A 1,153,433-nucleotide genomic window follows, 5' to 3' on the forward strand; every position below is an offset into this window, starting at 1 on the left:
TCAGCTACTGGCTGCACTCAAGGGCAGCAGGAACAGCCTGGAATTGGCCATGGCCTTGGCCTCATTGATTGCCCTTGCAAGCAGAAGTCCAAGGGAGATGGTGGAGCCTTAGGTATGATTCAAAGCCCAGAAGGTTCTTCAGTTCACTCGCTCAGTCACGTCTGACTCTTTGCAACCCCATGAACTGCAGCACACCAGGCTTCCCTGTCCATCACCAACTCCTGGAGCTTGCTCAAACTCATGTCCATCAAGTCGGTGATGCCATCCAACCATCTCATCCTCTGTCGCCCCCTTCTCCTCCTGCCTTCAGTCTTTCCCAGCAGCAGGGTCTTTTCCAGTGAGTCAGTTCTTCGCATCAGGTGGCCAAAGTATTGGAGTTTCAGCTTCGGCATCAGTCCTTCCGATGAATATTCAGGACTGATTTCCTTTAGGAGAGGCTGGTTGGATCTCCTTGCAGTCCAAGGGAACGAAGCATTCCTAGGGAACAATGTCTCTGTTGACTTTTTTTATGTGTATTTATCTTTGGCTCCATCAGGTCTTAGTTGTGGCATATGGGGTCTTTCGCTGTGGCATTCTGGCGCCTTCCTAGCTATGGTGCCCATGTTCCAGAGCACGTGGGCTCTGTATATGCAGCACACAGGCTCTGTAGTTGTGGTGTGCAGGCTCAGTTTCCCCCTGGCACGTGGGATCTTAGTTCCCCTGTCAGGGATCGAACTAGCATCCCCTGCATTGGAAGGCAGATTCTTAACCATTGGACCACTAGGGAAATCCCTGACTTTTTTAAAAGAAATTAATATGAACCAATTCTGTCTGAAGAATCCCCATGGATAGAGGAGCCTGGCAGGGTACAGTCTATGGGGTCACAGAGTCGAACATGACTGAGTGACGACTAAGCACAGTGTTGACTTTGTGCGTGTGTGTGTAGAGTTTCATGTGTTTTCACTGCATGTAGAGTTCCTTAAAACTATCATCATAGTCAGGATACAGACAGCCTCGTCCTTCTGAAATTCTCTCCCGCTGTCCCATTTTACTCCCACTCTCATCTCACCTCTGACTCCTAGCAACCACTGAGGCGTTCTCCATCACCATAGCTTTATCTCTCTGAGAGCATCATATAAATGAAATCATTATAGTACATAACCTTCTGAGTCTGGCTTTTTTCACCCAGGGTAATTTTATCTGATGATCTTTCTTTAGCCCTTCTAGAGCAAGTCTGCTGCTGGTGAATTCTCTTATTTTTCATTCACCTGAGAAGGTTCGCATTTTACCTTCCTCCCTGAAGGATATTTTCTTACAATGTAGGATTCCACGATGACTGTTTTTTTTCTTTCTGCACATAAACGCTGTTGCTCAACTACCTGCTCTCCTCCAGTTGTTTCAGATGAGAATTCCAGTTGTTCAGCTGTTTCATCATAACGTGTTGTTTCTTTCTGATTGTGATCGTGATTTTTTCCCCCATTTTCAGCAGTCTGATTATGATGCATCTGGGCATGGATTTCTTGGGTTTATCTTGTTTGGGGTTTGCTGAGATTCTGGAATCTTACCGATAGATTTTATGCCTGTTGATAAATTTGGGACATTTTTGGTCTGCATTTTTCACTTGGTTTTCTACATCATACTCTATCCTCTGAGACACAAATAACACAAATACTAGACTTTTTAGAGTTGCCAATAGAACTTAGAAGGTTTGTTCTTTTTTTTTTTTAGTCTTCATTCTCTCTCTTTTTAGTTTTTAGTTTTTTCCTGTCTTTCAAATTTTTTAATTGAAATATAGTTGATTTACAGTGTTGGGTTACTTTCAGGTGTAGAGTAAAGTGATTAAGGTATATGCATACACACACACATATTCATTGTTTCTTGTTAAGACTAGATAATTTCTACTTTGAGTTGATCAACTTTTTCATGTTATTTATATTCTGTTTTTAAACCCATTTAGTGAATTTTACATTTTTGTGACTGTATTTTCCTTTTTAAAATATCTATTTGGTTTGCCTTGTATTTTTTATTTTTTGGCTGAAGTGTTCCAGAGTGTGTGTTTTTACTTCTTGGAGCATTTTTGTAATTCTTGTTTTAAAGTCTTTGTCAGATAACTTTCACATCTTTATCATCCTCGCACTGCCATCCGTTGATTGTATTTTCCCGTGTGAGCTGAGATTTAGCCGGTTCATATGCCAGATATTTTTGGATCATATCACAGACATTTTGAGTATTATGTTAGGAGTTACTGGGTCTTGTTGAAATCCGGTAGAGAATGTTGATTTTTTTTTAGGCAGACCATTGACACAGTTGGGCTCAGGATGCAAGTTCTGAACTGACTTCTGTGGGTTGTGGCTCCAGTGTCAGTTCTACTTTCGAAGTCTTTGCAGTGCTATCCCATTTCTCCTGAATGCCCACTGTCTCATGGTCAGGCTGAGACCTAGAGGGCAAGGAGCCTGTTAGTTCGGTTCTCTGTCTTTGCAGCTCTGTTTGTGATCGAATCCAAGCATGCCTGGCTTGGCGGTGAGCCCAGAAGTTAGATGATAACATCATGAGTTTGTTTCCCAAGTCCCCTTTCTCTGTATAATCTCCCTGGTATTTTCCAGTTTCCTGGGGTTTCCCATTTTTGGCCGTCCACACAGAAACCTGGGGTTTTCTTTTCCCTATTCTTCTGTGCAGTTCTTGTGACTTTGCCCATGTCCAGGCTGGTTCATCAGAAAAGACCTTGATGCTGGGAAAGATTGAGGGCAAAAGGGGAAGAGGGAGGCAGAGGATGAGGTGGTTGGATGGCATCACCGACTCAATGGACGTGAGTCTGAGCAAACCCTGGGAGATAGTGAAGGACAGAGAAGCCTGGCGTGCTGCAGTCCATGGGGTCGCAAAGAGCTGGACACAACTGAGCAGCTGAACAACAATGACAAAGGCCAAACGGGTGGGGGACACAGAGAGAGGAAAAAGCATGTTCTTGGAGCCTGGAGAGGAAGAGGCCCCTTCCCCAGCATTTTCCATGCTTGTCAGAGGAGGTGATGGAGAACATGTGACCTCCAGGTGACCCATGAGCTGGATCTGAAGAGGCAGAGTCTCCTCACCCACCTCCCCTCCCGTGAATGTACATTCTGCCCATGATTCCCGCGGTAGGAGCTGTTCCCAGAACTCAGCCTTGGGAGGGGGTGTTGTTGAGGCCATCCAGATGGTATATGTGACTGGACCCAGTTAAGGGCTCTGCATAATCTTTCAAGATTCTGATGGGTGGATGCAGTGATCTGTTTGTCTTGCAGCTGCTCAAGATGAACACCTTATGTGAGTTCCCTTGCTCATGAAACCTGCCTCCTGCCAACCTGTAGGGTCTTACTTCTTACCTCCGTGTCTCCCTACCTGCCTTGTTTGGGGACCAGTTTCAGATTTCACGAAGGAAGCTCCGGAGGTTGTAAACCTATACCTCTGACACCAGGAGGCTGAACTCGAAGATTTCTCTTGGAGTGTTCTTGGTCCACACTGACACCCACTTCTGGGCTTCAGGCTTCCTTGTGTCTCTTCCAGGGAATACCAGGGTGTGGGAAGGGAATGGTGGATCTGAAGTCAGCTGATGCTGCTACGGATTGGTGTTTTCTGCTTGGTCCTCAGATCACTGCCCCACCAGCCTCCTCATTCTGTCCAGGAACTCACTGGGTGAGCCAGGATACAGAAATGGAGATCTCATCTTACCCAGATCTAGAAGCTGCTCATTGACTTTTGCTGAGCCATTTCTCCAAACTGAGGACCCTTTTCTAGTTAGAAAGGGAGAGTGGACGTATCATCATAGGAGTTTGTGATGACAGTTGTCGAGTATGTGAGCCTGTATATCTGTGTGTGTGTGAGTACTACTGAAGTGTGGATAAAAGACACTGCTGCCTATTATGCGCATCATGTAACTTCCAAAGAGAAGCCCAGACCTCATCCCAGACCAGAGTGGTGGTCACCCTCCTCTCATCCCCAGACACCGCTGATGGGAGCAGAGTCTGCCCGGCCTGTTTGGTGTGATGGTACTTCGGACAGCCGCTTGGGGGTGGCTCTCCTCCTAAGGGCCTGTGGGGTGCCTGTAATATTCCATGTGGGGAGATGTCAGCCCAGCATCTCATCCCAGGGTCCCTTTTCCATTTGTTTGTTTTTTGTTGGTTTTGTGTATGTGAAACTTTAATCTTTTTAAAAAAATAATATTTATTTAGTGCACTGGGCTTTAGTTGCGTCATGAAGTGTCTTTTGTTGTGGTACACGTGGGCTCCAGAGCCCACAGGTGTAGTTGCTCCATGGCATATGGGATCTTAGTTCCCAAGGATCAAACCCACGTCCCCCCTACATTGCAAGGCAAGACTCTCAACCTGGACCACCAGGGAAGCCCCCGACACTTTAATCTTTATTTTATGTCTTAGGCCAGGCCATCAGCTGTGTTTGAGATCTTAGTTCCCTGACCAGGGATTGAACCTGTACCCACTGCTTTGGGAATGTGGAATCTTAACCAATGGACCACCAGGGAAGGCCCTTCTCTTGCTAGGTCCCTTTTGAAACTGTCTTTTCTTCTCTTTTGCATTTACCCATTTCTTCTGCCAGCCCCTTTTATGGAGTGATGTGACGGTAGGAAGGAATGATTAGATCCAAGCAGCAGAAGAGAATGAGTGGAGTGTTTCTGTGACAAAATGAGCATCTTACATGTTGTAAGTGTTGTGATCTGGGCTGGGGCAGGCTTTTGTTGGGAAGGAAGCGGCAGTGCAGAAAACTCTTGATGGATAAAGATATAACTGTTCTCGCCAATGTCACCCAAGGGATAAACAGCTTGCCCGCCATAAAATCTCATTAGTCCTGCCAGGCGGATGAAGAAATGTAAAGATTTGTGGCCCCAGTCTAACTAAAGCCATTATCTCAAGACTGTTTCAGCAATGCGTCATGAGTCTATTTGAAGATTTCAATTTACCTGTAGTTGGGTTTGCTTTCTTTTCTTCCACTGGAGGAAAACATACAGCCTGTTTTATTGTTTTGGATTCATTTTTTTCAGAGAAATGAAACTATCATAGCCCTCCCTCCAAAAATAGTGAAAACACCACCAGTTACCTGTCTTGCCCCCACTCCCTGCCTGGCCCATCCACACACAATCATAGAAGAGATTTCTGTTGGGGCAGTAAGGTCAGGGGCCACCTGGTGGGTGCACAATTGAAGAATATGATTGACGAAGTCGTAAATTCCTTTGTGCTTGAAAAACATGCTGAGAATCCAAGGAAAACTCAGTTTCTCTCTGAAGAAGAGACATTACTATGAATATGGGCACTATTTTCCTTTATATATATTCATTGAGGGAATTATATACATTAATTATTGCCTGGAGAATCCCATGGACAGAGGAGCCTGGAAGGCTGCAGTCCATGGGGTCGCTAAGAGTCGGACATGACTGAGCAAGGTCACTTTCACTTTTCACTTTCCTGCATTGGAGAAGGAAATGGCAACCCACTCCAATGTTCTTGCCTGGAGAATCCCAGGGACGGGGGAGCCTGGTGGGCTGCCAGCTATGAGGTTGCACAGAGTCGGACACGACTGAAGCGACTTAGCAGCAGCAGCAGCATATTATATATTATTAATAATTATATTAATTATATTAATGTATATATTTCTCTCAATGAAAGCTAAGTGCCTCTGAATGAGGGACACACAAAGAACATGCTAAGATCCTTGTTCCCTCTAAGTTTTTTTTATCTCCTTGTGAAGATGAGACATACTGGAATGGGTTACCATTCTCTTCTCCAGGGGATCTTCCCGACCCAGGGATCAAACCCGGGTCTCCTACCTTGCAGGCAGATTCTTTACTGTATGAACCACCCGGGAAGCTTTTGTTTCTAAAAGAGCTTCTCAAATTCCTTTTGTTTTCCTTGCTCCACTGTTGCTTGGCTCCATCAGAGTGTCACTTATTACAGCTGTCTTGGACTCTAGCATTTTCCTCTGAAACAATCTCCAGTTCAATCTGATCACATTGCCGCTTTATTCAGAATCCCTTCTCGGGTCTCCATCACGACCAGAGCGAGATCTGAAGTCCTGAGCACGTTATTCTAGCCCTTGAGTCAGCACAACTTCCTCTCTAGTGCTGTCTTCTACTGGACCGGGAATACAGGTTGCTCTTGGAGGAGGCCCGCCATTGTCCCAGCTCCTGACTTTGTTCTTCCTGTTCTTCTGTTTGCAATTCTTCTCTTCTGTTTTCTTCCAGGTAAAATCAGTTTTGTCCTTCCATACTCAGGTCAAGTGTTATCTCTTCTGTGTGATCTTTCAGTGGTTAAAGCTCCCATTCCTTTGCTCCTGTAGGGCTTTGTTTAGATAGCATTCATTCATTCATTGAATCTATTCATTCAACAACACTTTGTTACTGGGCAATAAGTCCACTGCTGAGGATGCATAAAAGAGACATCCTTCCATCCTCAAAGGACTTAGTCCGATGAAGAGATGAATTTGAGTATAAAGATATGCAATGAGGGGGCTTCCTAAGTAGCACTAGAGGTAAGAACCCACCTACCAATGCTGGAGACATAAGAGATGCAGGTTCGTTGCTCACGTTGGGAAGATCCCCTGGAGGAGGGCATGGCAACCCACTCCAGTATTCTTGCCTGGAGAATCCCATGGACAGGGGAGCCTGGTGGGCTACAGTCCATAGGGTTGCACGAAGTTGGACATGACTGAAGAGACTTAGCACGCATATATGCATGACAGAGATACAATGGCTGTAGTGAACTTGTGTGTGTGCCTGCGTCGCTGTGTGAGGGGTCCAGGAGAAGAGGTCCTTAAGTCTGCTTGAGCGATTCTGGAAGAGCTTCCAGAGGACAGAGTATCTGAGCTCAGGCTTAATGGATGGGCAGGGTCTGTCTGGTAGACTAGTGGCAGGCGGGAATTTCTGGCAGAAGAAAGGCTAGAAGCAAAGGCAGGAAGCTGTGGCCCGGCAGGGCACCTTGGAGAGAGAGGGTTCGTATGAATGGGATGCAGACTGTGAGAGGCGGCTGTGGGTTTTGGTGGCACCTGGGCTGCTTGTGAGGCAGAGTGCAGGACAAGGACAGACGCCAAAGCATTGAGAGGGACGTCAGAGACTGTTCTGTGATTAGATTCCAGGGGCTGAGCCTTTCAGGAAGATGTATGCTTTTACACATTTAGATAAGAATGCCAGTTGATAGTAACATCTGTTGAAGCCACACTTAAAAAAAAATTTTTTTTAACTTATTTGGCTGCATCAGGTCTTAGTTGTAGCACTCAGGATCTTTAGTTTCGACATGTGGGATCTAGCACCCTGACCAGGGGTCAAAGCTTGGCCCCCTGCCTTGGGAGTGCTGAGTCTCAGCCTCCAGACCACCAGGGAAGTCCCAGAACCATGTTTAAGCTAAAGGGTACTTACTCTCACTCCCCCAAGCGATCACAGTGTTACTGAAAGAGTAAGAGTTTGTTTCTCAGAGCTTGGAACAGTATGCGAAATAAACTGCTGCTGCTACTGCTAAGTCGTGGACGACCCTGTGTGACCCCATAGACGGCAGCCCACCAGGCTCCCCTGTCCCTGGGATTCTCAAGGCAAGAACACTGGAGTGGGTTGCCATTTCCTTCTCCAATGCATAAGAGTGGAAAGTGAAAGTGAAGTCACTCAGTCGTGTCCAACTCTCAGCGGCCCCATGGACTGTAGCCCACCAGACTCCTCTATCCATGGTATTTTCCAGGCAAGAGTACTGGAGTGGGGTGCCATTGCCTTCTCCGGTGAAATAAACTAGGCATCCCCTTCTCTTTCCCTCTTCCCTTCCGTTCCTGGAAACTGTCAGGAGATAGCACTTAAGATATATAAGTTCTATTAAAAATTTGACTGGAAATAGTTCTAAAATTTAGAGACTTCCCTGGCAATCCAGTGGTTAAGACTTCTCTAACGTGGGGGTGGCAGGATTGATCCCTGGTCGGGAAGTTAAGATCCCACTTGCCTCCAGGCCCCAAATCCAAAACATAAAACAAAAGCAATATTGTAACAAATTTAATAAAGACTCTAAAAAAGATCCACATAGAAAAAAATTCTTTAAATTTTTAAAATAGAGGATGATTCTGAGAAACACTGGACTGGAAGAAACACAAGCTGGAATCAAGATTGCCGGGAGAAATATCAATAACCTCAGATATGCAGATGACACCACCCTTATGGCAGAAAGTGAAGAGGAACTCAAAAGCCTCTTGATGAAAGTGAAAGTGGAGAGTGAAAAAGTTGGCTTAAAGCTCAACATTCAGAAAACGAAGATCATGGCATCCGGTCCCACCACTTCATGGGAAATAGATGGGGAAACAGTGGAAACAGTGTCAGACTTTATTTTTCTGGGCTCCAAAATCACTACAAATGGTGACTGCAGCCATGAAATTAAAAGACGTTTACTCCTTGGAAGGAAAGTTATGACCAACCTAGATAGCATATTCAAAAGCAGAGACATTACTTTGCCAACAAAGGTTCATCTAATCAAGGCTATGGTTTTTCCAGTGGTCATGTATGGATGTGAGAGTTGGACTGTGAAGAAGGCTGAGCGCCAAAGAATTGATGCTTTTGAACTGTGGTGTTGGAGAAGACTCTTGAGAGTCCCTTGGACTGCAAGGAGATCCAACCAGTCCATTCTGAAGGAGATCAGCCCTGGGATTTCTTTGGAAGGAATGATGCTAAAGCTGAAACTCCAGTACTTTGGCCACCTCATGAGAAGGGTTGACTCATTGGAAAAGACTCTGATGCTGGGAGGGATTGGGGGCAGGAGGAGAAGGGGATGACAGAGGATGAGATGGCTGGATGGCATCACTGACTCGATGGACGTGGTCTGGGTGAACTCCGGGAGTTGGTGATGGACAGGGAGGCCTGGCGTGCTGCGATTCATGGGGTCACAAAGAGTCAGACATGACTGAGCGACTGAACTGAACTGAACTGATGTTTTATATAACTAAATTTATTTTATTTTTGGACACATGGCTCTTCATAATGTTTCTGCTTCCTGCCTGCTGCATGGATGGTCACACACACACACACACACAGCTTCACTGGATTTGGAGCCCCCTTCTACTGTTTGTGGGGGCTTTCCTGGTGGCTCAGCCAGTAAAGAATCCGCCTGCAATGCGGGAAACCTAGGTTTGATCCCTGGGTTGGGAATATCTGCTGAAGAAGGGAAAGGCTACCCACTCCAATATTCTTGGCTGGAGAATCCCCATGGACATAGGAGCCTGGCAGTCTGCAGTCCATGGGGTCGAAAAGAGTCAGACATGACTAAGCACAGCACAGCACAGCCACTGATTGACAAGGTGTTCGCTGGGGCTTGAGCATTTGCATTTTCTATCGTTTTCAACACAAGCCCCCAGGGATGCTGACACTGCTCATCCGGAGACCACTCTCTGAGTAGCACTGCTCTGCATGCTACTATCTCCATCATCAAATTCAGCACAGAAAACACTAATCTGAACATGACTTGCTGAGTTGAAAGGCATTTTAAGAGGCTATCTAGACTCATCATCACTTTACTATCCGAGGCATGACAGCGTGTACTCCAGTGCACTGCTCAATAAGCACAGGTGACTGAAGCCCCAGGTCCTGATACTCACGGGAATAAAAGTTGATTGTTCCATTTTGTTAATCTTGGATTAAAAAAAAAATGATCCCGTGATACAATATGAGATATATTATCATACATGAAACAAACGACGCAAACTTCTCAGCTTCGAGCTCTAATGCCTTGGGACTAAGGTTAAGCTTTTTTTTTTCCCTTAATACTCGATCTACAAGCTTTAATTTTCACCTTTCTGTATCTTCTATTATCAAACCTTTTTAAAATCAGCTTTATTGAGGAATAACGTAGGTACAATAAACTGTATCCATTTAAAGTGTTAACCTTTTAAGCTACTTAGTGTGGTGGTGGTAGTGCAGTTGCTCATTCATGTCTGACTCTCTGCGAACCCATGGACTGTAGCCCGACAGGCTCCTCCGTCCATGGGATTCTCCAGGCAAGATACTGGAGTGGGTTGCCAATTCCTTCTCTAGGGGAATTTCCCGACCCAGATTATTCACCAACACAAATAAAATTTTTTTTTAATCCAACACAATTGGGAAATACTATGTGACCTTGACAGGGAGCAAGACAAATATAATTTATGAATGTGGATTTATGAATATGAATTCTGTCTGGGATCTGTGTGACACATGAATGACGGAAGGGCAAGAGGGAATCGGGACAAGAGGGTCTACCAGGATGTTGGAGTCGCTTCCTAGGGGCATGTCAGCTCTGTTCTGAGGCACCTGAGAAGGGGGAGAGAAAGCATCAGATCCCAGACACCCCGGAAACTTTGGGAATGCACCTAGTTGGCTCAGATGACACAGTCTAGGGAACACTTGGACAGTGAGAATAGACAGAGGGGACACGTCCTTGTCATGCCTTTCATGGCTGTCACTTGCTTTCTGTTCCCAGTGTCCGCACCTTGGCCCAGGACCTCATCACCTCATCACCATGCTTCTGGACTCTCCCCACATGAACCTATCTTGCATGTAATTATGTTTATGCTGCTGCTGCTAAGTCGCTTCAGTCGTGTCCGACTCTGTGCAACCCCATAGACGGCAGCCCACCAGGCTCCCCCGTCTCTGGGATTCTCCAGGCAAGAACACTGGAGTGGGTTGCCATTTCCTTCTCCAGTGCATGAAAGTGAAAAGTGAAAGTGAAGTCACTCAGTCGTGTCTGACTTTTAGCGACCCCATGGACTGTAGCCTACCAGGCTCCTCCATCCATGGGATTTTTCCAGGCAAGAGTACTGGAGTGGGGTGCCATTGCCTTCTCCAATGTTTATGCTACATCTCTACTAACACAATTTCTAGAACTCTCAGAATACAATCATACTCTTTAGTCTGGTATTTGAAGCCCTCGACCATGCGGCCTGCACCTGGAGTGACTTTGTTAGCCCAATCTCACCAAATTCCAAACACAGGTGCCACATTCCAGGTGAGGGGACTGCCCTCACTTTCATGGTGTCTCTCCTGCTGGAACATCCTCCTTATCTGTGTTCTATGCTCTACGTGCTGTTCTCTGTCAACTTTACGCACACAATGAAGGCTCCAGTCCCTCCGGATTCTTTCCTCTTCCAAATTTTTGTAGCTGTTATGGTCTGAACTACTTACTTTATACACAATCGTGAGCTGTTTTTGATTCTTAATGAGCATTTCATGAACTTATGTTCTATCTCTTAAAAAAAACAGTATAAGCTGGTTGAGATTAGAGGCCACATTACAGAATACTTTTGGGGCTTTAGAATTATAGGTAAAAAAATACTTTAAACGTGTAATTCAATGGTGTGTTGAGACTTTGAACACAAGCAAATCCAAGAATCGGAAGAATCCTTTGTTAAACAAAGCATCTTTTTAAAAAATTTTAAACATATCTTAAATATTTTTGTAGGCACCACAGAAATACAAAATGTGGTGATAACAAAGCAAATGTTTATTGAGTGCTGACGGAGTGTCAGAATTCTTTCAAGTGCTTTTCCATGGCAGTCAGTCAGTCAGTCAGTCAGTTGCTCAGTTGTGTCCGATTCTTTGCAACCCCATGGACTGCGGCACAACTGCTTTAATTCTCCTGACAACCCACTGAGGCTGTTACTCCCATTTTACAGCCAAGGAGACCAAGGTACAAAGCAGGGAAGTCATTGCCAAGGTCTGAGAACTTGGGCCACGCAGGTGGGCCTGGTGCCTGAAAGTTTAACTGCAGTACACACTGCATCTCATTCATATAAGGAGCATATGAAATGCAGACGGGATTGAGCAGTAAGAAGCAGAATTATAATTACGGGCCAGAGGAAAAGATCTTGAAGTCCATGTCAAGATTTACGCCTTGGAGATGGTGAGATGGAACGCAGGTCCTGTATAATGAAGGTGTTGGATTCTAATGACCTCTGGGGAAAGAGTGGTTCATTATCACTCAGTCTATTTTTAGCTCCTTTTTAATGTCATCATAGAGAAAATATAAAATCTCTATAATTTGATTACGCTATATATGATAGGTATTATCTTAATTATTATTATTGTAAAGATGTCCTACAAAAGTCTGCACTTTGCTGAGTTTTTCATTAAAAATCTCCTTTTTGGACATAGCAAATGCTTTATCTTTTCCACTTCAATAGCTGGAAATTCTCCCTTGGGTGTGCTAGCTCTTTAAATATTTTTAGGTTGCCAGATTTCCTCCATTGGCTCTCCAGGAAGCCAATTTGGTTTTAAGCCCTGCTCCAGCTTTCACACCCTCACTGCATCATAATAAAACGCTGCCTAATTACCCCCTTTGTGGGGTCCCAGAGGCTCCTGTACTTGTCTCCACGCCATTGCTTTGGACCATAAACTCTTCTCAGATGAGACATAAACCTCTTCAGTATTTAAATCTCCAGGTCTTGTAACATGAGTTTACTCCCACCAAATCATTTCCAGTCTTGTAAGAGGAGCAATCAAATGAGACAGTGTAACTCATCTTAAGATCTTTTCTAATGGGACCACTTTAGGGGGAGGGATGTTCATTTCTAAAAATCAGGTACTCACATCTAAAAGGGGATCCCGAAAAACCAAATCCTTGTATTTGTTTTGTTTCTCCACTTCTGGTATGAGAAGAGAATTTAGAAGTGAATAGTTGAAGTGTTACTGTATCACAAAGGCAAAGGTCTGATTAAAGTAATACGGTGGCTTTATTTGGTGGCTATTTTCTTCCAATGATGGAAATTTCTTCAAGAAACTTGAGCCAAACAGCCAAACCTATGTTTCTACTGAAAAGGAAATGCTTTTAATAGCTATGAAAATATCCCATTTGTAAAGTATGTATGTGCTTATGTGTGCTAAGTCGCTTCAGTTATGTCTGACTCTTTGCGACCCCATGGACTGTACCCACCAGGCTCCCCTGTCCATGGGATTTTCCAGGCAAGAATACTGGAGTGAGTTGCCATGCCCTCCTCCAGGGGATCTTTCCCACCCAAGGATTGAACCCATGCTTCTTATGTCTCCTGCATTGGCAGGTGGGATCTTTATCACTAGCACCACCCAGAAAGTGCATTTGTGAAGTAATTTTATGCTTATTTGGTTAACCCTAAAACAAAACAGATAGAACATGTTAATTTGCAAGAGCATTGGAATTGAGAGGGAGAAGTTAACAGTAAGTGATTCTTTCTCATCAGTGGGGAAAATGACAGGATTGGACACTTGTAGAATATTTGCTTATCTTCTGAGATTTCTTTCTTTTTTTAATTAACAAATGTATTCAATTTTCCAGTCCCTAGACATAGGGAAGACATGGGGGCATGCTTCTGAGAAGCAGATCTTAGTCGAGAAACGGAGATGAGGATGAGGACATGGACTCTGCATTGCTCAGAGTGTGCCCAGCATCTTTCCCACCGCACACATCGCCCATACTTTCCACCCATGGTGCCGGTCCAGAAAGGAGCCAGGCTACCGATGTGATGGCAGGACTTTAGGATCTTTGTGGTCCAAGGCCCAGTTCCTGAATCACTTTCCCAGATAACTTCAGACATCCTCAGATGATGTGCTTCAACCTCTGGAACAAATAGACAGACTTGTAATCTCTACAGGCTTCCCAGGTGGCTCAGCGGTAAAGAATCTGCCTGCCAGTGCAGGAGATGCTGCTTTGATCCCTGGGTTGGGAAGATCCCCTGGAGGAGGAAATGGCAACCCACTCCAGTATTCTTGCTTGGAGAATCCCACAGGCAGAGGAGCCTGGTGGGCAATGGTCCATGGGGTCAAAGACAGTTGGACACGACGAGCAACTGAGCACGCACACACACAGTCTCTACAGCAGCGGCTACCAACTTTAGCTGCAAATCAGAACCTCTTGGGGAACTTTAAAAACGACTGATGCCCAGTTCCTCCCCACCCCCAGATAAAGATTTTAACCGGCCACAGTGTGGGTCCTAGATGCCTGTGTATTTAAAGTTCTGCAGGTGATGCTAATCACTGCTCTAAATTCATTCCAGAAGAAAGAAGCCTGCCCCTCCCTCATTGGTCAGCTGCTGGTATACCTGTAGAGATGGTAGTAACAGGGGTGTTATATAGAAATAATATGCTGCAAAATTATCAAAAGGCTGCAATGAAAGGCCCTGTCAATGTAGAAAGATGATAACAAGTATGACTCTCATTTTGTTAGAAAAGATTGCTAAGACCTGATATCTGTGTAATAACCCTCCCAGTTATAAAGCATGTTCAACATACCACCAGCTTTGTCCTCATAAGGACCCTGTGAGGCAGATGGAGAAGGTATTATTATGCTCATTTTTTCATAGGGGAGGACAGGAAGCTCAGACAGTCTGGGTGACATGTCCAGGATCACACAGCTAAGTAGCTAGGATCACTGGGGTTGGAATCCAGGTTTTTGATTGCTCTTCTGTTGTAATAAGTGGTACGATTATGAATATAGTCCTGGGCTTCCCTGGTGGCTCAGTGGTAAAGAACTTGCTTGCCAATACAGGAGACTCGGCTTTGATCCCTGGGTGGGGAAGATCCCCTGGAGAAGAAAATGGCAACCCACTCCAGTGTTCTTGCCTGGGAAATCCCATGGACAGAGGAGCCTGAAGGGCTACAGTTCATGGGGTCACAACGAGTCAGACATGACTTTGCAACTAAACAACAACAACCCATATAGTTCCAGCTATTCATTCACTGTGTGACCACATGCATGGTTGTGTGACCTCTCTGTTTGCTCATCTGTAAGATTCAGATACTACGTGGACCTACCTTACAGGGGTCACGTGGAACAAAGTTTCTCATAAACTATAAACTGCAGCACAAATATAAACTGCTGCTATTATTCTACAGGGACGAGGCAGTGGTTTGACAGATGTCAGGTGATTTACAGAACTCTTTTCCTACCCTTGGGGCTTAACATGAACTGCAAAATTTAAGTTGTTACCTGGTAGTCTGTGTATGTTTTTGGTCTGGTTTGTTCATTGATTTACCAGCCTCGGTTGCAGGATTGACCAGAACAAACCGGCCTTCCCAGGGTAAAAGGACTGTCTGAGTGAGACACTGAGTCCATTTTTGAGTCACACTTCCCTTTCTGCTGCGCTTCTGAATTTTCTGGCTTGTAATGGTTTTTGAAGCAGTTGCTGTATGTGTCCTAAGCCACCTTAAAATCTGTAACATGTCATATTACTTTACTTGGGCTCCCTGGGCCTATTTTGTTTTCTTTAGAAATCATATGGTAGTTAAATTTTCTCTGTCTGATTTCACTCAGCACAATATACTCAAGATGCACCCCAAGTTGTCATGAACAGAAAGATTTCATTCCTATTTATTGCAAAGTAATATTCCATTATATATTCCATTATATATGTGTGTGTGTGCTAAGTTGCTTCAGTTGTGTCTGACTCTGCAACCCTATGGACTGTAGCCCACCAGGCTCCTCTGTCCATGGGATTCTCCAGGCAAGAATACTGGAGTAGGTTGCCATGTCCTTCTTCAGAGGATCTAAGACATAGAGGAAGCCTCAATCTTCTTAAGTACTTCTGAACAGAATGTTGGCAGAAATCAGGATGGAAAAAGCCATTCTGACAAAGTCTTAACTGGAAACGAGGAACATTTTATTGGACAGTGGAGGAAAGGCTGTCCTCCTAAAATGTCAAAGAACTGAATTCTGTTCATGTTGTCATGTTTTGTGGAAGTTAGAACTTGCAAGGAATGAAATGAGATATTTAGCTGAAGCAGTTTCTAAGCAAAGAGTTGCAGGAGTAGCCTGGTTCTTTCTGACTCTTCAGGATAAAATGTGAAAAGAAAGAGAAATGACTCAAAGACGAAACTGTTAATACAAAAAGAAATAGAAATTAAAGATTTGGGAAAATCTCAGTGGTGCTGGAGAAGACTCTTGAGAGATCTTGGACTGCAAGGAGATCAAACCAGTCACTCTTAAAGGAAATTAACCCTGAATATTCATCGGGAGGACTGATGCTGAAGCTGAAGCTCCAATACTTTGGCTACCTGATGCAAAGTGCTGACTCATTGGAAAAGACCCTGATGCTGGGAAAGACTGAGGGCAGAAGGAGGAGAAAGTGACAGAGGATGAGATGGTTGGATGGCATTACCGACTCAGTGGAGTTTGAGCAAACTTGGGGAGATAGTGAAGGACAGGCAAGCCTGCTGTGCTGCTATCCATGGAGCTGCAGAGTCGGACACAACTGAGCGACAGAACAACAGTGTCCATGTTGGAACAAATAAGTGCCGTGTGCGAGAGGACACTAAGGATGGGGCCAGGTGAGCCTTCGATAAAGACATTTATTCTGCCATCTCCATGGAAACCAGGAGCTCTTCTCCAAGACGATGGAAGACTAACTCTCCTTTCCCTCCAAACTGATTCAGAGGTCATCAAGGGTGCTGCTTCCATCACAGGCCTGCCTTTAGGGTGGGAGAGAGCAGCAGAGGCTACTGTTGCACTTGCCGGAGCTCAGGGGGACCCACCAGCACCGGCTGGCACCATGTGTCTGTAACCTGCACTCGGGCATGGTGCTCCTCAGCTGCCCCAGGTGCGGGCAGGTACAGCTGAGGCACGGGCAGCAGAGTTTAACAGCATCCACGCTGTGCTCATGGAGTGCATCAGCCCTGGGCGCATGGCTGCCTCCACCTAGGTTTCAAAGGATGGGAGCCAACAACCTGTGGAGGCACAGTTGTGGGACTGTCACTCCTTCCTTCTTTCCCATCTCTCCTCTTTGAACTGGGAGTGTGTGTCCTGTGCCCCTCCTACCACTTTGTATTTTGAAAGCATATGGCAGGTTTGGTTTCACAGACAGCTGGGGAATGTGCCTCTGGATGAATCTTACCCTGAGTCTCACTTATATCTGATTTACACGATATTTGGAGGAGACATTGAACTTTTGAGTTGACATTTGAGTAGGACATGAATTCTGGAGGGTCCACATGGACTGCTATAGGCTTTATTATAGACAGCTGTAATAAAGATTTCTAAAATCCCTTATTCACCCTCATCTCTGTCCCTTTCCCCCTAGCTTACCAGTTACCTGTTCTCAATATCTGAAAGTGAAGTTATTATACAATGACATGAATATTTCTATCCCACCTGCCCAGGTCATGTGCTGAAATCCTAACCCCCAATGTAACAGTATGTGTTTAGAGGTGGGGCCTTTGGGAGGCGATTAGGTCATTAGGGTGGACCCTTCGTGAATGGGATTAGTGTTCTTTTTGAAAAAGACCCCAGAGGGCTCCCTCTCCCTTTCTGCCACATGAGGACACAAGAAGAAGACAGTTGTCCATGACTAGGAATCTCACACCGAATCTGCTGCTCCTTGCTTGCAGAACTGTGAGAAATACATTTCTGATGTTGATAAGCCATCCAGTCTATGGTTTTTTGTTACCAGCCTAAAAGCACTAAGACATCGATATAAACATTCATTGATAGGAAATGGAAGAACTGTATCATATTGTTATAGCAATTAAAATGAGCTCACTTTACATTTGGGCTTCCCAGGTGGCACTAGTGGTAAAGAATCTACCTGCCAATGCAGGAGACTTAAGAGATGTGGGTTCAAGCCCTGGGTTGGGAAGATCCCCTGGAGGAGGGCATGGCAACCCACTCCAGTATTCTTGCCTGGAGAATCCCATGGACAGAGGAGCCTGGCAGGCTCTAGTCCATAGGGTCAAAAGTGTTAGACACGACTGAAGCGACTTAGCATGCATGCAACATCACATTTATAAACATGTATAAACCTCAGAAATACAGTGTTGAACAGAAAAAGGCAATCTTGAGAAAGCATAGTATGTGACATTTATATAAAGCTTGAAAACATGTAAAACAATATTATAGAATGCTTATAATAGAGGTATATATAGTAGTGGGAAAAAACATGCATCTGAAAAAGTAATCAAAATCAGGATGTGGCGGGTACAGGTGTTGTTGTGCAACTTTATAATTTTCATGAATGTTTTACATGTTAAACAAAGCACAGCTGAAATGCTTATCAGCTTGGCACAGATCAAGATGGAAGACACTTTACAAAACTTAGGCAATCCAGCCATCCCCAACCCTTTTGGCACCAGAGACTGGTTCCGTGGAACACAGTATTTCCATGGACCAGGAGGGGGGGGATGGCTTTGGGATGATTCAAGTGCATCACATTTATTGTGCAATTTATTTCTATGGTTATTACATCAACTCCACCTCAGATCATCAGGCATTAGACCCCACAGGCTGGGGACCCCATTGCAATTGGCATTCTACTTCATGTCATTCTAACTTCACTTTCAGATAGTGAGAACAAGTAACCGGTGAGCTGGGGGGAAAGGGACGGAGATGAGGTTGAATAAGGGCTTCTAGAATTCTGTATTACAGCTGTCTGTGAGGGTTTTCTGGAAATTTGAGGTGAGGTTGGAGACAGGAAGGAGGCAGCCTGGTGAATAAAGCAGAGAATACCAAGGAGAGATCGGATGATGAACAGTCTGCTTGAGTAGTGAGCCATTTAGGAGTGATTCATGCAGCCAATATTTATGATGTATCACTTATGCACATAAATCACAGAGACGACCTAAAATGTAGCAGAGAAACAAAAGCCAAAAAGGAAATGGAATTTGCTCTCCCCTCCCCCAACCCCATCACTCTGCATTCTGTAGTCAAAGTAGAAAGGGACACAGAAAAATCAGCGGGAGGGTGGGGGCTGGGGTGGGGAGCGGGGTGGTGGGGGGAAGGATTCTGGGGACGGGAGGGTCCCTCTAGAGTGGCTCGTATCTTTGTACAATGGGAACGGGAAATGGGGGTCCCAGCTGTACTGCTCTGTTTTTCATTCAGACTTGAAACGTTTCCCGCTTGGGGTTGCTTGGCAGAGCACTGGCTTCTCAGAATAGAAAACCTGATCACAAGCTGCTTTTCCTCTGCGACACACCACCTACATTGTAACATGCTTCGGTGACTGAATCAGAAGGTGACGTGCTTTTCAGTTCACTAGAAGATATCCTGCTTGTCACAAACCAAGTAACTCTTGCCAGCATTTTTGAGTACAGCCTATTCTGTTATGGATCCCTCTACTAAACATAAGGTCCTCCAACAGAGAAGGGGGAAGAAGCGTTGCTGCTAACGTATTAGCATCTTGCAGCGTATTCACGACGACTTCCTGTGGAGCTCAATGAAATGCCAGGGCTCAGCTGTCACAGGGGACTGTGTTCATTCATTGAGTTCCCCACCGGCAACCCTCCAGAGTGTTACAAATCCACTTAACAACCTCGAATCCTGGGTTTTCTGTTCATATTTGTAAATTAACATAAAGAAATACAGACTCACAAGCAAGGAGAATTCCCATAGGCTGCTGCCAAGAGGTTTTGTGTTTATTTTGGCATTCAGAAGAAATCTTTTCGAATCCCTAAAGTGGGGAGCAGTTCTTTTCATTAGGAATAAGTGAGGCTGGCCTAAAATGGTTCTGGGCTTTCAAAATAGTCTCACTTCTAACGAAAGCACTGGCGCAGAAGTATATGAATAAAACAGCGCAAAGCCTCATGGTGCGTGGATAAGGCACGAGCTCAGGTATGGGTGCCTCATTTCCTTTCCTGGGTTATTATCTCTTCCCATTACCTTCAAGAAAAGGCAACATCAGAGAGGCAGAATTGCCACCCTGAAAATCTTTTTAATCCTTTCCCTCCACTTAACCAAATTCCAGTTCACTTTACGAGGACTCTGGTACCACTTCCTGGCTTTTTTGATCACTAACTTTTCGCCTCCTCCCACTTGCCAACGAGAAATAGTGAAGGTTAACAAGTGACAGGCTGGGTTTCCACATTCTAAGGGAGGTGAAATTCCAGATGAAGCTTGGGGCTCGGACCAAGTGCTGGGAGAACACTGCAGGCTCGTGGGCAGTGAGACCCAGGGCCAGGTGCGGGCAGGGGCCCCACAGAGACCACTGCTACAGGGAGCTGGGTCTTTGCTCTTTGCAGACCTGAAACGCAGAGCGCCTCTACCTGTCAGGAGTGGCCCCTTGGCACGCAAGGCAGCTGCATGTTTATTTAAGAACCCCACTCCTCTAAGGCAGTGTTCTTGACCCTTTCTCACTGACATTCACAGTAGGAAATACGTGTTAATTCACTATCCGTATTGGTCAGGGTCCACCAGTCAGGAAAAAAAGAAACTAGAGTAAGTATTTTGACAGAGAGAATTTAACATAGGGAACTGGTTGAACAGAAGTTGGAGGGCCTAAAAAACTAAAAAGGAACACTGGGATAACCCATACATTATAATTGCCGCGGGGGCTGGAGATCAGAACAGTGAAGGGCCAGCGACTTTAAGGAGAGGTGTCAAGGAGCTGGCCCCAGAGAGGAGGTTTCACTAAGGAGAAAAGCTAAGGACCACCAGTCAAAGATATTCTGTCCTTTAACGCAAAAGATATTATAAAGATGTTTTGGGGGAATATCTAGAAATGCACATCAGAGGAGCTTGGAATTTAGTAAGGAGAAAAGACAAAAGCCAATGAGTAATCAATACTTGATCAGCCACTAGGCAGCCTGGTTAGATGTCAAGTGGATGACATAGGGTAGTAATACTGGGTAGTATAGGATTGTGAGCAGGAATGATCTGGAAAGGCTTCTTGTCAAGGCCTGAGTTATTTTTGACGGAACAGGCAGAGTTTAGGGAAGGAAGGGAGCATCCCAGATGAAGAGAACACCAGGAGCAACAAGATGAGTCCTTGCATGTCTGGTGTGGTGCCGAAACCTGGGAGTCAGAAATTCCCTCGCTGGCCAGGGCCAAGATGAAGCCTTGCACGTGGAGAGGGTCTGTGAACTGAATGTTGGAAACTGTGCCCACGTTTAAGAAGCAGATAGAAGACATAGTTAGGAACTCAGTGACGATGCTTTGCAGAGAACCAAGGTCAAGGAGCATGTAGGAAGGAGGTCAGCAAAGTCAAAGGCTGCTGAGCCCAAGGAACTGAGGACTGAGGGAAAACTCTGGTTCACGTTAGAAGCATTTCGTCTCTCTTCTCTTTTTTGGGCGGGGGGGCTGCTGCACAGCTTGTGAGATCTTAGTTCCCTGACCAGGGACTGAACCCCAGGCCCCACATAGAAATTGCCAAGCCCTAACCACTGGACCACCAGGGAATTCTCATGAAGTCTCTTTGATGCGGATAATGGCTCTTGATCATATTGTCTCTCTCAGTGGATAAATCTTTTGAGTTTGCTTGGTGTGTTTAACTATCACTTGAACTGGTAGAAAGCACTGAGTGGAAACACCCAGTCCCCACGGGTTCCCAGCCATCCAGAGCAACTTAGGTTTTTTAAGGCTGTGCTTCAGTGGCTCGTGGTCTTCCTGTGCGTAACTGCCCTCCTTCAGCTCCCTGCAAAGCAGCTGTTCCCTTTCGCTGCTGTCATCCACGCTCCTCAAGGGGCCTGTCCTTCTGAGCAGAGGCTCTGGGATCCTGACTCAAGAAAACAAGGAGGGGTTACGCACGGGACCTCGTGTTTGGAGATCTGTTCATGGTTGTGAGCTGCACTGAGACCCCAGCCAGCTGCCTTGCAATTGCGAGTAACTGCAAACGAGGGAAACCAGATGAGGGATCGATGGATTAGGTGAACCTGTCACCCCAACTAAACATGTGTTCAGCTGGGAGCCGAGCAGTATCAGCTTCCCCAGGAGAAAAGGAGAGTCTATTTATAGCCTTACTGTATATGCACAGTTGTGACCAAATTGCTAGAGGTGACAGGTCTGGGTGTTGCTTCTGTGCTCGTTACACAATCAGGTTTTGTTCTAGATTTTCTCGTTTGAATGCTGTCATTTCTCCTGCACAATAGAAGCTGTGATCTTGTAGACTTTGGTTTCTTTTTTCCCTCCTAGACATCAGATTCAGCTACTGGCAACCCCGTTCTCACTTATACTAAATAGTTTTCATAACTGACCCCACTCTGTAGGTAGCCTGAACGTGTCATGCGCATAAGCTGCTTAATACTTACTGAGTAACTATACTGTGGGTTGAATCAAATAGAATACCCAGATATATTTTGGGGTGAAGACTATTATTTTAATAGCTGGCACTACAGTTTCTCTTGGCAATGTACTTTCTAGGTATAGGAACATACTTTGATAAACAGTTTAGGAATGGAAGGTGGCACTAAGTATAGACTCGGAGACAGAGATAAGTAAGAGTACTAAATAAGGAGAGTGTATCCTTCACTTAAAACACTTCAGTTGCTCCAAACCTTCAGAAGACTCTGCTATACAAACAACCAAAGCAAAGAGTCTGCTTTCCACATCGTGTGGCAGCAGGAGAGAAAGGCATTGTAGGAGGTGGGATATGAGGGAGTCTAACTGTTCAGAGAAAACTAGAGCTCAGAGCCAGAATTGACCCTGAAACTGTAAGCCCCCAGGGAACATGTGACCTTGGAGAGAACCCTGGCCTTCTGCAGGAGTTGGAAAAAGGACTTGAGTCAATTTCCACAAAACCTCTGTGGACAAGGTGACCCCAACTGAAAACTGGATGATATACATGGCAGCTTGCTATTTTCAATCATGATTTCTGAAGAGACATTTACTACTAGAAAACAACAGGGCCAGTAATCCCTACTTCCTCCTCCATTTACTTCAATCTGTAGGCCTCATTTTCCTCATCTACATTTCTGGCAACTGGAGCTAGAGTATGTATATGGTCTCTATTAGCGTCTACAGCTCACTGGAAGGACTGATGCTGAAGCTCCAATACTTTGGCCACCTGATGCGAAGGGCTGACTCATTGGAAAAGACCCTGATGCTGGGATTGAGGGCAAGAGAAGGGGGCGACAGAGGATAAGATGGTTGGATGGCATCACCGACTTGGAGGACATAAATTTGAGGAAACTCTGGGAGATGTTGGAGGACAGAGGAGGCTGGGGTGCTGTAGTCCATGGGGTCATAAAGAGTCAGATACGACTTAAAAAGACTTAACAACAACAGCCCTACTAACAATAGCTAACATTTTCAACGTTCCTTTTTGAGGTAAATTTACTTAGAGTGAAACGTACAGATCTAAAGGTAGCACTTCATGGGTTTTGACAAATGCATATACCCTCCTAAAGTGAAAGTTGCTCAGTCATGTCAGATTCTTAGGGACCCCGTGGACTGTAGCCCACCAGGCTCCTCTGTCCATGGGGATTCTCCAGGCCAGAATACTGGAGTGGTGGCCCTTCTTTTCTCCAGGGTATCTTCCCGACCCAGGAATCTAACCAGGGTCGCCTGCATTGCAGGTGGATTCTTTACCAGCTGAGCTACCAGAGAACCCTCCTAACCCAAATTCTAAGTAAGATACAGAACTTTTCCATCACAGAAAAATTCTCTCTTCAGGCAATCTATACCCTTTCCTCCAGGCTCCCACCCTTCTGGCTCTGATCACCACGGATCAAAAAACTAATATTTAAAAATTATGTTTAAATCCCAGCATTTTAGGATGCCTCATTAGTTATCAAAGCTTTTATTTCTCAAAAGTCCTGTGAGGAAGCTATTACCTCCATTTTGCAGACGAAAACGTTGAGCATCAAGACGATTCACCTGCCCCTGGTTATCAGTGAATTGGGCTTTAGAAGTTGTTGCTCTTAACCTCACTACATCTCTGAGGCGGGTCACGATCAGTCCACACTGATTGCTGCTGCTGCTGCTAAGTCGCGTCAGTCGTGTCCGACTCTGTGCGACCCCATAGATGGCAGCCCACCAGGTTCCTCTGTCCCTGGGATTCTCCAGGCAAGAATACTGGAGTGGGTTGCCATTTCCTTCTCCAAAGCATGCATGCATGCATGCTAAGTCGCTTCAGTCGTGTCCGACTCTGTGCGACCCCTGGACAGCAGCCCACCAGGCTCCCCTGTCCACGGGACTCCCCAGGCAAGAATACTGGAGTGGGTTGCCATTTCCTTCTCCCCCATACCGATTATTCAAGGGTTATTAGAGACCAGCTGTCAATTGAAATCAACGCCACTTAACAAATTCCCAAGCCTTCTGAATAATTGTAAAGGCCGTGTGCATTATATTTTACTAAATGACTCGTTTTATCTCTCAGAAAATGGCAGAAAGGAGGTGTGAAAGGGTGCAGATTTGGTTTTTACTGGTGAAGAAGCCCCAGAGGTGGCTTTTAGGTTTCAAACACACCAGACGGCCGGGCCAGAGGAGGCTGCCTGGATGGGCGGCGGGGGAGGGGCTGGACCGGCGACCTTTCCAGAGCCGGCGCCGCTCCTTCCTCTGACGCCACCCGCATCTCTCTCAGGAGAGAGCGGACTCGCGTCCTGGCACGGGGGTTGGACACTGCAGCGCAGGACTCGTCGGCGGCCCCGGAGCTCAGCTCGTCATCCGTCCTCCTCAGTGTCGCTGTCTCCCTCCACTCCCCGGCGCACCCTCGCGCCACCCTGTCTCCGCAGCTCCTGCCGCTGCCCAGGCTCCTCCCCGAGCCGACTCCGAATCCTCGCGCTCCCCCCAGCCCCACCGCGCGGCCCACGGCTGTCATGGCAACCGGCCGCCGCCGGCGCCGCCGCCGCCTCTTCACGCACGTCGCGAACTAACGGACTCAGCGGCGGCGGCGGCGGCGGCCTGTGCCCCACCCCCACCCCACCTGGACCGCGGCAAAAACGGTCGGCCGACCTGCGACACCTAGGTAATGAATCCGAGGGGGAACGGGGGCCAGCGAGAGAGCCGGTGGTGGGATGCTTGGGTGGACAGCCACACCCCAGCTCCCGCTGCCGGAGACGCTGGGGCCATGCGCGGCGGAGGAGACTGCGTGCTGCGCGAGAAAGGGTGAGAGAGAGAGCGCGAGCGGTGGGCGCGCAGGGCTTTATGGGGATTGTAGTTCAGGGGCTCCTCGGGCTTGCGGCCTTGGTGGCTCGGCCCGGACGGGCGAACTACAAAGCCCGGCGGCCCCGACAGCTGAGAAAGACCGATAAACTTTGAGCCGGCCAGGGGAAACAGGGAGACTCTGTCTGTGGTGAGGGGATTCTGGGGTGGTCGCTGAATGGGGTTCTGAGAGCTAAAGGGGAAGTGGAGGTGAGACTCGGGCGTTCCGCCCTGCCAATTTGTCCCGCCCCGGCTGCAGCGCTGTCTCCACCCCGGCCCGGCCACCGCCCCGCGTAGAGTCGGGGAGGAGTCGCCTTCGGGGCTGCGGGGCCTCGGGCCTTCGGCGCCTCTCACCCTCCCTAATTGCTGCCTCTTGGTGCAGAACCGTATGTATGGCACACTTTTGATGGGCGACCCGAAAAACTATATTTTAACCGATTTTTCTCCTTTTCCTGATTCGCTCCTTTATTGCTAGGTACTTGATCAGATTTATTCTGAAGTAGTTCAGAGGTGTTTGCATTAATGAAACCCAATGGTTAATAATTACTCAAAGGGCATTAATGTTTAAAGGTCAAGTGTGGAAGTAGATAAAAGGTACCATGCTGTTGTATAGTAGTATCTGATATTTTTTCCGTTTTGCATTTTATTTATTGAGGGTCAGGATTACAAAGTGAGCACTCCTTCACCTCAGCCTACTAGCCTGAACACTACCTACACATATTTTGATGCCATTTTAAAGATTGTTTGTACTTTAAATTACTAATTTTCGTTTAAGTACGGGGTTGTCTTTTTAAACCAAATTTTTCTCAGTGGGTAGTAGTAATTATTTTCTTCTATTATTACAATGTTTTTAAAAATTTCTTAGGACCATTTTTCAGAATGAAAAGCACGCTGTTCTTTCCTTTTTTAATGCTCTGAAATACATTTTAGTCCCTAAAGTTTGCCCAGGCCCTGGAGGTAAAGAAGCTGATACAGATTTAGAAAACCTCCCTAGTAACCCCTTTAAAATTTTTTCAATAGATAACCATCCTAGAAATCTGGTATTTTACAGTGGTGTGTTGGAAAATTATTGGTGCAGTATGGGCTTATTTTGTGTGTGTATGTTTCTAAACAAGAAGACAAGGTCACTATAAAATTAATTTTCTCTCACTATAAGATTCATTTTCTCTTTGGTCACTGTAAACTTTATTTAAAGAAGCAGTTTTGTAGGAGGAGATAAAAAAGTAAGTTTAATAAGACCACTGGGGAAAAAAATCAAGGCCTTATACACAAGGAATTTGAAATATTTATTCATTTAGGATTTATTTATTCATTCATTCAGTATTTGTTAAGGATCTATTATGCACAAGGCAATATGCCAGGTGGTGGGAATTAAGAGCTGATAGAAGATAATCTGTGTCCTACATGGGCACACAGTCATGTCATCACAATAGTGTGGAGAGATGGGTGCAAGTTGCTGCGAGCCCAGAGTGGGAATACATTATAGGGATATTATATCACAATAACATGTATTGAATACTTACTCTATGGGAGACATATTTTGCATGCAGCCCCTTATTTTATCCTCACAACAATCCTATGAAGTAGCTCCTGTTATTTAGACATGAGGAAACAGCCTCAGAGACCTTGCCCATAGCTGAATAAGGTCATAGCTGAGTAAGGTGTGAGCCTGGAATTTCAACCGAAGTGGATCTAACTCATCTAAATGGTGATCTCAACCACTGATGGCATCCTTTGTACCCTTGGGGAGGATTGTGACTCTGTCTAAGGAGATTAAGAGAAATCTCCAGAATGATGTGACATTTGACTTGTGCTAGGAAAGTTTATTCAGCTTTTTTTGGAGTGAGGCTGAGGAAAGCCGTTCTAGGCAAATGGCATAGCAAAAGCAAAGGAGAGATTTGAGTGTTTTGTGTTTGGGGAATCCTTGACTGTTCTGATGACTGAAACCCAGAATACTTGCAGTGTAGTGGAGAGACCAGATCTCAAAAGTACTTGGTACCATGATAAAGAATTTAGAATTTTTCTTCAACATGGGGTCACCATTGAAGAATTTCCAGTGGAGTAGTGGCCTTATTGGGCTTCCCAGGTGGCTCAGTGGTTAAGAACCCACCTGCAATGCAGGAGACTCAAGTTCAATCCCTGGGTCAGGAAGATCCCCTGGAGGAGGAAAATGGCAACCCACTCCTGTATTCTGGCCTGGGAAATCCCATGGACAGAGGAGCCTGGCAGGCTACAGTCCATGGGATTGCAAAAAGTCTAACATGACTTAGCTACTGAGCACATATGCAGTGGCCTTAACAGGTTTGTATTTTAGAAAGATAAAAATAGTTTAAAGCAGAACTTTTTTCTTAAACCTCACATGTAAATATTATAACTGAGTTAGGTAGATTCCCTGGTAGCTCAGCTGGTAAAGAATCGGCCCACAATGCAGGAGACCCTGGTTTAACTCCTGGGTGGGGAAGATCCACTGGAAAAGGGATAAGCTACCCACTCCAGTATTCTTGGGCTTCCCTGGTGTCTCAGCTGGTAAAGAATCCACCTACAGTGTGGGAGACCTGGGTTTGGAAGATCCCCTGGAGAAGGGAATGGCTACCCAGTCCAGTATTCCGGCCTGGAGAATTCTATGGACTGTATAGTCCATGGGGTTGCAAAGAGCTGGACACGACTGAGCAACTTTCACTCACATTAAAAATTAATTTGAAAATATTTGCTTTCCTACTTAAAAACCATTACTGTGGAGACAAAAGAATTAACTTAAAAATTAATATAAAAATTATAGTGACATCTGAAGCAATTTTGGGTTCTGAGAATAAGCTGGTTATTCAGTTCAGTTCAGTCGCTCAGTCTTGTCCAACTCTTTGTGACCCCATGGACTGCAGCACACCAGGCCTCCCTGTCCATCACCAACTCCCGGAGTTTACTCAAACTCATGTCCATTGAGTTGGTGATGCCATCCAACCATCTCATCCTCTGTCGTCCCCTTCTCCTCCAGCCTTCAATCTTTCCCAGCATCAGGATCTTTTCAGATGAGTCAGCTGTTCTCATCAGGTGGCCAAAGTATTGGAGTTTCAGCTTCAACATCAGTCCTTCCAGTGAACACCCAGGATCGATCTCCTTTAGGATGGACTGATTGGATCTCCTTGCAGTCCAAGGGACTCTCAAGAGTCTTCTCCAACACCACAGTTCAAAAGCATCAATTCTTCGGTGCTCAGCTTTCTTCACAGTCCAACTTTCACATCCATACATGACTACTGGAAAAACCATAGCCTCTGCTAGATGGACCTTTGTTGGCAAAGTAATGTCTCTGCTTTTTAATATGCTGTTTAGGTTGGTCATAACTTTTCCTTCCAAGGAGTAAGCGTCTTTTAATTTCATGGCTGCAGTCACCATCTGCAGTGATTTTGGAGCCTGAAAAAATAAAATCAGCCACAGTTTCCCCATCTATTTGCCATGAAGTGATGGGACCAGATGCCATGATCTTCATTTTCTGAATGTTGAGCTTTAAGCCAACTTTTTCACTCTCCTCTTTGACTTTCATCAAGAGGCTCTTTAGTTCTTCTTCACTTTCTGCCGTAAGGGTGGTGTCATCTGCATATCTGAGATTATGAATTTTCTCCCAGCAATCCTGATTTCAGCTTGTGCTTCATCCAGCCCAGCGTTTCTCATGATGTACTCTGCATGTAAGTTAAATAAGCAGGGTGACAATATACAGCCTTAACACATTCCTTTTCCTATTTGGAACCAGTCTTTTGTTCCATGTCCAGTTCTAACTGTTGCTTCCTGACCTGCATACAGATTTCTCAAGAGGCAGGTCAGATGGTCTGGTATTACCATCTTTTTAAGAATTTTCTACAGTTGATTCTACAGTGATCCACACAGTCAAAGGCTTTGGGGGTAGTCAATTAAGCAGAAATAGATGTTTTTGCTTTTTCCATGATCCAGTGGATGTTGGCAATTTGATCTCTGGTTCCTCTGCCTTTTCTAAATCCAGTTTGAACATCTGGAAGTTCACGGTTCACGTATTACTGAAGCTTGGCTTGGAGAATTTTGAGCATTACTTTGCTAGCGTGTGAGATGAGTGCAATTGTGTGGTAGTGCAATTGAGTGCAATTGTGTGAGCATTCTATGGCATTGCCTTTCTTTATGATTGGAATGAAAACTGACCTTTTCTAGTCCCATGGCCACTGTTGAGTTTTCCAAATTTGCTGGCATATTGAGTGCAGCACTTTCATAGCATCATCTTTTAGGATTTGAAATAGCTCAGCTGGAATTCCATCACCTCCACTAGCTTTGTTTATAGTGATGCTTCCTAAGGCCCACATGACTTCACACTTTAGTTTTCCCAAATGTGTGTCTTGCTGCTACTGCTACTGCTAAGTCGCTTCAGTCATGTCCGACTCTATTCGACCCCATAGATGGCAGCCCACCAGGCTCCCCCATCCCTGGGATTCTCCATGCAAGAACACTGGAGTTCTTGGTCTTGGTATAAGAGAGAAATCCAGTTATACTGGGAAGAAAGCTTTGTGTGTGTGCAATACAACCCACATTGTATTGTGGGTTGATGGTAGATTTAAAGAAGAGAAGGGTGTGGTTGGAGATGCTTCGGGAGAGATAGGTTGGAACCAGGAATTTGTTACTTTTAGATCTGAGTCATGAAGGAGACAAGTCATAATTATGTAGAACCAAATGAGGCAGTATTTTGTCTTCTTGGTCTAAGCAGGAACTTGAACTGATCTCTTTTTGTCCTGAGACTAGAACTCTCCTTGAAGATATTACATGGACTGTTGTGTATAGGGCAACTCTACTGGGTCAGTTCAATTGTAAATATTGTAAGAAGATGCTGATTCATTTTTGAATGAATAAGAGAAGTATTCTCAAAATAAGAGAAGTATTGTCAAGTATGTGTCATTGTTAAAATATCTATGCCTCCTTCAGATGTAACCTGAGCATTTAAAAGTTCTAGAAACTCTTCTAATTTAAATTCAAGGAGATTTTTTAAAAAATCCTCTTATATTTCAAAGAGTTTAAATGGTTAAACCTTTTAAAACCTCTATTCAAAGAGGTTATGGTTAAAAGTAATTAAAGTTGTGGTACAGCTTCTAGGAATTATAATGAAAACTGGGTTAGTTGAATGTAGCAGCTTCAAACTTATGCATTAATGTTGAGTGTGGAGTGAAAATAATAGCTTACATTGATTCAGTGTTATGTGCTTGGAATGATGCTAATGTACTTCACATTTAATTTTTGCAATAACCTTGTGATGGTAAATATTAGTTTCCCTTTTTTTATAGGTGTAGAACTGAGGCCAAGAGAAGTTACATGATTTGCTTGAGATCACAACTAAAAATTTGTGGTTCCTGGATTCATACCCAGGTTTTTCTGCCTGAAATTTTAATATTGCCTTCACACTTGAATAGTTTAGCTTGGTATACAAGTCTAGATTGGCAGTCTCCCACTAGTAGCACATGAGAGAGATTATTCTGCTGCCTCCAGGCTTCCAATATTCCTTTTGTTTTTTGTTTTTTTTTTTCCAATATTCCTTTTGAAAAGTTAGCTGTCAATATATTATTTTTCCTTTGTTGACAATATATCATTTCTCTCTATTGCTTTTAGGTTTTGCAGTTTTACTAAGTTGTCCTAGATGTGGACTTGTTTTTATTTATTTTGAAACAGAGTTACTGTCTTATATAGATTTTGAAGAAGTTTTCAGATCAGTCACTCAGTCGTGTCCGACTCTTTGCGACCCCATGAATCGCAGCACGCCAGGCCTCCCTGTCCATCACCAACTCCCGGAGTTCACCCAGACTCACGTCCATCGAGTCAGTGATGCCATCCAGCCATCTCATCCTCTGTCATCCCCTTCTCCTCCTGCCCCCAATCCCTCCCAGCATCAGAGTCTTTTCCAATGAGTCAGCTCTTCACATGAGGTGGCCAAAGTACTGGAGTTTCAGCTTTAGCATCATTCCTTCCAAAGAAATCCCAGGGCTGATCTCCTTCAGAATGGACTGGTTGGATCTCCTTGCAGTCCAAGGGACTCTCAAGAGTCTTCTCCACCACCACACTTCAAAAGCATCAATTCTTCGGCGCTCAGCCTTCCTCACAGTCCAACTCTCACATCCATACATGACCACAGGAAAAACCATAGCCTTGACTAGACGGACCTTTGTTAGCAAAGTAATGTCTCTGCTTTTGAATATGCTATCTAGATTGGTCATAACTTCCTTCCAAGGAGTAAGCGTCTTTTAATTTCATGGCTGCAGTCACCATTTGTAGTGATTTTGGAGCCCAGAAAAATAAGAAAAAAAAAAGAAGAAGCTTTAGCCATTATGTATTGAATATTGCTCTCCCCTTTTTTTCTCCTAGAATTCATAGTAGACGTATATTGGGCCAGGTCTTTGTACTCTCTGCATTTCTTATCTTTGCTTGCTTATTCTGTGTTTATGTGCTGCATTCTGGGCAAGTTCTGTAGCACTATATTCTGGTTTCTTGATCCTCCCTTCAGCTGTGCCTGATCTGCTGTTTCCTCAGTGCACCGAGTTTTTCATTTCAGTGAACATTTCATTTTAATGCTAGAAGTTGTTCTTGATTCTTTTTCAAACATGTCTATTCATTTTTAAATGGCTTGCTCCTGTGTTTCTAAGTATACTTATTTTGTAGTGACTATTAGATTATCAAATACTTTTGATAATAGCAGTAATTTTGCCATATGTTTTAGTATTTGCCTCACTCTTATAATGGGTTGTATTTTTTGTACCTTGAAATTTTAGATATAACCTCAGTGCAAATACTGTGAAGTCTTGGTCAAGGATGTATCCTGTACTTTTGGTTGTTTCTCTGAAGTGCATTATGGAGAACTGGTGAATGAGTAAATGCATTTTAGTATATTCATATAATGAGGTGCTACTCAGCAGTAAGGAAAAGGCAATGGCAACCCACTCCAGTACTCTTGCCTGGAAAATCCCATGGACGGAGGAGCCTGGTAGGCTGCAGTCCATGGCGTCACTGGGAGTCAGACACGACTGAGCAGCTTCACTTTCACTTTTCACTTTCATGCATTGGGGAAGGAAATGTCAACCCACTCCAGTGTTCTTGCCTGGAGAATCCCAGGGACGGCGGAGCTTGGTGGGCTGCTGTCTATGGGGTCGCACAGAGTCAGACACGACTGAAGCAACTTAGCAGCAGCAGTAGCAGCACTCAGCAATAAAAGCATACAACAATATGGTTGTTGTATACAATAAAATACAACAATATGGTTGAATCTCAAAAGCATTATTCTAAATGAAAGAAGTCAAACACCAGAATATATGCTATATGATTCTATTTATGTCACATTCCAGAAAAGACAAATCTGTGGTGATTAATGAGTGGAAGAATGCATGCAGTTGTACACATTTTTCAAAAGAAATAAAATTGTACTCTTAAAACGAGTGAATTTCATGGTATAAAAATTATACTTCAATAAAGCTGATTAAAAAAAAAAAAAAAGCACACAACACTCAGTGGCAACGGAAGTGAGAATAGTAGTTGCCCTGGAGGGCAAGTACTAGTTGTGAGGAGACATGGCTTCAGTGGGGTGTGAAAATGTTCCATGTCTTGATGTGGGTGTTACCTGGGTGTAATCCGTTTTAAAATTCACTGAAGATGTGTTTACTCTGTGTGTTATATACTTCAATAATAAAGAGCAAAAGGAGAAAAATACTTTATAGAGAGGAGCTAGAATAGAAAGTTGAGAAAATCTAGAAGAAAGTTGAGCAAAACAGCAAAGAGAGAAAATAAGAAAATTAGAGGGCTAACCTAGAAAGTCCAATAGCTAAATAAAAGGTGTTCAGAAGAGAGAAAAATGGAAAGAAATCATCAACGAAATAATTCAGAAGTTTTCCTAAAATTGAAAGACACTAGTTTTCAGAGGAGGCAATGGCACCCCACTCTAGTACTTTGCCTGGAAAATCCCATGGACGGAGGAGTCTGGTAGGCTGCAGTCCATGGGGTCTTTAGAGTCGGACACGACTGAGCGACTTCCCTTTCACTTTTCACTTTCATGCATTGGAGAAGGAAATGGCAACCCACTCCAGTGTTCTTGCCTGGAGAATCCCAGGGATGGGGGAGCCTGTGGGCTGCCGTCTTGTGGAGTCGCACAGAGTCGGACACGACAGAAGCAACTTAGCAGCAGCAGCAGCAGCAGTTTCTAGTTTGGAAGAATCACATATAGACCCATGTCAAAGCATATCATCAATCGTTTTTGGAAACTTGTGTCAAAGAGAAGATCCTGTAAGTTTGCAGAAAGGGAAAAAGGCATGATATATAAGCAATCAGGAATTTGAATGACTTTAGTTGCCTCAACTTAATCTTAAAACTTAGAAGGTTGATATTTGGCAAAACTAATACAATTATGTAAAGTTTAAAAATAAAAAAAAAGCTTAAAACCTAAAAAAAAAAAAAAACTTAGAAGGTAATAGAGCAATGCTTTTACATTTTTAAAGGAAATTATTTGCAAATGAAAATTCAGTAATCAGCCAGACTATCACTGAAGTATGAAGATAGTTTAATAAAGGTGTTTTAAGGCATGCATAGTCTCAAAATTTTATTTTACTCCCCATTTACAGAAAATGTATTCTATAAAGGAGACACTTGCTCTTTGGAAGGAAAGCTATGATAAACCTAGACAGCCTATGAAAAAGCAGAGACATCACTTTGCTGACAAAGGTTCATATAGTCAGAGGTATGGTTTTTCCAGTAGTCATGTACAGATGTGAGAGTTGGACCATAAAGAAGCCTGAGTGCTGAAGAATTGATGCTTTTGAATTGTGATGCTGGAGAAGACTCTTGAGAGTACCTTGGACAGTGAGGAGATCAAACCAGTCAATCCTCAAGGAAACTGACTGTGATTATTCATCGGAAGAACTAATGCTAAAGCTCCAATACTCTGGCCACCTGATGCAAAGAGCCGACTTGTTGGAAAAGACTGTGATGCTGAGGAAGATTGAAGGCAAAAGAAGAAGGAGGGAGCAGAGGATGAGTTGGTTGGGTAGCATCACTGACTCAGTGGACATGAGTTTGAGCAAACTCCTCGAGATGGTGAAGGACAGGAGGCTGGTGTGCTGCAGTCTATGGGGTTGCAAAGAGTCAGATACAACTTAACAACTGAACAACAAGAGAGTGAACCAAGAAAGGAAGAAAGACATGTGATAGACAAAAAGATTCAATGTAGAAAAGACAAAGACTACCCCGGATAATTGAAATACCAAATTGAACAGCCTTGGCAGGTAGATAGAGTGTCCAGAGGAAAGGTTAGGCTTGCTTACAGCCTTGAAAGAAAGATAGTATCTTCATCTGGAACAAAGGGTAGGCATGCATGGTGTTCAGTATGATAGATTTGGGTTCCCTGAATTTAAGATTCTTTGATAATGCAATCTGCTGCATTTGCTGTTACCACATGCCCCATTACACGTTGCTTTGTAGAAACTGGGGTTTAGGGGACAAGTACAAAATATCCCCACAATCTTAGGTTGTAAATTTTGTAGTTTTAATTCTTATATTTGAGTCATTCATTTTGAGTTAAATTTTGTATATGTTGTGAGGTAAGACTTGAGATTCAGAATTTTTTTTTCTTCCTTATATGGATATCTAGCTGTTTCAACACCTTTTTTGGGGGAAAATATATATATATATATATTTTCGTTTTAATTGGCCATATATGTATCGATCTTTCTGGACTCTGATTTGTTCCGTTGGTCTGTGTCTATCTTTATGCCAATCCCATGCTGTCTTGATTCCTGTTAATTTTATAATAAATCTTGGAATCAGTATAAGTTGTCCTACTTTACTATAATTTTTGAAACTGTTTTGGCTGTTCTATGTCCTTTGTATTTCCATCTAAGTGTTAAATCAGCTTGTCAGTTTTTATAAGAAAGGCTGCTGGGATCTTGATTGGGATTTCGTTGAGTCTGTGAATCACTTTCAAGTGAATTGACATTGGGGGTTTCAATTCATAAATGCATGTGCACATACACACATGTATGTATATCTATTAACTTAGGTCATCTTTAATTTCTCAGTGCCCAGATCTTACATATATTTTGTTCCGTTTATCCCTGGGGTATTTAGTATTTTTGAATGATTTTACTGTTTTGACTTTAGTTTTCAATTTTTTTATTGTTATTATGTAGAAATACGATTGATTTTTGAATATTAACCTTGTATCCTGCAACTTTACAAAATTCACTTATTAGTTCTAGTAATTATTATAGATTCCCTAGAATTTTCTCCATTAACAATTAACATTGTATGTGAATAAGAGAATTTTCCTTCCACTTTTCTAATATGTATCCCTTTTATTTTTTTCTTGGCTACTTGCACTGGTTAGAACCTATAGCTGTCATGTTGAATAGAAGCGTTGAGAGGAGATTCACTGGCCTTGCTTATTCTTTCTTGATTTTGGTAGAGAGTATTCAGTTTTTTCTGGAGAAGGCAATGGCAACCTACTCCAGTACTCTGGCCTGGAAAATCCCATGGGAGGAGCCTGGTAGGCTGCAGTCCATGGGGTCCCTAAGAGTCGGACAGGACTGAGCAGCTTCACTTTCACTTTTCACTTTCATGCATTGGAGAAGGAAATGGCAACCCACTCCAGTGTTCTTGCCTGGAGAATCCCAGAGACGGGGGAGCCTGGAGGGCTGCCATTTTTGGGGTTGCACAGAGTCGGACGTGGTTGAAGCGACTTAGCAGCAGCAGCATTCAGTTCTTTCACAGTTAATCTGATGATATCTGCTCTTTACTAGATTGAGGAATTTCTGTTCTTAGTTCGCTAAGAGTTCTTATCATGAATGGTATTGAGTTTTGTCCACTACTTTTTCTGCATCTGTTCAGATGATCATGTTTTATTTCTGAGTCTCTTAAGATTGATTGGTTTTTTAAGTAGATACCACCTTGAATTTTTTAATATAAACTCCACTTGGTCATAATGCATTATCCTTTTTATATACTGGATTTGATTAGCTAAAATTTAAATATTTTTGTATCTATGTTCCTGAGGGATACTGGTAGGTAAGTTTCTTTTCTTAAAATGTCTGGTTTTGATATCAGGCTAACACTGGTCTTAAAATATGAGTTGGAAGTTTTTCCACCCATTTCTTTTTCTGAGAGAGTTTGTTTGGAAATTGTTTTATTTTTTTTTCCTTACATACTTGGAAGAATTCACTCATGAAGTCTTTTGGATTTGGAGTGTTGGTTTTGTTGTTTGTTTTTCTTTAATGGGAAGATTTTAAACTACAAATTGAAGTTCATTGATTGACACAGGACTATTCAGATTAATTATTTCTTCTTCAGAAATAGCTTTAGTATGTTGTGACTATCTCTACAGTTTGTAGTGATGGCCCCTCCTTCATTCCTGATTTTGGTAATTTGTGTTTTCTCTCTCCCTTTCTTGATTAGTATAACTAGAGGTTTAATCATTTTTAATGATTTCTTCAAAGAACCAACTTTTTACTACATTGAAAAATTTTTTCTTGTTTCTATTTTATTGATTTTTGCTTTCAACTGTGTTGTGTTCTTCCTTCTACTTCTTTTGGATTTAATGTGCCTTTATTTTCCTAGATTCTTTAAGACAGAAGCTGAAAGCAGGAGTTTGCAAACTACAATCTGGGGACCAAATCTAGTCTGCAACTTGTTTTTGAACAGCTGGTGGCTCAGATGGTAAAGAATCTGCCTGCAGAGCAGGAGATCTGGGTTTGATCCCTGGGTCAGGAAGATCCACTGGAGAAGGGAATGGCAACCCACTTCAGTATTCTTGCCTGGAGAATTCCATGGACAGAGAAGCCTGGTGGGCTATGGTCCATGGGGTCACAAAGAGTCGGACCATACTGAGAGACTTAACACAGACACACATGAACTAAGAATATTTTTTTCATTTTTTTTAACAGTTAAAGAAGTCAAACGAGGAATAATGTTTCGTGACATGTGAAAATAAATGAAATTCAGTTATCAATGTCTGTAAATAAAGTTTTATTGGAACACAACCACACTCATTTGTTTTCATATTGTCTGTGGATGCTTTTGTACAAAGTTGAGTAGTGCCAGTAGTGACTTGATGGTGTCTGAGTGCCTCTTGCTGTGCACTGCCGTCACAGTGTCTCATGTGCCCTCCGTGTCCCTGTACTCTGACTTTTTACTTTATTATCAGCGGATTCCCGTCACGTTAAAAACAGAAAAGAAGAGAAAAATGGATTTGATGTATTTATACTTTTAAAGCACAATGAAGTGAGGAGTATTGAACAGGATGACAAAGCACTGTGATTATTATGCAATGACACTATAGCTGTACTGAAGAAATACAGTTTACACTGATATTACCAGGTGAATCACTCATCGTGGTATTCCCAATTCGTAGGAAAGCAGTGGCTAGAAAACTTAAAAAGGAGTATCTTTTCAAGCAGAATTTCTTCACAAAATTAAAAAACAAAAATCAGGCTGCACCTGGAGTAAGTTTCTCGAGTGTCTCATTATTTAGCCAAACAAGAAAGTTATGTGCCGATGGTGACTTAAGTGAATCTTATTTGACTGTAGCAGCCAAAGAAATGTGTCTGGAGAAAATAAACTTGTTTAAGACTATTAGCCTTTTGGTGAGAACAATTGCTAGAATAGTTGAGGACATCAGTCAATTAAAAAAACAAGGCAAACGATTTTGAGTGGTTTTCCTTGGCTCTTGATGAATTGACAGATGTTACCAAAACAGCTAAGTGTTTATTTGCAAAGTCAATGCTGACTTGGAAGTTACTGAAGAAATACGTTTAATGAATAGTGTTTGTGGAATAGCTACAGACAGGAATATTTATTAAAAAGTTGAGAGTACACTTATTCTGTACAACCTGAAGTGGAATCTGATGTGTTGGAGCTAGTGGTGGTAAAAAAAAAAAAAAATGTATAGAAGAGAAAAAGGCTTACGTGAACAAATTTACTATGCTGGGAAAACATAGGGTGGTTAAAGTTGATGGTTCTTGACTTTTTTATAATCAGCAGGTATTTTGCAGAGAATATTTGAATCTATCACGTGGTAAGAAACCGTTAGTGTCTTAAGACGCAGGAGTGTTGTTCTTGAGGACTTAACCATTGTCAGTTCCTTGAATTTTTATCAGAAGCAGAATATCCTGACGTATCCCTACCACAGCAGTTCGTGGCTTGTAGTGGCGAAGTTCTATTGCAGTCTTGAGTTACGGGCTAGTTTGAACTTTTTCTGAATGAGAGGAACTGTTCTCATCCACTGTTATTGAACACTGAATAGCTTTGGAAAGCAGTTTTGCTGCAGACTTGATAATGTTTCTTTTTTTTTTTTTGAAGGGCAAATTCTGTATATTTTATTCATAGAATGAGATGCTACTTAGCAACAAAAAGAATTACCAACACCCTCAACAACACGGATGAATGTAACAGGCAAATGCTAAGTGAAATAAACCAAAAAACAAAGAGAACATATTGTATGATTCTACCTGTATGAGGTTCAAATCAGAGAAAAGTGGTCTATGGTGATAGAAATTGGGACATTATGTCCTTGGAAGAAGGCCATGGACTTGGAGGGACATGAAGATTTCTTTCTACTTATGGAAATGCTCTATATTGTGGTCTGAGTGATTTTTTTTTTGGTGGGGGGGGTGTATATGGGTTTGTTTATTTATTGTTTTTAATTTTATTTTATTTTTAAACTTTACAATATTGTATTAGTTTTGCCAAATATCGAAATGAATCCGCCACAGGTATACCTGTGTTCCCCATCCTGAACCCTCCTCCCTCCCCATACCCTCCCTCTGGGTCGTCCCAGTGCACCAGCCCCAAGCATCCAGTATCGTGCATCGAACCTGGACTGTGAAACGAGTTGCCAGTCCAGGTTTGATAATGTTTCTTAATAAATTCAATGGAAAATTTCAGGATCAGACTGCTTACATGCAAAACTAAAGTTATTTTGATGCCAGCTAATGTTTGAATCACAAGTAGTACTGAGTTATTTTATAATATGTAGCTATCTACACTGTCAAAAGTTAAAGAAGTGAGATCTCTGTTCCCACCCAGATTTTCAGTGTATTTGAGCTCAAACTACTTTGATGCAAGTGCAAAGGAAATTTCCGTATTACAAAATCCATTTAACTGTGTAATGGAGATACTTCCACTTAACCTTCATTTGGAATTGATTAATATACAGTGTAATGACTTATCAAGAGAAGAATAAAACCTTCAAATGCTTTTCAAACAGCAAATATGCTGGATTGAAATTATATGCTTAAAAAAAAAAAAAAGAAATTATATGCTTGTGATTTGATATCAGCATGTGACAATACCTCTCTTGGTAAACAAACACTTTAAAACATGAAATGCGTAAATCTTACTAAAAAGCAGTATTGACACATGAACATTTGCAGTTGATCTGGATGATAGGAAACACTAACTATGAATCCCAACTACATGAAATCATATCCCCTGTTCTGCAAAAAGTTGTACTCAATGATTGCTACTATAATAGTTTGAATTTTGTTGATAAAAATTGTGGACATTTTTGTCTCTTTTATATAACTAACATAATACCCTCAGTTTTTCCTGTTGCCCCTCAAAGCTAAAAATATTTACTCTAGCCATTCACAGGGAAAGTTTGCTGACCCTGCTTTACATGGAAATATTTCCATTGTGCATCTTTGCATGCCTGCATATATTAGCAGAATGAATGCTTTTGTCTAAGGACTCATTTGAAGAATTGTAATTTGAAGAAGAGGCTTTCCATGGTTGTCATATATTCTGTGGGTAGATCTACTGAATGTTGAAATTTCTTACTTTGTGAGAGTAGTATACTATTTGCTGCAGTGTGATTCTCAAGTAACATAAATGCTGCCTTCAAGGAACCTATGCTGGGAGAAGGGGCAACTAAAATGGGAGAACACATAAAAAGAAACGACTTTAATCTTTTCAAGAATGTACTGGAGTCAGCTAAAATGACTAGAAGTAGTTGTAGTTAGTTTTGAGGAAGAGGTTCTGAGCCCCTTAAGAACAGATAAGAGGTAGAGAGGAAGAGCCAGGCTACTCCCATCACAATTTAATCCCCTCAGGAAAGCATGGGACAAAATGATTTTTCTCTGCTAAGTGTATTTCTTGGTTTACTGTTCCAGGAAGTAAGAGTAGGTCAATTTGGACTCCTTCCCAAGATGTCATTCTCCTGGATCTCTGGACAGTTTTCAGTGGAAAGTATCTTTGCTTAGAAGCCTTGGATGATCTTGGGGGACTGTTGAGAAGCCTGGAAAAGCCAGAATTATTGAGCTGGAGGGCTTTGGTAGAAACCAGAGGTTCAGATGGTATTTTTCCTAGTTTCTTGTAGAAGGGGAAGATTAATGATAGTGATTTGCACAGGCAAAAAGCTCAAGAGAATGGCAGGATCATAGAAGATTACCAGATGGGGAGCATCAGATAGTTAAATTCACAGGTTTTTGAGGTTTTTGCTTAGATTTAAGTTGTATGAAACACTTAAATGTATGTAAATGATGCATGGACAACTATAGGCTGTACTTTTAAAATGTGTTCCATAAGTCAAAAAGTTCCTTCCCTTTTTGTTCTTGGGGCCAGATAGTTTTAGTGAAAAATAATTTTTGCAGTTTTAATTGATGTTGATGGAAAATGTGAGCTATTTATATATTTAGCTTTACATTGTCAAGAATAAACAGACTAAAATGAAGCAAGTTGATCTTTACTGTTATTGCAGCTTGTGGTGATTATAAATGGGCAAGGAGAACTGGTGTCCAGTTTATGTAGCTGTAACATAAATCGATAGTGCAGAGCTGTGTCATTTCTCTAGTTATCTCCTTGGGTGCTCTTTTGTAATCTGTGCATTTCCAAACTTGGGAACTTTGTTCAGTATCATTATAAGATGCATTCAGATAACCTCAAAGAATGAGAGAAACATTTTGACTTTCAAAGTAGTTTTAAGCAGATCTTTTAAAGTGTAATAAATGCTTTAAAGTCAGTACTGAAAACTTAATAAAAAGCCACTGTATTTTATGTTTAGATCTCTGAAGGATGAATTTGGCTGAGATTTGTGACAATGCAAAGAAAGGAAGAGAATATGCACTTCTTGGAAATTATGACTCATCCATGGTATATTACCAGGGGGTGATCCAGCAGATTCAGAGACATTGCCAGTCAGTCAGAGACCCAGCGGTCAAAGGCAGATGGCAGCAGGTAAGAGCCCATGGAAGTGTTCAGGGGGTGAGGACAGCGGTCTGCTGCGCTGGAGAGATGTGAGCTGAAAAATCAGTTTGAGATTTTGCGAGTAGTTCTCTTTTGTCTGACTGCTGAAGTATATTTAAAATGTACTCTGGATAGTTTTTCTGTCTTTCCTAGTTAACATGTGTATGTTTTTCATAATATATTGATTTGGCCAAAAAGTTTGTTCAGTTAGTGAACACATTGTTCATTAAAAGCCTTGGTGAAAATGAATAATATGTCTTTTAGGTTTACTTAAAACAGAATGAACTTTTTGGTCAACTCAGTATTTTTGAGACATATTTCGAAGCCATTTAATTCAGATTGATTCTAATTGTTTTTTCCTCCTCAGTTGACTAATTGTGTATGGTTACAAGTTGTAGAAATGAGGTATTTCTACTTGCCCTTTCCCCTTTCATTTTTACATGTAATTTTGACCCATTTCACAAAACTTTTCCTTTAAAAAAGTTTCCTCTTCTTTTGAAAGACTCTTTACAAATACAAAGGAGTCAGTAATCTAATAAAAAACAGTAATATATTTACTGTGTCTTGACTATACAATTTTATAATATTAATAAAAACTTGAATTACAATTTCCCCATTTAGTCTTAAAACTTAAAATCCTTTTAAAATTAAAAGTACAAAGTCAAGCACTTTTTTGAAGTTTCATTTATGTGCTAATGCCTTTCAAGTATTTCTTTTAAGTTTTCCACTGGTCAGAAATTGATGTTTTACTAAGTTTTCAGGGTGAATTTGGCTTATTTTCCAACTTAAGTGTTACCGAATTATGTTGAGTGAGAACAACATATTGGTTTTAACTCAAATTGAAATTTTTGAGTTCTTCTCTCTGGTGTCCTAGCCATAGACAAGAGTTGTTTACTAATCCAGCATGGAAATATTTTTGACATGTTCTTAATTGTGTTAAATAGTGACCGTTTCTATTCTGGTACTTCTATATTTACTTCCATTAGGTTCTGAAATTTTATTTCTCTCAGTATAGCATATAATTGCATATATTAGGTGAATTTAGATTTTTCTTTGGTTCTGTGACTTGTTTATATGTTTTTATGTGTTGTTTGAGATAAAGTTAAGGGAAAGCTTCTTATGCTCTGCTTTATAGTAAAGTGTGCTTTTTGGTTAAAAAATTAGAATTATTGAAATTAGCTTATACATGTGATTTTCAATCTGTTATCTGTTTGCCTTTGAAAATTAGTTTGGGCTCAAAATTTGAAAACATAAGAGTTTCCACATAGCGCTCAGTAAAGTTTTTTAAATATGGGAAAAATCTTGCCTTTGAACTTAAACTTTAGCCAGGTTGAAAGATTTTTAAACAAGGCGAAAGAATTCAGACTTTGATGAAGCAGAACTTAAACTGGAAATGGGTAATTCTTAGTATTATGCCACTCAGGGCTTTTAGATGCCCGTGAGAGGCATTTCATATCTTGTGATAATGGGGATAGGAAATGCTAATGAAAATTTTGGCTGACAAGTTTTGAGGGTGTCATTTACAAATATATTAAAAGAATTTAGCGTAACATTATAGATTTCTGGGAATGGTTACTGGTTAATAACTTCGTTGCTTGTTTTGAATTGTCTTAATGGTCATCACATTCTTTGGTAGAAAGAATTTCTTTATGAAAGATATATAACTACTTGCCTTAAGAAAAGATATATGTCTTTTTCCAAACCAATTCCTGCCCTCCTATCTATATTACTTTAAATAGTTCTTTGGTTTTTTGACTGTGTTTTAATGACTCATTTTGCATACTTTGAATGGCATTAAGAAAACTAACATTCTATAGCAGTTTGTTGTTTGCAATTTACGTAAATAGTTTGTAGCATAAAGGCTATTTTTTTTTTAAAGGTTCGGCAGGAATTATTGGAAGAATATGAACAAGTTAAAAGTATTGTCAGTACTTTGGAAAGTTTTAAAATCGACAGGCCCCCAGATTTCCCTGTGTCCTGTCAAGATGAACCGTTTAGAGATCCTGCCGTGTGGCCGCCCCCCGTACCTGCAGAACACAAGTAAGTGGAACTTTATGTTTGTTCTCCTTAGGTACTTCTTGAGTTAATTGATGGTCAGAGTGAAGAGAGTAAACCTTTATTTGAACCAAGTATGAGAAACTCTTTGGGGTGGCATGTAAATTTAGTAGCTGTTTATAATTTTCACACATGTGTGTCTACAGGGTTTGTAGTTGATAAAGAACAGAACTATGTCATTTGTCATATATCTTGCTTTTGAAATATTTTACTACTGTAATCATAACAGTAGAAATCCACTGCTGGTCCTAAAGTTTAGTTTAACTGATAAATTTATCAATTAAGCAAGTTCTTTTTGGATTTCGTAATGTCAACATCAAAGCTTTTTTGCTTTAAAAGACTAACAACTTCAGATGAAATGGTGGACAAATTGGATCCATCTGGTTGGGCCTACAGCCGGTTTCCAGAATCTTAGTGTAGAAGGAACCTTACCTTTCCTTTAAGGTGGAAGGGTGAATCAGTAGTGTGGCAGTAAGGCTCGAAGTTTATCTCCTTGATGCTCAGCCTGTGCACCATCTATATTAAACCTCTCTCTTCTTGTTCTTTGCTACCTTCCTGTCTTTGCACAGTCTGTTCTTCCTCAAGGAACAGCCATAATCCCCATCTAAGCAATTCATATTCGTTCTTCAAGTCTCAGTTAAACTGTTTTTCCTCTTTGCAGCCTTTTCTGGTTTGCCCAGGCACGACAGTGTGTTCATCCCAGTTATGTTGTATTTCTTTGTCTCTTGACAAGGGTAGGAGTTTTGCAAGGGCAAGGACCGTGGCTTTATTTACTCAACACAAATAACAAATAGCAAACTCCACTGCTCACGCAGCATTTGGCACATATTAGGCATTCCGCCAACACCGAGTAACTTCATTAATTCTACAAGTAAGGACACTGAGGCCTGGGAGACCTTGACCTGTAAGTTAGGCTAGACCAGGAGCTGAGTTTAGTTCTTTCTGGCTTTCAGTCCCTTTTTTTGTGAAGTCATATTGTGGTCTGAGTGTTGCATCACAGAAAATAAAATTTCCTTTTGATTAGTAGCTGTGATCATGTGTTTAGCTTGTTGATCTCTTAAAATTTTCGAAAAGCATTTAAAAAACTGTGAAAAATAGTTAATTTATTCCTTCAGGATTTTTTCCACTGAGTTAGAGATAATTTTATGATTCCCATTATAAAAACACAAGATGATTCTTTTCTAAGTATTTTATTTTTGATGCCAGTGTGAATGGGATAATTTTATTTCTTTTTCAGATGTTTTGTTGTTAATATATTGAGGCACAACTGATTTTTGTATGTTGATCATATATCCTGCTGAATTCATTGATTAGTTTTCAGTAGTTTTCTGATGAGCCTTTAAGGTTTCCTGTATTTAAGATCTTACCAGTTGCAAATAATGACGATTTTTGCTTATTCTGTTCCAGTTTGGATGCCTGTTATTTCTTTGTCTTGCCTAGTTACTCTAGCTAGAACTTTCAGTGTTATGTTGAATAAGAGTGATGAGAGTGAGGGCATCCTTGTCTTGTTCCTGATCTAAGAGGAGAAACTTTCAATTTTTCACTGTTGAGTATAATTTAGCTGTTGTCGTACATGGCCTTTATCATGTTGAGGTATGTTCCTTCAGTTTGTTGAGGGTTTTTCTCATGAAAGGATGTTGTATTTTGTCGAGTGCTTTTCTTCATCTATTGAGATGATCATATGATTTTTATCTTTTATTTTGTTGATGTGAGAGATCATGCTTATTGATTTGTATGTGTTGAACCTGGCATCCCAAGGATAAATCCTACTTGGTCATGGTGTATAATCCTTCTAATGTGTTGTTGAATTTGCTTTGCTAATATTCTGTTGAGAAATTTTACCTCTGTGTTCACTGAGGATATTGACTTATAGTTTTCTTTTCTTGTCATGTCCTAATCTAGTTTTGGTTTCAGGGTAATGGTGGCTTCATAAAATGAGTCTGAAGCGTTCCCCCTTCTTCGGTTTTCTGGAAGATTTTAGATGGATTGGCATTAATTATGTTTAAATGTTTGGTAGAATTTTCCAGTGAAGCCATCTGGCTCTAGGATTAACTTTCAGTGTAGGAAGTACCTGTTCTTAATTGCTAGAGCACCATGATATACTGCAGAAAGCAGTGGCCACAGATAACAGCCCTAGTATCTGCGGCTCAAACTGAATAAAAAGTGTGACTGGCATTTTCCCATTGATAAACACTTTCCTGAAAACTTCTTATTAGAGAAACACCAACCCAGTTATTTCTGTTCTTTCACCTCCCTTAACCGCCTTGTAGCACAGATCTGATTTATTTTTATACTTATGTTTTAAGCCTTATTCTTAATGAAAGTGAATGGACCAGAATATGTTTCTCCAAACCTCCTTCCTCCATACTAAATTTTCTCTGTGGATCAGAAATCCTTAATAAAAGCAAATCTAAGACTGTATATTGCCTGGCAAAAAAGATTTCCATTTCCATATATATCATCAACAGTGATGGAAAATCACTCAACAACACAGCAAGCTTCTACTAGTGAAGGAATGCTATTTAATACCATGAATAATATCATAGAATTAGGAGTTTTAAACTTTAAAATCTTTATATCAGCAAATTCACAGATCCTTTACCAAGTAACATCAGCATAGTGATATCTATGTAAGGCAGAATGAAGTAAACTTCATTGTAGCACAGAATGTGTGCAGTGCTGATAGAATTAGGGCTAAAAGTTATGGGAGATTGAATTTGTATAAATTTTTTTCCTTTTACAATTTCATTTCTTCTACAGATCACATAAAACAAATGTAGTAAAATACCACCTAGAGCTAGTGAAAGTGAATATAGCCCTTAGATTTTCTTGGTGTGGTGGGAAGACACTTGAGTCCATGAGATCTGAGTTTAAATTCTACTTCTGATACTTCCTTGGTTTGTGACCTTGTACAAGTTATTTAACCTCTAAACATTTAGCTTCACTCTCTGTAAAATGGGGTGTTTACCTCATGAAATTAAATTTTAATGTTTAAGATAGTAACTGGCATGTAATAATTAAAATGAATCATCAGCTCTGAAATAAAGTGCTACAGTGTTCTTTCATGTAAATACTAAGAGCTAACAGAATTTTTAAAATGATACTGCCTCATTCATAAAATCCCTCAGGGAATTTTATTTCCTTCTAGTACATTTTACATAAATCCTTAGTTTTCTGAAACATTTTGAATAACTCTGGCAGAGAGGATGTGGTTTTTTTAGATGTCCAAGCCTCATGAAGTGGGTAATCATTTTCAGGAAAAGGATGAGATAACGAGTTATCGGTCACTTTGTGCTTTGCAAGCATTCTCTTATTTAAACCTCCAGTAGTCCTATGAAATAGCTACTTGTATTGTGTACCCATATTACTATTGCTGATTTATTGTTATGAACTCCATCTAGAGCTAAGTAATTGAAGCTTATAGAGTTTATTTTCCCAAAGTCGTCTGAACAAGAAAGTGGCAGAGCCAGGATTTGAACCCAGATCTCTTCAACTCTTCAACAAGTTGAAGTCTTAGCTCTTCCATGTTACTTTCCTACACATACTTGGTGATATTTGTGGGTATATTTTGACAAGTGTCTATATATCCTAATACATAATATATAATTCTGTTAAGCACTTGATTAAATTCTTACTAGAGGGGGTAGGAGAGAAGGAAAATGAAGAATACTTAATGAAGTACTTAAAGATGCTTAAAGAAACTGAAGATGCTTAGTGAAATAAATAATGTAATTTAAAAAATTTCTCTCTGGTAATACCACACTGAAATTGCAGTGTGGGCCAGTCGGAAAATATAATTTACCTTGTTCTGTACAAAGTGTTTCCAGGATGCATCTGATGTTTGCCGTTAGCCACTAATTCAGAAGCCCTGCTTGTGGGTCTGTCCTTTTCACACAGAGCTGCTTCTGTTACACTGGTGGTCTCTGGTGGTAGTTTCCTGTATCGTTCCAGGTTATACCTTATATGTTGTGTGTCCTCTGAGTTTAATCATGGTCCTAGCTGCTTGGATAAATCAAAGCAGCCTTTTAAAATGAATTAGATTTAATGCCTTTGAATATGGGGGAAACTGAGCTACAAAAGTAGAATTATAATGGGAAGTACTGGCAATATTAGAATTAAACTCCAAAGAGATGGAGCTTCCAGATTATTCTTAGTGTCCCAAGTTAAAAGATATCTTGTGTTAATTATATTATTTTATAATATTTGCCATGTAAGTTTATCAAGCATAGTTTCTTTAATGAGGCCATTTAGAAATGATCTTTCCCAGTGAGACCTAAGGCCATGAAATTAAGATTTTCTGTATAGGAGCAGTATGTGACATAGATTATATTCAACGAAGTATTTTTTATTCAGCTTCAAAAATAATTGTGTTAGGTCTTTTAAAGTGACATCTTTGGGGAGAGATGGCGGTAGCAGTAGGATACCCAGCCTGAAAAGCATCATCTGGCTTCTTCCATTCAGGTTTAAAAAGATAACTCTAACAGGCCCTCTAATGCTGTTTCACCTGGAACCAAGGGAAATGGCATAGTGTATTTCTGCATACAGATAGGTGGGAAGACTGATTTTTATCAACTTTGTGCTCTTCTGTAGAATTTCAGCCAAGAGGAAATTCTTGTTGACTCGGTATTAAAATCGTTACTCTGTGTTTTCTGTGGATACCCTAATAGATGAAGTAACTGCTCGCATATTAAAATCCCAGTTTGCACTGGAAAAAGCTCAGTCACGGCCAAGGTCGGGTACTGATACAGAGTACCCTGCCTTCTCATCTTTACGGTGTCTCACCAAGGCTCTGGGAAACTTTCCTGGGGTTGGGAGGTGGGAGAGCAAGTTTCTGTATCAGTGCCACCACTAAATGGAGTGGTCCTCCAAGTTAATTTCACTTCTACCGGCCTCAGTTTTCACCTCTTTAAAATGTATATCATGATGAGATTGTTTTGTAAAATTGCTTTGAAGTCTTAGGAAGAAAAAAACACTACTATTGATATATCCAACCCCTATGTTAGGGGCTTCTCTAGCGTCTCAGATGGCAAAGAATCTGCCTGCAGTGTAGGCCAGGTCCACATCCCTGAAGTGGAGCTAATATGAGAAATAATCCAGACGTTGTGCACAGCCTCGCCTATGGTGCTGGCCCCGTTGTATGCCAGGTGCTCTGCTGGCTCTCAGTCCTTCTGTAGGGGTGTGGCAGGGTGCAGCCTTCCTGAGCTTGCAGTCTTGTGAAGTGGTGTGAGAGCCGTTAGTGAGCTAGGATTGGCTGGATATGGTGATTAATGAGCTTTAGAGAATGAGAGAAAAATTACGTAATTAAACATCTAGACAAAGCTGTTGAATAGGAATTGAAAGTGAGAGCCAGAGTTTAAGAGTAATTGGGATTAGTAGTTAGTTACTTGGGAGTCATCAGCAAGTAAGGCATTTTAAGAAAGAAATTTTAAGGTCATTCTTCATATGGTAGAATAGGTTATTGCCTAATATGATGGGCAGGTTGAGATTATACTCACTTCTAAACATTCTGGAGTCTTAGTCTCTTCCAGAATTCTGTTTCTGGAGTATGGAGTATACACAGACTATGGTAGAATGTAGCTAGCAGTGCTGATTAACTACGATAACTGACATTTATTGAGTTTTTAACTGTGAACCAGATACTGTGCTGATAAACTCTCTACATGGTTTGTTTCTTAATCTTCAACAGCCACCCTCTAAAATAGGTACTATTAATATCATCCCTTTTTTTTTTTTTTTTTAGAAGAAATTGAAGTTTGAAGATTCTAAGCAACTTTATCAAATGCTGCATGTAGGTTAAGTAAGATAAGGATTGAGAATTGGATTGGATTTAGCAGCGTGGAGCTCATTGGTGACCCTGATGAGTGATTTTGGTGGAATGGCGGGTGGGTTCAGAGAATGGGAAGAGAGGAATTGGAATCAATGAGTACTTGCAGTTCTTTCAACAAGTGTTGTTGAGCACAGAAATTGAGTAGTAGTTGGGGAAGACGTGGAATCAGAATTTGTTGTTTGGAGATGTTTGTGTGCTGATGTGAGTGCTGCAACAGGAAGGGGTGAGTGATGGTGCAGGGGAGAAAGGGGACCATGCTGGAGCAGTGCCCCCGTGTAGGCCAGAGGAGACAGGGTCCCGTGTGCGGGTGGAGGGGGTGTGGGACAGCTGATCAGAGTGGCTGCAGGGAAGACAGTCAGTTACGAAGAGAAGCAGCAAGATTGTCCCAGAGTGAGTGCAGGGGTGCAGGTGTTTTCCAGGGTCTAAATTCTCAGCTGAAGGGTCCCAAGAGTGGGACTTCCCTCTAATTGGCTACTTTATTTCTTTTATGTAAGTTTTCTAGGGAGCATTTGTCTTATTTTGTAGGACTCAGTAGTCACTCATTTGAAACTTTTATTTTGGTATTTGAGGTGTTTATTACAATTAGTGCCTAAAAACATGGTATTTCTATCTTTTTTTTTATGTTACAGAAAAGACAACTGAAAGATAGAAATTTTAATTCATTAGAGATATACTAAGGAATGGGAACAAGATAGTGGTAAGTCAGACTGAAATAACGTGTTCATTTTGTTTCTTCTTTCTTGAAAGAAGTATTTACCCTGCTGCACTCTAATTACCTCTGTCTTCTTCCCTCTCGGTTCCTTTGGCAACTGCTGTGATGCATACACTGCCTCTGTTGCCTTTCACTGCTTCTTGTTCCTTACGAAGTAGGGATCTGGATCTCTGTTCATTGCAGTATTGGGAGTGAATTCTTAAAAGACAGCTTCCTAATTTAAAATGGAATGCCACGTTCTCAAGAGTTACGGTGTTTAACTGTTGTTAACAGCTGATTGTGTTCACCAACTCTCTTCTCTGGAATGCTCCTCTTCTGTTGGCTTCTCTAACACTGCCCTCTTCCCTTTTCCTTCTTGTCTGCCTCCCCACCCCACCCCGCTGCCCTGGGGACTGTGGCCTTTTCTCCTCTTACGTCCTCCTCTTGTCGGACCCTGGTGCTGTCCTGTGCCCTTCCTGTGTTCCCTTCAGCTCCAGCCTGTTCTCAACCCTGCTTGATGTTAGTGATGGTGGGGTTTTTGCCTTCTGGCTTGCATGAGCAGTCTAACTGTTGTTTGTATTGATAGATACCTTCTGTTTTCTCTCTCATTGTTTATATGATTTTATTTTTTTGTCTTGGTATTAAGTAGTCTCACTACAGATTATCTAAGTGTAGATTTATTTTTATTTAACACTACTTAAGACTTATGCTTCTTTTGTTTCAAATTCTTTTTTATGCTTTTAGCCATTTTATAGTTCATAACTAATAGTTCTGTTGTTAGAAGTTATTTTGCGCCTTATCTTTTTTGTTATTTCTGATGGCTCTTATTTGTGGTCAAGTTGAGAGCGTCCCTTCGAGATCTGAGCCCTTCTGAGGAGTGGCTTATTTAGGGGAATGTCGCTTCGTGGAGGGTCTGTGTTGGCCCCAGCCAGCTGTCTTAGGGATGTCACCTGCCTGGACCACTTTTAGGTAAATTTCTTGGCTTAAGTGAGTGTGAAACTAAATCCCAAATCACATGTGCGCAGACCCCTGGTTACTATTTCTAGGGGAGACTTATGCGTACTCTGCACATAGAGAGCATAAGCTGGGATAGACAGATGTACTTATTTCTTCCATGTGCATGTTTAAATGTGCTCTTTGAGAGTCCTGGCTTCACGCGCTAGTCTCTGGTCACCTTCGGCAGTGTAGGCCTCAGGCCTGTCTCAGGCCTCACTACGTGCTCGTTAAAGTCTCAAGCCCTGAGGTGGCAGAGACCTGGAACCTTCAAGAACCACAATGCCATCAGCTATATTTTATGTATCTTTTGGCCGTTTTGTATTTCTCTTTATCTTCTGGTAAGATCACCTATGTATAAAGAGGATATTTGTTACATTTTATTCAGAATTCCTATCTTTTTTTTTTTTTAATGTTATAGGAAAAAGACAACTAAAAATTCAAGTCATTAGAAATAAACTGTATCTATATACTTAGCTTAAGTTCTTGAGGGCCTTACCCTCTAGTTTACTGTTTTTGAGGACTCTTATTTATAGTTTAGTTGGGAACTCTTCTTCAGCAAGGCTTTAGTTGTAGGATTTATATGTGGATAGAAAAGGGATGTCCAGTACAATACATAAAATACATATATATTTTAGCTAAACTATAAGCTTCTTGAGTGCAGTGATTATTCATATTTTTTTATTTTCCCATATTTTGCAAATCAGTAGAATAATTTCAGAACTTGACTATAAGACAAAGAACTGTGAGACGTTTAAAATTAAACTGGTAATATTTTAATGTAATCTATAAAAGTTGTATAGATTTCTATGGTCTGTGTCTATACACTGTTTTTATATTCTGAAACAGTGCTGTTGTCATCTAGTTTTCAGGTCTTTAGAGTTAGGCAGAAGAAAGGTATTTTAAGTATTTTAAGTTCAAAGTTCTTTAGAGTTAAATAGAAAAGGCAAGGGCCAATCTTTAGACCCAAAGAAGAGCAAAGTAAAATTAATAAATTATCACCCTGCCTGGGAGTGGTGGCATCCTACCATTAGACTAAATAATCAGTGATGTTATCGTCCCCTTTCCCACACTGTCTTAGAAGTGATAGAATGACTGGCTTAGCAACTCTTTGAATGAAGCTTAGTGCGTCCCATCAGAGTCTCTGACAAGAATTTAGTCACTGTCCTTGCTGAAATTCCTAGTTGTGGGTGACATCAAACTGCTAAGAGGGCAGCCCCTATGATAGTTAAATGGGATTGTATAATATTTGGTGTGAGAAATGTGTCTGCAGCCCCAGATCTCATACATTTTAAGTTTCTGGCTAAATGTCATCTTGGTTAACTCGGACAATAATTATCTTCTATATTGGGTAAGCATCTTTTGATTCCAGTGCCATTAGAATGAAGAACAAAAATGTCTTAAGAGAATCAAAATTGTAATAGTATTTTTTTTTTGTTAAGAGATATGTACATATTTATTATTTTTATGTACTTGTAATTTAAGAAAATATGGCTATTGAGAGTGATAAGCATGCAATTCCAATCAGGTGTATTATGGAATAATTTAGATCTGTGATTTTTACATAAAAATTTGTGTTAAGTACTTTGGGGGAACGTTTAGGAGAATTTGAGGCTTACCTCGTTTGTAAGTTTAAGTTACTAAGTTTATGAAAGTATGTATATATAAGCTATGCTTTGTTAAGAAACATAAGTGAAGAACTAAGAAGATTGTGAAATATATTACATTTATAATTGTAGGTTAAAATATTTAGTGGCATTTAATTAGCCAGGTTTTAAATGGCATTATTCAGAAGCCTCTTAAAAGTGACTTCTAAAATCTGCTGCTTTTATGCATAGAAAAAGATTTGTAAACAAATCCACAAATTTTAAGGACTAACTGAATTTTTTACATTTTTAACTTTAATAAGGTGAATATTTTAAAAAAATCAAAGTAGACCTCTGAAGAGATTTTCCTCACAAAAAACAGCGCTGAGGATACAGAACTACTCATATCAGCATGGCTGGCAGCTCTCCTTGGGTCTGGATGGGATGGATTTGCTCGTTAGACCATGAGGAAAAATTTAACCCAATATTCAAAAGCCTTTTATATTATGTAGTGTAGTGTCTTGCACTCATCAAAAGTTCAGGTATTTGTTTCTATCTCCAAACAGTATCTTGCTTTTCTTGGAATCCTACTGTCTGTGTTCTTTTAGCTTACTTTTTCACCCAGCATTATGGTCCTGAGATTGATCTATTGTTATTGCACATGGCTATGATTTATGTTCACGTGTATATAGTATCCCATTCCTTATGTATATAATGATTCATGCATCTGTTCTGATTCTGGACCTTTGGGTTATCTCATGGTGTTTACCGATCAGCAGTGCCACCACTCCCAGACAGGAACATTTACATACAACATTGGTGATTAACTTTGCTTAGAAAGGAAGAATTGACTTTTGAAGGAGATCAGGGTTGTTTGCACATGATAGACTAAGGCACCCTTCTTCCCATTCCTACAAGGAGATATCCTCCCATGGGAGAGCTCAGCTCCACGTAGACAAGCTGCTTATTTCTCTGCAGATTGCCAGTGCTTCTCTGATTTGAAATGCTGTAAGCTAGGAGGGTGTCAGCCTGGGTTTGACGGTTAGGGCAGAGGTTGATGATGCTGTGGCAGGTGGGGGTTGAGTCGCTCAGTCACGTCTGTCTGACTGTGACCTCACGAACTATAGCCTACCAGGCTCCTCTGTCCTTTGGATTCTCCAGGCAAGAATACTGGAATGGGTTGCCATTTCCTCCTCCAGGGGATCTTCCCAACCCAGGGATCAAACCTCTGTCTCCTGCATCTTCTGCATTGGCAAGTGGGTTCATTACCACTGAGCCACCAGGGAAGTGCTGATGATGCAGTGCAGCCCTACTAGTAATAAAGTCTTTTTTAAAAAAGAGACCAGTAAAACCAGCCTTGAGACTTACTGTTTACAGCCTGGAAGCTGTCACTGAGTCCTTAAATTGAAGCATGACATTGTGCAGTGATGCGCTAATGGAGGAATAAGTATAGACAGAATCAAGGATGTCCTTTGGGAAGCTGACAGAGTCTGTTGCAAATGTAATATCAAACTGCAGTGAGACGGAACTGAAGACCTGCAGAGCATAGGCAGGCTTTCTGTGCCACTCTGGACTGGCCAACAGTGGTACGTCTGGCCTCTTTGAGCAGTTTCATGCAGGCTGGGGATGAGCTCGTCAGAATATTGAGCGGCAGGACAAGGTCGGCAGTAGCACTCATGGAGTGCCGCCTGTGTATGAGCTTTGAAATAATTCCTCTCGCAGCACAGCTTTACTGACCTGGATGTGTGTGCAAAATGGACTACAGCAGGACTCCTCCAAGACTGCTAAATAGCCAGCCGAGGTGGGAAGGCACAAGCTGAGGAGGCAGAAGAGCTGTTTGAGGATTCACTGCAGTTCTCCCCTCCTCACGGAGGCCTAGCAGGGCCAGCCCAGCAGCCGCGCGGCAGCCCGTTGCACAGCTGTAAAGGACGGGCTTGCTGTTTGCCAGCGAAAGCCTCAGGCCGGCTGTGCCTCGGAAGAGCAGGACCACAAACAATGACAGACTACTTAAATAGCAGGCGCAGCTGCTGACAGAAGGCAAGCACATGTCAAGTGTGTTCTGCATAAGGAGGTTGTTGGTTGCATTTGATTGCCTTTGGCCATGAATCCGATTCAGGAAAGACATTTATATATATGCAGATATGCACTTACTGTTACGTGTACATGTATATATTTACCGTTATATATATATTTATTGTTTTATATTTATATATGTAGAATAATAAGGTTCTGCTCACCTACTTGATACCTCTTCATCAAAAAGGAAGTACAGTCAAAAAACAATGGTTGCAATGAAATACTAGGAACAGAGCAGTGTAACGTTTTTCTTTTTTTTTATTCTTTGCCAGTCTCATCACATTTTTTTGTATCTTACTGGCAGTCAGAATACTAATAATGTGCTAGAACTAAAAACATAATAATGCCTTTAAATTTGAAACTATCGTATAACCATTTCAACATACATGATTTTTGAGTTCCTTTCCTGTGGATTTTTTTTCCCCACAAGATTGCTCTTTCATCGTTGTCTCCTCTGAGGGCCTAGCACAGTAGAGGCTATCTGTCTCCTAACGGGTGTCTGGGTGTTCAGTACATAATTGTTTAATTGGACTGAATTCCAAGGACTCCAATGTCAGTGTGTGGTAACCTAGTAGGTAGGTTACCACATTTTCCACCAGGCTCTCTCATCTGTAACAGTTTCATGTGGTGGTCTGACTCCAGTGGTCTGAAGATGCTACAGTATGTTACCCATTTTTCACCTTGAGTTTGCAGCCTTCCTGGCTTGTCATCCATTTTCCTGGGTTTATTGAGTTGTACGCATGTGAGCCTTTCCTGATACAGAGAGAGAAACTTCCATGATGAGTTAGATGAATTGAAAGCAAGAAGCTGGAAAAGAGATAATGATAGATTCGGTATGTGGGTGGAAAAAGGGATATACATATGGGATGTGAAGGGCTACAAATACAGGTGGAACTGTAGAGAGAGTAAAGGTAGAAAACAGGCAGAGACAGCTCAGGAAATTATACACAAGGTGACAGCATCTCAGCCAGCACCCAAAGAGGGGCAAGTAAGTACTGTGCTGAGGAGCCCTCCGACTTTACTATTTGAAGAAGACACATTTCACATTATATGAGACAAAGTGTGCTACTTGGTCAGCATAGTTATATTTATATGTTTATCAAAATTCTTTTTAAAAATTGCCGTGTAATTGACACAGTACATTAGTTTCAAGTGTACAGTGTCATGATTCAATATCTGTGTGTATTGTGAAATGGTCACCACCATAAATAGAATTAACATCTTTTGCCACATGTAGTTATCAGAATTCTTGATTCATGTTTGGGGGCCTGTATAATTTGAATGATTCTTGATTTTTGACACCTTCAAAGCATGAATTTTAGATGCACCTAAATTAAGATTTCATTGCTGCTGCTAAGTCGCTTCAGTCGTGTCCGACTCTGTGCGACCCCATAGACTGCAGCCCACCAGGCTCCCCCGTCCCTGGGATTCTCCAGGCAAGAACACTGGAGTGGATTGCCATTTCCTTCTCCAATGCATGAAAGTGAAAAGTGAAAGTGAAGTCGCTCAGTCGTGTCCGACTCCTAGCGACCCCATGGACTGCAGCCTACAAGGCTCCTCCATCCATGGGATTTTTCCAGGCAAGAGTACTGGAGTGGGGTGCCATTGCCTTCTCCGAAGATTTCATTAAGCCTTGCTATTTGTAATTTGATGAATAAAATGCTGGTTTTTCCAATACTGAAGCAGAGAGAATAATTTTGGTTGTAAAGGATAAACTGGTAAGCTATACAGATAGACATATTTTCAATTCTTGTCTTTTCAGCTTTTAATACTTTTTTTTAAAGTTACTTATTTGGTTTAGGACAGCAATGAATAAGGAACTGATACTCTATTACACTATTAAGATTATTAGATGGGAGTAGTGTGTATTGCCCTCTATTGGTGATTGTTACTTTGACAAAGTAATTGCTGTTATATGTATCATTTATATGTATTTGATATTTGTATCAACCAGGATTTTTTTACAGAAAAGTACTTTCAAAAACTGACCTAATAGTTGTGACCGTGAATTGGCAAAAGGGGAAAAACTGACTTTGTGGGCTAATTGATTTAATAGTTTTATTAACTGAGGTAGTATTGAAGTACTTTTGCCTTTGATTAATTTTAACTTTATTTTTTTTGGTTAGAGCTCCACCTCAGATAAGGCGTCCCAATCGAGAAGTAAGACCTCTGAGGAAAGAGATGCCAGGAGGCGGCGCCCGGGGACCTGTAGGCCGAGCACATCCCATATCTAAGAGCGAGAAGCCCTCCACCAGCAGGGACAAGGACTGCAGAGCCAGAGGGAGAGATGACAAGGCAAGCCTCCCTCTTCCTGACTCATTCACTTTAAGCCCATGACCTTTGGTGCATATTGTAATTTTTGTAGGCTTTTCAGAGGACTCTGGTTTTAACATGGAAGAGATATAAAAAAGAACTCTGAATCAAAAACTTATGCAGTCTTTGCATTTTGAAGGCCATTCTGCAATGCCAGTAAACTTGAGATGTATTAAATAAACACACACACAAATTTGTCTGTACAGATCTTAAGTAAAATGGAACTTTTGTAGAAATATTCAAAATAAAGTTTTAAAACTTAAAAAAATATTTTAGCTAGTATTCTGAAGTAAAATGAACAATAAATGAAACATAACTGTAGGGGAAAGATTTATAAGGAAATAGATGTGTATATAGTCTTCACAGAATAAGACAGTGGATACAGTTTATTACTGATACAGAGTTTTAAAACTTAGATTTATCTGTAAATTTTTGAGTAGATTTTTTTTTCTTTCATGAGAAAATTTCCTTCAGTATATACGTTTATCTGGGAAATTGATTGGTGAATAAACATAATACTGGGTAGAGATTCTGTGCTGTGCTTCAGTTCAGTCTCTCAGTCATGTCCATGTCTGTGTCCTCATGGACTGCAGCACACCAGGTTTCCCCTGTCCTCATGTCCATGTCCACAGTCCATGTCTGTGACCTCATGGACTGCAGCACACCAGGTTTCCCCTGTCCGTCACCAACTCCTGGAGCTTGCTCAAACTCATGGCCATCAAGCTGGTGATGCCATCCAACCATCTCATCCTCTGTCATCCCGTTCACCTCCTGCCTTCAATCTTTCTCAGCATCAGGGTCTTTTCCAGTGAGTCAGTTCTTCACATCAGGTGGCCAAATTATTGGAGCTTCAGCTTCAGCATCAGTCCTTCCAATGAATATTCAGGACTGATTTCCTTTAGGATTGACTGGTTTGATATCCTTGCAGTCTAAGGGACTTTCAAGAGTCTTCTCCAACACCACAGTTCAAAAACATCAATTCTTTGGTGCTCAGCTTTCTTTACGTTCCAACTATCACATCCATACATGACTGTTGGAAAAACCATAGCTTTGACTAGACCGACCTTTGTTGGTAAAAGTAATGTCTCTGCTTCTTAATATGCTGCCTAGGTTTGTCATAGCTTTTCTTCCAAGGAGCAAACGTCTTTTAATTTCACGGCTGCAGTCACCATCTGCAGTAATTTTGGAGCCCAAGAAAATAAAGTTCATCAGTGTTTCCATTGTTTCCCCATCTATTTGCCATGAAGTGATGGGACTGAAGGCCATGATCTTAGTTTTTTGAATGTTGAGTTTTAAGCCAGCTTTGTACTCCTCTGTTTCACTTTTATCAAGAGGCTCTTTAATTGCTGTTTGCTTTCTGCTATAAGGGTGCTGTCAACTGCATATCTGAGATTATTGATATTTCTCCTGGCAATCTTGGTTCCAGCTTGTGCATCCAGCCTGGTATTTTGCATGATGTACTCTGCATATAAGTTAAATAAGCAGGATGATAATATATAGCCTTGACATATTCCTTTCCCAATTTGGAACCAGTCCGTTGTTCCATGTCCAGTCTCATAGATGTCTCATGAGGCAGATAATATGGTCTGATATTCCTGTCTCTTTAAGAATTTTCCACAGTTTGTCATGGTCCACACAGACAAAGGCTTTAGCATAGCCAATAAAGCAGAAGTAGATGTTTTTCTGGAACTCTTTTGCTTTTTCTGTGATCCAGTGGATGTTGGCAATTTGATCTCTGGTTCCTCTGCCTTTTCTAAAACCAGCTTGAACATCTGGAAGTTCATAGTTCGTGTACTGTTGAAGCCTGGCTTGGAGAATTTTCATTACTTTGCTAGTGTGTGATGAGTACAGTTGTGTGGTAGTTTGAACATTCTTCAGCATTGCCTTTCTTTGGGATTGGAATGAAAACTGACCTTTTCCAGTCCTGTGGCCAGTGCTGCGTTTTCCAAATTTGCTGGCGTGTTGAGTGCAGCACTTTCACAGCATCATCTTTTAGGATTTGAAATAGCTGCACAGGAATTCCATCACCTCCACTAGCTTTGTTCAAAGTGATGCTTCCTAAGGCCCCCTTGACTTCACACTCCAGAATGTCTGACTCTAGGTGAGTGATCACACCATCGTGGTTGTCTGGTAATTGATTTAAGTAATTGATTGGATTACTTAATAGCAAATGGCCATTTTTTGAATATTTTCTTTCTCACGCTTAAGTCTAGGAATGTCTGATATGGAGAGAGATAAACTGGGTTGAAGTATTCTTTTGAGAAATGTGGATCAGTAGTTATACAAATGAACAATGACCTAAAAAAAAACTCTTTATTGAAGAAAAGTATGTAGATTATAAGGGTAGTATTTGATGAATGATGATCATCTAACTAGTAGTGTACTGATAAATGTCTAATAACTAGTTTTTTTGAAAAAAAAAGTTGTATGTATATAAGTATGCATGCATATTCACACAGATTTATTATAAATCTCATAATAAAGGATGTACAACATATAACTTACAAATAATAAAATATGTAAGACTCTTTATTGTAAACTTTTATAGGGCCCATGGACCCTCATGAAATGCCTTTGCTGCTTTTTGCTTAACTCTTGCACCTGTAGGTACCTGTGGTTGCAGTTGACAGATGATTAGGAATGTAGTTCTGACAAGACTTGGTTGATATTTTATTAGTCAGTTGAAAATGGAACAACAGAAACATATGTCAGAACTTCACTCCTCCATCAATCACTTGAACAACTTTGATGAATCATATCATGGTTTTCAAATAGAACTTATTTCCTTAATTTTTTGTGTTTACATGGTATGCTATGCTAAGTCACTTCAGTCGTGTCCGACTCTGTGTGACCCCATAGACGGTAGCCTACCAGGCTCCCCCATCCCTGGGATTCTCCAGGCAAGAATACTGGAGTGGGTTGCCATTTCCTTCTCCAGTGCATGAAAGTGAAAAGTGAAAGTGAAGTCGCTCAGTCGTGTCCGACTCTTAGCGACCCCATGGACTGCAGCCTACCAGGCTCCTCCGTCCATGGGATTTTCCAGGCAAGAGTACTGGAGTGGGGTGCCATTGCTTTCTCCGATTTACATGGTAAGAACTATAGAAATGACACACTCTTTAGTTTAATATTTCCCCATTAGTTTAAGTCTAGACAGTTAACAGAACAAGAAGTCAAGTCCCCATTTTGTAATGCTTGCTGGTTTCTCTGGTATAAACACTTCCACTATGACTGGATCTAGGCTACCAACACGAGATCACTGAACTCAGAGTTGACATGAGTAGCAGCCTACCATTCTGCAGTGTAGACGCAGTACAAGTACGTAGTGATAGTTTAGTAGTTGGCAGTGAGGAGTTTTGAGTAATTACTTATTCTATGTTTAGTATAATTTATTCTAAGTTTGTATGATTTTTACTAATGGCTGTTTTTCACAGTTGGCTTGAAAAATTCCTGAAAATTTAATAACTGGCTCTTACAAACCAGTAAGAGTCAGCTTGGACTGATTGCATGCAACCTCTGTAACTACCATGTAATCCGTTTAACTATTGCTCAGGGGTCAAAAATAGAGCGTTGAGCTCCTCAGAAGCCATACTCATGATCCCTTCTGATCTCTGCCACTTACTGCTTTCCCAAAGAGAACCACTCTTCTGGTTGCAGTTAATCTAGCAGGTTAACTGAAACCACAGCTATTCACTCATATTTGATATTTCCTATTTTAATTGATCTGTTTGTTAAGAAGGATAGTTGTCACCCATTTTGTTGATCTCCCAGTATCACCAAATAAATTATTAATTTTAGTTTCCTAGTTTTTCTTTTTAGTCACCTCACCATTTTGAGTTGAAAAAGATCTAGAATCTTCTTTGGAGTACTTACTTTGTATTCAGGTCTCATCTGTACTATTGAGAAACTTTGGGTGGGAAGGCAAGTGGTTTGACTGACTTTCTACCCACGTATCTTCTTCTGTGAATTGAGAGCCTTGACTTTGCTGCTATAGGCTTTTATTTCCCTGCTTTTCCTTCTTTCTCCAGCCCACCATTTTTCCCATATAGCAACTACAAGGGTCATTTTAACATGTAAATCAGATTCTGTCATTGCCCTTCTTAGCAAGTTTCAAAAATTTCCCCATTTACTTAGAATAAAACTTAAACACCTCCCCATGGCCTAGAGGGCCCAGTGTGCTGACTTCTGATCATCTTTCCAACCTATTCTTATTTTTAAAAAATACTTTATTTTTATTTTTTTGGCCACACCGCACAGCATTCAGGATCTTAGTTCCCCAACCAGGGATCAAACCTGTGCCCCCTTCAGTGTAATCTAGGAGTCTTAACTAGTGGACTGCCAGGGGAGTCCCCCTCCAGCCTATTCTTTTTGCTCAGTACCTTTTAACTATACTGACCACTTGTTTTTTTCATAGCACTTCACAGTTTATGTGTGTTTGGCGTTTACTTGTTAACTTTCTGCCAGTAATCTAGCAGATAATCTTTTTTTCATGCACTGATCTTACACTAAAGGCACAATAGAATGTCTTGGACATAGATAGTCATATTATTTTTCTTAAAATCCTATGATTCCTGTTGCTTCCAGATAAGTGTATACCTTTTACTTTCCCTTGATAGTGTTTATTAAATCCTCCCCACCACTTGGATATTCATATTAAAATGACTCTCTGCCTACTTATTTATTTATTTATTTTTTTTGGGTAAGTCTCAAATTACAATGGCATATCAAAGCTTGTTAAATCCCAGATATATCAGTTTCTGTTGCATTCTCTGGTTGATTTATTTTTAGAAGAGTTTTAAAAACGATTACAGAGTGTTCACAGTGATATGTTTGAGTGTGACTAGCCTTGGCCCATCTTTATTATAAAATATGATTCTAGGCTGAGCTAATTTTAAATTTGTTGACGTTATCTTTGTTGTGTAGGCACGCCAGAAATTTACTCCTTTTAAGTGTCAATATTGGGATCTGTCATCTGAAGTACAACAATCTTCCTAAAAATTCAGTTTCATACCATGCTAACCAGAGACAGTAAATTTTTCATTTTGGAGTAAAGTTACCAGAGTACTGTTTGGTCATTTACCCAGTGACTTAAAGAACTGGAGCATCTGCCCACAGGGAGCCATTTAGTTCTCTCTGCACTTAGGATCTAGTTTATGGTTTATCTCAGATGGAGTGTGGTAGGTGAGGTTCATCCCGTTCTCTCTCTTCAGATTGAAGCTCAGGAAATTGATTAGTGTTTGGACCATTTTTCCTTCATTTTTGCCTTAACAGTAACTGTGGGGCTGAAGCTCCGGGGAGGTGCTTGGCTCTGTCTGCTAAAGTAGTTCTAGTGGTTGAACTGTCTCTGGCAGCTGAGCACGTCTCATTTAAAGCTCTTCAGAGCTGAGTAAATGTTGGCAGAACCCCATAGAAACCATAGCATATAATTCTTTTTTTTTTTTCAAGCTAGTGTGTTATTAAATAAAGAATTTGTGGTAAAGTATATTGCTTTAATGACCCTAATGATGCTATTTTAAAAGGTTCTTTTATCTTTGTCATTATAGTGACTTTATGATGTGGTCCAAGGACCTAACTAGGAAGAAACTCTGAACCCTGAGTGGGTACTTACACTGAGGGAAAAAGCTTTGTAAGCTGCAGTTCAGTGTCCCAAGTCTTTCCTCATCTGCAGCCTCTCAGATCCTTCAGTTCAGTTCAGTTTAGTCGCTTAGTCGTGTCCGACTCTTTGCGACCCCATGAATCGCAGCACACCTGGCTTCCCTGTCCATCACCAACTCCCAGAGTTCACTCAAACTCACGTCCATCTAGTCGGTGATGCCATCCAGCCATCTCATCCTCTGTCCGTCCCCTTTTCCTCCTGCCCCCAATCCCTCCCAGTATCAGAGTCTTTTCCAGTGAGTCAACTCTTCACATGAGGTGGCCAAAGTAATGGTGTTTCAGCTTTAGCATCATTCCTTCCAAAGAACACATAGGGCTGACCTCCTTTAGAATGGACTGGTTGGATCTCCTTGCAGTCCAAGGGACTCTCAAGAGTCTTCTCCAACACCACAGTTCAAAAGCATCAATTCTTCGGCGCTCAGCTTTCTTCACAGTCCAACTCTCACATCCATACATGACCACTGGAAAAACCATAGCCTTGACTAGACGGACCTTAGTTGGCAAAGTAATGTCTCTGCTTTTGAATATGCTATCTAGGTTGGTCATAACTTTCCTTCCAAGGAGTAAGCGTCTTTTAATTTCATGGCTGCACTCACCATCTGCAGTGATTTTGGAGCCCCAAAAAATAAAGTCTGACACTGTTTCCCCATCTATTTCCCATGAAGTGATGGGACCAGATGCCATGATCTTCGTTTTCTGAATGTTGAGCTTTAAGCCAACTTTTTCACTCTCCACTTTCACTTTCATCAAGAGGCTTTGTAGTTCCTCTTCATTTTCTGCCATAAGGGTGGTGTCATCTGCATGTCTGAGGTTACTGATATTTCTCCCGGGAATCTTGATTCCAGCTTGTGCTTCTTCCAGCCCAGCGTTTCTCAGATCCTTAGGAGGATTAATAGTTCTACCATATGTAACCTACTCTTTTTTTTTTTTTTTTAATGAAATATATTTGATATATAATGTTGTGTTTCAGGTGTAAGGATATTTATATATATATATATATATATATATATTTTTTTTTTTTTCAGATTCTTTTTGGTTACTATAAAACACTGAATATCGTTCTCTGTGCTAGTAGGCCCTTGTTGATTACCTATTTTATATATAGTAGTGTGTATATGTTAACCACATCTTCCTAACTGATCCCTTCCTGCCCCTTTAACATGCTTTTAAGGTTTAAAATGACCCAGGCAGGCATGAGGTGGTCTGATGTTGTGAAAAAGCATGAGTTTGGGGCGTCAGGAAGATCTGAGTTAAAATCTATCCTCAGACGTTTAGTAATTGTGAACTTGATTAACTTTCTGAGCCCCAGTTCCTTATCTGTAAAAAAAGGGTAATAATACAACCTTACCTTTAGGGTTGTTGCATTAAATGAGATAATGTTTTTGAGATTTCTTGCTGGGCAGTAGGTTTTCAGTAAGTTGGTTTTTTCTTCCTCTGTATTAATGCTTGAAATATTTTCTAGTAGTGGCAGAAATCCCTAGCAACCCCAAATTTAGAGATATCAAGCTTGTTTAGTCTTAATGTGCACCTGTCCCCTCAAGAATGTAAATTTGAAGTGTCTCCTAAGGTTGGCCAGTTCATCTATTGCTGATGAATTAAAAAGGGGAGGATGGCCTTGGGGGTAATTAGAAAACACTATTTTTAAAAAAAAATGAAAAAATAAGCCATTTTAAATAGTTTGACTGCAGTATTTTGAAGGCTTAATGATTGTTATTGATATTTTTTTTTACATGTGTCCCCCAGGGAAGGAAAAATATGCAAGATGGTACAAGTGATGGTGAAATTCCAAAATTTGATGGTGCTGCATATGATAAGGACCTGGTGGAAGCCCTTGAGAGAGACATCGTCTCCAGGAACCCAAGTGTTCACTGGTGAGTCTGTTATGTTCTTGAATCACAGCTGCGGAGAAGGCTGTAGGTTGGCTTGGTGTGTCTTGTCTTGCTATCCATTCACCTCCTGATTATGATTTTACCCATAATATGAGTGTGCAGACTTGGCAGGACAATTGTTCTTTCAGAATACAGCCAAGACATTTTCATGTTAATTCAATGTTGACGTAACCAACAAAGGTTGTTAATTGAATAATGTCCTGATTTAAAACTGTAGTATGTTTTCACTGATGATTTTATACAGTAAAAATTAGAATACTGTTCTTCCTATAAGAACAATTTCCTAAGTGAAAAACAATTCAAAGAGCTGCTAATGACCATAAATCAAAGGTGACCCCGAATAAGCATGAAACGTGGCTGTTCTTCCAAAGGGATGACATAGCAGATCTGGAAGAAGCTAAGAAGTTGCTGAGAGAAGCTGTCGTCCTTCCCATGTGGATGCCTGACTTTTTCAAAGGGATTAGAAGGCCATGGAAGGTGAGAATTTATTAAAATAATATAGGCATAAAACTGCAGCTTGCATGATAAAGAAAGCCAGCGTTGTAGTTTCCTTATGCATTTATTAACATGGTCTGTAAAGGTTGGGGGAGGCTGGTATATACCTCAGGTACCTGGATAAGGATTTGTGGTTGAGATGCTGCCTCTGCCTGGCAGAAGAGGGGTTGGGAGTGTTGATGCTGTCATCTTTAAAGTCACTTCCCTCAGGGGCGCTGAGCTGGAGACGAGTTTTAAGAATTTTCCAGGTGTCTGTTTCTGTAATGGAAAGTTAGCAAGCAAATTAAATAGTAATAGTACATAGTCATAGAATAAGTGTTTGATCAAATAAATATCTTTTTAAAAGCTGACCTGTTTCTCAGTAATTAATTATTTTGATCACTTCATCTAGGCCAGGTATAAATTCTCAGAGGTGATGAGAATGTTTAGATCTTTCTAGCTTGCCCTGTACTTTGTAGTCTAAAGCCTGCCCAGGACTCGCGCCTCCCAAGTTCAGTGCTTTCATTCCAGTGTATTAAAAAAGCCCTTCCAACAGCTGCTGCCTGAACTGTTTTTGGTCTTAGCCATAGGCCGAGTCTTGTTTTGCTCTGACTGGCAGAATGAAATAAAAGCATGATCTTACTTTGCCTCTTCTAGATTAGCTGGAACGTCTTTTATGTTCTCAATACCTCCTCCTTATTTGTGCCCAAAAGGAGAAAGGAGGAGAAGTTGTGTTTATATCATGGCATTTTGATTGCCTCTCACAACTTAAAAGCTTCTATAGACTGTTTGTTATCAGTTCAGTTCGGTTCAGTTCAGTCGCTCAGTCGCGTCCGACTCTTTGCAACCCCGTGGATTGCAGCACGCCAGGCCTCCCTCTCCATCGCCAGCTCATGGAGTTTACTCAAACTCATGTCCATTGAGTTGGTGATGCCATCCAACCATCTCATCCTCGGTCGTCCCCTTCTCCTCCTGCCTTCAGTCTTTCCCAGCATCAGGGTCTTTTCCAGTGAGTTAGCTCTTCGCATCAGGTGGCCAAAGTACTGGAGTTTCAGGTTCAACATCAGTCCTTCCATTGAATATTCAGGACTTATCTCCTTTAGGATGGAATGGTTGGATTCCTTGCAGTCCAAGGGACTTTCAAGAATCTTCTCTAACACCACAGTTCAAGGTGCTTGGCTTTCTTTATAGTCCAACTCTCACATCCATACTACTGGAAATCCCAGAGCTTTGACTAGATGGACCTTTGTTGGCAAAGTAGTGTCTCTGTTTTTAATATGCTGTCTAGCTTAGTCATAACTTTCCTTCCAAGGAGTAAGCGTCTTTTAATTTCATGGCTACAAACACCATCTGCAGTGATTTTGGAGCTCAAAAAAAATGAAGTCAGCCACTGTTTCCCCATCTATTTGCCATGAAGTGATGGGACTGGATGCCATGATCTTAGTTTTCTGAATGTTGAGCTTTAAGCTAACTTTTTCACTCTCCTCTTTCACTTTCCTCAAGAGGCTGTTTAGTTCTTTTTCACTTTCTGCCATATGGTGGTGTCATCTGCATATCAAAGATTATTGATATTTCTCCTGGCGATCTTGATTCCAACTTGTGCTTGTAATATCTATTTGTTATAGATATCTATTTGTTTTAGATATAGATATCTATTTGTTACAGATATTACTAATTTAGGGACCTTAGTACCATAAATTTCCCCCTTTATAATAACTTTAAAAATAATGTTTAAAAGAAATAATAAGGCCTTCATAAAATAGGTATTTAAAGGGGTTTTAAAACACCTGGAATGGTAGGTGTGTCCTAGAACCAGCCTGGGGAGGAATAGTTTCAGGGAGAAGGGAATGAATGGGTATTGGCATCAAAGGTCAGAAGGAGAAGAGAAGCTGTGAGTTAAAAAGTGACCATTGGGTTAGTCAGGTATTTTTAGTGAAGCAGTGGAGGCAGAAGTCAGACTGTAGCTCATGAAGAAACAGTAAGCATATTCATTTTGATGTTTGGCAAAACTAATACAATTATGTAAAGTTTAAAAATAAAATAAAATTAAAAAAAAAAAAGCTCAACATTCAGAAAACGAAAAAAAAACAAAACAAAACAGTAAGCATAAAACATTTCTTTAAGAAGCTTGGTCAGGAAGGGAGAGGGAGAGGTAGATAGTCATTAGAGCATTTGTAGGGTCAAGTGAAGGATTTCATTTTTCAAATAAACAGGAGAGGAGATACAGGAAAGAGAGGAGACAGTTGAAGGGGTAACATAACGAGGAGGTGACGTGTTTGAATGCTGTCCTGTATCTGTGAGCTATGTTTGTGCACAGATGCTGACACTGGAAATCATCTGGTCATGGCCATGTTAATGACATTATGAGAACTGAGAGGGCATTAAGAGGACAGTGGAAAGGGAAACAGGGCCTTTTTTGTAGCTGTGCCTATACTATTAGTTGTCTTTACAGTTTTTGAAATATTAGTCTCACGTATAGTTAAAGGTTTCTTCAAAGCAAAAAAATTTTTTTATAAAACTAGTGTTTTAAATCGTGCTGATCCCTCGTTGTCCTGGGTATCAAAATTCCATAGCTAGAAGCAGGTTTGGACAGTTTCTAAATTTAGAGTTTATGAAACTTTGCTATGCACATAGTTTTCAAAGTTTAACTCCTCTAAAGCTTATTAACAAATGGCTCAGAATTCATCTTAAGATCACCAACTATTATGCCAAAAAAATGTAGTGTTAAGTGTATATCTGAACTCTCACTGAAAGTGTTAGAAGAAAATGGTAAGTATTTAAAAATCTTCTAGTCTAAAGGACTGGAAGATTAGTGTTCTTGGATAATTTGTACTCCTCAATTTATTTTTATAGAATACTTCTGTTTATTTGCTTTCAAAGGTGAGAAATAACTAAAATTTAGATTTTAGTCTATATTTGGCTTTTTCATTACTAACAGTGTTTTATGTAAACTATTTACTGTCCAGCACAGTTAAAATGATAGCTAATTTGATTGCTTGAATCACCACTAGATTTTAGTTACTTTATAAGCTGATAAATGGATCTTTATTTCTGATCTAAATTATATATTGTGTGTTGTGAAGGATAGGTTTTGTGTCTAAGGAGGGCAAAGGATATATAATTCTGCTCCATGTGGTAGAAAATGTCATCTATTTTCATTGCTTAAACAGAGCAGTCAGTTTAAGCTGTGCCCAAGACCATCCATGTTTGTCTTCTGCCAGGGCCTCTCCAGATGTCCCAGGCAATTCCTTGTTGTCTGGGCCCGTTGTTAGCCCACCTCTGAGTACCTCTGATACCTTTGAGACATTCTGTGAAGTAATTCGTCATTTTAGTTTTTCCTGTCTATAAAATGAAACGTGTCAAATGCACCATGATTTTACTGTGACAGTTGAACTTCTCTTTTGATGGGAAGAGTTTCGTGTACATTATTAGCTGATGATATTTTATAAAAAAGTATTTTAATCTGATAAATCACTTAATACATCTTTTGAAATTTCAGGGAGTGCTGATGGTTGGGCCCCCAGGCACTGGAAAGACCATGCTGGCTAAAGCCGTGGCCACCGAGTGCGGCACAACCTTCTTTAATGTCTCCTCTTCCACACTGACGTCTAAATATAGAGGCGAATCTGAGAAGTTGGTTCGTCTGTTGTTTGAAATGGTGAGTGATGATATGTTTGGGTTTCAGAGTCCCATTTGTATAGGCACATGGTATCCCTGTAACCTAGATCCATTCACCTACGTATCTTTAAAAAAGGTCAAGTGTAGTTGTTTCAGAATTCTTGACACTAGTAAGACATGAGGTGGTGAGTTTTGTAGAGTGGCTCTTGTGTCTTCAGCTTGCATTCCTCTCTGAGGTTGAAGCCCCGCGGCATCCCATCCAGGGAGGGTAGAAGAGACTTGGGAAATGTGTGTAGTTTGGAGGATATTTCTGGCTCTGTAATGAGCGGATTGAGCAGAAGTATATTTTAACATATATTTTGAAAACCAGTTAGGAATTGATCTATCATTAAAGTTTGTTCCTTTTTCATAAACATTTGCAATAGTTACTTAGGAATGTATATTTGAGGATACATTGATGATTTATCTTTAGGAGCGTTTTGTATTATGGAAGTTTTCAAACACAGAAGTAGAAAGATAGGACCATGAATCCTTGTGTATCTGTCACCTTACTTCACCAACTGTATAACTTATCTTTTATTTTTAGGATTTTCCTTTTCCTGATATGATTAACACATCAGTAACCAAAGAGTGGCATTAAAGCAATGAAAAATTTCTCCTCTTTTTTACTGTTGTTTTAGGTGGAGGAAAATGGCATTTTAGAAATTCAGTTTATTTTATGAGATCATTAAATGATTTCTTTCAAATATTTTCACAAAGGCTAGGTTTTATGCCCCCACCACGATCTTCATCGATGAGATAGATTCTATCTGCAGTCGAAGAGGAACCTCTGATGAACATGAGGCAAGTCGCAGAGTCAAGTCTGAGCTGCTCATTCAGATGGATGGTAATTGATAATTAATGCCTCAAAACTATTCTAGTTCCCTTTTTGAATTTTGTGTAGATTGATTTTTTGGAAATTCTCAGTGAATGGACCAGAAGGCCCTGAAGTTTATTTGTAGTCATTTGTTCATCCACCCAGTTGTTCATTTCTTCATGCACTCAGAAGGTGTCTGCTGCATACTTGTACCGTTTCAGGTTCTGAGGTTACAAAGAAAAGGAATGTCATGGCCTTCAAGGGGCTTACTGTTTAGAGATGTGGTCCAGGGTCCCAGAGGTCTTTAAAACTCCTAAAAGGTGTTCAAATGCTGAACTACTTTCATAATAATATCAAGATGTTGCTTACTTTTTTCACTCTCATTCTCTTGTAAGTAAAACAGTGGAGACTTTCAGAGGGTATAAGACATGTGGAATATCACAGTAGGTGAAAGGCTGAAGCAGATATGAGAATCCACCTCTCCTCTGTTGAGTCAAACATTAGAGAGATTTGCAGAAATGCAAAAAAAAAAAAAACGGCCTTCCTACTAATTCTTTTTGGTTTTAAAAAACAGTTATTTTTGATAAACTATGTTAATTAACTATGTTAATAAATAATGTATTTTTTATTGTTAAAATGAATTAATATTTTTTAAGTCTCAGTATAGTTTTTAATAATAAGTGTTGAATATTGATATACTCCACACACACTAAAACTGTATGAGGCTCAGTAATCTTTAAAGGTGTAAAAAGGATTCTGGGACCAAAAAGTTTGAGAACCACTGTTCTAGTTGAGAAGCAGGCACTTCATAGACAATTACAATATATTGCTAGTACTGTAGTAGAACTAAACTCTGAGTGTAGTGAAAACACAGTAGGAGGGGTACCACCCAGATGAAGGGAATCATAGAAGGGAATAGCCAAAGGGCTTTGAAGTATTGGTAGAAGTTACTCAGATTAAGAAGGAAAGGCTTTGGGGAGCCATTGGAGGAAGAGAGTAATGGACCCAGAGCTGCTCTTTAGAGATATGTGACTCTGATTGCCAGGCAGTGTAAGAGGTATAAAATAATTCAGTACTAGGAGCCCCTTCCCTCAGTGAGTTTACCATTTTTGTGTCTGTTGAAGTATAAAAGAAAGGAATGTCTGTGTTGTATTTTTTTTTCAAGGAAGAATGTGGAGGAAAACACAAAAACATTTAAAAACATCACCAAATACAAATTTAGTAGCTGAATTTTATTGCTGGGTATTTGTGACCATTAGTTGGACAGCTTAACTCTTTATAATAATGATTGAAATAAGAGTTTAGTAATTTATTAAGAAAATACCATTGAATTAAGTTGTTTTAAATCTACTACTTTGTTATATCAGACTCAAAATTCATATTGATAAAGTTTGTGAGTTTTTGATAATTTTTTTTGTTTATTCTTCAGTTTCCATTCTGTAAACCTGGTTTTTTGTTCTAAAATTTTAATTCTGAGAAGATAGACCCTGTGTCCATATATTTGGTTTTGTGTAAAAAGAAATGGTTATTTTCAGTAGCAATTGATTATTACATTCATTCTGAAATTTCTTGTTTATTTTTTCTCAGTCACATATATTAGAAGGACAAAATTATTGCAGTATAATTTCTCTCAAAATTATGATTGCATGCTAGTATTAAATAAATGTGAACCCTATTCTGTTCTCCTTTCTCGAGAAAAACAGAGTAATAACTAAAAAATTCATGATTAAAAAAAAATAAAGTAGTAAAACATCATAATCTCCCTTGCCTCCTCTTTGCAGAGGAAAAACACACAAAAAAAGATTACAGAAAAAAATTAGATTTTCTTATTGGATTAGACTTCTGCAATAGACTGTGGGAATTCTTCTACCTCTCTGTCTCCTCTGTGGATCTGTCTGGTTTCTGACACCACACAGGTGAGAAGGACCACATCATGTTTGTCACTGAGCCTCCCACCAAGCCTGTAGCTGATGCTTAGAAGTACTGGTTGAATGAAAGAATAAGGGACTGTAAGAAAAATGCTCTTCTTTGCCCTTGTTGCCCATAGGAGTAGGAGGAGCTTTGGAGAATGATGATCCTTCCAAAATGGTCATGGTATTGGCTGCCACTAACTTCCCATGGGACATTGATGAAGCATTGCGGAGGAGATTAGAAAAAAGGATATATATACCTCTGCCGACAGGTATGATGCCTTCCTTCTACTCTATTTTGATCTTTCTTTTACTCCTTGTTACCTTTCTCTGTTTCTCTGAGTCTTCATTCTGTTGGCATTCTGCTTATAGAAGTTTATAAATAACCAATTTGCTGTTTTTGGAGACAGGCTACAGTGAAGTTTGTACATTCAGGGCAGTGTTGTTTTTTCCCCCCATGGAACATGCTTTATTTTATTTAATACTAATACAACCCTGTTAGGTAGGGAATGTTGATCCCACTTCACAGCTGACCAGTGTTCCCGAGGTCCCAGACCCAGGTGTAATAATAGCTGATATTTGTGTGCTTCTACTGTGCTCTCTGCTGTCTTAGCTCCTCGACGTACTTACCCAGTACTCCTGTGTGAGAGAAAATATATAATTAGAAAGATAATTGATGACAGAATTTTATAAACTGCTGAGGAAAGCTTAGCTTGGGGGGAAAGATACGAGTTGATGGTACAAAGGCAGAGATTCAGCTTTCTTTGAAATATTGGAGAACATAGACGTGGCTGAGTGTTGAGATTTTTTTTCTAAACTTATTTTCCTGTATGAAAAGGTTATGTCCGTCATGGGTAATGACTTTTAGGTGCTTCTCTTTGCTTATTACTAGTCTGAACGTGTGTACCTTGTGACCATAGAACTGGAGAAATTGCTTTCTCCTAAAGGGCTCCCAAACAAATAATCGTAATCAGAACTCCACTATTTCTAACTTCTTTCATCTGTGTTAATTAATTTCACAGGTGTTTATTTAGCTCTTTGCTATTTGAAGGACATTTATTATTAGGTATTGTGTCAATATAATGTGTGACCCTTGTCTTTAGAGAGTTCCTGTATGATTGGAAGGGAGCCATACACCTACCCGGTTTAACTGCAGTGAAACCAGGGAGCACGTGATACTGGGGTTGCCCATAGTCTTTTGGGGTGGAAATGAAGAATAGTAAATTCTGACCGAGGTGCTGAGGGGAGACTTCATGGAGGAAGTTGCATTTTTCACTGAATTTCCATAGAGAAGGATGGAAACAGAGGCATGGCTGCTTGAAAATGAGTAGACAGCTGTTGTGGGATAATCTGGTGGGATAGAAGGGTGTTGAAGAATCTGATGGGTAAAGGGTGTGGAAGAGACAGAACTATAAAGAAATGTGGGAAGACAACAGGCCTGAAAGAACGGTTTAGAATCAAGAGTAAAAGGAATGGAAAGAAAAATAGATTTAGAAAGTTAAAAAAATTGAAGGACATTTTATGAACAAAATCTATGCCATGAAAAGACGTTTTTAGTTGGAAAAAGCAAGAAGTACAGGAATGAAAATAGATAAAACAAGAAAAGCCACCCAAAAAGGCATATTGTAAGATATGTAATTTACATAAAGAAATATGCAGATTTCTTTTAGATTGAGAGGCAATTAGAACTTGATGGCAAGGAAAGGCAGAGGATGGGTTACTCTTGCCATTGCAAACAGTCTTGTTTTACTCACAGAGTCTGTGGATCGGGAATTTGGATAGGGCACCGCAGGGATGCTGTGTGTGTGTCCCCTCATGTCTGGGGTCACAGCTGGAAGGTCAGCAGAGGAGGTGACTCCACGCCGAAGCCTAACTTATCTGGAGTGTCTCCACCTGGGGCGGAGGCCTGGGGCCTCAGGTGGAGCACCTCTGTGTTACTTGGGGTTATTCCACGTGGCCTGGGCTTGTGCAGGCATGGCGGCCTCAGCTGATCACATTTCATACATGGTCGCTCAGGGCCTCAGGAGTGATTGTTCCACTGGAAAAGGTAGACGGTGCGGTTTTTTTGAGCTGGCCATGGAGGTCAGGTAGTGTCATCTCTTGGTACCCTGGGTAGAAACATTTACAAGCCCACCCATTTTCAGGTGGAGGGGAGTGAGACCACCAGTGGGTGGGGATGGCACCACGTTGTAGAAGTGCATGTGGACGAGAGGCTGTCAGGCCACCTTGGTGACTCCCGTCTGCCGTGGTCAACATGAGGAGGAAGTCAGGTAACAGGCTCAGGTGGAGCTTGGCCGCTCACTGAATACCTGATGCATCTGAATGACGGCAGCAACCTCCTGTCAGCCTGACGACTGCCTTTCTCCAGCACCTTCGTTTAGTTATGCTTTGCTTTTAGACTCACCTCCCTAAACCACCAGGGCATCACAGAGTCTCTTAGACTCCAAATGATTCTTATTTCCTATCACATCAGGGTTAGAGTGCTTCTTTGAAGCTCTCTTTTCAATACCTTACCTTTCATTTTTGTGTCTGCATTTCTTAGTATTCTGTTTTACTTTTCTACTTACATTTTTTTCACGCGTGCTTCTTCCTACTCTCATGTCACGGTTTACAGTGCTCTCATTTCCCAGGGTGTTTTCTCTCTTCCTTTCTATTTAAATTTTATTGGTTTTTCTGAGTCAATGAAAACACACCAGTTCTTTGAGGTCTTCTTTGCCCTGACCTGTCTCCCTGTGTGGGCTCCACTCCCTTGGCCGTTTCCTCTGTGTTGTCCATCTCCCAGTTGGTCCTTTATAGAAGGGCTCTGGCTTTCTCTGTCTCCCTCTAGTCCTGTTTGTTGATTGACTGGGGGTGGTGGGACAATGACCACTTACTTCGTGCTGCCTATGGGCTGCGCCTTTCAGGTGTTAGCTCATGGCACGGGGCTCGTGAGGTCGAGTCTCTTCTCACCTTTCCTCGTGAGAGCCTGAAGCCCCGAGGGTTAGGTGTCCTCCCAGGGCAGCAGAGCTGGATGTATGCCCGGCCCTGGAGCACATGCTGGTTACCCGCCGTGCTGGACGGCCTCGGGTACTCAAGAAGAATTGTTACTACAAGTGTGTGATCTGACAGTGTTTATTTAAATTTCAAATGTGTACTAACTTGGTCATGTAGTGTTGACAGTTCTTTATGCTGTTGTTGCCACATTAAACCCTCATTAAATCCTTTCACAATGTTATTAAGTATCATTAATTCAGTTTTATAGAGGTGATAAATCCTACTTAGACTCTTCTAACAAATCATGGATAGAACCAGTGTCAGAAGTTACTTTCCCCACGTCATGGTCACTGGGGGAGAGGAGCGTGCTGCCTACTGAGCTTCAGTCCTACAAGGCCTTCACGTAGGAGCAGGCTTAGGCCCCAGAGTTCCTTGAAGTTGGCTGTTGAGAGTTTTATTTCTGTGGAAGAACGCGTTAGGTTAAACTCAGTGTTTTAAGTTCTTAGGACAGGCCACATAAAACATTCTGATTTACAAACATAGTGATGTTCTAGTACTGGGACTAAAAGAGCAAAGTGATGTTCATTCACTAACATCCACCTGCTGTGTGTGGAATGCTACCAATTGCATTGGAGCCTAGAGTTTCAACTTAAGAATTTAGCGGGGACACAGTTCAGCCCATAATATCCATTATGTGGTCATGCCACAATTACCCATCATGTTATTTGATGGCTGTTAATGCTTATTTCCAGGTTTAGGCTGCTCTGCTGCTCTGAGCATTCTTCTGTGTGCTGTAGTGGTGCCAGTGCCTAAGTTTCCTTAGGCCATGATGGAGCATTCCGTCCTAGGAGCGAATTGCTGGGTCATGTAACGTAGCTGAAACATCAGTAGATAAATCCAGTCTGTCTTCCAAAGTGGTTGCTCTACATCAGTGTCTCTTTTGCTGTCTCGTATACACGGTTATTGTTACCATTTTTCTAAATTCCATATATATGTGTTAGTATACTGTATTGGTGTTTTTCTTTCTGGCTTGTAGAACAGTCTTTTGGACTCTGTGGGAGAGGGAGAGGGTGGGATGATTTGGGAGAATGGCATTGAAACATGTATAATATCATATACTAAACGAGTCGCCAGTCCAGGTTCGATGCACGATACTGGATGCTTGGGGCTGGTGCACTGGGACGACCCAGAGGGATGGTATGGGGAGGGAGGAGGGAGGAGGGTTCAGGATGGGGAACACATGTATACCTGTGGCGGATTCATTTTGATATATGGCAAAACCAATACAATATTGTAAAGTTAAAAAATAAAATTAAATTAAAAAACCAAAAAACCAAAGTGGTTGCTCTAGTGTACACTCCTCCCAGCAGCATGTGAGAGTTCCCATATGTGCATTTCTCCATCGCCTAGTCTTGTCAGACTTCTAAATGTGTGCCAGTGCTTATTGTGCTTTACTTTGTCTTTCCTTTACTATTAAGGAATTTGAACATCTTTTCCTTTACTGATTGGCCATTTGAATTTTGTGATATACGTGTTCAAGTTTTTTGCCCATTTTTCTGTTAGGTGGTCTGACTTTTTCTTACTGATTTGTAGGAATTCTTTAACTATTTTAGATATAAGTTTTTTGTCTCGTCTGTTGTATTTCTCAAACTCTGTAGATTGTGTGTTTTCACTGAGTTTATAAGCCGTGTCTTTTGATGAACAGGAGTTCCTGATTTTAATATGGTCAATTTATTAGTCTTTTTGTTTGTAATCGATTTCTTTTATGTCTTATGAATACTTACTCCGAGGTCATTAGGGTAGATTCCTGCTTTATCTTCTGAAATGCTTGTGAATTTGCATCTTATATTTAGATCAGTAATACATCTGGTACTGATTTTTATGTATGGTGAGGTATGACCCAATTTCACTTTTTTCCTTCTGTGAATAGTCACTTCTGGTGTCATTTATTGAAAAGACTTTTTCTCCCACTGCCTGAATCAGGTGTCCACACTGTATGCCCTGCTCTGCTTCTGGGCTTCCCATTCTCTATCCTGGATCTGTTCGTCTGCTTCTGCAAGAGTGTTACAGAGATTTGAATCTTATTGCTCTGTAGTAGGGGAGAAGGCAATGGCACCCCACTCCAGTACTCTTGCCTGGAAAATCCCATGGACAGAGGAGCCTGGTGGGCTGCAGTCCATGGGGTCGCTAGAGGTCGGACACGACTGAGCGACTTCACTTTCACTTTTCACTTTCATGCATTGGAGAAGGAAATGGCCACCCACTCCAGTGTTCTTGCCTGGAGAATCCCAGGGACGGGGGAGCCTGTGGGCTGCCGTCTATGGGGTCACACAGAGTCGGACACGACTGACGTGACTTAGCAGCAGCTCTGTAGTAGAGCAGTTCCTCCCACCTTGCCTTTTTTCTTCCAGAGTGTCTTGGTTATTCTTGGTTCTTTCCATTAACATTTTCATATCTATCTGCCTGTCAGGTTCAAACGTACCTGATGGAGTGTTTTATTGGAATGCCTTAACTCTGTAAGATCGTATGGGGGAGAATTGTCAGTGTCGTGAAAGACGGCACAAACAGAACAACACTGGGGAACTGTTTTAGACTGAAGAAAATTAAAGAGACAATAACTTAATGCCATCTGTAATTTAGGTCTTTAAGAAAGGAATGAAAGCCTGGGACAAATGTGGACATTTCAGTCTGGATTGTATATTAGATAATCCTCACGTACCGGTGTTAAATTTCCTGCTTAGTGAGATGATTGTATGGATACCTTTGTTCCTAGGAGACACTGCTGAGTAATTTAAGGTACAGTGTTGTGATGCCTGTAGCTCCTCACAGTTGATAAGGTAGGGGAGTAGAGGAGAAGGCAAGGGGGTGATAACTGGGTGACAGCTGGGGGATCTAAAGAAAAGGTAGATGGCGTTCACTGAGTCTGTTTTTACTTGAAATTTTTAAATTTTCAAAATAAAAATTGAGATAATTAAATTTCATTTTGCCTATTAGAAAATAATAGAGAGCCACATCTGAACTAATTTTGCATCATCTTAGTGTGCTGTATGAAGCAGATTTGCCACAAAAACTGGTGGTAAAACAGCAAGATTGGTTATATTAAAAAGTCTGCAGTTTGTTTGGGCTCACTTCATACACATTTTCAGTCACATTGGAACAACGAATGTCTGTGAGCTGGCTCCACATTAAAAAAAATATATTAATAAGCGTTTTGTGCCAATTGCTAATTTCTAGGAAAAGAAAACTAGATTAAAAAAAATACCGATTAGAGTTCTAGAAAGCTTTTCCTGTGTCGTACTAGAAGATGAGCAAAGTAACTCAGGAGTTATACTCCATGTGCTCTAGTTTCATAAAACTAGGCTAAGTACATTTTTGTTTTTACAAAAGGATTTCTGGTGCTAGAATACTAATGTTTTTATTTTTCATAAAGGATCTCAAACCTTTGTTCGCATGGCAAGTGTCTTCACAATCTTTTAGGAAAACTCCGAGTTTTGTTTCAGTTATTAGTCATTGCAGCTAAGGCCCACAGGAAGTTACATGATTCCAGGTCATGGGGTAAATCAGTATTATCTGTAGACTCAGAGTTATTTACTCTTCTTTGCATTAGACTCTGTTTCTTTTCCTGAATGTTAATAGATGATTTCTTAACAAAATGGTTTGTAAAGTAAAATATCTAATAGTAGCAAAAAAATCTTTTAACAGCAAAAGGAAGAACTGAGCTTCTGAAAATCAATCTTCGTGAGGTTGAGCTGGATCCAGATATTCAACTGGAAGATATAGCAGAGAAGATTGAGGGGTACTCTGGTGCTGATATAACTAACGTTTGCAGGTATTTTTTTTTTTTTTTTAATGATCTGTGACCTTTTTGTATTAGTTGTTTTCTGTGACACTTCACTGGTCATTGTTAGATGAATAGTTATATAACAATATGTTCACCTTGTATAGCCTTTGATTTTTAAGAAATTGTTTTGCCTAACTTGTTAATAATAACTTCAACAACCTGAGATTAATTTAGCCCTAAATTGGAGCCTCGCTACATCAACATAAAATAATATCATTTAGTTTGGGTTGGCATTATTTTACTACACACAGATGAAGAAAAGTGATCAATTTTATATATATATATATATATATATATATATATATGTAAATATCCCTTTCAGTTTAGTAACATAACTTTTAGACAGTTCACATCACTCAAGAGGATTTTTTTTCAGTACTTAACTTTCCTGACAACACTTAAATTGACATCAGTAAAAACCGTGATATCTATGTTACTCATTTTTTCTACGATTACTTTTCTGTGTACATCTAAGTTTAGTGGCACTCAGGAAGCTCATAACAGCTTCTACTATTGCTATAGTAAAATGTATAAAAATGTGAAATTTTGATTGGCTTGTCTGCCAGTTAGCTATCTTGTGAGCAGTCATTGTCTACTTAACCTGCATAATTTACAAGTGATCAAGAATAGAGTTGAAAATAGGATCTGGAGAAGCCAGATTTTACTTCTTCACTTGCCCACCCATATCTACTGTGTGTACATGTATTCATGCTCCAGGGAGAAAGGTTCTTGACTTTTCTTCCCCTGCTTAGATTGTAGACAAACTGTCATAAGATTTAAGTTATCCTAACATTAGCCTTATATTTATTTCCAAGTCCGCAATTCCGTATTTCATAATTCCCCTTCAGTTTCCTAGACTTCTGGGCTGTCTGTGAAGAGCAAGTGAGGGAAAAGAAAATTCAGCACCATCTGAGCCCAACCTAGACTTTTAGGATTCACCAGCAGTCCCTTTTATGGTTAAATCCTTAGCACCCTGTCTTCACCTTTCCTGAACCCTCAGGATGTCTCTCTCTGAAGTGGAAAATTCTGAGTGGCATCATAAAAACATGTAAAAATGATCTTTTGAATGTGTTCCCTTAACTTTATCATAATAGATGTGTCTGAAACATTCACAACAGTAAATTCTCACTGATCCTGGTATGTTTTTAGGGATGCATCCTTAATGGCCATGAGACGGCGAATCAACGGTCTCAGTCCAGAAGAGATCCGTGCACTCTCTAAAGAGGAGCTTCAGATGCCCGTGACCAGAGGAGACTTTGAGTTGGCTCTTAAGAAAATCGCAAAGTCTGTCTCTGCAGCAGACTTAGAGAAATATGAAAAGTGGATGGTAGAATTTGGATCTGCTTGAATTTCTGTCAGCTCTTTCATTTCTGGTATTTTTGTCTATAAAATGTGAAGAAATTCCAGCAATTTTTTTTTTTAAAACAGGTTTGAAACTTTTCATTGGAGAGATTTTTCTCTGAAAGGAAAACAATTTAAAACCACAAAGAGTATACATGTAGTTGAGAAATAAGAAAAGCCTACACAGAGAGCCTGACATTCACGTGTCCATGCGTTATGACTGCACACCCGCACCAGAGTGCAGAGGGCTGAAGAAAGTGACCCATGTGCTGTTGTAGAAACTCGTTTACAGAACATCTAGAAGGAACTCTGTTTCTGACTTTGCATTTTTTTTCCTCTTCTTTGCTCTGAACATGAAGGACCTGTTTCTGTTGACTTTTAGCATCAGAACAGGGTTTGTGTCAGAACTGTTCCTTATTGTGAAGAGTGATAGTTTTGGAATAAATAATGAATCTGCTAGTTAAACCTTCAGCATTCAACCACTACTGTTAGAGGCTGTTATACCGTTTGAATGTTTACCTTCCCTTCCCTCACCATTTCCTCCACTAGCTATTTAATCACTTATTGAGCTTTGTGGGGGTGTATAGCTTCATGCTTTGTGGTTTTTGAATCATCTTGCCAGGTGGCTCCTCTGGTCTGGAGTATTTTTGCTGGCAGTACTTCATATTGGAAGGGCGGGAAAAGTATCATGTTTGCATAAGACCTTCCTCTTCGTTCTAGACTTCTGAGTTTGTTTTCACTCTTCTTTCAATAAGTTCAACAGATCAACCCTTGCTCTAACATTGTTTTTTGCTGAATTTGCCTTTCGTATTCTAAATAAATGCTTTGGTATTCTAAACAAGTCCACTCTCTTGTGGCTAATGCAAAACAAAGCAAACTCTTTATGGTTTCTGGACAGCTTGTTTATTAACAAAACAGCATCGTGCGTAATGAATGATGTTCAGTTGAACGTTTAGAAACCATTCCTTGTCTAGGTTGAGTGCTTGTATGCACACTAAGGTTAGGTTAGAAATCAGCCTTGCTCATTCACTTCAGCAGGAATTAGACAAGAAGGAGGCCAGAAAAAGAGAGGCCGTGTATCTAGTTATGAGTAGCCGAATGTTAGTTTTTAAAAATTGTTATTTTGACTGGGCAACCTATGCTTTGATAGTCAAGCTTTAAAAAAAATTATATTGGATGGTATCCTGAATTTTTAATTTTAGACAGTAGCTAATAATTTAAAAATAATACAGCTTTTTTCACAGTTGAAGATAACTTTTAGCAACTTGCTTAGGAGCTTTTGCCCTACTAAGACTATGTAACTTTTAGATAAGTCTGACTCTGACCTGCAGTATTCATCTGATGCTTTAAATCGCCCTCCCCCTTTCCTCTGAGGCATAGATTAAAAGAGATAAAATCATGAGATATCATGATTTTAATTGAATTAGTTCATCTTAATTCCTTTTATTCATGAACTTTTAAAAATAAATAATCCCACTAACATAATCTTGCAGACTACTGCCAGCCAGTAGCTTATTTTTTTCATGAAATCCAAGGGGTCATGGTTAAAACCTTAGTGTTTTGATTGCCAAAAATTTTGTGTATGCTAGTTGATTAGTTAGACCATATTTCTAGATTTTATGTTATTTGTCTTGGCTTCTGTTTCAATTTTTCCTGACTTCTTCATGCATAATAACATAGTGATTGTGGTTTTTTAAAAAACTGTCAGTTGGTTAGTTCCTGGAGCTTGTCTTCACTGTGTTCCGTCAGTCGTGTGTGCTTTTTCACTTCCCTGGTTTTTCTGTAGAGGATGGTGAATGCTCGGTATGTCTTAACCCCTTAAAGGATCCTGGCTCTAGCTAATGAAAATGAAAGGCACGGTAACCTGTGTGTGCTTTGGAAAGATTATATATGAAAGTTTTTCTTTCTCCAAATTTGCTTTAAAATTAGAACTGGAATCCATTTGCTTGAACAATACAACTGTTATAGACCTGGCTGTTTACAAGAACCATTTTTGCCATTTCCCAAGCTACATGTTTATTCTGAACATGTACACATGTAATTGTGGAGAACCTGTAAACCTGTTACATGTTTATTGCAAACATTTTGCTTGGATAATTCCTTTGTTTTTAGAAGGAAATTAATATTCATGAAATGTGCCAGACAAATGGCTGAAACCTTCTATAAATCCAAGTAGAAAGTAGACGTTGGCGTCCAGATTTTGTCTTCTAGTCAGCAGCGTCGTCAGCGGTCCAGAATGACCAGATACGTGCTGGGCTTGGACCTCTGCCTCCAAAATGCCAGGACAGCTTGAAAGAAGTAGCACGCTATGTTCCAGCTGCCTGTGGGGGCTTTGTTTGGGCTCTGGAGATTGCACTTTTTATGATGTGATATTTGACTGTCAAAAAGTAGGCTGAAATCGCTAATTATTCAAAAAATGAGCAAGTGTCTGGTGAATCTACTGTAAACAAACATATAGCTGCTACACCAGGAAAAATACACTGCCCAGATTTTCAATATAATTGTCACTCTTCCACTTCGCTACGTGTAGGCTGACTCTTTGAAACATGACATTATTGATGCCGTAGGTTTTGAACAGCTTGAGTTTGAATTCCTTCCTGGGAGGTTTCTGTATACGCTGCTGAATCCATGATGAGAATCATAGATCAGCTGACACTGTTCTGTTTTTACTCTCCTGACCCTGAAGGACTTAGAGGTCCAGTGAAGGACAAGGCAGGCGTTTGCTTGTCCTGTGGGCTTTGGCTCCTCTGGGTTGTTTTGATCATTGAGTCTTGGCATTATAGATTCCCACACTTCCGTTTCTCTTGCGAACAGTAAGTCACCTTAGGGTATTTCCTGTGTGTGATAGGCATAGAATGCTAAGGGTAATTGCTGGCCTTTTCCAAGAAAGGGCCGCTTTAACCCCATAAGGAAGCAATGGTAGTCATTCTTTTAACATTCGTTTTGTATCTTCTGTTCCATAACTGTTTTGATTGTATAGATTTGTTTATATACTATATATACTACTTACTTTGTGATGTACATAATATTTATGTGAATTTAAAAATCTGTCACAATAGAAAAGGGTAGGAATTACAGTTGGAAGGCATATTGGAGGAATTCAGATATTTAAACCCCAAATGTTTTAGTCTCATTGCTGCTAACTTTTTTTTTTCAGAAAAAGCTAAAACCACATTATAATTACTGTGTTTACTTATTTATACTTTTAAATTAGGCTTTTTATACTCACTTATTTAATTTTTTAGGACATTTGCTTTTAATGTTGTTTTCTCTTGTGGAAACGATATGAATATTTAAAAAATAAAGCCCTAAGTAACACTTATGTTTTTAAACATTCACAAATTGACAATAATTCTTTGCATTTTTATTAGTTTTTTTTTTGGCTCTGAATAACTCTTTAAGTTGAGGGATATTTCTAAATTTCCAGTTGACTTGTTAATAAAAACAGGAAAAATATGAAGGTAATGTCATCAGATTTAGTTTTTTTATTTTCCGTTTCTCATTTCTTGATTGATTTTATTATATATATATATATAAATAATCTAGATTCTGCTTTGTCACCAGCAGTGTGTACATTTCTGGAAATTTGGCACAACAAATAGGGAATTAATATGGAGGTTTTCCTCCAGTGAAAGGACTCTGATTTTATGTTCAAAATTATAAGACACACTTTTGTTCTCCAAGCTCTGAAATGACTAAATATTACCCTTTGGAAAACCTGAGTCTTTGCACATGTCATTTCCGGAGTCTACCTCAGTTCAGCAAGCTTAGTTTCACGTGGGAATGAACTGAACCATGTTGAAATTCAGTTCATCATCTAGGCAGATTTGTTTTTTGAATCGCTTCCTTCTCTCTCCTCTCTCACTCACTTTTTTTTTTTTTAACACTGAAAGTTTAATTGAAGATGCTGGTGGTTCTTCCTCTGGCAAAGTCACACCCTCCAGTTGAAGCCTCTGCAAATATCTACATTAGTCTTCCCACCTCTGTCACGGCGGCTTGACCACCAGTGCACACTCGTGTGGCAAGGACCTAACCCTTCCTGTACAAGGGCCTGAGTGCTTCGTGATGACACACAGAGGTGGGCATGCGACACGTCCATTCACACGGCAGCAACTGATGCCCTCGGTTAAGGCTGTGCAGACACAGCGTCCAGTAAGATCGCTCTGTGCTGTGACCATTGGTGTTCTGTTAAGATTCTCGTTTCAGTGTCTGTGTCCCAGTGTTTTGAACCTAACTTAAAAAGATGTTTCCAAATTGTATTTATTAGATGTGCTTTTCCTTACATTTTGTGTGGCCACATTGCTAGTTTCACGAGCTGAGCTGTGTCTGTGCATAGAGTGTAATTTGGTAATAAATTTCTAGAGCGTGGCTTGTCGGTGTTTTCTTTGTGGTTCATGTTTGATTTACAGTCTCTAGTCCACTTATTGCCACCAGTGGGAGTAACAAATCCCTCGCAACAAGGGATGACTTTTTCCAGAGTTTTAGTTCTTACAAAATCACATATTGTAAACCCATTATTTTGTGTTTGCCATGCATTATGCTAATAACTTCAGGCTTGATACAGGTAAGATAAGAATGGCTTTTCAGTTAATTTTCTTTTAACAAATACATTTGTCTTCCTTGTGTAGGACCGTTTTGCAAAGTGGGTGTTCCATAAGGTGAATTTTCTGGGTGTCTATGTCTTATTTTATGAATCCTCCAAAGCTACTTTTTAAAAATTCACAGGCTTTATTTTTTGAGCAGTTTTACGTTTACAGAAAAATTAAGCTTGTGTGTCCGTAGAGTTCTCATACACTTCTTCCGTCCTCACCTCACCCCGCCATTCCCCTTTTATCGGTATCTTCACTTTAGTGTGATTGACTTGTTTTAGTTGGATCAGTATTGATTATTACTAAAGTTCACAGTCTACATTTCACTTCACCAGGTTTGACAAAAGCATCGTGTCGTCGTGTCGTAAACCCACCATTACAGTGTCGCTGACCTAAAATCCTCACCTTTGCCCCTTCTCTTCACCCCTGCACCCAGTGGTCTTTCTGCTGTGTCCACAGCTTGTCTTTTTCCAGGATGCCATATAGCTGCAGTCGCACAGCGCGTGCCCATTTTAGACAGGCTTTTTTCACTTAGCCGTATGCATTTAAGATTCCTCCTTGTCTTTTTGTGGCTGATGGTTCATTTCTCTTCATCGGGGAATAATAATCCATTACATGGATGTGCCAGTTTGGTCATCCACCACCCACTGAAAGGACATCCTGGTTGCTCCCAGGCTTCAACATTCATGAACAAAACTGTCAACATTCCTGCTCAGCGTTTTGTGTGGACGTAAGTTTTCGACTCATTTGAGTACTTACTTGAGAGGACAGTTGCTGGAATGTGTGGTTAAGAGTTATGTTCAGTTTTGTAAGAAACCGCCAGGCTGCGTTTCCAAGTGACTGCACCATTTGCATCCCCAGCAGCCGTGAGTGAGGGTCCCTGTGGCTCGGCATCCTCGTGGGCATTTGGTGTTGTCGGGGTTCTCACTGAGCCATGCTAACAGGGGTCTCCTGGGTTCTCAGTGCTGTTTCAATTTTGAATTCTCTAGTGACATGAGGTCAAACATCTTTTCATATGCTTATCTTTTTAATTGGCTTTTATTAAAAGCTTTCTAAAAGATGTCACACTTGTTCTCTGACTTTGTAAAACACAGAATTTGAACATCACCTTCTCTTTGTGATTCAGAGTTTTCCTTGTGATGCGCCCCCCTCAGCAGCCAGCGGAGGGGCGAGCAAGCTTTTCTGCCTGTCACTCCGTGGTCTTTGAGTTGTGGTGTTTGCTTTCATAGCATTTTTACTCTCGTTATCAGGCTGTCAGCCTTTATTTCTCTTCCAATTTCTGACCTGCAGTCTTTCAATGAACCTAATGGAAAGAAATACGTTGTTAGACGTGTTAGAATTATGGGTGAATTAGGAGTACAGCCATTTGGGGGTGAAGAGTGATAGGGAGTGTGTTGGTTGAGCGCTCAGTGTTTGTGTCGTTTCTCTAGGCTATCTGTGGCCTTTTGGCTTTATCTTTGGTTCCCAGAGTGTTCCAGGTAGACCCAAGTGTGAAGCAGTTATTTATGCATCATTATTTTGTCATGTTGTATGATATTTATAGCTGGAAGGTACCTAGCAACAACTTGATTCCACGGCTCCCCTTTCTTCCTTGCTGTGACTGTTGAGGATTTGATCTCTTAGAGGGTATAAAGGAAAAGAATGAGGTACAAAATTAATTAAGGACAAAAAGAGGACACACGCGTGGCTAGGGCCTTCTTCCCTTTAGTCCTTTCTACATTCTCCAGCGCCCGTGGCCAGTGCTGCCTCCCACTGCCCAGTGCTGTGCTGACCGCTACACAGCAGAGGACACGCGTCCTGGGGGGTTTGCCTGGGCCGGGACTTCAGTTGCAAACAGCAAGGGAAGCCTTGCCTGGCCAGGGGCAGCTGCTGCTTGCAAACAGATGGGGAGAGAGGCAGCGTGGGCTTGAGTGTCCTCTGGCGGATCCCATCCACCCAGGTTCAGACTTGGGAGACTGGCACCCCGAGCTCTCCTCCCTGCCTGCCTGAGTGTCACTGTGGTCAGCTGCTCCCCGCCCAGCAGAGGCCAGGATTCACCAGCGACTCCTTCCCCTCCGATTCCCAGCCAATCCTGTTCCGCCAGCCAGGTGAGAGAGGGAGTTGAGAACACGTGTGTTCGGTGCCCACTTCCCATCCTCTTTGTGATTCGAAAAGTCATGGCCAGCTCTTCCCTGATTTCTCATTTTCTAAGATCTTCTTAGGACCTTTCCTGTGAGTTGTTGAGAGGCTCAGCAGCAGCCTCGGGCATTGAGACCTGAAATGGGGAGCAAATGACCTGGTCCAGGCCCTTCATGTTATAGGTGAAGGAACGGAGCCCACAGAGAGTTTAAGATATGTGTTCAGGATCACATTCTGAATTGGGAAACAGGACAGCTGTCTATTTCTCATCTTGATAAATGCTGCAGGTAAGGTGTAAAGAAAGCACACCAGATAGCAAGCGCATTTATGAAGGGGCTTCAAACCTCTGCAGCGTGGTGCTGATAGAGACGGCTCATCCAAGTAGATGGTAGTTAAGAATAAGAAATACCAGATGGATTGACATCATGCAGCACTGGTGCTGACATTTATAATGTTTGCTGCGTGCTAGAACTTTACCTTTATTGCTTTATTAAGTCCACACATTAGTTTTAAGATGTATTTACTATTATCCTTTTATTTTGCAGAGGGTTTTCCTGATAGCTCAGTTGGTAAAGAATCCACCTTCAATGCAGGAGTGCCAGGTTCGATTCCTGGGTTGGAAAGATCCGCTGGAGAAGGGATAGGCTACCCACTCCAGTATTCTTGGGCTTCCCTTGTGGCTCAGCTGGTAAAGAATCTACCTGCAATGTGGGAGACCTGGGTTCAATCCCTGGGTTGGGAATATCCCCTGGAGAAGGGAAAGGCTTCCCACTCCAGTATTCTGGCCTGGAGAATTCCATGGACTGTATAGTCCACGGGGTCGAAAAGAGTCGGACACGACTGAGTGACTTTCACATTCACGTTTTTTTGCAGAAGCAGCAGCTGAGGCTTATAGGGTGACTTGCTCTAGTCATTTGGCTCCTAAGAAGCAGAAGAAGGAATGGAACCTAAGTTAGTTTAGTTCCAAAGCCTAGGCCTTTGCCATATTCCAGTGTTAAATGCAAAAATTCTCAATTCTTGAAATAAATGTTAACCCATTTTTCTGAGGGTTATTGATCACTGTTTTACCATCCCTTTTCTGTAGTGCCTTTTTTTTTAACCAAGAGACTTTTGTGCAGACTACAGTGATATATTCTTTTATAGTATTTATGTTTCTAATGATAGGAAAAAATAGTGGCTTGTGTTGTGGGATTACTATGAATTTGGGGGACTTCCCTGGTGATCCAGTGGTTAATCTGCCTTGTAATGCAAGAGACTCAGGTTTGATATTTGGTCATGGAACTAAGATCCACAATTTATTGTTCAGTTGCTGAGTCGTGCCTGACTCTCCATGACCACATGGACCACAGCATGCCAGGCTTCTCTGTCCTCCACTCTCTCTCAGTATCCATTGAGTCAATGATGCCAATGAACCATCTCATCCTCTGTTGTCCCCTTCTCTTGCCCTTAATCTTTCCTAGCACCAGGGTCTTTTCCAGTGAGTCAGCTCTTCACCTCAGGTGGTCAGAGTATTGGAGCTTCAGCTTCTGTATCAGTCCTTCCAGTGAATATTCAGGGTTGATATCCTTTAGGATTGACTGGTTTGGTCTTCTTGCAGTCTAAGGGACTCGAGTCTTCTCCAGCACCACAATTTGAAAGCATCAACTCTTCAGCGTTCAGCCTTCGTTATGATGCAACTCTCACATCTTTACATGACTACTGGAAAAACCATAACTTTGACTATACAGACCTTTGTCAGCAAAGTAATGTCTCTGCTTTTTAATATGCTGTCTAGGTTTGTGATAGCTTTTCTTCCAAGGAGCAAGCATCTTTTAATTTCATGGCTGCAGTCATCGTCTGCAGTGAATTTTGGAGCCCAGGAAAATAAAATCCGTTACTGCTTCCACTTTTTCCCCTTTCTGTTTGTCATGAAGTAATGGGACTGGATGCCATGATCTTAGGCTTTTAATGGTGAGTTTCAAGCCATTTTTTTCACTCTCTTCTTTCACTTTCAGCAAGAGACTCTTTAGTTCCTCTTCACTTTCTGCCAGAAGTCATCTGCATATCTGTCATCTGCATATCTAAGGTTGTTGCTGTTTCTCCCAGCAATCTTGATTCCAGCTTGTGCTTCATCCAGCCCAGCATTTTGCATGATGTACTCTGCATAGAAGTTAAATAAGCAGGGTGACAATATACAGCCTTGAATTACTCCCTTCCCAGTTTTGAACCAGTTCATTGTTCTATGCCCGATTCCTAGCTGTTGCTTCTTGACCTGCATACAAGTTTCTTAGGAGGGAGGTAAGGTGGCCCGATACTCCCATCTCTTTAAGAATTTTCCACAGTTTATTGTGATCCACACAGTCAAAGGTCCCACATGCCCAGAAGCAACTAAGCCTGCACACAAACTGCTGAGCCAGCACCGCAACCAGAGAGTCCCTGTGCCTCAGCCAAGACCCCCTGCAGCCAAATAAAAGCCATGACTTTGGGAATATTGTTGCCCTTTGCTGTATCTGAGGTACACCTACTTCTCTTTCAGGGCAGGCTTTATGAAATGAATTGATCATTCTGAAAGTTTCTCCATGACTTGCCCTGGCTTCAGTGTCCGCATTTGAAAAAATACCTCAGAACTGAGTTTCTAAGTTTAGCTCTGAATGTTCAAAATGCTTTCGATTAGCACATCTTAAATAACTTCTTTCAACAAATAACTAATCATGGTCTGACTACTGTATTCCATAACATAAATCCTAAACAATAGTGTTAGTAATTGTTGTAATTAAAGATGGATGAGTCAGGCTTCATTTGGGATTTATAAAAATACCTCCAGCTATTTTTCAAGCATTTTCAAATACATTTTATAACATTTCTAAAAAATACTTAAACAAGAATATTTCCTCTAATTTTTAAACCCTTGTGTATTTTAAAGGGAATTTAATTCACATTTCTGATTCATTGGCGGATAACTCATAACTGTTATTTTTTGAGGACAATTTAGAAGACTTCCCTGGCAGTCCAGTGGTTAAGAATCTGCCTCCCAATGTAGGGCATGTGAGTTCGATCCCTGGTCAGGAAACTTAAGATTCCCACATGCTGCAATTAAGACCCAATGCAGCAAAAAATAATTTTTAAAAATTTAGTTTCCAAGTCCTTAGGAAACCCTTCTCATAAATTCTGTGAGCCTTTAAAAGCCTTTTCCGTAGTCAAACTTTTTTCTCCAAGATAAATGTGTGTGCAGTGTTTTAGTTTGGTTTATAATGCAGAGCCTATATTTCCGAATCTAAGTTCACTTTGAATTTCGTGTAATAAGTCGTTCTGCCTTTACTGTAAGAACTCGCTTCATTTGTGTCTCTTCAAAGCACGTTTCTGTGAAGAACTGGTGATCGGAGTGCTCTCTTGAAAACCCAGCGCGCTGACATTCCGAGCTGTCTCCCAGAGTCACAGCACAGGGAACAGGTGTGGGTTGATCAAACACAGCAAGCCCAGTTAGCTGTTGATCGGGGATCTGTCACGTCTGCTGAATATGTATACACATTTGTACATATTCAAATAAACGTACACATTCGTAAGAATGTTCACATCCTCATAGGTTGTCGGTTTTGTTTTGACCTCTGTAAATTCTAACAAAACGGTATTCTATTCTGGGTTAAATTGATAATTTATTGTGCGATGACTGTAATTGTTCTCATCTGTCTTCAGAAATGTTTTCCACCTGAGATTTAGTTCAACAGGTTTCTGTTGCCTAGCAGTAGGTCTCTCAGAACAACTTTTTGTACGGTTTTAATTGAACGGGTTGACTGTCTTAGAAAAAGTAAGGTTATTGCTGGGAAGGTAAAAGGAAGTACGCTGACAACTAATTGGACAAAATGTCATCCCAAACAGCAGCTCTAAGAGATTTGTAGAGACACAGCAATTTAAGAATGGAGTTTGCTCAAGGCAGCTAGAAACCGCATACATAAATATTCACAGTAAAAGAAAAGCACCATTTTCCTAGGTTCTCATTAGAGAATGGTATGAAATACATATTTGCAAATCATAAGAAGCAACCTCTTTAGTTACTATTCTTAATGAAACCTCATTTCACCCTGAAGTTTTCAGTGTGGGATTATTAAACAATGAGAACATCTTTTCAGTACTTTTCAAAGTATACCTATTTCTTACATAGTTTGTTAGTTTGTACTATAAATTAATTTTTAATATTTTAGGACAGTCTTTTATGATTAGGTAAGTTCCTTTTAAAATTTAATACCTGAATTTTTCTTTCTTCATACCAAAATGAAAAACCTCTTGAAAGGGAGACTTTTACCTTTTGCTTTTATATGATAATTATTTTACTTTTCAAAGGAATTATGCCTACAATATTGATTGTTTTTCATTAAAAAAATTTTTTTGGCCACACCATTTGGCATGTGGGATCCTAGTTCTCTGACCAGGGATGGAACCAGTGCCTCCTGCTTTGGAAGTGCTGACTCTCAACTGCGGGACTGCCAGGAAAGTCCCTAAAGTGGTTTTTAAAGAGCAGTGTTTATAGAAATCCAGTCAGTCCCTGCCCTCACTTTTGCCTCTGAAAAGCCCTCGGCGTGCACGTTAGTCGTGGCTCTTGACCTCATGGCCTTTGACTGATGGGACAGGATCGTGCTGGTCACATTGTGTGTGACCTGGGACACAAACTCCTACGTGCTCACAAACTCCTGTGACGGTGGCTCTCTGCCAGTTAGATGCTTTGAGTTTTACACTGTATTATATTTACTAAATGATAATTTACAGAATATTTGTAATTAAGTATGTAATTTATAAAAATATGCACAAAATTTAAAAGTTTAAGGACTATAAATATGAAAACATGGAAAATCATTTTACTGACACAAAATACCTTCCAAAAATTATGAACAATACTTGTATTGCGAGCCATGAGATTAAATACACTTCATTTTAAAAAACCAAACCTTGGTCTAGGCTAACTAGGTACAGTGATTCTGTTAATTTTCATGCTTTTAATGACTTTTGTAATGAAAAAGTTACCCCACAAAAGTGTGTAGATCCAGGTGAAAGAAATAAATCATTGGCTGCAGTTATAAATCATGAGCTTCATTTTTAAATTATGGGCCATTGAATATGCAGAAGTTTTCATTTAACTTTGGCTGTTAAATTTGCATCTTTCCTGGTATCAGTCAGTTCTTGTAAATTAATTGGAAGGTTGCATTTTGTATGAATAGTTTAAAAACCTACTGAACCTCTTCACTGGGCAGATTTTTAAATAGGGAAAATCATTTCAAGTTAAATTGCACATATTAGAGTTTCTAATAAGAGACTTGCTGTTTTTGGCAACAAAGTCACAGAACAATGGAAACAAATCCTGGGGTCAGGGCCTGGGAGTCTTGCCTGCATCTGGCTCCTTGACCCTCCTATGCCCATAAATTCTTGTTATTAGTCAGTCCCACTGACAGTTTTCCTGATTCTGCTTAGCCTAGAGGTGATCACTTCAAGGACTTAGGACAAGTTTAATTCCCATCCCGGGTTTTCATGTCTCCCTGGATTTGGAATAACTCCTGACTTTCGGATATAGGGATATATCCCCATCCACCTCTTTGCTTTCACTGATCAGCCATCCCTGTGCCATGTCCAGCAGAGGCCCTCTACCTCCTGCGGACAGCGAGCTCTGGGGCCAAGCCCTTGTCGGCTCCTGCCCTGGAAGTGCAGGGGGCTCTCCCAGTGTGAGACTCCCAAGGAGGACACTGCTGGATGACCCATCCTTGTTGACACAGGGGTACAGTAGGTCAGCTATACGTGAATGGGCTTGCGGGGGCACCCGCAGCAGGACAGAGGCGGCTGTTCCTGGTAGGGAAGCGTGAAGGGGTGAGAGTTAGATTGGAGGGAAGAAAATGGGAGGAGGAGGCTGAGTTTACAAAGGCAAGGAGTCCCCCTCATGTGTTCTGTGCCTGGGGGAGGGATGTCTGGCCTCACTGGGGCCCTGTGGACTCTGGATGGAAGGCCCTGCCCTTTGGCTAGAGATCCATTACTATGGAAATGAGAGTCTGTCTCGAAAGAGCACTGTGGGGCTGGAAGGACTTCAGCTGGGGAGTCAGACTGGGATTCCAGCCCCTTCTTCCCAGCCCCAGTGGGCAAGTGGCTTATCCTCTCTGTGCCCCTGTTTTCTCACCTTCAAATGGGGATGGTGACGATGAACCTTCCTTATAGGACTGCTGGGAAGATGAAATGAGACACTTGAAATATAAAGTGCTTATCAGTCTCTGGCCCTGCCATAAAGTGAAAGTCGCTCAGTCATGTCCAGCTCTTTGTAACCCTATGGACTGGGGCCTGCCAGGCTCCTCTGTTCATGGAATTCTCCAGGCCAGAATACTGGAGTGGGTAGCCATTCCCTTCCCCAGGGTATCTTCCAGACCCAGGAATCAAACCAGGGTCTCCTGCATTGCAGGCAGATTCTTTACCACCTGAGCTACCAGGGAAGCCCATGGCCCCATCATAAACCCTCAATAAATGTAAGTTGCACAGTGTGCTAGAGTTGGCTCATGGCAGGCTTTTTTGGATCCAACTGTTGACTATTAAAAACAACATTGCCAGTCTTTCAACCTGCTGATGGCTTGAAATCAGCTATGGTGAGGTTATTTACACCGTGGAAACTAGCAAACACCACAAGTGAGGCTTCCTCCTCCACAAGGCCTCCTTGCAGAGGTAGTTCCGGGCACATCACTATAGCTCCCTTTATTTTGTTTGGGTTTTTTTCCTGCAAATAAAGCGGCGCTGGTTGCCCACCCTTGCTCTCTGTCGGTGCCTCTGAGATCAGTAGATGGAGTGATGACCCTTGCAGTCAGAGTGCGTGGGGTCTGTTCGCTTATTAGTGAGCCGCTTTGACTCAGGGCGGGAAGTGACTCAAGGGCAGGAAGGGATCTGCCGTGGTTAGGGACTGCTCTCTTCTTTGAACTAGACTTAGCTCTGAGGCTTCTATTGTGACGGAGCAGAAATCTTAGGACCCCAGAAATAGCCCAAAGTGTCCCACTACCCTTTCATTTGCTGACAAATACAGTCTGAGCTGTATCAAGGCGGTCCCCACACTACTTTTACCAAAAGTGGGGTCCTAAAGTCACCCTGAAGCTTCTGGACCCCCAAATTGGCCTACCCAGTGGCCAGAGTGGACACGTGTACACTGAAGTGTTTTGCCAAATGCTTCATGAGCTCTTGGGCTATTTTCCCAGCAAAGGTAGAAGAGGCTGGAGGAGGGAGGCTTCTGTTCTTACTTCTCTTAGTCCCTTTTGTGAACCAAAGCGTGGATGTTGGTGGTTGTGCTCTTGCCCTGTTTACCACACTAAGACCCAGATTTCTCCCTCTTTACAATAGGAACAATACAAGCAAGCATAATTTCCTCAAAAAGAAGCACTTTAAACAGGGAGCTGACAAACTGCACACTGTCTCATTGTCTTTTCTTACTGCATATACAGGTGTGTGTCCTGGAGAAGGTCACATAGGGAAGAGCTTGGTGTTTCTCGCATAAGAATCACAGACCAGAGCTGCGGTTTGCTTTTCATAGGAAGAAAAAGCATTACATCATGTCAGAGGGTCTCAGGTTTCCTAAAGAGGGGGGTGGTTTCCCAAAGTTTTCTGTATAAGGAAGTCTTCTGTGTAATCCACAGGGGATTATGCATGGAGGGCATCTAGAAGGATTTAGCCTGGATTTATTTTTCCGTATTTTTCTCATTTGAATCTCATACAGATATTTATTGATTGATTTATTTAGGTGTATTAGGGGGCTTCCCTGGTGGCTCAGATGGTAAAGAATCAGCCTGCAATGCAGGAGACCTGGGTTAGGAAGATCCCTGGAGAAGGGAACGGCTACCCACTCCAGTATTCTTGCCTGCATAATTCCATGGACAGAGGAGCCCGGTGGGCTACAGTCCATGGGGTCACAAAGAGTCAGACACAACTGAATGACTAACACTTATATCCTTAGTCTATTATGTAGACCTTTATAAAGTCAGCTTAGCTTACTGGATACCCAGCAAATCTGAGGCACAGCCCCTGCCTTACAGAACTCATCCCATAGAGAAAGCCCTGAAACAAACCATTGCCAGATCCATCCATCAGCCATGAGACCAAGCAGCAGCAGGGAGGAGGAGAAGCACAGGGAAGGCTTCACAGAGGAGGTGCTATCAGCCAGGTTCTGAAGCACAAAGAGGAGTTTATCACGTGGCGAGAGAGGTGACATCCCCACTCGCTGCTGACTTGTGTCAGTCTGCCTTCTATCAGAGCAGGTTCTTTCACACACTAGCAGCAGCGAGTCACGGGAGGCAGGGGGCATTAGTCACTGCTGTCCCCCCTGCAGGATGTCGCACATGTCATGGCTCCGTGCCCGGTGGGCAGTGAGACTCCTACTAGAAGGCTCTGTCTTCACTGTGACCCTGTAAGCAAAAGCCCTCATGAAAAATAGTGACACGAGGAAACTTCTTTACCACATGGCGATGGCGAAGCTGGGATTGGACATTGGCTCCTAAGCCGAAAGCCCAGGGTAAGGCTGGGTGTTAGTCTGTGTACATGCCCTAAGTAAACACAGAACTTCAGTTCCTTTCAGTAGCTTAGAGGTCCGTCGTTGTGATAGCTGGTCGTGAGTCGCTGACAGACTGCTTTGCCCATCTTCTCAGGACGGGTGGCGGTGGCCTTGGGTGCTTTGGTTTTGACGAATGTGGATGAAGGTCTGGCTCTGCAGTCACAGTATCTTCTCAGTCTATGAAACTCCCCTCCACTTTTCCAGGTCCATGTGCAGCCTAGGGTTCATCTTGGAGCTGTCTACGGGACATAATTTTTTCCACATATGAATCAAGCCTACTTTATAAATCAAAAAGCATTTCTTAATTTGTAGTTGTATATTAAATTCACGTTTCAGATGGAAATTCACAAAATCTATTTTGCATTACTCACACTTTATAGTAATTTCTTGTGGCTATTGCCCTCAGGCTGTATAAGAGTGAAAAAATATATATTTGAATTCTTTGTTTTGACTTTGTTCACAGATTTTTAATCTAACTAGTTCTTTTTTCTTAAAGTAACATACACAATACTCTCTGATAAGCGGAGACAGGTTTGCCTTATAACCATGTTCATCTCACTTAGATTATGATGTCAATTCACTTGGAAAATTCGTCTGTTTTTCTGCCCTAATTAACTGCATAAAGTTGATATGTGCCACTAATAAATTTGACATCTGCCTATCAAATGGTGAGGAAAATAATGTCCAAATTGGATAATGCTGAAAGACTGATCCGTTTCAGAGCCAAAAGGGACCTTACAGCTCGTTGTATCTAGTGTTCCTCATACTGAGCAAGAGAACCCATTTGTTCTATGAGAAACCTTTAAATACTGTGCCTACTTTCAAATGAACAACCACCAAAAAAAAAAAAAAGAGAGACACAGTCTGGGCCTGGGGGATGACCTCTCTGAACTGAGAATCCACTGTGAGATTTCAAAGGCCGCATGACAGGACTTTGGGGACAGGTTCGAGGTTTCCTGCAGACCTGTGGGCAATCAGAGATCAGGGAGTGGCTTGGGACTCTGAGGATAAGTCCACGGTCTGCCTTTACCCCCATTGAACTCCAGTTCGAAACATAATGAATGGAGGGCATCACCGTGATGGTGGTGTTGTGCCAGCCTCAAATTCCCATGGGCGGGAGCCGGGACTATGTGTTTGGAGAGCTGTGCGTTTCTGGCATCCATGAGAATGAGGCTGCTGCCACCAGGAGCTTTCAGTCTAAGAGCACACATTAGCCATGTCATCCTTGTCCTTCTTTGAGTATTTATCATTTGTGCCCCATGGAGGGTAGTGAATCAGTCCACTTTCTCTCGGTAAGACTGAGGGATGAAATATGCCCCAGGTTTCAGTGGCTTGCAAGAACAAAGGTATGGATCTTATTCTCATGTCATCTGCAGCTCTGCTACAGCTGTGATTTTGCTCCATACAATGATCCCTTCTTGAGATCCCTAAAACCTTCATTGACTTTGTTCTCACAGCATTGGAAGGAGAGCAAGGGGGTTCGCAAGCTCTCAGAGGCTCTTAAAACTCCTCTTGAGATGTCACACACATCAAGTCTGTTACCACTGGTCAAAACAAGTCATATGGCCAAACTTTTTGTCAGTGGAATCAGGAACTGTTCTCTCCAAGAGGCATCAAGAGGTATAACCCTCCTCCCAGGGTGGTGGTGGTGGTTGTCACTAAGTCGTGTCTGACTGTTTGCAACTCCATGGACTGCAGCACACCAGGCTTCCCTGTCCTTCACTAACTCCCAGAGTTTGCTCAGACTTATGTCCATTGAATCTGTGATGCCATCCAACCATCTCATGCTCTGTCATCCCCTTCTCTTTCCTTCAATCTTTCCCAGCATCAGGGGCTTGGTTCGAATAATTGGGACAGGAATGCACTCTGCACAGGTGGTACTCACCAGGTAACTGTGCTTCACAGCTACTTATCTGCTTTGGCTGGCCCGGCTATTCAATTTGGTTTTCCTGGTTGCTTTTTTTTTTTTTTTAATTTTAAAAAATTAATTCTTTTTGGAAGATAGTTGTTTACAATGTTACATTAGTTTCTATCATATAGCAAAGTGAATCCACTATATGTATATGTATCTCCCCTTTTTTTTGGATTTCCCTCCCATTTAGGTCACCTCAGAGCATTGAGTAGAGTTCCCTGTGCTGTACAATAGGCTCTCACTAGTTATCTGCTTTTGGAGAAGGCAATGGCACCCCACTCCAGTACTCTTGCCTGGAAAATCCCATGGACGGAGGAGTCTGGTAGGCTGCAGTCCATGGCGTCGCAAAGAGTCAGACACGACTGAGCGACTTCCCTTTCACTTTTCACTTTGATGCATTGGAGAAGGAAATGGCCACCCACTCCAGTGTTCTTGCCTGGAGAATCCCAGGGACAGGGGAGCCTGGTGGGCTGCCGTCTCTGGGGTCGCACAGAGTCGGACATGACTGAAGCGACTGAGCAGCAGCAGCAGCAGCAGTTACCTGTCTTATACATAGTGTGTGTAGTGTATGTACGTCAATCCTTGTGGCTTTCTGTCTTTAACTTTCATTTTTTCTTATTTGGAATTTTTAGAATTGGAAAGCCGGAAAGCTTTAGGGCCAGATTGATATCTAGAGGTCTTATCTCCTGCTCTTATTTTTCTGGTAGAGGGACTGAGGTCCAGGGATGTGATCGGCAGCAAGATCTCCGAACAACACTCTCTTCACATCATCACCTTGTGAAAAACCTTAAGGGAAGAAGTGCTTTGCTAATTGGATGAGAAAAGACTTCTACTGTTTGTGAAATCATACCCCTCCTGGAGACAGAAATAGCCTCAAACCTGGTGGTCGGTCTGGGGATGAAAACTAGCTCAATTTTCTATCAATTTATTTTACCCAGCCGCATTCATATTAGAGGTAACTTACTTAAATTTATTACGTAGCGTCAACAGAGCGCTGGGAGCTGTTTAGTACAATAGGAAGGCACAGTTCTGCCAAGGCAAATTGCATCTCTATTTTACAAATAGACGTCACCCTGCGCCAATTTGATTTAAGCCCCGTATGGAGTAGGCAACGTGCTTCCTTTAGCCTTTGTGGGGTAACAGTAGGGGGATGACTCTCAACGCTGGAGACATTAAACTAGGTGAGAGCTGCTTGGCGGGGCTTCCATGGGCCTCTAATGTTCCCCCGTGGTTCAACTGAGGAGAAATAACAAGATGCAGCACTGCCTGTGGGAGACGCGGATAACCTTTATGTAGCCACTGACTTTCCCAGCACCCCACTCCTGCTCTCCAGAGATTTCAAGTTCTGAAGTCAATGGCCAATGAAAAAGTGATAAAATAGATGGAAGTTCCTGGAAGGGCTCCCGTGTAGAGGCCTAGGATTGTGGCACGATGGAAAGAGGCAAAACAGGAGCGGCCACTACTCCAGGGAGAGGCTGGTTACAGGGGCGACACAGTGCCTGTTGTCGTGTAGATGGTCAGTCGGGTCCCTCTCTTTCCAACCTCAAGGACTGTAGCCCGCCAGGCTCCTCTGTCCGTGGGATTCTCGGCAAGAACACCGGAGTGGGTTACAATTTCCTCCTCCAGGCTGTTGCATGAAAGTCAAAGTCGCTCAGTCGTGTCCGACTCTTTGTGACCCCATGGACTATACAGTCCATGGAATTCTTCACATTAGAATACTGGAGTGGGTAGCCTTTCCCTTATGCCAGAGGATCTTCCCAACCCAGGGATCAAACCCAGGTGCCCCACATTGCAGGTGGATTCTTTACCAGCTGAGCCACAAGGGAAGCCCTGTCTGTTGCATGAGAGGCTCACAAATAAGATCCATGAGGAAAGTGAATGGGGTGACCTCTCATACACCCAGGAAGATTTCAGGGTACAGTGTAGCCTCTTTCTTTGAGGGGCAGCTCACAGGCAAGCACCTACTGATGCACAACACTTGGTGACAACCATATTTCACATTCTAAAAGCTCTTAGGTGTGTGACCAGCATAATTTATATCCTTTTTGGCCATGCCATGTGACTTGGGGGATCTTAGTTCCCCAACCAGGGATCGAACCTGTGCCCTCTGTGTTGGCAGCATGAAGTCATCACCGCTGGACCTCCAGGGAAGTCAGTGACCAGTGTAATTTAAATATTTGTTTGCATTTGAGCATCTTAGACAAAACAGATTGCAGAAGTATGGAATTTCTGGCAGAACTGCCAGCATAGCTGAGCTTGAGTGGCTTATCTGGGCTGTGCTCTGGGGCAGACAGAGCACCCTTCCCAGGACGGAGTCTCCACCTTTAGCCCGTGGCAGTGAAAGGGGAGAGGAGGAGGAAGGGACACACCTAAGAAGAGTTCTTTGAAAATTGCTTTGGCATCTGCAGACTAGAGGCAAGATTAGCCTGACTCAATTTTGAAAAGGCCTCTTTCTGTTTTATCCCTTCCTCTCACCTCCTAAAGCATCTTCTCCCTGTGAATCAAGTGCCAGTTCCCTTATGTTGGTTTTCTGAAACCTCGTGTTTTAACATCCCACCCAGCCTGCTCTGTATTGCCCTAAAATGACCTCCCCCGCCACCCACCCTGACGTCTCAGTGGCACTAATGGCAAAGAACCCGCCTGCCAATGCAGGAGACGTCTTCCTGGGTCGGGAAGATCCACTGGAGAAGGACATGGCGATCCACTCCAGTACTCTTGCCTGGGGAATCCCACGGACAGAGGAGCCTGGCGGGCTACAGTCCACAGGGTCACAAGGAGTCGGAGAGGACTGAAGCGACTGAGCACACGCGGGCACCTGACCGTCTCAGGCAGAGTCCCTTTTCCCTGAGTGCTGGCGGGTGTTAGGAATGCAATCTGATTAGATTTTCTTACACACAGTGGTGGTGTAGCACGTGGGGTTTTCTACTTCTTCAGCTGTCTCTCCCCACTCTCTGGCTGTGCTTTCTAATCTCCCCCAGGTATAAACCTTCTGTACCTAACGCTTCTAGATAATCAACTCGGGTGACTGTCAGGACCACTTAGGCTCTGAAAAATACGCAGGTCTAAACCTGCTTCCTTGAGACCTTGATCAGTGGGCTTCAGTGTGATCGAAGTGTCTGACTTTTTAAAGAGTTCCTAGATAATCTGAATCCAACCCCCAAGTTCTTGCACATGAAGGCCCAATTTCTTCTTGTTGCCATAATAGAGGGAGGCATTGCCTTTCACCTTACTATCTTCTTTTGGTTTTTTTAAGATTTTTTTTTTTTTTTTTGATGTGAACCGGTTTTGAAGTCTTTATTGAATATGTTACAATACTGCTCCTGGTTTATGTTTTGGTGTTTTAGCCACGAGGCATGTGGGGTCTTAAGTTTTCCAACCAGGGGCTGAACTCTGACCTCCTGTGCTGGAAGGCAAAGTCTTAACCACCAGGGAAGCCCCCTACCTCAGTATCTTAACAATACTCCTAGAATTAGCTTTAGCTGATTTTAGTTGATTCTTAGCTTTCTTTTCTCTTAGAAGAACTGAATATAGACTCTATTCCTGCCCAAGTTCCTAGCTTGTAAATTTAGCCAAGGGCAAGGACTGGAAATTCTACAGTCTTTGGAACTGCTTGGCTTAAAACAGGGCAAAAACCCACCCATAACCATGATCTTTTTAGATGACCCTAATTCCCTCCCCACTAACCCATCTCATTTCCTTTTTTTCAAGGACCTTTCTTTACCCAGTTCTCACCCCCAGAATTTTGTACTATGTAAGAAATAATTTCAGTTGCTGTGAATTCTTACAATTCTATTTAATTACCATACAACACAATCGTAGACATGCATTTCATTAAAATGTATTAGATTTGCTTTATTGTAAGTTTTATTGAATGCGAACAATGAACTCTGTTTATATGTTGCTCTGATATTGCTTGTCTACACAAACATTAATGAAACAAAGTGGGGCAATTGTTTAGTAACATTTCCTTTGTGTTTGACTGACAGAGTGGCACTAGGTCATCAGAAGTCAAGTGTGAACAACAGGCCTGAGTTGACTCTCATGGCTCCAGACAAACAGTTTGGTTTTCTCATCTTACATTTTGGATTTCGAAGCAATCGCAATATCCCCACCTCAGTCTCCTCCCAATATAGAAGCGCGCTTGTCTCTGGAGCTGGGAGAAGGAATTTTGCCAAGGCTTTTGGCAGCATCCTTCATCATGTCCTCGGGCAAGGTAGAGAGGTGTAACTTCAATAATAGGTTCCTTGGTTCTTGGCGGGGCAAATGACTGCACCAAAGTGTATTACTTAGTGGATTTCTGCTGGGCTGGAAAGAAGGCTTTAGTCTCTAGGCCTGTCCTTGACACTGTTCTCCAAATGCTTGTTTTTTCTTTCTTTTTTTTTTTTTAAATTTAATTTGTTGTTTAGTTGCTAAGTCATGTCTGACTCTTTGGTGACCCCATAGACTCTTTGCCACCAGGCTCCTTTGTCCCTGGGATTTCCCAGGCAAGAATACTGGAGTGGGGATCTTCCCAACCCAGGGATTAAACCTACATATCCTGCATTGGCAGTCAGATTCTTTACCACTGAGCCACCAGGGAAGTCCAATTTACTTTTTTTTTTTTTCCAATTTACTTTTAATTGGAGGATAATTGCTTTACAATTATGTTAGTTTCTGCTGCATAAGAGTGTGAATCAACTAAGTATATAGACATATGCCCTCCCTTTTGAGCCTCCTTCCCACCCCCATTTTTTTTTAGTTCATTTATTTATTTGTTTATTTTTTGGCTGCACGGCATGTCGGATCTTAGTTCCCTGCACAGGGATGAGACGAGTGCTCCTGTAGTGGGAGTGGAGTCCTAACCACTGGACCACCAGGGAACTCCCTCCAAGTGTTTTAATACAAGGTGAAGATATCAAATTTCTGGATGACCCAAAGCTGGAAAGAACAGATTATATTTAAGGCTGTTGAAACAATGTTTAAACAGAGCTCAGGTGGAAGGAAGAGCTAGAATGATCAAAATGAAAGGTAAAGAAATGCCATGAGTTAGGAACAGATGTCAGATCCTATGCTCATCAATCATCTGATGCACAAGTGTGGGGGCCCTGGTATGACAGTCACCCCATGACAATGGTTTGCCCTAGAATGAGCCACCCAAGGAGTTCCAGCTTCTCAGGAGTTGACCAAGAGGGTCCCAAAGGATCTCCAGGGAGGTCAGAGGATCTGGGATCTTTGAGGAATCTAGTCATCTAAAGCTAGAGAAAGAAACCTTGGATTCCCCGGTGCCCCGCTAGTAGCACCATTCCCGAGCTTTGCACCTCTTTGGAATCTAGCTCTTGTCTCAGTGCATTGCAGTTAGGTTATCCTGGCTTCTTATTCATAAACTCTTTTACTGCTTCTGAGTTCTCATGGTCCAGTGTCTGACACAGACACAAACTGGAGTTTAGGAAGTCCCCCCAGGCAGGGATTTTTGTCTGATTTGTTATTAAGAGTTTTTGTCATCCACAGGTCTCAGTACATATTTGATGAAAGAATGAAGGTCACATACAGATGCTCAAAAAATCTTAGCCATCGGTTCTCAATGCGATTGTGGCTTGTCCTGTCAATAAGTCATCACTTGGCCATTGGAAACCTTTCAGGAACTTCACTTCCTTTTTCTTTTGCCTCTCAGTTCTTAGTGCCTAGGACTGAAAAGCTTGATAATCCTTGGAACAGACAGATATACTCCAGATGTAATGAATTCATCACCTTTTGGCAAGGAGTTAAGTGCACAGTTGGTTCTGGGTTCGAGTTCCAACCTGGACAGCTGTTTGTGAGATTATGGCTTGGGAAACTTTCTTGAAGTCTTGGTTTGGTTTTCTCATCTGTAAAATATAGATAAAACACTTACTCCAAGGATAGATAGAGTATATATAACACAAAGCACCATCTTAATTTGTTGCTGTTGTTTAGTTGCTCAGTCGTGTCTAACTCCAGGACCCCATGGTCTGTAGCCTGCCAGCCTCCTCTGTCCATGGGATTTCTCAGGCAAGAATACTAGAGCGGGTTGCCGTTTCCTTCTCCAGGGGATCTTCCCAACCCAGGGATAGAACCCATGTCTCCTGCTTAGCAGGCAGGTTCTTTACCACTGAACCACCTAGGAAGAACACTGTGTAATAAAGGCTACTATTATTATTATTGTTGTTGTTGTTAGTTCAGCAAAGCCTTCACTCATGAAGTACAGAGGGAGAAAACTCTTTAGAATCAAGGAAAAAAAATTAGAAATTCCTAAAGGCTTGCCTTCAAGGTTTACTTCTTTTGTATGTCAGAGCACCTATTCCTATTAGACAAGTCAGCGCTTCTGAAGGCGGAAGTAGAGGCCCTACATTGCTGAGGGAGTGCTGGTCTCCATGGTAACGGCACTTTAGATTCTGATGCAGGCACACCTGGTATTCTCAGGTTGCTCCACCATATGGCACCTCATATATTTCATCAAGGAAAAAAAACTACCTTGACCTCCGCCTACTGAGCAGGCACACACACGCACACACACACACATTCCCCTCTCTGTGTAATCCACAGCCACTGAAGCCATAGAAACTTCAGTCACAGAGACTGGAAACACAGTTTTGAAAGCACGCAGTCAAACAAAGGGCCAGAAGAGTTATTCTTGCTTCAAAGAGGTGCCCAGAAGCGAGGTACCTATCAATCCATTTGCAGTTTGCCTTTCTTTTCTATGGGACTGACTCAGAATCAGGTGGCTTCCCCTTTGCCCCTAGCTTGCCAATAAAGCAGCTCCATTCATAACCCTGCCTAAAGCAGAATCTCGTCATTGATCATGACTCATCTCATGACAGCCATTTGTAAAAAGTAGCCTCTCAAACTCTCCCGTGTATAAATGCCCATTAAATGCTCTGCTTTGAACTGGTTTAAAAGAAAAACAGATTTCATGGTAAGAGTAAAAAAAAAAAAATTACAGCCTGTAGTTTCCATGTGACACGAGCGAAGAGTTATGGCTGCTTAGAGATTTCCTGCTCTGCTCTAGAAACAGATGTTTAAAAACGTGGCATTGAAAGAGATGTCAGAAATTGGGGACAAAAGTCACTGTTTCTTGCAGCATATCAAAGCATTTCAATGAGCCTCGGTTTCTTCACACTGCATTCCCGGTAAAGCCCGTTTCAATTAACTTCTCGTGCTGTTCCTACTTGTTTGGGGGCAGCTGTGGTGCCTCGTGTGTGTTGTGCTTCATAAAGTGCCTTTGAAGACAAAGTCTGAAAAAGCCTCAGTCAAGGAACGTTAGAATTTAGGTTCTAGAACTGTTGGCTCACTCGCGGTGTTCATGGTGGTGTTTTCCGTGCCCTAGCCTGCCTGCTGCTGCTGCTAAGTCGCTTCAGTTGTGTCCGACTCTGTGCGACCCCATAGACGGCAGCCCACCAGGCTCCCCCATCCCTGGGATTCTCCAGGCAAGAACACTGGAGTGGGTTGCCATTTCCTCCTCCAATGCATGAAACTGAAAAGTGAAAGTGAAGTCGCTCAGTCGTGTCCGACTCTTAGCGACCCCATGGACTGCAGCCCACCAGGTTCCTCCGTCCATGGGATTTTCCAGGCAAGAGTACTGGAGTGGGGTGCCATTGCCTTCTCCCCCTAGCCTGCCTACCGAGTAATTAATAATAACCAAATGTATCCGACCAACATGGGAAAGTGAACTGTGCTCTATAAAGTCTGTAGTTTATGGTTTGAAGCTGGCTCAGGGTGCAGGGTTCCTGGATCATGACTGAGTTTTAATTTGTGGGAAAGGCATTATGTTTAAAGCAATAAAAACTTTTCCTCCCATGTCACGGCAACCTTTTGGCAAGCTTACTGGCTCTTTCTCTCAGCTATTTCTCCACCCACTTGGTCATGAGGGAACTCTGAGATTGCCTTAGGTCTTGGAGCACATCTGATCTCTCCCAAACATGCCAGATACAGTCAGACTTCGGTTCTAGTCAAGATGAAGTGGTTGCATTCCTCCAAGCCCCTCACTCTCACAACTAAAAGACCACAGACATAACACAACAGAAAAGCCTAAGAAGACTGCTTTGGCGGGGATTTGTGTGTTTTTCTTAGCTACACCTCATGCGGGACCTTAGTTCCCCAGCCAGGTATTGAACCTGTGCCCCTGCCGTGGAAGCATGGAATCTTATCCACCGGACCACCAGGGAAGTCCCCAGAAGACTCCAAAAGACAGAAAGAAGGCAGGCTTCTCAGGGTCCTCAGAACTTGAGGAACATCACAGTGGTGGGTCTCTGGGATTTCTTTATCACCTCCAGTAGATTTCAGATATTGCCAACATATATATATTCCAGTATATTGCTGACAAAGGTCCATATAGTCAAAGCTATGATTTTTCTAGTAGACATATACTGATGTGAGAGTTGGACCATAAAGAAGTTTGAACATTGAAGAATTGATGCTTTCGAATTGAGGTGCTGAAGAAGACTCTTGAGAGTTCCTTGGACTGCAAAGAGATCCAACTGTAAGGAGATTGATCTTAGGTCAGTCCTAAAGGAAATCACCCCTGAGTATTCACTGGAAGGACTGATGCTGAAGCTCCAATACTGTGGCCTCCTGATTTGAAGAGCCAATTCACTGGAAAAGACCCTGATGCTGGAAAAGATTGAGGGCAGGAGGAGAAGGGGGTGACTGAGGATAAGATGATTGGATAGCATCACCAAATCAATTCGTATGAATTCGAGCAAGCTTTGGGAGATGGTGGAGGACAGGGAAGCCTGGTGGGCTACAGTCCTTGGGGTTGCAAAGGGTCGGACAGGACTGAGCGACTGAATGACAACATGTGCATCTTAGTTCCTTGACCAGGGATCTATCTGAGTTGCTTCCCTGGTGGCTCAGACGGTAAAGAATCCACCTGCAGTGCAGGAGACCCGGGGTTGGGAAGATCCCTTGGAAATGGGAATGGCAACCCACTCCAGTATTCTTGCCTGGGAAATCCCATGGACAGAGGAGCCTGGTGGGTTACTCACTTCAAATACAACAACATGGGTAGATTGAAAGTAAAAGGATAGAAAAAGATATACCATGTAAATAATAGTAATAAGCAGGAGTGGCTGTATTGACTTGAGTAAAGTAGACTTTAGAGCAGAGAAAATTGCTAGAGACAGAGAGCGACATTACATATGACAGATGGCTCAGGCCCTCAGGAAGACATACAGCAGTAAGATAAACCACTGCTCCGGCTTCCGTGGCACAAGTCTCTCTTCCTCCCTGGACAGTAAGAGCCTTCCAGGGCAGGAGCCACACCTTCTGGTCTTGCTCTTTCACCCAGAACATCATTGAGAAATGATTTGTATAAAATTTAGTCCATGGCAGTGCAGTGTGGCTCATAAGGACACAGTGAGGGAAGGGGAGAGAGGGGCGAATTGAGAGAGTAACACTGAAGCATTTATATTATCATACGTAAAACAGAGAGCCAGTGGGAATTCACTGCAGGGAGCTCAAATCTGGTGTTCTCTGATAACCTAGATGGGTAGGGACGGGATGGGAGGGATGTTCAAGAGAGAGGGGATATATGTACACCTATGGCTGATTCATGTTGATGTATGGCAGAAACCAGCACAACATTGTAAAGCAATTATCCTCCAATTAAAAATTTTTAAAAAAGAATAAAATGTAAGTGAAATAGTTAAAAAAAATAGAAAGTCCATGACTGCAGTGTGGCTCGTAAGGACACCCTCTTCTCTAGGCCGGCTCATCGGAAAATACCCTGATCCTGGGAAAGATTGAGGGCCGAAGGAGAAGAAGGTGACAGAGGATGAGATGGTTGGATGGCATCACCGATTCAACGGACATGAACTTGGGCAAACTCCAGGAGATGGTGAGGGACAGGGAGGACTGGTGTGCTACAGTCCATGCAAAGGGTTGGACACAACTTGATGCCTAAACAAGAAATTCTCTAGGAAGAGCCTGGGAGGAACTAGGGAGACTGTTCATGGTGTCATGACTTGGTACCCATGTCATGGTGTCATGGGTACCAAGATACCCTTTGAAGCAGAACACTGGTTCACTTTAGACTTGAGGTGAGGTGGGATCCCCACTTGCCCTAAGTGCTCTCCTGTGTGGCTTGACTAGAGTCCTCCCTAAAAGCAGGGCCTCCACCCTTCAGCTGTGCTGCAGTCCTCTTTCTGGGTCCTCCCCAGAAACCTAGGGCTTCTTATGCAAATAACGTCCCAGCTCTCCTGAGAGGCATATGCAGATTAGGCCCCACGGTGACCCTCCACGCGAAACCATATCCATAAATAACCCCAACTTTAAGACACACTGGGGTCAACCGGCATCCCCTTTGATTAAGTAATGCGCTGAAATGCAGTGAGAGTCCCATCTCATGATTGGAACGTAAATCTGAGAGAGACTGGCCGGGAATAAATAGAAACCCGTCTTGGCTGTGTCATTATGATACTCGGTGGCTGGAAAGGAAATTATTTACTTGGAAAGTCTCCGCAGTGACATTACGTGATCACTGGTACATCGCTAATGATTTCTTTGCTCCCGTTTTTTTATGGCTTAATATTTGCTCAGTGCCCAAAATTTACAGGACAGAATTTGGCAGCACCCTTGGTGAGTGAGGCCAGGGCACATGAGCCTGTGGTCAGAGAGGGAGATTTCCCTGGGGGCCGTTCAGAAGCCTGAAATCATGGCCTCCCTGCCCAGGGGGAACTCAGAGGCCAGTCTGAGCATTTCCTGACCACATGCTTCCAAGGAGCCCGTCCTGGCTCATCTCTCTGGGCAAGGAGTCCCTAACCTCCCGGCCGTGGACCAGTACCTCCAATCAGATCAACAGCAGCATTAGATTAAAAATAAGGAAGAAGTGAAGTCAAACTGTTCTGAAGCTCAGTCGTGTCCGACTCTTTGCGACCCCATGGACTGTAGCCCACTGGGCTCCTCTGTCCATGGGATTCTCCAGGCAGGAATACTGGAGTGGGTTGCCATGCCCTTTTCTAGGGCATCTTCCCAACCCAGGGGTCAAACCCACATCTCCTGCATTGCAGGCAGATTCTTGATCGTCTGAGCCACCAGGGAAGCCCAGATTAGAAATAAAGTGCACAGTAAATGTAACTCACTTGAATCACCCCAAAACCACTGCCCCACGCCTGGTCTGTGGAAAAATTGTCTTCCACAAAATTGGTCCCTGGTCAAGCAGGTTAGGGACCACTGTTCTAGGGGGCTGTTTTCACTGCTGATGGTCAGACTTCAAATGCCTGTGGTCATCTTACCATGATACCCCCTTACCCGGGCCCCCTCCTTGTACCTGGCCTGACCTCCTGGCCTGCAACTGGCTGATTATTCACACATGGAGGCTCCTGCCAGTCTGGGGTTCTGCACCTGGGGTTCTGCTTCCTAGTCCCTCATCCGTGTGGGTTTCGGCCCTTGAGGCGTCTGCTCTTGTCCTCAACTTTATTGATTTATTGATGGGCCAGAGTAAGGAGTGGACAGCGCCCAGGCTCTCATGAGTTCAGGGCCGCCGTTTGTCCAGGGGGTCACAATTACCCACATGTTTGACCCCACAGCCATCCCAGGTGAGCTGATTTTCTGCCATCATGTTTTCAAATTCACCCCCGTTAAACTTAGTAAATCCCCAATTCTTGGAGATATGGATCTTCTGACAGCCGGGGAACTTGAACCTGGCCCTGAGGAGGGCCTCAGTTACATGCTCCTTGTTCTGCAGCTTGGTGCAGAGGGACATGATGACTTGGCCAATGTGAACCCTGGCCACTGTGCCCTGGAGCTTCCAAAGGCACCACGCATACCTGGCTGGAGCCTAGACTGGGGACACCAGGCCAGTCATGAATGTCCACTGGGAAGAGCTGTCTCCAAGGTCCCTTAGGGCAACCTGTTCAACAACAGACTGAATACACTACCAAGAAGGCTGCTGTTTGCAGCCACGGCTGTCCTCAACTTTGGGGTGCATCTTGGCTTTTCCTTGTCTTCCGGGTCTCCTAGTCCTGACGTTTGACATTCCCTGGATGCATCCACACTGGTGCCCTGGCTGCTCTCAGTCATCACCCACCCAGGCAACTGCCTTTTGGACCAGAGCCCCCAGAGATGGCCTAGCTCCTCATTCCTTTCCTTCATCCATCCTTACCCACAAAGAGTCACCCCCAAATCCAGTTTAGTCTTCCCATTACCCCACAAGGATGAGGTGACCATCTTCTGTCTTGCATCCCTCACTCTGGCCTCCATGCTGAGGGTGGGATGGCATGGGGTTAAAAGTAGGAGCTCCAGAGGCTGGACGCTACCTAGCTGCTCACCCCAGCTGTCTCTCTCTAGCTGGGAGACCCGGGACAAGTTGACACGGTTTTCAGCCCCAGGTTCCTTATCTATTAAATGGAGATCATAATAGTAATCACATATGGATGTGAGAGTTGAACCATAAAGAAGGCTGAGCACCAAAGAATTGATGCTTTCCAATTGTGGTGCTGGAGAAGACTCTTGAGAGTCCCTTGGACTGCAAGGAGATAAAACCAGTCAATCTTAAAGGAAATCAACCCTAAATATTCATTGAAAGGACTGATGTTGAAGCTCCAATACTTTGACCACCTGATGGGAAGAGCTGACACATTGGACCCCAATGCTGGGAAAGACTAAAGGCAGGAGGAGAAGGGGGCGACAGAGGATGAGATGGTTGGATGTATCACTGACTCGATGGAATGAGTTTGAGCAAGCTCTGGGGGTTGGTGATGGACAGGGAGGCCTGGCATGCTGCAGTCCATGGGGTCTCTAAGAGTCGGACACAACTTAGTGACTGAATAACAATATAACAGTAGCTACCCTAGAGGGTTGTTGGCAAGATTCAATAAATAATTCATGTGACACCTTTAGAACAGAGGCCAGTACATAAGTGGTACGCACTTACTAGTTTTCGAAGTTAATCTTTACAAGCTAAGCCAGCTGTGAAACACTGTTTCTGTAATTCTGTGAGTCCCTCTGTTGTGTCATTCCTTGTGCTCCTGGCCACCCAGCCTGGACGGGGACGCTAAGATCAAAGCCAGGTTTAGGGGAGGGGGAGGGCGTTCCGGATGCTTTTCTGTCTGTAATTTTCAAAGACGGTTCTCTCCCCTAAAAGAGCTAAGCTTAATATCAACTCCTGAATCAGCTGTTTCTTGAAGAACAACCATGGAAGAGATGCCACGCAAAGTTAGTACCATTTTCATTCTTATTCTCCTCTGTCAACTGACTTAGGAACTTGGCTCCAAAGCTCTTCTTTTTTTTTATTTTTGTAAGTGGATGGCATTTTGTTTATTTATTTTTGGCTGTGCCGGGTCTTCGTTGCTGTGAGCAGGCTTTCTGTAGTCGTGGAGAGTGGCTCCTCTGTAGTTTCAGTGCGAGGGCTTCTCATTGCGTTGGTTTCTCTTAGTGTGAAGCGTGGGCTCTAGGAGCGCGGATTTCAGGAGCTGCGGCATGAGGGCTCAGTTGTTGTAGGCTCACAAGCTTAGTTGCCCTGTGGCATGGGGAATCTTCCTGGACAAGGGATTGAACTTGCATTCCCTGCATTGGCAAGTGGATTCTTAACCGCTGGACCACGAGGGAAGTCCCAGAGCTCTTGCGATGGGGGTTTTTGTGCCGCTGCTCGCTCGTCACTCCCCTCCATCCCTCAGGATTGAGTTCCATCGTTTTCTTAACCACAGGTGGCCTCTACAGCCTACCAAGGAGGTTTACATTCCTTGCAAGGAAGACCCCATTTTACTCAGATTCTTTTCCCATAGAGATCATTACATACAGAGTATTGAGCAGAATTCCTTGTGCTATACAGTAGGTCCTTATTAGTTATCTAGTTTATATATGTGTGCATGTGTGTACGCTCAGTTGCTCAGTCGTGTGTGACTCTTTGCGACCCCATGGACTGCAGCACGCCAGGCTTCTCTGGCCATGGAATTCTCTAGGCAAGAATACTGGAGTTAGTTGCAATTTCCTCCTTCCGGGGGATCTTCTCGACCCAGGGATCGAACTCACGTCTCCTGTGTCTCCTGCATTATAGGTGGATTCTTTACCCACTGAACCATCAGGGAAGCCCCTCAGCAGGTCCTTACTAGTTATCTATTTAATATATAGTAGTCGTATATGTCAATCCGAAACTCTCAATTTACCCCTTCTCCCTCTTAGGAAGCATAAGTTTGTTTTCTACATCTGTGACTCCATTCCTGTCTTATAAATATGTTCCTTTGGCATACTGGGTGAAATAAGTCAGACAGAGAAAGACAAATATCATAGGATATTGCTTATATGTGGAATCTAAAATAGCGGTAGAGATGAATCTATTGACCTGAGTTTTGAAAGATCAATGAGTAGGTGTTTACCATCAGAGGGTGGGCTGGGCGGGAGTGGGTCGAGACTTCCAGGTCAAGGAAACACCTGGACCAGAGGCGAGGCAGCCAGGGGATGCGTGTGGGGCTGGGTGGGGTGGGGGAGGATGCACAGAGAAGTGAGATGGCAAAGGGTACCCAGGACCCCTGGGCTCACACCATCTACAGCCCTGACCGTCAAGGAAGCTGAAAATCATTTATTTACACTGAAATGCATAGTGAAAACTGTTCATTATGGCTGGCCAGATGCAGGAGTCCTATGCCTATAAAAGAGCATGAAATCTCTCTCCCACAGAACAAGGTTGTCTTTGGGGTCTAGGAGATTTGAAAATCAAAGCTTCAATCTTGGATGTACACCCTGCTGGATACTGGCTGGCATTGCTGGAGCAGCAGCCTCTGCGGTGGAAACCGGGGGACCCTTCTGGGAGAGCCTCAGTCTCAGACAGGCAGGTGCTCAGAGGAGGCCTACCAGGGCCTGTAATTAAATGATACTGACCCACCTCTAGGATAATCCAGACTAGACTAATTCTATTCTCCCTCAGGCAGGAATTCCGAAGAATCACCCTGGACAGATCTCCTAGTAGAGCATAATTTTCCGTTATGATTAATTAGCTAGCTAGACATCTGTATTTAATTAATGACTCAAGCATCTATTAAATGGTCTCTACATGACAGGCACAGTGGATTCAGAGCAGCATAAATTTGGTCCCTGCCCTCCAAGCGCTCACTGTTGGAGAGATGGGTCCATAGACCACCCCACAGCGCCATGTGTTGTATGCCTGAAATCACACTGCAGCCTCACGGAAAATAAAGCATTAAGGCTCCTGGTGAGGAGCTGGGGTCTTGAAGGATGCGTAGGAGTTTTATCGGTGGATGGACTGGGGAAGAACCTTCTAGGCAGTTGCAGCAGCATTTTCTGAGGCGTGAAGCTATGAAAAACCACATTACGTGTGGGAGCTTCCAGCTGAAGCTCATTTCTCTCAGCATGGCAAGCTTTCCCCATCTTGCCAGCCCCCAGGCAGGCATGCTCACGGACCACGGCTGTTTCTCCCACTTCTCTCCAGCAGTTCCAGGCGGCGATCACAGACCTGCAGAATCAGTGCCTGGAAGGAGCCTCTGTGCTTTGACATCTTTCATGCAGGCTTTCATGTTGCAGAACCATCAGGTGTTTGGAGGACGGTGGCAGGAGGAAAAATTGGGATGGTGGTTTGGGGCCAGAATGTAAGAGCCTCATGAGTCATTCCGAGAACCTTTGGCTGATGGCAGAAAGCCACTGAACGTGTTTGGGCTGGAGAATCACCCTGTCAGATCCATGGTTAAGAAATAAACTCTCTTCACAGAATAGTGCGCCATTCTCCACATCAGCACTGCAGCTCACTGACGTGTGGTGGGGGACTGCTTAAGGTCTGCAGAGGAGGCCCTTAGCATCCAAGGAAGGGTAGGGTTGACAGCATCCCCCAGAACCTCTCCCACTCTCTCTGGGGAGGTACAAAGTGGGGTGGAGTTCCATCTGCTGTGCCGAGAAGTTTGCTGGGCCTTGGAGTGACTGCCTGCCCCACCTTCAGGAGACCAGGCATTGCTTCCTATTTGATAACTTCTCTGCCTGGTTCACATTACATTTGTACTCCCCCACCTCTTTGAGCCTATTTATTATGTCAATTTGGGCTTCCCTGGTGGCTCATCTGGTAAAGAATCCGCCTGCAATGCAGGAGCCCTGGGTTCAATCCCTGGGTTGGGAAGATCCCCTGGAGGAGGGCATGGCAACCCACTCCAGTATTCTTGCCTGGAAAAGCCCATGGACAGAGGAGCCTGGTGGGCTACAGTCCCTGGGGTTGCAAAGAGTGGGACACGACTGAGCGACTAAGCACACACACGTGTCAACCTCCCTCTTGGTCCATTTGTCCCGCAAGTTCTGCTCCTGAGATTCGTGCTGTTGGCTTGATGTCTTTCTTCTAGTGGTTGTTCTCTGCAGAGGTGCAGTTTGGATCACGAGCTCTGTCTCCCTGACCCGTCCACTCCCCTCTCTGCTGATGTGTATTACTGAGATGGAGGCCTTTGTGTGTCTGCCCTGATGAGTGTGAGGGGAGCGGGGGGAGCTCCCCAGTAGACCACAGAAACCTGGAGCCGCTGCAGCCTCCCCCTTGCTTCTGTTCCTGCCCAGAGCTGTGCCTGTAAACCCTCAGGTTGCTGAGCTCCAGTTCCGGGGCCAGGCCCCCTGCTTCCATCGATCCCCAGCTCGGCCCGGTTCAGGGGGCTCATGCTACACAGAGCTGGGCTGTTGCTTCCTCTTTCTGTGGGACCAGATGGGCTTGGATAGTCCCAAAGCAGTGTGGTGGGGAATGGTGAGACCTGAGCTATAACTTCCAGAACCTTCCGGTGTTCCTTTTTCAGTCTGTTGATGTGATGGATTATATTGGGTGTTTTTTTTTTTGGCTGTACCACTTGTGGGATCTCAGCTCCCCAACCAGGGATTGAACCTGGACCCTTGGCAGTGAGAACTTGGAGTCCTAACTACTGGACTGCCAGGGAATTCCCAATATATTGATTGATTTTTTTTTTTAAAGATTGACTTATTTGTTTATTTTTTGATTGTGGTGGGTCTTTGTGGCTACAAGTGGGCTTTCTCTAGTTGGGGAGAGCAGGGGTTATTCCTTGTTGTGGCTCCTGAGCTCTAGAGCACAGGCTCAGTAGTTGTGGTGAACGGACTTAACTGCTCCATGGTATGTGGGATCTCCCCAGACCAGGGATCAAACATGGCATTAGATCAAACATCTCCTGCATTGGCAGGCAGAGTCTTTATCCCTGAGCCACCAGGGAAGCCCCATTTCTAGCCTTTGATTTAAAGTGAGAAATGTGCAATGCTTTCTTTCACTTGAACACTTAGAGGCCGTTGTAGGGTTATTAAGCGGCCTAATTTCAATATTGTTGTGTCTCAAGAAGTAGGGAAGGAGACAGGGTAACAGTCCTGGTGGAGCCATTGATTAAGTTTTCCATCTACTGTGGGTGTGTGGCATCTCAAAACAATTACAGTAGGAACATCAAAGATCTCTGACTATACAGCATTCTAACAAATAATAATGAAAAAAGTTTGAAATATTGTGAGAATTACCAAAACATGACACTGAAACACAAAGTGAGAGAATGCTGTTGGAGGAATGGTGCAGATAGACTGGTTCTATGCAGGAGGGTTCCTTCGATTTGTTTAAAAAAAAAATAAAAGAAGAACCACCCAGTGGTTCTTTGGGTCTGTGATAACCCAATAAAGTGAAGTGCAATAAAACGAGGTCTGCCTGTAAGCCCATCAAAGGCATTCTTCATTTCTGCTGCAATGCCTTTGATCTCCAGCACTTCTCTCTGGTTCCTTCTCAGGACTTCCATCTCTCTGCTTACACGGTCCATCTGTCCTGTGTCTGTCTTCTCTATCCATTAGCGCTCTTAGCATAGTCATCCGAGTTGTTTTAAATCCCTGGTCTGATCATTCCGACATGCCTTCCACGTCTGGTTCTGATGCTTGCGCCGTCTCTTCGGCTGTGATTTCTGCCTTTTGGTAGACCTTGTGATCTTTCTTAATAGCCAGACACGATGTGCTGGGTAAAAAGGAACAGCCATAAACAGGCCCTCAGTGATAGGTTGGTGAGGTGTGAAGGGTGGGGAAGGGTGGGGCACGGTGTTTCTCTGAGCCTGTGTCTCTGGACTGTGAGCTTCACAAGTATTTCTCAGTTTATTTTTCCTCCTCTTTTAGGAGGCACAGGATGGCTAGGGCAGGTGGAGGTGGGGATTTCCCTTCCCCAGGCAGTCTGGCCCTGATCACGCCCCAGCAGGCCAGGCTCTGGTTACCTAGTTCCCCCTGAGGGCAGGCATTGTTAAGATGCACAGAGGAAAAAAAAAAAGAAAAAAAGAAGCACAGAGGGCTATGGTGTATTTCTTTTTCTTTTAAAAGTTTTTATTGGGCTGTAGTTGATTTACGATGTTGTTATTTTCAGGTGTATAGAAAAGTGAATCAGTTATATATATTTTTATATATATATATCCACTCTTTTTTCCTTTTTAGATTCTTTTCCCATACAGATCATTGCAGAGTATTGAGTACAATTCCCTATGCTAGCCAAGATTGTCTGGCACTACTGGTAAAGAATCTGCCTGCCAATGCAGGAGACACAAAAGACCCGGCTTTGATCCCCGATCCCCTGGAGTAGGAAATGGTAACCCACTCCGGTATTCTTGGGAAATTCCACGGACAGAGGAGCCTGGTGGGCTACAGTCCATGGGGTCACAAAGAAATATGACTGAGTCCAGGGTGCACAATGTGCTACACTTATGTCCTTATCCGTCATCTATTTTATATATTGTAATGTGTATGTGTCAGTCCCAAGAGATATATGTCTGGTGTATTTTAACATGGTTCCTTTTCCCCTCCCACTGCTGGGAGCATGAGGGAGCTTTTCTCTGATATTTACTGTGGGAAATCCTGCAAGACTGTGGGGGCCTGCTCTGATGGCATCCCCCTGGAGATTTTAGCTCTCAGACTTGTCTACATGGAGTGTCTAGGGGATTTGAACATCACGGCTGCGGTTTTTGTCCCAGCACTGGCTCCCACTGAGCCCACTCCGGGCGGCTGCCGCTTCCTGTACTTGCTCGGCTGGGTCTGCAGTCTTGCAGGCAGTGGTTGCCCCGTGTCCCCCCTCCCTCTCTTATTGCAGCCTAGAGAGTTGTTGAATTTTCAGTCTGTTAAGCTTTGACTTACTAGAACACAGGGGCAACTTCCAAGCTCTTTACTTGAGGAACCAGAAATCTGATGTCCCATTCTTTCTTGTAAACATATAATCACAACACATTTTAAAAGATTTAGGGCCTTCCCTGGTGGTCTAGTGGTTATGAGTCTGCACTTCCACTGCAGGGGGCACAGGTTCGATCCCTGGTCAGGGAACTAAGATCCCACATGCCTTGAGGTATGGCCAATAAATAAATAAAATTACTTTAAAAAATAAAAGATTTAAAAATAGCTATTTATGCAGGGTTTGGGGCTTCCCAGGTGGCTCAGTGAGAACGAATCTGCCTGCTAATACAGCAAACTCAAGAGACATGGGTTTGATCCCTGGTCCAGGAAGATCCTCTGGAGAAGGGAATAGTGACCCACTCCAATATTCTTGCCTGGGAAATCCCATGGACAGAGGAACCTGGCAGGCTACAGTCCCGGGGGTCACAAAGAGTTAGACACAGCTAAGTGAGTGGGCATGCACACACACATAAGCAGGACTTATCACACACATACACAGTCTTAAAGCTCTAATAAGGACACTATAGGCAACATTTTAAAGAAAAACTACTTCAGTGCTAGGACATTTCTTTTAAAAAGACAGTTGACATTAATTTCCCTCAAATCCCTGATCTTCATCCCCTGATTAAGAATAAGAATAAAAGTCATAGCAATTTGTCCTGTGCACTGAGCACTCACTGTGTTCCACTTACTGCCCTGGATGTTTCAGCCATTATTGCTATTCCTCACCAACAACCTGCCTACAAGGAATTCTTTAATCAGTTTCATAGATTAAGAAATTGAGGCTCATAAAGGTTGGGCACTTTGTCTAAGGTCACACAATAAGTGATTTAATAGCCTGGTGATAATAAGATTTTAAATCACTGCGGGCAAACCTAAACTGTCAGAGTCCTGGCAGACCATGCGGTTAGTGAAGTCCTGCTGGCTTAGTGGGCAAGTAACTTTTGCAAACACGGATAGTTTGTGTGTGTGTGCACGCATGCACGCCCACGTATATGTTGGACCACCATGTCATTGTCTCGTGTTCACAGTCCTGCTCTGACACATGCTGTCCCAACCTATCTCATCAGAACCTCTGAGGTGCATCCTATCCCCTCACTCAGCAAGCCCCTCAGTATTGCATCCTCTACAGAAGGCTGCCTGCTTTTAGGTGGCGTTAACGAATCACCAGTAGATTTACAACCACTTGAATCTTTTATTAGGCTTATAGTTGTTTGGTTTTAATTTTTCACTAACCCTCTGTTTAACCATCCTAAAATCAAATTGTCTTTTCTCAACCCAAATAAGCTATTTCCTTAGATCCAAGAGCTTTCAAGCTTTGAAGATAAAAGGATGGGCTGTTTTGCAGCCCAAAACTTTCCATGACAAGTTGCTGGGACAGGAACTTGAATTTGCAATCCTTCACGTGTGGGATGGAGTTCAGGCTAGAGGGGATTCGAAAGTGGCACGCCTTCCTGCCGCAAACAGTGAGGGGCACACCACTGCTCTGTTGTTCCCACAGTTAGAAGTGAGCACACCCTGGGACACCAGCTCTACAGGAATTCGGATGGAGAAGGCTACTGAGAGGCTGGACTGTGGCTGGCACCTTGAAGGGCAAGAGTAGCATCAGCCGGAAACTGGGCAACTCGTGTGTTGTCAACAAGGCCAAACAATGAAAGGCCTCTTGTAGAAGAACTTGATTAAATACAAATTTAATATATTACTGTTTTATCTTCTCAATGAAACCCTAGAAGCAATCATCCCCACATTTGTCATGCTCAACAGAGCCTTAAGAGAGGTGAACAGAGAGCACTAAACATCATCTATTAGAAAACTGCATTTCGCAATAGTAAGGAAAAGGAAGCAACATTAGCCAGCAAAGGACACTGTTGTTTCCCCAGATGATTTCCATGCTCCATCAACACTAATGGTTATGAGGGGAGAAAAAAGACAAAGTTAAAAGCTTTTAAAATTTAAGATATAATGGAATTGTTGCTTCTTGTGAAATTCTGTTTCAAGTCTATTTATTCCGAAGTTGGGTCAGAATGTCACCTTCAGGTTATGGCACACGGTGAACTCTAATACTGCACCCCTTCTTAGCTAGGAGGCAGAGATATTGAGAAAGTCTTTTAACCCTGAACATATTCAAGTCTTTGAGAGTTACGGAACACAAGCAAAAATTAACCAGTTCACAGTTGAGCCGTTTTAAAAAAAAGGCCCCTTGGGCTCCATCTACCAGTTTGGCATTAACACAGGTCTGTGGGTGACAGGGGACCGAGGGTGAGGCCAACATCACACTGCCTCCAGATGGAAGCCTAGAGGTGATGCTTGGAAACTCACGCACTTGAACTTTGCTCCCGTGACTTTCCAAGGGGCCCCAGGACTTTGGGTCGGTAAGCATTTACAAACGTCCAGTGAAGCTGGAGGGCTGTGTGAAGCTGCCGGGGCCTGTGAATAGCACAGAGAGCGCTTCTATTCTGTTAGGAAGCATCGCACCCAGTGCCTGATGAACCTGATTATTATGATAATTAATATAATGATTACCCCCTGCTGAAAAGCATTTATTCAGCTAATGACTACCTCAAACAGTTCACGGGTGTTCTAAAGACACAACAGGTGGTCCCGGGCAGATCCGCCCAAAGGTGGAGAGTAGGGGTGCTCTGGCCAGACTCTTGGGGGCCATGCCCTGCCTCCCCTGCCACTTCCGGGCTGTATGACCACATCAGGCTAACCCCCTGGGACTGGGTTTTAATAGTCTGTAAGATAAGAACAATACCTTTGCAGGTGGGTGTGAGAGTTATCTGAGTTGGCAAGTGCAGAGCATTTACTCAGTGTCTGGCACACGGTAACTTCCCCTTTCACCTGTGTCTTATTTTCTCCTCCTCCTCCTTTTTTTTTTTAATTGCTATTTATTTATTTGGCCAGCACTGTGAGCACCCCACTCCAGTATTCTTGTCTGGAAAATCCCATGGACAGAGGAGCCTGGTGGGCTGTAGTCCATGGGATCTCGAAGAGTCAAGACACGACTGAGCGACTTCACTTTCACTTTTCACTTTCATGAATTGGAGAAGGCAATGGCGACCCAATCCAGTGTTCTTGCCTGGAGAATCCCAGGGACGGGGGAGCCTGGTGGGCTGCCATCTACGGGGTCGCACAGAGTTGGACATGACTGAAGTGACTTAGCAGCAGCAGCAGTGAGACATCTGTGATCTTAGTTCCCTGACCAGGGATTGAACCAGTGCCCCCTGCATTGAAAGCTTGGGGGCTTAATCACTGGACCACCAGGGAAGACCGCCCTCCTTTCTTGATTATATTTAAAATGATGTAATGTAGATAGCATATTAAAAAGCAGAGACATTACTTTGTCAACAAAGGTCCATCTAGTCAAGGCTATGGTTTTTCCAGTGGTCATGTATGGATGTGAGAGTTGGACTGTGAAGAAAGCTGAGTGCCGAAGAATTGATGCTTTTGAACTGTGGTGTTGAAGAAGACTCTTGAGAGTCCCCTTGGACTGCAAGGAGATCCAACCAGTCCATTCTGAAGGAGATCAGCCCTGGGATTTCTTTGGAAGGAATGATGCTAAAGCTGAAACTCCAGTACTTTGGCCACCTCATGCGAAGAGTTGACTCATTGGAAAAGACTCTGATGCTGGGAGGGATTGGGGGCAGGAGGAGAAGGGGACGACAGAGGATGAGATGGCTGGATGGCATCACCGACTCGAAGGACGTGAGTTTGAGTGAACTCCGGGAGTTGGTGATGGACAGGGAGGCCTGGCGTGCTGCGATTCATGGGGTTGCAAAGAGTCGGACATGACTGAGCGACTGAACTGAACTGAACTGAATGTGATATTGGAAAAGACCCTGGTACTGGGAAAGATTGAGGGCAGGAGGAGAAGGGGGCGACAGAGGATGAGATGGTTAGGTAGCATCACTGACTCAATGGATATGTGTTTGAACAAACTCCGGGAGATGGTGAAGGACAGGAAAGCCTGGTGTGCTGCAGTTCATGGGGTTGCAGAGTTTGACACGACTCAGTGACTGAACAGCAACAATTACAATGTGACATAACTCCGAAAATCAGATTCTGCCCTGTCTCCAGGGTTTGTTGTTGTTGTTGCTATTGTTGTTTTAATACCTTTTCTGAATGAATTTTGTAAAGTCTGTCATCTTGTTCATGTTTAGCCACTAAAACTCTTTAGCTCACCGGTCAGTTAATGAATGGACAGAGATTTCCTTAAATTTCTATAACCAATAAATCTCTCATTCGTTGCCAAGGGCTCCTTGTGCCTGGAGGGGCTCATCTTCAACACTCAGCCAGGAAGTTGACAGGTATGCCTTAGCTGTCAATTCCTGGTTGTGCAGCGCATCAAGGTCGGTGAGAGGTGAGAGCTTCGGGCCTTTTGAGGTCTTTTGTGAGCATTTACATAGCCCTGGCGTGCTGCAGTCCATGGGGTCACAAAGAGTCGGACACGACTGAGCGACTGAACAGCAACAACACACACAGCTCTGGGCACACTCATAGCCCTTCAGGTCCACATGGCCTTCGAGATTCCCAGGAAAATGTCGAAGTTTTTCAAAGCCCGTTTGGAAATTCATTCCTCAGCCTTTCCCTTTAAGCTTTGTGGTCAGCTAATTGTTTGTCCCAACTGTTGTTCACTGCCTCAGGTGGCCACAAAGCACCCAGCTGCAAAATTAAACTGCTGCCTTTAATTTCTTTTTTTGACAACCACTGTCTGCGACACCCACCCCCGCCACCCTGCCCCGGGGAAAAGGCTTTTTGCAAGGAATGAACGCCAAGTCAGGTAAAATAAAGATGGCTTTGCAGGTGGACACTTGCAGGGAACTACCAGAGAGGTCAGATACTGATGGTTCCCTGGAAATGAAGCTTTAAAGGAACTCCAGCGCCATCTCCACCGGTCTGGTGGCTATCAGGTTGCTGGTGTTACTATGACTGGTTTTTCAATGCAACCATGGAGCTGGAAGTGGAAAGACTGGAATATAGCAATTTAAAACCCCATAAATCTCACTGTTTTTACCAAGCTTTAGCCATTGATAAGCTTCCCAGATGACTGCAAGCCTTTGGATAATTTCATGACCTCAGGCAAAGTTGGTTTTGACAATTTATGATCAGTTTTTTTGGAAGAGAGGATTTTTGGATCTTCTTAATACCAGTTAGATTTGTGTTCTGGAAGATCACTCTGGCCCTAGTGTGTGGAAGAGTCTGGGGTGTGGGGAAATGCTGGAGTCGGGGAGATGAGTAGGGGGTTTTGCGGCCAACAGGGGACAGACGCTGGCCACCTGCACTGAGGTGTGGTCGTAGTGATAATGCAACAACACGTATGTACTGAATGAGGAGTTTGCTATGTTCTGCGCTCAGTACTTTACAGACTTTTTTGTTCATTGTCATGCCTTTTTTGTTTATTTATTTATCTGGCTATGCCGAGTCTTAGTTGCAGCATGCAGGATCTTTTGTTGCGGCAGGTGAACTCTTAGTTACGCCATGTGGGATCTAGTTCCCTGACCAGGGATCAAACCTGGGCCCCTGCTTTGGGAGCTCAGGGTCTTAGCCACTGGACCACCAGAAAGGTCCCATCATGCCTATTTAAAAGATGGTAAAACTACATTAAGAGGAGTTCAACACCTTACACAAGGTCACACAGCTAAAATGGGGTTAGAGCAACTTTTCGAATCTTCATTCATCTAATTTTAAAATCCTTGCTCAAAATCAGTATCCTCTGTGTCTAGAAGCGGGTTCAGTGACTACAAAATAAAAAAAAAAAAAACTTCACTTAACAAGTATTTATTGATGACCAACTGTTAGAAATTTATATGGGCAAGTCTCCATTTGTGGTAAAATGAATTCAGGTGGGCTGCTCTTGCCTGGGGATGTTGAGACAGGAGAGACTTCACTGTGAATGTCGGGTTGGGCAGAGTTGAGACGCCGGAGAAGGTCCTAGGGCAGAGCTTGTTCACGTCCTCCTAACCCACGGCCAAGGCCATCCATTTCTCAGAGATCTCCCCAGGCAGAAAATGGACATGGTTTGCTAGAGTGTGTTCGTATTTCCTGCTTGCATTAAATCTTCCTTTTCTGGGGAGCTTGCCCGTCTGCCAAGGAAAACACACTGCATGTCAGCATCTCCGCTGTAAATGAGAAGCTCTTTGTTCATGCTCTTCCCGGGGACTGGCTGCTGCTTCACCAGACGGGAATCGTCTTTTCACTTGGTTGCCACATACGGCTGGCTCAACCCAAGCTCTCTTCTCTCTGTCGCGTCTTGTTGCCGCAATCTGTGGTTACAGCTTTTAAAGACTTAATAAACGGGTGTGTTTTCTATCCCCGAGGAATGAAATGAAGATTGTCACTTGGCGTTGTTCTCCGCCATCATGTTTCTGTTGCCGTCTGTAGAAATGGAGCGGAAAATGACTGCAGCTCTTTCGTTGCCCAGCTGTCCACGCCACTTCCAGTCCTTGGGAAGGAAATCCATTGTGTTTGCAAATTCTCTTCAGACATTTGGTTATTTATCTGTTGAAATCGTCCCCCATCCTTTCCTCTGACCAACTCTTGGTTCTGGGCTGGAGAAAGACACCTCTTTTCCCCTTTCAATGAAAAATCAACTGCTATCGTATCCTTTCATTGTGTGCGTGCTAAGTCACTTCCATCGTGTCCGACTCTTGTGACCCTATGCACTGGAGCCCTCCAGGCTCCTCTGTCCATGGGATTCTGCAGGCAAGAACACTGGAGTGGGGTTCCATGCCCTCCTCCACGGGATCTTCCCAACCTGAGGATCGAACCCATGGCTCTTAAGTCTCCTGCATTGGTAGGCGGGTTCTTTACCATTAGCACTTTGTCACAGGACATTCATGAAACAGATACGCTTATGCCTGTATGTCGCGCAACTGTATGTTGTTTTCAAAAATTATTTCTTGACTATGCCTAAGCAATGGCACCCCACTGCAGTACTCTTGCCTGGAAAATCCCATGGACGGAGGAGCCTAGTAGGCTGCAGTCCATGGGGTCGCTAAGAGTCGGACACGACTGAGCGACTTCACTTTGACTTTTCACTTTCATGCATTGGAGGAGGAAATGGCAACCCACTCCAGTATTCTTGCCTGGAGAATCCCAGGGACAGTGGGGCCTGGTGGGCTGCCATCTATAGGGTTGCACAGAGTCGGACATGACTGAATCGACTTAGCAGCAGCAGCAGCAGCCGGAGCTTAACTGTGTACTGAACACAAGGCTTACAGTTCCAGGGCAAGGAAGCTGTTTTAATCATATTTTTGCAGTTTAGGACAAAGAACTTAAATATCTTTATCTTATTTATTTAATTTTGGCTACGCTGGGTCTTCATCGCTGTGACTTCTCCCCCAGGGCAGAAATGGTAGGTCCATAGCAACATCTCATTATAACTTTATTTATCTCACTCATTCTAAGGATTGAATTTCTCTGCAGTTCATTCACAAGAGAGATTGTCAAAAGAGCAAACAGGAATAATTTCCAAAGAGGTGGGGGACGTCGCTGAGCAGGGGATTTGCCAATTGTGTTCGATTGCTAGGGCTGCCATAACGAGGGACCACAGACTGGGTGACAAGCAGACATTCATTTTCTCATGGTTCTGGAGGCTGAAATGCAAGATCCAGGTGTCAGCAGATCTGATTTCTCCTGTGGCTTCTTCCCTTGGCTTCTCATAAGGGCACCAGTCATATTGGATTAGGACCCAAAATGGTGATCTCAGTATCTTAATTAAGCTCTTTAAAGGTCCTGCATCCAATACAGTCACATTCCGAGGTACTGGGAGTTAGGACTTCAATATAGGAATTTGGGTAAAAGTGAAAGTCGCTCAGTTGTGTCCGACTCTTTGCGACCCCATGGACTATACAGTCCACGGAATTCTCCCGGCCAGAATACTAGAGTGGGTAGCCATTCCCTTCTCCAGGGAATCTTCCCAACTCAAGGATCAAACCTAGGTCTCCCAAATTGCAGGTGGATTCTTTACTAGCTGAGTGGATCTTCCCAACCCAGGAATTGAAGCGGGGTCTCCTGCATTGCAGGCAGGTTCTTTACCAACCGAGATATCAGGGGAAGCACAGGAATTTGGGGAGGGGGGGACACGGTTTAGCCTGGTTTCAATCCCTGGGTTGGGAAGATCCCCTGGAGGAGGGCATGGCCACCCACTCCAGGATTCTTGCCTGGAGAATCCCATGGACAGAGGACCCTGGTGGGCTACAGTCCATGGGGTCTCAAAGAGTCGGATGTGATTGAGCAACGAAGCACTGCACACTTTAGCCCAGAACACTGATGCTGTATATCCTCCTCCCTGGTCTCAGAGACATAGCTCCTCTCTTGGAGCTGTTGCCATCCTCATTTGGGCTTGTTGACACCCTTGGCTTCCCAAGAGAAGGAAGGATCATGTGTCCATACCTGGGTGACTCAAGCCCTCTTGCAGGGATTCTTTGAGGGGCCTTCCACAAGAAGGCCTTCTTGATTTCTAACTTTATGGAGGCTAAGGGCCCAGTGAGGTGGCCTGACTTGTCACGGTCACACAGTGACTCTCGGGAGCTGGGGTGCAGGGTCTCCTGGGGTCTCTGAGGGAGGGCATCACTGTGCTTCCAGGGAGGTTTGCTGCCTCTGATCCCATCAGTAGAAAGATGACAGCCTTGTTCACTCCATGTCCTCTAGGGGGAGCTTGTGAGAAGGGCCCGCAGAGCTCTACAAAAACTAAGGAACAGTGGTCTTCAAGAGAAACATTTTTTGAAAGCAAAGGACCTTTTGGGAAACTGAATCTCCAGGTGACTCAGTGTGAGGTGGTGGAAAGTGCTTGAACCATGATCAAAACAGCTGGTTTGTGTCCTGGCTTTACAAGAACCGTTTGTTCGGCCTTATGAAAGTCAGTTCTGTCCAGAGAACTCAGATTATCAATAAGAAGAAGCTGTTTCAAAGTTTTTTGATGGAACAATTTCTCAGAGTCCACATGGTGGAAACCTTGGTCAGAAACCCAGTGCATAAAATAGACCAAGAGGGAGGTGAACTGGTTGAAAACAGAGACAGGGCTCCACTCCCTCTGAACACCTTCCCAAACCCGCTCTTCCTGGGACCCTCAGGGTCCCGCACAGTTTGAGAATCTCTGTAGGTCTCAACATCACCGTATTTCTTACCAGGAGATGGCCTCTTACCTTGCTTCTAAGCTGCATTATCTGGAGGAAAAGTTAGCATTAATCGAACTAGTTTGTCGACTTGTTGAAGAAAAATGCCTGAGAATTCAGCTGCTATAGAAACCTTCAATCCACATACCTTCTTTGACCTTGGTTTAGGACAAGTGCCATCTGAATCCATGCCCAGACACCTTCCTCACCCTCCCTGTCCTGAGGAGTTCGATCCTAGACCAGCATGAAAAATGTGGATTCTCACTTCCCCCAGACACTCTGGTGAGACCTTTAAATTAACAAAGCATAAAATACTTGTGGCTGATTCCCGTTGATGTACGGCAGAAAACAACACAACATTGTAAAGTAATTATCCTCCAATTAAAAATATATAAATTAAAAAAAAAAGCATTGGAAAACAGAACAATTAGGAAAAAAAAAAAAACCTAAATGAGGATTAACTCAAATAGAGATGTTCACTTCCAATATGGTGGACTAGCTTATATCATATTAGCCCCCACCTTGAGATAACTAAGGATCAAACCCACCTCTCTTGAGGCTAGAAAAACCAGGTAAAATATTTTTTACAAACTCTTTTGAAGGTATCAGAGAGCTCCCAAGGGTGCTGTGACTTGAGGGGCCAAAATCAAGAAGAGGGTATTATAGAGAGGGTAGCCTTCCCGTCCCCTACCCCACAAGGCATTTGCCAATTTCTATGTGCCAGATGAGGGGCTGAGGAATTGGTTAGAACTTTCAGTCTACTGAAAAGAGACTGGAGAAACAAACATTTGAGTTCAGGTTCTGCCAAGAAGGAGAGGGGGCTTAGGAAACACTCCAGGGCTTTGGTGGGACAACAGAGGGGTTACTGCCTGCCATAAGGGTGAACCAGGAATGGAATAGCCTTCACAGACTGAAACTGGCTTTGAATCAGCTCATCCAGGACGGATTAAGATAATCTACCCCTGGCCGAAGTGCCTACTCAAAGCAAAAGTAAATCTCTAGAGTCAGGCAGATAACGTCATTTAAAAGCTCAGATTATCTCTATAATTTTATATGCAGCCTTTCCAGTTTTCAAAACAGGCAGACAAATAGGTCTGAGATCCAGGTGAAGAAATGGCTGGGATGCCATTTCAGGATTTCTGTAGTTCTGTGTTTCTCTGTGTGTGAAGTTTTCTTAGTAGGGGAGCTGTTTGAAAACAAGTCCCCCCATCACCGCCACCCCCACCCTGTGATGCGAATAATGACGGAAGCTGAGGGCCATGTGGGCCGTGCGTACACTCTCTCGTTGGCTAGGGGATTTGACCTAAATCAACCTGACTGTGAACCACAAAGGGGCAAGAACTGGGCCCAGAGGATGGAAAGGAGCATCCCCCAGAGCAGACAGGACTAGGTGACAGTGAGACCCCTGGTGGGTATGGACTGGCTAGTTACACCTCCGAGTTGACAGGAGGCCCAGACAGAAGTCTAGACGATTCCCTTCTTGGTCCCATAGCCTGTGAGGAGGAGGTGTGCAGGCAGAGGGGCAAAGGGGGAGGATGCAGCCAGGCGCTGAGTAGAAGGGAGACCTGGGCAGTGGGTCTGCGGACTCAAAGGCCCGGAGGTCAGTGTGGGCTTGGCTGCTTCAGGAAGGCCTGGGTGAGTGGGACGTAGGAACAGGAATGCGTGGTGAAAGCCGAGATTGGTGAGGGTCCTGCAGAAGCTGGTGTAGGCTTCAGAACAATCCAGCGCAGGGCTGACTGTTTACAGACATGGAGTCAGACCGCCTGGGTCCAATTCTGGGCTCTGCCTCTCATGAATCTCCGATTTGGGGCAAGAACCCTAACATCTCTGGACCTCAGTTTCCTCGTCTATAAAATGGGACTGAATGATCATAGTGCTGGTCCATGGTGGGGACTAGGTGAGAGGCGTGTGCATAGCACTTGGAGCAGTGTCCGCCGAGAGGTCAGCCTAATGCCGCCTGGGCTTGGGAACCCGGAGGGTGAGAGACAGCATGTGTTTTGGAGAAGTTTCTGTGACTTGCCTGAGGTCACACAGGGTGGGGGACAGGGCCAGGATTCCATCCAAGGAGTCCTGACAAGTGAGGCCTGTCCTTTCCACAGCAGAAGCCAATTTCCTGGGGTCTCGGATCTTCTGGTCAGAAGGACCAAGGGGAGTGCCTTGGGGGGACCGTCTGCCTCTGGGCAGAAGGAGCTCCACCTGCGAGACCAGACAGGGGCCTGGAGGCTAAGAGGTTACCCGCACGGCCGGGGAGAGGAGACTGGGCCTGCCCTTTCTGCTCAGGACCGCAGAGAACTTGCTGCCCCCAAACAGCACGCCAGGCTTTGTAGAGCGCTCTTACAGCTCTGCTAGGATCAGCAACCTGCTTCCTCCAACAGCTCTGGGTCAGAGGCATCAAAGGGGCGCTGCTCCCCTATTGGTACCATGGTTACCCGGGTTGAAGGCACAAAGAGACCAGAAACCCCGGGGCAGGGCTGGAGGCATTGGCGGGGCAGGACCAGGTTCACGCAGGCTCTGAGGCTCCTCCAGACCTCTCCAGGGCCGGGAGCCCATGTGTGGAGAAGCCCCTAACCCAGCTTTCTGTTCATGAAGCCAGACTTCCACACTCATGTGGATTTTGCACCGCCAAGCTCCACGGCCGAAATCGCACCAGGCTCTTTCATCTGGACGCGGGGCCTCTCTGTCGCGGCCCACCTGCCACGGTGCCTGCACACAGGTTGTCATGACAATCTTCTTCACGAGGAGCCATTTCTGGAGACGGAGCAGGAAAGAAACAGGGGGAACATTGCTTATTAACGTCAGGCCTGGTGGGTCTCAGGACTTCAGAGCTGTTAATACATGTCATGATGGTCTCTCATGAGAAACCAAGGCATCTGTTCCTCTCCTAATGGGGTCCTGGGAGCTCGGCTGTTAGGCTGTAGCCAAGCAGGGCCTCTGAAGTCCACCAGACACGGCTAATCACAGGCCTGACAGTGATGGTAACTGAATGAGAGCCTCAAAGCCAGGTTTCCTCTGGCATGATCCCTTGGAGAGACGGGGTAACTGTTCAGGCCTCCTAGGACACAACACACTTCTGGCGGCTGGTCAGAGCTGCCCTAACAACAAGCCCATTTCCGCACCTCTGCCACTGGCCTTCATTTGTATCCAGGATGTCCACTGATTCTTACAAACAATCTTCAAAACAAGAAGTCAACAGTCCATTTCACAGACCTCTCACTGACGGGAAGGGACTCCCCCTTCGCAGGCAGATCTCAGCGTGTCCTGCAGAAGAGCCTGACCCCAGGCCCTATTTGGAGCTGTCATGGTGAAAATCACAAACTGAGTAAGGTTTATATTTTTCCCTGTTTTTTTGTTTTTTTTTTTCTCATCATTAAATAAATGCAAGTTCATTGTGGTAAATCTGAAGGAAAAAAAAAATGCAGAAACATCAAAAATCATCCACAATCCACCATCCACAATCCTAATGCCTGGATTTAATCCCAATACTGAGGAAGGATGGATGGGATTTTAATTGCTTTGTCCTTGTCCACCCAGGTTGGCAATGGATGTGATCAGGGCGGTGGAGGGGGGTGGCTCTGGAGTTGGCCCGAGGGCCGGTCTGGACACAGTTGTGTCTTAACGACCCTTCCTGTGGCCAGCAGAGCCACGCTGGGAAAGTGGAAATAACCAGCAGTGGAGCAATGACAGAGGTCTCAGATACTCATGATGGTTTTCGAGTCCTGGTCCTTCAAACAACAATGCTGGTTCAGCATCCCCCATGGGCCCTTACTATGATGGGTGCTTGGGACACAGCCGTGAAATAAGCAGAGATCCCAGCCCTGGAGTAGCTTTTATGGGTGTGTGTGGTGGTGGTGGGGGGTTGGCAGAGGAGGGGCAGGCAGTAAATAACACACGAAAGTAAATAGTATGTCATACACGCATGCCAAGTCGCTTCAGTCATTGTGGCCCCCTGGACTGTAGCCCGCCAGGCTCCTCTGTCCATGGGATTCTCCAAGCAAGGGTACTGGTGTGGGTTGCCATTTCCTTCTCCAGGGGATCTTCCCGACCCAGGGATCCAACCCGCCTCTCTTGAGGCTTCTGCATTGGCAGGGGCGGTTTCTCTGCCACTAGCGTCACCTGGGAAGCCCGAATAGGATGTCAGGAGGCGATAGGTGCTGTGTTACAGAGGATGTGGACGGTAGGGTAATAGGGACGGGAAGGCAGGGGCGGGGCGGCCGCACTCATGGGCTCAGGGACAGTGGGTGGGGTTCCTGCCGACGACGGGGAGGAGTCTGCAGAATGACCACCTGTTCCGGCCGCCTGTGCTTGAGGGGACGTGGGGGTCTCAGAGCTAAACCCGGGAGAGTCCCGACACGGGGAAGAGGAAGTGGGGTCTGGGAGCCGGCCAGGCAGACGCGGGGGACACTTGTTCCAGGAGACCGCTGGACTGAGATTCTCAGCCGGGAGCGATTCTGTCCCCGGGTGACACCTGGCAGTATCTGCAGACATTTTTTGGTCACCAAAGCTGGGGGTGCGGGAGGCTACCACATCCAACGGGCAGAGGCCAGGGATACTGTTAAACTTTCCACAAGACACAGGACAACACCCAGCCTACCACCCCAACACACACACACAACAAAGAATTAGGTACCTGGCCCCAGATGTCCAGAGAGCCACAGCTGAGACACCCTCGGCTGGATGCTTGGTTCTGAGTCCCTCCTGAGACTTCATTTGCCTTCTGCTTCCGTTCCTATTCCCCGGGGGGAGGAATATTCCTCTAACCACATCTCAAGATAAAGACCTCGTCCCTCTTCTTTTTCCAGAAGTACCCCCCACTCCCATCACCGCTTCAGCACAGGGATGGGACACGCCAGCCCTGAGAGGCCAGCAAGGCCTTCTCAGCTGGACGCTGGGCCCTGTTGCCCGGCCTCTGCCCCGTCACTGTCAGACCATCTTCCTGTCCTCCCTGAGAGGTCACCTCCGAGTCATCTTCCAGGAACAGGTGGCTTTGCTGCAGCCTCAGGCAGGAGCAGGAGCCAAATCTGCCTTTGCGACAGGCCTGCCTCATTCAGCAGGAAGTGGTGAGATGGCTGTCGGGCTCTGGCTTTGGTGTCCAGCTCTTTGAGAGAGAGTATATTGTTTGCCTTTTGTTACCCTGGGGCTTTGAGAAGTGAGGACATCTTCCTAACTCTGTAGAAAATCACTGTGGCCAAGTCTCCCTGGGGCTTCCCAGGTGGTGCTGGTGGTGAAGAATCCACCTGCCAATGCAGGAGACGCAAGAGATGCAGGTTGGATTCCTGGGTCGGGAAGATCCCCTGGAGAAGGAAATGGCAACCCACTCTAGTATTCTTGCCTGGAGAATCCCACGGACAGAGGAGCCTGGCGGGCTACAGTCCATGGGGTCGCAAAGAGTTGGACATGACTGAGTGCACACACACACAAGAGGATTAGAAAATATTCAGGTTGCAAATGTCACATTCCCTGGGGACTTAATATGAGTTCGGTGAGGGCTGAGACCTTTTTAATATTCACCAATGAAGCTCAGGCTCCCGTGTCTGCCCAGCCCATCAGAGAGGTTGCTACACTCTTGTCGATGAGTGTCATCAGCAAACTTGGCAACTGGGCCAGCTCCCTCCAGCCTCCCGAAGGATTCAATGAAGGATCCTTCTGGAATAGGGGGAGCCCAGACCCATGTTCCCTTTCAGGAGGCCCCCTTTCTCCGTCATTTCTGTGTCACCAGGGCTGAGCACAGAGCAGACGCTCAGTGAACGCTGGTTGGTTGATCAAAGGAATGAATGGGTGGGTGACGTGGCTTCAGTCAATCTCTGCTCTGCACCCACAGTCAAGGGCCATCCAAGACAGGCAGGCGCACAGCTCTTCACTCGGGCTTGAGGGGTGAGGGGCTCTAGCCTTCTATATATCCTGGGCCAGTCCTCCTCACATATGAAACATCTCGCCGGCTGATGACTCGCTGCCCCCTCACCTCTTTCCACCGCCAGGCTGGAAACTGCCTCTGGTGACGAACGCAGGATGGTACGATTGGCAGGCGGGTTGTGGGTGAGCGTGGCCCTGGTGCCTCTGAGTGCCAGGCTTTTGCTTCCCGTACATTTGGGGCCGAGTGTTTGGAGAGCATCCACCACTTAGCAGAGCAGAGCTGCAGGATTGACGGGCCCGTCCCCGTGCCAGCCGTGCCTTCCTGCCCAAAACGTATGGTGCGTGTCCAAGGGCTCTCAAGGCACCGGAAGCCGTGCCAAGTTGCAATAATTAAGCAGTGAGACCCAAGTGAATGGGTTTGCTGTTGTCTGCGTGTCAGCCAGATGCCTGGGGTGTGAACTGTGGCCCAGCACACCACTCTCCGCATTGCTCTGAACACCACCAGGTTGGAACTCAGAAACAGTGATGAATCGATGGCAGCCTGATGATGGTGATGTGACGCTCGCTCCAAGGGCTCTCGTGTATCACCGCCCTCATCCTGACAGCATCCCGGGGGGTGGGCACTTGGCTGGCCTCTGCCCTCCTCTGTCTGTACAGACAGCCTGGCTCCTTGCTCCAGGCCCTGTCCCTCAGTCACCCCTGTACTTTGGGAGGACCTCTAGGTGCCAGGCCTGGGTTCTTCTTAAGACATCACCTCTTTCACGTTTCCTAACAGCTCTCTGCAGGACCTGCCTTCCCTGGTGGCTCAGTGGTAAAGAGTCCACCTGCCAATGCAGGAGACCCTGATTTGATTCCTGGGTCGGAAAGATCCCCTGCGGAAGGAAATGGCAACCCACTCCAGTATTCTTGCCTGGAGAATTCCCATGGACAGAGGAGCCTGGCGAGCTACAGTCCATGAGCTCACAAAGAGTCAGACACGACTGAGCACCTAAACGACGATAACAACTCTCTGCGTTAAGGTCTTAGGGTCCTCATTTTCCACATGAGAAAAGCCACGTAGGAAGTCACAGGAAGCCAGGTGGCTTGACACGGAAGTCTGCGCCCTCAGCCATCACAACCTACTGCCTCTTTCAAACAAACAAAAGTGGGCATAATAACTTTGTTTGCATTCCTTTCCCTCAGCTCTTGTAACAAAGCACCATGAGGTGGGTGACTTATAGCAGAAACGCACACTCTTCTGGAGACCACAGGTCCGAGACCAAGGTGTGGGCAGGGCTGTGCTCACTCAGAAGCTCTGGAGGACACTCTGTCCTGGGACTTCTGCTCCGCTTCTGAGGTTGCCAGCAGTCCTGGGTGTCCCTTGGCCAACCCTCCATCCTCCTGTGGCATTTTCCATATGCATGTTGGTCTTTACAAGGTCATCTTCTCAGAAGGACACAAGTCATGTCAGATTACTCCTATGACCATGTTGTGATTTAACGAATTATTTTCCTAACAATCCTATTTCCAAATAAGGTCACATTCAGAAGTGCTAGGGATTAGGACTTGAACATATCTATTTTGGGGGGACATAATTCTCTCCATAACAGGTGCTGTAATTGCTTTTATTTGACTTTGACTATAAAACAAGGGGGAAATAACTTTGACTTATAGCTGGGTGGGTGGAACAACATCCTCCTCCTACCAAAAAAAAACCCCCAAAACAACCCTGTTCGTTTACCAGGGTGTCTTTCAAAATATGGTGACTTATCAGACATCAGTTTGAAAACAGAAAGGGATGGCGCATGGACACCCATCAAGGGAGGAGTCAGGGCAGAGACAGGAGGACAGATTGTGGGTGACTTAAATTCATCTTATTAAGGAGTAATGAACATTTTTGTTTCGTAGTACATCCCCAAAGCCTTCTCCCTGAGTTTCCCAGATGGTTCTTGTGATAAAGAACTCAATGCAGGGGACAAAAGAGACGTGAGTTTGATCCCTGGGTCAGGAATATCCCCTGGAGGAGGAAATGGCAGCCCACCGCAGTATTCTTGCCTGGAGAATCCCATGGACAGAGGAGCCTGGTGGGCTACAGTCCATAGGGTCGCAGAGTCACACACGACTGAAGGGACTTAGCACACATACACATCTCCCTGGAGCTAGAAGAAATGGGAAATGCCAAAATAAAGGCATGTTGGAGAGAGCTGTTGAGAGGAGCTGTGGTGCAGATTCCTGGTGGTATGGGTTTCAGATCGCCGAGGGACTGCTGAGAAATATGTATATCAGTGCCCAGGCCCACCCAGACCAATGAAAGGCAAGCCTCGGGGCTGAGAGCCAGGCATCCGTACTCATCTGAAGCAGTCTGGCTGATTTCCCTCCCCAGGGCGGTGGTGTCCCATCCGGGCCCCAAGGCTGTCACTCTCGTCTGAAGGCAGGGAAGAGGCAGTGGCGGGTGGGGTGGGAAGAGCCGGGCATGTCGTCGCCTGTGCTGAGCCCGCTGGGCACTTTCTGTCTATCCAGGGCCGGCCAAGGTGGTCCTTTCTAGTGTGCTCCATTTCTTAGCCCTATTTCCTCTGGTCTTTGGGGTGAAACAGAATTTTTGAGAAAGTCATTTTGATGAGTCCATTTTGGAGGGCTGTTCTATACCAGGAAGACTCATAACAAAATCTAAAAACAGGTTTTTTTACTGCCAAGAAGTTGGTCCAGCAGACCTCCCTGACCTTCAGCCCGTCTCTGAGATGCAAGCGCCCCGTTTCCCAGCAGGGAGTGGGATTGGCATGGCAGGAGATACAGGTGAGGCTGAGCCAAGGGGACAGAGTATCTGTTTCCTTTGTTACTTGGTGATAGAAACAGCTGAAAGCTTAATTTCCACCTATGGGTCAAACCAAGAGTAAGGCAAGCATGTTGGAATGTCCCCGGTGACAAAATGACTGTGTTGAATTGTCACAGACCTTCCTGGGGGAGTCTGTGTCCGCAACACCGGAAGCCACATGGTCTGTGCTGATGGGGGCAAGTTTTGAGAGCTGGGTCTGGGCTTGGGACCCACAGGCAACTGAGAGCAGAGGCTGGTTGGCAGGAGTCTTTGGAAATGAGGTGAAGATGCTCAGGAAGCAGATGTAGGTCGAGGTCAGCCTTCGTGGCTCTGAGGCTATGCATCTGCCAGTGGTCTCCCCATCACACCTGGCAGCTCCTTCGATGACAAATGCCTTGTCGCTGTTTAGTCGCTCAGTCGTGTGCGACTCTGCGGCCCCGTGCTGTATGTAGCCCTCCAGGCTCCTCTGTCCATGGGCAAGTCAGGAAACCAGACAAGAATACTGGAGTGGGTTGCCATTTCTTTCTCTACAAATGCTTTCTAATTTTCCTTTATTCTCCTAAAATTAAATTTATAGGCTTAAAAAAATCAATAAATTACTTTAAAGAGAAACTAGAGGGAAAGTAACTTATAACAAAATATTACACTTAACATATTGTAAATGCTCAGTCACGTCTCTCCCAGAAGATGAAAGAAGGGCCCCGGAAGCTGGCACACAGACATAAATCCCTCTGAATGTGGCATCAGGCAAAGGCTGAATTTTTCCAGTGGTAACAATGAAGGGAGCTGTCGTGGTTGACATATTTCTGAAATTGGGAACAAGCCTTGGTACAATTCTGAAAGAAAAAAAAAAAAAACTTGATCATTGCACACTTGAAAATTTCAATGTATATTTGAGTAGTTCAAAAAATACCAAGTGTAGTTTTTGGTAAATATGTCAAAAGGAGTTAATTTCTAAGCTTCAGTTCAGTTCAGTCACTCAGTTGTGTCCAACTCTTTGCGACCCCACAGACTGCAGCACGCCAGGTCTCCCTGTCCATCACTAAGTCCCGGAGCTTGCTCAAACTCACATCCTTCGAGTCGGTGATGCCATCCAACCATCTTATCCTCTGTCGTCCCCTTCTCCTCCTGCCTTCAATCTTTCCCAGCATCAGGGTCTTTTTCAGCTTAGATAATTATAAACCTCAATACCCCACAGGAACTTGCGGAAACTCTTTGTGGTGTGGGACTATTGGTCACATTTCAGGATGTCTAGCATCATTGGTCTGTAAATGCCAGTCACATCCTCCCCGCCCCCATCCTTGTAACCACAAAAATGCCCACCCACCCCCCTGAGAATGCCAGCCACATTCTGGTCAATGGAAAGTAAGCAGAAGGGGTGGCTGCAGCTTCCAGGAAGTGCTCTTAAAAAGAGGGACTGTCCCCTTCTGGCCTTTCTGTCTCTGTTGCTGGACTAGAGATACGATACCCAAGGAGACCTTGGCAGCCGAAGCACACAGAGCAGAGCTGCAAGATGGAAGTGGCTGGGCCCCTCAAGGTCCCTGTAACTGCCCAGAACTCACCAACTCCATCCTCCGTGGGGACGTGAGACAGACACAAACACTGCCTTGTTTGGGCCACTGAGATTTGGGGTTTTTCACTATTCACGGTGGAGGCTGTGTGTGCTCAGTCGTGTTTGACTCTTTGTGACCCCATGGACTGTAGCCTGCCAGATTCCTCCGTCCATGGGATTCACAGGCAAGAATATTGGAGTAGGTTGTCATTTCCTTCTCCAGGAGATCTTCCCAACCCAGGGATTAAACTTGGGTCTACCTGCATTGCAGGCGGATTCTTTACCATCTGAGCCACCAGGGGTTGAGACCAGTTCAGTTCAGTCAGTTAGTCGTGTCCAACTCTTTCTGACCCCATGGACTGCAGCACGCCAGGCTTCCCTGTCCATCACCAACCCCTGGAGCTTGCTCAAACTCATGTCCACCGAGTCGGTGATGCCATTCAACTATCTCATCCTCTGTCATCCCCTTCTCCTCCTGCCTTCAATCTTTCTCAGCATCAGGGTGTTTTCCAGGGGTTGAGACTAACGTTTACTAATACAGGGTCTCAGTTTAAGCAGCATTCAACCTAGGATCTAATCCTATCAGAAGAATGACCCCACAGGAGGGGCTGAGTTTCCTTCCTGGCAATAAGTTCTTTTCTGCCGTTTATTTTTGGCTGTGCTGGGCCTTTTTGCGGCACACGGGTGCTTTGTTGCTGTGCAAGGGCTTGGGCTTCTCATTGCGGTGGGCTCTCTTGCTGCTAAGCACGGGCTCTGGGCTTCAGTAGTGTGGCGCTCAGGCTTAGTTGCCCTACGACATGTGGGATTCATTCCCTGACCAAGGATCCAACCATGTTCCCTGTATTGCCAGGTGGATTCTTAACCACTGGACTGCCAGAGAAGTCCCAATAGGGCAATAGGAGCTTCCTGTGCTAATGGGGGTCAGTGCCCTTTGCAGACCTGGCGAGGGCCTGTGCCCTTGACTGTTGGTGGTAGCCTCAGGACGACTGCCCTTGTACCACCAGAGCTTCGGCAATCACAGGGGCAGAGCGGGGTGGAGAAGGGGCAGGGTGAGTGCAATCACAGGGCTTCGGAGACCCTGAAAGTATCAGTGAATCAGTTGATCGGAGCCAGGTCCTGCAAAACACTAGCCAAGGGAAACACCCGCAGCCCACTGATGCGGCCTGCGGAGGGCGGGCTACACGAGAATGCTGGCAGAGGCGGGGGCTGTGGGGACTTCCACAAGGCGACACCTCGGAGGGTGCACGGCCAGGCTTGGCCTCCCTGCGGACCATGCCTAAAAGCAGCACACTTTGTCATCACACTCGGCCTAATTGTGTCTGTTTATTAAAGGTTCTACTTAACTCAAGCATCGTTTTTCTCTCCCAGGTGTGCAGACCTCAGGGGCTGTGGGACCCCGCCATCCTGGGGATGCGGGCAGGAGGGTTTAATGACTCACGGAGACACGGGCTTGGCAACTTCCTTTGTTTCTTTCCCTGTGAAGAACAAGACACCCCACGTGGAAACGCCCAGGTGTTTTATGAATGGAGGCTCTAGAAAATCATCAGAACGTCTGATGTTCTCAGCCTGGGGGACTTATAGGAACCCTGAAACTGAATTCAAGGGTGAGGTTTCAAAAGAAGGAAATGGGCAGGGGTGATGGGGAGTAAGCTTTGCAAGCAGGCTGGCTTGGGTAGCACCTTGGTGGCTCTGCGTCAAGGGCAACGGGGCTGCACGGGGCTGTCTTGAGCAGGTTGGGGACTTTTCAGGAAACCACTGGCTCTGCCTCAGGTCTCTGACCGGGCGATTTCAAGATTAACCTGCCATCTGGGCTAATGCAGAAACCTGTGGATTCCCCTGCAGAAAAACTCAGCTGGGGTTTCAGACTTCAGAAATCTATTTTCATAGTTAGAAAAAAAAAAAAAAAAAAACCTGTTCTTATAGAGCTGATATTCCTCTCCCAGTCCTTCCTTTCCACCCCCCAGAGCCCAAGAGAGCACCCAGTCTCTCAGGGAGTAGTCCCTTGGAAGGTTATACACTAGCCTTCCTGAGCCCGTGGAGGTAAACCCTAGAGAGGAGAGCTTTCTGCCCCTTTGGAAATGTCTTTTCTTTGAGTTAAAACATCCAGGAGCTGCTTGCAGGTTGCCTGGGACACCAAATGGCTTAACAACCCTGATGAGTATAACACGGTGATAAAAGGAACACGGACCCTGGAGATGCCCTCTGAGCTGGGCAGGAGAGTCAACCCTCACGCTGTTCAGCCTCGTGCTGGGTGGGAGGGTGTGACCGAGACCAGGCCAGGCCCCTGAACGCAGTCAGGACCCTGGTGGGGGGAGTGATGGACTTCCGTATCTTTTATAATTCCAAGGATCCTCAAAACTGGCAGGTGTTCCCAGGTATATGGCACGCGTGAGCCTGCTGTCTCCTCACTCCCCTACACAAGTTCTCTTATTCACCTGACTTCACATGGACGGAAGGGAAGCGAGAAAGAATCTCAGTTCTAGCAACGACAAGCCAGCCACCTACCTCTGATTCTCAATGTCTTCAGGTGAAAATGAGGGTGTTTGACTAGGGGTTCTGCGGCTCCCCTTCCAGTTCTAAACATTTCATGACCCCAGGGTTTTCTCAGATTGAGTTTTTGAAGCAATCAGATGTTGACAAAGTCAAGTAGAGTGATGGGCACTGGAGAGAGCAAGTTAAGATTGTGTCCTTGCCTCCTGGGAGCCCAATGCGGAAACAGTTGTAGACGTGAATTCTCAGAATACAGGGCAGTACAGGGGGAGAAGGGGATGACGACAGAGGCTGAGATGGTTGGATGGCATCGCCAACTCAATGGACAAGAGTTTGAGCAACTCCGGGAGATGGTGAAGGACTGGGAAGCCAGGCGTGCTGCAGTCCATGGGGTCGCAAAGAGTCGGACACGACTGAGTGACTGAACAAGAGAAGACGGCAGACTCACATCTGAGTCGCTGGGGGAGCCCTAAAAGGGATGCTGAGGTCCGTGCTGGGTCTAGCAGGATGTCAGGCATCCTTGAAGTGGTGAGCACTGCAGACAGGGAAACCTGGGTAGAGCCTGGAGATGGGAACCAAGCAGGAGTGTCAGGGTGAGCTCCTGACACCAGGTTCAGCATGGGGGGTTTTCCCTGCACCAGGCAGTTCTCTGACACCAGCCTGGTGTCCCCCCACCTCTGCCCATTCAACCCAATTCTGAAACTCTCCCTGGGGGAGCATCACATTCTATGAGTCCAGGGCTCAGCCTCACAAGACCCCCAATTTCAGACACCAATCACTAGCCCTGTGCTTCTGACCAACTGACTCTAAATCGGTGGTTCTCACGACCCCTACCTGGGCTTCAATTAATTTTCTAGAGGGGCTCACGGAACTCAGGAAACCAGGTGACTGATGAGGTGACTGGTCTAGCACAAAGGGTAAGCGTCAATAGCCAGAAGCGATACCTGGGTGAGGTTTCCAACCAAGGAGCTTTGGCCCCGTGGGGTCTGAGCCCCAGCACGGCAGCTTGTAGATCCATTCCCCAGCTCTCCAAACAAATGCCATCCTTTTAAAAAAAAGGCTTATTTTTATTTATTGATTTGGCTGCGCTGGTCTCAGTCGAGGCACACAGGAACTTCAGTGCCGGCAAGACGATCTTTAGTTTCAGTTTGTAAATTCCACTTGAGAGCAGTGAGCTCTCAGTTGCAACATGTGGGATCCAGCCCCACTTTCCTTGGCCATGGGGAGTGGATTCCACCTCCAGCCTCTGTCCCCTCCCGGGAGGTCTGGGGGTGGGACTATAAATCCCAACCCTCTCATCCTGCAGTTAGGTCTTCTGGTGAGCGGCCCCCACCACCCTCGGAGACTTGGGGGCTTTCCAGAAGTCACCTCAGTAACATCACAAAAACCACCTTTACTTCTCTCAACACTTAGGAAATTCCAAGTGTTTGAGAACTCTGCCAGGAAGATGGGGACAGGGTAACCAGACAGGACAGACAGGGATCAGATACATATTTCTTGCTACAAATGACAACATCACCTTGGGGTTCTGAGAATAGCCCACTAAGACCACAACGAGGGAAATACCAGACCGCCAGGTTGAGTATAGCAGGGCTTCGCACTCTGTAGCAAAGTGACAGGGTCAGATTTGTACCTAAGATTGTTGTATGGGCGGTATAGGAGCCGTTTTGGAGGAAGCAAGACTGAAAAGCTGGGGAACCATGGATTCATTCAGTTAATCCAGAGGGAAACTGGTGAGACCTGCTCGAAGGCGGTGAGCACGTTAGGGAGGGCTGGATGAGATGTGGAATCTGCAGGATTTGGGTGACTGATGGGATTTAGGGGATGGATGAGCTGGAGGAGTCAGGAGGTTGCCTAGATTGCAGAAGAATAGAGAGTCACCATTAACTCAGAAAAGACAGAGAGGAGAAGAGCAGGTTAGGGGTATGAGAAGAGCAGGTTAGGGGTATAAGTGTGGGCAGCATGCCTCCCTGATTTGAGGTCTGGAGGGCGGGGAGGCATCCAGCAGAGAGTAGAGAGCTCATGACTGGATGTTGGGACACCAGTGGGGAAGAAAGTCACAGATTTAGGGACAGAATCATTGGAAAAGACTCTGATGCTGGGAAAAATTGAGGGCAGCAGAGGAGGAGATGGTTGGATGGCATCACAGACTCAATGGACATGAGTTTGAGCAAGCTCCGGGAGACAGTGAAGGCCCAGGAAGCCTGGCATGCTGCAGTTCATGGGGTCACAAAGAGTGGGACACGACTGAGCGACTAACTTTTTCACTCACTCAGAAACCTACAGAAAAGTTGAAAGAACAGTACAATGAATATATCTTACACTTGGATTCACCAGCTGACATTTTGCTATATTTTCCCAGAGAAACCCCTCCAAGAGGTACATAAGCCCATTTCTGGTAATGCTAACTTTGATGACAAATAATGATAACCAGGTCTTTCCACGAAAAGGCACTGCTTACATTCTGTAGTTAATGAGAAGCTTGTGGGGTGCTGCTTTAAGATCCTGGCACTATTCTGTTCCCCAACAATCTTCATGTTAGCATCCACTGATCCACTGATGATCCTTGCCCGAGTCCCATAGTACATCGGTGGGTTGCAAAATTCAAGCCCTTTGTTTTGCTTTTTGGTATCACTTTGGATTATAGATTTTTAATTCAATGTGTTATATGGGTTAATTGGCATCATAATTGGTTTTGGTGGATTCATTGCCCCAAATTTGATCAGTGGGAGTTCCACCAAGCTGGCTCCTGTGTACTTTCGACACATCTCTGTTAAGTGAGCCCTGATTCATGGTCCAGGCTCACCTTGCTTTTTTTTTTCTCCCAATAGCAAGAAACAGCTGGACCTGGCTATTTCTCTAAGGAGCTCTGGCACCTGTTAATAGGAATGGTATTTAGAAAACAAAACGTGTGTGCTAGTGTGTTTATTACTATTGAGATGTCATAGCTTCTAGACCTTTCATGTAATTAAAAAAAATGACTACAGTGATAAACTAGAAGCTTGTTGAGGGGTTAAGGTGTTTGTATGCATCACTTAATTTCATCCTTACAGCAACCCTGTGAGGTAGAAACTACTGCTTTTGTTTCTCTGCATTTGAGTAAACCAGCTTTAAACATATTAAATAAGTTACTTGAAGCAGAATCCAAATGCCTGATTGCAGAATTCAGTCTCTGAGGGCCTGAGACCAACTTGGTACTGCTGTAACCTTTATCATCATTGATCTGACAGTAACACTACAAAGACAGGCGTCCCACTGTGCAGAGGGGGAAACCTGAGGCTCAGAGGCGATTTGTGGCCTGAACCAGGTCATCAGCTACTGTGAGACAGAGCCAGATTTTGGTATCACCTTGGATTACAGATTTGTAATTCAATGTGTTAGAGTTATTGCCGTCATTATTGGTTTCGATGGACTCATTGTCCCAGATTTGATCAGTGGGAGCTCCTTCAAGCTGGCTCCTGTGTACTTTCTGTTAAGTGAGCTGGAGGCCCTGCTTCCCCTCCCCACACATGGTCTTCTCCTGCTTGGGCTCTGGGAGGAACATGTCAGGCAAGGTGTGGCTGGGCCTTGTTCATACTCTCCAGAGCTTCCACTTGCTGCCTTCCTGGCATCTCCACCTCCCTCCCATCTCCACCTCCTAGTGCCGTGGATGGGGCTGAATGAAGGAAACAGCCAGGACTGCCCGGGCTGGGAGTGGGGCAGCCAGTGTGGCCCACTGACTGTCTGGATTAGAACCTGCCCATGGAAAACTGATTTCTCTGTGTGCTCGTGGTAGTGGTGGGTTTGCCTCTGCTGAGAAGGACAGTCCGGGAAGAGATGATGCAGCAAAGGCCTGGTTCCTCCTAGGTTGTCTTCTCCAGCTGCTCCAGAGGCCCTGGGGCCCAGATCTGAGACGGGCAGGCTGTGGTTACAGGATTCAGAGCACAACGTGCTGGGGTCAACAGACTCGGGTTTGAATATCACCTCTGTCCTTTATTATTATTATCATCTGTGAGATGTTGGGTTAGTTACTCAGCAAAACCTCCAAGTCTCCAGTAACAGTTTAGTTCAGTTCAGTCGCTCAGTCGTGTCCGAATCTTTGCGACCCCATGAATCGCAGCACGCCAGGCCTCCCTGTCCATCACCATCTCCCGGAGTTCACCCAAACTCATGTCCATCGAGTCAGTGATGCCATCCAGCCATCTCATCCTCTATCGTCCCCTTCTCCTCCTGCCCCCAATCCCTCCCAGCATCAGGGTCTTTTCCAATGAGTCAACTCTTCACATGAGGTGGCCAAAGTATTGGAGTTTCAGCTTTAGCATCAGTCCTTCCAAAGAACAACCAGGACTGATCTCCTTTAGGATGGACCGGTTGGATCTCCTTGCAGTCCAAGGGACTCTCAAGAGTCTTCTCCAACACCACAGTTCAAAAGCATCAATTCTTCGGTGCTCAGCTTTCTTCACAGTCCAACTCTCACATCCATACATGACCACTGGAAAAACCATAGCCTTGACTAGATGGACCTTTGTTGGCAAAGTAATGTCTCTGCTTTTGAATATGCTATCTAGGTTGGTCATAACTTTCCTTCCAAGGAGTAAGCGTCTTTTAATTTCATGGCTGCACTCACCATCTGCAGTGATTTTGGAACCCCCAAAATTAAAGTCTGACACTGTTTTCACTGTTTCCCCATCTATTTCCCAGGAAGTGATGGGACCAGATGCCATGATCTTCATTTTCTGAATGTTGAGCTTTAAGCCAACTTTTTCACTCTCCTCTTTCACTTTCATCAAGAGGCTTTGTAGTTCCTCTTCACTTTCTGCCATAAGGGTGGTGTCATCTGCATATCTGAGGTTATTGATATTTCTCCCGGCAATCTTGATTCCAGCCTGTGCTTCTTCCAGCCCAGCATTTCTCATGATGTACTCTGCATAGAAGTTAAATAAGCAGGGTGACAATATATAGCCTTGACGTATTCCTTTTCCTATTTGGAACCAGTTTGTTGTTCCATGTCCAGTTCTAACTGTTGCTTCCTGACCTGCATATAGGTTTCTCAAGAGGCAGGTCAGGTGGTCTGGTATTCCCATCTCTTTCAGAATTTTCCACAGTTTATTGTGATCCACACAGTCAAAGGCTTTGGCATAGTCAATAAAGCAGAAATAGATGTCTTTCTGGAACTCTCTTGCTTTTTCCGTGATCCAGCAGATGTTGGCAATTTGATCTCTGGTTCCTCTGCCTTTTCTAAAACCAGTTTGAACATCTGGAAGTTCATGGTTCGCGTATTGCTGAAGCCTGGCTTGGAGAATTTTGAGCATTACTTTACTAGAGTGTGAAATGAGTGCAATTGTGTGGTAGTTTGAGCATTCTTTGGCATTGCCTTTCTTTGGGATTGGAATGAAAACTGACCTTTTCCAGTCTTGTGGCCACTGCTGAGTTTTCCAAATTTGCTGGCATATTGAGTGCAGCACTTTCACAGCATCATCTTCCAGGATTTGAAACAACTCAACTGGAATTCCATCACCTCCACTAGCTTTGTTCATAGCGATGCTTTCTAAGGCCCACATGACTTCACATTCCAGGATGTCTGGCTCTAGGTCAGTGATCACACCATTGTGATTATCTGGGTTGTGAAGATCTTTTTTGTACAGTTCTTCTGTGTATTCTTACCACTTCTTTTTAATATCTTCTGCTTCTGTTAGGTCCATACCATTTCTGTCCTTTATCGAGCCCATCTTTGCATGAAATATTCCCTTGGTATCTCTAATTTTCTTGAAGAGATCTCTAGTCTTTCCCATTATGTTGTTTTCCTCTATTTCTTTGCATTAATCGCCGAGGAAAGCTTTCTTATCTCTCCTTGCTATTCTTTGGAACTCTGCATTCAGATGCTTATATTTTTCCTTTTCTCCTTTGCTTTTCGCTTCTCTTCTTTTCACAGCTATTTGTAAGGCCTCCCCAGACAGCCATTTTGCTTTTTTGCATTTCTTTTCCATGGGGATGGTCTTGATCCCTATCTCCTGTACAATGTCACGAACCTCTGTCCATAGTTCATCAGGCACTCTATCTATCAGGTCTAGTCCCTTAAATCTATTTCTCACTTCCACTGTATAACCATAAGGAATTTGATTTAGGTCACACCTGAATGGTCTAGTGGTTTTCCCTATTTTCTTCAATTTAAGTCTGAATTTGGCAATAAGGAGTTCCTGGTCTGAGCCACAGTCAGCTACTGGTCTTGTTTTTGCTGACCGTATAGAGCTTCTCCATCTTTGGCTGCAAAGAATATAATCAATCTGATTTCAGTGTTGACCATCTGGTGATGTCCATGTGTAGAGTCTTCTCTTGTGTTGTTGGAAGAGGGTGTTTGCTATGACCAGTGCGTTCTCTTGGCAAAACTCTATTAGTCTTTGCCCTGCTTCATTCCGTATTCCAAGGCCAAATTTGCCTGTTACCCCAGGTGTTTCTTGACTTCCTACTTTTGCATTCCAGTCCCCTATAATGAAAAGGACATCTTTTTTGGGTGCTAGTTCTAAAAGGTCTTGTAGGTCTTCATAGAACCGTTCAAGTTCAGCTTCTTCAGCATTACTGGTTGGGGCATAGGCTTGGATTACTGTGATATTGAATGGTTTGCCTTGGAAACGAACAGGGATCATTCTGTTGTTTTTGAGATTGCATCCAAGTACTGCATTTCGGACTCTTTTGTTGACCATGATGGCTACTCCATTTCTTCTAAGGGATTCCTGCCCACAGTAGTAGATATAATGGTCATCTGAGTTAAATTCACCCATCCCAGTCCATTTCAGTTCGCTGATTCCTGTATTGTCGACGTTCACTCTTGCCATCTCCTGTTTGACCACTTTCAATTTGCCTTGATTCGTGGACCTGACATTCCAGGTTCCTATGCAATATTGCTCTTTATAGCATCGGACCTTGCTTCTATCACCAGTCACATCCACAACTGGGTATTGTTTTTGCTTTGGCTCCATCCCTTCATTCTTTCTGGAGTTATTTCTCCACTGATGTCCAGTAGCATATTGGGCACCTACCAACCTGGGGAGTTCCTCTTTCAGTATCCTATCATTTTGCCTTTTTATACTGTTCATGGGGTTCTCAAGGCAAGAATACTGAAGTGGTTTGCCATTCCCTTCTCCAGTGGACCACATTCTGTCAGACCTCTCCACCATGACCCGCCCGTCTTGGGTGGCCCCACACGGCATGGCTTAGTTTCATTGAGTTAGACCAGGCTGTGGTCCATGTGATTAGATTGACTAGTTTTCTGTGATTATGGTTTTTGTGTCTGCCCTCTGATGCCTCTCGCAACACCTACCACCTTACTTGGGTGTTTCTTACCTTGGATGTGGGGTATCTCTTCATGGCTGCTCCAGCAAAGCGCAGCCGCTGCTCCTTACCTTGGACGAGGGGTATCTCCTCACAGCTGTCCCTCCGGACCTTGATCATGGAGTAGCTCCTCTCAGCCCTCCTGTGCTGGTGCAGCCACCGCTCCTTGGATGTTGGGTTGCTCCTCTCGGCCGCTGCCCCTGACCTCGGTAACAGTAACGCCATCTAAAAAATGCAGTTCAAGCCCAGCTTCTCCTAGGGAGCTGAACAATGTTTCCAAGGGCAAAGGGTTCCCAGCGGGTCACCGGGAAGTGAGGAGGGCGGAGCTGTGTGAGGGCCACTATTCCTTCTTTCTGGTGGGCTTGTGGATCTCCATGTGGGCTGCGGGGCCAGAAGTGGTCCTCTCCGGCCTGGCCCACTGATGCCCACTGATGTCTCCTATCCTTTCCTGGATCTGCTCTGGACAGTAGCCAGAACGGCATCCTAAAAACACAAATCAGATCATTTTGCCCCCTAATTTCAAGCCTGTGTGAAGGCGAGGGGTCTTTGCTGGCCCCTTGGTTGGAAAGAACCTACTCCAGAAGGTAAATAATTGATCCTACCTGAGGGATGTTCTTCTTTTTTAAAAAATCTATTTATGTATTTATTTGGTTGCCCAGAGTCTTAGTTGTGGCACATGGGATCTGCAATGTGGGATCTAGTTCCCTAACCAGGGGTGGAACCCCTGTGTTGGGAGCTCAGAGTCTCAGCTACTAGATCACCAGGGAAGACCTCTGAGCGGTGTTCTGAACAAGGAATTTCAGATTCAACTCCAAATCACGTCCCTGGAAAGCCTGTGCTACCTGCCCCCCAACTCCCGCCCCTCCTCAACCCCCGCTGCCCCACCTGCCCTGGGTTCTCTGTCACATTATCCTGTTGTTACAGCCTTTCTCACTTCCTGGATTTACCTTGCTCATTCATTCACCAACTGATAACCTGCTACCCACCCTTTGAAACCTAAGTTCATCGGAGTCAGAGCTTGGTCTTGTGTGGCACGGAGCAGGTGCCCAGAAAGCATGTGGGTCCAAGCCCTGCTTCTTTCAGGGAACTACACAATGTCTTAAGGTCTGCTATCTTCCTTCAGGACCTGCTTTAAGACTTGGGGGGGTGGGGGGTTCAGGGAAAAGCAGAAATATAGGGGATGGGACCGGGAGGGGATGCTCTCCCCGGGCCTGGGAGGCGGGATCACCCAGGTCTTGAGCATGACTCGCCCAAGGAGCGGGTGGGTACGCGTGCCAACGCCTCCAGGGGCTTTGGGCTCCCCTGACTGGTCCATGGACTTCTGACCCCCTCCCAGAGTCTGCGCTCCCGGAGCAGGGTGGGTCTCGCCCCTCCTGGCCAGTCTTCACGCCCAGCCCCTCCTCCAAACCTTTATTCATCCAGACCTGGATGACGCACGAACATGTGTGCGAGCGTCCTGACGACCTTGCCGAGCAGCTTGTTTTTCCACCAGCCCCTTTTTGCCCTTTCGACAGAGGTAAAGGCTAAGACGAGATGTATTTACAGTTCGTGCTGAGAAGATCTCTGCTTAGGCAAGCGCCTTTAAACCTGCATTCCCAGGGAGAATAGCAGCTCCGGGTGCCGTTATTTGCCTTAAACAAGGGGAAGCCGTCCTCTGCCGGTCGCAGTCGGTAATGCTACCCACGGGCTGCGCGAACCAGGACCGCCCCCTCCGCGTCCCCCCTGCCCCCAACTCCTCCCACCAGAGGGAGAGGCTGGCCTGGGAAGCTACAGCAATTCTTGAGGTTTAAGAGGCTGAGGTTTTCCCTCTCCTCTTTTCTCTTTGACTCATTTTCTTTCCTTGTGTCGTTCCTCCTCCGCTCCTGCCAATTTCAACTGTTGACACTGAAAGCCTGTTAAAAGTGGACAGTGTGTGTTGGATATAATTTCATCCCAGAAGACAAGAAAAAGGTTGATATCTACAGGAGAGGAAATAGAAAATAATCATTAAACAAATCATTAAACAAGCCAGTCCATCCTAAAAGAAATCAGTCCTGAATATTCATTGGAAGGACTGATGCTGAAGCTGAAACTCCAATACTTTGGCCACCGGATGCAAAGAATGGACTCCTTGGAAAAGACCCTGAGGCTGGGAAAGATTGAAGGCGAGAGGAGAAGGAGACGGCTGAGGATGAGATGGTTGGATAGCATCACCGACGCGATGGACATGAGTTTGAGTAAACTCCGGGAGTTGGTGATTGACAGGGAGGCCTGGTGTGGGTCCAGTCCATGGGGTCACAAAGAGTCGGACATGACTGAGCAACTGAACTGACTGAACTGAAACTCTCAAAGTCAGCAACCAGGGCTGTGAATTTGTAGAACTAAGCATGTACTTCAGTGTAACAGAGAAATGATTACCCCTGGGAGGGGTGGGCATATTTCTTCTTGAACACGCGAGTGAAGGTGTTTATTAATCATTGGTATGTGACAGGAAGGCGGTAGCCTTCCTGGGTGTGGGTGTGTTTGTTTAAACTTTCGTCTTCTGGGAAGGGACTGCTCTGGGCTGGGGTGCAGGTGACTGGTGTAACCTGAGGGCTTCCTGGAGTCATTCTTCGTGCCCAGTTCTGGAGCTCAGATTCAGATGTCTAATGTTTGGCTTTTATCCTGATCATATTAAGTGATTGCACCACAGAGGATGCCAAGACCTGTGCTGAGCTGAGGTGAGGAACTACACAGTCATTTCTGTGAACAGAGCAACGTAGCCCTGCAGGGAGGGAGAGCCTCCCACATAGCCAGCACTGGCATCATCAGGGCCTTAGAGTGGACCTGGGGTCTGGAGTTGGACAGGCCTTGGGGATCTTGGCGTGGCTACTCACTAGCTGGAACTGCGCTGCCTCTTCAGCCCATCTGAATTCATTTCCTCTTCTGTAAAATCGAGGTGATGAGAATCCAGTGTAACTTTTGCAAAAGGCAGTGCTCACCTTGATCAGAGTGGTGAGCAATATTCTGAATAACAGCCGATCATGATCCATGCTGTGTTGGAGATGCCAGCACACAAGAGGACTGGGCTGTTGGCTGAAAAATGTAGAATAGTTTCCTAATGCCAACAAAGATCCGTATAGTCAAAGCTACAGTATTTCCAGTAGTCATGTACGGATGCAAGAGCTTTATGTGGGTCATAAAGTAGGCTGAGCACCGAAGAACTGATGCTTTTGAATTGTGGTGCTGGAGAAGACTCTTAAGAGTCCTTTGGACTGCAAGGAGATCAGTTGTAAAGGATTGTCAATTGTAAAGGAAATCAACTCTGAATATTCATTGGAAGGACTGATGCTGAAGCTGAAGCTCCAATACTTTGGCCACTTGATGAGAAGAACTGACTCATTGGAAAAGACCCTGAGGCTGGGAAAGATTTGAGGGCAGGAGGAGAAGGGGATGACAGAGGATGAGATGGTTGGATGGCATCACTGACTCAATAGACATGGAGTTTCAGCAAACTCTGGGAGATAGTGAAGGACAGGGAAGCCTGGGGTACTGCAGTCCCTGGGGTAGAAAAGAGCTGGGCACAGCTGAGTGACTGAACAACAACGACAACAATGGCTACCGTGAGAAGTTTGGGATCTGAAAGAGAAGATGTACACAAACAAGTAATAAGAGTCTAGTACATTCATTAGAATAATAGATGTTCGAATAACTTACCATGTGATACCTAAGAGGAAATCTCACTTGGGGATCAGGGAAGGTTCTGGAGAAAACGGGACCTTTGAGCTACGTCTTAGAGAACAGCAGGTGTTCGTTGCGGGTAGATGGTGCAGCTTGTGCTCAGGCTCGGATCAAGAAGACCTTGGCAGGCACAGGGAGTGAGGAGCTCACTGTGAAAGGGGAGAAGGGGGAATGTGTGAGTCAGATGGAAGTGATGCTACTAAAGGAGACTGTAGTCTCCCAGGAACCACCTGTGCTGTGTGTGCTAGGCCAGGGCGTTCAGACGCTGGCCTGCTGGCCAGGAGGAGATGCTGGAGATGGTGAGCAGGGTCACAACAGGCTTCCCCCTGCACTTCCAGCTCCTGACTGCAGAGTCTCGCCCCCAGGCTGGTGGGGCCACCGCCATGGCCCTGCATGGACAGGTGTGGCTTTGGGCCCCAGTTGCTGGTCATCCCTGTTCAGGAAGTTTGGTCGGATTTCAGCCTGGGCAGCCCCGCCATAATTGCTAGTGCTCCATCCAGCAGTTTGCCTGGAGGAAGCCTCCAGGAGCTTTTGTACTGGAGGCACTTGAAGGGCCTAGAGGCTCCAGATGTGACTGGAGCTTCTCGCTCCAGTCAGATCTCCTGCTCCACTGGAGAAAGTGGCCTTATGACCAATGACTGGCCACCTGGTCTCTGGGGAGGGTTGACAGAGGGTGTGAATCATGTCTGCCATTTGACTTGGCATTTTGTTCCATAAACTGAGTCCTACAGCCTCTTCCCAGGTGGAGCTAGTGATAAAGAATCCACCTGCCAATGCAGCAGACATAGAAGACATGAGTTCGATCCTTGGGTTGGGAAGATCCCCTGGAGAAGGACATGGCAACTCACTCCAGTATTCTTGCCTGGAGAATCCCATGGACAGAGGAGCCTGGTGGGGTACAGTCCATGGGGTCACAAAGAGTCGGACACGACTGAGCGACTTAGCACACATGCAGCATCTGACACTTAGGCCGCAGGTGGGAGACAGCTGGACTTGAAGACTTGGGCACTTTCTGGCTATGGTGGGGGGGCAGGGAGGGAGAGGCACCTTCTTCCCACTTCAGGGAGAGTCTGCCCAGAAAGGAGCCAGAGGAGGAAGGGTTCCAAGTCTCAATCTGGAGAATCTAGGTTTGAATCCTGTTTATTAAAGCAGCACCTTTACTAAGGATCCCACCTCCCTATGGCTCTGTTTCCTCCTCCTCTACAAAATAGAATGACAATCATTTCCTTATGTTTAGGGAAGTTAATTGCAGTTTAATGAGATAACATACCTCCGTGTTTCGCAAAGAGGCTGACACCAGGTAATTAGCAAATGGTACCTCTCACTGACTTCTTTAAGATGTGCTCTACTTGATGACCTTCCTCCTCCCGGTAATTCCATAATTCTGTGCCCTTGAGCCTGGCTTTGCTTCTCCACCACCTGACAGCTGGCTTGCAGCCCTGTGTAAACCCTGGCTCCTCCACTCTGCTGCCTGGAGAAGGCCAGCAAGCCTTCAGCACCTTGTGGGTATGTTCCAATCTGACATAGACGGTCAAGACCATGACAAGGCGTTCTTGCCTTGAGTGTGGCACAGATGCTCTTGGGAGGATTTGCAGCCCTTTGCTGGTTTTGTGTGTTGGGTGGATTCTTAGTTGGTGGCTAAGGAATCCCCAGGGAGCTCTCTTTCAGGAGCACCAAGAGCCTGACCATGATACCCATGAAAGTGGCATCAGAACTCAGGGCCGAGGGGGTTCCTCTTCTGCCAGGGTTTAGAAAATTTTCATCCAGAGCAGAAACCAGGAATAAGTTTCAGGTTGTGATATTGTTTTCAGGGGTCATTATCCACAAGTAAGTGTGCAGGCATTCATGGGGCTTGGAATTCAGTGGGAATGTTTCCATTGCCTCTTGTGTATCTGGGAACGGTATCAGAAATACTAGATTCTGAATTCTCGAGTTCCAGCAGCAGGTTAATACAGGTAGGAGCTACATGCAATCAGATGCTGATCAATAACAAGCATTTTTTAAACTCTCAGAATGCCTTAACAATGGGCAGGCCTCCTTGAGGGCTCCTGGATAAGACAGACTCAAGCACAGAGGGTAGTCAGGCTGTAAAAGAGGCACGATTTTTGCAAGGGGTGTGGGGGTGGGAAGGGAGAGAGCTTGATTCATTTGGTCTTTTAAATCCTAACAGGAGAGGCTGTGATTAAAGACATCTAGAAGTTAGGTTCCTCTTAACTCTTCCTGTGCCTTTGGCCAAATCGTAACATCTCCAGGCCCCAGTTTGCTCACTCTTAACAGGAAAGAATCAAAGTGAATGATTTCAACAATTCCTCCCAGCTCACAAGTCTCATGATTTAAAAAAAAAATGTGTCAGATCTTGGAAACTCCGAGGTGGTCCAATGGTTAGGACTTCCTGCTCTCACTGCTGAGTGGGTGGGTTCTCATCCCTGGTCCAGGAACTAAGATCCCACAAGCCATGCTGTGTGATCCAAAAAAAAAAAAAGTATCACATCTTTACAATTCAAGGAACACTCTGTACAACACAGTCCACAGACTCAAGAGCTAGATGCATTTCTGCTTGTTTTCCAAAGTTGTTTTGATCATTCTGTCTATAGCCTCCCTTGGCTTCTCAGCACACCCATGACCATGACTCAGGTCCAGCTGACACCTGGCCCCCCCTCATAGCCCTTTTCCAAGCTGTGTGTAGGGGGCACACTACAGCTTTATGTTGGAACCAGAGGTGGGAGAAGCCACTGGTGGCAGGGCGCTGTTAGGAGGTCAACATACCCAACACAAGCCTTGGAGCAAAATAAAGCCCTTGGCTACCAGTGTGAATTTACAGGAGGCAGCAAAGTGTTTCTCTGCAGGACTGAGTCACTGCACTGCAGAAAAGTGCACAGGCAGTAAAGAATGAATATTTATGGAGTGTGTGTTCCCCGCCACCAGGCACGGCTGGTACCATCATGTCAGTGATTAGAGAAGCAGGCGAGTTTCTGGCTCAGAAAGCTGAGTGACAGGGGTCCTGCCGTTCTGGCTGATGGATTGTGGGGCCCTGGGCAGGTCACTTACCCACACAGGGTCAGGGGAATGAGGCCTGGAGCTCAGTGCTGTTATGGAGCAGCCTCAGGGGGCTGGGGCTCCCCCCATGCCCACCCAGCAGGACCCTAGGTGGCGCTGGGACTGGGTGAAGTCACTGGGAGTGATTCATTCATTAATATTTTTTAATTTTAAAATTCATGTTGGCGTACAGTTGCTTTCGGGCTTCCCTGGTGGTTCAGACGATAAAGAATCTGCCTGCAGTGCAGGGGACCTGGGTTCAATCCCTGAGTCGGGAAGATCCTCTGGAGAAGGGAATGGCAACCCACTTCAGTATTCTTGCCTGGAACGTAGAGGAGTCTGGTGGGCTACCACCAGGTCAGACCTGACTTTACCGTGACGTGTTAGTTTCTGCTGTACAGCAAAGTGAACCAGCTAGACGTATACAAACGTCCCCTCCTTTTTGGATTTCCTTCCCATTTAGGTCACCACAGAGCAGTTAGTGGATCCCCACGCTATGCAGTGGGCTCATTACCAGTGAAGTTGCTCAGTCGTGTCTGACTCTTTGAGATCCCATGGACTGTAGCCCACCAGGCTCCTCCATCCATGGAATTTTCCAGGCAAGAACACTGGAGTGGGTTGCCATTTCCTTCTCCAATGCATGAAAGTGAAAAGTGAAAGTGAAGTCGCTTAGTCGTGTCCGACTCTTAGTGACCCCATGGACTGCAGCCTACCAGGCTCCTCCGTCCATGGGATTTTCCAGGCAAGAGTACTGGAGTGGGGTGCCATTGCAGAGGCTTTACTGTCTGAGCCACCAGGGAAGCCCTGGACTCTCATTAGTTACCTATTTATACATCGTATCAATAGTGTGTACATGTCAATCCTAATCTCCTTTCATCCTTTACAACCCTTCCCCTCTTGGCCTCCATATGTTTGTTCTCCTCATCTGTGTCTCTGTTTCTGCTTTGCAAGCAGGCTCATCTGTACCAATTTTCTCGATTCAACATATAAGTGATATTATACGGTATCTATTTTTCTCGTTTTGACTTACACTCTCTATGACAGCCTCTAGGTCCATCCATGTCTCTGCAAATGGCTCACTTTTGTTCCTTTTTATGGCTGAATAATACTCCATTGTGTATATGTACCACATCTTCTTTATCCATTCCTCTCTGGACATCTAGGTTGCTTCCATGTCCTGCCTATTGTAAACAGTGCTGCAATGAACACTGGGGTACGTGTATATTGATTTATTTTTTTGAAAGATTTCTTATGGCTGCTCACAGAATAGACTGCCGAGGATTTATTCGTTAGCTTTGCCTTTATAAGCTACGACCCCCAGATTGCCCATGCTGACTGTGACATTCCATTCCAGCTCAGGTTTCTGTAGGCTGTGGCACTGTCCCTGCCCCTTCTCGCCAGGCTGTGACCCTTTGGGGACAAAGGGACCATCCCCTGCAGCTGAGACCTGCAGCCTGGAGGTGGAGCCCAGCCCTGCTCACATCCCATACGTGGACAGGCGCACAGGCCAAAGTTGATGAGGCAGGAGGTGTGGGCACTGGGCAGGACAGCAGTACCACCCGCCCAGGGAGCAGGCGGTGCCAGGAGACCTGTGAGTAGTCACTGTGATGGTTCAAGGGCAGCAGAGGTGACCCGGGCCAGGGTGCTGGCTGTGGAGCTGCAGAAAGAAACGGAGGTGGGCTACATACGTGTGGGAGAAAGGTTTCCATGTCGGGTGTGGAGGTGGTGTTTGGGAAAGAGGAGAACGCAGGATCACTTCTGGGTTTTCAGGGTAACTCAGTGGAGGGGGTTCCAGTACTGAGCTGAGGAGGCTGTGAAAGGACAGGTCGGGGACTGAGGGTCGGGGACTCAGGCACGAGCGTGAGGCAGTAGGACCTGAGGCTGGGGTTCCAAGCATGTCGGCATTGGCGGTGCGAACTTAGCTGCCAGGCGTAGGTTCTGTGCCCATCTAGGCATGCAAACAGAGGTGGGGGATTTCTCAACATCTCACGCACAGACATCAAAGGAACGATGGTTTTACAATCAGGAAAATAGGAGGTCAAGTAAAAATCCATGGAACATTTTTTGCACCATGTATAGTTTTAAGGTTTCTTTGTTAGCTTGCTGCTGCTGCTGCTAAGTCACTTCAGTCGTGTCCGACTCTGTGCAACCCCATAGTTGGCAGCCCACCAGGCTCCCCCGTCCCTGGGATTCTCCAGGCAAGAACACTGGAGTGGGGTGCCATTGCCTTCTCCATTTGTTAGCTTAGGAGCAGACAATTAGGTAACTCCTTGGCAGGGGTGGGCTGGGGTGGGGTTGTGGGCAGAGTGCAAAGGAGGAGGTCAGAGCCCTAGGGAGGGGAGGAGAGGGGACAGGAATGGGCCACTTGCAGGGAGACTGTCAGAGAAATGAATGTCTCAAGGATGACAGGGAGCAAGTTTATCACTGTCAGGGAAAGAAGGTACAAATATGGAAAGGAAGAAAATTAGAATTCCTAGTTAGACTGGAATTGGAGGTGTTCAAACTCCTTTTTCAACAGAAAGATACAGAGATGAATATAGCTGTGTCTGTGTGTGTGTGTCCAGCTGTATTGTCATCTCCATCTCCATCTATGTCTGTATTTTACATCCCTTCCCCAGGAGCAGTGACACTCAAATTGCAATGAGCATGCAAAACACCCAGATCTGGGTTTCTAAATAACAGAAAACGTCTTGCTGGGGTTTTCGATGGCCAAACTGGCGACAATATGAGCGTCAAAATATAAAATTATAGGAAGAGATAACCTGATGAATAAAACAGGAGACAAGTACATAAGATATAAATAAATGAAAGAATAAATAGAAAAAATAGGTGAAAGAATATATGTACATAAATGACAGGCTAAATTGATGAGGAACATGGTACTCAAACAGTTTAGACATGCCTCCCCACGAAATAGTTATCAATAGCAAAGCAGAGACGAGTGCTTTTACAGAGGGGGAGACTGGCTGGCATTCCCCTAGTTGGGTGACCCAAGTGAACGTCATCAGTAATGGAACAAGTCACAGTTTTGTGCCACCTGATAGGATACAGTGGAAAAAAACGGAGCATCCCGCTGCTTCTGAAAATCCTGAGAGCCGTGGCTCCAAGGGTGCACGCTGCCCCCGCCCCCAGTATTGAACACAGACTTTTGTGTGCGTGCAGGCTAAGTCGCTTCAGTCGTGTCAACTGAGAGCAGAGGCTGGTCCGCAGGAGTCTTTGTAAATGAGGTGACGATGCTCAGGAAGCAGATGTAGGTCAAGGTCAGCCTTCGTGGCTTTGAGGCTACGCGTTTGCCATGCATCTGACTTGTCACTGTTTAGTCACTCAATTGTCTTTGACTCTTTGCGACCTCATGGGCTGTAGCCTGCCAGACTCCTCTGTCCATAGGATTCTCCAGGCAAGAATACTGGAGTGGGTTGTATTGCCCTCCTCCAGGGGATCTTCCAGACCCAGGGATCGAACCCAGCTCTCTTATGTCTCCTGCGTTGGCAGGTGAGTTCTTTACCACTAGCACCATCTGGGAAGCCCACTTTTGTATATGACTGTGTATATTTTTCTGGGAAGAGGAGCCAACACTTTGTAAGAGTCTCAAAGAGTACAGACCTGAAAACTAAAGAATCATAGCTCTAGATGGAATTAAATTGATTGTTCAATTAAATTGAACCAAGCTCGACAGGATTTAGTTACCTAACTACAAACGACATACTCGGTACTTCTCATCCTGGCCACCTTTCTTTGCTACTTTGACAGAGAGCATCCCATCGTTTTGCAGAAAATGCAGTGTCATATCTAATGGCATTCTTTGATCTGCTAGTTTGGTGTGCTTAGTCGGTCAGTCGTGTCTGACTCTTTGAGACCCCATGGACTATAGCCCGCCAGGCTCCTCTGTCCGTGGGGATTCTCCAGCCAAGAATACTGGAGTCGGTTGCCATGCCCTCCTCCAGGGGATCTTCCCAACCCAGGGATTGAACCCAAGTCTCCCACACTGCAGGCAGATTCTTAACCATCTGAGCCATGGTAGTTCTATACATTAAAAAAAAAAAAAATGTCGTGACTTCAACTTTATAGCCCATCATGGGTCCCTCGTGGTACCATTTTCTTTACTCAATCTCAGAGGCCATCTGCGTACTCTTCAGGTCTGGAATTGCACTAATAATCGGTAGAAGGCCTCGGAGCATCTGTCATTGTGCTCTCAGGAGCTGAGGCCGGGGTGAGGACAGTCCTCTGGTGATACTGTACTTTACCCCTGGTTGCTGCAGAGCCCTGTCTCCCTCCTGTATCCAGGCATGTGTGTGTGCGTTCATCTTTGGCTTCCACTCCCTACTGCCTTTTCTTTCCCCTCTAGGCACCTGATGCAAAGAGCCCACTCACTGGAAAAGACCTTGATACTGGGAAAGATTGAGGGTAGGAGGAGAAGGGGGCGGCAGACAATGCGATGGTTGGATGGCATCACCGACTCATGGACGTGAGTTTAAGCAAACTCTGGGAGAACAGTGGAGGACACAGGAGCCTGTCGGGCTACAGTCCATGGGGTCACTAAGAGCTGGACAGGATTTAGTAACTGAACAACGGCAACAGCTAGGCATCCGTCTGAATGTGCTCGTCGCACCTGTACTGTTTCACACGCACGTGCCGTGAAACCCACACAGGTGTCTGGTAGCCCTCGTTTGGTCTCTCACTTCCTGACACACAGTATGTTTACAAGGCTCCATTCCCTTACTCCGTTCCTTCTGGCTCTGGCAGGGCATTTCAAGAGCCCCTCTTCCACTGTTCCCACTCGCCCCCCACAGATGGACCTCCCACGGCCACAAACAGAACTTCAGTGAGCATCTCCCTGGCCCTTAGGACATGGAGGCGGACTTCCCCAGGATGCGTGAGTGGGTGGTGTTGGGTTACAGATCCGGATGTTGAGCTTGACTTAAGTGCTGCTCTCTAGAAAGGCTGCACTGTTCTGCAGACCTCCCGCAGGACCGAGGAGTCCCAGTGTTGCCACACCTGGGCCACTACCTGCCAACACCCAGCTTCCCAATCCTGGCCAATCAAATGGCTGTAAATGATGCCCGGTTGTTGCTTTCATCTGCATTTCTCTACTTACGAATGAGTTGGAGCATCTCTTCGCATGCCTGTTATCCAGAACAGTTGCCTCTTCTGTGCATTTGCCTCCTCTGATCCTTCGTTCCTTGAAGAGAGGGGACCTTGACTCCCACTGGTGAGTCGCAGGGCTCGTGCACATGTTGAGCTGGCCCCTTGTCAGTTTTGCTATTGCTGGTATCTTCTCCCAGTCTGTCTGACAACCTTGTCCTTCCTCTAAGATCCTTTTGCTGTGATGTATTCAAATCCATTAAGCACTTGCCGCACGCTCTGCCCTTCTGAGGTTTTAAGAACTGCTTTCCCACTTTGGGGTCACCAAGATCCTCTCCTTGGAGGCGCCGCAACCACATTCAAATTGAGCGTGACAACAGCTGAACATCGTCTTCGGTATCTTGCACCTTTTCAGGCTTTGTCGTTGCTGGCACCGCAGCTCCAAGCCCAGCCTCACTCCCCTCCTCCTGCTTTCAATGCCCACTTCCTCAAAAACCAAACCCCAAACTCCGACGAATCCAGCCTTCTCAATCCCCTTCTGTGCTCCACTGTCGCTCACATCGCAGCGACTTCATTACCGCACCCGGCGCCCTAATTATTTCCCGTGGGCTCCCCTCTCCCGGAGATAGGCGTCCATCCTTTATTTATTTTGCCCATGGCTACCGGGTCAATGCTCTTAGTAGGCACCTAATAAATACTCCCCTCTCTCCAGATTCAAGCTGCTGCCAAAGGCTGATTACTTAAGCCTCCAAAACCTTTTTAAAAATGCATTCCTTCCTTTCCATCTCCAAAGCCACATCCGTGCCTGGGTTTAATCATTGCATGCTCAGACTTTTACAACTGTTTGCACCCTCTTCCTGTCTGCCTGGGCTCCAGTGAGAGCAGAGAAGTGCTGTAAAATCACTCTGGCTTAGAATCCCTGGGTTCAAAGGGATTTTATCCAGTCTCCAACCCACCCTGCCTCTGGGGCTAGAACCGCCTTTACAGTATTCACATTCCTAACAAATGCTGCTCAGTCTCTGCTTGAATACCTTTAGTCATGGTGGCGTCCCTACCATTTAAAATTGCTGTTTCCTCTTTGGGCTTCCCTGGTGGTTCACATGGTAAAGAATCTGTCTAAAATGCAGGAGATCCAGGTTCAATCCTTGGGTCAGGAAGATTCCCTGGAGAAGGAAATGGCTATGCACTCTGGTGTTCTTGCCTGGAGAATCCCATGGACAGAGGAACCTGGAGGGCTACAGTCCACGGGGTTAGAGTCAGACATGACTGATCAACTAACACGTTTCACATTCCCTCTTTGACCAGTGGGCGGTTCCTTATTTTAAGCTGAAATTTGGCACCTGGTAGCTTACAACTGTTGGTCTTCATTTTTCCTGTCGGGATGGTTCAGAACAACCCTTAAAGCCTCTTTCAGTAGATGGATCTCCCAAGTGTGGTGCCCAGACCAAACACAGCCCTGCCAAGGGAAAGATGGAAAGATGGAAGGGAACTCTCCTCTCTCCCTGGATTGATTTCCTGTGGCCGCTGTAACAGGCGGCCACAAACATGATGGCTTGAAACAACAGGGATTTATTGTCTCACACTTCTGGAAGCCAGGATTCCAAAATTGGTGTTCCTGGGCCAGAATCAAGGTGTCGCCTGGACTGTCCCCCACCCCCTACACTGCCCTGAGACTCTGTTGTCTCTTCTGGCTCCTGGTGGCAGCCGGCTTTCCTTGATTTTGTGGCAGCGTTGCTCCAGTCTTCAAGGCCAGCACTTTCAAGTCCGTCCATCTGTCTTCACAGGACTGTCGCTTTTGTATTTAGTAACATCTCCCTTTGCTTCCCTCTTAGGAGGAATGCATCTGATTGCATTTAGGGCTCACCTGGATAATTTTGGACCATCTCCCCATCTCAAGACCCCTAACTTCATCACATCTGCAAAGCAAAGCCCTTATAAGGTAGCATTCACAGGCTCCAGAGATAAGGACGTGGGTAGCTTTGGAGGGAATTTTTCCACTCTACCATACTCCCCTTAAAAGACAAGGCTTTCTTTAAGAGAGCCTAACATCTCATTAACGTCTTCTGGTGGTCATATCATACCATTGACTTTTACACTGAGTATATTTTCTCTGTGTGTGGCTAAGTTGCTTCAGTCACGTCCGACTCTTTGTGACCATATTCTATGGACTGTAGCCCACAAGCCTCCTCTGTCCATGGAATTTTGCAGGCAAGAATATGGGAGTGGGGTGCCATGCCCTCCTCCAGGGGTTCTTCACGGCCCAGGGATCGAACCCGTGTCTCCTGCATTGGCAGGTGGATTCTTTACTGCTAAGCCACCTGGGAAGCCCCCTGACTACAATACTTTATCCCCAATAAATGACAAACTATTAGCTTTAAACCATCATCCCAGTTGTGTTTGCTGTCTTCTCAGTTCTATCAATTTGGGATTTCCACAAACTTAGTTAGATCTGCAAATGTTAACGTTGGTAAGCACTGGCTTATTATCAGTGATGGAGATGTTCAACGGGCCTGGCTGGCAGCAGTACCCATGGCTCTTCACCATATATCTCCCTCCAGCTTCCATGAAGCCTGTTGCCCTCCCCTTTCATCTCACCTGTCTCTTCTCATAGGCTGTCTGCTGATTTATGCAGTGTCTTACACTTAGTAGGAGTTGCGAATGATGATTTCATATTTATCAACCTTTTGTTTTCCATATTCCAAACCTGACTTTAAGCCCATCACTCATGGATTTACTCTTACTTTCAGATCAAAGTTAAATACTTGACACCACAAGGAAGATGCGATGCAGAGCAGAGGTTCTTCAACTTAAGAGTGTCAGAATCGCCGGGTGTGTGTTAGTCGCTTAGTCGTGTCTGAGTCTTTGCAACCCCAAGGACTGTAGCCTGCCAGGCTCCTCTGTCCATGGCATTCTCCAGGCAAGAATACTAGAGTGGGTAACCATTCCCTTCTCCAGGGGATCTTCCCTACCCAGGGATCAAACCTGGGTCCCCTGTGTTGCAGTCTGGAGGGCTTGTTAAAGCAGACTGCTGAGTCTACCTTCAGAGTTTCTTACTCAGGAGGTCTAGGAAGAGACCTGAAAATCTGCATTTCGAATATGCTCCAAGGTGACACTTTTTGAGAATCAACAATGTAAAGTATGCAGAGTTCCATTACATCTGCAGATAAGCAAAGATGTTAGGACTTTCATCACAAGCATGTTTGGCCACAACAGGCGTCACATGTCTGCTACCATAATAATGGAGTGATGCCTGCTCTCTGGTCTTAACTAGTCTTGATTAGATAAGAAAAGTTATTCTTTCACCAGTATACAGACGTCAAGTTGCCTTCATTCCTTACTGCTTTGTTTTCCAACTTTTCCTGTTCTCTGCAGTTAAAAAGTATTTGTAAACACATGATGACTTGAGTTGATCACTTAACACAAAAGCTAAAGCAGAACCTATAACATTTTTTCCAAATTATGTAAATGTAAGATCCCTCCCTTCCCCCACTTCTGAAAGTCTCTACTCCCTAGATCCATTTCCACCTCCAGTGCCCCAGGTTCTTCCATTTCTCCTGAATGGAAGAGCAGAGCTGAGTGGTGGAGACCAGGGGTGTTTATTGTTTATTTATTTTTGTTTATTTATTGTTTAACATTTTATATTATATTGGAGTATAGCGGATTAACAATGTTGTGAAAGCTTCAGGTGGATAGCAAAGGGACTCAGCTGTACATATATGTGTATGCATTCTCCCCCAAACTCCCCTCCCATCCTGGCTGCCACATAACACTGAGCAGAATTCAACAAACAGGGGTGTTTAAATAGAACACGGAGTAACCAGCTTCTCTTCCTGCGGCTCCAAGCAGGAAGTGCAGCCCTGACTTGCACAGGCCGAGTGGTGGATACAAAGCCTGGACCATCATTTTGACTTTTCTCAAGAATGACTGAAGATGGCCTCCACGTGGTCAAGCATGGGCCAAGATGTCCTCTGAGTCAGGCTGGGCCTTGGGCCGTCCAGGAGACCCTTCACCCCTCTTAGCTCCTCTGCCCCTCTGGTTTCCCCAGGGTTGAGAACCCCAGGCCCTGAGGGACACAGTGCCACCTTTTTGATTTGGTCCAAAAAGGACATGTCTTTTAATTTAGTTTGCAAAGTCAACAAGAGCATCTCTCTCTCTCTCTGCCTCGTCTCCTCTTTTTCCTCTCTCCAGCGACTGCAGCTCTGTGCAGAAGGGTCAGCCTGTTACCTCTGCTGGGGTTTATATGAGATCCCATTGCATGACTGACCACACCGCCATCCACGCAGAGAATGAGAGACAGAAAGGGGCCCCCGTCACGGGGCTGCCTGCCTGCCGCAGATGGCTGAAAATCCTAGACATTTTCCACATTTAAATGTTTTATGAAGGAAATAAAACACAAGGCTGGATTAGAGTTGCCACTGAGCGTTACAAGCTTTTTCAGATGTTCATATGAACACAGTTTACTTATCATTTCTACTTCCATCAAACCAACAAATGAAACTCCTCAAGTTTATGGTGCTTTAACTCTCTTCTTCATTGAGCCTACAGGAGACATTCCCTTTTCTGACAGCAGCCTTCCTGAGTCAGTATTATACATTCAGAAAAAAAAAAAAAAAAAAGCAAGTGTCATTTGCAAAGCATTCCTTCCTTGCCAAATGCACAGTGGTTCCAGGAGAGAAAGGCCACACGCCTCTATTTCCCGGGGCAGATAAGTCCAGACGGAACACAGAGTGTTTGTTCTATGGCTGCTGGGTACATAGCGTTCAGTTCCAGAGCCTTCCCGGCGCTTGTTTCTGGCCGAATCCATTTTTCGTTTTTATTGCTTTTCTGTTCTTTGATTCAGCCTGTGTGAATCTTGCCACTGAGATCTCGGATGCACCCAACTGAAATCTCTCATCTGGCTTTTATTTGTTCGTGCGTGCGTGTGTGTATGCCTGCGCGTGAGTGTGTGCGGAAAACCACCCCCAGACGACCGAACTTCAACATCTGAAGCGGCTGGAGGAAGCCGATGTCCGCCAGGGGGCGCCGCCCCCCACCCCATCGCGGGGACCAGGCGGGGGCCGCGGGGCTTCGGCGCCTTCAGGGCGCGGCCGCGCGCGCAGGGACTCACCGTGCGCACCGCCCGCGTGGCGAGGGGACGCGGACTGCGGGGGCCCGGCGGGCTGTCCTCACCCCCAGCGGAGCGGGCGAGCGGGCGGCCGGGCGGGGAGGGCGCGGCGCCGGGCGGAGCGCTGCGCCGTCGGGTCCCCGAGCCCCTAATGGGCCGCGCGCGGCCACAGCCCCAGAGCCGCGGGGCCGGGCGAAGGAAACGGCCCTGCCGGATGGAGATCGATCTCGCTCGGAGACGGCTGAGTCGGCGCTGCGGTTCCCCGGTGGTCTGGCTCCTCGCGCCAGATGCCCTTTCCTGGTGCAGGTGCTGCAGCCATCGGGTTTCTGTCAAGTCTGAATTTCTCGCCAAAGGCCCCTGTATCCTGATTGGAGAGGTCATGAAATCCAAGGTCACTGGAAGCAATTTTCCGAAGTTGGCTTTTATCCGGGCATCCCCTGGGGACTGCAAGGGGCGGAGAACAAGGGTGTTTAAAGGTCTACACGCGCACAACCAGCTTCTCCGTCTCTTCTTTGGAGAGGAGGGCGGTCCGGATTCCGCAACTCCCTCCCCACCTTAAGATCCTGCTGTTCACCCTTCGGCTTAGGTGTGGCTGGTGGAAGTGTCCTGAGCAGATAGGAGCCAGAGGTCCTGTGAAATGAGCACCTTTAATTTTCCTAGCAACCCGGCCGCCCTCATTTTATAGAGGACAAAACCAGGGCTGGGAGAGGCGCGGTACTTACCCAAGCTTACACACCTGGTTGTGGTCCAAGGCAGGTCTGTCACCCAACTGCCCCCTGGGGAAGGGTCTTGATTCTCCTAAACCTCCGCCCATGAACCCAGTCCCAGGATAGGTTTAACTCTTATTAGCGCCCCTACTGACGGGAGGGAAGAGTGGGCAAAGGCGGTTGGTTTCCAAAGCTATTGCCCAACGCTGCAGAGTCCGGACTCACTGTGTATGAGCTGTAGGGACACAAAACGCGCTGGTCACTTGTAACTTAATGTGACCAGTATGTCCTCTGGTGTCCCAACATTTGCCCAGCTTGTGGGCTGGGGAAAGTTGAGGGGGAGGGACTTCCCTGGTGGTCCAGTGGCTGAGACTCGGCACTCCCAGTGCGGGGGGCCCTGGGGTTCCATCCCTGGTCAGGGCACTAGATCCCGCATGCCACAAGTAAAGACCCTGAGTGCTGCAGCTAAGACCTGGTGCAGCCAAATAAATATAAACATTAAAAAAAAAAAAAAAAAAAGTTTAGGGGCTGTGTTAGTTTTGCTAGGGCCACCACAACAAAACCCTGCAGCCTGAAGGGCTTAAACAAGAAAAATGTATTGTCTCGTAGCTCCGGAGGCTGGAAGTCCGAGATCAGGTGCCACTGGAGTTGGGATCTCCTGAGGTCTCTCCCCTTGGCTGGTGGGCGGCCATCTTCTTGCTGTGGCCTCACCTGGTCCCCCCACTGTGTCTACACAGTCTGTGTTTAAATTTCCTCTTCTTATAAGGACACCAGTCTTAACTGCCTCATCTCCAGTGTGGTTCTATCCCGGGGAACTTGGGGTTAGGATTTATTTGAATTTGAGGTGGGGGCACAGTTCAGCACCAAACAAGGGCTCCAGTAAGTCTTAGCTGTATGAGAACCGACCCTGAAAACCGTGCATATTCCATGTGCAAATCAGTCATCTATTCCTATGTCCACACGGACATCTTTCCTAAAAACAAGACAGTCCTGAGAAAACTGCCCAAACCCTCTGTACTCTGCCTATTCATTGTTTTTGAGAGTCATGAGTCTTTGGTTTGGCTCAGGCAAAATCATGTGTGAAATCCAATAAATGGGAAGTCTTTATTGCTCAACCACTTTTAAAAAATGTCTGTCACAGAAGCCAATTTTTTTTCCCCCATCAAGTCTCATGACTTTCTATGAAACCAGCTCATTATGGGGGGGGTGGGGGGGGTGGGGGAAGACATCTTTAAGAAGTGGGATGAAGAGTGTAGTACTGGCTGGCGGCCGCTAGATGGAGCCCGGGGCAGAGGCAGAGAGGAGACAAAATGTCTGCAGGCCCTGCCCAGACTTCAGACTGGTTTTGAATGAGAATGCAGTCATTCTTGAAGTTGACTTTTTTCAAACGAAAAGAAACCAAGGGCTCTGACTCTGTTGGAAAAGTCAGATTTTTTATTAAGGGGGGAGGGGAGTGGTGATGAGACGTTGTAATTTAGGGATCAGAGTCGAGCAAAACTGAAATGGTTATCAGTAGCTGTTTTATCTCTATCAGAAGTTTAGGTGGGCTTCCCTGGTGGACCAGTGGTTAAGACTCTACCCTTCCAATACAAGGGGTGCAAGTTTGATCCCTGGTCAGGGGACTAAGGTCCCACATGCTGTATGGCCCAATAATGATATAAAAAAAATTTTTTTTTAATTATTTTTAAAATGTTAGGCATATTTGGGCTTCTCTGGTGGCTAAGATAAAGTATCTGCCTACAAAGTGGGAGACCTGGGTTTAATTCTTGGGTCAGGAAGATTCCCTGGAGAGGGGGTGACCACCCACTCCAGTATTCTTGCCTGGAGAATCCCGTGAACCGAGGAGCCTGGCCGGCTACAATCCAGGGGGTCGCAAAGAGTCAGATACAACTAAGTGACTAACACATACATATGTACACAGGCATCTTCGGTGGCTAGTCTCATTGGGATTGTACAAAATCTCCCAGCTTTCCTTCCTCCCCTCATTCCCACGTGGTTCTTCTCCACCCCTCCCCGGGGTCACCCTCTCTCCTTCCCCTGTAGCTGAGCACCAACTCTTACGTCTGTTGAAGATGCTGGCTTGTCTGAAAGCAGAGGACGAAACCCACTGAGTGTCACAGCATAATGCCTGTAGAAGAGGGAGCATCCTTAGAGAAGACGAGAAGGTGTTTATGACATGGAGTTCTGATTATGTCCCCCTCTCCCTCCAGGCCCTGTGCTGCTGGGCTGGACATGCTGTGCAGAAGTGATTCCCCATGTGCTCACCCACTGGCCTTCCTCCTCTACTGGGACTCAAGACTGCAGCCCTGTCTCCTTGGGTCCTGGTAGACAGTGGCAAGGGCGGGATGACAGATGGTTTATGTGTTGAAAGTGCTCTCCTGGACTGTCTACAGGGTGCTGGGGCTAAAGTCCTGCTGGGGCTAAATGTTCTATATCAGTTGCTCTGCCTTCTCCTCCACTGGCTGGTCATTCCCAATCCCGGCTCCACGCTTTACCATCTGCACTGGTCTCCAGGTGTCCCCCAAGTCCTCATTCATTCTCCACCTATCTCTACTCTGCTCAGCATCCCAGAGGCTGTTCTTTGTGGCCTGTGTCCCTTGGCTCTCCTGCCTTCTCCCTTCCAGCTGGGCTTAGCTGTTGGCTGGAGGAGAGAAGAGTCACGAGTCAGGGTGTGTCTGTTGCTCTGCTTCTTCCCTGCTGGGGTCCCTTGGGGACTCTGGCTCCTATCAGATAGAAGACCCAAACTGTCCACCTCATCACAAAGCAGGCTGCTGAAAGGTTCTAGACCTCAGGCTCAGAGGCAGGACCCAAGTCAGACAGGACAGACAGATCTCAGGACTAGACAGCCATCACTCCTGTCTGCTGCCTGGAAACACTGTTCAGTCTGAGAAAAAGAGTGGCAGGTGGCTGAGCAGAGAGAGCTGCTGGACAATCCCAGGCTCCTCCACTGGCTGCTTGAGATGGAAAAGTCCTGGGTCAGATTTTGTCCCCCTGCCAAGACGTAAAGTTGTCCTCTTCATTCTTTAAGTCCCTAACTTTGGTTGGAATTTTACATGGATTTGATCATCCATGGGGCTTCCCTGGTGGCTAGAATGGTAAAGAATCTGCCTGCAATGCAGGAGACTGGGGTTGGGTCCCTGGATTGGGAAGATCCCCTGCAGGAGAGCATGGCAACCCACTCCAGTATTCTTGCCTGGAGAATCCTGTGGACAGGGGACTATAGTGCGTGGGGTTGCACAGAGTCGGACCTGACTGAAGCAACTTAGCCTGCCTTGTTAACCCAGGCTCCTGGGACATGGCCCAGGAAGACCCACGCTGGGTGGAATTCAGTACCACTGTGCCTAGAAATTTTGAGAATACTGAGTGCTGTGAGGGTCTAGCTCCCACTTACCTGCTTCTGTGTGGAGTGAATACAGTTGAATTCTTTACCCTTTCTTCTTGGGTTCAGTTTTCCATCCCTTTTGTTATTTATTTCCTCTTCACCAAACCCCTCTAATTTTCCCTTGCTTTTGCAAAATTTCAGTTCTTAAGATTAGAAAGATCATTTCTTTTAAATTCTTAAGTTCTTTTGAAGTAAATGCCCATTGATTATGTTGGGGTTTTCTTTATTTATTATTTACTTTTATTGGAATATAGTTAATTTACAATATTGTCTTAGTTTTTGGTGTACAACAAAGTGATTCAGTTTTATATATATATATATACACACATACATTTTTCATATTCTTTTCCATTATGGTTTATTACAGGATATTGAATAGAGTTCCCTGTACCATACAGAAGGACCTGGTTGTTTATGTATTTTACATATAGTAGTTTGTACCTGCGAATCCCAAACTCCTAATTTATCTCTTCCCTATCCCCTTTTCCCTTTGGTAGCCATAAGTTTATTTTCTATGTCTGTTTCTTTTCTCATGTTTTAAAAGAGCATTTCATTACAAAAGCATGTTTGACCTGTGAGATGGTACTGATACCACAGGCCTTTTGTGTTCAACTCATTATTCATATTTTGGGTCTCTAGCTTTTTTTTTTTTCAGGTTCCCAAATGGGACTTTTTTGTCCTTGTCCTTGGGGATATCATCTTGCTTTTGACAAGTCATTTCTCTGGTCTCAGGAAGGATTTCTGACATTTCAGCCGTGGTGCCGAGAGGTTGATGCCTGCAGTCATCTGCAGCTTTAATGGGACAGTCTCCAACTCCAGAACCTGCCCAGAACAAAACCCTGTGCCCTTGACCTTTTTACTGGGGCTCCCGGCAGACCTGTTTTCCTTCCAAGCTGACCCTGGAGGCCTGGGGCTCAGCAGAGCTCCATCTCCTGTCCTGTGCCAAGGGGAGTCTCCTTCCACCCAGGGTTCATTACTGATGACACCTGAGGATGGAAGGCCAGGTATTTCCACACATCACGCGGCCCTGGGCCCAGATGACTCTGGCAGTCAGAGTCTGCAGCAGCCGCAGCGGCAGGTGGAGCGGCCCCTCCCAACCAGCCTTGTTGCTATGCGCTGCCATGCCCGTGACTTCATCGCACGCACCTTTGTAAACAATCCATTTAGCAGCCAAATTATACACTGGGTAATTATAGCTTCCAGCCCAACATCAGGACTCCCCAGCACAACTGCCCGCTGGCGGCGATCGCACGCCTGGAGCAGGGTGTCTCAACGAGACACCACGGGCCGGGTGGGTGGCCTTGACTTACGTTAATTGTCGGCGTCAGGTCTTCGGGTCCTGTTTTGACAGTCCTGAAATTGTGTTTGGACTTTTGATTAGATCAATATGGGAAGCCGGGCCAGAGCAGTTTGTCTTGGAGGGAAAAACTAGCCAGGAAGATCAGATCCCTGGTGTGAAGGAGGGAGGCTCTCTTCACAGCCCCCTTTTATCTTCCTACCTCCTTGCAGCTCTCCTCCTGGGCACACAGCTCTTCAAATGGGCCCCGGAAATACTGGCGGAGGGTAAGAACTGCTCAGTTGGGGGAAGGGGGAATACAGTAATAGTAGGAGACAAGGCCTAGGTTTACAGCAAGCCATGCATTTAAAAGATGGATTTGAAGGGTTAATCTGGATCCTCCCTTGGTGGCTCAACAGAAAACCCTTTTCACCAGGCACGATGGGGAGGAAGGGAGGTACCATGTAGGAGATGGCAGCGGAGGGGTGGTGGCTGGTGGAAGGAGCCACTGGCTAAAGGAAGCTGAGTTAGGACCCCGAGCCAGGCAAGGGCAGGAGGGGAATCCAGATCTGTTAGAACGCTGTCTGCTGGCGATGCTCGTGTTTACAACCTTGTTGTTCATTTAGATCTGATGATTCTTTACGCCTCTGGTGACAGCAAGGCTTCCTCAATGGAGCTGCTTCCAGGGAACCCCCACCAGCATCCTGTGTAGCGCATCCAAGGAAACACAGGTCTCTCCAGGCTATTCATCTGTGGTTGGATTTTTCCTCTGCAGTCAATGGTCCCCCCTGCTGCAGAGGCTCATGCTCTGACATATTCAACAGGAAATAGGGAGGGTGGGTTGAAATGAGTCAAGCATGAGGGTCCCAGGTTCCTTGCCCATCAGGAGGGCTTTGTATCTGAGGACCATCACCTTCCCCGCCCTGTCCACTGGAAAGGGTCTCCTGTTGTCAGAGGACAGCTTTGCCTGCTCAGCGGATGGCTGGGGAGGGATTTTTCAGGTAGATTTGAGGAAAGAGATGTGAGGGAACCAGATGGAAAAGCGAGAGATTTTTGTCTGTGACTCTGTTTAGGAAATGCACGGAAAGAACATCGACTATTTTGAAGCGGCTCTGGGGTTCATGGATGGTGTTTCTTGATTTTAACACTGGTCTGAAGCTGACTGTGGCTTAAAGCGAGAGATTTTTGTCTGTGACTCTGTTTAGGAAATGCACGGAAAGAACATCGACTATTTTGAAGCGGCTCTGGGGTTCATGGATGGTGTTTCTTGATTTTAACACTGGTCTGAAGCTGACTGTGTGGCTTATGGCTTCGACGGGATCATGGGAATAACCGTGTAAGGAAGCACGTGATAAACCCACACCCTTGCAAGCTTTAGCAGCCCCTCTTGGATCCTGGGCAGATCCAGGCTCTGCATCCAGAAGGTCTCAGGAGGAACTGAGGGATGGAGGAAACCTCTTCTCTCTGAACCTCTCAACGCATGTTCACGAAAGCTCCCCTAAGAGCTGTGTCTCCAGGGCCAAGCTCCCCGTGCGTGTCGTCCGCTGTTCCCGAGTCTGTTTCTGGATCTCTTTGTCGGAATGATGATCCCATTTTATCATTTGCTGGAGTGCTTCTTCAAATGCAATGGGTAATTTGCTTAGCTATACCATTAGCATATATTTGCATATTTGTTTCAGCATTAAAATATGAGTAAGAAGAAAACTACACCAAAATTGTGTGAGTGGCCGTGATTAAAACAGTGTACAGTAATTTTCCTCACTGGTTTCAAGTACGCCATACTCTTATGCGTTCATTATATCCTTAGTTCTGCAGTGGGAACACTGCCATCAGGTGCTGTGGGTGGAATTTAAAGGCATTCCCCAAGCTCAAGAAGACTAGAGTCTTCCTCAGTGGTGTGTTTTGTTAACAGACTTCATAATCATATGATATTTTTGGGTTTATAAATATATAAATATCTTAATTTTGGGAGAGGCACTGAATATTACTCCATTTTTTATTAAAGAAGGAAATGCATGCCTGCTAAGTCACTTCAGCTATGTCTGACTCTTTACGATCCCTGGATTGTAGCCCGCCAGGCTCCTCTGTCCATGGGATTCTCCAGGCAAGAATACTGGGGTGGGTTGCTATGCCCTCCTCCAGGGGATCTTCGAGACCCAGGGATTGAACCCTCGTCTCTTTTGTCTCCTGCACTGGCAGGCAGATTCTTTACCACTAGCGCCCCCTGGGAAGCCCAGAGAAGGAAATGTGAAGTGAAAGGTGCTCAGTCATGTCCAACTCTTTGGGACCCCATGGACTATACAGTCCTTGGAATTCTCCAGGCCAGAATACTGGAGTGGGTAGCCTTTCCCTTCTCCAGGGGACCTTCCCAACCCAGGGATCGAACCCAGGTCTCCCACATTGCAGGAGGATTCTTTCCCAACTGAGCTATCAAATAGCTTGGAGCAAATCTGAGTGCAGATGGACATCTTAGTCAGGGGCAGAGACTCTGGTTGCAGGCTAGTGCCATGAAACCCATTTTTCTTCTCTGTGAGTGTAAACTCAGGAGGCCTGTTGATCTTTGTAATAAGGAACTCATTTTCTTGACGATATGGAATTCCAAAGAGTCACCTTTCAGGTGTATGAAAAGCTGACAGTCAGAATTTGGACTTTTTTGTTTGTTTGTTTTTAATGAGGCTCCTGGAGGAACCATTGGCTCGGGTGACTCTGTGTAAGTAAAGTGATGAAGTCCAGTAAGTCCTCCTGGTCTTCAGGGACCCGCTGCCCATGAAGTGACACTAACCTCGTGAGGGTCTCCCCCTGGCAGCAGGCGCTGGGATTCAAGCCCTCGGTAGCCTCCTGCTCGGGTCTTCCTAACACTTGGGACTTGGCTTTTGCACCTTCTAATGAGACCAGGTTCCTGGGACAGAGACCCCCCCCAGACTGTCACGTCAGTCCCTGAGCTGTGATTGGACAGGGGATGGAGAGGGACCAGCCAACAGCACGGTTTACCCGACTCCTTTCAGAGCCTGGCTGGGAGGACCCCTGCCTCTCAGGGGTCACTGAGGACCGGGCGGTGACCGGACGGAGGAGCACAGGTGCCTCCCAGCCGGCTCCAAGCATCTTCCTTGGGTCCAGCCCTAGTCCCGTCCGCCCTTCCCTTACTGGCTCCTCTTCCTGCCGCCTCTGCCCTCATGTCAGTTCTCATCAGTTCCCGCCCTGGTTGCCACAGCGCCTCTGCCTCTGGCTTCCGTGCATCAGTCAGTGACGCCCAGCACTGGTGGCCAATTTCCTTCCTCTGCCTGAAACACTCCAGGCTCCCCCTAATTTACTGCAGATTCAAAAGCAGAGACATTATTTTGCCAACAAAGGTCTGTCTAGTCAAAGCTATGGTTTTTCCAGTGGTCGTGTATGGATGTGAGAGTTGGACTATAAAGAAAGCTGAGGACTGAAGAATTGATGCTTTTGAACTGTGGTGTTGGAGAAGACTCTTGAGAGTCCCTTGGACTGCAAGGAGATCCAACCAGTCCATCCTAAAGGAGATCAGTCCTGGATGTTCACTGGAAGGACTGATGCTAAAGCTGAAACTCCAATACTTTGGCCATCTGAGGCAAAGAGCTGACTCATTGGAAAAGACCCTGATGCTGGGAAAGATTGAAGGTGGGAGGAGAAGGGGACGACAGAGGATGATATGGTTGGATGGCATCACGGACTCAATGGACATGGGTTTGAGTAAACTATGGGGGTTGGTGATGGACAGGGAGGCCTGGCGTGCTGCAGTTTATGGGGTCACAAAGAGTCGGACACGACTGAGTGACTGAACTGAATTTACTGCAGAAAATGGTCCCAATGCAGCCTGGTATTCGAGGCCTTTCCTGATGGGCGCCCCCCTCCCCCAACTCCCTGGGCACCCTGTGGAAACACGGCTCCCCCAGAATGGGACCTCCTGGCCACGGGGTCCTGTCTCCTCCCTGATCCCCAAACACAGGCCCAGGCCTGGTGGGTCTTCATGACCCTTTTCCCTTTGACATTCTAGATGCGCCAAGAAGGCAAAGTGTGAGACTAGAGTGGGGTTGAGAAAAAAATCTGTGACAGATTCAGGGACTGGATGAGACAGAGGACCGCCTGCGGTGGGGGAGCAGGGAGCTGGATCCTCCAGCCTGCCCACCCCCTCTCCCCACCCCGCCTGCTCCCTTCTGGTTCAGATGAGCCACCGGGTCCCTGCAGTTCTCCCTTGGCCAAGTTTCTCGAATCCACCCCTTCTTTTTCATCCTCACAGTCCCAGCCATAGCCCAGATACTAAGCCCCTCTTAATCTGAATGTTTCTGAGTTTCTTCCTGACTTGGAACCTGTTCCACTTACATCATCAGGCAGGTCTTCCTGAAATACTGATTTGAGCCACGTCTTCACCTAAACTAGGGCATCGGTGACTCCATATTGTGGACAGGTTGAGACGCCCAGCTTGGCATTTGAGACCCTCCGCTTGCTTTTCCATCTGTATTTCCTCACGGGATGCTTCGCCAAATAGACTGCACTCCCTGTCCTGTATATGTCATTGCTGTGTTCTCACCTCTGTGCGTTTGTTCATGCCATCACCACCTCCCACACACATGGCCATTCAGACCAGCGCCCCTGAACAGGTGCTCCATCTCTAGCTCGGGAGGGGTGTGAGGACGTGAGGTCTGGACCACAGTAGCCCTTTTGTTTTCATGAAATGAGAACCTAGATGACCATGTGCTGCCTCGGGACAAAACCATGACTGGAGAGCAGATCAGGGGCAGAAAGGAACTGGCCCCAGTGACATCATTAGGCCCCAGCATCAAGCCTTTCCCAAAGAAAGACAACCTTGTCTCTAGACTTTTCCACTGTGAAGCTAATAAATCCTGTTTGTTATTTAAGGCAGTTTGAGATGGGTCCTCTGTCACATACAATATTAAGAGTCTAACTGATAGACTTCCATTTACTGAGACAAACTGAGTATATCTTTATCCCTCACAGCCTGAAATTGCCTAATTTATAAAGTATCTAATGATGTTTTCAAGGCAATCCTTTATCTGGAACCCTGAGCTACATCTCATTGCCTGCTACACTCCTCTCTCTAGAAATAAACCGTCAAACCGAGAAGTACGTCCTTGGAATACATCCTCCGCGTTAGCAGGTGTCTCGGTTACTCTTCACTGTGTAACTCTTAAATAAGTTTGGATTCAACAGATGAAGGGCACAACCAGGACATTTTTCTTGTGACTGAACTGATGTCTGGGTTGGTTCACTGAGTCATTCATTCAGTAAGTCTATGCTGAGGGCTCACCGTGAATTGGGTAGCTCGCTAGGCCCTGGATGGGTATAAAAGGAGGAACAAAGCAGACATGGGCTTTGCCCTCATAGAAGTTATAGGCTACTGGGAGAGGCAGACATTAAACCATAATCACTTAAACAGGGCATTTAGAGAATTGTATGAAAGTTAAGTGGGCTTCCTTTGTGGCTCAGTGGTAAAGAATCTACCTGCCAGTGCAGGAGACAAAAGAGACGCACGTTTGATCCCTGGGTCAGGAAGATCCCCTGGAGAAGGAAATGGCAACCGACCGCAGTGTTGTTGTGGGAAAACCCATGGACAGAAGGGCCTGGCAGGCTACAGCCCCAGGGTTCACAAAGAGCCACACACGACTATTGCTGTGACCGAACAACAGTGACGACATGAAAGTTAAGTACTAAGTAATAGCAGAAGTTTCTAACCTATATGGAGAGTTAGCAAAGACCCTTTAAAGGAGAGGACTTTAACCTGAGAGCTGAAAACTGAATATCTGTTCACTAGGCAGAGAGCGGAAAGGACATTCTGGGCGGGAAGGAAGCTCGTGCAGAGGCCCCAGGGCAGGAAAGAGCTTGACTCATTTGGGAGCTTGAGAGAGGCCAGTGTGGCCAGTGAAGTGAGTGAGGGTTCGGCAAGGAGAAGGGCAGGAGAGTGGCCAGAGGGGCACGTGGCAAGCCTCACAGCCTGAGTGAAATGGACGCCACTGAGGTGGCTTGAAGTGGAAGTGACATGCTCCGAGTTGTGGCTTTCTTTTTTAATTTTAATTTTATTTTCATTCATGTATTTATTTTTACCGCAGCATGGGGCCTGTGAGATCTTAGTTCTTAAACCAGGGTTTGAACCTGCACCCCCTGCTTTGGAAACACGGAGTCTTAACCACTGGACTCCGTGAGGGAAGGAAGTCCAGGGAAGTCCTATGAGTTGTGTTTTTTCTTTGTAAAAACATCTCTCTGGCTCCTGTGCAGAGAATGGAGCAGGGAAGCCAAGGGTAGAAGCTGTGAGACCAGCAGGGGGCATTGTAGGAATCCAACGAAAAGTTCCTGGGCGCTTAGATTTAGATGGTATGGTGGCCGTGGGGTGGAGAGAGTTGGAAGGCGTTGAGATGTTTTTAGGGAGACTATATAAGGTTTGGGGGTGGATTGCTTCTGCATATGTTGGGAGGCGTGAAAGGGAGGGGGCTATCAAGTCACATCAGTCAAGGGACTTGCAAGCACCCATTGGATACTGAGAGGTTATTTGGGGTTTGATTTGCATGCACATATTCTTGGGCTTCCCTGGTGACTCAGACGGTAAAGAATCTGCATGCAGTGCAGGAGACCTGGGTTTGATCCCTGGGTTGGGAAGATCCCCTGGAGGAGGGCATGGCGACCCACTCCAGTATTCTTGCCCAGAGAATCCCCATGGACAGAGGAGCCTGACGGCAGGCTACAGTCCACGGGGTCATAAAGAGTCGGACACGACTGGGCGACAAAGCATAGCGACAATGTTTTTGTCAAAACAGGCAGAAATTTTGTATTCATGTCTCAGCTGGTTGACCACACCAGAACTTTGCCCAATTAAGCTTTTCTAAATGTAGCTTGAAGTCACACAAATGTGGATAACCAGTCTTAGTCTTTCTAGAAAAGCACAGAGAAAAAGGGGAACAGAGCCAGAGCAGCATTAAAGCATTGGAGTGGAGAAGATGAGAAATTTTCTCCAGTAGGGTCCTCCTCGCTGCCCTGTCTCTTTCTTAGTTTCCTCATCGTGTCCCCGCTTCGACCTTTGCAATAGCCTCACACTTGTCTAGTGCCACAAGCCCTGGGGACATCCCAAAGTTCTTTTATTTTTAATTTCTTTAAGATTTTCATTCCCTTGACACATGAGTTCTAGAGGCAGCTAGGACTCTCTATTACCAACCTATTTTCAACAAACTCTAGTAACATTGTATCAAAGAGATTTTTGGAAAACAGGAAGAAATCATATTCATGATCCCATTGCCCATGTACAACGATTGTCTTTCTTGTTTTTTTTTTGTTTGTTTGTTTTTTAAAATTTTTTGACTCTGCATATAATGGTTCCAGTCCTCAATACACTCATCATTCATTTTGAGTTCTTATGGAGCATATATTATGTGCCAGGCATACAGAAGTGAACAAAACAGACAAAAGTCAACAATCATGCCTACTTCAAATAGTTCTAGTACTGTGTAGATGCCATTCTAAATTAATCTTTGTGAATTTCAAATGGTATTTGCATCGTTCTTAACTATCATTTAATGCTTGCATGTTGTAGCAACATGTTAAGAATACAATTCCTGAAGACATTCACCAATTGGGACCGTAGGCTCTTTGCAAATAAGAACTAGAATAATTTTTTTACCACTGCATCCCCAGCCTCTAGCGGAATGCCCTACAGATAGAAGGTGCTCAGTAAATATTAGCTGAATAAATAATGTCTCTTTGTTTCCAGTTTGGGAATAGCAATTACAGCTCTGCAATCATCTTTGTATCAAGCGGCTTCAGCTTCTGTTATGTTATTTCCTGAAGACAGATCTTTCCAGGCTTTCCCATCAAAGTTTTAGCAGCAGTAGAAAATGAACCTTTGTGAGTATAATATATACATATACTTAAATCTAATTAAAATTATTTGGATATAGAAAAAGTTTTGCAAACTATTGCTTAGAATACTTTCTATTCACCTCTCTCTGGCCCTGGAAGAGGTAACACTCAGGTTTGACCCACATAACAGGTCTTCCCAGATGGTGCTAGTGGTAAAGAACCTGCCTGCCAATGCAGGAGATGCAAGAGACACGGGTTCTATCCCTGGGTCAGGAAGATCCCTTGGATCTCCTGGAGGGGAAGAGGTCCCCTGGAGGAGGGCATGGCAATCCCACTCCAGTATTCTTGCCTGGAGAATCCCATGGACAGTGGAGCCTGGTGGGCTATACAGTCCATAGGGTTGCAAAGAGTCGGAGATGATTGAAGGGACTTAGCACATGCTGTTACTTCCCTCACATTTTATAGCCACTGTTACTGCTAGAAATATCTCTGTATAAGCAGACCAGTTTAGCCCAACCTTGCTGGATATTGTTCTGGGTTGAATTGTGTCCCCTGAAAGATACTGAAGTCCTAACACCCCAGGACCTGTGAATGTGACCTTATTCGAAAATAGGGTTGTTGTAGATGATCAAGTTAACATGAGGTCATTATGGTGGCTCCTAATCCAGTCTGACTGGTGTCCTTATAAAAAGGAGAGATGTGTAGACAGGTCCACACGCAGGGGGAATGTCACGTGAAGCTGGAGGCAGAGATCGAGATGGCGAGTCCAGGGACCAGCAAAGGCCTCAGCAGGTCACCAGAAGTTGGGAGAGTGGCCTGAACAGATTCTCCCCCTCAATCCTCGGAGGGTTCCAACCCTGCTGACACCTTGATCTTCGCCTTCTGGCCTCCAAAACTGCGGGACCATCAATTTCTATTCAGTCACTCAGTTTGTGGCACTTTGTTACAGCACTTCAAGCAAACTAATATAAGATGTTTTATATAAAAGCTTTTCTTTTTCCTTTTTGTACCCTAGTGGGTACAAAGGGCTTTCCTGGTGGCTCAGATGGTAAACAATCTGCCTGCAATGTGGGAGACTCAGGTTCAGTCCCTGGGAAGATCCCCTGGAGGAGGAAATGGGAACCCACTCCAGTATTCTTGCCTGGAGAATTCCTTGGACAGAGGAACCTGGTGGGCTGCAGTCCACAGGGTCACAAAGAGTCAGACACGACTGAGCGACTAACACACACAGACACACACACACACACTGGATACAAAATGAGTCTTCATATGCTTTAATTTTTTTACAACTTGAGATAATGAATTGTGAGTTTGCTGTGAGTTCATTTGTCATATTTCCAGCTGTTTCCTGGGGTAGGAGTTTTTCTCACTCATGAGATGGGTCTGGGTCACTATGTACTTAATAGATGAGGAATTAAAGAGTCAATAGCATAGTTGAATGTCATCCTGTGGAACGTTTGTCCAGTTAAGTCTGATCAAAGGAAGTATATGCTTTGATTCCCGTATATGCTGTCAGCACCTATGACAGAGCTGAGACATTTCCCTAGAGAGAATTATTTTGCTCATGCCATCTAGACCAATATGTTCAGGAGTGCTCAACGGCTGTGTGTCTGTCTTGTCTGAACAGTCTCCTTTAGGGAAGATATGGGGACTGATTTATTCAGCTCCCTAGCCCCAGGTCCAGAAGTACCTGGCCCACGGTAGAGGCGCCATACAAGCTTGAGAAACGAGCTTGGGATAATGAATTGCACCAATGGCCCACTTCCAAGAACATGAGATGGGCTGAAAGTGAATGATCTACTTCGAACCAAGGTGAAACCCATCTGAAAACTGATCCTACATTAGATCAGGTTACTGACATGGCCACAGTAGCTGCATCCCTCTGCTTCAGGCCTGAATCCCACTCATGGAGTCTGATGTGGGTCAGGTGACTCTTCTCCATCTTGCAGTTACACTATCTGCAGAAGATGAGGGAGATGGAGGTAAGGGGCTGGAAAAGAGGAAGTGGAGGATCACACCAGTTCTAACCATCTCAGCCTGGAATGAAAGGGGTGGCTTCTGCTCACATTTCATTGGCCAGCACTGGTCACATGACACCAACCTAACCGGGCCCAGTGGGGAGGTGGGGAGGTGGCGGGGGTTGGGGGGGGGAAGGGCTAAGCTACAAGATGCAGAGGAATGCAAAGGGGCATCATCGCTGCCATAGTTTTGGTGAAAAGCAACTGGACAGCAAGGCATCCCTGTGCTTGCAAGGATTTTCATAATGAAAATCTGTTTAGAAGTAGCCTTGGGGACTTTCCTGATGGACCAGTGTCTAAGACTCCATGCTCCCCATGTAGAGGGCCTGGGTTCCGCCCCTGGTCAGGGAACTAGGTCCCATATGTCTGCTAAGACCCAGCACAGACAATTAATAAATAAATAAAAATAGATATTAAAAGTAGCCTTGAAAAAATTCAGAGTTTTCATAGTTTGGATTTGAAATCTCCCTTTGAAACAAAGCTCTTGTTCCTCCTTTGCAGCACAGATATGGAGATAAGTGAACTGAAACCACTGGCCAACTGAAAACCAGAATTGAACCAGGATGCAAAAAACAAATAAAAAAAGACTCATGCATATTTGGAGATGGCAATGGCAACCCACTCCAGTACTCTTGCCTGGAAAATCCCATGGATGGAGGAGCCTGGTAGGCTGCAGTCCACGGGGTCTCGAAGAGTTGGACACGACTGAGCGACTTCACTTTCACTTTTCACTTTCATGCATTGGAGAAGGAAATGGCAACCCACTCCAGTGTTCTTGCCTGGAGAATCCGAGGGATGGGGGAGCCTGGTGGGCTGCTGTCTATGGGGTCACACAGAGTCAGACACGACTGAAGTGACTTAGCAGCAGCAGCAGCAGCATGCATATTTGGAGGCTCTTGGATGGTACGTAGGCCATGTTGAGTGGTCACATGTCCATGAGTTGCTGGGTTGGCCTGTATGTGAGTTTAGTATCAGGGATTCCAAAGGCTCTGATTTTTGGGCTTCTGACAACTTTGTTTTTAATCCCACGGGGGCTTAATTTAGGCTATGAGAACAGTCTGTGAACATTTGTTTGTTTTCAAAGTGGCTGTGTAGGAGGAAGGAGTGAGAAGATTAAGAAGTTCTATGTCGTGTCAGAGGCGCTTGGTTTCCAGAACAGAAAAGCAGAAGATGCTTTGCTATTGAGATGCTGGAAATCTTGACAAAGCTGGTCCCAGCACGGCTGGCTGGGCAGAGCATGGGCGTTCCTCATGAGAGGGGGAGTCACTGGGCGTGGAGGGGTTTTACTGGTGAGGTGGTGAGCTGAAGAAGGAAGGAGGATTTTTCCCAATTCTGAGATTGGGCTGCTATTCAACACCTAATCAGGCTGAGGACCCCGGACACACTTACAATCCCAGATGCCTTTTGTAATTCTCTTTTCCTCTCTTTGAAATAAATGGCAGCTCTTGATATACTTCCCCCATAGCTCAGTGGTAAAACATCTATCTGCCTGCAAAGCAGGAGATGAAGGTTTGATCCCTGGGTTGGGAAGATCCCCTGGAGAAGGAAATAGCAACCCACTCTAGTATTCTTGCCTGGAGAATTCCATGGACAGAGGAGCCTGGCGGGCTATAGTCCATGGGGTCACAAAGAGTCAGACACAACTGAGCAACTGAGCACACACACAGACACACACACACACACATTATGTTAAAGATAAAAATTGGAACTTTGGGAGGTCAAACATATAACTAGCTCAAAGCTATATAATTAACAAGTGGTGGAGTCCATTTTCAATTTCACAGGCTACAAGTGGCTGGCTCACTCAGGTTCCTATTGTACAGGCAAGGGAGGGGCTTCAGCGATGTTGTGGCACCCTCCCAAAGGGATCCAGTTGGTCAGTGAGAAAATCCAAATCAAAACCTGGAGCTCATGACTCTCAGACCAGGTCTGTCTTCTGCTCTGTAGCCTAACCCACACTTGTCCATCATCCTTTGTCTTTCCAAGAGTAGATACATGTCCACCATGCAAGGTCAGGTGCTCCCGGGCAAGTGGTTCTTTGTCAGTAGCTATGGAACACCAGGACCTCTTGTGTGGGGAGGCAAGGTCTCTCTGGAAACCCCCTCGTGGGCTGCAGCCTCAGGGCTTGGCTGTCCTGTGCAGGACACACAGCCTGCCCACCCACCCAAGCCCTGCCACCCCTGAGCTTCCCACCCATGTTAGAATCTGGCCATGCCTCAGCTCTTTGGACCACATTGTAAAATGAAAGGAAGAGTTAGGTGATTTATCTATCAAATGGGACTTGTCCTTGTCTAAGAAAAGAAAGGCATTTTAAAAAGTGAAATAACAGGGCAGCTTATCACAATCTCCTTTCCCGGGGATTCGGACTCCCTGGAACAACCTATGTAGTGGATGCTTCAGGGAGGTGTGGTAACTGGTGCTTGCTTACTGTTGGAGAGACTGTTTCATTTTCTCCCTGAAGCACATGGCAAGAAAATATTCCCAGCTTCCCTTGCGGTTAGACCATGTGCCTGAATTCCAGCCAATGGCGTGGAGCTACTTTTCCACTCACTGGAAAAGACCCTGATGCCGGGAAAGACTGAAGGCAAAAGGAGAAGAGAGGGCTGCAGAGGATGAGATGGTTAGATAGCATCACCGACTCAATGGACATGAATCTGAGCAAACTCCAGGAGATAGTGGAGGACAGGGAAGCCTGGTGTGCTGCAGTCCATGGTGCTGCAAAGAGTTGGATATGATTGAGCAACTGAACAATAGCAACTTCCAGGCCTAGCCAATGAGACCTACCCTGCACAACACCCTCCTTTATCACTTTCCCATTTTCTGGATGTTGATCCCCAGGGCACCCTTAGAAGCCTGATGTTGAAAATGTCAGAGCCTTTTTTTAAGGCCAGATCCCTATAAAAATGGCAAGATTAAAGGAACACTGCTCACACTCCCATCACCTGCTGGTCATTCTGACAGGTTCTCAACCAGGGTCTATTTCTGTTGTTTGCAACTAAGAACCCAGATGTATACACTGTCAGGAAAAGTTATCTGCCTATAAAGAATTTATTTTATGAGTAAATGGCATTGTTAGGCCAGAGTATGGTGATCACTGTAGCTGGTCATAATTCACATAGCACTTGTGGGAATTCTTAACACAGCATCACGGGCTGTTAGCTGTGACTTGTGGCCTGGAATTAATTCCGACTTTGGACAGCCTGTCTGCGAGGATAAACAAGTCATATATTAGACACTTTAGACTGGTTTCCTGGAGAGAGAAAGGTAAGCAGAGATCTGGGAAGGAGAGAGGAAGGTAAGCAGAGATCTGGGAAGGAGAAAAGTTAGATAAACAATAATGATAACATGGGACGCACGTACATAGCCCCCACTGCGCACAGCTTCAGTTCTCAGGGTATTATGTGCAGTTAGTCATTTCAGCCTCACGACAGGCTCTGCCGACGGCTGTCCTTTCTCGTCCCTAGTTACCGAGATGGAGCCCCCTGCCCCAGCCACCTGGCCCCTAAGCACTGGCCTCAGGATTTGAACCTGCCAGCTCTTCACCACACTGCTGGAGGCAGTTAACAACAGAGGAATCCAATTAACTCAAACCCCCTGTCCTTCAAATATAATCGGGACTACTGAGAAAGGGCTGAGGGAACAAAATAAAAGCCAGTAATACTTGGCAGGGCACTTGGAATAATTTGCCCGAGGCACCCAATTTTCCCTCAGATAATCTAGACTCCTTCTTTTATAGGGCATTTAAGGAGAAGAACGTGATGACGGGAGATTTCTCAAAATGGCCTGAGGCTCTCCTCGTTCCCTCTCCAGGCTGCCCCTGCCCCCCAGCGGCTCTGCTCCTCACTCCTCCCAGGGTGTCAGAGCCAGCATCTCCGAAAATCACCTGCTGACAAGCTTGACTGAACTGAGTATGTGTGCCCGGGGAAGCCTGCCCAAAGAGCCACGGCCTGGCCCATCACCTCCCAGGGACGAGGCTTCAGGGATGAGGCAGAATTCTGGGGGCCTCGGGTGGGTCGTCGGAAGAAGAGAGTTGTTGCCAAGTTGTGTTAGACCCTGAGGAGCCCATTCCTGCCAGGAGTGAAGGGGGGGCTGTGACAGAGGTGGCGGTGGGAGGGTGGGGGTGAAGGGGTGGGGTGGGAACTGAGGGGGACGCGTTCTGTGTGCATCCAGGGATGTTGCCTGGGACCCAGGCCCCAGGGCTGGTCTGTCTCACCACCCAGGCCACCCCAGGGCCACCTGGCATGGGCTCGTCGGCCGTGGAGCCCAGGGACGTCCCCTGATTTTCCCCAGTGGCCGAGGCACCTGCTGTGTGACACGGGGGTGGCCTTGCGAAGGGCCACATCCTCGTGGCTTCAAAGGTTTGAGAGCCAATGTGAAGGGCTGTGGTCTCTGCTGGGGGCCCAGGAGCCATTCACTAACTGCAGTGCGGGGCAGCGAACGAGGGGATCCCCCTGCTCTGTCCCTGGAAGACCTGTTTATCTCTCCGGACCCCATCTCCTCCTTTCCCTCTTACAGCTTCCACACTCGGCAAATGGAGACTGGGCCCTATTCAACTTCTCCAAGGCACAGCTCTCAATGGGAAGGTTCTAGAACCCTTTATCCAGTACCGTTCTGCAACTCACCCCACCTGGCCTGTGTTTGCCACCAAGGTACCTCGTACCTGGAATTCGCAGCACTGCGCATGCCAGAGCCTGGGCTCTGGAGTCAGACTCTGAGGAAGGGCAAGCCTTCTGGGCATGTCATCCCTGTTCTCAGCTCCCTGCGCCTTGCCTCAGTTTCCCTCCAGTAATACGGCGACCACTCCTTCCAAAGGTGGTTGCGAGCATTACAAAAGTCAATGGATGCAAACCCTTGGTACCTCATATATGGTAAGTGCTGGGTTAAGTGTTAGGTGTTATTATGATCACAGCGCCCTGTGTATGTAGCCTGAGTGCAAGAGTAAGTTAATAGTAATAATAAACAACAGCATGAACACTAACAGCTCACATGCATCGTGCTTCTCGTGCCCTTCCTGCTTCACTTATTAACTCCCCACTCTCCAAGTTCCCAGGTGTCTCTGGTAGCTCAGACAGTTAAAGAATCTGCCTGCAATGCAGGACACCTGGGTTTGATCCCTGGATTGGGAAGATCCCCTGGAGAAGAATGGACTTCCCTCGTGGCTCAGACAGTAAAACGTCTGTCTACAATGCGGGAGACCTGGGTTCAATCCCTGGGTTGGGAAGATCCCCTGGAGAAGGAAATGACAATCCACTCCAGTACTATTGCCTGGAAAATCCCATGGACAGAGGAGCCTGGTAGGCTACAGTCCATGGGGTCGCAAAGAGTCGGACACGACTGAACGACTTCCCTTTCACTTTCCTGGAGAAGGAAATGGCACTCCACTCCGGTATTCCTGTTTGGAGAATCCCATGGACAGAGGAGTCTGGAGGGCTACAGTGCATGAGTTTGCAAAGAGTCGGAGATGACTGAGGCACAGGTCACTCTCCAAGCCCACATCCTTGTCCCCAGGCGGGGTGGGGGCTCCTCTTCTGTCCCCACAATGCCTCTCACTTAATGTCAGTGTGACACCTGCCACCCTGCACGGTCACCCTCTCCTCCTCACTCCAAGAAAGGTCTCTTGGGGTGGACCTGGCCCTTTTCCTGTCGTGTCCCCAGAGTCCTGCCGTCCAGATGCTCAGGGTGGCTGGAAGAATACAGGCTTTCCTAGCCCCAGCTGCAGGCAGCACCTCCATCCTTACTTCTGCTTCCACAGAAGGGACTCTGTGAGCATAAATTCAGAACAGCTAGGGGTGAGGGGGGCCCCCGAATTCGCAAGCTTCCTGCTCAAGTTCATGGCCCTCTGAGCAGTGCAAGGCCTTGATGACCGGCCTCTGCAGGATGCCTGTCCCTGGATCCGGTCATTTAGAACAAAAAAGAAGAGCCAGCCCTCCACAGCTCTTACCAGGAGAGAAGTGTATTTCAGATGTAATTGGGGTTAGCATGTGGACAGCTGGGCCTGATAAATAAGAATACCCACTCGGCCTCATTCCGGGCACTGTGAGCCCCACAGAACGGAAAAGACTCTCCAGCGTGGCACTGAGTGGTTCCTGCCTCAAAAATTCATTTAGTGTGAACAGTCACATTAATGCAAAAGGCAAGCCACTGACACTATAAATAACTCAAGCTGAGTCCTGCTGACGGTAGGAAGCCCGACACCGAACCACTGCCCTGTTCCCTGTTCCCTCTCCGAATGAGGCAGTGACGTGCCCAGAACCATTACCGATTCCAAAACAGGCCCATCGGAGCCTAGCATGACCCTGGCCAGGTGGCATCCTTTACCGCCGGACACATCAGAGGAACTGCGTTGTTTTTATCTTCAGTTCAGTTCAGTTGCTCAGTCGTGTCCGACTCTTTGTGACCCCATGAATCGCAGCACGCCAGGCCTCTCTGTCCAACACCAACTCCCCGTGTTCACTCAGACTCACGTCCATCGAGTCAGTGATGCCATCCAGCCATCTCATCCTCTGTTGTCCCCTTCTCCTCCTGTCCCCAATCCCTCCCAGCATCAGAGTCTTTTCCAAAGAATCAACCCTTCGCATGAGGTGGCCAAAGTACTGGAGTTTCAGCTTTAGCATCATTCCTTCCAAAGAAATCCCAGGGCTGATCTCCTTCAGAATGGACTGGTTGGATCTCCTTGCAGTCCAAGGGACTCTCAAGAGTCTTCTCCAACACCACAGTTCAAAAGCATCAATTCTTCGGCACTCAGCCTTCTTCACAGTCCAACTCTCACATCCATACATGACCACAGGAAAAACCATAGCCTTGACTAGACAGACCTTTGTTGGCAAAGTAATGTCTCTGCTTTTGAATATGCTATCTAGGTTGGTCATAACTTTCCTTCCAAGGAGTAAGCGTCTTTTAATTTCATGGCTGCAGTCACCATTTGTAGTGATTTTGGAGCCCAGAAAAATAAAGTCTGACACTGTTTCCACTGTTTCCCCATCTATTTCCCAGGAAGTGATGGGACCAGATGCCATGATCTTCATTTTCTGAATGTTGAGCTTTAAGCCAACTTTTTCACTCTCCACTTTCACTTTCATCAAGAGGCTTTTTAGTTCCTCTTCACTTTCTGCCATAAGGGTGGTGTCATCTGCATATCTGAGGTGATTGATATTTCTCCCGGCAATCTTGATTCCAGCTTGTGCTTCTTCCAGCCCAGCGTTTCTCATGATGTACCCTGCATGTAAGTTAAATAAGCAGGGTGACAATATACAGCCCTGACGTACTCCTTTTCATATATATATGTGTGTATATATACACATATATTTGGCTGCTCTGCGTCTTTGATGCTGTGTAGGCTTTTCTCTGGTTGCAGGGAGTTGGGGCTGCTCTCTAGCTGTGGGGGTGTCTCATTGCGGTCTTCTCTTGTTGTGGAGCACAGGCTCTAGGGCACTTGGGCTTCAGTAGTTGCTGTCCCCTGGGCTCCAGAGCTTCAGCTCAGTTGTTGTGGCATGTGGGCTCAGTCACCCCAAGGCACGTGGAATCTTCCCAGACCAGGGACTGAATGCGTGTCCCCTGCATTGGCAGGCGGATTCTTTACCACTGAACCACCAGAAAAGCCCCAGAGGAACTTTAAAAAGTAGGTGGGGTGGTCAGAATAATAATTTGTTACAGCAACAACAGGAAACTAATACTATAGGCAATTGCTCTAAAGTGCTTCTAAAAGGATCCCTTTATTACACCATGCATTTCTTTCCTGCTTCCCTTGTTTCTGGGAAGGGTCAGAAGCAGAGTCAGGGGATTAGGGGGAAGGTTTAAGAGGAGGTAAATGTAACTCAGGCTTCCAAGATGGCACTGGTGATAAAGAACCCGCCTGCCAATGCAGGAGACGAGACAGGTTCGATCCCTGGGTCAGGAAGATCCCCTGGAGGAGGACATGGCCACCCGCTCCAGTATTCTTGCCTGGAGAATCCCATGGACAGACAAGCCTGGTGGGCTACAGTCTGTGGAGTTGCAAATAGTTGGACATGACTGAAGCAACTTAGCACGCAAAAAGTAACCTCAGTGTTTGCCAACCACCCACCCATATGGGATGAAGTTGTACTGCTTGGAAAAACTATCAACATTAATTTTTTTGGTGGGAATGGGAATGGGGCAGAGTCATTCTTTGTAAAGCTTTCACATTTAAAAATAGTTCTGCATGGCGACTGTCCCCCATTCTTCCAGCCCCACCCCCACTTTGGCTTTTGCGTCTGGTGAAACCCTAGCTTTTTACCTTTTATACCTGAGCCACCAGACTTTTTCAAAAGTGGGAGATTCATAAATCACGTGGGGTGGAGTCTGAGATTGCCTGGGGCGGAGGAAGCTGGTTTAGCATCTCTGGCCTCCTGCCGCCTCCAGAAGGACTTCCCAAACCTTCATGTTACAAATGAGTCTAAGGATCTTATTTAAGTGCAGGTTCGATGCGGAGAGTCCTTCGAGGTGCTGAGATCCAGCCTTTTTAACCGTCCTCAGGGGATGCCCTGAGTCCCAAGGAGACGAGGACAGACATTCGGGGTCTGAGAACCTGGGACCCGTGCACAGCTTGCCGGTAGGCACACAGCTGCAGTAGAACCTTGCTCCTGCAGGTGTGGTCCCCCAGAAGCAACACTGACAGATCCCGAGCTTGTTAGGAGGGCTTTCTCTCTGAACCCCCATCCTGCCAGGCCTACTGCATCAGAACCTGCATTTTAACTAGACCCTCAGGGGACCCGATGCACACAGAGTTTGGAGAAGCACTTGCCTGAGAGCCAGGTTGGTTCTCAGCCTATCTGAGCCTCAGGAGCACCTGGAGGTCTCAGGACAAGATAGATGCTGGGTTCTGCTCTCAGAGTTCCTGATTCACTGCATTGCAGATGGGCCCTGAGTACGCATTTCTAACCCCAGTCCCCAGGTGATGTGATGCAGCTGGTCCAGGGACCACATAGCACGACCCACTGCCCTAGGGCGAGCCCAGACCTCCGGACTGGTGGCCAACATCCCTGCGTGCTAAGTCGTTTCAGTCATGTCTGACTCTTTGTGACCCTATGGACTGTAGGCTCCTCTGTCCATGGGATTCTCCAGGCAAGAATACTGGAGTGGGTTGCCATGCCCTCCTCCAGAGGATCTTCCCTACCCAGGGATCCATCATGAGTCTCTTATGTCTCTTGCATTGGCAGGTGGGTTCTTTACCATTAGGGTCTACCTGGTAAGCCTGGTGGCCAACATACCCACCCACGAGTTCTAGAATGAGCCCCAGGGACATGTGTTTGGATTCTGAGGTCTACCTATTTTCTCCAATGATGAATTTTTGGTGTGTGTGATATGGTAAGAAATACATATATATTTGGTTTCATGAGTGTCTTTTGCACAAATGACAGGGGCCTGGGGGCTCCTGCACAGCTTCACAATGGGACTGACAGCCAGAAAGAGTAAGGCAGGATTAGAGAGCTGGGACGTTTGGCCCCACCCCAAACTCCAGGGGTGAAGAGTGGCTGGAAGGTGAGTTCAAGCACCGGTGGCTAATGATTTCACTAATGAAATCTGCAGAAACCCTGAAACCAGTGGTCCTCAAGCTTTTTGGCACCAGGGACCGGATGACAGTGTTTCCACGGACTGGAAGGGGAGATGGCTTCAGGATGATTCAAGCACGATGCATTTATTGCGCACTTTATTTCTATCACTGTTACAGTGGCTCCGCCTCAGGTCATCAAGCATTGAATCCTGGAGGTTGGGGACACCTCCTGTAAATGCTGAGGTTCCCAGAGCTTCAGGTTGGTGAAGGCCTCCATGTGTGGGGAGCATGCTCACTTCAAATTCCACGAGGACGGAAGCTCCACACTCGGGACCTTCCGGACCTCACAAACAAATCCTAACAAATTTCTGAAGCTGAGGAGGGCCTTATAGGAGCTTGAGGTATACAGTCAGTTGGCGAGAAGTATAGGTGACATCCTGGCCGTCTGAAGTGGGGGAGGTCTTGGGGGGCTGAGCCCTTCACTTGTGGGGTCTGTACCAATTCCATGGAGCTGATGTCAGAACTAAACTGTTGGACCTTCAGTTGGCGTCCAGAGGGTTGGAGAATTTTGTAGGTGTTGGGGAAGGCGCCACACAAGTGGTGTCAGAAACACTGGTTGTAAAATACCTCAAGGTGCTTTCATATAAATAGTATATGCATTTTCATTTTATAGAACTTTTGTAAAATGAAACAACAGGCGCTGCCTCAGCTTTATGGTCAACTGCACAGCCTTGACCGGGAATTCCATTTCCTCATCGAGAAAGTGAAGGGGTTGAATAGCGATCATAAAATTCTATAGTTTAGAGTCTACTTTCAGTATCAGGTGAAGAAGGCAAAAAGTTCAAAACTACTGAATCTTGGCTTTCACGTCGTTTATGGGTGAGCCCCCTGATTTATTTAAGTCAAAAATGCAACCCTCAGCTGTAAAATGGTGCCATGAGAGGGATAAACTCTTTCCCTCCCAGTTTTCTTTATTGTAAAAACAATATTGCTACTGCTGCTGCTAAGTCGCATCAGTCGTGTCCAACTCTGTGCGACTCCATAGACGGCAGCCCACCAGGCTCCCCCGTCCCTGTGATTCTCCAGGCAAGAATACTGGAGTGGGTTGCCATTTCCTTCTCCAATGCAGGAAAGTAAAAAGTGAAAGTGAAGTCTCTCAATTGTGTCCGACTCTTAGAGACCCGCATGGACTGCAGCCCACCAGGCTCCTCTGTCCATGGGAGTTTCCAGGCAAGAGAACTGGAGTGAAGTGCCATTGCCTTCTCCGAAAAACAATATTAGAAAGTAGTAAAGACAATTTAAGAGATGAAACATTTCATTCCCCTTTAACACGACAGCTGTTTTCCTTTTGCTGAGTCCCCTTCACGGATGTGGGTTCCCCTGGAGAAAACACACCCACACTTGTCATCTGTTTCTTCATTCCATATTTGGTCATAAAAGCGCCGCCAGCAACACATACACAAATCAGAAGGCACTGCCATTGGCAGTTAACTTTGGCTAACGTGATGAATGTCGTTGGTAGCTCACTGATGTTTGGAGTTGCAACTATGTGCCATCAGAGATGTTGACCATTTCCCCCCATCTTGCTTATTAAAAGCATATTCTTCGTTCCCTCCTGTGTTTAATTGAGAAAACTGCTGGATGTCTAGGATAAAGCAGGCAGGCCAGAACGACCTCAGCACATATGAGTTTACACCTTTTCTGAGCCTCATTTACTTCCCTGGGAATGGTGGTGGGCAGGGGGTTGCAGAAGACGCTTGGTGACGAGGGGCTGGCACGTGGCTTGTGTGGAATGGGTGCCTTTCCCTGTGCTCTTGGGCCACCTGTCAGGGCTTGGAGATGTTCTAAATGTAACTGATACCCACTTTAGCAGTGATGTGTCCATGCTTCACGTGGAGGGGGAGAGGGGAGCGGGGAGTGGAGTCTTTCCTCCACTAGGCAAAATGGGGAATAAAAACACACCTCCTCACTGAGTTGCGAGGAGTAAATGAGACCACACGAACCCAACACTTAGCCTTGCGCCTGGCATGCAGGAAACAGTCAATGGATGTGGGCTTCACAATGTGCTCAGTCATATATATTCAGAGAGATTATTATTTTTAATTTTAATGATCTCTGCCAAATTGCCTTCCAAAGATTTAAAGTGGATATCATTTAAATTTAGAAGAATACTCAGAACTTAGAATTGAAAGACTTATTTGCATTTTAAAATCTCAAGTAACACATTGCACGAAGCCTGTTCCCAAACCTCCCATTTCAGAAACAAGGAGAAAACATTGTTGAAATAAAGGCATTCGCGTAGTGCCAAGCAGAAATCACTACAGCCAAGGAAAAAGCATCTTTTAAAAATTCCCATTTGTTGATGGCAAACATTACTCTTTTTTTTTTTTTGCCCTTGCACTTATATCAACAGAATCTCTTGAGGAAATTTCATTCAACATTACAAAATGATTTACCAGGGAACTTGGGTTAGCCAAGAGTGACTTCAAATTGAATATAGATAGATAGATAGATAAGTATAGATATATATGTGTGCGTGTGTTCAGTTGCTCAGTCACGTCTGACTCTTTGAGGCCCCATGGACTATAGCCCACCAGGCTCCTCTGTCAGTGGGATTTTCCAGGCAAGAATACTGGAGTGGGTTGCCATTTCCTTCTCCAGGGGATCTTCTCAATCCAGGGGTCGAACCCAAGTCTCTTGTGTCTCCTGCATCGGCAGACGGATTCTTTACCTGTGCCACCTGGGAAGCCCTTGTGTAGATATACAGAAACGTATTTTTAAAAATATGTGCCTAAGAATAAGAACCCCATGGAGAAGCTTCTCATTTCTTATGATACAGCAAAGCAATAAAGTGCTTTATGACCTGTAAAGCATCTTCTCACACATTTCCTGATTTGATTTTCACAATGGTCCACGAGAGAGGAGAAGCAGATTTTACAATCCTTATATGAGAGATGAGAACACTGATACACAAAGAGGTTCTGACTTGCTTGTCTGTAGGTCCCTTGGCTTTCTGGCATCAACACATTACAATCAGATCCACCAAAACTCACTGGTCTTGGTCAAACAAACCCCAAGCCATGGAGATGCGAAAGAGCATTTCTGAACCTCTAAACATAACTCGCATTCCATTTTCAAAAGACAAACATTGCCCATAGAGACAAGAACATGCTCACTGCTGTCGAGGATGATGAGATGGGTCTTAGTTAGCTGGGTTCCACCCGGGGCTCCCACAGTGATTCATCTGGCCACGTTACAGCACAAATGTGTCAGTTTTCAGGGACTTGGAGAGCTCTTAAGCAAGCACAGGTGTGTTGTTGAGGATGCTGATATGCAAAGGAGCAACAGTAGACAGATCCATGCCCCGAGGAGGCTGCCAGCCAGTGAGGACCAGCCCAGTTTCCAACTGGACCCCCTTGATGTGGAGCTGGCAGCCGGGGCTGCCTTATTGGAAGGCAGCTCCCCGATCCTGGGGAGGGGCGCGTTGCTACTGCCCCTCCCCCAGTACGGGATGTTTATGAACATCCTCTGGGCCACATGACCCCGTGCAGCCCTGTGAAATTAGCACTGGAGGCTCCAGATGAGGCCATTGGACTATTAGCAAATGCTGACCGTTTCAAGCAAGGTTAGACAAAGAGCCTTCTTAGTCCTAAAGGTAAACATTGATACGTACTTATTCAGGAATGCTTTATGTCACAGCAGACTTCATTCCTGCCTGCGTGATTGTCCTGGCCTGGAAAGACATTTTGGTCCCTTTCTGGTGTTGCTACTGCTTTTCTCCCTGCCAGTATCCACGGGGGATCTGCTCAGACCCCTGGACTGTGGCTCAGAGACCTGGATGGGAGACGGGTCCCACCACAGACAGCTGTGTGGTTGTGGGCAAGGTGGTTTGCATCTCTGAGCTCTGCTTCCTTATCAGTAAAATGACGATAGCAGTGTTTGTTCTTCTCACGCAGTTAGGAGGTGCAAAGGTGGAACAGTGTGTGAAAGAACACAGGCTATTAGAAAGAACGATTTTTTCTGGAATTTTTTTGGATTTGAAAATATTTTCAAATTATGAGAATATAGCCCATTGGTTGCAACAGGTGAAACAGTTTTAAGATAGATGAAGGAAAGCTCACCGTTACTAACTTCCAGTCCTGCTCTCCTGAGATATCCAGAGTCCATGTACTTACAAGCTTTTATGTTGCTCATCTAGGCAACTACACACACATATATTGGGGTTTGGGCTAATTTCTTTTTAGTGAATGGAATCACCAAGCAATGGCTCTGCATCTTGCTTTTTCATTTCATGGTATCATAGACACCCCTACGAGTCTGTAGATATGAACATACTTGGTATTTGTTCCTTAATTTCTTTATGAACACACACCTACAAATACACGCGTATGTGAGTTGTATATGGAATCGGTTTTTTTTTTTAACTTTCCCCCTCTCCCACTACCCCTAATAACATTGCCTCTTTGTATAACTATCATATTTTCCTCCATGTTGATATAATCACATAAACTCTTAACACACACATGTGTTTTTGTAAAGGTTTTTTTATTATTTGTATCAAAATTGGATTGTACACACACTTCTCTTATTCCACCCAAAAAAAAAAAACCTCGTAAAATTACCTATAGTGTCAACTGATTTCGCACACCATTTTTAATGGCTATGTATCATTTTATGCTGGTAAATAACTTTATGCTGGTAAATGTTCAACAACTAGCTCTCTCAGGGAAAACCCTGGTTGCAGTGTTTGCGATATCTGTGCACTAAATACCCCCACCCTGGTTCATTTCAAACCTGGGTGATGTGCTGGTGGGACAAAACGGGGCTGGGAAGATGTGTGTGCTGTTTCGGGGCCTGATTCCAGCAAACTTCTGGAGAAGGTTCTGCAGTGAATCCAATTCCTCTCCACTGATGATGAGCACAGTTTATTTCCTGGTTCCCCCACCCCCCACTACCAACAATGACTCATTAACCCAAACTTATAACTACATTCTTCAAACTGATTCTTTTATGGACTTCTCTGCACTAGATCCCCAAGTGAGATTACTCTAAAAAATGAGTATGGATTTCTTAAAATTTTACTACATACTGCCAAACTGTTTTTCCAACTTTTTTAAAAAGGTGTTTACAATTCACTTTTCTACCAGTATCATAAGAGAGTACTCTTTTCCCCAGCATCTCAGCAATGGGTATTAATGTTATATATATATGTATATATCAGTCAGTTCAGTTCAGTCACTCCGTCGCGTCCGACTCTTTATGACGCCATGGACTGCAGCATGCCAGGCTTCCCTGTCCATCACCAACTCCCGGAGCTTGCTCAAACTTATGTCCGTTGAGTTGGTTATGCCATCCAACCATCTCATCCTCTGTCGCCCCCTTCTCTTCCTGCCTTCAGTCTTTCCCAGCATCAGGGTCTTTTCCAATGAGTTAGTTCTTCCATCAGGTAGTCAAAGTATGGAGTTTCAGCTTCAGCATCAGTCCTTCCAATGAATATTCAGGACTGATTTCCTTTAGGATGGACTGGTTGGATCTCCTTGCAGTCCAAGGGACTCTTGAGTCTTCTCCAACACCACAGTTCAGAAGTATCAATTCTTTGGCACTCAGCTTTCTTTATAGTCCAACTCTCACATCCATACATGACCACTGGAAAAACCATAGCTTTAACTAGATGGACCGTTGTTGGCAAATTAATGTTTCTGCTTTTTAATATGCTGTCTAGGTTGGTCATAGATTTTCTTCCAAAGAGTGAGCGTCTTTCAATTTCATGGCTGCAGTCACCATCTGCAGTGATTTTGGAGCCTGCCACCCTGCCCCCAAAATAAAGTCTCTCACTGTTTCCATTGTTTCCTCATCTATTTGCCACAAAGTGATGGAACTGGATACCATGATCTTAGTTTTCTGAATGTTTGGATTTAAGCCAACTTTTTCACTCTCCTCTTTTCACTTTTATCAAGAGGCTCTTTAGTTCTTCACTTCCTGCCATAAGGGTGGTGTCATCTGCATATCTGAGGTTATTGATATTTCTCCCAGCAATCTTGATTCCAGCTTGTGCTTCATCCAGCCTAGCATTTCACATGATATACTCTGCATATAAGTTAAATAAGCAGGGTGACAATACACAGCCTTGACATATACTCCTTTCCCAATTTGGATCCAGTTGATTGTTCCATGTCTGGTTCTAACTGTTGCTTCTTGACCTGCATACAGATTTCTCAAGAGGCAGGTCAGATGGTCCGGAGTTCCCATTTCTTGAAGCATTTTCCACAGTTTGTTGTGATCCATACAGTCAAAGGCTTTGGCATAGTCAATAAAGCAAAAGTAGAAGTTTTTCTGGAACTCTTTTGTTTTTTCGATGACCCAACGGATATTGGCAATTTGATCTCTGGTTCCTCTGCCGTTTCTAAATCCAGCTTGAACATCTGGAAGTTCACAGCTATGTACTGTTGAAGCCTGGCCTGGAGAATTTTGAGCATTACTTTGCCAGAGTGTGAGATGAGTGCAATTGTGTGGTAGTTTGAACATTCTTTGGCATTGCCTTTCTTTGGGATTGAGATGAAAACTGACCTGTTTCAGTCCTGTGGCCACTTCTGAGTTTTCCAAATTTGCTGGCATATTGTGTGCAGCACTTTCATAGCATCATCTTTTAGGGTTTGAAATAGCTCAACTGGAATTCCATCACCTCCACTAGCTTTGTTCAAAGTGATGCTTCCTAAGGCCCACTTGACTTCGCATTCTAGGATGTTTGGCTCCTGGTGAGTGATCACACCATCGTGGTTATATGGGTCATAAAGATATTTTTTTGTACAGTTCTTTGTGTATTCTTGCCACCTCTTCTTAACATCTTCTGCTTCTGTTAGGTCCATACCATATCTGTCCTTTATTGAGCCCATCTTTGCATGAAATATTCCCTTGGTATCTCTAATTTTCCTGAAGAGATCTCTAGTTGTTCCCATTCTATTGTTTTCCTCTATTTCTTTGCATTGATAACTGAGGAAGACTTTCTTCTTTATTGCTATTCTTTGGAACTCTACATTCAAATGGTATATCTTCCCTTTTCTCCTTTGCCTTTAGCTTTTCCTCTTTTCTCAGCTATTTGTAAGGCCTCCTCAGACAACCTTTTTGCCTTTTTGCATTTCTTTTTCTTAGGGATGGTCTTGATCACTGCCTCCTGTACAATGTCATGAACCTCTGTCCATAGTTTTTCAGGCACTTTGTCTATCAGATTTAATCCCTTGAATCTATTTATCACTTCCACTGTAATGGATTTGGTTTCAGTTCAGTTCAGTCGCTCAGTCGTGTCCGACTCTTTGCGACCCCATGAATCCCAACACGCCAGGCCTCCCTGTCCATCATCAACTCCTGGAGTTCACTCAGACTCACGTCCATCGAGTTGGTGATGCCATCCAGCCATCTTATCCTCTGTCGTCCCCTTCTCCTCCTGCCCCCAATCCCTCCCAGCACCAGACTCTTTTCCAATGAGTCAACTCTTCACATGAGGTGGCCAAAGTACTGGAGTTTCAGCTTTAGCATCATTCCCTCCAAAGAAATCCCAGGGCTGATCTCCTTCAGAATGGACTGGTTGGATCTCCTTGCAGTCCAAGGGACTCTCAAGAGTCTTCTCCAACACCACAGTTCAAAAGCATCAATTCTTCGGCGCTCAGCTTTCTTCACAGTCCAACTCTCATATCCATACATGACCACTGGAAAAACCATAGCCTGGACTAGACGGACCTTTGTTGGCAAAGTAATGTCTCTGCTTTTGAATATGCTATCTAGGTTGGCCATAACTTTCCTTCCAAGGAGTAAGCGTCTTTTAATTTCATGTGATTTGATTTAGGTCATACCTAAATGGTCTAGTGGTTTTCCCTACTTTCTTCAATTTAAGTCTGAATTTTGCAATAAGGAGTTCATGATCTGAGCCACAGTCAAATTTTTATATATATATATATATATATATATATATATATATATATATATATATATATATTTCAGTTTGGTAGATTTAAAGTAGTAACTCATTGTTTATTGTTACTTTAATTTGGACTTAACACTCAATCAGATTTGAACATTGTTTCAAGTTTTTTGGTCATCTGGATTGGCAATTTAGCACATGTTCTGGATCCAAGATGTGTTAAAATCATAGCTCTGCCCCTCAGTAGCTGTGTGACCTCTAGCAAGTTACTTAATCTCAGTAACTTGCCTCAGTCTCTCATATGTAAAATAAAGACAGAAATAAGACTCATCTTATTTCACAACAGGACTACTAGGAAAATTAAATGAATTAATGTATGTAAAGCCTGCAGGGAAGTGCCTTGTAGGCAGAAATACTAGACCAATGTTAGTTATTGTATTCTATCAACTGCAATGATATATCCTTGGATAATTTTACAACAGCTTGTTTGCCTTGTGGATTTGTAAATGTCTTTTATGTGTTAATAGATACTGGTCCTTTGTTATTTGCATTGAAAATATTTTTCTAAATCAATTGTTCCTGTACTGACCTCCTTTATAATTACTTTTGCCATTTAAGAAAATTTCTTTTTTTAAATGTAGTCAAACATGTCTATTTCTTCTGTATTTTTTCCTGGGTTTTGCAACTTAGCTGAAAGGGGCAATTCTCCTAGATTTTTACTAAGTCTCCTAGATTTCCTTTAAAGATACTTTCGTTTATTTTTCACATTCAGGACATCAGTTCAAGCGAGTTTATTTTTGTTTATGGTCTGAAATTGGAGTATTCTTGCCTGGAGAATCCCGTGGACAGAGGAGCCTGGTGGGCTGCTGTCCATAGGGTCACACAGAGTCGGACACGACTGAAGTGACTTAGCATGCATGCATGCATTGGAGAAGGAAATGGCAACCCACTCCAGTATTCTTGCCTGGAGAATCCCAGGGACAGAGGAGCCTGGTGGGCTGCCGTCTATGGGGTTGCACAGAGTCGGACACGACTGAAGTGACTTAGCAGCAGCAGCAGCAGCATCAGTTTTCTCTTCAATGACTAGTCAGTTGTGACAGCATCATGTGTTAAAATTTCCTACTGGATTAAATAGCACCTTGAAGGCAATGGCACCCCACTCCAGTACTCCTGCCTGGAAAATCCCATGAATGGAGGAGCCTGGTAGGCTGCAATCCATAGGGTCGCTGAAGTTCGGACACGACTGAGCAACTTCACTTTCACGCATTGGAGAAGGAAATGGCAAGCCACTCCAGTGTTCTTGCCTGGAGAATCGCAGCGAAGGGGGAGCCTGGTGGGCTGCCGTCTATGGGGTCACACAGAGTCGGACACGACTGAAGTGACTTAGCAGTAGCAGTTGCTTTATATTAAATTCCTTATATATTAGGATCTATTTCTGGAAACTTTAGTCTGGTCTACTAAACTGTTGTTTTTCTATATGCTGTACAATATTAACAATATTTGACTACACTGATTCTCTAGCATGTTCTAATATCTGGTTGAAAACAAAAAACTTTCCAGGGCTATTCTCTGGCATTTATTCTTCCAAATAAAGTCAAAACTACTTACTTCAAATAAAACACTCAGACATTTGTTACTTCTAATTTGAATTTCAATAGATATATGTGCTAATCCTTTTTGGAGACTTTTTATGTTTGTGTTTGGCCTGTCCATCTGAATACATAGTGCATTTTTCCTATATTCAGGTCTTGACTATTCGGGAAGACATTATACAGGTTTTGCTATTATGAATGGAGCCCCATATTTCTATTTTAAGTGCTTATTACTGTAAAGAGAAAAGCTATTATATATATAAACTCTCTTACTAATACCAAAACTCTCTTATTAATATGTTAGTGGTTGAGGGGTTGGTCTTTGTTCCACTTTCCTTTTGTGTCTAAAACTTACCAAACTCTCCTACTGATTCAGATATTTTTTAAGAAATTGTCGCTTGGTTTCTCAGCAGTGAGCTCGCCCCACCAGCCTCCCTTGAGACGTGGACAGTGGAGGGGAGTCAGGAGGCGATGCTAGCTGGTGATTAACACAATGGGGGTGTCCATGACCGAGGGTTGGGGCCTGGGTTCCTGAGGTTCCTGCTGTGTTTCCAGCCGTCCTCCTGGCTGGTAGCTTGATTCACCAGCCTGCGGGAGAGTCTCTGAGCTTCCCGTGTCATTCAGCTCATTTGAAAATTTCCAGTCCATCACAGACTGGTACTTTCGGAAAACATAATACATGTGAATTACTAGAAAAATCAGTATAAAAATGAAACAGCAAATGCCCCCCAAACATACAAAATATAAGTGCGGATTTTTCTTATTAATTCGACAACATAAAAAGATTCTGTCTAATTGCTAGGAAAGTTTCTACTGATTGCTCTCAATCTCTTGTCACGGGCTGGTAACAACTCACAGACAGCTACAGACCCGCAGACCACACTTTGAGTTGCTCTGCCTTAATCAGTTCCCTTGGGGCAACTAAGCTTCAGAATTAATAAGAGGTGAATACTCAATACTGATGCTGCAAGCCAAGGCGGGTAGTTAACAGGAGTGTGTTCAACAGTCCTTCCATTTTTAACAGGAGATGAGTGGGCATGAAGGATAGGAAAATGAGGATACTGGGGCCTTTATAGGAAGAGTGCAGGTTCACAGGCTGGGAGCTGCTGTCAGCTGTGGTTTACAGAAAACACCAGCAATCTGCATTTCTCACCCACTCCCCTCTCTCCCACAGCACAATGGTCAAATCCCCCACGGGTGGTGAGCACGCCTGGCCAGGTGCTGGAAGACATCAGAGAAAAGACCTGGATCCCTGCCCTCCGTGTTCTTGAGGGGAAGGTCACAGAGTAAGCACAGTACAAAGACATCCTGATGGTCCCATCAGGTGTGCTGAATGATGTCAAATTGTACCCTTACACCTGGCTAGAGAGTTCTATAGTTTATCACTCCAAACCCCTCAAATAAATAGCTTTTAAAAAGTAATTTATAAAGTATGTTTGAAGCTGATTGCATGCGTGTGTGCTAAGTCGCTTCAGTCATGTCCGACTCTTCGTGACCCCATGGACTGTAGTCAGCCAGGCTCCTCTGTCCATGGGATTCTCCAGGCAAGAATACTGGAGTGGGTTGCCATACCCTCCTCCAGGGCATCTTCACAACCCAGGGATCGAACCTGGGTCTCCTGCATTGTAGGCATATTCTTTACCATCTGAGCCACCAGGGAAGCCCTTGAAACTGATTAGTGCTACAGAAAGGAACAGGCACAGCAGGGTACGGGGTCTGCAGGGGGGGCACCTGAAGGTGTCAGGGAAAGCCTCCCTGCTGGAAACCCAGCAAGACCAGTGACAGAAGGAATCTGAGAGGCTTTTCTGCTATTTAGGCCTCAAAGATGCCAATGAGAATTTCCTAGACCCTTGAAAACAACTTCAGGAAATGGAAAAAAAAAAAGTTGTGGTTATTTTGTTAGTTCATCTAATATTTATTTTTTAAAGTCGTAAATTAAAAAAAAAAACACCTCTTTGCTTGGGCTTTGAAATCATGTCTTATAATTCTGTTTTTAAAATTAGTAGAATTCAGGGACTTCCCTGGCGGTCCAGTGGCTAAGACTGTTCTGTCAATGCAGGGGGCCCAGGTTCAACTCCTGGTCAGAAAACTAGATCCTACATGCCGCAACTAAGACTGGTGCTGTCAAATAAAAAAATAAAGTAAAAATTTAAAAATTAGTAAAATTTAAAACTGCTTTCAAAAGCCTTTTACCATTTAGTTAATTAAATTTCCTTAAATATGTATGTAGCTGCTCCGTCATGTCTGATTCTTTATGACCCCATGGACTATATAGCCTGTCAGGCTCCTCTGTTCTTGGAATTCTCCAGGCATGTATAAATATTAATATTTAAACATGCATAAATATTAATAATTCTGGGGTTTTTCTTGGTACCAGTCTACTTAGCAGACTACCAGAACTTTCCTTAAAGTTAGGTAATTTTTATAAATATAAGTTAAACTTACAAGTATGGTGACTCAAATCCTCTTAGGCATTTCAATATTGTTCACTAGCTTTATTCTCTTCCATTTTTCAGCTTAGAAATCTTAAAATTTAAAGCAATCACTCAATTACATATCAAACTGGAATCACAGGCTAACGTGTTAGCTGCTCCAATATAACTACTTCTCATATACATGATGTAAATAATATTAGAAATACCAAGTATATATGCTGCAGAGGAGGATCAGCTTTTCCTCTGTCCTTCTTGGTTCTTTGACTGGACTAATAATCAAATTAACATCAGACAGATTAACAAGACAAAAACAAATTTAATTATATACATACAGGAGCCCTATGGCTTCCCTGGTGGCTCAGCAGTAAAAGAATCCATCTGCAAATGCAAGAAACAGAAGTTCAATCTCTGGGTCAGGAAGAAACCCTGGAGAAGGAGATGGCAACCCACTCCAGTATTCTTGCCTGGGAAATCCCAGGGACAGAGAAGCCTGGTAGGCTACAGCCCATGGAGTTGCAAAGAGTCAGACACGACTTATCGACCAAACACCCACAGGAGCCATATAAGGAAATGAGGCCCCAGGGCAAGTCAGGCAGCAGAGACTTCTATGTTATCCTGACCTAAAGGATAGGATGGTGCCATTGTATCTGCTCTGGGCCACCAACCTCTGGACTTCTTATCTGGGAGACGAAATGTCTAAACTGTTAAACCCAGAGTTGTCCCATTCCTGTTACGCACGGTAGAATCCAATCCTAAATGATGTGACCCTATTTTATTGTCTGGCTATATTATTATTTATTTAACTAGTTTTCTTTAGATGAAAAACACTGTGATTTAAAAAAGGAAAATTGGGGGAGTTCCTTGGCAGTCCAGTGGTTAGGACTCTGAGCTCTCATTGCCAATGGTCTGTGTTCAGTTCCTGGATGAGGGGGCTAAGATCCACAAGCTGCTTGGCAGGTTCAAACAAATAAATAAAATAAGGACTTCACTGGGGACACGAGTTCAATCCCTGATCCAGGAAGATTCCACATGCTGCAGAGCAACCAAGCCCATGTCTGAGGCTCCCCATGAGCCCTAGAGCCTAAGCCCTGAAACAAGAGAAGCCACTGCAACGAGAAGCCCACACACCGCAAGGAGAGAGTGGCTCCCACTCGCCACAACTAGAAAAAAGCCCAAGCAGCAGTGAAGACCCAGGGTAGCCAAAAAGAGATTAAAAAACACAAAAACAAACTGTAGTTTTCCATGCATGAGAGTATATTTACAGAATAAATTCCTAGAACTAGAATCACTGGGTCAAAGGGTACATACCTTCTTCAGTTCAGTTCAATCGCTCAGTCGTATCCGACTCTTTGCGACCCCATGAATCTCAGCACGCCAGGCCTCCCTATCCATCACCAACTCCCGGAGTTCACTCAAACTCACGTCCATCGAGTCAGTGATGCCATCCAGCCATCTCATCCTCTGTCGTCCCCTTTTCCTCCTGCCCCCAATCCCTCCCAACATCAGAGTTTTTTCCAATGAGTCAACTCTTCACATGAGGTGGCCAAAGTACTGGAGTTTCAGCTTTAGCATCATTCCTTCCAAAGAAAACCCAGGTCACATACCTTCTTAGCTTTGATCAATATTGCCGATATATCCTGATATATCTCCATAAAGTTGTAACAATTCTTGGAGAATTCCCAATGTGCTGGGGAGAAGTCATTCATTATTATGTCTTTAGGGTATGCATGATCAAAAGCTGAACTCCATTTTAGAATTTTTATTGGTGAAATAGTTGGTTTTTTCCTCTGGAAGGAGAAAGGCTTAAATGGATCCTATAACTGGCCACAAGGTACTGTACGATTCGCTTACTAATTGAGAGAGATTCATCAAAGAAATGCTGATGATTCTGGGCTGAAGATCTTTTCCTTGAACTGACCTTAGGACTCATATCAGATGCAAATCACAGTCTATTTCAGAAAAGACCCTCGTCTCTCCTCTTCTGACATGATAGGGTAGTCACAGATGTGATCAAACACATGTAATTTGAGCATCCCTTGGGTGTCAAGCACCAAGGTTGGCGCTGAAAGAAGACCGCTGTAGTAGGTTGACTCGTCTCCCTCATAAAGTATGCTCAAGGCCTTATATAAGTACAACATGTATGCAGTTCCTCCGTGCAGTCCCTGGTACTTGTGAACGGGACCTACTTTGGAAAGGGAGCCTTTGCAGGTATAAGCGAGTTCAGCTGTTGGTCCTCGGTTAAGTATTGGCCCGAGTGTGGACCCTGGCCTGGTGTACAGGTGTCTGGTCACCCCCAGCACAAACCACGTCTGCGTGCTTTCTCTGCCAGGACATGCCCAGCTGGAGACACACCAGAGGTATGAGCAATGGGGAAAGTTGCAGACTTTATCTTGGACATTAGGGCCTTCCTGCTCTGTTCCGTCTCCCTTCAGACACTCAGCATCCAGGCCAGCTCCAGCCTTCTCCCCATCAGATGCAGTCCTGTGCAGTGGGGAGGCAGAGCCGTGCTGGGTATCAGATGAGAGTCCTGGAGACGAATCTGGATTGATCTTCGTCTCAGCTCCATCATGTCATTCACTGTGAACCCTGCATAATTTACTTAACCTCTCTTGTCTTGGATACCTCCTCCGTAGAGTGCAGAGAGTATTCATTTTCATAGTTATCTGGAACTTCTGGAATCTTCACTTCAGAGAAGGAACTGGACTTTCAGACTGTGAAACTGCAGGCTGGTGGACACATGGCTGGGAAAACCTCATTAATTCTGCTGTGTGGGAAGTCTCAGAGTTGTTTGTAAAAGATTCCCTCTTACAGCATCTTAAAGGCATCCCCTGGCACCTGGCAACAGCTGTCTGACTGGGCTTCCTCTCATCCCTTAAGTTGGACCAGCACTGGAAGCCACACTCAGGCTTATTGTTAACAGTAACAGCAAACACTGTTTCCATTTATCGAGCACCAACTTGGCAGCTAGGAGCTGTGCTAAGCACATTCATGAATGCTTTACCTTCTTTCATCCTCACAACAAATCAGTAAGTTAGCTACTATTATTACCTTCATTACAGCCGAGGAAGTGGAGGGCAAGGGAGCTGGACTAGTTCAAGGTTAATTAAGGTCACTGAGCTAGTTAGCTAACCAGTGTTTGGCTCATGGCAAGCCCAGGCTTGGGATCACTGCCATACTGCTTTTCATTCGTTCCACTGCTTGGGTTGCTGAAATTTTGGAAACATTTTTGGACCTGAGACGCCTCTCTGAGACACTCACTCTGGCTATTCCTTCATGCTCCTTCTCTGCGTGATGTACTTTGGGGACACCCTCTGCTCTGGCAGCTGCTGATCACCCAGGTCAGGTCCTGACTTGCCCTTGTCCTAGTGTTTATTCTTCCAGCTGGACCTTTCCTTCTTAGCTGCCCGAGTCCTGCTTCCAAGACTCTTGCACCTGCGCTCAACATCTGTCCATTTGCTCTCGTCCTGGCCTTCCTCTCTACGCTCCCGATCAGCCCAAGCTACTCCCTACACTCTGTATCATCGCCAAGGTCCCCGATCATGACATCACCACTCCCCTCAGACCAGAATCTCTTTCCCAGCACAGAACCTGAAGATGTGCTCTTTGGATGAAATAAGGTCTCTGCTCCCAGCAGACTGGACCAAGGAGACAGAATGGGGACACGGTACCCAGGGCCAGTGTTCATCCCTACCTTTGTCTTTTGTTGAATTCAGAGAGTACATCTTACAGTAGAGAATGGGGACCACATGCTTGATTACAATAAGAAAACGATCTCAAAGCAAATCAATCCCATATTTGTTAGCACACCCATCACTTTTATAAATTAATGTCTGCCTAATTATCACATATAATAAAATAGTGCAATAAAAATTTGTCCTTGAGTAAAACTGCATATGAATCTTGTTAGATTAATGTTAATTTTTCTCTGTGTGCAGCCTTAATCTCTACCTTAGGCCACTGCTTGTTTTCTGGATAGATATTGATTAACCATATTTATTCATGCAGAATTAAAACCAACCAGGTAATGCTGTTCTGAACTAACACATCTGTATTCTGCTGGGGAACTTTCCAGAGAGAATTCATGACCCTGAGAGTGAGTCAGAGGAAAGAGGCTTTCTCCTTCTTGACAACCAGAATGGATGTGCAGAAGTGAAAGTAGAACAGGAAGGGCTGTCCCCCCTCCCTCCTCCCCTCATCCCCCTCCCCTCCGCCCATTCCCCCACCCATGCCCCTCCCCCACCCCCACGCCCCTCCCCCCCACGCCCCTCCCCCACCCCCACCCCCACCCCACAAGCAAAACACAGAGGGGGTGTATTTTCTGGGTGATTCTGGTCCACACTTCAACTATTATGGGAAGAAATCCTTCTTGAGTCTATATTATGACTGATACTAGTCAGTTGAATTGAATTACTTAATTTCATTGGTTAGTGAAGATTTTCCCTGAAGAAACAATAAAAGCCACATGGCTCGATATTTTATTCTTGGATGAGGAACCAGCCGGCGGACACAGTCTCCAATGAGCACAGATGGAAGCCACTTCATCACAAAGTCATCCCTGAAGAGCTTGCCTTCTGATTACTTGTTCAGTCACTCAGTCGTGTCCAACTCTTTGTGACCCCAGGGACTACAGCACATCAGGCTTCCCTGTCCTTCATCACTTCCCGGATTTGCGCAAACTCAAGTCCATTGAGTCAGTGATGCCATCCAACCATCTCATCCTCTGTTATCCCCTTCTCCTCCCGCCTTCAATCTTTCACAGCATCAGGGTCTTTTCCAGTGATTCAGCTCTTCCCATTAGGTGGCCAAAGTATTGGAGCTTCAGCTTCAGCATCAGTCTTTCCAACGCATATTCAGGGAAGATTTCCTTTAGGATTGACTGGTTTGATCTCCTTGAAGTCCAAGGGACTCTCAAGAGTCTTCTCCAGCACCACAGTTTGAAAGCATCAGTTCTTTGGTGTTCAACCTTCTTTATGGTCCAACTCCCGCATCTGTACATGACTGCTGCTCTCTGATTAGAGGATGCTGAGTAGGGTACATTCCCTGGAAGGGGGGCTCCTTAGCAACGTCCTAAGGAATAGACACCCTGAAAAGTACAGGAGAGGGTAAAAAGGCAGAGAACTTAGGAAGGTTCGGTCAGCTCTCTTCTACTTCAATTTGTCTAATTGTTTTCTGAAAGGCATGCAGCCCACATTCAGGTCTGTTCATTTAGCCCACAATGCAGGTATTGATAATAAGTAATACACTGATCCCTTAATCCTCCTTTATCCTTGGTCCCGGCCCTTTGACAAAATAAGAGATTACTGAGATGTGAGAGAACTTAGCCTGACTGCACACCATCCTCAAATATCTGTTTATTATTTTCCAGCTCTGGTCACATTTCTAAACTGGATGGGAGGCAGATGGCTTCCTGAAAGTAAAAATAGATTTTATCCCCTGAAGTTTCGCAGCCTGTTTGAGGGGAAGTAGCTGAATCCAGGGTTTGAAGGAGCCTCTCTAGAGACGCACATGTGGCTTTATGTTGCATACTGCGGTGAGACAGATGATCAGAAATCTGTGACAATGACTGCTGGGAAAGCACAGTTGCCCCAGAGACTGGATTCTGGGCAGATCCGTGGTGGAAGAACCTCCAGAGGAAGAACCTGATTGTAAGAAGGCACAAGAGGGCAGGACCCAGACAATCTGTGGTCTGGTTTCCAGTGTGGCGATGGTAGTGATGGCCTTTGTCAATTTGCTTATTTCTCTGAGCCTCTGTGTCTTGAGTTGTAAAATGAGCTGTCGTTACTGTTTCATCACTGTCTTGTCCAAATCTTTGTAACCCCATGGGCTATAGTCCACCACGAAAGTAGTCCACCACCTCTGTCCATGGAATTTTGCAGGCAAGAATACTGGCGCGAGTAGCCATTTCCTTCTCCAGGGGATCTTCCCGACCCAGGGATTGAACCTGTGTTTCCTGCATTGGAAGGGCATTCTTTACTATTCATTCTTACACCAGGGAAGCCCACAGTGAGCTGTAGTAAAGAGTAAATGAAATAATGTGTATTAGTGATCAATTGCCGCTGAGTAACAAATTACCCCAAAACTTACTGCTGCTACTGCTGCTAAATCACTTCAGTCGTGTCCGACTCTGTGTGACCCCATAGACGGCAGCCCACCAGGCTCTCCTGCCCCTGGGATTCTCCAGGCAAGAACACTGGAGTGGGTTGCCATTTCCTTCTCCAATGCATGAAAGTGAAAAGTGAAAGTGAAGTCACTCAGCGACCCCATGGACTGCAGCCCACCAGGCTCCTCCATCCATGGGATTTTCCAGGCAAGAGTACTGGAGTGGGGTGCCATTGCCTTCTCCACCAAAACTTACTAACCTACAGCAATAACATGTGTTATGTCACAGTTCTGCAGATCTGCTCAGCTGGGTCCACTAACTCAGGGTCTCATAAGAGGACGATCCAGGTCAGCCGGGCTATAGTCATCTCAAGGCTTGGTAGAAGGAGTCAGAAGTGAGCAAGCTGTTGGCGGGCTTTGGTTCCCTGCAGGTTGTGGGCTGGAGGCCCCAAGTCCTCACATCCTGCTGGGTGGGGGCCTCTCTCAGTTCCTTGCCATGTGAGTCTGTCCATAGAGCAGCTCACAACTCAGGAGCTTGCTTCATCAGAGCAAGTCAGGGAGCAGAATCAGAATGAAGGAAGTCAGTTTCTTACAGCTTAATCTTGGAAGGGACATCCCATCACTTCTACTGTATTCTATTTCTTAAAATCGAGACACTAGATCTGCCACACCCCACAAAAGTAAGAGATAATAGATTATATTTTAAAAACTCCAGGACTTCCCTGGTGGTCCAGTGGTTAAGATTCCATGCTTCCAATGCAGGGGGCACAGGTACAGACTATGGGCTGGGAAGTTTCACATGCCCAGTGGTTTGGCAAAAAAAAAAAAAAACTAAACTAAACCTCCAGTCAATTTTCTAACATCTAATTCCACTCAGCCAACACCCACAGATTGCATACCCTCGAATGCTTTAAATCATCACCTCTTGGTCCCTCACCAACTAATAAGATTGCTGACAGTCACTTGCATGGCGCAATACATGTGGTTTGCCAGCCGTGTCACAAGCATGACCTTTAAGGTGAGTCATGGCAATTAAAGAAGGCAACTATCAGTTAATTAACCATTTGTAGATAAAGACACAGGTAACATTTACAGTTCATTTTTACTTTTCCAGTAAAAAACACAGAGCAGTTTCCTGAAATGAACGGTTTTTCGTCAAGTGAAGAATTTTGAGGCTGGAGGGGTGGAGAAACGTCAAGGCACAGCACTTTGCTGTTGCCTGGAAAGCCTTTCAAGACACCTACGCATGCTTCCAACACTCTACCAACTGTGTCTGGACTGCAACTCGAGATTCTACTGTGCATCATCTTATTAAAGTTGTCACGCTGAGCCAGTAGGATGGAAGTATACGTTTTTCCTATACAGGCATCAGCTGAAGAAAATACTGTTTTGAGAGATGTGCATACTCTTCCAAGTTAGGGATTAAAAACCAGAGGGACCCTATGGTTGGAATGTGAACTTAGAATGTCCTGAGCAGGAGATGGGGAGACAGGTGATGGAGAAAAATAAAGCAGTGTATGCTTCATCGTTCGGTCATGTCCAACTCTTTGAGGCCCCATGGACTATAGCCTGCCAGGCTCCTCTGTCCAGGAGGATTGTCCAGGCAAGAATACTGGAGTGGGTTGCCATGCCCTCCTCCAGGGGACTTACCAACCCAGGGATCGAACCCAGGTCTCCTGAATTGCAGGCAGATTCTTTACTGCCTGAGCCACCAGGGAAACTCCAAGATAAAGCAAAGGAGGAGTAAATTGCTGTTTGAAATAGTGGGTATCAGAATCCAAGAGGAGGAGGGACAAGCTGTATGTTTCAGGGGCAGAGCATGTGGGCAGAGGGACCCCTGTTTCGAGGCCCTGAGACAGAGGACATCACTGGCAACCTCCCAGGAAACTGAAACAATCACCTCGCATCCTTTGAGATCCCAGCATTGCCTGTGGAATCCACATGCAAACCTGCACTTGGACCTGAAGGGTGGGGGTAGTTCACAGGGCCCCTCGGAGCCCCAGGTACCACATTCCGTACTTTGTATACACAAAGAGCTCCTTCCATCAGCTCAGCAATCTCACGTGGTCATTATTATTTTTGGATTGGGGTATAGTTGCTTTACAATGATGCATGAGTTTCTGCTGTACAACGAAGTGAATCAGCTATGCTTAGACATCTATCCCCGCCCTCTTAGACCTCCCTCCCCACATCCCACTCTTTGAGGTGACCACTGAAGTCATTATTTTTATCCCCATTTTACAGATGAGGAAGCAGAAGCTCAGGGGTCGGTAACCTACCCAGGGTCACAAAGTTAATAAGTTTACTGAGTGGGATTTGAACCCTGGACTTTCTGATACCAGAGCCAACGTTCTTCACGCTGTTCTGTCTAGACTGATATTTTGCCAGCTTGCACCATGAATATCATGACTGTTTTATGGGATTAGACAAGGTCAGGGCTAGGGCTAGGGTTAGGAGTCAGGTGTTTTCTACCTGGCAGGTCCATGTCAAATCCCCTGGGGGCAGAGAAGAAGCTTGTTTGGTAGGAAGGGTCTTTGGGGTTCAAGAAAAGGGGGTGAGTAGTGGGATGGCAGCTGGACATGGAGGTGGGAATGTTTCCTGCCAGTTGGGAGCCCAGGGCCAGACCACCCTTCAGAATTCCCCTCTGGGTGGTCCACATCCCCTGTATCACAAACTCAGTGGATTTAGCTTAGCAATGATTTAAATTAATGGTGTAAAGATTTGCTAAATGAATCCAGCCACGAACACTCAGATATCTCAGTAAAGATCCAGTGCTTGGGAGATGGTGCTGAAAAAAAAAAGCCATTTTACAAGAAATGGCTCCATTAACGAGGCAAAAGAAAATGGGAAAGAAGAGGGGGCCGTATAGCCTTCCTTCCGCACCCCCCTTTCACAATGACGGTCTGAGTCCAAACCAGCATGGAGGATGAAGTCACAGCTGGTTTTGCTTTTTTTCCCCTAATGCTGAAGTATAGGGAAATCTTTAATTTTCACCAGTCCTGGGGGCTGGAGGTATGAAATTTTGCTAAATAGAATGCCCCTACTAAGCACATTTTATTAGTTCTACTCTCTGACGGTGCTTTCAATGTTTAAAACAGTGGCTTTAAAAAGCCTCTGGGGGATGCACAGCAATCTCAGTTAATCCCATAATAATAAAACCCAGCAGCTAAAATGCTGCTGTTACAATAATGACCAACGAACAGGCTTTAAGATGGATGGTGAGGAGGATTTCTTGACAAGGAGCATTACGGATTCACCTTGGACTCTCTCTCCTTCCTTAGCTAGCAGAACAGGGCTCATCTTTCTTGTCGGGCTTTGCTGAGCTTGCCTAGAGGCAGATGAGGTAACCTCTCAGCAGTCTGTCCCATCCTGTGGGTCTGAAGACATCCCTAGTGACCTAGCTCAGTGAGAACTATCTTTTCCATTCTGGGCTGAGTGTGTGAAACCTCAGCAGAGTCCACCCAATAAATATGCACTGAAGAAAGCCAAAGTGTCAGTCACCTAGTCGTCTCCAACTCTTTGCGACTCCATGTACTGTAGCCAACCAGGCTCCTCTGTCCATGGGAATTCCCAGGCAAAAATACTGGAGTGGGTAGCCATTCCCTTCTCTAAAAGATCTTCCTGACCCAGGGATCAAACCTGGGTCTCCCGCATTGCAGGTAGATTCTTTACCGTCTGAGCCACCATAGAAGCCCTAAGCATGCTGGAGTCTGAAGACATCCCTAGTGACCTAGCCCAGTGGGAACTGCCTTTCTCATTCTAGGCTGAGGGTGTGAAAATTCAACAGAGTTCATCCAAAGAATATGCACTGGGCAGCCTCTATATGCAAAGCCCTGCGAAGATTTAGAGCAGGAAAGGCTGAAAATGGGGGTAGGGACTCCAAATTCAAAGAACTGACATCTAATGGAAGACAGAGGGTGTTCATGTGAATCTAAGGCCAAGTGAAATAGGAAAGAAATTAGAAGTTGCAGCAAAGGGTGGAGGGAATTTGGAAGAAGAAATAATTTAGAATGGCTCAGCAGTGGATAAATGCTTCTGGAGAAGGCAGTAACTGGGATCACTTTTTAAAGAGGAGTGGGATTTTGATAACTGGAAAAGGGGGAAAGGATCCAAGGTGGAAGAAAGAGTATTAGCAGAGACACAATTGTGTGGCTGTATGGGTTTTTCTGGGCTTTCTGGAAGCAAAGTACAGCTCTGGGAGAGTAAAGAGTTGGAATTCACAGACTTGAAGGCCACACCCAAGAGTTTGCTCTTTACCCCACAGATGACAGTGAGGTTTTGAAAGGAGGGAATGAGCTAACCATGAGCTAACCTTTAGGAAAGTAACTCTGATGATGATGTAAAACCAAAAAGAACAACAACAAAAAAAAACTTTTAGGGGCATATAACATTTTGTCCACAAGGTCAAAGGTACCATGGCTTGTCACCCAGACCAGAAAGAGAGTTCCAACATGGAAAACTTCTCGTCTTGATCCTGAATGCTATATTGTCCGTTCAGTCCTTTGATAAGTCTGGGAACAAGGCATTTACTGGCATTTTCCAAGAAGGTTCCATTCATACGTGATCGCGTGACAGTATTGAAAACAGAGGTCTTCTAGACCCATCACTTGTGAGACGCCTCTCAGGGTTTGGCGTTGCCTCTGGTTTCCAGCTTTATATCTAGTGACTTCACATGGCCATAGGTATCCTGAGAAAAACAGGGTCAGCTGAAGCTAGCAACCGGGCAGAAAGAAGACTAAGCTTCAGGGGTGACGGGGGCAGGGCGGTGTATGCTATCCTGGATAGGAGAGATTGTTCCTCCATCATTTTCATGAGCCATGGTTTTTTTGTTTCGTTGATTCTGTAACACAGATTGAGTCCTATTTGCAAGGCCATTGGAGCCACTTTCATCCCTTTTGATTTCTTTTTTATAACTCACCTTGTACTCTACTTCCTTGATCATGACGCACAGATAGCATCCTGCATCGTCATTGAATCCATGGTGCCTGCACTCATTCTGGGCACTACGTGGGGGTGGCCGGCACTGAAGAGAGGAGATTCCTTCTCCTCCCTTCAATGGACAGGGAAACAATGTAAAACTCCTCCTCTCAGCCCACCTCCCACTCATCCACCTCTTCATGGATTTAGTCAACAAATACTTCCCAAGCATGTATTGTGCCAGCTGCAGCATCAGAGAGAGAGAGTGCAGGAGAAATCATTGGTAGTGGCAGGGTGCATGCCTGAGTGGGGGAGGGATAGGAGCCGTGGTGGAGGGGCGGGGGTGAGAGGTGGGGAGGTGGGGGGTGGGGGGTGGGGGGATGGGGGAGATGAGGGGGGTGAAGGCGTGGGAAGCGGGAGAGACACAGCCCAGGGAAGAGGCAGGGACCTGCTCTGTGAAGTGAGGGCAGGGAAGGAGGGCAGTTCCAGGCAGAATGAAGAGCAAAGACAAGTGTCTGCGGGTGATGGAAAATGGGTGAGAGTCTGAGGCCCTGGAAGAAAGCCAGGTGGGGGACGAGCAGGAACTGCAGAGGGTGACGTGGGGAGGACACTGCAGAGGAAGATGGGTTCGTGTCACTGTAGACTCCGCTGTAGACGTTGGTACCTGCATGACGTCTCAAGGTGAGTTCCTCGACCTCTCCAGCTTCCGTTTCCACTCTGTATAATGAGACTAGGGCAATACACCTGGAAAGGCAGGTTTGATGGGACAATGACAAGTGAACTGCTTTGTAAACAATCAATTATGCATAACATTAGACAATCAATAAAGCATATGGAGTTTATTAACTCCAAGTTCTATAAGACAGGTCTCTCACTACATACCATTGAAAATCTCCCCAAACCCACCAAGCACACAGCCTGATGCTCCATAAATGTTGGGTAAACTGAGTTGAAAGAACTGTCGATGTCATTTGCCACAGACTGCAGGGGACAATGGGAGTGGGGGAGGGGAGATGGTCCTTACAGAGCCCCGAGCCATGGTGTTGAGATCTTGAGGGACTTGGGGATGTGGTCTTAGAAGCCAAAATAGAGCAAACCAGTGATGTTCTGACTTCATAGTGAGTCTGAATTCAAATGAAATAAAGCTTCTAAACAGATTCATCCTAACCCAATTTATCTCACTTGGGTACATTTTAAACTCAATTTGATATATACAGCTCACTACATGGCAAGGAAACTGTTTAGAACTTTTATTGCCCATATAAGATTTCTAGTCCCACAGATAATAAAAGAAAAAAAAATACCCCAAAGCTTCAGCATAGGATCTTCATAAATAGTGGAGATGGCTTATCTTTACACTAACCGAGAGGGAGCCCTTGTGAGCAATGCATAGGTAAATCATTAACAATTTGTGTTTCTCTTCGTTTGTTTAAAAGCCATGGAAACTATATACACTCAAAAGTACTGGAGACTGGGGAGGTTTTATGTCTTCCCCGATGGCTCAGAGGGTAAAGAACCCACCTGGAATGCAGGAGGGTTGATGCAGGTTTGATCCCCGGGTTCGGGAACGTCCCCTGGAGAAGAAAATGGCAACCCACTCCAGTATTCTTGCCTGGAGAAACCCATGGACAGAGGAACCTGGTGGGCTACAGTCCGTGCGGCTGCAAAGAGTCAGATACGACTGAGCACACACACATAAAAGTTCTGTTTTCAAGAACTCAGGGAATGTTGTAGATGATTATCGTCTGTGAAACCTGAGAATGAGCACCATCTCTGATACTTACTGGCTGCGTGACCTGGGGCGAGTTACTCAGCTAATCTGAGAGTCAGACAGTTTTAGTTTGAAGATGTAGATGACCACTGTAACCAAATCATGCCTGTAAAGGATTTAATGAGTTAAAACAGTGCCTGGTGAACTGATCTAGATTGATCAGTAGGTTAAGGATGAGACAGATGCTATAACAGAGAAAGATCTTTCACATGATGTGTGTTATTCAGAGAGACAAGGAGATTATCTTCCTTAAATATATCTATAATAGGATTGGTTCGTATTATAGATGTCCAGCTCAACAGAGATGAGATTCTTCTAGAGGAGACAACTTTATTATCTTTATTTAAAGGCTTTATTAACTCTACCAAAGCCTTTGTATACAAACTGGAAAATTCTTAAAGAGATGGGAATATCAGACCACCTTATTTGCCTCCTGAGAAATCTGTATGCAAGTCAAGAAGCAACAGTTAGAACTGGACGTGGAACAACAGACTGGTTCCAAATCAGGAAAGGAGTACATCAAGGCTATATATTGTCATCCTGCTTATTTAACTTATACGCAGAATACATCATGAGAGATGCCGGGCTGGATGAAGCACAAGCTGGAATCAAGATTGTTGGGAGAAATATCAATAACTTCAGATATGCAGATGATACCACCCTTATGGCAGAAAGCGAAGAACTAAAGAGCCTCTTGGTGAAAGTGAAAGAGGAGAGTTGGCTTAAAACTCAACATTCAGAAAACTAAGATCATGGCATCTGGTCCCATCACTTCATGGCAAATAGATTGGGAAACAATGGAAATAGTGAGAGACTTTATTTTGGGGAGCTCCAAAATCACTGCAGATCATGACTGCAGCCATGAAATTAAAAGATGCTTGCTCCTTGGGAGAAAAGTTATGACCAACCTAGAAATCATATTAAAAAGCAGAGACATTACTTTGTCAACAAAGGTCCGTCTAGTCAAAGCTATGGTTTTTCCAGTAGTTATGTATGGATGTGACAGTTGGACTAGAAAGAAAGCTGAGTGCTAAAGAATTGATGCTTTTGAACTGTGGTTTCGGAGAAGATTCTTGAGAGTCCCTTGGACTGCAAGGAGATCCAACCAGTCCATCCTAAAGGAAATCAGTCCTGAATATTCATTGGAAGGACTGATGCTGAAACTCCAATCTTTTGGCCACCTGATGCGAAGAACTGACTCATTTGAAAAGACCCTGATGCTGGGAAAGATTGAAGGCAGGAGGAGAAGGGGACAACAGAGGATGAGATGGTTGGATGGCATCACTGACTCGATGGACCTGAGTTTGAGCAAGCTCCGGGAGTTGGTGATGAGCAGGGAAGCCTGGCGTGCTGCAGTTCATGGGGTCGCAAAGAGTCGGACATGGTTGAGTGACTGAACTGAATTGAGAGGAGACAACATCGTAACATCCACAGAGGCTGCAAAAGGGTTCCCTAAAGGATAAATGCATGGGTCATAAATATGGCCACATGCACCACTATTATGAGTCCATGAGCCCCTGAGACTTGAGTGGAGCTGAGGATGCCCTCTGACTAGGATAAAGCTTTTAAATCATCCAGACAAAAGAGATCCGTGACAGAGCCTCGTCCATTGTGATTGACATTCATTGTCTTTGCTATTCATGGGGCTCTCTTAACATGTGACACACACCCCCCTCTGTGATGGGGACACTGTCTGGTTGCAGCAGTGTGGCTTCACGAGCATCTGGGGCATTGGAAGGATCTGACCCAATTTACCCTGTGTGTTCACTTCCCTTGGTAGCAAGTGAGAGTCTGGTACCTTACCTCAAGATGACTGTCAGATAGCATCCCTACCTCCACCTGCCCTGAAACCTTCAATGATAGAATGTGTTTAATCACTGCCTCTTCGTGTGCAATTCTTTCCTAGGAGGCAATGCAAAAGGAATTACCCAAAGGGATCCATGCTGTAAAAGCATTTCTACTCTTCGACAGGAAGCTTGAAGCAGACTCACGAAAAGTTTCCCATCACAAATGGAGTTCATTCCTTCTCGAAATCTGCCCTCTCTTCAGTGGGCTACACAGCTCCTGGGGAGGCCAGAGGAATGTCCATCCAGCTCAGACAGCCTCTTCCCCCCTCTGCCTTCATGGTCCACTGGCTGCTGTCCCTTTTCCTCTTCCTATCCAGATCCATGTTGCGAAGAACTAACTCATTGGAAAAGACCTTGATGCTGGGAAAGATTGAAGGCAGGAGGAGAAGGGGACGACAGAGGATGAGATGGTGGGATGCCATCACCGATGCAATGGACATGAGTTTGAGCAAGCTCCAGGAGTTGGTGATGGACAGGGAAGCCTGGCTTGCTGCAGTCCGTGGGATCACAAAGAGTAGGACACGACTGAGAGACTGAACTGAACTGATCCAGATCCAGCTTTAGGAGGGAAGTGATCCCCTTGCCAGGTGCATTTTAAGGCAATGGTCAGCATTCCAGAGAAACAGCGTGTGGCCCCTACTAGACAGGAAGCCTGAGGATGCTTCTAACAGCCGTGTGGCCATTCGCGAGGCTGGGGTGGGGAACTCCAGCTGCAGGCTGACTGCAGCGTCCCATCACGTGGTTTGGCCGAGTGGCACTCCGCCGTGGACAAGTGTCCACTGCCCTTCCTCTCGATGGCCCTTCTCGTCACCTCTGGGCTTCTATTATTAATATTTCGCTCTCAGACATCACAGACTCCTTATGGTTACCAAACCTTCATACATGCGATTTACCCACTCCGCATCCATTGTTTGTTTAGCACCAGGTTACCCTTGGTGACCTACCTGCTAAACCCAGCAAGGAATCAGGTAGAGCCCTGCCCCCGGGGGGCTCACAGTTTGTGTGGCTTGATTATTAACTTGGAGGGTGGGTACGGAGAAGAGCTGTTGTCCTTCAGTCGCTCAGTTGGGGTCCGACTCTTTGCAACCCCATGGACTGCAGCATGCCAGGCTTCCCTGTTCTTCACAGTCACCTGGAGTTTGCTCAGACTCATGTCCATTGAGTCGGTGATAACATCCAACCATCCTCTATTGTCCCCTTCTCCTCCAGCCTTCAATCTTCCCTAGCATCAGGATCTCTTCCAATGAGTTGGCTCTTTGCATCAGGTGGCCAAAGGATTAGAGTTTCAGCTTCAGCATCAGTCCTTCCCATGGATATTCAGGGTTGATTGTCTTTAGGATGGACTGATTTGATATCCTTGCCGTCCAGGGGAGAAGAGAGGGTGCTTTAAAAAGATTCATCTGAGCAAAGTTTAAGGGGAGGACTCTTCACTAAGGGTGGGCGGGGTTAAGGGGACCAGACAGGGATGTTTAGACCCCCAGGGCAGTAGTAACAGGAGGAGCCATGACCACCCCAGCCCAAGGGGCAAGGGAGGACTGCAGCCCACAGGACCATTCTGCTGGGAGGGTCACCCTACAGGAGGTGGACCCTGAAAAGAGTCCAGCCTCTGCCAGGCTCTCCTCAGGTGGGGCAGAATATTAGTGGGGAGTGAGGGGGGTGCTTTTGGCAAATGCCTTGACCTCCTCTCTCCTCCCACTCTGTCTCCCAGGCCTGAACTCACTTGGCAGCCAGAGGACCACAGTGCCCACAGGGTACAGACTTTAGGGATGGCATCCAGGCACAGAGCAGTAGGGAGAGGTGAAAAATGGAGCTGGGGAAGGGAGAAGGGGCAGCACAGTGGCCCCTGCGTGTCGCCTGGGGGAACGGAGGCAGGGAGCATCCAACATGCTCAGACTGAAGTCCCAGACCCTGTCAGGAGAGGGGCTTGGTGCATTCCATCTGGGGGGCATTACTGCCAAAAATTGTCCCCCTACAGATGGCTGGCTGCTGGGGTCTGGACCCTCCGAGATGGTCCACGGACAGGCCCAGTTATCACTCCGGGAGCCACGAAGAGGTGGCGGAGCTGCAGTCACCGGGCAGTGGGGGGAGTCTGAACAAAGATCCCGAGGCTCTGCTTCAAAATCACGTACGAAATACGACATGGCCTTTGTTTTCGAGCCATGTATAAGCTCACTATGGGGAGCAAACCTAGGTAGAAAAATATGAAACAATGACAACGAAGGCAGTGGAAATAAAAAGCCGTCAAAAAACCCAGTGGCAAGCAGGTTGCTAGTGGCAAACGCAGCCGGGCCGGCAGGTGGGGCGGGCACCCGGGCGCCTGCAGCCCTTGGTGCGGGGGTGACCATGCGTGTGCACACTCAGAGGCACATGCACTGCACAGGCATGCATGCAGATACACAAGCACACAGGCATGCACAATGCAAAACCTGTTTCCACTGCTACATGGTCTCTCCTGACAGTCTTCTTTGTTTGCTTTGCTGAAATGCACACCAGGAAACAGAAGGGAGAGAGGCAGAGGTGAGGAAGACTGACAGATGGACATTGTTGCCGGGGCTCCTTTTTCAGCAGCCATGTCCCTTTTGGGTTCTGGGTTATCCCACAAGAAAATGAAGGTCTGTCTGCCTTGCTGGATTCATGATAGCTTTCCTGACGGTATGATGTGCAGCTGACACCTTAGGAATCAGGGGACTAGAGCATAGATGATTCCAGCCTAGCTCCAAAACGGATGACCTGAAGGTGGCTGATACGCTTCCCGTTTAATGATCTCCTCCTGGTTTCTGCCTTCGTGGCACCCTCAGGACCATCTTCCCACGATGGAAGAGTGCAGAGTCTCATCAACACGGGAGGGAACGGTGGGTTTGCCATCACTTTGTTTTTTCTGGGAGGTATTCGCCTCTGGCAAATCCCTTCCCATCTCCTCCTGACATTCACGTCAGCATCTTGGTACCTGGGCTTCTCCCAGATTCCAGTATTCTTGCCATGAAGCTGATGTTTACAATGACACAGGTACTGCATGTCACACGTGATAGCTAAATATCCTAAGACAAGGGGATTGCAGGTGTCATTGTGTGGGTCTTTCCATCTGTTCCAGAAATGCAGAGCCTTGGAGAATGAATGGACAGGAAGCATTCACAGGAGCAGCTTCAGTGCTCAGCCCAGAACCAAAGACAGCGGGAGGGCTCTGCCTTCTGTGGGGACACCGTGCTTCGTGCGGCTGTCTTGCAGCAGTTAGACTAGGGGAATAATCCCAGTATTTGAAAATGGCTTTATTGGTGAAGATGCTGAATCCTCCACATTTCCTGAAACAGCACCTTTCATTGTGTGAAAAGTGCAAGTGTTAGTCATTTAGTCGTGTCCATAGCCCGCCAGGCTCCTCTGTCCATGGGATTCTCCAGGAAGAATACTGGAGTGGGTAACCTTTCCCTTCTCCAGGGGATCTTCCCGACCCAGGGATTGAACTTGGGTCTCCTGTGTGCAGGCAGATTTCTTTATCATCTGAGCCACCAGGAAGCACCTTTCACTGGGTCCATGTAAAACCCAGAAGAGCAGGACTAAAGAGAAGTGCAGCTGAATTCACAAAACGTGGAATAAATTGCTGACGCTTGGTCACATGACTTCTTATGTGGTCTGTTTTCCAGCTGCCAAAACGGATGCCCAGAACCTGGTGTGTGAGTCGTGCGCAGGTCTGTATCAGCTGAGACCTCTCTTGGAGACTGGAGAAGTTAGCTCCATACTGGACCCATCCCATCCTCTGTCCTGTCTCTGCTTCCCATCAGCGGCTCACCTTACTTATTCCTGACCTTATTATTTTCACGCATGCCTTTCTCCCACTTCCCTCTGAGTCTCACAAAGTATGTAGCTTGGAGATCCACACCTGAAGAGGCCCATCATACGTGCTTGATGAAGAAGTGCCTGGACCCATGGCAAAGAGATGCAGTCACCTCTGGCCTGGCCGATCCTGTTTTGTCCTCCACTCCAGGGGCATTGTCCAGAATTACAGGTGGTCAGCACTTACTGCTGAACATATATCTTCCTGAGAACCTTCCAGGGCTCTGCCTTCTCCCATTGGTGCCTCCCTAGGTCCCCAGGCCCCTTGACTCAACACTTTAGTGTTTAAACTGGCACATGATGTAACCAAAGGCTCCCAGGGAAGGCCACCCGCCTCTAGTGCACCCACCTTAGCTACTATGTCAATAAAAGTGATTCATGTCCTAAAGCACTTTAGAATTATCTGGGTCACACCTGGTGACGCCGTCACCAGACCCCTCGATGCATTATGTATCACAGTGAGCAAACCACCCCAACCAGCCAGCCCCAAAGACCTCAGTGGCACACCAACCAGACTTTTGGGTGAGGAGGACCAACGCACCCCCCTACCTCTTACCCCCCAAGCTGGACACTTTGTACGTCCTTTCCTCTCAGCCTGACACTCAGAGGGAGACCACAGCTGCCTCTCCTTCTGCAAGACCCAGTTTTCCCAAACTCCACCCACTTGCCCAAGAAAGCGGGACTGATGGAGAGGGCAGGGGAATGTGATGCCAACATATAAACTAAACAGAATTGTGAAACACATGATTGTGGTTTGGAAGAGGTGTCAGGAAAGCCTCCTTCATTGTGGAAATTACTGTAAAATAAACAAAAGCCAGCGGGTCACCTTCTTGTGTACGTTCTTGCTGTTATTTTTCCTCCTTTTCATTTTCACCATAAGAATCCACAACCCGGCTAGGGAACAAGTCTTCCTACATAATATAAAAGCAGTAGAACTACTGGTGATATTAATAATACTTTACATTTATAGAGCATTTCTCACCTTTAAAGCCCTTTATAAAAATTAACTAATTAATTCCCTTAGCAACAAAGTACTTACTTTGTTGGCTTCTAGGCATATAATTCAGTAGTGACCTGAATTATACATCTCCCTGTCGAGTGGTTTGCCATTGTTTTCAAAGGCATCACATTGGTTGAGATGCATTTTCTGTCCAATTCTGAAGTCGAATTTTAAAAATCAGTATAAAAGAAATGGGGCGGAGAGAGGAATTCTAGCTACACCAAAGTATCCCAATTATCAGCATGTGCTAAAGGCAGAAAATGGTTTCAGCACTGAATCTCATCTAAGGCTTGCTGGGTATCAACCGGCGCCCTAGTTGCTATCATCTCTGACAGGCTCACATAGAAAATTCCAGAAACGAGCATCCTTGATTCTATTTACGCCTATTTAAAAATAAAACTGACATCAATACTGATATTGCTCTGGGCTATTATTGCCTCAGGTGTTTTTCCTCTTTCCTTTTTGAGGTTTGAATCAATAGACCAGCAAAGACAATGGGTAAAACACTCCCTCCTTTTTCTTCCCTGCCCTCCCTCTGTACCTGCCCCTCCCACTCCCACACTTGTGGGTGCATTCCGTGGTAGCCTCCCTTCGGAGTACAGTTCCTGGCACTTCGTTGCTTAACCGCTCAGTTGTGTCCAACTCTTTTAGCCCACCAGGCTCCTCTGTCCTTGGGATTTTTCAGGCAAGAATACTGCAGGGGGTTGCCATTTTCTACTCCAGGGGATCTTCCCAACCCAGGGATTGAACCCACATCTCCTTCATTGCAGGAGGATTCTTTAATACTGTGCCACAAGGGAAGTCCTTTCTGGCACAGATATGCTAGCCCAAGCCACTCCTTTGGCCTCTGGGAGGAGTGGATAAGGTCAGGTGGGTGGGAGGCGGGGCCAGCGTGTGTGGTCCCCTCCCTCTGGGGCTGGGAGGGGCAGGGGGCGTGTCCCCTCCCGACTCTCTCTCCAGGTGCCCACCCTGCTAACCTTGGCCTCCTTGGATCTCCAAGCCCTGAACTGAATGCCCCACCACCCTACACACATCTTGGCAAAAGAATCTGATTAAACTCTCTTCCATCCCACTCACGTGGGGCCACCTGGTTCCATTGTTCCCCTTTTTACACTTGGAGAAACCAAAGCCTAGAGAATTCCATTGACAGAAGAGCTTGGCAGGCAAAAACCCATGGGGTCAAAGGGTCAGACATGACTTAGTGACTAAACCACCACCAAACCCCACTGGTGGCTGTAAGCTTGGCTCAAGCCACCGCCGTGACCATCAAAGCCCATGTGCTTGCGGCTGCTCCAGGAGGTCCCCTACCCGTGAGCCTTAGTATGGTAGGAACTGAGAGGGGATTCCAAACATGCAGAGAAGCCCACTGTGGGCCCCCCACCACTCGGACTCCTCTGAGAGTCTGCACTGGGCTCTTGGTGTTGAGAAACCCCGGCAGAGGCTCTGCTGCTGAGTCTGCCCAAGGGGCCCCTTCCCTTCCTTCCTGGGGTAAACTCTGCATATGGTCACTCTGCCAGAAAACAGACAAAGTAGAATTCTGGGGGTAGGATGAAATCTCTGCCTTTTCCTGCATGGGTCCTGCAGTTTCTGGCTGGACTGCTTTTGTCCTGAGCCGGGGTGCCCAGGCCCTGGTGGAGGACAGTCTCCCACTCGACCTGGGATTTCTGCACATTTCACAGACACACTCAGGGCTGTGACGTGACTCCAGTGGCCTGCATGTTCCGCCAGGTTCACAGCGTCCACGGCCATGTCCACCTTCCTATCTTTTAAACCTCCCCTTGGCCACACCTGGGGTTAGAAGTCCCGGTTAAAAATCAAATTCGTTTTTACAAAATCCTCACTCATAGATACTCCCCACCTCCCGTTGTAAGTTTCAGCGTCAGCAAGCAACATGCTGAGCCAAGTATCTTCCCACCCCTTGAGAAGAACTGGACCTGAAGCCAGGTGCCCTTGGAGACCCCTCCTCTGTTTGGAGCCTTGGTTCCTGCAGGAGGAGGAAGCACAGAAGAGGCCCTGGAAGCATCTCAGTTTAGGACGCAGTGGGATGTCATTGGAGTTAACGGGCCTGCCTCTAATCCCCTCTGGGCTGTCCCCCCACGGGGCTGTCCCACGTCACACAGCTGCGAGGTGCAGAGCCGGCCCCCTAACCCTTGGACCCTCAGCTGGATTCTCCCTGAGCCTCAGGCTCCTCCTCTGTGAGGTGGGGTAAGCTCATCCACCACAAGGGCTGTTGGGAGGACTGCATGGTAACACAGAGGATGCACGTAAGGCCTGAACTGGGCCTTTAGCCAGTTCCTTCCCTTCTCTTCCACAGTAGCGAGTGCTCTCCCAGCATCTACTCGGGTTCTTCCTCTATGAATGCAGGTCAAGTTCCCATGCAGAGATTCAGGTCCACTGGGAGAGGGGAATCTAGCAAAGATTCCACGAGAGGCTGTACCCTCATCCCGGCCACCCCTGCCCCCGGCGCCAGGCGCCCACACCCACAGGAGTCAGACCCACTTCGTTTACCAAACGGCGCATCCTAGCACAGCTCTGTTGCCAAGGACAACAGTGACTGTCTCGCTATTATTCAGAACACTGCTATATTCTCTCTCTCACAATAGAGAGAAAGAGCATGTTCTAATGAGGAGAGGGTACGAAAAGGCTCGGCAGCATCAGAACACCCCAAGGACCAAGCCTGAATGCTAACCTGCGAGAGGAAGTGCTTTTGGAGGAGCTTGGCAAGTGGACTGCGCTGGCCAGGTGCCCACACCTGCAGCCCCTTGTCGGTGGGTCTCAGAACATCCCCATGTGTGGCTATTCAGACATTGGGAGGGGTTCATACAGCCAGGGGGGCTTCCCTGGTGGCTCAGACGGTAAAGAATCTGCCTGCAATGCAGGAGACCTAGGTTCGATCCCTGGGTCGGGAAGATCCTCCGTAGGAGGGCATGGCAACCCACCATAGAGAATCCCACAGACAGAGGAGCCTGGCAGGCTACAATCCACTGAGTTGCAAAGAGTAGAACACAACTGAAGCGACTTAGCATGCACACATGCGTACAGCCAGGAGCTCGACCTCTCAAAGGGCCAGATGACTGGGCCTTTACTGCCCTGTCCCAGGCTGCACTGATGTGTCCTTAGATGGGATGTCCTAGCTGAAGGCTAGGGGTTGCCATGGCTCCAGCCCCGTGACTCGCCATTCCACAGAGCAGACAAGGGACAAATGAGACCACCCACCCGTCAGGCTGAATCAAGGGAACCCACCCAGCTTCAGAGAAACAGCCGGTACCAGAGAGCTGGCAGGAAAGGTCACATCCCCTGAGTGGTGCTGACATATTTAACTTCTGGATAAATTCCAGAAAAATGACACGGAGTCCCCTCCAAGGGAGAGCACAGCGGCAAGAACCCCAAGGCAAGTTCAAGACCTGTGTGTTAGGATGGGGACAATTTGCAAAGGTGCCCATAGGGAAGGGGTTAGAAAAACAACCACCCCAGAGGGCACCACCTCTGGGTGGGAGTCAGGCAGAGAGTGTGGCCACCCAGGATGGAGGCAACAGTCAAGGACAGCCACCAGACCGCAAAGAGAGTGAAGGCCAAAGCAGGGAGTAGCAAGGGACACCGCTTGTCTGGAATATCACAGGGAGCCGCTCCTGGGCAATGGTGCAAAAGTGGAAGAAATAGCGACCCCTTTCCCGACCTGGCCTCAGGTGTTCATAGGTAGGTCTCGGAGACTTGGAAAGAGACTGAAGCTGAGAAGGGGAGAGACTCCCTTCCTCTACCCACTCCTGCCGTCTAATTCTGCCGGAAAAGAAGATGCTAGAGGGGCAGAGGAGAGCAGCCATCACTTGAGTGCTTGGGAAGATGGATGGAGACCCAGGCGGATAAAGATGCGGTCCGCCTACCCTCTGCAGTACTCTCGTGGCCCTTGGGGGCCTGCGGAGCCCGAGTTGGCATGGAGACCATGATGACGAAAAGTAATTTCATGTCAAGAGCCCTTCTAGGAACGTGAGGCCGAGATGTGGTGATGGGGAGGTTCGGCCAGTGGAGCGATGGGGCGATCACCCTGTTGTGTCAGGGTGCACTCCACCTGCTTGTGGGGGAGAGGGGCGCCCCCACCCACGGCTTCACCCCAGAACACCAGGAAGAGACACAGAAATCAGAATATCGCTGTGAAACTTTGCAGTTCCTGATCAGAAATCGTCAAAACAAGAAGCTCCTATTTCAACAATTAGCATCGGGAACAGATTTACAAACCAAAACCACAGTTAGTAAGTGGGGTGATGAATCTGAGTTTGACCTCAAGCTTCTGCCCTGTCTTTGGTTGTGAACAAATAGCAATAAGCAAGTCTTCAGATGTACGGGTGTGTTCCTAGGAGACTGCTTTAAATTACATTATTTTGTAGTAATATACCATCTTTCCAGGTGTCTATTATGTGTTTGGAAAGTTATCTCAACTTAAAAAAAGGACCTTGCTGCATTTAAAATAAAAACACTGAAAAATGGGTTAACCCTCTAAACACCAGACATATGAATACACAGCCAGTGCTCTGGGCAATATATTTTTTTTAAGAGAGATTGCCTTTTTATTTTTATTTATTTATTCTTTTGGCTGGGCCATGGGATATTAGTCTTCCAACCAGGGATCGAACTCACACCCCTTGTGTTGGATCCACAGTCTTGACTACTAGACTGTCAAGTGGGTCTGAAACCCAGACTTTCACAGAGAGGTGATTTTTTCTGGTAAAGTGATTGACAAAGCAGGATTTCAGCTCTAAGAGGCAGGGCATCAGTTCAGAATCTGACACTTGGGGCCGGAGTGTGGGAGATGTGTTTTCTATCTGGTACTTGATCTTTCAACTTCATTTTCTCTTTCCTAAAGTAAACACCACCTTTAAACACACCAGCCTTTTAGCAACTCTTCCCTAAATGGTGTTTATCTTCCAGGCTATCTATTAATTGTCAGTTTATTTAGCAAACCTAGTTTGCCCAGGGTTGACGGATCTGTTTAATATCCTTCTTTAAGATAGGCTGGCTTATCTTTACAAAAAAATGTTATCGGGTGCCTGCTCTAAGGATCATTACTTTGATTTATTGTTTCCTCTGCAGCAAATCTCCAATAATGGGTTTTCCTTAAGCCGTATCCGTACTTCTTTTGGTCATGAATTTTCAGTGCCTCTCTTGTTTCTCTGTGCATAAGTACTGTGTGGATTTGAGGGCCAGGATGTTTCAGGAACTCACCCAGGCCCTGTCCACATGGCCTCAAGGCCTCTGATGGGCAAGACCATGGTGACGCCTGGAGGAAAGTGGTAATGGAGAGCATGACCTTGAGCAGGTGACAGCCCCCCGTTCCTGTGACCTTTGAGAGGACCTCCCAGTGGACTCCCCAGGTGGTGCAGTGGTAAAGAACCCGCATGTCAATGCAGGAGATGTAAGAGATGCAGGTTCGATCCCTGGGTGGGTAGACTCCCCTGGAGGAGGAAATGGCAACCTGCTCTAGTATTCTTGCCTGGGAAATCCCATAGACAGAGGAGCCTGGTGGGCTAGGGTCCATGGGGTCACAAAGAGTCGACTGAGCCACTGAGTACACGTGCTCAATGTGTCAGGAACACCCACCCCACACAGAGCCAAGATGCCCTATCGGTCGTGTGCCAGGTCCCAGGCAGGCACCTTCCAAGGCATCCTAGGTCAGTAGGGCTCAGGGTGGGGTGGGAACGGGAGAGCAGTGAGGGGGTCACTGAGTAGTCCGTGCAGGTCCCACATGCAGACACCAAGTCCTTCACCCAAAGCTCAAAGGCCTGAGCGGAGAAGTCATTTTACCTCTGGTTTGTGCTTTGTCTCTGGTATTGCAATGAATCATCTACTTCCCCTTTGTCTTCCACTTCTATAAAGAGTCATATGAGTAATACTCTTCATATTTTCCATTTTAAGAGAAATTCAGAAAGTTTAGATAGACTGAGGGTTCTTGTTGCCAGATTTTTTTTCCCTTAAACGCACCCCCCATCTATATATATGTAAACAACCCTCTTATACATGTACACATCAGAGGTAAGTCCTTCATGGCCCAGCTCTGACCTGTCCTGTCACACGGGCAAACAGGGAGAACCCCAAATGGATGTTACTGAATAGGACCCCTAAGTGCTAGCTGTTTGGAGGAAGAGAAAAATGCAAACAGTGAGTGTATGTTTCAGCTTTTCCTGAACTATCAAATGACCCAGAAATACTTAATTAGCTGAAATGTTAAGGGACATTGGAAATACAAAATGTGAAAGAACAAAATTTCTTTGTGGTAGAAAAAAACCTGGCTGCCAGGCTGTGTCTGTGTGTGCAATTGTGTATAAGGGAGACAGAGAGACGGAGAGAGGAGAGACAGAGAGGGACCCCTTCCTTTCTCAGGACTATAACACTAACTATTAATGGCCAAAAGTACTACTGACGATCACACTGGCTGTGAAGTCCTCTCATTTATCATTTCCTCCTATTCCTGCTCGTGTGTTTCAGGAGGGCATCAAGAGCAAGCCCATGGCGTTCCTCTAGGTTTCCTTTCTGTGGGAATGAGGAAGGGCGGGAATGGGAGGCTGGAGCTCCCTCCCTATGCAAATCCTAGCCCTGCCTTGGCTCAGGGCTGCCAGTTTGAGGAGCGAGTGGGTTGTGATCCTTTTGTTCCTTTGGAAGAAAAAAAATGTGCTGCGGGTAAAAATAGTATTTTAAAGTCTTTTTTTTTTTTTTTTAAATAATGCACATCAGAGCTGATGACAAGGGAGCTGTTTCTCTGGGTGGGACAAAAGAGTGACTGAGCTGGGAAAGGCTGAGGTTTCCCCCAGCCCCTGCTCCAAGCATCTCCTCCACGCTGGTTTCCGTCAGCAGTGGGGTCTGGGGAGTGAGCCCAAGTCCCACTCCCTTCTCCCGTCACCTGCTTGTAGGGTTTCAAGACAGTGCAGTTGCTTAGGGCCTTTCACTGGGCTCAGGCGGACAAGGCCAGGCTGGCTGCTCTAGGCTCGGCCCACCTGGAGCTGCTCCCCGTTCTCAGAACCTCTCTCCCTGCCTCCTCCTGTTGCTTTCTGGGGTCTCGGCTCCCTCCTTCTCCCCTCTTCTTTGTCCTGTTTATTCTTTTCTACGTTTTACTTGAAAATTCCAAACCTTTTCTCTAAATTCCCGTTTCCAGACTTGTGTGTGTTTCACTGTCAACGGCATCGACTCCCCCCTTGGAGCAGGGCATTTTTAAAATAATTTCAGCTCCATCCGAGAAAGCAGACTCTCAGGGACTTGTCCAGCTGGGGCAGGAGGCACTGGGAGTCGAGAGAGACGCTGGGTCTCTCCGGTCCTTTGCCCCCGTGGCATGGTTTCCTTCTTCCGTGACACTTGACTTTGAGGCAGGAACTGGCTCCTACATGAATTAAATAAAATAAAATCAATAACGTCAACATAAAAGCTCCTGAAGGTGGGTAGGGACCTCCCCTTCTGTGCACCACCCGTGGGTCCTGGCTCATGCCCACCCACATCACTTGGCACCTGCAGAACTCAGGTGCTCGGATGGTGGGTCGCCCATCACTCTCTAACTTTGCAGGAGGGGTGATGGAGAAGATTGCAGCAGGTCCTACTTACGGATAAAACCACTAGTGACTCACCTCAGAGCTCTTGTAATCCAACTTTTAAAAAATTTGTAGGTGAGGAATATGAGAGTCAGGCATGTCAAGTCACATGCTTAATAATCCGGAATTGCTTGGTCTAAGAGATGGTGCTAGAACCCAGATATGTGCGTTTTTGCTTATGGCTCTTTCCACCAGGCCATGGGGCATCCCTGCAGTGTGCTAAGAGCCATCTGGCCACTTAAAACATTTTTGTTTTTGTACTTTTTCTACGAGTTTGAAAGGCACTAATTGGCCTACTTTACAAAGAAAAACTATATGTGTACATACGTACATACGTATGGGTGTATTTTCCAATGGTTTTAGAATCAGTGTCACAGCATGTTGGGGCTGGATTCGCTTGGCGACCACATGCTCCAGCCCTTTCAAGTTACTAAGGAGACCGAGTGTCTGGTGGGGCCAGAGTGAGAAGAGCCCTTGAAAGTCAAAGAAGCTTTCCTTTTTTGTTGTACAATCAGATAGATTTTGCTTTTCCTTTTCTTGGACGACAGCCCCACTTTTCATGCACCTGGAGCAGTCAGGTCCACATCCGCTCACCACGCACCCATGATGCTGGAAGGCCACAGCTGAGAGGCTGATCAGCGGTCTTGTCCGCTCACAGCTGGGTGCAGGGCCCTCTCCAAACTGGCAATGCTCAGACCTGCCCACAGCCTTGCCCCTCGTCCTCGTCTTCTCTTCTGAGCCACAGTCAGCCTGATTCTGTTGACCAGAATGAGGGGCAAGTGTAGTGAAAGTGTTAGTCGCTCAGTCGTGTCTGATTCTGTTCGACCCCGTGGACTCTATTTGCAAAAACGTCCCATTCTGAGATATGGAGGGGGGTTAGGATTTCAACACATGAATCTGGGGAGGCATAGTTCACCCCCTAACAGAGTGATGGAATAGCATCATGTTGTAATGCCTCACGAAATAGTGAATCTAGGCAAAGGCCATCAGTAACTGCTAAAACCACTCAGCGGAAAGCTGATGAGAAACTTTAGAGTGAGTGGAGCAGGCCGATAATAACAAACCCGCCGGCCGATCTTAACATCACCAGATACAAGACACACAGGCCTTGCCTCTCCATGTGATGGAAGAGGAAGCACACAGCAGCGCCTTCCCCGTGTCCTTGCCTCTCTCCCCTCCAAAAGCAAAAATGTAGGACCTTAATCTGATCAAGCCTTTGATGGGAATGTAAACGAACCATTCAGAGGATTTACAAGTGAGAAGAATCATGCCTTAGGTATGCGATCAGCAAGATCCAGAATGTGAGAAATTCTGTAGGACAAAATCCCTGGTTTCTTAACAGATGTTAGAGGGGAAAAAAAGAGGAAGTGGGGACCTAGAGGTCCAAAGAGACTTAAAAAAGTGTATCAGCTGGACTTGGTGCGTGCATCTTGTGTGGTCTGGATTTGAACAAGTCATCCATAAAATACCAAAAAACATATAAGAGGGAAATTTGAACACTGCATATTTGGCGATGTTAAAAAAAATCATGAACTTTTTGGAAAGATATATTTATTCATTCTTGGCTGCTCACAGGCCCTCTCTAGTTGTGGTGCGAGTGCCTCTCGCTGTGGTGGCCCCTCTCACTTTGGAGCACAGGCTCTGGGCACGTGGGCTCGGTAGTTGTGGCTCACGGGCTTAATTGCTTTGTGACACGTGGGATCCTCCCAGACCAGGGATCGAACCTGTGTCCCCCGTTTTGGCCGATAGACTCCCAACCACTAGACCACCGGGAAAGCCCCAAATCATTAATTTTTTAAAGTGTGATAATAGTACTGTTGTAATTTTTAAGTTCTTATTTTCAGGGATACCACTAAGGTCCCTACCGATGAAAAGTTAGTGTCTTGGACTTGTTTCAAAATAATTTGGGAAAGAGGTGCTAAATTGGGTGAATCCAGATGACTTGTGATTGGCTAGGTGTTGAAGTTGGGGTGATGGCTATATGGGGTTTCATTATACTCTTCTCTCTGCTTTTATACATTCGAAATTTTCTATAATAAAGTGTTAAAAATTGTTGAGGTGGCTCTCCTATAAAAGTCTTATCTATCCATCTCTGTTCTGGATACTATCCCATCTTGTCTTCTCAAGGACTTAGCTCTCCGTTTATTGCCTCTCTGAGCATAGTTAAGTCTCTCCCTCCCCCGAGCCACCCCACAGCTTACAAACACCTTCTACTACCTACCATTTTTTAAAAAAGAAAGAAAGAAAATATGGAAAATCAACTTTAATTTCTCCCTTGGCCCTTCTTATCTCTCTCCACCTACTCAATTTTTCTATCTCCCCTGTGCGGTCCAAACTGCTCTTCCTGTGTACGAACTTCTTAAACCCTCACCATCCATTCACTCCTCAACCAACTGCCCTCTGAGAAACACGGTCAGGGTCACCAGCATCCTACAGGTTACCAATTCCAGCGGACACTTTTCTGCTTGCATCTCCTTCCTGACTCTTCCCAGCTATCTCCTCCCACTCTTCCGTCTTCAGGATGGCCTTCAGGACACTCCACGGCTGGGGTCCCTCCATCAATCTCTGTCATTGTACCGGCTTCAATTCTCTTTATAGCCCTTGTTGAAAATTGCAGTCAGATTTTTATTTGTACATTTCCCACTGGACTGTCAGCTCCACAAGAAAAGAAACCAAATCTATTTTGCTCATCCCTGTAACCCCAGCAAACAGTGCAGTTCCTGGCACACCACAGAGGCACTTAAAAAATATTTGTTGAATGAAAACATTAAGCGATACATCAGCCAGACGATTACCCAAATTAGGATAATTACAAATTGTGAAAAGCTCTATGAAAAAAGCGTTAGGAGTGTTGATCTAGTCTGAAAGGGTCACAAAAGCTTCTATGTGAAAATCACATTTGAGCTGAGCTGCGAAGAGTGGGAGGGAGGTACAGAAAAGTCGGGAAACAGTGAGAGAAAAAGAGTCAGCCGACTGTGAGCAAAGGATGCAAGAAGGGCTTCTGAAGTCAAAAATCACCTGGGGACCAGAGATGTGCTGTGTCCTCTACTGGGGTGGGTCTGTGTGTGCCACTTGAGAGTGAGAAAGTGACAGAACGCAGGGGGAGCCCAAAGGGCGATATGGTTCAGGCTATTTTTAACCCTCTGTGGACCAGCAGCCAGAAGAGTTTCAGCAAGATTTCACTTTCCTTGCTCCTTCAGAGCAGGAAGTGCACCGAATGCATTAGTGAACAGCCAGGACAGAACGGGGCTGGGGCAGCTGTGCTTCACCCTAACTTCACACCTTCCCATGAGAAATGAGCCACGTTTGCGCAAACAAAACCTCAGACCCTGTCTCTTTCGATTTTGCCCAGATGGCCTCCTTTGCTCAGATCTCAAAGTTTGGTCTAGGGTCTGATCAACATTCAAACACATCTCCCCTAAAAGGCGCCTTTCGGGAGGCAGAAACGTGAGGACCACTCAGCCAGCATGGACCAAAAGAGGATGAGACTCCAGGGTCTTCAAACAGTCCCCAGACGAACAAAGGACAGGGAAAGGGCTTCTGAAAGTACTCACAAGCACGAGCACAGAAACAGTGAAACCGTTTTTCAAGTACATAACCTGTGCTTTGACCCAGTAACTCTATTTCTAGGAGGAAATAACCAGAGGCAGGCAAAGACCAGTGTACCAGGATGACTGCATTAACACTATTTACAAAGTAAAAGAATCAGAAAACCTAATGTCCAAAACAGAGAGAGGGCTCCAGAAGTTACAGCATGCCTGAACTAGGATGCAGCCATCACCATCACATTTACAAGTAAATCTTAATTGCTTGACAAATGCTCAGAATATAGCGTTAAGGGAAAGTAACTGCTTATACATTATGAACTCAAATATGTGAGTTTCTGTATACGTATTAGATGGATAGAGAGATGCAAAGCAAAGACTGGATAGAAGTCACAATGAGAGTTAAATCTAGATGGTGCAAATTGCTTTGTCTTGATTTTTATACTTCTCTTTTAACAAACGCATATTATATAATCACAAACAAATAATAAGATACTTTTTGATGTGTTCATTTATTTTCTTTCTTATTGTGGGAAAATGCACACAGCATGACATTAACCATTTTTAAGCTGGGAGTTCAGTGGTATTAAGTACATTCACAGGGTTCAACCATCACCACTCCAGAACTTTCTCATCCTCCCAAACCAGAACTCTGTGCTCTTTAAACGTGAGTCTCTGCTTCCTCCTCCCCCAGGGCTTGGTAACCACCATCCTCCTCTGTATCTCTGTGAATTCGGCTTCTCTAGGCACCTCTTGGGAGAAGGCAATGGCACCCCACTCCAGTACTCTTGCCTGGAAAATCCCATGGATGGAGGAGCCTGGTAGGCTGCAGTCCATGGGGTCGCTAAGAGTCGGATACGACTGAGCGACTTCACTTTCACTTTTCACTTTCATGTGTTGGAGAAGGAAATGGCAAGCCACTCCAGTGTTCTTGCCTGGAGAATCCCAGGGACGGGGGAGCCTGGTGGGCTGCCGTCTATGGGGTCGCTAAGACTCGGACACGACTGAAGCGACTTAGCAGCAGCAGCAGCGGGCACCTCTTATGAGTGGAATCATGCAGTATCTGCCCTGTTGTGTCTGGTTTATTTCACTTATCTTAATGTCTTCAAGGTTCATCCATGGCTGCTTTATTCTCCAGGCATCTCAGTGTTGCTCCCACACTGCTAAACCTCAGTGCTCACCTACAGCGATGTCCAATGAGGTCTTCTGCTCGGGGCCTGATGAACCCAAATATTTCACTTGAAATGTGAAGGCTCCTCTCAAAGGACCCAGTAAGTGGTGTGAAGAGACAATGTCGGGTGTTACACACTCACCTCCTCTTTCTCTCCAGCAGCCTCAAGGAGCCAAGGATGCTACCTTCTCGTATTACGTCTTAAGGAAGGGGCGAGTAGGAGGAGAAGGTAGGGTGGACACTGATTGAAGGAAGGCCTGGGAGGAGCTTTGAAAACATCTGCTGAGGCCAGCTCATTTGCAGAGGCTGAGGGAACGAGCGTTAATGGTCTCATGCGCCAGGGAGGCGAGGCAGCATCACGACCACAAATGCCAGATCGGCCTCTGGGATCAGCGTGACCATGGGCGGTCTCTCAGAGATCCAGAACTGCCTCCCCATCCCCATCCTTGTGGGCCCAAGAGTGCGCCCCCCTCCCTCATTATGTCAGGCTGGTGAAGTTCCAAGTCCAGGTAATACTGAGAGTATTAGGCACTTGATATGCAGTAACGTTACTGAAAGTGTGAGAAGGAGGAACGAGCAGCAACTGACTGGACTGTTGGGTCTCAGAGAAGGTCTTGGAGGCTGGAGTCTTGCCTGTAAGAAGTGGGGGACAAAAAGGCCTCTGTGCCTGGGAGCCCCCAGGGCCCTGCTCGGCATCAGTAAGTGCTGGTATTATTTAAATTACTATTGCTGTTTAGTGTCAGATGACAGACTCAGACTCAGATTTCTTGACTCCTGGGCTGAAGCTGTTCTTACCAACTCTCTCTTTTTCTCACCTGTGTCCTTCCTTTGAACCTTGATCCTTGACAGTCCTCCTTTTCCACCCTCCTCTTTGGAACTCTGCACCTCTCAGAGAAGAAAGGGCAAAAGAGTCTGCCAGAGTTCGCATTTGCTGGGAAGGAATGAAGAAGCAGGCACCCAAATCAGTGTTTTGCAACTTACAGGTGAAACTCAGGGCCCTTTCCCACACACCCATGGTTGTACGTGCCAAGAAATATGTCTGTCTTCTATATCTCACTATGCATTTTTGGTCAACTCTCATTTCAACAGATTGCAGATAGAAACATTTTGGTCATGATAAACAATGACTTTTTTCAAGCTATATTCAAAGTGTGTTGGGAGAGGGGGAGACCTAGATTTCTAGAACCTTCTATCCAAGATCATTTTCAAGATAGCCATAATTCCCTTCAAAATCTTGATGTGTAACCCTTGATTCATTGGAAAAGACCTGGATGCTGGGAAAGATTGAAGGCAGGAGGAGAAGGGGAAGACAGAGGATGAGATGGCTGGATGGCATCACCGACTCAATGGACATGAATCTGAGCAAATTTCAGGAGATAGTGAAGGACAGGGGAGCCTGGTGTACTGCAGTCCATGGGGTCGGAAAGGGACACAACTTAGCAACTGAGCAACAGCAACAACCTTGGTTCCCTGTGTATGCTAAGTTGCTTCCGTCGTGTCTGACTCTTTGTGACCCCATGGACTGTAGCCCACCAGGCTCCTCTGTCCATGGGATTCTCCAGGCAAGAATACTGGAGTGGGTTGCCATGCCTTCTTCCAGGGGATCTTCCTGACCCAGGGATCAAATTCCCATTTCCTGTAGCCCCTGCGTTGCAGGTGGATTCTTTACCACTGAGCCACTGGGGAAGCCCTGATCCCTTTCATATCCGACTCGAAAGTCAGTTGCCAGTGGGAGTGTGACAGTTCTTCTGTGTCTTGTTTCTCCCACTTTAGAAAGACCTCTCTCCGGCTTCCCTTGGCCGTCTGCTCTGCCTGGCTGAGGAGGAGACAGCCCAGACCTCTTCCACCCACACAGTCCTGCTGCCAAAGATCCGAAATGCAGGGAGTGGTCCAATTAAAACATTGGGCATGCAGGGAAAGACCAGCATCAAAGGACAACCCTGTTTGCTATTTACCAAAAAAAAAAAAAATAAGAGAAAGGAAAAAACAACACATGTAAATATTTTTTATCTCAAGTTCTCTTGTGCTAATTAAGGAATAAGGACAGTTGTTTTTAACAAGGCTTGAGCAGCTACTCACATTGAGTGGAATCCTCCGAATGGACTGGGATAAACAAGAGAGAAGGTCTTAAAAAGAAGGCTCATTACTCAGACACAGCCCTAAGCGGGTTCCCCTCAGGCAGCTGCTGGCTTCCAGGACATCGTGGGTGAGGTGAGGAGAGCACAGAAGAGGCTTCTTGTTCACAGGGCATCTGTGTGTGAGGAGACACCCCCTGCCCCCATCACCGAGTGTGCACTTGAAGACTGTCATTTTCATTCTGGAGGCCTCAAGCACCCCATTCATTTCTGAAAACCCGTGTGCCAGCTTGGCATCCAGCTCAGGGGACATAAAATAAATCAAGAAGGGGAGGGAAATGTCTGGAGCACACACTTTCTAATTATGTCTGTCTTCTCTCCTTCTAGCCTCTCCCCACCCCCTGTGGCAGCCCCCCCCGCCCCACCACCACTTCCTCCCACTGCCGCAAGTAACACACGCGGAAACGTTTTCAATTCTGTACCACCTTGGCAATCTCTTCAAGTTCCAAGCTTCGCCGCTGCTGCTTGCGAATTCAGGAGGCATGAGCTGTGCATGGGGGCCGCTCCTCAGCTTGGCCAGGCCCACCTGGCTTGTCCGACGACTCTGAAAGATGCAATCCAAAAGAGGAAGCCATCTCTGTTGAGAACAACTGCCCTTGGCCTGAATTTGTCAAACAGGATTTATGGGGAAAGGACGAGGGAAGGCAGCAGGAAGAAGACAAATACTCAGAGTATATTAAACAAACACATGTTAGGGTGTGGCTCAGCTGTGCAGGGGGATGATGCAAACTGCTGCTCCAAGGCAGAGTATAAGGCTCATACTCAACAAGCATGTCAGGCTTCATCTTGGCGATTTTCACTGGGATGGCCCCATTTAACCCTCCCAGAAAACCCCCACCAACCCACCCTATTATGCTACCTTGTGCCCTGAAAATTCAGATCCAGAGGAATCAAGGCAACCAAGGCCAGTGCTCCCAAGACGCCTTGTGACTGCATGACAACACTCCACAGGGAAAGAGAAAAGAATCACTTTAAAAATTACCAGAGAGGGCTTCCTGCCAATGCAGGGGACGTGCCTTCAATCCCTGATCTGGGAAGATCTCAGGTGCGGCAGAACAGTGAAGCCCGTGCGCTACAACTACTGAGCCTGTGCTCTAGAGCCCAGAGTCACAACTCCTGAAGCCCGTGCTCTGCAACAAGAAAAGCCACGAGAATGAGAAGCGTGCGTAGCAACAAAGAGTAACCCTCACTTGCCGCAACTCGAGAAAACCCCATGCAGCAGTGGAGAACCAGCACAGCCAAAAGTCAATCAATAAAAATGACTGCACATTATAATTAGCCATAACGCAGATACTGACATGAAGGGAGACCCGATGAGAATGCTGCGCCGTCTTTGCGGCTTCTCTGTAAAATACAAGGCTTATTTTAAAGAAATAAGCCACCACCTGGAAGGATGTGTGCAAGCGTGTCAAGCCCCTCAGTCGTGTCCACCTCTTTGTGACCCCATGGACTGAAGCCGCCAGGCTCCTCCGTCCATGGGATTCTCCAGGCAAGAATACTGGACTGGGTTGCCATGTCCTTCCCCAGGGCATCTTCCCAACTCAGGAATCAAACCCACGTCTGTTGTTTCCTGCATTGGCAGGTGGGCTCTTTACCACTAGCGCCACCTGGGACGCCCACCTGGAAGTACAAGTCCTTCTGAAATGAATGTGACACAGATCATTCCGTTGTCCTGCTCGACTGTCCACCCAGAAATGGGTGGCGAGAACAGGAGGAGCCCCTGGCACTCAGCCGGGCATGCAGAAGAGGAGACGCTCGGTGTCTGTGAAAGGTTAGGACACGCTCCCTCGTTAGACTGGAGAGTCACACAAGACATCTCAGAGGAATTAAGATGGATGAATTTTTAACTTACTGACTTATGGTCTGCTGGTCAATTATGAATATTAAGTTGTTACGTGTTGAAACCACTTTCTGTTGATGCTTTTCTCTTGACTTTCTCCTGTCTTTTCTCGTTTTTCTTTAAATGAAAACATCTTTCATTTAAAAAATTACAATTAGCAGCCTTCCTCCATCTCTGAAAGGAGAAAGGGCTGTCATTGTGAAGGCATATTTCGGGGGAAGGAGAAGGTGTTTTGGAGCCAGAGAGATTTGGCTGCAAGCCATAGTTAAATGGCTTTCTGGCTGTGTGATCTCAACGAATCTGATCTCTGAACGTCAGATTCTTTCTATGTAAAATGCAGCCATTATATCTACCCAGCAGGACTGTGGCATTAAACTATACAAATATGGTGTTTACTGATGCATTGTATGTGCTCAGGAAATATATTGATGGATGATTAAATATGGGTTAATACTTAAAATGGAATATATGTGCTTAATTTAACAACAACACAAAAAAATCAAGCATCCTTACAGGGAAGGGTCTAGTGGTTTAAAAAAATCACTTTAATAATTATGAGTAGATCCCTCTGGTAGTACATTGGATAAGAATCCTGCCAACGCAGGGGACACGGGTTCCATCCCTGATCCGGGAAGATTCCACATGCCACAGGCAAGTAGGCCCATGCGTTACAACTGTTAAGCCTGTGATCTAGAGCCCAGGAGCTGCAGTTACTGAGTCTATGCACCTAGAGTTGGTGCTCCGCAATAAGAGAGGCCACTGCAATGAGAAGTCTGTGCAGTGCAAATAGAGAGTAGTCCCAGCTCACTGCAACTGGAGAAAGCCTGCTTGATGAAGACCCAGAGCAACCAAAACTAAGTAAATAAATACATTTTACAGAAAAAAAAAAAAAAAAAAAACAAACAACCAAACTATGACCATATCTCCAAGATCTACTCAGGGGTGTTTTCAGTGGATCTCGGGCAGGGCTGGGGGCGCACAGGCCCCAGGTCTGGGTGTGAAGCATCGGGCAGGCCTGGGAGTAGCCTGCCTCCCTCCCATGTTGTGAGCAGAGCTGGATCTACACAGGCAGATGGAACAGGAGCCTCCTGACCAGATGAGGGGCTGGTGGAGCGGGGTGCGGGGGCTGCCGGAAGTCGCTGGGGAATAAGCAGAAGTGTTTCTACTCATTGGTGAGGACTTGGCTGGGATTTGTTTAAAGACTGTCACCGTCTGTCTTTGAAGGGATGTGAGGATTCCTGGAGAATCAGAAGAGGAGAGAATACCGTGATGGGGCCGCATCCAGCTCCCTTGGAGGGGTGGGCGGCCGGGAGGGGCGTCACTGCCCTTTCCCGTGCGTGGGCATGGTGCCCTGGACAAGCACAAAATCTCCTCTTCCAGCTGGGCCAAGCCTCCTTATTTATTAGCTATCTGTGTACCTGACCATTGTCCTACTGTCTCATAAAATTAGCCTGTCAGCCAACAAAGCCAAGGCAGACACCGCACCTGAATTTATCAGCCAGAACCCGGCTCCCCAAACGCTGTGACCTGGAAGGAGGTCTGCCTATCGCTCACTCAAGCTTTTATTTTTCTGGCTCAGTCAATTCTCACAGCAGGAAAATGTCAATTCATCAGAGAGTATCCCATGCCTAGGGTTCTTCTTCCATAAAACGTCTGTGTGAGGGGGCAGGAGGTGAGGCTAAGGGTGGACTGGGTTACCGAGTCCGCCAGAACTCAAATCGGCTATTTTAAAATATGCTGAATGACAGGCTATTGAGGTGAAGCCCTGGAATACATGAATTTTTAGAAAGCTCCTGGGCGATTCTGATGATCAGCCAGGATCGGGAATCACCGGACCCTGCGTTCCACCAGGTGCTCTTGTTCTAGAACATCCTGGGTTTTGGAAGCCCAGAAAAAAGTGAAGGCGTGTTAGCGGCTCAGCCGTCTACAGCTCTTTGGGGCCTCAAGGGCTGTAGCCCACCAGGCTCCTCTGTCCAAGGAATTCTCCAGGCAAGAATACTGGAGTGGGTTGCATTCCCTTCTCCAGGAGATCTTTCCAACCCAGAGACTGAACCCAGGTCTTCTGCACTACAGGTGGATTCTTTACAGTCTGGGCCACCAGGGAAGCGCTCCAGGATGACTCACATGCACAGAAACCTGCAAAAACACTGGTTCACGTCACTGGTCCTCTACTCAGTGGCTCTTTGGGATCATCTGAAGAGTTAAAAACAAAATAAAACCCTGAGCCCAATGTCCAGAGTACAGAGATTATTTTAAATTTCCCAGGTGATTCTAAAGCAACCCCTGGATAAACTGTTTAAAATAAAAATCCAAATCCACTCTTTTCCCCGGGGGGCAGGCTTGTACTGAGGGTTTTGCTGTGCATCATTACTGGTGTTTTTCTCCTTCATTAAACTGATGGCATCACTTGGAGGCACGGTTGAGACAGAGAAAGAACTAAAAATATTCTCCCACAAACAGGGATGGATCTAAAACCCTCTGATCAAAACAGGAGGAGAGAGGGGCAGTGGACGCTGGGCTAGTAACTGTCTCAATGTAACTCAGATTTATCTGGAGCCTGCGCAAGGGACTGACACTTTCTGGACCAGCGCGAGCTTCTCTCCGCCTTGGAGCGAGGAGCTTATCGAACTACCAGGTAGGGACGGGACCCCGTCCCCACCACACAGGGGCCTCTCTCTCCCCCCAGAACAGAATGTCGTTTCTTATGCTTTTATGTTCTATTTTAAACAGTCCTTTTCCTGTCAAAGCCGAGTATGTATGGTGTGTCTGTTGAGACACAACAGCAGTCCATGTTGGAGACACAACAAAAGGGCCCGTGGAGAAATTTAAGTCTGTGACTTTCAACTAAGCCTGGCTCCTGATACATTAAACTCTCCCAGAGCCTTTCTCGGGGCCAGAGTCAGACTAGACTGCATCCCGGGGACGGGGGTGATGAGATGGTGCTGGATCCGTCCATGTGGGACCGCACTGCTCAGAAGGCTCGGATTTGACTTTGGTTTGGACATAACCCCTCTGGGCTTCCCAGGTTGCTCGGTGGTAAAGAATCCCCCTGCCAACACAGGAGCCGCAGGGGGACGTAGGTTCGACCCCTGGGTCGGGAAGATTCCCCTGGAAGAGTAAATGGCAACCTGCTCCAGTATTCTTGCTGAGAAAATCCCGTGGACAGAGGAGCCTGGTGGGCTACAGTCCATGGAGTTGCAAAAGAGTAGAATACGACTGAGCAACTAACACTTTCACTAAGTACAGAGAACCCCTCTGGTCCCCAGTTTTCTCACCTGCATTCTATCTGATCTTGCGCTTCTGAACCCCCAGAGCAAGGACCTTGGGAGGGGAGATGCTGAAATAAAGCATAGGAGGCAGCACTTCACACCCACCGAGGGGGCTTCTCCCTGAGCAAATCCCAGCTGTCCCTGGGTCCCAGGCCCACCCCAGCTTCCCTGGCTTTTCTCCACCCCCACCTCACCCCCTGCCCTCCACCCCTACCCCCCGACCCCGCCCTTCGACCCCCAGCGCTGAGGCAGCATAGGACACACAACCGTGTTCAAAGGGATCTGACTGTGTTGGCAGGAAAGCTCCCTCAGTAAAAATAGCTGTGGGAGGCGGTGGCTGGACTCTTGGTGCTTGGGTGTGGTTGCCAACCTCACTCCACACTGCTCACTGCAGGCACGTGGATAAGACATTGGAAACCCTGTTAAAAGCCCCCGTGTGATTCACCCTTCCTCCCTGAGCCTCTCAACTGAAACCTGACCTTATCTCCTTTCCCTTCCCTGACCTCCACTTCTGAGGAAGAGCCATGCTTTACTCTGAGGCTGGGAAAGCATCAGGAGGACTGATGTCTCAGGTGGGACAGAGGTGGCAACAGGGAGGAAGGAGACCCACAGCCGTGAGGATGGGCGCCCCTCCCTCGGGCTGGGCCTCTCCCCCAACACCCTGAGCTTGGCTTTGATCGTGAGTCACCTCGGTGTGACCTGAGGATGTGGCTCTCGTCTCTGGCTCCCGAGGCATCTTGGCACACGGGACCGGCCTCCACGAGATCTAAGAATGCCCTCATTCTCATGATGCTGTGACTTTGGGAGAAATTTACAGCCCAGGGGGTCAAAATTGCTGGCGTGGCTGTTAAGAAGCTATTTTGGGATGAGAAATAGTATTTTGGGTGAATCCAAGGGAGTAATTTTGTGAAGTTTCAGACAGTAGCAACAAAGAAGTGACTATATCCAGAGGCAGTGCCCAGAAAGGGTTGGCGCGGCCACGTGGACCGGAGCTTTGCCCTGGGGCCCGGCTGTGGTCATCAGAGTGTCCTCTGTCCCCTGACGCTGCCTCCCAGACCAGAAGGACAAAGGACACCTCTTTGACTCCAGACACGAAGGATGCCAGAGGAGAGAGAGAGGCAGAGAAAGACAGAAAGGGTCAGAGACAGTGGGAGAGAGAGATTCCAAAAATAGCTCTATATTATATTCATTTTTGCTGAGTGTCCACCAGGTCCTAGACGCTCCGCTAGATCCTAGGGCAGGGGCATGCTCACTGTGACCACTAAAGATCCACTCTGACTTTATTAATAATACCCCCTATGATGGAGGTCTGGGCGTCCCAGGTGGCACTAGTGGTAAAGAACCCGCCTGCCAATGCAGGAGACATCAGAGACGCGAGTTTGATCCCTGGGTCAGGAAGATCCCCTGGAGGAGGGCATGGTAACCCATTCCAGTATTCTTGCCTGGAGAATCCCATGGACAGAGGAGCCTGGAAGGCTATAGTCCATAGGGTAGCAAAGAATTGGACACGACTGCATGATTAACACACATATTGGAATATAGCTGATTAGCAATGTTGTGATGGTTTCAGGTGGACAGTAAAGGGATTCAGCCATACATATACATGTATTCATTCTCCCCCAAACACCCCTCCCATCCAGGCTGCCACATAACACTGAACAGAGTTCCCTGTGCTCTATAGTAGGTCCTTGTTGATTATATAGAAGTGTGTTAATCGCTCAGTCGTGTCTGATTCTTTGCAACCCCACCAGCGGGGTGCATTTGTTACAAGTGATGAACTTGTACTGACACATTACAATCAACCATAGACCATAGTTTATACTTGGGATTCACCCTTGGTGTTATATACTCTGCGGTTATATATAATAATGACATGCATCTACCATTGTGGTATCATACAGAGTATTGCCACTGCCCAAAAACTTCTCTGTGCTTTGACTTTTCATCCCTTGCCACCTCCATCCCCAGGCCCTGACAGACTCCAGCAACCACTGACCTTTTTACAGTCTCTGTAGTTAGCCCTTTCCTGAATATCAAACAGTTGGAACCATACAGGATGCAGCCTTTCCAAACTGGCTTCTTCCACTTAACAACATGCGTTTAAGTTTCCTCCATGTCTTTCTGTGGTTTGATAGCTCATTTCTTTTTATTACTGAATAATATCCCATTGTCTGAATGTCCCACAGTTTATTTATCCATTCCCCTACTGAAGGATGTCTGGGTTGCTTCCAAGTTTTGGTAATTATTAATAAAGCTGCTATAAATGTACACGGGCAGGCACTTGTGTGCACATGAGTTTTTAACTCCTCTGGGTAAATACCAAAAGACTGGCGTGCCAGATTGAGTGTGCCTGTGTGCTTAGTCGCTCAGTCGTGGCAGACTCTTTTGCAACCATTTGGACTGTAGCCCACCAGGCTCCTCTGTCTATGGGATTCTCCAGGCAAGAATACTGCAGTGGGTTGCTGTTTCTTCCTCCAGGGGATCTTTCCGACCCAGGGATCAAACCAGTGTAAATACCAAGAGACTTCTGCGTTGGATCAGCTGTCCATACATTTTAAAGCTCCACAGGTGAGTCTCATGCACACCTTAGTGAAACTCCTGTAGGGAAACAGGCAAGACAGTTTGCTCCACGACTCACACCCAGTGCTTAGGTCCCCTGAGGGCCTGGGACCAGGCGGAGGAGATGCAGTGTGCTGAGGGACCCCTGGGCGGGGTGCACCCCCCGCCTCCTTCTGCATCTCCAGCTCCTCGTAGGGTGCCGGGCCCGGAAAGAAGGGCAGTGCACATCTACCACTTGATTCCAGTGAGCCCAGGAGTAAAGAACCACCAGGAAGCAGAGTGGGCAAGCCAGAAGGCCCTCACTCTTCCCGCAGCAGGGCACAGCTGGCAAAGCAAATTGTTCTCAAAAGGCTGATATTTTGAATCAAAAGGGAAGGCTTGCAACATGCATATTTACAAATGTCCTTCTTTTAGTGTGAAAGGTTGCCATGGAGACCTGTGACTGTGACACTGATTTATGGCTTAAGAGCACCTCAGTGTCCTCCATTCAGCCAGGTAGACTGCTGGGCCCCAGTTCTGAGCAGCGCCTGCTCGAGCTGGGGGGTGGGGGTGGGAGGTGGGGAGAATTCCCTCAACCTGGAAATGCTTCCAGGGCCAAAGATGCGACCTTCTCTTCCAAAATGGCTAATTAGGCAAGCAAGCAGCATCTGTCTCCCTGAGATCAGACCCTCTTTATTTCAAAGCCTTCACATATGTGAGCCACCCAACACCCATCTGGCTTTGGCGGGCAGGACTTGGCCTTCGGCGCACTGCCTCTCTGTTCCCGCTCCAGATTCCAGACCAGCGGGAGGAGCTCCCAGGCCTTCGTCCAGTGCCCGTGGCTGCTGCTGACCGCAGCCCAGTTAACAAGACCGTGGGCACCACTGCTACTTCACTGGGGGCACCCACGGTGCTCATGATTGCACGTCCAGTTGAGTGAATCTTCTTTAAACCGTGAAGACCTATATCAAGCTCCACCTGAACTCCGTCTTCTTTTTTTTTTTATCATTAAGAACTGAGACTTTTTATTGTAGTAAAATATACATAGTATAAAATTTAGCATGTTAACTATTTTTAAGTGTACAGTTCAGTGGCCCTAAGTTCACTCGTATCGCTGTGCAACCATCACCATCATCATCTCTAGAATTTATTCATCATCGTCGTGAAAGTGTCAGCCACTCAGTTATATCTGACTCTTTGCGACCCCGTGGACTGTAGCCCGCCAGGCTCCTCTGTCCATGGGATTCTCCAGGCAAGAATACTGGAGTGGGTTGCCATGCCCTCCTCCAGGGGATCTTCCTGACCCAGGGATCGAACCTAGGTCTCCTGCATTTCAGGCAGATTCTTTACCATCTGAACCACCAGGGAATCCTCAACGTAACATTAAACACTAACTCCCCATTTGCCCCCTTCCCAGCCACTGAAAACCATTATTCTACTTCCTGCCTCAATGAATTTGACTCTTCTAGGTCCCTCATATAAGTACAATCATGCAATATTTGTCCTTTTGTGTCCTCCTTGTGTCACTTAGTATGATGTTGTCAAGTGAACTGTGTCTTCTGAAACTCGGATGCCAAAGACAGAACCAGTAGGGAAAATGGAACAGAGTGGAATGGTATCAAGGAAGAAACGTTTCCTGAACTCTGAAGCTGGAGTGTCTGCTTTCAGAGAAGTGGCGGAGTCCTTGCGTGATCCTGAGTGGCGATGTGGAGCAAGCCCCAAATCAGGGTATCAGGTCACCAGCTGCAGTACAGGTTTCTGGAGCATAAGAACTGGGTCCTTTATTTTGCTCATAACGACCATTTCATACAGGAAACAGATTGGTGACCTATGGTTCCGACTCAAGGTCTGCTTCTTCCCTTCTGGGACTGCGATCCTGGTGTTCCAGTGTTCTTGAGGACTCACCATCTCCACCCACAGAGCATCCTCTGCTCTCAAGGGGTGTGGACTGCTTCCGGGACATAGCAGGAAACTGCTAAGTGGCCACCCAGGGACTGTGCCCTCCCGGTCTATTAATGCCTGATTTTTTTGAAGTGCTGTACAAGAATTCCTCCTGCTCTCCATCCAAAAACAGAAATTACAGTAGATTAAGAGGTTTGTGGGTTGAGAATTAGTGTAAGTGCTTGGAAAGACTACTTAACCCAGCACCCCCTACCCTTCCCTAATTGATGTTCTAATCTGGTCCGAGTGTTTTCTTTGATGAAGCCCCAAACTGTGGCTCAGAAAGACTGGAATGCTCACTAAAGCTTCTTCAAAGAAGACTTGCTGTTGTGGTTGAGAAACGCGGACCTTCTCGGGCAATGAAGACCAACGAGGAGAGGATGCCCTGGGGTAGGGGATGCAATGCAGAAGAAGCTGCTGCTTAACTCTTCATTTAGAATAGAATAAGGCACGTTCTAGCGGAATAAAACAGGAGCCAGTGGAAATGCCTTTGAAAGCTGGCCCACGGTGGTCAGTCCTGGCCCCACGCCTGCACACTGGGTAGAGAGGTGTTGCCATCAGCTCACCTCCTTTCCTGTTTCCTAGAAGGTTGCTCTGTCCCAGCATCAGCTTGTTCTGTAATGTCCCTGAGTTAGCTGATAATTCATTGTCATTTCCTTTCCCCTAATGGCAGCCATTCTTTGGATGCTAAGCAGCACTCTTCCAGGGAATTCCTTATCGCCCTGTGCCCACAGCCAACTCTGATCGCACTGATGGTATCTGCTCATGGTCCTGATGGAGCCCACCAGTCTGAGCTGCTGTCCTGTGGGAGGATTGGGGAGGGGGATGAGTGGTCAGGGTAGGGGAGAGCAACCACAAGGACTCAGGGGTCTGAGGGTTATGAAGTCAGATCTAGGCTCCAGTACCTGCTAGTATGTGACCCCTCTAAATCTCTGCTTCCTGTCTATAAAGTGGGAAATGCAATATTTCTTATTTCATGGTGAAGATCAAAGACACTACCAACCATGTAGATAGTGATTAACCTGGTTCTGGCTTTACTGTAATGCTAATATGAATGTGAGAGTTGGACTTATAAAGAAAGCTGAGCACCAAAGAATTGAGGCTTTTGAACTGTGGTATTGGAGAAGACTCTTGAGAGTCCTTTGGACTGCAAGAAGATCAAACCAGTCAATCCTTAAGGAAATCAACCTTGAATATTCACTGGAAGGACTGATGCTGAAGCTCCAATACTTTGGCCACCTGATAAGAAGAACCAACTCATTTGAAAAGACCCTGATGCTGGGAAAGATTGAAGGCAGGAGGAGAAGGGGACAACAGAGGATGAGATGGTTGGATGGCATCACTGACTCAATGGACATGAGTTTGAGTAAACTCAGGGAGATGGTGATGGACAGGGAAGCCTGGCGTGCTGCAGTCCATGGGGTCACAAAGAGTCAGACACGATATAGCAACTGAACAATACTATTAATGAAAATAAGAATAAAGAGGAGAGGAAGAAGGAAAAGATGAAAAAGAGAAAGAAGAAGAAAAGGAAGAAGAAGAAGAAGCGGGAGAGGAGGAGAGGAAGAAGCAGCTTGGTTTTCAGGAGCACAGAACTGGATTAGTCAAAATTTGTAATTCATGAGATCCTGTCACCGTCGGTGCTTCTCTATCCCTTGCCCCTTCCTCCCCAACTCAGAGCTCCCATGTTTATCTACCGTATCTATCCTTTCCCGTTTTTTCTATTGTTGCTATTTTATCACATATACTTTCACCCCTAAACAACAGATTGCTCAGTTTGATTTTGTTTTTGAAGTTTATGAGAAGAGCATCCTCTAGGTGGTTTCTGGGACTTGCTCTTCTCACCAGTATTACCCACCAATGTTATACCAATGTTACCAACATGCACCTAGGTTGACGCATTTAACTGTGGTTCATTCATTTTCCGTTGTTGTATGGTACTCTGTCATGTAAATATAGCAGTGTATATATATTCATGAAGAGGGCATGGCAACCCACCAGAGAATCCCATGGACAGAGGAGCCTGGTGGGCTATGGTCCATAGGATCCAAAAAGTTGAACACAGTGGAAGCCACTCAGCAGCAGCAGCACATATACTCATTTTCCTATTCTTGGGCATTCTGGGCTTAAAAAAAAAATTAAATGGCTTAATTGAAATATAATTCACATACCATACAAGTCACCTATCTAGAAGGCACAATTTAATGGCTTTTTAGTTTATTCACAGAGTTGTATAACCATCACAACGGCCAATTTTAGAACATTTGCATCACCCTAAGGAGAAGCTTTGTATATCCATTAGCAGTCACTCACCAGTTTCTCTAATTCTTCTAGTCCCTGGCAACCACTGACTTACTTTGTCTCTATAGACTGGCCTGTCTGAACATTTCAAATAAATGGAGTCATAATTTGTGACTAGCTTCCTTCATTTGGCAAAATCTTTTCAAGATTTATCCACATTTGTAGTGTGTATCAGGGTTTCATTTTATTGCCAAAAAATATTCCATATTTTATTTATCTATCCATTAGCTTGTGGCATTTGGGTTATTTGTTTATAGTTTTATTTTGCTCTTACTAACAGTGTTATTATGAACATCAAACATTATTTCTTGGGCACACATGCAAGAGTTTCTCAGGGGTATATTCTTGGGGTGGATAGCTTGAAATATAAGGAAGGCAGATGATCAACAATACAGGAGAAGGCCAGATTGCTCCCCAAATGTTTTAACAATTTACACTCCTACCAGCAAAACTGAAGATACCATGGACCCACATCTTTGCTACTATTTTGCCATGGGCAGAAATTCTAGTTTTTGAAAATTGCTATTTTATGCTCTTTTGTATTTTATTATATTTTATTTGTGTATTTTGTTCTAATTTTATATTATTTTATTTTTTAGCAGTCAGACCACAGCTCTGCTTTTGATTCACTGTCTGATAACAAGGTTCTAATGGAAGTTCAGGCAGAAAGAGCTAGGTCCTCTTATCTCCTTCCATAATTATCAGTTCTCCTCTGTAATTGTTCTAGTCTCTGCTTGCTGACCCAGGATGCTGATGCTACTGTTGCTAACCCTCAAATAGGTTCTGTGCTCTGTCTATGGGCTGGTCCCCAAGACCCACTCTGCCTCCCCCCAGACAGAAAGCAGAGAGATGTCCTGAATCCTGGTCTTATATAATACTCCCTTCCAAGCACTCCCCCCCAACCCCACACACACAGAAACACATTCATCTCCTGGTCCCCTGGCTGCATCCAGACAGGAGGATGATAGCACAGAAAGCCCATTCATTTGCAAAGGCTCCTGCCACGGAGCTGAGAGAGCCGGGAACTCTTCTCGATTCTCCATCTTGCCCATCAAATTAAGTGACAATGAACGGGGCTATCATTCCCATGCACTAAATTCTCTCCAGAATCTTTTTTTATTTATGTCCTATCTTTCCCATTAATTAAATTTTAATAGCAGTTTTTTCCTCCAGAGTTTCCACCATATGGATGAACCACAGTTTATTTATCCACTCATCTCCTGATGGACATTAAATCTGTTTTCATTGTGTTGTTCTTATTGTTGTTCAGTTGTTAAGTGTCCAACTGTGCAACCCCATAGACTGCAACACACCAGGCTTCCCTGTCCTTCACTATCCTCCAGAGTTTGCTCAAACTCAAGTCTGTGGAGTCGGTGATGCCATCCAATCATCTCCTCCTCTGTCATCCCCTTCTCCTCCCAACATCAGGGTTTTTTCCAATGAATCAGTTCTTTGCATCAGGTGGCCAAATTATTGGAGCTTCAGCTTCAGCATCAGTCCTTCCAGTGAGTATTCCGCTTTTTGGCTATTACTCATAAAGCTAATCTAAACATCCATGCTCCAGAATGTGCATGGATGTGATTTCATTTCTCTTGGGCAAATTGAGTGCCATGCCTTTGTCATATGGTTTTCATTATTTCAGGTGGTAAAATAAATCTGGTCTCCATTGTTCCATCTTGGCCAGAAGCCTGTTTGAGTGCTTTTCAGAGCACGTGTTTTTAAGTTAGGTAAATCAAAGATAGGTTAGCTTGGCTCTTATGCTGAACATTTTAAAAATCTTTACATTTGTATTTCATATTTTTCTTTTTCTCCCTTTGAATTGAACCCCTCTCCTTCCCACGCAAGGATATTCGGTTATTGTCCTTGCAGAGGATCAGGGTTGTTCTCCTGAAGCAGCAGTCTTCAGCTTAAGGGTTTTAGAGTGTGGGGTGAGAGTTGAGGTATGCCAGGCTGGAAGTTTCAGGCAGGGCTCCCTGGACCTCATTGCTCGACCATGCTGGACGCCTGCTGGATACGGAGTTGTAGTCCCCACGAAGCCAGCTCTGAGCCTGGGCTGGGGTAGCCTCACTTCTGACCTCATAAAACTTTTATTTTGTGAGACTGTTCTGAATACACAAGCACATATTTGAAGGTAGAGAAAATACCTAGGGTTTACTAATGAGCCTAGAAATTGACTCTGTGTGTGTGTTAGTCGCTCAGTCGTGTCTGACTCTTTGCAATCCCATGGACTGTAGCCCGCCAGGCTCCTCTGTCCCATGGGACAGAGGCAAGAATACTGGAGTGGGTTGCCATTTCCTACTCCAGGGAATCTTCCCAATCCAGGGATCAAACCCAAGTCTCCTGGGTCTCTAGCATTAGCAGAAGGATTCTTTTACAACTAGCACCACCTAGGAGGGCCCTAGTTCACTGACCAGGAATCAAACCTGGGCCCTTTGTATTGGGAGCACTGAGTCTAAGCCACTGGATCACCGGGGAAGTCCCAAGAGACATTTATTCTGGATGTTTATTCTTCTCAGTTTCAAGAAGAGAGTTTTGAAAGTCTCCTGCCCTGCTCTTCCTGAAAGACAGGCCCACCATGACTGTCTGAGAAGTCAATATGCTGTTTGTCTTTTGGGGACAGAACACTGGGTTCCCCAAAGGGATGGCCTTGCTATAGTCCCATCATGCTTTGTGTCCAGGCCTGTGCAAATAATGCTATTTACTCGGTGATGGAATTGACCTTGTTAAGGACGGCCAAGCAGGATCTGCATGCATATGGACATTCATTCATTCATTCCACAGTTGCATGCCAGGTACCAACTACAGCCTTGGGACTCTGCTAATAGGTACTGGGCATCCAGCAATGAACAGGACATGGCTCTTACCCTCGTGGAATCTAGTCTAGCACACAAAGCAGACCACTGAAGGCTAACATGTGAGGTGTGTTCTGGCAATGAACATCGAGATGCTTAGGGGGTGGGAGGGAAGGCAGATGTTCTGGGGGGATCTCAGTGCCAGGGCGGGCAGAGAGCCTGTCCGGGAAAGCTGTGACAGGTGGTGGTGGGGGTTCCAGACAGAAAGGTGGCACGCAGAGGGTCTGCAGGGGAGAGTAATGTGGTGCCCCAAACAGGGTGGAGGACTGCTCGGGGAGACCAGCAGCTGCACACAGGAGTGGACAGGCCGGAAAAGAGCTGGCATCCAAGGGTCTTGACAGCTGGTGACACAGCCCTGCTCCCTCCAGTGAGAGCAGGAGGGGGGACTCTTGGAGAATCAGGAAATGGGGCTGAGATAACCAGAGTAAAGCTCTGGTTACTGGGATACATGGCAGGAGGACATGGTAAGGCCAAGCCAGAGCCCAGAATCAAAGGACAATGGCCAAGCATGGCTGATAGGAGTGGGGCTGCTTTCACACTGAGCCTGGGGCTCCTGAAACCATTCCTGGCACAGACTGAATTGGCTGTAGAGCCTGGGCCTGCCTGAGACTGCGGATAGAGAGCAGAAATCACCTCTGTGCAGATGGTGGCCGAGATGGTGAGGTTCTGTTTCACAACCACCTGGGAAAGGCCCCCTCAACCCCAGGGGTCCGGTGGTTAGGGATTCGTCTTGCAACGCAGGGGACATGAGTTCGATCCCTGGTCAGGGAACTAAGATCCCACATGCCACAGAGCTACTAAGTCTGCCAAACCAGAGAATCCGTGTGCCACAACAGAGATGCCACATACATACCACAACCAAAACGCGACATGGCCAAATAAATAAATGACTATTTTTCTTAAAAAATTAAAGAATGCCAAGCCCTGGCAGATCTTGAATGAACTGGTCTGAGACAGGGCCTGGGCACTGATGTTTTTAAATTTACCATGAAATAATTCCAATCTTGGGATCAATCATTTCTCCAGGCATCTCGGGTTCTTTTCAGCAGAGAGAAGTATTAAGAAACTGACCTCTGGGTGCTCACTGTATTCACCATGACTAAAGTCTCATTCCTCCCAGGCTCTTGTAGTGTTCGAAATTAAAACACACACACACACAAGTGTTCACACATACACACACATCCACGGATGTCTATTTTAAATGCATTCATACCAACACCTTGAATTTTCATCCAACACCCCAAGGTTCTTTCTGACATTCCTTCTCTCTGTATTTGCGAGTCCCTGTCACACAGCCTAGCCAATTGACACAAAAAGCTAACTGTCACATACTTCGTCTCTTTTTTTTCCCTATTTAGCTAAGTGTGAAAGCTTTTTAAGAGGTGAAGTCGAATCCTGGGCGGTTGTTTCTCTGATTAACTGAAATGTAGCAGGCTATTGAATTGCAGGAGGTTTTGACAGTCCCATGTATCAATCCAACATTCCATAAACCATCAGGGTGATGGCCGTTTGTAAAGCCTATAATATGAGGCATAACTGAATGATAATTTGGAATCCCACTCTTGCATGTACTACATCTCAAGCATTTTAAATTATTTATTGTCTACATCCAAGCTATTTTTTAGTACAATTGCTTTTTGAAGAAAACTGCCCCCGTTCAGAATGGGGTGCCATCTGCAATCTCTTTTTGTAGAGGTAGCCTAATTTTCTCTCTAATAACTGTATTAGTTTCTGTGACAAATTGGGGACTTGTCAGTATGTGATATGCATGACATTAAGTCATGAATTAGTGGGACTTTAGGGCAAACAACTTGTCAACATTTGAAAATGCTGGTGGTTAATAGCTCTTTTTAAGGAAAAATTTTCTTCAAAGTTAAACTAGAAAGTGGGACAATTACTTGGAAAAATATTACAACTATGTGGCTTCTTGGTTTATTACTTGCAGTATGAATTATTAATACACGTGTTTTGTTCACAATATCTCTACTGTTGCTGTTCAGTCACCCAGTCACGTCCAACTCTTTGCAACCCCATGGACTGCAGCACACCAGTCCTCCCTGTCCCTCACCATCTCCTGAAGTTTGACCAAATTCATGTCCATTGCATTGGTGATGCCATCCAGCCATCTTATCCTCTGATGCCCTCTTTTCCTTCTGCCTTCAGTCCTTCCCAGCATCAGGAACTTTTCCAGGGAGTCAGCTGTTCGCATATTAATATGTGTATTTTCTTCACAATATCTCTATCAGTTCAGTTCAGCTCAGTCATGTCTGACTCTTTGCTACCTCATGAATTGCAGCACGCCAGGCCTCCCTGTCCATCACCAACTCCCGGAGTTCACTCAGACTCACTTCCATCGAGTCAGTGATGCCATCCAGCCATCTCATCCTCTGTTGTCCCCTTCTTCTCCTGCCCTCAATCCCTCCCAGCATCAGAGTCTTTTCCAATGAGTCAACTCTTCGCATGAGGTGGCCAAAGTACTGGACTTTCAGCTTTAGCATCATTCCCTCCAAAGAAATCCCAGGGCTGATCTTCTTCAGAATGGACTGGTTGGATCTCCTTGCAGTCCAAGGGACTCTCAAGAGTCTTCTCCAACACCACAGTTCAAAAACATCAATTCTTCAGTGCTCAGCCTTCTTCACAGTCCAACTCTCACATCCATACGTGACCACAGGAAAAACCATAGCCTTGACTAGACGAACCTTTGTTGGCAAAGTAATGTCTCTGCTTTTCTTTCCTATAGTGATCATCAAACCAGGAAACAGTGAAATTGCAATTAAGAAAGAAAAAAGGTAGCTCCCAGAGTGAATTGTTTCTTTAGGGGAGGGAAGACCTTCCTGCTTAAAGCAATTAGAGAATTCAAGAAAAAAAGGAGTAACTGAGCACAAAATAGATGCTATGAAAGCGAGAGGTACAGGATGCTGTGGAAGTGGCCAGAGGCCTTGCAGCTTCATAAGGACCCCCAAAGGAGGTGAAACTTCAGTGAGGATTTGAACAAAGGATGAGAAGCTTGGTGTGGGCTCAGAATGGAAGGAAGGCACCCCAGCAGGGTTAATGGCATGGACACAGGCCCAGAAAGAAGAGTGGTGGGTGGATGGTATGGGGCTGTGAAACAGCTGCTTGAGCTGGCAAATGAGATGCAGGGGCCGCGTGGGCAGGGCCAACCCACCGAGAAGGAACTTGCCCTTCTGGGGGCGCCTGGCTCTGGGGAGGCCTGTTGGTGGTGGTGTTTAGTCGCTCAGTCGTGTCTGACCCTGTGGACTGTAGCCCGCTAGGTTCCTCTGTCCATGGGACTCTCCAAGCAAGATTACTGGAGCAGGTTGCCATTTCCTCCTCCAGGGGATCTTCCTGGCCCAGGGATCCAACCTATGTCTCTTGCGTTGGCAGACAGATTCTTCACCACTGAGCCACCTGGGAAGCCCCCTGGGGAGGCCTGATTCCCACCCGAGATCAATCCCATTTCACCTGGTTTCTGTGTCACCGATAGAGACGAATTTGTCCTTTGGTAAAGATTTTCCATTCTTCCTGAGAATCCAGTAAAACTGCAAACAGTCCTTGTAGGAGGGAACTCTGCTAATACCTGACCACAACTTTTCCAGAAGAGGCCTCAGGGCGTTCTTAGGGTGGAGGTGGAGCCAGGATGAGAGAAAGCAGAAAATTTCAATGTCCCGGAGCCTGTGTTGCTTGACTGCTCTGATGATGGGTTGGCAATGAGAACCATTTGAGGCTTTAAGGTGGAAAGAGAGCAATGAAATGAACTGTGATTAAAAAGTACAGCCCAACCCACAACCAGAGGAGCCAAGACAGGAGATGAGAGCCAGCCGCTCTGTGCAGACTATTCCACTTGGAGCCATAGGACCTGAGGAATGGGAGGGCTTCCAAAAATACTCATTCACTATGAATGACCGAACGACCAGTTTAGGGCAGGTGGACCAGGAAGCAGGTAATTTGACCAAAAGGATCTTTTCAGTCTACAACAGTGGTGTGCATTTTTTTTTTTAGGTCCACCCTCTTTGGAGAATCTGATTAGGTGTATGGGTTCCCCTCCCCAGAAAAATGCAGATTTGCGAATATAAACAATTTTAGAGGATTTAGAGCCTCCCTCCCACCTCCCCCAGGGAACAATCCATGAAACCCTCCTATTAATCATCAGATAGCTAAAGGCATGTTGTAAGGAAGACAGACCTTTCTATATGATTCCCCCAAGGGAAATACTGGGACAGGAGATGGATTTTGGCCTTATATGCATGTTCCAGGTATCAGTTGGGCTTCCCAGGAGGTACAGTGGTAAAGAATCTGCCTGCAATGCAGGAGACAGGAACTCAATCCCTGGGTCAGAAAGATCCCTGGAGAAGGAAATGGAAAACCCATGCCAGTATTCTTGCCTGGAGAATCCCATTGACAGAGGAGCCTCGTGGGCTGCAGTCCATGGGGTCACAAAGAGTTGGACATGACTGAGCATGCACACACGAGTGCACCCATGAGAAGTGTTAATTGCCCTGAGACACTTACAGGAAGGAGGGTTTCCTAGGACTAGCACAGCTGGAAACCTATCATCAGTTATTCTCTGGCCTTCCCAAGGGCATATAGGATTCCCGGGGTTTCCATGGTGTTCTTAGTCCTGCCATGTCTCTTGGATGGCACCTAGGCTGCCCTGGAAGCTGGTCCTCAGGTGGGGAGGGTGGGTACTCACCTGCCCAGCATCCAGTCTGGTTAGAGAGATTCTTCAAAGGCTGTCTGCCTGCCTGGCAGCTCCACCCACACTGAAGCACACTCAGACCTAGGGGAGCCTCACCTGGATCTTTTACAGCTGACCCACCTAAGGATGTGCCCCCCTCAGAGGGGTACCTTGAGGGGTCGGGTCCCTGGAGAACCTGAAGCCCACCATCCCCTTCCCCTATCCCTGAATATCCAATTGTCTCCTTCCAGGTTGGAAATTCCCTCTTCAACTTCCTCTGTCCCATTCCCTTCCCTTCTGCAGAGAAACCGATGTATCTGATTTATTATAAGGAACTGGTTCCTGCGGCAGGAGAGGCTGAGCCCCAAGGTCTGCCAGCTGGAGGCCCAGGAGAGCCCGTGTGTAGTTGCAGTCCAAGTCCAAAGGCAGGAGAAGACCACTGTCCTAGCTGAAGGGCAGTGCAGCAGAGAGAATGAATTCTCCCTTGCCCAGCCTTTGATTTTGCTCAGGCCAGATTTGGGTGGATGACCCCGCCTTACTCTTACTATTGATTTAAATGTCCTGGGCTTCCCTGGTGGCTCAGATGGTAAAGAATCCGCCTGCAATGCTGGAGACCCGAGTTGAATCTCTGGGAAGATACTCTGGAGAAGGGAATGGAAACCCACTCCAGTATTCTTGCCTGGAGAATCTCATGGACAGACAAGCCTGGAGAGCTACACTCCATGGGGTCACAACGAGTTGGACGTGACTGAGCAACTTTCACTTACTTACTTACTTCATCCAGACACTCCCTCATAGACACACCCAAAATAATATTTAACCAAATACCTAGGTACTCCAGGACCCAGTCAAGTAGACACAGAACATCAACCACCACAGGCCTCTTCAAAGGCTGCATGTATGAATTACCAGAAAAGAGAGAGATCGCTTTAGCTGTACAAGTCTGAAGCGGTCTGCACAAAGTTCAGGGTACATTCTCAAGAGGTCACTGTGCCATATCAGACTGTTAATAAATCCCCTGCTAGTTAGGAAACAAGTCAGATCACTAGAGAAGTCTCCCAGGAGGAAATGGAGGGACGGGTGACACAAAAGAAAAAAAGGGATCGTTAGAGATTTCCAGAGCAATCCCCAGACCCAGGTGTCCTCTGAATCCCAGCTGTGCAGACCCTGATGCTAGGAAAGACTGAGGGCAGGAGGAGACGTGGGCAACAGAGACGGGGTGGTTGGATGGCTTCACTGACTCAATGGATGTGAGTTTGAGCAAGCTCCCGGAGATGGTGAAGGACAGGCAAGCCTGGCGTGCTGCAGTCCATGGGGTCACAAAGAGTCAGACACGACTTAGCGACTGAACAACAGCAATAGTTTGCTTTGTTAATAAATCTGGGAGTCTGGAGGGAGAATACAGATATGGGGCTAGGAAAAGAAAAAAAAGTAAATTATTTAGCCCTCCAACTAATGAGGAATATTTACGTTGTAGTCTTTCCCTGCTAACTAAATGCCCTTCAAAAAGTAAAAAATTAATAAATTCAATCGAGTGGAAAACCCTAATCTGGGCCATCAACCTCTCGTCTGCTTCCTGTTCCGGGAACCAGGATTCTGGGGTGAGTTGTAATAGCCTTCGGGAGTCTCACTTGGCTGCACAGGGAACTCACCTGAGAGTAAAAAGCAGACTGATTCCAAAAGTATTCTGTCAATGTTCTATTTATTGCTGTTGAAACAGTACTGTGGTTACATGGAAGAATGGCCCTATTTGTAGGAACTACGCACTGAGGTGTTTAGGGAAAAAGGGACAGGATGTAGCTCATTTTCAAATGGCTCAGAAAAAAAAAAAAAACTTAATATTATATGTGTATGTGGGTGGGGGGAGGAGAGAAATAGCGAAGCAAAAAGGTTAAAATGTTCACAAGTATAAAGGACACATTGGATTCCTTTTAGTATGTGTTAGTCTTGAAACTTTTCAGTAAGTTTGAAATTATTTCCAAATAAAAGTTTAAAAGAATCTTGATTCTAAATCCCCGGCTTCACTGCCCCCGCCCAAGATGTTCTGGTTTCATTGATCTGGAGTTTTCATAGTCCCAGTGAGTCTGCAGGACGCCAGGCTCCCAGGCGCCCGCCCCTCGCTTTCCAGGCTCTGGGGCTCAGTGCTGCTTTGAACCTTTCTTAACCGGAGCTGCCCAGCATCTCAGCTCAGGGCTGCTGGGTGCCGGTCAACAGAAGGACTTGTTTAGCAGCAAGCATCCTCTTTAGAGATGGGGGTGCATGGACAGTGGGCAGTGCAGCTGCTGAATATTTATCTCCTTCCCACTTCCTGCAGGCTTGACAAATCCTTGGTGCCTGCTGTCACTTTCAATGACTCAGCTGTTTGGGCTGCTTTCACCAGAAGTGGCCCGTTTGCTAGAGAGCCCTTATCAGAGGTCACCGGGGGGCTCGGTGATTACTTATCACTTGGAAGGCTGCTGGGGTGGGGCCTGCAGGCTGGGGGACGGGAGGGGACAGGGCTTGAAGGGACAGGCTTTTGTTCTCCTGGACTTCATATCTTGAGCTGGGGGCAGAGCTCAGGTGGCGACTTGAGAAGAAGACCCGGGGGAATCCGAGCTCCAACTGCACGCTTTAGTTGACAGTGAAGGGTCCCTCTCGCCACTTTCAATGATCAGAAATGCAGCCTCTTCCCATCTGTCCGTCACTTTCCATCACCTGTCCCTGGAGAGCAGGGTCATGCCTCTGTGAGGTGAGAAGGGCAGGGTCTGGGAATGCCTAACCAGAGTCTTCCTTGCGGCCACAGAAGCCCTTAGAGGCAGCTCACCTGGAGCTCATTAACTCCTCTTAAAATCATGGCACAGCTGAGCCGATGCCCGTGCTGTGTGTGGTCCACTCAGAACTGCCAGATCTCTGGCACTGTGTCCTTCTCACCTTCTCAATGCCGTGTTTCTGTGATTTGATTTTTGTGCCTCCGTGGGCTCAGAGGCCGTATTTTTATAGGGCTGAATAATCCTGCTCTGTAACCTGGAGCAGATAGGTTCCTAGAGGCGGAGGGGCACAGGGGGGACCCAGCAAAGCTAGAATAAAAGGGTCTGAATGGCAGGAGGTGGAGTATGGTACCCTGTCCTCGGTAACTGCTCCAAAGTTCTAGATGTGGGTTTAACCCAGCCCAGTGTGAGGGTTTAATGGTCAGTTCATCTCAGTCTTCCTCACACGTGTGCAACTTGGCTGGAGGTGAGTGCTAAGCCTTGTTTGCAGTTTCTTCTTTTTAAGACTTTTTTTTTAATGTGGACCATTTTTAAAGTCTTTATTAAATCTGTTACAGTATTGCTCCCGTTTGTTTTTTTCTGCCAGGAGGCATGTGGATCTTAGCTCCTGACCAGGGATCGAACCTGTACCCACTGCATCGAAAGCCAAAGTCTTAACCACTGGACCACCAGGAAGTACCCTGATCCCAGTTTCTTTACAGGTGACATGGACAGCTGGTAGACAGGCAGAGCATTTAAGGGCTTCTGCCTTTTTACATAAAAAAATTAAAAATGACCTGCAAAGGTAATAAACTTTTAACAGGTTTGGGGCTTTTGTGGTTACCAAGTGACCTTTTTCACTCTCCGTCAGGCTCCACTCAAAAGCAGGCTGTGTACATACTCCCTGCCTCAAGTCCTGGTGTTAAGGACGGAGGTGGGACCGTCCCTTCAACTGGGTGAGCAATGCACCCAGTGGGGTTCCTGGGACGTGATAAGAGTGGGGGAGGCACCAGGGGAGCCTTGTCAGTCTCAGGGTCATCTCTCAAGACTGAGAAACTATTTTATGAGGACTATTTTATGTCCCATGCCTTTCGGCGCTGGGTCACACCTACCTTGTGATGTGGTGTCTACTACCTCCAGGCGTGCCGGCGAGTCTGAAGCTCCATCAGGACAGGGGCAAAGAGCATTTTTCTTTTCTAACCTTACAGTGCTCAGAAAAGCATTGGGCCTATAACAGCCACTCAATAAAATAAGTAGAAAATAATAATTTGCTGGATTGCATCACCTTGAATACGATACCTCTCTTATCCTTTGTAGAGCTTTGCAGTCAAGTGTCAGAGCAAGAGGTAGGGACTCATAACCACCTTGGCTTGCCAAGAGTAGGACAGAGGAGAAAGACAAGAAAACATTTTTTTTTTCTTGCTCTGGGATTAGCCTTGAGTAGCTGCAGTCATTGGTTTGTGGTTGACTTAAGCACCATCTATTGGGAAAAAATCCCCATGTTGCATCATTGCTCCAAGTCTCTTGTGACTGTGCTTCCTTTCTTCTGGAGGGTCCTTCTTCTGCCGTGGCTAATAGTCTAGACTCAATTCTTGGAAGCAGCCCGGTACTTCTTGGACCTGTCTGGAGGGTGGAGGGTAACCCTCTCACATGCTTCTCCAAGAAGATGCATCTGTTGTTACACATCTAATATCTAACTAAATGTCTGTTTAGTGCAAGATCAATCTGCCCCGTGATGGCCTCCGCTCACCACAATGGACTGGAATGGCTGAAGCAGAGATGCTTCAAAGGAATGGGCATGGTTGGAGGAATAGTCTTAATAAAATTTCCTTCTCCAGTTATTTCCCCACGGTGCTGAAACCTGAGCCTGGTTTGATCTTGCTTTTCCTGCTATTGATTTTTTTTCTTTTTTTGCTCAGCGGTGTCTTGCTCAGAGAGAATCCCAACTCAGTGAAGACTAGGTTCTTTGTCTGTCCGGTTTGCTTCTCACTGGCTGAAACACCCCTTTTGGGCAAATCTCACTGGGACAATAGATCCACTGTTCTCAAACTTTCTCCACTCCGTCATTCTCCTGTGATATACTGGAGTGGTTAGCAATGAAGAAACTGACTTTTCCAATATGGAAACTTAAGCTGCTGGTCCCCAACCCAGAAGGAGCAGAGTGCAATTATAACCCGCAGACAGTTTGCATCTCAGTTCTCCAGCAGTAAGCACATGGCGTGTTGTGCATAATAAAATCACAGCCTTGTAACTCCCCTTGTAACTCCCCCTCAGGAGCACAGGATGGTTTGCCAACATGATCCTATCCATCTTTATAATGTTTATGGACGGCAGGCAGGGGGCTCTGGCACCTCTCCTCTCTGTGAACTCCTCCAACTCCGCTGCAGAGGGGGGGTAGGCTGCTGAAGAACCCTCCTGCCTCTGCGGCCCTTGGGCTAACCCTTGCCCAGTTGCTGCCTTTATAAAAAGTACATTGTGAGGGTGAGGATAATTAGGTAATATTAAAATGCCTTGCTTTACCCCAGAAAGAGGAAATAAAATTTCCCGGGATTGCATCTCAGAGGGATTGACTATGTCATAGATACCAAATGCATTTCAGCTGTCGGCTCCTGTATTTAGGTCTCCTTTGCACTCAGACTCCAGCATTGACGCCAGGCAGCATCCAGCTAGTGCCATTCACTCCATCACTGGCCGCCAACATCAGGGGTCCCCGCAGATCAGCAACAAGGAAATGCCTATATTCCATCAGATTTGAGCCAGAGTCTAGTGATTCTGAAAACTTCTAGTTCCTTTTTTTTTTCTTTTTTTAGTTTCTCACTTCCTCCCCTCCTTTCTTATCCATGGTGCCCTTTCTTCCAGCCTTTTCTTATTTTAATTGACCTTCAAGTTCTGCTGGATTTTCTCTTTTCTTCGCTTTCTTCTCAACTCCTTTCTGTCTCTCTAATCATCTCGTTGCCATTCTTGTCCAAGGATATGAGCGAAGAACAGAATTCTTCAAGAGGACGACCCAATTTACATTCAGATTTTTGACAGCATGGCTGCAGCAATCCTTTCAAATCTCTCCTTATTTGCTGATCTGTTCAAAACTGCTGACGAGCGAGCAGGTGGCAGGTACAGAGAGTATGAGTCCGCCTCTGGATGTCTGATAGTCAGAACCATTTCTCTTTATATAACAATGGATTCGGTGAAGTCGAGTATGAATAGTATTTGATTGTAATCATTTTTACTTTTTTGACATGAAAAAGTGGCTAAAGCTTGGATCGAATCTTCTCAGATTTACCCAGGGTGGGTAATTTTCCTTGGCAGGGTGTTTTTTATGTTTATACAGATGACTCTTGAACAACACAGGTTTGAACTGCAAGGGTCCACTTCTACATGGATTGTTTTCAATAGTAAATGCTATGGCAATCCATGGTCCATGGTTGGTTGCACAGTCCATAGTTGGTTACATGGTCCACAGCTGGTTACACGGTCCATGGTTGGTTGAATCTTCGGCTGCAGAAGGAACCGTAGATAGGGCTGACTGTAAATTATACATGGATTACCCCCATGTTGTTCAAGGGTCAACCCAAACTTGTTAACATAATTTTGAATCAAAGGAAAAACAAATCACAGGGGTTTTTGAACAAAGCTCTTTTAAAAGGGTCTTCCTGGCCTTGTCTGTACCCCAGCCCCGGCATAATGACTCACACAAAGTAAGAGTGTGATAAACATTTGATGAGTGAATTAGTGAACACGTCAACTGAGGTTGCCATGGAAGAGGCTGGAATCAAGTGCTTTAGAGCCCAATTCTCCACTTAGAGCAGAAGAAGGTTTGGTTAGGGCAACAGGAGAAGACCAGAGAAAGCAGAAATCATGGTGATCTTGTCCAGACACACAAACTTATCTACTATCCAGAAAAGAAAAAAAAAACACATTTCTGTGTAGTACATAAACATTTATAGTATCTTCTACTCTGTGCCAGATGTTGTGCTAAACTCCAAGTGCACCGAAATAAATAGGACATGGTTCCTAGCCTCAAAGTGCTCTTGGTATAACAAGACAATGAATCAGGTTTTTAAAATGTTATATTCCCACATATTAAATTTTGTACTGAAATGAATCAACGTTTTACATTTATCCAAAAAAATCTGATGAACTAGTCTGTTTGAATTACCATCCTGTGTGTGTCTGTCTTCTCAATCTTTGCACTGGATTAGTACAGGAACGACAGCTTATTTTCATAGACAGCACCCCGAGGAAACCCTCTATTTGGATGGAGTCCATATTTCCTTCTTCTCTTTGTTCTCTCTTCATCCTTTGCATAGATCAGCATCATTTCTCCTCAGCTCACCTAGAATTGTTGATGGGAGCTGTCACCGGTAACCTAGCAACGCTTCTCATTCATATTTGTCACAGAAGGAGCAGGCATCTCTTGAAGAACTTGCTAGTCTTACTCTCCTGTTGTTACTTTAGAGAAAGGTCCCTTCTCTAGAACCTTCTCTGAGAAACAGGCTGGAGATTTAATGCATCTAGAGTGATCCATGTGCTTAAAAGCACGTTGGTCCATGAGCTCATGGACTTGAACTCCCCATGCCCCTGGTTTCCAGTGGCTCTTAGCAGAACCACTTCAGGTCTGGCCCATTGTGGAAACCTAGCATCCTGGAGATGAATAAGACCTTAGACAGCTAACAGCTTACCTGATCCTGGAACTCTTCTCATCGAATCCTGACAGCCATCTAGTTTATGTTCTGGTGGACAACAAAAAGCTCTCTACCTCTGAAAAATGATGTTTCCCCACCCAAAACTTTGGTTTGGGAGAAATTTTTCTTTTTTAGAAAGTGGATTTCTTATACTGAGCTAAAATCACCTCCTGGCCACTTCCTTCCTTAATGACTTCCTCAGCCCTTCCCTTGACATTGACTCACTCTTTGCTCCAATTCTGTCTTTTACCAAAATAAAACCCATTGCTTCTTCCTCACAGCAACCCCTCCAATATTTGGAGACAGTTATAGGATGAGATGGTTGGATAGCATCACCGACTCAATGGACGTGAATTTGAGCAAGCTCCGGGAGATAGCGGAGGACAGTGGAGTCTGGCGTGCTTCAGTCCATGGGATCACAAAGAGCTGGACATAGCTCAGCGGCTGAACGAAGTTGTTTCTTGATTTTCTCCCTTCCTAACTAAACACTCAGAGCCTCCCCTGACTTTATGCCTGCCATTTCCAGAGCCCAGCATCTATACCTTTCTTCTCTAGATGCACAATTATACCCGATGATCTATGTTAATTTGCCACGCCTTGAGTGGAAAGTACCTTCCAATTGTCATTTGACCCACATATATTGTTACTATTACTTATTATCTGGACACTGTTTTTCTATTTAATGGAGCCTACAACTATTTTAGCTTTTTAAAGCCACCACATCACTCCACTGTATCCCATTAAGCTTTTAAACAAGGAAAATTCCCAGTTATTTTTTTTTAAAGAATTGCAATTAAACTGGGTCTCCTCATTATGCTAATGTGGTGTTTCTTTCTGGACCACAGCACCAGCTACATCCACGTAAAGGAGTTGTTTTCTTCAAATGTGTCCCAAGTTCCTTATGGTTTCTTCCTCTAACATCAGCCCCTCCACTCTCCCCCTACCTACTTGTCCCCTGAAATGTGAGGTCTCAAGCCTCAGTGGTCCCACCCGGGCTGAGACATCTTTGCTTTTTAAAATTCTACCAAGTACCAAACACAGACTGTGGGAGAGGTCGAGTTCCTGTCTATTGAATGGCAGAACAAATGCATTGTGTGAGTTTCTTCCCAGGACAGGTCAAGCTTGTCATCTGTTGAGTAAACTCCTCGGACGTTTTATTTCCTATTTCTTTAGGTGACCGTGAATTCGTTCCAGCCATGGAAAACTCCTACACTTTCCAGAGGACTCTGAGGACTTTTCTACTTTTAAACAATTATTATTTTTTAACACCAAAAACATTTTGCATTGGGGTATAGCTGATTAACAATGTTGTGGTCGTTTCAGATGAACAGCGAAGAGACTCAGCAATACACATACATGTATCCATTCCCCCCCACCCCCAGCCCCTTCTCTTTAAAGAAAGGGACAGGCGACCATGCTTATCATTGTAATCTGGTACATAGCACTACTCTCTAAGCCCCAGGGTGAGAATATTATCATTCCAATATGTTGACCCAAAAAACAGATGTAGAGAGAAGCCCACTGAACTTAATGGTAGCCTGTGGCACCAGCAATGGGAATGGATGATGGAGAGAGTTATTTCCAGGGATGTGTCTATCCTGCCTAAGACAAACCAGGCTTTGGGAAAAATACTTGCAAGTTATCTAAACCAGCAAATATTTGCTCTGAGAGTGGGAAGGTGAACAGATTTTATTGTCCATCGCTATATCAGTAATTGTTAAAGCACTTCTTTTTTGAAGGTCATGCAGTTTCTAACACCAACTCCCACCCCAAGGTCCATACCATTGAGTGAGCTGGTAGTACTGATATTTTAGCGAGTCCTAGAGTCTACTCCAGCCTCTGGTGACTCTGAACCCAAAAAATATTCAGGGAAGAGCTGGTCATTACTGGGTGGAGTGATGTTTGTGCTAATTTTGTCCCTTGGCTGGGGGGTCGTACTGGGCTGCCCAAGTCATTTCCCTTAGATGTCGAAAACTAACGCGATGGTCGGGACAGTGAGGCCACTTGTCTTTAGAAATCTGCAAGGGCTCTGCCTCACTTGGTGGTGAAAAGGCAATGGGGTAGTCTCCTAAATAAACAGGAGAGGAAACTTCCAGAGAGTAAGAAAATGGATATGTTTAGCTCTCAGAAGAAACCAAAATGGCAAACAGGAAATGAGTTTTCATCTTACTGTAGCTGTCCAGGCGCTTCCAAACCCTGAATGGGAATTCTCGACATCTTGACCACTTGGGATGGACGAAGTGAGCTTAATTTCCTCTTCTATGAAATTTTCCTGAACCTGAGAGTCCAGAAGACAGTTGCGAGATCAGAAAACAGTGAATCATGAACTTGGAGCAAGGCTCACTCTGGGTGTGGCTCAGTATCTCTTACTAATAAGAAAGCAATGAGTTTAGTAAAAATGTAACACAGCCTCCTCCCCTTCAGTGCCCCTGAGATGCCGTGGGAATGATTAAGGCATGCTGACCAAAGATGCCAGGAAGGCAAGCCAAGGAAGGGTGTTTGGACTCCCGTGTGTTTCAAAACAGCTCATCGCCCACTCTGTGAACCCCAGGCATCTCATGCTCTGGCAAGACAGTGTTTAGTGGTTAAAGGTACACACTTCCAGTCAATTAGACTTGAGTTCAAATCCCAGCCGAGCCACTTACTAGCTATGACGTGGTGATCACCCACTTACGCCCTCTGGGCCTTGGTTTTTCTTCCTGTAAAATGGTGATGTCTCCCAAGTCTGCTGTGAAAAATAAACCAATTCTTGCCTGTTCTGTGCTTACTACAGAGTTTGACACACAGGTGTGTTAAAAAGCACGTTTAAAGTGCTTTTTAAAAAAGAGAAGAAAAGAGCTATCATTGTCAGAGTAGGAGCTGAGATAAAATACATTTTTCAAAACGTTAATTATTATTTTATTTTCATTTTTCCATTTAATAAGAAAAACTGGGGCCAAGAATATTCTTCTCATTATAGTTCACATATTATTATATGCGAAATTCTATGCATTTTATATGCCATATCCCTTTTTTTTTTTTCTTTTTCCATTATGGTTTATTATAGGATGTTGAATGTATTTCCCTGTGCAATACAATAGGATAGTGTTGTTTATCTATTTTATATATAGTAGTTTGTATCTGCTAATCCCAGGTTCCTAATTTATCCCTCCTCCATCCCCTCTCTGGAGAAGAAAATGGCAACCCACTCCAGTATCCTTGCCTGGAGAATCCCATGGACAGAGGAGCCACAGGATTGCAATGAGTCGGGCACGACATCCACTTTCCCCTTTGATAACCGTAAGTTTGTTTTCTACGTCTGTGCGTCTGTTTCTGTTTTGTAAATACGTTCATTTGTGTCATAGTTAAGATTCCACATATAAGTGATGAGATAAAAATATACTTTTGATGAGACAGACGCTCTTCCCAAAAACACAGGAGGTGTTTAGTGAACTGCTGCTCTGTGCTCAACCCTGCACTGAGCATCATGCCATATACAAAGGGAGGAGGCATTCGCACATCAACAGAGTTCCCCTGGTTTTCTTTATTCACAAGGCTCTTTTCATTAGGAAATAGAACATATGAACAGATGCTCTTTTTCTGGACTACCATGAAACACTTTTATACGGGTTACTGAAATTAAAAAATGAGCCCACAATATCATATTTGTGTTATTACTTTCAAAATCCTCCAGCAGGGACGCGTTTTTATGAGTTGGGGTAGGAAGGCCCTGGCCTTGAGGGCTCCCTTTTCTCCTTGATCTTGTCCACTTTCTGGGCAGATAGATACTAAGCCGTCCAGCTAGATGACACACTGCAGGGCAGCAGTGTGTAACACGGGAAGGAGAGACCCAAATATTCAACACACCACGGAGTGTTCACCTCTGGGGGCGGCAGGTGGAGAGAGTGAGGCTGTGAGAACCAGCAGGGCAGCCACGTGCAGATTCCCGAAAGCTCTCGTGTCTGCTTGGGAGCTAAAGAAGTCTGAAAACTTGCAGCAAATTGTAGGTGCTTATTTTCAGTCACTGAGTACATCTTTAAGAGGAACTGAGAATAAAAATATTATGCATGAGACTGGATTATGTAGGGAGGAGTGGCGAGGTGCATCCATACAGAGTATAAGAGAGGGAGAAAGAAAGGAAGAAAGACAGAGACACAGAAAGTTTTCCCTCCGAGGAACCCAGATCTGCTCCCTTTAGGACGTAAGATCAAAGCCAATTACAGGAACAGGGGGAGAGCTGGGGTGTGGGATCCAGCATCTCCCTTTATTTAATAGTTAGAGCCTATTTCTCTATATCTAGGATCCATTGAAATAGATTCATCTTGCATTATAAACACCCCCATCTCCTTGGTCATAAACCACCAATCCTGAGGCTTGTAGGGCCAGGTGGGATGGACACGTGCCAATGGCCAGTCCTGCGTGTATCGTCACATGGAGAAATCCACAGGACTATTTGGGGTATTCAAAGTCAAGGGCTCCCGCACATGGTCAGGTGGGCAGAGACAGCATCGTGAGAGAAAGGCTGTAACTACAGAGCTCAGGGTAACAACCGAGCAGAGAACACTAGATACTTAACCCAGCAGCGGGAAATAGCAGCCGTCATTTTCTCCCAGCCTCCAGACTTTCCTTAGCTCCCAATCCAGTCCCTGGAGGCGTTGGGAATTTCTGTGCATCACCACCTCTGTGTTTCTGTCTCCTGCCTGTGTGTGTAGCACCCCTCTGAGCTGGCCTCCTGATGGAGAACTGAAAGGTAAGAACAGGAAGGTCACTTTCCCTCAGCAGCTTCCTGTGACTTGCTGGACCTTGAAGCAGGAGTGGGGTTTTACCAGGCAGAAAAGAGAGAAGAGGGACTTCCCTGGTGGTCCAGGGGTTAAGAACCTGCCTTCTAATGCAGGGGACGCAGGTTGGATCCCTGGTTGGGGAACTAAGATCCCACATGCCAGAGGGCAACTAAGCCCATGCACTGCAACTAATGGAGCCCATGAGCTGCAATGAAGACCTGGCGAAGCCAAAAGAAAGGAAAAGAAGAGAGGAGAGGAGAGAGAAACAACAAACTCTGAAGCCAAGAGAACCCTGAGGGGTTTTCAGGCAGGAAAGGGGCGGCCTTTCTCTTACTTCCCAGATGCCAAGTACACATCTTTAACCTGGGAGCTCAAACCAGAGGGGACCTCAGAACACACTGAGCTCAGCCATCCTTTCATGACAAGCCAGCTGAAGCCAGGGAAGGGCAACGGGTTTCTTGAGGACAGATGGTTTACTGTTGACGGAAAGTAGCATGGAGCTACGCTAACCCTGGTTTGAACCGGTTGGATGTGCACTAACGCAGGGCTGGCTTAACACTTGCAGTTAACCTCCCTGGGGATCGTGTTTGTTTGCAACCAAGAAAAACTGTCAGGTTGAAATGATTTAAGGAGAACATTCAGAGCTTTGGAGGTGGTCTTTTTCAGGGTAATTGACACTGAACCGATGATATAGAAAGTAGGGGGAAAACACTACTGGGTAAGGAAATCTGTCCCCTGAATTCATATACTGAGCACCTCTGATTAGAGAAGTAAGTCCATGTCAGAACAAAATTGGGGAAACATCTGTGTCCACAGCTGATTAAAAAGACGTGTGACCGACAACCTGGGAACAGCCGGTTCCCTTTGTTGAAAGGCATCTGGAAACCTCGCCCCAGGGGAGGACGCTGAGCATTGATCACCGGCACCCACGTGGCACATTATCTGTGATTGCTGGCAATTTTACTTTACTGGTTTTAGACCCAATTTCAGAGGAGGAAGCAGGGTGCTAGTTGCAATCCAATTAGCAGGACTTCAGAGCTTTTCCAACATTTCTGCCTCCTTTTCAATACATCAGTGCAATTAAATGCACCAGACTTAAAGTACTTCTGGGCTTCCCCATTAGCTCAAATGGTGAAGAATCTGCCTGCAACGTGGGAGACCTGGGTTCGATCCCTGGGTTGGGAAGATCTCCTGGAGAAGGGCATGACAACTCACTCCAGTATTCTTGCCTGGAGAATCCCATGGACAGAGGAGCCTGGTGGGCTACAGTCCATGGAGTCACAAAGAGTCAGACACGACTGGGTGACTAACACTAACATGTGTGTGTGTGTGTGAGAGCACTAAGTCACTTCAGTCATGTCCGACTCTGTGATCCCATGGACTGTAGCCCGCCAGGCTCCTGTGTCCATGGAATTTTCCGGGCAAGAATACTGGAGTGGGTTGCCATTTCCTCCTCCAGGGCATCTTCCCAACCCAGGGCTTGAACAAGAATCTCTTGCGTCTCCTAAATTGGCAGGCAGGTTCTTTACCACTAGCACCACCTGGGGCCCTCTTCACCTTTCCCATATCTGCTCTCTCAGTCCCTCATCACGTTTCTTTCCGTCATCCTCTTCATTTTTTCTGCTCATGACTATAACACGTAGTCATGATTTGGAAAATAAAACATAAAGAAGCAAACAAATATAAATTGGGAGTCTGGGATTAACATACACACTACCATATATATAAAATAGGTAAGCAACAAGGACTTACTGTATAGCACAGGGAATTCTACTCAATATCTTGTAATAAACTAATGAAAAAGAATCTGAAGACATATATATATATATATATAGAATATATATAACCCAAATCATTTTGCTGTACACTTGAAACTAACATAATATTGTAAATTAACTAGACTTCAATTTAAACAAAAAAAATTTTTTTTTAAAAGAAGCAAACAAACCCAAACCCTCAAATGGTTTCCCTGGCCCTTTGGGCTCCCCTCCCCACTTCTCCTCCCCTGACCTCTGACCTCCCAGCCCGTAATCTTCTTTTCCTGAAAGGATCTCACATTAGCATTTTCAGGTCTCTTTATCTTTGGGGACAAATATTAGCATACAGATTAGCACATTACAATCTAATTACTTCTCAATCCCAAGCAACTCCACCCAGATTGAGGTTATTCTTAATTTGCATAATTTTCATAAAGCGGTAAGAGGCACTGGGAAACCATGTGCTCTAATGTGTCTTCAAGTAAACACAGTGAAAGCTTGCTTTGGGGAGGAACATGGTTTGGAAACAAAAAGGCAAGATGTAGAAGGAGCACGTGGAGATTTAGAGAGAACCACCCAGCTGTTTGCAAAGGCTGAGTTCCATTCTGCCCAGATGGAGAAGCACGAACTGGGTAATTTCCCACACAATCCTTCCCAGCCTCACAGAATACATCATAGTTCCAGAAAATAATGGAGTTGACCCGAAAGAGTTGGCCAGTGGCAGAGGGGCCAGTTGCTGGCACTGTCTTCCCTACAGGTCTTTGTGAAGTTCAAGTGGAGGTGCTGAATAGCTCTAGGAGATGCTCCATCCTCCCCTTCCAAGGAAGCTGTATGCCCCCCAGGACAATATATCCTAAATGAAAAGTCCAGACAGGTGACCGGAGGTGGGCCAACACATGGGTGGTCAGTGTAACAGAATGCAGTTGTCCCTCTGCTTCCTCAGGGGATTGGTTCCAGGACCCCTGGGGATACCCAAATCCACAGATGCTCAAGATCTTTACGTAAAATGACATAGTATCTGTGTCCTTCCACAGACTTTAATTATCCCTAGGTGACTTGCAATACCTCATGCATTGTAGATGCTGTATAAATAGTTGCCAGCGCACAGCAAATTCAAACTTTGTTTCTTGGAGCTTTCTGGAATTTTAAAAAATATTTTCTATCTGCTGGTGCTTGAATTTATGCATGTGGAACCCAAAGATACAGAAGGTTCACTGTAACTGAGTTCTTGCATGAATACTCACTTAGTCATGTCTAACTCTTTGTGATATAGCCCACCAGGCTCCTCTGTCCATAGAATTTCCTGGGAAAAAGTACTGGAGTGGGTTGCCATTTCCTCTTCCAGGGGATCTTCCCACCCAGGGATCGAGCCCAAGTCGTCTGTCTCCTCATTGACAGGCAGATTCTTCACCACTGAGCCACTTGGGAAGCCGATTAAGTTCCTACTGCTCTAGAACAGGCATGCTGTTTAATTACCATAAGATATCAAGAATATATTGTTAACCTACTACAGCAAAAGAGCTATACTAGGTAGAATTTAATTTTCTGCTCAACACTTTTTTGTATCAGCAGGAACATGAGATTCAAAATTTCCTGTTGAGGGGTTAGAATCTAGACATAAATAGCAAGATTTCCTCAGAGAAGGCGTAATGGGTTTTCCAGTGTTACCCAGACACTGAATTTCTAGAAGTTCTGACTCTGGGTTTTCCAGTGTTACCCAGACACTGAATTTCTAGAAGTTCTGACTCTCGATCCACCCTAAAGCGGGATTAGGCCCTGAACTGTGTCCCCAAAATGAAAACCCACTTGACAAAGTAGTAGTGAGCACTGTAGATTTTACTGAAGACTGTGTTCGGGGGGATGAAGGGGAATTTCTAGAACACAACACACAGCATCTCACTTTAGAATTCCTTCTTAGGGCCTTCCCTGATTGCACAGTGGTTAGGGCGTCACCTACTAATGCAGGGGAGTATGGGTTCAATTCCTGGTTAGGGAACTAAGATCCCACATACCTTGTGGCCAAAAAAAAAAAGAAACCAAACATAAAACAATAGAGTAACGACTTTGATAGAGACTTAAAGAAATGGTCCACATTAAAAAAAAAAATTCCTTATTAGACATCTCTCTCCTAGTTTTTGTCCTTGGCATTAAGAATTCCCTCCTTCAATTCTTCATGATCTAACAACCTTTAATTGTGTTCAAACTCTGGTCCAGTGCTGTGCTGAGAGCTCCTGGGAGCCAGATAGAGGAGAGGGTACCACCTAGAAGAGATTCCCAGTTGCCGCTACTAGTGAAAACGTGTGAAAGACATCCAAAGCAGGGCCAGACGCCACGTCCGGCGTGGGTTCGCAGTGACTGGCAGCAGGGACAGCAGAAGGGACGCTGCATCACTGTGAGGGAGCTTGGCCTTGGTCTGCAGAAGACAGAAAGCCATCGGACGATTTATCTGCTGCTCTGATTTCCATCTGCATTTTTTGGTCCTGGCCTCCACATACTCAGGTAACATAGGATCAGTATCCTTCTGCCAAACATCTGTCAAGTTTGAAAACATTGGTTCCTCACGACTTCCTCTTTCCTCTTTAGGTTGATGGTCCTGATCCTTTCACCTTCCCTTCTAGGACCTCTTTTCCATCACAAGGTGTTTTCCCCTGGGTCACTCTTCCTGGGTTGTCTCAAGCTTTTCCGTATCTTTTGAAAAGATAAACGAGATGGCATGTGGCTGCCTGAGAGTCTAACAGGGAAGCATAACAAGATGACTGTTTCTCCTCTCAAATACAGCTGTTTCCTACCACATTCTAGCATCACAGCAGGGTGTTTCTCCCACGGAAACACGATGCAGTTGGCGTATTTCCCAGCTTGGGTCAGGTATGGATCCTATGCCTCTTTCACCCAGATTTTTTACCTGCTCGTCTCCAGCCAGCCTTCACATGAATTGGCCCATTTTGGTCCTAGAGCATCCTGAGGGTTACTAGACATGATCCATTTTGTTTTAATCATCTTATTTTATAGTTTACATTAAACCTCTCCTAAGTGCTGGATCCCTTCCCTTCTACCCCCTAAAAATCTGGTTCTAGAAAATAGAAAAAATATAGAAAATGATGGGTATCTCCTCCTGATCATGATTTAAACAACACATTGACCAGAAGTCTTTGAACTGGTGAGAGAGGAGCTCTGAGTATGTATGCTTTACTTATATGCGAGTTACAGCATCAAACCTCATTTCTGATAACGATGTTAATTCCCTTTTTTCACAACCCCATCCTTTTTCCTTACTTAAGGAATATCTTACCCCTGGGGTCTCTTTTCAATTGTTGCTGTCAGTATTTCTGGAGTTATTTTGAAACCCACCCAGGATGTGTGACCTCCTGACCCCTGGATTCAGGATCTTCTGTGATCCTCACTAAAACAACGGTGAATTTGCTGAGTTTGCAAGGCCTTGTCTCTCTCTCTTTTTTTTTCTCAAATGGAGGAAAATTAATTTCCTTCCTTCCTGGAGTAAGTGTAGTTGATCTCATTTACCCTTGTTGGGAAACTGTGATGGTGTTAATTAAATTAAGAGTTTCACATTGATTTGGAAGTGCTCATTGTGGGGAGGAGTTGCTGAGGGATTTGTTCAGAGATTGATGAGCAAACAAAGGAAGCAGAGAGTTAACAGTGACACAAAGACAGACACACGGAGCTTTTTTGAATGTGTGAGCAGCCATGAGGTTCAGAAAAATCGATTTGCTTATGAATTTTACCTCTGAATTGAGAACGACCTACAGGGTATAAAGTACAGTTGCTGACAAATTCAGAGGAAGATGCTGCTTAAAAAAAAAAAAAAAACCTAACTAGGAAATGGTGGAGGTGGAAATAGTACACAGTTTTGTTTTTTTTTCCCCTCACATTAAAAAAAGTAATAATAAATGCTTTAAGAAGGACAGAGTTACAGGAAAACTAAGAGACTTGTCTCTAGGAAAATTTCACTGGCTAGAGAGCACTTTTAAGGAGAACACTAAACCTGTCAAAGAGCTTCTCCTTCTGTCTCTCCCATGGGGACCCTGGCAAGTGGCCTGGTGAGGCCACCCCTGTCCTATGGTGCAGGGGACAGGACCCAGGGAGCTTGTCCTAGAGCCCAGAGTGAGGTAACAGCAGAACCAGAAATGACTCTGTGCCCATCTTCTTCTTTTTACTATTCTTGGGGGCTCACTGTCTGGCACCCTCAACTCTTATTCCTTTTATTTTATTTATTTATTTATTTTTAAATTTTTGGCCATGCTGTGCCCCCCGCCCCCCACCAAGTGGGATCTTCGTTCCCTGACCAGGGATTGAACCTGTGCCCCCTGCACTGGAAGCTTGGAATCTGAACCACTGGACTGTCAGGGAAGCCCCTGTGCCCATCTTCTTGCCAGTACCTCCTGGGCTCAATGCCGTGATCCAAACTGTCCCACCTCCCCCAGCCCCACCAAAGGTTTTTTCAGGAGGGTCCAGACGGAGCCCACAGGCCTCAAGAGGATGCAGCAGAGACACTGCAATGCTTACAGGTGAGGGTAACCACTCTTTGGAGGCCACGTCTTCTCTCCTGCCGAGGCAGCTGGCCACACACTGAATAACCCCACGGGTGATGCCTGAAGGGTGTCTCTGTTGGTGACACCATGAAGAAGGCCATGCCGGGAGACCTGAGTAATGCAATGAAGGAAGATGGAGATGTTGGCCAGACATTTAGGGGAATTAGATGGGAGAGGGGTAGGTGGCTCTTCAAGTTTCCTACACCCGACTGACTTAACCAGAGAATTCAGTCACCACCTTCATTATTTATTCATTGAGCATCACCTATGCGCTAGGTACTATAGCTAGACAGTACCAAAGGGGGTGGACATGGTCTCTGGCCTCATTTTATGCCCAGAGCATCTTGCAAGAACAGCGGAGGCGGTGGCCATGTGTGTCTGGGTGAAGTCTCACCCAGTGACCTAGCTCTCCCATCCTGATCCTCCCTCAAAGCCCCCGCCTTCATCTCTGCCTCATCCGTCACTGATTTACTGGACACTCCCTGAAAACTCCCAGAGCACGAGGCTCTGTATCAGACATCCCTCTGCAATTTCGTCTTTAATGAATTTCTCCTGCAATGCAACATCCTCTCAGCTACTGAAAAGGTAGGAAGGAGGCCCCTTTCTACTCACAATGCCTCCTCTGTTGTGGGGAGTTTGTAGATATTTTCTTTTTTTTTTTTTTGTCCACTCAACTCATAGTCACAGATCTATTTCCCTCTTAGTTACTTTCCCTGATGATCTTAATTGATCGTCAAATCCCTAAAGATAGGTCCTCTCTTTCTGGAAACTTGCACATAGTATTTCTACAACAGTTACAAAAACGCTGGATGATTTCAGCAGTTCTGGTCTTTATTTACAGCAAGATTATCAACCTATGCCTGCATCCCTGACATAAGTAGGTCACAGCAAACAAGCCTAACTAAGCTGTCACCTCCATTTCCATGTTATCTGAAGATTCACCATCTATTTACTCTCGACATGGTCACGGTGTGAACAATCCTGTAATAATAAAAAAAAAAGAAACAGAAAAAGAAAAGGGGGAGAAGGAAAACATCAACATGCCATCTCCTGAGCCAAGAACCTTATTCAATTATTTCCATGTCCTATATAATTCTACCTAGTCTCAGGTTTACTCTTAAGCAAATTTGTGTTCTTGAGTCAGACTTGAATCTCAGATTTGAATCCCCTCTCTGTCAATTATTAAGCCAATTATAAGAGGCTTCCCTGGTGGCTCAGACGGTAAAGTATCTGCCTGCAATGCGGGAGACCTAGCTTCGATCCCTGGGTTGGGAAGATCTCCTGGAGAAGGAAATGGAAACCCACTCCAGTACTTTTGCCTGGAAAATCCCAGGGATGGAGGAGCCTGGTAGGCTACAGTCCATGGAGTTGCAAAGAGTTGGACACGACTGAACGACTTCACTTCTGTCAATTATTAGCTGTATGCCTTTGGGCGAATGGCTGAACCTCTTTATGCCTCAGTTTCCTCATCTGTAAAATGGGGACAACAGTAATACCTACCTCATAGAGTTGTGAGTTAATACAGATAAAGTACCTGACACGGGGATTCCCAGGTGGCGCAGTGGTAAAGAATCTGCCTGCCAAAGCAAGAGATGCAGGAGACTCGAGTTCAATCAAAGCACTGAGCGGCTGAGCATGCACGCACACAAGCATGCAGAAAAAAAATGTCAGCTATTATGATGAGGAAAAGCAGGATACCTGGGGAGAGCTGACTGATGAATGTCAGCTTGTGTTGTCATGGAAACCACTGCATCAGCACAGCCCTGTGTTTATGACTTGGGGATCTAACACCTAGCACAGGTGAGGAGGCCCCGGGGAGGAGCTGAGACACAGGGAGGGGTGGGTGGGCTGAGGTTTGGGCCCAACTAGGGTGTCTCCATAAACCCCCACCAGCTAGAGGGAAGGGAAACTCAAGGAAGTAGGGCCACCGAAGACAGGACCCAGGGAGGACAGGCCCGGCTCAGCCCCTAGGTGCCTTTGTGTCCACTGGCCCTGGCAACTAGCTACTGACCCTAGCGTTATCCACATTTACAGGGATTCGGGACGGTGGCGAAGGTCTGGGCATAGCCAGGAGGAAGTCGGGAAACACTCCCTGGCTGCGCTGGGCTGGCTAATTAGAGGGAAAACGGATGCTGGAACCCACCCGCTGATGTGGTTTTTGTGCTGATCCGAATTCATGGAACACAGGGCATCCGGGCTGAGGACTGACAGGGTGATGTGGTTCTGATTAAGAAGGAGGAGGACCCCCTGGGCGCCACCCCGCACCCCGTCTGCTCTTGGATCTGGTGAGCTGTAGGGAAAGGTGCACATGGAACCCACAGGTAATGCCACATGCACTTGCTGTGCGCTGGTGAGGAGGGGATCAACCTTGCTCTCTGCCTACGAGCAAAAGGCCAACAAAGGCTTCTCAGACACAACACTGTCAATCAGCTATACTCCAAAAATAATAATAATAATAAAATAAATAACAGTACATTTGGGGAAAAAAAAATCCCAGGACTGAGCTTATATACAATGTTAGAAATAAAATGTAGCTAGAATCATGGGCTTCCCCGGTGGCTCAGCGGTAAAGAATCTGCCTGCAATGCAGGAGCCACAGGTTTGATCCCTGGGTTGGGAAGATTCCCTGGGGGAGGAAATGGCAACCCACTCCAGCATTCTTACCTGGAACATTCCACGGACAAAGGAGTCTGGTGGGCTACAGTCCACGGGGTCACAAAGTCAGACATGACTGAAGCGACTTAGCAGCAACACCAACAAATTCATAGATAGACAGACTGCATCTCTGTATGTGTATATACTGTATCTATGTATATACATGTGTGTATATATACGTGTGTGTATATATATGTGTGTGTATGTATGTGTGTGTATGTGTGTGTGTGTACGTATGTGTATGTGTGTGTATGTGTGTGTGTAACAGGAATAATTGTCAAGTCCCAGTGTAGTCAGACCTAGATGTTGCCAGGGTGTCCTTTATCCCCAGCTGTCTTTCCATCTGCCTCTGCCCCTCTGGCCATGAAGGAGACAGAGAACGGTGCTGGCAGAGCCTAGTAGGTCTGTCTCAGCACATGAACATCCCACAGAAAAGGGCTGGTCGGGACCTGGGCTTTTTCATTACCGCTGTCAATATTCAGAATGTCTCCTGGGCAGGTGACATGTGGTTAAATAATAAAGCGTGCTGGTAAAATGTTTCACGATACAGTTAGACAAAAAGAATGGAAGAAAAAGCAACGCCCTATGGGATGAGGGTAGGGGGTGGTGTTGGGCAGATCCAATTTTCAGCTTAAGAAGGAAAACGGGAAAGGAGAAAAAATATAGACCCTATTGCTCATCTAAAGTGAGCCAAATTGGATTCTAAATAACAGCACTTAATGCTGTAAATGCTGCATAATTCAAACAGCTCTCAACACAGAAATAGGACTGAGTGATATGTGACACGAACATAATGGAGCAAGTATGTGCCCCATTGTGACGGAGCTGACTTGTTAACAGTGGCATGAAGGTAAGGGAACCTCTCCAAATGCTCGCAGAGAGTTAGAGGCATGAGACTTCCCTGGTGGTCCAGTGGTTAAGATTCTGCACTTCCATTGCAGGGGGCAACACATTCGACCCTTGGTCCAGGAACTAAGATCCCACAAACTTCGTGGTGTGGCCAAAAAAAAAGAAATGCAGATAAAAATAAAATAAAACAGTTTCCAGGAAGAAGACATTAAAAAAATAGAAAAAGAGGATTAAATATTTCCCCAAACCAAAAGGGCAGAGGAGAGGCGAAACAAGATTGGCAAAATGTTGATGAAGGTTGAGTTAAGGATGGTGGGGGTTGGGCAGGCGGGTGTCATTACTCTAGTCTTTCTAGTTTCCTGTTTGTTTGAAAATTTCCCAGATAATAGTTTTTAAATGGTGGGGAGGGCAGGGAAAAGAGAAGAAAAGCTACACTTCTCTATTTCATTTGAGCAAAGTTTGACCTTGTTAGTGGGTTTGCCTTGAGCACGGTAGGAAAGGGCTAATCCTGTTGGCTGGAGACCAATAATTAATTAAAATCTGGACAGAAAAGGAGCAATAATGCTAAGAAGAGAGAACCACGGTGAGCAGGGGAGGAGCTGGAGTAGACTGGGAGGCCTCGAGGGCCCATGAAAGTGAAAGAAACTAAGGGAAGAATGCCTGACTTAGTCATTCTTCCAGCTAATATCGGCAGAGCTCTTCTGTGCTTGGGCTTCATCCTAGGCCCTGGATCCAGCATCTTTGCCCTCAGGGTTCTGGGGTTTCTGAGAGGGGGTTGGTGAGGAGGGAGGAGCAGGACTTCACGAGTGCTCCTTTGAGCTTCTTGGCTGGGTTTGGAGGATCCCCAGTTCCCCAACTCAGACCCTGATACTACTTCTGGTCACTCCTCGATCGTTTTATCCGGGAGGCCACGAGTGGACCAGGCAGTTAGGGGTAAGGAGTGCGGTTATCAGCCACCGATGTCATCTTATTCTACTGAGAAACTGAGCTATTCCCCTCCCTTCCTTTTCAAAGGTTCATGGAAGCCCAGCACTCAACCTGGCCATAAAAAACTGGCCAAACCTGGCAAGTTTGCTTCACAGCCCTGAACAACCCCTGACGTCACCAGCACAGTGTTAGAGAAGGCAGAGCCAGTGTGCAAGTCACCTTGAGCCTCACATCCTTCAGAGCTTCCTGCATCCTGATGAGAATGTCTCACGGGGGCCAGAAGCCAATGTAGGAAGGTCCCGAGGCCCCACCTCCAACCTTGATCTTGACGCAGCTGGTGCTTTCAGGCTGGCCCCTGCCAGCCTTCCGGTGCCCACTGCCCACCCAACGGCTCTTGGGTCTTGGAGGTGCCCCCCAACCCACTGTGCCGAGGCTTCCCTAGGCAGGGACGCTGCACCAGAGTGAAAATGTAATCAGATCCCTAAACAGGCTGCTTGGAGGAGGCACCTGCTGTGTGTCTCTGCCCCACCGGGGTCTGGCCCAAACGCTCCAATGAGAGCTCATTAGCTGATCGTTGGGAAACTGCTGCGAGACTCGTTTGTCAGCACAATAATTAGAAACCCTGGTGCTTCTTGGTTTTATTTTTAACACGTCAGAGACAACACTGCCAAACACCTAGACCATCAGCTGTGGGTCCGAAGAGGGAGCTCGGAGAGCGGCAGGGCGGGGCCGCACGCAGAGGCTCAGGGCGGGTGGTTTGGGGACCACGGGACCCCAGTGGGCATGCTCTGCTCTCAGTGCTCGATCTCCCACTCGGTGAGGAATAGCCAGGGCACAGCTGTTCAGGTAGAGCACCACCACCCGTCCTGGGGCTTTGGGAAATAAACCCCAGAGGAGACTCCTGCCTGCTGACGTTGAGTGGCACCTCCAAACTGGGGCACCCTCAGATCCTGGCTCTGCCTCCCCATGCTTTGCAGTGAGCTCAGCAGGTGCCCTGTAGTCTGCAGTATTTGATCCCTGCCCCATCCTGGCCAGGCTGGCGGCACCTGGCGGCACGTGAGCTTCGCAGCAGGGCTCCCTGGCTGTGGCTCAAGCCTCACGTCTCACCCTGTCACCTGGGGGAGCCCCACCTGGAGCCCCCCTATGCCTCTCTCGCCTCACCTGTTCTCAGGCCACCCTGCTGCACGCCGGCCGCTGCGTCCTCTCGGGCCACTGGGCACACGTTCCTCCCAGGCAAACGCTGCAGAGACATCCCGCCCTGCAGCACAATGGCATGCTCTTATTTTCAGCCGTGTTGTGTAAGACAGAACAATAACACTTTGTACTTGGGGTGCACCTTTCATCAGAGGAACCCCTGTGTACTCTGCAAACGTTCCCGACACAGCACCCTGGGGGTGGAAGGAGCCTGCCAAGTGTTACCATCTCAGGATCCAGGCTGGAGAGACTGCAGCCTCCCAGTGGGCAAGGCCAAGGGTTCCCAGGGAGTCAAGGGGCTGAAAAGGATCGTGCCACTCCCCTGAGGTTCTCATCAGACTCGCCCCTTCCTGAACCATCAGAACCTGCAGTTCCCAGACCCACCCTCTCCCCCTGGTTCAGGAACATTCCTCTGCTCACACAGTCATTCCTGTGCTGGGACACACTGGAAACTTGGCTTTAAAACTCACATTCAGCTTCAAAGAAACCCAGACATCCAATCTGCACTGTGGCCACCTTTGAGTCATTATGGTCCCTTGGTGCTGGGAGAGACACTTCCACCCAAACCCATGCCATGGCTGCCTCAGGCTGAAAGTGTGACAGAACTGCATCTCTTTTTATAACACGCAGTGGCCAATCAGATGCTCAGGTTCAGGGAGGCAGCTGGACAGAACCAGCCCTGAGGTGAGGGAGACAAGGCTGTGGAGGCAGGTGACCTCCAGGGCCAAGTAGGATCCATCTTCTTAGAAAGAACAAACCGCATCGTATGTTGGAAGCTCAAGATCAGTGGTTTTCTTTGCACTCTGTTATCACTGATAATCAACCTCCTTTGCAAAAGATGTCGAGGATGTGGCAAGAGTTCTTGCAGTTTAGTGAAGGCAGAAATGGCAGAAAGCAATGCTAACCAGAATGGGTTTGGGGTATGGAGTGTCCCGTGTGGTTGTTGCATGGTTCTGTAGCTGAAGATGGAAGCTTTGTGTTTCTGGAGATGCCAATATACACACTCCCCCCATAACTGATAACTGACTCTTCTCTCCTTGGGATGGTGCTTCCCAGTGGAGTAGTTGAGTATGTGCTTTTACACCAGGCTCTGCTTTCTAGGGAAGTCAGGCTAAGACAGAGCTAGCGTACCTACAGGTCTCTCCTCTCCATCCAGACTTTACCCTTCTCTTCCCTACTTCATCTCAGCCAGCTGGACTGAGTGCATCCATCCTAGGAATGTGAAAACTATCATTACAGAACAGAAATTAGTCCCTTGGCAGGTGCGAAGGGGTGCTTTACCTAATGCTTTCCAACCTTGTCATCCCCAACAAACTCAATATCTTCAATTTTAAAAGGTTTCTAGTTATATCAGGTTAGAAAAATAACTTTGGAAATTAAAAAATGATTATCTCAATCAGGGCTTTCCAGGTGGCTCAGTGGTAAAGAATCCGCCTGCCAATCAGGAGACCTAGGTTCAACCCCTGGGTCAGGAAGATTCCCTGAAGAAGGAAATGGCAGCCCACTCCAATATTCTTGCCTGGAGAATCCCAGGGGCAGAGGAGCCTGGCAGGCTACAGTCCATGGTGTTGCAAAGAGTCGACACGACTGAGCTACTAACATGCATCTCTAATCAAATTCTTTATGGAAAAAAAATTTATTTGCATGGCTCCTTTTTGATAGACTGGATTGAATACCTAAAAAAAATAAGGGTAAAATCTAGATGGTTTTCCTAAACATCTGATTCTTATTTCCCTGCCCACCTCATGCGTTCAGGGTCCATTGTTTGCTAGGCTCTTTATTTGAGTTCCTATGGTCAGGTCTGGGCTTCTGCACCCGTGACACAGGGTTGATGACAATGTTCACCACTTTTCACCATAAGCTGATTCTCAACACAACCCCATTTCCCAGGCAGGTAGACAATATTCTTAACTCTTTTTTTAAAAATAAACATTGTTTATTATTTTAGATGTAATCCCAGAGAATGACCTATTGGTATGAATCAGAATCTTTTTGGGTTTCTTTTGACCACCACTGAGGATTTTAGTTCCCTGACCAGGAACTGAACTTACGTCTCCTTCAATGGAAGTGTGGGGTCTTAACCACTGGACTCCCAAGGAAGTCCAATTGTTGAAGGAGAAAAATCCATAAAAGTGTAGAAATATTAGGCACTGATTCCTTCTCCACATTCTCGTTTTTCAATCTAGTTGTGATGTTGAAGCACTGGGGGGGCATCTGGCCAAAAGAAAATGAGTTTAATAACCAAATGGTGATTATTTTATAGGGATTACACTAAATGAGACCTTTTCTAAAGAGTAGCCCAACCTGAAGGAACTTGAGGTAACAAATATCTCTAATCTCTGTGAACCCACCCCCAAGGAGGAGTCCCCCCTGTTTGGAGCCTGGGGAAGGGGCAAAGCAAATTCAGACCTGTTCTGAGCTGGAAGTTCAAAATTCAACTCAACAGTGACAATTTGGTCTGATGTTGTGATCACCCCTTCTCTTTTTCCTACCAAGTCACCATGGCGTCTTACCAAAAACAGGTCAAAAGATTTAATGTTGTTTTAAGAATTTTAAAAAAGAAGTTCTTTAAACCCATTGACAACACTGAATCAAGCCTGGGGGCTTTAAAATATGGCCCAGGGGTCCTAGAAGTCTGTTTCTAAAAAGCACCACCTTTCTCTAAGTCTTTCAATACCTATTTGATTGATACAGCTCTAATTTCACAATCAGACCATGTTATTATTCTCTCAAAATTTCTTTTCTTTTCTTTAGTCAGAAATAATCAAATCTGATTCCATCTGTGGTTCTTCAGCTTGTGAATCCATTCCGTCATTCTATTTAAATTGGCCAATATCGAATTAATGTATTTCCTATGGCAGCGTCCTTGGTTACACTCTGGGGATTTAAGCTGCATTAAAATCTAAAGAAACTGTGAAAACATTGAAGAAAACCTTGACTTTGCTTCTTCCTTCTTCCAGATCTGAGGATCCCTGGTTAGCTCCTGAATTATTCCCCTCACCCACAGCTGCCACCTACCGATTACTTATCATCTGAAGCAAGCACAATTATTCCATCAAGTCACGAACCAGTCCTGAGCTGTGGCTTTTCTAAATGTTCCTGATATCACGGTGACTGTCAGATTAGAGATTTTTGCTCTCAATCCAATCCTGCTTGGTCAGTCCTAGGGTATTCGGAGCACGTGTTGAAAACAAAAAGCGACAGCACAGCTACCAGCTGAGGGTGTGTCTCCAGGGATGGAGCCACCTCTATCTTGGCCACTGGGCGTTGAGAACCATCAGGGTAAGTCAGCATCACCAGGGTTCACAGGTGAGCTTCAGCTCTGACTTTAAAAGTTATTATTGGAGAAAAAAAAAAAAAAGAAATCTTTTCTCCCTCTTCCCTTGGCTCTTCCAGGCTGGCGTGTTCCCGAACCTGAAAAATGTATTTACTCTTTATCATGCCCGCCTTCAAAACGTAAGTCTTGCAACTCAGCCAAATTTTCTGCTGAGCTAGCCAGTGGGAACAAACATCAGGCCCGTGGCAACCACAGGCGTGCGTGCATGTGTGTGCGTGTGTACACACTTTTTCCCTCTAGTCCCCTCCTCCAGATCATCCACCAACCTAACACACACTTTCTAAAACAGAACCCACGTCCCTCCTCCCCATCCTACCCCGTACACGAAGCTAGAGCATAAACAACGCCTTGTGCCAAGGCCTCTCTCTGCAGGCAGAACCCAAGGACAGGAATTAGATATCAGTGTAAACCTGCCGTGCCGGGTCTTCATTCTCCGGTCGTGATAGAAGGTTGCCTTCGTCGAGTATCACTGTGTGACTCACCTATATCACTTCAGTTCTCCTGCTTTATGGAGGGGAAAATAATAATAATTATTCAACATAATTCTCTATGTTGAATTAGTGCCAAAGATTCAAGATTTCCAGAGAAGTGGTTCTGAATTAGTCAAGCAGGGTTTCCATTGGACAGAAAGCTTGAAAGGAAGCCTGTTGACTAGTCCTGTCTAAGAACCCTGAGACAAAGCAGAGTTTAGAGGTGCTGTCTTGTCACTGGCTTCTGGAGAATCAGAAAAGGAGTTGTGAAACCCGGATGAGATCCCCAAGCAAAACCGACTGAGGTCTGAGTACTGCCAGCCTCTCACCCCAGCAGCGCTGACTTCTTTGTCTGTAAAAGGAGAACACTGGACTTGACTGCTAGATCTCCACTGGCTCACAGATGAGGGGCTGCCTTAAAGCTCATCAGTATTTGCTCAGTATAAGAAGTGCCCACTGCAAAGCTGAGCTCATAGACAACTCAGCGGTAGTTTTGAGAAAGTCACGTGGCATAGCTGAGGAAGATGACAGACAATCCAGATAGAAGAGGGGAAAATCTACACCCACCCCTCCGCCCCCGTCCATGTGGCGAATAGATTTTTTTTCAAGGCAAAAAGGGTAAGCCCTGGGCAAAATTATGAAATAGCCAGAGTTTATGTCCAGCTCTTATATACTTCTTTTTTCCTTATCAATCTGAGTTTAAAAAAAGATTTTAAATCAGTGACTTCCAATTTGGATGGGCTTGAAGTTTTTTTCATCAAAGGGGTATGGACCTTTAAGTCTTATTTTTCAAATGTGAAGTTAAAGCCTTTTTTTTTTTCTTTTTTTCTTTTTTCCCTCCTGCAGCAGGAATTCCAGCTTCCCAGGTGGCTCAGTGGTAAAGAATCTGCCTGCCAAGCAGGAGACGCAGGAGATTCGGGTTCAGTCCCTGGGTCAGGAAGATCCCCTGGAGGAGGAAATGGCAACCCACCCCGGTATTCTTGTCTGGGAAATCCCATGGGCAGAGGAGCCTGGCGGGCTACAGCCCATGGGGTCACAAAGAGTTGGACACGACTAAGGACGCACGCATGCGCAGCACAGCAGGAATTATAGGCTTAAAGGAGTGGCCTGGGGGGAGTTCAGGGGCCTCGAGGTTCTTCTTCCCTGAAGACAGGCACCATCAGGGAGCCCTGCTGGGTGGAGGGCAGCCCTCACTGGCCCTGAGTTCTCCCCTGGAACAGCCGAGAGGGAGCGTCAGGAGCAAGCCAGGCTCACCCTTCTCTGTTTGTCTGCATTCCATCTGATGAGACAGCTGGCAAACCTGCCCAAGTCTTAGCTGCATGGGGAGCATACTGGCTCAAGGCTCTAATGTGCTCAGAGGTGATGGCGTGGAGCTCACTTGCCTCCAGCCAGGAATTCATCCTTCCCAGTGACATCCAGGATGCGAGGGAAGGATGTGGGCATCCACCCCCAACTACTCCCAAATTAATTTCTTTCTCCCTTTAAGCACAAAAGACACGGCATCACCAGGCACTGGGCATTTTAAGCAGAGAGAAGCGTCTTATAAAATAGGGAACGGAAAGTCTTGGACTCACTGCTGGGAAAGGGAGTCTAGCTCCTAAACCCAGCAGCAAGATAGGTCACCAGCAGGGGGCGCTGGACCGCTCTGGGCTTTGGAGGCAAAGGGAGTGAACAGGAGGGTCGGGCTAAGCCCAGGAAGGGCTTTAGCTCTGACTCAGGTGCTGTTGTTGTTGAAAGGTGTTCACTGGAGGCGTGGCTAAGACATCCTGAATCCCGCTGGGGCGCTTGGCTGGTTCTCGGATCACGCACTCCGTGAGACTGTGCCCGTGCTCTGAGCCACTTCCTGATAGAAAACAAATATTTGAGTTTCAAGAGCTGAGCAGAGCTGCAGAACATTTTGTAGATTCTTCGCATTTTCTCTGCTGCCCCTCGAAGCCTCGGAGAGCCTTGTTGGAGGCGCTCAGCACAAGAACCTTCTTTCCATGGGTGGTTTGCCCTCGCAGCTGGTGACTTCATGCTTTAAGCATGTCCTTCCTGGCTGGTTCCCTGCGTCTCCTCCACTTGCTCTTCTGTTTTGTTTGTGCAGTTAGCGCCCAGACAGAATTTTCACAAGTGTCCTCTCAGAATACAAGATCCAGGGAGGGGGTGCCTGGCCCAGGAGCTGTTTCTTTCTCTAGCCCCCTGTGCCTATCACCCAGCTCGGCACCAGAGTGAGCAGGTTCAGGGTTGCTGGCAATTTCAGGCTGTGGTCCCGTCTCTGCCACAAGTAGATATGTGATCTGGGTAATTTACTTCACCTCTGCAGGTGTTACTTTCCCAACCTGTAAAAAATTATGTCCAAGGTCCCATCCAACTTAAAGATGTCTGGACTAAGGCCCAGGGCATTTGGGGCTTGTGGTATCAGCTCCATGTGTGATCTGGTGTGTGGGTCTTCTTGGGGGTGGAGGTGGGGTGCTGTGTCCTCTACCTAAGCCCCAGAATGGGGCCTGTCTTCAGAAGCACCTGAACAGTTCATGGGTCTTTCACGCAGGTTTTCAAGTCACATTCTGGGTCCATTGGCAAAACATCAGCAACCACCAGGCACCATCCAGAACTACCCCTAGTGGTACCAGGGGACCAGTATAAATTCCTCAGAGCAGTTGCTTTGCAGAAGTCATCTGACCCTCAGCGTCCATTTCCCCGACACTCCTATCTCCAAAACACACACGTTTCTCTCTCTCCTCGGAGATCACATTTCCTCTGTCTTTTGGCATTATCTGCCATGTCTTGAATTTAATCAACTTTTTTTTCCCCTCTTCTCAGTCTTGGCAATAGAACTCCTGGGCTGGACTCTCAGACTAAAGTTACATAAGTCCTGCAGTTCAAAGAGAGGATTGAGTCAGCAGGACCAGGCTGACTAAGCATTCCAAGGTTGGTCACGGCGGGGCCGATTCTCCAGTCCTGATTTTGGCCAAATTCCTGTTGAAATCCAATGCCCAGTGAGAACTACAAGGTTTATACATTTAATTACTGAACAAGGGGTTTTTAAAAGGCTAGAGGGCAAGAAACAGGAATCTGCATCTCTCTATCAGTAATTACTCTCTGCTTATTGCTACAATAGCCCAATTGTCCAGCAGCGTCTGCTCACGGGGCACAAGCGGGCAGACCGTGGCCTCCTATGCCCTCTCTGAGGCCCTGCCCACTCCTGGCTGCTGGGACAGAGCCCATCGCTCATAACAAGCTCAAGAGGGAAAATGGGAGCTGGAGGGTTGGAAGGTTTTCGTGTTTCCCTCCTCCTCTCTCATGTATCACTGTGTGTGTGTGTGTGTATGCGCGCACGTGCATGCTCAGTCACGTCTGACTCTTTGGGACCCCATGGACTATAGCCTGCCAGCCTCTGTCCATGGGAGAATACTGCTCTATCCAGGCCAAGAATACTGGAGTGGGTTGCCATTTCCTCCTCCAGGAGAGCTTCCTGACCCAGGGGTCAAACCCAGGTCTTCTGTATCTCCTGCATTGCAGGTGGATTCTTTGCCCACTGAGCCCCTTCAGGGAAGCCCATATGTCTTAATTACCTTGTGTTTTTATCATCTAGCATTTTATGCACTAAGTTATCCTGAGCCAGCACTTGACTCATATGGGAATGGAACAGGAGCACCAAGAAGTATTAAAATGCTGAGTCATCATGGGAGCTTTTAGAGAATGAAACAGTGGAAGATTTCTAGAATGAAGAGAAACATACATCCTTTGGTGTTAACCATGCAGTCGTCTGGAGATTGGTGCCCCCAGACTCCAGCTCTTTGCTCTAGACACAGGGCTGAAAGGACCTGTTACAGAAATGGTAAACTCTCTAATGATTTTCAGGGGTTCACTATCTTGGCCCTACTTGAGAAACACTCGGGGAATAACAAATGACTGATGTTGGACACACCCACTGAAGGAGAGTTTCTGGAAGGTAGAAGCCAGGCATTAGTACTTTCTAAAGCTCCCCAGGTGATGCTGATACACAGGCAGGGGTAACCCCAAAACCTAGTAAGCACTGTTTTCTTTATTAAATAAGGAAGATGGGAGATATCCCAGACACTGAAAAGAGACCATTTTAGTATGAAATGAATAAGGTACAATTGACATAATATTGATAGTAGTAGCAAGGAATGCATACTATGTGCCAAGCTTGGCATAAGCACTTTACTTGCATGAGTTCACATCATCCTGACACTCATCCCTGTGAAGGACACGTTACTGTTAGCCCCACTTTACAGATAAGGGCACCAAGGCTCAGAGAGACATAGTAACTTACCCACGGCAAAGGCCAACACACCGAGCTCTAATATGTGGAGGACATGGGTACCTACGTGCATATGTGCTCAGTCATGTCTGACTCTTTGCGACTCCATGGACTAGAGCCCGCCAGGCTCCTCTGTCCATGGAACTTTCCAGGCAAGAATGCTAGAGTGGGTTGCTATTTCTTTCTCCAGGGGATCTTCCTGATCCATGGATCGAACTTGCATCACTTGGATCTCCTGCATTGGCAGGTGGGTTCTTTACCACTGTGCCACCTGGGAAGCCCCTGTGGGTACTTAAGTAGCATAGAAAATGCAAAGATGGGTAAGACACAGTCCTTACCCTCAAGCTGATACCATCCAGTAGAGGATGGTATCATCCAGTAGAGGAGCAAAGACATGTACACAAATGGTGACAGCTGTCTCACAGCTACAGAGCGTGACGGAGCAAAGGGAGGATTCCTATAGGCTTCCGTGAGGAGATACACTGAGCTTTGAAGAATGAGCCCCAGATGCTGAAGGACATGCTGGCTGGGGTTTGTAGAAGCAAGGGAAGATCTCAGGGAGAAAGCACAGTGCACAGAAATCTGAGAAAGCGGTGAAGAGCTGGCACAGATCCTGGTCTGATTAAGGTTAAAAAAAGCAGCACTGGAAGACGTGTGCGTGCTAAGTCGCTTTAGCCATGTCCAACTCTGTGCAACCGTATGGACCGTAGCCTACCAGGCTTCTCTGTCCATGGGATGCTCCAGGCAAGAATGCTAGAGTGGGTTGCCATTTCCTCCTCCAGGGGATCTTCCCTTCCCAGAGTTTGAACCTGCATCTCTTATGTCACTTGCATTGGCAGGCAGGTTCTTTACCACTAGTACCACCTGGGAAGCCCCAGAAAGATAAGAAGGTGAGTTGTCCAAAACTGTGGGATCTTATGTAAGACTTAAGAGGCAACAGGGCACCCCTGCAGGTGTCTGTATAGAGTGTGTGATGGCAGAGTGTTATGGGAGCCTTGGCAAAGTTCTCCATAGGGAAGAAAGTGGGTCCGGGACACTGGGCAATCCATGGATCCAAGAAGAAAGAAAAAAATGCCAAAGACAGCTGGGAAGATGTTTAGGAGACAGCCCTAACATTTTATCTCGCTGGCATTGAGCTGCTCTCTTCTCTTCCACAAAACCTACCTACTGTCAGTAGCCACACCCCTGGCTGTGTCAGACGGCACCAAACCAGGGTACCGATGTATCAATTACTCTTTGTTAGCTGTGGTTGTTGTTCTAGATGTTTCATGTGAAAGAAAGGGAGTCTGGTATCTTACCTGCATACTTTGCATTGTGGCTCATGTACTTACTTGGAAATAGTGTTTTCTCAACATCTGTGAAGACATAGAGTATCAGACTTTCCCACTGAGAGAGAAGTAAGGAAAATGAGGACCCAGAAGGCTGGGCTGGGTGTGACCTCCTTATGTTTCCAGAGAGCAGAGCTTTCAAAACTTTCCACTGTAGAGCTTCTACTGGCACTCAGGGTTCTGAGGTGTGGCCAATGAAAAGCCTGGATTTAATTGCAATATTGTCTTTTATCTTAAAATTTTCTGCAACTTTTGCATTCCCATAATATATCCAGCCCTTCCTGCTAGGATGTCCCACGTTTGTCCCATGACTTTGTGAACCACCGGTTTACCATCATGCACCCCCTTTGACAAGATCCCATTGTGATTATTCTGTCTAGGATCTGATTATTGATTTGGACCCGAGTCACTTGAAAGGACACATTTAAGCTATCTATTTCACTATGATCAAAGAAAACAGCTTATACCTCTTTTTTTTCTTTTTTTGGTGTTTTAACAGTTAAAAACAGTTTAACAGTTGAAATTAAAATTGGCAAATTTTAATATATGACCTATAGGAAGATGCTCTTCAATTCAAGATCCTTTTGTTTACAACCAACTCCATAGAGATAGATCGCTATTATTAAATAAAGTCTAATTGCCAACTTCTCCATAGTGTGAAACCCTCCATGTGGGACCTGAGGAGGGAAGAGGAGTGTGGGGGAGGAGAGGGGACCTTGGTCAAGTGACTGGTCCAGGTGGACAGCAGGAAGTTATCCTTGATTGATTATCTTTGTGAAAAACCTCAAACAAAGTTACACTCTTGCTCCACAAGACTCCAAACTGCTTCTCTCCTTCCCAAGGTCCTGGCTTCCTCTCGAATCTTCAGATTCTGATCTCTAACATACACTTTTCAGGTGAGCATTTCTATTGTTTTCCTCCTCTTTGGGGTTCTATGGCTCATTCACTTTGCCAATAAGGGTCCATATAATCAAAGCTATGGTTTTCCTTTAGTCATGTATGGATGTGAGTTGGACCATAACGAAGGTTGAGTGCCACAGAATTGATGCTTTCGAACTGTGGTGCTGGAGAAGACTCTCGAGAGTCCCTTAGACTGCAAGGAGATCCAACCAGTCCATCCTAAAGGAAATCAGTCCTGAATATTCATTGGAAGGACTGATGCTGAAGCTGAAGCCCCAATACTTTGGCCACCTAATGCGAAGAACTGACTCATTGGAAAAGACCCTGATGCTTGGAAAGATTGAGGGCAGGAGGAGAAGGGGATGACAGAAGATGAAAGTTGGATGGCATCATCGACTCAATGGACATGAGTTTGAACAAGCTCCGTGAGGCGGTGAAGAACAGGGGAGCCTGGTATGCTGCAGTCCATGGGGTCACAAAGAATCAGACACAACTTGGCGACTGAGCAACAAGGAAGGAGTAAAGAGATTCTGTCTTCTCATGCCATCGGTCACGTCCTGGTTTTCTCCTGAGATGCTGCCTCTTTGGTGGAGTATTCATGTCAGGTGTCTCCCTAAAGTCCTGACCCTTTTGCTCACTTGGGCTGAATGAGGGCTTTGTGCTCCTCAGTCCTGGCAGCCGGCTCATCTCTCCATGGCAAGGTTGTGTTTGGCGGAGCTCTCCTTACCTGAGTGATCATGAGACCTCCCGCCTCCAGGCTCTTCCAGCCCTATAGCCTGCTGTGGGGCACTTGCTTGATCCCCACACAGCCCTCCCAGTGACCAGAGAGTGTGGGACCACCATGGTTAGTAAAAGTTTAGGATTTGGAATGATTTTAGGTAAGAGTTCCTTCTAAATACCCTTGTTCAAATGTCAGCCCATCCTCTTGCTTTCCCGGCCAAGCTGCATTACAGCAGATAAAATGCATTAGTCACTCTTTAAATACTTCTTGATTCTGATATGCTTCTATCACAGAACTGTAGTTAGAGAGCTGCAAACATGAGTCAAGCAGAATAAATTGTGTGTCAAGTGCCCAAGGCTTAATATCCTACCATCCACTTCCTGTTTACAGCTTGCCACTTGAAGAACCTGTCTGAACTTGTGCCCCGGGCACTTGAGAGTCACCAAAACCCTGCTGAAGAACTGGGTTGATGTGGTCAGGAGAGTCATTCTGCTCAGAACCTGGGAACAAATTTAGGACCATCACTTGCCAGAGTTACGTCCTTTCCCGAGGGGTTGGCAAGAGGCTGGGAGAAGGAGAAGGCACACCCAGGTTGCAAACGTAAACTTGAGTGGTCTCTCGACCCTAAAGTTGACAGCAAAGGGAGTATCACTGAAGAGGGTTGTCATCTGCTGGAATAAACTGTAACACTTTCAGGGGACCACTTCAGGAGCCGTTGAAACCATAGTTGGACCCGACGTCAGGGATGGGTGTTGAATGGTTGAGGAGAGAAGCTTAAAACAGGAGGAAAACCCTGGTTGCCAATGAGTTTCAGTTCAGTTCAGTTCAGTCACTCAGTCGTGTCCGACTCTTTGTGACCCCATGGACTGCAGCATGCCAGGCCCCCCTGTCCATCACCAACTCCTAGAGTTACTCAAACTCATGTCCATCGAGTCAGTGATGAAATCTCCAGGTCAACTCAAAGTTCCCAATCTTGGGTGAGCTGAGGTCTGATGCTGCACAGAGTCGGACACGACTGAAGCGACTTAGCAGCAGCAGCAGCAGCAGGACCCTCACCAAGCCTTTCGGTCCCAGTGGGAAAGGCGGAGGCCACCCAAGCTGCAGCATCTCTGCACCAGCCCAAGATGCCAGCTTGAACAACTACAAGGAGTTTACAGATCTCTACAAGGATGGTGGGGCTGCCGCAGTGGACAGAGCCGCAGCAGATCAGGGCCTGGCCAGCAGGGCTTTTTCTGGACCCCCTTCTCCACTGATTCCCAGTTTCTGATCACGACAGTTGAAAATAATTACCAAAAATATGATGGGGAGAAAGTTGCATTATTTCTACTGTAATAGCCCACAGTCGACTTTTCTAGAAAGCGACTACAGAGCTTTCTACCCAACAGCGAAAAGTTGTGAATGGTCATTTCTTTCCAAAAATAAACATGATTTCATGAGGGGTGTGTCCAAACCAACAGAGCTTGTTTCTGAGTCCCAGGCCTTTGCTGGAGGGACCAGGGAAATGAATCACATAGGGCCCTGTTGATAAATGCTCTTCATGAAAAGGGGCCTGGAGTGACATTGTACAGAGATTGTCCTGGGAAGCCAGGCCTCCACTGACGCTTGTCTGAATGACTCACCAGTCTCTTCATGTGAATGGGATTTCTTGTTGTCTTGGTTACAGCCAACAGGAATTCATTTCACCATCATGACATACATATACATCAACGGTGACATCAGCTTTGACCCCTTTATGTCTGAAAAGAAGTACTCATGCCTCACTTTGGAGGTCCCATGGGGGTATTATGGAGCCCTAGGCTGCCTTGGGCTTTCATACAATCACTGAATTCATAGTTATTGAAATCTTCTATGTGGCATCTACTATGCTGGCCCTTGAGGTGCTGGGATGATTAACGCTGTCCTTGCCCTTAGGGAGTTTTGAATCTGGTGGGGAAAATGAAACCAGCTAGGTAAGGGCATCGGCGAATTGGAAGGCACTACAAGGTCAACCCTCAGTAGACAGTGTTTAAATAAGCAGGTCTGCCTTGAGTGCTAGCAAAGGGAGGGCATTCATTTCCTACTGCTGTTATAACAAATTACTGCAACATCAGTGGCATAGAATAAGACACGTTTACTTTCTTACAGCTCTATAGGTTAGAATTCCAATATGGGTCTCAGTAGGCAATGACCTCAGAAGGAAATGGCAACCCACTCCAGTGTTCTTGCCTGGAGAATCCCATGGACGGAGAAGCCTGGTAGGCTGCAGTCCATGGGGTCGCACAGAGTCGGACACGACTGAAGTGATTTAGCAGCAGCAGCAGCAGCAGGCAAAAATCAGGGCGTCGACCCTGCTGTGTTTCTTTTTTTGAGGGTCTAGGAGAGACTCCATTTCCTCGCCCTTTACAGCTTCCAGAAGCTGCCTACCTTCCTCGGCTTATGCCCACCTCCTCACATGTTCAGAGATCCCACATGTCACCACTAAACGATCCCTCGTGCTGCAACTAGGACCCTGGGCAGCCAAATGAATAAATAACTTTTTTCTTTTTAAAGTCAGCAACCTTGCATCTCTGGCCATACTTCCATCGGTTGCTCTCCATAGCTGGGAAAGGGGTCTTTCTTTTTAAAAACCCACATGATTAGATGAAGTTCATCTGAATAATCCAGGCTAACCTCACCATCTCAAGGCTGTGAACTTGATCACATCTGCAATATAGAGTATATACATTCACAGGTTCTAGGGGTTGGGACCAGACCTCCTGGGGGAGGCGATCCTTCTGCCTGCCACATTGAGGAAAGGCTTGCCCCCAGAGACAAACCACAGATTTATTTTGAGATTGCGTCTGAATTCCTGGGTTTCCAATCAACATCCATTGGAGAAGATGTTTGACCTCAGAAGAGCATTCTCTGTGGTGTGGATGCAGAGATACAAATGGAGCCACGGGGAAGGTTGTATCTCCCAGTAGAACATAGAGTTTTGAAAAACTTCTAATTTTTTATTTATATTTGAAAGAAATTGTAAAAAGTCACATTCCCATGATGCAGAAAGTAGAGGTCAGCCTCATTTCTTGGCCAGGGGAGCTGTGCAGACATGCTGATACTGTTACCTACGTTTGGGAATAGGCTGGGGTGGGTGGGGGGAACACCTCCCTGGGAGGGTCTATTAGACTCTTTTGAAATAAAACTGAATGGCACTGAATCAGGCCATGGTAAAATACTTCTAATATTACTCAGCCATAAAAAAGAACAAAATAGTGCTATTTGCAGAGATGTGGATGGATCCAGAGACTGTTATACAGAATGAAATAAGTCAGAATGAGAAAAACAAATACCGTATGTTAACACATACATGTGGAATCTAGAAAAAGGGTACAGATGAACTTATCTGCAAAGCAGAAATAAAGACACAGATGTAGAGAACAAATTTATGGACATCAAGGGGAGTAAGGGCAGGATGGGATGAATTGGGAGATTGAGATTGACATATGTACACTATTGATACTACATATAAAATAGATAACTAACGAGAACCAACTGTCTAGCACAGGAAACTCGACGCAGTGCTCTGTGGTGACCTAAATGGGAAGGAAATCTAAAAAGAGAGGAGGTACGTGTATACGTACAGCTGATTCACTTTGCTCTACAGCAGAATTAAGACAATGTTGTAAAGCAACAATACTCCAATAAAAATTAATTAAAAAATCAATTACCAGGAAAAAAAAAAAAACTTCTAAGTAGTCTTCTCACCCCATGTTGTCCCCAGTCTAACCCATTTTCTACCTGGCCCCACCCAGCCATGCCAGCCTATAAAGAGCCAAAGCATCTTATCACAGCTGCAGCTTTCAGGTTGCTCTTGGCCACACCTGACATGGGGCAGGTCCTTGGTCAGTGTTTGCTGAATGATTCCACTTGATTTCCAGGCTGCTCAGAAACCTGCTCTGGCTCTTCATATCCACTGAATAAACTCCACTTGTTTCCAACACGGTCCCCCCACCCCACTCCACTCCTTTCCATCAGTTCCCTGTCTAAATCCTCTTTTTCAAGCTTGCATTCATTTGTCCCAGCTGCCATTTCAAAGCGCCAAAGGATGGGTGTCTTTAACAACAGAAATGTGCTTTCTCCCAGTTCTGAGGCTGAAAGTCAGGTGTCACGGTGTCAGCAGGGCTGGTTTCTGCCGGGTTCCCTCCTTGGCTTGTAGACAGCAGTCTTCTCTCTGTGTTTGTCTGTGTCCAAATTTGCTCACCGTATAAGTTCACCAGTTGTATTAACTTAGGACACAACCCTCCCAGCCTCATTTTAACTTAATTCCCTCCAAACACAGCCCGACCCTAAGGAACTGGGGCTTAGGGCTTGAACACACGGATTTGCGGAAATACAATTCAGCCCACATCAAAGGGCTAGCTCGTTACTCTCTTCCTAAAATTTTGTCTGAGTCTCATTCTCATCCCCTCTTCCTCCTTCCACCTTTTCTCCATCAACTTTTTCCCACCTTGCACAACACACGCACACACATCCAAGAGATCATTTCTTTCCTTCAAACAACCATAATAACACATGCTTCTTCTTGTGGACCTATCATTTTACACCTTGCGCCATATATTACCTTTTATTATATTTTACTGTGCACTATACTACCCTTTACTATAGGTATTATATGTGTTTTATCCTCACCTAGAATGTAAGCCTCTCCTGGACAGACACTATAACTCTCTCTCACATGACCTGATACATAGTAGGTGCTCAAAAAAATAGCTAATGAGTAAATGGACACCGTGAGAGATGACGATAAAGCAGTCATCGTCTGAGTGTGAGATGAGTTAAATAGATTATTGATGAATTATGTCTTACTGAAAAATAGCGCTTAGAGGGCAAGGAAGCAGAATCATGTGCCAATTTATAATCAATGTATGCTGACAAGACTAATGAGGCATGCCAGGAAGGCTGGCGGACCACCTGGCAGCGAAACTCAGGATGTCTTGGAGACAGGAGGAGGGAGTCCCATTGTTGAGAGACCCGGCTCTGGTTCTAGACTGCCTGGGTTTGATCTTGACCCTGTGACTCTGAAAAACTTGCATAACCTCTCTGGGTGTCAGCTTCCTCACCTGTGAATTGAAGATAATATATCTGTTGCCAACTCCCAGGCTCTGGTGGCACCTGGAATGTAGCACTTGGTAAATGTTAGCTATTATTATCACCGGTGATTTCAGATGTTTTTAAAGTACCACTGCTTCTGCCACTCACATCTAGCCCTTAAATGGTGATCATTAAATTTCACTGCAAAAATATGAAAAGTTCTCTGAAAACATGACAGTTTCGCCCAAGAACCTGCAATGCGAGCCAGGTTTAATTCTCCTCAGTGTGTCTCTGGACATCCGACATCGTGCTTGGACAGCAGGTAGAACTTGCTTGCGACGTGGTTGGGCCTTTGTGAAATGTGACAGCCAAGCAAGCCCTTAATTATTCTTAGAAATGCCAGAACTCACTGGAAGCCATTGGGTTTGACAGTTCAAGAGCTAATTAACTCCAAACTCTGCTTTCTTGGGTTGCCTCATTTGCAATTCTCGGCCACTTATTTTCCCAAGTCTTTTTAAAAATTCCTTTTGCGGTATGGTACAGGATGAGAAGGCTGGGGGCCACAGATCAGTGGGGAGGGGGCTCTCGACAGACACTGTGGCTGAGTGGAGGTTCCGAGGAGTTGAAGGCGTGCAAGGGTGTCCCTGACCGTGTCTGACCTTGAATTGACAAGGGAGCTATAGAACGTGCAGGACCCCGGGTGGAAAGGAGCCCCAGCCCAGTCCTGAGTCCCTCCCTTTCAGAGGAGGGAGGGACTCCCTCCCTCTCCGCTATCTCGGGAGCATTTTGTCAGGGTTCACTTTTTAACTACCACCACTTTTTAAATCCAAAGTCTTCATGAACAACAAAACAAAAATATACAGAGTGAAATAAGTGAAAACAAAAATATACAGAGTGAAATAAGCCAGACACAAAAGGGCAAATATGATATGATTCCACTGAAATGAAACATCTAGAATAGGCAGATTGCTAGAGACGCAAAGCAGATCAGAGTTTCCCGGGGCCTGAGATGGGGAGGAAGGAGAAAGGACTTGTTGTTTAATGGGAGCAGAGATGATGTTTGGGGTCGTGTGATGAAAGGTTTGGAAAACGGATGGGGCTGAGAGTAACTGCGTAGCGTTGGGGAGGTAAGTGTCAGTGAACTGTACACTCAAAAATGATGAAAGTGGCAATTCCACGGCAATACGTTTCATCACAATTTTTAAAATGTTGAAAGGCAAAAGACAAAGTCCTTGTCCCGAAGCCTCAGCATTACATTTAGAACAGCAGGCTTGGACTTCTGCCCATGCGATCAGGGACACCACGTGACCAGCAGTTCACAGGACACGGGGTGCTTGCTGTCCAGCCTCTGTACCTTCGCATATGCTGTTCCCCAACCTGGAACACCCGCTGCCCGCCCTTCCGCCCCCACCCCCGTACCTCTGGAAACCTGTGTCTTTAGAAACCTCAAGGCCTTTGCCCCATTCTCAGTCCAGGCTTCTCTGCCCACCTCCCTGCCCTCCCAGAAAGACCTGGTTTCTTCCTCCTTTGCACTTTCTGACACATCATCCTATTTACTGCAGCACTTACCACCTTCTACTTTGATTTGTTTCCTTATTAAAAATATTATTACCGTTGTTGTTTAGTTGCTAAGTCGTCTCCAACGCCTTTGTGACCCTGTGGACTGTAGCCCGCCAGGCTCCTCTGTCCATGGGATTTCCCAGGCAAGAATACTAGAGTGGGTTGTCATTTCCTTCTCCAAGGGATCTTCCCAACCCAGGGAACGAACCCGCCTCTCCTGCATTGGCAGACAGATTCTTTACCATTGAGCCACCTGAGAAGTAAAATTCATCCTTTGTAGTGAACATTTCTGCATGTTTAGTAAATACAGTGTGTATTTAAATATAACCGACACTGACAAGAGTCCCAATCCCTCCCCATGCCCCCACCCTCCACCAGCCCCTGACAGCCACATTTCTGTTTCCCATCTCTTTAGTTTGGCCTTTTCCAGAATGTCACATAAATGAGATCATCCAGTGTGCATCATGGTCTGTTGTGGTTATCCTTTCATTTATAAACCTGTGCCTTGTTGTACATTTGGGACCGGTCTTAGCCATCTTTCCCAGAGCTAAGCGTGGTGTGAGGTCCATGGTGGTGCCCCGTGCCTGTGGGTGGAATGATGGAATGAAAGCAGGATGCTGCATCCTGTTTCTATTAGAAATAATCCCAGTGTGATGTCCTTGGCTTGGGGATACATGGGAGGCTCCAAGAAGGAGCAGAAGCAGCTGTAGCAAGACAGTCATGACCAGAAACCTCAAGAGGTAAAGGTTGTCTAGCCCTTCCTTCCAGATGACTGATGGTGAGGCCTGGTCAGCACTGGTCACCCCTGAACCAGCATGGAGCTTGCGGGGAGGGGGCCACACCCATCAGCAAACGCTCTAGACGAGGTGGTCTGGTCCCTCCCTGGGACACTTCCTGGTGGGACACTTCCTGGTGCGACACGTCTGGGACTCCAGGTTGGCCAGCCAAGGAGCAGCCCGGAGGGCTCCAAACCATACTCCTCCAGGGGCAGTGAGCCTGGCTGGGGGACGGGGGTGAGCAGGATGTTGGGGGAGAGTGGAGTCCTCAAAAACCACCTAAACTTTGTCCTCTCTTACACACTCCCTGGGCTTCCCTGGTGGCTCAATAATAAAGAATCCACCTGCTAGTACAAGAGACACGGATTCAATCCCTGGATCAGGAAGATCCCCTGGAGAAAGAAATGGCAACCCAGTACAGTTTACTTACTGGGAGAACCCAGTTCACAAAGGAGCCTAGAGGCCACAGTCCATGGTCGTAAAGAGTTGGACACGACTGAGCGACCAAACAACAACATGGTCCAGATTCCCATTCCTCCCCCGAACCCACCCCAGGCACACACAATCAGGGGATCCTTCGATTGCTCTAGCACTGGGGAAACAGCCATTTGAGTGGACTCTTTTCCACTGTGGTTTTCTGTTTACATTTCCCAGAAAAGCCCGGGGAAGTCCTTGTCCCACATCCCAAGCTGCTAACTGTGAGTGGCCTCCGTAGGAGGTTCCTGCCTCTCCTTTCCAGGCTTTGTTCCATCTTTCATGAGCCCCTCCCTGGGGGGCTCCCGGAGGACCAAGGGCATCACCAGGTCCTCGGGCCATCTTGCAGCACAGCCCTGAGGAAAAGAGAAACCGAGACAGAGTCAGGACCACGTGGTAGATGCCAAATAAAAATCTGTTCAATAACTGGGATCAATAAATCACGATCAATAGTCTAGATGATCGACACTCGCCACCTCCTTCTCAGCCCTCAGTTTAGAATGCTTGCTGCCTCTGGATCTTTCTCTTGGATAGAGATGGAAAGAAAATAATCCATCACTTATGCTTCTGGTAACTGGTTAAATTAATTAATGGGCGCGAGGGTAGGACTTTATGGTTGAAGTGACATTTGGAGAATATGGCATGGGTGCTAAATCTAGGTCTTACTCTTGCAATCATTGAGAATTGGCTTTAAAAATCACTAATTTGTTTTCCTGTAGAAGTAAAAAAAAAATTTTTTTTAATCCCTATCCTGGGTCAGAAGAATAAGAATAATTTTCAGGCTTTGCAGATTTGAAGTGACATTTTTAAAACTGTGTCCCTTGCATCATCTAGCTAATAGATGTGCTTTCACTTTCTCTTCTAACTCTCAGCTTTGGTTAGGCTGCAGGAATGAGGAAGCTAATTGCCCCCTGAACTCGTGCAGACACTTGGCCCCAGCTATGCAGGTCAGAGGCGCAGCTCACACGCGCACCACGGTGGCAGGATGGAACCCAGTCTTTCCGGTGATGAGGCCACTGGACTCAGTCTTCCCAGAACCACGCCGCTTGTAGGTGCATTTCACGGCAATGCATTAATACCCATTAGAATGACACTATTGATCCTACAAGCATGAGCCAGCCTCACAAACCCTGCAATCGTGATATTTGAAGACTCTCCAGATGGAGAGGAAGCAATAACTGGAGCTGCAGGACACAGGAAGGAACGGGTCTGAAGGCTTTGCTGCCTCTCCAGGGGCCTGGAACCATCACACCAGATCAGCAGGCATCTGTGGTGTGACGCAGGGGGCTGCCAGCCATGACCCCATCAGCACAAGTGTGCAGTGGGAAAAAAGTACGGCGTTCTTTTGAACCAACTGAGCTAGAATGCTGGTTCCTATTGGACTGGCTGTGAGACTTTCAGCAAATCTCTTGACCTCTCTGAGCTTCTTCTGGAATATGGGGCTGATATCCCCATCCTCCCAGGATGGTCAAAAGTACTCAGTGAGGTGTTGCAAGGCACATAGAGGGCGTAATTCCTTTTGCTTCCCCTGCCCACATCCAGAGAAGGAGACCTTCCAAAGCTCGCCCTTGTTATGGGGTGGGGGTGGCGAAGATCAGCCCTGCCGGACAGCAGAGGCAGCGTGTTGTAATAGGGCCTGGAAATCAGGAGGAGTCTGGAAGGTGGAATACTACAGGGCTGGTGCTGCTGCATGGAGAGAACCAGGGGTACCCAAGGGCGATCACTGTACCTACTGGGGCTCACAAAGACAGAGGAGGAGGACCAAAAAAATCCAGGGCATTAAGAATAAGCATGCTCTTAGACTACCTGGTTGAGACTCCGTGCTTCCACTGCTTCAATGTGCCCCGTGGAACTCAGGGAAGGTCATGGAGGCCGAATCAAGGCTGTTTACTGTAATCAAGGAAATGGGGACAGAGAAAGACGTTGTGCCCAGGAGTCCGACTGGGCCCTGCTCCGTATGGCTTCTTGTCAAAAATCGCTGCATGGCTCCCATCTGTCCACTCACCTCTCCTCCTCTGGGTGCACATCTCAACGCCCGGCCAAGTGAACACTTTCACTCTACCCCCTGCTGCTAAGTCTGGGCTTTGTGCTTCCAGCCGATTCACTTCCACGTACCAGGCCAGCCATTTAAATGTCCGTATGTTCCCAGCATGGCTCTGTGGGGGCACTTGTGACTCTGAATGTAAAACAGGAGACTCCATCTCATGCAGAGACTCAGAAAAACCCCCTCAGGACCGGTTCACTCAATCGTCTCCATCACAAAACCCTGGTGGTCATGATGTCGCGTTCATTTACCCCAAACTCAGACTTGGTCCTCAGACACTGAATAAACACGTGATTGAGAGGCTCTCTGCATAATTCAATCACACGCATCCCAGGAGCAAGGAAGCATTTGGATAAGGTGGCAGGTTTTTTCACATTGAGCAGCTCTGACTGGCTCAGAGGTAGTACCAATAGGATATTATTTTCCTGGGGAAATTTTCTTCTGATGATGTGTATTGAGCTTGCAGCCTTTAGACATATGCAGATTTTGAGAATTTTTCTTTTTCCCCCAAAGCCATTTTTGTTTGGTTGGTTTGCTTTTACTCTGATAGTTCAATGTGTTTATTACTATTACCTTGGCTCTAGGATATTTCCCTCCACTTTTTACACTTCTGTCCTCAGCCAGTTTGTCACAATACTGGAGGTGATCTTCGCATAGCCTCTGACCACACCTCTGGAAGCAAGAGATGGAAACTTGAAGGGCTGTCCTTGCCCATTGTACCTGAACATTAACTATAAATTGGCACTTGCCGCCTACCTCTACAAGGATTAAATCATGTGTTGCTGATATTCAACACCCCGTGAAAGGAGTTCTGGGTGGCAATCAGGAATGAGGCACTCTGTGCTGGTGGCGGGCGGTATAGGGGGGAACTTGGCAGAACAGGTCTTCAGATAGTTAGATATTTTCAGAGGTCGACTTTATGAGCCCAATTCTCATATCTCCTCATATCAAGAAAGGCACTAAAATCCTTCATGGTGACACCTGCTTCTTGTGACTGGCAGGAACTTTTTGCAAAAAAATTATGTGCTTGATTGCATGTATTTCTGACCTCCCCACCCCCTCACCTCTTTGGAGCAGTTTCTCATAGCAATCTGAAGTGCTGCCTCCTTGGCCATAGTCCTCACTTTGCCCCCAAATAAAACTTAACTCGGAACGCTCATGGTATACAATTTTTAAGTTGACATGAGCATGGAAGAAGGTACCTTGGAGGGTTAGTATGGAACACAGGTGATTCAGTCTCAGCCTACAGAAAGCCTTCCTTTCTCAGGGAGCATTTTTAAAGGATAATAACTACTATTCTCCAGATAAATCTTGGTCAGAAGTTAATAACTAGCATCCAGCATCACCTCTAAGGCACACTCATGTCAGACAGACAACATATATCTCAACAGAGAGATGAGTCATTTGGGACACACTCATTCTACAAACCAAGAATAAATCAGTGAAGTATCATAACATATTCAGAAATCCAGAGGTAAGGTAGATTCATTGAATACAAGCCTCTCAAGCCCTTCGGCTATTGGTCCAAAGCAAAGGAAGAATGAATGTAGGAAAAATGAAAATCCATCCCACTTGGACCGCTGCAGAAATTTCCTCTTATATTCATCACATAATTTGATTTAGGTGGTGCCACTGCCCAAGGAAGTTGGAATGTGAGTGAAATGTGTTTGGGGGCAGCAACCAGACTTTCAGACTTCTGGCCTCCAAGACTGTGAGAGAATACATTTCTGTTAAGTACACTGCCGTCTGTTCTGGAGCCCTAGCAAGCTAACACAGCAGTCAGCTCACACCAGGCCAGCATAACTGGAACAAACTTTATTAGGTCCTTTACAGCCAAGGGAACATTTTTTTGGTCTCAGTAATGGCAACTTTATTTTGATAGGACTGCCGTCTTCAAAATTATCTTGGGGATGTATATTCATTCCATGTTCTAAAAAGATTAATCGCACACGTGCATGCATATCTATATCCATCCACTAAGTTGTATTTCATTTTTTAAAAATTGTTCGGTCTTGTTTTATTTTCAGAACTGAATTAAATAATACAAAAATTTCCACAAAAAGGTGACCCTTGTTTACATTTGTATCATTTTGACAGCTCTGGGGCAATGTTACTGTCTCCTCTTGAGTGCCACCCAATCCCCAGCAGGTACCCTGTGCTATCGTAAATGTGTGATTACCAGCCCTTGATGGAGAAGAAAATTGTCCTCTGGCAGCTTCCCTGGTGGCTCAGATGGTAAAGAATCTGCCTGCAATGTGTGAGGCCCAGGTTTGATTCCTGGGTTGGGAAGATCACCTGGAGAAGGAAATGGCTACCCACTCCAGTGTTCTTGCCTGGAAAAACCCCAGGGACAGAGGAGCCTGGTGGGCTACAGACCGTGATCACAAAGAGTCGGATACAACTGAGTGAGTTAACACTTTCACTTTCAGTGCCAATGAGGCACCATGCTACCTGAAGGCAATTTGAGGAAGAGGAATCATCCCCTACAGGTGAGAACTGAGACTTAAATTCAGACCTATTGGAGATCACACACCCTGAACCAGAGAATTCATCTCGCCATCTTGGTTTCTGCTACCCAAAAGGAAGTAGGCATTTGATGACTTTCATAAAGACTCACTGAACATGATAACTTGAGCCTCAAAGTTGATTTTATTTCAGGCTTAATGTTCAGGCTTCAGGATTAATTTTTAACCAATTAGTCTGCTTTTCATGGTCACGAGGCTGTTTTTCACCGGCTCATTGGAACAGCCTCGGCATTGTACACTGAATAGAATTCAGTCCTGCCTTTCACACTTTCTATCTCACCAATGTTTTGGTTTCGGTTTTTAGTTTAGTTTTGTGTTTTCTGGCTGTAACTGATCTGAGTAAGGAGAGTCCAAAGGAGACTTTTAAAGCAATTTTATAAGAGTTTATATGATCACTGGGAAATATATATCATATTCCTTTAAGTGGAAAAAGTAGAACACAAAATCAGCTTATAATTCTAAGCAATCACATTTTAAGAATCAGCTTTTTGAAGTGGGAAGATTGCAAATCTCATTTATAAAATCATTTTTTAAGCTAGCAAGAGAGAACTTCTGGCAGCTTTGCAGTTGAGAACTTTATGCATCCTGAATTAATGAGAGACTAACCCACCTGTTATAGGTCAGTTGACAAGGCAGAATAAAAAAACACAGTCTTTAAAAACAAAGGCCTTCCTTTTCTGTAGGAAGTGTGTTTGGCAGAAGATACAGATATAGACTCATCACATATATATTAAAAATGAATAATCCTGAGTACAGAAAGTGAACTGAAAAGAAATATACAAAATGTCAATGTCAACAGGCTTGTTTTTAATGGCGTTAGGAAGTGAAGTGATTGATCCTTTTTTTCTACTCTTCAATAGAAATACATCATTCTATTACAATGGGAAAAAGTAATAAAATTAATTGTTGAAATGATCAAAGAGGAAGCCTGGTGCCATGGAACATGTCTACAGACAGCTGGGAAACAATCACGGTTGACAGAACCTGCTGTTACCCTGTTACCAAGGGTGAAGAGTGGCCCAATTTGGGTGAAAAATGCTCACACCAAAACCAAGAGGCAGACCAGCAGCAGCAGGCTTGCCAGGTGAAGCCTCCCCCTCCCGGCCAATGGCCCGAGACCAGCCCTCGCCATGCTCAAGTGTCATGGCGCCCAAACGGGCACCATTTTTGTAGTGTCAAACTCCTTTAATCTTTCATCCCAGGCTGCTTTGATATGTTCAAATGAAGCACTGAGAATTTTTAGAGCAGAGAAAGCAGTGAAGAGCCTGGCTCCCCAATCTGTCCATCTGGATAGAAACACTTTGAATCCAGAGAACTTCTGGCACCTTCACAGTTGAGGACTCTCTGTGCCCTGGAATTAGCAAGAGAGACTAAACTACATATCACGGGATATTTGGCCTGGTAGGATGAAAAAGACTATCTTAAATAGGAGAAAAAAAGCGCCTTCCTCTACTGTGGGAAGTAAGCTTTGCAGAGGATGTTCCTATAGGAAAAAAAATATTAACTGTGAGGATATTAAAGAGGTGGCTAAGGAGGATTTTCATTCATTCATTCATCACCCATTCATTCATACAACCAGCCACTAACACCAGCTCTGTGCACACATCCTTAAAACAGTGCTTCTGAGGGTGTGGACCCAGAAATAGCAGCATTACCCGAGAATTTGTTAGAAATGCAAGTTCTCAGATCATCCACCAAAGTACCGAATCATAGTCTCCAGAGGTGGGAGCCAGAAGTCTATGGGGAATTTTTCTTTCTTTCTGTAATTTTAATCTTTTTTTTTTTTTGGCAATGCCACTCAGCATATTGGATCTTAGTTCCCTAACCAGGGATCTACCATGTGCCCCCTGCATTGAAAGTGCGAAGTCTTGATCACTGGACTGCTAGGGAAGTCCCAGTCTGTGCTTTAACAAGCCCTCTATCTGGTTCCTATGGCTCCTAGAGTTTGAGGACCACTGGACTCATGTATGACTGTGTTATAGGGGAGTGGGGAGGAATTACTGGCAGTGCTTCCCTTGCAGCTCAGCTGGTAAAGAATCTGCCCCCAATGCCTTTCACTTGAGAGTGAAAGAACCAAGAACAGTATGTGGAAGGCATTCAATGTTCTAGGGAAGTCCAGCGAGTGAGGCAGCCCCTTACTCCATGGGCAGGATTTTCCAGAAGCTTTTACTTGCACCAAATGCCCAATTCGGTGGCAGCCTCATTGTCTATTTCTGTGAGATTCAGCCATATTACTCTCTTGGATATCCAACAATATTGGACGCTCTCAGTCCAACATGGTGGTGATTTAAAGTTATTTCCATTGGCTTCTAGAATGAACTCAATAGAAAGGACTCAAATTAAACATATCTCTACCCGCTCTTGCTGATGATCTTTGATCAGAATGTCTTTGTGTTCTTAGGACACAGCTATAGTCCAGACCTCATGGCCCACCTAAGCTTGCCAAAAGGCATTCTGGAAACCCTAAATAACTGTGGAAGATGCCATCCAATAGGTATTAATAGCTAGAGCCACATGGCTCACTTAGAACCAAGGCTTCCTATGTACAAGGATATCAACTTGTTTCTTTTAGCAAGTTCCCTTCTTTATTCCTCACAGCATCATCCTTAGCTGATAAAGTAATTATACAAATAAGCCATCCTATCAGATTTAGGAGGCCTGGGCACAGTTGTGCAGGCAGAGGCTCTGCCCATGGCATGAGCCATATCCAGGATTTCCCTGGTCAAAGGGCTGCTTCTGCTGCCAAATATGCAGTGTCTCATATGTTATCTGCTTCTCTGATTCATGTCCCAGGGATGTGGCTGAGGGGTTAATGCAGCTTTGCAGCGACGGCTGTCTGCTTACTCCCTTGCCTCCTGCTGTTGTTCAGTCACTCAGTTGTGTCCGACTCTTTTCGACCCCATGGATTGCAGCACACCAGGCTTCCCTGTCCTTCTCTATTTCCCAGAGTTTGTTCATCTCATGTCCATTGAGTCAATGATGCCATCCAACCATCTCATCCTCTGTCACCCCCTTCTCCTCCTGCCCTCAACCTTTCCCACCATCAGCTCTTCCCATGAGGTGGTCAAATTATTGGAGTTTCAGCTTCAGCATCAGTCCTTCCAATGAGTATTCAGGGCTTATTTCCTTTAGAATTGACTGGTTTGATCTCCTTGCAGTCCAAGGGACTCTCAAGAGTCTTCTCCAACACCACAGTTCAAAAGCATCAATTCTTTGGTGCTCAGCCTTCTTTATGATCCGACTCTCATATCCATACATGACTACTGGAGAAACCATAGCTTTGACTATATGGATCTTTGTCCACAAAGTGATGTCTTTGTTTTTTAATACGCTGTCTTGGTGTGTCACAGTTATTCTTCCAAGTAGCAAGCATCATTTAATTTCATTAATGGCTTAATTTTGGATCCCACCCAAATAGCCATGCTTTGGAGAGAATCACCCAGCTGAGGTTGCATTCATTGTCTCTACAGTGGACATCCTCCTCCTAGGTCTGAACTGGAGGACTGGGCTTACGTTTCCAATGACTAATGCACGTCTTTATTTAAATTCCATCACAGAAGAACCTAAGACCTACAACTAGTCACAGCAGTTGAAAATAATGCAATTATCACCATGTATCGAGTACTTACAAAGTGCTAAGATTTATACTAATATTTCCTGATAGAACCTTGAAACAACTCTCTGCACAGATTTTATTACCCCATTTTGCAGCTGTAGAAACTGAAGCTCAGAGAAGTTAAGTTATTTGTTCAGGGTGATACAGCAAGAAAGCTGCAGGACTAGGATCTGAATTCAGGTCCATCTGATTTTCTTATGCTCTGGTGCCTCTCTGATATGCCAAGAGCAAAGGGATAGGGCTGTGACCACCATTTGACTAAAGAATACACGATTCTCTCTTCTATAAAAGGGCCCTGGCCAGGGCTCAGACAAAGCAGTCTAAGCTAATGAGATTTCTTATCAGTCTAAGAGTCATTGAAGGAGAATTCATCCATAAATGATAGATTCCAGAGCAGGCAAATACGTTTCGTCTCACTAATTCTGAATACTGATTAATGGGTGCCTGAACTGCTGTGTTGAGAAAGATTCTGAAGCCTCATGGAACCCCGAGCGAGGAAGGCTGTGATACGTGGAGAATACCTGGCCTCGAGAGAGAATTTGCTGCAATATCCTTCCTACAAGTGATGTATCCTGGCAGCCAGAGTCTTTTTTATTTTTTGCCGCACGGTGAGACATGTGGGACCTTTGTTCCCTGGCTAGGGATTGACCCTATGCCCCCTGCAGTGAGCACAGTGTCTTAACCACCAGACCACCGAGGAAGTCCCAGGAGTCTTTTATTTTCCCCAGGAGTCTTAAAATGTAGGCTCAGGCCTTGAATTTAGATCATATGCTAAGTCAACAATTGCCATAGAAAATTAGGTATTAATTTGATGGACTTAATAAACGCAGTGCTGTTCACCAGTTCTGTGTGATGTGGGAACTATAGTTCACACCGTAGGTCAGATTGGAATGAATGGTACAGGCATGCCTCGTTTTTAGGAAACTTGACTTTGAAAACCCAAACTCATAAAATAGCAAGATGCTTTCAAAAAGCAGCATCCCACCGCCATCCTATATGTATCCAAAACTTGCAAAGGGTTATTTATAATCTTTGTGACAAAAGAGGGAGTAGGGCAAGAAGCATAACTATTGGGAGTCATTATAGAAAAGCAGTCAGGTAGGAGGATTTATAAAACTGATGCTGGAGTATTCAACCAGAGAAGCAAGGATTCAATGTATCAAAATTTAACTGACATGACTTTTCAAGAACAGGTTTATCAAAGAAAGGCTTAGTTATTGAGAATCTTTTTTTGTTTTTTATTTATTTATTCAAGGAGATCACACCAGTCAATCCTAAAGGAAATAACCCCTGAATACTCATTGGAAGGACTGATGGTGAGGCTAAAGCTCCAATAATTTGGCCACCTGATGGGATGAGCTGACTCATTGGAAAAGTCCCTGATGCTGGGTAAGATTGAAGGCAAAGGGAGAAAGAGACAACAGAGGACAAGATGGTTTGATAGCATCACTGACTTAACAGACATGAATTTGAGCAAACTCCAGGAACCAGTGAAGGACAGGAAAGCCTAGTGTGCTGCAATCCATGGGGTCACAAAGAGGTGTACACTGAACAACAACACATTTTTTAAGTCTTTACTGAATTTGTTACAATATTGCTTCTGTTTTATGTCTTGGTATTTTGGCCCCCTAAGCACATGGATTCTTAGTTCCCCAACCAGGGATCAAACCCACACCCCCTGGATTGGAAGGCAAAGTCTTAACCACTGGACCACCAGGGAAGTTTCCTGATATTCTTAAGAAGAAAAACATCAGTGGAGGAGGAAAGATCTTTATACCCAGTTCTTATAGTCTGTTCCGTGAGGCGATTTCACATTTGCTCTGATGGCATGATGCTGTGTCTTCATTGGAATCTGGCATCTTCAGGAAGCTTTGACACACTTGGAGCAACCTGCCTCTGGAATCAAATGATCACCCCAGGGACCTTGGAGCCAAGGGAGACCCAGGGTGGAAGGCTTTTCAGAGACGACCAGCACCTCCTAGACCCACATGGAGCCATCGCCTGAGACAGGCTCTTGGAGACCAGACTAGAATTTGATGGCACCTATGCTGGGACTAACAAGAGTTTGGTGTGACTTTGCTCAGAAGTCTGAAAGAATTGCTTGATTTTCTGTTTCCGTTTCTATTAAAACTATTCAAGAGTCACTGTTTTCTGATTAAAGCACAATTTCATATTGGGAACATCTTGTACGATCACAATAACATCGGGGGACTGTTTATATTTAATGAGCTTTCAAAGTACCTCTGCAATGTACTTTACCACCAGAAGAAGAGGTGACCAAATGGCACTCGATCAGAGTTTGAAAGCCTGCAAAGCTCATCTGACATTTCATTATCACTGGCATTGACGTCACAGAAGCAGTTGTCTTCTGGGTGGTGGGATGAACCACCTGCATGGACCCAGTGGGCCACTGAAGTAACCCTGTGAGTCAGCCCCATGCAGGGCCAGTCAAGTTCCACCGAGCAAGTAGGTCCCTTTGGCTGGGAAGGATGGAAAGCTGAGATCACCTTTAGCTATACAGCAGCCCCTGTTTCTCCTACTCATTTGGAAGAAGAAACTTACAGGAAGTATATGTTGTTCAGTCACTGTCTTGTCTGACTCTTTGTGACCCCTTGAACTGCAGCACTCCAGGCTTCCCTGTCCTTCACTATCTCCTGGAGCTCACTCAAACTCATGTCCATCAAGTCGGTGATGTGATCCAACCATCTCATCCTCTGTCACCCGCTTCTCTTCCTGCCCTCAATCTTTCCCAGCATCAGGGTCTTTTCCAGTGAGTCAGCCCTTCGCATCAGGTGGCCAAATTATTGGAACTGTATCTTGAGTCCTTCCAGTGAATATTCAGGGTTAATTTCCTTCAGGACTGACTGGTTTGATCTCCAAGGGACTCTGATGATCACAAAAACTTGTACCTTGACAGAGGGTTTTCTAGGATTCACAGTTAGAAATACTACATTTGACATCATGACTGAATACACATATCCACAAAAATATGGCTGAAATAAAAGACTCATGAAACAATAGCTAGCCTTACTCTATAGAATACATTCTCATGTGTTCTACTTGATTTCATATTTTGAAAAATGCTGAAAGTCTGTTTGGAACATCAGAGAAAGTTCTCTGATGATAGAAATGGGTTCTGTCTACACTGTCTAAAAGGGACCATAAGCCATGTGGGGTCATTGAGCATTTGAAATGTGCTGGTGTGACTGAAGAACTCAATTTAAAATTTTGTTTGAAGTTAAATTTAAATAATCATGAGGACAACCTGTGTCCAATGGCTATCATACTGGATAGCTCAACTTGGAAAACTGCTCGGTAGCATTTACTAGAAATAAACATGTCCCAACCCTGGGACCCAGCAATTCTAGTCATATGTGAAGAACTGACCATTGGAAAAGACCATGATGCTGGGAAAGATTGAAGGCAGGAGGAGAAAGGGACGACAGAGGATAAGATGGTTGGATGGGATCACCGACTCGATGGACATGAGTTTGAGCAAACTCCAGAGTTGGTGATGAATAGGGAAGCCTGGCGTGCTCCAGTCCATGGGGTCGAAAAGAGTCAGACACGACTGAGCAACTGAACTGAAGGCACATACCCAAGGAAAAATGAGAGAATATGTCCATCAAAGGACTCGTAAAGTCACAGCACAAAGCTAGAAATAAACCAAATGTTTAACCATTTGAATTAATTTCTTAACGTGCGAATTATTCATACAATAAACTACCACAGAGCAATTAAAAAAAAAAAAAAAGAGCAACTCCCATATAGATACAGCATTTGGTTGAAACAAGCCAGATAAAAGAGTATCATTATATGATTTTACTTATATGATGATTACGAATGGGCAAGGTGGGACTTCCCTTGTGGTTTAGTGGTTAAGACTTCCCTTTCCTGTGCAGGGGGCATGGGTTTGATCCCTGATTGGGGAACTAGATCCCACCTGCCATACAGCATGGCCAAAAAAAAATTTTTTTTTTTCAAATAAGAATAGGCAAAATATGCAGAGTACATCATGAGAAACGCTGGACTGGAAGAAACACAAGCTGGAATCAAGATTGTCGGGAGAAGTATCAATCACCTCAGATATGCAGATGACACCACCCTTATGGCAGAAAGTGAAGAGAAACTCAAAAGCCTCTTGATGAAAGTGAAAGTGGAGAGTCAAAAAGTTGGCTTAAAGCTCAACATTCAGAAAATGAAGATCATGGCATCTGGTCCCATCACTTCATGGGAAATAGATGGGGAAACAGTGGAAACAGTGTCAGACTTGATTTTTCTGGGCTCCAAAATCACTGCAGATGGTGACTGCAGCCATGAAATTAAAAGATGCTTACTCCTTGGAAGAAAAGTTATGACCAACCTAGATAGCATATTCAAAAGCAGAGACATTACTTTGCCAACAAGGTCCGTCTAGTCAAGGCTATGGTTTTTCCTGTGGTCATGTATGGATGTGAGAGTTGGACTGTGAGGAAGGCTGAGTGCCGAAGAATTGATGCTTTTGAACTGTGATGTTGGAGAAGACTCTTGAGAGTCCCTTGGACTGCAAGGAGATCCAACCAGTCCATTCTGAAGGAGATCAGCCCTGGGATTTCTTTGGAAGGAATGATGCTAAAGCTGAAACTCCAGTACTTTGGCTATCTCATGTGAAGAGTTGACTCATTGGAAAAGGCTGTGATGCTGGGAGGGATTGGGGGCAGGAGGAGAAGGGGACGACAGAGGATGAGATGGCTGGATGGCATCACTGACCTGATGGACATGAGTCTCAGTGAACTCCGGGAGTTGGTGATGGACAGGGAGGCCTGGCATGCTGCGATTCATGGGATTGAAAAGAGTCGGACACAACTGAGCGACTGAACTGAACTGAACTGAACCACAAAACAGTGTTTGTCTGTCTCGTCCCATCACTTCATGGGAAATAGATGGGGAAACAGTGGAAACAGTGTCAGACTTTACTTTTTGGGGCTCCAAAATCATTGCAGATGGTGATTGCAGCCATGAAATTAAAAGACACTTACTCCTTGGAAGGAAAGTTATGACCAACCTAGATAACATATTCAAAAGCAGAGACATTACTTTGCCAACAAAGGTCTGTTTAGTCAAGGCTATGGTTTTTCCAGTGGTCATATATGGATGTGAGAGTTGGACTATAAAGAAAGCTGAGCACTGAAGAATCGATGCTTTTGAACTTTGTTGTTGGAGAAGACTCTTGAGAGTCCCTTGGACTGCAAGGAGATCCAATCAGTCCATCCTAAAGGAGATCAGTCCTGGGTGTTCATTGGAAGGACTGATGCTGAAGCTGAAACTCCAATACTTTGGCCACCTCATGGGAAGAGCTGACTCATTGGAAAAGACCCTGATGCTGGGAGGGATTGGGGGCAGGAGGAGAAGGGGACGACAGAGGATGAGATGGCTAGATGGCATCACTAACTCGATGGACATGAATTTGGGTGAACTCTGGGAGTTGGTGATGGACAGGGAGGCCTAGCATGCTGCGATTCATGGGGTTGCAAAGAGTCGGACACAACTGAGCGACTGAACTGAACTGAGGGAAGTAAGTGGGTATTTACTGGGATGTCACAGGCTGGCTCTTCCTGGGTTGCTGCAGATGTTCTATACGTTGATTTGGGCTTTGGTTGGTTTTATGTATAAACATGTGCTAGGTCTCTTCAGTCATGTCTGACTCTGCAACCCTATGGACCGTAGCCCACCAGGCTCCTCTGTCCACAGGATTCTCCAGGCAAGAATACTGGAGTGGGTTGCTGTGCCCTCCTCCAGGGGATCTTCCCAACCCAGGGATCAAACCCACATCTCCCGCGGCTCCTGCATTGCAGGGGGATTCTTTACTGCTGAGCCACAGGGATGCCCCGTTATGCAGATATAGATATAGATAAATAGATACTGCACACATATATATAAACATATATACATTTCTGAGCTATACAGTACATTTAAGATTTATGTACTTTGTTGTACACATTATGCTTCAATTAAAAAGTTTTAAAGGATGCTGGTTCTCAGTCCCTAGTTGATCTTAGGATTCTCTGCTGGGTTGGGACCTGCAGTCTGAAGAACAGTGCTGACATAGACGTACCTGGCTGCCTTCTCTAGCAAATGAGTCCTTCATGGAAAGGAAAGGCAGGAGTATTGAAGGGTGCTTTCTTACTCTGGCCTGGATTTCTTTCCATTTTCTCCCTGGCTCTTGTTGCTCCCACATTCTGATATCTTTCTCCCTTTGAGTAGAAGAGCTGATATAAATGTATGTGGAATCAAGTCGGTTTGTGCATCACCCCACGCTTTTTCCTCTTCACTGTAGCTGGTCCTACTGTTCTGTGTTTCCCGCCTTTATCTATCTGCCTGGTCCCCGGACAACACAGGGAGAATCAGGCAGGTGAATGCTGCAGTAAGAAAGGGGCTCTGTAGTCACGAGCCGGCACCGTGCTTCCCCTTCTTTTCTCCCTGTTGCCGGGAGAAGGCCTCTCACATGCAGACAGTGAGTGCCCTTGTCCACACACCCCAGACCCAGCCCAGTGGCTGGGAGCACTGTCCTCCCCACCTGACCAGGAGGGCAGGGGGTCTGCTCCACACTGGCCTAATAGCTGATGTTCTGCCTGGCACTGCCCACTTGCTCACTGAAGACCAACAAGAGGAGATACCCCAGAACTCCAAGAGGCACACAGCCACCTGGAGGAAGCCGGAGAAGGAGGGTCACAAAGCAGTTCGCTGAGAAAACCTGGGATGGAAAGTGCCAGGGAGGACATAGTGACTAGCAGGGGAACACCTCAAGGACCAAAGGGAAAAGAAGCCAGGATGTGGAATCTAGGTGGGAAAGGGGAGAACTTGTAAGTATGGAGCCCCCGCCCTAGGAAAACAGGGTGAGTTATGAATGGAAGAGGAGTTGGGGCACATGTCCAAGGTCTGAGACCACATGAAAATAATGAAGGAATTAGTGAGGGGGTGAGGGAGGAGAACTGAGACTTATCAAATGCCTTCTAAGTGCAGATTCTTCAACACTTCTGATCTCATTTAATCCTCACAATCACCCTGTGGATAGGTAGCAGTCTACCCATTATACGGATGAGAAAGTTGAGGCTTATTCATGCTGAAGACTTTGGCCTAGTTGCACAGCTAAGACTCGAACTGATGCTGTGCAGTTGTGAAGTCCATGCGCCTTCTGCTCTGTTTAGTGAGTGACCCTCCTGCCAAAGCACTGAAATTCTCCACCCTGGACCTTCTTCCAGTTCTGCCTCTTCAGATAATAGGGGGGCCTTTGGACTAGGCAAGTGGTGACTCACTGAAGAGTAAGAACAAGCTCCGTGATGTTTGCATAACGAGGGAGGACCTTGTGTTGCTCAGGGTGACCAAAAGCATGTTACAGTTTTAGACCAAGAAGATTTCTCGGCCCCTGGAAGCCCATTCTAGCTTTCAAACATCCCGGGGATTCTAGTTCCCTATCAAGAGGTCCGAGAGTCCTGTTCAATGCATAAGGGTCTCTGAGCAGGGGGTGGTAGTCTGAGAATTCCCGATCCATCCCGAAGGGTACCCAGGAAGGCAGAGACCATTCCTTTTCCAAAGATTCCCAGAGACTTCCAAACCAAATCGTTTCTCCCTAAAACTTGATGCCTCTAACCTTCATTGTTCACTGAAATTTCCAAAGTAAACAAGGAACCAACAGAGGCCCTACCTCTTTCAGGATGCATGCATACTCCTTTGGCCCAGTGCTGGCAACAAACACATTGGTCCAGTTTTTGGTGAATTTGAGTCCAGATTCAGGTTTGACTAATGCTTATTAAGATCTACCAGGTGCCAGATGTACTGACATATACTATCTTGTTTCATTCTTCCAGTAGTCTGGAAAGAACATGTTATTATCCCTTTTTGCAAATCAGAAAGAAAAGAGGTGGAGAGACCTGTTCAATATCAAACCACTCATAAGTGGCAGGGTTGCCATTCAAGCCCACAATCTCCAGCCATACCTCCCCAGCTCATTACAGCATGTTGTTCAGCTTCCCATGGGGCATGCAGCTGAGGGGCCTCCACTATATCATCATGGTCCTTAATTACCAGGCACTACAAAGCTCATGAGAGCCTCATAAAGGAAGGAGAAAATGCACTCGCCTCACTAAGAGTTCAAGCATGAAGACAGCTTATAATCACGCCCAGAGTATAACCAACATGTGTCCATCCTGACTATGGCCCTCAGTTCAAACAGGAAATCTCTGATGTATTTCAGGTCCTTGACAAGAGCACAAATGGTTAGATATCAAACCATTGAATCAAAGTTCACTCAGGTTACTCCTCAATCTTTTGAGATTAGCCCTGTAATATTAATCTGTAATATTAATATTACAGATAGAATCTGTAATATTAAAAGGTTATGTTTATGATCACTTCACTCCTGCTGTGTGTCTTGGGGTTCCAAGAGATGGCATCTTGAGTGGTATTCTGGTGCTTTAAATTGAAACAAGTTGGACTGTAATAAATTTTTGGAAAGAGAGTCAGAAAACACATATATGCTTGATCCCTATCTGAAAAAGCTTTGTAAAATAATGAAACTCAAATTATTCAAGTATTAACCAAACTCCAGTGTTTTCATCTCAATTTTCTTTAGCGCATTTGGCAACCAGATGACCAGATATTCCAGTTTTGTTTGAGGTATGTGGTAGATTATTAACCAGGAAACAAATTAAGTCTGCTGTGGCAACATGGTTGTCCAGGTAGCGTGGTCAAGCCTGATCATCCTGAAATGTGTGGAAAGATAGTGAATACCTCTATTGTAAAATCTCACTGACTCCAATAGGCCCTAAATCATCACATCCAACAAACTGGTGGTTATGAGACAGATGATTAACAAAGCTGGGAGTAAATGCACACATTACTCTTAGCCACTGAACAGTTGTTCCATAAGACTTGGTGATAAACATTTCATTCACCACACTAGAGGAGAAGCTTTAAATATATACTTTAAAAATAGATTTTAATATATTTAATTCAAAATCAAATTAATTCAATTTAATTTATATTTTATTTATAATATGTATGTATAAATATTTAAACATATAAATGCTTTTTTACATACATAGTATGTTATGTAGGTCTTTGTTATAATTATTATATAATTATATAAAATAACAGCTTCTTAATATGCACAGTGAGTTATCTTGGGAACTTCCAACAGTTTCATGAAGACAAAACCAGTGATCTATTTATGGTAATGGTAGTTAAACTATGCAGAACAAAGAAAACTTGAATTAATTTAGGTTAAAAAAGAAGTTTTTCCGCTTTAAAATTTGATCAGTGAAGACTTATGCAAAATATTGGCAGAATTTTGCAATGTTTGCCTTTTTTTTTTTTTAATTTTTTACTTATTTCTTTCTTTATTTTTGGCTGTGCTGGGTCTTCTTTGCAGTGTGCGGGCTTCTCATTGCAGTGGCTTCTCTTGTTGCAGAGCATGGGATCTAGGCATGTGGGCTTCAGTAGTTGGGGGGTGCGGGCTCAGTGGAAGCTCTGTGGAATTCTCCCAGACCAGGGATCAAACCCATGTTCTCTGCATTGATAGGCAGATTCCTATCCACTGGGCCACCAGGAAAGTCCTACCGTTCTTAAAATTAGACTGATATAGTTAAAACCTTTTAAAAACAGAATCCAAAAGCCTGTTACCTGTTAGTGTAAAGGTTGTGTGGGTTTTCATCATCCTTCTTTGATACACTTGGGCTTCCAGTGGTGTGGTTGATGTTGCCAGTTCCCAGGGACATCTGTGGCATGCATGGGGAGTAAGAATATAAGAAGAAGAAGGAATAATGAGTCTAAATGAACTTGGCACCAATGATAACTGTAGATTTTAGAAAAATGTTTTCTTTGCCAAGAAAAGGGAAGCTATTAAACTGTGACTAGATCTCATACAGAGTGTTGACAGTCAACGCTGAAGGAGGGCAGCGCAGCTCCAATCAGTTGGATGCTACCAAAGAGAACAGTATGGCTCCGAGTCAATATCAGCAACATGCTATCAGCTCTAACGCTGTGGTGACAGGCAGTATTCGGCCCTTTCTGCATGCAGTCAATGAACAATGATGCCCATGTGGGCTTCACATAAACCATGTCCAGCAGAGGGTCCAGGACTGATGTTGACAATTGCTTCTATATTCATAGGGCTTAGCAAGCTCAGGACCTTCCTGTTCTCATCCAAACATCCTTTTCTTTAATGCCTAACTTCCAACATTATCAAAGCAAGAGGCAGTTTAGCAATGAACATTGAATCTCTTTCTAAGTGCATCCTCAAAGGTCTGGTGAAGCCTTTGTCTTTCAAAACTGGAAAAGAGCTTCTCAAAAATTAAAGATTTTTAAAAATTCACGTGAAGGTGAAGGATGGACTGAGACAAGGAAGTACTTATCTCGGTAAATGACGCAGACTAATTCTCTACAAGACCATCTGTATGGTGGAAAAGAAGAAATTAAGTCTTCCAGATGTTTTATCAGCATAACATAAAAAACTTCTTTGATTAAATTTTTTTACTTTCATTTCTGTGTTTGATGTTGTATAGACAAAGTCACAGATAGGAGAATACGAGAAGAAAATGAAAGGTATGTGGAAAGATTTCATCAAAAATGCTTTTTGATGATAATAAAGTTCCCCTTTAATGTTTTAGAGTTTTCTTCCAAGCAAAACTAAATAGGTTTTATATTTATGTAGTATAGGACATGTATTAGCACAATTGAGGACCTTTGGAAGCTGTTGATCTCAACGTCTAAAAATGAAAGAGGAGAGTCAAGCACTAAATTTTGGAATGTCCTTGTCATAAAAAAGTTTGCTCCTAGTTATTTCAGAAAATAAGTGGTTAAACCAAAGTAGAAGCTGCAGGAAACCTATGATTAAGGGAGGACAAGCACTTCGCAAAGGCAATATAAGAAGGAGAATAGAGACATACACTGGATGGCCTTGAAAGGTCTGCTGTTTTGAGACTTAATTGTAGAGAAATGTGGATGCCAGATGGGAAAGTGGGTATTTATTTCATTAGTCCCTGAAGGGTCACGAATATTTATTTTTAATTTTGTGTTTATTGGTTACCAACAACAGAATTTACCCTGCCTACTCCAAGCTGAAAGATAATTTATCACACAATATTAAATAGCTTATAGAAACCTCAGGTGAGCGCTACAGCTTGACTCTGAAGCCAGAAAATGGGAGCTACATCATGAAAACACATCCCACCAACACTCCTGAAGACTGAATCTCCCAGCTGCATTTAACAGAAGAATGGATCCCTGAAATGATATGCCTGAGTCTTAGCTGCAAGACAATCTGTGGTATGAGGTTTCCTAATGTCAACGTTAGGAAGACATTGGCCCCAAATATGGAAGGGTATTCAATGACATTGGGCAGCTTCTACAGACGAAATCTATTACAGCAAGGAGATGGCTATAACTAGGAAAATCGCATGCATGCACAGTCAGACATGACTCTTTGTGATTCCTCTAGGCTCCTCTGTCTATGGGATTTTCCTGACAATAATAATGGAATGGGTTGCCATTTCCCACTCCAGGGGATCTTCCAAACCCAGGGGCTGAACCCACCTCTCCTTCCTCTCCTGTGTTGGCAGGTGGATTCTTTACCAATGATCCACCTGGGAAGCCCTTGTGCTGCTGCTGCTGCTGCTGCTGCTGCTAAGTCGCTTCAGTTGTGTCTGACTCTGTGTGACCCCATAGACAGCAGCCCACAAGGCTCCACCATCCCTGGGATTCTCCAGGCAAGAACACTGGAGTGGGTTGCCATTGCCTTCTCCGGGAAGCCCTTGTAGGAAAATTAAATCATCATTATGCCTGCTGCAGTTGTCAAAGGAAGTAGCAACAAGGTCTTTCACTACCGTGTTGCTTAGTGGTGGGAACACAAGGGAGTGGGAAGGTTCTGAAATCACTAGACAGAACTAACGCCACTCACAATGATAGTGTCACTGAACCAAACTTGGGTCCACGTGCCTAACTGCAATAAAGCCCATGTGCTGACACCAGGTTGTAGTGAAGGAGAGTGCAATGTTTATCGCAGGTGTCAAGAGTAGTCCAGGCAGCTAGCACTTCAAAGGCCTGAACTCTCTGACAGCTTTCAGGGACAGGTTATTAAAGGCAGGATGAGGGGGGCGGGTTGTGAGGTGTGTGATCAGCTCATGGACATTCTTCTGGTTGGTTGGTGGTCAGGTATTCGGGAGCCAACACCATCAATCTTTTGGATCCAACTGGTCTGGGGTCTACATGCTTGTGGGTAACATACATCAACTTCTTCCACGTGGTGGGGGTTTCAGTATTTACAAACAGCTCAAAGGACATGGCTCAGAATATTATCTGCAGCTCTTGAAGAGAAACTAAAGGTCCTTCACTTTGTTTAATGGTTAAAGGATTATTATTTTGTCTTGTTTGACTGATTTCCTTTCTTACTGTATTTTCTCACTTCTCTGATTAAATTCACTTTTGGAATCTGGGAAAGGCCAGGGAGACTAGAGGTTTTCTACAGACAAGAGGCAGGGAGAGGACATGGGCATGTCTCTCCCAGCAAGGCCCCATAGCGTCCTGCTTGGTTACAATAGTTGATGCCATCAGGGGAAACAAGGAAGTCAGGAGGAGATGCCCTTCCAAAGGGGAGGATGGAGTTCAGTGGCGGACACATTCAGTTCGGGGACAGCAAATTACCCATCATTGGAAAAGACCATGATGCTGGGAAAGATTGAAGGCGGGAGGAGACAGAGGATGAGATGGTTGGATGGCATCACCGACTCGACGGACATGAGTTTGAGCATGTTCCGGGAGTTGGTAACGGACAGGGAAACCTGGTGTGCTGCAGTCCATGAGGTCGTGAAGAGTCGGACATGAATGAGCGACTGAACTGAACTGAAGCTACCCATTGGTGGGCCAATCCAGCAAGTGTTGGAAAAGCAGATCTGGAGTTTAGAGAGAGGCATCCAGACACAGGTATTAGAGTCACCCACAGAGAGAGGAGAGCTGAAGGAACAGGACGGGGAGGACGTAGTTCAACATTATTGTTTTCATTGCATTTGAAAATTGGTTTCTTTTCTTTGTGTCAGTGCTCCTGGGTTTCTGCCAAAGAGATTTAAGGAGACCTTAAACCAGAACCTTTTTCCTCCAGCAAAAAAGGGACGATTTGAAATTTTGCTCTTATCCGAAGAATACATTCCTTTCTGTTTTGAGAAACTTATCACCTGTCTATAAACGACTCCCCTCTATTCTTTAGAGAACGATGTCTTGGGGGTTTGAAGACTTAATTGTTTTTGTCCAGCTGATGGGTTTGTCATAAATAAGGAAAGCCCAGCCTTGTTTTTATCACAGTCATTCTTTCACCTGGTCTGAGAAAAAAAAAACAAACGACCTGGCTGATAAATCAAGAGTCTACATCACAAAAGAGCAAGTTTCTGAATCTCCCACCTGAATAAGCCTCTCCCTGGAAGCAGAGGGAGGGGCCCACTTCCTGGGATTTCAGTGCCCTCAGAGCTTGCAGCACAGGGCCCCACCTTCCCATCTCCTAACAATGTGCCTTCTCTGAGGCTCCAGAGAAAGGGACCCTCTGGAGAGTGAATGGGAGGCTTGTTACCCACCAGGAGTAAACTAAGAAGTTAGGACTGGCATTTTCTTTTACATCAACAGACCCTTTTGTTTTGAAGGACAAAACTGTCTCAGAGCAGCCTGGTGCTCTCCGGGGAAGAGCCTCGGCACCTGTTCTGCTCTGAGCAGGACCGTGGAGCCCCCACGCTGGCCAGGGTCAGCGCCCACAGCACCCCGGAAAGATCCAGAAGCTGTGCCACCCTAGAAAGTGGGGTCCAATCAGCCACTCTGGGCCAGCGAATGGGTACCACGTTCCAGGTGCTTGCCTTCCATCTGAGCACTCACCTCCTGACACGGGATTCTCATACAAGATGCTGGGGAGAAAACCTTCACACACACACACGGATGCCCTGCTACACAACCAACCCTCCCACCATGCCATCTGTTTTCTGACAAGTAAGAGGGTCTGTGGTTGCCCAGCATTGAGACCAGCAGATGCTGCTTCTCTGATGCAAACCATCCAGTCCTTCCCATGTTAAGTAGTAAATAGTTGAGTCAGTCTTCAGAACTCTGTCTTCCCAGAGACGTCGGGAGAAGTGGGGCATTCTTATTTAATACATTGGACCATCACAAGTACGCCTTCTTCTGAACAGTAACTGACATTGTTCCTGAGACAGAAGAGTCCTTCACCCAACTAGAAAGACACAGTAGGACCACTTGGTCTGGGTAGGGCTGGGGGTTTCCTTCAGGAGATCAGAAGACTGAAGAGGGTCAGGACCAGCATTTTCATTCTGGTTAAACTCAAATTTCATGTTGTCTCGGGGTGGAGGGGGGCCTTCTGTTGTCAAAGATTTGACAGACGGTTTGAGATGGGGTAATGGATGATCGAAGGGAAAAGCAAACACATGCGCAGCAGAGCTTACATTCCTCATGGGTTCACTTGGGCTTTAGACTTTGCAACTATAAATGGAGAGACTGTCCAGGAGGAGGAAGAAGACACAGAAGGAGGTGCTGTGGACTTGGTCCTCTAGGCAGAATGCAAGTCCTGAGGCAAAGTCTCACAGGGATCAAGAGATCACTTAGGGCTTCCAAGGTGGCACAATGGGAAAGAATCTGCCTGCCAATGCAGGAGACATAAGAGGCTTGGGTTCGATTCCTGGGTTGGGAAGGTCCCCTGGAGGAGGAAATGGCAACCCGCTCCAGTACTCTTGCCTGGAAAATCCCGTGGACGGAAAATCCCTGGACAGGAGCCTGGTGGGCTACAGTCATGGGGTCACAGAATAATTGGACAGGACTGATCGGAGAAGGCAATGGCACCTCACTCCAGTACTCTTGCCTGGAAAATCCCATGGACGGAGGAGCCTGGTAGGCTGCAGTCTATGGGGTCACTAAGAGTCAGACACGACTGAGAGACTTCACTTTCACTTTTCACTTTCATGCATTGGAGAAGGAAATGGCAACCCACTCCAGTGTTCTTGTCTGGAGAATCCCAGGGACGGGGGAGCCTGGTGGGCTGTCGTCTATGGGGTCGCACAGAGTCGGACACGACTGAAGCGACTTAGCAGCAGTAGCAGAAGCAACTGAGCACACACCCACGCACAAGCAGTTAGTGCATGATGACTCGGCATAGATTATTCTTCCCACCTGGGCCATGATCTCAGACAGACCCTTTGGAAGGCCTCTAGGGGCCCCTATACTGGCCGCACCTTGGCCCTGACAGTGTTCTGAAGCCCTTGGGACTGAGCCTTAACCACAGCGCTTCCATCCAGCTGAGCCATAATGGAAAAAAAAAAAAATGTGATGCTGTTACAAGACACCTCCCACGTCTCCCAGCAGCAGCAATAAATTCAGGGTCAGCTTTATGCCCTGTAGGCACTAAGTCAGCTACAGGAAGTGAGCATAAAAGATTTTATCTGTCTCTGGGTCCTGCAAATAACAGAATGTATCCCAGATCTCCTCTGCTACCTGCTCAGAGGGACGTCAAAATTAAAAAGGGAACTGAAGGTGTCGAAGTTTGAGCTGTCAGCTTGCCCGAGGATTGTCTAGGACAAGAAAGAAAGAGAGGAGTTTGGGGGACTCTAGGACAGAGCTGGGGGTGGTCCACCCACGCTGGTCCTTGCCACGCTCCAGGCAGTGTTGCACAAAGATGTCATTTACCCACCAGCCACTGTGCAAACGTCTCTTTGTGGGTGGTCTGATCTGGTGGAGCTGGAGAGAATAAGAGGACAGGATGATTTGGGCCTGATGACCTTTTACCTCATCTTTACTTGAGGGTGGTCTGGTTCCCACCGGTTTCAGAAAAACCGAGGTGGTCCCTTACCCCTCAGGAGGTCTTGCCTTCTCACCCAGGCTGGTTGAAAGCTTTACCTTCCTACCTGCCCTCTTCCTTTGGTGGGCTGTCAATGATAGCATCTTCGCACCTGGAGAGGTTTACAGACCACAGAACATATATGTCTCTGAAAACCCTCCAGGCAGCCCAGTGACTAGTTATCATTGCCCTCAGGTTCTCGGTGTGAAAACTGAAGAAATTGGTCCCATATATTACCAACTAAGAAAAAAAGACCAGGGTCTATCTAGCATATATTGAGCACCTACAACCTTTTAGATAAGTGCTTTATGTGGATTGATGATTTCATCCTTATAACAGACAGTGTGGGGATATTACTGCCCCCAGTTTACAGATGGGGAAACTGAGGCACAGAGAGTATTCATGCATCTTGCCCATGGGCTCAGCATGCAAGGGATGTCAAGATCACGTGAACTAGATAGGGTGGCTCCCAAATCCTGGCTTTCTCTCTTAAAAAAAAAAACAAAAAACAAAAAAAACAACTTATTTTTATTTATTTTATTTGGCTGTGCTGGGTCTTAGCTATGACATGTGGGCTTTAGTTCCCTGACCAGGGATTGAACCCAGGGCCCCTGGATAGGGACTGTGAAGTCTTAAACACTGGACTACCCAGGAAGGGAAGTCCCCAAACCCTGGCTCTTCAGCCCAGGGTGTTCTGCCCCTGCCACTATGGGAAGCTGGTGGACGCAGACTTTGAATGGAGGTCCTTGACCAGTTTTTTCAGGAAACAGGGTATCTCCCTGAAATGCAGGCTCTGATCCCTCAGGTCTTGGGTATGGTCCAAGGTTCTGCATTTTTTTTAACAAGCTCTCAGATGACATTGGTGCTGATGACCTGCCAGCGTGTTCTGTACAACTACTGCTGGTCAGCCAGCCCACTGCCAAATCCATTTATTTTTCTCTAAGACCCAAATCCATGGCCTCTTCCCATACATACCACTGCGAAGTCTACTCCTAAGTGTACCTTTCTATTCTCTGGTGGGATCAATTCAGACAACGGTCCTTCGCCAAGAACGAAGATAATAATCGCTTGGGTGGCCCTTTCAACACAAAACTCTCACCTCAATGGCAGATCTTCTTATTCCGTGTTATCAAGAGAGGGGCCCAGGGTCAGCACAGAGTTGTTCTCTGCTCTTTCCAGTATAAATCAACCCATCTTTTTTTTAATCAAGGCCCAGGTAGTTTATACAACTAGACCCACGAAATGGGCTGGCAAAATCCGCTTTCTCCTCAGTGGTGTACACTTATCCAAAAAGAGTCTTCTTCCCCTCCATACCCAGATAGGTCGACTTCTCTGCCAATCACAGTGTCCATGCAGGGGATTGGCTCTCCTGCTTCTACCACCCCGTGACACAACTTCCCAGCCACAGACTTGGTTCTGCTAATTTATCAGTTTGGCCAGCAGGCATAATGCCTGATCATTTCTGATCTCACGTGTCTAAGACTGAAGAAGCATCGGTGTTATTTTCTGTCCCCCAAAGTCCTGAGCCCAGTCATTTAGCTGTTATGAACCTTGGCTGAGAATAAGAACTCTTCAAGAAGAGTCCTTTTACTTTAAGGATTTTCAAAGACCAATTCCCTGTGTGGTTACGTTTTCCCGGACTTTTTTCTACACTTCCCGAAGAAAGAAATTCTCACTTTGAGAAAAACTAGAAAGGCACAATTTAGTGATGTCAATGCTCTCAGGAGCCCTCCTTCCAAAGTCTTGTTAATTGTACCCAGTATCTATAGTGATAAATTTAAAGACACGTGAAACAGCAGATCGGAAAGACAGTGGACTATTGTATTGACCTATTAAGTTGAAACAATGGAGCCAAGTCTCCAGCCTGTTTCCAGGGCAACTGAAAATGCCAGGCACAGTCAGGTGGGCTTTCTATGAATTTTTAAAATAGGGTTTCACATACTTTCTTATTTAAAATGGGAAAGTTAACTGATCAGTATCTAAATAAAATATGAACACTTTGAATCAAAAAATATATCTTTGCTTTAATCCCAAATTTTCCTTTTTAATATTTGGTTGATTTGTGGCAAAATAAAATTTCTCATACCGAGAGAAAAAACGGACCCGTGGAAAACCCTAAAGCAACATATCACCAAAAAAAAAGGGATGAATCAGCAGATTGAGACTGACATATATACACTACTATACGTAAAATAGACAACTAATAAGAATCTGCTGTATAGCACAGAGAACTCTACTCAATATTCTGTAATGACATATATGGGGAAAGAATCTTTTTAAAAGAGTGGATAGATGTATGACTGATTCACTTTGCTGCACACCTGAAACTAACACAACATTGTAAATTAATTATATTTTATTTTTCAATAAAATTTTTATTTTTTATTTAAACTAAATTTTATTTTTAAATAAAAAATTTTTTAAACAAACAAAAATACAGCTGTAGACAAAAAAGTCCCGAGCTGTGGGCCTAGGGGAAGTTGCCCGTGTGTCTCACTGGACACTCTGCCCTCATTCCCTCCATCTGGCCTTGTCCCTCTCTGGCCCCAGTTGGTCCTCTGCACTCAGCTTTGACTCCTTGCCATTGCCTCTCGAGCCTGACCACCCATTTTGGCAGCGTTTTTCTTGGCTGACCTCAGTATTCTCCTTTGGATGAGGTTTTAAATCCCTGCTCTCTAGACACATTGATGATAACTAGGAATACAAAATTCTAGAGCTATGCTCTCCAGTATGGTAGCCACTAGCCACATGCATTTATTTAAATTATTTAAAACTAAAAAAATAAATAAAAACCATTTCCTCAGGCACACTAGTCACATTCCAAGGGTTCAATAGCCACATTCCTTTTACTGCAGAAAGTTCTCTTGAACAGTGTTGATTTACAGACACCCCTATTTCCCTGGTAGCTCAGACAGTAAAGAATCTGCCTGCAATACTGGAGACACAGGTTTGATTGCTAGGTAGGGAAGATCCCTGGGAGAAGGAAATGCAACCCACTCCAGTATTCTTGCCTGGAGAATCTCCAGAGGAGCCTGGAAGGCTATGGTCCATAGGACTGCAAAGATTCAGACACAACCAAAATAACTTAACACGCATGCATGTACAGTAATTACAATATCTGTTCATGCTCTTTCTTGACTTACCACCACTTCAAAACAACCCTGTAGAGGAGAGAGAGCAAGAATAAGGCTCCAGGGCACCTCACCATATATCACATATCACAAATGAGAAATTATTTGTAGGCACCAACTGTTATATACCCTACGTAGGTGTTCAACACATACCTGATGGGCTAATTATAGATATTTAAGTTTAAGAATGGCTTTAAGAACACTTTAGCATTTGAATCACTCTGAAGCATGTTCATCCATCATGAATTTAATTTTAAGTGCCCAAAGCAAGTTTTCTCATATATTTTTGATCAAATGAGCAAAAATCATCCCTTTCACCTTTCCCCACCCCCAACAAGACTTCTCCTTCACTCATTTGTTTATTGATTCATTCAACAGCTATTTTGTGCTCCTGCTCAAGCACTGTCCAGTCTTTGCAGAGGATAGAAAAGTTGAAGAATACTCCTTGGTCTAGAAGCTACGTGACTGTGAGTCCCAACTAGGACCCACAACAAATAGAATAGAAGATTCTTGCCTTTTCTATCTCTGACCTCTGTCCTCCATCCCATGTTTCAGAACCCCAGCCCATTCACTAGAATATGTCTTGGGTGCCTAATTGAAGAAACCTGAAATAGGAGTGCTTAGACCAGATCAAACTTACTCCTTCAGGTGAAAAACCAGAGTTTGCCTCCAGGACTAAGATGATGGCTCTTTTGGAATCCAGGCCCCTTCTGCTCTCTTGTTTCACCAACCTTAGTCCATCACTTCAAGATGTAAACTCTACCTTCCAGGTGACAGAAAGAAGGGAAATCAAAGAACAGCATCTTTCACCCTTGTAGGAGGCTTCCTCTTAACCGCATTGGGCAAAACTTAGTCCCGCAGCTGCACCTCCATACAAAAGAGGATGGGAAGTTTCATCTTTCACCCAGCAGGCTTCTAATCTGAAAGAGAAAGTCTGGAATGGATGGAAGGGTAGACACCTAACAATGTCTGTCACCTACCACACTCTATATCAGTGAGCTATTCTAATAAAATATAGAAGCAAATATAATAATCTATGCCCTCTGCTGAGGGAAACAAAGGGCACTAAGCTTGAATGAAGTTATTCACAGCACCAATGTTCTTTCAGTTGTGCATATTGCAAGGTTCTAATCTCATCTTTTGCATGCTTGCTTGTTACTGTAGAAGTAAAATAGATGTCAGCAGATGCAACAATTAAAAACTTTCATATATATTAAGACAAAACCGTTGCAGAGGCAATAACAAAGCCATAAAACACGGAAAGCTATAACATTAGACCATCTAAGTTTTTTATAAAAAACAAAAACAAAACGGGGCATATTGACCATGGTATTTTAAACTTCCAATTATCCTGCTAATTGCAAAATCTCAGACCAGGACATGGTAAATGGGGAAATAAATTAATGTTCCTATGAAAAACCTAATTTTTGAGAGCATACCTTTGAAATAACTCTGTCTTTAGTTCTTATGCATAAAAGGAAGAAACAGCACAGAGTGGAAAATGCTGGCAAGTGTAATACTCACAATGACAAAGTCCATGGAGGCTTTGATGTTAGTATCTGACAGAGTTTAAAAAAGGACCAGATCAGACCTCACCTGCTGCTGATATTCATTTGGGGATAATTAAATCACCATTAGGTTTCCCAAGCAGAAAAGAGACACATTTTCTCCTGTGAAGAAACGTGCTTCTGTAAGTTCTGCCCAAAACATAACCTAATCTCACAGATAGAAATTCTTTTTAAACTGTGATATAACTCAGCAGTGTTTCATTTCCTTTTGCCCTGATAGTTGATGTTGGATCCTGGTCCAAAGCAAGGACCTCTCTGTCTACAAATGATTCTGAGAGTTTCACATGTGTTCCATGTGCTTGTGGAAAAGCCCAGTTGAATTTCCAGGGGGCAAATGTGGTGCTATTTCTGTTTATTTTCCACCTCCCTTGGTGCCCCAGCCCTCTCCTCCCTGACAGAGTGCCACATCTGCAGGCCCAGTGACTGGCAGCCATGTACTTGGGTGTGTGGCTCTCCAGCACCCTGCCAGCACTTCTGGTCACTCACAGGCTCCTCAGTCTCCCACCTCACTGACAAACATCAGATTTCTAGTCAGCACTGCCTACAAAATCAGTATAAATGCTGATATGTGTCTAAACCCCAACAGTGGTTGGGATAGGATGGGATGGGATGGATAGATGGGAGCTGTAATCCTGTGGCAGAGACTCAGAATTTTCTCCCATTTCTCTATAGTAATAGAATCCTTCATTTTCATAGTACAAAATAAGGACCATGTTTTTTTTAACTCTTTCTGCAGCTAAATGTAAGAACTTATGTCTAAGTTCTGGCCCAAGAGATATAAGTAAAAATGGAGGAGAGGGGTCATATCCTTCTTTTTCCCTTCCACCTATTTGTTGATGAGAATACAGATTCAATAGTTGGAGCTCCAGCAGCAATCTTGAGCCATGAGATAATCTGAGAATGGAAATTATACATGCAAAAACAACCAACCAAACAAACAAAAAAAATTTGGGTTCTCCTGAAACTATGAAGTACAATCTATCTCAGAAGTAACTGTCTCTGGGATTACAGAATGTAAGAGAAAAACAATCTTGCTTAAGAATCACTGTTATATGTTACTTGCAACCATATTTAATCATAACTATATGCTACAAATACAGAGCTATCCATAGTTAAAATAGTGACTATGTGTGCTGAGTTGTTTCAGTCATATCTGACTTTTTGTGACTTCATGGACTACAGCCCACCAGGCTCCTCTGTCAAATTCTCCAGGCAAGAATACTAGAGCGGGTGGCCATGCCCTCCTCCAGGGGATTTTCCTGACCCAGGGATTGAGCCACATCTTTTAAATCTCCTGCATTGGCAGGTGGGTTCTTTAGCACCAGCACCACCTGGGAAAATAGTGACTAGGGAATTGATTTTTCCATCTTCTGGACCCTCTTTAATGAATCTTCTTCCAGAGTCCACTGTCTTCTGATACTTTCTGTATGTCTCTGCACTAATAATACTCTTCACTGAAGAGCCCATGCTCTGCAATTTTTCTAATCACTCTTCATTTATCCAGATTTGCCAACACTTCCCTGGTGGCTCAGAAGGTAAATAATCTGCCTGCAGTGCAGGAGACTGGGGTTCAATCCCTGAGTTGGGAAGATCTCCTGGAGGAGGGCATGGCAACCCACTCCAGTATTCTTGCCTGGAGAATCCCCTGGACAGAGGAACCTACAGTTCATAGGGTCACATGGAGTCAGACATGACTGAGCAAATAACACTTTCACCAGTGTTACATCCCATCCCCTTGGGATCTGGCAGGTGACTGACTAGGTAATGTGACCATTAAATTTATACTAAATTATTCATGGGACATAATGAGTATTTTTATTCTGATATAGCATCCTAATAGGGTCTTGGGTAACTGGACCTAAGGAATGACTAACATGGCTACCCTAGTAAGTAATTTTGGTAAGTCATTTCAGGCAGGCAAGCTTTTTGACATCTGATATAAGAAATATAATTCGGCAAACTGTCAGCCAGCTCCAAGTTTACATACATAGTATGTCAGATTCAATTAGAATTCCCAGATACTCATCTCTGCTTTCTCCTTGGATTGCTTACCTGTGTAAACCTATGCTGATGGTGTTTAAAATAAGGTACATGAGGTCTGGGTAAGAGGGAATGTGGAGTTTGCAGTCTGGAAACTTTGAACGCTTGCAGACATGGTATTTGATTTTCCTACCACGGAAATTGGAAAGGGTGTTTGAAGGAGGCGCCTATATCCAGCACTGCAATGTGTGTTGGAAAGTCTTAGGGTATCTCTATAATCTCCATCGTTCAGCTCTCCTCTACCCCAAAGAAGCAGACCATCTAAATAAAAACAGTGAGTGCCATATAGAAACATTGCTTCTAGAAAAGCCTCTTGGCTTCAGTCCTTCCAGCAAAACTGTGATCCCCAACGTCCTCCACTTTGGAAGTCAGGGGCTACCCCTGATAGACCCAACATTATGATTCTACTTCTTGAAACTATCACAGCCAACTTTACTGTTTAATAGCCTGGGAACTAGACAATGAGCAGACACGGGAGCTCACCTGAATCACCAAATACCACCTGCATAAACACCACTTGCCTGAGCCTCCACTGGCATCACTTCCAGTAGAAATACAGTCATTTGAGCCTCTGTCTTGGACTCTGAAGCAACAGCTTATGATGGGCGTGTAACTGTAAACCAGCTTCCTTGAAGATAGTAGTACCTTGAAATGCAAGGTTGGCCTTGGAAAACAGGGAGGAAGTGACCTCACGGTGACCTTTTTTCTTTTGGCCAGTATCTTAAGTTTCCTAACTAGAGATGGAACCTGTACAGGTAGAGTGGAAGCAGAGCTCTAAATACCAGGGAAATCACTCGGTGGTCTCTTATCTTTTCTTTTAGCATCCTTATCTTGCCAGCCTCTTCCTAATATTCCTCTCTTTCATCCCACTGTCGTTTACAACAGTAGACCCCTGGCAGGAAACAAGTTTAAAAAAAAAAGTTATGAACACATCTTAAGTTACCCACTATAAAAATAAAAAAAATTAAAAATAAAAAACCACTTTCTTACCTCCCCCATTCTCTCATTTTCTCCTGAAGAAACATCCCCTGGATTACAAAACTAGCAATTCCAAGTTGCGTAAAATAAAGCCATTATTTCATTCAAGCAACATTCCTAGATAATGGAGAATGGTAACTCAGGCAAAACTAGGGACTAAAACTAGAAAGGCTATAGGAGGAGTGGATCCTGTGAGGATGGCTGAAAGAAAGCCTGAAGAACAACGATAAAGCAAGCTGAGGAGGCAGTAACTCAGGTTGGAGCCGGACAGAGGGCCCTAAGAGGAAGGGAACCAGGAAAAAGCGAAATTCAAACACGTCAACAATCAGATGAAGCACTGGGAGAAAGAGAGCCTGATGTATTATGCAGGGAAGAGATTAAGCGCTGTTTGAAACATCAGCAACAACATAACACTGTACTATTGATTTAAAGAAACTACAGGTATGGTGTATGTCTTGGCTCTGAAGTGTATGACATTTGTAGAATTAGGACATATTTGTAGAATTGTGACCTTTTCAAGTATATTGAGAAGGTGAAATAGGAGAAGTCAGTGTAATTTTCACCTGTCAAGGAAGAAACCTTTAGGCAAGATCTAATATTGAATAGGGCTTTCCTTGTGGCTCAGCTGGTAAAGAATCTGTCTGCAATTCGGGAGACCTGGGTTTGATCCCTGGGTTGGGAAGATCCCCCGGAGAAGGGAAAGGCTACCCACTCCAGTACTCTGGCCTGGAGAATTTCATGGACTGTATAGTCCATTGGGTCACAAAGAGTCAGACACAACTGAGGGACTTTCATATAAGGCTTCCCTGGTGACTCAGATGGTAAAGAATCTGCTTGCAAGGTGGGAGACCTGGGTTCGATCCCTGGGTTGGAAAGATACCCTGGAGAAGGGAATGGTGACTCACTGCAGTATTCTGGCCTGGAGAAGTCCATGGACAGAGCAGCCTGGCAGGCTACAGTCCATGGCGTTGCAGAGTCAGACATGACTAAGCGACTTTCACTTTCAAAACATTGAATAAATGTGAATACTAAAAATAATGTCCCGTGTGCACACTGCTATATTTAAAATGGATAACCACAAGGAACTACTGTATAGCACATGGAACTCTGTTCAGTGTTATGTGGCAGCCTGGATAGGAGTGTAGTTCAAAGGGGAATGGGTACATGTATATGTGTGGCGGACCCCTTTCTCTGTTCACCTAAAACTATCACAACATTGTTAATTGGCGATACCCCAATATAAAATAAAAAGTTCAAAAAAATAATATCCCTTCCTATATATCAATAACTGTGATTGTTTCAGGCCCTTACCTCCCAAGCTCAACAGGTCGGAGATCCAAGCCTCCGACAGAGCTGAGAGCCAGAAGCACACGTGCTGTCTGACTCGGGCTCTCCCAGGCACTGCGGGGGAGTGTGAGTCACCTGCTGACACACCTGTCACGATGAGCAGGTAGGTCTTGTCGGAGGAGACAAGACAGGATGCATACAGCGATGAGAAAACAGTGTCAACCGAAGGTAACTCACAAGGCTGTCATGCTGTAAATCAGTCCTTGAAATAACATTGACACCTAAGAATAGAGCTCGGGTGAGTAAGGAAGTAGGTGGGTAGAGAGGTCTAAGAACCGGAAAGGCCCAGCAAGGGCACTGTGAGTCACGCCAACTTCAGAGAGAGTTTGCAGAACTGCCAAGGGCGATTGTTTCGGCCAGGGCTTAATCCTGTTAAGGTCTTTCGTGAAATTTCAGTTTTGAGACATTCAGCACCAGTGGGGAGGCAAAGGGCTTCCCAAGAGGCCCTAGTGGTAAAGAACCCACCTGCAATGCAGGAGAGGTAAAGAGACGCAGGTTCGATCCCTGGGTTGGAAAGATTCCCTGGAGGAGGGCATGGCAACCCACTCCAGTATTCTCGCCTGGAGAATTCCTTGGATGGAGGAGCCTGGTGGGCTACAATTGGGGTTGCAAAGTGTCAGACACGACTGAAGTGACTTAGCATACACGCAACATGAGGAGGAAAAGAACTCTGATGGGTGCCCTTTCTCTACAGTGGGAAAGCCACGTCCATCACTGGGCAAGAATGACTCTGGTGACTCTTCTGTCTCCGTCTACGAGAGAGATTGGGGTTTTCTTCTGCAGCAAAATCCTTGGGGATGCAAGAAGAAGAAGGAAAGAGAAACCCTAGGAAGCTATTTGAGGAAATAAATGCAAGTGAAATGAGGCTTTAATCTTACTTTTAAGCCATATCACACATGTATAATGCCTAACTCTAAGCTTTTTTATAAAAGGAGATATAATTTAGATGCATGGAAGTCAATGTTTAATTACCCATGAGTTCAACATTATGGGTTCCTTTGCAAGTGTAAAATCCTTGCTATTAGGAAGAAAATCCCAGCCTAAAGTAAGGGAGACTTTGCTTCTAACTTAAAGAAAGGTTGCCTTTAAACATGGTTTAAATTGTTGGGTTCATCAATTTATGACTTTGTGTTCAATGAGATAGAAAACACCCAGCACACTGGCTGGCCATAGTGTGTTGTGCTCGGTAAATGTTAACTTATTATTTTTCACAAAACTGTAATTAAGCTATGATCTGAGTGTTCCACATTCTTCATTAACTCACCTGTGCCTTTCCATTTAGATGAGCTTAAAATGCACAACAGGAACTCTTTGAAAATGTTCACAGTTTTTAAAATGATTCTGGACCTTCCCTACATTTTTCATCTCAAGGTTCTGTACTAGAACTAATTCTCCTTGTGTATTTTTGTAACTGTATTATCTCAGCCAGGATCTGAGATCAGCAGCTTATAATTATCTCACCAAGTCAAACAGATCTACATTGACAGACAAGACCAAGCTGCTTCCCCAAAGTGGGGACATTTTAGCGCAACATATGGATGTCTGTCCATCATTCATCCTTAAAGAAATTCCTGCCGACCCAGTCAGTGGTTTTAAGAGCTGTTACCTGTCAGACTTTCTCTGGTAAGTGGTTGGCATCCTTGGCCTTTGCAGGGTATCACTGGCTTTACCCAAGAGAAGAGCTCTTGGTGTGAATTCAGTTCAGTTCAGTTCAGTCGCTCAGTCATGTCCGACTCTTTGCGACCCCATGAATCGCAGCACGCCAGGCCTCCCTGTCCATCACCAACTCCCGGAGTTCTCTCAAACTCATGTCCATCGAGTCGGTGATGCCATCCAGCCATCTCATCCTCTGTCGTCCCCTTCTCCTCCTGCCCCCAATCCCTCCCAGCATCAGAGTCTTTTCCAATGAGTCAACTCTTCGCATGAGGTGGCCAAAGTACTGGAGTTTCAGCTTCAGCATCATTCCTTCCAAAGAACACCCAGGACTGATCTCCTTTAGAATGGACTGGTTGGATCTCCTTGCAGTCCAAGGAACTCTCAAGAGTCTTCTCCAACAACACAATTCAAAAGCATCAATTCTTCGGCGCTCAGCCTTCTTCACAGTCCAACTCTCACATCCATACATGTCTACTGGAAAAACCGTAGCCTTGATTAGACGGACCTTTGTTGGCAAAGTAATGTCTCTGCTTTTGAATACGCTATCTAGGTTGGTCATAACTTTCCTTCCAAGGAGTAAGCATCTTTTAATTTCATGGCTGCAATCAAGGTAGGTAAACCAAATGATTTTCAATGCAACAGAGCTTTCAAACAATCCTCTAGTGGCTCCTTTGCAAAGTCAAGAATTCTTTTACAAAGCCAATAACCACCTCCTAATGCATGGGTTTTGCAGATCTGGATGGTAATCCTTCAGACTTTCTTAAAACAGGCCGACCCTTCTTTATCTGTTTCTCTGAGCATTGGTCTCTGTTTTAATTTAAAGAATACAAGCATCGATTTCTCCAGTCACACTAGTTCTGGCAGCGTTGATGATCAGTGTGTAAGGGGTAATTTGGTGTAAATGGAATGGAAACGTAAGGTACAGAAGTGGTCTGAAGTCACTGTGCCACAGAACAGGGTGGTCAAGATCCTTGCACAGAGGGCAGCAATAGAGATGCAGCCAGAAAGAATGGACTTGTAGACACAGAGGGGAAGGTGAAGGTGGGATAAATTGGGAGAGTGGCATTGACATATAAACACTACTCTGTGTAAAATAGATAGCTTAATGGGACGCTGCTGTATAGCACAGGGCACTCAGCTCAGCGCTCTGTGATGACCTAGAGGGCTGGGATGGGAGTGGGGAGTGGGAAGGAGGTTCAAAAGGGAGGGGATACATGTATACATATAGCTGATCACTTCATTGTACAGCAGAAACTAACACAACATTGTGAAGCAATTATCCTTCAATTAAAAAAAAAAAGAAGATCCTTGCACAGCTGAGGTTTGAATATCTCTGATTTTCTTTTAAAATTTACCAGGCCGTTTGGAAGAGTACATCGTACCAAAAAAACAAAAACAGAGAAAACCCTGATATTCCACAGAGCTGAAAAAGTAGGAATGCATTTACAACTGATTCTATTCACAGAGTGTTAGTTATACAAAAGTGGATTAATCTAGCACAAAGAGACACGAGGGCAGAGCACAGAAATCTGTGAACTGATGGTGTAAAACAAAACCACAGAGATGGGAAAGGTCAAAATTAGTTGATGAAGTATGTTTTTCTAACCAGGAGAATAGAAAACTAAAAATAAGACCTCCTTCCTATCAAAAAGGACTGGACCGTGTCCTTTATAGTTCTCCTTTGTACCCCTTACTCACATGCTTGTCTTTTATTGCACCATCCAGTCCTCCAGGGAGAAAAAGAATCTTGCTTTGTCCCTGCCAGGCCTTCAGAGCAAACGTAGCCCTTTGTATCAGAGCTCTTTCACCTTCACAAAATGCTGATACAGTTTCTACACATCTGAGGAAATCTGACGGTAGGAGTGGGAGCAGGTTTGCAGAAGAAGAATTTTCCTTCCTGTCACTAAGACAGGAGAAATTTAGTCATGTTCCCTGGGATGAAGATTGCTGTGCTGGTGGCCTAGACCCTTCATGCTTTGATGATTTCTTTCTGGAACTTCATCCCAACAACACAGAGCGGGGGAAATCTAACCCACCTAAAGGTTCCATCTCTCCAGCTATCTACGTGTTCCTCAAGAGTTTTAGCTGAATGTTGTTCAAGGTAATGCATTTTCAAAAGAAAACTTCTAATTCTGGCTGCTCAGCTCCATCAACCTCTATGAACTTCCTTTTCGGGTTCTTAAAATCCTCAGCGTGTTTTACTACTTCAAATTGAATGAGAGGGCATTTTGGGAGATCAATCAGAGATAATAGGAGGGTTCTGAGCTTTTATAGTTTAGAAGAATGCCGTGTTCAGAAATGGAGAACAAGAGCTCTATTATGAGCATTTAATTATTTCTATGAATACATTACAAACTCCTCCATCACTAGAATGTAATAACTAAAAACTGCCTTAGAATGACATTTAAATGAATTTCATTCCATGAAAATGAGACTTTAAAATCAGCCAGGCAAACAATGACATTTTTTTTTCCTGTTGGCTCCTCAAAACTATTGCTCCATCAAAACACCAAAAGAATGTTGTTCCTGTCATGTAAGACGTGATAGTAACATAACTTTCATCCTAGTTCCAAGACCCTAGTTATGTAATATTCTAGGGCAACTCCAATTACTTCAAGGATATTGTGAAATCTCTTTAAAAAAATAAAAAACTAATTGTGCAGCCATGAAATTAAAAGATACTTGCTCCTTGGAAGAAAAGCTATGACCAACCTAGACAGCATATTAAAAAGCAAAGACATTACTTTGCCGACAAAGGTCCATCTAGTCAAAGCTATAGTTTATCCAATAGTCATGTATGGATCTGAGAGTTGGACTATAAAGAAAGCTGAATGCCAAAAAGTTGATGCTTTTGAACTGTGTTGTTGGAGAAGACTCTTGAGAGTCCCTTGGACAGCAAGGAGATTCAACCAGTCCATCCTAAAGGAAATCAGTCCTGAATATTCATTGGAAGGACTGATAATGATGCTGAAACTCCAGTCCTTTGGCCACCTGATACAAAGAACTGACCCATTTGAAAAGACCCTGATGCTGGGAAAGATTGAAGGCAGGAGGAGAAGGGGACGACAGGGGATGAGATGGATGACACCACTGACTCAATGGACATGAGTTTGAGTAAACTCCGAGAGTTGGTGATGGGCAGGGAAGCCTGGCATGCTGCAGTCCATGGTGTCGCAAAGAGTCGGACATGACTGAGTGACTGAACTGAACTGAAATGAAGTTTAATACAGTTCAACTTTGAAAGGATATATAGCTGGCATTAGGATTTTTGGAGGCAGAAACATGGATCACCAACTATATGAGTATATTTGTTCCACTATGTACATGATCAAAACATATATATTCTCATGCTAACTTGTGTCTGACTCTGCAACTCCATGGACTATAGCCCGCCAGGCTCCTCTGTCCATGGGATTCTCCAGGCAAGAATACTGAAGTGGGTTGCCATTTCTTCTCCAGAGGATCTTCCCAAACCAGGGGTTGAACCTGTGTCTCCTGAATTGCAGGCAGATTCTTTACCACTGAACCACCAGGGAAGGCCAATCAAAATATAAATCTTTACCAATTGCCAAGAGCCCAAACACCTGGGTCCAAAGGATGATAGATTTATTAGGCTATAAATATCAAAAAGGAAGAAAGTAAATGCACATTTAAAATGGATTGAACTCTGAGTGTGTAAGAGTTGATGATGGGGACTTCCCAGGGGTTAAGACTTTGCCTTCAATGCAGGAAGTGTAGGCTCAATCCCTGGTTGGGGAGCTAAGATATCATATGACTAGCAGCCATAAAGCCAAAAACAGAAACAATACTGTAACAAACTCAATAAAAGCTTTAAAAATGGTCCACATTAAAAAAAATCTTTTGAGAAGAAGCTAATGATACAGTTTAAGTACTTATAATTTTCATTCTTAATTATAACTAGATCTTAGACAATTGTTTCTTAGGAACTCCCCAAGATGCTGGGGTTAGCAAGGCAGATGATATAAAAGTCATAATCAAGGACCTGTTCCACCTGAGGTAAAAATAATAAATGTAAATATATATACATTGTTATATGATCTTATGATGGGGTGATCAGCAGTCATTCACTATGATATTTACAAAGAGTAGTGATGTGTTTATGGTAGTGAAAAAAAGAGCAAGATTTGAAATTTTATATTTACATTGAGTCCAAATACTTACAAGAAATGTAGAAAACAAGACAAATAGGGTGTGGTAGGAGAAGATTTGGGGTCAGGGTTATGAGAGGAGTTTATTTTTCTGGTTTTATGTCCTTTCACATTTTTCTAATGAAGATGTGTTGCGTTTCATTTGTGATTCTTGACAGTGTTTGAAAAGGCAAGTTTATTTCTAAATTTGCCTTTTCTGAACTCAGTCATTCTTAATTAATCCTTTTGTTATTTTTGCAAAGAAGCCTTTTAGGTATTGATGTTGATTAGGCATTGATTTTAGGTATTGATACAAATAGATATCCCGAAGGACCATTGTAGTAATGGCCTAGTTTCATGTGTGGAGCAGAAGGCAAACCAGGCAGGGTCCATGTAGAAGCGGCACATGGCACAGTGAATATTTGCTGGACAGTTCTCATGATTAGGGTTATCTTGTAATGTGAAAGGGACTCCTTTTATTCCTCCAGGAAATACCAGATGGCTTAGAGTCTAGTGAACAACCATTTAAAGGGGGAAAAGGCAGAAACCAGAGGATAGTTACAGAAGAGACTGGATGTTCCTTTCAATAGAAGCTGAGCATCAGAAAAGACTTCTTTTTTGAATTAGAGAAGTTTAACTGGGAGCTCTGCCAGAACTGGAACTGGAATCCAGGGCCCTGGCAGAAACATGGCTGCGGTATTCAGGAAGAACATTGTGCCCTAGTGCTGGGTGGGCAAAGCCAAGTGGAACTTTGCCGGAGTTAGACAGATATCAGGATGGCTAGATGAACACCGACCTGACTTGCGGGGCTGCACAGAGTTCTCCACACATGGGATCTGAGCCACCTGAACCAAGTGAGGCTCTGTTTTATTATCTCTACCCACCTGTTCGAAAACAGACTGCACCCTTGTCAATTACCATCTGGAGGAAGGTGGTTTCCACCACTCCACTCGCAATGACTGGCCGGCGTTTGTGTTGTGAGTATGATCATGACCTCTCTGGAGAAAAGTACAGGGAGGATGATGGACTTTGCGCCAAGGGCAAAGAGAAGAATTTCAGGCTCTTCAGGGAGTAAACACAGGGGCACAGAGATCCACAGGCAGCCACAGAAGCAGAACTGATTAACTTGGCATTCCTTAGTGCAGCTGCTATCATTCTTTAGAAACATTCATGTTTCTACATATAAATTTGTCTCTGCAGAATTATCACTATCTCTTTTGTGATAACCTTTCCCTTATGTGACTGATTGCCAATGACACTGAAGGGTTCAGTTTGGGTGTCGACTGTACTTTAAAACACACCCAGAATCAAAGCCTCATGCCTCCTCTGCTCCCTCCCATCCAGATAGTTCAAGCCATCATCTTTTCTGACCTAGATTATAGTAAAGCTCTCCAAATGGGTTGCCCTGCTTCTCTTCATGCCCCTCTGTAATCCATCCTCCATGTGTTAGCCCGAGTGATTTATATAAAGCCTGAGTCAAATGTGAACACCATCCTGAATGACATCAAGCCATGCTCTTTGCTGGGCACCCTGAACCTGTACCAACCACTTCTATCCAACTCTAACTTCATCCCCAGCCCTCACTCCCACACAGATCAAGTTCAGGCTATACCAACTTCTCCGTTTCTTGTCCACCTCTCAGTCTTGGTCCCTTTGCTTGGAAAACTCTTATTTTCTCTTTTTCTGGGGTGGGGGTGGGGAGGGGAGCTTCCCAGGTGGCGCTAATGGCAAAGAATCCACCTGCCAATGCAGGAGATGTGCGTTCAATCCCTGGATAAGGAAGATCCCCTGAAGAAGGGCATGTCAACCTGATCCAGTATTCTAGTCTGGAGAATCCTCATGGACAGAGGAACACGGTGGGCTCCAGTTTAGAAGGTTGCAAAGAGTCAGATGTGACTGAAGCGACTTGGCACTTTTTTTTAAGCTTTTTTTTTTTAATAATCACAGTTCAATTCAGTCGCTCAGCCGTATCTGACTCTTTGCAACCCATGGACTGAAGCACACCAGGCCTCCCTGTCCATCACCAACTCCCATAGTTTACTCAAACTCATGTCCATTGAGTCAGTAATGCCATCCAACTGTTTCATCCTCTGTCGTCCCCTTCTCCTCCCACCTTCAATCTTTCCCAGCATCAGGGTTTTTCAAATAAGTCAGTTCTTCGCATCAGGTGGCCAAAGGATTGGTTTCAGCATCATTATCAGTCCTTCCAATGAATATTCAGGACTGATTTCCTTTAGGATGGACTGGTTGGATCTCCTTGCAGTCCAAGGGACTCTCAAGAGTCTTCTCCAATACCACAGTTCAAAAGCATCAGTTCTTCGGTGCTCAGCTTTCTTTACAGTCCAACTCTCACATCCATACACGACTACTAGAAAAACCATAGCTTTGACTAGATGGACTTTTGTTGCCAAAGTAATGTCTCTGCTTTTTAATATGCTGTCTAGGCTGGTCATAACTTTTCTTCCAAGGAGTAAGCATCTTTTAATTTCATGGTTGCACTCACCATCTGCAGTGATTTTGGAGCCCAAAAAAATTAAGTCAGCCACTGTTTCCCCATCTATTTGCCATGAAGTGATGAGACCAGATGCCATGATCTTAGTTTTCTGAATGTTGAGTTTTAAGCCAACTTTTTCACTCTCCTCTTTCACTTTTATCAAGAGACTGTTTAGTTCTTCTTCACTTTCTGCCATAAGGATGGTGTCATCTGCATATCTGAGGTTATTGATATTTCTCCCAGAAATCTTGATTCCAGCTTGTACTTCCTCCAGCCCAGTGTTTCTCATGATGTACTCTGCATATAAGTTAAATAAGCAGGGTGACAATATACAGCCTTGATGTACTCCTTTTCCTATTTGGAACCAATCTGTTATTCCATGTCCAGTTCTAACTGTTGCTTCTTGACCTGCATACAGATTTCTCAAAAGGCAGGTCAGGTGGTCTGGTATTCCTATCTCTTTAAGAATGTTCCACAGTTTGTTGTGATCCACACAGTCAAAGGCTTTGGCATAGTCAATAAAGCAGAAATAGATGTTTTTCTGGAACTCTCTTGCTTTTTCAATGATCCAATGGATGTTGGCAATTTGATCTCTGCCTTTTCTAAATCCAGCTTGAACATCTGGAAGTTCATGGTTCATGTACTGTTGAAGCCTAGCTTGGAGAATTGTGACCATTACTTTACAAGCGTGTGAGATTAGTGCAATTGTGCAGTAGTTTGAACATTCTTTGGCATTGCCTTTCTTTGGGATTGGAATGAAAACTGACCTTTTCTAGTCCTGTGGCCACTGCTGAGTTTTCCAAATTTGCTGGCATATTGAGTGCAGCACTTTCACAGCATCATCTTTTAGGATTTGAAATAGCTCAACTGGAATTCCATCACCTCCACTAGTTTTGTTAGTAGTGATGCTTCCTAAGGCCCACTTGACTTCGCATTCCAGGACGTCTGGTTCTAGATGAGTGATCATACCATTGTGATTATCTGGGTGGTGAAGATCTTTTTCATATAGTTTTCTTCTGTGTATTCTTGCCACCTCTTCTTAATATCTTCTGCTTCTGTTAGGTCCATACCATTTCTGTCCTTTATTGTGCCCATCTTTGCATGAAATGTTCCCTTGGTATCTAATTTTCTTGAAGAAATCTGTAGTCTTTCCCATTCTATTGTTTCCCTCTATTTCTTTGCACTCATCAAGGGGAAGCTTTTCTTATCTTTCCTTGCTATTCTTTGGAACTCTATATTCATATGGGTATATCTTTCCTTTTCTCCTTTGCTTTTAGCTTTTCTTCTTTTCACAGCTATTTGTAAGGCCTCCTCAGACAGCCATTTTGCTTTTTTGCTATTTCTTTTTCTTGGGGATGGTCTTGATCCCTGTCTCCTGTACAATGTCATGAACCTTTGTCCATAGTTCTTCAGACACTCTATCTATCAGATCTAATCCCTTGAATCTATTTGTCCTTTCCACTGTATAATCGTAAGGGATTTGATTAAGGTCATACCTGAATGGTCTAGTAGTTTTCCCTAATTTCTTCAATTTAAGTCTGAATTTTGCAATAAGGAGTTCATGATCTGAGCCACAGTCAGTTTTTATCACGGATATTTTTTAAAACCATGAATTTTCAAATACAATGGCCATACACAAATACTGAGTAAAATCATTACATTTTGCCAGGCAAATGGACCACCATGCCTTGTAACCATGTCTGAGCCTGCAAGAGTACACAACAGGGTCAGGGTCATGGAGGGGGGCGCTCACCTTGGGAAGAACACAGCTGATTGGCCCCCAAGAGTGCTCTGTGGTGAGGCTTCCTGGGTAACTTTACCAAAATCCAGGTTCTGGATGTAGGTTTTCCTTCTGCTCTGACATGGATTTTCTTCTTGCCATCAGGACTCAGCATAAATATGCCCCCTTCTAAGCCACCTTCTCAATCCCCCAGTTGCTGATAACTCCTCTTGGAGTCTCCCTGTCCTGTCTCCCTGGGTCATTTTATTTATAGCACATAACCTGAACTGGCTGTATCTATTGTAGTTGTGGTGGTGGTTTTCTAGAGTTACCTTAACAAGGTACCACATCCTGAGTGGTACAAGCAGCAGAAATCGATTAAAAAAAAAAAAAGACATTAATTTTTCCTAGAGTTCTGGAGGCTGGAAGTCTGAAATCAAGGTGCTGGCAGGTTAGGTTTCTTCCAAGGCCACTCTCTCGTTGCCTGTTCACACGGTCATCCCTCTGTGCACGCACCCCTGCTATCTTCTGTGTGCCCTGGTTTCCTCTTAGAAGATCACCAGAGTGCAATAGGCTCCACTCTAATGGCTTCATTTTCAATTTGATTATCTTTTTAAAGCCAAATATAGTCATATTTAACTTATATTTAGAGTACATCATGAGAAACGCTGGGCTGGAGGAAGCACAAGCTGGAATCAAGATTGCCGGGAGAAATATCAATAACCTCAGTTATGCAGATGACACCACCCTTATGGCAGAAAGTGAAGAGGAACTCAAAAGCCTCTTGATGACAGTGAAAGAGGAGAGTGAAAAAGTTGGCCTAAAGCTCAACATTCAGAAAACTAAGATCATGGCATCCAGTCCCATCACTTCATGGCAAATAGATGGGGAAACAGTGGCTAACTTTATTTTTCTGGGCTCCAAAATCACTGCAGATGGTGATTGCAGCCATGAAATTAACAGATGCTTACTCCTTGGAAGAAAAGCTATGACCAATCTAGACAGCATATTGAAAAGCAGAGACATTACTTTGTCAACAAAGGTCCATCTAGTCAAGGCTATGGTTTTTCCAGTGGTCATGTATGGATGTGAGAGTTGGACTATAAGGAAAGCTGAGCGCTGAAGAATTGATGGTTTTGAATTGTGTTGTTGGAGAAGACTCTTGAGAGTCCCTTGGACAGCAAGGAGATTCAACCAGTCCATCCTGGTTGAAATCAGTCCTGAATATTCATTGGAAGGACTGATAATGATGCTGAAACTCCAATCCTTTGGCCACCTGATACAAAGAACTGACCCATTTGAAAAGACCCTGATGCTGGGAAAGATTGAAGGCAGGAGGAGAAGGGGACGACAGAGGATGAGATGGTTGGATGGCATTACTGACTCGATGGACATGGGTTTAGGTGGACTCTGGGAATTGGTGATGGACAGGGAGGCCTGGCATGCTGTAGCTCATGGGGTCACAAAGAGTCGGACATGACTGAGCAACTGAACTGAACTGACTGAGTCATATTCGGAGGCACTGGGGGTTAGGGTTTCAACACAGGAAGTTTGAAAGTGACACAATTCAGCCCATATCAGTTACTTGTATGCTGTCTGGATAACCTATTTATTTTCTGTCTCTCCACACTAACTTTTTATCATCACAAGAGCAGAGGTTTGTCTTTTGTTCACTCTTTAGACCTGTGTCCACTATCACATCATTTCATAGGAGATGCTAATGGTTTACAGTAAAGCAATCAACAGTCAGTGGTTTTGCATAATTTTTTGTTATCTTTCCCCAATGTGCCCTGTTTTTCTGAAAGATTTTTATCTCCTAAACTGCATTTATTAAGTTTTTATTAATAGATTTTTTTCCATGAGAGGATCATGCTATCACGTTCCAGCCAAAAATCCAAGAAATGTGACATTTGATTCTCCCGAGCAGCCTTATCAGTTTTAAATATAGAATTTCTATTAACTATTTTAAAGAGTTGAAAGTATTTCAAGGATTCCTCCCTCCTCCCTTCCCCATCACCATCTTTTCAGATCCCTGACATGAAGGAACTCAAGCTGGAAACCTCATGGATTAACCCTTACAGGTTGTGCCTCTCTACGTTTTCCTCTGATTCTACAATCAGACTAGAACTAGAATACATCGGCTGATCAACACGTACAAGTGCCAATCCTCCGCCCAGGACTATATATCCCTTACTTATCCATGTGATAAAGTGAATTCCAGACCCACAGCCAGTTAGGTTATTTGAGTGAAAAACAAAGGCTGAAAAAGACCATCCACTTGAGTTAAAGAATCCATAATGAACCATCCTATAAAAAATGATTGATTCCGAAAATGGTAGGTCCCTATTCTTGATGTGAAAGCTTTGCATATCTTGCAGTCAGCAGAAATTTTTACAAGAATGAAAATAAACACACCCAATCGCAATAAATAAATGGTGAATAGGGTGCCAACTCAAAGGCATCACAACCCAGTAAAACATGGGCACCAGCAGGCAGCTGTGCTGAGAACCAGAGCATACCACTGACAATGCAGGTACCAGTGGTTTATAACCAAGACTTCTAATTTCATACTGAGCCTCATAAGAATTATTGTCACTACAATTTATTTGAGAATTTGAGACTTCACACATTTGACTTAACATAGAAACTAAAGTCAAATAGCACGTACTCGTGTAAAGAACATGTGTGTTAGTCGCTCAGTCGTGTCTAACTCTTTGTGACCCCATGGACTGTAGCCCTCCAGGCTCCTCTGTCCATGGGATTCCCCAGGCAAGAATACTGGAGTGGGTTGCCATTTCCTCCTTCAGGGGATCTTCCACACCCAGGGACAGAACCCCAGGTCTCCTGCATTGCAGGTGGATTCTTTATCGTCTGAGCCACCTATAAAATGAAAGCAAAAGTGTTAGTCGCTCAGTTGTGTCTGACTCTTTGTGACATCATGGACTGTAGTCCACCAGGCCCCTCTGTCCATGGGATTTCCCAGGCAAGAATATTGGAGTGGGTGCCCATTTCCTTCACCAGAGGATCTTCCCAACTCAAGGATCGAACCTGGGTCTCCTACATTGCAGGCAGATTCTTTACTAAGTCACGATATAACTGGAGTTTAAATTTGGGGGCAAGGGAAAGGCACCTCCAATGCCAACAAAACTCTCCCCAAAGTATTTTGTAACTATTATTTAGCATATTTCAAAGGAATAATCTTATTCGGAGTAAGCTGGCCTTTTAATTTAATGACCAGACATTCAGCCCCAAAGAACCACTGTGTGTAGCGGAAAGCACTCTCAAGCTTCAACAGACTCATCCTTCACTTTGTTCAATGTGAATGAAGCCTGGAAGGAATTTGAATTTGAAATTTGACAAGCGCTTCTTTAGAACACTTTTAAAAATGAGCTTTGGGCCACTTGCTTTTGTCCTAAAGGGATGGTGCTTGCAAGAAAAGAGTAAAAAGGCAGAAGATCCATTCAGGCCTGCAAGTATTTTATGGTGTCAGGAGATTCACTGAAGCTTGCCATTTCTTTGTGCTAATAAATGTTAGTCATGTGATTTGTTATTAAATAACTGGCAAAGTTTCATTTCAATTTCTTTGACTATGTCATGATGCAGAGCTACCTGGAATCATATTTGTACAGAAAGAAGGAACACCCTCCCAGGAATATGAGAACCCCAAGAGTCGGTTTAATGGGTAAATTATATCCTTGTCGCTCAGTCGTGTCCAACTATTTGCCACCCCATGGACCTTATCCCGCCAGGATCCTCTGCCATTATATCCTTAGAAGAAACTAAACTCAAAGGCCAGGATTTTATGAAGCCAATAACTTATTTCTGGGTTCCTAAAGCTACTTGCCTGTTTTTGCGGTTTGTGGAAGGGAAGCATGTCTGCATCTGCAAAGGAGAGTGAGGCTTCTGCTGTTCTAATATTTTAACTCAACTCTGCCTTCAGGAGTTAATGCAAACTGCCGCAGGGTGCTTTTTCTAATTGTTCCCTGCCCTTCTGCTGAATCCTCAGAATCAAAACAGATCTGAGTCAGAATCCCTGAGAAAGTTGTCTTACTCCTGAGGCTCTCCTTCATCTGTAAAATGGGCAAAACGACTTGACCTCTCTTTTGTGTAAAGATTACACAAAATAAAGTATGTGAAAACCCAGATGGTACCCGAGCTTACCTGGGAGAGCTTGCCTTCTGCTGCCCCGCCTTTTTCTTTCTTGTCTCCTCTTGTCTTTTCCTTCTCTCTCTTTAAACCTTTTTTATTTATCTATTTTTGGCCATACCATGCAGCATTCAGGATCAGTTCCCTGACCAGGGATCAAACCAGTCCTCTTGCTGTGGAAGTGAAGAGCCCCAACTACTGGACCACCAGAGAAGTCGCTTAAATCATTTTTAAAATTGAAGTATAGTTAATTTGCAATGTTGTGTTAGCTTGCTGCTGCTGCTGCTGCTAAGTTGCTTCAGTTGTGTCTGACTCTGTGTGACCCCATGGACTGTAGCCCCTCAGGCTCCTCTGTCCGTGAGATTTCCCAGGCAAGAATACTGGAGTGGATTGCCATTTCCTTCTCCAGAGGATCTTCCTGACCCAGGAATTGAACCCATGTCTCCACGTGGCCAGGCTTTTCATCAGTGTGGTTCTACTGGTCTCTGTAACAAGAGGCAGACAGTGTGGCTGGATCCCAACTGAACAAGAACAAATAGTTGAAAACTCGGGCCCTGAAGCTGGTTTAGTCAAGTTACTATCACATATGAAAATGCTAGCACAGCAGAAAAAGAGAGTGAGACAAACACGAAGTCTCTCCCAGTGTATCTCATTTTATTATAATTGTCAGCATTGCTTATTTTTGAGAGCTTATTATGTGCTAGAAAGAGTTCTCTTTAAAATTTTTGTATTTTGTATGTATTTTTCTACTTTCACATTTTTTTTTAGATGAGAAAATTGAGTAACTCACCCACATTTACACATATAGTAAGTGGCAGAGCCAGGATTTAAATACAGGGCCCACATTCATAACCAATATGTTACTTTCCCCTCTCTCTTTCACTGGAATCTGTTGATTTAAGTTCACTTTAGGTCTTCTCTTTTATCTGGTAGATAAGACAGTAAAGAATCTGCCTGCCATGCAGGATGATCCCTGGGTTGAGAAGATCTCCTGGAGAAGAGAATTGGCTACTCACGCCAGTATTCCTGCATGGAGAATCCCAAGGACAAAGGAGACTGGTGGGCTACAGTCCATGGGGTCGCAAAGAGTCAGAGACGATGAACGACTAACATTTTGTCTGTGGCCTTACATCAAAGGTTGCCACTGTGATAAATTTATGACATCTGAATTCCCCAGAAAGATGAGAAGGTGATGTGGCATGAAGCCTCCTGACTTGCTGAAGGAGATGCCCATTTAAACAGGGTAATTCCTTTATCACTGCTGCCCTTGAGAGATGGTTAGGTCCTGGCTCCTGTGTGACATCTCTGATTGGCATGCTGGAGGAGGTGCGTGCTGATTATTCCATGTAACATGGTCATGAAATGCAGCCACATGGGTGGTTGCCCAACAAGGCCTGACTCAAGAGCTGAATCAGTGATGATGACAGAGGCCACTCTCTGGCCCCAGCCCTTCCGACTAGTGATCTCCCTGTCACTGTGATACACTGGAAGCCTTCACAAGCATACACAAGGCTTTGGAGAAATCTTTCTTGGATTCATCATTCTGCTGTCTTAGATATTAATATAATGTGCAATACATTTATTGATGGACAATGTCACTGTCTCCTTTGGTAAAGAAAAAAACACAGTTTGAACGACATGGACTTATGGGTCAATCAATCAAAAAACTGGTCTCAAAAACAGTGACTATCTGAAACTAAAATAACAGTGTAAATCAACTATCCTTCAATTAAAAAAGATGAAAACAAACAAAAGTCCAGTGACTATTGTAGAGGTTATTAGGGTATAAAAGAAATAGAATTTCCAGTTCATGCCTCAAGATCAGTATTCAAGAGAATTTTCTTGCCTACATTGATGGAAGTATAATCTTATACAGGATTTTTTTTTCTTTTTTTTTAATTGAAGAGTTTTATTACTTTTGGCATTAAAAAATGCCTTTTCATTGAATAATCCTATGATGGTGGACTGATTTGCATGGCAGTGAAAACCAAACATAATGACTGTTTTAGGAAATCAATTTGATGATGCATTTTATATTGGTTTGGTATATTTGTCATGACTTAACACAGAATCATGTAATAATTCAACAATTACACAATGCCGCTAGGAACTGTTCTGCCTTTTGGTTTCTTGGAACATCTTAAAGGAAACTCATTCTTATGTTCGTAGGAAAATTACAGAGAAGACATGGGTACCTTTTAAGAGTTTCTATTTCCTCATTTGTTGAAAGAATCCGAGATGATGCCATTGCCAAGGTTCCTTCTAGATTTGACTTTAGATATTCAACAGTGCGGGCAAAACCCGGCAATGGTGTGGGCAAAAGTGGGGTTGGGTTGGGAAGAAAGGCACCGCAGGACATCAGCAGGAGGTCATTTGGGTACTACTTTTCTGGTGGCCCACGAATATAGTCTGCCCAACTCCCATGGCTGTGTGTTTGCAAACAAAACTTGCTAAAAACATGTTACCATTAAAAAACAGAACTCGCTTTTTCAAAGTGAATTCCAGCCTGCACACAAAAATTGTCTTTCCATTGGCATATTCTCTTAGTCATGGGAAAGCAAATGAGCGAAGCCTGAATATCATTTCTGCCTTAATGAGGCACACTCCTAGGTTTGAATAGAACATCAAAAGATAATCCCTGACTTTGCAAAATCATGGAATTGGGAAGAGAATGTAGAGATTTGTCTCTTCCGTGTGATTGCTGACAAGGTATTGGGTGCTATTCCTACAATATGTTAAGCACTAGGGCTACAGAGATGAAGAAAGCCCAGCTCAGACCCTGAAGGAAGTTATGGATAGTTGGAAGGAAAGGTGGCTACAGCCCAAAAGAGGAATAACAAAGCTGCCTATCTGTAGCAAAACTGGGTATCACCTCCTTCACTCGTGATGTGGTGGCCCAGGGACTGTATTAGGTATGTAAATTATTTGTAAATAAGGAAATAATTTTTTTGAGGGGGGCTCCAAAATTACTGCAGATGGTGATTGCAGCCATGAAATTAAAAGATGCTTACTCCTTGGTAGAAAAATAATGACCAACCTAGACAGCATATTAAAAAGCAGAGACATTACTTTGGCAACAAAAGTCCATCTAGTCAAAGCTATGGTTTTTCCAGTAGTCATGTATGGATGTGAGAGTTGGACTATAAAGAAAGCTGAGAGCCAAAGAATTGATGCTTTTGAACTGTGTTGTTGGAGAAGACTCTTGAGAGTCCCTTGGACTGTAAGGAGATCCAACCAGTCCATCCTAAAGGAAATCAGTGCTGAATTTTAATTGGAAGGACTGAATTTTCATTGGCTGCTGAAGCTGAAACCCCAATCCTTTGGCCACCTGATGCGAAGAACTGACTAATTTGAAAAGATTGTGATGCTGGGAAAGATTGAAGGTGGGAGGAGAAGGGGATGACAGAGGATGAGATGGTTGGATGGCATCACTGACTCAATGGACATGAGTTTGAGTAAACTCTGGGAGTTGGTTATGGACAGGGAGGCCTGGCGTGCTGCAGACCATGAGGTCGCAAAGAGTTGGACACAACTGAGTGACTGAACTGAACTGAATTGAACTGAAAGAAATAATTTCTGACTGTTACCTGATTGATAGCTGTACTACAATGACCCTTAAAGGGACTCCCTGGGGGTCTTGTGGTTAAGACTCTGCGCTTCCAGTGCAGGGGGTGCAGGTTTGATCCCTGGTTGGGGAACTAAGATCCCACATGCCGGGCAGTGCAGCAAAATAAAAGACCCTTGGAACTCCAGGGTCGTGTGGCCCATGCCCAGCCAGGGGAAGATGCATCCTCCAGCTGTGGGGGACCCCTCCCAGCTGTGCATCAGGCAAGATTCTGGGGCTTCCTCCACCGTGGTCCTGGACCTTACTGTGCTTGCTGCCCTGTTTCTGCTTGCTCAGTGTCAAGCCTTCAAAAATGTTGACTTCTTACACACAGGGAAATGTTCGACCAGATAGAAATCATCTCAATGCAAAATGAAAAACCACAAGGAACAGGATTTTTTTTCAACCAAAGGACAGCAAGGAGATCCCACCAGTCAATCCTAAAGGAAGTCAACCCTGAATATTTATTGAAAGGATTGATGTTGAAGGGCTTCCCCAATGATTCAGTGGTGAAGAATCTACTTGCAGTGCAGGAGCTGCAGGAGACTCGGGTTCAATCCCTGAATTGGGACGATCCCCTGAAGGAGAGCATGGCAACCCCCACTCCAGTATTCTTGTCTGAAGAATCCTATGGACAGAAGAGCCTACAGGGCTACAGTCCATAGTCTCAAAGAGTTGGACATGACTGCAATGACTGAACACACGCTGAGAATGCACGCAGGGATGCTGAAGATGAAGCCTCAATCCTTGGGCCACCTGTTGCGAAGAGCCAACTCATTGGTTAAAGACCCTGATGCTGGGAAAGACTGAGGGCAGGAGGAGAAGGGGACGACAGAGGATGAGGTGGTCAGATGGTATCACCAACTCAAGGGACATGAGTCTGAGCAAACTCCAGGAGACAGTGAAGGACAGGGAGGCCTGGCGTGCTGCAGTTCATGGGGTTGCAAAGAGTTGGACATGGCTGAGCGACTGAACAGTAAATTAGCATACACAGTCTGGGACAGATCCAAAGTTTTTAAATGTGAGGGGTTTCCTATCTGGTTGGAGTGTGTGTGTGCATGTGTGTGTGTACGTATGTATGTGTGCTCTTCCTGATCACCCCACCTGCTCAACTAGCCTTCACCCAGTTCAATTCCAGACACCTCAAAGCTAAATGTGCTTCATTTCCTGTGTGCTTTCCTAGTGCCCGGTGCCAGTTCCCATGGTGGCATTTATCAACTCACCACGTGGTATTTTAAATTTCACCTTCCCCACCTCTATCTCTTACTGGACTCTGAGCAAAGAGGGAAATGTCTTGAGATAAAGAGACTCGGGCTGTATCAGAGGAGAGGTCAACATCTGGGTGGCTGAATGAGCACAGTGGGGTCGGGAGGGGAGAGCAGGGCAATGGTGATTACTCCTTTAATCTTTATGACTGTGGCCACCTTTGCAAATCACAATACCTGCAGGTTACCACTCATTATTAAGGCAAGACTGACAAAGAGAAAGGAAGCTGATCTTACCCTTGAATGAATTTTCATTGGAGTAAGGCTTCTCTGGTGGCTCAGGTAGTTAAGAATCCACATGCAATGTGGGATACCCGAGTTTGATCCCTGGGTTGGGAAGATCTCATTGGAGTATAGCTGTTTACAGTGTTGTGTTTGTTTCTGCTGTACAGCAAAGTGAATCAGCTATACATATATCTCCTCTTTTTTGAATTTCCTTCTCATTTAGGTCACCATAGAGCACTTAGTCGAGTTGCCTATGCTATGCAGTAGGTTCTCATTAGTTATCTATTTTATATATAGCAGTGTCTATATTAATATGTCAATCTCAATCTCTCAATCCATCCCACTCTTCTTTTTCCCCCTTTATGTCCATCCATTTGTTCTCTATGCCTGTATCTATATTTCTGCTTTGCAAAGAGGTTCATCTGTACCATTTTCTAGATTCCACATATGTGTGTTAACGATACTGGATGCTTGGGGCTGGTGCACTGGGACGACCCAGAGGGAGGGTATGGGGAGGGAGGAGGGAGGAGGGTTCAGGATGGGGAACACAGGTATACCTGTGGCGGATTCATTTCGATATTTGGCAAAACTAATACAATATTGTAAAGTTTAAAAATAAAATAAAATTTAAAAAAAAAGGAAACATCCCTTTAAACCTGAAAAAATATATATATACAATATTTGTTTTTCTCTTTCTGATTTACTTCACCCATGTGACAGTCTCTAGGTCCATCCATGTCTCTGCAAATGGCACAATTTCATTCCTTTTAATTGTCCCACTGTATACATGCGCCACATCTTCTTTATCCATTCCTCTGTTGACGGACACCTAGGTTGCTTTGATGTCACTGCTATTGTGAATAGTGTTGCTATGAAAATTGGGGTCCATGTATCTTTTGGAATTATGGTTTTCTCAGGGAATGTGCCCAGGAATGGTATTGCTGGACCACATAGGAAAGAGGCTGAACTTGAAGGAATTTGACTTACACAGTGTTTCTCAATTGTGGCTGCACAAGTGAATTACTTGGGTAAGCTTTGAAAGATAGTGGTGTCGTGTCTGGTTCAGGAGAGTCTGACTTACTTGTGCTGGGGTAGGGGTGGGGCATCCATCTTTTTAAATGGCTCCTAGTAATTTTTATAGGAACAGGGTTGAGAATGTCTGGTTAGGGGAGTGTAAGGTTAAAGGGCTAGACATAATTGCGACTCATGTGTAAGGGAGCTCCTCAGGAGCGAAAACAGGCCCGGCACGTGTCTGCCTGTTCCCTTGCCTTAGACAATGTAATTATTTTTTTCACATCCCCAAAAAGGCATTCACAGCACAATTCTTAAATCAACAAACACATAGTACATTCATTCTGTTCTGGAAAGAGTAAAGACTAAAGGTCGGGGGACTTCCCTCTTGGTCCAGTGGCTAAGACTCCGTGCTCCCAGTGCAGAGGACCTGGGTTTGATCCCTGGTCAGGGAACCAGATCCTCTGTGCTGCCACTAAGACCTGGCATAGCCAATTATATATATATATATATATATATATATATATATATATGACTTAAAGGGAAAGTCCTTTACTAGACCAGTAACTATCAAATTATCTCCTGTTTCAGAGAAAAAGTCCTTGATCTTTTATTACGGTAGGAAATTAACATTTATTGAGGACACTTCTATGATAGTTTTCACATTGGCATTAGGGGGCTTCATATACGTTTTCTGGTGAGAAAGAAACGTAGTATACTTCTACAAAGTAAAATCTCAAACTGACTCTTACACTGGAACTAAAGAAGACCAGGTCAGCCTTGGCTAACATTGGATGGAGGTGGCAAAGGGGCTGGTGGTTGCCAATGGCTGGAGGGAAGGGGAATGGGAGGTTGTTAACTGATTTGGAGTTTCAGTCTCATAAGATGAAAGAGTTCTGTGGATGGATGGTAATGACGGTAGTACAACAAAGTGAATGTTAATACTGAATTGTGTGCCCCAAAAAGGTTAAGATGGTAAATTTTATATTATGTATATTTAACTATAATTTTAAAAATAAAAAATAAATTCATCCACATAAAGTATGAAATCCAATGGTTTATAGTGTATTTACTCTAGAGTTATGCAGCCATTGCCATAATCTAATCTTAGAATATTTCCATCACACCTGGCTCCACCCCACCGCACCCCACCTCCAAAAAAAAAAAACCCTTATACATGTGAGCAGTCACTTGGGAGAGATATTTTTAACAGATCATGGGTGTCATGTGTTATTCTTCTGGAACTTGACTTCACAGACTCTTAGAAGCAGCTTAAAGACTTTTAGTCCAATCTCTGCAGATGAAGAAATTGAGGCTCAGAGAAGCAAAGCATCTTAGCAAAGGTCACACAGCAAATTATTGGGCAGAGGCAAGGCTTCTGATTTCCCATGGAGTTGCTTTTCTCAATACAAAAATGCTGTGTCATTCACTTCCTTTAGATTGTTGCTGACAGTGGATTGAAGGTATCAAAAAGATGCTACCCTTTTTCACTGTGGACCCAGGGACTCTTTCTCCAGCCTCTCATCTTACCCACCTGAATCGGGAAGTACAGAGTAAAGACAGGAGAGTACAAAAATCTGCAGTGGTGTCCGGTCATGCTTCCTTATGCCTTAACACTATTAGGAAAGAGCTATAATGAATTGTATGGAGAATAATGTCGCAGCCTCTTAGAAGAATGATTAGAAACACAGCCAGGTGCGGGGACTTTACTTTTGAAAGATGTTGCGTTTTGCTGTGGCAGCAAACAGAGCACCACGTGTCAGAGATGCCAAGGTTTTGGGCTGGCGGTGGAGGTCATTACTTCTCTTGTCATTGTATGATTATTGGGAAAGAGCAGAGGAAGTGGGTTATACGTCCTGCTCTCTTGTCTTTCTTGTCTTTCAATGACTTTCAGACTCAGCAGAGCCTTGGGCAGGGCAGCAGGTGGACAAAAGTTGGGATTTGGAGTGGGGTGGAGGACGAACTTGGTGAGCTCCTTGAAGCATCTTCGGCAGTCCTTATTTCCTGGAGGGCTGGTGGAGAGGGTGCTGAGGTTGCTACACATGGGGAATGAGGCCAGGGAGATTCACGCAGCTACAGACTTAGACATATCTAGATCAAGTCCTGAAACCTACTCCAGGCAAGGTTTGGGTCTCTTTTGTCTCCTGTCCTTTGGTCTTTCTGAGAATTTGACCTACCCTCCTCCTCCCTGGTTACCACCCTAACTCACCCCAGGATGATGTACACCCCCAGGAGTGTTTGGAATTTCTCCAGCCAATCTATTCGAGAGGTAGGTACTCTAAACTTCCTGAGAGTTTCCATCATGATAGACACACCTGACTGGAGAGATTGCTGGGGGAATGACACAGGCTCCTAGCCAATGGAGGACACTGCCTGAATTAGTCATCTTTTAAACTTCCGGTACCTCGCCAAGGACCTGGAGGGTTTGCTGAATGAATAAGTAGTAACATTTCACATCAAACGATGCATATTATTTACAAAGTGATTTATTTCCCATGCATGGACTCATCCTCACAACTGCCCCTACTTGACCCCTGGAAGGTAGGCAAGACTGTTTCACAGATGAGGTCACAGAACTGGAGGTTGGAGAGGTGGCTTTCAGACTCTTAAGTCTGTTGGCATTTTTATATAGGTATATTGAGATGGCCTTTCCTAAAACACTCGAAGCACTAAGAGAGATATGAGTCAGATAGACATTTGCGGTCTCTGCATTTTGTTCCTAAATCTGGGGAAGACATATTCTTCATCTAAGTTTCTCACCGATGGTATTATTTTCTGTTGTTTGCTAATCACTGCTGGTGTATAAGTTTTCAATCACATTTTGAGTTAAGTGGGATTTCAGGGCTAGCCTGGTAAACTTGTGTAACCCCATGTGGTTTGGAGTACGTAGCTGTTTCCTGACAGAGATTTTGCATCATACACTATTGTGTCTAACACAGTTTTTGGTTCATACACTATTGTCTTGAATGTAGTTTTGGGTAATTTCAATTAACTGGATTGTAGTTTTATGGCCCTGGGTCGTCAAGAAACACATGTTCAAACATTCTCCCTGCTTAATGACATCCTTACTCTTGCTGAACTTCTATGACCGTATTGGAAATCAATGATTGCTTCTGATCCTCCAAATGTATTGTTGAGGAGAGACCTAGATGAAATCACTATACGAAATGCTTTGAGATTGCAGGATGTGGAGAGCGCGCTGTCATTAAAATGAGTGATTCTGCTTGGAGGTAAACCATGTTTTAAGTCTGAGAGTATTTTGTGCATGAGGGAATTTCTCTGTGCAGAATCATTTTCCATCCCCCACCCCCAATAATTCTCAGTATCACAGCCCTCCTGGCAGCAGGTATCTCCCTAAACTCCTGGGCAGTCGTCCGGCTAAAGCGAGTTTTCCTCTCCTAGCAACTGTTGCTAAGAGGGGCGTGGCCTCGGAGTCCGACTAGAACGCGTTTGGTGTCCCGTTCCCCACCCCCACCCCCACCACATAGACTACATTTCCCGTGATGCTCCAGGGTGGTCTCCGTAGTGACGCACTCGGTGTTCGCGGAAAACTGGGGGCGGGGGGGGGGCAGGAAGGCGGAGGCGGTGGTTGCGAGGAAGGCGGGGCGGGGGGGGACCGTGCTCTCCGCGGGTCCCCGGCTCGCGCTCCGGCAGCTGCCGCCGCTGCCGCCATGTTGGCTTGAGGGGTGATGACAGGAGGCGGCTGCGGCGTCGGGGACTGAAAAGTGGAGGAGGAGGAGGCAGAGAGACGGAGCTCTGAGAGGAAACGGTTCCCGGGCTGAGGAGAGGAAGGACCCGGCCTCTTCCGGGGTCCGGCCGAAGTCGGCGTCGCGGGGAGCTCGCGAGGCCGGGGAGGGGAGCGGAAGGCGGAGACGGTGGGGGGGAGGCACAGGCGGAGGAGGCGGGAGAGGAGCGCTGGGAAGCCGGAGACGATGCGCCCCGAGCCCCGCGGCTGCCCGGAGGCGCCCGCGGCCTGAGCCCCAACGGGCCGTGGGGGTCTCGCTCCTGGCCGGCCGAGCGCCCCGCGCTCACCCCCGCCACCGCTCCCCGCCCGGGCTCTCCGGCCCGGGCTAGCACTTCGGCTGCCAACGAGTTAAATGCCCTTGAGCGCGGGTTTCCGCGGCCCCGGCCGCGCGAGTTGAGAGCCGTTTGCCCGCTCCGGCCGCCGGGGACGAGTCCATGTGTAGCCACATAAGTTCTCTGTGTGCCGCGGCGCCTGGTCATCCTCCCGCTTCATGAGGACTCGACTCGGGAGCGAGTGTGAATCACGGCGGGGCTGGGAAAGGAGGAAGGCGATTTAACCCCCTCCCACCCCGCTCCATGTCCGTGTGTCACTCGGCTCGGTCCACCTGGCGCGGCCGGTCCTGGGGCTGCTGCTGCCGCTGCTGCTGACTTCGGCGACCCGGGAGTTGCTCCGCTCCGGCTACAGCTCTGCCGGCGATTGTTCCTCTGCGCCCGGCCAGGCCGGCACTTCGGCTCGGAAAGAACTTATTTTATTTTAAAAAATTATTTTTGGAGAGCACATCTCGAACCAATCAAGATCTTGAAGATTGATTTCTGTTAGCTTGAAGACTAACAGAAGACTCTTTTTAATTTGTTGTCTTAAAAAATTTTTTTTTCTTTGCGTAAACATCTGGGTATATGTCAAACGGCAAGATGTCCAGTAATGTCCCGGCGGATATGGTAAGTGAAGGATTAAGAGTTAACGACAGCCTTTGATTTAATTGTGGTTTCCAATCTCGTTTAATCAGAAAGGATGCAGGCGTAGGGTGAAGGTTTGCGGGGTGGGGGTGGGGAAGCCACGGTCCCGGGAGATTGTGGAAGAAGTTGGAGGGTCTGGTGTCGCTCTCGTTGAAAGCGCTGCGTTGAATACGGATCTTCTCACTTGGTTGCGTTTTCTAAATGGTTAAAGACAATGGAGAAGTTGGGAACATGTAGCAAGGTGCCTTGAAGTGGAGAAAAATCTCTTCCGCTTTGCTAGAAGCCTCTGAACACTTGTGTCTGAAAGCTTCTGAAAACGGCAGAGCTGAGGCCGGGTGTCCCTGCTAGATACAGAGGTGGGCATGAAATCGGGAATCTTGCCCTGTGACACTGGTCATGAATGCAGTAGGTGCAAGCCGGATATTTCCAAGAAGTGGGGACGTCTTATCTCGGCCAGGATTTGCTGTGAGCTTTTCGAAACGTTTGGGAGAACAAGCACGGCACAGAAATAGACGTTTTGGAATGTTCACAAATCCAGGCTGACTGTATTTTGGTACTTTTAATGAATATTCCAGGACTTTTAGTACCAAATATTTAGTAGTATGACATCACTGGACTTTTAAAGGCTAATAAAACACATTATTGATTGAACCTTGATCCTGGAATGTTAAGAACTGGAAACCAAAGTACTCTTGTTTATTGACGCTTTTCTTTTTGTTCATAAAGTAGGTTAAGCTTATGAGACTGTTGACTAACAGGAACTGTGTAGGCTTACAGCGCTGGGAAGGTGGGTTTGTGTGAGGTGAAATTACTCTTTGCTGTCTGTCTTGGGGACAAACGTAATGCAATTAACAGGAAGGGGAATAATCTCCTTTATGAAAGAATTGAAGTTAACATAGTTATGCTCATATATTCGAAGTTAACATTTGAGTGTTTGTATATTTCGGTGAAAAAAACAAAATTGAACTTTGCTGAGGATTAAATTTTAAAATGTCAGACGCTTCAGTTAGAGTGAACCCCATTTACGGGCTGTAAAATTAAATTAAATGGCTCTAAATGGCATATTTTGACCTTGGTTTAAAGACATTTTGCTTGTGTTTGATTTCCCTTTCAGTGTGCTGTTTAAATGCAAAGGAACCACAGTGTTCTGTCTCTTGGGTGGCCACAGAGCAACCCAACACTCTCCTTCCTGAGTCTTAAAACTCGAGCATTGTCCTTTTAGTTTTCCTTTCCCTCCTGGGGTGCACACTGGAGCATAGTCTCCTGCCGGCTTAAGCCTAACCAGACTGGATTTCCTTCACCCTGTTGGTGAAGTTGCCTAGATAGGTCTCTGGACGGAGCAGGAAAACCCACTTTCCCCGATGGATACTCTGTGGGCTCGTACCCTCCAGCAAAGACTTGCTGTCTGGCTAAAACCTCCATTTTATATCATCATGCACAGTGTGCAGTATGATCACCTTATATACTATATATCTGTCACAGAAGTTGTTGTGCAATAGATCTGTGAGATTAAAACAGTGCAACAGCTTTCTTTATTTAGGCCCAGTGATGAGAAGGAGCTGAATGTGCGTAGCTTCACTCACAAATTGAGGTGATTTGGAGAATACCGTTTCCAAGTCAGAGAGGAGGTTTGGAAGCTAGTGTTTGGATCGGGGTGCCGGGAAGGGATGGCAAGGTTGTATTAATAGCTCTAGTTATCAAATACAACTGTTTCTGTTTTAGACTGTATTTTAAGGCCGTGATGATTCTGTGGTGCTTTGAGATCCCTTGATTAAAGGTGATAGGCAAGGGCAAAGCAGTATTATGTAATAAACATATAATTCCTTGGTGATGCTGTTTCAGAATGTGTCTAGGGTACAGCTCAGATTAGATGATTCTGAATAATTTTTATGTTTCATTTTTTAGCCATACAACTCGCTGGAGGCCTTGAGGGTTTTTTTCCAGCATTAAAACCTTTAAACCGTCATTTGGTATTACTCACATTGCATTTTTGTTTAAGAAGTGTCTTCCTTTGATATGTACCTAGAATTACAGCTTTTTGAAATATAACATGATAAATACCGGTTAGAAGTCGTGGACTCAATACTTCATGTTTGTTAAAGTTTTCATTATCAATAATTGACAGTCTGCACTTACATTCTGACTTAAAGTGAGGAAAATGTCACTACTCTTGAAAAGCATCGGCCTTCTCAGCCTCACCTCTCCACAATCTGATACTTCCCTTGCAGCATAATTCTAAATTGATTGGGATGCATATTCTTGCAAGTATGAATACATACATTTGCTAGATGCAGTAAGCATTTTAAGTTTCTCATTGGTGATAGTGTGTGCTATTTAGAAACAAATGTTACGCTTTTTCATCTGTTAATGATGCTTGTCACCTGTATAGGAAAATCCTATTTCGGAGAAGAGGTGGGGCAGTGAAATTATAATAAACCCTGTCATGGTTTCAATAGAGATAGTTCGCTCTTGAGTTCTAATAATTGCTAAAGCAGTTGTTGTTTTTGGTAAAGTCTCCTTACAGAAATTATTGTGACTCACTTTTTAAATCGATTTTTTTTTTAGCATGACTTTTTTTGTTACTGACATTGAAAATTTATTTTTAAACATTCAGTATATTTTTTTGTGTACCATAAGGAGTCTCTTTTTCTTAGAATCCAAATATAGCAAGTCAGTCTTTTAGGGCAGGGTACGAATGGTACCCCTAGTGAATGGATTTGCTATATTCTTTACAAAAAATAATTTGCAGTTGATACTTTTTCAATTAACATTCTGTAAAGATGTCCTATAAATGGTATAACAGTATTTACTTAAAACATTGGCTTTTTCTTTGCTAAAGGTGCTTGAGTTTGAATTGAGATTTACTGACATTTCAGTGTAATAACTAATTTGTGAGAAAAATCTGTAAATACCCTGTCCTGAACCCAGTGTCATTATAATACATTGTATTTAAGTGATTGATTTCCCCCCTAGGCCCAAATCAGAGCTCATGATGGGGCTGTATTCATTGTTTATACTTGTAGCATGAATTATGTTAATGATTTAGGCTTTCTGAAAGAAAATGTTTAGTCTTTGTATCAGTAATAAAGCCTAAGGCTGGTTAGATAAGCTGGTAATTTTGTTTTCTGGATTTGGAAAGTTTTCAAGATGTAAATTAATATATAAAATTTATTATATAAAAATTGGAACTACTGTTTGGAGCTTTGGACTGAAATTATACTTTATGATATCTATAAAATTGAAAACCCTTTGTAAGAGAGACATTGACAGTGTGAGAATAATGGCAAAGCAGTTTTGGTTATTTGAAGCATTTTAGGTAATAAAGAATCCTGTACCTTTTTAAGCTTTGAATGTGAAATTGTAGCATATGTAACTATGTTTAGTCTGGGATTAAGTGAGTTAATGATAATTTGATTTTTTTCAGTGCTTAATGAATATTTTTATTGTAATGTCATATCTTTTCCACTTGTGAAAGAAATATTGGAGCCCTCTAGTGGACAGGAAATTATTCAAATGAATTTCTTTTCAAAGTGAAGTTTTATCACTTTTCTAAGTTTAATAACAGATACAGAGTATACCAGGGGGAAAATGTCATGCTCGAAAAAGGTTTAGAGAATAGAAGAGTTTTAACTTCGGAGAAAGAGTTATATTAAGATCCAATGCCTTAAATTTTTCTCTTTACTTACAGCTCTTTTAAATTTTTCTTTCTCTTGCTGGAGCTCTTGTTCCTAATATGAGTTGGAGGTTTTATGAAGGTTAAGGGTGGATAAGTACCATTTATATATTAATATCTGTATACTAATATATACACACACACATGCATATGTAGGTGACTTGATGAACAACATATTAAATAACATGTCTCTTATGGTATATTTCTCTAAATTGTTTTACTTTGTGTCTTAAATTTGGTATCTTGAGTTAGACAGTTTTATTGAGAAAACAAATAACACATTATTTCCCTCCATTTTGAATGACTTTTCCTTTCCAGCTCTGAATCCTATTCCAGCTCATGTCCCTCTCTTGTGAAACTGGTTTTTAGTCCATTCTAGTCCACACTGATCTTTCCTTCCTGTGAACCATTTTCTATTTCACATTCTGCAGTTCAGTTCAGTCGCTCAGTCGTGTCCGACTCTTTGTGACCCCATGAATCGCAGCACGCCAGGCCTCCTTGTCCATCACCAACTCCCGGAGTTCACCCAACATGATGTCAAATTTACATGAATATATGTCTTGTGTTTATTATATCTACCATAATTTCTAAAACATTTAAAAACTGTTGAATGATTTTCTTGACTTAAGGCATTACTCTTTCTGTTATTTATGGGAAACATAAATATTGTCCCGTACTACTACGACTATAGTAATGGTGTTAAGCATGAAGTCAGTGATATCTGATACTACTTTGAATATGAAAAATGCATTATTAGTGTAAGTTTTGAAGTTATTTTAAATTAGTGGATAAAGTACTGATGGCTCTACTAGTTTTCATAACATGAAATAGTAAATACATTTTAGGAGACTGAACTTCAACGTGCTCTTTAAGAATTCCTCTCTTTCTGGAGGGGGAAAATTGAAAGTGACTAGAATTCATGGTAACTGGAGACCCTGGGTAATAAATTATTCTGAATCAGTAAATTTTTTGAATACATGTTGGTTATTTTGGGGAATTTCCCAAAATACTGGATTACTGTCCTGTTTGCTTACATGTAATATGAGACACATAATTTAACTTACTTTTGGTGACTTAGCCATCATTTGAATAATATTGATTCAGTTCAGTGAAGTTCATTGACTGTTTCTTTGTAACGTACTGTCATTATTCTGAAAACTACAGCTGTCTTAGCTCAGCATCTAATACAGCTTTTGAAGCTTTGTGCCCGTTGACTACTAGTAATTGACAAAGTGAGATGAGGCAAGTCAATTTGAGAATGAAAATATTAGAACTTCTAGCTTATTTTGTGCTCCAAAAAAGAAGGAGAAATTGAACTTTTTTTTTAATTAATACATGGATTGGGTCTGAAAAAACCTCCAGGCTTCTCTAGGTCCACATTCTAATGAACATTTTCCTGAGGGACAGTATGAGAATTTTGTAATGTAGGGATAGCAGGACTATCGAGTTTCTCAAGGTTCTTGCAGTTTTTTATGACACTCTTTTATATCGGTACTTTAAATATTATTTATTCATTTTTGGCTGTGCTGGGTCCTCCTTGCTGCTCAGGCTTTTCTCTAGTTGCGGCGAGCAGGGGCTGCTCTCTAGTTGTGCTGCACAGGCTGCTTGTTGGCTTCTCTTGTTGCAGAGCGTGGGCTCTAGGGTTCCCGGGCTTCAGGAATTGCAGTTTCCAGGCTCTAGAACACAGGCTGAATAGTTGTGGCGCATGGGCTTAGCTGCCCTGTGACATGTGGGTTCTTCCTGGACCAGGGATGAAACCAGCGTCTGCTGCGTTGGCAAGCAGATTCTTTACCACTGAACCACCAGGGAAGCCCTAGGTACTTTTTAAGAGAATCTTTGATACTTTGAATGGAAATGGGGAGCAGAGGTTCACTGTTAAAGTACCTCAAAGAGTTGTAGAACTCAAAACTGAACAACACATTTTTATTTTACTAAAGATGAATATCTTAGATGCTGATCAAAAATAGTCATATTCAGTAACAGTGCTCTTAGTGTTAAGAGTAATAGTATTTTTAGTGGTTGTGTGATCAAAACAATGTTTAACATAGTTAATTAAAATTAAAACAATAAATTTTAATTTTGTTTTAGTGTATTTTATAATTTGCATAAAATGTATGGTTTATAAATGAATATATTATATATATTGGCATTGTATGCTGAAGTATTTTATGGTTGGGATGTTCAGTCAAACTTTAGAAGCTGTAAGATGACTTCAGATTTCTAAGTATTTTGAGTTCTGTTTGATATAGTGTTCCCATCTCCTGCCTTGTTGAGTATTTTTCTGTGGTCAGTATGCCTAACTGTCCCTCTCTAACTTCATAGTTGCTGATTCTAATTTGCTGTGGGTGTAGAAATCAGATTTCCAAAGTTTATTAGGACAAAGTGTGTTAAAAATGAGTAAATGACGTCCAAGTGGGATTTTCAGGCATTCTTATGGGAAAGTGCCTAGTCTTTTATTTCATTTGGTCATGTCTATTTTGGTTGTTCAGAGTTCTGTTTACTTGAGGGGCTTATTTCCTGGCTTAGTTTTGGAGAGATGTAGATTTTTGCAGGGATGAACTAGATAATTTAAAAAATAAAATTACACGAGGAGCTTTATTTTGAGCTCCGAGGGGAGAGATGCTAATATTTGTTGTGTCCTAGCTGTTTCCCAGGCAGATGCTTGGCATTTGACAGGATAACATTTAGTTTCATCCTTTCAGTGACCCTGGAGAAATAGGTTGGTAAGTAGAAAAAGAAGCGGCTGTTACCCGCCTGGTGAAGAGCACCAGGAATACATCTGTAGTGGAACAAGTCAAATTTACTGACTTGTAGCCACGAAGTCACAGAAGAGGGTATCGCAGAGGTTCTCGCTGGGGTTTGCCTCATGATGCTGATGAGGGAGCCGGGGAACAGGAGACTAGCTCGGTAGAATGCTGCAGACACAGAGTGGAAGTGGGTTAGTAATTGGATCTTTCAGCGGTCTTGGTTTAGGAGGCAGGAAAAAGGAAGCGGGCTGGAGGAGCTGTCAGTCACTGTGAGCCCCAGTGTGGCCCTGGGAGAGTTTATTACCTGTTGGTCTCCTGCGGGCCTTGTCTGTCTCTGTCATAGAGTGATTGTCAGCAGAGCTGTTTTTACTTTCTCTCAGCCTAGGTTCAGAGAGGGTAAGGGTCTTCTTTGGAATCACATAGCTAGGAAAATACAGAGCGAGGGTAGGAATTTGGGTTTCATGGCAATAGTGATAAACACCCTAAGCCTTTCCCCTGTGTACCTGAGCAGACAGTGCTCACCCCTCAGGCCCTCTGTTCAGCAGAATACCTGGATCCCCTCCCAACAACTTGCTCCAGGTATTTTTGCAAAATGCTGTGTAACCTATGGGTTGGAGTGATTTTAATGCAGGTGGGTTTTTCCCTGGTGACTCAGATGGTAAAGAATCCACCTGCAATGCAGGAGACCCAGGTTCAATCCCTGGGTTGGAAAGATCATCTGGGAGAAGGAAATGGCAACCCACTCCAGTGTTTTTGCTTGGAGAATTCCATGGACAGAGGAGCCTGGTAGGCTAAAGTCTGTGGGATAAAAAAGAGTAGGACACGACTCAGCAGCAAGTAACACACTTTTCTTACTGCTTAAATTCAAGGGAATTTTCTTTAAACTTGTTGGAGCTTTGAGTCCTCTTGTATATATATTATACAATAGAATTTTTTTCCTATAAACTTACCACTTTGAATTCAAAGACTGCTGCTGCTGCTACTAAGTCGATTCAGTTGTGTCTGACTCTGTGCAACCCCATAGACGGCAGCCCACTAGGCTCGCCCGTCCCTGGGATTCTCTAGGCAAGAACACTGAAGTGGTTGCATTATATATGTGACAGACACATGGGTTGATTTAGTGCTTTCAGGGTATTTTGTGTTTGTCTTCCTACTAGTATCTGCTTATGTATGATGCAGATTCTTTGTTAATTGATTAAAGTCTAGCAGCATTTTTTTATGGTCTAAATAAAATATATATATGGGCAGTCTTCTATAACTAGGTTTTCAAAAGAAAATGTTCTTTCTGTTGAGGAAAATTATCTTAAGTTAGGCAATATATCGTGTTTATGAACATAAATTAACATGGCAATTCATTATGTCTAGGCAAAATGCTCTCTCAAGACAGATGTTTGATTTTGTTTACTCTCTTCTAAAATTAGTGTTTTTGCCATAGAAATGCTCCTGATTTTTTCATTTAGTCATATATCATTAACAACTATCCATACAAATAAGTATAGAACCATGTTATAATTTTGAACGGATTCTGAATGACGTACAAAAATTGTTTAGCTATTCCATATTCATAAAGCATTTAAAAGCTATTAAAAACAATATTGTAATGCCTGTCTTAGAGTATGTCTCTGTGCCTTGTCTGATTATTTTCTTAGGATAAAATTCTTAAGAATGTAGCAGCTGTGTGTTCAGATATGTGTTAACAACTGTGGTGAGGTAGGGATACACGTTTTACTAATTTTAAAGCATCCTTGATTTTCTGGATAAACCTAACTTTTTCATTTTGAATTATCTTCTTAATACGCTACAATATATTTCATTTACATTGTTTTCAGTTTTGTTCATGAAAAAGATTGACTAGTGATTTTTAATTTCTTGTAAAGTCTTTGACATATTTAGCTGTCAAGGTTATTCTGACTTCAAAAAATGACCTGAGAAATGTTTTTTATTCTCTGAGTTTGTGAAAATTGATCTTATTGCATCCATTAATGTTTGGAGGAGTTCACTGGTGATGGAATTTGGAGTCTTCGTGGGGGGAGGGTTGAGGATTATTGATTCTGTTTCTTCAATTCATGTGGGACTATACATGTTTTCTATTACTTTTTTGTCAGTTTTGACAAGTTTTGCTTTTCAAGGCATTTATCTATTTTATCTAAATTTTTCAATGTGGCTTCAGATTTATTTTTCTTTTTTTATAATATCTCTATTATCTTTTTGATGTTTGTACTATCTGTAATGAAATGTGCTTTTAAAATCTGATTGTTGGTAATTTGTGCTGCTGCTTACTCTCTATTGACTTTGACAGAGTCAGTTTTCAGATTTCATGTCTTGCAGGTCTTCTAGTAATAACTAGTTTTGTTTGCCTGGAAGTGTATTTATTTACCTTCATCTTTAAAGGGTCTCTTCCTTTAGCACCTTTAAATTATTTTATAATTTCTGGCTCCCACTGTTTTTATTAAGTCAACTTGTGGTCTTACTATTTTTCCTTTGAAGTTAATGTGTTTTTCTGTTTAGCTTCTGTTGAACTTAATGTGTTTGGGCTATTTTCAAGATTTTATCTTTGTCTTTGGCTTTTAGCACTTTTACTATTGTGCGCTTATGCATAGCTTTTATTGTATTCTTTATGCATGGAATTTGTAGAGCATTTTGAGTCTATGGCTTGCTATTTTTGTCATTTTGTGAATTTTCTAAGCTGGAATTCTTTTCTAATTTATTTTTTAATTGAAATATAATTGAATTAAAATGTGTTAATTACTGCTTTATAGCAGAGTGACTCAGTTATATTGATACATGTATATACATTCTTTTTCATATTTTCCATTATGCTTTTTCACAGAATATTGAATATAATTCCCTGTACTATACAGTAGGAACTTGTTGTTTGTCCTTTCTATATATACCAGTTTGCATCTGCTGATCTCTAACTCTCGATCCAAACCTCTCCCACCCCTTTCCCCTTGACAACTGCTAGTCTAGTCTCTGTGCTTGATTCTGTTTCTGTTCCAGAGATGGGTTCGTTTGTGGCATATCTTAGATTCCGTATACTAATGGTATCAATACGGTATTTGTCGTTCTCTTTCTGACTTCCTTCACTTAGTGTGAAAATCTCTAGTTGCATCCATGTTGCTGCAAATGGCATTATTTTGTTCTTTTTTATGGCCCAATTGTATTCAATTGTATATATGTACCATATCTTCTTTATCCATTCATCTGTTGATGGATATTTCGGTTGTTTCCATGTCTTGGCTATTGTGAAAAGTGCTGCTGTGAACGTTTAGTCCACTTGAGTTCCATCGCTCAGTCGTGTCCAACTCTTTGCGACCCCGTGGACTGCAGCACACCAGGCCTCCATGTCCATCACCAGCTCCTGGAGCTTGCTCAAACTCATGTCCGTTGAGTCGGTGATGCTATCCAACCTTCTCATCCTCTGTCGTCCCCGTCTCCTCCAGCCTTCAATCTTTCCCAGCATCAGGGTCGTTTCAAATGAGTCAGTTCTTCACATCAGGTGGCCAAAGTATTGGAGTCTCAGCTTCAGCATCAGTCCTTCCAATGAATATTCAGGACTAATTTCCTTTAGTATGGACTGATTGCACCTCCTTGCAACCCAAGGGACTCTCAAGAGTCTTCTCCAACACCACAGTTCAAAAGCATCAATTCTTCAGCGCTCAGCTTTCTTTATAGTCCAACTCTCACATCCATACATGACTACTGGAAAAACCATAGCTTTGACTAGACAGACTTTTGTTGTCAAAGTAATGTCTCTGCTTTTGAATAAGCTGTCTAGGTTGGTTATAACTTTTCTTCTAAGGAGCAAGTTGCACTCACCATCTGCTGTGATTTTGGAGCCCAAGTCTGTCACTGTTTCCAGTGTTTCCCCATCTATTTGCTATGAAGTGATGGGACCAGATGCCATGATCTTCGTTTTCTGAATGTTGAGCTTTAAGCCAACTTTTTGACTCTCCTCTTTCAGTTCCATCAAGAGGCTTTTTAGTTCCTCTTCACTTTCTGCCATAAGGGTGGTGTCATCTGCATATCTGAGGTTATTGACATTTCTCCTGGCAATCTTGATTCCAGCTTGTGCTTCCTTCAGCCCAGCATTTCTCATGATGTACTCTGCGTATAAGTTAAATAAACAGGGTGATAATAAACAGCCTTGATGAACCCCTTTCCAGATTTGGAACCAGTGTGTTGTTCCATATCCAGTTCTAACTGTTGCTTCTTGACCTGCATACAGATTTCTCAGGAGGCAGGTACAGTGGTCTGGTATTCCCATCTCTTGAAGAATTTTCCACAGTTTGTTGTGATCCACACAGTCAAAGGCTTTGGCATAGTCAGTAAAGCTGTGAACATAGGGGTACATAGACCTTTTTGAATCAGAGTTTTGTCCAGATATAGGCCCAGAAGTGGGATTGCTGGATTGTATGGTAATTCTGTTTTGAGAAACTTCAATAATGTTTTCCACAGTGGCTACACCAATTTACACACTCAAACCAACTTACACTCCCACCAACAGTGTAGGAGGGTTCCTTTTTCTCCGCACCTTCTCCGTAAGCTGGGGTTCTTCAAGTACTTTTTCTATTCAGTTCTTTCTTTCTGGGACTACAAATGCATGTGTGTTAGGTCATTTCAGTTTTCATTCTTCTTCCTACTCTGTGTATCTATTTGGATATTTTTGCTGAACTGTCTTCAAGTTCCCTTATCTTCTCTGTCCAGTATACAGTTATACCCAATTATTAAGTTCTTAATTTCAGTTTTTGTATTTTCAGTTCTAAAACTTATACAGATTCAAATTCTCACAATGTTTTACCTATTTTTATTGAGTATATAAGCATTGTTGCAATGTTTCTGTCTGATAACTGTGATACTAATCCCTATCACCCATGAGCCCATTTCCGTTGTCTAGCTTTTGATCATTTGATCCTTTTTCCCAATATGCCTGGTAATGTTTTAATAACATTGTAATGAAACATTATAGTGGGTCTGAATGATGTTATCTTTCTTAACATAAAAAATATTAATATTCTCTGGGAGGTAGTTAGGTAAACATTGATCACTTTGATTCATTAGTGATTAATAAGAAATAAGCCTGAATTCAGGGTAATCAGGAAATTCAAATAGGCTTCTAACACATAGCTCTTTTGAGGTCTTATTTAAAAGTTTGAAGTGTTTACCAAGATGCTTCTTCCTTGGCAGGCCCTGAATTTTAAATATGAGGACTGATAAAAGCTCTGCTTAGCTTTTTTGGCCTCTTCGCAACATCTTTTTGAGGAGCTTTTCTGCATTTCAGTCCATGTTGTTTATGATTCAGCACATTCCTGGAAGGCAAACACTGAGCAAGATGTTGGGCTCCTTCTTTGCAGTTCCTTTTTATCTGGGATCCTCAATCCTGCCTCCTCTGGTGTAGCACAGAAGTCCAGTTTCTGCCTTCCCAGCCCGGCGGGACTGCCACAAGCTCCCGGCTCCTGTTCTGCCTGGCCTGGATGCCCTGTACTGGTAACTGGCAGATGCCTCAAGGGGAAAACGGGCCGTCCGTGTAGCTCTCGGTGGTTTTCTGTGTACCTTCAGGTAGCTCAGTTTGTTTGTTTGGTATCTTAGGTCACTTTTGTAGTTGCTTTCAGTGGGGAATTTGGTCTGATATCGCTCTTCCTCATGGCTTGACCTAATTGCCCTTTCTGTGTGTGCTTTAGTTCCCCTCCCTCCCTTTTGGCTCTAGAATTACCAAGTTTTTTTTCCCTCTCTCTTTTCTATCCTGATAGTAGCTATGAGTAGCTAAAATTAATTCAGTACTTAACTGTGTTACTTACCATGGCACCATCAGCCAGGCAGTTGCTTACGTCAGACATCTAGGAGTCATCTCTGATCTCTCCCTTTCCCTCATCCCCCAAATTCAATCCATTTCAAACTGCGCCTGGAATTCATCGACTCCATCTCTTCTCCATGCCACCACCGCATTGCCAAGTACCATTGCTGTCTCCTGGACACGGCATTAGTCTTGCAACTAATTGTTCTGCTTCTGTTTACGTTCCCCTGTGATACACTTTCCAAAGATAGCTTAAGTGATTTTTGTGAGACATAAATTGGATCATCTTTCCTTCTGAAAAAATACAAACAGAAAACTTTAGCAGCTTTCCATTGAAGAATAAATTTCCATAGAATAAAATCACAGATCCTTAAAGAGGCCCTTTGGAGTCCTGCATCATCTGGCTCTTGCCTGTCTCTGTAATCTTACCTCCTTTGACTTCCTGTGCTTCAGTTATCCTGGGTCCTCTCAGACGGGTCACAGGTTCTTTCCCACACCTGGACTGGGCCTGAAATCCTCCTCAATGTCCTCTGTGCCCTACAGCTGTGGGCAGTGCCGTCTTGCTTCCTGTCCTCAGAGGCACTCTTCCTGCTCACATCTAAAATTGAATTCCCTCATCCCTCGATTTCTGACTCAGAACCCCACGGGCTCCCTCTGTAGCACTAGTCACACTTGGTAATTCATTAGTTTGTCTTTAGATTTGTTTTAATTGTCGACAATTCTGTTAGGTAGGTATATCTCTTTCATTGGCCACTGTGGCCAGTAAGTATGATGCCTTTTATATAGTAGGTTTTTCATAAGTATTTATGGGCTTAAGAAGTAATTATATTGTAGGCACTGTGCTAAGCTAATGACTTGAAACAGATTTAATCCTCAAAAAAAAAAAAAAAAGAAACTCTCAGAACAAGTTTACCTACAAGGTAGGTGCTTGTGTTAGCTGCATTTTATTGATGAGGAAGATGAAAATTAATGATATTTTGTCACTTTCCTTAAGCCAGCCAGCTAGGTGGGCCCATTTTGTGTTCTTGGATATTTTTGCATTTCTAACTTTTCACCATTTTAATATCATCTTCATTATATCTTAAAGGTAACGACTGTTATTATACTTATATTCTGGTATTTCAACTTTAGCTTCTTGCATTTGCTTAACATTTTAAAATAACCAAGATTTCAGAAAGGAAATTAGAAATTTGTAATGGAAGTTGAAGAAGTATTAATAAGATTTAAATACTTGAAGTGGTAGATTTGCAGTGTGGCTACCAAGTATTATGAGTGATTTTTCAAGCCGTAAAATCTCTCTCATTATTTTGTGACTAAATAGAAAGCCTGTGTTACTATTAAATGCATATATTTGATATATATAAAAACATATATTTGAAGAAAATGGTGTTTGAGCCTTTTGTACTTAAAGGACTATTACATAGATTTTTACCTTTAGCACTCAATATAATCGATGTAACTTCATGTTAGCTGTCAGTTTACTTCCATACTTATTTGTCTATGGATAATAGTCTTGCTCTGTTTATTTCTTTCTGTTATTCAGTTCATCAGCAAGTATTTGTTGAGCATGTGCTTATGCCAGGCACGTTTTTAGGCTCTGGTGTGCAGCAGTGAGTGAAGCTTGCACTTAAGTAGTAGGGAGATAGACATTAAACACAATGAAAAGTAAAATACATAGTGTGTGAGGTAGCAGCATTTTTTTCTCCAGGGAAGAATAAGGGAGAGGGTTTGGAGAGTGCTGAGGGACAGTTGCTGTGTTGCCCAGTTTTACAGAGGGTGATCGGGGAGACCATTGGGAAGGGATCTGAGGGAATTGCGGGCCATCCAGTGTCTTGGGGGATCACATGCCAGGCAGAAGGAATATGTCCTTGTTTGATTTCTTTGTTCCTTTTCAGTGTCTCTCACTGTCAGTCCTTCCCTTAAATTTTTGTGTTTCTCATAGTTTTTGTTCCCTGCCCTTCTGTGTCATCTGCGTGATCAGTATCTTCCTCACTAGTTTGTGCAGCAAGCATTTATCGCCTGCCGGTGTGCCAGATAGAATTTTCTCTGATGTCAGCACACACACAGTGTCTTTTGAATGAATTTCCTGTTCTTTATCTCCACTGCCTCCAGCCATGTTTTCATCCAGATATCATCCCCCTTTATCTGCTTCTATTTATCTGCCTTTCACCCTTTCCCCAGGTTTGTTTTTTGAAAACACAGATCTCATTACAGAGATCTCGTTGTTTAGCTCTTCTACTTAATTATGGTTGGCCAGTCCACTCCCCGCTCCTTAGGTGGTGGCATTAAGGCTCTTGGCAGCTGGGCTCCCATCTAGCTTCATCTGCTGCAGTTGCCCGCTGAGTGTGCCCTGTGTGGGGCTATAATGAACCCTCTGCTGGCCCACAGACCCTCAGTCACCGTTCCTGCTTCTCTCATCCTTGCTTAGCCTGCCCTTTCTGCTTTGGGGCACCTCCCCCCTTCCTTCTTGCTTTATTTGCACTGAAGACTTGTGCTTCGTGGCAGTGTTAATTCCTTGGTAATGCCTTAACTACTTGGTCAGGCGCTTCGTCATTCTAAGTATAGCACATGCTAGGAGTTCCAAACCAAAGGGACAGTGGAGGCACAGCTGTTTCCCTAGGAAGGACCAAGGGGAAAAAGAGTGGCAGCACGGCCTTTTCCTTCCAGGGTTGCCAGCAAGGTGAAGCACCAGCAAGTGTCCTCAGAGGGACAGAGCCAACACACATCCTGTTCAGGTTTCAGCGTCTCTGGTTCCAGTGAGCCCAGAATTGCTAGGTAGTGATGAGTCTCAGCATTACCTGTTGTACCATCATAACAGCCGGGAAACAAGGTCCAGTCCACAGGAAACTAAAGTGAAAGGATTGCAGTCCTAGCTGATTAGTCTGGAATTCCGAGGGCTGGGCCTCCCAATCAGTCCTTCTCTCATCCACGGTTTTACCTCTACTCTAGCACGTGTGAATATTTTTGTTTTGTCCATTAGACAGACTGTGTACTCTATGAGGGCAGAGAGAAGCCTTATCTTCCTCATCTCTCTATACCCCTGTTCCTATAATAGCACTGCGCCGGTTGTATAGAGAATACCAGGTGAATGTTGAGCTAGCACTGCCGCTTTGGCCAGTAGAACATTCTGCAGTGTTCGTAATATTCTGTATCTGTGCTGTCCAGTAGAGTAGCCACTGGCTGCACGTGGCTGTTGAGCACTTGGAAAGTGGTGTGTGACTAAAGAATGGAATTTTAAATTTTATTTAATGAATTTAAATATGAATAGTTACAGGTGGTATTGGACAGTGCGGTTATGTAAATTTTTTTTGGCTTGTATTTCAGATGGTCCCAAACTGCTCAGCTTTTGGTTTTACTTTTTGTAATTTTTGTTCTCTCACTGTCGGCACTTTTTGCTACTGTCATTGTGTACACTGTCATCAACTTTCTTTTAACTTTTTGGATTTTGGTCTACATGACATAGAAAGACATGTAATCAAGCTAATGGAATTCTTTTAGAAAGAGCAAGTGGTAGAGGGGCCTGGGAGTCATCTTTGACCTTTCCTAATGTGGAATAAGAGGTAAGAATGTGGAATAGCCCTCAGAAAAGAAGAGAGAAGACTAAAAATATAAATTAGTGTGGGCATTAAATTGAAGAAAAAAATACCTATATGACATTACATGAATTCACGAAGAGATGAGAGAGCAGCCCAAAAGTATAGTGCCTCTAGTTACAGGTAGGATAATTTTTTAAATGAGAAAAGGAACGGAGTTATGGTGAAAAAATGTTTTTTAAAGTTTGACTCTCAGGAAAGCCATCCAAGGAGAAACCCAGGCAAGAATAGCTGTGGGCAACAGCAGAGATTGCAGGGGTGATTGGATAAGGACCAATTAAAGTCCTTCTTGTGTAATTTGGTAAAGGTTGCATGGATCTTAACTCATTGTCAGATATTTTACTGTAGTCAAAACATTGTTTTCATTATAATTCATAGAGTTTTCTTCCATATTGTGCTAGACATAGAAGAATTCAGCATGTCCACTTTTTTTTGAAGTCTCTGCAGTTTTTCAGTTTCTGTGTCCATATCTACCTTTTCTCAACCTTCTGTGTCAAAATATTTTGCTTTGCTATTATATATAATCTGGACAAGCGTTAATAATACTTGCTTTCTGCTCTGAAGTTGATCCTTTTTAATCCTGCCCAGGTCAGTCTCTCTGTTACCTGGTGGGAGGGTTGTTGGTTCAGTAGCAGCCACTGAGTTGGTGCTCTGATGCAGGGTTTAACTAAGAGGTGTTTCGCGTTTAACTCTTTACACCCAGAGAAAGACAGGTTTACTAAGAGACTGAGACATCTAGCCTCTCCGTGGTTCTGTCAGACTCCCAGCTGGCCAAGGAAGCAGGCAGAGTGCTCTCAGACTTCCCCAGAGCCCTGCCTGCCTCACTCCTGTGGGATTTAGGACAGACTGCCAATGAAAACAGAAAACTGGGAAAACATTCTCCCTAAATATCTTCATTCTGAAGTGGAGATGGGCTCATCCTTAGGTTGTTTATACTGCAGAGTGCAGATGTAAGCTTATTATTATATTTTTATTTTCGCAAGTGATATCTGAAATCTCAAGTAGCACCACTAGCTGTATACTGAAGTCTTCCTGGAATAGCTCAAGTGGCCATCACAGTCTACTGTGAATTCCCTGCACACATATACATACACCACATCGTCTTTATCCATTCCTCTGGTGATAGACTTGCAGGTCATTTCCGTGTCTTGGCTATTGTGAATAGTGCTGCTGGGAACACTAGAGTGTATTTTTTGCTTTTTAAAATGCAGTCGTCATCTTTGGGGAGTCTGTGGAGTCTAATATGGAGCACCAATGACTAGAAACACTTTGCTAATTTTAGTTCAGTAATTCCCCTAAAGTGAAAGCAAAACAAAAATTCACTTAAATCAGAATATTTTATTTCAGTAGAATCAAAGGAGGAGGCATTTGAGTTTATTGAATAATATTTGAGATTTGTAGGAATGCTTAATATCTTTCTGCTCTTAAAAAAGCTCTCATCTGTTGTTGTTGTTGTTTTTTTAAGCTTTTCCCTTCTCCAACTAGTACTTTGCTTTATCCTGTTTCTAGGTTTGGAAATATATACATAAAGATAATAACACATATGTATGTATATATGTTTATGATTTTTTTAAAGAACCTTATACTTTAAATTTTATTTACTCTCCAGTCATCTGTCAAAAATAAATAAAAATGAGTCTCTAACTGTACTTTACAAATTTTCAAGTACAAATAACTGTACTTTACAAAATGTATACTTTTTTTTTTTTTTTGGTCTTCAGAATTCACATTTGTCTAAGATTATTGACTTACTGAGTTCGGGCTCTGCTAGTTTATAAGCTATTTTGTCTGCCACATGTATTCCACCAAGGTAATGTATTCCAGTGATGGTACTAATTATATCAAAATTAAGAACATCAACACTATTTCTCAGCAGTCCTAAATGAGATTAGATTTCTAGATCTTCTAATTTAAGTAATTTAATAAGACTGTAGAGGACCAGTTGCAATCACCTGGCAACTATTTATGAAACATTCTGAATTTCATTTAAATTCCTTGAGAGCCACTGTTAATGATTCTATTTTGGGGATTTATGTACAGTAAATTCATAACATGTATTTCTTTACAAAATCAGTACACAATACTAATATAAACTGAAAGTAAGTTTGAAGAAAGTCATAGTTTTTATTATGGCCTTGTAGTAGAGAAATACAGAGCAACTAAAAGTTTACCGGCATACTAAACTTTGCTATCTGTGGAATGCATATTCAATGAATAAAAGATACACAATAGAAAATGGTAGAAAATCCAACCAAAGAAATTAGCATGATCCTTTTGGAAAGGATTGAATCTCCCAGTTCAAAGTAAAATTTAATATCTGCAAAACAATAATAACACCATCTCTTACTTTAAGAGTTTTAAAGTTAGACCTTGGAGAAGGAATTGGCAACCCACTCCAGTATTCTCTCCTGGGAAATCACATGGATAGAGGGACCTGTCCATGCTATAGTCAGGCTATAGTCAATGGGGTCGCAAAGAGTCAGACATGACTGAGCAACTAAACAGCAAAATTAGCCCTACCGCTTTGGCAGAATAGCTTCCTAAGCAGTTTGTTTAGTTTACCCAAGAACCATGACTGCTGTGAAATGGCATAGTATAGTTATAAATAATAAACACAAGTTCAGTCCTAATTTGTGTTGCAGTTTTATACCTCGGAGGTATTTTATTTTTCTCTGATGAACTGAGTGTAATAAATCAGATACTACAAATAATAGGTTTTTAAAAAAATCAAAAGTAACATCAGATGTATTGGAACTTTGCTTAGATTTCAGTCTCATTAACACAGTCCTTTTGGAGCCTAGGTTGATTAGCCTTCTTGGGTCGTTTCTGTTGTTTTCTATGTAAATACTGTTTATCCTAGTATTCAGTGTCCAAGCGGGCCCTGTCCCACGTGCTCCACACACATTCATTCAGTAGAATTCCCCTACAATGCTGTGAGCTAGGAGTTATTACTATCCCCATTTTACAAATAAGGAGACTGAAACATGAGAAATAAAGCAATATCTTGGTGACTGATGGAACCAGGATTCAGATCTAGGTATTCTGTTTTCAGAGCCTATGCTATGATTGTAACATCTGGAATTCTGGAAAAAGTGAGAGTCGCTCAGTCGTGTCCAACTCTGCAACCCCATGTACTATACAGTCCATGGAATTCTCCAGGTCAGAATACTGGAGTGGGTAGCCTTTCCCTTCTCCAGAGGATCTTCCCAACTCAGGGATTAAACCCAGGTCTCCCGCATTGCAGGCAGATTCTTTACCAGCTAAACCACAAGGGAAGCCTAAGAATACCGGAGTTGGTAGCCTGTCCCTTCTCCAGCGGATCTTCCCGACCCAGAAATCGAACCAGGGTCTCCTGCATTGCAGGCAGATTCTTTACTGAGCTATCAGGGAATTCTGGGGAGGTAGACTGTATTCTTCAGTACTACTGTGTGTATTAGAAATGAGCCAGTTCATTTTGTGTACACACAAAAAAGGTAGCATTTATTTAACAAATAATAGCAAGCCAGGTAAAGGGGTAATCTTTAATGTCCTTATTATGCAGTTGAGTTTATTGTTTATATCATGGTTGTAACCTAGCATGTTGATTTGGACAGTGTCTGTATCTGATTCTTTAGATTGAAAGAATGAAGAGTGGAAGATAACTCAAGGAAAAAACAACTTGAATTTAATCTTTTTAAATTTCTAATACCATTTCAGATATAGGAACCATGAATGTAAAATAAACTCTTAAGACTGCAAGGAATCTGGGAGTAGTCTAAACCTAGAATTCATTTTCTCTTACTATAAAAAGTCTGAGGACCTCTCGGTGAGGTTCTGCCTATCTCCAGTACATCTTTTCTGCAGGGTCACTAACATACCACTCACTATCTTCATTAGAGAAGCTTCTTTCCAGAAAAGAAAATGCTGAGTGTTGGGGGTACCGTAAGTTAGGCGGCATTGTTCGACGTATGCAAACAACATAAATCATTCTGTTAAGCTTTGTAGAATCTTCCACATTTCTAAGTGGTTGACATTTTATCCTCACAGTTGTCTGTAGAAAAACGGGAGGGGAAAAGGGATTATTACCCTTGATTTATTCCCTGTGATGGAGATCTCCGTTCTTTTAGTCAACCTTTAACATTAGTGAGTGTTGTTCATTAATTGTTTGTGAGAGGGTGGTCCTTGGATTCTTTCTAGATTGTTTCTCTCCAAATTGCTAATCAGATTTTTTTCTAACTTTCCTCTCTCTCTCTTTTTTTAATGGTGTCTTTTTAGTGAAAGGGCTTCCCTGATAGCTCAGCTGGTAAAGAATCCACCTGCAAGGCAGGAGACCCCAGTTCAATTTCTGGATCGGGAAGATCCATTGCAGAAGAGATAGGCTACTCACTCCAGTGTTCTTGGGCTTGCCTGGTAGCTCAGACAGTAAAGAATCTGCCTGCAACTCGGGAGATCTGGGTTTGATCCCTGGGTTGGGAAGATCCCCTGGAGAAGGGAACAGCTACCCACTCCAGTCTTCTGACCTGGAGAATTCCGTGGACAGAGGAGCCTGGCAGGCTACAGTCCATGGGGTCCCAGAGAGTTGGACATGACTAAACGACTTTCACTTTAAAACACTACAGTTATCTTTCTGATGGAAAGAAGAGTGCATTTTGTTTTACTTTGAAAAACTGCTCAGAAGAAAGAAATTGATATAATTTGCAATGCCCTAGTAGTTTAATTAATTCATTATTATAAATAAACTGATTATCTGGGATGGATTGGAAAAAGTATATAGCTGCTTTATTAAGTATTCTAACTATCTGAATAGGTAGGTTAACTTCTTCCAGATTTGTAAAAGTACTGTTATAACATCCTTCTTAGTTCACGGATTTGGTGGAATATTTTATTCCCTGGTGGCTGCATTTCTTGTTAAGTCTATAACTGTTATTCCAAGATTTCTGATATAGATGCAACAAAACACTTTACTTGGCCTTTCTCTTCCGTCTTATGCTATGATAGTTTCTCATTTTCTGTCCCAAAGTTAAATGACCAGCTTTACAGTTTGACTCAACTTCTTTAGATTACAACATTAAGAGTCCCTTAGGTAGGATTTTGTAAATACTTATTTTAAGTTTTATGAAAAATTGCAGACAAAAGTGGAAAGATAAGTATAATAAATCCCCGTGTATCCACATTGCAGTTTCAACAATTATTAACTCATGGTCAGTCGTGTTTACTTGCTCTTCCTGAATGATTTTGAAACATCATATTACGTATGACATTTGGTATGTGTGAATGAAATATACATGAGAATGATATTTTAAACCACAATAATCATTACAGCTTCAAAATTAGTGATAATTACCTAACATTATCAGCCTTACAGATGCAGAGCATATAAAGACAAGTATTTATGCCACTTTTAGTTTTGAACTGAAGGTGCTGAAAAATTTAACGTTTCAAAGGCTGTTTAACATTAAAGTGTTTTTTTTTTTTTGTCTTATGAACGTTGAGACCTGAAGAAGTCATAGTATAGTAACCTTCTTTTCTAATCCTGCTGTGGCAATATTCTTAGCATTCTCAGCTTTTCTCTTACCTCTCAGAAGAAGTAGAAAATGTTCTGACTTTGCTGTCAGAATATACAAACTTAAACATTGACCACAGATTTTGAGCATAATTGCACTTATACAGATTATGTGACTTAAGAATGTTTTCAATAAATAACAATCTTTGAAATCTAAGAAAATTGCCTAAAGATGTAAAAATAGTTCTTGGACAGAGAAATATATTTCAGTTGATTGATTGGTGTTAATGTGGGAAATCATTAGGTTGCGATCTTCCTTTTTTATTGCAAGGAAAGGGAAGAAGATTGTGCTTGTACCTCTGGTCAGTGAACTAAGCGGTTGGTTCTCTTTTTTCCTTTGCTCTGTGATAGGTTAGTAGTTATTTAAATAATTGATGTTAAGTGTCTCTGAATTCCTGTGGTTCTCAGATACTATTAACTTTCTCTTCCTGACTGAAGAGGATGTATAGGGTAGAATCTTTTTTCCTTTGTCTAAATTTAGACTTCATTATGAATTAGGAAGTTTGTGAGGGTATCTGAGCTGGAGGTAAAGTATGGCTGTTTTCTTATTTTTTAGTTTTGTTTTGCTGCTGTTGCCGCCTTTTGTTTTTCGATCCTTTATGCAGTTAAGGGTGAATGGAGAGCTAAAAATAAACATTTGCAAACAGTTCACACTAGAAGTTATTTTTCTATAATCCTTGAACTGAATAAAAGCAGAAGTTTTAAAACTCTGAATCCAAGTTTCACTGGCATCCCTGGCTTACAGAGAAGGCATTTGGTTGCCATTCACCCAGCTACCTGCTCTTGTCTCAAAACCCTCACCTAGTTCTAGATCTGAGTAGGGATTGGCCCCGTGTGCAAGTTTATCCGTACCTGTGGATTTGCACTTGAATATCCCTTTTAACAAACCTGATGATCTTCTGTTGGTTTGGAGATGTTTTTTCTCCTATGATTACTTTCTGCTTGTAGAGTTGGATCATAGGTTTACATTAAAATATCAAAAGCCTCTGGAAACCCTGTCCTTTCTAATACATTTAAACAATTTCGTTTATGGCCCTTTCCCTGTTCCTCCCCTGAGAGACCCAGTCTCTTATTACCATTACTGAAACTGTCCTTCTCAAAACATACCCCCACCCCCAAGGGTGGGTAGGGGACTGAAACGTAAATCGCAAAAGCAAGCCTGAATTACTTAAATCAGGTTTTTAAAAATTCAGAGTTTCTGCTGCCTCTACAAATCTGTCAAACAGGAGATAGAATAAAACAGAGGAACTGAAATTTATTTATTGTAATTTATACTTTTATTCTTAACATTATAGTATACTGAGCTGTTTAGTAGTAGCCTTTCCCCACATTGACATTCAAACTCTAAACTAGAAAATGCTTTTGTTCTTTTATTCTAGAAAGAATAAAACAGACAAATTTGTATATCCACCTTCTACGTCTGATTTTAAAAATTGAAGTGGTTTAGCATTTTGCACTGTAGCTAGGAATTGAACAGCCCTCAGAACAAAATGTGGAGAAGGCAATGGCAAGCCACTCCAGTACTCTTGCCTAGAAAATCCCATGGATGGAGGAGCCTGGTGGGCTACAGTCCATGGGGTCGCCACGAGTCGGTCGCGACTGAGCGACTTCACTTTCACTTTTCACTTTCACGCAATGGAGAAGGAAATGGCAACCCACTCCAGTGTTCTTGCCTGGAGAATCCCAGGGACGGCAGAGCCTGGTGGGCTGCCGTCTATGGGGTCGCACAGAGTCGGACAAGACTGACGTGACTTAGCAGCAGCAGCAGAACAAAATGTTCAGGGATAAAGAGGACATAACATAGCAGCATTGCCATGGTATTGCCTTGCTCTTGAGGATTACATGCCCCTAATACAGTTTGTGTTCTGTATCTCGAATCAGGATATAACACAGCATGGGATAGATAACCCCTAATTTACCTGTCTGTATAGCGGTCTATACAGCAATAGACCGCTGTCTCTATCTCTGCTGTGTAGAGTTTAGCTAAGACCAAGAAAATACAATGAAGGCCTCCAAACAGCAAATTTTATAACCAAATTGAGTTTGGTTATAAGATTTCCAGAGGTCAGCTTTGATAGCATAGTTGCTCTTATTTTAGACACAGTTTAAAACTGATTATCTCAGCCTATAGCAAGAGAGAAGCTCTCTGGATAGCCACCACAAGCAACTTCCGTGATAAAATCTCTTTACTGTTGGTTGGTTCTAAAAGTAAATTCCCTAAATTCCGTGATTGTATTTCATAATTAGTTTCTTCAATACCTTCAGTGCTTTAACTGAGGGAAAGAAGGAACTCTATACATAGTAACATAATAACTAACATTGACATAAATAATACTGATAAAATTGCAGTATACTTATGGAGTGCTTTTCATAAAGTTAACAAAATGCTTTCATTCCTAGTGTTTTACTTAATCGATTTTTTTCTTTATTTTTTAAATTCTTTTGGCTGCATCACGTGGCTTGTGGGATCTCAGTTCCCCAACCAGCGATTGAACCCACAGCCATGACAGTGAAAGCCTAGAATTCTAACCACTAGGCCACCAGGGAACTCTAGATTATGTCTTCTAATTCAGAGAGTCTGCTGGCTTAAAAAAAATCCTAAAAAGTGGCAGAATTCCTAGCAAGCATCCTGAAAGTTTGGGGGGAAATGTCGCTGAGCATCTACCTAATAGATCCTAAAGGCATCGTTGTTTGATAAAGGATATTTATAATGGCGCCCTGCAGAGACTGGTTACTTGATGTATATTCAAAGACGATAAGCTTATCTCCCTTAGACATATATGGATCACGCAACTGTTCACGAGTTGGTCCCAGAAAATAAAGTTAAGAAGGACTATATGGATTTCCCCTATTGCCTTAAGCGAGTTTTTCAGACATCTTCCGCTGAGTGCTTCTCTCTGTGGATTAGAATTATTTAATCAGCTTGTGAATGATAAAGCCAGTTGTTTGCCCTGGTATGGAACTCACCTAGTAAACTTAGATCTCTGTGCAATTCAGGAAGCACAACTTCCTGAGATTTTCCACAAAATGCCAGTAATGTCGTCTGAATTTTTGTTTTGGTGTTCTGAGTTGAGAAGGTAGTACATATTTGGGGATTAAATAGTATTCAGAAAACTGAGAATAAAATGAAGATGTTTTTATTGCAGTGGGTTAAATATATTCCTTGGTTTCTGGGCCTCCCAAATTTATTCAGGAAATTTCTAACTTGGTAAAGTAATTTTAACGTTAATATCCTTGATTCCTTTGATCCATGGCAGATTGGCAATTCATGATGATTTCTCAAAGTATGTGCATTTATGGCTCTGTAGTGTCCAAATGAGAGGATCTCCGAAGTTTGAAGCAGGTGTATTTAAGACGTGCTTCCCCTATCCACTCTCCACCATATGAACTCCCCTGACCTCTCAGTGTAGGATAGAGCCTCCTTCTAGGCTGCTGTGCTCGGGCCTGTAAGTCTATGTTGGTGCTTGTTGGCTCTGTGTGACGGATGGCACAGGGTTTCTGCTGTAGTGCTGGGTTACCCTGGATTGACATTTCAGTTGCTGTTTAGTTTTGCCCTGGGTTGGGTCAGTTCATGTAGCTTGGGAACTAATAGTAGTATTTTACAAATATTTATTTGCTCAACATTAATTAATGGAAGGATAGACTAATTTTTATACCATTTCCATATTGAAACAAATACAGTTTCGTAAGGGTCAGTTTTCAAAAAGCAGGGTCAATTTTGTATAAAGAATTAGGCAAAACATTTCCCAGGTTTTGGGTGTTTTAATTCATAATTTTTCTAAAGCAAGAAAGAATTAGTCACTCAGTCATGTCTGACTCTTTGCAACTCCATGGGCTGTAGCCCACCAGGCTTCTCTGACCATGGGGTTTCCCAGGCAAGAGTACTGGAGTGGGTTGACATTTACATCTCCAGGGAATCTTCCCAACCTAGGGCTTAAACTTGAATTGGCTGCATTGGTGGGTGGATTCTTTACCATTGGGCCACCTGTGACAGTCTTCCGTGTACCTCATTGGTCGGAACTAGATACGTGGCCACTCCTAGTGCAATGAAGTTTGCTATAGTTCTGATGTCCTCTTGTGTTAAAGGTTGCTTCTTACACTCTTTGTGAGGAAGGAAAGAAATGAACATTGTATGAATCTCTTAGCATTGTGTTTAACTGTTACGTCACTGCAGAATTGTACTTAGTGGCATAAAAAAAAGTGAGGGGTTTACATGCTTCCTGCAGCAAGAAATCTGGATGGTGACCATGTAGGGTTAGTGCAGTGGCCTGAGGCTGCTCTCAAGGGACCAGGCTCCTCCTGTCTCTCTGCTCTTCTCTCTGTAGCCTGTGGATTTCTGTCTGGTGGTCTAAAGGTAACTCCGGACATCACCTTATGTTCCAGGTGGTGAAAAGATGGAAAGGCAAAAGGCTTTTCCTGAGCAGTGATTTATTTGAGAAGGGCCTTCCTTCCCAGGTACTGTAACCTCTGTCCCACTGACTGGAGTTGTCAAGGGCCCAGGCATGCATGGTGCTGGCGTTTTGAGTGGCCCGACAGGCCCTGATTGTGGAGGCTGGCAACTCATCAGTCTTAGTGGTGAGGGCACACGCAGCACCAGCGCAGGAACCAGCCTTTGAGACAGAGGGGCCCTGTGTCCCTGTGTGTCCTTTCTGCAGCTCCTTTCCTGTGTTGAGAGTTCTCCCTCCTAGTTTGTATTATAAGCAATGTTAGTTCAAATAAGGTAAATCATGTTCTTTAATTGAATTAAAAAATAATTCCTATGTAGGAAACTCTTTTATAGGAAAAAATGGCTGTATTTTCACTTAGTGGGAAATTAAGTAGTCATTAAATATTTACAAAGGTTGTGCACAGAATGGGCTGCATGCCCCGGAACTGTTCTAGGTCATTAGTGATCTCTAGGATATAAATCCAGAAAATGCTTTTCTGTCTTCATTGTACTTGGCCTCTCAGCAGAACTTAAAATAGGAGCGCACCTGGTCTTCCCTTTACACTTTGTTCTCCTGGCTTGCGTGGCCCCACATGCACAGCTTTTTCGTTTGTCTTCTTAGCTCCCCCCTCTCAGTTTCCTTTACCAGCTCTTGATTTGCTTTGAAAGTGTTAACTTTTCTTTGGTGTTCAGTCTGGGCTCTCATCTTATCTCATCAGCCGCTTTTTCCGTACAGCAGTCAAAGGGCTCTTCAGTGGAATTTGAATCGTGAGCCTCGCTGTTTAAAACTTTTAAATGTCTCACAGTTCGCGGTGAACACTCAGACGCCTCCCAGGCTGTGTGAGCGGATCCAGCCCCTGCGAGCTCCTCAGCCTCATCTGTGCCACCCTTCCTCGGTCGCTAGTGCAGTTCCCTGCACTTGTCAGGTTCTTCCTTGTTCCTTGAAGTCCTCATACGCGCTGGGCCACTGCCTGGAGTGTCATGCTGCCCACTCTTGGCATCTCCAGCTCCTGTTTTAGGTCCTCAGCTAGGCCTTCAGTGAAGCCCCCCTGAAGCTCCCTGTTCCAGAGTCTTGGTTGTTTCATGGCACTTTCTCTCAGGTGATCTTTTGTCCGTTTGCTTCTTTTCATACCCAGTTTGTGCATAGTAGGTACTATTTTTTTTTTTTTTCGGCTGAATGCGTGGTTAATATCATGGAGAGATTCTTAACATTATTTTGAGAAAAAGAAAAATTTTGTAGAGCGTCATCATACTGTGTAAAAAATGTTAATAGTCCTCTGGTGGGAATCTGTTTTTTAAAATTAGCTTCTAATGGCAAAGGAAAACTTAAAAACTCCTCTAACTTGCAGTTTTACATCTAAATGGAACTCTAGAGATCATTGAATACAATCATTTCCTCCCTAATCAGGGAACATGGATAATAATATGCTATTTTATATTTTTGCAGAAAGTTTCAGAGTTTACAGAATACTTTCACATACTGTCTCATTTGAGCTTTAAAGTAGATTCTGAGTAGTTAGGGTATTCTCTGGATGTAAGCCCTTGTCTAGCCACCAGGCACGTGACCTTGGGTAGGTGAGAAAATGAGGGTGGTGTGAGTATCCAGAGACTTTATATAATTTTGTGAACTCTGCAGTATGAAACATGTCGGTAGTAGTTGTGTTACAAGTAGCAAACCTAGCTCCCAGAACAGTGACGTGCTGGCACGGTGTCCGGGATGAGCGGTGAGCGGTCAGGCTGATAACCAGCCTCCGGCTGTGCAGTAATCTTAACTCTGGCAAGATGCTTAACCTCAGTTAAGCCTCAGTGTGCTCATCTGGAAAATAAAGATACTATCTGCTTTATACAATAGTAGTTAGCACAGTTTCTGACACATGCTAAGTAGTCAGTAAATCTTTTTGTTGTCACCACCATCAGTAACATCAAGCACGACAAAAATGACCAGAATGGTAGTTTGATGAGCAGTTTGAGTCTTACAGAGTTGTGAACTCTTTGCTAAATTCTCATCTGAGAAGTAATTCATATACACAGGTGTGTTGTACAATAGCTGTGCTGCAGCATAGCAAGACTGCTTAGAAGTTGTTGTTTTCCACATATTTTCTAATTGTATATGCTCAGGTTACCTCATTCCGATTTAAATTACCAAAATAATAGCAGTTTAAAGACTGAAAAGTGTGTAGAGCGATTGTAGACATTCAGAGGGCTTTGAAACTTTGAAATAAGGATTGTTAGTAAGCACTTGGACTGTCAGGTTACCTCTTCAGTGTTGCCATGGCTTCTTAGAGACAACGTCCTGATCATGGTCTCTTTCTCTTCCTCTCTAATGGCCCCCTGATGATTTTATTGACGCACTTTAGGGAGCATGATTATTTGGTTCAGTACTTGTAGCATGCCTTCATTAGGATGTGTAATACGTAATGCTGCCACAGATACCTAATCTGTAAAAAAAACACACAACAAAAAACAAACAAACTGGCTGATGGTGGGAGGAAGTAGAAGGAAGTAAAGACATAGAAGGAATCCAAAGAAAGAAAAGTGAAAGTCGCTCAGTTGTATCCAGCTCTTTGCAACCTCATGGACTATACGGTCCATGGAATTCTCCAGGCCAGAATATTGAAGTGGGTAGCCTTTCCCTTCTCCAGGGGTCTTCCCAACCCAGGAATCGAACCCAGGTCTCCTGCATTGCAGGCGGATTCTTTACCAGCTGAGCCACAAGGGAAGCCCAAGAACACTGGAGTGGGTAGCCTGTCCCTTCTCCAGAGGATCTTCTGACCCAGGAATTGAACCAGGGTCTCCTGCAATCCAAGGCTTTGTGATTTCTGCCGTTGAGTTTACAATCTAATTGAAGCCATCTGCTGCTATTGCATTTGCTTTCTGTATTGTAATGCTAAATGTTTTGATGATGCTGGATTTATATTCAGTAACAACTTCAGTAACACACAGGTCTTGTGTTTTTCTGAATGAGTAGCCTTGATGCATTCACGCCTAATGAGGAGCACTCCGTGATTATGTTAAAAAACGATAGACATTCTTAGCTCAGGTGGCATGTCCTGCATAGATGCAGACTTCTGTGCTGTTTTACTGGCAGTTGTACTGAACATTATGTACTGATGTAGACGCATTTATCATGTTTGCCTTTTCCATTTTCTGCTCATTTTGTGGAGTTTTGCAGCAAAGTAATTTGCCACACGAATCCTAAGTAAAACCATTTATTGTGACTTTAAAATTTAATAAATAATAAGTAATAAAGCAATTATATTCAAGTAAGAATTCACGAGTGTTCCAGAGACGTCCAGTTATAAATGAGAACCTCACTGTCAGGAGCACATGAGGTCATGGCTCTCTGGGGCACCACTGAGTGATGGGATCCCTAGTCACAGGTCGACGCGAGCCGTCTGCGAGCTGAATAAGCTTGCGGATCCAGGCGGCCGGGGACAATCGTTGTCTTCACGGCTGCCCAGAATGAGTTCTTCTTGGACAGGAGAGCTGGCTATCACTTTTGAATAATCAATTGACTGACAAACATATTGTAAAGAATAGGATGATTTTTAAAATGCCTTGTTCTTTTTTTCCCTGTTCAGGGCAACTGTTTTTCTTTTATCACTGTGGTCTGTTGCAGGGCTTGTGTTCCCTGATAATTTTACTTGGGAACTTAAGCTAGAGGACTCTTGGACCTCTCCTTTACCTATTTTTCAGAGTAGATGTTGGTGGCTCAGACAGTAAAGCGTCTGTCTACAATGTGAGAGACCTGGGTTTGATCCATGGGTTGGGAACATTCCCTGGAGAAGGAAATGGCAACCCACTCCAGTACTCTTGCCTTGAAAATCCCATGGACGGAGGAGCTTGGTGCAGGCTACTATCCATGGGGTCGCAAAGAGTTGGGCACGACTGAGCGACTTTACTTTCTTTCTTATTGAGTTTTTACTGCTACAGATTTAATAGTTCATGTACATTGGAATCTACATCATTTTCATCATTTTAAGTGTTAAAAAGAAGGTAAAGATCCCATAGGTTTAACCCATTTAGCAAATCTCAGTGTACCTTAGTTTATGAGTACATAATACAAGTAAATTCAGAGACAAAAATCCAGGTGTATTTTCTTAGAAGGTAGAATCTGTTTTCATGAATCCCTTACAACTTCTTCACAAATAGGAGCACTCCTTCATTCCAATAAAAAAGTAGGAATGCTTTCTTGGCTTCTTCAGTTATATTTTGAAATTCTTCCCTGCTCTTTGTTGAAAATGTAGTTTTATCACTTCATCCAGGGTGACTAGGTGCAGGATAATTTTTTTATGCCATCCCCCTCAAGCATGTGAGCCCAGAGTGTGTGTGGATTGGAGTGGGGCAGTGAGCATTTCAGCCAGGAGGAACAACCTGGATACAGGCCTTGAGGCAGAGAGCTTGGCAGCTTGAGGCCCTGAAAGAAGGTCCATGCGACTGGGGCATGGTGGGGCAAGAGGGGTTGGGGTGACAGAGGATAATCATGGAGACCTTGCTGAGGAGTTTGCCTGGGCCACGGGCCACTTGAGCAGGGCGGCACCCAGCGAGTATTGCTGGTGGTGCCCTAGGTTCAGCTCTCAGCCTCCCGCTTGCTAACATCTCTCCTTTCATTCCCAGGACTCTGAGAGGTGGGTGGTAGCATCAGAGTCCACTAGACTGAGTACCAACTAGGTGTGTGGGTAGTCGCGATTTTACTTCTGGCCACTGTACATTACACACCCTGCCCTGGAATCTCCAGCTCACAGGTTCTGCTTTCTTTTCTCTTTTATATTCATTTAGCAAATACTTGTTGAGCACTTTGTAGCCACCCCCTCCTCCACAATCAGTTGTTTGTATGTCTCCTAGCTTCCAGGGTATGAAATCTCCACAAGTTTCATGTTAAATATTTTGTAATCAGGCACCAAGCACTGTATCAGTTTCAGAAAATGTCTGAATAAATGAACAACTAAAAGAAAGTTTATGTAATTATCATATCTAAGCACCGCAGTTATTTGAATAATTTGTTTTTAATCAGTCCTGTGTAGAAACATGAACATATTCCTCCTTCGTTCCATTTTTCTTTAACATACAGTTAACAGAAATTCAAAACATGCCATTTAAGTCCATAGGTCTAGAAAAAAAAATACGCTTATCTCTTTTCAGCCTCATATCTTAAGTCACTGGTAGTTTGTATTTTTACTCTAGATGAAGTAGCTATTTTGATACAGAATTATTTTTTAAAAAGCACTGTTCACCTTCAGATAAAAATAAGAAAGATAAGTAAAGACAAACATATACCACCATATACATTTTTAGGAAGTCAAGCTCTTTTTAAAATAATCTTTTTGAGGTAATTATGGATTTACATGGGATAGTAAGAAATAATACAGGGAAATCCCATACAGCCTTCACCTAGTTTTCCCTAATGATAGCTAGCATCTTATAAGTAGTTCGGTAGCCTCAGGGAGTGGACACTGATGAAACCCACAGTCTTTATTCGGAGCTCTCCAGTTCACATGCCCTCATTAGTGTCTGTGCCGATGTAGTTCTGTGCAGTTACAGGCCACTTACCCAGCAGCACGCATTTCAGTTCCACCCCGAGGATCCCTATACGTCCCTTTATAGACACAGCCGTGCTCTCTCTTCCCCTCTTCCTAGAACCCGGCCACCACTTCTCTCCATCTCTTACTTAGTAATTTCAAAAATACTGTATAAATGGAATCATATATACCATGTCATCTTTTGAATTGACTTATTTTTTTTAACTCTATATAATCCCCTTGAGATGAATTGAGAACTTTAAAAAAGTGATTTGCAAAGAAAGTCTAACCTCTTTCCCACTGGCCACTTACCTGTCCTTTAGCAAAAACAGGCAGGAATGAGCCCCACCAAGGCGCAGGCAGAGGCCTCCCCTCTGTGCCCTGGAACTCACGCTGCTCCTCAGAGACTCTCGGAGAAGTCAAGAGTTCCCCTTTTGATCAGTGCATTGATATCTTTGTGAAAAACAGTCATATTTCTTTCAGAGGGCATGGCCCATCTCCATAATCTCCTGTTTTATTTCCAAAGGCTGTTCCAGTTAATCCCATCTTCCATTCCCCCTCTTTCTTTCCTCTTAATTTTTTTCCCATTCTGACCTACTCAAAATAAATTGTTGAGTGAATTAAGCTGTAGATAAGATTTCTCCAAATTGATATTATCCAACAAATAGGAATCACAATCAATTTGACCGAAAATCTTAAACAGACAAACTTGAAATTACATGCATGAAAGAGCTTCTTTTGTTTCCATTGGCTTTACAGGAAATGATCATGGTAGTTCTGCTTCACTGATAGTCTTGTTTTGATTTGTTTTGCCTCCAAAGTAATTATAAAATATATATCATTCATTTGGATGGTCTAAGTGCCATCCCTTGGGTATATTATTCTGTGATAAGAACTCCATCTCCTACCAAGTCATTCAGAGTCCTGATGAACAGTTTTCTTTTTAGATGAGTATGTATATGAGTGTATCACATTTTAAGCTGTAAATAAGAGTGTTGTTTGTAACCCACTGTTGATGTGTTGAGAATACCAGTACCTCACAAGCAGAGATTCTTTTAAGGTATTTTATAAATTGACTTACCTTGGCTTCAAAGAAGAAAAAAGGTCTTTCATTAAAAAGTATTTAAATAACTAATACTTAATCTTTCTAAAGAAACTAGCTCACATTTGTAGGGACTGCTATACGTTTATTGAGAGGAGCTGTAATTGACATTTAATCTGAATGAGCATGATAGATTCTACTTATACTTTGCTTGCTTAGTTATTCAGTGGTATTCAACTCTTTGCGACCCCATGGACTGTAGCCCACCAGGTTCCTCTGTCCATGGGAGTTTTCAGGCAAAAACACTGGAGTGGGTTGTCATTTTCTTCTGCAGAGGATCTTCCTGACCCAGGGATCAAACCTACATCTCCTTTGTCTCCTGCATTGCCCTCTTTACCCGCTGAGGAAATCCTAACTGTGCTATAAGAACAATTAACTACTGACCAACCTATATGGCTAGATGTTTGGATGATTGCTTCAAGATTTACTCTTTTGTTTCTCAATTTGTAGCTCTAAGCCACTTTCAAACTGTACCAAGAATTATAAACTTAATTTCTGTGGCCATCCAGGTATAAGTGTATAAAGCAGACCAGTGTGAGTAAATTGAGAGTATATGTGTCAAACTGAAAAGTTCATGTCCACCTGTAAACGTTTAAAACAAAAATTAACTGTGTCAGACACATCTACAGGCCAAAAGTTTTCAACATTCTGATCATCTTGACAGACATAAATTTGTCAGACTGTTGATTTTGAAATGTGAAAGAGCTTTTTAGTGACAGTGATTGTATCAGGTTTAAAATAGGAAAAGCCAAGAACTTGGCAGCATGAATGCACTTAGCATTATGTATTTATGAGGTGGAGGTGTGTGTATTAGTTTTTGTTTAATACATTGTGGATGTCTTTCCACATCAAGTCATATAGGTCTGTGTCTCACGTCATTTAACGATTGTAGGAAGCTTCCATGATGAGGATGCACTATCATTTATTTTTCCATTTTCTTGCTGAGGGATATTAGGGAAAATTTAAAGTATGTGTCAGTGTAACCTTTGCGGAAAATAATGGTTAAGTCCTCTTCTATTTTCTTCGTTATTTTAAAATACTATAACTTGAATAAAAGCTCAGTAGAAATTAATTTTTAACTTAAAAGTTGATCCCAGGAAATAGTAAGTTCCTATCATTTGCATACCTCTTAGGAAGCCTGGATTTAATTATATTTCTTTCTGAGTGAAGCAGACATGTGGCTGACCCATTTTGAAGGGCATAATTTCTTGGGCATTAATGGCTGAAGGGCCCTTCCGCAGTAGTTTGAAGCTATTAAAAGATTCCTTGTAAGTTCAGAGCAAATAGATACTTACCCATATTCACACATAAAGAGACAGTGTTGAATAGTTATGTATGTGTGAGAACTGAAACTCACACCGTATTATGTAGACGGTAGGCTCCTTGCTTTAGCAGTCACTCATTACTTATTTGTTGTGGGAAAGAAAGAAGGTGGTGCTTTCTTACAACTGAATCATTATTGTAAATTCTTCCTTGAATTTTATTCTAATGGAACTTAAGGTTCCTGGATCAAATTACTTCTTTCCAACAGTGTTGTTTCATCAGACCTCTTCCTGTATTAAGTTCTTTGGTATAATTTCATTTTATTTAGGAAAGGCAGCAAAAAATTCGCACAGGTCATATCGAAAGGGCTTTTCACCTGAAATATAGACTTATTTTTCTTTTATCTTTTGAAATACTTTACAAATTGAGATAATAGGGTACATAGCAGTTAGAATACAGTTTCTAATATGGAACCTGATTCTACTCCATCTGCTGTGAAATCCAGTTACATCCCGTTGAATGCAGAGTTAGGTGTATATAGCATTTTGCTTGAGGAGATATTTTATAATTATGAGTACATTTTCAAAGTGGCGATTTTGAGGTCCTGGGAATAGCAGTGGCCATGGTGGTGGCAGATAGTAAATGAGTGACCTGGTATCTTGGTGGTGCTGCAGTAGATTCCAGTTTATTCGTTGTAGACTTTGTCATCTTACAGACTTACTGTGTTTTTTTTTTTTTTAATAATAATAAAAAGATGTTAGTAACTGAGGAGGAGAGCTTGGGTGACCTGGTGCATTGGCAGTCTCTGTGCTCTGTGTGTAGAGAAACTGGGCTCTGGCTGTACCCTTCTTTTTTAGGAAGATATTATTTCCTCTCATGTAACAGGCCTTATAGGTATAGAAAACCTCACCTATGTATAAGGGAGATGAATGAATATTGTGGTTGAAAAAAATGGTTAATTATGGACAAAGAAAAATTTTAAAGTGAACATTTTGGAAACTGTATTAAGAATGGTATAAGCAAATCTGTATTGACTTGGAAATGTAAATCCAGTGGCTCTCAAAAATGTTAATTCTACTGTCCATCTTAGGTGTTCCACTGAGGGTGAATCTGTGTTCTTTGTCACACAGAGCTCCACGAAAGTGAATGATCATGTCATTGGGATTAAAGGAACTACTGTTACTGACTCTTCCAATTAACTCTAATGAAGTTCTTCAAAATTACAGTTTCTGGTTAATTTGTTTAGGTTTGAATGATTTTTATAGGATAAAAAGTTGTATATAGTTTACTTTTTCTCTTCCTTTTTTCTAAGAAGCATATTAGCAACTGAATTTTTTTTCCTATTTAGTGATGTGATCTGCAGGGTAACAACTTGTATTAGCTGTTCAGTGGAAAATTGCTGAACAATTACAATGAACATTATAAAAGCATAATGAATTTTGGTTTCCCTTTGTTCATTTATATGGTAACTATATCCTCACACACACACACACATACACACGCATTAAATAATGAAAATCATGTCTCAAATTCTAGACCTTTAAAAAGAATCTTTTCAGAATTTAAGTAAATAAAAAACAGAAAATGGCATTATTACTAATTGAGAATGTGATTGAAATGAAAAGTTGTTATTTTACTTTAAAAATGTTAAGACTTTAAAAGAATCATTGTCTTCTTTCAGATAAACTTGCGCCTCATCTTGGTGAGCGGGAAAACGAAAGAGTTCCTATTTTCTCCTAATGATTCTGCTTCTGACATCGCAAAGCACGTGTATGACAACTGGCCGATGGGTGAGTAGTGGTTTTCTCTTGAGAATGAATAATGTTGATTCCTTGTGCCCTGCCTTGTTTCACAGACATTTTGAAAAAGTTGTAAGTAAAATATAAGAAAACAAGCGAATGATTGAGGGTACAAGGCTTAAAGTTGAAGGGGCTGCTGCATCCCTGCTGGGTTTGGCCTTTCAACTCCCTCACTGCAGAATGGTAAAGGAGCCTGGGCATCAGGTCGCTGGGTGGCCTTAAAGCTGTTTTAATGTAAAAGAAAATTATTTTTTAAAGGAAAACACAAGGTAGCTAACACACATACACACACACACACACACACACACACACACACACACACACTTCATATCAGTAACTCTCTTTACACCAAAGCACAAAGTAAAAACAAAGAAAAACTATCTTTAACAAATTGTAACACATTTTTAAAATTTTTGGTCTATTCTGTACACAACCTGCTTAGGTGGCATTTGACAGAAAGTGAATGTTTGATTCATGTCACTTCCTTTGTTTTCTGAACTACTACATGATCAAGAAGGTATAAAATCCATTTATGCTTTGCATTTTCAAGCCAATATCCATGACAGAATTTTGGAGTGTGTGTGTGAGAGAGAGAGAGAGATCCTTTCTCTGGTTTTTTTCCATGTAATAAGACTCGTGCCATCCTCAAACGAGTCTTCAGCTTATGTTCTTCCTATGAAGCTAACCCAAGTCAGTTTGATCCTCTTAATTGCGTGTACCTAGTGATACGACTGTTTGTGCTGATTTCACTAATTTTACTGGACTTCCCTGGTGGCTCGGACGGTAAAGAATCCACCTGCAATGCGGGAGACCTGGATTCGATCCCTGGGTTGGAAAGATCCCCTGGAGAAGGGAAAGGCTACCCACTCCAGTATTCTGGCCTGGAGAATCCCATGGACAGAGGAGCTAACCAAAACAGTTTGTACTTCTTAAAGCACAAGACTTGTATTAACAGAGAACACAGTGTATACAAAATAAATCAATTAGATCATACTGCTCACCCTAAAATAATGTTATATGAAGCTCTTTTAGAAGAAACTCTTTAATCCTTATTAACTTCTATACAACCATAAAACTAAAACAGATCTATAAAGAAAATGCAAATACAGCTCTAAAACCAGTAATGTTCAAATTAACAACTTTAATGTGCCAGGTGGCATATTTTTGCTAACACTCACTCATTGCTTACCCCATGAATATGGTACTGTGGAGTATGGTGTGCCTCCTCTCCCGCTGGCTGTAGAGAACCCAGTTATGTGTGGATTTACCACAGACCCTTCATGCACACAGTGTACCAAATTGTCATTCAGCCTTCACTGACAGGAACATGTCATTTATGTATTAAGTCAACCTTTGTTCTTTTCTGTTAACCTCTTGACAATTAAAGAAGTACTGCTTGGTACCAGTACAATCATAAGCTTAAACGCATACATGAGCACTGAAGTCCCAAGGCTGTACTTGGTTGTAAGGTAATACTTTGAATTATCTAGATAATCTCATCCAGGTTATCAGGTTAAAATGAAAAGACAATCTAAAAACTCTTGATGAGGACTTTCAGACCCAAAGAACTTGTCTTAAGGATTCATATACCTGAGTTTAAGAAATACTGCTTTAGACAAATACTTTGAAATGACTGGGTCTTTCTTCTTGCTGATAAGGAACAAATCAGTACTAGCTCCTGAATCAGAAAGAGACTGGAGCTAAAGGTCATAGATAAGAAGGAATTTCAGAAGAGCTGAAGTAACTAAACTTAGAATACTAGATTGTCTTCACAGCCAGGCAGGATAGATAAGTAAGACTGTGAAAAGCATTTTCAAATGTCTGAGAGTGATGTTGTTTGTTTAGTGGCTAAGTTGTGTCCAACTCTCAGACACCATGGACTGCAGCGTGCCAAGCTTCCCTGTCCTTCACTATCTCCCAGTTTGCTCAAACTCATGTCCATTGATTCATTGATGCCATCCGACCATCTCATCCTCTGTTGCCTCCTTCTTCTCCTGCCCTCAATCTTTCCCAGCATCAGGGTCTTTTCCAGTGAATTGGCTTTTTGCATCAGGTGCCAAAGTATTGAAGCTTCAGCTTCAGCATCAGTCCTTCCAATGAATAGTCAGGACTGATTTCCTTTATGATGGACTGGTTGGATCTCCTTTCAGTCTGAGGGACTTTCAAGAGTCTTCTCCAAATCCAAAGTTCAAAAGCATCAATTCTTTGGTGCTCAGCATCTTCATGGTCCAGCTCTCACACCCGTGTATGACCACTGGGAAACCATAGCTTTAACTATGGACCTTTGTCAGCAAAGTGATGCCTCTGCTTTTTAATATGCTGTCTAGGATTGTCATAGCTTTTCTTTGGAGGAGCAAGTGTCTTTTTATTTCATGGCTGCAGTCACCATCTACAGTGATTTTGGAGCCCGAGAAAATAAAGTCTGTCATTGTTTCTATTGTTTCCCCATCTATTTGCCATGAAGTTATGGGAGTGGATGCCATGATCTTAGTTATATTTATCCTGGCATTCTTGATTCCAGCTTGTGCTTCATCAAGCCCAGCATTTTATATGATATACTCTGCATACAAGTTAAATAAGCAGGGTGGCAGTATATAGCCTTGACGTAAAATCCTTTCCCAATTTGGAACCAATCTGTTGTTCTATATCCAGGTTCTAACTGTTGCTTCTTGACCTGCATACAGGTTTCTCAGGAGGCAGGTAAGGTGGTCTGGTATTCCCATCCCTTTAAGAATTTTCCATAGTTTGTTGTGATTGACAGAGTTAAAGGCTTTAGCATAGTCAGTGAAGCAGAAATAGATGTTTTTCTGGAATCTCTTGCTTCTTCTCTGATCCAGTGGATGTTGGCAGTTTGATCTCCTGTTCCTCTGCCATTTCTAAATCCAGCTTGTACATCTGGGAGTTCTCAGTTCACCTATTGTTGAAACCTAACTTGAAGGATTTTGAGCATTACCTTGCTAGCATGTGAAATGAGTGCAGTTGTGTGATAGTTTGAACATTCTTTGGTATTGCCCTTTTTGGGGATTGGAGTGAAAATTGACCTTTTCCAATCCTGTGGCCACTGCTGAGTTTTCCAAATTTATTGACCAAATGAACAATGCTAAAAGAAATATTCTATTCACAATAATCTTGGGTGTGATGAATTCAAAGTAATCCATACCAAAGTGTTAACAACTCGATTTTCCTTCTGGAGGAGAGGGGCCTGGGACCATGGGAGTCAGAGGGCACTGAAGGGGGATGGATGGGGGAAAGGCTGGGGGCGGGGCGGGGGCTCGTGTCTCCTTTCCCACCATGCTGAGTCACCCACAGGCACTGGTGGTATCAAACTCACTTCATCATCTTGAACAGTCAAAACAAGGCAAAAGGGAGAGCCCTCCACTCACCTCCTTTATCTTCTGTCACTTGCTCTTGAGAGTCTTTTAAACTAGTTTTTGTGTTGACAGTTATCTCATGAAAGCAGGAACTTCTGTAGGAAACACACACATGATGCTAGAATTCTTAAGAAAGGTGATGATGGAATTTTCAAATCTCTATCAAAATCACAACTTTAAATTCTGTATCTACAAGGTAGTGAAAATTACTAACCCCATACTTTGTCATGATACAGTGTCCTCAAACCACTGTTTTGACAGAATCGTATTCCGTATTTTACCATAATAAGGTAAGGTATTCTCTAAACTGAAGTATTCTGTTATCCGTCCTACACACCAGTTGTATTTCCGTTGTCTTTGTACATTATCCTAGATTTCATACTTGTATATATGGTACCTTGTGATATCTGTTGCTTTTCAAGTTCATTCTGAGAATTTTTGGTAAAGTGAACTAAAATTGTATCTTCTGTAATGTTTATCAATTGGCTTTAAAAAAGCAATAAAGTTATCCACATTATGAAAAAGTAGACACTGTTTTGCTTTTTAAAATTTTTATTTTCTAGTTACTGAGGTATATTTTTTTGTTGTTGTTATGCTCTTTACCAATATACTAACGCTTTAAAAATCTTTGTTAAACCTACTGTTTCCAGCCTCAAATACATGTTTTAACAGGTACAGATACCGGAATATTGCGATGTTTTGTTATTTTGATAATTAAAATTAATTTTCAACTGACTTCTTTTTAACTAGGATTAGACTTTCCCCAACTCATTTATTTTAGTTTTTAAACTTCAGGACTGTTTTCTGGCACATTTTGGTGTTCTTTAAGAAGCAAAGACTAACCTTAAGCAGTTCCTGCTGTGTAGTGAGAAGCAGTGAGAACAGTGCTTGCGAGAGTCGTGATTATTCCAGTTAGCAGGAAGCTCCAGGTGTCCTCTCTGATACTCTTCATCTGAATGGGATCAGAATTTTAGAACAATGCGGTAATACCTTAATTTTATGTTGAAATGCACCTAACAATTCCCTGGTTCTTTTCAGACTGGGAAGAAGAGCAGGTCAGCAGTCCAAATATTCTACGCCTTATTTATCAAGGAAGATTTCTGCACGGAAATGTCACCTTAGGAGGTAATGGCCACCTTTGTAATGGGACTTAGTGCCTGTCTTGCAGCAGCATCACTCGTTTGTTTAGATGCTCATGTCTGGTTTTGCTAAAAACATACAATTTCAAACTCTATAAATTTTGCCTAGTTTTTGGTATGTCTACCTTTTTACATTTTGCATTCTAATTTCAGCTCTATGCTTAAGTGTTTACCACCTTGTAAAATAAACTCTTAAGCCATTAGAGATGGGAATCCACACTTATTATTTTATAAATGTAGTGTAATTTTACTTCTGGGTAATATAATGGCACCCTGCTCCAGTACTCTTGCCTGGAAAATCCCATGGATGGAGGAGCCTGTTAGGCTGCAGTCCATGGGGTCGCTAAGAGTCGGACACGACTGAGCGACTTCACTTTCACTTTTCACTTTCTTGCATTGGAGAAGGAAATGGCAACCCACTCCAGTGTTCTTGCCTGGAGAATCCCAGGGACGGTGGAGCCTGGTGGGCTGCCGTCTATGGGGTCCCACAGAGTCGGACACAACTGAAGTGACTTAGCATAGCATAGCAATATAATTTAGATGTCATATTTTTAAGTTAAATCCAGACACACAAACTTGGCAAAGTTTATGATGGTGGATTTTCAGATATAATATTGAAGGGATGTTTTCATTTTGACTGTAATTGATGGAATTGCTAATCATGCAGAAGTACAGGTGAGTGAGTCATGTTAGAGAAACAGTGACGTATAGCGACTGGAAGAGCAGACCTTAGAGCCACGTTGTCCATGTCGGAGCTTAGCTGCGCTGCGCACTGGCTCTGTGACTGTGCGCCGGCCACTTGCCTGCCCTCTGTCCTAGTGTGGTTTCTTCATCAGTAAGGTAGAATGGCCACAGGGCCTCAGAGCAGCGCTTGCACGCGTTACACACTGTCAGTGATTACTGCTCTTCACGTGTGAATGAAGAGACGTGGCTCAGCAGTGCCCCCTCATGGTGGTGCATTTTCAACCATGAGCAGAATTTGTTTTTAAGTACGGGTATTTCAAATATATTGTGATAATTATCAACAGAAATTTGTAGTCAGAGGAAGTGATCTACTTTAATGTATCTTGGTATACATATAGTCATGAGTTTTTTTCTCTAAACCTAACAATTGAAATGTTTAATCTGATTTTCCTTAAAGATAGGCTATTTTCATTCATTCACTCATTCATTCAGCATCTGTTTATTTCTTATGTGACAGTAGTGCTAAACAGTTAAAGGTACAGGATTGAAAAAGATAGAATCTCTTCCTTCAAGGTACTCTGGTATGAGATAGTAGAAGCAGATAAAATTCACTGTTAAAATACTGTGTGACGAGGGCTGGAGTAGATGAATGCAAATGATTATTATGACAGACAGATAGAACGTTTCGGTATGTAATTACAAGTGTTGTCCTTGGCTGTATTTCACATTCATTGAAAATGGGACCGTATTTCAGCTTTTCTTTGGTTATCTGTGCCTCAAGTAACTCTTGGAATGTCACTGGGAGACGTGGCCTGAATTAACCTATTGACTCCACGAGTGCATCTTGAGACTCCACTTCCCTTTACGTGTTGACCTGTGTGAGCATTTTCTCACCTACTTAATTTAATTACCTCTCTGTTGTGGCCCTAAAGCTCCAACTTCATGTTAAAGATCATAGAATTTGTGTTAAAATCAAATCATTGATTGTTTTTTGGAATTTGTTTTTGAATGATTAATAGATTGACTTACATTATTTCTATGTTGCTGTCAATCTTTTTAAAACCAACCATCTCTCCGGTCTTGTGATTTAGACAAATAACATGAGAATATAACCTGGATCCTCTAAGTTGATCAGTAAATCTGGGTAATGACATTCAGCCCTTGAGGGGCTTTGGTTACTGTTTTTCTTTGTCTCCTATATTCTTGAATGTGAGTACTGAGGAGACAGTGCACAGGGTCATGCCGTTGAATGGCCAGCGTGGAGCAGGCCTGGGTGTGCTCTACACGGCTTGAGGGCTGCTCTGTACTATAACCCTGCCACCCCGTGGGTGTCGGAATCTTCCTTTAAATGCAGATTTCTGCACACCCAGTCCCCCTCTCCGTCTCCCTGCCTGCTAGGGCTGTGTCGCCCCCAGTGGTTCCTGTGTGAAGTGTGGGGACCTGTGTCCTGGCTGCTGTGCACTGCCACAGCAGAAAGCAGAGCCCCCACAGTGAAGGAGAGAGGGCGTCTTAGGTCTCGTATCCCCCTTCCTTTTTCTCCTCTGGTGCCATTAGTGTCAGTGTCTGCTCTTTTGAGTTAAAATTCAGATGGAGAAGAACAGTAACTGTTCCCATTAGTCAGATGTGTAGCCTAAATGGGTAAGCCCCTCAGCAGCTTCCTAGGCCTGACCACAGTGTTTCTCCACATTTGCATCTCAGTTTGCACACCTGTTCTCTGAGACCCATTTTTCTTGCTGCTCAGAAAGATGATAATGGTGATGGCAATAAAATTTATGGGGTGCTTCTTTGGGCCGAGCCCTGTGGTAGGCACTTCCCTGGATTGTTTCTTTTAATCAGTATGGTGGTAAGGGGCGGGTGCTCGAATTTGTCTCCCAGTTTGGGTGGGGGAAACTGAGGCATCAGGAGGAGGCAGATGGCACTCAGAACCCATCTCACAGTGAGCGAGTGGCAGGATGTGCTCTTAATGCAGGGCTGGCTGCCTGTGGTCAGGAAGCGGTGTGAGAGTGGTCCACAGCTTGGTGTGTGGACGTTGCAAATTCATTCAGGCTTTCCCAATACATTTAGTGAAATGTTTGGTAATATAAAATTTTGTTTGCATTTCAGTGTTAAAGCAGGCCCAGGAGGTTATCCAGTAAGGGCACTCTTGTTTCAGCCTACTGTGTATTCGGGGCCGTTAGGCTTCACTTCAACTTTGGAAGTTAAGAGAATAGACCAAATAGTGGCTCAGTTCAGTTTAGTTCAGTTCAGTCGCTCAGTCGTGTCCGACTCTTTGCAACCCCATGAATCGCAGCACGCCAGGCCTCCCTGTCCATCACCAACTCCGGGAGTTCACTGAGACTCACGTCCATCGAGTCAGTGATGCCATCCAGCCATCTCATCCTCTGTCGTCCCCTTCTCCTCTTGCCCCCAATCCCTCCCAGCATCAGTCTTTTCCAATGAGTCAGCTCTTGGCATGAGGTAGCCAAAGTATTGGAGTTTCATCTTTAGTATCAGTCCTTCCAAAGAACACCCAAGACTGATCTCCTTTAGGATGGACTGGTTGGATCTCCTTGCAGTCCAAGGGACTCTAAAGAGTCTTCTCCAACACCACAGTTCAAAAGCATCAATTCTTCAGCGCTCAGCCTTCTTCACAGTCCAACTCTCATATCCATACATGACCACAGGAAAAACCATAGCCTTGACTAGATGGACCTGTGTTGGCAAAGTAATGTCTCTGTTTTTCAATATGCTATCTAGGTTGGTCATAACTTTCCTTCCAAGGAATAAGCATCTTTTAATTTCGTGGCTGCTGGCTAGCATTAAATAAGATGGAAAGTCACCTTGATCATATGAAATATTAGGAATATTGAAGATTATTAGGGCTCTTCTTAACCATCATCCTATAGAGAAGATTTAAACAGCGGGTGGCAGGAGGGCTGAGCTTGTTGGGTACTGATCTGAGCCTGCCTTCAATTCCAAGTGAGGGGATAGATTGAAACTCGGAACTAGAACGTTGCAGCTGCAGAAACAACTCCAGGCCGTAGCTCCACTGTCTCCTTCTCATTTTATACACAGAATGACAAAGGGATTTACTTTGTGTAACTGGTTCATAGATACATGGGTGTATTATATTACTCTTTCTGAAATATTTCATAATAAAAATTGTTACTTATAAATGAGAAAAACCTTTTAAAGGCTTGATTAGAAAACAGTGATTACTAATAATGCCAAACAGTGATTCGTTTAAAGTAACCTTTTAAAGAAAATTGTTTTCTAATTAAGAATATAAGGTTGAAAATAATAAAATTATGTATTATTATTATGTTTAAAATCATTAATATGTCATTTCTTCTATTTCTACATTGTGGTGACCTCTTTGATGCAGGAATTTTATTAGGTGACTAAATAAAATTAGCTTAAGCAATTATGTATTTTCTCTTTCCCCTTCCTTACACAGTATGTTTTTATATGTCAGACTAATAGTCATAGCTAAATAATTTCTGAATTATAAAAATTGCTTCTGATAATATTAACCTAACTTCATTATGTAAGAAATGCTGTATCCGGTAAGAAGTGCTATCTGTTGAGGAAGTCATACAGAAAGCAGTCAATTTTTAAAGTGGTCTCAATTCTGGTGAGTGATTCCAACAGGTTGATGTATATGTAACAAACTGTCTTCTTTTCACACAGCATTAAAGCTTCCTTTTGGCAAAACAACAGTGATGCATTTGGTGGCCAGAGAGACCTTGCCAGAGCCAAACTCCCAAGGTGAGCTGTGTGCTGGGAGCTTTCTGCCTTGCACCACAGAGGCAGGCATTCACAAATGGCTCCAGTTCTCTTGGATATTCTGGGGAAAGGATGTTTTCATAGTTTATGGTCAGAGCTCGCTAAGCGGATAACCAGGCATTTTGGAGACAGGCTAAAACTAAAAGGGTATTTATTATAGCCTTTTAATTTTAAAAAATGCCAACATTAAGCAAAAAAAAAAAATCTGTTTCTTATTATGCTGGAATCCCTCTGCTTCCCCCAAGCATCTTTATAAACCAGGCTTCTCTTCACTTTGCCTAGGTCAGAGGAATCGTGAAAAGACTGGAGAGAGTAACTGTTGTGTCATCCTGTAAGCGGTCTGCCGGGCGCGGTGTGGCGTGGTCTTTGTCTTTCGTGCTGCCGGGCCAGGGGCGACCCGGCATCGCTTCAGAACCTTCAGGAAGAGTCTGCCTGTAGACCCATGGACCTCAACCACCACGTGAAAACTGTCATCTTCTCTCATGAAAGTAAAAAGAACCAAGGACATTTTTCACTATGACTTTTTATTTCTAGTAGCTTTGTTTATGTTAAGCAGTTTTAAAATATAAATTGATTTTTGAATGCAAGTCAATCTCCAGGGGAAAAGTTAACAAGTGATTTTTCATAGCAGAAACCATTTTGCTGCCACAAAAGTTTTCATCACCAGAACTAACAAATCAAGTGTTCCAAATACAGTTTTGCACTAAAAACGATTGACAATTATTTTCTTCATCAGCAGAATTTATAACATGGTTTATGGTACCTAGAAATACTCATATGTGTAAATCCACACTGGAAGACACTCAGCAATTAATGAAGTTAATTGCTGGGCCAACTTGAAAGGAAAAAATGGAAAAGAACCTAAAATGTTGGGTGAATTCTACCGAAGGCAGCCGTGGCGGCTGCACTGGCACAGAATCCTGCCCTGAGCGCGCTGTTCTCACTGCGACAGATGAAAAGACACAGTGTGCCTGTTGCTGGAGGTGCTCAGCAGAGGCTCGTGATGCTAGGTGTCTTTCCTTCACACGCGCACTCCAGGCAGACTGACGGGGGCTTGTTCACACAGCACAAGAGTGCGGGCGCGCGTCTTAGCCTTAACGTGGGGGGAGTTCCAGTCACTCGTAGATTTCCATGATTGCACAGAAATATTAGAAAACCTCATGGATTCACCACTTTTATGTATTTGAATATCAGCAAATTCAATTTTCCGTAATTATTGCTCATCTCTGTGTCCCGTATCATACTTGCTTATTAATGAGAGCTCAGATGAATTCTTAAAATTAAAAATTCTCCATAGGACTAATTTCGTTTCTATATGTAGTTTGCCTTGGGTATTAGTGCTTGCAATTGTATTAAAATCGAAAGCTTGATTTTTAAGGCATACTTGATTAAGGATGCCATTCTTTTGTTTTGTACCAATAATTTAAAAATTGATATGCTAAAAACAATTTGCACAGCACTAAAGCATGAGCTAGTTTCATCTAAACCTGTAAAAAAAAATATAAAAGATTTTATATTTTTTCACTGGGAAGAAATTCTTCCTGGGTGAAATTGCGAATATGTGTAGAATATATTTAATAAAAACCTCATAAAATACCTAACTATAGAACTTAAATATAGATTGGCGTGTAGTATATAGAACAATATTCCATATAAATAACTCTAGCCTTTATAAAAATGAAGTTGCAGGCTGACATAATGTTCTGTACTGAGATGAGCGTCCACGGCCCTTCCAAGCAGTGAGTGTAAATGGCTTCAGTCAGCTTCGTTGAAAGGTAATCAGGTTATTTTATTCATTGTTAATGCTTTGATGAAAAGGCTTTATATGCAGTAGGTCTACAAAAATATTGTTCATACTGATCAGAATTAAATTTGTATAGAGCAGAGTTTTAAAATGAATGTAAATAGCACTAAACATTTTCTTTCTGCAACCTGTACTTATAGATTCTTTCTGTACACTAAATAAAAAAATATCATAGTGCATTTTGGTGGTAATTTTAAAGGTCTTTGATTAGGTTGATAGTTGTTTAAGTACTGTCTCATCCATGTTATAATTGTTCAATTTTTATTTCTGAATCTTTAAGAAAATTTGTTGAATATTCTATTGTTAGTTTTGGGAGGATTCCCAGTGTATCTCTGATATTTAACCTGGTTAATTTGTGCACAGTCATGACAATGGGTAGCAGTACGTAGTCTCTGTTATCACTAAGATGTTCTATTCAAGAGATGTTAAATATTTATATGCTTTGTTGACTGGCTCAAATGTGAATTCTGTTAGTGTTGACTAAAGAAGAATCTAGTTACTTAATTGGGCAATTAAGCCATTTATGGCTCTATTCTTTCCTAATATAAACTACTGGTAATTATTTTTAATACTATTTTAATTCTAATTATTGTTTTTCCAAAGTTAAAGACTATCAGTAAATTATGATTGAAATTTTATGATAGCTAACCACATTCCCTATTGGTTTTCTATGTATTTTTCTGTGTGTTACCACGTTATAAATTTCCCTTCACAAGACTTGGAGTTTGCAAAATGGATAAACTGGATCATTAGTAGAGAAAGAAATGTGTCACTTAATACCTAATATCATTGTTGTGCAAAATGAAAAAAAAAAAAAAAAGCAGTAAAATTATATACTGAAAACACCAAAAATTTAGATGCCTTAATAGTGTATACATGAAAATACTCAACTGTCCCTTTTTGAAATAGTTCTTTGGACTGCTTGACGGTTAAAATCGATACCACATCCCAGTGAAGATCCCTCTGCCAGAAACAGTAGCTCACGCACGGAAAGGCGAGGGCTGCAGAGGTCCAGTCCTGTGAACACAGCCTGAGTTACGGGCCTGAGGCCCTCCTAGCACTTGGTATTTAATTCCTGTCTTTTACCTAAATTGTCCTGGATTTTAAGCGTTCTGGGAAAGGCAAAGCTTTTCTTCTTTATTAAAACCTCAGCATGTCTCCTTGATCTGACTTATTTACTTTCTATTCAAGATAAATTATATCTTATCATGGAAAAGTATAGTATCTGACATCATCACTGACATTAAATGAGGTTTCCTCATAACAGGCATTTATCCTTAGTTTTATGTCATCTTGACCAATGTTACAGTAATTTCTGTTAGCTGATTGTGGTATATGATGTTTAATGTGAAAAGAAATTAAAACTTTCTTCATCTGTTGTAGAATATTTCTCTTCTTTTAAATGACTAATGTTCATAATTTTGGTGTAAAAATTTTGTCTGCACTATTTTCCTCTTTTTTTCCTTCAGTTTATTTCATTACATTCTTCAGTAAAAGCAGTATTGTGTCAGCCCTTTATTTTTCTGTGTTACCTAAACCAAAGAGAAAGTGATCAAGTAAGATGGAGTACGCCTTCACACTGTCCTTATTGGTAACTGTCACAGGCATTTCTTTAATTTTTTTTTCCCATTATTATTTTGTGATATAGTCACTGGTTAGCCAAACCAGGTGATTGGGGGTGGGAGGAGGGCTTGAAGGAGCACGCATAGCCTATACTTGTGGTTGAAACCAAACCACAGGCTGCTGGCCGTCTCCTCGGCAGTTTCCCTGTCCTGGCAGAGTGGGCCTCTTGGCCGTGGCAGTGGGTGTTGGCAGTGGCTCCCTCAGTCTATCGCAGCCGGCCTCCTGGCGCACTTTTCTTCAGAAGACTCTTGATACATGAAGCCCTTTCACGGACTGGGCGACTGGAGAGCTGACTTCTGAAAGAGCTCATGGACAAAATCAAGTCAACATCTAAGTCTTGGTAAAGTTTAATCCAGTACTAGGACATGAGAACATTTCATTTATTAAGTTACTTTGTGACTCTTGACAGTGACATCAAATGTCTTGTGATATTTTTTATAATTCTGCCTCTTTTTCAAGATGACAACTTTAAAGAAATACACAGTAGGCATTGTAAATTAATGCTGTGAAAAGGGGGGTGCCAGTCTCTCCTTTGATTCCACCAATTAAAAGCAGGAAGTGAGGGCTTCCCTGGAAGTCCAGTGGCTAGGACACTGCTTCCACTGCAGGGTCTGAGGTCCCATCCCTGGTTGGGAGATCTCTCACGCCACCTGGTGCGGCCAAAAAGAAAAATACACACATATTTCTTAATGTAGATCTAGAAGTACTGTACATTCAGACATTCAGTATCTGATTTGTATTTTCTACAGACATCTTATTTTGATGGACAGGGAGTCTACATTGCAGTAGAAGAAACCTCATTTTAAGAAACGGAGCAGGATGTAGAGGGGAACAGTGCTGACCGCATGCAGGGCTGTAACCTCCAGGTTTAATCCATGCTGCTCTTTGGTCTGGCCACATGTTCCACGTGATGATAAAAGAGAGGGATTTATTTCGTTCTCAGCTGTCTGCTCAATAAGGTGGATTTTCTGGCATTCTGGAGCCTGGCTCCTCTCATAGTCCCTGCTTCTTGATCACGCACCATGCTTTTCTCTTGCGGGTGGGAGGTGGGGTTTCTTAACAGAGCTCCACTAATCAGCGAGCTGCTTTCTACCACTGCTTCTCAGGCATTTTTAAAAATTTGATATTTGACACATCTCCGTCCTGACTACCCCTGCCCCTCAGCTCTCAGAACACAGGATACTATGCAGGAAAACCACAGGACTTCAGGGTCCAGTTCCTTAACCTTTGGGTTTTGGTTGTTTCATGTGTAGATTAAGAATAATACCTATTTTGTAGGGTTGTAAGGATTATTTTAAGATAAATAGAGCACTGATTGGACAAAGAACTTACCCGACCAACCTGCAACCCTGTCAAAGGGCCTTCTGTTGGAAGTAGAGGCCAGGCACCCGCGTGGTTCTAGATGTCCCGTAGAAGTAGATTAGAAAAAGGAGAGAAAAAATGAAAGTTCGGCATGCAGATCTCACAAGTAAATATGACCATATAGTCACAAGTTACTGTGATGAGGAAGGAAAAAAGACATTGAGAAGGTCATCGAGGCAACAAGTCAGCTCTCCAGCCTCATAACTTAGCACGAGCAGACCGGGAGCTTGGCCACATAAATCAAGGGTGCGTATAGTAAATGTCTAACACCTCGGAGAATGATGTTCGCTTGGAATGAGCTGGGTGGAGAGGAAATAAGAAGTACATGTTTACTGTGTTTAAAAAGGACAGGGCAGCAATAACGCTGCTGGGTGTCAACCCTGGTTGCATGCTGGGACCACCTGGGGAGTTTTTACATTATCATATTAATGCCCGGGCTTCTCACATCAGCTGAATGAAACCTGAACGCTTGTGGCTCGGAATGGTCACCTGCAGATGGCCATAAACTGAACCACTTAAATACCAATAACACAGGAAAACAGTGGGAAGACTACAACAAATGGAGTTGAAATGGAAATGGGGTGAGAGGCTGGGGATGGAAATGAGGAACTTGGCCGCCTTGGGTTCAAGTCACCAAAGCCGGATGGACATACTGGGTAGGACTGTAGGAGCCGTTGTGCACGCTGGCTGAGCAGTACTGCCCCCTTGCCCACCTCCCACCGTTGCCCCAGACCCCCTCCCGGGGCATTGTGTCTGGGTTCTGTGCTGGGCCCACGTTTTAAGTTTCAGTGACAAACCTGAGTGTGTCCAAAGGTGACCGGGGTACAGAAGGAGCTGGAAATGATGTCACCAGTGAGCTATTAAACCCCCCAAAGAGAAAGCAGAAGCAGATAACCTTTCACATGTTTGAAGGTCTGTAATGCAGGAAAGGCATGGTACCTCATGTGAGCCGCTGCGGTGGTCAGAACAGAACTCGGGCAGAAATTGCAAGTAGGCAGATTTGATTCCGTTTGGTTCTGAAGTGCAGAAATGAAAGCAGCTCTTTTTGAGTAGTGAGACTGCTGTTATAGGAAGTGTTCAAGCAGAGGCTGTCAGAAGGAACAAGGGCCCTTTCGTGCAGGGAGGATGCAGAGGAGAGTCATGCGTTGGGTGCAAGAATGGATTAGTTAACAGGAGCTAAATCTGACTCCCTCCTGAATTTCTCTGTTCCTTTCTGTCCTCTGCATCAGGGTTATTCTCTTACCACCCCCCACCACACCCCTCATTCATTTCTAGGCACCCACCCCTTCCTCCTCCCCTCCAGTGTAGCCTTTCTTACCACTGAGGATGGTCTTGGGACCCCTACATAATTACTAAGACTTCCTTAATCCTCAATGTCTCCAAAGAACTACCATCACATTTTAGCTGAAATGTGACCATCCCTTAGTACAGTAAGTAAGTCCCTTACCTACATACGAGTTCCATTCCAAGAAAGTGAAAGTTGCTCAGTTGTGTCCGACTCTTTTCGATCCCATGGACTATACAGTCCATGGAATTCTCCAGGCCAGAATACTGGAATGGGTAGCCTTTCCCTTCTCCAAGGGATCTTCCTAACCTAGGGATTGAACCCAGGTCCCCCACATTGCAGGTGGATTCTATACCAGCTGAACCACAAGGAAAGCCCTCCATTCCAAGAACGTGTTTGTAAATCCAATTTGTCCGTAAGTCCAAAAAGTTAGCTTGGGCACCCAACTAACACAACTGGCTGTGTAGTATTGTACTGTAATATGTTCATAGTACTTTTCACACAAATAATACATAAACATTTTAGACTGTACAGTACCTTGAGAAGTACAGCAGTGCAGGATCCCAGCTGGCACTTCTTAGCAGTGCCAGCTCCATCACTACTTCCAGACATCCTGCCAAGGCTTGAAATAAAGACACTGAACTACTGTACTCCGTACAGTGTTGTTGTTCAGTCACTAAGTTGTGTCTTTGCAACCCCCTGGACTCGGCCAACAGGTTCTTCTGTTCTGGGGATTTCCAGGCAAGAATGCTGGAGTGGGTTGCCCTTTCCTTCTCCAGGGGATCTTCCCAGATGAGGAACCAAACCTGTGTCTCCCTTCTGTTCTGGGGATTTCCAGGCAAGAATGCTGGAGTGGGTTGCCCTTTCCTTCTCCAGGGGATCTTCCCAGACCAGGAACCAAACCTGTGTCTCCCTTCTGTTCTGGGGATTTCCAGGCAAGAATGCTGGAGTGGGTTGCCCTTTCCTTCTCCAGGGGATCTTCCCAGACCAGGAACCAAACCTGTGTCTCCCTTCTGTTCTTGGGATTTCCAGGCAAGAATGCTGGAGTGGGTTGCCCTTTCCTTCTCCAGGGGATCTTCCCAGACCAGGAACCAAACCTGTGTCTCCCTTCTGTTCTTGGGATTTCCAGGCAAGAATGCTGGAGTGGGTTGCCCTTTCCTTCTCCAGGGGATCTTCCCAGACCAGGAACCAAACCTGTGTCTCCTGCATTGGCAGGTGGATTCTTCACCACTGAGCCACTAGGGAGCCTCACTCCATGCATACTGTACAGGGGAGTACAGAAAAGCACAGCCACACGCATGGTTGCAGAGGATGCACACACGTGACAATGTGCGCCAGCCTCAGGAGCTAACTTACCTGACTGGGCATGAGGCCACATGTTTGCATCTTTAAAATTTGAAAGTTAAAGGTTCATATGTAGGGGACTTAACCGTATATATGTCTGAGCTGAGGTCCCTAGAGAGTAGAGACTGAGGCAAAGCCTACATGCTTTACTGGTTGTTTTCACCCCAGGACAATAGAAATGAGAAAAAAACAAAATTAGAAATTTGGTGGGCAAAGGGGGAAGGTTACCTGAATGGTAGGGAATCAGAACTGGTTTGGGGAGTAGACAGTGTCCAAGTGGAATCATAAAAACGAGAAGGATTTGCAGGTCAGTGTTCATAGCAAGATAATTCACAGTATCCAAAAGATGGCAACCACTCAGGCAGGTGACTGCTGCTGCTGCTAAGTCGCTTCAGTCGTGTCCGACTCTGTGCGACTCCATAGACGGCAGCCCACCAGGCTCCCCCGTCCCTGGGATTCTCCAGGCAAGAACACTGGAGTGGGTTGCCATTGCCTTCTCCGAAGCAGGTGACGAGAGAAGCAAAATGTGGTATTGTCAGACAACAGAACCTTTAAAAGCATGGCAATTCTGACACGTGCTGCAACATGGAGGAGCCTTGAAGATACTATTGTAAGTGAAATAAGAAATCACAAAATGACAAATAATGATTCCACTTAGTCAAAGTACCTTGAATAGGCAAATTCACAGAGACAGAAAGTAGAATAGAGGTGACCAGGAGTCGGGGAAGGCAGGGCTGGGGAGATAGAGACTCAGTTTCAGTTTGGGAAGACAAAAGTGTTCTGGAGATGAATGGCAGTGATGTTTGCACAATACGATGAATGTATGTAATGCCCGGACTGCACACTTAAAAATAGTTAATATGGTAAATTCTGTCTTACATATATTTTACCATAATAAAAAAAAATAATTTTTTCCCCCAGAAATGTGAGTAGGCCTTACCCAGGAAAAGGAGCATGGTGGAGGGTCAGAGAGAAAGGTCGGGGTTGGGGGGGCAGTGATTCGATCAAACGGAAATGCAAAGGCCCAGACACAAGAGTGGGTGAGCTGGCCAGGAAACTGTGAGTAGCCCCGAGGTGGCTTAGTGGTAGAGTCCGCCTGCCAGTGCAAGAGACACGGGTTTGAAACCTGAGTCGGGAAGATCCCCTGGAGGAGGGCATGGCAACCCACTCCAGTATTCTTGCCTGGAAAATCCCATGGACCGAGGAGCCTAGTTGGGCTACAGTCCAGGGGTTGGCAAAGACTTGGACACGACTAAGCGACTGAGCATGCACACAGTATGTCTAGAACAGCGAGTCCCTGACTTTGAGGGGGAGGAAATGAAAAAGTAGAGCCTTGAAAAACCAGCCAGGAGCACAATGTGGGGAAACTCAGCAGCATTCCCCCCAATTCTGAAATCTGGACTATTCCTGCAGGGGGTTGGAGCAGTGAGATCACCCACATCCACACCCCCTAGAAGACACTTGGGCCCTCCAGCTTTTCTACTGTAATAAATTATGAATTACCAAACTGCTTTTGTACTTTTAAAAAATACTTTTTTTATAAAGAATTCAAAGAAACCTAAAGATGAAGAGATGAAAAGTGTTTTTTCACTTCTGTTTTACCCGAAGTCCATCACACACAAATAAGAAGGTGATCTGGATATTACAGAATGAAGTAGGTCAGAAAGAGAAAAAAAAATACTGTGTATTAGCACATACATGTGGAATCTAAAAAAATTGGTACAGGTGAACCTATCTAGAGGGCACGAATAGAGAATGGATACATGGACAAAACGAGAGAAGGAGAGGGTGGGTCTAATTGAGAGAGTAGCACTGACATGTATACGTGACTGTGTGTGAAACAGCTGGTAGGAAGCTTCTGCGCAGCACAGGGAACTCAGCAGGGTGCCCTGTGATGACCTAGGGGATGGGAGGGGGGAGAGGAGCACAGGGAGCTCAGCAAGGGGCCCTGTGATGACCTAGGGGATGGGATGTGGGAGAGGAGCACAGGGAACTCAGCAGGGTGCCCTGTGATGACCTAGGGGATGGGAGCGGGGAGAGGAGCACAGGGGAGCTCAGCACGGTGCCTTGTGACGACCTAGGGGATGGGATGCGGGAGAGGAGCACAGGGAGCTCAGCGAGGGGCCCTGTGATGACCTAGGGGATGGGAGGGGGGAGGGAGGGAGGGAGGTCCAAGGGCAAGGGGACGTGTGTATATGTATAGCTGATGCCTGTGGTCGTACAGCAGAAACTGACACAACACTGCAAAGCAATGATCCTCCAATTAAAAGAAGAGGAATATCCAGGAGAAAAAAAAAAAAGGAAGCACAGAAGTGGATTGCCTTTATGTTGGAATGACTGCAGACTTACCCAGTTTCCACCTGCTTGACCTCTTTCAGCACTGGTTCCATACACACACACACACACACACACACACACACCCCTGGGCCCAGCCTCATGTGTCCTGGAAACCCAGCACCGGTCCATTCTTTCTGACTCTGGCCTGGCAGCTCCTTGGAGTCCAGGTGTCCAGGCCCTGCTTCTAGATGCCACTCACCTCCCCACGCTGCCCACACACCTGGACACGTCCCACAACCAAACCCACACCAGCACAGCCTCAGTTTCCAAGGGGGGAGATTCAACAGTTCCTGACTGGTGGAAGACCTTAGACATCACCTGGTTGACCCCATGATGACAGAAGGTCTTTGCAGCAAATTTCTCAAAAAAGTGTCTTCTTCATGAATTGTGTTGACCTAGCTATCAGACGAGAGCCAGCAATCCGTTCCTTGGTGCTAGAAAACTCTTAGCTCTGTTTTATACCCACTGGCAGCTGTTTATACCCGTAGCCTCCTTTTCCATTTACTGTCTACACAGCTGTCCAGGCTCTACATAAGCCCTGTAGGTGACATGGAAAAACACAAGCCCTACCATCAGACGGCAGACGTGCTTTTGGCCCCAGGCCCACCATAAATCAGTCTGACGAGTGTGGGCACAGTTGCACTTCTTTACACATCATTTCTCCGTGTGAACAGGGATAGAACACCCAGTCCCAGTGGTTGGATGATTGCTGAGCTAATATCCATGCAAAAACCCACACATGTAAATGCTCAAAAGATGTGAACTCTCTTGCCGCTTCTTCTTCTTTTTTTTTTTTAATGGACCCATCCCAGCCGTTTCTTGCTTCTGAACACATTGGGAGGTAGGCCAGGTATCCGTACTGAACAAAGAAATAAACAAGAAGATAGGGGCTCTGTGGAGCCTGGCCCCCAGAGGCCAGGACACCTGAATTGCAAACAGGAGGACAGTCAGACCTGGCGTGGGACAGGAGGGGGTAAGTGCATGAGCCACGAATGCAAATTGGTTCTCTGTCTTAGTTCCCCAAAACGGCTGTGGGGATCTCCAAGACGAGTTCCCAAGGAAGAAATGCAGCCATCACTGTAAACAGTTGAGAACGGTCTCCAAGATCGTAAACAAGTGTGGGAGCCAGAAACCAACATCGCAACAGTTTGTGCCTAGCCTGGGAACAGAGGCTGGGCTGCTTAAAAATATGAGTCTGCAAATAAGTTTGTGCTGGTGAATTTGGGTTAGAAAGCTCATTCCTTCTCATCTGAGCCCTTGTTTTGGATGTACTTTCCTCTGGGCAAATGACGACTTCGGCAGCTCTCAAGAACTATTTGCTGCATCCGAGACAGATAGGGGACTGTGTGTGCAGCACGGTAAAACAGGTCTCCTTCCGGTCACTTAGGAGCCTTATGCAGTCTTGTCAGGAGGAGACACAGTGGAGAGGGGACAAGAAACTGAACAGACTCAAGTCCAACAAGTAATTTATAGGAAGGAGAACCACGTGGCCCAGTGATGCCTGTTGTCTGGATGCCATGTTTTTTTCTTTTTAATTTTATTGAAGTATTAGTTGATTTACAATCTTGTGTTAGTTTCTGCTGTACTGGGTACACTTCTTTTTGTTGTTGCTTAATTTGGCTGTGCTGAGCCTTGGCTGCAGCAGGCAGGAGCTAGTTCCCCAACCAGGCACCCTGTACTGGGAGCACAGAGGGTTTCTGTTTGTTGTTCCTTGGAGGACATTTATTTTATATTGTTATTGGAACATAGTTGCTTTACAATGCTGTGTTAGTTTTTGCTGTGTAACAAAGCGAATCAGCCACAGGTGCACATATATCTCCTCCCTCTGGAGCCTTCCACCTCCCCACCCCCATCCCACCCCTCTGGGTCATCACAGAGCACGAGCTGAACTTGCAGCAGCTTCCCGCTAGCTATCCACTCTATACATGGCAGTGTGTAGATGTCAATGCTATGCTGTGCTCAGTCACCTGAGCCACGTCCAACTCTTTGTGACCCCATGGACCGTAGCCCACCAGGCTCCTCTGTCCGTGGGATTCTCCAAGTAAGAATACGGAACTGGGCAACCATTCCCTTTCTTCTCCAGGGGATCTTCCTGACCCAGGGATTAAACCCAAACCCCCTGTGTCTCCTGCATTGCAGGCAGATTCTTAACCACTGAGCCACCTGGGAAGCCCGATGTCAATGCTACTCTTTCCATTTGTCCCCACCCCTCCTCCCCCACATCTGCATCTCTATTCCTGCCCTGCAAGGAGCACAGAGTCTTAACCCCTGGGCCACCAGGGAAGGCCCTGGCTACACTCTATTAGGGCTCCTTTTCACTCTGTTCATTGATCCTCACAGTATCAGCTTCCTAGAAGTGCCCTAACAAAGTACCACAAGCTGGGTGCCCTAAAAGCTGAGACGGTATCATGGAGGCCAAAAGTCCGAGACCAAGTTGTCATTGGGCTTGGCTGGAGGGGATAACTGTTCCACACTTCCGTCTTGGCTTCCCCAAGGTTACGAGCTATCTCTGATGTCCTGTGGCTTGTAACAGAGTCTCAGCGTCTGTCCATCTTCGTAAGGTGTCTGCATATCTGTGTAGGACACCTGTCATAGTGGATCAAGGACTTGCTCCACCCCCCATTCCAGTGGAACCTCACCTGAACCAGTTACATCCATGATGACCTGTTTCAAGCAAGGTCGCTTGCTGAGGTACCAGCAGTTTCTCTGGTTGCGGGCTCCTCTCTGGTTGCGGTGTGTGCGGGCTCCTCTCTGGTTGCGGTGTGTGGGCTTCTCCTTGCAGTGGCTTCTCTGGTTATGGGGCACAGGCTCTCGGCACACACGGGCTTCAGGAGTTGTGGCACAAGGGCTTAGTTGCTCCTCGGCACGTGGGATCTTCCCAGATCAGGGATCAAACCCGTGTCTCCTGCATCGGCAGGCTAATTTTTTTTTTTTAACCACTGAGCCACCAGGGACGCCCCTGAATCCACTTATAAAGTCATCTTTAGTGTATCCTTAGCCTTTCTATAGTGTAAAATCATATGGTTGTTAAAATGAACATATTGTGGCACATAAGCCATCTGGTCTAGAATTTAAAATAAAAATACTTCAAATTTTGAAGGATCCGTGGTCAGATCATAATTTTAGTTTAAATGGTTTAGAAAATTCACCCAATTAAGTCTGTTATCGGTGTTCAGATGTTCACGAAAACGTGTTCTCCAAACGTGGTTTATTAAAATTGTGCTGTGTTTAGTAATTCCCATAACGTAAGATAAAGCAAAATAATAAAATAAAAATACTGAATTGTGGCTGACTTGTGTCTGCCCCCAGATTCCTATGCTGAAGCCCTAATCCCCAATACCCCAGAGTGTGACTGTACAGAGAGAGTTGACCAACAAACAGGTGATTAAAGCTAGAATGAAGTCTTCAGGGTGGGACCTGAATCCAAGATGGCAGGTGTCCTTATAAGAAGTGGGGATCGGGGCAGATGGGGAGAGATGCCTGGGATCCAAACCCACACGGAGAAAAAAGCTGTTTGAAGACAAAGGAAGAAGGTGTGGTTTGCAAGCCAGGAAAGGGGAGCCTCAGGGAACCAACCCTACCAACACCTCAACTTGGACTTCCTGCCTCCAAAACTGTGGGAAAACAAAATACATCTCTGTTGTTTAAGCCCCCCAGTCTCTGGTATGCTGTTGTGATGGTTCTGGCAAACTAACACTCACTGTTGTGCTGTGCTCAGTCCCTCAGGCGTGTCCAACTCCTTGTGACCCCATGGACTGCTGCCTGCCAGGCTCCTCTGTCCATGGGATTCTCCAGGCCAGAAGACTACGGTGGGTAGCCATTTCCTCCTCCAGGGGATCTCCCCAACCCAGGGACAGGACCGGGGTTTCCTGCACTGCAGGCCGATTCTTCACCAGCTGAACCAGCAGAGAAGTCTAACACACAGTTAGTGGTTTACAATCCTCGGAGTTTGCTTGTTCGCCTGTTGGCGTTCAGTTTGGTTTTCCTTCTTAATGTTTTCAAAATAGCACACACAGGGACTTCCCTGGAGGTCCAGTGGTTAAAACCCTGAGGTTCGACTGCAGGGTCATGGGTTCGATCCCTGGTGGGGGCACTAAGATCTCATAAGCCACGTAGCATGCCCAAAATAAACAAGAAAATAATACACACACCTCCCTTTTCTATCCCATCTGCATCTCCTTGCCCCATGTAGCCTGTATTACAATTTGATGGGTGTATGTACATGTGTGTACAAGCTGAAGGAGTCTTTTTATAAATATTATGGTATTTTACATATTACTTTGCAGCTTTTTTTTTTTTACTTAATTGTATGGCTCTGAGATTTTTCTGTATTTTACCATATTCCTTACTGATATACTTTTGTTTCCAGTGTTTGCTAGTAAAGTCTTTATTTAAAAAAAATAGTACTTCCAGTCCAGTTGGTAGTTTCAATAGTCCAGTGTCTTTAAACTTGTACAGAGAATAGGAACAGTCATGAGTGAATAAACTGTAATGCCTTTGAAGGACTTCCTTGGTGATCCAGTGGTTAAAACTTTGCTTCAATACAGGGGCACAAGTTCCATCCTTGGTTGGGGAAGTTTCTCACGCTGCTCTGTGGGCCAAAAAAAAGAACAATGCAAAAATAACTAGAGCTCGACGTTTCTTAAGAATTCAGCAGAGCCATATTCCTTATTGTGATGGTTTCAATGGAAAAAAAAAAAAGAAACTCCAATAGGACAATGTACTTATTTCAGCACATAGAACTTACACCCAAACTAGAAAGGATTTCTGATTTATTAGCATTAAATTCCTTAAAACGTCAATTGAATGTTGCCTGTAAGGCCTGGTGGGATGGACTCCGCTTTAGCCTTTAGCTGCAGCCCTGGGACTGTACGAGGCTTGATGAACACTTGCATTTTATTGCAACTTATATAGATGGGGAAACAGTGTAAACTGTGTCAGACTTTATTTTTCTGGGCTCCAAAATCACTGCAGATGGTGACTGCAGCCATGAAATTAAAAGACGCTTACTCCTTGGAAGGAAAGTTATGACCAACCTAGATAGCATATTCAAAAGCAGAGACATTACTTTGCCAACAAAGGTCCATCTAGTCAGGCTATGGTTTTTCCTGTGGTCATGTATGGATGTGAGAGTTGGACTGTGAAGAAAGCTGAGCGCCGAAGAATTGATGCTTTTGAACTGTGGTGTTGGAGAAGACTCTTGAGAGTCCCTTGGACTGCAAGGAGATCCAACCAGTCCATTCTGAAGGAGATCAGCCCTGGGATTTCTTTGGAAGGAATGATGCTAAAGCTGAAACTCCAGTACTTTGGCCACCTCATGCGAAGGGTTGATTCTTTGGAAAAGACTCTGATGCTGGGAGGGATTGGGGACAGGAGGAGAAGGGGACAACAGAGGATGAGATGGCTGGATGGCATCACTGACTCGATGGACATGAGTCTGAGTGAACTCCAGGAATTGGTGATGGACAGGGAGGCCTGGCGTGCTGCAATTCATGGGGTCGCAAGGAGTCGGACACAACTGAGAGACTGAACTGAACTGATGAATCCAAAATGTTTTGAGTTAAAATCAACCCTTGGGCAAAGAAAAGCTGATGAAATTTATTTTAGACACAGAGCAACATACCAGATGTGACAGCCCCTCCAATACCTTTGAGAGATTTAACTGTTTTACAATAGTTTTGGTGCATCCAATTGTTTTATTTCGTTTCCAAAGGATTTTTACTTTGACTATAGCTATGAACGCTTTGTTAATTATTATTTGTACATTTTACCCATTAAATTTAGCAGCAAATAGCTTGTATTTGAAATCCAAAATGAAAGCAAACACAATAATCTGAACAGATGTGTGCTGGTTAAAAAACATCTCTGGGGCTACCCAGCAGCATTTGGGTCATGCACACATGTGTGTGCTCTGTCCTTTGAAAAGAAATCTATGAATTTTATTTAAAAATCAGTTTGAGGCAAACAGTGTACAGAAAGTCCTGATGTAAGTAAACGTTAAGTACCTATTGGTTTATAGTTAGAATATCCAACTTTAACTAAATAACAGTGATAATTTAAAGATAATGTGTTCAAATATTACAGTACCAATTACAAATGTGAACTTTGTAATTCTGAACATAAAAAGTAAGTGTGTGTGTGTGTGTGTGTGTGTGTGTTCAGTTGTGCTCAACTATTTGAGACCCCATGGACTGTAGCCAGCCAGGCTCCTCTGTCCATAGGATTCTCCAGGCAAGAATACTGGAGGAGATTGCATTTCCTCCTCCAGGGCATCTTTCCAACCCAGGGATTGAACTTACATCTCCTGCATTTGCAGACGGATTCTTTACCAGTGAGCCACTTGGGAAGCCATAAAAAGCAGTAAAACTTCCTTATTGTAAATTGTCATCAACACTCACAAACCTCTCTCCAAAGCTCCATCACACCCTGGGAGATGACAGGTCCACTGGGAAGCTGCAATAGAAGACAATGGAGTTAGATCTATCAGAAAACCTAACCAGTAGAATAATATTAGTGGTAGCATTAACAGCGATAGCAGGAGTATTTATCATCCAACTTAATACATGAAACATCGGCAATTAAACTCTTAACAGGATTTTGGTATTTACAGGAATTAAAACTTGAGAAAAGTCTGTGTAGGTATTTTCATAGATGCGGGTCCCCTCTCTCCTAATGGGTTAACCCTTCTTGGAGGCAAGAACTAGAAAGAGAATAAAAACCCTTCTCCAGGGTGCGTTCGGCTAGGAGCACATGCAGAAGGTGGGGTGCTACCGCAGGGCAGCCAGCTTACTTGCCGGGACCAGTTTTTGCCCTCTGCAGCCCTGGGCGTGGTTCTGAAATTCCATCCCGGTTCTAGCACTTCACAACCCCACTTGGTGCCTTCACCTCTTTCTCTTAGAAAGCCGGGAGCTGAGTTATTGCCAAAGCACAGTTTCTGGTGGTTTCTGCCATGGGGTTGGGAGGCTGAGTGGAATGGGTTTTGGTGTCAGACCCGCATAGGCTCAGCTCTTGGTTCCTACTTTACACTCTCTAGCTGTGGGATCTTAGGGGATTTCTGTAACTTCCTTAAGCCCTAGTGTCCTCAACTGAAAAATATGAATAGTACCAGAACTACTCAGCCATGCAGTTATTGTAGTGACAGAAGCAATGTATGTGTCCTGGTTCAGAATAACAACGTGGTCACGTCAGCATCTCTTTAGATTTATTGTGAAATACTGCGGTTCTCTTTCACAGATATATTTATGAGTGTGAAATTTACCAAGTTAAAAAAGAGTGAAAACAAATATTTGCTCATCAGAGAAATTATAAACTTAATGCAAATACTAAGGAAAACTTTTATAATGGTTGTATTTTATCATGCAAACATAAAACTTTTAGACAAACTTATTAAAAGTGAAGTGCTTGAAAAGTAAGCAAAAGCTATGTAGAATGAAGACTATTTCATGGTAAGTAATGAAAAATAAAGCAAGTTTATTTGACCTTTTTATCAGAGCTCAACTTCAAAAAAAAAGAGGGGGTTCAATGGTACCATGGTTTAAGGGTAAGCTTATTTTTATTGAAAATTTTGCAGCTACTGAAAAAGCTCTCCCCCATCTTTCTTTTTCTTAAAGGAATTGCGAGGAGGTAATTACAAGATAAGGGGCTTCCCTATTCAGGAGGTAAAGAATCCACCTGTCAATGCAGGAGACTTGGGTTCGATCCCTGGGTCAGGAAGATCCCCTGGAGGAGAAAATTGCAACCCACTCCAGTGTTCTCGCATGGAGAATCCCAAGGACAGAGGAGCCTGGCAGGCTACAGTCCATGGGGTCACAAAAGAGTCGGACACGACTTAGCAACTAAACAACAACAGATCTGGTTCCACGGTGGAGAGTGGAAATGCAAGGAGTCATGGACGGATCCCAGTAACCAGAGGTAATAGTGACGGGGTGGGGGTGGGGAATGGTGCCTCTTACGAGTAGTAGGAGAGGATCGGACTTGACTGAAGGAGGTGCTTCTAGGGCTTTGTTTTGCGTGTTGAGTTTGACACGCCCAGGGCACATCTAAGTGGGAATGTTCACCAGTGGAACTGCTTCACGAGAGGACACAGAGACTAGAAGAGGGCCCAGGACCCAGCCTTGAGCAGATCTGACATCTGGGGGACCAACGGGGAAGGCAGAGCCAGCAGAAGAGCATGAAGGAGAGGCCAGTGCAGGAGGAGAAAACAGGGACGGGCGAACTGGAGATGCCCAGGGACTAGCGTCTCAAGAAGGAAGACAGGCGGGGCTTCCCTGGTGGTCCAATGGCTAAGACTCGGGGGTCCCAATGCAGGGGGCCTGGGTTAGATCCGTGGTCAGGGAACTAGATCCCACATGCCGCAATTAAGACCTGATGCAGCCAAATTAAAAAGAAGAAGAAGAAAGGTCAGGTCTGTCCAGTAGAGTGCCCTGGTGTTGGCATATGGAGGTGGGGTGATCAAGCCATGCACAGCTCCAGGGTAGAGACTGGCAGCTGGAAGCTCTGCTGGTGAGAAAGTGGATGCAGGTCTTGTAGACAGCTCTGCTGCAACCTCTTCCTGTTTGCCAAGTGGGGGAGTCAGAACAGGACCCCGAAGAACCCTGGGGCAAAAAGATGATGATTTCCCCTAATTAACCACCCTCAACCCCTGAGCCCAGAAACCTTCTCCAAACAGGAGAGCATCTTCCTCCAGCTTCATCCCCACCACCCTCATAAATGCCCAGCTGAGGGTGGGTGTGCGAAGGGACTACTTGCTTTGGGTCTCAATGGGGAGACGTCTGCTCACTTTGTTGCCAGGCCCCTCTCCCCTCCCTCTGCTAACAAGCCCACCCCCTCCCTCCACACCTTTCCCATTTGGGCTAAACTCCCGATGAGTTTCTATCACTTACAGCCAAGTGACCCTGACTAATATACTTTTTCTTCTGAAACAGTCCAAGGTCAGCTCTCCTTGACTTTCTCCCTTCGCCAGCAGTGAGGTTGGAGGACATGAAAGAAACACTGGAGGGTAGGAGATTAAAGAGAACTTGGAAGAATGCAGTTGTTCTCACAACGTTTTGATTTTTCAAATTTTATTTTGTTAAACTAACCACATTATGGGAAATTGCCAATAGAGGAATATTGATTTTTCAAAGCATAGCAGTGCTTTAGGAAGCGATTACATGGCTTTTATTGAAATTGCAGAATCGCTGTATTTTGTACGTGCCGTCTGTAATGGCCTGGTGGTGGGGGGGTGGGTGGAAGAATGTGTAATATAAGAAAAGGAATAGAAGGGATTTCATTGAGGGTCAGATGCTAGAAGAGGCAGCTCTTACGTAACTGGAGAAGGGTAGAAATCGAAAACCAGGAACAAAGGGAAAGAAGAGAAATGAAATAAGATGCAGCAGATTTAACTGACTGTCCCACCTCCAGTCAAACTCTCCTCTGCAGACTAGACACGTTTTCTCTATTTGTAGCAAAGCTTCAAACTACAGGCTGGCTTCAGGCCATCAGAGTGACTCCAACCACAATGATGACACTTCCTGGAGTCCGGCTTCCAACCGGACTTCCCAGTTGGAACTTCCAACGTCCCCCTCTCCCCTCATCTTCCCACGTCCTGGCACCAAAAATTTTAGAAGATGGAAAAGGAGAATATTCTTTCCTTTCCCTTTCGATGCTTTCTGTGATTCCCAACAGTATGGTCCCCAACTGTCCCCTGATCCCCACCCCTGCCCCACTGCTTCCAGGCAGTTTCAAGCCAGGGGAGTCTGGGTGGGCCCGATGAATGCATGTCTTTTTCTCTAAAAGACCTTGTGGGAAGTCCCCACTATCCTATGTGGTAAAAACATGGTCTGTTCTGTTCATTCTCTATTTCTAGTGCCCTGCCCGGGGCCAGGCACGTGACTGACAACATTTCTCTAATGGTGAAAAATAGATAAATGTGCTTCCAGTTACCTTGAAAGGAATTTCCTCTGTTTGTTTTTGTACCCTTGTCACTTGGGGCAAAATTCAAAACAGCAATATGACTTTTCGCAGGGTCGTGAGGCTTTAAAGTCAGAGGATGGGATCTTGGCAAATCTGAGAAGCTGACTCTTAGAGTCTCCCTGGTCGTCTGTCCCCTTTCCCCACCTCTCATTTCTCTGGCTTCCCCATCCTCCTTCTCCTCTCATCTCCAGGGCTCAGCTATGAATTCTGCTGCCTGAAATATAGCCCTAGAGGACTGAACTTTCCTAGAATTATCGGAATTTTAGTAAAAGCTCTTGAGGAACAGCACAAAAGAAAAACCCTAAGCGATAAAATGTCCAGTGGGTGGGACCAAGTGATTTAGGAGGACCTGAATTTTCTATTTCAAACCCAAACAGGCAGCGAATGTTCCAACCATTCATCAGGCTGGGTCTGTTCTCTGATGAACCAAATTGGATTAGGACCCAGAGATATGAGATTGCCTTTAACCAGTAACTACCACCCCTGCATCCATCCGTTCATCCATCTATCCCATTCACTTGTTCATTCACTAAAGAAAAACTCATGATGAAAAAGACAACAACATACTAATTCTCTCACAGCTTACAGACTCAGGGAGAGACAGATGGTGGCCAAATAACCCAGCAAGTGAAAGGAATTCCTCAAAAGGAGAGAGGCTATGGGAGTTTATCACAGGGTCTTGCCTGGTGGGCAGGGGAGGGAAGGGGCTGGAGGGGTAGGGGGTTGGGGAGTGGAGGGGTGGGAGAAGGATGGCGAGAGGGGCTTTCCAGACGAAGGAGAACTCTATAGAGGAGGGAGTGTGGCTCCTTCGAGGCCTGGAAAGCGGGCTGGAGGAGCTGGAGGGGACGATTAGTTGGAGGGGAAGCCGGAAGCCAGACGGTTCAGGCTCTCTGGGGCCATGATGAAGATTTCATTCTTAAGATCAGCAGGAAGCCATTGAGTAGTCTAAGTGGAGACGGACAGTGATGTTATCAGGCTAGGATGTGTTTCACATCTGTTCATGTCTTACTGTGCCTTTCTTCTTTGAGCTCCTAAACCAGCACGGCTCTTCCTAGGGGAGGATGCAGGCTCTGCTTTCCTGAACGGCAAAGACAAAAGACGGGGTCAAGGTTTGGCTACTGGCTTCTGGTCCAGAGATAAAAGCTGTGAGAGCCGGAGCTCTGATTTGTAAGCGCAGAGCATCCAGGGAATCAAAAGGCAACGTCCCAGGGGCTGAACGTCAGGGGCTGAAGTTCATCCGCAGTGAGCAGATCTTAACCCGGACTGTATGGGGTGCGGGGGCAGGGGGGTGAGGACAGGGGGAGCCTGAGCACAAAGCCAGAGGGACTTGCTGGCCTGCGGGAACTGTACAGAGAGGAGGGCGTGGAGGGACCGTCCACCCTCTGCCCCAGAAGCGCCAGGTGGGACCCTGGCCCACGTGGCAACCTGTCTATACCCTGGGAGAGTTCACGGCTGGGGGCTGCCTGGGCTGAGGGACCATCTTTCTCTCTGCGTGCTCTCCCCACATCCTAAGCCCAGCAAAAGGGACTTCACCCTTGTTCAGCCCAAACAGACTGTCCCCCTTGGGTCAAAGGCTCCTGATATGTGTCAGTTCTGGCCCCAAGAGTTCATGGTGAAATGGTAACCTGGGTGTGCCCCAGTGGGGACAGGGGCACCGTGGATAAGGAAGCTTCCATTGTCATAGAAGAGTGAGAATCAAAGCGTCAACTGGGCCAAGAGATTGGCGAGACTCTTTAAAATGAGGCTGGTTCTTTTCAAAGGTCATATTAGCTGCAGGGTGGAGCGCTGTACACTAAGGGGCCAGAGCCAGAGAGGTGTGACCAGGCAGGAGGCTTTGCCGAGGTCCAGGCGAAAAAGGGGCCAGAGCCTGAGCTAAGATAATGGTGGTCTTGCAGACAGACAGATATGATTAGGTTCCAGAGATATTACTGAGGTAAACTGACGGCACTAAAGGGAGGAGTAGATAGGGAAGTACAAGATAATTATACTGATTAGGTTTGCACTGCAGTGAAATAACAAACAGTTATCAGTGGTTTCCACTGTAATATCGGGTAACCCAAATTCTCCGTGGTTACAGTGATCATTTCTTTTTCTTGTTATACGTCTCAGGTTGGTTGGGATCCATGCATTTCCTTTGTTTTTAAATAGAATTTTTAAATTTATTTATTTGGCTGTATTAAAAGATAGAAGGTGGGAGGAGAAGGGGATGGCAGAGGATGAGATGGTTGGATGGCATCACCGACTCAACGCACATGAGTTTGAGCAAACTCCGGGAGTTGGTGATGGACAGGGAAGCCTGGCATGCTGCAGTCCATAATGTTGCAAAGAGTTGAACACGACTGGGCAACTGAACTGAACTGATTGGGTCTTAGTGTCATATGCAGGATCTTTAGTTGCAGCATGTGAGACCTAGTTCCCTGACCAGGGATCGAACCCAGGCCTCCTCACCGAGAGTGCATAGTTTTAGCCACTGGACCGCCAGGGAAGTCCCGATGCATGTGTTTCTCATTCTAGAAGCTGCAGTTACCTGGGGCAAGCTCTTCCATGGTGGACAACAGAAGGACAAGAGGCCAAGCCAAAACACACAAGCACATTTCAAGACTCTGGTGAGAAGAGGCCTGAAAAGAGTCTGCTCATATACTATCAGCCCAGGGATGCCAAGTGGCAGAGGGCAAAGACAGTGGGACAGGGAATCAGACCCTGCCCCAGGAAAGTGAGGGTACATGATGCTCTCGATCTCGGGAGCTGCAGATGGCCCCTAGGGTTCTGGCTTGCACTAGATAGACTGTGGTTGCCCTTCACTGAGAAAGTAAACACCGGAAGTGGGGATGTTCGGTTGGGAGGTGCCTTGAATACCAGCGTGGCCGTGTCCTTGCACTTCAGCTCTCACCCCCACCAGCCTCTGCCCACCCCCAGGCCTTCTAACAACCTGCGCCTCTCGGGCGCTCCCTCGCCCATCCCCACGCGGCTTCTCATTATTTTCTTACAAAAGAGCTAATAACCTCATTTTTTTGCTCAAAATTCTTCCCAGGAATCCCCACTGACTGTGTTTTAAAGTTCAAGTTCTTTAATCAGGCACACGAATCTTCTGGGGTCACACCCTGACCTTTTTCTCTGGTCTCATATGCCCCAGGAATATCTGCCTGCCGTCACATGAAAGACCCAGCAAGTGCCACCCGTGACCAGTCCACCCAGGGAACAATGATAAATAACAAAACATGGTTGTTTTAAGACACCACGTTTTCAGGTGGTGAGGCACACAGCAATAGATAACCAAAATGGAAACTGATACCAGCAATGGGGTGTTGACATTTTAAAACGTAAATCGTAAGGCCTTGGCTTTAAGCCTATGCCACGGCTTAAAGAATTTTAGGAAGATTGTTATTAGCTCTGAAGGAGCCGTGAGGAAATTGCTATTGGAAGCCGGAGGGGAAAAAATATGGATGTAGCAGTGGAAAGTTTAGTAAAGCTGTCACCTGCTAAACTGTGACAGATGTGGAAATGAAAGGTGGAAAAGAAAGCTGTCCATGACCAATGGACAGTGGGTTTGGCTAAGGAAGTGTCAGGCAGAATGTGGAAAGTGCAAACTGCTGTCTTTCAGCAGGTAAGGGACAGACAGAAAGGAACTAAAAGAAGAAATTTTCAGTTTTCAAATATAACTCACAGAATATAATTTTCAAAACCCAGGATTTTCTGGGTTCAGAATTAAATTGTGAGTCCCCCAGCGGCGGCGGCGAGAAGGGCAGCCGCTTGGTCTCCGGCAGCCGCCGCTCGGGCAGAGCCAGAGAAAGACCGAGGCTTGGGGCGCGGGGGGGGAGGGAGAAAAAAAAAAAAAAAGAATTAAATTGTTTCACACTCCCAGTCTTTCCAGAAAGACAAATTATTCTCAAAGTAAGATGACCGTGAGGGAAAAGGTCCCCTCTTTCATGACTCCAAGAATATTTAGAGCACAACTCCGAGACCTCTTAGCCGGTCAGAAGGCTTCTAAGACTCTCACGGGTGGGGTCCCACAGCGTCCTCCACTGAATCTCAAGCCAGATGGGGCCCCGTCCCAAAATATCTGTAAATGTGACTTTTATAAATTCCTGGTGAATCTGGGGAAACCCACACCGTGTTTACAAGGCTTGTGTTGATGGGTACATCACCAGTGTGAACTTCAAGGGGCAGAGATGGTTCAAAAATTAAAAGAAGCTTCTGGACCTCCAGGCTGGTGTGGGCAGGAAGCGGACTGTGGAAGCCGCTCAGCAGCAAACCAGGAAGGACCCTTTGCTGCAGAGAAGGAAAGATGCAGAGACCCGTGGAGAATAAGCCCCAGGGCAGGGCTGTGAGCTACAATAGAACCGATCCTGCCCCCTGAGAGACCCAGGATGCTTGCGTCCTCTTTGGTGTTGGCTGGATAGGAGCAGGGTTCAGAGCCCGGGCAACAAACTCGGTAAGGACACCGTTACCTTGTCTTCGTTCAGCCTCTCGTCGTGTCCGACTCCTTGCAGCCCCATGGACCATAGCCCGCCAGGCTCCTCTGTCCAAGGGATTCTCCAGGCAAGAATACTGGAGTGGGTTGCCATGCCCTCCTCCAGGGGTTCTTCCTGACCCAGGGACTGAACCCACATCTCCTGTATTGGCAGGTGGGCTTTTCAACAGTGAGCCACCAGGGAAGCCCAGCCTCTTATCATTTCTGGGTCCGCAGAGCCCAGGCACTCTGGAAATGTTTGTTGAATGAATGAGTTTATAAAGGAGGCAGAATGGTATGGTGGGGGCAGAGGGAAAGCACAGGGTATATTTATCTAGGTGATCTGAAGGCCAGCTCTGTCATGCACATGCTATGGGACGCTGGCCAAGTCCATTTTCTCACTCTAAAGTGAGGCTACCAGTCTGTGTATCTCCCAGAGCCACTGTACTGAACACTGTAAAAAGCAGCTATCCCACCTATCCTGACTTAATGTGATTGAAATGACAAAGCAGAAAGCAGATCAGGGATTTCCCAGGGAGGTTGAAGAGTGAGTAGGGGCTGTCACAGGGCGACGCGAGGGGTCCTTCTGGCGGCAGAAACATTCGGTATCTGTCTGCATCCGGGTCGATTTTCTGGCTGTGATTTGCACTGTGGTTTTTCAGGATGAACTCACTGGAGAAAGCTGAGGAATCTCTCTGTATGATTTCTTGCAACGTCGGTGAATCTGCCGTCATCTCAAGATTAAGATTCTAAGATTCATTAAGGTTATACAGTTGGATCAGAAATCCATAGAATAACAACTTGTGTTTACGGATTGCTCCCATTGCACCAGTGTATCTGATTTATTCTCATACTATAACATTGTCATAAAGGAAAAGGAGAAGGGGGCAACAGGAGGAGGTGGTTGGATGGCATCACCGACTCAACCGACATGAGTCTGAGCAAGCTCCAGGAGATGGTCAAGGACAGAAGAGCCTGGTGTGCTGCTGTCCATGGGGTCACAAAGAATTGGACACGACTGAGCAACTGAACAACAAATACCGTCGTTGTCCTACTTTATGGATGATAAAACTGGGCACAGGAAATAGTAAGGCCACAAAAGCAGTGAATGTCATATTGCTGAGTTTGGAGTCCAGGACCACTGCACCACAGTTGCCTCAGGTAAGGACAACACGACACTCTCTGCATTTGAACCCGACACAGCTCAACCCGAAATCCACCTTCAGCTGTATTTAGTTAAGTGCAAAGATCACCAGCTATAAGGTTCATTAAGAAGTCATTTTCAGGACTTCTTTGGGGCTTGATGAAAATGTTCTGGGATTAGATGGTGGTTATAGTTGTCCCTGGAGAAGGCGATGGCACCCCACTCCAGTACTCTTGCCTGGAAAATCCCATGGACGGAGGAGCCTGGTAGGCTGCAGTCCATGAGGTCGCTAGGAGTCGGACACGACTGAGCGACTTCACTTTCACTTTTCACTTTCATGCATTGGAGAAGGAAATGGCAACCCACTCCAGTGTTCTTGCCTGGAGAATCCCAGGGACGGGGGAGCCTGGTGGGCTGCCGTCTATGGGGTAGCACAGAGTCGGACACGACTGAAGCGACTTAGCAGCATAGTTGTACCTATCTGAGGATACAGTAGAAACCACACACTGAATTGGACACTCTAAGCGAGTGAATGTCATGGTGTGTGAATTATATACCAATCAAAAAAAAAAGCCCTCCCTCCAAAAAAAGCTCTTGTGGTTTGGAAATAAGGAATTGGCCTCTAGTGGTGGCAATGGAGGTGGATTCCCCCGGCGGCTCAGCCGTAAAGAATCAGCCTGCAGTGCAGGAGCCGCAGGAGATGTGGGTTCGATCCCTGGGTTGGGAAGATCCCCTGAAGGAGGGCATGGCAACCCACTCCAGTGTTCTTGCCTGGAGAATCCCCATGGACAGAGGAGCCCTGCGAGAGCCCTAATCCAGGGGGTCACAAAGAGCTGGACACGACTTAAGCGACTTAGCATGCAGGCATGGTAATGGAAGTGCTATGGAAATTTCTAAGAAAGAATGAACTTATTAAAGAGAGGTGGGACCGTGGCAGAGGCGTTAAGATGCCTGACGTTCTGAGCCTGCGGACGAGGAAAAGGGGAGGGAGGCCCAGGAGGTGGTATAGAGGTATTGAATTTGAGATGACAGCAGCCTGTCCTGGGGACCGCTGGTGGATACATCGGGGGTCTGGTGTTTGGAAGAGAAGTCACAGAAGTATGGGATCAGAAGGAGATGAGATATCTCAGGAAGATGGAATCAAGATGGAAGATCAATTATTAGGAGGAGATGGGGCCGAAGGAATTGCTCTCCTGCAGAAAAATAGAGCTCAGCGTGTGAAATCGTCAATCTCCGGCAACACAGAGAACTCACATTTTTCTTCTCTCCCTCAAAGGGCAAAACCAGATGCAGTGAGAAAAGAATGAGGCTCAGAAGAGCTGGTAAGAAAAACCATGTTTCCCCAGGGAAGCATGTCACTTGGTTTCTCCTCTGTACCTTTGCTGCTGCACATTTTTTGTGGTCCTGAAAGGAGAATTTGAGTCCCCAAAAAGGTGACTTTGGTGTCTAAAAAATTAATACAGTGTTCAATTAATATAGTGTTCAAAAAAGTAATGCATTGTAAAACCCAGCTTTTCTTAAGCTTATGAGTCGAACTTAACAAATCTTATTCTTTTATTTAAAAATTTATTTAAATTCAAGTAATTTTTTACAAAAGGACTTTAGAACTTTTCAAGTTTCCCAAGTGGCTCAGTGGTGAGAGTCCGCCTGCCAATGCAGGAGACACAGGAGTCGCAGGTTCAATCCCTGGGTTGGGAAGATCCCCTGGAGAAGGAAGTGGCAACTCACTTGCCTGGAGAATCCCTTGGACAGAGGAGCCTCGAGGGTTACACTCCATGGGGTTGCAAAGGGACATGACTGAGCACACAGGCAGGTTAGAACTTCTGGCTAATTAAACTCCCTTGAACATTTCATAGTGCATTTACAAGGAAATATATTTACTTTTCTTTTTTAAGCACTTTGCTTGTCCAATGAACAAACCTTTCCCCAGTACTTAAATCATGCTTGCAAAATTAGTATGTCGGCCCTTATACATATGATGAGAATGAAATTCTCTTGATCAGGGGTCGCTGGCTGCCTCCAGCCGCCCCACAGAACCGAGTAGCCTGGGAGTGGCCTGTGATGGCACACTTTTAGGAGAAGGTGGGCACAAGAAGGTAACTGTCCCCCCATAAAAAGCAGGAGAACAAGCCTGGCTGACTGTGGACACTGTGCCAACCTGCTTGTGGGAAAATCCCAAATTGTCCACACAGCAGGACCTGCCGTGTGTGTGTGTGTGTGTGTGTGTGTGTTCAGCCACTGGGTCGTGTTACCTGGGAAGCCTCAAATCACCTGGGGGTCTGGTTAAAAGGCAGATTCTGACTAGGAGGGCTGGGGGTCCTGGATTCTGCATTTCTAACACATGTCCCCAGGTGATGCTGTTGCCGCCAGCCCTGAACCCCACTCTGAGGAGCGAGTGAACGGGGAGCAGCATCCTCTTCGGGGTCTCTGCAGGCCGTCCCTCCCATAGGAAGGACCCCTACCTTGTGGCCCAGAGTAAACATTCATTACATGGCACCAAGCGGGTCATGCAGTTCCCTGGTGGGTCAGCTGGTAAAGAATCCGCCTGCAGTGCGGGAGACCTGGGTTCAATCCCTGGGTTGGGAATATCCCCTGGAGAAGGGAAAGGCTACCCTCTCCAGTATTCTGGCCTGGAGAAATTCATGGACTGTATAGACCATGGTGTCGCAGAGTCAGACACAACTGAGTGACTTTCCCTTCACTTCAAGTGGGTCATAGATACAGCAAAGAACACAATCAGGGGCAGCGTCGACCGTGGGTTGATGAGGTTAAGGAGAAGCCTTGACCCTCGGGCTATCGGGGCAGTGCTGCTGGGACAGTCGAGGGTGGCATTTGACCCCGCCCTCTCTCTTCGACGTTTGGACCCATGGCTCCTGGGGTGGGGTGACTTGGGATGGCGTTTCTCCACCTTTACATTTGACAAGGGGCTCTTGGCGGTGCCTGTGGGTGGCACACAGGGTGCTCCACCTAGCCCCCAGGTGCGATGCATCCCCCCTCTGCTCTAGCCCCACGGGCTCTCACTGGACCTTCATTCTGGGTGCAGCCTTTGGACCATAATGGCACCTGAGTTCGGAGCTCAGCAGCCTGGAGGATTCAGAGAGGCCGTGGCCCAGGGGGCCAGACTCCACCTCTGGTGAGTCCTGAGTCCAGATTACCTGCAGCTTCCTGGATCTCACCTGCAACCCCTCATCGGGATCCCTGGGAGTCGGTCGCAGTCTCTCCCACGCTGGATTCTGAGGCTGGCTTTTCTCCCCGGGAAGCCAAGGGTGGCCCCCGTGTGAGACTGAGCGGCCCCTGCCTAGGGGGCCGCTCTCCCGTCAGCGAGGAAGCCCGCAGCATCGCATGCTTGTCCCGGTGACTCTCTGCTGAGCTCCAGCCAAGAACCTGGCTTCCTCCCCTGGGCGTGATGATGGGAGCTTGTTCTCCTCCGAACACCATACTCCTTTCATCAGCAAGCCCTTTCCTGGAGCTTTCCGATGAGGCAAGAAAGAATGGTCCCAGCTGAAAACAGTCGACATACGAGGAGAATATGATGAATGTGTACACACCCAAATCAGCAAGAAGGTGGAGAGCATGGTGCTAACCAGAAAACCCCAGCATCCCAGGCTGGAGGCGATGGATGAACAAATGCAGGGGGACAGCTCCGGAGCGGCTCGCCCTGCCAGGGAGTGGTGCACGACCTCATGAGAGAGGAACATCACATCAGCAAAGAACTGTACTGTTGGGTCCGGGCCAGGTCTTCTGTCTGCGAGAGACCAACAACTTCAGATGTTTTCCACGCTCATATGAAATCAGTGCCTTTTTTCCTTCCAGAGGAGTGAATCTGGGGGGACCGAGCCAGAATCAGAAAAGTTTCTGCGGATTTCTCCTAGAATTCCAAGGGCCTGTAAATCCTGCTGCTGGCTGGGAGCCTGCTTGAGATTATTTTTAATGCAGGAAAGGATGTATTTGAGCATCTGGCCTGGGAAATGGGCTAAATCTGTCCCTAGCATAATGGGTTTGGAAAGAGCTGGAAGACAAATTGAGACTGTGGGTGTAAACAGAAGAAAAGGTGGCAGAAGGCAAGCCAGATGGATGCGCTCAAACACAAAACACAGACAAACAAAAGCTGCTCGGGACACCAGAGGCACACATGTGCCTCGGGGGACCCAGAACCGGACGGGCACCAGGGGGCCTTCTTGGCTTGGAAGCGTCTAGACGAAACGTCTGGCTCCAGGGACGGAGCCTGCATCTGAATAAGCAGGAAATATAAACCGGCTCTCACCCAGGGCGATCCCCGGCCACGCTGTGACAGGTGGCCCCAAACTGGCCCCGGGAGTGAATTCAGAACATAGACACATCGCTAGGTTCCTTACAGAAGTTAGGCTCAAGGCTGGGGCAGACATGTGATCAGAGCCAGGGATTTGCAGAAGATAACTTCTTGATTACTGTATATAATTGTGAGTAGAGAGTCTCTCGTGTGGGGGCACTAACAATGAAGGCAGTGATGCTGATGGCTGATAAGAGATCTCCGTATTTGGGCACCTTACTGTAGGAAGGGCAGGGAGGCAGGGGGTGGAGTGGGGAGGGTATCGATGGTTAAAAACATCCACTGCTGAACTGTATCTCGTGCTCATGAGTCAGTCGATTCAGGGAGAAGCTGTTGTCCAAAAGGCATAATTCCATCTCCACCCAGCAGACACTTATGACTGAAAAAATAGTACATTTTTCATTTGCTGAGAACATTCCCCAGAGTACCACAAACAGTCCTGGGAGGGACAGGCACAGCCAGAGATGCCTCTGAGCCAGGTGCCTTTAACAGCCCAACAGTAAATCATTATGCTGCCCTTTTCAGAGCTGTGACACGTGACCGGCCCAATTAAGCCTCCGAGAAGCTCGTTCCGATTGCCCGCAGTTCTCGGATCCCCTCCACGTTTGTCGTCACAGCTCTGTTTTCCCTGTCTGCTTTCCTTTGCAGTGTGTACCCCATGCAGTCAAATTTCATGCTTCTGAAATGAGAAATACAACTGCTGGTTCTCATCTCTTTGGGGGAAATTAGTCTTACTTCTCCATCAGTCACGAGCATGCTTTGGCTGTTGAATAGAACGTGAATAACACCGGAAGTAAATTAACTTCAGGTGTAGGTGAGACCCCAGGGGGCTGAGGGTGACCTGGCACTTTTGGTTTGGGGAAGGGGCTTCGCAGTGGGTGCGGCCTGCGTTCAGATGAAAGCCAGACGCCCACGCCTTTGCCAGGCGGGCCAGAAGGGCCCTGTTCGTGCCTGATGTCACTGGGTAATGGTTAAGCACCCCTCTCTCAGCAAGGGTCTCATGTTTCTTGATAAACTATATTACCAGTCTAATTAAAGTGCAAATAAAATAAGGAACAAAAATTTATTTTGTGATAGAAGCCAGACAGACACAAAAGGCCACTGTTACCTGATTCCAATAGGAATTATCCAGAATAGATAAATTCACAGAGATAGAAAGTAGATGAGGACATCCTGGGGTCAGGGGGAAAGTGGGGAGTGACAGCTAGTGGAGGTGGGGGCCTCCTTTTTTGGGGGAGGAAAATGTTCTAAAGTTGATCACAGTGATAGTTGCAAGAATCTGAATACACTAAAAACCACTGAATTGTCCACTTTAACTGGGTGATTGGTATAATATATGAATTCCATCTCAATAAAGATGCTGTGTTAAAAGCTTAAAAAGAGTTAAACCAAGGAGGGGGAGGGATAAATTGGGAGATTGGGATGAACAAACACAAACTAAAATTATCTAAAATAGATAACTGACAAGGACCTGCTGTGGAGTACAGGGACCTCCACCCAGTGTTCTTTAATAAACTGTATGGGAAAAGAATCTAAGAAAGAGTGGATATGTGGATATGTATAACTGATTTTCTGTACACCAGAAATGAACACAACATCGCAAATCAACTGTACTCCAATAAAATATTTTTAGAAAGATTTAAACCACAGAAATACCACAAAAGAAGGACAGAAAAGAGCATGTCCTCTGTGTTTCTGCTACTGAGAAAGGCCTGGTCCCTGCCTGAAGGGCTGGTCCCTTGGAGGAGAGGCTGGGTCTTCACTTTGAGGGGGAGTGGTAACCCTCGCTGGCCCTGGAGGGGCCCACACCACAGGACCTGCATTTTTCTGAGTCTTGTGGGAGCGAGAAAGGGGGTGCCAGGTTCCCCGTGGTCACTGCTGAGAGTCAAGGTGTGCTGGTTGTCCTTCAGAAGATGGAAGGATTGGGGAGGGGGGGACCAGTACCTTGTGTGTGGGGGTGGGCAGGTGCAGCCCAGCAGCAGTGATCGACCGGAGGGAAGGCAGGAGATTCCAACTGGGGCTTGCGGGTCCTCACACCCATGCCCCCTGGACTCCCGCTTAGGGGGCAGAAATGAGGAGTCCTTGGGGGCAGGGGGTGGAGGTAGGTTTGGGGGGAAAGAGTTCATCTCCCAGGAGAGTTAAGCCCATTATTCCAAATGTAGCACAGAGTCAGAGTGGACACATATCTGCCCATTTTAGGTCAGAAACTCTAGGACGCAAAGGACAGCCACAAAGTGTCCACTTAACTGGAGGGTCCCTCAGCTCGAATCCTTTGACAAAGACTGTTGTTGTTGCTGTTTAGTTGCTAAGTCGTGTACGACTCTTCGAGATCCCATGAACCATAGCCCACCAGGCTCCTCTGTCCTTGGGATTCTCCAGGCAAGAATACTGGAGTGGGTGCCATTTCCTTCTCCAGGGGATCTTTCTGACTCAGGGATCGAACCCATGTCTCTAGCATCCCAGGTAGATTCTTTGTAGCTGAGCCACGGGGAAGCCCGTGAAAGAGATTCAGTTTAGTTCAGTCACTCAGCTGTGTCCGACTCTTTGTGACCCCATGGACGGCAGCACGCCAGGCCTCCCTGTCCATCGCCAACTCCCATAGTTTACTCAAACTCATGTCCATTGAGTCGGTGATGCCATCCAACCATCTCATCCCCTGTTGTCCCCTTCTCTTCCCGCCTTCAATCTTTCCCAGCATCAGGGTATTTTCCAGTGAGTCAGTTCTTCACATCAGGTGGCCAAAGTATTGGAATTTCAGCTTCAGCATCAATCCTTCCAATGAACACCCAGGACCAATCTCCTTTAGAATGGACTGGTTGGATCTCCTTGCAGTCCAAGGGACTCTAAGAGTCTTCTCCAACACCACAGTTCAAAAGCATCAATTCTTCGGTGCTCATGTTTCTTCACAGTCCACCTCTCACATCCATACATGACCACTGGAAAAACCGAAAGAGATTATGGAACTGCAAATGCACCATCCATCCACCAGCGCCAGGATCCTCATTCATGGGAAGAGAGTTGAACTTGAAACCTGTGAGAAGCCTGAAAGTTTCCCTTTACATTTTCATATCCTCTGCCCCTCGGACAGGGCCTGGCACTCAGCAGTGGCTGTTAAGGTGGACGGACTGACGGCTGGATAGGTGAACCGCACACATGGGGTTCACAGGAGCAGAAAATGCTACCAGAGCCAGCTCAAGGCCAGGGTACTGCACGTGGGTCACCAACAGAGGGCTCTCTAAGCCTTAAGAGCAAGGCCAGGGGCCAGGACCAGAAAGCCTGTTTTGCGCAGGGGTGATGGAACTTGGGCTCCCTGCAGACCAGAGGAGGAGATGGCGTGTTCAAACAGGAGCTGGGAGGCAGGCACTGAACCCCAATGTCCATGCACTGGGGGCAGGGAGGAGACAGAGGCGTCCCCTGCCTGGGCACTTCCTCAACCTTTGAAAAGGAAACCAACCCCCTGGGTCCAGGGTGGGGTCCGTGACAGGTTTGTTGGGCAGTTCTGCACAAGGCCCAGCACAGGGAAGGTACACAGTCAGCATGTCCCGAATGGAATGAATGAATGAAGGAGGCCGGGAGGACGAGATCATAACTGGACTGTGGAGAGCAAGCTCCGCCTGTGGCAAAGGTCATGAGGAAGGAGGCTCAGCATACGCAAAGGCGGGATCAAGCCTCAGGAGTCTCCCTGGAAATTCTCGAGCATCTACCCCCAAAACCAGAGTCTGCCTACTTTCTGCTTTGTGCTCTCACCTACACCTCTGACTTTACGGGGGGCTGTCCCCCACTACCTCTCTCTGAAAAAAAAGAGTTAACTTACAGCTCCAGTTAATAATTCCTGGGTGTGACAGTGTTTCAACCTACAAACTCCTTTGGAAGTCCTCTAGCCTGCCTGAATAGGTTTTTCCGGCCACATGTGATTGCTCAGAGCCTCCCAACTGTGAGAGGCATGAGATGTTCTAAACTGTCTAAATACAGAGTCCTTTGAGCAGTTAAAAGATTGATTAGAAATTGTATTGGTGAAGGGTTTTTCGCTTATTGGGCCAATGTTTGCTGCTAAGTCTCCATATCCCTTACCTGCTGTGTCCCTGGCAGTGTATTGATTAATATAATTGGTGTAAGTAGTAGCTTTAATGTTTGCAACCTGGGACCCTTGAGTTAATTCTTTTTCCTGTTATAGCTCACCACACCTTTGCTCTGTAGGAATGCAACTTTATCTAATGCTTTTGAGGGTGGCGCTTGACTAATCACCTTTAGAGAAAAATAAGTTTTCTGAAGAAAGGGTCTTAAAATGTTAACAGGCCTCAGGGCCAGAAGATGATGCAAATCACCTAAACTTTTGCATATGGTAAGTTTGCGGGAAGAAAGCCTGGCTTACTGCATGACTCTACCCCTTCCCCCATTATCCTCTATGCATAACTTAAGGTATAAAAACTACTTTTGAAAATAAAGTGCGGGCCTTGTTCACCGAAACTTGGTCTCCCCATGTCGTTCTTTCTCTCACCTTCTGGCTGAATTATTCAGCCTCTTTTCTCCACTGAATTTCCTCACTGAGCTGTCTTTATTCTATTACTCTTTATATCCTTAATTAACGTTTAATTAAGCAGTTGTTTCCTGATCCTCGCCGACGCCGTCCCCGCTTCGAATTCCCTGGATCCACCGGGGCTGGACCCCGGCACTGGACTGGACCATGTGATTCTCAGGCCGTATCCAGATATATATGTTCCCAGGGCGTCACTCTGCCCTCTGCCATCATCCGTCTTGGGAACCAGAGTTGGACGTCAATCCCCATAAGCCACAGGGGGCGGTCTGTGTCTGGGCTGGTCTTTCCACTGGACGGAGCCGAGGGCAGCCTAGCTGTGGACCTTTTCCGGGAGATCAGTCCCTACTCACCCACTCTCCGCCCCTTCCCAAACCACAAACATGAGGCAGACAGAGCGAAGAGGAACAGCTAGGAAAATAGCGCAAAGCTCTCCCACGGGGGCCGGCACGTGAGGGCACAACGTCTTCAGGTAAGTGTCCCTCTGACGTCCTGAGGGTCCGGAAGGATGGGGCTCCAAGCGGATCCAGGAGTGAACGAGACGGAGCCGGATGGCCGTGCCTCGGAGCCCTCATCACGTTGCTTCCTGCTTCTGCGTGGGCCTGTCTCTGGGACGATTTCTTTCTTCACTGCAGGTCCTTGGTTTTATTGTCCATCTTGATTGGAGAGGGAGCTTCCCAGGTGGTGACAGCAGTAAAGAATCCACCTGCCAATGCAGGAGACACATGTGGTTCTGGCACATGTGTCAGAGGGAGGGAGGAGGAGGACTGGGCTCTCTTGGCCAAACTTCAGCCTTGAAGACATTTTAAGCCTCCTTCCCTCTCCTGTCTCCTTTCCCCACTTTCCTGAGGACATGGTGTTCCCTTACTGCCTGTGGGGACCCCAAAACCCTTGCCTGTGTCCTGGCCTCACCTCTACTCCAGAATTCCTTCTCCTCCTCCCTTCCCTCCAACCCCTCCTCTGCTTTCTTCTCCCTGCCGTCTTCCTGCTGCACTCAGCAGCAGACCTCCCATCCCGGCTCACTGGTGAGCATGCACCACGGTCCAGGGCTCAGCAGCAAAGAACCCGCCTGTCAGTGCAGGAGACACAGCAGACACTGGTTCGATCCCTGGGTTGGGAAGATCTCCTGGAGGAGGGCATGGCAACCCACTCCAGTATTCTTGCCTGGAGAATCCTATGGTCAGAGGAGCCTGGTGGGCTACAGTCCAGGGGGTTGCAAAGAGTCAGATACAATTGAGTGCACACACACACACACACACACACACACACACATTGCAGTCAAGGAAATCTGCCCAGAAGAGGGCTTGGAAGTGGATGGGAGGGCCCGCAAGATGGGCTGCCTGACAACTCGCCTCCGGGCGGGCGGGTGAAGCTCACACGGGCCTCGGGGCCCCGCTGCAGGTGGGCAGGAAGCAGCCTCGCCCCTCGGAAGGTGGCTCAAGGACAGATGTTGTTAAAAACAAACCACAGGAGCGAGTCCCTCACAGCAAGCAGTGCGTTCTGCCAAAGGTGGTCGCTGCAGACACTGGGTTGATGAGGGAGGGTTCTTTCTTCTTTCTTGTGGGTTTGGAGTTCTCTGTAAGAGTGAGCTGTTGAAAGCACCCATGAACTCATTATTTCTGGTCTTAAATTCTTCTGGGACAAGCTCCACAGAATCTCAGGGTTTTAGTGCTGACGGAAAGAGTAAGAACTTCAAAGTCTCCCTTTATTCCGTGTGAGAACATCAAAATGTTAGGTGGCTAGCGACTACCTCCTATCTCAACACACACACACACACAATCACTCACACACACACACTCACAACACTCACATAGTCTCACAACACACTCTCACAGACAAACTCACACTCACAGACACTAACACACATACTCTCACACTCTCCCAATACTCATATACTCAGTCTCACACACACACTCTCACAGACATTCACACACACACTCACTCTCTGTCACACACACACTCACAGACACTAACACACACACTGTCACACTTTCATAGCACTCACATACTGTCTCACACACACACTCTCACAGACATAACACACACTGTCACACTTTCACAACACTCACATACTTAGACTCACACACACTCTCTCACACACACACATACATACTCTCACAGACACTAACACACACTCTCTCACACACACAGACACTAACACACACTCTCACACACAACACTCACATACTCAGTCTCACAACACACTCAGTCTCACAACACACTCTCACAGACACACTCACAGACACTAACACACACACTGTCGCACTTTCACAACACTTACATACTCAGTCTCACACATATTCTCACAGACACAAACACACTCACACTTTCACAACACTCACATACTCAGTCTCACACGTACACTCTCACACACATACACACTCTCACAGACACTAACACACATACTCTCACACTTTCACAACACTCATATACTCAGTTTCACACACACACTCTCAGACACATGCACACACTCTCACAGACACTAACACACACACTCATACTCTCTCTCACACACGGACACAGAGAAGAAAAAGAGCTGTCAGGATGAATCTGCCTGTGTCAAACACACACACTCATACACACAATCACTCACACACTCTCACACACAACACTCACAACACACTCTCACAGATACACACACTCACAGACACTAAGAGACACATACTCTCACACTTTTACAGCACTCATATACTCAGTCTCTCTCTCTCTCACACACACACACACACACACACACACAAAGAAAAATCGCGGTCAGGATGCACTTGCCCGTGTCAAACGCCTGCTGACGGACATCACTTTGGCATGTTGCTGTGGCACCAACTCACGTAGCACCAGCTGGGGATGTCCCCATGGAGCCCCACCCATAAGGTGCCCCCCTTGCCCCTTGTGGGTTTGGAAACCGTACTTTGGATGAAACTAGAAAAATCCAAAAGGAAAGGATAGGATTAGCTGTCTGTGGAAGTTGTTGGTAAACATGGGGCCAGAGAAGTTGGAGTCACTCAGCACTTAGGAGACTCAAGGGGGAAAGCGGCCCAGAGTGAGATGCACTGGGCGGCCCCACCAGGCCCTGTCCAGAGAGGGGCAGGGAGCACCTCCCCTGGAGGCTAAAGGCGGGGAGAAGAGATGGAATCACCAAAGACAGACTGACCTGTGCCCCCAGCAGGGAAGGAGCTGCCCAAAGTCCAACTGGGAGAGGGGGGCCCCCAGCGCTGGAAGAGGGCCCTTTCTGAAGCTGGACCATGGCTGGCATCTATGTCCTGCCCTGAGGCTCTGCCCACGAGGACCAGTGCACTGGGCAAAGATGGCCTGCCCTTATCCATTCCATTTCTCCCTGGAATCTGGGAACCCTTTGCCTAGGGGATGGGGCTTCCCAAGTGTGCTAGTGGTAAAGAACCTGCCTGCCAATGCAGGGGAAATAAGAGATGTAGGTTTGATCCCTGGGCTGGAAAGATTTCCTGGAGGAGGGCATGGCAACCCACTCCAGTATTCTTGCCTGGAGAATCCCTTGGACAGAGGAGCCTGGTGGGCTACAGTCCATGGGGTTTCGGAGTCAGACACGACCGAGGGACTCAGCACTGCATGAGTCCATGGGGTTGCGAAGTCAGACACGACCGAGGGACTCAGCACTGCATGCCACTGCCTGGGGCGCGAAGGGGGTGCAGTGTAACCAGTTTGTTAGGCCTAAGGATGAGGGTGGCAGAACCCTGTTAGCTTCCAGGGACACCTTAACTAACCACCACAGACTGGCAGCTTAAAGCGTCAGAGAATCACCCTCCATGGTTCCCGGGGCCAAAAGTCCAAACTCCTGGTGCTAGCCTGGCCACGGGCCCCCTGGAGGCCCCAGAGGAAGAGGACCCTTGTTCCCTCTCCCAGCTTCCTCATCACCCATGCTCATCACTCCAGCCTCAGCTTCACCTTGTACCTTCTCTGTTTGTCTATGTCCCAGACCTCCCTCTGCTCCTGTAAGGACATCTGTCTTAGGACTTAGGACCCAACTGAAACCTAGAGCGATTTCACCTCTTAAATACATCTGCAAAGACATTTTTTCCTGGTGAGTCTGCACTCACGGTTCTGGGAGTTGGGACTTGGGCGTATCCTTTGGGGGGCCTCAGTTCAACCCACCACACAGATGCACCCAGAGTCCTGGGTTGGATTCCTGGTCAGGGAACTATGATCCTACATTCCTTGCAGCCAGAAAACCAAAACAGACAACAGATTCAATGTTGTAACAAATTCAGTAAAGACTTACATCTCAACTATCACCGAGGAAGAAGCTTCTAGATGAGGTAGGGTGTGGAGTCAACCAGAGGCTAGGGTAGATGCGTTCATCAAAACCACAGTTTCTTCCCCTTTTCCCCTCAGGGGAACATAAGCAGCGATCATCCTGACTCTGCCAGTCCTTGGGCTCCTTTCACTTTGGCCTTCAGCCCTGGCAGTGGTGGCCAGCTCCCTAAGGGGTGGCGGCTCCTGCTTGAACAGGCCCAGCCTCGGGGCAGCTGCCAGGCCCAGGGAGCAGCTCTACCAGCGCCCAGCAGGCCTGGAGCAGACACTGGAGGTGCCCGGCCACCCAGGGGCAGGGATTAAGACCCTAGGGTTCCTAATCAGTGTTTGAATCTTACATCTTCTAGTGACATGATCGTGGGCAGATTCTTCAACTTCCCAACCTTCATCTGAAAAATGGGTGGTTATGAAGATTGTAAATTTCCAGGTAAATGGCCTGGTAACATACTGTGTGCCTGGCTCGCATGGTGTGTTCAAAACATGCTTGTTGTTATGGTTACCATCACAAAGAGGAAGGAAATTCACTGATCACACCCATTTATCTGACCTCTCAAAGCTCAGGGCTAATGGGCTGGAAATAGAATCGTAAACCAGTTCCTTCCACCCCATGAATTCTTCCACTTTCTAACCTATTTGTCATTTGTTACAGACATTTGTTTTTTCAATCACTCTGAGACACTGAGACTTTCTCTGGATGGTCTGATTGATGTAAAATGCCAGGCTGGTTTCCTAGCTCTAAGGAGCCAGGAGGAAGGAAGCTGTCTCAGAGGCCTCTGCCTTGTCTCCTAAGTGTGGTCCCGCCTGTCAGGGCAGCTCTCTGTGCTGCCTCTGCAGCCCCTCCCCGCGTCCTTGAAGCAGGAGATGCGGTCTTCCCAACAGGGCGACGTGTGGGGCATGTGACGGAGGCCTGGCCCATAGAGCTCCACTCCTGAGGCTGGGGGAGAAAACCAAATGCCCCTCATGAGACAGGGCCCGGCACTCATGGCCTTTGTGCTGTCCCGGTTCCACACACAAGAAGCAGGTAGGATGAAACCTGCATCTCCTCACACCCCCCAGTCCTGCACGAGTGGACCTGGCCCACCCGCCCCCCTCACCCTCCATTCACCTCAACCATCACCCTCACCTCAACCATCCCCCTCACCCTCCACTCACCCCAACCACCCCCCTCACCCTTCACTCACTCCTCATCACTCCACTCACCCTTCACTCACCCTCAATCACCCCACTCATCCCTCCACCCCCTACCCATCCCCACTCACCCCTCCTCACCCTCACTCACCGCTGCTCACCCCCTTTCACTCTCTACCCTTTCCTTCACCCTCCACATCCCTCAGTCACCACCCCCACCCACCCCAGTCACTCTGCTTTTCTTTCTTCCCCTCAAATGCTGCAAGTATTCCCACCCCAAGGCCTTTGAATTAGCTATGCCTCCGGACAGTTGCACTCTCCAGGGATCTTCACAAGGCCGGCTCCCTTTCATGCCTCAGGTGAGGCCACCACATAAATGCCCGGACACTTTATCTGCAAGTCAAGCAGGCTGGCTTATTTCCTTCACGATGCCCATCTGTATTTTGAGTTGTCTTACTTATTTACAAGTTTCTTGTCTGTCTTCTCCAAGGTGGCCACAGCTGTTGGGTGTACACACTGTGAAGTTCCCGGAGTACAGAGGATGAGGTGTCGGGAGGAGAGAGGATGGGAGAGGACCTCGGGGCACAGTGGTTACCAATGGCGGCTGCCGTCTGGGGAGCTGAAGGATGGGCATGGCATCATGGGTCAGGATGGAGGTGAAGGTTTGGAAGGAGCTCACACCCAGTTTTAGCAAAGACATTACTACTGTTACCCTAGTAATGTCAAGTGCAGGGATGTGCAAGATGGAAGGTTGAACTTGAGATGTCCAAGAGCAGAAGACCAGGCATGGAGACTCTGAGGTCCCAGGAAATGAGTCACCTCAGGCTTCTCAGAAGAAGAGCCCGCAGTCCAGCGACACGCCCTGACTTCCAGGGGAGGGAGGCATGATTACTGCCTGCTGAGGGGGTGGGCGAAGTCAATCGGGTGAGAAAGGCGAGCTATGGCAGAGCTCTGGTCCCGCCTCCGTGACAGGGAGTGTCCATCTGTCTGTCTGCCAGGAGTCCAGGTCTCTGGCCTGGAGCAGACCTGTGGCTTCCTCTCTTTATGGGATCAGGCAGAACTGTTCACTCCCTCATCTGTTTTTTAAGCAGACTGTGAAGATTATCTGGTTAATCTTCCTAAAGGTCTTTCTAAAAGAAATCCAGTCAGTCAAATATTTACCTTTATTTTCAAAACACATTTCCTTTTTAAATGAGCTTTTATTTTGGAATAATTCTAGGTTTAGGGAAAAGCTGCAAAACTTTTTATAGAATTATAAAATACAGAATTCCTGTATTTCCTCCATGGTGTTTCCACTAACATCAGCAGCTTGCATTATCATAGTATGTTAGTCAAAACTAAGGCGTTAACTGCAGATGGTGACTGCAGCCATGAAATTAAAAGATGTTTGTTCCCTGGGAGAAAAGCTAACTTAGCATATTAAAAAGCAGAGACATTGCTTTGCCAACAAATGTCTGTATAGTCAAAGCTATGGTTTTTCCAGTAATTGTGTATGGATGTGAGAGTTGGACCATAAAGAAGGCTGAGCATTGAAGAATTGATGCTTTTGAACAGCTGTGTTGAAGAAGACAATTGAGAGTCCTTTGGATGGCAAGGAGATCAAACCAGTCAATCCTAAAGTAAACAGTCCTGAATATTCATTGGAAGGACTGATGCTGAAGCCGAAGCTTCGAATACTTTGGCCACCTGACACAAAGAACTGACTTGTTGGAAAAGACCCCACTAGGAAAGATTGAAGGTAGGAAGTGAAGGGATGGCAGAGGATGAGGTGGTTGGATGGCATCACTGACTCGATGGACATGAGTTTGAGCAAGCTCCGGGAGTTGGTGATGGACAAGGAAGCCTGGCCTGCTGCAGTCTATGGGGTCTCAGTCAGACTCGACTGAGTGACTGAACTGAACTGAGGGCGTTAACACTGGTGCAGTACTGCCAGTGAAGCTCCAGTCATATCTGAATTTCATCAGCTTTTCCACTAATGTCCTCCTTCTGTTCCAAGAGCACAGCCAGGATCCCACATGGCACTTAGTCATCATGTCCCCATGGTCTCGCCAGTCTTTGACAGTTTTTCAGGCTTTCCTTATTTATCACGACCTTGACGGTTCTGAAGAGTGCTGTCCACGTGTGCTGTAGAACGTGCCTTAGTTTGGATTTGTCTGATGTTTCTCATGATTAGACTAAGGTTATGGGTTTTGAGGAAAAATACCAACAGGCAAAGTGCATGAGAGGGATTTTTTTTTTTTTTTAAGATTCTTAAAAAAAAAAAAAAAGATTCTTCAATGCCTTTACTGCTAATGGGATGGTATGAATTTTCAAGAGGGAAAGCTGTTTCTTACAGAAACAATTTCAAGAAAAAGATATCATAAGGTAACTTTTCTTGTGTAGTCTTTCTTTTCCTACATGTTTTCATTGTTGCTGATGTTTAGTCGCTCAGTCTTGCCTGACTCTTTTGCGACCCCATGGACTGTAGCCTGCTAGGCTCCTCTGTCCATTGTATTCTCCAGGCAAGAATACTGGAGTGGGTTGCCATTTCCTTCTCCAGGGGGATCTTCCAGACCCAGGGATTGAACCCATGTCTCCTACATTGGCAGGCATGTGCTTTCCTGCTGAGCCACCAGGGAAGCCCCACATATTTTCATCCTGACCCTACTTGCTAACCAGATGTCTGGGTCTGTCCTCAATGCTTTAAAGCTGGCTCAGCAATAAAGGGTTTTGGCTTTTTCCTGCTCCTTCAGTATAAACACCCACAGTGGTACTAGCTGCAGGGGGAGGGGCCAGAGTCAAAAAGGTGTTGAATATCGGTCTCTGAAGGTGACACAAACTGAAGCAATTTGGTGTAGCTTGTGTCTGGTCCTTTTTGCTGGATGATGGTGGCCTCGATGATTTGGGACACATGGAAGGGTACAGGTGCATTCTGCCTGCCCCCAGCCCCGCCCGCCGCCCCGTCTCTACCAGGTGTGTGTAGCAAAGAGAGCAAGTCTTAGGCCACATTCCCAAACATGAACCAACTTCTGTTAGCAAGCAGGTAGAACACCAGTCTCTCTAGCTGTCCCCAAAATTTGGGTAAGTCCCTGCTCTCTGTTCTTTCAGGCTCTCCAATAAACACTTTGCATGAAAGTTTCACTGGTAACAAATGAAACTGTATGCCAACAATAAATCAGCTTAAGCAAATCAGATGGCAGAAACCTCCAGGAAGTGGAAGGACTGAGTGAAGTGGGGTTGAGAGCTCGGGTTTCCCTCTCTTCTACTCTTGACAGAACAGTGGTGCCCATATAAGCCCACCATATTCCCTCAACACCGCCCACTCCAGAAATGAAAAGCTGCTTCCACATCCCTTAGCCAGAGAGCACAGCCTCTGGTGAAGATGGAGAGCAAGGTGTTTGAAGTTGCTGCAGTCTCCTCTGGGCTGGAAACTCCTGCCAGGGTTTTTTTGTTTATTTATTTGTTTTTTAATGTTTGATAACCAGCCTTGATGTGTGAGTTCCTGATTAAGATACTTCAAATACTAACTAAAAACTTTAGGCTGTGGATTAAGATTAATGTACACACAGATGTTATCCTGTTAGAGAAAATATAATGTAAGAATGGGAAATCATTATAATATAGTATGACAGGAGCAGATAAAGGTATGAGAACCCAAATGTGGAGGTGGATGAGGTCTCACAATGGGGGCTTAGAGAAATTGCCAGAGAAGGCGCTCTAACACAGAGCTCCAGAGGATGCGAGGCTGTCTCTCAGGGGCCACAGGGAGACGGGAATTGCAGATAGACGGGGTAGCCCGGGAAGGGCACAGAGGGAGGAAAGAAGAGCTGGGCATGGGGCCCAGAGGGCAGGGGTGGTGGCAACAGAGGCTGAAAAGGTGAGGGGCTGCAAGTCTTGTAGGCGCTGGACACGAAGCTATCTTGAATCTTTGTAGAACAAAGAGCTTTATCAGAAGGGTTTTAAGAACTGCAATTTGGGAGACGCAGATTGGGGATAAAACCGAAAGACAGGGGCAAAAGCCATGAGGCTGTTCTCTGGCATAGGAAATGAGTACTTGTTCATAAGGGACAAGCTGCTGCGGGTTGCTTTAGGGTAGGGGTCCTGTCAGTGGATGGGCTGTCGTGAGTGGGGCAAGGGTCTGACAAGAATCTTGAGTTTCTGGCAGATGTTCTGGCTATCATCCTTAGGAGTAGTGGTCAAAAGTTCAGATTCCATCCAGGCTGAGACGTGCAGAAGCCACACCTCCTCAGCGCCCACACTGTGGAGAAAAGCAGCTCCATTCTGATTTTCCTTCACTAAGGTCACCCAGTTAGAGGAAGGTGGATCGGGGAGCCATGAGAAGACGTGTAGTAGAACTGAAAACACATGCTCAGGGGACTTCCCTGACTGCCCAGTGGTTAGGATTCTGCCCTTCTATTGCAGGGGGCCCAGGGTTCAATCCCTGGTGGGGGAACTAAGATCCTGCCTGTTGTATGGCCAGGAAAAGAAAAAAAAAAAGGCATGCTCAGAGTTCTGTTTGCAAGTGACCTCCTTGGCAAGTGACCTCCTTGGCTGTCACATGGAAGGAAGGAGGGAAAAGGAACTAGAGTCAGGGTGATCAGTTAGAACTTGTGTGTCTACGGTTCAGACAAACCTGAAGATAGTGACGTGAAGGCAGAATAATAAAGTCACCTTGGTGAGCATGTGCTGTGGAGCCAGGCTCTGTTCTAAGCATGTTCCCTGTATTAAGTCATTTCTTCCCACAACTTTTATTATGTGTATCAGCTTATCATCCCCACTTTAGAAATGAAGAAAGCAAGGCCCAGAGACAGTGACCCGATGAAATACGGATGCCCCACGATATGTGAATCTCAGATAAATAAGGAATACTTTTTGAGTCTACATATACCCCGTGCAATATTTGTATTTGTTGAATCCGGCACCCGTGGACCCTGACAGATGAAAATTGCTCAAGAAGGGGCGTAGCCGCCGAGACCCAGACCCAGCACTGGACTCGGGCAGGCAAGTGCCAGCTGGTGCCAGGCTCCACCGCCCTCCACTCAGCTGCCTGCTTCTGCCACGGGCACAGCCAGGCGGGCTCCCTGCCCACGGATGGGACTGGCAGCGTGGCGGGCGAGCCGTGGGCAGGCCATTAAGAGTTACTCATCAGGCAGCCCTTCATTTGCCCTTTCGCTCTTCCTACTCTCAGAGGGCCTATTTTCTTCGAACAGGTTCTGCAAAGCTCCCGTAATCCACCTTAACGCCTAGAGCAAGATCCATGCCCTGTGACTAAGTAAGTAATTCTCCCCATCTCCACGGCTTTCTCTGCCCTAAGGGATTGGAACATCTTTCAGGGTTTCCAGCTTGCCTTTTGCGTTGAGCACGGTAATTAGGAACTTATTCAGACCTGATCTGCGCACCATATTGCATTTACTGTCCTACCTACCTGTTGCTACTGGCCTGAGATATGAAACATAATTTAAACAGATATGTTTTAACAGATTTAACAAGGTTTTACCTGAGGTGCAAAAGGCAATTATGCTTTCAATGTTGGAATGTTTCAGGTTGTCAGAGAATGAAGGCTGGGTGCTGACAGTTCAGTGAAGTCCAGGGCAGGAAAACTACCCTAGGAGATGACTAGCCTTAGGAGTTTCACGGAAAAGATGGATATTCATTTTTTTTTTTTTTTAAGAAAGAAGACCCAGAACAATGCAATGAATACTGTAAGGGAATGGAGGGGAGGCCATAGGAATCCTGATTTTGGAGGAAAAGGGTGGAGTTCTCCATGTGATCCTCATGGAGGCCCCACCCAGACCTGCAGAATCAGAACCTGAGTTCTAAGAAGACCTAAGGATGACTCCTGGGCATGTGAGTTCGAGAAGGAGCCCTTGGAGATCACAGAGATGATACACAAAATGAATGTGGAAGGATGAATGGCTTCCCAGGTGGGGTCACATGGAGGGAACAGTAAAGTCATGGCACTATGAAAAGAAATATATTCAGGAAATGACACAATGGTGTCACTGTGTATACGGTATATCAAGAGCCCAGTGGTACATGGGAGTGATGAATGGAGAGATTGGAAAGGTTGGCAGAGACAGGCTTGGGGATGGGGGGCAAGACTGTGGGGCTTTATTGTCAAGGTGAAAGGTTTGATTTTTTTCTCAATATATATATTTTATTGAAGTATAGTTGACTTACAATGTTTCTGGTGCACAGCAGGGTGATTCAGTTATACACATACACATATATTATTTTTCAGATTATTTCCCCTATAGGTTATTACAAGATACTGACTATAGGTCCCTGTGCTATACAGTAAACCTGGGTTGCTTTTTGGATATCTATTTTGTTTTAAAAAGTTAGAAATCTAGCATTCTATCCATACTAAGTCAAACAAGGGGACTAAAAATGTCGTTAACATTTTTAGTTAGGCATAGGCATAAGTTTTCTAAGATATATATATTATGCATACTATTTATACATATGCATATAAAAGCTTTTCTACTACACTTGATAAAGGCTTGAGAAAGAACATCAAAAAAAAAAAGACAGATGAAATTGGAAAATATAAACTAAATGAAATGGGAGCACTGATTATGGAATTGAAAAAGTGGGACAAACTAGACAAAAGTAGATCATATAAAAAGGTCCAACATATAAAATAAAATAATGAGCGTAGAGTATGAATCAAACATCACAGCTACAGCCTGCTGTGTCTTCCCGCTTCTCCCCAGCTGCATTCCCCTTCCTCTTTCCCAGACCTTCCGTTCTGAGTTTGGTGCTTAACATTCTAGTGTCATAAAAGTTTTTATGACTTTTATACAGATGTTTATATGGATTTTGTGTGCAAAACATTGTTTTGCATGCCATGTTACTATATGCATTTTGCTACAAACTTGATTTTCTGGATCAGTGCTATTGTTCTGAGATTTATCTATGGTAATACACAAGGCTCTAGTGAACTCATTTTCAGCTATGACATAGTACTTTTTAAAGATCATTTTTAAGATTTATTTTAAAAGATTCTTTTGATGTGGACCATCTTTAAAGTTCCCATTGAACTTGCTACAACATTGCCTTCATTTTTTTTTTTAATACCTTCGTTTCTTGGCCATAAGACATGTGGTATCCTAGTTCCTAGACTAGAGATTGAACCCTCACCCATTGCATTGGAAGGCAAAATCCCAACCACTGGACTTCCAGGGAAGTCCCTGATATAGCTCTTCTTTGGGGGGGAATATACCAGTATTTTTGTGTCTAGTCTCGCAGTGATGGGTATTTTGTTGCCAGGTTAAACAATGCCTAAATGACAGGGTACTGTGGGTCTTCTTGTGCACATGTTTGGGTTTCTCAAGGGAGCATCGCTAGGAATCTTCCTCTTCATTAGACAGCATCAGATTGTTCTCAAAAATGCTTGGACCTCTTTACACTCCTATCTGGAAAGTATGACAGTTTTTGCTCCTCCACATCCTCTCCAACATTTGACATCGTCACATAGAAAAGGTTTTGCTGTTTTATGCGAGTGAGGAGGTATCTCATTTTTGTTTTTATTTCCTCAATGACTAGTGAAGTAGGACATGTCATTGTATATTTATTGGCTGTTCAGATTTCCTCTTTTGTGAATTGCCATTGCCTGCTTACTTAGTGGGTGGGTTGATTCATATTGATATGTAATTATTAAAATATTCTGGGCACTGATGCTTTAAATGCTCCCCAGTATGGGAGTCCATATACTCCCTAATATGCTACTGGAGATCAGTGGAGAAATAACTCCAAAAGAATGAAGAGACAGAGACAAAGCTAAAACAACACTCAATTGTGGATGTGACATGATGGAAGTAAAGTCTGATGCTGTAAAGAACAATATTGCATAGGAACCTGGAATGTCAGGTCCATGAATCAAGGCAAATTGGAAGTTGTCAAACAGGAGATGGCAAGAGTGAACATTGACATTTTAGGAATCAATGAACTAAAATGGACTGGAATGGGTGAATTTAACTCAGATGGCCATTATATCTATTTCTGTGGGCAAGAATCCCTTAAAAGAAATGGAGTAGCCATCATAGTCAACAAAAAAGTCCGAAATGCAGTACTTGGATGCAACCTCAAAAACAACAGAATGATCTCTCTTCGTTTCCATTCAATATCACAATAATCCAAGTCTGTGCCCTGACCAGTATTGCTAAAGAAGCTGAAGTTGAATGGTTTTATGAAGACCTACAGGACCTTCTAGAACTAACATCCAAAAAAGATGTCCTTTTCATTATATAGGGAACTGGAATGCAAAAGTAGGAAGTCAAGAAATACCTGGAGTAACAGGCAAATTTGGCCTTGGAGTACAGAATGAAGCAGGGCAAAGGCTAATAGAGTTTTGCCAAGAGAATGCACTGGTCATAGCAAATACCCTCTTCCAACAACACAAGAGAAGACTCTACACATGGACATCACCAGATGGCCAACACCAAAATCAGATTGATTATATTCTTTGCAGCCAAAGATGAAGAAGCTTTATAGTCAGCTAAAACAAGACCGGGAGCTGACTGTGGCTCAGATCATGAATTCCTTATTGCAAAATTTAGACTTAAATTGAAGAATGTATGGACAACCACTGGACCATTCAGGTATGACCTAAATCAAATCCCTTATGCTTATACAGTGGAAGTGACAAATAGATTCAAGGGATTAGATCTGATAGAGTGCCTAAAGAACTATAGACAGAGGTTCGTGACATTGTACAGGAGGCAGGGATCAAGACCATCCCAAAGAAAAAGAAATACAAAAAGGCAAATGGTTGTCTGAGGAGGCCTTACAAATAGCTGTGAAAAGAAGAGACATGAAAGGCAAAGGAGAAAAGGAAAGATATACCCATTTGAATGCAAAGTTCCAAAGAATAGCAAGGAGAGATTTAAAAAAGCCTTCCTCAGTGATCAATGCAAAGAAATAGAGGAAAACAATAGAATGGGAAAGACTAGAGATCTCTTCAAGAAAATTAGAGAAACCAAGGGAATATTTCATGCATAGATGGGCTCAATAAAGGACAGAAATGGTATGGACCTAACAGAAGCAAAAGATATTAAGAAGAGGTGGCAAGAATACACAGAAGAACTATACAAAAGAGATCTTCATGACTCAGATAACCGCGAGGTGTGATCACTCACCTACAGCCAGACAGCCTGGAATGAGAAGTCAAGTGGGCTTTAGGAAGCATCACTACGAACAGAGCTAGTGGAGGTGATGGAATTCCAATTGAGCTATTTCAAATCCTAAAAGATGATGCTGTAAATGCATTCAATATGCCAGCAAATTTGGAAAACTCAGCAGTGCCCACAGGACTGAAATGGTCAGTTTTCATTCCAATCCCAAAGAAAGGCAATGCCAAGAATGCTCAGACCCACACAATTGCACTCATCTCACACGCTAGTAAAGTAATGCTCAAAATTCTCCAAGTCAAGCTGCAACAGTATGTGAACTGTGAACTTCCAGATATTCAAGCTGGATTTAGAAAAGGCAGAGGAACCAGGGATCAAATTGCCAACATCTGTTGGATTGTAGAAAAAGCAAGAGAGTTCCAGAAAAACATCTACTTCTGTTTTATTGACTATGCCAAAGCCTTTGACTGTGTGGATCACAACCAACTGTGGAAAATTCTTCAAGAGATGGGAATACCAGATCACTTGACCTGCCTCTTGAGAAATCTGTATGCAAGTCAGGAAGCAACAGTTAGAACTGGACATGGAACAACAGACTGGTCCCAAATCGGGAAAGGAGTATGTCAAGGCTGTATGTCACCCTGCTTATTTAACTTATATGCAGAGTACATCATGAAAAATGCTGGGCTGGATGAAGCACAAGTTGGAATCAAGGTTGCCAGGAGAAATATCAATAACCTCAGATATGCTGATTACACCATCCTTATGGCAAAAAGTGAAGAGGAACTAAAGAGCCTCTTGATGAATGTGAAAGAGGAGAGTGAAAAAGTTGGCTTCAAACTCAAGGTTCAGAAAACTAAGATCATGGCATCCAGTCCCATCACTTCATGGCAAATAGATGGGTAAACAATGGAAACAGTGACAGACTTTATTTTGGGGGGCTCCAAAGTCACTGCAGACGGTGACTATGATCATGAAATTAAAAGACCCTTGCTCCTTGGAAGAAAAGTTATGACCAGCCTAGATAGCATATTAAAAAGCAGAGACATTACTTTGCCAACAAAGGTCTGTCTAGTCAAAGCTATGGTTTTTCCTGTGGTCACGTATGGATGTGAGAGTTGGACTGTGAAGAAAGTTAAGCACCGAAGAATTGATGCTTTCGAACCATAGTGTTGGAGAAGACTCTTGAGAGTCCCTTGGACTGCAAGGAGATCCAAACAGTTGATCCTACAGGAAATCAGTCCTGAATATTCATTGGAAGGACTGATGCTGAAGCTGAAACTCCAATCCTTTGGCCACCTGATGGGAAGAACTGACTCATTTGAAAAGACCCTCATGCTGGGAATGATTGAAAGCAGGAGGAGAAGGGGACAACAGAGGATGAGATGGTTGGACGGCATTACTGACTTGATGGACATGATTTTGAGCAAGCTCCAGGAGTTGGTGATGGACAAGGAAGCCTGGCGTGCTGCAGTCCACTGGGTCTCAGTCAGACACCACTGAGGGACTGAACTGACTGACTCACTGACTGATGCTTTACTGTTGTTGCTCAGTTGCTAAGCTGTGTCCGACTCCTTGCGACCCCCTGGACTATAGCATGCCAGTCTCCCCTGTTCTTTACTGTCTCTCAGAGTTTGCTAGATTCCTGTCCATTGAGTCACTGATGCTATCCAACCATCTCATCTTCTGCTGCCCCCTTCTCCTTTCAATCTTTATGAGTTACCTGTATCTACAAATTCCTCCCCCAAGCTCTGTTTGACTTTATCATATGATTTATGGCAACTTCTATTACATTTGAGTTTTTAAATTTTTAGTTTAATTGAATGAGTCTGTTTCCCTTTCCAGTAGTCGTGGTGCTTCCTGGCCATCTGCTCTTGCACACGCACTTTACAGGTATCTTCCTAAGTTACACACACGCATGTGCACACACACACTCAGGAGGTAATGCTCCTTATTGCTTTGAACTTACAGAGAAATTTGGGAGAAAATCAGCATCTTTAAGATAGTCACCCCGGCCAGACATGGAACAGATTTCATTTATTAGATCTTGTTATGTGTCTCTATGGAGAAGAAAATGGAAACCCAGTTCAATATTCTTGCCTGGGAAATCCCATGGACAGAGGAGCCTGCTGGGCTACAGTCCATGGGGTATCAAAGAGTTGGACATGACTGAGTGCTCACACACATGTATCTCTACAGTTTTATAATTTTCTATATAAAGATCTTGTGCCTCCTTAGATTTTTTCTTAGACAATTTGCCTTACATTTTCTCTTGCTGTTGTAAATGACTTATTTTAAATCACGTGCCCTAGTTATCGTGAGATTTGATCTTCCAATGAATTGTGTTTTCAGAACAAGTAACTTATGAGTGGAGATTGATCGTTATACTTAAAAGTATGAGCTGATTGACCATTACCAGGTCCTGTGGCTGGTTTGCCCATCACGTGTTCCATGATTGATACAACCAATCCTGGACTAACTCGTGTGCTCGTCTGTCCATCTTACAAACTGTTCATCTCCTAGTTCCACAGTGTGGCTGATGACTTCTGTTCTGGAGCAGTTTCTTCTTTCATTTCTAGAGAAATCAATAGTTTGCTTCACTTTGCAAGTTCTAAATACACTCCAGACTCATCCGTGAGAGCTATGCTCAGCAGGTAAATCTCCTCGGGCAGCTGGGACTAAAGGAAGAAACTGTCTGGGTGGCCCTGTCTGTCTCCTTCAAGGTCCGCTCACAGGTTTACAGCACATTCTGTTTATCCACCCTGAATTCACAGTCACGTCTCACTAAAACAAGAGTTTTTCAACAGGCTTTCATCCCCCTGTAAGTCTCTGATACTCATTTTAACTTTCCCAGGCTTACAACACATGGGACGAAGGAAAGCTGTGACTTGTCTTGGGGCTGTGGTCCTTGGCCCTGGGAGAGGAGCTGACCCCACGTCTCTCCTCCCTGCCCACACCGACTGCCTTCACTCTGACCCTCTTCACCTCCCTCCTCAAGTTAGGGTCTTGCTGTTGCTGAAATGAATCACCACAAACCTCAACAACTTAAAGCAACACACTTTCATCACCTCACAGTTCCGGAGGTCAAAGTCCTGTGAGTCTCACTGGCGAAGATCAAGGTGTTAACAGGACTGCATTCCTTGTGAAGCCTTCAGGGAGAGTGCGTCTCCTCAACCTTATTTACCTTCTGGAGGTATGTGTTCTTTGGCTCATGGCCCCCTTCTTCCCTCCTCCAAGCCAGCGATGGCCAGCTGCCCCACTCAGACTTTGTCTCTTTCATCACATCTCTTCCTCCTCCCTTTCCCCCTTTTAAAGACCCTGGGCTTCCTACATGGCTCAGTGGTAAAGAATCTGGCTGCCAATACAGGAGATGTGGGTTCGATCCCTTGGTTGGGAAGATCCCTTGGAGGAGGAAACAGCAACCCACTCCAGTATTCTTGTCCAGAGAATCCCATGGACAGCCTGGTGGGCTACAGCCCATAGGGTTGCAAAGAGTCAGACACGACTTAGTGATGGAGCACCCACGCACTGATACCTTGGGGGCCCTGGGCAATGCAAGGTAACCTCTCATCTCAGGGTCCTCAATCAAACTTAGAGGACATGGGCATCTTTGTGGGGCACTGTTCTGTCTATAACATTCTTAGACTAATGTTTAAACTGAAAGTTGTGACTCATCAGTGACTCACAGAATCACCTAAATGATTTGGAACCAGCATTCCCACTCCCCTGCCCACCAGTTTTATTGAAAAGAGTTGACACACATCACTATGTAAGTTTAAGGTGTACTGCATGATGGTTTGATTTACACATATGGTCAAAATGATTACTATAATATGGAACCAATATTTCTAAATGAAATCAGAATACTTTGCTTGTAATAAGGTTAAGTATTGTTGCATGAACATCAAATTTTATATGTGTGTGTGTGTGTTACTTGGTTAGCAGTATAAATAAGAAATATATTTCTACAGTGAATTTTTATTTTTTTAAAAAAGGAGAGTGACTACGAAGCCATCATGGTAGCCTCCTAATTGGTCTTTCTGCCTTCAGGCTCTCTAATCCATTCTCCACAAGGCTGTCAAAAAGTTCTTCCTAAAAATAAACTGGACACGTCACTCTGCTTTAAAATCTCTAATGGCTCTGCATGGTGAGCTTGGTATTCTGTAGCTGCTCCCGCAGTCCCACTGTTTGCTCTCCTACCTGGCTGGGCCTCACCTTCATGGGCGGCCTCACCTTCATGGATGGCCTCAACCAGGCTCCTTGGCTTTGACTTCTCCTTGGGTGTGGGCAATGGAAGGCAAGGGAAAAAGAAAGAGGGCTGGAGTAGAGCAAAGTTTAGGGTGCTTTTCCTCCAGCTTCTTCTCTGCCAGGCAAGGCCAGCTTCATGGGTGTGTAACCTGGACAAAAGGCACAGGCCCCCTGTGCTCAAGGAAGGCAATACATTTGGTTTAACGCTCTGCTGTTGCCATCTTCAGAGTTTTTGAACACGGTGTCTTCATGCTCGTTTTGCACTGCAGATGCGTCAGCAGTTCTGTGTCCAGGCCACACGCTGCAGAGCCAGTGCTCCTCTGCAAAGGCACAGCTCCTACCTGATGCCCACCTCCTACAACAGGAGTTGTGAGGTTGTTGGGTTCCAGCAACGTTACCCACCTGCCTCTGCAGTCCTGGTGGGGATGTGGCGCCTGCTGCTTGTGACCCTGCATCATCCACCTTTAAATAGTCCCTCCACTGAACTCAGCTTCCCTGGTGGCTCAGAAGGTAAAGAATCTGCCTGCAATGCAGGAGACCCAGCTTCGATACCTGGGTCGGGAAGATCCCCTGGAGGAGGGCATGGCAACCCACTCCAGTATTCTTATCTGGAGAATCCCACGGACAGAGGAGCCAGGTGGTGGTGGTGGGTGTCCCACAGTGCATGGGGTTGCAAAGAGTCAGACAGGACTGAGGGAGTTTCACTCACTCACTTTTCACTTTCATTGAACTCACTTCACCCCTTTCAAACTGTCTGCTTCCTTTCGGAACCGTCACTGATAAACAGTCTCTGGGATAATATCTGAAGTCTTGGCATGACAGTCTAAGACCCTTCTCAGGCCAGCCCCTCCTGGTCTTTGTAGCTGGCCCACCACTACCTTGTTCCTACTACCATATACCCCATCAGTCCTCTTGTTTCCACAAACACTATGTCTTTTCAGATCATTGCTGCTGCTGCTGTTAAGTTGCTTCAGTCGTGTCCGACTCTGTGCGACCCCGTATACGGCAGCCCACCAGGCTCCCCTGCCCCTGGGATTCTCCAGGCAAGAACACTGGAGTGGGTTGCCATTCCTTCTCCAATGCATGATTAGTGTTCTGCAATTGCTAAAGATGCCCCAGTTCATGGTTTCCTCTTCTTCCACAGTGATGGCATTTTTAGCTGGGCACCAAGTTATCCAGATTATGACAGCACATCCCAGCTTCCCTTGTAGGCAGCATGGCCCTGAGATGAAATTCTGGCTAAGACTACAAAAGGAGAAGCGTTTGTATCTTTGGCAGGCCCCAGGAACCTTCTCTAAGAGATTCTGCTGACTCTTCTTTGACCCTTCCCCCATCCTGTGGCCTGAGATGTGGGCCATCTTAGACATGCGGATGGAAAACATGCCCTGGGGATGCAACATGATGATTTGGAAGGAATCTGTGTCCCTGAACATTTCTTAGAGCAAAAGTCTTACCAGATGCTCTGGGTTAAATGCCTAAAGGCCTAGGGATTAAATAAGAGAGGGAGAGAAACTCTTTAAGCCATTGATATTTGAGTTTTCTATTTCTTCCCGATGAACCTAACTAATTGTACACCCATCATTATTCACTAAAGAAATACTTATTGAGAACTCCTGTGCACCTTGAACTGTTAGAGCCTCCAGGGATGCAGCTGGAATAAGCAGGGAGCAATGGCGCCACGTGCGGGTGGAGGTGATGGCAACTTGAAGCGGTCATGGCTGGAGAGGGTGCACTTGGAGGAACAGGTGAGGAAGCCTGGAAAGAGCACAGACAAGACTTCAAGTGACGATGACATCAGAGCCAAAGTTCCAGGAACACAAGAAGTTATAATCTGCAAATGATAAAATTGAGCCTCCCAAATGTCAATCATCACACTAAGTGACCAGAAAAGGTGAAAAAAAAAAAATGAACAAAATATGTTTTGCAAATATAAGCACAAACAGAGCAGTTATTGGTTATTACTGACACTTGGCTATTAATACCAAATACCTAGTTATTTAATACCGAATGAAGACTTTCAAGAGGAATTCTTAACAGGACAAAGTGAACGACTTTTTCTCGATGAAGGAGAAGAAAAAAGACAAAGAAATTCCCATCATGAACAATTATTCCAGATGAATAACACCAAAATACAGAAACTCCAAACAGTTAGAGTTATGTCTAAAATTTTAGAAAAAATAATAATATTGAGAAAATTTTAATATACCCCTACTTAAGGATTCAGTTCAGTTCAGTCACTCAGTCGTGTCCAACTCTTTGCGACCCCATGAATCACAGCACGTCAGGCCTCCCTGTCCATCACCAACTCCCAGAGTTCACCCAAACTCATGTCCATTGAGTCCGTGATGCCATCCAGCCATCTTATCCTCTGTCATCCCCATCTCCTCCTGCCCCCAATCCCTCCCAGCATCAGAGTCTTTTCCAATGAGTCAACTCTTCGCATGAGGTGGCCAATGTATTGGAGTTTCAGCTTTAGCATCCGTCCTTCCAAAGAACACCTAGGACTGATGTTTAGAATGGACCGGTTGGATCTCCTTACAGTCCAAGGGACTCTCAAGAGTCTTCTCCAACACCACAGTTCAAAAGCATCAATTCCTCGGCGCTCAGCTTTCTTCACAGTCCAACTCTCACATCCATACATGACCACTGGAAAAACCATAGCCTTGACTAGATGGACCTTTGTTGGCAAAGTAATGTCTCTGCTTTTGAATATGCTATCTAGGTTGGTCATAACTTTTCCTCCAAGGAGTAAGCGTCTTTTAACTTAAGGATTAGCAGATACAAAATAATTTTTGATAGAGAAGATCTGAACGATTTATTTTTAAAATGATTTGATGCAAACTCTATACCATAAAACAGATTCTAAACTTTTTTTAAGTACCTTATGCTCTGCCTGTGTGGGGGCAGCGGGTAGATGGGAAATCTCTGCACCTCCCCATCAATTTTGCTCTGAACCTAAAACCGTTCTAAAAAAATTAAGTCTTCATATTTTACAAGGTATGTAAATGGAACATTTTCAAAATTCAACCACAAAAAGCATTAATTAATATATAAAGAACAGGTGCAAGTACACTATCTAATCACTATGCTATCAAACTTGAAATACTGCAAAAAAAAAAAAACTACCTAGTTTTCTTAAATGAAACACATACACACAGGCATCCACATACACACATTAAATATTTTAAATATTTCTGGGGGTGAAAGAAGAAACCAAAATGGCATCAAGATAATGTTAAGAAAATAACGGTGGTGGTGGTTTAGTTGCTTGGTTGTGTCTGACTCTTTTTGACTCCAGGGACTGTAGCTCACCAGGCTCCTCTGCCCATGAGATTCTCCAGGCAAGAATACTAGAGTGAGTTGCCATTTCCATTTCCAGGGGATCTTCCCAACCCAGGGATCAAACTCAAGACTCCTGCATTGGCAGGTAGATTCTTTACTGACTGAGCCACCAGGGAAGCCCAAGGAAATAACCATAAAGAGAAGTTTTCAGACCATTAGCTAAGGCACGAGGAGTCTAACTGGGCTTGGGATGTGGAGAGCCACAAAGGAACCTTGCTTCCACCCTAACGATGACAATCTTGGTGATTAGCAAAACCATAACACTGGTTCAGCCCATCTCAGAGTTAAGATTGCAGGCAATGAAGTGAACCAAATTCGGTGGTGACAAGCCCTCCAAGGAAAATGGAATGTGAGGACTATTTCACCCATGTGGGAGCTCAGAAAGAAGAGGTGGCCGTCATTAACGCCAGGGGGAAGAAAACAACTCAAACATCATGGCTTCTTTAAGGGCCAAGTGTAGACCTCCATGAGGGCTGTGAATTCCTGGGAGCCTAAACACGGGCTATTCAAACCCACTCTGCAACTCTTTTCCTCAGGCTCCCTCAGAGATTTGCAGACAGGGTGGGGCGGGGCAGGGACCCGGGGGCACTCCCTTCCATGACACATGGGCACAGGATCCAGCTCTCATGCCCCGGGGACCCAGGCAAAGATCCTGGGCTGCTGGGGGAGGCATCATGGCCAGAGATGGGCGATGCCAGGGGTGGGGTGGAAAACGCTCAGTCCCAGAGGAAAACTAACTGATCCTGGAGAGAGGAACAGAGGTGAAAACTGACTGCCGCTGGAGGAGGGTGGGGAGTTCTCTCCTACCAGGGCCACCTCCACACTCACTGCAGAGCTGTGTGTCCTTGGGGGAAGGCACAGGACCAACTGAGCAAGCCCTCCTCCAAGTTCAGACGCTCAGGGTCCGCCTAAGACTGAAGCCAAGACCTCAGGTGACCCAAGAACGTTCCCCTTCGCCCACCACCATCTCACTGAGTACACAGGCAGCAGCCACATACCACGGAGGGAGGGCAAGGGTGATGGGAGCAAGGGGTCTGTGGACCACATGTGCAGAACATACACCCACAGCAGCCCAGTCCCACAGTGAGTGCAGGTGACTTCACCTGAGCGCTCTGAAGGTGTGAAGCACTGCAGATAACTGCAGGAACAGTAAAATAACATGTTTGAAAAACTGATCCCTTCCCAGGAGCAGCTGGCGAGTGCTGCTCTAGGCTTGGCAGAGGACGCCTAGCTAAGATGAAACGAGTCTTTTCCTCGTCCTGGTTCCCGCTGCTGGCCAGACACGTCCTCTCCCAGCAACGGCAGAAGTGCAAGACAGCTGGCCGCATGGCACCAGCACTTTTTAAGGTTTCTCCTTGTACCGCTTCTGTCAACATACAATTGGCCAAGGCAAGTCACGTGGCTGAGCCCAGGCCCAGGAAAACTCACTTTGCCTGGACAACTATGTGGCTTAACGTTGGCTAATTAGAATGAGGAAGAGAGAGAGGCTAAGATCTCTCTGGGCTTTGACATTTTAGAATTGAACCATAGGGCACCTTTTCCAAGTGCGGGGCAAACAATAAATAAGGTGAAGAGTGAGAGTTTTGGGGCTGCCTCGGCCCACTGGGGTGGTCAGGATGGTCCTGACAATAACGCACAATAACACCCAAGAGGGGCTTCCCAGGCAGGAGACTTGGATTCCATCCCTTATCTGGGACGATTCCACATGTCTCAGAGCAACTAAGCCCGCGTGCTACAACTACTGAGCCTGAACTCTCGAGCCTGGGAACTGCAGCTACTGAAGCCCGCGCACCCTAGAGCCTGTTCTCCGCAAAGAGGAGCCAACAAAGAGGAGCCCGGGCACCGCGACTAGAGAGTAGTTCCTGCTTGCTGCAAATAGAGAAAAACCTGTGAGCAGTGAAGACCCAGCACAGGCAATAAATAAATTATATATATATTACAAACGAATACACCAGAAGTGCCCCCAAACGGAGCCTTCCTCTCTGCCCAAGTTACCAAAGAAAAATAGTCAGGACTTTCTTATAAATACATACCTACTTCCAGGCTTCTCCATTCAATTTGTCATTCACAATTCAGTGGAATCAGTGGCACACATTAAATCGGGTAGAGGAAGATATACAATAAATGCGTATACTTTTAGAAGGCTGCTTCAGTTTCATGGGGGAAAAAAAACAATGGAGAGCCAAGGGACGTAATTGGGAAAGAGGTAAAATTCATAGTCTAAGTCAAAAATGTTAATTCTAGTGTGAATAAGGGAACGGTGCAGGGCCTGCAGGTTTCGAGCTTGGTTTTGAGTGATTCACAGGTTGAGTCACCTTAGTGCGTTGCCAGTTACATCGGAGATGGATCGGAGGTGGCCAGGTGCCCCTGTATAACATCAGAACGAATCAAGTTCACATCACAGGTTCTGTCACAACGCGGCTGGCCTCTGCAGAGCTCTGGGTGCAGCCACGAAGGAGAGCAGCGAAGGGCGAGGCAGCGTGGAACGAAGCCTTACACATCTGAAACTGAGTATTATGGACTCTAAATATAGGTGCAAATAACCGCTCTGACAGGAAATAATATATCACTGAGTTACACTTTCTATGTTTGAAATCTGAAGAGACTTTTCTTTTTCTCTGCTGTGATCTATCTTTAGAAGAAAAAGAAAGCCCTTCACAGTTTGGAAATTCGAGGGCTCAGAATTTAGACACAAGGGATTCCGTGACTTCTCAACCTAGGTCATTAAAAAAAAAAAAAAAATGAAACTGAACTAGTGAGAGTCATTGGGTCCTTTAGCTAAGAATAGTAGTGAGTCTCTGCTATCATCTTGGACCAGGGTTCTGGGGACAGGGTTCCCAAGAAGCACGTGTCTCCAGCAAAATGCCTGCACCCTATCCTCACCTCACCTTCAGCCAGAGCTTTCATCAGAGGAGTACAGTAAGTCCTGTACGTGCGAACAAGCTCCCTTCTGAAAGTGTGCGGAAGTCCAGTTTGGAAGTCCAACAAAGTACTCAAAGTACTCAACTAACACTATCAGCTGTATAAGTACTGTCCTATAATAGGTTTATGATACTTTTCACACAAATAATGGGAACGTAAAAAAAACCAAACACCAAAATAAAGAAAACATTTTTAATCTTACAGTACCTTGGAGTACAGTAGTACAGTAGCTGGCATACAGGGGCTGGCAGGCACGTTTGCATCTTTGCAAGTTCAAACCTTGAAGATTTGTATGTGAGGTGCTTACTGGTATTGTAAACCAGTCCTTTTGAGTTACAGATGATTCAGATGCAAACTAAGGAAAATGATGAAGGGAAGGGGAGTGCTATGACTGAGTCATGTCTCCACCAAAACTCACATATTGAAGCTCTAACTCCCTAGTGTGGCTGTGTTCAGAGGGAAGGGCTTTAAGGAGAGGATTAAGGTTAAGTGAAGTCATCATGGTGGGGCCCTAATCCAATAAGACCAATGACCTGATCAGAAGAGAAAGAAATACGGGGCCACTCACGCAGAGAAGCGGCCACGTGAGGACCTGGCAAGAAGACGGCCAGCTGCAAGCCGAGGGGAGAGGCCTCAGGAGAACCAGCCCTGCTGACACCTTGACCTTGGACTTCCAGGCTGCAGAACTGTAAGAAAATAAATGTCTGATGTTTAGGCCGCCCTGCCCATAGTAATTCGCTATGGCAGTCCTAGCAACCTCATGAGGGAAGTAACATTAATTAATCATCCTCTAGGCTTCCCAGGTGGCACTAGTGGTAAAGAACCCGCCTGCCAGTGCAGGAGACGTAAGAGATGTGGATTGCATCCCTGGGTTGGGAAGATCCCTGGAGGAGGGCATGGCAACCCACTCCAGTATTCTTGCCTGGAGAATCCCATGGACGAGGAGCCTGGCAGGCTACAGTTCATGGGGTTGCAAAGAGTTGGACATGACTGAAGGGACTTAGCATGCACCCAGATGGCCAGCCCTGAGACAAACAGCCCATTAACTTAGTCCTCTCAACAGCCCAGGGAGTAGGTGAAAAGAGAGAACTAAGTTTTAGAGACAAGCTTGCTCAAGGTCACAGGATGATGGCCTCTGAATCTCAATTGTCTACTTGATTTTAAAATTCAAAAGGTTTCTCAAATATTAGTGTGCTTCAGAATATTCAAGGGAATTTGTTTAGATTTTAGATCCCATGAAGATAAGATGTAGGTTCAATCCCTGGGTCAGGAAGATCCCCTGTAGGAGGAAATGGCACCCCACTCCAGTATCCTTGCCTGCAGAATCCCATGGACAGAGGAGCCTGGTGGGCTACAGTCCATAGGGTTGCAAAGAGTCAGACATGACTGAGCACACACACACTCACACACACACACACACACATCTGCTGACTAAGCTTGATGCCTGGGACCTGAGCCTCTGTATTCCTGTTGTTGCCATTGCTGATGTTTGGGCCTCTGTATTTTTACCAAGGTCCCAGGGGATGTGGATTCACACTATTGCCTTGGTTCATGAGGCTGGTCGTTTTTTTCACCTTTCCAGGGTAGATAAGCAGCTGTCTAAGACTAGTAAGGCTAATTCAACATCTTTCTTAAGCTCTCAGCTTTATTAGAACTCTACCAGCTATCACTTTCATTACCTTTTATGGGGGAAATTTCCAACAACATCAATTTTTAAAAAATTATTTATTTGGTCTTAGTTGCAGAATGCAGGATCTTTAGTTGTGGCACGTGAACTCTTAGTTGCAATATGTGAGATCTAGTTCCCTGACCAGGGATTGAACCTGGGCCCCCTGCATTGGGAGCTCAGAGTCTTAGCCACTGGACCACCAGGGAAGGCCCCCAACAACATCAGTTTAAAAAACATTTTAAACAGGCAATCACACGACCCTGAAAGTCTTTAGTTTCTGAAGGTATGTCTTACTCTACATTCTGAGGCATTCACATATGAATCTAAGAATTTTTAGCATGGAAGTGTCTACAGTCTCTGACCTGTTTATTGTCAGCCTCATCCCATAAAACAAAATATCACCAGGATAAAAATGCCGAATGGTTTTGGAACACCAATAACTATGCTTTACTTAATGATGTTTTGTAAATTTGGAGTTCAGTTTATTGCATTCAGTTTATTGCATTCTCAGAAAATACGTGTACCCACAGTTACCTCTGGTTGTTGGGTTATCATTTTGTGCACAGAACTAAATACCAGATATTCCTTCCTTAACCAGGTTTCCAGAGCTTTCTAATTGGTCTCAAGGAGAAAGATATGTGTGCAGGCCAGCCTATTTTCCAACTGTCAAGCAATATCCTTCTCAGGGAACATCAGATCCCGCAGGCATGGACTGCCAGCCACTTCACCATCAAATAGGAATGTAATTTGTTTCTACGGGATCCTTTTGAGGCCCGGTTCTTGATTTCTTTTCCACTGTTTTAGGAATGCAGTAAAATCAGAAACTTTGTTTGGCTGCAAGGATTGTTAGCTATTTCCTAACTGTTCCTCCAGGGGAAAGGGGACAGTCAGAGGAACGAGAAGATGGCAAAAATCAATAGAGTCTACCTAAGTGACCTCTCTCTCTGCCCTGACATCCGAGCCTGTGCTCACAGCAAACGGGGAAGCCGGTGGACCTGCAAGGCCCCGGTCAAGGCAGGTCCACGGCCGGAGGGGGCAGGCACAGGGGGAGCCAGACCTGCTTTCCTCCACCTCATCCCTGCTGGAGGGCAGGGGGCACTCACAAGAAGAAGCTGCTCCCCAAAACAGCTTCTGCAGAGCCTAGCCAGAGGCACCCAGAGGAGGCACTGGAGGAGGCAGTCTGCCCCGAGGCCACCAGATTGTACACTTGAAAAGGGCAAATTTTATGGCATGTGGATTATTACACCCAGTTTAAAAAGGCTATATGAGGGACTTCCTTGCTGGTCCAGTGGGATAAGAGTTCACCTTCCAATGCAGAGGGTGTGGGTTTGATCCCTGCTTAGGTAGCTAAGATCCCAAATGCCTCCTGGACAAAAAAACAGAACATAAAACAGCAGAAGCAATATTGCAACAAATTCAATAAAGACTTAGGCTATATGAGAAAAAAAAAAATCTCCACCAAGAGCTTCCAGTTTAGATACGTTAAGAAGTGAGAGAAAGGCAACAGGCTTGCAAAGATGACCTTGGAAACACCAAGAGACAGGAGGTGGTCACCATCTGGGGAGCAGAGGTCCCTGTTAGCAAGCTGGGCGGGTTGACAGGTCGGCTGTCACAGCTTCCTGGTCTTGCTTCGAGAGAGTCCCATTCCTGAGAAGTCCGAGGAGGAGGTGTTTTGTCCCCAGGGCAGATACAGAGTGGCAGGCTCCCTGAGATCTGATACACCTCCCACTGCTGCCCATGGGGTGAAGGGGGACCCGTCTTTAGGTTGGGCTATAAGTCCACGGCTTCACCCCTTCTATGTCATCCACGCTGACCCTCATTAGTGAGTCACCCAACCCAAGGCCCCTGCAGAAACCGCCTCATCTCAGGCATGAGCTGTCTGCACAAGCAGCCTCTTGAGAGCTTCGCTCCTAAAACCAGCGTCTTTGCCCGGCTTTGTCCTCTTTGTGCCTAGGTCATTCAGACTCCGCTGTTCAGCTGCCCGCCCTTAAGCCAAGGGACATGACGGTGCTCCAGGCATCATGGACCATAAAAGGGTCCCAGGTCCCCAGCTGGGGACCGCTGCCCCTCGGTTCCCTCACTCTGACTATTCTGGGCAAGTTTGTGCACACAGCCTAAGGCAGAATTACCAGGCTATGCTCCCTTCTCTGAGATCACAGCCGTCCTCTCTTGATTCAAGTCTTCCTCTCCAGGATTCCTATCTCTTCTGACCCAGGACATCGGTTCTTTCTTCTTGTTGACTGTAAGCGATCAAAGCCAAGGAAGGATGCTTAGGTCAAAGCTGACACTACATTTGGAAGCACAACACGTGAATATGCCTACGTGTGGATATAGAGAGCATCTGAAAGGGCATGCTGAAACAGAGTGCTCATCTTTGGGAAGGGGAGTGCAATTAGTAGAGGAGGCCAGAGGACTAGTGCGTTGTCTTGGCTGTTTGCTTTATATATATCTTTATGATTTTAATGTTTGATGAGTGGAGAAAAATTTAATTGTATGAAACGATTCTCGCTGGAGCCAGAAAGAGTACACAGACCTAAATAGCTTAAGATGACTGAATCACTTTGCAAAGCCTGCAGAGTCAGGTCTGTTTTCCTTAAAAATAATATACTATCTCGATGTTTAAGATATGCTAAGAATAGGAATAAAGAGTAATAAATGCACATGCCCTCATCAGGGCTTCAGTGGTGAAGAATTCGCCTGCCAATCAGGAGACCTGGGTTCCATCCCTGGGTTGGGAAGATCCTCTGGAGAAGGGAATGGCAATCCACTGCAGTATTCTTGCCTGGAGAATCCCATGGACAGAGAAGCCTGGAGGGGTACAGTCCATGGAGTTGCAAAGAGTCAGGCATGACTGAGCCACTAACACACACACACACGTCCTCATCACCTGGCTTAAGACATCAAACACTGTCCACAGGGCAAAAGCGGGACCCACGACCCTCCCTGTTCGCCTTACTCTAACTCCACCGGGAGGTGGTCCTGCGACTGCAGCTGGGCGACACTGCTGCTTTCTGGAAGCTAGAAATCAAAGGAAAGAGAGGTGGCTGGTGAATGAGGTCTTCTGTGTTCTCTGTTATGAGCACTTGCAATTGGGCTTCCTCTAATAGGTTATGTTCTGCAGACTCAAATGTAATGCATATGTCTTGGAAATTAATGATGCAATTAAATGATCTGTCCTCTCCAGAGTGCTTGCTGGTGGTTCCAGGAGTACTTCATCTTCTTTTTCTTCCAGCAGAATTGATGAAGCCCAAGTTGATTTCATGTAGATAAACTATAAAGAATGCTCACAAAGACTGCCTATAAATAAGAATCACAGATTGAACCTTTTCCCAATGGTGTAGATTCTGTTTCTGATTGTTCCAAAATCCTTTTTTTTTTCTTTTTGATCAATGATTGGTTTATGTTTTTGTTGTTGCTGCTTGTTTTCCTGAAAGAAATGTAATTTAAGTAGTGCTCAGCATGTCCATTTGTTAATACCTGTGTGTGAGTGTTGGGTGATAAGGCCTGCAGTTCCCTTCAGTTTAAAAACTGTACTGAGACTAAGACACGTGCATTATCTGAGAAAGAACCCAGTGTTCTGCCAATTGGCAGCATCAGCTCCACTTGTCAACATGAAAAGGTTTAAGTGTGAAGGGCTGGTGTACCCAGACTGGAACGGTCCTTCTTATGTCTGTGCAATTAAAGAGAGGTGCTCCCTGGGTCTGCCTCGTCCATCCATCTCTGGGAAGGGTAAGGACTAGAAATGGCTCACTGCTCAAAATATCAAAATTAGACCCATCTGGCTCACCCCCCTCTCTTTAATGTCATTCAGGGTGTTTGTCTGACTTGGACAATTAAAAAGACCAAAAAAAATCCCTTAAGAACTAAAATGTGTTAGCTATCTTACCCATCCAAAATCATAATACACAATATATACCCATATAGATCATAATATGTTGTGAAATTTACTGAGTTAAATTTAACCAAATATACTACGGATTTCAAACAACAGCTATGTTTTCAAAATATCGCTCTCCCTGATTCCCCCCACGCGCCGTGCCACCCTCAACCTGGGTGGGAGTCAGTTATCTGTCCTGGTTCCAGCCTCTGCTTTCACCATCTCGATCAAGAGTGTCTGATCCATTTCTCAATTCCAGCTTCATCCAGATTTCATGCCGATGTGGTCATGAAATTTGTCCTAACAAATCAGATAATACAGATGAGCCATAATTATTTTAGAGACGGAAAAAAAATGAGGGCAGAGAAGCTAGGACTTGCCCAAGATCCTCTGAGTCAGAGATGAAGTCAGACCTAGAATTCCACATTCCTGGTCCCTGATGTGCCACGCTTTACTCAGAGTGCTTTGTGTCTCATAAAGAAGATTGAAAGATGCTAATTAAGAAAACGCTAATTAACCAGTGCAGTGGGTGGGTGGGGCTCTCAACAGGACATGCAGCAAAGTCCAGAGAAAATGTCTGCTTCATAGACCTCATCTTGACATCCTGTATCTTTTCCTGTATCTTCTTTAGAGTGAAACCATCTTCTTGGGACATTTTTACTGAGAATTGAGGACTGATACTTACTTGAGACAACTGTTTCAGAGAATCCCAGAGACCCCAAAGTCCTGCAGATCTGGGCTGTGTTTGGATTTGCCGTGAATTTCTCAGCTACTGTGTTAGCATTTCAAGCCAGCTGGAGATAAGCCAGGAATGAGAAAACGAGCTAGAAGAATCTAATGCCCTTGGTTTAATAGCTGCTTTAAACTCGTAATGGAGTTAACAACAGACTGTTTTTTGGCTAGTGATTAATTCTTGTAATGACTTGGTTTTTGTTTGCCATGGCTTGTCTAAAATACTTTCCTTGCATAATCTTCTGTCATAAACTTTTCTGGTTTAAAGTTAAAAGATGAAGACAGCTAACAAATAGGAAGGGGCATTTTTAGCCATTTCCGTGGAGTGAGGTTAAACCCAGAGTCAGTTTCACCTTGACCTTGAACTGGACGAGTGCTGAGGAGGCTCAGTTCTGCAAGCAAAGCACAAATGTGTTATTCTATCAGACTGAAGCTGCCTATCCTTTCTAGCTGAGAGAGGGCACTCCAGAAGCAGCTTCCACGCAATGTGCCATGTTTGCCATTGCTCCAAAGGGAAAGGGTTGATTGATCCCTGAGCCTGTAGCTCACAGCCCATGCTTTGGTAAATTCTCCCAAGGCTGTCCTCTGGAAGGTAATTCAGGAGTGGGAGGTATTACTCCTTTGTTTACCATAATAGGGCTCTTGATGAGAGAAAGTGGATGTACCCTCTTTATTCCTACTGCATCTTTGCTGTTGTTTAGTTGCTAAATTGTGTCCAACTTTTTGTGACCCCATGGACTGTAGCCCACCAGGCTCCCCTGGTGAGAATACTGGAGTGGGTTGCCATTTCCTTCTCTAGGGGATCTTTCCGGACCAGGGATCGAACCCAAGTCTCCTGTGTTGGCAGGTGGATTCTTTAAGTGGTCCAGATTGTTTCTGGACTCCAAGAGTGATACCTTCTGACCTTTGCAAGTTTACAGGGCTCTGGCTGGTTTCTGGGGTGCCACATTCCAGGCTTCGTTGTCCCTGACCTGAAATACGACATGAACGGATGGCGCTGGCCACTGCAGTGATGCACACGTCTTTAGGAAAGGACTCGGGGCTGCTGGAGAAGAGGTTCTGGAGTCCACAGTCCTCGTGGAGACCAGGGGCGTTAAATCAACTCTGTGCATGAAGCACACAGACCATGTCGTCCTGGGATATCAAGAATAAATCTAGTTGATGGAAAATGGTCTGGAGGTTCCTTAAGAAACTAAAGCTAGAGTTGCCATATGATCCAGCAAGCCCACTCCTGGGCTTGGGCGAAAACACTAATTCGAAAAGATACACGCACTCCTAAGTTCACAGCAGCACTATTTACAATAGCCAAGACATAGGAGCAACTAATGTCCACTGACAGATAAATAAAGATGTGAGATATATATGTATACACACTATATACACTATACATACACACTAAAACATTATTCAGCCACAAAAAAATGAAATGATGCCATCTGCAGCAACACGGATGGACCTGGAGATGATTATATTGAGGGAGTAAGAGAACGACGAAAACCGTATGATATCACTTCTCCGCTAAATCTAAACTACGGCACAAACGAACTTACCTGTGAAACAGAAACAGACTCACAGACACAAAGAACAGACTCGGGTTTGCCAAAGGGTGGTGATGGAGGAGAGATGGATAGGAAATTTGGGGTTAGCAGATGCACACTATCATACACAAGACGGATAAACAGCATGGTCCTACTGTATAGCACAGGGACATTCAGTATCCTGTGATAAACCATAATGGAAAAGAACATTTTATATATATATATATATATACATACATACATACACATACACACATGTATATATACACACACATGCATACACACACACACACACACACACACACACACACACACAGGCTTCCAGGATTCCAAGAATCCCCCTGCAATCCAGGAGACCTATGTTCGATTCCTGGGTGGAGAAGATCCCCTGGAGCAGGACATGGCAACCCACTCCAGTATTCTTTCCTGGGAAATCCCATGGACAGAGGAGCCTGGGAGGCTATGGGTCCACGGGGTTGCAAAACATGACTTAGCGACTAAACAACAACATTTGAGATGGTGGTTGCTCTGTCATTTGAGTCACGATGATGAGGAGAAGACTCAGCCTTTCCATTTGCAAGGGTCTTTTAAGATGAGTCAGAAATAAACCTTTTTGCATTTATTAAAAACTAAATAAATGATTTAAAAGTGACAGAAAAGGCTACATCAGCTACTGGGGATTTCAGGTGGGGACGAGAAAGAAACAATAAAAGAGATCTGGAAGGCCACGAAGGGGAGAGAAAACTGCTTTCTGCCTGCCCTCTTTGGAGCCCTGGAGGAATAGATGAGTTATGCAACTTATTGCCAGACTGCTTGCCTGTTTGCCAAAACAAGCCATAGCAATTCACACACCTACCTGCCACACAGGAAGATGCTTCTTCATCTGAAACTTTGCCAGGACTGCTTGCCTTAACTACTGCCACTCTGCTGAATAAAATTCTATAGTGTCAATTTGCAGCCCTAGGTTCACAAACAAGATCAAGTCCATCATGGAAATTCAGCATTTGGAAGCCAGACTGGATGTTAGGAATTCCTGCAGCCTTGGGAGGTGGAGTGAGGGTCAAAGTCTCAGAGTGAACTGCGATGACCCTTTGGTAGGACAGTTCTCAGATCCATGCTACCCATTAGATGCAAAATTCTTCCCAAAAATTCACCTGTAAAAGGAAAGATGGACTTCCCTGGTGGTTCTGTTGCTAAGACCCCAATGCAGGTCAGGGAACTAGATCCCACATGCCACACTAAGAGTTCCCACACTGCAACTAAAGATCCCATATGCCACAACTGAGACCCAGCACAGCCAAGTAAACAAATAAAAGGAAAGATGACCTGCTATGACCCTAAAATTTCTGGCAGTACGATCTCATCGTGATCAAGGCCATTGATTACATTCAGTGGCTACAGGGCTGCGTCTCAAATACTTGGTGTTTGCTGGGCACTAATGTCCAGGTCTATTTAATGGCATCTTGCAGGCTTCTTGTTGCAGTTTTATTTTTTAACTTTCCATATTTGAAGACCTTGGGTTAACCACTTTTTTCTGACAATCTGGTTAGGCCTGTTTCCAGTAGGACAGACGACAAGTGTTGAGTACACAATGACCCCCACCCCTGAGGCAAATGGCTTTGGAAAAAGTCCAGTGACCAGAACTCACCTACTTTCCAAAAGCTGTATGTAGGTTAGTGAGTTTCACAGCCTTGCATTGCGTGATTTCCAAAGCCCTTCACCTGTGAGGTGGGAGGGGGAGGTGTGGCCCCACGGTCATCTTCTTTCCGTGGATCAGAATATGCTGGCCAATCACACCAGAAAAACAACCATTGGAGAAGATTTCTTCACATATACTGAAGTTTTATTTAATTCATTAATGAAAAAACCACCAGGATGACAAAGTTGGCTCAAGAGGGACTATGCGGGCTTCCCTGGTGGCTCAGTGTTAGAGTCCGCCTGCCAATGCAGGAGACACTGGTTAGATACCTGATACAGGAGGATCCTGGAGCAACTTGGAGCAACCAAGTCTGTTCACCGCAACTGCTGAGCCTGTGCTCTGGAGCCTGGGAGCCACAATTACCGAGTCTGCGTGCCCACAGCTACTGAAGCCCATGCATCCTGGAGCCTGCGCTCTGCAACAAGAGAAGGCACTGCAACTCGAGAGGAGTCCCTGTTCGCCACAACTAGAGAAAAGCCCATGCAGCAACGAAGACCCAGCAGAGCCAGTAAATAAATAAATAATTTTTTAAAATACATTAAAAAAGGGGAATATGCAAGTTGAAAATTATAAAGTCAATGGATAAAAAGAAATTTTGAAATAGCATTGCCAATTTTGATAGAAAACTGGCTAATGTCCTACAGGGTGAAAATGATAACACTGAAGGGTCTCTTCTATTAAACAGAAAAATAAATCATCCCCCATTATCCATTTTAGAGAGTTGTAAAATTTCTGGGCTTTAATCAACTGCAAAGTTCTGTTTCCCAGAGAGGCAGAGTTTTTGCTAATATGAACAACATTACCATAGCCATCTTTGTGCACATGTGTGACTCTATCTAAAGGATAAATTCCTAGAAATGAAATTTCTGAGTATACTCATTTTTAATTTCCTGAGTATATTAATTTTTTATTCTGAGGAATCTTGAAGAGCAAAAATATGATAATTTTATTCTCACTCAAAGGGAATAAGAAGCAAAAACCACAAGAGCCACCATCTGTGTCTCCTTCAGCAAGAGCTTAGCTGATCCTAAGTCTCTCGTATATTATGTTTCTCTCAGAAAACACAAAATCACCCCAGTTCAGCTGGTTTAACTTCGGCCTGCTCTCTTAAGATTTCTTTATGCATAGCATCCACAAAGATGAGATTGTGCATGGGTTTTTAAGGCTATTTTACACAAATAGCATGCTTCCTGTGCATTTTCTCAGGTTAGTCTTCCTCAAAATCGTATTATCCCACTTGAATTTATCATATAAACTTTTTTTCTTTTCCCTAATACAATTCCCTCTCTCCAATGGCAAAGTTAATTCCCAAGTCCTGCTATGGAGATACAGTGTAATAGAAAGCGATCTATTTTGAAGAGGCATTCACTATGCATTGTCTAGGCAGAGGCACAGATGGCCTACGGCCATAGTTTAAAGAACATGTTTCTAACTGAAGAAAATTACTCTGGTTTTCACAGAAATACAGTCGCTGATAAAGCTGAGGAGGGCACATCTAAAAATGAGAACATGGCCATTCCCCCCGGTGTTTATTTGGTACTTGCTTTATTGCATACTCTTCCAGCTGGACCCCTACTCCTGTCTCCCTCTGCACGTTTAGCCAAAGTCAATATCTCTGTTTCTCCCCACTCCCTGCCCCGAGTCTCTCCTTCACCGTGGGGAGGTGTACACCATCATGTGGGCGCGTCCCCCTCTGCCTCCCCCAGACATCACAGCATCACTGATCCACGTACTCCCCTTTCCTGAGTCAGTCCTGTCTCCTCGCTCTTCCCCAGTCCTGGAACCACTCCTTTGCTTCCTTCTGAGCTGGAAAGCAATGGCTTTCTTTCCCCTTCCCTTTACTGGCATATGTTTTATTTATTGATGCTTTTTTTTTTTTTTTAGATTTCAAAAGCAGAATACAAACCTGTAAAAACATCAAACAGACCGGAAGCAAATAAAACGTAAAAAAGTGCCTCATCCACTCTCCCACTGCCTCCCCATCACTCACTGTTAACAGCTGAGTGTGTATTTTTATCAGGCGTTTGTAACATATAAACAAACATATATTAATAGCTATTTCTGTAAGTTCTGCAACTATAATGGGAACATAGCAAACAGTTCTATATCTTGCTTTATTATTGTTATTTTAAAAAGTTGATTGAAAAATGTAAACAATACAGAAGCTTTGAAGGCATGAGTAGCACACACACACAGTCAAAAGACGGAAACACATTTTAGCTTTAAGGCCTCCCAAGTAGCTCAGTGGTAAAGAAGCCACCTGCCAAGGCAGGAGACGCAAGAGGCTAGGGTTTGATCCCTGGGTTGGGAAGATCCCTTGGAGAAGAAAATGGCAACCCACTCCGGTTTTCCTGCCTGGAAAATCCCATGGACAGAGTAGCCCGGCTACAGCCCATGGGGTTGCAGAGTCAGACGTGACTGAGCACACATACATATTAGCCTTAAAGGCATAAAGCATAACATGGCTTTTCCAGAAACCCAACCCAATGACTTTCACTTAAATGATCTAAACTAGATTCTAAGGCCACATAACTGTAAAGTCACCTGGGAGAGTCAGGGTCTTAGCTGGACACATTCATACTCCACTGGAAACCAGTGTTTTGCATACAAGAAAGGCAGACTGAAACTGGGGAGGCAACTAACTGTATCTGCCACACCTGCTTGGTTTCTACTTCTCGGAATTATCGTGCAGATTAAGAAGTAGAGTTTTGAAAAGTCTATGTAGTTTAAATTAGTGGGGCACAAGTTTTACGAGTCAATCAAAAGAAGCTTGCTAATAGTACTTTTATTTTCTTAATCACTGCTGTCAAACGAAGTTTGATAAAGTCTCTCACCATGATTCTGTATTTTACCTGACAACACAAGGACTTGAGAATGCTTTATTGAAAATTATTAAAAATCGTAGCTCGTACTTACAAAACACTTGCTACATATCAAGCGTGGTTCTAAGTGGTTCCCCATATGTTAACTAATTTAAGCATCATCAATAACCCTATGGGAAAACACTATTACTCTCCTCATATTAAAAGATGTAGATAGACATACAGAGAGATTAATAAACTCGCCTAATTAGGCTTCCCAGGTGGCGCCGTGGTAAAGGTTCAGGATGGGGAGCACGGGTATACCTGTGGCGGATTCATTTTGATGTTTGGCAAAACTAATACAATATTGTAAAGTTTAAAAATAAAATAAAATTAAAAAAAAAAAAAAAAAAGAATCTGCCTGCCAATTCAGCATACTGCAGGAAACTCAGGTTTGATCCCTGGGTTAGGAAGATCCCCTGGAGGAGGAAATGGCAACCCACTCCAGTGTTCTTGCCTGGAGAGGAGCCTGGTGGGCTACAGTCCATGGGGTGGCAAAGAGTTGGATGCGACTGAGCGACTGAGCACATACAAAGCAGGGTAGGACATACCAGATAATTAGCACCAGGGTTGGGATTTGAGCCGAAGAAATCTGTATTTAGTATCTGTTCTCTTAACTGCGAAGCACCACTCATCCAGTTGTTCAATATTTTAGTTGTCCTCTATTACCCACACTCCTAAATTAGACACTCTTTTATACCATCTGTATTTACTTATATTTGCTGATACCTTTACTCTCAATTTCTTCTTGTCCCTTGGACATTCCACCAGAGGTTTTTCTCCATATATTTGTAATATGTCCTTTTAATGAGTGTCTCTTAGAGAAAAACACTCCTAGTTTTTAAGTCAGAAAACATTTTTATTTAACCTTTGCTTTTAAAGACAGTGTCAGTATAGAGGACTGTGGGTAACTCTTCAGTATCTCTGAGCACAGTGAAGTCACTGACTCTAATACCACAGACACTGAAAAATAAGATTTTACTCTCACTGCCATTTCTTTGTAAGTAATCTAGCCTTTTTTCTTGGATGCTTTTAAGATCTTTTGTCTTTCTTAATGAATGAATTAATTTTGGGCTGTGCTGGGTCTTCATTGCTGCAAGCAAGCTACTCTCTAGTCACAGGGAGCAGGTTTTTCAAAACGGTGGTTTCTCCAGTTCCAGGCTTTAGGCGTGTGAGCTCAGTCACTGTGGTGCACAGACTTAGGTGCTCCTTGGCGTGTGGAATCTTCTTGGACCAAAGATTGAACCAGTGTCCCTTGCTTTGGCAGGTGGACTCCTATCCACTGTACCACCAGGGAAGTTCAAGACCTTTCATTTTTCATGTCCTATAGCTTCTCTGTGTTGTTTCTAGTTGTGGACTTTTCCCTACTTAAAGTCCACTTGGATTCTGATATTTTAGCATTTAAATCTTATCTGTATTTCCTGGAAAAGTCTTAGTCTTATGTCCTTAAATCTTGTCTCTTTATATATGCTAGAACTTACTACACTTCTTTATTGTTTAATATAGTTCTTTATTTTGCATCTCTGCCCTTTTAGATGGTGCTCCAAATAACTCCTTCTGTTCACGACGTCTCTTTTAATTCAGTGGTGTCTAACCTGCTCTGTAATCTTACAAAGTGAAAAAAGAAAGTGAAGCTGCTCAGTCGTGTCCAACTCTTTGTGACTCCATGGACTGTAGCCTACCAGGCTCCTCCGTCCGTGGGATTTTCCAGGCAAGGGTACTGGAGTGGGTTGCCATTTCCTTCTCCAGGGTTAATTTTACAGACCTGTGACAGACCCCAACTGTGGTTGCTTGAAAGAATTTCCCTTTGGATTTCTGTAGTTTGACTATGGTTGTTTTTCTTTGTCCTGCTTCTGGTTTGCTGGGCTTCTTGGATTTACAAGTTGATCTTTTTTCATCAAGTTTGGAAAATCTCTGTCATTATTTCTTCAGACAGCTTTTCCAGCTAAGTGTATAATTTAGGGCAGAACTGAGTTTATCTTTTGGCCCTACAGTGTGGTGAAAGGACCTGGGTTTAGACTGAAGTCCTTTTGGAAAGTCACTTAACATTCTGAACATCCAGTTTCCTCTTCTGCGGGAAAGGAAATTAAAATCCCCACCTTGTGGGATTTCTTTGAGAGTTAAGCAAAATGGTGCTTTTAAAGGATACATAAGGTGTGCAAGTATTAATAAAAGGTGGGCCTGATGGGGTTTAAACTATTTCTTCAGGGAGCCCAAGTTCGAAAAGCACATATGCTCAATTATCCTCTATTAACATCCTAAAAGACTCTTGTTGAATTACCTGGCAGAGAACAGGGAATTTAGGTATACATATACATATACATATATATATAGGCTTCTCTGATAGCTCAGTTGGTAAAGAATCCGGCTGCAATGCAGGGACCCTGGTTTGATTCCTGGGTCGGAAAGATCCAATGGTGAAGGGATAGGCTACCACTCCAGCATTCTTGGGCTTCCCTTGTGGTTCAGCTGGTAAAGAATCTGCCTGCAATGCAGGAGACCTGGGTTCGATCCCTGGGTTAGGAAGATCCCCTGGAGTAGGGAACGACTACCCACTCCAGAACTCTAGAATTCTCCAGTACTGGAGAATTCCATGGACTCCATGGGGTCCATGGGGTCGCAAAGAGTCGGATACGACTGAGCGACTTTCACTTCATATATGTATATTCTTCTGTTGTCTTTGGAGCGGAAAGCACAGGGAAAGTTCCCAGCATGGGCACTGAAGGTCCGGGAACATTGGCACAGGTGAGTGGACACACAGATTCCAGTCATGAGTCATCAGCAGCCCGCCTTTTCCCAGACACTGACCTGTGGGCAGGAGAGCCAGTTTGTTTATCCTTATTACCAGATGTGTGCGGCACAGGAGAGAATGCAAAATGAATGATCTCCATATCGTTACAGACTGTGTGACAGCAAAACAAAATGGTTGAACCATAGTACAGTTAGAACTCACATCTTCTGGTATTCTCAGTTGCTGTTGATTTCATCTGAGAAGTGTTTGCTTTAGACCTGGGCACTCTGTGCGTAATTTTGGGCACCAGAAAAACAACCAAGTCATAACTGGTACACAAGGTCTCCCATGGACTGCTTCTTTCCTTTATGTGGGTGGAACACTAATGCCAGCCTGGAAAGGTCGGTTCACTGTGAGGAGAGGTACCCATCTTGGAGAAGAAGGCTCCTGAGGAATCACCTGTGATAGGTAGGTGGCAGTCTACCTACCCACTCCCTACTAACGCTGGAAATGAATGGGACTGGATGAGGAAAGATGTGCAGATGAGGGGGTCAGTGATGACATGAGTCAGAGGCAGAACAAGAAGATGCTCGCCAGGTGAGAGGGTGGGAACCTGGCCGCCACAGGCATTTGCGTGCTCTTTCCTTCTTTAGGGGTGAATGAGTATAAGAATGAGTGGAGGTGCTGCTCAGGTGGTGCTGCTCAGGTGCAGCACCTGATGCAAATAGATGTTGCACATGTTGCAACATGTGTCTGCTTTGCATCTATTTGCATCTAACTGTTTCTTTTGAATGGCAGTACATCCCATGAATGGGGAGATGGAAGGTCAGGCGCCACTGTAAACATACTTAAGTTGCCATAGTGTCAATCAAGGTATTTTTTCTTTGTTTTAAAAAATTCTACCCATAGTTAATTAGGAAGTCAATGGTTAAATTGACTGCTATGTCAACATTTTGCATATAGGGCTTTTAAAATAATTTTTATTTAGTTTTAATTGAAGGATAATTGCTTTATACTATTGTGTTGGTTTCTGCCATACATCAACATGAATCAGCCATAGGTATACACATGTCCCCTCCCTCTTGAACTTTCCTCCCATCTCCCACCCCATCCCACCCCTCTAGGTTGTCACAGAGCACCACTTTGAGCTCCCTCAGTCATACAGCAAATTCCCACTGGCTATTTATTTTACATATGATAATGTATATATTTCTATGCTACTCTCTCCATCTTCTCCTCACACAGGACTTAAAAAATTTGATAATAGATGGAGAAATATACCGTGTTCATGGATTGGAAGAATCAATATAGTGAAAATGAGTATACTATGCAAAGCAATCTATAGATTCAATGCAATCCCTATCAAGCTACCAATGGTATTTTTCACGGAGCTAGAACAAATAAGTTCACAGTTTGTATGGAAATACAAAAAATCTAGAATAGCCAAAGCAATCTTGAGAAAGAAGAATGGAACTGGAGGAATCAACCTGCCTGACTTCAGGCTCTACTACAAAGCCACAGTCATCAAGACAGTATGGTACTGGCACAAAGGCAGAAATATAGATCAATGGAACAAAATAGAAAGCCCAGAGATAAATCCACGCACCTATGGACACCTTAACTTTGACAAAGAAGGCAAGAATATACAATGGAGAAAAGACAATCTCTTTAACAAGTAGTGCTGGGAAAACTGGTCAGTCACATGTAAAAGAATGAAACTAGAACACTTTCTAACACCATACACAAAAATAAAACTCAAAATGGATTAAGATCTAAATGTAAGACCAGAAACTATAAAACTCCTAGAGGAGAACATAGACAAAGCACTCTCCGACATAAATCACAGCAGGATCCTTTATGACCCACCTCCCAGAATATTGGAAATAAAAGCAAAAATAAACAAATGGGACCTAATTAAAATTAAAAGCTTCTGCACAACAAAGGAAACTATTAGCAAGGTGAAAAGACAGCCTTCAGAATGGGAAAAAATAATAGCAAATGAAGCAACTGACAAAGAATTAATCTCAAAAATATACAAGCAACTCCTGCAGCTCAATTCCAGAAAAATAAATGACCCAATCAAAAAGTGGGCAAAGAACTAAATAGACATTTCTCCAAAGAAGACATATAGATGGCTAACAAACGCATGAAAAGATGCTCAACATCACTCATTATCAGAGAAATGCAAATCAAAACCACAATGAGGTACCATTTCATGCCAGTCAGAATGGCTGTGATCCAAAAGTCTACAAGCAATAAATGCTGGAGAGGATGTGGAGAAAAGGGAACCCTCTTACACTGTTGGTGGGAATGCAAACTAGTACAGCCACTATGGAGAACAGTGTGGAGATTCCTTAAAAAACTGGAAATAGAACTGCCATACGACCCAGCAATCCCACTGCTGGGCATATACACCGAGGAAACCAGAATTGAAAGAGACACGTGTACCCCAATGTTCATCGCAGCACTGTTTATGATAGCCAGGACATGGAAGCAACCTAGATGTCCATCAGCAGATGAATGCATAAGAAAGCTGTGGTACATATACACAATGGAGTATTACTCAGCCATTAAAAAGAATACATTTGGATCAGTTCCAATGAGGTGGATGAAACTGGAGCCTATTATACAGAGTGAAGTAAGCCAGAAAGAAAAACACCAATACAGTATAATAATGCATATATATGGAATTTAGAAAGATGGTAACGATAGCCCTGTATGCGAGACAGCAAAAGAGACACAGATGTATAGAAGAGTCTTTTGGACTCTGTGGGAGAGGGTGAGGGTGGGATGATTTGGGAGAATGGCATTGAAACATGTATATTATCATATGTGAAACGAATCGCCAGTCCAGGTTCAATGCATGATACAGGATGCTCAGGGCTGGTGCACTGGGATGACCCAGAGGGATGGGATGGGGAGGGAGGTGGGAGGGGGGTTCGGGATGGGGAACACATGTACACCTGTGGCAGATTCATGTCAATGTATGGCAAAACCAATACAATATTGTAAAGTAATTAGCCTCCAATTAAAATAAATAAATTTATATTAAAAAATACATAGCTAAAAAAAGAAAACTTGAGAGTTCTATATGAGAACAGAGAACCTCTGCCCTGCACCCTCCTCTCCCCAACCCCAGAGAAAGAAAAGAAGAAATTTATATTTCTTTGTTCCTTGTGACAATCACTTAGAATACCACTCAGTCAGCCTGATGAATGATCAATGGTTAAGTAATAAGCTATTCAGGGTAACTAATGACTAACTCTGGTGACACTTACATAGGAAACTTAATAAGAGACAGAATATTCTCCTCAAAACAAGCAGAGCAGAGGTCCCAGCTTGATATCACTACTGTGCTGAGTTATCAAGCTTGACCCAGTGGGAGGGTGTGGGGTTGGGCTGCCTGAAGCGACTTGGTGTGGAAACTTCTGGGAAGCAACCAACCAAAGGGGAGAGTCCACATGTCCGGGTCAAGGCCGGCCTGGAAGGGGAAGGGCTTTTCTCTTTACAGCCAGTTTTCTCATATGGCATCCTTCAGTCCATGGGAGAGGAGACTGATTAAAAGAAGGGTAAATGAGAACAGTTTCTCTGGGCAGTGGGAACACAGGCAGTGCTGTCCTGTGGCATGGTGTCCTGGGACCATGTGATAAAACCAGCACAGTTGGATGCCAGGCTTGTCTCCCTACCTGGGGCTGGATCAGAGCACAGGACAGGTGTGCCCAGAGTGGTCACTGGAGCCGGATGGTGGTAACACACGAAGAACATGTGGTCTGGATTGTTGCTTATGGCGGCTGTGTGATTCTACTTGGCAGCTGGGCTCATTTCAGGCAGTAACACAACCTGACTCATCCCTCATCTTTCCCTTAGTCCTGAATCCATAAGTACCCCAGTTACTTGACTGCTCCCCTCCCCCTCATCCCATGTTGGGGGACTTCTCTGGACATAGATCAGATACCAGGGGCAACACTTCTGGATGCCTGTCTTTTAATAACAGGTGGCCATCCCCACTGCCAGCACCCTGGGACCCAAAATCTGAAGCCGTCCTCTCAGGAAATATGGGGTGTGTACCTCACCCCGGAGCCTAAGGTACATCATCAAAAGTGGTGTATTTCTATTTACAGAGACACCTAGAGGAGAATCACCTCGTAAAAGTTGCTCTGGAAAAGTCCAAAAGTAGATGAATAGCTTGTGACCATCCTTCATGACAAGCTGTCTACAATGTCATTCTGTACTATGATTGGGGAAGATGGGGGAGAAGGTAGTGGTGGGTGAGAAGTCCATACCGGGGAATAACTGGATGCCTTTGAGGTAGAATAATTTCCACCTGACTACTTTGAGCCACCATGATGTCCCCCCCCCCCTTTTTTTTTTTGGCATGTGAGATCTTAATTCCCCGACCAGGGATCCAACCACGCCCCCTGAAGTGGCAGCGCGGTGGAGTCTTAACTTCTAGACCACCAGGCAAGTACCGCCATAATGGTCTTGGAATGAACTTTGTCTTTGCTACACGAACAACTAACATCTGCTTTCATCATTGCTTCTTTAAAGAAACTCCCGGCTAAGGCTCAACCATGCAGGAATTATAAGAAGCATATTTAACAAGCATGATGCTGTAGGTACCAGTCCATTAGAAGGGGTAAACAGTGGTCCAGTTGAACTGGTGCTGACCAGCTGAGGTTGAACCCTGCCTGTCAGGACGGCACCATCTCTATTCATCCAGCACCCAGTGCAAGACGATCAGACGTCCCTCTAGGCTAGCAGCTCTCAAAGGAGGGAGGGCAATTTCTGCCTTCTAGAGGCTTTTTCCAACATCGAGGGACATTTTTGCTTGTGTAAGGGTGCAACTGGCACCCAGTAGGTAGAGACCAAGGACTCTGTGGACATCCCTTCCATGCACAGGGTGACCCCCTGAAACACAGCTTTATTTGGCACAAAACATCAACAGTGGAGCGCATGAGAGAGCCTGCTTGCAGTAATGTCCTTCTTCTGAGTTGCCCATGCTCTGGATTCTAGCAAAGCTCTTGCAGATGGGATTGCGGGCTAGTTCCTACCCCCGTGCCAACTTAGGGAGGGTGTGGTGTTGGTGCACCATGAAAAGCTATCTGTAAATACCATTGCTCCTGTGGCTCCCCCTCCACCCTCCTTAGTGACTCCTCTTAGGAGCCAAAGAGTAAAACAAGTGCTGATAAAGTCATCCCTCTGGTATTTGCTTGTATCAGTGGAGCATGCATTAGGTGAAAATCATTGATGAGTATTAACAGTAATCAGTAGCCTTTATGGAGTCATATTATTATAAGCCAGGCACTTCACAGGGGGCTCTCATTATCTCAACTCTTTCAGCAGTTCCTTAGAGATCCCATTTTTCAAATGAGAAAACTGAGGCCCAGAGAGCCTCAGTTACCTGGTGCCAGTCCCACAGATGCTCTGTCTCTACTGTCTGTGTTCTAGGCCACTGCACTATTGCTGTGATGGCCCATGCTCTGAGCAGGGAAGTTCAGCACAAACCATGAGGCCACAGAAGTTCAAGGTAGGAAGGGATGTTGAGGGATATGGACAGAATGTTTAGAACCTGAAATGTCTTTGCATAAAGGTTGTACTTTTGCTTGACAAAGTTAGAAACATCTGGAATGTTAGTGTTAGTTGCTCAGTCGTGTTTGACTCTTTGCAACCCCATGGCCTGTAACCCACGGACAGATCATTGTCATTCATGAAACTGTTAGTCGCTCAGTTGTGTCCCACTCTTTGCAACCCCATGGACTGTAGCCCGCCAGGCTCCTCTGTCCATGGGATTCTCCAGGCAAGAATACTGGAGTATAGTATAGCCATTTCCTTCTCCAGGGTATCATCCCGACCCACAGATCGAACCCAGGTCTCCTGCATTGGCAGGTGGATTCTTCACCATCTGAGCTAACAGGAAAGCCCCTGATGAAACATCCGGGGTGTTAGGGTGAGCTGAGACCTCATTCTTTTTTTATCCTAATATAGCAGGAAAGCGTTATCTGTGATGAGAGCTTTCAGAGTGCAGTCACCACTGTGTCTAGGTTTGATTGAAAATGGTGTATCGCCACACCAAGTGGCACACCCTTTTAGAAATCCAAAGAACGGGATGGTTTTTGTCAAATCAAATTTCTGCAGGAATAAGCTAAGCCCTATGAATGATGGGTTTGATCCCTGGGTTAGAAATACACCCTGGAGAAGGGAATGGCTACCAACTCTAGTATTCTTGGCAGGAAAATCCCATGGACAGAGGAGCCTGGTGGGCTACAGTCCATGGGGTTGCAAAGAGTCGGACATGACTGAACAACTAACAGTTTCACAAATGACAATGATCTGTCCGGGGAGCAGTTTCCAGGTGCCACACAGAACCCCAGGATTCACAGGTGGGGGCCTTACCTGGTTGAGGGGAAATGGAAAAGAATCAGAAACCTGGCTCCAGGGCTGGTGACACTTTCTTCGATTTCATATCTTCCAATGAGAAGGCGGAGGAAGGGACAGTAGAAGCACAGAGGAAAAGAAGATGAGGTCGGGGGCAGCTTGAGTTGTTGACCCCCTCCTTTCACAGGTGATGCAGCCCAGGCTCATGGCCACGTCCAGCTGATGCCAGAGAGCTGTTGTGCCTACTGGCCTCTCTGCTCACAGTGGGGACACCAGCCTTCTGCAGTTGGACCTTGGTGTTCGTCCCCATCTAGGGCCAGCGCTCCTTGTGTTGGCAGCATAGCTATGACACTGCACTGTTTGAGACAAGGAGGCGTCGGAGAACCTCGACGGCTTTCCCACCTTCCACACTAGGCACACGGGACAAGAGGGAGGAGAACAACTGTGGGAAAACACTGAAATCGCTACAGATTGCTAAATAACCCCAACAGAGGCATGGGTCTTCTGTGGTGAGGAGTTCAGCGCTGTCAGCGCCAGGGCCTGGCTGCGTGTGCTTCCCTGTGGTCCTGCAGTCTCGAGACTACGTGGCCTCCAAGCATAATTAGTTTTCTGCCAGTTCACATTCGTTCTTTCCTACCAGGGAGCTGCTAGCTAGAGGGCCTTGTCACAGAGGGTCTCCTATCGCCTTTCTGAAGGCGAAGTCTGCTGGGTGGGACTGCTGAACTGGGCACATTGCCGAAAATCTCCTGGATTACGATGACCCATACATCCACCAGGGCCTGGAACACTTGATCTCAGAATTTACAAACACTAACTCTATGTTCCATGTCGGCCACACAAGCAGAGCATCTCTACAATCCATCAAATTTTGTTTTACTTAAAACAAACAAACAAAAAATCCCACAATCTTATTTCAGGCACTAAGGGATAGTCTGCTAAGAACACAGGTTTATAAGCTCCAAACAGAGGTGAGATAGCGTGCAGAAAACCCTACAGGAATGAAGTGGTAGAAAGTGAAAGTCGCTCAGTTGTGTCCGATTCTTTGCAACCCCATGGACCATGGAATTCTCCAGGCCAGAATACTGGAATGGGTAGCCATTCCCTCCTCCAGGGGATCTTCCCAACCCAGGGATCAAACCCAGGTCTCCTGCATTACAGGCAGATTCTTTACCAGCTGAGCCACAAGGGAAACAGTAGAATTCAGATTCAAATCCAGATCAAGGGCAAAGGCAAACCAGGCTTCTTTCTGTCTGTCTGTGTCAGCGTTAAGGAAACTCTGGGATTCAGGAAGGTGGGATTCAGACGGTGGGATTCTCCTCTGCACAGGAGACCTCCTTAATGCAACTTGAGAGCATCACATCACCGACAGACAGTTCCAATTGAAACGTACTGTTTTAAAACAACGCCTATGCAGTCACTCACTATGATTTGAGCACTGTTCCAAGTGGGAAAGTGAAAGTGTTAGTCCCTCAGTTCTGTCGGACTCTTTGGGACCCCATGGACTGTAGCCTGCCAGGCTCCTCTGTCCATGGAATTCTCTAGCCCTGTGCAAAGTGCCTTGCAAATACTAACCTATTTTTATGCATTCATGAAAACATTTCTGAAGCTGGCACCCTGCAGTTACACGCTTTATAAATGAGTAGTAATAGTGTATGGCACTCTGTGACAATATTGCTCTGTGACAATGAGCCCCCATTACTGACCAAGGACATTTGTTGGGGGGGGGGGCAGGCGGTTAGGAAGTGTGGAGAGTATTTAAAGGTCGTGGACACCACGCTATGGTTTTTCCTTCTTTCCTACAAAGTTAGGAGGCCGGAAGGATTAATTTATGACCTACTTACCTCTTTCATGTCAAAGGTTACTGGAGTTCTAGAGATCGTGATTCTTGCTTGGGTTTTTGGAGCAAAGAGGAAGCCTGCGAGGTGAGCACGGGGGTAATTCGGTCTCTGCTACCTCCCTCCTGGGGACAGCAGGTGCGGAAGTAACCTCGGTGACATGCCTGCAAAGGCAGGCGCTAGTCCCGCCGCCGGGACACAGGCGCACTCGGGCTTTCTGGTTCTTCCTGACAAGGGGCGAGGATGTGATATTTATTAAAAATAGGCAATAGTCATAAATATTCCGATGACAAAGAAAAGATTTACAATAATACTTAAAAAAAACCCAAAACACCTTCACGTGTCTCCCCAATATTTTCATTTAAGAGGAGGCAAACTGGCCGAGAGCGTGGTGTCTGTCCACTCGCTGGGGCCCGTGATCGGGGGTGGACAGTCCGGGGCGGGGGGTGGGTGTCACACCAGCTTGGTCCACGCTGGGGTGGGGGCGGGGCTGCGGGTAGGGGCGGGCGACGGCCGCCGCGTCTGCAAGCGCCGCCCACGGCGGGGGAATCCCAGGCCGGGGCCCCGTGCGCGAAGCAGACGAGCCCCGCCCCGCGCCCCGCCCCCACCGCGGTCGGCCCCGGGAGCAGCGGCCGCGCCGCGCTGCCATTGGTGCCCGGCGGTGACGCGGGCCCGCTGGCCCGGGCGGCGGGCGGCGGGCGCCGGGGTGGGCGGGCGCAGGGGAGGGCGGGCGCGGGGCGCGGCTGATGAAACTCGCGCGCAGGATGCCTCCCGCCCTCCACACTTCATTCACTCCGCGCGGGCAGGTGTGAGCCGCGGGTCCCCTGCTAGCGGAGCGCGGGACTACCAGCTGTCGGCTACACCAGCCTCCGATCCCGCGCGCCGTGCCTCCGCCAGATCATCCGGCAGTCCCACCGATCCTCGGCCGAACGTCCGTCCAGTCCAGCTGCGCCTCTGTCCGACCGAGCGTCCATCAGTCCAGCCCTGGCTAGGGCGTCTGTCCAGCGACGGTCCTGCCCGCATCCTGCCTCCCTGCCGGTTCGGTGAGTGCCCGGCCTGCCGAGTCTGGGTCACCTTCGTAGGGTGGGGTGGGGGGGGGGTGATCCCGGCGCTGCGTGGGGCCGCGGCAGGGCAGCGCAGGGTCCGCGCGCGCGGGGGGTCGGGGGTGGGGGTGCGCTGGCACTCTCTGGGTGGGCGCGCGGGCCGGGCTGGCAGGCGGGCGGACGGTGCGCGCGGCCGGTGCCCATGCGGCTGTCTCAGATACGGAGTCCATTTTGCTTCCCTGAAGACGCGGCGTGGTGCATGATGCAACACCCCGTGAGTAAGCGTGGGCGCCCTGGCGCCTCGGGGTGGGTGCCACGCGTGCCCTGCCTGGCACTGGGCGCCGGGACGCACCGGTGGTTACGGGGCCGGAGCGGGTGGGTGGGCGCGCACAGGACTCGGCGGGCATCCGGGAGACCTTCCCTTACATGGCGCACAACGGAGCACCCCACCCCGCCACGAGGTCCGCGACGTGTCATCGGCCGCGCGTCCGGAGCCAGCCCCGGGGGGGACGCGGGGTGGTCCCGCGGCAGGTGGCCGGTTGGTGACGGCGCTGCGTACCCCGTGCACTGGCCGCGGCGCCCACCTCTATTCCTCCCTGGAACCCCTGTAAGTTCCCCGGCCTGCCTCCACCTCGTACCCAGTCCCCCACGGGGGGTTACTTAGGGGAAGTTCCCACCCCCCCCACCCCCACCCCCGCACCGGGTGGGCTTCCTTGTGACCCGAACTGACCTCTCCGGCCGGTGATCACGGCTCCCGTATGGTTTTTTTTGGTGGGAGGAAGTTCCGGCTTCACCGAGACGACCTATTCTCCGTGTGTTCCTTTCTACGTAGTAGAAAACTTCCCAGGCCAGGCGGTCGGCGGTCATCCTGAGACCTGTGTGTACACAGCAGCCTCGCGCTGTAGTAGTACTACCGCCGCGTGCCCTGTTCGCTGGTCTTATCCCTTTTCCGTGGCTCTGAGAACCGGAGGGGAGAGGTGCTTGACCTGTGTGATTAGGACAGCCAGGCAAGTGCCCCTGGAAGAAAACCACACTGCCCAGCACCCACCCTGAGGCTCTCAGGTGTAACCTGGAGTAGATTTTATTCCAGACTCCTCGACAGAGGAGGGGGCCAGGGTTTCCATCCCAGGTGTATTTCCCTAAATGAGCTCTTAAACATATGACCGGGGAGAACTGTGTTTTGGCCTCTGGCAGAGCTTCCTCATTGTGCTTAATTTGAATTGCAATTTCTGTGGGATTTATCTTAACAGTTTCTTGCCACTTGTGTGTGGTTCTGATATTAGGAAACCATGATACATTTATCCCCACCCCACCCCAACATTTTTAGTTGATCTCAGTGGAAATTATTATTTTTACACTGAACACACCCATCTGTCATTAAAACGAAAGGCCTTTAAGTCCCACAGTCAGAATAGAAACTTAGGGGGACAAAGTAAACAATGGATTCAAAGAGTTTTGAAAGGTTTTAGCATATTAAGATCATGTTTAATTATTGGAGATAAAATTTAAAGCGTGCCAGAGGAGTTTTCACTTGAACAGGACAAGCATGAATAGAGATCAGAAATGTACTCTCGGTTGTTTAAATCTGGATTGAGCCACATGGATGCTCTTATGCATATAATTATTTGCTTTAAAGGAAAACAGGGCTTGAAACATGAGATTGCTGGCCTTGGGGAGCTTGTTTTTTAAGACACATGTTAATTATATCTGGTAGAAGCTTTCATTCTTTGATGGAATTAAACACATGTCTACTGACTGTTCTAGTCTGTAGTTTCTTGTCTACTCAGGCCAGTAAAAATATGTAATTATGTTGGAGGGCCCTGCCTTGTGTCTAATTAAATTAATCCCTTTCATTATTAACCATGTATTTGGAGGTATTGGTCCGTTAATCCCAGGGAGGAATTTGAAGCTGGAATAAGTGTGTCCTTGTTTGGGGAAGAAACATTTTCCTCTGACCCTGGAGTTGTCTGGACTTCCCCGATGGCTCAGACAGTAAAGAATCTGCTGGCCAATAAGGAGACACAGGTTTGATCCCTGGATTGGGAAGATCCCCTGGAGAAGGCAATGGCAACCTGCTCCAGGATTCTTGCCTAGGAAATACCATGGGCAGAGTGGCCTGGCAGGCTACAGTCCATGGAGTCTCAAAGAGTCAGACACGAACGAGGGAGTAACACTTTGGCTGGAGTTATCTGGGCCATAGGCATCTTCTGAGATGGCCATTCTTCCACCTGGAGTGCATCTGCAGACGGGCCCGCCCCCATCTGCTCCAGCTGAGGGCAGGCCCCTGGGACGGGAGGACTTGACTTTTTTTCTCAGGGACGGAGAGTGGTGGGCAGCTGTCCCAGAGGGCCAGGGTCCCTTCAGACCTGGTGTGGAGAAGAGATGGGGAAGGGGCGGGCACAGAGGCGGGCAGGCCAGCGCAGAGGCTGGTAGTCAGGTCTGGGAAAGAAACGCAAGTCGAGCTTCCTTCTGCGCAAGCGAGAGTGACCGTGTGTCACTTCTGTGCAGGCTGGATGGTGGCAGCTTGGACAGGGTGGAACTGGTAGAAACGTGACTGGTTGAGCTCTGCGCCATCTGTAGGCTGGTGTCCTCGCTCCCTCTGTGGATTTAAAGGAAGAATCCAGGTGAGGCCGGAGAGGTGGGTCCCAGGAGAGCGGAGCCACCGTCCTGGTGAGGTCGGGAAGAGCGTGTTGGGAAGGACTTTGTAACAGGCACAGCTGGCTTTTCTCAGACCCTTGCATGCTCACAGACAGGACTGAGCCCCACCTGCCCTGTTGCAGTCGTGTGCGATACCCCGGCCTCCTGTGCCCTCCAGAGGGCTTCCGGGCTGTGGTTAGTTGGTCGGCCCCGCAGCGGGACAGCAGCCATGGGGTGGGCCTGCTTTTTCATTCCTGGTCTTCAGGATGCCTGCCTTCCAGGGGTTTCTTGGGCTTGAGGCCGCTGGCCCTGGGCTTCAGGCTGAAGTTGTATCCACCCCCAAGGTTTTAGGTCACTTCCAGTGGGAGGAGAAGAGTAGCCTTTTTGGCGGCAGGTTATCAGCCCTGTAGTGACTTCAGCGGCTTCTCTTTCTCTGTATTCTGGTATTCCCCCCAAATTCCAAAGCAGCTTTGACACCAGCCACCCCGACACTTATGCAAAGCGAGTCACAGCCTACCATGGTGGTTCAGTGCGTTCTGTGAAGCTGCTGGAAGGACGGGCAGCACGTGGTGAAAGGACTGGGCGGGCTGCTGTCCTCATTTCCCTGCAAAGGTGTCACGATTCGCTCATCCAGGGGACACAGGCCACATGTTGGAATAGATTCTGACCTGAGGTCCCCCATCACGCCACACATGGGTCTGTCACTTGGCTTTTCCTCTGGTTGTTATCACTAGCAGGGGAGGAGGGGGCACCGCCAAGTGGTAGATTCGGGGAAGAGACCACGTCAGTGTGGAGTTCGAAGGCTTTACAGCTTCAGTGCAGCCTCAGATCATTGCCCTGAAGTGAGGATGCTGCTTCCAGGAGCTGGGGCCTGTGGTCCATTGCCAAGAACGGGGTCCCCGAGGCCCCTGCGGCCAGTTCCGTCGCATCTGTGTGCGGCCTCTGGAAGGTCCTGTGGATGGTCCAGCCCCTGCAAACGTGTGAAGCCTCCCTCTCAGCTTTGTAATGATGCAGTGACTCCTCTGGGTAAATACCAAAAGACTGGCGTGCCGGATTGAGTGTGCCTGTGTGCTTAATCGCTCGGTCGTGGCTGACTCTTTTGCAACCATTTGGACTGTAGCCCACCAGGCTCCTCTGTCCTTGGGATTATCCAGGCAAGAATATTGGAGTGGGTTACCATTCCCTCCTCCAGGGGATCTTCCCGACCCAGGGATTGAACCCGTATCTCCTTCATTGACAGGCAGATTCTTTACCATCTGAGCCACCAGGGAAGCCCAATAAAGGTACTAAGTCAACACATTTAGTGTCTTTCGTGAAATAAGTTCTTTCCTCTGCCAGCCTCCTGATAAGTGCAACCAGAAGTCAAGCTCCAGAAAGGCTTCACAGGCTCCCGAGAGGGTGGGTTTAAACAGAGGAGGGAGAAACGAGGTCTTGCGTTAGCAGGACAGTGTGGATTTCCACCCTGTCTCCCTTTTCCCGGAATCACCTTTCCCCTCTGGACGCAGTTGTGTCCTTAACACTCTGTCTTCCTGCCCTAGAGCTTCCAAATATCTGTGCAGATAAGATTCCTGTGTAGGAGAACCAAGTGCTTTCCTACTTACGTAGGAGTAGAGGCTGCTGCGCACGTGCTGGGCACACAGCGGGCTCTGCCTCGAGACCCGCTTACGGTGCCAATCCCGGGCGGCCCCCCCACCCCCGCTCTCCTCATGGCCCCCCTCCCCAGAGCGGGCTCCACTTATCTCTAAAATGCCTTTTTCTAAGATGTTTCTCAGAGCCACATTTAAATTCTTTTCTGTATTGCCTGCAGAGTAATTGACTCCTAGTACCCACTGTGTAGGGTTGAGGGGATTTAAATGAGGCCATAATCCAGGTTATGCACCTCACATAACTCTGATACACACCAAGTGCGTCATGTAAATATTCGCTATTATATTGGAGAGAAAGCTCAGTTCTTTGATTTCAGCATGGAGAAAAACAAAATCTGCAACAGCTTTGTTTTGCTCGCCCACTTTCCCGAGATGTTAACGTGTAGTCCCTTCTCCTTGGAGCTGGGTCCGCACTGCAGGGGGTGGTGAAGGGCCTGGTGTCAGGGAGGCCGGTTCTGCAGATCTCAGATCCACAACCTTGGGTTTGAATCCTCCTCATGTCTCGGGCTGGCTTCCCTGGTGGTTCAGATGGTAAAGAATCTGCCTTCAATGCAGGAGACATGGGTTCAATCCCTGGTTGGGGAAGATCCCCTGGAGAAGAAAATGGCAACCCACTCCAGTATTCTTGACTGGAGAACCCCCTGGACAGAGGAGACTGGCGAGCTACAGTCCACGGGGTCACAAAGAGTCAGACACGACTGACGAACACTTCCACTTTTTTTCCACGCCTCTGGGAGGCAGAACTCCCGGCCCCGTTCTCAGTGTTTGCCTGCCTATGTCTGTGTGCACGTGCCTATATGTGTGCTTGAGTGAGAAAGGCTGTGCATGTGTGTCTGTTTGGAAGGTGTTCACCCTCATCCATCCCAATCCCAGACATTTTGTCCAACTTACCCTGAGGGCTTTGGGGTTAAAAACTTGGGCCATGTCTGTTTCCCACCGTTTTTCCTCCTTCCTGGAGGGGTGATGTAGATCCTTGAGAGGGGTGGGGTGGGTGGGTGGGTGGTGGGCCATCACTGGGGATGCTGGCGAGGGGAAAGAAGGGACCGTGGTCTGACTGGTGTTTCATCACATCCTTGTCACCGTTGTCTTCCCACCCGTGAAGATGCTTGTGCTGACCTTTTCAGGTTGGCACGGAAACGCTCTCTTTCTCTGAATCCTTTTATCTGCCCAAATCTTTTTATTTGCCATTAACCAAAGTCTCTTAGACCAAGTAGGAAGGAAGGGAGAGGCCCTGGGGCTGAGTAAGACTCAGACTACAAGCCCTTGTGAGCGCTCACTGTGGGCTTCGCGCTTTCTGTGTTTTTTATTTAATCCTCACAGCCACCCAGTGAGGTCAGTTCTGCTCTTTGGCTGATGGGGAGGGGGCCTGGAGAAGGGATGCAAGTTGTTAATGGGCACAGGTGTGGGTTGTAAGCGGCAGAGCGTGGATTTGCCCCTGGGACCTAGCCACAGGGTCCTGACACCGAATGTGCCCAGGGCCGTGGGCATCACGGCCTTGTCTGGGGCTGCAGCTGTCTCGGGGCTGTGGTTTGGCATCCGTGTGTGCGCGGGCCTGAGGTGGGCCCTGAGATAAGCACATGGACCTGGAGAGGCGAGGCCCCCCGGGCTCTGTGGGTTCCAAGTAAGTTCTGGAGGTGCAGGAGCCAGCTGTCCCACCGCTGTGGGGCGGCCCGCGTTATTTCTGTATCTGCCCCTGCGTCTTTGGCGTGCAGCCCTCTTCTCTCTGAGCCCTGGCTCCTGGTGCAGCTGGAGCTCTGGAGTCCCGGGACAGCTGTGCTAGCCAGTGGTCAGACCTGGCGCTGGCACGTGTGTGACAAGGCTGGGCCACGTTCTTTGTGGGTCAGCAGCAGTCTGGCGTTGGCATCACCAGAGCTGGCTGGATGTGGGGCTTCTGGCCAGGCCCCGGGGAGCCCTGCTTCTCTGGTCTGCATCAGTCCTCTCTGCTCCGCCTCCAGCTCTGCTGGGGTGGGGGGCTCTCTGCAGGGGCTCTGATTTGCAGGGAAGCGTGGTTTCCCTCCCGGTTCTGCCCCCGCCTTCTCAAGGCCGGTGGCAGTGGTCCTTGGGCCCAGATCTTTACTTCAGTAGTGTGGGAGGTGGGGCGGGGTCTCCTTCCTTGTGAGATGCTTCTTTGACACCCTCAGAATGCTGGGGACGGGGGCTGTCTGAGCCAGGGTAGCCAGGGTAGCAGCAGTCCTGGAGAGACTGGGCCCCAGTGGCTGGGACCTTGGTCTTGTCGTGAGGCCTGGAGTGCTGCCTGCCTCTCTCCTCTCTTCTTTTACTTTTCAGCTTTTCATGAATAATACTTCTGACTTAAAGAAAAAGTTGCAGGAGTTAGAGGAGCTCCTCAGTTTTTTCAAATCACCCGTTGCTTATATTTTATTCCTTTTTTCTGTTTATCTGTCAATCAGTTAATCTACACACACACATATATGTATTTTTTCCTGAACCCTTTCAGAATAAGTCGAAGACATCATGTCATTTGATTTACCGCCCTGCAAGCTTCAGTGTGTTTCCTAGTAAGGTTATTCTCGTTCTCTTACATGAGCACAGTACGACATCAAAACCAGGAAATTTAACGTTATGACATTGTCATCTCGTCCACAGTCAACTTTCCGTTGTTCAAATAATGTCCCTTCCATGTGCGCATAGGTAGCTTGTTTCTGTTCCCTTTTTCGGGAGAGGCTTTTTCAATGGAACTGTGGTCTAACTTTCTCTTATAAGCCTCTTTAAGGAAAAAATGTTTTCTAAAAGTTAGACTGCATTATTGTGAAGAACTGGGAAACTACAGAAAAGTAAGAGGAGGAGGACACGAGGAGGCCGAGCGCCCGGCAGGTTAGCGGGCTCGCGGGAAGGTGGGTGGTCGGAAGTCTTCAGCTCAGGGCGACCTGATCCCTCAGACCTGCACCCCGAACACGCAGGGCGGGAGCCCCGAGCAGAGACTTGGGGCCCCCGGGCAGCAGGCGCCCTGTCTGGAGCCGAAGCTTTCACGCCCCTGCCCACCCCCTGGCCGGTTGCCCACCTGAACAGGCAGTTAACCCCCTCGGGGTGGGGAAGGGTGGAGATCATTATTAAATACCCAGAACTTGTTCACGACTTGAAAAGAAATGTTGCAGGCCCTCTCTTGTCTGCTGTGAAGCCCTGACTCCCCAGACTCAGCAGAGGGTAGGGGCATGGGCCTGCAGGAGAGGCTAGTGGAGAGAGAAAAGGGGACACCCTAAATTGTGCATCCTAGTCTTTGCTGAGGTTCCCGGGGAAGGTTCCAAACTGCTGGATGAGGCGTGGATCTTGCCTGTGCGTTTCGGTTATCGCAGACATCCCCTTGATCATCACCAGCAATGCCCCCAGGGCTCCACTCTGCCAGCTTAGAAGACCTCCTTACTGGGTGGGGCTGGTTTCTTAGGACCTGGCTCCCTGGCGTTTGTGCCTCAGTTTCCCTGGGCTGTGAAATCCACACTGTGTGAGAAAGGGCCTCTGAAGGCCACGATCAAAAGCCTCGAGTATTTTTCCAATGTTTGTTTTTTCTTCTCCCGCACCAGACCCTCTCCTTGAAGGAGCTGGCCTGGAGAGGGGCTGCGGTGGGCAGCCGCCCAGACTCTGCACGCCCCGCTGGGGCCGCGGAACTCCTAACCTGGACCGGCCAGGGCCGGAGGCTGCTCTTCAAAGGAACCCTTTGAAGTGCAAACATTTCCTTTCCTGAAAAGAAGGGAAATTGAAATGAAAACGTATTGTTCTGTGCAGACAATGTTCTCTTGGATCAAAGAGGGAGTAGGGCTTATAAAAAAGGGAGATTCACGAGTTGGGCCTTACCGTGGCCCACGGGGAAGCCGTGACCGTGTACTTGCCCTCCGTCCGTGATCGGTAAGGTTGTATCTTCCTTTTCCCCGTTAAGGTCCTAAATCTGGGTCTAACATGCTGTGTTTAGCTGCGTCTCTTGTTTGCGTTTTTATCGTGAGGTCAGTGAGCGTTTGAAAATACCTTTGGGCAAATTATGACACTGTCCATGTGGAATATTATGTAGTCAATAAAAGTGTTTTCAGGGAACATCTGATCTTATGGGAAAAACTTTACTGTTAAAAGTGAAAAATTTTCAATTTTTCATATTCAGTGTTATCTCAACGAGTTGCCTGTATTTGTACAGAAAGAAAACACTTAAAAATCAGGCTTTGTTTTGTTCACTCCTGGGCATGTAGCCCCTGAACGAGTGCTTAGCAAATGTTTGTTGAAAGAATTATTTTTATAATTAGTGAAACAGCAGTACAGTTTAAAGTGGGGTGAAGGCGGGGGAGGAGGATGTCTTTAAATGGATAACCAACAAGGACCTAGTGTATAGCACAGGAAACTCTGGTCAATTTATGTGGCAGCCTGGATGGGAGCAGAGTTTTGGGAAGGATGGGTACGTGTATGACTGTCGACCTGGAGCTATCACAGCATTGTGAATCAGCTATACCCCAATATAAGATAAAAAGTTAAAAAATAAACTATGCTAAGATAGAAAAAAAGGAGGGGTGCCTTTGAGCTATGTAGTAACACTTTGGCAAGTGGAAAGAACGAGAAATTATTCTAAATTTAATTTTAAATTATTTTTAATTAACTCTGCCCTGGCATCTTGATTTGGGGTTTATTTGGGGCTTTTTTTGGTACAGACACGTACCACCTTTTGTGCTTTGCTGCAGACCGTCCTGTGACGTTTCTGTTTTGGGAATAATCAGGTCTTGTTGCAAGGAGGGGTTTTCCTGGGTCTGGCCACTAGGCTTCTTCACAGATGGGGCAAGATGACAGCCTCTCACGTGCTGTGTCTGAGGCTCTTTGCATCGGCCTGACCTGTCCTGTTGTTGGGAACTTTGCTTGACTTGCCAGAAGCGTCTCATCTTCGAGCATCAGTGCTACCAAGCTACAATGGTAGGCTGTCTGCCGCCGTGTTTCTGACTTAGAAAGTCCTTTAATAACGCAGCATCTCATTCCAGAGGTCAGCTTGGAGGAACGACCCTGGTCTCAGGGATTGCATGTGCCTGCCCCGGTGAGGGCATTTCGTTCCTCCTTCCAAGGGATGCCGGCACTTGGGTTTCAGAGCCCGGTCCACACAGGGCTCTGGAGGCCCCTGGGGAAGGCATCCTTTGGGCTGGGGAAAGGCTGCTGGGGCCCGTGGTTGGGTGCCCCTGAGGGTGGTGGCCGTCTGTTCCTTGGCTTCAGTCTCTAAGAGGAGATAAGCTGGCATGGCTCAGGTGCACACCCGGGGACACGCGTGTTTATATAGAGATGAAGACGAAACTTCCCCCGCACAGCACGTGTTCTTGGACCTGCGTGTGCTCTGAGAATTCTTACTCTTCTCTGTGGCCTTACAGACAGCCCTGGGGGCGACTCGAAGTTTGCAGGGAGAGCTGGGCCTGGGAGGAATTCTCTGTCCACACTGGTTTGGACAAAGACAGTGTGAGGGTAAAAAGGTTTCTTTTTGTGGTGACTGAGGTTCTCTGACTGAAGTGGACATTATTCTGTGTGAGGACTCCCCAGAAAGCAGACAGGGGCACAAGGCAGGATCTGTGTGCATTCCCGGGGTGGTTTGTGCTGATGTAGACGTGGGTCGCTCTGTCCTAAGCTGACCCCACATGCTGGCGTTTTGAAGGTGGCCTGGCTGGGCTGTGTGATTTTTTTTTTTTCCAGGGATGGCACAAACATTTGTTAATTTCAACACTTTGACTTTTATTCAGTGTGATTTGAGGAAGAGCCCATCTGAAAGGTGAGCCTTCTCTTTCAGAGTTGAGGATTTGTGGGAAGAAGAGTAAGAAAAGACACTCTTCTTGGAGACGTTAAGTTTTGGACTCTGAGGTCTGATGGATTAAAATTGAGCAGGGCGTTGAAAACACAATATTAGCAATAGCAATCATACCATTAAAGTGTTCTTCTTGAAAAGGTTGAATGGATTTTGTTCTCTTGCTTGAGAAGTGTTTGAATTTTTTTGCTAAAAAAATTAGTATTCTGTAACTTACAAATCTGTATATGTAATTTATTGTTGTAATTCTTCAAACAACTGTAAATCAAGGGAATTGATGTATGGAACAAAAGCACAGGGACAAGAGAATTGGAACAGGATAAACTGCCTAGGTTATTGAAACAGTGTACAAATATCTGTCCTTGTTTCTTGTAACTCATTTTACTTACTTTGCTTCTCACCAAATTTAAGGATTGAGAGTGCTAATTTATAGTCTTATTAAAATTCATTTATAAGTTACAAATATCATCACCACTGTTGTTACTATTTGAGAAGAATCCTCAGGAGCTTGATTTTATGCTGTTATATATGTTATTATTATGTGAAATAGGAGATAATCTGTAATTGTAATCGCATAACATATCTCCCAGGGACTTCCCAGGTGTCGCTAGTGGTAAAGAACCTACCTGCCAGTGTAGGAGAGGTAAGAGATGTGGGTTCGATCCCTGGGTTGGGAAGATCCCCCTGGAGGAGGAAATGGCAACCCACTCCAGTGTTCTTGCCTGGAGAATTCCATGGACAGAGGAGCCTGGTGGGCTACAGTTCATGTGATTGCCAAAAGAGTCAGACACGACGGAAGCAACTTGGCAAGCATGCATACAATGTGTCCCTCATAAATCTATCACTTCAAATTTTTAGCAGCAAATTTGGTCTTTGTAGAAAAAACTTTGTTGGGAGACATTTCTTTCTCCCTTGAGGGCAGTCTTAGGAAATGTTAGGCAAGAACATTCCCCAATTCTGTGAGTAATCTGTATTGAAGTGGGAAGAGCATCTCGTGAGTGTCAGAGTTTGATGCACGCAGAATTTTGGAAAATTATCGGATCCAATTTGCGCTAGGATTCAGTCCTCATCCTTGAAAGACTCTTGGGTCTGTGGTCTGATGAGTTCTGGCGAGAGCTCAGCCACCATGAACTTGTCTACAGCTCCCAGAATCGCCTGGAGAGCCTCCGGGTGGCGGGAGATTTTGGAGCCTCCTGGGGGTTGCTGGCTCAGCGCCCTCGCCCCCTGGCAGGGTCTCCCTTTCCAGCAAGGTGTATGGCTGTGCACAGGCCAGAAACACTGTCTTGCCCAGGTGAGGCGCTGGCACCCAGGATGGAGGGAGAGCTCTGAGGCTCTGCAGGAGGAAGCAGCATGGTCCCCAGTTCCAGCGAGTGATGGTGCAGGGACTTCTCCTAGAACCGCCGTCTCCCCCAGACTGCCTCCAGCCAGCAGGGCTCCACGGCTCACTTTAACATGCGTGTGGTCCGTGGGCTTCATCCCGCTCCATGCAGACTCTCTTAGTGTCTGGACCTGCAGAGTGTGCACTAATAAAAATAGAAATTTAAACCGAGGGGGCAGGCCTCACCATGCCTGGGCAGATGGTGCACAGTACAGGAGACCCACGTTGCCTTGTGCCACGTGGCCTCTTCTTTGCTACAGTTCGCCTTCCACCCATAACTGAAACTCATGTGTTGGTGCAGGCGGGGCAGATGTGGCCGCAGGGGCGACGTCAGGATGGAGAAAAGGAATACAGGTGCATTAAGTGTGTAAGTTTGCATGAGATCCCAGGGCCTTTCACATCCTGAAATCAGCCCTCCGGCCCTCCAGTGTCTCAGATGCCTGCACACAGACCCAGGGATCTCCCAGGCCTGCAGGTCTGCGTCTGAAGGCCAGGGGCAGAGTTCCTAGCAACTCCCCATCCTCTCGGGTCACTGGCATCTGTCAAACTCCTGGCAGCCGGACCTCATCAAGGAGACCTCAGTGGTGCTTGGACCACAGTCCCCTGAGGCCAGGCTCTGGCACCCGGAGTGGAGCGTGGTGTGGAGCAGACACTCAGAAGATGTCCTTTCAGGAACCCAAGCACTTGCTATTCCTGGACCGTTTATTTGGGCGCCCTTGTGATGGGAGGGGCCAGGGCCCATTCATCTCTGACCGGCCTGGTTATCTGTTTGCCACCAACAGCAGAGAGGAAGTCGTGAGTCAGGCTGCAGGGGTGGAGCTCCAGCCGGGGAGAGGCCCTGGGAGGGGACAGTACGGCCCAGAAAGAGCTGCGAGAACTCCGTGTGTGGGCCCGCCAGCAGCTCCCTGCCTCAGTTTCCCCATGTGGAGAATGGGGACAGTAATAGCCCCCACGTTGCAGGCTGTGCTGAGGATTCAGGATGTAAAATGAGTTTAGAACATTGCCTGGTGTTCATGCCTGTGAGCTCTAGGTCAGGTTGGTGTGCAGAGGGTTAGTCTTCAGGAGGTTTCTGTCCAGAGAAGAGCCCATCCCAGGGGTGGCGGTGGAAGAGGTGATGGAGGAGGCATGGACTGGTATGTAGGGTATCCCTGGAGGCTGCGGTGGGGCTAAGGAGAGGCTGCCCCTTGTTCTCTCCTAGTTGGGAGGTTCTTAATGGAAGAGGAGCTATCAGGACCTTTTGTTACGGGTCCGGTGTTGCTGGACCTGGGGCGGGCCGGGAGGCACGGTGTTAGGGCCCCCTGCTCCTGAGACCTCAGCCCAGGACGCCACTTGGAGAGGTGGGGCATAGGCCCGGGTGGGCGTGCAGGTGCGAAGCCCCTGCAGTTTCCTTCCGTCGGCCTTGGAGGAAGTTTCCAGAACGGACTGGTGCTCAGGTGTGGGTCCATCCTCCCCCGGCAGCCCTGAGGCCCCAGGGGTGTGGCCTTGGTCACTGGCCTTTGAATGGTCAAGGGGAGCTTGGCTGTCTTTGACAACCGTCCAGGTGGGAGCTTCTTGCCCAGTGCATGGATTTGTGTTGGGGGATGAAAGGCAAGCTTGGCCACCAAGCAGATCAGCTTCTTCTCAGCAAGCTTTAAAGGCGGCCTGTTTCCTCACTGCACATGCTGTGGAGACGCCATACTGGAATAATTCTTCAGTCTAAATGTCCCCCCCACTCCCGGGGAGATAGCAAGGGGCACAGTGGTGGAAGTGGAGTATTGTTACATTCAGTTGTAGTCGGGTTTTATTTTTGCTTTATTATCTGGCTCATTAATCCACGTGTTCATTGGAAGGCTAAATCGTACATAGAAACATCATTGATGTTTTTTCTTTAAAATTTGGAACTTGTGATCACTTCTGTAAAGAACCATGAGCCATTACCGGATGTTCTTGGAGGGCTGTGGACGGCAGTGTCCATGGCAGGGTCTGGTGGGGGTCGAGGTGGGGGACTGACCCCTGCCCTTGATCCCATGATCGTTAGTAGCTTCTTTTATATCGTCACCACAGTGTTGTTTCTCGGGCAAAATCAGATTTCATTCCTGGCGCCTCATGCAAAGTGTCTTATAAACAGCTTTCCTCCTCTCTTCTGTGTCTGGAGACATTATTTATGTGTCTCACCAGGTGTTAGGATGAGCAGCGCGTCACATGGGTGAGACCTCGTGGCTGGGCCCTGAATAATCCCTCTGCTTTTTGACACTTGTTACCTTGGCGGAGGGGATGTCCGTCCACTGAGGGGGCCCGGTCTTGACAGCTCAGGACAGCAGCCAGCGAGGAGACACGTGTTAACGTGTGAAGACTGCTTGTGGAGGAGGACGGACCACCCCCGCCTGCTCGCGGGTCGTCTCCGGGGCCGAGGGCTGACTTGTGGCAGGAAGAGGAGTGTCGTGGATGTCTTGGGTTCCAGGTGTGGTGTCATGAGGGCCGCAGGGGCTGGGGCTGGAACCCCTGACCCTGCTGCCTCGTCCTGGGGTCCCGCCTGGGGACTCACCACACTCTTCTCTCATGCCCCGGGGAAGGCCTCCCCAGCAGTCTGAGGGGCCTGCAAGTCCAGAGACCTCCTTGCCACTGGCCAGGCCACAGATGGAGTGACCCTGAGCAAGTCTTAACCCTGACCCCTGACTCCTGACCTCAGGGCCACGCTCTCTGCTTCTGGGTTTGAAAGAGATCGAATCAGGATACTCACTTTAGGGGTTCCAGCCCTCAGCAGGAAATGGGTGATAGTGGAGACTAAAGAGCTGCATGGAGCAGTGTAGTGTCCACAGTGTAAAAGTAGGGACAGTACAAATCCGATGCAGCAGAAAACAGAAGCTCTCGAGTTAGGACGCTGGCGAAGGTTTTGATTGAGAAGTGCCACTTGGCCTGTGTGAGCCCAGAAACGTAGAGTGGGGTGATTTGTACGACTAGAAGGAGCAGAGTGGCTGTTATTATAAAAAACACAACAACAAAAACACCCCACCTGGTGACCGGCATCCACATGGACCGCCAGACTTGGATACTGAAGAATCACCGCTTTCCTAGTGTGGGTGGGCCCTCGCGGTGCCACAGGAAGTAGTAGCAGGCGAGAGGCGTGTCCCACACATGGGTTTCCCTCTGCCTCCAGGCCGCCTTCCATCCACCGCTGCTCCTCTGTCTTTGCTCCTCTGGGGTGGATCAGCCTGGAGACAGACCCCGGGATGCCTGGCTGCCTTTCCTGGGTCTCAACTTCCAGGAGCCCCTTGAAGGGCGGGCTTTCTGCCTAAGGTCCTTTAGTTTTTGCCTTGGTGGACAGGATCGGAGATGGCCGAGCACGCCTATTTAGGCACGCAGGTGCGTGCGTGTGAAAATAACACACCCTTGCGTCAGGCCGTGCACACTCAGCTGTGGGGTCAAGGTGGCGTCAGCGTCAGCAGAGACAGAGGATGGCAGATGGTCAGATCTGCAAGAAGCCTTCGATTGCACAGCCGTGGTTCAGATGTCTCGAATGTCTGCTTTCTGGGCAGAATCTGACAAGGGTTGTGTTACAGGAGAGGGGAAACTGCTAGTCTGCAAACCGCTAAGAAGGCTCGGCTTCTGTTTAGGGTGGAGGAGAGCACGTCGGTGGGCTGGGAGGGGATGATTTGGGAGCGCCCTGTCTGGCAGTGCCAGCGGAGAGAGAGGTGACCCGGTGGGCGAGGCGACCCTGGGTTCCTGGCCCTCCCCGATGGTGGGCTGGGCCCTCGTCAGGACTTGCAAGGGTCTCAGTGTAAAGGAAGAAAACACAATGCTTTCCGCGGCTGGTCACCCACAGGCCCAGAAGGAGCGGGGGCGGAAGAGGAAAAGTGGACGTGAGAAGGATGTGATTGTCCTGGCCCGTGGGGCCGGGGTTGTCGCGAATCTCTGGGAATGCTGTCATGGGACAGGCCCCTGTACAAAGCGTGCTTTGTGAGCTTCCCCAGGGATAGGACTCTGGCCAGAGCTGCCCCGTGTGACTGAGATACCCTTCTTTCTGTTCTTGGGACTCTGAGTCAGGACTGTGTGGGCTTTGGGGGAGCAGGACACACTTGGTGTCCATGGTGCCCACCCGAGTCATCTTGTTCACACCCTGGGGTCCCCCTGAAGCAAGCTGGGCACAGCCCTCTGGTCTGAATGAGGAGCCCGCTCTCGGAACCACAGTCTGGAAGGTTCCTTGGCTGTCTCCAGGGCGTCCTCCACCCCCGTCCACTCCCCTACAGTCAGTGCCCCATTCTTACTTCTCTGACCTGACCCAGACGGGCTGGACCGTCGCCAGGTCAGCACGAGAGCAGAGTCAGCCGCAGAGGGGGCAGCCCAGAGGAGAGGCGCGGGGCCCTGTCTGACTGTCAGGGTCACTGCACCTTAGCCGTGTCAGGCCTCGGGAGAGCAGACCGTGTTAAGTATGGAATTGCAGTTGAATTCTAGAGTTGACCTTGTGTTGCTCTGTTGATAATTCGTGAAGGTTCATCTTGGCATTTAAATTGGGCTTCCATGGTGGCTCAGAGGGTAAGGAATCTGACTGTAATGCAGGAGACCTGGGTTCGACCCCTGGGTCCAGACGATCCCCTGGAGGAGGGCATGGCAACCCACTCCAATGTTCTTGCCTGGAGAATCCCATGGACAGAGGAGCCTGACAGGCTACAGTCCATGGGGTCACAGAGTCAGACAGGACTGAGCGACTACCACGCACGTACACGATCGATAAAGAGATTCGGCAGTGGAGGTGACCAGCCGGGGCAAGGGTGGCTCCCACCAGAGCCACCAGGGTGGAGGCGGGAGGAGCAGGAATTGTGTTCCCGGATGGACCCGGGTTCCAGCCCGGCACCTGCGTCCTTCAGATGGACACTACCTGTCCAACTGTCTGGGGCCTGGGTCGGGGGAGCGGCCAACTGGAGGCATCGGCCGGGGGCTGCGCTCTCAGCTCCTGGTCAGTGTGTGCCGGTTCCCATTGGCTGAACTCTTCCTTCCTCTGTTCACTCCTTGATGTCGACAGACCCGGCATGTTTTCATCTGGGAAGACCATGTGCCTGCATCAACGGGTCCTTGGTGGCACGGGGGAGCTGGTGACCCCCAACAGATGGCTTCCAAGCCTGCATCCTGCAGCCCCGGGAGGTCCTGTAGGTCTGATCTGAGATCGGTGTTGTTAGCCTTTAGTGGGGATTGGGGGCCCCGGGAAGCAGTGATGTGGTGCATGACCAAGCCCTGAGATGGACTGAGGCGGTCGTGTGGGCCTTTCCCCCCATCGAAGAGTCTTGTTTTCCTTGACTCGGCCCTTCCTGTGAATGTTTGCTCTTATTCACGGCAACTCTAGGCAGCACAGAGCCTTGATGACGTTTGCTGAAAATTAATGATAAACGTGTATGTCCAGCTCAGAATGGAGGTTGCAGGCAGCAGGGGGATGACCCGAGCTGGCACCTGTGTCCCCCACGCAAGGACAGAGATCGGTTCTTTTGGGCTGAGTCTGAAAAGACACGTTACTGTACTAACAGCATAGACCCCGTTTGAATTTTAACTCTTCAGACATTGGTATGAAAAACCTTTGGCTTGATTTGTACATTAAACTCGCTTTTAGCCATTTTTTTTTTTTAACCCCATCATGAAATACTTGAATGTTTAGCAGCAGAAGTAAGAGCAGGTTTGCCGGACACCAGGTGAATTGTATCCCAGGGCTCCACCCAGCGTCCACTGTCCAGGTTCGAAAGTGTCTGTAAACCCTAAGTTATCGGTCTGTTAGCAGAATGGGAAGTTCATAGTTGCAGAGCCAAAGTTTCTTTATAAAATACTCAAAATACACCAGGGATTTATCTGGGAAACAGTGTGCAGTACCCTCTTTTAAAAATATATGTCGTCCTCTTTTTTTTGAAGTTTTTTGTTTGGCTAGGGCGTCCTTGGGACACTTTCCAAGCCAGAGCAAGGGAAATCAGAACAGGGTTGAATAATACTTTTATGTATAAATAAGAAAATTGTGGTGTTCTCAGATGTTTGTTTGATTAGGCGCTCCCGTAACTAAAGACCAGCTACAATGGTCACACAAAGGACCGTAGGAAAAAAAACGTTTTGGGACCAAGGTTCTCTCTTGTCTGGGAGGGGGTGGCCTTGCCCCTCGGCTCTGCGTGTGAATCCTAACAGGTGCTTCGTCGGGTGGACGAGCAGGTGTTTGGGTTCGTTTGTTTGGTTTAGACCCAGCACAGATGCTTGTAACTCGTAGTACAAATAATTCTCAGCTGACAAACTGGCTAAAAAGCAAAGAATATCAGCTGCCCTGGTGAGGTGTGCCAGGGAGTGGAAGATTTACCCTAGACTTGGATTTTTCAATGATTTTAAAATTTCATTGAACAAGTTCTTCAAGAAGTCCAGATTCACTCATCCACTCCCTCATTCGCTCACTCAGCAGACGTTGGTCAGCTGCCACAGGCGTTTGGCCGAGCCACCCAAGTGCTGACCCTCGTGGGCCACGTTCCGGGGGGTTGGTTCCCCGCAGATGCTGCGAAGATGCAGGCCGCCAGCCAAGGACCCATTTCTTTGTGATTAAGCCAACTGGAGAGTATGCCAGGCTCTTAGCAGCTATCTTCATCCCTCCTGAAACTGCTCCCTTTTAGCCAGTCTTTCCTAATTAGACCCAGTTGTGTGCTCTCAGGAGCCCCCCCACCCGTTTCCCCGATGTATTTCATATACTTGGCGGTTTTCCCTTTTCTTGCAGATTCTGTCCTTTTCTGGGTCTGTGATGGGGGCGTCCTCCATGCACACTATGTTGGAGGTGGGGCAAGGCCTTTGCAGAGAGGCCGTCTGTGGGTCAGAGCTGAGGGTCAGGGGCAAGGAGGGTCTGGGGTGGGAGCGAGGTGCTCAGGCCTGGGCCGCGGACACCAGGCTGGGGGTCACCAGGCTGAGCAAATAAGAAGACTGGTCGGATGCCCAGTTAAATTTGGACACGAAGAGAAACTTGAGTTGTAGACAGTCGATGGATCCATTTTAGTATTCACTTTTTTAATACTGAAAAAGAATATACGGGCGGTATTTGGAACGAAGTCATGATACACTTGGGGCACACTTACACTGAGCCATTACTTGTCCTTGCTCACGTGACAGGCTGGGGTGAGTGGTGTCCCGCCTGTGGTCTGGCCTTGTTTGGAGGGGGGAGGGTGGGGCCCCAGGGGACACACGGAGTCACACCCCTTTCTCCACGTCAGGGGAGTCCGCTGCTCAGGGCCCCTGTGTGGCTACCACATGGCTGTCACATGCCTCCGATCACTTGTATTTTATAAACCAGAGCGGAGGGGACTGGGGAGCCAGAACGGCAGGTCACAGCATCTTGTGTGGGTCTCACCCTCACCTGGAATGCAGAAACTTAGATTTTTGCACCCGAAAACGTACTGCTGACGTTGCCTCTTCATGGTCCTCGGTCTCCCGGGCTTGAGACATCAGTTTCCTTGGCTGCCTTTCCATCTCTTGCCTCCAGTATCAGCAGTTTAGCGCATCCTCCCCCACCGCCCTGTCTCAGCCGTCTTTTCTTCTGTGCAGTAACCTTACTGGCTTCTTCCAGCCTCTCCCACCTCCACCTTTTGGAAGTCCTCCCACGTGTTCCCTCTGTACATTTTTTTAACAGATCCGTTCTGTCTGTGAAACGAACCTCCAGAACAGGGAGCACAGAGCTTTCTCTGTCGCCTGCATTGCCTAACAGGGTGTGTGTGCGTGCGTGCGTGCAGTGGGTGCTCTGTGAGCAGCTCTTGGATGGAGGGTCCCGGGGGGTCTGGGCGGGTGGACCAGGCTTCTCTGGGTGTGGGTGTGGCCGGCGGTAGGTCCAGGGGTCCAGCCTCCTGCCTCTGGCGCCCGAGTCACAGGTAGGCTCAGCTCTGGAGCCGGTGCCCCTGGCCACTGGCCATCTGGCACTCTTCCTAGTGACATTTCACACTGACCTCTCCTTTGAAGAAGGGTTTTGAAGCAATGCTGTGCACGGAAAGGTCAACAAAGAAGAGTGGATGATACGCCGACAGAAACATAAGTTAAAAGGCAGGAAGTGGAGCAGCGTGATGTAACCAGGTTAGAGGGGGATGAGCGGAAAAAATGCCCTTGAAATTACTCTTTAATCACTTGTCTGCAGAGACGTAAAGCGGGACATGGAAAACAAACATTTCCATTCAATGTATGTGCAGTTTGGCAAAACAAACCACAGGGCTTTGTGAGCGTCCAGACCTCCTGGCAGGAGGAAAGCGGCCTCATGACTGGGCATCGCTTTCTGCCGGGGTTCATGGTGGGCGCGGCCGCCCTGCCGAGAGCAGGTGAAACAGAGCATCTCGTTTCCTAAAACAGCCGGATTGGGCCCAAGGGCCAGACAGGCGAAGAGGCCCCTGGGTGGAGTGGTCTCAGCCCACAGCCCCCTTCACAGGTGAGCCATCTGACCCATCACCTGCGAAGAGGGTGCCCGAGCGGGTCCCGGCTCCTAAAGGACAGCGGGGACCAGGAGGGTCACCGCCACGGCCAGCCCCAGACCCACGCGCCACAGACCCCGCGGCCGTCAGCTCCGTGGAACCCGAGATGTTTACAGATCCAGAAATAAAAGTCAGTGGTTCTAAACTCAATACTGATTATAATGTGTATGTCCATTTCTTCACACAGTTCATTTCCTTGTATATATATATTCTTAATAGTTTTAAGTCAGTTTACCTATTTTGAGGCAGTAGTCCTCAAACCTGCAACTATCTAAACAGGTGCAGAGGGAAATACGTCAAACAATAAGCTTATTTTTGTTTTTTAAACCGCATGTTTGCACAGCGCTTAGTCAGCTACGGAACCCCGTCATAGACTAGAACAGGTATTGTTTGGAGGACCTGCTTACCCTCTGGCTCGTCTTGCACGGGGGCTGCTGGTAAGATCCCACATGGATGAAGAAGGTGCTCATGACAGCACTGGTGTGCCAGCCGCGCTCCGGGCACCGCGGTGTTAACCCCTTCCTCCCCACCCTGCCGTCGCTGGGAGGTGACCGGAACCAGGACTGGTCTCAGCCTGCAGTGGGGAAAAAGGGAGCCCACAGAGATTAAGTCACTCACCTGCCATGTTCTGAACCCAGTTTTGTCTGAGACTTTAACCTCTGTCTCGCCTCTCTGGTCTCTGGTCTTCACAGCGGGAAGCAAGGCGGGGTGGGTGGGTAGGGAGCTGTATCAGAGGGGTAAGACTGGAAGACTTGAAGGCAGGAGGAGAAGGGGACGACAGAGGATGAGATGGTTGGTTGGCATCACCGACTCAATGGACATGAGATGAGTGAGCTCCAGGAGTCGATGATGGACAGGGAGGCCTGGCGTGGTACAGTCCATGGGGTCACAGAGTCAGACACGACTGAGAGACTGAACTGAAGACGCTCTACCCGGTTTTCAGGGGGTGAAACCAAGACAGAAGACTCTCCCTCGGGGAATGGGGGACTGGTGCTTGTCCGAGCTCACGGTGTCTCCCGTGCGGTCAAGACGTGGCGACCACACCTGCCCAGGGGTTCATATGCAGGCTGAAGCCGCCAGGGGGGTGGGTGTCCACCCTGTGGCCCTGTCCAGGCGGTGCGGTGTGTGAGTGAGGCTGTGGTGGCTGGGGGGCCTTCTGTGTCGCGTCAGGAACTTTCTGCCCCGACCCCCCTGCCCCATCCCCACCTCTTCTTTGTGTCAGCCTAATTCACGTCATGTAACCGGGCTGTGTCTGTGACATACCAGCTGCTCAGGTTTTATTAAATTCAATTGAGAATCTCTTTTAGACGTCTTTATCCTACAGTGTGTTGGAGGAGCCCCTGTGGGCATTTTCGAGAGTAAGGTGGGTGTCAGGTGTTGCAGAGTCGGCAGACAGGGCTGTGACCCAGTCTCGGCAGCACCCTGAACACTCAGCTCGGGAAGTGGCCCCCAGTTGGCCTCCTGTGCGTTCTTCCTTGCAGCTTCTCAAGCTGGGTGTGTCGTCCCCACCTCTCGGGTGGTTTGTTTGTCCTGGTGGTGCACCTTGGCAGTCTTAGAAAATACTCTCCTGGTGCTTAGAGACCTGGTTAGATTTTTTTGCTGCCTGATGATGGTCTCCTCTCTGCTGATTCTCTATTAAATTGGTTGCTTTCTCTGAGGTCCTGGACCATAGTCACACACAGAGCGAGAGGGGTCCCCTCTCCCCTGGACCCTGTGTGAAAGGTGTTAGTCACTCAGTCAAGTCTGACTGTTGCGACCCCACGGACTATAGCCTGCCAGGCTCTTCTGTCCGTGGGATTTTCCCAGGCAAGAATACTGGAGTGGGCTGCCATTCCCTTCTCCAGGGGTGTCTTCCCGACACAGGGATCTAACCTGCCATCTCCTGCATTGCAGGCAGATTCTTTACTGTCTGAACCACCAGGGAAGCCCAGGCCCTGTGTGAGCTGGAATCTTAAACCGTGTGCATCACTTAGACCGACCTTTTCTGCAGGTGTCCTCAGTCAAAGTATTCTGTGCCCTGTGACCATGAAATCTTAAGCTCTGGATTGAAACTGGAGCTTGTGTTCAGTGTCACAGAATGAAGGACGAGGGAGTGCAGTGTAGGGAGGGACTCATGGAACAGGAGCTAAGTCCATGTTCGTGAAACTCGCAGAGCAAAATGACTGGTACGTATAAGTGGCTTGTGCAGATAGAGTGGAGGTTGTCCTACCAACTGCAACCAGAGCTATAATTACTGATTCTGGGGGGAAGTGGCAGAGTTTTGACTTGAGCAGAATTAAAATATGGGGGACACAGTGCTGCTTTTGCAACTGAACTCGTATAGAAGGTGCAGGGTCTGCTTGGCCACCTTTGATAGAAAAGCCATACTTTTCTTGTGAATTGGGTGCCTCTTGTCTTTTAACAGCTTTACTGAATATAATTTAACAGCATAAAGTTCGTCCATTTGAAGTACAAATTCAGTGGCTTTACTATATCCACAATTGGGCAACCATTCCCACAATTTCAGAACATTTTCATCACCCACTCAGGCAAGCCCTCATCTCCTCTGTCTTTATTCCGGATTTTTTCGTGTCCCTGAACTGACACAGCGTGTGGCCTTTTGTGACTGGCTTCTTTCACTTCGCATGTTTTCAAGGTTCATCCATGTTGTCGTTCCTCATCCACGTTCATTCCTCTTTAGGTTGAATAATATTCCCTCATGTGGATAGCATCACTGATTCAGTGGACCTGAATTTGAGCAAACTCCGTGAGATAGTGAAGGACAGGGGAGCCTGGCATGTTGTAGTCCATGGGGCTGCAAAGAGTTGGACACAACTTAGTGACTGAACGACAGCAAATGGATAGACTACATTTTGTTTATCCACTTATGAGTTGATGGGCTTTGGGGTTGTTCAGCCACTTTTCAGCCATTGTGAAAAGTGCTGCTATGAACATCTGTATGCAAATGTGTGTATTAAAGTGTTTTTATAGGCTTTTGTTTATCTTGGTTAGATATCTAGGAGCGGTTGTGTCCTATGGCGATGACTCTGATTTTTTGAGGAATCTTTTCAGTTTTTGAATCATATGTATTTTCTGTTGTACATTTTGAATTACACATTTCAGTGGCATTCAGCCCATTCACCTTGTTGTGCCGTCATCACCACGTTCCCCTACTAGGCTCTGTTGACGTAATAGGCATCGTCTCTTGGGCCCCAGGAGGGGAAGTGGCTTTGGCTTTGATCTGTCAAAGCGATGGGTTAGTCGTGAGCCTACCCATTGCCCTCTGAGAGTGAGAACAGGTAAAGGGCTCTTGGCCCCAGACCATAGGGTCTCAAAGACAGGAGACGTTGGTTAAGAGGGCAGGAGAGGGTAACTTGCCGAGGCTACTCAGAAACCGGGAGTGGGGCCTGCTGTCTCCTCCTGGGGGGCCCACCCAGTGTGGTGGAGAGACGCCATCCTCCCCGCACATGGGCGTGTTTTCCTGGTCATGCCCAGATCTCCCTTGGCCCTGGCAGAGGGCCTCAGGGAATCCCGAGCATAGAGGCCATGAGGCGTTGTATTTTCTGAGTCTCAGGAGAGGGTATCTGCGTGGGGCCAAAGTGTGTGTTTACAGGGGAACCATCATCAAGTCAGAGGAGATCTTGCAGGTCAGCCTGGACTGTGGGCGCCCCGACCTTGGCTCCCTCCGCCCGCTTATCTGGGACTCCATGTTCCTCACGCCCCGTCCTGTCCCGGGATGCCTGGCCCGGCCTCCCCCTGGCCCACCCCGACAACTCCATCCTGAGGTTCCCCAGGCCTCCTCTCGGCTGCTTGTTTTGGAGAAAGCCCTGGAGTTTTCATATTGTGTTCAATTCTTCCTGAGCAGCCCTTTCACCTTTCCAGCAGTATGTCACTTCCTCACTGGCAGAGATGCTGTTTTATTAAACTCTTTGGGGTAAGTCATTGGCAGACAGAAGCCACAAATGTCCAAATTCAGAATAGGCATCATTGTCGACCTAACAGCTCATTCATGAGCGGATTCTTTGAAAATAGTGACACACTTTGTAAGGGCTGATGAAAAAGTGAAAGTTAATCGCTCAGTCGTGTCTGACTCTTTGCAATCCCACAGACTGTAGCCTGCCTGGCTTCTCTGTCCATGGGACTCTCCAGGCAAGAGTACTGGAGTGGGTTGCCATTTCCTTCTTCAGGGGATCTTCCCGACCCAGGGATCGAACCTGGGTCTCCTGCATTGCAGGCAGATTCTTTATCAAATGAGCCACTGCGGAAGCCTGACTGAATATCAGTAAGGGCTGATATTCATAGTCAAATGGCTGTTCACTTGAATGGGAGGATGCCTTTAAATAGTGGCTCCCCCGGCTGCATGTGTGTGTTGGTGTTGCTCACGTAGCTGTTTGGGCTAGAAGTTCCAGAGTGCCAGCCAGGAGTCTGTGCAGTTGGAAAAACTAGGAAGCAAAGAGGAAGTATTTCTTCTTATGTCCCTTATTCAGAGAAAGTCTCCCTAACGATTCATTGATTTTTAAGAAGTGCTTGATGTAGCTATAGGGATAATAATCTCAATTTTTAATTATTTTTAAGCAATTCTGTGAGCTCGACAGTGGTTTCCGCATTGCAGAAGTGGGGAAGTAGGGGTTCAGAGTAACCTACGAGAGGTCAATCAGGTACTTGGGAGTCAAAACCCAGTCAGGTTGTCTTCAGAAACCATTTCTCCTCTTTCCATTGCCTCTGATGGTTTGCTCAGTGGGAGGAACGTCACTGTGTCTGATTTTACTGTAATTACATTATGGCCTGTTGCCCTGGGCGACCTATGATAAGTCTCACATAGAGTTTCAGAAGCATCAGAGCAGTTTTAGTCAGCTGAGCAGAGGTTTGAGCCACAACTCCGCGTTTCCCCCTACTTTATGAAGCTGCTTTTCTGGAAGTGGAATTGTGTTCCAGTGGGACAAAGTAGGCACTTCACGAAAACGTCAGCCGTCATGATGCTGCTGTCCTCGTTGGGGAGACCCCTGACCCCCAGATGCGTGCCCATCTTTGCTGGGCCAGCGGTGGAGTTCGGAGTCTGGTTGCTGAGCGTGTTTGCAGTGTTGGAGGGAAATGACTGAATGGAAAGCCTGCATGCTTTCTATGCCCCTCTTCCTCTCTCTCCCCGCCACACATTTCCTGCCCTGCTCACTTTTTCCTTTTACAGTCCACGAGGACTTCTGCATCAGGTGGCCATTTGGTCCTGTTCAAGTCGTAGAGTCTAAGATTTCGTCACTTGGATTCTCAGGTGTTAACAAATCGAGACTGGCTGCAGGCTCGCAGGTGGAGCTTTTCTGGGGCGGAAGCTGCTGTCCCCACCTGCGGGCCTCGCCTCCTCTGTGCTCATCCAGAATCTCAGAGTCATAGCAAGAGTGGCGGTGGATCGCCTCCTCATGTTCATCCAGAATCTCAGAGTCCACGGTCCTCCTTCCCACTCAGACTCTGATGCAATGACCTTTTCATAACAAGAGTGGCAGGGGAGCCTGAGAATAGCTTGAGCTTCTTACCTGCTCTGAGCCTCACACCCCACCTGTGAAGCATCAGTGGGAGATGCTGCCTGGTTCCTTTCTCTCTTGGGGGCGGGGATGCCTCCCAGCAGCCCATCCCCGCTGACTTCTGAGCATCTCACGTGACTCTCAGTGAACACGCTCCCACGTGTCTTCAAGACCAGGTTCAGTCTTAGAACCGCTGTAAGGAGTGGAGCTTGGTCATCAGTTCATTTTTTTCATCTTTTACTTTTTTCCCTTAATCTGCCTGCCTCTTAGTAATTCTCAGTCTTGGTTTGGGGACAAGGTATTGGTTTCTTTGTGAATACGTGCTTATCCCCAGAATTGTTTGTAGGTTTTTAAATTTTGAAACATTACTTTAAAAGATTTTTAAAAACCAATTCATTAAAAATAAACGCATCTGCAGAGCACTTGCTCTCAGCTCCACACTGTGAGGCGGGTTTCCCCTCCTCGACAGCATGCAGTCAAAAAAGACTCAGTCACCTTGTTGTGAAGTATCTCTCATCTCAGAGGGAGGGTGAATCATCAGATTGTGGGCTTTCCTTGCTCCAGAAAAGGCTGCAGTGATTTTAATTATTGCAGGGTTGGGAGTTGGATGGACATCTTGCTGCTTCCTTGACCGCATTTCCTTTAGAGTTTGTAATTTTTTTTCCTCAGTAGGCATTGTAGAACCACACTCGTCTGTATATGTTGTAAGGTCCTTCAAACAGCTTTTATGCATAAGTGTTGTCGCTGCCTTAGGGGGTGGGCAGGAAGTGGTGTCGGCCCCAAGTAAAGGTGGCGTCAGGGTGGACACTGGAACTTGGGGGAGACTGGACACTGGAGTCTGCTCCATGAGTTTCTCCGGGAAACCACTAGTAACAGCAGTCAGACCCCCTGTCCTCATGAGCCCCCATCCCCCGTCCTCAGGTGGAAGCCCATCCTTTCTCACTGAGAACCTGTGAGTGAGTGTGTGTGGTCCTGCTGTGGTGGAGATCCAGGTGGCAGGCGGTGTGGGTCGGGGGAGGGCAGGGGCCACGATGTGTAGAGAGTACTTGGGTTTCTGGTCCTGGCCAGGTCTGCCCTCGCGAGCGTATTATCTCGGTTACTACAGTCTGCTCGTTTCTGGGTAAATCCCAAATGCAGAGCCTCAGGCTGGAAGGCTCAGGACAGAGGGGATGGCTCCCAGGTTCCTGTGGTTGGGAAGGCCCTGTGGAGTCACCAGCACGAGGCTCTGGCGAGCGTAGCTGCCGTGATGTCAGTTCTGGACGTATCCCCACGGTGCCCATCCCACAGGGTCCTAACGGAAGGAAGGACAAAGTGCGAGGGTCTCAGAGGACAGTTTTGGATCCTGGGTGGTGCCTGGAGGGCACCCTGCTCCGGTTCTGGAGACCCTGAGGCTTCTGTCCAGCACTCGGGCTTTGAGCCCATCATCCCCTCTCTCCTGGACCAGGAAGGATATTAACTCCTTCTCAGTGATCACCAGCCTCTTTGCCCATGCTCCCTTTAATCATGCTGGAATTTCAAAACTTTTCACCAAAGGAAAAATTTAATTAACATTTGCTTTTTCAAATGAAAGATGCTCTCCTTCCAGGATCCCATCCCCTGCGCATCCCCTCAGGAGATCCTCATCTGTTCTGTGGGCTCCTGGCTGTGGTACTTGGCTGGAGTCAGAAGACTTGTTAGAACCCCCCGTAAGGCCTTGAACCATGTTCCTGTAGCTTCATTCCTTACCATGACCCTCGGATCTGACCTGGCGGGATGGAGCGCTGGCTTGTGTATTTGGGGCTCATCTTATTTCTAATAATTTCATGGAATTGCTTTAATGAATCAGAAACATGTTCTTCCTGTTGATATTTCATTCATCCATATGTTTCAAAGATGTTCCAATCATAAGAGGTACATAAACTCTCAGAGGCAGGAATTTGGTCTCATGAGTTCACTGCTGTGTCCCTGGGTTCCACGACTGTGTCTGACACTCAAGACACTTGTGGCTTGAAGAACAAAACACAGACTCATTCAAAGGCAAAGCAGCTACTTCAGCTGGACAGGGAAGCCCGGCATGCTGCAGTCTATAGGGTCGCAAAGAGTCAGGCAAGACTTAGTAACTGAACAACACCAACCAAAAAAAATTGTGCATTATGTTTAATAAGATAAAGCAAAAAAACCTGTTTAGTAGTTCCTATCAATGTACCTAATGGGAAGGCCTGATTCCTCTTGATTTATAAGTTATTCAGTGGAAGTGTGTTCACTGATGTTTCCAGGTGACTTTGCATAAACACATTTCCCATCAGTGTGCGGGTGTCCCCTGTTGCACAGACATGTGGTGTCGTGATCACACTTGTGCCCTTGGGAGCCTGTCCAGGATAGTGTTGGAATACGGCCTGCTGTATTTATGATGAAATAAGTGAAATAAGATGCTTTCGGTTTGAGGTGGTTGTAGCATTCTTACTACCCTGCTTTTAACAAGTGAAACTTCAAATCCGAAGTAGAATGAATCGGTTGGAACATTCTTGGAGTAAAGAAAAGCAGTGCCAATGAGTTTACTTGCTTTTCATGCCAGCCCCAATAATCCTGGTGGGCTCAGCCTGGTTTAATGTATGGCAGTCTTCTCTAGCACTTAAATTGAGCATCCCTTACCTGCTTTGCTGCTCTGACAGGGAGACACGGGCAGGGAGGCCCTCAGTCAGGCTGCTTCACCCTGCCTGAGGAAGCTGGAGAGCAGCTTTCCTGGGGGGCCGGTGTCAGCCTGGCTGTGTCCACGCCTTAGGGCAGCCCTAAAGCAGTGGTTCTCAAACTGTTTGATCTCGGAACCCCCTACGGTCCTAAAGATTGTGGAGAACTCCACGGAGCTTCTACTTATGTGGGTGGTATGGATCAGTATGTGTCTGACTCTTTTGAACCCCATGGACTGTAGCCAGGATCCTCTGTCCATGGGATCCTCCAGGCCAGAATACTGGAGTGGTTGCCATTCCCTTCTCCAGGGGATCTTCCCGACCCTGGGTCTCCAGGGATGGAACCTGGGTCTCCTGCACTGCAGATGGATTCTTTACTGTCTGAGCTACCAGGGAAGCCATCACATGTATATGTTTATCTAAAAACACATTTGTTAATATCACCACCAGTGTCCTCAGAAAACTCTTAAGTCTTGGGAAACCGTCAACTGAGACCTTGGTGACAGATACAACTTTTCCACAATTCTAGGTTTTTTTTTTGATAGTTCAAATCTTATCATTGTCCCCAAACATCGTCAGTTGTTTTCCTTATCAATTCTGTTCCTTTCATTCCAGGATTTTCCTCCTAAAATATAGATCTAATGATGGCTCTTGGCGGCCAAACTCCATGACTTGTTCCCAGCCCCCAGCACTTGGATGGATTCCAGCCTTGCTTCAAGCCTCTACATTAAAAAAAAAAAGAAAAAGAAAATCTTTAAAGAACACAAATTTACTATTTTCAGTTCTGTAGGTCAGAAATCCAAAATAGGTGTCACTGGGCTCCAGGCCAGGTGTTGGGAGGGTGTGTACCTTCTTAGAGCTCTAGGGAGAATCCAGGGCCTTGCCTTTGTTGGCTTCTCGAGGCTGCCTGCCTGCCTTGGCTCCTGGCCCTGGGCAGTTTGAGGTTGGCAGTGCCCCTAGAGCCTCTCCATCCCACTCCTCTGACCGGGACTCCCCCATCCTTCAGGGACGCTGGGGATTACATCAGACCCACCCGAGAACATCTCACCAAAGGTCATCTGGCTCCTCTGTTCGTCTGCAGCCTCCTTGTCATGTAGCCTGCTGTAGTCACATGAGTAGGACCTGGACATCGGGGTTGGGCGGCATGGTTCTGGCTGCCGTAGTCTAGCATCTCCGTCTTTATGTTCCGACCCTGCTCTCTGAGTGATGTCGGGTAAACTCGTCTTCTGAACGGCATCCCCTTGTGGCAGAAGCCTTTCCTGAGGTCTCCAGGTGGAGTTGCCTCTTTCTCTTGGGCCGAGATAGAGACTGGTGGGTGCGCCCGTCCCCGGGAAGGATCATGTGTCCATCCGCCCTGTGCTGTGACCTGAGCCTCACGCACCCTCGCTCCTGCCACTGCCCTTGTACTTGGCACATGATAGACAATATCTGGCAATACTGTCAGTTTTGGACGTTTGATCACGGGCTGCGTTTTAGAGGCTGTCGAGCGAATGTTCGGTTTCTTGTCTGTAACAGCAGCGTTAAGAGTTACGTAGGTGAGTGTCATCCTTGTGGGCTATCAGAATACTTAGAGGTCAAGTGTCATGGTAGCCACTGCAGCTCACGCTCAAGGGGTTCGGGAGAAAAGTGTGCATGTATGTAACGATACAGCAAATGTGGCAAAATGTTCAGTGTTGGAAAATGTAGATGAAAAGTACGTAAATATGCCAGCTTTTCTGTAGGTCTGAACATCTGCAAAGGAGGAAGTGGCAAAGAATGGCATCTTAGTGTAGGGTGAACAGAGGAAAGGTGCTGGTTGGGATGGAATAGTTGATTCCAGCTGCTGGAAACTTGGCTTTTCTGAAGTCACAAGCTGGAGCTGTTGGTGAGCAACTTCACGTGTGTGTTTGGCTCAGAGCTGATCCTCGCTGGGGTCACGAAGCATAATAACCAAACCTCTCCTGCTCCTGAGTGAGTGAGGGCATGAGTGCGTGCAGAGTAGAAACCCTGCGGCTAGGAAGACAGAGGACTTGAGGCGTCTCATCCCGGAGGTTCTTCCTGGACGCCCCGTGAGGACTGGCCGTCTCCGCATCTGTTCCTTCTGGGACCGCAGGCACACGGTGACAGGGCCCGCCCACATCGGAGCAGTCTGGGGCCTGCCCCGAAGTCCCTGGGGCCGGCGGGTACTTAGTGCCAACTGAATGGGGTACTGGAGCCATGCCATGGTCCCAGCGAGGACAGGAGAGCGGATGGTCACAGATTGGAGTCCCGAGTTCCCTGGAGGATGCAGCTGAGGCTCTCTGGCCCTGCTGACCTGGAAGTCTCAGTGCCAGCATCCCAGAGGACTCACTGCCCGGCTGGCCCTTCTCAGGGCCTCTGAGTGTGCACAGGCCGGCTCTGTGCCCTTGGTGTGTGGGTGTGGCCTGTCTGGATGATGCTCTGCTGCTGTTCTTACTTGAGACGTGACCCCACGTTTGCAGTGGTGGCAGGGTGGGACCCCTGGTTTGGAGGCCGTCTTGTCCAGTTTCCCGGGTTCTCCCCAGCAGTGCCCCACAACGTCCCCTCTGCACCCCCCACCCATGCTGCTCCATCTACATTGGGACCTCGTCTCCCCACCATTTGTCTGCCCTCTGATGCTGAGCTGAACAGAAGCTTTCCTCCCTGTGTCGGCCGTGGGCTTGGAGGTTCTGGGCCCCCAGATGGAGTCTAACGCGGTCTCTTCCCTTGCCTCCTAGGAGCCAGCGGCCCCCTCTCGAGGCTCCTGAGACGCCATCGCTCCAGGACCAGGGACCCCCCAGTGACGAGGCGACAGTCCTTACATCGTAGTCCAGGTGCAGTCCAGCAGGAGGGTCTGCTCTTGGTGCCGGGATGTTACTCATTTAGGCCTTTCCTTGGCTATTGGCTTTTTAAGTTAACTGACAGCTAAGCCCTAAGTCTTCTTTTTAACATCTCACTGGCCTGCCTCAGTCAGCTCTTCTGTCTCACCTGGAAAGGCTTGTCTTCACTCTCATGGTCTCTTGAGTTTCTGTGTGCACTTCTGCTTGGTCCAGACTGCTTGATGTCCTGGGATGGCAGGGCCTTTGGTGCAGGGCGCGTGGTGGGGAGCAGGTGTCTCCGCGCTCAGGGCTTTGTCTGCGTGGCCTGCCGTCCTCGGAGGGACTGGGCCCCGCGGGCGGCCATAACGCCATGGCCTCAATGTATCTTTTCCTCATCTGCCTGTGATTCTTGGAGCCGTTGCGGTCTCAGGTTCAAGGGCCTGTTCCAGTCTGCATCCTGGCCCCCATGCCTCTCAGTCCTCAGCCTTTCACTCTACTCCTCAAGAGTTCTCCCACAGCTTGTTCCTGGGTGCCGTAACCAGTGTATTTCAGGTTGGTCCTTGGAGCCCCAGAGTCCGGGGGTGGGGGCAAGGTGGGACAGGAACAGGCATGGAGAGCAGGCATGTGGTACAGCCAAAAAATTAAAACCTAATAAATATAGTGAGAGTGGGTCAAGTTTCACCTGTTGCTTATATTTTCATCTGGCAGAGGATGTAGTTTGGTGAAAAAGAATCCTACTATATAAGTGCTGGACAGTTATTGTTCAGGTTATTTTTAGATAAGAAACTGGTCACTGAGTATGGAGGCTTCACTTTTGTCACTGTTTCATTCATCACAAAATTTTTCAGAGGGGTGTGTGTGTGTGTGTGTGTGTGTGTAAAAGAACTGCAGTTGCCCACTCACACCCCCGCCCACATTCCTACAGTCCTCTGGGCCCTTCATATTCTTAATTTTGAGTGTGGAGCTGCGTTGAGAAGACACAGTAGTCAGGATCAGTGGCCCTCGCTGAGTCCTTCATCAGGGGACTGGGGGGCGCATAGCTGTGACCTTTGCCACATAGAGACCTCCCTGTGGGCATGGGGATGCTCTGAGTGAGCCCCGTGTGCCTGAGCTTTCCTGTATCACTGAGCGGGAACCAGTTAACTGCAGGCCAGAAAATGAGCCCTGGCTTATGGCGAGGCCCGGGGTCAGGTTCCAGTGGCATTCCGGAGAGACAGCCTGTCTTCAAGGTCATGGCCCTGGAGCTTCCATCACAGCAGAGCCAGGGGCTCTGCCTGTGACGTCGGTGTAACCACTGTCCATCCTTCACACTCAGTACCGCAGGCCGGCCCTGGCCTCCTGTCCGCACTCTTGGCCACTTTGTCCATCTCAGGCTTCACCGTGATCCTCCGCTGCATTTTCTCCTGACTCTTGATTGTCAGTCATGCGTTATGGTGTCCACAGGCCCTTGTGCACTTGGCGGCTTGCTCCCGAATCTGTGGAGTGACTTCAGGTCCACGGTGGCATGTTCTCTGTGAGGGAGACAATTCTGTTACTGCCCGCTGGATGTTTCCCCACGTGTGTGATGTAACAAAAGTCCCCACGCTGGGGAAGTGTACAAACAAGTGCTTGGGAGTTGGCCTGCAGACAGATGGGGTGTGGAGCCAGGAAGGGGGCCACGGTGTTTCCTTCAGACTTTAAATGCTTTTCTCTTGGGGGCGAGTGTCTGAAGTCTTGGCCACCAGAGAAGCAGGCTGTATACACACCAGCACGACCTGTCACGAAACATGCTTTTCCTGCTGGGGCTTATCCCTGCACAGTAAGCCCTGCACAGGTAATCCCCATGGTAACCAGGGGCTCCAAGGGGAGAGGACAGGGATGGAGTAAATGCAGGAATATGGGAAAGGATAGAGTATCTGCTTGCACACAGGCACTTTGTCAGCTGGATCAAAATACCCTGCTCGAAGGCTAATGTGTCGATTCTCCCCAAATAAAGGCGGGTGGCGGTTTGGGACCGTCTCCCCTCGGGTCTGTCCTGCCCAGTAAGACCTGATTAATCCTCCTGGTGGTATGTGGTTGATGCCCTCAACCCTTCCTTTACATAAAAGGTTTACATCTCAAGTGCACATCCCTCAGACGCTCAGCCACAGCTCTCCTGGCTGCTCCCCGCAGCCCAGCCCAGCCTCACCTGTTCAGCCTGGTGGGCCTGAGCTGTGTCTCTTGGGCAGGTGAGCGTGTGACCTGCCAAAAAGTGGGGAGGGTGAACCTGAAATTTCACATATGTCCCGCACCATGGATGGCACAGAAACACGTGTCTGCTGGTTTCTCTCTCCCAGCTTTTGAATAACCTACAAACCACTTTGTTCTTCGCTTTCCTTTAACCTCTTCTTTGGAACTCACATTGGTTTCTGTAATTTCAGGCAAAGTCCCCAAATGGTACAATTTAGGCCCAGAGAAATGTCAGGGACATGGTCCACGACTGCCTATTACAAATCCTTTACTGTTTTTCTAGTTAAAAAAAATTGGCCGAATATTGATAGTTTCATATAGCTCAACCTAATCACGCGTAAGAGACTTTGTACACAGCCGTGTCTTAGCATCAAGGGGCTGCCCTGGGGGTGCAGGTCTCCAGAGGAGTTTCCTTGTTGTTTTCTGGGTCAGCCCAACAGGAAATCCTCTCTCTTGCTTTTGGGAATTTCTCAATGTGCACGTATGCAGAGAGAAAACGTAATGAAACTCCATGTACCCAGGTACCTCCCAGGCGGACTCTTTAAGAGATTTCCTTCCCCTCAGTTCAGAAGCAGTAAGCAGTCACTGAAAGAATGTTAAAATGCTGGTGAAAATGCCAGTAATCTGTCCAGAGACACTGCCTTGATTCTCCTTCCAGTATACACTCACACTTGTGTGTGTTACTGTTAATTTTCTACCAGTCTGAGTATATACACACACATGTGTTCCTGTTATTTTCAACCAGTCTGAGTATACACTCACACGTGTGTGTTCCTGTTATTTTCTACCAGTCTGAGTATACACTCATACTCGCATGTGTTCCTGTTATTTTCTACCAGTCTGAGTATACACTCACACTCATGTGTGTTCCTGTTATTTTCTATCAGTCTGAGCATACACGCACACTCGTGTGTGTTCCTGTTATTTTCTAGGGCTGCTGCCAGGCTCATTTGACTCTGTCCTCCCCCTTTTCTCAGAGACACGCACTCTCCCAACGCAATATTTGATCTGTCTCCTTGGCAGCTCTTGCTCCATATGATTCTCCAGGCCCCTGCCCTCTGTGTGATTTCCAGAACTCTCCCCTGAGGCCCCTGCTGGGCTTTGCTGCCCCAGTTACCTCCTTGTCCTCAGACCCAGAGAAAGCGCCTGTTGCTTCAAAGCCAGTGGCTCCTGGCCAGCGGCTGCGGGAAGTGGGTGGGTGACGCAGATCCACCCCACCGTGTGAGTAACTCATTGACTGGACTTGACAGGAGTAGTGGCATTCAGAAAGAGGTTGTCTTAACTCATGTGACTCCCTTATTTGTAGGATTTCAGATAAGTGACAAAGTTGAGTGTTGTCAGACGGGAAGAAGAGTATATTTGGTCAAAGTTGTGTCACTCTGGCACCTGCCATGGAACAGGGCTCCTGGAGTCAGAGGACGTGGGTTCAAATCCTGGCTCCCTACTTAAAGTGAGGTGACTGTGGCTGGGGGTCTACCCATCCTCCTGGGAGAGGAGGGAGGCCTGTGACTCGGCTGGTCTCTGGTGAGGACAAAGTGAACCCGTGTGTGTATGTGTGGCGAGGAGCTGGTGTGTTGGGTTGGTTTCAGGTGGACCCCAGCTCCCGAGAGAGTTTCTTCTCCAGGTCGGTTTGGGGAAGCTGTCCCTGACTTCTCACAGCTACTTTACTTTTGAGCCAGTGCATTTTCTAGAAATTCTGAGTTTTTTCAGAGTAGCCTGTGGCAGTGGGAAGACTGGGGGAAGGGAGGAAGTGACAGGTATTTGAGGATTACAGTGGCCCCAAGCTTACGGGTAAGTAGGTGAGTCTGTGAGAGTTTGCTGAGTGAGTAACTGAGTAAATGGGAAAATAATGGTCTGTGACCGAGCAGTGTGGTCAGATCTGCTGGGCAGGAGTCCCCGCCTTGCTTGGTTCCAGGGGCCGGCTGTCCTGGCGCTTTGTGAAAGAGGACATTTGGAGAAGGAGCCTCTGAAATCTCTAATATGCTTTTCAGGATTCCTTAGAGCCTGGAGAACTAAAGAAACAGTGTTCTGCCAGTAAGTCTGAATTCTGATCCTGGGGGAACTTTATTTAAGACATTTCCATTTGAGGTTGGAGAGCCAGACGAAGTGTCCACAGTTCACACACACGCAACTTTACAAAGCCCGCTCACCAGCCCCTCTGCACCCGCACCCCACTCAGGTCCGGGCCCCTGCTGGGCTCTGGCTCATGGACCCTGCCCTGAGGGGGGGCCCGTCCCCCGGCCCCGGGCCTACCTACAGAGTTTGTCTGTCACTGGCTTCAGTGAATCAGGTGGCACACGTTTGCTTCTTTCCATCCCAGAGAAGTGAGAAGCACTAAGGCACATGTTGGAGGAACTCTGAGCCCCTCACGAAACACAGGTTTCTGTTGTAACGCGTTTCCACACGCAGAACCGGGGCGTGTGTCTTGATAAAGCACAGCTTCCCTGGTGATGGAAACACTGTTGGGAGACGAAAAGACTTAGTCACATCCTGCTGGCTGCAGGAGGAAGCGTTCCTAGATTTTATCTGATTTTTGTGAGGATGCACTTACTGGGTCGTCCACTGGCTTCTTGTCTGCTGTCTCTCTTGGATGTGGGCAAACGCTGTGGACAAGCTTGAGTGTGGGTAAGCCAGCAACGTTGACAGTGTCAGGCCAGGCGTCAATTCATGACCGCCGTGTGATGGGGACCTCAAGCTGCCAGAATTTGTCTGCCTTGCTTCTGTGAGGGAGAAGTGATGGGCAGGTGCTGAGACTTAGAAGAAAGAACCAGAGCTGACTCTGCCTGGGAAGAATTTGCCTCTGAGCATGCCTGCCTGTGTATGCTGACTTGTGTCTGACTCTTTGCGACCCCATGGACTGTAGCCCGCCAGGCTCCTCTGTCCATGGGATTCTCCGGGCCAGAATACTGGAGTGGGTTGCCATGCCCTCCTCCAGGGGATCTTCCCGACCCAGGAATGGAACCCGTATCTCCTGCATTGCAGGCAGATTCTTTACCAAGCCACCAGGGAAGCTGTCTTAGTATACTCCTTGTGCCTTATCTGTCAAGGCAGGACCAGAGAGGCACCCCGTTTTTCAGATGTGGAAACTGAGGCCCCAGAGACATGCACTACTTTAACCCAAGGAACCCTGGGCAGAGATGACAGGGACACCAGCTGTCCCCACAGTGGAGCACCTCCCACGACACAAGGAACTGTTGGGAAACTTTCAAGGCCTCAGAGGCAACTCCTTGTTGCTTGGGTTGAATGTTAACCCAAATAGCATCTTCTTACATGTGTATTCATTTAGAGAAACAGAACCGGACTCTTTGGTGACTCGAACCTTTGAATATTCAGCAAATGAGATCTCCTTTGATGGACAGACCCTTTTAAGTCATTGAAGGCAATGGTGAAGATGTTGCCTAAGATGAAGGACAGACGTCCAGCCAGTGTCCTGTTAAGTTTCCTGAAATTAAATCAGTGATCGTACTGAGTGTGAGCTATGGGCCCTGTACGTGTTCTGGTCCCGTACGTTCTGCTCATGGGCCTTGTAGGTGCTGGGGGCAGAGGCGATTAGAGGCGGCCCTGCCAGTGGGACGTGTTGACACTTAGCTCCGAAAAGCCCAGCCTTTCCCCCAACCCCCTCCACGCTCCCGGGGCCCCGGGGATCCTGACTCAGAGGACAGCAGGCTCTGCAGGTGGTGAGGCGTGGGTTTGAGCCCTGACTCCCATCTTTTGTTGGCTGCATGCCCTCCACCAAGTTACTGGCCCCGACTCTGCCTCTTCGGCTGAGATTGCCTTTCTGCTTTCCCCAAGCCCAGCTGTGTCAGCCCAGGGCATCATACCGGGAGTGAGATCCCTGAGTTCAGGAGGAGTTCCATTCTGCCCTCAGCTTGTCCATCGCTGCCTGGGGTCAGATGAGTGTAGATCCTGGGAGACTTTAAGAGAGTCCGAGTCCTGAGGTCACATGTCATGGGGGTGTGGCTGGCCCCCCCAGCCACTGCAAACCTTCAGCGCCCTGTGGTCCCCTCCTCCCCTTGCCTCTCCACTGCCCTGCTGTGCCCCAGCTTCAGTTCTGTCGTTTCCTTAACCTCCTTCCACATGCCCATGTGTTGGGTCTTCATCTGCGTCAACCAGTCCCCTCCATCCTTGTTTCTTTTTCTTTAAAAACTTAAAAGTTCTTGCACCTGGGCCTCCTGACACCTGGGGGAAGTGAATCTGGCTTGGAGAACAACTTCCTTCAACGCAGATTGCATTCCTTGCGTGCATCTCTCTTCTTCCGCCGTGGCCCGTGACCTGGAATGCTCTCGCTTTGAACCACGTCTGGTTGAGATGGCTTCATTTCTGCTCCCTTCCTCATTAAAGCTGCAGGTGTTCCGGAGCTTTCAGGACTCCTGGGCAGCCCTGCCCCACGCGGCTGAAGGGGACCTGGGGACCGCCCGTCCCCGGTCAGCGTCCTGTGTAGACCTCAGTGCGTCTGTCTCCTGCTGGAATGACGGGGTTTATTCTACATGACTCCCCTGCTTGGGACCACTCCCAAATGTAATGACCACTTAAAAAAAAAAAAAAAGCAGACGTATGAAGAATCAAATGTCAAGACTTTCTCCAAAGCATTTATGAACTTGGTGTCTATCACAGCCTCCGTCTGTGACCTCTTTCCCTCCCTCCATGAAGCCATTAAGCTCTTCTTTTTCGGTAATGGGACTGTCATTAAATTTGAGTGGAAAAAAAAAAATCGTACAGTTCACACCTGCCTGCCTTTGTCAGACGCCTTCAGCACCGCATCCTAAAGTCTATCTCAGCAGTCTGGACCCGTTGGGCCATCTTGCTCCGACTGTTATATAGTGATCACTGGAATCAAACTTGGAGTTAGAAATTCTGTGGGAAAGGGACAGATTTCCTTTGCTTTTCTAAGAGGACATTCTTTCATAATGTGTGAGTCGGGAGTGAGAGAGAGCCAAAGCTCTTGCTGTTACAGGATTCCTGTCAAAAACTGGAATGAAAGTGTAGCTCTCGACTGTTGCAGAAATTTCTCCCTGGGAGACAGGATAACGTAATTTCCAGATAATGCTTTCAATGCATATTGGGGACTTTCTGCGTAAATCCTGACTGCAGGAAGTCTGTCTGAGCCTGACACTGGTGAGGCTGGTGTGCTTCGATTGGTTTTACGTGGAGAAGTTTCATTTGTTTTCAGCTGTTGGCTGAATGAGCAGCTCAGGAGCCCGGGCACGAACGTGAATTGTGGGGTAATGTGCACAATACCGACAGATGATGCTGCCTGGAGAACCCAGATTTTTTCCATTACTGCCAAGGGGAAAGAAAGGATGTTACTTTAAAATAAACCCAGGGCGGGGTTAGTGAGCATCTCAATCTCTCCCGCCCTGGGAAGTAGAATTGGACACGGCACTCGTGCTGTCCGCACTCTCAGCCCTGGGGTTCGGCGGCGACTGGTTGCGTTCCTGCCCCAGTGGTTTCCAAGGGACTGGGTTTGCCCTTTCCCCAGACAGAGAGGGCGTGCTGGAGAGGCAGCCCAGGAGGAAACAGCCAGCCCTCCTGTGCTCCTGTTCACTGCACCCGAGCACTTCCCTCCAGCCCAGGACTCTTTCTGAGAAACAGTGGCTGCTGTCTCCCCACTTACAAGAAGTCAGCTATGTCCAGGGAGTCTCAACCAAAAAGTCCCTTTCACGTGTTTGCAGTCCAGTGTCTGGGTCTGAATTTACAGAACTCAGTGCCCCGGCCCCTTTATGTTAAAGATGGTGCTGGGTCCCCAGGGTTGGTTAAGTGGGTTCATGGACAGGGGTAACCAGGGGCATGTGGCATGTTCACTGCAGCTGCAGTGTCCAGGGGGGCTCATTTCAGCCTATAATGAGGTCAGTGGGCTCTCGGAAGGTGTCCCCTGGCATGCCCTTCGCCAGGTGTCCCAGCACAGTCACTCTGGCAGCTCTGGCTTCTTCCTCAGACAGCAGCCCCTGTGAGAAAGGTGTGTGGACTGTGGACCAGCCCTTCCCAGGGCCCAGGATAGAGTGGTCTTTCAGAGGAAGGTGGTGCTCGCTCTAGCCTCCTGGGTCACTTTGGGAAGCCAAGGAGAGACCGTGCTGTCCAATTGCAGTGTCTTTGCTTTGCACTTGGCTTCTGTCGTTTTGAGGAGAGAATCCATTTGTTATGAACTAAAAACTACATCTAGGAGAAAATTCTTAAAGAGATGGGAATACCAGACCACCTGACCTGCCTCTTGAGAAATCTGTATGCAGGTCAAGAAGCAACAGTTAGAACTGGATATGGAACAACAGACTGGTTCCAAATACGGAAAGGGGTATGTCAAGGCTGTATATTGTCACCCTGCTTATTTAACTTATATGCAGAGTACATCATGAGAAATGCTGGACTGGAAGAAGCGCAAGCTGGAATCAAGATTGCCAGGAGAAATATCAATGTCAGATATGCAGATGACACCACCCTTATGGCAGAAAGTAAAAAGGAACTAAAGAGCCTCTTGATGAATGTGAAAGAGGAGAGTGAAAAAGTTGGCTTCAAACTCAACATTCAGAAAACCAAGATCATGGCATCTAGACCCATCACTTCATGGCAAATAGATGGGGAAACAGAAACAGTGAAAGATTTTATTTTGGGGGGCTCCAAAATCACTGCAGATGGTGACTGCAGCCATGAAATTAAAAGATGCTTGCTCCTTTTAAGAAAAGCTATGACCAACCTAGACAGCATATTAAAAAGCAAAGACATTACTTTGCCAACAAAGGTCCATCTAGTCAAAGCTATGGTTTTTCCAGTAGTCACGTGTAGATGTGAGAGTTGGACTATAAAGAAAGCTGAGCGCCGAAGAATTGATGCTTTTGAACTGTGGTGTTAGAGAAGACTCTTGAGAGTCCCTTGGACTGCAAAGAGGTCCAACCAGTTCATCCTAAAGGAAATCAGTCCTGAATATTCATTGGAAGGACTGATGCTGAAGCTGAAACTCTAATCCTTTGGCCACCTGATGGGAAGAACTGACTCATTTGAAAAGACCTTGATACTGGGAAAGATTGAAGGCAGGAGGAGAAGGGGATGACAGGATGAGATGGTTAGATAGCATCACTGACTCAATGGACGTGAGTTTGAGCAAGCTCTAGGAGTTGGTGATGGACAGGGAGGCCTAGCATGCTGCAGTCCATGGGGTCGCAAAGAGTTGGACATGACTGAGTGACTGAACTGAACTGAGGAGAGGGTGGGAGTGGGTGCCTGCTCTCTCTAAATGTCGGTCCCATTTACCAATCACTTTAGAAGCAGGACGGGTCGTCAGGTGCTCTCAGGCTCCACTTCCCTTCTGGGTTTTCCCCGAGATGATGCTGCCAAGTTATTCACTGCCTTTCCCACCGTCCCTGGCAGAGCCCTTCCGCTGAGAGTGGTGTTGAAATGGTGCATCTTCCCTTTTAACTTGTTATCCAAGCAGTGGTTTATTATAGGCTTTGTTGTGTTTCATAGTCTGGCTTGAATGAATTCAGGGAAATCCTGGAAGGAAGAAAGAAGAAGGCAGGACCAGGAGGACTTCACCCCGGGCTTTCCAGCCAGTTGGTCCCCGGCGGGTCCTCAGCACCTGCTGCCCCAGCCCGGCCGCCTCGCTGGGACCCCTCAGGGCTCGGGGCTCCCGACCCAGCGCCAGCAATGGGCCAGCGAGTGGCTGCAAGCATCCTGGGCACTGGCGCTCTCTGTTGTGTCTCCTGTTCTGTCCCTGCCCTCTCAGCTCTTATCAGACCTCTGACTTTCCTGCTCCGCTGCTGTTCCACTAATACGGTCATCTTCCCTCATTTCCTCCCACTTCCGCCCCCCTCACCAAGGGTGATATCATTTCCTACCTCCCCCACCCACCAATGCCAGACCCAGATATGGAGCTGGCCCCCCTGCACCTTCCGAGCTCGTGACCCCATTTGACTCTTGGCTCTCTGCGTTATTTTTCGTCATCTTTACATGAAGGGTTTCCGACCGGAGGAGTTTATTCCCCATTCTAGCTGAAAACTTTTGAGTCTCGAGAAACTGTTTTTTTCTCTTCTCTTGGCCCATCAGATAAAATGTGGAGAGGACCCCCCACCCGTCCCTCTGTGACTCGCAGGGGGCCTGGCCTGAGGCCGGGCAGAGGACCAGCCCACAGGGGTGTGGGCAAGCAGTTCAGGGTTCCAGGTGATTAGGTACGGACTCTGCCAGATCTGCTGTCTCCGCTGAGACGATTGCACTTTCCGGTCACTTAACTGCAGCAAAGTGAGGTAGATCAGGCAACACCAATTGGTCATCAAGGTGAATTTCTCGTGGCTCAGAGTCATAATGGTAGCTTGTCTCTGCACACGTTTAGGTTTGCAGGAAAGCCGTGAGGGTAGTTCCTGCACGCCCACATCGTTTCCTCTGAGATTAGCATCTTAACCCTGGTGTGATATTTCGGCTGTGGCCAACCGCCTGGTATGGATACAGCTGGAGTCCGTGCTTTGTTCAGGCTTCCTGAGCTCTCCCCGCTGTCCTCCTCCCATCCAGGGGCCTCATCCCATCCTCTAGGCTAGTGTCCTGTCTCCCGAGGCTCCTCCTGTTTGCACCAGCTCACGGACTTCTCTTGTTCTTGATGACACCCGAGGACTGGGCACAACTGAAAAGAACGTGCACACATACACCAGGAGCGAAACGCAGGTGTTTCGTAGAGTTCCTCTTCTGTGATTTGTCTGATACTTTTCTCAGGATTAGCCTGGGGTTACGGCTTTGGGGAGGAAGCTCTCTCTCCCTTCTCATCGCATCATACGCTCGAGTATAACCTGTCACTTCCTGATGTGGACCTTGGCCGCCTGGCCGGGGTGATGTTCTGCCAGGGTTCCCGCTTCCCACACTGTCCTCTTTGGAAGGATCGGGGCTCTGGTTCCCCTTCCTTGGGGCTCCAGGCAGGCCCCACTCCCTCGGGATGAATTCTCCTGTGATTGGCCGGGGTCTCCCAGAGGGTGCTGACCAGGGACGTAGTTCAGAAGGTGGGTGGCATCCCGGGCCCCATGGAGTGATAAGGTCCCTGTGAAGGTCAATGACTGGACCCATGTGCACCGTCTGGACTGTATCACATAGCACTCTGCCCACATTTTCATGCAGAGGAAAAGTGCTTCCCAGAGTAGCGACAGTTACAAGGGCCCTAACTCATAACAGTTCAACGCTTTTCTGCTCTGGGCATACTCTTTGTTAAGCTAGAGACAGCCTGGCTCCTGCTTGGTCCCGGGAAGGTCTGAAAAGTATTGTCACTGCCATTGAAGGCCTCTGGGCTCTGAGGCCAAACAATTCATGTTTAGTTTGGTTTGCCTTCCACAACAGCACACTTGGAATGTTGTTGTTGTTGTTTAGTCGCTCAGTCGTGTCCAGCTCTTTGCAACCCCATGAACTTGTAGCCTGCCAGGCTCTTCTGTCCCTGGGATTCTCCAGGCAAGAATACTGGAATGGGCTGCCATTTCCTTCTCCAGGGTTTCTTCCCGACCCAGGGATCAAACTTGCGTCTCCTGCATTGGTGGGCGAATTCTTTACCGTCTGAGCCACCAGGGAAACCCATACCCTTAGAATAACAGCTTACTTTTCCTGGTGAATTGTATGACTCTCAGCAGGAACAGTGGGCTTAATTGCGCTTCTCTTGCTATTTCTGCCTGGAGAAGGCTCTCGATTGGGAACTGAAATCAGTGTGGGGGCTCAAGAGACCAGAGTCCCATCAGCAGGTGGGTTGGCCTCTGGGTGTTTCTCCCGCTGGTCACACCTGAGGCCGGGAATCCGTGGGTGGGTGTTCTGCCCGCGGGTGGTGGGATCGTGAGAGGTGAGGGCTTAGCGGCCAGTTACAGTGGGGGACCGCGTGGCCCACCTGCTGCGGTGAAGGGGTCCCTGGGTGAGACCAGAGCGCTAACGCAGCTCCTGCCTCTGTCCTCCCCTCCGCAGACCTGCAGCCGCGGGATGGGGTGCACCATGCTGAAAGGCGTCGGGCAGCAGATGCTGCGGCGGAAGGTGGTGGACTGCAGCCGCGAGGAGAGCCGGCTGTCGCGATGCCTGAACACGTTCGACCTGGTGGCGCTGGGGGTGGGCAGCACGCTGGGGGCCGGCGTGTACGTGTTGGCCGGGGCCGTGGCGCGGGAGAATGCCGGCCCCGCCATCGTCATTTCCTTCCTCATCGCCGCGCTGGCCTCCGTGCTGGCTGGCCTCTGCTACGGCGAGTTTGGCGCGCGGGTCCCCAAGACGGGCTCGGCCTACCTCTATAGCTATGTCACCGTGGGTGAGCTCTGGGCCTTCATCACCGGCTGGAACCTCATCCTGTCCTACATCATCGGTAGGTCTCTGCGCCGGGCCCCACCTCCCTCCTGGTGTTCCCGCCCCAGCCTGGATCCCCAGACCCACGGGGTCTGGCTGCCCCCCTAGCTCGGCACCTCCCGCCTCCCCTTGCTGCTGCAAGCTTTCCCTTTTCCTTTGGTGCAAGGTGGAGGCCTGCCGCACGTGGGACCCAGTGGGAACAAGCCCAGCCCCCAAGAGGCCAGTCTTGTTAGCACAAAGAGACACAGAATCAGGCTGCTCGTAGCTAGTGAAAAAAGGACCTCGTCTCTTTCAGTCTTTTTCCTGATTACTCAAGTAAATACATCACTGATAACAGAAAAATTTAAGAAATGCAGAAAAGCACAAAGAAGAAATTAGAAATTACCCAGCCTGACAGCCCAGCCTCTTGGTGGGAATGCGACTACTTTAAAAGGGCCTTTACGTTTCCAGAGAGCTTGCCTGCGAATAAAACAGAATGGTGAGCGTGAAGCTCCTGCCGTTCCTAAACCAGCAAGTGACAGTCACCGGCAAGGCACCCTTTACAAATAAAGGAAGACGCCTTTTGTGGTGACTGGAACTTTAGCAGCATTTCCCGGGAAGCGTTGCTGGAAAAGCAGTGACGGGTGTTACTCGGATTGAGAGAACAGTCGGGTGCTCTTGGCTGTTGGGGTGGTGGTGGGGGGTGCTGGACTCCACACCTGTTGTTCCATGCAGTCAGAGCCTCTGGGCCCATGGTCCCCCCAGGCCTGGCACAGAGCGGCAGAGGTGGCTGACTCTGGCGGGGCAGGGGCGGGGGCGGGGGTTGGTGAGCCAGCCACTTGGCTGCTGGGAAGGGGCCAGTCCTGAGCCACCGCCCTTGGCCCTCCGGCCCCCTCTGGGAGGCAGGCCCTGTCAGCTCGGCTGCTGAGGGTCTTCGGGGAGGAATGTGGCCCCCACTGCCTACTGCAACACAGGGGTGGGTCGTGAGGTCCCCTGAATGGTCTGTTCCCAGGATTTCTTGTTACAGTGAAATAAAATAGGTAGAGTCAGTACTGTCAGAGCGCCTCTTGGTGGTCAGGATGGTGTTATTTTGTTAAATTTTACTATGATTCAGCTACACGTAGGTTCAAAACACATGGTGCACACACACACACACACACACACACACACACACACTCTCACACTCACACACACTCTCACACTCACACACATTTGTGTTGGTTGTGATGGAGAATGCATCTCGTCCCAGGCCCTACGTCTGGCTTCTCTGCAGACTCCAACCAGCGCTCCCTTCTTGGTCAGTACATCCTGGGGTGCGGCGGCTGCCGCGGGGTTCCCTGCTCCCCAGCACCCAAGGGCTGTGAGCCCCCGCGGGTGCTGCAGACGTTGACAACAGGCGCTGTGTTGACTGTTGCCTTCTCTTCCATCTGACAGTGTGTTTCTTGGCAGGTACCTCGAGCGTAGCGCGGGCCTGGAGCGCGACGTTTGATGAGCTGATTGGGAAGCCCATTGGGGAGTTCTCACGGACGCACATGGCCCTGCATGCACCCGGGGTGCTGGCTGAGAACCCGGACATATTTGCCGTGATCATCATTGTAATCCTCACAGGTACAACCACATGTCGGGTGTGTCAGGAGGGGGACCAGGAGTCTGGGGTGAGGCTCAGGCTCCCTCCTTTTCTCTTTCTCCCATCCCCCCGTTTTCTTGTCTTCTTTAATTGATGCAGACATCTTTTTTTTTTTTTTTTTTGGTCAAAGTGGCTTCTCAGAGATTCACATAGGGTTGGCCTATTGAATAGGTTGAGTTGTGCGCTGTTTAATTAAGAGAGACTCTCAGGTGTTTGCATGTTTGTGGAGTAGGATTTCATTAGGGCTGCAGGCTTTGTATAGAGGTGACCTAGGAATACAAGTTCTTCTGACTCAGCGGATGACCATTTAGAAATGAGAATTGGCCTTTGTCAGCCAGGACGACATGGAGGAACCAGGCCCGATGCTCACTGCACCTTGGGGTTGGAGACAGCTCAGGTGATTTGCACCCAACCAGCCGGCAAAACACCTCCTTAAATAATGAAGTTTCCCCACAAAGTTGCTGGTACAGGATTTTTAAATTGCAGACAGGGCTTGAACACAGCTGATGGCAGCTTCTTCTTAGTGACATTGACCCGAGTCTCAGCCACCAAGTTGGGAGTTCTGTTAATATACCCATTAAGCAGAAACTCAGATAAATTCTCTTTTGAGGTTAGAAGATTTGGGATGGGTTTTAAAAACATCCGTGCCTTGTTTTACACACCATGTAATTGAAATCGTTCTGCACAGGGTCAGTCTCAGTGGTACATCTGGTCCAGCTGGCAGGAACATGGATCAGAAATTAAGTCTTCACGAGTGAGGTTTTCATAAGAACAGGAGGGTGGGAGGCTGAAGAACAAGCACAGCAGAGTGTGATGTGTTCCCTGAATTGCTCCATGCCCTTCTAATGTCTGTATTTCAGAAATCAGTCTATGACGTAGGGCATCTTTTATGCTAAAATGTGTAAGAGACGTCCAGTCAGATGGGTGGTCCCGTGTCACTGGGCGCCTTCCCTGACTCTTCCCTGGCCGAGGGTTCACCACAGACGTGTGTCCTGTGTTCCCCAACCTGTGCTTTTTCACCCAGTACTTTTTTATCTCGAGTTTTCGAGGTAGAGCTGGTCTGGCTCAGACGTTCTACGTGCACTGAGTCCCAGGAGGGGGACTCTGTGGCAGGACCCCCAGGTGGCCGTCACTGCGGACACTGCTAATACCCTACAGAGCATCTGAATGATTCCATGTCTGGAGAACTTTTTTTTTCTCTCGAGACACTGAACAGAGTGTCTCCTTGGAGGAAATGAACTCCTACTCACTGAGTGGTTCTCAGTGATGGAGGTTCGGGGAGAGCCTCCCTTCATTCCAGAGAGGGCTTTGCTATTGAGGGGCGCCATTGGCTCAGACGTCCCCAGCCCTGCTGTCCCTGGGGTGCTCCTGGTTGTTGTCTCAATTCCACAAGCTGGCTGGAAGTCCAGCCCTGATGGCTTTGTTCAACACCCCGCGGACTTGGGTTGTTTTGTTCCCTGCCTCTAGGATGAGAGTCACTGCAGCCTCGTTCCTCTTCGGAGGTTTGACACTGCTCAGATTCTTCTAACGTCACCTTCTCGTCCCCACTCCCCATCCCAGAGGGACTTGTTGGCCCGAGGTCAGCACTGAGGCCGTTTCTGTTTATGCCCTTTTGCAGGACTTTTAACTCTGGGTGTGAAAGAGTCAGCCATGGTCAACAAAATATTCACGTGTATCAACGTTCTGGTGCTGGGCTTCATCATGGTGTCGGGGTTTGTGAAAGGATCAATTAAAAACTGGCAGCTCACGGAGGAGGACTTCCGGAACACGTCGGGTCACCTCTGCCTGAACAAGTGGGTGTCCCTCTGACTCTGGGCGCCTGGGCCTTGTGCGGCTAGGGCGGACCTTGGCTACCACAACACAGTCCAGTACGGTCTCTGTTAAAAAATGTAATTTGAGCTAGGATATTTTGTCATTACTGAATTGTTCTTTTTTTTTGCAGTCAGATAGCTGAGGGTGTCTCCTTTGTCTGAAATTTGTGTTTTCTTGCCTTGTATTTGACTGTCTGTTGTACGACACAGGAAGATGCTGGGGGAACAGCGGCATCTCTGGATGCTGATTCCAAAACCCTGCCTCGGTGAGGACCGTGGTCAGGCTCACTCAGTTGTCCCTGTTTCCCCGTATCCTTTTTGATGATGGAACTCTGAATTTCCTTTTCCGAAAGGAAGATTTTCCTCTGCGGTACCACGTGGATGCTGCTTTCTTTTGAAATGCCTTCCTATCTGATCACCTTGAACGAAGAAGTCGGTGGAACTTTTTATCTCAGGTGTTCTTCAGAGTAGTTTTTCAGAACAACTGAAGTTATCACAACGTGATGTTGACAACCTCTTTCACTACCACTCCACGGGGGTGTGTCAGCCCTGAGACGCCGTGGCCTCAGCGTCCTTCCACATTGGGCTCAGGACGCCCAGGGCTGGAAGCAGGTGACCGGCCGGCTCTCCACCCTGTGCCTTTGCAGGCCTCTGGGCAGGCCCTTACCAACAAGCTCACCTTGTTTCGGGAAACAAAAGCCAAACATTGGAATGGATCTCTCTGACCTTTTTTTTTTTTTGGTCAGATTTTTTGATACATGTTAGGGTCTTGGGATGGAGAACGGGGAGTTCTAATTTTGTTTACAATTCTGTTTTAATTGTGGCTAAAGGTTAAACTGGTGCTTTGAAGAGATCCTCCTAAAATGCAGTGGCTTTACAAGGATATCTCAGCTCCAGGAATGATCAGTTGGGGGTGGCTGGCCAGCGTGGACACATGCAGGCTTACAGGGGCCCGATCGTCCACCTCGCTGACCCATTATCCCCAAGGACACAGTGTGGTCAGAGCTGGGCTATGGGTGGGCACAGGCATGACCCAGCTCTCCCACCAGGGACCAGAGTGCAAGGACCATGCACTCAGATCTGGAAGATGTGTTCCTCCTGCCCACATCCCCCTGGCCAGAATCCAGTGGGGGGCCGCGTTCAGCTGCAAGAGAGGCCGGAAAGCCGAGTGGTCACATGTTGCGTTGACCTCTGATTAAGGCCCGGGTGCCCGGCGTGTCCTCCGATGGCCTACTCTGTGGGCAGGCGCTTATCAGCAGCTGGTTCATTAACTGGAGCGCAGACAGGAAACGAACCCATGAAACTAGCTCTAACACCATACGGTCAACAGTTCAAACAAAAAGAGCCTTCCTTTTGGGGACGAAACATGGCTATAGAGAATTGAGAGCTTTTAATAAGTCACTCCCCAGCATTCCTGAGTCTTGTTCGTGCCAAATTTATCAGTGCCCGTTAATTCCGGGCGGAGTAGAGCCAATTTGAAATACGTTTTGGAGTAACCCAGTCAACTTGGAAAGCTTCACGGGCCCCCTCACCAGTCACTGTGAGCCGGTAAAGAGTTGAACGGATATGGCGCCTCTTGTCTCCTGGTTGTCTGTCTAGATTTAGTCTTCTTGATGTTGTTTTTTTTTTTTTTAATTAATTAATTTATTTTATTTGGAGGCTAATTACTTTACAATACTGTAGTCTTTTTTGCCATACATTGACATGAATCAGCCACTGGTGTACATGTGTCTCCCATCCATACGGAACCCACCTCCCTCCCCATCCCATCCCTCAGGGTTGTCCCAGTTTGATGCATGACACAGGGCATTCATACTGTTCTGAAGAGACTGTTTCTGCCAGCTGATAGAATTTCCTGTCACTGGCCGTCCTTGTGCTCTGTGTCCCTGCGGTGATGACCCGTGCTGGCCTCTGGCCAGAGAGGCATTTGTTTCCCGGCCCCTCGATCGCCAGTGGGGTCCTGGAGTTACATCTGCCCACGGCCCTGGGCCTGCTGTCCTGCCGGACGGGGGATGCTGCAGGGCCGGGCCTAGCTGGGCCTCAGGGTGGCTCCTCTTCAGGACCATGAAACAGGGGGCTGTGACCCTGATGGCAGCTCTCTCTTTCAGTGACACAAAGGAAGGGAAACCCGGTGTTGGTGGGTTCATGCCCTTTGGGTTCTCCGGCGTCCTGTCAGGGGCAGCCACCTGCTTCTACGCCTTCGTGGGCTTTGACTGCATCGCTACCACAGGTAGGTCCACTGCCCTCGGGACACCTGGGCTTGCCTGGCCAGGTGTCTGATTCCCCTCCCCCAGGTATATGCATGCCTGCCGCCGCCCATTTGCTCCTGAGTGCCCGAGTGTGGATTTGCACCTTCCTGCCAATCCCCCTTTCATTGCTCCCCAAGTGGCCTGCCTGTCCCCTGCGGGCCTGGGGTGACGGCACCGTGGCTGCAGCTGATGGCAGACCTCATATGCCCTCCGGGGGAGTGTGGCTACCTAGTCCAACGTTGTCCGGGCGCTCGAGGGGGCCGGGCTCCCAGCCTCCAGTGTGTTATCTTTTCCTCGCTGACCCTCAGCGCAAAGGCTGAGAGCACCTTCCCTGGGTCCGTGGGTGTTGTGGTTTGTGGTCTGAGGGCCTCTCCCCTGGGCTCCCCGGAGCCTGGAAGGGCCCTGGCCCCTTAGGGCCATGAGCTGCAGGGTGGTCTCAAGCCCTCTGGCTGAACTCCTCATGGCTTGCAGGGGAGGAGGTGAAGAATCCACAGAAGGCTATCCCCGTGGGCATCGTTGCATCCCTGCTCATCTGCTTCATCGCCTATTTCGGAGTGTCGGCCGCCCTTACCCTCATGATGCCTTACTTCTGCCTGGACAAGGACAGCCCCCTGCCGGATGCCTTCAAGCACGTGGGCTGGGAGGGCGCCAAGTATGCGGTGGCCGTCGGCTCCCTCTGCGCCCTGTCTACCAGGTGAGGGGCAGAGACGCTCGGGAAGGCAGGTGTGCCGTGACCACTCCTCTCTCCCTTTGAAGTAGAGCCCAACCCAGCCCTGATCGTGGGACTTTTCCCCTTGGGCTGCTCTCCATCAATCCCTGAGGCTGTCTTTGCATTACAGACATTTCATCTCAATAGCCCGAGGCCCACATTTCAGCATTGTCGGCTCAGCAAGGGCTGCTTCTCTTGTCCCTGACTGTGGCCACTGGCCGGACCAGGCCACCTCTGTGATCACTGTCTCTGGCCCTTATTTTGGCCATAAAGCAAAGGCTACCGTTAAAAAGGAGCAAGTGCCGCAAATGCCTTTTAACGAGAGTCATTTTGCTCTCATGCTTCCTGCTAGCCTGTACACACAGGAGGCATTTGTGGACCTCCGGGAGATCTTCATGAAGGCAGTGACGCTTTTCTTTTTGATTCAGCCGGAGATAATCGCAGGAATAAATGCAGAATGTCTCTTCCATAGAACTGTGTCTAGATGCCACGCTGGTTTACTTAGGCGTTTCCCACTCACGCACATGTGCAGACTTGCTGCAAGTGCTCCTCCAAGCTTGGTGTGTCGATGCTTTTTATTCCCCCGAGCTTTCTTACGGTTCGCTTTTCCTCACATCTAGTCTTTTAGGTTCCATGTTTCCCATGCCTCGAGTTATCTATGCCATGGCTGAAGACGGGCTGCTGTTTAAATTTTTGGCCAAAATCAACGACAGGACCAAAACACCGATAATCGCCACCTTAACCTCGGGTGCCATTGCCGGTAAGAACTAGAATGTCCTATCCAGGATTTTAACAGTTGGGTTATTACTCCCTAAGGAAATGTCTTGACCTGTGCCGGTCTGAGAGAAGTTGCGACTGGTCTTTTTAACATTTGGTTTTTACCCTTCGAGTCTGGTTTGTCACAAGGTAACTGAGTGCCTTTTGACAAAAGGCAGATGCCAGTTTCACAGAGGATGTGATGGAATTCTCGAACAGGTTGCATTTTTCAGTGATTACCGTCTCACTGGACTGAGGTCAGCATGCACACTGTCCCTTCAGAGCTGTGTCTTTCCCCTTCCCCAGGTGTCCCTGAGTAGACCTTGGTGGGGTGAAGTCCTTCACGGTACATGCCGTGTCTTGTCGGTGCTGGAAACTCACCTTCCATGTGTCTTAGCTCATGAATTCTCTGGGAAGCGAGAATCCCTTATGATCAGCGTTTTATAAAACATGCCACCTCTTCCCCAGGGGACACTGGGGGTGTGATTGGACCCTGAGCTTATGGACAACAAACGGCAGGACGAGAGGAGGTGGATCTGACGGATCGATATCAGGTCCCTTGCCAAGAGGACAGAAGGGAGCGGAGGGCTGGAGAACCCTTGGGCCTCTGTGTGTGCCTTGAAAGCCAGGGCAGCCCTGGAAAGAGACTCTTGGTTTTCTGTTTCCTCTTTGAGTCGCGTTTCACAGCCCAGAGGCAGGTGCACAGAGGAGAGGCAGAGGCTCAGAAGGGGGTGTGAGGATGCACGCCCAGGGAGGACAGCAGTGGTTCTTGGTTCCCGGTTTGTGTTGGGGCCAGACTGGCTGGGTCCTCCCAGCCCATGTGTGGAGCAGGAGGTCTCCATGGTGAATGAGGACACATGCCAGCCACAGCTGGATCACAGGGACTTGTCAGATAGCCACAGGGGAGGCGTTTGACCCTCTTAATGAGTGAATTGTTAACAGCATCCACACCCTTAGCAAAATTTGCTTAGTTTTATGGGTCAATGTTGTTTAATGAAAGGAAGCCAGTTTTTCTTATTTCACACGCATGCTGTATGAGTCTGCATTCTCAAGCATGATCCCTGTGGGCAGGTTAAGTGACACCGTGTGTCAGTATATGATCCGTGTGTTTAAGGGATTAAGGAACTGGAAATAGCGAGTGTTTTTTCTTTTTTTTCCCAATATTTACATGTAATGTGATCATACTGAAGACTGGCTCTAATTTCCTTCCTGTGCTGATTAAGGGAGATGAAACTATAATCTTTAAAGCCACTGTAAAGTTCTTGTATTACCAGACCAAGGGTTTGCTCTTTTTATTTATTTGGTCAGAGTGATATATAAGTCTTTAGTTTTCTAAGAATCACCTCCCATGGAAGAAATTTGGCTCAGGTTTCTCTGAGTGAGGAGGACGTGAGCATTTGATACACACACAGTGGGTTTTCTAATTATCCAGTAGTCCCTCGCGGCTCTTTAATTCTGTTAGTTAACCTCAGTTTGAATTTGTTTTAGTTGCCATGGTTTGTGTGGATTTGAGAAGTATTTGTGGAAAAGTAATGGCTTTGTGTTTATATTTCAACTTGTGTTGATTGCATGTGATTTGAAAGTATCCCAAAGTAGATTCAGCCAAGTTATTTTTTAAGTGGGAAACTTGACACATATATCCACATAAATAGACGTGCATACACTTATAAAAATCTAGGAATGAAAAAAGAAATCTAGGAATGATTTTCCAAAAAGACTGCGTGTTTTGCTTTGTGTTAAGTGGGGTTGCGGTGAAGGGACTGGTATTGTTTGGGAATAACATCGCTTTCCATGCCCACATTCTGGGTTAGGAGCCCCTGTCAGCCCTCCCAGGGCACCGGACTTGCCCTCACCCAGCTCCTCATCATTGTTGCCTCCTGATGCAGGCTTCAGGTGGTATTCTTGGGAAGACCAAAGTTCAGTGGCATATACCTAGCACCCATTGACTGGTGTGCTCAAGAGTGCCATTGAATGATGGATGGGTGGACGATGGATGGATGGTGGATGGGTGGTGTATGGGTGGATGGATAGATGTGCATGTCTCTCTGTGAGTCTGCATAGTGTAGAGGAAGACATACTGCCCCAGAGCCATAAGAACCTAGCTCAGTGCCTGACTTTTCCACTTATTAGCTAGGTGCCCTTACTTAGGTAAGTCTCTCAACATGTCTGGACTTTGCTTTCTCCATCTGTAGTGTAGGGATGGCTGGCAGAATTGCCATGGGGGTCAGCAGGGTCATGTTGATGAAAGTGCTCTCTCTATATAAATGTTATTTATTGTTACTGTCTGTTGGGAGCTGTGTATGTGGTTTAATCCCAAGCTTTCCTTCCTTTTAAGCAGTGCTGCCGTGTTTCTTCATGGAAAGGGCTGGCAGGGGGAAGGGGAGGCTCTCCCTGGTGCCCTGGGTCACGGGTGGGTGGTGGCTCTGGCTGCCAGTGTGTTCAGGCCCGTCCTGATGTTCGTCTCCTCCTCCCCAGCGGTGATGGCCTTCCTCTTCGACCTGAAGGACCTGGTGGACCTCATGTCCATCGGCACTCTCCTGGCTTACTCTCTGGTGGCTGCCTGCGTGTTGGTCTTACGGTAGGTGTGGCTTTCTGGGTTCCAGGACAGAAGAGCAGACGCCCCCTGCCAGCTTCCTGCTACCAGTTCATGTTAACGGTTTATACGCTATAAACTTGAGACTGTGGATCGTTCCTTTGGGAACTGCATGGGAGAGGGTGGGACCTGGTGCTTGAAAGTCTAGTTATAGAGAATAGCCTTGAAAGGAGTCCGGGCTGGCTCCACAGCTGTCGCTCTCTCACGTGCTCTGATTTTTCTGGCTGGATGTCTGGAAGACAGAGACAGGTTATCAACTTGATGGCTGGGGGCTGGATCTTTGGATCAGAATTTTTGAAGGCTGAGGGTAACGATCTCAGTTTGGACTGGAGACTAGGGCCTGGCCCTGGTGGGCACAGGGAGAACTAGGGACACTGTGATGCTTCCGTGGAGGTGAGAGTCCCGTTACAGGGCCTGGAGAGCTGGGGGTAATGTGCAGGAAAACTCTCCAGGTTTTGCTTTGAGTCTCGTCCGGATGGGGCCGGCCCTGTGGAGGGCCATGACACAGCAGATCCGGGCCGGGGCTTGGTGTCCTGGGGTTCCTGGCCGCCACAGCACCCCTCTCTCCATGCTCACTCTGCTCCAATTTTCCTTTGCTCTGGGAGACAGGGCTCTGCTTCCTTGCTCCCAGGGGTGACCTCAGGTAGCATAGACATCCAGTGTGGTCTCCTGGCGAGAGGCCCCCTACTTTGCAGAGCTTTAATCTTGCCAAGTCATGGATTCCATCCCTAACATGCTCTGCAGCTACCGTCCCTGGGCTGAGCCTCAGTAGTGGCTCTGGAGAATCAGCTAGAGCTAGTGTTTCCGACCACGTGTTTCTTCCCAAGAGCTCAGTGCTACAATCTTCTCTGAGTCTCCCCCAACCTTCTTGTTAAGTGAGTCAGTGAAAGAAAAAAATGGTGAAGTATCTTCATACTCACTCGTAGATTATATGCAGAATAATGCAAAAGGACTGCCTGTTTTGAAGCTGGTGGAGGAGATTGGAGCTCTGTTCCTTTTGGCTGGGGAGATAAGTAGCCTCATTTAGAATGAATGCTTCACTTGCAGGTGGCTTGTGTCTTGGAAATCATGCCATAGGGTTGGTCCTTCACCCAGCTTTAAAGAGTTATTTATCCCAAGGCACTTAGAGTTTTTAAATAAATTGATCCAATTAAATCATGCAAATAGAATTTCTCAAATCCATCAGCCTGCAGACATGTTTCTCTGGCTCTCTGCACGGAATAGGATCCTAATATGATTGCTTTCTATTTCTGTCTGTATTTTAGCTTCCTACAACTGCAGTTTTGTTGTGAGTGGCCTCATATCTTAAGGGCTAGTGCTGCTTTTCAGAGTGAGAGAAACGGTCTTAGCATCTTCCTCTGGGCTGTTTCATGGTGGAGGTCAAGTTGCCTCAAAACAGAGACATAAAAGGAAGAAGGTGTTGCCCTGAGGCAGGAGTGAGGCCCAGGTCTCCTCTGTTTCTATTTGCGGAGAGTTAGTGGTAAAGAACCTGCCTGCCAATGCAGGAGACATAAGAGATACAGGTTCGATCCCTGAGTCGGGAAGATTCCCCTGGAGGAGGGCACGGCAACCCACTCCAGTATTCTTGCCTAGAGAATCCCATGGACGGAGGAGCCTTGTGGGCTGCAGTCCACAGAGTCGCAAAGAGTCGGACACAACTGAAGCATCTTAGCATACACACACGTATCATTCTGACCATCTTCTTCCCATTATATGCCTTGTGTCCTAGGCAGCTTCCCTTTGAAGGCTTACTATGAGTTAGGGTGTGTGTACTTCTGCTGAGTTAAAGCCTAATCTGATGGCTAAACAGTATGCTGCCTCACAGATACCAGCCCGAGCAGCCCAACACGGTATACCAGATGGCCAGGACTAGTGATGAGCTTGATCCAGTTGACCAGAATGAATTGGTGAGCAGCAGCGATTCTCAGACGGGCTTTTTACCAGAAGCAGAGAGGCTTTCTTTGAAAACCATACTCTCACCCAAAAATACGGAGCCTTCCAAATTCTCCGGGCTGATCGTGAACATCTCAACCAGCCTCCTAGGTAAGAGACTGCCCTTCCCTATGTGGTGTTTGGGGTCCCAGGGTGACCACGATGTCAGTTATTCTGCCCTAATTGGGATTGGTGCTCGCAGAGATGGAGCCCAACCCTCCTGGGGTTTTGGGAAGGACTGATCTGTCTGGGAACCTGGGGAATGACTGAAGTGTGGTTTTCTCTGTCTGTCCCTCTTAGCACTTCTGGTCATCACCTTCTGCCTGGCAGCTGTGCTTGGCAAGGACGCCCTGGTGAAGGGGGAGTTGTGGGCAGTCTTTCTACTCATGGGCTCTGCCTTCCTCTGCTCCGTGGTCACGGCCATCATTTGGCGGCAGCCCGAGAGCAAGACCAAGCTCTCATTCAAGGTAAACAGCTCAGCCTGACAGTTGGAGGGACCCACCCCTTGGAGACCATGATCCTGACTCTCCTGCAGGAGGCCACCCTGCTCTGCTGGGCTCCGGCAGGCCTGGGTGTGCGGAGTGAGGTGCTTGCTGGCCAAACTCAGGGGCATGTGAGCCGGGCACAGACAGTGCTGCTGAGAAAGGCTGGCCCCAGGCCCTTGGGTGAGGCAGTGCCCCGCATCCTGTAAGCTTTTCATAAGTAAACGTCTGCCTGGTGGATCGTGTGTCATTACCAGGCCTCAGAGATGACCAGGGCCTCTTCAGGCGTAGAGTCTACAAATAATAAGATCGTTCAGCAAGCTCAGAAGTGAGACGCAAGTTCACTGTGGCAATTAGTGTCGCTCGGAACAAACTCCCACCTGCGAGGGTTTGCCTGTGGGGTGTACTGGGGGTGCTGAGGGGATGGGGGTTGCCGGAGTGGGGCCTGGCACTCAGCCCCTCCCCACACAGCCCCACCCGTCCAGATCAGGCCTGGGAGGGCGCGCCCCTCGGGTGGTTCTGCTGTCTCATGCTCTCCGCCCGTCACACCTGATGCTGTGCTGCCTGTCCCCGCAGGTGCCCTTCTTGCCAGTCCTTCCCGTCCTGAGCATCTTCGTGAACGTCTATCTCATGATGCAGCTGGACAAGGGCACGTGGGTCCGGTTTGCCGTGTGGATGCTGATTGGTACGTGAGGCGTGGGTTTCGAGGTGACCAGCACGTGGTGTCCCAGCATCTCTCAGGCCCCCCACTCACCCACTCGCCTCCACCCCCTCATGCCCAGCAGCTCGTTGTCCTCTCTGCTACTGGCTGGCTGGCTTGCATCCTCCAGCTGCCCCCGTTTCCAATTTCAAAACACAGTGAAAACACGTGTAGTCAGTGGTTTTCTCTCTGACAGTGAGGAACACCTGGTAGGCTGTGGGTCCTCCCTCCCTCGTAGATAATTGTAAAGCCTTTGCCTGAACCAGCTGTCTATTTGGGAAAGAGCTCAATGTTCAAAGAACCAGCCCATGAGTCTGCTGTTGACAGAGCACCACCTTCTTCACCCCAGACAGCATCATCTAGACAGCCCCGCCCTTGGCCCCCTGGGCTACAGGGACTGGCTGGGCCCGTGGAGAACTAGAGGTCCCCCTTGGGGCCTGGCCCTGCTTTGCACCAACCATGGCCCCTCTGCAGGCCTCCAGCAGCCTGAGCTGCAGAAATGGACCCAGTAGTGCTGGTGGCTGGGAGACTGGCCTGACTGGGCTATATCCCTGATGAGAGCAGTGGCCTTCAGGCTGAGTTATGGCCAAACCCCCATTCCCCAGTGACTGAGGGGTAGGGAGGTTAGCTCCCTGCCTCCCTGCAGAGGTGGGGGATGCCTGCTTTTGAGCGCCCTCCACAAGCTCCTTGGCTCCAGGACTGCTCTCCCTTGTCACTGGCACAAAGGTGGCACCCCGCCAGTGTGGGGGGCGGTAGTTAGGGGCACAGATCTCTGGGTCCCACCACAGACCCCCATGGCCCCTGAAACTCACCGGAATGACTGAATTGGTGGGTTGCATGAATTCCCACGTGACCTGGGTGTCTAAGCCACTCATGGGAAAAACAGAAGCTATAACAGACAGCGTGAGGAGCCCAGGGAGCCCTAGTGCCCTTGGAAACCGAGCTCAACTTCTGGAGGGTCTGTCCTGGCTCCTCCAGCAGCCGCAGGGCAGCCGCCCTGCCAGGTGGGCAGTGGATGAGGCAGAGGCACCAGCGCCCCTCCAGGGGTCCCCCCCAGTGGCTTGCCAAGCATGAGGCTGCCCAGAAAGATGCGCCTGCCTTTGCCAGCTGTAGAGGTGACCCTGCCGGAAGTCATGTGGGCTTACTTGGGGGGCAGGCTGCCTGCAGAGGCCTCTCGTGAGGCCCTGACCCCAGGGCCACCTCCCGGACTCACACCCCGTCTCTGCCCTTGGCCCACAGGCTTCTTCATTTACTTTGGCTACGGTCTCTGGCACAGCGAGGAGGCGACCCTGGCCGCCGACCCCTCAAGGACTCCTGACGGTCACTTGGATCATTGCAAGTGACACATGGGCCAGCCCCCGAGAGACCCCCGCAGCACCTTGCACCACCACCCCACCCAGCCCACGCGCCCAGAGCTCAACACAGTCCACGTGTGGCCCGTGGCCCCGACCCCCCGGCAGCTCTCTGCGGGGCCACTTGGCCAGGGCCGGGACTGGCCACCGCCTGCCTCCGAGCCTCCTCCCGGACAAGGACGGCAGCCATTCTCCTCGCCCATCCGGCACTCCGGCTGCTGCGGCCTCGGGCAGAACGGAGGTCACCTTGGGACCCCGGGCCTCCATCCCGGGGGTGCCGTGCCGGGTCCCGTCCCTGCCTTGGCCCAGCCCCAGACAGCCGCCCCGGTGCCGGGTGTCTGTCCCCTGGCTGTGCCCATGCCCCGCCCCAGCGGTTTAGTTTACTGAGAGAGGAAGGCCAGATCATCTCCTCCTGCTCGGCCCTCTGAGCTGCCTCCAGAGGGTCGCTGGACTGTGACCGCCCCCTCCCTCCAGGCAGGGGGCTTGGCCCGCACTCTGCACACTCCTGCCAGGGGACCAGGCTCCCCCCTGCCAGCCCTCCAGCAGGTCCCTGCTGCTGCTTCGGCTGAGTCCTGAGTAACTGGAACGTGACACTATTTCCGTAGGACCTGCCTCAAAAGAGCGGAGCTTAGCTGAGTGCTCCCCATGGTCCCGGCTCCTCACGGGGTCCTGCCCTCCTGCTGCTCGTGGGTCTCAAGGTTACCCAGGCCAGTGTCCTCTCGTCTTGAGTGGCGCACAGCCCCCCCTTGCCCCTCAGCTGCCTCTGGCCCCTCATGCGTCTCATCGTCACATGGAGTCCTCCTGTCCCTTGGCTGTGAGTCGCCACGCAATCCAGCTAGTGCGTAATGGTGATGTGGAAAACGGCCGAGTCGTTCCCTGAATCGTTCAGGGTGTAGGGGTCTGCCTGCAGGGGACGGTGTGGGGTCCCATGCTGTCCCTCTCGCGTGCTCTGTGTGTCATTGGATGCTGCGGGTTGGTGACCCTAGGCCCGGACCCCTGCCTCCGTGATGACTGCGTGTCCCTGTGTACATGGCGCTCCCTGCCAATGCCCCAGGGACACTCCTTGGAGGTGGGCCGTGCCTTCCTTCCCAAGAGTGGAGTCAGGGGACGGAAGGGCCTGCGTTGGCAGGAGGTGAGGGGCTGGCATTTCTGACTCCACACAAAATGTAAATGCTGCTTGTGAAGCTTAGCTCCCATTATCTTCCCCCTCTGCCCTTTGACACAAAACTGGTAGAAAGAAGCCTGATAAACTGATGGCTCTTGGCTTTTCTCCCTCTGCCCCAGAAAGTTCTTGGAGGAAAAAAAAAAAAAATGCAAGAATGAGTGAAGCAGGGTTGGCCCAGGTGGGTGAGGGCCCAGCCCCGGTTGCAGGCTTCGTCGTCCCCTCTGGTCGCTCGTGGGAGCTTTATTCACAGTCTCACTTGCGAATCTTGCAAAGTGGGGACAAGAGCCCGAAGCTCGGGTTTCCAAAGAAAAGTATTTAGGTTTATGTAGCTGGTGCTGTACCCTATTTTGATGAATCTTAACTTATTTCGTTGAGGTGTTTTGGTTGTCTGCTCTCCTCCTGGGGCCCGCTAGCCTCCTGTCTGTTGTCTGCTGTTCTCCACCAAGGTGGAGAGTGTAAGGGAACGAGGGTATCCAGGAAAGGTGGCGGGTAGAGTTTCTCTCACTTTTTTATTTCTGGCTGAAATTTCTGAGCCTGACCGCCCCCAGCAGACTGTGCACAGCTGACACTTGAGTCAGCTACACGCCTCGTCCTCCAGCTGAGAAGGTGTGTCTCAGCATCTCACGGGCAGCCTGTCCTGACAGATGGTCGCCCTCCTCTCCTGGAGCCCAGGGGCTGTGCCGAAATGCCCCCCATTGGTATCAGAAGCCCCCACCCTCCACGCCGGGCCAGAGCCCCATCTGAGGAAAGGATCCCTGGGTCATTGGACGGGGTTCAGTGACCCGTGCTTTTGTGAAGAGAGGCTTTCATACCGTTGCCAGGGGTTTCTGTGCGGGGGCCATGCTGCCAAGAGACTGAGCAGTGTCTGCAGACAGTGGCTCTATCACACCCCCTCTGGGTTTGTAAAAACTTACCTGGCCCAAAATCGGGAGGAGGTGTAAGTGGGGTGGGGGGTGCCATGTAGGGGGGCCTGATTGCCCCTGAAATGTCCTATCCCCACCAGGGATGGGAGACATTGTTACCACGGCCTGCCTTCCTGTGCCTGAGATGGACACACGCGTATACACAGCGACAAGATACACAGACAACATACATACATACACAGACACACATACACACATGTATATACACAGACAACACACATATGTATATACATATACATATACACACAGATATAACATACACATATGCACACTTTTCAGATATAACACATACACATATGCACACAAAAGTGTGAGACACACACAGAGACAACACACACACATACAGACATTACACACAGAGACATAACATACCACATAAATACACACACACACACACACACACACACACACACAGGCAGAAAATAACCACTGGAAGTGCCCAACAGTCTCACATCTCAGCCCCGCCCAGACTCAGTTTCATGGCTTGGCTATTATTTTCCAGAGACACTCCCTGGGGATGTTGTGTCCTCGGTTCCCTGGGCACCAGCCCCAAATACTCACATTGGAAAGACCTGCTTGTGGGGAGGAAGTGCCCCTTCCCACCACTTGTGGGCCCCTCCCTGCACGTGCGTGACCTTGTGAAAACCCGGGGTCCCCCGGGCCCTGTGTGGGAGAGTGAGGGGCGCAGTGTCTCTGGAGAATCAGCTGGGCCCGTGGGCAGGGGAGACGTGAGCCCCTGGGTGGGGATGGGACCTTTTGGGGGCAATCAGGACCCTGCATGGCCCCCAACCCCCGCTGCCTACACCTCCTCCCTGATTTTGGGCCAGGTGAGTTTTTAGAAACCCAGAGGTGGGGTGTGATAGAGCCATGGTCGAACGACTGCTGCTTAGTTGATACAGTATCAGCATCACTTGCATCTCCCCCGCTTTGGGTTTTGTTCCATTGAGCCCCTCGGTCTCCATCAAGTGATCGACCACCTGGTCCCGTGGCGTTTGGATACCCGCAGGTTGACTACAGCCTTGTGGGGCTTCTCTGCCCACCCTGAGCCCCCCGGGGCCCTTGTCACTCCCTTCTGCCCCTTGGTCACATCTGTTCTCACCGGGAGGGCTGCAAGCAGGAGCCTTGCGCTTGTGTTTGCTGTTTTGTGCATGGGGTGAGGGGGGGTGGGGAATGGGAACCCAGGCTGGGCTAGGTCTCCTCCCCGCCACCCCCACTGCCAGGCGGGTACGGTGAGCTGACTGGGTCCTGCCTAGGATGGCGACTAGCCTGACATTGGAAGCAGATCCGTCAGCACAGGATGTGTGGACACAGCTTGTAAAAGCCCCACCCTGTTGCAGGTGAGCCCACGGGTACTCGGGGGCCTCGCTGCTGCAGAGAAGAGGCCTGGCCCCGCGCCAGGGGTGGACACTCCACTTTGACACACTAAGAGCCGCTTGTTCTGTTGACCCCTGAGAACCACCCCCATGGAGACCAGAGGGAGCGGCTTCATGCCGGTCCGTCGCCCCAGTGTGTGAGTATGGACAGAGAGGCAGGGCTGTGGCATGTCCACGCAGGTGTGTGAATTCAACTTCAGATGGAACTAAATATGTGTTGTGTATAATTTTATGTATAATTTAAAATATATTAATATCTGTCTGCCTTGGTAATGAGAGCATTATGTAAGGCTCCTTAGTGGGAGCGAGATGTACAGTTTATCAGACTCTTGTGGACTTTTTGGGGGACAAAATGCTTTATTGATCCAGTGGTGCAAGAAGCTACAAACACTCCGTATCTCATCATCGTAGTTATGATGCCTAATGGGTGGTTAAGGCGAAAAAGAAAAAAAAGTCAACTGACCTTCCTGTTCATCACTATGATCCAGTCTTTCTGTGCCCATTGCTTCACTGGGTGGCAGTGCTCTTTCAAGAGGAAGTGGACCAGCCAGGGGTCTCGGGGCGCAGTTCTCAGGAGCCCCCCCTTCTCCAGGACCACCCTGTGAACGTGCCAAACTGCTGGCTGAACACACCACCGTGAGACCTCGGCTTGAAGTCCAAATGAGATTTCTCAGGGTCGGAGCATGGCTGGGAAGAGGCATTCAGGCCTTGTTAAATTATTAACAAGGTGTGTATGATGTTGTGTTTCTTGATGACAAACTTTTTAAGTTTGGGACTTATTTTCCCATTGGAGAAGTTTATAATATCTATTTAAGATAAGTTTCCTGCTTACGTTGTGCCTTTAAGCGTGGATTAGTCTAAGGAGCACACAGGGGTGACAGTCTCCACGAGGGTTGGTTTATTGTCAAACCTGAAGGTGTGTGGGTTCTCCAGTGTACTTTTTCTTCTACTGAACATGGAGCCATTATTAAGAGGATTGTGTTTTTTATTATGTAAATTGTGTAATATTTTTTTGCTCGTTTGATGTTCTATTTTTCTAATAGTTTTCTTATAGTTTCTTATAATTGCAATACTAGATTTAGATTCTGACAGCTAACTGCAAATCAGATTGGCCTCTGCTGGTCCTCTCGCCGTCCCCTCATACCTCCCCCTACCCCCACCCCCCATTTTTATTTTAAGGACAAAAGTAGACATTGTCCATTGCCTTTTAAAAATGTGAACCTGTGCTCTGTATCCCAGTTTTGCTGGTACATTGATGCCATAATAGTTCATGTTATAAAGTCAAACTTTGTTGGTACATCCCGTCATGCTTCTGCAAATCCTAATAAACTCCCATCTACGGCCCTGGCTGTCCAGTGCGGTCTTAGGAATTCTGGTAGCTATGGAAAGGGTGGTGAGGGGTTGGGGGGTGTGGCTTGGAGAGTCCCAGAGCCTGGTCTTTGCTTCTTGAATCTCACAGCCGGATGTTGCGTTGCCTCACAGCTGGGGTCGGGGGGAGGGGGCGGAATCCGCAGCCAGGGGGCCCCTGGATCATCTCCCTAACTGCCCACTCTTCCCAGGTCGCCTCGGGTTTGGGGCCCACAGATCTCCCCGCCACCCAGATGGTGGGGAATGAGGCTGCTGTCATCAAGTGCAGCAACACCCACCCCCGCCCCGCGACCTGTGCCCAGAACCCCTTGGCCTCGCACTGCCCTCCACCTCCCCCATACACACTCGTCGTCAGGGATGGCATGCTTGCAGGACAGGGGTGGAAGGCGGGGTGTGTGGCTGTTATAAACCTTGAGCGCTCACCATCACCCCCTCCCCCGGCCCCACTTGAGAAAGGAGGCGTTTTTCTGCATTAAAGGTGCGTTCAGTCGAGTGGCCCCAATTCTCAGACCCCGAGGCGCGGTGTGATCCCAGCAGGAAGATGCGTAGTGGCATTTCCTCACTAAGAGGAGGGCAGGGAGCTGCTGCTACAGGCCCCGCCCCACCCCGCCTCCGCATGCCCACCATCAAACAAGCGAGGACCACCCGTGGGCCACGCGGCTTGCCGCTCGCCTGGGCTGGACGGCGGGAGCGCGCGCAGGCGGGGTGCCCCTACTTGCCTCCCTAAGCCAGCACCCCACCACCTCACCCCGCCCCAGGGCGATCTGTGCCCTGTGCTGTCTTGCAGGCACCGCCGAACCCCAGCCCTTGAAATCTGGGCGGGCTGACTGCTCCCAAGCGCCCGGACCTGGGGGCGACCTGGCCGGGTCCACGCGTGGAGCCCCCCTCAGCCGGGAGAGGCCGGTGCCGCGGCGCCACGCCGCCACCTAGAGACGGGCGCCTGGAGAGCCCCCCTACCCGGCTCCACCCGTCTCCCAGGAAACCCGGACAAGGGCCTCTGAAGCCACTCCCGTCTGGAGGCCGGGGGTTGGGCAGTCACCTGGAGAAGCTCGACTGGTGGGTGAGTCAGAGGCTGCCCCCGACAGCCCGGCCTCCGCAGTGGGGAGGAATCACGTGGATTCCTTCAGGACTGCTGAGTCACCAGGCGGCCAGGAGGGCGGGGACCTCTATTAGGGGGGTACCCCTGTGCGCCCCTCTCCAAAGGGGCATCGTGTCATTTTGCCATCCAAGCTTGTCCATGAAGCCATAAATGCGATGTGAGCAAGGCTTAGGGAATAAAGCAGACAGTGTGTCTGTTGATGCAGCCAGTCTCTGGCCTACTTCTCAACACCCATCTGGGACTGCGAGGGAGTAGGGGTGTCGGGGGAGGGGTGCAGTGGCGGATAGAGAGAAGGTACGGGGTCGGACTTTGACACTTTTACTCCCTGAATCCCTGCGGTTGCCTCTTGAGCGCCTGCTGATGCGCTGTGCTGCACAGATTTGAATGCAGTTAAACCGATCAGCAGCAGCTAAGCCCATGGGCTGGCTTGTCTGTGGGGAGGTGGGACCCTGTAAGGAGGGGAGGGGCCCACTTAGACAACTCTCTATCCCTCGTGATGCCTGCGCTGGGAAACCCAGACAAATTCACCTGTTCATCCCTCACGCTGAGGGGGCAAAAAACCGAGCTGGTAGGTCAAGACACCCCAAGTGTCCTGCTTTTGTTTATAGAGAAGTTCCAGAGAAGCAGACTGGTTCCAAAGGGAAACAAATGGGGAAAAAAAGATATTTAGCAAACTTAAGTGAATTAGCTCTAGCCTCTGGCGATGTTTTTTAAGCATTTGACCCAGATTCACCACCCCCTCCCCCACTGTGGGCAAGGCCCTGCCTCTTGCTTGGCAGGAGGGCTGTCCCATCCACCAACCCCCCACCCAACACCCCCCTCCCTGGCCCCACTGCTAGGTTTGCTCTCAGATGCATCCACAGCATAACAGCCTTCACCTCCAGCAGCAGGGGAGACACATTTGCCCTGGTTCTACCCGAGCCTCACCCTCCACACTCCTCCCCGCCTCCCAGGCAGTGGGGGAGCCGCTGTGGACTCCCAGAGACCACAGAGCGGAGACTGAGTGGTTGACTTCGAAGGTCTCTCTCTCGACTGCTGCCTAGCAACCGTCGGGGACACGGTTCTCTGTTGCCAGGAGGCTGTTCCACCTTTGGTTCCTCCACGGGGCCCTGGGCCAGGCGCCAGCATCCCTTTGCTAAGTGGCAGTACTGATGCATGGTGGGGGGAAGGATAATGCAGGGTGGTTCTGATTAAAGTGGTGGCAGGAGGCGCCAAAAGACATGAACAGATTGGGATGTGTTGATGAGTAAATCGTTAATTGGCAGCCATCACCAATATCTGGAGGCATGAGTGAGCCAGGGGGTCTAGGATGGTGTTGGTGGGTCCAGAGTAACTCAGGGGCCTTTATCACCTGCCAAGGGGCTCCTGGTCAGCAGCAGCTTGGGGGAACAGACTGACTGGAGTCTTCCCATGGCCCCTGGTGCCCCTGCTAACTGGCTGCAGTCCAGCCTGAAAGCCCGTATTAAGGGGGTGGGAGGGGTTGAATGCTTTCAGGTTAAAGGAGTGTCCTGGCTCAGTGCTTTTTGGGGTCCCGTGAACCCCGCAGGCATGAGAAAGCGCAGGACAAGGAAGTGCTGTGACCATGGCCCCCATGCTAGGAGCCAGTGGCCCCCTGGCCACTCTGAGAGGAGAACTCTGTGACCACCCAGACACAAAGTGACCAGGCCCATTTAGGGTAGAAAGTCAGGTCAGCATCTGAATTTGAAGTTGACGGTGAGGGGCTTGTACTTGATCTCTTGTGTCCTTTTTCTGACGGTCTCCAGTCCAACCTGGCTACCTGAAGACAAGGAGCAGAGCCACCGAGCCCCCAAAGCTTGGGGGAAGACTGCTGAAAGTCCCAGGCTACAAGCTGGGCGCAGGGACCCTGCTAAACTGGAGCAGAGGGTCTCAAGACTCAGTGATGACCAGCTGACCCTGGCGTGCACACAGAGGGAACCTGGCCTTCGGGCCTCCCAGTCCACTCCTGACCTCCTGAAGCCTGAGGGGGGCCAGGCCAATGGTCACATCAAGTGCATATCACAGAAGGTCCCTCAAGTTCATTTTAATATGCTTCAAACACAAATAATGCAACACAGAAACCGCAGGGGCCAAAAAAGGAACGAGTGACCCCCTTCAGATGGTCACCAAGTATGCTGGCTCCACGGCCTGTCCGCGCTCCGACACCCAGCTGGAACCTCACAGGGCGTGTGGTGGGCTGGGGGTGAGCAGGGCACCAACAGCATCCCACACGCCAAGGAGAGGTTGGTGAGGTTGGGTGGGTTTGCTCGAGACAGGTGGGGAGGCTGTAGCATTTCTCTGTGGAAACAGCTCCAGCCTGGGAGGTGGACACCAGAGAAACAGAGGTCCAAGTCCTAACAGTGTTGGGAGTCGGGGAGAGAGAGGTGAAGTGGGGGAGGCGCTGCTGCCCCTAGAGTTTGGGGATAGGAGCCATACATGATGGGCGTCCATGACAAGGAAAGGAAGCCAGGGCATTGTGGGAATTAGCTCAGGTACCCAAGGTCAGGGATGGTTAGAGCCACGCTCTAGTCACCTAGTGGGGGATTACTTGGTTCTAACACCACTACAACTGTGACTGCAACAGGCTAACACACCAGACCACATTCTAACGTAACACTGACATCTGTATTGCTGTGTGACTGCATTTAGCAGGTGCCGTTATGGAAGCAGTTCCTAGTTCGGAGGGCTGAGCTACTGTGTCTGCAGGTGGTGCCTGCTAAAAGAATACATATTCGTGTATTTTAGTCAACGTGGCATCATCTACTCTAACGGGATGCCCAACTCAACATCACAGCATCATGCAGACCCACTAAACGGAAAAAGAAATGTTTCTTCACTGGGTATCTCCTGTCTATGTCCCCAGGATGGGCAAAAACCTGGAGGTTTGCTAGAAATGAGATGTATGGGAGGCCAGGAAGCCCAAGCTTGACTCATGCAAGGAACACAGACCAGGTCTGTCTTCATGCTGGCCACATATGCCACGAGCAGGCAGGGGCTCTGGGCCAGGGGACCCTTTCTTGAGCCGTTTCTTTCCTGCTCTGTGACTGACCCCACAAAGCGTATCTACATAAGTCTGCCTATCTCGGGTTTGCTCAGAATCAGTCTTGTGCTCAGGACCACTTTGAGGGGCCTTGGGGAGAAAAGTACAGAGTCTTCGTCACGAACAGTAAAGACGTCATTATCACCACTGTATTAATGGCTGAAACTACTTTGTGTGTTATGCTTCTAATGGTCCACAGCACTACAGGAATCTCTTCCCCATTCTAATCCATTTAGGAGACAAATGCCAGTCCAGAAGCCTATGACCACTGGCTGGCTGTTTCCTGGGGCTCCTCTCTTTGGAAGAACCTCCTGAGCCAAAGATGAGACCTCTCTTAGCTGTGGTATAGCTTGACCATCCAGCAGAAAAAGACACCTGGGTTTCTGGGAGGTCATGCAATGATCTAGCACAACCAGGAACTGATCCCCCCAGGACAAAAGAACTGGTTTTCTGGAAGCCCCTGCTAGAACCCCTGAGCTGCTCAATGTACAAGAATGAGGTTGGGTTACAGAACCTAACTGAAGTGGGGCGGGGCAATGAAATAGGGCTGAGGGTCGTATTTTGGTAGGTTGACCATTTATAGCATCACATCAAACAGGATGCCAGAGGACGTTCTTCTCCTCTACGCTTAGTCAGAATACAGCCTCTATCAGCAATTTTCCTTCTTGAGGATGGAGCGTGAATAGTCTTGGCAAACTCCAAGGCCATTCTCACCCTCATTCTCTAAGGTCATGTGCTTCCATATTTTCCCAAGGATGCAATAGCCGAATGATGGATTCCAAGATGCCATTTAGGAAAAAAGCAAAAACTTGTGTTTACAAGACTATAGGCGATCCACTGGTCTTGAGTTAACATCTGCAAAACTGCTCATCCCCCTCAGGGTTTCTCACTGCTGCCCCTTATCCACTCAGGACAGGAATGTCGATAATTAAAATCTGTGGATGGAGTAATAGTGACCTCACGTCATGTTGACTAAGAAGCTGATTGTTTCAAAGGTAGTTACCGACGAATGGCTGGTGTTTGTGTTAAACAGAGTACCACATGGTGGTAGGTCGAAAGGCGCTTCTTCTCTGTATCTTTTTTTTTTTTTCCTTTTTCTATTTTGGGTAGAAATATTCCTGGGAAGGTAGATAGAAATGCATTTTCATTTCCCAATAATTCTTAGGCACGAGTTAGAAAACTGCTGACCGTCACCAAAATACGTCAGCACTTCATGTTATAAAAAATGCAATTCAGAACCGCTGCATGTGTATATACGTGTATCTAAATATACACACATACCGGTGCAGTACACAAGGATTATTCAATGGAGAGTCAAAACTGAGCTGTTTGTTAACTAACCTGAAATTCTGCAGTGAAAGTTCATTGCTCAAGGACAACTGGCATTTCCTTCTTTTGGCTCTGACTATGGCCAAACGTTTGCACATGAGACACTACCGTTTACACGTTCCTAAGTGCCCGTCCCGGGACAGTCCTACACACGAGGGTTAGAAGAGGGCTCGGCCTGGGATGCGGCTATGCAGCGACTGGGCATGCGCGCATGGGAGGCCGCCACGTAGCGACTGGGCATGCGCGCGGGGCCAGGCGGGCCGGCCCGTGGCGGTCACCACTCCCCATGGGTGGGAGCCCTCGTGGACCGGGCGCCGCAGCTCGGCCCGCAGCGTGGTGGCGTCATCTGGGCGTCATGCTGACTCTGGCGGGAGAGGAGGGCCCGGAGGAGGAGCTGCGATACACAGGGGATGTGGGGGACAGTTTAATGGGGCTGGTCGGGTCCCCGGTTTGGAGCTTCCATAGCAGCTCTTCATTGGTTCGGCTCAGTCTCTTTTTCTCCTGCGTTTCTTTCTCCACGTATTCCTGGAGGTTAGCGTTCTCCTCCGACAGCTGTCTGCACGGGGGTTGGGGGTGTGGTGGGAACAAGCAACAGTCAGAATAGCAATGGCAGAGCAAGACACTGAGCCTGAGGTCGGCCAGGCCCAGGGGCGCACAGGGAACGGGGTGGGTGGTGGGTTCCTGTGGACCTCAGGGACCAAGACCCCGGGGGCTGAAACATGATCGCCACCTGTCCCACCCACACAGTCCTCTCCCAGAGTCTCTCTGCCAACACCTGATTTCACCCACAGTCCCTCTGCCCTGAGTCAGGGGAGGCGCTGGTGGCCAGTGGACAGAGCAGAAGCTGCAGGCATGAAAGAAGAGGCAAGAGGGGCTTGGTGTGGGGGGTGCTGAGCGGCGCAGACATAAGAGGCGATGACGATAAGGACAGCCCCGGGGAATCGGTGGTGCCATCAGCCTCCGCAGCCTGCCCTCGCCCTGGGCCTCCCTGGCAGCAGTCAGCTCGCGCTGTGACCTTCTGGGCAGTGCATCTGGTCGCCTGCTGGAGCTGGAGCCCTGGAGGACGGGGCCAGAGCGGTCCCTCCTCCAGTGTTCGGCATCCAGCCTGGGGCCCGGCCCTAACAGATGCTCCATGGATGTTTGCAGCTGATGGATGCCAAGTAGAAAGGAACCCGATGTGTTTTGTGCCTCTGTCCTCACTGCAGCCGGGTTGCTGCTCCTCCCTTCCAGAAGTCGGAGCCTCGGAGCAGGTTAGGAGCACGGAGATGAAAGCGGCTGCACGGCCAGGTCCCTCCCTCCTGCCCTCCGGCGGGGAAGCTCCCCTCTGCCATTGGCCGAGCGCCAGGGCAGCAGTCGAGGGCCCCACTGCTGGAGCCCAGGGTCGGCTGGCTCACATGGCTGTTTTCTTTAGCCTGGAACTCCCAGCTGGCAGCCCTTCCAAAACCTCCTCCACCATCCCCACCGCTCCTGCCCCCGCCCCTGCCAGTTGTGCCACACGCTTTAGCCCACCCCACTCCTTTCCACCAAAGAGGGTGCTCCGTGGAGCCAGGGCATCGGCTGGGTGCTCAGAGCAGTGTGTTCTACGCTTTCCTCCACGTGGGGAGCGCGGAGAGCCTGCGTGGGAAAGCCTTGGGGCTCGGAGGAGCGAGGACAAAAGCAAAGCCCTCCAAGGTCAGGAACAAAGCTATTCTATCTGGGACACGCGCTTCCGAGGCTCCATCACCCAGGCCCACCTACCTTGTGACCACGGTGTTCTGGTCGATCCTGGCCTTGAGGTCTTCGTTCTGCTGCTGGAGAACTTGGATCTTCTCTTCCAGGATAATGTTCTTTTCTGCCTATAAAAGATGCAGTGTCAAGAGCTCTGCAGCCAGGCCCTGGGGGAGATGACAGACCAGTGCCCTTGGCTTCTGGGTTTTGGAGGATTATCTAAAACAGTGTTTTTCAAACTGCAGTTTGCAATGCATCAGCTATAAAACCAGGCTAGAGGGATGTGACCAGCATTGCTTTTTTAAACAAAAGAACAGAATAAAAAATACCAGAGTGCACTCTAAAAGTACTGTTTTTTATATATATATATATATATATGTATATCTTTCTTATATATATGTAGGTATATAATATGTCTGTGTGTATATATTATGAATTATGGGGCTTCCCAGGCAGTGCTAGGGGTAAAGAACCTGCCTGCAATGTAGGAGACCCAGGTTCAATCCCTGGGTCTGGAAGATCTCCTGGAGAAGGAAATGGCAAGCCATTCCAGTATTCTTGCCTGGAGAAACCCATGGACAGAGGAGCCTGGTGGGCTACACAGTCCATGGGGTCGCAAATACTTGAACACAACTGAAGCAACTTAGCATGCATGCATTTCCTGGGAACAAAGATGAGGCGGGCGTGGGAGCCTTGCTGAAGAGCTGGCTAGAGCCCAGTCCTTCCACTCTGATGCCTCGGCCCGATGCACGGAGGGGTGGTGGTTTTCCTTAACCACCCTACGCGGGAGTTCTTCACAGTCTTTTCAAAAAAGAATTTCTCAGTTCATCTTAGAATGGAGCTCGACTTCAGCTAGGTCTCAGGCCATGGGGACACACGGACAGAGAGCGGGCATTAAGTCTCAAAGGAATAACCACCATGGAGGAGGATGTTATTTTCTGTTCGTGTGCAAAGCTGGGCTTGAGCTGCACGTTCCTGGCTGCCCAGAGCCTCAGGAGGGAAAGTGTCCACATTACTGATATTTTCATCCCTCCATTAATTCAGAATGTGGTGCTGTGCATACAGGTACTGCCAGAGGTGCCAGTGCAGGGCGGAGGACCCGATAGGGAGAACCAGGGGACCCACCAGCCAAACTGGACCCTGGGGGGTGCTTATGGCTCATCTCTGACAATGGCAGGGGCACGGAGACACTCACTATGAGAAGTGTATTCTACACAGGAATCCAATATAGGCACACACATAAATTGTGCATATGTAATTCACTATGCCTGTGTGTGCTAGGTTGCTTCAGTTGTGTCCAAACTCTTTGCGAACCTATGAACCACAGCCTGCCAGGCTCCTCTATCCATGGAATTCCCCAGGGAAGAATACCGGAGTGGGTTGCCATTTAATTCTCCAGGGGATCTTTCCCGATCCAGGGGATATTATGTGGGTGTCCTGTATTGCAGGCAGACTCTTTACCATCTGAGCCACCAAGGAAGCCCTCCTAGGAAATGGGAAGTGATTCAATCAATTCTCCCTGCCCCCACCCCTGCCTGGAAAGGTTTCTGGAATGAACTCTTGCATGCCCACAGAGTGCCTAGAGCAGGGCTAAAAATAGCCTGATAAACCCAGAGGCTGCTGGTTGACCAGATAAGGATGCAGACAGTCCAGCCTGGAGGAGGAGGGCTGCAGGGCTGAGAGGGGCAGGGCTCTGTCTACTTCAGCTGGCCCCACTGGCCTTCAAGCTAAGCTGCTGGAAGGTCCCAGGACGCCAGCATCACCCAGGATGCTGTAATGGGCACTCACAGCCCCATCTGCTCCCATCCTAACGGATAAGCATCTGTGCAGCTAGAGATGCCCAGAGAAGGATGGTGCTAGATCAGGAGAGCAGACATGATGACTGAATGCAACAGGTGGTCTGGGACCAGCTCCTGGTTTGGATAAACCAGCTGCCAGGACATTTCCGAGACATGCAGAGAACTTTAAAAGCTAAGAGGAGATGATCACTTACTGAGATGGTGAGTTGAAGATGTGCTAACTGAAAAGAAGCAGGATGCAAAATCTGTGTGTGTGTGTGTGTGTGTGTGCGTGCGCATGTGCCTGTGTGCGTGCATGCGTGTGTGTGTGTGTGCACGTGCTGTTTATTGGGGTGTGTACACTTGTATGGAGGAAAGCCTTCAGAAAGTGTTAACAGTGGTAGAAATATGGCATTTTAATTTCCTTATTTTTATCTTATAATTACCTATAATGCACATATTTTCCTTCTATAGTATCAAAAATTTAAAAATAATGATAAGAAAAAAAATGACTCTATATGAGTCCCTTGGGCCAACCTTCCCATCAAGATAGTATCTCTTTGGAGGCAGGCCTCCCTGCTGCTAACTTTGGACTACTATCTCAGTTGCAACACTTGTACCCACAGGGTCTGGCAGTGAACTCTGAGCACTCTATTCCCCGAAAGGCACGCCCTTTGCTAGTTCTCTGGGAACCAGAACCCGGTGGAAGCCGAGGCCTGGAGCTCTGGCTCATGGTTCCTGCCTGGGCTGGGCCACTAACTGGCTCTGGATGAGACAAGACCTTTTCCTAAGCCTCCATCTCTGCATCTGTAAAAGGAGACTCTTGACAATGGAATCCCACTCAATGGATTGCTGTCGGAATTACTGAACAGACACAAAGTGTCTGCACAGTGCCTGGTGCCCATCAGCGATGCCCCCCGGATGCAGGCTCACTGCACGTCCTCCCCTGGGAGGGGAGAAGTTAGCAGTTCACAGTGATGGATGGCGATGCAGACAGGGACTCAGATGCGCTCTAGACTTGTACAAACGAGGCCATGTCTGAGATTCCTGAACTCCTGGCTCCCAAAACAAGGCCTGGAGCCTCATCTGTGATCTTTTCTGCTCAGGTGCAAGCAATGGACAGGTAAGGGTCGGGTGTTCCCTCAAACACTGTTAATCCTTTCACCCACAAGGGCAGCGGGAATATCATGCCAGTTATGGGGGCCTCCCAGGGTTACAGGCAACTCACCAGCTTTTCCAGCTCAAGAATCTTCTTTTCCTGCTGATGTATCTGTTGATTCTTCATCTCCAACACCTGTTTCAGACTCTTCATGTCTTCTTCCAAGTGCTGATAAGGAGCCAAGGCAATCTGCAGGGGCAGAGAGTAAGGAGCTGTTTCCCAGGCACCCCGGCAAAGCCCAGCATTCACCAGTGTTGTGAACTCAGTGAAATCTAGTCTCTGTTAACAAGCTTAATAAGAGCAAAGGGGCAGGTGGGCGAGAATGCTCACAGTCCTCCCTGATAAAGATGCCCAGGAGTTTCCACTGGGAGTGAGACTAAAAATCCAGCTTCATGGGGAGCAGAAGAGGGGAGGCCATCAGTCCCTGAAATGTCAGATACTGGGGTGGCTGGATATTACCAGCCCAGCCCCCCAAGGGAACTTAGTGGGCAAAAACACTAAATTCAACATTGGCCTTTAACATTCGCCCAGGCTACTTGGTTCAACACACAGGCAAAGATTGGTACAGGTCCCTACCTGTGCCCATGGTCAGCCCCGCCCGCTCCACACCCTGCGTAGGAAATGAGCAAAGTAGTTTAAAAAGGCATTGTGGAAAAAGAACTGTTGGAGTAAGTCTGCCAGATGTGACAAATAAAATGACAGGATGTTCAATTAAGTCTGAATGTAACATAAACAACTTTTTTGTACTGTAGGAGACGTATTTAAAAAGCTCATTTATCTCACATTTCACTGGGTGTCATGGATTTCACCTGGCAACCCTACATAGAGGGAAAGAATTTTGCCAGGGTTTCTGGAAAAAGAAACCTTCAACCTTCAGCAATGCCTCCCTGTGGAGTTGGGGTTGGGAAGGAATGAGATGTTGGGGTCGGGGTAAGGGTGAGGCAGAGGCATTTCCAGGTCCAGCTTGTCCCAGGGGCTCATGGACAGTGGCTGGGGAGCCCTGTGAAATGCAGCAAGAATAACACTCAGATGGAGAACCCACAGCTGTCCTGACTCAGGACAGGTGCCTATGGATGTATGTTTAAAATCCTGGCAGGCCCCGACCACTGTCGCTCTGGAGTCAGATCAGCACAGGGGCTCTGTCTTTGGGGTGATGCTGGGGGAGCACCAGGCTTGCAGGGTGCTAGGAGGCTGAGAGCTCATGGTACCTCCAGCTGCTCCTCCGTGTTTTTCCTCAGAGCCTCCTCGAAGCGCCGGGCTCGGTCCCGCAAAGACTGGCTCTGGAAGGTCAGCGTGTCCACTTGGTCCTGCAGGTAACGCATGAGACATCTAGCTCGATCCTCACAGACACAGCCCCTGGGAGGCACCCCCTGCCCGGGTTGCTCCTCACGGGGCAGTGAGGTCAGGGGGGCCCCACTGGGTCCCACAAAAAGGGCATCACATGCCAGGGGGAGAGGCCCCCAAGTGCCCACTGTCTCCCCACCTTGGTGCCTTGTCCAGAACGGACCACAAGACACTGACAGGTGAATGTTGCTGCCGCACAGAAAGTGTGGGGGGCGGGGGGTGCCCAAAGCAGGAGACCTGACTCTGAGACGGGAATGCCGTCTCGCTTCTGCCCCAACAAGAAGCCTGCAGCAGGGGGGGCATTTAGTAATTCAATAACCAACCTCACAGAGGCAAACCATCAGCAGAGAGGTGTCTAGTCTGGCCTCTAGCCGCAACCCCCGGCCCAGACTTCAAGAAGGACAATTAATCCATCTCAAAGAAGAACTCTCTGTATTTGTAAAGTTCAAGCCAGAAGCTGTCAAACTGACCCTGACTCCTTGCTCTGCCTGAGCCCCGAGCACACCCCGCCCCCTCCCCCGCCCCCGCCAACCCCACTAAACACGGTGACAACAGGTCCTGAAGGATTCTGCCTCCTATGTCATTACTATGGTACCATAATGATGATGATATACGTGACATTGCCTGGAACTATTATAAAGAAGTAGCTGTTGCCTAGTGCTCTATACACCTTACACGTGATGAAATGTATTTATTTTTAAGGCATGACCAGAAAAATTTTAAACATAAAATACCATCTCTGCCCATCTGGGCCACTACCCCTCTTCAGTGTGCATTGGGTACCTGCATTATGCATTAATTGGATCCCCTTGGAAGACACAGGGATGCCTGCTCACCAGACCAAAAAAAAAAAAAGTACATTTTCCAGGTGCCAGCAAGGTAACTCCTTAGGAGATAAGATTCCTTTCTCAATCCTTTAAGGTGTCATAGTGACCTGCTGCTCACCCTGTTGGACCATGTGCACTGACAATGTGTTACTTTGATGCTATGCTATGCTATGCTAAGTCACTTCAGTCGTGTCCGACTCTGTGCGACCCCAGAGACGGCCACCAGGCTCCGCCGTCCCTGGGATTCTCCAGGCAAGAACACTGGAGTGGGTTGCCATTTCCTTCTCCAATGCATGAAAGTGAAAAGTGAAAGTGAAGTCTCTCAGTCGTGTCTGACTCTTAGCGACCCCATGGACTGCAGCCTACCAGGCTCCTCCGTCCATGGGATTTTCCAGGCAAGAGTACTGGAGTGGGGTGCCATTGCCTTCTCCGACTTTGATGCTAGATCTTTTATTTCAAAAATTTATACAACTGTGCATTGACCTATAACAGGTGGGACAATCTCAGGGATTTTTGTCTTTGTTTAAATTAAAAAAAAATTTAGATACAATTTTGAAAGATTACTTTCCATTTTACAATTTTTAAAAAATATTGGCTATCCTCCCCATGTTGTACAATACATCCTTGAGACTGTCTTATACTCTGTCTCCCTGCCTCCATGTGGCCCCTCCCCACCACTGCTAACCACTAACTTGTTCTTTATACCTAAGACTCTGTTTCTTTTTTTTTGGTGATATTCACTAATTTGTTGTATTTTTTAGATTCCACATCTAAGTGATATCATACAGTATTTGTCCTCCTCTGCCTGACTTATTTCACTTTTAGCATAACACCCTTCAAGTTCATCCATGTTGCTGCAAATGGCAAAATTCATTCCTTTTCAGGGCTGAATAGTATTCCATTGTATATGACTGTATTCCACATGAAGATTGTCTCCTGGGTTCTCATCCTCAGGTTGGCTTGAATAAAATTATCCATTTCTTTCTTAGATTGACTATTGATTAGTTTTCTTCGTTGACACATATTTATTTCCCTTAAGCTGCTCATATCTTGAGGAAGGAACTGGTATTATCCCCATTTTACAGATGAGTAAACTAATGTTTACAGCTTATGTAACTGTCCATGATTTAAAATCTATTAAGAGGAGATACAGTGGGATTTAAGCCCCAAACTCAAATCTTTTAACTCAAACCTGTTTCTCTAGTAGCCATTAGCCCAAGGAAATTGGTTTAAGCAGCTGCACCCACCTGGTACCTGAAAGTCTCCAGCTCAAATGGGTTCTGCCGGTGAGTCACCACTAAAATGTGCACGGTTCATGACTGTGTGACGTGGCAAAGTGAAGACTCACTGATGAAACAAAACTCTGTCTTTTGGTTTTGGACTATTGTGGGGTTTTGATACATTACAGTACTGCTGTTACATTCCTGGTTTGTGTTCCTTAGGGTAATGTATCTGGGTGGTGTGGAATGGCTTCCCAAGTGGCGCTAGTGGTAAAGAACCCACCTGCTAATGCAGGAGATGTAAGAGACGCGGGTTAGATCCCTGGGTGGGGAAGATCCCCTGGAGGGGCACAAGGCAACCCACTCCAGTATTCTTGCCTGGAGAATCCCGTGGATAGAGGAGTCTGGCAGGCTACAGTTCATGGGGTCACAAAGAGTCAGACACAACTGAAACGACTTAGCACAGTGTGGAACGTAGGGGACACAAAGAAGGCAGTTTGGGGTAAACCTGCCAAGGATAAGCCACATGAGGGGTATGGGGGCATATGCAGGCCCACTGATGGATCGATGGATCGGGGGTGGGCATGCAGCAAGCAGCTGCATTTAAAATTTTTTGCAAAGTCCACTCAATAGTGTGACACTCCATAATCCTAGATTTTCTGCTTGGCAGGGCAGACACTGTGTAAGAAACACTGCCTGGGGAAAGTGAGCCATCCAAAAAGCAAAATTCCCGCCTTTCTGTTTGAGTTATGGTCTTCGCCTTCCAAACCTCCAAATGTGAGTGTCCCTAATATTTCAAAGGTAATCTTTCTAGGACTGGGACACCTACAGCTGCCAACGGAGGCAGGGCCACCAACCTCCCCCTGGCTTCTCCGACAGCCCTTCCCTAGGCCTGGGGACAGTCAACAGCTTTTCACAGAAGAAGTTGGCCAGGGGGTTGGGGGTGGGGGTGGGCATCTCTGGCAGGCTGGAGGGAGAGGCAGGCAAGTGATCTGAGAGGTCTGTCAGTCTCCCCTCAAGGCCAGGAGGAAGCCAGGTAGCAGCCCCGGCACCTGAGACCCATGCTTTGTGTAGGTTGGAAGTGGGATGCCCCAAAGCAAGAAGCTTTTGTCTCCAGGGTATTGAAGTTGCTTTAACAATGCCCAGAGCATCTGCTATGTCTTCTACCCTGAATGAATCTTCTTACCCCATTCCTCCTGCCTAGAATACTCTGCCCCCAATCCTCCCCCTCCCCTAAACATGGCTCTGACCATAGCACATGGGGAGCAGTCCGTGGCACCAATGGTATTATCCATTCTGTGCAAGGATGAGCTCTGAGCAGACAGAAAACTCCTTAAGGGCAGGGAGTTAGGTCTTATTTATCCCTCATATTCCACTGCTTAGTGCAGGATCCAGTACACAGCAGGTGCCACATAAATGCCTGCAGACAGGAAGAACTGTCAGGAAGAGATGTCTGCTGCCATTGCCTGAAAGTCAGAGTTAGGAAATACTAACCTGTAATGACAGCCGCAGCTTTTCAAAGTTTTCTTCCAATTCTTTCTTTTCGAGCTCGTGGGTCGATATCAGTTCTGCAGAGGAGACATCAAATTGTTAAGCTGATCTTTCTCTGGAAAAGGGGTCAAACAAGATTCTTTTGCCAGAGGAAGACTGGTGACAGAAGTGACTAGCGGACACCAGCATATAGCAGACTTAAGCCAAAAGAGATCTCTCCGTTAGTTTGAAATTGCATGTGATGTTGTTTAGGAGAGAGGGAGAGAGGATAGGAGGGAAAAAGAAGAAAGAGTGAGAGGAAGAGGAAAGAAAGGAAGGAGGGAAGCAAGCAGAGCCGCCTACACACACACTCCCTTTACATGCAGCTCGACCACCACCCTAGCCGAATCAGCTTCTCCATTCACAACACTCATTGATTTTCCAACTCTTCCCGATGGTAAAACCACTGAGTGATTAACGTTAAATCTCCACTTTCTTCCCTCCCAGGATCACTTTTCAGGTTGAAGGAGGGAGTCTTCCAAGGACAGCAGCGTGTGGCTTGCTGCAGAATGGACAGGTGAATGGGACCAGTGCGGTGCTTGCAAGGTCCCCTTGGTGGCTTCTGGACCACACTCTGGAAACCACAGATTGCTAGGGTTTGCTTGAGCAGAGAGTCAACGTTGAGACATTCAGGCAGAATGAAGGACTCACTGGATGGAATCCTCTTGGAGTGTTTGGAACAATTTTATTCTGTGAAAAGTGACATTCCAGTAGTAATTTGCAAGTTAGGCAGAAGAGATGTTATGTGAGAATTATTAAGCAAATGGATTCTATTTTTCTCCAGATGGGAATGGTCTTATTAGCTGGATGAAGCCCGTCTCATTCTAGCTACAGAAGCAATTTGTTTTCCAGTTATAACTGGAGGGAAGAAAGGTCTCATTAATCAGCCTGTATCATATGCTTTAGCACAGGAGAGTACTGGAGACTAATAATAATCTTCCTGGCTGGCATGAGCTGCAATTAGGAAAAATTCTGTGGTTCCCGTTGACCTAGGTCTTTTAACTAATGATCGTGAAGCTCTCTAAGAAATCCAGTTGTTACAGCTGAAGTTTACATTTGGAGGGAAAAAAAAAATTTATGATTAGTTCATTGCCATAAAACCATGTGGCCTTCTGGTCTATGTGCCTCTGTCTAAATGATTACTGTTAATAGCCACTGAGTGCATCAACCATAATAATGAATATTTTCGTTACCGTTACATATGCCTGCACTGTCTGCACATTATATATAATTCAGAGTCCCTGGATGTGGTGTCTAGGTGAGACTTCATTAATCAGAAAAATCTACCAGGTCTGTTTACATGAAATCCACAAACAAAAGGCAACGCTCAATGTAACATTTCCATTCCTGTCCCCTCTTCTGGGACCATTTTCCTACAGCACGGTGATGGGCTTTAGGCCATTTTCAGGAGATCCCAGTACCTCACCAGCAAATTAAAGTCAGCATCTATCCTGGAGACAGCATAACCATGGCAACTATCTATGTACCCACGATGTACTTCATTATTCCGAGGTCATGGCACTCTGTCCCATACTTAACACGATGCTCTAAGTGATTCTCAGATTTTTCTACATATTAGAATCACCTGGGCAGCTTTTAAAAAAACCCTGATGTCTGGGCCTCATCCCCAGAGCAATCGAACTGGAATGTCTGTAATGGGATCTACACAACAGTACTTAAAAAAAAAAAAACAAAAAACAAAAAACAGGTGGTTCCAGTGTTCATCCAAGGATGGGAACTGGTACTCTAAGCATGAGATGTGCTCTCAGGACACAGGTAATACATTAAATTGGTTCTCAGGAAATTCCTCTCCTGCCCTCTCCTTGCCTCCAGCTTGGACTCTTCAATGCATCAAGAGTTCCCAGAGGTGGTGGGGCTAGAGCTTGAGGAGGCAACCACATGAACACTGACTGCTAACACAGTGTGGCTCATTATTGACAAAGAACACTTTAAAAATGATTTTAAAACTCTGATACTCTGGTTCTTAAAACGTATTAAGCTTCACCATCAGTCCTTCCAATGAATATTGAGGACTGATTTCCTTTAGGATGGACTAGTTGGATCTCCTTGCAGTCCAAGGGACTCTCAAGAGTCTTCTCCAACACCACAGTTCAAAAGCATCAATTCTTCAGTGCTCAGCTTTCTTTACAGTCCAACTCTCACATCCATACATGACCACAGGAAAAACCATAGCCTTGCCTAGACGGACCTTTGTTGGCAAAGTAATGTCTCTGCTTTTTAATATGCTGTTTAGGTTGGTCATAACTTTTCTTCCAAGAAGCAAGCATCTTTAATTTTTTTTAAATTAATTAATTAATTTTAATTGGAGGCTAATTACTTTACAATATTGTAGTGTGTTTTGCCATACATTGACATGAATCAGCTAAGGGTGTACATGTGTTCCCCATCCTGACTCCTGCTCCCATTTGCCCACCTGATGTGAAGAACTGACTCATTTGAAAAGACCCTGATGCTGGGAAAGATTGAATGAGGGAGGAGAAGGGGACGACAGAGGATGAGATGGCTGGATGGCATCACTGACTCAATGGACATGAGTTTGAGTGAACTCCGGGAGCTGGTGATGGACAGGGAGGCCTGGCGTGCTACAGTCCATGCGGTCACAGAGTTGGACATGACTGAGCAACTGAACTGATATATTAAGAGAATTTGTCCTTTGCTGTATAGATGCAGAAAATATTTTCTAATTGTAGTTTGCCTTTTGAAGTTGTTTATATTTTTATAACAATTTTTATTTAGTTGAATGTATCAGCCTTTTTATTACTATATTTTGGTTTTATATTGCTAACAGAGGCCTTTGCAACTACAAAAATTACACATTAAAAAATTCTGGCATTAAAAAATGTATTAATCTATTCTTACATTAATTATTTTCCATCTAATTTAGCAACCAGCTGACTGGAGAGAGAAAAAAAGGAGAGGGAAAATTGAAAAAAAAAATTACAGATAGTAATGTATATGCTTACTATCTGTAGTAATGTAAAACACTTTCTAACACCATAGACAAAAATAAACTCAAAATGGATTAAAGATCTAAACAAAAGACCAGAAACTATAAAACTCGTAGAGGAGAACATAGACAAAACACTCTCCGACATAAATCACAGCAGGATCCTCTATGACCCACCTCCCAGAATATTGGAAATAAAAGCAAAAATAAACAAATGGGACCTAATTAAAATTAAAAGCTTCTGCACAACAAAGGAAACTATAAGCAAGGTGAAAAGACAGCCTTCAGAATGGGAGAAAATAAAAGCAAATGAAGAAACGGACAAAAAATTAATCTCAAAAATAAACAAGAAACTCCTGCAGCTCAATTCCAGAAAAATAAATGACCCAATCAAAAAATGGGCCAAAGAACTAAACAGACATTTCTCCAAAGAAGACATACAGATGGCTAACAAACGCATGAAAAGATGCTCAACATCACTCATCAGAGAAATGCAAATCAAAACCACAATGAGGTACCATTTCACGCCAGTCAGAATGGCTACGATCCAAAAGTCTACAAGCAATAAATGCTGGAGAGGGTGTGGAGAAAAGGGAACCCTCTTACACTGTTGGTGGGAATGCAAACTAGTACAGCCACTATGGAGAACAGTGTGGAGATTCCTTAAAAAACTGGAAATAGAACTGCCTTATCACCCAGCAATCCCACTGCTGGGCATACACACTGAGGAAACCAGAAGGGAAAGAGACACATGTACCCCAATGTTCATCACAGCACTGTTTATAATAGCCAGGACATGGAAGCAACCTAGATGTCCATCAGCAGATGAATAGATAAGAAAGCTGTGGTACATATACACAATGGCGTATTACTCAGCCATTAAAAAGAATACATTTGAATCAGTTCTAATGAGGTGGATGAAACTGGAGCCTATTATACAGAGTGAAGTAAGCCAGAAAGAAAAACACCAATACAGTATACTAATGCATATATATGGAATTTAGAAAGATGGTAATGATAACCCTGTATGCGAGACAGCAAAAGAGACACAGATGTACAGAAGAGTCTTTTGGACTCTGTGGGAGAGGGCAAGGGTGGGATGATTTGGGAGAATGGCATTGAAAATGTATAATATCATAAATGAGACAAATCACCAGTCCAGGTTCGATGCAGGATACAGGAAGCTCGGGGCTGGTGCACTGGAATGACCCAGAGGGATGGTATGGGGAGAGAGGTGGGAGGGGGGTTCAGGATTGGGAACACGTGTCCCCCTGTGGCAGATTCATGTTGATGTATGGCAAAACCAATACAATATTGTAAAGTAATTAGCCTCCAATTAAAATAAATAAATTTATATTAAAAAATGCATTACTACAGATAGTAATGTTTTCATTCCAATTCCAAAGGCAATGCCAAAGAATGCTCAAACTACTGCACAACTGCACTCATCTCACACGCTAGTAAAGTTATGCTCAAAATTCTCCAAGCCAGGCTTCAGCAATACGTGAACCGTGAACTTCCAAATGTTCAAGCTGGTTTTAGAAAAGCCAGAGGAACCAGAGATTAAATTGCCAACATCCACTGGATCATTGAAAAAGCAAGAGAGTTCCAGAAAAACATCTATTTCTGCTTTATTGACTATGCCAAAGCCTTTGACTGTGTGGATCACAATAAACTGTGGAAAATTCTGAAAGAGAGGGGATAACCAGACCACCTGACCTGCCTCTTGAGAAACCTATATGCAGGTCAGGAAGCAACAGTGAGAACTGGACATGGAACAACCGACTGGTTCCAAATAGGAAAAGGAGTACTTCAAGGCTGTATATTGTCACCCTGCTTATTTAACTTCTATGCAGAGTACATCATGAGAAAGGCTGGGCTGGAAGAAACACAAGCTGGAATCAAGATTGCCGGGAGAAATATCAATAACCTTAGATATGCAGATGATACCACCCTTATGGCAGAAAGTGAAGAGGAACTAAAAAGCCTCTTGATGAAAGTGAAAGAGGAGACTGAAAAAGTTGGCTTAAAGCTCAACATTCAGAAAACGAAGATCATGGCATCTGGTCCCATCACTTCATGGGAAATAGATGGGGAAACAGTGGAAACAGCGTTAAACTTTATTTTTTTGGGCTCCAAAATCACTACAGATGGTGACTGCAGCCATGAAATTAAAAGACGCTTACTCCTTGGAAGGAAAGTTATGACCAACCTAGATAGTATATTCAAAAGCAGAGACATTACTTTGCCAACAAAGGTCCGTCTAGTCAAGGCTATGGTTTTTCCAGTGGTCATGTATGGATGTGAGAGTTGGACTGTGAAGAAAGCTGAGCGCCGAGGAATTGATGATTTTGAACTGTGGTGTTGGAGAAGATTCTTGAGAGTCCCTTGGACTGCAAGGAGATCCAACCAGTCCATTCTAAAGGAGGTCAGCCCTGGGTGTTCTTTGGAAGGAATGATGCTAAAGCTGAAACTCCAGTACTTTGGCCACCTCACGCGAAGAGGTGATTCATTGGAAAAAACTCTGATGCTGGGAGGGATTGAGGGGCAGGAGGAAAAGGGGACGACAGAGGATGAGATGGCATCACCAACTCGATGGACGTGAGTTTGAGTGAACTCCGGGAGTTGGTGATGGACAGGGAGGCCTGGCGTGCTGCAATTCATGGGGTCGCAAAGAGTCGGACACGACTGAGCAACTGAACTGAAATGAACTGAACTGAATGTATACGCATGTGAATGTGTAAAAAGCTTCTTTCACAGAGTCAAAAATCTCAGCTCTACTTACTAAACACGGTTACTGTTGTTAATGACCGAATTATTGGGTTGGCCAAAAAAGCTGGTTTGGGTTTTTCTGTGACGTTGTAAGGAAATACCCAAAGGAACTTTCTGGCCAACCCAATAAAATCCTAGGTACCCAAAGACAATTCAAAGTTACAAAAAAAAACGTAAAAAAGCAAGATCCCGAGAGTCCACTTCTGCCCATGGTGAATGTGGTCTGAGTGCCCAGTGTAGTCAGCCAGGCCTCATCAGAGGCTGGAGTGGTCCTGACCATTGCAAGGCCACCACACAAGACAAAGCCCAGGATTTCTACACCTACTTGAAAATGGTGGTTCTCAAGCTTGGCCGCCCATTGGAATCACCTTCGGGTTTCCCTGTTGGCATGGGAGACCCGGGTTTGATCCCTGGGTCGGGATGATCCCCTGGAGAAGGAAATGGCAACCCACTCCAGTACTCTTGCCTGGAGAATCCCATGGAGGGAGGGGCCTGGTGGGCTACAGTCCATGGGGTCGCAGAGTTGGACACGACTGAGCAACTTCACTTACTCACTCACCTGAGCTTTAACAAGTTGAGGCTGTACCCCAGACCAGCTGCCCCACACCATGGGGTAGGACCATGGCTCCTTGGGGAGTCTAGACTTCAGGGTTGAGAGGATCAGCTTCGGAGGAAAGAAGTTACTCAGGCCCTGGATTTTGGTGTTTTCTTAACACAAGAAGCAACACAAAGGACATACTAGGACGAAGAGGAAGGGAGAAAGGATAGAGGAGGGGGAGGTGAAGGGAGGCCCCTTGTGTCTGCAGCGGGAGAAGTGGGTGCACACACCCGGCCCCGCTGGCCACACACACACACCCCCCCAAGGTCAGCTACCTCGGGCCTTGTGCTCGTGGTCATCTTGCAGGATCGCGAGGGTGAGCGTGTGGCTGTTCTCCATCTCTAGGAGCGCAGCCTCATGGCTGGCGGTGATGTCCTCCACCTGCAGGAGATCACAGCTCTGGTTACTTGGAGAGCTGGGGCCCGAGGCTGCGACGCCCCACTGCCTGGAGGACAGAGGGGGACTTGAATGAGGGGAAGGGTCCGTGGCCCGGACGTCTAGGGAGGGACACTCTGCTGAGGTGATAGCTGCCCTCTCCAGACTTCACTGAGGCAGAAGACAGGGTCTGGTGGTGACGTGGGAACCCTGGAGCCGGGGGTGGGTGGGTGGGGGAATGTTACGGGGAGGTCACTGCGGCAGGTCTGCTGTTCACGCAGGAGGAAGCAGCTCCCGGCTGGAGGTGGGGGGCCGCCTAAGCCACCTCCTCACTGCCCTGGGCCTCCTCAGGACCATTTTCTCACCCCCGCCTCCATTCCTGCCCCTTCCACCAAGCCCTCCACCAGGTAATAAGGAAGAGAAGAGGGTCCTCCCCCACCAGACGGTCCGTCCTGCCCCCCAGCGGCAGGTGGGAGCTACAGCAGGCAAGGTAGCTGGAGGGAACCAACACGTATCCAGCTGCCTGATCCTCCACTCAACCCTCACAGCAATAAAGTCAATATTTTCATCTCCATTTTCCAGATGAGGAAACTGAGGCTTCGAGAGGTCTGAAGCGTTTTGCCCAAGGGCTAGTAAGTGGCAGAGCCTGAGGCTGCCTGACTCCATGGATGAGGCTCTCAAATGCCCGGCCACCGCCTCCCCTGCAAGACCAGCAACCAGCGCCCAACAGCCTGCTCATCAGCCCCAGGCAAGCGGGTAGATGTGTGCTCACCACCCCTGCTCCTCAGCCATGAACGTGCTCCCCGCCGATGGCGGAGTGGACCTCCCCTGCCCAGGCTGTGGGAGCTGCCCCCGAGAAGCTGCTCTTTCTCTGGCTGAAGATGCATCTCCAGGAACTTAATCCTGGGAACGCAGCCAGCCCAGGATGCTTTGTTTTCCCCTCCCGACCTCCGCAGCCACCGCCGCCGCCACCGCCCGTCCACCACGCACCTACCACCTTTACTGTTTTTGTTATTTTTGTTGGTGGTGGTGCTTTAGCCCCTCGGTCGTGTCTGACTCTTGCAACCCCGTGGACTATAGCCTGCCAGGCTCCTCTGTCCATGGGATTCTCCAGGCAAGAATATTGGAGTGGGTTGCCATTTCCTTCTCCATTTGTTGTTGGGGTATTATTTTAACTTCAAGTGTATGACTTACAGGAATCATTGCATAAGGTGACCTCTCCCTATGACAGCAAACCAGAACAATGTTTTTCCAAGTTCTCCATTGGTGACCCGTTGTAAAAGCACCATTTTACATTGTTACACACACACACACACACACACGTACATGGGTGCATGTGTGAAACTAAATTTCATGGATCGGCACTTTCCTTTCTTACCTGCAATAACCTGGCTTTAAAATTTTCATCCTTTGTAACTTTATATTTTTCAAAATGCTAGTTACAAACCACTACGTTCATTTTGTGGTATACTCATGTGTCAGAACCTGGCATTGGAAGGACATGTGCCCAGACCCCGAAGCTGTTGTGGGGGGCAGTTCAGAGCACTGTCCAGCCACTTCTCAGAGGGTTTCATTTCTCAGGGGGTCATTCACAGGCTGATCTTTGATTTGTTAGGAGGAAGAGCTTTTCACAAGAAAGGAAGCCCACTTGTAAAGGGAATGCAAAGGACTATCGTATTTTAAAACAGGACTGGTTCCCATTCTGGACTTGTCATTGCTTGGGGAGGTTTGCCCGGCTTCTCTCTCCTATGGTAATTGAGACCTTCATCCACTAAAACAGACGGGCAAAACCAACAGTGAATCTGACAAGTGATAGGAAATCTGCATTATGACATGAAAATGGACTTGGTATGCGATGATTCACTTTTATTTACTGGTCACTCTTGATTAAATAATATTTTACTTGAGGCTCAGAGCTATGAATCCACTCAGCAGAAAGGCTGATCGCCACAGTATTTAATTGTCCAAATCCTGTTTATATGAAGGTTTTTAATGGATTTGTTGTCCAAAGTCTTTCAGTCTCTTGGAAAAATAAATCACTGGCTTAAAAAAAAAAGGAACTAGCTTTCCTTTATGCTCCACTGATGATGTCCCATAAGCCCAGAGCACGCTGTCCATAAAAAACAAGTGCCCACACATTGTTAGGAGGTGTCTTACTCAGCTCAGTATAAAGAAAAGTCTTTCACTGGTGCTTGGAATGATTCTGATTTATTGGGTTCTGACCCAAATTGCTGTGGGTGGCTCCAGAAAAGAGAGATGGATGCCAGGCCTATATTCCAGAAGAATACCTTGTGTCCTGGTGGTGGGTCTGCCCCGACTGGCGAGGGTGGTGGGTAAACCCTTCTGGCTTGCTGGAGGCAGGTCTCTGATTCAGTGGTGATGAAATGCCACACCCAGTATATTAAGGATGATGTAAGGGCATGATCTATCTATTACAGCCTCTCAGAGGGGCTTCTAGGAAGGCAATACTGATTCCCTAATTCCTCCATATGCAACAAGAGGAGAGCCCAGAATGTTCTGAAGGAAACCAGTGAGAGCCCGGGCTTCCCTGGTGGCTCAGATGGTAAAGAATCTGCCTGCAATGTAGGATACCCAGGTTCGATCCCTGGGTCAGGATGATCCCCTGGAGAAGGGCACGGCAAAACCCACTTCAGTATTCTTGCCTGGAGAATTTCATGGACAGAGGAGCATGGCGGGCTACAGCCCATGGGGTCGCAAATAATTGGACATGACTGAGAGACTAACAGTGAGAGCCAGTGAGCCAAAATTAGGGTACCGTGGTCCTTCCTCTTGTGTGATTTGGGTTTCTAGACCTGTGGATGGTTTTTCAAGGCCGTTTCCTCTATGAGGAAGGGGCCGTGCACTCTTGGCCTTCCTCTTTCTGGTCCCAGTTTCAATCCCCATAGCTTCTCCTCCATGGCTCCTGGCTTCTTTCCAGAACATGGAGCAGCAGCCTGTCTGAGTGCTCAGCCTGAGAAGACCTCCAGGTTGGCAGGCATTGGAAAAGGGTCAGATAAGTGGACCCAAGGAACACACAAGGTCCGTTTTTTTTTTTTTTTTTTTGCATCATGTTAGTAGCTTAGTCGTGTCCGACTCGTTTGTGAGTCCATGGACTGCAGCCCCGCCAGGCCCCTCTGTCCTTGGAATTTTCCAGGTAAGAATACTGCAGTGGATTGCCATTTCCTCCTCCAGGGCATCTTCCCAACCCAGGGCTCAAATCTGTGTCTCCTGCATTGGCACGCAGATTCTTTACTGCTGAGTCACCTGGGAACACCAAGAAAGAGACAGAGGTGCTGAACCATTATGTGCCACAGCAAACTTATGCTGGGTGAAGCTTCATTTTTTTCCTTTTAGAACCCTGAGGAATTCTCTGCCCAGCCACCCACCCCCAAAATAAATACCCACTGCTGGACCAGCCTCCTTCCTCCTCCCGGAGCACAGAGTTCTGAGCTGCCACAGAGAGATCTGTCCCCATGCCCAGCAAGTAGTCCCAGTCATACAGAGAAGCTGCTCCCTGCACCAGGCTGTCTCCGCAGCTGCTTGCTGTTTAGCTGAGTCCTATCAAAGCAAAGGCCTGGGAAGCCACCCTCTTCTCTTAGACGGTCAAAAACAGAGCTGTGGGCTTACTTCATCCAGCCACTTGCAAAATGCAATTAGGGGAGGCTTCGCCAATTCACTTAGAGAAGACTTCCATTTAGAATGAAGAAGCATGGCTTTACATATTCTCATTAAAGAAAACCAGATTAAACTCCCATTTGCCCCCCACCCATAACACGTATTCCTATCTGATGAGACAGAGGGGGCCGCCCCTGTCTTTTCTCTCCAGGGCCCTCTAAACAACGCTTTCCAGATACCAAGGCAACTCACCATCCCTCTGACTCCGCCTTCCTGCTACAGCATCTCTGGTACCAACTTGGAGCTGACGGCCAGCCCTGCCCGAGCTCCCTGGCTGACTGTATCCCCTGCCTGGTGGTGCCTTTGCCGCCCGCTGGGTGGGCAGGTGTCCACAGAGGCCCCCATCTTTCCTGTTCGGCCATGTCTAAGCATCCGGAGGCCCCGTGCTATGACGGGTGGGGCTCTCACACTGGAAGATGGAGGGTCCCTTGGGACCTCATTCTCTTTGATTAGAAAGTGTGGTTTCTGCGGATGGTGACTGCGTGCCTGCTGTGTGGGACGAATCAGAGTCAGGACGCAAGACGACCGCCAAAGCGGCCTCTGTACATGTGATGAAGCGTGAGGATGCTGTGGCCGCCAGTGAGTCTAAAAGGATCATTTCTTTAGGAAATGGCAGAAAGTGTATCCTGGATATGAGACAAAGCAAACGTAAACCCAGAGGATGAACACTTAGGCTCCTCTCAAAAGGCATCTCTGCTCAAAATGCAGAATCCAGAACATCAGGGGGCCCTGAGCGAGGGGCTTCAGGGCCAGACCAAGAGGTCTTGGAGGCAGGGGTCAAAGGTCACAAGTCAGATCACTAAATACCAGGCTTGGTGCATGAGTACGTTTGGAGCAAAAATGAAAAGCATCTGTGTTTACAGTGAAAACTCTGCCTCGTGTGCTTTGAGATGGGGAAGCTCGGGCAATCTTCGCTTCTGTTAATGCAGTGTGAGCTCCAGAATGACCACCAATTTGATGAAACACCTCTATAATCAGACTTTTAAAATAAGAGTCACGCTGTATCTTTAAAGGCATAGGCCAAGCCATGCCCCTGCTTGTGCCCTAACTAGGCTGCAGGGCAAAGAATGAGGCCCAGTTCGTCCCCTGACACCAGACACCTACAGCTCTGGGCCCCAGGGACCCCTACTTGGCGACTCCAATTCCCAGGTGCGGACAGAAGGGGTGTTTCATCAGCAGCTCCCCCATGGGATTCCCACGTGTGGCCAGAGACATGGCCTCTGCCTCTTGCGGTGAATGGACAGCTGGATTTTCCTGGGGGGGTCCTGTGTTGACATCAGAGGTCAGCCTGCCTTAGCAAGGGAGGACTGGAGTAAAGTTTCAGGAAATCCAGTGTCCGGGGCTCCCCTGGTGGTCCAGGGGTAAGAATCTGCCTGCCGATGCAGGGGACACGGGTTCCATCCCTGATCCAGGGTGATCCCACGTGCCGTGGAGCAACAAAGCCCGTGAGCCACAACTACTGAGCCCACGCCCTGGAGCCCGGGCTCTGCCGCGAGAGAAGCCGCCTCAGTGAGACGCCTGCACGCTGCAGCGGAGACTAGCCCCCATGCTTGGCAATTAGAGAAGGCCTGCACAAAGCAACGAAGACCCAACGCCGGCAAAAGCAAAATAAGTAAGTTTAAAAAAAACCTCCTAGGTCGGAACAGAAGCAGCCTCCCAGCACGGTCGGGACACTAGGGCACCAGGGAGAGGCTGGGTCAGTGAACTCGAGTTTCAAGGCTCGAGAAGGACAGAGGCGGCAGGAGGTGTGGGCATTGCCGAATTTGACCACCCCAAGGGGAAGACCTGCTTGTGGAGGGTCTGCACACATCACCGAAACCACAGACCTTCCTTCCAGATCCCACTGTGCTCAGGCACCGAGTCCCGTCCTGGACCAAGCACACGGACGTCTCCTCTACCTGGAAATGGTGCTCATTTCGCCTTCTTCCTTGTTGCCACGTGCTCCCTGCCAGAGAAGCTGAAGGCCAGGTAAACAGCCAACATCCGGCCGCAGAAGCAGACTCAAGGGTCTGAATAATTCACAGATTTAAACCATCCATCCCTGGCCTCATCCCCAAACCAATGGGTTTCTAGAGGAAGCAAGTGAAAATCACTCAGCCGTGTCTGACTCTTTGCAACCACATAAACTATAGCCCCACCAGGCTCTGTCCATGGGATTCTCCAGGCAAGAACACTGGAGTGGGTGGTCATGCCCTCCTCCAGGGGTTTCTAGAGTAAAGGTCTGCTCAAATGCAAAGCATGCAGATGAAACCTCCACCACACAGCTTTCCCGCATCTTCCCAGCTGGAAGCAAACTCTCAGTTCCTGAACAGAGCAGCTGTATCTCCCACCCAGTATTACATTTTCTGGAGCACGTGCTTCAGAGACTCCCCGGATCTATAACCAGAGGCTATGGAGCAAGCAGGTCCACATTTTATAAAGCTTGGCATCTTTTGCAGTAACATGAGGCCTTGTGTATGGAGGGCATTCACAACTATTCTTCGCATAGGTGAATGAATAAATGAATGAACCACTTTAGCTATCATAAAGGATCCAGAAGAACAGAACTCAGAGCCCTCATAAGACAGAGCTCTTTAAAAATATAACTAAGTAGCTCAGGTAACTCACTCTCAAGTGGAAAAGTCAGGGCCTCCAATCTCTCCCAGTATGAAATCTTTAGGTTCCCTGGTGGTTTAGAAGTAAAAAATCTGCCTGCCAATGCAGGAGACCTGGGTTTGATCCCTGGGCTGGGAAAATCCCTTGGAGAAGGGAGAATACCCACTCCAGTATTCTTGCCTAGGAAATCCCATGGACAGAGGAGCCTGACGGGCTACAGTCCATGGGGTTGCAAAGAATCAGACACAACTTAGCAACTAAACAATAACAAAATGAAAATCTTTTAAAGCCTATGGTCTCAGCTTAGAGGTAGGTGAGACCACACCCCCCAGCACGTGCCCAGCTTACTGAGCTTCTGCCTGGGGTCCCTCGGCTGGTGGACGGGCTCCATTCAGCAGGGGCCCCGGCTCAGTGGTTTCCCCACACATGACACCCCCAAGTGAGCCTTTGTTCAGAGGCTCCTCTTCCTGCTGGGAGACCCCTTCCCGCCCTTCCTCCCATCTCTTGACATCTTCTCAACCAACCAAAATTTTGGACCCAAAATCAGTGAATATGGGTATACATATAAAACTGGGCCTGACTACCCCAGGATATAGGACACAGGACAGCCGATATCTGCCCCAGGACTGACCCGTATCAGGGAGTCAAGAAGCAGGTAAGACTACAGACAGCAGCTGAGCGAATGTCTACTTAGGGCAGATGCTGCAGGTTCCATTTCTAATCTTAGCCTAGCAGGTAACCTTACCTGTAACCTATCTGTTTCTGGCCTCTAAGTACACCACCTTAAAAAGGCAGGTGTGTCTGGTTTCCACAAGCTTCTAAAAGGAGGAGGATGCTGAACAGAAGATGCTGAGATGCTGAATAGAGGAAAGTGTTGTCAAATCGGAGACTGCTCTTTCCAACGACAGTACTTATTATTACTCTAATATCTCTCCCCTATGATTGTCAAGCCTCTGGGGACCATCGCTGTCAGGGATACCTACTGGGGATGCAGCCCAAATGTTCATGGCTGTGAAAGGCCACTTGGCATTAGCCTGAGATGTGAAGAGCACTCTTCATGACTGCAGTTGATCTTAGGGATAGCGAAGCAGACTCCGGGCAACAATACACCAATTAGAAGGTGGGCACTAGGGCATCAGAGCCTTAGGGACTTAGGAAGAAGAGAGAAGGGAGAAGCAGATGAGTCTCATGGAGGCAGAGTGGGCTCACCTCACCCTGGTGCCAATGCAGTAATGGACCCTGCAGCCGGCTATGGGGACAGGCATGCCTGGCTCCCACCCGCTTTCACACTGACTGGCTCCCTGGGTATTCTTCCCCAGCTGTTCTAGGATGAATGACCCTCTCTGGGAAGACTGCCAGGCTAAGGTTAATGAGCAGAATCCTTGTTTCATCAGGCAAATACACACTGAAGGCCCACCCTGTGCAGGCAGGCAGTGCCAAGCCAGAGACTCGAGAGTAAATCCAGCAGAAAACCCTAGTTCAGGGCTTGAGGGCACGGACCCTGGGTTCAGACTGGGTCCAACCCTGGCTCTTCCATGAGCATGAATTCTGGCAAGGTATTTAACCTCCGGGTCTCAGTTTTCTCACCTGTAAAATGGGGTAATAATGGTCCCTCCCTGGTAGGGTGACTATAGGGGTTAAATGAGTTAGTCCAGGAAAAGAGGGGGGAGTAGAGTGCGGCCCACAGCACGTGCTAGATATACGTGTGTCTGTTATTTCCACTGCCCTCATGGGCTATGCAGAAGATCAACAGGGTACAAAGTCAAGTTTATCACACATTAGGTAGTAATAAGTGCCCAGGAAAAACTAAAGCAGGGAGGAGGACAGGAGTGTGTGTGTGGGGGGAAGGAGCTGTAACTCTGGGTGAGGAAAGGCCTCAGTGAGAAAAGGCTACCAGGGAGAGAGAGAGGGAGCCATGGCATGTCTAGAGGGAGAGCATTCCAGGCATTGGTGTGTTGGCTTAGTTGTTCAGTCATGTCCGACTTTTTGAAACCCCAAGGACTATAGCCCGCCAGGCTCCTCTGTCCGTGGAATTCTCCAGGTAAGGATACTGGAGTGGGTTGCCATTTCCTCCTCCAGGGAATCTTCCCGACCCAGGGATCCAATCCAAGTCTTCTTGCATTGCAGGCAGTCTCTTTATCGACTGAGCCACCAGGGAAGCTTACCAGGCAGTGGGCACAGCCCAGCAGAAAAGCCCAGAGGTGGGAGTGTGCCTGGGAGGACATGGGAGGAGGCCAGAGTGGCTGGTGGGGATGACGGAGAGGGGACAGGGGACAGAACCGAGGCGTGAGGGTGGGGACCGGGGAGCTCACCTGTGGCAGGACTCCGGGCTAAGGCGGCCGGCTCCCCTCCACCTCCGGCCTGTGGCTCCCCAGGGCAGGGCGGGCCAGGTGGACTCACCTGCTCCTGGTGCTGACACCCGATCCGCAGCAGCTGCGCGTGGTGCTCCTCCTGGAGTCGGGCCACCTCGGTCTCGAACTGCAGCTGCAGCCGCCGCTCCAGGTCCCGCAGCTCGGCCTCCTGCTGCCAGCCCAGGTTCCGCACCTCCGCCTCGCAGCGCCGCTCCAGCTCTGCCTTCTCCCGCTGCAGCTTCTCACACTTGGCCGCATGGAAAGCTGGGGGGGATGGACAGCGCACGGTCACAAACCTGCCAGGATGCGCCCAGAGCCTCGCGTCTGCAACCCCTGTGCTACAACATCAAGGTGTGGGCAGAAGGACCAGGGCAAGATCCCCTTCCTTCTGCAGAGCTTCATGGTTTGTAAGATGCTTCCCTGGGCTTCCCCAGAAGCTCAGTGGTAAAGACTCTACCTGCAAAGCAGGAGTGGCAGGAGACTCAGGTTCCATCCCTGGGTCAGGAAGATCCCCTGGAGGAGGGCATGGCAACCCACTCCAGTATTATTGCCTGAAGAATCACATGGACAGAGGAGCCTGGCGGGCTACAGTCCATGGGGTCTCAAAGAGTCGGACAGGATTGCAGGGACTTAGGACACACGCAAGCACACATAATGCTTTCCCACCTACAGCATCTGAGCCTCAACACAGACCCTGGATGTTGGGGTGAACCTGCTCCCAGGGAGCTCCTGTGACTGGCCCAAGGTCACACAGTGTGTAGAGTAAGAGCTGCAAAGGCAGGATATGTTTAAGGACACTATTTCCCTGGTGAAATGAGTGGTGGACAGGCTGGGTCTTGCTCTGTGTGCAGTGTATAAGAATATGGCCCAGCCCAGCAGCCTAATGCTGTCCCAAAGGCCTTCCTGGTCCAGGGCTTCAGTTGGCCTGTGTCCTGGGTCCCACTGTTTGACGGAGGATTCTGATACACAATCTGAGAAAGTTAGGATCCGCTGGTGTACTGAGAACAAGGTGGTGAGCTGCCCACGTCAGGTGTGGGCAATAAAAGGATATAATGTCTGTAGAGAATTTAAAAGCAATAACCAGACTGATCAGAAAAGCCCTCTGCTTTTTACTACCACCAGTGCCAGCAACTCTAAAGAATGCTGATGACAAAAGTACTTCTCAAAAGTCTTTGGTTGGTCTACAGTTTAAGCAATTGCTATACTCTTGAGGCTTTTAAAAACTAGTTTTGTATTTTATAAAAAATCACAAACAGAGGAAAGCTGGAAGTATTAATATGCACAAGGACATTATTGTACAGACTTTTTCTCCCCTGTGGACCGCAGTCCATGGGATCACGAAGAGTCAGACATGACTGAGCAACCAAACGATAACAACAACAATATACATGTCAGGATGAGTGTGCACTGGGCTTTCCACCACGGGTGGCAAGACTCGCTCGCTAACAAATACAGCAGGAACGGCAGAAGTAGACTGAGGTTTTCTGGTCCCTGGCAGTGAGATCATGGAAGAGGGAGGTCATGGGCCTCATAAAAACAGCCAGAACCTACCAGGAACTGAAGGTCACAGTGGCTCAGGCTTGGAGGCAGCAGTGAGGAATCACCTATGCCCCAGGGTCTGAATAGAGCTCCAGTTTTCCCCAAAGTCCCTCCAACCTTGGCAAGTTGTTAGAATTTCACCAGGGACCCTAGTTAGTGAAACAACCAACCAGGATCCACAGACTACGGAAGAGATGTACACACAAAGACAGGTTTATCCTGGAGTGACTGGGCTTTAACAGAACGACCATGGAATATCCATTAAAAACAGTGCTCGATGGATTGAGACATAGTCAAACTGAGGCCAATAGAGGAGCAACATATATACATTTAAAAAAAATTCTTTTCCATTACGGTTTATCTCAGGATAGTGAATATAGTTCCCCGTGCTATACAATAGGACCTTGTTGTTTATCCCATTTTATATGTAATAGTTTGCATCTGCTAATTCCAAACTCCCAGTCCATCTCTCCTCCCCACCTCCACACAAACAGCAATCATTTCACCTACACTGGGGGAAGGTGAAGGGTCCTCCGACAGAAAAGGATGGGGGATGGACAGGAGACACATGGTAACTACTGGTGAGCCTCGAGCAATGGGCTCCAGGGTAAGTGTCCGGGTGCACAGGGTCTCTTTGGAGAGTGCTCTTGTTTCTGTAATTCAGGTGAACTAAAGATCCAACCAGTCCATCCTAAAGGAGATCAGTCCTGGGTGTTCACTGGAAGGTCTGATGCTGAAGCTGAAACTCCAATACTCTGGCCACCTCATGCGAAGAGTTGACTCATTGGAAAAGACCCTGATGCTGGGAGGGATTGGGGGCAGGAGGAGAAGGGGACAACAGAGGATGAGATGGCTGGATGGCATCACCAACTCGATGGACGTGTGAGTGAACTCCGGGAGTTGGCGATGGACAGGGAGGCCTGGCGTGCTGTGATTCATGGGGTTGCAAAGAGCTGGACATGACTGAGCGACTGAACTGAACTTCATAGTCTTTGCCCCGTGTACCGTGCCACGGTGAATGGGATAAAAACAAAGCAGTGACAACAATGTTTGTATTTACAACAGGCCCACAAGGCAGTGCAGAGATGAAGCACAGTCTACAAACACAAGAACAGATGGTCGGCACCATTCATGATTCAATACATGCAGATCAAAGCAAGAGATCTTTTTTACCTCCAAGGTTGATCGAGATGAAATATTCTGATAATACAGGGAAGGTAGGAGAAAACTGGCCTTTGATGGAGCAACGGTGGGGGTATAAACTGAGGAGCTGCTTTGCAGGTTCAAGTTTTTTTCAAAATTGAAATCCTAGGGATGGGAGCTTGGGAAGGGTGACAGCTGAAAAGTTCGGGGTTTCTTTTTGGGGTCATGAAAATGTCCTAAAACAGATTATAGTTACAGCTGCATAACTCCGTGAATATACTAAGAATCACTGAATTGTTTTCAAACGGGCGAGCTGTATGGCATGTGAATTATATCTCAATAAAGTTTTTACCAAAAAGGGAAAGAAAATCTGCAAAATAACATGACAGGAAAAATATCTCAGAGGATAAATTTAGACGTGTTTGTAGAAGAAAAGTTCATACTTGGATTTTGAAACTCTGTATAATGATGATGAAGATGTATGTTGACAAAATAAAAACCTCACCACTACACTGTTTTATACACACACACACATGCACACACATGGAATGTGGAGCTCGTGGAATCTGAGAACCACTCTTACTGTTTCTTAACTAGAAATACAGCACACTGCACTCAAATGAAAATAATAAAAAATGCTCACCATGTACTATTCTTTAACAAGTACTGTTTTATATGGGGAAAATGTACTTTTCATATATTAATACTAATATCAGTATCTTTAACTCTAGTAAATCTAAACAATAAGTTGATGATATAGATTGCATACATGGAATAAAACAGAAAAAAAGGTCAAGAAATGAATAACAACAAATCAGTTAACACTGGAGAAAAAAAATTAAATGCACATATCTTTTAAGTCAACAATTTCACAAGAGAACCAAAAAAATCTGATGAAGGATAATTAGTTCAGCATGATTTGCCTTTGGGAAATAGTTGGTGGGGGGGCTAGTTAAATAAATGATGATAAGTCCACTATACACATAGGACAAATCCCATATTCAATGGGATACAGGTAACTAAAAAAAAAAAAAAACAAGGTCAATCTTTTCCTGGAATGACCTGTAATACATCGTTAAACAAAAAAGGCAAGAAGCAGGATGAGCAGGACAGCAGAATTCTACTTGTGATGGAAATGCATCTGTGTGTCTGACCTTCCATCTGTCCTTCCCCCCTCGGAGGTTGTATGCTTAATTGACAGGACTCACTTCCCAATGAACACCTGCAACAATATGTATATAAGAAAATCCTATGATTTGTTTGAATGTTTTATGAGTTAAAATATTTTTTAAATGACTACCATGATTAATAAGACTGGGTTTGAAAAGGTTATGGTCGCCTGCAGTCAGAAAGGATAGGACACTTCCATCAAATGTGTGATTTTGTACATGTTTGCGGCGGGATGATTCAAGGCCTGGGATTCTATTTGCGGGGGCGGGGGGTCAGCAATGATTGATTGATTTTCATCCTAGAGCTTTTCCTGAACTGTACTGTTGCTTCAATAAATCATGAGCTGTGCGGCCTCAGTTATCACTGTTCAGTTGCTAAGTCATGTCTGACTCTTTGGACCCCATGGACTGTAGCAAGGCAGGCTCCTGTGTCCTTACTATCTCCCAGAGTCTGTGCAAATTCATGTCTGTTGAGTCAGTGATGCCATCCAACCATCTCTTCCTCTGTTGCCCCCTTTTCCTTTTGCCTTCAGTCTTTCCCAGCATCAGGGTCTTCCCCAATGAGTTGGTTCTTTGCATCAGGTGGCCAAAGTAATCACCTTTCCACATCTAGCACCAAGCCCCAAATTCCCAACAGCTATTATATACAAGAAGTGATATTCTATTCTTCCAATGACCCTGTGTCATAAGCCCCAGGCCTGCAGAAGATATTGGATAAGAGCTGCAGCTGAGGCACCAGGGAGCAAGTTCCAATAACAGAGTCCCTAAAGAAATAAACAGCCTCTTGCCTCTGGTAAATTCTCAAAAATGTATCTACTGGGGCATTTTGTACACAGAGGTTAAAGTAGGCTAATTTTTATGGGTAACCTCTGGAGCCTTGCATACATTCTTCCTTTATTTCTATTCATGAGAAAACATTTAGTACTTTATAATGTGAGAGGCAAACACACCAATAATAAATCCCTGGAACCTAAAATGCTGAGAAAATAGTTCCTAAAAGAACAGGATTATGACAGGCCAGGAGCACTGATTACATTTCTAATTCATAAGCATGAGTTTGAAAAGCAAAAACAGGATTAGAGTCTGCAGTAGTTTTCAATAATTGAACATATGTATGTATGAATATATAGAGTGCATGTATGTAGTACATACATACACACACACACCACAGTTCATAAATCAAAATTGAAGGGAAAAACTCAGTAAGAGCAATTTTCTTTACACAATTGCCCAAAATGTCCCTTGAATAATTACAACTTGTTACTGGAAAGAGGTAGCAAGGATCAGTAATTACCACACTAGACTTAAACTGAAGAAAAGAATCTGGTTGCAGTTCATGATAAAGCATAAGGAATAATATCATACTACCTTTTACATCACAGATAATGCTTAAGCTTTGACAATTATAAAATAAGTCATCTAAAAGGTGAAGACTGTATACAAATATGTGGAATTATTATAATAGTCACTGTTATGGGTTCAGTTGTGTCCCCCAGAATTTATATGTTCAAGTTCTAATCCCTAGTGCTTCAGAATGTGATCATGTTTGGAGACAGGATTTTTGCAGCTAATAAAGTTAAAATGAGGTCATTTATAGGGTCAGCCCCAATCCAATATGACTGAAGTCTAAGGACAGACACCTGCGGGGGGTGGGGGGAAGGTAGCCATCTATAAACCAAGAGGAGAAGCCTCAGAAGAAACTCACCCTGCTGGCATCTTGATCTCGATTTCCAGCCTCCAGGATTGTAAGAAAATTAATTTCTGTCTTTTAAGCCCTCCAGCCTGCAGTACTTTGTACAGCAGCCTTAGTAAGTTAACAGTCAGTATTGTTACATATTGATAGGGGATCCCACAGTCAGATAAATGATTAAATTGTTTCTTTGAGATATGGGGAGTAATTGAAAAGACAAAATAACTTTCAAGGGAAAAAAATGTAATTTAAAAATTACCCATAATCTCATGACACAAAGAAAATGAAAACTTTCCACTGAAAATCCCTTCACAGCTGTTGCAGTAGTGTGACTTCAGTATCCCTGGTAGGAATTTTCCATGTCTTCCTGCTTAATATCTTTATGGTCCCCTCATATTTTCATGTGTGTGTGCTTAGTCACTCAGTTGTGTCCGACTCTTTGCAACCCCATAGGCTGTAGCCTGCCAGGCTCCTCCGTCCATGGAATTCTCCAGGCAAGAATACTGGAGTGGGTAGACTTTCCCTTCTGCAGGGGATCTTCCCAACCCAGGGATTGAACCCAGGTCACCCACATTGCAGGCGGATTCTTTACCATCTGAGCCACCATATTTTCATGTGGATGCACTGTAATTTATACATCCTTAGTATTGGACATTTGATTTGTGTCACTCACATATTTTTTTTTTTTTTGCTTTCTTCATTAGGATACATTCTTAAGAGTGGAATTATGTGGGCTTAAAGATTATAGCATCTTTGTAAACTTCAGTTGATTGTGTGTGTGTGTGTGTTTGGTCCTTTTTGATGGCAGTGATCCTGTGACAAATCTGTGTCCACCAGGGGGAACTATAATGCCTGGAAAAGCCCTCTGGTGGCAAAGGCCTCTGTCCACTCTTATCAGATCACAGCGACCCACGGCAGGCGGCAGGCTCAGTCCATGAAACATGCTGCCTGGGATCCTCGGCCACACTGCCCTCTACTGCCCTCTTTTTTTTAAGGACCTTCTTTTTGATGAAAATGTCAAGAAGAGACTTCCCTGGTGGCTCAGATGGTAAAAGCGCCTGCCTACAGTGCGGGAGACCCTGGGTTCAATCCCTGGGTTGGGAAGAGCCCCTGGAGAAGGAAATGGCAACCCACTCCAGTACTCTTGCCTGGAAAATCCCATGGACGGAGGAGCCTGGTAGGCTACAGTCCATGGGGTCACAAAGAGTTGGACATGACTGAGCAACTTCACTTGGTCAAGAAGAGAGACAAGGAGGGGCTGAGACGGAGGAAAGGTTCAGGGACTAGGAGTAGAAATGTGGGTGAAAGGCCAGGGTGGGGAGTCGGGGGTCTCTGGGCATCTCTGCAGGTCCACACAGTATCCCCAGGGCCCTGGACCAAAGAGCTGGCATTAGTGCAGTGCCTCCTGGGTACTATGCAACTGGCATGCCCTGGGCCCCAGGTGGGTGTTCAGTAGGACAGGAGGTTTGAGAAGGGATAACTCAAGGATCCAAGGCCTCCACGGGAGGGGGCGAGGCTTGCAGAGCAGGGGCTGGAGCCCGGGTCCCTCCGCACCTGGGTGGGAGTGACTGCTGCACCAGGGTTTCAATGTCTCAGAGGTGAGGCTTTGGTAAATCAGCCTTCAAGCCCTCACTGCTGAGAATTGCAGCACATCTCTTTACCCATCCGCCTCCCTCACCAGCGGGCAGGGACAGCGTCAGAGACGCTTGAGTATTTGTGGTCAGACAGGCAGGCGGACTATCAACAGACAGTAGTTGAATTTACTGAGCAGCTGCTACATCCCATGCCCAATCGTGCGGTGAGAACCAGACTCACTGCCAGGAGGGTAAATAAAGACACAGGCAGAAGTTTTAAACAGCAAGATGTCAGATCATGAAAACCTGAGATAACAGCAGTTGGAGAAAGTAAAATGAGAGCAATGTTAGGGGATGGCGGATGCAGGGGGCACCTGAGAAAACCCCATCCAGATGGATGTGAATGATGGGGAAGGGGAGGGGCCCAGAGAGCTGGAGGGAGGGGGTTCCAGGAGGAAGAACCGCAAGAGCAAAGGTCCTGAGCTGGGAACACGGGGCTCACTTAAGGGACAGGAAGATAACAAGGGGCCTGAGGGTCCGTGATGGAGACAGTGGAGGTGGAGAGAGGTGGTGTCGGATCTCACGAGGCCCCTGGTCCCCAGGGAGGAGTGAGGCTTGTACTCCAGTAACTGGAAAGGGCCCCCCTACCCCTCAACAGTCTTAAACTTGGGATAACAGGAGCTCATGAAGTGTTGATTACAAGAGTGCCCTGGAGGCTGCAATGGTGAATGGGCTGGCGGAGGCAAGGAGAACAGAGCGGATGACATGTCTGGGGTCCAGGTGGACATAACCCGGGGCTGAAGCTGCAGTCCTGGGTGGGTATGCAAAGCATTTGGGAGGCAAAGCCACCTGCACTTGCCCCTGGCTTGGACGAGGGAGGTGAGGGAAGGGCAGGGATCAGACCCGAAAATGACTCAGGCAATTGGTCTGAGTGATTTGGGTGGTGGTGCCCTTTAAGAAGAGGAGAACATCAGAGGAGGAGACCCAATGGGGAGACAAGCACACACTAGACACCAAATAAATCTCCACGGAACTAACAGCCAGATTTATGTACATATAAGGGCCCCTGGTTCACAAATGTGATGGTGGATTCGCCTCTGGTCCACGGTACTTAGGAAAGGGTTTTCTGGATGTTGTCAATTAGTATGAAAAACATGAAATCAAAACTGCTGAATTTTGACAAGTTTTGTGACATGTTAGTGATGAACGGTAATATTCCATTTCACATGGGCATGTGCTGTGGTCTATTCTATAAAAGTGTTGAAATCTTAAAAGCATGAGACCTCAGGGTAGACTCTCATTATTAAATCTTCCCCAGTGAAGTGGGGCTGGATTGACAGATGTGTTTTCTCCTCTCCACGGGTGTGTAAATGGTTAGTGGGAAGATATAAGACGTGTGGCTGCAGTAAGATGAAGCGCATTTTCCAGCTGCTAGGCATTCCCAGTGCTACAGAACAAACACAGAAGAGTTCTTATCAAGGTGACGCTTTGAAGTGCATTAACAAGGGTCTTCCCTGGCTGTCCAGTGGTTAGAACTGTATGCTTCCACTGCCAAGGGCCCAGGTTCAATCCCAGGTCAAGGACCTAAGACCCCACAAGGCTCGGGGCATAGCCACAAAATAAAAAGTGCATTAATACTTTACTTACCTGTGGGTCACACTATGGGAACATGGCCCCCAAACTGGATGACTGCATATAGGAGCCTCAAGATCCCCAAATACGTGCCCTGAAGTGCCCACTCACATCCCACCCCTACACTACTTAAACTTCCGCACAGTGACGGTGAACAACCCTTCCCATGGACGGAATCCAGACCGCCAGCATGTCCAGATTAGGAGGGGTGGGGAGGCAGGGTGGGGGAGTGACAGCCCAGGACAGGAGGTGGGCAGGTCACACCTGGAAGGGGCAGGAGACAAAGGCAGGTGGGGGAGGGCAGGAAGAGTCCAGGTCTTCCCGGGTCCTGCAGACACCAGCGGTGGGAATTTTGGCAACTAACTCAACCTCTCTGGATCTGAGATTCTCACCTGGAAAATGAGGAGGTGGGGCACTGCTACCAGCTGAAGTGTATACCCCTAGGGTCACGGGGTGAAGCCACACTCCCCAGGACCTCAGAGTGTAACCGTATTTGGAGGTGGGGGTACTTGAAGAGTTGATTAAGTTCAAATGAGGCCAGGAGGGTGGGGCCCTAGTCCAACATGATTGGTGTCCCTCTTGGAGGAGGAGGAGCCACCGGTGAGGTCTCAGAGGCCAGGTGAGAACACAGCAAAGGGGCGTCCTTCCACCGGCCAAGGACAGATGCTGTAGCAGCCAAACCAACCAAACCAACTCTGCCAGCCCCTGGCCTGCACTTCAGCCTCCAGAACCGAGAGAAAATAAATGCCTGTGTTTAAGCCCTCGGGCCTGGGTATTATTTTGTGACAGCAGTCTGAGCCGGCTAACACAGGCACCCTGAGTGTGAAGCCCCCTTCTGCCCCTGCCTTCTAGAATTCTATGGATATTGTAATGGTGACTGAGGGTCATCAAGGACAGTTTTCCACTGTGCTTTTTTAAAGAAGACCGGGAAGGCTATACTATTTTTATTATGATTTCCCTCTGAAATGGAGCCCTAAAGAGAGAAGCTTCATCTACAGAGAAAATGTGCTTTGCAGAATGACTCACTGCCCAGCGACAGGAGACATTAGCAGTAACATCAATGACAACACCTCTGTGCTTCATTAATGAAGTTCTCTAACATACAATATTGGGGATTCCCTGGTGGCTCAGGGGCAAAGAATCCATCTGCCAATGCAGTAGACATGGGTTTGATCCCTGGGTTTGGAAGATCCCCTGGAGAAGGACTGGAAACCCACTCCAGTATTCTTGCCTGGGAAATCCCATGGACAAAGGAGCCTGGCGGGCTACAGTTCATGGGGCCACAAAAAAAATTGAACATGACTTAGTTACTAAACAACAACAACAACAAAATACACAATATTAATTTGCTTAATCTTTGCAGCCAATTTTAAAGCTGGAGAAAGTGGGCAGTTTTGCTCTGATTTTACAGAAGAGCAATGGAGGCTCAGAGGGGTTAAGTCACTTGTCCAGGCTGACCCGGCAAGAACTGCAAAGGCGGGATTCCCTCCAGGTGCCTTGAATCTCAGCAGAGCTCTTTCGAACACTAACACGGCTATTCTGCCTTAAGTTCTGGAAGAAAGGAAACAAAGAAGGAGAGGGAGAAATAGATACAAAAATCCCAACAAGGTTAAGGTGCTTTTCAAAGTCATAAATACTTGGAGCAATTTTTATGTGGTCTTAAGATAAAGGATGAGCCTTTCAACAAATGGATAATGACTGACCCTGTGTGTGAATGTAATTGCAATGCTTAGAAGTAACCTTCTTGGTCGAAGAGGAGAAAAACGTAACAGTGATTTGTAGGGGCAAAAGAGGAAAGAGGAAGTGGATTTAAGACGATGGTTATGATGGGAAGTTTTGAGGAGAGAAACAAATGCCGTCTACATGAGAGCTAATATGATACTACTGCCCATAAACGGGAAGCGGCTTTCCGGGGATCCTGCATGGCGCCTGCCCCTCTCTCTCCTCTGGGCTAATTTGGGCTACAGAGCTGGCAGAGCTCATCCAACACACCATGGGGACCTCTCTGAAGTCTGGCTATGGACAGGTCAGATGGTGGGTCCGTGTGGCTGCAGTGACCATTGACTGCTTTTAACTTTTTTCTCCTGTGCAAAACGGCATTGAAAAGATGACCCTTAAATTTTACCTCCAATTAATATTTGTTACATAAACTGGACAGTGTACACAATTCCCAGGTTGGACATCCCTTTTAGAAGGAGCTTTTAATAACTTTCTGAAAGTTGAGATTTCAGGCTCCTCTTTCATTGGGTAGAATCCACCCTACAAAGCTCTAACCAGTGAACTCCTGGGACCCTGCTCCTTCCTAAGCTTCCCAGCGAGGGGAGGCCCAGCCCATGGCATGGTGCTGACTGCCACCCTCTGTCCCATAGTCTGGGTGGCCGCATTCCCCTTAATTGCCCATGAGAGGAATAGAGACCAAGGGGCTACTGGGTAATATAGTTTAATCCATTTGATGGTGATGACAAATGCATGGCCGGGGTATTCTGTTTTCTCCATGGGACTTGGGGCATTTTCTCTGAGGTTTCCCTAGACTGATGATTATGTTTTATTTGTTGTTCGGGGGTTTCCTGCACAGGAATGAAGGGTTAATGTTTGAAATCCATAGAATCTAATTTTTAAAGAGGTGTGCATTTCCCCATGTACTCCTCCCAGCCTCTTGCTGTCTAACTTCCAAATATATCAAATCAACTCCAAGGAATTGTTTCTTGAATTGTTTCTACCCACTGATTTTAGGCACAGACACAGAAGAAGTTAAGGTTTTAGGCAATTTATAATAGCCCAAGAGTATTTTGTGATAAGTAGAAATATTTGTCTATTACCCTGGCTAGATCCTGTGCAACTTTCCTCTGTGGATATCCATCTCTTACTGCGATTCCAGGCCCAGGCAGATTTCCATAATTTCCCTTTTCCTTTTAAAAGGAGAGATGAAAAGGACACAAGTAGGACCTACTTCCAAGTAGGTAAAACCTGGGGACTCCCTGGACATCAAGAATGAAGGAGACAGAGAGGCAGAGTTGGTAATCACCTCCACTGTCTAGGCTGACATCCTCTGCAAATTTTGGTGTCAACAACGGAGCTTAAAATTGTGGTTGAGCCTACTTGTCCCCCATCTCCTCCTCTTCTTTTATTCAAAATACTCTTTAAGCGTTAACAGAAATGACTGCCCAGCTGGACATATTACCTTTCTGTCTCCCTTGCAGCTCTGTGGGGTCATGTGACTATCCTTAAGTCAAGGGATGTGAAGAAGTGACGTGGCAACTTTTAGATCAGTGTCTTATGAGGGAGCTGCCTGCCCTCGACTCTGCCTCCTTCCCCCTCCCTCAGGCTGAAACCTGGGGCCTTTCCTAGGCAGACAAGGACACAAGAAAAATATCCCCTATCTTATTTATTCCATCGCATTTGGGTGTCTTTGTTACAGCAACTTAGCCTGTACTTGAAATAAATTAGGACTATAACAGAAGTGGTAATTCGGTTTTACTTTGAAGTAGATAGTGTGGGGTAGAGATTCCCAGGGGGCGCTAGTTGTAAAGAACCTGCCTGCCAATGCAGGAGATGCAAGAGATACGGGTTCAATCCTTGGGTCAGAAAAATCCCCTGGAGGTGGTCATGGCAACCCACTCCACTATTCTGGCCTGAAGAATCCCATGGACAGGGGAGCCTGGTGGGGTGCCGTCTCTAGTATAGCACAGCATCGGACAAGACTAAAAGTGACTTAGCACTCATACACACAGAGAGGATGGGGTAGGTGGAGATAACATGAATTGGCCTCAAAGAGCTGAAGTGCCTGTGGCTCACCAAGAGGTGACCTCAGGAGAGAACAGGGCCAGAGACATGGACCCGGGAGGGTGCAGCTTAGGGGGCAGTTGAAGCCACAGGGGTAGACTGAGATCACCAGGGAGACCACAGGGAGTCAGAAGGAAAAGGGGCTTGGAACAGCGTCAGGGACAAATATTTTAAAGAGAAAGTCACTAACTTAATTTCATGCTACTATCATTCGCCCCCATGCCCTCTTTTCCAACTGATTACAAACTCTTTGAATTCTTGGATTATAGCATACTGATCTCAAAATAAAATAAAATACCTAGAATACTTTTATGCAGAAAAGGCATTCAAATTTATCTTAGAAATGACACTGTTAAAATGCTTTGTATCTTAGCAATAGACTTGCTTTCAATTGTTTGATATTCGTGGCTGTATACTTAGGCTATCCTGAGTCAGTACCCAAGTCTTGGAAACGAGAAGACAGACCAGGAACACAGTGAAGGTGGGGCTATGGTGGCCTTGAGGTGAAGGGGGCGGCTGCCATTCAGTAAAAAGACAAACCACTCGATAAAAAATGGACAACAGAAAACTCACAGAAGATACCCACAGAGCCAACTAGCACACAGAAGTGCTCAACTTCCTTAGTGAGTAGGGAAACACAAATTAAAGCCACAGTGAGATGCTCTTCACACATACCAGAATGGCTAAAACAATGATAATAATAACAAAGGTAACAATGACATTACTGACAATACCGAATGCTGGCAAGGTTATGGAGGAAGTGGAATGCTCCAAAATGTTTGAGGGATGGTGTAAAAATGGAAGAGCCATTTCCAGAACTGTGTGGCAGCTTCTCCTAAAGTGAAACTCACATCTATCCTCTGACCCAGTCATGTCTCATGAAGGAATTGAATGGAGAGAAATGAAAACGTATCTGTCCACAGTAAGACCTATGCAAGGATATTCACAACAGCCTTATTTATAAAAGCAAAATGTGGACAAAACCCAAGAGTGGATAATTAATATTGGCATATGCATGCCAAAGGAACACGAGTCAATAAAAAGGAACAAACCACTGACAAGCTCGGTAACATGGATGAATCTCTCATATGGGGCAAAAACACCCAGACATAAAAGACTGTCTGCTCCCATTTGTAGGAAATCCAAGACCAGGCAAAACTAATCTACAGGGACAGAAATAGGCAAGTGGTAGGTGGAACAGACTGAAAGCAGCCTGCGGCAAATATTCAGATGATGTAAATGTCCTATGTCTTGTTTTGGGTAGTCATGATATGAATGTAGTCACAGACAAAGAACATCAAGCTCAACACTTAAAAATAGAAAACTTTTAAAACAAAATGAATAATCTTGTGTATTTATCCACACATTTACCATTTTGATAATCTCAATTTTTCCTGTAATTCTAAGTTTCTATCATTCATAAAGAATGTTTTCTTTGGACATTAAATTCTGATGTTTTTAAAAAATTATTTCAGCCCTTCAAACATGTCATTCCACTGTCTTTGTCTGTTTCTGATGAGGTTAACTGTCACCCACATCTTTGTCCCCTGTAAGTGATGCGTGTCTTTATCTGGTTATATTTCATTATTCCTCTTTATCTTCGGCCTTCAGCAGTTTGACTACGATGTCTTAGGCGTGATTTGTGGATTTGTATTTATCCTGTTTGGGGTTCATTGCTTCTTGAGTCTGCAGGTTGTTTTTTAACAATCAAATTTGAGACATCTTTGCACATCGTTAAAAAGTTATTTTTCCTCTCTCTTCCTTCTTCTGACAATCCAATTATGCATCTGTTAGATTGCCACAGGTTCCTGACACTGTTCATTTTTCTTTTTATCTTTTTTCTCTCTGTTCTTCAGATTGGATAATGTCTATTGATTGTTTTCAACCCACTGACCCTTTTCCCCTGCAGTCTCCAACCCGCTGTAAAGCCCATCCAGTGAATTTTTCATTTCAGAGATTTAACTTTTGGGCTGTAACATTTCCAATTGGTTCTTTTGTAGTTTTCATTTCTTTGTTGGGCTTCCCCATCTGGGTTACTATGTTCCTCACTTTCTAGAAGTGGCCAACATGTTTGTAACAGTTTTTAAAAATGTCTTGTCTGCCAGTTCCAACATCTGGGTTACTTCAATACCCATGTCTATTGCCTACTTTTTGCTTAATTATGGGTTCCACTTTTTGTAGGTCTAATTTTTAAATGGATGGTATCTAGAGGAGGGCTTCCCAGGTGGCGCTAGTGGTGAAGAACCTGCCTGCCAATACAGGAGACATAAGAGACGTGGGTTCGATCCCTGGGGCAGGAAGATTCCCTGGAGGAACGCATAGCAACCCACTCCAGTGCTCTTGCCTGGAGAGTCCCATGGAAGAGGAGCCTGGCGGGCTACAGTCCCTGGGGTCGCAGAGTCTGACACGGCAAGCAACTTGGCACACATGCACACTTACTGAAAGGAGCGTGTATTACTTGAACAGGCAGGTAAATTACCCTTGACTCCACCAGACTTAGATTTTACCCTTTGTTAGGGTGGGTCCGCTTCAGTTTTCCTAGAGACCCTTATTCTCAGTCCTGGTCCTCACTCCTGAAGCCTGGCCTTTCTTGGGTCTTGAGTCGAGGTGCTCAGTGAGGTCTCTCTGCCCTGGCTCAGCTGCAATTCCAACGTCTCCCTGCACCGCACAGTGTCTGGTGCCTCCACCCAGCTCATCCTGCAGCGGCTGCCCTCTGCCAGGCCTCCCCAGGCATTCAATGCTCACACTTCATCTCCGAACACACAGGAACACCCTCCCTGTGCAAGTTCCCAGGGCCTCCTCTGCCCAGCGGACTGCTCTCAGTGCTCAGTCCCATGACTTCCAGCTGCTTTAATCACTTGGAACTGGTATCTGCTTCTGCAGCACAGCGAGATAGTCAGTGGTCACTGCCAGACCACCTCTCTGGGCTGTGGTCTGGTCAGTGACCCCAGGCAGGGAGTCGGGGCCAATAGGGGGCTCAGAGTGATGTCCTCATTTTTTTTTAAGATTATGTTTTCATTATTTACCTGGCTGCACTGGGTCTAGATAGTGGCAAGTGGGGTTTTTTTAGATGTCGCATGTGAACTCTTTGTTGAGGCATGTGGGACCTAGGTCCCTGACCAGGGATTGAACCTGGGCCTGCATTTGGGAATACAGAGTCGTAGCCACAGGATCACAGGCCTGTGACATCTATTGCTTAGGAACAGCTGCCTCATGTACTTGGTGCTTACAGCTGTGTACAGTCTACCGTAACTAGCTGTGTGAGGTACACTATAACTAGTCCAATGCTACCGTAACTAGCTGTGTGAGGCACACTGTAACTAGTCCAATGCTACCGTAACTAGCTGTGTGAGGTACACTGTAACTAGTCCAATGCTACCGTAACTAGCTGTGTGAGGTACACTGTAACTAGCCCAATGCTACCGTAACTAGCTGTGTGAGGCACACTGTAACTAGTCCAATGCTACCGTAACTAGCTGTGTGAGGCACACTGTAACTAGTCCAATGCTACCGTAACTAGCTGTGTGAGGCACACTGTAACTAGTCCAATGCTACCGTAACTAGCTGTGTGAGGCACACTGTAACTAGCCCAATGCTACCGTAACTAGCTGTGTGAGGCACACTGTAACTAGCCCAATGCTACCGTAACTAGCTGTGTGAGGCACACTGTAACTAGCCCAATGCTACCGTAACTAGCTGTGTGAGGTACACTGTAACTAGTCCAATGCTACCGTAACTAGCTGTGTGAGGTACACTGTAACTAGTCCAATGCTACCGTAACTAGCTGTGTGAGGTACACTGTAACTAGCCCAATGCTACCGTAACTAGCTGTGTGAGGTACACTGTAACTAGTCCAATGCTACCGTAACTAGCTGTGTGAGGTACACTGTAACCAGCCCAATGCTACGGTAACTAGCTGTGTGAGGTACACTGTAACCAGCCCAATGCTACCGTAACTAGCTGTGTGAGGTACACTGTAACCAGCCCAATGCTACCGTAACTAGCTGTGTGAGGTACACTGTAACTAGCCCAATGCTACCGTAACTAGCTGTGTGAGGCACACTGTAACTAGTCCAATGCTACGGTAACTAGCTGTGTGAGGCACACTGTAACTAGCCCAATGCTACGGTAACTAGCTGTGTGAGGTACACTGTAACTAGTCCAATGCTACGGTAACTAGCTGTGTGAGGCACACTGTAACTAGCCCAATGCTACGGTAACTAGCTGTGTGAGGTACACTGTAACTAGTCCAATGCTACGGTAACTAGCTGTGTGAGGTACACTGTAACTAGCCCAATGCTACGGTAACTAGCTGTGTGAGGTACAGTGTAACTAGTCCAATGCTACGGTAACTAGCTGTGTGAGGTACACTGTAACTAGCCCAATGCTACGGTAACTAGCTGTGTGAGGTACACTGTAACTAGTCCAATGCTACTGCTGTTGTTCAGTTGCTAAGTCATGTCCAACTCTTTTCGACCCCATGGACTGCAGCGCAGCAGGCCTCCCAATCCCTCACTATCTCCCAGAGTTTGCCCAAGTTCATGTCCGCCGAATCAGTGATGCTATCCGACCATCTCATCCTCTGCCACCCTCTTCTTTTGCCTTCAATCTTTCCCAGCATCAGGGTCTTTTCTAATGAGTCAGTTCTTCACATCAGGTGGCCAAAGTATTGGAGCTTCAGCTTCAGCATCAGTCCTTCCAATGAATATTCAGGGTTGATTTCCTTTAGGGATGACTGGTTTGATCTCCTTGCAGTCCAAGGGGCTCTCAAGAGTCTTCTCCAGAACTGGTTACTCTACAAAGGTTGGAAGCAGGGCAATGAACGCATAGTTGAAATAAGCTCCCAGGTGGCTCTAATAGGCTTCCATCTCCCTCCATGGGGATCCCTGGCTAAGAACTGAGGTCCCAGAAAAGAAAGGCATGTAGATAGCTGCCCAAGGCTATCTCAGCGAGATGCCATTATTATTTATAGCATACTATCGAGTCCACGAAGACATCTTCTGATTATAATTTCAGCTTTCTAAGTAGATCTGCTTTTAAGAAGAAATATCATTTCTCACTGGAAATTAGTAAGTTGGGATTTCTGTTTTCTATATTGGGCTCTAGTAAACCTAGTTAAAAGGCGTTTCCTTGAAAGTCAAAGCCATTCTTGTTGCACTAACAGTGTCCACACTTGGCAGCCGCCCTGGTCTCTCCATCTGGAATCATACTCCTGATTAGCTAAATTCTGACCAAATTCTTAATTAACTTTTTCTTTTCTTTTTTTAAAGAAATTAGCTATGTCAAGGAACCCAGAGGCCATGACCAGTTTCATTATCACTGAAACCTGCTACGTCTTTACATGGTTCCTTGCAGTGCAGAATCGGTCAAGTTCCTTGTTCTTCACCAGAGTTAACCTCCTGAAGACCTGAAATTCAGATGAAAAACTACAATTCTGATTAAAAAAAAGAGTGATCTGAATATAACAGATGCATATATTGCAACTTATGTATTGTTGTGCTTGTTTAGTCACTAAGTTCTGACTCTTTTGTGACCCCGTGGACTATAGCCCATCATTCTCCTCTGTCCATGGGATTTCCCAGGCAAGAATACTGGAGTGGGTTCCATTTCCTTCTACAGGGAATCTTCCCAACCCAGGAACTGAACCTGCATCTCCTCCCTTGGCAGGTAGATTCTTTACCACTGAGCTGCCAGGGAAGCCCAACTTACATTATTACTTTGTTCAAATTAATGCCAAATACAGTAAATTGATGGACAGTATTCTTAAATCTGGCTTTGGTGGTATTTGTGGATACTTTTTGAATGAGTGAGAATAATTTCATAATGGCATTGGAAAAACTAAGAAAAACTAAATGGTAAAAAAAAAATCTCTGAAGGGAGAATCATCGAAGTCTAATAGTCCAAACACTGCCCTGCTTTGTCTGCAAATAGTTTAAAGAGTTTCATGCTATGCTATGCTAAGTCGCTTCAGTCGTGTCTGACTCTGTGTGACCCCATAGACGGCAGCCCACCAGGCTTCCCCATCCCTGGGATTCTCCAGGCAAGAGCACTAGAGTGGGTTGCCATTTCCTTCTCCAATGCATGAAAGTGAAAAGAGAAAGTGAAGTTGCTCAGTCATGTCTGACTCTTAGCGACCCCATGGACTGCAGCCCACCAGGCTCCTCCATCCATGGGATTTTCCAGGCAAGAGTACTGGAGTGCCACACAGACAAGCTCATTTGCCCTTTTCCTCTGGTTAAGGGATCACCCCAGGAAAACACTTCTTTACTATTTTTCTCATTTCCCAAACGAGATAAGTCAAGGACTTCACTAACCCTGTTGCTGTAACTGATCAAGTGTAGAAGAACCACTTCTTCACTGACTCCTTGATTTCCTTTAAGCTTAGCTGTTTTACCCCAGAAGCCTTTCCCAGACCCCTAACTGGGTTACAAACCATCCTCTGAACTTCCAGACCTCCAGCACCTTACTCAGCACACTGGGTTTTAGTTACCTGCTTATGTACCCGTCCCTCCAGTGCACAGATGTCCCCCGAGCTCAGAGACCACATCACACCCATCTTTACTCCTGGCACACTAACAGGTGCATCTCCTGGATTTCAATCACATTTATAAAATGAAACAATGACATAGTTCACACTTAATGTGCTAACAAGCTCTGGGCTGGGGCTCAAGATACCAAGAAAAATAAAAGGGATCTATGTGACTGAGAAACTCACAAAGAGGCGATGATTATATTTGCATAATTTGTATGTGATTGTCTGTCATTTAAAGCATTACGTTTTTTTGCAAAACTGCTCTTTGGCAATTTTCAGGTTAAATCTATAGAGCATGTCACATCTTTTTCTTGCTTTTTCTTATCTTCCCCAAGACACCAACTGAAATCTTACAATACGAAGGCAGCATGCTATGGTCATGGTGGAACAAGATAAAGACCCAGCTCCGTTATCCTTAATAGCTACATGATTTGGGGTTTGCTTTTATTCTCTAGAGCCATGATTTAGTCACCGTTAAACCGGTGATTGTATCATCTACATTACCTGTCTGTCCCCTAGGGCTGTTGTCAGGATCAAATGAAATAATACGTGGAAGAGCTTTGTAAATCATACACCGATCTAAACATTAGATTTATTATGAAGTCAAAATTTTGCAGAAGCAGCTGACTCCAAGTTTCAAGAAACTGCTTGTCCTCTGGGTATTTTATGGGCAGCCCTTAGTATCTTGACTTTTATTCAGTCAATTCAGGTTAAGAATTAAAACCACAGATTTAAAAATATTAACATATATCAGAAAGGATTATCTTTATTCACAAAGGAGCGAATGTTTTAGAGGGTCACAAAATAGACATCTCCATCTAAAATAATCAGATGGTGCTATACACCTAGCAACCTTAAAGAATTTTATAAATATCAAAAATGTGCTGCTGCCGATTGGAATAAATCATTGTCTTTAAGAAAGTAGTTCTTTGGAACTGTATCTGATGGTGTAATTTTCATGGCAACCAAACCCAGTCTCTGGTACATTTAAGGGAGTTTGTAGTTTTGATATCACTGTGCACGGTTAAGCACCTGTCTGAGACAGAAACTAAAGTAACTTTAGAAAATTACATTTACTGGGATAAAAATCTAATCTTGGCAGCTGACATCACTGATTTGAATTTTTCCCAGCTCAGAACATCATTTACTTACAGGAAGGCCAGGTAACTTCTGGACTTCGTCATGTTGAGAGGTTATCTTGCAAAGAGAACAGTATATCTGAAGCTCTATAATCACACTCACATTTCTGACATCGGACTAGATCAAACCTTCTTCTAAATAACACTGCCTGCTCTCCGCCTTAGAACCTAGAACAGTGACAGTTAAATAGTGAACATTAATATGTATTTGGGTACCCGGCTGACAAAGTTGCTGAGAAAATTGAGTGAGAAGATTCAACTCCCCTGATCAGAGAGAATTTTGCATTCCACAGATTTTGTGTTTGTGTTGTCACTCAATTCAACATAAGCTTCTAATTTACTGGTGGTTTCCTCTCTGACTCATGTATTAGTTGTATGTTGTTTTATTTCCAAGTATTTCCAGCTTTCCAGGTTCTTTTCGTGTTACTGATTTACAGTCTAATTCTGTTATAGTCCAAAATGATCTGTATAATTTCAGTTTTTTAATATCTGCTAAGGTCTGTTCTATGGCTCAGCGTATGGTCCACGTGGGTCAACATTCCACGTGTATTTGAGAAGGATGTACGTCCTGTTTGTTATCTGGAACCTTCTGTCAATGTCAATTAGGTCAACTAGCTCAACTGGTTGATAACTGCTGTTCAGGTCTTTTAAACTCCAGCTGATTTTCTGCCTGCTCCTTCTCTCAGGACTGGGAGAGGAGTGCTGAAGTCTCCAACAGTAACAGTGGGTCTGTTTCTTTCAGTTCCACCGTGTTTTGCTTCGTCTGATTTGAAGCTCTATTTCTAGGCACGTAGGTATTCAGCATTGCTATCTTTTTTAGGTGAACTGACTCCTTGATCCTTACGTAATGGCATCTCCATCTATAGTAACGGTATTGATCTGAAGTTTACTTTGCGTAAGATTAACACTGTTATTGTTGTTTAGTTGATAAATCACTTTTGCAACCCCATGGACAGTAGCTCCTCTGTCCATGGGATTCTCCAGGCAAGAATATGGGAGTGGGTTGCCATGCCTTTCTCCAGCAGATCTTCCCGACCCAGGGATCAAACGCACATCTCTTACATATCCTGCATTGTCCGGCAGGTTCTTTACCACTAGCGCCACCTGGGAAGCCTGGTGTTAGCATGCTGCTGCTGCTGCTGCTAAGTTGCTTCCGTCGTGTCCGACTCTGCGACCCCATAGACAGCAGCCCACCAGGCTCCCCTGTCCCTGGGATTCTCCAGGCAAGAACACTGGAGTGGGTTGCCGTTTCCTTCTCCAATGTGTGAAAGTGAAAAGTGAAAGTGAAGTCGCTCAGTCGAGTCCGACTCTTAGCGACCCCATGGACTGCAGCCCACAAGGTTCCTCAGTCTATGGGATTTTCCAGGCAAGAGTACTGGAGTGGGGTGCCATTGCCTTCTCTGTGTTAGCATAGTATATCTTTTTTCTCTCCTTTTACTTTTAAATATCCACTCCTTTACATTTGAAGTGGATTTCTCTTATGCAGCCCATAGCTGAATCTTGCTTTTTTATCCAGTCTGGCAAATTGTCTTTTCATTGGTGTGCTTAGAAGAGATATTTTTATACATAAGAAAATGTGCATTATTTTTGTGATCCCAAGATTAGTTATTTTTTCTGAGGTGCCTTCTTGGGTTTTGCATTTTAACTTAGATTTTTTTTTAAGCTGTGAAGGGAAGGAAGACAACAGAATCTAATCTGAAACCTAAGGGAATTAGCATATACTGTGCCCCAATTTCCTGCCAAACATTGCGCTCCATCCTTTCCTCTCATTCAGCTAGTGTGACAAGCACTAGGGTTCCATCTTACTGATGGAGGAAAGTGAGGCCCACAGCACATTCTCGCCTTCCTCCATAGCAGTAAAATATCCAGGCAAAGTCACCAAAGAAGAGCACAACTCCAGGTCCTTCTTATGACTAGGTTTGCCCTGTGACTTAGAGCTGGGCAATGAGATAGAAATTCCTGGAAACGTTTTTCCCAAGGAAAGAGCTGACCTACTGTCTCTGCTTTTTTGTTCATTCCCTCTTCCATCCTACTAACTGGACTAGAGATGTGATGACCGGGTGGCACTTAGTACTGACCACAGCTACCCTGGCCCACTAGATGAAGCACCACTGTCTTGGGAATGGGAGAATGCTGAGCTGTAGGAAGCCTGCCCACCCCCTCCGTGGACTAAGTGGAACAGAATCACACCTACCCCTGGGTGCTCACATGCATGCTCAGGTGCGTCCAACTCTTTGCAACCCCACAGACACAGCCTACCAGGCTCCTCTGTCCATGGGGATTCTCCAGCAAGAATACCGGAGTGGGTTGCCATGCCCAGCTGGGATCGAACCAGCATCTCCTGCATGCAGATTCAATGGATTGGCAGGTGGGTTCTTTACCACTGAGCCACCTGGAACTCCTCCAACTTTTATATAAGGGAGAAATAAACATCTACTTTGAGTAAACTCCCATTCTTTAGGGAGTTTGCTATTTGTTCTAGAACCCAATCCTAACAGCTATAGCTTACTGATGAATTAACATAATTATACTCTAACCTATGTCTGGACAGATGCATACTAGCATCTTTCATCCTTTTGCGTGGAAGTCACCTGATGGGAAAAGCCAACTCATTGGAAAAGATCTTGATGCTGGGAAAGATTGAGGGCAGGAGGAAAAGGGGGCAACAGAGGATGAGATGCTTGGATGGCATCATCAACGATGGACATGAGTTTGAGCAAGCTCTGGGAGCTGGTGAAGGACAGGGAAGCCTGACGTGCTGTAGTCCAAGGGGTCGCAAAGAATCAGACACAACTTAGCGACTGAACAACAACATATAGAACTGGAAGAAAAAGCTATTTTATTTTGTTCACCTGATTTTTTAATCTATTAAATTAAAAATTATCACCAAATGTGATGGTGATGCTGGAGATGCTGTAGTAAAATCACATACAATGAGTAGAAGAATTCTAGACTCGGGTTTAAGACTCGACTCTGTACACACTAGCTGTATGCTCTTTTGGAAGTCATTTAATCTTTCTGAGCTTCAATTTCATATAAGAGACACCAGCACCTACTTCACAGAGCAATCTGAATGAATGAATAAATAAAACATATCATATGACAGAGCTTGGTAAGTACTAAGCTCCTGGTAAATACAAGGGATTATGATCATAAATTGGAAAACACATTTTCTGTATAAACCCCAGGAGGTAAAATCATCTCACAAATATACTTACAGTGGGGTGTGTATATGTAAGCTGTTAGTTATAAACAAGAGCAAATTGACATTTTCATTCTATTTAGTAACTTAAGAACATAATAAATAACAATCCAGTGCTTACTATCACAAACTTATATTACTATCATACCTTTGTATCAAAGCTCTTGGAATTCTTTAATGTTTTTATTTCATGTTGCAGAAAACATTCAGGTATTGTTTGCTCTGTTTCAATATGCCAACTTGAATCCAAATGTAGACTTAACCACTTAGCTTCCTGTACAACACTTAAGAAGCTTTGCCAGAATGACTGCTTTATTAATCACTGCTTTCGGTTTTAAAACTACATTTCACATTAACGTTTCTAAAGTTTTCGGGTCAGATGAAAAACGCAAGTGCGAGCTAAGTCACTTCAGTCTGACTCTTGGTGACCCCATGGACTGTAGCTTGTCAGGCTCCTCTGCCCATGGCATTTCCCAAGCAAGAATACTGGAGTGGGTTGCCATTTCCCTCTCCAGGGGTACCTCCTGATCCAGGGATCAAACCTGAGTCTCCCATATTGGCAGGTGGATTCTTTACCACTGAGCCACCTGGATAGCCCGCCTGGCACATACTAAGTACCTAATAAATAACTGTTTAATGAATGGATGGACTGAGATTAAGGAGAACTAAGCTCTTCTTCTTGGTCCTTCTTACAGACACTCAGCTTTAGATAAAATCTTTGACCAAGTCTGGATTTACTGATCTCTCAAGTGTAGTGAGTAGACAGACTATAGTCACTAAGGCCTGGACCTCCATCACAATGTGCTGACTGCACCTGCTACATAAAGTGCTCAGAAAACTGCTGAATGCAGGAGGGGTTCTCTATGTCTGGGCAGTACCTTGGCCAGGTGCCTTGGCTAGGTGAGGTACTGGTCTTTGTCCCCTGGAATTCCTAAAACCCTTCTGAATTCCTGGGTGACAGGAGTGTCTCTCATATTTATAATGAGTCCTTCTGTGACTGAATTTATGCTAAGGAGGTGACTCCCTGAGGCACCTAGAAAGCCTCAGGATGGGTGGGTCACAGGACAGACCAGGCCATCAGAGGGCTGGAGCTTCTGGGCCCCCTCACCAACCTCCAGGGAGAGGGGCACTGGAGGATGGATTATAAAAACTCTGGAACAGTGGGCCGCAGAGAGCTTCCAGCTTGGTGAACATAGCCAGGTGCCCTCTTCACTTCAAAGGAACACCGCTCAGGTCAAGACACCAGAATTCATGATGTTACAGTTAACGGCTGGTCCCCCCTGCCCCCCTGTCTTTCCCCCTCACAAATGCCGCCTCCACAGTGGCTCAGGGACTCACAGCTAAAGCGCACTCTGGAGCCGAATGCTGGGCTGAATGGCCTTCCTTTCCCCACACCCCATGGCTTTTTTACTTTGCAGGTGAATTCTGGTGCTCCTCTTAGCACTAATGCAGAAATCAAAGAAGACTTCCATACAAAGCCCCAATGTGATCCCTGAGGGGTTCCTCCTGCACTCAGAAGCTTCGGGAAAGCACAGGGGGTAAGGGCACTGGGTTTGGTACATTTCACCCGCTGGGTCAGGACGGACACCTGGATCTAACGTCTGCCCAGGGGGAGCAGACATCTCTCCTGGCAGGCACTCACCCCACAGTGGAAGAGTTTGTCCTCCGTCTTCAGACTCAAGGTGCTACACACCTCAGAGCTATGAGTCACCTTGCAGACTGCCCTGTCATCACTCTCTTCTTTAATCAAATTTCTTTTTGATGAAGGAGAACCCGCGGACACGGACGTGAGCCAGCTCACTCTGCCAGGACCTCAGTCATTTCCTCCACGGCCCAGGAACCACCCAAGAGCCCGACCATTGCATGAGAGAGACACGCGTGTGTGGACTGGGGCTTCACCTGAGACCCTCACCAACACTGCCGCTTCCGGTCCTGCGCATCCATCCCACTGGCGGGCGTGTGGGCGCCGCACAGGTGAGGCTGGGGAGGGGCCATGACGTGAGGCCTTCCCCACAGGACTGCTCCCCTAGGAGGGGAGAAGAGGCCACGGCCGCCCTGTCTCGATGGCAGAGGAAGTGGAAAACTCATGGTGAAGAAACAAAACACAAACTTGAAGGTAAAAATAATGGCTCAGATGGTAAAGAATCTGCCTGCAATGTGGGAGACCTGGGATTGATCCCTGGGTGGGGAAGATCCCCTGGAGAAGGAATTGGCAACCCACTCCAGGATTCTTGCCTGGAGAATCCCATGGACAGAGGAACCTGGAGGGCTACAGTCCATGGGGTTGCGAAGAGTCGGACACAACTGAAGCAGCTAACACTTTCACTTCTAAAAAGAAAGGGTGGGGGAAACTGAAAATCATGACCCCATCCACCATGCATCCTGGGGGCCTGTGTTCTCCAGGAAGTCTGGCCTCTACACTCGATGCCTCACAGCTGACCCCAAAATGGGTGCCACCCACCTAGGATGGATGGGCCTGTTCAAGGGCCTTGCTGGCGGAGGACGCCACACCTGCACAGGTGGTCCACCCCCAGGACCACACTGGATGGAGGAGAATCGCTCCTCATAAAGAGAAGAGCATGCTGAGGGAACTAGGTCATGTTCATGTCACCTCTGCTGGAGTAAAGGATCCCAAGAACAGAATGGGATCAAGTAATCGGAATGTGGCAGATCCTTGGTCTGACCTATGGCCAAGAGTGAAAGTCTATGATGGAAGATATCCCAGGGTCTAGGGGTCATCCCGTCACTGGCAAGGTCTCCTATGGTTCAGCCAGAATGACACCATCCTATCGGCCAAAGAGGAGGAGTTTCGAGATGTACCCTAGCATTGTTACAGCCATCCAGATTCACATTCTAGATCACAATGTTTCACGGCGGGGTGAACAATGGCAGGAAGCATCTTACCGGGAGCGCTCCAGCTACCCACCAGAGCTGAGCTGCTTCTAGGAGCTGTGCCTTCCCTGGGGCAGAGGGAGGGATCACACGGGGGGTGCGTGTCACCCCACACAAGGCAGATGCAGAGATGCGCTGCCATCTGTGAGAAGTGGAGTCAAGCCTGATTAGTTCCACTGTGAACTGTTAGCAAGCTGCCTTTATGATAACAGAGATGCTGCAGAGAAATCAGTGCCCCGCCCCCAAGACTACAAGAACCCACCACTGCTCTGGGGAAGATGCTCCCATCTGTCCAGGCAGGTCTGCTCTGGTTATTAATCGAGACACAGCTGCTTTTGTTACATGTTCACATACCAGGAAAAAGACACCCTCTTCCCATTCCTCATGCTGAGGCTCCACTTACCAACTTCATCCCTGATGTTTGCAAGCTCGATTGACAGCTCTTTCTCTTTCACAAGGGCACTTTCATTCTGAAAAAACAAAACGGACACCGAGATTCCCCTCGTTTGAGGCTGGATAAGGATTTTCATATGTTTAACTAATGAATCACATTAAGCAAATATTTATAAGTCGAGTCCTTAAGGAGATAATTTTCTCATTAGATAAGCATATACAAAACTTAACAAAGCCAAGTATGACTCATTCATTTGTACCACATTCAAATCACAAAGCTTGTCATATAATATTAATAATACCCTGTAGTTGCACTTTTCTCTACATTCTACTCTGTGGATATCAACCTACAGTAATTCTCTGCATGTCTACACATTAATCTACTGTTATATATTATTTTTACATTTTTAATTATTGTCACTATTAACGAGATTTTTGACCATGAAAATGCCAATGCCATAGCTCTCTGACAGACAGATGTTTATTTTACCAAGTCTCCTTAAACTTACCCTTTCGTCCATACACGCACGGCCAGCTACCTAATGAACACTGAACAGAAAACCTAATACGAAACATTTCTCTTTGTCATAAGATCAACACCTGAATTAGAGGTCTCCAAGTATTTTGTTCCACTCTGTGCATTGGAAGAAGAAGAGGAAAACTCCCACTCGAAGTATTATTTACTGCAAAGAATGCCATTTGTCACTAAATGACTGCTTACTTGTTTTCAAATCAAATTCCTATTAGGACATAAAACAGAGAAGCAGTTGAAGATATGAGTCAGCATCAAGACTTACATTTGTTATGATTTTATTATTAATAATAACTAGGAAAGATGTGTTCTGTAAATTCTCTTCCAGTGAGAGATGCCAAAAATACAGGCCTTCAAGGAAAGTTTCTTTCACTCTGTAGAATGCACACCCAACGCAAACATTTCCCAAGAGGGAATTTTGGCTTAAATGGATACCAAATATCTAGCAGAGATATCATCAAGGCTGCGTGAACACTCTTTCATAACCTCCTCTGACTTTGATGTCAGCACCTCCGGACAATCTGGGCTGAACGAGAATAGACAGTTGTCACGATTGTGTCCCTGTGTCTTCTGCATTTAGACCCTGGTGACATGTGAGCTACTCTGGGCCCATGGCAGGGTCTCAGGTCATACAAAGGGCATGTGCTAAGCAATACCAGAATTTCATGCCAAAATAAAACTCTGAGAGCTATTTTAGTCACAAGCATTAACAGTGATTAAGTCACGGATCTCTTGAGACTAATGCAGCAACGATATACCCTTTGGGGGACAGTCGACCCCACCTCACTCATGAAGCTCCCACCTCCCACCCCAGCCTGCGGCATCCTTGCCCTCCAGGAACTTGAAGGCAGGAGACCACCTCTGAGAGCGCATACCCTTCCAGTGCCATGCCCACTGCACAGGGTTATCCTGATGGTTAAATAAATTAACATAGGTGAAGCAGTCAGAACAATGCCTGGCACTTATACCCTCTATAAAAAGCGTTGCTTGTTATTACAACTCTGCCATTTCCTTTGATTTTATTTGCAACTGGATGACATCCTACAGATAAGAGGTGCTTTTCCATATTGAATATCTGAATGTGTTGAGAATTTGCATTTATCTCTTTTCTCTCTCTCTCTTTTTTTAAAGCACCTTCCTGGCTCTGTTGTGATTCTACTCTAAGTTCAAAGACTAGAGAGTACAACACGGGGAAAATGTTTAATCAGACTGATCACAGGGACAGGTCCTTGTTCGAACATCAGCAGAATACAGCCAGCTGACTTGTTACTACAAATTAAGAGAGCCTGATATTCCAGAGAGGGTAAACTTCAGTATTTACCCTGAAATGATCTCAAACTACTGAAAAAACTAACTTGTTTCTGCTCCTTCAATATCTCCAAAGTCGCTTCAGTCATGTCCAACTCTGTGACCCCATGGACTGTAGTCTGCAGGCTCCTCTGTATTTTCTAGGCAAGAATACTGGAGTGGGTTGCCATTTCCTTCTCCAGGAGAACTTCCCAACTGAGGGATTGAACCCTAATCTTCTATGTCTCCTGCATCAGCAGGCAGGTTCTCTATCACTAGCGGCACCTGAGAAAGAGACATTTTGAATTATATCCCTGGTACCTCAGCTGGTAAAGAATCCGCCTGCAATGCGGGACACCTGGGTTCTATCCCTGGCTTGGGAAGATCCCCTGGAGAAGGGAATAGCTACCCACTCCAGTATTCTGGCCAGGAGAAGAATTCCATGGACTATATGGTCAGTGGAGTCGCAAAGAGTCAGACACAACTGAGGGACTTTCACTTTACATCCTCAATTTGAAGCACAGTCAGAGAACTGAAATACTAACCTTATCAGAACAGAAATAGCATCACTCACGATTCACTCTTGAGCTGCTGAGAGTTGCAAAGACTTAGTCGAGGTTGCAAACGGAACAACCAGAACCTAACAAAAAATCCATAAGCCAACTCTGACTGCTAATCCAAAGCCAAGGTTTCCCTCAGCTCTTGTAGCAGCCCTGGGATGAAGCCCTGGGTGGATGGTACCCGTACGTGGGTATCCCGCATCACCAGCCATCACACCCCACTTTCCAGCCACGGAAGCCTTGGGGACATGGGAAAGGAGGGGCTTGAAGGTCCAGGGAGGACAGGCTTCAGGTAGAGACGGTGCTGATGGTGTCGGTGAGGATCCTTAGATTTGAATCACTTGGATGAAAACGACACTGACATGTATGGTCAGGCCTGCCCCACCTATCTTTGCTTGAGGAGAAATGCAAATGAGGGAGCGAAAGAGAAGAAGGAAGAGAAGAAAAGGAGGAGGCGGGAAGGGAAAAGAGATGCAGGGCAAACAGGAGGGAAGCCAGTGAGATGAGAGACTTGCACCCTCTACATTCTGGGAAGCAAAGATGAGGATGATCAATGAAGATCCATCCTGCCCTCATGCCCAACCTTCTGCAAAGGCAGATGACCAAACCAATGGTCTCAAAGTCATCAAACAGCTCATCAAGAAGTGTCAGCTGCCAAACAGAAGCAACAAATCTGATGGCTAAAAAGTCAAGGGAAATAACTAAACTCGGGAAAGGTGTGCTGATTGTGTGTCTGCTCATTTGTGTATGACTCTTTGCAACCGATGGACTGTAGCCCAGCAGGCTCCTCTGTCCATGGGATCTCCTAGGCAAGAATACTCGAGTGGGTTGCCATTTCCTTCTCCAGAGGGATCTTCCCAATCCAGGGATGGAACCTCTGTCTCCTGCATTGTCTGCATTGGCAGGCGGATTCTTTACCACTGAGCCACCTGGGAAGCCCATGCTGATTACTAGATCAACATTAACACTGACCTTGATCAAACACTGGCGATCAAACCAGTCAATCCTAAAGAAAATCAGTCCTGAATATCTATTGGGAGGACTGATACTGAAGCTAAAACTCCAATACTCTGGCCACCTGATTGGAAGAACTGACTCCTTGGAAAAGACCCTGATGCTGAGAAAGATCAAAGGCAGGAGAAGGGCATGACAGAGGATGAGACAGTTAGATGGCACCACTGACTCGATGGACGTGAGTTTGAGCAAGCTCTGGGAGTTGGTGATGGACAGGAAAACGTGGTGTGCTGCAGTCCATGGGGTCACAGTCAGACATGACTATGCGACTGAACTGAACTGACCAAACACTTCCTAGACACCAGGCACAGCACAGGGTAAGCCTTTTGCTCACTTACTCCTCCAAATATGGTCAACCGGCTCCATGGTTTATTTTCCATTCTGGAGGACAAAATTGAGGCTCCATGGTTAGGAAATCAGCCAAGTAACATGCACAACTATCCAGGAAGTGGCAAAGCAGGAGGTTCAAGCCAAGGTCTACACTCTTCATCAAACACTAACACAAGGAGGTTCTCCCTCCAACCCACACTTATAAAGACCCAATGTTGACACCCAAATCACACCGATCCCCAGCTTGGATCCAAGCACAAGTTACCAGCAAGCTTTCTACATCTAACTGGAGGACAGGCACTGCCAGCCCCTGATGACTCTGTTTCACTGAAAATATTCCCTGGCTACATTCACATCCCACCCACCCCTGCCCTCCTTGGCAGGGTATTTGTCCTTGGTGTGGATTTGCGGGTTGCACTTCAGTTCATTTCCCTTCCAGCCTACATGGGGCTGTAATACTTGATAGGGTAGCTGTTTAGCTTTTCCTGGTCAGCTTTCTCTGACCCTTTCCGACCGCCTCCCCACGCGTCCCTGCTGAAGATGCTGGCGCAGCTCTGCTCCAGGGGGCTGGCCAGAGCAGTCGAGCTGCAGCCCTTCTTCCTTAAGTGCCTGTTTTTGAAATGACACAACTCTTCTAATTTATGAATTCTCTGCATCAATTAAGTTCCTCTTGGTTTTCTTCGAGCCAAACCAGAATGACGTGATGGAATGAGTCAACAGCTTGGACTCCGGGGACACTGCTCCTCAGGCAGGATGAGAACCTATAGGGAATTTCCACTCTCCACTCCCTGCCTCGTAGAGTCACCCTTCCAACCCTTTGTGGCTCAGCAGAGCCCAGCATGGCCTGAAGTTCTGCTGAGTTATCAGGAGTGAGGCTGCCCCGAAGGTTCCCTTGGAAAGGCTTTCACACACCATCCTCCTTCCCCCATCTTCCACCCTAAGCCAGATCCGGGGTGATGACACAGCGGATGGCTGAAATAGGAGCAAGGTCTCCTCGATGGGCCAGCGTTAGATTAGTGCTTCCCTACATGGGGACTGAGTGGAAAATTCCTCACTGGTGCCAAGCACACGAGCCCCTGCTTTCACTCCAACAGGCTAAAAATAGAGCTCAGTATTAGGCATCCAAGCTATCCTAATGATACAGTCCAGAAATCGCCAAGTCCAAGAAGGTTGTTCCTCTAAAACAGCCATTTACTCCACGATGGGCTTAACTGGAAAGGGGACGCTTGTAGAATGTTCGTCTTGGCCCCATGGCAGGAGTGTGTCTTTTTAGCTGCCTCTGTGATTCGGCATGTCTCCTTGGCACTCCGAGTCCTCTTGTGTCCCCAGCATGGCCCGCTGCACCCGCAGACGGAATCCCAGAGGCTCCCCTCCATGAACATCTCAGGCTCCCCACCACCTCTCACCCTATCAGTATGCTACAGGGAAGCCCAGTTTCTCCTTAGCCATGGCGCTGCAAAGTCTTGGGGAACACTGCCCTCGATCTGTCCTGGTTACAGAAGCCTGGCAAAGTATACAACCTGCTCATCACTCTGTGAACTCCAAGCAACTGAATGTGAGGCCAAGCCCCAAGCAAGCCTGCCACACTCTTTTATCCTAACATGCCTGGTCAACAGGGCTGTCTGTTTAGGCGGCTAGTGCCGCCCGTGTGAAACTGGGGATGACAGGAAGTGAAAAAGCCCATTCTTGTTAGTTAGCATCGCCCATGTGACCCTCTCTTGGGCATCAGCCACCTAAGCCCCTCCCCACATTAGGAACCAACAGAACAGCCTGGTTTTTATTAAAATTGAATATATGTGTTTTGAATGATCATCGACATATAAAAGGTTGAGTGAATCTGAGGAGTTTTCACCCCAACTGATCCAGAAACAGGAAATGTATCCAACATGGCACATATTTACTGAGCACCTATTACGTAGCATGCTTTCCTGATGGCTCAGGGGTAAAGAACCCTCCTGTCAATGCCGGAGATGCAGGAGACTTAGGTTCGATCCCTGGGTGGGGAAGATCCCCTGGAGGAGGGCATGGCAACCCACTCCAGTATTCTTGCCTGGAGAATTCCATGGACAGAGGAGCCTGGTGGGCTACAGTCCACGGGGTCGCAAATAGTTGGACACGACTGAGCACACACATACACCACTGGCAGGCAGACAAGCCAGGCAGGATATTTCTGCCTTCAAGAAGCTGAGGAGTCTCCCAAAGAGTCAGTAAACAAACAAGTAATTACAAAACAACATGATAAAACTCAACTCGGCAGGGCCAGCCTGGGGACTTCCTGAGACCAGAGGATGGGTAAGCAGGGGGCTAGGAAGGGAGCGCCCCAGGCAAAGGTCAGGAGGGCCAGCAACACCAAACAGCACTTTGGCTATTTCTGGGGACCTCTGTCACCCCATAAGATGGGCCCTTCTTGCCAAGTCTGCCTCTGGTTGGCAACTCTCCCGGAAAGAATGCTTGACCAGCTATAAGCCTGCTGATGAAAACTTCATAAAATTCACTATAGTTTTGAGTGTTTTTGTCAGCTTCCTCCTCCCCACCTAATATTTTTTTTAAAGGACATATGTATGTACATTTAAAAAATATATGTTGTTGTTGTTCAGTCGCTCAGCTGTGTCTGAGTCTTTGCGGTCCCAGGCACTGCAGTATGAGGTCCATGGACAGGCTTCCCTGTCCTTCACTCTCTCCTGGACTTTGCTCAAACTCATGTCCATTGAGTCGGTGATGTCATCATATACATGTATGTATGTATGTGTATATATATGTATACATATATATTTAAGTTTAAATATGCCCAACTAAACTTCCTTTTTAGCCTGCCCTGAAATCAGTGTAGATCAGGGAAATTTGATCACCTGAGCTGGGCCCCTTTTTCCCAGGCTAAACAAAAGAGCCTTAACAAGGAGTTAAATTTAAAAATCTATACAATTCTGGTATTTGAGGAAACATCCAGATCCTTTTTATTGTGAATTTTTGAAACCCAAAGTGATATACCTACACATGTAATTACAAAGAGCTTAAAGGAATTTTTTTTCATTCCTCCACAAAACAATATTGCTTCTCACCCATGAGGGTTAATTCCACATGGTAAAATTTTGTCTTAACAGGGAAACATTTTCTTTTATATTTCAAAACAAACCAGCCACCAGGTGACGTCAACAGAACACGTAAGTCTTCAGTGTCGCTTTCATACTGCCTTTGGTGAATACAGCATTCATTTTCAATATTAATATTGTGAAGATGGGCCAGATCCCTAATATAGCACTGTGGAAAATTCCTTTGGGAAGTGGACTGACCTTTTATTCATTTCAGTTATTATGGCTTTAAGGGAGCACTGATGCCATGCTTCGACTTAATCAATAAGTACTATTTCTTTCACATATAATTAGCACAGGCCACTGTATTTTATGTCTGCTTTTCTACTTGGAAATCAAATTTAATACAGACCGGCTGAAGGGAAAGCATCATTCATGTTTAATATTCTTAAATACATGTCAGTGTCTACTCGTGTGGAAAATGAGCAAGGCCATATCTGGTTTCCCAAGAAATCAGATGAAATTCCAAGATGCATCATTCCAGCCTTTGCCCTTGTGCATGTTGGGGTGTTGGGCTCCCAGGTGGCTCAGTGCAGGAGACACAGGAGATGCTAAATTGATCCCTGGGTCAGGAAGATCCCCTGGAGGAGGAAACGGCACTGCACTCTAGTATTCTTGCCTGGGAAATTCCATGGACAGAGGAGCCTGGCAGGCTACAATCCATGGGGTCAAAAAGAGCTAGATATGACTGAGTATGCATGCATGCTGGGGCATTGGTAGCTGGGAAACATCTAGCTTACCTAAGAGGCTGCAGTTAACAGGGGGTGTCAGCCCACATGTGGATTACCAAGGAGCAGTTAGGAAGGACAAAGACTCAGGGGCCTCAAGGAGAAGAACTGTTAACTCAGAGGAGTAAGGCTGGAAACTTCTGGATTCCAGAGCAAGCAGAGGGAAGGAAAATTAGCCAGAACCATGATTTTTTTTCACCCATTTATGACTCACAGAAGAAGTCTCTTGACCTTTCTGGATTCTATGTTCTTTTAATGACCTTCCCAAATTTATTACTGTCCCATCACCTAAGCGTAGCTGGGAGAAGCAGTGAGGTGCCTTCCCCTAATTCACACCCCTCCCAAGAATTTAGAGAAAAGGTAAGTTAGATTAGCCTCTGAGATGTCAATCAACACAGAAAACATCAGGGTAGAGATATGCAAAGTAAGCCCGAAAGGGACAGGACTGTATCTGAAGCAGGAAGAGGGGGTGTGGTGGGGCGGGGGGATATGTAGTAGAAGAAGCAAAGCTGTGGCAGCCTGGAAGAGGCGGTCACCAGGGCCAGTGACAGTCACACATCACACAGCCTCCCCGGTAATCTCAGGCAGGGCGGGTAATGAGACCTGAGGGCACTGGATGCCTAAGTACCTTGTTGACTCAGACTCCATCCTCATCAACTACCTCTTATGAAGCTAGACTTTGACGCTAAAAAGAAATCACCTGTCTAATCAGGCTCGTAAGCATTCATTTGCTTGTCAGTTATAGTTCTTATTGTTAAAAAACGGGCTGGCATTCTAGTTGTACATCTAGTTGATTTCCCTTAGTAACTCAATGTTTCTAAGAAGGACCAGCTCTGGGAGGTGTCTGTATGTGCAGAGCTGCTGGCTTCAGCCTGGACCACACTGAATACACCGGTGGACGGACTCCTGGGGGTCCATCTGGGCATCCCAGGGGGCTTCATGGGTCACAGCTTTCCCTTACAGATACCTGTGGAATGAGTCTCTCTACAGACTGGCTTCCTGCTCAAATCCCAACATGGATCCCTATCTCTTCTTAACTCAAGTTAAAAATCAGCCTGGGTTTCAGCCTGGTAAACATTCCCCACACTCCCTATGAGCTTGTATGTACCAATATTGACTCTCACCTTTCACCTACGTGGGCTAAAACATCTTTACTCCAGCTCCCTTTGCTTAGAGTTACTGTCCTTCTCAAAATTCTACCCCATTCCTCAACATGCAAGTCATGATCCACTTCTTCCAAGAAACCTTGCTTTTGATTCCAGCACTGATTTCTCCTTTCACTGGATTCCAGAAACAGGAATGGTGAGGACCACATAACTTTCACTTAACGATATTTCAGTCTCGCTCTACTGGTTTTATTTCTCTGTATGTGTTACTGCTGCCTGCCCCACTCGCATTTTCTCTGGAAAAGGTGGAAATACAACCAAATAACTGGTAAACTCCATAGGGCAGGCTGTGCCTTTTAAGAATTCTTTGCTAGTCCCCAAAATAACTGGGCACAGAGCAAACCAGCAAGAAATATTGTTGATGCTTTTACTCGTGTTTTTAAACTTAAAATACTTAGGCATGATCAACTTTTAAAAACCATTTGTTCATTTAACAAACTTTTCATGCATTTTATACTCTAGGCAAAATTCCATACTTCCTCCCAATAAATTAATGTTAAAGAATCATCTTAAGATTATTATTTCTTAGCCCACCTCTGAAACTGATTACCTAAAGGTCTCTTTAATTGTTTAAAGATGTTTCAGAACATCTTTGCCCACCCTAGGAGCAACTGTTAAAGGCATTTTTGCTTTGCAAAATAAAGTTTTCTATTTTGTATTTGTACACAGTATGGGTCAGTGGGGGAAGGGGTGTTCCTTTTATTTTTTTAAGGCTTATTATGATGGACTAAGGGCTTCGCTCGTGACTTAGTGGCAAAGAATCCGCCTGCCAGTGCAGGAAACACAGGTTCGATCCTTGGGTCAGGAAGACCCCCAGGAGAAGGAAATGGCAACTCACTCCATCATTCTTGGCTGGGAAATCCCACGGACAGAGGAGTCGGGCGGGCTACAGTCCACAGGGTCACAAGAGTCAGACATGACTTAGCGACTAAACAACAACAAGATGGGCTGAAGTAATCAGAAACAACTCAATGACCATTTCATCAGGTCTCTTTCATGTTGATCCTGGGATTGTCAGAGCTGATGAGCAGACTACAGGATTTTATGGTGGAATTTAAAGAATAAACTAATTTCCAGAGTTTGAGATTGGACTGGAATCCCGTAACAGTCCTAGAAGTAGCATGCCTGGCCCAACAGGTAACTACTGAATAAACTACCAATTCTGGCATACCATTTAGGAAGTTATGCTGAAAGGTGGGTAACTAAATAAAACAAAAATTTTAATTAAGAATGGAAAGCCCTAATCCCTGAGATAAGCACCTATGGACATAACATCTATAAAACCTGCAATGGGCATATCATTCTAAAATATAGCAAAGATACAGCAAGAAATGTCACTGTAAGCTTAAGGAGAAAGTTGAAAGTTCTGTGCAAGTTTTCATTAGGAAAGAATAACTAGCCTTAAGTGTGACATCTCAAAGCTAAAACATTCGAAAGTCACTTACATCACACTGCTAAAGAGAAGAAACAGCATTTATCTTTCTTAAAATCTCCAATTTAAAGACTGACACAGGGATAATATTTTTCAAGGACTTGATGTGAAACAAAAAAGGAGGACGGATTCACTTTAAAATATATTTTCTTGAAAAAGACTTTTCAGTTCAGTTCAGTTGCTCAGTCATGTCCGACTCCTTGCGACCCCATGAATCACAGCACACTAGGCCTCCCTGTCCATCACCAGCTCCCGGAGTTTACCAAAACTCATGTCCATCGAGTCGGTGATGCCATCCAGCCATCTCATCCTCTCTTCCCCTTCTCCTCCTGCCCCCAATCCCTCCCAGCATCAGGGTCTTTTTCCAATGAGTCAACTCTTCGCATGAGGTAACCAGCTTTTATTTCTAAAACTTTTATATCAGAGCTTAGAAATACGAACATTATAATACTGCTGTACATGTAGCATATCCTTCCCTTCTATAATTATTACTGTTACAAGGCTTTCTTCAAAACCACTTGGTGACCATTTCTCTTGAAAAAAGGGCTTAATCACTTCAATGTTGGATTCAAATGCAGAAAACTGAGTACAAATGCTGCATATTTCTATTTGTCTAAAGCACATAAATGTGTACATAAATATTTTAATTCAGTCTTGGTGGCAAAAACCAATCCCATTGAGATAGTCATTTCTACTGGAAAAGAAGGAACAGGTGACTTTTAATGTATCAGTTTAACTTTCCTAGGTGGTGTATAACTCTACTTTGGGTCAGAGTTCACCCACAGAACTAGTAACCAATTTTTCCCAAGTGACCCCCTTCTAATGAGTTTTATATTAAGCCGTTTATTTCTCTTCACCTGGTCACATACTAGACCTCAAGCTATATAACTGACGCCCACAAGTAGAAAGGAGGCAATTTCATCCTCCCGCTAAATTCCATTTCATGCATCTTTGAGAAATCCAAACATGTGTGATAATAAAACATATCACAGAGGCAAGAGTTCTTGCCAGTACATTTCTAGTTGTGAAATTAAAAGCATCTCCGAATCCCTCTGCAAGCTCGCAGTCAAATGTCAATAGCAAAGAAAGGCTTTGTGTTGGAACTGTCATCCGGCGCTTGCTCACACTCTGGTCTCCGTCCCCTGGCTGTGAATTTCCCTTCCAGTGAAATCTGGAACACACCCTCAGACTCTCTGGCTCCTTAAGTCTTCACCTCTGTGTTCTGCATCCCACGTAATGCAAACACATACAGAGAGCAGAACTGGACGAGGGATAGTTGGGGGGAGGCTTGCATCTCTGACCTTAAGCACAGAAATTACAAGGATAGATGCTGTTTGTCACAGAGAGTGGCAAACTTTCAAAGTTAGCGGTTGGCCAAGAGAAACATGTCTAGCTCATCTAAATTCCTCCCCCCCACCCCCCCACCTGGAATGTCTCAGCTCTAGCAGGTACATTAAAAGGCAGTCAGAATATTCCAAGGATTTCTTGGCAGTTTGGATTTCACGATGTTGGAGCAGAGCCCTCAACATTTCAGGAGAATGCAACAGTTACATCGGAGGCTGCAGAAACACAATTATGTAAGACACTGCAGAGTAACAGGGCTCACGACTCAGCACAGGGAAGTATACTGCCAGCCAGGGCAGTATATCCTGTTCCACTCACAAGACAAGTGCACACACATGCCATGGCGGGGGACAGAGACAGAGGCGGCTGGCCCTTTGGAAGGAGACGGGAGGGGCGGGTGTGGGAGGCAAAGTACCGTCTTGTCCAGGCACTGAAGGCAGTTATAAGGCTTGCAGCAGCAGTGGCCCATCCCGGCAGGCTGGCTGGCAGGGGGACCTCCTTCATTCAGCGTGTCAGCGGGTAATCCCTAAGGCGAGGTGATGGCTCAGGAGAGAGGGGAGCGCCGCTGGGAGCTGTCACAACTTCCATGTGGTCCCCTTATTTCTCCTAATAACTTCAGGAATCCGGGAGCCCGAGGAAGGAGAAGAGGAGGAGGAGCGCAGGGCGGCCGCGTTAGGTTCCTGCTGCGGGGAGACTGAGGGCGGGAGCCAGGGAGGGAGGGGACAGGCGGAGGGGAGGGTCACTTTGCCACTGGAGTCCTCCCCGTGAGGCGAGTCAATAGTCGCATAACAAGCAGGTACCGATGCCTCCCTCTTCCTGGAGGGGATCTCCGGCACGCCACCCCCACCCTCCCCCGCACGACGCAGACACGCCTGGAGAGGACGCAGGAAACACAAAAGAGCCGGGCGTCCAGGGATGCTCCGGGCTGAGGACCGCGCAGAGGGCTGGCAGAGATGCAGCTCTGCTCCAATACTGGCTTTCTGTGTTCCCTGAGAATTAAAAATATTTTTCAACGCGATGTAGATGGCCTTTCCTCCCTGCAACCCGCCTCTCAGGGCATCGTTGCCTGGCCGGGAACCACCCCATCGCTCCCTTTCAAATGTGTGTGCCAAGAACAGTTTCTGCTTCATTGGAGGAAATCTTTATATTTGAAATATAATTGTGAAATCACTTGTCTGGGCTGACAGTCACAAACTGTTCAAGTGGCTTAAGTAATTAAATTTGGGGTGTGGGGCAAACACATTTCCTGGGCATATCAGCATAAAAGTCTTAGAGGACTTGATCTTTCTGGGCAATCCGCAATTTTTCAAGCAGCTGAAAATCAAAAAGGGAAGGGGGTGAAGTGAAGGGTTTTCTTTCTTTCTTTTTTTTAATTTCAAAAGAGACATGGTATTTTAAAAATATGTTTGTGTAATCCTTAAAACAAGAGATTCATATATTTATAAAATTAACTTCAGACTTCCTGATACCTCAAAGGACCAATCCTGAAATTTACCATCTGCAGAAATATACAGTTACATTTTTGCCCATCAAATCTGCCTAAGACAGTAAGCAGAAAACAGTTAAAATTAGATAATTTTACTAACTTGAGATTTTCCAAGAAGATTTTAACTAAGTAGCACAGGCTATTTAGATTTGCTTGTAGAGAGGTCAAGGATATATCCAGTGATTAAATAAAAACAGACAAGAACGTTTGCCCTAAACTTGAAAGAATAAGCTCAAATCTTTAACGCTAACAAGTAAACTGACATAATTCTTTCGGCTGTTTATATTAAGATTTTAAACGTACATACACTTTGACCCAACAGATTGGCTTCTATTCAACAATGACACTCACATATATAAGTTGGAGTAGACTCTTGAGAGTCCGTTGGTCAGCAAGGAGATCAAACCAGTCAATCTTAAAGGAAATCAACCCTGAATATTCACTGGAAGGACAGATGCTGAAGCTCTAATGTTTTGACCACCTGATGAAAAGAGCTGACTCACTGGAAAAGACACTGATGCTGGGAAAGACTGCAGGCCAAAGGAGAAGGCCACAGCAGAGGATAAGATGGTTACATAGCTTCACTGACTAAATGGACATGAGTTTGAACAAACTCTGCAAGATAGTAAAAGACAGAGGAGCCTGGCATGCTGCAGTTCATGGGGTTGCAAAGAGTCAGACACAACTAAGTGACTGAACAACAACAAATACACAAGAGTAAATGCAGAGGCTATATACAAATATACAAGAGTATATACAGAGGATATCCAGCACCTATCCATCGTATGGAATTGTGATACATTGTTTCATGAGATAATACTTTTATAAACTACAAAGCAAAACTATACACACATATGCATTTGTACAATATATGTCTACAATCAAGTACAAAGCCACTGGAAAAAATGCCATTCATCCAACAGCAGTTGGTCCTTGGGGAATGGAATAGGAGTGAGGGATGGAATTTCCACTGTTCACCATCTTGCCAGCACCTATTCCTTTAATTGTTTTCAGACAAAGTGTATTAGGAGAAGGCAGTGACCACTGCCTGGCTCTGTGATGTCAGGAGGTACAGAGCTGCTGCCCTCTCACAGGCTTGGGCTTCCCACATGGCACTAGTGGTAAAGAACCCACCTGCCAATGCAGGAGACATAAGAGACCCATGTTCAATCCCTGGGTCGGGAAGATCCCCTGGAGAAGGGCATGGCAACCCACTCCAGTATTCTTGCCTGGAGAATCCCATGGACAGAGGAGCCTGGTGGGCTACAGTCCATGGGGTCACATAGAGTCAGACATGACTGAAGCAGCTTAGCACACATGCACACACACAGACGCATGCATGCACACAGGCTTGTCCTCCTTGGGAGGGAGCTTGGGCAGACCTCTCAGAGAGAGAGGAGCTAACAGGACCTGGGCTGAAAACTGTTGCTGGCACTTTCAACACTTTGAGAGAAAAACCTTATATTGCAAAAGCGATGGCTTGGTACCCGCATCTTCACAGCAGCACTGATCACAATAGCCAAGATGTGGAAGCAACTCAAGTGTCCATTGACAGAGGGAATGAACAGAATGTGTCCATCCATACAATGCAGTATTACTCTGCCTTAGAAAGGAAGAAAATTCTGTCACATGCTACAGTGGATGAACCTTAAGGACACTGAAACTAAAAAGTGAAAGTGTTAGTCACTCAGTCGTGTCCAACTCTTTGCAACCCCACGATGTGTAGCCCACCAGGCTCCTCTGTCCATGGGATTCTCCAAGCAAGAATACTGGAGTGGGTTGCCATGCACTCCTCCAGGAGATCTTCCCAACTCAGGGACTGAACCCAGGTATTCTGCATTGCAGGTGGATTCTTTACCATCTGAGCCACTGCGGAAGCCCACTTATACTATGTGAAAGAAGTCAGTCAAAAAAGGCAGACGCTGTATGGTTCTACTTATACAAGGTAGCCAGAGTTGTCAAATTCATAGAGACAAAAAGTAGAATGTGGTTGCCAGGGGCTGGGGGAGGGGGAATGGGGACAGAGTATCAGTGTTCCAAGATGGAAAGAGTTCTAGAGATTGGTTATACCACAATGTACCAAATGCCACTAAACCGTACACTTAAATGATTAAAATGGTAACTGGTTTGTCATGTGCATTTTACCACAATTAAAAATAAGAAAAGTGGTGGCCTGCATTCCCCCGGGTATAGCCAGTCCTTGCACAATCGGTATCTGATCACATGAAGACAGAGCAAAACCTCTACTGTGGGCAGAGAAGCAGGACACGGAGGTTCGGAGAAGATGACCGTCTCCCCACAGCCACATGTAGAAGGCTTTCTTTAGGCAGAATTGTCTTTCTGCACCCGAAGAAATGGTTTCCATCTAAATTAGGATTTAGATTGCACTGTCCTAGAAAATGATGGCTTATTCTTGTGTGAGGTCTGAGTGTGCTTACTCCAGCAGCGCCCATAGGAGACAAGGAAGAGAGGGGAGGCTGCCCCAAAGAAAGATGGATTCAGCTTCTCTTCTTGGCGCATAGAAGGTGCTAAGGGGCCGGGGACTGGCTTTGCTCAAATGGCACATGTGATGAGGTCTCAGAGCAAACAACCCAGATTTTGAGAAATGTACCAGTGTCCTAGAGTTACACCGTGTTTATTTTTTTAGAAGTTAAAAAAATTTGTAAACATACTCAAAAACAGAGGGATAAATACAAAGAACTTTCCTATATCCATTTCCAGGTTCAACAGTTACCAAGATTTTGGAACATTGGTTTATCAATCCCTTTTTAAAATGTTTTCATATATCCATCACTCAGATTCAGTCAAAATGTATCAAAATTTAAAACTTTATTTTCACTTGTCCCTTTCCTTTCTTTCTTTCTGGTTAAGGAACTTTAAAGCCAAGCCCTACATACTTTAGTATGCATTGGTGAAAATTCTGAGCATTTTTACAAACCACAATGCTGTTAAAATCCCGAACAAAACGGACAATATTTCTTTGTCATCCAATGCCGAGTCTCTAACAACATTTTCCTGGTTTCTGAAGGAAAGTTCTTTTACAGTTGGTTTTCTTGAATCAGGCTCAAACTAGGTCTGCATGTTGTATTAGGTGTTAAATCTCTTTGCCTCCGGTACTGACAGCAGTGCCCTCCTCTCCCCTTCCTTTCTCCCCACACCCGACCCAGCCATTGATTTGTTCAGAAACTGGGTTGCTCGGCTCATAGACTGTCCCACATTCTGGACTTGCCAGTGTGCTTCCTTGCAATGTTGTTTGCTTTGTTCCTACAATCCTGTCAATAAAATTTAGTTCGTGAGACTGAGTGAGATTCCGGGCAACAATACCTCAGATGTGACCTCGTGGGCATCATCCTGTATCCCGTCCGGAAGCACACAGGGAGTTCCATCTTCGGGGATGCTACAGTATAGACGTGATGGCTTCATCTCCTCCATCACAAAGTGTCCCGTCACTGGCTCATCTGATAGTCCCATTTGTTACTGATTATTACTGGAATCAGTGATTTCACTGGGCGTTACAACATGATGTTGTGATTCTACCACCCTTTTACATTAGCTAGAATTTTTCTATAAGAGAAGATTTTTTTTCATCAACCAGGGCAATTTCAATTCCCAGCAATACAGGCTGTCCAGGAAAGACTGGATAAATGCTCACAAAAGTGACAATTTTCTGAATGAAGACTTGGGGTCCTAGTGGTACCCAATGAGGTTATTTGCTTTCTCTCACTTTTTCAAAGCATCATGATAAACTCCTATTTTTATGTTAATATATACAATGTGTTTTAATCAAGTACCCTTTTTAGATGCTCAATTGATGCTCATCTCTGACCAATGGGAGCACCTTCTTACTGGCCCCTGTGTCCTTTGGACACAACTCATTTGTCCCCCTTCTCTGCTTTCTGACACAGTTCTGTATCCTAGGCTTATCTAAAAATCTTGGTGATTTCCTGCTACAGACCTGGGACCAGCCATCCCTCCCCTCAGGCACCCTGGTTCCTTCTAGCTGGGGATGGGAATTACATGTCACAATCTGGTGTTGCCTGTTGTCTTTTGAGGCTGAGATTTCCCTGGAAGGAAGTGGTCTTTCCCACAGACAAAACGTCCCTGGAAAAAGTCACTGAAGAAATCAGGATGGGGTCCTAGGACAGGATGACACAGTGACAACTCCTTCTCTCCGGTCCTTTATACATGAAAAAATGCTCAGTGAAACTCACTTTGGAGGAGATAAACTGGACTATATAACATGGCCAACCCAAAGGCTGACCTAAGAATTTTCTAGAGTTCCCCTAGCGCATGGATATCTGATAAAAAGGTTGAACTTCTTGAAGGCATACAGAATGAGGGGTTAGACTTCTGTAATGCAGCACAACAGGAAGCTGTGACCTCGCAGGCTGAAGAAATCTGGGACACTTTGATTGCTAATATTTAAAAAAGTCTGAGGACTTTCCTGGTGGCTCAGTGGTAAAGAATCCACCTGCCAATGCTGGAGACACGGGTTCGATCCCTGATCCGGGAAGATCCCACATGCCTCAGAGCAACTAAGCCTGTGCACCACAACTACTGAACCTGTGCTCTAGAGCCCGGGAGCCGCAGCTACTGAGCCCACACACCCTAGAGCCTGTGCTCCACAAAAGAGAAGCCACCCCAATAGGAAACCCGAGGACCACGACTAGAGCGTGGCCCCCGCTCACCGCAGAGAAAAAGCCCACACAGCAACGAAGACCCAGCACAGCCGAAAATAAATAAATAAAAATAAAATTGTAGATCCTATCATTTTTTAAAAAAATAAAAAAGCTTGAGATGGTTTTCATCCCTGCTATTTTTGCACGGGAGTAAGGAACAAACATTTAGAAAGGTTACAGAAAGGTCTACTGGGATACCTCTTTAGAGAAAACCTCACAAACACTTGATGTTTTACAGCAATAACTAATGACGAACATTAACTGATCATTAGCAGATGCCAGGCACCATGCTTGCATGCGAAGTGCTCATGTAACAGGGCCATGTGAAGGCAATGTGAAACAAGCCCTGCTATTGTCTTCATTTTGCAGATGAGAAAATGATGCTCAGAGACTGTACATCCATCCGGTCAAGTGTACCTAAGGCTGTGAAATGACGAAGCAGGGTCTTGAACTCAGATCTGACTCCAAAGCCATGTCTTTAACACTAGGCTTTTATCTGTAAGGTTTACACAATTATAAGTTTGTGTTATAATCTGGATAAGGGATGTGGGTATGTGTGTGCTCAGTTGTGTCTGACTCTTTGCAACCCCATGGACTGTAGCTTGTCAGGCTCCTCTGTCCATAGGATTTTTGCAGGCAAGAATACCGGAGTGGGTTGCCATGCCCTTCTCCAGGTGATCTTCCTAACGCAGGGATGGAACCCATGTCTCCTGTGTCTTCTGCACTGCAGGCGGATTCTTTACCCACTGAGGCATCAGGGAAACCCGAGATTTCATTTGTGCTGTAATCTAGATAAGGCGTGTGGGTATATAAAAATATAAACGGAAATTCAAACACATCTATGAAGTTGCCCCACATTTTCAGAACTTAAATCAAGAGCCTCTACTGTACTGGTTTTCTTTTTTTCTTCAAGGAACATTTACAAACCTATGTACAAATAACTTTAAATTGACATAGTAGAGATCAAAGGCTAAGTCATTGTTAAAATAGTCAACTTTATTATTCCTGTTTCTCTGTCTTCCTTGAACTTGGAACTCTTTACCCACCCCTCACCCCAATCACCTGTCAGATCCAAGGCTCCCTGTGCTCAAACCCACCTGCCCAGTCCCACCACTTCACCTCCTCTGCCTGACCCTCCCACTGGAGTGAATTTTCTCCTCTGTGATTTCATGACATTCTGTTCCATGCAATCATCATTGTTTACATTTGTCTTCCCCCAAATACCATGCCTCCTTGCTGAGCCTCACTCTCGTCCACACCCACAGCACCAGCCACCAGCCTGGGGATGAGGGCCCCGTGACCATCTCCTCAAGTGATGTGGGAAGGACCTCGCCAGAGTGGACTCAGTGGTGGTGGCTTCTTGGCAGAGGTGTTTTCTCAGCCATGGGGCCTCTGGCAGGAAGTCAACGAGATAAAAACTGTCTATCTCACTATGTATTTCAAAAGAAAACCATGAAATACGATCATGAAAGAGTCTCTTACGGATCGTCAAGGCAACCATCTGTTTATTTTGGTTCCACTGTCCCTGTTCCTCCTTTTTCCATGCATCGAAAATGTGAGCTCCTGAGCTGGATTTTGTAAACGGAGCCGCCAGGAAAACATGCGTAGTTTTTACCAAACACAATCCATCTAGAGATTTCAATGCGGTGAGAACGGGCTGGAAAGGGAAAATACAAACCAGAATTCTTTAAACTGGAAATAGTTGATGGTTAGGATCATTTGCATACAGATAACAGATGCTCTGAAACACCTCTGATGTAATAACCAGGATCTAGAATATTAAGGGTATATATAAAAAAAGAAGCAAATGACATATATACTATTCTGTTTTTAGATGCTTGTCAAAAGAGAACTATAAAAATGTCACCTTTCTGTAATAGCAGAGTAGGAAGGCTGCTACTTAGGTATGACAATCTTTTTTGTTTTTCATTTGTTAGTCTTTGACAGTATCTCTTTTTTTTTTTTTTTATCTTTTTAAGTCAGTGACTAAGATGACTACAGGAGAGAGGTCCTCATTAGGTTTCTGCATTATATTCAGAAGAGCTGACTATTCTTGTAAGAGGAGTGAAATTCAACATGATCTTTACTAGCTAGATAAACAGGAAGAAGGCAATGGCACCCCACTCCAGTACTCTTGCTTGGAAAATCCCATGGACAGAGGAGCCTGGTAGGCTGCAGTCCATGGGGTCGCTGAGAGTCAGACACGACTGAGCGACTTCACTTTCACTTTTCACTTTCATGCACTGGAGAAGGAAATGGCAACTCACGCCAGTGTTCTTGCCTGGAGAATCCCAGGGACAGAGGAACCTGGTGGGCTGCCGTCTATGGGGTCACAAAGAGTCGGACATGACTGATATGACGCAGCAGCAGCAGCAACAGCTAGATAAATAAGCTAGACAAGATTGGATAACTGATAGAATCAGATACTGAGATGGTATGCAGTTGGCAAAGCTGCCAAGTGTGTCTGTCTATCTGACAAACGTTAGGTAAGAAGGGTGGTCACTGTGGACCACAAGCAGAATATTAATCAGCAATGTGACTGACTGGCCATTATAGAAAAAGGATGAAAGGATTTGGACCAATCCAGGTGTCTGCCGCAGCGCTCTAACCCTTCTTACTATACTGCGGTGAAGCAGCAGCCTCACCAAGAGCGGACCAGGATCACTGCAGGAATGTGAGGGATGTGTTACTGATCTCAGCATATGGCTTCTTACTTTTGCTTCGACAAGCCCCCAGCATCTCAACCAGGTTAAGTTCTCCCAGAAACCTCTACTCCTCCCTTGTAGCCCTTCTCACCCTGGCAATGAAACAATTCTCTGACCTGTCTATCTTCCCAAACAAGGTTACCAGCTCCATGAGAGCCTTATCACTTAGCACAGGACCAGACACACAGTAAGTACCAGGACATGTTGCAGAAATACATGAAAGATTGAGCAGACTCAGGGACTTCCCTGGTGGTCCAGGGGCTAACACTCCATACTCCCCATGCAGGGGGCCCAGGTTCAATCCCTGGTCAGGGAACTAAATCCCATATGTTGCAACTGAAGATCCAGCATGCAGCAACTAAGAGCCGGTGCAGCCAAATAAAATGAATAAAAGTAAATATTTAAAAAAAACATTGAGCGGACTCACCCCAGTTAAAGTTGAAGAACTTCAGGGCATAGAGACTTGCTAATACGCAACAACACAGCTGTCCCTCTAACATTTGTGGGGTCGGGGGCTTAAGACCCCTGCAGGACACTAATCCTTGGGTCCATCTGCACAGATAACGTCAAGCAAAGACAGAGGAACCGCTCTGACATCCACCTGGACTCTTCTTTGGATTTGGAGCTCTGAAGAAGTACAAGATGGTAAAGGGGCTGCTATCCATTGTTATCTTCACTACATAAGCATGGGAGAAAGTGGACTCTCACAACCGCCTTACCACTTTCCTCTCTCTCTCTCTCCACAGATGATAAGACCCTGATGAAAGTACAAAGGCAACCACTAAAATAAAAATGAAATGTTCCTTAATTCTCTTCTTTAAAATGATTGAACAAGGATTTAACAGCTTTGGGAAAATAAACACAGCAAGTAGAACCTAACAGATATAACTGTAAAACATTATGATTGAATTGAGACCAAGCATATCAGCTGTCTCAATGAGGATGGCGGGCTAATTTCACCAATGATAAGAAAAAGATCCTCAATTCAGCTCACAAGGTGAGACCCAACTATATGCTATATTCATGAGATCTATAAAACAAAATGATTCAGCAAGATAAAATATAGAACGGATGGATGAAGGTATTCCAGGAAAATGAAAACACTATGAAAGCAAGAGTAGCAATCTTGATAGTCAACAAATAAGAATTCAAGCCTAAAATGAACAAAGAATGGTACTTTTTAATGCCCAAAGCCATATTTATAATACAGATAAAACACTTATGAATGTCTATACTTAGAATAACACAGTAACCAACTTTATGAAGCAGATTTATCACTCTTAATTCAAGACAGGTCAGGCGGACAAACAAGCAGAGCAGAGCAGAATTAATTAGGAGGGTCTTATGGGTATATACTGAACTTTGTATTTTGATAATGTAAGCAAATATATCTTTTCATCAAGAGCCTTTAAACTGTTCATAAAAACTCATCATAAAGAAACATCAGTAAGTTCCAAGAATTAGAAATAAGACAGACAACATTCTGATCACAATGCAATGAAAGTAGAGATTATTAACAAATAAAATGAACATGGAAATCATTAACCAACACTAAAAACAAAAAGGTCATCTATTGAAAATTTTTGAAAGCCTCCTATTAAACACCTCTTGGATGAAAGAGAAACCACAAACTGAAATTTTAAAAAGTTTTAAAAACCACTAAAACCTGCAAAATCCCTAAAATATGGGATATTTTTAAAGCAGTTATGAGAGCACAATTCATAGCAGGGAATGCTTTCATAAGTGAAAAATGAAAGCATATCAATCAATGGCTTCTATACCTAGCTGGAAAAAACTGGAAAACGGGAACAAAGCAAACCAAGAAAAGGCACTAGGAATGAAAAAGTAGAGACAAAAGCAGAAATTAATGAAGTAGAGAACAGGAAACCAGTAGATTTAGCTGCAAGAAGTTAACAAAATAGCAAACCACTAGCCAACTTGAGCAAGGAAAAAGAGAGAACACACAAATAAACTAAGAAATGACAAGAAGAAAACAGAAAAAATAATCAAAAGTCGTTAACAGGCCTCTATACAAACACATTTGAAATCCTTTATTATATGGATAATATTCTAAAGAAATATAGATTACCAAAATTGGGCCCATTGGAGAACGTTTAAACAGAGCAAATTTCCACAGAGGTTACAGCAACAATCAGTAAAGAACTGCCACACCCACAAAAACATCAGGCCCAGATATTTTCACCATTGTCTTCTCTCAAACCTTTAAAGACCTGACAGATGGAGTGTTCTGCAACGTGCTCTAGAGCACTGAAGATGATGGCAGCAGAATAATGCCTTCCTTCCCCAGAAAGATGTTTACTGTCAGAGTCCCTAGAACTTTTGACTATGTTATGCTGCACAGCAAGAAGGAATTAAGGTTGCTAATGAGCTGACCTTAAAATAGGGAGATCAGACCACCTGACCTGCCTCTTGAGAAATCTGTATGCAGGTCAGGAAGCAACAGTTAGAACTGGACATGGAACAACAGACTGGTTCCAAATAGGAAAAGGAGTACGTCAAGGCTGTATATTGTCAGCCTGCTTATTTAACTTATATGCAGAGTACATCATGAGAAACGCTAGACTGGAAGAAACACAAGCTGGAATCAAGATTGCCAGGAGAAATATCAATAACCTCAGATATGCAGATGACACCACCCTTATGGCAGAAAGTGAAGAGGAACTAAAAAGCCTCTTGATGAAAGTGAAAGTGGAGAGTGAAAAAGTTGGCTTAAAGCTCAACATTCAGAAAACGAAGATCATGGCATCCGGTCCCATCACTTCATGGGAAATAGATGGGGAAACAGTGGAAACCGTGTCAGACTTTATTTTTCTGGGCTCCAAAATCACTGCAGATGGTGACTGCAGCCAGGAAATTAAAAGACGCTTACTCCTTGGAAGACAAGTTATGACCAACCTAGATAGCATATTCAAAAGCAGAGACATTACTTTGCCAAGAAAGGTCCATCTAGTCAAGGCTATGGTTTTTCCTGTGGTCATGCATGGATGTGAGAGTTGGACTGTGAAGAAGGCTGAGTGCCGAAGAATTGATGCTTTTGAACTGTGGTGTTGGAGAAGACTCTTGAGAGTCCCTTGGACTGCAAGGAGATCCAACCAGTCCATTCTGAAGGAGATCAGCCCTGGGATTTCTTTGGAACGACTGATGCTAAAGCTGAAACTCCAGTACTTTGGCCACCTCATGCGAAGAGTTAACTCATTGGAAAAGACTCTGATGCTGGGAGGGATTGGGGGCAGGAAGAGAAGGGGACGACAGAGGATGAGATGGCTGGATGGCATCACTGACTCGATGGACATCAGTCTGAGTGAACTTCGGGAGTTGGTGATGGACAGGGAGGCCTGGTGTGCTGCGATTCATGGGGTTGCAAAGAGTCGGACACGACTGAGCGACTGAACTGAACTGAACTGATCCAGGGGGCCCAAAGTAATCACAGTCATCTCTAAATGTTGGGGAGAGAGCAGGAGAGGCAATTTCAGAGAAACGTGGTAAGAGAAACAGCACTGCTGGCTTTGAAGATGGAAGGAGACCATAAAGCGAGTACTACAGGTGGCTTCTAGAAGCTGGTTCAGGAAGGAAGAGGAGCTTCCTTTAGAACCCCCAGAAGTGAATGCAGTCTGCTAATATCTCAGTCTTAACTTAGTGGGGTCCACCCTGGACTTCTGACTTCTACAACAAATAGGTAACAAATCTGTATTGTTTTAAAGCACTAAATTTGTGGCGATTTGTTATAGCAGTAAATAGAAAACTAGTTTAAAATACTGATACAAAAATAAAGGAAAATATCCTAATTCCTTTAACAAACTGAGTATTTTGATATCTAAATCTGACGAAGACTCCAAAGAGAGTTAAAAAAAAGAAAAACTTGCTGACCATCCAGCATCATTCAAGAATATGGATACAAAAGGACTGAAAAAAAATATCATCAAATGCAATCCAATACCACACTAAGAAAACAATACACCATGAGTAGTTGAGATTTATTCTATTAACTTAAGGTCATTTCAATATTAGGAAATCAATATTGATAATTAATTATCTCCACTGATGCTGAACTAAGTCTTTGACAAAAATTCAATACCAATTATTATTAACAGCATTCAAGAAAATAAGAATTGACAAGGTAAATTTGATCTGGTCAACATGATAAAAAAATTTTGTTCTAACACTATTGTTTTACTTAATGTGGAAATACTAGATTTCCTGGCTTGAATTTCCAGTCAAACCAGGAGCAAGGCAAGAGTATCTATTACCTCTACTTTTATTCGATAGTATGTTAGCAATATTAGCTGACACAATTTGAAAAGATAAATTAATTAGAGACAAAAGATTTGGTAAAAAAGCAAAGCTAAATCTTTACTTGATATAATAGTGTAACTGGAAAGTTCTATAAAATAAATGGTTAATGATAAAACTGATTCAAATAGTACCAAAATTCATCAAAGCAGCCATATATAAAATTAACCGATAGATGTCAATATCCTTCATACACATAAACAATAACTAGAGAAATAATTGAAGTGAAACCCCAATTTACAATAGCAACTAAGAAGATTAAGTATGTAGGCATAAACCTACCAAAAATATGCAAAACATAAAAAAAAATTATTCTGGAAAGACACAAAAGTAGACTTAGACAAATGGAAAACATTTTATATTCTTATAAGGATGACTCAGCATCATAAAGATGTCAGCTCTCACTGATAAATTTAATGTAGTACCATTAAAATGAAAGCCCCAGCACAAAGGACCCAATGCAAATATAAATAAATAGTTTTTTTTTTTTTTAAAGAACAGGTTGTCAATATTAGAGCTGAAAATTTTGTACAGGTTCTGGTAAGATTACTTAAGAAGCAAATCAAAATGCTTAAGCTGTAGCTGTTTAACATGATTATAAGTGCTGATTATTCAAATGAAATTAATTAGTCACAAATTCCCCAAGAACATTAAGCTACTCCTCAGTGGCAGAAAAACCGGTGATTTTACTCTTTCATTGAAATATACGCTGGGTTTTTGAAAGTATGAACAATTCCTGGAAATATGAAAGCAACTGAAGATTTCTTGGTCAGGATTTAAAGAAAGATCAAAACCCACTTAGTTCCACAATCAATATAGACTGTGAAGGCAGGAAAAAGCTGAGGAGCCATCTTGAAGGCAGCCAGGCAGAAAGAATTCTCTGGTACTCGACCTTTTGTAGTAAAAGGCCATTTTGGATCTACTGATGGGATGTGGCCCACCCATGGTGGAAGCCTCCTGCAGCTTTAAGGACAATATTAAAATGGGACCTCTGTGGAGAGAAATGAAGCCAGGGACGCAGGCAGGGGCCAAATCATGGCCTAGACTTTCAAATCAAGGAGCCTGCTCTTTATTTAGTTGACCCCATGACCCTGAAGGGCTGCTGGAAGGTTTTCAAGAGGGAAAGAACATGGTTATTGGTGTTCCAGGTAGCTCCCTCTGTGAAGCAATCAGGACCAGAGAGGGATGAAGTAAAATCACCTGCCTCTTGGCTTTACTACGTTCTCTTTTTCAGCTTCTTGACTCCACCACCTCTGCTGATTCTATTGCTGTGTGTTGGGGTAGTCGCTCAGTTGTGTCCCACTCTTTGCAACCCCATGGACTGTAGCCTGCCAGGCTCCTCTGTCCATGGGATTCCCCGGGAAGAATACTGGAGTGGGTTGCCATGCCCTCCTCTAGGGGATCTTCCCGACCCAAAGATCGAGCCTGGGTCTTCTGCATTGCAAGCAGATTCTTTTACCATCTGAGCCGCCAGGGAAGCCTATGCTGATTCTATTACTGTATCTCAAAAACAACACCCCTAAGAGAGAGGCTCTGGCTGGTTCAAGCAGACACTCTTACAAGACAGAGTTCTTGTCTCAGTTGATGGTCAAATGTGTTGGGGCCAAGATTATGGAGTTTGGGTACCAAGCATAGTGATATAATCAAAAGGCACTCAAATATCATAGGTAATTCTTATACAGGTAGTTGCTGGCAGGAAGTTGAAAGAAGAACAAACCCATGCACAAAGTTAATAGTTAGAAATGTGCAGAACCAATACAAAAAAAGGGCTATGGTCATGGACAGAGGAGCCTGGTGGGCTTCCCTGACAGCTCAGCAGGTAAAAAATCTGCCTGTAATAAAGGACACCCCAGTTTGATTCCTGGGTCGGGAAGCTTCCCTGGAGAAGGCATAGACTATCAACTCTAGAATTCTTGGGCTTCCCTGATGGCTCAGATGAGCCATCTCTGGGTTGGGAAGATCCCCTGGAGGAGGGCATGGCAATCCACTCCAGTATTCTTGCCTGGAGAATACCCATGGCCAGAGGAGCCTGTCAGGCTACAGTCCAAGAGGTCTCAAAGAATCAGACATGACTGAGTGATTAAGCACACACATGGGGATTTGCACAGAAACACATGTGTGTGCACACACATACACACACACACAAACTCAATTCCTGAATAAATGAGGTAATACCATTTTTTGTTCTTGATTGAATGATCCTATATTGTGAGGGGCTTCCCAGGTGGTGCTAGTGGTAAAAGAACCTGCCTGCCAATGCAGGAGACTTAAGAGACACCAGTTTGATCCCTAGGTGGGGAGGATCTCCTGGAGAAGGAAATGGCAACCCACTCCAGTATTCTTGCCCGGAGAATCCCATGGACAGAAAATCCTGGCAGGCTACAGTCCACAGGGTCACAAAGCGTTGGACATGACTGAAGCAACTTAGCATAGCATGTATTGTAAGGATATCAATTCTTTTCAAATTAATCTCTAAATCTGGGACAATTAAAATTTAAATCCCATGAGCTTTCCCCCCCACCAAATTTGACAAGTTGTTGTAATAATTCAACAGAAGGAGAAAATGCCTTAGAATATCCATGAAAAAATTTTTTAAAATAATAATGAGGAGGAAATGCTTGCTATCTCTATTTCTATCAACACTATTATAAAACTACAGTAAATAAAACAGTTTGGTCTGGCCCAGGTAAGTTGATCAATGGAAAAAAGGGAGTCAGACACAGAATTCTGTACATTTTGGAAACTCAATGATCTAAGAGAGGTGGCATTTCAAGTCCATGGGAAATAATGGAGTCTCCATCAGTGGTGCGGAGACAACAGGCAACTTATGTGGAAAAGCAAAAAGGTGACCCCTCTACCTCAAATCACATATCAAAGCAAATTTCATATGGATTTAAGATCTAAACATTAAAATTAAAACTATCAAAGTATCAGAGGTAAATACATAATATTATCATTATCATCTTGAGGACGGAAGTTCTTCCCAAGTATGAAGTCAAACCCCTAAGACAAAGGGAATAGTAACAGATTTGACTATACAGCAAAGCAAAAATCCTCTGTGTGTTAAAAGACAGCATAACCAAGTACAAAGAAATCTACAGCTCGAAGAAAATATTTGCAACACGTATGACAGATAAAATGCTTACATCTCTAATATATAATTTTTCATAAATCAATATATAGAAGACAAACAATAGAAGGGAAAAAAGATAAGCAGGCAGCTGTGGACAGCTGGCATGTCCCAAATCTTTTGAGCAATAGCAACGAGTGTAAGATTTGAGATTTTAAAAACGATACCCAGTCCAGGTTCGATGCACGATACTGGATGCTTGGGGCTAGTGCACTGGGACGACCCAGAGGGATGGTATGGGGAGGGAGGAGGGAGGAGGGTTCAGGATGGGGAACACATGTATACCTGTGGCGGATTCATTTTGATATTTGGCAAAACTAATACAATTATGTAAAGTTTAAAAATAAAATAAAATTAGGAAAAAAAAACAAAAAACAAAACAAAACAAAACAAAAAACAATACCCGTGCCCACTCTGCCAAACACCAGATGCACCTCTGAACTGCTAAGCATACTATTTCCTGGAGTACAGTGTGCTTAACTCCTAGGAATGAATAACTAACGGATGATGATGTTTTAGCCTTAAACCCGGCTATTGTTGACAAAGGGTCATCCTATGACCTTCCATTCAGCCCATGGAAAAGGAAAAGGCCAGATTTCAGAGATTCCAGGAGAGATGATTATCTGCTCTGATTAGATATTAGGACTTTTCAGTTTACTGAACAGATGTCACAGTATTAATAATAATATCACAGGATCTCCTTTTTTCCAAAAAAAAAAAAAGAGTATCGTTTCAGTGCTTCTTAGAGATGTTCTTAAGGTCTCAACTAACCCATAAGCTCTTCAAAGGCAAGGTCCACGTCCTTATTTCTTTTTTACTGCCCCCCGCAACTGTTTTACTGGGGTTCTTCCCTCCTTCTTAATAAATGCTTACCACTTACACTTACATCACATCCATTTCCAGACTCAACATTCCCTCTTTCACATCAGACCTGAGATTTTTTTTTTCTCATTTTGTCATGTGGAAGTTTCTTTAATGAAAGTTTGTAAACCTTGTCTAAAAATGTCCTTATTTTCCCCATGTTTTGGAAGACAAATTCACTATCAGAAACTGACAGTTATTTCTCCCCAGAACTTTATTCTACTGTCTTCTCTCCATCTTTGTTGCTGCAAAGTTACTTCCCAGTCTGTGTTGCTCCTTTTTATTTTATTTTTTTTATCCCTATGATTGCTATAAAAATCTGCTGTTTGTTTTTTTGTGTTCTGCAATTATGCCACACAGTACATGGGTGTGATGGAGAAGGCAATGGCACCCCACTCCAGTACTCTTGCCTGGAAAATCCCATGGATGGAGGAGCCTAGAAGGCTGCAGTCCATGGGGTCGCTGAGGGTCGGACACGACTGAGCGACTTCACTTTCACTTTTCACTTTCATGCATTGGAGAAGGAAATGGCAACCCACTCCAGTGTTCTTGCCTGGAGAATCCCAGGGACGGGGGAGCCTGGCGGGCTGCCGTCTATGGGGTCTCACAGAGTCGGACACAACTGAAGCGACTTAGCAGCAGCAGCAGCAGCACATGGGTGTGAGCTGCTTTGTATTCATCCTGATTCATTATTCTTTTTAAGTCTGAGTGTTCATGTCATTTATTAATTCTGAGAAAATTCTTAGTCATTATTGCTCATCAGAATGTTTTGCCTATGTTCTCTTCCAGGAGTTTTATTGTGTCATGTCTAATATTTAAGTCTTTAAGCCATTTTGCAAGGAGATCCAACCAGTCCATCCTAAAGGAGATCAGTCCTGGGTGTTCATTGGAAAGACTGATGCTGAGGCTGAAACTCCAATACTTTGGCCACCTCATGCGAAGAGTTGACTCATTGGAAAAGACCCTGATGCTGGGAGGGGTTGCGGGCAGGAGGAGAAGGGGACGACAGAGGATGAGATGGCTGGATGGCATCACTGACTCGATGCACATGAGTTTGGGTGAACCCCGGGAGTTGGTGATGGACAGGGAGGCCTGGTGTGCTGCGATTCATGGGGTTGCAAAGAGTCAAACATGACTGAGCGACTGAATTGAACTGAAGCCATTTTGAGTCTATTTTTGTGCATGGTGTGAGGGTGTGTTCTAACTTCATTGACTGACTTGGCTGTCCAGCTTTCCCAGCACTACATGCTTAAGAGACTGTCTTTTCTCCACCCTATATTCTTTCCTCCTTTGTCTAAGATTAATTGACTGTAGGTGTGTGGGTATAGTTCCCTGGGATGTCTGTTCTATTCCCTTGACCCATATGGTCATTATCATTTTGAATGGTATCTGCCTGCAATGCAGGAAACCCCAGTTTGATTCCTGGGTTGGGAAGTACCCACTCCAGTATTCTTGGGACTTCCCTTGTGGCTCAGTTGGTAAAGAATCCACCTGCAATGTGGGAGACCTGGGTTCGATCCCTGGGTTGGGAAGATCCCCTGGAGAAGGGAAAGGCTACCCACTCCAGTATTCTGGCCTGGAGAATTCCATGGACTACAGTCCGTGGGGTCACAAAGAGTCGGACACAAGTGAGTGACTTTCACTTTCACTTTCCCTTAATCCTCTCCTTTCTTTCTGGAAGTCTCCTTACATATGTCAGCCTATTTCATTCTACCCACCATGTCTCTTAGCCTCTTTGATATTTTCTATTTCTTTGTCTTCCTGGGCTACATTCTATACAATTTCTTCAAATCTCAGTTTCATGAATTATCTCTTCTGTAGTTGACCTCTTTATTATAAATTTCAATGAGGGTATGTTCAAGTTTGAGAATTTCTTTCTGATTCTTCGTAATTTTTAATAGTCTTTGAATCATATTTTGGACTGACCCTCTTCTAAAGCACGTCATGCATATCTTTTTTGTTTTTGATCATTTTAACACTGAAAGTCCTTATGCGGTTCTGATGTTTGTTGTTTCTGCTGACTCTAACATGGGACTTTCTGTGTGCATGTTTTGTGTTTGTTTTTTTTTTTAATTGCATGCTCCTCTTTTTGGAACTCCATCTGAAAGAATTCTTTGAGGCCTGGTTTGAGAATGCATTCCTTTTGGGACATTTTTCTTTTATTTGGACCCAAGGTCATATCAAATTTAAATTCTTGGCTTACAGTTTTTCAGATTAGGCAAGTGGTATAATGAGAGAGACATGTGGGCTGGCCAGTGTACAAATGATCAGGGGAAACTCTTAAATTTTTCTTTGCACCAGCACAATCTTTAAGTTTCATTTGAAAATTATAAAACAAACCAAACTCACAGAGAAGTACAGTAATAGAACATATATGTATAAATATATAAATACCACAATCAAACAGGTGATTTTTGTTCTGTTTACTCTTTTTTTCTAATATCTATTTCAAAATTCTCTTTCTTGGAAAAACATTGTGCTGATCTGTATTAAGAAAATAAAACAATTATACTCAAAGAGATGGAAAACATGAGCAAATATTTCACTCTAATACATATTAACAAAAACTAGTTTAATTTATAAAGGGGAGTAGGGGTTTGAATCAGGACCGAAGGAAATGGTAAGTATTTGGAAAAGCTGCTGAAACTAGAGATGACAAAACAGATTAAAGGGTTGATAAGCAATAGCCCCTACTGCTCAACCATGACTGGAGGCACAGACTGGCCAAGGCTCTTAACTGGGAGTGTCCAAGTTGCAGTGTCCTCGTGTGACCGGAGTTGTGCTGGGTGGGTCTGGCAGGACAACAGCTAGGGAAGCCACAGGTAGAGTGGCTTGCAGAAACACTCTTGGGTTTAACGTGCATGTAAATCACCCAGGGATCTTGTGAAAATGCAGACTTTGACTCAGGGGGTCTGGGATGGTGCCTGATACTAAACATTTCCAAAGTTCCCAGGCGGTGCCAATGCTGGTGGTCTAGGGACTCGCCTTTTAGTAGCCAAGAGGACCTGGTCATGGAGGGAATAGAGATAAAAAGGGTCCCCACACAGAGGAAGAAGTAGGATGGCCCGAGGAACTGGAGGGAGGTCTCTGCGTACTGAAGAAGAGGATTAGCATGAGTCAGAGATGAGAGCAGGGCAAGGACAGCAGATTGGTCAGAATGACACGTGACAAGTTTAGTGTTCGGGGTGTAAAGTGGTTCTCGCTGAGGATGGACCCGGGGCCTTTCGTGGAGTGGGTAGCTGAAGTGGAGTAGTAAAAGCATCTGGAATTCAGAAGGTCTGAGAATTGTAGGTTTAGTTGTTAGTTGTGGATCAAAGTGAAGTCACTCAGTCATGTTTGACTCTTTGTGACCCCATGGACTGTAGCCTGCCAGGCTTCTCCATCTGTGCCATTTTCCAGGCAAGGATACTGGAGTGGGTTGCCATTTCCTTCTCCAGGGGATGTTCCCAACCCAGGTATCGAACCTGGGTCTCCCCCACTGCAGGCAGACTCTTTACCATCTGAGCCCCAGGGAAGCTCAGTTGTGGGTGAAACCTACAGTAATTATGGGAGGAGTTGGGGTAGCAAAGACAGGCACCTGACTGTAGATCTTTGATGCTTGGGGCTGGGTGTGGTGGTCATGAGAGCATTTCAGAGGTTGGTGGCTGAGACTGGCAGGGTGGGGTAGAAGGCAGACACAGCCTCAAACTAGGATGAAGTTTGAGATCTGAGTGAAAACATGAGAAAGAGTTGGTACGTGCACAGTTAAGAGAATTACTTGATAAGGAAATGCAGAGAACATTTTAGAAAAAGGCAGATGTGGCTGTCCTAAAGCTCTTTACCTCCAGACAGGACAATACTGGGGGTGGTTGATGTCCTAGAGTCTCCGTGTGAAGAGGCAAGATTGGATGTCACCGAAGTCCCCCCCGGGCTCAACTGCTTCCCCCAGTTTCTTGCCCTGTTTTCCTAATGGTTCCTTCCTGAAAAGCACACCCTTGATAAATCCCACACACCCCAGTCTCTGTCTCAGCTCTGCTGCCAGGGAGATGGACATAAGGTGGGTGGTCCCAGAAGTAGTCCTGGGAAGTCCAAGGACAGATTCTGGAGTGCATCACCCCCAAGCCCCAGTGATGATGGGGTGGGAGGAGCAGTGACAGTCCCCAGAATGCTACGGCTCATGTGCTGAGCCGGAAAAGGGTGCACGTGCGGAGAGACACCCAGGGTTGTGTGCTGTCTCCGAATCTGCAAGGTCTGAAGGGACACAGATTCGGGGACCATTCATCATGAGTTTCAGCCTGGTCCAGCAGTCCTGCCATTTCCCTTATTCCCTTATGGGCTTTCTTGGAGCACATTTCCCCATAATTCATGCGCTCTGAGATCCCTGTCTCAGACTATGCTTCTAGGAAACTCAACCTGAGACCCAGTCATAAAAGGGATGAAGTGGTCACGCATGAAGGAGCAGGGCTGGCTTTTACATGATGGCCGTGGAGAACAGGAATGAACACAAACCATGGTTCGATGTGACTGGCCTCAAGCATCCTAACTGGATGGAGGTCCCAGACAGAGGCTGCCCACCCGACCCCCTGCCCCAGGGCCTGAGTGAGGGCTGCTTCAGGGTGAGTGAACAAGAAGGAAAACTAGTTCACTCCCTCGACACTGACGTAGCATCTCCCTGGAAACATTTGATTTGGGGGACTGCAGACATGTGGCTCCTGTGTGCTATTTCTCCAGACATATTTGGAGAAAGTATTTTGACCAGAGACGCCACAAGCAAGCCCTCCACATCACACTCCCTACTGAGAACGTACCTAATGACCTGGATTCCTTCTTTGGGTTCCGTGCAGGCATGATGGTGGCTATACAGAAAATCCTTCCCGAATTTAATTTCATTTAAAAAGCAAATCTGTACCAGGCACAGTGTGACAGTCACAATCTTCAATCCTAATGTTACATTTTTAAAGGTGTATTCCAAAATGTATGGCACTTTGTAATAATTCTTTCCATGCCATTAATTCATTCAACAAATGAATTGATGGACCTAGAGATGATCATACTAGGTGAAGTAAGTCAGAGAAAGACAAATATCATATGATATTACTTATATGTGAAATTAAAAAAAAGGCTATAGTTTTTCCAGTGGTCATGTATGGATGTGAGAGTTGGACTATAAAGAAAGCTGAGCACCGAAGAATTGATACTTTTGAACTGTGGTGTTGGAGAAGACTCTTAAGAGTTCCTTGGACTGCAAGGAGATCAAACCAGTCCATCCTAAAGGAGACCAGTTCTGGGTGTTCATTGAAAGGACTGATGTTGAAGCTGAAACTCCAAATCTTTGGCCACCTGTTGCGAAGAGCTGACTCATTTGAAAAGACCCTGATGCTGGGAAAGATTGAGGGCAGGAGGCGAGGGGGACGACAGAGGATGGGATGGTTGGATGGCATCACCGACTTGATGGACATGGGTTTGGGTGGACTCCGGGTGATGGACAGGGAGGCCTGGCGTGCTGTGGTTCATGGGGTCGCAAAGAGTTGGACACGACCAAGTGACTGAACTGAACTGAACTGAATTGAATGACCTTATTTCCAAAAAAGAAAGACTCATAGACATAGAAAACAAATTTATAGTTAACCAAAGGGGTAAGAGGTTTAGGGTAAGGGATAAATTAGGAGGTTGGAATTAACATACATACCCTACTATACATAAAAGAGATGACCAACAAGGACCTATGGTATAAAAGCACAGAGAACTAACTCTATATTTTCTAATAACCTATAAGGGAAAAGAATCTGAAAAAGAATATACAGAAAATACAAAGTGAAAGTGAAAGTAGCTCAGTTGTGTCTGACTCTTTGCAACCCCATGGTCTATATAGTCCATGGAATTCTCCAGGCCATAATACTGGAGTGGGTGGCCTTTCCCTTCTCCAGGGGATCTTCCCAACCCAGGGATAGAACCCAGGTCTCCCACACTGGAGTCAGATTCTTTACCAGCTGAGCCACAAGGTAAGTCCAAGAATAATGGAGTAGGTAGCGACTTCACTTTCACTTTTCCCTTTCATGCATTGGAGAAGGAAATGGCAACCCACTCCAGTGTTCTGCCCTGGAGAATCCCAGGGACGGGGGAGCCTGGTGGGCTGCTGTCTATGGGGTCGCACAGAGTCGGACACAACTGAAGCGACTTAGCAGCAGCAGCCTATCCCTTCTCCTGAGGGTCTTCCCAACCCAGGAATCGAACTGGCATCTCCTGCATTGCCACCGGATTCTTTACCAACTGAGCTATGAGAGAAGCCCCACAGAATATATATAAGAATATAAAAAAGACTATATAAACATATATAAGAGTATAATAGAATATATGAGAATATAATAGAGTATACATATACTATAAAATATATACATTTTACATATTGACTAGTGGAGTGGGTAGCCATTCCTTTCTCCAGGGGATCCTCCTGACCCAGGGCTCAAACCCAGGTCTCCTGCATTGCAGGCACATTCTTTACCATCTGAGCCACCAGGGAAGCCCATATAAAAATATAATTACATATATTTACATACATTATATATATTATATGGGGCTTTCCTGGTGGCTCAGATGGAACAAAATCTGCCTGCAATGCAGGAGACCTGGGTTTGAGCCCTGGGTTGTAAAGATCCCCTGGAGAAGAGAATGGCAACCTACTCTAGTATTCTTGCCGGGGTAATATAATCCCATGGATAGAGGAGCCTGGTGGGCTACAGTCTGTAGGGTTACAAAGAGTCAGACATTGCAGGCACATTCTTTAGCATCTGAGCCACCAGGGAAGCCCATATAAAAATAGACATTATATATATTCATGTACATTATATATATTTTACACATTTTGTATAAATATAAAACCGAATCTCTGTGTTATACACCTAAAACATAAAATTGTGAGTCAACAGTATTTCAGTTAAAACATAAATTTAAATTTTTTAAGATTAAAACAAATATGATGAAGGCCTCCTATATATTAGGCATTATTCCAGACTAAGCTAATTATGACTCTGGGATTTTTTTAAACACAGCATTTACCTATATAGATTTAAATGCCAGAGAGCTGAAACATATAGACCAGGAATTATTAAACACACTGATTATATGTTCCCTGTGTTTGCGTTACCTAGTGTTTTGAGAATGGGCCTCTTTCCTTCTTTGGATTATAAGCTCCCAGGTGATGCAAATTATGTGACTGTTCTTTTAAAGAGCCTTTCATCATATCTGGCAGTGTTCTCCCCAGGGACGTGACCGAGTGACATCCTCCCCACAGCCCAGCAGGAGCCCACAGAAATACAAGGTCATTAGTCCACAAACAAGCGTCATTAGTTTCATGAAGCTTGGAAAGCAAGACTCCCCAACTGTATCATTGCTGGAGTCCTGGCTGGCTGTTAAGCATTTCACTTCCAATCTGACAGCATGAGAGATAGACCCAGACTTCTTTCTCCTTTTCTTGGACGTCTGCTATTGAATTTTGCAGGACGGCAGATGTAAAATGATCCGATAGACATCATATTTTGGAAACATGACATGACGGTATTCCCCCAACATAATGAATATATGAATGAATTCTGACAAAAAGAGTTATGTTCTGGTCTCCTTCAAACCGCCACTTAAGCAAAATGAGTAGCATCCCCATAAGGGGCTGCTAGGTGGCAGGACAGCATGGCCTAGCGGACTGATGACAGATAGGGTCTCGGGCATTCTGATTAATAATCCTGGCCCAGCCGTGCATCAATGCTAGGGATTTTTTTAATAAGGCAAAACTCAGCCTGATTCTCTGTGTGCCCTTGGAGCGAGGAGATCCCACCTTCTCATGGCACTATTTGCAGCAACTCTGTTTCCAGCCAACATCTATTGCAACTCGAAACATCTTTTCAGATTCAATGTAAAAGCATCTGACAAACGCAACACATCAATTGATCTGACTCATAAGCTATTCTTGATCTGCTTATGCATCCCTCTCCCTACAAATATTAATTTGGGGCTCATTCTTCCTTACTCTTCCCTCCTTCCAGCAGTTTCTCTTTATTAAAAAAGTAAGAGATTATTGTCAAAACAACCTTTGTTTTCTCCTTTCTGTCAGTAAAATGAAAGTATGATTAAAATGATTAAAATCCTGTGCCCAGGAGCACATAGGCATTGCGTATGTAACAGTGTCTATGAGATGTTAATCAGTTTAATTTATACATCATCACTGCTACGAGAACAAGGAGGGGTGGGCAGCCTAGATGCTGGGGGACCTTTACGATGAAAGTTCTACGAGGAAAGACGGCTGAGGGTGAGACAATGGCCTTAGGCAAGATACACACAGACCTCAGATATGAACCTGTCCTTCTCAGTTCAAATTGAGACAAAAATCAAGAATGTGCCCATCAAAAATCATATAATAATGGAGCTAAACTCAAATTCTACTCAGATGTGATAGTTCAATAGAAGTGCTTCAAGGACAATGTGTCATAAGGCATTTCCTTCATTTTTAGCCCAATTCACAGTGTCTGCAAAGGTAGCATAATTATTTTTCAGTGTGAAGACAAAATGATCTGCCAGAGGAAAGTCAGAATTGACCTTAAGATTATAAGCAATGAATCTGGCTCTTAGCTGTTTTGATAACTATGAAGCCAAAATAAAGATTTAAATCCAAACTCCACGTGTGTAGACAGAGGCCAGACTCTGGACCCTAGAGAACAAAGTTTAGTCTGAGTATACTTTCCGTTTGAGGAGATGGCAAAGGACTCCTCTGTTTAGAAAGCTTGGCGTGCCACATTTTATCAAACGGTGCTCCTTTTACCCACAAAATGAAACAGGGAAGTCACACAAGACAACGAGAAGAGGACAAGGCCAGCCTTCAGATGCACCAGTGAGGTCAGCCACTTCCCAGGAGCCTGGGAACCCTGAACACCAACCCCGGGGGGGATGCTGAGGTTGACGGCAGTCCTGAGATGAGCTGTGGCTTCTCCATCTTGTTGCCTCCCAACCACAGGGGGTTTCTCGTGGGCTGGTGGAACTGCTGGAGCTGGGGACGATCCACCTGGGGCTCTGTGGGCAGGGGCTGTGCTGGGTCCTCGAAGTGGCACAGCTGTGATGATACAGGGCAGCATGACACAGTTCTGAGCTCCAGTAAATGACACATGGGGTGAAGCAGTGCCATCATCATGCACGTGCTGTTACATCTTTTCTTTTTTAAAATCTGAAGTGCAGTTGATTTTCAGTGTTGTGTAATTTCTGCTGTACAGTGGAATGTATCAGTTATACATATACATATATGTATAACTTTTTAAGATTCTTTTCCATTATGGTTTATCGTAGGATATGGAATAGAGTTCTCTCGGCTGTACAGTAGGACCTGTTGTTTATCCATCCCACATATAATAGCTTACATCTGCTAACCGCAACCTCCCACTCCATCCCTCCCCAACCCAACTTCCACCCCCTTGGCAACTGTCAGTCTATTTTCTATGGCCCTGACTCTGCTTCATAGATAGGCTCATTTGTGGCATATTTTAGATTCCACATACAAGTGATGGGCTTCTCTGGTACCTCAGATGGTAAAGAATCTGCCTGCAATGCAGGAGACCCAGGTTCAACCCCTGGGTTGGGAAGATCCCCTGGAGAAGGGAATGGCAATCCACTCCAGGATTCTGGCCTGGAGAATCCCACGGGCAGAGGACTCTGTCGGGCTACAGTCCATGGGGTTGCACAGAGTCGGACACGACTGAGCGACTTTCATACAAGTGATACCACACAGTATTTGTCTCTTCCTTTCTGACTCATTTTACTTAATATGATAGTCTTCAGTTGCATCCATGTCACTGCAAATGGCATTCTTTCATTCTTTTTAATATGTGTACCACATCTTTATCCATTCATGATAGCTGGAAATATCACAAGGAGAATTTTTAAATGCTGACTGCCATTGACAGGACCTGCCTTCCTTAGACTGTGGAAGGTACCATTTCAGTCTCAGTAAACAGCACTGCCGTCCACCCAGGTAAGCAATCTGAAGCCAAGCTCTCCCTAAACACTCTTCCTAAGAACTCCCACACCCCGTAGCCAATCCTTCACCCAGTCCTACTGGTTTCCCATCACACAAGTATCTCTTACCTTGACCTGCTTCTCCTCCACCCCAGTGGGGTCCGGATGTCATCACCTCCTGCCTCATCACTCTATCAGGCCCTTTGCTGGTCTCCTTGAATTCACTCCAGCCTCCTGCCCATCCTTCAGTCAGTCTGTGCAAGATAACCTTCGTGGGCACACAAAACTGATGGCAACACCTTTCCCCCAAAGCTTAGCCTGCTTCCTGCTGCTCTGGGACAAGACTGTACTCATTAACCTGCTTCACCTGTTCTTGTCCCTGCCCTGCTCCTCTCTGCAGTCCCATCCATCCTTCATGCTTAAGGTCCTACCAGGCTTCTCCCCACAGAGGACTTAGGGCCACCACGCACACTGCCTATGATACTCATCTTTTCTCGTCCTCATCTACTGAATGGATCTTTCAGTTCTCAGCTCAGTCCTTTCTTCCTTACAAGCCATCTTTTCCCTCCCTTCCCACGAGAAGCCAGCTCTGAGTCTGCCCTGCACAGGGAGCCTCGCCACTGGCCACCCGTGACAGTCCCGATTATCCACACATCTGTAAACTCAATCAGTTTACATGTAAATTGTTACCTGCCTTCTCTCCAATTCCATCTCCAGGGATGGCCACCTTACCCAGCATGTCAGAAGCCCTCAATAAATATCCGTGGACTGAGAATATGAAAACGTTAAGATTCCAGGGCTTTAAACCTTTAAACCCTTGGAGTGAGAAATCTACAAAGATGCAAGTGGCAAGACATTAGCAAAAGGCATGGTCCCCGAGCCCCTCCCCTTGGAGTGGAGGGACTAGCCCATCAGAGACAGTGACTCTGCTATCCCTGTGGCTCTGAGCTTTGCTGACAGTCAGGGAGGAGCTGCAAAGCCTCAGCCACTTCTCAAATCTCTGCTATCTAGGAGACAGGCTTGTTGGAGTTACCTTCTTGCAGGGGAGAAGCCAGGCAGCTGGATCCAGTTGCTCAGGGATACGTACACTAATAAATGTAATATACATACATTAATAAATATAGGGGAAAATGAGTCCCTGTTAAAATGTGCTAACAAACACAAAATGACAAAGGCCAAACTTTAGTCAAACTTTAGGATTCCGCTGAGCCCACTTGATGACTTGGCCTCACCCTTGGGTCCTGTCCTCCCCATCCTGCCGAGCATCTTTCATCGAGTAAGAATCCTGATGTTGGGACTTCCTGGTGGTCCAGTTGCTAAGACTCTGAGTTCCCAATGCAGGGGGCCTGGGTTCGATCCCTGGTCAGGGAACTAGATCTCACACGCCGCAACTAAGTGTTCACATGCCACAACTAAAGATCTTGAATGCCACAACCGAGATTCGGTGCACCCAAATAAAAAAAAATTTATTTTTAAAAGAATCCTGATATCTTATCACCCTCCACATCTGATCAGATTCCTCATTCCCCACCCTCAACAATTGCTCACCCTGATCTGCCTTCAGCAAGAATCCCTTGTCTCTGACATCTCCTCTTAGTAACTTCCCATCCACTGACCCCTACCCCCGACCCCTGGCACCTTGGTTCACTGGTGCTAAACCCCAGCTGTCTCTGCTCTACTTGGAGTCGAGCCCTATCTCTTCTCCCTCCTGTGACAATCATGACAGCTATCACAAGTCCTGAGTAAAGCCTTCTTACTGTTTTACACGTGTCAGAGCAAGTTTTTTTCTCTAGTAAGAAGAAAGATGTTATCCACTGAGGGTCCTGCACCTTGAGGTGTTCATTCATCCATCTGTTTATCCCAAGCATTCTAAGTGGGTCGTGCTTTCAGCCTTCCCGCATTTAGTGGGGACCTCTTGTGATAAGAAGCTTCTTCATAAACGTTCTCCACACACTGGAACGGGGTCCCCTGTTTGGGGCAGAGGCAGGCAGAGTTTACCTTTCCCAGTGTGGGAGGGTACTAAGAAAGGCTGGATCAGAAAGCTGATCAAATAACCACGTCTCTCTCCCAATGGGTGAGACTCTTTCCCCTCTTTGGGCAAACCTCACATCAGGCTGGGATGGTGTTCTGGGTGCTGGTGACTCTGTCCCTGACTTGGCACCTGGCAGCTCCATCCTGCCGTCCATCTGTCTGGGTAACTGGACAAATGACCACCAGGGGAAGGAGGGCTCCAGTAACGCCAGGCACTAAAGACTTCGGTGCTGGGGAACACGGGGGCCCCTGCCCAGCACCAGGGCAGAGGCGCTGAAGGAATGCGCTAGCCCCCTTTCGGATGGGAAGAGGAGGACCAGGAAGAAAGGGGCTGTAGAAGGAAGCAACTGGGACCTTCTCGTCTGTCCCTGCCATCTCTGCTTCCCACCCCTTCTCTGCCTGGGCATTTGCACAGCGAGGGCGGGTAATTCAGTGATCCGTGGTGGGGGGGCTGCCCCAAGCCCCCTCCTCAGACAACAGGGACAGGCCAGAGGAGCTCTCTGTGGGGCCCCTGGGAAAATGAACCCAGAATCGGTGTGACCTGACCATAAAAGAATATGAGTTGGGGTAGTATTTTGGAAGAATCACCTTGTATTTCTTACAACTCATGACACCTTTTCAACCTGCCTTATGACACTCCTGAGACTTTATCTCATCCTACAGCCCAGAAGCCAGGGTCGCTCTTGTTCCCTGAGGGACACCAGTGCCCCAGCAATGTGACCAGCACCCAAAGTCACTGCAGATGGTGATGCAGCCATGAAATTAAAAGACACTTACTCCTTGGAAGAAAAGCTATGACCAGCCTAGACAGCATATTAAAAAGCAGAGACATTCCTTTGCCAACAAAGGTCCATCTAGTCAACGCTATGGTTCTTCCAGTAGTCATGCATGGATGTGAAAGTTGGACTATAATGAAGTGCCGAAGAATTGATGCTTTTGAACTGTGGTGTTGGAGAGGACTTCTCAGAGTCCCTTGGACTGCAAGGAGATCCAACTAGTCCATCCTAAAGGAGATCAGTCCTGGGTGTTCATTGGAAGGACTGATGCTGAAGCTGAAACTTCAATACTGTGGCCACCTGATGCGAAGAGCTGACTCATTTGAAAAGACCCTGATGCTTTTGGGCATCAGGGAAAGATTGAAGGCAGGAGGAGAAGGGGATGACAGAGGATGAGATGGTTGGATGGGATCACCGACTCAATGGATATGAGTTTGAGTAAACTCCAGGAGTTGGTGACGGACAGGGAGGGCTGGCGTGCTGCAGTCCATGGGGTTGCAAAGACTCGGACACGACTGAGTGACTGAACTGAACTGAACTGACACTTAGATGTTTACAGGCCGTCATTACTATCTGAACAGAAGGTGTAGTCTCTTTTCAGCTGGGAATCACAGTCTCAGGCAAAGTGGCTAAAATGCAGACAGGCTGGTCATGGGAGTGGGGGCAGGGCACCACTGGCTAGGCCCCGAGGCTGGGACCCGCCACGTCTGAACGATTTCCAGGCGCTGGCTGTCTTTGGCAGCTGTGGCTAGACAGGTCCCAAGTATGCAAGCTGCTGTCAGAACCAAAGATAAGTGAAACAAACCACACAGAGCAGGAGCCTCAGCCAACGCAAATGGCAGGCTTTGTTTCAACCCTGTTGCTCTTGGGGGCTCCAGACTGTTAGTGATAATGGTTTAGTTGCTAAGTTGTGTCCACCGCTTGCGACTCCATGGACTGCAGCCTGCCAGGCTCCTCTGTCCATGGGACTTTCCAAGAATACCGAAGTAGTTTGCTATTTCCTTCTCCAGGGGATCTACCCGACCCAGTGATCAAACCCAGGTCTCCTGCACTGCAGGCAGATTCTTTACAGACTGAGCCACCAGGGAAGCCCTAAGACTGTTAGAAGAGGTGGAAATCCAGAACACAAGTTTGGGCCGAGCACTTCTCCTGGACTATCTGGACATCCTCCCTACGTGCCAACACAGTGGCCAGCGTGGGAACAGAACGCGTGTGCTTCTGCATCAGAAGCTTCCGGAGAGAATGTAACAGATCAGACCCTGCGCTAGAGAAAGCTGGTGTTCTTCTCCTGATTACAATCTTGATTATATCAGAAATTTCAGCTAATGTCACAAGGTCAATGAGCACAGGGTTCCCCTGCACTTGGATAAGGAAATAGAATGACTCAATATGACTTGCGGGCATGCATGCATCAGTCGCTCAGTCGTGTCCAACTCTTTGCGACCCCATGGACTGTAGCCCACTAGCCTTCTCTGTCCATGGGATTTTCCCAGCAAGAATACTGGAGTGCGTGGTCATGCCCTTCTTCAGGGGATCTTGCCAACCCAGGCATCAAACCCGCGTCTCTTATGTCTCCTGCATTGGCAAGTGGGTTCTTTACCACTAGAGCCATCTGAATTTGGTTTCATTATTAAAAAAAAGTCTCTTCCTATGGAAGAGAAGAGTATCATTTTGGCTGTAATATTTCCCCTTGCTAGCCTCCTCTCACAAAATATATTCTTCCAAAGAGGATGCTTTATAAATACACACAGATAGTTTTTCTCACTTTCTTTGGGGATTCTGCTGTGGTGTACTGAAAAAGGATTCATTAGCTAAAAAGAATTTTTCAAAATGTAACCCCATGCCAGGTTTAATTATAGACAATTTAGGTCAACTTATTTTAAATAGGCCCCAAAGTGGTTCTCCCTGAACTATTTCGTATGTTTCACATGAGTCTGTTTCCCTATTCCTGAGAACAAGAGGACAGCTAGAAGCAGACAAGCGCTTCCTGTCTGTGAGGAGCCTGTGGACAGTTTCCAGGAATGATAACAAGTAGATGGAAATAGAAGATGCTGACTCCGCGGGCACTGGGTCTCCTTTTCAGCAGACCAGGAGGGTGAGCCCCTTCTTCAGTGAGGCCCACACCCATGCGGTATCTCCTATGTTCCCATGCGCATGCCTTCTGATGGGCTCTGAAATCACAGGGCTGGTTCCCACTCCCCAAGGAGGTGAGGGCAGATGGCAGGCTGGTGTGGCAGGGACGCAAAAACCCAGAGCCCAGGACGAGACACCTGCCCTGTGTGGACACACATGTTATTCAAATCAGAAGTCAGCCAGGTGAGCGGCAATTCAAGAAGGGTCATTCACTCGGTTTCTGCCTTGGCTCTCCAGGGCCATCCACTCGCTCCCACTGCAGGGCCTCCAGGCTTGATTCCAGGTCACCCCAGCTGCCCCCAAGAGCTGGGATTAGGATGGAGTGGAAACAGACATCACTTTCTTGAGGTGCTCACATCTATTTTAAAATATTGTTTTTCTAAGCTGGCTGTTAAAGATACTGTGCAAAGCCTTCCACTAGGGTGAAAAACACACACATATACACTGAATTTTCATGTCATTTGAACTTAGGTTTGCCATTTGCCATGATTGATTCTTTAACAAGACCAGCCAATGAAATTAAAAGTCACAATTCCAAGAACACAATTATCATCTTCAAACACAGCTTTGTGTTCAGAGCTGGACGCCATGCCGCGAGGCCCTCTGATAGATACACAGCAATCTTCAGTCTCCCGCCTCGCTCCCCACCCCCACTTGGCACAGAGCTGGATTTATTCTCACTTCTCCTGCTTGCATCACTGTGTTGCTGTCTTCCCTCCCACCTGTCCCTCAGCCAGCCAGGGGTCTCCTGTGTGAGCCTCACTTTTTCCAGGAAGGCTCTCCACTCACTTCCCGCACACTCCGAGATCTTATCAGCAGTCAATCACATACCAACTTGTATTTTCTCCCTGTGCCACGTGTTCATCTGATCTCACACAAATAAGGCCAACTCTGGAAGGAAGGGCACTGTTTTATATCCCAGAAGAGTCTCTTTGGAACCAGACCATGAAGGTCCCCAGCAGGGACTCTGCCACTTCCTTTCACAAGTCAATGTGCACCAGCTGCTGGTGTCAAGAGCACCAGTTCTATTTAAACTACTGGACATTTTCAGAGGATGTCTCAAAGGCATCTCAAACTCCACATGTCTGAGAACTGGGTCTATGAACCTCTGAGGAGCCCACTGGTCCTGTCTTCCATCTCAGTGTGGTGGTGGAAGTTGCTCTGTTGTGTCCGACTCTCTGCAACCCCATGGACTGTAGCCCGCCAGCCTCCTCTGTCCATGGGATTCTTCAGGCAAGAACACTGGAGTGGGTTGCCATTCCCTTCTATAGGAGATCTTCCCAACCCAGGGATCAAACCTGGGTTTCCTGCACTGCAGGCAGAGTCTTTACCATTTGAGCCACCAGGGAACCAGCCACCAGGGAACTCCATCTCAGTGAGTGGGACCCTATTTACCTCATCCCCCAGCCCAGCCCTGGCAGCCCCCTTTTTCCTCACCACCCCTTATTCCAAAACATCACCAATCCTACCCAACTTACCTCCGAAACACCTCTCCCACCACCACGGACATCTCTCCATCCCTACGTTCATCACACTGGTCCAAGTCACCACCATCCATGCCTGGATGGACCACAGCCTCATCTTCCCATGTGGTCTTCCTGCCCGTCTGCTTTTGAAACCTGAGTCTGCCCAGATCACCCTCCACACAAGGGCTTCCTTCTGCTCCTCCATGAGGAATGGGTGTCCCCTCACTTCTTAGGAGGCCCTGCAAGGTCTGGCCCATCAACCAGCTCCCCAGCCTAGGGGTCTATTGACCCCCACCCCAACTGAGTGAGCATGCATATGGATATCCCCTCCTGCCACTGTGATTTTTCAGGCAGCCCCCTTCCCCTAGCACACCTGCTGCCCCTGTGTTCCTGACCTCTCCACCTTTTTCTTCTCAGAGTCCACATCCCAGAGCACCGAGATGAGGTCACAGCTTCCAACCCTCCTTTTTCTCTTTAAAAGACTTGCTCAATCCCTGCGCCGGAGCCCCATCTCCACCAGGGCACAGACCGCGTCTGTTCCGCCCTCTTGTGTATTTCCAGCCCTGAGCGTGGCTTCTAGTCTAGAGCAGGCACTTGACTTGAGGATTATTTTCTGAATAAACAGGCAAGTGGTAGAGTCTCCAGACCACTTCCGCAGGTATCCCTTGGCTCACCCTCAGAGCAGTCTCCATCTCCAGGAGAGGAGACTGAAAGAGAGGGTCTGTGGCCCTCCCAGATCACGGAGCTGGTAAGGCAGACTGAAGCGGGCTTCTGAGCCCAGTCCTGTGCTTTGCAGACACGGTGTTTTCTCACTTTATTGTACAAAGTATCATCCCACATATAAGCTCCTAGGAGGCCACGGAACGAAGCAATGAAGTCTGAACGACCTTGCCCTTGGGTCAGACTCCAACCTGGCTCTGGGTCACTTGTGTGACTTCAGGTAAAATGGCTCTTCTCTCTAGGTTCCAGCAGTGGCCACCCACAGGGCTGTGGTGAGAATTAACCAGGACTAGCGGTGGTGAGCCCCTGCCAAGTGCTTGGCACTCGGTAAGATACACAAGCGTTAGCTAATAACAAGGAGTGTTAAGCAGTACACGAGCCCTTCTTACTTGCAGTAGCTCTAACTAACTCCCCTAGGCTGGCAGGCAATTTTGTGCACTGTACCCACGTCACGAGATGGTGACTGCAGCCACGAAATTAAAAGACGCTTGCTCCTTGGAAGAAAAGCTATGACAAACCGAGACAGCATATTAAAAAGCAGAGACATTACTTTGCCAACTGGCCCATATAGTCAAAGCTGTGGTTTTTCCAGGAGTCATCTACAGATGTGAGAGTTGGACCATAAAGAAGGCTGAAGAATTGATGCTTTTGAACTGTGGTGCTGGAGAAGACTCTTGAGAGTCCTATGGACCACAAGGCGATCACACCAGTCCATCCTAAAGGAAATCAATACTGAATATTCATTGGAAGGACTGATGCTGAAGCTGAAGCTCCAATACTTTGGCCACCTGATGCAAAGAGCCTACTCATTAGAAAAGACCCTGATGCTGGGAAAGATTGAAGGCGGGAGGAGACGGGGATGACAGAGAATGAGATGGTTGGGTGGCATCACTGACTCAATGGACATGAGTTTGAGCAAGCTCTGGGAGATGGCAAACGACAGGGGAGCCTGGTGTGCTGCAGTCCATGGGGTCGCAGAGAGTCACAGACACAATTGAGCGACTGAATAACAACAGTCTAAGCTCTACACTTGGAGAAGGCAATGGCACCCCACTCCAGTACTCTTGCCTGGAAAACCCCATGGGCGGAGGAGCCTGGTAGGCTGCAGTCCACGGGGTCGAGAAGAGTTGGACATGACTGAGCGACTTCACTTTCACTTTTCACTTTCATGCATTGGAGAAGGAAATGGCAACACACTCCAGCATTCTTGCCTGGAGAATCCCAGGGATGGGGGAGCCTGGTAGGTTGCCATCTATGGGGTCGCACAGAATCGGACACGACTGAAGTGACTTAGCAGCAGCAGCAGCAAGCTCTACACTATAAGCACAGTCAGCTTCTGATTATGTAACATCAAATCCTTTTGCTTCATTGTGTTAGGAATTTAGCCCTTCTTTGCTTGCCCCAGATGCAAACTTGCTCCTCACCCTGGCTATTCTACATTATATACCCCAGATTTTTTCCTGGCACAGAGCTTTCTCTCTTCCTCAACTCTAGGACTGCCTGTGTCTCAGGAGAAGCTGAGAAATCTGCCCCTTGAGGTCACCAGCTATAATGATTCCAGGCTCAGGAAGGATTCTAGCCAGCTATGGAGTCCAATCTGGGTTGTTTTACCTCTTTATTCCTTAGCTAATTTTAGTCCTCCTAAAATCAATGCAGATTTTCCTAGAAGGGAATAAAAAACAGGCGGTCAGGGCTGTTCCCAGGCAGGCATGGGCTCTGTGGCAGCCTAAACTAACCTGTTTCTTCTTTGCTGAGAGAAGCACTCTGTGAAGCCAGCACTCTGTGAAGCCTCCCTTCCTCTATCAGAACAACCTAACTACAGTAAGTCCCCTACATATGAACCTTCAAGTTGCAAACTTGTGAAGATGCAAACGTCTGTTTGCATGTCCAATCACGTAGGTTGGTTCACGAGTCTGGCGTGCACTGTCCTGTGTGTGCGTCTTCTGCAAGCGGTTGTGCTTTTGTGTGCTTCACTGTACAGTATAAAATACAGCTGGAGAGCATCTTTATTTCAAGCCCAGGAGGTCCAGAATCAAGGGTAGAAGCAGCGGTGATGTACAGTTCAGAACTCTAGAGCCGACTGTTAGCTGGGTACCTAGGCTAACTTTGTTGGTCTTATGAACAAACTGGACTGATGAACCTGCTCTCAGAATGGAACTCATCTGTATGTAGAGGACTTACTCTACTGTAAATAGGAATTAAAGATTGAGACCACCAACACGGGACAGCTCACTAGCAAGGCCAAAGTCCAACCCATGGAGAAGTGAGTCTGCTGGGGGTAGCCCCTTTTCTCTTGGGAACTCCCCCACTTTAAACTCTGTTATCTTTAAAGCAAGTGTTACTATATGCAGCTCGAAATCACAATACAAACTCAGAGTACAGGTGAGTTCGTGGTCTGAGACTGTTCTTCAGCATCATCTGAGATTCACAGCTACCCACGTCAGGACCCCGTGTTGGCCACTCTGATGCCAGCACGACTGTGTCCCCTCGGCCTCTCTCTCTCCCTGGCCATGGGACAGGGTTATCCTGGGATCCAAGTGACCAGCTGCCCTTGTGTTTCTTCCTGTTGTGAGAGGCGGTGTGGAACACAGGGGCAAGGAACGCTGGTTGAGAGTCAGATGCCTTCAAATCCTGGCTGCGCTGTGCAGCCTTTGCTACCAAGCCTCTGTATGCTCCTGTTTTCCATCTGTGAAAAGGAGACTGCCTCACTTACAGGGTGGTTTTTATAGCCCCGGGGCCTCATCTGGAGGCTAGAACACATTACCAGCTCAAAAAACACAAATTCCACCATTCCTTCTTATTTTCAGTCATAACAACAACAACAAAAAGACTGTTATAGATGTGAATGTCAAAAATTCAAATCATCACAAGTATACTTTTCCTATTCTCTGACCGCCCTTCATCTCTACTTGGTGCCTCTGATCTTCCTCAGTTTGGAGAAATGCAGTCTTGTGGCTTTTAGGTCAAAAACCATTGTTGCTCTTGTTCAGTTGCTCAGTCGTGTCCGACTCTTTGCGACCCCATGGACTGCGGCACGCCAGGCTTCCCTGTCCTTCACTAGCTCCCTGAGTTTGCTCAAACTCATGTCCATTGAGCTGGTGTTGCCATAATTTCTCAATTTAGGATGACAGAAATCAGCCACTTTCCAGTTGAAGCCCCCCTCTCCTGGGTTTTCTTCTCTCCCATGCCACCTGGCTTGATTCCAAGCAGGTCCTGGTGCGGCTGGGCTGGGTGGCCCCCGGCTCTCCTTCCATGTGCCCCGGGGCTGGCAGCCTCTGAACCATGGCTCATCTGGAAGGACTCTGGTGTCTCCTTTCACCTCACACCTGCTGTGTGCACAACCACGCATGCCGTAAGGGCTGTGGTGCCCAGCCCTGTCCTCACAGCGTCTGCACTGCGGCCTCTGGTCGTCATGTACACGCCGATCTCCCGCTCCATCTCCCGTGGGTGGTGTTCTCCACACCCTAAAGCTGCCAGGGCACTCATCTGGCCCTCCGCCTTCCATCCACCTCTGCTCTATCACCCTCAGTCCACTGTGGCTCGAAGGAGGTCAGGAAGGTCTGTGACCACCAGGAGTGCACGTGAGATGAGCAAGGCAGAGAGCTCTATCACCCTTTCATCATCGTTTAGTCACTCAGTCGTGTCTGACTCTTCAGGGACCCCCATGGATTGCAGCCCCGCAAGACTCCTCTGTCCATGGGATTCTCCAGGCAAGAATACTGGAGTGGGTTGCCATTCCCTTCCCCAGGGGATCTTCCTGACCCAGGGATCAAACCCATGTTTCCTGCATTGGCAGGTGGAGCCTTTACCACTGAGCCACCAGGGAAGCCCTCCCCACTGCCATCATCCTGAGACCCACTGAATTCTGGAGGCTCCACTGAGTTTTCTCTCTCCTCTTGGATTCATCCTGAAGCAGGTGCAAACTGAGTAAGCTTGATCTTGCAATTCTTCTGGTACTCTCTTCCCTTCCCAGCTTGGATAATTTCCCTTCAACTGAGGAAGACCAGGAGCCTAAGATAAGAGATTCATTTCTGCTCAGATTAACTGCCCTTTTCAAAGTTTTCTCTGCCTCTTGGGCTTTTCAGGCTGAAGGTGAGAATCTGAGTCCTTGTTAGCTCCGAGGCTGAGCTACAGTGAGGAGTGTCTTGTGCTGGGTGGACCAAATCTTACGCTGGGCCGGAGCACGTAGATAAATGCTCTGAATATGACGTACTGCAAATCGACATTCTACACACTGTCCCATTACAAATATAACCTATTCCTGTGAAGAAGTGAGAACGCATCTCATCAAACACTAGATATATCTGCCTTTCCTGTAAGTTTCTAAAGAATAAGACCCAAAGGACAATAAGAAAATGACATATGGATTGCAATTTTTAAAAATTTACTTTAAAAATTAACATATAATAACACTGTGTTGTGTGTGCAAGCGATTTTTTTGTGAAAATGTGAAAGGTCTATAAATGTGAAAACGTGCATAGGTTTCTGTAACCACCGCAACTAGAATATAGAACAGTTCCACTGTTTCAAAAATCTCCCTTTACCTACTGTATAGCACAGGGTTATGTGGCAGCCTGGATGGGAGGGGAGTTTGCGGGAGAATTGCTGTTGTTCAGTCTCTAGGTCAGGTCCGACTCTTTGTGACCGCATGGACTGCAGCATGCCAGGCTTCCCTGCCCTTCACCACCTCCCAGAGCTTGCTCAAACACATGTCCATTGAGTCGATGATGCCCTCCAACCATCTCATCCTGCCCTCAATCTTTCCCAGTGTGAAAGTCTTTTCCAATGAGTTAGCTCTCTCCACTGGGGGAGAATGGATACATATATATGTATGGCTGAGTCCACTGCTGTTCACCTGTAATTATCACAACACTGTTAATCAGCTATACTCCAACATAAAATAAAAATTTGTTTTTAAAAATCTCCCTTTGTACACCCTTCCCACATCCCTGACCCCTGGCAACTACTAATCTGTTCTCCATTGCTACGGTTTTGCCTTTTGGAAGATTTCACAGAATCAAAGAGCACGCCATCTCGAGTGTAGCTTCTTGAACTCAGCATAAAGCCTGTGCAAATCAGGCGAGCTGTTATGTGCATCAACAGATCATCCCTTTTTGATACCTGTGAGATCTGTGGTGATTTCCCCTCTTTCATTCCTGAGGCTGCTAAGTTTGTCTTTTTGTTTGCCAGACTTAAATTTATCAATTTTGTTGATAGTTTCAAAGAAACAGCTATCAGCTTCATTGATTCTATTATTTTTCTGTTTTGTTTCACTAATTTCTCCTCCTGTCTTTATTTCCTTCCGTTTTCTTGCTTTGAGGTTATTTTTGTACTATGCTGTACCTATGACACAGGCTACAAACATATTCTTCTTTTAGTGTTTTGAGGTAGAAGCTTACTGATTTAAATCTTTGGCTTTTCTGAGTTTTTAATACTATAAATATCATTTTAGGCATGAGGTTAGCAGTGCTGCACAAATTTATAAATGTTGCAATTTTTCATTTAAGTTTAAAATTTTCCCTTGAGACTTCTTTTTGACACTCGGGTTATTTGGCATGTGTCATTTAACTTCCAGACGGTTAAAGATTTTCCTGTTATCCTTCTCTTACTGACTTTTGTCTAATCTCATCAAGGTCAGACAACATATTTTGTATGATTCTAACTACTTAAAATTTGTAAATTTTATGACCCTGAATACTTTCTATCTTGGTGAATGCGCCATGTGCACTGAAAAGAATGTACATTCTGCCACTGTTGGGTGCAGTATTTTATAAACATCTATAAGTTCTCATTGGTTAATGATGTTATTCACTTCTATATCTTTGCTAGTCTTCTGTTGACTGCTTCTGTTTATTCCTGAGAGAGGAGGTGTTGAAATCTCCCAAGCATAATTTTATATCTGTCGTCTTCTCCTTTCAGTTCTGTTTTTGCCTGGTGTGTTTTAAACCTCTATTGTTAGACAGACACATTGAGGACTGTTATATGTTCTTGGTAAATTAACCCTTTTACATTGTATACCGTCCCTCTTACCCCTGGTAATTTTCTCTGCTCTGAAGTCTACCTTGTCTGCTATCAACAGAGCCACTCCATGACTTTTGATTTGTGGTTCCATGTTCCATCCTTTTATTGATACTTTTAACCTGCATCTTTTGGTATTTTAAGCAAAATTCTTGTTGACAGCAGACAGCTGAGTCATGTTTTTTAATCCATGTTTCCACACATACCCTGATGATTTTTTTAAAAGATTTTTTTGATGTGGACCATTTTCAAAGTCTTTGGTGTATTTGTTATGATATTGCTTCTGCTTTATGATTTTTTGGTTTTTTGGCCCTGAAGCATGTGGGATCTTAGACCCCTGACCAGGGATCAAACCCATGTCCTCTGCCTTGCAAGATGGATCCTTCACCACTGGACCAGCAGGGGAGTTCCTTGGTGCTTTGCAAATGTTAGGAAGGATATTTGACTGGATTTATTATTTCATTATTCTTAGATTACCAGGTGTTAAATAGTAGACTGTGGTGTTGGAGAAGACTCTTGAGAGTCCCTTGGACTGCAATGAGATCCAACCAGTCCATTCTAAACGAGGTTAGTCCTGGGTGTTCACTGGAAAGACTGATGCTAAAGCTGAAACTCCAATACTTTGGCCACCTCATGTGAAGAGTTGACTCATTGGAAAATACTCTGATGCTGGGAGGGATTGGGGGCAAAACGAGAAGGGGACGACAGAGGATGAGATGGCTGGATGGCTTCACTGACTCGATGGGCATGAGTTTGGATAAACTCTGGGAGTTGGTGATGGACAGGGAGGCCTGGTGTGCTGCGATTCATGGGGTCGCAAAGAGTCGGACACGACTGAGCGACTGAACTGAACTGAAATAGTTGATGAGTGAAGTAATAAGCAAAATAGCTGATCAAGGCAACTTGAGTTATCTATATAATGGGCATCAAAACACCTGCATCAGAAGTTTAATGTGAGGATTAAATGAGATGATGCACATAAAAATATAAAGGGCAGAACAGTGTCCAGGACACATTGGGTATTTACAACTAATTTTTCCCTAAATCCTGGAGGCTTTTCAGCAGATTTTTCAAAAGATTAAAGCGACAAGGTTCTCTGTACTGGAACAACTGAGCAATTCCTGAATGTAAAGTCACTGGACCCAAACAGAGTCAACCTAAAATACCAATAATTTGTTAAGTTGCTCAGTCATGTCCTACTCTTCATGACTCCAAGGACTGCAGCACACCAGGCTTCCCCATCCTTCACTATCTCCTGGAGTTTGTGCAAAGTTAACTCGTGTCCATTGAGTCAATGATGTCATCCAACCATCTCATCCTAACTACCTTCATGTTTTTTATGTCTCTTGGAGAACTGATCCCTTCATTCATAATATCCTCTTTATCTGTGATGATCTTAGTCTGAAGTCTGCTTTGTCTAAGATTATAAAATTATAGCTATTCCAACTTTCTTTGGATTAGTGTTAGCATGGTATGTCTTTCTCCATCCCTTTACTTTGGTAAGAGTCTTTATACTTGTTTACTTTTTAAGCTTTTTATTTTATATTGGAGTACAGTGGGTTAACGATGTTGCAGTAGTGTCAGATGTATAGCAGAACAACTCGGCCATACAAATCCATGTGTCCGTTCTCCCTCAAACTCCCCTTCCATCCAGGCTGCCACTTAACATGGAGCACAGAGTCTTTATATTTAAATAGGTTTTCTTTTTCTTTCTTTTTAATATAAATTTATGTATTTAATTGGAGGCTAATTACATTACAATATTGTATTGTTTTTGCCATACATCAACATGAATCTGCCACAGGTGTACACGTGTTCCCCATCCTGAACCCCCCTCCCACCTCCCTCCCCACACCATCCCTCTGGGTCATCCCAGTGCACCAGCCCTGAGCATCCTGTATCATGCATGAACCTGGACTGGTGATTCATTTCACATATGATAATATACATGTTTCAATGACATTCTCCCAAATCATCCCCCCTCCCTCTCCCACAGAGTCCAAAAGACTCTTCTATACATCTGTGTCTCTTTTGCTGTCTCGCATACAGGGTTATCATTACCATCTTTCTAAATTCCATATATATGCATTGTTATACTGTATTGGTGTTTTCCTTTCTAGCTTTCTTCACTCCGTATAATAGGCTCCAGTTTCATCCACCTCATTAGATTTTTGATTCAAATGTATTCTTTTTAATGGCTGAGTAATACTCCATTGTGTATATGTACCACAGCTTTCTTATCCATTCGTCTGCTGATGGACATCTAGGTTGCTTCCATGTCCTGGCTATTGTCAACAGTGCTGCGATGAACTGGGGTACACGTGTCTCTTTCCATTCTGGTTTCCTCGGGGTGTATGCTCAGCAGTGGGATAGTGGGGTCATATGGCAGTTCTATTTCCAATTTTTTAAGGAATCTCCACACTGTTCTCCGTAGTGGCTGTACTAGTTTGCATTCCCACCAACAGTGTAAGAGGGTTCCCTTTTCTCCACACCCTCTCCAGCATTTATTGCTTGTAGACTTTTGGATCGCAGCCATTCTGACTGGCATGAAATGGGACCTCATTGTGGTTTTGATTTGCGTTTCTCTGATAATGAGTGATGTTGAGCATCTTTTCATGTGTTAGCCATCTGTATGTCTTCTTTGGAGAAATGTCTGTTTAGTTCTTTGGCCCATTTTTTGATTGGGTCATTTATTTTTCTGGAATTGAGCTGCAGGAGTTGCTTGTATACTTTTGAGATTAATTTTCTGTCAGTTGCTTCATTTGCTATTATTTTCTCCCATTCTGAAGGCTGTTTTTTCACCTTGCTTATAGTTTCCTTTGTTGTGCAGAAGCTTTTAATTTTAATTAGATCCCATTTACTTTTGCTTTTATTGTCCATATTCTGGGAGGTGGGTCATAGAGGATCCTGCTGTGATTTATGTCAGAGAATGTTTTGCCTATGTTCTCCTCTAGGAGTTTTATAGTTTCTGGTCTTATGTTTAGATCTTTAATCCATTAAATAGGTTTTCTTGTGGATAACATATCAGATCAGATCAGTCGCTCAGTCGTGTCCAACTCTTTGCGACCCCATGAATCGCAGCACGCCAGGCCTCCCTGTCCATCACCAACTCCCGGAGTTCACTGAGACTCACATCCATCGAGTCAGTGATGCCATCCAGCCATCTCATCCTCTGTCATCCCCTTCTCCTCCTGCCCCCAATCCCTCCCGGCATCAGAGTCTTTTCCAATGAGTTAACTCTTTGCATGAGGTGGCCAAAGTACTGAAGTCTCAGCTTTAGTATCATTCCTTCCAAAGAAATCCCAGGGCTGATCTCCTTCAGAATGGGCTGGTTGGATCTCCTTGCAGTCCAAGGGACTCTTAAGAGTCTTCTCCAACACCACAGTTCAAAAGCATCAATTCTTCGGTGCTCAGCCTTCTTCACAGTCCAACTCTCACATCCATACATGACCACAGGAAAAACCATAGCCTTGACTAGGCGGACCTTTGTTGGCAAAGTAATGTCTCTGCTTTTGAATATGCCATCTAGGTTGGTCATAACTTGTCTTCCAAGGAGTAAGCGTCTTTTAATTTCATGGCTGCAGTCACCATCTGTAGTGATTTTGGAGCCCAGAAAAATAAAGTCACACACTGTTTCCACTGTTTCCCCATCTATTTCCCATGAAGTGGTGGGACCGGATGCCATGATCTTCGTTTTCTGAATGTTGAGCTTTAAGCCAACTTTTTCACTCTCCACTTTCACTTTCATCAAGAGGCTTTTGAGTTCCTCTTCACTTTCTGCCATAAGGGTGGTGTCATCTGCATATTTCCTCTATTTCTTTGCATTGATCGCTGAAGAAGGCTTTCTTATCTCTTCTTGCTATTCTTTGGAACTCTGCATTCAGATGTTTATATCTTTCCTTTTCTTCTTTGCTTTTCACTTCTCTTCTTTTCACAGCTATTTGTAAGGCCTCCCCAGACAGCCATTTTGCTTTTTTGCATTTCTTTTCCATGGGAATGGTCTTGATCCCTGTCTCCTGTACAATGTCACGAACCTCATTCCATAGTTCATCAGGCACTCTATCTATCAGATCTAGGCCCTTAATCTATTTCTCACTTCCACTGTATAATCATAAGGAATTTGATTTAGGTCATACCTGAATGGTCTAGTGGTTTTCCCTACTTTCTTCAATTTAAGTCTGAATTTGGCAATAAGGAGTTCATGGTCTGAGCCACAGTCAGCTCCTGGTCTTGTTTTTGCTGACTGTATAGAGCTTCTCCATCTTTGGCTGCAAAGAATATAATCAATCTGATTTCGGTGTTGACCATCTGGTGATGTCCATGTATAGAGTCTTCTCGTGTTGTTGGAAGAGGGTGTTTGTTATGACAAGTGCATTTTCCTGGCAAAACTCTATTAGTCTTTGCCCTGCTTCATTCGGTATTCCAAGGCCAAATTTGCCTGTTACTCCAGGTGTTTCTTGACTTCCTACTTTTGTATTCCAGTCCCCTATAATGAAAAGGACATCTTTTTTGGGTGTTAGTTCTAAAAGGTCTTGTAGGTCTTCATAGAACCGTTCAACTTCCGCTTCTTCAGTGTTACTGGTTGGGGCATAGACTTGGATTACTGTGATATTGAATGGTTTGCCTTGGAAACGAACAGAGATCATTCTGTGGTTTTTGAGACTGCATCCAAGTACTGCATTTCGAACTCTTTTGTTGACCATGATGGCCACTCCATTTCTTTTGAGGGATTCCTGCCCGCAGTAGTAGATATAATGGTCATCTGAGTTAAATTCACCCATTCCAGTCCATTTCAGTTCGCTGATTCCCAGAATGTCGACATTCACTCTTGCCATCTCTTGTTTGACCACTTCTAATTTGCCTTGATTCATGGACCTGACATTCCAGGTTCCTATGCAATATTGCTCTTTACAGCATCAGACCTTGCTTCTATCACCAGTCACATCCACAGCTGGGTATTGTTTTTGCTTTGGCTCCATCCCTTCATTCTGGAGTTATTTCTCCACTGATCTCCAGTAGCATATTGGACACCTACTGACCTGGGGAGTTTCTCTTTCAGTATCCTATCATTTTGCCTTTTCATACTGTTCATGGGGTTCTCAAGGCAAGAATACTGAAGTGGTTTGCCATTCCCTTCTCCAGTGGACCACATTCTGTCAAATCTCTCCACCATGACCCGCCCGTCTTGGGTTGCCCCACGGACATGGCTTAGTTTCATTGAGTTAGACAGGGCTGTGGTTAAAAAAAAAAAACAAAAACCCTTTTGACTATCTCTGCCTTTTAAGTAGTGTGTTTAGACCACTCACATTTCATGTGATTATTGTTCTGGCTTGATTAATATCTTTATAACTTTTCTATGCATTGCACAGGGGCTTCCCAGGTGGCACTAGAGGTAAAGAACTCACTTGCTGATACAGGGGACATGGGTTCAATCCCTGGGTCAGGAAGATCCCCTGGAAAAGGGGATGACAACCCACTCCAGTATTCTTGCCTGGAGAATCCCAAAGACAGAGGAGTCTGGTGGGCTGTAGTCGATGGGATCCCAAAGAGTCAAACACGACTAAGTGACTTAACATGCATGCATTGCATTTATTCTTCATTTTTTTCCCTCCTCTCCTTCTGCCTCCTTTATGCTTGTAAAATAGATATATATTTCTGGCACTGCAACTCTTTCACACTGAAAAAACAATGGGGGAATACTCCTGAAGAAAAATTTGAGAAATGAGACCCCCTCTACCTATTTTGTCAGCACAGTTTTTATGATGCCTCTGTTTTAAAGAGAACACTGCCATGTTCCAGAGTCAATGTTTTTCAGTTTTAAATATTTCTCCTTCTGTTCCTGGTAGAGCAGACATCATGGGCCTTTATAATCTCTAGGGACTGAATTACAGACATAGATTGTTGGACTCTCAATATGTAATTGCTTTTATGAATGATCTCCTAGTCAAACTGCTTGCAGTGTGTGACATCCATCTTATTCTTGCTGTCTTAGTACTTTGATTGTCAGGAATAAAATGAAAAATGAAAGCAGTTGTGTGATTTTCATTTCAAACCTAGTATCACTTACGTGTGTAGAACAGGCAGGCTTGCAATTCGCACTTTAGTGAACGAGGGGAGGAGAGCAGCACCTGCTTTTGTAAAACACTCTGGAATTTAAGGTAATACTTGGCCAGCACTCTTCTCAGAGCACAGACTTCATTTGCAGCCAGCGCCCTGTAGATGTCACCATTGCCATTTCTGATAGGGAAAAGCACCAGCTTCACAAGCTTGTTCAGTCGCTCAGTCGCGTCCAACTCTTTGCAACCAAATGGACAGCAGCATACCAGGCTTCCCTGTCCATCACCAACTCCAGGAGCTTGCTCAAACTCATGTCATCAAGTCAGTGATGCCATCCAACCATCTCATCCTCTATCGTCCCCTTCTCCTCCCACCTTCAATCTTTCCCAGCATCAGAGTCTTTTCCAATGAGCTGCCTCTTTGCATCAGGTGGCCAAAGTACTGGAGCTTCAGTTTCAGCATCAGTCCTTCCAATGAATATTCAGGGTTGATTTCCTTTAGGATTGACTGGTTTGATCTCCTTTTGGTCCAAGGGATTCTCAAGAGTCCTTAACAGCACCACAATTTGAAATTATCAGTTCTTTGGTGCTGGGTCTTCTTTATGGTTCAACTCTTACATCTATACATGACTACTGGAAAAACCACAGCTTTGACTAGATGGACCTTTGTCAGCAAAATGATGCCTGTTTTTTATTAGACTGTCTAGATTTGTCACAGTTTTTCTTCCAAGGAACAAGCGTCTTTTAATTTCATGGCTGCAGTCACCATACTCAGTGATTTTGGAGTCCAAGGTGATGGAGGCCAAACCTGTTGAACCATTTGGTTGTTAAGGAACTAGGGGAGTCTGCTTGCTCTGACCCATTTACAGATGCTCCTCTGAAAGTGCCAAACTCTGGATACTTTCTCATTCTGTATCATTCTCATTTACTGTCTGGTACCTGGTTTTACAATTCACTCCTTCCTTCAGAAACTCCTCTCTCATTTGGCTTCTTTGAGGAGGGACTCTCCTGTTCACAATGACCTTTCTCCTCATCGCCTGCATTTCCTTTCTTTCCCACTGCTTCTCCTTGGGTCCCTACAGAGGCTCTGTCCCATGTCCTCCTGTACACACGCTCCTGTCAACCTCTCTTCTAATGTCACTTCTACACAAATGACTCCCAAATCTGCTTTTCTAGAGCTTCCTTTTTCTCTCCTGACATTTAAACCCACGTTTAACTTCCTCGTGGAGCCCCCAGCATCACAGAGAACAAAGAACCTTGGAAATCGAGAAAGCAGGACTAGGCCAGGTTGGGGGAGGAGATGTTGCATATGGGAGCAGGATCCTCTGTCCATATGTGCAGAAGTGACATTAGAAGGGACCTGGACCCTGAGGGTTCATGGATGCACAAAGTGTGCAGTTCCAGAGAAAACAGTTAAACAGAGAACCCGCAACCTCTTTATAAATATTCCTGAGCCATAAACACAAGAGTCCTACATGAGTCTAACATTCCTCAGTTTGGTGATTTCTGTTTGGGACTTGTTGGGGCCAGGGTGGGAATGGTTTACCTCTTACCACCTGGAGCCTCTTGGACTTTTAAACCCCAATGGACCCCCTAACTGGCTCACAGGCTGGATCCTGGGATCCTGTATCCACCCTCTCCTTTGTGTCAGACCCTCCTCCTCACCCTCCCACCCTTTGCCCAGGTTATTACTACACTTCCTAAGTGTATTCTCTGCTTGGGGTTCTCTTTCTACCTTCCATCCCATACTCTGCTATCGTATCAATTGTCCTGAAATGCAGCTTCAAATGTACTCTGTCCAAAACTCTCAAAGCCTCCTGACTGCCTCAAATTGAGCCTCTCTTTACTTTGCTATTTGAGTCACCAAACCCTTCTGCCTCATTTCTGGCTACTGACAGTCCAGAAGCTCCACATTTTAGGCAAATCAGACTCTACTCCTGGCAGACCCAGCCTGGTTTGTTCCAGGGCTGTGCCACCCGCTATGCTGGGCCCCCCACCTCTGCTATGGAAGCCTGATTTACTCTCGAGGGCCAGTCCATCAGCATCTGTCTTCTCTGAACGGCCATGTGGCCCCAGCTGGAGTAATCGCTCCCTGTGGGACCCCTGAGAGCCACATCAATACTCTGTCCTCCAGGGATTCGAACCAGTGTCTTTCCCCTCTGGAATTAGAAGGCAGGGTCTGAGACTGAGTTTTTAAATCTTCCTTTTTAAATCTTCTAACCAACAGGTGTAGAATTAAACTGAATGGCTAGGGTGCATGGTGATGTATATCTGGGGTCAGAGATAATCCAAAGAGTGTGTGTGGAGTAAAGAGGTGAGTCTCACTGTAACTCACTCAGGCCATGAGGGTCCTGGTACAAGTGGACGATGTTCCCAATCCTCCCCTGAATGTAGGCACAGTGCAAATCCTCACAACCTTGGAGGCTGTGCAGAGACGGAGAGGAAATACCATATCATCCTGGAAAATATGGGCTGGACATGAGCTGATACAGGTTGGACATTGGCTGGACATGGGTTGATATGGGTTGGACATGGGTTGATATGACATTACTTTGCCAGCAAAGGTCCATCTAGTCAAACCTATCATTTTTTCAGTAGTCATATATGGATGTGAGAGTTGGACTATAAAGAAAGCTGAGCACTGAAGAATTGATGCTTTTGAACTGTGGTGTTGGAGAAGACTCTTGAGAGTCCCTTGGGCTGCAAAGAGATCAAACCAGTCCATCTTAAAGGAAATCGGTCCTGAATATTCACTAGAAGGACAGATGGTGCAGCTGAAACTCTAATACTTTGGCTACCTGATGCGAAGAACTGACTCATTGGAAAAGACCCTGATGTTGAGAAGGATTGAAGGTGGGAGGAGAAGGGGATGAGAGAGGATGAGATGGTTGGATGGCATCACTGACTCAATGGACAGGAGTTTGAGTGAACTCCGGGAGTTGGTGATGGACAGGGAGGTCTGGAATGCTGCAGTCCATGGGGTCAAAATGAGTTGGACACGACTGAGCAACTGACCTGAACTGAACTGAACTGATATGGGTTGGATATGGGTTGATATGGGTTGTATTGTGGCTCCATCGCTTTCTAATTCTATTGTCTTGGGAAGGCTACAGAACCTCCCTGAGCCTCAGTCTCCTCAACTGTCCAATGAAAATAATGTCAACACCAGGCAGGGTTTTGTGAGGGTTAAAATGTTATATGTAAGCTGTCCAGGACACAGGAGATGGTCAATAGACAAGAGTGATGTTGTTATTAAAATGCTTTGTCTTTTACTTTTTGAACTCTACAGACCCTTTCGTTGGTGGAGGCAGGGTTGATTAAAACCTACTAACATAAGTGAATTGAAGATGAAAAGTTAAATATATGAACTACATTAAAAAATATGTACACCCTTAACTGGGGCTTCCCTGGTGGCTCAGACGGTAAAGAATCTGCCTGCAATGCAGGAGACCCCAGGTTTAATCCTTGGGTCAGGAAGAACCACTGGAGAAGGAAATGGCAAACCCACTCCAGTATTCTTGGCTGGGAAATCCCACGGACAGAGGAGCCGCAAAGAGTCTGAGAAGAGAGCAATTGACACTTTCACGCTATATACTTTAGGGAAAAGGAGGCTGATGCTTATTAATTTTGATTAAGCTTAGAAGATACACAAATGCTTGACATTAATTTTCATTCTCTGTATCCTAATAATATTTTCAGTAATAAATAAAAATAAATAAAACCAACATTTGTCACATTCATAAAGTGAAATGATAAATTATATAAACCAATATGAAAAAACTGAATAAATATAATAAACCTGATTAAAAATTAAATGAAAACAAATACACTCTCAGATGTAACTTGTAACATTTGATGCTATGGGGCGAGGCATGCCGCTTAATACGTTAATATTAACAGGACCATCATCTGTGTTGTTTCCTGGATTAGCCACCAGGGGCTGCTAAAGAGTAGTGTTTCTGGGAACCAGGCAGAGAAAGATATAAAAAATAATCTTTCAACATGACCCTGAGAAGTGCAAGTCCCTGAGAATCACACTTATTACTACACCCCGCAGAGGTCTGAGACCACAGATTTCAGCAAAGCTGTCTGGCTGGTGGTGACGACCGTGCCCTGTTGGCAGAGCGGAGCTACATTGAATCAGCGTAAATGTGAGGCTTGTGTTGGCACTTAAAGGTGACATCTGAGCGTCCCCGGATGCTGGGCTCAGACTGAAACACAGCTGACAATGCTCACAGCCGCTGTGCCATGAGCTGTGGAGCACAGGGCAGAAATGGAAGATTCTTATCTAGGCTTCTGATTCCTTTTTCTAGTGACTTCCCATCCTTAATGGAATCAGCACATTCTGGAAAAAATACATAGCCCCAGCTGAATAGCTGGACTAGAAAACTGCTTCTATTCTTAAAGGACACCCGAGTCAAATCCTTTATATACATAAAATGAAATAAGAGGGGTCTGTGTTTTCACTTTACATTTCTCACCTGTCTTACTCATCCCACTTGAGAGTAAAATATTTGTCAGATTTCCTTGTCCTCAGAAAGGAAGCTTTACTGAATACTGTTCAAAGTACCTTTGCCCATTAATTCATGACATTCTCTCTATAACCTTGTGAAGAGTTATTAACGATCCTATTTGCAACTGAGGAAACTTTGAGACTCAAAGATGACTGCTCAGAGGGGACTTGGCTGCAAGCAGCTGAGTAGGGCAAGGATGTATTAATTTCCCGTGGGTGATGCTGACAGGGCTCCAAGGGGGACAGTAACTTGCTCAAGTCTTAAGGGGGATGAAGGTGCTGGTGGGACTGACCCCTTGCCAGCACGGTGCCCTCGCTCTACCACGCCAGCCTTTGTAGACAAAATGCTTCAGCAGAGAAAAGATGTAGGTGTGGAGCTCCAGCAGGGTCTTTAAGGAGAAGAGCAGAAAGAGCTTGTTTTTTCAGGCTGGCTGTGGTGGTCATGCTCTGCATAGCTACAGTATGCTGGGCTGTGACCATGTCTCACATATTAACACATCAGCTTCCCACAATAGGATACAGGGAACGTGTCAGGGTCACGATATCTTGTAACAGAGGGCTCCGTCACCCACACTTCCTGGCTTGCCTGGCCTCTTATTTCCCTGAGTGCTCCACCCGGGTCACAAACTCTCAAATCAATCATCTTAAACCATGTGGAGCAAATCCAGCCTATGTGGAAGCCGCTTATGTTCAATTACAGACTTTAAAAAAAATGTCCGTTGTTTCTTCTGGAGCTTATCTGGAGAGACAGTTGCGATCAGGACAGAGAAAAGGACACACTGGGTGGGAGGTGAAATGCCATGGTCATCAGGAGGCCTGTCTGGAGTCGCTGGTTGTGATTTACTGAAAAGAGAATGAAATTCAGGCCCACCATCTATCTTGCTGAAATGTCAAGCTGAGTTTGGCTCCAGCCAGTAGGGGGCTCTGATGGACATGCCTGCAAATTACCTCCCAGCCCTTTGGGATCTCCGATCAAAGAGCCATGTGGATGCTACAGTGAAGTACAACTAGTGGCCCCTGGACCAACAGGAATTCTCCTGGGGCCCAGAAATGCACCGTTAGAGGGAACCAACCCTTAATTTCATCACAGAAAACTTTTTGTCTGCCATGATGCCATGAGTAGGTCCAAAATCTCCAACTTGAAAACACACTGCATGTTAGGGAAAAAAAAAACAACAACAACTATGAAAGTGTCAGTCGCTCAGTCATATCTGACTGTGTGCAACCCCATGGACTGTAGCCTCTGTCCATGGGATTCTCCAGGCAAGAATACTGGAGTGGGTAGCCATTCCCTTCTCCAGGGGAATCTTCCCGATCCAGGGATAGCACTTGGGTCTCCTGCATTACAGGCAGATTTCTGACCATCTGAGCCACCAGGGAAGCCTCACAGTGCATGTGACCAACGTGTTAAGCTGGTGTTCGCTGGCAAATCAATCCACAGCAAATCTTTATCACGGATCCGTTACGACACTGTGTGCTGCACAGAAGTGACAGTGGACAGAGTAACACGGTACATCTTATCACTGAACTGCAATCAACAGCCCGGATTTCCTCTCTTTATTAAAGACCTGACTGTCAGTGGAAAACATACATCCAGCCGAAGAAAAGAAAATACGACTCTCTCTAATAAGAAAACTGCTCAATATTTAACACGGCAAGTCCTGCCCCTTTTGGTGCCTCAAAAACGTGTCTGTAATTTTAATTCTTACAAGATGGGAACACAGTCATTTCAGCTCAAGGTTGACCCCAGGGGTACCAGACCAGAAGGGAAGACATAATATTCAAATTGGTCATTGATTGCTGGTGTTAACATTTTGACAAGGGAGGAAAAGGAAACTATTGATAAAACTGAAATCTGTTCATCTTGTCTTTGATCACAACTATACCCTGGGAATTAGCTCCTTGGGCGAAAAGCTTTAAGCAAAAAAAGGAAACAAGCATTAAACAGGGCAGCTGAGGCTTCTACACTGGGAGGGAGGGACAAGAGAGGCTGCAGGCTGCCATAAAAGGCCAGAGTCCTCTGCACTTTAAGGTTCAGATAATAAGGAAAACCAGTGGACATGGTGTTGGTTAATATTCTTTGGATTTTTCTTCTTTAGCTAGAAATTTAGTTAGTTCATTTTCCTGGTTGGGGGACATTTCTATAGCACTTTTACTTTCATTTATAGATCCCAGGAGGTCCATACATGAAATTAATGCCTTATAGGTTATTGATATGATAACTCGTAGTGTTTAAACTTCAAAGGTAAAGGTTCAAGTTCTCCCCCAAATGCTCCTTGGTCACCCCGGGATGGGGCAAGAATGTACAAAGTCAGACCCAGGCTCCCACCACCTCCCTTCTCCATTGAGAGACAGGGAGGCCGAACTACGTTTGGTGAATGTTACCATCGTGAATGTTACCAGACTGTACCAAGGGCTCCCCAGGTGGTGACAGTGGTAAAGAATCCGCCTGCCAATGCAGGAGACGCAAGAGACGTGGGTTTGATCCGTGGGTCAGGAAGATTCCCTGGAGAAGGAAATGGCAACCCACTCTGGTATTCTTGCCTGGGGCATTTCATGGACAGAGGAGCCTGGTGGGCTACAATCCAAGAGGTCACAAAAGACAACAACAACAAACCAAATCTGATAACAGACCCAGCGTCCGGATGAGCCCAGGAGACTCTGAGTGGACTCTTAGGCTGAGGAACCCAAGGCCTCTCTGCGTTGTCAGAAGAATCAAGGGGTCAGGGGGACACCCCCTCCCCACGCTGCCCACTTCACACTGAGAGCGTGGCCCGGAGGACAGACCCCAGGCCTGGCAGCTCCCAGGTCCCCTCAAGGGCCACAGTGGCCTGCTCTGCCGCCCTGGGTTGCTCTGTGCTTAGAGGCACATACGTCTCAGAACCTGGCCGTCTCGGGTCCAAAATGCAAACCACCACATGTCCCATTCTCACCTTCCAAATCTCCCTTTATACCTTTTCATTTTTTTTTTTTTTTTTCCTCTGGAGAAGGAAATGGCAACCCACTCCAGTACTCTTGCCTGGAAAATCCCACGGACAAGAGGGGCCTGGTAGGCTACAGTTCATGGGGCTGCAAAGAGTTGGACACAACTGAGCGACTTCACTTTCACTTTTTCACTTTTCTTTTTTTTAACGTAATTTTCCCTTTTGGAATCAAGGTTATGAATCCGTCTTCCCAGACTAACGTCTTTCACATGCAAGTCTCAACTCAGCTCCTAAAACATCCCATGATGCTGGCCGAGACACTGCAGCACCTGAAAATCAAACCATCTCTAACCCCAAACCCGAATTAAAGCTCACACACTAAGAACCATTCCCGCCGCTGCCCTCCGCTTCCACAGTCAATAGGCGTGGCCTCACCTTCCCGAAGAAGAGCTGCGTGGCCACGGCGAGCGCCTGGAAGCCGCGGACGGCGGTCCTCAGCTCCGCCTGCGCGAGCCCCAGCTGTCGGGCCTGCTGCTCACAGCGCTCCTTCAGCCGCTGTACCAGCAGCCGCTCCGCCTCGCGGGCCTGAGGGTCTGGCTTCGGGGAGAACCCGTTGCGGGGGGCCGCGGTCCTCTGCTTGGGGTACCCTAGGAAGCAAGGAGGGTCACCTGTGAGAAAACAGTCAGCCCAGATGTGACAACTGCTCTTTATAACACGAGGATGCCGGCAAGGGGCTGAGAAGGAATGGCCCGCTGTGTGTCATTGTAAGCGTTAAAATGAAAAGACAAGGACTGTGAAGTGTTGTTCTGTTGAAGTGGTTCCAAGTGCAAGGTTTCACGCTTGGAAGCAGAGGAACAGACAGAATTGCCCAGTTCCTCCCAGCTGCCTACATTTCTTCCCGGTCTGCTTAGAGAGACTTGGAGCAGTTGGCTTTTTTTTTTTTTTTCCTTCAAGGGGATTCCTCTTAGAAAACATCTAAAGGGAAATCATTCAATCCAGGTTGAAGCCAGACTTAAAACCTAGCAACCCTTTCACTGATGGGCTTCCCCAATGGCTCAGCAGTAAAGAATCCAGCAGGGCAGGAGGTGTGAGTTTGATCCTTGGGTCAGCAAGATTCCCCTGAGGGAGGAAACGGCAACCCCCTTCAGTATTCTTGCCTGAAGAATCCCATGGACAGAGGAGCCTGGTGGGCTACAGTCCATAGGGTGGCAAAGAATCAGACATGACTGAAGCGACTAAGCACGCACGCATGCATGCACCAAGCACCTGTTCAGTCAATGACATGTGGGAGGCCCAGTGGACTTGCAAAGAAATGAGGCCCTGCCCTTGACCATGGGCAAGCCAGCGTCAGCATCTGGGCTTCAGGTTCTCTGATTCCTCGCCAGGCATCTCAATACCTAAGGACACTTGCTGATCCACTCTGCAGCATCTGACTGAACTCGCAGGTTTGGGGGCACACCCTGAACCTAGAACATTCTCCCATTCCCCCAGTCTTGTCCCAATCACATCCCCTGGTTGCATTACTCTGAGTAGGGGCACATAGAATCTATGGTGATCCCAGTGACCACTGGCAACTCAGAGCAAAGAAGCCAGTCACCTTCTGTTCTTACAAAGATGAATGCAAGCAGTTTGCGTGCAAAGGCTGAGCGCCAGGATGAACATGGGCCTTCAAAATGCAAAGAGAACATGAAAAATTCATCTGTAGTCATCTGGTCACTATCCAGAGGATTCTAATGGATGGAAAAGCATGGTTCAGTCCTGAAGCTGGAAGCTCAATTGACATGATAACAAGCAAACTCTGCAGCCTTGGGACCTGCATATTTCCAATCTCAGAGAAGGCCCATGACCTTAACACTTGTAAACAAGAGGGAGAAGAATGAAAGGACGCAACTTTGATAGCCCTCCAGCTTAAGGAAAAGCACTTCGTGAGTTTGGTCCACCTCCCAACAGACAGGAAGTCTGTTTCCTGCGGGCTGGCACCAGCATGACACCCCAGGGAGCACATGGGCTGAGTTCTCCATCGTTAGACAGGACTTTATTTTTCTTAAACTGATCTAAATTTATTTCAGAAAAAATGTGCCCAGTAGCACACTACTTTCTACTCCCCACTGGCACTTGTCTGTCTGGAGTTGGCTAGTGCTGGGGAGAGTGGAGAGCAGACAGTGCGAGAGCAGGAAATTCCCTTCTGGCCAGCACGGAGCACAAGTGAGGCAGGAATGACTGGGCTGGCCAAAAGTTCGATCTACGGAAAAACTCAAACGAACATTTCGGCCAACCCACCCAATCATACATAAGTATTCTAGAAAGAAGAAGGGCCTCTCAGGTGGCTCAGGGTTAAAGAACCCTCCTGCCAATGGAGGAGACACAAGAGACGATCCCTGGGTCAGAAAGATGCCCTGGAGAAGGAAATGGCAACCCATTCCAGTATTCTTGCTGGGGCAATCCCATGGATAGAGGAGCCTGGTGGGTTTAGTCCATGGGGTTGCAAAGAGTTGGACACAACTGAGAGACTAAGCACACACACTAGAAAGAAGAGGGTTACCTTTCCCATTCCAAGGAAAGAGTGGATTATTTTCTATTTTGATGTACAGAAAATAGGGGAAAAAAAAAAAAAGATGTTACAGCCAGAGTTTCCCAAGCCAACTATAAGAATTGGTTATGATAACACACGCTTTAGACAAAAATTTATGCAAAATAGTCTCAACTTTGGGACATTTATTATCATTTATTATTTACAAGAAGTATGAGTGTTATTTATCAAAGTAAATCTAAATGTCTCCTTTCTCCAAGGGTGAAAAATCTTGGCTTAATGGTGTTATAACAATTGCTTAATGTTTATATTAAAAATTATAGTTACATCTGGCTTCCCTGGTAGCTCAGTTGGTAAAGAATCTGTCTGCAATGCAGGAGACCCCAGTTCGATTCCTGGGTTGGGAAGATCCACTGGAGAAGAAATAGGCTACCCGCTCCAGTATTCTTATGCTTCCCTTGTGGCTCAGCTGGTAAAGAATCCACCAGTGTGGGAGACCTGCGTTCGATCCCTGGGTTGGAAGGATCCCCTGGAGAAGGGAAAGGCTACCTACACCAGTATTCTGACCTGGAGAATTTCATGGACTGTATAATCCATGAGGTTGCAAAGAGTCAGACATGACTGTGCGACTTTCACTGGTGAAGATGGAGTAAGAAAGTAGACTTATTTTCTCATCTGAAACTACCCAAAACACTCGACCAAAATATGTGTCAGTGGATCTCAAGACATTATATTAGGCAATGAAGCACAAGGAACCGAAGACTCAGAAACACACGGTATGACCCCTACCACCCCGACGGATGCCTGCACCTGCTCTCTGGGTGGTCTTCCAGGCTGTAGCACAGAGAGTCAGGAAACCCAGGGGGAGTCTGGTAGTCTTCCCAACTTGGGACGGTGGAGCTGGGGGCTCAGGAAGTTCAAGGCTCAGCGGTTACAGGGCAGAGTAGCGGAGAGGACAGCTCCACAGAGACACAGAAGGGCCCCTCGAGTTTCTGGACAACTTACATCAGTGCAGCCAGTGAGGACAGTGTCCACAGCCAGGGAGAGAATTCTACCCAGGACTAGCGGGAACACTACCGGGAGCTCACAGAAGGCCAGATCAATTCCTGTGCCCACCGCAATTCCCAGGGCAGCAGAACACCTGGAAGGCTCATATCATGGTGCTCTGGTGAAACCAGTGCCAGACTAACTGCTGGTCAGGATCCGTTTAACAAAGCTGATGAGAAAGATTCAAGATGATCGAGCTCTTTCCAAGTCACATAGTTTCACCCAAGAACAAAGCTTAAGAATATTTATAGAATTAAAAAAAAGATCCAACAAGGAAAAATTCACAATGTCAGTCATCTAAAAAAATTCTCAGGCATGTAAATAAGCAGGGATGTACAAGCCATGATGAAGAGGGGATGCAATCAATTGAAGTCAGCCAAAAAAAGCATCAGCAATTAACAGTTATTATAACTATATTCCATATATCAAGAGGCTGGAGGAAAGACTGAGTACATCAAATAGAAACAAAGATAAAAAGAGACTTAAATAAAAATTCTAGAGATTAACAATTCAAATGTCTGAGATAAAAATACACTGGATGGGATTAAGATTAGACATTGCATATGAAAAGATTAATGGCATGGATTTGCATAGCAGCATTACTCATAGTAGCCAAAATCTGGAAACAAATGCCCATCAACCAATGAGTGGATAAACTATGATACATTCACATGATGTAATATTATTCAGCCCAAACCAGGAACAAAACACTGATCCAGGAAGGAAATACTGATCCTTACTTTGACATGGATGAACCTCAAAAACGTGCTAAGTGAAAACAACTGATGAAAAAAGCCACACAGAATATGATTCCATTTATACGAAATGTCCAGAATAAACAAGAAACAGAAAGTAGACTAGTGGTTGTCAGCGGCTGGGGAGCATGGATAGGGAGTGACTGCTCATGGGTATGAGTTTCTTTTGAGGGTAAAAGAAACTGCTCTGGAAGTAGTGGTGATGGCTGCACAATCTTGTGAATATACTAAAACCCACTGAATTGTATACTTTAAAAGAGTAAAATTCACAGTATGTGAATTACTAAAGAAGCAGCTGAGGCTTGGAGAAATTCTGCTATTTGCCCCAGTTCATACATCACGTGAGCCACTGAGCCAGGATTTGAACTCAGTTTGGTCTATTCTCCTGGGCCAAACTGCTTGGCAACATTTAGAATTTGCAGAAGAGTTTCTAGTGAAGACAACTCCATGCAAGCATTTCCAGAAGCTGGAAGAAAACCAGCAAGAATAGGTGTCACAGAGTTAAGGGAAGGAAAATTTCAGGAAAGGAGTGATCAGTAACGCCAAAGGCCACAGAGATAAGGACCAGGACGTGTCACTTAGACTTAATAACCAGGAGGTCATGAGAGGCCTTTGCAGGATTGGGGGAGGGGAGGCAGTGGAAGAGGGAGGGGGTTGCTAGCTGGCAGGGATGGGAGAAATCATCCGTAAGCAAGGGACAGAGACGAGAATCACAAGATGCCTATTCCTCAAGCCTGGCTGCAAAGGTGGGGAGAGAAATGGGTCAAGACCATCCTCAAGGAAGTTCCAGATCAGCAGGGGAGGGAAACACACCTGGGCTTCACCTGCCACTCCTGTCAGGTGACAGTCGAGGGTCCAAGGCTTGACGTAGGCACCACCGACCAGTGCAGCTCAGCTTATTTGATGTTCAGTAATCTGAAGAAAGGAGAGTTGCCCTCAGAGAGGGATGGAGGAGGCAAGGAGAGGAGGTTGGGGACAGGAATGCTGTGCTCCCAGACCTGTCCACTCTCATTATATACGTTTCTCTTCACCAGAGCTGGCTTGACATTCTCCTGTGGTAGCCTGGACTCCAATGTTTCTGCTCCTCTGCACACATATGCAGATGCTTTGAGCTGTTCGTGTTCTCCCAAAATTCATGTGCTAATCCCTAATCTCCAATGAGATGGTATTTTGAGGAGGTGCTCTGGGGAAAGCATTTTAGGTCATGAGCGTGAGGCTTCCATGAATGGGATTAGTAGCCTCATGAGAAGAGACACCAGAGAGATGACCTTGTTTTCCCCGCATGCTGACAAAGCAAGATTTAAAAAGATAGCCCTTGTTGTGTGGAGTATCAGACAAGTCTCAACAAATTTGAAAGGACTCTAATCATCCACCTTTGGCCACCCAATGCGAAGAACTGACTCACTGGAAAAGACCCTGATGCTGGGAAAGATTGAAGGCGGAAGGAGAAGGGGACGACAGAGGATGAGAAGGTTGGATGGCATTACTGACTCGATGGACATGAGTTTGAGTAAGCTCCAGGAGTTGGTGATGGACAGGGAAGCCTGGCATGCTGCAGTCCATGGGGTCACAAAGAGTTGGAAACGACTGAGTGACTGAACAGCACTGAACCAAACAAATTATCCAAAGTATGTTCTCCAGCAACAATGGAATTAAATTAGAAATACAATCAGAGAGACCTCTGGAAAGTCCTAAATATCTGCAAACTAAAAAGAATGCTGCTAAATAATCATGGGGAAAGAAGAAATCAGAAAGGGAAACCTGAAAATATTTTGAACTCAATGAAGATGAAAACCCAATATATCAAAATATGTGAATTACAGTTAACGTAGTATATGAAAGGACATTTACTGTATTAAATGTACATTAGAAAATCAGAAAGACTTCAAATTAATGATATCAGCTAATTAAACTCAATGCAAGCAGAAGAGATAATAATGATCACAGTAGAAATCTACTGAGAATCAAGTAATATTTTACACTACATACAAAACAAATTAAGTGGATCACAGATGTAAATATAAAATCTATAAGTATTTTAGAATAAAATATAGGAGAAAATATTTATGAACTTGGGTTATGTAAAGATTTTTAAAGATAATACTAAAAATACGGTCCATAAAAGAAAAAATCATTAATTGGACTTCATGAACATTAAGAACTTCTAATCTTCAAAAGACATTGTTAGGGGAGTAAAAAACAGCACATAAATTGTGGAGAAAAGAAAATTGCAGATCACATACCTGAAAAAGTTGTGACCAGAATATATAGAAACTCTCAAAATTCAATTAAAAAACACTTCCAATTGAAATGGCAAAAGATTGGAATATTTTATGGAAGAATATACACAGATGTCAAATAAACATAAAAAAGATGTTCAACATTTTAATGTCATTAGTTGCCAGGTAAATGCAAATTAAAACCATGAGATACTGCTATGTACCCATTATAATGTTTATTATCTAAAAGACTGACCATACCAAGGGTTGGCAAGGACATGGAGGAACTGGCTCTCTTGGACATCACTGACGGGAATATAAAATGGTACAACTACCTTGGAAAACAGATTGGAAAACTTTTAAACAGATTTTAAAGCTAAACACATAGCTACCATATGACTCAGGCATTCCACTCTTAGCTATTTGCCAAGAAAAATGAAAGCAGAGGTCTGTACCAAGGTTTGTACAAATGTGCGTGGTAGCTTCATTTATAATAGCCAAATCCCTGGGGGAAATCTCCAAACTGTCTCAATAGGTGAATGGATATATTGTGGTACGTACACAGTGGAGTTCTATTCGCCGATAAAAAGGAATGGACTACTGCTTCAGTAGAGCTCAACCCCTTCCTCTCCTTTCCTGTTTTCTTTTTCTTTTCTCCCCTCTCTTGGCCTTCATTGACATGGATTTAAATTTTTTAAGCCCTCATTTCAACCTTTCCCTGCATATGTCTTGTTGGAAGTTTACAGGAATATCCTGACTACCCACATGGACAGCTGCAAGAGCAAAGGATTCCCACACCATGAAGTTTGCAACAACTAACCATGCCCCTCCCTCAACTTGCCCTTAAAAGTGCTTTGCTGAAATCCTTTGAGCAGTTCTGGGTTTTCAGAGCACAAACTACCAGTCTCCTTGCAATTAACCTTTTTCTGCTCCAAACTCCGACGTTTCCGTTTGTTTTGCCTCATCGTGCATCAGGCACACAAATCTGCCTTCGGTAACAGGCTCTGCCTCCTGACCCTCTTCATGTGTGACTTTGGATTACTTCCTATACATTTTTAGAATTTACTGGAAACATTATTAATAAGGTCATTATTCCACAAGGTTTCTGGTTCATAGTGTAGCAAGTAAGAGTGCAGTTTTGGGATTCAAAGTGCCTGTGTTAAAACAAAGGCTCTACTATTTATTTCCTGTGACTTTTGGGCAAGTTAATGAAAATCTATGAAGCTCAATTTCCTCACATACAAAGGAAGAGGCAATATCGTACCCATCCCCCAGTTACTGTGGGCGTTACGTAAATGAATACATTTAAAGACCTAAGGGCAGTACCTGGTATACAGTAAGAACTCAAACTTTAGCTGCTATTATTGCTACTATTTTTGTGCTTAAAGGTTATACTGCATTCTGTTCTACAAAGAGGCTGATGTCTTACAATATGAATTTCCATAATAGGTAGTTTTCAACTTTCACGACATTACATAGCTTGTTCATATAAGTATGTAAATAAATAACAAGTGTTTGATATCCACGGTTCATCTTTTTCTCCTCTTTTTGGAAAATTTATCTCTTGAGGTAAGATCTCCAAAATCTGTTTTTCAATTATAAATTATCTCAGGTGCTGTTGGAATAGCAGATACTCCTACACAGAGCAGATCCTACCCTCTAAATGTAGGATTAATAACATTTTTTTAAAGACGAAATGATGCCAACAGCTGGTTCATTTCAGCTGGAGTCAGAACACAGCTGCACACGCACGTCAAGCCCTGGAACAGTCACGCGTACCACGTGGGCTGGCAGTGCTCCATTAATGACATTTGAACAAAATGAATTCCAAGTTCAAGTCTCCTCAGATAACATAGTTCACATTTCTTAAATACCTGGCGAGTGAAGCTTGGTGCTTGAAGCCGCTGTCCTCTTAGGAGATGAAACTGCAGGTTTATTGGCATCTTGCTCTTTTTGTACTTCTTTCTTGGCTCCTATAAATAATTAGAAAAAGAGAGAAACAAACAAAAGAGAGCTCATTACAATCAAAACGGTTAACACAAATTGTTTGTGGAAAGGGAGGCTTAACAAAAGGCACACAGAACAAAATAATATTTGGGTGATTTGTTGCTATAGTCACCACCTCCTGTGCTTCAGGAATGACATGCTTGTTTATAGCAAAGGGAATTTTGTTATGAGCAGTCAGAGGAATAAGTACACTGCTGTCTCTGACATGATGAAAACCGCCCCTGTCTCTGGGGGTCACCGCACCCCAAGGGCCCTGACAAACTATGTGGGAGTTAAAATTTCACTGTCCTCAGCCACCAACTCAGTCGGCCTGTCTCCTTGCCAAAACAAATTTTCAGAAGATGGAGAAGGAAGCTGTAGCCGAATCTAACTGCTAATGACTCCAGCATCATGAGAGCTGAGCCTCGGGGGACTTGGTCTGCCTCTAATTAATTTCCATGCAGCTGGTCTGCAGAGGTGACCTGGAGAGCCTCCGAGTTCTATCTCTGCAGCAGCTGAGCCTTTGTGGGACCAGATGGCAGAGGCGGCTGCAGCAGCACAGGACATCTTGAACTTGGGCTCAATCTAAGAACGGGCACTCGGGACATGGCCCCATTTCTCCCTTGTGTGCTGGGCACAGACCCTCACCTCACATCCCCTTCATCAGAAAGTCAAAGAATGATGGATGGAAGATCAGAGAAGTAACACCAACCTGGGCGTACCTAGACCTGTCTCCACCTCAGGACCATTTATTATGCCATTTCTAAAGTAAACCCTGGGCTTTCCTGGTGGCTCAATGGTATAAAGAATCTGACTGCCAATGCAGGAGACAAGGGTTTGGTCTCTGATCTGGGAAGATCCCATGTGCTAAGCCCACATACCACAACGACTGAAGCCTGTGCACTTGGAGCCCATGCTCAGGAACAAGAGAAGCCATCTCAATGAGAAACTCGTGTACTGCAATGAAGAGTGACCCCTGCTCGCTGCAACTAGAGATAACCCACACACAGCAGCAAAGACCCAGCACAGCCAAAAATAATAAATAAATTTTTAAAAACCCCAAACACTGTGATTAAAAAAAAAAACCCTAGTAATGGTGATGGTCCCTTAGAAGCAGAATACAAACTTCCCTCTTCACTCTCAGCCCCACATCCTTACTCCCCCTTCAGAGGTAACTGCTGCTAGCAGTTTGCATCTATTCTTCCAGACATTATTCTAGTTATTTTTAAACATACCTACACAAACACATACATGGTTATTAATTAATTAAATGAATTGCATACGGTGATTTCTTTTTACCTACCCACACTTTTCAAGATCCTTTTCATATCAGTGCATTTATAGATCTTTTAAAAATGTCACATCATATTAAGGGGCAAAGAAGCACTATAATTTACCCATCCTCTGGTTGATGAGCATTTAGAGTGTTTGCAGGCGTCAGCTATTAAAAAAGATAAATGTGCTATGTAAACAGTTTTCTACTTCTTTGTAAGCATGTATCGGCCTCTTTACAGAATAAATGCACAGATATGCTTTTGCCAGATTAAGAGTCTGCTCATTTGCAGTATCACCAGACATAGCCCGGTTGTCCTCCACCCAAAGCTACTAATTGACATTCCCAACCAAGTGTGGGAGACCAGCTCTTTGTACATCTCCCATGCCCCACTGACACTGAAGTCTCCATCATTTTGATTTTTTGCCAAACGCTTGGAATCTTTTTAAATTGGTCATATGCATTTGAAAATTGCCTCATTAAACCCTTCACCCATTTTTCTTATTGATGTGTAAGAATTCTTCATCTATCCTAGATATTAATCCTTTGCCTTTTCTACACATTACATTTTCCACATTTCACTTTTTACAACTTATTTATAGTACCTTTTGTTGTACTGTATTTTTAAATTTTCAATATGTCCAAATATGTCGACTTTCCCTTACAGTTTTAAAAGCACTATTTGAGATTATTTATATGCATGTGTGTATGCAAGTGTATGCACGTGTGTGTGTGTGTATGTGTGCACGCGCGCCCATACACATGATTGGGGAGGAGTTATTTCCGGGCTTTGCAGAGGGAGGCAGGTATTTGCAACCAACCTCTCTCTACTTTTCTGACCTGATTGGGCTCCTGCTTCTCCTGACCCCATTGGGCCTGCTTCACCCCCTCCCTCCATGTCCACTTGCCTCCTGCTCTTCCTCCTACATCTTGCTGGTGCTCAAACTTGCTGAACTTCCTCCCATTGCAGGCACATTCTCTTGAGTGCACATTCCTTCTGCATGGAATGTACCTCCCTGAACCTTGAGCTTGGTTCACTCACCTGCTCATTCAGGTCCTGGCACAGCTAACAGTCTCCAGGGAGGCAGTGCCTGGCACAACAGGTAAAACAGCCCTCCTGCCACCTGACACTCTCCCCTTACCTGCTTCATTCTTCTTTACATCACTTACTACCATCCAAAACAGATCTGTCTGCTAACTGTCTACCTTCCTCACTAGAATATAAACTTCAGCCAGACAATGCACCCTGCCCTGGACAGCATGGCCATCCAATCAATGCCCACTGTCCCCTCCATTTCCTATTAGGCTCTTTTCAAGACAGCTCATGCCAAGGCATGTAGGGGCTACAGGAGGCTGGACCCTCGGGGGACCCGAAAGCCCAGCCCCATGCCACTCCACCGAAGCCACACCCACCCCACAGAGGATCCAATTTGTGGCTCATCTCACTCTCCTTCCCTCTGCTCAGATCTTAGGTTTCAAGTAACACAGAAAGTCACCCAGACTCCTGGGAGCTCAGAAGGACAGTGTTAAAGGCCAAAGTGTGAGCTAAACACACACTTTGAAGGGAAACAAAACATAAATATTTATTCAGAGTTTCAATACTTTCCATCCAGCCTTCATGGAATGCTCTTTGGCAGCATTTATCAAAAATTTAAACATTGATAGACTTGATTCAGCAATTCTGCTTCTAGAGATCTCTCTTTGGAATACAACTGTGAAAAGATGTATGTTCAAAGACACTTCATACATCATTCACAATGATAAAGACATGAAAATGACCAAAATGCACATGGGGAATGGTTAAATAAACTATAGTATGTTCGTATGATGTAGCACTATGCTGCCAATAAAAACAATAAGGTTGCTTTATATTATACTGGCATGGAAAGATGTTCATGAGAAATAAATTAAAAAGCTATTTGTTGAAGAGTATGCATGGTATTATCACATTTTTAATACACAAAGATATTATCTATATTACAGCTGTAAATGGGATGTTCTCATAGCTCAAACGGTAAAGAATCTGCCTGCAATGCAGGAGACCAGGGTTCAATCCCTGGGTTGGGAAAATCCTCTGGAGAAGGGTATGGCAATCCACTCCAGTATTCTTGCCTGGAGAATCCCATGGACAGAGAAGCCTGGGGGGCTACAGTCCATGGGGTCGCAGAGAGTCAGACACGACTGAGCAACTAACACACACAGCTGTAAATATATAAAAATTTCTGAAAGACTGTTTCCTAGTTTTGTTGTTGTTGTTTAGTCACTTAGTCGTGTTGAACCCTTTGACTCCATGGACTGCAGCACACCAGACTTCCCTGTCCTCCACTATCTCCAGGAGTTTGCTCAAATTCATGTCCATTGAGTTGATGATGCTATCCAACCTACTCATCCTCTGCTGTCCCCTTCTTCTTTTGCCTTCAATCTTTCCCAGCATCAGGGTCTTTTCCAATGAGTCAGCTTTTTGCATCAGGTGTCCAAAGTACTGGAGCTTCAGCAACAGTCCTTTCAATGAATATTCAGGGTTGATTTCTTTAGGATTGACTGGTTTTATCTCCTTGTAGTCCAAGGGACTCTCAGGAGTCTTCTCCAACACCACAATAGGAATGCATCACCTTCTTTGGTGCTGAGCCTTCTTTATGGTCCAACTCTCACATTCATGCATGACTACTGGAAAAACCATAGCTTTGACTAGACAGACTTTGTCAGCAAGTGATGTCTCTGCTTTTTAATGCACTGTCTAGGTTGGTCATTGTTTTCTTTCCTAAGAGCAACAGTCTTTTAATTTCATGGCTGCGTTCATTGTGCACAGTGATTGAGGAGCCCAAGAAAATAAAATCTGTCACTGCTTCCACTTTTTCCCCTTCATGAAGTGATGGGACCAGATGCCATGATCTTAGTTTTCTGAATATTGAGTTTTAAGCCAGCTTAAAATATTACTAGTTTTAAAATATTTTTGATAATGGCTACTACTTCTGAGCAGTAGGATCAAGGGAACTTTACTTTTTGTTTTCATATGCTTCTGCACTATTTCCACTTTTAATGAAGATCTCATACATTGTTTTTATAATAAAAAACAAAAGCCATGAAACCAAAAACAAAATGAAAATAATTTGTCTGCTCTATGAAGGAATAAGGAAAGCAACCAGCTGAGTACAAACAATTCCACAAGCATAACTTTGATCGAAAGTTTCACGATCCTGTCCCTGTAGGAACACGGAGCTGCCGAGAAAATTTCTCTGTGGTTCAGGGAACTCTTGATGGCACAGAAAATTAGGGCAATTAGTCAAGAATACAGTGGCTTCTGCAATTTTCTTGCAATGTGGACTCAGAGTAAATAATTTTTAAGTACACTGTAAACTTTCATTTTACTCCGTAAGATCCCAGAGTACCTACTGAAATGGAGCAGGACCCGATGGTCCTTGCCCCCACATCCCATCCCCTGCCCCAGGTCCTCTGCCTGTCTTCTGTCTGTGGAAAAATTTAGCCAAAGAATAAGTTTAATCAGAGAAGTGAGAACATGCAGAAACAGAGGAAAACAGTCACAGGAGACCAAATAATGATAGTTTAGTCTGTAAGCATAGCCAAGGACCTTTAGGTCCTTCTCAAGAGCTATAGATAATATTCTGAACCATGTGCCGTGAGCTGTCTCATAGATACTGAAACCTCCACCAGGTGGAGGCTAACTATATAATGACTAGACTGTAGCCGTGACATAAGCTGTAACAATTCTGAGAACCGGCCTCAAGGAAATTGGGAGCATGCCCTGGAACTGAAGGCTAACTGTACTTAAAACAAGATGGTGCTGGTCAGACCCCCAATGACCAATTTCAAGATGACTGTCAGAGCTGACTGTGCTGTTTCTGCCTACAGCCCCCTCCCTCCATCTATAAAAGCTCTTGCCCCCTGGTTGGACTTTGGACAGGCATCTGCCTTCCCACCCCTCAACTCTGCCCCATCCTGCCCCTTACCCCACGCGGCTGTGTGTGTGCAAAGTCCAGAACCCTGTCACTGCAGCTCTTGGAGCAGGGGCAGAAGAAGGCGGCAGTGGGGAAAGAAATGCTGGTCTCCCTCCGGTCTCAGAGGAGAAGTCATAGAGTTTCATTTGAAACTGACAGTCACTGACAGCAGTCACCTATTTCCAGACAATCTCTAAAGCGTTTCACCATAAACAGAGCAGCAAACAGCCTCTCAGAGGCTTAGGTCGAAAGGAGCTCCCTGGCAAAGCTCCTGGACACTGCTCCTCGGTGGAGGAAAGAAGAGCGTGTGAGCTCAGCTTCTCCTGGACACGGGCCTTCCACATGCAAGACTCCAACACGTGCTGCTCCAAGACCCACCTCGTGTTTTCTTACAACTGCTCATCACGGATGCTTAACGCCAAGTCCACCTGAGCAGAGCCCTGAGCCCAGGACCAGAGCCCCCCAGTCAAGAGCGGTGGATGAGCACGAGGCTGTGCTCTTAAAAATGTGATGACAAATGACAATGCTTAATTCAGAATCCTCAGGGAGCACATCAAAATGAAAAGAAAAAATTCGATTATAGATAATGGTTAGAAAAATGCTCTATTTTTTTTTCATAAAAAGAAAAATGCTATATATATATTTTTAATAAAATGAGCATATCAAGAAAAAAAAAATCAAAGGGAATTTTCATAGGCTCCTAACCTCACACACAATGGGCCACCAATCCCTGAAAATAAATCTCAGTAGAAGTAAGAAAAGATAAGAAACAAAAAGGATAAAGAAACCTGCACAGCCAGAGACTTTATGCTCCAACTGTCTAACTTTCTCATTCTATCCACTTGTGAAAGTGGAATTAATGGGGCTAATTCTAATTCCCCTAGCCCAACAGACCTGGCCCAGATGTCATGAAAGGCCCCGTTAGGAAGATGAAGAGGAACAGGAAGAAAAATGAAAGGTAAATGTGACAACAATGTAAGTTATGATTATCAGGCAATGGAGCTGCAGAAGGCGAATAGGAAAACATGAGTGATGTAACCAGGAAGCAGGGATTCTGTTGTCACTTAGGAGATGGATAGAATGAGGGGCCATTTCAAGGAAAGATTTATAGGGACTGAATGGGATGAAGAAAGGAAATATTATCTAGATAAAAACACAACAAATAAAAGAGGAACCTGGATGAGTTATAAATGAGAGGGGGGGTGAGAGAGGACTCCAGAGGGGTTGCAGAGATAAGAGAAAGAAACAGCTTTTAGCTGCCAATAGTAATATATTTTTTTACTGCAACTCTTGGCTTGCAGAATCTTAGTTCCCTGACCTGGGATCGAATCCATGCCCACTGCAGTGGGCTCTCAGAGTCTTAACCACTGGATGGCTAGGGAATCCCCATGCCAAGAGTAGTTTTAAAAAATCAACAGAAATATCTGACATTGGTGGAAAATGGAGTTAATGAGGGAAACAGTCTAAATATACCTGAAATGAGGCTAGATTGAAACTATTAAAGGTTCATTCCATTTCCTCCACCCTTTATTGCATGTGTGAGGGAAGTGGAAATTCAAAGTAGAATAAAGGAGATTTCTGTGCTCAAATAAAGACCTACAAAAATCAGACTTGTAACAGAGATCTAATTATTTCCTGGGATAAGAGCAGGGATAATTTACTTTTGAAGACTGTTGTGAAAAGGTAAGAATGAAGGAGTGAGGTTTGGGGGAAAATACCATATCTATTTAAAAGTTTTATAATCCCCAAGTATGGACTTCCCTGGTGGTTCAGACAGTAAAGAATCTGTCTGCAATGCAGGAGACCTAGGTTTGATTCCTGGGTCTGGAAGATCCCTTGGAGAAGGAAACAGCAACCCACTCCAGGATTCTTACCTGAAGAATCCCATGAACAGAGGAGCCTGGTGGGCTATAGTCCATGGGATTGAAGGAGTCAGATACGACTGAGTGACTAAACCACTACCACCCACAACTGGCCTCAATCTTTCAGAGTAACTTTCTCAAATGGTCCTCATCATCCTCACCCAACTTATCTTTCAGTCAGGAGATCTCTTTCAAACCACCCAGCACCACCTCACCGGAACTCGAAGCCCTATGCTTGTGTTAAACTCTTTTTCCTTGGAGGTACCTAACTATTGGCTGATATACTCTAACACTGTTCCTTGCTGTCACTACAGCTATAGTTACTGACTTTCACTTACTCCTAGACATGGTCTTCCTCTTACCTCAGGTCCTGCCATCAAGCTGGGAAATGTCCATGATCCCATGCACAACTCATTTGACATCCCAGCCTTTCAGTACTTAGACAACTGCCACTCTTCTAGGGTCTTCCCAGTAGTCATGTACAGATGTGAAAGTTGGACCATAAAGAAGGCTAAGCACCAAAAAATTGATACTTTCGAGTTGTGGTGCTGGAGAAGACTCTCGAGAGTTCCTTGGACAGCAAGGATATCAAACCAGTCAATCCTAAAGGAAATCAACCTTGAATAGTCATTGGAAGGACTGACACTGAAGCTCCAACACTTTGGCCACTTGATGTGAAGAGCTGACTTATTAGAAAAGACCTTGATGCTGGGAGAGAGTGAAGGCAAAACAAGAAGGGTGGCAGAGGATGAGATAGTTAGATTACATCAGGGACTCAATGGACATGAATCTGAGCAAACTCCAGGAGATAGTGGAGGTCAGGGGAATCTGGTAGGCTACAGACCACAGGGTCACAAAGAGTCAGGACATGCCTTAGCGACTGAACAACAACAACTCTTACTAGGCACCTTTAATCAGGAAACCTGGGTATCACCCTGCACCTTGGATCACCTAGAACCTTACCTCTGAAATTCACACACCCCACTTTGGCCGCAAATTTCTTCTTACAGTTGGTCACTTGGCTAAACCCAGAATTCTGATGCGGCAATCATTCCCCTGGGGATTGAGAAGGCGTCTTTCTTTCAGTGTTCAGGGGTGCTTTGGGAAAATTAGGTACTACTCTAAAGTTCAACCTTGGTGCCTCTTCTTTTCCCCAGTCTTATGAAATCTTATGATGTGCCCGTCCCGTGAGGGTCTTTTTTCATTCATTATGCTGGGCACCTGGTAGGCTGTTCCAGTCCTACAGCGGAGGGAAATTTTCTTAAAATGTTGCTTTCATCATTTCCTCCCCTCTGATTTCTCTATTTTCTTTAAATTGGGTATAGCTGCTTCACCACGTTGTGTTCGTTTCCACTGTGGCACGAAGTGACCCAGCTCCATGTACATATACAACCCCTCCCTCCTGGACCTCCCGCCCGCCCGTCAGGAGGCACCAGGGAATTTTTAATCTTTTTACTTGGGCACTTTTAATACTAAGCAGATCATATTTGTATGGGGGAAATGCTAGCCCTGAAAGGCACGATTTTATTGTGTTCTTGAATTAATGGGAAAGTAAATTACTGGATAGAATAAGACAAATAATTCAGACCATTCCTTTCATTTGAACTTACCTAACTAAAACTGCCACGGTGAATAAAACCCAGTTTCTATTTAGGAAGTTTCAAAAAATCCAAGTACTTTTCCCACCACGATTTACTTATTCACATGTTCTCAGGACCTAACAGATCATGCAGAGTCTTGATTCCCCAGGAGAACTGGATTATTTTCCTCCCACAAATCCATCACAGGAATAGCTTTACTCATTATGTTCTGTGTGAAAGTGATTTCTCATTACTCACTTAGGACGTCAGGCCTGTTTATTATGGGGAGAAACAGATACTGGAGAAGAAATGAAAAAAGGAAAATAAGAAGTGGTTTCAAAATGTCAGGAATTCACCTGACTGTAAGGATTATTGTACTATAATTCTCTAATTTTTTTACAGCCTATGTTATGATTGTCTTTTATGATAATATTCATCTTTTTCTTCAAAATGTAAACTACCAATGTGGTAAACGATAACTCACAGTTGAGACAGTGGCCACTATAAAATAGAAGCTATGGTGATAAAATAAAAGTTTTGCAGCTAGATTCCCAGGCTTGAAGTCAACCCAGAAATCTTCCGGTTTCATTACCCTTAGAAAATGACTTGATCTCTCTAATCCACAGCTTCCTAATCTATAAAATAAGGTTAAGAATAGTACCAGCACATCATAATAAGTAAGGATGCAATGAGATGGTGGGTCTGGCAAGCATACAGTAAGTACTCAAAACATGCTGGCAATTATTATTCTACTTGACGTCATGAACCATGACGTCAGGTTGGCCACTGTCCAGCTTGGATACACAGCAGGGTATTGTCACACTGCTGTTGTTCAGTTGCTCAGTCATATCTGACTCTTTGTGACCCCATGGACTGCGGCATGCCAAGACTACAGAACAAACTTCAGCTTCAGCATCAGTCCTTCCAATGAATATTCAGGACTGATCTCCTTTAGGATGGACTGGTTGGATCTCCTTGCAGTCCAAGGGACTCTCAAGAGTTTTCTCCAACACCACAGTTCAAAAGCATCGATTCTTCGGTGCTCAGTCTTCTCTGTCACATTACTTATTCTGCTGTCATTCATCCCTATCAACCTGCCATGTGGGTTGTTCAACAGTCAGAGCTACTTTTGAGACTGCTGCTGCTGCTGCTGCTGCTGCTAAGTCGCTTCAGTCATGTCTGACTCTGTGCGACCCCATAGACGGCAGCCCACCAGGCTCCCCCGTCCCTGGGATTCTCCAGGCATGAACACCGGAATGGGTTGCCATTTCCTTCTCCACTTCTAAGACTGGGGGACTCTATATTTCATACTCCTGCATCTGGTAGTCATACACTGGCTTCTCATGTCCATCATGGGCTTTAGACTCTGATCAGCTGCTGAAGAGATTACTGATAACAAAGTGTGGGGCCTGAAATAGTGCTTGACACAAATATGCTGATCGATGGATCAAAGATGAATACACGAAGACTCTGCAATGTCCAAGAAATGTGTGATGTTTTGCCAGTTATCTTAGAAAAGGAATGGCTGGCATTTGTTTTTTCTTACTATATTTTCATTTTTCCTAGCTCCCCCCAACGTCATCACCCAAAGACAGTAAACAGGGTATTTGGTATTTCATCAGCATAAGGTAGCTAGTAAAACATACAAATCTGGAGAGAACTGGAAAGTTTTAAACACTGACATGTAATTAAAAGTGCCGTGCTCATCAGGCTAAGAGACGGGGCTACAGCATGGAAGCATTTTGCATAACAATGCACTTATAGTTCAGGAGGCAGAGTTATGAGGCACGTAAATGTCAGAAATCACAACGCAAAAGCAGCTCCACAGGACCATTGGCACTAATTACTGCTGGCCCAGCTCCCATAGCTCTTGGAGGCTGACAAGCAGAGTGGGCACAATACCAGGTGTGCAACCTTTGAGATGCAATACGTGCATATACTCTTACGTGAGAGTTAGGGTTTTCTGCCCCACTTTGGAGGGGCCACCACATCATTTCAGGTTTCACACCAGCCTACAGGGGGCTTAATAGCAAGTGAGTCGTGGTATTTTACAAATTCTCGCTGGTACGATGGGCGTGTCCCATTGCACCTCCCAAATCATCAAAAATATCATCCGTGCTTCCATGAAAGAAACGGCAGATTAAGAGAAATATATCTTGTCCCTTACCTGGATCATTCTGTGACACTTCGATGATAATTTTTAAACAGCCCTCGAGGCCACTAAAGTGCCCAGAGGATGAGGTTATCAGAGCTTTAAACTCAAGTGTCCACACACAAAATCAAACTGTCCCAATGAACCACCTAAGGGGCAATGCTTGTGTGATGATGAAGAGGGGACCCACCAGTAAAAGCAGTGACTGAGGAAGCAGCTGTACATTTTCTGTACTTTTTTATTTTTGACCCTGTCTTTTTACCAGCTTTCCAGTTCTTCCACAAAAGGGTTGAAAGGGGAGAGGAGGCTGCACGTTTTCAAATTAACAAGCCATCTAGTGGTCAGCAGCCTAGGTTCAAGACTTTCAGTGGGGAGGGAGACCTGGGAACCTCTAATATTTACAAAGAGGGGATCTACATGGTCACCTGCACGGAACGCCACCCCCACTCCTGCCGCCTGGCAACTCGGACTGACCGGTTAGGTCTCTCCTGCATGCTTTTTGCACACTGTGTTAGGTCTGTTAAATACGCCTCCACCGTACACTCAGTGTGGGTGTGTGTCCACCCAGCCCTGTCCAACTCTTTGAGACCCCGTGGATTACAGCCCTTCAAGCTCCTCTGTCCAAGGGATTTCCCAGGCAAAAACACCCGAGTGGGTTGCCATTTCCCACTCCAGGGAATCAACCCAACCCAGGGATCGAACCCAAGTCTCCTGCGTACATTTTTTACTGCTGAGCCACTGGGGAAGCCTGTTACACTCAGCATAACCATAATTAAATACGTGTGTAAGTATGAGTTTTATGCTTTTTTCTCCTGTGACACCAGCAGCCCTGTAGAAACAAGGACTGTGTCTGTCCCATTCACGTGATGTCCCCCAGCATCCAACACAGAGCTTAACTCAGAGAAGGTGCTCTCGAAACCTCCATGGAATGAATGGAAGCCCATCCACACCTCCCCTGACTTTGCCCGGCCCAGAGTGACTGAGCTGGACTCTGGGGTCATAGCATGGGACTCACAGGGCCTTCTGGCCTGGTGGGGAGGAAGCTCTCCACCCACTGCTGGCCAGAAAGAACAGCAAACAGGCCTTCCAAGACACCCACAAACACCACCCTCTGAACCATGCAATGGATAGTCACTCCATCCATCATCCCGCCATATTTTCCTATCTCTGGGACCTCATGCAAAGGAACAGGCCTCAAATGTATCACCTTAATTTTTCTCCCACTAATGTTCTTTCTAACACTTCTACTCTCCTGTAAACGCCTCCACCCCCAAGCCATTGCAGGTCCCTCTGTTGGCTTCACGAGGACTGATGAGCTAAAGCTGGGGGAACCATGGGGACCCCGTCTCAGGGAGAACACAGCCAACACCAAGTGATAACACCCCCTGTACTGAAGAGCCCAGCGCAACCTAATTGCTCTGGGCTTGTCCCCTGCAGGTCCCACGCCTGGGTCAGCATGGGCTTCCACACTGTGCGGTGCCATGACTCTCTCACCGTCAGAACTGCCTCTCAGAGTCATTTCCATTAAAGGAGCATACGTCACCTGCTATGGTGAGAACAAGTCCCCAACCTCCAGATCCAAGATGCCCGTGGCAAAGTGAGCCCTTTACCTGTCCTGTCTTGTCCTAAAGTTGCATATTTTGTTTCAGCAAGTTCTTACTGAGTCTCTTTATTTAGATGTGCCCAGAGAGGGGAGATGATGCTTGGCCAGACTGGAGGGAGGGTGAGGAGACATGTTAGAGCAGGCTGTTTACAGAACCCAGAACATCCAAGTGCTCGGTAAAAACATTCTGACGGTGCAGACACGCTACTGGTATTTTTACACTATGAAGAAAGAAGAAAGTGTTAGTCTGTCAGTCGTGTCTAACTCTTTGCAACTCTATGGACTGTAGCTCACCAGGCTCCTCTGCCCATGGAATTCTCCAAGCAAGAATACTAGAGTGGGTTGCCATTCCCTTCTCCAGGGGATATTCCCGACTCAGGGATCAAATCCGGGTCTCCTGTATTACAAGCAGATTCTTTACCCTTTGAGCCACCAGGAAAGGCTATAGTATACCCAGAAATAGGAATTCTCAGGTGATGCAGTGGTGAAGAACCCGCCTGCCAATGCAGGAGATGCAAGAGATGCAGGTTCAATCCCTGGGTTGGGAAGATCCCCTGGAGGAGGAAATGGCAATCCACTCCAGTATTCTTGCCTGGAAAACTCTATGGACAGAGGAACCTGGTGGGCTATAGTCCATGGGGCTGCAAAGAGTCGGACGCAACTGAGCGAGCACACATACACGCCAAAAAACACCTACATCTGTGATTTTAATACAGAAATAATAACCTGCTTTTAAAGAAGTAAAATAATTTTTGTGATACAAGTGGAGCTTCTGTACCTATAAAGCAACAGCCTCACTATTCCCAGAGAATTTTTTCCTTAGGGGGAGAGAAACCGAAACAATAAGACATCAGCTGTTCATTCTCTGTATAGCCATACGAAATCCTTCTATATAGCTGAGTCTGAATAAAGGAATTTTATTTTCCATAATACATCGTGTCAACATGACACAATCAGAAGGCATATTGACCAAGCAGTATCCTATCATCAGATCAACACTTCAACTGAAAATATTCTCCCCTTTGCTACAACAACTGCAGACCAGTTAGAAAAGTCAATGGGTAAAGCCTGAATATTTGTGCAAAATTACGTAGATCAACATCCTGGTGAGATGTTGTATTTGACATACGAACAACAGAACAGCTTTTCATGAAAATTCAGAGACAAAGAGTCACTAAAAGACTAAGGTTAAGTTTCTAAAATTCTTCTCTTTATATAGCAATGGAGAGGGTGTTCCATACTTTTTTTTTTTTTAACCATTAGCACTAAATCCATGACAGTTTCCTTTGTCATCATACTGATGTCAAAGAAGCTAAGATCTTTATTAACTTATAGGAAGATGATATTCTGGGAGTAGATCTTGCTCAGTACAGTGTTATTAGTTCTCAGCCTGTGACTGAAAGCCCAGGGAAAGAAGGGACGTGGACAGAATCCAGAATGGATTGTAGGGGATCAGGGTGCGGTGTGTGCATAACTAGCATTGTCCCAGAAAGAAGACTCACTCGCTCAGTTCTAAGGCGGTGGATGAACCTAAAGCCTATTATACAGAGTACAGTAAGTCAGAAAGAGAAAGATGAATACTAACACATATATATGGAATCTAGGAAGATGGGACCGACGATCCTATGTGCAAGGCAGCAAAGGAGACACGGATGTAAGGAACAGACTTTTGGACTTAGTGGGAGAAGGAGAGGGTGGGATGATTTGAGAGAAGAGCATTGAAACATATACACTACGAGCCAGCGGGAGTTTGATGAATGATGCAGGGCACCCAAAGCCTGTGCTGTGGGACAACCCGGAGTGATGGGGTGGGGAGGGAGGTGGGGGGGGGTTCAGGATGTGGTGGACACATGTATATCTATGGCTGATTCATACCGATGTATGGCAAAATCCATCACAATATTGTAAAGTAATTAACTTCCAATTAAAATAAGTTAATTTAAAAAAAGGAAGACTCAATCTCAACCTTTATTTTTCAATGACAGTTATTTCAATAAAATGTAATTAACTGGCTTCCATCTGAGTAAGAATGCCTAAGCAACACAGCACAGAGGTTAGGTATATAGGTTTTAAGTGAATTTGAATATCTTTTCATATATTTATGGCCACTGACCACTTTGTTCTTCTATTGTCTAAGTCACCCATTCATATATTTTACCTATTTTTTCAAATTAAGTTGTATTTTTTTCTATTGATTTTCATATTAAAACTTTGTTGCAGCATTTTCATTCAGTCTATCAACCTTCTTAATTCTATGATGTTCATTATTGCAGACAATTTAAAATTTGTATGTAGTTAAATCTTTTTTTTTAAAGGTTTCCAGGTTTTATATCATGTTCAGGAAGGCCTTCCCTATTCCCAAATTTTAAACTATTTCAATTATTTTATTATCAGAAAAGATATGCTTAAAAATATACTATTAAAGTTGTCCATTATGTTGTTCAACGTAATTTTTTAAAAATTCACAAAATTAAAATCGTACATACACATTTGTGCTAAAAAACAAGTTCTCTCTTCTGATAAAGTGCCACACTCTATTTTTTCCCCCCCTAATTATGTTTTTTCTTTCTTTCTTTCTTCTTGCAGCCAGGAAGCTCTGAGTCCAGTTTTATCAGGCTCTTCTCTTTTTTATTACTTGGATTTTTAATCCTCTGGGCCCTTTACTGCATGCTACCTTGTATCTTTGCTGAAATCAGAAAGTGATTACAAAATAAACAAATCAGAAAATGATTAAACAAATAAAGAGAAAGTGATTAAGTGATTTTAAAAGTCTATTATATTTAATTTAAACTTTTTTGGGTCATTTGTTTCTTAACCCATCTTTTAAAAAAAATATTGCTTTATTTCAGCTGCACCGAGTCTAACTGCAGCACACAGGCTCTTTAGCTGTGGCATGTGGGACCTAGTGCCTTGACCAGGGACAGAACCTGGGCCCCCTGCACTCGGAGCACAGAATCTTAGCCACTGGACCACCAGGGAAGTCCCTCTTAATCCATCTTACAATGACTTCCTGGTCTGCTAGAATTAACTGACAGCCAGCGGATAAGATTACAGATCTCTTGTTCTCACTCTAATTGTTGTTCAGTCACTCAGTTGTGTCCAACTCTCTGACCCCATGGACATCAGCACACGAGGCTTCCCTGTGCTTCACTATTTCCCCGAGTTTGCCCAGACTCATGTCAACTGAGTCAGTGATGCCATCCGACCATCTCATCCTCTGTCATCCCCTTCTTCTCCTGCTTTCAATCTTTCCCAGCATCAGGGTCTTCTCAGATGAGTCCGTTCTTTGCACCAGGTGGCCAAACACTTCAGCTTCAGCATCAGTCCTTCCAGTGAATATTCAAGGTTGACTTCCTTTAGGATTGACTTGTTTAATCTCCTTGCTGTCCAAGGGACACTCTAATTATTAGTGTACAATTCTGTTTACCTTATTGTGACTGTTCTAATTATTCTTGAATCTAAGTCACCTATGGCTTAAAGCAAGTGTTTAAAATGTTTCCTGAATAAACAAACCAGAAAAAAGTTACTCACAGAAAAAACTCAGATCAGAAATCTAGGTTAAAAGAAACAGCCCAAGCATTCCCCGGGCATGTTCTATTGTGGGTACATGTTGCATTTGAAGACATGGATGACAGTAATTGAACAGTTGACCCAAAGACACAAGAGCTTGCCATCATTAGCCTGGAATCACCAAGGGAAAGAAGTGACACATCACAGTTTAGAAATACCAGCATGAGTTAAAACAAGGGTTGGTGTTACCCAAGTAATTAGAATAACCCAAATACCCTACAGTCCCAAGAAACCCAATTATTTGGAATTTAACTGTAATTTGCATGCCTGCCTTCTGCTTTTTAATTAGCCTGATGACAGAACAAGGCAATGGGAAAGCTGATTTGGTATTAGGAACTACATTTTATTTAAATGAAAAATTCATACCTATAGGATAAATGCAAAGTTAAAATTCAGTAATAAAATGTATCTTTTAATCATAATTTTTAAATTGTTATTAAATTAGGTGTTGGAGTGAGATGCAAGTTAGAAGAGAATGTCCTGAAATCTCTCATCTTCTGCTCTATTTTCCCAATCCACACTTTCCCCAGATGAGTCCATTTCACAGGGGCCACAGCCAAGGATTTACACAGAGGCTGGGGTGGGGTCCTCCACCTAGCAAATGGTGGTAATTAACTCTTGTTCTAAACACCTTAACACCTCCTCCTTGTCAATAATGGGAAAATGTATAAGAAGTTTTATGTCTTTGGAAAATCAAATGCAGAGCCTTATGTGTATTAAGTTATGTGCTATGTGCTCAGTTGTGCGCTCTTTGTGACCCCATGGACTGTAGCCCACCAGACTCCTCTGTCCGTGGGATTTCCCAGGCAAGGATATTGGAGTGGGTGCCATTTCCTTCTCCAGAGGATCTTCCTGACCCAGGGATTGAACATTGGCAGGCAGATTCTTTACCACTGAGCCACCTGGGAAGCCCAGGAATTTACTAGAAATGCAATTTCTGAGGCTTCACCCCAGACCCACTGAATAAGTCACTCAGGACGAGAGCCAGTAATCTTTTCTAACAAGCTCTACAGGTAGTTTTGAGGCACTAAAATTTGATAAACACAGGTCTACAGGATTTATTCAACAACTGTATTTTAACTCACTGTAGGCTTGTCTACTTTATTTTCTATTTAAACCCAAACCAAACATGTTAAGAAACTGGAACTAAAAGAGAGTCATAGGTCGTGTGACATTCATTCACTGATTTGTTGATTCATCCGACTGTTAACGAATAGATGCTAAGTAGCCACTGGGAGTTAGTCACTGAGGCGACTGCAGGATCAGGGATACTGGGCTAAATAAATGGGACAAGGTCACCGTCCCCGGGAGCTTTCCCTCCACTGAGGAAGAAAAAACCAAACAGGTCAATTTACATGTCCCCAGCTGGGAGGGACTGGGGGCAGGAGGAGAAGGAAACGACGGAGGATGAGATGTCTGGATGGCATCACTAACTCGATGGACGTGAGTCTGGGTGAACTCCGGGAGATGGTGATGGACAGGGAGGCCTGGCGTGCTGCGATTCATGGGGTCGCAAAGAGTCGGACACGACTGAGCGACTGAACTAAACTGAACTGAGAGGGGATTATGAGGTGATGCTCCACTGAAGTGATCAGGGAAATGCAAATTAAAATAACACTGAAATATAATTTCACTCCCATTAAATGGACACTTTTTTTTTTTAAATGATAAGTATCTATTCTTATCAGCGATATGGGTGGAAATGAAGCCTTTGAAAAGGAATCCAGTCATATCCATTAACACATCAAGCACAGCCATCCCACTCCTGGGGATCAATCTTGTAGAAAGAATGTCACCTGTTCAAGGACATGTACCGAAGCATCAGTTAATAGTGGCAAATGCCAGTTACAAAGTGAATGCCTGCCGGTAGGGGAATGTCTGAATAGATCATGGTATAGCCACACTAGGCAACCAGTGGAAAACAGCCACGCACTGACTTTGAGGGCAGCTCTATGACGTGCCTTCAGTAAGGAAAGTGACATGTAGAAAAATGTATAGGACTTCCCTGGTGGTCCAGTGGTTAAGACTCCGCCTTCTAAAGCAGGGGATGTGGGTTTGATCCCTGGTCAGGAAGCTAAGATCCCACATGCCTCTTGGCCAAAAAAAACCAAACAAACAAAACATAAAACATAAGTAGTATTGCAACACATTCAATAAAGACTTTAAAAATGGTCCACATCAAAAAAAAAAAAATAGGTACAATGCAATTTTACTTTTAGGAACCAGGCCCATCTATGTGTACATATCGCTGGTACATGAGCACAGGAGCATAGAAGAATAACATGGAGGAATGAACACCGTCAGAGGTGAACCATCTAACGTGGATTCAGGCTCAAGACCCAGGCTCCCTCACTCTGAGTATCTTCCTACAAGTAGTGCAGAAGATGAGGCTAAGCCACATGCTGGATGCTTGGACATCCTGAAGGCAAACACGCATGCGTGAGACACGGGAGGAGAAGGCAGGCGGGGGCCACATCCAGCAGCTTCAGCTGCTGACAAGCACCTTCACGTGTCACACCTTTACATCAGTTGAGTCCCCTGCATCTGTCACTAGCTTCCCAGGTCAGGAGGGGCACTGGCTTTGCTGGCCTGGACACGGCAAGCACAACATGACTCTGGAGCCAGCCTTCTGCCATAGCTGCTGATCCCTGCATCCCGGCCTGGATGGAACCAGCCTGGAATGTGCAGGGGGACAGAACCCCTACATCCCTGTTGAGGCAGCAGTGTTCCCCCAGGGACCACGTGATCACTCCCGGGTTGCAGAGTCTGTAGCTAGCTCCTACCATCCTTCCAGTGATAGATTTCATCAGCACCTGCTTCCCTAAGCAAAATGAGCCTAAATGAGCTTGACCCTTTTTTTTTTTTTTGGCACTGGAATCTGTGATTTGATGGGTTACCAGTCACTAGGAGGAGTAAGAAGGAGTTTTAAGAATTTAAACACAGGAATAGATGAAAGTGCCTTGCGAATCGTGGTACTATTATTACCACTAATATTAAAAGCCACCGGAAAGACATCTGTCATCCCGTCTAAACAGCTGATGTACCCAGAGGCTCTCAGAAAAAGCTCTCCACTGCAGTTTCTCTGCAGCATGAGTCTTACCAGCCGGTGTGGATGTGGATTTCGGTGCCGGAAGCAAACTCCTGCGGGGTGTTGTCGCGCTGGAGGAAATTGGAGGGGCTGCCCGGCCAGCCCCCTTGGGTGTGTCTTTGGCAGGGAGAGCTGCCTTTAGAGGTGGCTGGTCTTCAGTTCCAAAGGATGAACCTGCAGGAGGCAGACTGTGCGTTAATGACAGTGTCATGAAAAACGGGTAGACCCCCTTGCTGGGCACCACCACCTATCTATCCCTGAAGCCTCCACCTGCATCAGAACTTGACCCAACTCCTGATGAGTGGCCTTGAAAAGCATTTCTCTGGGATGAGGTGTGGAAAAAGAGGTTGCCTTCAGTCACTGCAGGGAAGTCTGTCCTCCAAACCCACATGCCACAGGCTCCACCAAAGCCAAGAACAGCTTCGCCCACTGAAGATTTTACACACACACACACGCACACGCATGCACACACAATTTGCTTTTCTGGATGTGCAGCTGCATACACAGGCTTCCCAGATGGTTCAGTGGTAAAGAACCCACCTGCCAATGCAGGAGACACAGGTTTGATCCCTGGGTCAGGAAGAGCCCCTGGAGAAGGAAATGGCAACCCACTCTAGTATTCTTGCCTGGAAAATCCCACGGACAGAGGAGCCTTGTGGGTGATAGTCCATAGGATCACAAGAGTCGGACATGACTGAACAACTAAACAACAAGCTGTACACACATATGATAAGCATTCATTTTATAACTGTCAGAGGATGAGCAACACTTTTCTGAAAACCAATGTAAGTGTCCCAGAGGAGATGAGAGTAAGGACACACACACGTACACCGCTGGTCCAGAAGAGGATTCAGGGCTCCCTGAAACCCAGCTCATTTCATCTTCAGAATAAGGGCCTTTGGATAAAGGGAGATGGGTGAGAAGCATGCAGGCAGAGAATCCCCTTGAAATTCACGAAGCTTTTGATCTGACAAGCCGAGGCTTCATCAAACTAAGGGGGCTACCCTAGTGGCTCAGTGGTAAAAAACCTGCCTGTCAATGCAGGAGATGCAAATTCCATCCCTAGGTCTGAAGATCCCCTGGAAAAGGAAATGGCAACCCACTCCAGGATTCTTGCCTGGAAAATCCCAAGGACAGAGGAGCCTGGCAGGCTATAGTCCATGGGGTTGCAAAGAGTCAGACACGACTGAGCAACTAAACAGCAGCAACAGCATCAAATTAAGAGGACCCTGCATTAGAGCCCAGTTTATTGCAAAGGCAGAAGATGTCTATTGGTCATTTCAGTTTTCTATTCAACATAGAAACAGGCTCTGTGTCAACAGAATAGCTTCTTTATGATGGGCTGCTCTGAAGACAGGGCATACTGGGATTTGTGTCAGATTTAAATGCCAGAATGGTCGTGGCCCATTTTTTCTCCTCTATAAATTTTTAAACCTACTATGCTGGCTATATGTGTAATCTCTTAAAGACAATATATGACACCACCATCTATTCCTATTAAAGGATAAATCTTCTAAATGCACCTCTGAGTAACAGCTGCAAAGACTAATCTACCAAATTAAATAGAAAGCCTGAATATACTGAGTTTACTGCCTGTTGGGATGAAAACTATCCAGTTAGGAACGTGACTGTCTACCATGGAAAATACACACTGACAGCTGGAAGATATATATGTAATTGTAGTGAAAGATTAAAGTTTTTGTTTCTATCATTTTAAAAGGATAGCCCTAACATTCTATGCAGATAGGGCCTGCATCAAAATGATAACATTATTAAAATGGCTTTAGTGTTCAAATGTTCAGGAGTTTAATTCAACCCCTCAGAGTAAGAGATGGCTGCTTTCCTCCCTCTGAAGACCTGAAAGTCTGTTTAAAATGAGTGAAATCTGTTTTGTCTCTTAACAAAACAGTATTTAGGAAGGAAGAATAAAGACTGCTATTTCCTAACACAGAACCTATGCCCTATAGTTCTCTGAAGGTCCTGTGTAAGGTTTTAAATAGTTCTAAACAGGGCTATCACTTTGCCAACAAAGGTCCATGTTGTCAAAGCTATGGTTTTTCCAGTAGTCATGTACGGATGTGAGAGTTGGATCATAAAGAAGCTGAGTGCCGAAGAATTGATGCTTCTGAACTGTGGTGCTGGAGAAGACTCTTGAGAGTCCCTTGGACTGCAAGGAGATCAGACCAGTCCATCCTAAAGGAGATCAGCCCTGAATATTCACTGGAAGGACTGATGCTGAAGCTCTAATTTTTTGGCCAAGTGATGCAAAAAGTCAACTTATTGGAAAAGACCCTGATGTTGGGAAAGATTGAGGGCAGGAGAAGGCGGTGACAAAGGATGAGATGGTTGGATGGCATCAATGACTCAATGGATATGAGTTTGATCAAACTCTTGGAGATGGTGAAGGACCAGGAAGTCTGGCATGCTGCAGTCCATGGGGTCACAAAGAGTCAGACATGACTTGGGAACTGAACAAAAACAACGAAAGACAGGGATAGGAAATACATTTGATTCACACAAACAGTACAAAGATGATGAAACTCCACTGAAAGGAGGCACACTGTACCCTGAATTTCAGATTTAAAAGTAAGCACAGGAGCAGAAAAAATGAAACCAGACCACTGCCACACAGTACACAAAAATCAGGTCAAAATGTATTAAAGACCTGAATACAAGACCTGAAACCATGAAACTCCTAGAAGAAAGCACAGGCAGTACACACTCTGTGACCCCGGTCTTAGCAGTATCGATCCACAAATGTCTCTTCAGGGAAGGGAAACAAAAGCAAAAATAAACAAACAAGATGATATCAAACTACAAAGCTTCTGCACAGCGAAGGAAACCATCAATAAAATTAGGAGACAACCTACCAAATGGGAGAAGATATTTGCAAATAATATATCCAATAATGAGTTAATATCCAAAATATTTAAAGAACTCATACAACTCAACAACCCTATTAAAAATACGCAGAGGAGCTGAATAGACATTTTTACAAAGAAAATATATAGATGGCCAACAGAGGCAAGAAAAAACTTTCAACATCACTAAATTCACATGGAATTAGCTAATGTTCAGCCTCCTGCTGACATACTGCCAGAATAATCTACCTACTGAAAACTGCACTGGAAGTTGAACATCAAATCTTTCACACGGCATCTTTTATTTAACAGTTTATTAAATATTCTTAAGAAGGGGAATATTTTGTATCAGAGTTCAAATACCCTTTTATCAAATCCTTTTGTGCTCGGTATTATTCTCTTACATGAAATTTATAATTCAGTGAACATCTCAATTTGCCTGTTATCCAGGCTGGGAAGTAATTCATCTGTTTGAAGTATGAAGTGTCAAGGAAGCTTTGTACTCCCCTTTGAGAGAAGTCTTGAATTACCAAAAAAATAAAATGAAACAAGATAATATAATAAAATAAAACTGAACTCCCTTCTTGTCCATTATTGTGGGAGACAGTTGGCAGTAGCGAATACCCCTCTTTGAAAACCAGCTGAAGTTGACCAGCACTTAAAGACACTTTATTGAGTACATGACAAGTCTTCTGAATTTGCAAAGGGCTGCTGAATTCTGTAACTGCTCTAGTATTTGACAACAATGCAGACAATATCAAACCACTGCTCGATAAAAGGAGAAAGCAACTGGAAATGAACCATGGCTGTGTGAGCCAGAGATGCTCCTGAGGACCCAGCCAGTGGGAGTGGTCCACGCGTGTAACTAGCCATCCCATTCTCAACCAGCCCGAGTCTCCTGCAGTGGATAAGCATGCACGAATGATGAGTCTGAGTAGATGTGGGCCTGCACCATGGACAGAGGAGGATGTGTGAAAATTCAGGCCAGACAAGGCGGCACTGCAAGAATAAAAGTCCCTGGAAGGATCTGAGACACCAGGAGGAGGAAGGGTAGATTTACAGGAGCCCTGAGAGCACCCCACAAAGTGATGAGTGTGTCCCCCCAACCTGCTGCAAAGGATGATTCTGACCATGACTGCAGCCAGGGTTTCCGATCCATATCCCTACATCACTTACTGGGAATGTGGATAGCTGAAGCTGAGCTTTAAAAGAAGAAAAGAATGGATTGAGAGATGAACATCAACTAGACTAGAATGAGGTTGGGAAGACTGTACAAAAATAGCAAATCTGTTATTAATACCATGAAGGCATTACAGCCAAACTTGAAGAAACATCTTTCTTTGATTCTGAGTATTTATCTGTATTATAATGATAAATCTTCACTGATTTTTTTAAACAATCCCAAGCAATCAAGTTGTATAATGTTCTGGCTGCACAATTGCTTCACTGATGCATATTTCATTGACTTAGCCGTATTTATCACTTGGCAGCAAAATTTAGTTTAATTATTAAAGTACCAACTGAATGTTTTATTTCCTGCCTCCCACATATTTTAACTCAGGTGTATGCTTTATTTCTCACTGAAGTGCTAAGGTAAACCTGCTAGCTTATCATTTCAGCAAAGATGTATCTTTGTCTGAATGAAGAAGATCAAGACTCTGTGGCAGGCTCTGCCCTGGGCAGGGGGCGCCTGACAGACATGGTCCTGTCTTCACACCACTTACATTCCAGTGGGGGGACATCCAGACCCAAACAGGTACAGATAAACAAGATCATCTCTAACTGCCACCAGTTATGAAAGAAACACAGGAGCAGGAGAAACTCAAGGGTGAAGGAGGGGACATCACTTTAAGTGGAGAGGCTGGGCAACAGGGAATGTCTAAAGTAAACATTTCCCTCTGCTGCACACTAGCCCCCACCCTCCTTTATTACTATTTTTTTTTAACCTTTGTTTTCTCAACCGAAGCCATCCCCCCAGGGAACAAGCATTTTATTTACTTATTTAAACTTTTTATTTTGTATTGGAATATAGACCAATTAGGGGCTTCCCTGACAGCTCAGTTGGTAAAGAATTGCCTGCCATGCAGGAGACCCCAACTCAATTCCCGGGTCGGGAAGATCTGCTGGAGAAAGGATAGGCTACCCAATCCAGTATTCTTGGGCCTCCCTTGTGGCTCAGCTGGTAAAGAATATGCCTGCAGTGCGGGAGACCTGAGTTCGATCCCTGAGTTGGGAAGATCCCCTGGAGAAGGGAAGGGCTAGCCACTCCAGTTTTCTGGCCTGAAGAATTCCATGAACTGTATAGTCCATGGGGTTGCAAAGAGTCGGACACGACTGAGCGACTTTCACTTTCATAAACCAATTAACAATGACAGTTTCAGGTGGATAGTGAAGGGATTCAGCCATACATATACATGTATCCAGTCTCCCCCAAACTCCTCTCCCATCCAGGTTGCCATATAACACTGAGCACAGATCCCTGTGTACAGTAGTTCCTTGTTGGTTATTCATTTTAAATATAGCAGTGTGCACATGTCCATTCCAAACTCCCTAACTATCCCTTCCCACCATCCTCCCCCCAGCAGCCGTAAGTTCACTAAGTCTGTGAGTCTCTTTCTGTTTTTTAAGGGAGTTCATTTGTAACATGTCTTTTTAGATTCCTCACATAAGGGATGTCATTTGATATTTATCCTTCTCTGACTTACTTAACTCAGTATGACCATCTTTTTGATTATTAATGATCATCATTGCTCTTGAAACTTAGAATTGAAGTGTCGGAACCCTCCTGACTCTCTCCCTTTTATCAACCAATTCAAGGCAGTGTGCTTCCATTTCCATTACAGACTCCAGATTTATACCCCTTGTCTGCCCACGTCAGTCCCTTAGCACCTGTTGGGGACACAGTGGTAGGGCCCTACCCTTCCCCTCCCACCCCCTTCAACGCTCCCTCGTTCAGTGCATCCCCTCCCTATACTTCTACCAGATTTTCCAAGTAAATTCCAAAGTTGTCTTTCTGGTACTCCAAAGAGAAAATGAAAGTCGCTCAGTCATGTCTGACTCTTTGCAATCCCATGGACTGTGTCCATGGAGTTCTCCACGCAAGCATTCTGGAGTGGGTAGCCTTTCCCTTCTCCAGGGGATCTTCCCAACCCAGGGATCGAACTCAGGTCTCCCGCATTGCGGGCAGATTCTTTACCAGCTGAGCCACAAGGGAAGCCTAAGAATACTGGAATGGGTAGCCTATCCTTTCTCCAGCGGATCTTCCCGACCCAGCAATTGAACTCAGGTCTCCTGCATTGCAGACAGATTTTTTACCAACTGAGCCATCAGGGAAGCCCTTCTGGTACTCTAATTCTTCCACTATCTGGTCCCACCATATTTTTCTGACAGTTCGACTGCAAACTCCAGGCAGGCAGGATTCCGCACTGTGACTTCCTGTTCTACTATCAACAAGGCTGTGCTGGAGAAGTACTTGCTGTATGGATGAAGGACGGACTAAGTGCAAACCTATCCCATGGGGACAGTGCTTCCCTTCGTAGCCAATTCCTTTTCTCCATTTCTGAGCCCAGAGATGCTCTAAAAGCTTCGCACTTTCCTCAACAGCTCCCATGAACACAGACATACTAAGCATGGCCAAGGTGGGGGGGAGGAATTTGTGGTTTAAAAGGTGTCAACTGGCTGTGATGTAGTAAGGTGCTTTTCAAACATTTTTAAAACAATATGCAGAAAAATAAACATCAGAATTTAACAGTTTTGGGGTCCTTTGCCCAAGCATCCCACCCCTCTCCCCGAGAGTGTACTGTTTACCTATTATTTTTACTCTGTATCATTTCAGTTCTTGCTTCGGTCTCATCTTAAGCATTCATCTCGGGGTTTGATAAAGTTTGAGAGGATAATAGTTAAATGTTAAGATGGCCTAGATTCAAAGCCTGGACAAGAGGTTCACTCTCTCTCTGTTTCATTTCTTCAGCTGTAAAAGGGAGGATAACAGTGGATATCATCACAGTTATTGCTTTAAAGGAGTTACTATTATACATATTTAGACTAAAGTGCTTAGAATAGTATTGGACACATCTAAGCCCTCAGTAAAGGCAACACTGACCCTATGCCCACTAAGCCAACACTGAGCCTCATTCAAAGCATATTAGTCTCATCAGGCTACTGCCTCTTGTTTTTCTTCCAACCACCAACATCTCATGGCTTCACGTCTCTCCAACACAATGACTGGGGTCTAGCTCTGAAGAGGTACCTCTAAAGAATCGTGCTCCTTTATCCATCTCTCCCCAGTAACCGAAGTCCTAAGGAAAGAAGGAAAAACACGCGGCACGCCTCTCACTCCTCCCACCTCACCTAGAGCAAGTGTGTCGCTGCTGTTCTTTAGTTTCTCAGTCGTGTCCGCTCTTCATGACCCCATGGCCTGCGGCCCGCTAGGCTCCTCTTGTCCATGGAATTCTCCAGGCAAGAATACTGGAGAGAGTTGTAGTTTCCTTCTCCAAGGAATCTCCCCGATCCAAAGATCAAACCCATGTCTCCTGCACTGGCAGGTGAATTCTTTACACTGAGCCACCCGGGAAGCCCAGAGCAAGTGTTGACTTCTCACTAATCCAAGGCTGGCCTGCGTATCTTCCTCAGTACAGTCTTCCAGGAGTCCAGTAAGTGGTTCCAGGAGACATCACCTACACCGCCTCACCATGAGGCGGCAGGATGCAGTTCTGTGGGTCAGTGTGGGGCGAAGAGGGTTCACCAGGTCCACAGGAATTCTCTGGATTCCTGCTGCAGAGTTCCTCTTCCTGAGCTCTTCCATCAGAGCCCTGACAGCAAGTCTTAAGAGTAGTAATAATAAGAGCACCATGTAGCACAGTCATGGACTCCACAGGTTCCGCCCAAACTCAAGACTGGATTTGAACCTTCCTAGTAACATTCTCCTTAAAATGTTAACTCATTCAGCCTCTTTAATGATGTAGTTTATTTATTTATTTACCCTATGTCATTAGCTTAGCCTGAGACTTCAATGAGATAATGCACATCACTTCGTAAAACGCCTGGTACTCAATAAACGTTAGCTGTCATCCACGGCGTGTGCACCAACATCATCAAAAGCAGCCCTGTTTCATCAGCTGTCATTTCTTCAAGAGCCCCCTCTGTCCCATGTGCCACCTGGCTTTGTGAAATCCTGTTCCATGCAAGCCCTATGAAAATACCCTCAAGACATCTCTCCCCTGACACACCAGACCAATCAAGGAAGCAGATGATATCTGCAAGCAGCAGATGCCGACAATGCCAGCCACCTCTACCTTCACAGGTTCCCAGGGCTTCAGTCGGTAGCTGGCACAGTGACCCAGGGCTAGGCATTCTTTTCCCCCAAATTTCCTTCTTTTGACAATGATCACAACTAAATTGTCACAGAAGAGAACAAGAAACACCTCTGTCCCCGCTTCTTACTCCCCACCCAGACATTCCAGGAAAACCTTCCTGGAATCCATTCTAACATATAGCAAAGAGGGTCTTCTTTCTTAAGTTTGCTCAGGAACTGGGGAAATATGGGTGCAGCTCAACTGGTTAAGTGAGGTTCATAGTGCAGGGACACGAATGGTAAAGGCAGGGTGGGTCTGTGTGAGTGGTACCATTCCCTCCCATCTGTGACACCCTGAGACATGGGCCAGCCTTCCCGTCCTCCGTAGCCTCATTAAATGCCATCTTCTCTATAACATCTTCTCTCAATTTCCTGCTAAGTAACAGACTCTAAGAGAGACCAAGCTGGTTATCAAAGTGAGCAAAGGTTGGGGTGATCAGACCATCTCTCTTAAGATCATAGATATAATCGCAGAGGGTAAAAGCCAGCATCTCCCAGCCCAGGGCATGTGAACTCCCAGCACATAAGTGACTGAAAGTTTCCTTTTGATCTAAGAAATTCTCCTTAATATTTACCAAGTCACATTCCCAAAGGAGAGAGCATGGTTAGTGACTGATGCAGGTTAGTGACTTAAAAGATCAAGGGCTAATACGGTTTTTCAAGAGACTTTTGAGTAATTAAAAGCAATCTCTTACCATTCCTCTTTTATATCAATTAGACCAGTTATCATAAATCCCTTTTCCCTACCTGAAGTTCTTAAAAGCTTGAGCCCTCACTCGTGAAGACTCTGGTTCATCACTGTGTGAATCTTTTAGGAGTTAAAACCTTGGGGAAAATATTTAAACTGGAGCATTTTAATTATATGCTTAATATAGGAGTTGTTAAAAGATAAGAGCATCTGATTTGAACTCAATTTAAATTCTGCTAAAGTTATTAATATGGTACAAGAAATTATAGAAATGATCAAGGACTTACCTACCAGTTTTTATTAACAGACCAATAAGAAAGGTTAGTTGTTCCATTTCCATAACTTGGATTTCGGGCTCTACTATAGTTTGCTTTTTGTGTCGTAGGCCTGTTTAATTAATTGTTCCAAAACATCTGAGGGTTGTGTGTTAGTCACTCAGTTGTGTCAGACTCTTTGCGACCCCATGTACTAGCGCACACCAGGCTTCCCTGTTCCTCACCGTCTCCCGGAGTTTGCTCAAACTCATGTCCATTGAGCCAGTGATGCCATTCATCTCATTCTCTGTTGTCCCCTTCTCCTCCTGCCTTCAATCTTCCCCAGCATCAGGGTCTTTCAACTAAGTCAAATACTGAAAAGTGGATCATGGCAACTGAGCCCCAACCTTCCATTCCATATATTTTTAAACAAGGCAGGGGTTGCTGCAAAGAAGTCAGAATTGTTCCCCGAGTCATGATTTCTTACACTCTTAAGAAGAACCCTTTCTTTCTTTTCCTGGTCTGTTACTGGTTCTCACAATCTTTTGTTTTTAATTGGAATGTAATTGCTTTACAGCATCGCGTTAGTTTCTGCTGTATAAGAAAGCTAGTCAGCTATATCTACACATATATCCCCACTTGTTGGACCTCCGTCACCCTCACGCCCAAATCCCACCCATCTGGGTTATCACGGAACATGGAGTGAGCTCCCTATAGAGCAGGTTCTCACTAGCTATGTATTTTACACATGGTAATGTATATATGTCAATCTCCCAAAAGAACCCTTTCTACTCAGGAGCTTCTGGAGAAAATGAAACCTTAAAGGGAAATAACTGAACAGCCTCTTCACAAGTGAACAGCCTATTGGCCTTAAGGTGGTTTGTCAACTTGTAAATCCAAATATTCATCCCTTGAACTCTTAAGAATTTTCTCTGCCCTCCTGGGAGCTAGACAACTCTCTCTTTTCCTTCAGGGTTCAAGAGGGTAGGTGCGTCCCCTTTTATTTCTCTTTCAGCACAGGATTGGTTTTGTTCTTCAGTGTCATCTTCATTATTCTCTCCCTTTAGCCCAGAGTTTCCCAGCAGGATATCATCCACGTCTTGGACCAGGTAAGTCTTTGCTGTGGAGGCTGCCCTGTGATCGTAGGATGGTCAGCAGTGTCCACGGATCCGGGAGCACTCTCTCTCCCTGCCCATCCCCAATATGACTGGGATGACGAACAATAAACGTCTCCAGACAGTGTCAAATGCCCTCGGGGGCAAAAACCATCCCCAGCGAGAACCACTGCTCTAGCTGAATGGAAGACGGAAAGATTTAGTCGGAAGACAGTACTTAACTTGTCTTAGTGGAAAATGAGACTGAAACATCTAAAATTCTGCTGAGTTAGCTTGATAGCTAATTCTTTAATAGTTCTTGATAGTTAACTTTTGGTTACTTCTTTAGATAAACTAGAGTTATATAAAAATACCTTCATGGAGACTGTCACACTGAGTGAAGAAAGACAGACAGAGAAAGACAAACATGATGTTGCTCATGTGTGGAATCTAAAAAAATGGTGCAAATGAACTTCTTTGCAAAAGAGACATAGAATCACAGATGTGGAAGACAAACTTACGGTCACCAAGAGGGAAAGGGGAAAGGAGGGATAAATTCAGTTCAGTTCAATTCAGTTCAGTCACTCAGTCATGTCCAACTCCCCACGACCCCATGAATCACAGCACACCAAGCCTCCCTGTCCATCACCAACTCCCGGAGTTCACTCAGACCCACGTCCATCGAGTCGGTGATGCCATCCAGCCATCTCATCCTCTGTCATCCCCTTCTCCTCCTGCCCCCAATTCCTCCCAGCATCAGAGTCTTTTCCAATGAGTCAACTCTTCGCATGAGGTGGCCAAAGTACTGGAGTTTCAGCTTTAGCATCATTCCTTCCAAAGAAATCCCAGGGCTGATCTCCTTCAGAATGGACTGCAAGGAGATCCAACCAGTCCATTCTGAAGGAGGGATAAATTGAGAGACTGGAATTGACCAAAAAATAAAAAAGACAGAAGGAGGAATGAATATGTGAACCTAATCTTGTTCTCCTTCAAATTAATTCTTACTTTTGTCAATATTTGATTGGAATTGTCTTTTTTTCACATGTCTGAGTTAGATATCTGTTATATATATTGTTATTTCCAAAGACAATGTGATTTACACTTATGGGAAAATCTTTAATTTACAAATACACATAAAACTATTTAAATTAAAGCAGAGGAGGTTCCATTACTCGACAGAAATTAAAGCATTGTTGAGTATTGAATATTTTTTTTCAGTATGTATAAAATTTATTATTATTTTTGCCAAGATAGGCCTACTTAACTTTAAAAATACTATATGTTTCTTAAATAGGATTATCTTGGAAAAACCAGTAATAAATTTTTAAAATACTGAACAAGTACCTTCAATATTCAACAATGCTTTAATTTCTGTAGAGTAATGGAACCTCCTCTGCTTTCTGTATGTATCACTCTGATCTCTGTCAATCAGGAACTAGGAAAATGGACAGAAATCTTCCTGATTCCCAGAGCCTTGATCCAAAACCATGAACTTCCGGGAGCTGTACTAACGTCCAAATACAAGTATCTCAATAACATAAATAGCAACTGTTTTCAATTGAAATTGTCTGGAGGAAACTCCAATAGAAAACAGATGGTAACACACTTCAAGCACTTTAAATTATCACGGTTTAATGGAGACTACATCATTCCTTGGAAGACTCCTAGGGTTCTAGAAAGCACGGAACAGTTTCTTTGAAGTACTATAATTATTGGACTTATGAATCAACATGAAATAAAGACAGTCCTCCTTTGCTTCGCTCTGGCTGTGCCGGTCCATCTCTGATGAGAGAATGTCATGGTCCCTGAAGCCTGTGGTAGGCCCTGACTGAGAACATGATCACCTGGGACAGTCATTCATTTTTCTTCCCCTGCATCCTCAATTGTGACCTCAGAAGAGCAAGTACCGCAGGGACCATGAAATCATGTGTAAAGTATCTGATATGCAGTAAACACTAAATAAATTGTCTCTCTTGTCCTGGCCTCTGAAGCCATTTGCTCCTTACTTCATGAACACCATCCTTTTCCTCAAAGTCCTTCCCGATAGAAAAGTTCAAAAATCAAAAACTCTATTTCCATTCATTTTTATGGGCAATGCTATGACTGGTAGTTGCTGTCTGACCATCATCTATATGAAATAAAATTGCAAGCACTGAAAAACCAATCATAAAATCACTTGGGCAAACGGTATGCAAACTGGTTTTTGCAAAGTATCAACAGGCTAGTAAATGAACTTTATAACCCCTGTAAAGCCGTCACATTTCATGAGATGTGAGCATAAGCTTCAGCTGACCACTTCCCTTAGGGAGATTCTCCAGAGGCAGTGCCAGCTGCCTCCACACTGAGTCTAAAGCAGTGAAGCTAGGTTTGTCTCCTGGATTATAAGAAGCTGTGATCCCAAGCTTGTGGTTTTGAGTTTCAACTCTTCTGCATCTCCTTTTTCCAGGGGCTTCCCTCACCAATCCTCCAACCAAGACGATATCTTATGCTGGGTAACCATGAGTTGCAAGCCAGCCACAGGTGAACCCTGGGGTCACCCTGCATCTCCAAGGGGCTGAACATCCCACGTCTGCACTGGACCACGTTCAGCACATGCCCCCGCCCACTCGACCCCAATCTGAGCAATAGTCAGCTCGTGAGTTCTCTTTCACTTTTTGCTTTTGTTGTCGTTGTTGCTATTTAGTCACTCAGTCGTGTCTGACTCTGCTGTGACCCCATGGACTGTAGCCCACCAGGTTCCTCTGTCCATGGGATTTCCCAGGCAAGAAAACTGAAGTAGGTAGCCATTCCCTTCCCCAGGGGATCTTCCCAACCTAGGCGTCAAACCTGTGTCTCCTGCACTGGCAGCTGGATTCTTTACCACTGAGCCACCAGGCAAGGCCCTTACAATTCCTAAATACATGCTTATAAGCAGAAGCACTTCAATCAATAGCAAAATCTGGATTCTACATTAGTCAGAATTTGTGTCTCACGGGCACAGAATTCTGAGAAAGCTTCACCTTGACTGAGTGGCAGTAGCTTTGGGCCAGGTAGGCACAGGGAATGGTGACTGGAACCGGCTTTGTTTGCCACCCTGAGCACGGCACCTAAGCCTGTGTTCACAGAAAGGAAAGAACAGGCCCGCCTGCAGCCTTAGGGCTTAAGCAGAAGTGGAATAAATCGTTTCCTAAAATATGAATGAAATGCAACGTCTGCTAAGGTCTCCTTCCCTAAGGACAGTTCTGGCAGTGTTAGGCCGCAAAAAGGCACAAACCCCTGGGCTACTCCAAGGAGGAAATTTTTTATATTAAATAATCGCAAATTCTATACATAAACGAGATCAAGGGACGTGTGTGAGCAGCATGCTGAAATGTCTCCCACGAGCCCCATCCCCTGATGTACACCCCGCTTCAATGCTGGGACAAGACTTCCCAGGGTCGGCCACCAGACTCCTGCTGCCCAAGTCACTGTCTGGCAGACACAGAGACACATGCCGGCTGGTCACTGAGCCCCCCTGGACTCCCTGCCCTGTCATTTCATAACGCAGAGTCTTGGATGCCCCGGCAAGCACCTTCTGTCTCTGACTTAACTGCCTGATATGATGCGAAGACTCAGAACCCCTCCCCTTTCACTGCCCAGACCTCGGAGAAACAGAAGTGAACATCAGCCAAGGGCTTAAATCTGACAAGTAACTTTTATTAAGTATTAGCAAAGACAAACTCATTTAATCTGTGCAATCTTCTGTTCATTTTGCAAAAACAGAAACTCAGGCTAAGTAATGTGAACCAAGACAGATTACAAAGATGATGAATGCAGAGTCAGCATTCAAAATCAAGACTGGTCTGGCTCCAAAGTCCAACTTTGTTCAACAATTCAATACAGTCTGCCCGGAAACTGTTCCTGAACCCCAGCTGTCCAGCGGCTGGGCCCGGGAGCATTGGATCCATCTTCTAGAAATCACCCTGCCCTCACCTGCAGATCCCATGACCTCCTAACCATGCCCCCACCTACAGACTCTGGCTGACAGCAGATACACAGCTCTGTCTCACACTGGAGTTAAACAGTCCACGAACCATAGAACCATGCTCTCCTGTCTTCAAGTCCACAGGGTAGATCCTGAGATTTCAGAAGTTTGGTCCTAAGAGAAGCCTTTGATCTGGTCTATTTCTGACAGTGTTAATTAGCCTTAGGTTGTATTTTCTAGACAAATATAAAACCTTTGGAGAACAATACCCCAAATGAACCAAAAGAAATTTTAGAACCAATATTGAATATAAGTGAGATCCTTTACCTTTGTGTAAAAATAGACAGTATTTCAACTCTAGGATGATGACAATTTGACAGATCGACCAGGGGGATCTGCAAGCAACCTTAATACAAACTCATCTAACATGGATCCCGCAGAATCTCCTCTGAAATGGAAAAGCCCCAGGATTAGTCTCAAAAACACAGTCCAAGGTTGATCTGCCATCGCTGACTCTCCTGGGTCCTTCCATCTCAGCTCCCTTAGCTAGTTCAGCTTACACGTGCCTCCAGCTACGTGGGCTGCGATTACAGTGGCTGCAGTCTGGAAATATCCACCTGGGAATGACTTCTGCCAAGGCAAGTGTGCACTGTGGACAAAAATCATTTTACTTGTGAGGTAGGGGATACTCGGAACTCGGCATCTTTCAGGAAAAAAAAATCACAGGGGACATTTAATTCAAGTCAGCAACTCTCTGAGAAAAAAAAAAGTAAGTGGTGGTATGAGTACTATAGCTTTAAAACTGTTTGCGGGAGAGAGAGAGGAGAAAGCTAGGGAACGAGAGGTCCCTGGTTATACAGTTTGATTACCAGCTCAGCCAGCAGTTATATACTTCCTGATCAAATACACAAAAAGTTGGAACACACAGAATGAGGTGAGGTGGAGGTAATCTGAGCTGACAGTGTTTTCATATTTCTGTGAAGTGCTACTCAATTTTCCTGTCAGAGTGAAGGAGTCACTGGTGCACAGGGAGAAAGCTAAATGGATTGGAAGGTTAGCAGAGGGAAGAGACACTTACTTTTAAACCAAGATGGGGTTGGAAGAGTCTTCCTTGAGTGACCTAAAGCTGTGTTTCTCAGAATGCAGGCCCCACTGCTGTGGCGCTCTGGACATGTCCACTTGCCCCAAAGCTGTGGCTCACAGTCAGGTGGTACCAACCATCCAAATAAGAGACCATGCTGGTAAGATTCAGGGCTGCCTGGCACCAGGGCGTGTCCAGTCAACCGGGTGGCCAAACGCCGCTACCTGCTCTTCCATTAAACATTTTTTTTTATCTTAATGAAGTTTTTAATTTTATTTTTTAATTGAAGAATAATTGCTTTAGAGAATATTCTTGTTTTCTGTTAAACCTCAACATGAATCAACCATAGGTATACAGATATCCCCTCCCTTTTGAACCTCCCTCCCATCTCCCTCCTCATCCCACCCCTCTAGGTTGATACAGAGCCCCTGTTTGAGCTTTCTGAGTCATACAGCAAATTCCCATTGGCTATCTATTTTCCATATGGTAATATAAGTTTCCATGTTACTCTTTCCATACATCTCACCCTCTCCTCCCCTCTCCCCATGTCCATAAGTCTATTTTCTATGTCTGTTTCTCCATTAAATCTACTCTTCCATTCCCGTGCCAATGCCTGGGTCCTGTCTTTTCTCTGTCTTCACTTTCTTTGTTCTTTCATTCATTTACTTACTCATTCATTCACCTCATTGAATAGACCCTTCTCTGAGCCTGAGGGAGACCATACTATGTAAGCCCTGGTGGAATGAAACATTTACTAAGGAAGACATAAAGCATATGAAGACATTAAAAAGCAGAGACATCACTTTCTGACAAAGGTTCATATAGTCAAATCTATGGTTTTTTCCAGTAGTCATGTACGGAAGTGAGAATTGGTTCATAAAAAAGGCTGAGTGTCAAAGAATTGATGCTTTCAAACTGTGGTGCTGGAGAAGATGCTTGAGAGTCCCTTGGACTGCAAGGAGGTCAACCAGTTAATCCTAAAAGAAATCAACCCTGAATATTCATTGGAAGGACTGATGCTGAAGCTGAAGCTCCAATACTTTGACCACCTGTTGCAAAGAACCAACTCTTGGGAAAAGACCCTGATGCTGGGAAAGACTGAGGGCAGGAGGAGAAGGGCGTGACAGAGGATGAGATGGCTGGATGGTGTCACCAACTCAAGGCACATAAGTCTGAGCAAACTCCAGGAAATACTGAAGGACAGGGAAGCCTGGCATGCTGCAGTCCATGGGGTCGCAAAGAGTTGGACATGACTGAGAGACTGAACAATAACAACAACAACGAGAATCTGCTGTAGAGCACAGCGAACTCTACTCAACAGTCTGTGGTGACCTAAACGGGAAGTAAACCCAAGGAAGAGCGGATACAGGTGTGGCTGCCACAGGATATACGTGTGGCTGACTCACTCTGCTGTAGAGCAGAAGAGAACACAACATTGTAAAGCAACTATATGCCAATAAAAAAGAATCATTCCTTTGCTATATTTGCTATGGTAAAAGAGACAGAGACTTGTTGCGTCACAGTGACACTCACGTCTTGAGTCTCTCTCTCCGCATGCTTCCCTGGGAAGCAGGGCTCAGAGATGATTGAGGATGGAGGAGTTAGCCATGCAGGAGAGAATGACCACGTAATTCCCAAAGATGGATTAAGATAAGGGAGTGGCTCTTGTTTTTCAAGTGCGGGAGAAGTACACCGTTCTGAGCAGCTATCATCGAAAGCACTGTTCCGAGGCCATAATAAAGGGCCGCTGTTGAAGCTCATTCATTTTCCTGTCCCCAAATCCTACAACCAAATTCTTTGGGACTCTGGCGATACAAATTATACACAAATTTGTGTGAGACTAAGAATAAAAAGAAGGGAATTCCCTTGCCAGTCCAGTGGTATTAAGACTCCGTGCTTTCATTGCAGGGGGTGAGGTTTTGTATGATCTCTGGTCAGGGAACTAAGATTCTGCTTGCCACGTGACACGGCCAAATAATAACAATTGAAATAATATAGTAGTTTAAAAAATAACAACAAAAACTAATTTAAATAAGTTTTTAAAATAACCAAAAAAGGAGTACTGATACCTATTTGGTGGGGAGGTGACCTTGAAAAAGTGATTTTGGAAGGCCACTTTGAAGAATGAATTTGCAAGAATAGCTGGGGGTGTGGGAAATAAAAGAAGAAGAGTTAAAGAGGATATACCACCACCAGAGATAAACGCTATATAGAAATGTTGTAGGATTACACAGTGTGAAACTGATAAATCCATAAATGAAGAGTCCAGAGGAGATCCCAGCAGGTAACAAAGAAGGCATTAATATCAGTTTAAAAAGAAAAAAAAAGGAGTTTTTTCCTAAGTGTTTGTACAACTGGCTAGAGAGTTGGCTACAAATGAAGCTTGATCCCATTCTGACGCCTTCCACCAAAACACATTCCAGGTGAATCAAATATTTTAAAGACTAGAGGAAAATATGGTTAGGTAAAATCCAAGGACAAAATCAAAATAAATTACTGAATATGTTAGGAATGGGAAAAATCTGTTAGCAATATTAGAAACAAGAACAACAAAAGAATTAACAGTAAATGTCTACACAATTTATTGTAAAAGTAAAAAACTCAACAAAAATCCTATTAGAAATAAAGTTTAAAATATAAACAACACACGTTTGGAAAAAACATCTACAAAACATAAGATAAACAAAAGTTTACTAAACTTTATATTAATTATTAGGAAAAAATGAACATCCACATAGAGAAATATAGTAGATGAAATATTTGTAGGTAATAGAAGATAGAATCATGGTGGAAAAAAATGAAGTTAGAACTGTAGGATCTTTAAAACTGTAGGATCTCTTTCTGCTTATCTAACTGGCAAAGATACAAAAGTCTGATAATAGTCAATGCTGGCGAGGGTCTGTGGAAACCGGCAAAGTCATCCGTGCTGCTGGGAGTATAGTGATTTCACCATAAGGAAATTTGGCCAAATATAAATCAATTAGTATATTTTCTATAACCTTTGATCCACTTTGAGAACTCAGTCTGCAGAAGGCAACCGTCATTACATGCAAGGTCGCAGCACCGCTACTAATAGCGCAAAACAAAATTAAAAACTCGTAGCACAGACACACAAAATTTTAAAAAACACAGCGAACATTATCCTCAATGGTGAAAAATTGAAAGCATTTCCTCTAAAGTCAGGAACAAGACAAGGGTGCCCACTTTCACCATTACTATTCAACATAGTATTGGAAGTTTTGGCCACAGCAATCAGAGCAGAAAAAGAAATAAAAGGAATCCAAATTGGAAAAGAAGAAGTAAAACTCTCACTATTTGCAGATGACATGATCCTCTACATAGAAAACCCTAAAGAGTCCACCAGAAAATTACTAGAAATAATCAATGACTACAGTAAAGTTGCAGGATATAAAATCAACACACAGAAATCCCTTGCATTCCTATACACTAATAATGAGAAAACAGAAAGAGAAATTAAGGAAACAATTCCATTCACCATTGCAACGGAAAGAATAAAATACTTAGGAATATATCTACCTAAAGAAACTAAAGACCTATATCTAGAAAACTATAAAACACTGGTGAAAGAAATCAAAGAGGACACTAATAGATGGAGAAATATACCATGTTCATGGATTGGAAGAATCAATATAGTGAAAATGAGTATACTACCCAAAGCAATTTATAGATTCAACGCAATCCCTATCAAGCTACCAACAGTATTCTTCACAGAGCTAGAACAAATAATTTCACAATTTATATGGAAATACAAAAAACCTCGAATAGCCAAAGCGATCTTAAGAAAGAAGAATGGAGCTGGAGGAATCAACCTACCTGACTTCAGGCTCTACTACAAAGCCACAGTTATCAAGACAGTATGGTACTGGCACAAAGACAGAAATATGGATCAATGGAATAAAATAGAAAGCCCAGAGATAAATCCACGCACATATGGACACCTTATCTTCGACAAAGGAGGCAAGAATATACAATGGATTAAAGACAATCTCTTCAACAAGTGGTGCTGGGAAATCTGGTCAACCACTTGTAAAAGAATGAAACTGGACCACTTTCTAACACCATACACAAAAATAAACTCAAAATGGATTAAAGATCTAAACGTAAGACCAGATACTATAAAACTCCTAGAGGAGAACATAGGCAAAACACTCTCCGACATATATCACAGCAGGATCCTCTATGACCCACCTCCCAGAATAATGGAAATAAAAGCAAAAATAAACAAATGGGACCTAATTAACCTTAAAAGCTTCTGCACATCAAAGGAAACTATTAGCAAGGTGAAAAGACAGCCTTCAGAATGGGAGAAAATAATAGCAAATGAAGCAACCGACAAACAACTAATCTCAAAAATATACAAGCAACTCCTACAGCTCAACTCCAGAAAAATAAACGACCCAATCAAAAAATGGGCCAAAGAACTAAATAGACATTTCTCCAAAAAAGACATACAGATGGCTAACAAACACATGAAAAGATGCTCAACATCACTCATTATCAGAGAAATGCAAATCAAAACCACTATGAGGTACCATTTCACACCAGTCAGAATGGCTGCGATCCAAAAGTCTACAAATAATAAATGCTGGAGAGGGTGTGGAGAAAAGGGAACCCTCTTACACTGTTGGTGGGAATGCAAACTAGTACAGCCACTATGGAGAACAGTGTGGAGATTCCTTAAAAAACTGGAAATAGAACTGCCTTATGATCCAGCAATCCCACTGCTGGGCATACACACTGAGAAAACCAGAAGGGAAAGAGACACGTGTACCCCAATGTTCATCGCAGCACTGTTTATAATAGCCAAGACATGGAAGCAACCTAGATGTCCATCAGCAGATGAATGGATAAGAAAGCTGTGGTACATATACACAATGGAGTATTACTCAGCCATTAAAAAGAATACATTTGAATCAGTTCTAATGAGGTGGATGAAACTGGAGCCTATTATACAGAGTGAAGTAAGCCAGAAGGAAAAACATAAATACAGTATACTAACGCATATATATGGAATTTAGAAAGATGGTAACAATAACCCGGTGTACGAGACAGCAAAAGAGACACTGATGTATAGAACAGTCTTATGGACTCTGTGGGAGAGGGAGAGGGTGGGAAGATTTGGGAGAATGGCAATGAAACATGTAAAATATCATGTAGGAAACGAGTTGCCAGTCCAGATTCGATGCATGATGCTGGATGCTTGGGGCTGGTGCACTGGGACGGCCCAGAGGGATGGTATGGGGAGGGAGGAGGGAGGAGGGTTCGGGATGGGGAACACATGTATACCTGTGGCGGATTCATTTTGATATTTGGCAAAACTAATACAATTATGTAAAGTTTAAAAATAAAATAAAATTAGAGGAAAAAATAAAAAAAAAAATAAAACTTCAAAGCCCAGGACAAGTCCCAGGTAAATTAGATCATAAAGATTCTTACAGAGTATGTTCTAAAAGCATTAGTGCTTTATCTTTCACATTTAAGTTTTTAATTCCTTTAAGAAAGTTTGGAGCTCAAATTAACTTTTGAGACAACATCAGCGTTCATTGAACTCATTTCTAGTTTTTGAGGTTCTTTTTTGACTGTTTTCAACTGTATATAAGGACTGATACTTTAGGGACTTTATTTTTTATTAAATATCTTCCAAAGAATAAAAAGTATTTTTAATAAACAAAACTCACGCTATCTATAGTCTGATACATTGAATCCCTTTATAAATTAAGGTTACATAATAGGGTCTCAATGATCTTATTTTATTATATCTTGAAACACCTGGCTATTTTCTCAGAGTGGAGATTATTTCGTTGCTCATCATTTATTACCAATGATGCTTTTAAAAAAGACTGAAATAATAAAAAAAAAAGAATAATGGTTTTTTCTACAAGGCTCATGCTGGAAACAAAACTTCACCATTTATTTGTTCTTATTTTCTTATTTCCTTGTCCAAAATATTATAACTATTTCTCAAAACGTATAAAAAATTATTTAAAACATCAAAAAAAAAAAAAAAATTAAATAGCAACTTCAGTTTCCAGTTAGAGATGTAAGAAACTTAGAAGTCCTTCACTCACACCCACATAACAAGAAAAAAGCTAAAAACCTTAAAATCAGCAAGTCTTCTTAGATCCATCCAAACTGCTGCTCCCAAGATCTAAACAGACATCTCACCAAAGAAAATATGCAGACGGCAAATAAGCATATGAAAAGATGTTCAAGATCGGATGTCATCAGGGAGTTGCAAATTAAAACAACAATGAGATACCACTAGACATGGCAAAAATTCAAAATACGGACACCACCAAATGCTAGTAAGGATGTGGAGAAAGAACCTTCACTACTGGTGAGACTGCAAAATGGTACAGCCAATTTGGAATACAGTTTGACAGTTTCTTACAAAATTAACTTTTTACAGACTACTGTACCTTTCAAGGTACTATTCTGTAAGATTAGAAATGGTTTTTGTTTTTCATGCATTATTTGTGTAAAAAGTATTATAAACTTGTTACAGTACAGTATTATATAGCCAGTTATGTTAGTTGGGTATCTAAGCCAAGTTTGTTGGACTTATGAACAAATTGGACTTAACATGCTCTTAGAATGAAATCCATTCATATGTATGGAACCTACTATAACACTGAAGCCCCGGCACTCAACCTGCACACAGGAGGTACCCAACAGATACTTCTCAAGTGAAAAATTGAAACCAATTCCTTTGTGTGGTTTTCTCTATTGTTTGAATTTTCTCTTCACGTGCAACCCTACTATCATTATAATGGGACAGAGCCCGGATGCTATTTTCTGTCTAGAAAAGTCCATCTATATATTTCAGGGCAAAAATCATGCTGGGTTCTTGACACTGTTTGAAATTCACTGAATAACTGCTCAATTCCCCATTTTATCTTGCGAAGGTAGGACCAGTCCTGCATAGCTTTTCTTTTAAGAAGAACCTGCAAAAATAATTGCCTATTACTTATTTTCGCTATGAGAGGTATGGCAATGGAAATATTCCATTTCAGTCTCTCAAATGTCTTTCAGATGAGAATAACCTTCTGAAATGGGAATAACTAAAATGGCCCATTTTTTCCCTCCTTCCAAAAGCATTCAAAAAAGCTGTTTCCCTTTTTCTCCCATCAGCCTCCAGGCAGTATCAGATTTACCTCTCCCTTTGCAAATCATGTCAGAAATGTTTCCCTGGAAATAGCAATTTCTTAAGAATTAAAATCTGAGATTGGATCACTGCAAATACAAAACGTCTGTGGACAGGTGGAAGAACAAAGTCATATCTCTCTGAACACATGCTCTGAACGACGGCTTGTTATGGCATCACCAGCTGATCACTGTTAACCACTGTTGGTCATAAAACTGTTTAGTTTTGTGCTTCAGATGATAAAACTTTTATGAAAAAAAAAAAAAACCCTAAAATGACACCCACGTTGAGTACAATTTGACCTATTATCCTTCTGGGTAAATTTATGTGGGGCACACTCACTGACTGGGTCCCAGGAAGCCAGTGAGCTCAGTGTCACTGCCCGCTACTGGTATCACCTCTATCCTCCTTTCTGGGACCTGCGCAGAGGCTACATCTTGATCACCTACTTCCCACCTGCCCCCACGATGCCAGGCTCTGAGTGCTTCCACACTGCCCAAAGCTGTCTCTTTTTTTAATGCAAAAACCTCTCAATAAATGGCCCCAGACAATGGTTGAATCACATCACAGCTGGAAGGAATGGAGTGGAAAGAAAGATGAAATCTTGTTAAACCACAGTACGTGCTGGCATAAGGAAAGATCTGTAAGAAAAGCATAATAAACTGAGAAAAAAATACCACTTTTTTTTGTTTCTAATCAAAACTATCAAATTTGTTTCTAATAGAAACAAAGTGAATGAAATAGTTGCAACTGTAAAATAATGAACTGAGACAACTGCTTAGCAGTGAACCTTTTAAGGAAGGTGAGTTTATAAGAATGGTTATTGAATACAGCTGTAAGTATATAGCCTACCAGACAGACGTAGCCTTATGAAAATGTAAGTGTGATCCGAAGCACTGTTGTTCAGGGTATTGAGGAATTAGTGGAAAACTTGCAGGAGAAGTTGCATTAAAAAGATAAACCATTTGTGACTTTTTTCTTGCAGCTGATGAGAGTACTGTGAGCTACATTTACTTGTGAGTTGAAGAGAACATTGATGTGATTGAGAAGTGTTGCATATGGTACCCATGAGATAGACAGAAGGAAATTATTTATATTGGTGGGTTGGGGAAAGAGTTTAAGTGGTTTTATTTTAAGTAATTTAAGGCAGTAAGCATGGCTAAAGATAGTCCTCCCATGGGGAGCAATTTCACACATGATATAAAACATAACATGTTCATGTTATGTTACATAACATTCAACAACATTTATAAGAATAATTTGAGTCAGTTCACTGAATCTTTCACCAGAAAAGGCTTTTGCACTGAAAAATTAAAAACAGAACATAATAAAATTATGAACTAGATATACTCCTACAGCTTGAACCATAACAATTCACAGCTTGGCTGGATGGACCAAGTGTATAATATAGTATTTACTGACACTGTAAAAAGTCAGGTGGTAATTTGTTGTTCAGTTGCTAAGTAATGCTTGACTCTTTGCGACCCCATGGACCGTAGCACACCAGGCCTCCCTGTGCTTTACTATCTCCTGGAGTTTGTTCAGACTTATGTCGATTGAGTCAGTGATGCCATCCAACCATCTCATCCTTTGTCACCCCCTTCTCCTCCCGCCTTCAATCTTTCCCAGCATCAGGGTCTTTTCCAGTGAGTCAGGTGGCCTAAGTATTGGAGCTTCAGCTTCAGCATCAGTCCTTCCAATGAATATTCATGTTGATTTCCTTTAGGATGGACTGGTTTGATATCCTTGCTGTCCAAGGGACTCCCAAGAGTCTTCTCCAGCTCCACAGTTCAAAAGCATAACTAAAGGTGGAACCACAGAAAGAACCAGGCGTCACTGCAGAAAGCTAGCAACCAAATCAGGTGATGCCTTAAGAAGTCAGCAGAACTCAAGCCTCTGAATAAAGGCACCCATGTCCAGGGCAACTTAATGGTGTCCACAGCCTGACTCAGTCAGGAAGCCCCTTCACAGACACATCATGGCAGAACCAACAGAACCTCCCCAGAAGACAGGCACTCCAGCCGGATGGAGGCACGTGGTGGCTCATCCCCCTTAGATCTCCGTACTATGCATACTGCCATGCCATGTTTCTCAGCGAGACTACCACTGCTCCCAGGGCTATGCCATGATGAGACAGGAAGAGAGCAAAGCCACTCAGCAGGAGACAGGGCAGCTTCCAAATTTACAAGGAGAGAGACAACTGGCTTATGTATAATTTGTATTACACAGATCGCACAATCGTATCTAACTTCAAATGATTAAATAATGCAATATTCCTTTTCCTCTCCCTCTTCTCTCATCCCTCCTACCACAGGCAACCCGGTGAGCAACTGAGCTCCTCATGCTAATATGATTTACAAAACATATAGAAACATATACAATCATTCTGTTCATGTTTACATAGTATGTGTATGTTAACGTAAAGAAGGCTGAGGGATGAAGAGTCGATGCTTTCAAGTGGAGCTGAAGAAGACTCTTGAGAGTCCCTTGGACTGCAAGGAGATCAAACCAGTCAATCCTAAAGGAAATTAACCCTAAATATTCATTGGAAGGACTGATGCTGAAGCTGAAGTTCCAATACTTTGGCCACCTGATGCACAGTGGGAAAAGACCCTGATGCTGGGAAAGATTGAGGACAGGAGGAGAAGGGGCTGACAGAGGATTAGATGGTTGGATGGCATCACTGACTCAATGGACATGAGTTTGAGCAAACTCCAGGAGATAGTGAAAGATAGGGAAGCCTGGCGTGCTGCAGTCCATGGAGGTTGCAAAGAGCTGGACACGACCAAGTGATTGAACAACCATGACTGTTATTGTCATTGTTTTATAAACATGGCTCTTAGATGTATTTCATGCATTTTGCTTTACTCACAGAAATCCCTTCAAGTCGCCTGACAGAATTCCAATTCATTCTCTTCAGTGGCTGCACAATTCCACATATGGTGGCTCCACAGTTTACATTCAACCACTTCCCTGTTGAGTGCCATTCATTTTACTCCAATTTTTGCTATGGCGTGTGGTCATATGTATCATTATACATGTATCTTGATGTACTGGTGCTTTTATTTCTATGAGACTGATTCCCAGGAGTAAGACTGCTGAGTGAAACAGTACATACATATTTAATGTTTACAGATATTGCCAAATTGCATTTCAAAAAGACTGTAGTAATTCACAAACGTGACACCATAATTCTATTAATATAAAACTGGATCTATTTTGGAATAAAATGCAAAATCTACATGATGTTTTGGAAAACAGGTAAGCCTTCAACAAAATGGGACTTGCAGCCAACACTTCCTAATATTATGTAGGTTGTTGGGTCTCTCTTCTCTACCAAGTTCGAGGGATCCTTGTGGAATCCTAGATCCCATGAGAGAAGCAGTATAGGAAGAGCCCATAGGAATAGTGGGCAATTCTTTTTCTCTTTTTTAATTGGAGGAAAGTTGCTTTACAATGTTGTGTTAGAATAACTTAACAGGAATAGTGAGTAATTCTTTTTTTAAAATTTTTTTATTGGAGGAAAATTGCTTTACAATGTGTTGGTTTCTGCAGTACAACAACACGAATCAGTCATAATTACACACACACACACACACATAACCCCTCCCTCGTTAGCCTTCCTCCCTTCCCCCATTCCACCCCTCTAGGTCATCACAGAGCACCAGGCTGGGCTCCCTGGGCTATCACAGCAGCTTCAGTGGGTAACCTGTTTGGCAGAATCACAGCAGCAAAGCCTGACCCCAGTTTATTCCAAAGATACAGTAACGTCTCTCCCAGAGGTTGGAGGACCAACCCTGCCTATAATTTTATCCTCCTGTGCTTTTCACAGAAGGAAAGGAATTCAGCCCAGGTGGCAAGAGGGAGCCCTCAGAGTCTCTTCAGCACACCGGGAGAAGATGCTGTCTGGGGCCAGCCTGAAGAGGACTACTTGATGGGCTTCTTGGCTCCTGCCCAGCAGGAGAAGAGACGCCAGCAGGCTCAGTCTCTCGCTGTAGCTCCTGGAAAGGGACCTCAGGTTACGTGGCCCCAGGTCACAGAGCCCTCCAAGATGGTGGACACCCCCATCTTGCTCAATTTTTGCTCAATTTTTCATGACCGACAGGGAATTTTTCTGTGTGGATGACGACAGCTCTCTCACCTCCAAATTAGGGTTCCTGTCACAGTGAGGAAAGAGAAGACCCAGGGATGCTGCTATTATTCTGAAACCTGCAACCTTCTTGAAGGGGTTCCAAAATCAAACATCATCTTCACGATGGTTTCATTTTGGCACTTGAGTGAAGATTTAAAAGTCACAAAGCTTGTCTGTGTGGCTGTTATCTCTATTTTTATAAATTTCTTTCTTTGACTAAAAAGGCAAAAGGATAATTTTATTATATTCAAAGATAAAGGTAACCTTTCCTTAGCACAGATGTTAATATTAAAAAGGCACCACATTAAAAAGAATGAAATAATGCCACTTGCAGCAAGGTAGACGGACCTAGAGATGGTCACACTGTGTGAAGTAGGTCAGACAGAGAAGGAGAAGTATTGTATGATGTCCCAAAGAAACGATACAAATGAACTCATTTGCGAAAGAGAAACAGACTCACAGGCTTAGAGAACAAACTTACAGTTGCCGGGGGGAAGGACGGGGAAGAGGTAGTTAGGGAGTGTGGGATGACATGCACACACCGCTATGTTTAAAATGGATAACCAACAAGGACCTACTGCTCAGCACAGGGAACTCTGCTGGATGTCATGTGCCAGCCTGGATGCGAGCGGAGTTTGGGAGAGAATGGTTACGTGTATATGTATGGCTGAGTCCCTTCCCTGTTCACCTGAAACTATCACAACATCATGAATCGGCTAAAACCTAATACAAAATAAAAAATTAAAAAAAAAAGACTCCAAGTGTAAATAAAAGCAACTCAAGATCTGAATAATTTATGTGGGAGGGGGGTTCAGGATGGGCGCACATGTACACCCGTGACTGATTCATGTCAACGTATGGCAAAATCCACCACAATATTGTAATTAGCCTCCAAGTAAAATAAATTAATTAATGAAAGTAAAAAAAAATTAATGGCAATAAATAAAACAGATGAATGAAAGTTTATAAGTATTTGTTAAATGAATAATTTTTTACAATGTGTCCAAAATTGTCATGTCTTGATTATAACAATAAAACTACTCAATTAAAAAAAAATCTAATGCCATCATCTTCTGCTCTCTACAGCGTGAGAACCTAATAAAGCCACTTAGCAGCTGAGCATTAAATGCGGCCATAATGTCAAATATTATTTGGCAGAAAGCACAAGGAACTAATACTCCCAAAGTACGTTATACCATTTGCATCTTTTAAACAGGCTATCTTTTAATTTAGGCCAAAAATGAGTGCAAATCTGAAAGTTCCATGAGGCATCTGTAACGTTATCTTTTCCATATGAGGACGGCTGCTTCATTAGCATCTTCTTGATTGATGGCTGATGATAATAAGATATGGGCTCACATTAACTCAGTGCAACACTGGAAAAGGACAGGGGCACTAACTTAAATTTAATATGGCATCTGGAAGACACGGCCCTAATTCTACAGGACAGTTCGATTCCAGCTTGATGTTACTATTGTGCCAGAAGCATAAGTCATGAATAGAGAGAATTTACTAAAGAGAAAGCACAATTTCTTATTTACTTAGACTGTTGACAAATTGTTGAAAAAGATTACGCAGAGTACGAGACATCCCAGAACAATATTAACATCATATTATCATTCTTGTTCTAAAAGGGATACTGGATATTTCAGTGTCAGAAACTACTCTTTAAGTCAGCATAAGGACGGTGATAATTTATGACCAGCAAAACAGTTAGACTTTCTGACACTGCTTTACCTAAACTGGTAAAATCATTTTGATGTTAATTTAGTAAGACAAGAAAACTAAAGAGAATTCATTTCAGTTATATAAATCCTGTCACCGATGTCCATGCCTTATGTCTCAGATAAACTATTCAGATGTCTCTTTCTAATCATGTTTTCTGAATTAATCTTTCAGCTGGTGGATCATGATATGATTCACTGAAAGAATGTCACCCTTAATTCTGTGATCATGAAGACAGATGGGAGCAGGGTTGAAAGGAGGCAGGACTGCACTGTTGTGATGGGCAAATGTTATAGCAACACCACATCGCTCTGAAAATTATCTTTAAAAAATATCAGGTTTGAGGACTAGTCGAGATGGCAAAATACGATCACATTTTGATGTATATCCTCTGCTTCAAATATATGCCAAAGACAGATTTCAAATATAAATAGAAGGAACCACAGTCGTCTTGCAAATGGAGATAGAAGAGCGAACAGACCATGAAGGCGTGGGAAGGGTCCGTGAGACTCCCAGTCTGGAGGCGGGTTCCTATGGGGACAGGGATACCCTGCACTGCACCGTCCAGAGTGGTCATCAGAAGGGAGAAAAGAAAAAAAGAACATCTGATCACATCAGTCATTTTCAACGGTGCTACCTTCAGACTCTATAGCAAGCACACAGGACTTCTTTGATGCAGCCCAAGAGTCCATGTTCCAGCCTTGTCTCCCTGCCCACCTCCTGAACCCCCACCATCATTTGCTGCTTCTAAAATACTCATTTCTTTCAGTTCCTTGAACACAGGGCTCGCCTTCAATGTCCTTCCTCTGCCCCCATAGGGCTTTCAACTCTCCTCTCTTTTGGAAGATGACACTCGACCATCTTTCAACACCAACCCAAGAACAGTGACCTATTAACTGTGGACACCTCTTAAGACTCTTGAGACTTCAGGAGTGCTGAACAGAATCGAAAGGTGAGTTCTACACACCTTTCCCCCCATTCTAGTTTTCCCTAACTGACTCAGTACTCCACATCACTCAGTGAGAAAACAAGAATTAGACTCAAGGCATATCATTCTCGGATAAGCTTCTGCATTGTTCAGCAATCACAAAGGCATCTCTGCTGACCTGAAACAAACTGACTGCCAGATATTTCTCCAGCAGAGATGGGTTTATGCAGATAAGAAGACAACTGCAGTTCAGGGACCTCAACCCTGGGGAGCCACATGGAAGTCCCTGCTCGGCCATGGAAGGAGAAAGCTTTTGTAGAGGGGAAAGGAGGTTGGGGGGCTCTGGTAAACAGTTCACGGCTTTCCGTTGGCTGAGTCCTTGCCCGGAAAGAAGAGTCTCACAGGTCCTGAGAGCTTCCCGTTCTGGCCTCCTGGCTCTATTTCTTTAAAAATATTCTGTATTTATTTGGCTGCACCGGGTCTTAGTTGTGGCACATAGGAATCTCTTCTGCAGCACGTGGGATATAATCCCTGACCAGAGATAGAACCCAGGCCCCCTGCATTGGGGGTGCAGCGTCTTAACCAATGGACCTCCAGGGAAGTCCCTGGTCTCCTGACTCTATTTAAATGAGGTTTCCATTTATTAATTTTTTTTAACATCTTCAAGATATATATTGGACTTCCCAGGTGGCACAGGGGTAAAGAATCCACCCTGATAATGCAGGAGACACAAGAGACTCAGGTTTGATCCCTGGGTTGGGGAGATCCCATAGAGAAGGAAGTGGCAACCCATTCCAGTATTCTTGCCTGGGAGATGCCATGAACAGAGGGGGTTGATGGGCTACAGTCCATGGGATCACAAAGAGTCAGACACGACTGAGCACAAGGACAAAGTATATACTAACAGGGCTTCTGTAGTTAGAGTGCTGGAAATAATCTTTTCAATGTTCTTCTCATTAGTCTAAACTGCAAATGTATGCTATTGATTTGGCTTTCCCAGTGAGTTAATCCCGGATAAAAATACAAAACGGTTATATCCTCTCTTCCAGCACTTCCCCATGGCATCCTCTGTCCTAGCCCTCCCTCTCACACCCAAGGCACCTGACTGTCTTACATCTTAATTTACCACTTCTGCTTCTCATCCACTCTGGGATTAATAAATTTAAAACATAAACTGTTGTTTCCAAGTGTTGTTGTAGGTAGGTTGACTATGGCCTCAGAGATAATGCAACAACTTGAGTTGAGGAACAAATGACTGACGTTTCAAGTGGAGCATGGGAGATGTGACATGGCTAGCATTTTTTAAAAGATATTTTTTGACATAGATCATTTTTTTAAAAGCCTTTATTGAACTTGTTACAACACTGTTTCTATGTTTTGGCTTTTTGGTCACAAGGCAGGTGGGATCTTAGCTCCTCCACCAGGGATCAAATCGACAACCTCTGCGTTGGAAGGCAAACTCTTAACCACTGGACGGCCCGGGAAGACCCATGGCTAGTATTTTTAACAATCAGGTTTCATGCCCTGAACAGAAACACACATCTATCATTCTGTATAGTTACTAACCCAGACATTTTCCCAAACAAGACCTCGCTATATCCCAAACAGTCTCAGAAAATTTGAACAAAATATTTAAGACCTAGAGGAAATTTATGAGCCTACCCACAAACTATAATTACTTAATTTAGTAATGATTTACTTACTTATGATTTACTACTCATTAAATTTTGCCCAAGCTCTATCGATGCTCCAATAAAATATTTTGGCACAAAGCAAATTTTGAGATTTATGACATCCTTCTGGACTTAGGGTGTTAACAGCTCTTCCCAGCTTTATTTACCCTGTGGGAAATAACTCCCTGCATTCTACTCACCACATCTCTGACATATTTCTTTGCAGATGCCATACAAAGTCCTATTCTCTGTGGTCCTGAAGACTGTGCTGTGGGAAAGGGGCCAGTAGAAGAAACTGATGATTCTGTGATTTCAGAGTCATTACTGTACACAACCACACCCATTCAAAAATGTAAGAGAGACACTCAAGGAAAATTTTACGCTGACTGATTTCTCTTTCTTTTCAGGTCTAAACATGAAGGCTCTCAAGATCAGGGAATGGTAGGTTGACAACTGAGCTCCCTGGTGGCTCAGTGGTAAAGAACCCGCCTGCCAACGCAGGAGACGCAAAATGCAGCTTCTATCCCTGGGTCCAGAAGATCCCCTGGAGGAGGAAATGGCAATCCCACGGACATAGGAGCCTGGTGGGCTGCAGTCTGTGGGGTCGCAAAGAGTCAGACACGACTCAGTGACCAAACAGCAGCAGGTTGACAACTAGCCCCCAACCCCCAGGATTTCCCAGGATGGTCATCCACTGACGATGATGGTCTGAGGATTCAGCACTGGCTCAGTCCAGCTGTGATCTCTCAGGCGCAGCAGCCCTGAACCCCCCCAGTCCACAGCCCACCATTCACACATCAATTAGCCTCCTTCACAAACACTGCGAAGCAGAGAGAAGACAGGCTCATGCCCTAGCTGCCAGGATGTCAAAATCTCAATGGTGCTGGTACCCAGGGAGATGTGTTAATTATCGCCTGGGTCCTTAACTACTGCTGCTCATCACTCTTCTTTACCTGTGGTTCTCCTCCTAAATCACATTCCCTCTCAGTCAATTACGTGAAAGAGGCAAAAACAAACAAAGAACCACTGATACCTTGGAAATCTGAATGCCAGCCGTGAAATGGTGAAACCACCGAGAGACTGAGATTTTTTTCTGACACTTTCCCATTTTCTATGGCTCCTCATTGTCTAAAGAGATGCTTTCAAGCTCGAACTGGATTTCTGAACCCCTACCAGCACTGGGACTAACAATGAATATGACCTGGACAAGCTGAGGCACCCTGAGGCTCTAGAGCAGTGGCTTTGAGGGTGACTACAACTCAGAGCTCCGGGCCCCCACACCCGGCCACATGGCAGCGGTAGATGGTGCTCCGACTTCTCTGCACAGAGCCCTTCTGTAGTGACACACCTAAGCTGGTATCGTCTCAGGACAAACCATTTGAATCCCGTTGTTTCATTAAAAGGGAAAAACATGTAGTTACCAAAGTCCACTGGGCTTTCCAGGTGGCACTAGTGGTAAAGAACCTGCCTGACAATGCAGGAGACACGAGACAGGAGACACTGGTTCGATCCCTGGGTCAGGAAGATCCCCTGGAGGAGGGCATGGCAATCCACTCCAGTATTCTTGCCTGGAGAATCCCATGGACAGAGGAGCCTGGAGGGCTACGGTCCATGGGGTTGGGTCTCAAAGAGCTGGACATGACTGAAACGACTTAGCACGCACCAAAGTCCACTATGGTGATGATGTAAATGCCTCTGGGCCAATTGTGGTCAAGGTTTCGGAGTCCAGCGATGACTGAAAAGCAGCCCCTGGCTGACAGAGTGCCACAACACTCTGACACCCCGATAGCCTCGGAAGTGCTACAATGACAAGGCACCACCTTACACACTCGAAATGCTCGAGCTTGAGAATGAGAGCTCGGTAGTTAGGAAAGCACACCAAGCAAGCACATCTCTATTCAGCAGCGCTAAACTGCGGTGTCCAATCAGTGAATCAGCCAGGTCCTGTGCTCACCTGTCCCCTCACCCTCAGGCCCCTAAGCTCTGCTTGGAGTCACTGTCAAGCCCACAATGTCGATTCCAAGACAAATGAGTGTCCCAAACACCTCCACAGCCCGTGGCTGAGCAGATATGGCTGAGCAAGCGGACCATGGATTCTGGAGCCAGTGACCCGGGTTTGAACCCCAGCTGCACCACTTGCTAGCTTTATAAATCTGGGCATTTTTCTTTGCCTTGGTTTCCCCACCTGAATAATGGGGTTAAATAATATTTAACTCCATAGATAAGCAACAAGAGCTTACTGTATAGCACAGGGAACTATATTCAGTATCTTGTAATAACATACAATGGGAAAAAATATACATATATATACACACATATATACATACATACATTCATATATATATATACACATACACACATATATATATCACTGTATCACATTGTTGTATACCTGAAACTAAGATAATATAAAACAACTATATTGCATTTACTAAGTATTTAATGCCACTCATGGGTGGCATAAAATTGAGTTAGTATGTGAAAAACAGATATTAACATGCTATAAGTGCCATATAAGTGTCGGTAACACAATGTTACTTTTCTAAATTTACTCTTGGCCGCGCTGGGTCTTGGCCGCTACACGCGTGCTTTCTCTCGTTGTGCCCAGTGGCGGCTCCTCTCGTTGTGGCTTCCTGGGCTTCTTATCGCAGTGGTGTCTCTTGTTTTGGAGCATGAACCCTAGGGCACGCAGGCTTCCGTAGTTGTGGCACATGGACTCAGCTGACCCGAGGCACATGAGAGTCTTCCCGGACCGGGGATCGAACCCATGTCCCGTGCATTGGCAGGTGGATTCTCAACCACTGGAACCACCAGGGATGTCCTTGCTTTTCTTTACCAGGGCACGTGGGAGAAGACAAAAATAAGTGAACCCTCTGAGGATTAATCACTGAAGACACTGTCTCCTCCCACCATAAGAAGGACCGGGTTGGGGGGTCCACTTCAGCTTGAGATGGAGCTGCCTAGTTTAATTCAATGGGAAATAAATTATATTTTAAGTGTAATAAAGGAAAACAAAAAGACATGTGGCTAAGCTACATAAAAGAGCAAAAGATAAATCAGGTAAATTGGCAAGTTAAATAAATAAAGGGGAAATTTTTCTTTTTTTTTTTTTTCCAGTGAATTTCTTTTTCAATTGTCTTCTTGCCTGGGCTAGAGAAAATGATTTTCATCCTAAGTGGATATTACCAGTTTTAATGACTGAACTAAAACAAAGATAGCTTTACAGCCTTAATATTGTGAGGATAACATGAAGAACTATTATGAGAATTTAACACATGGGAGGAAGTCTCTCCACTGAGCAAGATAAATACTGAAAATTGTTTCTTCCTTGGGGACAAAAAAGATCACCATAACAAATTACTCTTGGCTTTCTATCCTCTGAAGAAGTTTCCAATAAGTTCCCAGTGATGAGTTTCTTGAACCTAATGTTTGTGAAAAGTCCTGAATATTCTTTCCCATGATTCTGTGCACCACACCTTCTAGGGATGAATGAACTTATAATTTACAAGTCAACTAAGCATCCCTGGCTGGTGCAAGGGCCCCTGGGAACCCAAGAACCACTGCACTCCCCCTAATCCAGCGGGTCCTGACCTCTGAGCTGGGTGGTGCTTTCCCAGGATCAGAGCTGACCTGCATCTCATCTGTGCTTCTCATGTTTGTTGACTTTCAGAATCTACATGTTGTCTGTTTACGCCTATGTGCCTGTGTAAGGGGCTTGAGGGAGGGATTTCAGGACTTCCCAGGTGGCTCCGGTGGCAAAGAATCTGCCTGCAATGCAGGAGACCTGGGTTCAATCCCTGGTTTGGGAAGATCCCCTGAAGAAGGGTATGGCAACCCACTTCAGTATGCTTGCCTAGAGAATTCCACAGACAGAGGCGCCTGAATTCATGGGGTCACAAAGAGTTGGCCATGACTGATCCACTTTCACAGGTGAGCAAAGAAAAAAGACATGAATACAGGTGGGAGCAGCACACTCGGGTGCTGCATGAAGATGCTCTGACGGCCTGCATGCCAGAGACGGTCCCTCCCAGTCTCTGCTGAGCGGCTCTGTGTTGCTGGCACAGACCTTCAGTACTCAGCCAGGCAGTTTCCACTCCTCCTCAGCCTTCACATCCTGCATGCCCAAAGCCTCAAGTTCAGCCAGAGGTGAGAGGTTAGGGCCTCCTTGGGTCTTTTCTGAGCATACACACAGCCCTGGAAATATGCACAGATCTAACTAGAAGCACAGGTTTTCTCAGATGGTTCAGACAGTAAAGAATCCACCTGCAAAGCTGGAGTCATGGGTTGGATCCTTGGGTTGGGAAGATCCTTTGGAGAAGAGAATGGCCACCAACTCCAGTATTCCTGCCTGGAGAATCCCATGGACAGAGAAGCCTGGTGGACAGAGGACCCCATAGTCCATGGGGTCGAAGAGAGTCAGACATGACTTAGCAGCTGAGCAGGAGCACGAAGTATGAACACAGTCTTCTAGATTCCCAGTAACATATGTGAGCTTTTTACAGCTCCCCATGGATACCTTCTTCCCCAAGTCTTCCTTTTTAAACTTCCTGGTTAGCCCATTGTTTGTTCAACTGCTATCCTCTGCCTCAAGCCACCTTTGTGATTTTGGAATCAAAGTACTTGGAAGACTTTTTAAAAATTTTTTGGCAGCAGTGGGTCTTCGCTGTTGCACGTGGGCTTTCTTAAGTGGCAGTGAGCAAGGGCTACTCTTCGTTGTGGTTCGCAGGCTTCTCTTGTTGCAGAGCACAGGCTCTAGGAGTGTGGGCTTCATCAGTTGTGGCCCATGGGCTTAGTGGCCCCATAGCATGTGGAATTTCCCGGGGAATGAACCCACATCCCCTGCATTGGCAGGGGGATTCTTAACCTCTGGACCACCAGGGAAGTTCCTGGAAGACTGTAAGACCAACTAGATTTGGCCTATGAAGGTGGGAAGAGAGCTCAGTCCTAGGAGAGGTAATGATTTTTTTAAGGAGATACTAAAATGGGGAGACTTAAAATCAAGTGGATATAAATAAAGTCTCTTTTCAATTAGGTTTATAAGTTCTGTTTGCATGTGCATGCTCAGTCATGTCCAACTCTTTGCAACCCCATGGACTATAGCCCTCCAGGCTCCTCTGTCCATGGGATTCTCCAGGCAAGAATACTGGAGTGGGTTGCCATGCCCTCTTCCAGGGGATCTGCTCGATCCAGGTATGGAACCCACGTCTCCCCAGTCTCGCAATGTTAGGTGGATTCTTTACCACTGAGCCATCTGGGAAGCCCTTTTAGTTCTGTTATGAATAGCTATATATTGAGGAGAACATGATTTATGGAAAAATTATACCTTCATCAGAAGACCAGGACATGCATGTACCAATAAATTCAGAAAGCCTACACTGAGACACCTCCTCTCACAGGGCGCTGTCCCACCACCAATAGCCAAATCTAATATTATGCAAACAAACCTGTCTCCCTGTTCATAATGGACTGAACCAGAGAAGGCTACTGGAGCAAAGGAAGCTAGTACATCGGCTGACCAGTGACCCGACACCTGGAGACAAATGATGAGTTGGTATAACTGAAAGTTTAAAGAAAACAGAAAATAAATGATGAACCACTGGGTCAAATGCTGCAGTTTTGTCTGAAGATACAGATATATGGTTAAGGATACCCAGGGAAGTCCAGTCTCTAGGAAACATGTCAGGCACTTCAATTCCAAAATAAATGAACTTAAGCACTTGCAGACTGGGACCTCCCTGGCAGCCCAGGGGTCAAGACGTAGCCTTCCAATGCAGGGCATGTAAGTCTGATTCCTAGTCAGGGAGGTAAGATCCCACAGGCCTCATGGCCAAAAAAAAAAAATAGAAGCAATACTGTAACAAATTCAATAAAGGCTTTAAAAATGATCCACATCGAAAAAAATAAAAGCTTTAAAAACAAAGAAACACCTTCAGACTTAGCGCAGTAGGGCTGTGGCTTAATTTGCTTTTGTGTGCTTAGTCGCTCAGTCATGTCCGACTCTCTGCGACCCCATGGATTGCAGCCCGCCAAGCTCCTCTATCCATCGGCGTCTCCAGGCAAGAATACTGAAGTGGGTTGCCATGTCTTCCTCCAGGGGATCTTCCCAACTCAGGGGTTGAACACAGATCTCCCACATTTCAGGTGGATGCTTTACCATGTGAAAATGTGCTTTTAGTGAAACACAATTTCTATCTTTGCTCTACATTTCACTTTTCTTTCCTTATCTTAGGGTATGTGTTTCTTTCTAATACACTAGAATTAATATCGTGTATGTGCCTGTGTCCACACAAGCCGCTTCTTACGTGCCCAGTACTGGAGCTAACCGACCATGGGGCTGTGTGCTTGGTGGAGACGTAGCCTTGTGAGTGGAGAGGTCAATCAGCCATGGCAAAGTGGTTATGAAATGCCAGTCTTCGAGGAATAACTTCCCTCTCCAATATTAAAGATGCATAAATTATTCAATCCCATTAGAAGAGGGTTTTACAGAGAAGTTTTCAAAGTCACTAAAATTCATTTTTCTTTTTAAAAGAGCATCTTCATTTGGAAAACAACCAAAGACAAAAGAGCTAATCAACCAAATTTAGGGCTGAGAAAGTTTCCTCTTCATTTAACACATTTCATGTCCCTATTTGTCGATACAGTTTGTTCACCTCACACATCTACATAGTACTGATGCGTAGAAACACAGCAACTGTTACTAGTTTTTAAAGAGTTTATTTATGGTCCATCCATAAGATTTCTCCTCCGTCTGAGGAAAATCTTCCCACAGATATCTTCAAAGGAAGGGACTAGCTGTTTTTATATACCAAGTTAGATAAACCAGAAAACCTGGGAACCTCAGTGATCACAGGGTCAGAAATCATAGGTACAATTTGAAGCAACAACATACCTACTGAGATCACAGTGCAAATCAAATGTAGTTTCAGATTTTCCAAATAAATTTTTTAAAAATACTCAATTTAAATTTCAAAGTTTGCCTTTAATTGTTCAGGAAAGATATTTACTTTTTGTGCTTTTATTCCCCTGGGTTGAGGACACGGAGCATCACTGTATAATACTCAATTTGTTGAGAGTAGGTATAAAAATTTTAGACAACTGGACTGAAAGGGCCCTCCGCAGCCATCCAGATGGTTGCTCTGCATCTCTGCTCTAAGGAAGAACCTCTCCCTGCTTACGACACGTATTTCCAGTGGTACTGCCTCAAACAGCATCTTTTGACAACATTGAGGCCAGTAGTTGATCTGTTAAAATCGTAACTCCCTTTACATTTACTCATTTCTTTCCAATTCTGTATAAGTTCTTTGTATCTTACACACAAACCCATCTTAAACAATTCCTTGCTTTAACATCTCACTCAGACTTGGAGCCTATAATAATTTCCTTTAAATTAGGATCATTTCCAATTTTCTTTCCTTCTTTTAAATGAATCCACCTTCTCTGTCCACTTTTTTTCTTCACTTATTCTCTTTACAGTCTTATCCAGGTTTGTGGCTGTTAGCACAACCGAAAGGCTTTGTTGTTGTTTAGTCGCTCAGTCGTGTCGGACGCCTTGCGTCCCCATGGACTGCAGCACGCCAGGCTTCCTTGTCCTTCACTATCTCCCAAAGTGTGCTCAAATTCTCATCCACTGATGACCTCCAAAGTCTTATCTCAAGCACAGACCTCTCCCCTAAACTAGATGTGTATATTCAACTGCCGACTCTTTGTATGTCTATTAGCATGCCAAATGTAAGATGTTTAAAAGCAAACTTCTGATTTTCCCCTCAAACCTGTTCCCTGCCCCAATAGGGTGGCCGTAAGGAGAGTGAGGAAGACACCTGGGCAAATCTCAAGGTGAGACGACCCAGACCCACCATTGCTCCCTCCTTAGGTACTGGGGCACGGAAAAGATCTGAAAACCTTCCCACAATTTAAGGTAAACAAAGCAGAGTTGAGAGTAGAGAGCCACATGCCTCCTGGGGACAGCCATGATCGAGGGCACGGGGACCCTTTTAGCAGAAGCTCCAAGAGAAGATAAGAATGATTTTGGGGAAACAGCAGAGCCAATGGAAGATGCAGAGATGACCCAGTCAACACAGAGAGCTGGTCCTGCCCTGGAAGCAGTTACTAGGTACCACTTGCACCAAGAGAACAGACCATGAATGACACAGTTCAGCTACGGAAAAACAAAGAAAAATATGACTCTCTTCATGACCAAGTTGGGACTGTAAATGCAAACCCACTAAATATATAGAGGGAACATACAAACACATGAGGTTGTTGGGTGAATCTGTCTCTGTAAATGTGAATGTTTACATAAATTATATATTTAAAATATGTATGTTACTTAAAGGCTCATCAGCCACAAGAGGATGCAGGCAAGTCTCCATTGTAAGTTTCAAGGGAAAAAACCCAAGAGCGTATTTTTGAGACCCTGCATAGCTGAGCTTTGTACTTCCAGGTAGTAATTGGTGGCCACGTGCACATAAAGCCGAAGTCTATTTCTGTTAGCAAATTGTATTGCTGTGCTCCAAGGCAATCATTAGTCAGTTCCATACATCCAGCAATCTAAGCAACCACCAGAAATAACCATAGCCCTCTAAGCCACAATGCTCCCCAAAGTTATCGACAGTCCGTACATATGACAGACACCTACACAGGCTGCTTTCTTTGTTACCATCCTAAAGCGATTTTTTCCTAGCACATATATCGAGTGGAGAACACCCATAGTCTAATGGCAATTACAATGGAGCATTGTCATTTTCTCCTCTGTCACTGCCTATGGAAGTTTCAAGTGAAAATGACTGTAATTATGGAGGGAGGGACAGGAAATTCACCTCCCCCAGGGGTAAGTGGAGTCAAAACCCTTTCCTTTATAATATATCCATAAATATTTTTGCTTTACCATCCATTAGCCTTTGCATTCTGAAAATAAGAGGCACAGTCTTATAATCAGCTTTCATCATTCAAAGAATTAGATTTTATCTTTACAATGTATAAGGAATACTGGACTTCAGGGTCAATTTTTCTGTTTCGAATTCTTTTCAGCTTGGAATAAAGAATGTAAATTTTCTAAAAACAGGATTAAACAACAAAAAGTTAAGAACCGCAAAAATATGACTCGACACAAAAAGAGAGATACAGATCAATGCGACAGGACAGAGAGCCCAGAGATAAATCCAGGTACCTGGGGTCACCCCGAATACACAATGGTCAAAAGACAGCCTCTTCAATAAATGGTGCCGGGAAAACTGGACAGCTATGTGTAAAAGAATGAAATGAGAACACTTCCTAACACCACACACAAAAACTCAAAATGGATTAATACTTAAATGTAAGGCTAAAAACTACAAAATCCTTAGAGGAAAACATAGAACACTCTGACATAAACTGCAGATTCTTTTCAACTCATCTCTTAGACTAATGAAAATAAAAACAAAAATAAACAAATGGAACCTAATTAAGCTTAAAAGCTTTTGCATAGCAAAGGGAACACACACAGGATGAAAAGACAACCTTCAGAATGGGACAAAATGTTTGAAAAAAATACAATTCTCAGGGTGTGTGTGTGTGTGTGCGCGTGCACTACACATACTGTAGTCCACCAGGCTCCTCCATCCATGGGATTCTCCAGGCAAGAATACTGGAGTGGGTTGCCACTTCCTCCTCCAGAGGATCTTCCCAACCCAGGGATCAAACCCATGTCTCCTGTGTCTCCAGCACTGGCAGGTGGATGCTTTACCACTGAGCCACCTGGGAAGACTGTATATATATATATGGCTTACATATTCCACTCAGATTCAAACTATCCATTTGATTTATGAACATGTTATTGGCTGAAAATATAATTGATGCGTGAAGAGGCTGAATGACTGTCAGCAGAGGAAGAACGGGCTGCTTCAATTTAGGGGCTAGAAAGAAGGTGGCCAGATACTGTTCAGTATTTCACATTTTCTCTGCAAACAGTTAATCCTTATAAAACATAAATCACAGGGAATTTAATTTTCATGAAATACTGACCATAAATAATCCCCATCTGTCCCACTGGGACAAAGGAATCAGCTCTCCAGTTTATTCCACGCAATCCTATGCAGAAAGGAAATTCCTATGCACGCGACCCTGGGGGTGTTAGAAGAAAACTATAATTTGTGGCAAATCAAATCAGATGACAGAGTCCCTAATCAACGGAGGGCGATATATTTATTAGGCAAAGAGACTAATTTTAGAATGTAAAACAGAATGAAGCTTGACTGACCTTTCATTGTGTATTGCTCCTTTTTACAGTTCAAACTCAACGTTGTTTCCATGGAGTCAAAGGCCTTCAAATTGCATAATTCAGTACGGACAACCATGACAAACACTAATGAATCGAGCATGCCAGCTACCGTTCTGCTTGTGATGGCTCACTGGTTATTTTAAATGTTGAGGTTTAAACAGTGTGAAGGATTTCTCAAGGGTAAAACAGTAGATAGAAACATGCAAACTACCATGGGACCCTCCTCCTTCTGTTGTCAGGAAATTGGTTTCGTGATCCACTCAGAGGTAAACAGAATACATTATGTGTGCTCTGAAACATGCAACGCGTCACGTTATGCAAAATAAATGGTGTCGGCATGTCATTGGATGTCCAGGGAGCATCAGAACATCTGGGATCAGTGAAGCACACTTTCTAATAAAGTAAAGAAACGCTGGTTTAAGCGGAAAATGAGAGGGAAACAACTGGTAACTTGTAGGTGTGCTGTTTCCAATTAATATAGAAGCAAATGAAGGCAGGCTGCCCTTGCAAGTACAACATCCCCGTTCACAATCTGCCTTCCAGGGAAGGGAGTGTAGAAGGCTGTGCTCCCTCAGGGACCTGGAAAATATCATCAAAACAGGGGAGAGGTAAAAAAAAAAAACAAAAAAAAAACACCTCAATTAACATCTAATTTCAGGCCTCAGAGCCGATCAGAAGGTATACAAAAGATAGCTGCAATTTCAACATTGGGATATACACAGAGGGGAGTTTCAGAAGTTTATGTAGGTATTTGAGCCACAAAATGAAAGTGGAAAGAGCAATATCATTTCTTTGAATGCAGTACCGAGCCAATCATCTTTTCGGAAGGTTCAGATAATTCATCATCCTGATCTTCTCCGGGAGAGAATCAATATGCTATTCCCATCCTAACCATTCACATCAAACTATATCTTATTTCCTAAGGAAATGGAAGATGTTTACCACTGTACTAAAGGCCTGATATTTCTGATTACCAAGCCCTTCCACTCACATCTGAAAGTTGTAGCTAGCCAGGCAACAGATCAAAAACTGGAGCTTTATTTTATTTATTTTTAAAATTGTATTTATTTATTTGGCCACATTGGGCAGCATGCGGGATCTTAGTTCCCTGATTAGCAGTGGAACCCACGTCCTCTGCATGGGGAGCTCAGAGTCTCAACCACTGGACCATGAGGAGAGACCCAAATTGGGGCTTTAAAGGTAAATAAATGAAAATGTGAGGGTAAAACCAACATATAAAACATTTAGCATCACATAAGACTCTGGAGACTCTTGAGAGTCCATTGGACAGCAAGGAGATCAAACCAGTCAATCCTAAAGGAAATCAACCCTGAATATTCATTGGAAGGACTGATGCTGAAGCTCCAATACTTTGGCTACCTGATGCAAAGAGCTGCCACCCGATGCAAAGAGCTGCCACCTGATGCAAAGACCCTGACACTGGGAAAGACTGATGGCAAAAGAAGAAGCAGGCAGCAGAGGATGAGACGGTTGGATGGCATCACTGATTCAATGGACAAGAACTTGGTCAAACTCCAGGAGACAGTGAAGAACAGGGAGCCCTGGCATGCTGCAATCCATGGGGGTCGCAGAGTTGGACATAATTTGGTGACTGAACAACAGTAATACTTTGGAATTTTAATTTATTTCCTTAAGATCATTAATATTTAGGCCTAAAGAGAAAACAAAATAAACTTGACAACTGAAGCAAATGACTCAGCTATTTACATGTCCTGGGACTCGAACTTACCAAGGAACATCATCCTTCTCAATCTCTTCGTGAACAGACAAAATCTTACAGCAGAAGGGCTGACTCCAAGGAGTAAAAATGGAGTATACAGATATTTTAACACAGCCTCTGTTCAGTTGCTCAGTCGTGTCCGACTCTGCAGCCTCATTGGAGCCGGCCAGGCTCCACTGCCCATGGGGTTTCCCAGGCAAGAATACTGGAGCGGGTTGCCTTTTCCTTCTCCATGAACACAGTTTACCAAATATCACTAAAGAAAAGAAATATAGGTCACAGGGAAAAATCTACCATAAAAACAGAACAGGTACAATGAGTCTGTAAACAACACAGACAGATCCCAAATCAAAGAAAGAGCTGCCCAGAAGGGCGCCTGACACACAGTAGGACATGTTCAGCAGACAGTAGAGGGAAGAATGAATGAAAGGATGAGGATGAAGATGTATGGAAAATGCGATTGGACGATTTCTACGATCTTCCTGAAGACGGGGGCAGCAGGTGCAGTCCCAGGGCAGAATTCCAAACAAGGCCCCTTGTTCCAAAATTATTAAAAATTCCAAGATGGTGACAACAGGACGCGAGACTCTATGAGGCGGCTCAGCTGTTCACCCCCGCAGCTGGCCCAGGTACCCCAAGCTGCTCCCGGGCAACCAGTGCTGTCAGGCCGCTGCGGTCCTGAGTTCAAACATGCTCTTCCCTCTATCTTGCCTCAGGTTCCAAACACACACAAGGGCTTTGTTCCTAATGTGCTCCTTTGTGTTTGGCCCTTAAATCTCTCACTTTGCCTTTTGGCCCCAGAATAGAGCAGTCATGTCTCCACTTCATATCCTGTTCACAGCTCACCGACCCTAAAGCGGTGTCACCCCACCTCAAAACTTCAGCACCCTTCAGTCCCCAAACCCAACGGATGCTTTCTAGTCCTTACTTATGCATATTTATCTGCTCATCATACATTCATTCCTTTATTAAAAAGAACTTTTCCTGGAATATAGGTGCTTCACAAGGTTGTGTTAATTTCTAATGTACAGCAAAATGAATCAGCCATACAGTCATTAAGTCCTGTCTGACTCTCTGCAACCCCATGGACTGCAGCACACCAGACTCCTCTGTCCTTCACCATTTCTCAGAGTTTGCTCAAACTCATGTCCATTGAATCAGAGATGCTATCCAACCATCTCATCCTCTGTTAACCGCTTCTCTTCCTGCCCTCAATCTTTCCCAGGATCAGGGTCTTTTCCAATGAGATGGCTCTTCACAACAGGTGGCCAAAGAATTGGAGCTTCAGCATCAGTCCTTCCAATGAATATTCAGGGTTGATTTCCTTTACGATTGACTGGTTTGATCTCCTTGTAGTCCAAGGGACTCTCAAGAGTCATCTCCAGCACAATTCAAAAGCATCCATTCTTTGGTGATCAGCCTTCTTTAGGGTTCAACTCTCACATCCGTATTGGAAAAACCACAGCTTTGACTATACTGCCAGCGAAGTGATGTCTCTGCTTTTTAATACACTGTCTAGGTCTGTCATAGCTTTTCTTCCGAGGAACAAGCATCTTTCAATTTCATGGCTGCAGTTATCATCTACAGTGATTTTGGAACTCAAGAAAATAAAATCTGTCACTCCTTCCACTTTTTGCCCTTCTATTTTCCATGAAGTGACAGGACTGGATGCCATGATCTTGGTTTTTTTAATGTTGAATTTCAAGCCAGCATTTTCACTCTACATATAAAGAGATACTTAGGAGGGGCTGCAATGACCCTGATTTTATGCTAGCCACTTTCCAGTGTTTACATTGGTCGACAAAACCATCTCTTTCTCTCTCTCTCTCTCTCTCTCTCTCTCTCTCTCTCTCTCTCACACACACACACACACGAGCAACCTCACCTTGACTTCTAGGAAGCACTGATCTCCCAAGCATCTTCCTCCCTGTCAGCTCCTCCCTGACTCTCTGTGCTGATTTTCTCCACCATAAATGGTGTTGTCACCCTGAGTCTTTAGCCCAGGCCCCCCTCCTAGGCGGGCTTGGACCGTCTCAGGACTGTGTCCTCCACTCATACAAGGATGGTTTCTAAACTGACGCATTTACCTTGAACTCACACCAATGTTCTCTGCTTGTATATCTCACCTGCTGTATATGGACCACACAGAGCTCACACGCAACCCACCCAGATCTGAACTCGCGACCACTACTTCCCTCCTCTTCTGCTCTGTACACACCTCAACCTGACTGTGTGTGCTTGTCCGGGATGCTGCGCTAGCCCAGAAATGTCCCTAATACAGTGCCTGGAAGTTGGCAGATACTCAAATTTTTGTTGAAACAAACAATCCTCCTGCCCAGGATTCCTTTTGTAATTTTATCTCCTTGAATGATTTCAAGCTTGAGTGTGCAATTGAATCTTATTATAATAAATTAGAATGCTAAATTCAGTCAGAGCCCAGAACCTCACATTGAAGAAGACGCTGAACTGGACATTGCCAACATTTAATTCCCCATGAAAAATTAGGTCTGACTAATCCTTTAATTCATTACACCATTTTATTCAGTTTATTAAATGCTTCGATTTGCAAGGTGACTTTTTTCTCTTCACAGGCCAAAGAGCATTCGCATGGACAAGAGGAAATCCTTGATGTATTAAATCCTAGATAACTAGAATCATAAATCACTTTGGTCTTGCTTCAACCAAGTACTCTCAGGAGGAGAGGAGACAGAGCATGTTTGAAGGGCAACAATCTTACAGAGGGGCTTCCCAGGTGGCTCAGTGGTAAGGAACCCACCTGCCGATGCAGGAGATGCAGGTTCTGTCCCTGGGTCAGGAAGATCCCCTGGGAAAGGAAATGGCAACCCACTCCAGCATTCTTGCCTGGAAAATCCCATGGACAGAGAAGCCTGGAGGCCTACAGTCCAAGTGGTCACAAAGAGTCAGACACGACTTAGCAACTAAGGAGGCATGCAAGAATTTTACAGGGCATCAGGTTCAGCACCTACACTTTAAAAACGATAGGGCTGAAGCTCAGTTAAGTGAAGTTGCCCAGCCATGTCACATGGGAAGTCAATGACAGAGTCACGAGATTCTGGACACAGATTCCTACTAATGTGTCCTGTTTCCATGCTGCCTCAGTCATCCAAGGTCTCCAAACCTCATGGCGGAGACTGCTGGCCGTTTCCCCACGTGCATCTCTCCTTTCATTTTACTAATGGAACCCCATAATTCTGGTGGAATGTGTGGCCACCTGGAAGAAAAAAAGACACTCCCTAGCCTCACTTATAGCTAGGAAGGACCAAGTAACTAAGCTCTGATGCCTGAAATGTAAGCAGAAGTACAGACTGCATCTTGTAGAATTTGCTTTGAAAGAATGGGACTAGCTGATGTTTGGCTCCTCTTCCTTCCTCCTGACTGGAATACTGACATAATGGCTGGATTTCAAGCAGCCGTTTTGGGCCATGAAGTAAAAGCACTGAACTGAAGCTGGCAAAGCAACGTTCAGCACTTGACCCCCTAACATCTATTAATACAAGCCCTCCAGATTCCTTTAACATGACAGAAAAAATAATTTTGCCCCATGTAAGCTGTAATTATTTTGGATTTTCTATCATCTTGCAGACAAATGTAATCCTGACTGATATAACCTTTCTGCTCTTTCTTCCATTTGACTCCCTGCACTTATAGATCTCAGCTCCACTATTGTGAATATCTGGTCTACTCCATCTTCCTCATGACTCGAAGCAACTCCATATGTTCCCCATCCCACCCTGCAAGTCTCATCACTGCTCAGTTATAAGAGGAAGTTCTCAAGCAGATCACATTTCAGCCCAATTACCTGTGCTTTCTATGTCAATAAGATTCTTATTCATTCAACCACGATTTAATTGTACTTGAAGGAAATGGAAACCTGAAGAAGGAAATGACAACCTACTCTGGTATTCTTGCCTGGAGAATCCCATGGACAGAGGAGCCTGGTAGGCTGCAGTCCATGGGATGGCAGAGTTGGACATGACTGAAGCGACTGAGCACACATGCACACACAATATCTATAAGCCCACTCCCAGGTGGCACTAGGGGTAAAGAACCTGCCTGGCAATGAAGGAGACGCAAGACACATGGGTTCAGTCCCTGGGTGGGGAAGATCTCCTGGAGGAGGGCACAGCAAAGCACTCCAGTATTCTTGCCTGGAGAATCCCAGGGAGAGGAACCTGGTGGGCTATAGTCCATGGAGTTGCAGAGTCAGACACAACTGAAGTGACTTTGCACAGCACAGATGTTCTATAAGGTAAAGGAGTGTACAATGAAACACTGGAGAAAGGTTTTTGCCTAGAACCCAAATAAAGAGAGATTCTTGCTAGCTCTACGTTAACCCCAAAATTTAATTCACTAGAATCCTCCCCTGCCCACTCACCAAGTCTTCTGGCTAAACGAAGAGTCAGTGTTTACAAATCTCCTTGTAAGACTATGCGCCACCATACAGCTTACAGATAGAGAAGAGAAACTGGAGAAGGTACAGCAAGTTTCTAAAAGTCAAATGCCGGTCAGTGAACATTTTATTTCATGATGCAAAGACTAGTGTGATAGAGAGCCTTTCTCTCTTAGTGCAAGCCTGGGACTCCTGTCACATTTTAGAGAAAACGCACCCCCCCCCAAAAAAAAAAAAACCACACAAGACACACACTTAATAGGAAGGAGACCCTCACTGTCTGAGGCTGGAGGACCAATGGGGTACCACAACATTTCTCCAAGCTGCCTATCAGCCCCGATACGAGGTGTGAGCCCCACCCAGGCCACCAGGACCCAGGTAGACACCCTGCCATGTGGGAGGCCTCAGGGTGGAGCGGCAGTAAGGACACCAGATAGGTGGGCTCCCCTGGAGACGCACTCACGTTGGTAAGCGTTTGCATCCAGTTCTACAGCACACAGGCATCTTCTGCTTTTTTATATTAACATTTATTTATGCATATGATCATGTATTTATGCATTTTTAAGTTGGAGGATAATTGCTTTATACTATTGTGTTGGTTTCTGCCACCAACATGAATCAGACACAGGTATACATGTGTCCCCTCCTCCTGAAGCCTCCTCCCCACTCCCACCCACCCCATCCCACCCCTCTAGGTTGTCACAGAGCACTTGGTGGAGTTCCCTATGTCACACAGCAACTTCCCACTTGCTAGCTGTTTTACATGTACACGTTTCCATGCTATATTCTCAACTGTCCCACGCTCTCCTTCCCCTCTGTGTCCACAAGTCTGACCTCTGTCTGCGTCTCCACCGCTGCCCTCCATTCATCAGTACTATCCTTCTAGATTCCATACGCATTTGTTAATACACCATATTTGTCTTTCTCTTTAACCTGTCATTTGATTAAAATAATTCAGTCCCAGAGTTTCCTTGCCCCCCCCCACCCCCGCCGCCACCCCCGCCCCTAGGTCTCTTGGAAGCAGAAGATGGTAAGAAGCAGCAATGATTACTAGGAGCATGGAACTGATGAACCTCGAGTGGGAATTCAGCTCTAATTCATTAGTGCTCGATGTTAATTCTGGTGTCAGTGTTCACGGGAGCAGAGTTAATAGCGATGCAGCCACAATAATAATAACAGCAATAGTGTAATCATGCAAGCTGCCTTGCCCTTTAGAAGTTCTCCTTTTAAGAAAAGCTTTCTGCACTTATCCTAAGTTCTCCTCTTCTCAGAGTCATTGCATCCTTGTACATTTTTCTAATCAGTTGGTCCCTCATACCTGAGCATCTTCCTCCCCAATGCTCTCTGTCCCTGTTTCCAGCTGCCACCTCTGCAGACAATTCATATCAGGACTTTACCTGCTTTTCCAAACCCTTACTACCTGCTTCTATGCATCTTCCTCAAACGTTTCTTTTTTAGATTTATTTTTAATGTGGACCATTTTTTTTTAAGTTTGCATTGAATTTGTCACAATACTGCTTCTGTTTTATGGTTTTGGGTTTTGTTTTGTTTTGTTTTGTTTTGGTGGTGAGGCATATTGGATTTTAGCTCCCTGACCAGGGATTGAAACCACACCCCATGCATCAGAAAGTGAAGTCTTAACCACAGGACCACCAGGGAAGTCCTGAACCTTCCCTAATATATCAGCATACTCCTCACAGTGAAGGACCCAGGGGTCTCATGACAGGGCAACACCCCAAACTGACAAGTCTGGATGATTCAGCAAGAGGTGAGACAATATGAAAGGCAGGTGTAAATCATCAAATCTTTGTTCTCAGCACATCTGCAACTTTCTTGGCATCAACTTTACTTTCTAAAGATTTGGCTAATCTGTCCTTGTGATGGAAGAGAGCAGTTTTTATGTTTATCACAGGAGAACTGGCTGGCAAGGTCCTCAACTGCGGGCCCAAATTCAGAACAATAGAAAATTGGATACCTGCAGAGCAAATAGGAAGATCAAAAGAGGATACCCCTAAATTGAGAATAAAAAAAAAAAAAGGTGTATCAAATACATACACATAATCATCTCTGTGTGTCTATCTATTATGATCTATTATTTATCACCTATCATCTACCTATTACCTATTATCTATCTGTATCTATTTCCTATCATCTATCTACCTACCATCTATCTATCCATCTATCTGAAATTTCGCCCCATGCCAGCACTATATCCTGTATAATACTTCTATAATACTTCTATTAAACCCTGTATAATACTTCTATAATACCCTGTAGATACTTCACTAATGCACATATAAATTGAAAGCCTGCCTGATTCTGATATAAATTCACTGTTGCAAGTACCGCCTCTTATATTCCAATACAAAAGGATGAATCACACACTGAAAACCATTTTACTTTCCAAACAACTTTTTCTTTTACTTTTAAATGCTTAGAGGCTGTGTGACGCACGCTTTCCACTTCACTTTTTTTTTTCTGTGAAATGAAAGGTCATTCCACCAAAGGACCTAATACGCCACTTTCCTATTAAACCCCACTTTCATAAATGTGAACCATTATGCTTTGCTCTCTGAATCATCTATGCAGTTTTATGAGAATTGGGGAGCCCTATTTTAGATTTCATTTGCAGTTTGGCCTCAACAAGCCTGGGGCACAGACATCAGAAATGAGGCAGCTGTCCTACTGAAAGCCGTGGTCAGGGCACAAACCTAAAAAGAAAGTCACCTCATTGGTGAGCACTCCACAGCTGATTCCGCTGCTAACATTAAGGCAGGATTGACATGCGCGTGACCTAGAAAGGATACCGGCAGTACAACACACACTTTTCACATCTACACACGGATTCATAAAGTGAAAGGAGTCATGTGTGTGACGGGGTAGGCAAAACAGCAGCGCTCTCGTGCCGGAAGGCAAGGCTTAAATTGCAGAATCAGGATTTCCCAGCTTGACTTCTTCCTCCCGCGTTGAACTTTAATATAGTGATCCTGGAACAATGGTAATAAAGATGCATGGAGATTAAAGAAGGGCTGATTTGTTCACAAGCCTGGAAATAAATTATGTTGGCTGTCGGCGGTGTCACATCTGAATGCCTAGCCTATTTTCCAGCCTGAAAATGAAGGCTTCCTGACCTGTTCTGGAAATTAGCAGATAAATGTGGGTAAAATTAGATAAGCAAGGGCATGGACAGAGATTTCTGAACTGTGACTTGTGACCCCTGCTCTGGGCATTCCTAAGCACTAGTAGGTTATTTAATCCATTCAAGTATAAGATGATGGCAAGTGCAATTACCTTGCCTGCAAGAGTGCTGAGAGAGAGAATTCAGCAAAGAATACTGATGGCTAGACTGTCACATCCAATGCTTTTTATAAGAACAGAGCCATCATCTAAGAGAATTTATTGAATGAGATGCTTTTTTTACATCTTTTATTTTTAATTGGAGGATAATTACATGGGGCTTCCCTGGTGGCTCAGATGGTAAAGAGTCTGCCTGCAATGCAGAAGACCCAGGTTCAAATCTCTGGTTCATGAAGATCCCCTGGAGAAGGGAATGGCTACCCACTCCAGTATTCTTGCCTGGAGAATTCCATGAATAGAGGAAGCTGGCAGGTTGTTACAGTCAGCCCATGGGGTTGCAAAGAGTTGGATACAACTGAGCAACTAATGCTTTCACTTTTCACTTTACAACATTGTGATGGCTTCTGACATACATCAACATGAAGGGCTGTATATGTGGCGTTCAGCTGAAATCTGAAACATCACCGATGTCCATAAGAAGCACAAGTCACATTCAAGGGCTACTGTGAGTATGGAAAGTCAACCATTTCTTATTTAATGACCAAAGTCAAAGGCAGTCATATAAAGAAAGCTGAGCGCTGAAGAACTGATGCTTTTAAATTGTGGTGCTGGAGACGGCTCTTTGAGAGTCCCTTGGATTGCAAGGAGATCAGCCCATCCTAAAGGAAATCAACCCTGAATATTCATTGGAAGGACTGACGCTGAGGCTGAAGCTCCAATACTTTGGCCACCTGATTCAAAGAGCCAGCTCGTTGGAAAAGACCCTGATTCTGGGAAAAATTGAAGGCAGGAGGAGAAGGGGACAATGGTTGGATGGCATAATGACTCAGTGGACATGAGTTTGAGTAAATTCCAGAAGATAGTGAAGGACAGGGAAGCCTGGCATGCTGCAGTTCACGGGGTCACAAAGAGTTGGAAACGACTTAGTGACTGAACAACATTCAGACAATGTTCAGGATAAACTCTCCTTTACATTTTCTGGGATTCAGTAAGTTGTTTTGTCTTGTTTTCAAAGTTTAATCATCAATATTGTTGCTGTTGTTCGGTGGTGGCTAAGTTGCTAACCTCAAAAGAGATTCTCTGCAACATTGTCTACTTATCAAAACACAAAACCTCTACCTGAAATACAGCAGGGGCTTTAAACGAAATTTCGTGGGCTTCCCTAGTGGTCTGTTGCTGTTCAGTCTCTAATTCATGCCCAACTCTTTGCGACACCATGGACTGCAACACCCCAGGCTTCCCCGTATTCACCATCTCCCTGAATTTGCTCAAACTCACATCCATTGAGTCAGTGATGCCACTCAACCATCTCATGCTTTGTCATCCCCTTCTCCTCCTGCCCTTAGTCTTTCCCCACATCAGAGTCTTTTCCAATGAGTCCATTCTTCGTATCCCCAGTGGTCTAGTGGTTAAGAATCCTCCTGTCAATGCAAGGTACCCGGGTTTGATCTCTGGTCAGGAAAGATCCCACAATGCTGCGGGGCAACAAAGCCCCATGAGCCATGACTACTGAGCCCACGCACCATAGTGCAGGTAATCACACCTGGCTTCACTTGCTCCAAAAGAAGAGAAGCCACTGCAGTGAGAAGCCTGTGAATGCAACTTACGTACTCCCCATTTGCTGCAAGCAGAGAAAGCCCTCAAGGAGCAAAGAAGACCCTGCACAGCCAAAAATAAACAAAAGTAAAAGAGCTTATGTCAAATAAAAGAGCCATTTGTTGAAAATCTGGAACCCAAACTTGGAGTCTCAACTTTAATATATATTCTTACCTGGGTCTCTTCCTTTGCCATCTTTTCTCTTTGCTATCAAAATATGTTATCTTTTTAGGACCAATAAACAAATTCATAAGAGTTACAGTGAAACAAATTAAAGATAAAAGAGGACCATTAAAAAGGACCGATCTCACATGGAGTGTCATCTCTTCCTTCCAAAATGTTTATTAAGGCATCAGGGTAGACAGAAGGGATATCATGATAAGCAAAACCCAGCTTAAGTCCCAGCTCTGAAGCAATTCACAGGCCATACAAGGTTGAGAGAGGTTATTAAACAACCTTAAAGGAAACTGTGAAAGTGCAGCTCTGATAAGAACTATGAAAGAGAGGAACATGAAAGGGTACTGCGTGCATGGTTGGGTGGAGGGAGTGTGGGTTAATCTGGTCAAGAAGTTCAGGACAGGCTCCTCTGAAGATGAGATGCTATGACTGAGATCTCTACTTAGTGTGAAAAACAAAGGGAAGGACAGGCCTGGGGGCGGTGCAGAATGTGCAAAGGAAGCCTGCAAGCACCTGAAGGGTGGTCAGGGCTGCTCAGGGAAGGGCTGCTTGAGGTCAGCGCGCGTGTGATGAAACCAGAGGAGTGAGGGCGGAGCTCACAGCATCTTGCACCTCCTGCCCAGAAGTGTAGACTTTACCCTAAAAGCCACAGCAAACCCTAGACTCAAGCTTCTCAACATTTTCCTGATGCCAGACGAATTAATCCCTGTTCCTAAAGTTAAACCTTTAAGAATATTTTCAGTATTTCATAGTGATACATTTCTATTTTTTTTTAGTATTTTTATTTATTTATTTATTCATGAATTGGCAGCTCAGTGGTAAAGAATCCACCGGCCAGTGCAGGAGATGCAGGAGACTCAGGTTCAATCCCTGGGTCAAGAAGATTCCCCTGGAGAAAGATTCCAGTATTCTCGCCAGGAGAATCTCATGGACAGAAGAGCCTTGAGGGCTACAGTCCATGGGGTCGCAGAGTCGGAGATGACTGAGCACAGCACATTCATTAATTGGCCATGATGATGGAGCATGTGGAATTTCAGTTCCTGGACCAGTGATCAAACTTGCACCCCCTGCATTGGAAGCGTGGAGTCTTAACCACTGAACCACCAGGGAAGTCCCACATAATGATACGTTTCTGTCTTAACTGAAATTTCTTTTCCAAAATTTCAATGTTTAAGTAAAAAAATTTTATCATTAATTTTTTCATTTATGACTAATAATAGAGCAGCTGATCTTAAATTATTTTTACTTAAGGTGGACAAAAATTATTCCCTCATACCAATACATAATTACACGTGGTGTCAGGATTTTCTCAGAAAATGTTTTTCATGAGAGCACTCTTTTTGTTAAATATTCTGTAAAAGGATCTTATCTCTAGTCTTTTTTCTCTTTGTGGGTTCCTACTCCAGTGCAAAAAATGCTATGAATTAAATTCACATATCTGTTATCCAAAGACAAAGGATGGTAATACCTCAAACCATATGACATGATAGAAAGGCTTTTCTCCAAGAACCCTGTCAATAACCAATTTTAAAGAGATCATCTTTGTGCGCCCAGGTGGTTTATAATCACTGAAATTATTAAGATTTACGTAAGGCACCTGTCTTTTCACAGAGCTCAGTAGCCTAAATCGCTGTCAAAAATGTAAGCTCAATGCCCAGGGAAGCTAAATTTAGGACAGAAATAAGGATGCAAACAGAATGAGCAGACGGAAGAAATGCCACCAGATGAAACAATGCTGCATGGAGCCGGGAAGGCAAAGGAAGAGGGGCATTTCAGTCCATCACCGGCACAGGGTCACTTCCGGTCTGATCCACAGGGCAAGTGTCTGGGACTGTACTGGGGCCGTTCACAGCATCAGGAAGGGAAATGCCCAACAATTCTTTTCTCGGGATCCTCTGTTCTCTTGGGGATGGCAGAGGCTGCCCCTACAGCCTTGCTCTGGCTTTTCTGAGCTGCTTTCAGTGCAGGTAAGAAAGGATGTGAACTAGAGTTTTTAGCCACGCTGGGCAACAGGGCAGACGAGGTCCAGACAAAGGTGTCCTCCTCCATTCAGGGAGCCAGGACTCATGATTCCCTGTGTGGAGGAAAGATCATGGAGACTCTTCAAAACACTTTCCCTAGTGCATGCCCACATTCATTGTGAAGTCCAGAAGAGCTCCTTGGATGGACTGCAAGGTCGGTTCTGACTGGCAGGAAGTCTGGGCTGCACCACTGTCCATGGGCTAAGGGACACCCTGGACCACCTTAGAGTCAGCCTGGACGGGCCCACCCTCCCACTGGTAATTAAATGAAGTCAAACCCGGGGGGTCCTCTTAACTGAAATTTGACCAAGCACCACATGACCATCCAGAGCTGTCCTAGAATCAAAACCTAGAACAGGAAGTGAACACACAAACACATACATGCACAAATAAGCATGAACATGCACACAGCCTGGCATGCTGAATATATTGGAGTGTGAAACGAGAGGAAACAACTCATGCCAGTGTTTCATCTGTTCTGAACCAAGTGGGAAAGTTAGTAAGTCTACAATAAAAAATGACTGCATGTAATACCCACTTTGCCCAATCTGTGCCCACAGGATGATCAGCCCTTACGAACCCATGCAATGAGGGACAGAAGGAGACCCAGAACAGCTGGCTTGGCCCAGACACAACGATCTAGGGTCATAAAACAAATTAGCAACAACCTGTTTAATTTTTAAATTCGGCATTTTGTTTGCTGTGGACTTTGTAACATTATTTTTAAAGAATATTGCATTAAAATATTATTTACTTGACTTCTGAGCTTTCTGGTGTCCAAGGTGAAGGCTTCACTCACATTACCCTAGTTCTGGTCCTGTGACACACGCCACACACGCCCCCCGCACAAAGGCTGGGCTGGACACGATCTAACTTTTAGGAAGTTACATCCATGCGATGGAAAGCAAAAACCCGGAAGAAATTTCTGGCCAACCCAATCTTTTCTTCAAGCCTTAAGAATCCACTTGACTCTCTGCATTCTCCCATAGCCCCCAGTAGACAAGGATCAGATCCCTCAACGACAGCCAGCCTCGAGCACACTGAGTTCTAGACCCTCAGGAGTCTCATCTGACTCCAGTAACTCCAAATCCATCAGAAAGGAAAAAAGCAAGCAGCCTTCCCTCAAACACTTTGTTGACAGGTATGCTCCACCCTGAATCTTGTCACCAGTAAAGCAGTGTTGGAACCTGAACTGCCACCCATGAACTCTAGATTCATTTAGGACTTACTCTTTTCGGCCACAAACTAAAAATCAAATTTATAACTGTTTGTAGTCCAATTCTTATAAAAACTTCAACATAATTTGTTCACTGCATGAGTGTAACGTTAAAGCATAGTAGCACCCTAAATTTCTAATGGTGGGGCAAGGTCTAGGTGACCACAGTTAATCGGATCGTTAACGTTTCAGTCTTCAAACTCTGTAGTAATGGGTAAGAATAGTATTTAGCCAGTGTGCCTGGGTCTGGGTGAGGGCCTGCTTACGGCTGGTGTCCAGTCTGATCAACTACTGCCCATGACTCCTATGTCAATGCCTGTGTTAGTATCACCCTTCTTTTCTTTTTTTTAAATTTTATTTTATTTTTAAACTTTACAATATTGTATTAGTTTTCCCAAATATTGAAATGAATCCGCCACAGGTATACCTGTGTTCCCCATCCTGAACCCTCCTCCCTCCTCCCTCCCCATACCCTCCCTCTGGGTCGTCCCAGTGCACCAGCCCCAAGCATCCAGTATCGTGCATCGAACCTGGACTGGCGACTCGTTTAAACATGTATAATATCATGTATGAAATGAGTCGCCAGTATCACCCTTCTTATGATGCAACAATAAGTGGGTCACAGCAGAAATCAAATCATAGGACATTATGCTTGCAATCATAGAAATACTTATAGGAAAACACACACACATATAACTGAGTTAGGTGGCTAGAATTACTGGTGGGTTTTTCTCTATTGCACAACTTTTCCACAACTGGATACTGATTTTATTATATGAAGATCAAATATTGGAATCTTTTCTTACAGTACCTCTGTCCTGAGTGCCACTTCATGACCTAGACTTTTCACTCCATTCTGCTCTCGGCAGAGGCAGTGAATTGTGATGTGTGGCCAAAAGAAAAGACACAATAGCTTCACTCTGTTTTCAGATAAGATCAAATGCACTAGACTCATTTTATGTGTTTCTATTTTGCTAAGGGTACTACAGACTATATAGAGATATGGACAGACCAAATGCTATCAGCTCCTTTTAATGAAATTCTGATCCTCTTAAACCCCTAGTTCACTCAAGTCTTATTTTTCCTATTGGGATGTTACAGAAACCCACACAACTCTTCAAGGCTGAAAAAGCATGCTTAGTGCTATCGAAGAAAGTACACTTTTCATCAAATACAGGTAAACCTTTCAAATCTTATAAACCCTTGTGATGGTATTATATTTTATCTTTATCAACCTTCCTTACCATGAGAATTCATCCTTACCATTCAGAAGGATGTAATTGGAATTTTTTTTAAAACAGGTACAGGTTTTTTTTTTGCTACAGATCCATAATATGTTCAGGATTCTTGCTCATGGCATTTCATTCTATCAACAGGAGTTGACATCAGTTAAACTTACCTTCTTTTCCACTCACCCAGATGAAAAGGGCTATTTTAATGTGACTTAAATCTTTGTACCACTAGCTACTTTTTCTCTTTTTGAAATGATCAGTTTCTTTAAAAAGTATAGATTCAAAATATATCGGATAGCAATGAGGGTTTGAATTAAGAAGCAGAAACACCAAACAATGGATGATTTCACTGTATGTCATAGCTAACACATAAAACCCAATCCAGCTCAGTCATATTAAATGATTTCAGTGGGATAAATCTGTCAGGCAATTAAATATATTATGTAAGCAAAAGCTGTAGCATATGGCATGATGATAGGTAATTTGAATTTTTTTCACGCATAGCTTTTCCTGCAGAAGTATCTAGCAACGTCCCAACACTTGGCTTTTTATCTGGCATGAGCTGTACAGAAATCCCATTTTTCACCAGCACTGCAAAAGTATATCACTTATGAAATTGATTTCTGACACATGGTGCTGTAAGAAGGTTAATGGCTAATTGATTCAGCCAGTGGTAGGATTTGTTACGTTGAATAATGCATGAGATAATGGCCTTTTAATTTGTTTGTATTTCCAGTAAGACTATAAACTTCTGCAATATTATGAGAAAGATATGTAACATGATTATAAGGATTAGTTTATGTGGTTTTCAAGCATCTGAAAAGCCTGTACAGATTCAAGGGTAACCAAACAAATGAGAGTTCAGATATTTAACAATGATGTTGGTCACGATGGAAATCCATGTTGTAGTTCTTCATAAATCTTAAATGCTCTCAACTAAGAGTTTATTTTCTATTAAGCAGATCTATGAAACCTAGTAATATTGCTCCCTTCTAAATTCTGCAGTCAGATCCAGTGAAGATGAGAACAAAGCCAGGGTTGGAAGAACATATAATAATCATCTGACCTCCAACATCTGAGTGTGCCTCTATGTGCCATCCGTCAATGCCGTTCAAATGGGGAAGATTAGATTCATGCAGGAGCTCTTGGCTGGGTTTTCTTGTTGGATTAACTGATTCATCTCAGTTTCCAAGTCAAGATTTTTCTCCTGGAATGTTTGCCAAACCTTAACAGTAAACAAACACTGTACAATTCTAAAATTAAGATGGCAGGGGATTTCCCTAGTGATCCAGTGGCTATGACTCTGCACTCCCAGTGCAGAGACCCAGGTTTGATCCCTACTGAGGGAACTAGATCCCACATGGCACAGGTAAGAATTCGCAGGGTGCGACTAAAGATCCCCCATGCTGCAACGAAGATGGAGGATCTCACGTGCTGCAAATTAACTAATTAATTAAAATAAATAAGACACAGATGACAGCTGCTAAGGTTGGATACATGATGGTCTATAATATAAATTGTCTGGTCATTTTTGTTTTAAAATATCTGCATAAAGAGACGAAATCTTTGAATCAAGAAACGGGAGTATAAATGTATTTTATAGTAACCACTTCTCAAAGATTTAATTCTTAATTTTTTCCCTACAGTTATCTTGCTTCAATTATCTTGTTCAAATTGAATTAACAGGCCATGGATATAACCAAAGCCCCAAGAAAAGTGAGTAAACAATGTGTCTGATAACCTTCCAAGGATCAATCCTAAAGGAAACCAACCCTGAATATTCATTGGAAGGGGTAATGCTGAAGCTGAAGCCCCGATACTCTGGCCACCTGATGTGAAGAGCCGACTCACTGGAAAAGACCTTGATGCTGGGAAAGACTGGAGGCAGGAGGAGAAGGGGACGACAGAGGATGACGTGGTTGGATGGCATCACTGACTCGATGGACGTGAGTTTGAGTAAACTCCGGGAGATAGTGAAGGACAGGGGAGCCTGTGTGCTGCAGTCCATGGGGTCGCAGAGAGTCGGACACGACTGAGCAACTGGTGGTTTTGCAGCTTCATCTGTTCCCTGCTCCATCCTCCTTACTGGATGGTGAGCTGGTTTACAGAACGGGCCTAGACTGCATCTTGGTTCACTTTTTTTTCCTACTCTCCCTGGTGCTGAGCACACTTACCTGACACATAGGAAGTGTGAACTGAAGGAATAACCCAGCCAACAGACAAGCGAGTTAAAGAATATAGCATCTTGGATTCCGGTGTCTGTATCAACCACACACTGCTTTTTCCTCTAATACCTCTTGGTTAATCAACATGCTGAGGAAACAGTATTTCCTTTCCTAAGCAAGCCGTTTGTCTTCATTAAAGAGCTGCTGTCCTATTTTCTGGTCATACTGTTTGATTAGACCCTTCTGGAATATTTCATAGAATTCTCTATGGTTTGCAACCAGCCTACATAATTCTGTGCCATCAGCTACTTCAAGGAGCCAGCTTCTTTTCTCCAACTAATTATTTCAAATGCTAGGCACCAATTCCTCAGGCACCCCATTAATTTTTTTCTATGAAGGGAATTAGCACAAATTTCCTTTCTCTGAACCAATTTAAATCCACACGAGAACTCCATTTCTTATTCTGTCATTAGGAATAATAATTATATTCAGACTTTCAGACGATGAAAGCACTTTATACCAATTATTTTGTTTATCTGTGGTATACCCAGAGGTAGACTATGTACATAATCCCTATTTTCTTGAAGAAGAAAACAGAGGTTGAAAAACGTTTTCTACCTATAAGTTATTTATTTGTTCAGTCAACAATTTATTAAGCACTGAGAATATGTGGAGGACTGATTTAAAGAAAGTGGAAGGAAGGAGGAAGGGATGGAGAAAGGAAAGAAGGGAGGGAGGAAGAAAGGCAGATGTGTCTTTTTCGCTTTATTAAATTACAGGTTCTCCATAGTTTCAACTGTGTTTTTTCTATTTTTTTTTCCTACTAGTATTTTCATGCACAAAAGCTGGGCACAAGTCTTCATCATCTAACACCTAGATAAACAGCAGTCGTCGGATAGTCTTGGTGCTTCTGGGTTTTCCCAACTTCTATTTAGCCAACTCAAGACTCAGAGTTATCTTGTTAAGCTCCATCTTATTGCTTCTGAGGTTCTTACAGTGATTTCTTGTGACTCTTACTTAAGATTGGGCTTCCCTTGTGGCTCAGCTGGTAAAGAATCCACCTGCAATGCGGGAGACCTGGGTTAGATCCCTGGGTTGGGAAGATACCCTGGAGAAGGGAAAGGCTACCCGCTCTAGCATTCTGGCCTGGAGAATCCCATGGACTGTCGCAAAGACCCATGGGGTCGCAAAGAGTCGGGAGTGACTTTCACTTTAAGATTTGATCACTCTGGCTTGGTTAAAGACCCTTTTTATTTCATTCACCCTTCCTCCAATCTAACATCCTCTGTTAATGTCTTCCTTATTTCATAACCAGTTATCCTCGACATCAACCAAGGTAACTTGTTTATTGCCCCTTTAAACAAAACTTCTCCACCATTTGTTTTTGTTTTTTTTTTTTTTAGTTCTATACAGATTAAAAAAAAACAAAACATTTATTTATTTACCCGGCTGCCCCAGATCTTAGTTTTGGCATGCAAACTCTTAGTTGCAGCACGTGGGATTCAGTTCCCTGATCAGCTATTGAACCCAGGTGCCCTGCATTGGAAGCACAGAGTCTTAGCCCCTGGATCACCAAGGAAGTCCCTTCATTTGTTTTTTATATGCCATTTCTTCAAGCCATCATGCTCTCCTGGCTCACAGTGGACAACCTGTCTCCTCTCTCCTCCTTTAAAAGCAGGTGAAACATTCACCTCTGATTCACCTTATCCTCCTCTGATTAGGACTGAACTCTGTGCCTCTCAACACCTGAACTTTTTCAATGTGCTGCATTTATACCCAGTGGTTGCCGAACTAGCAGTATTAGCACTGCCTAGGAACTGACTGCGGAGAAGGCAATGGCACCCCACTCCAGTACTCTTGCCTGGCAAATCCCATGGACGGAGGAGCCTGGTGGGCTGCAGTCCATGGGGTCACTGAGGGTCGGACACGACTGAGCGACTTCACTTTCACTTTTCACTTTCATGCATTGGAGAAGGAAATGGCAACCCACTCCAGTGTTCTTGCCTGGAGAATCCCAGAGACAGGGGAGCCTGGTGGGCTTCCGTCTATGGGGTTGCACAGAGTCGGACACAATTGAAGCGACTTAGCAGCAGCAGGAACTGACTGGGCTTCCCAGGTGGCGCTAGTAGTAAAGAACCTGCCTACCCAAGTAGAGACTTCAGAGCGGAGGGTCTGGTCCTTGGGTCAGGAAGATCCCCTGGAGGGCATGGCAACCCACTCCAGGATTCTTGCCTAGAGAATCCCATGGACAGAGGAGCCTGGTGGGCTGCAGTCCATGGGGTCACAATCAGAGACAAGTGAAGCGAGTTAGCACAAGAACAAGGAACTGATTAGAAACACATTCTCAATCTCAAATATACTGATTGAATCAGAAGTATTAACAGTGCATCCCAGAAAATTATTTTCACAAGCCCTCCACATGATTGTGGTGCTCTCTAAAGTCTGAGAACCAATGATGGATATGTGTAACTATAAGTAAAATACACAGACACACACACAGGCACAGGAACACACACATTCCCAAAAGGGCATGACCCTGAAAAAAACTTATCAGACCCCCATTTAGAATACGAGCTATTTCAGATGACTGGAAGCACATGATCCAATTTAGAACGCTATTTTGCACATATTTTGCATTTACTACATGTTTAGTTAAATACCACTTTTTTTTTAATCCTGCCTTGGCTTTTTTGTTAATAATTTGACCAAAAGGGCACAAAGAAAAGAAAATGAAACCCATTAAATGAAGCACACTATTCTTATTAAGTATGTATTTGCGGCTCTGATTAAGACTGGGAAATTGGTCCTGCACACAGAGGGCTTGCCACGGGGCTCCTGTGCCCCTGCCATAGCTACACCCTGTTCCCAAGGCTCCAGTCAAATTGACTGACATGCTGAAGCTGAAGCTCCAACACTTTGGCCACCTGATGCAAAGAGCCGACTTACTGGAAAACACCCTGATGTTGGGAAAGACCGAGGCAGGAGAAGGGGGCGACAGAAGATGAGATGGTTGGATGGCATCACTGACTCAAGGGACATGAATCTGAGCAAACTCCAGGAGATGGTGAGGGACAGGGAAGCCTGGCATGCTGCAGTCCATGGGGTTGCAAAGGGTCAGACATGGCTGAGTGACTGAACAATGGCAACAAAGATTTGATAATGAGGTATAATTCAGTTTTCTATGCTTTAAGTTCCTCAACAACCAAACAGGAATATATTTTATGCCAGCAAGCAACTAAGTTGAGAATTAGAATCGAGTTCGTCTCCGCTGGTCCCTGAAAGGGTTGGGGGACCCTCGAGGCAGTTTCAATTCCACTCCTGATGTTCAGGGCACACTGACCCTGTCTTTCTTTGGCAGCTACACTAGTGATCCAGAAGCATAAACATCAGACCTGGGAGAAGAACCAACATGGACTCTGTTGTATTTCCAAGCACAACCTGCAGCTCCTCTGGGAAAGGGTGCTCCCCAGGAGGATGGCCCCCCTGGATGGACAGAGAGAATCTGACCACATGCGCTCTGCTTAAAACTATGCAGAGGACAGGTCATCATGCTCAGGAGAGAAAAACATCATTTTCTAAGGACTGGTGCCTCCTCTTCGCCTAACAGGGCACTGGGCCAGGCAGAGGAGAAAAAAAAAAAATACCTTTGGGTGATCGTCTTCCAAGCCAATGAACCCCCTTCCTATTGTTGAAGACAGAGAACAATTTGTCCAGAACACCACCAAGCACCAGCGACTTGGTTTCCTACAAAAGGAAACCATCCCATAATTAGCTGCAGCATTTAGGGCTAACTCCTGCTCTCCGTCACCATCTCTGGCATGCTGTCTGACGGGACACAGGGCTGCAGAGAGCCCAGGCTCACGGCAAAGCCCTGTTTGCATGGACCACAACAGCTGTGAGAAGAGCCAGGAACTACAGTGGTGCCAGGGACAGCCTGGAGATTCCTTGGTAACTGGCATTTCTACAAGAAGAAGACCTTCCTATCCTCTGGGCATCATCTCCTCACAGCTTGTTCCTAAAAGTCTGAAGGTTCCAAATTTAACATGCTTCCTCACTTATTTTTAAGTGAAGATATTCTCCTCATTTAAGAAACTGCTTATCTTGATGAAATCAGGAGAGATTTTATGCATATATTCATAAATAAATTTCACCTTTCTGTTTTGATGGGGAAAAGCTAAAGTGAGGATTTAAAAATGGCATCTGGTTAGCAGCCCCCAGTAGTTTCTCATCTGTGAAAACTCAGAAGAAGAAGAAAACCCTGCCACTGACACTCATGACAACCTAACATTTCAACCGGATGTTTGGGGAACAGTCGCCAATTACAGGGCACGTGATACTAGACAGAGAGAATCTGACCCATGACATGCCGGCTGATGGAAGACGGCAGAAGAAGGGGACGATGGCTACTCCTCGACCCTCACCCACCTCTGTCTCAGAGACCCTGGACCTGCACAAGCCAGAAATTCAAGACCGCAACAGTGAGAAAGTCATGACCCAAAAGGACTAGAGCCAAGTGTCAAACCAATGAGAACAGATATGACTCTAAATAATGGTTGCGTGCACTTGCAAAGTGGGCAGTGTTTCTTACATGGTGGAAGTCAATTTCATGATCACCTAGATCTGAAGTCACGAAGACCAAGAAAGGGAGTGGAGAAGAGGAAAATAATAGGATACGGAACTCCTTGTTTCAAGAGGGACAACTCAGTAGGAGAAACACAGTCAACTAACATATATCAACTGATAAAAGAATATAGTATGATAATAACATCTCAAATCAGAGGGGGAAAGGATCCTTTTATATGTTATTTACAAAGCACTGTTTGTAACTGTTTACAAACTAGTTGTTTACAAGCCGATCATTTACAAATTAAAATTAGAGTCGACTAATTGTGCCCCAAATTAATTCCAGATAGCTTAAAGATTTCAATATAAAGACTGTAAAGCACTGGAGGAAAACAGAAGTGACTGATGCAGAAAAGAGCTTTCTGAGCATTAACCCAACACAACGTGAAGGAGGAAAAAACAGTAATGTGTTGGACAGCTCCATGTAAGAGAGTGAAATGAGAACATTCTCTTAACTCCATACACAAGAATAAACTCAAAATCAGTTAAAGACCTAAATGTAAGACTGGATACTATAAAACTCCTAGAGGTAAACATAGGCAGAACACTCTGACATAAATTATAGCAATATCTTTTGGATCCAAGAGAAACAGAAATAAAAGCAAAAGTAAATAAATGCACCCTAATTAAGCTTGAAAGCTTTAGCATAGCAAAGGAAACCATAAGCAAACAAAAATACAACCTACAGAATGGGAGAAAATATTTGCAAACAATGTAACCAACAGAGATTAATCTCCAAAATATACAAATAGCTCATACAGCTCAATATCAAAAACAAATAACCCAATCAAAAAACAGCCAGAAGATATAAACAGAGATTTCTCCAAAGAAGACACAGAGATGACCAAAAGGCACATGAAAAGATGCTCAACATCGCTAATTATTAAGGAAATGCAGATTAAAACTGCAATGAGGTATCATCTCACACCAGTCAAAATGGCCATCACAAAAGTCTACAAATTATAAATGTTGCAGAATGTGTGGAGAAAAATGAACCCTCCTACACTATTGGTGGAAATATAATATATTCTCCACAGCCACTATGGAGAAGAGTATGGAGGTTCTTTAAAAAACTAAAAATAGAGCTACCATATGAGCCTGCAATCCCATTTCTGGGCACACATCCAGAGAAAACATAATTTAAAAAGATACACACACCCCAATGTTAATAGCAGCATATTTACAGTAGCAAAGACATGAAAGCAATCTACATGTCCACTGACAGAGGAATGGATAAAGATGTGGTTTATATATATATAATGGAACATTGTTGCTGTTGTTGTTTAGTCGCTAAGTCATGTCTGACTCTTTGTGACTCTATGGACTGTAGCCCACCAGGCTTCTCTGTTCATGGAATTCTCCAGGTAAGAATATGGAGTGGGTTGCCATTTCCTTGTCCAGGGCATCTTTCTGACCCAGGGATCAAACCTGCATCTCCTGCATTGGCGGCAGATTCTTTACCACTGAGCCACCTGGGAAGACCCAATACCTATAAATAAATTACAAATTAAATACAGAGAGTGAATAAGTATGCCAGTAAGTGTTGTTACAAAAAGAAGAGTTTGTGTGTCCTGAAGGCAGGGGAGGGTGGTCATTACTGTGGGGTCATCAGGGAACTTGGGGCCAAGGCTGGAGACAGGAACTGCAGGTCTGTGGGGAGAGCCTGCTGGGGGTGGAATACACAGTGATCAGGCCACAGTGGCCAGAGCACAGGGAGTGTGGGGGACAGAGAAGAGCGACCGGTGACATGGGGCTATAGTGCCCATGTCAGTGAGGACATGGACTTAACTCTGAGTGGGAATATCTGGAGACTTGGGAGTGGAGGAGACCTGGATCTGACTTCAGTGTGTTCAAATTGGTCACTCTGGCCAATGTGACCATTATTGGAGAGCTTCAGCTCAACCTCACGCCCCGCCATGGTCTACAACTCTGCCAACCACAGCCATTCTAGGATGGGAGATGGTGTAGAAACCACAGGCTCAGAGTCTATACATGTGCCTGCTCCTGTCCACAGGGGTGCTAAGGGAACAGCTAAATCCTCCTCCCTCCTTGACCCCACTCTGCCCTCCTGATGATGGGGGCAAGACCCTAAGCTGGTCCTCCAACCTGTGGCTAAGCAAAGCTCAAGGGCAGAACGCTTCCTGAAAACAGGAAGGGTGAAGCTCCCCTAAGAGTAGCGACTAACCAACCAGAAGACTGGACTGTCCCAGCATCAAGAAACATCCTGGGGATTCATGAAAGTGTAAAAATAAAGCCAACCCTCCTTGGGAACTTCCCTGGCATCCAGTGGTTAAGACTTCGCCTTCCAATGCAGGGGGTGCAGGTTTGATCCCTGGTCAGGTAGCTAAGATCCCACATGCCTTGCTGCCAAAAAACCAAAACATAAAACAGAAGCAATACTGTAACAAATTCAATAAAGACTTTAAAAAAAATGGTCCACATTAAAAAAAAAATCTTAAAAAAAAAGCCTCCTTGTTCTTACTATAATGAACCATGACTTCCCCTATCCCCAAGCCAAATTTTATTTTCTCCTTTTTAAATACATCCCCAGAGCTGATTTCTCTTATAAAATTTCTCTGGAATTTTGTGCCTTTTGATCACCTTCACCCATTTCCCCTCACTCCCCACCCACCCCCTCCTCTGACACCCACTATACCTTCTTTGGGAAAGTGTCTACTCAGTTCCTCTGTCCATTTCTCATTCAGACTATTTGGCTTATTTCCCCCTACTGAGTTGTATGAGGTCTTTATACACTTGGGATATTAACCCCCTGTTGCATATATGATTTGCAAATATTTTCTCCCATTCCATAAATTGCATAAATACTCTCTTTTTTTTTATGCTTTCCTTGGACATGCAGACACTCTTTAGTTTGATGTAGTCTGTTGTCTCACTTGCTTATGTTTGTGACCGCCTCTGCCTTTGGTGTTAAGTCCAAATAATCACTGCCAAGACTGATGTCAAGGGGATCACCCCCCTATATTTTCTCCTGGGAGCTTTATGGTTTCAGGTTTTACGTTCAAGTCCTTAATACATTTCGAGTTGATTTCTGTGTATGGTGTGGAGCAGTGATCCCGTTTCTGCATGTGGCTCTCTGGTTTTCCTAACACCACTTACTGAAGAGACAACCCACTCCCCACTGCATATTACTGGCTCCTTTGCTCTGAACTGACTGACCGTATCTGACCCCAGTATGTTCTGAAAAGAGTATTTTCTCTCTCCCAGCATCAGCACCCACACCACACGGAAGCAAAGGGGCCACAGAGCCAGCATCCTGGACACAGCACATCCTCCAGCCCAGCCACGGCTCATTCCATCCTCCTTCGACTCAGAGTCAGACTCCACCAGCTGTCAAAACAGCAAGCTTTCCCAAACAGGCAAAATCGCCTTGTTTAAAGAATGACCATATGGAGAAGAAAAGGGAAGCGTATTCTAAACAGAAAGATCACCTGCAGTCCACGGCATGGGGGATTAGTTCAAGAAAGGTTCCATGGTGAACTGGAATGTTCAGTGCTGTTAACTCCAATTGTGAAAAGAGTATTGGCATATTATTCCACAAAGTCTGGGCCCTGGCCCAAGGACAGAAAAACGGAACTACAGTTCTCCCAAATAACAGAGCCAAATGACAGTCAGTGCTTTCTGAATCTTAATGTCATTCCAGATGAAAAACCAGACTGCCAGGAAAAAATAGCTACCCGGCGATCCCTGGATTTATGAGTAATCATGGTACTAAATATTCATAAACCAGGGCAAGTGCACACAGTGTCCATCATTCTGTAAAACCGCGCTTGCCACAACATTCAGAAAAGCCGAAAGAAATGCTCAACAAGGCCCCGTGTTTAGGGCCCGTGGATGGAATCCAGTCTCTGTTTTAGCATGCACATTTTCCTTTCAAACTGGGCTCATCTTTTGATTTCAAAAATAAAGGCACCAAAGACGAAGAGTTTTCTCTTTTTCTTATTTCCCATTTAATCACTGAAAATATTCAGTACTTGTTCGTTTTTACATATGAGCAAAACACTGAGGGTCAGAATGACTCAAAGCTGTAAGATGGTCCTTTCTGATAAACACAGGTGAAGACAACTGGCATTTCTTTATCCACGGACTAACCGCAGAGGTACTACAGGCTGTCTTCAAAATTTCAAACAGTGTAGGAAAAAACAGAACAAAATTGCCTCAAACGCCACCATTCAGGGATATTTCCTGCTGATTTGGGAAGTGATGGTTTTTGTCTTTGCTCTTGCAGGCATCGACAGTTCTTTTTTTTCTTTTTATTGACATATAATTCACATATAAGATAGCTCTTCTTTAAAATCAAGAGGATGGATACTTAGATAACTAATGAGAACCAACTGTGTAGCTCAGGGAACCCTACTCAGTGCTCTGGAGTGACCTAAATGGGAAGGAAATCCCAAAAAGAGGGGATATGTGTGTGTGTGTGTGTATGTGTGTGTGTGTACACACACACATATATATAGCTGATTCACTTTGCTGTTCAGTAGAAATTAATATAACAGTATAAAATAACTATACTCCAAAAAGATCAATTTTTTAATAAAGAGTACTGAGATTTAATTTCCATGCAATGATATTAATATTTGGTTTTGACTTGAGTGACATGGTTGGGATTCACACCCACACCGTCCAGCTCTAAGTTCACATTCTTTTTTTCTTGGCCACACCACACAGCACGCAGGGGGTCTTACTTCCCCGACCAGGAATCAAACCCATTCACCCTGAACTGGAAGCATGGATTCTCAACCACTGCACTGTCAGGGAAGTACCTAAGTCCCCATTCTTTCTAAGAGGCTAAAGCCAGCCTGAGCTGTGGGCAAGATGGGAAAACTTGCTTATTATTCCAGTTCTCTTACAGAATTGTGTGGCAAACACAGTATCTATTCTTTGACAATTTGCATGGGGCAATTAGGGCACAAAGGTCATCTTCTAGCGAGGTTAACATTGTTGAACGTCTCAGTCGATGACTTAAGTTCAAACCCAGACCACTTTCCCATCCCGAGCCCTTCTTTGTCTTCAGCCCTGTAGCTACATCCCCACTTTCCGCTCTTTCCGACCTGGATCGCTCAATCATCTCTGACCCCATGGACTGTAGCCCACCAGGTTCCTCTGTCCATGGGATTCTCCAAGCAAGCATACTGGAGTGGATTGCCATTTCCTTCTCCAGGGGACCTTTCCTACCCAAGGACTGAACCTGGGTCCCTCCCACTACAGGCAGTTTCTTCACCATCTGAGCCACCAGGGAATCCCCCTGGATTGAGGCCATCTCTCCAAAGCTCTGACCTTTCCACGAGGGTCAGTTTCCTCCACTCCTTTTTGGTGCTAATTCCTTCTCTTTTAGGGCCGAGGAGGCACAAAGACTACGTGGAGGACATAGGACAAGCCTCCGCTGTCTGACTGTACTGTGGCTCCTCGGGGACTGGGGACCAGAGACACAGTTTTCCAAAAATCTGGAGACAAGAGCAAGTAGAGCTCCTTCCTCAAGGGGAAACGCCCAGGGCACTCCTCTCACCACCAAGCTATTTTTAGCTCCTTCGAGTGTCTCTGAATCCAAACAATTCAAGGAACTGCCCGAGTTCATAGTTTCCGCGTGTTCCAACTTTGAAAAAATACACTGTGTCATGTGGAGAGACAGCCAGCCAGCCCTGACTGTCTCCCAGACGCACAATGCCTGCTAAGAAATAGGATCCTTATCAGCGCTGGCAGAGACTGGAGACAATTTCTGGGGACGAGTGGTCCTCTCAGCAGGATGGAGAAAAAAGCAGGGATTGGGTTTGTGCCAGGCAGATCAAGCCAACTAGGAAAGAGTAAAAAGTACCAGTGCAATGCCATTTCCACACTAAAAATTAAAATGCTGTACAAAGCAAAAATGATAAGAGAATTCTGGACTTAAAAAGATTTGGGAGTAAATTCACTTCCCAAATCTACACCAGCATCTTCATATGGCCTCAGCCTGGGTTTCAAGACAAACCTCTTGCCAGAACTTGCAAGAATCCAACTGGTGAAAAATACTAACAAAGGATGAAATAGGAAAAAAAGTCATCCAGCTCTGAATAGCTGTTTATGAACTGTTTTCATTCAAATGCTTCACCTGTGTGTGTTAGTAGCTCAGTTGTGTCCTACTCTTTGTGACCCAGGGACTGTAGCCCACCAGGCTCCTGGAATTGGAATCTCCCAGGCAAGAATACTAGAATGGGTTGCCATTTCCTTCTCCAGGGGAGCTTCCCAACCCAGGGATTGAACCTGTGTCTCACACATTGCAGGAAGATTCTTTACCGTCTGAGCCAACAGGAAAGCTGCATGTGTAGGAAAATTAAAGCGCTAAGTCCCCAGGTGGGTGGCTCGGAAATGAAAAGAATAAATTACAGCCTCAGGTACATGAGTGATTCTATCTCTGAAACCAGCGGGTGAGGTGGAAGGTGAGGGTAAAAGCCAACGTCCTTAATGGCTGAGACAGGAGAAAAGGAGACAGAATTCTGTACGGACTCTGTTTACACGGGTGATAGGAAATCGTCTCCCAATTAGGAAAGTTAGGCTTCTTTTTTATTTTTATTCTTAATTAGAAGTTAATCATTTTACAATGTTGTGTTAGTCTCTGCCATATGACAACGTTAATCAGCCAAAGGTGTTCCTATGTCCCCCCTACTCTTGAACCTCCCTCCCAAGGAAAGTTATTTTTCTTTCCATCACTGTTTTTGCTATGCTCAAAGATACGGTAATAAAATTCTGATGGGCTTTCCCAGTATTCGTTTATTCAAAACAGACTGAGCAGACTGGCAGGTAGGGAAACATGGGTCCCGCCTGCATACAGCTGTCAGAGCAGCAAAGATGCAGAGAGTAAGTGGGTGTGATGCAAGGTGTGAGCTGGGAGAGGCTGAGCCAGGGGCTACTGCAGGGAAACCTATCAGAATCTGAACACGCACATGGACGTGAGCACAAGAGAGGGAATGGATACATTTTCACATGCATACACAAACACACATGGGGTTGAACACACACACGGACGTGAGCGCGAGAGAGGGAACAGATACATTTTCACACGCACACACAAACACACACAGGGTTGAACACACACGGGGTTGAACACACACATGTATGTGTGTGCATGAGAGGGAATAGATACATTTTCACATGCACACACAAACACACATGTGGTTGAACACACACATGGTTGTGAGCATGGGAGAGGGAATAGGTACACTTTCATACGCCCATACAAACACACATGGGGTTACTTCACAACACTGACGTACACAGTGATGGGGGCTGGCCAGTCCAGAGTTTACCCTGCAGCCTGTGAGGGGGGACCCCAGGCAGGAACTAATGCTGCTGTCTTGGGGAAGACTTTCTTCTTCTTTAGGGAAGCCTCAGTTTGTATGTGTGTGTGTGTGAATTTTTTTTTTTTTAATTTGTATTGGAGTATAGTTGCTTTATAAGGTTGCATTCCTTTCTCCAGTACAGCAAAGTGAATCAGCCACATGTATACATGGGTGTGCTCAGTCATGTCTGACTCTTTACAACCCTGTGGGCTGCAGCCTGCCAGGCTCCTCTGTCCATGGGATGGTCCATGGGGTGGGTTGCCATGCCCACGTCCAGTGATCTTCCCGACCCAGGGGTCAAACCTGTGTCTCCTGCAGATTGGAAGGCAAATTCTTTACCTGCTAAGCCACGGGGGAAGCCCTACATTTCCTCGTTTTTTGGATTTCCTTCCCTTAAAGCCTTTGAAATGACTACACAAGGCCCACCCAGGTTATAGGGGATAATCAATTTCCTTTACTTAGAGTCAGCTGATTACAGACGTTAACCACATCTACCCAATGCCCACAGAACAACACCCCCACAGAACAATGCCAGGATTGGTGTCTGAGGGACCACAGGGGCTACACCCCAGTCACACTGACACGTAAAACTGACCATCACAGGGGGCTGGGAGGGAGGTCTAGGGAGACCTGCAGTCACACTTGGGCCTGGGAGGAGGCGGATTATCAGGTAAGGTTCCTGGAGGAAACGCTGATAAAGACTGAAAGTTGAGGACCTCCCTGACAGTCCAGTGGTTAAGACCTCACCTTCCAGTGCAAGGGGTGTGGGTTCGATCACTGGTCAGAGGAACTAAGATCCCACACACCTCGCAGCCAAAAAACCAGAAAAATAATATAACAAATTCAGTAAAGACTTTAAAAATGTCCCACATCCAAAAAATCTTAAAAAAAAAAAAAAAAAGACTGAAAGCCTAGACAGCAAGTAAAGAAGGGGTGTGGGAACAGGTGGACTGCTGGATCGGGGGCGGGTGGCCAGGAAACCAGTAGGCATGGGAATGGACTCCTGGTCCCCAGGCAGAGGTCCCAGAGCCAGCATTCGTGGCAGAGAGGTGAGGATGCTGAAGTCGGGCATCTCAGTGCTGAACGCTGATGGGGCACCATCTCCCTGCCTCACTGTGCTTCCCACCCATCACCTCCCACCCTCAGAGGTACCCTGAGACCGGGGGCCCACCAACCACAGGGTGCTGGTGGGAAGCTGGTGTACTGCAGGGCCAGCTGGCTCCTGAGTCCACAGGCAGGACCCCAACCCAAGGCACCCCACCAGAGAAGGGGTCTGCAGGCTGTGCAAGGAGCTGGGGTCAAGGTCACAGATGAAGAAGCTACTTTAGCTCTGGACAGAGATGTGGAAGACAGAGTTCAATGGGAGCACGGAGAGAGGGCTGGGTAAGCAGGAGCTCCAGGGAGTGGGAGAGGTTTGGGGCAGCCACGGTGGGCAACACGGCAGGAGCGGAAAGTGGGAAGGATGACGCAGATCATCATGGAGAAGCAAAAGCTCCTGGTGGGACCATCGGGGGGCAGCTGTTGGCATGGAACTGAAGTCTGCTGGTGTCACAGAGGCAAGGAGTCAAGAAGACCAGGGACTGGATGCATCGGCCACGTGGGCTCCAGGGAAAGAGCAAGTCCCCATCACCTAGTTTTCGGCATTTGGAGAAAGCAACGGAAAGTCAGAGTAATTCACACGCTTCACTGTATTCCTCCTCGGTCTACTCCAGATCCTGTCAGTCAAACACTGTGAAGACACGCAGCTCTTGCTTTAGAAGGAAAAAGTATCCCTTCTCCTCCCTACATAACCTGTGCACAGGCTTCCCAGGTGGCGCTAGTGGTAATAGACCCGCCTGCCAATGCTGAGACAGAAGAGACACGGCTTCAGTCCCTGGGTTGGGAAGATCCCCTGAAGAGGGCATGGCAACCCACTCTCGAATTCTTCCCTGGAGAATCCTGTGGACAGAGGAGCCTCTCAGGCTATGGTCCATGGGGTCACAAAGAATTGGACACGATTGAAGTGACTTAGCACGCATGGAACCTGTGGACAGTTAGCTGAATCACTTCAGTTTTGAATGTTTCCTACTGATTCTGTTCTGTGGATTGCAAGCGTTAGAATGAGAATGCTTCGCACAAAAGGCTCTCTTGTGTAGGTCTGTTCCAATGCTCTGTGCAGAAAGTACAATGAGCCATCTAACTACTGTCCTTCTTTTCTTTTGCCTAAGCTTAACTAAAAGAAGTCCCCTGGCTTTTTTCTTTTCAAAAATCATTGTTAAAGAGAAAGTTTGCCATTGTGCAGGGTTATTCTGCTGAGTGGCTTCAGAACATCTTGGATGTACATGCACAGCCCTCAGAGCAGTGTGAATCTGGCAGCAGAGACCCACTGGTGGCCCCTCGTCTCCGAAGACACTTTGGCAAAAAAGATAAAACATGGGAGCTGCGATGCGAAACACTGTCCTGATGGAAACAGCACAGCATGTGACAATGCAGGTGTTTATACTTTTCATTACAGTGGGTAGAAACAAAAACATTTAGATAGAACATGTATCATTTTAGGCAATTACAATATTAATGTTAGATTTGCTTCTGTTGGCAGTAGTCGTATGTTGCTTGGCAACCCCAAGTGTTTCTGGGGTTTAACTGCAAACTACTGGAGGAGCCCCTCATTTTTAAACTGATGAAGCTGCTCAAGAAGCTGAAAGTGCTACCTACACACCCAGACCTCACGCTGATACAGGATATTTACACGTAAGACACCCCCACAATGAAATGTAACACCAGAAGCCCCTCTGGTCCTACAAGCTGTCCTGAAGTCATCCAAATGACATCCTGGCCCACTTGATCCAAATTTCTATTTCCTTAGCAGCTACTACATCACTGGCTCTCACCAGATTCTTTTAAATTGATTTTTAAATTGTGGTGAAATATACATAATGTAAAATTTACCATCATGCCTTTCCTCAAGTCTACAGTCCTCTGGCATCAGTACAGTCTCCTTGCTATGCAACCATCACCACTATCATCTCCAGAACTTTGTTCATCTCAAAAAACCAAAACTCTACACCTATTAAACACTAACTCCTCATCCCCCCAACCCCAGCCCCTGTTAACTACCATTCTATTCTCTGACTCTGATTTTGACTAGCCTAGGTAGTCATGTATGTGGAGTCATACAATATTTGTCCTGATTTCTCTGGAGTGTTTCATTTAGTATAATGTCCTCAAGGTTGTCCATGTTACAGTCTATGCCAGAATTCCATTCCTTTTAAAGGCTGGTTAACATTCTATTATATGCATATACCACACTTGGTTTTTCCATTCATCCATCAATGGACATTTGGGTTGCTTCCACCTTTTGACTATTGTGAATAATTAACATTGCTATGAACATGACTATACACACATCTCTTCAAGACTATGCTTTTATTTCTTCAGGGTATACACCCAGAAGTGGATTACGGGATCATGTGGTAATTCTATATTTAATTTTTTCAAAGAACCACCACACTGCTTTTCATAATGACCACATCATTTTACATTTCCAACAGCAATGTACAAGGATTCCAGTTTCTCCCCATCCTCACCACTCCCTACATAAAGTAAACACTATTCTTTTCTGATAGTAGCCATCCTAACAGGTACAAATTTGATTTTATATGTGCTTTATTTTTTCATACTTCTCCTTCTGTAGGTACTGTACTATACTGGAATGATTTACCATAAACAGACTGTCTACTCATCCACTACTACCTCCTCAATGGCAGGAACCAATTCTTTACATCAATGGAATAACACGGCTTCGAGGAATAAGTTCACAGTAGATTGAGGAATATCTTGAAAGCCAGGCTAAACTATTTACCCCAAGGGAGACCACCTATTTGTTGTTTCTGTAAGAGGATGCTACCATCATCGCCATTCTTTTTTTTTTTTTTGGTCATGCCATATGGCCTGGGGGATCTTAGTTCCCCAACCAGGGATTGAAGTCATACCCCCTACAGTAGAAGTGCAGATTCCTAACTACTGGACCGCCAGAAAGGTCCCAGTCTGATGCTGTGGGTGACAGGAGCACGAGACAATAAATCAACAGCATTCTCAGAGCAGAGCAACAATCCTCTCCCAGTCCTCTCTGCTTCCTTCTTTAGGCTTCCATCTTCATCCAGACATGCAATGCCCTCAGCCCAGGTGTGACTGCACAGCCAGGTGGTGGGACTCCTTGCTCCTCTAGTGCTCAGCCCAGGACAAAAGCAATGTGTACCTAATGAGTATTTCTGGATTGAGGGCAAGAGGAGAAGGTGGCAACAGAGGATGAGATGGTTGGATGGCATCACTGACTCAATGCACATGAGTTTGAGCAAACTCAAGGAGATAGTGAAGGACAGGGAAGCCTGGTGTGCTGCAGTTCATGGGATCGCAAAGAGTCAGACGTGACTTAGCAACTGAACAGTAATATACAAAATAGATAACAAGGACCTACTGTATAGCACAGGGAACTATACTCAGTATTTTGTAATAACCTATAATGGAAGAGAATGTACAAAGAAAACTATATGTAGATATAGAGATATAGATATGTATAGCTGAATCACTTTGCTGTATATCAGAAACCAACACAATGTAAATCAGCTATATTTCAATAAAAATTAAAAATATTTCTGGAGTCTGGTTGAATGTGAGAGTGATCAAAGGCATTTTGAGATCCACACCTGAAAACCCATCTTTCCGACTTATATGGAGACCGTTTTCTTAGGGGTGAGCGAGACTTATTTCTTTTTTTTTTTTTCTCTAATTTTATTTTATTTTTAAACTTTACATAATTGTATTAGTTTTGCCAAATATCAAAATGAATCCGCCACAGGTATACATGTGTTCCCCATCCCGAACCCTCCTCCCTCCTCCCTCCCCATACCATCCCTCTGGGCCGTCCCAGTGCACCAGCCCCAAGCATCCAGCATCATGCATCGAACCTGGACTGGCAACTCGTTTCCTACATGATATTTTACATGTTTCATTGCCATTCTCCCAAATCTTCCCACCCTCTCCCTCTCCCACAGAGTCCATAAGACTGTTCTATACATCAGTGTCTCTTTTGCTGTCTCGTACACCGGGTTATTGTTACCATCTTTCTAAATTCCATATATATGCGTTAGTATACTGTATTTATGTTTTTCCTTCTGGCTTACTTCACTCTGTATAATAGGCTCCAGTTTCATCCACCTCATTAGAACTGATTCAAATGTATTCTTTTTAATGGCTGAGTAATACTCCATTGTGTATATGTACCACAGCTTTCTTATCCATTCATCTGCTGATGGACATATAGGTTGCTTCCATGTCTTGGCTATTATAAACAGTGCTGCGATGAACATTGGGGTACACGTGTCTCTTTCCCTTCTGGTTTCCTCAGTGTGTATACCCAGCAGTGGGGTTGCTGGATCATAAGGCAGTTCTATTTCCAGTTTTTTAAGGAATCTCCACACTGTTCTCCATAGTGGCTGTACTAGTTTGCATTCCCACCAACAGTGTAAGAGGGTTCCCTTTTCTCCACACCCTCTCCAGCATTTATTATTTGTAGACTTTTGGATCGCAGCCATTCTGACTGGTGTGAAATGGTACCTCATGGTGGTTTTGATTTGCATTTCTCTGATAATGAGTGATGTTGAGCATCTTTTCATGTGTTTGTTAGCCATCTGTATGTCTTTTTTGGAGAAATGTCTATTTAGTTCTTTGGCCCATTTTTTGATTGGGTCGTTTATTTTTCTGGAGTTGAGCTGTAGGAGTTGCTTGTATATTTTTGAGATTAGTTGTTTGTCGGTTGCTTCATTTGCTATTATTTTCTCCCATTCTGAAGGCTGTCTTTTCACCTTGCTAATAGTTTCCTTTGATGTGCAGAAGCTTTTAAGTTTAATTAGGTCCCATTTGTTTATTTTTGCTTTTATTTCCAATATTCTGGGAGGTGGGTCATAGAGGATCCTGCTGTGATGTATGTCGGAGAGTGTTATGCCTATGTTCTCCTCTAGGAGTTTTATAGTTTCTGGTCTTACGTTTAGATCTTTAATCCATTTTGAGTTTATTTTTGTGTATGGTGTTAGAAAGTGGTCCAGTTTCATTCTTTTACAAGTGGTTGACCAGATTTCCCAGCACCACTTGTTAAAGAGATTGTCTTTAATCCATTGTATATTCTTGCCTCCTTTGTCGAAGATAAGGTGTCCATATGTGCGTGGATTTATCTCTGGGCTTTCTATTTTATTCCATTGATCAATATTTCTGTCTTTGTGCCAGTACCATACTGTCTTGATAACTGTGGCTTTGTAGTAGAGCCTGAAGTCAGGTAGGTTGATTCCTCCAGTTCCATTCTTCTTTCTCAAGATTGCTTTGGCTATTCGAGGTTTTTTGTATTTCCATACAAATTGTGAAATTATTTGTTCTAGCTCTGTGAAGAATACTGTTGGTAGCTTGATAGGGATTGCGTTGAATCTATAAATTGCTTTGGGTAGTATACTCATTTTCACTATATTGATTCTTCCAATCCATGAACATGGTATATTTCTCCATCTATTAGTGTCCTCTTTGATTTCTTTCACCAGTGTTTTATAGTTTTCTAGATATAGGTCTTTAGTTTCTTTAGGTAGATATATTCCTAAGTATTTTATTCTTTCCGTTGCAATGGTGAATGGAATTGTTTCCTTAATTTCTCTTTCTGTTTTCTCATTATTAGTGTATAGGAATGCAAGGGATTTCTGTGTGTTGATTTTATATCCTGCAACTTTACTGTAGTCATTGATTATTTCTAGTAATTTTCTGGTGGACTCTTTAGGGTTTTCTATGTAGAGGATCATGTCATCTGCAAATAGTGAGAGTTTTACTTCTTCTTTTCCAATTTGGATTCCTTTTATTTCTTTTTCTGCTCTGATTGCTGTGGCCAAAACTTCCAAAACTATGTTGAATAGTAATGGTGAAAGTGGGCACCCTTGTCTTGTTCCTGACTTTAGAGGAAATGCTTTCAATTTTTCACCATTGAGGATAATGTTTGCTGTGGGTTTGTCATATATAGCTTTTATTATGTTGAGGTATGTTCCTTCTATTCCTGCTTTCTGGAGAGTTTTTATCATAAATGGATGTTGAATTTTGTCAAAGGCTTTCTCTGCATCTATTGAGATAATCATATGGTTTTTATTTTTCAATTTGTTAATGTGGTGTATTACATTGATTGATTTGCGGATATTGAAGAATCCTTGCATCCCTGGGATAAAGCCCACTTGATCATGGTGTATGATCTTTTTAATGTGTTGTTGGATTCTGATTGCTAGAATTTTGTTAAGGATTTTTGCATCTATGTTCATCAGTGATATTGGCCTGTAGTTTTCTTTTTTTGTGGGATCTTTGTCAGGTTTTGGTATTAGGGTGATGGTGGCCTCATAGAATGAGTTTGGAAGTTTACCTTCCTCTGCAATTTTCTGGAAGAGTTTGAGCAGGATAGGTGTTAGCTCTTCTCTAAATTTTTGGTAGAATTCAGCTGTGAAGCCGTCTGGACCTGGGCTTTTGTTTGCTGGAAGATTTTTGATTACAGTTTCAACTTCCATACTTGTGATGGGTCTGTTAAGATTTTCTATTTCTTCCTGGTCCAGTTTTGGAAAGTTGTACTTTTCTAAGAATTTGTCCATTTCTTCCACGTTGTCCATTTTATTGGCATATAATTGTTGATAGTAGTCTCTTATGATCCTTTGTATTTCTGTGTTGTCTGTTGTGATCTCTCCATTTTCGTTTCTAATTTTGTTGATTTGATTTTTTTCCCTTTGTTTCTTGATGAGTCTGGCTAATGGTTTGTCAATTTTATGTATCCTTTCAAAGAACCAGCTTTTGGTTTTGTTGATTTTTGCTATGGTCTCTTTTGTTTCTTTTGCATTTATTTCTGCTCTAATTTTTAAGATTTCTTTCCTTCTACTAACCCTGGGGTTCTTCATTTCTTCCTTTTCTAGTTGCTTTAGGTGTAGAGTTAGGTTATTTATTTGACTTTTTTCTTGTTTCTTGAGGTGTGCCTGTATTGCTATGAACTTTCCCCTTAGGACTGCTTTTACCGTGTCCCACAGGTTTTGGGTTGTTGTGTTTTCATTTTCATTCGTTTCTATGCAAATTTTGATTTCTTTTTTGATTTCTTCTGTGATTTGTTGGTTATTCAGCAGCGTGTTGTTCAGCCTCCATATGTTGGAATTTTTAATAGTTTTTCTCCTGTAATTGAGATCTAATCTTACTGCATTGTGGTCAGAAAAAATGCTTGGAATGATTTCTATTTTTTTGAATTTACCAAGGCTAGCTTTATGGCCCAGGATGTGATCTATCCTGGAGAAGGTTCCATGTGCGCTTGAGAAAAAGGTGAAATTCATTGTTTTGGGATGAAATGACCTATAGATATCAATTAGGTCTAACTGGTCTATTGTATCATTTAAAGTTTGTGTTTCCTTGTTAATTTTCTGTTTAGTTGATCTATCCATAGGTGTAAGTGGGGTATTAAAGTCTCCCACTATTATTGTGTTATTGTTAATTTCTCCTTTCATACTTGTTAGCATTTGTTTTACGTACTGTGGTGCTCCCGTGTTGGGTGCATATATATTTATAATTGTTATATCTTCTTCTTGGATTGATCCTTTGATCATTATGTAGTGACCTTCTTTGTCTCTTTTCACAGCCTTTGTTTTAAAGTCTATTTTATCTGATATGAGTATTGCTACTCCTGCTTTCTTTTGGTCCCTATTTGCATGGAAAATCTTTTTCCAGCCCTTCACTTTCAGTCTGTATGTGTCCCCTGTTTTGAGGTGGGTCTCTTGTAGACAACATATGTAGGGGTCTTGTTTTTGTATCCATTCAGCCAGTCTTTGTCTTTTGGTTGGGGAATTCAACCCATTTACATTTAAGGTAATTACTGATAAGTATGTTCCCGTTGCCATTTACTTTATTGTTTTGGGTTCGAGTTTATACACCGTTTTTGTGTTTCCTGTCTAGAGAATATCCTTTAGTATTTGTTGGAGAGCTGGTTTGGTGGTGCAGAATTCTCTCAGCTTTTGCTTGTCTGAAAAGCTTTTGCTTTCTCCTTCATACTTGAATGAGATCCTTGCTGGGTACAATAATCTGGGCTGTAGGTTATTTTCTTTCATCACTTTAAGTATGTCTTGCCATTCCCTCCTGGCTTGAAGAGTTTCTATTGAAAGATCAGCTGTTATCCTTATGGGAATTCCCTTGTGTGTTATTTGTTGTTTTTCCCTTGCTGCTTTTAATATTTGTTCTTTGTGTTTGATCTTTGTTAATTTGATTAATATGTGTCTTGGGGTGTTTCTCCTTGGGTTTATCCTGTTTGGTACTCTCTGGGTTTCTTGGACTTGGGTGATTATTTCCTTCCCCATTTTAGGGAAGTTTTCCACTATTATCTCCTCAAGTATTTTCTCATGGTCTTTCTTTTTGTCTTCTTCTTCTGGAACCCCTATGATTCGAATGTTGTAGCGTTTAATATTGTCCTGGAGGTCTCTGAGATTGTCCTCATTTCTTTTAATTCGTTTTTCTTTTATCCTCTCTGATTCATTTATTTCTACCATTCTATCTTCTAATTCACTAATCCTGTCTTCTGCCTCTGTTATTCTACTATTTGTTGCCTCCAGAGTGTTTTTAATTTCACTTATTGCATTATTCATTATATATTGACTCTTTTTTATTTCTTCTAGGTCCTTGTTAAACCTTTCTTGCATCTTCTCAATCCTTGTCTCCAGGCTATTTATCTGTGATTCCATTTTAGTTTCAAGATTTTGGATCAATTTCACTATCATTATTCGGAATTCTTTATCAGGTAGATTCCCTATCTCTTCCTCTTTTGTTTGGTTTGGTGGGCATTTATCCTGTTCCTTTATCTGCTGAGTATTCCTCTGTCTCTTCATCTTGTTTAAATTGCTAAGTTTGGGGTGTCCTTTCTGTATTCTGGCAGTTTGTGGAGTTCTTTTTATTATGGCGTTTCCTCACTGTGTGTGGGTTTGTACAGGTGGCTTGTCAAGGTTTCCTGGTTAGGGAAGCTTGTGTCGGTGTTCTGGTGGGTGGAGCTGTATTTCTTCTCTCTGGAGTGCAATGAAATGTCCAGTAATGAGTTATGAGATGTCTATAGTTTTGGGGTGACTTTGGGCAGCCTGTATCTTGAAGCTCAGGGCTGTGTTCCTTTGTTGCTGGAGAATTTGCTTGGTATGTCTTGCCCTGGAACTTATTGGCCCTTGTGTGGTGCTTGGTTTCAGTGTCGGTATGGAGGCATTTGATGAGCTCCTGTCAATGAATGTTCCTTGGAGTCAGGAGTTCCCTGGAGTCAGGGTTTGGACTTAAGTCTCCTGCTTCCGATTATCGGTCTTATTTTTACAGTAGTTTCAAAACTTCTCCTTCTATACAGCACCATTGATAAAACATCTACATTAAAGATGATAAGTTTCTCTACAGTGAGGGTCACTCAGAGAGGTTCACAGGGTTACATGGAGAAGAGAAGAGGGAGGAGGGAGTTAGAGGTGACCCAAATGAGATGAGGTGAATCAATAGTGGAGAGAGTGGGCTAGCCAGTAGTCACTTCCTTATGTGCACTCCACAACTGGACCACTCAGAGATGTTCACGGGGTTATACAGAGAAGAGAAGAAGGAGGAAGGTAACAGAGGTGGCCAGAAGGATAAAAGGGGGGAATGAAAAGGAGGGAGACAGATCCAGCCAGTAATCAGTTCCCTAAGTGTTCTCCACCGTCTGGAACACACAGAAATTCACAGAGTTGGGTAGAGTAGAGAGGGGTTAGGGAGGAGACACAGGCGACCTGGTGGAGAAAAAGGAGGGTCCAAAGGGAGAGAGAGCAGTCAAGCCAGTAATCTCACTCCCTAGTGAAAAATGGGTCCTGAAGATTGGGTCCTTAAAGGTACAAAATTGGTAACAAATACATAAAAGCAAAAATTAAAAATCTAGAGTAGAGTTTGGAATTTCAAAAATATGATGTTGAAGAAAAGAAGAAGGAAAAGAAAGAGAGAAAAAACGAACAAACAAAAACAAACAAGGTCGCGAAAATTATAAAGAAAGTACAGGTACAAAATTGATAACTAATACCAGAAAGCAAAAATTAAAAATCTAGAGTAGAGTTTGGAATTTCAAAAATACAATGTTAAAAAAAAAAAAAAAAGAAGAAGAAGAAGAAAAATAAAGAGAGAAAACAAACAAATACGAACAATGTCACAAAAATTATAAAGAAAATACAGGTACAAAATTGATATCTAATACCAAAAAGCATAAATTAAAAATCTAGAGTAAAGTTTGGAATTTCAGATATACAATGTTATATAAAAGAAGAAGAGAAAGAAACAGAGAAGAAGAAAAAAAAAAGTCACAGAAATTATATAAAAAAAACTATAGGTACAAAATTGATAACATATACCAAAAAGCGAAAATTAAAAATCTAGAGTAGAGTTTGGAATTTCAAAAATACAATGTTAAAGAAAAGAAGAAAAAAACAAAAACAAACAAAAAAAAAACAAGGTCAAAAAATTATAAAATATATATATATGAAGTTTGCTGAAGAAGAAAAAAATAGGGTCTTTTTTTTTTTTTTGCAAAGTAATAGGTTATAAAAGTGAAAATTAAAGGAATAGAGGACTTAAAATTTTTTTTTTAATTAAAAAAAAAAAGAAAGAATGATCGTAAAAATAATAAAAATATATCTAGGACTTTTTTGTTTTTTTTTTTTGTGGGTGTTGTGGGTTCAGTTCATTTTTGGCTAGTTCCTTGGTCAGATTTATATTTCTCAAGATCTATAGGCCCCTTCCTATGTAGTCCGTAGTAACCACAGGGTTTTGATCTATTGTCTGTAGCTTCCAAGGCGTTTCCCTCTGTTATATCTTCTTCTGTTTGCTAGTCTCTTCAGTATCTGGTTTCCGCCCTGACTCAAAGGGCACGGTGGAGGACACTTTTTTTTTTTTTTTTTTAGTCTCACTTGTTCAGTCGCGCTGTGGGGAGGGAGGGAGGGATGCTGCAAACAAATAACACTGGCGTGGGCTCGCAGTGCCTCAGCCACCCTGGGTCTGCCCCCGCTCACTGCGCGTGTAGCCTCCCTGTCCACACTGCTCGGACTCTAGGTTGTTCCGCCGGGAACAATCCGAGGCTGGCCCTGGGCTGCATGCACCTCCCAGGTCCAAGCCGCTCAGGTTCAGGCACTCGGGTAGTCCTCAGAGGCGCAGACTCAGTTGGGCCTGCGTTTTGTGCTCTTCCCAGGTCCGAGCGCCAATTTGCTCTTCCCAGGCGAGCGCCAATGCTGCGACTTATCGCCTCCCCGCCACTCGGTTATCTAGATGTAAAACCGGCGCACCTTCTCAGGCAGATGTTGACCGTCCAGACCCCCAAGAAGTTTTAGTTAGCAAAGAAGCCTGCTTACAATTTTATAGATAATGTCTCTCTGGGGCTGCGATTGCCCCCTTCCGGCTCTGGCTGCCTGTCACCGGAGGGGGAAGGTCTGCAGCCGGCTATCTCCGTTCAGTCCTTTGTTCCGTGCGCGGGCCTGGCGGTCTTAGGTTAGGGCTGGCTTTTCGCGTGGTAGATATCCCACAGTCTGGTTTGCTAGCCCAAATTATTTCGCTCAGATAGCGCTCAGGGTATTCAGGCCAGATTCTTACTCTCAGCGATGCAGCCCACGCCGCGCCTCCCTGCCCAGCCCCGGTTTGCTAATGGCGGATGCAGGCGTCTGCACTGCTTCTCTGCTGGGGGAGTTACCGTAGGGCTCGCAATCTGCGAGTTTTAAATTGTTTATTTATTTTTTCTCCCTGTTATGTTGCCCTCTGTGCTTCCAAAGCTCGGCACAGATTCGGCAGTGAGAAGGTTTCCTGATGTTTGGAAACTTCTCTCTTTTTAAGATTCCCTTCCCGGGACGGAACTCCCTTCCTCCCTCTTTTGTCTCTTTTTTTTTGTTTTTAATATTTTTTCCTACCTCCTTTCGAAGAGTTGGGTTGCTTTTCTGGGTGCCTGATGTCCTCTGCTGGCATTCAGAAGTTGTTTTGTGGAATTTACTCGACGTTTAAATGCTCTTTTGATGAATTTGTGGGGGAGAAAGTGTTCTCCCCGTCCTACTCCTCCGCCATCTTGGCTCCTCCCCCCCGAGACTTATTTCTTATCACTGTCTCATAAAACATCCATATGCTTACCTCCTGAGAAGTAGTAAGGAATCATGGGAAATTTTATCATCACTGAAACAACACTCCCGTGAGAAACAGAGAAAGATGGGAAATTTCAAATGCTCTCACACTCGATTAGGGAAGTCATCTGGCGTTTTGTTCCATGTCTTGTCTGTCCCACAACACGACATAACTTATAAGACAGGCCTTTATCAGAGTCTTTTCTGGAGACAAGCACGTTCTGCTTTTTCTCGCGAGATTAATTATTTTATACAGTCTCCTTTCATCTTTTAATTTTGTCAGAATGTTGTAGAGATTATTTCTGCCCCACTTTGATCTCATTGCCAGAAGTAACTGAATTCAACCATAGAGGGGACGGTAACACACGGCCGACCCCAGGAGCGCTGGGCTATCCTTAGGTGGTGAACTTCCCTCTCACCGCCTACTGAAATTTCAACTCTTTCTCTGGTCTCTGGTAAGCATGAGACAATTAATCATTTTCCCCTTTTTATTCATCTCATCTTTTAAAAATGGGATATATTTCCATCTTCTTTTTTCTACTCTTTTTTCTTTTCCTCTCACTTCATTCCCCATGTTTAGAAAATACAAGTGAACAAACATATTTAAAAGTCTCCAATAATTTCTAATTATTATTATAGCATTAAAGTAGGGAGAAATCTAGGCATTTATCTTTGTATTTTTTGCATTGAGATGTAATTGACATATGGGCTTCCCTGGCGGCTCAGACAGTAAAGAATTTGCCTACAATGCAGGAGACCTGGGTTCGATTCCTGGGTTGGGAAGATCCCTTGGAGGAGGGCATGGCAACCCACTCCAGTATTCTTGCCTGGAGAGTCCCCACAGACAGAAGGCCTGGCGGGCTACAGTCCATGGACTGTAAAGAGCTGGACACGGCTGAGTGACTAGCACACACAACCGTATAACTGACATTATGACATATAAATGACATATAACATTGTACACGTTTTAGGAATACAACATAATGATTTGATTTATGCAGATACTGTGAAATGATCCTCACAACAAATTAAGATCCATCACTTCATATAGAAATTTTTTTAAGACTTTTTTTGTCAAAGTATAGTTCATTAAAATGTTAGTTTCTGGTGTACAGCAAAGTGATTCAGTTACATGTATGTATATGTAACTAAATACACATATAGTAACTGAATATATATATATATATATGTATAGCAACTGAATATACACATAGTTACTGAATACATATATAGACACATCATATATATATTTTTTCATATTCTTTTCCATTATAGATTATTATAAGATGTTGAGTATACTTCCTTGTTGTTTATCTTTTTTATATAGTAGTGGGTATATGTTAACCCCAAACTCCTACAGATTTCTTTTCTTGCAATGAGAACCTTTATGATCAACACTTTTAGCAACCTGCAAACACTCAATACAATACTGTGAACAATACTATATACAGACAGCATAACTTGTATGCCCTAAATTGTAACAGAAGAAAAACATAGGGGTAATGTTACGGGTCTTTCCTTATAGCTTCTGAATGAAAGTGTAAGAAGGAGCAAACGTGTGTCCTAGGGGCCCCAGAACCCCTAAGAACCTTCTGCTCCAGAGACACAGAATCCATAGAAGGCATTTCAGAAACCACGGTCGCATCCCTCACGTGGCAGGGAGGACACCAATGCCCACAGGGACCTGTGATTTGTCCCAGGTGATGGCCCCGGGCAGCAGGTAGATCTGTCCTCTGAGCCCCCAGTGGCCCTCACCGCCTCTCCTGGAGTCTGTGAGCAGGAGCTCGGGGTCCGCCAATGTCTGTGCTCAGAACACAGCCCTCACACCCCCGCCCTCTCTAGTCTCTGGGGACCACTCACAAAGACCCTCAACCAGTACAGACCTAAGGCTAACAGGCTCCCAGGTCCTGGGGCAGCTTGACTCCACTTCCTCTGGGTCCTCAGCAAAGAGATGTCACAGGAAACTGCTGGATTCTAGTCACGGCCAACTTACACTGTAGTACCTCAAAGCTGGAATTGCCTCGTCCTAAGACTCGAGCCGCACACGGAACAAGTATACTTTTCTCCAGTAAACCCTCGAGTGACATCCAGTGCCTTTCAGCCTCATCAAGAGATGAGGCATCAGACTGATCCAGCCCCGGGCTCATCACTAACTCACCCTGGAGTGGGGGCACGTCATCTCACCTCTCCTCACACCCTCTCCTTTTCTGCAGAACAGTCAGGATCACTTGGATAATATCTAAGGCACCAGTTGGACACTGCAGGCTTCTGTGATGGTTAACCAAGGCTGGCTGGAAGGAACAGACAACTAGGGACATGAGAAGAAGGAAGCGAGTGCAGTGCACAGAGACACCCAAGGCACATAAAGGTCCGGCTAGAGGAAACTGACCCTTTCTGGACAAGGAACCAGTCACCAGGCAATGAGTACACTTACTCCGCAGTTGCAATAAAAACCAGAAAGAACTGGACTGCTTCGTGTGCACTGGCAGAGTCACTGCTGCACACAAACTAACGGCACCTGCTTGAAACAACACCTGCTCCCTGACCCCCGGCTTAATTAGTGTATCTGCTCAGTGAAACCACTGTGACAGGTCCAGGCAGCCTCATTTGCCTTCATTAGCAAATCTCGCTGGTGGCCACAGAAGTCTACTGCGTGGGCACCGACTTTAGAGGCAAACCTCAGGGCTGACAGTGCCCAAGATGCTTTGGCATTTTTCATTTTCTAATCACAGGGGTCTGAGTAAATGGGTGTTGGCAGCTGACAGCTGAGGTGGTCTGCCTGTCACCTCATTGCCGTATGTGGTTTCTAAGAAAGAGTGCTGGGAAAAGATTCCAGCCTTAGATATCTGCGACAGCAGCCATGGTGGAGGAGTCTGGGGTGGCCGTTTCTTGTCACGTTTATTTGTGGCAAGAGCAAGAGATGCGGGGGAGGGGGAGGTTTCATTGTGGCTCTGGGCCAAGTTGTAGTAAGGTCATATTTGTACACACACATCCAAAATAGGCTTCCCAGGTGGCATTTGTGTAAAGAACCTGCCTGCCAATGCAGGAGATATTGTAGACACAGGTTCAATTCCTGGGTCAGGAAGATCCCCTGGAGGAGGGCATGGCAACCCACTCCAGTATTCTTGCCTGGAGAATCCCATGGACAGAGGAGCCTGGGGAGCTACAGTCCATGGGGGTCACACAAAGTTGGACATGCCTGAAGTGACTTAGCATGCACACATTCCTAAAACTGAGACAACTTTGTAAATCGACTATACTCCAATTAAAAATGTTTTACAATAAAGAATAAATCACTCAAATTAGAGAAAATATCATGGGCATGGAGAAGACATGCTCTAGTGTGGAAATGGAAGTGAGGGAATTTTCTGGAACTTCCTGGAAGAAGTAAACCATCACTTCATGGAACAGATGGGGAAAAATGCAAACAGTGGCAGATTTTATTTTCTCATCTCCAAAATCACTATGGACAGTGACTGCAGCCATGAAATTAAAAGGCACTTGCTCCTTGGAAGAAAAGCTATGACAAACCTAAACAGCATACTAAAAAGCAGAGACATGACTTTGCTGACAAAGGTCCAACTAGTTAAAGTTATGGTTTTTCCAGTAGTCGTGTACAGATGTGAGAGTTCGACCATAAAGAAGGCTGAGTGCCAAAGAATTGATGCTTTCGAACTGTACTACTGGAGAAGACTCTAGAGAGTCCCTTGGACAGCAAGGAGATCAAACCAATGAATCCTAACGAAAATCAACCTTGAATATTCACTCGAAGGACTAACACTGAAGCTGAAGCTCTAATACTTTGGCCACCTGATACAAAGAGTTGACTCATTGGAAAAGACACTGATGCTGGGAAAGACTGAGGGCGGGAGGAGAAGGGGAGGACAGAGGACGAGATGGCTGGATGGCATCACTGACTCAATGGGCATGAGCTTGAGCAAACTCCAGGAGATAATGAAAGACAGGGAAGTCTGGCATGCTGCAGTCCATGGGATTGCAGAGTTGGACAGGACTTGGCAACTGAACAACAACCCACCTTAGCAAGGCTGTGCTTTTCAGAGGCTCTACTCCCTGGATGACCATGCCTTCTCAGCTGTGCCCGCCCTGTCCTCTTCTAGCTGGCCATGCCCTCCAGAATCTGTCCCCACATCTCTTCCATCCCAGCCTACTCACAGCCCTCAGTGCTGACGGTCATGGCGCCAAACATCATCACCTATTGTCCACGACTACTCCTTCATTTCATTCCAGCATTTCTGTAATACTGCCGGATGTATTTATAGGAATGCTTTCCTGGGAACTCAACAGACCCAGAGGCCCACACACCCACTCCTCCTCCTGAACCCCTAGTTCTGCAAGAGGCCCCTCTCCCTTGTTGTCACGCCCACCCTCTCAGGCACTCCTGCCCTCTCGGTTCTGTCTCTTTCTCATTTGGCCTTTTCTCTCTGTGCCCACTGCTGATGCCTACTTCAGGCTCCCACCAGCCCTCGCTGCTCAGTTGCTGCCTGTTAGGGGAGTCCAAGAACCCTCTGACATCACCATTAATTGATTTTCTTTTCTATGGAAAGCAAAAGGAAGTATCGATCTGTGACCCCATCTGCTGCCTTAAGGAAGACACTGTTAGGATCTCTACGAACCTTTACAGATGACAGTCTGTGTCTGTTACAGGATACAAGGACACACACGCTATCAGCAGAGGTCCCGGGAGAAGTCACTATGAGTCTGGAAGTCATCACTTCCTGATGCCCAGCATGAGGCAGAGGGCAGGACCAAGAAGCTGACTTCCAAGAATCTCAGCTCTGTAATTTACAGCAAAAATTCAGGGCATTAAAACCTTTCAGCTGTTCTCTGTTACTGTCCTGAAACGTCCATCTCATATAACAAGAGAAAACTAACAAAATAAGGTAAGGCCAGGAAGGGACGGATCCTTAATTTTGACAGAACTAAGATCTCTCACCCTCTACTCTCTTCTCTAAACTAACTTACATTATCATATTTATGCTTCTCAACTAATACAGTTCTGATTATCCACCACTTAAGAGCCATAAATGATTCCATACCTTTATAGAATTCAGCTGTAAGATGCCAGCTCTTAAGAGCTTGAAGTGGTCAATTCAATTAATTCAATCCCTTCCCACCTTTGTAATAAAAATCTGAGTTCAGTGAGGTTAACTGACTTTCCCAACGATTATCTAATTACCATAAATGCTAATTTTATTACATATTATGCAGCAAGTGTGGCATATTTCTTATCTTAGTTCATAGTTCAAGGTATTCTTTCTTCATTAAATATCTTGAATGCGCTACAACAGGTAAGAATACAGCACCTATAAACCTTTTGAAAGGCAATGTGATTTCTAAAAGTTTTGCTCACGTATCTGATGCAAAACGAATAAACTAGGTGTTACTTGAGCACTAAAGAAAATATTGTCACTTATAAGCAATGCCAAGTAACGCCCAGAAGCACCTCGTTCTAATGTGTGTGTATGAAGGAAGCAAAACAGGAGAAAAAAGAAAGAAGTGCATGTGTGGGAATCACTGGGAAAATTAACAGCAGGATTCAGTGAAAATGGTTCTATTTTTTCCTTACAAAGAAGGCTTTAAATTACATAATTACAGGTTCCAGGGAAATAAGTATTGAAATCTATCAGAGGCACGTGTCTCACTTCCTCATTTCCAGAGCAAATCAGGAGCTCACTTTGGTTTTTTTCTCACTGTTCTTTCCCTCCCACCCACATCGGGTTGAGATATCCGACAAAGTAAAATCCTAGTACAATGGAAATTAGACTCCAGCAAAATGAGAAACGGTATGAGCCCTTCAAACACTGCAAGATCAAATGTTCCCATTTTTTCCCGCAGACATTACAGGCACAGGAACAAAAGTCAGATCCAACACTCAGTTTCTATTTTGAGCAGAGGTTTTAAAAGCCATCAACGTAGATTAATGTGCTATGTATTAGTCACCTTGCATATAAATACATTTCGTTTCAAGGGAACTCAACACAGGGAGCTCAGCTCAGTGCTCTATGACAATCTACAGGGGTGGGACTCAGGGAGGGGTGGGAGGGAGGCTCAAGAGGGAGGGGATATATGTATACATATTGCTAATTCATGTTGTTGTATGGCAGAAACTAATACAACGTTGTAAAGCAATTATCCTCCAATTAAAAATAAATTTTAAAAAATAAAAAAATAAAGTGAACCAAACTGAAAGTATTCACTCAAATGATAACATGCTAAGGGTTTTAGGAGAGTGAAATGAGGGAGATTTTGAACTATGATGTTAGAGAAGACTCTTGAGAGTCCCTTGGACTGCAAGGAGATCCAGCCAGTCAATCCTAAAGGAAATCAGTTCTGAATATTTACTGGAAGAACTGATGCTGAAGCTGAAGTTTCAATACTTTCGCCACCTCATGCGAAGAGTTGACTCATTGGAAAAGATGGGGGAGGGATAGGGGGCAGGACGAGAAGGGGACAACAGAGGATGAGATGGCTGGATGGTATCACGGACTCGATGGACGTGAGTTTGAGTAAACTCCGGGAGTTGGTGATGGACAGGGAAGCCTGGTGTACTGCAGTCCATGGGGTTGCAAAGAGTTGGACACGACTGAGCGACTGAACTAAAGGGTTTTAGATAAAGAGATCAAAACCTGACTCTCCCTGCCTTTGTCTTATGGGTTTCCCTGGTGGCTCAGACAGTAAAGAATCTGTCTGCAATGCGGAAGACCTGGGTTCAATCCCTGGGTTGGGAAGATCCCCTGGAGGAGGGCATGGCAACCCACTCCAGTATTCTTGCCTGGAGAATCCCATGGACAGTGGAGCCTGGCCAGTTGCAATCATGGGGTCACAGAGTTGGACACGACCGAGCGACTGAGCACACGTTGGACAATTAAACAACCCCAAGCTTATCGCCCAAAAGCAAGTGACTCCCACGAGAATCAACTGGTTAACTTCTAGAACTGCCACCTTACTGTTTTAGAAATGATATAAATTTACTTTAACACTCAGAAAGGCATTCACCATACATGACAGAGCTGATGACAACTGTGAATGGAGTGAACGTCATCTCCCTGACTTAGGTGTTATCAATACCAGTATCCCTACTCCAGGCCAAACACACTTAATCCATCATGGTGTTTTTCCATCTGAGCTAAATCTTTCTCAACACAGAACTTTCTGCACATGGCAAATGGATGGAAACAGTCATAGAGATATTATTATGATGATGGTGATGATGATGCAAGGCCCTGTTGGCAATCATTACTTTCATTTAATATTCCATCAATCCTATGGTGGCTTCTGACCATATTTATTAGTAGTAATATTATTTTAGCTTCCCCGATGGCTCAGTGGATAAAGAATCTGCCTGCAATGAAGGAGATACAGGAAACGTGGGTTTGATTCCTGGGTCGGGAGGTACCCTGCAAGAGGAAATGGCAACCCACTCCAGTATTCTTGCCTGGGAAATCCCATGGACAGAGGAGCCTGGTGGACTCCAGTCCATGGGGTCACAAGAGTCAGACACGACTTAGCGACTAAACCAATATTATTTTACAATGAGGAATAGAGGCACAGAGTAAGTGGCTTGACTAGAGTCACAGAACCAGCAAGTGGCAGAAGCAGAATGCAAACCCAAGGGGTGCCTCCAGAGACCACGTTCTTCACCACTGTGCTATACTGGCTCTTAGGAAAGCTGAAACAGAGAAGATGAGAGTTTAAACTTCTTCAATGGAAGGTTAGATTAAATGAAAAATTTTCAAACATAAAAAAAAAAAAAGTGAAGTTAATAGTGGCCTGAATCCTCAGAGCTCCATCATCCAGCTTCAAGGATTATCAGACATTTGCCTGTCTTTTCTCATCTATACTGTCCCCTACCCCAGGATTTTTTTTTTTTTTCCTTTGCTGGATTATTTCACAGCAAATTTAGAAAACTTTCATTACCTAAAAGCAGTGTGAAATAATTTGATCTGAAGATATAATGCCTTAGGGCTGAGAAGGCTGGGGGGAGACTTGAGGGCAGGGTTCTTTCCTCACCCCCTAGTGGGGAGGATTTGGGGCTCCCTCCTTCAGGCACCTCCCCCCACCACCCCGCCCAATCACAGCCACACCAACAGCTCCCTGCAGGAGGCACTTGCATCCTCTCACCTCCCCACTGGACTCCAACTTCACAGGGGGTCCAGGTCGCTGCAGCCCCAGGACTGAGCTCCACACTTCCCTATAACTGATACTGAAAGATTGCGGGTTTGGGGAAGAGAAAACTGACAACCTGATCTTCACAAAACAACACAGGGACCCAAAACAGGCAGTTCAGTAAGACATTATTTTCACTATGAATGAAAATATGAACTCCCTCCCACCAGTTTCAGTTGTTTTACTTCCAACCATAAACGGTCAGCTTCCTTCAAAACACATTTACACTCTAATCTCTTCTCCGGGTAGATGTGAATCACTGCCCGAGTGTTTTGAAAGGGAATGTACAAGGACATGAATAAGGCTCAACCTCAAAGAGGCAATAGCTTCTCTGAAATTTAAGCTCACAGGTCCCTTTCAGCGCCTTTTCCCATGAATAAAGAATGACTCCCTTTTTGCCAATGGAACATGAGTGAGGTTGATGGCTGCCTCGGCAGGAATTATTAATAATGCTTCTCATCAATTCTGATCTTATTTAGAAGGCATGTCAGATATAGAAAGTCAAACATGCCATGTATGTAAATATACTTTGCAACATTCGTAATCATAAACATTGGATTTAACATTGCAAAATGCTTTCACACCAACCCATACCTTCATTGATTAACCTTCCAAAAAGGCTACTGATTTTTCACTTCAGATCATTATTGCAAAAACCCAAATTATATTCAATAATTAAAAGAACACTTACTTATTTCGAGTATTAAAATAAGAACTAAAACTTTAGAGTTTAATGAGACTAACCAATCTCTCTAAATGTTGATAACTAATTTTGGAAACTTTGAAATTCTCTCATGAAAACCCTCAGGGACGTCCCTGCCAGTCCAGTGGTTAAGACTCTCAGTTCCCAATGCAGGGAGCACAGGTTCAGTCCCTGCTTGGGGAACTAAGATCCCACATGCTGTACATGGTACAGCCAAAAGAAAAAAGAAAACCCTCAGCAGCTGGGTTTCGGTTCAATTCATTTAACATGGCTAATTATATGCACAGAGATATATAAGGTCTTGGACATTTGTGAGACTGGTATGTCAGTTCACATGATGATATAGCTCTGAATAGACTGAAGTTGCTCAGTCATGTCTGGCTCTTTGTGACCCCATGGGCTGTAGCCTACCAGGTTCCTCTGTCCATGGGATTTTCCAGGCAAGAATACTGGAGTAGGTTGCTATTTCCTTCTCTAGGAGATCTTCTCAACCCAGGGGTTAAACCAGAGTTTTTCCCATTGTAGGCAGATGCTTTACTGTCTGAGCCACCAGGGAAGCTCTGAATATAATTATACTGCTGCTGCTTCTGCTAAGTCGCTTCAGTCGTGTCCGACTCTGTGCGACCCCATAGACGGCAGCCCACTAGGCTCTTCTATCCCTGGGATTCTCCAGGCAAGAATACTGGAGCGGGTTGCCATTTCCTTCTCCAATGCATGAAAGTGAAAAGTGAAAGTGAAGTCGCTCAGTCGTGTCCGACTCTTAGCAACCCCATGGACTGCAGCCTACCAGGCTCCCCCGTCCATGGGATTTTCCAGGCAAGAATACTGGAGTGGGTTGCTATTTCCTTCTCCAGGAGATCTTCTCGACCCAGGGATTAAACCAGGGTCTTTCCCATTGTAGGCAGATGCTTTACTGTCTGAGCCACCAGGGAAGCTCTGAATATAATTATACTACAAATGCCCAATTAACTTTTTCAGTTGTTATCTATGAGCAGATCACAGTCAGGCTTCCCTGGTGGCTCAGTGGTAAAGAACTTGCTTGCCAATGCAGGAGACACAAGTTCGGTCCCTGGGTCTGGGCAGATGCCCTGGGGAAGGAAATGACAACCCCTGCACTTCAGGAGGTTTTCTGGATGTACCAACGGTTCCTCCCAAAGTATCTCCTAAATCAAGCCCATCTCCACCTCTCCAAATACTGTCCAGTTTACAACCCCTCCAAGAAACTCCCAGATCACCTTACTCAGAAATGAACCCTCCATGGGCTAAAATGAGAGAGCAGCACTGCCATATAAACACTTGCATGTGTAAAACAGGTGGGAAGCTGCTGCATAGCACAGCGAGCCCAGCCGGGTGCTCTGTGATGACCTAGAGGGGTGGAAGGGGGTGGCTGGGAGGGAGGCTCACGATGCTGGGGACACTTGTATAGCTCATTCATGTTGCACAGTTGGAGAAGACTCTTGAGAGTCCCTTGGACTGCAAGGAGATCCAACCTGTCCATCCTAAAAGAAATCAACCCTGAATATTCACTGGAAGCTGAAGCTGACACTCCAATACTTTGGCCACCTGATGCGAAGAGCTGACTCATTTGAAAAGACCCTGTTGCTGGGAAAGGCTGAAGGCAGGAGGAGAAGGGGAAGACAGAGGATGAGATGGTTGGACAGTATCACGGACTCAACGGACATGAGTTTGAGTGAACTCTGGGAGTTGGTGATGGACAGGGAGGCCTGGTGTACTGCAGTCCGTGGGGTGGCAAAGAGACACGACTGAGCAACTGAACTGAACTGAACAGCAGAAACCAATACAATACTGTAAAGCAATTATCATCCAATTTTTAAAAAGCATGTTATATGAGAAAACCTAATGGCTAAGACAAATGTTTTCAATGGATTAAACGGGGGCAAAAAAGATTACAAAGAGTACATATGACTCCAAAGTTGTGAAAGAAGAAATGTGTATATGCATATGAGAATAAACTAGAAAGATACACATCAAAAAAGAAAAAGAGAAATGAACCCTCCACCCCAACTCAGTTTTAAGGCTGCGAGCACAAATATCCACTGGTCATGATTATTTATCTCCATTTCAGTTTCTCTGTTCACGTCCAGTTCTACCCCTACTTTCCCAAACATTCTACTACTTCCCTGAACCAGAGACAGAAACAATAGAAAACCCTTCCGATTTCTGCTTTCTCTTTTCAAATTCTTTATTTCAGGATTTCTGGCCTCAGCTCGCCACAGAGAGAAAACATGAGCTATCATAGAAGAGAACAAGACGAGGAGAAATTGAAAAAGACAGCTGAAAAGGTCACCTTCTTCATGATATTTTCTATTTCTTGAGCACCAATAGGTTAGATGCTATTCAGAATCCACAATGAGAGATGAACCTTCACATAAATTATCCTATCCTTGGGTGATATGATCTATTTTCATTAATGATTAATTCATGAAACTGTAAGTTTTCCCATCCGTCCCCCCTATACACACACATCCAAAGGTTTTAACTTTTTTAAACTGGTATTTTTATTTTTTTAATTTATTTTTAATTGGAAGATAAGTACTTTATAATGTCATGTTGGTTTCTGTTGTACAATAACATGAATTAGCTATAAATGTATGTATATCCCCTCCCTCTTGAGCCTCCTCTCACCCACTCCCATCCCACCCCTCTAGGCCATCACAGAGCGCCAAGCTGAGCTCCCTATGCTATACAACAGCTTCCCACTAGCTATCTATTTAACACATAGTAATGTGTATATATCAGTGCTATTCTCTTAAAAAACACCTCCTTATCCACTGGGAAAATCAAGTCTACAAACCTAACTGCTGATAAATTTGACAACCCTGTATACTCTGGGCTACTACTAACACTAAATTTCACAGCCATTGTTTTTCTCAAAGCTTCTACTGACTAAAGCATACTGAAGAGTCTTTTTCCTTTCTCTGATAGCTATTAAAAAAATGATGAGAAACATACTGGGTCAGACCTGCTGAAATACTATGATTTTAAGGTAAAATTTAACTTTTAAGTTAGAAGATTATTTTCTTCCTATTCACTTTCAATCTTTAAAAAAAAAAAAAAAAACAGTGGGTCACGACCTAGTGGAATTTGAAGTTTTATCTGTGGTTCAAAACTGGCCAACCTCATCACCTTCCCATGATGCACCTATAGAGGAGGGGCGAGGGGGTCTCCCGTAGCACACTGAAGATAAAGGTCGCGTGTTAATCCAGAGAGACCAGGTTACTAGCAGGGGATTTCAGGGAGCCAGGCTGAACCTACAAGGAGCACCGCCTCACCATAGCGGCCTCCACAAATCCAGTCATCACCCGGAACACACACGTGGGAAGGGGCAGGGCAGGGAGAGGTGGGCTGGGTCTAAGGGCTCTCTCATGCCAACTGGACTCTAAGATTTGCTTCCCTAATAGACAGAAAAGACTCCACATCATGGATGTGTCTTTACCATGTATGGCAGCTTTAAGAACTAACCAGAGGAAGAAGAACATGGTCCCAGGATGGGACCAGGTCATTCTCAGTCTGCTCAGCTATAAAATGAAGGGGTGGACAGGATGGTAAAATACCCTCAGATTCTAAGGACCAACAGATGATTTCTTTCCCTGTGTTGGCTCCACCTGCAAAAACTTTGTGGAGCAGGTCAGAAGACACAAACATCAGGGCACCTGCCTTGGGAAGCCTCTACCCTGGGGGGCTGAATGAATGGTGCTAAGTCTGAGCCCCGGGTAGAGGGCAGACTCCATGTGAGACCACAATCAGGGCTTCCAGGCCACCCCTTTACAGTTATCACTGCTTGCCCATCAGGACACAGAAAACCCACACAGAAGAGTTGCAAATAAGCCAAGGTAGCCCAGGAGACACTAGGAGATTCATAACAAAACACTTAAGTGTCCCCCATACAGCATTCACAGTCACATGGACAGTGTCAAGACTACTCACAGGCATGTGAGCATCTAAAATCATGAACTGCACATTTGCAAATAGCTTCCCATTATAATCATGTTTCAGATTTTGAGGGATCTCCTGCCTGTTGTGCAATCCCTTATTATAGCCATATTCCTAAAACAAACCCTAGGTGAATATAATGCCTAAAGAAAGGTACACAGGAAACAAAAAGGAGCCAACTCTGATATCATATTAGCTGTTTTCATGAGCTAAACTGGCAACATTTGCTCCTAGGAGTTTATCTAAGGACTTTCAGCTCTCCCAAGAGTTTTGTATTTTACTTAATCCTTGTCATCAAAGCATCAGAAGCAAAAGTTTTCCTGACATTAGATCTAGTAACAAGCAGAACCATAATATTAATAGCTAACAGTATTAAGACATAAATAAGTGTGAAGTTTTTCTGTGATTTACTCAAGGTCAAATTTATATACAGTTAGGCAGCAAATCGGAGAAGGCGATGGCACCCCAGTCCAGTGCTCTTGCCTGGAAAATCCCATGGACGGAGGAGCCTGGTGGGCTGCAGTTCACGGGGTCGCAAAGAGTCGGACTCACTTCACTCACTGAGCGACTTCACTTTCACTTTTCACTTTCATGCATTGGAGAAGGAAATGGCAACCCACTCCAGTGTTCTTGCCTGGAGAATCCCAGGGACAGGGGAGCCTGGTGGGCTGCCATCTATGGGGTCGCACAGAGTTGGACACAACTGAAGTGACTTAGCAGTAGCAGCAGGCAGCAAATAATTAAAAAAGCATTTCTAACACATTGTTTTTTAGAAATAGAAAACAGTCCTGAAGAGAGTAAATACTCCTTTTACAATGAAGTTTGTAAGCTAAGAGTTATTTTCTCTGGCACATAACGGCTCTCGTCTCCTTGGGTGTTCAGGGAGTCCCTGGCCAGCATCCTTTGATGCACAGGTGAGAAGAAATGCCCTAAGCACATCTGGAGTTATTCCATTCACACCTGTCACCTCTCGTTTTGAAAAAGCGCCTGCTGTGGGGACAGGGCTCAATTTACCTTTAGGTTAATTTTTTTTAAGAAGTCAAAATCTTAACTCCTTCCTTGGAAAGAGACATACCATATGAGATTTTTTTTTAATCATTCATGCTCCATCTAAGAGAAAAATATGCCCCTGGGAATCTCTATTAAAAATGATGGCAGATCATTGCTCCTCTATTTCAAAACCTTTGGACTGTTAATATGCACACGCGTGCACACACACACACCCCTAGAAATAAGACTCACACATTTACAAACAGTTCTCTAGTATATTTGTGTTAAGATTTTGAGACATGTACCATACCGTGATGCAACCCCCGATCCCAGTGGGATTCCTAAAATGATTCCCAGGTCAAAGCAGGTCACCTTCAGGGAACCAAGTGAGCAAAGAACCTCTCAGAAATGCTTACAAACACATTAAGAGGAAGGAAAATATAACCCATTACTCTTAGGAATAATCAGGCAGGCCAAAATTTAGAACAAGTATACAAATGCTCCACCCAAGAAAGAACAGGGGAAAAAAACAAGCTTAGAGAAAGGAAACTGAACAAATAATACAAAATCAATCTCATTCTTAATCTCTCTTCCTCCTCTCTCTCTCTCCCTCCCTATCTCTTATTCCAACTTGATTCAACTCATATAATCCTTCAAACAGCTCTCCGTAGGAAAGCTGCTAAGTAGTATGCAAATCATTACTACTTGACATCTGAGGTGTCACAGCTTCAGATCCAGTCGATGAGGCTAAAAAGCTGCTTGAGCCTTGATGGCTCGGGTGAACAGGGCATCCTCCAAGTCTTCTTTAGGGACAGGGGCTGCTGGGACCTGCTTGAAGGCTATGACTTCATACTTTCAAATTCAGCTTACAACACCAGTGTCAGGACCATCTCAGCTCACGGGGACCTTCCTTGGCACAGACTTAGAAGAAGCTTAGCTGGGCTTCCCTGCTTCTAGCATCCTTGAGTTGACTTTTAGAAACTGAGTGCTCCACCAACAGGAAGGCATAATGGATAATCACAAGTGACTAAGATGATTCTTTCCACTAATATTTCACATCTAATATGCTTCACGATAGCACAACAGGGTAATAATTTTTGGATTTTTCTGTGGCTTCTTACCTTGAATGCACGAGGCAAAGGGCTCCTGCAATCAGCCACTAGAAAGCAATAAGTCACTTTCTAGATTTAAGAGTAATTTAGAAGTCCTTTTCAGGCACATTTACTCCCCATATAACTTAGAAAATGGTAGTGCCAAACAGGCTTTTTTTTCCCCCACAGTAGATTATTTTTAAAGTCCCAAGCATGGTAGAGTAAGGTAGTCAACCCAAATTCTTACTTTATGCACACAGAAATTGCAATCCTGTGTACACGTGCTGATTCGCTCTCTGCTGGTCAAGCCTGTCTGGGAACGGCAGCGTTGCCCACCCACCCCTCCGCTCCACTTACGGTTGGCCAGCCGGCTGGGCTCGGGCTGGGTGCTGTCCGCCGACTGGGTGCTGGACACTGAGGACACGCTGGAGCTCCGGACAAAGCCAAAGGCCGCCAGCTTGGCTGCGGGGAGACGCGAGTAGCCAGGAGGACGAAGTCCAGATTTGGGTAGGTTGGATTTTGCAGCATTTGAACTGGAAGTTTTCTTTAAATCTGCTAAAATGAACCCAAACCAGAAAAAAAAAAAAAAACAAAAAAAAAACACCTCAGTTGACAGCAAGATAGAGAATGCACAAATTGTGAATACTAACCCAGCTCCAGCATAAACAAACCAAAAATTTACTCTTTTTAAAAAATGTATTTATTTATTTTGGGCTATGCTAGGTCTTCCATCCCTGGGTGGGGAAGAGCCCCTGGAGAAGGACATGGCAACCTACTCCAGTATTCTTGCCTGGAGAATCCCATGGACAGAAGAGCCTGGTGGGCTATATAGTCCATGGGGTCACAAAAGAGTTGGACACAACTTAGTGACTGAGAATGCATTCAAAACTTCAAAATTAGTTCCCAGTTATATGCAAAGCCGGCTAATGTTGAAATAATAAAGCATTATTATAAATCCATGATTTAAGCACCTTCTGTGTTTCAGCCAAGCTCCACACCTAGCCACTGCAAGGATCATCCCAATACTAGGAGAAGTCTCTCAACACCAGGTAGGACCAGAACATTATCAACACACAAATGCTCTTGAATGACACTTAAAGGGGGAAAGGGCCAAGCAGCCTGCTGTTTTGTATAATATTCCTAGTCAAGCCACTTAACTTTCACTGCAGCCATATTTACTGTGTTCAGACCCTTCATCAGTGTTCTTATGCTACAATTAACTCTTCATTATCGATTGAAAGCTCAATTGGGTTGCCTATTAATTTAAGAAATGGACCATTCGTTTAAAAAAAGAAAAGAAAATTCAAGGTGTAAAAATTTCAGTGAACAGTCTATATATAGAAAGCATCTTGGACATGAGTTTAAGAAAACTCCAGGAAAAGGTGAAGAACAGGAAAGCCTGGTGCGCTGCAGTCCATTGGGTCACAAAGAGTTTGACACATGACTGACAACAACAAGGTGTGGAAATACAGAGAGAACCAACAGACTCTAGGCTGGCCTATGGAGCCCCTTCCTCTGGCAACAGCTCCCCTGAGGGGGAGGCTGGGGTCACGCCTGTGCCCGGCGCAAGTGAGGTCTGTACAACTGTGATTTCCTGACTTCTGCTTTTAGGAACAGGACTATGGGATTGGACTGGGGCCCTTCTGAGAGTGACCTTGGGTCACGTATCTTTGCCAGGACCTATGTGCATGTCTTGGAAAGGAGTTGGGATTGATGCTTGGCTCAGGGGAAAGGCTACCTTGTCATATAGGGGCCCACTGGGTAGTCATTCATGAAAAAGCAGCCATTCGGGTGAAAAAGAAGAAACAAGGCCAAGCGGTCTGTACTCCTAAGAGCAGACGGCTCAGCAGTACCTGCGCCACCTATGTGTCCGTCACACAGAAATCCTGATCCCCAGGTGCTGGTGGTTGCTTAGTTGCTCAGTTGTGTTGACTCTGTAACCCATGGACTGTAGCCCGCCAGGCTCCTCTGTCCATAGGATTCTCCAGGCAAGAATACTGGAGTGGGTTGCTGTGCCCTCTTCCAGGGGATCTTCCTGACCCAGAGATTAAACCCAAGTCTCCTGCATCTCCTGCACTGCAGGTGGAATCTTTAGAGCCAAACCACCAGGGAAGCCCAATCCTCAGGGTCATCAAAAAGAACACCCATGGCATCTCTGTGGACACCAAAGAGCTTAACTCAAACCCACCCAGGGTCCTGGCATCCCATAAAGCAACCACTGCCATAGGGAGGTCCCACCCCAGAGGATGTTGGTTTGAAGCTTTCTGGAAGAAACGTATCGATACAAGCAGAGCACAAGAACCTCCAGGAAAAAACAACAAAGGGAAAAAAGACTGAGGGTAGAGGAGAGGAGGGGAGAGAGAGAGAGCATTTGCATAAATCATAAGGGACAAAAAGTGGAAGCAACACAGAGGTCATTAACTGGGGAAGGCCAACACACACAGCATTTCTCAGCCATAAAACGGACCAAGGCCCTGATATGGCTACAATATGGATGAATCGTGAAAACACTAAGGCAGGGGGCCCCAACCTCCGGAATCTAATTCTTGATGACCTGAAGTGGAGCTCACATCATAATAATATAATAATAGAAATAAAGTTGCACAAGAAATGTAACACACCTGAATTATCCCAAAACCATCCCCCCACCACCCCCCAGTTCATAGAAAAACTGTCTTCCATGAATTCCATCCCTGCTGCCAAAAAGGTTGGGGACCGCTGCATTACAACCAATGGAAGAAGCCAGACAGAAAAGGCTGCATGTTGCATGACTCAATTATATGCAATGTCCACGGGAGGCAAATCTATAGAGACAGGAAGTAGGTTAATGGCTGCCAGGGGCTGGAGTTTGGGGAAAAGGGGAGGGTTTGATAACAGGCACAGGGTTTCTATAAAAATGCTCTAAAATTGATGGTGGTTGTGGTTGCCCAATTCTGTGAATAGACTAAAAACCACTGAACTGCATCCTTTAAAAGGGTGACTCCTATCTAGCCTATGAATTATATATCAATGGAGTTGTTATATTAAAACAGAAGCTTTTTAAAGAATAAATAATTCTTGTGTTCAGTAACAGGCTTACACTGAGCTGCAGCAATGAATGTCACAAATTCTATCAGCATCTTCACTTTCAAAGGGCCATGGCAGATGGAGGACTTGGTCTGTCATTGTGAGTTCTCCACAAAAACCTCTTCTAACAGGCAGATGGAAGAGATGCTCTGTATGGCAGATCAAAGTCTCTTCCAAATGAATATGACCATAATGGGGAAATTAAATAATTCCAAAAATTAATTTAAACACTTACAAAAAGACCTCTAGAATCAAATATTCAAATCCCATGCAAAGGAGCTTATGTGTGCTTACGTATTTTATTTTCATGAAGGCTCTACATTCTGTCAAGATTTTGCCGCCCCCCCCCCCCCCGCCCCCGCCAAAGATACAAACTCCTGTGTGAACAACAAAAGAGATTTTGCTGCTGTTAAGTGCTAAAAAGACGTGTCACTGTTTCAAAGTAATCCTGGTTTTCTTTTGAAAGATGAATCCTTTGAAGAACGCAAATCTTCACATTTAGAGGAAAAATGAAAAGTTGTTATTTGTTCTTACCTTTTCCCCTTTTGTATTGATTCTCCTTCAAATACGACTTTGGAACGCTAGAAATATCTCAATCAACTAGAATGAGATTATGGTGCTTTATGGCTCAATACTATATTGAGAACGGTCCATCCATTGTTGTCCCAGGTCTCTGATATCCCAGGTAGTAAAAAAACTTTAAGAATGTAAATGGATATCCATCCAATTCAACATGCGTTGACAGGCACCACCATGGCCAAGGCACTTTAGAAGGCACCATGGGAGACTCAGAAACAAAGCAGGGGTCCCCAAGAGGGGCTTACAACCTACTGGAGTAGAGACATTTGTTGATAAACAACCATGGTCTAGAATAAGGGGTCAAACAGGCCCAAACAGAGGCCAGACCGAGTGCAACGGGAAGCAAAGAGTGGAAGAAAGGCAAAATCTTCAAGTGGAATGACCCAGGGTGTTTATCCAAGGCCCATTTTCTCCTAATTTTGCTTCTGAAGTGGGTTTTTTTTTCTGGTATATTTATACACATAGAACAACACATTATATGAACCAAACTATCATTTTTTAAAAACTTTTATTATAGTTCTTTCCAGTTGCTTTTAAAAACAGGTTTTTTTCTTTCACAGATATTTTGTAGAGAGGTGGTTCACTTTGTTTAAGTAGCTAAGAAAGAAATCCTCTCTCACTTTACTCTCAAATAAGAATAAACAGCAACTGCTTTTTCCTCCACCTTGGGAGATAATAAGCAAAAGCTTTTAATGTTAAACCTGCAACCATCCCACAGGAGATGAGAAAGACACAATTAAAGAAAGAAAGGAAGTGGCAGGTTTCAGGATTGTACTAAAGATCTGGGTTTGATGGTAACATCAAATGTATAATCTCAGGACAGACTCAAACTCTCTGAATCCGTTTCCTCATATAAAACATGAGGACAGGACTTCCCTGGTGGTGTAGTGGGTAAGAATCCACTTGCTAATTCAGCATAGGGATTGCTCCCTGGTCCAGGAAGATCCCATGTGCCACAAAACAGCTAAGTCTGAGCCACAACTACTAAGCCAGAGCTCTAGAGCCCATGAGCTACAACCACTGAAGCCCCTGAGGCTAGAGCCCATGCTCTGCAACAAGAGAAGCCACTGCAGTGAGAAGCCCGGACGCAGCAACTAGAGAGTATCCCCTGTTCACCGCAACTAGAGAAAAGTCTGCTCGCACAGCAAGGAAGAACCAGAGCAACCAAAGATAAATACATAAATTATAAAGGAAAAAAGAAAAATGAAGATAAAACCATCTACCCATTATAATGACAGAAACGAAACTGCATCTAAAAATGTATATCCTGGGGCTTCCCTGGTGCTCCAGTGGTTAAGACAGCCGCACTCCCAGGAAGGCCTTTGAGGAAGCTGTTGGTGAGGGTTCAAAGTGAGGGAACTGATGGAAAGTGAGTCCTTGTTAAGGGTGGCTGAAAGTTTAGCAACAATGTTACCTGCTGTGGCATGGAATGTAGAAATTGTATCTAAAAAATTCAGGACCCTGGCTAAGGAGATTTCCAGGCAGAGAGATGAAGACGCTACCCAGCTACTTACTATTCTGGTAAAAAAAAAAGAACAGTGGAGAGACAAGCTAAAGATGTGAACATAAAGTAATGGTTAAACATTAAGAAGTTACGACACACTGAAAATTCAAAGCATCTCTAAATGATAAACGAGATCAAAATTAAGAAACGGCTTCTGGGCCAAGATGAGACCCAGGTCACTGTCAGAAATACATGTCCAGTGATGAAGCAAAGAGATGACAATAAAACCCTTTGGTGAGACTTCAGGAAAATCTAAAGCAATGCCTGAAATTATTTTTAAGTTTAATGCTCACCTCATGACAGGTGTGTCTGTTCACAATCCAGGTCATTGGCATTATTTAATACCCAGGCTAGAAAGGGAACTAGTGAAAGTTGTTTTATTTTGGTTTGGTTTGGTTCATGTTTTTAGAGCTGCAAAGGGATGGATCTAAAGGTAAAGACAGAATACTGCTAACTGAGCAATAAGTAATCTGTAAAACCAAATAAACCTACATATGCAGTATGTCTTTAATTGAGGTCCAAATCTTGAGTTTTACTTTCTTATAGTACTCTAAAATACTGAGACCAAGCATTTTTGCACTATCAGGCCCCTCCGTCCATGGGATTTTCCAGGCAAGAGTGCTGGAGTGGATTGCCATTTCCTTCTCCAGGGGATCTTCCCGACCCAGGAATCGAACCCAGGTCTCCTGCATTGCCGGCAGACACTTTACCGTCTGAGCCACCAGGGCCATTCATTTTTGCATTATCAGAGTCTAACTAGGATCTGAGTATCTACATCCTCATTTCTGTTTAGATCTTGCTGCCTCACCTGAAGTGGCTGGATTTAATCCAGAGATTTACAAACATCCAGTGATGTGTTTTCCACCGTAGAATTAAATCACCACTAGGGCTCAAGTGTTCTTGCCTGGAGGATCCCAGGGATGGGGGAGCCTGGTGGGCTGCCGTCTATGGGGTCGCACAGAGTCGGACACGAATGAAGCGACTTAGCAGCAGCAGCTGGGAGCGCTGGCCTCTCTATACATAATTGGTGAGTGTATAAATTTCTCAAAGGCTTTGGGTAAGAAATGGGAATTGGAAAGCGGAGGGTTGGGTGCAGGCTTGAGAGAGTGCTGCAAACAGAAGGACACTGGAGGAAGGGACAAGTAATATAAATTCTACAAATGCCATACTTTTGATGGACAGATCGGCATACATTTAGAAGTTGTTTAAACAGAGATATCAAATACAGGCGACCTTGTATGGGGACACCTTACAGAAATGGCAGAGTCAGTCAATTATTTGTAAATGACTCTAAACCTACCAACACTTTTAAACTGCTGTGGGTATACGTGTGGATGGAGAAAGCCTTAGATTCTATTTATGTCCGTGATTCTCGGGGAAACCATCAGCATCTCAAAGCTCACTGAAAGGAACAATATTTTTATGAGCAAATGCCCTTGAATCATCTGCTTTCTGATAACCGGCTGTCACACTGCAAAACAGAGGGAAAAAATCAAAGCCCTTGCGTTCTTGGCTACAGAAAAGACTCAGGAGATTATGATGATATAGCATCTCTACGGAATGCGTTTAACAGCACAGTTCTCAGAATTCTTCTGCAAGCCTGAGGAAACAGCCATCTCACACTACTGAATAGCACCCTACGAGGTGCTGGTGACTAGACTTACATGGAAAAGGAGACTTGCCAGGTCGCGGTGGTGGACAGAACGCAGGCAGTTTGCCCCTTTCTTACCAAAGATGCCTTAAAGTCAGAGTCATTCAATTTGAAGAAGTACAGTTCATAATAAGAGCTAACATTTATTGACTTCTTTCTCTTAAGCAATTTACATATTTAAACCTAGGACAAGAGAGAGAAAAGAGCTACTTACTGAGGCAGCTATTTCAACAATTTCTGGAACAGAAACAGAGGTCCCTGGCTGGCGGGCAGAGGAGACGTGCAGGCTGCAGCAGACAGAAGAGCCGTCCGTGCTGCAGTAGAGGGAGTGCGCGCTGACCTCCACCCAGACAGCCAGGGCCACAAAGCCTCGGATCCCAGGAAGGAGGGGGGAGAGGCTGAGACAGGGAGGGAGACAGGGGAAGAACCCCTGGCCTTCATCTGCCCATGCAGCACCCAGAACCAGGAATTTACCTTCCACCTGCCCACCAGGGCCAAGCCCCAGGGTGAGGGGAAACAGACTCCTACAGAGTGCGAACAAATGGACTTCAAGTTCATCCAAGTCAATAGCAAGTGTGACTGATCACAAAGACTTTAAGAAGCGCTTCCTGCACAACCCAAGCAACCAAAAAGTCAAGAGAAACAAAATCTTCCCCTGAGACTACAGAGAGAATTTAGGCAACAGGAGATGTCTTGAAAGAGGCACCCTTAGAGAAATTTGGGAAGATGTTGCAACAATAAAAGAAACAGAAATCGGCTATGAAAAGACGCAATCAGACATCAGGAAGATGTGCCAAAACAAGGCTTTCAAGAGAAGCATTAGAAAATAAAGCCCAGTGAGATTGTCTAAAATGAGGAAAAGCATGAAGAAAGAGAGAACACGTAAGAAAAACTATAGACGCTTCTCTGGCAGTCCAGTGGTTGCGACTTGGCCTTCCAATGCAGGAGGTACGGGTTTGATCTCTGGTTGGGAAGTGGCTCAGATGGTAAAGCGTCTGCCTACAATGCAGGAGACCTGGGTTCAATCCCTGGGTCAGGAAGATCCTCTGGAGAAGGAAATGGCAACCCACTCCAGTCCTCCTGCCTGGAAAATCCCATGGACAGAGGAACGTGGTAGGCTACAGTCCATGGGGTTGCAAAGAGTCGGACACGACTGAACGACTTCACTCACCGGCAAGTGGAAACAGTGACAGACTTTCTTTTTCTGGGCTCCAGAATCACTGCAGATGGTGACTTTAGCCGTGAAATTAAAAGATGCTTACTCATTGGAAGAAAAGTTATGACCAACCTAGACAGCATATTTAAAAACAGAAACATTACTTTGCCAACAAAGGTCCATCTAGTCAAGGCTATGGTTTTTCTAGTAGTCATGTATGGATGTGAGAGCTGGACTATAAAGAAAGCTGAGCACCAAAGAACTGATGCTTTTGAACTGTGGTGTTGGAGAAGACTCTTGAGAGTCCCTTGCACAGCAAGGAGATCCAACCAGTCCATCCTAAAGGAAATGAGTCCTGAATATTCATTGGAAGGACTGATGCTGAAGCTGAAACTCCAATACTTTGGCCACCTGATGCAAAGAGCTGACTCATTTGAAAAGACCCTGATGCTGGGAAAGATTGAAGGCAGGAGGAGAAGGGGACGACAGAGGATGAGACGGTTGGATGGCATCATTGACTCGATGGACGTGAGTTTGAGTAAACTCCAGGAGTTGGTGATGGACAGGGAGGCCTGGCGTGCTGCAGTTCATGGGGTCGCAGAGTCGGACACAACTGAGCAACTGAACTGAACTGCCTGGGAAGTTAAGATCCCACATGTCTCTCAGCCAAAAAAAAAATCAAAACATGGTAACAAATTCAATAAAGATTTCAAAAATGGTCCACATGAAAACAAATCTTAAAATTTTTTTTTAAATGAAAGAAAAACTAGACATAAGTCACCACTTTGGGAGGTCCAAATACCAAATAACAGAAATCCCAGGAAGACAGAGAAAACAGAGAAGTTGGACTGAACAAGAACACAAGATGATGAGATGACTGTCCAATGCTGAAGGGAAATAGAGTTTAGCAAGTCCTAGCAAGATAAATCAATTTACCCTCCCTTCCTTCCTCCACCTCTCTGAGTTCCTGTCTCTGTCTGCTGTACTTCTGTCTCTCTGTCTCTCTCTCATGTTCTCTCACACTCTGTACGACACAGAGTGTGCACGCACGCACACACATACACACACACAGGGAATTTTTAAAACACCAAGGATAAGAGACGATTCTAAAGCTTTTGGAGAGAAATAAAAGCAGGTCTCCTACCCCAACCCCCCAAAAAAATTCTCAGATAGGCACCACGTTTCTTTTGAGCAACACTAGGAAGTCTGCATGTTTTGAAAAACTCATTTTCAACCCAGAAAATGCTATTTGATCTAGTGAATGCAGACTAAAGATAGTTTCAGAAAGGCAAAATCTCAGCGAGTTTGCTTTCCTTGAACTCTCTCTGGAAATTACCAAGGATGTACTCCAGCAAAACAAACAAGGAAACAACACATCCATCCCAGGAGAAAGAGGAAGGGAAGTTACACAAGAACAACATCAAATCCTTCACTCCTTCATACCACACTACACCCGAAAAACTTTCCTGCCCCCCAACTTAGGGTTAGATCCCCTCCTCTGTTCTCCTGGGCCCAGAAGACTTTGTGGTCACAGCACTAATCAACTGCATCCTAACTGCCTGTGGATCTCATCTGTCTTGTTCACGGTTGTATCCTAAGGGCCTAAAACAACTTGACAAACAGTAGGTGCTCAATATTGATTATGTATACTAACAGTGTTTGTCCAAATAAGTAGAATAGTTGTTAAGCCTGTGACCCACCCCAGAGCCACTGAAGCTATCTCTGGGTCCTGGCTGAGGAAATTTGCCTTTGTACTAATTCCTGCAGGGCATTATTAGGCATGCTCAGTCGCAACAAAAGTAAACCAAAGTTGGGATGGCCAAACGCACAGTAAAAACACAGCCACTCCCAAAGTCCATTTCAGCAGTACGTAGTACCAGTGATACTGAGAGACAAACTGTTAATAGTACAAGTGGCAAAACAAACTGAATGTTCTTCGGAAGCCTCCAAGATATGTCCCAAGGTCATCCGGTGTCATTAAGACTCCAAAGGAACCACAGTTACGCCACATGCTCCTTGACCACGTGTGCACGTGTCCGTGCTGAGTCGTATCCGACTCTTTGTGACCTCAGGGACTGTAGCCCACCAGTCTCCTCTGTTCATGGGATTCTCCAGGCAGGAATACTGGAGTGGGTTGCCATTTCCTTCTTCATCTCTTTGACCATCTCAGCAATCTCACTGTTGGTTTATCTTTACAGGGATGTTTTCCCACTGGATTTAAATTTTTCTTGGTAGATGCTATGTAGTTCTCATGAAATTAAGTAAAACCATGATAAAAATGGTGATTGCAGCCATGAAATTAAAAGACGCTTACTCCTTGGAAGGAAAGCTATGACCAACCTAGAGAGCATATTAAAGAGCAGAGACATTACTTTGCCAACAAAGGTCCGTCTAGTCAAGGCTATGGTTTTTCCTGTGGTCATGTATGGATGTGAGAGTTGGACTGTGAAGAAGGCTGAGCACTGAAGAATTGATGCTTTTGAACTGTGGTGTTGGAGAAGACTCTTGAGAGTCCCTTGGACTGCAAGGAGATCCAACCAGTCCATTCTAAAGGAAATTAGTGCTGAATATTCATTGGAAGGACTGTTGTTGAAGCTGAAACTCCAATACTTTGGCCACTTCATGTGAAGAGTTGACTCATTGGAAAAGACTCTGATGCTGGGAGGGATTGGGGGCAGGAGGAGAAGGGGACGACAGAGGATGAGACGGCTGGATGGCATCACTGACTCGATGGACATGAGTTTGGGTGAACTCCGGGAGTTGGTGATGGACAGGGAGGCCTGGCGTGCTGCAATTCATGGGGTCACAAAGAGTAGGATATGACTGAGTGACTGAACTGAACTGATGATAAAAATAATGATACGGCACTTAAATGATGCCAATAAACTATTTTCATTCTATTTTTTATTTGGCAGGGGGGAGGCTTCCCAGGTGACTTGGTGGTAAAGAATTTGCCTGCCAATTCAGGAGACATGGGTTTGACCCCTGGGTTGGGAAGATCCCCTGGGTCACAGTCTGAACAACAAAACAAAACACAACCCCCCTTCCCTGGCAGCGAGCACCGCGCTCTCTTCTTCACTGGGGCGTTTTTAGAAACAGGAGTCTATTCTCATTGCCTCCATTCCCTCACTTTTCATTCACTTCTCAACTCACTAATATGTGACTTCCGCCCCCACATTCTACTAAAATTGCTCATTCAAAACTAGGTCACCAACTGCTTCCTAATTTCCCATCCCAACCACCTCTTTGCATTTTTACTTGTCCTGTCTCCTGTGAGACAGATTTGACCATTTTTCTGCCTTGGATGCTCCCTCTTCATTAGACTAAAACACTGCATTTTCCCCCTTGTCCCCCACCAGCCACCCACCCTGAGGTGGGTGTCCTGCCTTTTGCAGGCTTCTTCCTTCAGTTACCCCTCAGATGTGGGCACACAGTCCCTTTGTGACCTTTTCCTTACTCTGTTCTCCCTCTCTTACCCATTTGCTCACATCAAGGTGGGGACAACGACTCCCATGTTGACCTTTGGTGTAGACCTCTCTCCAGTCCCCATTTCTGCCCTTTGGAGATTTCTACCCAAATGTCCCCAAGGAACTTCGAGCCCTGCCTGTGTCCAATGACTAAGTGTCCACCCCCATCCCCACCCTATAAAGCATTTTCCAGTACTTCTGACTGAGTAATCGGTCCCTGTAAGGGATCTGCATCACCAAACTCATGACCTCTCTCTCTGACAGGTATATGCATGCTACCTTTACCCCTCTGGTAAACTCCTATTCATCCTGCAAAACTCATCTCATCTCCTCATTTGGAAAAGCCTTCCAGAGTCCCCACCTGCCCAAGCTGAGTTGGGTACCCCGCTCATGTGCATTCTGAAAATCTCTATCAAATGCATCTCTCTTCCTATTGTAATTACTGATATCTCTCTATATATTTTTGCCAAGTTTGGGCTATATAATCTGTGCATCCCAAACACAGACCAGCACCTGGCCCACACCAGAAAACCTCTGCTCAACAACAGAATGAATAAAATACTGGATAAAGGAACGATGTGAACATCTCAAACACTGGTGACTCTCTGAAACCGCATTCGGTCAGCAAACTACAGCCCGCAGGTTGGCCGTTTATTTCTGTAAAAAGAGCTTTACTGGAACCTGGCCACACTCGTTCACTTGGCGTGGCCACTTCTGCTCTAATGATGGCAGAGTGGAGTAGTTGTAACAGAGGCTGTTTGGCCCACAAAGCTTAAAATATTTACTATCTGTCCTTAATTTGCCTGCTTTCTGCTCCAAATCATCTCAGCACTTTATCAACTTTCCCTAATGATGAAAACAAACAAAAAAAAACAAACACAAGAGCTCCCACTGCTATTGCTACTCTTAACATTTATTCAAAAGATACTGCAGTTCTAAATGCCTGTTCTCACGGACTGGGCTTCCCTGGTGGCTCAGATGGTAAAGAATCTGCCTGCAATGCAGGAGACCCTGGTTCAGTTCCTGGGTCGGGAAGATCTGCTGGAGAAGGGACAGGCTATCCACTCTAGCATTCTCAGGCTTCACTGTGGCTCAGCTGATAAAGAATCTGCCTGCAATGTGGGGGACCTGGGTTCGATCCCTGGGTTGGGAAGATCCTCTGGGAAAGGCTACTCACTCCAGTATTCTGGCCTGGAGAATTCCATGGATTGGATAGTCCATGGGGTCACAAAGAGTCAGACACAACTGAGTGACTTTCACTTTTTCTCATAGACTATGCACTGCAGTGGGGTGAGAGATGGCCAGTGTGCAAAGGCAAAATAAGAATCACAGGCCATGATATAAACTGGTGAAGGAGACAAACAGGAAAATGTGTTACAAAGTACCTGATTGGGAAGGGGCCCTGAATAGGGGGATCACAGTCAGGTCTCTTTCCAGGGCCATGACATTTATGTCTTTTTAAGATTTTTTTTTTTTGATGTGGGCCACTTTTAAAGTCTTCACTGAATTTGTTACAATATTGCTTCTGTTTTATGTTTCGGGCATGAGGCATGTGGGATCTTGATTCCCCAACCAGGGATCCCTGCATTGGGAAGTAAAGTACGAACCACGGGACCACCAGGGGAGTCCTTGGAGCCATGACATTTCTGTTGAAACCTGAAGGAGAAGACAGGGCTAGTCTTGGAGTGTGCTGGAGGAAGTGTGTTCTAGAAGGCGTGCTGACCACAGGAGCCTTTTGTCAGGAAGGGGTTGAAATGCATAAAGAGCTGAAAGGAGGCCAGGAGGCGGGGGTACGGAGACCAGCATGAAAAGAAAGAAAGATACAAACAGGCTCCAGCAGGGAGACCTGCCCTTGGAGACCTGGGAGGCCAGGTGAGAGATACTAGATTCACTGATTACATTCCAAACATTGGTCACTATACGAAGAGCTTCCATTCTGACATTATCATGACCGCTCAGGCTTTTCAAAAATTAATACTATGCTTCTGTTTTAAATTGTTCCAATCAAGTTTACTTCTCCTTCAATATATGTGACATTAACTTGATTGCCCTACATTTTAAAATTTGGCAGGATTCAACCTGCCTTTTGAAAAAATTTACCAAAGAGGCAAGTTTACCCAGTATATTGAGCTCCAAAATAAAATTTCCTTTTAACAAGAAGAATTCATAACAAAATAAGCTGAAAAAAACTGTCTCAACTTACCTTTTCTGACTGAACTTCTCTGGTTATTTCTAGAGTAAAGTATTCTCATCTCGTCTTTTAAAAACTGTATTCTGACATTTAACTATCCCTCTCGAAAAATATTACAGTTCTCTCAGGGTGCACCAGTTGACATGAAACTGCCAGGCTTTCAGCAACGTTGGGTATACTTATTTCCATGAATACAAATTATATCCTGACACGGCGTACACTATATAAGTTAACAATTTTTACATAACATATTAGGCCATGAGAGATGTTTTTCAGAAAAAAGGAACATAAAACATATATAAATCTACTAAAAATGCAGTACAGTAAAGAACTGCCTTTTTAACTCTTTAGTAGTGAAGTCGCTCAGTCTTGTCCGACTCTTTGCAACCCCATGGACTGTAGCCTATCAGGCTCCTCCGTCCATGGGATTTTCCAGGCAAGAGTGCTGGAGTGGGTTGCCATTTCCTTCTCCAGGAACTGAACCAGGAGGGTCTCCTGCATTTCAGGCAGATGCTTTATCATCTGAGCCAAGTAGTGAAGGATCTAATAAAAAATTGTGTTTTCTTAACAAATTGTTTTTATATTCAATCTTAGGTTTCACTAAGACAGATTTTATGTCCACCTAGAGGGAGGTAACTGGGGCTTCCCCAGTGGCTCAGTGGTAAAGAATCCACCTGCCAGTGCAGAAGACACAGGAGACTTGGGTTCAATTCCTGGGGTCAGGAGGATCCCCTGGAGAAGGGAATGGCAACCCATTCCAGTATTCCTGCCTAGGAAATCCCATGGACAGAGGGGCCTGGCAGGCTACAGTCCACAGGGTCACAAGAGTCGGAAAGGACTGAGCGACTCAACAACAAACAGAGGTAACTAGCAGTCTTGTTGTTGTCCTTTGAGAACTTAAACAGCATCTTGAGTTTGACAGTGAAACTTCATAGGTTTATGCCTGACTGTAGAGTCAGAAAACACCATACACAAAACAAGAAATTATGTACAAAGTAAGGAAGTGCTTAGGTTTATTTTTCAGCAGAATCACTTTAAGATCTGTAAAATTTTAAGGGTCTTAGGAAAGAGTACTAATTTATAACAAAGAAACTGGGAGAACATGCTTTGTGGACTAGCTTGTATTTATAGCATATCTGGTTCTTTAAGCCACACTAAAGCCATGATGCTCCCCACACAGACTGGTAGAGAACCCGCCTGCCAATTTAGGAGACATAAAAGATGTGGGTTGGATCCCTGGATCAAGAAGATCCCCTGGAGGAGGGCATGGCAACCCACTCCAGTACTCTTGCCTGGGAAATCTCATGGACAGAGGAGCCTGGTGGGCTATAGTCCACGGGGTCATAAAGGGTCAGACAAAACTGAGTGACTAACACACACACACACACACACACAGGAAATGGGTAGGGGGTCCCAGTGGGACAGTCTATCATGGAGGACTCGGAAGAAATTGTGCAACAGCCAACATAGGAATGTGACCCTTTGGAGAAGGAAAATGAAGAGAGGAGCCTGATCACTGCCACTCCCTCTGCCTGGAGGCATGGTCCATGCCAGAGCAGCTGCAGGAGGGGCTCAGAGTCTGTCCATCACAGGGAGCTGAAATACAGATCAAGGTCTGTAGAGCTGAGGGCAGTGTGTGGGGCAGGGAAGGGAGATAACATAGATAAACTGTCCCCTTAGAGCGTACGCTCAACCTGGGACTTGAGAGAGGTCCTGTTGATGCAAAACTCTGATCACACTGCCTCACTTCCCCGCTTCCAAAGCCTCCAATGGTTTCCTCACTCAGAGTCAAAGGTTGATGACCTTCTGAGGCCTCCTGCAAGTCCCCTCCATGCTAATTCACCTGTCTACTCACATTCTCAGCCCGTCCTCCCGCCCCCTCACTCAGCTCCAGCCTCCCTGGCCTTCCTGCCACCCCAGGGCCTTTGCACTGGCTCTTTCCTCCCTGCCCTCCTTTGGGGACTGGCTTAAAGGTCATCTCTCAGGAAGGCCTTTCCCAACCACTTTATTTAAAATTGGAATCCTGGGACTTCCCTGGTGGACCAGTGGTTAAGACTCCACGTTCCCAATGCAGGGGGCTCAGGTTCCACCCATGGTCAGGGAACTAAGATCCTGAGTGCCATGGAGCATGACCAAAGAAATATATACAATAAATGAAAATAAAACAACAGCCAAAAAGCCATAAAAACATAAAGGGAGCAGAAAATGCAAGTAGATGCTTAAATAAACATTTAAAACTACTTCTTCAAAAAATAAAATTGGAATCCCCCTTCTTCCTGACCCAAACTTCCTACTCATCCTTCTCTGATTCATTTTCTTCAATACTAGTAAAGCCTGGCATGCTGCAGTTCATGGGGTCGCAAAGAGTCGGACGTGACTGAGCGACTGAACAACTACTCCCGATAAACAATGTGATTTATTTATCCACTAAAAAAAAGAAGTGTGCCCACTCCCATCCTGAAATTCTAAAACAAGGACCAGGACTTTTTTCTGTTTTCACGGCTTTATCCCACACCTAGAACAAGGTTGACATGTAACTGCGCCACAGCACTAATTGTTGAATGAGTGACTGAACACATAATTAACCTGCAGCAGTCCTGTAACAGCAGGTAGATCCATCATAATACACACACATCATGGGAACCAGTAAAAAAATTATCTGATTTTTATAGCAGTGCTTGCCAAGAAAACAACTAACCACTATGACGACCAGTAATCACCTGAGTAAATAACAACTCACAAAATGACAAACAGATTAAAAAATGTGTTCTTCCACTAATAATAAAAGAATTGCAGGAACTTCCCTGGTGGGCCAGTGGCTAAGACTCCATGCTCTCAATGCAAGGGGCCTGGGTGTGATCCCTGGTCAGAAACCCCACATGCTACAACTAAGAGTTTGCATGCCACAACTAAGACCCAATGCAGCCAAGTAAAATATAACATTTTTAAAAAGAAATACAATAATAACAGCAGTAGTAGTGATAATCACTGTAATGGTAATACTCAACACTGGCAAGGCTGTGGCATTGAGAAGTGTTTCAACAACAGTATAAAAATAATTATTACACATTTTCTACGAAATAAGTCGGCCTTAAAAAATGTTTGGAATCTGCATTTATGCAACAATTACACTTCAGATAATCTAAGAGAAGAATATGAAAGAAAACAAATAAATTCAAAGATCCAAATTGCAACATTATGGAAGACAGTGGAGAACGAGCAAAGCCCAATTTGCATAAGTAAATTCTGATTCTATTCCCCACCCATTCTTCTACCTCCTCCAAGAGGCTGCCCAGGACCACGTTTGTCCCATTCATGTAACACTCTTACAGTTGCAATTTCTCAAAGCACTATGTTTCTCGCTTTCCTAACACTTATCACAATCTCTAATAATGCATTTATCTTTGTGCTTTTTTACTGTCTATTTCATCCATTAGACTAAGCTGCACAAAGGCAGGAGTTCTCTGCTCAGTGCTGCAGCCCTCGATTTACAACTATTAGCACATAATAACCACCCAGAATTTGTTAAAACAATAAGTAAGTAAATAAAACAGAATCTCATGCTGCCATTAAAATATTTCTAAAACACTGACAGCATAGGAAATGCCTACAATATAATATTAGTGGGAAAAATCAAAATTCATATTCAGTATTAATTCAGCTATTAAAGCATGCACAGAAAGAAACACGTGGGAAGAACAATTTCCATAATATTAACTCTGGTTGGATGCTAAAAATGTAAGTACAGTGACTTTCTATCTTTATATTTTCCTATATTCAAAAATTTTTACAACAGGTATGTATTATTTCTGTAATAAGATAGGACAATAAAGTAAAACTTAGAGGAAATGACATGAGCAGAAGAAGGGACAGACAGACAGAAAGAGAAGAGCAGAGAACATCAGTGGGGGCACATGGTCCAGCCAGGGCAGAACAGGACGGGGCTGGGGCAGGGCCATTCTGTGGGCAAACATGGGTTGTCCAAGACGTGTAAAAGCTGAAAAGAGTGAAACGGTCACTGCTGTACTGCAGGAAGGTCTCTCTCCACAGGCCAAATCCAGTCCCCTACAGACATCCCTCATTTTACTGCACTCCACAAATGCTGCATTTTTAAATAAATCAAAAGTTTATGGCAACCCCCCTCAAGGACTCTATCAGCGCCATTTTCCAACCAGCATTTGCTCACTTCATGTTTCTGTGTCACATTTTGGTAACTCTCACAATATTTCAAACTTTTAAATTACTATTATGCTTGTTATGCTGATCCGTGATCAATCATATTTGATGTTATTAGCATGACTTGTTGAAGGCTCAGATGATGGTTCAGATTTTTTATAAATAAACAGCTCTTAATTAAGGTAGATACACTGCTTTTTAATACATAATGTTATTGCACATTTAATAGACTCCAGTGCTTCCCAGATGACTCAGTGGGTAAAGAATCTGTCTGCAATGGAGGAGAAACAGGAGACATGAGTTCAATTCCTGGGTTGGGAAGATCCCCTGGAGGAGGGCATGGCTACCCCACCCACTCCAGTACTCTTGCCTGGAAAATCCATGGACAGAGGAGCTTGGTGGGCTACAGTCCATGGGTTCACAAAGAGCCGGACACAACTGAGAGACTGAGCACACACAGCGTGAACATAATTTTTAGGTGCACTGGGAAACCACACACACACACACACAAACCCTCAAAACTCGCTTTATTGCGTGAAGCAAATACTGAACCCACAGCATCTCCCAGGTGTGCCTGTATCTGTGCAAATTAAGCTGTGTTGAAACACAGTTGCACCCATGCATGCACATACTGTCTCTGGCTACTCTCATGCTAAGTAGTTACAACACAGATCATTATGGCCCAGAGAGCCTAAAATACTTATTAATACTATGTAGCCCTTTCCAGAAACAATTTTTTGAACCCTGGTCCATAAGATGCATCAGGGAAGGGAGAAACTAAAAGCTGTAAAGTGGTGATTATAAGGGCCATCATTTTAAGGGTGACGCAGAGGAAGACAGTGGTAGACAGAGGAGTCTTGACCAGTGTCCATATCTGCAATCAAATGGAAGAAGGGGAAAAGGCCCTTCTAAAGAAGGAGAGGCATTCCTACTTCAGACAGCTACCTTCATTTTATTCGCTCACTATTTTAAAGCACAGCAGGAAAAGCAGTCCCTGCTGCATTGGTTACCTGCAGGGTCGGAACTGTAGAGACTGGCAGCTGCAGCTATGGTTCCCGGTGGGTGGATGGCACTCGCTGAAGACCTCTGACTCGCAATCAGGATCCTGCTCTTGGCAGACGGTAAACGTGACATCGCACCCAATCCCAGCTGGGGCTTAAGGAGCATGGCCGATCGATAGAAAGTTGGGGGAACTTCGTAATGAGTATAGGGAGGAGAACAAAATTCTTCTTTTCCAGGGCGTTCTGCAACCTAGGATAAATGAACAGAAGCTCAATCAGAAAACTGCACATCATAGGATGAGCATTGAACCTCGTCCTACGACCAAGGCTCCAACAATGACCACTCTGGCATCACTGAGCTGCTCCATCACCCATCACTTACCTTCTCTGGGCCCAGGGTCTTCATCTCTAAGTTGACCACAATGGGATGATCCCTTCGGTCTATGCTGGTTCTAATACTCTATGAATCTACATTCCACTGGGAGAAACAAGAACTCCCTCCATAAGATTTTAAAATTATATCACTACGAAATCATTGGAATTTGTGCAAGTAGTCAATCTATAAATAATGTCAATGATGCAAGGCAAGAATTTAGCAAATGTTCATGGAATTATGAAAGTTTCCTTATTCCCAAGGAGAACAGGCAGTTTTTCTGGTGACCTTGTCTTACAACAGGTTGATGAACTTTATCAATTTAGGTTAAGTCTTTATTAGGCTACTTAGGAAATAAACTATGCATTGTTAATGAGGGAGGAAAGGTTATTTAATGGAAGAATAGAGAAGTTAATGGAAAGATGTGTTTTCAGGCCTCTATATTCTGTTGATATAATTAAAAATGAGAGACTCAATTACCTCTGATTGTCTTCCCTAGTATGGTGGTGCCTCCAGGAATGTTTGAGCAAGTTTCGCTAGAATGGAAGTTTTGGGGCAGAGTCTTGTTGACTGTTGAATTCATAGCACCTAGAACAATGTCTAGCACAGAGCTGAAATCAACAAACATCTATTAAATAAAGGAATCATGTTTCATTCTTTCCTGAATCCAATAACATAACATCATGTTATCATGTTACTACTTCCTGTGATTAACCATTTGGATTAGAACACAATGGATGGCTACCTTACATATATGCAATCATATGGCTACCTTTTATATATGCAATTCTGTACTCACAAAGCCTGTTCATAACATCAGTGTTTCCTCATGCTAGAAATGAAGAACATAAGTCACCGAAAAATAACCTTACTTCAAGTTAAAAAAAAACAGAGTCAGAGGCTTATGAAAAGACATACATGTTAATTAAGTCTACTCTAAATCACAATACATTTTACAAGTCAAACCTCTTTCTATTCAGGAATCACAGGCATTTAACAACATTCTTTAATAGGGGCTATAAAGCTGTGATCCAGGCTGCTGAAGAGATAAACCCTTAATTTAATACTCTTTTAATGTCGAAATAGATAAAAGTTCTCTTTAAATTGACATTATTGAAACAAAAGATGAGGCCTTTAAAGTTTTATCATAATCACATTGTAAAATATGTATGATCGCTATAGCCGATAGACGGAACTCAGGCTCCAGCAAATTATATTCCTATGAAAGAATATTCTACATCTGCTCTCTGATAAAATTTTTACTATTTCTACTTACTCTCTCACTATCAATCTTTGGCATTTCAATTATACTCATATCCCCTCGATTTTTAAATTTTAGTGTCTAAATGTTTGGTGTCATTGTTCATGTCTTTCAGCAGGTGCTCTCATGAAGAAATTACCATTTCTAACCTACATCTGTTGGGTTTTTCAGATTGCAGTGTCTTATCTCAGTAATTATTCCATTTTTTCAAACTGGATACATTTCTTGGGTCAAAATTCATCATGCCATCATTGGAAAACAACCTTAACGATTACAGGAACTTCGGTGCCGATCATTTTGTTGGGTAATTTGTCTCCGGTAAGATAACAAAAAGTATTCCTTAGATGCCTACTCTGTGCATTTTTAATAAAACAAGAGCGTCTACAAAAAAGCGTCACACTCTTTTCTTTCATCTTTATTGACAAAACACAGCAGGTGTCACTGCACAGTCATAGACATAGGGAGATTAACCTCAAATGGAGGTTTTTTCCCCCCTCCTTCTCCAATGGAGTATTTTTAGAGAAATAATTTAAAAGCAAACTAAAGAATCCTCGTGATTTCAAATTTCTAAAATCATTTCAGGCACATGAGCAAATAGGTTCTTACTGTAGCCTGAAGAAAGGGTCTGGGCCCTAGATTCTCTGATTAAGGCAGAAAACAGTCCTCAGATCAAGGGGCTGGTGCCCAGCAGCACTTCTATCCCCGTGCTAACGGGGTCTCTCTCAACCCCTCAGAGCTACTAAAGCTGCAGGAACACTCAAGCCACTTCGTGAAGACTTGGGATGGCTTCCAGACGGTTAAGACTTCAGAATATCTGTGGGGGTGGGCAGGAGGAATGTGCATCTAATATAGAAATTACTCTATATTTTATGGAAGGACCAGAAGCAACAAAGATGGAAAATATACACAAGAAACGATAAGACGGGTCAGAGAGAAAGAACAGGATTCTTGTCTACATCTCTAAATACAGTTTTTCTCACAAACGTGTTTCTCAGAGAAAAATCTGGGGTATCTTTTTTGGGGGAGAAGGTGGCACAGAATTACTTTATTTGAAGAACTGAATGAAGCGTGCTCAGTCGTACCCAACTCTTTGCCACCCCGTGGACTGTAGCCCATATGGCTCCTCTGTCCTTGGAGTTTTCCCAGCAAGAAGACTGGAGTGGGTAGCCATTTCCTTTCTAGATCTTTCCAACCCAGGGATCAAATCCTAGTCTCCTGCATCTCCTGCACTGGCAGGCAGCTTCTTTACCACAGCATCACCTACACTTCCTCAAATGAAACTCCATAATGAAGTGATATTTTGAACAGAGAACTACAGAATGTGAAGGAGAGTCTTCCAGGTATCTTCTGCTGCTGCTGCTGCTAAGTCGCTTCAGTCGTGTCTGACTCTGTGCGACCCCACAGACGGCAGCCCACCAAGCTCCCCAGTCCCTGGGATTCTCCAGGCAAGAACACTGGAGTGGGCTGCCATTTCCTTCTCCAATGCATGAAAGTGAAAAGTGAAAGGCAAGTCACTCAGTCGTGTCCGACTCTTCGCGACCCACAGACTGCAGCCCACCAGGCTCCTCCGTCCATGGGACTTTCCAGGCAAGAGTACTGGAGTGCGGTGCCACTGCCTTCTCCATTCAGGTATCTGAGAGAAGAATATCCTGAGCAGAGGTACGTGCAAAGGCCCTGAGGCAGCAAAAGGAGCGGGAATGAAGGCCAGGCAGTCAGGAAGTGAAGGAGCCAGACGGAGGGCATCCTAACAGCTGAGCCATCCTACCAGCTCCCGCCCATGTCCACAGCGGCCTGGGAAGAACTGGAGGGTGTCAGGGGGAGCACTGACCTGGCCTCACTTTCCTCTCAGTTGATCGCTGGTTGTCATGAGATTTGAGTCCAGAGAAAACCTGCTCTCTGAGCTCTGGGAGAACAACTGGCCCCAGCCCCGTGGTACTGAGAGGGGCGGCACAGTGAGGACCCGGGTGGCTATCTCAGCGCTGCCCTTGTTTTGTGGCTTTAGATGAGGGACTCAGAGCTCTCCAAATCTACTTCCTCATCCGGACAATGATGAGAGCACCACAATCCCACCCTGCAGAGAATCACAGCAAGGATTGGCGAAGATGGGCAAAAATGAAATGTGACGCTATGTGGTCCTAGGACATAGCAGGCACTCAACTAAATGCTAGCTGTAATTATTGTTTAGACTTAAAACAGAGCCCATGCCTAACACATTATTTTCTACTCACTGTACTGTGTACAAACACAAAAATCTCCCATAGGGAAATATTCTCCTTCAGAAGAGGATCAAGTCTGATCAATTTGAATAATATATTCATTTGGGGTTTTTTTCCCACTACTTTATAGAAGAATTGTGCTCACTTATCAGCAAGGAGATCAAACTAGTCAATCCTAAAGGAAATCACTGACTCAGTGGCAGTTTGAGCAAACTCCAGGACACAGTGAAGGAGAGCGAGGCCTGGCATGCTGCAGTCCTTGGGGTTGCAAAGAATCGGACAGGACTAAGCGACTGAATAACAATAAAGGAAATCAATGCTGAGTATTTACTGGAAGGACTGATACTGAAGCTAAAACTCCAATACTTTGGCCATCTGATGCTAAGACCCAGCTCATTGGAAAAGACCCTGATGATGCTGGGAAAGACTGAAAGCAGGAGGAGAAGGGGATAACAGAGGATGAGATGGTTGGATGGCATTGCTGGCTCAATGAGCCTGAGTTTGAGCAAACTCCAGGAGATGGTGATGGACAGGGAAGCCTGGCGTGCTGCAGGCCATGGGGTCGCAAAGGGTCGGACACAACTGAGCGACTGAACAACAACAAGAACAATTTAAATACAGAAGCCAATTTAAATGCTTTTCTAACTTTTATGTATTATGTCAGGCAGAATTTAAAAGAATCCCTTTAGATGTTAGATCCACCTCATTCTGATCATCAGTCTCTTCCAGTGGAAACCGTTCATTCGCCTGCAATCTGCTCTAGTTCAAAACACCCCTTTCTATACAAATACATCCATCAGCATCTAGAATTTGCTAAGAGAGGACACTCTGCTTTCACAATTCATTGAAAACACCTCACGAACTTTAGGATGTTCAACTCACAGACTGTCTCACAATGACATTCTCTTACCTCCTGCAAAAACTTCTCACTCATTGGACTGAAGGGATGTCCTGGGGGCTTGATCCCCGACACCACTAGTCCAGAGCTGAACACCCGAGGCCTCTGCAGGTCCGGCTTGAACTTCTCGTAGAGGCCGGCAGCCGGCTTCAGGTCACCACCTGCCGCCTTGTCCTCTTTGGGGAGAGCCACGCTGCATGCAGGCGGAGCATAAGGGAGCCCCACGGGAACCAGCGACGCGTCCACCTGGCCGAGGGCCTGTGGGCTCCTCCGGATGTAGGTGATGATCTTGGGCCTCACGTGCTTGGGCTTGGGCATCACAACGGGCCTGGGGTCTGCCCGCTCTTCCCTCTTCTCAACCGGGGGGCCCATCGTCCCCTCCAGTGAGGTGGGTGTGTCCTCGGGACGGGGGAGGGCCCCAGGGCAGGCGTTCTTGGCAGGCACTTTGGGGGAGGCGTGTGACAACCCGGTGCTGTCAGCGGGAGGCAGGGCGGCCGGGGGGTACCCCACATCCACACTTGACGTGCCCAAGTCCTGAAAGCGGCTGCTGGGTGGCGGGGGCTGGCGGGCCACATTCACAGTTGTCTCTGGGTGGAGGGACGCGGGGACACCGAGAAGGACATCTGCCCTCACTGGGGAGGTGCTTTCAGTCTTCACTGCAGGTTCCAGATGGTTCCTGGTCTCTGCAACAGATAGACAGACCTCTTGGCCTTCCTCGGCTTCTGAGCGGCTGCTTGAAGGGTTGGGGGGCTCAGGGACCCGAGTTTCGCTCTCTCCAACAGAGGAAGCTGAGTCAAAAACCATAGTGTTGACACTGTTCCCATCTCCCAGGACGCCTTTCTCATCGCTGGCACCAGAGGGCTTGCTGTCAGTTGAGTTTCCAGGAACAAAAGCTACGTGACCATCCCCTGGTGACACACTGTTGGGCACCATTTCACCCAGCTTCCGAGCTGAGCCTGGCAAACTTCTGGACGTGGGTTGCTGATCCGCAGCTCGTGAGGAACCGGGGCTCGGTTTGGGGGTAGTTCGGAGAGACCCGTCCTCACCTCCCTTCTCCGGCTCACCTCTGTCTCTTCCTGCACCCGGGGGGTGGGGAACGCCATGTGCCAAGCTGCTCAACCCAGCGGCTGAGGCTCCTGGCTGCACCTCCCCAGCTGGCTCCTTTCTCCCGAGAGGTGACACGCCATGCCCCTGACGACACCCCAGCTCCCCGACCTGGGTGGACTTGAACTCCTGCACAGGTTTCAGCTCTGTCTTGGGCTCCACCTTCACCGGACCCACTTGTGCTTCTGGCCTTCTCGGGACATCCTTCGAGGCTGGAGAGCAATCGAGAGTGCACTCTGGATGGGCAGAAGGTGCTGTGCTCTGGGCGCTGACCTTGGGTACCCGTCCCCTCTCTGGCTGGATCTCTAAGGGGACGGTCTCCATGGTTACTGAGGTAGATGGTTTAGGATGATGTGCGCCCTTTCCCTCTGAGGTCCCGTCCGCCAGAGGACAAGGCGGCCCTGGAGAAGGGGCTGTCCCCGTCTTCGGCGGCCCCTTCCCATCACCGGGCACCAGATGCGGGGCTTCTGGGGACCCCAGCCCTGTGGGTTGTGGAAGCGGCCAGGCCAGGCCCCCAGCCCGCTCCTTTGTGAGCACATCCACTGCTGCAGCAGAACTGCTAACTCTTTCTAAAGAATGCCTCCTCAGTTCCTCGTTGTCAAGGGTCTTGGCCAACTTATCCTTGGGGACAGGCCGGGGGACATCAGCCTCCCGCTTAGCCGGAACCTCCAGGCTAGACTCGCCCATGACAGTCCTCCGACTCGGCAGACCTGGTCCCTGGAGACCCCGAAGGGCCTGTAGGTGGTCTGCACCTCTCTCCAGCTCGGACTCTTCATTCCGTTCTCTCTGAGCCATCAGAGAGAATTTAAAATCCTTCAGGCCGGTGGGGACGGCCTGAGATGCCTTCGCAAAGCCCTGAAGTGGGTGAAACTCCTTCGGGACACAGGGACTACTCTCTGGTCCCCTCAAATTTGCATTTCCAACTTCCTCTGGCACAGCACATGTGGCAGGCTCGTCAGAAGAGGAGCCAACCTCCAACATGATGGGGTTGGCATTGGCATCTCCCAAACTCAGGACTCGGTCATTATTATTTTTTGCTCCATTTCTGCTGTCCCGCAATTCGCTGTAACATGACTTCTTAGGAGCCACTGGAACACTCATTTTCCAGCCGTCAGTGGGGGCTGCCTGCCATGCAGTCCTCCTTAATGGAAAGGGGTGTCCTTCAAGCTGCTACCTGGAGAAGAGGAAATTCTCAAGCTGCTTGTTGCCCCCTGACAGCGTCACCAGGGCGATCCTGCTTTCATCATTTTCAGAGCAGTTTTAAAACCGAGCATTTTCTTCACACACAGAGGGACGACTTATCTGTTGGGTTCCCGGTGAATGAGAGCCAATTAGTCCATGAGACCTAGAGAGAAATAAAAAGAAAAGTACACTAGATTGACAGATAGAAACTCTCGGTAAACACAGATTTATTCATCACTTTCCTACCATTACTTCATTCACTCAATCCAGATACTATTTCTCCAAAACTTTTCTGATAGGGGCACGGGAGAACATAACATCGAAATGATTAATGTTAGAAATGGATTATAAACACACATTAAATCTTAAGTTTATATTTTAAAAATCCACAAGTTCATACTGATACTGATTAAAAAGGGCAGACGAGAAAGGAAGGTTCTTCTTCACAGAAGAATACCAACTGATACAAGAAAAATTAGACAATTATAAAAATCACCACTTTGTATTCACCAGAGTAATAATTATCTTGGATGAGTGACACCAACGGTTGCTAAAATCACCAAGTGCAAAACTGCTGGGAAACAGGATATTTACACAGTCTTAGAGCTCCACCCTCCAGACTGCTTTATTTCTTACAAAGGAAAACTTCATCTGTACAACGGAGAAACCTGGTGGACATCATCAAATGTAACATATTGGTATAGAAAGCAATATCACACGCTCCCAGCATTAGGTCGTTCTCAGGCCTCACATGCCCCATGAGAGTATTCTTGGTATAAATATTCTTTTCCTTTCATTTGCTTGCATCTACACACAGCGTGTACTTTTTCCACTAATGAGATCATTTCCTATAAGCTAAGTTTTTGTCAGTCATTTTTTTAATTTGTCCCTTCTCCCTACTCCCCAGCACAGGATGCAGTAACATCCTAGCCTAAGTCTTTCCACTCTTTCCCCCCATATTCATAGAATCTTGTCCAAACCCACACATACACACACCTATGATTAACATACACACACAACCAAATCAAGATAGATAACCAACAAGGGCTGACTTTACAACACGGGGAACACGACTCAATACTCTATAACTACTGTATGAGAAAAGAATCAGGTAAGAATCAGAAAAGAACAGATATAAGCATATGTATAACTGAATTGCTGTGATGTACACTTGAAATGAACACAATACTATAAATCAACTATACTCAATAAAATTTTTAAATAAAAAACAGAATAAAACAAAAGACAAACACACAGGCCTATACACAAGTATACACCTTCCCCTCCCTGCCGTGTTGCACTTCCGTTCTGTCCACTTTGTACTCACGTCCTCATCCTCCCACTCCTTAGGTCAGGCTGGTCCCGAGAAGGCCAGTGGACCTCCAGGTCCAGCCTCAAGCCTAACCCGGGTACTGACACACTGATCCCAGCCTCAGTTCCCTGACACAGAGGGGAGTCTCAGTACATCCTTCTTTCTTTATTTATTCAGTTTTTAAGGTGTTTTCCTTGTGCCTCTGGCACAAATACAAAAAGCATGTAGGTAAATCAATAGGACAGCAGTTTAAAAGAGCTTCATGTTCTCTGGGTCGGGAAAGTCACAGACAGCAAGAATTCCACAAAGGTGAGCCAACCCACAAAGTAAGCGTCTCTAATTCTCTGAGGGCAGAATTATAAGCATGAAACCAACAGACCTCTTGAGCTTGAACTGCAGAGGCTGGCAGCAGGAAATCAGTAAATTCTCGGCAGTGACAACTCAAACCAGAGTATCAGCCACTGCAGCCCACAATGTGATTGCTAGAGAGTGACAAGTGACCAGTGCTTTCTAAAACGCAACACGGACTCAGCATCAGGCTCACTGACACGTCAGGTAAGCACCGCACCCTCTTCCTTGCCAACAAACAAAACTGTCTTTGTCCATCATTAACCATCAGGCATGTCTTCGGCTCTCCTGACTCTCCCTGGCTCTCAATCTCTGCTGATGGTTTGACCAACTTGTCCAGAACCTTTCAGTTGAGTGTATATATGTTCTTGCATCATTAAGCAGACAGATAGGATCTAGGTCCTCATAAACAATCTCTTCCTCTATCTTGCGCTTCAATTTCCTGTCACCATGTTTATTCTGTCTAGTACAGCAGGGAAGGCATGCCTGGACACAGAAGACCTCAGCAGACCCCCATCTCTGTGCTGTCCGCTAATGTGACCATACCACTATCTGAATGATGGGCGAAGGCCACATCTCCCAGCTTGACATTCAAGGTCTGATGAGCGCTGGGCCCATGTATGCTTCCAGGCTTTAATCCCCTTTACTGTTCTACTTGACATGTGCCTGCCAGTAAAACTGGCCTTCATATTCCATAGCTTCTTGCTTCCCAGGTGGCGCTGTGGTAAAGAATCCACCTGCCAATGTAGTAGACGTGGGTTCAATCCCTGGGTTGGGAAGATCCCCCTGGTGTAGAAAATGGCAACCCACTCCAGTATACTTGCCTAGAAAATTCCATGAACAGAGGAGTCTGGTGGGTTATAGTCCATGGGGTCGCAGAGTTGGACACAGCTGAGCGACTGAGCACAAGCACCCCACAGCTCCACCCTTTGAGCTCAGAATGCCAATCTTTCATTAGGCCTTTCCTGATTTCTCCTTTCTCCCCTTTCCCAAAAAAAGGTGAAGAAGTAGCTTGATATTACTTCTCCACATCCTGAATCCCTAGATCTTTCCTTCTGGCACTATCATACCATATTTTAAAAATTATATTTATGTACATCTTTTATGTACATAAATATAATTTTTTTAAAAATATGACTTCCCTGGTGGCTCAGATGGTAAAGCATCTGTCTACAATGTGAGAGACCTGGGTTCGATCCCTGGGTTGGGAAGATTCCCTGGAGAAGGAAATGGCAACCCACTCCAGTACTCTTGCCTTGAAAATCCCATGGACAGAGGAGCTGGGTGAAGGCTACTATCCATTGGGTGCCAAAGAGTTGGGCACGACTGAGCGACTTCACTTTCACTTTCACATCTTTTATTGGGCTTCCCAGGTGGCGCTAGTGGTAAAGAACCCACCTGCCAATGCAGGAGATGTAAGAGATTTGGGTTCAATCCCTAGCTCGAGAAGATCCCCTGGAGAAGGGCATGACAACCCACTCCAGTGTTCTTGCCTGGAGAATCCCATGGACAGGCTACAGTCTGTGGGGTCACAAACAGTCGGACATGACTGAGTGACTTAGCATACACATCTTCTTTTATTATACTTAGATGAGCCTTTTTCTATAGTTCCATTACAGCTGTGTGTCTTCTTTACTAAACTACAAGCTCACTAGGCTGTAGGTTAACAGCTCAGATGCCTCTCTATTCCCTACAGTGTCTGGGACAGCATTTTTGTACATAGTTGGCGCTTGGGATTATCTCCTCCCAACTTCAGCTCAAAATGGTGAATCACTTTCAATACAGCATGGGCCCTCATTTTTTTTTTCAGTCTTTTAAGATGTAGATTACAAAGTCCACCTTCCCAACTGGTTAACCAGTAAGGCACCCTCTTCCCTTCCCCCTAGGAGGGCTATGCCAGAATTCTCAGGGCCTTCCCTGGTGGTTCAGATGGTAAAGAATCCGCCTGCAATGCAGGACACCCAAATTCAATCTCTGGGTCAGGAAGATCCCCTGGAGAAGGAAATGGCAACCCACTTCAGTATTCTTGTCTGGAGAATTCCACGGACAGAGGAGCCTGGCGGGCTACAGTCCGTGGCATCGCAAAGAGTCAGACACGACTGAGCAACTAACACTATATGGAAAAACACATTCGGATCATCATGATTGATTTATATTTGTCATAATATTTATTTTAATTAGAAGATTTAAAAACTAAAGAAAGTTTGAGGGATTTTATGTTATTAAATGGAGACATGGGTTTTAAAAGATATGAAAAATACTGTATTTTCCTTCTGAGCTGCCAAATCTGCTAGGGAATGCTTTATCAGTTGTGAATTTTCACATAAATATTCAAGTGCTGTGTCTTTGAATGTAAATGCGATTCCATCTGACTCAATAAAACTTAGGCACCAAAGAAGCTCCAGCTAAAATTCCTACCATGCAACAAATTATCCTTCAGAAAAACTTATGAATACAGAAAAATGTATAAGCTGTAAACCCAAAATGTAATGGTAAATACAATAATGATGCAAAAAAGTCAAAATCCCAACTTTCAAAGTTTGACATTTTTACTGAGCATCTATTGAGGTCTATAATTTAATAGGATAGTTTTATGTGAAGTGACTTACAAGCATTCACATACAAGTTAATGTATTCAACTATTTTAGAGAGTCTTGTGGTAATCACTCATCTGTGCTTTCTGCAATGGCAATTATTTAGAAATAGCCAGGTTCTTGGTCCTATTTCATAATGCTGTATCTGTTTATTCTCAACAGGTACAGGTAGTTTAAAACTCGATGCACTGCTGACTGAATAAACTTTACAAATTCAGTTTCATTCCTGATTAAAAGTTGAATCACTGGTTGCTGCTAAGTCGCTTCAGTCGTGTCCGACTCTGTGCGACCCCAGAGACAGCAGCCCACCCGGCTCTGCCATCTCTGGGATTCTCGCAAGAACACTGGAGTGGGTTGCCATTTCCTTCTCCAATGCATGAAAATAAAGTGAAAGTGAAGTCACTCAGTCGTGTCTGACTCCTAGCGACCCCATGGACTGCAGCCTATCAGGCTCCTCCATCCATGGGATTTTCCAGGCAAGAGTACTGGAGTGGGGTGCCATTTTCTTCTCCAGGAATCACTGGTTGGGAGATGGTAACTCTTATGTTCCAGGACACTGTAGCTATCCGTGGTGCTGAATTCTGTGAAAGGTTGCTAAATTACGTAAAACTAGAACCATTCTCTGCAGCTGGCTTTACTCTCCTTATCTATGTCCATAATATGAGTACTACATCACATTTTATTCTAACATATAATCAGAACTGTGTTCAGAAAAAAATCTCCCTTTTCTTCTTAGCTAGCAGAGGCTATTTTATTTTTATTTTGAGTGAAGAATGTGTAAACAAAATGCTCTATTTTGTAAAGGGCCAGGAAAAGACATAACTTGGCTTTCCAAAGGCTAGACCAATCTTATATTTCATCAAAATATTAAATGAATTGATATTTTAGGTATCCCCAGTAAAAATGTTGCATGCTTCTCCAAAAGAAGCCTCTTTCACATTTGACAACAGAAAGCATTTGTTTTCCACATTAAAAAAACATCCTTACTTCCAGGACAGAGTATCACCTAGAATATATAGGGTATTCATTTTTGCCTATTATGTGTAATATTTATTTTTTGTCTTGAGTGATTTTTTCCTAAAATTCAAATACTTACATTGCCCATTATTTTTTTAATGGAATTTCATTGTGTAAGAAAATTAAAAAATATACCAAAGTCCCCTGCTCCCACCATAAAAAACAGAGATTAATGTGTAGAACCCCAGATTTTTTTTTAACACTCAAGGAATCAGCTTTTTAACTCCAGGTTTATACTTTGCATATCATGGACACCTCTCCACATAAATACATGTAATAAAACTTTATTACTTGTCATGGTCACTTTTACCATAATTTCCCTGTCAATCTCCCACTGTCAGACTTTAGGTTGTTTTCAGCTTTTGTCTTTTAAAATAGTTCTTCATATAAAATTGCTGAATGTATATCTTTATGCCCCCCTTACTTCCTTACAATACATTCCTAAAGGTAGCCTCATTGTGAAAACAGGAAAGCACATTTTCATCTTAATACACAACTTGAAGCCCCATTAGGGTTTTTTGTTTTGTTTACAGGCACAGTCTATGCCCAGACTATATACCAGGACCTGGCACATAATGGGTGCCCATAATTACTTGTTGAATAAATGCAAATTGCCCTCAAGAAAAAAGTGTCAATCAATCTTCCTTCTCTCTCTCAATTTCCCTACTATCTGTCCCATCTCCTCTCTTCTGAAATTCTTCATGACCACAATGACCAGATTATTTGCCATTTGAACAGCAACACCATTTTTCTGCTTAGGAATTTTTTCATTTTTAATTAAAGCATAATTTATCTATGGTAAATTGCACCCTCTTTACTGTACCGTTCTGCACGTTTCAGCAAATGTAGTCAACCTTGTGATCACCACCATCACAATCAAGATACAGAACAGTTCCACAGGCTCCAAAATCCCCCGGTTTGCAAGTCAACCCTTCCCTTACCCAGCCCCTGGCAACCGAGATCTGATTTCTGTTCCCACACTTAGCCTTTTCCAGAATGTCATTTAAATGTAACTATACAGTGTGCAGCCTCTATGCCTGGCTTCTTTCCCAAGCACAGTGCATCTGAGATTCATCACGACCTGGGGTCTATCAGAGTTCATTCATTTCTATGGCTAAATACAATTCCACACTATGTACCACAGTTTGTTCACACCTTCCCCGGTTGAGGAACGTTTGGCTTATTTCCAGATTGTGGCAATTATAAATAAAGCTACTAAAAACATTCACTACAAGATTTTGTACAGAACTGGAACACTTTTGAGAATTTTAAAATGCTAAGACAGACAGAATGCCAAGACACCAAGCACAGACTGGACATCTGGACACTCTCTTCAGAACACACTTCTCACCACCCAAGGTGACCTGGTTCTTGTGTTTATTTGCCTGTGTATTATCAGCCTCCCCTTGTCCTATATAAGCTCCAGGAGAGCAGGCAACCCCCACCAAACCATCCCATCTTCTGTTCACCACTCTCGTCTCAAGCCCACAACAGTAGCAGGCACACGGCAGGGATTCAAAAGCACTTTTTTAAGAAATGAAGTTCACTCAACACTAGGAATTTATTTTCCACACTTGAATAGCATTTACCATTTCCAGGTGCTATTTGCAGTGCTTTGCTGCACTGAATCCATATAACAACCCTATGGCTAGATTTTGCTATCTTGTTTTTACAGATGAAGAAACTAAGGCAGAGAGACATTAAATAACTTCTGAAAGTATGAGGAAGAGCAGGAATGTAAATCCACAGTCCATGGTCTTAAGCCCCCAGGCCAAGCTTCCACAGAATCATCAATTTTTAAAGTTGACAGGTTTAAAGTCTTGCTATTTTATTTCCTTATTACTTTACCTCTAGTGACATTACACATCATTTCATATGATGTTCAGCTATTTGTACTTCTTATTTCATGCTGTGTATCTCCAAAGTGAAATTCTCTCTAGCCGTTATTTTAATGGCAAACATGGGAGACAAGCTATTTCCAGATTTTATCAAGCCAACATATTGAAGACTAATATTCCATCTACAAAGTACTAGATGAGATCCAAACTCTTCCAATATTATCATATTCTTGCATTTATTAATAAGAAACTGAAAAGAGAGACAGGCTTCATATCTAGATAAAAGCAGATCCTTTCTGACGTACAGGAAAGGAAGAGTATCCATATATAGGACTCCATATATAGTATCCATATGTCTGACTCAACTGGCTGAGTCAGACAAGGCTTTGGTTATACTGTTGTTGGAGGAGTGAACAGCATTTAAAAAAAAAAATGAGCTCCAACATTCACTTGCAAGGCATGTCCTCTCTTCTCGTCCAAGGGCTATCCAGCCTATGAACTCATAACCTGCCTGCTTCACAACCTATGCCACCTGCCCGGCAGGTGAAGGGCAACTGAGGACCCACTTGCTTTGAAGAACAGTTTGAATTTAGAGCATCTTCTCCTATTCATCTACCTGCCCAAGTATTAATATAATGCTGTTGATATTCACAAGTTTGTTCCCTTCATTTCTAATCATAAATGGCTTATGTGAATATTTCAACACACCCTAAAAACACGCAACAAATCTAGAACGGGCAAGGAACACATCCCCTTCTTTCTTTCCCACGTGTCCTATGGCTCAATCTGCTCTACAGTGTGGATGCTGGGCCAGGCAGTTCCAGGAGAATCCTTAAGTCTGCTTTAACAGGTAGGGAGGGAGAATGCTTCCTGGAGGCTGGGGTTGGGGGGCTGCAAGTACAACTGGGAGACAGGACCAACACTTTCTCAAACTTCTCTGCCAGACCCTGCTCAACCTCGCTTCTCCAAGTGTGTTTATTTCAAAGCCGCAGAGGTGCTCAAAGCTGCAAACCTTGACCTCTTCCATGTACCTTAGACCCTGGCAATGGACTTGAGCATTCACAACGGGGGTGGCATATGACCCTTGTTTATCTGCGGGACTGTAGGCTGTAAACCTCAGGGATTGTCTGCTATCTGAAAGGAAGAAAGAACTCTTTCTCACAGCATCAGCGATAATTTGAGCATCACCTGCAGCTCAAAAGCCTGCACAGGTTGGGGGTAAGGAGAGGGTACCCCCCTTGTGAATTGAGAGAGCAGCACTGACACAGATACACTGCTGTGTGTAAAACATAGCTAACGGGAAGCTGCTGTATAGCACAGGATGCCCAGCCTGGTGCTCTGTGATGACAAAGCGAGTGGAGGGGGGTTTTGGAGGGAGGCTCTAGAGGGAGGGGCTACATGTATACATAGAGTGGATTCACACTGTTGTACACCAGAATCTAACACAACATTGTAAAGCAATTATACTCCAATTAAAAAAAAAAAAAAAACTCAAAAACAGTCACTGCCAGATTAAAGATCTTGAAATTTAAAAAAGCAGCAGCCTGCACCAGGTCACTGGAAATGGGTTTCTTTCAAATCAAGTCTTTTCTGGAAGGTACATTTCTTCATCTTTCATCAGAAGCATATAACCTTTTTTTCTGTCAAATGAACCAGATACCTAGAAGGATAAAGCTAAATATTTAACACCAAGGCAGCACAAGCAAAAAAAAAAAGTGTGTAACAACCAGAGAGCAAATAAATAAATGGCACAGTGACTGCAAAAAACAAACAAACAAACAAACTCCAATTAAATGGAAAGGGATATACTTTCAAGTCCCAAGGCTTTTTGTTAAGAGTCTCTGTATTTCTCTTAGTTATACTATGTAATGAATAAGGCATTTTGATCACCATGTTTGGAATGTCTTAATCTCTATGGGAGAGATAAAGAAATGAAGATAAATAGAAAAAGAAAAAAATATATTCCTTAGTTAGGAACCAACTTGGCCTAGAAACATGCAAGAAAAATAAATGACCTATGCTGGGGAGAATGACTGGTTCTTCTATACAATCAAGATGAATGAATAATATTGCCTTAGTGGACTTGTAGGATTCCTCCAACATTTCACCAAAACTTGCAGAAAAATAGTACAAAACAAAACAAGTAAGAAACCTTAAGATTTCCAACAAAATTCAAGAATGCTTCCTTAAAGAGCAACATAGTGATAAGTCTCTGAATCGCACCCAACTCAGGAAAGCTGGCCTGTAAGCATTTCTGGGATAGCACGGGGGCTTCACGCATCACATCTGGATGATCAAAACTGACAACTTCCATAAGCAACAAAAATCAAACACTCTCAGAAAGCACAGACCTGAGTAAGGATGAATTTTAATGCGCATGCTTTAAATATTTAACACCACAGTTTAGAAATTCACTCTTAAATAGCATGAGCTGCTCAAACATCCATTTTAATCAAAGACTCTCAAAGAAATACCATAAGTCTCATGCTTCTTATCTTTTCAATAAAACAGCCAAAAAGCTAATTAGTCACTTTCCATATAACGATTCACAATCATATCCTCTTAAATACATGACCTGGGTGCATAAGTTTCAGGCACAAGAAACAGAGCTATGATGCTAACTGCCCCTCTAATGTGTGGTCCAGACAGTGGCCAGGAAGGATCCTGACCAGAAGTCCCGTCCCAGGACCACTCTTCTGAACCGGCCATGCTTCAAGGCTGAGGGGGCACGTTTACACACTGACTACCCTCCTTCTGACCAGAGAAATAGGATCCAGTTGACTGTTAGGGCCTCTTCTGAACTAACACGGAAGAGTCCAGGTTAGAAGTGCCCAATGAGGACCTAATTGAGAAAACACAGACTATTGCAAACCATAGTATCCTGCACGTCCAGGGGCCTAGAAGAAAGAGAATTCCAGGGAGATAAGACAGGTCACAGATCAATGGAATCACTGGCGGCAGATCCCTGAACAGTAACAACAAGCATCTGAAGTCAGGGAGCTATGATACCGTTCCAAGAAATAATGATTTTCACCTTGAATTCCATATTTTAATAGACTATCAAGTCAAGTATGAGAATATATTCATTTTCAAACACACAATAATTTGTACATATACATATATTACCCAAATCTCTAAAGACTATACTTCTGCAAAATGAATATAGAGATGTAGGAAGATTGAGGGGTCCAGTATGGGCCACCAAAGAAAACAAGGGTGGGGCTCAGGCTGGGAGATGAGCTAATTCAGACGGGAGCAGAACAGGACGGGGTGGGAGCCAGATCCTGTGAGAAACAGGCAACTGCCGGTCCCGCTTGTGTTGAGCAACTGTTCTGCAGGCTCCAGGCTCTTTCTTCGCCAGTGAAGGGGGAGGCTACTTCTTCCTTGTTTGTCTCTAAGAGCAAAGAAACCTTCCCAGAAGCACCCCTAGGCTACCCCTTAAAGGGCAGGGGAACGGGGCCCTGGTGACTTGACGGCAACATCAGGAGTCACTGAGTCCAGTGGCCAGGGGGGTGGCCTAGTGTTAGAACAAAGTTAGGGTACACAAGCAAAGAGGAAAAAGATGTGGCTGCTGGCCAGCAAATAGCAACGTCCTGTTCAGCATTTAGGGGGAAACCCAAGGGGAAGAAAGTTGCACAGAACCCTAGTGGGCAGCTGCTGCTTCTAAGCCTTTTACTTCTATAATCAAATAAAAGTTCAAAATCTTAAAACTACTGTTTCTGTGTGGCATATTTAAAGAAAACTGAAGCAAAATGTGAAGATTTTAATGATTTTAGTGAAGATCTAAAGCTACAAACTCACTGAAAAGATCTATGGAGTGACTTCTCCATTTAAATTTAAGTTTAAATTTTACAAGATCTGGGATTAACAGATACACACTTCTATACATAAAACAGATAAACAACAAAGACCTACTGTAAAATACAGAGAACTGCAGTCAATATCTTAGAATAACTTATAATGGAAAAGACTGAAGAAAGATTATATAATTATATACATATAACTATAATTGAATCACTTTGTTCACCTGAAACACAACACTGTAAATCAACTACACCTCAATCAAAAAGTAACACTGACAAAATATAGAGAAAGAAACCGAGCAACCCCACGGACTATAAGCCCCGCCAGGCTCCTCCGTCCATGGGATTCTCCAGGCAAGAATACTGGAGCGGGCTGCCATTTCCTTTTCCAGGGGATCTTCCCAGCCTGGGAACTGAACTTGTATCTCTTATGTCTCCTGCCTCGGGAGGCAGTCTCTTCACACTAGCGCCACCTGGGAAGCCCCAAATAAATAAACGATAGTAGTATTGCATCACTGCAGTAAAAACGTGTGCGTGACTCACTGCTACATGCTTGAGAGGGCCACAGAAGGGGTCCTGCCTGCAGACTTGAGGATGAGTCTTGCTACTGTTTGCTCCAGCCAGTGCCCAACAGCATCCACCACAGAGGACCCGTGTCTGCATCTGACTCCACTCGGAGCGCCTCCACTTTTCCCTGCTCCACACTCTGCCCATCTGAGCCCCAGGCCTGCCTCCCCTCTGCTTAGTGGTCACCCTTCTCTCCACTCCAGAATTTGCACAGCTCATCAACACTGAATAAATCTCTAGCCTCTGTTCCAGGGACCAACTCCCTACCTAGGAAGGCACTGGTGAAAGTGTCCCCTGGGCAGACTCTTATCTTTAAACAACTGGCTATCATCAGATAAAACAAGGAGCTGTTACTCCAGGCCAAGTGCCAGGACACGGTAACAGTTTCATTTTTGGAAGAACAGGTGACTCAGCACGGTTCCTCTCCAACACCATCTCCAGGCTGCATGTTCCTGGAGAGCGGAGTCTGGGCTCAGCAGAGTCTCAGTAGTCCAGAGAGGTCCCTGGATGAACACAGTCTACCAGGTTAACGGGACTAGATTAATCTGGGGCAGGAAGAAGCAGGGTTGCAAGACACTGGTATCATTACTAGAGAGCCATAACACGCAGACCGTAACATGCACAGTTCACACCTGCCGAAACCAAGCTCCCCACGTAAGCAGAGCCACGGTCCAGCAGCCCACACTTCCTCCACAGGCACCTCACTTCCGCCCTTTCTGATCCCATGGTTCATGGTTCCTTCTGTAGGTGCCTGTCTCCCAGCCCACCTCACCCTACTTCGTTCACAGAGCCTGGCTGCTCTTCAAGGCAGGGTCCTTGCCTTTCAGCATCATACATCCCTTTTCCAGGCCTTCCGCATAACAGGCACTCAATAAAACTTAGCTGGATCCCAGATAAATCCTCGTGATTTCTGACAGGGGGGTGGGCAAGCACTGCCATCCAAGCCATGCGTGTGAATTCTCGCCCCACTGCAGCCGCAGAGCTGGCACTACCCACTCTGAGAGCTCCCACAGGCATCTGGACCCCATGGAGGGCTGTCCGGGAGGTCCCACTGACATTATGCTCATGGCTAAACCCTCACCAGTGTCCAAGGAGCTCTGCTGCCCAAACCAGATTAACTCACTCACTGCATATGTACCAAGCATCTACTTTGAGCCAAGGTGGCCAGGTGCTAGGAAGAGAGGGACTAAGACGGGTGTCCTGATCGCACAAAAGCCCTTCTGGTCCACAGGCTGTGTCCATCCCCAGGGCCTCGCGGGTTGCACCAGCAACAGGGAAATCGTGCTCACGCCCTCTAACATCCCCCTTCATTCCACACACCCTGCCAGTCAGGAACTGGGTGCCCGCAACTCTTCTGTACTCCTTGGCTCCTCTCTCAGGATCCTTACCGCTTTCCACCTGGCACGACTATTTTCTACATCCCTGTCTCTTCTTCTCAACTCGACTTTGAACCCTCTTTAGGGGCAGCACTGGCTCCTGGTTCACCCCATCTCCACCCCTCACAGTTACCCCAACACAAAGAGCAAGGTGGCTACATCCATCTGTGTCCTCCCAGGCAGACTCTCCTACTGGGACTCCCTGCCAGGCCCCTGTGGGCCCCCAAATAGGTGTCCCTGGATTAGCAGACCCAAGCCCCATCTCACAGTGACCCAGATTCACTGACTCCTCCATTCCCATCATCCATAAACTGAATCCACGCCTCTTCCACATCTGTTCCTCCCGCCCCTTCTGGAAGTTGCTGGGGGGCGGGGGAGGGTGTTTTCCTGGGTGCAGGAAGCTGGAGATGAACTCTGTTACAGAGGCCAATTTTTTTTTTTTTTAATGTCTTAGCCACATACCTGAACTACCAGCGCTTCCCTAACATTTCCTTATACATGTATCCCTTTTCTGAAAAGGTGTCACTAGCCTGGCCTCAGTTTGGTAAGCTTCTTTTTGAGGTTTTAGGCACAAAGCGAATTCATCCCCGAAGGCCCCAATCACCAAGCAACGTCTTGCCTGTGGCTGCCTGGATCCTCTTGCCTCCTTCTTGAAACCAACAGCTGACCCAGCGAGCAGCACCGCAACCCCCCGGCACCCTCCCAGCCTCCAAGATTGCACAACACAGGCCCAGCGGAGCATCTTAAATTACAGGGAATCAATATAAATCTCCCTCAGCAAACACATCTAAGCCGAGGAAACTGTCGACAGGAGGCATTTGCATCTCTTGATTGGAATCAGGTCCAAAAACCCATTGAATCCAAGTACTGCAAAGCTGTTTTACAGACAATCGCTTCTGATTACAAGGGGAGTTGTGTGAGCCACATCTCCAAGCTGGAAAGGGGCTTGTTCTTATATTAAACTAATATTTTAGGCATGGAGCTTACATCACTTGAAACTACATTCAATCCAAGGGGGAAATGCAACTTCCATTTTCCCCCTGAATTATTCAAAACCCTCTCTAATTTTCAGTGCACATAAATACACTTCCCTTTAATACAAATGCTCCTCTGAGGAACACCTCTGGTCTTTTGTCTCCCTCTTCGAATAGCTGATAATTAATGGACTTTTAACATTTTGGGGTATGAAAAGTGTTAATTATATTCTTGGAAATAACCGTCCGTATTCAGCAAATTCTTTGGACTTGATCAGCTCACTGAAAGCTTTGTTAGCGGCTCTGTACAGTCAGACTTTTATCTTTTTCCTGGTTGATATCTTGGCTCACAAATCCATTTCTCTAATTTGCCGTTTTCTCCTAAATGAATCTGTGATGGCTCTGGTGGGGAGAGACCCTGAAAGGTAAAGCAGTTCTTAAAAGGTGGTCACTACCACACACCTTTGCTCACAACACTCCTGCCCCACCCCAGGTCTACTGTTGGTCGCTCAGTTGTGTCTGACTCTTCACGACTCCGTGCACTGCAGCCCGCCAGGCTCCTCTGTCCATGGAGTTCTCCCAAACTGGAGTGGGTTGTCATTCCTTTCCCCAGGCAATCTTCCTGATCCAGGGATAGATCCCAGGTCTCCTGCACTGCAGGCAGACTCTTTACCATCTGAGCCACGAGGGAAGCCCATTTGCTTTACAACACTCCTGTCCCATACCAGTTTCTAAGAAGACATTTGCAGACACATGGAGACAGATGACCATGCGGCCAGGCAGGTACACAGCTCCTTCCACTTGACACAAGAAGTTGACTCTCTGTTCTCTGACAGCAGTAGCCTCGTGCTCTTTATTTTCAACATAAAATGGAAAATATACAATTGAATATCATTCAATCATAAAAAGAAGGAAATCCTGCCATTTGTAACACCATGGGTAGATCTGGAGGGCATTTATGCCCTACTTTGGTTAAAATCCATTCATCTCCTGATGAACTTGCTTCCATGACTTGGCTATTTGTTAATAATGCTGTGTTGAACACTGGGGTGCAGAAACATTTTCACAATAGAGATTTTGTTTCCTTTGGATAAATACCAAGAAGTACAACTGCTGGGTTATATGGCAGTCCTGGTTTTAATTTTTTGCGGAACCTGAATGCTGTTTTCCATAGTTGCTGTACTAATTTGCATTCCCACCAACAGTGTACGAGGGTTCCCTTTCTTCCATGTCCTTGCCAACACCTGTCATTTTTTGTCTTTTTGGTAATGGCCACTCTTAGCGGTGTGAGGTGATCTTTTATTGTGGTTTTGATTTGAATTTCCCTGGTGACTGGTGATGCTGGGCACCTTTCCCTGTGCCTGTTGGCCATTTGTAAAATCTTTGGAAAACTGTCTATTCAGAGTCTCTTTCCACTTGTTAATTGAGTTATTTGCTTTTCTGTTAAGTTGTATGAGTTTTTAAAATATACTGTGGATTATAAATCAATCATGTTGTTGTTCAGTCACCCAGTCGTGTCCAAGTCTTTGAGACGCCATGGACTGCAACACACCAGCCCTCCTTGTCCCTCACTATCTCCCAGAGTTTGTCTAAGTTCATGTCCATTGCATCAGTGATGCTATCCAATCATCTCATCCTCTGAAGCTTTCTTCTCCTTCTACCCTCAATCTTTCCCAGCATCAGAGACTTTTCCAATAGATAAATTATACTCCAATATAAACAGAATTATAATAAAGTAAATAATAAACAGAATCTGCGCATATCTTCACGTGGCCCCTCTAGTTCCAGAAGCAGAGGGATTCCCAACACCTGGGGTCTTCTGGGATTCCTTCCCGTCTTGTCAGGGTCTTTATTCTCCATTGATCTCATCTTCTACACCAGAGGCTCTCAGTGTGGCCTACATATGGGAATCACCTATTCATTTTCAATAAGGCTGATGCCTGGGTCCCCTCCCCCATCCCCGAAACACCCTGACTTAGCTGTTCTGGGGCGGTGGGTGGGGGGGGGAGGGGGTTGCTTGGGTGGCAGGTCCCTACTGCTCGGCCAATGGTAAGGCTCTATGCCCCAGGTGAGGAACACAGACTCGCAGCCACAGTGGCCTCAAGACATGTGTGTGCCTGTCTGTGCTTACGTGCAGGTACAATCCAAGAACACACAATTTACCATTCTGACCATTTTAAAGTGTATGGTTGGTTCTGTGGCACCGACTACATTCACGTTCTCTGGAGGGGAAACACCCTCTGTGATGTGCTTCTTATGGAGGGAGTAATTGTGTTGCTTTTAAATGTTTATAAATCGGGGACATTTCACATAAAAATGCAGATGTCTGGAATCTGGCAATGGAAAGGTAACACGGCCTCCTAGCCACAGTCGCCTGGGACCTGTGACGGCTGCCCGTTCGGGTAGAGCGTGGGTCTCAGGGTCACTGGGGTTCCCCCACCACCTCCACCACTGCCCCCAAGTTACTCCCAGCCTGGTCCCTGCAGACAGGAGTTACCTTCGTCCATCACCAGGGTCAAGCCTCCTCACCCTGAAAACATCCTTGGTCTTCTGATCCACGTCTCTTGGTAGCTTCCCCTTCTGTTTCCCTTCTCTCCCTTGCCTCCCATTCACTCCCCAAAGCCTTGAATCTCAGCTTTCTCCCTTCCCCTGCAGTACCCCCAGCCAAGATCACTGACCTCACACTGCATGCCCCAGGGACACAGCGCCGTTGCCTGACTCCCCCGGCTGCGCTGGATGTGCTTGAATACTGCACCCTTCCAGAGCCCCTGTTTTCCACTCCCACCCTCCCAACTCCCCTTCTTCTCACCTGGCTTCCATCCTTGGCCCACAGCAATGGAAGACTCATCATGACCTGCTGGCTGGCAAGTCCAAACAGCGGGTTCCTCTGGGCTCCACGAGAGTCTGAGAAAAAGAGTCTGAGTTCTCGCCTCTGTCACTTAGGAGGCTGTGCTTTGGGACCAGTTATTTAGCCTAGGCTCCAGTATCTTCACCTAAACAATGGGGGTAATCATTCCCACCCCAATACCCTGTAGGAGGACAGAGAGGAGGTGTACAAAGCCTGACACTTAGAGCCTCGCTGTCCTTGAGAACTCTCTGTGGTGACAGAAATGGTCCACATCTGCACTGCCCAACAAGGCGGCCACGACTTCCAGGCGGCTACTGAGGACGCAAAATGTACCTAGTGTGACTGAAGAATTAAACGCTTAGTTGTACGTAATGTTCAGTTCAGTTCAGTCGATCAGTCGTCTCCGACTCTTTGAGACCCCATAGACTGCAGCATGACAGGCCTCCCTGTCCATCACCAACTCCTGGAGTTTACACAAACTCATGTCCATTGAGTCAGTGATGCCATCCAACCATCTCATCCTCTGTCATCCCCCTCACCCGCCTTCAATCTTTCCCAGCATCAGGATCTTTTCCAATGAGTCAGTTCTTCGCATCAGGTAGCCAAAGCATTGGAGTTTCAGCTTCAGCATCAGTCCTTCCAATGAATACTCAGGACTGGTTTCCTTTAGAATGGACTGGTTGGATCTCCTTGCAGTCCAAGGAACTCTCAAGAGTTTTCTCCAACCAGTAATGTTAATTAATTTTAAATTTAATGATTACATGGGGCCAATGGCTTCCTACTGGATGGACAAACGTGAAACCAGCATCAGTGAACAGCTATTACTACTGTCAGTAGGAACAAAGGGAATAATCATGATAAACTCCTCCAGCTCCAACTTCCCACCTGAGCCTCCGTCTCTGAGGAACAGACTCAGGCTGGTTGAGAGCTGGTCTCGTGAAAGAACTCTATGCTCAACATTCATCTGTGGACACGGGAAACATTCTGGAATTGTCTGTCCAGCTTATTCATTTATTTGGATTTGCTGGGTTTTAGTTGCAGCATGCAGGATCTTCATTGTGGTCTGAGGGATTGTTTCTTTTTTAGTTTAGCTTGCAAGATCTTTAGTTGCAGCTTATGGGATATAGTTCTCCAACCAGGAATGGAACCCAGGCCCCATGGATTGGGAGCTTGGAGTCTTAACCACTGGACCACCAGGGAAGTCCCCTGTCCAGTTTTTGCACCTGGCGAGGAAGTGGGCTGTAACCACCATCTCAGGGACGGTCAGGAGGCAGCATCACTTCAGTCAAGTGGGGACCCCAGATGCAAGGCACACCTCTGGGGCCCCAGCCTAGGAAACCCGTTCCTCCACCGGGAGCAGAACCCAGGACCCAGCACAAAGGTTCTCCATCCTGTACCTGTTAACATCCCTCTGTGCTCCTCCCATCCTGTGACAGCCACAGTCCAGGTACCCGCAGACACCTCTACGTGGACCCTCCCCAACTTGGGCCATCACCAGCTCTAAACTGAGCCCTGGGTCTCCACCTTCCTCACGAGGCCCCCTCCCTCTCCTACCCCATCCTCCCAAAGGACAGCTTGAGGCATCTTAGACAACATCTCAAGTCCAAATCCAGCTGCTTGTGACCCAAATAACTTCTCACACTGTGAAAAGAAATCTTGGAAGTCATCTTCTTCCATCCTCTTATAAATTAAGAAACTAAACAAGGTCAAGAGAAGGTATATTTGTCAGGGGCTCTAGAGAAACAGAACCAACAAGATTTGTGTGTGGGGGTGTGTGTGTATGTGTCTGTATGTCAGCATGTGTCTGTGTGTCCATATCTGTGTGTCTGTGTGTGTCTGTATGTCTGTGTGTTCATGTGTGTGAGTTTGTATGTGTACACGTGTCCATGTCTGTGTGTGTCCATGTGTGTCTATGTGTCTGTGTGTGTGTTCGTATATCTGTGTGTCCGTGTGTGTGTCTGTAGGCCTACGTCTGTGTGTGTCCGTGTGTGTGTGTGTGTGTGTGTGTGTGTGTTTAGAGAGGAATTTTAATGAACTGGCTCACATAATCATGGCAGGTTGGCAAATCCCAACTCTGCAGGGTAGACCAGCAGGCTGCAGAAGAGCTGACGCTGCAGTATAAACCCACAGGCCATTTGCAGGTAGAATTCCTTTTTGCTGGGGCTGAATGGGGAGGGAGCAGGGGAGCAATCTTTTGTTCTGTCCAGGTCTTCAACTGATTGGATGAGGCCCCCTCACAGTAGGGAAGGCAATCTGCTTTACCTGAAGTCCACTCAGTTAAACGTCAATCTCATTCAAAAACACCTTCAAAGAAACATCCAGAATGATGTTTGACCACGTATTTGGGCACCATGGCCCAGCCAAGGTGACACAAAAAATTAACCATTGCAGAGGGTAACTGACTTGACCAAGGACACTGATTAAAATCTGGAGAAAATCTAAGATAAGCTTTTAGAAATACAGTAATATAATGTCCTCTACTGCTAAAATAGTTTAAAACACAAAAAGCAAATTCAGATAACCATTTTATCCAGCATAAGAATAAGCAGTGCATGCTCAGTCGCTAAGTCGTGTCCAACCCTTTAGTGATCCCATGGACCGCAGCCCGCCAGACTCCTCTGTCCATGGGATTCTCCAGGCAAGAATGCTGGAGAGGGTTGGCATTTCCTTCTCCAGGGGATCTTCTGATCCAGGGATCAAACCTGCATCTCCTGTATTGGCAGGAGGATTCTTTACCACTGAGCCACCAACTATTCATATCTATAATCATAATAACAATATAATATGCAGACAACATTTCTTGAGTTACCAAGAATCATACTGCATGTTGTCTGCTTTGTATTCACCATCACATTCAACCATCACACAAACCTATGGTGCTGTGGTATAATTTTGCAACAATGCTGGGTTTTATCTGCAAACAAATAAAACTTTGTGTAGCACACGTATATAGCCAGACTCAAGGAGGCAGCTGACTTGGGATAACTTTTTTTTTCTGTCTAAAAATCAAAATCATGACATGAGGCACCAACATCTGGGAAGATCTCTACATCCTTCTGAACACAACAGTCCAGTCCTTCTAGGTTCCTGGCATCAATATCAACTCTGAGAGGGTGACTGTGCATCAGCTCTTTGGAATCTCCTCCCAACCCAGAGCATTGCTCAGCCATTCCAAAGTAAACCAGAGTTGCACATTCGCTAATCTTGGTTTATTCCGTTACCTCAGACAACAGTCACTACCAAAATCCACAACCCCTTATCCACAGCCCCGAATACCAAAGGCCTCGAAACTAAAGGTTGTTCTCACAATTCATCTGACAGCAAAACCTTACCTAAACCGATAGGAAGCCATATAAATAGTCTTTTTTTTCCCCCCAATGTCCCACTTAGTGAGAATGTCCATATGTTTTCCTTCAGAAACACAACTGTATTTGATTACAGGATGTTGCCCCAGATCCTACTGGGAATGTCATGTTCTATATGGTGAGGCACAACCCAGAAATATCAGAAAGATACAAATCCCTGCACATATTTGATCCCAAGGGTTTTACAGGAAGTATTAAGGACCTATACTATCCTCATTTTACAAATGAGGCCACCCAGGTTCAAAATGAACCCAAATACAGCTTCATTAGATGCCAAAGTGAGTAACTGCTGTTCCATATCTGAAAGGCACTCCCAACTGCAATGGCGAATACGAACTGCAAACCACCAGGGGAGTCCCTTTATGTCACACTGGAAGCCATTAGAGGAGAGTGCAAAAGTTGGCTTAAAACTCAGCATTCAGAAAACTAAGATCATGGCATCCAGTCCCATCACTTCATGGCAAAAGATGGGGGAAACAATGGAAACAGTGAGAGACTTTATTTTGAGGGGCTCTAAAATCACAGCAGATGGTGACTTTAGCCATGAAATTAAAAGACACCTGCTCCTTGGAAGAAAACTTATGACCAACCTAGATAGCATATTAAAAAGCAGAGACATGACTTTGCCGACAAAGGTCCATCTAGTCAAAGCTATGGTTTTTCCAGTGGTAATGTATGGATGTGAGAATTGGACTCTAAAGAAAGCTGAGTGCTGAAGAATTGATGCTTTTGAACTGTGGTGTTGGAGAAGACTCTTGGGAGTCCCTTGGACTGCAAGGAGATCCAACCAGTCCATCCTCAAGGAAATCAGTCCTGAATATTCATTGGAAGGACGGATGCTGAAGCTGAAACTCCAATACTCTGGCCACCTGATGGGAAGAACTGACTCACTGGAAAAGACCCCGATGCTGGGAAAGATTGAAGGCGGGAGGAGAAGGGGATGACAGAGGATGAGATGGCTGGATGGCATCACCAACTCAATGGACATGAGTTTGAGCAAGCTCAGGGAGTTGGTGATGGACAGGGAAGCCTGGCGTATTGCTGTCTGTGGGGTCACAAACAGTCTGACATGACGGGGCAAGTGAACTGAACTGAACCTTGTTTTGTGGACAGGAAGTTAGACACACTGAGAAGACACATAATTTGCTTCAATACATCTGGTCTCATCAAAACCAGATGCAGAACTCTCATAAAGATCCCTTTTTGTTTATACTAGAAAGAAACCAAAATTTCCACCAAAAGAAGTTAAGGGAAGGACTTATTTGGAATCTGAATTTTTTCCCTCAAGATTCTCAACTATGTGAAATTTCAAAAACCACTGCAAATCCAGCACCTTCCCCTTCATTTATTCGTCCAAACGTCTTTTCTTCCTTTGTAAGCAGAATGAAGGCTCCATTCAGAATCCAGCAAAGTTCACATGATTACTTAGCCATCATCAGCATCAAGTCAAGGGCACCACATGGCAGAAACAGCCCCTGATGAGTGGAAGCCTTTGTCCCAGGGAACAATAAAAGAGGAAAACCAAACTGTCATCAGGGCCACTAAACATGGAGCTGGAAGTGAGGAAAGAAACAAAGTGGGTCAGAGGCCAGACAGGCAAGAGGGAGAAGAAAGATGGAGGGAGTCCAGAGCAAAGAGAGAGCCCAAACAGCAGCTGCCATGTGAGGATGCCCGCAGCCCAGCCTGCAGGCTTATGACCAGGGACCAGTCTTTCGGCTCCAGTCATTGGTGCATGAATATTCCATCTTTATTCACAGACACCAGCTGGTTCTCCCCTTCTTATTCATTTCCTTTCCTTATTTCTTCCTTATTTCCTTTCCTTAAAATGCTTTTCATAAAATCACTAGTGACTTGGGGGCTTCCCTGGTGGCCCAGTGGTTAACAATCAGCCTTCCAGTGGAGTGGACGTGGGTTTGACCCTGGTCACTTTGGCCACCTGATGCGAAGAACTGACTCATTGGAAAAGACCCTGATACTGGGGAAGACTGAGAGCAGGAGGAGAAGGGGATGACAGAGGACGAGATGGATGGATCGCATCACCGACTCAATGGACATGAGTTTGCGCAAACTACAGGAGATGGTGACGGACAGGGAAGCCTGGCGTGCTGCAGTCCATGGGGTTCCAAAGAGTCAGACACGACTGAGCGACTGATCAACAACAACAGGGAACTCAGATTCCAAATGCTTCAGGGTAACCAGGCCTGTGTGCTGCAACTAGAGAAAGCCTGTGTGCCACAAGGAAGGGCCTGCAACCACAACAAAGACCAAAAGCAGACAAAATAAATTTAAAAATAATGAGTTCTGTGGCATCGAGTAAACTCACATGACTGTGTGACCATCACACTATCTTCAGCACTTTTTCTTCTTCCTAAAATGAACCTCTGCGTCATTAAACACTAACTCCTCCTTCCCCCTCCCCTAGTCCCCAGTCCCCACAGTTTACTTTCTGCCTCTATGAATTTGACTCCTCCAGTATTGCATACAAATGCATCATACAGTCTTTTTGCACTTGGCTTGTTTCAGTTAGTGGAATATCCTCAAGATTCATCCATGCTGTACGATGTCAGCACTTGCTGCCATTCGAGGCTGAACAATATTCCATTGTATAAAGAGACCGCCTTTCGTTTATCTGTTCATCTGTCAATGGACACTTGGGTTGCTCCACCTCCTGGCTTTTGTGAACAGTGCTGCTGTAAACATGGGTGTACAAGTATCTGGGTCCTTGCTTTCAGTTCTGTGGGAATATACCTACAGGTGGAATTGCTAGTAGTTCGGTTATTCTGTTTCATGTTTTGAGGACTAGCCATGCTTTTTCCATTGGGAGCTTCCCCATTTTACCAAACGTGCACAAGGGTTCCAATTTCTCCACATTCTCACCAACACCTGTTACTTGTTTTTTATAATAACTATCCTAATGGGGACGGTCTTGATCACTGCCTTTTGTACAATGTCACTAACCTCCATCCATAGTTCTTCAGGCACTCTGTCGATCAGATCTAATCTGCTGAATCTGCTTTTGAACTGTGGTGTTGGAGAAGACTCTTAGAGACCCTTGGACAGCAAGGAGATCCAACCAGTCCATCCTAAAGGAAATCAGTTCTGAATATTCATTAGAAGGACTGATGCTGAAGCTGATACGCCAATACTTTGGGCACCTGATGCGAAGAACTGACTCACTGGGAAAGACCCTGATGCTGGGAAAGATTGAAGGCAGGAGGAGAAGGGAATGACAGAGGATGAGATGGCTGGATGGCATCACCAACTCAATGGACATGAGTTTGAGTAAGCTCCAGGAATTGGTGATGGACAGGGAGGCCTGGGGTGCTGCAGTCCATGGGGTCACAAAGAGTCGGATATGACTGAGCAACTGAACTGAGCTGAACTGATCCTAGTGGGTGTGAAGTCTCACTGTGACTGGATTTGCATTTCTCTGAGATCAGTGATGTTAAGCATTCCTTTGATTTTGACTTTTTTTTTTAACTTAAAATTTTTTTAATATTTTTTTGGCTGTGCTGGGTCTTCATTGCTGCTCACAGGCTTTCTCCAGTTGCAGCGAGCCGGGGCTACTCTCTAACTGTGGTGTGTGGGCAGACAGGCTTCAACAGTTACAGCTTGCAGGCTCTCCAGTGTGGGCCCAGTGGTCGTGGTGTCCGAGCTTAGTCACCCTGCAGCATGTGGGATCTTCCCGGACCTGGAATCGAACCCGTGTCCCCTGCACTGGCAGGCAGATTCTTAACCACTGGACTACCACGGAAGTCATAATTTTTGACTTTTGACTGCTTTTGACTTTGGCATCTGCCCCCCAGGCTGAGCCCCCAGAAACTTTTCCACTTCACTCTCTTCATGACTCTGGACTGTGTGTGCCGGTGGGACCTTCTGTTCCTGCCCACCTAAAGGTTCTAATTTCTTGGCCCAGACACAGCGAATATTCATCTTGGTCATCAGGACTGGCCTCCTCTGTCACAGCCAAGACTGATTCACTGCACAGGAATCCATTCTTGACCCCAAGAAGAGACTGAATCCTCAGGGCAGGCTGGGAACCAGGACTGGGAACCAGTCCCCTGGTTGCCTCCTTCCTTCCAGGTAGACAGAGAACCAGACATATTCATACCCACCAGACCTTGTGATGATGCTCCAGGGCCAGACGAGCCCTGGACCCCGACGCTGGCATCTGCCAGACAGGTCCTCAACAGAGCCAGACTTCGCAAGGAGGCAGGGCCATGACCACAGATAGAAAAATGCAAGGGACATAAGTGGTCACCAGGCAGGAGGCCCATTGGCAAGTGCCACTCAAGGTCACACTGCCCTTGCCCAGACAAGAATGTTGTCAGGCAGGGCAATGTTCCCAGAGCTCCGGGGGAACAACTGAGTGGCTTTACTTTTCATTTCATTTGTTTTGTTTTGTTTTCTTTTTATTAAGGTATAACTTGCATACAGTAGCATGCATCCACATAGTTCAGCAAGTTTGACAAACACATAGAGCACACATGTCACGACCACAACCAACATGTAGAACAGCTCCAGCCCCCAGGACTTCCTCTGCTCCTCACACTCAACCCACCCCACAACCCAGCTCCTAGAATCCACTTATCTATTCTCTGTTCTACAGTTTCACATTTTCCAGAATCATACAATATGTAGGTTTTTAAGACTTTCATTTTGGTTAATTTGAGACTGATCTATCTAGTTTCAGGTAAGCATAGTTTGTTTTTAATTTTTATTTTTTTAATTGTGGCAAAATCCATGTGACATAAAATTTACCATTTTAACCACATTTAAACGTACAGTTCACGGCATTAGTATACAGTTGGCTAGTATTAGTACATTCACAATGTCGTGAATGTACTTACTTACCCACCATTATTGGTAAATTTACTTTTAAAGTCTGGCCTCTTTAAATGCTTATGTTTGAACTTTAATTCCATTCAAGGTCCCCTGAGAATAATGTGAAAGTTTGACAGCACATTCTGTTGGCAAGACTATGAGTAAGTCAAGATACGTCCAGGCTGCCAGCAAAGCCTTGGCCCCTGCCTGCTGCCCCACTATTTTTAGAGCCACTTGTGCTCTTAAGAGTGTCCTGGTTTGGATGATAAACCATGGCCACGCTTGCCATAGGAAAAGAGTTTCTCTCTGACATTCCTGGAGACCAATTTTTTTTTTTTAATGTTTAAATAAAAACCTTCAGTTCAGTTCAGTTCAGTCGCTCAGTCATATCCGACTCTTTGCGACCCCATGAATCGCAGCACACCAGGCCTCCCTGTCCATCACCAACTCCCGGAGTTCACTCAAGACTCACGTCCATCGAGTCAGTGATGCCATCCAGCCATCTCATCCTCTGTCATCCCCTTCTCCTCCTGCCCCCAATCCCTCCCGGCACCAGAGTCTTTTCCAATGAGTCAACTCTTCGCATGAGGTGGCCAAAGTACTGGAGTTTCAGCTTCAGCATCATTCCCTCCAAAGAAATCCCAGGGTTGATCTCCTTCAGAATGGACTGGTTGGATCTCCTTGCAGTCCAAGGGACTCTCAAGAGTCTTCTCCAACACCACAGTTCAAAAGCATCAATTCTTTGGCACTCAGCCTTCTTCACAGTCCAACTCTCACATCCGTACATGACCACAGGAAAAACCATAGCCTTGACTAGATGGACCTTTGTTGGCAAAGTAATGTCTCTGCTTTTGAATATGCTATCTAGGTTGGACATAAGTTTCCTTCCAAGGAGTAAGCATCTTTTAATTTCATGGCTGCAGTCACCATCTGCAGTGATTTTGGAGCCCAAAAGAGTAAAGTCTGACACTGTTTCCACTGTTTCCCCATCTATTTCCCATGAAGTGATGGGACCGGATGCCATGATCTTCATTTTCTGAATGTTGAGCTTTAAGCCAACTTTTTCACTCTCCTCTTTCACTTTCATCAACAGGCTTTTTAGTTCCTCTTCACTTTCTGCCATAAGAGCAGTGTCATCTGCATATCTGAGGTTATTGATATTTCTCCCGGCAATCCTGATTCCAGCTTGTGTTTCTTCCCGTCCAGAGTTTCTCATGATGTACTCTGCATATAAGTTAAACAAGCAGGGTGATAATATACAGCCTTGACGAACTCCTTTTCCTATTTGGAACCAGTCTGTTGTTCCATGTCCAGTTCTAACTGTTCTTCCTGACCTGCATACACATTTCTCAAGAGGCAGGTCAGGTGGTCTGGTATTCCCATCTCTTTCAGAATTTTCCACAGTTTATTGTGATCCACACAGTCAAAGGCTTTGGCATAGTCCATAAAGCAGAAATAGATGTTTTTCTGGAATTCTCTTGCTTTTTCCATGATCCAGCAGATGTTGGCAATTTGGTCTCTGGTTCCTCTGCCTTTTCTAAAACCAGCTTGAACATCAGAAGTTCATGGTTCACGTACTGCTGAAGCCTGGCTTGGAGAATTTTGAGCATTACTTTACTAGCGTGTGAGAGGAGTGCAATTGTGCGGTAGTTTGAGCATTCTTTGGCATTGCCTTTCTTTGAGATTGGAATGAAAACTGACCTTTTCCAGTCCTGTGGCCACTGCTGAGTTTTCCAAATTTGCTGGCATATTGAGTGCAGCACTTTCACAGCATCATCTTTCATGATTTGAAAGAGCTCAACTGGAATTCCATCACCTCCACTAGCTTTTTTCGTAGTGATGCTTTCTAAGGCCCACTTGACTTCACATTCCAGGATATCTGGCTCTAGATGAGTGATCATATCATCGTGATTATCTGTGTCATAAAGATCTTTTTGTACAGTTCTTCTGTGTATTCTTGCCACCTCTTCTTAATATCTTCTGCTTTTGTTAGGTCCATCCCATTTCTGTCCTTCATCGAGCCCATCTTTGCATGAAATGTCCCCTTGGTATCTCTAATTTTCTTGAAGAGATCTCTAGTCTTTCCCATTCTGTTGTTTTCCTCTACTTCTTTGCATTAATCTCTGAGGAAGGCTTTCTTATCTCTTCTTGCTATTCTTTGGAACTCTGCATTCAGATGCTTATGTCTTTCCTTTTATCCTTTGCTTTTCACTTCTCTTCTTTTCACAGCTATTTGTAAGGCCTACCCAGACAGCCATTTTGCTTTTTTGCATTTCTTTTCCATGGGGATGGTCTTGATCCCTGTCTCCTGTACAATGTCACGAACCTCCGTCCATAGTTCATCAGGCAGTCTATCTATCAGATCTAGGCCCTTAAATCTATTTCTCACTTCCACTGTATAATCATAAGGGATTTGATTTAGGTCATACCTGAATGGTCTAGTGGTTTCCCCTACTTTCTTCAATTTCAGTCTGAATTTGGCAATAAGGAGTTCATGATCTGAGCCACAGTCAGCTCCTGGTCTTATTTTTGTTGACTGTATAGAGTTTCTCCATCTTTGGCTGCAAAGAATATAATCAATCTGATTTTGGTGTTGACCATCTGGTGATGTCCATGTGTAGAGTCTTCTCTTGTGCTGTTGGAAGAGGGTGTTTGCTATGACCAGTGCATTTTCTTGGCAAAACTCTATTAGTCTTTGCCCTGCTTCATTCTGTATTCCAAGGCCAAATTTGCCTGGTACTCCAGGGATTTCTTGACTTCCTACTTTTGCATTCCAGTCCCCTATAATGAAAAGGACATCTTTTTGGGGTGTTAGTTCTAAAAGGTCTTGTAGGTCTTCATAGAACCATTCAACTTCAGCTTCTTCAGTGTTACTGGTTGGGGCATAGACTTGGATTACTGTGATGTTGAATGGTTTGCCTTGGAAACGAACAGAGATCATTCTGTTGTTTTTGAGATTGCATCCAAGTACTGCATTTCGGACTCTTTTGTTGACCATGATGGCTACTCCATTATGGTCTATCAAATTACAACTGTCAGAATTACAGGGGCTTCCCTGGTTTCCCAGTGGTTAGAACTTCCAGTGGAGGGGGTACAGGTTCGATTCCTGGTCAGGAAGCTAAGCTCCCATGTGCCTCCTGGCCAAAAAAAAAAACAAAACATAAAACAGAAGCAGTGTTGTAACAGATTCAACAAAGACTGTAAAAATGGTCCACATTAAAAATTATTTAAGGAAAAAAAAGAAAAAAAACTACAGATACATTAACCTTTGACCCAACAATCTCTTTCCTGAGGTTTTAATCTTACAATAGGGACACCAGCACATGAGCTTTGTAAAGTATCACAGCAGTGTTTGCAGAAGAAAAAACATCAGAAACCATCCAAGTGGCCATCCACAGAAGCAGGTCCCGTAAACGATGGTGTATCTACTGAGCCCTCCCCAAACAATCAGTGAGCAGCTGCAGAAGGAGCAGAGAAGCTCTCTATGTTCTGATAAGGATAGAGCTCGAGGACACACACTTAAGTGAGGAAATCACTGAAGGACAGTTTGTATGAATTCAGGGCTACCTTGTATAGAAAGGGGCTAGTGGGGAGACAATATATATATGTATATTTGCTTGTATATGCATGAAAGAACTCTCCTAAAGATCCTAACTAACCTGTCTATCTATGGAGCAGGATGAGAATGAGGATGACAGCAAGCCCTCTAATGTCTTTTAAACTTTTCAACAGCGTTAGTGTATGACTGGTTAAAAAATAATTAGATAATTTTTTTAAATTTTTAATAATTAAATGAATTTCAAAAACCAGAGTGTAAAATATCTCCTGGGAAAAGAACTACTAAATTTGACGACATGGACTCATCATCATAATCAACTTAATTCCAATAACTGCAAGTCAATCAATGTACCTTCCAAGCCTTGAATATAACCCAAAGCCCTCAAATAACCTAGAAAGCAATTCCTTTTTGAAATTCATCATGTAGTTTGTCTAAGAACGAGGAAGTTCCTTCTGGTGATGTGCTTTTAAATTGGAACCTGTCACCACAAAAGAAAAAGTATGCCTCCCTAATTCTCTTCTGGATGCCATGTTCAATTCTTTGAGGGGAAAAAATGTTTCTTGATAATTGGATTCATTTTAAAGCCAATAAAAGTCACTAATGTCCCTGACAATGACTTGGGCAGATGGTGCAGGGTCCACGTGGCCAGTCAGGAGAGAGGGGAGGCTGGAAGACCAGGCACAGAGCCCACTGGGCCACGGGGACCAAGGATGTGCTGCAGTCTTAAAACAGAAGGACGTGATCACCAGTAATTAAACGCCACAGGACACAAGTTCCTGTAACTCTGCAGACTCTTTTGAAACAGGCTGTACTCGCAACCTTCATATCACAGTCATTTCCAACAGAGAGGAGCAAGCACTCTCTCAGTCAAGTTCCAATAGGAAAACAACACAATCCCAAATGGACAGGAATGCCATTAAGAATTTACACAAGCCCAGTACACGATTTCTACTTTCTAATGAGGAAAAATATATATATAAACAATGCTGCCTTTCCCGTTCTTGCAAACAGTGTTATTTAAGCTCTACTTGTATTTCTTAAACCAATAAAGTTTGCACCCCTGAGTTGGCTTCCCTGGCTGCTCTATGCTATTCACAAAGCAAAACTGTGAGGAACCAAGGCTCAGTCTAGTTCATCCTTGTCTAAACTCTTTTACGAAGCTATGAAAGTCTTTCTGGTGTGAGATCTTTAAACTTGGGGAGAAGTTTTCGCCAGCAGACACTTGCCTATTTCACTAAGCACTCTTAGCATACTCTAATGAACGTCAAGTGCAAGAAAAATGCTTAAAGAAAAGAAAGCGCAAAAAAGAAAAGAAAGTGCACATGTGACAAGAGAGATGAAGTCGAGATGGCAGTTTTTTAACTTGGCAGAGAAGTTCTATTTCATGGAGCAGTGTCACCATACTTTGTTCAATTGTGATTTAGAAATCATTTTTCTATCTTCTTGACCATTGCTGGGCACTGAACATCTTGCAGGGGGCTGTGGTGGTCTGGGAAACAGATAGAAAATGGATTATAACCCACGTCGAAATGCGATGCTGAGAGAGGTTAGTTTTGTAACTCAGTATTTTCATCTTCTTTAATTTTTGTTTGGCCGCGTCGAGTGCCCTACAAGATCTCGGTTCCTGAACTGGTAACCGAACCCACACCCGCGCCCCTCCGCAGTGGAATCACAGAGTCCTAACCACTGAACCAACAGAAAATTCCCTGTAAATTAGTATTTTAAAACTGAAAACAGTAAAGAGGCAAAAATGATAACTTTCTGTATTCAGAAACTTGACATCCCAGACGACTTCCTCACTCAGACCCAATTCATAAGCAAAAGACTGGAAAGCACAAGTAACCTACAGCCACAGCAGGACGTTCAAAAGGTCAAAGGATAACTTGGTGTTGATGAAACCAACATCCCAACTCCAGCCCCTCTCCCAACTACATAACTGTCCGGGAAGAGGCAATACCTTCCTTCCAGAGTGGGTCTATGCACATTCTTCCTTTACATCAGGGTTAGCACATATGCAAGCGGTTTTTATAGCTCTCTCCTCCCACACACTTCCACTATCTTGGAAGCTGGTGTCTGCCAGTCCACACAAAGCTGCCTATTTTCTCTGAAACAGCTGCTCATATGCCATTGTATCCATGTCAACTAATTTAATCATCCTTCACCAGGAGTCATTCAGATTATTGCCAATCTTCTGCCATTATTAAAGTGCTCTGCCGATTTTGACTTCTGAATGTTTCTCATGTCCACCTTCTCTAGTATCATCCCACTGACTCCATTCTGTATTCATCACCCCTCCCCTGGATCTGCCACAATATCCATGTAATGGATCCCCCTTGATTTGAACCCTCCCCTCACTGTCAATCCTAAAGAGTATCCACCCTGAATATTCACTGGAAGGACTGATGCTGAAACTGAAGCTCCAATACTTTGGCCATATGATGTGAAAAGCCAGCACACTGAAAAAGACCCAGATGCTGGGAAAGATTGAGGGCAGGAAGAGAAGGGGGCAACAAAAGATGAGATGGTTGGATGGCCTCAATGACTCAATGGACACAAATTTAAACAAACTCCAGGAGATAGTGAAAAACAGGGGAGCCTGGTGTGCTGCAGTCCAAGGTGTTGCAAAGAGTGGGACACAACTGAGTGACTGAATAACCCACTGTGCATCCTCCAAGATGCACCAAAATCTACTGAACTACAATTTCGTATCTATCCCAAGTTTAAAATTCTTCACCAGCTGCCACTATGTACTCAGTGGGGGCCAAGCTCACTAGCACCTTATACAAGCCTCCTCCAAAGCTCACCTAGTGCAGGCACGTCCACTTAGTAACATCACACTGTCTGCACTCCACACACAACATCAGGCTGCTCTGTACCCCTCTGCCTTTGTCCATGCTGTGCCCTCATCCTGGAACATCCCCCCATCTTTTCTCATCAGCCTTCCAGGCAGCTCTCCCACCCCTTTCCCCAGGATGACGTCTCTGACCCTCAGGATGGACAATGAGTTTCCACAGCTGCCTGTACCTACCTCAACCTTCCCTTGTACAACTCAGATGCAGTCACTGCAGAACTCTCCCCACCTCTGCTGTGAACTCAGGAGGGAAGGAATCCTGCACCTCTGTAAATGAAATACAGCAGGCACATACATGTTGATTGCAATGAACCAGTATGGAAACAGGACAGAAGCTGAGTTCCAAAGTGGCAAAGAGACAACAAAAGTTAACACAACACTATAAATCAACTAAGTGCTGTGCATAGTCACTCAGTCATGTCCGACTCTTTGTGACCCCATGGACTGTAGCCTGCCGGCCTCCTTTGTGGGATTCTCCAGGCAAGAATACTGGAGAGGGTTGCCATGCCCTCCTCCAGGGGATCTTCCCAACCCAGGGATGGAACCCAGGTCTCCCACATTGCAGGCAGATTGTTTACTATCTGAGCCACCAAGGAAGCCCATAAATCAACTATACATCAAGAAAAAAAATTTAAAACTAGGGCAGGTGATCAAGATGTTACTGTGCCTCAGCTTTCCCATGATGGAAATTAAAGTATGTTCCCCGCATGGTTGTGGTAAAGATTAAATGGGATAATATACACCAAGTACTTAAAACACCACCTGGCATATGGAAAGCACTCAAGAGACGCTATTATGGTGTCAAAAAGGAGAATAAGGCTGAGTAATTAACATTCCATTGCACGTATGTACCACATCTTTATCCATTCATTTGTTGACAGACATTTAGGTTACTTTCATGTCCTGGTTACTGAAAACAGTACAGCAACAAATGATGGAACCATATAAAAAGAACAAAATAATGTCTTGGCAGCAACATGGATTGACCTAGAGCTTGTCATACTGAGTGAAGTAAGTCTGACAGAAAAATATCATATATCACCTATAGGTGGACTCTTAAAAAAAATGTTACAAATGAATGTATTCACCAAACAGAAATGGAGTCACAGAAATAGAAAACAAACTTATGGCTATGGGGATGAGAGGGAGGAGGAATAAACTGGAAAACTAGGACTAAGATATACATGCTGCTGCTAAGTCGCTTCAGTCGTGTCTGACTCTGTGCGACCCCAGAGACGGCAGCCCACCAGGCTCCATTGTCCCCGGGATTCTCCAGGCAAGAACACTGGAGTGGGTTGCCATTTCCTTCTCCAATGCATGAAAGTGAAAAGTGAAAGTGAAGTCGCTCAGTCGTGTCCAACTCTTCGTGACTCCATGGACTGAAGCCTACCAGGCTCCTCCGTCCATGGGATTTTCCAGGCAAGAGTACTGGAGTGGGTTGCCATTGCCTTCTCCGAAGATATACATACTACTGTATATAAAACAGATAACTAATAAGGACCTACTGGACAGCACAGGGAACTCTTCACAATACTCTGCAATGACCTATATGGGAAAAGACTCTAAACAAGAGTGGATATATGTGTAACTGAGGCACTTTGCTGCATAGCAGAAACTGACACAACGTTGTACATCAACTATACTCCAATAAAAATTAATTTGAAAAAAAGAAAGTGAATAAGGATGAGGAAAGACCTTCCAGCTGGTTGATCAGCTATGACTGCAGAACTGCAGCTATGACCACGGTCTTCAAAAGAGCTTTCCTACCATGAGAAGGCAAGGCTAGAAGGGTTGGCATGAGGCTGACCCAGGGACCAGAAACCTGCACTGAGAAACGAGCCTGAAGACCCTCTGTGGAGTGCTGAATGGGAGCCCAGAGACTGGAAGAACCACAGGGTCCCCCTGACCACCCCGTGCACCTCTGCAGTCCAGGCCAGGAGGGGAGCCAGCCAAAGGGGGAGCGGCCTGAAACTGTCCAGGAAGAGGGCCGGGTCTTCACGTGGGGACCCGGGGAACAGAGAGGAAGGAGAACCACAAACAGCTCTGAGTCAGATGTCACAATACAGACACTTAAATAAATGTCATACCTTGATGACGCTGGCCACCAAGGCTGGAAAGGGCTGTGGCTAAAATTCCAACCCACTCAACACGGACAATCTCAATAAGGTCCTGCTGCCAATCCAGTCGGGAGTTAAGTGTGGAAGCTGTTAATTGCCCCAGAATTCCCCCAGCACTGCAGCTTCCTGGGCTGGATCACACGCCCCATATAGAACTTCGTTTTCTTCACTTATGACTGAAGGATTATCGCTCTGTCCTGTCATTTCCCTGCAGAGGCATAGGCTCCAGATGGGCCGACCCCCATTCCGTGCTTTTCCAAGAGCGGTGCATATTTTCTTTGTATACATAGCTCTGCCATTTATTATTCATTCTACCGACGATCTAACCTATTAATGTGCTGAGCTTTCTTTATGAATCATGAATTAACTATGTGGCATTTTGGTGAACAGTAAAACTGTCGGGTTGTGACACGGGGAGAGTCATGTGTGGTAGAAATTTCCTTTTACTGTGACTCCTAGGGAAATAACCCAAATCTGACAAAGAGAAGCCACACTTTTTAAGCTGGTCAATTGTAAAGAACCCAGGAACTGTGCGTTTTCATCGTTCATGTCTTCACTCATTTGATAAACATTAGTCTCCTGCCAATGCAGGAGACATGGGTTTGATCCCTGTGTCGGGAAGATCCCCTAGAGAAGGAAATGGCAACCCACTCCAGTACTCTTGCCTGGAAAATTCTATGGACAGAGGAGCCTGGCAGGCTACAGTCCACGGGGTCTCAAAAGAGCCGGATGTGGCTTAGCAACTAAATAACAACTATACAAGCACTGCGCGAGGTAGTAAGGAAAACATGAAGGGATGTAATTCCATATTTCACAGCTCCTTCAACGCCCACTCACACACCTAGGAGGAGACGGGCGAAACGACAAAGTAGGTCATAGGTAATCAACCTTAAGTGTTCATGATTTTTTAAAACTTAAGCCATTTCATAATTCACCTCTCCTAACACAGAAAATCAATGCAGGTCAGTGGCCTGGAGACTAAATTCAGATAGGGTTTGTTTGGCCAAAATGGTTTTGTTTTTTCCAAATGTGAGTCAGTATTTTAAAAACAAAATCAAGAGATTTTCACAAAATTAAACTAATTTTTAAAAATATTTCTAACTTCTCTTAGAAAACACTTGAAAATATCTAGCAACGTTGGGACAAGCATTCCCACAAAACAAAAAAATCCGAAATAGGGGTCACATTTGTCCCATAAGATGAGCTTCGCCCTCTGCAGGACACGTCCCTGTCCATCCATCACTCAGCCTGGACACCCCCTGTCAGGCTCCACTCATGAGCCCTGTGAGTTCTCTGCACCCACACGTGCATCAGAGGTAGAGAATGAAAGACAGACTAAGAGGTCATCTGGACCCAAGAAAACTAGGAGGGGAGAACTGTTTGAATCCTGCTGAATGTGCAAATACACTTAATATATAATAAAACATTATCATCAATCTTAAAGGAAATCAACCCTGAATATTCATTGGAAGGACTGATGCTGAAGCTGAAGCTCCAATACTTTGGCCACCTGATGTGAAGAACTGACTAACTGGAAAAGACCCTGATGCTGTTTAAGATTGAAGGCAGAAGGAGAACAGGACAACAGAGGATGAGATGGTTGGATGGCATCACTGAATCAATGGACATGAGTTTCAGCAAGCTCTGGGAGTTGGCGATGGGCAGGGAAGCCTGGTATGCCACAGTCCATGGGGTTGCAAAGAGCTGGACACAACTGAGCGACTAAACGAAGAAAGCAACTCTTTTCACCCTCCGCCCACTGTAACCATTGTTTATACTCAGCAGTACCATTCCCATCACATTCTGGACAGCAGAGAACACCATAATTCCAGTCCCTTTCTAAGGCTAAAGTCCTTAAAATTAGATATGAGAATATTAGCTATTTCTCATTTTCCTTCTTTCCTATCCACCTGGTAAGGAACCAAGCCTCTACTTGGCACTTGCCTTGGTTATTTTTCTTGTGACTACACAGCACTGTACTAAAATTAAAAATACAAACCTTCTCCTCACTTGTTTTCAACACTTAGAAATGAGTCATGATCAGTCTCACTAATAATCAGGAAAAGCAAACTAAATTTATAATTAGAAACCCTCGTCACAAAATCCCAGGGCTAACATGTGGCTAAACAGGAAGAAACACTGCAAATATGATATAGCCACTTCCAAGAGCGGTGCAGCAGCAATCAACAAAGCTGAAGACACACACGGCCTGGGACCCAGCAGTGGGGCCCACAGCACATGCCCTGAGTGGTGACCCCTGACCTCGCTTTACTATGACCCTCAGTAAGAAAGGCATCTGACATCAGACCCAGTGCATCCACATATCAATACATACTCATCTAACTAAAAGAAAAGCCTCACAAAACCTACCCACATAACACAGTGCATTTTGATATTACTCATATCATATGTAACAGCATAATCATTATTAATTTTTAATGGGGATAGCAATCCATTAAATCACTTTCATGAGACAGAAATGTGTAACAGTTTGAGAAACACTAGAAGAAGATAACTCTGGGTGTTAGAGGATACATCTGCCATGTGTCCGTGGACTTATCCATCAGAAATCTTGTGGCATTACTTTTGCTAAAATTGAAAAATGTTTAAATAATCTCAGTGTCCATCAAAGCAGATAGGAAGAATAAAACTTCACGTTCATATCACAGAACAGTGAAAACTGAATAAATTAAAACCAGGTCTTCATTTTGAAAAGCTTGCAATTAGTGCTACCTCTTTATCTAAAAAAAGCAAACTGCATACGCAGAGTGTATGTAGACTTTAAACACTAAAAATAAGGTGTATATTTATTTGGATACACACACATACTGACTACATGGTCACTCAACCCTGTCTGACTCTTTGCAACCCCACGGACTGTAGCCCGCCAGGCTCCTCTGTCCATGGGATTTCCAAGGCAAGAATACTGGAGTGGGTTGCCATTTCCTCCTCCAGGGGATCTTCCCAACCCAGGGATCAAACCTTCCTCTCCTGTGTTGCAGGTGGATTCTTTACTGCTGAGCCGTTGGGGAAGCTCACACATGCTCACACACACACACACACAGTAAAGACATAACACCATGCAAGGAAAGAATTCACACCAACTTCTGCACAGAAGTTTTCTTGGGGAGAAGAGCACAGGGAATCAATTAAGGTAGGGGTGTGAGACTATGGCTGTATCTGAAACATCTTATTTCTTTAAAAAAAAATTTCAGCAAATACAAAAAAAAAAATCAACATCTCAAGTGTGGATGTGCATATAAGATGAATTATTTTATGTATTTATATATGTTTGAAAAAATTCACAAAATTTTGAAATAATTTTTAAAGAATTACCTTTTCAAGGTACACACTTCTCCCATAAGACAGGAGGCGAACCTCAAGGGATACAAAGGCGATGCTCTAATGTCTGCAGCGCTCAACATGAGAGTGTCAACGGGAGGTCTTGACTACACCGTGGACCAGAAGGTAAGACTAACCTACGTGGCTGTGCTTCTAGAATTTCTAACAATTGACCCCTTTAAAAAATGAAGATCATTTGGGTTTTTTAAACATCGAAATATTCTACTCCTAAATGCATCCTGCTTATTCGGAAGCTCTGGTGGTTGAAATGCTGCCGGGTGCTGAATAGGCATGAATTTAGCTGATTCCTCGCAAGGCCACCTGCTAAAATAATGTAGAAGGACTTCACAGAGACCAATTATTTCCTGGATTAATGATGCTGACTACTTCTGTGGCAGAGGATCCTGAAAGAGCAGGAGGGTCACTTCATCAGAGAAGCCAAATGGACTGTAGCCTGCCAGGCTCCTCTGTCCATGGGATTCTCCAGGCAAGAACACTGGAGTGGGTTGCCGTTTCCTTCTCCAGGGGATCTTCCCGACCCAGGGATTGAACCCGGGTCTCCTGCACTGCAGGCAGACTCTTTACTGACTTGAGCTATGACAGCTCTCTCTATACTCTCTCCATACCGGCTGTGATCTAAGGGCTGGTGTCCCCCAACTTCCTACGCACCCCACTCTGCTGTCCATAGACAGTCTTTTTCGTGCAGATCTAAGATACTGAGATTTTTCAAAAGCGGTCTGATTTAAGCAAACATTTCTTTGTCTGCAATAGTCAGTCTGTACGAACAGTTTTAACACCCTCCAGCTCAACCCTGTATGTATCTTGTGAAACTCGTTAAGTTCTCATTAAAGTCACAACTCGTAGTTGGGACTTCACACTTGGCTATTAACATCTGGCAGCACTGTCACCACGGTTGGTGCCGTATAGCTGTTTGGTGCAGCTCATGGACTTCACCTGGAGCTTAACTGACAAGGGAAGCGTCGGTATCACAGAAAGAACATGACAAATGGGACGCTGTCATTCAGTCGCTCAGTCGTGTCAGGCTCTTCGTGACCCTACAGACTGCAGCACGCCAGGCTTCCCTGTCCTTTACCATCTCCTGGAGTTTGCTCAAACTCACGTCTGTTGAGTCGGTGATGCCACCCAACCAATCTCATCTTCTGTTGCCCCCTTCTCCTTTCACCTTCCAATCTTTCCCAGCATCAGGGTCTTTTCCAATGAGTCAGCTCTTCACATCAGGTGGCCAAGTACTGGAGCTTCACCGTCAGCATCAATCCTTCCGGTGAATATTTAGGGTTGATTTCCTTTACGATTGACTGGTTTGATCTCCTTGCGGTCCAAGGGATAAGAACACCTGAATCCGTGTCCCACTTTGGTGTCACAGAAGCTTTCAGACCCCGGGGAGTTTCCTTCACTGTTTGGGGCCTCAGTTTCTGTCTCTATTTTCTCGCATGTTTAAATGAGAACTAAATGATTTGAAACACGTGGGAAGTTCTGTGTAAAACAAAGGCATTGCTAAAACATAAGGTGGAGTTGTTATTAGAAGTAAAAGCAATAAATGTAATTTCTGCAATTACAGTATATATTGTAATATAATGCAAATAAACACCCAAGATTGTTATTGTGGCACACTGCAATCCGTTCAATTTTTCTATAGCCCTTTTTGCTACAATCCTAATGGGTTTCATGGTTCTCTCAACTATTAATTCAAATTTTTTATTACAATGTCTTTCTTGGCTTCAGAGAAAGGACACTCAATTTGTTTCTTAAAATGAAAACCTGTGAATTCCTCTGTATGCTTGCTAATAAGCCTCTAATCCACCAGAGACAAACAATGCGTGGCGTTCCAGACCAAAACCACAGGATTTGTTCTTAAGAAACAGCTCATTTTGCTGTGTTTCAGCAGCCTTGGACCATGTGTCCAACCTCAATTCACAAACATTAAAGAAAAAGCAGTGCCGATAAGTCACTCTCGTGCTCTTACTATTTTTTTCAAAGCTGTTGCACTGGGACAACCCAGAGGGATGGGACAGGGAGGGGGGTTCGGGACAGGAGGATACACGTACACCCATGGCTGATTCATGTCAACGTATGGCAAAAACCACCACAATATTGTAAAGTAATTAGCCTCCAATTAATATAAATTAATTTTAAAAAATACTCTTAATCCAAGTATTTTTTAAATGTTTTCAAATGAATGAAATGGTGACGCCTTCCCTAGCATTTTAAACATCCAAAGTCCAACACCAATCTCCTTTCTGGCTTTATTTTTCTGTGTGTGTGGGTGGGTGGGTGTCAGGGGTAGAGAAAATAACAACATGATCAGTAAACAAAGTCCGGAATAAAACACAGGTGATTTAGCAGACTAAATCAAAGCACTATTCTTATGCCCATAAGCATCAGCTGTGCTCGAAAATCACAAGTCCACACAGATGCCAAGCGAGTCCTCTGTCTCCCTGGATCCTGCCCTCCGCTGGGGCACTGTGGGACCTACAACCCAAAGCATCTCTGCTGGCCACTGGCACCATCCAAGCCCCAGGGCTCCTGCCCCACAGCTCTGAAACTGAAGCCCAGGGTTTGTGGCCTGTGCTGTTACTCTGGGTGGGAGCTGCATCAGGGGGCCAGAGCGCCAAGGTCAGAGGAATGACTGTTCAAATTCTCCGTCTACCGTACACGAGTGTGATCATTTCTCAAATAATAGACCTGATTTCTCAGTAAGTTGTCCAGCCTCTTTACCTTGACTCCCTTCATGTTCTCATTCACAGTTCTAGAGCAGAGGTGGGCAACCTTTTGCTGCCAAGGGCCTTATGTTGATGGCGCAAAAAATGTCATTCAAGTTTTTCCAAAAGATGGCATTAATTAGAAAACCTGAACAAACTTTTATGGTCAACCCAACAGTGTTAGGCTTTCCAGGATGTCCATTTTCTCTAGTGACTACTCTGCTGCTTTCATGGAAAATAATTTTATTTATAAATTTGATAGCACAGCCTGTAATCTGCACATTCCAGTCCAGTTTTTGTTTTGTCTGACACACTCCAGTGCTTTTTTTCTCTTTTCCCCTCAGCTTTTTAAGACACAGTTGGCATATGATCACCATGTCATGGGTTAGTCTCTGAGTCATGTCCAACTCGTGATCCCATGGACAGCAGCCCGCCAGGCTCCTCTGTCCATGGGATTCTCCAGGCAAGAATACTGGAGTGGGTTGCTGTTCCCTTCTACAGGGGATCCTCCTGACCCAGGGACCGAACCGGGGTATCCTGAGTGGATTCCTTACTGACTGGGCCACCAGGGATGATATAATCACCATGCCACACCCTAGACCCCCAGAGCTGACTCATCTTCTAACTGGAAGTTTGTACTCTTTGACCAACACTTCCCCATTCTCCCCTGCTCCCCGGCAACCACCATCTCACTCTCAGCTTCCCCGCCGCAGACATTTCCTTTAGACATACACCCCGAAGTGGAGCTGCTTCTACTTTTAATCTTTTGAGGAACCTCCATACTGTTTTCCACAGTGGCCGTACCAATGTACACTCCCACCAATGGTGCGCAAGGGTTTCCTCCTCTGCCCAACTTCTTCAGCACTTACTCTTTTTTCTTGTCTTTCTGACAGTGAAAAGTGAAGTGAAAGTCACTTAGTCGTGTCTGACTCTGCGACCCCATGGATTAGATAGTCCACTGAGTTCTCCAGGCCAGAATACTGCAGTAGGTAACCTTTCCCTTCTCCAGGAGATCTTCCCTACCCAGGAATCGAACCCACATCACAGGCAGATTCTCTACCAACTGAGCCACCAGGGAAACCCAAGAAGACTGGAGTGGGTAGCCTATCTCTTCTCCAACGGATCTTCCAGAACCAGGAATCAAAGCAGGGTCTCCTGCATTTCAGGCAGATGCTTTACCAGCTGAGCTATCAGGGAATCATGAGGCGATAGCTTATTGTGGTTTGGATCTGCATTTCCCTGAGCATTAGTGATCTTGAGCGTTTTTTTCACGTACCTGTGGGCCATCTGGATATCTTCTTTAGAAAAGTGTCTAAGTCCTCTGTCCATTTTTAATTAGATTGTCTTTTGTTTTTTTGCTGTTGGATTGTCTGAGTTCCTCTATATATTATATATATTAACTCTTTACTGGGCTTCCCTGATAGCTCAGTGGTAAAGAATCCATCTGCAATGCAGGAGACACAGGAGACAGCGGTTCAATCCCTGGGCGGGGAAGATCCTCTGGAGAAGGGAATGGTAACCCACTCCAGTATTCTTGCCTGGGAAATCCATGGACAGAGGAGCCTGGCAGCCACAGTGCACACAGTCAGAAAGAGTCAGACACCACTGAGCACACACAAAAGTCCTTATTAGATACACAGTTTGTAAATGTTTCAGTAGGTTGGCTTTCTTTTTTTTTGCCTTTTCATTTTGTTTACTGCTTCTCTTGCTGTGCAGAAGCTTTTTAGTTTGATGTGGTCCTACTTTTTATTCTTGCTTTTGGTGCTTGTGCTTTTTAATTTTATGAATAATTTAGAAAAGAATAATTTTATTTTGATTAAAATTACTGATTTTTAATTGACATTTTGATAATATATTTACAAACTGCATACATTAAATACAATTACATTATACTTTTTAATCCTTTAGATGACTGAAATAAGTGGAAATTGTTTTAGAAATAGAAATTATGAAAGTAGAACTCAGAAAGGAAAAAGTTAACAAATTTAAAATCTTCAAAGAAGCAATCTGCTTAAATTTTTTAAATGTTGAAACTGAAAGTGAACAAGCTTCTGGAGAGCATGACCCACATAAAATTCATGAACAGAACATTACAAATTCTTTATTTAATGAAGATACAATTACTGATTAAAGCACTAAAAAGGAACAAGGATGGTACCCACATTAAGTCTGAGTTCTGAACTAGTAAGATGAAATCCCTGAACTTTATTTCTTTATTAAATCATGATTTAATTATATCCCTGGGCCATTATTCTACATGTAATAATAATAGTACAAAATAATTCAGTGAAATTTGGTATCTTCCTTGCTTTCGCTCATATAAAAATCATAATATTGTACATTTTTAATTTGCCATTGCAATAGCATGTCTGTTAAAATAGGGGAATAGAATATATTTTATTTAACAGGTTGTTGCCTCAATTATAAGTTTTAAATGCATAAGCATAGAATATGAGGTCTCTATCTGTACTTTGCCCCAGTCTCCTGGTATCAAATAGATGTTGGTTCACACAAATAATGAAAAATATACAAACATTAAAAATTAATTTTTTCATACTATTTTTTGTGTGGAGAAAGATATTTGAGATGCAATGTTAACTATAAACATAAGAATTGCTATAAACTGTGGAAAATTCTTCAAGAGATGGGAATACCAGACCACCTGACCTGCCTCTTGAGAAATGTGTATGCAGGTCAGGAAGAACAGTTAGAACTGGACATGGAACAACAGACTGGTTCCAAATAGGAAAAGGAGTTCATCAAGGCTGTATATTGTCACCCTGTTTATTTAACTTACATGTAGAGTACATCATGAGAAACGCTGGACTGGAAGAAACACAAGCTGGAATCAAGATTGCCAGGAGAAATATCAGTAACCTCAGATATGCAGATGACATCACCCTTATGGCAGAAAGTGAAGAGGAACTAAAAAGCCTGTTGATGAAAGTGAAAGAGGAGAGTGAACAAGTTGGCTTAAAGCTCAACATTCAGAAAACGAAGATCATGGCATCCGGTCCCACCACTTCATGGGAAATAGATGGGGAAACAGTGGAAACAGTGTCAGACTTTACTTTTCTGGGCTCCAAAATCACTGCAGATGGTGATTGCAGCCATGAAATTAAAAGACACTTACTCCTTGGAAGGAAAGTTATGACCAACCTAGATAGCATATTCAAAAGCAGAGATATTACTTTGCCAACAAAGGTTCATCTAGTCAAGGCTATGGTTTTTCCTGTGGTCATGTATGGATGTGAGAGTTGGACTGTGAAGAAGGCTGAGCGCCGAAGAATTGATGCTTTTGAACTGTGGTGTTGGAGAAGACTCTTGAGAGTCCCTTGGACTGCAAGGAGATCCAACCAGTCCATTCTGAAGGAGATCAGCCCTGGGATTTCTTTGGAAGGAATGATGCTAAAGCTGAAACTCCAGTACTTTGGCCACCTCATGTGAAGAGTTGACTCATTGGAAAAGACTCTGGTGCTGGGAGGGATTTGGGGCAGGAGGAGAAGGGGACGACAGACAATGAGGTGGCTGGATGGCATCACTGACTCGATGGACGTAAGTCTGAGTGAACTCCGGGAGTTGGTGATGGACAGGGAAGCCTGGCATGCTGCGATTCATGGGGTCGCAAGGAGTCGGACATGACTGAGTGACTGACCTGATCTGATCTGATGCAGAAAAAGAAACTTGAAGAGATTTGAAGATATTACATTGTAATCTCAGCACCAGTATTGTTAAAAAGTGGCATCAGGGATCATTTCTACTTACTCCCTTTATAACACTGTGTAAACAATAAGCCATTATGTAGATAATTTTTAAAATAAATCTTATTAAAATATATATCAGAGTGAGGTATTGTTCTTTCCATATCTCCAATGTCTTTGTGTTTGTAGATGGTTTTTGTATGATGTTTATAACAGACAGAAACCATGGCCACATGCTTGCTTTAAAATAAAGTGTTCTCTTCATATATACAGACTCATGATTCCTGGAACATATACATACATATGCTGGGCTCCTTTTTCCAGTGATGATGAAAGTTTTGCACAGACCACAACATCTGAGGGGCAGGGGGACGTGGCTGGCTTGGAAAAGGGAAACGAGAGTGGCCATGGGGCTCACCCGATCATTTGAAGGCCTTAAGAGAAAAGACCAGGATTCTTCGAGGAAGACAGAATTCTACCTCCAGCTACCCTTCAGACAAGCTTCAACATCAACCCTCTCCTGGGTCTCCCACTTGTCTGCTCACCCTGCAGATTTCAGATCCATCAGCCCCCTTGGTCCCATGAGCCAAACCCTTAAAATACACCTTTCTCTTTGTATATAATACACACATCCTATGGGTTCTGTCTCTCTCGAGGCAATCACAGAGACACACAGGTCCGAACTGCAGACATTCAAAGCCAAGAGGCACCCGAGTACCCTCTCTCAGAAACAATGTTACAACCCAATACGTGCCCCTGATAGGAATCACTGCACACCTATAACAGGTGGACAGGGGTGGAAAACGTACTGGAAAGCATACTTTAAAACACCAACACAGGGACTCCCCTGGCAGTCTAGAGGTTAGGACTCCACCCTTCCAGTGCAGAGGGCACAGGTTTAATCCCTGGCTGGGGAACTAAGATTCTGCAAGTCACACACTGCAGCCAACAAATAAACACATAAAAAATAAAACACAGAGACTCAAGATCTAGGCCCACCGCTTACAAACAACAGAACCTGGACGGCGATTTAATGGCTACGCTGCGGTCTCCCCATGTACTGAATGGGACCCCTGCCATCACTCCTGCTTCCCTCTAGAGGCTCCCAATTAGACATGATATGTTGAAAGAACTCTACAAACTCTAAGGAAGTGTAACATTAATGGCAGGAGTAGAAGGGTGCAGATAATAAATCACAACCACCCATCGGAACCTCATCACAGCAACAAGAGTGATAACAAGAGCCTCTTCCCACTTTGTCACTAAGATGGAAGGTGACACATGTGCCACAGGGTGACTGCAGTCTCGGGGCTGCTCACCCACTAAGGGAGCAAGCACATACAAACCGCGTGTTTCTAAAACGGGAGCCACACGAAAACCGACGGAACATATGGGACCATCAGATACACATGCACAGCCTGAGACCTGCCAGAGAGGAGCTCAGGGATGCAGCGACTCTGTTCAGAAACGTACCAACCAGAAAGGCCAGCTGTTACTACAGGTACTGAGTTGGGCATTTGGGTTCTTGCAACTCAAAAGTTGTTGTTGCTTAATCGCTAAGCCATGGCCGACTCTTGTGACCCCCTCGGACTGCAGCCCGCCAGGCTCCTCTGTTCATGGGATTCTCCAGGCAAGAAGACTGGAGTGGGTTGCCATCTCCTCCAGGGGATCTTCCCGACCCAGGGATCAAACCTCTGTCTCATGCATTGGCAGGTGAGTTCTTTACCACTGGGCCACCAGGGAAGCCCTCCTCCACCCCAAAGCCAGGTGTTGAAAATACAGAGCCTTCCTGCACTTGACAAAAGCTCAGACTCACTGGGACACTGATCCTGTCACTTGAGGCCCCCAAAGCACACAGAGAAGAGTGGAAACAGAACTGTTTATCTCCAGTATCGGTTGTCACTCTGTAGACATACCTGCAGTCAGTGTCCTTTATAATAATTAAAAAACTCTTTTGAGTACCTCCCAGATGCCAGCAACTGCTCAGGTATCGTGGCTGCAGCAGTGACCAAGACAAGCCAGGCAGGTTTGAGCAACATGTCCCCAAGGCAGGCATGCAAAAGGCCAAGAGGTACATAAGATGGTGCTCCACATCACTGACCACTGACCAAAGGCAAGTCAGAGCCGCAATGAGATACCACCTCACTCCTGTTGCTGCTGTTCGGTTGCTCAGTTGTGTCCAACTCTTCTCAACCCCGTGGACTGAGCACGCCAGGCTCCTCTGTCCTTCACTATCTCCCACCTGTTAGGATGAGTACTGTCAAATAAATAAAACCAACCAACAACGATTTACAACATTGCTTCTGTTGTTTTCTATGTTTTGGTTTTTTTGGCCAAGAGGCATGTGGGATCTCAGCTCTCTGACCAGGGATTGAACCTACACCCCCTGCATGAGAAGTCTTAGAAGTGGTTACTGGAAAGAAAAAGAAAGTGAAGTCACTCAGTCGTGTCTGACTCTTTGCGATCCCATGGACTGTTGCCTAGCAGGCTCCTCCAACCCCCTGCACAAGAAGTCTTAGAAATGGTTACTGGACTGCCAGGGAAGTCCCAGAAATAGCTTTAAAGTGAAAAATGCACTTTCTTATCCTTCTGAAACATAAGCCACTACAATTAGAGTAACCTTATGACAAGGCTCAATAATAAAACATCCACAGTTATACATTTATTTATTCCACAAGACTCGTTTCCAGCTGACTATGTGATAAGCACTCTCCCATTCCATTAAATGGGTCCTGGTGACCCAATTCTGGAAGTTCCTGTGGTCCCCGGCTCCTTTTTCTACTTCTCACTTTTGTCAGCGTGGCCGCCTCCAGAGAATCCCCCACACCTTTCATTCTGCTACTCCTAACAGTGAGCAGGCTGAGAAACCAGACAGTCAGTTCTCTCAGAGATATTTTTAAATCATAGTAAACAGACGGAGACTAACCGACTCTCTATTTTATACACAAATTCACCAGCATCTCTTTGGGCTACTCCAGCATCCTTTTAGTAGCCCAAAGAGATGCTGGTGAACTTGTGTATAAAGTGGAGAGTCGGTTAGTCTCCCCTGTTTACTATGGTTTAAAAATATCTCTGAGAGAATTGACTGGTCTTTGGAATACTCCAGCATCCTTTAGGGGCTTCTCAGGTGGCACTGGTGGTAAAGAACTGCTCGCTAATCCAGAAGACATGAAAGATGCAGGTTTGATCACTGGGTCAGGAAGATCCCCTGGAGGAGAGCATGGCAACCTACACCAGCATTCTTGCCTGGAGAATCTCATGGACAGAGGAGCCTGGTGGGCTCACAAAGAGTCGGACATGACTGAGCGACTTAGCATGTAGCATCCTTTTGGTTCACAGGTTCCTCATCATATCCCAGTTAGTTGAACTTGGAACGTCTCTGCCTCCAACCTGTGGAGGGCGAGAACCCCAAGGGGGCTGGGAGTGGAGGTGGCAAACGTGGTGGGAACTGTAGCAGAGACGGGCTCATGCTGGAATCAAGAGAACTCATGAATGCCCAGAGTCCAGCAAGGCATCCAGATTCCCATGGCGTCCCTGGGCAGAAGAGGAACACACCACCCATGCCGGAGCTGGTCCTCTTAAGCATCAGACTGGGCTGCAGTAGGCACTTGTCTGTCAGTGCCAGGCCAAGTGGGTGGTGGAACTGTGGCTGGGATGTGAGACTAACAGTCAACTACGACCTCAGCACAGATGCAGGCAGACAGCAAAGCTGGAGACCCTGGGATCTGGAGGGAGGAGGGGTAAGAAATGATTGGCTTGGAAATTAAGCCCACCTTTCAGCATTGAAAACCATCTCATGCCAGAGTATCCATTGTCCCGGACACAGACACCTAGAAAAACATCATATATATGGGTCACGTTGAGCCCCTCAGTCATATCAGAGTCTTTTTATGGCAGCATCATTAGGCTATTTATAGTGAGCAATTAAAGATAGCCTAAGTGGGCCACCACATTCCTATGCGGCTGGCTCTGACTGGTGTAGGGTAATGCTAACAAGGTACAGGCTTTTCTTAAACACTGTGCTACACAAAAGCCTTCTTTAAATACTTAAAAATCCACCTTTCGTTTGTATTTATATTTTATTTTTAAAGGCAACTTTAAGTATTTGTGGGATGCATTCTCCATAATGTGAGCCACACTGCGGGAAACGTCACACAAACTGGTCACCGCCCGGCAGAAGGCAGGCACGTGGACATAACAGGGGGGCAGCGGACGGCGTGGGGAAGCGGGGGTCAAAATAGGGGGCATAGCCTTCACACTCGAGCAGACTGGAGTCAGAATCGCACAACAGCAGGTAAACACTACACAGGCAAAGTCAGCCTCTCAAACCGCACTTTTCTGACCTTTAACTCAGGGGAAAAAAAAAAATCTAGCAACTGACCTTTGAGTCCTTTTGTATACAAAGTGCCTAATGAATATGGGTACCTGGAGCTGCTCAGGAAATGACAGCAGTCCTAGCAACAGTCAACGGCACAGGAGAAATGAAGTTAGCGTGATGAAGTAACTTCTGGATATATTCCATCCCACCCACCCTCGAGGGGTATGTCCAGAGACAACTCAGCCGGCTACGTGGGTCCCCGGTGTGAGGACCCCAACTCTGATCATTTCTCCCAGACCTGATCACTCCCTCCCCACCCTCACATATCCAAACCTCCTTCTCCAAACTACTACACATACACATCTGTGTCTGTGGCTCATGGTCCTGGAAGACCACGCTTTCCAGGCTCCAAATATCTACCTGTTCAAAAATCACAGCTCTGCTTCCCTGAAACAAGATCTGTTGTCTTCAAAGAGACGCCCAGCTGGAAACCTTCCTGCCCAGAATCTCTGAGCACTGGCCACTCGGCATGTTGATCATGATGAAAACATCAAAGAACACACAAATATCTCCTCCTCCTGAGCCAGCCCAGCTATGTTCATCTAGAACATGACACTGAAGGCTCTGGACACACAGGATAACAGCACAGAAACTTAAGAGAAGGCAGCAGTTGGATTTTGTTTTTCAGGACAGAAAGCTTGAGCAGTCTGTATAAAGCGCAATGCTTTGAAATTCAGAAATGACTCATGGCGATCTTAGCTGAGACGTGTCAGCAGCACTCGTGATGGGAAGCCAGAAACAAGTTTTCACTGTCGAGTTCAGGGAACGACACTGGAGACAAGCCACAATCTTGAGCAAAGTTTCCATATTTTTCTGCGGAACTTATTGGCAAATGGCATAAAAATTCATCTGCGTGTTTAGCAAAAGTGAATGTACTCTGAAGATCCTTTCTTCCCCTGAAATTTTAAAGAAATGGCTAAAATAAATAGAACACTTTCTACCAGTAAAATGTAAATGCCACTTTGTCATATATTAAAATTTTACTTGTACTGAGATATTTCTGGAGTCTGCATTCTGGCTCATGCTAGGAGCGTTCATAGTCTGTTTTCTCGTCTGATAAGGGAAGTCTCAACTCTCCCTTCAATATATATATTTTTAAACAAACAGTGCTGGCACTTTCAGCTGTCTATTTGGAACAAAATAATTTTCTTACACCATATGTAAAAATAAATTACAGATAAAGTGAAGGTTAGATGCCAAAAATAAACTAATAAACTCTTAAGAGAAAATCTAGGGGACTCTGTGTACAACCTAAAGATGTGTGGAGACTTTATCTCTGAAAATAAAGAAACATAAAAGAAAAGATGAATTTTGCTATATGAAAATTTTAAACTTTTATAGAGCAAAAGCTATCATAAGCAAAGTGTACATACAAGCAACAAATTTAGAAAAAATATTTGCAATAAAATGTTTAAAATAAAATGTTAATAATGTGTAGAGAACCCTCTTAGAAATGGATACAAAAAATAATTCATAAAATACATGCAAAAACAGGTGAATAGGCAATTTTCAGAAAAGTCAAGACTCAAAAGACCAAATATATGAAAAACTACTCAAACTCACTCTTTCGATCCAGACTAGCAAAAATTATACAGACTATTAACACCTATCACTAACAGAAATGTCAAAAAAAAGGACACTTTCATAAATTGCTGGAGGCAGTGTAAATTGTTACAGAAATTTTGGAGGCAATCCAGCAACATCTATGGCTAAAAATACAGTTTGATGATATTCTAACTACTGTAACATTTTCTTAAAAGCAAAAAAGTGCAAAAGAAGAGATGTAAAAATACATTTATCGTACCATTACTAATGGCAAAAAAAAAAACCACAAAGTGAATTAACAGGATAACAGTTAAATAAATAAAGATGGATAGAGACTCATACCATGGAATAAAGCCATAAAAACAATGATCGGAGCTATTCTCTACTAGCAGAGTTGGAGGTAATTTCATGAGGTTTTGCTAAATGGGAAAATAATACAGAAAAGTGTACTTAATATGATACCAGTTAATAAAGTAATTAACTCCAAATCCTTATATATGTATACATTTATGTGTTCATATATGGTTATCTGGACAAAGAGGAAAGCTCAGGAGGACACACACCAGGTAATTAACATGGGTTACCTGGGATGACTGAGGGAAAGTAAGTCAAAAGAACATCCAATGTGTATATGATCTTATATGTGTATACAGATAATACATGTGCTAAGTCGCTTCAGTGGTGTCCAACCCTTTATGAGGCTATGGACTGCAGCCTGCCAGGCTCCTCTGTCCATGGGATTCTCCAGGCAAGAATATTGGAGTAGGCTGCCATGCCCTCCTCCAGAGGATCTTCCTGAACCAGGGATGAAACCTACGTCTCGTATGTCTCCTGCATTGGCAGGCAGATTCTTTACCACTAGCACCACCTGGGAAGCAGAGATAGATGGAAAGATGGATGGATATATTTCTTTAAAAAGAAATTTTTTAAAAAGAGATAAGGTTCGGCACTGCCCTGGTGGTCCAGTGGTTAAGAGTTCACCTTCTAATGCAGAGGGTAGGGGTTTGATCCCTGATCAGGGAGCTAAGATCCCGTCAAAAACCAAAACATAAACAAAGAAGCAATACAGTAACAAAGTCAATAAAGATTTAAAAAAAAAAAAGATTTTAAAAAACCATTTTAAAAATGGTTCACATCACAAAAATCTTTAAAAAAAAGAGAGAGAGATAGGGTTATATCTGTATGTAGCAATTTTCAGGGGCGTACATGTAAATTACTGTTAAATTCAAAAAGCAGATAGCATAATAAGATGTCAAAAAACATTCTGCTTAGATAAAAACAAAATATCAGTATATTTATAAATAAGCTTATATATTTACCAGAACAAAGAGAAATATTTGGAAAGTTACACACCAAGCTATAACAAGAATGATCTCAAGGAGGCTGTGATGGTTGGGGAGAAACATTAGATCGATAACTCTGCCTGTGTATGATCTATGATCTTTGTACAGAACTGCTTCAGTCATCAAAGCAACTGTGCAGCAAAGGTTGAAAAACACTTAGATTCACTTTTTTAAAAGTCTGAACACACATATCTTACTACCAACCACATGATCTGTTTTATATTCTTTAAAACAGAGGTGCCCAACCTCCAGAACCTAATGCCTGATGATCTGCTGATGGGGCTGATGTAATAATAATAAAGTACACTATACGGGCAAAGTGCTTGAATTATCCTGAAAGCATTCCCCCTACCCCGGTCTGTGGAAAAACCTTCTTCCACGAAACTGGTCCCTGGTGTCAAAAATGTTGGGGACCTATGACTTTAAAACATACATATACTCTGTAAGGTGAAAGAAAAATAAAGCTCAGAGATGCCAATCAAATTCCAAGATTTACAAGTTGATCACCCAAAGTGGTAGTCGGGAAGAGCCCTCTCCACCAACCCCCGAGCTGTACTTGCATCTTCACTGTTTGTGATGTAAAAGATGCAGCCGAGGCAGTGGACAGAGGCATCTGCTATAACAGAGTCAAGTGCAGGCCCAGGAAACGGGAGTTCCCCCCACGCCTGTGACATGAGCGGTGGCCAACATCATCTTCATGAAAGCGACATGTCCACCATGGAGTGCTGAAATACGTTGCCAACCACGTCATAAGGTCTCCTCTGACATTTAAACAGACTGGAAGCAGCAATTTTATGAGATGATAGAAATAAGGAATCTTGAGATGAAAAAAATTTTCGAAGCCAACAAGACTAGTTTCTCACAGGACAGAGGAATCCCACCACAGACTCCCTGGCAGGCAGGAATGCTTCTAATTGTTGGGGTGTCACTACCTAATGAGACAGCCCCTTCTATTTCAGAATAGCCCCAAAGAATTATGAAATGCCTTCCTATACAGAACCTAAACTGCCTCCTTGTAACTTCTACCTCTTGGCCTGAGCCTTACTTATCTTCTTAACGGAGATGATTTCAAGTTCTTCAGGTGAGGATCATTTGAAAACACTCCTACCCACCATGGGGTAGCATATTACTTGCTTAGAGGTAAATGTAAGCCACAAACCCAGTAGGCAGTCATTCAGTGAGTCCCTGGACACAAATTTCCAGCTCTGAAAAAGCTTAAATCCTGGAGGTCAGGGCAACAGTACAACTATTTTGCTAACACAAAATAGTAAACATCATGTTCAATAATTTTGATCGTGTAAGTATCCTAACTGTGAAAAGGAGCTGTCATCTTTGAACGAGGAAATGATGGCCTGTAAATTCTGTCTGAATTTCTAAAGAAAATTTCCCTACAGGCATAAACAATATACTTAAAACTAACTATAGTCTCAATCAACCTACTGAAATCTACAACTGTCAAGAATAATAAATTGTCCCTATCTCTCAGGAGCTATTCCATGTTCAAGGTCAGAAGGGACGGTGGTGAGGAGATACCCCTCGTCCAAGGTAAGGAGCAGCGGCTAAGCTTTGCTGGAGCAGCTGTGAAGAGATACCCCATGTCCAAGGTAAGAGAAATCCAAGTAAGACGGTAGGTGTTGCAAGAGGGCATCAGAGGGCAGATACACTGAAACCATACTCACAGAAAACTAGTCAATCTAATCACACTAGGACCACAGCCTTGTCTAACTCAATGAAACTAAGCCATGCCCGTGGGGCCACCCAAGACAGGCAGGTCACAGTGGACAGGTCTGACAGAATGTGGTCCACTGGAGAAGGGAATGGCAAACCACTTCAGCATTCTTGCCTTGAGAACCCCATAAACAGTATAAAAAGGCATAATGATAGGATACTGAAAGAGGAACTCCCCAGGTCAGTAGGTGCCCAATATGCTACTGGAGATCAGTGGAGAAATAACTCCAGAAAGAATGAAGGGATGGAGCCAAAGCAAAAACAATACCCAGCTGTGGATGTGACTGGTGATAGAAGCAAGGTCCGATGCTGTAAAGAGCAATATTGCATAGGAACCTGGAATGTCAGGTCCATGAATCAAGGCAAATTGGAAGTGGTCAAACAAGAGATGGTAAGAGTGAATGTCAACATTCTAGGAATCAGCAAACTAAAATGGACTGGAATGGGTGGATTTAACTCAGATGACCATTATATCTACTACCGCGGGCAGGAATCCCTCAGAAGAAATGGAGTAGCCATCATGGTCAACAAAAGAGTCCGAAATGCAGTACTTGGATGCAATCTCAAAAACAACAGAATGATCTCTGTTCGTTTCCAAGGCAAACCATTCAATATCACAGTAATCCAAGTCTATGCCCCAACCAGTAACACTGAAGAAGCTGAAGTTGAACGGTTCTATGAAGACCTACAAGACCTTTTAGAACTAACACCCAAAAAAGATGTCCTTTTCATTATAGGGGACTGGAATGCAAAAGTAGGAAGTCAAGAAACACCTGGAGTACCAGGCAAATTTGGCCTTGGAATACGGAATGAAGCAGGGCAAAGACTAATAGAGTTTTGCCAAGAGAACGCACTGGTCAGAGCAAACACCCTCTTCCAACAACACAAGAGAAGACTCTACACATGGACATCACCAGATGGTCAACACCGAAATCAGATTGATTATATTCTTTGCAGCCAAAGATGGAGAAGCTCTATACAGTCAACTAAATAAGACCAGGAGCTGACTGTGGCTCAGATCATGAACTCCTTATTACCAAATTCAGACTGAAATTGAAGAAAGTAGGGAAAACCACTAGACCATTCAGGTATGACCTAAATCAAATCCCTTATGATTATACAGTGGAAGTGAGAAATAGATTTAAGGGCCTAGATCTGATAGATAGAGTGCCTGATGAACTATGGACGGAGGTTTGTGACATTGTACAGGAGACAGGGATCAAGACCATCCCCATGGAAAAGAAATGCAAAAAAGCAAAATGGCTGTCTGGGTAGGCCTTACAAATAGCTGTGAAAAGAAGAGAAGCGAAAAGCAAAGGAGAAAAGGAAAGATATAAGCATCTGAATGCAGAGTTCCAAAGAATAGCAAGAAGAGATAAGAAAGCCTTCCTCAGCGATCAATGCAAAGAAATAGAGGAAAACAACAGAACGGGAAAGACTAGAGATCTCTTCAAGAAAATCTGAGATACCAAGGGGACATTTCATGCAAAGATGGGCTCGATGAAGGACAGAAATGGGATGGACCTAACAAAAGCAGAAGATATTAAGAAGAGGTGGCAAGAATACACAGAAGAACTGTACAAAAAAGATCTTCACCACCCAGATAATCACGATGGTGTGATCACTCACCTAGAGCCAGACATCCTGGAATATGAAGTCAAGTGGGCCTTAGAAAGCATCACTACGAACAAGGCTAGTGGAGGTGATGGAATTCCAGTTGAGCTCTTTCAAATTCTGAAAGATGATGCTGTGAAAGTGCTGCACTCAATATGCCAGCAAATTTGGAAAACTCAGCCTGGAAAAGGTCAGTTTTCATTCCAACCCCAAAGAAAGGCAATGCCAAAGAATGCTCAAACTACCACACAATTGCACTCATCTCACATGCTAGTAAAGTAATGCTCAAAATTCTCCAAGCCAGGCTTCAGCAATACATGAACGGTGAACTTCCAGATGTTCAAGCTGGTTTTAGAAAAGGCAGAGGAACCAGAGATCAAATTGCCAACATCTGTTGGATTGTAGAAAAAGCAAGAGAGTTCCAGAAAAACATCTATTTCTGCTTTATTGACTATGCCAAAGCCTTTGACTGTGTGGATCACAATACACTGTAGAAAATTCTGAAAGAGATGGGAATACCAGACCACCTGATCTGCCTCTTGAGAAATCTGTATGCAGGTCAGGAAGCAAGAGTTAGAACTAGACACGGAACAACAGACGGGTTCCAAATCGGAAAAGGAGTATATCAAGGCTGTATATTGTCACCCTGCTTATTTAACTTATATGCAGAGTACATCATGAGAAACGCTGGGCTGGAAGAAACACAAGCTGGAATCAAGATTGCCAGGAGAAATATCAATAACCTCAGATATGCAGATGACACCACCCTTATGGCAGAAAGTGAAGAGGAACTAAAGAGCCTGTTGATGAAAGTGAAAGAGGAGAGTGAAAAAGTTGGCTTAAAGCTCAACATTGAGAAAACTAAGATCATGGCATCTGGTCCCATCACTTCATGGGAAATAGATGGGGAAACAGTGTCAGACTTTGTTTTTTGGGGCTCCAAAATCACTGCAGATGGTGACTGCAGCCATGAAATTAAAAGATATTTACTCCTTGGAAGAAAAGTTATGACCAACCTAGATAGCATATTGAAAAGCAGAGACATTTATTTGCCAACAAAGGTTCGTCTAGTCAAGGCTATGGTTTTTCCTGTGGTCATGTATGGATGTGAGAGTTGGACTGTGAAGAAGGCTGAGTGCCGAAGAATTGATGCTTTTGAACTGTGGTGTTGGAGAAGACTCTTGAGAGTCCCTTGGACTGCAAGGAGATCCAACCAGTCCATTCTGAAGGAGATCAGCCGTGGGATTTCTTTGGAGGGAATGATGCTGAAGCTGAAACTCCAGTACTTTGGCCACCTCATGCGAAGAGTTGACTCATTGGAAAAGACTCTGATGCTGGAGGGATTTGGGGCAGGAGGAGAAGGGGACAACAGAGGATGAGATGGCTGGATGGCATCACTGACTTGATGGACGTGAGTCTGAGTGAACTCCGGGAGTTGGTGATGGACAGGGAGGCCTGGCGTGCTGCGATTCATAGGGTCGCAAAGAGTCGGACACGACTGAGCGACTAAACTGAACTGATCTCTCCCATTATCCCCCACAATTAACATTCAAAAGTTGTCTTCAAATTCTGGGTAAGGTGGCTCAGTGGTAAAGAATCCGCCTGCAACATAGGAGACTCAGGTTCAACCCACATTCTCTCCAGCATTTATTATTTGAAGACGTTTTAATGATATTCATCCTGACAGGTGTGCTGTGCTACTTCACTGTTGTTTTGATCTGCATTTCTCTAGTAATTAAAGACGCTGAGTATCTTTTCATGTGCCTGTTGGCCATCTGTATGTCTTCTTTGGATAAATGTCTGTTCAGGTCTTCTGCCCATCTTTTGACTGGGTGGTTTGTTGTTTTGATATTGAGTTGTATGTGGGGATCAAGAATCTGGGTTTCTAGCCATTCCCACGTGATACTGATGCTGCTGGTCCTGGTTCCACTCCATGAGGCTCGCTGGTCTGTAGCAGTGCTGCTCAAACTATAAGATGCTTGGAAATCACATGGAGAGCTTGTTAAAATGCAGGGTCTGATTATTGAGGCCCAGGGTTTTAACAGATCTCTGGATGGAGCCATGTATATAGGATATTAGAGGCTTCCCAGGTGGCTCAGTGGTAAAGAACCCACCTAACAATACAGGAGACCTGGGTTCAATCCCTGTGTCAGAAAGATCCCCTGGAGAAGGGAATGGCAACCCACCCCAGTATTCTTGCCTAGAAAATCCCATGGACAGAGGAACCTGGTGGGCGTGGTATATGGGGTCACAAGGAGTCAGACTTGACTAAGTGACTGAGCACACAGAATATTAAGCAAAGAAATATGTTTGGGCTGGTTACAGTTAGTTTTCACTTTATGGGGATATTTAATTTCCTCTGCCACTTAGGTACATCTCTGAATAAGCAATAATAAAAATATTTTTACTTAACTAAATGTTTCTTTACTGTGATTGAGTTCACTCTCATTACTGTGGCTTACATAAGGTTTTATATTACTTTATATGAGCATCCTAACTGAGCTTTGATTAGTTAATTAAAATTTCACTGGAATTTCATGCTTTGGGATATTTAGGAATATAGCTGAAAGGAGAACTCGCTTCTTGAATGCAAGGGGTGCTTTTAAAGTCCTGGCGTTCTGCTTAGTAGGAGCTTAGTGATGGTTATGGGCTTCCCTGGTGATTCAGTCAGTAAAGAATCTGCCTCCAATGCAAGAGACCTGGGTTTGATCTCTGGCTTGGGAAGATCCCCTGGATAAGGAAATGGCAACCCACTCCAGTATTCTTGCCTGGAGAATCCTATGGACAGAGGAGCCTGGCGGGCTACAGTCCATGGGGTCGCAAAGAGTTTGGACATGAGTGAGCAAATGAGGGACTAAACCACCACTGTTAGGAAGCATTTAACAGGAGGCTTCCTGTGTGCCGTTTTGGATCTGTCAGGAGTCTGCTCCTTATTAATTCCTGAATACTCAGGAATTAAGAGGAGAGGCAAGCCTCTCCCGGGACTGAGGAATCCAGGCATTTCCTTCATTAGTTTTTCTATACGGTGATAAGTACCCTCTTCCTTCTTGTGAACCATACAGGTAAAAGTGATTGTTTACAAATCTCTCTCTTTAATATGGATCGCCTATGTTTTGTAAGTCTGGAATTTTAATCTTTATCTTTGCTGAGAATAACTACTTTGTAAGACAGTATATATGCCCACACTATGTTGATTAAAACACCTTTGCTCATCACCTTTGCTCTGGTCCCCGTGTCTCTCTCTCTCTCTCTCTCTCTCACTCATCCCCTGGATGGATTTCCCAGGAAAGAATACTGGAGTGGGTTGCCATGCTCTCCTCGAGGGCACCTTCCCAATCCAGGGATCGAAATGGATTCTTTACCATCGAGCCATCTAAGAAGCCCCAGCGACATCTTAGTTATTGTCAACCTTATAACGAAACTTCCTATCAGGTAGGAATTCTTGGGGCTCACACAGCCTACATCCCGGTCAGGTGATTTGCTCCACTCGGGAAAGGACCCTGAACTTTGATGAGATCTGGCCACAGCCTTCAAGGGAAAATGAAGCCAAATAATTGATACTGTGTGGTTTAGAGCTTATCTTCTCCCACAAGTCCTTGAGTTAACCCCAACTCAATCCGGTGGATGGAGAGACACAGACATCATACAAGGGAAATCAGCTACTCTGATCAGGCAGATGGTCCAACTAAGTACAGACTTCATGATGACTTCTCATAACCTCAGAATTCAGGGATGGACTGAGATGTCAATAATCTACAGAAAGCAAAATGTAAAAAAAAAATTATTCCAATTGGTGGCTAATCAAGGAGTCATGATTTGTTAGGGCAGAAGTATTTTCTAGGTCCTATTTTTAAAAAGAAGACAGAGAGAGAAAAGAAGGAAGGAAACAGGGGAGGGAAGGAGGGGCAGAGGGAGGGAAGGAGGAATGGAGGTGAACTAAGCAAGGCTAAGGGTAAAACGATAGGCTTAAGGACTTAACCACAGTCCAGAGGTTAGGACTCTGCACTTCCAATGCAGGGGGCACAGGTTCGATCCCTGGTCAGGGAGCTAAGGTTGTGTGTGTCTGCACGCGTGCACAAGGGCGCACACGTGTGTGTGTTAGTCCCTCAGTCGTGTTTGACTCTTTGCAGCCCCATGGACTGTAGCCCGCCAGGTTCCTCTCCATGGGATTCTCCAGGCAAGAATACTGGAGTGGCTTGCTGTGCCCTCCTCCAGGAGATCTTCCCCACCCAGGGACTGAACCCAAGTCTCTTGTGTCTCCTTCACTGTCAGGCAGGTTCTTTACCCCTAGTGCCACCTGGGAGTGGGCTTATAGATATTGTGCACGCACACGTGCTCAGTTGCTTCCATAATGTCCGACTCTGCAATCCCATGGACTGCAGCCTACCAGGTTCCTCTGTCCATGGGATTCTCCAGTCAAGAATGCTGGAGTGGGTTGCCATTCCCTTCTCCAGGGGATCTTCCCAACCCAGGGATAGAACATAGGTCTCCTGCCTTGCAGGCAGATTCTTTATCATCTGAGCCACTAGGGAAGCCCTAAGATTCCACATGACTTGGGGCCAAAAAACCAAAACATACAACAGAAGCAATATTGTAACAAATTCAATAAAGAGTTTAAAAATGGTCCACATTAAAAAAAAAAAAAACTTAAAAAAATTTTTTTAATGATAGGCTTGAATATCATCAAGATTTTCAGCCAAGTAATGTATCAAACTCAGGTAAGGCTCTAACAGCCACACACGTAGCAGCTTCACTACACTGAGGGGCACCCTTACTGCGCGTTCATTAGGCCCACTTGGTCTCTCCTTTGTCGCAATGAGACTGACCTATCTTACCAGACCAGAAGATGCTGTTAAGAAAATGAGGATTTCCTTCTAAGAGAGATTTTACTGTTTTGTTTTGTTTTTAATTCTCTTCTCCCTTGACAGGCATTTTTCCTTCCATGTTGTGTGAGTGTGTGTTTTAAGTTTAACTAACTTTACACATTATCTAAGCCACTAAGGTCAATATTTACAAATGATGTGGAAGAAACATGCCCATATTTGTGGGCTTTGGGATATCTTAATTTACCTTGAGACCTACTTGCAAAGTCCACAAGCAAATTCTGCAATGACTCAACACAAGAGCATCAGAGTGGATATTCAGGCAGGAAGAGAAGCAATCGGCCATGCAAGACTTATGGTGAATGCTGAGAAATTCAGAAAGGGTGGTCTAATAATAAGGGAGGGTAGCCTGAAATTTTCTACACCAAAGAGAGAAGTTGAACAGCCCGATCAATGAAAACATGTATTCTCTTCAGTGGAACTGATTCAAATAGGCATGGGATTCTGTTTCAGTTGTCTCCTGTAATAAACCACCTAACAACCCATGAGCAGACAACAGGAAAAATACATAGGGACAACCTCACAGGCTGGCCTCAGGACAGAACTTAAGGGAAAACAATTATCTACATGAATAAAATGGCCTGTGCAGTCTTCATTATAGTTGAATATTTGTGATGCATTTATAACTAGTAATTATTTAAAATAAATCATTCCTCAGTGGGGCGATTTTAAACACAGTTATCATGCAGTTTATAAAAGTCTTTATAAACATGAATAATCATGGACAGATGGATTTCCATTATAATTAGAGTGATTCTGTTTGTTTTCAGTTGATAGAAAACCCTGAGGAATAGGTTGGGAAAACTGGCAAATCTCAGTCACATGGTTGATTGAAAAAGAACTTACTCTCTCTAGGGTGTGCTTCTTATTCCCTATAAACCCAGGTTTCCTTATTTGTAAAATGTAGTTAATATTAAAACCTACCTGACAAGCATGCTGTAAGCATCAAATGAGGTAAGAGATGGGAGACATGCTCTGGAATGGCACAGCTCTCTACAAAGAGAATCCTTTACACATGGGGACAGTTCACACAAGATGAACGAAGGGCAACAGTTTAAAACTGTTCACTAATTTCTGTAAATGCTATTCCATTTAAACCAAGTGATAATATCTGAATTTCAAATTGTTTGAGACAATTGCTAATTATTCTTTACAGCAACCTCTGGAACACTGAAACATTTTCTGGTTACATAAATGATCTGCCTCAGGGCAAAATGCAGGAACCAGAGACAGTGTAGGTGATGCTACTGGATATATTCGAGAAACACTCATCATGCTGATCAATTCATGTCCTCAAAATCCAGCCACAACCTCCTTATGGTCCACTGAAGGGTACATTTGTGAATTTCCACAGCATACAAAAGTGCTACTCCCCCTTACGTCCTCAACCCCACTCCTTAGCCTGTACTTACACACACACACACACACACACACAGAAATGTCAGGGAAGTAGCAGTAAAAGTAAATGCAATTTTAGCTAGGCTAATTAATTTAAAGCTGCCTCCACCTGCTAGTTATTTCTTGCTTTCTGAGTCTTCCGATCGATAAAATGTCAATAACAAAACTTCTCCTGATAGCTAAGACTTGTAGATGAACCAGGCACTATGAAAGTACACAAATGTCGATCTCAAAGGATGGTCACACTGATATAGAAGATCCTTTTCACTCTCTGTGGCGATGCACTAAACATACTACCGAATGAATCACCATCCATGAAAGACAGAGGGCTTTCAAAGCACTGCAAGACCAGCACATACATTTTCTAAAGACATACATCTCTTAAGCGAGTGATGTTTATAGTTAATACCATGCCAGCCCGAACCTCAGTGACAAGCCGTATGGTTTGTCAAGCCTGCTCGAACCACTTGCGAAACCTATGTAATCATGAGTTTCGATTTTTAAACATAGAATTCAATTTTCAAACAAATATAGAAAGAGAATTAAGTAATCATGAGTTTGATTTACACACACAGAAAAATAACTTAAAATTTCTGTGGCATAAAATAAACAAGGTTATATCAACATAAGAAAATGTACTACAACAGAACTAATGACTCAGATAAACCTCATTATATATAAAAATGTAATTTGTGACAAAGAATCCATCACCAAGAAGGGAAACATTGTTTAATAAATGGTTTGGAGCATACTAGCTAATAATTTGTTTACATGCTGCTGCTGCTGCTAAGTCGCTTCAGTCGTGTCCGACTCTGTACGACCCCATAGATGGCAGCCCACCGGGCTCCTCTGTCCATGGGATTCTCCAGGCAAGAACACTGGAGTGGGTTGCCATTTCCTCCTCCAATGCATGAAAGTGAAAAGTCAAAGTGAAGTCTCTCAGTCATGTCCGACTCTTAGCGACCCCACGGACTGCAGCCTACCAGGCTCTTTCGTCCATGGGATTTTCCAGGCAAGAGTACTGGAGTGGGGTGCCATTGCCTTCTCCAATTTGTTTACATATATAAATACAAATATAGCTCAGTTGGTAAAGAATCCTTCTGCAATTCAGGAGACACCGGTTTGATCCCTGGGTCAGGAAGATCTGCTGGAGAAAGGATAAGCTACCTACTCCAGTATTCTTGGGCTTCCCTTGTGGCTCAGCTGGTAAAGAATCCACCTGCAAGGTTGGAGACCTGGGTTCAATACTTGAGTTGGGAAGATCCCCTGCAGAAGGGAAAGGCTACCCACTCCAGTATTCTGGCCTGGAGAATTCCATGGACAGTGGAGCCCATGGGGTTGCAAAGAGTCGGACACAACTGAGCGACTTTCACTTTCATAAATTTTACACATGAATATATATCTGTAACAAGTATTTGTTATGTGGATGTATAAAATTTAGGCATTCCATTCTAGACATACAAAAATTAACTTGACACCATTTTATACTAGAAAAAGTAAAAATAAAACAAAATTGAACATGTTTCAGGCTCTAGAGGTGACACCTTCTATGCTTACAAACCACAAAGGAAAAGAGGCACAGACTTTTCTCCATAAAAAATGCATCACCACTGCAAATTTTTTAAAAAAGACTAGGCAAAATATTTTCGCTAAACATGAGAGTTTTATTTCTGTAAGGTAAATTAATAAAAGAAGCATTAACTCAAGAAATAAGTGAGTCAAAGATAAAAAGGCCTCTTGAGTGTCCTCCAGAATAGCTCCTTAACTGGGCGTCTCAGGCCCTCCAGGACCCCGGTCCCGTCTTTCCTTTCAGTCTAGTCTCCAGAAGCTGGGACTCCTGCCAATCTACTTAAACGCTGAACTATTAACACTTCAAGCTACTTATGATCTCCAGGAGAGTCAAAGCTTCCAAAAGCCCTGAGTCTTTGTGCTTTCACAGTACTGGAGTGGCTATCCCTGCCCCCTCCTCCATTCGCCCATCTGAAAATTCATCTTTCAAAACACTCCACTGCTCATCTTCCCCAGGACACTCGCCAGGGCTCACCTCTATCACACTGCTGACCTGCCCTGCCCTGCCCAGCACTGTCCAGAAGAACCTTCTGTGATGACAAAATGTCCCGTCTCTGTGCTGTCCAGCACAGCAGCCACTAGCCACGTGTGGCCACGGAGCGCTTAGCATGGACCCGGTGCAGCTAAGAAAGTTTATTTTATTTCCATTTAAACTGTCACACTGAGTAGTGGCTCCCCACATTAGACAGCACGGCCATCCAGACTGAGCCTTGAGGGGCTCCCTAACTTTGTCTTATTTATCTCTGTATCCCCATCACCAGCTCACTGCCAGGTACATGAGTAGACACTTGGTAAATGTTTTTGAAATGAATAATTTTAGGTGTCAATTATGAACCAAACATTCTGAATTCATTCAATGTATTATGTACTGACACCCTGATTCCCTGTTATGGTTGCATAATATTCCATAACACATATATATCACAAGCTGTTGACCTATTCATCTGCTGATGGACACCTGAATTGTTTTCACCTTTTGGTTACTGTTAATAGCACTACTCTGTATATGCATATACAACACAGATTTTTGTTTTGTTTGAGCTTTTGTTTTATTTATTCCTTTATTTAGTTTTTTTTTTATTTTTAGCAGGTGAATTGGTTTACAACAAATCAGTCCACCATTGCAAGAACTCAAATTTAAATTTTATTTGAAAAAATACAATACAGAAAAATTGATCCTAAACTAGTTACTAATCGGAAGACTTCCTCTTCACAGTGTAAAATAAATATTCAATTTTAAATAATTTGACAAACATTTGGAAACTGCTTTGTTAGTGCTTTTTAAGCCTATAAACTTTTCTTAGGCCTAAATATGGAAGCAATTAGTATAAAAACCTACTCAGCCCCAGATACATATACCACATAAATTAAAACATGAAAATTCCCTTTTACACAAAAAATAAAAACAGATAATCTTTAGTTGTTCCCCTTTATGTCTCAAGTTAAAAATGACTTGTTTTTTAAAAGCAGTACGTTACTCCCACATTTAAAAAGTACTACAGTGGCTACAAAGACACTGACATTTAAAAATTAACATCTTTAAAATTGTTAAATATATATTTTATTTATTTTTACTATATTTATTTTTATTTCTTGGCTGCACCATACAGCATGCTGGGTCTTAGTTCACTGACCAGGGGTTGAACCTGTGCTCCCTGCAGTGGAAGCGTGGAGTCCTAACCACTGGACTGCCACACAAGTCTCTAAAAATTAACATTTGACAGAAAAGGAATAACATTTTAATACAAGGAATATCAACTGGGCACAGGTAACCCAGATTCACAGCCCAGCTGAGAAGTGTGTGCGTAAGAATGATGAAAGCTAAATGTAAAGTTTATAAGACTATAAAGTTTGAGAGGAAAATAAAATAGAAATGCAAAAATAGACTTGCCCAAGAAAGAACAGAAAGATGGCTCTAAGTCTGTACCAGATTACTTTGGTGAATTCCTAAAAAGTCTAGAACTGTGAAGTAGAATGAAGAAATTACAAGTGAAAAAATCTGATTTCACAGCTTATCTCATTTCCCTACACCCACACTACTGCAACAAGTGCCGAGTTCATTTGAAAAACACAACATTAAACTATGTTCACTTTTATAGATTCCCATTTTTAAGTAAATAAGATTATCTCAGATGCCTTTCAATGTCTTAAACTGAAAGCTTTAATAGCTCAGGAAACCCACTGCTCCTTTACTCTCTAATGAGAAAGGTGCCCAGGGTAGCTATGCAAAACACTTGGCCTTTTTATGGCTCTCTGTGCCTCAATTTCTCCAATAATAAATTCCTCCTTTTTATTTCCAGAACTGAAGATTCCATATAGGATGTTTGAAAGAATCTTGTAGTTGTGTACTACATATGCTAGTGTGAAAGTGAAACTCACTCAGTCATGTCCGACTCTTTGTGATCCCATGAACTCTATAGTCCATGGAATTCTCCAAGCCAGAATACTGGAGTGGGTAGCTTATCCCTTCTCCAGGGGATCTTCCCAACCCAGGAATCGAACCAGGGTCTCCTGCATTGCAGGTGGATTCTTTACCAGCTGAGCTATCAGAGTAAGAAAGGGAAATGAGAAAAACTACTTTTAATATAAGATATAAGTGTTTTTGTTTCCTCCAGACTATTCCCTCTAAAAACTCTAACCTTCTTTGTGATAAACCAACTTGCATGCGTGCTCAATCATGTCTGACTCTTGCAACCCTGTGGACTGTAGCCCGCCAGGCTCCTCCATCCATGGGATTTTTCAGACAAGAATACTGGAGACGGTTGCCAGCTCCTCTTCCAGGGGAGCTTCCTGACCCAGGGATCAAACCCACGTCTCCTACATCTCCTGCATTGGCAGGCAGGTTCTTCACCACTAGCACCACCTGGGAAGCCCTGATACACCAACTACTGGTTTTTAAAACAGCAAGAAAACATTATTATTGTCCTGAGATCATAAAACCCAGAGGCTAAAGATATCCTTCTTTTACTAAATCTTTTAGCAAAACACAAATACATTCTTAATGAAGTCAGTCATGCTTAATGGTAAATCAAACTTGATTTTTCACATTCTCAGAAGCTGCGTGCTTCAAGGGGTTGGATCAGGGAAACATCCTTATTCCTGAGAATTCAGGACCACTGGATCAACAGGGAGGTGTGGGTCAGTGGTTAGGCATCCACCAAAGTCCTCCTTCCTTTAAAGGAGGAGGGTGGCTAAGGCCCTGGTCCACCCCAACTCCAGGCCTTCTCTCAGGAAGAGAGTCTAACCCCTGCCTCCTGTCCTAAGGATTAGCTGACCCGAGTACTGGCCTCCTCTGGGGTACCCACTCTGTTTCTCCAGTCTAAAGTCACAAGAATCAGGGTACTCCCTGGTGGTTCAGGGGTTAGGACTCCACATTTTTACTGCCAAGGGTGCAGGTTCAGTCCCTGGTTGGGAAATTAAGATCCCCCAGGCTGCATGGTGAGGCCAAAAAAATAAAAAGGTTACAGTCACAAGAATCAGATGACCTCAATTCTAACTATGCCCCCATTGCCTCCACTCCCCTAACAGCTCTCCTTAAGCGCAAATATATATCTATATATGATATGACATGCAACGCTATGCTATAATATGGGCTTCCCAGGTGGCTCAGCGATAAAGAATCTGCCTAAAAATGTAGGAGACACCAGAGACTCAGGTTCAATCCCTGGGTCTAAGAGATCCCAGGAAAAGGAAATGGCAACCCACTCCAGTATTCTTGTCTGGAGAAGCCCATAGACAGAGAAACCTGGTGGGCTATAGTCCATGGGGTTGCAGAGAGTCAGACATGACTGGGCGACTAAGCACATACGATGTGATATATTGATATATATATAGAGAGAGAGAGAGAAAGTCACATCGTATTCTTTTAGCACAAAGGAACGAACCAGAACCACCAAGCAGGGGAAGTCACATGATACCCTGAACTATTAATAGAGCGGGGTCCCCTCTTCCTTCTCCATTCTTTCCCCCAGCACAGGGTCCCCACTCAGGCAGCTGGGCGTCCAGCACCATCTCCTTGAGATCAGTGTCCCAGAAGAAAGCAGAGACACCCAGGTCAATCTGCGGCCTTCAGGTCAAAGGCGAAGTCCAGACGAGGGAGAGACTAGCTGAGCATGCGGCATGCCCCCGACACCGACGCTTTAGGCAGGACAGGTCTTCAGTATGTCGGGAGGAGAAGGGGAAGCCGGGCATGGGTGGGTACCTGGGTGCCCCAGACGGTGCTCTCTCTCCTCCCACAGACCACGCTGGGCCCCTGCGGCCTCCAGCCTTGGGGATCATCAAAAGGCACGGGCGCCCAGGAAAAGGAAAAAGCCACTCCACCATTTTCTCAACTGCAAGCCAGACATCCCTAAAGACTCCGCGAGATAACAAGTGCAATTGGAGGCAAAAACTAGGTCAGGACAGAAGTAAGAGAAATCATTTTTATCTCCAAGTAAAATGTGTAGCCAAGGGAAACCCATATTACAATGGTAAAAGGAGGGAGGGGTGAAAGTCACCAATCAAGTAGACTTTCAGGCTCCCGGTGGGGTGGGGGGGTGGGGAGGGATGGGGGTTGACAGGTGCCACGCTCCACCTGCCTTCCTGACAACAGCACAGAATCAGGGGACAGCGCAGCATCTAACACAGTCTCCCTCGAGGGGGAAAGGAACATGGGAAGAGGTAACTCCAAGTCAGAGCACTTCTCTTGATTCCCCCAATACAAAATCCAGCCTTGATAAGCATGTCTGGTCTTGAGGCACTGCCCAGAAGAAAAGCAAGTGCAACTGTGTAAGCACATGAACTCAGCCTTGGCATCCAAACACTTGCAACGTCACAAGAGGGGGTCATCGGAGAATAATCCATGGAAATTTACGCAAAGGGCTTGCCAGGAACTGCATAAAATCCAAAAAGCTCATCATAATGGGATGGCACGTGGTCATCATCGCTGTCGGTCAAGTCGCTTGGGCAACTCCATACATCTCTTTAAGAGAACTCGTAGAATAAAAACCAAAACTTGAAAGATAGCTTAAAACCAAATATACAGCAAGTGTTGGTGAGGATGCAGGGCAATAAGAATAATCACACACTGTTGATGGGAGTACAAACTACTACACACGTGCGTGCTCAGTCACTAAGTTGTGTCTCATTCTTTGAAACCCATGGCCTGTGGCCTGCCAGGCTCCTCCATCCATGGGATTCTCCAGGCAAGAGTACCAGAGTGGGTTGCCATTTTCTTCTCCAGGGCATCTTCCCGACCCAGTGATCGAACTCTTATCTCCTACATTGGCAGGCAGATTTTTACCACTGAGCCACCAGGGGAGGCCACAAAAACTGGCAAAACCACTTTCAAAATCTGTTTGGCAGTGTTTCTTAAAACTAAACCCTACAACCCAGCAATTTCACTTCTGAGTATATACGAAGAGAAACGAGTACCTAGGCTGAACAAAAAATTATGCACAGACGTGTTCATAACAGTATCGTCCATAACAGCCAAAAAACTGGAAACAATCCAAATGTCCCTCAACAGCAGAATGGATAAAGAGGACTATTCATACAACAGAATGCTCACAGCAATGAAGAAAACTACGAATGCCACATGCTGCAGACATACGTGCAGCAAAGAAGCCAGACACAAGAGCACAAGTCCTGAGATTCCATTTACACGAAGTTCAAGTACAGGCAAAACGCTTCTATGGTGACAGAACAGTGTCACCTTGGAGTGGAGCACAGCCACTGGAGTCCTGGAAATATTCTGTATCTTGATGTGGACGGAGGTTACACAGACTTACATGTATGTGAAAATTCACTGTACTGGACATTTTAAGATCTGCACCTTTATTGTATGTAAGTTATAACTCACTACAAAGGGCTTCCCAAGTGGCACAGTGGTAAAGAACCCACCTGCCAATACAAGGGACATGGGTTCAATTCCTGGTCCAGGAAGATCCTCTGGAGAAGGAAAGGGCAACCCACTCCAGTCTTGTTACCTGGAGAATCCCATGGACAGAGGAGCCTGGCAGGCTACAGTCCATGGGGTCACAAAGAGTTGGACACTGCTTAGCAACTGAAAAATGACAACATCACCTGTACTTACCATGGTTTCCCGCTGCTCCCTGAATGTGGTATGGACCCTCAACATCTCTGCTCATGCTGCACTACATCTTAGCCGAGAAGTACCATTCCATCCATTTTCTCTTTTTAAATACTTATTTGACTGTACCAGGTCTTAGTTGCGGCATGCAGGATCTTTAGTTGCAACATGCGAACTCTTAGTTGTGGCATGTGGGATCTATTAGTAGTTCCCTGACCAGGGATCAAACCTGGGCTCCTTGCATTGACAGCGTGGAGTCTTAGCCACCGGGACCACCAGGGAAGTCCCTCCATCCATTTCTACTCAAAATCCTTACTTCAGGCCAAGCTCAAACATCAGGTTTCAAGACTTCTCGGTGTTTTTTTTTTTTTTTTTTTTTTCCTGTTGAAATAATTTTATCTCTGTTTGGAACTTATTTCCTATTCCAAGTGCTTTGTACTATCGTTTATCTGTCTTTTCATTATAGAGAACTTAGAAGTAGAGCCTTAAAAAAATTACATCTTCCTTGTGCTTAACATGGTATTTTGCAGGGAGTAATACATAAAAAATGCTTATAACATAAAATCACAGTCTGTGGTAAAATTTATAAAATATACTTCTATTTGCAGCAACTGAAAAAATAGTTTTATGATATATATGCTGTACATTAGCGGTGAAGAAAATTTCATGACTATAAACTACAACACTAGCTGTACCCCAGAAGTATAACAAAATCCTGATTATCCGGTACCTTCCTGCCCCCGATATCCTGGTAAAACAAGAATCTAGTACACTAGCAAATATCAAAATTCTATTTACATTCATATTGCAAAAACAAACAAATATACAACAAACAGTACCCGCAAAACTCAAAAGTTTAATGGTCTTCAGAAACGGGCTTCCCTGGTGGCTCAGTGGTAAAGAATCTGCCTTCAGTACAGAATAACACAGGAGACGCAGGTTCGAACCCTGGGTCAGGAAGATCCCCTGGAGGAGGAAATGGCAACCCACTCCAGTATTCTTGCCTGAGAAATCCCATGGACAGAGGAGCCTGGTGGACTACAGTCCATGGGGTCTCAGAAGAGTCAGACACGACTGAGCACACATACTCTAGATCTATTGTTATTTCATCAGCAAACAATTTCACTGATACAAGTTTCTGACCTGAGATTTTATTTTTCATAGCAAATTGTATTATGATTTTTCAAAATATTTTTTGTAAACATGATTCATGAGGGGTTACTAGACAAAATTTAAAATACTGAAATTTCAAATACTGACAAACTATGCTCATGAAAGAGGCTAATTCACAATGTGTAGTCAAGTACAGAAGTCAAGTCTACAACTAATTTTTAATGCCTTAGAAAAAGAAAGCAGAGTGAGACAAGATGGCCGGCCGCTGGCTTCCACACCACCCGTGACTGAGTTTATGTGATTAAAACGTGAAGGGGAATTTACCTAATTAAAATTAAGTACAAGTTGTCTTATTCGATTAGTTCTCTCCTTCACACTCCTGGGCCCCGTGACTAAATGCCCTGGTGATGCTCTTCCCCAGCTGTCATTTTAATGGAAATATACTTCAGTAAATTCAGCAAATTTCTGTCCACCACTGATTGTTAATCCATGTCAATCCCATTTAACAAACAGAAGAGCCGCTATGAATTTGTCAGCACTTTAATTTCCCTAAATGCATTTAATTGACTTTTCATTACTCAGTGGGTATTAACATCATCTTCCCTTAATAACAAGGTACAACAAAATTAACCATCATAGACGCTCACTATTTTTAAAGCCCTACCTTTCAGAAACAGATGAGATGGGGATTTGTGCGTTCAATAGCTCATCTGACTGTTGTTATGAAGAACAGAATAATGATGGGCTGAAGAGACTTTCCACCCTGGGGAGGGAGGCAGGGAGGAGGGCATCAGATGCGGCGGAAAACAGTGATCAGAGCAAGACTGTTAGGGCAACATGGCATCGAACTAAACATTAATACACAGCATTTTAAATGTTTCATTATTTACTTATTTTTGGCTGTGCTGGGTCTACACTGCTGCTGGTGGGCTTTCTCTAGTTGCAGCGAACAGGGGCTACGCTCTAGTTGTGGTGCACGGGCTTCTCACTGTGGTGGCTTCTCTTGTCACAGAGCCAGGTTCTCGACGTGTGGGCTCCAGAGTTGCAGCTCCCAGGCTCCAGAGCACAGGCTCACTAGCTGTGGCACTCGGGCTTAGTTGCTCTACGACCTGTGGGATCTTCCCAATCCAGGGATCGAACTTGTGTCTCCCACACTAGCGGGTGGATTATTTACCACTGAGCCACCAGGAAAACCCCAATATGCAGCATTTTTATTATTCATCCAGCGTATTGAGATCCTGGTGATGGATAACAATGCCAAGGTGGTTTTAAGTCTTTATTAACTCCCACAGCCAGTAACTACCTACCACAGGAAAAGCTGACACTTTTTCCCTCTTTGCTATAAGCAAGACACTGTTCTCTGTGCTCTGCATACATTATTCCATTTTGTAGCCAAAAGACCTTGATACAGAAGTGCTCCAGTTAACAGATGAGGAAGCTGGGAGCAGAAGTGAGGTCCTTACCCAAGGCCCCAGGTTTGTCAACAGTGGAACCAATTTAAAAACAACCTGTGGACTCAGACCTAGGTCCTAAAGTTCCACTGACTTCTGCAGAGTTAAGGATGGGCAACAGCTGCTTATGTCAGAATAAACAAACATATTTGTTTATTCTGGGCCCAATGTAAAAACAATCCCAAAGTGTCTTGCTTGACCCACACCATGCCAGGACCCAGAGGCTACCCAGGCCTCTCTCATCTTCCAGTCCTCTCAGCAGGAGAGAAAGGATCTAATATAGGGCACGAAATTATTTCCTTTACAATACAGTATATAATGGAAGCGGTCTCACTAACAGAACGGATCTTGCCTGGCAAGACAAATTTGGTGCTGGTTTTATCTTTCCAAGCAGAAAGAAATGTATGTGCCCTTTTTTACAGGGAAAAAAAATGGCCATCAGGTAAAGCTCTCATCTGCCTCTCTACTAATCCCTGCATGTGTGCATGCTAAGTCGCTTTAGTCGTGTTGGACTCTGCAACCCCTTGGACTGTAGCCCACCAGGCTCCTCTGTCCGTGAGGATTCTCCAGGCAAGAATATGCAGTGGGTTACCATTTCCTTCTCCAGGGGATCTTCCCAACCCAGGGATCGAATCCATTGGTAGGCAGATTCTTTTTCACTGAGCCACCTGGGAAGCCATATATATGGATGTGCTGTGCTGTGCTTAGTCAGTCGCTCAGTCCTGTCTGACTGTGCAACCCCATGGACTGTAGCCCACCAGGTTCCTCTGCCCATGGGGATTCTCCAGGCAAGAATACTGGAGTGGGCTGCTAAGCCCGCCTCCAGGGGATCTTCCCAACCCAGGGATTGAACCAGCATCCCTTGCATCTCCTGCATTGGCAGGTGGGTTCTTTACTACTAGCACCACCTGGGAAGTGCTAATTTCTACTAATCGTAAAGTGATTTCCACACTTTTCCCATTCTTTTTCAGTGCCCAAAGTAATAAGAAGTACCTTGAGATGATCCAAAGACAGTCCCCTGACTGCGGGCTGCTGGGCACTGCTGCAGGTGTGGGACTGGAGACCAGGTAGACACGACCCTCCCCTTATAGGCAGGACGAGTACTGACCACAGACACGGAGCCAGGGAGGAAAGGGCATGGTGAACCCGGGCCCTCGTCCCCTCAGGGGGGCTGCAGCATCCCCCTCCCCTTTATTCCCCACACACGTGGGCTTATTAGACTTCTGTCTCTATCTTTTCAGAATGAAATGAATCCACACTGGCAAAATTAATTCTACTGGAGTTCTCACCTTGTCAGATATATCTGTTCCCAAGAGTGAGAGGATACCTCTTGCCTGCAGGATCAAGCATTTGATAAAATTTCATAGAACTAGACATACAGACACAAATAAATACAGGTAAAACTGGAGGAAGCTGAACAAGATCAGTGCGCTGTACCAATGTCTTGGTTGTGACACTGTACCCTAGCTTTGCAAGATGTTAATATTGAGGAAAACTGAGTAAAGGGTACACGAGATCTCTATTACTTCTTATACCTGCACAAGAATCTACAGTTATCTCAAAATAAAAAGCTAAATCATGCCAAGGGGAAATGCGTTTACTGCCTGGAGAAGCGAAACTGAGGCTCTACTTACTCATGCTGGGCAAGAGTGGTTGTGATGGGGACTGAAGAAAAGGTAGCAGCAGAGTTTAAACCTTGCCAAATAAGCAGTGTACACCTTCACAGTCTGTATTATTTTATTATTATTCTCTATATCCACCCATATAGTTGGCAAAGACAGACAAATACCTCATTATATGGCACTTTGGTTTATTGTGCTTCACAGATGCTAATTTTTTTTTTTTTTTACAAACTGAAAGTTTATGGCAAAGCTACATCAAGCAAGTCACTGGCACCATTTTTCCAACAACATGGTTTTTTAATGAAGGTGTGCACACCACCTTTACCTCCACAGTGATTTCTATTTTACTTTTTATTTGGAGCAATAAATCCCTCTGAGGCATTTTAACCAAAGAGGGAAGTTCTGGTACAAGTGTAGACTAATGTGTTAATAAGCACCAAGCCTAGCGGGCATGTCATCAGGTGGTACTCTCTAAACTGCCTCAACCTTTTCCTCGAAGAGACAAGGTTTGCCCCCAGCAGAGATGAAGGAGTCGGCCACGCACAATGCTTTGCACTGTGTCCAGAAGAAAAACACTGTCTTTAGTGTCAGGCTTGGGATGAAGAACAAGTCACCAGGTGATAAGCAGGGTTTGTCTGACCCCAAACAACAACCCAGGATGCCTTGGGATGGTGAAACTGAGAGAGAGAAAGGTGCTGAAGCTTTGATCATGCTTCTGGTCATACTTCTTACTACTCCTCATCTGTAGAACTCAGTAGAATTATCAGTTTGATGTATGCATCATCCCCTGAATCAGAGCCAGCTTAATCCTGGCAAACTATACTGGGGCCCCCATGCTCTGCTGTCATGGTCTGGAGATGGTCAATCACTTTTAACAAAGAGACCCCACCTTTTCATTTTGCTCTGGGTCTCGCTAACTACATAGCTGTTCCTGCCTCGAACACACCTTTCTTTAATATTCATTTTTATTTATTTATTTGGCTATACTGGGTCTTAGCTGCAGCACGCAGGATCTTTGGTTGTGGCATGCGAACCCTTAGCTGCAGCCTGAGGGATCTAGTTCCTCGACCAGAAATCAAACCCGGGCCTCTTGTACTGGGAGCAGAGTCTTAGCCACTGGACCACCAAGGAAGTCCCTCAAACACACCTTTACTGCCCCCTCATTCCGCTTCTCCATAAAACTGGGAGAACATTCTTCTAGAATGCCTCCTGCTTCATCTCCACCTGTCAGAATCCTACCAGTTACGTGAACATCGAATAAAACTCACAACTCCTCCCTGGCCATCTCAGCCTAACGTCTTGTATCATTTATAACCTATAAAATTATTCCACTGTGACACTGCTGATAAAGTGTTGATTACAGTTTCTTTTGTCATCTCCTTTTTCAGACATTTCCCCCCCCTGGATCCCAAATACAGTGAAAGTTTATGGGGGCAGAGAACACCCTGTCACACAGCCCTCTCAGATAGAACTGACCACCATGGTTAGAAGGTTCGGTATCCTTGCCATGTCACAGGGTAACCACAGCTATCGTAGCTGTGATCACCTGAAATGTGTCTGGTACAACTAAGGAACTGCATGTCTTATTGTGTTTAAATTTAATTCACTTAAATTTAAATTCACACATGTGCTAGTGGCTAGATTCCTGGACAGTACAAGTCCAGTGCTTCTCTGTAGCTTCCTGGTGCACAGACATTGGGTGTTTTGATTTGATTTTTCAAGAACTTAGTGCTCACCTTCAAGGACTTATAGAAAGTCAATCAACTTTTTTAAGAAAAGGAGTTTTCAGTAAGTTATATACTAAATCTCCCTGCTGCTTAAACTATTCCCGGCAACAACAAATACATCGTCTATTAATATTATTTAATCTAAAGGAATGAACTGTTGTTGATTTTGTTGTTCAGTCGCTAGGTCGTGTCCAACTCTTTGCAACCCCCTGGACTGGAGATGCCAGGTTCCTCTGTCCTTCACTATCTCCTGAAGTTTGCTCAAACTGCTGTCCATTGAGTCCATGATGCTTTCTAACCATCTCATCTTCTATCCTCAATCCTTCCTGCCCTCCTGCCCTCAGTCTTTCCCAGAATCAGTGTCTTTTCCAATGAGTCGGCTCTTCGCAGCAGGCAGCCAAAGTATCAGAGCTTCAGCTTCAGCATCAGTCCTTCCAATGAATACTCAGGGTTGATTTCCTTTAGGATTGACTGGCTTGATCTCCTTGCAGTCCAAGGGACTCTCAAAGAGTCTTCACCAGCCACCACAGTTTGAAACCATCAAATCTCCGGTATTCAGCCTTCTTTAGGAATGAATGTAATCCTCTAACTGCCTGAAATACTACTGGGGAGTTATATGGTTTCAAATTTAAGATATTTGTGCATAATTTTCTTAAGATTAAAAAACTCTTCAAAATATCTTTTGGTATCCTAAAACTTTAACAGAAGCACAGCTCACAACTGCACAAACAAGAAAAAAAAGAAGCCAAATAAAATCCATGAACTATTGCCTGATATTAGCGCAGTAAAAGGCTCTTCTGACAGGGCCACCACCTTGGAGACCCATGAACCATATACTCAGGAGATCCCACTGTATTTCAGATCTGAGAGGTATGAGAACCTTGCTGGGACCACCTCCACATACGGATACGAGCTTCTTTCTCCCTCTTCCTTTGTTTATCTAAACATACCTTGGTGCACTCGAGGCTGGCCTTCAACCATCACGCGTAGTTGATTTTCAGGAAAGCCAAAACTGACAGAAGGATTCTGAGCTCTTTGAAATGCTTTCCTTACTCTTCTTGACCTTTTCTCTGTTTTAAAATGTTTTGTCTTAGGAACTTCTTTTACTGCTATAGGATTCTGACCTCCAAAATTGATATGAATCATAAACTAACCAATTCATTCATCTGTCCACATATCCAAGAACATTTGTACTTAAACGTTAAGCTTAAGCTAGTTAAAAACCCAAATGGCTCCAAGTTTCCATACAAAGAGTGTACTATGATCCAAGCTCCAAAGATTATTTTTTATTCTTAAGCAACGTATGCCCTCCCCCTTTGCTAGAATCCATCATACAGGCAGACCCTGGTTTTCACCTCAGTCTATCAGACACTTACACGCCAAAAATGCATGACAGAACCAGCCTCAAAAGTGACTGGCATAGCATTTCTATGTAGTAAACACATGATCTTGAATCCTCAGCTGTGCTTTTACAAATCTTACTTCCAGCAAGGCTGTATGAGTCAGCTCAAATCGCCATAAAAAAATATCACAGACTAGGGGGCTTCAAAACCAGATACGTATTTTCTCACAGTGCTGGAGGCTAGGAAGTTCAAGGTCAATGAGTCAGACAATTTGGTTTCCTTTAAGAGCTTTTCTCCTGACTTGCAGATGCACCTTCCGTCTCACAAGCCAGGTAGAGAGAATAAGCTCTCTGGCATCTCTTTCTCTAAGGGCACTAATCCCACCATGAGGGCCCCATCCTCGTGACCCCATCTTCAAATACCATCCCATTGAGGTTTAGAGCTTTCAACAAATCCTCTGTGCATTGAATTCCCCAGGGAAGAATATTGGAGTGGGTTGCCATTCCCTTCTCCAGGGGATCTTCCCGACCCAAGAATTGAACCCAGGTCTCCCACATTGCAGGCAGATTCTTTACCATCTGAGCCACCAGGGAAACTCAATTTGGGTGGGGGGAGGACACATTTCAGTCCATAGAAGGGACAGTAATAAAGAGAAAGATAAAATGAAACAACTCTAAGAGCTCTCAACAATCTCCCATTCTACACGCCTTTCTCTCCATCACTGAAAAACCAAGTGTGACTTACTTGCCATAAATGCAAAATCCCAATCTTCAGCAAAGGCAAAATGATGTCTCTTTGGATCTTCGCTTTATGATAAATCTTGAGTCATAAAAAATTTGCAGATCTGCACATGGAAGAAACTATGCCTCACAACTCAAGGATAAAAATAATTATAATCATGTTCTATTCACATGGAAAGTCTGTTTAACCTGTCTTCTCATTTAGCCAGCTGAAGCTTTAAAAGCCATTTGGAGGGTATCTCCATATGCACACAGTCTTTCTCTGATGTTGCTGAGATCCAAGCTCCTCTAGGCAACCAACGTAACACGGAGTCTCGGGAAACCCTGGGCTTTGTGGAGTACTTCTGTTCCTTTATTTCAGAAAGAGCTTCAGAAGTACTCACTATCAAACCCAAAACCATAGAAAAAATGCCATGCACACCAATGCCAATGGAAATGGATATAATGAACTAATGAACTCAGTTTACACCAGGCAGAAACAAGACTCTTCTAACCACAGATCAAATTAGCTGACCAGTTGCTTTGCCTCTGACTCTCAGGAAGAGATGACCATTCTGACTCTTTCCTTTGGTCACCTTCAAGCTGTATCTTCCCTGTGCCACCTTCTGTATTAAATTGTGCACAGAAAGGTTCCTGGAAGATCTCAGAGCACCATGTGGCCAGAATCATTTTCTTCCTGCTTCTGTAGGTTCTTAGACTTAGTAAGTAGCTTTTCTAACTCTGTGTGTGTGTGTGTGTGTGTGTGTGTGTGTGTGTGTTTAATCTAGATAGGATACCTGAGTCTGATTCCAGCTCTGACATATCAACTAAAGGCCAAACATCTTCAGAGACACTCCCACTCCCACTGTCTAAAGGAGAAAATCCAAACCTCCCATGTGGCATTTAGGAGCCTCCTAAGTAGCCTCCTTACTACTCCCAGTCCTCTCCAGCCATCGTTTTTTGAATACACACCAGGGTCTCCTGCTTGTAGACTTTTGCCCCTGTGGTCTCCTCCCCTGGAAATGCCCACCACCGCCAGTACCCACCGTGAATCCCACATACTAAATAAGTGTGATCCACGCCAAGAAGCCTCCTCTGCTGGTCTCTAAATGGAAGATCTCCTTCCTGTAGCTTCTGTTAATACTAGAACCCGGCGAGGGTTCTCCAGCAGCTCATCCCTTTCTGCCTTGTATCCTGTTCATCTGAAGACCATAAACTCCTCACTCAGGTCCCCCCAACTGCCTGAACAATGTCTTTTACATTGTAGATTCTTAAAGAATGAGAGAGTGAAACGAGAAAGGTAAAAGGGAGGGAAAAAGTGGGTCAAGAAGGAAAAAATACCCAACCCCGGGGACCCCTCATCCATCCATATTAGAAGATTCAAAATATAACCTCAAACAAATTAAAGAACGAACTCAGAGTCATCTACTTTCTGAAATAAAAATTAAAAAGCACAAGCCGTAGTAATTAGTTTAGTCGCTAAGCTGTGTCTGATTCTCTGTGACCCCATGGACTGCAGCATGCCAGGCTCCTCTGTCCTCCACTATCTCCCGGAGTTTGCTCAAACTCATGTCCATTGAGTCAGTGATGCTAATCATCTCATCTTCTGTCACCCCCTTCTCCTTTACCCTTAATTTTCCCCAGCATCAAGGTCTTTTCCAATAAGTTGGCCCTTCCCATCAGGTGGCCAAAGTATTGGAGCTTCAGCTTCAGCAACAGTTCTTCCAATGAATACTTAGGGTTTATTTCCTTTAGGACTGACAAAGATTGATCTCCTTTCAACTAACTACGGTAAACATTAGATACGCTTTGCTACGGTGAATTGGATGTGTTCTGGACTAATATTTCTTTAGAGTGGGCAGCTGTTCTAAAAGCAAGTTCAGCAGTGCCTCTGTGCCTTTGACCTGGCTGGTCCTTCTGCATGGAGGACTGTCCCTCTCCTCTCAGTCTGCCCAGTGTTTATGAGACATCAGGATGGCTTGAGCCTTGCTGCCCCATGAAGCTTCCACAGCACCCACACCACCCTGCAAATGCACAGCCCGTCCATCCTCTATGCCAGCCATCACCACAGATGCTAGGAATATACATATTAATGAGGAGGCCCCTCCCTCAAGGAGTGTGGGGTGTGGAGTTTAAGGGGTAAGCAGGTAATAGGCTATGGTAAGCAGGCTTCTCATGTGGCTCAGTGATAAAAAATTCACCTGCCAGTGCAAGAGCCATGGGTTCAATCCTAGGTCGGGAAGATCCCCTCAAGGAGGGAATGGCAACCCACTCCAGTATTCTTGCCTGGGAAATCCATGGACAGAGGAGCCTGGTGGGCTACAGTCATTGGGTTACAATCAGACTCGATTGACTGATTGAGCATGCGCACACACTTCTAGACGGAGGTGCTCCCAGGGTTTATGAACACTGATTAGTAACCAGCAAAACGTGTCTCAGGTGATCTAGCACGACTCTTTTCTCCTGCAGTTTCTTTCCATGGAAAGTGTAACATGAGAGACAAGCAAGGCAGTGGGATTAAAGGGAAAGCTGACCTTGCAGGGCTGAAAACAGAGAAGACTCGGGAAACACCACAGCTTTCCTCAGTGATATAAAGGACTGTGACAGAGAAGACAGACTGGATGTGGCCCTGGGTGGGTAAACTTTGGGCCACGTGATGTCGGGCTGTTCTAACCGGCTAAGATGCACCGGAATCCCTGGGGCCTCAGTCCCCGGTAACGCAGGCAAGAATCAAGCACAAAAACAAGGCTGGGACGAGATGACAAGATCAAAGCTTCTCAAAGCCACATCCATATCCTGCTGGTAGAATGTCATCTAATTTTAGCTGGCATAAAAGGGACTTTTTTTCATGGTAGAACATTTTCATGTATATTAGGAAAAAATAATTATTAAATTATTAATAATAGTGTTTTGTGAGCATTTACTATATGCAAGGTACTGGCGTAAGTCTTTTACTTTTTTTAAGTGTAATCCCCACAAAACCCCAATGAGACAGCTGCTATTATGATTTCCATTTTGTACCCGGGGAAAGACAGACAGGGAGAGGTGGCGTATCTGCTCTACTCACTGTGCCTGTGAAAGGTGGAGTCAGGATCCGAACCCAGGCAGCCTGGCTCCAGAATCTCATCTGCAGCCTTACCAAATACCAACCTTAACCATCCTATACTTAAGATGAAGCCAAACCCAACAGCAGATGTAATCCAGAGAAAAAAATATTAAGAGTGTGGGTAGTTCTCAAGTATGGTAAAAGATCATGAATCCAGCACACCAGTCACTTATGTTTGAGATACACTTGCCTACACGTTTCAATACAGTCCCTTCCAACCCATCTCCTAGAATTATAACCACCAAGAGCTCCTATAACTTAGGCCATTCTGTGGTTACAGAGGGCAAATCATCAGAAGTGAAGCTGCAGGGCCAAAATAAAGCACGTTCCAGGGACAGTACTATGCTTTTTAGTCTAACAAAAAAATCGCTATGTTGCATAGACACTCTGGGGCTTCCCAAGTGGCGCTAGTGGTAAAGAACCCGCCTGCCAATGCAGGAGACTTAAGAGACGTGGGTTCAATCCCTGGGTCAGGAAGAGCCCCTGAAGGAGGGCATGGCAACCCACTCCAGTATTCTTGCCTGGAGAATCCCATGGACAGAGGAGCCCGGCAGGCTACAGTCCATGGGGTTGCAGAGAGTTGGACACGACTGAAGGGACTGAGCACAGCACAGACAGGCTGAGCACGGACAGACACTATGCTGCCAAGTCCTCCAAAACCGCCCCCAAGGCACAGGTGTGGACAAGCATAGCAGAGACCCTAGTTAATATCATCGGACCATCCCTAGCATCCTGAATCCCCTCCCCAGACCTCCTCCAACCTCCCCCACCACCGTAGTGGAGTATATATGTCTTCCCACACTCAAACTCCACTTAAGAACGGAAAAAGCACATACACACTAGACAGGGAGCTTGAGGGAGGTCCTGCCAGGTTCCTATTTGCTTCTTTTTGAGGACTCTTGTCCTCCTTGCTACTGGTTATACATGGAAACTCCTTGCTACATGGAAACACTGAGAATCACAAATCAGAGCATCTTAGAGGGCAACATCCCCCACCAGGTCTCCCCAGGCATGTACCCCTCTCTCCAAGAGAAAACTTCCCATCCTGCCCTTTGAAATGAAAATCCCAGCACACAGCATAGAGCACAGCTCCATGTATCAGATACATGTGCGCTCAGACCTACACCGAGGGAAACCGAGAAGCCTTGCAGACCAGACACGCCTGCGCTCATGGAGCATGGCATCTGCATGACAATGCCAGCTGAGAGAGAATGATTATCTAATAACCAGGTGGCTCACCAACATTAACATTAGAAAGTCAGAGATGATGAGCATCTACCTGCAGGCCGATGCTGGCAAGGACTACAAACCACCACTGTACACATGAGCTTCAGTGCTCTGGGCTAGGGAGATGGTGTCTCAATTCTGTCATCTTTACAAGTCAAGTGACTGCCCCTAAAATGCCACTGACTTCTTCACACTTGAATGGAAAGCCACCAACATGCGACCCTTTCTCTTCTTGCTGAAGCATGATCGGGAAGCATGTGAAGGGCTGTTCCCACTGGGAAGAGCCGAGGACAAGTGAGCAATGAGCCTGTCAACTCCATCATCACAAAGAATTAAAAAGAAATTAAAATAAATGGATTTTGTGAAGCACCCTTGGTGAACGCTTATTACTTCCAAGTAGATTCTTGGTTATTAGACTTCACTATCAATCACATTTTTTCTTGGGAGAGGAGGTGTCCATTTATCCCTCAATTTTACTTCTTTTTCTCTAATCAGTCTTTCCAAAATGCGGTGATCTGTTACCACTTGCCCTAGACACTGACAGTGAGATTTTAAATGTAATGATGCGACCCAAAGGTTGACAATAATATCTCAAATGACGAATACTCTCTCAAAATATCTCTTGTTTTTCAGATTTCATAAGAACTGTGCAGGGTCTTCAACCAGAATAATAATCCAAGATGCTAAGGGCAGATCAGAAGGGTGGGAATTTTACATATTATCATCCTATACAAGACATGACTCTCTTAGCCTTCACTGGCCTATTTATAGCATTCCCACCCATGTTTCAATACCTATGTTTATTCTGCTTATAAAGCAGTTATTTAGTAAAATTCTAAGTCCCAAATATCATGCAAGGGCAAGCAAGGAAATAAGGTCTAGAAGGACCTATAAGTCACTGGTCAACATACAAACCAGTCGTGTTAATAAAAGAATGGACAGCGTTTCCTGGGGGCACAAGATGCATTCATTTGCTGCATAACACAGGGGAAGGGATAAATCCATACGGAAAGTTTTGCAGAAGAATAACATTTGAGCTGTGCTTTGATAGGAAAGAGCAGAGAGAAAAGCGACGAGGAGAAAAGCATGAAGAAAAGTAAAGCCTCGACTTCATAACCTGTACATGAGAAACGGTGAAGTGAGAAGATCCTTCCTAGAGTTCAGGACACGCTCTGACTAGAAGATACATCAGTAACCCACTGCTTCTGCATCGTCAGCAGCATTTGATATGGTCACCATTGTTTTTAATTAAGCTCACCATTTTTATCTTCAATGTCACTGTTTTTTATGTAGCCATTCTGATAGGTATGTAACCATCTCACTACAATTGTAACGTGCATTGCCTAGATGGCTGATGACTGAATATCTTTTCATGTGCGTATTTGCCATCTGCATACCCTTCTTCCGTGAAATATCCATCAAGTCTGTTCATGCTTTCATCCTCTGCCCATTTTCCAATTGGATTTTTGCTCATTACTACTGAAGTTTTGAGAGTTCTTTATATATTCCAGATAGTGTCCATTTTTTTAAATGCACTTTAGAAAAATGTTCTCCAGTCTGGAGCTTGTCTTTTCATTCTCTTAAGATCTTTTGCAGAGTGAAAATTTTTAATTGTGGCTTGTCTTTTCATTTTCTTCTGTTGTTTTATGAAAAGCAGAAGTTTTTAAGTCTGACTTATTCATGTTTTCAGGAATGTGATAGCTAATAAATCTTTTCTAGTGCAAAGTCACACACAAAAATCAAACTGCTATGAGTTTTACAGTTTTAATTCTTAAATTTAGGTCCATAATTCACTTTGAGATCATTTTTGTGCTTGGTGTGAGGTAAGAGTCCAAGTTCACTGTTTTGCAAGTGGATGTCCAACTGTTTCAGCAACATCCACTGAAAAGACTATCCTTCCCCTCATCAAAATACTTTGGCACCTTTGTCAAAAATCAGTTGACCTTAAATGTGCAGGTTTACTTCTGGGCTTTTTATTCTGTTCCATTGATCTTTATGTCTGTCCTGAGGGCAATCCCAAATGTAGTAGCATGAGTCCTCCTCATGCTATGAGGAGGAACTGAAAGTGTTAATCCACTCTTTCGTGATCCCATGGACTGCAGCCCACCAGGCTCCTTTGTCCATGGGATTCTCCAGGCAAGAACACTGGAGTGATTGCCATTCCCTTCTCCAAGGGATCTTCCTGACATAGGGATTGAACCCACATCTCAGGCAGATTCATTACTGTCTGAGCCACCAGGGAAGCCCCCTCCGAATGTAATCTTTTTCAAAATTCTCTCACTATTCCAGGTCTTTTTGGGTCTTTTGCCTTTCATTTTCATAGACACAGGTCTATAAAAATGTATTAAATAAAAAACCAAATATGTAAGCATAGTCTTTTCTAGAACTCTATATAAGATCCTCTCAATGATAAACCATACTGTACACTGTTAACCATGGGTGACACTGTCACTTTCTCTCCAACTGTCCACCTTATCTTTTCATGTAACATGTGGTTGAAACTTGCTAAAAATAATCCCAACCATAATAATAAAAAAAACCTATACACAGGAAAACAAAACCTAGAATAAAATACCCAAAATATTATCCAGGATTATTGTTGACTAGTATGATAAATGGCAGTTTTTCTTTTCCTTGATAGCATATTGAAAAGCAGAGACATTACTTTGCCAACAAAGGTCCGTCTAGTCAAGGCTATGGTTCTTCCAGTGGTCATGTATGGATGTGAGAGTTGGACTGTGAAGAAAGCTTGTGCACCGAAGAATTGATGCTTTTGAATTGTGGTGTTGGAGAAGACTCTTGAGAGTCCCTTGGACTGCAAGGAGATCCAACCAGTCCATTCTAAAGGAGATGAGTCCTGGGTATTCACTGGAAGAAATGATGCTAAAGCTGAAACTCCAGTACTTTGGCCACTTCATGTGAAGAGCTGACTCATTGGAAAAGACTCTGATGCTGGGAGGGATTGGGGGCAGGATGAGAAGGGGACGACAGAGGATGAGATGGCTGGATGGCATCACTGACTCGATGGTCGTGAGTTTGGGTGAACTCTGGGAGTTGGTGATGGACAGGGAGGCCTGGCATGCTGCGATTGATGGGGTTGCAAAGAGGCGGACACGACTGAGTGACTGAACTGAACTGAACTTGTATATATATATTTGTTTTTGTTCAGTCACTCAACCGTGTTCAACTCTTTGCGACCCCATAGACTGGAGCATGTCAGGCTTTCCCGTCCTTCACCATCTCCCGGAGTTAGTGCAAACTTATGTCCTTTGAGTGGGTGGTGCCATCCAACCATCTCATAGTGTGTATACATATTCCAAATTTTCCGAATTATGCATGTTACATTAAAACTTATTTTTCTTATTACAAAACACAAAGATTTTTTTTTAAATATATAATTTTCCTTTTCTTCTAAAGTTTGCTGTTTGGTAGAGAAATACAGAGTCACCATCCAAATTATTAGCATGCATATGTCAGAGTATTTACTGTGACTTCTGGACTTTGCTGTTCCATTTCACCAAATCCAAGGTGGAACAACGGACTTTATTAACCCCTGCCTTTATTCGTTTACTGCTGTGTTTCATAAATATTCAAGGGTCATCCTTGCTATATTTATTCTGATCTTGATAAAAAAAATTTTTTCTCATTAGCCTGGAGTGATTTGTAATAAGAAACAACAAGGAGCAGACAGGAAAGAAATGAGATTTCAATTTCACCCAGAGCAAACGCTTTTTCATGATTTTTCAGAATGGCTGTGAGTTGACCACAATGAATACTGATCTCTTCCTTAAATCATATTATTAACCAGAGCTGAACAGAAATGTAAGACCAAATATTAGTGAAATAAAGCTTCAGCAATAGTTGCCTAAATGTTTCATGCAATGATGAATGGAGTCTTAAATCATAATTCAACTTCATTTCCCACTGGTTCCACAGATGTTCAGAGGAAGAGTCCATTCTCTGAGTTTTCCTACCCCCGCTAGACACTTATAGAATAGGTATTAATATTTAAGCCACAAAGCTCAATGTCCGAAGGTATCCCAGGCCATTACACTAAAGGTCACCAAAAAGGTAGGTGTGACCCTCACATACATCAATTAAAATCTTGCAGGACCACAAAGTACGCACCCTAATCCAGCAGCACTCGAGTGATTAAGTACAAACCTTGCACCACAACCAGAGAAAACAAGCAGACCACGCTCTATACTCAGCAGGTCAGTAGCTTCATTTCCACGAGGGAAGGAACACATGTTCAGCTATGATACAACAGAGAAGCCAGCACCTCTGTGGACTGTGCTGTCTGTGGGGCAAAAAGCACCAGGACAGAGAATCAGCCAGGGAATCCCTTATCTGGACAACCGACTCAACAGACATGAGTGAGAGCACGCTCCAGGAGATCGTGAAGGACAGGGAAGCCTGGCACGCTGCAGTCCATGGGGTTGCCAAGAGTCAGACATGACTGGGCAACTTAAACAACAAAAACATATGTATTTTAAGTAAATATAAGAATTCAGTTACAGTTTATGACATCACGTGATAAAATATCCATGCACCTTATTACTACAGATCATGTACTACTTATTACTGAGTGTCTTCTTAAGAGATTCTTTTGCTAAAGCAACATCATCACCACATTAATTACAGGGTTTATAGCAATCTCACACTAAATTCTCTCTTCTTTTTTTTAACTGAACAAGTGTTGACAAGTAATGTGAGATAATCTGGTCCCTACCGTATGCCAGCATTATAACATGACATTCTCTGTTACACTTCCACTGGCTTACACATTATAAATAATGGATCAAAACTGCTTTCTTAGTTTCACTCACAATGAGCCCTTAGACTGGGATACACTAACAAAACTGTCCGAACACAAATCTCTCAAATTGTTTTCATTATATTTTATTTTTAATAATTCTATGAACTGTGAAATAGCAACAGGCTATTTACATAAGTGGGGCTTCCCAGGTGGTGCTAGTGGTAAGCAACCCAACTGCCAATGCAGGAGACGTTGGTTGGAACCCTGGGTCAGGAAGATCCCCTGGAAGAAGGAATCGCAACCCACCCCAGTATTTTTGCCTGGGAAATCCCATGGACAGAGGAGCCTGGTGGGCTACAGTCCATGGGGCCGCAAAAAGTTGGGCATGACTAAGTGACTGAGCATTTACTTAAGTGTTTTTTTAAATAGCATTTAAAAGTAAGATACTAAGCAAGGTATAAATGTTTGTGGAAACAAACATTTATGGGAAACAAAAGAAAAGTAGAGTTTGATAAATGACACCAGAAGGTAAAAGAACAAATTAATACATATTTATGGACAACCTATGTGCCAGGCATTGTTCTAGGTACTGGGGATAAAGCAGGGAGTGTAGCAGACACTGTTTTGGTCACTCACCCTCCTTCTTAATAAACCTGACTTTGTTCCGGTATTCACTTCTCCTCCAATGCATCCCCCCAGGAAAAGCTGGCCCTATCCCCAGCTTCACGGTTGGTCCTGATTGATTTCATTCCCATCACCAAAGACGGCTTCAAGAATGGGTCAGTGACTCAACCAAGGTCAAAGACCCACAAAGAGTCCTTCCTTGGGAACTTCTGGAAATGACTTTCCTCCACCTTATGGGACCTCCAGGAATGCACTCTCCCTTCCTCCAGATTGTGTGTGGAGTTGAGAGGGCTGGAGCTGCAGCAGCCTTCTCTAGGATGACATGAGGATACAAAGGAGGGGAGAGCCAAGACTTTCACATGGAAATGGGTCTGGCAGCTCCAGGTGAGGTTGTATGGACTCCCATTCCATTTTCTGGTGTCCATACTTATGTGTACTAATACATCTCGTTATTTAACTAATCTTAACTAGATGTTCCCCACAAGCATATGAAGGCAACTCTTCAAGGACAGACAGAATCTCTGTGCTTCAGAATTTATAATCTAGGGAGGGGACCAAAACAGTGATCCAATATCCAAAATCAGGCTCCTTAATTCTGAAGGAAGACAGAGATGGGAAGGAGATTAGAAAGGCTATAACACCCTGGAGAAAGTCATGTTTCAGTTCTTAGCTAAACCACTTAGATAACAGCATCCTGTGCAAACTATTATATATAGAATGAATACACAACAGCCCTACTGTACAGCACAGGGAACTAAATTCAATATCCTGTGATAAACCATAACAGAAAAGAATATGAAAAAGAATACGTAAGTATAACTGACTCATTTTGCTATTGTAAATAACTACTACGGGTGTGCTCATTTGCTCAGTTATTGCCGACTCTTTGCGACCCTATGGACCATAGCCTGCCAGGCTCCTCTGTCCATGGAATTTTCCAGGAAAGAATACCAGAGTGGGTTGCCATTTCCTACTGCAGGGGATCTATCTACCTGATTCAGGGATCAAACCCGAGTTCAGGGATTGAACCCGTGTCTCCTGCAGTGCAGGCAATTCTTCTCACTGAGCCCCCAGGGAAGCCCTAAGAGTTAAACCACCACAGAAATACAGATTTCAAGGCAAGAAACAGATGACTCTGTCACACAGGACATCAGTACTATACGGTAATAAATCATACTTTATTATACGGCAGTGTGAATTTTCACCTGAGTAGGCTAAAATGAACATCCCAAACTGACTAGGTTCTTAATTGGAGAGAAAATGCCATTCTTCTGACATCCATTCTCTCCTATTTTCCTTAAAGAGGTTACCCTGTGACCCCTTCATGTCTGTTCCAGGCAGACAAAGATGAATGATATGAATTCCTTAGAAGCAGGTTCAAAGATTATACAGTCATCTAACTATTCATGTGAGTCTCTTCGAGATTCCCTTCAAAGGATCCTAACTGTCCTAGGGCCCTGGAGTCTGAGCCAAAAGCACACATGTGGGCGATGACAGCTGTGCAGAAAAGACTCAGCACTCACAGTCACTCCCCTGGGTCCCTGCACCAGTATTTCAAGGGAAAGATAAGAAGCTGCCACCGTCAGTCACTGGAGCAAAACAGCAAGAATGGGGTGCAGGTGAGACAGCCACCCATATCCTCGGGACAGCTGGACCCATGCTTTTCAGCTGACACGAGAACTGCCAACATTATCTTAGTATTGAAGGGCACCCCAAAGCACTGATGCCAAGTTATCAGAGGATCTATATGTAAGGTGAGTCTTCTCATATTAGCCTTCCCTCCCACTAGATATTTTCTAAGCAATCCAAAGTGATGTTGCACTTACCAGGTGGCGCTAGTGATTAAGAACCCACCTGCCAATGCAGGAGACATACAAGACATATGGAAGAGCCTGGCAGGCTACAGTCCATAGCGCTGCATAGAGTCGGACATGACTGAAGCAACTTAGCACTCACGCAAAGTGATGTTTGGCAGAAAAGTGGCAAAGTTTTGCAAAAGAGATTTACTCAAAGTTTTAGATAACATTTCTCCTTTCCTAGAAACCCCTGGCACAGTCAGCGGTCTGTGACTTTCACTCTGCATCACTGGTCAATACATTTTTTTAATAATTTTTTCTTAAAGTTTTTAACTGATATTAAATCAGATATGAGGGGGAAAGTGAGAAGAAAAAGAGCTGTGGTTACATACCCCAAAGAGTGACAGCCATAAGCAAGCTCAGCAGTAACAGAGAGAGGAGGGTTTACTTACTGTAAAGACCAGAAGCTAAATGTTTTGCCATTGTTGGCACCAATCTCGCACAAAACTAGACAGACACTTTCTTTCACCACCATTCTGCCCTCCCCCAGTTACCACTGCAGGACAGTGTGTGTGCTAATGTGCGTGCTAAGTTACTCAGTTATGTCCGACTCTTTGCAACCCCATGGACTGTAGCCCACCAGGCTCCTCTGTCCATGGGATTCTCCAGGCAAGAATACTGGAGTGGGTTGCCATGCCCTCCTCCAGGGGATCTTAAAATTTTAAATTTCTACATCTTCATGGGCTGACAGGGACTTAGGGATTATTTATGTAACTCAAACATTTGCTTCAGGTGGCAGAAGAGATGCCGCACTTTAATTCATTCATGATCTGTTACTGTCCTCAACAGTAAGAGAGTTTTAAATTTTTAAAATTTCAATCAACCCTCCATCATTAAATATACTTTTTAAAGGAGGATGCGGCAACTTGAAAACGCAGGCCTGGTAAGTCCTACAAGGGAGGACATCTAACCCTCCTATCAAATCCCTGTATCAAATTATACAAGACAGAAAAACCCACCTGCCTAGTTCTCAACCAAAAACACAAGCTAAATCAGACCTCTACAAGTTAAAATGAAAATTCACTACAGTTTGTCCCAAAATCATTCTTTGCATACCACTGTCCTAAATCTTATGTCGACTACCTTTAGTATAAGAATTCTGTGCAAAGAGTTGATAGTAAATCTCAGTATTCACTGCAAACCACCAAAATAAATGGGAAAACCTAGCTGGAAAGCAAGAATTAGTCATTTTAGTATTTTCACATGGTATGTTCCTAACCCACAGTTTTCCACAGTCCAGAAGCACAGATGCCACTGGGATCAATAAGAAAACCATCAAAGGCCACATGTGCCGAGAAGTGGGAGGCAGCCCCCAGCGCTTCTTTGTTCCTGCCATCCCCTTACCTGAACACTGCTACCATCATCTCTGCTTACCAACTTCAAGTTCAGGGAAATGATGCTTCAATCGCCTGAATTTCACCAGAAGAGAAAAAAAAAAAATCACACAGCTTCAGGTGAGCTGTGGCTAAATTAACACTTAAGCTCAAACAGGATCAAAACAATGAGATGGTGCAGTAAACAGCACCAGTAACACGGCCACTGACTCATATGCAGGCACAAAACGCGGTGCACACATACTCTCCAGCGTAGACAGCCAGCATCGTCCCACTAATTAGCATCAGAACCACCTAGCTGGCGAAGCACTCAAATGCACTCCTCATGAAAAATTAAACACGCTGTCTGTGGACACCGCTCCTTCCGTGTTTACTCCTGGAAGAAACTCCCAGAAACAATTTATTAGCTTTTGAAATAAAGAAAAGCATTCCAGGAGTTCTAAGCAGAGGTCTTCAACAGCCTCGGATGGTTTGTTTCCAGCTTTGTGTTCAAGACAAGAGATGGCTCATTCATCGAGGAAACCACGAGAGGAAAGCAATTACGGAGAGTGTAGCAGCTGAGCAGCCCGGAGACAGTCACTCTGGGTCCTCCCCAGAACATCCCCATGGGGAAAACCCGAGAGTCTGTTCCCAAAGACGCTGCTCTTTCTGCGCCAGCACAATCAACGGGCTAATTTGGAGTGGAACACACTGGAAATACCACAGCCCATCTCAAGGCTGCCCTGGTGGCTCAGACAGTAAAGAATATGCCTGCAATGCAGGAGACCCAGGTTCGAACCATGGGTCAGGAAGATCCCCTGGAGAAGGGAACAGCTACCCACTCCAGTATCCTTGCCTGGAGAATCCCATGGGCAGGGGAGCCTGGCGGGCTACAGTCCATGGGGTCACAAAGAGTCAGACACGACTGAGTGACTAACACACACATACATCACATGGCACAGGAGATTCCCCCAATGGCCAAAACCATGACTGTCACACAGCACTGGGTGTGTTTTCTTCCTGTTGAGGATGCCCGTGGTGGGTACATGGTGTTGAAACCACCTGCATAACCACTCGAGGCCTCTCACCATCAGCACTTGGAAGGGAACCGAGAGACACGCCTTTGAAGCACACTCGGCTGAGAACAGCAGGGCACTCTGCCAACCGGTTATGAAGATTACACATTTTCTATGTGTTTCATCACTTTAATTTGACTCTGACACACAAGTGAGGGTCTGACCCGGAGGACTGGGGAAAGAGCTAGAACCAGGGTGAAAACAAAAGGGGCTCCATTAGCTCCAAGTTCACGTCTCCAGCACCGTGCTTCCTGGGACTTCCCTGGTGGCCCACAGGTTAAGACTCTGTGCTTCCACTGCAGGAGGCACAGGTTCGATCCCTCCCTGGGGAACTAAGATCCTGCACACCCTGCTGCTGCTGCTGCTAAGTCGCTTCAGTCGTGTCCAACTCTGTGCGACCCCATAGACAGCAGCCCGCTAGGCTCCTCTGTCCCTGGGATTGTCCAGGCAAGAACACTGGAGTGGGTTGCCATTTCCTTCTCCAATGCATAAAAGTGAAAAGTGAAAGTGAAGTCGCTCAGTCATGTCCGACTCTTAGCGACCCCATGGACTGCAGCCTAGCAGGCTCCTCCATCCATGGGATTTTCCAGGCAAGAGTACTGGAGTGGGGTGCCATTGCCTTCTCTGCTGCACGCCCTGAGGCCTGATCAAATAAATAAATCACAGGCCTTTGTGTCATGTGCAACCCAATCTTTAACAGTACTTATGAGAAACACAGATTTCTGAATCCCAACCCAGAGCTACTTAGCAGTCTCAGGGACCCTGGAAGCTATACCTATAATTCTTACAATTGTTACAATTTCCACTATGAGCTATCAACTGCTTCAGACAGCATGTGCTGCTAAACAGACACACTCACACACACACACACACATACATACACACACACACACACACACACACACAGAGCCACGTGCATACAGCTCTGCAGCTTTAGTCACTTGAAAGCTTTTTATATTTTATTTCAAATTTTTAAGTGAAGAGTACAAATATGCTTTCATGGTGTCTAAAAGTAACGGTGTCTACCAAAAAATTCTAGTAACCGTCAACTACACACAAGGGGGCAAAAGCAAATGTTTAAAATAAAAGGACAACGCAATGAAAACAAACTGTTGCTCTCAGACTTATAACCATGGTTCATATTTGTTGTCACCAGCCTGAGCTTCTCTTTCTGGGGAATCACCCAATTTTTCCCATAAGAGAATGAAAATGCCCAGAAGTCCTAAAGGAACTGGCATCTTAGGTGTGAAGAATCAGAGTGTGGTGTTTTTGTTTAGTGAGTTTAAAACCCTACAACTTCTTGACCAAGCAAAATTTCAGGCCCACACCTTTTAATTTTTTTTTTTTTTTAGTTTGGTCATTGTGGGATTCCCTGGTAGCTCAGCTGGTAAAGAATCTGCCTGCAATGCAGGAGACCCCAGTTTGATTCCTGGGTCAGGAAGATCTGCTGGAGAGGGGATAGGCTACTCACTACAGTATTCTTGGGCTTCCTGGTGGCTCAGCTGGTAAAGGATCTGTCTGCAATGCAGGAGCCTTGGGTTTGATCCCTAGGTTGGAAAGATCCCCTGGAGAAGGGAAAGGCTAACCACTCCAGAATACTGACCTGGAGAATTCCATGGACTGTATAGTCCATGGGGTCGCAAAGAGTCAGAGATGACTGAGTGACTTTCACTTTCACTTGGTCATTATACTACTACAATAGTGTTTTAAAAGTCGTGTGTGTGTGTGTGTGTGTGTGTGCGCGCGCGCGCGCACGTGCTCAGTCACATCTAACACTTTGTGACCCCATGGACTATATGTAGCCTGCCAGGCTCCTCTGTCCACGGGCTTCTCCAGGCAAGAATACTGGAGTGGGTTGCCATTTCCTCCTCCAAGGGATCTTCCCAACCCAGGGATCAAACCCGTGTCTCCTGGATTGGCAGGCAGATTCTTTACCATTAGTGCCACCCAGGAAGCCCTTAAAAGCCATGGTCTTTAGCTATTAATTCAATGAATATTAACTGCTATTTTTATTAATGATGACTTGTTTGAAATCTACTAAATGGTAAAAAAAAAATAGAATGGCCTTTTTAAAATTTTTTGTTTTGCTCAGCTGCTTGTTATTACACTTTTCTCATAAGGCTGGAAGCAGAAGTCCCCTAATTCTTTGCAGGTAAGCAAAAGAGCTGGATTGTAAGTTATAAAACAGTTTAGGCTTTATCCTAAGAAACTGGATTTAGGGCTCCATGCTGCTGGTCCTGAAACATCGGTCTGGCCTGCCCCCACAAAGCTTTCTCACCTTTTCCTCCCACCACCCCACACCCACACTCCTCCTAGGAGCATACAGGACACAGTGCACTCATGTTGACACGTTTACAACCTGAAATTGCCATCTTCACTATCTGTTAATTTTTTATCTCACTTCAAAAGACGAATGGAGGCAGCTTATATAATGTCATTATAAACACTCCCACCTCCAGTAGACAATGGGCTTCCCCAGTGGCTCAGTGGTAAAGAATCTGTCTGCAATGTAGGAAGATACAGGAGTTGTGGGTTCAATCCCTCGGTGGAGAAGATCCCATGGAAGGAAGCGTGGCAACCCACTCCAGTGCTCTTGCCTGGAGAATCCCACAGACAAAGGAGCCTGGCAGGCTACCGTCCGTGGGGTAGCAAAGAGTCAGACACGACTGAAATGACCGAGCACAAGTATACAATAAACTCATTTAGAGTCCACGGCTCTCAGGTTTATTTTGGCTCAAAATATTTTACTGAACCCCAAGAATATTCCATTCCCTCTAATTCCTGTCTGCCCACACACAGCACTGCAGGAAACACGGTTTTATTTTTAGAAGCTATTTTAAGGAGAAATAAACACCTTTTCCCCTGTCCCTCTCCATCCTGGAGACGCCTGCTGTGTTGATAGTTGGCTTGTTTAGTTCTGAGGACACAACAAAGAATTGCTCATTCCCTTCAATGTTTTCATGGGACACTCTCCATCAGACACTGTTCTTAATCACTCGGAGGATAAACTCCTAGAGAAACGAACCCAACAGAACATAAAGCTCTTATTCCATTAGATTATTGTGAAATGGAATATTAATTCACGTTGCTGCCCTTCCTTGTCAAAAAAAAAAAAAAAAAAAGAACTGCAAGAACCTGAAATGTGCTTTCCAGAGATGGTAATGAACTGACCAAGCCACCCATCATCTAATTTGAGTCTCTTGGTGACCAACAATATTCACTGGCAAGACAGCCCTCTGCAGTCAAAAGTACTACCAGGAAACATAACACAGGTCTTTAAAATGGCACCCATGAGGGCTGAATAGAGTTCCAAAAGTTAATCAATGCCCTTTTCTAATTAGTTTGGTTGGCCTGCTTAGAGATAAGTTCAAGACAGTGGAAAAAGAACACAAGGTTAGTGATAACAAATAAGGACTCAGTAAATGAATACTGAATAAATGAATGAAGTCAGCGTCTAAGAAACAAGTGTATTCTTCAACCTCCTATACCCACATCCACCTCCCTTCAGCCTTTCTGTTCCATCAAACCACCCAGATGCCGAGTGGGACCCAGTTAGCAGTGACAATGCTAACTAGTAAATTAGAAACCTAGTAAATTACAGCAGGCATTCCTCACCCGACCAACCAGTACAGCTCCTGATGAACCAGGAAGCCTGGGAATTTCAGTAGCTACAGGTGCCAAGCCCATGCCTTGACACATTCTTACAGCACAGAGCTCTCCCGTCCAGACACAAACACAGCCAACTTCTTATCTATGTAGGTTGGCCCAATAACTGGAAAGCAGGTTAACCTTGTCCTCTGCAAAAAAATAGTGCAGGAAACAATGCCACCCGCCTTTTACTCTAAGTGGACCATTATACCTGCTGTGGTTACCCTGTAGTTACTGTATAGTTACATTCCTTACATTGTGAACTTACAACTGGAAGATGTTTATAAGAAAACTTCCTGCATTGGTGAATATACAGGGGAAGAGGTGAGGATGGTTGCTGCTAAGTCACTTCAGTCGTGTCTGACTCTGTGCGACCCCATAGATGGCAGCCCACCAGGCTCCCCCGTCCCTAGGATTCTCCAGGCAAGAACACTGGAGTGGGTTGCCATTTCCTTCTCCAATGCATGAAAGTGAAATGTGAAAGTGAAGTCGCTCAGTCGTGTCCGACCCTCAGCGACCCCATGGACTGCAGCCTACCAGGCTCCTCCGTCCATGGGATTTTCCAGGCAAGAGTACTGGAGTGGGGTGCCATCACCTTCTCCGAGGATGGTTAGGTCACCTAAATGAATCTTTACAGATTCTCACAAATGAGCAAAGTGGCAGAAGAGGAAAACCAGAGCCTCAAGGATGTAATTAGTGACTCCTAACCAGTGACTCTGGAGAAGGAAATGGCAACCCACTCCAGCGTCCTTGCCTGGAAAATTCCATGGACAGAGAAGCCTGGAGGACTAAATCCATGGGGTTGCAAAGAGTCGGACATGACAGAGTGACTAACACAAACACACACACACAACTCATGGCTTCTAAACTCCAAAGAAGGACTGTGTGGGGGCTGGAGGCTGAAAGTCAACTTCTTTTTTGTTGTTGTTGTTGCAATAGTTTTGTTCTTTATCTGGTGGCTACACACCTTTGCTTCTTCAGAATCCTGTAGTACAAAGTGGCAAATCAGCTTTATTAGGCTCATTTCAGCAACAGAGTCGATGAGTCGCCAAGAGATTTCAGGAGGAGGTAAAACCGTCAGAATTGGTTTCCAACACACAGACACAAGTAACTTCTATCTACAGATAATAAGTCACAGTCATTCCCTCTTCATGATATTTGTCTTTTCTATTAGAGAGAAATCCTATGGATGACAAGGAGACCTATATCAGTCCAAACAGCATCTTTCTTAATAGCAGAGCTAGTTCTGATCACACATACACACACATACCCTTAATCCCGATGACGAATGCTACTTTTATGTTGCCTAAAATGTCTTCAGGGCTTCCTTGGTGGTTCAGTGGCAAAGAGTATGCCGACCATGCTGGGTGGGCTACAGTCTATGGGGTTGCGAAAGAGTGAGACACAAATCAATGGCTGAACAAAAACAACAAAATGCCTTCAACATTTTAGAAATGATATAAAAAGCCAAAATAAATATATTTTTCTCTAGACACTAAATATGATATCTGGTATGTAATAAGAATTCACTCTGTATTTGCTAAATGAATAAAAAATGAAATGATCAAATACACTCTCTTAAAATTAGCAAAAGGATAGATTAAGCTTGTGTTTTTTTCTCCATGTCACACATATGTTTTTGCCAAGTTCACTTCCAATTTCAGGACTGCACTAACTTAGGCTTAATTTCTAGGTAAATATACTATGATAAAGCCTGTTGTACTAGTTTTCTTTATCTCTAGTTCCATATTACAACATTAGACATTTGTACTCTGTAATATTGATTTCCAAGGCAATTTCAATTGTGACAGATGGAGGAAGATGGCATACTACCTTTTGAAAGTGATGCAGAGTAGGAGGGAGCTATATGTTTACAATTATGTGGATTTCCAGAGGAATATAAACACAGAGTGGGTAAGAATACAGCAGGCATGGCCTGTGAAGAGCCAAATTATTCATAGATGTGTCCTTATCACAAGCTGGCATGATAACTTGATCCTTTTAAAGACTCACTGTTTTATCTGTAATTCTAAATCTAAGAATCTACCTTACAGAGATTCAGAGATGTGGAAATAGATTTGTATGTGAAAACGTTCATCTCAGGAATAGCTGAACTGCCAAATCATTAGAAACAATATAAAATGTCCAACAAGAGGGAATTTGTAGAAGATACTGTTGTGCAGTCAAGCTATGGAAAACTATACAGCTATTAACATTTATATCCTTGAAGAATATTTAATACTATAAAGTATCATATAAGAGAATGAGGTTCATGTAATCAGATATGACCAGACATGAAAGTCAATTTCATATTTTCTAGTAGAACTTAAAATCCTTGTGGCACTTGTGAAACATTATTTTGCTAAAAATGAGTTCTCTTTTCCCCTCAGGAAAGCCTACTCCAGGCAAACATGGAGACAGGTGCACAAAGCTTACTTTGCACCCACTGCCGAGGAACAGAAGTGACAAGGTGGTTAGCATTAAACTCCAAGGTCAAAGCCCCTAAGCTCTGGGCTATGTTGCTGCTGCTAAGTCACTTCAGTCGTGTCTGACTGTGTGTAACTCCATAGACAGCAGCCCACCAGGCTCCGCTGTCCCTGGGATTCTCCAGGCAAGAACACTGGAGTGGGTTGCCATTTCCTCCTCCAATGCATGAAAGTAAAAAGTGAAAGGGAAGTCGCTCAGTCGTATCCTACTCTTAGCGACCCCATGGACGGCAACCTACCAGGCTCCTCCACCCACGGGATTTTCCAGGCAAGAGCACTGGGCTACGTTAGAGGGTTTGCAAAGCTTGCGGCACACACACCTCTAACGGGACTGTGGATTCCTGCACAAGGATCCAGGGTAGAACCACTGGGCTAGGTGGCGATTCGTGTCTGACTCGGCAGTTTTCCAAGGGGCAAGGTGTGTCCTGAAACCCACAAACTGTAACTGAGTGGGAGGGCTCCACAGAACTTGAAATTGTTCATCAGAAAAAGGAGTGTATTTTAATATAGAAAGAGTCATTTGTCTGGAGGACAAAACAGCCTCTAGGCTAGTTCCTGAGGGTCAAGGAAACCAACCACTTAGGATATGAGACGGAAGCTGGAGGTGGGTGGGAAAGCAGAAGATGGTTTGAATTCTATGAGCCTGGGGCTCTGCTTTAACTATCTGTGGATAAAGATGGGACTTTACTATCAAAGTTCCCTCTTACACAGAACTGGATTGTGCAGAAACAGGAGGACAGGTTCCCTGCAAATGACTTTTACATGTTCATAAATTCTGCAGTTTCTTCTTCTTTCTGATCACCCTTTGTAATGATAATCACTTAAACACATAGCTTGAAACTATAATGCAAATGTTAGCACCATCACTTCTATTGGAAATATCTATTATTACATATTTCTTCTCCTTTCATACATGTTTAGCTGAAGTCCTTTTGTATATAAAGAGTATTTCTATTTTTCAGTCAACATCATAAACATTTTCCATGTTATGATCATCTTCACAATCACTTTTAATGACTTTAGAATTCATGCAGGAGATGTGTCTCGCTCTCTTAGCTTCTAAAATGTTTCCATTTTCCACAATTTCAAGAGAAACTACAACAAACATTCCGTGTATAAATGGTTTTCTTTTTGTACTATCTCCTTCAGGTAAATTCCCTGAAGTGAGACCCCTAAGTCACCAGATATTCATGCCTTTATTGATTTGGGGATTGCTGTCAACCTGCTTTCTAAAAATTTTACAGTGATTTACAACACAAACAAATACATACCAGAGTGTATCTTTGCCAGCCTGAAGTATTATTTTCATTGAGTGTCTCCAGTGTAGTAGATAAAAGTCGTAGCTTCTTCCATCAGCATCTGTTTGATTCCACTGAAACTGACCTATTTACATAGCTTTATCAGCTCCAGTTCTTCCAAACAGTTCATTTTCCCCACTCATCTACTATTTATCAACCTAGATAAGCTCTTTGTATAACAAACATTAGTACTTGATCATACCTGCAGTCAATATATTAATACTTCCCACTCCAGCTACATTTTGTTCTCACATCAGACGATTTCACTTTTATGACTTCAATTGATTGCTTCTCATCCTTGAACGTCATCCGCCCTCCAGGGGCCTCGTGAATATCACATTGTTTTCTTCCAGTTTTTCTAATGTTTGATTGTATTGTGATTGTTGGTCTTCTCTATTTAACCATCTGGAATTTGTGTATATCTTATCAGGTGTCACCCCAAACGAATACTTTTCAAATTTCAAACCAGCAAAGCCACCAGTATTGTTAAATAATTCCACTCAGATTGATTTGTGTTACTTTCCTTGTCATACATGCACATTAAAGTCAAATGTGGGGGAACTTCCGTGGTGGTCCAGTGGTTAAGAATCCACCTGGCAATGCAAGGAACACGGGTTCAGTCCCTGGATGCAGAACTAATGTCTCATAGCAACCAAGCCTGCTGGCTACAACTACTGAAGCCCGTACGCACTGGAGCCCAAGCGCCTCAATGAAAGAGCCCGCATGCTGCAACTACGACCAGATGCAGCCTAACTCAATAATTTTTTTTAAAAAAGTCAAGTGTAGGGTGGGGAGAGGATGTGCTTGGAGAATGGTCTACTTCTGATTAAGTCCTTTTATAAATGTTAGTCTCTCTCTGTTATGTTAAGGATGCAAATATAAAGGGTTTTCTTTCCCATCTACTTTTGGGAGCTAGGTGTGTACAGGGAAGAGGGCTGCAACAAAAACCCAAGGGAGGGAATCCACAGGGAGTCCTTTGGCAATCTTCAGGGACAGGTCAGGAAACCACTTTCCCAACAGAAGTGTCCCATGTGATCACACCTCCCTTCAAACTTCCAGAGCCACTCCCTTTCATAAACGCAGTCTACTGGACACACAGAGTATCCATCTCCTTTCCAAATTCTTCCACAACCTTGTGGAAGTACAGGTGCCCCTTGGTATCTGCAAGGGACTGGTTCCAGGACTCCCTTGGGTACCAAAATGCATGGGTGCTCAAGTCCCTTAAGTAAAGTGATGGGGTATCTGCATATAACCTACACACACGCTCCCAGGTGACACTAGTGGTAAAGAACCCACCCGCCAACGCAGGAGATGCAAGAGAGGCAGGTTGGATCCCTGGGTCAGGAAGATCCCCTGGAGGAGGAAATGGCAACCCACTCCAGTATTCTTGCCTGGAGAGTCCCATGGGCAGAGGAGCCTGGAGGGCTACAGTCCATAGGGTCGCCAAGAGTCAGACACAATTGAGAGACTAACACTTTCCTTTCATACCATTTTTTTAAAGGTTCCTTAAAGACTGATTAACTCAGAAAGAGAAAAACAAATATTGTAAATCAACACATATACGTGGAATTGAGTGCATTTTTCTTAAAGCGACGTCAGAATGTCTTGTCGTCCTGGAATTGGTGCCACGTCCACCAGCATCCAGCACACAGGGAGAAGCGGAGGGGAGAGAGAAGGGATCCACCAGACCACAAACCTTCACCCGGCACTGAAAGGCTCAGCCCCAAACACGTCTGGTTCACGCTAAAATGGGGAGCTGGGCAGTGCAGTGTGAGGACACCCTCTGCTGTCTGCCCTCTTCTTAGGACTGAAGGCAGAACGGCCCAGCCCTGACCCAATCTCCCTGCTCTTTCTATGATACTACATCTCTCCTCCAGTTTCACAAGTGGAGTCTGTGGTGTCTGACACAAGTGGTGTCTGAAAACATCAGATCTAGTTCCTAGTCTAAATCTCTCATCCCGGCCCCTCAGCTCAAGGGATGGTACCCACCCAGGTGGGTGACCATCCTCAGGTGTTCTCTGCTCACGTCTTTTCAGACCACACTATCCTTTTAGGAGGAAGAAAATCAAACTCCTGGATTCTCACAGAAAAGCCGACAAAGGGCTGCCTGCGAGGAATGCTGACTCATGTCTCCTCTAACAAACCAGCTGTTTTCTTATTTCACAGAAAATGAAAATAGTTACCTGGAAAGAAGAAATAATGGTACTTGCCTTAGGGAGGAGGACCCTCAATAAAATCTAGGAAGATTATTTTTATTGTATTTCCAAATGAGAGTTTTCCTTACAGAATGCATAAAAGATAAAGTGTTAAGTCGCTCACTCATGTCTGATTCTTCATGATCCTATGGACTGTAGCCCGCCAGGCTCCTCTCTGTTCTTGAGATTTTTCAGGCAAGAATACTGGAGTGGGTTGCCATTCCCTTCTCCAGGGGATCTTCCCAACCCAGGGATCAAACCCAAGTCTCCCGCATTGCAGGCAGATTCTTTACCTAAAATACCATTTTGATTGTATTTCCAAATGGAAGCTTTCCTTATAGATGGCAGACCATCGTAGCAAACAGCGATTAAGCAAATTCTAAACCCTCTTGTCGAAGCTATCTCCACTTTGCCTAACTGATCACAACTAAATGTAATTTAGATCCCTCCCCCTAACACTGCCTCTCTCCAAGCTCAAGGTTTCACCACAAAAGTAGGCAGAATGAAGTTTATTAATCAGCAAGATTAATTCTGAAATAAGACTCCCCAGTCTGTCTCTTGTCAAGTTCAGGGAGAGTGATCAGGAAGGCTTGTGCCCCTCCCCACCTGCCTAGCAGACTGTTTTCCGACAGGATGTTTTTCTCTTGGGCAACAAATGCATTTCCTGTTCCAGATCTCTTCTCTCCATGTGATGTCTCTCTGCAACGCTCCGTAAATAAACACAGTCTTTCTTAAACCCGTTACAAGATGATCTACCCCATGCCTGTAAAAAGCTGATGTGTTTCATGAAAATAAAGCTTTACCTCCGTAGTTAAGCTGAATAGTAGCTACTTGTTCTCTGCCTTACAGTGAGTGCTGCTAACTCAGAAATGCTTTCATTACTATAGCTTGGAAGCTGGCAGACAGCCACAGGCATGGGGCTAAGGAAGCCAGCATCCACCTCGTGGACTCCAAGTCCTAGAAAGCAGAGTATTTCATAGACAAGCCCAGCTCAAGAGGGGTCTGTACACACACATTCCCACAGAAAGGACTATGCCACGGGGATGAGGTTCCTAAGTGGCCCCCAAGTCCTTTTGGTTTGTGGTATCTCGGAAGAATCCAGCCAGGCCAGGCAGGTCTGGGGATGGTCTGCAGACACCCAGCCCAGGACAGACCCCCAGCAGCTCACAGGCCTCACCCCAGCCTTGCAGGCTTGACAAGGGCAGGGCAGGGGGACATCCACCCTGGTTTCTACCCCACTGGGCCTCAGATTCTCATAATATACAATGGAGGCAGCGACACCTTATGCAGAGCATCAGTGCAGAGGGCAAATGTGACGACATTCCCTAGAAGAAACTGCTGATCTGATACCCCAGAGCGGCTCTTTGAAACAGCTGTTGTTGTTGTTAAGTCACTCAGTTGTGTCCAACTCTTTGTGACCCCATGGACCACAGCATGCCAGGCTTCCCTGTCTTTCACTATCTCCCGGAGGTTGCTCAAACTCATAGCCAGTGAGACAATGATATCATCCAACTATCTCATCCTCTGTCGCCTCCTTCTCCTGACCTCAATCCTTCCCAGCATCAGGGTGTTTTCCAATGAGTTGACTCTTCACATCAGTTCAGTTCAGTTGCTCAATTGTGACTGACTTTTTGTGACCCCATGGACTGCAGCACGCCAGGCTTCCCTGTCCATCACCAACTCCCAGAGTTTACTCAAACTCCTGTCCATCAAACCGTTGATGTCATCCAACTGTTTTGTCCTCTATCGCCCCCTCTCCTTCTGCCTTCAATCTTGCCCAGCATCAGGATCTTTTCCAATGAGTCAGTTCTTCGTATCAGGTGGCCAAAGTATTGGAGTTTTAGCTTTAGCTTCAGTCCTTCCAATGAATATTCAGGACTGATTTCCTTTATGATTGATTGGTATGATCTCCGTGCAGTCCAAGGAACTCTCAAGAATCTTCTCCAGCACCAAATTAAACCTTGTCTCAATACCCTCGACACCAAGGTCCTCCCTTTCCAAGGGATCCAGGCAAATGGACACCAGCAGCCTCGGGAAATGTCAAGAGCTCCTTACAGAGTCCGTGGCTAATAGGCTCAGATGTTTTGACTCCGTGGCTGAGAGCTGGGTTCAGGACCCAGGATGCCTGGTTCAACTTCAGCTATGTCTCCTATTAGCTGTGTGACTCTGGGCAAGGAACTCTACATGACTCTCAGTTTAACTGTCAATAAAATGGACTCAGTGCCAATATCCACCTGGTAAGTTCACTGTGAGAACTATGTGCTTTGAGAAGCATGAGCTCCAGGGATGTATCCAGCCCCGCCCCACCAGCCCTCCACACACAATAGAGCCTCCCTCTGCAGAAGCATCTCTTCTGGTCCTAAGGTTTGTTTTTGTGTTCATCTGTTGTTACTGTTATTCAGCATTTTTCACTCTACCCATGGAGGGACTGAAGTTCAGGACATATTTGCAACTTAACAAAAACCACAGCAAAAAGCAAAGATGCTAAATAGCACTCTTCTAGCGGGGGAAGGACTCTGTTCCATGGCCAGTGAGAGCAGTTGTTTCATATAAGTCTTCCTTAGGCTACTTCCAGATTAGCTGGCTCACCGATAAATGCACTTGATATTCTGTAAACAAATTTGTCAGAGAGATTTCCCCAGATAAAGGGCAGAGTTCCAGGGCCAGGCGGCAGACGCAACAACTGCAGACCTCAGCAGCACCACCACTGCTGCTGGCCCAGCCAGCCTCCAGCTGACCATGCGATTGCCGGGCTTCCTACCTGCCGCCTGCCCTTCCTCCCGGCTGCTCTACCTGCTCAGCTGGGGCGGGTCCTTGCAGAAGTCCAGTCCAGCCAGCTACCAGCTGGGGCCACAGGACGTGTCAGCCTCAGCAAACGTGTCTCTGAACTGGCCTGAGTTTGGGGCATGTGAGTGAGAGAGAGAGAGACACCTGAGACTGTGGGACACAGATGGTCATCCATTTACTCCAGCAGCATCTCGCGGGCCAACTCAACATGCAACGTGCCTGACTTCTCTCTACTTCACAGATGTGGACATGGAGTTTGGACACTCAGGGAGCTGTCTGAGGTCAAGGTCATAAGTGACAGGAGGAAGATTCAAAACAGAACTTGTTTAAAAATTCCACACTTCCCTGTGTGGGGAAATCACAGAATCATCCCGATGTCAAAATCCCAGAAGAAGTCTGTTAAAAAATGCATCCTAGAGTAGTGCTTCCCAAACCTTAAGTGTTAATTGCTCAGTCATATCTGAACCAACTCTTCTAGAACCCATGGACTGTAGCCCACCAAGCTCCTCTGTCCATGGAATACTCCAGGTAAGAAAACTGGAGTGGGTTGCCATTTCCTTCTCCAGGGGAATCTTCCCAACCCAGAGATCAAACCCAGGTCTCTCATGTGGCAGGCAGATTCTCAAAGCCAGAGAAGTCCTCAAAGCCAGCTGCTTCTGCAGTGAGCAGGGTTCAAACCTGCACCAGGAGACCCCATTGAATTTCAACTCCAACTCCTTAACCACTCAGCCATCCCAAACCATAACGTGCTTACAAGTCACCTGCAAGCCTGAGATGTGGACGCTGATTCTAGAGGTCAGAGGTGAGGGCCTGAGCGTGTCCATTTCTAAGAGTCCCCCGTTTGGGGACCACACTTCTGAACAGCAGGACCCTTAGCAGCAGACACTGAGCTTTCTTAAGCAGACACCACCAACATTTAAGACACTTTGAGCGTACATCCCCCAACACGTGTGTACTCAGTTATTTATGAATTGTACATACCTGTATTCTGACCAGTAACTAATATAACATCGCATCCAGTTAGGACAAGATACAGTGTTACAATCACAGCTCTAAATCCACATTTAAATAATCTTGATGATGCTCAATTTCTGTCCAGCTTATTGTCATTTCCCCCCGGCCCCTTGGCTAAGAAAACTCTCATACAAGGAACAGGAGAAACCATATCAATGCTGCCACTTTCTTGTATTCATTGTATTCAGAGCAAGCAATTTCACTTGTTACTATGATAGTCAGTTTCTGTTTTTTAAGCCATTTATCTATTTTATGAAGCTTAATTTAGGGTGGCTCAGATGGTAAAGAATCTGCCTGCAACACAGGAGACCTGGGTTTCATCCCTGAGTTGGGAAGATACCCTGGAAAAGGAAACAGCTTCCCACTCCAGTATTTTTGCCTGGAGAATTCCATGGACAGAGAAGCCTGGCGGCCTACAGTTCACAGGGTCACAAACAGTTGGACACGACTGAGCACATGTAGATAATGTTTGTGTACATACACACATAGACACGTGTATGCATGTGTGTGTGTATATATACACAGACACGTGTATGTATGTATATGTGTATGTATACACACACATGTATACTTACGTGTGTGTGTGTGTGTGTGTGTGTATATACATCCAGACACAAATACAAATGGCAGTGTTTTTGAAACAAGTACTCTAATTTCTTTTCTTGGTGGATCAGATTGCCCAAAGCTTTCAGGCACACTCAGTCATTCAAGATGAATTCCATCAATGTCAAGGCACAAATACATGTGCTTACACGATGGCATTTAAAAACACAGTTTAGACTCTCAGCATTACTAGCCCTGCATTTAAACTATGCAAACATTAATGGGCTTTTTTATTCCCGGAGGTCCACTCCAGACACATTTCCTCAGTTTTCTCTACTTCCTATACCAACATAGGGAGAGATTTTCTCTAGAATAGGAATATACCTCACTGCTAAGACACAGGAAAAAACACAGCATAGAAACAGCCCTCAGAGACACCTCACAGCTCTCATGGAACAAACAAGCTTCAGGCAAGAATAAGCTTTCATCCTTTTCAGAAGACATTTTAACTTGCAGATAAATGATCATCCGAATTTAATAGCGATATTCCACTCCTCTTTGGCAACTTAGAGACATAGTCAACTTCACACAAAAAGGGGAAATTTTCACCCAGAAATAAATGAAACCATGGTAAACAGGTAACTGAATATTCTGAATACAAATATCAAGGTAAATCTTCTCTTCCCAGTGGTCTCATATGAATAGAAAACAAGTATCTGTAATAAGGAGAGGTATGATAATGAAATTTTAACACCCAGCAGGAGGCTTTAATTTTAATGGATCTGAGTTTTTGCTGTAAAATGAATCAACTGTCTAAAGACCGACCTCTGGGATGGTTCAGAGGCATCTTTAAAAAAATTGCAGCAGAAAGAATAAAAATTCTCTGTAGCAAAATTAAGCTTCATTTTCACAAGTCTCTTCTTCCTTCTACTGCTTGACATGTTAATGTTAAGCATACCCTCTGGGCAATTTCTGTTTGGAACACTGTTCTTCTAAACAGAACTGATCACAACCCACTGCTCTTGGGCATTCTGCACAATATTGCAAGGTTCCAACCTGAATGCGGAGAGGGGGTCCCTGGTGAGCCTGACAGGAGCACCTGGCCGGGGGGAGTGGGCTCTGGCCAATGAGCAAGCGAGTCCTCTCTCCTGAGCTCACGGCCAAGACAAGACCCACACACTTTCCCTGCTGAAGCTGGACTCTAAGAAAACAAGCACTGGTGCATTCCAACCATGTCCAAAACCATCAGACGGGGTCTTGTATGAAGAATGGGGGGGCGGACTTTCCCTGTCCTAATGTCAAGCTGGCAGTTACATTTCTGTCTGCCTCTGGGTCTGGGGTTTGCAGACACATTAAAAGGCCTCCTTCACATCCTTCTTTATCTGCAGGGACGCTCAGAGTGTAAGAGTGAAAGTGTTAGTCGTTCAGTCGTGTCCCACGCTCTTCAACCCCTGGACTATATATAGCCCACCAGACTCCTCTGTCCACAGAATTCTCCAGGCAAGAATACTGGAGTGGCTGCCATTTCCTTCTCCAGGGGATCTTCCCAACCCAGGGATCAAACTCAGGTTTCTTGCACTGCAGGCAGATTCTTTACTGTCTGGGTCACCAGGGAAGCCCAGGGACTGTCAGAACCTTCACTCAAACCTTACGCCAGCAGGCAGGTGGCTATGTTCAGACTCTGGCCAAAATCCCTTGCCTGGAGGGTGTTCTTCCAATAGGCTTCTGTGGCCAGAAGGGGGATGCAGTTCTGTCCCTAGTGTTAGCGTCAACAACCACAGAAAGATGAATTACTCCCCAGATGATTTTTTTTTAAAAACACCTGAAGTTTCTATAGAGTGCGACCTCCTGGTTTTCTCCATATCTCTACCCAGCCCAATCCTGGGACTCAGGATCCAGATACAACGAGCTGACGGCAGCCACCCTGAAGCCCTGGCAATAATCCAGGCCTGCAAGTTGCCTCCCGAATCTGGAGGAGTAGAGATGGGGTGGGGGACGCAGACCGGTGAAGATTTCTGATGCAGAAAAACTCAGGGAGGGATTCATGAAGGGCCGAGAACCTGAGCTGGATTTTGTAAAAGAAAACCCGAAGGCAGAGAGGATAGAGCGAATAGATTCCAGACTGAAGGACACGGTGAGCAGGCAGGGAAAGGCGTTTCTGGAGAACCGGCAGGGACACGTGGCTAGAGCGAAGGGTTCACAGAGGGAAACTGGTAATAGCTTTTTTTTTTTTTAATTTAATGGGAGGCTAACTACCTTACAATACTGTAGTGTTTTTTGCCATACACTGACATGAATCAGCCATGGGTGTACATGGGTCCCCCATCCTGAACCCCCCTCCCACCTCCCTCCCCATCCCATCGCTCAGGGTTGTCCCACTGCACCAAGCTTTGAGTGCCCTCTTTCATGCATTGAACTTGGACTGGTCATCTATTTCACATATGGTAATATACATGTTTTAATAGCTTCTGTCGACAGAATCTGCACTGGTGGGTCCCCAAGACAGGTCCTGAGTGGCTCTCGCTCCATCAGCCTGCGTTGTTGGCAGTGCGACCGCTCAGCTGAGCTCCTGTCTCCTCTGAGGACAGCACATCCTGCCTGCTGGCTTTCCTGCCCTAGCTCTGTGTCGAGTTTGCTTTTCAGTACAGCTGTCTGCTTGGAGCAGATTCCTCTGTGGCTCCAGACCAAGCGGGCTCTTCTGAACTTCGGCCGCGTTTCTGCCCGTTGAGCTTTCCCAACAAGCTGTACTGAGTGTCGAGAACGTCTCCCTCTTGGGGAGCCAGCTGTCTGCTTTTTCACTGACCTAATGCTCTCTCTGGAGCTACGGAATGACTGTCATAGCTCTGGGAGCACATTTTCCTTTTCGCTCGACGTGGACAAATGAGAGGAGTTTATAGAAGACAAACAAAATGTTGTCTCCAGAAATACATGCTTCCGCGCAATCATCCAACACGTGTGTTAATAGTATACTTTGTTACAGGGTCTGTGCTAGACACTGGACGCACTAGCAGTGGTCTCCAAAACATGCTAAGCGATCATCAAACAATTTATCTTACAGATTAACTAATAAAAACAAGCTTGTTACCAAAAAAAAATAAATTTGCAGAACAGCCAAAAAAGAAAAGAGGCTAATAGTGAAAATTCACCATCACCATCCCACCCCCTACTTAGCCTCCAATCCCCTCTTGTTCAAAATCATCTTTTTTAAAATATCCTTATGGGCATTTGATTCTGGACCTTGTAAATTTTTCTAGTGAATACGAGAAATACAGGCCATTTATCCAGATCAGAGAATCTCCACTTTGCCAACAACTGACATTTGGGGGTCAGAAAATTCTTTATGGGGGACTGTTCTTGCCTGGAGAATCCCAGGGACGGGGGAGCCTGGTGGGCTGCCGTCTATGGGGTCGCACAGAGTCAGACACGACTGAAGCGACTTAGCAGCAGCAGTCCCGTGCATTACAGAGTGATCAACAGCAGCCCTGGCTAGTACACACTAGAGGCCAACAAGCAGGGGTGACAACCAAAAATGTCCCCAGATGATGGCAAACAGTCTCCAGGAGAGACAGCAAAACCACCTCCATCAAGATCTAGCTCATTTGGGCCAACGTAATTCTTTCATCAACAGCTGAGCAACTGGAAGGGACTAGAATGTCGTGAAATGGTAACTCATAGGAAAGCTTACTGGAAGACTCTTCTGACTAATTTAATTTCCTTTTAAACTCAGTGATCACATCCCCCATTACTGAAAATATTTCCAAAATACCCGTATCTTTTCCTGCCATACTAGGTGCTATTATCTGAGAATAATTCACTTCTTTTGACTATTGGAGTTCTTAGAATACCTAAAGTTATTTTTCAGTACAGCAACTATTGTTAAGTGGTACTGCAGATATAAAATTCTAACATCAGACCAATACTGATCAGCCCTCAAATATACTCACTGCAAATGACTCAGAAAGGATGCAGAGAGCGCGGTCTGGGAGCTCCACACCTCCGTGCCTCCCTGGTGATCTTCCCTTAAACCATTCTTTTGACACTGTTTACTTACTAGGCTATCTCATTAGACTGTAAATTCTGAGAAGGCAGAAACCTAATTTTATTCCTTTTACGGTCTCAAGATTGAGCATAGTAAATATTACAAGTCAGATGTTTAATAAACATTTATGCACCTAAATTTAAAAAAAAGAGTATATACTAAGAAAAACAAATAAAACATGGAACCACAGCACGCATGAAGAGCCCTGTATTTCTGCTAAGGAACCGGGGTGTTAGCCTGTAAGTAAATACCAACAAAGGCCTGTACAGTCAAAGCTATGGTTTTTCCAGTAGTCATGTATGAATGTGAGAGTCGAATCATAAAGAAGCCTGAGTGATGAAAAACTGATGCTTTCAAACTGTAGTGCTGGAGAAGACGCCTGAGAGTCCCTTGGACCACAAGGAGATCAAACTAGTCAATCCTACAGGAAATCAACCCTGAATATTCATTGGAAGGACTGATGCTGAAGCTGAAACTCCAATACTTTGGCCATCTGATGTGAAGAGCTGACTCACTAGAAAAGACCCTGATGCTGGAAAAGACTGAAGGCAGGAGAAGGGGACGGCAGAGGATGAGATGGTTGGATGGCATCATCTATTCACTGGACATGAGTTTGACCAAACTCTGGGAGATGGTGAAGGACAGGGAAGCCTGGGGCGCTGCAGTCCATGGAGTCTCAAAGAGTCGGATACAACTGAACAACTGAACAACAACAACAAAGAAACTAACACAACACTGTAAATCAACATCATAAATCAACTATACTTCAATTTTCAAAAGAGCATAAAGAGGAACCCAACTTATGAGGGGCTCTACCACAAAGCCAAGGCTTCCACTGAGTAACATATGCCATGAATAAAGGTTTTTTTCTCTTTCTAGTTTCTTAAACAAAGTGTGGTCTTACCGTGGTCTCTCAATATATCTATGCTGTAGAAAGAAGGACTGTGTGAGTCTTTCTTTCCTTGAAATGAGTTGAAAGAGAAAGGACTCCTCCTCCCAGAGCCACAAGCTTCCAAGTTGCCTTGTTCATTCTATAAACAGTCACCGAGCACCCAGCACGTGTCAGGCGTTCAGTGGTCCAGGTGCCAGGAAAATAGCAGTCCATAAACAGGCTGCCAGCCCTCACGGAGCGCACATTCTGTTGACAAGCTGGACCTACAGGAGCAAGATTACAAAATGCACAGACCTCCCTCCCTCCCCTACATACCAAGGCTGCTCCTCAAGCCACAGAGAGTGACAACTACTTCTGCAAAGGCCGTTCAGCCTCTCCTGGCATCTAGAGGAATGTTCCATCCTAGCACCTGGACACTAAGCACACACAGCATTTCTAATAATCAAGAAGTTAAGTACAATGAATAACGACCATAAAAATATGAAGATGAATTAAATACAAAGTTCTTTTCAGGCAAAAGCAGATCTTGAAAAGCCATTTAATTCATCCTCCTATCGTTGAAAGTGAAAGCATTAGTTGCTCACTCATGTCTCTTTGCAACCCCATGGAACCAGGCTCCTCTGTCCATGGGATCCTCCAGGCAAGAATACTGGAGGGGGTTGCCATGCCCTTCTCCAGGGGATCTTCCTGAGCCAGGGATGGAATCCGGATCTCTCGCACTGCAGGCAGATTCTTTACCTTCTGAGCCACCAGGGACATTCTCTGCCTCTCCTGGCATCTAGACAAAGGTCTCCATCTTAGCACATGGACACTAAATACACACAGCATTTCTAGCAATCAGGATGCTAAGTACAAAGAATAACCACCACAAAAATATGAGGATGAATTAAACACAAAGTCCTTTGCAGGCAAAAGGAGATCTTAAAAAGCCACTTAATTCAAGCTCCTGTTGTTGAACAGAACCAAACTAAACCTTCAAAAGAAGAGCTAGAAATGGATCTCCATGTGACCTCTCAACACAAAGTCCTGACCTTCTGCCCCAGGAAACCACTGCCAAGTGGCTGATGTCCGTACAGGTTCTCAGTGTTTCTGACAGGAGGGAAGATGGGGCTGGAAATCCACATTGTATGAAAAATGTCCAAGCTAAAGCAACGTCAGAAAATGTTTGAATAACCCATTCATTTTTAATCCTTATGTAATTTCTGTGATCATTTTAAATCTGATGAACTCATCTGACATAAAGTGAGGAACGCAGGAACTTTTCCAGGATTCCTATTGTAATTCATCACAAACTGGACGCCTGTTCAAATATTACACAGTTCCCTGCTATCTGTCTCTAATAGCAGGAGCGAAGCCATCGCATTTGCCTACTGGCGGCTTACCCATTAATTACCAAAGATGGCACACTGCCAGTGAGATCCAGGCCCCTCTGAGCGTGCCCCGATGACCTAGTTTAATCAAATCTGGCCTCGAATCCAACAGAACACAGATTTAATTCATAGCTAGAGGGCTGGATGACAGCATGTATCTAACAGTTTGAGAGAGCAGTGCATGGAAAACTGAGCGGTCTTATGCACCATTTAAAACAGACAACAGAAAAGACTAAGTGATTTCTTATCATCTTGATGGGATTGTCCACATGACTTCTATTGACTCTGTACCCCCCTCACCCCCAACAACCAATTTCCTAACATTCTGGGCTCCGGGCCTGTGGATTTAAATATTGAAATATGGTTGGTCTCTACTCCTATGTTTTCTTCCTAAGGACAAGATGGATTGGGAAAAAGATTAACCTCAATATCCCTGAAATAATGGACCTTGATACCCTGGTGCTTCTAATCTATTCCTGAGGATCATTTTAAAGCAGAAAATAAAATACATGCACTGCCAAGTTTCTTTACATATTCAAAATCTGAGTGTATTTCAGTCCTATTTGACATTTAGATATTTCAGACTCACAGGACTTTCTTTGGTGGGAAAAAAAAACATTAAGTCCTTAAAAATCTCTAAGTCTTTAGGAAACAAATTATAACCAACAATTCCTCACATCTCACTATATGATGCAAGTATTCTTTTCCCTTTGGCCAAACTGTACGGTTTATGGGAACTCAGTCCCCCAACCAAGGATGGAACCCAGGCCCCCAGCTATGGAAACTCAGAGCACTAACCAAGAGACTATAAGGGAAGTCCCACAAATTTTTGTATCTAGGATCCCTCTGGCCTTGTTCAGTTGGTGCCTGCTGATGACAGAATGATCTGCTCCATTTTCAAGCAGTTCTGTCTATGACACTATCAAGCTTCATACAATGGGGGATACAGAATTCCGGATACAAAAAAGACTTTCAGGAGGGAACCCAGTCCCATGTCCAGGCAGGCAGTAGAGGCCAGTGGTTAAGGGCACAGCTGGCTGCAAGATCCAGCTTCAACCCTCACCACTTCTGAGCTGGAAAATGAGGGTGTTGGCAGCACCTACCTTATACAGTGTTCAATAAACAAACAAAACAATGAGGTCAGAGAAGCCTGGTGGGGTACAGTCTAAGCGGTGGCAAAGATTCGGACATGACTTAGGGACTGAGCATGCACACACAAACACACATACACATGGGCTCACACAGCACTGAAGCAAGTGAGCACTCACCAAAATGGTAGACAGAACCAGCATTTAAACACTGTAAAGTCACATCACTCCATTTAGCAATGTGCTATGTACATGGTGCTATGCACCTAACCTAACACCTTCTACCATATGATAACCCACTAACCCTGCCGTTTAAAAAGCTACTGTTTATGTCCATATCTCTCCTGCTGCAGTGGACCTACCTCCTTACATAATCAGCGGAAAGGATCTCTTATTAAAATAATCAAGGCAATTATTTGGATCACAGAGTGATAAAATATGTCAACTCCAAATTTATGAAGATTAATGATAATGAGAGTACTGGATTCTTCTTAAATATCATTGTTTCATTTTAACATTTATGAAGCTGGTGTTTTCACAGACCTTTCCTAGTAGTAAATATCATTCTCCCTATGAAAATGAAAGTGTTAGTCGTTAAGTCATGACCAATTCTTTGTGACCCCATGAAGTTAGCCCACCGGGCTCCTCTGTCCATGGGATTCTCCAGGCCAGAATACTGGAGTGGGTTGCCATTCCCTTCTCCAGAGGATCTTCCCAACTCCAGGATAGAACCCAGGTCTCCCATATTGCAGGCAGGTTCTTTACCATCTGAGCTCAGTGGAACAAGAAATTATTAGCTCAAAGTCACAGGTACCAAATACTAGACCCAAAATATCATATTCTCATTCTTTCCTTGGTATTCCAAAGGAAAAGAAAAAAACATAGTATCTACAAACAAAGTGAAACACACAGCTAAGCAATTATCTAGGGGGGAATTAACTCACATAAGCCTCCCTAATCCTCTTTCCCCTTTTCCTTCTGCCACTGAACTCATTAAAAAAAAAAAAAAAACTACATTGTTTCTTTCTTCAATCATGTACATATGGTGGGAGCCGGGAAGAGAGGTTTCAGATATAAATAACACCAGGGCCTCTTTCCATAAATCACATAAACGGTTCTTTTAATTGATCATACATTCTTCTACCTTGTATTCAGAGGATCAACCCCCCTCCACTCCCCACCCGCCGCCCCTCCCACCGCACACACAGGAAAGAAATGTGGGCCTTGGCAGGGGTAAGGGAAATAAACACCAAGGTTCACTGGAATTACAAGTATTCTCTGAGGTCTCTTTTTCCCTAATATTTATTTTTATTTATTTCTTTGCACCCAGTCTCAGTTGAGGCATGTGCGATCTTCCATCTTCACTGTGACACGCGGGATCCTCTAGCTGTGTCGTGCGGGATCTAGTTTCCCGACCAGACATCGAACCCGGGCTCCCAGAACAGGGAACACAGAGTCTAAGCACTGGACCGCCAGGGAAGTCCTTCTGAGGTCTCTTTATTGTTATTCTTATGTTAAGCGGGTTTCCTCCAGGGGAGGAAGAGATGGATAACTGACACCATAACAGAATGTGTTTATCATTCCACAGAGAAGCCCCTCGGAGCTCCCTCTAATCAGTTCGGTCATCAGCACCCAAGAAAGAAAAAGCTTTTTCCCTGGCCACATATTTTGTGTCTATGGCCCAGCTTCATTTCCATTTCCCAGTCCTTTCCTCTGTATGATTCATCAGCGTCCCAGTGGCTGCCACCACCATCTTGACCATGCCAACAATCACCATGACCTCTACCCATGACCTCAGCTACCAAGAACACTAGCACCATCACCTATCTGTCCTTTTTTTAATCTCAGTTACAGTTCAGTTATCAGTCACATTCTCCACCCACAGCCCTCTCTCTGGGCCCAACACTTTGCTGTATCTCTCTTACCCTGTATTTGTCAATTAATAGCCACCCATTAACAACAACATAACAGCTTTTTATCTCATCCAAAGATTAATTACAAAAACCCAGCAGTAAGGAAAAGTCAGCCATTATGGATACGCCCAACAATTCAGTTCAGTTCAGTTCAGTCGCTCAGTCGTGTCCAACTCTTTGAGACTCCATGAATCGCAGCACACCAGGCCTCCCTGTCCATCACCAACTCCTGGAGTTCACTCAAACTCACGTCCATTGAGTCGGTGATGCCATCCAGCCATCTCATCCTCTGTTGTCCCCTTCTCCTCCTGCCCACAATCCCTCCCAGGATCAGGGTATTTTCCAATGAGTCAACTCTTCGCATGAGGTGGCCAAAGTACTGGAGTTTTAGTCTCAGCATCAGTCCTTCCAAAGAACACGCAGGACTGATCTTTAGGATGGACTGGTTGGATTTCCTTGCAGTCCAAGGGACTCTCAAGAGTCTTCTCCAACACCACAGTTCAAAAGCATCAATTCTTCAGCGCTCAGCTTTCTTCACAGTCCAACTCTCACATCCATACCTGACCATTGGAAAAACCATAGCCTTGACTAGATGGATCTTTGTTGGCAAAGTAATGTCTCTGCTTTTCAGTATGCTATCTAGGTTGGTCATAACTTTCTTTGCAAGGAGTAAGCGTCTTTTCATTTCATGGCTGCAATCACCATCTGCAGTGATTTTGGAGCCCAAAATAATCAAGTCTGACACTGTTTCCACTGTTTCCCCATCTATTTCCCATGAAGTGATGGGACCGGATGCCATGATCTTCGTTTTCTGAATGTTGAGCTTTAAGCCAACTTTTTCACTCTCCTCTTTCACTTTCATCAAGAGGCTTTTTAGTTCCTCTTCACTTTCTGCCATAAGGGTGGTGTCATTTGCCTATCTGAGGTTATTGATATTCCTCCCACCAAAACTCAAGTTTAAATAGTCCTTAAGAATAAGAATATTACAGAGACGATGACCTACAGAATAAAACCACCTTAGAAGTGCTTGAAATTTGAAGCACACATTCTCTATCACTAAATTGCATTCAGTTCAGTCGCTCAGTTGTGTCCGACTCTTTGTGACCCCACGAACTGCAGCACGCCAGGCCTCCTCAAACTCATGTCCATCGAGTCAGTGATGCCATCCAGCCATCTCATCCTCTGTCGTCCCCTTCTCCTCCTGCCCCCAATCCCTCCCAGCATCAGAGTCTTTTCCAATGAGTCAACTCTTCACATGAGGTAGCCAAAGTACTGGAGTTTCAGCTTTAGCATCATTCCTTCCAAAGAACACCCAGAACTGATCTCCTTTAGAATGGTCTGGTTGGATCTCCTTGCAGTCCGAGGGACTCTCAAGAGTCTTCTCAAACACCACGGTTCAAAAGTATCAATTCTTCGGCACTCAGCTTTCTTCACAGTCCAACTCTCACATCCATACATGACCGCTGGAAAAACCATTGCCTTGACTAGATGGACCTTTGTTGGCAAAGTAATGTCTCTGCTTTTGAATATGCTATCTAGGTTGGTCATAACTTTCCATACAAGGATTGCATTAACTTGGTCATTAATTTGGTTTAAAACATGGTTTAGGTTTTCCCTCCTGAGTTTTACGCCTAGAAAACCCAGGCCACCCCTCTGGCCTCCAAACCTACAGTAGCCACTGTCCCTCTGATAAGTTTCTTTCAATCAATCCAAGTGTCCAATCAAAGCCACACCCCAAGCTATTACTTCTTTCTCCTGTCTTTAAGGAGTAGAACTCAATAAAAAGCCTCCCTTCCTTACAATCTGTCCAGAGAACAAAACAACAGTTCACAGAGGGCTGTAAACTTTGCAAGGCCACAGCATTCAATGGGACTCCAATCACATCATTTAAAAAATTGTCTGTATTTTTATTGCAACTTTAATGACTTAAAGATGGGTAATTTATTTATATTACAAGTTTCCAGCATATGGCAATAAAGTACCTCGTTCTAAAAATTAGTGCAGTTCTACCATTCTCCATCAGATGGAAGTAAAAGGTCCATGGAAGAGATGCTTTTGTCAAATTTGGACAAAATGCCATATGGACTAGAACAGCCCTCAGAAAAGCGTCTCTCAAGTGTCTCAAATGTTTTAAACTTTCCGCAATCTTGGTGGTTCAGTAAAGCTTCTATGCATCATTTAATGAACTCTGTTTGCATTTCATTAACTTTTCCCCTCCCAATCTGGTCTCTCTCTCTCAAGAAGCACATTCTCTAATCAAAGCAAGCCCTTAAAAATGACTGCATCATCTCGTCCTATTTCTGTCAACTGATATTATTCAACACATGTTAACAACCACACCACAACCTTTTGTCGCTGAAAAAGATTAATTACCCCTACGAAAGAGATGTCTTTATAGACACACTCCTCAATTTTAAAATCATTAACAAGACACGTTGCTTGAACTGGAGTTCCAATCCATATCTGAATATAATTCTCACGTCTTAAAAAAACCAAAACTAAATTACGCTTTCACATGAAAACCCAGTTTAATTCACTTGCATCATTAATAATATTTACCCAAATTCACCACCAGCGATTTACTTGGAGTACCAAGAAGTCTCACACAACATTTAAGAGGCAACTGCGTGTCCCAGTCAAGTGGAACTATAAATTGAATAGAAACCCACATAAACTTACCTTGACGCACAGAAAAGCAGTGTTACTGCCATTGGTGACAGTTGGCCCTAGTTGACAATTCACGTGTGGAAACCTTAAAGGGAAAAGGGACAGGAAAATTCAGAAGAAAGGGGAGGATCCGGGGATGTGTAAACAGCACTCCACTACACGCTGCGTCTCACTAGGAAAGTACAGTCAGTGCAGGAGTTCTTGAATCTAGACAATAACTGTGCCACAAATAAGCTCTTCATAATGGGAGTTGTTTCAATAAATGCACCATGTTTCCATTGGCTAGGATTTCAGAGATACTTAATCTTACATTCAGATTAATCCTCAATGGATTACATGACTTCAATTTTCTATCTTAATCCCTCAAGTAGTTAATGATCTGAAAACCGATTCTTAAATACACCATATAAATGAAGGATCTTAAGGACTTAAGGCTTTTATCAAGGGAAGAATACCTCTGATACATGAATAATCATGTCCATTTTCCAGATCTTAATTTTCTTAAATTGCACCAAATTTATACTTGTTATGCTTCTTATATTCTTAGAATTCAGGAGAAATAAAAAGCCAGAGCAACTATAAATCCTATAATATTAACAATATTAATATTAATTAAATCCTTAATAAAACTATATTTCAAAATAAATCAGCAAAATTTATTTTCCTCTCTAAATTGCCCAGCGAGAGGAATAGTTTTTAGGTGGTAGAAAAGACGCAAATTTTCCTCCCAAATGCTACTGCAAGAGACCACAGAATGCCTACTATTATTGGGCTGACTCATATAAAATTACTGTTACTCAACCATTTTATTACCTGCAGAAATGACAATTTTACCATTTTTCCAAACAAGCAAATAGACAGAATTGGAAAACCCAGTGATTATGAAACAATTAAATCTTCAAAACTACCTATCGCTGTGCACACGTCATTTTTCTGAGAAGCATCAGGGAGTCTCGGTATAAACTGTTTCCATTCCAACCCAGCACATCTTCAGGGCACCTAGAAGACAAGAAATGAATCGCCTCCAGCATTTGGAAGGGCTGAGAGCACGTTTCTGGTTCCTTCTTCCCACCTGGTCCCTATTGACTGCCAACTCCCTCTCGGCTACGTTATTACATTATTTTTAATAATATACTCAGTAACCCGTCTATCTCAGGACCTTCCCAACCAGCACTCCCACCACCTCCCACCGCTATGAACCCCACCACAACCACCCCTACCGCTATGGATGTCACACGGGGCGCCCAGCGCTGCCGGGACTAAAACCAATGGCGTAGAGGCCGTGTGAGAACCGGTGTACAAAAACCCACATGTTCACAAGCCGTGCCTTCTTCCAAAATGGAGCAGAAAGCACCTAAATAATCTTCCCTCCTACCAGGAGACCTGTTAAATGAGCTCCTATTGTTAAGTTGCTTTGTTTGTTTGTTTGTTTGTATGAACTTGCAGTCAGTTGCAAAATAAACCTTTTGACCTCTTTTTAGACCATCTATCTATCTCTCATTCCCTATTTTTAATATCACTTATCTGAAGACAATATTTTGGATGGATTAAGTTAAACAAAATATATTTAAATTCATCCTATTGTTTTCCTTTTTAATATGGCTACTAGAAACATTAATGTGGCTCACACTGTATTTCTGTTGGACAGTGCTACTCTGTAAAGTATAGTCTGTCTCCTCCTTATTAAACAATCTGCTCCACAGACTTTGAGAATGAACGAACTTATGGTAGACAGGGAGAAGGGACAGTTAGGGAGTGTGGGATGGACATGTACACATTGCTATATTTAAAATGGAAAAACCAACAAGGACCTACTGCTCAGGGAACTCTGCTCAATGTTATGCAGCAGCCTGGACAGAAGGGGAGTTTGGGGGAGAATGGATACATGGATATATACAGCTGAGTCCCTTGGCTGTTCACCTGAAACTACAACATTGTTAATCAGCTATACCCCACTATAAAATAAAAAGTTGAAAATTAAAAACAAATATCTGTTACAATGCTGTTGGCTTTTCCCAGTGATTACACAGCCATGAACACCAGATGGCATTCCCATGACTGATACGCAGCAGGGCCCTGCTGGATGCACAGATTTTGCACACATGCTAAGTTGCTTCAGTTGTGTCTGACTCTCTGTGACCCCATGGCCTGTACCCTACAAGGCTCTTCTGTCCTTGGGATTCAACCCACTGGAGTGGGTTGCCATGCCCTCCTCCAGGGATCTTCCCAACTCAGGGCTCAAACCAATGTCCCTTATGTCTTCTGCATTGACCAGGTGGGTGGGTGGGTGGAGGAGGGTGTTCTTTACCATTAATGCCACCTGGGGAAGCCCCCACTAAAAGCTCACACAATGTTGCTCTCAGTTCAGTTCAGTCGCTCAGTCATGACCGACTCTTTGCGACCCCATGAATCGCAGCACGCCAGGCCTCTCTGTCCATCACCAACTCCCGGAGTTCACTCAGACTCACATCCATCGAGTCAGTGATGCCATCCAGCCATCTCATCCTCTGTCGTCCCCTTCTCCTCCTGCCCCCAATCCCTCCCAGCATCAAAGTCTTTTCCGATGAGTCAACTCTTCGCATGAGGTGGCCAAAGTACTGCAGTTTCAGCTTTAGCATCATTCCTTCCAAAGAAATCCCAGGGCTGATCTCCTTCAGAACGGACTGGTTGGATCTCCTTGCAGTCCAAGGGACTCTCAAGAGTCTTCTCCAACACCACAGTTCAAAAGCATCAATTCTTCAGCCCTCAGCTTTCTTCACAGTCCAACTCTCACATCCATACATGACCATTGGAAAAACCATAGCCTTGACTAGATGGACCTTTGTTGGCAAAGTAATGTCTCTGCTTTTGAATATGCTATCTAGGTTGGTCATAACTTTTCTTCCAAGGAGTAAGCATCTTTTAATTTCATGGCTGCAGTCACCATCTGCAGTGATTTTGGAGCCCCCAAAAATAAAGTCTGACACTGTTTCCACTGTTTCCCCATCTATTTCCCATGAAGTGATTGGACTAGATGCCATGATCTTCGTTTTCTGAATGTTGCTCTCAAGGTTCTACCAACTCACTGGAGTTTCCTTCTCTAGTATCAGTTGCTGCTGCTTCACACATAAGGACCAACCTTCCTGAGGTTTCTGATCTTCTGACCTAGATATTTGACTGAATTGAAAGGCAACAAGCCTGTTGTTAAGCAACACAGGGGTCAGGTCTAAGATGAGACAAAGCTTTTGCCTCTGGCATGAAATTTAAGAGGAAGCAAAAAACGCAGTAACCAAGATGAATACATTTTTAAATAACAGCTTAACTGATACGCAACTAACATACCATAAAATGTACCATTTTAAAGGGTGCAATTCAGTGGTTTTAACAGACTTACTACATTTGTTACTATCAAAATCGAAGACATGTTCACTGTCCCACAAAGAAACCCTGTCCCGATTAGCAGGCACCCCATTATTCTCCCTACGCCCAGCATCTGACAACCACTGATCTATTTTGTCTCTACAAATCTGCCTATTCTAGATATTTTATATAAATGGAACACATAACATGTGGCCTTTTATGTCTGGCTTCTTCCACTTAAAATGTTTCCAAGTTCACACATGTTGTATCATGAGACTGTACTTCACTCCTTTTTATGAATGACTAACATTCTACTGTATGAACATGCCACATTCTACCCATTCATCAGCTGATGGACACCAGGGCTGTTTCCAGTTTGGGGCTATTACACACAAACTGGTATATAAGTTTCAATTCTCTTAGGTATATGCTTAGGAAGGAAATTGCTGGCTATATTATATCTCTATGTTTATAATTTGAGTAACCAGCAACAATTTTCCAAAGTGGCTGCACTGTTTCACAGTTCCACCAACAACGGATCACGGTTCCAATAGTCATCAATACTTGGTGTTGCCTGTATTTTTTATGTCAGCCATCTTAGTGGAGAGTAGTGATTATCTCGTTGTACTTTTCATTTGCATCTCCCTAATAACCAAGGCTCACCACCTTTTAATAGGTAGAATTGCCATTAGTATATCTTCTTTGGAGAAATATCAACTTGAAGTCTTTGCTCAACTTTTAATTGGGTTGTTTATCTTTATATGGGCTTCCCTGTGGCTCAGCTGGTAAAGAACCCTCCTGCAATGTGGGAGACCTGGGTTCGATCCCTGGGTTGGGAAGGTCCCCTGGAGAAGGGAAAGGCTACCCACTCCAGTATTCTGGCTTGGAGAATTCCATGAACTATATAGTCCATGGGGTCGCAAAGAGTCAGACACAACTGAGCGACTTTCACTTTCTATCTTTATATAACTGAATTGCAACCATTCTTGATCTATTTGATCTATCTATTACATACATAATTTGTAAAAATTTGCTCCCCTTCTATGGGCTTTTTGTTGATGATACTCTCTAATACCCATTTTTATGAAGCCCAACCTAAATGTGCTTTCTTTTGCTACTTATGTTTTTGGTATCATACTAAGAAACCATTGCCTAATCTAAGATTACGAAAATTTACTTCTGTGTTTTCTTCTAAGAGTCTTTTTGTTTCAGCTTTGACAATTTTTGCCTCACTCAGTGAAATTTTGTTCTCATACTGTTTTGGAAAAAAAGAATTTACAGAATGTCCTTACTCTAACATTCCAGAGGTGGTTCTAAGATAAATGATATTTTTAAAATTAAAAATTAATGCAAAAAAATTCATGAACAATACCAAAAGTTTAAATTAAAACACGATCAGCAAAATTTTTTTTAAATATGATCAGTAACATGATTAGTCATCATATGCCATATTGGAGTCTTACACAAAAGACTCTTTAAAATGTTTGTCTTTTTAAAATGTTTGCTAATTAGTTCATGAATTTTTGCATTATTTTTCATTTTTTAACCATATTAAAATATTGTTTATTTTTATTGCTTAGGTTTTTAGCACCCCCTTACACTTTGTGGTTGAGGCAACTGCCTGACTCATCTCTTTCTAGTCCCAACCCTGCACAAGGGTGATTTTCAGACCACATATCTGCTTTCTTCTGTTTTAACTCTTCAAACTGAGATATTAGTTCTAACTCACATTTACATTCCATTATAATACCTTGGATAGTTGTCAAAATGATAATTCTAAAACACAGCAGAAAAAATTCAGTATGAAATTTGGGAGCAGAGCTCAAAGTAGTTGTATTAAATTAACTTCCTCTGCTGGTAGAAGCATATTGACTCTCTCAGTATAAAACATATTACTAGCTACCAGTTAAACTAATATAAAATTTGTTAATACTAGAGTCTTTAGGAAATTAAATGCAATTTTTGGCATGTCTGTCATACACACTTCCTAAGATATTATGCAACACGAAGACAAAACGCATCAAGCTTAGAGATATTCATTTCAACTACAGTTATTCTGTTGCATGATTTCAGTTCTCAAATTGGCTTCCCCATAAAATAAGTTGATAGAAATATAAGAATTAGGTACAAAAATATGCTTGGTTTAATATGCAGCAACATTTACAACCCGAGAAGGCAATTATTTGTGTGTAAAGAAGGGTTGTCTGCTTTCAGAAGCTATTTTGAGTAATTTCAAACAGCCTTGTACAAAGACAATTAATTCTGGATGATTTGAGATTACTTCTCTTACACTGTCATTTAACAGCAATTGTGCTCATATTAAGTTTTCAGATTAGTATTTTGCAGTAAGTCTGGTCAAGCATAAAAATGTAACTTCTCTATGAAGTGTTCGTTATTTGCTTCTGCTGTTTCGTTGCCATTTCTTATAATCCAAGGCTCTGTACTCCATGCTTCAGCCATATTACTTTTGAAAAGCACTTAAAATCACTATATCAATACTAGCATGCTTCTGGACAAATGCATTTGCCTTATTACGGTCTTTATAGAAGCTAATACACTATGTTGGCTTTTCATTTCTGCAGGTGAGTCAAAGTTCTCCAAGTCAACATCAACCTGTCATCAATACTGGCTCAGTCCTCATCACGTGCACTGCTGCCTCACCTCTAACGACTACGTGTACACACTGCTTTGTTTGTCTAAGGAAACTGAACTTCCTGCACAGTGAGTCTGCAGGTGCACGAAGCATCACAAGACTAATAACGAGAAATCCTGAGGGGCCATACAACCTACCCGCTACGGGACAGGAGAAACACACCAACCTAGAGAACAAAACTCAATCTTATATTTTAAAAAATCACTCAACAGACTGAGTTAACAATCTCTTCTCCTATCTAGTCTAAACTCTGGCAATAAAACATGAAACAGAAATAACAAAAGAAACCAAAATAATAATTACCTATAAATGATATGATTGTCTACCTAGAAAATTCAAGAAAAATAACCAAAAAGAGGTTAGAATTGATGGAAGCTTGAAAAGTGCCCAGTTACACAATTATATCTTAAAATCAATACGTTTCCATACATAAAGTATTGGTTAAATATATACTACAGTCTGAATGTTTGAGTTTCTCCAGAATTCATATGGTAAAAACCTAATGCCCAAGATAATGGTGTTACGAGGTGGGGACTTAGGGAGATGAGTGGATCATGAGGGCAGAACCTTCAAAAGAATGAGATTGCATGAGCGTGCTAAGTCGCTTCAGCGAATCTTTGTCCAATTCTTTGGGACCCCATGAACTGTAGCTGGCGAGGCTCCTCTGACCATGGGATTCTCCAGGCAAGAATACTGGAGTGGTTGCCACGTCCTCCTCCAGGGGCTCTTCCCCATCCAGGGATCAAACTCACATCTCTCACGTTTCTGTATTGGCAGGCAGGTTCTTTACCACTAGTGCCACCTGGGAAGCCCATGAATGGGATTGGTACCTTAATAAGAGAGGCCCCAGAGAGCGTCTGGCCTGCTCCTTCCATCAAGTGAGGACAGAGCAAAAAGCAGCCCCTTAGAAGACCTGCCAGCACCACGATCCTGGACCAACCAGAACCCACAACAGTGAGGATAAATGTCTGCTGTAGATAAGGCGCCAGTCTGATGTATGTTGTTACAGCAGTCCAGAGGGACTAAGACAGTGTCATATTACCACTATGCACAGTATATGTAACTGATTCATTATGTAACTGTGATGCTGGGAAAGACTGAGGGCAGGAGGAAAAGGGGGAAACAGAGGATGAGATGGCTGGATGACATCACCAGCTCAATGGACACGAGTTTGAGCAAACTCAGGAGATGGTGAAGGACAGGGAAGCCTGGCATGCTTTGATGTCCCAAAGAGTCAGACATGACTTAGTGACTGAACAACAACAATTACATAACAACAGCCAATAAGAAGAGAGCTCGCTTACAAAAGCTAAGGAAAGAGTATAACACAGCCAGGAATAACCTTCAATCCCCCATTTTCCAAACACAGTAGGCGACGTGAGAAAAGCCGGCCATGTGAGAGACCATGCACAGCAAATGAAAGGCACAGAGAAGAGGTAAGCCCACCAGCCTCCTACACACACAACCTTCCAAATGCCACCTGTCAACCTCCTACTCATGCCATCTTCCTAATGCCACTTACCTGTGTGCTCATTCCTCCAGGCCGCCCTTATGCTCCAACCCGCCAGCGAACAACCCCAGGAGACTTAATCTACAAGGAGGATTTCCTTGGCTGTGTCAGGGATAGAAATGATTATTCGCTAATGGCTTGATGAAGTAAACAGCTGTGGATCCTGTCCCCCACCCCGTCCCCCATGCACCCCGGAAGGCTAGGCCTTTCTCCAGCAGAGAGTTCCTGCTCGCTGCTCCCCTACTGGCTTCTCAGCTTTTCCACTGAGGGATCCATGACCACCTGCTGCCAAGTCAACACACACGTCTTCTGATTAGTCACACGGGGTGGCCATCCGAGCACACAGGAGCCTCACCAGCCAATGAGCACTCGCCCCCTCTCAAACCCTAACCAACCCCAACACCTTCAGGCCCCAGAGGTTCTCTGGGGTTCAGTTTCACCTCCCAAGTTGCTCTAAGTTCTTGATACCCCCCAAGAAAGAGCCGTGGAGTTCCCAGTGTCAGCATTTTTCACTTAACCACTTGTTCCAAGGGAACTGCAGGAATCTGGGCTGAAATGAGCCTCTCCTGCCAGCCGCTCTCCTACAAGCCAGTGGGAACCATCAACGCAGACAGACAACCTCCCCTCTACTCCTGGTTTATGTAGTGGTGTGGACTGGACTCCAGCTGCCCTGCACAGCCCTCAGCCGTACCTGATCCCAAACCAAAACACCACCCAAGGCCCAAGAGGAACACAACCTCACATGACCAAAGAGGAGGATCCCAGGGCAGGTCTGAGAAATCACCGCAACAGAATTAGAGGGGTGAGTGCTATTGTGGGGAAGCACTGGCCATGAGCCTGCCCACAGCACCAGGTCCCCCTCGTAAGCACCAACACAGTTCCAGAAGCCAAACTAAAGTTTGGTTAAAGGGAGTGTCTTTGTGGATGGATGGATGGATGAATGGATGTTTGGATGGGTGGATGGACAGGTGCGTGGGTGGGTGACAGGTGGGTAAGTGGATGGATGGGTGGGGAGGTGATGGGTGGGTAGTTGGATGGATAAATGGGTGAGTGGGTGGATGGATGTATGGGTAGGTGAGTGGATGGATGGGTGGGTGGGTGATAGGTGGGAAGCTGGATGGATGAATGGGTGGATGGGTGAACAGATGGATGGGTAGATGGATGGGTGGGTGGGTGGGTGGGAGGTTAGGTAGGCAGGTAAATGGGATGGGTGGGTGGATGGACAAATAAGCGGCTGGAAGGGGTATGAGGGTTGGTGGGAAGGGGTCAAGATGGTAAGATCTGAGGAATCTTAATTCAGATATGAAGTAGAAATACTTCAGAGAAAAGGAAAACCCTCCACCCATTTCAACAACCAACCCCCTCCCAAACATTCCTGTGGTGGACATTACAGTCTTCCATTTATCCATAAAACTGCTAATGGGAACAATTCAGTAGTTCATCCCAGCCCTTCCCAGCCTGCACTTGTTTCCTGCAGGATATTTCCCAGGCCTGAGTTTGCTCCCTGTTTAGAATTCATATTAAAGACAGAGCCTAAGGAGTTTACAGGAAGGTCTCCTATGGAGCTGATGCTATCTGTTGCTATTAACTTTATTAATGAAGCAGCTTCTGGTAGTTCATTTTTTTCTCCCTTTCCCCTCTGCAGCCATCTCTCTGAGATGTGGAAGAGCTTTAACCCACTTTCTTTCCTTACCCGCCTCCGTCTCAGCTTTTCTCTGCCTCTGGCTCACACCGAGATCCAAAAAAGTCCCTGTGTGTGTGTGTTCACAAGGCAGAGCTGGTTCTCCAGGTAACCACCTGATTCCTGATAATACACAGCCCTGGTATTAGCAATCTGCATTTTCTCGGCAGCTCAGCTACAATATTGGCCAGATTTTTGTTTTTTTGTCTTTTCATAAGACTTCAGATGTTGAAATAAGAAAAAGCATTTTTGAAAGTTAACATTTGAACATAATTAGGAAACAGGGGAGATTCAGGGTTTGTAGAGCCTTACATTTATATGACGTACGGGAGGTGAGAGGCAGAGAGTGTCTTCCTTATTTAAAAAAAAAAAATCCATAATTACAAATGCAAACTTCTGTGGCCATGGGAGCACATTGCCAGTGTCCCTCCTGGGGGCTTGGATGGAGCCAGAGTAAGGGACCCTGAAGCTTAACATTCATTAGCTTTCCAGTCAAGGCACCTCTGCTGGGAGACACAAAAGGCTAGAGAGGTTAATACGGCAGCATTAAAATCTCCAGAAAACCGCTAAGCAGAACTGTCGTCTCTTACATCGGTCCTCTGGACGCTATTCTTATCTCTCTTTCACAAACCTCCGTCCCTGCTGTTCCCTCTAATTTGGCAGCAGCGATTCATTATGAAAGCGCCTGTGCTGGGCTGGGCTTGTACATCCTTTCCCTGTTTGGGCTTCTCCGATCCAGCACTGTGTCAATTATGTAATAGCCAAAACAGGGAGTTTCACAGAATACGAAAAGCATAGTCGCAGCTCTTACATAAGCCTTCACAAACCACCCATAAGATCCACCCCTAGACTGCAATATTGGGAATTACATAAGGTAGAAAGAAAACACTGATTCAGCAGCCAGGTTTTTTTCCAATCTTAAAGACAATAAAAGCTTTTATGCACTTTTTTGGCTAGTATGTATTCACTCAATGAGTGTTGAATGTGATAGAGAGAATGATCTTTTAATAAGACTTGACTGTCTTTCCATATAAACAGAAAGGAGTATCTTGATACCACGACTCAATGTCACTGTCACTTCTGCACAGAGAAATGTCTCACTCCCCAACTTAGTCAACAGGGGACCATGTGTCCCGATAAACATCAACTACCGGGGGACTTCCCTGGTGGCTCAGTGGTAAAGAACCCAGCTGCCAACGCAGGAGACACAGGTTGGATCCCTGAGTCGGGAAGATCCCCTGGAGGAGGCAATGGCAACCCACTCCAGTATTCTTGCCTGGGAAATCCCATGGACAGAGAAGCCTGGCCTGTTACAGTCCATGCGGTCGCACAGAGTCGGACATGATTTAGCAACTAAACAACAATATCAACTACTCCTTGTGGATTTTTAAAAAATCAAGAAAATATTTTGACAAAATACAGAAGTGAACATGCTATAATTCTTCAACATATCTCCTTTCCTATACCATTTTTCTCTCCCCATATTTCTAACCACTTATTTTTTACTTTCTTTAAACCACTGTAGCCACACCTTGGGGTGCTGCTGCTGCTGCTAAGTCCCTTCAGTCGTGTCCGACTCTGTGCGACCCCATAGACGGCAGCCCACCAGGCTCCCCGGTCCCTGAGATTCTCCAGGCAAGAACACTGGAGTGGGTTGCCATTTCCTTCTCCAATGCATGAAAGTGAAAAGTGAAAGTGAAGTCGCTCAGTCATGTCGGACCCTCAGTGACCCCATGGACTGCAGCCCACGAGGCTCCTCTGTCCATGGGATTTTCCAGGCAGGAGTATCCGAATGGGGTGCCATTGCCTTCTCCGACACCTTTGGCTACAAAGTGACAAATTAGAAGAAACAGTGCTATCCTATGGGTCTCACCTCAGCTACAGATTAGAATCACTAAGGAGTTTTTAACATTCCAAATATCACACCATCACCAAAACCCAATTAGAATAGAACACTGAGGTGGGGGTCACAAAAGGAAGCACCCAGACAACAGTACACTTGATATTCCTACTTCTGTCTTCTTCCCTGAAAAAAAAAAATCCATAAACACAAGTAGAGATATTAAAGGTTATTTAAATCTTTAATAACTGGCAGCTCATAATTACTAAGTTTCCATCAGCTATAAAAAATAAAATAAGTCACTAGTTTAAAAGCCACAAAGAATATCTGCGGGATCTTTTTTATTACTATCAATACGTAGTTAAAGAATTTTCACCAAGTCTCTCAAGAGCCTTTACAAAACTATTCTATTTTTTTTTAACGTTTTACAATTTTACCTAATGAGTTCAAAGAAAGGACTCTATGTTATCTTTAAGGCTATCTCCAGCTAAGACCATGTTCATCTTCCTGGAAAGTTTTGGTTTAAAGCAGAAATTGTGGCTCTGACTTCTCTTCACCCTCTTCAGAGATGCTCTGGTAATCCCTTTTATAACTTTACCAATGAGCAAATATTTTTTTTAAAAGCACTTATATAACAGAGAGTACAGGCGCCTTTGGTACCCTGCCAAGAGTACTTCTTTCCGTGTTTGTATTTAAAATAGAATGGTAGTAACATCACTTGTGCGCCTGAAATTCCTTCTGTGCACAGGCTCAGAATGAAGAAAAAAAAAAAAGAAAGAAAAAAAATGGATGTAGCAAACCGCTTCGCTGCTTTACCATTACACAGCTCAAAGGAAATAACACATTCATACTAAATTAAGACGAAGAGGCAGAACAAATTATCCAAAGCTGGGGGTGTTGTGGGGTGGGGGGGATGGAGAGGTAGGGATTCGGTTGAACCAACCTACCAGCCCTTAGAAAACAGAGGATGTTTAACCTGACAGCACGCGAAGGTGCCGGAGGAGCTGCAAAAAAAACCTCAGCCGGAGCAGGTGATGCAGGGAGGAGAGAGCAAGCGCTCGGATGGCAGAAAAGCCCAAATCCACCCCGCGCCGCCCAGCGCCCCCGCAGCGGGCGCTCCCCGGCTCCGCGCAGGGTCCGAGAGCGCCGGCCCCGGGGCCCCTCCAGACCCAGACGGACGGGGCAGAGGAGATTCCGCTCACCTGGGTGGGAAAGAGCCTCGGGAGGTGCCCAGGAAGCCACGCTGTCCTGATGGAGAGGCTCATAGCGGACCGGCTTCCCGCACGCCTCCTCCGCCTCCAGCTCGAGTTTTCCTCTTTGGCGACAGGTCTGGACCCGGCCAAGCGGCCGCGCAGGTCCGCAGACGGGGGTGGGGGGGCCACAAACTTGCGGGGAGAAGCCGGCGGCAGCGGCGGCGCGGGCGGAGGAGGCAGGGGCGCCCCCCGCGCGCGGTCCCCGCCGCCGCCCGCCCACGCCCGCTCGCGCCCCGCGCTCACCCCGCGCCGGCACCGCCCAGGCTCTGAGCGCGGGGGAGGCGGGGGAGCGCGGACCCAGAGGCTGAAGCCCCCCCACGGATGCAGCGGCCGCCCCTCCGGCCGCCTTGCCGGGACAAAGAGAAGCGGCGGGGCGGGGTGGGAGAGGGGGGCGGCGAAGCGCGGGCCTCGGAGCGCGCCGCGCACCCCGCGCGCCTGGCCGGAGAGGTGCGGGCGGCGGGGACCGCGCGGGCGGGCGGGTGGAGAGGCGCGCTCCCCGTCCAGGCCTCCCCGAGACGCACACGCAGGGACCCGCGCCCCGCAGCCCCGCAGCCCCGCCGGGGAGGCCGCAGCGCCCTCTGCCGGCCCCGGGGCCGCCGTGCGCGCGCCGTCCCGCTCCGGCTCCGCGCCGCCGCGGCCCCCCGACGTCCCGGCGCCCCCGGGGGCAGGGGGCTTCGAGGAGTGGGGTCTGCTCTTCTCCCCTGGGGACAGCTTCCAGTATGAGCTGCAGCAGGAATTGGGACCCAGCACGAGGAACGTGGAGGGCACGGGGACTCCTGATGCAGGAGGGGCCCCAAATTGACCTCTGGAAGGTTTGCGAAAAATGCAGGCGTTTCTTTCGAGAATCGGGTTCATCTGTGTTTAATAAACACCAAGTGCGGCTAACACTCGTCGAGGGGTGCTAGAGAGCCTCTCAGGAATAAATATGTTAATTTATTTCTCAAAGAAGTGCTCCTGGCTTCCCTAAGCAGTGCGCGTGGCAGGCTTCAAGAGGTGAGCCAGGTCAGAGGACTTCCGCTGCCTCGGGTTCAAATGTCAGTGGGATAAGCATTTGCGCTTATAAAAATGAAATGTGGGTGCTGGTCCCCGCCCTAATTAGAAGTGTTTTCTTGGTGACTCAGTTGGTAAAGAATCTGCCTGCAATGAGGGAGACCTGGGTTTGATCCCTGGGTCAAGAAGATCCCCTGGAGAACGGAATGGCCACCCACTTAAGTATTCTTGCCTGGAGAATTCTATGGATGGAGGAGCCTGGCAGGCTTCAGTCCATGGGATAACAAAGAATTGGACAAGACTGAGCGACTAACACTTTCACTTTCAACTTTTTAGGAGTCTTTGTCCTAATTACCCGAAGAAGGCAATGGCACCCCACTCCAGTACTCTTGCCTGGAAAATCCCATGGATGGAGGAGCCTGGAAGGCTGCAGTCCATGGGGTCGCTAGGAGTCAGACACGACTGAGCGACTTCACTTTCACGCATTGGAGAAGGAAATGGCAACCCACTCCAGTGTTCTTGCCTGGAGAATCTCAGGGATGGGGGAGCCTAGTGGGCTGCCATCTCTGGGGTCACACAGAGTCGGACACGACTGAAGTGACGCAGCAGCAGCAGCAGCAGCAGCAGTCCTAATTGCCGCATTAAGCAGTATTTTACACCAGTTAATATTTGAAGCACCACTGGACTACTTGGTAAAGGGAAATCACGAAATGGTACAGTACCTTTTCCCACACCACTGTCTTTTAAAATTATTCTAACAGATCTCCTGTCTCCTCGGGAAGAATCTAGGGCAGACTTCATAGCTTTTCCTGTCACTTTCAGCTGTTAATAAACAGTCTGATTCTCTGATATTAAAAAGTCCAGTACAATCCAAGTCAAACTGTGGTCTCACTGCACCTGAGCCTGCCTGCCTCCCGCCTCTCCTGCCAGCCACTAGCTCCCAGTGGGCCCATAGCTCACACGCCTGCCTGGGGAAGGGAAAGGCCGTTTTCTTCTTTGTTCACCTCTTCCCCTGGCTTCGTGCAGACTAGCTGCTCCAAGATGGCTTAGTGGGGAGCCTGTTCTGGTCCTGGCTTCCAGGTGAGCTTCTCACTGAACGTGCACCTCTCTCTGCAGGCATCACGTGTCCAAGCAGGTGGACCCAGCTGCCTTCCACCCTGTCCATCCAGGTCATGGCCACAGCTGCACACCCTCCTCGTTCCCTGGTCGCAGGCAGTTTTGACCAGCCTGGCTCTTTGAAGCTTACCATGTAGGAGTCAGGACTTTCTGAGTTCATACATGTCCCCAAACCCCAGCTGATCCCTGCCAACCTTCCCAGGTAGTTCTCCAGACCCCTTTCTTTGCATGAAGTGACTGGTCTGCCCCCTCTCCCTCAGAGCACCCTATAATTCTTGCTACCAACCTTCTCTCTAATCACTCTCTCCTCTACCTAAATCTCAGTTGAAAACAGCAGAACTCTTACTCAGCAAAACCTACAAAGCTGGCCCAAGCCTCTCTTTTAAATGTGGAGACCCCTCTCTCTGTGGTGGCCATAGACATGTGCTTCTCACATTTTGAGAGTAACTGATGATGTCACATCTTCAGGTCCATGGTGGTACTCACCCCTGGGTCACGCCTCACCCCGGAAGTTCCTCCATGGTGGGAGCACTGGGGTTGCGCCGTTTCTGCCTCATTTAAGACCCATCTACGGGGCAGCCTTAGTTCCAAAACTCCTCTTCATCCTGCCAAGGCTTTCTCAGAACTGCCCCCTGTCTATAAGTTTGCAACATCTGGTTATTTATATTCAATCTGACAATCTCCATCTTTTCATTTGTAAATATGCTTCATTTAATTACTAAATAACTAGTGTGTAATTATAACCATTATTTTTATAAAGAAAGCTGAGCACTGAAGAATTGATGCTTTTGAGCTGTGGTGTTGGAGAAGACTCTTGAGACTGCAAGGAGATCCAACCAGTCCTTCCTAAAGGAAGTCAGTCCAGAATATTCATTGGAAGGACTGATGCTAAAGCTGAAACTCCAATACTTGGGCCACCTGATGCAAAGAACCAACTCATTAGAAAAGACCCTGATGCTGGAAAGGATAGAAGGCAGGAGGAGAAGGGGGCGACAGGAGAATGAGATGGTTGGATGACATCACCAACTCAATGGACATGAGTTTGAGTAAACTCTGGGAGCTGGTGATGGATAGGGAGGCCTGGTGTGCTGCAGTCCATGGGGTCACAAAGAGTCAGACATGACTGAGCAACTGAACTGAACTGAACTTCTGCTATTTAATTGTGAACCTTCTACTGGTCTTTTTTTTTTTAGTATCTTTTCTGCTTCCCTTAGATTGATTAAGGGAAATTTTCCATTGTTTTATATTTCCTGTTATAAGAATTAGACATTCTATTTTTTTCTTCCAGTAATTATTCTTAAGCTTGTAATATGAATAGGTAAATGGAAATTCTAAATTTTTATATCTCTGTGCTTCTCTTGAACAATAAAGGGCTTTTAAACTCTTCAATTATCATTTCTCCATCTTACATGACATCATGCAACATTTTAGTTGAAATTTTTCCTTTGAAAATTAGAATTATTATTATTATTATTAATTTACAGTCAGTGTTTGCTTATTCTTCATTCTTGACTCTCACATCTTCTGGGATAAGTTTCCTTTTTTCTGGAATACATCATCAAAAATTCTTTGTGGACACCTTTTGGTGATAAATACTCTTGCAGTTTGGCTCCCTAAAGAAGAAAAAGTATAGTTGCTCATTCATGTCTGACTGTTTGCGGCCCATGGGCTATAGCCCGCCAGGCTCCTCTGTCAATAGAATTCTCTAGGCAAGAGTACTGGAGTGGATTGCCATTCCCTTCTCCAGGGGATCTTCCAGACCCAGGAAACAAACCTGGGTCCCCTGCATTCTTTACCATCTGAGCCACAGGGAAGCCCTAAATATGTCTTTATTTCATGTCTACCTTCACATGATAGTTAACCCATGTCCACAACTCTAGGTTAACAGTCACTTTCTCTTTGCATTTCCATTGCTCCTGCTGTGAAGTCAGCTGCCAATTTTGTCGCTATTCCTTTGGGAGCGACCCATCACTTCTGTCTGCTTTTACTGTCTTCCCATCATCTTTGTTGTTTTTCAGTTAACTTCTTTATGTCAAGGTGTGGATTTCATTTTATTTCTCTTTTCTGTGATTTATTGTGCTTCCTGCATCTAATAATTCTTATCTTTTATCAACTTTAGAAAATTCTCCAACACCGTCTTCTAATACTGATTTTCCCCATTCTATCCATCGGAATTCCAATCACATGCACATTATATTTTCTTATTCTATCCTGTGTGTCTCAGTCTGTTTTTCTTATTTAAGACTTCTTACTCTCTTTGGTCCAGTCTCTCTGTCTCTCTTCTGCTCCCTCTCTCTCTTTCCCCCTGCCTCCTCTGTCAGCTCTTTTAGGCGGCCCCAGGGTACTGGTCTCGGTCTCCCGCAGCCGGCCGGAGCTCTGAGCGCCCAGCCAGGCCCGGCTCCGGCGGCGGCCGCGGCTGCTTCCTGCTCACCTCCGCAGGGGCGTCCTCGGCAGCAGTGCCTGGAGCGTTCTGCGGGTCCAGGCAGGCAGCATGTCGACGCTTCTGGCAATGTCCCTGCCTCTAAGCCAGAAGCCATGGAGGAGATAAGGTAGCTCCCGTCCCTGGATTTAAAAATAATAATAATAAAATAAAGCAGAAATAGATGTTTTTCTGGAACTCTCTTGCTTTTTCGATGATCCAGTGGATGTTGGCAATTTGGTCTCTGGTTCCTCTGCCTTTTCTAAAACCAGCTTGAACAACTGGAAGTTCACGGTTCACGTATTGCTGAAGCCTGGCTTGGAGAATTTTGAGCATTACTTTACTAGCGTGTGAGATGAGTACACTTGTGCAGTAGTTTGAGCATTCTTTGGCATTGCCTTTCTTTGGGATTGGAATAAAAACTGACCTTTTCCAGTCCTGTGGCCACTGCTAAGTTTTCCAAATTTGCTGGCATATTGAGTGCAGCACTTTCACAGCATCATCTTTCAGGATTTGAAATAGCGAATCAAGGTGAAGTGCTCTCTAATTCTACAGAAGAGAAACTGGTCTAAGCCTCCTGGGCTTGGTTGCTGCAGCAGCGGCTGGAGCCAATGGTGGGACCAGGAGAATTTAGAGAGAACCCCATGCAGAGCCCAAAACAGACACTAGCTGCATATTTTACAGCAGCATTAAGTGTTTGAGTCAGAAGTTGCTTGCTTCTTCTTTCCTTCCTACATATGGAAAGGGAATAATCACACTGGTCTCTGTGCCTGTCGAGTGGAAAGAGAAATCTCACAGTATGATGGGAAAAGCAGCAAATGTATCACAAATCAGAAGGTGTGCCATTGGTCACATAACCTAAGCAGGACACTGAGCTCCTACAAGCCCCAATGTCTGCATCTTTGGGGGAGATGATAACAAATGATTTACTGACTTTATAGGACAGGATCAAAGTGATAACAAATGTAAAAGCATTTTACAAGAGGCAAAATGCCCCCAACAATATAATGTATGATAATTGTGAACGATAAGGCTTATTCCTGGTGTCCTGGCCGCTCTGTGCACCCAGGTCCCAAGCCAAAACTAAACCAGCTGGGCTTTTAATAGGAAAAAATCGATGTGAGAGAAACATTTGAGAGAAGCAGGGAAAAGATAAACCAGCTATGATGTCAGTTTTTGAAATGAAGTAGATTTGGAGAAGGAAATGGCAACCCACTCCAGTGTTCTTGCCTGGAGAATCCCAGGGACGGGGGAGTCTGGTGGCTGCCGTCTATGGGGTCACACAGAGTCGGACACGACTGAAGTGACTTAGCATAGCATAGATATGTCACGGTGGTGTACTTTGTCTCCTAACATGTAACTAGGGGCAGAGATGCAGAAACTCTGGAGTCCTTGTGCACTGTTGGTGCACGTTAAAGTGAGGCAGTGTTAGAGAAAACAGTATGGCAGTTCCTTGGAAAAAAAATAGAATTGCAATATGATTTAGCAATTCTACTTCTAGATACATACCCAAAGAATTGAAAGAGACTCAGAGATATTTCTGTACCCCTGAACAGTATTCACAACAGCAATAACGTGGAAACAACCCAAGTATCCCACTGACAGATAAATGTATAAACAAAATGTGGTATGTACATATAATGGAATATTTCCAGTTTTGGAAAGAAAGGAAATTCTGATAAGTGTAACAACATGGATACACAGTGCTATATATGAAGTAGATGGTCAGCAAGAACCTACGGTGCAGCACAGGAAGCTCTACTCAATATTCTGTAATAATCTATATGGGAAAAGAATCTGAAAAAGAATGGTTCTAGTATATGTATAAATGAGTCACTCTGCTGTTCGCCTGAAACTAACACAGTATTGCGAATCAGCTTACTGTGATATAAAATAGAAATTAAATTTTTAAAAAACACAACAACATGGACAAACCTTGAGGACAATATGCTAAGTAAAACAAGCCAGACACCAAAGGACAATTATAAGAGTCCACTTATATGAGGTCCCTAGAGCAGTCAGATTCGAAACAGGAAGTGAAATGGTCACCAGGGGCTGGAGGAAGGGGAGATGAGTTGTTTGATGGGGACAGAGTTTCAGTTGTACAAGATGCAAAGAGCTCTGAAGAGGGATGATGGCGATGGTTCACAGCAATGGGAACACGTGCCACAGAACGGCACACTTAAAATGGTGAAGATGACAAATTTTATTTTACCACAGTTTTTTAGAAATGGAACCCACAATCAAAATAGTATAGGAAGCCAAAGACGGTTTTCATAATGAGAGCAGCCGCCGCCTCAAGGATCAGAGGGCTCCTCCGTGCCTCCTTCCCTGGTCAGGTGGCTGGAGGCTGCAGGCTTTGGGACCTGCCTAATGGCTCAGATGGTAAAGCATCTGCCTACAATGTGGGAGATCTGGGTTCGATCCCTGGGTCAGGAAGATCCTCTGGAGAAGGAAATGGCAACCCACTCCAGTACTTTTGCCTGGAAAATCCCATGGATGGAGGAGCCTGGTAAGCTACAGTCCGTGGGGTCGCAAAGAGTTGGACACGACTGAGCGACTTCACTCTGTATAAAGGCTCAAGTGATGGGTGCGGACATTACCCATCCATTGATAGGGACCACACCTCTGCACACACTGCCCAGCTCCCAGGCAAGTGACCACACACAGCCTTAAAGCCTGTCTCTCCTAAATCCTGGGCTCCACACGAGGCGATCTGGACTCCCAGCTATTCCTCATCCCGCTACTGCTGCTCTGGGCCCACCAGCCTGGCTCCCAGGAGTGTGAAAGCCTTTCACCAGGGCAGAGAGAGACAGGCTGGAAGACGGGGGGTCCAAAGGCAAAACCCCTCAGGCTTCTGACAGTCTACAGGAGCTGGACGTACCTGTCCATCTCTCTTTCCTCGGCATGTTCACTGGACATTGCCCGAAGCTCTCCAATACTGTCAACACTATCTCCAGTGTAGAGGACATGGTCAGTTCCTGTTCTTGAAAAATGGCTCTAATGTCCAAGAGTTTAAAGACCTTTTTTCTCCTGAAATTTGTAGCCGTTCCCTCCTCCAGGGAATCTTCCCAACCCAAGGACTGAACCCCAGCCTCCCACACTGCAGGAGGATTCTTTACCGGCTGAGCCACGAGGGAAGCCCCATAGTTTAGAGTGTTGTAGTTAAAAGACCCTGGCACAAACTGGGTTTTGCCTCAAATATGCACTCCCTCTTCTCACGTTTGCCCTAAAGGTCAGTCTTTCCTCCAGTTTGAGGCTGCTCAAATGGTACAAAAGTCATAACTCCTGTCCCTAAATGTAAGATAAATTCTCCAGGCAATTGTATTTGGCATGGCAGAAACATGGGTAGAATAAAAATGGCTGCAATCCTTCTGATGTGACTTGAATTTCTAATGTATTTATGAAATTAGAACTCTCTTGAGAACATGACATTAATTTAGGGCTATAACTAAAATACTATATATCGAAAGACATATGCTTTGCTTCCCTTGGCTTGCTTTGTGTACTTATGGTGAGTACACTTACAAGCTTCAGATATTATGGCAAAGCCTATTGAAAAGTGTATGCATACATTTTAACACAAAATGGCAACCCACTCCAGTGTTCTTGCCTGGAGAATCTCCGGGATGGGGGAGCCTGTTGGGCTGCCATCTATGGGGTCGCACAGAGTTGGACACGACTGAAGGGACTTAGCAGCAGCAGCATGGCATACAATGGAGAAGGCAATGGCACCCCACTCCAGTACTCTTGCCTGGAAAATCCCATGGACGGAGGAGCCTGGTAGGCTGCAGTCCATGGGGTCGTGAAGAGTCGGACACAACTGAACGACTTCACTTTCACTTTTCACTTTCATTGGAGAAGGAAATGGCAACCCACTCCAGTGTTCTTCCCTGGAGAATCCCAGGGATGGGGGAGCCTGGTGGGCTGCGGTCTATGGGGTCGCACAGAGTCGGACACGACTGAAGCAACTTAGCAGCAGCAGCAGCATGGCATACAAGTGGGCTTCCCTGGTGGCTCAGTGGTAGAAGAATCTGCCTGCCAATGCAGGAAAGGTGGGTTCAATCCCTGAGTTGGGAAGATCCCCTGGAGGAGGAAATGGCAGCCCACTCCAGTATTCTTGCCTGGGAAAACCCATGGACAGAGGAATCTGGTGGGCTACAGTTTGTGGGATCACAAAAGTGTTGGACACGATTTAGCAAATAAACAATAGCAACAAATAGCATACAAAGAATCTTTTTCAAGAAATCTGATATATTCAAATCAGTTTTCCTAACCTCCCAAATCTCTTAAATTTATCTTATGCTGTAGTGTCTGAAAGCCTAATCACCGAAGACCTTGCAAGAAGCTTTTCAGCAAAAAAGAGACTCCCCTGGCATTTTACCTAGGATCTCAGAAAGGTGTTTCTCTGGAGAACAGTGGATATTGACCAAAAAGTCAGACATGATTATTCTATTGGCACAATACTGGAACACAAAGCACTTCTATTCCTTCAGGCCTTCCATATCTTGACCAGTTTAGTCCAAGAAAGGCTGTTTTCTCTTTGACGAGGCATTATTTCCCCACAGGTGCTTCCTGGACACCTACTTGACCTTACCCCGGTGTGAGGCCCAGGGTGACCTGGTCTCTCCTCTCAGGGAATTTACATTCTGAGTGATGACAGGTGTTGTGAGGACCAGGGGGGAGAAATAAATGGGACGAGGTGATGGAAACTCAGAGTGGGCGGAGTTTGGGGCATGAACCACCCCCTCATGGGCGCTGTGTTTCCCTAGTCATAGAGTTCAGAGGGAAGGGACAGTAACAAGTGCCCAAGTGGGAAGGAGCTTGCTGACTATGTCTGTGTGCTCATAACTTTTTTCTGATTATGAGAACTAATTTTGAAGGTTTTTTTTTAATGTCAGTTTCTTTTTAGACTTTATTTTCCCAAAATTGAATTAAAGAATATTAACTAGTTTATGACTAGATATGAGCTTACTAGCTGGCACTTATGCTAAGAAACCAGCCTGCCAATGCAGGAGACACAGGAGACACAAGAGACGTGCGTTCAGTCCCTGGGTCAGGAAGATCCCCTGGAGAAGGGAATGGCAACCCGCTCCAGTATTCTTGCCTGGAGAATTCCATGAACAGAGCAACCTGGTGGGCTATAGTGCATGGGGCAGCAAAGAGAAGACACAGCTGAGCACACACGCACTACACTACATGTGTATGCATTATATATAGATGTTTGTATGTAATTATATGAGATTTTGTGTGGCATATATATGATATATATAATATTATATATTTTTCCTTTATATTTCATATATGCCACAACATATACATAAACAGAGAGAGAAATCCAAATAAAAAGGTTGCACCAATTTATACTCCTATCATTAATGCATAAGAAAAGCTATTTCACATTTCTTTTAATCTCCCTTAAAAATGTTTGCAAATTTGATAAATATAAATAGTATCCAACTTCTCTCCTTTTTCATCGTATGTTTAAATATAATATTAGAAAACATAGAAGAACATATGTAATATGTTTGTAAGTTATAAAACAAAATAAAACAGGTGATTTTAACACTTCCTTTATAAATAAGTAGTGATTACTCCCTCCATGCAGTCTTCATTTCCATGTTTTATATTCCTAGTGGAGTTGCTCATCTTTCCATGTGTCAATTAATTGTGGGTTTCCTGTACTATAGATTTCCAGCTTATTTTTCTTTCCTACTGTGATCATTTAGATTAATTCAGCTTCTCGCCCAACAGTGGATGGAGTACCATTCCCTACCCCAGTGACAGGGCTTGACCACATGACCTCTTTGACCAACAGAATGTTAGCAGACGTGACACAAGCTAAAGGCTTTACTTATGCTTGCTCAGACGGGCTTATCTCTTGCACTGGTGCTATCATCTTGATAGCCAGCCCTGAGTAATCGCTGGCCTTAGAGTGATGAGTGGGGACTGGTTTCACTTGGGAAAGACCTGTACCCACACTGCATTCCAGAGCCAAGCCCAGTGAACTTGCAACCAGAAGCAGAGTCACCCAGCTCAAGTCAACCTAAGTCAGCCAAATCAGAGTCACCGGCAGACTTGTATGAGAATAAAAGCTGTTGTTATAAGCCAGTGAGTTTTAAGGTGATTTGTTATGCAGTAATACTGTAGTTAAGAGCTGACTTACACATCTATAATATTAGGCTCCAGAAAGTTTGTTTGGATTTTTTCCATGACAGCTTATGGAAAAACCCAAACGAACTTCTTGGTCAACCCAATATTTATCTATCAAGGTGTTAGAGAATGTATCACTTTCTGTAATTTATCAATTTATATAATGTAATAATTAATATTTAAGAAAGTTATATAATTATTAGTTTATTCTGTAACTAACCCCCCCATGCTAGAGTTTGTCTTGTATTTTGATGGTGTTTCTTAATTTTACATAGGGAAACTTTCATTTTTAAGTTTGTACACATTTTTTTCCTCTTACTCTTCTACTACTTTTAAACCTTAACAGTCTCCCCAATTCTGAGACTTAATAAATAATCAATTCCATTTTCTGTTTTTCTAGAACTTTAAAAGCGTAGTATCCAATTTCTTTCCTTTTTCTTAATCATATGTTTAAATATAATATTGGAAAATATAACAGTGGCATATTAATCATTCCTAGATCCTCTTATTTTATTCCTGAGTTCAGTGTGATATATCTGGGAGCTCTAAAAATTAATCCCAATTCTAACTGGAAAAATGTTTATGTTGAAAACTCATTAAGATTATGTAATAGCCACCCTCTTAGCTAACATGTTTGTTTTTGCCTTAAGTTTTAAATTAAATTAGCACACCAATTTAACGATCCTAATTACTTTGTGGTTAACCAAGCTAAAATTACACTTTCATTTGCTGTCCAATCCTCTAGAGAACTCAAATCTACCATAGTCTTCTGCTGCTGCTGCTGCTAAGTCGCTTTAGTCGTGTCCAACTCTGTGCGACCCCATAGAGGGCAGCCCACCAGGCTCCCCCGTCCCTGGGATTCTCCAGGCAAGAACACTGGAGTGGGTTGCCATTTCCTTCTCCAATGCATGAAAGTGAAAAGTGAAAGTGAAGTCACTCAGTCGTGTCCAACTCTAGCGACCCCATGGACTGCAGCCCACCAGGCCCCTCTGTCCATGGGATTTTCCAGGCAAGAGTACTAGAGTAGGGTGTCATTGCCTTCTCCGACCATAGTCTTCTAGTAATCCACATCTCTGTTCCTTATTAATCAAAATAGCTTAATTGCTCCCAAAATTTTTTATGACTTCCAGCTCCTAGATTGTCTTACGATTCTTTTATCTGTACTAGTTGTAGTTGAAGGAGGCATAATGGCATCGTGAGCATGGAACAGCATCACCCTATTGAAGGTATCCTCCCGTGAGTGAAGGTGGGTCTCCGTGGACCCTTCCCTGATTCTCTGGGGTCGGGGGTGGCGGTTGCTGCTCTTCTCCCTGTGGTCCCATGACAGTGTGTTCTAGAACTTGCATTGCAACGTGCTTTTGTTTACATGTTTGGCCACCCACTTGACTGCGAGTCTCCCGTTGGCACTCACTCATTTCCCGTTGTCTAGCCCCCGTCTTGATACTTGGCTCAGAGAAAATGCTCTGTACCTATTAGTTGGTTGATCAATTGATTGGAAGCTTGCGCTGGCTGATAGTGAAGTGACAGGGGCCAGCCTATTCGGTAAGCTTCCTTTCTCTTTCCTCTCTGTCAGACCATGATCAATACATAATTCATTTACACTCTTATGCCACATCATTCTGTTACATCTCTCACTCTAGGTAGTTACTGGAATGCCCCAGGAGATATGAAAGTGAGGACTGAAAAAATTATCCCAGGACTGCCCTGGTGGTCCAGTGGTTAAGAATCCACCTGCCAATGCAGGGGACACAGCTTCAGTCCCTGGTCTGGGAAGATTCCACATGCCTCAGGACAGCTAAGCCAGTGTGCCTGTGCTCTGCAACAAGAGGAAATACCACAAGGAGAAGTCCCATGCACCACTACTGGAGACTAGACCCCACTCGCTGCAGCTAGAGAAAGCTTTCATGCAGCAATGAAGACCCAACATAGCCATGAAAGTGAAAGTCGCTCAGTTGTGTCTGATTTTTTGTGATGCCATGGACTATACCATGGAATTCTCCAGGCCAGAATACCGGAGTGGGTAGCCTTTCCCTTCTCCAGGGGATCTTCCCAACCCAGGGATCAAACCCAGATCTCCCGCATTGCAGGTGGAATTCTTTACCAGCTGAGCCACAAGGGAAGCCCAAGAATACTGGAGTGGATAGCCTATCCCTTCTCCAGAGGATCTTCCCCACCCAGGAATCAAACAGGGGTCTCCTGCATTGCAGACAGATTCTTTACCAACTGAGCTATCAGGGAAGCCCAACACAGCCATAAATAAACAAAAGTATCTCCAGTTTCTATAACTAAGTGACGCTAGCACTGTGATATGCTGGCAAGAGCACTGAGCAAGGGGTAGGAGGACTTAGGGTCCAAGTCGAGCTCTTCTCCTTAATATCCAGCTTAGAACTGCTCACGTCCATGACCTGGGACTGCAGTTTCGCTCTACAGATTGTGATGTGCCACCACATTGCACAGTCTAAGTCCTTAGGACTTTAGTTCTGAACCAAACTAATCAGGGTGAGGGGTTCTCAGCAGGCAGCCACACTGCACACAGAAGGATGCGGGGCTTTGCGGTCAGGCGGTGGGGGCATTGAGTCCAAACTGTCAGTTACTAGATTAACAACCTTGGGAGAGTTATTTAACTTCACTGATTGCTTGGTTTTCTGTGGGACATAGAATACCTCTCTTGCAAAGCTGCTGTGAAATTTCAGTGAGATGAGGCAGATGAAGCAGGTAGCACCGTGCTTAGCCTGCGGTGGAGTCTAGACGGAAACCTCAGTTGTGTTCATGGCACACAGCTTCCTCTGTCCTTGCACAGAAAGGAAGCTCATCTTGCATCCTTCACTGATGCTCTCATACACTGCACACACACACACACATGCACACACACACAGCAGAATAGGTAAAGATAGCAGAGGTCCAATTTTAGTGACTTTTCCCCATGGTTTTGGTACCAGGAGGGCCAAAAAGAGACGCTACCTTAAAGGCAGTGATTTAATGGTTAAATGTTTACTTCTTGATGTCTTACAATAATTAAAGAGATCTTCTCTAGGCATCTCCCACTATGTCCAATAAAAGGAAAAGTCACCAGATACATGGAACTCGGAAACTGTAGTAATTGGGTTCTTTAAATCCTGCACAAAGATACCATTAAAGTATAGGTCCCTCCCAATAATCTTTTTACTTTAAAGAACATTTCACACTCAGTAAGCAATATTACATGATAATCCAATAGAACAACATCACCAACTGTCCCAAATGTTGTTTCTGCTCCACTTTACCTCTTAGATATGGATACTAAGGTTTGTGATTGCTGATTTTGTAACAAAACCCATCTGCCTACAAGGCAATTCACTTAGAAATTGGGTCCTCAAACCTGCAAGAACCTTCAGAGCCCAGAGGAAGAACATCATTGACTCAACCATTGCCTCAAATTGCGTCTTGAAATTTCATGGTTTGGAAATGCTGTCTTCACAGATTATGAGGCCGGGCTACTAATGCCTGATCTGCCCAGCAGAGGGCAACAGGCCCCATGGAAAAGTAGCGTGAGTCTCAGCCAGGTTTTAAAATCAGGCTTCCCAAGAGAGGCTGCCCAGGGCCATGGCCAAGGCGGCCGGCGCTCTCCCCACGTGGAGGAGCAGCAGGGCCAGTGCAGAATGAAAAGATGGGCCCCTTGTTCAAAAACGCCTCAAATCCGCTCCCCTGGATTCTCAGAAACTGTGGGGTACCCTCCTCCATTCACTCAGAACTCTGCTCAGTGGTCACCTTTTCAGGGAGGCCTTCCCCGGCCTAAATAGCATTCCCCTCCAAGGTGAGGCCTGACCCTTTAACCAGCTTTACTTTTTCCTCCCAGCACTTGTCACCAATACCTGATATCTAATATGAATTAGTCTGCACTTACTAGAATGTCCGTGGGAGCAGGAATTGTGGGGAGATTTTGGTCCATGACTGTATCCCCAGTTTCTGAAATGGTGCCTCACACTGGAATGTGGAGATGACCCTCTGATGAGACAGAAGTAAAGACCAAGGAATAACCAGGGCGAGGCCTGTGGGGGGCATGTCCGTTAGCTCAGCAGAGCGGATGGGAAAGAAGATCCCTTGTTTGCAGACTTACTCTGAAAATAGAATGCTGACTCTGAATAGAACCATTGTCTTCCCATCACCTAATCTATGATGCCCTTACCACATCCTTGGGGAGTGACAGCTTCGCTCCTTCTACAGGTGAAATGAGGAAAGCCCAGAGACGCAGAGACTCTTACACAAGATTCCGAAGTCACGTAGCTGCCCGTGGCAGAGCCTAATCTGAAAGACCAGAAATCAGGCAAGACTCAAATTTATCCTCGTGCTTTTTCTGAGATCACGCTGTCCCAGAGTTGGGGTCTGCCACCTGACCTTTTCATTCCACCCTAGTGTCAGGAAGATAGACTTAGTGGCCTTGGAATTGACTCATTTTGTTTACAGAGATCAAACAGCTTTGTCTTGAATGCTGTTCGGGGTCAATGTATCAATCACTCTTTATTAATAAGCCCAAGTGTATGGTGTTTCTGAGCTATTGAATGTCAAGAGAAAAGATAAGGGAGTGTACAGTGTGTTGTGAAATACTGCAATAGACAAGCATATTCCGAGTCATGTGAATCTAAGCATCAGCTTCCTAAATAAACATTGATCTCTGGCCCCTGTGGAGTTCATTGTCTAGCCCTGAGCTGACAGTTGTTCCAGCCCATGTACTGTAGCTAATTACCCACAGCTACCATCTCACATGAGGTTTTTCTTTGCCGTGAACTTTAATATTCAGCAGGAGAAGAGATACTCTTATTCCTTTAATTGTGTTTTTCTAATTAAACTGCAAATTGCAATTGCTTATTCCCTTGAAAGGAAGATCTTAGACTTACTCACTGAGTGCCTATGCTCACATATCAACAGTTTTTTCAGAACTTGTCGTGACTAAATAACCCAATAGATCTTACCCCATAGATAACTTCTGGATAAATGTAAAATTTTCCATGTGACCATAAGCCTTACTACATGATTCTCTAATAGTGTCTGATGTATAATTATTATAAAAGGGACAAGAATAATACTCGATCGATCCTGTGAGTACCTGAATCTTCCCAGTAAACTCCTTCTTTTGCCTTTTGCTGAAGTCAGTTTCTGTTGCTATTGACCAAAATCTCTCTCTGGTACACCTGGCTTCTAGACTCTCTTCTGATTTGTTTCCCCGTGCGTTTTCTGCTCCTCACCCTCTTCTGTTATCTCAATGCAAGTCCCATTTCCTGCCAAATTAGCCTCCGAATTGAGCAGCTGGGCAAAGGACTGCGAGGACTTTGTGACAGAGTGGATGGTTCAGCTCCGTCTGTCTGGAGAGTGGAGCCCCAAGGAAGGACTGCAGCTGCTGTGGAAGTCATGCTGCCCCTCCCTGGCCAGCCCAACAAGCCAGGGGGAGAAGCAAGCAGCTGAGTGGACATGATCCATGGAGAAATGGCTTTGCATTTCTGTACGTGCTGTGTTTGTGATCCATGATGAACCTCATGTGGGCTAAGACTGGTCCTGGGTTTAAAAGAGATAAGCAGAAACAGCAAGAAAGGGAGGAGCTATGCCGATAGGATTATTGTGGCCAGTGTCTGGTGATGAAGTAACTGAGATGAATACTGAAGACTTACGCACAAGAAGATGCTCACAGACTTCCAGACAGGATATAAACAGAATTCGAACTATTACTGCGTCTGGGGCCTTTAATAAACTAGACAGCGGGTGTGGAGTAAGGCCCTGTGTTACAAAAAAGGTCAGCTGGCTCTTCCATCTCTCAAGAGTCCTTCCCAGAGATGCTTATAATGGCTAATGTGAAGGGGATGTCTGTTGTATGCCAGACCAGACGATGACTGTGCTAAATGACCTGCATGCATTTTCTTATGTGATTTCACAAACTTCTGGGGTAGGTTCTACTATAATCCCCCACTTACAGACCAGGAAAGTGGTGTTTACAGAGGTTAAGAACTTGCTCAAGGCCACACCGCTAGAAGATTTCAACTGGATATCAAGGGATGCTAGTCTGGTGAGAGGGAAATAGGATGAAGGAGAGAGGCCAGTGAGATCCTTGTATCTGCCCCCACAGTGGGTGTGAAGGAGACATTTCAGGAAAAGATCAGGCAGAGAGAAAACCATCGTGTGTGTGTGCTCAGTTGTGTCTGATTTGTCATGGACTGTAGCCCACCAGGCTCCTCTGTCCAGGGGATTTCCCAGGCAAGAACACGGGAGTGGGTTGCCATGCCCTCCTCCAGGGGATCTTCCCAACCCAGGATTTAAAACTGCATCTCTTACATCTTATGCATTAGCAGGCAAATTCTTTACCACTGAGCCACTGGGGAAGCCTGGAGAAGACCAGGGTGGAATGCAACAGTATTCAGACTTAATGGGGACCTGGGTGTGTCCTGAGTGCTCCTGGGGATGGGGGGAGGGGGCACTGCTCATTTCCCACCCCGCTTCCTCTCTCTGCTGTTCCTTCCAAACCTTTCCTCATCCACCCTTACCCAGCAACACCTGCGCTCCCTTGGTAGCCGATTAATCTGACTGAGAAATTTGCAGGAGTAATGTCTGCTGGTGTCTCGTGAAAAAATGATGAGAAGTGTTTTTCTCACCCTCCTCTTAGAAAGTAATCGTGGCTTTGAGTCTTGGAAACTTGCGTTTGCTCTTGACCCAGGAAAGAACAGGTCTTTCAAGTGCCCCAAGGTTTGAGGATGGTAGGGTGTGACCCCTCCCGTCTAAGGAAGAGTAGGACCGCCTTAAGAAAGGGTCTCAAAACAGTCCCCCCTGGTATCCCCGAGACCCTTTCAGTGGATAGAGATGGTCGAAATTATATTCAAAATAATACAATTTTACTTGCCTTTTTCACTTTCATTCTCTCACCAGTGTACCTGGAGTTGTCAAGAGGCTATGCAATGTGTGACATCACAACAGACTGGATGAAGAAGCAGGTATGAAAACCCAGCTGTCTTCTATTAAGCCAGATATTAAAGTGATTTCTAGAAAGGTAAAACAATACCATTCTTCTCAATATTATTATTATTATTACATTGGAAAAGGTCTAAAGCTGAACTTGAGGAAAGTTTCATTTGGCCCTAAATTTATTTTTATTTTGCTACAGAAAAAAAAAAAAAAAAACAATTTGGAGACAAAGTATCTACCTTCAGAAAAAAAATTCTTTCCTTTTGTATCTTCCTCCAAAAAGTCATATGATTTATGACTAAGCAACCCTGTTTGCATGATTGCTGTTTTGTTTTGGTCACTTTTCCTCCCTTCTGAGCATCCCCAGTCCTGTAATCCAAGACACCCTGGGACAGAATGAATTACTGAAACACAGGTGGCAGGCCACCAGAGAGCAACTCAAATCGTGACAACTTATTAATCAGTAGGGTTATTGGGGTTTTTTATCATTTTACCTTCAACTATCTAAAATATCACTGCTCATCCGTTTCATGGCTGATGAAGACTGCCTCATGCTTGTACTCAGTTGTCTGACTCTTTGAGACCCCATGCACAGAAGCCCTCCAGGCTCCTCTGTCAATGGGATTCCAGGCAAGAATACTGGAGTGGGTTGCCATGCCCTCCTCCAGGGGACCTTCCCAACCCAGGGATGGAACCTGCATTTCCTGTGTCTCCTGCACTACAGGAGGATTCTTTCCCGCTGAGCCACCAGGGATGCCATGGAGGCTTTCTGGTGTCTACTTCTGTTCTTCAGACTGAGAGCTATTTATGGGCTTTATTCAACACCACAAGGGCCTCATGAGGCCTTATGAAGTACCTGGTACAGAGAGGCACTCGGTTAATCTAGTTGGATTGGACTGAAAACTCTCAGCTCTGCCAATCCAGGAATAACCAGAGAGACCTGATGAGCTGTGACATACTGCCAAGTCAACCGAGCATCCCCAGCTGGCACCCCAACTTCTTCTGGTCCTCCTCATGGACCCTGGTCAATGCCGTAGCCTGTGGTATCCCCCAGCTGCCCTGTTCTACCTACTTCCCTCTTCCAGGCTGTGAGGAGATGGGAGGCCAGAGAGGGGATGGGAATACCCAGAGAGGCCTCCACCAGCATCGAAGTGGCTCATCCTGGCCTGTGTGTATCCAGAACAGAATATTCTTTCAGTGATTGTCTATCATTTACAAATGTTAATGAACACATAACCCACTTCACCAAAAAAAAAAAAAAATCTATTCAACTAAAATGTTTCTAATTCTGGTCAATATGGAATCTTGAATTTTTATACAGTTGTAATCAATGAGTCACACTCTATAGAGTGTGCTCATTTTTACTGACTACAATCTGTACGCTTGCCACATTAACCATTACACAGAGTTTTATTGTACTCACATACTGTTGTTTGCTTACCACTTGCAGTGCAGTGGTTACTTTTTTTTTGCTGTGCTGTGCTCAGTTATGTCTGACTCTGTGACCTCCACAGACTGTAGCCTGCCAGACTCATTATATCATTTTATCAGTTACTTGAGTCGCTCCAATTTTTCATTACCATGAATTGTGCTATGATACACATATTTATGCAAATTTCCTTTTTTGTCTTTTAGTATTCCTTAGAACCTATTTCCACAAACTATACACCTAGTAATAAGGTTATCAGGGCAAAAGAATGAATGGATACACACACATATACATATTGCCCTGCTGTTTTACAGAAAGATGGCAACAAATTATTGGTTTCAGTTTGGCAACAATTTTTTAGGCAAGAGTTTTTAAAATCTTACTTTAAAAAAATTGAGATCTTAGAATTTAAGGATTGGAATGGAGGACTTTTTAGAGGTCATCTCAGCCAACTCCCCCAAGAGTGCAAAGATGCCCTCCCTCCTCTTCACAATTCTTCTTGTCACAACATATTTGTTAGGTCATATGTGGTGAAGTATAAGAGAAAAATCCAACCTCACAAAAATATGCAATTATAACAGGATGAGCATTAATAATCTTTCAAAAAAAATTGTTGGTATTTTCTTTGATATAACCCCCAAATACAACAAATGGTTGGTTGCAGTGTAGAATTTGAAACTATATAGTGAGATTTTCATACTTTGTTACATTAAAATGCACTGATCTATCTTGCACTTTGAATGACACTTTTACTCAGGCATGGTTATATAGCATCATGCATCAGTCAGTTGAAAAATTTTGATTCACTAGTAATAGGGATCTTTCCAATGTAGACACCTTTCATTATATAATCAAAAAATCACACTGGCCCAGGACCAACCAAATGGCTTCACTGGAGAATTCTCTCGAACATTTAAAGAAGACTTGACACCAATCCTTCTCCAACTCCTCCAAAAAAAAATTGGAAAATAAATAATACTTCCTAACTGATTTTACACTAGCAGCCTTACCTTGATAATAAAATAAGATAAAGACACTGTAGCAAAAGAAATTACAGCTCAATATGCCTTATAAATACTCCAAAATCCTCAACAAAATACTAGCAAGACAACTTCAACAGCACATTTAAAAGATTATACACCATAATCAAATGAGATTTATTCCAGGGATGCAAAATAGTAATATATATATATATATGTGTGTTCATTTTCAGATTCTTTTCCATTCTAAGTTATTACAAGATATTGAATATAGTCCCGTGTGTAAAACTTCAGTGTCATTAGAGGAAACATATGAAATATTCTGGTATTCAAATACTCAGGACTGAAAAATAGTAATTTGACTGTTACTCATTCTGTAAATAAAAGTAATGTGCTGTGGGGAGGGAGTGGCTTACTGCGCTCACATCTCAACTCAATGAATGTTTTTTTCTCAAGCACTTAACCGTCATACAGCAGAAGCACTTTAACTGTGCTTCCATTTCATCACAGAGAATATTGAAAAGACAGGTACTCAAGGGCTGACATTTGATAAACCCAATGTTTCAACTTCCCTAAAGACATTCTTAAGTGTCCAATGGCTACTGGCATGGATTGGTACCACTGCAGCACTTCAGAGAGTGAGCTGGTCAGTACTGTTGATCAGCACCCCTTTACAGTTTACAAAGTCAATTTTTCTATTTTCCCCCATTTAATGCTGACACTTATCATTATTTGCTATTCACAGACCAGACACTGAGAAATAAGGGCTTGAGAAACTTCCCCAGAGTCTTCATGTTGTCAACAGGCAGCACCAGCTTTACTGACATAAAATCCCACGCTGTCTTCATGGAAACACCACCTCTCATCACCACCTCTGACTGACTCGACCCCCAGAGCCTTGCATCTGTCTCAGGCCTCCTCACTTCCTTGCTCCCCTTTCTTGACACTGAGGGTGCTCACCCATCCAGACGTCTATCCCGCCCCTTGCCCCGCTTCATTCCCCTCTCCTGCAGCCTCCTCCTGTCTGTCTCCATCAAAACCACACTAGTGCCTGACCTTTGTTCTGTGCCCTGGAGTTTTATGAAGCACTTTCCCATTTATCATCCTTGGATTTTGATCTTCAAACTGCTTTGTAAAGTAGTTTTCCATTCCCCTGTTTCACAAGGAAAATGAGGCTCTGTGAGGAGCTTATCTGCCCCAAGTTCACACAGTTCAGCTTTCTTGTGCCTCCGTTCCTTAAGATCCTTCCAATCTCTAAGAGATTTATTTATGCATGCGTGTGAGCTCAGTCCTTTCAGGCATGTCCGACTCTTTGTGTCCCTGTGGACTGTAGCCTGCCAGGTTCCTCTGTCCACAGGATTCTCCAGGTAAGAATACTGAAGTGAGTTGCCATTTCCTCTCCAGGGGATCCTCCCAACCCAGGAACCGAACTCACATCTCCTGCATTGGCAGGTGGGCTCTTTACCACTATCACCACCTGAGAAGCCCAGATTTACTTATAAGGAGGTTTGAATGATGGTAGCTTCTTTACACGTTCTCTCCAAGAATCATTACCTTTATGAAAGGAAGTTTAAAAAACACACATACACACACAACACTTGTACCTATGAAATGATTCCCTAACCTTAAGACTCTTAAACATCACCATTGTTTGTGCCTCTCCAGGTGAATGACTACATGTAGAACTGAAGGTGGGCCACGGAGAAATAGAAATGATCGTAATTTTGCAAGTGAACTTATAATGGGTTTTGCCAATTGTAATCAATGAATCTAAATATCTACATTTGGAAGTGATAATATCATCCACTGTGTTCCTTTCATTTCACAAGCACATCTGAACAAGGCATGCATTCTCCTCTGAAGCCACAAACCACAGGAATAATCTAATCTGTGTGTTCAGGTTGGATACATGCAAGATTACTAGCAGAAATCAGTTGAATAGCATTTAAAGGTGGTGTTCTTTCAACAGCCACAGACCGTTCTGCAAGATAACTAAATGCCCAGTTAGAGTGAACCACAAAGAGTTAAAAGGAAAAAGCAGAGAAGCCCAGCTTTGAAGTTTTTACAAGAGTATGGCCACGGGAGGGAGTACTTTAAACTGAGGAAATGGGAAGTACCTAGATAAAAAGTTTATTTCATTTCCTGAAGTGGGGGGGAGGATCTTTCCAGAAGTGCTCTTCCAGGAAACCAGGCCTTTCCCACCTAGATGTTTAGGTTTCCTGAGAAGAAATAAATAACCTTGCCTATCACTATGTGGAGGATCAACTAGTCCATCAAGAGCTGCAGAAATTTGAATTTGCCCCAGTCGATGTTATCAGCTCAAAGAATGAAGACTTTGAAGAAAGGTCAGAGAGAGAAGTGGCTACAATTCGGGGTCCTTCTGGAGACCTAAGCAGAGCACAGACGGAGAAGCAGAGATAAGGAGCAGGTAGCTGAAGGTATTTATTCATGAGTGTGTGCAAGGCCGGGCTGCATCCCCTGACACCTCAGAGATGATGCTGAGGATGGTACCTCAGAGATGATGCTGAGGATGGTACCTCAGGGTGGGCAGAGGACATCCGTTCATATACCAAGCCCTGTGGAACTGAGATCTTCCCTTAAGCCATTCTCACATCATTCCATTCTGTCTGCAGCTCCACCGCAAGGACCATAGCTGGAATGGACTGGTGTGTGTGCAAGCTGCCACCCACTTGTGATCATGGGGCTAGGCCCAGGAGGTACACTTGGAATGAGGTTGTGGGACTGTGGCTTCCTTCACCCACACGACTTCTCCGTCTTCCCAAATATCAAATTATTCAGTTAAGATACTCTGGCTGCAGCTACCCATGCGCCATGCTTCCTTTTCAAGATGACTTTCCCCCACCGACTCGTGTTCACCTGAAGCAGACTTCCATCACATTCAGCCTGCTCTACACTTCCTTCCCACGAATGCCCAGCACTCAGAGGTCCAGGTTTTTTCACATGTTCCTGAGTCAGACGCCGATTTCCCAGCTCATCATTCCCCATGAAGCCTCTACCACCTCTTCCATTCTGATCTGAATAAACCCAACCTGGCTGGTCCTTGGTCTTTGTGGGCCCCCTTCTGACAATGAGTGGTGGAGACCCCACCAAAGTATTTAGTGATTTGGTATTTGTTGAAGTTTCAGAGAGAGATTTCAACCAGAGACATTGCTGGCATTTCAGAGAGCCCTGTCCAGTCACAAGGGAGGTGGTGAACGGCCAGGGTGCCGGATGAACTTTGCAGCACGTGGCTTCGTTAGAAACTGCAGGTTCGTGAGTGCAGCCAGGCAACGTGTCAGCAGTTTTCTAAAAGGGGAATGTTCTCAGGAGAAAGAGGAGCAGAGGCTTCCTCCTCAGGAGTGTTCGTTACTGAATGTGTGTGAGATTGTTGTATTCCTGAATAAACTCAGAGGTAGTATTTTGAGAGAAGTAACTTGCCTTGATGGGCTTTTCAGGTGGTGCTAGTGGTAAGGAATCCACTTCCCAATATGGGTTCCCATCTCTGGGTGGGGAACATCCCCTGGAGGAGGGCATGGCAACCAGCTCCAGTGTTGTGGCCTGGAGACGCCTATGGACAGAGAAGCCTGGCGGGCTACAGTTCATGGAGTCACACAGAGTTGGACACAATGAAGTGACTTAGCATGCATGCATGCAGCTTGCCTTGAACAGAGAAAACTGTTTATACACTTAGAGTTAAGAGGTAAAAAGAGACGCTGTTTTTCTCATCGTAAATGTAAATGTGTGGACATCGTAAATGTCTATACCTACAGATACTTGTAGAGACCTTTTTGACTCAGGAACTGAGATGAATAGGGTGTTTCTCGGAAGTGGGAAGGTGCAGTAAATAGCCTAATTCTGAAACACCTGGAGACTTCACCGAAGACGACTTGAAATCAATGCCCTTTTAGGGACTGGGAAATAAAATAGGGACCAGACCTGAATCAATGCATAAGACAGAAAAACAAGTCGCTGTAGTCTAAACATAAGACACAGGTAATTCTTCTCAACTTCCAAAATAAAATACACCTCAGACCAAAAAGAATGTACTGAATGAACCCAAATAATTCTCATCTTAGATGTCACAGAATGCAGTTTCTGGCAGAGTATTAGGGTGTGAAGGAAAATGCTAGCATCTGGGAAATGAGTTATAAGGTATGTTTAAGAAATGTCAATCCACTCCAGTGTTCTTGCCTGGAGAATCCCAGGAACGGGGGAGCCTTGTGGGCTGCCGTCTACGGAGTCGCAGAGTCGGACACGACTGAAGCAACTTAGCAGCAGTAGCAAGAACTAAATGGAAGCCTCAAATTTATTTTTGCCCCTAAAAATGTTTGTGTTTCGGAGAATTTCTGGGACTACATTAGATCATAAAAAAAAATTCTTAGGCGTTGCCCTGTTGACAGCCAGCATAAACAGTGGATCAAAGAAACTATCCCATCAAAGAGAAACCGGATACCAGAAATTCAGTCTTTCAAACTGTTAGATAAATCTGTGATGTTTCTCTATGGCAGAACACTGGGACAAAAATGACCTCTCGTTCCTGATAAAATGTAACTAACACTCTTTTTGTGTGAAATAAAAGAACGGACAGGACCAGGAATATGTGGGGGAAAACAGGAGCTCATCACGAGAGGGAAATGTCCGTGGCACCACCCATCCACAAGAGCTTCTCCCCAAAAGAGGATGTTGTCTGTAGGGGCTAGGTTTCTCTGTAAAAGGGAACACTGTTGTCTCTGATGAAGCCGGCCAGTCATCCACCATCCATACCAATCTCGTTTGCACTCTCTAAGCCCACTAGAAAGTATAAAGCACGATTTTAAATCTCAAAGCAAGGACTCAGTTTGATAACAGAGCCAAGCAGGTTGACAGCTGAGAGGGTGCAGGTTGTGAGCCACACGCATCTTCAGAGCAAAAGCAGCGCTTTCTGCTCTGCAGCTGTGAGAGACGCAAATCTTCTTGGCGACTCTGGGTGCGGATCCAATGTGCTCCAGAACAGCCAAGAGACAGCACAACAAACAACTCTAGTCTGGCCGCTCAGTGTGTTCCTCCCACCAGTAATATCAGCGTTACCTGGAGCTTCCTCCCAGTGCAGGCTCTCAGACCCCACCCTGGTGGCTCAGTGGGTAAAGAATCTGCTTGTGATGCAGGAGACCTGGGTTCGATCCCTGGGTTGGGAAGATACCCTGGAGGAGGGCATGGCAACCCACTCCAGTATTCTTTCCTGGGAAGTCCCACGGACAGAGAAGCCTGGGGGGTTCCAGTCCGTGGGGTTACTTATACATGACTGAGCAACTAAACACGCACTCTAGGTGGTATGCATTCACATTACTTTGAGAGATGCCATTGCTACTGTTTTCTGTTGAACAAAATTAGAAATGGAGGCCAGGTGTCCTTGGTGGCTCAGTGGTAAAGAATCCGACTGCCAAAGCAGGAGACATTGGTTGGATCCCTGGTCTGGGAAGATTTCACACGCCGTGGAGCAACTAAGCCCGTGCACCACAGCTACTGAGCCCGTGTTCTAGAGTTCAGGAGCTGCAACTAGGGAAAAGCCTGAGCAACAAAGAGGACCCAGCATGGCCCGAATTAAATAAATAAATAAATAAAATTATTTTCTTAAAAAATCAAGACCAACTTTTCCCAGCCTGTCTTCCCTCCCATCTTGTTGTCAGACAGTCAAATGGACACCAAATGCCCAATTAATAATTCATCTGTCTCAGAGTCTTTCACAATAGCTGATATTTGCATGAATGGAACTGCACTTACTTTAGAAAATTCCATTTCAGTATGTCTTTATAGGAACTAAAACATACTTTTTTCCTCTTAAAAAGAAATCGATTTTAAAAGTACACATATTTCTCTCAGACTGTTGATTAGACACACATCTGACCATTTTATTTCTAACTTTCTTCTCTCCCTCCGTCAACATCTGCCAAGTACAAACAGGAATAAGTGACAGTTTACATAACACGTGCAGGTATTTCTATTTGCAGGAATTCATTGGGATGTTGGCTTTTTCATTTGCTGTGTTTGTTTTGCTTAAGACAAACTGGGCAGTCTGGACTATGGCCTGCTTTACGGTGTTCATCTAGTCTAGTCGAACATCCATATCTGGGGGCATCAGTGGAAAGCTGATCACCGGTAAGAAAGCTAAAGCGATCTAGTCTCTATCTTTTGCCAAGTTTTGAACCAGCACATTTTACCTTAAAATGTTCATGCTTAATATCAGGGCAGTCTAATTTGAAAATAAGGTTTTACTGTGCTAAAGGAAATATCATGACATGTGTGTTAATTGCATCGCCACCTGCTTTGAGAAGTTAAGTGAAGCAGGGAAACAGATGTTAAACTCAAGGAGTCTGCATTGAAAAAAAAATTGCTTTTCATTAGCATTTACTTCTTAATGCAAAGCTCCATTTTCTGCCCTCAAAAAGATGAAGTAGGTACAGTTGATGCAAAAGTGTATTTTAACAAGACTGGTAGAAACCCAGAAATGATGTTCTCTGGAAGGTTTCTATGACACACTGTTCTCAAAAACCTTTAAAAAGTCTCTAGTAAAACAGTTGAGGGGATATTTCCAGGTGACAATGGGGCTGGAAGTGACATGACGTTTGTACGTGATGAGCTACTCCTGTTTCTGAAATAAAGAATCTTGTGAAAAGAGGAATTATGACTAGTATTTACAAGAGCATTTCATAAACATCCCCAAATTCCAGGCACAAGACAAAAGGCATGAGTCAGAGGCCAGTAGGCGTGATGGCCGGGGAAGTGGTCCCAGGGAAGATCGCTTCCCTGAGGCCCTAGAATAGCTCTGCAGAGACTCTGTAGGAAGCTGATAATGGGCAATCTCATGCGAGGATCACCAGTAAAAATCGGGTTTCGGTCAAGAACATTTCCTTAGCTAAAAATGTCATGTTTCCAGGCCCTGACTTGACGTTTTAGTAGATCATGGCTGAGAAGACTGAACTGAAAAAAAACAATATGAATGAAGGTGATTTTTTTTAAGTGTGCTGCCATTTGATGCTATGTGGGGAGGCTATCTTTTTTTCTAGGGTTGTTATTCATCTTTTTTTTTCAACTTTTTAAAACTAACATTTAATTGGAGGATAATTACTTTACAATATTATAACTAAACTTTTTATTTATATTGGATCATAGACTCTGATGCTGGGAGGGATCGGGGGCAGGAGGAAAAGGGGACGACAGAGGATAAGATGGCTGGATGGCATCACCGACTCGATGGATGTGAGTTTGCCTGAACTCCGGGAGATGGTGATGGACAGGGAGGCCTGGCGTGGGGTCGCAAAGAGTCTGACGCAACTGAGCAACTGAATTGAACTGATAGCGGTTTAACAGGGCTTTCCTGGTGGCTCAGCTGGTAAAGAATCCGCCTGCAATGCGGGAGACCTGGGTTTGATCCCTGGGTTGGGAAGATCACCTGGAGAAGGGAAAGGCTACCCACTCCAGTATTCTGGCCTGGAGAATTCCATGGACTGTATAGTCTGTGGGGTCGCAAAGAGCTGGACACGACTGAGCGACTATCACTTCACTTCTTCATAACTGATTAACAGCATTGTGGTAGTTTCAGGTTCACAGATGAGTGACTCAGCCATACTTATACGCGTATCCATTCTCTTGATGGGTGTGGCTTGAGTTCTCCTCCAGGCTGTGATTGGGGCAGGGCTGGGGGGCGGGGGGAGAGTTTATCTCTCCCCAAAATTCTCTGCAGTCCCACTTGTAAGAGGTGTTCTTGAGAGTGCTTGTGGCAGCTGCTCACAGGAGTTTACTTAAAAGCTCATCCTCTGAGGTCTCACACCTGGTCTGAGGTGGGATTACGTGTCTGCCTTTTTATTTATTTTTATTATTTATGTATGCTGCTGCTGCTGCTAAGTCGCTTCAGTTGTGTCCGACTCTGTGCGACCCCATAGACGGCAGCCCACCAGGCTCCGCCGTCCCTGGGATTCTCTAGGCAAGATCACTGGAGTGGGTTGCCATTTCCTTCTCCAATGCATGAAACTGAAAAGTGAAAGTGAAGTCGCTCAGTCGTGTCCGACCCTCAGCAACCCCATGGACTGCAGCCCACCAGGCTCCTCCGTCCATGGGGTTTTCCAGATAAGAGTACTGGAGTGGGGTGCCATCGCCTTCTCTGATTATTTATGTATAGGAGTCTGCATTTTTATAAGATGGTTCTGAGGAGGTGATCTTCAGAATGAGTTCAGAGAATCGCTGATTACAACCCAGTTAATTCCTCATCTTAAAAAAAAAATCCATACCCCCAAAAAAAACAAAACCCAGAAAATAACAACTGTTGCTGAGAATGTAGAGAAATTAAGAAATCTTGTGCGCTGTTCATGGGATTGTGGAAGGGTGCAACCACTGAGGAAAACAGTATGGAGGTTCCTCAAAAAATCAGACAAAAAATTACCATACGGCCGGACTTCCCTGGCCAGCCAGTGGTTAAGACTCTGTGCTTCCACTGCAGGGGGGTCATGGGTTCCATCCCTGGTTGGGGAAGTTCCAGATGCCGCATGGCACAGCCAAAAAAAAAAAAAAAAAATCTGTTACCATATGACCCAGCAATCCCACTTCTGGGTAGACACCCAGTGAACTGAAAGAAGGGTCACAAAGAGTGAAAGGGCCAAAGTCTCCTCTCCACCCTTTAGCGACTAAACAATAACAACATAATACTAATTCGCACATATATATAAACACACATTAAATAACTACATCTTTATATGTAGTGCATAGTCGTCTGGTTTCATATGTGTATCTATATACATGTCTGTGGGTATGTGCTAAGTCACTTCAGTTGTGTCCAACTCTTGTGACCCCATGGACCCTGCCAGGCTCCTCTGTCCATAGGATTCCCCAGGCAAGAATACTAGAGTGGGTTGCCATGCCCTCCTCCAGGAGATCTTCCCGACCCAGGGAGTGAAGCTGCATCTCTTATGTCTGCTACATTGACAGGTGGGTTCTTTACCACTAGCGTCACCTGGGAAGCCCCATATATGGTTTCTTCACGTCTATAATGTTAAACAGATGATGGTTGGGAGTGGTCTCTGCAAGAATATCCCAACATGTGAATGCAGTGTATTTTCATTATGCATCATTGGGTGAATGGGCTCGTTCCTCCTCATCAAACTTACTGCACAATGCAGAAGAGCCTGCTTTCCCCCAGAGGCTAAAAGGGGTGTTCTTTTACCAAAAAAAAAAAAAAGTTACAAGAAAATGACTCCTAACAACAGAGGTTCAGTTCAGTTCAGTTGCTCAGTCATGTCTGCTTCTTTGCGACCCCATGGACTGCAGCACGCCAGGCCTCCCTGTCCATCACCAACTCCCAGAGTCTACTCAAACTCATGTCCCTTGGGTCGGTGATGCCATCCGACCATCTCATCCTCTGTCGTCCCCTTCTCCTCCTGTCTTCAATCTTTCCCAGCATCAGGGTCTTTTCCAACAACAGAGGACATATAGACAAATGTATGTCATGAGGAAGAACTGAATGTAATTTGAGTACTAAACCGTTAACAATCTGGGGTCAACAGTCTACACAAAGACCCAAACTCTGCCTAGCGCCACCTAGTGTGTGAAAGTGTGAGTTGCTCAGTCGTGTCTGACTCTCTGGGACGGTCTCAGAATTCAGGCCAAGGCTCCCTGGGGGCTTTGGTTAGACTTGGGTGGGGGCTTTGGTTAGACTTGGTACCCAGCTCTGCAGGAAGCTGATTCTCCTGTGATGTCTATGGCAGATAAGCTTCCGGAGGAGAGCGGAGACAGGCCCTTCTCTTCTGAGGCTCCTGCCTGAGGCGACAGAAGGCAGGGAATGGTCTTGAGAGCCCCATGCGGCCACTGTCCCCATCTGAGTCTTAGGAGGTCTTTTAAACCTTTGAGCATTTCCTGTACTCACTGCATAGGTTCTGGGTTTGGATCTTTTCCCGAGCGACACGCGTAGGACTCTTAGAGGAAACAGGACAGACATAAATATACTAACTTTTTATTGAGGCTATAGATTCTGTGAACAATAGCCGTTGCCAGTATGAACAGAACAACTGAGAAATGTGTTACTCTTTGTGTATACATATTGCAAACATGATCTCTATGTTTTCTCCATGTCTGTTTCCAAAGAACTCCAAAGGCTTTTCAGATGGTTTTAAGAGGTTCCCATCCCACTGGTTGCACCCAGATTGGCATGGGAAACCATGGTCCAAGGCAACTGGAGACCCATTCTTCCCTACATCTTCCCCCAAGGGAAAAATACAGAAAAATTATCACAGATCTTTAACTGGTGCCTCCTAGAGGGCATGTGGTGTTTAATGACCCGGGGAAGAGACATACAGAGATTTTCAAGGCTGGAGTTACCCTGGGTCATAGGACCTGGATTTTCCAAGTCCTGCATCATCAAGTCCTCCCCAAAGTGTCCCATGATAATGACAAGTTTTTGTCCAAATATAACTCACCCCTCCACCTGCTCTGCAATGACTCTATTTTTTGGCTGTGCCACATGAGGCTTGCAGGATCTTAGCTCCCCAACCAGGACTCAAACCCCAGCCCACGTCAGTAAAACTACTGAGTCCTAACCACCGGACTGCCAGGGAATTCCCTTTAACAACTCTAGAAGAAGGGTATTTCTTCTACTTTTTTTCTATTCCCCATGGTGGAATGCCCCATATAAGAGAGTTGTTCAATAGTCAATTCTCAATGACATTCACTCTGTTGTAATTTTCATTTCTGCAGTTTTAATGACCGGAGATCTTTCCTTAATTTATACAAGAAGAGAGAAAGTGGAACTGTTTGGGGGCACCTAGAAGCCTGGGGAAGGAGCTAAGTTTGGCCTAAGAACCACAGAATCAGGTACAAGAAATGTAGTTTTCATGTTTATTCAAGCCTCTGCTCCCTTTGACTATTTAAGGAAGAGTTATCAGGTGACAATGAGTTAGAACAGAGACGTCCCATAAAAGGGACCTAAGAGCTTACCTGGTCAGACTGTCTGAGAGTTCACCTGATCAGAACATCTGAGAGCTCCCCTAATCAGACCACCTGAGAGCTCACCTGACCAGACCACCTGAGAGCTCCCCTGATCAGACCACCTGAGAGCTCCCCTGACCAGACCACCTGAGAGATCCCCTGATCAGACCACCTGAGAGCTCCCCTGACCAGACCACCTGATAGCTCCCCTGATCAGACCACCTGAGAGCTCCCCTGACCAGACCACCTGAGAGATCCCCTGGTCAGACCACCTGAGAGCTCCCCTGGTCAGACCATCTCTTTCTACTGGAGCTTCTCCAGCAGTGGTCATTCTTTATTCTATGAAGATGAGCATTTATCTATAGCCTTCTGGATATGCTATTAATACCAAAGTGGTCCTCCCCAGAAGAGAAATAAAGGAATGAAGGCAAGGTGAATGGCACACGTCTGGGGGCCAGTTCCCCAGGAAACAGACAGAATGTTTTGGAGCCTTGGGAGCAAGGATGTGTACTGAGAAGGGCTCTGGGTGGACACCTGAAGGGGAGTGGAGGCTGTGGGAGGAGTGGGCAGAGCAGAAGCAGAGCAGCAGAGGCCGTGGCTGGTGTCTAGGAAGCTCTGAAGCCTGGATGATTCAGTCCCACAGCTCATATGTTGAAGCCCTAACTGCTAGAACCCTAGAAAACAACAGTTTTTGGAGATGCAACCTCTAAAGCGGTTGTTGTTGTTGTTGTTGTTCAGTCACTCAGTCATGTCCAACTCTTTGCCCCCCCATGGACTGTAGCACACCAGGCTTTCCTGTCCTTCACCACCTCCTGGAGTTTGCTCAAACTCATGCCCATTGAGTCAGTGATGCCATCCAACCATCTCATCCTCTGTCATGCCTCTTCTCCTCTTGCTCTCAATCTTTCCCAGCATCAGGGCCTTTTAAGGTTAAATGGGGTCATAAGGGTAGGGCTCTAATCCAATGATTGGTGTCCTTCTAAGAAAAGGAAGGGGTACCAGGAATGAGTGATCAGAGAAAAGGCCACATGGCCACAGCAAGAGAACATCCATCTACAGGCCAAGGAGACAGGTCTCAGGAGAAACCAACCCTCCCTGATCTTGGATTTCCGGCCTCCAAACTATGAGAAAACAAGTGTGTGTTTGAAAGCCACCTAGCCTGTGGTGCTTTGTTTTGGCCTCCAAAGCAGGCTGATATACAGGCCCCTGGCCAGTGCATGGGTGGCCTGTTAGGTGAGGAGCTCCCTTCCCCTGAGGTATTTCTTTTGCAGGCAGGGCTGGGTGCTGTGGGGTCAGGGCTGCACCCCTCAGCACCCTCTACAGCATGGCCCCAGGGTGGTGCCATGAGCCAGATAAAGGACTGGAATTATGACAAGGCAAAATTGCAGGAACGAGGGCAATATTACAGGAATCATCTCAACGATCTGCCATCAAATCAAGCCTTTACAATTTTGACCTTTAGCATTCACAAAACACTTCAGAATCTGAAGTCAATTTAAAGATCGTCTCATCAAACTCTGTATTTAAAGGCTGGTGGCAAAGAGGCTTAGAGAAACAGAGATTCTCCCAAGATCGGGAGGCCACTGGAAACCCAGCTGGACCCAGGACCCTGGCTTCCCAGGGCTCCCTCTGAGATGCCTGATCCAACTAGAACTGATCAATAGTCCCCACAACTATAAAGGCTCTAAATACAATGTTTTTTAAAAAAATCTTTTAATTTTGTATTGGCATATAGTAGATTAACAAACAATGTTGTGATAGTTTCAGATTGACAGCAAAGGGACTCAGCCATATATATACAGGTTCCATTCTCCCCCAGACTCCCCTCCCATCCAGGCTGCCACACAATATTGAGCAGAGATCCATATGCTGTACAATAGGTCCTTATTGGTTATGCATTTTAAACATAGAAGTGTGTACATATCCATCCCAAACTCCTTAACTATCCCTTCCCCCTGGTATGAGCTCATTCTTGAAGTCTGTGAGTCTCTTTCTGTTTTGTAAGTAAGTTCAAATTGTATCATGTCTCTTTTAGGTTCCGCTTATAAGGGATGCCATACGATATTTCTCCTTCTCTATCTGACTTCACTCAGTATGACAGTCTCTAGGTCCATCCATGTGGCTGCAAATGACATTATTTCATTCTTTTTAATAGCTGCGTAATATTCCATAGTATGTATGTGTCACATCTTCTTTATTCATTCCTTTGTTGATAAACATTTAGGTTGCTCCCATGTACTGGCTTTTGTAAACAGTACTGCAATGAACATTGGGGTGCGTGTATCCTTTCAGATCATGTTTTTCTGCAGATGCCCAGGAGTGGGATAGCAGGGTCATATGGTAGCTCTATGTTCTCCCTAGTGGCTATACCAATTTACACTCCCACCAACAGGGTAGGAGGGTTCCCCTCTCTCCACACCCTCTCCAGCTCTAAATAAAGTTTTTAATTAAAGGTCTCAGCCTTAGACTTGAAAACAAAGACAAATGTAAACTGCACTGTCTGCAAACCTGGCAGCGTTATTCACAAGCTATGACTGTGTCCTGGGGGGAAAACCCACGAGACTTCAGTGCTCCTGTACAACACGCTCCAACTGGCCCCAAACAGCAGAAACAATCACTGGAACTGCTCCTGGTGGGTTTGTTCCACAGACGCTTCACCCAAGTGTGGCAATCAGTCTCACTCTTAGCCTCTGAACCTTTAAGAGGGACTGAGTCATCAATCTGAGATTCCTGCAGAGGCTGAAGCACCATGGCCAGTGTCCCAGGGCCATTCCTGTGGCAGCTTCTTCATTTTGTTTTTTCTCTGACTCTCCTGACTTCCTGTCAATTCTGTGAGCAACGTAATGCCCTTCCAGAAAATTCCTTCTCTGCTTAAGTGAACCAGAGTCAATCTCTGTTGTTTGTACCCAAGAACTCTGACTAATACAGCCTGGAAATTGGCTTTTGACTCAAATATCTGTTTAGTTTGGCTTCTTGTATTTACCCATTTCTTTCCTCCTGAGAGCCTACTGCATTCATTCATCCATTCGTTCACTCATCCATGGAACACTTACTGGTTGCCTTGTATGTCAGACAAAGTACTAGGTGCTTGGAATACATAGCCTATAAAGATATGGCCCCTTCCCTTAAAAGACTCACAGCCTAGTCCAGGGCAGAGGAGTCAAAAAAAAAAAAAACAAAACAATGATGATTATACTACAGGGCGGTAATTACTATGATCATGAGAAAAAGCACCTGACTTATACGTTAGTGGCGGGTGGTGGTGTTGGGAGGCATCCTGTGGCCACTGCTCCCTGAATTGTGTCTTCAGTGATAAACTGGATGGCAAGACAGGATGGGGAAGAGGAGGGACATTGCATGAAGAGGAGGGAATTAAGCTGGTCAGCACTCTGAACCAGAGTTCCATGTGTCTATACATAATATTCTAGGTGGGGAGTGGTAAAGGTTGAAGCCATAGAAACAGATAGAGGTCATCGCTCTAGGTCTCACTTAGGAATCTGAACTTTTTGTAATAGCAATTATTTCTGCTTTATTGACTATGCCAAAGCCTCTGACTGTGTGGATCACAATAAACTGTGGAAAATTCTGAAAGAGATTGGAATACCAGACCACTTCACCTGCCTCTTGAGAAACCTATATGCAGATTATGAAGCAACAGTTAGAACTGGACATGGAACAACAGACTGGTTCCAAATAGGAAAAGGAGTACATCAAGGCTGTATATTGTCACCCTGCTTATTTAACTTATATGCAGAGTACGTCATGAGAAACTCTGGGCTGGAAGAAGCACAAGCTGGAATCAAGATTGCTGAGAGAAATATCAATAACCTCAGATATGCAGATTACACCACCCTTATGGCAGAAAGTGAAGAGGAACTGAAGAGCCTCTTGATGAAAGTGAAAGAGGAGAGTGAAAAAATTGGGTTAAAGCTCAACATTCAGAAAACGAAGATCATAGCATCTGGTCCCATCACTTCATGGCAAATAGACAGAGAAACAGTGGAAACAGTGGGTGACTTTATTTTTCTGGGCTCCAAAATCACTGCAGATGGTGACTGCAGCCATGAAATTAAAAGACACTTATTCCTTGAAAGGAAAGTTATGACCAACCTAGATAGCATATTGAAAAGCACAGACATTACTTTGCCAACAAAGGTCCGTCTAGTCAAGACTACGGTTCTTCCAGTGGTCATGTATGGATGTGAGAGTTGGACTGTGAAGAAAGCTGAGCGCCGAAGAATTGATGCTTTTGAACTGTGGTGTTGGAGAAGACTCTTGAGAGTCCCTTGGACTGCAAGGAGATCCAACCAGTCCATTCTGAAGGAGATCAGCCCTGGGTGCTCTTTGGAAGGAATGATGCTAAAGCTGAAACTCCAATACTTTGGCCACCTCATGTGAAGAGTTGACTCATTGGAAAAGACTGATGCTGGGAGGGATTGGGGGCAGGAGGAAAAGGGGATGACAGAGGATGAGATGGCTGGATGGCATCACCGACTCGATGGACATGAATTTGAGTGAACTCCGGGAGTTGGTGATGGACAGGAAGGCCTGGTGTGCTGCAATTCATGGGATCACAAAGAGTCGGTCACGACTGAGCAACTGAACTGAATATGCAACTGGTGGCTCAATGGTAAAGAATTCGCCTGCCAATGCAGGAGATTCAGGAGATGAAGGTTCTATCCCTGGGTCAGAAAGATCCCCTGGAGGAGGAAATGGCAACCCACTCCAGTATTCTTGCCTGGGAAATCCTATAGACAGAGGAGTCTGACGGACTACAGTCCATAGAGTCACCAAGAGTCAGACACAACTGAGCAACTGAGTATGCATACGTATAACCACTGAAACAGAGAGAAAGCAGCCAGTTTTATATTCGAGATTGACTGTCTTTTTAGCAGCAAGTCAAAGAATCGCCCACACTGATTCTGTCCTTGGCCTTGTCCGATCTACTGTTAAATCCATGAAGGGCAGTCTTCATTTCTGTTACAGTGGTTTTTTGCTTGCTTGCTTTCTTTTCTCTGCGCCATACCACAAAGCTTGCAGGATCTTTGCTTCTGACTTCTGGCATTTCCTTTTGATGCGTTTTAACAATTCCACCTTGCTACTCACATTACCCATCTGTTCTTACAAGTTGCCTGCTTTGTCCAAAAGAATTCTTAAAATATTAATCATAGCTGTTGTAAATTTGTCTGTCCAGTAACGCCCAAATCTCAGCCTTATCTGCAGTCTGCTTCTAGTGCTTTTCAGATTGTGCTTTTGCTTGCCTTTTTAAATGCCTTGCAATTTTTGTTGAAAGTAGGACATGACTCGTCAGGTAAAAGAACTGAGCTATCTAGGCCTTTAGTCTGAGCTTTTATATTAGTCTGGCTGGGGTTTTTGTGTGCCGCGCATGCTCAGTCCCTCAGTCATGTCTGACTCTTTGCAACACCATGAACGGTAGCCCGCCAGGCTCCTCTGTCCACGTGGTTCTCCAGGCATGAATACTGGAGTGGATTGCCATTTCCTCCTCCAGGAGACCTCTCCAACCCAGGGACTGAACGTGTGTCTCCTGCATTGGCAGGTGGATTCTTTACCACTAGCCACCTGGGAAACCCGGCTAGGGTTTTAGGCTGTGTTTAATCTTTGTTGTAGCTGCAGCTTTCAGAGGCTTGAGAGTAAACAGAGCTGGCTCTTTCCTCTGTAATCCACTGTTTCTTACTGGAGCTCTGATGCTGATGACCACGTGTTGGGGAGGAGAAGCTTGCTTATATAATCTTACGATTCAATAGCAGTCTTTCACTAGACACATGTTCCTGGGCTATGACCTTCACAAGCATTTATTAACTTTGCTCTTCCTCAGGTGAGACAGGAAGGCTAGAGGGGGCTGGAATCAGGGAAGGGCCCTTCTCCAGGTGGTTACAGGTGCTTTCCCTAAGAGGTAGGCCTTTGAGGATGCTCTAGGCATATTTCAAAATCTTCCCCACCCCTCTGCCAGAGACAATAGCAACTCATTCTGAATTCTTCATTGAGAGAAACCAGTGGGTTTCCTGTAGACAACCAAAAAAGCATGGAGCCCCATTTAGGTAACAGACCCCAAGAGCTTCTTACTCTCAGGGTAGTCCATACTTAGCCTCCAGCAATTCATCAAAATGCTCCTGCCAGCATGTAACTCCAGCACCATCTGTCTGGCTAAGGAGATCTTGATTGTGATTTGGGCTTTCCTGATTCGCCAGATCATGGGATGTTGCTGTGCCCTGTGCCCTGGGGCTCTGAAGGGCACAAGATAAAGTGCCGATTTCCAGCTCCTTCGGCTCCTTTTGCTCTAGGGACAAGAGTGACGATTTCCAAGTTCTTTACACGCTGGAGCTGAAACCAGTACCTCAGGCTGTTGACTGAATACAGCACAATCATCAGGTCTGAGTGAGCATCTGTGGAGGAATACCGTGGAGCAGGGAGTCCAGGATGATACCTGGATCTGGCTGGAGTGAGCATGGAACACAGTAGGGGAGGGAATACAGTGGAAAAGAAAGTGAAAGTCACTCACTCGTGTTTGTGACCCCATGGACTGTAGCCCACCAGGCTCCTCTGTCCATGGGATTCTCCAGGCCAGAATACTGGAGTGGGTAGCCACTCCCTTCTCCAGGGGATCTTCCCAAACCAGGGATCGAACCCAGGTCTCCAGCGTTGCAGGTGAATTCTCTAACATCTGAGCCACCAGGGAAGCCCAATACAGTGGGGAGCAGATAATTTAGGGAAGGAAAACGAAAGGCTAACAAACAAAAAAGCTCATGAATAAGGAGTTCTGCTTAGTTTTGTCCTGAATACTTTCAGATTACCTGAAGGTTTTCTCCCCCCCCCCCCTTTTATTTTCTTTTTTTTGGAAACAACACAAATCTATTCACTTAAGGTCTAGAGGTCAGAAGTCTGGAATGGGTCTCCCTGGGCTAAAACCAAAGTGCTAGTAGGGCTACACTCCCTCGGGAGCCTTTAAGGGAATAATCCAGTTTCCTGAATTTTTCCAGCTTTTAGATACCAACTGTGTTCCTTCGTTTATGGACACTTCCTCTGTATTTAAAGCAAGAGGTGTGTGTGCTCAGTCACTTTAGTCACGTCCGACTCTGCAACCCTGTGGACTGCAGCCCACCAGGTTCCTCTGTCCATGGGATTCTCCAGGCAAGAACACTGGAGTGGGTTGTCATGCCCTCCTCCAGGTGTCCTCTGACCCAGGGATCAAACCCACATCTCCCAAGTCTCCTGAATTGGTAGGCAGGTTCTTTTCCACTAGTGCCACTTGGAAAGTCCAAAGCAAGTAGTTTAGCATCTTCTTTCTCTGGTTGTTACCCTCTGATGTCCCTCTTTCCATTGTTAGGACCCTTGTGATCACACTGGGGCCATCCAGAAACATCACATACCTGAAAGGTCCCTGCAGCTGTGCAAGATAACCTGTCCTCAGGTGCCATGGACGAGGACCTGGCCTCTCTAACACAGGCGCTATTCTGCCCATCACAGAAGGCACTGGTCAGGAGGTAACGACTGGATTTACCCTTTTATATACTCCAGAGAGTGTAGGGAGAGAGAGAGAAGCCAAGAAAGGTGATGAGATAAGACTTTCCCCTTGGGACTTCCCTGGTAGACCAAGGGCTAAGACTCTGCGCTCCCAGTGTAGGGGGCCTGGGTTTGATCCCAGGTCAGGGAATTAGATCCCACATGCCCCAACTAAGAGTTCTTACAAGCTGCCACTAAAACCTGGTTGGTGCAGACAAATAAATAAGTAAACTTATTTAAAAAAGAAAAAAAAGGTCTAGCACAGGGAGGGACTCTCCTCAATACTCTGTGAAGGTCTGCATGGGAAAGACTCTAAAAATGAGGGGAGATATATATATATGTATAACTGAGAAATGTTGCCATATGTCTGAAACTAACACAGTACTATAAATCAACTATACTCCAATTAAAAGCAAAACAAAACAAAAACTCTCCTCTCTTAAAAGTTTTCTCTTTTTTCCCTATTCCCTCTTCCCCTTTCTCTTCTCACTATCAGGGTTATTCTCTTGCCCTACTCTTTTCCCTCAGCTTGAAGGTTTTCTGCAGATTAGAAATCTATGGTCAGAGTTACACGAGATATAAAATAAGAAATACCCATCCGGTTGGGCGGGACTGGTGTGAATGCTGACAGCATAAGTTATAGTTCCTTTTATTCAAAAATACCTAAGGGCTCGCTCCCCATCAGTGTCACAGAGAAGGTGGTGTGACCGCCCTGTTTTCATGGAGAGTGCAGTGGCCTGGAGAAGGGCAGTAAATACTGAGCAATGGTGGGAGCAGCTGCCAAGGAGAAAGATAAGAGGATACATTTCACCTTCCTGTGGCACATGTGTACATCAGAGCTTCCCCTTTATAAAGTCTCCTTCTTGGACTTCCCCGGTGGTGCAATGGGTAGGAATCTGCCTGCCAATTCAGGGGACACAGGTTTGATCCCCAGTCTGGATGATCCCATATGTGGCAGAGCAACTAAAACCTGTGTGCCACAAATACTGAGCCCGCGCAACCTAGAGCCTGTGCTCCGCAAGAGAAGCCACCGCAATGAGAAGCCCATGTACGGCAGGAAAGAGTAGCCCTCATTTGCCACTACTAGAGAAAGCCCTTGTGCAGCACTGAAGACCCAAGGCAATCAAAACTAAAATAAATAAGTAAATTGTAAAAAAGAAAATAAGTCTCCTTCTTTAACTTCCAAACTGCCTTCTTAACCACTCCCCTGCCCTTAAAAACTCCACTCATTTTTTATCAGGAAAATGAAGGAAGAAAGACAAGCAGTTAGTAGGGCCTGGATTCCAACTAGAGTCCTTTTCTTATCTCTCTGAGCAGATGACTAGAAGACCGCAACTAATATGTTCCAGGAAGAATATGTCGACTTAAAAAAAAAAGCACAATGTGAGAGTTTCAAGTTAAGTTTTATTGGGGGCAAAATGAGGCCTGCAGCCCAGGAGGCAGCACCTCAGATAGCCCTGAGAAAATGCTTCAAAGAGGTAGGGAGGAAGGACAGTATATGTGTAATTTGAGGTTCCATCCCTGGTGGGAAAGATTCCCCTGGAGAAGGGAATGGCTACCCACTCCAGTATTCTTGCCTGGAGAATTCCACGAACAGAGGAGCTTGTCAGGCTACAGTCCATGTGGTCCCAAAGAGTCAGACATGACTGAAGCGACTGAGCACGCATGCATGCACAGGCAATTAAGCACATGTTTTCCCAGAACGTTTCTGCTAGTCATGAGGCACAGTCATCATGGATTTTAGTCCTTTTCTAGATATGAGGAGATATAAGAATTGGGCTCATAAAAGTCTTCTCCTAAAAATATCTAACTATCTGAAGACCTGTCTTGCCAGTAGCCATTCCCACCCCCAGCACAGAGTGCCTCATTTCTCTCCACCTTGATCATCTTCAGGGGATGTTGAAGGTCAGAAGCTGCAACAACAGATGAGGCAATCCTTGTAGAGGTAGACGGCAAGTGCCAATTTGTCGTTGACAAATAACACAGTTACTTTGGTTTCAGTTTTCTTAGGGGTAAAGTCAGGAGCCTAGACTAGAAGGTTTCTGTGGTCTATGAGTCAAGCTGTTTTGTGAGTCTGGTTTTAAATAGGTTGATCCGGGTCACCCAAACAGTTTACCCTGGTTCTCCCTCCATTCCAGAACACTTCTTTCCTGGAAACCTCTGCAGGTTTCTGGAAAAGACAGCTTTTGATCCCCGCCTGGTCCCCTGAGTATGCATCCCTCCCCCTTACAAGTAGTAAGTTCAGCTCGTTCATCTTCAGGGGTGTTTCTGGCGGTTCGCTGGAGGGAAGGTGCAATCCTCGCTTTGCTGCAGGGTTATGCTTTGTGTCCACCTCAAGGGTTTCAGCAATACGATCCTGTGAGACTGTTCTGTCCACTTGACAGATAAATGGAAGCTCACAGAGATGAAATAATTAGCTCAAGTTCGTACCACCAGGAAGAGCCAGCGACCACACTCGACCGACCTAACTCTGCTTGGAGCGCTCTCTCTCCTGCACCCTCCATGGGCACCCCTACCCGGTGCCCCTTTTCCGCGTTTCCCAGGGCACTTGCCCAACCCACTGAGCGGCTAGGGGCCGGGGTGGTTGCAACCCAGAATGTCACTTCTGCAACAGATCTCCTGTGTGCTCCCGTGAGAAGCGCTATTCGGTCCCAGAAATGCTGTCTACCCACAGTCCTTGAACTTGCGGGGGGGCTGCGGGGGCTGGAGAGGGACCCGCGGGGGTGGGCGGGCCTCTGGGGGCGGGAGCTCGAGAGTGGCGTCGGAGCGGACCAATCCCCACGGGGGCGCTGGCCACGGGGCCCAATCGCAGGAAATCAGGACAGTGCCCGCCCCGGCGGCGGGGGTGAAGGGGGGACTAGCACCCCAGAGGCGCGTCCCCGGGGCTGGCGGCGCCGCTGAGTCACTGCGCGCGCAGGCCGGGGTGGGGACTCAGGGACTGCCGGCCGGGGTCGCAGGAGCCGCTGTCCCGCGCGGGCCCCGGGACCCGCCGGACCGAGATCGCACGCAGGGCCGCGCCGGAGCCGAGCGAGGGCTACGCGGTGGACTGTAGAGCTTGTCCCCTGGACGCGGAAGGGCGCTATCTTGGTTTGCTTTAAAATAAGGGCTTGAGGTTTCCCGAGCAGGTGCATTTGGTCGAATTCAACGGACTTTCATTCCCCTTCCCGCCCCAGCGCGGCGGCGCAGACCCAGCCTCCGTGCGCACCTGCTGCCCGGGAGGCGCTCCAGGCAGGCATCCCCAAAAGGAGACAGCCCCCAAGACTCCGGGCCCCGACAATGGTCAAACCCGCGCCCAGCAGCCTGGCAGGAAGACCGTGACCGTGGGGTGAGTTAAACAGAAGAAACAACCCCTCATTACGACTGGGAGCTGCTTCGTTAAAGGCCCCCTTCCTGCCCGCTGTTCACCAGCAGCCAAAGCAATAATAAACAATTACGTAACTGTCGTGTCCCAAGAGCAACCTCACTGTTTCGTTTATGAAAACCAGCTGGCAGTATATAACGTGGGAGTTATAGTGTGATCACTGGATTGCCCAAGTGGGAGATAACTTATTAAGACTATTTTAAAGAATCTTCTTAAGGGTCCTTGGACTTCCCTGGTGGCTCAGATGGTAAAGAATCTGCCTGCGGATACAGGAGACCCAGGTTCAATCCCTGGGTCAAGAAGATTCCCTGGAGCAGGGAATGCCAACCCACTCCAGTACTCTTGCCTGGGAAATCCCATGGACAGAGGAACCTCGAGGGCTACAGTCCATGGGGTCACAAAGGGTCGGATAGGGATGAGTGACTAACATACTTAAAGATCCTTAAAGGTCCCTTGAGTTCTTAAAGGTCCAAGTTAATCATCCTGAGTCCTTAAAGGTCCAACTCTTAGAAATGAGAAGTATGACAGTCTCAGGTTTACTGAGTACTGAAAAGTTATTTTCTTCAGAAGTGCTTACTGCTTTCTGTTCCCTAGTGTGCTTGTTTACGCCACAAAATACCCCTAACTTCCCCATCGTTGAAAACCTAGCCTATCCTATAGGAGTACAACTGATTTTCTCCTTTTCTCTTTAATAGAACTCCAGCTCTCTACCCAAGCAAGATGAAGATTCCATTTGTAGAACCTGTCATTTGCCTTAGTGTATTCGCTGTGACTCTGAACAGCCCACTGACGACACAATATGTGTACAGGAGGATATGGGAGGAAACGGGCAACTACAGCATTGCACTTGAGAGCAATACTTCTGAGTGTGCAAAGAACAAAAGCAGCCCGATTTTTGCGTTCCAGGAGGTAAGACATGAAAATAGCCCTAAAGTGTACTATAAAAGAGGAATGTGCAGCGGGGTTTTAAAGGAAGGCGGATACTGCTCTCATCATACATTGATCTCTGAAGGGTCACCCTAAAACCCCAAAGTCCCAAAGCAAGAGCCTTTATTCAGTTCTCTTTTTGTTTGAAGCTCCCTGACACCTCTAATCTGCCTCTTCTCCTTAAAACCCCTTTCTTCTCCTGTGATTCTGGCTCTTCTCCTTTCTCTCAGAAGATTTCAGTGCAGTCTCCTCTCCTGTGTGGCTGCCTCTTTCCTCCTTCCCCACAGAAAGCCTGAAAATCAGGCAGGGCAGGCTGGAATGAGTGCTCGGTGGACACAGGTGGAGTGAAACATGGGTCTTACCTTTCCCTTGTCCCCTCCCCCCACCTCTTTCCACTGCCCACCTGACCCAGTTTTTGGTGACCCCAGAACGTAGCCCATCCCTGAAGACTGTGGGCCCCGGGCCAGTGTCTGTCATGGGGTATGGGTGGCATGTGCCATCCACCATTTGGTGTTATCAAATCAGCTTTGACCACCCCCCCGCAAATGCTGAGGAGCATCTGTATGGGGATGTGGTGGGTCGAGAGCTCCCACTTGTGTTCTAAGGTCAATGAAAATGTCCCGCCAGATACCACAGAGCCTGTCCTTCTCCCCCACCACCCTCCACCCCCAGGAGGGACACCGCCAGTCTCCTGCTCTCTTAGGCAGTTCTTAACAGAGCCTGCCAATGTCCAAATGCAAAGGAGAGAGCAGCCAGATTGGGGAATTCCCTGCCCCACCCCGCCCCCAGCAACAATGCCTGAAAAACCACCACACTTAGGAGCTTTGAATTCTTCTGCTTGGGAAGAGAGGCAAAAGAGTGGCACTGCCTCCCCAGTCGAAAGAGGAAAAAACCATCAAGGGACTCTGGGTCACCTGCACCCTCAGAGAAAAAGAGATTATTTCCGAACAGCCATGTGGATATCAAATTTCTGGCCTAGAAGGAGGTCATAAAAACAGAAGGGCCAAGGATCTCTCTTCTTGGTTTTGTCTCCCTTCAAGAATGTTTCTTTGGACTTCCCTGGTGGTCCAGTGGTTAAGATTCTGTGTGTTTCACTGTGGGGGTCACAGGTTCGATCCCTGGTCGGGGAAGTTCCGCATGCCAAGGCCAACAAACAAACAAAAAAGAATGTTTCCTGTTACATGGGTGTCATTGCCAGGGAGTGAGAAGTTTCGAGTCTCATCAGTCTCTGCATTTGATTCTGTGTGTTCCTTCACCGGAGCCCTGGGAGCAGAGCGGGGGATGGAGGAGGAGAGGACTCAAGTGTCTGAAAAGTCTTCTGCCCTGGCCCTCCAGCTGAGGGGAGACAGGCCTCGGTCCAGCTGCCGCGGTGACCTCTGTGACTGTGTGGTCATGAGTACTGGCCCCCCTTGCCGCCTGGCCCAGCTGCTGAAAGCCCCTCACTGCCCAGAGCAGTGGTCTCATTTTGAAGATTTTTGCCAAACTTTTTCACTGACTGACTGTGGTTTCATTGAATTAATAGTCAGGAGAGCCCATTGCCCCAGTGTGGTTTCATTGAATTAATAGTCAGGAGAGCCCATTGCCCCGGTGTGGTTTCATTGAATTAATAGTCGGGAGAGCCCATTGCCCCGGATGCCTTGGTTCATAGTCAGTGCACTGGAGCTTTAGGTGCTTTTTCTCAAACTGGGGAACTGGATACCACCCCGCCCACAACTGGGACGGGGTGTGGCAACCTCCTCACCACCTGCACCTTAGGACCAAAGAGCACTTCCTTCTGGGCCCCTCCCTGGCCCTGTTCAGCTTTTCAGAGAATATTCTCCCCTCTTTAAATCCAAGAACACATGTTGCCCGTTTCCTGAGTGGCTGTCTCAGTGCCCAGCTCCCTAGGTGTGTTCTGGCCACATGCAAGTTGAGAGGTTTGTGGACTGCTCTTATCCCTAAAAATAAGAGACAAACCTCTAAACTTGGAGGGGACAATTTCAGGTTACCCAGCAGATCATGAAATTGTTCTCGCCCAAGAATTCGTGTATAAACCTTTTAATAACTAACAGAGTCCCTTGTTACCAGCAGATAAGGAGTATTTTCTACTCAACTGAAATTAATATATACATTTTAGCCTATGAAATTGTGACTTCCTTAAAACTGACAGTACCTTCCTTAGTTTCTCCTGTCTCAGTACATTGTTATTCTGTTCCATCTTGTATAGGAAATAGCTTTTTTTTCACTCTGATTTCCATCATCTACCCTTATATGACATATAATTATAATTCTCCAGAGTTTAAAGCATACAGACACACAAGGATTTCTTCTGTCTCAACATTTATGGTTGACAGATGCTTTGAGTTTGCTTTGTTAAAATCTGCATTTCAAAACATGGGTTGCAGATGAGAGCAGCCTGTGTAAAAGACTGGGTTGAAATGACAGTTGATAGAAAGGAGAGGAGACCAGGACATAGGAGGAGGCGTGGAAAAGGGAGGAGAACCCCAAATTGGAACATCTTGTTGAGGAGTTGATGAAAAGATAACTGTTTCACTTGTTTGTTTATTCAATAAATATTTACTTGATGGCTCCTATGTCTGTAGGAGGTACCAAGATGTGCTCAAGAAATTTATTCTAGTATAGACATAAAACAGGCAAGAGTGATTTAGCACTGACTGTACGAGGGCCCTGTGTGGAGCACCTTATATTTAATTTTAAGTCTCCTGGCAGCCTGCGAGATTGGGACTGTTGACATTCCCTCTCTCGTCAGATGAAGAAGCTCTGGAGTTAAGTAATTTGATCAGGTTCACACACAGCAAGTTACAGACTCCTGCTTTACTTGATGGTTCATTCATGTCATCCATCTGACTACTGAGTACCTGGAAGCACTGTTCTTGGAGCCGGTGATCCTGTGGTGAAAGAACAAGGTTCCACACCTGCCCTGGGAGCTTAGGTTGGAGTAGAGAGGTCATGCAATGCACACCCAGAGTAACATATCATGTCCTGTCAAGGGGTGGTGGGTCTCTAGGGAGAAAAACAGCAGAATGAGGGGCTGGAGCGTTGGGTGGGGGTCAGTGGGATTGCTTTAGTTGGAATGATGGTCAGGGAAGGTCTCTCTGAGGAGGTGGTTCTGAATTAAGGAAGTAAGCTGTGTGCAGATTGATCAAGCTGAGAGAACAGCAAGTAGCCTGGAGGTTTACAGAGTCTGTGCTGGGGGGCTGCCCCCCACCCCCCACCACCACCTGCAAGGAGTTTGCATTTACTCCAGTGGAAGGAAAGTCGTTGAGGGACTGTGACATGAGCCGACGTGCTCATGATGAGAGGAGTGACGTGAGCTGATGTGCGTCTATCTTCCTTGGTGCACTTTTTAGCGGTTATACCACACTTCCAGGAGTCCCTTTTGCCTACATAGTTGATCAATGTTAAGAAAAGTAGGAAAGAATGATTCAAATTGCCATAATTGACTTCCTGTTTGGAATTGTCAGTGGATTAACAGGACTGTCTTCTGTTCTTCTGTTTAATTAAAAAAATTTTTTTTTATTTTTTGTTTTTTACACTGTTGTATACTACAGCTCAAATCAGCCATAAAGATCACCCAAAACTGCTATGTACAGAACCGACTGGATGGAATCAAGGTTCCTCTGACTCCAAAGCTCAAGCTCTTAATCATACACAGAAAGTACAGCTAGGGGATGATAACTGTTGTGTGACAAGCTTTGGAAGGAGGAGTAATGACATGGGTTTGGGAATTTCAGGGAAATCCAAGCAGGACTGACTGTGGATGGTGCCTGGAACATAGACTGTACTGGGAGTGAGTGGGCATGATACAGAGGAGTGAGGCCAGGCCACATCTCGGGGACCCCAGGTACCAGGCCAAGGAGCGTGGACTTTTCTCAGGCAGGCTGGGGAGACACTGCAGCTTTGAGAGGTGAGAGACACACTGACAGCGTGCTCTGGGAGATGTGCCCAGCATCCGGGTCTGTGATCTGCAAGTGATCTGATAAGTGATAAGTTACACGTGAACTGAGTAAAGAGACCAGTGAGATGCCAGAGTAGTGGAGAGGAAAACCAATGGGAGTTGTTCGCATGGCAACTATGGGACCATCAAGAAGATAAAGGCATGAGAAAGACTGGGGCGGGGAGGAGGGGAGGGCAGGATAGATTGTGCTGGTGGACATGGACGAAGGGAAAGGTTAGAAGCAAAGATGACTCAAGTTTTGGCAATACAGAATGGCTTGAATTGTATAAATATATAAAAATAAAAATAGGCTCACTATTTAAAAATTAATTCAGTATCTGATATTTTTGTGGTTCATCAGGGTTTTAGGGTGCCTTCTAAATATGACATGAATACATTTTTTTAAATGAGTTTGCATGTGTGCTAAAGCACTTCAGTTGTGTCCAATTCTTTGCAACCCCATGGACTGTAGCCCGCCAGGCTCCTCTGTCCATGGAATTCTCCACATAAGAATACTGGAGTGGGTTGCCATGCCCTCCTCCAGGGGATCTTCCTGGCCCTGGGACTGAACCTGTTTCTGATCTTGCCCTGCCAATGAGACATATGGCAAGTGGGTTCTTTACCACTGGTGCCATGTGGAAAGCCTTTAAACTGAGTTTAGTCATCACCATTATAAAAATGGCACCCAGTCTTAATATAAAGTTTGGGAAATACAGAGAAGAGGCAAGAAGACAATGCTTTTAAATCACCCCAAGTTCTTTACATTAAATAACTAGTGCAATGATGGTCGTGTCCGCCAATCTGTGTGCTCATAATTGTGTCAGCCTCAGGAAAGCGGAGTTCATCTCACTCCTTAGTTCATGGCACACTACCGTCTTTTGTCAATACAGAACTCTTCTTTGGGTTTTATCTTAATTTTTAGTAAATAAAGGAATACTTGTGGAGACACATGTAAAAAGGACAACTGAGCTCTGCCTAAATAAAAGTCTGTCAAATATGACACTTACATGTGATATTCATTCCCTTAGCGTAGACAGAAAGATGTATCATGGGAAAAGGTATCCTTTTTCCTTTAGAACGCAATCTCTTAGGGCGAACTGTCCACAGAAGAAAGTGAAAGAAAATGAAATTTGCTCAGTCGTGTCTGACTCTTTGAGACCCCAGTCCGTGGAATTCTTCAGGCCAAAATATTGGACTGGCAACCTTTCCCTTCTCTAGGGGATCTTCCCAACCCAGGGATTGAACCCAGGCCTCCCATACTGCAGGTGGATTTTTTTACCAGCTGAGCCACAAGGGAAGCCCAAGAATACTGGAATGGGTAGCCTATCCCTTCTGCAGGGGATATTCCCAAGCCAGGAATTGAACCGGGGCCTCCTGCATTGCAGGCAGATTCTTTACCAGATGAGCTATCAGGGAAGTCCACAGAAGAAAGAGAAGTCATTACATGGCCAGTCCTGAGGCCTTGAGCTCTGTGAATCCTTGATGTGAGTCAGACATACACTAATACACACATTTTATTTTTATGGGTCAATGTCTCCACTGTGGAGCTTGAACATTATGACTGAGCATTGATGATTATATCAGCTCTTGATCTTTGCATTGTAAACTGGATAAAGATTCAAGTTGAGAGCTTCCCTCATGGTCCAGTGGCTGAGACTTCTTGCCCAATGCTGGGGGACCTGCAACTAAGAGTTCACGTGGTACAACAAAGATCAAAGATTCAGCTTGCCACAACTAAGACCCAGGGCAACCAAACAAATAAATATTTTTAAAAAACAAAAAACTCATGCACTATAAATTCCCCATCCCTGACTTACCAGCTCTTGCTTGATTTGTCAAAAGTCTATACCAAAATATTTCCAGGCACATTGTAAAAACCTCTGTAAACACTTTGTCTTCTTTTTCTTTGCAGGAAGTCCAGAAAAAGGTGTCTCTTTTTAACCTGGAGATGGACATAAGTGGGTTAATTCCTGGTCTCGTGTCTACGTTCGTGTTTCTGTCGCACAGTGACCATGGAGGAAGGAAGTTCCCTCTGATTTTGTCTTCTGTCGGCGCTCTTGCCAACAGCGCTTGGCTCTGTCTGCTCTCCTATTTTGCCCTTCCAATCCAGCTTCTGATTGCATCCACCTTCATTGGTGCACTTTTTGGCAATTACACCACATTTCTGGGAGCTTCTTTTGCCTACATAGTTGATCAATGTAAAGAAAAGAAACAAAGAACGATTCGAATTGCCATAATTGACTTCCTGTTTGGAGTTGTTAGTGGATTAACAGGATTGTCTTCTGGCTATTTTATTAGAGGGTTAGGTTTTGTGTGGTCCTTTTTAATTGTTACCGTGGCTCTTTTTGTGAACTTGATTTATATTTTACTTTTTCTTGAGGATTCGATGAAAGAGTCTTCATCTCAGAATATTTCTGTATCGTGGACCGAAACCTTTAAAAACCTATTTCACTGAACGTACATGCTTTTTAAAAATGCTTCTGGTGAGCAACGGTCTTTGTGCTGTTTGTTGCTTTTCACGATGATCACTTACTTTTTCGTGACCATTGGTGTTTCCCCCATTTTTGTCCTTTATGAACTGGATTCGCCACTCTGCTGGGATGAAGTTTTAATAGGTTACGGATCAGCTTTGGGTAGTGTCACTTTTTTCAGCAGTTTCCTAGGAATATGGCTTTTTTCTTACTGTATGGAAGATATTCACATGGCCTTCATAGGAACTTTTACCACCATGGTGGGCATGGCTATGACTGCTTTTGCCAGAACAACATTGATGATGTTTTTAGGTAAGTTACGAGTTACAAGTGTATCCTAGAATTTCGTATTTGATGTTTATATAAAATGAATGCAGTCTGATGGTTGAGAAACTTTAATACAAAATTCTCTATTTAATGTATTCTAGTTTAATTAAAGGTAATTTGTTAAAAGCAAATTTGCCAGAGGCTGAAAAACAACTGACTTAAAATTTTTTTAATAACCACAATTTTCTAAATTTGCATATTTGCCCAAAAATTGTCTTGAGGAAACTTCTTCTTGTGAATCAGTTCTTCAATATAACATTCACCAACTTAAAATATTTCTTAAAGCACTACTAAGAAGGCTACTTTAAATTTAAAAAATATAAGACTATTATGTAAAGGATGCTCAAAAGATTTATAAGAAAAATGTTTATTGAATATATTCAAGCCTATGACCATACCACCCTGAACATGCCCGATCTCGTCTGGATGTATTCAAAAAGGCTTTGCAAATTGAAATTTCAGCAAATTGGTCATTTCATGAATTGACTTTTGATGAATCACATTCTGGCAAGCTGGACTGTTTCCTTAACTACCTGCACCCCATCAGTGGTTTTTGTAAGGCTTGAGTGAAAATACTGCACTTGTAAAGGTTAAAGGATCTGTAAAGTAAGACCTCAGGAGAGGTCCATTTAGTCTTTTTCTACAAAGGCAGTATTAACCTCTTGCTACCCTGCAGGAAGGCAGTATGACCAAGCAGAATTGGGCTTAATTGCCATCTGCAGAGCCAGGTGATCTTAGGCTAGTTACTAAACTGCTCTGAGCCCTTATTTTTTAATCTCTAAAATGGGCATCGTGGTGCTTGATTCAGAGGATTGTCACCAATATTAGAAGAGATAACTATAAATCACTTAGCACAATGCCAAGAGTTCAGAAAAGGACAGGTCCCTCTCCCCGTCTCCCTTGGAATTGCGAAGGCCAAAGTCAGTTAATACATGTGAGAACTTTACAGTGATCTGCAAATGTAATAAAACTGTTTTATCTTATAATGAAAAATGCTACTGACTCTTAAGGGTCAGAATTTAAGAACAGAGGCAATTTGCATTCCTGAAATTTTTCAGCCACAAAGATGAACAACCAAGAAGATAAGGAATCAGTTTGCCAATGAGCAGATCAATAAAAGAATTCTAGCACCAAAAATGCCGAGTCTGAAAGAGCAAAACCAGAAAACAAACAAAAAACTTATTACCAAACAAAAAGCTTATTGTGAATCTGTGATACAAATACATACATATACCCACTCTTTTTTAGATTGTTTTCCCATAGAGGCCATTACAGTGTTGAGTGGAGTTCCCTGTGCTCTACAGCAGGTCCTTATTAGTTATCTATTTTATATCTAGTAGTGTGTATGTGTCAGTCCCAATCTCCCAGTTCCTCCTTCTTCTCTCCCCTTACCCCCAGGAACCCTAAGTTTGTTTTCTACATCTGCAGAAAGTAAACTCATCTTAAACTGACCTGACCATTGTCTATCTTCCTTTATTAAGCAGAATTCTTCCATTAATTAATTCAGTCATTAGAAGCAATGAAGCAGGATGCTTAGAGAAAATGAACTATTTAGAGGGAAACTGTTTCAGGCTTAAAACTGACCCTGAGTTTTCCGATCGACCCAGTTAATTGTTATCTCTTCCTCTCACAGTCAGGCTGCCGTTTCTCTTCACTGTCATGCCGCTCTCTGTTCTACGGTCCATGATATCAAAAGTGGTTCATTCTACTGAGCAAGGTGAGTCTACTTTGCTCAAGAAACAGAATGACTCTATAATCTGTACCACCTCATAGATGTGTACAATCGGTGTTTGTTTCTTCAGAATATTCTCAGCCCTTTTCCTGCACAGAACTCCTTTTGAATCAAGCAGTAAGGTCTGTGTTAGGAAGAGCTGATATTCAGGCAAGGGAGCCCCTGCCCAGGGCCTGGTGCTGCAGAGGGCTTGCTCTGGACATGCCCCGCCCCACTGCAGAAGATTGCATAATTCAATACATTTAAAAATATATTTCTGGATTCTTTTCCACGCATAAGATGTAGCTGTATATTCACACAGATGTTTGTTGATTGTGTGATGCAGAGTAATTGGAAAATCACTTAGGAATATAAAAACTACAGTATGTAAAAACCTAGCTGCTCCCTTGAATTATGTAATGGTTTCTTAGATACAACACCAAAAGCACAACAACAACAAAACAGATAAATTAGACTTTTTCCAAATTAAAAATTTTTATACTTCAAAGGACACCATCAGGAAAGTGAAAAGAATATGTAACTTTGTTCTGTATTTTCTAAGTCTCCTGTAAATGTTTTACCATACTTCCATACTTTAAAAAATAAAAAAGAAAGAGAGAGAGAAAAAAAAAAAAAAGGGAAGTGAAAGGACAGCCCACTGAATGGTAAAATATATTGATACTTGCAAATCATATGTCTGATAAGGAACTTGTGTCCAAAATATACTAAGTGAAGTGAAGTGAAGTCGCTCAGTCACGTCTGACTCTTTGCGACCCCATGGACTGTAGCCTACCAGGCTCCTCCCTCCATGGGATTCTCCAGGCAAGAGTACTGGAGTGGGTTGCCATTTCCTTCTCCAGGGGATCTTCCCCACCCAGGGATCAAACCTGGGTCTCCCGCATTCCAGGCATTTAACCTCTGAGCCACCAAATATATACTAAAACTCAGCAATAAAAAGATGATCCAATTAAGAAACGGGAGAAGGATTTGAACGGACATCTACAGAGAAGACGTACAAATGGCAAACAAACACATGAAAAATTATCAACACCATTAGCCATCCGGGAAATGCAAATCGGAACCACACTGAGACCCACTGGGATGGGTGAAATGAAAAAGACAGACCGTAAGAAGTGTTGATGAGGATGTGGAAAAGCTGGAACCCTCATGCTCTGCTGGTGAGAAAATCATCTAAAATGATGCGGCCATTTAACAAAACAGTTTGATAGCTCCTGATAAAGTTAAATAGAGTTACTGTATGACTCAGCAATTCCATTCCCAGGTATACCCTGAAGAGAAATGAAAACATATGTTCACACAAAATCTTGCACACAAATGTTCATAGCAGGATTATTTATAATAGCCAAGAAGCACAAACAATGCAAATGTCCATGAATTGGTGAATACGTAAGCAGAATGAGGTGTATCTGGCTCACAGAATATGACTTCACAATAAAAAGAAATGAAGTCATGATACACATTACAACAGGAATGAACCTTGAAATCATTATGCTAAATGAAAGAAGCTGGTCACAAAAGGCCACACATTATTATATAAATATGATTCCATTTTACACAAAATTTCCAGAATAGGCAAATTCATGGAGACAGAAATTCCACCAGTGCTTCCCTACGAACTAGAGAAAAGGGAGTGACCGATAATGGGCACAAAGAGTCTTTCGGGAAGATGAAAATGTCCTAAAATTAGATGGTGGTGATGGTTGCCCAGTTTCTGTGAACATAGAAGAACCATTGAACTGTACAATTTAAAAGGGTGAGTTTTATATTATGTGAATTATATCTCAATAAAGCTGTTCAGGAAACAAAAGAAATATCAACCTTCTTTGACTTAGAACTACAATAGACTTGTCAAAATGTATTATTTACTTTGGTTTAGTTTAGCTTGGTTTATGTATCAACTCTTTTAAGACGTGGTTTCATATTATTAAATACAGTGACATTTCAAAAGGTGTAGTTTGCATTTTGGCATGTCTTATTATGAGTTAAAATAATTTTATCAATTCCTTGTGATTCCATTGCTCCAGGATAGTAGAGTCATTTTGTTCTTAGCTGCAAATGAAGAAATGCTTCTGGTGGTATTGAAATGTATGAAAGCGAATGTACTTCCATCCTTCATTACTTCTAAAAATGGATATTTTTGTTAAAACATTAGGCACCTTAAAATAATCTGAGAAGGGAAGTGCTACAGAGGTTTTCAGGTGCTTCACCGTATCTCTATTATAATACCTTATGTAAAAAAGAGGAGGAAACTGACTTTTGCTAATTATTTTGAAATCTCTGTGCTCCATACAGCTATGAAGTTCATTGCTAGAGCACCCTGGACTCCCTCTTTGTCATCTGGGTACTCCTTGAAATTCTATTAATACATGAATGTGAAAGTGAAAGTCGCTCAGTCATGTCCAACTTTTTGTGACCCCATGGACTATACAGTCCACGGAACTCTCCAGGCCAGAATACTGGACTGGGTGGCCTTACCCTTCTTCAGGGGATCTTCCCAACCCAGGGATCGAATGCAGGTCTCCCACGTTGCAGGCAGATTCTCTACCAGCTGAGCTACTTTAATATATGGGACCCAGTAAAAACAAACAGACTTGACTTTTCACATCTATTGGATTTTTTTTAAGTTTAGAAAATAAACTCCATTGCGCTTTTATTTAATCAATTTATCTTTGGTAACTATTAAACAAGTTGCACTACTCAGGGAGTTGCAGCAAGAAGCTAGAGCTATTTCTTGAGAGGGTAGCTGTTTGTTTGCACAGCCTGACCGAGTTTCCAACAAGAAAAGACTCAAGCCACTGTGTAATAGGATTAGCACCATGGCACCATCCCTGGCTTTAGCAAGGAATCAGAAATAAAATAAAACAATGCCATAGTTAGATAACTAGGAGACTTCCTGTATTATCATAAATATCATAATATTCTGTATAATCCTGTATTATCATGGAGGCACCAAGTCCATATGCTACATGATGATGGATAACTGTGCCCTTGAATGAAGCCTTTGTCAAATCACTTGACAAGTACGTATTAGATGTCTACCATGTGCCAGCACGTCTAGACCCTGGGGACACAGCACTGAGCAAAGCAAATTGCACTTGACATGGGCAGAACTTTCACTGGGGTCAAAAGAAGACACATCTCTGATAACTTGGCATTCTGCAGAGAGAGTTTTGTTTTATGAACATATGTCCTGTTGTTCAATGAAGACTCTGAAGCGATATATGAGAATATGTTGGAGAAGGAAAGAAATGGCAACCCACTCTAGTACTCTTGCCTGGAAAATCCCATGGAGAGGGGCCCGACGGGCTACAGTCCACAGGGCTGCAAAGAGTGGGACATTACTGAAGCAACTTCACACACACACACCAGAATGTGTATAAAATAGAGTGAAGATATAAATAGACAAAAATCAATACACAGTTTAAAAAAGCAAGACCATGGGGAAAAGAAGAGGCTAGACACATAAACTATAATCCAGCTGTGAAAGGTGGTCCTCAAGCTTGTTTTTTCCTTCCTTATCAGTCCAATTAAGCACAATCATTTACATAAATAGCACTGTCTATAAGGAAAATGCATTACAGCTTATCATGGAAAAGGAAACTCGGCAAAGTAGGGAACAAATACAGCAGCTTAAAAAAGAAAGAAGAATCTGCAGAAACTGTAGGAATTTATACCACTGAAGCTGAGGGCTGAGAACAGTGATGTGAACTTTGACCAAGAGGAAGAAAAGTGCGTCAGGTTGCTCAACTGTCTTTTGGAGGTTTGCCTCTTCAGTTTAACTCTTCAGTCAGCATGGTCTTGGATTCCAGACAGGACTCAAAACTTGTGGAATAAGGACCATTTCTCTGACTGTGAGCTTGAGCTGACCCAGAAGCCATTTTCAGTCTTCTTGAGCATGCTCCGAGACCTGCCCTTTCCCATGCCTGGGGTGTAGCAAGCAGGAAGGACAGCAGAGTCCCCTCCGAGGGGAGACAGTTGTAAGCAGGTTAAGACAGAAAAGTATGTTTTAGAGAATCACTTAATAACAGCCTATGGCATAACCTTCACTAGAGCACAGGGCAGTGATGTAATTACTGGAAGAGTCAAACAGGAAACTGATGTAACTGATATTCTTGTTACTCTAGAGGAAGGGATCAAATTCAAATTGCAGAACATGTGATAAGATTCCCAAGGGCTTCCCAGGTGGCGCTAGTGGTAAAGAACCAGGTTGCCAATGCAGGAGACATAAGATCCCTGGGTTGGGAAGATCCCCTGGAGGAGGGCATGGCAACCCACTCCAGTATTCTTGTGTGGAGAATCCCATGGACAGAGGAGGCTGGAGGGCTACGGTCCATGGGGTCACAAAGAGTCGGACACGACTGAAGTGACTTAGCACGCAGGCACATATGATAAGATTATATCTCTCTGCCTTGCTTGTCACTCTTGTCAGATCTGACCTGACCTGGATGTTGCCCACAGGGAGCCATCCTGCCCCGCAACTGTGTCACAGATTAGCCCAGGGACCAAGACTGGCAGGGGGGGAGATTGGAACCTCAGGGGCAGGTGGTTCTGTGTCTGAGGCTGTGGTCGGGGCAAACACACAGCTGATTGCACACGCCTAAGCGGCTGGTGCTTCTTAGCTTTGCCCCGTGGATCTTGAAGTACTGATTGCAGCTCCTCTCTCGTCAGGTCCAAGGAGAACTCTTGACCTCAGTTTCTTCACCCACAAAATGGGTGACTGCCTCCGTCACCAGGCAGTGCCCCTGTGTTTGCGGTTTTCTGTGTTAGTTTTGCTTGTTGTTTTGTAACAGCCTTTTCTCTTTCCCTCCACACCCCGACCCCAAACAGGGACCATGTTTGCTTGTCTTGCCTTCTTAGAAACACTTGGCGGGATCACTGCGGTTTCTACTTTCAATGGAATTTATTCAGCCACCGTTGCTTGGTGCAAAGGCTTTGTCTTTCTGCTCTCCGCTGTTTTATTACTAATTCCAGCCATCAGTCTCTGGTAGGTCATTACTTTTTTTTATCCTTTTATCAAAGCCTAGATGGATTGAACGAATTCCCTGACTCCACCGATACAATAACACAGATCTGTTGAAGTTTTGCCTCAGAATGTATTTTTCTCAAGAACTTTTAGACATTATGACATCTGTCAATAATGTTGGAAACTTAGGAAGAAAGAGATAGTGGCATGGCCTTCCAGGACTAGGAGGAAGAAAGACTGGATTAGACGGAGACACTGAGAAGCTACCCCTTATCTTTAAATGAACAACTGAGGAATTTAGTGTTTAAGAATATATATCAATATGTATATTCAATATATATATTCATATATATATTCTAAGAATATATATATTCACATATACATATATGTATTCAAACTATGATTTCCTATAGTATATTATCCCCTGAAGGTCAAAGATTGCTCTGAGAAAATATACTTTAATACAGATTCTTGGGTAAATGATAAGAGCAGATAGAATGCACTGGATATTAAGAATTCTCTTTCCTTTCCTGAGAGTTGGCTTATTAAATGATTTCCTTTTTAAGTGTAAATATCCAAATAAATGCCAAATACAGAATTCTATTTATGAACAGTACATAGAATAAAACGACCAGAGGCACAGACTCGTGAGAAATAATGTTTCCTCCTCTGCCTTTCAATGAACAAAAAGTGTAAGCCATCTAGGCAAGTGGTTGTGAAAACGCACGAACAAGTATACTTGACACGTTCTGTGGGGCCCAAGACTTGAGCCAAGAGCCCTTCAACCAGCCTCTGCTGGGCCTGCCCGTCTCATGCAGCTGAGAACAGGAAAGGGGGGTGTAAGCTGGGGCACAGGGCCTGGGATCTCCGCCCCCCGCCCCCAAGCGCGTGGGCTGTGGCCGTGAGGGAGGGAGAGCAGAGCCTGTCCGCACAGGCTCTTAACTCCTTCAAGGGCGGGCAGGCGCCTTATCCGAGTAGGACCTCAGCACGTCTCTCTCAGTGGAACGCTGATACTTAGACCTGTAGAGGCTGGACAACAGTAGAATTTACCAGTCCTCTGTAACTGTGATGAAAAGCTATTCTTACCAGATACCTTTTTAGAAGGAGGCTATTCACCTGTTGAATTGGCAATACTAAAACTCCATGCTGAGCCAGTGAGCACTTGATGAGACCAGCAACCTTGTTCTTTGCTGGAAGTAGTGTTATCCCGCATTATCATTTTTGGAAAGCAATTCATGAACACGTATCAAAAGTTTCCCCCCAAAAGTTCATGGCATTTGAACCAGTGATTCCACTTAGAATCTTACCCTAAGGAAATGATCAGCAATGTCAAAAATTTATATATAAAAAGTTCATTATGGCAAAATATTTTAATGACCAAAATGGCTGGTGATAGGAATTGGTTAAATAAATGACAATGCATCCATATGGTTAAAATGACTTTTATGAGAACTGTATTACATGGGAAGCAGAATAATGGCTCATTTAAATTTTATTCTTCATTATATTTAGAAATATTCTGTGGTGGACACATATTACTTTTATAACTGGAAAAATTAGTGCAGAGAGATAACAGGTTGTTATCCTTTTAATAATGCTTCTAATGTAAATGCAGATGGTCTTCTGAGTTTTACTTTTTAAATCTGTTCAATATTTTTAAAATTAAAATTACCTGCTATTTTAATTATGTCTAGATGCCTTCTGTCCAAGTTTCAGTTATAGGCATGAAACATGAACTTCACTAATAGCTTATAATATTTTGTGGGCACTACGCAGGGTAGACAGTGGGAGATGGACATCTTAGGAATCTGGAAGAGGTAGAACTCATGTAGTTTTTTTAATTAATATTTTCAGAAATCTATGCATAAAAGTCTGCTAGATTCAAAATAACCAGTACCCTCCTTCTTTGCATAATTTGTTAAAAAATCATGTAACAAGAGAAAAGATAGAACACAGGTTATTTATGTAGTGCCTTCATCACAGGTTTTTAAATGTCTCATTTGCTTTGGCAGTGTTATCAAGTACGTCAGCAGGAATACGGGAAGCTATGTCCTTCTTATACAAGAAGAATCCAGCGAAGACACTTCGGACAGATGATTAATTGTGATTAAAAAAAAAATCCGAATGCACATATCATACGCTCTGACTTCTGAAGGATCTAAATTAGCTCCGTGATCAGGACTTCATGAATAATCAATGCTGCCGGTCCTTTCTTCTAAACTCTCAGAGAAAGAGTCCCTCCTCTAGCTTCTTACAGTACCAAGCACTCTGAGCACTTTATGAAGATCAAGTGACATATTTCCAGTAGACAGAAGAAGAAATCTCAAAACACCTTCCACTTTGGGATTTACAAAACAAACTGAAACTTACCGGTCTGAGAAACTTGATACGATCAAAAGCAATAATCTCCCTGATGTACTCTGGTCTCTCACATTGACACCAAGAAGAATCCTGTTTGCTTCAGTTTCTTCATCTGCACAATGGATTTCTGATCTCCTTCAAAGATTTTGAAGGCATAACTGTTGAAAATTATGATGAGTCAGTCACTGATCGGAAAACTATAGACGTTTCAAGCCTTTATAATTCTCCTCTACTTGGTAATGCTTTGTTTCATCTAGGTGTTAGTGGTGTTAGTGGTAGTCAAACCTTTCAGTAGCTGCAAAATCCTTAAGAGAGAAGCACTTTAGTGAATATGTTTACATTTTTCCTAATATGTTTCATCAATTATAATATTTCCATAACACTGGAAAAAAAAAAGAATACAAATAGTTCCTAAAGAAATGTAAACACCAAGTAGACAGCCAATCATGATGTAAATTAATTAGTGCTTATAGAGCCAATATTCATTCCTTATTTCTGTGAAAAGTAATCCATTTCCTACTGCCTTACACTCCTATCCTGGGACCTCCGTGGTCCCTGAAAACACCACATCCTTTCCTGCCTCCTGTCTGCACGCAATGTTCCACTGGGCCTTCCTCCCTCCCTCCCTGCATTGAAACTTTCAAGTCTCAGCCAAGGCAAAGCTTCTGCTTTCTCCATGTGGCTTCCAAACATTTCTACTCCCCCCACCACCACCGTCCCCCTAGTCCCTTCAGGGCTCCCCAAGCTCTCTGTGGGCACTGCCCTCCCAGCGTCTTCCCTTGTCTTGTAAAATTTGTTCCCCTACTTGCAAATGAGCCCCTTGAGGACAGGGACAGTTTGATTCCTCATTATATCCTCAATAAAAGTTGAATTCAGTGACCACAGAATTTTGTTTTCACTTGTAAAAAATCATTTTAAGCTATATATTTAATGCAGTATGAGATTAACCAATGATATGCCATAGTCATGAAGCCAGCCTTGCAAAGAAATTGAAAAATGCGCTAACCCATATGCATTTTAAATTGGTTTATGGTACTTTTATGGGTCCTTCAATATCTCCCATTTTCTAAGTTTCCGTTTGTAATAACACAAATGTCCTGAAGTACACCTAGATGATTAACTCCTTTGTAAGCTCTTCAAAGCAGATAGAGTCCTGTTTATAGCACTGCTTACAGTTTTTCCCTGTAGGATAATCAATGATTGCTTGACCAGCGATAACACTCATATTTTAAAATACTAGAAATTCTTATTTCCAAGACTATTCCTTTTAGGTTTAGCTAAGGTCTTCTGGGCTATTCTCAGATTGATTGATTGATTTTTGTTTTACTTCCTGTTCAGTGCTCTTCCCAAACCAAAAAAACAAAGAAACAGTACTTTACAGTTTACAAAGTGCTTTCTATATCAACTTATTTTATCCTCTTAATAACCTTGCAAAGTAAATTATACCTCAATAATGTTCAATAATGTTCATGGTGGCTCAGACAGTAAAGAATCAGCCTGCAATGCAGGAGACCCGGGTTCAATCCCTGCATTGGGAAGATCCCCTAGAAAAGGAAATGGCAACCCACTCCAGCATTCTTGCCTGGAGAATCCCATGGACAGAGGAGCCTGGTGGGCTACAGTCCACGGCCGGGGGGGTCACAAAGAGTTGGATGAGTCAGACATGACTGAGTGCACGAGCACGCGTGTACACACACACACACACATGCACACTACCTATAAGAAATGATGTTCTTTAGGTTCAGTAGGTTAGTTTGGAGACTTGAACGTGCTGTTTACTTGCTTTAAACTTTCCACTGCAGGCAGGAGCAGCCACCCCACCATCCTGACTAGTTCATATTCTGGTTGCCCAGAACCTTGCTGTAAATTGTGCAACATGAATTCACGTGACCGGGTGGGGTAGCTATTTCACAACTGCCTGCCAGAGACAGCTGGATTTCCTACTTGGACTCTCTGCCTAATCCCACTCAGTCAGATAATTCATCCCCAATCCCACAGTTCTCTGGAGACGTGTCTCCTACAAAACCAACTGTCTAACGTCAATTACTGAATCATCCAGAGATCCCAACTGCAGGCAACAACTTGCCAACTTGCACTGTTTATTTAAGCACATAGGGATCTACTGAAATGATAGTAGGAGCTCACAGCTCCAATAAAAAGCCTAAACGAGGCTCCGGTTCAGAAAACAACCAAGAACCGGGAGGCTCCAGAGATAAAGTCACAGCAACACAGCTACCATCATGCAGCACGAAGCACGAAGGGCATGGCCTCCACCAGTGACGAGTGGCCTCACTGTCCCCCTCCTGGCCCGCTCTGGAGTCCAAGTCCAGGACTGAGGTTTGATCAGCTGACTGGGATCACATGCCTGCCTCCAGGAGGCACCAGGAGCAGAAAGGTGGACCCTCCTAGCATTTTAGAGAGACAACAGGCACCACCTCCCCCAGACAACACAACACAGAGTTCAAAGTCTCTCAGGAATTGACAGTGGATGCCAGACACACAGAATAAGACAGACAAATCCTGCACAGTGTGGGGAAATTGAGAGAAATGGCATTTGTGTGCTGACTTTGCCTACCTTTCCCTTGAAGCCAAACCCTGGAGGTGTTCAGTTTTCATTTTATTGACAGAAGAGAGAGGCTTCAAAAGCCAGGCTTAGTCCCTAAAATGGTAACGTGCTCTGTGTTCAAACCAGCAAACCAAAGCAAATCAAACACTGATTAAACAATATGCACCTTCATTGTGATACCGGCAACAGCAACAAAAATGAATTGGTTTCTGGACAGGGTATTACAGAAACAAAAACTTGTTATTTTGAAAATGGACAAAAATAAAATTAAGAAGAAAGCACATTTTCCCTGTCTTTCCTGTATCAACTCTGTCCTTGGGTAACCAAATGGAAGGTCACAGTAAGTTTCCTTCAAAGGAAGTATCCTGATTGAAAAAAAAATGAATGACAGATTTAGAATTACCATTTTGCAGATACTCACAAATAAGTGGATCTATGCATTGTATCAATGGCCACAAACATCACAGAATGAGAGCCTATTAGGTATGAACATCAGTTTTTGGCTGTGCCAGGTCTTAGCTGTGGCATGTGGGCTTTTAGTTGCAGCATGCAAGATTTAGTTCCCTGACCAGGGTTCAAACCCAGGCCCCTTGCTATGGGAGGGTGGAGTCTTCAACAATGGACCACTAGGGAAGTCCAGGCATTAATGTCTTTTTATGGAAGAACGTAGCACTGATAAGGGGATCTTCCCCAAAATAAGGAAGCAGAATCTGAATCTGATCAAGTTCACAGACTCAACTAGCAATTTACAGGAAATACAGGGTTGAGAAGGATGTGTTAATCTACACCACAAAGATGTAAACAGTGAAAACTAGACTGTGGGAAACCAGAGAACAAACAACTTGGTTTCTTCAAGAAACAGCAAGAAAACCAGGAGATAGAACCATAAATCATGAAACAGTTGACACAAGAGCCAATCACTTGTGTGTAAGTTACTTGGATCTGATTCAAACAAAACAGCTTAAAGAAAATTATGACAACTTTTTGGACCTTCGAAAATCTGAATACTGACTGATATTTAACTGTAAGGAATTATTATTAACGTAAGTATGATAATGATAGTATTTTGGTTATGTTTAGCTTTATAAACTGAAATATTTATGCCTATAAATTATATCTGGAATTTCTTTCAAAATAATCTTGAGGGGAATGTGGGTAAAAAAAACAGATGAAATAAAATTGGCCAAGGATAAATTCTGGAAGTTAGATGAGAGAAACATGAGATTATGTTGTATTTTTCCATCCACTTTCAGGTGTTTGAAATTTTCCATAATAAAAAATGTAAAAAGAAGAATGATGCAAAGCTTCTTGGGTGTTATTAGTTTCCTGTGTCTTCTGTTAAATTTTCATAATATAATGCTCAGTTCAGTTCAGTTGCTCAGTTGTGTCCAACTCTTTGCGACCCCATAGACTGCAGCATGCCAGTCTTCCCTGTCCATCACCAACTTCCAGAGCTTGCTCAAATTCATGTCCAGTGAATCGGTGATGCCATCCAACCATCTCATCTTCTATCATCCCCTTCTCCTCCCGCCTTCAATCTTGCCCAGCATCAGGGGCTTTTACGAGGAGTCAGTTCTTCGCATCAGGTGGCCAAAGTATTGGAGCTTCAGCTTCACCATCAGTCCTTCCAATGAATAGTCAAGACTGATTTCCTTTAGGATGGACTGGTTTGATCTCCTCACAGTCCAAGGGACTCTCAAGAGTCTTCTCCAACACCACAGTTCAAAAGCATCAATTCTTCGGTGCTCAGCTTTCTTTATAGTCCAACTCTCCCATCCATACGTGACCAATGGAAAAGCCATAGCTTTGACTAGATGGATCTTTGTCAGAAAAGCAATGTCTCTGCTTTTTAATATAATGCCTACTTAAAAAAATTTTTGTTTGTTTGGCTGCACCAGGTCTCATTTAGTTGTGGCTCTTGGGATCTTCACTGGCTCCTGTGGGATTTCTGGTTGTGGGGCATGAGCTCAGTTAACCAGCAGCATGTGGGACCTTAGTTCCCCAGCCAGGGATCAAACCTGCATCCCCTGCATTGCATGGCAAATTCTTAACCACTGGACCATCAGCGAAGTCCCTGTAGTGACTCTTTTAAGCCACAATGCCAAGGGGAGGAAGGCTCTGGCTCTGCTTCTTGTTCTGATCTTGTGACTTTCTCATGTGATCAGGATTGGGCGAGACGCAAATGGGATTAAGGGTAGCATATTTCCCTGTGGCTAACAGGGATCCTTTGGTCATAACTTCTATGATAACTATGATTATGATCACTAATGTGTCTCAAGTATATTCAATATTTTGTGAAATAACATTCATTAGTAATGCTAAAAATTAAATAGAGCACTTTAACACCAATGTAATTTTCTGTTCAAATGGAAAGTCTATGTATTAATTAAAATGATTTGATTTAGGGCTGTAAGAAAAAGAATGATAGAAATGGATTATAAAACATTAAGTAAGAATCCATGAGTCTATAAGCATACCTTAAAGAGGAGGAGAAATTGGGATGGGGGTGGGGTGGGAAAACTGGCCTTACAAAATTTGTCAACCAATAAATGCAGAAGAAATAATAAGATCACAATTTTTCAGTCCTTTCCTGTCCCCAGTGACCATGTTATAAATGATTGAGACAAAGATTTTTCATGGATGCTAAAACCTCTGGGTCAAAGATTCTTGAGGAACAGGACATACATGGGGTCTCAAACTATTACTTCACCTAATATTAATTATTATTAATTACAAAAGGAAAACTATAATATTACAATGGAGAGCTCTGGCAGCCACCACTTGTCAACGAATCAATCGCAGTTAGTAACACCAATAAGTGGGACAACCTGACCTCATATGGCTCCTGGTATGACACATAAGTACATACATCACCGTTGCAGCCTTCTTGCCAAAAACATTTATCCTGAATCTACTCATGAAGAAATAAAGGCAGTATGCTGACAACTGGTGAATTTCATGAAGTTTATGCTGGGTGTGCTATTTTTTTTTTCTTTTGGCCATAACACGAGGCTTGCGAGTTCTTAGTTCCTCCACCAGGGATTCAATCTGGGACTGCAGCATAGAAAACCCTGAGTCCTAATCACTTGACCACTAGGGAATTCCCCTCTATTCATTCTATTTCTCTTTAAGTTTCAAAATTAAAAGTTGGAGAAAAAAATAATATGGTTTCTGTTTTGCAAGGTTTATATACAACACAGAAAACAAACAAAAAAACAGTGGTCGAAGTCTTGACTTAAAATCAACCCATCTCTCCAAAAGTAAATAAGCCCAGCCAAAGTGAAAACAGAATTCCTTCTGGTCCCTCACTGATCCGAAGCCATACCCTCTATATGACTTCTGTTTTGTCACAGAGATGAACAATATAGCTTTTTCTTGTCTCCACCAGGTTAAGAAACCAAAAAGAACCAAAGGACAAAGTACAGCAGACGAAGCACGTCCACTGGCTCCAGAAATAAATTCAAGATCTGGGAGCAAACTAACTTTTCAAAAATTGATTTTTCATTATGAAAAAAAAAAACCCTCCTGAAATTCTGTTAACAACCCTAACAGTAAGTTCTAATATTTTAATAATATTTAAGGGCATATACTACAACAAACTAAAAGTGTAGGTTTTTTAAAAATTGAAATATTGTTGACTACTACATTATGTTATTTTCAGGTGTACTGCTGCTGCTACTGCTGCTGCTAAGTTGCTTCAGTCGTGTCTGACCCTGTGCGACCCCAGAGACGGCCGCCCACCAGGCTCCCCCATCCCTGGGATTCTCCAGGCAAGAACACTGGAGTAGCTTGCCATTGCCTTCTCCAATGCATGAAAGTGAAAAGTGAAAGTGAAGTTGCTCAGTCGTGTCCGACTCTGTGTGACCCCATGGACTGCAGCCCACCAGGCTCCTCCATCCGTGGGATTTGCCAGGCAAGAGTACTGGAGTGGGGTGCCATTGCCTTCTCCGATTTTCAGGTGTACTACATAATAATTTATTTCAATACGTTACGAAATGATTATCATGGTAAGTCTTAGTACCAATCTGTCCATCTATAAAAATTATTATAGTGTTATTGACATATTCCTTATGCTGTATATTACATTGCTGTGGTTTATTTATTTTATAACTAGAGGTTTCTACCTCTTAATCCCCTTCTCCTCTCTTGCCCAACCCTCCAAACTCCTCCCCTTTGGTGACCACCAGTTTGCTCTCTGTACCTATGAGCCTGTTTCTGCTTTGTTGCGTTTGTTCATTTTTTATATTCCACAATAACTGAAACCTTCACTTACCATAATACCTTCTGGGTCAACCCACATTGTCACAAATGGCAAGATTTCCTTCCTTATGTGGCTGAGTAGCATAGCATTCCATTATCTTTGTGCATTCCTCTGTTGATGGACATTTCAGTTGTTCCCACGTCTTGGCTACTCTAAATAATGCTGCACTGAACATAGGAGTTCACATATCTTTTCAAATTTTTGTTTTCTTCAGAAAAATACCCAGAAGTAGGTTGCTGGATTGTATTTGTTGTTGTTGTTTAGTTGCTAAGTCATGTCTGACTCTTCGTGACCCCATATTCACCTGTTCACCAGGCTCCTCTGTCCACGGGATTTTCCAGGCAAGAATACTGGAGTGGGTTGCCATTTCCTTATCCAGGGGATATACTGACCCAAGGATCGAATACACATCTCCTGCATTGGCAGGCAGATTCTTTACTGCTGAGCCATCTGGGAAGCCCACTGGATTGTATAGTAGAATGATAACCTTGTCAGGTAGAATATTCTTGGTTGTAAGTTTTTTCCTTTCTTCACTTTGAATATATTCTTTCTGGCTTGCAAATTTCTGCTACAAAGTCAGCTGAAAGTCTTATGGAGGTTTCCTTGTATGTAATTAGTTTCTTTTCTCTTGTTTCTTTCTCTTTTTTTTTGGCCACTTCAGTTATAATGTGTCATGCTGTGAACCTCTTGGGGTTCATCTTGTTTATTACAACTGACTCTGTGCTTCTTAGACCTGGATGTCTGTTTCTTTCCCAGGTAAGGAAAGTTTTCATCTTTTTTTTTCTTCAAATAAGTTCTCTCTCTTTTCTCCTGGTGCCACTGTAATGCAAATGTTAGCATGTTTGATATTGCCTCAGAGGTCTCGTTAAAATGTCATCAATTTTTAAAAACTCGTTTCTGTTCAGTTTTTGGTTATTTCCACTGCTCTGCCTTCCAGATCTCTGATCTATTCCTTTGTATCATCTAATCTACTGTTGATTTCCTCTAGAGTATTTTTTGTTGCTGTTTTCTTCAGCTCTATTTGGTTCTTTATATTTTCTAACGCTTCGCTGAAAATCTCACTATGCTCATCCGTTCTTTTCCCTAGTCTGTATCTTTACAGTCATTACCTTGAACTCTGTATCAGGGAGATTGCGTATGTCCACTTCATTTAGTTCTTTTTCTAAAGTTATGTCTCATTCCTTCACTTGGAACACATTCCTCTGTCTCATTTTGCCCAATTTTGTGTTCATTTCTGTTGTGTAAGTCAGCTCCTTTCCTAATCTTGGAGGTGACCCTATGCTGCCGATGTCCTGTGGGCCCAGCATGCTCCCTGGCCACAGAGCTCTGTGCTCCAGGTTGTCCCTGTGTGGGCTGTGTGTGCCCTTCTCCTGTGGCAAGACTGACTCCTGTAGGTGTGCTGGCAGGTGGGGCTGGCCCTGGACCGCTTGGTTTTGAGGCTGTGCCTTGTACCTGCTGAAAGGCAGGGTAGGCCTCCCACATGGTTGGATATTTGACCCAGGTGGGGGCAGGGTTCCTGCTGGCCCACTGGTAGGTGGGGCCAGGCCCCTGGCACTAACAGGCTGTGAGAATTCCAAATGGTGCCTGCCAATGCTGCTGTTATCATTATGGAGCAAGTTCTCCAAAGTGCCAGCATCTCCTGCCCAGGGGGAGTCCCAGCTGCCTCCTGCCTCCCTGGTTCCGAGATCAGCAAGCAGGCCTGACCAAGTCCTTTCAAATTGACAGCTACACTGGGTTATGTATACCCTTTAAGAGAAAAGTCTGTTTCCTATAGCTCTCTGGCTCTTCTGAACCTAAGCCCGACTGGTTTTCAATGCCAGATGTTCTAGGGCCTTGTTTTCCTGGTGTAGGTGCCCCATGCTAGAAAGTCCAATGGGTGCAAACTCCTCACTCCTTGGGGAGGATCTCTGTAATTGTGATGTTCCTCGTTTCCTCACCAACCTCTGGGTGTGGGTCCTGACTGTACTGTATCTCTGTCCCTCCTACCTGACTCATGCCTCATGTTTTTACTTGTGGGGAATCTTTTCTGTTATTCTTCAGGTTGTTTTCACAGATACTTGCTCTGTAAAGAGCTGTAATTCTGGCATGTCCATGGGTACATTCAGGGTCTCTCTACTCTGCCATCTTGGTCACCTCCCAAACCAAAGTACAAGTTCTTAATTAAGGATTTATGGTACATGAAGGAACCTGAATTTCATTTTGAAATCATGAGCTAAGTAAGTTCAATGAAGTATCACAGTTTTGGTTTTGCTTTATTCAGTTCAGTTCAGTTGAGTCGCTCAGTCATGTCTGACTCTGAGACCCCATGAATCGCATCACGCCAGGCCTCCCTGTCCATCACCAACTCCCGGAATTCACTCAGACTCACATCCATCGAGTCGGTAATGCCATCCAGCCATCTCATCCTCTGTCGTCCCCTTCTCCTCCTGCCCCAAATCCCTCCCAGCATCAGAGTCTTTTCCAATGAGTCAATTCTTCACATGAAGTGGCCGAAGTACTGGAGTTTCAGCTTCAGCATCATTCCCTCCAAAGAAATCCCAGGGCTGATTTCCTTCAGAATGGACTGGTTGGATCTCCTTGCAGTCCAAGGGACTCTCAAGAGTCTTCTCCAACACCACAGTTCAAAAGCATCAATTCTTTGGCACTCAGCCTTCTTCACAGTCCAACTCTCACATCCATACATGACCACTGGAAAAACCATAGCCTTGACTAGATGGATCTTTGTTGGCAAAGTAATGTCTCTGCTTTTGAATATGCTATCTAGGTTGGTCATAACTTTCCTTCCAAGGAGTAAGCATCTTTTAATTTCATGGCTGCAATCACCATCTGCAGTGATTCTGGAGCCCCAAAAAATAAAGTCTGACACTGTTTCCACTGTTTCCCCATCTATTTCCCATGAAGTGATGAGACCAGATGCCATGATCTTCATTTTCTGAATGTTGAGCTTTAAGCCAACTTTTCCCCACTCTCCTCTTTCATCAACAGGCTTTTGAGTTCCTCTTTACTTTCTGCCATAAGGGTGGTGTCATCTGCATATCTGAGGTTACTGATATTTCTCCTGGCAATCTTGATTCCAGCTTGTGCTTCTTCCAGTCCAGCGTTTCTCATGATGTACTCTGCATATAAGTTAAATAAGCAGGGTGACAATATACAGTCTTGATGTACTCCTTTTCCTATTTGGAACCAGTCTGTTGTTCCATGTCCAGTTCTAACTGTTGCTTCCTGACCTACATCCAGATTTCTCAAGAGGCAGGTCAGGTGGTCTGGTATTCCCATCTCTTTCAGAATTTTCCACAGTTTATTGTGATCCACACAATCAAAGGCTTAGGCATAGTCAATAAAGCAGAAGTAGAGGTATTTCTGGAACTCTCTTGCTTTTTCCATGATCCAGCAGATGTTCGCAATTTGATCTCTGGTTCCTCTGCCTTTTGTAAAACCAGCTTGAACATCAGGAAGTTCACAGTTCACATACTGCTGAAGCCTGGCTGGGAGAATTTTGAGCATTACTTTACTAGCGTGTGAGATGAGTGCAATTGTGCGGTAGTTTGAGCATTCTTTGGCATTGCCTTTCTTTGGGATTGGAATGAAAACTGACCTTTTCCAGTCCTGTGGCCACTGCTGAGTTTTCCAAATTTGCTGGCATATTGAATGCAGCACTTTCACAGCATCATCTTTTAGGATTTGAAATAGCTCCACTGGAATTCCATCACCTCCACTAGCTTTTTTCGTAGTGATGCTTTCTAAGGCCCATTTGACTTCACATTCCAGGATGTCTGGCTCTAGGTCAGTGATCACACCATCGTGATTATCTGGGTCATGAAGATCTTTTTTGTACAGTTCTTCTGTGTATTCTTGCCAGCTCTTCTTAATATCTTCTGCTTCTGTTAGGTCCATACCATTTCTGTCCTTTATTGAGCCCATCTTTGCATGAAATGTTCCCTTGGTATCTCTGATTTTCTTGAAGAGATCTCTAGTCTTTCCCATTCTGTTGTTTTCCTCTATTTCTTTGCACTGATCGCTGAGGAAGGCTTTCTTATCTCTTCTTGCTATTCTTTGGAACTCTGCCTTCAGATGCTTATATCTTTCCTTTTCTCCTTTGCTTTTCGCTTCTCTTCTTTTCACAGCTATATGTAAGGCCTCCCCAGACAGCCATTTTGCTTTTTTGCATTTCTTTTCCATGGGGATGGTCTTGATCCCTGTCTCCTGTACAATGTCACGAACCTCTGTCCATAGTTCATCAGGCACTCTATCTATCAGATCTAGTCCCTTAAATTTATTTCTCACTTCCACTGTATAATCATAAGGGATTTGATTTAGGTCATACCTGAATGGTCTAGTGGTTTTCCCTACTTTCTTCAATTTCAGTCTGAATTTGGTAATATGGAATTCATGATCTAAGCCACAGTCAGCTCCTGATCTTGTTTTTGCTGACTGTATAGAGCTTCTCCATCTTTGGCTGCATAGAATATAATCAATCTGATTTCAGTGTTGACCATCTGGTGATGTCCATGTGTACAGTCTTCTCTTGTGTTGTTGGAAGAGGGTGTTTGCTATGACCAGTGCATTTTCTTGGCAAAATTCTATTAATCTTTGCCCTGCTTCATTCCGTATTCCAAGGCCAAATTTGCCTGTTACTCCAGGTGTTTCTTGACTTCCTACTTTTGCATTCCAGTCCCCTATAATGAAAAGGACATCTTTTTGGGGCATTAGTTCTAAAAGGTCTTGTAGGTCTTCATAGAACCATTCAACTTTAGCTTCTTCAGCATTACTGGTTGGGGCATAGACTTTTGATTACTGTGATATTGAATGGTTTGCCTTGGAAACAAACAGAGATCATTCTGTCATTTTTGAGATTGCATCCAAGTACTGCATTTTGGACTCTTTTGTTGACCATGATGGCTACTCCATTTCTTCTGAGGGATTCCTGCCTGCAGTAGTAGGTATAATGGTCATCTGAGTTAAATTCACCCATTCCAGTCCATTTTAGTTCACTGATTCCTAGAATGTCAACATTCACTCTTGCCATCTCATTTGACCACTTCCAATCTGCCTTGATTCATGGACCTGACATTCCAGGTTCCTATGCAATATTGCTCTTTACAGCATCGGACCTTGCTTCTATCACCAGTCACATCCACAGCTGGGTATTGTTTTTGTTTGGCTCCATCCCTTCATTCTTTCTGGAGTTACTTCTCCACTGATCTTCAGTAGCATATCGGGCACCTACTGACCTGGGGAGTTCCTCTTTCAGTATCCTATCATTTTGCCTTTTTATACTGTTCATGGGGTTCTCAAGGCAAGAATACTGAAGTGGTTTGCCATTCCCTTCTCCAGTGGATCATATTCTGTCACATCTCTCCACCATGACCTGCCCATCTTGGGTTGCCCCGCGGGCATGGCTTAGTTTCATTGAGTTAGACAAGGCTGTGGTCCTAGTGTGATTAGATTGACTAGTTTTCTGTGAGTATGGCTTCAGTGTCTGTCCTCTGATGCCCAAAGCTTTGTTAAACTTAGATTCACCCAACTGCAGATTCCAGTGTTAAATTATACACTATATTTTCTGTTTTGAAAGTAATCTACTTGTTCAGGCTATCTTCTATTCTTGCAATGTCTATATTCCAAGGAGTAACAAAATGCATGAAAGCACTGGTTATATTTACGTCTACTTGTGAAAGAGGAATTATACCCAGTGTAGAAAGAAACACTGATTATAGTGATCAGCCTGTCATACGTATTTTGTACAAGGATAGGTGTGAAGAGGCGTGTTCACTGGAAGAGCCACCCTGCAATGTGCCAGTGCTCAACTGTTTGCCAACCCACCCAATACTTTGAGACAGTAAAACCCACAAGTTCCTTTATTCACAGATATTTAAAAAAACATAACACAGAACTACATTCTAGTCTTTTATTGTGAATTTTAGTGTTAATAAAATTAATTTTAATCAGGCAGCAGCCTGTGAAGTAACTCTATTATTAGACTCCTCAAATACTAAACTGATTCCTTAAGAAAAATCACAGCATCTGAAAAAAGAAAATGCCTAACTGAAGAGCCTGACACCTAAGCAAAGTTAACTCGGAGGAACCTGCAGTTTACTTTATGAAGGAACCCAAATTATCCCAACTCCAGGTAAATACTATGGACTGCAGAGACTAAGAAATAGTAGCAATTATTTCAGCACTGGGGTACACCCAAAGAATTAACTAGTGCTGACAAATGTCATTAATATAAAGGCAAAAACAAGCAAAGAAAGGAAAGCAAGCATATAAATCAGAGAGCTTTTCAAAAGTAAGCAGACTTCCTGGGATCCACTCCAGACTTGTCCTACTGGGACTGAGATTCAGACTGATACGAACATTTTCCCCTAAAATTTCCGGGTGATTTTACACACACCCAGGGATGAGGATCATTGGCATAAACACAAAGAAGGTTAAAGAGGAAGCGGTGGGGGACAGAGAGGAGGAAGCAAAAGACCTTCAGAAAATAGGCACTAATCATGTCCATTTCTGTGTTTAAAGCATCAGCTTTACCATTTAGACTGTGTTCATTAATTTCATAGTACCCTCTACTGGTCAGGAAAGGTATCTAAGATTCTTCAACTAAGGCACAGAAATCTCCAACTTTTGTTAACAATTAGCTGAAAGACAACACATTTAGAAACAAGTGAACCTTCATTATTTCTATATTTTCTCATAATTTAAGTGTAAAGTGGGGTGGCAAAGACTGTGCTGGCAAACAGTTTTACACTTCATCTCGACAGTCAGGAGCAGTTTTTACTCTACAATATTCAGTAGTATCCCTGGCCTCCAAGCACCAGATGCGAGCTGGAAACCCTTTCCCAAAGTGGTAACAACCCAAACCTTTCATAGATGTTGTTCAATGACCCGCCCCCACCTCCCAGAGTGGAGGGAAACATTGCCTTCAGTCATAAATCAGTGACTCACACAATAAAAATGTTCCTGAGAAACAGATAATCTTTAATTTCTGTAAACTAGGTTCATAAAAAATACCTTATTAAGAACAAACCACCATAGGGAAGATTTATGTTTAAACAAACTATCATGGAATTTGTTCATGGACAGATAGCATGTGTATGTACATGAATGTTATGTTTTTAAATTTAAGCATCTTGTGATACATAAATCTATGCAGTACTATAGTTTAAAACTGACATCTCCTGGTTGTTTAAGTTTTCAGTTTAAAGATAATACCAAAATCAAAAACCTGAAAGAATCAAAGAATATATCTATAATTCTAACGTAGCATCAACAAAGCAAGTATTATTCTTTTGAGTATTAATGGACTATACTGAAATAAGGTAAAATCTAATAGTCTTGTTCTGTCCTTACTTTGAAATATTGCCACTAAAATCAATTATAGATGTTTATTCTGAAAGATGCTACCATAAAGGTTGCAGGCTCAGAACTACTCAAATTAAATTTATGGAATAACTAGAAAATAGGCTGATTTGGAACCTGTGCACAGTTTTATATTAGTAACATTTTTTTTAAAGACCTAGAAAGCTGTTGCTTTCATATAAATAAGAAGTTTTAAAACCAACTCCCTTGAGTGCTTTCAATTATCACATAAAGCAATGACCCAAATAATTTCAAATGATCACAGATATTTAGGCAACAATTCTCATGTGTTAGTACTTTTAATGTTGTGCACATCAAATTATAGGAAAAAGACAACTATAAACAAGACGCAGCCCCTCTACTTCCATGAACAGCACATGGCATTACAGTAAGCCAAGTTTATATTCAACCATCAAATGCGGTTCTCCCATTAGTTCACTTTGTGATGGGTCTGAAAAGAAACAAAAATAAACATGTTAAAGGGTCTCAAAAAAAGATAAATTCTCTGATTCTACTCAGATGAAAATTTAAATTAGGCAAAACAAATATAAAGTGATAGAAAATATACCGCTGGCTGCCTGGGGCCAAGGGTGGAGGAGCAAAAGGACCAAGGAAACTTGGGGGATGATGAAAACATTTTACATCTTGATTGAGGAGACAGTTCCACAGCTGCACACATTTACTAAAATTAACAGACCGGACACTGTAAGATGGATGCATTCCATTGTATGTCGACTATACCTCAATTCAGTGGATTTTAAAAGAAAATATAGATTGAAAAAGTTCTCATGTTTCAAAGTTCTTAAATTTTCCAGTGGCTTCCAAGTTGAGTCTAGAAACAATCGCTAAGAGATTAAGCAATCCTTAATGTAATTTACAATTTCATCTCTATCATTCTGTGCTCTGTTGCAAACACATATATACACAAACCAGAATCCTAGAGTAAAAAAACCTTAGGAATCTTCTCTCTTGTCTGTATTGAGGAGTCAGACAAAAAGTCTTACTTTAACTGTGATAATGCACCTAAGATAAAATGAATATCAACAGTAAGCTTCCTACAAAGCGTTTTCTTTTTTTTGCCCTCTACTCCTCCACACAGAACAAGAAACAGAATAGATACCCAATGAATTAAACTATAAAACAGTTTGTTAAAATAAATCATTCAAATAATGATTATCAAGAGTAACAAATCGATTTGGATATTTCCTCACTGGACCTCCTGAGACTGGAGATGACTGTGTCATTATCAGTTCAGGAATCCTGACTCTGGCCACTTGTCACACAACATAGTAGCCTCAGCAACAGCTGATACTGTTATAATTATTAATAAATGGTTAGATATACAAGAGTTTGCTACAATTATTAACAGAGTAGAGGACTATGTATACAAAGGGCATCCAAAACCCAAAAGTATGTTTACAAAGGAGTACAAAGAACAAAGGTGTCTGCTGCAGCAGTGCTTCATGTTAATGAGAGAGAGAGAGAAGCACGCATCCCTCAACACAGGCACTGATGCAGCATACCTCCTGTAAGATACACACAGTACGAAACCAACTGTGTTAAAAGATAAATACTAAGCAATGACAAATGTCTTCTGATTTCATATGGAAAGTCTGGAAGGACATCCAATAACTAAAAGCAGCAACCAAACAGGGAAGGAAGGAGGGAGATGGGTTGGGGGTAATTAATCATGGAGGACGTGAGTCTCGGCTGTAATGTTCTCAATTCTTAAAGAATATCCTCATTTATATAATGCCATCTTTCCTTGAAACTCTGCTTGTCTAAGCCTTTGATTTGATAAAACACTTGCCCTAGAAGACAGCACACCCTGTGCTGGTGAGCAAGGCCCCAGCCCGTGGAGGGTCCTCCCAGGCAGGAATAGTCACCTTGGTCAGTTTCAGTTTCCTCATCTTCAAGTGACAGGAAGGGAGTAAACAGAAGGCCACATTCAGCATTAGGAAAAAGTCTCACATCTCTTCCCTTCCTTATAACATAGCGTGCAGATTTTTGTTGGCCAAGTACTTCTCTGATGAGCAAGCAAGCAAAACCTTCATCACCTCCAACACTTTAAAAAAATGTACGGATTTTCATCCCAGTTTAATAGTCTTCATATTGCACTTAGATTAACACAGTACTCCCTCACTGTAGACTTTAAAATTCCTTCTGTATCAAAGGTGATGAGGAGAAAGTGGTGAGCCAGAGCTTTTCTCACTCAGCATGAACCAGGCACCTTAGGAGGCCCTGGAGTGAACAAGACAAAGTCCCCAGCTCTCCTGGAGCCTGTATTTAAGTTGGGAAAACAAATAAGAAACAAGAAAATACCAGAAGAGTGATATGCAAAGAATTAAAGTGAGGTGACAGGGTAACTGGGAGCACGTTAGACTGAGCAGTCAAGGAAGGCCTCTCTGAAGGGGTGGCATTTAAACTGGGACTTGAGAAGTGAGGGGAAAGTATTCTAAGCAGAAGGAACAGCTAAGGCAAGGCCTAGCTGTTCACCTTACTTGTTTTAAATGAGGACTAAATGTAAAAGCTTAGGAATCTGAGGTTTCCTGCACTCAAAAAGTGCCCTCCCAGAAGAGGCTCATGAGACTTCTGCTGTGTCCACAGCACTTCCTTACCAAACATCGGCAGCCGAGCGAAACTAGTATAATTTAATCCTGCTTCGTTTTTCTGTTTCTCCTGAACTGCTGGGGCACAATGAGCACAGACGATACTGGACAGAACTGTATTTGCTCTCTTTCCTCAGAACCAGAAAATAACAGGATGCTACACGTTCTTAATTAAAAGTCATTGACCTCAAACATAATACAATCATCCAGAGAAACTTATAAAAATTTTTTTCTTTAGTATTCACCATCTACAGAAACACATCTAGGAGGACAAGGAGGGTATTTCTGAAGAAACCTTTCATTTTTTTCTAGATGTTTTTAAAGCTAGTTATATCCCACAAATGTTCTGAATACTGCAACAACAATCCTTGTTTAAGCTGCCCTAAGAATATCATACTGGATTCACACATCAGACTTTATCCTCAGGACATAAAATCAATGACTGTCAATGGTTGACTGAAATGACTATAATCTCAGAACTCCATAGACATCTTTCACTTTTAAAACCAGTTAAAGAACAGTTATTACCATTAAATTTTATCTTATTTCAGTGAATAAACACAAGTGAATTTTATCAACTATAAGCTATATGATGACAAAGACATAGTAGGTTTCGTTTGCTGCTGTTGCCTTGTAATTACTGGGGCTCCAGAAAAAGGTATGGAATGACACTTACCATTAAGAATATCTTCAAATCCAATAGTCTCATCGTTACCCCTCAAAATATCCAGTGAAAGGTTTGAGCTTGGAAGAAATGGAAGACGCTGAACCTTTAGGAAAAGAATAAAAGAGCAAACTTAGAAATAGTAGAAAGGAAAAAACATACATGATCACATTTCAGTGTCTTCATTATTTGTAAAATTCACAAACTAAATAAAATACCAATTTAACTGGGGGGGGAGGACAGGAATATTTTTAATTCTTCATAACCTTATTCAAAATATAGACACTGAAATTGAAAGCTTTTACTAATACTTAATAATCCCATCAGGTCTGCACATTATTTGGGACCTTTGCATCTGTCCAGGAAAACCGAAGCATACAATGTGATGAAACACAAAATTCTCGAATCTAACATCATGCTTTGTTTCTAAAACACATGGGACAATCAAATTCCTGAAGAAATTCTGAAGAAATGCACTGAGAGCATTACTTCACTTAATAAACTGATTATTCATTTTGTATGTTGTTCTGTAATGCTCATAGCACAAATACAAGTCATGACCCTTTAAAACAGTAGTGATAACTAGAGATGAAGATCAAAGTTATCTGTGGGCTTTTAAAAACTACAATGCCATTCTGAACTAGTGCTATCTACATTTTCCAATTACTAAATACATGTATTGCAGACTGGGGTTCCCTTGTGGCTCAGCTGGTAAAGAATCCGCCTGCAATGCAGGAGACCTGGGTTCGATCCCTGGGTTGGGAAGATCCCCTGGAGAAGGGAAAGGCTACCCACTCCAATATTCTGGCCTGGAGAATTCCATGGTCTGTATAGTCCATGGGGGTCACAAAGAGTCAGACATGACTGGATGACCTTCACTTATACTGCAGACCAGTACCTAAGTACAGTGCAGAAAGCACTGGCTATAGAGTCAGAGGTTCAAACTCTGCTTTCAGTACTGACCAACCCTACGGCCTTGCCTAGTTACCTGATCTGTCTCACCCTGGTTCAACACCTGTGGCACGGGACAGCAGCACCTTTCCCTCACACCTGCAGCACAGTGTGCTATAAAGCACAGCAGTCACTGGCACATACTCAACAAACCTTAACGCAGCCAAACCAAATTTTCCATTTTTCTGTTCTTTGTTAGCTATCCAGCAGTCACTGAATCAATGCAGTGTGATATGACAGAATCTAGAGCACAGATGGGGGACAGTTCTTAAACACCTGGAAGGACATTTTCTTCCTGAGCAACATGTGTATTCAGCGATATACAACCTGCCCACTAGACACCTCCACTTGGATATTCCTAGAGGCAGCACAAATTCAAAGTAACTCCTCAGAAGGAGAGAAATATAAAAGTGGACGCCTGTAACTATCCAGACACTGAGCCTCTAATCGAAGGGGTTTCCCATTTCAAAGCTGCTTTTCTCTATGAAGTAGGAATGGAGATCAAATCCTAACAGGGGGAAAGTAGGAGAGGCTGCAGGGAAGAAGAGAAGGTGAGGTTTGTACAGTTTTTACCAAAAAGAAGACTCCTCCCAATCAATTCAGCACACAGATGGGATGCATGCAAACTGACACCTGGAAACCCACCTGCTGCACTGCCTTGAATTCCATCTGCAGTTTTAGTGGTGCAAAAAGACCCTGGATGTTTCTCAGTGTGGAGAAGTTCATCTTGTCTTGGTTGAGCTGGAACTACAAAGACAACACGTAATTTTAAATGTGACATTCTGCTTTCAAAACAATGAGCACTGACATCCATGTGACACACACATACACAGAACCCTTTAGGTGGTCTTCAGGACATCTATACATGTCCTACCTTTGGGAGTGACCTTTCTCCACCTATTTAACTGACTAATATAAGTCTAAAACTTTTCAAATGTCCCCTCTTCTAGAAAGCCTCCCATAGCTTGGCTGCTTCATCTGTGGTCCTCTACAATGCTTCAGGTAGTCCCAATCCACTGCTTATCTTCCCACTAAATTTTCAGCCCCTAAAGGATGGGGATGATGTCATACCCATCTGCGTACGTCCTGTGCCTAGCAGTAACTTGGAAATGAAGGCCTGAAAAAAAGATTCAAGGCTGGAAGGTCGGGCTTGGATATCAATAGCAAAAATGGCAGGGGAAAAATATAAAAGAAATAAAAAAGATTACCAAGTGAGGAAATATTATGAGAGGAATGGAGAGGTGGACCAACCTCTAGAAATGTCCATAAAAAAGACAGAGAAAAAGGTGTAGAAAGGGAGCTTTAGTGAACCAAAGCCTATTCCATAGAATATTGAAAACAAGGCTTCATGTTCTTTATAGTCAAATGCTCAACACCAGAATTGTCTTAATCATGTTATTACTAACATCATTTTTCTACCAGAGGGTAAAAATAAAAACACAGGTAACATACTTACATTTTTTTCTGATAATTCAAGAGGATGACTGGGCAGAAGTTCATTTTTCACACAAGAGAAACTGAAAATAAACATTTAAAAGGGAGGTTATAGATCATTCAATACCTAGGGCTCACACTTATCTATCAGTGCTGTCATACAATGAAATGGCACAGGGAGCTTGAGGCCGATGAACAAACTATTCTGTATGCTGACTGTGGTGGTGACTGTGGGAATTAATACATATTCACAGAACTACACTAAGAGGGAAAAAAAAGATCAAGTATTCTATATATTGTTGTAAATATATCTATTATAGATCCTGGAGGTCAAGAACTCAATAAACTGGGAAGAACCCTCCAAAAAGTGGTGCTAAGTGATGCTCTGTATCTGGAAGAAACTTCATAGTGTGTGTACTACTATTACTCTGATGATGTGATTCTTTTATTACATAAAGTACCTACATTTCTCCTGTTCATATCTAATGCATATTCAATAGTTAATATATTTTTGATAAACACACACTGAAAAACTTGTTTGAGATTTACCAACTACCTACTATATGCGAAGTACTATATTAGGTGATACATAGCTAGAACCGGGCCACGGGTCCCTATCACTCTCTCTATATAAACATCACCATCTTATTCTCCAACCAGGATTTAAGAGCTGAAAGAAACCTTAGAAATCCTGCAACATCAGTATTTATCAAATATTGTCTTTGTACATATTTGGGAATTTGAAAATGGTCCTGCTCATGGTAATCTTACAATCTGAGAAGAAAAAGGAGCATTTCGTGTATGTGCAGTGGGAGTGGGGGGAACGGACCAAAACCCAAAACCAAATTACCAGGACTCGGTTAGTGGCTAGCTTATGAATTTGATTATACTATAAACCAAATTATATCTCCAATTCCAAAAGCAATATACTGCATCTTTCATTACAAAATGGAAAGACAATGAGGCATTATGTCTGCTTCCAGGGACCAATATTAGAATGACATTCTATGACTAAATACCTTCTAAGTAAATATAAAATTCAAAATACAGTATGTACCCAGTAGGGAGGATATTTGACTAAACAGAAAAAACCATCTGCCAAGAAAAAAGACCAGTACCAGAAAATGAGGCCTAAACATATAAAAACATAAAGGAAAACATAAAGGGAAGGGGTACAACTGTGCTATAACTAGAAATGAAAAACAAGAGCAGCTAATACTTACTTACTGCTTTAATGTCACATATTGGTCTAAGTATTTTCCAGGGATTAGCTCATTTATTCTTCAAAATAAAGACAGATGCTATTACTAGCCTTATTTCATAGGTGAGGGCAATGAGACAGAACAGTTAAGTAATCTGCCCATGGACACACATCTAGTAAATAGCAAAGTCATGACCAAAACCCAGAGCCCATGCTCTTTACTGCTATGTTCTAGTACCTCCCAAAGAAAAGTGAACTACTCCCAATTTGCCTTAGTTAATAAGATGAAGAACAAAGGGCTCTCCAAGTTATCAGGAGCAAAAAGAGGAATCCCACCAAATCGTGCTGCCAGCTAATCTCTCCTAGGAGGACACACTTTCTTGGGAACCTGGTACTCTGGTAAAATGCTTCTTCCACTATAGAAACATTTATGCTTCCTCTCCTCCCTCCCTCTAGTCTAAAGTATACTACTTGCTATCTTTTAAATTAAATACATATTTATGGCTTGTCAAAAGATTTAAAGAATATTGTGAAAAATAATTCACATATTATAACAAAGTCACAACTCCCCTACATACCCTTTTCGAAGAAGATCATGACTTTCAAAAGGTCCACTTGCTGACAGCTCAGTAACTGGAATACTGTCCTTTAGCTGAGATCCAAGTCCTCTGGCATTCTACAACACAAATAAAAAACACTATTATGTATTAAAAAAAATGTTAACAACTCACACTGAACCTCTATGTAAAAATACTGTTTAAGCATCAGAGAAAAGATAAGGTCTCTGCCCTCCAAGAGACTACAGTCTAGGCCATTACTATGAGCCTCAGCATCACATAGAGAGATGCACAAGGTTCAGTGAATAATCTGGAATTTGGGGCAGGAAGGATTCCTGAGCTGAGTGCACTCAGACTGAAAGGCATTCCAGGAAAACAAGAACATGGGTAAAGGTATAAAAATATAAATGAACAAGCCACAAGTAGTTTGAGATGATCAGCTAACTGTATGTCTGAGTAGGGCAGAAAGAAAGGCTGGTGAAAAGAAAAATGAAAAGGCTTAAATATGCAAAGAAATTAAGATTTTGTTCTGAAATTGAGCACCAGATCATGATCAGATTTACTTTCACTGGGAAGATCCTTTCTTTACGTTGGAATGATGAGCACAGAATGAAAAAAGTTGAGGACAGAATCCTGGAGAGTACCATTCCTTAAGGACAAAGAACAAGGAAAACGGAATTAAGAATGGACAGAAGAGCTAGAAGAGAGTGGTCACAGAAGCTAAAGAAAAAACGGAATCTCAGAAAGCGTTTGGTTCCCTTAAGAGGGTGCTACCTGTGAAAAATAAATGCACTTAATCAGGCTGGCCTAAATAAAAAGAAACAAAACGCTAAGATTCACTGTATATGCGGTACTTGTGTATTGTCACCCTACTTATTTACACTGTAATTTAATCACCAAATATTTATATCTACTATGTGGCAGGTACTCACTCTACTAGATGCTGAAGATACATATCTGGCGTCTAGGGCTTAGTCTAATGAAGAGAGAATATACATGCATAACAAAAATGTAACAAACACAAGATGCTGAGTTTAAACCATCTAGTGCTGAATACAACATCCTTGCAATCCTGAAGAAAAATGTCAAAAAGCTACAAGCAGTTTGGTATTTAGTCTATACTCTTCTAGGAGAAGGAGAAGGCAATGGCACCCCACTCCAGTACTCTTGCCTGGAAAATCCCATGGATGGAGGAGCCTGGTGGGCTGCAGTCCATGGGGTCGCTAAGAGTCGGACACAACTGAGGGACTTCACTTTCACTTTTCACTTTCATGCATTGGAGAAGGAAATGGCAACCCACTCCAGTGTTCTTGCCTGGAGAATCCCAGAAACGGGGGAGCCTGGTGGGCTGCCGTCTATGGGGTCTCACAGAGTCGGACACGAGTGAAGCGACTTGGCAGCAGCAGCAACAGCTTCTAGGAGAAACTACTCTGGGAAATTAGCTTTTCAAATTGCTGTTTTACTTCAATTCGTGCATTTCACTAGGGTCAGGTACTGTAGTTTGTCCAGGGTTTCTCCAATCTACTAATTGCATCCAGGCTCTCACACCTGGATAACTTTAAGAGCACTCTACTGGGTCTTGCTGCCCATAGACGCTTCCATTTTCCAGTTCTACACAGCAAAGTCTGCTTGACATGCAATCTCCTCCAACAAAGCTGGGAGAAAACCAAAAAACAAACAAAAAATCTTTCACTGGTTGGTCAATGCCTTTTCAATGTCTGAAAAACAATGTCCAAGGCCCAAAGCCTGGAACTCAAGAACCTGCACAACAGGTTTCAACTCCCCTGAACAGAAGTCACGGTCAATTAGGAAAAGAAGCTGGAATCTAGTGTTTGTCACTAACCTAACAGGTGCCTGTGATGAAGGCACAGAACCTTTCCGGCCCTGCCTACTCATCCTTCCAGGTATCTGAACTCCTACAGGACTAGAGCTGTATGACTGTACCTTCCCAAACGTTATTTCCTACATGCACAGTTCTCCTCCTCCCAGACTGCTTTATTGTAAAGTGACACAAGAAAAGTCTCTTCCAGGCACAAAGAAAGGGGGATTGTGATCTCTGGGTTCTACCCATTATCACTTTGCCAATTCCCTTCTGTAAAATATCGGGATCAGTACATAATGTTTCTAAGAAAGTAGAAGAGGGGAGCAAATCTATGAAAAGTTAACACTAGTTATTTCAGAGTGTCTTAAAATTTTTTATTTAGCTGTGCCAGCTCTTAGTTGCAGCATATGGGATCTAGTTCCCTGACCAGGGATGGAAAAACCCCCGCCCCCTACATGGATAACACCAAGAGTCTTAGCCACTGGACCACCAGGGAAGTCCCTCTGAGTGTTTATAAAACCTCTTTTCTATGTTCAGCAGTATTTGCCAACAGAAGTAAGTGTTAGTCGCCCAGTCATGCCCAACTCTTTGGGACCCCATGGACTGCAGCCCACCAGGACCCTGAGTCCATGAGATTTTCTAGGCAAGGATACTGGAGTGGGTTGCCATTCCCTTCTCCAGGGATCGAACCCGGGTCTCCTGCACTGCAGGCAGATTCTTTACCGACTGAGCTACAAGGGAAGCCCATTCACCAACAGAAGCTTTCTAGATTTGGACTGGTATTAAGAGTCACGGGCAATGACGGACGATTCAGGAAATCTCTACCAAATAGCAAACTTTTTTAAGAAGAGGAAAAAAGAGAAGGGGCGAGGGAGGAGGAGGACTCCACTAACAACGCTAACACAGGGGGAGTAACAAGTATATAATTTTACCCCCTCCAACGCCTGACATGCTACAAACTCCCCAAAATGTTGGCAAAGTAAAAGCAGAGTGATGGAAAGCCGACCCATAGTTGTGGGTTTGTTATCCAGGCGGTTCCGAGGGTCGAGGGCGGGTGAGGAGTTTGGGGGACGCGACTCCCAAGGGCTAACGGGCGGTGCCCCCACCCCAAGACCGCCGCAACTTTCGGGTTTGCCCCTGCCACCTCGGCGCCGACTCCAGGAAGGGACCGAGGTCGGGGTCGGCTGGTGGGTGGGTAGAGAGAAGAGGAGGTGAAAGAGGAAGAAGCCGAGGCGCGGCTCCCGGTACCAGCGCCGGAGCCCAGCCCGGACGGCCACGAGTACCCCTGAACCCCGTGACTCAACAGATCATGGCGGGAGAGGCGGGCTTCCTCCTCCTCCCGCCGCTGCTGAGGGGACGGCAGGAAGGCGGCGGGCTGCTCCTGCGGCCACCGACCCGAGCCCGCCGGCCACTCGGGTCGCCCGGGGTATGGGGGGGGGGGGGGGGTGGGTTTCACTCACCATCTTCCACTCGCTCGGCGTACAGACGCTCTCCCCGTGACGGTCAACTGGCCCCGCCGCTCACTTCCGTTTCCGGGCTTGCCCCCCCCCAACATCCGCCGGAAGTGCGTCCGTCCGGGCGAAGGAAGGAAGGAGGGCGCGGGGCGCCGGGAGGGAGCCGCGCAGGGCCGGGGCTCCCACGCTTGAGGTCCCGAGGGACCTGGGGCCAAGGGCGCTGTGAGGGATGTGGGCTGGCGGAGGTTGGGAAGGGGGGGGCTCGGGCCTCTGCTCTCCTCGTCAGCAACCCCGACCGCCGGGGGAGGGGTAGTGTGCTTTGCCAGGTGCGTGGCCCCGTCAGTACAAAATCTCTGAGGTAAATATGACATTTTTTTCCATAAGGATAAGCAAGGCCCAGGTGGGATGAGTGACTAGCCTGCAGCAAGCCTTGAACCCAAAGGTTTTCCCAGTTTCTTTAGCTTCTTTTTTAATTTAAGTCACGTATCGACGTCCTGTTTAGAACCCTGGGCTGAGGCTAGAAATAGAGAAATGAACCGGCTGGTGTGGGTCCTGCGCTACAGCAATAGAGGAGCTCTTGGCGGTGGCCAGGGTGACAGCTAAGTTAAGTATAATTGAGGGCTTTTATTGGGGCTTCCCTGGTAGCTCAGCTTTTAAAAATTCGCCTGCAATGCAGGAGACCTCGGTTCAGTTTCTGGGTCGGGAAGATCCGCTGGAGAAGAGATAGGCTACCCACTCCAGTATTCTTGGGTTCTCTTGTGGCCAAGTGGAAGAAAGAGCAGACACCACTGGATCAGCTTTTGAGGACAGTGGCATCATTTGTGAGAAAGCTAGGTTTCAGCCAGCGCTAAGATGTGCAGATAACTTGGAGCAGAGTAAAAGGTACCAGGAAGTCTTGGTTGCAGCGGACCAGGAAAGTTTGGTTGCACGTTTTCAGGGCCACAATAGCAGAGGAGTACCTGTGTGGAGATGTCAGTTTCTGTCCTTTGTGCCCTTACGTAGCCTATACACACTTTACCATAATCTCTAGCACCCATACTGTTTCCCACAGACTCCTACAATCAGGGGCCATGTCTTACAAATTATCGTATCTGCATTGTAGAACGCACCCACTAATGTTTATTAAATGAAAAGTGGAGGGGAAGAATGCATAAATGGATACTTGTGCCTAAGAGGTAAGACTGACTAATATGGTTGGGAAGTAGGCTGGAAGTAGGTTTGGAGAATTTTCCAGAAGCACCCTTCTGCACCCGGAGCCCAACCTGAAAGCTCAGCACTATAAGCCAAGACCCTAAATCCTTGGCTGGTCCCAATTACGCCCCTTCCCTCAGGACTGTCCTTAACAAAAACTGCCATCCTACCACAGTCTCTACAATTCTGACATCAGCTGACATCAGGAGCCACAGTGTGTGTGTATGTGTGTGTTGTGCCCAGCCTTCTCATCGCCTCCAGCTGCAAATTCTGGCTGGGCCTGCTTAGCCTTTCTCCTTCCCAGCCTCTCTGGACACTTCTTAGCCAGGAGGATTCTTTTGAGCTTTGAAATCAGAATGGGGGGATTTGGAGAGAGGCTGGTGCAAGGCTTGATGGCATAGCGATGTTTTCCCTCAGCATTTAAGGTAGAAGAGTGAGCTCTTCGTTGTCTGAGAGAGAAAGGAGGGAAAGCAATTCATGGAAAAAGTTAAAACATATTTTCTTCAAGGTAAGTAAAACTTCAGTTGCTCAGTCGTGTCCGACTCTTTGGGACCCCATGGACCACAGCACGCCAGGCCTCCCTGTCCATCACCAACTCCCGAAGTTTACTTAAACTCATGTCTATTGAGTCGGTGATGCCATCTAACTATCTCATCCTCTGTCGTCCCCTTCTCCTGCCCTCAATCTTTCCCAGCATCAGGGTCTTTTCAAATGAGTCAGCTCTTTGCATCAGGTGGCCAAAGGATTGGAGTTTCAGCTTCAGCATCAGTCCTTCTGATGAATAGGATGGACTGGTTTTATCTCCTTGCAATCCAAGGGACTCTTAAAAGTCTTCTCCAATACCACAGTTCAAAAGCATCAATTCTTCAGCACTCCGCTTTCTTTATTGTCCAATTCTCACATCCATACATGACTACTGGTAAAACCATACCTTTGACTACATGGACCTTTATTGGCAAAGTAATGTGTCTACTTTTTAATATGCTGTCTAGGTTGGTCATAACTGTCCTTCCAAGGAGCAAGCATCTTTTAATTTCATGGCTGCAGTTACCATCTGCAGATTTTGGAGCCCCCCAGAATAAAGTCTGTCACTGTTTCCATTGTTTCCCCACCTATTTGCCATGAAGTGATGGGACCAGATGCCATGATCTTAGTTTTCTGAATGTTGAGTTTTAAGCCAACTTTTTCACTCTCTTTCACTTTCATCAAGAGGCTCTTTAGTTCTTCACTTTCTGCCATAAGGGTGGTGTCATCTGTATATCTGAGGTTATTGATACTTCTCCTGGCAATCTTGATTCCAGCTTTGCTTCATCCAGCTCAGCGTTTCTCATGATGTATTCTACATATAAGTTAAATAGGCAGAGTGACAGTATACAGCCTTGATGTACTCCTTTCCCGATTTAGAACAAGTCTGTTGTTCCATGTCCAGTTCTAACTGTTGCTTCGTGACCTGCATACACATTTCTCAGGAGGCAGGTCAGGTGGTCTGGTACTCCCATCTCTTTAATCCAGAGTTCGTTGCAGTCCATACTGTCAAAGGCTTTGGCATAGTCAGTAAAGCAGAAGTAGAGGTATTTCTGGAACTCTCTTGCTCTTTCGATGATCCAATGGATGTTGGCAATTTGATCTCTGTTTCCTCTGCCTTTTCTAAATCCAGCTTGAACATCTGGAAATTCACGGTTCATATACTGTTGAAGCCTGGCTTGGAGAATTTTGAGCATTACTTTGCTAGTGTCTGAGATGAGTGCAATTGTGTGGTAGTTTGAGCATTCTTTAGCATTGCCTTTCTTAGAGATTGAAATGAAAAGTGACCTTTTCCAGTCCTGTGGCCACTGCTGAGTTTTCCAAATTTGCTGGCATCTTGAGTGCAGCACTTTGACAGCATCATCTTTTAGGATTTGAAATAGCTCCACTGGATTCCATCACCTTCACTAGCTTTGTACATAGTGATGCTTCCTAAGGCCCACTTGACTTTGCATTCCAGGATGTCTGGCTGTAGGTGAGTGATCACACCATCGTGATTATCTGAGTTGTGAAGATCTTTTTTGTATAGTTCTGTTTATTCTTGCCACCTCTTCTTAATATCTTCTGCTTCTGTTAGGTCCATACCATTTCTGTCCTTTATTGTGCCCATCTTTGCAAGAAGTGTTCCCTTGGTAAACATCTAAGGTAAACTTAGAACTGTTGTATTAAGTATAAATTTCAGAAATTGCTCCCCTGAAATTGGCAAGGATGGTACAAATTTCAACTAAGAAGAAAGTTATTATGTTTCAGAGGACCATAAAATAACCTCCAGATTATAAAGAGTACCTCCATCTCCTCTTTAAACTGTCTGAATTCTGACAGTGTTGGGAAAGGTTCAGTGTGCTTAATTTAAGATAAATCCTATTTACACATCTTTCTTTGCAAGTCCCTTTGTAAGTGTTAAAGAGATGAAGGAGTATGTTACATCAAGTTTATTTGACAGACCCTTCTCTTTAACCCTCAGAGGTGGGTGTTTCATATTTCTTCTGAAATATTTTGCTATGATTTCAGTTAGAGCTATTTTTAAAGAGTGTCCTCTGCTTGTGAAAAGCTGGGTTTTGATAATACTAGAGTGGACTCTTTGGAGTCCAGGTGCAATGCAAACTTCCACAACTGAAGTTTGCATTCCATGTTTGTTCTGGCTCTGTTGTGAGGCACGTGGGATCTTAGCTCCCTGACCAGGGATCAAACCTGTGCCCCCTGCATCGGAGGCACAGAGTCCCAACCACTGGACCACCAAGGAAGTTCCCCTTTACTTTTTGAATTTTTACCTTGGGTGTATGTGTGGTCAGTCACTCAGTCGTGTCTGACTCTGCGACCCTGTGGACTGTAGCCCAGCAGCCTCCTTTGTCCATGCTGTTTGCCAGGCAAGAATACTGGAGTGGGTTGCCATGCCCTCTTCCAGGGGATCTTCTGAGCCAGGAATCAATCTCCTGTGTTGCAGGCAGATTCTTTACCTCTGAGCCATCTGCGAAGCCCCGGGTCTGTATTTTTAGGAAACAGTTTATATTTTCAGCATGGGGAGTCTATTCATTTGCCTGTGGAGCATACAGCTGGTAGGCTATATGCAAAGAATTTTAAATTTTAGACCCATTTCTTTTACCCTTCATTTGCCAGTCTACATGTAGGAGCATAGAATCATTTTAATAGTAACTAAAAACTTTAATTCAGAAGATATATCTGCCAACAAACATTGTACAGTGCCTTACAAAGCCTGATATATTATGCCTATATGCCTAATGTTTTCTGTTTAGATGCTGTTTTTGGATAGTAGTGTCAGTGTTCCCCTCCACTGTCATGAATAACTGAGAGGGGATGTTTTAATATTTTTGAAAATTGGAAAATTTACTCCCTAAGGACAAAAATTTGAGGGAAAATTTGCATATATTCAAAGCACACTAGAAGATTATCTCAGAAGCAGTTTATATTAATCTTATTTGGAATCTAAAAGCTGATTTAGAATCTAAAAGCTGAAAAAGACAGCCTAAGTCACTCTGATTGTATGACTGGTTTATTTGACTCTCTTTCCTTCTAGAAGCAATGCATGCTCATTGTAGAAAATTAGAAAACAATATAAGGGGGAAAAAAGGGAATAGAGAACAGAGTTAACCACTGTGAACACATTGGCTCTGAGACATTCTCTTATAAGACAGAATATGTTTATCGTTTTAAAGAAAATAAAAGTGACTCCATTTTCTACGTGAGCTGGGAAGTTTCCTCTTGGCTTTTTTCATGACCCATGTTATTATTTAATAAAATATGTCATTCTGAAGCCTTAGAAAACACCCTTCCTTTACTTCTTCAAGAATGGGGAATTACACGTAGGCTCTTTACTCAACATTTTTCATTCTGACAGTGTGGTTGGATGCCAAGTGGCTGTTCTGAGTAATTTTTGAAGGTACGTTTTTTTGGTACTTTGCCAGGGAAATCATAACTCTTAAAATGCGCCATAGACCTAACCATACAATTGGATTTATGGATAGATATTATGTCCCATGTTTTGTTGTTTTCTCACTGTTTTAGTCTCTGGGATTGATGCCAAAGGCTATTCAGCCTCACTCCATTTATTAGAGTGTACAACTAAGTTTACACATTAGAGGGGAAAAAAAGACCTGTTTATCATCCTACTTAAGACGTCTTTATGTCAGTGAGAAAGGAAAGTATTATTTCTCAAATACCACAGTGAAATCTCATGAGAAATAGGGTATCATAGTTAACAAATAATTACCCGTTGCCTGAGCCACAAGAAGAACTCCTTGTCTTATTCCAGACCATCTTCTCTGCTGCTGTCAAAGACGTTTTGTGTCCTAAAATTCAAATCTGTGACTTCCCTCCTCAAAGCGCTTCACTTGCTTCTCATTCCTGGCCTCCAGGATTAATTCCAGACTCTGTCCAATGGCAAACAGGCCTTCTGTGATCTGACTGCTAACCTCATTCTTAAATCCTTTACTTCAGTCATATTAAATTACTTGGAATTCTCTGAAAATGTCATTGCTTTCATGCCCCTGCACTTTTATTCTTGCTCTCCCCTCTTTCTGGCATGCTCTGTTGCACCATCTCAGGTCAGCATCACCTCCTCTGTGAAGTCTTGCCTGACTTGCTCCACCGCCCCATTCTCCCCGCTTCGGGCAGAAGGGATCCTTTGTGCCCCGTGACATTCACATGCTTGTTTGACTGCAGCTGTAGCACATTGTTGCACTTGTTTGCACATGTGCCTCTCCTTATCTTTTTCAGCTTTTTCGTCTGTAAATCTCATTCACCATCTTTTGGGAGCTTTCATCTTACTTTAGGAACACTGTAGTAGTCTTTCAGCTTGTATTCCATCTCCACTATCTTATGTTATGAATTCTGTTAACTCTTACTTTTTCTATATTTTTTTAAATCTCCTTGAATTTTTCTTAGATTAAGCTTCATTTTTTAATTTTTTCTCTTAACTCTGTTTTTTCCCTTTATTAGTTCAGCACTTACTACCTTTTTTTAATATTTTGTGGGATGTCCTAGAATTTTAATGTACATAGTGTGTATGTGTAATTTAGTAACGTGTGTAACTAATCAAATGTGTAATTAATGTCTTCAGTTAGTCAGTGTTTTACCCTCTTGAACAAAGTACAGACCTTTGAATGCCTTATTCCTATTACCTGCTTCCTACTTATATGCCATTTTTTTTCTACTAGCAATTTGATTCTATATTATTTCCAAACCCTATAATTAAGGTGTCATTGTTGTTTAACACAGTGATTTTATAGATTTATTCATGTATTCATCATTTTCTTCAGTATTGAGGATCTCTCACCTTCTTTCTGCTATGAGTTGTCTTCATCCAAAAGTATATCACTCAGAAGTTTCTCTGAGTGATAGTTAACACTCATTTTGTAGTCTGTCGGAAAATGTTTTTATTCCGCCATCATTCTTGAAAGATAGTTTGTTGGTTATAGAAAATGTCAGTTACTTTCTCTCTGCATTTTGAAGGTGCTATTCCAGTGCTTTCTGAAATCCATGTTGCTTTTGATAAGTGTGCCCAAAGTCTGTTTTTCCTCTGTGATTAATCTATTTCTCCCTCTGACTGCTTTTAAGATTTTTTTTCTTTATCTTTGACCACAAAGTACCTTGGTATGATTGTGCTTTTTTATTTATCATGTCTTGAATTTGTTGGGCATATTTCTGTGATAAAACGGGAGTTGTTGTTGTCGTTGTTCAGTCACTAAGTCATGTCCAACTCTTTGCAGCCTCATGGATTGCAGCATGCTGGGGTTCCCTGTCCTTCACGGTCTCCTGGAGTTTGCTCAAACAGGGACGGCACTCCTAAAAAAAGTCATATTTACCTGACTTGTCCTTCCTTCCTCAGCCACCACCTCATTTGAACACAGTTAAGAGAGGTGGTCCTGTGAGAATCATCTTGAAATCGTGAGATTACAAACATGAAAATGGAGAAGTAGAAGAGAAAGAATCTAAGTCCTTAATAACCTCACTGAGCACTGAATTGCCAACTTCTAGGCTTCATGCCTAGAGAAGGAAATGGCAACCCACTACAGTATTCTTGCCTGGGAAATCCCATGGACAGAAGAGCCTGGCAGGCTACAGTCTATGGGGATGCAAGAGTCAGACACGACTTGGTCACTAAATCACCACCACCACCACCAGGCTTCATGTATAGGAAGAAAATAATTGGCCTTTTTGCTTAATGTTTATTCTTTAGTCAGGTACTCAGTTGCATCCAAAATTAATCTTAATAGAAACATGATCCTTTATTTCTCTGTGAAGTGCAGCAAGCACTGTAACAGAGTAAGTGCTCTGTACCATTTCAAACAACTACTGGTCATATTGAATCATGTGTGTGAAGAAGTCTATTTGTCTTTGAAAATATTGATAAATTTGATTTAAGAATTTTATTTTTAATCAAAAACCTGTAGCTGACCTACAGATCAATTTTTAAAAAGACAAACTAATATCAAATACCTACTAAAAGTACCAGACAGTGTTTTCTTCTACTACGCCATAGCTTGTCAGACTTAGCTGGACAAGTACCACAAGGGAAGCCTGGCGTGCTGCCGACGGTAAGGTTGCAAAGAGTCAGACATGACTGAGCAACTGAACTGAACTGAACTCTGGTTCCTAAGTTAATTCTTAGGAACCAGAAATGCAATCAAAGACATATGAGACATACATGCTTCTTGAGTCATTATGTTTGAGGTATATCATTCCTTCTTAGGAAGAAGGAGGCAAAAGAAATGAAAATCAAGGTTAATCAGAAGATCTGGCCTGAAGGAATTGCAAGTGTAAGCAGGAAAGAAGAGGAAGGAGAGAGTGAGATAGAGAATGATAGAGAGATCAACACAGCTGATTCTCTTTACTCTTCTGTCTTCCAACCAACTCGGCTGTCTTTTAAAAAGAAGACATATTTTAAGAAGGAGCAATCTGCAAGCCAGCCAGAAGCAGAGAGGCCATTGATTGACCTGTGGAAAGCGCTCCTATTCATCCACTGCTAAATGCATTCTAAGAATGCCGACTGCATTATTCAGGTGTGGCTTTCTAGGACAGAACGTGATCTTGTGCTGCACGAGGACACACAGAGCCTACAATCTGGGGAAGCTCCGAAAGTGTGTGTTTAACCTCTCTTCCCTATCACATAGACATTTTCTCACAGCTCCTAAAGAGCTGGGCTCTACTGTACTACAAAGGGCTTCCGTGGTGGCTCGGTGGTAAAAAAATCTGCCTGCAGGTGCAGGAGATGCAGGTTCGATCCCTGGTCTGGGAAGATCCTCTGGAGAAGGAAATGGCAATCCACTCTGGTATTCTTGCCTGGGAATTTCCATGGACAGAGGAGCCTGGTGAGCTATAGTCCATGGGGTTGCAAAGAGTCAGACAACTTAGCAACTAAAGAACAACTTCACTGCAAAAACTCAAATATGCTTGAAAAGCTTGTTTCTTTAGTTGATTACTCCCATTTTCACCTCATTCAGTGTAGGGAATCGCATTTCAGGTTCTATGTAGGAAGAATCGTTTCAGTGCTCAGAGCAGTCACCCTGAGCAGTAGAACTAAGGTAGACTGAATAGACTCAGTCATATTTGTATCATGAAGATAGGGAGATGCAAGAAGCTGCAGTCTGGCTTGGGTTTGAGAGCTGGTTCTCCAGTTGACAAGAGTCCCTCCCATCCCCACAACAAATGTGTAAATGCCAGAATTCCCCAGTCTACCCACCTCATTCCCCCTGATTGACATAGCCCAGGCTCCTTAAAGGGTCAGAATGTCGCACACATTTTTAAACAATCAAAATGGTCATATCTTAAAACAGGAGAAAGAGAAGCCTTGAATGCTTCCCAGGCAACCATCTGTGTCCCTCAGAGGGTTGCAGCCTGACCTACCGGGGAGGAGAGTGGCTGCTACTGGGGCATTTGGATTTCCTTCTATTTCTACTATATCCCAGTCATTAAAATGGGGGATCTCCACAGAGTTAAAGGTTATTTTACACAGGAAGCACATTCAGTATTAGTACAACAAATGTTTTCCTTTCTCCAGCCATGGAAGAACTCCACTCGGAGGGAGTCGTGATAAATCAGAGCATCAGCCCTTTCCGCTTGGACACCAATAAGTCCTGCACTTCAAAATTGCTGACCTAAAAAGGATGCTCGAGAAGGAGCAAGTTTTTTTTTTCCTTGTAAAGAAAGCAACACCAGAAGCAGTGTGACTTCCTTGTTCACTTAGATGCATGCAAAAAAGAAAAGTGAGTCATTCTTGAGTTTCTAACTTTAGTTTATAGAAACAAAGCACTGAATCATGTAACTTGTCAGGGAAGACCTAGATATAGTTTGCTCTAGATAATGTTTATATTGAAAGAGTCTGAAATTCTATTTTTGTGGTAGAGTTACGGGATTGGGGCTACAAGTGTCTACTCATCAGTAATTTTGCAGTTGAGGATGTGATTATAAAAACATTCCAGCAGAGATAGGGCAGGGCCCACAGAGCCATCTAACTTCATTGAGCCAGCCACACTCGGGCTAGAACTTCTCTGAATCCAGAATTGAAAAGGAGCTGTGAGATCAACATTAGGAAAAGCACCATGGACTCAGTCCAAGTATTCATGTTCGTCATGCTGTGGATGAAATGAAGGATTTAGAAAATCACTTATTCAGTCATTTGGAAACTTAAATAAAAGCCTTTATTTTATAGGATCCAAGCTCAAGTCTTTCTGCAAACCAAAACAACTCTCTTGGAAACCTGATGTAACAATTAGCCTACCCCAAATAATGAGTCTTATTTTCTCCCTTTTAAAAGTACTAGCCCCCTGCCCTGTCTTCAGTACTTTTAAAACTTGCTTTTATTATCTCTCATACATACGATCTACCTTTCCAGTTCTAATGGGTTTGTAGCTATTAGGTGTCAACCAACAATCAAGCAGTTGTTGGTAACAATACCATGAAATAATTTCTAATACTGTAACAACCGCGCTTCCTCACTTCACCATTCTGCCATACTGCTGCCCATTAAAGTAAACTAAGCAAAACAAAGTAATTTGCTGATTCAGTGCATTCCTAAACCATGATTTGGGGAGTATCTGATGTTTGGAGTATTTGCATTATGGCTCTCCCAACCGTGAGAGGATTTGTTTTCTGTAAGATTTCCTGGAGTCCTGGGATAGTTGTTGCACACTGCAATTAAATTCAGTCTTGTGTAGGGTTCTGAAGAATGATTGAACCAACAACAACCAAAAAACCCTCTTCAGCATGAATATTCTGTCCTGTCTGCATTTATCAGGGTCACTGTCTTTGCTTCAGGACCTTCTTCCTTCCACCCTCACAGCATGAGCCTGTGGACTGCCTGCTGAGGAACATCCTACTGAGAAGAACCTCCAGATCATTCCGTGAGATGGTAGCAGAAAGGAACCAAGGTGAAAAGAGGGGTGGTGTGGGGAACTTCCCTGGCGAACCAGTGGTTAAGACTCTTCTTCCCCTGCAACCGGTGTGGGTTTGATCCCTGGTTGACTGAATGGCGTGGCCAAAAAGCAAAAATAAAAAAAAAAGATGGTGTGAGATTCCCTCAACCTTCTGGTAATTGACTTGGCTTCTGGTAATTGATTTAGGGTCTTGGATACATATCCTTCCTTAAAACAGTTCCCACAGAATGCCAGACCCTGTGTTGAGACCTCTACCTGTGTTCAAACCTTTCAAATTAAACATTATTAATAATTGCCATTTTGCAAATGAGCAAATTAAGACTTAGAAACTTTCACTGCACTGACTGTCATAAGTCAGTGACAAAATCAGTTTGTCAGGTTCTAGAGCTCAAGCTCAGCATTTTGCTATACTTCCTGAGTAGAAAATTCAGCCACAGTGCCCTTTAAAAAACCCCAGAAATCACAATCTAGCCACATGCAAAATAAGTATTGGTTGAAAGTTTTCATAAAAAGTAGCAAAGATTTTGAAACTGTTTGGAGGGGACACATAGGAGACAAATGAACTATCATTTCTCTTTAAGTGGTATTTATGCAGCATTTATAGTGCTCACCTGATAGCAGACTGGGAACAACCGGATATTGCACTATCTAAGGTTGCTTTGGCTGATTACAGAGGCCTCATAGAAGGAGGGACCACCATTACACAAACCCACCTCTTACAGGCCACCACCAAGTGAACTGAATGTATTTCCATCTCATCCTGTTCTCACATGTCAGTCCACAAATGACTTAGCTAGTATCACTGACTGAAAACCCAAATCTGAAGGTACTTAGAGGAAAAAAAAGACATGCTCTACAGCCCATTTCTTCCCTCCTTTATTGAAGCTAGCATTAAAATCAACAATATAAGAGGTGCATTGCACTTGGAAGCACTGCATTCCAGGATGGTCATAGAGCACCTCCTCAGTGCTATAATGATGACATATGGCCACACACACACACACAGAAGGCAAGCTCAAAAGATGGTCTTTCCCCAAAACCTCTAAGTAAGATTGAAAGACATGCCCCCCAAATGCCATTCACTTGATTCATGTACTGTCTTCAATCAAATCTCAGCATTCCATTCTAAACACGAAGAATATATTTTTAGTGTCAATAAGTAAAGTTCCCAGCTCTCAATGTGAGGGGTGGGAAGCCTTTATCTTGGTGGGGGTTGGGCAATGGAGACCTCCTAGCCTCCTTCAAATAGCCACTGAATCCCTTAAAGTGAAAGTACTGGTTACTTAAGCAAATAAAACAAACAGCAATCCTTTGATCTTTAGGAAGCTCTTTCTTGTTAAGGTAACATTCTGTCTGACTTTTATGTTTCAGCATTCATTGTATATTTAATTATTTTTAAAAGTTTTGTTTTAAACGATTACGCTTTTTTCGTAAGTTAAGATAAACACAGGCATGCTTTGTTAAAGATTAAAAATAAATCTCACACGAAACTGCAAAGTTGGCAAAGATAATACCACATGGGGTCGGTATGTTCCAAAACACGATTCTCACGGGGCCCCTCTGAACACACTGAATTAGAATTTTTGTTCTAAAAAGTTTCAGGAAGCCCCTGACTCTAACCCACCCTTTCCTGAAACTGGTGAAAGTATGAGAAAAAATAATTACCACTCAAGTGAAAAAAGAAGAGTCTCAACACTTTAGGGAGGCATGTTTTGTCTTTCTTTTAACTTGTTACTGTGTTCAAAAATACCTTGTGATAGCTTTCAGACAGGGAACACACTGGGATAGCAATATTAAAAGAAGGATGTTTTTCATCCTTCAATGGGTAAGTTATCAAATGACTGCTTTTAATTCAACTTGAGAGTAATTACTAGATCTTACTACACTGGAAACATCACTCACCCCTATTTGAGTTTGATTGTAACCTTTTATAAATAAGGGTTCCCTTTTGGAAATAGCAAAATAGAGACAGGTTTTCCTTGCCGCCTCATTTTTCAGGCTTATTCCCCAGAATCTTTGACTGTTCACTTCCTCTTCCATTTTATTCTTTCTTTTTATTCCAATACATCTCTTGCTGCAATTGGGAGGGTTGAATCCATCATGGATTCTGGACCAGGACGTCTGAGATGTTAATGCAGTTCTTGGGGCAGACAGTAGGTGGCATTGAAAAGCCGTGCCTCAGCCAGCCATCTTTGCTGGAAATCACATCAGAAGTGTGAGCAGTCTGATGTAATGCGACAGGAGAGAGAGATAGACAGGAGCCAGAAATCGTGGGTGTCTACTCCTCCCTTAGACACCCATGCTTATGACTAGGATCCCTCTTACTTACTTTCAAATGGAAAACTATTCTACCCCAGTTGAAAAAATTGAATATTCAGATCCAGTGAACACGTTGCAGAAGGTTTTTTTTACTTTCTCAATGCCCAAGATGTTCCAGCTTGTAATGTGCCATTGCTGTTTGCTAAAACTAAACAAAGAAGTACACATGTGAATTCAATAACGTGTTTATGTTTAGAATTACAGGAGTCCTCTATAAATCTAGCCTCAGATTTCTGGAAGGAAATATTTTCCATAGGGAATAACGAATATAAAGGTTTTCTAGGGTTTCTCTAAGAGAAAAGTTAGGAAGAGCATTGCCCAAAGATGTCAAGTGCAGCTAGAACTATGGAACTCAGCTCAGAGTGGAATGCGATAAGCCATCAGAAAGGAATGTGATCTGGGTTTGCTGGAATGAAGTGGGGTTTATTAGTTATTCTTTCCCAGGACCGAAAATTGACAATTGGTTGGCCTAGATGAAATTGTTGCTATTTGGACAGGCTTGTGGGAATTAGGAGAAAGACTTAGAAAGCCAGAAGTTCAAGCACATTATTGTTCTGGCATTGGGCCACTGCAGTCTGTGAAAAATAGAACTAAAAGCAAATTAATTGAGGGTTACATCTTCATAAAAACTAAAATTATATAATCTTGGAATTAGAGATCATGTGTTCTAACCTCTCTCCAAAAACAAATATCCCCAGAAGAACATCTTTGAAAGACAACCTTCAAGACATTTTCTGGGACACTTTGAAGAAAAGAGTTCTAATGGCTTTTCAGAATACCCCACTCCATTCCCGAACCCCTGATTTTAGCACTCCTTGAACCATGGTGAGGAGCCTGGAACATGCAAACATATTTTTGGAGGGCTATGAATTCTAAATGAGATGTGCAAATTTTTGTCTTTTCATTTAGACAACAACTGAAAGAGAATGAATATGTAAACATGCTACAGTGACCATTTTTTTCTACTTAGTAAACTTTCTGTTTATGATCAGTTTTAGGTTTACAGGGAAATTGAGTGAAAAGTATAGACATACCCTATACCCCCTGACTCCTCCACCTCCAGTTTGCATATGACTAATATCTTACATTAGTGTAGCACATTCATTTGTTGAGCCAACATCAGTGCATTATTATTAATTAAAGTCCATACTTTCTACTAGGGTTTGTTCTTTGTGTTATACATTCTAGAGGTTTTGTTTTTTAATTTATTTTATTGAGGTATAGTTGATTTACAGTGCGTTAATTTCTGCTCTACAGTGATATGATTCAGTTATACATATATACGGAGAAGGCAATGGCACCCCACTCCAGTACTCCTGCCTGGAAAATCCCATGGACGGAGGAGCCTGGTAGGCTACAGTCCATGGGGTCACTAAGAGTCGGATATGACTGAGCGACTTCACTTTCCCTTTCCACTTTCATGCATTGGAGAAGGAAATGGCAACCCACCCCAGTGTTCTTGCCTGGAGAATCCGAGGGACGGCAGAGCCTGGTGGGCTGCCATCTATGAGGTTGCATAGAGTCGGACACAACTGAAGCGACTTAGCAGCAGCAGCAGCATACATATATACACATTTTTTTCATATTCTTTTCCATTGGGTTTATCATAGGATATTGACTGTAGTTCCCTGTGCTATACAGTAGGACCTTGTTGTTTATCTGTTCTACATATAATAGTTTGCATCTGCTAATCCCAGACTCCCAATCCATCCCTCCTTGAAGCCTAGGGTGTTTGACAAATTCAAGGATCACTTTTTACTGAGCTGATAGACCTCACCTGAGGACCACCAGAGATATTTTCAGTAGTACTTCTGTTTATGTTTTATGAGACTAGTTCAACTTTCTTTGGGACTAATAAGTAAAGAACAGACCTGGACTGAACAGGCAACAAGTGTCGTTAATTTTAGTGAAGAAAAGTGACAGCATGCCTCACTAACGGAGGTTTGTCTGTGGTTCAGAAAAAGAAATAAGTTTTGTTTGAGTCATTGCAAATTATGAGTGGCCTACACCTCCAAGATAAAAACCATCACTGGTACCATATTCATGTCCTGAAGGGTGATTTTGTTTCAGCAAACAACATCATCTCTCAAATTAAAATAAGGATATTGCAATATTGTTGACATTGTAGTTTTTTTGCATTTAATTTATACATTTGTAAATGTAGTTCATTAATTTAATTTGTAAATTTGTTTGTAAGTATAAGGACTTAAACTAGTTGTATGCCCATAATATAGAGAAAATAGCTTTTCTGGTGGCTCAACTGGTGAAGAATCTGCTTGCAATGCAGGAGATGCTGCTTCAATTCCTGGGTCGGGAAGATCCGCTGGAGAAAGGATAGGCTGCTGCTGCTGCTGCTGCTAAGTCACTTCAGTCATGTCCGACTCTGTGCAACCCCATAGACGGCAGCCCACCAGGCTCCTCTGTCCCTGGGATTCTCCAGGCAAGAACATTGGAGTGGGTTGCCATTTCCTTCTCCAATGCAGGAAAGTGAAAAGTGAAAGTGAAGTCGCTCAGTCGTTCCGACTCTTCGAGACCCCATGGACTGCAGCCTACCAGGCTCCTCCGTCCATGGGATTTTCCAGGCAAGAGTATTGGAGTGGGGTGCCATTGCCTTCTCCAAAAGGATAGGCTACCCACTCCAATATTCTTGGACTTCCCTGTGGCTCAGCTGATAAAGAATCTGCCTGCAATGTGGGAGACCTGGGTTTGATCCCTGGATTGGAAAGATCACCTGGAGAAGGGAAAGGCTATCCACTCCAGTGTTCTGGCCTGGAGAATTCCGTGGACTATATAGTCCATGGGGTCACAGGGTCGGACACGACTGAGTGACTTTAGCTTTCATAGAGAAAATACCTGCAAGTGCTATGACTGTTAAGAGGTTAATACCAAAAATATATGAACACCTCATCCAACTCAATATCAAAAAAACAATCTAATTAAAAAGCAGGCAGAAGACCTGTATAAATGTTTTTCCAAAGAAGACATACACATGGCCAACAGCCACATGAAAAAATGCTCAATATTGCCGGTCACCAGGGAAATGCAAATCAAAACCACAATAAGATACCACCTCACACCTGTCAGAGTATCTGTCATCAAAAAGAGTGCAAATAACAAACATTGGCAAGGATGTGGAGAAACAGGAACATTTGTATACTGTTGGTGGGAATGTAAATTGGTGCAGCCACTATGGAAGATAGTAAGGGAGTGCCTCAAAAAAAATAGAACTACTATATGATCCAGCGATTTCATTCCTGGGTATATACCTAAAGAAAATGAAAACACTTAATTTGAAAAGATATATGCTCCCCAGTGTTCATAGCAGCACTGTTTATAGTAGCCAAGATATGGAAGCATCCTAAGTTTCCATCAAGAGATGGATGAAGAAGACGTGGTATGTTTGTATCTACAATGAAATGTTACTTAACCATTTAAAAAGAGAATGAAATTCTGCCATTTGCAACAACGTGAATGGACCTAGGGAGTATAATGTTTAGTGAAATAAGTCAGGGAAAGGCAAGTACTCTATGTTATGGCTTATATGTGGAAACTAAAAAGTAAATGTATATACCCAAACACTCACAAATACAGAGAGTGAACTAGTGGTTACTAATGGGGAAAGAGAGGGGAAGAAGGGGCAAGATAAGCATATGAGATTAAGTGATACAAACTACTACATATAAAGTAGATAAACAACAAGAATACATTGTACAGCACAGAGAATTGTTTTAGTTCTGCCAGTGATCTAACCCACAAGCACAGCCCCTTCTTTTGTAATAACTAAATGAAGTATAATCTATAAAAATATCAATTTTTTAATCAAATATCAAATATCAGCCTATCCTTTCTCAGATGTACAACAGATGTACTATGTTGTACATCTGAAACTAACATTGTAAATCAACTACACTTCAATAAAAAAGAAGAGAGACATTATAGAAAAATACTTATAAACCCTGGGGATTTGAAGAATGTTCTTTTCTGTATTAGGGTCTATGCATGACTCAGTTTAAGAAGCTCTGCTCTAAGCGTGTGCTGGTATTTCCCCGTGTGGTGCACAGGACTGCCTCCCTGCAGTTTGCACACACTGCTCCTGGTTCTGCCCTTGGAAATCTAATCCTTTTCTACACAAACAGCCCTCCGAGTATTCAGATGTAACAATTGCCCAGTTTAAAGTTTTCTCTTTTATATTTCAAGAGGCAGAGAACAGGTTATATAGACTGAGTATATGTCTAACCCCTAGGGGTCAACTTATACCTCTACCACCCTCCTTCCACTGATTGTATTGGGAGTGAGGCTAAAGACTTGCTTTCCTCATTTACCAGTCCTCTCAAGAGTGAACGCAAGGTCAGCCTGGCCTGATTTGTTCTTCGTGAATTCATGATGACTCTTAGGGCTTTTTCCTGAACTTATTCTCTGAATGCTCTTGGCTGTGTCCTGGGCAGATTAAGCTGAAGGGTTACAGTTTCTGTAATACAGCCTTCTCCAATTTGAACTCCGAGACAATGTTTTCCTATAACCAGTGTTCTGGCCACTCTTATCAAAGAGAATCAAGGATGGTTCTTTAAATATAACCTCAAGTCTTATCCTCCAGGACCATGGTTTGATGACCTGGACCTAGGATGAAGAATGACCGGTGCTTGCTGGAAAGCCTCATGTTGCTGACAACCGATAGTTAAAGTTACTGCCTGAGTCTTTGATGCTCCAACCAAAGTTGCTCCTTTGGAGGTCGGGGTCAAGGTAACTGGGACCTAAAGACCCTGTGGACTTGGGAGTGGTGTCAGCCAGCTGCTAAGACAGAAAATAAGGACTCTTTAAAAAGACCCCATCCTTCTCACATGAAGGATTGTGGTCCGTCATGGACCAACAAGTGAGAGTCAACCGAAAACCTGAAGAAAAAGTACAAGTCGGTGACCTCAAGATCTGAGAGCAGGTTGAGATGAGGTTTGAGGAGGTTTCTCCAAGTAGGAAGTTGAGGAAAGAGCATAGAGAGAGAAGAAGAGTGTCCTGAAGCACCACTGATAAGGTGCCCGGTGTGTGTGTGTGTGTCTCTGTGTGTGTGCATGTGAGTGCACACATGCACTTGCACTTTCCTGTGAGACAGAGGGAAGAACTAGAGAGAAGGCAGTTCTGCCAGCAGTCTAACCCACGCAACCTAACCTTAATAGAGTGGGGGAAAGAGGATTAAGCGTTCCTCCCTTTCAATAATATGACTTTGATGTTCATAATCAGTTGTGAGGCCTCTATGAGAAACTACGAATTTTGATCCTTCAAAGCTGGGAGGTGAGACTCCTGTGGGACTTCTCAGTGGTGAGGAACGTGGTGCAGGAAGCCAGTGTCTCCACAGGACAGCCTTTGCTAATTAGGTACATATCTGGATGGACTCCTGGTTACCTAAAGACAAACCTGGATATTCCTCATATGACAAAGGGGCACTGATCTTGGAGATGAGCCAGGGTAAGTCTTCGCTCCAAGACTTACCAGTCATGTGATCCTGGGAAATTCACTTGGCTTCTCTGAGGCACAGTTTCCTCCTTGGTAAATGGGGTGGTAATAGTATGCTTAGCCCCAGGGTGGTTGTGAGAATTAAATGTTGAAATATACATGAAGTACTTAAAGAGGGGCATATGGAAAATGTTACGTCATGTGTGATTTAATTTTTTTTTTTAACTTGGCCTTTTCCTAATTTCCCCCATGACTCAGATGATAGAGAATCTGCCTACAATGCAGGAGACATGGGTTCAATCCCTGGATTGGGAAGATCCCCTGGAGAAGGGAATGGCAACCCTCTCCAGTATTCTTGCCTAGGAGGTCCCATGAACAGAGGATCCATGGGGTCGCAAAATGTCAGACATGACTGAATGACTATCACTTTTCTAACTTCAGAGGAAGTTGGGAAAGTGAGAATGTGGCTGAGGAGAAATGAATTACTAGAGGTGGCTCCAGCCAATCAGGACTTTCCCCTGGGGTTGTGTCAGGACTGCTTACCCCAAGAACAGGGCCTCTCCACCTGGTATCTACAGAAAATCGGAGCAGTGCTAGTAAAGAAGGGGGAGGGTGGTAATGACTATAGGAGAAGCTTCAAACAGTGTTTACCACACACCTTGACTTTCAGGTGAGACACTGAGATACGCGTGGCTGCCCCAAGATGGTGCATCTACTTGGGGGCCAACCACAGCCAAATCTAGGTCTCTCGTTTTAGTGTTACTTGCCGGTACCAGATGATTTAATAGCTTGTTTCCCAACTATCACGGCCCCAGTACAGTGTGTTCTTATACGAAATTTATAGACCTTAGACAACTTAAAGAACAAAGTACAGCTATCACAAGAACACCAAAAATTAAAGAGTCACTCTAAATAACAGTACATCTGATTTAGAGCATGTGCCACTGGGCTACTTGGTCGTGATTCTCTCAGCTGTCTTCATCTGAGGTATTCTACTTGTCTTGTTTGACCAGAGAATTTTCAGTTTCTTTAAGAACACATATTTCCTCTGGTACACAGCTTCAGCTTTGAGAGCTTGGACAGAAATAAGTTAGCTACTTGTTGCCAACTCACTTGTTCCATTTTTCTTTTCTTTCTTCCTTTTTTGTTTTTTTTTGCTGCACTGCACATGGGATCTTAGTTCCCTGACCAAGGATGGAACTCATGCCCTCTACACTGGAAACTCAGCATCTTAACTACTGGACTGCCAGAGACCCCCAGGGAAGTCCCTCACCTGTTCCATTTTGAAGCAATGTAAATATCCTCTATCAGAGGAGTAGACTATGATTCCATTATGAAATGTTATGTGAAAACTAATCTCATAAGGGTATAAGACTGTAGCAACAAGGAAGTCTAGGTAAGTGTCATAATGAATGTCAAATGAACAAAGCCATAGAGGAGACACTCTGGGTCCACCCATGTCTCTTAAGGGTTTTCAGTTATTCTAGCCAATTTCCAGCCACCAGGCTGAACATCTCTGAATTGGGGAGCTCTTCCCCAAGCACCCCCAATTATGGTCATACACACACTTGAGATTACCTCCTCTTTTCCACCCCACACCAGTCCTTAAGCAGTGGCCATGGGCAGTCGATGTACAAGTACCCTACCTCCAGTACCCCTTTGAGCTGCATGTTTAGCATTGTGTTCCCAAATTTCCTTGGGGATTAAGCTTCTATCGCTTGATAAAGGTGCTCTTTCTTGGCTTCTCTCCTTCACTGTATGGATTCCCCCATGCCCCCAGTGGTATTGTCTGCACTCCTCAAATAAACCACCTTTGCATGACTACTTTGTCTCAAGATCTGCAGCACAGGGAATTGTAGACACATCCCTTTTTTCCCTATAGACGATGTGTGCACACACAGGCCAGGAAGAAAGGGAAAAACAACAATGGCAGGAGTTTGACTGAGGATGGTGAGAATATGTTAGGTTTTTTTTCCTTCTGTTTTCTAAACTTTATGTCCAGTTGTTATATGAGTGTAAACATTTTTTGTTTCATATTTTTAAGCAATAGTAAGAACATCTGTGTTCTTATTCCCTCAAATTACCTCAAATTCCCATGCCCTAGGTTGCAAACAGACATGAGAAATAGCTGTTAAGGAAATGGGTTGTCCACAGCACGGTCTGTCGTAAGGAATGCAAGGGTGATGGCACAGGGGCCAGTGAGGTTTCTGAAGCCAGAGCATGACCTTTTAGAAACCAGACCTCAGTCTGGTCCACAGGTAACATTTCCACCAAGTCAAGGTTTACCTTGTTCAGTGTCCGAAGTACAGCAGCGTCTATTTTTTTCAAAGAGCAAACTGGATAAATGCAAACATACTGTATTCATTCCTTTTTTTTTTTTTTTTCTAAATTCCAAATAACTAAGCATTCTCTTTGGAAAATTTCTTCACCGGAAGCAAAATCATTTGTGTTTTAAAATTGTGGTCTGTAGTTTATATGATCAACTTTTATTTTACTGAGCTGTCTGCCATGTAAAACCTATTTTTAACCTGAAGAGGTGCCTCTAGATACATAACAGCAGACTGTAGAAGTGAACATTTTACTTTATTTTGCCACCATTTTCTTCTTTAAAACTTCTGATGGGAAAAAAAAAACACACACACACACACAATACATACAGGCATGTGCAATTGATTCTGTCGTAAAGGGAATTTAGGCCCCAAACCAAGAGCTAAAGGGATTGTAAGGTGTAAAGCCAAACTATTTGGACATGTCATCTCTGAGATAAATATTGTACCCAACAATTTTTTTTTGAAATGGGGAGGAGTGGATAACTGCTGGATTCAAGAGGGTAAATGATTTTATTTGAAAGGCTAATTAAGTCAACGTACAAGTTTTTCTTCTCCTATAGACAAAGTGAGGGTGGGGTAAAATGAGGAAGGAAAATGTACCCTTTACCTACTGTTATCTTTCTCGTGGGAAGGCCGATAGAAGCTGTAGAACATGCTTTAGAGCTAAAGATCTAGGTTCAGATACTGATTCAGCCACTTACTGGCTGGGAGGTCTTTGGTGAGTTCTTTAACTTCTCTGTGCCTCCACTTCTTCCTCTGTAAAATCGACATCATACCCAAGAGAAACACCCCTTCATAAAAGCAAAGAAAGGAAAAGCAACAGAAATGCCAGTCAACAGAAGTATGTATGGAAAAAAATCACACAGCCAGGAAAATGAATGAAGCTCAGCCACTTGTGAAAGCATGGATGAACCTAAGGAATGTGATGCTTGGTGAACAAAAGCCTGCCACCCTTTGCATCAAGTCCAAATCTAAGGAAAGCTGAGCAATCAAGCATTTGGGCGTACAATGGAAAAAAACAAGGAAATGCAAAAATCGGGATAGTGGGGTTGTGTGTGGGGCAGGCAAGAGAATGGATTGGGAGGAGCACAGAGAGGGACACAAGTTACAGTTCATGTTTTGGTTCTTGGGTTGGGTGGTAGGTTCATTGGCAAGTTTATTTTGTTATTTAAAATATGAATAAATGAATAAAAGATGAGCAGAAGAGCGCCAAGCCTGGAACGACAATGTGTCCTGAACCAATTAACCCAGTTACAGTGAACCCAATTCTAGTACAGACCACAATTTTAAATTTTGAAATGGCAACAAAAAGAAAAATAGACATAGTATCTACTTTATGGAGTTGTGATAAGAATTAAATGAGAAAGTGCATGCCACATACTTAACATAACTACCTAGAAAAGAGTACATTTTTAATAGATGATATCTCATATTGCTGTTTTGCAAAACCAGAGTTTTTAGATGATTTTAGACTTTAAAAATGTCTCATATACTTGGAATGTATTCATTTCAACCAAACAAGATGAATTCTAAGACTGTTCCCGTTTTCAGCTCAGTTCCACGTATATGACAGATGAATAGAACAGATCCTTGAAGCCAGCCATTCGTTTTCTAAGGCCTACAATGTGCCAGGTATCATGTTTGGTCCTGGAGACGGTGGGGAGTGTCACACAGCTAGTCTTGGCCATCTTGGAGGACATGGTGCTGAAGGAGTAAACAGATAGTCAGGTGGTTACAGAGGTGATTAGAGCCAGAGGGCGAGAAGCACGCTGCAACCCGGCACTGCTGACCCTCAGCACAGTGCCACGCAGGGCCTGGGCACAGGCTGGCCCGGCTGTAAAGCATCCACAGCCCAGCTTCACCTCCGCGGGTGAGTGACCAGGTTCAGGGTCATCACGAATAAACATGTTAGCCTGAGCCAAGCATTTAGAAGAGTGCCCGGTGCACAGTCAGTATCCAGTGCTCATTTATTTATTTATTATAAATAAAACAGAGCAAGGGTATGTACTGAAGGGTTCAGCTGCCACTTCCATCTTTACCCACCACACACAAAGACCTTTTTACCTGTGAAAGGGGTTGTCTTACCCATTCAGGCTGCTATCACAACTACCATTGGCTGGATGGCTTATAAACAATAGACGTTTCTTTCTCCCGGTGCTAGAGGCCGAGAAGTCCAAGATCAAGGCTCCGTCTGATTCAGTGTCTGGTGAGAGTCCACTTCCTGGTTCATAGCTGGCACCTTCTTGCTGTGTCCTCACATGGTGGAAGGCAAGAGGGCTCTCCAGGGTCTCTTTTATAAGGGCATGAATCTTGTTTAGGAGGGGTCCCTCCTCATGACCCACATGTGTGCATGCTAAGTCACTTCAGTTGTATCCTACTTTTTGCAATCTTATGGATCATAGCCCACGAGGCTCCTCTATCCATGGGGATTCTCCAGGCAAGAAAATTGAAGTGGGTTGCCATACCCTCAAGACCTAATCACCTCCCAAAGGCCCCACCTCCTCATACCATCATCTTGGGGATTAGGTTTCAACATATGGAGGTGGGGGTTGGGTCACAAGTGGTCAGTCTCTGTCAGGGTCCATCATGCCTTCCTCCTATGATCCTTAGTCACATGGTCATTATTAGCTCTGTCACCTTTGACTCTCCCTTGAACAAAATCACCAGAGAACTTAGCTGTCCTTGCATTCCACGCGAGGAAGTGGTGCCAGCTACCCTCACCTGTGTAAGTGTCATGACCTGGGGGTTTGTGAGCAGGAAGGACTACAGGCCTCCAACTTGGCTGCCCATCCTCAGCTGCCTGCCTCAGTCCATAGCACCACCGACCTCAGGCCCTTTCCTTGCTCCCTGGGCTGGACAACTCAAGATTTTACTTATGGCTCTTTACTTGGACATACTTACATTAACCCTGAATATTCACTGGAAGGACTGATGCTGAAGCTGAAGCTCCAATCCTTTGGCCACCTCACTCGAAGAGCTGACTCATTGGAAAAGACCTTGATGCTGGGAAAGATTGAGGGCAGGAGGAGAAGGGGGAGACCGAGGATGAGATGGTTGGATGGCATCACTGACTTGATGGACATGAGTCTGAGCCAACTTCAGGAGATGGTGCAGGACAGGCAAATCTGGTGTGCTACAGTCCATGGGGTCGAAGAGTCATGGACTGAGATATGACTGAGCGACTGAACGACAACTTGGACATAAGCCCAGGCAGACGGTCTCCCCAAAGCCAAAGCCCCAGGCATCTCTATCACCTGCCCGTTTCCTCTGCAACCCCCACCCCCACCGCTAAAAGCTAGCCAGAAACAATTTGACGGGTTAAACTAGGTTCACAGACTTGATAATGTTTGTCTTATAGTGTAAAAACAGCAATAGCTTGGATTATAAATGACAGGTATGATTAACAGAATAATTTTCAGCTTATTCTAGCCAATGGCATTGAAGGAGACATTTAGCTACAATCATTGAGACACTTTTCATTCAACAAGTGCTTCCGAAACATCAGGCATGCTTGTCTAGACACCATATAAAGAGGTATCCACTTTCACTTATCACTTGGAATAAATGTACTCATAATGAGCTTATGAGATTACTCATATTAATAATATGATTTTGAATACATTTCTCATTTGATTCTGTGGGGGAAACGTAGCATCACATGTGGACAATGAATCTTCAGTCACTGCAGAATGATGGTATGTGATTCTGTCGTTTGACACCAGCATCTTCAACTCTTAGCTCAGAAGCTGAGGAGGACTGGGGAGAGGACTGTACTCACAAAAAGGTAAGAACAAGTTGCATTCACTTCTCCGTAACTGTGAAGAAGTGCTAGGTGATTATGGGAATGGGTATGATTTGGGGAGGGAAACACCTGTCCTGTGAAAGGTAAAACGAATGTTGTTTGAATGAGGACTGCCTCAAGTTTAACCCTTTAGCTCCGTGGATGCCCGGCTAGGTGCCCCACTTGTGCACCTAGCAGGATGCGAGCTCCTGGTGCCCGATCTCTGACCCTGAGTCACCCCGACACGGGGTCTGGCAAGGACCTGCCCACCCCCTCAGCCCCTCTGCCCCACCTAGATTTTTGTGTTAAATAGTTTCTTTCAGCTCTGCATATCCTGATGTTGGCATGATGTGGGGAATTAGTAAGTCCTGTCATTCAAGCCAGTGCTGTCATATTAACGCAGTTTGCCTGTTCTTCTAACCCTCAGTGTGGTGTCTCCTGCTTTCATGGGAGAGCAGTGCTGGGCACCAGTGACCAGTGATGGAATGCCTGGCGGGGGAGGGTGCAGGGGAGTGGGTGCCTGTGCTGGGCCCCCTCCTGCTGGCCACATTCCTGCTCCTGCCTGGGTCTGGGTCAATGTCACTGAAGGGACAGGCCCCACTATGTCACCTCCAAAGCCCCTGCCCTCCCAGAGGGCCTAATGGAAAAGCCGCCTGTTTCTACAGGCTGCTTATGGGCACATCATTGTACAGAGAGGGTTCCACAGCCTGCCAGCGAGCCTGCTCAGCAATTCAACCCTGTTTCCTCCTGATAATGAAGGCTGGCTCCAGCTAATTTTATGTCTGTGACAGGGTGGGGAGTGAGAGCAGATTGCATCTGTTCCGTGGTGTCTTTGGCCTCCAATGAGCAGGCACTCGCCCCCTGGTCCAGAGTGTGGCCCTCGGTCCCAGGCAGCAGTGAGGCTCCCACCAGACTGTGGTGTCCTTCCTATGGCTTCCCTTTCCTTGGGGTCTCTGTGCATCCAGCCTGGGGGGTGGGTGTAGCTGGGAGGGTAGTCTCCCTCAGCATCCTGCTCTAGCTGAGTGCCTGAGGAGCCCTTCCTCGTGCTTCGGCACCAAACCTGAACAGAGACACCCCGGAAACTTCTCAGGGATCACCATCAGAGCTCGTTTTGCTAGAAGATTCCACCCTCTTCTCAGGCACTCATCAGCCTCTGGACCCTGGCTCCACTGCCTCTGAGTCTTGTCCTTCCCATCCCTGACTCCACTGGACTCATCCTAGCTGGAAAAGCAGTGTGATGTTACCTTGCCTCTCCTCGGCCCTGATTTATTTATGGCATAATTTATTTATGGTATAATACATGCTGTGAGGGCAACGGAGCCACTTGGGAGTCTGAAGAGCCGGACTAGTTCATGCTCAAGGGAACTTAGGTAAAAAGAAAGAGAAATCCATATATAGTTTATTAAAATATTTATAAAGACACAGGTTAATTATATCAAAACCTGAGAAAGGTCAGAAATGATAAGATAATGGGGTGGAGTGAATCTGGGTCACAAATTGCAACCTAGGAGAGGGAGGGAGAAGAAGGCAGGGTTGATGCTTGGACGAGAGAGGCGGCCCAGGACCACGGTGGCTTAAGTGCCTGCCCACAGGCTGGAGGTGAAGGTGAGGTGAATGGATTGGGGTAGGGGTGGGGGCAGAGCCAGAAAATGCTCATGAACCGAACAAAGCTGACCAGGGAGGGTCGGGTGAAGATGGTGGACGAGCAGCTGAGGGGAAGATCTGAGCAGGCCCATGTTGAGTTTGACTTGATTAGATGATAGTGGAGAAGACCAGTGATAGGTGGTTCAAGACCAGTCTTGAAGGTGGGGTGGGGGAGAGGAGGGGAGGGTGGGAGTGTTCTGGGGGCGGATATAAAGACCCAGGGTGCAGGTGCAGAGCCATCAGGGCCTGGAGGAGGGGTCTGGATGGGCTTCTGGGGAAGGGAAAGGTTTGGGCTGCAGAGGAGAAAGCTGCTGTCCTTGGCGAGTGATGAATACCAGAGAGGCGGCAGAAATGACCAAAGCCAGAGGCTTGCAGAAGCAGGAGGACACTGGCACAGCCCACAAGGATGAGGATGGAGAAGCTGGGCAACAGGGCAGGCTGCATGAGGAAGGGTGGGGACTCTGAAGTCTCAGGGCTATTTATATTCTGTTGAAGATGTCCTGGAGACCTTGGTACGTGACTTACAGGAGACCAGAGGCCAGGGCATGTGCTGAGTTTGGAGGGTGGTGGGAGGCAGTTGTGGGCAGTGCGGGGTGATGGGAGGAGTAGAGGGCTGGGCCCTGTGTGATGAGAAGGATGGGGTGCTTCCCCAAGAAGTATGTAAGTCACTTCCGAGGGGTCTGTCAGCCCTTCCGCCACTGTCTCTGAGCTTGCAATGCTGAGAACAGAGCCAGGACACCACTAGCTCACTTTTCTTGCATTTGTATAATGTGAAAGTTATAATTCTCTTTAAAGCACTGACAAAGGAACATGGCTTATGCACAAGAAAGAGGCATGGAATTTGGAGTCTCCCAAACTCAGATTAAAATCCTAGCTCTGTAAAGAAAATGTGGTCTCTACACACAATGGCATATCATGAAGCCTTAAGAAGGAAGGAAATTTTGACACATGCTACAACATGGATGGATCTTGAGGACATTATTCCAGTGAAAGTATCCAGTCACGAAAAGAAAAATGCTGGGTGTGATTCCACTCATAAGAGGTATCCAGAGTAGTTGAGGGCTTTCTGGGTGGCTCAGTGGTAAAGAACTCAGCTGCTAACATAGGAGGTGTGGGCTTGATCCCTGAGTTGGGAAGATGGCAACCCACTCCAGTATTCTTACCTGGAGAATCCCATGAACAGAGGATACTAGTGGAGCCTGGTGGACTACAGTCTGTGGGGTCACAAAAAGTTGGACATGACTGAGCGAATGACCATAGACTGGGTGACTTATAAACAAGTATATTTCTCAAGTCTGAGATCAGGGTGCCAGCATAGTTGAGGACCCTTTTCCAGGTTTTAGACTGCCAACTTCTTGTGGTATCTTCACAAAACAGAAAGAGGGCTACTCTTTACAGCTACGGGGTTGCAAAAGAGTCAGTCAAACTCATAGAAAGTAGATTCGTGGTTTCCAGGGGCTGCAAGGAAGGGAAATGGGGCAAGAATACTGAAGTGGGTTACCAGAACTGATCTAGAGTTTCAGTTTTGCGAGATGAAAAAATTACAGAGATTTTTTTGCACAATCTGTGAATAGAGTTAATGCTACTAGACTACCTTACAAAGAGTTTGGATGGTAAGTTTTATGTTATGTTTTTTACCACCAACAAAAAAACAGAAAGATCCTAGATAAATCTCCCAGTGGCTGTGTGACCTTGACCTCATACAAACCAGCAAATTTCTTAGTCTCAGTTTCCTCATCTGTTAGATGGGCATAGAGCACCCACCTCGAAAAGATAATCTGAGGATTAAATGAAAGCATGCATGTGAAGCTCCTGGCATAGACCCTAGCACATGAAAAGCTGTGTTTTTTTTTGTCACTAAGTCGTGTCCTACTGTTTTGTGACCCCATGGACTGTAGCCTGTCAGGTTCCTCTGTCCATGGGATTTTCCAGCCAAGAATACTGGAGTGGGTTGCCATTTCCTCCTCCAGGGGATCTTCCCAACCCAGGGATCAAATCTGAGTGGCCACAGTGAAATCAAATTAAGTTAGTTCCCCTATTATCAAAACCTGGATGGTTTTCTTTTAAGACCAATTTGCCTTTCGCAGCATATTGTAGTGCAGCCCCCACAGCACTGAGGATGAAACAGTTAATTAGGAAACCTCCTGAACCTAGAGATTTGTGATGGACTACACACAAAGTATCCCAGCATCCCTGTGCTTGATCAGAGGAGGGTCCTGAGTAAAGAGGTCACCCTTCGCATTGAAACAAGCTGGACATAATCTCTCCTGACACCAACTGGGCAGAATTCCTATGCCACTGGCCAGAACAATGAGTTTGCAGATTTTCTGGTAGAGAACCCGTCTGTAAAGCAGCAGTAAAAGAGTAGCAGTTATTTGGGTGCACCCACAGCAGAGAACATACCTCCTTAGGAATATTATGACTGAATGTTTACTGTATAATTGAAATTTGAGCAAATCCCATGCAGAGACCTAAGGCCAATGTGGAATATGCTTAGGAGAATCACCAGAATTTAAAAACCCAAGATGCAGAGGACTTCAGGCGGGACCAGAATTTTCTGTGAGCTGCCCCTGGCTAAGGGTTTTTCTTACCCTTTAGGGGGAAGAATTTGGGAGTTTATGCCAAAACTCCATTCTGTATCACATACAGTTTGCTGCCTAAAATTGTAAATTAGTTGGAAGTACCTGGGTCAGTCTCATTTCCTAATGTGGCTTCAAGCTTTCTCTGTACTTTTGTTATCTTCATGGAGTCGTGGGTCACAGACTGCTGCCAGCTATTATTACAGCAAGATACCTGCACAGGGTGGACCCCTTCTGACTCTTGCAGTTAAAATGCTGGTGCCCGGAGTTTCCAGGTAAGCAGCAATGTTGTCTGGGTGTGCAGCCTGTAACAATAGCACACCACACCCAGAAAGACAATATGCCCAAATATTAAACGATCCTACTCAGGCACTGTGTCACGTAGGACACGCATCTTAAGATGTCAGGGCCCTCAAGAGGGTCAGTCTTCCTATTGCTCTCAACTTTCTCAGGCTGTTTCTTTTTTTTTTTAAGGTGTTCCAGGTCTGTCCCCGCCTTGACTGACAGCATGGTGGAGGGTATGGAGCAAGGGGCTTTGGCATCGGGTCACAGTGAGGTGAGGTCCCATCTCTGCCTCCTTTCCTGACTGTGTAGGCTGATCCTATTATAGTACTTAATTTTTCGCAACCTTGGAATTCCTTCTCCATAGGGTAGAATTTTCTAGAAACTACCTCAAGTCAATGGAGAAAATTGAGATGGTATAGCTGAAGGATGCCTTTGGGGTGCTACCTGGTCCATAGGAGCTGCCGCCCTCTCATTCTAACCCTGGCTTCATATTCTCTCTAATCCAGGGCGATGGCCCTGAGGCCTGGAGCCATTTCTCTAATGTGCCATTTTCCTGTCTTTATACACCTTTTGCCTTCACCAGTTATTTCTCTCTCTTTACCAGAAGGCTGACTGGGCCCTTCACTTCGGGGCCATCCTCAGTGATCTCCAAGGATGTGTCTGGCTTGCCAGCATCTCAGCATTCTCTAATCAGGCTTCTGTTGGGACTTAGCTCTTTTTCATCACACTTCCCAGGGTTTTGTTTTCTGTTCCCACCCTGAGTGTGTGTGTGTGTGTGTGTGTGTGTGTGTGTGTGTGTGTGAGAGAGAGAGAGAGAGAGATCTCTCGAGAGCACGTGTGTGTTCTCTCTTCTGTACCAGTGCCACTTCCCAGCCCACGCCCCGCATCCCATTTGTTGTCAGAGGCCCAGCAGGATGGGTCGGCCCCTACGTGCGCTCCAGCCCGCCTCTCCTCCCACCTCTGCATCCTGCTTGGAACTTTCTCCCAAGTGGCCCCTGCTCATTAACTCAGCCTGAACCCTGGTCTCATGGCTACGTGTCCAAATGAAAGGGCTGCTGAGACCACGAGGATCTCCCTGCTTCCTGTGGAGAGAAAATCAATCTTTCCTTTCCCTTCAACTTATAGTCAACTTCCTCCAGGAAGTAGGTGCTCTGTATTTTACACCATGTCAGAGGCACCAGTTAAATCCTGGAGTTCTTATCTGAGAACTGAATGGAGGGTTTCAACAAGTGCTCCAAAGCGGGTTCTTCTCCCTTGGTCCTGCTCATATAACTTCGTCTGGCTCACAAACATCCTGTTTGTTTAAAGTGCGTCTCTGTGATCTGCTGTTTCCCCCTCATCGATACCATTGAGGATGAAGCAGTCTACAGAGTTTATTTGTTCTGTCTTATGCTAAAAACAAGAACATGGACCTATTGGTGACCAGGCCCGCCCTGACATTTGGAAACCACACCACGGGCTCTTGGTCCCCCACTATGAGTCCTGGTAGAACCTCAGGGGTAGCTGTGAGGGTCTGATAAAGCCCAGGGCCTGGCACCCTGCAGCTTTTAAAGAGTGAGCTGAGGCAAACTGCTGAGAGGAGACTCAGGAGAGCAGCTTGTTTATCTCCACTTTCTCCACGGACATCTCTGGACACAGATGGTTGCTGTTTTGTTTTAATGAATTTTGATTTTTTTTTTTTTCTCCCCCTTCATGGTTAAAGGAGAAAACAAGCTTTTAAAATGATCTAATCTTTGTCCGGTGTTACTTGATGGGAAATCACCAACCTCCCCAGGGTGTGAGTCGGAGGAGGGCTGGTGCTAGGACAGGAGATTCAGAATTCAGAATCTTCGAAGAAGCTGTGTGGACATCTGTTGAATAATGAGTCGGACCTTGGTTCCCCATCCACAAAAAATGGGAGTTACTGTGTGTGGCCTGCCAGGTTTTTAAACAAGGAAGAAATTTAAAGATATTTTCAGTACAAAGAACTGCATAGATTTTTGTCGATTAATTTTTTTTTTTATTGGAGTCTAACTGACTTACAATGTTGTGTTAGTTTCTGCTGTATGGCAAAGCAGTGCATAGATTTTTATGATGATTATAGGTAATATAATGTAGGTATAGTACACACACTATTCATTTTGTGTGAATCCCCCCCAAAAGCCTCCAAGGCAGGACTGGAACTCCTAGCTGACAGTGAAGAGGACAAAGTTTGAGGGAACCCTCAACTGGGCTTGAGTCCCAACTGCTGGTGAAGGTTGCTTCAGTATTAACTTTTGTAGATTATACATCACAAATAGAACCCATGCTCTTCGTAAAAATATCCGAACAACAGAAATATTTAAAGTATGTAAAGCAAAAATTGATGGGCCTGACTGCCCGGAAGGAGGTGAGCAGGGATTCCCCGGTCAGGGAACTAAGTTCCCACAAGCTGCATGGTGGAGCCAAAAAAATAAAATGGGTACCACACAGTTTAACTTTTAGAACACTTAAAGAAGGTTAGAGGTGATATACGTAAAATGCCAGGCAAATGCTGAGGAAGGAGGATCATGGTTATTTCTAATAGACTTTTAAATTTCTAGGGTATTTTTCTTTCTTCAACTACCAGAATACTATTTTTCTCCTGATTTGAGCAAGATTGGCTGTACTTCACAGAAATACTCTCCAAGATGCTTTATTTTAATAAATTCTCAGTGGGGTTCATTCCTGTTTCCTTTTTTTAAAGTCAGTGGTTTTCACGTTAGAATTACTTGGGAAGCTTGGAAAAACCTCAAATTAGGCCATACCATAGAGCCTCAGAATCTCTGTGGGTGAGACCTAAACCTCTGTATTTATCTAAAGATCCTTAGGTGACCTCAACACTTGAGCTGAGCAAAGAATCATCACTTTCTGTGATGCTGTAGGTGCTGTCAAGAAATAAACAGACCAGAGCAGTGTAGGTTTTCATTTGTTCAATGTGTTTGTGTTAAAGAGTTTATTACCTTTCCTCCTTCAATGGAGTGTAATTAATATTTAAATACACATGGCAGAGGGAATGCCAGATAAAATTAAATCAAATTTGTTGTTGTTGTTCAGTCACTCAGTCGTGTCTGACTCTTTGCAACCCCATGGACTGCAGCACATCAGGTGTCCCAGTCCATCACTATCTCCCGGAGTTTGCTCAAACTCGTGTCTATTGAGTGGGTGATGCTATCTAATCATCTCATTCTCTGTTACCCTCTTCTCTTTTCCCTTCAATCTTTCTCAGCATTAGGGTATTTTCCAATGAGTCAGCCTTTGGCATCAGGTGGCCAAATCATGAAGGATAGATATTTTTATTATAAGACCTCTTTAAAGAATATTTATTTTTTAAATATTATTTTAGTTATTTTTTTGGCCATGCCTCGAAGTATGTATCCCAAACCAGGGCTTGAACCTGTGCATTGGCAGAGTGATGTCTTTAACCACTGGACTACCAGGGAAGTCCCTTAAAGAATATTTAGAAAGTAGGAAAAAGCAAGCAGGCAAGCAATTCACAAATAATATCACCACCTTTATATTATCTATAAATCTCTCCTGGTGTGCTAGCAATGCAGCATTTAGTTTTTCTGTAAATAGATTTACAGTATGTAATTATCCTATCAGATGTTAAAATTCTTTTTCATTAGTGGCCAATTAAGGAATGATTGCATTATAGAGAAATTTGGCTTTGGGCTCTGAGCTTTGAAGGGGCAAATTCGATGCCATCTCACCTTGGTCACTGTTTGGAGTCTACATTCCCTCAAACCTTTTTTTCACTTTGATTTCACCTCCTTTTTCAGAATGGAATAACGCCATGGAAATGTGCAGGTGATGACAAGGATGGGCTGGAACAGGGAGGAGAGGAAAGACATGGCTTCCATGTGTTACTGTGAAGTCAGGTTCTGTAATTTGTTCTTCACAGTGAGAAGCGCACTTATTAAGAAGCTTTTCACAGAACCTGTGGGAAAAGCACAAGCCCTGCGTTGTGGTGGCTGCCAGTGGGGGGAACCGCGTAACTGGGGGAGAGGGTTCACCCTGTGCCCTTCCAGACCATATTCACTGGTTTCCTCCCTAAAAGAGCAAATACAGAGTTTAAAATAATCTCCTCTTTTTTTTTTTTTTTCTGGAATATGATTTTGTTTTTCCAAATTGAAGTATAGTTGACTTACAATGTTGTGTTAGTTTCAGCAAAGAAATTCAGTTATACATACACAGACAATCTATTTTTGACTGATAACTACTTTCTATTGTCCCTTCTCTGTCTGGGACAGGTGCTGTGTTGGGTGTGTTTATAAGTTTTCTCATTTTCTGGATTCACATTTTGTTTTGTCATAGCAGTTGTTCCAAATTCTACACAGATCTGGCTTGACCTTTGGAAGCTGATTCATAAACCTGCCCACAGGTATTCCAAGGAACCCAAGGACAAAGAACAGACAAGTCGCTGGACGTGGGGCCACAAGGCAGGTATTGAAGGGAACAGGTTGTGGGCGGGACATACTTAGACAGGGTGAGGTAAGAGGGAAGAGATTCCCAGGAAAGAAGGGAGATTTCCAAGTTGTGTATATGGCAGGAGGACCTTTGTGGAGTGTGGGGGAGGAGACAGATTCCGGGGGGCTCGACCAGAGGGATCCCACAGCACATGAGGAGTCCGTTTATATTGGGGTCCAGCCTGACAACCCCAGGAAGGCTCCCCCTGCCCTCTCTTCATCATAAAGTAGAACCCATGGGGACTGGAAGATAAGTTTTGGACAGTGTCAACCGTGGTAGGTCCACAGAAGGTGTTCACTGCCTGACTGCCTTGATTCAACTCCAGGAGAGGGGAGCCCTCTGCATTTGTTTGTGGGGAGGCTCTGCCCTGCCCAATCTGTAAGAGGGTGCATTTGCACCCATTGTCCTAAGTGAACTGAAGGCAAAAGGAGCCAAGAGATGACATTGAAGATTAGGCTGGCATTTGCGGCGCCATGGATGGACCTAGAGATGATCGTACTAAGTGAAGTAAGTCAGAGAAAGACAAACATCATATGATATCACTTCTATGTGCAAACTCAAATACAATGCAAATGAACTTATCTGTGAAGCAGAAGCAGACTCACAAACATAAGAGAACAGACTCATGGTTGCCAAGGGGGATGGATTGGGAGTCTGGGGTTAGCAGATGAAAACTAACACGTATAGAATGGATAAACAACAGGGTTCTACTGAACAGCACAAGGAACTATATTCAATAATATACCTGTAATAATATAATAGATAATATATAATATAATAATAATAATATACCTGTAATAAACTGTAATGGAAAAGAAAAAAAATGTGGGCTAGGACATTTTTGACATCCTCAAAGGGATGGAAGGGGAGGCTTTTGGTACTTCTTGGAAGGAGAAATGGCCAGTGATTCAATGCAAAGGAGAGATTTTAAAATAAGATGGATGTCTGCCCAAATAACTCACCAATGACAATTCTCTGGTCAGATCCTCTCTGAAGCATTTCTAGGTAACTGTCCCCGGTGCCGGGAAGGAACACAAGAAGCATGACCACGACCATCTCCACAGCCCCTTCAGGCATCCCTTGCCACACACCTGGTGATTGTTGAGTAAGTCAGACACTCACGGAGTTCATGCCATTCTGCAGGCAGGTGTCCTGTCTGGGTTCTCATTTATTTCCTTCAGATTTTATTACGACTTGCAGTGATTTTCTTTCCTTGTTTTTTGTTTTGTTTTGTTTTGTTTTTTGGTTTGTCTTTCCTTTGTTCACCCCACTGGACAGTAGGTTCTGTGAGGGTTAATCAGCTCTGCACCTAGACAGTGCCTAGTACAGAGCAGGTAGCTCACAACTATTTGCTGAATTAAAAGAATGAGTTGTAGAATATTCAGGAATAAATGCGTACATGAAATTTATAAACATAGTGCAACAAAAGATTAAAGTACTAACTATTCTATTTTCTATTTTCCCCTGTTTCACTCCACGTCAACCTAGGGGCTTCCCTGGTGGCTCAGACGGTAAAGAATTTGCCTGCAATGCGGGAGACCCGGGTTCGATACCTGGGTTAGGAAGATCCCCTGGAGAAGGAAATAGCAACCCACTCCAGTATTCTTGCTTGGAAAATCCCATAGACAGTGGAGCCTGGCAGACTACAGTCTATGGGGTCGCAAAGAGTCAGATACGACTGAATAACTTCACTTCTTCAACCTAGGCTGTGACTTCTATTTACTTTTTTTTGGCTTGTGGTTTCTCCTCTAATCCTAGCACTTAGGAAGCCCACTTGGGTCACTGCCGGATTATTATTTACCTACTTCAGCCACCAAGAGAGTGTGAGATGGCAGGGGGACACTGGGACTAGAAAGCCTGCCCCGAGAGCGAGTCCCTCTGGCCTCATCTTGTCACTTTATGACATGTTCCAAGTGCCCTGAAGCCCCTCCCATTCACTGGCACATGCCCTGAAGGTACTGAACAAATTCACATCTTGGAATAGTTTGCACATTTGTCTAGTTTTATCATCAGGTCCTGAATGAGATAGACAGCAAGGAAGCCACTGAGCCTTTGGACAAGGGCAGGCCTGGGTGATGGAGGAACTGAGTGAATACACAGGAATGGCACAGGGTTGAGGGGCAGAGAATAAACCCAAGGGTCCTGGTGCCTGATGCTCCAGGGATCAAGGCTTACCATGGCAGAGAGCTCTGGAAGTGACTTATAAACGTATTGTGTTACTAAAGTCACTTTCATACCAGATAAATCCAGTATCCTCTACTCATTAGTAGTATCTGGCACTGCACTGAATATTTTGCATGGATTCACCAGGCACCATTGGTGGGGAGATTGGATGACATGTTCTCTCCATTTCACAGATGTACAAACTGATGTTCAGTGCAGTCAAGTAGCTGGCTCAAGGTTACATAACTAATGGCAGAGACAAGCTGTGAACCCAGGCGGTAGGGTTCTGAAGTCTTTGCCCCTAACACTGTAAAGGCCCCTCCTCCTGGTCCGTCATGGCAGCAGCTCAGTGTAGGCACAGACTGAAACTCTGACCCCAAGTCCAAGTATTTTCAAATCAGATGACAGCAATGGCCCCTTGTTTTTCTTCTGGCTTGGCATCAATGCAGAAATGAGTGTTTAAGGACCAACTAGAGTGGGAGGAAAGTCTTTTCAAGGAATTCATGTCCCATGAGGCTCCAAAGTGACTGAGTGTGGTGCGCCTCGCTTGGAGGGAGTCTGGGGATGAAAGGAAGTTGTGTCTAATGAGGGAGCGTCTGGAATTTTTCATGAAAAATGGCAGCACAGCCCTGGAAAAACTGTGTCATGCTCTATCTCTCCAAAACACAGATGGGATGCGTGGTACTCCCCTGGGACAAGCTCCGACAGGAATTCTGGTGGCAGGAAGGACAGCAGCACCCACCACAGGGATCAAGAGAGGCCTCCAAAAACAACAGGTAGTGATTCATCTGCTTGCAACATGAAGGACACTTGGGGATGTTTTGGCTGTTGATGCCTGGCCTCACCATCCAGGACATCCACGGAAACTCGTGGGATTGCTGTATGTGGCCTCTCAGGCTACTGCAAACCCTCTTCCGAGGACCCATGGAACTTGTTATGATGACCCCTCAAGCCCTGTGAAGGGTGGCATGTTCCCCGAGAAGACCCTTAAAAGGAGCACCATAGACTTTCCCATCTCTCTCTCCTCTCCTCTTAGATTCTCCAAAGAAGAAATCAAAGAGACGGAAGGCAGGAAGTGGCCCTTATCCTGTGATCTCACGGCATCCCACTTGGAGCTCGGTGCCCCAGAGGGAGACCTCTTCTCTGAAGTGATAAGATGAGATGCTTTCTGTGAGATCTGAGAGGCCGTTGGGGCTTAGGGCAGTCTTGTCAGCAGGATGCTGGCTGCTTGATCAGGGGCTTAAATCATAATCTCCAGGAGACTCCTGTGGCTAAAACTCTCAAGAGCTGACATGAGGGCCAAACAATTGAGGAATTCATGCCCCAGATTGGAGGGAAATGAGCTGATGCCTGGAAGATTCTGGGGCCAGTTCACTTACAGCGTCATGAGAGACTTCGACACCAGATTAGATATCCTTCCTGCCCTGTAAGTTATGTTCTGGGTTTTCTGTGAGAACACAGACCTCCTTATCAGGAAAGAGGGATGCAGGAGCACCAGTCCCTCAGAGAAAAGAGAGCCCAGGAAAATACATCAGGATTAGAACAGCAGGACAAGCATCGTGGTGAAAACAGGAGCAGAGGAGGTTAATTTCATCTGGGCAGGGCGCTTAATAGGCACATAGGGAGCACGTGCTGGGTGGTTGTTCAGTCTCTCAGTTGTGTCTGACTCTCTGAGACCCCATGGACTGCAGCATCCAGGCTCCCCTGCCTTTCACTATCTCCTGGAGTTTGCTCAAACTCATGTCCGTTGAGTCAATGATAACATCTAACCATCTCATCTTCTGTCGCCCCCTTCTCCTCCTGCCCTCGATCTTTCCCAGCATCAGGGTTTTTTCCAATGAGTCAGCTCTTTGAATCAGGTAGCTAAAGTATTGGAGCTTCAGCTTTAGCATCAGTCCTTCCAATGAATATTCAGGGTTGTTTTCCTTTAGGATTGACTGGTTTGATCTCCTTGCTGTCCAAGGAACTCTCAAGAATCTTCTACAACACCACAGTTCAAAAGTATTCTTGGTGGAGGAGACAGCATTTCTAAAAACCCTGCAATGAGATACTGCCTCACACCCCGTAGGATGCCTGTGGTCAAAAAGTAGCTGGTGGGGATGTGGAAAAATTGGAACCCTTGTACACTGTTAGTGGGAATGTAAAATGGTGCAGCTGCTATGGAAAACAGTATGGAGGTTCTTCAAAAAAAATTAAAACTAGAACTACCATGTGATACAACAGTACCACTTCTGGGTATATACCTGAAAGAATTAAAAGGAGGAACCAAATGGATATTTGTACATCTTGTTAGTAGTAGCTTTATTCATAATAGTTGAAAGGTGGAAACAACCTAAGCACCCACTGATGGATGAATGGATAAACCAATGTGATCTAGTCATACAATAAAATTTCATCCATTCCCCCAAAGGAAGGAAATCCTCACATATTCCTACAACATGAATAAATCTTGAGGACATTCAGTTCAGTTCAGTCGCTCAGTCGTGTCCGACTCTTTGCGACCCCATGAATCGCAGCATGCCAGGCCTCCCTGGCCATCACCAACTCCCAGAGTTCACCCAGACTCACATCCATCGAGTCAGTGATGCCATCCAGCCATCTCATCCTCTGTCGTCCCCTTCTCCTCCTGCCCCCAATCCCTCCCAGCATCAGAGTCTTTTCCAATGAGTCAACTCTTCACATGAGGTGGCCAAAGTACTGGAGTTTCAGCTTTAGCATCATTCCTTCCAAAGAAATCCCAGGGCTGGTCTCCTGCAGAATGGACTGGTTGGATCTCCTTGCAGTCCAAGGGACTCTCAAGAGTCTCCTCCAACACCACAGTTCAAAAGCATCAATTCTTTGGCACTCAGCCTTCACAGTCCAACTCTCACATCCATACATGACCACTGGAAAAACCATAGTCTTGACTAGAGGAACCTTTGTTGGCAAAGTAATGTCTCTGCTTTTGAATATGCTATCTAGGTTGGTCATAACTTTCCTTCCAAGGAGTAAGCGTCTTTTAATTTCATGGCTGCAATCACCATCTGCAGTGATTTTGGAGCCCAAAAAAATAAAGTCTGACACTGTTTCCACTGTTTCCCCATCTATTTCCCATGAAGTGATGGGACCAGATGCCATGATCTTCGTCTTCTGAACGCTGAGCTGTAAGCCAACTTTTTCACTCTCCTCTTTCACTTTCATCAACAGGCTTTTGAGTTCCTCTTCACTTTCTGTCATAAGGGTGGTGTCATCTGCATATCTAAGGTTATTGATATTTCTCCTGGCAATCTTGATTCCAGCTTGTGTTTCTTCCAGTCCAGCATTTCTCATGATGTACTCTGCATATAAGTTAAATAAGCAGGGTGACAATATATAGCCTTGACATACTCCTTTTCCTATTTGGAACCAGTCTGTTGTTCCATGTCCAGTTCTAACTGTTGCTTCCTGACCTGCATACAGATTTCTCAAGAGGCAGGTCAGGTGGTCTGGTATTCCCATCTCTTTCAGAATTTTCCACAGTTATGCTAAGTGAAAAAGCCAATCACATAAGGACAGATTCTGTATGATTTGACTTATATGAATGAGATCCTTAGACTGGTAAGATTCATAGACACAGAAAGTAGGGTAGTAGTTGTCAGAGGCTTGGGGGCAAGAACGGAGAGTTTTTGTTTCATGGACACAGAGTTTCAATTTCACAAGATATAAAATAGTTCGTGGTAGACAGTGGTGGCAGTTGCACAACCATATGAGTATACTTAGTGCCACTGAACCATGTGCCTAAAAACCATTATGATAAGTTTTATGTTATGTGTATTTCACCACCAAAAAAAAAAAACAGGCCCCAAAACTAAAAAAACAAGAGGCAGAGTGAATTTTAAAGGAAAGACAAGTCTGTGAGCAGAGGCCTTAGGAGATGGATCAGCAGATAAAAGCAAGCTAGGTCTGAGCCAGACTAAACCAAATGTCTTGCTTCACGTTGTGTGACAAGGAGAAGGGAGAGGATGGGAAGAAGAAATTCAAAATAAGTGATCTATGGGGAGAAATAGCTGTGTCTTGAAAATTACGCAATAAACATGTTCATGTTTAGCATAAATAAATTTTATGCTCTTTTGCTGTAAAATATGGTATTTGGAACTCTCCCAAAGTCATTCCTGTTATGAAGTTGGAGAGAAACAAAAAGATTCCAAGTTAGAAAGTTCCCATAAAGGCTATGCCCCTTACGCATCACCCAGGCAATCATCTTTCTATTTGTATCAGGTGGGCATCCCAAGAAGCACGTGTGAATTAGGATAATTAGAGGAGGGCTGTGTGAAGGGACCCTTTACAAAGATGTGGGTAGGCAATCACAAAGGATGTGACAGTATTCTAAAGCAGTGCTCCCCAGTCTTTTTTGGCACCAGGGAGCAGTCTCTTGAAAGACAATTTTTCCACAGTCCGAGGTGGTGGGGGATGGTTTTGGGATAATTCAAGTGCATTACATTTACTGTGCACTTTATTTCTATTATTATTACATCAGCTGCACCTCAGATCATCAGGCATTCATTGCCAGAGGTTCTAGAGAGCAGGAGGAATTGTTATCATCTCTAGACCTGTAGGGTCAGGGGAGTGGGTAGTTACTGGATCAAGAAGGAGTGAGTCGCATGGCTCTGAGGCTGCCCCCTTGAGGTACAGTGACCTTTGGTGCACAGACGAAGCCAGCCCTAGACAATCCCACCAAAAGGGAACCTGAGGGAAAAAATTACCCTTAACTCACTCCTCCTCGTGCCTGGGTCATCGGGCCAGGGTTTCCCCTAGGCCAAGCCCAGCTGGAAGCCAGAGGTTAAGGATCCCGTCCAAGGTGACTCTCTAACCTTACGGAACATCAGCATCCCCTGGAAGGCTTGGCAAAACACAGATGGCTGGACCCCACCCCAAAGCTTCTGGTCCCCGAAGCAGTAGGTCTAAGGTGGGAGCTGAGATTCTGCATGTTTATTAAGTTCTCAGGTGAAACTGAGGATGTTCATCTAGGGACCACGTTGCTGGTGAGTCCTCACGAGGGGACCTCCCGTAACAATGGAAGGAAGACGGGTGGAGAGTGGATCTGAGAAGACAAACAGCGTGTTGAACGTAAAGGTGTTGCTGGACGTCATGTTAGGTCTGCCAGCTTTGAGGCCTCCATTTTCTGTCCTATGAAGCGAGCAAGGTCTCTGGCTTCCCTTCCAGCGCATTCTGTGACACCCACCCTGGACACCGGGCTGCAGAATCTAATGCCCTGTTCCCCGGGTGACCACAGAGGCTTCATTACAGATGAAGCGGTTCCTCTCGCTGTGGACTATCCAGTGGTGGAGAGAGGCTTGCTGAGGGTGGGGTGAGTTGTCTGGGGGAGTCTTACATATGTTTTCTCATTGTTTTTCCTGTTGGATGTGACACTGTTTGGGAAAGGACATAAACATTTTAACTTTTCCACGTTATTTCCTTGTAGATGAAAAGAGTTGTTTACCCCATCAGATAAACTATCTTCCAAAGTCAGGAGGCCCCATTTGATTTGTGTAAAATCAGGCATCATGGTGATCGTTTTAAATATATCAGGAGAATGCACGGAGTGAGCAAAAGTCCATTCGGTTTATACTGATTTTGCCTTTGAAATCACTGTTAGCTGTTTTGCCTGCAAAATACCTTTTTCAAGAGCTCATTTGTTAAAACCAAAAGACACCGATTGTCCCCCTGGTCATTGGTGGTCCTGCATGCGTGAGACACGTATGTGCTCTGAAGATTTACGCGTCTCCTCGAGGGTGTTTGAGTCCAGGATGTTTGCAGTCAGGCAGATGATAGACAGGCATGGCTGGAAGGGGCTGGAACATTCCCATCTGTCCCTCATTCCCCCTTTTGTCTTCATTTGATTTTTCAAAAGACATTTCTTAAATTCTCATGCAATGGCTGGTTAAAAATAGACTGCTTCTCAGCAGTTAAAAACTGCCACGTCCAGGAATCTTCAAACAGCTTTTGAACAATCATTTTGCTTTCTCTTCAGGGTATCTCTGACCCAGAAGTTTAAGTCATTCTGAAATTACCGATTGACATATCGATTCACTCATTTGCATGTGGCTAGAACTTGATCCGTTTGTAAGTCCTGGGGGAAGATGCAGTTGGGAAACTTGTGTCCCAATTCTGACAAATTGAAGTTTCAGGTTTCTTCAGGGTAGATTTTTCACTGGGAGCGTTCAGAGACATGGCCCAGATCTGTCTCTACTGACCCGTATCATTCATTTAACAAATTGTATTGAGCACCTACAGGGTCTGGAAGGCTGGGCTGTTTGGGCTCTTCATGAAACAGACATAGATGTGTCTAAGGTACTTATATAAGGTGAGGAGTTCTCTCCCTGGACTCGAAGGTTCCTGAAGACAGGGACTGAGTTGCTCATTTTATGATTATATCCCCAGTTGCCTAGCACATACTGAGTGCTCAAGAAATATTTGCTGACTGGGTGCAGTAATAGAAAAATAAACCAAGAGCTGTGGAGGCACAGAGAAGGTATTGCTTAGGAGTCCAGGACAAATCCTAGCTCATCAGGAAAAGGGAACAGGAAACCCTCACCCCTGACTTCCTAGGAGACCAGTGAACAGCCATACACTATCTTTTTTTTTTTTTAAATTATAACAGATTTTTAATTAAAAATTGATAATCCAATTCTAAAATTTATACAAATATGCAAGTCTAGAATATATGAAACAACCTTTAAATAAAGAACAAATTATTGAACATAGTCTGTGATTTCAAGGCTTATAAGCATACAAGGATCAAGACAGTGTGATGTTGGTATAAGAAGAAATAAGTAGGTCAGTGGAACAGAAGAGAGACAAGAAATAGACCTAAATAAGTTCATTTGTATCATTTTTTTAGATTCCATATACACTATCTTTAAAGGTGCTATTTGTTTTTATGTATCCATGAGTCTGTTTGTGTTTTGTTATACACATTTGTTTGTATTATTTTTCAGCTTCCGTATATAAGTAATATCATATACTGGTTGTCTTTCTCTGACTGTTTCACAAAGCATAATATTCTCTAGGTCCATCCACATTGGTCCAAATGGCACAATTTCATTCTTTTAATGGCCGAGTAATATTCCATTGTGTGTATGTGTGTATATGTACACACACTGAACATTCTGTATCCAGTTGTATATTGACAGACACTTGAGTTGCTTCCATATCTTGGTTGTTATAAATAAAATAATGCTGCTGTGAACATTGGGGTGTATGTATCTTTTCAAATTAGTGTTTTAATATTCTTTGGATATAAACCCAATAGTGGAATCGTCTGGTAGTTCTGTTTTTAGTTTCCTGAGGAACCTCCATACTGTTTTCCATAGTGACTGCACCAATTTCCATTCCCCCCAACAGAAAAGAAGGGTTCCTTTTTCTTCACATCCTCACCAATGTTTGTTATTTGTAATGATAGCCATTCTGCCAGGAGTAAGGTGGTATCTCTCTGTAGTTTTGATTTTCATTTCTCTGATGATTAGCAAGGCTGAGCATCTTTTCATGCACCTGTTGGCCATCTGTATGTCTTCTTTGGACAAATGTCTGTTCAGGCCTTCTGCCCATTTTTTGATTGGGTTGCTTGGTTTTTCATTGTTGAGTTGTAGGAGCTGTTTATTTTAGATGTTAACCCCATATTGGTCATTTCATTTGCAAATGTTTCCTCCCATTCCCATGGCTATCTTTTTGTTTTTTCATGGTTTCCTTTGCTGTGTAAAAGCTTTAAGTTTAATTCAGTCATTTGTTTATTTTAGCTTTTATTTCTTTTGCCTTAGGAGACAGATCCAAAAAACTATTACTACAATTTATGTCAAACAGTGTTCTGCTTATGTCCTTTTCTAAGAGTTTTATGGCTTCAAGCCTTACGTTTATGTCTTTAATCCATTTTGAGTTTATTTTTGTATATGGTGTGAGGAAATTATCTAATCTCATTCTTTTACACGTAGCTGTCCAGTTTTCCCAGCACCACTTATTGAAGAGACTGTCTTGTCTCCGTTGCGTATTCTTGCCTCCTTTGTTGGAGATTAATTGACTATTGACTGTAGTTGGGTGAGTTTATTTCTGGTCTCTCTAGTTTGTTTCACTGATCTATGTGTCTGTTTTTGTGGAATCTAAAAATAAAGCAAACGATATATATAGCAAAACAAAAACAGACTCACAGATATAAAAACAAGCTAGTGGTTACCAATGGGGAGAGGGAGGTGGGAGGGGCGGGATGGGGTCTAGGATTAAGAGATTAAAAACTGCTGTGGATAAACTAGATAAACAACAGGATCTACTGTACAGCACAGAAAACTACAGCCACTACTTTGTAATAATTTTAATGGAGTATAAACTATACAAATACAGAATCACTATATTGTACACCTGAAATTAATTATTGTAAGTCAACTATTATTTCTTGAAAAAAAAAAAAAAGGTTCTATTTGTTTTGACAAACCAAAGAGACAAAACAAGCAACTTTATTGAGATATAAGTTAAATTCCATACAATTCACCCATTTCAAACGTGCAGGTCAATGTTTTGTTTTGGTTTTTTTTTAGCATATCAGACTTGTGCAGCCATCACCATAATCAATTTTTGAACATGTTGGTCACTCTCAGTGCCCATTAAAGCCAGTTCCATTTCCCCCCAGTCTTCTCTTTCCCATCCTAGCAATAAGCAGCCATCAATTAATTCCCTTTCTTTCTCTATAGATTTATCTGGGCATTTCAAATAAATGACATGTAGGTGGGCTTTTGAGACTGTTTTTTTGTCCATAACGGTGCTTTCAAGGTTTATCCAAGTAGTACCATGTATCAGTACTTCAGCTCTTTTTATTGCTAGATAATATTTAATTGTGTGGATATACATTTATCCTTTCTTCAGTTGATGGCTAGTTGGGCTATTTCCACTTTTTAGCTCTGAATGCTATGAACACTCATGTACAAGATGTTTTGTGGACATAAGCATTCCTTTGTCTTGGGTGTATACATGCCTAGAATTGGAATTGCTCAGTTGTTGGATAACTGTACATTTAACAATTTGAGAAACTGTCAATCTGTTTTCTAAAGAGGCTGCTCTGTTTTGCGTTCTCAGTAGTAATGTATGAGCATTCCACTTTCTCCACATCCTCCCTAACACATCACTGTCTTTTTATTTCAGCCATCCTAGTGGATGTGAAACAGTATCTTATTGTGGTTTTGATTTGCATTTCCCTAATGACTAATGATTTTGAGCATCTTTTGTTGCTCATCTGCCATTTGTGTATCTTCTTTGGAGAAATTTCCATTCATACTTTTTGCCCATTTTAAATAAAATTCTTTTTACTATTGAGTTGTAAGATTTTTGGATTCATGGGACATGTGATTTGCAAGTATTTTCTCCTATCATGCATGTTGTATTTCTGCTTTCTTGATGTCCTTTTGAATAACAAAAGTTTTAAAATTTTGATGAAGTCCAATTTATTTTTTGTTTTGTTGTTGCACTTTTTATGTTATTACTAAGAAGTTTTGCCTAACTCAGCTCCATAAAGTGTTACCCCTATGTTCCCTTCTAATAAGAGTTTTATAGTTTTAACTCTTACATTTAGATCTCTGATACATTTGGAGTCAAATTTTGTGTGCAGTATAACAAACAGGTCCATCTTCATTCTTCTGCATGTGAATGTCCGGTTGTCCTAGCATCATTTGTTGAAAATAATATTCTTTCTGTGTTGAACCCTCTTGGCATGGAATAGATTTTTAGGTATCCTACATTTTCACTCAGTGTTACCCCAATTCCTTTAAACATATGTTTATTTTCAATAATTTCTGGCCCCATAGCTCAGCACCATGGCCAGACCCTCCCACAAGTGATCCTCTGTAAAGTGTACACTAATGTATCTATAACCCAAAGAGAAGCCACTCCTAATCTCCATGTATGTTAGTCAGGGTAGACCACACGGTGTTACCAACATCTCCCTGCATCTCAGTGGCCCAACACAGTAAATGTTTCCTTCCCTCTCTCATCACAGCCAGTGTGAGTTGGTTGGAGGGGAGGGGTCCACACAGTCACTCAGGACCCAGGCTCTTTCCATCTTATGCCTCTGTGCCCCTGTGACCTCTTAATCCTTTTCCAGGTCGGAGGAGCTCGTGGGAATTTTTAAAGGGCTAGGCCTGGAAGTGGCACACATCACTCCTGTCCACTTGCCATTCCCCAAAACTCAGCCACATCACCCAAGGGGCTGCAAGGGAAACTGAGAAATCAGACTTACTGTTTGCTGGGAGGAAAAGGAGACAGACTTTGGTGAATACACACACAGCAGTCTCTTCCATACAGTCTATTTTAAGAATTGTGTGTGCCTCTGTGTTTACTTCTAACTTCTGCTCAGAACCCTTCACTTCCACCCTCCTTCTTCCACACTCCTTGATAGAGGAACGCCTCTCCTCTCTGGAGGCTCACGCTCAAGTCTTTGAGCCCACTGGAGGGAAGTTGTCTGGTTGAAGAAAGATGAAGGTCTCTGTGAGCGGAAATGGGGAGCAGGAATGATGCAGCAGCAGTAGGACCTGCGAATGAAGAGGGTGGAAGCCGATTTCCTAAAACATGAGCTAAAGGAGATCTGAAGCTTACGTGAAGGTAGAGCCTTGGGCACTGGGCGTGCTAAGGTTACATTCTGCCTTTGTGAACTTGGCTCTCGCAAATGTCCATTGATAGACTGTCATAAACTGAGGGATTGTGAACAAATGTAGCATGAAGATTCTGCCACTTCAGAGAGAACTCCTGGGAGTTAAATTTTATAGCCCTCTGATCAAACTGTCCTTTTGTCTTAATCCTGTGAATCACAGCTTTTTCCTTATCTCGATTGTATTCTGCTGAAACTCAAAACCTTTCTGTGACTTTGCCATTAATGGGAATGGAGAAGAGGCAGTCACACTGCCCCCAAGGGAGTTGTTTAAAGAATGAAGAGAATTTAGGTCTTTCCTAAGCCATCTGCTGTCCACATTATGAGTCCCAACCTCTTTGACTTTGGAATGGCTCCAGGTTCCCTGCCACTCACTCTTAAGTTGGGGCCCTAAACTGAACCAGTCCCCATGGAGACATTTTTGTGCTTCTGTAAAGGCTGACACTGTAAAGGCAGTGTCAGCTACCGACTCTCCAGGAGCCTCACCCACGGATGCCACCTGTCTCTTTTTATGGGTCAGTGGTTGATTTTGACTAATGTTGGCTGTGGTTGGGTGTCTCCTTCCCTCTACAGCAAGATCCTCTCTGTCCTTTGAACTCTTTCTCAGGACACACCCTTAACCTGAAACACCCCTTTGTGTCTAGCTCGAAACCCCCCACCTACCACTATTCAAATAATCCCCAAATCAGACTTCTCTCCCAAAGCCTTTCCCAATCAGCCGGACCAAGGAGGTGACTTCCTACGCCACCCCACCCCCTCCAAAACCCATCTTGTCTGGACTTGCCATGTACACAATCACACCGAAAACTCTTGCACCATTTCCTTATTAATCCCATTTCACTAATTAACACACTTGTTATTTATCTTGGGCTGGTTGGCCCAGTCGTAGCTGTTAGTCTGAACCAGTGAGTTCTGTCTGACACTGGAAGATTTACTAGAGATCATTTCATCCTTGATTACAACTGTTAATAATCGTGTTCTGCTTTCAGGTCAATAATACTTGATTCAGGTCAAAGATACTTGGTTTGGGTTCAGGTCAAATTCACAAAACATCAGAACTCAAGTGATGCCTTTAGCTCCGAAGTTAACTAAAGGAAGGAAAAGGAAAGTTGAGTGAAACCAACATTTATTTTTATGTCCCCTGCCCTGTGTTTGGTAGTTTAAACATAGCGTCTTAGGGATTTTCACCTGAACCCCATAGGAAATATATCATTGTCCTCATTCTTTAGATGAGGCTCAGAGAGGCTAAGGGCTTCCCAGGAAGCACAGTGTAAAGAATCTACCTACCAATGCAGGAGACACCAGAGACACGGGTTCGATCCCCGTGTCCAGAAGATCCCCTGGAATAGGGGAGGATATAGCAACTCTCCAGTATTCTTGCCTGGAGAATCCCATTGACAGAGGAACCTGGCAGGCTACAGTCCATGGTGTCGCAAAGAGTTGGACACGACTGAGCATGCACATGTGCATGAAGAGAGGCTAAACAGTACATCTAAAATCAAACCATACACTCATGGCTGATTCATGTCAATGTATGGCAAAAAGCACTACAATATTGTAAAGTAATTAGCCTCCAATTAAAATTAATTAATTTTTAAAAAACTAAAAAAAATAAAATCAAGCCATAAGTTCTGGAATCAATATGCAAATCCATGTCTGTTTTCTTTTTTTAAATTAATTTATTTTGGGCTGCACTGTGTCTTTGTTACTGCACATGGGCTTTCTCTAGTTGTGGCAAGCAGGGGTTACTCTCTAGTTGCAGTGGGTGGTCCATGTCTGTTTGAATTTCTTGGTTCTTATGGCTGCCCTAAGCATCTAGAGCAGGTGTTATTACTCGCCTTACTTACTTAGAAAACATAGCCTCAGACCTCCCTCTAAATGTATATGCTGATCACAGGGGAGAGAGAGAGGGTGGCAGTGAAAATCCATCTCTTATACTAGAAAATTAATTTCAAATAGATAACCTTCTGATGATGAGTGTTATAGTTTTATATAGGTACAAGAAAGATAGCGGGTATAATGAAACATGTATAGACATTGTACTTTTTTTCTATATGATGGTTCAAAGTAGTATTTTCATGGAAAGAAGTCATATGGATCATAAGAACATAATTAGGGCTCAGTTCTTTTCTTTATGATCGCAAGAATGGATTGCTCTGGGGAGAGGCATGGGGTATTATGTGTGGACTAGGAAGCCTTTAAAGAGTCCTATCTCTGCACACCACTGGGCTTGACATGTTGTTTTGCAGCCTATAGCAGTGGACCCAGGGAGAGTCCAGGTGTGTGAAAAGAGTTTTAGGAAAGATTCTGTTAAGGCCACAATGCAACGACTTCTGCTTCCTGATTAGCAACTGAGAACACTGTCAGGACATGTATATGGAGTGTATTTTATTTCTGGTGAGGCTATTTCTATCATCCATCATGTCTCTTCCTCCCGCCTCCACTTGCCTCTCAAGCACCTCTTGGGAAAGTGGAGAGAGGAGGGGCAGGAGGATATTGAGGGGGAGCAGTAACAACTCTTTTGACCTCTCCTGATGGTTTCACCTTTGGATTTTCAAATTCTTGAAGGTCTAAATTCATTCATGCTGCATGTAAAATTTAATGATCACTTACATATTTTAGCTCATTTTCACTTTAAAATAGCAAATAGATTTGAGAGATAGAGACCCTGAGCAAGAACCACCAGTGAAGCCTTTCCCAAATTCCTGACCGACAACAAGTATGAGATAATAAATGTTCTTTGCTGTTTTAAGTCACTGAACTTGGGATCATTTGCAATACAGCAGTAGGTAACTAATACAATTACCTACTAGACAGTAAAGGATTTGCCTGCAATACTAGAGACTTGGGTTTGATCCCTGGGTCAGGAATATCCCCTGGGGGAAGGCATGGCAACCCAGTCCACTATTCTTGCCTGGAGAATCCTATGGATAGAGGAGCCTGGAGGGCTATAGTCCATGGGGTCTCAAAGAGTCGGACACAACTTAGTGACTAACACTAGTTTTATCTAGAAAAGAGATAAAAAGTCTGAATTCATCTCCATGATATTTTGATTACATAAAATATTTAAATGTATTTGTCTTAGATACCAAATCTATTTTCTTTCCTAAAAGGTGAAATATAATTTGCCTTTTACATAAAGGATAATTGAAATAAAGAATAATCAAATTTTACGTCTTGTGTTAAACATGTCTAGCATCATGAAATGTATGTTCCCTCTAACAAATGAAAGTAACAAATCTTTGGTTTTTATGTAACAGATATTTATTTTTTAAATGTTTTAGAAATTATAGGGAGCTAAGGCATTTAGCTGAACAATGTGTTGATAGGGACTTCTAAATTTTCTTCAAGCAAATCCTGGATATAAATATGGCTGGTGGAGATTCCCCTGGGAATCCCCCTACATCCTACTGTACTTCTTGGTACATGCTGTGCTCTCAGTAAATAGCGTCGAGTCACCGGGGATTGAGGCAGCACAGTGCGGCACTGCTTTCCCTTCCACCTGCCTCTACCCTCTTTTACAGTGTCAGGAGATGCATATACATATATGCAAATGGCCTTCAGAATCATAGCATTACCTAGATATTAAAAACTTTGACTTTCAAATACGCCTCAATTTCCAAATAGTTTCATCTTCTTTACCTGCAACAAGATTCATCTAAGTCATCTGAACTCTTCAAGTACTGTCATAGTTATTAAAACATAGTCTCACCTTGGAGGGCATGTCAATTGCCAACAATAGACTTATTTTGATAGACTTCTTTTGATCGTGTTGTTAATGGTACAACCTCTACCCCTCTTTTATGTTCCTCTGTTTTTAAAAATACTTATTAATTTGTTTGGCTGTGCTGGGTCTTAGTTGTGACATGCTGGATTGTTTAGTTACTTAAACTCTTAGCTGCAGCATGTGTGGGATCTAGTTCCCTGCCCAGGGATCGAACCCAGGCCCCCTGCATTGGGAGCCTGGAGTCGTAGCCCCTGAACTATCAGGGAAGTCCTTCTTTCTTTCTTTTTTTTCTTATGCTTCTTTTTTACTTTTGAGAGAAATCTGCCTTTCATACCTCCAGTATCCTTTTTCCTCTTTTGTAGAGACTTCTAAATCTTGAGAAATTAAAAATCCAGTTAAGATTTTTGTTGCTCAGTAATGGATGAAATGTAACCTTATTTGTCTAATCCCAACTTTAAAGTAGCCATACCTGTGTTTTCTTTGGAAGTTTCTAAAGCTTCATTTTAAGTTTATTATTATTTTTTTTTTTCCTGAGCCCTTTGCTTTTGACCTGAAGATACATTTTGCATCTTCAGAGCTGTTTCTCTTTCTCTTTCCCCTGACTTCAGAGAACCTGGATACTTCAGCTTTGTCCTGTTTTCTTTTGGGGGTGCTTTCTGAGGTTCAGCCATCTCCAGGTCAGAGCCCCAGGGGCTTGTTTTACAAAGCTCTGGATACTTCCTTATTGGATTCTTTGGCTCTGACATAGAACTTTTCTTTTCTTCTGTAACAGAGCTCCCATCCATCCTATTTCACTGGAGAAAGAAATGGCAACCCACTCCAGCATTCTTTCCTGGGAAATCCCATGGACAGAGGAGCCTGGCAGGCTGCAGTCCATGGGGTTGCAAAGAATCAGACATGACTTAGTGACTAAACAACAACAATGTCTACTTAAATAGTAAGTAAATAACTCACCAGCTACTCTTAGGACAGGAATGGGCTTCTTGTCACTGTCTAAGGGAATATACCAGGTTTTCTTCTGCTTCCTCAGGTGTTTTGTTAAGAAACTAAAATGGTTCCCAAAAACTTGTTACTATTTATAACACTGGCTAATTTTTTTGTTTTTTGTTTTTCTTTTTAGGATCTAGGCTTACCTAAATAATTTGCTGCTTGTTCTATTGTTTCAAATTCCATAAAAGCAAATCCCACAGGGATCTCCAGTAGACTTATATAAACAACATTGTGACGTTTCCCAAATACTCTTCAATTCAGCTGGGATTCACATATTTTTGGAAAGCAGCTCCTTGGATAGATTAGAAGCAGTGTTAAATATGTAAGGACTTAGTGGTCAACTATACTCCTATAAAACTTTTTTTTTAAAGCATGTAAAGAGTAACTTGTAGACTAAGCTTTTCACCAATCCTGTATCTTAGAAGGGCAATAAATTTTAACTTGAATATTAATATATATAATCTACATCTATGCTTATATCTATCTTTATCATATATATACATGCATATCTATACCATAGGCATATACATTCTCCTAACCTGACAAATACTTTTAGTATTTTATTATAAGTTGCAAATGGAGATTAAGAACTCAACTTTTAGAGTCAAATGGAGCTGGAGTTGAATCCTGGTTCCTTCATTTACTAAGGTAACTTCTCTGAGCTCTGGTTGCCTCTCTGTGGAGACAATGATGCAGAGCCTATGAGATTGTTATGGGGATTACGTGTGATAACATCTACAAAGTACTTACCTTTGAAAGTGAAAATGTCAGTCGCTCAGTCGTGTCCAACTCTTTGAGACCCCATGGACAGAGGAGCCCAGTGGGCTTCAGTCCATGGGGATTCTCCAGGCAAGAATACTGGAGTGGGTTGCCATTTCCTTCTCCAGGGGATCTTCCCAACTCAGGGATCGAAACTGGGTCTCCTAAAAAAAAAAAGAAAGAAAAAAAAAAAGGAACTGGGTCTCCTGCATTACAGGCAGATTCTTCACCTTCTGAGTCACCAGGGAAGCCTTGTACCTATGCTAACCAGTGGTACTGGCTGTTCTCTTCTTTGCTGGTTATTAGGTTTTTTGACTCTTCCACGTGCACTTGTTTTCTGCTAGGAAAGATGCTTTCATAGTAAGAAATATATTTAAGTATTACTCTGATGATTGACTATGTCAAAGCCTTTGACTGTGTGGATCACAATAAACTGTGGAAAATTCTGAAAGAGATGGGAATACCAGACCACCTGACCTGCCTCTTGAGAAATCTGTATGCAGGTCAGGAAGCAACAGTTAGAACTGGACATGGAACAACAAACTGGTTCCAAATAGGAAAAGGAGTATGTCAAGGCTGTATATTGTCACCCTGCTTATTTAACTTCTATGCAGAGTACATCATGAGAAATGCTGGGCTGGAAGAAACATAAGCTGGAATCAAGATTGTTTGGAGAATTATCAATAACCTCAGATATGCAGATGACACCACCCTTATGACAGAAAGTGAAGAACTTCAAGAGCCCCTTGATGAAAGTGAAAGAGGAGAGTGAAAAAGTTGGCTTAAAGCTCAGCGTTCAGAAGACGAAGATCATGGCATCTGGTCCCATCACTTCATGGGAAATAGATGGGGAAACAGTGGAAACAGTGTCAGACTTTATTTTTCTGGGCTCCAAAATCACTGCAGATAGTGATTGCAGCCATAAAATTAAAAGACACTTACTCCTTGGAAGGAAAGTTATGACCAACCTAGACAACATGTTAAAAAGCAGACACATTACTTTGTCAACAAAGATCTGCCTAGTTAAGGCTGTGGTTTTTTCAGTAGTCATGTATGGATGTGAGAGTTGGACTGTGAAGAAAGCTGAGTGCCGAAGAATTGATGCTTTTGAACTGTGGTGTTGGAGAAGACTCTTGAGAGTCCCTTGGACTGCAAGGAGATCCAACCAGTCCATTCTAAAGGAGATCAGCCCTGGGTATTCATTGGAAGGACTGATGTTGAAGTTGAAACTCCAATACTTTGGCCACCTCATGCGAAGAGCTGACTCATTTGAAAAGACCCTGATGCTGGGAAAGATATGAGGAGAAGGGGACGACAGAGTATGAGATGGTTGGATGGCATCACCGACTCAATGGACATGGGTTTGGGTGGACTCTGGGAGTTGGTGATGGACAGGAAAGCCTGGCGTGCTGTGGTTCATGAGGTCGCAAAGAGTCAGACACAACTGAGCAACTGAACTGAACTGAAGTGATGATCTGATACTAACTTCATGCTCCTGGGTGCTATTACAGCTCTTCATACCTGTAAAATATGCCTCCCACATTGAAATATTTAATAATTAGAGATTCTTTCATAGAACATAGTCATTAAAAAAATAATCAAGTTTATTCCAGTTGCCAGCTTTACACATCACATGAAATCCAGACTACTTGGAATCCTTGGGCTGGTGGAACTTAATTGCAGACTCAATTTGGCCATATCTTACACGGAGCTTTTTATCACGTGTTCATTCATTCAGGAAACAAAGGAGAGGAACGTCAAGGTAATAAATGGCAAAGAGTGGATATGCCCAACCTGACCCCAGCCCCCATTCTGTCTTCTGTCTACAGGTTTCCCAGATGTTGTCTGATGCCATCTGGATATGGAGAAAATAGCAGGAGAGATGGCCAGGAGTGGTTGTGCCACTTGGGCAGCTGTGTTTACTCCATTTGATATAGAAAGGACCCTGGATTACATGGGTATGTAGGCAGTTCAGTAGCTGTCTGAACATAAGCTTTCTTTAGGAATCTCACCCAGGGTTGCTGTGGTGGAGACTGTGGCTGGGGAGAAGACACGCTTAAGCTGGAGCCTGACCTGCCTGCTGGGGAAGGGCCAGCTGAAGGCTCGTCTGGAGAACCCACGGACGTGTTCCAGGAGGCCTGGCGGGCGGCCCCTGCCACACAAATGGCCAGGCTGTGTGGGAGGGGGCTGCCCTGTCCAGCATGCTCCACCCCTGCCTGGACCCAGCAGGCCAGGTGCAGGGGAGAGGGAGAGGAGGGAGAGTTTGCAGACCATGTCCCATCCCCTTCATTGTACTGCTGCAGGTCGAGGAGGAACACTTTGAGAAGACTATAAGTTACCGTTTTTATTGTTTTAAATTTATTAAATATTTTTTTGGCCATACCATGAAGCATGTGGGATCTTAGTTCCCCAACCAGAGACTGAACCTCTCCCCTCTCAGTGGAGGCAGAGAATCGTAACCACTGGACTGCAAGGGAAGTCCAAAGGTTAGTATTTGTGTGTGTGTGTCTGGAAAATGTCAGATATAAAGGTAGAACAGAATAGAATAGAGTAGTATCTCCTGTCAACCAGCTTCAATAGCTATAAACTCATAGCCAGTCTTATTTCTTCTATACCCTCCAACATCCCCTCCCCAATTATTTTGAAGCAAGCCCCAGCTATTATACTCTGTCACCCAAGAATATTTTAGTATCTATCTCCAGAAGATAAGGGCTTCAAAATAACCACTAGATTCCTGAATGTTCACAAACATTCCCTGATTGTCTCATACATTTTTATGGTTTATGTGAATTGACATCCGAATAACTCCATGCATTGCTGTTGGGTTTTGTTTTTTAAGACTCTTTTAATCTATGGTTTCCTCCTCCTACTACTTTTTCTTTCTCTGTAATTTATTTATTGAAGAAACCATTGTTTTTCCTGTAGAGTTTCCCACAGTCTGGATTTTGCTGATTGCTTCCATGTGACACTGTTTAATATATTCCTCCATTCCTGTATTCTCTGTAAACTGAGAGTTAAATCCAGAGGGTTGATTGGATTTAAATTGATTTGATTTTCTGGCAAGACTATTTCATAGGTAATGGTATATTCCTCCTCAGGAGTGGAGTGAAAGTCTCTCAGTCATGTCCGACTCTTTGCAACCCCATGGACTCTAGCCCTCCAGGCTCCTCTGTCCATGGCATTCTCCAGGTCAGAATACTGGAGTGGGTAGCTGTTCCCTTCTCCAGGCGATCTTCCCAACCCAGGGACCTAGCCCAAGTCTCCCGCATTGCAGGCAGATTCTTTATCATCTGAGCCACCAGGGAAGCCCTCCTCCTCAGGAGGAATGTAATATCCAATTGTCTTTCACTTTTTAAAATAGTGGTTTTAAAAAAAATAAAAGTTGCCATCCTAACCATCTTAAAGTGTACAGTTTAGGAGTGTTAAGTGCATTCACACTGGTGTGCAGCCAATCTGAACCTCATGCAAGCAAAACTGAACCTCATGCTCATTAAATACCAGCCCTCCACCTCCCTCTGCACCCGCCCCTGGCAACCAGCATTCCACTTCCTATCTCTATGAATTTGATTTCTCTAGACACCACATTTTCTTCTTTTAAAAGGCGGAACTCAGATTCCAGAGAGTGATATGTGTGAAGGGTCCTACGGAAGACCAACTAGGCTGCATGGAAGACATGTGAGCACAGGCCGGCAAGACCTAGAGGAGGAGACGTCCAGCTAACCTAGAGCAGCATTTTGGGAATTCAGGGATAAAGCAGAGACCACCGAGTAAACAGGATGCTCTCTGCTTACAGCTGCTGCAACAGTGAGACAGGGAAAGCCAAGGGAGGACTGGGAGAGGAGTAAGAGTCCAGTGCCCCACGCAGAGAAGCACAGGCCAGTGGCTCCTGGGACACCCTTAAGGAGCAGAGAGATGCAGGATGGCTTCGGCAGTGGCTGTAAAAGGCTCAACCGAGAGGGCTCTGTCTCTCCCTTCACAAAGGCCCAGTGATGAAAGAGCAGGTCCAAGTCCAAGACGAATGTGTCTCCCCGTCCTGACTCAGAACGGGATGCGTTGCTGGGGCCTGATGGCCGGGCTCGAGGCAGTCCCTTTGGTTTGGAATATGTGCCCAGTCCTGCTACAGCTGGTGCCCAAGAAGGCGGGGCTGGGTGGCCCTTCCAGAAGAGAGGCTGCATCCAGCTCACTTGGGCCAGTCTTTCAAAGGTTGATGATCTGAAGAGCAGGCGCCAGTTGCTGCAACCAGAGTCTCAGGTTTTGTAGTTCTGGTGCAGTCCCCTGGGAGGCACAGGCTGAGCCCCTTGGTTCCTTCCTTAAGAGCCTGTTGTAGGGGGAGGTGTGAGAAGAGAGTGCGTTTGTTCATTCATTGTACTCATATGGGAATACTAACATATGAATGTTCGCCACCATGCCAAATGACTAACATTCAGTGTTGCAGACTGGTTTTTCCCTTTTTATTGAAGGATCATTTCCACAAAGTATCATCTTGGTACATCATTGTTGTTCGGTCACTCAGTTGTGTCCAACTCTTTGTGGCCCTGTGGACGGTAGCACTCCAGGCTTTCCTGTCCTTCATTATCTCCTGGAGCTTGCTCAAACTCATGTCCATTGAGTCGTTGATGCCATCCAACCATCTCATCCTCTGTTGCCCCTTCTCCTCCTGCCTTCAATCTTTCCCAGCATCAGGGTCTTTTCTAATGAGTTGGCTCTTTGCATCAGGTAGCCACAGTATTGGAGCTTCAGCTTCAGTCCTTCCAGTGAATATTTAGGATTGATTTCCTTTAGGATTAACTGGTGTGATTCAATACTTATATACATTTCAAAATCATCACCATACAGAGTTATTACAATTTTACTACGTTCCCTATGCTACATGTTACATCTCTGTGACTTATGTATTTTACAAGGCTGTTTTTTATTTTCATTTCTAGAGATTTACCCAGTTTCTCATTCTCGTCATGCCACCTACTAGCCGCATGGCCATGGATGAGTCACTCGCTGTCTATAAGGAAAGTAAACAATACCTACACCATAGAATTGTTTTATTAAATGAAATTTTATGTGTGAAGTTAATTTATCCACAATGTATAACCAAAAGTTTAAATTTTATATTTATCATTAAAAAATAAATTTTATCAGATTATCAACAAAGTCCTCCAATGACTGTCCATTGCCTGAGAATAACATTTAACTCCTCACCTGACCTAAGAGTATATGCAATTTGGCCCCCACCTGAGTCTCTGGCCTCGTTCCTTAGCACCCTTTTGCTCACTTTCATACACAGACTCTCACCACTGAACTGATAATCAACTTCTGCTCCTCAGTCATTCCAGAATTGTTCCCACCCCAGGGCCTTTGCATGTGCTCTGCCTCCAGGCTGGAATGCTTCTCCCCTGGCTCAAGCCTTCTCTTGAGTCTGCTCTCAGCTCAAATATAATTTCATCATATATAGCATGACCTGTTGACAGTCTCTGTCACAGTCAACTATTCTATTTTCTTTTTGAAATGATCACTCTCTTATTGAATGATGATTTCATAAGTATATTTTACTTATCATTTATGTTCCCTGCCAAAAGGGACATAAAGACTAGAATTTTGTCTTCTGTATCTCTCATCTAGGGTAATGCCTGGCTCAGAGGAGGATAAGCTAATTATTGTTGAGGAAATTGTTAGACTTTTCAGTAGTCTCATTGTTGGAAGCAAAATACATTTCAAACTTAATAAATTTATATCCCAAAGAATATGATTCTTCAGGCCTATATATGTTTTTTTAATTAAAAACTATATTTGTGCTGAGCAGGTCAATTTGTAATCTGCTTTTTTTTTTAAATCAATGACACTTAAATGTTTCTTTTATAGCATCATTTTTCATGATGATGTGGATATACGATAGTTTATTTAACCAATTCCCTGTGGTACACATATTGAGAAATTCTGGGTTAAAGGGCCATTGATAAATATCTCAAATTTCCCTCCAGAAAGACTGTGGCAATTTACATTTCTACAAATGGTATAAAAGAGATCCATTTATTCTGAACAGTTTCCAATACCAAATTTATCATTAATAAAATAAACAAAATGCTCATTTGATCAGTGAAAACGTATCCCATTGTTGCTTTAGTTTGCATTTATTTAGTTACTGGTGAGTTTAAACTGGTTTCCTTTGCTTTTTATCATGTTATATTTCTTCCCTGATGAATTGTTGCCCTATTTGTGTGTGTGCTGGGAGGGCGGAGTTCATTGCTTTTATTGATTTTCTACTGTGGTGTTCATCTTTTATTGATTTACAAGAGTCATTTTTTTTGACCTGGGAGATTTTTGCAGAAACTATCTCCTGTGGTCAGTGATTTTTATTTTGGCCAGCTAAAAATTATTTCTGTTATTTTACTAACACTCTGCAGGTTATTGCATCCAACAGGTATGCCTGATACACCTGTGAAGTCTTCTCCAGCACTGTGCTTCATTTTCGATTTCTATATCAGAATCAATCACTAAGGTTGGTCTAATATTTACATCATCTGAATCAATTATCTTCTGAAGGACTAACATCTTCTAGTGTGTGTGTGTGTGTGTGTGTGTGTTTAACTCAGACAATCAGAGAAAGTATCTGCACAAAATTTACCAAAAATTTCTTCTTCACTCAAAATTTTTTGATACATCATTTTTGAAAATTTTATGGTAATAAACTTGCATTTATAATGTATACAAAGTTGGAACAAAAACCTAATGGAGCAAAATGCGAATGATAGCGGCAATCATAAGTTGCATAATGAATCCTTGATCAGTTTTAAGCTCTAACAACTTCACATGATGATGTTAATTGTATTACTCTCTAAAAACGCATTGATACTTCTCCAGTGAAAAATGTGTTAAGGCAATTAACCTTTGTCACAAATTGCAAATATTTCCTCAATCTATTGCTTGCCTTCTAATTTTCATTTTGTTCCTGAGGCCGTATAAATCTCTAGTTAGGCTTATGTCCCAGAACCTCAGCCAGCCAGAAGGGAATGTTTACCTCGGTGACACTTAAGTCCCAGTCTAGGAGGCCTGGCTCCCTGGACAACACCAGGTCGGGCCAGGGCATCTGAAGCATCAAAATAATTCAGAACTAAAGTTTCCCAGAACAGGGCTTTGCTGGTGGTCCAAGTAGTTAAGAATCTGCCAGCAAATGCAGGAGACACAGGTTCCATCCTTCCCCCAGTAAGACCCCACATGCCACAGGGCAACTAAGCCCGTGTACCGCAACTACTAAGCCCTTGCTCTGCAGGTACCGAAGCCCACAGGCCTGGAGCCCGGGCTCCATGAGAGAGGCCACAGTGATGAGAATCCTGCAACGCAGAGGAGCCCCTCTGTCCGCAACTAGAGAAAGCCCGGGTGCAGCAACGAAGACCCAGCACAACCAGAAAAAAATTAATTAGTTGATATCTTTTAAAAAAGATTCCCAGGACAATCTAAAAGAACAGGCTCTGTTTACTTACTGACAGGCTTAGGGACTACCCTCTGCCACTGACCCAAGATATTTAAAATTTAAAATAGTAACTCTTAAAGATCCCAAGGAATGAAGGGATAATGATGAAATAACATGCAGTCGAATTTTATTTCAAAAATTATTATTAACTATTTTATCTACTGTTTTCCATAAAGCCATCTTCCTTTGGGTTTTCTTAAGGCCAGTGTGCAATAGTGGCCAGATCTATGGAGAGAGGTTCCTGGTGAGGGATGTTCTGGTTTGTGTGTGTGTGTGTGAGACGGGATAGGAGAGGACATCACCCTCCATCTCCAAATGCTAATTTTTGACAAAATGCTTCTCCAATAAATACAACAGACATGAACGTCCTCACCCTGGTGAGACAGCCTCCCTGTGTAGGGTGATTTCTGAAACCCTTTGCCCATCTCTTGTCAAAACCTCCGGCAAGACAGGTAAACCTTTTCTTGGCCCAGTCTAACTCCTCCCAGGATATAAATCTCTCTCTCATCCCCCCGCCGTGGACAGCCCTCCCACTGCCCTGTTTTGAGTCCCCCCTGAGCCATCCCTCTTCTGGACCAAATGACCTTGACCTCCCCCACCTAGCCCAGGGCTTACATCCCAAACCTCTCCCTGGCCTGCTTCCTTTGTAACCTTGTATTCATGTTTTCTGGTTCTGCTCTGTGTCTAGAGTGTCACAGAAGAGGCAAAGAGATGAGTTAGAAGGTGCCAGGCGGGAGGAACTCAAGGAAACGAGCTGCCCTGGCCCAGGAGAGAAGCTTACTGGTAGGATTCTGATGTCCCCAGCTCCCCAAGCTCTCACCAGTGTCTCAGGGAACCCCTGGGCGCTCAGCGGGGGCCTTTCCAGGGCAGAAAACCTGGTGGCATCGGCAAGGTGGGACCTTGTGTGCCGAGGGACTGTGGCCTTTCCAGCTGCGTGAGAACACCTCGGGGGCAGCATCTCAGGCTAAACGTGGTTCCCTTCAGGAGGCATGGAGCAAGAGTCGTCAGTGCTTCATAAACAGGGCGACACGAATGCTCGACATGAATGTTTTATTAAGAATGTGTGCCGTGACGAGGCTGAGGTCTAACACGTGCCAAGAATGGCAGCATGCCTGCATAAATCCTTGTCCTCGCTATGCTGTTAACACGCCTACTGCAGCCAGCTATTTTAGGCTTGTTGTCAGATTTGCTGGGGTGCGTCTGCAAAGCAGGACCAGAGCTCCAGAATGCTAGACTTGTCATTAAACGATCTTTCCTCAACCACAAGAGTCATTTAAAAACACAGATAGTACTCACCCTCCACCATCCGTCCCCTCCTCTTACTTGTCATTTCCTGTAGAATCCAGCCCATCAGCCCCTGTTTATTAGGTGTAAATGTGTTTCCATCCATGGCCCAATAAAAACCCAATTCCAACACTTCATTGGTATTTGCTGTTTTAGCATCTGTCACTTGTGCCCTGGGGCATAGTGGCTTTTTTTTTTTTTTTTTAAGGTAAAATGAGCTATGCTTTGTGTGCTCATATTTCTCTTTTAGCAGACACGTAGCTGGACGTCTGGAAGAGAGACACAGGGACCTGATGGAGTCCCTCCATCACAAAGCTCTTCAGGGACTTCACTTCCCTAGCAGTCCAGAGGCTAAGACTCCGTGTTCCCAATGCAGAGGGGCCTGGGTTCAATCTCTAGTCAGGGAACTTGATCTCGTATGCCACAACTGAAGATCTTGCATGCCACAGTGAGGATGAAAGATCCCGTGTGCTGCAACTAAGACCCAGAGCAGCCAAATATATATATATATATATATATATATATATATATATATATTTTTTTTAAAGAAACGGCAAAGTTGTTCAGATCCCATGGAGCTGAAGATTTCAGAACAATCTTGAAAGTGAAACTAACCTTGCCCTCAAATGTACAAAACACCATGTCCCATGGCAGGAATCAAACTGAAGCCACCAGCCAGCACACACAAAATCAGTGAAGTCAAAAGTCTTTTATTGAGAAACTACTGTGTGCCGATCATTAGTTGAAATTTCGATTAGCAGAAATTTGGCAAGAAAAGACAACCCTTTTCCATTATTCATCCTTTGTATACGCAGGTCCTACCTTTTTCAAATTCTTTAGAATAAGAAATACCCGATATGGGCTTCCCTGGTGGCTCAGTTGGTAAAGACTCGGGTTCGATCCCTGGGTTGGGAAGATCCCCTGGAGAAGGAAGTGGCAACTCATTCTGGTATTCTTGCTGGAAAAATCCCTTGGACAGAGGAGCCTGGTGGGCTACAGTCCAGGAGGTCGCAAAGAGTCAGACATGACTTAACAACTAAGTCACCACCACCTAAGGGATAGTCCACGAATGTTTCCCCAGCCAGCCTGCCCTGCTTTCCGGATTTCTCAGCAGACTCTCTCATCTTCAGGGTCTGTCCAAACCGGGGGAAAGAAATACTAAGAGGAAGAAGAAACTCAGGCTCCAAATAGCACACTGTGCTGACCAAACCCCATCTGATGCCCCACTTTGCCTATTCTGTCCTCATTTCCTCTGTCCATTTTCCCTTAATCTCTAGTATGTTTTCCTCCTCGCGGCACTTCTAACAATTCCACCCCTCTTCCCTGCCAACAGCGTACTCGGTGTTTACAAGATTGGCTGGTAATGCCACAAGGAAAATGAAATTATAAGAGTGTCTGTCTTGACAAACCAAGAGATTTTGAAACCCTAGCCAACCAGACTGTCATATTAGAAGTAATCTTTGTTATTATGTATTTTATGATCTCTCAGAGTTCACAGGGTTGGGATTTGACTTGTGATTGTCCTGGAATGCGGCATCAGGTTCTGTTTTATATCGTAAATTCCAGAAAATGAGAGACCACAAGATGTGGTTTTGGTGGCCTGCTTTCAAGAGTGACACAGACACTCAGGTGCTAAACGCATGCCGTTTGAGGATTACGGTCCATGGGAAACTGGCTCAGATAGTTTCCAAAGACATCACTTTCCTAACAGATATCTGTACAGTCAAGGCTATGGTTTTTCCAGTAGTGATGCATGATGAGAGAATTGGATCATAAAGAAGGCTGAGCACAAAAGAATTGATGCTTTTGAATCCGAGTGCTAGAGAAGACTCTTGAGAGTCCCTTGGACTGCAAGGAGATCAAACCAGTCAATCCTAAAGGAAATCCATCCTGAATATTCACTGAAAGTACTGATGCTCAAGCTGAAACTCCAATACTTGGACCTCCTGATGCAATGAGCTGACTCATTGGAAAAGTGACTCCTGATGCTAGGAAAGATTGAAGGCATGAGGAGAAGGGGACAACAGAGGATAAGATGGTTGGATGGCATCGCCGACTCAATGGACGTGAGTTTGAGTAAATTCCAGGAGTTGGTGGTGGACAGGGAGGCCTGGCGTGCTGCAGTCCATGGGGTCACAAGGAGTTGAACGCAACTTAGCGACTGAACAACAACAGCAACAAACCTTTACTCATCCTACTCTTGGTGGGTTAGTATAAGGAACTGTGTAAGGAAAAAGTATTTCCATTCATTTCTGAACACATTTAACACGAGCAGGGTTTCATAGTGACATTTAGCACAGAGCAAGCCCTTCAGAGGCTGGGCTGTCTGCTGGGTGTCGACTGACCGGGAGCCTCAGTCCTGTGCCTGAGTGAGGATGAACTCGGGGCCAGGACACCAAGGTGGCAGGCAGAATGTAAACGACAGCAGCAGGAGAGGCCCCATAAGCTGATTGGGGAGGACCAGTTCTGCGGACGTGGAGGCAGGTCCTGAGCAGCGGACTGTGAGGAGGTGAGCAGAGGAGGCCCAGCGCCACGGAGGCCGAGCCTCGCACTGGAGGCTGGAGGGAGGCCTGTGAGATGACCAGGGACAGGAGCACAGATGGGAGGGCTGACCCAGGACTTGTCTGGGGACCCAGTGCAGAACGAGAAGACCAGGGAGACAGCAGGACTCGCTGAACTCAGCTCTCAGGAATAAAAACCATTGCAAGGACCCTTTATTGAATCTTTGATGCGTACCAGGCACTTCACCTTCCATACATCAAGTCTACACAAATCGTCCTGCAGCCCCAGGTGCAGGACGCTGAGGCCCCAGCCTCCCTGCTACAACACGTGCAAGCTAGGACTGAGTCCGCCAGGTCTGCCCCAGATTGTGTCTTCCTCACCACCTCCCATTGCCGAGGGACCGTCCACGTGGCAATTTCTGAGCGACGCTGCACCTGTGTTACAGCTGTTTATTCACACGTCCATTCCGTTCATCCTTTTAGGAATTCTCCCCAGCGATTTGGTTTCTGCGATGTTGCTGAGTCTCAGTGTCCCGTTCCTGCAGGTTGCCTGGTGGGCAATCTGAGCCCAGGGCTGCTGCCCCCACGCTGAATCCATGCCGAAGTGAAATGAAAGTGTTAGTCACTCCTTATGACCCCATGGGGTTATAGCCCACCAGGCTCCTCTGTCCATGGGATTCTCCAGGCAAGAACACTGGAGCGGTTTGCCTCACCCTCCTCCAGGGGATCTTCCTGACCCAGGGACCGAACCCAAATCTCCTGTATTGGCAGGTGGATTCTTTACCATCTGAACCACCGAGAAGTCCACGCTGCTGTTCTCTTAACTGAGAATCCTTGCAGAGCATCAGCCCACACAACACACTTTCTATCTTTTCCCAAATGAGCCTGGGAGGTCTTTCAGTGCCAGGATTCTGCATCGTGGTTCCCATGTCCGCTGAGCTGAGCGCAGGGCATTGGCGAGGCTAGAGCTCTGGCAGCAGGGCCCTGACGAAGGCTCTCTACTGTCCCCTCCGGCTCCCCTTTCTGTCTGCAGAGTGGACAGCCCTCCCAGGGATTCCCGATGGAACCCCCGATCAGGCAGGCCCTCTGACGTGGCCAGGCCCTTGCAGCTTGGGCGATGCACGTTTCCTCGGGCCTGGATGGCTCTTCCTCTGTCCTCAGGCAGCGCCTGGCCGACTGCATCTCCTGGACACTGGGATGTACCCCCATCCTTCTATAATCCGGCTCCCCCCATCACAGGAGCTCCTTAAGGGTTGAACTGTTTCTAATTTAGTTGAAAACCTCAGTCCTGGCACAGGCTTTGGCACTTAGCAGCATTCCGGGTATATTTGCTGGCAAAACAAGCATGGAGTGTTAGGTGAGGTGAGGGGACATACTTGCAGGCTATTTGGATCTGGGCCATGGAACCTTTGGAGGGAGCTCAGGCCCAGGGATGGAGCTTTGCAAACACAAATATTGAGAGAACATCTGAACCGCTGACGGGAAAGCAGGAGAGAAAACAAGACCCAGGACATCCCAGGATGGTACAGAGAGGGGAGCGGACACATAAACATTTCTGATGTTTTAGACTCAGAGGATTCCAAGGAGAGGACAACTTCAGGCCAAGGAGAGGTGCTTTTTTTTTTTCCTAGTGAAATTCAGTGAATGTCACACTAGACACATTTGCTAGAGACCTGGAAATACAAAATGAGTTGGAATCCATGTGAGTCAGTGCTGGGGTGAAGGGGAAGTTTTTAAGTTCTTATTTCACCCCCTGACTCTTCCTGTGTCTCCTCATGTCCTGACCCTAACTGGGTGGAGGGACTGGGGGAGGTGACTCTATCATTCTCCTGTTCAAGACAAACAAATTTAGCCTCCAAGAAATTGAACGATTACCCAGCATCATCGAACGTGAAGTCTGGACTTCAAACAGCTCCATCCTCCGCATGTTAATCTCCCATCCGCTTGCTGTCTGCCCATCCCTTTGAGTTGCTGGAGAAATTCCAGCTCCTTTCAGCCCCGGAAAGAGACAGGACTTCAAAGTCCCCTGGGGACATTTCTCCCCTGCTCTTAGGTCAAATGCGTTCTTCCCATTATCAAAGCGATGTCAACTTCTGAGTCCATTTTTTCAGCCCCAGCTGATGACTCTGTCTGATCACAGAGGGTCTGTCCCTGTATTTTCCGGGCTCCATGGGACTCTCAGTTTGCATATCCTGCTTCTTATCTTGTGCTCTGTAACGAGTGGCCTCTTGACCTTTCTCCAGTTCTCTTGCTTCTTGAGGGTGAAGCCATCCAAAAAAAAAAAAAGGCTTACTAATTTGAGGCCATATAAAAACGTCTTAGAGTAAAGTAGGTGCCTTTGATGAGTAGTCATATATTAAAAAGGAATTAATTTTATGGGATAGTAATTGCTGACAAGCTGACCTGGGGGTAACATAAAAATCAGGCCCACACGCCCAAACCACGAGGCTCCGTGGAGAGGGGCAGAAAGCCTGTGGTATCGCAGTCCTGCTCACAGTGTGCAACAGTTTGTCACTAACCAGGGAAGCTCACAGCAGTCTTGGTGTCCTGGGTTCTCACTAGGGGTCAGTCACTTTGACACTTTTGTTACCCGGGTCTTTGGTGTCATCACCAAGAAATCATTGCCAAAACCCATTGTCTAGTAGATTTTTTTTTTTCATTATTTTTGGCTGCACTGCATCTTCGTCTTTGTTAATGAGACCAGGCTTTCTCTAGTTGTGGTTCCCGGGCTTCTCATTGCACTGGCTTCTCTTGTTGTGGAGCACGGGCTTTAGGGTACGTGGTCTTCAGTAATTTTGGCTCCCGGGCTCCAGAGCGCAGGCTTGGTAGTTGGGGCGCTCAGGCTTAGTTGCCTTGAGGCATGTGGGTCTTCCCAGATTAGGGATCAAACCTGTGTCCCCTGAGTTGGCAGGGGGATTGCCACCAGGGAAGTCCGAGAAGCTTTTGACCTGTTTTCCTCTATGAGTTTTAGGTCCTTGATTTGTCTTGAGTTATTGTTTTTTCACCTTGAGTTAATTTTATATATTGAGTTAGAGAAGGCTTCAATTTCATTCTTTTGTATATGGACATCCAGTTCTCCCAGCACCATTTGTTGAAAAGACTGTCCTTTCACCATGAAATGGTCTTGACACCTTGTCCAAAATCATTTGACTATAAATGTGAGAGTTTATATATCGGCTGTCCCTGATTTTGATTTTTGCCTCTACGGATATGGAAATACACCATACTATGTCTAGTTCTTGAGTGGTTCTTGACCTTGAATGTGCACCGTATGTCCAAGAAACCTTCCCAACATACACGCTGGGCTCCTTGCCCAGAGTTTCTGACTTAGCAGTTTTGCGGGGGGAGGGACCTGAGAATGTGCATTTGTAATAAAGTTTCCAAATCATGCTGAAGATGCTTTCCCTTCACAGACCCTTGTTTCAGGGCAAAGATTTGTTAACCCTGGGGACTTGGGATACCTCTTGAGTTTCTGATGAAAACTCTTAAGCATCTCCCTCCCCAAACTACACTTACCCATACAATTTTACATTCAATTTTGAGACTTTGTAGTCCTTCCACTCCGGAGAAGGCAATGGCACCCCCTCCAGTACTCTTGCCTGGAAAATCCCATGGACAGAGGAGCCTGGTGGGCTGCAGTCCATGGGGTCGCTAAGAGTCGGACACGACTGAGCGACTTCACTTTCACGCATTGGAGAAGGAAATGGCAACCCACTCCAGTGTTCTTGCCTGGAGAATCCCAGGGACGGGAAAGCCTGGTGGGCTGCCGTCTAGGGGGTCACACAAAGTTAGACTCGACTGAAGTGACTTAGCAGCAGCAGTCCTTTCACTCAACCTAATCCATGGATATCTTGGAATTCTGGTGGACCTCCAGTTAAGATCCTCTCCTTTGGAGGCTGGTTGCATTATCAGGGGAAATGCTGGTATTAAGATGCATGCTCTGCACTCTTAGAATGTTGTGAATAGAGCATGCAACTCTGTCCATTCATTGATTGATGTCAACCCATTCATTCATTGATATAGTCAGTAAATATTTCCTGAGCACTTAGCATGTAGCAAGCACCATGTTAGGCAATGAGGGTAAATCCCAGCCACCACAGTGGGCACACAGGCAGCGAGTAGCAGAAATGTGTGCCCATAGGCAATCACACCCCCTCGTGATCAGTGCAGCCTCAGGAGAGGGACAGGTTAATAAAGGCAGGGTCACAAATGCCTCAAACCCGGGCCCCACAAAGTCCAGGCCACCCATTAAGGGGGATGGCTGATGATCCAGTGCCCAGGCTGTGTGCTCACTGCAGCCCTCATTCTGGGTGGGGTCTTGTGGCTGGCCTTTCTGTGTGAGATTCCTTCTCTGTTTGATCGTGATGTCATGGGGTCAGATAAATAAGGTGCTGGAACAAGAGCCTCATGAGGGACTTCCCTGGCATCCAGGGACTAAGACTCCACGCTTCCAATACAGGGGGTGTGGGTTCAATCCCTGGTTGGGGAACTAGCATCCCACATAGCATATGACACAGCCAACAACATAATTAAAAACAAAAAATAAACAACCAAACAAACAAAAAACCAAGTGAGTCGTGGAAAGTTTGTGGCAGAATGGGTAACCAAGACCCCATTGATGAGAATAGTTAAGCCAAGGGACGCGGGGAGGGGGTGAATGTGCTCTGCTCAGTGTGAATGGTGTGTCTGAAGGCCTGTGGGTAAAAGCCAGGCGAAAACATTTGGGTGTTTTTTATTTTTCCCCTAAAGAAATGATGGGAGCCCCTGAAGGATTTTAAGGAGGGGAAGGAAGAGGCACAGGTGAAATCACAGACAGGTGTGCTCAGGACGGATGCAGAGGTATGTACTTGGAGGGTTGAGTTTTAATGCTCTGCAGTGACTGCCTGGTAGGCTGCAGTCCATGGGGTCGCTGGGAGTCGGACACGACTGAGTGGCTTTACTTTCACTTTTCACTTTCATGCATTGGAGAAGGAAATGGCAACCTACTCCGTTGTTCTTGCCTGGAGAATCCCAGGAACAGGGGAGCCTCGTGGGCTTCCGTCTATGGGGTCGCACAGAGTCAGCCACGACTGAAGCTACTTAGCAGCATCAGTGACTGTCTGGACATCCTTAAGAACTTGTCTTTGAATTGGTGTTCTGTGAGTGAGTGAAAGTTGCTCAGTCGTGTTCGACTCTTTGCGACCCCATGGACTATAGAGTCCATGGAATTCTCCAGGCCAGAATACTGGAGTGAGTAGCCTTTCCCTTCTCCAGGGGATCTTCCCAACCCAGGGATCAAACCCAGGTCTCCCACATTGCAGTAGGATTCTTTACCAGCTGAGCCACCAGTGAAGCCCATTCTATAAGTAAAGTTGAAGGAACTCTGGGTCTGAAGTCTGTGGCTGGTGAATTCCTGCCCTGCCATTTTGTCACAGGCAGAGGTCCTAATGGTGCCTCCGACTGCCTCAGCCTCCCCAAGTCTGACCAAGTTTGCATTGACTGCAGGCACCTGAATGTGACTGCAGGCACCCGAATGTCCTCTGTTGGCCAGATCAAGGATTTCGATTCCCAAAACTGAGTCACGGAGCCTTCTGCAAAGGCTCATGGAAATCATTCCTTTGATCATTTGCTCTCTGGGGCCAGTATCCTGTTCTTTTCCATACTGAGTCCCCTCAGGGTGCACTATTGGGGATGGCAGAATTTTTCCCATTTATTCTCAATTAACGTGATTATTCTCAACCCTTGCTTAAGGCCCATATGGTAGAGGCTGTGCTGTGCTCAGATGCCCAGTCATGTCTGTCTCTTTGCAACCCCATGGACTGTGGCCCGCCAGGCTCCTCTCTCTGTGGGACTCTTTAAACAAGAATCCTGGAGTGGTTGCCATTTCCTCCTCCATGGGATCTTCCCCATCTAGGGGTTGACCCTGCATCTCTGGCCCTGGCAGGGGGATTCTTTTCCACCGCACCACCTGGGAAGTCCTTCGGCTCCCCGCCGCCCTTCCTTACTCTCAGTCCCTCTTCTGAATGTTCCAAACAGGAAATATTTTGTTGGGCCTTATCTCCCGTGCATTCAGATCGTTGAGAGCGTGCCCGTGCTGCCTGTGCTTTGAGAGCCACTCTGCTTCCCCCAGATCCATGCCTGTGCCTCCTGGACAGGACGCAGCATCCCTGGTAGGAAGCAGGCCGGGCAACAGGGCATGTGCCGCCATGTCCCCTGCGGGGTTTAATCTGTAGAAGAACCATCAAAAACTTCCTGTTCCCAGGGGAAAGGATTTCACCCAACCTTCCCAATCAAACCTAGTAAGTAGAGGCATGAGTCACGTCATGGAGCACTCTGAAGAAACGGGCAATGAATAGCGAAGCTTTTGTGAGTCATGTGGCCAGATGACAATCACCAAAAAGCAATTTTCACAAAGGCAATCCGGGAGATGCGCCCAGCACTTCCTCTTCCTCTAGAACATGTGTCAGAGGAAGTTCATGGCCCTGGTGTGTGCGACGCCGTCGGGGAACCCTTGTTCCCGGCCCCACTGGGGCACCTTCATCCTGTGGTTCCCTTCACTGTGTGGTCCAGGAGCACACTGGAGCATCCTTTCATTCCTGGATTCTCTCTAGGCCCTGCAATGAGGCCCAGACTTACCCCTGCCACCTCCCCACCCGTGCTTGACACACTGGGGCTTGGTCATTAAATCTGGTTTGGCACCAAAGAGAGGAACCTCGTCATAACAGGGAAGTTTTTTTAAATTAATTTTTATTGGAGTATAGTTGCTTTATAATGTTGTCTTAGTTTCTGCTGTATGGCAAAGTGAATCAGCTCTACATATATTGTTTAGATTTCCTTCCCATTTAGGTTACTGCAGAGCCTGAGGAGAGTTCCCTTGCTATACAATAGGTTCTCACAGTTATCTATTTCACACCTCGTATCAGGAGTGTATACATGTCAATCCCAGTCTCCCAATTCCTTCCACTACCCCTTCCCCCCAACCCTTTGGTGTCCATATATTTGTCCTCTACATCTGTGTCTATATTTCTGTTTTGCCAATAAGATCATCTGTACCATTTTTCTAGATTCCAAATACGTGTGTTAATATACAATATGTTTTTATCTTTCTGACTTACTTCATTCTGTACAACAGTCCAAAACATGTGTTTTTTTTTCTTTCTGATTTAATGTCACTCTGTACCATAGTCTCTACAAATGACCCAGTTTCATTCCTTTTTATGGCTGAGTAGTATTCCATTGTATGTATGTGCCACATCTGCTTTTCCATTCCTCTGGTGATGAGCCTTTAGGTTGCTTCCGTGTCCTGCCTATTTGTAAATAGTACTGCAGTGAACATTGGGGTACATGTGTCTTTTTGAATTACGGCTTAGGGTATACGCCCAGGAGCAGGATTGTTGGGTAATGGGGGAGATTTGAAAGACACATATATATCTGAGGCTAGAACAGCCTTGGATTTGAATCTAGAGAGTGGCTAGGCCACATCTAGAAGGATGAAAATGCTGGAGTCAGAAAGAAAGAGAGCCTGAGAGAGAGGGGCTAAGAGAAGGACAATTGCTCAAACAGAAGATGCCAAGGCGAATGGAGCCAGAGCCCAGGAAAGAGCAGCAGCGCTGCAGAGCTGAGGGCGTGGAGTTAGGAGGAGAGCGTGGCCAGTGCCTCTCCAAGGTGCGTCTCTATCCGGGTAGGGGCACGGCTGGCTTCATAGGCAAGCGAATTCATTTGCCCCGAGTCCCGCACTTCCAAGGGCCTGCACTTGATTCCATGCTCTGCTGTCATCTCCTTGCAATTTGGAAACAGGGGCCTGTCATGTTTATTTTGCACCAGGTCCCCCAAACAACAGTCAGTCCTGGGTAGGGGCCCTGAGGGTTTTGTCTGTGCAGGGGCAGAACAAGGCACCCTGACTTTCAAAGGGTGAGCTCCCCACCTGTCTGGTGAGCCAGGAAAGGGGAACCCCTCAGTGGTCACCATTCAAGCACGTCCTGAGGCAACATTTAATCGGTGAAAAGATGCTTAAAAAAGACACCACTTAAAGTGTTACACCATATCAAGGACCTTCTGGGAGTAAAGGATGTCTGTGTTGATGATAGAATCGATCTTCAGTCTAGATTAGAATGAGCTCATTTTTAAGAATTCCAAGGACTTCCCTGGCATCCCAGTGGTTAAGGCCCGAGCTCCCAGTGCACGGAGCATGGGTTCCAACCCTGGTTGGGGAACTAAGATTCCACGTGCCAACGGCAACTAAGCCAGTGTGCCTCCACTAGAGAGAAAGCCCGTGTGCCACAAGGGAAGATCCCGCTTGCCTCAACTAAGACCCAGTGCAGCCATAAATAAATAAAAACAAGCATTGCTCCTCTTTGGAACAAAATAACTGTATTCTCATAGGAAGTGCCAGATCTTTTCTTCCTTTTTACCTGCCCCAAACGAACTCAATGTAGTAGATTGCAAAAGACAGACAGAGAAAGAGACAGAAAGAGACACAGAGAAAAAGAAGGAGACACAGAGAGGAGCACAGGAAACTGGTGACTGATTTGACTGGAAAATCACATCTGACTTTCACACCCTCAGCAGTGGCTCTGTTCTCTTTTCAAAGGAGGACATGGCCAGGCCTTCATGAATCAAGGAATCAAGGCCGGGAGTGGGGTGGGGGGCCCTCATGGCTGTTTGACCACGCGGTTGGACCCTTGGGCCCAGTCCAGCACATTCCACCCCACCTCAATGGGCTCTGACAGTTGGACCTACATTTTAAATCAGTCTCTGGCTTGTCTTTTATCCTCAAGGTATAAGCTGCCAAGACAAGTCATCCTCTTGGTTTTGAAGGAAATGGCCAGGCCCAGCTGGCAGTCGACCAACCAAGCAGTATTTATGGAACCCTTCTGACATCCAAGGTCTCCCCATGCAGGGTCAGGGAGGGACACAGATAGAAAGAAGAGGAGCTGGCAACCCGTGGGGCATCACGACGCAGGTAAACCCGGAGCAGGGGGACTGACTAGGAGGAACAGAGTCAGAGGCTCTAGCCTCTGTTGGGGAGGGGCCTATCTTTAGAGACTATCATTATCTTAGAAAGCAGTAAAATTTACTGTGCTGAAGCCCCCATAAAGAAATGGTTCCAGATTTCCACTCGTTCTCGGCTCGGATTTTGCATTTTATCTCAGAAAGTGTCACAGGGTTACTTTCAAATTATCCAAACAAGTAAATGACTTTAATACACAATGTGCGCATGCTAAGTCACTTCAGTCACTTAGACTCTTTGTGACCCCATGGACTATAGCCCACCAGACTCCTGTGTCCATGGGATTCTCCAGGCAAGAATACTGGAATGGATTGCTGTGCCCTCCTCCAGGGGATCTTCCTGACTGGGGATCAAACCTGCACCTCCTATGTCTCCTGCACTGGCAGGCAGATTCTTTACCATTAGTGCCGCCTGGGAAGCCCAATACACAATATGACATGTGTGCATATTTAGTATGTGTGTGTTTACTTTCAAATTATCCCAGCAAGTGAATTACTCTAATACACACTACAACATATACATATACTTTCTGTGTGTGTGTGTGTGTGTGTGTGCACGCGCGCACGCACCCGTGAGGAAATACCTCTTTACCCCCAACAAGAATATTTTTCTTTGGTTGACATTGTCTCTTAAGACATTAAGAATCTTTACTTTGCAGTTGTTGAACTTTATAATGCATATGTTTATCCACATTTCTCTTGAACGCATACATATGTGTGTGTATGCATAGTGCAGAGCAGTCATTACTCAGTCAAGGTATCAGTCATTATTATTATTTTACATTTCATTATTTTAGATTTCCAACCTTTCCACCAGGAGGGGAATGAGTCCTCTTGGGAAAAGGTAATCACTGCCTTATAATCATTGCAGGGGCGTTCATGTAGAGTTTAAATGTTATCGCTCTATTTTCTTTCTTTTCGTTTTTTCCATTTCCATCCCTCCCCTCTCCCTGTTCTCAGGTCCTGGACTTTTATCTATCTCATATGGTTCTCTCTCAATTTTCTGTTTAGACCCTTAATGTGAGATGAGAACAGGATGCTGAGAGTATGTGTGTGGAGGGTGGGGTGAGAGGGGGTCTGGGAGGAGGGGACGCCGGGAAAGCTGAACCCTGACTCTGGCCTTGGGAACCTGGCCAGGGGAGCCCAGTGGCTGCTCCAACACTAGCCTCATTGCTGTTCGGTCACTCAGTCGTGTCTCTTTGCAACCCTATGGACTGCAGCATGCCAGGCTTTCTTGTTCTTCACCATCTCCCAGAGCTTGCTTGAACTCATGTCCATTGAGTCGGTGATCCCATCCAACCATCTCATCCTCTGTCGTCCCCTTCTCCTCCTGCCTTCAATCTTTCCCAGCATCAGGGTCTTTTCAAATGAGTTGGCTCTTCGCATCAGGTGGCCAAAGTATTGGAGCTTCAGCTTCATCATCATTTCTTCCAATGAATATTCAGAACTGATTTCCTTTAGGATTGACTGGTTTGATCACCTTTCAGTCCAAGGGACTCTCAAGAGTCTTCTCCAACACCACGGTTCAAAAGCATCAATTCTTTAGCACTCAGCCTTCTTTATGGTCCAACTCTCACATTCATACATGACTACTGGAAGAACCATAGCTTTGACTAGATGGACCTTTGTCAGCAAAACAATGTCTCTGGTTTTTAATACACTGTCTAGGTTGGTCATAGCTTTTCTTCCAAGGAGCAAGTGTCTTTTAATTTCATGTCTACAGTCACCATCTGCAGTGATTTTGGAGCCCAAGAAAGTAAAGTCTGTCACTGTTTCCATTGTTTATCCATTTATTTGCCATGAAGTGATGGGACCAGATACCATGATCTTTGTTTTTTGAATGTTGAGTTTTAAGCCAGCTTTTTCACTCTCCTCTTTCACTAAAGAGGAACTAAAATGCTCTTTGTTTCCTCTTTGGCTTCTGCCATAAGGGTGGTGTCATCTGTGTATCTGAGGTTATTGATATTTCTCCGGCTATCTTGATTCCATCTTGTGCTTCATCCTCCCCAGCATTTCTCATGATGTGCTCTGCATAGAAGTTAAATAAGCACTGGCCTTAGGGCTCATTTAAGCTCATCTAACCTTCAGTTTTCTTAAGATCACGAGGCATCTTAAGAGCATTACCTGACCATTGAATGGGAGTTTTGATTCATAAAACTCAGAGATACAAAATCTGTATGTATAACTTAAATTTTTTAGACTGCATTTACTTTTGTTTTTGAACCCCTATTCTATGGGTGGCAAAAATATCATCACTCCAGAGTAAGCTGAATCAGGATTTCCTTGACTGATTCAGTTTCCCCCTACCTGCCCATGGACCTGGGATTAGGTCTGAGTGCTAGGGTGCCAATGCCACCCCCTCAAGGAGTCAGACCCTGGTGATCTTCATCTCCCCATCCTGGCATCTGCCAAGATGCTCCCTCTTCTTCCAGGTCCCTGGTTGCTGTCATCTCCCAAGGTTGACTTTAGCTAAGATGATCATATTTCTTCTGGTCTGTTGGTCCATATGGGTCATGCTTAGCCCTCACCTGCAGGTTTACTGACTCTTTCAATTATCTCCTCATGCCTCCAGGAAGGAGAGATGGCAAATATTTGGATGCTACATACTGGGGACAGAGGAGGACCCTTGGTGGGGCTGTCTTAGGTCTTCTCCATGCATGTTGGCCAGGCTGCCAGTTCTACCTGAGTTGTATCTCATGCCATCAGCATGAGAGAAGTGAAGTGAAAGTCGCTCAGTCATGTCTGACTCTTTTCAACCCCATGGACTATAGAGTCCCTGGAATTCTCCAGGCCAGAATACTGGAGTGGGTAGCCTTTCCCTTCTCCAGGGGATCTTCCCAACCCAGGGATCAAACCAGGGTCTCCTGCATTGCAGCCAGATTTTTTACCAGCTGAGTCACAGAGGAAGCCCAAGAATGCTGGAGTGGGTAGCCTTTCCCTTCTCCAGTTACTGCATTGCAGGCAGATTCTTTACCAACTGAGCTACCAGGGAAGCATGAGAGAGCTTCACCCTAAACCTGATATCCTTGATATGGTAGCATATCTGTGTCTACAGTCACCTGACATTCCTAGCGATTCTTTCATCCTCCCTCCCCTCCCCATGATGACTTCTCCCTTGCCCTCCCTGATTGGTCTGCCTGACTCCTGTGGAGTGCAAAAACCCATTCTTATCTGCTCACTCATTCACCTGTGTCACTTAGGGCACAAATGCTATATGCCTAAATCCTTCAAGACCTTGCTCTTTTGAGACTCAAAGAACTTTTATCTCTGCTGTGAGACTCAAGATCTATTTTGAAATCCAAAAGCTGAGTATGGTTTTCTTTGTTCTCTCTATATTTCTGCTTTAACCCCATTGAGTCCAAGGACAGTAAGAACAGAGCCTCTTACTATTGTCTGATCGGATTGGGGGGTGGTCACAGAAAATACCAGAGGAATAAAAGCACAAACAAACCCATTCAACAAAATGACCCCCTTCACACCGTGATGATGTTGAAAGCTGCCTGTTGATGAACGCCTGTTGTTGTTGTTGATGTTCAGTTGCTGAGTTGTGTCCGACTCTTTGTGACCCCAGCAGACCAGGCTTCCTTGGCCTTCACCGTCTCCCAGAGTTTGCTCAGACTCGTTAATCAAAAGGAAACATTTAAATTAGTATATGAAAGATGATCAGTACTTTGAAGCAACCTTTACAGAAAATTCTAGTTTTACTGCTTTGTACTGAATGCTAGGGTTTCCACGTGTGTTTGTTCATTTAATCTCCTTTGATTTCTTTTTTTAAGCTAATATTTTTAGATGAGGAAACTGAAGCCCAAAGAAGTTAAGCGGCCGGCCAGAGGGACCCTGTGGTAAGTGACAGAATAAGAACAAGGACCCAGGTGTGGTTTGGCACAGAGCAGCAGAAAACAGAAGTGATATGACATAATCATGTAGTTTAAACGCTCTCTCATAGCACAAAGTATCTACTTCAAATCTGCATTGTTTTGTTCCACTGTTTTCTCTGGGTTGTATGCATTTCATTCCTTCACACACATCATTTTTATGCATGTTATCTAAAGCATTTTGAGAAATCTGACACATTTTATCTGGTTGGGAAAGTTTATTTTTATTTCGGCTTTTTCGATACAGATATAATTCAACCAAAAAGGACTTTTTTTCACTAGATTGGTTTGGTTCAGACAAAAAAAAAAAGGCAAAATCTGGAAATGAGGATAGCTCAGATGTATCTACCAAATTGTGAGTACTTAAAATCATTATTTAAAAAAAAAAACAAAAAACAGGGACCCAGGAAATGTCCTGGTTCCTATTCTGGAACCCCTCCATGACATGGACAGAGGAGCCAGGTGGGCTACATATAGTCCTTGGGGTCACAAAAAGTCGGACACGACTGAGTGACTTTCACTTTCCCATGAGGTCACACACCCAGAGTGGGTGAAAGAAAAGAAGGATTGAAGTTGAAAGTTATTACTCTGGGGCAGCTTGGCCTCATCAGAGCAGTAGTGAGGATAGAGTGATGTTTTTGCATTTTGGCAGTAGGACCACTTGCCTTCACCTGGGTTGTGTGTGACAGCTTTCGTGTAACAATTCCATTTCATGTGCAGAGCTCTGTCTGTAACTGAGCCATGCGTGTGGGTGCTAAGTGCTTCCATCGTGTCCAACTCTTTGTGACCCTATGGACTGTAGCCCGCCAGGCTCCTCTGTGATGCCAAAATGAAGCCTCCTGGATGGAAATGTAGGAGGTTAGAGAAGACAGCGCTGGGAAGCCAGACGCCCAGGAGACAGTCCTGAGGCTGTGACGCCCTCCAGGCGGGCCCTGCTGAAGTCAATCAACCGCATTTGGAAGGCAGGTCCCCTGAGCTGCACGGTTCAGAGGGAAATTCAAGACTTAGTGCAGTCCTGAACTTAACTTCTCTATTGTCTACTAAAATTAGCTGCTTCTGTGATCTTCAGATGAACCCAGAATCCATCCATCTTCTCCCAAGCTCAGCCCAGTCCCAGAGGGTAGTGAGGGGAATGGACAAACCAGATGACTCTTTCTTGGTCAAAGCTGGGTCTGGGCCGAGGCACTGGGGAGATTCTTGGTGTTGCTCTAACTCCACGTTGGTGAAACCCCAAGCCCTTCTGCTGACCCCAGGTTAGCCCTGTGTGCTTAGTTGCTAAATTGTGTCTGCCTTGTGACCCCATGGACTGTAGCCCACCAGGCTCCTCTGTCCATTGGATTCTTCAGGCAAGAATACTGGAGTGGGTAGCCATTCCCTTCTCCAGGGGATCTTCCTGACCTGGGGATTGAACCTGGGTCTCCTGCATTTGCAGGCAGATTCTTTACTGTCGGAGCCGATAGCAGGATGGTGGCTTCTTGGCTAGGATGGGGTGGTTTGTAGGAGGAAGGGAAGGACTTGTTTGTATTTGCCCTGAGGCCAAGGGATTTGATCAAGAAAGCTTTCACCAGGCATGGAGGAAGGAAAAATGCTCTGGAAAACCGGTAGAACCAGTTACTGCAGAGGTGGCAGGAAGGAGGACCCTGCTCTCTAAGGCAGAGGGAGAGTGAGTGTCACCGGGCGGGGGTGGGGGGGGCGCTCTGGTGTCTCCTGGGAACGAGAACCACACCTGGAACCATAGGGAGGCTCTAACCAATGCCCACAACAAGCAGAAGAAGATGGTTTCCAGTCCAGAAGACAGGACAGCAACCACAGTCTCACAGGTATCTATGGTAGTTGTGGGAGAATCTGGTGGCACGCTGGCAGAATTGCATCCAGTGAAGTGACCCATGGGAGTGGCCAACCACAGAGCATGGCTCCCAGCTCCCATCCTGGGCACCTTAGAACCCACCTGGGCTTCCCTAGTGGCTCAGATGGTAAAGAATATGCCTGCAATGCAGGAGATGCAGGTTCGATCCCAAGGTCAGGAAGATCCCCTGGAGTAGGAAATGGCAACCCACTCCAGTACTCTTGCCTAGAAAACCCCATGGAAAGAGGAGCCTGGCAGGCTACAGCCCATGGGGTTGCAAAGAGTCTGATACAACTGACTACCCTACACTTGTACTTTCTAGAATGCACCTGGCTGCAGTTGACTGCCATCTTCTTCCCGATCTCCTTGGATTCTCTGTCTTGAGGATTGTACCTGCATACCCTCAGTCTCTAAGTCTCCTTTCCCCCAGATCTCCATAGCTGATCAGTCGTGATGACCGATGGGCACCTCTTTGAATCTCCATCTGCGTCCTCACAGCCATCTCCCTCCTTTCCAGACCTCATCATTTTTGGCCAGGGCATTGTTCCAGCCTCCCAGCAGGTCCAGTGCTGGGAGCAGCTCGCCACACTCTTGCTGGAGCCATCTTTTCCGAATGTCGAAGGGATCATTTCACTTCCTGCTTCAAACCCTCTGCAAGCCTCCTCTCTGCCTTCAGGGTAAAATACACAAGGTGAAGAAGGAATTCACAGGGCCTGGGCTCCATCTTAGGCCTGTTCATGCTGATCATGCTCGGCCACCTTTCCAGTGGACTCTGAACTCTGTGTTTAGGGCCTATGAAAACAACAACAGAAGCATAAGACCCCCTCAAGACAGGGGAACCTTGAAGATCGTATCTAGGTTACTCATCGCCTAAGAGAAAACATACACTAATCACCCCTTCCTCCAGACAGGCCATAAATTGTTCTGTGTCTATCAGAGTGTAACCTCGGGTTTTTTGATTATTGGCTAATTGTTTGACTGTTTGAGCACATGAGCACATAGCACGTGAATGATGGGGTTATTGGGATTGTATTTTCCTTGGTTTATGTAAGTCTCAAGGAATTTGGAGTGGTGGGTTCAGACGCATACACATGGGGTATAAAAGATTTTCACAAATGCTGGTCGGGGTCCTTGACTAAGAGGAGACTCTGCCTTGGGCCCGCCAGTGTAATAAACTGCACTCTGCTATCTGCATTGTCCTTCTGAGTGAGTTTGTTTCCTGGAACGTGTGGCTACAACATTTGGTGCATTGGCTGGGAAACTCCTCACTTTGAGGAGACAGGTCTCATTTGAGGCCACCCCGCGGCTTTGTGGTTTGAATCTCCTAGAGGGGGGAAAACACCTTGCCCCTCTGGAAGAATTCAGCCTTTTAACTACCAGTTTCTTCGCTTTGGCAGGTAGCGAGCGGCAGCAAGGGAACTGAGCGCTCAGGTGAGGAGGAACCCACCCGGTAGGGTGGAAGAGGGGGCCTGATCACCCCCCTGGGAGGGATTAGAAGGGGCACGGACCCACGGGGGCCTGGAATAGGCAGGCAGCAGCGATTGCTTGGTATACAGGTCGACAAGCGTGCTACGGTTTAGGAAGGAAATTTGTGAAGGTCATTTAGGAGGTGTGTCCACGCCGTCTCAGGGAAAATTATTACCAGCGATCACCAGGGGATTTTTAGGATAGGAAACTGGTCCTTGTATGCTCGTATTCTGCCCTCCCCCAGGAGGTGTCCCGTCTGCTGTGAAATTCTTGACTCCCTCGGAATTGGTGGGCTAGAAGGAAGGGGATACATAAGTGAGTATGAATTGGCTTTCCCAGAGATGGCCTGGGACATGGGATATTTAACCCATCTGTGTTTTCATCCGCACCTGATCAAGCCCAGAACGGACTTTAAGGGAGAAACTGCACCTTAAAGTCCGTTCTGCACCAAGGCAGAACGGACTTTAAGGGAGAAACAGTCTTGGACCACGTGGTGTTCTGGTTCGGCTGTGCTGACCGGCAGGTGAAGGCACGCCGATCCCCCTCCTCCCTCTGGGATCTGGCAGGTAAGGCTCTTCTCACCCCAATTAGGAAGGAGGCAGAATGGCTAGAAGGAAGGGGATACATAAGTGAGTATGAATTGGTTTTCCCAGAGATGGCCTGGAACGTGGGATATTTAACCCATCTGTGTTTTCATTGGCACCTGATCAAGCCCACCAAGGCAGAACGGACTTTAAGGGAGAAACAGTCTTGGACCATGTGGTTTCTGGTTTGGCTGTGCTGACCGGCAGGTGAACGCACGCCCATCCCCCTTCTCCCTCTGGGATCTGTCAGGTAAGGCTCTTCTCATCCCAGTTAGGAAGGAGGCAGAATGGCAATTTAAGTGTCATTGAGTGGAAATATCAGAAGTACATAGGGTACTGAGAACTTCGTAGACAGAACGAAAAGGAAAAGTAGAAGAAGGTCCGAGAAGGTAAGCGAGATGGGAGGAAGTTAATCTAAGGCAACTGTATTGGAGTGCATGATTAAAAATTTTAAGAAGGGATTCAGAGGAGACTATGGGGTGAAGATGAAGCCTAACCGCCTCCACACACTCTGTGAGGTCGAATGGCCCCTATGGGAGTAGGATGGCCACCAGAAAACACCATGAGCTTACAAATAGTGGAAGCAGTCTATACAGTAGGAGAGCCGGGACACCTGGATCAATATCCATATATGGACTCATGGCTAGGGTTAGCTCAAGACCCTCCTACTTGGACAAGGTTCTGTATCCAGAAGGGAAAGGGAAAAATATTAATGGCACAAAAAGTGACTGTTGATAAAAAAGGAAATTCTACAGGATTTGGACGGGGATGACCTGACTCCTCCCCCATACTGGATAATGATGCTTCTGCCTCCCAATGCTCCACCAGGACCGGAGGCCACCTTAATGCCCAATCCAGGGCTAGGTGAAGTCCTGCAGCAGCCACTGCTCATCCACCAGCTCTCCCCAGGGTCGTAGAGCCGCCACCTCGGCAGGCTCCGATCCCGGAGACAGAAGCCTCTGGCCAACACTTCCAGGATCCGGCTCCAGCTGAACTACCCAAGCTATACCCGCCTCTCCTGGTGAGTACTGACAAGAAAGGGAGGGAGACGTTGGAATTAAGCAGAAACTGCGCTCTGCCAGAGAGCCAGAGGGAACGAAAGAGAACAAAGAGATTTGCAATGCTAGCTGCTGCTCTGAGAAAGTCCATCTCGGGCCCTCCTGAAAACCTCCTCTGCCCCAGTGACAGGACAGTCCTTCAGCAGGTCCCAACAGAGGCCCCAGGCCCCGTTACAGCCAAACCAGTGTGCCTGGTGCCGAGCTTTTGGCCACTGGAAGAATGAATGCCCTAAGGCAAGAAAGGAAGGGGAAGCTCCCACAGTTGTGGGGCTTGCTGACCTGGAAATTAAATAGGGCTGCCGGGGCTCAGAGATATCAGGTCCCCGAGAGCCCATGGTAACCTTAAAAGTGGGGGACCAAAACACTGACTTCATGGTGGATACAGGAACAGAACTGTCGGTAGTAAAACCTGTGGCACCACTGTCCAAAAAGACTACCGCTGTAACTGGGGTATCGGGAGAAGAGATGATTAAATCGTTTTGCCAGCCCAGAAAATGTCAGATGGGGGAGCACCAAGTGATTCATGAATTCCTCTACATTCCGGAGTGCCCAGTACCCCTGTTGGGAAGAGACTTGCTCTCCAAACTAGGAGCACAAGTGACTTTCTCCCGATGAGAGGCCCACCTTCCAGGTGGACACTGTGACTTATTTGCTGTCTCTCTCAAGAACCCCCCAAGATGAGTGGAGGTTGCATGAGCCTCCGAAGGCAGAACCGGGTGGGCCGGAAGAGCATGAGAGAGAGCGAACTCAATTATTCCCTGAGCTCTGGGCAGAAGACACCCCCACTCCCCACAGGCTGGCTAAACATCAAGCCACAGTGATACTAGTACTCAAACCAGCACCATCCCGGTTAGAAAGCTCCAGTACCCGCTGCCGATAGAGGCCTGGGCCGGCATACTGCCCCACATCAATAGATTGAAACAAGTGGGCATTCTAGTAGAGTGTCAGTCGGCTTGGAATACGCAGATCCTATCAGTCAGAAAGGAAGGAGGACAGGACTGTAGGCCTGTACAGGATCTCAGGCTAGTCAACCAGGCTACTGTGACTTTACACCCCACTGTTCCAAACCCCTATACCTTACTTAGCCTCCTCCCACCAAGGACTAAAGTTTATACTCGCCTACATCTCAAGGATGCCTTCTTATGTGTATGCCTCGCCCCAGAGTCACAGCCCATCTTTGCCTTTGAATGGGAAGATCCATTCGGGGGCACCAAGCAACAGCTCATCTGGACTCCCCTACAAGGGTTTAAGAACTCCCCAGCCATCTTTGGGGAAGCCTTGGCTTCTGACCTGAACTCATTCCATCCGGAAGAGTATGGATATTGGCTCCTACAATATGGGGATGACCTGCTGCTGGCCGCCGAGACCAAGGAAAAATGCTGAGAAGGGACAAAAGCACTGCTCCAGCTGCTGATGGAAGCAGGTTACCGGGTGTCAAAGAAGAAGGCACAGATCTGCAAGGAGGACGTAAGGTATCTGGGGTTTGTTTTAAAGGACACAAGGTTCCAGACCCTAGTTGGGTCCTATATACTGATGGCACTAGCCTGATAAAACAGGGCAATGGCTGTCAGGTTAGCCAAAGCGGAAGGGGCCATCAAGACTGAAAAGGGATGGTGGGAATTGCCAAGTGGCAAATTATTGGTACCCGAACAGCTGGCACACAATCTGGTAAGCCTAACACACCAAGCGACCCACCTAGGTCATGCTGCCTGCCCACAGGTTAATTCTGCCTCTCGGTGTTCAGACAAAAACCTCTGGGTATTTAGCTGAAAGGCCCGCTGCCCTTTGAACATCTGGGAGTGGACTTCACTGAAATGAAACCTCACCGACACTACCATTACCTGCTGGTCATGGTATGTACGTTCTCGGGATGGGTAGAAGCTTTTCCTACCTGGACTGAAAGAGCATCAGAAGTAGCCCGGTGCCTGCTTAGGGAAATAGTTCCCAGATTTGGACTTCCTACCAGCATTGGTTCAGACAATGACCCGGCTTTTGTAGCTGATTTAGTACAACAAGTAAGCAAAACTTTAAACATCAAATGGAAACTGCACAGTGCATATAGGCCCAGAGTTCTGAGATGGCGGAATGAACCAACCGGACATTAAAGAGACTCTCCAAGTGGATCATAGAGACTGACTGCTCCTGGGTGGACTTGCTTCCGACGGCTTTGCTCAGACTCAGGATGACCCCACAGTCCCAAGGCTATTCTCCATATGAAATTGTGTATGGGAGGCCCCCTCCCATAATAAAACAGGTGTCAACAAATTTGCCTCAGGTGAGGGGGAATAGTATTTCACAGCAGATGGAACTGGGTAAGGTAATAAATCGGGTAACTAAGTTTGTACAAGAAAGGGTGCCATTCACCCTTGGGGAACAGATTCATGAGTTTACACTTGGTGACCAAGTATGGGTCAAAGATTGGAAACATGATTTGCTAGCCCCTTGGTGAAAGGGCCCTTATGTTATTCTAACTACCCCTACTGCAGTTAAAGTTGCAGGTATTGTCCCTTGGATCTATCATACGAGGGTGAAGAGAACATACCACGCAGACCCAAAAAACGCTGAGTGGACTGCACAGAGGGACCTCGCTGACCCTCGAGAGACTAAGACCATCCTTAAGAAGAAGGAAAAGAAGATCCTGGACGAGCCCCTTCAGGATGAAGCCGCACTATCAACTCCTGCTGCTTGGCCTCATCAACGTGATTTTGAATTTAACTTCCGTTTCAACTCAGGACAATGTTTTCATCTCATGGGGACATTCCTACGCAGACTTCCACAACACTTCCAACTGCTGGGTATGTAGGGCTATGCCTCTGTCAGTGATGGATGGACTTCCTTGGTGGGTGTCACCACTCTGCCAAGGAGATTTTAAACCACTCTGCTCTTCTCTGGGATGACAAAAAGAGACTTTCCTCTCTCTTGTCAATCATAACCTCTCCTTGCTCTCTTGGTGTAAGACCTACAGTCAATAGACTCGGGTCATGGGGTTACATTTGATATAAATGCCAGTGTAACAAAAGCCTAACCTACTTGTTGTAAATCTACCCCGGCAGCCCCGGTAAATCTACCTTATTTACATGCTAGGTGGACAAGATCCGTGTTTCAGTGATATGAGTATACTGCTGCCTTATTCGTATCCTCTATAGAGACAACAGATATCATGATTAAAGTAGAGGCCTTGACTAATTTCACAAAACAGGCCCTCCTAGATAGAACAAAAGCCATCCAAGCCTTAAATGAAGAGCAAATCCAAATAAGAAAAGCGGTAATTCATAATAGAATGGCTTTGGACATACTCACAGCTGCTCAAGGAGGGACCAGTGCCATAATTAAGGTTGAATGTTGTGTATACATTCCTGACTTATCTGGCAATGTATCTACTGCTTTAGATGACATGAAAAACTGGGTAAAAGCAATGTCAAATGAAAACATTCCTTTCTGGACTTCGGTCCTATCTTGGGTGAAGGGCAATTGGTGGAAAACTATATTTACCACTGTTATAGTTGCCTTGATAGTTTGGCTTTGTGGACCCTGAATTTTACAATGTATTATGAACTTAGTCACCCGACTCTAATTCTCTTGCCTGGAAAACCCCATGGACGGCGGAGCCTGGTAGGCTGCAGTCCATGGGGTCGTTAAGAGTCAGACATGACTGAGAGACTTCCCCTTCACTTTCCACTTTCATGCATTGGAGAAGGAAATGGCAACCCACTCCAGTGTTCTTGCCTGGAGAATCCCAGGGACGGGGGAGCCTGGTGGGCTTCCTCTATGGGGTCACACAGAGTCGGACATGACTGAAGCAACTTAGCAGCAGCATGAACTTAGTAACCTGAAGGTTGATGTCATTCTCCCAAATTGGTGGTCAGAGAGCCAGGGTGCAATATATCCCTATGAATGATGCTCATAATATGAGTTAAGAGCATCAAGAGGGGGGAATGAAGAAGGAATTCATAGGGCCTGGACTCCATCTTAGGCCTGTTCATGCTGATCATGCTCAGCCACCTTTCCAATGGACTCTGAACTCTGTGTTTAGTGCCTATGAAAACAACAACAGAAGCATAAGACCCCCTCAAGACAGGGGAACCTTGAAGATCATATCTAGGTTACTCATCACCTAAGAGAAAACATACACTAATCACCCCTTCCTCCAGACAGGCCATAAATTTTTCTGTATCTATCAGAGTGTAACCTCAGGTTTATTGATTATTGGCTAATTGTTTGAGCACATGAGCACATAGCACATGATGGGGTTATTGGGATTGTATTTTCCTTGGTTTATGTAAGTCTCAAGGAATTTGGAGTGGTGGGTTCAGACACATACACATGGGGTATAAAAGATTTTACAAATGCTGGTTGGGATCCTTGGCTAAGAGGAGACTCTGCCTTGGGCCCGCCAGTGTAATAAACTGCACTCCACTATCTGCATTGTCCTTCTGAGTGAGTTTGTTTCCTGGAACACGTGGCTACAACAAAGGCACTTCCAGATGTTCCAGGCTTTGCAACAGTCTGTCCCTGCCTCCCCGTCCAGGCTCACCCCCTACCTCTCTGCTGTGAATGCTCTGTGCTCTGGTCATTCTGGATGGTCTTCCATCCTCTCCTGCCTCTGCATTGGCTCTCACCCTGTCTGGCGTGTCCTACCACACCCCACTGTTTAAAGTCCAAAATGCCTGTGGTCCTTCAGGACTCAGCTCATGCACCCTATCCTGCAGTCTAGGTTGGGAATCCCTGCTCCGGGCTCCCCAGCTTCCTGGTTTACCTTTCTAGGTACTCACGCATTACATGCGAGATTCCTGGCCTTGGCAACCCTTGTGGGTGTGAGGATCTTGGCACTGACGCCTGGTCCTGTGTTTTCACTGCAGATACCCCAGTACCAACTAAGTTCTACTTGACTATCCAAGGAGACAGACCCTTAATCGCCCCCAGGTGTTGCTGCCAGTGCCCAGAAGCCCAGCTTCGGAAGACACCAGGCATGGATCCGAGGAGCCCAGGAACTGAGAGGCCACTCAGGCTTCCAGGAGGGCAGTGATTGAGTCAGATTGACCCTTGGAAAAATGCGGACCTTGCCCTCTCTGGGAGGAGAGCTTGGCCTGGGAAACCCGCTGCTTGCCCAACCAGGTTTCTCCTTCCAAATCACCGACAATCTGGTAAACCACCTCAAGTCACTGCTTCCCAGCAATGGGTAGGGGGATGGAGAGAAGTCAAACAGGCCTCTTCCTTCATCTCCTCCCTGGAAAGTGGAGGGGGAAGGCCCTCCCTTCCAAGGAAATGTAAGAACAGCACTAAGTGTTTCCCAAACACACGTGTGGCCCAGACCATAAAGAATATGCTGTCCATTTCAGGAGACCTCGGTTTGATCCCTGGGCTAATAAAGTCCGCTGGAGAAGGAAATGGCAACCCACTCCAGTATTCTTGCCTGGAGAACCCCATGGACCGAGGAGCCTGGCAGGCTACAGCCCATGGGGTTGCAGAGTGACACAACTGAGCACCCAACACTTGCACTTTCTAGAATGCACTTGGCTGCAGATGACTGCCATCCTCTTCCCAATGTCCTTGGATTCCCCGTCTTGAGGATTGTACCTGCATACCCTCAGTCTCTAAGTCTCCTTTCCCCCAGATCTCCATAGCTGATCAGTCATGACGACCCATGGGCACCTCTTTGAATCTCCATCTGTGTCCTCACAGCCATCTCCCTCCTTTCCAGACCTCATCATTTTTGGCCAGGGCATTGTTCCAGCCTCCCAGCAGGTCCAGTGCTGGGAGCAGCTCGCCACACTCTTGCTGGAGCCATCTTTTCCGAATGTCGAAGGGATCATTTCACTTCCTGCTTCAAACCCTCTGCAAGCCTCCTCTCTGCCTTCAGGCTGAAAGACACAAGGCACTTCCAGGCGTTCCAGGCTTTGCACGACTCTGTCCCTGCCTCCCCGTCCAGGCTCACTCCCTACCTCTCTGCTGTGAATGCTCTGTGCTCTGGTCATTCTGGATGGTCTTCCATCCTCTCCTGCCTGTGCATTGGCTCTCACGCTGTGTGGCGTGTCCTACCACCCCCACCCCGCTGCTCAAAGTCTAAAACGCCTGTGGTCCCTCAGTACTCAGCTCATGCACCCTATCCTGCAGTCTAGGTTGGGAACCCCTGCTCCGGGCTCCCCAGCCTCCTGGTTTACTTTTCCAGGTACTCACGTGTTACACGTGAGATTCCTGGCCTTTGGCAATCCTGTGGGTGTGAGGATCTTGGCACTGACGCCCGGTCCTGTGTTTTCAGTGCAGACCCCCAGTACCAACTAAGTTCTACTTGATGACCATCCAGGGAGACAGACCCTTAATCACCCCCAGGTATTACCGTCAGTGCCCACAAGCCCAGCTGTGGCAGAGACCAGGGATGGGGCCAGGCTCCCCGGGAGCCGAGAGGCCACTCAGGCTTCCAGGAGGCCAGTGACTGAGTCAGATTGCCCCTTCGAACAATGCAGACCTTGCCCTCTCTGGGAGGAGAGCTTGGCCTGGAAAATCCACTGCTTGCCCAACCAGGTTTCTCCTTCCAAATCACCGACAATCTAGTTAACCACAAGTTAACTCCTTCCCAGCAATGAGTAGGGGAATGGAGAGAAGTCAAATGGGCCTCTTCCTTCATCTCCTCCCTGGAAAGTGGAGGGCGAAGGCCCTCCCTTCCAGCAAAATGTGAAGAACAGCACTAAGTGTGTCTCCAACCCAGCTGTGGCCCAAACCCTAAAAAATTTGCCGGCCATTTCAGGATCCCTCGGTTTGATCCCTGGGCCAGTAAGGTCCCCTGGAGAAGGAAATGGCAACCCACACAGGTGTTCTTGCCTGGGGAACCCCATGAACAGAGGAGCCTGGCAGGCCACAGCCCATGGGGTTGCAAAGAGTCTGACACAACTGATTACCCAACACTTGCACTTTCTAGATAGAATCTGGGTGCAGTTGACTGCCATTCTCTTCCTGATGTCCTTGGATTCCCTGTCTTGAGGATTGTACCTGCATACCCTCAGTCTCTAAGTCTCCTTTCCCCCAGATCTCCATAGCTAATCAGTCATGATGACCCATGGCACCTCTTTGAATCTCCGTCTGCATCCTCATAGCCATCTCCCTTCTTTCCAGATCTCATAATTTTTTTCCCGGGGTTTGTTCCAGCCTCCCAGCAGGTCCAGTCCTGGAAGCAGCTCACCACACTCTTGCTGGAGCCATCTTGTCCAAATGTCAAAGGGATCATTTCACTTCCTGCTTCAAACCCTCTGCAAGCCTCCTCTCTGCCTTCAGGGTGAAAAACACAAGGCGCTTCCAAGCGTTGCATGACTCTGTCCCTGCCTCCCCGTCCAGGCTCACCCCCTACCTCTCTGCTGTGAATGCTCTGTGCTCTGCTCATTCTAGATGGTCTTCCATCCTCTCCTGCCTGTGCATTGGCTCTCACCCTGTGTGGCGTGTCCTACCACCCCTACCCCGCTGCTCAAAGTCTAAAACGCCTATGGTCCTTCAGGACTCAGCTCATGCACCCTATCCCCCAGTTTAGGTTGGGAACCTCTGCTCCGGGCTCCCCAGCCTCCTGGTTTGCCTTTCCAGGTACTCACGTGTTACACACGAGATTCCTGGCAACCCTTGTGGGTATGAGGATGTTGGCACCGATGCCTGGTCCTGTGTTTTCAGTGCAGACCCCCAGTACCAACTAAGTTCTACTTGATGACCATCTAGGGAGACGGACCCTTAATCACCACCAGGTGTTGCTGCCAGTGCCCGAAAGCCCAGCTGCAACAGAGACCAGGCATGGGGCCAGGCTCCCCAGAAGCCGAGAGGCCACTCGGGCTTGCAGGATGGCAGTGACTGAGTCAGATTGCCCCTTGGAACAATGTGGACCTTGCCCTTTCTGGGAGGAGAGCCTGGCCTGGGAAACCCGCTGCTTGCCCAACCAGGTTTCTCCTTCCAAATCACCTGCTGCTGCTGCTGCTAAGTCGCGTCAGTCATGTCCGACTCTGTGTGACCCCATAGATGGCAGCCTACCAGGCTCCCCTATCCCTGGGATTCTCCAGGCAAGAACACTGGAGTGGGTTGCCATTTCCTTCTCCAATGCATGAAAGTGAAAAGTGGAAGTTAAGTCACAAGGTCATGTCCGACTTCACAACCCCATGGACTGTAGCATACCAGGCTCCTCCATCCATGGGATTCTCCAGGCAAGAGTACTGGAGTGGGGTGCTATCGCCTTCTCCATCCAAATCACCTACAATCTGGTAAACTACCTCATGCCACTCCTTCTGAGCAATGGGTAGGGGGATGGAGAGAAGTCAAACAGGCCTCTTCCTTCATCTCCTCCCTGGAAAGTGGAGGGAGAAGGCCCTCCCTTCCGGTGAAATGTGAAGAACAGAACTAAGTGTGTCCTCAACACACCTGTGGCCTGACCGTAAAGAATATTTCAGCCAGTGCAGGAGACCTGGGTTTGATCCCTGGGCCAGTAAGTTCCCATTTAAGGAAATGGCAACCCATGCCAATATTCTTGCCTGGAGAACCCCATGGACAGAGGAGCCTGGCAGGCTACAGCCCATGGGGTTGCAAAGAGTGACACAACTGAGCACCCAACACTTGCACTTTCTAGAATGCACTTGGCTGCAGATGACTGCCATCCTCTTCCCAATGTCCTTGGATTCCCCGTCTTGAGGATTGTACCTGCATACCCTCAGTCTCTAAGTCTCCTTTCCCCCAGATCTCCATAGCTGATCAGTCATGACGACCCATGGGCACCTCTTTGAATCTCCATCTGTGTCCTCACAGCCATCTCCCTCCTTTCCAGACCTCATCATTTTTGGCCAGGGCATTGTTCCAGCCTCCCAGCAGGTCCAGTGCTGGGAGCAGCTCGCCACACTCTTGCTGGAGCCATCTTTTCCGAATGTCGAAGGGATCATTTCACTTCCTGCTTCAAACCCTCTGCAAGCCTCCTCTCTGCCTTCAGGCTGAAAGACACAAGGCACTTCCAGGCGTTCCAGGCTTTGCACGACTCTGTCCCTGCCTCCCCGTCCAGGCTCACTCCCTACCTCTCTGCTGTGAATGCTCTGTGCTCTGGTCATTCTGGATGGTCTTCCATCCTCTCCTGCCTGTGCATTGGCTCTCACGCTGTGTGGCGTGTCCTACCACCCCCACCCCGCTGCTCAAAGTCTAAAACGCCTGTGGTCCTTCAGGACTCAGCTCATGCACCCTATCCCCCAGTCTAGGTTCGGAACCCTGCTTGGGCTCCCCAGCCTCCTGGTTTACCTTTCCAGGTACTCACGTGTTACACACGAGATTCCTGGCCTTTGGCAACCCTTGGGGGTGTGAGGATGTTGGCACTGATGCCTGGTCCTGAAATTTCAGTGCAGATCCTCTAATACAAACTAAGTTCTACTTGATGACCATGCAGGGAGATAGAACCTTAATCACCCCGAGATGTTCTTTCCAGTGCCCAGAGCCCAGCTGCGGTTGAGATCAGGCATGGGGCCAGGCTCCCCAGGAGCCGAGGGGCCACTCGGGCTTCCAGGAGGGTAGTGACTGAGTCAGATTGCCCCTTTGAACAATGCAGACCTTGCCCTCTCTGGGAGGAGAGCCTGGCCTGGAAAACCCGCTGCTTGCCCAACCAGGTTTCTCCTTCCAAATCACGGACAATCTGATAAACCACCTCCAGCCACTCCTTCCCTGCAATGGGTAGGGGGATGGAGAGAAGTCAAACAGGCCTCTTCCTTCATCTCCTTCCTGGAAAGTGTAGGGGGAAGCCCCTTCCTTCTGGGTAAATGTGAAGAACAGAAATAAGTGTGTCCCCAACACACCTGTGGCCCGACCGTAAAGAATCTGCCGGCCAATGCAGGACACCTGGGTTTGATCCCTGGGCCAGTAAGGTCCCCTGGAGAAGGAAATGGCAACCCACTCCAGTATTCTTGCCTGGAGAACCCCATGGACAGAGGAGCCTGGCAGGCTACAGCCCATGGGGTTGCAAAGAGTCTGGCACGACTGAGCACAGTACATCTGCACACCTAGGTACCAAGCACCTAGATTTTAATCCTCCCCTTATTCTCTGTATACCTGGAAGTCCTCATGGTGCCAAGCATGTAGTCGTTGCTTAATAAATGTTTGCCTGATAGTACAATACACGAAGAGACAGCAACGTGTGGAGTAAAGTGATTGAGAACGTGGAGCTCTGAAATCTGAGTACCTGAGTTCAGAGTCAGACTCCATCACTTACTGTGCAACCCAGAGCAAATTGCTTCACCTGATATGATGACTTTCTTACCTGAAAAATGAATTTAAGAACAGTGCCTATTGTTTTAGGGTGGTGAGAATGAAATTATTTAATACGTGTAAACCAAGTAGACCAGGGCTTGGTGTGTAGTACATACGCACGCGATGTCAGCTTCCTGTAGATGTGTTGCACACAGAACCTGAGCTGATACCCAAGCCCGGCATTCGGAGAACTCCTCTTAACTCTTCTCAGTTCCTTAGTGAGAATTCTTCTTAGTGAAACTCTTCTCACCTGTGTGGTGAAATCTACATGTAAACATACACACATAAGCAGATATATAGGTATGTGTTTATGTATACACATGTAATCAGATTTTTAATACTCTGATGGTAATGTCCTTTCTACTTTTTTTTTTTTTTAATTTGACAGAGTCAGGTCTTAGTTGTGGCACTCAGGATCTTTGTTGAGTCACGAGGAATCTTTTGTGGTGGCTCAAGGGCTTAGTTTCTCTGAGGCACCTTAGTTCCCCAACCAGGGATCAAACCCATTTCCCTGCACTGCAAGGCAGATTGTTTACCACTGGACCACCGGGGAAGTCCCCTCCTGTCTGCTATTTTTATATTAAAATGTCCCATGTTTCAGGAAATGACTCAGATAAGCAATGATCATTGTTGTTTTTACTATCTCGAAAAACCAAACTATACTTGGCTGCCCCAAGTGCACTTTGAGATGTTACTCCTGGTCTGAGTACAAAAGCCTGGGAAATACTTTGTCACTGGGGCGAGGGGGCGGGGTGCTGGGTGCGGTTTCTCTCCCTCCTGATGTTGCAGACTTGATGACAGTGGTTCCCAACCTTGGCTGCACAATTAGCATCACACTGATCCCTCGGTCTGGCCCCCAGGGTTTCTAACAAAATAGGTCTAGATGCCAGGACTTTACAAGTTGGCCACGGACAGCCAGGTAAGTGAGCTTGGACCAAGAGCCAAACAGTGACCATTTATTTCCTTTTGTTGTTCTCTAATCAAATACCCAAATACTTCAATACTTTGGCTGCCTTATGTGAAGAGTTGATTCATTGGAAAAGACCTGATGCTGGGAAAGATTGAGGGCAGGAGGAGAAGGGGGTGGCAGAGGATGAGATGGTTGGATGGCATCACCAGCTAACAACTTTTCACTTTAAAAAAGTGAAACAACATGAAAAAGCAAACCTCTCAAAATATTGCCAAAGTGTCTTTGGTATTCCTCTTCATGCCATGATTCTGACATCATACATTTGGTCACCCAGAAATGTCCTTCCTCTCGGCTTTCAAAATGCCTTATATACTAAGATACATTTCTAATTATGTTTCAAATAAGAACCATATGTTTTAAACACTGTACATTGAAATCTCTTCCTGAATCTTGTTTAAAAACTCTTAGGAGTGGGTGGCATTTTTGGCTCACCCTTCCCTCACTCTTTCTGTATATTTCCCAAAGATTTTAACATCCTCAAATATTTTTCCTGGGAATTTGAAAATTTGCCTCTAACAGAAAAGCGTTGACATTAGTTGACTTTTCACAAGGCTCAACTGTGAGCATGAAGAAAAGAAAGCATTAATTTCTCCTTTTGCCACCAAGGTCCGTATAGTCAAAGCTATGGTTTTTCCAGTATTCATGTACAGATGTGAGAGTTGGACAATAAAGAACTTAAGGTTTCAAACTGTGGTGCTGGAGAAGACTCTTGAGAATACCTTGGACAGCAGAGAAATCAAGCCAGTAAATCCTAAAGGAAATCAACCCTGAATATTCATTAACAGGACTGATGCTGAAGCTGAAGCTCCGATACTTTAGCCACCTGATGTGAAGAGCCAGTTCACTGGAAAAGACCCTGATGCTGGGAAAGATTGAGGAGAAGGGGGTGACAGAGGATGAGATGGTTGGATGACATCATTGACTCAATGGACTTGAGTTTGAGCAAACTCTGGGAGATAGTAGAAGACAAGGAAGCCTGGCATGCTGCAGTCCATGAGGTCGCAAAGAGCCAACTTAGCCAATGAACAACAACAAATTTCTCAGGGAGCAGCATCACTAGGGTTCACCCTTCTCAGAACCAGAAAATAGCTTGATGACCGATCCCCCACCTTTCTGCTCTGCAGACCTTGGCTTTCATCTTTCTTGTAAATGGCAGAGGCCGGCTTTGTTTTAACAGTCTCTCTAACTCAGCCTTATCCTGCCTCAAGCATGCACTAGGCTGATGTCACAGGGAAGTGCAAAATAATATGGGAACAATTAGCCTCAGCTTAGAATATGAGTTTCTTTCTCTCTTGGGATCTGGCCAAAACCCTACTGGCTGGAGATCATGTGTTGGTCTAGATCAAGTTCCCATGTCGTGAACTATGTTGAGGCAGGGTGTCTAACCTGCCTGGGTGGCAATGGCTGGGGTCTGAGCATGAAGGGAGCCCAGCTATGGAGAGAAGAATAGAAACAGAGGCTTCAGGTGTTTTCAGAGATCAAGGCCACTGCTGTGTTTCTTAGTTCCAACTGAGGTTGCTGCAGAGGAGACAAGATCAGGCAAAGGGGTGGAGACTGATGGCCCTGACCTCTCTGGTCAGTTACTCTGCCAGAGGCGGCTACTCTGGGAGGCAGTCTGAAGAAGATGCTTTCATGTGGTCTTTTCCTTTATCCATGGGAGCGGCCTACTTAGAAAGGGTTCTGAAGATACACCATTATTCACTCCTCTGACTGGTGTGCAGAGTCAGGGAGGGTTGGGGGCACTGGTCAAGTTCAGCAGTAATTTTCTCCCAGCTGGACCGGTACCAAGTGAAGTATGGCCCTAAGGATATTTTCCATTTTCGTCTTCTGCCTGACTCCCTCTTCTCCCATGTCTTGTCATGGCTGGGATGTTCTGTGATTTCCACCCCAGCACTGGTTCCCAAGGAAATCTAGGGTGACAAGGGAGTTCTGCTCTCATGAGTTGTGATTCTCTGTGTCTGCTTGTGTATCTTTCCACTTTGGGGAGGTTAGCAGTTTCCCTGAGTTCTCACTTCTCCTTCAGATTTAAGAAGAGTGCTTGATTTTTCAGTGTGTTTGGTTTTGTACTTGTTAGGATAGAGTAGGTCTTCTAAGGTTACATGCTGGTGTGATGTTTAGTTGCTAAATCTTGTCTGACTCTTTGTGACCCCGTGGACTGTAGCCCACTAGACTTCCCTGTCCTTCTCTATCTCCTGCAGTTTGCTCAAACCCATGTCCACTGAGTCACTGATGCCATCCCACCATCTCATTCTCAGCCACCCCCTTTTCCTCCTGCCCTCAATCTTTCCCAGCATCAGGGTCTTTTTCCATGAGTCAACTCTGTATCAGGTGGCCAAAATGATGGAGCTTCAACTTCAGCATCAGTCCCTCTAATGAATATTCAGGGTTGATTTCCTTTAGGATTGACTGGTTTGATCTCCTTGCAGTCCAAGAGACTCTTAAGAGTCTTCTCCAGCACTTGGATTCAAAAGCATCAATTCTTTGGTGCTCAGCCTTCTTTATGGTTCAGCTCTCACATCCATACATGACTACTGGAAAAGCCATAGCTTTGACTATATGGACCTTTGTCAGCAAAGATGTCTCTGCTTTTGAATATGTTGTCTAGGTCTGTCATAGCTTTCCTTCCAAGAAGCAAGCGTCTTTTAATTCACAGCTTCAGTCACCGTTCACAGTCATTCTGGAGCCCAAGAAAATAAAGTCTGTTACTCATTACAGTAGAGCATGCTAAGTCACTTCAGTTGTGTCCAACTCTTTGCGACCCTGTGGACTGTAGCCCACCAGGCTCCTCTGTCCAGGGCATTCTCCAGGCAAGAATACTGGAGTGGGTTGCCATGCCCTCCAATTGTCTCCAGTGGAGTTTTCTCCTGCCTATTGTAGCTGCAATTCAGCCTCTGTACCCAGGTACCTAACTGAATCTCAGAGACAGAGTTTGGGGTGAAGTAGAAAAGAATAGCTTAATTGCTTCACCAGGCAAAGGGGGCCACAGTGGGCTAATTCCTTCAAAACTTTTTGTCCCGACAGGAAGAGGGGGTAGTGAAGAATTTTACAGTCCTGGTTTTGAAGAGCAGAGCATGATCAGCTTGTGGATATTCTTCTGGCTGTTTGGTGGTGGGGTAATGGGAGTCACTGGAGAAGCCCCGTTGTCTATGAAGCCTCTTTTGCAAGATGGTGTCTCCTCTTTTCTTTGAACAGGTAAAGTAGACAGAAAACCTAATTGTGGAGAGCTCAACTATTTTTATTCTTGGTTTTCCATTGCCTTCCTTCTGCAAGTATATTAGAGAACCACTGGAGAGAGAAAACTATGAAGCGTTGCTTTTTAGAAATGACTATGAAAGCTTTTATCACTGCTATAACCTTGAGAGCCTAAGCTCTATGCTTTTTGAAATTTTAGGGAAAGTGAGCCTGTGCAGGAAGGGGGACCCCTTCCAGAGCCCAAAACTGGGCTCTTGTCTAACACTCAGAAATAAATTGTCCGAGGAGACACATGTGCTGACAAAGCAAGAGATTTTATTGAGCAAGGGTGCCCGGGTGGAGAGTAGTAGATAACAGCTCTGCCACAAGTCTCAGGTTTTATGGTGATGGGATTAGTTTCTGGATTGTCTTTAGCCAATCATTCTCACTCAGAGTCCTTCCTGGTGGTACATGCCTTGTTCAGCCAATATGGATGCCAGCGAGAAGGATTATGGAAGGTGTTCAGACATGTGGTATCTCCTTTTGACCTTTGCCAAAATCTTCTCGTTGGTGGTGGCCTATTAGTCCCGTGTTCCTTACCAGGACCTCCTGTCATAAAACAGCTCATGCAAATGGTTACTATGGTGCCTGGCCAGGGTGGGCAGTTGCAGTCAGTGTGCTTCCCCTAACAAGCCTGTAATTTCAAGATACGTTAAATAGGAAAATTTGAACCACGTCTTCCAAGTGCCCTTCTTCGTAAATCTATTTGGAACCAAGCTTTAAAATCACCACCAGCAAATCATTTTCATAGCCTATATGGCAACTGAACTTTCTTCTATTTAATTTTTCAGCACTGCTTTATTATAAGACATCGGTTGCAAAACAATAATAAGTTATTTGTATTGTAAGCTGAAAAGAATGAGAATCATAGAGTAGATGTGCAGCAATCTCTTCTGAGGATGGCAAGAAAAATAGGCATTTCAACTGCGCCTTTAGAGTCACAGTCAGGTTGATGGAAACAAATAGCCCCAGGTCATTCACCTTAAAACCTAAATAAAGAAACAAACAATCTGCCCACCAGAGGTATAGAATTTAAAGACTCAAGAGATACTTTTTTATAACAAGTTAACCTGGGGTATCCTCTAATGCACATTGATGAAGTCTCCTTTATGTATCATTGGGAAGGTCCCTTGGAGGAGGAAATACGTATTTTTGCTTAGAGAATCCCATGGACAGAGGAGCCTGGAGGGCTACAGGCTATGGGGTTGCAAAAAACTGGACATGACTGAGTGTCTAGTACTACTACTAGTGGGAGTAGGCGTCATCAACCTGGTTCCAGCCTGTCTGGGGTCTGCGTGCTTGTGGGCAGCACGCAGTTAACCTTCTTTCACCTCGAGGGAGTTTTAGTATCTGTAAAGCAGCTCAAAGATATCGTTATGTCTATCCCTTGAGGGGGAACCAGGACCCTACCCAAAGGCTACACTATTGTCTTTTGATTGCTCCTCAAAGCCCCTCCCTCCCCTGATTAGCAACTGTTTGAACCCGCCCTTTGGAACCCAGGGAAGGTCACAGAGGTGGAATGAAGCCTATTTCCTGCAATCAAAAAAATTGTGTGCGGGGGTGGAGCGCTCTGGGCACAGAAAGACTTTTGTGCCCAGGAGCACTCCAAGGTCCTGCTCAGTTTCCCTATCCACAAAGCACTCTGAATAGATCCGAGAATTTGAATAACTGAAACTTGGTAGTTCACTTCAGATAGTCTTTCTGATCTTCAAGGTTCAGAAGAACTTTCTAGAAAAAGTTAATTGCATGTTTGAAAAGGGACTGAGTCCTCTAGGGGTTTGGGTAGAGATGAGGTCTCAGACAGGGGTGTGGGAAGGCTTACTGGTGGTTGAACCTTCCACTTACACTGACTCATATCCTAATTCCCACTTGGTGTGAGGAGGACACCAATTTGAGAAACTAAGATGTTGCCTTCTATGCCCTAGGCCCTCAATTCCCAAATTCAAGTTCTTCTGGTTTGCCTTTGTTTTTTGGCAACAGCAGCTGTGAGAGTCTCTGAATTTCTTCAAGCTCCACTTTCTTATAGAGTTCAACCTAGAAAATTCCTTCTAGGGTATCTGAGCTTTTAAGAAGATTTTTTTTTTTTTTTTAATGTACTGGGTTTTTAAAAAAATGCATTGATCTGTAAGATCACATGGAAAAAACCCTAAAGAACTTTTTTGGCCAACCCAATACTTGACTCAGCAGTTTTAGCTGTTATCCATGGTGTTATCCATAGCCTAACCAACCCTGTTCCCGAAAGGGAAGGATATTCTTGGCTACGTCCAGTCTTCATCAAGCCACAGGGGATTCTCTCTAGTGTGTCAAGCAAGCTCCAGAGCACGTGGCCTCAGTAGTTGCCTTCATGGGCTTAGCTGCACCCCTCCCTTCCCCCTGAATTTTGTTGTTCAGTCACTCAGTTGGGTCCGACTCTTTGCAACCCCATGGACTGCAGCACACCAAGCTTCCCTGTCCTTCACTGTCTCCCGGAGTTTGCTCAAACTCATGTCCATTGAGTTGGTGATGCCATCCAACTCTCTCATCCTCTGTCGCCCTCTTCTCTCTCAATCTTTCCCAGCATCAGTCTTTTCCAATGATATGGGATCTTAATTCCCTGACCAAGGCTTGAACCCATGTCCCCTGCATTGGAAGGCAGATTTTTAACCACTGGATCACCAGGGAAGTCCTTTGATTTTCATAGTACAATTTATTCATATGAAAATCTCCCTCCTCACTCTTGCTTATTATCTGATGACTCCAATGAGATTATCCACTCTCTTACATTCTGTCTTGACCCTCAAGGTTTGACAAGTGTTCCTGGCACATGTGGGCATATAATAAATGACTGTGAAAGATGATGATAATGATATTAATAATTACAGTGAAATAACAATAGAAAAGATCTTACACATGAGACACATGCCGTGTCAGCTGACGGCCCTGCACCACTTCAGACCATCTGACACACACTGGGGGATTTGACCTCTGAGAGCATCGTATACCTTCAACTTAAAACTGGTCCGCATCGCCTTTCTCACAGAGACCATATTGCTTAGCCTGGTATCCACACGAGTCTGACTGTAAACTAGTCTTTATTCTTTCTGCATCCCGTGTTCTTCCCAAGGCAAATCTACTTGGTGTTTCCCAAACATGCCACACATCTTTGTTTTCACTAATTCCTCTGCCTTCGCTGCTCTTCCCACCACCTTTTTGGAGACTGTCACATATATATCGCTATATTTCAAATAGCTAACTGAGACTTCCCTGGTGGTCTAGCGGTTAATGCAGGGAGTGCAGATTTGATCCCTGCTTGGGGATTTAAGATCCCACATGCCCTGGGGCCAAGAAACCAAAAAATAAAACAGAAGCAATATGGTAACAAATTCAATAAAGACTCTAAAAATGATCCACATCAAAAAAGCTTTTAAAAAAATAAAATAGATAACAAGGACTCAGTGTATAGCGCAGGGAACTCTGCGCAACACAGTGTAATAACCTAAATGAGAAAAGAATTTGAAAAAGAATAGATAGATGTATGGGGAGCTTCCTGGGTGGTGCTAGTGGTAAAGAGAACCCACCTGCCAAGGCAGGAGGCATAAGAGACACGGGTTCGATCTCTGAGTCAGGAAGACCCCCTGGAGGAGGGCACAGCAACCCTCTCCAGTATTCTTGCCTGGAAAAGCCAGAAGAGCCTGGCAGGTTGCAGTCAATCGGGTTGCAAAGAGTCAGACACGACTGCCTGACTGGGCACGCATGCCTAGATACATGTATATGTATAACTGAATCACTTGGCTGTACCTCTGAAACTAACACCACATTGTTACACTCCAATATCAAACAAAAGTGCTCCTTTCTGTAACTCCCCACACTGTTTGGGGTCTTCCTTATATCTTATCACATGCATCTTGCATTCAGTTCAGTTCAGTTCAGTTCAGTTGCTCAGTCGTGTCCAACTCTTTGTGAGCCCATGAATCGCGGCACGCTGGGCCTCCCAGTCCATCACTAACTCCTGGAGTTCGCTCAGACTCAGGTCCATAGAGTCAGTGATGCCATCCAGCCATCTCATCCTCCGTCGTCCCCTTCTCCTCCTGCACCCAATCCCTCCCAGCATCAGAGTCTTTTCCAATGAGTCAACTCTTCGCATGAGGTGGCCAAAAGTACTGGAGTTTCAGCTTTAGCATCATTCCCTCCAAAGAAATCCCAGGGCTGATCTCCTTCAGAATTAACTGGTTGGATCTCCTTGCAGTCCAAGGGACCCTCAAGAGTCTTCTCCAATACCACAGTTCAAAAGTATCAACTCTTCGGCGCTCAGCCCTCTTCACAGTCCAACTCTCACAACAATACATGACCACTGGAAAAACCATAGCCTTGACTAGATGGACCTTTGCAACTACTTATAATTTATTTACATGGATTCCCCTAAAACATTGATGGTGTAGACAATAAATATAAACAGCAAAATGGATCATCAAAACAAGCTTAGGGACTTCCCTGGTGGTCCAGTGGTTAAGACTGTAGGCTCCCAATGCAGAGGGACTGGGTTCAATCCTTGGTCAGGGAACTAGATCCCATATGCTGCAACTAAGACCCAGTGCAGCCAAAAAAATAATTAAAAACAAAAACAAAAACAGGCTTAGGTTGTAGACCTCAAACACTATCAAAACAAAGGAATCAGTCTACTCCAGACAGAAATACTTTATCTCTCAGGCTGAGATTTCTGAATATGGTCAAGTGGGGTCAGGAAGTCGCTTTATTTAAAATGATTATTCTCTGATGGTTGGACACCTTCTACAGAATGGTTGGGGAACCTGGTTTCCTTTTTTAAAAAAACAAATTCGAAAGCACATGGAGAATTTCATCAGAGGACACTCTGTGGTGAAGGAATGTAAAACTAAAAGTTAATGCTGGTGACACCCACATGAATTGACTCTGACTCAGCAGTTTCTTTCTATCAGCAGTTCCTGTAACTTTCTATTAGCAGTTCCTGTAACCTTGTTGAATTTCTCATTTATACTGTTACTCCACTGAATGCCGTCACCCTGGAAAACAGGAACCCAACATAGCATTTCTCTTGTTTCTCGAGGCTGGGTTTTAAGATGGAAAATTCCAGGTTATAAAATTGAGTGTTTGAAATGCTATCTTCGTCACAATGTGATACTTTTCCCTCTGAAATAGGAGTTGGCAGCTGTGTTACCAATTACACTAGTGCAACAAACAGATTGCATTATCATATTTGGTTGACTACTAAGGGTCTTCGAAGTCCTAGAATTCCCTGGCGGTCTGGTGGTTAAGACTCAGTGCTCTCACAGCTGAAGGCCTGGGTTCAATCCCTGGTCAGGGAACGATACCACAGGCTGCATGGTGCCACCAAAATAACAAAACAAAACTTCTAAGTCCTAGAAAAATACTTGTGATGGATGAATTCCCTCTGGTACTCTTTTAAAGGACATATAGAAACAGCAGGACTACTGCTGTATATATCCCTAATAATACCAGTACGTGATTTTATTCTATTTTATATTTAATTTTATTTTTGGATTTTGGGTTTAATTTACTTTTAATCTATAGTTTAATTTTATTCTAGAGTTTATTTAAAAATGTTGTGTTACTTTCAGGTGTATAGCAAAGTGATTCAGTTATACATGTCAGTTCAGTTCAATTCAGTCGCTCAGTCGTGTCCGACTCTTTGCAACCCCATGAATTGCAGCACGCCAGGCCTCCCCGTCCATCACCAACTCCCGGAGTTCATCCAAACTCATGTGCATCGAGTTGGTGATGCCATCCAGCCAAATCATCCTCTGTTGTCCCCTTCTCCTCCTGCCCCCAATCCTTCCCAGCATCAGAGTCTTTTCCAATGAGTCAACTCTTCACATGAGATGGCCAAAATACTGGAGTTTCAGCTTTAGCATCATTCCTTCCAAAGAACACCCAGATCTCCTTTAGAATGGACTGGTTGGATCTCCTTGCAGTCCAAGGGACTCTCAAGAGTCTTCTCCAACACCACAGTTCAAAAGCATCAATTCTTCGGCGCTCAGCTTTCTTCACAGTCCAACTCTCACATCCATACATGACTACTGGAAAAACCATAGCCTTGACTAGATGGACCTTCGTTGGCAAAGTAATGTCTCTGCTTTTGAATATGCTATCTAGGTTGGTCATAACTTTCCTTCCAAGGAGTAAATGTCTTTTAATTTCATGGCTGCAATCACCATCTGCAGTGATTCTGGAGCCCCAAAAAATAAAGTCTGACGCTGTTTCCCCCTCTATTTCCCATGAAGTGATGGGACCAGATGCCATGATCTTAGTTTTCTGAATGTTGAGTTTTAAGCCAACTTTTTCACTCTCCTCTTTCACCTTCATCAAGAGGCTTTTTAGTTCCTCTTCACTTTCTGCCATAAGGGTGGTATCATCTGCATATCTGAGGTTATTGATATTTCTCCCGGCAATCTTGATTCCAGCTTGTGCTTCTTCCAGCCCAGCATTTCTCATGATGTACTCTGCATAGAAGTTAAATAAACAGGGTGACAATATACAGCCTTGACGTACTCCTTTTCCTATTTGGAACCAGTACATCTATCTATTCTTTTTCAGATTCTTTTGCTATTTAGGTTATTACAGAATACTGAGTATAGTTCCCTGTGCTATCCAGTAGCCCCTTGTTGATTATCTATTTTGTATGCAGCAGTGCATGTGTGTTCATCCTAATTTCCTAATTTATTCTACCCCCCACTTCCCCTTTGGTAACTGTAGTTTGTTTTCTATGTCTGTGAGTCTATTTCTCTGTTGTAAATAAGTGCATTCGTATCACTTGTCTTTTTAGTGTATTTTTAGAGTCCGCATGTAAGTGATGTCATATGATACTTGTCTCTATCTGACTTACCGTGGTAATCTCTAGGTCCATCCATGCTGCTGCAATTGGCATTATATTGTTCTTTATAGGGCTGAGTACTATTCCATTGTGTATGTGAATCACATTTTTCTTATCCATTCCTCTGTTGATGGACATTTAGGTTGTCTCCATGTCTCAGCTATTGTAAATAGTGTTGCCATGAACATTAGGGTTCATGTATCTTTTCAAATTATGTCTTCCTTTAGATATATGCCCAGGAGCAGGACTGTTAGATCATATGGTAGTTCTATTTTCGTTTTTTTTAAAGGAAATTCCATTACTGTTCTCCCTAGTGATTGTACACATTTACATTCTCACCAACAGTGTAGGAAGGTTCCATCTGGTTATTGTTTTTAAACCTCCCTTTTGTTCAAAAGAAAAGTTTGAGGAATCAAACGAAATCCCCTTGGAAGAAGTATGATTTGAGTTAATCTGTCAACTGAGGGAAAAGGAATCCCATCAGAGAAACAGTTTTAACACATCACAAATGGATAGGGTTAGCAGAAGAACACTAAAGAGGACACACGAAAGATATTTGAAGTTAAATTTCAGAAGGAAAAACTCTCTAAGGCAGGAGTGCTGGGCCAAGAAATCTAAACTGTATGCCAGAAACCTGGGCAAGAGCCCCGGAGGTCCAAAGTGAAGGAATTAAGCGCTCCATGAGTGGGGGATGCTGAATGATGCTTGAGAGCCTGTCAGCCTGCTTAGAGGTTAAATCAGGCAACGTCTCAGGGGATCTCAAGTCTGGCATCTTGTTGATGATGTTGAAGGCATACTGGTGTGGAATTTGTTGTACTCAAATGAGGGCACATGTCTCAAATTCATTCTTAACACAGCCACTGCCAGAAACCCAAGGCTCTGCTCGCCCAGAAGCACACCCCTGACTGCTCTGTGCCACCCTAGTCAGACCCAATCCCAGCCCCACCTCCACTCCATCCTTCTACCCCTTCCCCCACTCCAAGGACACTCCACTTTGCCATCAGCAAACCCCGCAGCCCTATCCCATTCCTTTAGGAGCACCCAGCTCACCCCAAGAATGTTCCATGGCTGTCCTGGAAATGGGGGCTGTTTTGCTGTCTCACCTCTGGGAGCTCAGGACAACAAGCCAAAGCTGGGTTTTCCTGGGTCACCATGGCCATGCGCAGACCACATCTCTCCCTCTCTATTGCACAAACCCCCTCCTCCTCTTCCTCCTCCTCCTTCTCCCCCGCTGATGGCGGTCATGTACAGACTTCCAGAGAACCACCCCACCACCCACCACACACATTCACACACTTGCCTCACATCCTGAAGGCTTTAGCTGCCCACTGCTGACATGCTTGGTCACTCAACTCGTGTACCATTTTTGGCCTCTTTCAATGTCAGTGAAGATGACGCATTTGCCTTGCTGGCCTCTCAAACTCTGATTCCTCAACATTCTGGGGGGCAGCCGCTCACCCCGGACTGTAACCCCACACCCCTGTCTCCCACTAGCCCTCCCTGCTGCAGCTGTTGCAACACCACTTCTGTTCTGCCAGCACCAGCATCCCCGGGCGTGCACTTACTTGGCAAGGACTCCATCCTGATGGGAACCTTGTCCCCACTCCCCCACCCCCTACTCTCCCACCCCCATTTCACCTCCCTCGGTTATGCTTCCTTTGTCCTGAAACAACACTCTGTCTCTCTCCTTAGGAGATGGGTTGCCCTGGCTCCTCAGAGCCAGTTATTAAATTTTCAGGTATTTTCAATCGTGTTGACATCACAATTGCATCTTTGACATCGTGTTGGTGGCTTGGAATTGGTCACGCACAGAGTATTGTGTCTGTGTGCTCAGTCACTCAGTCGTCACCAGCTCTTTCGCAACGCCATGGACTGCAGCCCGCCAGGCTCCTCTGTCCATGGGATTCTCCAGGCAAGAATGCTGGACTGGGTTACCGTGCCCTCCTCCAGGGGATCTTCCCGATCCGGGGATCAAACCCTTGTCTCAGGCATCTCCTGCACTGGCAGGCAGGTTCTTTACCACTAGCACCACCTGGGAAGCCCAGATACGGTATTTATACCGAGTGAAGATTTTGGTTTCCAAAGGTGGGGGTTGTTAAGCACTTCCCAGCTCATCACTGGCTTCCCCAGCACCCTCCTACCACCAGTGACATGAGATTCTCTGTTCTCCTCCGGCTTCTGCTCTCCTTTGAGCAAAACTTCTCAAGAAGTACCTCTCACTCACTCACTCCTCACACCCACTCCAACCTCACTTCTGTCCTTGTCAAAGCTGCCGGACTCCTCTTGACTCCCAATCCAGCGGACACTCTCTCTGTTCTCGTCTCACTTTGTCTGTGCATCCATCTTCCCGACCCACATCCTCATCTTCAAGCAGGCTCTTCTCCCGGTTCCTCTGAGGCTGCACTTTCCCGTTTTTCTCCTGCTTCTCTGGCAGTTCTTTTGCAGAATCTATTACAGGCTTCTCCCTCCCCGCTTAGACTCATACACGACTTCTAAAGGTTGGCTTCCAGTGCTGTCCTAGGCTCTGCCCTCTCCTCTGTCCTTTCTCTCCATGTGACCTCCTCTTGTCTTGTGACTTACATACTCTATTGTTGTTGTTCAGCTGCAGAGTCATGTCCGACTCTTTGCGACCCCGTGGACTGCAGCACACCAGGCCTTCCTGTCCCTCACCATCTCCTGAAGTTTGCCCAAGTTCCTGTCCATTAAATTGGTGATGCCATCCAACCGTCTCATCCTCTGTTGTCCCCTTCTCCTCCTGCCCTCAATCTTTCCCAGCATCAGGGTCTTTTCCAAGGAGTCAGCTCTTCACATCAAGTGGCCAAAGTATTATATCTTCAGCATCAGTCCTTCCAATGAATGTTCAGGGCTCATTTCCTTTAGGACTGACTGATTTGATCTTGCAGTCCGAGGGACTCTCAAGAGTTTTCTTCAGCAACACAGTTTGAAAGTATTAATTCTTCAGTTCTCTGCCTTCTTTATGGTCCAGCTCTCACATCTGTACATGACTACTGGAAAGACCATAGACTTGACTATATGGATCTTTGTCGACAAGATGATAGATATCTTTGCTTTTTTTAATACACTGTCTAGGTTTGTCCTTCAAACCTCTCTAGCTTCCTGACTCCTCCATCGCCCTGCCTACTTGAGGACCCTGATTGGATGGAGGCTCTGTTTTAAAGGTGACATGTTGTAGGGCAGCTCTGGATTCCTTTGCCCTGGCAAACCAGTGCCTCTCCCAGTTTCCCCCTCTTGGTACCTGGTGGTACTGTTTAGCTATCTGCTCAAGCCAGAAAGATGGCCACCATCCAGGATTCTTTCATCTCAGCCCCTGCCTCTCTCCATAACATGTTCTGAGCCACCCCCAAGTCTCGCCTGTATGTGCCCAGTGACCTTCTTACTGGTCTCATTTCCACTGCCACCTGTGCTTAAAATATTCTCCACAGAACAGCCAGAGTAAAACTTGTAAGAAAGAAAATGCTGGTGATTAAAATGCCTTTTAACAGCTTTAGGGATACATGGAAAAACAATTATTTCACTATTGAAACTGTCAGTTGCAAAAAGATTATGGCAAATAAGTTACCCATACAACATTTTCAATTGCAGAGAAATGAACGAGTTTATATAAGATTTCAAGAAGGAAAGTATAACAGAAAAGTTTGATGGAAATTAGTTTGATGGAAATTACTCATCTTTTAAATGGATAGAATTTGCATAGTCACCCTTTTATCTTTCATTTAAAGAATGATTTCTGTTATATTCATTTAGGCTTTGAAATAGTAGCTGTCATTTTAAAAACGGCAATACATGCAAGCAGAATTTCCAAATTCAAAGCTTAATGGTATTTTTGCCAAAGATCACCGAAGCCTTTTGCATATTATCTATCAAAATAAGCCTCCTGAATGTTAAGATCTGCCTGAAATTCTCTAATCAAATAAACATTGTTCAACTAATGTTCGTCTTTCGCTTAGAGTCCAAAGAGAAAATTGAAATCTTCGAATGGCTTCATATACCTATGGACTTGGATCAGTTTACTTTTAAAATCAGACCAGCTACTCTCCTTAGCCCTTCCTGTACTAGCCTGGAAATTTAAATAGTTTTTTAAACAAAAATCTAATATTCATTTATTTGGCTGCATCGGGTCTTAGATGTGGCCCAAGATCTTAATTGTGTCACACAGGATCTTTCATTGCAGCATGGGCTTAGTTGTTAGTCCCAGCCAGGGACTGAATCCACATCCCCTGTATTGCAAGGCAGATTCTCAACCACTGGACCACCAGTGTGTGTGTGTGTGTGTGTGTGTGTGTGTGTGCGCGCGCGCGCATGCGCACTGAATCCCTCAGTCCTGTTTGACTCTTTGTGACCTCATGGACTGTAGCCCGCCAAGGAAGTACCTAAATAGGTTTAACAATGTCAAAGATACATGGAAAAGTGCATCTCTTACCCTTGCAGTTGTCAATCATTTTTCTTTTGAACTTGCAGAAGCTTCCCTATTAACACAAGAAATTCCGGAATCAAATAACCTTATAAAAATGGAAAACAGATTGTGTTATCATGATCCCTAAAACCTTCACATTACATCTCAGATAAGATCCATATGCCTTTCCAACGAGGCCCTGTGTGATCTGGGCTTTACTTTCCTCTCAGCTTTACCCCATCCTCCTTTATCTGGGACTCCACAAGCACCAAGCACACTGGCTTCCCTGGGTCTCCGAGACACTCTGCTTTTCTGGTTAGTGTTGGATGCTTGGGGGGTTTTAGTTTTGCCTCAGGGCCCTTGAACAGTCTCTCTCCTCTGTCCAGGGACAAGTTCTTGTCCATCTTCTGCTGACTGCATCTCATCTTTCAGGGCTTATCCCTGACACACACACACCTCTTGTCCTAAAAGAGCCCCGCAAGAAGAGGGTCTAATAGAGTAACATGGGTTGACAGGCAAACAGTCAGCAAATCGTCTCTCTTTAAAAGTAAATCAGGGACCTCCCTGGCAGTCCAGTGGTTAAGACTTCGTCTTCCAATGCAGAGGGTGCAGGTTCGATCCCTAGTCCAGGAGCTAAGACCCCCATATGCCTCTCGGCCAAAAAACCAAGACATAAAACATAGTATTGCACCTAATTCAAAAAAGACTTTTAAAATGGTCCATGCCAAAAAAAAAAAAAAATCTTAAAAAAAAAGGTTAAGCAATATCTTGCATTTCCTGTCTGGTTGATAAAGTAACATTTCTATACTGTCTCTTCATTGATCTCTTGCGAAATGGCTTTGGTTGAGCACCCTGGGGACAGTGGTCATTGGCAGAGACTCTCTGTGCAGACAGCTCACGTTCTTTCAGGGGCCAGGGCCTCGCTGGTGTGTGGGCGGTCTTTCCAAGCTTTCTCCCCTTCACAAGTATCAGTTAAGCCTGAAGTTGTGGGTCTGCTATCTGCAAGCAGAGCTGAGATGGGCATTCTGGTATAAGTGCTATCTTGGGGGAAGACCCTGGGCAGGGGGAGGTTTAGGGGTGAGAGAAGAGCGGAGGCTAAGAAAAGATGTGCTTTCAGCTGAAGTCCCCCTCAGCCTCACCCCACTAGTGCTCTGAAACTAGAATGCCAGCACAGAATTGTCCTCTTTGAAGCAGGGTAGGTCCAGTCTCCTTTTAAAATGAGATGAATAAAACACAGAACATTAAAAATCATATATCTAATAATGGGTTAATATCCAGAATGTGGTGCTAGAGAAGACTCTTGAGAGTCCTTTAGACAGCAAGGAGATCAAACCAGTCAATCTTAAAGGAAATCAACCCTGAATATTCACCGGAAGGACTAATGCTGAAGCTGAAGCTCCGATACTTTGGCCAACTGATGTGAAGAACTGACTCACTGGAAAAGACCCTGATCTAAGGAAGATTGAGGGCAGGAGAAGGGGACAACAGAGGATGAGATGGTTGGACGGCATCACCGACTCAATGAGCAAACTCTGGGAGATAGCAAAGGACAGAGAAGCCTGGCATGCTGCACTCCATGGGGTTGCAAAGAGTCGGGCACAACTGAGTGACTGAACAACACCACTCAGAATATATAAAAAACATCTACAAACTCAACAACAAAAACAACCTGATTTAAAAGTGAGCAGAGTGGACTTACCTGGTGGTCCAGTGGTTGTTCTTTAGTGGCTAAGTTGTGTCCAGCTCTTTTGCAACACTATGGACTGTAGCCCACCTCTGTTCATGGGATTTTCCAGGCAAGAATACTGGAGTGGGTTGCCATTTCCTTCTCCAGGTCCAGTGCTTAAGACTTCACAACTAAGATTCAAGATTCTGTATGCCGCTAGGACCTAGTATAGCCAAGTAAATAAATAAATAAATATTTTTTCTGAAAAAGGATGGACAGGGAAGCTTGGTGTGCTGCAGTCCATGAGGTTGCAAAGATTTGGACACCACTGAGCGACTGAACTGAACTGATGATATTTGTAGAGAAAGTTCAGTTCAGTTCAGCTGCTCAGTCGTGTCCGACTCTTTGCAACCCCATGAATCGCAGCACTCCAGGCCTCCCTGTCCATCATCAACTCTCGGAGTTCACCCAGACTCACGTCCATCGAGTCAGTGATGCCATCCAGCCATCTCATCCTCTGTCGTCCCCTTCTCCTCCTGCCCCCACTCCCAGCATCAGAGTCTTTTCCAATGAGTCAACTCTTCACATGAGGTGGCCAAAGTACTGGAGTTTCAGCTTTAGCATCATTCCTTCCAAAGAAATCCCAGGGCTGATCTCCTTCAGAATGGACTGGTTGGATCTCCTTGCAGTCCAAGGGACTCTCAAAAGTCTTCTCCAACACCACAGTTCAAAAGCATCAATTCTTCGGTGCTCAGCCTTCTTCACAGTCCAACTCTCACATCCATACATGACCACAGGAAAAACCATAGCCTTGACTAGACAGACCTTTGTTGGCAAAGTAATGTCTCTGCTTTTGAATATGCTATCTAGGTTGGTTATAACTTTCCTTCCAAGGAGTAAGCGTCTTTTAATTTCATGGCTGCAGTCACCGTCTGCAGTGATTTTGGAGCCCAAAAAAATAAAGTCTGACACTGTTTCCCCCTCTATTTCCCATGAAGTGATGGGACCAGATGCCATGATCTTCGTCTTCTGAATGTTGATCTTTAAGCCAAAAAAGGGCTACAAAGTAACTGGTCTAGAAATACAAATGGGCATATTCTCCTATTTTCCTAAAGTCAGCTGTATTCGCACAGTACTTAGTAGTAGTATATTATTAATATTTAAATTAAGGGTTGTTTTATTACCTATTCTGTAATAAATTTTGAAAGGCAGTTGCTAGATTAGAAACGTAGAAGGAAATCTCGATCCTTGGGGGTGACACTCGCATTTTTAGAATCCTCTCCTGCCCTGCAATGGGAAGTTCTCCTGTGTGGGGAATGCCCAGCGCAGCCTTGTACACTCGGATCCTCCAAACAACATCTGCTTATTTCAGTACTGGGTGTTTGCCAGATGAATGTTCCAACTCCAGACGAGTAAGACTTCCTCGGAAAGCTGACTTCATCCTCCGGGCACTGCTTCCTCCAGAGGGTTGCAGAGCAGGCAGGTTCCTCAGGCAGAGAGCAGGGCACCAGAGGGAACCAGAGCACCTACTCTTTTCTACTCTCATTTCTGTACAATATACAGTGTAAAACGAAAGTCACTCAGTCGTGTCTGATTCTTTATGACCCCATGGACTATACAGTCCATGGAATTCTCCAGGCCAGAATATTGGAGTGGGTAGCCATGCCCTTCTCCAGGGGATCTTCCCAACCCAGGGATCGAACCCAGGTCTCCTGCATTGTGGGCAGATTCTTTACCAGCTGAGCCACAAGGGAACTGTACAGTATAACTTCATCAAAAGGCAGAACTTCCATAGAGACTCATTCATTCATTCAACAAATGTCTACTGAATGCCATCTCCCTGCACTAGCCCCTGCTCATGGCTTAGATGGTGAAGAATCTGCCTGCAATGCAGGAGAACTGGGTTCGTTCCCTGGGTTAGGAAGATCTGCTAGAGAAGGAAATGGCAACCCACTCCAGTATTCTTGCCTGGAAAATCCCATGGACAGAGGAGCCTGGTGGGCTACCATCCATGGAGTCACAAACAGTTGGATACAAATGAGCCACTAACACTTTTCACACTTTTACTTTCTTTTATCTCCCTGCAAGTCACTTGAAAATAACTATTAAAAATGAGGACAGAGCTTTTTCTGAGCCCATTTTATTGAAGTATAATTTATATACAATAAAATTTACCTTTCCGGGTGTACAGTTCTATGAGTTGACAAATGTATATTGCATAATCACCACAATCAAGATCCAGGATATTTCTATCATCTCAAAGAGTTGTCTTGTGCCCCTTTGTAGAAAAACCCTCCCCTCACCACCAGGACCTGGCAACCATTAATCTGAATTTTGTCCCTATTTTGTTGTTGTTGTTCATTTGCTAAATTGTGTCTGATTCTTGGTGACCCAGTAGACTGTGGTGCACCAGACTTCCCTGTCCTTCACTAATTCCCGGAGCCTGCACAAATTCATGTTCATTGAGTTGGTGATGCCATTTAACCATCTCATCCTCTGTCGCCCCCTTCTCCTCCTGTCCTCAATCTTTCCCAGCATCAGGTTCTTTTCCAATCAGTTGGCACTTCACATCAGGTGGCCAAAGTATTGGAGCTTCTGCTTCAGCATCAGTCCTTCCAATGAATAGTCAGGGTTGATTTCCTTTAGGATTGACTGGTTTGATCTCCTTGCTGTCCAAGGGACTCTCGAGAGTCTTCTCCAGCACCACAATTCAAAAGCATCAATTCTTCCATGTTCAGCCTTCTTTATGGTCCAACTCCCAGTCCCTTAGTTCAGTTCAGTTCAGTTCAGTCGCTCAGTCGTGTCCAACTCTTTGCGACCCCATGAATCACAGCACGCCAGGCCTCCCTGTCCATCACCAACTCCCGGAGTCCACTCAGACTCACGTCCATCGAGTCGGTGATGCCATCCAGCCATCTCATCCTCTGTTGTCCCCTTCTCCTCCTGCCCCCAATCCCTCCCAGCATCAGAGTCTTTTCCAATGAGTCAACTCTAGGCACTGCCCAAATTGTATTACATGAGATTTACTACTTTGGAATAAGGATTAGACCTAAAATCCAATTTCAGCTTATAGAGTGAGAAGTTTAAGATATAGTCACACATTACTAATGATATAATGATCGTGAATGTAACAGGTTTGAAGTAATTAAGATGTTGCTATCTGTGAAAAGCTTTATCTGGCCAGCAGGGGCGCAGAACAACTCGAACCTGTGTATATTGCTGGTAGGAATGCAAACAGGTACAGCATTTCAGAAAACAGTTGGGCAGTTTCTTGTTAATTGCTGGTCTCCAAAGGAAATGACAGCCCACTCCAGTGTTCTTGCCTGGAGAATCCCAGGGACGGGGGAGCCTGGTGGGCTGCCATCTATGGGGTCACACAGAGTCGGACTCGACTGAAGCGACTTAGCAGCAGCAGCAGCAGCAAATGACAATCCCACTCCTAAGTATTAATCCAAGAGAAATGAAAGTTTATGCCCATACGAAGACCCATATGCAAATGTTTGTAGCAGTTTTTTTTCATAATGCTGAAAGCTGGAACCCACCCAAATGTCCATCACCTAGTGAATGGGTAAATAAGCTGTGATACTTCCAGAAATGGAATACTACTCAGTAATAAAAAGGAATGAATTGCTGAAAAGGGCAACAATATGGATGAATTTCAAAAGCGTTTGCTAAATGAAAGAAGCCAGACACAAAAGCCTCATACTGTGTGATTTACTTGACATTTGGAAAAGGCAGAACGATAGGGTCTTCAATATAAGGACTGATGCTGAATCTGAACCTCCAACACTTTGGCCACCTGATGTGAAGAGCTAACTCATTGGAAAAGATCCCCATACTGTGAAAGATTGAGGGCAGGAAGAGAAGGGGGCAATGGAGGATGAGATGGTTGGATGGCATCACTGACTCTGGACATGAATCTGAGCAAACTCCAGGAGATAGTGGAGGACAGGGAGGCCTGGCATGCTGCAGTCCATGGGGCTGCAAAGAGTTCGACTTGACTGAACAAAACAAAGAGAATGATGGAAATATGGGTCTGGGGCTGGGCTTAAGAGGTTCTGCTTGGGCTGTGCTACCTGAGTTTTTGCAGGAAGAAGCGAGGAGGAGAAGAGGCCCAGCGCCTTAGCACTGACTTTCAGAGGCCTGGATCTGGCTCCCTCACAGAGGGCAGTAGACTGTTTTGGGTACTCAAATTTCAGGTGGGAGAATGGTAAACCCTTTAGGTGTGTGTTTAAAAAAAAACAAAAACTTATTGAATTATTTATTTTTATTCTGTCAGAGTAGAGTTGATTTACAATGTTGTATTAGTTTCAGGGGTACAGCAAAGGGCTTCAGTTACATACACATTCAGTTACAATGCATATATATTCACTCTTTTTCAGACTCTTGACCCATATAGATTATTACAGAGTATTGAGGAGAGTTCCCTGTACTGTACAGTAGGCCCTTGTTGGTTATCTGTTTTCATATAGTAGTGTGCATATGCTAATCCCAAGCTCCTAATTTATCCCTTCACCTTTGGTAACTGTAAGTTTGTTTTCCACGTCTGTGAATCTGTCTCTCTTTTGTAAATAAGTTCATTTTTTCATATTTTTAGATTACACATGTAAGTGATATTATATGATGTTTGTCTTTCTCTGACTTACTTCACTTAGTATGATAATCTCTCAGTTCAGTTCAGTTCAGTTCAGTCGCTCAGTCATGTCCAACTCTTTGTGAGCCCATGGACTGCAGAACGCCAGGCCTCCCTGTCCATCACCAACTCATGGAGCTTTCTCAGACTCATGTGTATCCAGTCAGTGATGCCATCCAACCATCTCATTCTCTGTCGTCCCCTTCTCCTGCTGCCTTCAATCTTGCCCAGCATCAGGGTCTTTTCAAATGAGTAAGTCCTTCACATCAGGTGGCCAAACTATTGGAGTTTCAGCTTCAGCATCAGTCCTTCCAATGAATATTCAGGACTGATTTCCTTTTGGATGGATTGGTTGGATCTCCCTGCAATCCAAGGGGCTCTCAAGAGTCTTCTCCAACACCACAGTTCAAAGGCATCAATTCCTTGGTGCTCAGCTTCCTTTATAGTCCAACTCTCACATCCATACATGACTACCGGAAAAACCATAGCCTTGACTAGATGGACATTTGTTGGCAAAGTAATGTCTCTGCTCTTTAATATGGTGTCTAGGTTGGTCATAACTTTTCTTCCAAGGAGCAACTGTCTTTTAATTTCATGGTTGAGGTCACCATTTGCAGTGATTTTGGAGCCCCCAAAAATAAAGTCTGTTACTGTTTCCATTGTTTCCCCATCTAGTTAACATGAAGTGATGGGACCAGATGCCATGATCTTAGTTTTCTGAATGTTGAATTTTAAGCCAACTTTTTCCCTCTCCTCTTTCACTTTCATCAGGAGGCTCTTTAGTTCTTCTTTGCTTTCTGCCCTAAGGGTGGTGTCATCTGCATATCTGAGGTTATTGATATTTCTTGCAGCAATCTTGATTCCAGCTTGTGCTTCATCCAGTCAGGCATTTCTCATGATGTACTCTGCATATAAGTTAAATAAGCAGGGTGACAATATACAGCCTTGATGTACTCCTTTTCCTATTTGGAACCAGTCTGTTGTTCCAAGTCCAGTTCTAACTGTTGCTTCTTGACCTACATCCAGATTTCTCAGGAGGCAAGTCAGGTGGTCTGGTATTCCCATCTCTTGAAGAATTTTCCAGTTTGTTGTGATCCACAAGGTTAAAGGCTTTGGCCTAGTCAGTAAAGCAGAAGTAGATGTTTTTCTGGAACTCTCTTGCTTTTTCGATGATCCAACGGATGTTGGCAATTGATCTCTGGTCCCTCTGCCTTTTCTAAATCCAGCTTGAACATCTGGAAGTTCACAGTTCACATACTGTTGAAGCCTGGCTTGGAGAATTCTGAGCATTACTTTGCTAGTGTGTGAGATGAGTGCGATTGTGTGGAAGTTTGAGCATTCTTTGGCATTGCCTTTCTTTGGAATTGGAATGAAAACTGACCTTTTCCAGTCCTGTGGCCACTGCTGAGTTTTCCAAACTTGCTGGCATATTGAGTGCAGCACTTTCACAGCATCATCTTTTAGGATTTGAAATAGCTCAACTGGAATTCCATCACCTCCACTAGCTTTGTTCGTAGTGATGCTTTCTAAGGCCCACTTGACTTCACATTCCAGGATGTCTGGCTCTAGATAAGCAATCACACTGTCGTGGTTATCTGGGTCATGAAGATCTTTTCTGTATAGTTCTGTGTATTCTTGTCACCTCTTCTTAAAATCTTCTGCTTCTGTTAGGTCCATACACTTTCTGTCCTTTATTGTGCCCATCTTTGCATAAAATGTTCCGTTGGTATCTCTAATTTTCTTGAAGAGATCTCTAGTCTTTTCCATTCTATTGTTTTCCTTTATTCCTGTGCACTGATCACTGAGGAAGGCTTTCTTATCTCTCCTTGCTATTCTTTGAAACTCTGCATTCAATGGGTATATCTCTCCTTTTCTCCTGTGCTTTTCACGTCTTTTCTTTTCTCAGCTATTTGTAAGGCCTCCTCAGACAACTATTTTGCCTTTTCCATTTCTTTTTCTTGGGGATTGTCTTGATCATTGCCTCTTGTACAATGTTACGAACCTGTATCCATAGTTCGTCAGGCACTCTATCAGATCTAATCCCTTGAATCTATTTGTCACTTCCACTGTATAATCGTAAGGGATTTGATTTAGGTCATACTGAATGGTCTAATGGTTTTGCCTACTTTCTTCAATTTAAGTCTGAATTTGGCAATAAGGAGTTCATGATCTGAACCACAGTCAGCTCCTGGTCTTGTTTTTGCTGACTGTGTAGAGCTTCTCCATCTTTGGCTGCAAAGAGTATAATCAGTCTGATTTCAGTATTGATCATCTGGTGATGTCCAGATGATGGTGTAGAGTCTTCTCCTGTGTTGTTGGAAGAGGGTGTTTGCTATGAGCAGTACATTCTCTTGGCAAAACCCTGTTAGCCTTTGACCTGCTTCATTTTAATACTCCAAGACCAAATATGCCTGTTACTCTAATCTCTAGGCCTATCCATGTTGCTGCAGATGGCATTGTTTCATTCTTTTTATGGCTGAGAAATATTCCATTGTATATACGTACCACATGTTCTTTATTCACTCGCGTGTTAATAGATATCTAGGTTGCCTCCTTGTCTTGGCATTTGTGAATAGTGCTGCTGTAAACATAGAGCTGCAGGTATCTTTTCAGACCATGTTTTTTTCTGGATATATGCCCAGAAGTGCTTTGCAGGTGGTGCAGTGGTAAAGAATACCCCTGCCAATGCGGAGATGCAGGTTGGGAAGATCCCCTGGAGAAGGAAATGGCAACCCACTCCAGTATTCTTGCCTGAAAAATCCCAAGGACAGAGGAGGCTGGCGGGCTACAGTCCACGGAGTCGTAAAGAGTCGGACACCACTGAGCACTCAGGCATACAGGCATATCCAGGAGTGGGATTGCTATAGGTGTGCATTTTTAACAGCCATTTAATTGTACCCACTGAGCGTTTATAATTCTCTGGCCTGGATTTTGTCTCCATGTCAATTTTCCCCCCATCATATCCTCACCTCTGATTCGGCAAATTGTTTACAAAAAATCAAGATGGAGCCACAGATGCGAGGATGGTTTTGTAGCTGACAGCTCCAATCCCGAGGAGCAAACCTTGGGAAAAAAAAGTCGTTTCCTCAGGAAATTCTTCTTTGGCCTCCTCCTCTAGAAAACCGAGGACATCTCAACCCCTGCTCTAGAAAGATTTCTTACTGTGCCCAGGAAACAGGCTCCTTACCCAGAAAGTGACAATTGCCAATCGGTTTAAAGGACAAAGTGCACCGTGTAGGGTTTATTTTGTGTCCCCCCCCCCAGAAGAAACCCCCATCAGGGAGTGCAGGGGGAAGGGCAGTGCATCTGATTCCTCTGTGGCCAAAGCTGGGGGAAACTCTTTTCGTTCTGTTGTTTACTTACTTCTCCCAGAGTTTTTATTCGGCCCCGGGAAGCTGCGACGCAGCTCCTCAGATGTTATTTATCTTTTCCTGAGAGGGACTTGTGACAGTCCAGGGTGTTGTGTATCCTGTGAGATTGTTTATCGCCCAGCCCATGCGGTGGCCGGAGCCGCCTCCTCGCCAGCACTTCACGTCCCCAAACCCCGGGCTACGTGAGCGGGCGAAGGGCGGGGAGGTTACATTTGGGCGCTGGGATGAACCCGCGTCCTTTTGGAGCCTGTAGCAACGTGTCCTCAGGCAGAGGCTCTGACCCCGGGGCGCCCAGGTGAAACTAACCAGACAGTGCGGGCGTCTTCAAGTCACCGCCGAGCCCTCCAGCCGGGGGGCGGGGGGGCCGAGCGGTGGCCACCCAGAGGCGCAGCGCCTGGGGCGCGCCCGGAGCCCGCTGCCAGCGGGTCAGCGCTGCCCAGGGTCTCGGCTCTCCAGGGACATCTTACGTGAGAGTCTGCCCCTCGGCCTGGCCGCCCCCGCTTCGCTCTGCGTGGGATCACCCTAAGCTCAGTTGGCGGGAGGAGCGCGCTTGGCCTGGGGTGGAATTGAGTTGGGAGTTTCGGGTCTGCCTTTGACCCAGGCCTTGGAGGGTTTGAGATGAGCCTGTAGGGTGAGTTTGGGGTGAATCTTGCCTTTTTCCTTCTCCTTTCCTTTCTATCGTTTTTTTCTGTCTCTTTTTTTGTGCCCTGGGTGCTTTGGGGGGTTAGGTCTCTCTTGGCATCGTTGGAGACGAAGACAGGACGGAAAAGCGCAGGGCCCATCTCTACCAACCTAAGTATCTTTCTACTGCGCGCGCGCACACACACGCTCTCACACTCGCACTTACAGGGGAAGATCAAACGCGCACGGCGGCCCGAGGTCTGTTTTCTCAGGCGTCCTCCCCCCATCACTATATTGTTAGCGGGACAATGGGCTCCTGTGTCAGTCTTGTTGGCACCAGTTTTGTACGATGCAGGAAACAGCATTTCCTCTCGGCGCTGGAAAATTAACTTGGATCGTGCTTTTCCCTTTTTATTGAGAATCCGCACACACCCCGGGAAACCCGAGCTCCCGGAGAGGGGAAGGAGCGGCCGCAATAGACACCCCACACTCCCGCCCGGTCCGTCCCCTTCCCGCTAGGCTCCCGGCTCGGCTCCGGGCCGCTGCCCAAGGAGGAAACTCCGGCGCGGAACAATGAGATGGGGCTGGATGTCTCAGCAGTGACCCTCCCGCTGGGGCTATCAGGACCCCGAGTGCCAGCTGTCGGCCCTCCTGCGCCCCTTCTGTCTGGAAGGGGAACCTGGAAGAATTCGGTTTGTTTTCCGAGTACCCCGACTCCCAAGGCCCCAGGGGTCTGCTCCTAAGCTTGGGCAGTGGGATGCGTCGCCAGGTGGTCTCCAAATGTACAAATCTGAACAGTTGTTAGGCCCACAAAAAGTCTAGTATGCCTCACCCACTCAATACTTCTATTTGGGGGTAGTCCTCTCCCTCTGTACTGAATTGTGCTTCCCAGGTGGCACTAGTGGTAAAGAACCTGTGCAGGAAATGTAAGAGACATGGGTTCGATCCCTGGGTTGGAAAGCTCCCCTGGAGTAAGAAATGGCAACCCACTCCAGTACTCTTGCCTGGAGAATCCCATGGACAGAGGAGCCTGGTGGGCTACAGTAAAAGGGGTGGCATAAGAATTGGACACCACTGATAGGAAAAGGAGTACGTCAAGGCTGTATATTGTCACCCAGCTTATTTAACTTATAAGCAGAGTACATCATGAGAAACGATGGGCTTTAAGAAGCACAAGCTGGAATCAAGATTGCCGGGAGAAATCAATAACCTCAGATAATGCAGATGACACCACTCTTATGGCAGAAAGTGAAGAGGAACTCAAAAGCCTCTTGATGAAAGTGAAAGAGGAGAGTGAAAAAGTTGGCTTAAAGCTCAACATTCAGAAGATGAAGATCATGGCATCTGGTCCCATCACTTCATGGGAAATAGATGGGGAAACAGTGGAAAGTGTCAGACTTTATTATTTTGGGTTCCAAAATCACTGCAGATGGTGATTGCAGCCATGAAATTAAAAGACGCTTACTCCTTGGAAGGAAAGTTATGACCAACGTAGATAGCATATTAAAAAGCATTACTTTGCCAACAAAGGTCATGGTGGCTCAGACGGTAAAGCGTCTGTCTATGATGCGGGAGACCTGGGTTCGATCCCTGGGTCAGGAAGATCCACTGGCGAAGGAAATGGCAATCCACTCCCGTACTATTGCCTGGAAAATCCCATGGACAGAGGAGCCTGGTAGGCTACAGTCCATGGGGCTGCAAAGAGTCGGACACGACTGAGCGACTTCACATGGTTTTTCCAGTGGTCATGTATGGATGTGAGAATTGGACTGTGAAGAAAGCTGAGCACCGAAGAACTGATGCTTTTGAACTGTGGTGTTGGAGAAGACTCTTGAGAGTCCCTTGAACTGCAAGGAGATCCAACCAGTCCATCCTAAAGGAGACCAGTCCTGGATGTTCATTGGAAGGACTGATGCTGAGGCTGAAACTCCAATACTTTGGCCACCTCATGCAAAGAGTTGACTCATTGGAAAAGACCCTGAAGCTGGGAGGGATTAGGGGCAGGCGGAGAAGGGGATTACAGAGGATGAGTTGGCTGGATGGCATCACCAACTCGATGCACATGAGTTTGGGTGGACTCCGGGAGTTGGTGATGAACAGGGAGGCCTGGCGTTCTGCGATTCATGGGGTGGCAAAGAGTCAGACATGACTGAGTGACTGAACTGAACCGAATTTAACTGGCTACCCCTGCTACCGGGTCCCACTGTTTGTAGCCTGGGAATACTAACAGCTGACTATGAATGTACAAAGAATTTGCACATACAGGTAATTTACATGCTATTTTATACACATTACACTGTGTACTGCAACACGCATTTAGTAACTGTAGTGCTCTTACCATTCAGCTCTCCACTACCCTCCCCTTGATGACCATCTGTAGAGAAGGAAATGAAAACTCCTTTTCAAACCCATGAGAGGTACACCTCTGCCTCTCATTAACCTTCTGCAACAAGCTCTTCAAACATTTGATGGGGTTTTTGAAAATGTTATTCCTCGTCAAAATTTAAACTCTCACTTTTCTAAAATAGACTATTTTTAAAATCAGTTTTAGCTTCACAGCAAAACTGAGCAGATGTACAAGATTTCTGGGACTCCTCCGCACCCCCGCCTGGTAACAACAACCCCACCAGCGTGGTACCTTTGTTATGATCAGTGAGCTTACATGGTTGATCATCAACACTAAGGTCCAGAGTTTCCATTAAGGTTCACTCATGGTGCTGTACATTTTACAAGTCTGGTTGAATGTACAATGGCATGTATCTACCACGATAGTATCATTCAGAGTAGCTTGAGTGCCCTAAAAATCCTCTATGGTACCTCTACTCATCCCTTGAACTGCTCAGTTTTTGAATTTATCATCATGCCTTATTGATGTTAAGATTAAAATAGAAAATGTCTGTTTTGTGCTTTGAGGACTTTCTATCCTACATGAGCAGGATACGAATAAGAGTTATTGGACTTATTGATCTACTGTTGGCCCTGCCTTCTAATCCTCCAGGCTTGAATCTGCTCTTTTCCTGAGCACCATCTCTTCTTCCTCCTCCAGTTGCAAGAGTTAACGGTCTGTAAAACAGTACTTAAATATTTAAATCCCCTAGGGAAGCACTAAAAGGAGCCCCTGGGAATCTTTGTAAAGTGAAAATCATCCTCTAATTGCTTTGCTCCTAGTTATTTCAGTTCTTACTGTCCTCTGAGGTGAGCCAGGGCTGAAAGCCAAGGCTGCTTTATGCTTCCTGAATTAATGAATGATGGATCATATATTCTATTCTATTTTTCGTTTACATGTTATTCTATTTATAGGCTTAGAAAAGAGATTTGTAGCTTGTGGTGTCTAGGAATAAATTTAGGGAGAAATAGATGGAGTGATCCCTGAAATGGGTGCTTCCAAATTGCTCAACAGTCTGCAATAATGAAGAAGTTGGCCTGTTCCTATGGCTAGCCAAGATGATGGAGTCCACTTCTTAGTAGGGTCCTCATGGGGGTCCGCGTGGCTTTCCCAAAATGCTCACTGCCCGCTCCCCCTGCCCCTGTCCCCCGCCGCCGAGAACCATGTTGCTGGGGCTTTTTGACAGTGTGTGCCACTCCGATTTGACCCTACCATAGTGGGGCTTCCCAGGTGGTGCTCATGGTAAAGCACCCACCTGTCAATGCAGGAGACATCAGAGACTCTGGGTCAGGAAGATCCCCTGGAGGAAGGCATGGCAACCCACTCCAGCATTCTTGCCTGGAGAATCCTATGAACAGAGGAACCTGGTGGGCTACAGTCCATGGGGTCACAAAGAGTCAGACACGACTGAGCGACTAGGCACAGCAGCAGTTGTTACTTACCTTTATATATGTGTGTTCCCATTAGACTGAGAGCTTCTTAAAGGATCATCCTGAATCTACAGATCTATTTCTGTTCTCTGCACATGGACACAGATGAATAAATGTCTGACCATGACAATGAGAACAAGATAGTGACTCGTGTGAATCAAATGCAGAGGTCAAAAGTCATTGTGTAGCAAATTAAATGATGTCTAATGCCCTCCAGTGGCAGATGTCCAGTGGCATTCCATGGATGTGCTTCAAGGGACCAGGGAGAAGGGAAGTATCAAGGGACACTTCCTCTAGAGTGCTTTTATATTTGACGGCCTGCTGCTCAGGACAGTTTTGCCAACATCCCCCTTAGAATGACAGCAGCAGGTAAAAGCAGAACGCCACCCCAAACCTATGAATGGAGGAAATATTTAAGACTGAACTTTCCCCATCACCAACCAAAAGTCCAAAAAACCATGATATTTTTGGATTATGCGCCTCTATATTCTACGAACTAGAAAGAAAATTTTTCAGAAAAGAAATGCTCCAAACTTGGAGAGAGTGAAGAAAGTTTTAATCCTCTATTCTCTTTGATAGAAATAGTTGCTGGCTCTCAGCAGCTCTGATTTACTAGGCTGCACTGATCCCCATGCTATTGGACTGGTGGTGTTCCCACCTCACTTTTTTGCTGTCAGCAGAGAGGCAGGGGGCTCCCCCATCCTCTCTGTGCATCTCATAAAAGAATTAGCCTGAATTTAAACTGAACAAGTCAGGGGCTTCCTGAGTTGTGTGTCATCTTTGATAACCTCCAGTTGGGAGAATTTCAGGGCTCCTTGGCAGCTGGCAGATGCAGATGGTCACATCTCTTTCAATGGGCTGTTCATGGTGGCTTAACTTGTGGAAGTGACTAGAGATGGATCATTTCTTTTCTTCATGGATTGCTTAAACAGCCGAGCTGCTCCTTGGCTCCACTAAACGGAGTCTATCTGAAAGAAATTCGTTCAGGTTGCTAACACGAGCCCTCTGGCACTAGTGGTAAAGAATCCACCTGCCAATGCAGGATAAGAGATGTGAACTGGATCCCTGGGTTGGGAAAGATCCTCTGGAGAAGGGCATGGCAACCCACTCCAGTATTCTTGCCTGGAGAATCCCATGAATAGAGGAACCTGGTGGGCCACAGTCCAAAGAGGGGTCGCAAAGAGCTGGACAGACACAACTGAAGCGACTAAGCACACAGCACTCTCTGGCTCGTTCCAGGACTTCTGATCTGGTCCTTCCTACCCTGGGGTCCCGCCTGTGACCTTCTTCTTCTAGGACGGTTGCCAGGTCCCTTTACCCCAACTTGGGTCCCAATGCTGGGACCTGGCTGAGAGCCCCTTGCCCACTGCTTCCTATGAAATAGGTCCACCCTGACTTCCCCCTGTGGTCCTCTGCTCACATATTCAGGCATTCTTTCCCTTCATCCTAGGCTTCCTCCCTCATTGCTGGCTAATTTCCTGGACTTGGACCAAAGATTACAATAACCTGTGGATGCCCCTCTCATGTGAGCATCCACGGCAGGTCAGCTCTCCTGGCCTCTGTTCCATCCCTTAGAGTGGGGCCTTCCTCTTCTTCACTTTATTGCAAACATCTCGCCATTTCTGCACTGGACCCAGTGACAGCTCAAAATCTTTCTGAAAGGAGGCAGGTGTAAATTTTTAAATTTTTTTTTATTTTGAGAAAGATCTTTATTTGCTTTACACAGCAATAAAAATTATGTATTGCACATGTGCATAGTCATTGTGTCTGACTCTGTGACCCCATGTAGCCCCACCAAGCTCTTCTGTCCATGCAATTTTCCAGGCAAGAATGCTGGAGTAGGTTACCATTTCCTACTCCATAAAATAATTTTAAAAATGTCTTTACCTATTTATTTTATTTGGATGTGCTGGCTATTAGTTCCAGCATGTGGGATCTAGTTCCCTAACCAGGGATAGAACCTGGCCTGCCTGTATTGAGAGTACAGAGTCTTAGCCACTGGACCACCAGGGGAAATCCCTGTACATTTTAAAAAAATTAATAGAGGGTCAGTGTTATGACACCCGAAAAAACAAGCAATATGAACCGCAACAAGACTTAAAAATACCCATGATGTTTGCAGTCACCTTGCAGGTTTCAGTCTGCAAGCCTGGGTCCCCAGTGTGATGATTTTTCCCCTGGAAATTCTGCCTGCGTCATCAGCAAGCTGCCACCTGGTGAGCAGTGATGACTTCGATTTTCACATGGTTAGATTAGCCCACATTACAGTCAGTGAATCCACAGGAAATGTGGGCTTGACCAAGTCATGCATATAAAAGAAGATACCTTTAATACGGAAATTCTTAGTGTAGTAAACATTCTTTGAAAATCATAAAGAAAAATATATTGACCTCCTAGGCTTCCCAGCTGGTACAGTGGTAAAGAATCAGCCTGCCAATGCCAGAGATGCAAGAGACTCAGGTTTAATCCCTGGGTCAGGAGAATCCCTGAGAGGAGGGAATGCCAACCCACTTCAGTATTCTTGCCTGGAATCCCATGGACAGAGGAGCCTGGTGGGCCACAGTCCATGAGGTGGTAAAGGAGTCGGACACAACTGAGCGACTGAGCACATAGCACACACGTAAGAAATAAGCTTTCGTTTCCAAATGGCTCTACCCTGTCCTAAATAGTTGGGGATCTAGAAGTTAATTTAAACTTATTGTATTACTTTCAGCATGATTTAATTAAATAAAACATCTAGATAAAAGATGGAAATAAATAAAATTCAGTAACTCTGACATCGGTCTTCAGCTGTGTTCAGACCCTGGTCTTATGTATCTCTCTCTCTCAAAGTCGCTTGGTTGTGTCCAACTCTTTGTGACCCCATGGACAGTAGCCCACCAGGCTCCTCCGACTACGGAGTTCTCTTGGCAATAATACTGGAGTGGGTTGCCATCTCCTCCAGGTGATCCTCCCGACCCAGGGATGGAACTCATGTCTCCTACATTGGCAGGCAGATTCTTTACCACTGAGCCACTATACTTTATGTATATGTGAAAAGTGAAAGTGAAGTCACTCAGTTGTGTCCAACTCTTTGTGACCCCCATGGACTGTAGTCTACCAGGCTTCTCTGTCCATGGGATTTTCCAGGCAAGAGTACCGGAGTGGGTTGCCTTTGCCTTCTCCAGGGGATCTTCCTGACCCAGGGATCAAACCCAGTTCTTCTGCATTGCAGGCAGATGCTTTACCCTCTGAGCCACCAGGGAAGCCTCAGCTGAGAACACCTTTTATCTCACCTGAAACCTTTCAGCCCTGTACCTACCTTCCCACCAGCCTCTTCCCTGTGTTCACTCTGGGTTCTAACAACAGCAACGCTGTCCTTCCCCAAGGAAGATTGAACGTTTTATGTAAATGCCTCCTCCCTCTTTGTTTTCCTCTCAAAACCTCTGAATGAAGTAGCAGAAAGGATGAAATGGTACATGCAGGCCAACAGTGTGGATACCATGGTCCTCGTCTTTCTAATCAGAAAAAAAATTTATACAGGGAACTATATTCAGTATCTTGTGATAAACCATAATGGAAAAGAATATAAAAAATAATATATGTCTGTATAACTGAGTCACTTTGCCGTACAGCAGAAATCAACACATTATAAATCAACTAATTTCAATTACAATTTTTTTAAAAAAGAAGAAGAGTTTACATTTTGGCTACATTTCTTAACTAGGCTCTTTGCCACTGGAAGTCTGAATTCACGCTCAGGCATCAAATATGCCAGTGCACACCTCTGCTCAATGGGCTCAGAGGTCCAGACACACACGCTCGCACACAAGCATGCACACCTGTCCCCTGGCCCAGGGTAAAACCAATCTGCAGGCTTGACTGAGCCGGCAAGACACAAGCTTGACAGTCTAGATCGTGCAGAGATGCAGGCAGAGAAGATCCACACGTGAGTCATTTCAGCGGGGAAGCCCCGCTGAGCGTGGTCCAGGAGGCTGAATCTGGCATAAAGCATCTTGTTGCCTCTCCGGTGCTAGGGCCTCAGGAGGCAGGCAGTCTCATCCCTGTCTTACAAACGAGGAAACAGGTTCAGAGCAATTCTGTCATTTGCCAGGATCATGCTGCTGGCCGCTTCAG

The 1,153,433-nt window shown here is 45.0% G+C and overlaps 6 protein-coding genes, 8 long non-coding RNA genes, 2 other non-coding genes and 1 pseudogene across 40 annotated transcripts; 10 read left to right on the top strand and 7 right to left on the bottom strand.

Moving 5' to 3' along the window:
• Positions 1 to 24,299: 24,299 nt before the first annotated feature.
• KATNAL1 (katanin catalytic subunit A1 like 1) lies at positions 24,300 to 83,439 on the top strand. Of its 11 annotated transcripts, none has more exons than XR_236621.5 (12): positions 24,860 to 24,974; positions 40,795 to 40,967; positions 42,856 to 43,016; positions 56,331 to 56,499; positions 63,913 to 64,040; positions 64,430 to 64,535; positions 68,032 to 68,190; positions 68,910 to 69,036; positions 71,054 to 71,188; positions 77,592 to 77,718; positions 78,880 to 81,884; positions 82,965 to 83,439. XR_236621.5 is itself a non-coding variant. In XM_059892084.1 (12 exons), exons 3-12 carry the CDS (start codon positions 40,806 to 40,808, stop codon positions 79,076 to 79,078), a joined length of 1,473 nt encoding a protein of 490 aa, XP_059748067.1. In that variant the 5' UTR covers positions 24,860 to 24,974; positions 27,757 to 28,059; positions 40,795 to 40,805; the 3' UTR covers positions 79,079 to 83,439. The 11 variants fall into 11 exon arrangements, 10 of the variants coding, with proteins under 10 accessions (XP_010809026.1, XP_059748067.1, XP_010809027.1 ...); XM_059892084.1 differs by adding an exon at positions 27,757 to 28,059 and having other exon boundaries at positions 78,880 to 83,439; XM_010810724.4 differs by lacking the exon at positions 24,860 to 24,974 and adding an exon at positions 24,300 to 24,588 and having other exon boundaries at positions 78,880 to 83,439.
• A 24,598-nt stretch (positions 83,440 to 108,037) lies between these two features.
• Positions 108,038 to 108,127, bottom strand: LOC112449169 (uncharacterized; annotated as a pseudogene).
• Positions 108,128 to 115,389: 7,262 nt separating this feature from the next.
• Positions 115,390 to 115,462, top strand: TRNAG-UCC (transfer RNA glycine (anticodon UCC)). The gene has a single exon. It is a non-coding gene; the product is annotated as a tRNA-Gly (tRNA).
• A 7,219-nt stretch (positions 115,463 to 122,681) lies between these two features.
• On the bottom strand, positions 122,682 to 146,249 carry LOC132346758 (uncharacterized). Its single transcript, XR_009496703.1, has 3 exons — positions 145,844 to 146,249; positions 144,491 to 144,644; positions 122,682 to 133,905 (listed from the first exon to the last, which is right to left on the bottom strand). It is a non-coding gene; the product is annotated as an uncharacterized lncRNA (long non-coding RNA).
• A 204,958-nt stretch (positions 146,250 to 351,207) lies between these two features.
• UBL3 (ubiquitin like 3) lies at positions 351,208 to 400,068 on the top strand. Its single transcript, NM_001038144.2, has 5 exons — positions 351,208 to 352,330; positions 387,689 to 387,797; positions 392,216 to 392,302; positions 396,670 to 396,747; positions 397,048 to 400,068. Exons 1-5 carry the CDS (start codon positions 352,304 to 352,306, stop codon positions 397,098 to 397,100), a joined length of 354 nt encoding a protein of 117 aa, NP_001033233.1. The 5' UTR covers positions 351,208 to 352,303; the 3' UTR covers positions 397,101 to 400,068.
• On the bottom strand, positions 399,368 to 402,846 carry LOC132346759 (uncharacterized). Its single transcript, XR_009496704.1, has 2 exons — positions 401,525 to 402,846; positions 399,368 to 400,842 (listed from the first exon to the last, which is right to left on the bottom strand). It is a non-coding gene; the product is annotated as an uncharacterized lncRNA (long non-coding RNA).
• Positions 402,847 to 418,686: 15,840 nt separating this feature from the next.
• LOC132346760 (uncharacterized) lies at positions 418,687 to 432,056 on the top strand. The gene is made up of 3 exons (XR_009496705.1): positions 418,687 to 422,085; positions 423,345 to 423,390; positions 429,073 to 432,056. It is a non-coding gene; the product is annotated as an uncharacterized lncRNA (long non-coding RNA).
• Positions 432,057 to 449,192: 17,136 nt separating this feature from the next.
• LOC107132982 (uncharacterized) lies at positions 449,193 to 482,481 on the bottom strand. The gene is made up of 3 exons (XR_001501498.3): positions 481,033 to 482,481; positions 479,266 to 479,486; positions 449,193 to 451,433 (listed from the first exon to the last, which is right to left on the bottom strand). It is a non-coding gene; the product is annotated as an uncharacterized lncRNA (long non-coding RNA).
• Positions 457,745 to 457,817, bottom strand: TRNAG-CCC (transfer RNA glycine (anticodon CCC)). The gene has a single exon. It is a non-coding gene; the product is annotated as a tRNA-Gly (tRNA).
• SLC7A1 (solute carrier family 7 member 1) lies at positions 480,036 to 542,593 on the top strand. 6 transcript variants are annotated; one of them, XM_024999940.2, is made up of 13 exons: positions 480,036 to 480,302; positions 511,035 to 511,130; positions 523,233 to 523,617; positions 525,027 to 525,185; positions 526,823 to 526,997; positions 529,124 to 529,245; positions 529,736 to 529,958; positions 530,594 to 530,733; positions 533,205 to 533,307; positions 535,133 to 535,365; positions 535,555 to 535,721; positions 536,313 to 536,421; positions 537,676 to 542,593. In XM_024999940.2, exons 3-13 carry the CDS (start codon positions 523,248 to 523,250, stop codon positions 537,777 to 537,779), a joined length of 1,905 nt encoding a protein of 634 aa, XP_024855708.1. In that variant the 5' UTR covers positions 480,036 to 480,302; positions 511,035 to 511,130; positions 523,233 to 523,247; the 3' UTR covers positions 537,780 to 542,593. The 6 variants fall into 6 exon arrangements, with proteins under 6 accessions (XP_024855708.1, XP_024855710.1, XP_024855709.1 ...); XM_024999942.2 differs by having other exon boundaries at positions 535,148 to 535,365; XM_059892099.1 differs by lacking the exon at positions 480,036 to 480,302 and adding an exon at positions 485,599 to 488,443.
• A 3,149-nt stretch (positions 542,594 to 545,742) lies between these two features.
• On the bottom strand, positions 545,743 to 945,487 carry MTUS2 (microtubule associated scaffold protein 2). 4 transcript variants are annotated; one of them, XM_025000067.2, is made up of 17 exons: positions 945,211 to 945,487; positions 933,894 to 933,984; positions 932,998 to 933,070; positions 815,152 to 817,588; positions 810,401 to 810,641; positions 791,958 to 792,152; positions 692,566 to 692,727; positions 673,358 to 673,456; positions 665,368 to 665,579; positions 599,680 to 599,746; positions 573,031 to 573,245; positions 564,261 to 564,366; positions 557,612 to 557,685; positions 553,935 to 554,033; positions 552,796 to 552,915; positions 549,820 to 549,917; positions 545,743 to 548,638 (listed from the first exon to the last, which is right to left on the bottom strand). In XM_025000067.2, exons 4-17 carry the CDS (start codon positions 817,342 to 817,344, stop codon positions 548,425 to 548,427), a joined length of 4,095 nt encoding a protein of 1,364 aa, XP_024855835.1. In that variant the 5' UTR covers positions 817,345 to 817,588; positions 932,998 to 933,070; positions 933,894 to 933,984; positions 945,211 to 945,487; the 3' UTR covers positions 545,743 to 548,424. The 4 variants fall into 4 exon arrangements, with proteins under 4 accessions (XP_024855835.1, XP_024855834.1, XP_059748216.1 ...); XM_025000066.2 differs by having other exon boundaries at positions 791,958 to 792,155; XM_059892233.1 differs by lacking the exons at positions 932,998 to 933,070; positions 933,894 to 933,984 and having other exon boundaries at positions 791,958 to 792,155.
• LOC132346761 (uncharacterized) lies at positions 618,366 to 620,935 on the top strand. Its single transcript, XR_009496706.1, has 3 exons — positions 618,366 to 618,962; positions 620,582 to 620,666; positions 620,768 to 620,935. It is a non-coding gene; the product is annotated as an uncharacterized lncRNA (long non-coding RNA).
• Positions 945,488 to 986,668: 41,181 nt separating the features above from the next.
• SLC46A3 (solute carrier family 46 member 3) lies at positions 986,669 to 1,004,702 on the top strand. Its single transcript, NM_001103303.2, is given in 6 exon segments — positions 986,669 to 987,068; positions 987,800 to 988,013; positions 993,881 to 994,751; positions 996,400 to 996,483; positions 1,001,326 to 1,001,482; positions 1,003,474 to 1,004,702. Coding segments are annotated over 5 exon segments (1,386 nt in total). The 5' UTR covers positions 986,669 to 987,068; positions 987,800 to 987,824; the 3' UTR covers positions 1,003,559 to 1,004,702.
• A 12,901-nt stretch (positions 1,004,703 to 1,017,603) lies between these two features.
• On the bottom strand, positions 1,017,604 to 1,028,777 carry POMP (proteasome maturation protein). 2 transcript variants are annotated; one of them, NM_001034376.2, is made up of 6 exons: positions 1,028,704 to 1,028,748; positions 1,025,443 to 1,025,540; positions 1,023,686 to 1,023,746; positions 1,022,875 to 1,022,976; positions 1,021,291 to 1,021,384; positions 1,017,604 to 1,018,456 (listed from the first exon to the last, which is right to left on the bottom strand). In NM_001034376.2, exons 1-6 carry the CDS (start codon positions 1,028,704 to 1,028,706, stop codon positions 1,018,389 to 1,018,391), a joined length of 426 nt encoding a protein of 141 aa, NP_001029548.1. In that variant the 5' UTR covers positions 1,028,707 to 1,028,748; the 3' UTR covers positions 1,017,604 to 1,018,388. The 2 variants fall into 2 exon arrangements, with proteins under 2 accessions (NP_001029548.1, XP_059748001.1); XM_059892018.1 differs by having other exon boundaries at positions 1,018,286 to 1,018,456; positions 1,025,985 to 1,028,777.
• Positions 1,028,778 to 1,028,806: 29 nt separating this feature from the next.
• Positions 1,028,807 to 1,054,109, top strand: LOC101904156 (uncharacterized). Of its 6 annotated transcripts, none has more exons than XR_236714.5 (6): positions 1,028,830 to 1,029,055; positions 1,036,622 to 1,036,931; positions 1,037,930 to 1,038,134; positions 1,039,166 to 1,039,298; positions 1,046,218 to 1,046,363; positions 1,048,249 to 1,048,892. It is a non-coding gene; the product is annotated as an uncharacterized lncRNA (long non-coding RNA). The 6 variants fall into 6 exon arrangements; XR_009496708.1 differs by adding an exon at positions 1,053,051 to 1,054,109 and having other exon boundaries at positions 1,028,864 to 1,029,055; positions 1,046,218 to 1,052,932; XR_810193.4 differs by lacking the exons at positions 1,046,218 to 1,046,363; positions 1,048,249 to 1,048,892 and having other exon boundaries at positions 1,028,807 to 1,029,055; positions 1,039,166 to 1,039,451.
• A 923-nt stretch (positions 1,054,110 to 1,055,032) lies between these two features.
• On the top strand, positions 1,055,033 to 1,071,571 carry LOC104973568 (uncharacterized). The gene is made up of 6 exons (XR_001501504.3): positions 1,055,033 to 1,057,677; positions 1,057,877 to 1,057,958; positions 1,062,069 to 1,062,661; positions 1,063,138 to 1,063,259; positions 1,064,987 to 1,065,093; positions 1,065,354 to 1,071,571. It is a non-coding gene; the product is annotated as an uncharacterized lncRNA (long non-coding RNA).
• Positions 1,071,572 to 1,107,727: 36,156 nt separating this feature from the next.
• On the top strand, positions 1,107,728 to 1,114,046 carry LOC132346762 (uncharacterized). Its single transcript, XR_009496709.1, has 3 exons — positions 1,107,728 to 1,107,825; positions 1,108,106 to 1,109,466; positions 1,111,990 to 1,114,046. It is a non-coding gene; the product is annotated as an uncharacterized lncRNA (long non-coding RNA).
• Positions 1,114,047 to 1,153,433: the final 39,387 nt, after the last annotated feature.

The sequence above is a fragment of the Bos taurus genome, chromosome 12, assembly GCF_002263795.3.
Source record: "Bos taurus isolate L1 Dominette 01449 registration number 42190680 breed Hereford chromosome 12, ARS-UCD2.0, whole genome shotgun sequence".
Lineage (NCBI taxonomy): Eukaryota > Metazoa > Chordata > Mammalia > Artiodactyla > Bovidae > Bos > Bos taurus.

Bases quoted from the DNA above. Each gene is read 5' to 3' on its own strand.
- MTUS2 (XM_059892233.1), bottom strand. From the start codon at position 817,344: ATGAGTGTTCCAGTGGCTCCTAAGAAGTCATGTTACAGCGAATTGCGG. The intron at 692,728-791,957 runs GTAAGTGGAGCG...TGCCTCCTGCAG, and splicing joins GCCCAGCCGGCTGGCCAACC to GTTCATCCTTTGGAACTGAA. The intron at 673,457-692,565 runs GTAAGACTCATG...AATTATTTATAG, and splicing joins ATCCACATCCACACCGGCTG to GAGCCAAGAAAGAAGTACAA.
- UBL3 (NM_001038144.2), top strand. From the start codon at position 352,304: ATGTCCAGTAATGTCCCGGCGGATATG. The intron at 387,798-392,215 runs GTGAGTAGTGGT...GGTTCTTTTCAG, and splicing joins GTATGACAACTGGCCGATGG to ACTGGGAAGAAGAGCAGGTC. The intron at 396,748-397,047 runs GTGAGCTGTGTG...CACTTTGCCTAG, and splicing joins GCCAGAGCCAAACTCCCAAG to GTCAGAGGAATCGTGAAAAG.
- POMP (XM_059892018.1), bottom strand. From the start codon at position 1,026,068: ATGGTACTCTCCAGGATTCTGTCCTCAACTTTTTTCATTCTGTGCTCA. The intron at 1,023,747-1,025,442 runs GTATGTAGGGGA...GTTTATTTTCAG, and splicing joins CATGATCTTCTTCGAAAAGG to TTTCTCTTGTGTGAAAAATG. The intron at 1,022,977-1,023,685 runs GTAAGTATGTTA...TTGTCTTTGTAG, and splicing joins TTGAATTATCAGAAAAAAAT to TTCCAGCTCAACCAAGACAA.
- SLC7A1 (XM_024999940.2), top strand. From the start codon at position 523,248: ATGGGGTGCACCATGCTGAAAGGCGTCGGGCAGCAGATGCTGCGGCGG. The intron at 529,246-529,735 runs GTAGGTCCACTG...CATGGCTTGCAG, and splicing joins TGACTGCATCGCTACCACAG to GGGAGGAGGTGAAGAATCCA. The intron at 529,959-530,593 runs GTGAGGGGCAGA...CCTCACATCTAG, and splicing joins CTCTGCGCCCTGTCTACCAG to TCTTTTAGGTTCCATGTTTC.
- KATNAL1 (XM_010810724.4), top strand. From the start codon at position 40,806: ATGAATTTGGCTGAGATTTGTGACAATGCAAAGAAAGGAAGAGAATAT. The intron at 43,017-56,330 runs GTAAGTGGAACT...TTTTTTGGTTAG, and splicing joins CCCGTACCTGCAGAACACAA to AGCTCCACCTCAGATAAGGC. The intron at 64,041-64,429 runs GTGAGTCTGTTA...GTTCTTCCAAAG, and splicing joins AGGAACCCAAGTGTTCACTG to GGATGACATAGCAGATCTGG.